The sequence below is a fragment of the Tursiops truncatus genome, chromosome 15 (assembly GCF_011762595.2).
Source record: "Tursiops truncatus isolate mTurTru1 chromosome 15, mTurTru1.mat.Y, whole genome shotgun sequence".
Taxonomy (NCBI): Eukaryota; Metazoa; Chordata; class Mammalia; order Artiodactyla; family Delphinidae; genus Tursiops; species Tursiops truncatus.
This window is the reverse complement of record NC_047048.1, coordinates 13,518,648-14,365,578: the sequence shown is the minus strand read 5'-3', so window position 1 is coordinate 14,365,578 and position 846,931 is coordinate 13,518,648. Positions and strand designations below refer to the sequence as shown.

Below are 846,931 nucleotides of genomic sequence, written 5' to 3'. Positions count from 1 at the left end.
ACCTGCTTCAAAGGGTTGTGAGGATTAAATGACTTAGAACAGTACCTAGCAATGCTAAGTGCTCAAGTGATCGCTGTTACTTGTACGTGACTTTTTTTTTTTTACATCTTTATTGGAGTATAATTGCTTTACAATGGTGTGTTAGTTTCTGCTTTATAACAAAGTGAATCAGTTATACATATACATATGTTCCCATATCTCTTCCCTCTTGCGTCTCCCTCCCTCCCACCCTCCCTATCCCACCCCTCTAGGTGGTCACAAAGCACCGAGCTGATCTCCCTGGGCTATGCGGCTGCTTCCCACTAGCTATCTACCTTACGTTTGGTAGTGTGTATATGTCCATGCCACTCTCTCACTTCGTCCCAGCTTACCCTTCCCCCTCCCTGTATCCTCAAGTCCATTCTCTAGTAGGTCTGTGTCTTTATTCCTGTCTTACCCCTAGGTTCTTCATGACATTTGTTTTTCTTAAATTCCATATATATGTGTTAGCATACGGTATTTGTCTTTCTCTTTCTGACTTACTTCACATGACTTATATGTAGAAAACCTAAGAACTGATACTGAAACTTTACTAAATTTTACTAAAGTGGTGAGATAAGAAATACTAAAATAGCCATCAAAAGTAACTAAAAAATGACTTTTCTATATTCTCATTACTAGCCAGTTAGCAAATTATAATGGGAAAATTTTATTCACAATAGAAACAAATATACATCACCTATAAGTAACAAGAGCTTTTAGCATTTATATGAAACAAAATTACAAAATTGAGTGAGAAACAAAAGAATAAACATACACGGGGATTGTGCCCAGAAGTTCCCTGCACTTGGACTTTAATGCTCTATCTTTGCCATTTTGGAATTCTTAATTTTATCTTTGAATTTGTGCTTTCAAGTGAAGCCTGATGGGACAGTGGAGCCTAATGGGGGCTTGGAGTCCAACTCATGCACAGTCCTGTCTCCCCCTCCTCAAACCCCAAGCTAGGTTCTTGGTCTCCCTGCTCCCACCCTGTGGACACTCTAGCCAAGGCCTGGGCACTCAGGAATGGTTGGGGCTGGGTGTACATGCCTGTGGTGTCTTGGGCGAGGGCATGAAGGTGCATCTGGCTGTTAGCCAGCTGGCCATTTGGGAGGGGGTTGGGGGTGAGGACAAACCTCTCGGCCACCCCTGATTCAGCATGCTCGTTGGAGAAAAGCCTGAATCCAGGACTGGGGAAGGAAAGAAACAAATGAGAAAGTCCCAGCAAAACAAAGATACAAGGAAGAAATAAGGGGACTTCCCTGGTGGCACAGTGGATAAGACTCCGCGCTTCCAATACAGGGGGCCCGAGTTAAATCCCTGGTCGGGGAACTAGATCCCACATGCATGCCGCAACTAGGAGTTCACATGCCACAACTAAGGAGCCCACGTGCCACAACTAAAGAGCCAGCAAGCCACAACTAAGAGCCCTGGAGCCACAACTAAGGGGCCTGCCTGCCTCAACTAAGACCCGGCACAAATAAATAAATAAATAAATAAAATCTTTAAAAAAAAGAACAAATGGAAATGTTAGAACTGAAAACTACAACAACTGAAATTTTAAAAGAACCCAAAACCTCACGGATGGGCTACATATCAGAAGGGAGATGACAGTGAAATGAATTTGTGAACTGAAGCTAGATCAATAGAAATTACCCAATCTGCTAAACACAAAATAGACTGAAATTAAAAAGTGATAGCCTCGGGGGCCTCTGGGACAATAATGAGAGATCTAGCATTCTTGTCATCGGAGTCCCAGAAGGAGAGAAGAAAAAGTCTATGGCTAAAAAAATATTAAAATAAAGTGTCTGAAAGTTTACCAAATTTGGCCAAAGGCATAAACCTATAGATTCAAGAAGCTGAGTGAACCGCAAACAAGATAACCCAAAGAAATCCATGCAAAGACACATCACAAACTTCTCCAAATTAAAGGCAAACAAATCTTAAAAGTAGTTAGCAAGGACACATTACCTATAACGGAGCAATGACTTGCATGACATTGGATTTCTCATCAGAAACCATGGTGCCTAGAAGGAGATGCTGACAGTGATGTGGAGAAAGTGAATCACTCATACAATCCTGATGGAAATCTAATATGGTAAAACTACTCTGGAAAATAATTAACTGCTTATAAACCAAACATGTAATTATCATACAACCCACCAGCTGCATTGTTGGACTTTTATCCCAGAGAAGTGAAAACTTACATTCACACAAAGGCATATACACAAATGCTCATCGCGCCTTTATTCATGTTAACTCCAAACTGGAAACAATCCAAATATCCTTCAACAGATGAATGATTAAACAAAGTGTGGTACATTCATACAATGGAACACTATTCAGTAATAAAAAGAATGAACTACCGATAAAACTCCTTGGATGGATCTTAAAGGATATATACTGAGTGGAGAAAAAACAATCTCAGAGGGTTACATATTGTATGAGTCAATTTATACATATAATTTTTAAAATATATAATTTAAAATGACAGTTATAGAGATGGGGAACAGATTAGTGGTTTACAGGGATTCAGAATAGGGTGAGAAGGGAGCTGAATGTTATAAGAGAGCAGCACAATGGATTCTTTGGTGTGGAATCTATCTGTGTCTTGTCTGCAGGGGTGATTACACAAATGTACACATGTGATAAAATTGCCTAGAGCTAAACCACAATATTAGGCAAAACTGGTGAAATCTGTAAAAAACCAGTGTATTGTTGCAGTGTAAATTTCCTGGTTGTGGTATTGTACCATAGTTATGCAAGACGTTACCATTGGAGGGATCTATTATTTCTTACTCCTACATGTGAATCAGTGATGATCTCAAAATAAAAAGTTTAATTTTTAAAATCTAAAATCATGTAGAAAAATGCTAAATGCCCATCAGGTGATGAATGGATAAACAAAAATGGTATATCCATTCCATGGAATACTATTTGGCCATAAAAAAAGAATGAAATACTAATACATTCTACAGCATGGATAAACTTTGGAAACATTATGGTGAGGGAAAGAAGCCAGACATAAAATACCACATATTTCACAATATTCATATTGTATCAAATCATTTCACAATATTCATATTGTATCAAATCATCACGTTGTACACCTTAAACTTACACAATGTGATGTGTCAATTATATCACCATGAAGCTGGGGGAGAAAAAGAAAGACAAATTACCAATACAAATATGAAAAAAAAATTAAGTACTTTTTCAAACAAGAAAATGTAAGAAAATTCAAACATTTAAAAATACAACAAAGGACATGAACAATTCACCATTTAGACTTAAAAATGGACAACAGATGAAAAATATTCAACCTCATTAATAATCAAAGAAATAGAAAATAATTCAATAACAGAATGAATGTTTTTCTTGTCAAATCGGCAAAGGTGAACATCTTATGGCAAATATAGCATTTTATGACTATGAATGTCCAGAGAAATGTACCGCATTGATGAAAGCACAAATTATAACATTTGCCGAGAGCAGATCAGGGCTGCGTGTCAAGAGCCTTAAAAATCTTTTTACTTTTCTGGCACAATAATCCTATTTCTATAAAGCTATGCTAAGAAAATAATTAAAAAACAAAAATTTATATAAAAATATTAAGTACAGAAGTTAAAATATTCAGTGTTTAAAGTGTGTAGAGGGGAATGTTTTAATTAAAGAATAAGTATGAAGATAGCTATCCTTGCATAATATTAAGCATAGTTCCAAATTTGTTTTAAAATCCCAAGCAATGCTAGAGAAAAAAAAGAAATACAGTAAAATCTCATCAGTAGTTACCATTGGGTTAGGGGATTACAGATGGTTTTAATTTTCCTTTTTAAAGTTTTCTAAGTTTTCCTAACTTTATACAATACCATGGTTGTTTAGTTATCAGAAAACAGGAAAAAATTATTCTCATAGTATAAAAACAAAAGCTCCAAACCACTGCATGACACAGAATTGTAATAATACACATTAGCTCTTAAAGGGAGAAGTTTGTTTTAAAAGTGACACAGCTGTCTCTGAACAGGGTTTCCCAGGCAACCTCTTGGTGGTTGCCAATACAGAATGCCACCTCTAGGGGTGGAATCACCCTCTTGGAAGGTTCTGAGGCCTGCCCCTCTTTAAAAGAATAATGAGTTGTGTGCAGGGATAGGTATCTGGTTTAAATTTCCTCTACAGAAGTACGCACCTGCTGCATGGTTTCCCTGCCAGAAGAAAACTGCTTGTTCCCTTAATAAAAAGTCAATGAAGCTGAAAGAAATCTAGTTTCTTGGATTTGGAGTGGCAGCCAGAAGACTGGTAAGCATTCTTAAATATAGAGGAATCTCCTCTAAGCACTAAGAAGAGTCTGTCGTCAGAAATAACCTGAAATTCTGGTGGCATCTGCTCTGGGTGGTGGACAGGCGGGATGCAGGAGGAGTCTGGTCATTTTCTCCTGATTTGGAAAGTGAGGGGGTGATGCACACGGTCACTATTTCAAGTGGAAACTTTCGCTTAGTACTTTGTAAATAAGAGTGACTCATTCTGAAATGAGCCCTTTCTGTGTGTTTAAGTGAACCAGTCAGCAGGGGGCTGGACGAGGTAGTCTGTGGAAGGGTCTTCCTTTAAACCGTATTAATTCTCTGCCCTAAATATAGGTGGAGTCCAGGCTACATATATAGAACAGTGCTGGTGGGACTGTAAAAAGGCACATGTCTTGGACTTTGCCTTCAGCCTATTTACAACCCAGTAGAAATAGGAAGCTGTAAAAATATGAAAAGTCAAATAGCTCAAGACTTAAATGAGTGTAAGATACACCAAAAGTGACAAAGCACTTTTAAATGTGGATTCAACTGCCCAGTGGAGTAATTATAGCACCTCACATGTATTCAGCTGTTACGTACAAGGTACCCTTAAGCAAGCCTGTAAAATGTATTACTTCTTGAATGTGTCTAATAAACCTAGTCTAGCGGGAATAATAATAGGTAGCCTTAATTAGTGCTTGATACGGTGCTAGGCACTGTGCTAAGTGCTTCACCTAGAACAATACATTTAATCTTCTCAGGTACCCTGCGGGGAAGTATTACTATTACCCTGAGACACGAAAAGGAAGCTGATGCACAGAGATGTGTCTTGCCCGAGATCACAGAGCTGAAGTGGGAAGCCAGGATTCAAATCCAGGCCTCTAGCTCCAAAGCCCCACTCTTTTTAGTTTAGTTTTTTTTTTTTTTTTTACTTTTTATTGTGGTAACAACACTTAACGTGAGATCTATCCTTTCAACGTGAGATTTATCCTCCGAACAATTTTTTGTTAAATTTTGTACGTGATTGTTGACTCTAGGTAGTGTTGCACAGCAGATCTCTGGAGCTTATTCTTCATCTTGCTTAACTGAAACTTTACGCCTATTGATGAATAACTCCCTATCTCCCATTTCCCCAGCCCCTGGTAACCTCCGTTTCCCATCTTCGATTTTATGAATTTGGCTCTTTTAGGTACCACCTGGAGGTAGAATCAGGCAGTACATGTCTTTTTGTGTCTGGCTTATTTCATTTAGCATAATGTCCTTAAGGTCCATCCATGTCCCATATTGCAGAACTTCCCTTTTTTAAAAAAAATATTTTTTAATTTTTAATTTATTTTATTGAAGTATAGTTGATTTACAGTGTTGTGTTAATTTCTACTATACAGCAAAGCGATTCAGTAATACATACATATATATATATATACACATTCTTTTTCATATTCTTTTCCATTATGGTTTATCACAGGATATTGAATATAGTTCCTCGGGCTATATAGTAGGACCTTGTAGTTTATCTGTTTTATATATAATAGCTTGCACAGAATTTCCTTATTTTTTTAAGGCTGAGTAGCATTCCATCGTTTGTATACACATTTTCTTTATTCATTCATTTGTCGGTGGACGTTTAGGTTGTTTCCACATCTCAGCGATTGTGAATAGTACTGCAGTGAACACGGCAGTGCAGATATCTCTTCAGTATCCTGATTCTATTTTTTTAATATGTATACCCAGAAGTGCTGGATTACATGGTGGGTCTCTTTTTAATTCTTTGGAACCACCATACTGTTTTTCATAGCAGCCACCCCGTTTTACACCCGCAGAGTTCCCACTTCAAAGCACTGTTTTATACCAACTCTCCCCAGAGAACTGAGAAGGGAGAGGATGGTAGGCATTGGTGCTTTAGACCTTGGGCTTCAGGAAGATAATGAGATTTGAAGAGTTTTTATTAGAGAAAAGTTGAAGAGGAGAGAATTTTTTAAGTGGGACATGGCTGAAGGTTCTTAGTTATTAGGCAATTAGGATTACAGCATTTCAAGCTGTAATATTTGATTCATGTTTTAAGAGAATTTGTCACTTTCAACCATAAATTTCCAGTCGACCATGGGATGCAGCCTTGAGTTTCTCACAGCCTAAAGCAGGGGTCAGAAAATATGGCCGGCAGCCAAATCTGGCCCACCACCTGCTTTTGCTTTTGTAAATAAAGTTTTATTAGAACACAGCCACTCCCATTCATTCTGTTGCTTTCATGCTGCATGGCAGAGATGAACAGTTACAAGAGAGACCCCACGGCCCGTAAAACCTAGTATAGAGAGAGAGAGAGAGAGAGAGAGAGAGAGAGAGAGAGAGAGAGAGACTGTGGCCTCTCCCATTGTGGAGCACAGGCTCCAGATGCGCAGGCTCAGCGGCCATGGCTCATGGGCCTAGCCGCTCTGCGGCATGTGGGATCTTCCCGGACCGGGGCACGAACCCGTGTCACCTGCATCGGCAGGTGGACTCTCAACGACTGCGCCACCAGGGAAGCCCCTGTTTTATATATAGTAGTGTGTATATGTCGATCCCAATCTCCCAATTTATCCCTCCTCCCCGTTTTTTGTTTTTCTTAGCTATCTAGTAGATATAAAATTAAAATTTTAACTTACACATAAAATATAAACAGTAACTTAAATTCATTAAATAGCTGTGTACCCATGAGACTTTTTAAAATAGGGAACATTTCCCTTACCTTTGAAGTGCCCTGTGTGCCCCTCCCCAATTCCATCATTTTAACACTTAACATGAAGTTTGTGCATCTTTTCTCATGGTGCTTGTCAGAGTTCTACCAATTATGTATGCATCTCTAAACAATATGTCCATGAGATTAGCATGTTTTGGAATTTTATATAATGGAATTATGCTGCAATGAATCCTTTTTTGATTTGCTCCCTGAGGTTGCGCCCCCTTGTGTGTCAGCTGTTTTCAGTTATTTTCACAGCTCTTTTGTATTTGATTATTTATGAATATACCTAAGTCTACGTTTACATTTGACTGTATGGGCGTTTTTTTTTCCCCTCAGTTCTTCGTGTGTACAAATAGTGACGCTATCAACATTATTTGGTTTACTTGTGCATATACGCAAGTGTTTCTCCAGGGTCACACATATTCTCCAGAGATGATGTGTATCTTCAAGTTTACTGGACAATGCCAAATTTATTTTACAAAATTATTTTAAATCATTTTACAAAATTATTTCATAATTTTGATTGTACCAAGCGATACTTTCATCAGCAGTGATTAATACAGGAGCAGAGAAACACACAGACACACACGCACACATCTTGCACTCACACCAGACACTAAACTCGCGCACAGATTCAGAGATCCACGTATGTGCACCAGCCACGGCTTTGTACATGATACACACTGACACACACATCCACAAACGTGCACCACGCACGCACACTCTCACAACATCCCACTCACAAAGACACACAAAATCACGTCCCGCTCTCAACGCCCGCACGCACGCAGCCCACGTACTCACGCGCAAGCCCCCTCACGTGACCCAGCCAGGAGGCGTGGTCTCCGCCACCCGCGACTGAGGAGTCTTGTCCCGGCCGCGCCGCCGTCGGACGCCAGGTGTCGGGGGTTAAGGTGGCGTTGGCGGTGGTGTTTTTTTCTACCCGGAAACTACGACTGCCGGACCCGGACACCAACCCGTGTCGCGGCGGCGCGAGCCCTACTGGCTTCTGGTCTTCGCGTCGGCCCCGCGGAGCCGGACGTTGCCCCCGGCGCGGCGGGGAGGATGGTACCGAGCGGCCCCGGGCCCGCCGCGCGCCGCCGCGAGTGAGCTCCGAGCGGCCGCGGGCGTCCGGCGAGCAGCTGGCCCGGCCGGGCCCGGGGCGCGCCGCTGCCCACCGGGGCGGGGTGAGCCGGGGCGGGCGGCCCGGGGTTGGGGCTCGGCCGCGGCTGACCCGTGGCCGGGAGGGGACGAGCTGGCCGGGTTTCTTCCTCACGTCTCGGGCTCCAGCCCCTGCCCCAGCCGCCGGTGGGAGTTGGCCCGGGTCTGGCCTGCTCTGTGGCCTCGGCCTGGTCGCCCGCCACTGGTGTTTGTCCACTCGCGTCTCCGGAGCCGGAGTTCCCTGGCCGCCCTCAAGATGGTGGGGCTTCTCACGTCTGGAGCAGAGGCCTGGATAATTTGGGTTTGGCACTGGGAACGTGTTGGTAGTTTGCCGTTTTTGAGTTTGGGTTGTGTTTGCGTTACTCCTCCGTTTGCAAAGGATACATATCTCAGAAAGAAGATGGGAGGGAGAGACTTGCGTATGTGCCGACACTTGAAATGAAATAGTGGTATTTTTTGTGTCAAGCTTGCTAAGTTTCCAGAGGTGGGGTGGATTATCATCTTCACTCATATTTTAATAAACTAAATTGTGTGGCGTCAAGATAATGTAGCGGCACGTAGTTGTACTTCCCTTGATAGGCACCACCCGGAATAAATCTACGCCTGTTGTGCTGTTTTGAATTGTGCAAACACCATAACCGGTGGACAGCTGGTGAGGGGGCCTTTGTTGAAAAATCCGACGTCTGTAGTTTAATTCTCAACTAGCAGATGACAGCCTTGGCAGAGTGTTGAATGATGAGCTTCTTTGCGGTCTGCTTGAAAGCAGGAAAGCTCCTGAATTGCTACTTTCCTGTGTCAGGTGAGCCCGCTCTGGGAGGTGGCGGGAGGCAGAACTCCAGGGTTGGTGATGACTGTTGGTTTGTCCCTATAGCCCTCGTTTTGGTCAGCTTGGAATCTGAGCATTTGTATCCCACGTGTAGATGAATGCTCCATCAGTGCTTGCTGGTGTGCGCACCTTCCTGCTGCCTCATTTCATTTCAGGATTCTCAAAGGATATGGACCTGTTGTGCAGTCATACTTCATGACTCCAAGCCTATTTACTCTCTGGGAGTAAGGAGGCAGTGGGTTGACTTACTAGTAAAGGTCCGGGAAGAATTTCTGTGACCTAATTGAGATGGACTGGAATCATGGCTGCCACTGGCCTCTGGGTACTAAGGTCACAGATGCTGATTGAGCGCACCTGCTTTTTGGGGCCATAGCTGTAGCTACTGCAGGGAAGTGAGACACACGTAAGTGCAAATACAGTTTCTGCCCGCAGGGAACTTAATTAGAGAAGGCAGTAGGCTGTAAGATGTGGCAGGACTTAAGTGTCATATGGAGGTACCAGCTATTAAGGATTTTCTTCTGATTAGGATCAGAAAAGGCTTCATAAAGGAAGTAACTTTTGAGGTGGACCTCGAAGGATTGGGAGGATTTGGGTCATTCAGAATTAGCTGGGAAGTGAAAAAGCTCGGGCCAGTTGGTGGAAGGGCACTTAGGAACTGGGCAGTAGATGCCTGGAAGTATTGACAGAGGCAGCTGGTTAAGGGTTAAGTGCTTTTCTAAGACAGAAAACACGTGCTACCTAATCTGGCTTCTGGTGGATTTCTGGGTTCTAGAGAATTGTTTTCATTTGGTGAGTTTGTCTTGTTCTGTTAAACAGCCAGTGACACAAAGCAGTGCTTAACTTACTTTAAAGACAATGAAAAAGAGGCTGATTGTAATTCCTGTCTGGTGTTAACAATCAGGAAATTAAATTTGCTGTGTGCAATTTGTTTCAGTGCCTGTGTTTAGTGTGCAGGAGCGCAGCTCTAGTACCATCTCTGCTCCTCTGGCTGCAGCCAAGTGTCAAATGGCAGGCTCTTAGCCGTCTCCTGAGGGTTTTTAATGACATCTAGTTCGCTTCACAGAGATGCTGTTTGTTTCTATTACTCAGTTGTTGAAGAACCTTTGAAGCTGTTAAAACGGGATGCCATGTAATCACTCTGGAACATTATGATTAGTCCTAGGACCACACTGGCCTCAACTCTAGCTTTTCTCTAAACGTGGTCAGGACCGTGTTAACTTTTCCGTGCTTCTTTTTGACTCTTCTTCCCTCTCTACCCACTGCTCTGTCTCCTCCTTGTTATAGACAAATGTCTGAGAAAGGGTGGTCCTAATAGGCATGGCAGATCTATGGGATGTTTTTGTCAAATAATATTGCCATGTAAGAGGGCTTTAGAATTAAAAATTTTTTTTCACCACGACATTCCAATTAAAATGAAAAAAGAAATGGAGGAAAGATGGGGTTTTTAGCAAATGGAATTTCCGTGGAGTTCTTCTGATAAACATAGAAATCCTTAAATTATCTTTTCCATACAGAAAATAAATTTGACCAGAGGTCTACAGCTCGTTCTGTGTATAATTATATACCTAAGTGTAGTCCTGGGGACTATAGAACAATGTTTGGTGATGATAGTTTGCCAAGCGCTGTCATTTGTCATTTGGACTTTTGTGCTGTTTGTTTAAAAATGCTGTTTTCAGAACATCTCCCAGTCTTTACACTGAGTTTGGATGTTATAGTTTCATATTGAGCTTTTAGTGTTCGTTTAATCTTGTCATCACTCATGATTTGTTTTCTTAAGTATCTGTTAATTAAACCCCAGATCATTACATCTTAATATGGGGATACTTTTAATTTGGTTTTTAAGTAGGTCAGCAATTTAAAAAAAATTGACAAAAAAGAGATAAATTTCTTTCAATTTCGGGACTAAGATGAACTTATTTGTTAAAAGGAGAGAGGGAGCATGTTGGAAGTTCCCGCGATTTTATATCATGATTTTGAAAATGGAGCGATGTATTAATTAGTTGTAAGTGAGTAGAAATACAGCCAAAGTCTGAATTTTGGAAATAAGTCCAAATTTCATGGAAATGAGTCCGTGAAATTATTATCTGCTCATGTTGTTCCTTTTCCTCTCGTCTTTGAGTACCGATGTTGCCTAAAATGCACGTTTAGCAACTAAAACTTTATGCTTTCTGTCATAATTTCTCTTCTGATCATTTAAACTTGTTGAGTGAAACAAGTTTTTGAAAGTCTCTCTGCACTGTGAGTTGTATTCGATTAACAAACAAGAAACCATTGGCAGGAAATTCCACTTGTCTTTGCTTTATACCCTGATGAGGGTGCTGAGGTGGGAGTTGCCTTACTGAAGAGATGGGAAATAAGGTAACCTCAGTAAAATCCATTTTAGTTGTGCTTCTATTGAAGTCGGTGGCTAAAATACACTGTCCATGGCATGTGAATCTTTTTTTCCTGTCTGGCATTGGACTTGAAACCTACTTATCAGTCCTGGTATTGTGATTGATGGCCCAGCTTGGGGTCAGATGAATTAAGTCAGAGTCTTAATTACTTACTGCCACTTTTTTGTAGTATAACCTTGTATAAATTACTTAACCTCTTTTGACTCAGTTTCCTCTTCGGTAAAATGAGGATAGTAATATCTACTTAGTGTTGTGAGGATTAGAACATATGACGTATGTAAAGCACTTGGCATGGGGCCTGGCCCACAGCACATTTTAAATGGTGGCTATTAAAAATGATACTCTTTTCTTAGCCCCTAATGAGAGAGGTTTCTGCTTACATCATTATTGATATTTTAATTACAAAATTGTATGGATGCTTTTCAGTGTTTATCTCATTTGATGGGGTCGACTCTTTATTTAGACTAATAACGTTTACTGGGAGGCAGTAGAGCACTTAGTGGTTAATGCACGGGCTCTGGAGGCCAACTGCATTTGAATCCAGGTTCGCTTAGGACCTTGGGCAGCTTAGGTAACTTCCTTATGCCTGAATTTGCTCATCTCTAAAATGCAGATGTTGTGAGGACCATATGAAACATGTGCAGAACTCTTAGAACAGCGTGCCTCGTTCACAAAAGTGGGCGGTAATGTAAGACATTACTGGTAAGCACCTTCCCGGTGCCAGGCCCTGCCCGAGGTAGGAGGGTGCAGAAACGGTGTCACGGAGATGAGAGGGCATGGGAGCAGGACACATTTGGGGTTCAGTTTGGCTGAAGGAGGCCGTGGGCTGGAGCAAAAGCTGCTGTTGAGAGACACTGCAGCGATGGGCGTGACAGGGCTGGTGATGGCTAACTGTTCAGTTGTAGGAGAGAGAGTCCAGAATGGGTGCCAGGGGTCCCTGGGTAGAAAGCTCTGTTTTTCTTTATAAGGAGGAGCTGATTTGGGGATATTGGATGAGTTTTGGCCTTGATGGTTCAGGAGCCTGTGGGTCATCTGCGTGGAGTGTTGGGTAGGTAGATGTTTCCATCTGGAGTGAGGGGGTAGGTGAAATTGACAGGAAGCTGAGAATGAGTGTGTCCACCTTGAGCAGAGGCCCAGCCGGAGCCCACGGGGAGCCCCAACTTTTGAAGAATAGTGAGAAGGAAATGTGGCCAGACAAGTGAGAGGGTGGCCAGGAGAGTGAGGTCCCGGAAGCCAGAAGGTGGTGTGGCCCTCGGTGTGACCCATACTTTGGCTTTAGCATTGAGACCTTAGTGGAGACTTGAAGTTCTCTTTTGACTTTGTTGCTCCGCGTTTGCCTCTTTGAGGGTCTTTTCCATCTACATTCGCTGTGTGGTGGGGGAGGGGGGGTGGTTTCTCCTCAGTGCTGGATAGTTGGGTGTTGAGATCGCCCAGGGTCTCTCTGATACCAGCCCGTGTCCTCATCTCTGCTGAGTCTTGGATAATCCGGCATCGCATCCATTAGCGTTCTTTATTAGGCTCAGAGTTTACAGTCCCAGCCTTAAAGCCCTTTGAATATCTCAAACATCACAGGACATTTGAGAAATGCTACTTTAATTCTTACATTCAAAATGGGCCTCTCCCACATCAAGGTGAGTTCCTGCTATTCTCTCTTAGCACAAGACCAGTGTATTTCCTGCAGTGGGTATTAGAGGAAGCTTGCCTCTCTCATCCTCCCCTCTCAGTCCCCCTGTGGTGTTCTTCTACCACTTCTCTGACTCCTAGTCTCTTCAGAACTTTGAAAAGGGCATGACTTTATAGGAGAGCTTTAAGGAATTTCTCATTTAGCCTAAGGTGGAAAATCCAGTTTAATAAGATGAATGGTGGTTTTGTTGTTCATGTGAAGTGAACTTTTTCATCTGGGTCACAAGTAGTGGTTTAGTGTATCTTAAAATAAGTTAGGAACTATTTAGGAAATATCATCTGGGAATGTGGAATCCCCATCCTGTCCAGAGATTCTAGTTTTAAACTTAGACAGGTCACCATGTGGTACACTTTAAAGTTTGTGGGCTCTGGAGAGAGGGAGAGAGACACACGAAGGACTCATGTATCTGGCATAATGAATGTTAATTTACTTCCTTTCTAATAAAATATTATAATCAAGTTGCAAAATTATACATTTCTGCCTTCACTGGTCCCTTGGGAGGCCTTCCTCTTTTACTGGCTTCTTTTCTGCTTACAGGTATGTTTGTTTCCTCACTTCTCGTGACCCCACTGTCCCTCCTGCCTCCCATTTGAACCAGTGATGTTCCGCTGTTGCCTCTGTTTCCCCTTCCCTGTTATCATCTCCTTACTGTCTGACTTCCGCCCCCTGCCAGAGTGAGGTTTCGGAGGCCACCGGTGATCTTGCCAGGTGGAGAATTGTGATTAGGCAAGCACAGGTTCACCTGAGTACTTTTTATAGCACAGAGGGGCCTAGAGACCCTTTCTTTGTATTCCTCACACTTGGTCACTTCCCAGCAATATTTGGCTGATACCTCTTCCTTCCTGAAACTCTTCTCCGCTGCCTTGCAGGACCCCTCCCCGTCCTGGGCACCCTTTTGGCTCGTGGTTACCCCCACACCCTCGCAACCTCTGCCCTAATGGGGGCACCTGCGCTTGTCTGGAGAAGCTGTGTGCACCTCCTGACCCGGGAGCGTGCAGCGCTGGGTTATCTGGAGGAGTCTAGTCAGTGTTCTTTCTCATTTTATTTTTGGTTTCTCACAGATCCAAGTACAAATCACTGCAAGTTAAGCTTTGCCTTTCTTTAGCACCAGGACGTATTAAAGGACTGTCCTGTTTTGTTTTGTTTTTTTTCTAGGTGGGTTTAAGAAATCACTCTTTTTTTTTTCCCTGTATATTGTCTTTATTAATGAAGAAAATGAATGGAATTAAGATTTAATGAAGTTTTATTTGGGCCACAAGGCCAGCAGGATCAATGGAAGATTATTTATAAATTTTATTGTTAGAAATTACTGCAGAGGAAATACATATTCATGATGGAAACGTTAAAAAAAGAAAAGACATGTAATCTCACCAGCTAGAGATAACCATCCCTGTTTACATTTGAAGGTACGTTATGTATTTTTTTGCCATGTGAGTGCTTGTGTAGCTCTCATACATTAAAAACCTGAAATAGCCTCATTTTGTATATTTTAGGTCCTGTGTTTTTTAACAGCTACATAGTTTTCCTACTGATGATATATTATACTTGAACCATTTCCCTACTATTGTTGGATATCTAGTTTTCCAGTTTTTACTGTTTTATACACTCCTGAGATAACTATCTTAGTAGTTAAGTCTTTGTTTTCAGCAGTGGGTGTCTTCTCAGGTGAACTTTTTAGAGGCAGAATCACAGAAGTAAGAGTGCGCTAAGTGTTAGTGCTCTTGGTATGTATGGCCAGGTTGGTCTCTAGAAAGTTTGTAATAGCCTCCCCTCCCCTTTTTAGGATCTCCTAACTTGTGGGTTGCTTGAATTAACTCTAGGATAATCTTAGTACTGCCTTTTGCTTACTTGAATTGCAACCTGATGTTTAATGTTGTCATTGAACTAGTCTCGGAGCTCTAGGTACTGAGTCGATGGACTTCAGTCGTGTGCTCTCACACACGTGTGAAATTGGCTTTTGGCCGTGTTCTGTGTACCTTAAATCCCTAGACTTTCCAGAGAGGCAGCTTCACAGCCCTGGTCGTTTCTTATCTTTATCCTGGTGAAAGTCTCCAATTGGAGTTGGGATGAATGAATATAGGGGATGGAGGTCGGATAGTGTGATTTCTCTCCATCCACTTTTCTTCTCCCCATGGAGCTTGACTTATTTTTTAATTAAAAGTGACATTCACTGTTGAGAAGATTACAGAAATTTTCTTGTAATTCTTTGCAGGGGAAATAACATTTGTTTAGCCCTTGTTAATTTCATATTTGAAAACACTTGTAAATGGTGGAAAGGAATTTTAAGTTTATGAAATATTTGGACTTTTAATAGTTTTACTAAAAAAACAAAAATGCTTTTACTTTTTGAGTAAATACAATTGGCCACCTCTAGAACTTTCTCTAATTAAATTGGCTTATGTTGACATTGCTTGCTAATTTGTGGGTATTTATGTTGAGATACATATATGTATATATATGTTTAAATTCTAGTGTGACATGGTTTTAACGACCATTAGTTTTATCTAGAAGGGAATTTAATTCAGATTTTTTTGCTTTTCTAAATGTTTCATAATTGTAGTTCCATTTGGTGAATAGTTCCTATTTATTTTATATATGATTCAGATTTTGTTGTCTTTCTTAATAAATGGAACTGTAATTTACTGTTGATGTTTTTGTTTCTGAAGCCTATTAATCTTTTTTATTTTATTTTTTAATTGAAGTATAGTCGATATACAATATTAGTTTCAGGTGTACAACATAGTGATTCAGTACTTTATAGATTATACTCCATTTAAAGTTCTTATAAAATATTGGCTGTATCCCCTGTGCTGTACGTTACATCTTTGTAGCTTGTTTATACATAGTGGTTTGTACCTCTTAACCCCCTACTGCTATCTTGCCCCGCCTCCCCTTCCCTCTCCCCACTGGTAACCACTAGTTTGTTCACTATATCTGTGAGTCTGTTTCTGTTTTGTTATATTTGTTTGCTTCATTTTTCAGGTTCCACATATAAGTGATAACATACAGTATTTGTCTTTCTCTGTCTATTTCACTAAGCATAATACCTTCCAGGTCCATCCATGTTGTTGCAAGTGGCAAGATTCATTCTTTTTTTATGGCTGAGTAATATTCCATTGTATATATGGAATATCTTCTTTATTCGTTCATCTGTTGATAGAAATTTAGGACACATGTTGCTTCCATGTCCTGGCTATTGTAAATAGTGCTAATATGAACATTGGGTTGCATGTATTTTTTTGAATTATTGTTTTCATTTTCTTCAGATATATACCAGAAGTGGAATTGCTAGATCATATTGGTAGTTCTATTTTGTTTTTTGAGGAACTTCCATACTGTTTTCCATAGTGACTACACCAATTTACACATTCCCACCAACAGTGTACTAGGGTTCAGTTTTTTCCACATCCTTGTCAGCATTTTTTTTTATTCTTATTTATTTATTTGGCTACATCGGGTCTTAGTTGTGGCACGTGGGATCTTTCACTGTGGCGTGTTGGCTCTTTGCTCTGGTGCATGGGCTTCTCTCTAGTTGTGGCACACAGGCTCCAGAGTGCGTGAGCTCAGTAGTTGTGGCACGCAGGCTCTCTGGTCGTGGCGTGCCGGCTCTAGAGCGCGCGGGCTTGGTTGCCCCGCGACATGTGGGATCTTCCCCGTCTAGGGATCAGACCCGCATCCCCTACATTGGAAGGCGGATTCTTAACCACTGGACTACCAGGGAAGTTCCCATCCTTGCCAGCATTTGTTATTTGAATCCTATTTAATGAATAGAGAGTTCCTGTTGCTCAACATCCTTGCCAGTGTTTGGTATTGTCAGTGTGCTGGGTTTTGGCCTTTCTAATAAGTGTGTCATGGTATCTTGTTTTAATTTGCATTTCCCGATGACATATGATTTGGGAGCATCTTTTCATGTGCTTATTTGCCATCTGAAAATCTTCTTTGTTTAAGTGTCTGTTAAAGCTCTTTGGCTAATTTTTAAAATGTGTTATTTATTTTATTATTGTTGAGTTTTAATAGTTCTTTGTATGTTTTGGAGAACAGTCCTTTATCAGATGTCTTTTGCAAATATTTGCTCCCAGTCTGTGCTTATTTTCTCATTCTCTTAACTGTGTCTTTTGTAGAGCAGAAATTCTTAATTTTAATGAAGTCCAGCTTACCACTTCCTTCTTTCATGGATGGTGCCTTTGGTGACCTCATCTAAAAAGTCATCACCGAACTCAAGGTTTTCTCCAATATTACCTTCTAGGAGTTTTATAGTTTTGCATTTTACAGTCAGGTCTGTGATCCATTTTGAGTTCTTTTTTGAGAGTGTAAGGTCTGTGTCTAGATTTATTTTTTTGCATGTGGATGTCCAGTTGTTCCAGCACCATTTGTTGAAAGACTTGTCTTTTGCTTCTTTGTCAAAGATCACCTGACTATATTTATGTTGGTCTATTTCTGGGCTCTCTATTCTGTTTCTTTGATGTATATGTCTGTTCTTTTGCCAGTCAAAACCACACTGTCTTGATTATTGTAGCTTTATAGTAAGTCTTGATGTCAAATACAGTCATTCCTCCCACTTCGTTCTTCTCCTTCAGTATTGACTATTCTGGTTCTTTTATCTCTCCGTATAAACTTAAGAAGAAGTTTGTTGATATCCACAAAATAACGTGCTGGGATTTTGATTGGGATTGTGTTGAACTTGTAGGGCAAGTTGGGAGGAACTAACATCTTGACATGTTGGGTTGTTGTATCCATGAACATGAAGTATTTCTCCATTTATTTAGTTCTTTGATTTTGTTCATGAGAGTTTTGTAGTTTTCCTCATATAGATCTTGTACACATTTGTTAGATTTATACTTAAGTATTTTATGGGGGAAGTGCTAATATAAATGATATTGTGTTTTTAGTTTCAAATTCAACTTGTTCCTTGCTAGTATATAGGAAAGCAGTTGGCTTTTGTATATTAGCCTTGTATCCTGCAATCCTTGCTGAAATTGCTTTCTAGATTATTTTTTAGTTTAAGTCTGGATTCATTGATTCATTCATTTAATGAACTTGCATTTTTAAATCACCTATTTTGTGTCTAGATATTGATAATATAGAGACGATAAGATATACCTGCCCTTGAGAGGCTTACAGCTTGGTTGGGAAGATAGATGTATACACAGGCAGCTGCAGTAAGGTGTTTCATTCTGTGTGAGAAATGTTTGGAGTATAGTGGGGGCATAAAAGTGAAAGTGGTCACTTCTCCCTGAGGGGCTGGTGGGGGAGGGAAAAGTTTCATAGAGTAGGTAACCCTTCAGCTGAGCCTTGAAAGAGGGGAGTTGAAGTAGTAAGATGTGGTTCGTGATGGTCAGGAGGACCAGTGGACTCAAAGGCCTGAAGCTGTAATATTGTCTAATATGTTCTGGGAATTGCAAGCAGTTAGTCAAACCATTGAGAAGTAGACAAGACCTAGTTTGTGGTGGACTGCCATTGCAAGGAGCTTGGACTTTATCCCTAGGTCATTTGGAGCTCTGAGCTAGTTAAGCAGTAACGTGATTAGATTTGCATTTGGAAAAATCACTCTTGACAGCATGTGAAGATGGATTATTTGACTGATAGCAGGAAGATCCAGTTGAGACTCTTAGCGATAGTTGCACAAGAAGATGATGAGGGCCTGAACTAAGGGGAGTAGCAGAGGAGTGTGGAATGGAAGAGTCAGAAGTAAGCAATGTTAAAGAAATAGAATCTTGGACTACCCTGGTGGCGCAGTGGCTAAGAATCCGCCTGCCAATGCAGGGGACACAGGTTCGAGCCCTGGTCTGGGAAGATCCCATATGCCATAGAGCAACTAAACCCGTGTGCCACAACTACTGAGCCTGTGCTGTAGAGCCTGCGAGCCACATCTACTGAAGTCCATGCACCTAGATCCCGTGCTCCACAACAAGAGAAGCCACGGCAATGAGAAGCCCACGCACCACAACAAAGAGTAGCCCCTGCTCGCTGCAACTAGAGAAAGCCCACGCACAGCAACGAAGACCCAATGCAGACAAAAATAAAAAATATAAATAAATAAATTTATTTAAAAAAATAGAATCTTTAGCACTTAGTAGTTACTTGGATATGGGGCAGAAGTAGTCTAGGATGTTTTCCAAAGTTCTAGATTGAGATGGGGAATACAGGAGGAAGAGTCAGATTAGGCAGGAATGCAGATTAGTTCAGTTTTGGACATGTTGTAGAATATATAAGGATGTTCAGTGGGCACTTGGATATAGAGGTCATAGGGCTGTAGAGACATGTAGAGGACTGATACAGTGATCAGTCTCTGTCATCTTTACAAGAAGATAGGGCAAAGTGGGTAGATGCGAGATGCATTTTGGGAAGAAAATCAAGATTTGCTGATGGATTAGATTGATACTAATGGTGAGGGAAAGTAATGCAGCTAAAGAAGGAGTATGTTGAGGGAAGTTTGTATTTTGAAATGCTTCTATTAAAAAAGAACAAAAAAATCCGAGATAAGATTCCAACTGAAGAGGTTAGAAAAACCAAACTGAGTTAACCCAAAGAAGGCAGATGGAGAAAAATAATTTTTTTAAATGTAGAAATTACTGAAAAAGAAAAAAAAAGAAGTTATCTGGATATACTCTATAAAACCAAATACTGGCTTTTTGAAAACACAAATACAATACAGCTCTGGTAAAACCGATGACAAGGAGAGAGGAGAAAACACAAAAACATCTGTAATGAAAAAGAACATGACTACAAGTAAAAATTGAACAAATAACAAGATAATACTGTGCCAGCAATCTTAAAAAAATATATAAATTGGGCAATTTCCTAGAATAATACATCTTATCAAAATTGACTTACTAGAAATAGAAAACATAGACTTACTTTTAAAACATGAATAAATAGTTAAGACAGCCCACCAAAATACAAAACTAGAGAAAAACTTGGAGTCCAGATGGTTTTTTCGTCAAGGTCTATCAAGCTTCCCAGAAATAGAAGCAAATATCTTACACACATTGTTCTAGAAAAAAGATGAGTGGACACATTCAGTTAATCTTATGGTACTAGAATGACTTAGTCATACTAGTCAAGGAGTATATACAGTCAAAGAGAGAATGATAATGGCTTATAATTTTTTTTATCTCACTTGTGAATAGGTGTGGAAATTCAGAATAAAATTTAGCAAACATAAGTCAGCAATGTAGTTTTAAAAGATCATGATTAAGTTTATCCAAAGAATGCAAATGTGAGTCATCGTGAAAAAAATGAATTAACATAGTTCCTTTTAACAAATTAAACGAGAAAAATTGATTGTTCAGAGGTTGCAGATAAAGCATTCATTAAAGTGTAACATTTATAATGAAATTATCTTTGCAAACTTGAAGTAGAGGGTACTTTAACCTGGTGAGGAATTTCAGAAACCTTTAACCTATGCCATATTTAATAGTGAAGCAGTAGAAGCATTTGCTTTAAAGCCAGGAATGAGGCAAGGATTCCTATTGTTGCCACTTCTAGTCATCAGTTCACTGAAGGTTCTAGTCAAAGTAGTAAGAAAAAGAAAAAACAATGAAATGTGTTGGAAAGAAACACTGTTATTGCTTGCAATACTTTATTTTTTTAATTTTTATTAGAGTACAGTTGATTTACAATGTTGCATTAGTTTCTGCTATACTACAGTGGGTTTTTTTTTAAATCTTTATTGGAGTATAATTGCTTCATAATACTGTGTTAGTTTCTGTTGTACACCACGGTGAATCAGCCATATGCATACACACGTCCCCATATCCCCTCCCTCTTGAGCCTCCCTCCCATCCTCCCTATCCCACCCCTCTAGGTCATCGCAAAGCACCGAGCTGATCTCGCTGTGCTATGCCGCTGCTTCCCACTAGCTAACTGTTTTACATTTGATAGTGTATATATGTTGATGCTACTCTCACTTCACCCCAGCTTCCCCCTCCCACCCCATGTCCTCAAGTCCATTCTCTAAGTCTACGTCTTTATTCCTGCCCTGCAACTGGGTTCATCAGTGCCTTTTTTTTTTTTTAGAGTCCATATATATGCGTTAGCATATGGTATTTGTTTTTCTGACTCACTTCATTCTGTATGACAGACTCCAGGTCCATCCACCTCACTACAAGTAACTCATTTCTCTTTATGGCTGAATAGTATTCCATTGTATATATGTGCCACATCTTCTTTATTCATTCATCTGTTGATAGACATTTAGGTTGGTTCCACATCCTGGCTATTGTAAATAGTGCTGCAGTGGAACATTGTGGTACATGACTCTTTTTGAATTATGGTTTTCTCAGGGTATATGCCCAGTAGTGGGATTGCTGGGTCATATGGTAGTTCTGTTTTTAGTTTTTTAAGGAACCTCCATACTGTTCTCCATAGTGGCTGTATCAATTTACATTCCCACCAACAGTGCAAGAGGGTTCCCTTTTCACCACACTCTTTCCAGCATTTATTGTTTCTAGATTTTTTGATAATAACCATTCTGACTGGTGTGAGGTGATACCTCATTGTAGTTTTGATTTGCATTTCTCTAATAATTAGTGATGTTGAGTATCTTTTCATGTGCCTCTTGGCTATCTGTATGTCTTCCTTGGTGAAATTTAGACATTAAGGTCTTCGGCCCATTTTTTAACTGGATTGTTTGTTTTTTTGATATTGAGCTCCATGAGCTGTTTGTATATTTTGGAGATTAATCCTTTGTTGTTTCATTTGCAAATATTTTATCCCATTCTGAGGGTTGTCATTTTGTCTTGTTTATGGTTTCCTTTGCTGTGCAAAAGCTTTTAAGTCCCATTTGTTTATTTTTGTTTTTATTTCCGTTACTCTAGGAGGTGGGTCAGAAAAGATCTTGCTGTGGTTTAGGTCAAAGAGTGTTTTTCCTATGTTTTCCTGTAAGAGTTATTGAAGAGGCTGTCTTTTCTCCATTGTATGTTCTTGCCTCCTTTGTCATAAATTAGGTGACCGTATGTGTATGGGTTTATCTCTGGGCATTCTATCCTGTACCATTGATCTATATTTCTGTTTTTGTGCCAGTACCATACTGTCTTGATTACTGTAGGTTTGTGGTATAGTTTGAAGTTGGGGAGGCTGATTCCTCCAACTCCATTTTTCTTTCTCAAGATTGCTTTGGCTATTTGGGCTCTTTAGTGTTTCCATACTAATTGTAAAATTTTTTGTTCTAATTCTGTGAAGAATGCCCTTGGTAGTGTTTTTTTTTGTTTTTTTTTTGTTTTTTTTTTGTTTTTTTTGTTTTTTGTGGTACGTGGGCCTCTCATTGTTGTGGCCTCTCCCGTTGCAGAGCACAGGCTCCGGACACGCAGGCTCAGCGGCCATGGCTCACGGGCCCAGCCGCTCCGCGGCACATGGGATCTTCCCAGATCGGGGCACGAACCTGTGTCCCCTGCATCGGCAGGCGGACTCTCAACCACTGCGCCACCAGGGAAGCCCCCCTTGGTAGTTTGATAGGGATTGCCTTGAATCTGTAGATTGCTTTGGGTAGTATAGTCACTTTCACAATATTGATTCTTCCAGTCCAAGAACATGGTATATCTCTCCATCTGTTTATGTCGTCTTTGATTTCTCTCATCAGTGTTTATAGTTTTCTGAATAAAGTCTTTTGCTTCCTTAGGCAGGTTTATTCCTAGGTATTTTATTGTTTTTGTTGTAATGGTAAATGGGATTGTTTCCTTAATTTCTCTTTCTGATTTTTTGTTGTTGGTGTATAGGAATGCCAGAGATTTCTGTGCATTAATTTTGTATCCTGCAACCTTACCGAATTCATTGATTAGTTCTAGTAGTTTTCTGGTGACATCTTTAGGATCTTCTATGTATAGTATCATGTCATCCACAAACAGTGACAGTTTTACTTCTTCTTTTCCAATTTGGATTCCTCTTATTTCTTTTTCTTCTCTGATTGCCATGGCCAGGACTTCCAAAACTATGTTGAATAATAGTGGCGAGAGTGGACATCCTTGTCTTATTCCTGATATTAGTGGAAATGCTTTCAGTTTTCATTGAGTATGATGCTTTCTGTGGGTTTGTCATATATGGCCTTTATTATGTTGAGGTAGGTTCCCTCTATGCCAATTTTCTGGAGAGTTTTTATAATAAATGGGTGTTCAATTTTGTCAGAAGTTTTTTCTGCATCTATTGAGATGATCGTATGGTTTTTTATTCCTTAATTTGTTAATGTGGTGTATCACATTGATTGATTTGAGTATATTGAAGAATCCTTGAATACCTGGGATAAATCCCACTTGATCATGGTGTATGATCCTTTTAATGTGTTATTGGATTCTGTTTGCTAGTATTTTGTTCAGGATTTTTGCATCTTTGTTCATCAGTGATACTGGTCTATAATTTTCTTTTTTTTAATTAATTTATTTTTGGCTTCATTGGGTCTTCATTGCTGCACATGGGCTTTCTCTAGTTGTGGCGAGTGGGGGCTACTCTCATTGCAGTGCGCAGGCTTCTCATTGTGGTGGCTTCTCTTGTTGCAGAGCACAGGCTCTAGGAGCATAGGCTTCAGTAGTTGCAGCACGGGGGCTCAGTAGTTGTGGTGCACGGGCTTAGTTGCTCCACGGCATGTGAGATCTTCCCAGACCAGGGCTCGAACCCGTATCCCCTGTATTGGCAGGCAGATTCTAAACCACTGCACCACCAGGGAAGTCCCTATAATTTTCTTTTTTTGTAATATCTTTTTCTGGTTTTGGTATCTGGGAGATGGTGACTTTGTAGAATGAATTTGGGAGTGTTTCTCCCTCTGCAGTTTTTTGGAAGAGCTTGAGAAGGATCGGTGTTAGCTCTTTTCTAAATGTTTGATAGAATTCGCCTGTGAAGCCATCTCTTCCTGGACTTTTTTGTTTGTTGGAAGATTTTTAATTATTGTTTCAGTTTCATTACTTGTGATAGGTCTGCTTATAGTTTCTAATTCTTCCTGGTTCAGTCTTGGAAAATTGAACCTTTCCAAGAATTTGTCCATTTTTTTGTGGTTGTCCATTTTATTGACATAGTTGTTTGTAGTAGTCTCTTATAATCCTTTGTATTTCTGCAGTGTCAGTTGTGATTCCTCCTTTTTCATTTGTAATTTTATTGATTTGCATCGTCTCCCTTTTTTTCTTAGTCTGGCTAATGGTTTATCAATTTTGTTTATCTTAAAGAACCAGCTTTTAGTTTTATTGATCTTTGCTATTGTTTTCTTCATTTCTATTTCAGTTATTTCTGCTCTGATTTTTATGATTTCTTTCCTTCTACTGACTTTGGGTTTTCTTTGTTCTTCTTTCTCTAGTTGTTTTAAGTGTAGGGTTATATTGTTTATTTGAGAATTTTCTTGTTTCTTGAGGTGAGATTGAATTGCTACAAGCTTCCCTCTTAGAACTGCTTTTGCTGTATCCCATAGGTTTTGGGTCGTAGTGTTTTCATTGTCATTTGTTTCTATGTATTTTTTTATTTCTTCTTTGATTTCTTCAGTGATCTCTTGGTTATTTAGTAGCGCACTGTTTAGCCTCCATTTATTGTGTTTTTTGCACTTTTTTTCCTGTAATTGATTTCCAATCTCATAGCATTGTGGTCAGAAAAGATGCTTGATACGATTTCAATTTTCTTAAATTTTCCGAGGCTTGATTTGTGACCCAAGAGGTGATCTGTCCTGGAGAATGTTCCATGTGCACTTGAGAAGAAAGTGTATTCTGCCACTTTTGGGTGGAATGTTCTATAAATATCAACTAAATCTATCTGGTCTATCGTGTCATTTAAAGCTTGTGTTTCCTTATTTATTTTCTGTTTGGATGATCTGTCCATTGGTGTAAGTGGGGTGTTAAAGTCCCCTACTATTATTGTGTTACTGTCGATTTCTCCTTTCTTGGTTGTTAGCATTTGCCTTATGCATTGAGGTGCTCCTCTGTTGGGTACATATGTATTTATAATTGTTATATCTTCTCCTTGGATTGATCCTTTGATCATTATGTAGTGTCCCTCCTTATCTCTTGTAACAGCCTTTATTTTAAAGTCTATTTTATCAGATATGAGTATTGCTACTCCAGCTTTCTTTTGTTGTGCATTTGCATGGAATATCTTTTCCCATCCCTTCACACCTTCAGTCTGTATGTGTCCCTAGGTCTGAAGTAGGTCTTGTAGACAGCATATATATGGGTCTTATTTTTGTAGCCATTCAGCCAATCTGTGTCTTTTGGTTGGGGCACTTAATCCATTTACATTCAAGGTTATTATTGATATGTATGTTCCTATTACCATTTTCTTAATTGTTTTGAGTTTGTTTTTGTAGGTCCTTTTCTTCTCTTGTGTTTCCCACTTAGAGAAGTTCCTTTAGCATATGTTGTAAAGCTGGTTTGTTGTGATGATTCACCTTTGTTGTAAAGCTTGGAGTAGTTATATATGTCATTTTAAAAAAATTGGAAAAGGCTCAGTGTCTAAAATGTCAAAAAATTATTTTAAACATTAAGAAGACATAGACAAACATCCTACTGGTAAATGGCCAAAGATTCAGGCAGTTCACCTAGGAAGAATCTAAATGGCCGATAAAGAAGTAAAAGGATATTCTGTTTCAGGGAGCTGTAATTTAAAATAATGGTGAGATACAATTTCACATGATCTCGTTGGTCCAGATCCAAAAGATTGCCTTAGAATATCAAGCGTTGGCATGAATGTTGGGAAATGGAGCGAACCTTTTCCTTGCTGGGGGAAGTGTAAACTGGTATGACTTCCTCGGAGAGTCTGACAATATAAAGTCAAGTTGCAGACGGGCCTACTGGTGACCTCGTTGTGTTAGAACCACTCTTGTGCCTGCTCTGGTGCCCTTTGTGAGTGAAACAGTGGGAAGAACCCAGCTGGGCTTCTATGCCTGTGATAACTCAACTGTGATACACTTGCATCCTATACAGCAGGTAAACCCAGTAGACTGAATCAACAGAGATAAATCTCAGAAACAGAATGTTGAGTCAAAGACTCTTGTGAAAACAAACAGGTACACAGCCTGGCTTGTTGCACGCGGTCGCTATTGGTTCTTAGGGGCTGTTGATGCATCTTTTTCTCTCTAAAATTTAAAAGCTGGCACAGATTTTTTAAATAGTTTTAGTGTTGTAGTCTGATCATGTATATAAGAGCTCATTACATGCCAGCTACTGTTCTGGGGACCAGGAGCCAGGGCCATAGCAGTGAGCAAGACTGGCAAAATGTCCGCTCTCTTGGAGCTCACAAATGAGGGGTGATAGACTATGAACAAGTAGAAACGTAACTAGACAGTGTGAAGGAAGTCAAGCAGGGTCCTGGGAGGCCGGGGGCTGAGGGTGGTCAGGGAAGGCCTCTCTGAGGAACTGACTACTGAGCATAGACCTGCATTCTAAGAAGAGCAAGCATGTGGAAATTTAGGGCTAAAGCATTCCAGGCAGAGGTAAAAAGCCTGCAGATAGGACATGTTCAAAATTCCAAGAATAAAATACTTAGGAATAAGTTTAACAAAAGAAGTGCACACATATGCTTTGATAAATACAAAATATTAAAATAAATGAAAGAGAACAGAAATAAGTGGAAAGGCATCCCAGGTTCGTGGACTGGAAGATAATATTGTTAAAGTGGTGGTACTCCCCAGACTGATTTGTGGATTCAGTGTAATCCCTATCAAAGTCACAGCTGACTTCTTTGCAGAAATTGACAAGCTGATCCTGAAAAATAGCAAGGCCAGTGTGGCCAGCGGCCGGTGAATGAGGAGGGAATGTTGGTGGAGAGGTAGTCATAGAGGTTGGCGGGGCTTCTGGATCATGACACCCTGTGGGCCTTCACAGGAATCTCATGCCAGGTCCAGTGGGAAGCCTTAGGAGGGCTTTAAGCAGGGGAGTGATAAAATTCAGTACTTGTTGAGTGCCTGCTCTCTGCCAGGTGCTGGGATGGGCATGAGTATGGTGGTGAACAGGACAGAATGTTGAATAAATAGGATTCAGCTCTTCAGTGGTAGGAAATAAGAGTATCCTCAGTTTATTTTTGTACATGTTGGCATGTATTTGTGTCGTATTACTGACTTAAAACATTTTCTTAAGTAATATGGAAGTAGCAAGTGTTCATTAAAGAATAATTAGAAAATTCAAACTGAAAGAATGCCTATCTTTCAAGATCCTACCACTTGGAAATAATGACAGTTAGCATTTAGTGGTCTTCTATTTCCTTCTAGTCTTTTGAATGGATTTATGATCAGATAGTTCTCAAGTTCAATAACGAGTGACCTCCTCATCCCCCCAAACCGTCAAAGAAACAGAAGTGAGAGTCATAGGTTTTCTTTTGGCGAGTCAGTGGGTGAATCTTCTGATTCATTCCTTTCAGGTGGAGCTGATCAGAATAATGTTCAACATCAACCCCCTGGAGAACCTGAAGGTGTACATCAGCAGCCGGCCCCCCTTGGTGGTCTTTATGATCAGTGTAAGCGCCATGGCAATAGCTTTCCTGACCTTGGGCTATTTCTTCAAAATCAAGGAGATCAAGTCACCAGAAATGGCAGAGGTATAGTAAATTCTAAGTTCTCCTCTCAGACTGGCTGGACCTTTATAGAGTGGGAAAACACCTTTTGGCTCTCCATATACCTTTCTTTGGTTGTGACTTTTATCCCAGTGAGAAAGAGTAATATTTATTCAGAATTTTTGGTCTTGCATCTTGCTGTGGCTCACTTTGTTAGGAAATAACCTAGTCAGATAGTTATTGATTTAAATAATGCTACCAGCTTTAGTTAGACTGTTTCAGCAATGAAACATGTATTTTGGAAAATATATTTGCAAAATGTTTGTGTCAAGAAGATCAAGAACTAACTTCTTTGCTATTCATATTAAATTAGCTAACTACAATTTTCAAAAACTGTAAACTTTTTTTTTTTTTTTTTTTTTTGCGGTACGCGGGCCTCTCACTATTGTGGCCTCTCCCGTTGCGGAGCACAGGCTCCGGACGCGCAGGCCCAGCGGCCATGGCTCACAGGCCAAGCCACTCCGCGGCATGTGGGATCTTCCCGGACCAGGGCACGAACCCGTGTCCCCTGCATCAGGAGGCGGACTCTCAACCACTGCGCCACCAGGGAAGCCAACATTTGTTATTTTAAAGCCATATATTGTCATGGAGTTTTATCAGCTGTACTGATAGCTTTTTCATTGGAGAAGAAGAAATTCTAAAGAAATTAGAAAGCAGGATCTTATTTCCAAAGATATTTGCCTTTTTCTTATCAAGGAAAGCTTCAGTAATCTACAAACTTGCCTTCTAGATTTTATTTTTTGGTCAATTTAAGTGAATTATTTGGGCGTTGCTCTTTAATCGCTAGTCTAGGCATATAATAATTTTTGAACAGTCATAATACAGATTTTAAAAGATGTGTGTGGGACTTCCCTAGTGGCACAGTGGTTAAGACTCTGCCTGCCAGTGCAGGGGACACAGGTTCGAGCCCTGGTCTGGGAAGATCCCACATGCCACGGAGCAACTAAGCCCGTGTGCCACAACTACTGAGCCTGCGCTCTAGAGTTCACGAGCCACAACTATGGAGCCTGCATGCCACAACTACTGAAGCCCGCATGCTTAGAGCCTGTGCTCCGTAACAAGAGAAGCCACCGCAGTGAGAAGTCCACACACCACAACAAAGAGTAGCCCCGGCTCACCACAACTAGAGAAAGCCTGCATGCAGCAACGAAGACCCAATGCAGCCAAAAATCAAAAATATCATAAAATAAATTTAAAAAGTGTTTCTGCATATCAGAAAACAATACAGTTGATAATCTTGTTTAATAGAGGTGAATAACAATATCCCTATTAATAAATTTATTTTATGCGTTAGAAATTATGCTGAATCAATGATATGGTGAATTTACTGGTGGATAAGTGTCTTTTAGGACAAATTAGTTCCCGTCTTAGATTCTGTGAGTGTCTTCTCTTACACTTTTTCTTCTTGGGTGTGTTCGTTGGTGAGAGTGGCCATGGGGGCGGGGATAGGGATTGCATTATTGTTGCATCGTGTGTGCCTTGTGATGAAGAGGAGAGTTTTGCTCAGTGTTACGGGGATTATGCTTCCTCTTGTGCTCTGTGGCATTCTAGATCATAGGTGATGTTAGCAAGAAGGGACCACCTTCCCACATTAAGTCTCTAATACAAAGTAACAAGTTTTAGCTATTTCTCCTGTGAAACCCTTCCAAAGAGTTTCTTACCAAGATACCTGCTGGCTGGCTTCATTCTCCCCCTTTTCTGACCCTGCCTGAATCTTTAAAGGTTATCGAAACAGGCTGTACCTACATTAGGGCTGAAAATGAACATTCTAGTCGCAACCAAAGTTCTTCAGCATCCTGGCATTGCTCTCCCTCAAAGCTCAAGTCCATGTTGAACACGCAGCCAAGATCAATGGTTAAGATGTAGCCCGGATAATTAGCCCTTAATCAAAATGGGGCCTGACATTGGCCTTGGCCAGCTGTTCAAAATGGACTCGAACTCTGCAGGAAAGCAGAGCTGCAAGATGCTGCAGAACTTTGATTATGATTAATTTAGTGATTTTATTTTCAAATGAGGATCCTAGGTGTATGGGGAAAGTTTGGTGCTGTGAATCAGAAAACAATTCTAAGTCTGCCTTCAACTCAGCTGGCATTGGAGAGTCCCTGATTTGCTCTGGGCCTCAGTTTCCTCATGTCTGGAATAGGAAGGGGTGAGACTAGGTTGTTCATTTTCAGCCCTAATGTTCTTTAATGGTCTGCTGAGTTTGTAGGTGTCAGGGAAAATGTAATTTGAAATATCTGGTTGCCTTCTTACTAAATGCCAGATACTGATAAACTGAGGCTATAAAGGTAGACCTGACTGGTTAGGGATTACTCCGAATGGCATTTTTAATCAATGTTAGAATTATTCAAAATGTAACTTGGGGCTTCCCTGGTGGCACAGTGGTTAAGAATCTGCTTGCCAATGCAAGGGACATGGGTTCGAGCCCTGGTCCGGGAAGATCCCACATGCCGTGGAGCAACTAAGCCCATGTGCCACAACTACTGAGCCTGTGCTCTAGAGCCCACAAGCCACAACTACTGAGCCCATGTGCCACAACTACTGAAGCCTGCATGCCTAGAGCCCGTGCTCCGCAACAAGAGAAGCCACGACAGTGAGAAGCCCGCGTACCACAACAAAGAGTAGCCCCCTCTCGCCGCAACTAGAGAAAGCCTGTGTGCAGCAACGAAGACCCAATGCAGCCAAAAATAAAAACAAATTTTTTTTAAAAATGTAACTTGGGGCTTCCCTGGTGGCGCACTTGTTAAGAATCTGCCTGCCAATGCAGGGGACACGGGTTTGAGCCCTGGTCCGGGAAGATCCCACATGCCGTGGAGCAACTAAGCCCATGCGCCACAACTACTGAGCCTGTACTCTGGAGCCCACGAGCCACAACTAGTGAAGCCCACATGCCTAGAACCCATGCTCCGCAACAAGAGAAGCCACTGCAGTGAGAAGCCTGCACACTTCAATGAAGAGTAGCCCCCGCTCGCCGCAACTAGAGAAAGCCTGCATGCAGCAATGATGACCCAGCGCAGCCAAAAATAAAATGAATAAATAAATTTATTTTAAAAAAATGTAACTTGGTTTGTCTTCACCTTTGGCACCTTTTTGTAGATAATGTTGCTTGGGAGAAAGAAGTTGTATGTAACAGCCTCAGTTGATTTGTTATTGCTATTTTAGCCTGAGTTCATCTTTGGGTGTCTGCTAAAACTAAAAACACACACCCTGGTGGGTACTTTGTTGGTGTCAGTTTTAAAACTGCTTATAATTTAAACCATCAGTACAGATATTAAGAGAAGCCTGAAAACATCTTTTCTCCTCCCTTTTGAAATTGTTCCTGTTCTAAAGTGGCATCCAAAGTCCATGACGAGGGGGGAAAGTACCACACGAGTGTTGGTAGTTACTGCAGTTTCGCGTTCCCAAGACAGAAAGCAAGGTGTAGAAAATTGACCTTATGAGAAAATATTTTAAGGCGGCCTTAATTTTTAAAAAATAACTAATTGTAACTGCTAAATGAGTTTGGATTAATACTTTTAATATTTTACTACTTTTGTTCAATCTTTCTTTTCAAGCTTGATTCTGAGACTAGATCATTTCCTGTAAGTTTAATACCCTTTTTTTCTTTACATATTTTCCTAAGTTGGCTTAATCTCACAGTGTAATAGCTCATGCCAATGAAGAGTTTATATTTTAGATTTTGAATGTGAGAGTGGTTGAAAAACCACACTATTACGCCAGCACAAGAGGCTGAATGCTGTGTTGTTGTATTTTGAAGGACTGACTCTGAGGCATGGTCCCCCTGTTGTGTGATGCCACACCGTGGGTTGTGACTGTCACTGCACCGGCAGCACTTTCAGTCGGCTCAGGCTTGTTTTCCTCTCTCTCGTTTTACTGAAGGATTGGAATACCTTTCTGCTGCGGTTTAATGATTTGGACTTGTGCGTATCAGAGAATGAAACACTAAAGCATCTCACAAACGACACCACAGCTCTGGAAAGCACAGTGACCAGCGGCCAGGCCAGGATGTCCACCCAGTCCCCACAGTCCCTGGAGGATTCAGGCCCAGTGAACATCTCAGTTGCAATCACACTAACCCTGGACCCACTCAAACCCTTTGGCGGGTACTCTCGCAACGTCACCCATCTGTACTCGACCGTTCTCGGGCATCAGATTGGACTCTCAGGTATGTGAGTGTTAGCCACTTCTCTCCAGGCTTTCTCAGGTAACAGCTGTTACAACACAGAGCATTAGAGTGTACGGTTTTACTCATCAGACTGTTTTTTATTTTTTGTATATGTCTTCCCTTTTGTTGAGTTTGAACTAAACGAAGCCAAGAAGGGACCATTTCTACTACATCTTCACCTATTAAAGTGTTTGGTATGCAGTAGGCTCTCAATAAAAGCCCATAAGAGTAGGAGACTGGGAAAAAATTATAAGGCCTATTTCTGGTCTTAATATTTAAAAACACACATTTTAAAATTTTTGAGTTTTTATTTTTCTTTAATTTTATTGAAGTATAGTTGATTTACAATGTTGTTAATTTCTGTACAGCACAGTGACTCAGTTATACATATTCTTCATATTCTTTTCCATTATGGTTTGTTACAGGATATTGAATATGGTTCCCTGTGCAGGACCTTGTTTATCCATCCTGTATATAATAGTTTGCCTCTGCTAATCCCAATTCCCAATCCATCCCTCCCCCACCAGCCCACCCCCTGGCAACCACAAGTCTGCTCTCTATATCTGTGAGTCTGTTAAAAACACCAATTTTTTATTCTGGCTCATCATTTTGGAGTTTTCAGTACATACTACAGATATTGCTACTAGTCTTAAAATTTTGTGAATGCACTGGGCTAAGAACTAGAAAAAGCCTGGTCTCTTCCCTTTGGAATTTTGGGATAAGGAAGAGACAAGCGTAATGTGAGTTAATATTCATCAAGCACTTAAAATAGTTCCTGGCACAAAGGAAATGCTATATAAATGCTTGTTAAATAATATTAAAAATAAACACTTATGAACATTGAGCACTGCCCTTGGACTAGTGCTAAACCCATGACAGACTGTAGGTGATTCAGGTGATTGTAGGTGATTTAGGAGAAGGTTGGAAAGTAGAAGCTGGAATAATCAGGAAAGGCTTTGTGCCAGAGGCTTGGGCCTTGGAAGAATCATCTTTGGTTTGGTTACCAAGAACCTTTTAAAGTCCTTGAAGGAACTTGGGAGTGCCTGCCAGCCTCCTGTTGGCTGTACCAGGTGAGAGCTGTTCCCATGTAAGGAGGTAAGGGCGACATCTGGGTTTTCCACGTAGCAAGTGGACCTTTTTCTTCCGCTGTGATGTTCGAATACCTTATTCATTTACGCTTCATCACTCACCCGTCTCATGACCTTTCTTAAGTCTGTTCAGCCGTCTGATCCTCAGTCTACTCGTTTGTAAAGGGGAACAGTAACACTTCTTTGGTCATGTTCTTAGGATAGTGGTACATCTTAAGTGAAGTAGTACATATAAAAGCAGTTTGAAAATGGTAAGAGTGCTGTATGAAAGCTGTAACAATGGTGATGACTTACCCAGCCCCAGCCTTCCCACTGAGGCATGGCCTGGGCCCTTGCGTGGCAACTCCCGGCCTTGGCTGAAGGTGACCCCTCTCCGTTTGCCATTTTGTGGCTCTGCCAGGTGAGCAGGCCTCAGTCTGGCTCGGAACTGCTGTTATTCCTGAAACCCCACAAAAGCAGGGGTCCCAGTTCAGTGGGCTGATAGGTGATTCCTGGGTGGGTTTGATGTCAGGATTCATTCAGATTCCAGAGAATAATAAATGTATGAATTCTCGCTTTACTTACCAAAAAACCAATTTCTCTTTCCAGGCAGAGAAGCCCACGAGGAGATAAACATTACCTTTACCCTGCCCACAGCCTGGAGCTCGGACGACTGTGCCCTTCACGGCCACTGTGAGCAGGTGGTGTTCACAGCCTGCATGACCCTCACAGCCCACCCTGGCGTGTTCCCTGTCACTGTGTAAGTACTTTCCTGACCCCATAAGAAGCTCCATTTACTGTAAACGTGACTGGGATGCCTGAGCAAATTCTCAGGACAGCTTGCCTCGTGTTACTTTGTAGAATTGTCATTACTGGGACCTGTCTATAAGATTGTTTCAGTTTAATTTTGGTTTTCTAAAGGTAAAACTTCTGCATAGAAGTATCAGAGGGTTAGTGTTTCAACAAGGTTGTGAAAGCATCTGGTTGCTGTGTGTAAGTTTTAGGTGGCCTTTCCTGTTGGTAGAAGAAGCCACAGGAAAGATGAATAAGAGCTGATCCTGTGACCATAATGACATTTAAGGCTCCTGAAAGATAAAGGTTTTGTTCGTCTCCATTATCCAGGAAGAGTTATTTTTTAAATTGATAGTATAAATTGAACATTATTTTCCGTGATATAGTTACTGTTTCTGAAACTTTTGCTTCATATATATATATATATATTTTTTTTTTTTTTGCGGTATGCGAGCCTCTCACTGTTGTGGCCTTTCCCGTTGCGGAGCATAGGCTCCGGACGCACAGGCTCAGTGGCATGGCTCACGGGCCCAGCCGCTCCGCTGCATGTGCGAACTTCCTGGACTGGGGCACGAACCCGTGTCCCCTGCATCGGCAGGCGGACTCTCAACCACTGCGCCACCAGGGAAGCCCTGCTTCATATTTTTTTTGAGCAGCTGTCAGTGTAACTGCTTTGCCTTTAAGGCTTTTCTTGCCTCTCCTTTCTCTGGAAAGGAGATAATGATCTATAATTACATGAAATACACAAGATGTAGCCTATTTAAAAGAATCTTAGGGTGAATCCTTTAAAAATAATAATCCTGGGATTTATCTGTTTCAGACATTTGGAGGTTTGTAGGACAAGTTAAGCATTATTTGCTGTTGGTTGTAATATCTGATAGAGAACTTTGTATGTAAGACTTCCAGTTGTGACTAAGAGTTTAGATAATTTGAGAAAATGGGCTTAAAAGGAGCGAGTCCTTTTCTGGCCACATCATATGCGAGAGGACATGGGTTGAATTCTGAAGGCAGAAGTCTAACACCCAGACTCCTAAGTGCCGGATGCCTATTTCTTATTCTTTACATGTTTATTAATTTTTTTAAAGAAATTGGGCTTCCCTGGTGGCACAGTGGTTGAGAGTCCACCTGCTGATGCAGGGGACACGGGTTCGTGCCCTGGTCCAGGAGGATCCCACATGCCACGGAGTGGCTGGTCCTGTGAGCCATGGCCGCTGAGCCTGCGCGTCCGGAGCCTGTGCTCCACAACGGGAGAGGCCACAACATTGAGAGGCCCGCGTACCGCACCAAAAAAAAAAAAAAAAAAAAATCACTGAACTAAAAATATAATGGTATTTATCTCAAGAGAATATGTTTCTTATTCATTCTGCACGTGTGGCTCTTCTTGGTGCTATGCCAGCGCTGGTGGCTGAGACACAAGTAAATGTCTCAAGGCCACTGAGCATGTGTCTTGCCCCGTCTTCTCCTGCAGACAGCCGCCGCACTGTGCTCCTGACACCTACAGCAACGCCACGCTCTGGTACAAGATCTTCACAACTGCCAGAGATGCCAACACAAAATATGCTCAAGACTACAATCCTTTCTGGTGTTACAAGGGGGCCATTGGAAAAGTCTATCATGCTTTAAATCCCAAGCTTACAGTTATTGTTCCAGATGTAAGTGAGGACAGTTGGTGTGTATGTGTGTGTGTGTCCAGGAACTGTTAGAGCAGGCCCTGTTTACCTCCTTGGGTTAGCTTAGCCCCTGCCATTCTAGCTGTCCAGCTAGGTTGGGAGACCAGGTGGAGTGCTGGAGACTTGGAAAAACATGCCGCCCATTGGGTTAAGAAAATTGCTTCTGTTCTGTTTCCCGCTTTGTTCAACAGCAGTTATTTATTGAGCACTGCTGTGTGCCTAACCTGGGGCTACAGCAGAGGCTGGTTCAGTCTTACTCATCCACGCAGCCACTCACTGAAGCGTATTGGGTTAGTGTCAGTCTGAGCAATAAATAGTTCAGAATCCAGAAAGGCAGAAGTCAATAGGAGGAGATGACTCTGGCTAGTTATTGATGCCTGTGTAGGATTTTACTTTGTAAGGAGGAAATGGGCAGAAGGCACTGTACTATGGACTAGTGGATGATTTGCTAGTTTAGTTTGCTGCTCTGACTTGAGCCCACCTTTAACAGACTGCACTGAATTTTTGTAAATCCTCTTTTCTTCTGTCCGTATATGCCAGGTGGATTTTTCTTTTTGCCCGGTCCGTCCTTCTCTTTCCTTATGCCGCGTTTTTATCAAGTTGTGGACAGTGGTATACCAGGGGCCTGCAGCAATGGGGATCAGGCTGTATGGTGGGCAGGGGCCAGGCTCCAGAAGGCCCTTTGTGCCTCGCTGAGGTGTTTAGACTTTCTCCTCGGACGAGGCCATCACTGCCTGAGTTTGGGCTCTAGGGAATTTGTAGAGCAGTGTGTCAGGAAGACTTGTCTGCCCAACTGATGTGTGTAAATGGGATGGCGCCTGAGGCCTGGAGCTGTGAGAAGGAACAGGAGTGGGGGCCTGGCTGGGATCTCAACAACTGGCCGAGCCCGGTGGCTGCTTGCCTGTGGGACATCAAGGAGGAGTGAGTCAAGGCCGGCTTCAGCATTTCCAGCCAGGGGCTTGTCCAAGTGGGGAAAGGCCCAGGAAGGAGTTAGGAGTTAGGAACACAGGCTTGGGCTGTCAGCCATGCAACCTGAGGGCTGTCAGAGCAAGAGGACATAAAGAGAAGAGCAGGGGTTAAAGACTATGGGGCCTTGTCAGGGGCGGGGGGATTCGGACATAGGACCCCCTTAGGAAGGGAAGGTATGGGTGGTGTCGGGAACACTCTGTCTTCACTTAACAAGCTCCAGCGTTAATAGCTTAGCTGTCGATTCCCGTGTGAATTGATAGTTGCGGCAAGTCTGGAAATTGTGCACCCTGATTCCAGGAACCCAGCATTAAAATCCTCAGTAACTCAGTGCACATGTTTCTGGTTTGTTCTCTTTGTTTAGGATGACCGCTCATTAATAAACTTGCACCTCATGCACACCAGTTACTTCCTCTTCGTGATGGTAATAACGATGTTTTGCTATGCGGTTATCAAAGGCAGACCCAGCAAACTGCGTCAGAGCAATCCTGAATTTTGTCCTGAGAAGGTGAGCAGTGGGTGGGGTCTGACCCAGCATTGCACCAGAAGGTCCCAATTAGTCCTTATTCCATTTATTGTGGGTGATTCCTTTCCTCCAGCGAAATTACTTCCTGTCTTTTTATCAGCAGTCATCTCCCCTCAGCCTCAATTATGGTGTTGCATCTTCAACCATATACCCAGGCCTCAGCTGGGAAAAAAGTGTTCTCTAATCCCCACTGGCAAGCGGCTGACCCTGAGGGCTGCCTCCCCTCCGATTCCACGAGCTTGAGAAGTCACCTCCCAGAATGCTCTTCCGGGTTTCCAGACACATAACGCTGTATCGCAGCACAGTGGCTCTGCAGGGTCAGCTGCGTCTTGCAGGAGGCTCAGATTTCTATTCATTCCCTCCTAGATGAGGTCTATTTTCTTAGGGGTTTAATAGTTCCCCTGACTGATAATAGTTGCCCTGACTGATAGACGTGTGCGGTGTGGCTCCCTGGGTTTGGGATAGGACCAGAACCTGGTAAGAGTGCTGGTGGGGCCGAGTTATCCAGGCTTTGCTGCGTGACTGGGCTGCCGTCTTGCTCTCTTCTAGGTGGCTTTGGCTGATGCCTAATCCCACGGCTGCCGTTTTCTGAGAGAGACTGAGAGAACCATAATCATTGCCTGCTGAACCCAGCCTGGGCCTGGACACTCTGTGAATACATTATCTTGCAATGTTGGGTTATTCCAGCCAAAGACATTTCAAGTGCCTGTAACTGATTTGTATATATTTATAAAAAATCTGTTCAGAAATTGGTCCAATGATGCACGTGCTTCGCACTGGGCACCGCCAGAACCCTTCAGCCTCACCTGCGGACTTGGCGGGATGATCCTGAGTAGCGCCGGAGAGGATTCGTGACCTCGCCGTCAGAGCAGGCCATGCTGTCTTTCCCAGGGTCCCAGAGGCGCTTCACTGCTGGTGGGGTTGAGGTTTGCTTTGGTTCTTGTTTCAGCCCGATCTGTACAGAATGTTCAAAACAGTCTGCACCTTTGATATGATACTGCATTTCCAAAGCCACCCCAATCCATTTTGTGGATTTTATGTGTCTGTGGCTTAATAATTATAGTAACAACAATAATACCTTTTTCTCCATTTTGCTTGCAAGAAAACATACCTAAGTTTTTTTTTCCTTTGAAGAAAAAATAGTCACATTTTAATACTATAATTAAGACAGATTTGTGCTTTTATGTTGAGTAAAAAGTTAAATATTTAAAAGTCACCTACATGGTACAGATCTAAGTTTCATTTTCCACGTGGACAGCGAGGAATTCGGTCTTGTTTGAGTTGAGTTGGCACAGAATGTTCCACTGTCTTTTTCTTCTCTGTTGTCCCTTCCCTCCATTATAAAAGTTAAAACAGCTTCCTCACTCAAAAGGGCTTAAAAATGAAGTACACACGGCTCTAGAGTGAAAACGAGCTGTTCTCTTCTGGAATGCAGATGACAGTATGGAGAGAGAGGGTGATGAGTCGGTCTAATAGTTATGACAGGGTTTCTTGTTTTCTTTGAAGAGGGGATGGGTTTTCTTTCCTGGGTGTTCTTTGGTTTTTTGGCATTTATTTTTATGCAATTAACATTCTCAGAAGGAAATGGCAACTAGTAGTAGATCAGTAACATTAAGTAAACGATGCCTGTGAAATTTGAAGGAAAGCAATTCTGATTTGCCATTTATCTGGAAAACCAAAAGCATTTTTCTTTCCTATAACATTTTGATGATCTAATTCCTTTATCCCTGTTTTCCTTCCAAACCATCTTCATTTTAAAACAGTTGTGCATCTTTTCCAGCCCTTTCTTGTTACTTGTATTCTTACCATTTTTCTTTTTCTTAATAACTTTTTGCCTTAACCCATAGTCATTAATGATTTCTGTGTTCTCCCAAGCCATGTTATAGCAGAAGGGCAGTTAAAACCTTGGGCGCGACTGTCAGTCAGCACTTTTTTCTCTTAACTCCAGGTCTGTATTCTGTTCTAAATTAGAACCAGCCCTGCAGTCTGAAATATATTGGCCTAGAACATTTTATCCCAGGCTTTTTTTTTTCTTTTAATATCCAGGCATTCTTAAATGGAAAACATTTGTGGGCTTTTACTTAAGGTTGTTATTAAAATAATCATCATAGTAACTTGATATGTTAATATTCCTTTTTTTCCTTTTAGTATGTTTCAAGCGCAGTAATCATACTTGTCTATCCAGTTTTTTTATGATATGAGTTGCTTACATGATGCATGGCTAACCGGTTAATTTAGTTTTCTCTTTAGAGACTTTGAGACAAGATTGAGAAAGAGCCATTTGGCTTGGCCTTTAGAAACATCAGTATCACTAAGACCAACAGATTTAGAGGAAGCTGCTACTGAATTAATAAAATCCCCATGAAGTAGAGTTACAGGAATAGATTTAGAACTGGCAGAGTAATATAAAAGGAAGACAGGTGAAAAAAGTCACTTGCACTGGTTTGTTCGATCCAGCTTGTTGCTAACATTAATGGCCCTTGTTTTAATCACAGGGACTGGCTGGCATCTGTAGCCAGGGGAGCAGGGACACTGTTAGGCATGAGGAAAGGAAGTGCCCAAAATGCCTGGATGGTATGACTTGTCATGAGGTCGGGTCACTCACTTTAAAATCCAGCATTCTCCCTCGCAGGTGATTCTCAGAGATCTTCCGGAAACCCAGCGTCAGCCAGGTGTACAAAGGGAGGAGGGGAGCCCATGGGGCCTGGGCCCACTGACCCTCAGCAAGCCCAGAGGACCTGTTACTACCTGGGCACTAGCAGACAAGGCCTCGTCCTCTGCTGTCTCCTGCTGGAGGGCCTCAGGATGAGAAGAGTGTCACAGACAGGGTCTGTCTGCCATTCAGGGGTGACCCCGTGCAGGAACACTGGCTCATCCTCAGGCATCTTGGACCAGAGTCCAATAAAAGGTCAGCAACTTACTATTAAAATGGTTGTTTCAGATCATATTGATCTCTTTCCTTTTTCCTTTTGTCCTTTCACTGTATGACTTGAATCAGTTTTGATTCTATCTAGCTGTAAGTTTTTCTCGTCATTAGGAACCTGCCACTTCGGTTGCGTTTTCTTTGGCAGTACGTAGGGATTCAGCATCCTAGTTTTTCAACCCTCCTGCAGGCACTGTGGGGTTTCGAGGGCCAGCGAATCCATTTCACTTACCTTGCTGCATGATGGTCAGTAGCTGATCTGTTACGGCATTCACTCCCAAATTAATTTTCTGTGTTTGAAATATGTGCATATGTGCTTTCCAGAATAAAAAATCTGAATTTGCTGTGTCTCCATTTCCTTCTGTCTGATGGGTGTTTTCTAAGGGAAGAACACGTGCGGTAAGTAATTGGGGGTGTTCTGTAAGCTGTTCTTTCCAAGTGTCACCCGTCGTCAGGATGAGGGGCGGGCAGTGGTATCCTTCTGGGTCTCACCAAGCACACGGGTCTTCTCGCTGAGAGTACAAACCTCTTTTAGTGTATTGGACCAACAAGTGCTCGCAGAGCTGACTCAACTCCTGCCCAGAAGGAGGACGTAATACAGAGCGTGAGGAGCATCTGCACGGGGATGGGAGTTTAAAGACACCCTTCTTCTTATACACGCGCCCTCCGTGTGCACTCAGCCCGGGGCTCCAGAAGCCGGCTCTGACTTCCCGGCACAGAGCTCCCGCGTGGGCCGGGCCTGTTTTGCCAGGAAATGCATCCTCCGCATTTGTAAAGGGCAGTCATGTTCACTAACGTGAATTTTTCCCTTTCCCAGTGGGCAGGGGCTCTGTGGCTCTTCCCTCCCTCGCTCTCCAGCAGGGGCTGGGTGGTAGGGGCCAGCCTCTGGGTGCTCTGTGGGACAGGACAGTGCTGAGGACGGGACACCTCAACGGGCTTTTGCTTCTACCTCCTTCGCTTCGTCCTGCCGTCTCTAGTGCGTGGAACGCTGCTCCCTCCTCGGACTCGGAGGTTTATGTGTGGTGTTTCCATCGCGATGCAGAAGCCCTTGGAGAATAAGAGCTCACATCTTCCTTCCCTGCCGTCTGTAAAATCTGACATGGACCCAGCCCACAAGTCCAGTTGGAGATGGTGCTTTGTAAGCACCTCTTTGTCCTGGTGGGTGCACTGTGCCTGAAGGTCCTCGGACGTGCCCACTGTCCTTGCGGATTTCAAGAGAAGCAGAGTGAATGCACAGACCCGAGGTGTGCTGTGGAGTCCAGTCCAGCTCATTGTGAACTTACTTGCTGTCTTGAACAAACTCTCTCTCTGCCCGTCTGTGAGAGACCATCTTTTTTTTTGTCGCTGAAGACCCCAGACTCCTTACACCATGCTAGTTGATGATGGATGAACTAGAGTGGTTTGACCATTGCAGGAGCAGATAGCAGGTTGAAGGGGGATAAGTTTTGCTTTTGAGGTTATTCACCCTCTTTACTCCAAACTCTTGGTCAGTCAATGACAGATTTTTCTGGGGTTCTTCGTATGTGCCATCACCCATCCAGGAGCTAGAGGCACAGCAGCACGTAGACAAAATGCCTGCCCTCTGGTGGGGAGACGGTCCAGACACACAGAAATATATTTATAATCTCATGGCAGCCAGTGATGCGATCAGGAGGGTTACCTGGATGAGGGTGATGGCTGTGACGCCAGCTGCGGTGGTCGCAGCAGCCATCTTGAGAGAGGTGTGCTTTGAAGGCACACAAAGGGGGGAATTCTGGCCTGGAGCATTCCATGCGGAGGGCAGAGACTGTACTCCTAGGACCCTGGCTTACTACGGGGTGGAGGATGGGAGTCCTACAGGGATTTGTCTTCTTACCTGAGGACAAGATTCCTCCAGGCTGCTGACGGGGTGGCCACGTAGGCGTGGCAGGCCACAGGCTCTGCAGGGAGATGCTGCAGCGCCGTCTGGTCCAGGAAGGGCGTTCTCAGGACTGGAATCGGCATGGCAGGTCCAAACCCTGGCTCCAACTCTGACGGGCCACGTAAGTTTGACTGAGTGGCTTAACCTCTCTGTGCCTGTTTCCTCATCTGTAAAATAAGGATAACCGTACCCACTTGAATGCAGTGAGGATTGAGCAGGTTTGTTTTTTGGGGGTCATTTTTGGCCACACCGTGCGGCTTGTGGCATCTTAGTTCCCTGACCGGAGATTGAACCTGGGCCCTCGACAGTGAAAGCACGGAGTCCTAACCACTGGACCACCAGGGAATTCCCAGGAGCAGGTTAACAAAGCGCTTCGAACAGTGCCTGGCGCTCTGGAAACATTTAACAGTGTGCTGTGGAGGGTGTCCAAGAGCAAGGCTAGTGGGTCACCTCTGGTTACCTTTGGTAGATGAGAACTAACAAAGCAAAGAGATCTCCTCTAAGCTCTAGTCTTCCATCAACAGTGGTGTTGCCTTTGCCATGGGTTCCTGTCATTTGCTGAAGTATTTGAGAACTGATGTCTGAAAAGGATGCGTTTATAACAAACAAATTTCATGAAATAAAAACCACCCTCACCACACATAACACGTACTGATGTTCAAAATTTTTAGTTTCTTCTATTTAATTGAAAAACTGGGCTTAGCCACGAAATTGATTGCATGGCCAACTTAAAGGCAGGCAGCCTGCAATTTCAAAAGCACTGTCCTAGTGCCAGCAGTAATAGTGACCAGGTCATCGACAGATGGTAGCATATGGGGAGGCAAGAGAACACGGTGTTTAGCAGCTTGGGTTTAGGATTAGGAACCGGATTGTCTGGGTTCAAATTCTGTCACTGCCAACTTTTCTCTTGGGGATCCTTGGGCAAGTTTCATTTATACTCTCTGCCACCATTTTTTTTCATCTGTAAAAATAAGGATTGATAATAGCGTTTACTTCCTAGGGTTCTTGTGAGGATTCAGTGCATCAAAATGTGTGGAGCCTATAGAGGATAAATGCTGGTTGTCGTTGTGGAGGCCCAGAGTCAGCCGCTTACCTACATCCCCTCCATGCAGGGGAGCTGGTGGGGGTGTAGGGGCCAGCACTTGGGGGTCAGTTGGTGGAAACAGGACCAGAGCTGAGCCCACGAGCCCTGTCTACCGTCCTATTCACACCCTCCCTACTTTCGTCCCTGGAAAAGTTAAAGGTTAATGGTGCAATTCCACCAGTGATCTGATCCATCGTACAGATTGAACTATGTGAAAGATGACACTTCTCATGACCTCTCTGATGGAAGATGTAGAGACTAGGACGTAGCCCATCTGCAGTCACGAGCACCCATTGATAAAGTGGGTACCTTGGGATGAGGCAGGGGAGTGATGTCGGAGGACGCAGGGATCAGTCCGCTGGTTATGTACTGAGTTCTGGCCCTGCAAGCTCAGCCCCAAAGCTGCATGACACTGAGCCTTCCCTCCCCAGCAGCGCGAGGTCTGCTTTGAATGGAGAGCTTCATTTACAGAAGGCTGATTCACCCACTGGGGCTGTAGCTGGTAGGGTAGAGTCTGGATCCCGGCTGGATCCCAAGCTGTGTCCAAGGCTGAAAAGTTCAGTAATGCCTGGATATTTCTGGCAAAGTGTTGGGCAACTATAAAACAGGACAAATTTGTCTAAACCAGCCATTTCAGGGCGCTGGAAGTTGACCAAAGGCAAGTAAATTTAAAAAATTGAGAAGCATCTATTTATGGAAAAACTTGCTGAACTTCAGGAAAGAACACTGAGTATCTTGCCTGGAGCTGCTTCCATTTCCCTCCTCATCCCCAGTTTGTAGTGCTAGCAGGGTGAAGGTGTCTCTAAAAACTAGCAGCTTCATTGTTGGGCTTGATCTGGAGGGAAAGGTGAAAGACCCGTGTGCAATGGCATTGTCTGTAAAAATAGCAAACTCAATAGGAAATGAACGGGGAAAGCCCACAATTTTGTTAGCCTGAGGCTGCAGTCCCACTTGGAGCAGGTGGCAGACCAGTGGACTCTATAGAAATTTACCAAGGAACTCCTGGAAAAGCGAGAACCAGAGAGGTTCCACACATCCCTGGTTGAATGGGAGGCTGTGTGCACACACACGGGAGACTCAAGAAAGCTCAAGCTCTGTGGTGGAAAGTAAAAGCTGGGATAGGCTTGAAAACAGATTGAATTTTGAATAGGATTCCCCACTCGGCCCCAGACCTATGAGCAAAGGGTGAAAGCCTTACTGGCTCGAGTGTTTGATCAGAACCTCAAACCAGTCATTGCTGGTCTCCTGTGCTATACAGATCCAGGGGCAATCTCTCGGGAGTTTTTATTTTACAAAAAAATAAAAATATAAATTAAACTGAGCAGAGACATCCTGGGCTACATACCATGGAGAAGATAGTTTCCACAGATTGAGTATAGGCAATTTACTAAAAGCAAAACAATAACATCAGCCTTGGAGGAAAATCAGAATCCACAGGTGCTACAATGTATTATCTAAGATGTCCACTTTTTGGGACTTCCCTGGTGGCGCAGTGGTGAAGACTCACGCTCCCAAAGCAGGGGGTCTGGGTTCGATCCCTGGTCAGGGAACTAGATCCCACATGCACGCCGCAACTAAGAGTTTGCATGCTACAACTAAGGAGCCTGCCTGCTGCAACTAAGACCCAGTGAGCTAAAACTAAGGAGCCCACGTGCCGCAACTAAGACCAGGCGCAACCAAATAAATAAATATTTAAAAAATAAAACGTCCACTTTTCATCAACAAAAAAAGGAAAGTAAAATTAAAGATACAGTACCATTTACAACAACTTAAAAATGTTTAGGTATATCAAACTACCACTGGCATTTTTCACAGAACTAGAACAAAAAATTTCACAATTTGTATGGAAACACAAAAGACCCCGAATAGCCAAAGCAATCTTGAGAACGAAAAACGGAGCTGGAGGAATCAGGCTCCCTGACTTCAGACTATACTACAAAGCTACAATAATCAAGACAGTATGGTACTGGCACAAAAACAGAAAGATAGATCAATGGAACAGGATAGAAAGCCCAGAGATAAACCCACGCACATATGGTCACCTTATCCTTGATAAAGGAGGCAGGAATATACAGTGGAGAAAGGACAGCCTCTTTAATAAGTGGTGCTGGGAAAACTGGACAGGTACATGTAAAAGTATGAGATTAGATCACTCCCTAACACCATACACAAAAATAAGCTCAAAATGGATTAAAGACCTAAACGTAAGGCCAGAAACTATCAAACTCTTAGAGGAAAACATAGGCAGAACACTCTATGACATAAATCACAGCAAGATCCTTTTTGGGGAGGGAGACGCAAGAGGGAAGACATATGGGAACATATGTTTATGTATGACTGATTCACTTTGTTATAAAGCAGAAACTAACACACCATTATAAAGCAATTATACCCCAATAAAGATGTTAAAAAAAAAAAAAGATCCTTTTTGACCCACCTCCTAGAGAAATGGAAATCAAAACAAAAATAAACAAATGGGACCTAATGAAACTTCAAAGCTTTTGCACAGCAAAGGAAACCATAAACAAGACCAAAAGACAACCCTCAGAATGGGAGAAAATATTTGCAAATGAAGCAACTGACAAAGGATTAATTTCCAAAATTTACAAGCAGCTCATGCAGCTCAATAACAAAAAAACAACCCAATCCAAAAATGGGCAGAACACCTAAATAGACATTTCTCCAAAGAAGATATACAGACTGCCAACAAACACATGAAAGAATGCTCAACATCATTAATCATTAGAGAAATACAAATCAAAACTACACTGAGATATCATCTCACACCAGTCAGAATGGCCATCATCAAAAAATCTAGAAACAATAAATGCTGGAGAGGGTGTGGAGAAAAGGGAACACTCCTGCACTGCTGGTGGGAATGTGAATTGGTATAGCCACTATGGAGAACAGTATGGAGGTTCCTTAAAAAACTACAAATAGAACTACCATATGACCCAGCAATCCCACTACTGGGCATATACCCTCAGAAAACCATAATTCAAAAAGAGTCGTACCAAAATGTTCATTGCAGCTCTATTTACAATAGCCCAGAGATGGAAACAACCTAAGTGCCCATCATCGGATGAATGGATAAAGAAGATGTGGCACATATATGCAATGGAATATTACTCAGCCATAAAAAGAAATGAAATTGAGCTATTTGTAATGAGGCGGATAGACCCAGAGTCTGTCATACAGAGTGAAGTAAGTCAGAAAGAGAAAGACAAATACCGTATGCTAACACATATATATGGAATTTAAGAAAAAAAATTTCATGAAGAACCTAGGGGTAAGACAGGAATAAAGACACAGACCTACTGGAGAACGGACTTGAGGATATGGGGAGGGGGAAGGGTGAGCTGTGACAAAGTGAGAGAGAGAGGCATGGATATATATACACTACAAAATGTAAGGTAGATAGCTAGTGGGAAGCAGCCGCATAGCACGGGGATATCAGCTCGGTGCTTTGTGACCGCTTGGAGGGGTGGGATAGGGAGGGAGGGAGGGAGGAAGATGCAAGAGGGAAGAGATATGGGAACATATGTGTATGTATAATTGATTCACTTTGTTATAAAGCAGAAACTAACACACCATTGTAAAGCAATTATACACCAACGAAGATGTTAAAAAAAATGCTTAGGTATGAATCTAGCAAAAGCATATATAGAACATATATGCTGAAAACTATAATATACTGATAAAAGAAATCAAAGAAGACCTAAATAAATGGAGGGGCATATCATGTTCATGATTGGAAGACTCAACATAGTAAAGATGTCACTGCTTGCCAAATTAAAGATATAATACAATTCCTATCAAAATCCTAGCAATGGTTTTTTTAGACATAGAAAAGATTATTTAATTTATAATTAATTTTTATAATTTTATAATTATATAAATTTATAATTTTTAATTTATAAATTAAAATTCATAAGGAAAGCCATAGGCCCTAGATATCTAAGGTAATCTTGGAAAAGAATAAAATCACCCAAATAAGCCTTACTATATAGCTACAGTAATGAAGACAATAGAGTATTGGTAGAAGGACAGATGCATAGATCAATGAAATAGAGGAGCCCAAAAATAGACCCACACAAGTATGCTGCTGGATTTTTAAAATATAAATCTATAATTTTATTAAGACGAACTGACAGTGTTGGTACGAAGTTTACATTTAAAAGTTTTCACAGAAACCTAACACATGCCTTTTACAATGGAGTTCTAGATGCAGTTCTAGATGATGTCAAGAACTGATGGATCTCATGAGTCATGACAGCATTTGGGGTTTTAGTTAATGCTTAGGATTAAAAAAAAAGTTTTGTTTTAAAGTGAACCACTGCCCCAGTGTGAAAATTTAATCTTCTCCTGAGACCAGGGCTTTTGAAATCATTCAACTCTTGAAGTGCTTCAGTGAACTTGTGCTGTCAGTGACTGAACTCTGCCACCAATGGTTTCAAAGTTCAAAAAACAGAGGCTCCAAAAGAGTTTTCCACCCTAAGAGCACCAGCCCTCGTCTTTCCCTACTCTCCCACCTCCTGTACCACCCTCTGCCCTTCCCCAAATACTTCAGCCAGTGGCTTGGATGGAGAAGCTGATATTTATAACCTCATGACTGGAGAAGAAAGGGTCTTCTTGTCAATTTCAGGAATCAGCACCTCTAGGACAGAATGACCTGCCTGTGTATACACTCCAATAAGACTTTTCCTCCTCAGCCGGCTTCAATCCCCCAAAATGGCAGCTTCGGTAACTTCGTAACTGGCTTAGTCCTTTGCTGGGAACAGCATTATGCTGAGGCAGGGAACACCTTGGCTTCTAAGTTTCAGGCATTCGCAGCTTACAAACGATCTCTCACAGTCCTCATTTAGGTTGCCAATGACATTTTTTGAAAGGATAAAATATTCTGGACACAGAATCAAATCATCATTAGTTGTTCTTTCCTTTGTTTCACCATTTACTCAATCAGTCCCCAGATTTTAACAAAAATGACCCTAACCCATCTCCCTTCTTCCCACCCCATCCCTCCCGCCCCAAATAATACACCAGTAACGGCCAAAAACTACATCCATGCTATGCTGTAAAAGTGCAGAGTTAACACTATTGAGAAGAAGGCTGTGGGTTGTGGAGATGCTCTTTGAAGATCTACAGTTATCTTCTGCTCTCCCACATCCCAGCCTGCAAGTTTTGTCCTATGTAGAAGGCCCTTTGCCTTTCTCAGTAAAGTTCAGAATGGGTGGCCTTGAAACACTGACCGTCCTTCCCCTCCACTGGGATGGGTGTGCAAACTATACAGCATAGAGCAGCTTTAAAGCACTTGGGCTGCTGTAGGGCACAGAAACTATACTGGCTCTTCGAAGGACATCTTCTCAAGCCACCTCCATGGTGTCAAGACAAGTAGAACTCCTTTCCCCACTCGAACCCCACGGTCAGACGTGACAAGGGCTGGTACTCAGGAGAGTTAATTCTTGTCATCTTTTTTGTCATCATCCTCTGAGGGGTAGGAATGCCACGTCAGCCTTTCCTCATAGGAGGATATGACAACCTGTGGGCACTTGACATTGGCTTCCTTGGCAGGGCCCAGGTCAGCCTCATCAGTTTTTCCGTTTCATCAGGAAAATGAGTTCTCCACTGGAGTCTATAGCTCCAATAATCCACTCCAGTTCCAAACCCTGAGCAAAGCCTCGTGGCTTTTCTGACTCTTCTTTCTTCTTTGGTTTGCTCTCCTCCCCCTTATCTTCCGAATCAGAATCAGCTTTGCGTTTGCCCCCCTCTGATTTGTCTGTCTCGTGTGCTGTTTCCTGTGACTGCAGGAACTCGGCAGTGAGGTCGGGGCAATCCAGGTTTTCTTCTGGCTCCCATGTGTCGTCCTCATCTAAGAACCCCTTCCGTTTTAGGAGGTACTCCACTTGGCCCTTTACCACTCGATGGTCGAGAACTTTTTCTACCACATATTCTTTTTCCTCTTCTTCTAGCACCTCCTCCACTTGCTGCTTGTTTTGTTTTTCCCCCACAGTGCCCGCCAGCTTTCTGCTATAAAGGGTGACGCTGCTCAGAGCAGCGCCCACGAGCCTCAGAAGAATCAGGGCCACGCTACTGGCGCTTTTTTTTGAGGAAAATAATTATTTAACAAGTAAACATGAAAACAATGGTTAAAAAGTCATGGCACAGACACATGGTAAGTCATTTATAGACATTTAGTTAAGGTTATTAGGAGTTTTAATAAGCTAGGAAAATGCTTACTTTTTTTTGAATTTCTGAATTTTATTTTATTTTTATACAGCTGGTTGTTTCTTCTTTTTTTTCAGTAAAATTTTGCAATTTATATCATTCCTGTCCATTTCTTTATTTTTTGAATTTTCTTTATTTTTTACACAGCAGGTTCTTAGTAGTTATCCATTTTATACATATTAGTGTATATATGTCAATCCCAATCTCCCAATTCATCACAGCACCACCACCTCCCTCCACCGCTTTCCCCCCTTGGTGTCCATACATTTGTCCTCTACATCTGTGTCTCTATTTCTGCCCTGCAAATCGGTTCATCTGTACCATTTTTCTAGGTTCCACATATACGCATTAATATACGGTATTTGTTCTTCTCTTTCCAATGTACTTCACTCTGTATGACAGTCTCTAGGTCCATCCATGTCTCTACAAATGACCCAGTTTTGTTCCTTTTTATGGCTGAATAATATTCCATTGTATATATGTACCACATCTTCTTTATCCATTCGTCTGTTGATGGGCATTTAGGTTGCTTCCATGACCTGGCTATTGCAAATAGTGCTGCAATGAACATTGGGGTGCATGTGTCTTTTTGAATGATGGTTTTCTCTGGGTATAGGCCCAGCAGTGGGGTTTCTGGGTCATATGGTAATTCTACGTTTACTTTTTCAAGGAACCTCCATACTGTTCTCCATAGTGGCTGTATCAATTTACATTCCCACCAACAGTGCAGGAGGGTTCCCTTTTCTCCACACCTCCTCCAGGATTTATTGTTTCTAGATTTTTGGATGTTGGCCATTCTGACTGGTGTGAGGTGATACCTCATTGTGGTTTTGATTTGCATTTCTCTAATGATCAGTGATGTTGACCAGCTTTTCATGTGTTTGTTGGCCATCTGTATGTCTTCTTTGGAGAAATGTCTATTGAGGTCTTCTGCCCATTTTTCAATTGGGTTGTTTTTTTAAATTGAGCTGCATGAGCTGTTTATATATTTTGGAGATTAATCCTTTGTCCATTGATTTGTTTGCAAATATTTTCTACCATTCTGAGGGTTGTCTTCTCATCTTGTTTGTAGTTTCCTTTGCTTTTAAGTTTCATTAGGTCCCATTTGTTTATTTTTGTTTTTATTTCCATTACTCTAGGAGTTGGATCAAAAAAGATCTTGCTGTGATTTATGTCAAAGAGTGTTCTTCCTATGTTTTCCTCTAAGAGTTTTATAGTGTCCAGTCTTACATTTAGGTCTCTAATACATTTTGAGTTTATTTTTGTGTATGGTGTTAGGGACTGTTCTAATTTCATTCTTTTATGTGTAGCTGTACAGTTTTCCCAGAACCACTTACTGAAGAGACTGTCTTTTCTCCATTATATATCCTTGCCTCCTTTGTCATAGATTAGTTGACCATAGGTGCATGGGTTTATCTCTGGGCTTTCTATCCTGTTCCATTGATCTATATTTCTGTTTTTGTGCCAGTACCATATTGCCTTGATTACTGTAGCTTTGTAGTATAGTCTGAAGTCAGGGAGTCTGATTCCTCCAGCTCATTTTTTTCCCTCAAGACTGCTTTGGCTATTTGGGGTCTTTTGTGTCTCCATAAAAATTTAAAGATTTTCTGTTCTAGTTCTGTAAAAAAATGCCACTGGTAATTTGATAGGGATTGTATTGAATCTGTACATTGCTTTGGGTAGTAGAGTCATTTTCACAGTATTGATTCTTCCAACCCAAGAACATGGTATATCTCTCCATCTGTTTGTGTCATCTTTGATTTCTTTCATCAGTGTCTTATAGTTTTCAGCATACAGGTCTTTTGTCTCCCTAGGTAGGTTGATTCCTAGGGTATTTTATTCTTTTTGTTGCAATGGTGAATGAGATTGTTTCCTTAATTTCTCTCTCTGATCATTGTTGTTAGTGTATAGGAATGCAAGATATTTATGTGCATTAATTTTGTATCCTGCTACTTTACCAAATTCATTAATTAGCTCTAGTAGTTTTCTGGTAGCATCTTTAGGATTCTCTATGTATAGTATCATGTCATCTGCAAACAGTGACAGCTTTACTTCTTCTTTTCTAATTTGTATTCCTTTTATTTCTTTTTCTTGTCTGATTGCCATGGCTAGGACTTCCAAAACTATGTTGAATAATAGTGGTGAGAGTGGACATCCTTGTCTTGTTCCTGATCTTAGAGGAAATGCTTTCAGTTTTTTACCATTGAGAATGATGTTTGCTATGGATTTGTCATATATGGCCTTTATTATGTTGAGGTAGGTTCCCTCTATGCCAATTTTCTGGAGAGTTTTTATCATAAATGGGTGTTGAATTTTGTAAAAGTTTTTTTCTGCATCTATTGAGACGATCATATGGATTTTATTCTTCAATTTGTTAATATGGTGTATCATATTGAATGATTTGCATATATTGAAGAATCCTTGCATCCCTGGGATGAATCCCACTTGATCATGGTGCATGATCGTTTTAATATGTTGTTGAATTCTGCTTGCTAGTATTTTGTTGAGGATTTTTGCATCTATATTCATCAGTGATATTGGTCTGTAATTTTTTTTTTGTAGTATCTTTGTCTGGTTTTCTTATCAGGGTGATGGTGGCCTCATAGAATGAGTTTGGGAGTGTTCCTTCCTCTGCAATTTTTTGGAAGAGTTTGAGAAGGATGGGTGTTAGCTCTTCTCTAAATGTTTGATAGAATTCACCTGTGAAGCCATCTGGTCCTGGACTTTTGTTTGCTGGAAGATTTTTAATCACAGTTTCAATTTCATTACCTGTGATTGGTCTGTTCATATTTTCTATTTCTTCCTGGTTCTGTCTTGGACGGTAATACCTTTCTAAGAATTTGTCCATTTCTTCCAGGTTGTCCATTTTAGTGGCATAGAGTTGCTTGTAGTAGTCTCTTAGGATGCTTTGTATTTCTGTGGTGTCTGTTGTAACTTCTCCTTTTTCATTTGTAACTTTATTGATTTGAGTCCTCTCCCTTTTTCTTGATGAGTCTGGCTAATGGTTTATCAATTTTCTTTATCTTCTCAAAGAACCAGCTTTTAGTTTAATTGACCTTTGCTATTGTTTCCTGTTTCTATTTCATTTGTTTCTGCTCTGATCTTTATGATTTCTTTCCTTCTGCTAACTTTGGGTTTTGTTTGTTCTTCTTTCTCTAGTTCCTTTAGGTGTAAGGTAGATTGTTTATTTGAGATTTTTCTTATTTCTTGAGGCAGGCCTGTATTGCTATAAACTTCCCTCTTAGAACTGCTTTTGCTGCGTCCCATAGGTTTTGGATCATCGTGTTTTCATTGTCATTTGTCTCTAGGTATTTTTGATCTCCTCAGTGATCTCTTGGTTATTTAGTAACGTATTGTTTAGCCTCCATGTGTTTGTGTTTTTTACTTTTTTTTCCCCTGTAATTGATTTCTAACCTCATAGTTTTGTGGTCGGGAAAGATGCTTGATATGATTTCAATTTTCTTAAATTTACTGAGGCTTGATTTGTGACCCAAGATGTGATCTAACCTGGAGAATGTTCTGTGCGCACTTGAGAAGAAAGTGTAATCTGCTGTTTTTGGATGGAATGTCCTATAAATATCAATTAAATCTATCTGGTCTATTGTGTCATTTAAAGCTTCTGCTTCCTTATTAATTTTCTGTTTGGATGATCTGTCCATTGGTGTAAGTGAGGTGTTAAAGTCCCCCACTATTATTGTGTTACTGTTGATTTCCTCTTTTATAGCTGTTAGCATTTGCCTTGTGTATTGTGGTGCTCCTACGTTGGGTACATATATATTTATAATTGTTATATCTTCTTCTTGGATTGATCCCTTGATCATTATGTAGTGTCCTTCCTTGTCTCTTGTAACATTCTTTATTGTAAAGCCTATTTTATCTGATATGAGTATTGCTACTCCAGCTTTCTTTTGATTTCCATGTGCATGGAATATTTTTTTCCATCCCTTCACTTTTAGTCTGTATGTGTCTCTAGGTCTGAAGTGGGTCTCTTGTAGACAGCATATATATGGGTCTTGTTTTTGAATCCATTCAGCAAGCCTGTGTCTTTTGGTTGGAGCATTTAATCCATTCATGTTTAAGGTAATTATTGGTATGTATGTTCCTATTACCATTTTCTTAATTGTTTTGGGTTTGTTTTTGTAGGTCATTCTCTTCTCTTGTGCTTCTGACTTAGAGAAGTTCCTTTAGCATTTGTTGTAGAGCTGGTTTGGTGGTGCTGAATTCTCTTAGGTTTTGCTTGTCTGTAAAGCTTTTGATTTCTCCATCGAATCTGAATGAGATCCTTGTTGGGTAGAGTAATCTTGGTTGCAGGTTCTTCCCTTTCATCACTTTAAGTATGTCATGCCACTCCCTTCTGGCTTATAGTTTCTGCTGAGAAATCAACTGTTAGCCTTGTGGGAGTTCCCTTGTATGTTATTAGTCATTTTTCCCTTGTTGCTTTCAAATTTTTTCTTTGTCTTTAATTTTTTGCCAACTTGATTACTATGTGTCTCGGCATGTTTCTCTTTAGGTTTATCCTGTATGGGACTCTCTGCACTTCCTGGACTTGGGTGGCTATTTCCTTTCTCATGTTAGGGAAGTTTTCAACTATAATCTCTTTAAGTATTTTCCCGTGTCCTTTCTCTCTCTTCTCCTTCTGGGACCCCTATAATGTGAATGTTGTTGCATTTAATGTTGTCCCAGAGGTCTCTTAGACCCTCTTCATTTCTTTTCTTTCTTTTTTATTTATTCTGTTCTGCAGCAGTGAATTCCACTGTCCTGTCTTCCAGGTCACTTATCCGTTCTTCTGCCTCAGTTATTCTGCTATTGATTCCCTCTAGTGTAGTTTTCATTTCAGTTATTGTATTGTTCATCTCTGTTTATTTGTTAATTCTTCTAGGTCTTTGTTAAACATTTCTTGTATCTTCTCGATCTTTGCCTCCATTCTTTTTCCGAGGTCCTGGATCATCTTCACTATCATTACTCTGATTTCTTTTTCTGGAAGGTTGCCTATCTTCACTTCATTTAGTTGTTTTTCTGGGGTTTTATCTTGTTCCTTCACCTGGTACAAAGTCCTCTGCCTTTTCATTTTGTCTGTGTTTCTGTGAATGTAGTTTTCCTTCCACAGCCTGCAGAATTGTAGTTCTTCTTTCTTCTGCTTCTGCCCTCTGGTGGATGAGGCTATCTTAGAAGCTTCTGCAAGCTTCCTGATGGGAGGGACTGGTGGTGGGTAGAGCTGGCTGTTGCTCTGGTGGGCAGAGCTCAGTAAAGCTTTAATCAGCTTGTCTGCTGATGGGTGGGGCTGGGTTCCCTCCCTGTTGGTTGTTTGGCCTGAGGCAACCCAGCACTGGAGCCTACCCAGCTCTTTGATGGGGCTAAGGGCAGACTCTGGGACGGCTCACACCAAGGACTACTTCCCAGAACTTCTGCTGCCCGTGTCCTTGTCCACACGGTGAGCCACAGCCACCCCCTGCCTCTGCAGGAGACCCTCCAACACTAGCAGGTAGGTCTGGTTCCGTATCCTATGGGGTCACTGCTCCTTCCCCTGGGTCGCGATGCACACACTACTTTGTGTGTGCCTTCCAAGAGTGGAGTCTCTCTCTGTTTCCCCCAGTCCTGTCAAAGCCCTGCAATTAAATCCCACTAGCCTTCAATCTCTGAATCTCTAGGAATTCCTCCTCCCGTTGCCGGATCTCCAGGGTTGGGAACCCTGACTTGGGGCTCAGAACCTTCACTCCAGCGGGTGGACTTCAGTGGTATAAGTGTTCTCCAGTTTGTGAGTCACCCACCCAGCCATTATGGGATTTGATTTTATTGTGATTGCACCCCTCCTAAGCATCTCATTGCTTCTCCCTTGTCTTTGGATGTGGGGTATCTTTTTTGGTGAGCTCCAGTTTCTTCCTGTACATGATTGTTCAGCAGTTAGTTGTGATTCTGGTGCTCTCGCAAGAGGGAGTGAGAGCACATCCTTCTACTCCACCATCTTGAACCAATCCCTACTGGCACTTCTTGTTGGGCTGGCTGGGGGAGTCTTTCCCATTGGAATTTTGACACAGGTGTAAAAGCAATTCAGTGAAGGATGACTAGTCCTTTCAATAAATGGTGCTGAAGCAACTGGACATTCATAGAAAAAAAATTGTACTTTGACCTAAGTCCCATATGTTATGCAAAAATTAACTCAAAATGGATCATGTCAACATAAAACTATAAAACATTAGAAGAAAACATAGGAGAAGGCTTCCCTGGTGGCACAGTGGTTAAGAATCCTCCTGCCAAAAGACCTGTACTCAGAAAACTGTAAGAGACTGATGAAAGAAATCAAAGATGACACAAACAGATGGAGAGATAGAACTCTTGGATTGAAAGAATCAATATTGTGAAAATGACTATACCACCCAAAGCAATCTACAGATTCGATGCAATCCCTATCAAATTACCAGTGGCATTTTTTACAGAACTAGAACAAAAAATCTTAAAATTTGTATGGAGACACAAAAGACCCCGAATAGCCAAAGCAGTCTTGAGGGAAAAAAATGAGCTGGAGGAATCAGACTCCCTGACTTCAGACTATACTACACAGCTACAGTAATCAAGACAAAAAGGTACTGGCACAAAAACAGAAATATAGATCAATGGAACAGGATAGAAAGCCCAGAGATAAACCCACACACCTATGGTCAACTAATCTATGACAAAGGAGGCAAGGATATACAATGGAGAAAAGACAGTCTCTTCAGTAAGTGGTTCTGAGAAAACTGCATAGCTACATGTAAAAGAATGAAACTCTCCCTAACACCATACACAAAAATAAATTCAAAATGTCTTAGAGACCTAAATGTAAGACTGGACACTATAAAACTTTTAGAGGAAAACATAGGAAGAACACTCTTTGACATAAATCACAGCAAGATCTTTTTTGATCCAACTCCTAGAGTAATGGAAATAAAAACAAAAATAAACAAATGGGACCTAATGAAACTTCAAAACTTTTGCACAGCAAAGGAAACTACAAACAAGATGAGAAGACAACCCTCAGAATGGGAGAAAATATTTGCAAACAAATCAATGGACAGAGGATTAATCTCCAAAATATATAAACAGCTCATGCAGCTCAATATTAAAAAAACAAACAACCCAACGCAAAAATGGGCAGAAGACCTCAATAGACATTTCTCCAAAGAAGACATACAGATGGCCAACAAACACATGAAAAGCTGGTCAACATCACTGATCATTAGAGAAATGCAAATCAAAACCACAATGAGGTATCACCTCACACCAGTCAGAATGGCCATCATCCAAAAATCTAGAAACAATAAATCCTGGAGGAGGTGTGGAGAAAAGGGAACCCTCCTGCACTGTTGGTGGGAATGTAAATTGATACAGCCACTATGGAGAACAGTATGGAGGTTCCTTGAAAAAGTAAACATAGAATTACCATATGACCCAGAAACCCCACTACTGGGCCTATACCCAGAGAAAACCATCATTCAAAAAGACACATGCACCCCAATGTTCATTGAAGCACTATTTGCAATAGCCAGGTCATGGAAGCAACCTAAATGCCCATCAACAGACAAATGGATAAAGAAGATGCGGTACATATATACAATGGAATATTACTCAGCCATAAAAAGGGACAAAACTGGGTCATTTGTAGAGATGTGGATGGACCTAGACTGTCATACAGAGTGAAGTAAGTCAGAAAGAGAAAAACAAATATCGTATATTAATGCATGGAAAAATGGTACAGATGAACTGATTTGCAGAGCAGAAATAGAGACACAGATGTAGAGAACAAATGTATGGACACCAAGGGGGGAAAGCCGGGGATGGTGGTGCTGCTGTGATGAATTGTGAGATTGGGATTGACATATATACACTAATACGTATAAAATAGATAACTCATAAGAACCTGCTGTATAAAAAAATAAAATGTAAAAATGTAAAAATAATTTTAAAAAATAAAATTAAAAACAAAACAAATAAATAAACAAAAAGAATCTGCCTGGGAAAAGTCTGGACCTGCCAAAGAGGCAAGAGACTTTTTCTTCCCTCTTTGTTTCCTGGTGCGCGAGGAGAGGGGATTAAGAGCGCTGCTTAAAGGAGCTCCAGAGAAGGGCGCGAGCCGCAGCTAACAGTGCGGACCCCAGAGACGGGCATGAGACGCTAAGGCTGCTGCTGCCGCCGCCACCAAGAAGCCTGTGTGCAAGCACAGGTCACTCTCCACACCTCCCTTCTGGGGAGCCTGTGCAGCCCGCCACTGCCAGGGTCACGGGATCCAGGGACAACTTCCCCAGGAGAACGCACAGCACGCCTCAGGCTGCTGCAACATCATGCTGGCCTCTGCCACCGCAGGCTCGCCCCGCACTCCGTACCCCTCCCTCCCCTCGGCCTGAGTGAGCCAGAGCCCCCGAATCAGCGGCTCCTTTAACCTCGTCCTGTCTGAGCGAAGAACAGACGCTCTCCGGGCGACCTACACGCAGAGGTGGGGCCAAATCCAAAGCTGAGTCCCAGGAGCTGTGAGAACAAAGAAGAGAAAGGGAAATCTCTCCCAGCAGCCTCAGAAGCAGCAGATTAAAGCTCCACAATCAACTTGATGTACCCTGCATCTGTGGAATACATGAATAGACAACGAATCATCCCAAATTGAGGACGTGGACTTTGAGAGCAAGATTTATGATTTTTTTCCCCCTTTCCTCTTGTTGTGAGTGTGTATGTGCATGCTTCTGTGTGAGATTTTGTCTGTGTAGCTTTGCTTTCACCATTTGTCCTAGGGTTCTATCTGTCTGATTTTGTTTACTTAAAAAAATTTTTTTTCTTAATAATTATTTTTTATTTTAATAACTTTATTTTATCTTACTTTATTTTTTCTTTTATCCTCTTTCTTTCTCTCTTTCTACTTTTTCTCCCTTTTATTCTGAGCTGTGTGGATGAAAGGCTCTTGGTGCTGCAGCCAGGACAGTGCTGTGCCTCTGAGGAGGAGTCAGTGCTGTGCCTCTGAGGAGGAAGACAGGAACACAACCCCACCCATTAGCAGAGAGGCTGCCCAAAATCATAGTAAGTCCACAGACACCCCAAAACACACCGCAAGACGTGGACCTGCCCACTAGAAAGACAAGATCCAGCCTCATCCACCAGAACACAGGCACTAGTCCCCTCCACCAGGAAGCCTACACAACCCCCTGAACCAACTTTAGCCACTGGGGACAGACACCAAAAACAATGGGAACTATGAACCTGCAGTCTGCAAAAAGGAGACCCCAAACACAGTAAGATAAGCAAAATGAGAAGACAGAAAAACACACAGCAGATGAAGGAGCAAGATAAAAACCCACCAGACCTAACAAATGAAGAGGAAATAGGCAGTCTACCTGAAAAAGGATTCAGAATAATGATAGTAAAGATGACCCCAAATCTTGGAAATAGAATAGAGAAAATACAAGAAACATTTAACAAGGACCTAGAAGAACTACAGATGAAACAAGCAATGATGAACACCACAATAAATGAAATGAAAAATACTCTAGAAGGGATCAATAGCAGAATAACTGAGGCAGAAGAACGGATAAGTTACCTGGAAGATAAAATAGTGGAAATAACTACTGCAGAGCAGAATAAAGAAAAAAGAATGAAAAGAACTGAGGACAGTCTCAGAGACCTCTGGGACAACATTAAACACACCAACATTCGAATTATAGGGGTTCCAGAAGAAGAAGAGAAAAAGAAAGGGACTGAGAAAATATTTGAAGAGATTATAGTTGAAAACTTCCCTAATGTGGGAAAGGCAATAGTTAGTCAAGTCCAGGAAGCACAGAGAGTCCCATACAGGATAAATCCAAGGAGAAACATGCCAAGACACATATTAATCAAACTGTCAAAAATTAAATACAAAGAAAACATATTAAAAGCAGCAAGGGAAAAACAACAAATAACACACAAGGGAATCCCCATAAGGTTAACAGCTGATCTTTCAGCAGAAACTCTGCAAGCCAGAAGGGACTGGCAGGACATATTTAAAGTGATGAAGGAGAAAAACCTACAACCAAGATTACTCTACCCAGCAAGGATCTCATTCAGATTTGATGGAGAAATTAAAACCTTTACAGACAAAAGCTGAGAGAGTCCAGCACCATCAAACCAGCTTTACAACAAATGCTAAAGGATCTTCTCTAGACAGGAAACAAAAGAGAAGAAAAGACCTACAATAACAAACCCAAAACAATTAAGAAAATGGGAATAGGAACATACATACTGATAATTACCTTAAATGTAAATGGATTAAATGCTCCCACCAAAAGACACAGACTGGCTGAATGGATACAAAAACAAGACCCATATATATGCTGTCTACAAGAGACCCACTTCAGACCTAGAGACACATACAGACTGAAAGTGAGGGGATGGAAAAAGATATTCCATGCACATGGAAACCAAAAGAAAGCTGGAGTAGCAATTCTCATATCAGACAAAATAGACTTTAAAACAAAGACTATTAGAAGAGACAAAGAAGGACACTACATAATGATCAAGGGATCAATCCAAGAAGAAGATATAACAATTGTAAATATTTATGCACCCAACATAGGAGCACCTCAATACATAAGGCAAATACTAACAGCCATAAAAGGGGAAATGGACAGTAACACATTCATAGTAGGGGGCTTTAACACCCCACTTTCACAAATGGACAAATCATCCAAAATGAAAATAAATAAGGAAACACAAGCTTTAAATGATACATTAAACAAGATGGACTTAATTGATATTTATAGGACATTCCATCCAAAAACAACAGAATACACATTTTCCTCAAGTACTCATGGAACATTCTCCAGGATAGATCATATCTTGGGTCACAAATCAAGCCTTGGTAAATTTAAGAAAATTGAAATTGTATCAAGTATCTTTTCCAACCACAACGTTATGAGACTAGATATCAATTACAGGAAAAGATCTGTAAAAAATACAAACACATGGAGGCTAAACAATACACTACTTCATAACGAAGTGATCACTGAAGAAATCAAAGAGGAAATCAAAAAATACCTAGAAACAAATGACAATGGAGACCCGACCACCCAAAACCTATGGGATGCAGCGAAAGCAGTTCTAAGAGGGAAGTTTATAGCAATACAATCCTACCTTAAGAAACAGGAAACATCTCGAATAAGCAACCTAACCTTGCACCTAAAGCAATTAGAGAAAGAAGGACAAAAAACCCCCCAAAGTTAGCAGAAGGAAAGAAATCATAAAGATCAGATAAGAAATAAATGAAAAAGAAATGAAGGAAACGATAGCAAAGATCAATAAAACTAAAACGTGGTTCTTTGAGAAGATAAACAAAATTGATAAACCATTAGCCAGACTCATCAAGAAAAAAAGGGAGAAGATTCAAATCAATAGAATTAGAAATGAAAAAGGAGAAGTAACAACTGACACCGCAGAAATACAAAAGATCATGAAAGATTACTACAAGCAACTCTATGCCAATAAAATGGACAACCTGGAAGAAATGGACAAATTCTTAGAAAGGCACAACCTGCCAAGATTGAACCAGGAAGAAATAGAAAATATAAACAGGCCAATCACAAGTAATGAAACTGAAGCTGTGATTAAAAATCTTCCAATAAACAAAAGCTCAGGACCAGATGGCTTCACAGGCGAATTCTATCAAACATTTAGAGAAGAGCTAACACCTGTCCTTCTCAAACTCTTCCAAAATATAGCAGAGGGAGGAACACTCCCCAACTCATTCTACGAGGCCACCATCACCCTGATACCAAAACCAGACAAGGATGTCACAAAGAAAGAAAACTAAAGTCCAATATCATGGATGAACATAGATGCAAAAATCCTTAACAAAATACTAGCAAACAGAATCCAACAGCACATTAAACGGATCATACCCCATGATCAAGTGGGGTTTATTCCAGGAATGCAAGGATTCTTCAATATATGCAAATCAATCAATGTGATACACCATATTAACAAACTGAAGGAGAAAAACCATATGGTCATCTCAATAGATGCAGAGAAAGCTTTCGACAAAATTCAACACCAATTTATGATAAAACCTCTCCAGAAAGTAGACATAGAGGGAACTTTCCTCAACACAATAAAGGCCATATATGACAAACCCACAGCCAACATCGTCCTCAATGGTGAAAAACTGAAAGCATTTCCACTAAGATCAGGAACCAGACAAGGTTGCCCACTCTCACCACTCTTATTCAACATAGTTTTGGAAGTTGTAGCCACAGCAATCAGAGAAGTAAAGGAAATAAAAGGAATCCAAATTGGAAAAGAAGAAGTAAAGCTGTCACTGTTTGCAGATGACATGATACTATACATAGAGAATCCTAAAGATGCTACCAGAAAACTACTAGAGCTAATTAATGAATTTGGTAAAGTAGCAGGATACAAAATTAATGCACAGAAATCTCTGGCATTCCTATACACTAATGATGAAAAATCTGAAAGTGAAATCAAGAAAAGACTCCCATTTACCATTGCAACAAAAAGAATAAAATATCTAGGAATAAAATACCTAGGGAGGTAAAAGACCTTTAGGCAGAAAACTGTTAAGACACTGATGAAAAAAATTAAAGATTATACTGACATATGGAGAGGTATACCATGTTGTTGGACTGGAAAAATCAATATTGTGAAAATGACTCTACCACCCAAAGCAATCTACAGATCCAATGCAATCCCTATCAAATTACCAATGGCATTTTTTACGGAACTAGAACAAAAAATCTTAGAATTTGTATGGAGACACAAAAGACTTGAAATAGCCATAGCAGTCTTGAAGGAAAAAAAACGGAGCTGGAGGAATCAGACTCCCTGACTTCAGACTATACTACAAAGCTACAGTAATCAAGACAATCTGGTACTGGCACAAAAACAGAAACATAGATCAATGGAACAGGATAGAAAGCCCAGAGATAAACCCACACACCCATGGTCAACTAATCTATGACAAAGGTGGCAAGGATATACAATGGAGAAGAGACAGTCTCCTCAGTAAGTGGTGCTGGGAAAACTGGACAGCTACATGTAAAAGAATGAACACTCTCTAACACCATACACAAAAATAAATTCAAAATGTATTAGAGACCTAAATGTAAGACTGGACACTATAAAACTCTTAGAGGAAAACATAGGAAGGACACTCTTTGACATAAATCACAGCAAGATCTTTTTTGATCCAACTCCTAGAGTAATGGAAATCAAAACAAAAATAAACAAATGGGACCTAATGAAACTTAAAAGCTTTTGCACAGCAAAGGAAACCACAAACAAGATGAGAAGACAACCCTCAGAATGGGAGAAAGTATTTGCAAACGAATCAATGGACAAAGGATTAATCTCCAAAATATATAAACAGCTCATGCAGCTCAATAATATTAAGAAAAAAAACAACCAAATCTAAAAATTGGCAGAAGACCTCAATAGACAATTCTCCAAAGAAGACATACAGATGGTGAAGAAGTACATGAAAAGCTGCTCAACATCACTAATTATTAGAGAAATGCAAATCAAAACTACAATGAGGTATCACCTCACACCATTTAGAATGGGCATCATCAGGAAATCTAGAAACAACAAATGCTGGAGAGGGTGTGGAGAAAAGGGAACCCTCCTGCACTGTTGGTGGGAATGTAAACTGATACAGCCACTATGGAAAACAGTATGAAGGTTCCTTAAAAAACTAAAAATAGAATTACCATATGATCCAGCAATCCCACTACTGGGCATATACCCAGAGAAAATCATAATTCAAAAAGACACATGCACCCCAATGTTCATTGCAGCACTATTTACAATAGCCAGGTCATGGAAGCAACCTAAATGCCCTTCAACAGACAAATAGATAAAGAAGATGTGGTACATATATACAATGGAATATTACTCATCCATAAAAAGGAACAAAATTGGGTCATTTGTTGAGACATGGATGGATCTAGACACTGTCATACAACGTGAAGTAAGACAGAAAGAGGAAAACAAATATTGTATATTATGGTATATACGTGGAACCTAGAAAAATTTTACAGATGAACCAGTTTGCAGGGCAGAAATTGAGACACAGATGTAGAGGACAAACGTATGGACACCAAGGGAGAAAGCGGCGCGGGGTGGTGTGATGGTGGTGTGTTGAATTGGGTGATTGGGATTGACATGTATACACTGATGTGTATAAAATTGATGACTAATAACCTGCTGTATAAAAAAATAAAATTCAAAAATAAGATTAATATATAGAAATCTGTTGCTTTTCTATACACTAATAATCAACTATCAGAAAGAGAAAACAAGAAAACAATTCCATTTAAAATCACATCAAACAGAATATAGACCTAGGAATAAACTTAACTAACAAGGTGAAAGACCTATACTCTGAAAACTATAAAATATTGATGAAGGAAACTGAAAGATGACATGAAATGGAAAGATGTCCTGTGATCATAGATTGGAAGAATTAATATTGTTAAAGTGTCCTTACTACCCAAAGCAATCTACAGATTTAATGCAATTCCTATCAAAATACCCATGACATTTTTCACAGGCCTAGAACAAATAATCCTAAAATTTATATGGAACCATAAAAGACCCCAAATAGTCAAAGCAATCTTGAGGGAAAACAAACAAACAAAGCTGGAGGTATCATGCTCTCTGACTGCAGACTGTACTGCAAACCTACAGTAATCAGAACAGTATAGTACTGGCACAAAAACAGACACATAGATCAATGGAACATGATAGAGAGCCCAGAAATAAACCCATGCACTTATGGCCAATTTATCTATAACAAAGGATACAAGAAAACACAATGGGGAAAAGACATTCTCTTCAATATGTGGTCCTGGGAAAACTGAACAGCTACATGGAGAAAAAGACAGTTTGTTCAAAAATTATACTTGGAAATTTCCATACCACACTCTCAAAAATTATTAGGATAACTGGACATAAAATCAATAAGAAATGGAAGAGTTGAAAAACACTATCAAAAATTGAACCTGGGGCTTCCCTGGTGGTGCAGTGGTTGAGTCCGCCTGCCGATGCAGGGGACATGGGTTCGTGCCCCAGTCCGGGAAAATCCCACATGCCGCGGAGTGGCTAGGCCCGTGAGCCATGGCCTCTGAGCCTGCGCGTCCGGAGCCTGTGCTCCGCAACAGAAGAGGCCACAACAGTGAGAGGCCCGCGTACCACAGAAAAAAAAAAAATTGAACCTGATGTTTATTCAGTTAACTCCACACAGTAGCAGCAGATTACACATTCTTTTCAAGCACACTTGGAGCATTTTCAGGATGTTACACTATAAGACTGAAATTGAAGACGACACACACAGATGGAAAAGTATAATGTGTTCATGGACTAGAATAACCAATATTGCTAAAATGATCATACCACCCAAGGCAATCTACAGATTCAATGCAATCTCTATCAAAATACCAATGGCATATTTCACAGAACTAGAATAAATAATTCTAAAATTTGTATGGAAACACAAAAGACCTCAAATAGCCAAAGCAATCTTGAGAAAGAACAGAGCTGTTGGTATAACACTCCCTGACTTCAAACTATACTACAAAGCTACAGTAATCAAAACAGTAAAGTACTGGCACAAAAACAGACACACAGATCAATGGAATAGAATAGACAGCCCAGATACAAACTCACACACGTATAGCTAATTGATCTATGAGAAAGGAAGCAAAAATATACAATGGGGAAAAGACAGTCTATGCAATAAGTTGTGCTGGGAAAACTGGACAGGTACATATAAATCAATGAAATTCGAACATTTTCTCACATCATATACAAAAATAAACTCAAAATGGATTAAAGACCTAAACTTAAGACTGGAAACCATAAAACTCCTAGAAGAAAATGTAGGCAGAATACTCTTTGTCATAAATCATAGCAATATTCTTTTAGATCTGTCTCCTAAGGCAAAAGAAACAAAAGAAAAAATAAACAAATGGGACCTAATTACACTTAAAAGCTTTTGCACAGCAAAGGAAACTCTTGACAATACAAAAAGACAGCCTACTGAATGGGAGAAAATATTTGCAAATGATATGACTGATAAGGAGTTAACATCCAAAATATATAAACAGTTTATTTAATTCAGTATCAAACAAAAAAATAACCTGATTTTAAAAATGGGCAGAAGGGAGGCATCTCCTGAGAACTTAGAAGTAAGTAGAATTGACTTCCGGGAAGATGGCGGAAGAGTAAGACGCGGAGATCACCTTCCTCCCCACAGATACACCAGAAATACATCTACACGTGGAACAACTCCTACGGAGCACCTACTGAACGCTGGCAGAAGACCTCAGACCTCCCAAAAGGCAAGGAACCCCCCACGTACCTAGTTAGGGCAAAAGAAAAAACTAAACAGAGACAAAAGGATAGGGACGGGTGCTGCACCAGCGGGAGAGAGCTGTGAAGGAGGAAAAGTGTCCACACACTAGGAAGCCCCTTCGCGGGTGGAGACGTCGGGAGGCGGAGAGGGGGAGCTTGGGAGCCGCGGAGGAGAGCACAGCAACAGGAGTGCGGAGGGCAAAGCGGAGAGATTCCAGCGCAGAGGATCGGGCCGACCGGCACTCACCAGCCGAGAGGCGTGTCTGCTCGCCCGCCGGGGCGGGCGGGACTGGGAGCTGAGGCTCCGGCTTTTGTCGGAGCGCCGGGAGAGGACTGAGGTTGGCTGCGTGAACACAGCCTGCAGGGCGTTAGTGCACCGCGGCTAGCCGGGAGAGAGGCCGGGGAAAAGTCTGGACCTGCCGAAGAGGCAAGAGACTTTTACGTCCCTCTTTGTTTCCTGGTGCACGAGGAGAGGGGATTAAGAACGCTGCTTGAGAGAGCTCCAGGGACGGGCGCGAGCCGCGGCTAAAAGTGCGGAGCCCAGAGACAGACATGAGACGCTAAGGCCGCTGCTGCCGCCACCAGGAGGCCTGTGTGCGAACACAGGTCACTAGCCACACGCCCTTCCGGGGAGCCTGTGCAGCCCACCACTGCCAGGGTCCCGGGATCCAGGGACAACTCCCCCGGGAGAACGCACGGCGCGCCACAGGCTGCAACGTCACGCCGGCCTCTGCCGCCGCAGGCCCGCCCCACACTCCGTGACCCTCCCTACCCCCCCGGCCTGAGTGAGCCAGAGCCTCCGAATCAGCGGCTCCTTTAACCCCGTCCTGCCTGAGCAAAGAACAGACGCCCTCCGGCGACCTACACGCACAGGCGGGGCCAAATCCAAAGCTGAGCCCCTGGGAACTGTGAGAACAAAGAAGAGAAAGGGAAATCTCTCCCAGCAGCCTCAGAAGCAGCGGATTAAAGCTCCACAATCAACTTGATATACCCTGCATCTGTGGAATACCTGAATAGACAACGAATCATCCCAAATTAAGGAGCCCTGTGGATGAAAGGCTCTTGGTGCTGCAGCCAGGAGTCAGTGCTGTGCCTCTGAGGTGGGAGAGCCAACTTCAGGACACTGGTCCACAAGAGGCCTCCCAGCTGCACATAATATCAAACAGCAAAAATCTCCGAGAGATCTCCATCTCAAGGCCAGCACCCAGCTTCACTCAACGACCAGCAAGCTACAGTGCTGGACATCCTATGCCAAACAACTAGCAAGACAGGAACACAACCCCACCCATTAGCAGAGAGGCTGCCCAAAATCATAAGTCTACAGACACCCCAAAACACACCACCAGACGTGGACCTGCCCACCAGAAAGACAAGATCCAGCCTCATCCACCAGAACACAGGCACTAGTACCCTCCACCAGGAAGCCTACACAACCCACTGAACCAACCTTAGCCACTGGGGACAGACACAAAAAACAACAGGAACTACGAACCTTCAGCCTGCAAAAAAAGGAGACCCCAAACACAGTAAGATAAGCAAAATGAAAAGACAGAAAAACACACAGCAGATGAAGGAGCAAGATAAAAACCCACCAGACCTAACAAATGAAGAGGAAATGGGCAGTCTACCTGAAAAAGAATTCAGAATAATGATAGTAAGGTTGATCCGAAATCTTGGAGATAGAATGGACAAAATGCAAGAATCAGTTAACAAGGACCTAGAAGAACTAAAGATGAAACAAGCAACGATGAACAACACAATAAATGAAATTAAAAGTACTCTAGATGGGATCAATAGCAGAATAACTGAGGCAGAAGAAAGGATAAGTTACCTGGAAGATAAAATAGTGGAAATAACTACTGCAGAGCAGAATAAAGAAAAAAGAATGAAAAGAACTGAGGACAGTCTCAGAGACCTCTGGGACAACATTAAATGCAACAACATTCGAATTATAGGGGTTCCAGAAGAAGAAGAGAAAAAGAAAGGGACTGAGAAAATATTTGAAGAGATTATAGTTGAAAACTTCCCTAATATGGGAAAGGCAATAGTTAATCAAGTCCAGGAAGCACAGAGAGTCCCATACAGGATAAATCCAAGGAGAAATACGCCAAGACACATATTAATCAAACTGTCAAAAATTAAATACAAAGAAAACATATTAAAAGCAGCAAGGGAAAAACAACAAATAACACACAAGGGAATCCCCATAAGGTTAACAGCTGATCTTTCAGCAGAAACTCTGCAAGCCAGAAGGGAGTGGCAGGACATATTGAAAGTGTTGAAGGAGAAAAACCTGCAACCAAGATTACTCTACCCAGCAAGGATCTCATTCAGATTTGATGGAGAAATTAAAACCTTTACAGACAAGCAAAAGCTGAGAGAGTTCAGCACCACCAAACCAGCTCTACAACAACTGCTAAAGGAACTTCTCTAGGCAAGAAACACAAAAGAAGGAAAGGACCTACAATAACGAACCCAAAACAATTAAGAAAATGGGAATAGGAACACACATATCAATAATTACCTTAAATGTAAATGGACTAAATGCTCCCACCAAAAGACACAGATTGGCTGAATGGATACAAAAACAAGACCCATATATTTGCTGTCTACAAGAGACCCACTTCAGACCTAGAGACACATACAGACTGAAAGTAAGGGGATGGAAAAAGGTATTTCATGCAAATGGAAACCAAAAGAAAGCTGGAGTAGCAATTCTCATATCAGACAAAATAGACTTTAAAACAAAGACTATTAGAAGAGACAAAGAAGGACACTACATAATGATCAAGGGATCGATCCAAGAGGAAGATATAACAATTGTAAATATTTATGCACCCAACATAGGTGCACCTCAATACATAAGGCAAATACTGACAACCATAAAAGGGGAAATCGACAGTAACACATTCATAGTAGGGGACTTTAACACCCCACTTTCACCAATGGACAGATCATCCAAAATGAAAATAAATAAGGAAACACAAGCTTTAAATGATACATTAAACGAGATGGAGTTAATTGATATTTATAGGACATTCCATCCAAAAACAACAGAATACACATTTTTCTCAAGTGCTCATGGAACATTCTCCAGGATAGATCATATCTTGGGTCACAAATCAAGCCTTGGTAAATTTAAGAAAATTGAAATTGTATCAAGTATCTTTTCTGACCACAACGCCATGAGACTAGATATCAATTACAGGAGAAGATCTGTAAAAAATACAAACACATGGAGGCTAAACAATACACTACTTAATAACGAAGTGATCACTGAAGAAATCAAAGAGGAAATCAAAAAATACCTAGAAACAAATGACAATGGAGACATGACGACTCAAAATCTATGGGATGCAGCAAAAGCAGTTCTAAGAGGGAAGTTTATAGCAATACAATCTTACCTTAAGAAACAGGAAACATCTCGAATAAACAACCTAACCTTGCACCTAAAGCAATTAGAGAAAGAAGAACAAAAATACCCCAAAATTAGCAGGAGGAAAGAAATCATAAAAATCAGATCAGAAATAAATGAAAAAGAAATGAAGGAAACGGTAGCAAAGATCAATGAAACTAAAAGCTGGTTCTTTGAAAGGATAAACAAAATTGATAAACCATTAGCCAGACTCATCAAGAAAAAAAGGGAGAAGACTCAAATCAATAGAATTAGAAATGAAAAAGGAGAAGTAACAACTGACACTGCAGAAATACAAAAGATCATGAGAGATTACTACAAGCAACTCTATGCCAATAAAATGGACAACCTGGAAGAAATGGACAAATTCTTAGAAAGGCACAACCTGCCAAGACTGAATCAGGAAGAAATAGAAAATATGAACAGACCAATCACAAGCACTGAAATTGAAACTGTGATTAAAAATCTTCCAACAAGCAAAAGCCCAGGACCAGATGGCTTCACAGGCGAATTCTATCAAACATTTAGAGAAGAGCTATCACCTATCCTTCTCAGACTCTTCCAAAATATAGCAGAGGGAGGAACACTCCCCAACTCATTCTACGAGGCCACCATCACCCTGATACCAAAACCAGACAAGGATGTCACAAAGAAAGAAAACTACAGGCCAATGTCACTGATGAACATAGATGCAAAGATCCTCAACAAAATACTAGCAAACAGAATCCAACAGCACATTAAACGGATCATACACCATGATCAAGTGGGGTTTATTCCAGGAATGCAAGGATTCTTCAATATACGCAAATCAATCAACGTGATACACCATATTAACAAATTGAAGGAGAAAAACCATATGGTCATCTCAATAGATGCAGAGAAAGCTTTTGACAAAATTCAACACCAATTTATGATAAAAACCCTGCAGAAAGTAGGCATAGAGGGAACTTTCCTCAACATAATAAAGGCCATATATGACAAACCCACAGCCAACATCGTCCTCAATGGTGAAAAACTGAAAGCATTTCCACTAAGATCAGGAACAAGACAAGGTTGCCCACTCTCACCACTCTTATTCAACATAGTTTTGGAAGTTGTAGCCACAGCAATCAGAGAAGAAAAGGAAATAAAAGGAATCCAAATCGGAAAAGAAAAAAAAATGAAAAATAAAAAAATAAAAATGGGCAGAAGACCTGAATAGACATTTTTCCAAAGAAGACATACAGATGGCCAACAGACACATGAAAAGATGCTCAATATTGCTAATCACCAGAGAAATGCAAATCAAACCCACAATGAGATATCACCTCACACCCATCAGAATGGCTATCATCAAAAAGACCATAAATAAGAAATGTTGGTGAGGATGTGGGAAAAGGGAACCCTTGTACACTATTGGTAGGAATGTAAATTGGTGCAACCACTGTTGAAAGCAGTATGGAGGTTCCTCAAAAAACTAAGAATAGAACTACCATATGATCCAGCAATCCCACTGCTGGGCATATATCTGAAGAAAAGAAAACAGTAATTCAAGAAGATACGTGCACCCCAATGTTCATAGCACCGTTATTTACAATAGCCAAGAAATGGAAGCAACCTAAGTGTCTACCAACAAATGAATGAAGAAGATGTGATATATATATATATATATATACACACACACACAGTAGGATATTACACAGCAATAAAAAAATGAAAATTTGCCATTACAACAGCATAGATGGACCTGGAGGGTATTATATTTAGTGAAATAAGTCAGACAGAGAAAGACAAATTCTGTATGTTACCACTTATATTTGGAATCTAAAAAAACAAAACTGATGAATGAATATGAACAAATCAGAAACAGACTCACAGATACAGAGAACAAACTAGTGGTTACCAGTGGGGAGAGGGAAGGGGTTTAGAGGATTAAGAGGCACAAACTACTGCATAGAAGAAAAATAAGCTACAAAGATGTAATGTACAGCACAGGGAATACAGCCAACATTTTATAAGAACTTTAAGTGGAGTATAAACTATAAATTTTTTGAATCACTATGTTGTACATCTGAAACTAATATTGTAAATCAATTATATTTCAAATTTTAAAACATGACTGAATGACGAATAAATGGCGGAGAAGGGACAAATCTTCCACACAGAAGAATTCCAAATAATATGTGTAAATTATCCCTGCCCCCTTCTGGGAGATGGAGCTTAATTACTTTCCCCTGGTGTGTGATCTGGACTGAGTGACCCACTTCCAAGGAATAGAGCTCAGAAAGGAAAAAAATAATAACTTTACAGTGGAGAAACCTGGCAGATGCAATCTTAACCTACTGATTAAAGTTATATCGCCATTAATGTCATGCTGTTAACGCCCTAATATGATGCATTGAGAAGGGTACTTCACTCTGAATATTCTTTCCAGAAACCTACAACCCCATTCTAATCATGAGAAAATATCAGAAAAATGGAAGGACATTCTATAAAATACTTAGCCAGTATTCTTCAAAAGTGTTAAGGTCCTAAAAATACAAATAGATTGAGAAATTGTCACAGATTGGAAAAGACGAAGGGGACACGATGATTAGGTGTTATGGTACCCTGGGTTGGGTTCCGGAACAGAAAAATACTGTCAGTGGACAAATTGGTGAAACTGGAATAAATTATGTCATTTCATTAATAGTATTGTACTAATGATAACTTCTTAGTTTTGATAAATGTGCCACAGTTGTTAGATGTTAATATCAGGGGAAGCTGGGTGAAGGGTGTATAGTAACTGTATATTGTCTTTGCAATTTTTCTGTAAAACTAAAATTATTCCAATGCAAAAAAGAAAAAGTGTTAAAGAATGAGAAACATGTCTATGGAATGATCTGGAGAAAACTCTGAGACATAAGTGAAAAAAAATCAAGTCGTAGAATGATAGGTATTGTTTGCTATTGTTTGATTGTAAATGCTGAGACCGCTTCTAGAAAGACGCCCCCCAAAAACTGGTAAGAGAGTTGCCTCAGCGGGAGGGTAACTGGGTGGGGTGGGGAGAGGAGTGGGAGGGAGACTTTTTGCTCTGGAACTTTTGTACCTTTCAAATTTTATACCCTGTGCAAAAAAGTAAATTAAAAAGTGGGTAGGAATATTGCCTTTGGTCAAAAGTGCCCGTAAAGATCCCTTAAATTACCCAGGATTAAACAAAAATCAATTATAAAAATTTGGTTGAGTTCCCCCAGAGAAGCAGCTGGCCTGAATGTAGGAGCCACAATGTGTGGTTCTCTGGTGGGAAGGGGCCACCCTGGGAAGCTGTGAGCCCGAGGCAAGCAGTGCTCGGCAGCTTTACACCCTCCTGGACGCCACAAGTCACGGTTCTCAGTTCTTGCTCTGCCCCTCGTCCTGGCTCGCTTTTTTTCTTCCTTAACAGCTTTGGCTGAAGTCACTTCATTTGCCACTTTCCTCGTCAGCACTTCCCCTCCCCTGCTTTTCTTTTTAACACTGCTGTTGCATAACACTAACGTTATATATTTGCTTGTTCTGAATATATACTGCTACATAACAAACCATCCCAAACTTGGTGAGGCAATAGCCATTTTGCGGTGCTCACGAATTCTGTGGGTCAGAATTTGGACAGGGCACAGCAAGGATGAATTGTCTCTGTGCCACGATGTCGGGGGTGACCTTGATGGCTGGGGGCTAGAATCACGTGTCTGGATTCCTGCGCTGTGCTCATTGGAAGACGATGCTCACCTGGGACTGTGAGTACAGTGCCACCATGTGGCTTTTCCACCTGGTATGCGCTTCTGAGCTCATTTACAGGTGCGCCCGCAAGAGGAGTCAGAAGAGCAAGTGTTCCGAGAGACATGGCCTTTTATGAGCTAGTCTGGGAGGTCACTTGTGCCGTTCTCTATTGGCTGAAGCAACCCCAGGCCCGCCCAGACTCAGGGCGGAGAGGTATCAACTCCACCTCTGCCTGAGAGGAGCGCCAGAGAACTGGGGCCACGTTCTAAGACCACCACCACACTCGTTTATTTTGCCGTCTTCTACGACGGCAGGGACTCTCTTGGTTTTGTTTTCTACCATATCCCTTGTAGGCACACAAAGATATTTTGCTGATGAGTGCTGTATAATGCTCATGTGGAGAAAGTGTCATTTCCCAAAGTGGAACGCCTCTCTGCCACTGCGTGTCGTCTTGCTGGGACGGCAAATCCAAGTCACCTGCTATTCTGCTATAGAAACCCATGTGGTCTCCTCACTGGTCACTTTCTCTCCCCTCTCCCAGCCAAGAGCTTGACGTGTGATCTACATGTAGCTGGTCAGTATATCTGTCACGGGACTGCACATCTCAAAGGCAGTGACACAGGGCAGAAAAACAGCTAAAGCCACTCTGGCAGTAGCTCCAAGGCAGGACTGTTGAGCAGTTCCTACTATTGACTGTCCCCCCCAAAGGTGTCAGATTCCTGTCTGTTCCAAGACTATGTCTCCATCCTCCCTTGAATTCTGTCGATTCTCCCACACAGGAAACGATGTTCAACATCATTAATTATTAGGCAGGTGCAAATCAAAACCCCAATTAGCGATCACCTCATGCCTGTTAGAATGGGTATTATCAAATAGGCAAGAAATAACAAGCATTGGTGAGGATATGGAGAAAAGGGAGCCCCTCCTACAGTGTTGGTGGGAATGTGATTTGGTGTTACTACTATGGAAACAGCATGGAGATTCATCAAAAAATTAAGAAAAGAACTACCATGTGATCCAGCTATCACACTTGTGGGTATTTACCCAAAGAATTCTAAAGCACTAATTTGAAAAGATATATGCACCCCTATGTTCATTGCAGCACTGTTTACAGTAGTTTGTCATGCGAGATGAAAAAAATTATTGGGATCTGTTGTATAACAATGTGCATATAGTTAACAATACTATACGATACACTTAAAAATTAAGAGGGGCTGGGGCTTCCCTGGTGGCGCAGTGGTTGAGAGTCCGCCTCCCGATGCAGGGGGACACGGGTTCGTGCCCCAGTCCAGGAAGATCCCACATGCCGCGGAGCGGCTGGGCCCGTGAGCCATGGCCGCTGAGCCTGCGCGTCCGGAGCCTGTGCTCCGCAACGGGAGAGGCCGCAACAGTGAGAGGCCCGCGTACCGCAAAAAAAATACATAAATGAAGAGAGGAGGAGGAGTCCTTGTCTCTGCCTATACACAGACATACGCTTAAAATTTATAAACACGGTTTCCTGTCTCCTGGATGTCTCTGAACCTTTATATGCTGCTGTGCATTGGGACTCTGGGACCGGGAAATCTGTGGAAGCAACCCAAGTGTGACATATAATACAATGAAATAGCCATCATCTAAAAAGAAGGAAATTCTGACATACACTACAAAGTGGAGGAACCTTGAGGACATTTCGCTAAGGAAGATATGCCAGTTCCCAAAAGACAAATACTACATGATTCCACTTGTGTGCAGAGCTTAGAATAGTCAGAACCATAGAGGCAAAATGTAGAATGGGGGCAGAGTGACATCAGCACCATGCCCGATTGAAACACTCCCTCTGCCTCTCCTTTTCACTCTACACCCAGTAGAACATCTACAGCTCAACAAAGATACCTCTGCCCAACAAGGTTCCAGAGAATTCCACACGTCTGTGCGTCTAAAGGTGGGTGGACTGGAACACATAGAGGATGTGGAGCCAGGGAACCTGGAGGTGGTGTCTGCAGCCCTTGTCTTCTGGCTAGGACGGCTAAGCCCACAGCACCAGAGAATCTGGTAGCATCAGGGGAGGCGGTGCACATGACTCCAGCCTTCAGGCAGCAAGGCATCTGTGGCCACAGGTAACTAGGAAGCAGTGGCAGTGGAGCCTGGGACCCATTCTTCCAGCTGCTGAGGCGCCCACAACTCTGGCCCCGACTCCCATGCCCCACAGTGGTGGAACCTACAAACCTTACAACACTGGAGGCAGCAGAGGTGCCCCCACTATCCTGGCTACCTCCTCACCCTCACAACCCCCCAGCTGCAGCAGAGCCTGTGAATCAGGGGATCTCAGTCATGGCAAAAAGAGCTCACTATCCAAGTGCCCTAGGCAGTGATGCCAGAGTCACTGAGAGCAGCTAGGTACCTAAGACCCCAGAGGCACAAGAAGCAACAGCAAGGGCACAGGGCAACACCTCTGACAGAGGCTGTGGACAGTGGAAAGTGCAAACTCTCAAATATGAACAGAAGCAGCTCAGGTAAGAGAAACCAAAAACTTGTGCTATAGCGCCACCTACTGAGAAACAAAAGAATGGCCTCCAAATTTTTACCGGATGATTCTTTAGAGTCAAATAAAAACGCTTTTGTTATTTCAAACGCACCAGCAGAGGGACAACTCATCAAGCACCATGAAGAACCACAGTAACACCGTGCCACAAAATGAAACTTACAATTCTCCAAAAACCAATCTTAAACTGATGGAATATTGTGATCTAAAATTCAAAATAACTGCCAGGAATAAACTCAGTAAGATACAAGAAACTCAGAAAGGCAGTGCAATGAGCTCAGGAATAACACTAATGAACAGAAGCAATACTTTACCCAGGAGAGTGAAATTCGAAAAAGAACCAAACAGAAATTCAGGAGCTGAAGAACTCAGTAAATGAGATGAAGAATGCATCAGAAAGCATTGGAAATAGAGCAGACCATATGGAAGAGAGAATTAGTGAGCTCAAAGATACAAACCTAGAAATGATATAAGTAGAAGAGGAAAGAGAAATAAGATATTAAAAAATGAGGAAATTCTATGAGAGATATTCAATTCTTTTAGGAAGGGTAACATTAGGGTAATGGGTGTCCCAGAAGGAGAAGAGAGGGAGAAGGGATCAGAGAGTTTATTTAAAGAAATAATAGCTGAGAACTTCCCAAACCTGGGGAAGGAACTGGATATATAAGTTCATGAAGCTAAGAGAACACCTAATAACCTCAATGCAAAAAGGCCTTTTACAAGACACATTACATTAAAATTGTCAAAATTCAATGACAAAGAATTTTCAAGGCAACCAAGGAAAAAAGGATGGTAACCTACAAAGGAGCTCCTGTTAGGCTATGAGCAGATTTGTCAGCAGAAACTCTGCAGGCCCAGAGGGAATGGAATGACATTCTCAGAATACTGAAAGATGAAAACTGCCACACAAGAATACCCTATCCAGCAAAGTTATCATTCAGATGTGGAGGAGAAAGAAAGACTTTTCCAGACAAACAAAAGCTGAGAGAATTCATCAACATTAGACCTATCTTACAAGAAATGTTAGAAGAAATTCTACCAGAAACAAAAAGGCAAAACTACACAAAACATTGATTAAGGTGATAGACAATCAGAAAATTGCAACTCTGTATCAGAAGTGGTTTTTAAACACTATATTATAGCATAAAGGTTAAAAGAGGGGAGTAGAAAAATAACTATAGCTACTTCAATTTGGTAACATACTCACAGAATAAAAAGGGATAATTTGAGACAAGAAAAACACAAAAGGGAAAAAGGAAAGGACAGAACCTATATAGGTAAATGAACATAAGATGTTATCAGCAGAAAAAGAACTATTTTATAGAACATTTTATAAAAATCCCATGATAGCCACAAAATATAAATAAGAGACACAAAGCATTAAAAAAGAAGAAACTAAGAAAACATAATAAAAAACCCACCAAACCAAAATGGCAGAGAGAAACACAATGAAAAGGCAACAGCAAAGGTGCACAGCAACCAGAAAAGATAAAATGGTGGTACTAAGTCCTTATCTATCAATAATCGCCCGAAATGTAAATGGATTGAATTCACCAGTCAAAAGACACAGAGTGGCTGGATGGATTAAAAAACAAGATGCAACTATATGCTGCCTCCAGGAGACTAACCTCAGCTCTAAAGAGAAACACAGGCTTGGGCTTCCCTGGTGGCGCAGTGATTGAGAATCCGCCTGCCAATGCAGGGGACACAGGTTCAATCCCTGGCCCGGGAAGATCCCACATGCCATGGAGCAACTAAGCCTGTGCACCACAATTACTGAGCCTGTGCTCTAGAGCCCACGTGCCACAACTACTGAAGCCCATGTGCCTAGAGCCTGTGCTCCACAATGAGGGAAGCCACTGTAATGAGAAGCCCGCGCACTGCAACAAAGAGTAGCCCCCACTCGCCGCAACTAGAGAAAGCCTGCGTGCAGCAACGATGACCCAACACAGCCAAAAATAAATAAATAAATAAATAAATAAAATTTAAAAAAGAGAAACACAGGCTAAAAGCAAAGGGATGGAAGATGATACTTCAAGGAAATGGAAGCCCAAAGAAAGTGGGTGTAGCCATACCTACATCAGACAAAATACACTTAAAGCCAAAAAAGGTAACAAGAGACAAACATAGACAATGTATAATGATAAAGGGGACAATTCATCAAGAAGACATAACAGTAATTAATATATATGTATCTAATACAGAGATACCAAAACATATAAAAAAGTGCTTAATAGACCTAAAGGGAGAAATTGACAGCAACACAAAAATAGTAGAGGACTTTAATACCCCATTTACATCAATGGATAGATTGTCCAGACAGAAAGTCAACAAGGAACTTTCTCAAGGATAGACTATATGTTGGGACACAAAAAGGTCTCAGTAAGTTTAAGAAGACTGAAATCATACTAAGCATCTTTTCCAATCACAGTGGTATGAAACTAGAAATCAGCTACAAGAAGAAAAGTGGAAAAATTATAAATATGTGGAGGCTGAACAACATGCTATAAAACAACTATTGGGTCAATGAATAAATCAAAGGGGAAATAAAAAATTACCCAAATACAAATGAAAGTACAACACACCAAAATCTATAGGATGCAGCAAAAGCAGTACTCAGAGGGAAATTTATAGCAATACAGGTCTACCTCAAGAAAGAAAAATCTCAAATAAACAATCTAACCTTGGGCCTTCCCTGGTGGGGCAGTGGATAAGACTCCACACTCCCAATGCAGGGGGCTAGGTTCAATCCCTGGTCAGGGAACTAGATCCCACATGTATGCTGCAAATAAGAATTTGTATGCCACAACTATGGAGCCTGCGTTCCTCAACTAAGACCTGGCACAACCAAATAAATAAATAAATATTAAAAAGAAACAATCTAAACTTATACCTAAAGGACTAGAGAAATAAGAACAAGTGAAATCCAAAGTCAGTAGATAGAAGGAAATAATAAAGAAAAGAAATAAATGAAATATACCCTGAGAAAACCATCATTCAAAAAGAGACATGTACCACAATGTTCATTGCAGCACTATTTACAATAGCAAGGACATGGAACCAACCTAAATGTCCATCAACAGGTGAATGGATAAAGAAGATGTGGCACATATATACAATGGAATATTACTCAGCCATAAAAAGAAATGAAACTGAGTTATTTGTAGTGAGGTAGATGGACCTAGAGACTGTCATGCAGAGTGAAGTAAGTCAGAAAGAGAAAAACTAATACCGTATGCTAACACATATATAGGGAATCTAAAAAAAAAAATGATGATGAACTGATGAACCTAGTTTCAGGGCAGGCATAATGATGTAGACATAGAGAATGGACTTGAGGACACAGGGTGGGAAGGGGAAGCTGGGGTGAAGTGAGAGTAGCATCAACATATATACACTATCAAATGTAAAATAGTTTACTAGTGGGAAGCAGTAGCATAGCACAGGGAGATCAGCTCAGTGCTTTGTGATGACCTAGGGGGGTGGGATAGGGAGGATGGGAGGGAGGCTCAAGAGGGAGGGGATATGGGGACATATGTATGCATATGGCTGATTCACTCTGGTGTACAACAGAAACTAACACAGTATTGTGAAGCAATTATACTCCAATAAAGATCTATTAAAAAAAGAGGAATAAATGAAATAGAAGGTAAAAAGACAATAGAAAAGATCAATGAAACTAAGAGCTATTTTTTTAAAAAGATAAACAAAATTAACAAACTCTTAGCTAGCCTCACTAAGCAAAAGAGAGAATTCTGTAATAAATAAAATCAGAAACAAGAGGAGAAATAACAAGGAATAGCACAGAAATATAAAGGATTATAAGAGAATATTACGAACAGTTATAAGCCAAAGAAATTGTACAACCTAGAAGAAATGGACAAATTCTTAGAATAATACAATTTCCCAAGACTGACTCATGAAGAAATAGAAAATCTGAATAGACTAATCACTAGTACAAAGATTGAAACAGTAAACAAAAAGCCCCCCAAAACAAAAGTCCAGGACAAGACAGCTTTACAGGTGAATTCCAAGAAGATTTAATACCTACCCTTCTCAAACTCTTCCAAAAAACTGAAGAGGAGGGAACACTTCCTAACTTATTTTATGAAGCCAAAACCAGACAAGGACAACACACAATAAAGAAAATTACAGGCCAGTATCTCTGATAGACACAGATACAAAAATCCTCAACAAAATATTAGCAAACCAAATACAACAATACATTAAAAGGATCACACACCATAATCAAGTGGTATTTACCCCAGAGATGCAAGGATAGTTCAACACCTGCAAATCAATCAACATGATACAGCACATTAACAAAATGAAGGATAAAAACCACATGATCATCTCATATGCATCTCAGATGCAGAAAAATCATCTGACAAGATTCAATGCCAATTTATGATTAAAAACTCTCAATAAAGTGGGTATAGAAGGAATGTATGTCAGTGTAATAAAGGCCATATGTCATAAACCCACAGCTAAGTCAATGGTGAAAAACTGAAAGCTATCCCTCTAAAATCAGGAAGAAGAATAATATGCTCACTCTTGCCACTCTTACTCAACTTAGTATTGGAAGTACTACCCAGAGCAATTAGTAAAAAAAAAAAAAAAAAGACATCCAAATTGGAAAGGAAGAAGTGAAACCATCACTGTTTGAGGATGACATGATTTTATATATAGAAAACCCTAACGACTCCACCAAAAATCTATTAGAAATAATAAATACAGTAAAATCAACATATAAAAATCTACTGCACTTCTATACATTAGCAATGAGCTAGAAGAAAGAGAAATTAAGAAAACAATCCCATTTACAATTGCAAAAAAGGAGATGAAAGACCTGTACACTGAAAACTATAAGACATTATTAAAAGAAATTAAAGAAGACACAAATAAATGGAAAGATATCTGTGCTCTTGGATTAGAAGAATTAACATTGTCTTAGGTGATAAGGACATATATATAATCTACACATTCAATGCATTCCCTATCAATATCCCAAGGACATTTCTCACAGAAGTAGAACAAAAAATTCTAAAATGTATGTGGAACAACAAAAGACCCTGAATAGCCAAAGCAATCCTGAAAAAAAAAAGAACAAAGCTGGAGGAATCACACTCCCTGATTTCAAAATGTATTACAAAAACACAGGAATCAAAACAGCATGGTATTGGCAGAAAAACAGATACATAGATCAATGGAATACATTTGAGAACCCAGAAATAAACCCATGCATATATAGACACTAATATTTGACAAAGGAGCAAAGAACATACAATGGAGAAAGGATAGTACCATCAATAAATGGTGTGGGGAAATCTGAACAGTCATGTGCAAAAAATAAGACTAAACCACTATCTCACACCATACACAAAAATCAACTCAAAATGGATTAAAGACCTGAAACCATAAAACGCCTAGAAGAAAACATAGGCAATACGCTCTGACACAGGTCTTAGCAATATCTTTTTTAGATATGTCTCCTCAAGCAAGGGAATCAAGAGCAAAAATAAACAATCAGGACTACATGAAATTAAAAAGCTCTGCACAGCAAAGGAAACCATCAACAAAATGGGAGACAACCTATGGAATGAGAGAAGATATTTGCAAATGATATATCCAATGAGGGGTTAATATCCAAAATATATAAAGAACTCATACAACTCAACAATAACAAAAAACAAACAACTTGATTAAAAAATGGGCAGAGGAGCTGAATAGACATTTTCCCAGTGAAGACATACATATGGCCAACAGGCATATGAAACGATGTTCAACATCACTATTAGAGAAATGCAAATCAAAACCCCACTGAGATACCACCTCATGCCTGTTAGAATGGCTATGATTAAAAAGTCAAGAAATAAGTATTGGTGAAGATGTGGAGAAAAGGGCATCCTTGTGCGGTGTTGGTAGGGATGTAAATTGGTGCAGCCAGTATGGAAAACAATATGGAGATTCCTCAAAAAATTCAGAATAGAACCACCACATGATCCAGCTGTCCCACTTCTGGGTATTAGCCAAAGAATATGTGAACACTAACTTGAAAAGATACATGCACTTCTATGTTCATGGAGGCCTTATTTACTATAGCCAAGATATGGTAACAATCTAAGTGCCCATCAACAGGTAAATAGATAAAGAAGATGTAGTACATATATGTGTATATGTGTACACACACACACACACACAGACACAATGGAATACTACTCAGCCATAAAAAGAGGAAATCTTTCCATTTGCAACAACATGGTGGAACTTGTTATTATACTAAGTGAAATAAGTCAGACAGAAAAACAAATGCTATAGGATTTCACTCATATGTGCAATATAAAAAAATAAACATAAGATAAATGAACAAACCAAACCAAACCAAACAAACATGTAGATACAGAGAACAAAATAGTGGTTGTCAGAGGGGAAGGAGCACAGGGGAGGGTGAACTAGGGAAAGGGGATCACTGTATGGTGATGGATGGAAACTAAATATTTGGTAGTGAGAATGTGGTAGGGTATACAGCAGTAGAAATGTAACGCTGTACACATGAAAGTTACATAATGTGATAAACCAATGTTACTTCAATTTAAAAATGAATAAAAACATTCATCAGGATAGAAAAGATCCAAGTGTATCACATGCATTCAGTTCATGAAACTCCTATTTCCATTTCACTTACATGCATGTATAAGTATGTGTTAGGTCATTTTGTAAAATGTACTTATTGCGGTTGTGGTTTAAAAGGTTTGAAGGCACTTGCTCTGGGAGCTGCTCAAGGAGACGGCTCTGAGATAACTTAGGAAACAGAGGACAGTCGTAGGAGACCAGCCTGGCCTGCGTCTGTCTGGTTCCGTCCAGTACTCTGATTTCTAGCCCTCTGAGCAAGCCTGCCTCCTGGATGAAGGATGCACCCTCAGGCCCGGTGCCTATCAGCAGAAATCCCCCACAGGCACTAGTATTGCATGCAGCTTTTCTTCCTTTACTGAACGGCAACTAGCCTTCATGAGCCTGGCTTTCTCACCCAGGTGGAGCTGCTGCCTCAGAGTAAATATCTTCAGGACCACCATGTGCTGGGTGGGTCTCCTGTGCTTTGTGAAACTTAGGGACAGAGGCCCAGGGGGTCATTCCTGATGGCCAGGAAGGGGTCCAGTGCTGCAGCTAAATATCCTCCTCACCTTCCCCTCGGCCTTAATTCTACCTGTTCTTGTTTCTTAACTACCATCTCCTCCTAAAAGCCTTCATTTTCTCTCCTTATTTTCTGCACCATATTTTTGGCTTAGATTCTGTCCAGTTTCATACTTTTAAATATATCACAGGATGCCCTCTCTTTGCTAGGCATTGTTTTTTTGTGGTATAAATCTTGTCTTTTCTCAGGCATCAGACTCTTGTGAGAAAGGCCTGCATGCCTTTAAAAAATTCTTCACCATGCTAGGCACTTAGTAGATGCCTAGTAAATACTCATTGAACTGAATCAAAATATAGGCTCAGATTTGTCAAATAAATAAGGATCACACCTATTTAGATTATGAGCATGAGTGCTGGTGCAGCCACTATGGAAAACAGTATGGAGGTTCCTCAAAAAACTAAAACTAGAGTTGCCGTATGATCCAGCAATCCCACTCCTGGGCATATATCCGGAGAAAACTATAATTCAAAAAGATACATGCACCCCAATGTTCACAGCAGCACTATTCACAATAGCCAAGACATGGAAACAACCTAAATGTCCATCAATAGATGAATGAATAAAGAATATGTGGTATATATACAATGGAATACTACTGAGCCATAAAAAAGAATGAAATAATACCATTCGCAGCAACATGGATGGACCAGAGATTATCATACCAAGTTAGAAAGACAAATATTATATATCACTTATATGTGCAATATAAAATATGACACAAATGAACTTATCTACAAACAAACAGACTCACAAACAGAACAGACATGTGGTTGCCAAGGTTGGGGGGGAGGGGGAGTGGGGGAGGGTTGGATTGGGAATTTGGGATTAGCAGGTGCGAACTGTTATATGCAGAACAGATGAACAACAAGGTCCTACTGTAGAGCACAGGGAACTATATTCAATGTCCTGGGATAAACCATAATGGAAAAGAATGTATATATATGAATAACTGAGTCACTTTGCTGTACAGCAGAAATTAACAAAACATTGTAAATTGACTGTACTTTAGTAAATCTTTTAAAACAGAGGATGAGTGCTTATTTCTCAAATTTGGGCTGAATAAAATCATGATAAGAAGAATCATAATAATCACCATTCATTGACTGCTTACTATGTGCCAGGACTGTGCACGTGCTTTATATGTATTATTTAATTTTTATCCTCGCAATAGCCCTAGTGTGTTACAAATTATGACCATCGTTGCCATTTTGTCAGTGAGGAAACCGAAGCTTACAGAGGCTGAGAGACTTGTCCAGTGTCACATCACTGGTAGGTGGGGTGAGCAAAGACTCCAATCCAGGCTGCGAGCCCCAAAGCTGGGGGCTCCATCATCATTTAGTGACAAATAAAGCAAGGCAAAGAACTCAGCTCTTACAGTCATCACAATCACGATCCAATAATTCATGGACCACAAATCAGACATCGCCATTTGATCCTGCACAGTTGCTTCCTGAAGGAATTACTTACCCTCAAGCTGACTTGAATTCCTCATTTAACAGAGTGGGGATGACGCTATAAACTACCTCCAAAGGGTTGCCATGGTTAAATGAGATGGTGTGCGAAGTCCTCAGCCCTGTGCCCGGCCCGCAGTGAGTGCTGAGAAAATAGTACCTGGTACTTGCTGTCTGGTTATTATGGGATGGTCCATCCAGCCCTGGGCCTGATTCCATGATTTGCAAGTGGCCTTGATGATGACAATCACATCAAGGTAAAAATGACTACAAAAGAGGCCTTCAGTAGACAATTTTGTCCGAAGATAAGAACTCCATCTTTTTTTAAATGATAAAACCATGACTTACTGAAGTTAAGGAACCTTCTGGAGGCTTCATGCTAATAAGTGATAGAACCAGGTCTGTTTCATCTGTACTTTTGTTTTTGTGATATTAAACATGAAGTTAATGTTGCTACTTGGAAACTCCTTGGGACACATCAGATTCATAATTCTTTAAAAAGTTATGCTTATCTAGTACACAGTGCAGAGATAACAAACCCTCCTGAAACTGTTGGTGGCATTCTTATTTTAGTATTTAATGATCATTAAGCACTATAAAACAGAGACAGAATTATAGGGCATGAGTGCAGCTGTGGCAACATTGCTGCTCTCGACTCCTTTTCCACGGGAGACCCAATTTTGTGAAATATGAAAATGTCCTCACAAACTTCGTGGGCAAAGAAATACTAGACCTACTAAACTAATAAAAAATCCAAAGTGGGCACCACCAAAGCGGAGATTATTTCAGGAATATTATTAAGGGCAAAATAATAGCTTTAAAGCAAAATGATGGAGATTAGATGCCAGACATTTTGGAACAGCAAGTATAATCACTGACCTGTTCTAAAAGGATGAAGTCGAGATGATTTATCTGAACGTTGCACAAGATTTGGAAATGTCTGGTGTCCTTTACTTCCCCCTCACCGTGAGCATGCTTCATGGCGATTCAGCCTCATTTCTGGCTTGAGGTGTCATGCATGTCTCCATGCGTGACTGAGTTTCTCTTTTCAGGGTGGTTTGAGGAGCTCCTCATGAGATACGTTTATGGATCATTTCATGGGAAAAGGCTAGGGCTGTTTGCATCGAGTTCTAGTAGGAGTAACCTGAGTTCTGAGACTATTAGGGTGAGCAAAGGTCAAGGGGCAGGGATTTTCTTTGCAAAAACTCGACGTCCTTTTCTCTCTATAGTGCCCACCTGGGAGGGACATTCTGCTGACCTCAGGTGTCCAGGCTCACAGGTGTGTTCCCTGCCCTGGGAAGACACAGTTCCCTCAGGACATCATGCTTCTTCTTTAGGGTCCCTTTTTTGGGTCTTTTTCTCATATAAGCCTGTGATATCTGTGACCTGATGTGATACTCAGTTTCCTGTCTCTGGTCATCACAGGACTTCCTGAAGGCTGGGGATTAGAATGAAGACTGACCATGAAAAAGTGTGTTCGGCCTTAAAGGTGGCTTTGCAGGTGGCCTGAGGACCATGGGGGCTTCTCCAGGGACACTTAGTGTTTACCAGTGCAGTGGATTCCTCAGGGACTGGGGATGGAAGGTCCAGCTCGGTGCTGTGCTGTGTCATCACCCCATGTTTTTGTTATTCCCTGTGAGCTGTGTGGAGACAAGTTGGGGCAGAGGTTAACGGGCTCATAAATTATTACCAACATGTACCAAGTTCAAAATGGCTTTCACGTAACATTGTTTCTCATGAAAGGAAGTCTGGAGATTCTAATCCCCATCCACCAGGGGGTCAACTGAGAATCCCCCATGGGAAGCAAGAGGTTGCTGAGGCGGGTGGTTGGCAGTGCTGGAACCTGCCTTCTGACCCCAGAACCCCCTCCACCCCACAGGCCCTCCTCCCTTCTGGTGAAGCAGCGGGAAGGAGGGGGCAGATGTTCTGGGCCCCCAACACCACTTGCTACTCTCCTTGTAGGGGAGTTGGCTCTTGTGAAGATGGGCGTTCACCGCTAGCCCAGCTGGGCTCAGTGTTTGATGGACAGCGACAGTGTGAGTTAGGGTTTCTCAAGAAATCCCCAAAGTTTTGTCACTCGTAAATGCACGTTTCAGTCAACTTGAAATTTTACAACAGTTCCCCTTAGGCAGTTTACTTTTCCTGGAAGCTGTTCAGGATTGGGGTGTTCGGACTCAGGAGCAGTCTGGTAACCAAGGCTCTGGCAGGAGAACGTTCCAAGAAGCTGCAGCAGCCCCTCCCTCTACAGGGTGTGCCAGGGCAGCCCTCGGTCACCCATGGCCTCAGACCCTGCTTTGCTCTGGTTACACATCTCCTGAGAGTTACTGGGGAGGATCAGGGCAGGGATGATTCTAGAAACCCCAGTATCTGCTCCAAGAACACTTCCAACACTCTATTGAGGCAATATATAAATAAGACATAAAGAAAATCCATCTCTATTATTTGCCCGGAACTAAAATCAAAAAGCTCTCTAATATTTTTCTTCTCTGCCTCCATATTTTAGTAGAAATTCTATTTTTAACATCTGCCATGATTTTAAAAATATTTTTTTAATACCGTGCATTTAAAAAAAATTATTTATTTTTGGCTGCATTGGGTCTTCGTTGCGGTGTGCGGGCTTCTCACTGTGGTGGCTTCTCTCGGTTGCACAGCACGGGTTTCAGTAGTTGTGGCTCGTGGGCTCTAGAGCGCAGGCTCAGTAGTTGTGGCGAACGGGCTTAGTTGCTCCGCAGCATATGTGATCTTCCTGGACCAGGGCTCCAGTCTGTGTCCCCTGCATTGGCAGGCGGATTCTTAACCACTGCACCACCAGGGACGTCCCACCATGATTTGTTATTTTGCAGCAAAATAAAAACTACGTAGCTCTTTTAGTTGATGTGGACACCCAGAGGAATTCACTTTTATAGCATCAATAATTGTTTTCCTCCAAATCAATCATTTGAATGGAACAGTCCACAAAATATTTCCTACAGAGAGAAAGCAGTAGGCACATCTGATTTCTTAGCATGTTCTGGGAGTGAGTAGAATTGACTGGAGCATTATAAAGTAAAATCTGCATTTATTCCACGACAATGGGATGTGAGGCAATGATGTATTTTTAGATATACAGTAGTTACCCCTTACCTGAGGGGGTTACATTCCAAGACCCCCACTGGATGCCTAAAGCCTTGGATAGTACCAAGCCCTATATATACTATAATGAAGTTTAATTTAGAAATTAGGTACAGTAAGAGATTAACAACTAGTAACAAAATAGAACAATTATAAAAATATACTGTAATAAAAGTTATATGAATGCGGTCTTTCATAATAATTGGGTTAGCCGAAAAGTTCATCCCAGTTTTTCCATAACATCTTATGGAAAAACTGGAATGAATTTTTTGGCCCACCCAATATCTTATCGTACAGATTTAATGTCTTTTCTATCTTAACTAAGCACTTATGTGCTGTGGCCATATCTTTTACAGTTTGAGGTGGGACAGCAAATCTAGCACGAATTTCTTTTTCCTTCTTCACAGTGTCACGGACAGATTTGTTCTTAACAGTAGATCTTGGCAACTTCAGCATATTTTTTCCCTTCCCTTATTAAGTAGAGAACTTTCATATTTTCACGTAACGGAAGCACTTTACGGCTTCTCTTTGGCACATCCAAATTGCCAACATCCCTCCTCTGGCACCCTGGGGCCATTATTAGGTAAAATAAGGGTCAGTTGAACACATTCAATCTGATAACAGAGCTGGCTACTAAGTAACTAATGGGCAGATATGCTGGACAAAGAAATGATTCGTGTTTCGTGTTTGGTAATTGCAATCATTGTTGCTTTTTATTTTATTTTATTTTTTTGCGGTACGTGGGCCTCTCACTGTTGTGGCCTCTCCCGTTGCAGAGCACAGCCTCCGGACGCGCAGGCTCAGCGGCCATGGCTCATGGGCCCAGCCGCTCCGCGGCATGTGGGATCTTCCTGGACCGGGGCACAAACCCGTGTCCCCTACATCAGCAGGCGAACTTTCAACCACTGCGCCACTAGGGAAACCCCCATTGTTGCTTTTGTTGTGGTCATCCATTTACAATGCTTGGTGTCAGTTTATTTATCTCTTGTAAAAATAAAATACAGTGTGTGTGTGTGTGTGTGTGTGTGTGTGTGTGAAAAAAAATGATTCGTGTCCTGGGTGGGACAGAGCTGACGATGTGAGATTTCCTCACACAACTCAGAATGGCAAGCAGTTTACAACTTATGACTTGTTGATTTCCAGAATTTTTCATTTAATATTTTTGGACTGAGGTTGACTGCAGGTATCTGAAATCGCAGAACGTGAAACCACGGATAAAAGGAGACTACTGTATCTCCTTTATTGCCTGTGGGCTCCTTGAGGGCAAAGGGTATGACTTGCTCGCCACTGTGTCCTCAGCATCTGGCACTGTTTATTATTGATTTGCTTTAAGTTGAGGAAGAAAAAGCTCTGTCTTTGTTATTTGAAAGGTTTATTCTAAAAGGCCCGGGAAGGCTATTCTTAAAAGGAAATCAGCTTTTTGAAAACATATCTCCAGATACTGAAATCACAGAAAGGCACCTTAGCATTTCCTTGCCAGTCAGAACGAGTTCTCTGTGGATGCCCAGGCTTCCAGGCAGAGACCGCGTAATAGTCACGGGAGCCACCCCAGTCCTTCTGCCCCAGAGCAGGGGGCAGTAGAGTTCCCTCTTACGACTTGAGGGAGCAACTTTACTGAGCCCATTGTGTGCTAGACATTGTTCTAAGTATTTTGCATGTATTATTCCACTTAGATCATCACCAACTGATGAGGTAGATATTCCGCGCCTCCTTTTATAAATACAGACATTGAGGCTTAGTGAGATTAGCAATTATGTGAGCAATTTTGCTCACAGGTCTTAGCAGGCTCTGGTTGCAAGTCACAGAGACCCACTGGGGCTTAATCTTGCAAAGGAAGAAAGGTAGGGAGGGGCAAGGAGGGTTATTTTAAGGATCCTGGGATGTTTTGCTGAACCCAAGGGCAGACTTGCCACTAGACTCAGGAAGGTGTTTTGAGTCCGAATCTGGAAAGTGCTGGGAACCCAGGAAACACACCCACGATTCATCTCTCTCCTCCTGCAGAATGGTTTCTTTTTCTTGGCAACCTCATCCTTGTAGAGAATAATAGCTGCCCCGCAACTCAAGTCATAAATTATAGGTCCAGGCACTTGTAAAACCTGATTGTTCCTCTGTCTCGATTCTAAACTCCTTAGAGAGACACTTGTGTCTTCTTAGAAGGGCCTGGAGCCAGGCACACACATATGGTTGCAAGAATCTCTCCACGTGTAGAAAGATTGAGAGACAGATTCTAGACAAACAATGGAAAGATCATGGGATGGGCAAACACTAAAAAACCTACCAGCTGTATACCAAGCTCACACAACTAGTAAGATTTAAATTACTGTCTATCCAACTCTGTTTCAAACAGACTTTGGGCTTTTTCTACTCCTATGATGCCTTTTTTTTTTTTTTTTTTTGCAGTACACGGGCCTCTCACCGCTGTGGCCTCTCCCATTGCGGAGCACAGGCTCCGGACGCACAGGCTCAGCGGCCATGGCTCACGGGCCTAGCCGCTCCGCGGCATGTGGGATCTTCCCGGACCGGGGCACAAACCCGTGTCCCCTGCATCGGCAGGTGGACTTTCAACCACTGCGCCACCAGGGAAGCCCCCTATGATGCTTTTAAAAATCCTGTTTGATACTTTCTTTTTTGTGCCTTTTAGCCTCCCAAGAAGGCTATCAGTTTAAAAACCATATGATCTCAATACTCACAGAAAAAGCATGTGAGAAAATTCAACATCCATTCATGATAAAAACTCTCAAAGTTGATATAGAGGGAACATATTTCAACATAATAAAGGCCATTTATGACAAACCCACAGCTAATATCGTACTCAATGGTGAAAAGCTGAAAAATTTTTCTCTAACGTCAGGAACAAGACAAAGATGCCCCCTTTTGCCAATTCTATTTGACATAGTATTGGAAGTCCTAGCCACAGTTATCAGACACCAAAAACAAATAAAACGCATCCAGATTGGAAGGGAAGAAGTAAAACTATCACTGTTTGCAGATGACATGATATTATATATAGAAAGCCCTAAAATTTTTACCAAAAAACTTCTAGAGCTCCTCAATGCATTCAGTAAAGTTGCAGGATAGAAAATTATTGAAGTCTATTGCATTTCTATACACTAATAATAAAGTATCAGAAAGAGAAAGCAAAAGAAAATCCCATTTTCCATTGCATCAAAAAGAATAAAATACCTAGGAATAAATCTAACTAAGGAGGTAAAAGACCTGTACTCAAAAAGTATGACATTGATGAAAGAAATTGAAGATGACACACATGGAAAGATATACTGTGTTTTCAGACTGGAAGGATTAATAATGTTAAAATGACCATACTACCCAAGGCAATCTACAGATTCAATGCAATCCTTATCAAAACACCAATGGCATTTTTCATAGAACTAAAACAAATAATTCTAAAATTTGTATGGAAACATAAAGACCCCAAATAGCCAGAGCAATCTTGATAAAGAAGAAAAGAGCTGGAGGTATCATGCTCCCTGACTTTTGATGACAAAGCTACAGTCATCAACACAGTATGGTACTGAGAAAGACACATATCATATGATATCACTTATATGTGGAATCTAAAAAAGAGTACAAATGAACTATCTACGAAACAGAAATAGAGTTACAGATGTAGAAAACAAACTCATGGTTACAAGGGGGGTAGGGGGAGGAATAAATTGGGAGATTGGGATGGACATATACTATGTATTACATATACTATGTGTTAATACACTGTATATATTAATAAAATAGATAACTAATAAGGACCTGCTTTAGAGCACAGGGAACTCTACTCAAATCTATGTAATGGCATATATGGGGAAAGAATATTAAAAAGTGGATATATGTATAACTATTCACTTTGCTGTACACTTGAAACTAACACAACACTGTAAATCAACTATACTCCAATAAAAATTAAAAAAAACCCAGCATGGTACTAGCACAACAACAGACACATTGATCAATGGAACAAAATATGGAGTCCAGAAATAAAGCCATACACTTATGATCAATTAATCTATGACAAAGGAGGCAAGAATATACAATGGGGGAAAGACAGTCTCCTCCATAAGTGGTGCTGGGATATTTAGACAGCTACATGTAAAAGAATGAATAGAACATTTCCCACACCATATACAAAACTCCAAATGGATTAAAGACCTAAAATGTAAGACCTGAAAACATAAATCTCCTAGAAGGGAACATAGGCAGAACACTCTTTGACATAAATTGTGGCAATAATTTTTTTGGGGTCTCCTAAGGCAAAGGAAACAGCAAAAATAAATAAATGGGACCATCAACAAAACAAAAAGACAACCTATTGAGTGGGAGAAAATATTTGCGAATGATATGACTGATAAGAGGTTAAGATCCAAAATATATCAACAGCTTATACAACTCGGTATCAAACAACGCAGTTTAAAAAATGGGCAGAAGACCTGACTAGACATTTTTCCAAAGACATACAGATGGCCAACAGGCACATGAAAAGATGCTCAACGTTGCTAATCTTCAGAGAAATGCAAATCAAAACGACAATGAGGTATTACCTCACACCAGTCAGAAGGGCCATCATGAAAAAGTCTACAACTAATAAATGCTGGAGAGGGTGTGGAGAAAAGGGAACCCTCCTACACTGTTGGTGGGAGAGCAAGTTGATGCAGCCACGGTGGTAAACAGCAGACCCTCCAAGCTTCACATAGCTTAGACAATATGTCACAAGACTCTTAACCACCCCCTATAGAAAACACCTCTGATGTATGGGTCACTATAACAGTTGCCTAAGTTGTTTTTTAGGAACTAGCTCTTGCCCAACTCAAACTGGCCAAGACCACTGACCATTCATCTGGGCCTGTGTGATGTCCACCTTTTGACATCAGAGGGCAGAAAACTTCACCCTCAGATAGTGTTAATGCTGCCATTTTCTGAACACGCGTACTACGAAGCGTGATGCTCAGTTGCACCCGCGCAGAACAACAATCACCTCCCCTGCACCTCTGACAACCCTACACTCTTTCCCCATAAATATCCCAAGCCCCTGGCCTTGAAGGAGGCAGATTTGAGACGTATTCTTCCATCTCCTCTCTTGGCTGTCTCGTGAATAAACCCTTTCTTTGCTACAAACATTGGCATCTGTTTGGCTTCCTGCCTGTTGGGCAAATGAACCTGGTTAGGTAGTACTTTCCTCTATAAAAGCAACCTTCTCTCCTCTGTTCTCTGGACTTGCCTATGGTTTGCCATATTTTGCATGTCCTGATTGCGATTCTCTGCTATTCACGAATAAACACGTTTTGTTGGTACTATAACTGGCTCTTTTGTTTTTTTTAAGGTCAGTATTACATGATGATCAGAAGTGGAATCCCAAGGAGACAAACCCCTGAGAAATTAACGAACCCTGGAGCCACGTGAGGTGCTCACTCAGGCCCATTCTGCCCTCTGCTTCTGTGAGTTGTCTTTTTCCTTTCAGTTAACTCTTCTCTCAGATGGGAGCTCCCTCCTTTCAGTTGAGCTCTGGCTTTATTTGGGATCTGTTTAAAGGTTTTGTCCTTTCTGGGGAGTGCTTGTTTTTTTTTTTTTAAACTTAAAAAAAGATTTTTGTTTATTTTTGGCCGCGTGGGGTCTTCGTTGCTGTGCGCCGGCGGCGAGCGGGGGCTACGCTTTGCTGTGGTGTGCAGGCTTCTCATTGCAGTGGCTTATTTTGTTGCGGAGCACGGGCTGTAGGAGCACGGGCTTCAGTAGTTGCGGCACGCGGGCTCTAGAGTGCAGGTTCAGTAGTTGTGGCGCACAGGCTTAGTTGCTCCACAGCATGTGGGATCTTCCTGGAACCAGGGTTCAAACCCGTGTCCCCTGCATTGGCGGCGGATTCTTAACCACTGCGCCACCAGGGAAGTCCCTCGTTTGTTTTTTGAACCTCTGGTTTTGAGTAATGGAATCCCAATCTGCTAAATTTTCTCAGGAGGGTCCTCCTTCTGGGACTCCAGCAGGTTTTATGTTTAAAAAATAATACACCTTGGGACTTCTCTGGTGGCACAGTGGTTAAGAATCCGCCTGCCAATGCAGGGGACACGGGTTCGATCCCTGGTCCAGGAAGATCCCACATGCCACGGAGCAACTAAGCCCGTGTGCCACAACTACTGAGCCACTGCTCTAAAGCCCGCGTGCCTAGAGCCCGTGCTCCACAACAAGAAGTCACTGCAATGAGAAGCCCGGGCACCGCAACGAAGAGTAGCCCCCGCTCGCCGCAACTAGAGAAAGCCCACGCACAGCAAGGAAGACCCAACGCAGCCAAAAATCAAATAAATTAAAATAAAATAAAAAAGATCTCTAGAGTATATTTAAAAAATTATACACCTTTAAAAATATCACTTATATGTGGAATCTAAAATAATAATACAAATGAACTTATTGACAAAACAGAACAGATTCACAGACATGGAAAACTTATGGTTACTGAAGGGAAAAGAGGCTAGGGGAGGGATAAATTAGGAGTTTGGGATTAACAGATACACACAATTATATATAATATAAACAACAAGGACATACTGTATAGCACAGGGAACTACAGTCAATATCTTGTAATAACCTATAATGGAAAAGCGTTGGAAAAAGTATACATACACACACATATTATACATATGTATATATACTGAATTACTTTACTGTACACCTGAAACATTGTAAATCAACTATACTTCAATAAAAACCCAAACCAAACCAAAAAACAAAAGGAAAAAAAAACCAAAAGCTTATACACATTTTAAACTAATTTGACCAGCCTAACCAAAAACAATTTAGAACTCCAATTGCCATTATGGGGAACTTACGATCTCCCCAGACTTGCTTCTCTTAGAACCAAATTAGAAGACCGAGGCTCTAAAGTACAACAAACTGAACGGGACGCCTGTTTCAAACGCCTGTTTCAACTGGTACCTTGAGGCTTCTAAGCATATTTGGGACACTAAAATTGCCTCTTTACAAAATACCATTTCTAAATAATTAATCAATGTGAACAAACAACTGAAAACAAAAAAACCTTTGAAGCTTCCTTTTCCCCTTCCCCGTCCTCTTTGTTTCCAACCCCACCTCCTTCATACCCTCCTCTTTCTCATTCAAATTCTCTCACTGAACTTTGCTTTTTCTCCAAACCTCTCCCTACTTCTTCCTCATCTGAACCCATCAGAACCTGTCGCATTAAAATCAGACCCTCTGAAGATTCTAATGCTAAGCCCCTAATTTTCAATGCCCCCGCCCCCTGGACTAAGGCTGAACTACAAGCCACAAAGATTTTCCTAGAGTAGAGCTAAGGATCCCCCATATATTTCCCGAGGAATTTAATGTAGCTGTTCAGACTTACCGACCAGGTTTCTCAGACTTGTACTATGGAGCTCACATGTTTGTTGGTGAAAGCCAGGCCCAAGACTGGATGAAAACAGCGCGTTGGGAGAGTCCTGAGAAATCTCTAGTACTGCAAATGAAAGCTCAACCCCCTGCCTTGATATAGGATCAGGCTCGGGCAAACTTAAATGACTTCACCTGGCTTTCCCCAAGCCTACTGATTGAAATAAGATTCAGCCTTGCACCCAGACACACAATGAGCCTGTGCATGATTATTATAGCCAGTTCCCAGTTATTTTTAAGGAAAATTCTGGCCTTTCTATGGATGTTGATTGCACTTGGGTAGCCTTCAACTCAGTTTATTAATGGGCTGAACCGGGATCTTTCCCTTCTAGTTAAAAGGACCAGGATGGAATGGGAAACCATGTTCCCTCCTAATTCCCAGTGACGGGACTCTGGGCTTTCCCCTATCCTTCCTCTTAACCAGCTTGGAGTGGGATGAATCTCTGTCTTTAACGATACCAGAGTTACCCTCTCAGTGTTCAATCCCACTATTATTCACATCCCTTGCCTGGGAGTACTGAAACGGTTCAAATAGTGGGGGTCTCTAATAAACTTAACATGTTCCTATCTCTGAACCTGTTCCCTTTTGTTTAGTTCCTCTAAGAGATACACTTTTCCCCTTTGTTCCTCCACCCCTACCCATTTATTAGGTGGAGATTTCTTAAAGAAATATTGTCTGGAATTTCTTCCTCCCCAAAAGGGGAGCTAATTCTAGAATTTGACAGTAGTGTTACCAAGCAAGGGCTTGCTGCCAGACACGCATAGAAGTCAATTCTATGGTACCGGCTTTTGAAAAAAAAAGAGCTTTATTGTGAGGTTGACCGGCAAGCAGATAGAAGGCAGGGCTCAAATCTGTCTCCTTGATCCCGGGTTAGGGGGTTAGGGGAATTTCAAACTTGGCAGAAGTTGATTGGATAGCCTCAAATCAGTACATATATGATAATCAAGGTACTTAGGCTGCTGGAAGCCAGATTTTCCTTATTTTAGGACCTCTCCCTTCTTAAAGCCCTCTGGTGGCAACACTTTTATTCTTTGAGTTCCATAGACTGAAGATATTTGGTTCTGGGCTCATCCTGGAGACATGGGTTCCCAACTTGCACATGCACAGTGCTGTCTCTATAAAACAACTTCAGGTCTGATTAATCACCAACCTGTTTTAAGAAAGCAAAACCAGTTTAAGCCAGTTGACGTTTTACGTGCCATTTCAGTAGCAACCAAAACAGCCTACAAGGTGAATCCAATGACCCTTTGGATGATATAACGTTACCTGGATCCTCTAGTTTATTTCAATAGGTAAACAGCTTGCTTCTCTGCTTCCTTTCTCAGGTCTCTTTGCAGGACAGCATTTACCTGTTAAAATTTTTAGCCTTTAAGGGACACAAAGTCTCCAAGGGAAAACTGCAGTTTGTTCAAACTCAGATTTCATAGTTGGGGCACCTGATCTCAAAACAAGGGTTACATTTAGATCCAAATAGGTTTCATGGCATCCTGAACGTCCTCAAACTCAAAGATAAGCTTGGGCTAGTTGGCTACTCTTGAAATTGGAAAAGCTTGATAAATCCCACTGCCCTTGCTTGGCCTGTGAAATCTTTTGCTAACAGCTCTTTCTCGCTGTAATAATCTTAACACTGCCACTCTTCTCCCCTCCTCTATGGACAATATTCCTCATGACTGACTCTGACAGATTACCTCCTGACGCCTGTGATGACTTATAGGGAACTCCTTTTGGATAACACTGACTTTTTGTGGGTTTACCAATGGTTCTTATTTAAAAGGTGAACACGGTAAGTATTATGCTGGGTATGCTCTTGTAACTCTTTTGAAGCCATCAAGGCAGCACCTTTGTCCTTGGCTACGTCAGCCCAATAGGCTGAACTGTACGCTCTTGCTTGGGCCTGCGTTTTGGCCGAGGGTAAAGCTGTAAATATCTCTACAGACAGTAGATATGCTTTGGAGTAGCTTATGACTTTGGAATGCTATGGAAAGACTGAGGCTTCCTCACTTCCAGTGGGGACCAAATTTAAAATGGCCCTTATGTTCAGGAATTATTAGATGCCATACTCTTGCCAGGGAATGTAAATTGGTGCAGCCACTATGGAGAACAGCTGGGGCACGTCCCTCACAGCCCCCCACATTAATGACCATCATGAGGGCAGGTGTTTCCCTTTAATAAACCAGCAGGTGGAGCCGTTCTGGCCTAAGGATTAGCAATCACTAGCTGGGGCTGGGAGCAAGTAGGGTGTAGGGGAAGCAGGGGCTGGTCAAGCAGAGGATGTACAAAGAGCAAGAAAACAGCCTGACCAAACACACAGCAGAGGTTTAGTTGTTGGTTCCTTTGATAGTAGCGTTCTTTTCAGAAATATCAGGGAGGTGGTTTCCTTCAACCTCCAGAAAATCAAGCTTGGAATGCCCAGGGACCTTGATAATTGGCCAAAGTGGCTGGCATAATCTTGCTGGTAAAATGAGCGGCTCTTTTGCTCTTTTAAGATCAACACTATTAAACCACTTCACAAAAAAGCTGAAGTTAAAATTTTTATCTTCACAAATGAGGGTGAATGAACTGGTTGGTTAGCCCATGTCTGCTACTTCACTTACTGAATGAGTGTCCTAAAAATAAAATATTAATATCCTGATACTTATACTAAATCCTGGACCCTGAAATGGAATCCTGCCCCCAGACCCTTATTTAACTTCACATTCTCCATCTGTAAAGGATGTATAAAAACAGGAGAACTTTGTAGACAGTCAGGGAAATGAAATGATATCTGAAAAACACTCAAGACACACAATTACTATTTGCTTTGTACTAATGGAAAGTACTGAATTGCCAACACATGCAGGGAAAATTTAGCTGTATTTGTTATTTTGTTTGGGCACAACTTGGTAAAGAAATTGCTCAGAATAGTTTCTCTGAAGAGCTTTGGGTACACTTACTATCATTTGCAAACCTTGGAAAAGGACTTAATTTTTATTGAAGGGAGCTGGAATCAGAAAATGGAACTTCTGCAATGAATCTGTAAAATAATAAAGAAGTCAGAGAAAAGTCTGTCATTTGATATTGTTTGGTCCTTTAAAAAGGGAAATATTTCCTATAAAGACATTTAATGCCAAGGCGGAGGGGGTGGGAGAGGGGTGGATTGGGAGTTTGGGATTAGCAGATGCAAACTTGTATATACAGAATGGATAAACAACAATGTCCTACTGGAATTCCCTGGCGATCCAGTGCTTAGGACTCCACACTCTCACTGCTGAGGGCCCAGGTTCAATCCCTGGTTGGGGAACTAAGATACCACAAGCTGCACGGCATGGCCAAGAAAAAAAAAAAAAGTCCTATATAGCACAGGGAATTATCTATATTCAATATCCTGTTTTAAACCATAATGGAAAAGAATATGAAAAAGAATGTATCTATAACTGAATCACTTTGCTGTACAGCAGTAATTAACACAACATTGTAAATCAACTATACGTCCATAAAAAATTAAAAAAAAAAGAATGTAAGAGACCCATGAGCTCTTTGGGGGTGTTATGGTATGAAGTAAAGAGAAATGGCAAATTACCTGTCACCCCTGCCTGCCTCTCTGCCTCACACCATGGCTTTTGAGAGAGGTGCAGGAAGTAAACATGGGGTGTTAGATGTCATGAGGCAGACGGCTGGGTAATAGGTGAGTAGCTGCATACTCTGCATTTCACAGATTTTACAAGTGTGTATTGGAAATCACGATCAATTTATGAGGAGGAGGAAAGTGGACTCTATTGAGATGCAGCAAATGAAAACAGGCTAAGGAAATAAAGGCTCAGAATAAAGTGAATTAATTCTCTTAAAAAAAAATCTGTGTTTTGCACTCCACTTTGTTTCTGCACCATTTGCTGGCTATTCCTGAAGGAGAAGGACTAATTTTAAAAACTGAAATGTGTTCTGAAATGTTAAATATCTCCCTGCTCAGAAATCTAATTTAACACAGTAACTTATCTCAAAGAGGCTTCCCTTTTTCGAACGCTCCTACACTGTTGGTGGAAATGTAAGTTGGGCAGACACTGTGGAAAACAGTTTGGAGGTTCCTCAGAAACTAAAAACAGAATTACCATATGATCCAGCAATCCCACGCCTGGGCATATATATCCAGACAAAACTTTAATTCAAAAAGATACATGCACCCCTGTGTTCATAGCAGCACTATTCACAATAGCCAAAACATGGAAACAACCTAAATGTCCATCGACAGATGAATGGATAAAGAAGATGTGGTACATATATACAATGGAATACTATTAAGCCATAAAAAATGAAATAATGCCATTTGCAGCAACATGGATGGACCTAGAGATGATTGTACTAAGTGAAGTAAGTCAGAAAGAGAAAGAAAATACCACATGATATCACTTATATGTGGAATCTAAAATATGACACAAATGAACCTATATATGAAACAGAACAGACTCACAGACATAGAGAACAGACTTGTGGTTGCCAAGGGGAGGTGGGGTGGGGAGGGATGGGCTGGGAGTTTGGGGTTAGTAGATGCAAACTATTATATATAGAATGGATAAACAACAAGTTCCTACTGTATAACACAGGGAACTATATTCAATGTCCTGAGATAAACCATAATGGAAAAGGATATAAAAAAGAATTTATATATATGTATAATTGAGTCACTTTGCTGTACAGCAAGAACACAACATTGTAAATCAATTATACTTCAATTAAAAAAAAAAAGATAGGGCTTCCCTGGTGGCGCAGTGGTTGAGAGTCCACCTGCCGATGCAGGTGACACGGTTCGTGCCCCGGTCCAGGAGGATCCCACATGCTGCGGAGCGGCTGGGCCCGTGGGCAATGGCCGCTGAGCCTGCGCGTCCGGAGCCTGTGCTCCGCAACGGGAAAGGCCCGCTTATCACACACACACACACAAAAAAGATACTTCCCTTCTTCTAATTGCCTGGTAATAATTTTTGGCCAAAAGTAACATAGTGTGACCATGCAGAAACAGAATGATACAGGACCTCTGTTTTAAAAAGGAAAATTATGAGATCAGAAATACGGGTCTCCCTTTAAGAAGTGAATCATCTTTAAAATAAAAGGAAACTCTGAATAAGATCACTTTGACCCAAAAGTGCTTGTTAATTCAGATGCTGTGCTGTAAAATGGCTTAGTTTTCTGTTGATAAGAAAATAAAATTTACAAGCTCCACAGGACACACCTCAAAGCTCTTCAAGTCTTTCTAGCTTTTATCCTCTAGTTAGCATCACCTATGTGGATAGGGTCCTGTGTGGATGTCTAGGCTTCTGGGCATTTCTCTGTGGAATAGAGAGTTCTTGTCACCTATTGTTCTCAAGAGCAATTTTGGAGACACTGAGTCAGATTTTGACATCCTGTTAGGTAATGATGTCACTTAAACCTCACCTTGTGAGATAGACTGGGTATTTTCTCCATTTTAAAGGTGAAGATATTTAATTTAATTTTTTATTGAAGTATAGTTGATTTACAATGTTGTGTTAATTTCTAGTGTAGAGCAAAGTGATTCAGATATACATATATATATATATATATATATATATATATATATATACACACACACACTTTTTTTTTTTTGGCCGAGTCACACAGCTTGTGGGATCTTAGTTCCCCGACCAGGGATTGAACCCGGGCAGTGAAAGCGCAGACCTCCAGGGAATTCCCTACATACATATATTCTTTTCCATGATGGTTTGTTACAGGATATTGACTATACTTCCCTGTGCTATACAGTAGGACCTTGTTTAGCTATTTCTTATACAGCAGTATCTTCTAATGCTAAATTCCTAATATATCCCCCCACTTCCCCTTTGGTAACCATAAGTTTGTTTTCTTTCTTTTTTAAAAATATATTTATTTAGGCTGCGCCAGGTCTTAGTTGTGGCACATGGGTTCTTTGTTGTGGCATGTGAGATCTTTCAGTTGCAGCATGTGAACTCTTAGTTGCAGCATGCATGCGGGATCTAGTTCCCCCACCAGGGATCAAATCCAGGCCCCCTGCCTTGGGAGTGCAGAGTCTTACCCATTGGACCACCAGGGACGTCCCATAAGTTTGTTTTCTATATCTGTCTGTTTCTGTTTTATAAATAAGTTCATTTGTATAATTTGTTTAGATTCCACATACGATATTTGTCTTTCTCTGACTTACTTCACTTAGTATGATCATCTCTAGGTCCATCCATATTGCTGCAAATGGTATTATTTCATTCTTTTTTATGGCTGAGTAATATTCCATTGTATATATGTACCACATAATTTTTATCCATTCATCTGTTGATGGACATTTAGGTTGCTTCATGTCTTGGCTATTGTATATAGTGCTGCTATGAACACTGGGGTGCATGTATCTTTTCCAATTATAGTCTTCTCCAGATATAAGCAGGATCATATAGTAACTCTATTTTTAGTTTTTTCAGGAACCTCCATACTGTTCTCCATAGTGGCTGTACCAATTTACATTCCCACAAACGTAGGAGGGTTCCCTTTTCAAGGTGAGAATATTTTAAAGGTGAGGGTATTTTCTCCATTTTAAAGGTGAGAAAGCCCATGTTAGACCCTGGGCCCTGGTGCTATGTCCTGCCCCTGAGGAAAGCAATGTCTTCTTTTTTTGCAGTATGCGGGCCTCTCACTGTTGTGGCCTCTCCCGTTGAGGAGCACAGGCTCTGGACGCACAGGCTCAACGGCCATGGCTCACGGGCCTAGCTGCTCCACAGCATGTGGGATCTTCCAGGACCGGGGCACGAACCCGTGTCCCCTGCATCGGCAGGTGGACTCTCAACCACTGCGCCACCAGGGAAGCCCCAGCAATGTCTTCTTGCTCAGCCAACAGCTTGTTCTGTGGCCGTGAAGGTATATCAGCAAACTTCTCTTAAGTAATGTTAAAAACAATATATTGTGCATGTGCTCCGGGATGGGTTTAGGCTTTGCATCCATTATCAGCTCCATTTTACTGATGAGGAAATAAAGGCTCAGAGAGGTGAAGTGATTTGTCAGAGGTCACACAGCTGTTAACTGGAAGAGCTGGGATTACAGTCAGGGTTTTCTGACTCTATACTCCACATCCTTCCTTCTATTGTTTATAAATTTATAAAGCTCCCCAAAAAATGTTCAGAGGGGAAGAAAGAAGAATGAATATAGGCAAAGTTCCACTGTTTTCAGAACAAGAATTCTTTTTTTTTTTTGCTGTCGTTCTTTATCTTTTTCAGTCCTTGTACAAAAACTCAACAGGTTTCAACCCCAAATGATGGTGAAGACTTTTCATTTGAAAAGGGATCTATGAAGGTGGATTTGGGAAATACAGACCTGAAGAGCCTCTCTTTGGAGACTGAAAGACAGAGGCAGAGCTTTGCAAGTCATTGGTCATCAGTGGACCTGTTAGGAGTTGTCCTCTGATGTCTTGGGACTCAAGGCAGGAAGGGTCATGAACACTAACCACGTGGTTTGATTGTTGAGTAGGTCTGGTGTAAAAGGGCCTGGATTTGAGTCCTGGAGCACAGCTGGAGTGAGGGTCCAGGTGTGTAGCCGAGGACTCCAGGTCTCCCTCTGTGTCAATCAGATGGCGGGAGGGAAGGATCCTTAGCTTCTGAAGCAAAAGAACAATGGAAAAACCATAATCCTTCCCAAACGACTTTGTGATCTGGGATGATGACACACAGAACAATGTTTTTCATACTGCAGGTCATGGCGGGCATGAAGAATGATAAAAAAAGAAAAAAGAAAAGTAGTAGAATAGAAAATAATGGAGCATATTAGGCACTGCATGTAGTAAGGGTACTTTTTCTTGGAAAAACTTGTATCTCAGTGATATACATACACCTAAGCTGAGCCATGATGGAAAATGGAAAATGATATAAAATGGGTTGCTCCAAAAACGAGTAGGCTGCCCTGCTCGTTTGCCCTTCTGTGGTTTACAGTAGGCTAGACTATTTGGAGAAAAGCAAAACGTTCAAAGACTGATTAAAAGAGTTTAAATCTGAGATCCATGCCATGAGACTGAAGGACAAAAAAAATGGGGAAGTTGTTTCATTGGCACTGAATCCCTGGGCTGGACTCAGCCTTGGAGGAGAAGTACGTGAAGAAATGTCAGGGCCAACACACATTGTTTGCCCTGGGGGGAGGTGAACTGCGGTGAGAAGTAGCTGCTCTGCTCCAGTCTCCTATCTTCTGTCTTCACTGGTAGCCTTCCACCATTCCCTGGCTCTGCTTGATTTTTGTTTGAAATTCTCCCCTGGCTTCCCTGCCAGCTGACCTAAGTAACGTTACATCATCCACGCCTCCTAGCACCTGAAGTAGGTGCAGGACCTTATCGTGGAGCAACCCATCTGCACTCTTTCCTGGGCTTTTTGCTCTTGCAACTTGCTTTGTAGGGCCAGGGTCACCTGCTAAGGTCCTGGTCACACAAGGGACAGAGTTTAAGACCTCAGGTTCCCAGAACCATGGAAGTCTCCCACCGTGTCCAAAGGTCGGGGCAGAAGAGATCCTTGAAAATGAACATTGATGAGACTAAAGATTTAATGTCACTTTAAATGTAACCGAAAAGCTTATTTAAAAAAAAATTCTTCCGTGGCAAATCATTTTATTCCATGAAGCGCTATCCCTTGCCAATTTATTTCTATTTTAAATTGAATGTTTTGATTATTTAATTTCCTTAAAATTTGGGTCCACTAGTATTCAATACACAACAGCTTAAAATTAGTATTTTCTTATTCTTTGAAAACTTGCACCCCAAAATATGCCACTTGGGCATATTGATTATTTTGGATTATAGTTAAGAAACGGTCAGTGCAAGGACACTCTGACTTCTTTTGTTCCCCTGAAAGTAGGAAATAAATCTCTCATGTGAAAGGTGTCCTTTCTGTACCAGGAGGGTGGAAGGCCTCCTTATCACCAGAGACAGGGAATTCAGGGCCCCGAAGGCTGTATAAACAAACCTTGTTACTTCACTAATTTGCTACCCCAAGCCCAAACACCTTTGTCTCGTCAATTCTTCACAAATTTATTGTTTCCTTGTCTAAAAGGTATAAAGCTGCCTGCTTCGGTCACTTACTTCGAGTCTCAAATTTTTGTATGAGTTCCCACGTATATGAAATGAAATCTGTTTTTCTCCTGTTAATCTGCCTTGTGTCAGTTTAATGATCCAACCAGCTAAAGAACCCAGAAGAAAAAGTCTTCCTCCCCTACACCTCCAAAAGAGGTAAAAGAATGGGATTAAACTGTAACACATTGTTCTATAATGTGTTTCCCTTCTTCCAACCCTTCCCCCCACCTCCACTTTTATTGTCTTGGACGTTATGTAATATTATAGGTCTCTATAGGACACACAGGTAGGTACGTCTCATTTGTAAAAACTACCCAATTCTTCACAATAAGGAAGTATTGCAATTTATTAATACTTACGTGTTACGGATGGTTATTTTCAGGTCTTCCAAAGCAGAAAACATCTCTGTATGTATATCCTTAGAATTTAGATACATTTATTTCTGGAGGATAGATACCTAAATGTAAGGTATACATATTTAAAATTTTAAAGATACCACCAGGTTATTTTCCTAAATGTCTGTAGCAATTTATACTTCCATCAGTAAATGTGTGAAAGTGGTGGTCCCTCCGCCCCCATCCTTGCCAGTATCAGAATTTTTTAACTTTTCCTCAATATGATGGATAGAAAATTATTTTTCATTATTTTGCATTTCTCTGAGAGAAGGTGACCATCTTATTTTGCATTTATTTCTAGTGCTTGGGGCTGAGCATAAGACTATTTTATTGGTTTGTCCTGACTTGCTGGCATTCCACCTGACTTAAATGTTCCATGTATTTTCTTTCAATCATATTTTCTCTGAACTTTCTTGAAGTATCTTTTGTCATTCGGAAATTTCACTTTTTTGGGTTGTTAAATCCTTCAGTATTTTCCTTTATAATTTCCAGGTTTCTATTTTCCTTAAGAAAGCCTCTTTTACTCTTAGGGTAAAATATTTTCCTATATTTTTGAACACTTTATTGTCTATATTTTCTCATGCCTTTATTTTTACACTTAGCTCTATAATTCATGTAAAATTAATTTTCTTTATGTTATGATGTAGGAGTTTGGCTCTATTAGACAGATAGCCAATTATACAGATGTCTTTGAGCGAATCACCCATTTTTTGCTCATCATATTGAAACATCCATAATCTACAGTTTCTACTTCTTTTGTAACACATTAGCACAAACTTAGTAGTTTAAAATACACAAACTTGTTACCTTATGGTTCTGTATGTCGGAAGCCGGGTTCAGATCTAACTGGACTAAAATCACGGGGTCGGCTGTGTCCGTCCTGGGAGCTCTTAGGCGAGAATCCATTTCCTCACTATCTCAGGCTGTTGGTAGAATTTAGTTCCTTTCAGGCCCCCATTTCCTTGATGGCTGTCAGCTGAGGGTCCTTCCCAGTTTCTGGAAGCTGCCTGCATTGTTTGGGTCGTGGTTCCGTTCCTCCATCTTCGACACCAGCAATACTGGGCGGAGTATCCCGCTTCAAATCTCTCCTGCCCCTTCTCCCATCCTTACTTCTCTCTGAGCCACTCGTTCTGCTTTCCTTGTCCATTTTTATTTTATTATTATTTTAAAATCTAAGTTTCCTTTATTTTATTTATTTGTTTTTATTATTTTTGGCTGCATTGGGTCTTTGTTGCTGCGCGCGGGCTTTCTCTAGTTGCGGCGAGCAGGGGCTACTCTTTGTTGCGGTGCACAGGCTTCTCATTGCAGTGGCTTCTCTTGTTGCAGAGCACGGGCCCTAGGCACGGGGGCTTCAGTAGTTGTGGCTCGTGGGCTCTAGAGTGCAGGGTCAGTAGTTGTGGCACACGGGCTCAGTAGTTGTGGCTCGCGGGCTCTAGAGCGCAGGCTCAGTAGTTGTGGCGCACGGGCTTAGTTGCTCTGCGGCATGTGGGATCTTCCCGGACTAGGGCTCGAACCCGTGTTCCCTGCGTTGGCAGGCGGATTCTTAACCACTGCATCACCAGGGAAGCCCCTTTTAACTGTTTTTTACTCAAAAGAAAAATCCCAAATGCAGTGATGACGAGCCCTTTAAAAAATAATATTCTATACTATTATGAAATCTTAATTATGGCAGCATGTTCAACACAATTATTGAACACCTGAACTATCACCATATCTCTGAGAAAATCAGGCGGTTATCATTCAAGTTTTACACAATTATCTCTTTATACAGATTTCACTAAGAAATGCTTTCTTTATTCCCTTTTGTCATGCCAATACATGTCCAAAATCTTTCTATAATCTGCAAAGTTTTAACTGTAAAACCACAAACTATTTTACCTTGATTACATGCAAGATTCCTAGTCTTGATCCTACCTCTGCACGACAGTAATAAATAAGCTTGTGGCCCTTTTTCCTTGAAAAGTATGCCAACTATGCTCGTCTGCCACAGGAAGAGTGCCACTCAAGAAACTTTTGGCATTCTAGTGTATCACCAGATGGAAAAATCTCCTAAGATATGAATAGCACTGAGTGTAGAAGACAGCTCTGTTCCTCTCTGCAGTAAAAATGACTCTGTTCTTTTCAATTCCACAACCCATTTATCTCCATTCTCTACCAACCAAAAATATGTACGAATTTGGTGAAACTGGTGACTCTTCCTCTGGGGTGTTTGGAAGGGGGCCCTGGGCCATTCAAGTACACGTGCTCAGAGTGTTGTAAAACTGTTAGGTCAGGACTATACTTCTAGCTCAGAAGAACTGTTGCTGCTATAAAATTACATTTAGACTCGTTAATTTTGTAGGTACCATTAATATACATGTGGAGATGAAAATCAATGGCCTTCATCATCCCAGACATTAAACGCTGTTAGTGGCAAACTATTTATCCACGATCACCTCTAATATGCTGCAGCAGAAATGTATTTTCAAATAATCAATACCTTGGAATTTCAGTAATTTAAGAGCAAGTACACAAAAAATTCTAAATAAGGAAATGCACTACTACCAAAATCATAGGGACCTCATGATGTGGGCTTAAGGGTAGCATGCAGGTTAAAATCATGTGTGTGGCTACTGTTTACAATAATGAGTGCTGCTACCCAATTTCCCCTTTCACAGCCCCACAGAATATGTGCGTATGACACCCTGCGGTAAATGTGAGCGGCTGCTTGCAGGCAGAGATAAAAGCCCTCAGGACTGAGGGGATCTGTGCAGACACAAACCACCAGCGGCACAGCAGCATGCATGGGTATGAACGGTGGGAGGCTCTGGCTTAGCTGACAAAAACTGTCAAGCTTTAAAGATGGATTTGAAAAAGTCATTACCTGTCCTCACTTCTGATGGCATGGACCCCCACCGAGAGAGGATGCTTATAACTCCACAGACACTTATTCCACAACTACCAGGTCCAAACCATGGAGGGATACACACAGCTGGCTAACCTCCTGCCCTTGAGCTGCTCACAATCTAGCGTGCCAGGAAGGTGTTTAAGCAGCTCTCTATAACACAAGGTAGGGCAAAAATCAAGGTCAACCAGGGAATTTCAAAGTGGTATGAGGTTACATAAGCTGGAACAAATAGTTGTGTATGGGTACAAGGGAAACTTCAAAGAAAAGAGCTCTGCTAATAGAGGTTTAATTCTGAAACGTCATTCTGGCCAAATGTACACAATAAAGCTTGCGTTGAAAAAGCAAAATAAACCGATAATCCTTAAGGTAATCCATTATAGCAGTGCTCCTGGGAAGATAATCATGAACCAAACTTTTTAACCACTTCTGAATAATGAGATTAATATAAGGTAGAAAATTTTTTATTTTTTATAGGTTCAGAAACATGACTCTGATTTACATTTGACAATTCTTGAAGTTCCAGCTTTTTAGAAGAAATGAGTATGAGAATGGGAAAAAACTTAAGGCAATGTTATGGTAACATTTATCTTTTTTCTATTCAAGATGCAGCTCTTGAACATTTTTAGTAATTATGACTTTCGACCTGAAACATTGCTTTAACTGTTTAAGCTAGAAATAAAGTGTAAACTTCATTGGTTAAAGTAATTTCCTGGGACTTCAAGTTTAGATCATTTTTGTAAAACAACAAACTATGTAAGTAAAATGGAATCAGTGAGGGGGTCATCTTGAAGACTGTATCTGAACAGTAGTTTAATTTCACCATTAAAGAAAGTGTGTCTTAAGAATATTTCTTCCAACCCTATGAGAAAAATGTTTGACTTCAATCAACCAATCAGGAACTGTTCAAATCAAGAACTCTTTTTCACTTAAAAACTTCTGTGCATAAAATACATCTGTATGGGGCCTTCCCTGGTGGCGCGGTGGTTGAGAGTTCGCCTGCCGATGCAGCGGACACGGGTTCGTGCCCCGGTCCGGGAGGATCCCACGTGCCGCGGAGCGGCTGGGCCCGTGAGCCATGGCCGCTGAGCCTGTGCGTCCGGAGCCTGTGCTCTGCAACGGGAGAGGCTGCAGCAGTGGGAGGCCCACGTATCACAAAAAAAAATAATAATAATAAAAAATAAAAATACATCTGTATGTTTATTTTGAGGGAAACCCTACTTTGTATTCTAGACTATCTCTTTTGAGGATAAGTAGATTTAAAAAAACTTGCACATTGTCTATTTAAGTGTTCAAATACTAAAACACTCAAGTTCAATTACATCCCAAATAATATCTCTAAGGTTTATCAGGTATTTAACAGAACAGGCCCTGTTCTGAGCACTCCTCCTCCTGACTTGTTTAATCCTGCTAAGAACTCTCCCATCCTACCAGACAAGAGGCAGAGAAAAGAAAAAGGTAGGAAGCTGTCTAGAAATACAAGCCATAGTTTAACAAAAATAAACAGTGGTTTTATTGATTAGTATATTTTCAACTCTAGTAATATATATTATAAACTTTAAGAATTAGAATAAATGGCTGTATTTTTTACCAAGAATAATCTAGGCTATGGCAGCATGTTTGATGAACATTATTGAAGTCCTGCACAGTCATCATCTATCGATTTTTCAGAAAATCAAGAAGTCATCATCCAAGCTTTGTATTAGGTCACGAGACAGTTACCCCTATACACACATTTCATTAAGTAGAAATAAGACATTACACATTTTCTTTTTTGGCAAATCCTCCCTTTCTGTCATACAGATATATCCTCCCAAAGTTGTTTTCTTATAATGTACAAAACTTATTTTTTATCCACAAGAGTTGTGTCAAATAACTTTCACCCTGGAAAGCTCAAAGGCATGAGGCAGTAACAAAATGCTACTCTGGACTCTGTATTTCACTTTTGCCTAAAACCCTATTTGATAATTAAAACTAAATGAATCCCACATTATAATACTTACGTAGGAAAGTCTTTTTGTGTACATGTTTGCCACAAAGATGGAAAGTGTCAACTCATCTGAGCAAGTATTTGGCAGATCACAGAAAGAAAACAGGGCTGTGGGAAACGCAAACGCTTTAGTGTTTGACAGCTGAAGAGACTGGTGACTGTCACTCCAATTTCTCATCTCCTTCTTCCACGTCTTTCAAACTGAGTACTTCCAAAGAGCCTTTGCCTTTTGTCTCCTTTTTTACGAGCTCATCGATTTCTCGGAAGCAGCCGGGGTCGATGAGACACACCTGAAACATTGAACACAGCTGTTGACCACATGAGGAAGAGCAGTACCATAGAATGGACACAGCTTTCACTTCATATGAGACAAACACACCATACATTCCAGGTCTCTCTACAACCACAGATAAGACAACGCACAGGACGGTGGCTGGGCTCTGGTCCAGCCTCTGCCCTTAGGTATGCACGCAGGCCCCTGTGACAAGGCATTATTCTCCCTACTGAGGACTTCCAGATTCCTCAGCTGTAAAACGAAGTGGTTGGATTAGAAGGCTATGGTCCTTTTCATACTAAAATTTAGCGTTAAAATTTACAGTTCAATGAAATCATCTCTTTGTAGCCACATTTGAAGAAAAAAAAAAAAAGAGGTGGAAGGCCTATTTAGAAACCATGTGCAAAGTTTTGCAAAGATTTTAGAACTTCAGAGTGTCAGATGTGTTGTTTTACATCTACAGTGGAAAGGGCAACAGTCCTCTAGAGCTCATTTATTTGTCAAGAAGCTATAAAGCTCTAAGACGTGGGTTTGCAGACAGCTGAATTTACACGATGTCTGAAGCTGCAGGGTGAGGACCCAAAGACATGATGTTTTTGCTGCTTCTTTAAAATGTTCTGTGGTAAATGAGACTGACAAACTTTTAGTCCTAGTTCCAATCTCCTCATTAATAGAAGACTCACTGTAAAATATATTCTCATCGAAAATGAGCATTGACCAAAATCATTTTATCATGAATAATTTAACTAAAAAAGCAAACAAAAAGTGTAAGTGTTCTTAATGACAATTTGGTTCTACGGAGACCTTGACTGTCTTACCTAATTCTAGTTAAGACATTACTGGAAATGTCTTACTGTTCACACCTTCTAAATGTGACAGATTTATGACTAGAGAAGTATTTTGGTAACGTGGAAGCAAAGAAACAAGAGTATGTTAATCTTACAATATCTAACTGTTGACCATAGTCTTCACTTTCTATAACCTTGATGAGTGGCTTGAGTTTTTCTTTCAGCTTCTTCCCTTCATTCACTGGAAGAATGAACCGAAGTCTCATGTGAGCACGTTCTATCTTCATTTTCTCCTTTAACTGCTTTATCACTTCCAAAGCCTATCAAGACAAAATTAAAAACGTCTGTAATTTCTTTGCTTCTTCTGCTGCATTACTGCAGAAGGTATTCAAAACAAAGCAGTTTCCACCTAGCTGGACTGGGCAATGGTTTCTTAGATGACATGAAGAACATTAGCAACCACAGGAAAAAAATAGATAAATTGGGCTTCAAGATTAAAACCTTTTGTTCTTCAAAAAACTATCAAGAAAGTGAAAAGACAACCCACAGAATATGACAAAATACTGGCAAATCGTGCATTTGATATGGTACTAGTATCCAAGATATATAAAGAACTCTTACAACTCAATAATGAAGAGATAACTAATCAACTAAAAAATGGTCAAAGGATCTGAAGAGTGATTTCTCCGAAGAAGACAAAGGGTCAATACGCCCATGAAAATATGTGCAAATTATCAGTCATTAGGGAAATGCAAATCAAAACCAGAACAATACCCCCAGGATGGCTATAATCAAGAAGTCGGACAATAACAAACATCACTGAGGATGTGGAGAAACTGGAACCCTTGTACACTGATTGTGGAAATGTAAAATGGCTCAGCTGTTTCGGAAACTGGCTGAGCAATTCCTCAAAAGGTTAATACAGTCACCATATGAGCTAGCAATTCTGTTCCTGGGTATAGAGAAATGGAAACATACGTCCACACAAAAATTTGTAATCAATTTCATAGCAGCATTATTCATGATAGCTAAAAAGTGGGAACAACCCAAATGTCCACCAACTGATGAATGAACAAAAGGTGGTATTTCCATACAATGAACTATTATTCAGTCCTAAGAAGGAAAAAAGTACTGATAGATGCTACAACATGGATTAACCTTGAAAGGGCCACATACTGTATGACTCCATTTATATGAAATGTGCAGAATAGACAAGTCAATAAAAACAGAAATAAAATTTGCAGTTGCCTTATTCCCTCCTTACGAGACAGGGGAATGAGAAGTGACTGCCAACAGGTACAGGGTTTCATTTTGGGGTGATGAAATGTTCTCAAATTAGGTAGCAGGGAAGGGTGCAAAAACTTTGTGAGTATACGACTGAACTGTAGGCTTTAAATGGGTGACTTTTATAGTGTATGTATTATACAAATATTAAAGAAAAATCTAACAACTGGGGTTAAAATGATGCTTTAAAAATCCAAGTTTTATCTTTGTAAAAACATTTTTTACTTTATATTGGAGTATAATTGATTAACAATGATGTGTTAGTTACAGGTGTACAGCAAAGGGATTCAGTTATACCCATACAAGTATCCATTCTTTTTCAAATTCTTTTCCCATTTAGGTTATTACAGAATATTGAGCCAAGCTCCCTGTGCTATACAGTAGGTCCTTGTTGGAAGAATCCAAGTTTTATCTTTAAAGTCTGACTTGGATAGGAAGATGAGAGTCCTAGTATATTTGTGTTTAGTTAAAACAAATTCCATCACTTCTCTCTAAAACCTCCATCGTTCCCCTCCCCTGTACCCAAAACCTCCTCCCACTTGCTTCCAAGTAGTGCCATTTTGGTATTACCGACCAACTATTTTAATGTTTTCCTCAGAGAACACTGATTTTCATGGACACTTTTTGACATTAAAAAACAACTCACCTGCTGTTTTGTACTCTTGTTGGGTTTGACCGAATAGTGGATGTCCTTCATGGCTCTCTCGATAAGGATAACGGTGTACGGTCTCTTTGTTTCAGGGTTCACACATTTGTCGGCCACAATAGTTGCAATGTCCCTAAACATCTGCTCCAGCTGTGTGTGCCGTTCTTTATCTGACACTTGAACCTCTCCTTTAGTTAAAATCTTAAAAAACCCAACAAGTTTAAGAAAAGTAATATCTTTATTCCACACTACTTGTTAACTAACCACAGGAATTAATAACTGGGGAGAAAATTAAATTTCATCCTCTTCAGCTACTGATATTTGGTAATAACTTGAGCTTTGCCTAAAGGGATTATCTTGTTCCAAAACCTTACTTATTTAGATGGGGAATGGGGTAAAGGTAATCTTAGCAGAGGGTGTAAATGATGAAATACCTGAAAAGGAATTCTATTTTCAGGTATATTACACTAAAAATATATAAATGAACAAAATAATGCAGCTTAGTAGGAAATCTGATTTCTGGAGGCTTTGGCAAAAAATCCAAGTCCTGGATTATTAAAAGTGATGCTGCACGGATCGAATTATTGCACAGTAACTGTTCACTCCAAAAAAATAGTACTTTAAAGTTTAACATACCTGTAATCTAATATCTAATACTACTGGATATTAGGGTCAATTATGCTGCAACTGTTAGAACCCACCTGCTTACAGATTTCAGTCTGGTCATCTGTTCCAAACGCACTGATGAGATCTTCCTTCTTTGCAACCTGACCTTTAGAGACATTTACAAACACTGAGTGGGTCTGCAGAACTTCATCAAGGTCTTTTTCCCTTGGGAGGACAGGAGAGAAAGTCCTAAGTGAGTATGCTTGAAACTTCGAAGTTCATTCACATTTAAATACAAGAAGGCGTCGATATGAATAGTAAGAAACAACAAATACTCCTAAATGACCCTCGGTTCCAGGGGACCATTTTGTAACCCAGAACTCCATTTGTATTCGCAGTTACTCAGAGGTGAAAAACGTCGCGGGAGTCTGTGTGCCATCACTGAAGGGTGGGGTCCGGCTGCTGCCAAGGAATTCCAGCCCCTAGATGGCAGCAGTGAAGAACTTATACGCACTTCGGTGCAACTACTGGGCTGAGATCTGTGACAAACGCACGAATTACAGAAGCACCCGGAAAACTAGGCCCTTTGCCTTTATCATTATTCTGACGAAAGGACCACAGTTATGGGGGTTTCTTGGCTGTGGCTTTTATGACACCCGGGAAGCAAAGTAAAACCAAGCCCCAAACCAAACCGACCAAACAAAAAAAAAGGGAACGTCTGGTTTAGACCCTAAGCCCGGGCAGCAGGAGTAGGTTTCCCATTTCCTTCCCTGGCGAGACACCAGCTAGGCCCATTCGTTAGACGACCAAAGGAGGCCGCCTTTGAGGCTACCAGCTCCGGCCAGGGCCCAGAGGGAGAGTGTCACTCACACGCCGCTCCGCCAGCCCACGACTTTGTTTTTGTAGCAGGCGATTTCGAAGCGCTTCCCGGCTCGCTTCATTCGTACTACGGCCACATTGGTCAGGCGGATCTGGTTGGTGGGGGTGAAGATCGACATCGTGGCCGCTCACAGACCTTGGGTCCGGCGAACCAAGGCAAACCTGCGCTGCCGGCCTGAGGGCTAACTGAGCCTCGATATAACCACTCGGCGGCGCGTGGCCCAGTAACGCCCTCAGACTGCGCAGCGCCGTTACTAACTCGGCCGAAACGATCCACCCACGCAACTTACTGCGCAGGCGTCAGGTGTTAAGAAAACCGGGCGAGGAGGAGGGAGCTAGAACTTCTGCGCATTGTGGCTTTTACGACACTGCTCCACGCCCGGAAAGAGTGGGTCTCTTCCTTGACGTAATTTTCTTTCCGGAATGAACGAAAGAGCTCTGATTGGTTGGTGGAGCTAATGTTTGGTGACCGGGTGGAAACTCAGTGCCGGGCACCTCACAGTTCCGCGGAGTTCCGGGCCACGCCCACATTACCCTTTCGTTATAGAAAAGTTTTAACACAAAAAACGTAGAGAAAAAAGTGTAATGAACTGCCATGTACCCATCACCCCGCTTCAACAATTATCAACATTTTGCCGTTCTTGTTTCATTTTCCCTCTTTTTTTTTGTTGGAGTATTTTAAAGCAAATCATCATAAAGTTTTAGCTTTAAATACTTCAGTCTAAACTCCTAACAAATACACCCAACGAGATTAACCATAATTCCTTAATAGTGTCTCATTGCTAGTCCATAATCAAATTTCCCCTAAATAATGCCTTTTTACAGTCGGTGTGTTTCAAATGAGATTCAAACAGGCTCACATATTGCATTCGGTTGGCGATGCCCTTAGTTTCTTAACGCCGACTTTCCCTCCCCCACCCCCTCCTTTTTTTGCGTGCTTCTCTCCAGATTCGCCCCTCTCAAGCGCGGATTCCTGAGCCGCAGGCAGCACTCCCGCTTCCTTGCCGGGAGCTCTGGGAGGTGCTTTTCTCTGGGCCCGCCCCCTTCCTCCTCTGAGCCAATCCGGACAGGTCTGCGAGTGGCATGGCTGCCCCCAGGTCCTCCGACTGTGGGCGCCCAGCTAATGCTACGAGGTATTTCTGGTGGTCTCCCAGTATCCACGCCGGACAATAAGTTTTTTAGGTCTGCAGTCCTGGTGTCTTGTCGGGCCGCAGGGCTCGGGCTCTGAGGAGAATGGGTAAGGTCCACAGGCGGGTAAGGTTCTTGGGGTGGGAAGGGCGGAAACCGTTTTTCTGAGACCCTCGGGCCCCTTCCTCCAGAGTGTGTTGCCCTTGTTAGCCCGGGACCGGTGCCGCTGGGGGCAAGGGAGGACTGATCCCTGCTCGTGACCTGGCTTTTGCCTTTTCAGGCTAGGAGATGAGTTTAGAACTATGCTTCTAACCTCAAGCAAAAGACAGAGAAAACGTTCTCCCCCTTACCCACGTGTGTTGAGGACTTTTGGTCCTTTCCAGGAGTAGCACCTGTAAACCTCAAATCTTAGACCTCGCCTTTTGAAATTACCCCCAGGTTCAGCATTTGAGTCCAGGTCCATCCATATCTCCCTTAAAAAAAACTGGGACTTGAGGTCAGTTATTTGAGAACCCTTTGCAAGTAGATGTGGGTCTCTAAAAATAAAATTAAAAAAAAGAGGAATACGTGTAGTATTATTTTTCTTATGGAGCAGCGTAACAAAGCAAAATTAACTCATAATTCCACATAAAGTGTTTTGACTTTATGTTCCCTTCTTTTCCAAACGCTATATTCAAAGGAAGATAAAATTTTATATTCTTGTTTTGAATTAGCATTATCATGACAATTATATTACATATCACAGTGTCTTGTTTTTATTAGAGTTGCTTTTTATAGATTTCTTAGTGGGGTTGTTGAATATGAAGGTTGGTTTTTCTTTTTCTTTTTTTTTCTAAAATAAGAATGGATATCATTGTACATGTAACTTCAAATAAAATTACTTATATGTGTCATTTTAAATTTAGATCCTTCTTTGGATATGTGGGACTTCTCATCTTTAATATCGTTATGGATAAACAGGTTTTACATATATTTGGGCTTTGCCTTTGGCTTTAGCCTTTGGATTTGTTTCCAGATTGTCATCAGAAAGCAGGTAAGTGGAGTTACTTTTTTTTTTAAAAATATATATTTATTTATTTATTTTTGGCTGTGTTGAGTCTTCGTTGCATGTGGGCTTTCTCTAGTTGCGGCGAGTGGGGGCTACTCTTTGTTGTGGTGCGCGGGCTTCTCATTGTAGCTTCTCATGTTACGGAGCATGGGCTCTAGGCACGCAGGCTTCAGTAGTTGCGGCATGCAGGCTCAGTAGTTGTGGCACACGGGCTTAGTTGCTCCGTAGCCTGTGGGATCCTCCCGGGCCAGGGCTTGAACCCGTGTCTCTTGCATTAGCAGGTGGATTCTTTACCACTGTGCCACCAGGGAAACCCAAGTGGAGTTACTTTTTCTAGGAGAGTATTTGGCATCAAATTTTATAGACAATGCAGAGTGCAGATTTTCTAAGGCTTCCAGAAAAATATAGAAATTCTAAAAGGAACTTTCGATCACTTTTATGTTTGGTCTTTAGAAATAGTTTTTCAATGCCAAAAAATTTTTCTTGTCAGTTTTTATAGACTAAGTTATTTACCTTTTCTTTGATGGGCTGTGGAAGTCTCATTGTTAAGATACAGGAAGGTTTTGTAATGAAAAATTAAACTTTTGCAAAAACCCCAAATCTGCTTAGCACCCTTAAGGGGTAGTAGTGTTCTCTTTTCCTTCCAGTAATTAAGAATCAGAAAATAAGTTTCTACTATTATTCCACTACAACACATTATGGGTGAAAGTACGTGTAGTTCTATCCTGGAAGGAATGGGAATCATTATAGTCTTAAGAAATGTGGGCCCTGCTTTTAAAAGGACCTAATTAAACCAAGGGGTTAATATTTGAGGAGTACAATTGAAAAATTAAGAGAATAATAAAATGGGTCAGTATCTGAGCGGTTGATAATTTTCATTCCTAATGAAGTTGGGAAAATATTCAAACTTGATGGATTTTGTGTTTATTTCAAGAACAAAAACTCACAGGAGAAAACCGTTCCGAAAGCATCTCGGGATTTGATGACAAATGGCTATATCTCTCTTCAAAAGAAGGAAGTCTTTGTGTCTGGAGTGAAGATTTTCTATGGTTCTCAGACTGGCACAGCAAAGGTAAGAACTTATAATTTCACTTTTCATTGGGTCTCCTGATCTTTTAAGAAAATTTCTGAAAAGTGTTCTTTAGCAGTGAACTGAATTGGTCTTCTAATCTTTTTTCATCTTTGTTTTTCCTTTTTACAGCATACATTTTTCCTTTCTGGGGTGGTGGGTGAGTTTCATCTCCATTTCAGCTGATTGGGGGTGTCTGGTGGTCACTGTCATGCGGGGTCTTTGTTCTGAAGCTTGCTTCTTGCTCAGCAGAATGGAGACTTGGATTTCCAAGTCCATTACTGGGTATAGAAGTAGGGAAGATAGTGAAAAGTGGCAGCAGTATGTCCAGTATGGGCCCTGACGTTCACAACTTCACACATCTATTTAATGAAATGTATTTTGATTTCCCATAGTGTTAAAAGTGTTAATGATATACATTGAATACTGTGTAGATACCGGCTGCAGATATATAGCTGAAAGATGCTTTAATTGTATCTAGATGCTGCTTGCTTCTTTATTATAAAGGTCACAGCTATTTATTGCTTTCTAGGAAAAGATTCTAAGACTAACATGAAAATGAATTAAAAACAGAATTCCTTGTCATTATTTTGGTAGAGTATTAAAGAGGGTTCTACTGCCCTCTCGTGGATGTTTTGTAGAATACTACTTTTTAAAAGGTTTTTTCAGTATTTTGTTGTGTGTGTCATAATTGAAGGTCACTTATAATTAAGTTCAACCTTAAGCAGCAGAGGCAGGAAACTGGAAGAAACGTTAGAAAGGCATCTGAGCTGCGGAAACAAAGTCCTTTTATGTTACTCATAGAAGATCTCATTCTAGCCTCTCTTTTATGCCCGCTTTTATGTTTTTTTAAGATCAAATTAATACTTGCAGATGGTAACGAATCCAGGTGTACAGAGGGTTCATAATGAAAAGTACTCTTCAGAGAATCTATTTTAGCTATTGATATTTCTGTTTTTAATTCCTCTGAGGGTTATTTCTTGAACCTCCTTCTGCCATGTTTCTAGATTTATCAAGTTAGATAAAAGTTATTGACTCCTCGTATTAGTCAGTTCCTCACATCTCAGCGGCTTAATATTGTTGCCCACATCATTGTTGATATGAGTTAAATGGCCCCCCCCTTCTTAAAGCTGTACTGTCTGAATTTCTCTATTTGGCTTTCACATTTGATTGATTCGTATTTGGCTTCGTATAGAAGACTCGGGCAGAATTTTTTTCTTACAACTTTGAGGGCATCACATCCTTGTCTTTTTTTAATAAATTTATTTATTTTTTATTTTATTTACTTTGGCTGCATTGGGTCTTCGTTACTGCATGCGGGCTTTCTCTAGTTGTGGCGAGAGGGGGCTACTCTTTGTTGTGGTGCGTGGGCTTCTCATTGCGGTGGCTTCTCGTTGCAGAGCATGGGCTCTAGGTGTGCGGGCTTCAGTAGTTGTGGTGCACGGGTTCAGTAGTTGTAACTCGTGGGCTCTAGAGCGCAGGCTCAGTAGTTGTGGCTCACAGGCTTAGTTGTTCCGCAGCATGTGGGATCTTCGTGGATCAGGGCTCGAACCCGTGTCCCTGGCATTGGCAGATGGATTCTTAACCACTGCGCCACCAGGGAAGCCCCCTGGAAGCTTTTAGAATCATCCCTTTGTCCTAGATGTTTAGAGCTTTTGTGAGATGGTGTCTAGGTTGGGTCTTTTTCAGCCATTGTATTGTATACTTGGGCTGTTTTGTTTTGAAAATTCGTGTGCATTAATTCTGCTAATATTCCTTGGGTAAACTTCTTTCCCTTCTGTTTTCTCTGTTCTACTCGGTTAGTTGGATGTTGGACCTTTTGGATGGTCTCCTGTGTCTCAAATCCTCTCTCATACAAAAGTAACTTTCTTTCTGTTCTGGGTTCTTGGATTTCAATTCCAAACCTTTTTTTTGAATGTTTTAGTTCAGCTATAATGTTTTTAATTGCAAAAATGCCATTCTGTTCCATTTCTATTGCATCTTTTTCATAATCTAAGAATATATTTCAGTGAGTTCCTTTTTCGGTTCCCTGATTTATCTGCTTCCTGCATGTTTCTGCTGCTGCTATTTCTCTTTCCTGTCACTTGTTCTCATCATGGTCTTGGTGATCCGTGGTTTTCTGTTCATATTTAGGATGGAATGATGGGGTAGCTGGCGTGGATTTTCTCTGTTAACTGTGTAAATAGACTTGTTTTCTCTAGTTGTAAGTTCTCACTGTATGCTGTGTGCAAGGTGGGTCAGTGTATGCCAGGTGACCTATCTACCTCACATCTCCCTCTAACTACCACCTCAATTTTATTTTATTTTTTATAGCATTACTCCTTGAAAGTGTTGTCTGTGCTTGCTGTCTCTAATTTCTCTACTCCTGTGTTTCTTGACCCACTCCAGTTAGGCTTGTGTGCTCCAGCCTGCTCCCAGTGACTTTTATGTCGCTAATTAATTCTCAGTCTTCATCTTACTTGACCTCTTAGCTGCACGACAGCTCCTTCCTTGTTGACATACTTTCTCCATTGAACTTTTGGGACACGCTTCTCTAGGTTCTCCTCCTCTGCTGAGGCTAGTCTGCCTCACTGTCATTTGCAGATTTCTCCTCATCTTCTTGCCCTCCAAAGATAGGAGCATCCCAGGGCACAGTTCTTGAGACTATGTCTTTATCTGCACTCACTTCATTCTCTAAGGGATCTTGTTATCTAGAGCTTTCAGTTCTATTTATTGGAATTTGACAGAGTTTTTCTGTAAAGGGCTAGATAGTTTATTTTACATATGTTTTTTAGGTTTGCAGGTTTCGCAAGGCGTATGGCCTTTGTTGCAGCTGTTCAGCTCTGCTGATGTCGTGTGAAAGCAGCCATGGACAATGTGTAAATAAATGAGCATGACTGTATTCCAGTAACCTTTACCTATAAAGACAGAGGGCCGGATTTGGCCTGCAGCCCTCAGTGTGCTGATCCCTGTAGTAGACGGTGGCCTCTAAATTTATGTTTCTAATCTGACTTTTCCTCTCAACCCCAGACCCTCATCCCCAGCTGCCTATCTTAGATCTTCCTGTGGATGGATGTGTAGTAGGCGACTCAGAATTAGTGTGCTCACAACTAAACTCCCAATTTTGTGCCCAAACCTGTTCCCCCTCTAATTTTTCCCATTCCGATAAATGGCAACTTCATCCTTCCAGTTGCCCAGTTCAAAAAAACCTTTGACTTCTCTCTTTTTCTTACTACCCACATCCAGTCTGTCAGCACATACTGTGTGTTCTACTTTCAGAATAGATCCAGGTTCCAGTCCCTTCTTACCGCCTTCACTGCTGCTGCCCTGGCCTAAGCCAGCCTCCCTCATATTTTGTCTGGGTTAATGTGGTCATCTCATCCTCAGCCTCCTTCATTCAGCCCATCCCAGCAACCACAGGGACTGTGAGAACTTAGGCAAAATGGTGTTAATCATCTTGGCTTAAGACCGCGCAGTGACTCCCTCATTCACTTAAAGCAAATGCCAAAGCCCCCATGGTGGCCGAGAGGCCCTCACTTCTGCGTCTCCAGCATCTCCTTTACCTCATGTCCTTGGTCTCCCCCCTCCAGTCTTATTAATCTCCTTGCCGAGTGTGCTCACGCATTTGGGCCTTCTCACTTACACATCCCTCTGCTGGGGATAGCCTCTGGCTTGCTCTCTCACTTCCTTCAGGTTTTGCTCAAGTCTTTATTTTTGAGGCCTGTGGCAGTGTTTTCTGACACCAAATAGTTGTTTTCCCACACCTGTTTTCCGATTCTGGTACTGTCTACCCGAGTTATTGTCAGATTGTCCCCACATCAGACACCAGTCACAAGTCCCGGGGCATGTGTACTCCTGACTGGCCAGCTATAAATTCAGGGGTTCCCACAGTCTCTTTCTTAGGTTTGCTGATTCCCTAGAATGACTCACAGAATGCAGGGAATTGCTTTGATTAGTCTACTGGTTTATAACAATGAATATAACTCAGAAAGAGACAAATGGGAGAGATGATGGGGCAGGTCTTGGGGGGAGGGGCGGCACAGAGCTTCTGTGTCCTATTTCAACGTGCCACCTCCTCGGCATATCAATGTGTCCCCCGATCCCTGTCATTTAGGGTTTTTTATGGAGATTTCATTACGTAAGCATGACTGATTAAATCATCGACCATATCTGATTGAACTTCATCTCCTGCCACCCCTCCCCTCCCCTCCCCACAGGGAGAGAAGATGTTGAAAGTTCTAAGCCTTTAATCCCAGGGTTGGTTTTCTGCTGACCAGCCCCCATCCTGAAGCCATCTTGTCCCCCACCGCAACCCCAATGAGTCATCTCATTAACATACCAAAGACAGCAAGTTCCAAGGATTTTAGGAGCTCCAGGAGCTCCCTGGAGGCAAAGACCAAATATTTATTTTTTATTATATACACCTGTCCTGGCCCTCCTTATGTAAAATAACAACTCTCCCCATGCCTCCAATACTGTATTCTTACGCCTTATCCTCTTTTCCTCCACAGCACTGGTCACCATGCGATATACTGTGTATTTTCTCATTTGTGTGTTTGTTCTCTCTCCGTCCATTAGAATATCTCCTTGAGGATGTTCCCTGATGCTCCTTAAGGGCAGGGAACATGTGTGCCTTGTTTCCTGTTGGGTAATATCGCCCAGAGCTGAGACTGGCCTGGTGGATGCCCAGTAAATGGCGAGGGCAGGCTTAGCTTTAGTCCTGGCAGGTGGCGAGCCAAGTGTTAGGCTACCAAGCCAGAAAGAGGAAGAGAATTTCCTGGGGTACCAACATCTGGCTAGAAGTTGTAGCTTTCCCCAGCCATTTGGTTCATTTTGTTTGGAGAAGAGGCTGGCAGGGGTCTGCCTGGGGGTAAAAGGTGAGTGTCGCTAAGGTTCTGTGTGCGCTGGTACCACATAATACGGATTCTCTGTATTCCACAGGGTCTTCTCTGGCCCACTGCTCCCTCCCTTTTTTTTTTTTTTTTTTTTTTTTTTTTTTGCGGTACGCGGGCCTCTCACTGCCGTGGCCTCTCCCGTTGCGGAGCACAGGCTCCGGACGCGCAGGCTCAGCAGCCATGGCTCCACGGGTCCAGCCGCCCCGCGGCATGTGGGATCTTCCCGGACCGGGGCACGAACCCGCGTCCCCTGCATCGGCAGGCGGACTCGCAACCACTGCGCTACCAGGGAAGCCCCTCCCTCCCATTTTTGCCCCAGTGACTGACTGATCCCAGAGCCCCTCTGGTTTTCTGTGTCCCCCGAGGCTTGCTTCTGTCTGTCAGCCTGCTGCTTTTTGCTTTCTGTCTTCCAGAAATGTGCTCACAGTTCTCATATTCCCCACTCTCTTCCCACTATGGTATTTCTTCTCCATCTATATGTTTATTCTAGTGGGGCAAACAGCTGAAATGTCTACCAGTACATATAATAAGTACATATAATCCCACATATGTTCTTGTAGAGGGAGAACAACACAGCTGAGTGATGATCTCTGTAAAGATGCTTGAGAAAATGGTAGAAATGAGAATAGAATTTGTGTTTATGGTGATACATGTCAGTCACCGGAAAAGCTTTTCACGCTAAATGCCTCACTACCTTGTCAACAGGAATAAATGAAGACTGTATTTTTCATTTATTTAGCTTATTGAAGACTTTATTTGATTTTTTTCCCTCCTATCAGGGATTTGCGACAGTTCTTGCCGAAGCAGTTAGCTCCCTTGGTCTGCCTGTGGCACTTATTAATCTGAAGGAATATGACCCAGATGACCATCTAGTAGAAGAGGTTGGTAATTGTCTTATTTTCCCTTCAATCACAATTTTCAAATTTAATTGATCTTCTGTGTTCTGGGATAAAAAGACTCTTCAGAATAAATTTAATTTTCACGCTAAAGGATTCCAGTCGGTAGAGCGTTCAGTGTCAGTCAGGGGTGCTGAGTGTGTGGTGGCGTGCTGACTCGGGCGTGAGTGATGCGGGGCCGGCCCCTCTGGGGTGTTAGACTGAAAGCTTGGGTGGTTGGAAGTTCCCTCCTGCTTTGACTGTCATAATCAAAGAGGGTTGTCACTGATGGCCATGTGCCGGGCATGTGAACCACGTGTAGGCCTGCTGAAAGGTCAGGAGCCACTTGGGTGCCAGAAGCAGTATGGGTTTTGGAGTTAGAGAAATCTCTTTAACTGGCTGTGTGACCTCCAGGTGTAACGTCATATCTGTGAGAGCTTCATTTCATCACCTGAGGAATGCCCCGCCCCCTCCTCTAGCCATGCCCAGGTAGGGAAGTTGGCCTGACAGCAGCGGTTCTCCAAGCGTGGTCCTTGAACCGACAGTATCAGCATTTCCTGGGAACTCGTTAGAAATGCAGATTCTCAGGTCCTAGCCCAGCCCCGCGGAATCAAAGTCTGGATGTGGGGCTGTGTTTTAACAAGTGCCCCAGGTGATTCTGAAGCAGCTAAAGTTGGAGAAGCAGGTGGAACAGGCATTGACAAGCCTTTTCTATAAAGGGCCAGATGGTAAATATCTTCAGCTTTGTGGGCCACGCAGCTACTGAGTTCTGCCTTTGAGGCACAAAACAGCCAGAGATGGTATGTAAATGAGTGAGTGTGGCTGTGTTCCAATAAAATTTTATTTATAAAAACAGGCAGTGAGTGGGACTGGGCCTGCGGGCTGTAATTTGCCCGTCCCTTCTTAGTGGATAAACCTCTAGCTGTAAATGTGCATTTCTTTCTCCCCCAAGAAAACGTTGGAGTACAAGTGAGTGAGCTTGAATCTGCTCTAAATTATTTGTTAAAAATTATTAGCAAAAAAAAAAAAAATTATTAGCAAGCTTGGATACTTAATTATTCGTAAGGGATTACTTATAACTTACCTCCTGACTTGGAACTGTGAAGATGCACTCGAGCAGATGAAATACTGTGGCTCACAGGACTGAAGATGTGTTTTGTTTCCCGTGGAGATGATGGTGCCAAGTGTTAAGTCACTTTACATTTAACGTTTTATGGCTTTGATTTTTCAGGGCATTTTTTAGAGATCTTTCTGTATTTCTTCCTGACTGATTTGGCTTTTGTTTCCAATATGACAAGCAGGAGCTGATAGGAATTTATAGTCTGGGAAATGGGATGAAGTACATGGTGAAGGGCACCAGGAGGTGTGGTGGGCTTTCTCCCCTGTGCAGGGTCCTGGCCCTGTTTGCTTTCTCTTTTGAAAATAAGTAACATTTCTAAAAGCACTCTTTGTCTTTAGAGGTTAGTGTGATATGAATGTCAGCATTTCAAAAAGGATTTTCTTCATTGAGATAACTTTATATCTTGGCTACTCTTCTGAAATAATGACTTTGTTGGTTAGGTTACCAGTAAAAATGTCTCTGCCTTCCTGGTTGCTACCTACACTGACGGTCGGCCGACTGAGAGCGCAGAGTGGTTCTGCAGGTGGCTAGAGGAAGCAGCCAATGACTTTCGATTTGGCAAAACGTACCTGAAGGGTGTGAGATACGCAGTGTTTGGCCTGGGAAATTCTGCATACGTGAGCCACTTCAACAAGGTAGGTACAAGGTAGGTACGTGTTGAATTGTAGGGATACATTCTCTTAAGTGAAAAAAAAAAATCACCTACACAGGTACATATATGTGGGTGTATGTGAGACAATCTGTACTCTCTGGTACTTACTAATAAACTTTTTGTGTTATTCTTTTTATCGCTGGGAATTGCTACTGTATAGGAGGCTCTCAGTAAATTTTTATTGAATAAAATGAATGAAAATGCCTCCTGTTGTCTAGCGTCTTAGCGGCTTGTATTAATGGCCAGAGTCTAGCCTCCTGCCCCCAGGCAGGACCTTGTAGACGGAAGGTCCCTGATTCTTTGGACTTTCTCAACTACCTGTTCTGTTGTGGAATGACCTTTACTGCCCAAGCTAATTCTTCACAAAGTTAACTTGTCTTTTAATCATTACTTTTCTTTTCTTTTTCTTCTTAAATTTTATTTATTTATTAGTTGTTTGTGCCGGGTCTTAGTTGTGGCAGGTGGGCTCCTTAGTTGTGGCACACGGGCTCCTTAGTTGTGGCAGGCAGGCTCCTTAGTTGCGGCATGCATGTGGGATCTCATCCCCGGACCAGGGATCGAACCTGGACCCCCTACATTGGGAGCATGGAGCCTTAACCACTGCGCCACCAGGGAAGTCCCTAATCATTACTTTGTAAAGTGATGAAATAGAAGAAAAACATTCACTGCCCTTTATGTAATAAAATATTAATTGTTTCTTTTGTTCTCCTGGATCCTTTTTTCTGAGTGAAATTAACTTGGCTCCTTTTCCTTTGCATTCTCTATACTTTAAAAAAGAAAAATGTGTGGGCTTCCCTGGTGGCACAGTGGTTGAGAGTCCGCCTGCCGATGCAGGGGACATGGGTTCGTGCCCCGGTCCGGGAGGATCCCACATGCCGCGGAGCGGCTGGGCCCATGAGCCATGGCCACTGAGCCTGCGCGTCTGGAGCCTGTGCTCCGCGACGGGAGAGGCCCGCCACCGAAAAAAAAAAAAAAAAAAAAGAAAAATGTGGAGGCTCTCAGTTTCTTAGTGGTTCTGAAAAGTGATCAGAATTTTTTTACGTGTACCTCTCCCCAGATGTGAGCCCAACTCGGCTCACCTATTTTTGGTAGAACGTGAGGAAAGATGAAGGTGGAGATCTTTCTGTAAAAGTTGTTTTCATCCAGCTGTTCTATCAAGATGTGTATTCTCTGTGCCTGCCCCCCCCTCATATTTTCAAAGAAAGTAGACACAAGGTAAAATTCAGATATGTAAATATTTTGTTTACTGCCTTGCCACTTAGGAAGCCTGTTAAGTTTTTGAACTCTTAATTGTACTTCTTGATAACTCCTGTGCCTCAGCTTAAGTGCTTCATACTGTAATAAAATGCATCTCTGGCTTATGAAATCATGAGTCTTGCCAAATGGGCTCCGTTTGTACTTTGTTGTTTAATGGTCTTTGACCCCAGAGGCTTTATTTTAGAAGGAACTGATTTTGCTACTGAGTGATTTCATTCTGACCATGATTTAGAAGACTAGTTTTCAAATTCTTCATCAGGTACTAACCCTTAGTTTAACAAAATAATTTGTCGGTCCCTATATTTAAAAAAAAAAAAAAAATCTTCCGCAGAATCTTACCTGAACGTATCAATGGCTGGAGGGCCTGAAGCCCTTTTGACTGGGCAGTTCCTTCTTCCTAGCAGCGGCCGGGAACAGGGCCCCAGTGGAACCCCAGGCTGTCGCAGAGCAGGCTGCCAGCCTCGGATCTGGAGGACTGTTGTAGCTCACCTGTCTCTTTCTCCTGCAGGTGGGGAAGGACGTGGACAAGTGGCTCTGGATGCTCGGCGCCCATCGCGTGATGTCCCGAGGGGAGGGTGACTGCAACGTGGTTAAAAGCAAACACGGCAGCATTGAGGCCGACTTCACAGCGTGGAAGGCTAGGTTCATCTCCCGGCTACAGGCGCTCTGTAAAGGAGAGAGAAAACCCTGTGGTGGCAACTGCAAGAAAGGCAAGTGCGAGTCTAATCAGCACGGCTCAGAGGCAATGGAGCCAGGGTCTCACGCGCAAGAGGGATTCCATCAGAGAGACGCTGAGGTACGGAGCCCACGTGTCCATGTCTCCCTGTTTTCCTCCTGCATTTGGAGGTGCTGAACCTTTCCTCTGTCCTGGGAAGCTCTTTCCTTGGCCTCTGGTTAGAAGGAAGAGCTGAAACTCATGTGGGGATGTTCTAGAGAGAGTGGGATCTTAGGATAAGCTATGTTGTGCTGGATGCTTTCCTAAATATGTTCTTTAATTGTTGCATTGCTGGAATCCAGTAGGTTTCTACCCCAGTTTGCAGGTTAGGAAACGGGTCTGGAGAAGTTGAATATGTCCCGGGCTGAGCTCATGTCTTTTTACCCCTAAACCACATATTCCTCCCAACCTCTTTTAACCTCCATTAATCACTCAAACTTGAAGGCTGCGAGTCATCCCAGATTCCTTTCTTTCATCCCTCACATTCTAAAAATTTCTCTTTCTTCAGATACCCCAGTTCCTTTGAAGCTTGTGTTACATCAGGCTATATCACTACTGTTGTTTTTGGGCCACCTGGTCGCTTGCATCATTTGGGAACAACTTGACATTCTGACTCCCTGTCTTTCTCGCCACCCTTGTTCCTGTCATTCCTCTTTGTGGCTGAGCCATCCACATAGATGATTTATCCTGTCCCTTTCCTGGCCTTCACACCCCCAGGAACCATTTTCTCCAGTGACCTCGGCCTCCCACTTCCGTGCTCACCTTTGACATTTCATGTCCCTATGACCTGAACTCTGAGCCCTCTCTGGTGCTCTTACTTTAAAGTTCTTTGGATCCCACGTTTTTTTCACAGGGTAGTGCTAACTGCTTACTTCACTTCTGTCTTTACCCAGTTTGAATTTTATACTCGTTCTCTTAAAAACATCTTCAATTCTCTTGCCATCCACTCCCTCTTCCAACCCAGTTGGCTAAGCCCCAAGCCAGGTTGGAACCTGTCTGCCTTCTCTTTGACCACAGATTGGTGACCACGGGCTCAGGTGTGCAGCCAGAACTGCCCCCAGTCTCCAGCATCCTCTCACTCTCCGAGACCACTGTTCAGTGCTCTTTTTCCCCCACCCCTTCCTCCAGCTCTCATAGGAAGCCGACAGAGAATTCTCTTAGAGCCTCCCCGCGCTGTCTACAAATCCTGCCATCTTTTCTGCCACAGAGACCAAGTATCTAGTTCCTGTCAAGCCCACTCTGTGCATGCTCTGGGATCAAGGACTTTGTTCCCTTTGTTCCTTCATATATTGTATGTCTCTCCCCTGCACTGTTAATCTCTCTCTCTCTCCTAGGTGGTCCCCAGAAATACATAAACGTGCTCTAAACACGTTTGTTTAAACACAGGAATCACCTGCGTTTAAACAAACACAGAAAGCAAATAAGAAACAAGCCTTTCCTTTGTTCTGTGCCTTTCAGCTGCTGTTTCATTTTTCTGCTCTTTTTCTCGCCAGTCTCTTTGCTTTCATTTGTTTATCTTCCCTCCAGTTGGCTCCTACCATTTTAAAAAACTTAAAAAAAATTTGAGGTAAAATTTGCAAAGCATAAAGTTAACCATTTTAAAATACATACAATCTAGTGGTATTTAGTACATTCCCAATTTTGTGTAACCACTGCCTGTATCAAGTTCCAATACCTTCTCATCACCTCAAAAAAAACACTTACCCATTAAGCAGTCACTCTTCACTCCCTTTCCCTCAGCCCTGACAACCTCCACTTTGCTTTCTGTCTCTATGGATTTACTTATTCTGGATGTTTTATACAAGTGGAATCATTAATATGTGACCTTTCTTGTCTGACTTCTTTCACTTAGCATAAAAGAGTTTCATCCATGTTGTAGCATGTGTCAGTACTTCATTCCTTTTTATGGCTGAATAATATTCCATTGAATGGAATTGTTGATCCATTTATCTGTTGATGAGAATTCTGGTTTTTTCTACCTTTTGGCTATTGTGAATAGTGCTGCAATGATATTCATGTACAGGTGTTTGTTTGAGTAACTTTTCAGTTCTTTTGGGTATATACCTAGGAGTGGATTGCTGGATCTTGTGGTAATTCTATGTTTAACTTTTTGAGGAACCACCAAGCTGTTTTCCCCAGTGGCTGCACCTTTTTTTTTTTTTTTTTTTTTGCCATACGCGGGCCTCTCACCGTTGTGGCCTCTCCCATTGCGGAGCACAGGCTCTGGACGCGCAGGCTCAGCGGCCATGGCTCACGGGCCCAGCCTCTCCGTGGCATGTGGGATCCTTCCAGACCGGGGCACGAACCCGTGTCCCCTACATTGGCAGGTGGACTCTCAACTACTGCGCCACCAGGGAAGCCCCAAGGCTGCACCTTTTTGCATTCCTACCAGCAATGTACAAGGCTTCCAATTTCTCCCCATCCTTGTCAACACTTCTTTTTTTCTTAATTGTAGCCGTTCTAGTGAGTGTGAAGTGATGTCTCCTTGAGGGTTTTTTAATTTTTGTTTATTTTTTTAATTTTTAAAATTTTTATTGAAGTGTAGTTTATTTACAATTCTGTGTTAGTTTCATGTGTACAGGAAAGTGATTCAGTTATATATGCACACACATATATTTATATATATAAACGCATATGTGTATATACTTTTTCAGATTCTTTTCCACTTATAGTTATTACAAGATATTGAATATAGTTCTCTGTGCCATGCAGTAGGTCCTTTTTGTTTATCTCTTACCAGATATATAACTTGCAAATATTTCCTCCCATATAGACTTCCTTTTCACTTTCTTGGTCATGTTTTTTGATGCACTAAAGTTATTAATTTCCATGAAGATCAGTTTGTCCATATTTTCTTTTGTTGCTCATGCTGTAGGGGTCATATATATGAATCCATTGCCAAATCCAAGGTTATGAAGAGTTATTTCTATGTTTTCTTCTAAGAATATTATAGTTTTAGTTCTTATATTTAGGTCTTTGCTTCATTTTGAGTTAATGTTTGTGTATGGTGTGAGGTCAGGGTCCAGTTTTATTCTTTGGCATGTGTAGATCCATTTGTCCCAGCACCATTTGTTGAAAAGACGATTCTTTCTCAACTGAATGGATAGCACCCTTGTCAAAAGTCCATTGTCCACAGATGTGTGAGTTTATTTCTGGATTCTGTTCCACTGATCTGTATGTCTCTCCTTAGGTCAGTACCACACTGTAGATTTGTAGTTAAGTTTTGACATCAGGAGTCCTCCTACTTTGTTCTTTTTCAGTGTTGTTTTGGTTATTTTGGGTTCATTGCAATTCCATATGAATTTGAGAAGCAGTCTTTCCATTTCTGCAAAACACATTGTTGGGCTTTTGATAGGGACTGTATTGAGTTTGTAAATCACTTTGGATAGTATTGTCATCCTAACAGTATAAAGTCTTTCAGTCCGTAAACACGGGCTGTCTTTCCATTTATTTATGTGGTCTTTAGTTCCTTTCAGCAATATTTTGAGTTTTCAGTGTCCAAGTGTTTTACCTTGGTTAAATTTTTTCTTACGTATTTTATTCCATTAGAAGCTATTGAATTCCACAGTCATCAGAGAAGATACTTTGGTTGATTTTAATCTTGTTTTGTGGCCTAATGTATGGTCTGTCCTGGAGAATATTCCATGTGCACTTGAGAAAAATGTGTAGTCTCCTGTTTTTGGGTGGAATGTTCTCTATATATCTGTTAGGTCTAATGGATTATAGTGTTGTCCCAGTCCTCTATTTCCTTATTGATCTTCTATCCAGTTGTTCTATCCATTATTGAAAGTGGGGTATTGAAGTTTCCAACTGTTGTAGAATTATCTTTTCTCCCTTCTGTTTGTCAATTTTTACTTCATATGTTTTGGGCTCTGTTAGGTCCATATATGTTTATAATCATTAAGTCTTCTTGGTGGGTTAATACTTTTATCAATATATAATATCCTTTGTCTCTTGTAACAATTCTTGGCTTAAAGTCTATTTTGTCTGATGTTAGTATAGCTACCCTTGCTCTCTTTTGGTTATTATTTGCATGGCATATCTTTTTCTTTCTTTTTTTTATGTTTTTTTTTTTTTTTGGCCATGCCACGTGGCTTGCAGGATCTTAGTTCTCCAACCAGGGATCAAACCCAGGCCCCCTACAGTGGAAGCACAGAGTCCTAACCACTGGACCACCAGTGAATTCCCTGGAATATCTTTTTCTGTCCTTTGACTTTCAACCTGTTTTTATCTTTGTAGCTAATGTGAGTCTCTTGTAGACAAAGTGGAGTTGGTTCCCTTCCTTCTTCTTTGTTTTGATCCATTCTACTTGTCTCTGCCTTTTAATTGGAGAGTTTAACCCATTTTCACTTATAATAATTACTGATAAGCAAACGCTTCTGTCATTTAATTATACTTTCTATATATTTTACATCTTTTTGTTCCTTAATTTTTCCATTACTGCCGCCTTTTGTGTTTTATTGTTTTTTTTTGTGGTGTACCAATTTGATTCCTTTCTCATTTTCATTTCTGTACATTTTTAAGTTATGTTTTGGTAGTCACCCTGGGGATTGCAGTTAACCTCTTTGACTTACACCACTCTATTTGTATTAACATCACCTTTATATACAAAAACTGTGCTCCTATTCAGCTCTGTCACGTCCCCTCTATGTTATTGTTGTCACAAATTATGAGTTTACATGTTGTGTGCCCATTAACATGGATTTATAGTTAGTTATTTTATGCGTTTGTCTTTTAAATCATATAGGGAAAAAGGAATTATAATCAAAAATTACAGTAATACTGACTTTTATATTTAACCTATATACCTGACTTTAATTTTCCTTTTTCTTGGTTCCGTGTTTACTTGGTTTTTGTAAGCCTTTGGCTAATTTTCAGAGTTCTGACAAAATGACATCTGTTGGTTTTTGCTTAATTTTTAGGTGTGTCTGTGGGGGAACAAGCCCTTGGAGTTACCTACTCTGGCGTTTTTGCTGATACCACTCATAGTTTTTAACATTAAAAAAATTTAAGTCAAAAAATATTTTTAAAATCAAAAGTAACACTTGTACATATAAAACTTCAAATAGTACTTAGAGGCTTATAATTAAACACTGTACTTCCTTGTCTATTTCTATCTAATTCTTATTTTCCCAAGGCAGCCACTTTTAATTCTTTTACCTTTTTCATTTATATTCTTAAATAATAGTCCCTTCTTGCTATTGATTTTTTAAAAATTTCAAAATCATACACACACACACACACACACACACACACACACACACACACACAGCATCACTTCCCTTCCTCTTGTATGGTTGTATCACACTTTCTGGTTGAACCATTATTCACTGTCATTATTGTAACTGTGTACGTATTTGTGTATCTGCCCTATATACTAGATTATTATATTTTCATTCTTACACACTTATTCTCCTTAAGATTATTGCTGCATTTTTAAAAATAAATTTATTTATTTATATTGTATTTTTGGCTGCATTGGGTCTTCGTTGCCACGCACAGGCTTTCTCTAGTTGTGGCGAGTGGGGGCTACTCTTCGTTGTGGTGCATGGGCTTCTCATTGCGGTGGCTTCTCTTGTTATGGAGCATGGGCTCTAGGTGCACAGGCTTCAGTAGTTGTGGCACGCAGCCTCAGTAGTTGTGGCTCACGGGCTTTAGAGTGCAGGCTCAGTAGTTGTGGTGCACGGGCTTAGTTGCTCTGTGGCATGTGGGATCTTCCTGGACCAGGGCTTGAACCCGTGTCCCCTGCATTGGCAGGCGGCTTCTTAATCACTGTGCCACCAGGGAAGTCCCCTGTTGCTACATATGTTTTGATTTCTCTATAACCATCACTGATTCCAGAACTAACAGAACTGAAAGTTGTTTTTCAGTATTCTGTAGTTGTTATTGATTCTTGGTGGCTTCTCGTGTGCCCTCTCCTTCTGCTCCACTGTGGCGTGGCTGCCCTCTAAGCGTTGCTGCAGCTGAAGTCCTGTGTCTTCCATCCACAGCCTTCCTCTCGCCAGCTTCTTGGGTTCCCTAATTCTTGTGTCTCATATCTTCTTATCTCTCTACTGACTTTTGTTTTTTGGAGCACATTCTCCAGTAGCTCTTTGAGAAAGGGTGTTTTAAAGGTGAATTTTCAGACTTTTCATATCTGTGAGTCTTTATCCCATCTTCACAGTTGATTGATACTTTGGCTGCGTATAGAATTCTAGATGGGAGTTATTTTCTTTCAGAAAATGGAATGCATGATCCATTGTCTTCTAGTTAGGAGTGGAACCCAAGTTTAATTTGGTTCTGAATTTGTATTATATAATCTTTCTTCACCCCTCCTAGAAACCTTAAAACCTCCAAATAAAATCCCTCTAACTATCTATTCTTTGCTCCGTTCTTTCCCCCAAATTCTGTGCGTGTTTTTCTTGCTTTCTCTGCTTGTACAGAACATTTTTTCTAGTTTATCTTTACACCAAGTATGCAGCCTTGTGGGTCCCCAGCTTTGACTCTTGTCTCCTGTGTGAGAATTTCCTCCTAGTATCATCCCTTCAACTTTACCTGCTCTTCCCTTGTCCTGTCCTGCTGTCAAAATAGGTTCTACAGATTCAGCAGATACTCTCAGCTCCATTTGTCACTTACCTCCTAGGATTCCCCTTTTTAGTTCATATTTGTCCTCTTTGGATTCCTTACGTTTTTGCCAACTCCATAATACGTTTAAAATTATGCTTTTAAAATGTAGGGACTTCCCTGGCAGTCCAGTGGTTAAGACTCCATGGTTCCACTGCAGCTTTGTAGCCATATTGTTTCTGTTGCAGCTATCAGCTCTGTCATATTATTAAGAAAGTAGCCATAGATAATGTATAAATGATGGGCTCCTTTAGATTTGGCCTGAGGCTGGCTGGCCTCTAGCCCAAAATATCTCAAGTCCATCCAGTGAACTTACAATCTGGGAATGAATATTAGACACTTTGCTACTTTGCACAGTGTATTTCTGAAGCATTGATGTTCCAGCAGGAAGAGCCCTTTGGGAGCACCAGTGAGGAAGAGTCTGGTACTGAGGACCATCAGAGTCTAAAATCTGTCATTGATGTTGAAGACCTCGGCAAGATTATGGATCGTATGAAGAAAGAAAAGGTACTGTAATTTTGGGAAATGGTGAGCTGGGATCCGACAGTTGGTTGACATCTAGCATCTGTATTGGTGCATAGTCCATCTGAGCTCATAATTGGACAGTTTTAGTTCTTTGCCTCCTGTTTTGAGAGTTTTATACTTTTTTTGGCCATTATAACATGAAAATCTTTCTCAGCCCTGTGGAAATGAGCCCGTAGTAGAATAGACATAACTGAGGAAAGGGTAGATGGTTAGAGGGACTTTCCTCAGTGTTGTGGCTGAAGATGACAGGCTGAGCAGCATGATAAGATTGGTGTTGATATTCCCAGTGGAACCCTCATGTAAAAGTGCTTCCCTGTCGTAGACCGAGTGGTGTTGGGCTTAGGGATGGCACGGTGGTCTGTGGGTGTTGAGGTCAGCTTAGGTGGAGGCCCTAGGAATCTAGGAAATGTTCATCTAGGTTGTCATTGTCTTAGTTACTCGAAGAGTAAGAGAATGTATGGTGTAGTAGGGTTTTATGCAGAGTCTAATGATCTAAAATTGAAATAACATTATATATACAATAATATAAAAATATAAAGTCTCAATTTATGTGTGAGTTTTGGGAAATGAGAATATCCTAAGGTAAAAATGTATCGATTGCATAAGTCTTAGAAACAAAAGAAGCAAACTGTGGAAGAATCCAGGAAAGCCTATGATAAAATTAACACAAACTCAAATGAAACAGTTCAGTAAGGCAGCAGGCCATAGTAAGGTAAAAAGTCAACGCCCTTTATATTCCCAGATAATAACCAGTTAGAAGCTGTGGTGGGAGAGGACCCCATTTACAGCAGCTACATAAAAAATAAGCACACACATAGGGATACACTTCTGAAGAAATAATCTTAAATCTCTACGAGGAAGACTTTAAAACATTCCTGGAAGATCTAAAAGTGCCTTGAACAAATGAAAAGAGCTTCCTCGTTTTTAGATATGGTGACTCAGTATTGTAACGCTGTCAGTTCTTTTAAGTTAATACATGCATTTGATGCAATCCCATTAAAATTCCAGTAAGGTATTTTTTTTTGGAGCTAGACTGGTTGATTCATGTGGAAAAATAAACATGCAAGGGTAGTTAGGGAAACTTTGGCAAAAGTCATGATGAGAAAGGCTCGCCCTACCAGGTATTTAAACTTACTACAAGGCATCTGTAACTGACACTGTTGTACTGGCTCCCGATGAGACAGACCAATGCAACAGAATAAAATTCCAGGAATAGATCCAAGAATATAGGGAATTTCATATATGATAAAGGTGGTGTCTCTTTTCCCCAGGGGGAAGATGTACTTTTAAGATAAATGATGTTGACAACTGGCTAGCTACTCGTGAAAAGATAAATTGGCTCTGAAGCTCATACATACATCAGGATAGACTCCAATCTGAGGTAGATCACCAATCAGAGATATAAATGTTGAAAAATACGTAAATAATAGAATTAGATGCATTATTTAAAACTTGAAAAAAGATTTTGTATATGATCTGAAATCTGGAAACAATAAAACATTGAGTATCAGTGATTTTTTAAAAAATTCACATAACTATAGACAAAGTCAAAAGACAAATGATAAAGTGAGGGAAAATATTTGCCCCTTATACTATAAAGAAGGAGTTAATTTTTCTACCATACATAGCACTCTTAAAAATTGAATGAAAAAAAAAAAGACTTTAGTAGAAAAAAATAGGAAAAACACATGAATAGGCGAGTCTCAGAAAAACCTCTACAAATAGACTTTAAACATATGAAAAAATCCTCAAATTCACTCGTAATAAAGGACATGCAAATTAAAACTACACTGATATACATTTCTCACCTAGAAAAATAGCAGAAACTGAAAAGTTGGACAATGCACAATTGGTGAGGCTCTGTGGAAACAGGCACCCATACCTTTCTGATGGGAGTCCAGAATGGTATACCCATATGCAGGGGCTTTGGGCAGTCTTTACCAAATTCACACGCATTTACGCGTGATCCAGCAGGCCCAGATGTATAAATTTGCCTTGAAGATACATCTTCACAAATACAAAACAGCATCTGCACGAGGTTATACCTTGCAGCAAGTTTAACAAACAGCTATTGGATACTGGCTGAAAAAAGCATGATGTACCCACACAGTATAATACTGTTGTACAGCTGTGAAAAATAATAAAGTGGATCCATGTGCATTAATGTGATTTCCAGGTGGTATGATGTGGAGGCTGATACGAACTTAAGATTTTTAAAAATGTACGTTTATTGTCATGTTATATTTGCAAATTTATAATTTAAGTGTGTGTGTGTATAAATAATATTTTGTGGCTGTGTTTGTTGAAAGGACCTTTTCATGTTCTGACACTAACTAACACCCAGTTAATTCAAATGACCTGCAGTTCAATTCAGTTCTGGCACTACCTGGAGTTAGTGTCAGACCCCCCATAGTCCTGTGCAAGACTGTCTCCACTTCAGTGGTAGCTGTAAGTCTAAGGGTCCACTTGGACTTCCGACCAACTGGTCATAAGTATGGGGGTTCTCATGTCCGATCCCCTCATGTTCGATAATTTGCTAGGATGACTCAACTCACTGAAAGCACTGTATAAATCTCCCTTGATTTACAATGGTGTTATGTCCCAATCAACCCATTTTAAGTTGAAAATTTTGTAAGTCAAAAACATATTTAATACACCTAACCTATCAAACATCAAAGCTTAGCCTAACCTACCTTAAACATACTCAGAACACTTAAATTAGCCTACATTTGGGCAGAATCATCTAACATAAAGCCTGTTTTATAATGAAGTGTTGAATGTTTCATGTAATCTATTGAATAACGTACTGAAAGTGAAAGAGTGGTTATAGGGGTGCAGAATGGTTTTGCGTGTATTGGTTGTTTATGCTCCTTTGTGATTGTGTGACTGACTGGGAGCCTTGGCTTGCTGGCATCACAAGAGTGTATTGTACTGCATATGGGTAGCCTGGGAAAAGACCAACATTCAAAATTCGAAGTAAGGTGTCTACTAAATTTGTATCGCTTTCGCAACATCAAACCATTGTAAGTCAGGGACTTATGGTTACAGTTTTGTAGCGAAGGATACAAATCAGAAACCACCAAATGGAAAGGAAGCATAGGGCAAGATCTGAGAGTGGAGGGTTGGGGAAGAGACCCAGAGTTTCTATGCCCCCTCATCGTGGAATCTGGGCACATCACCCTCCCATCCCATCCATGTGTTCACCACCTAGGAAGCTCTCCTGAGCTTTATTTTTTACTTTGTAAATTTATTTGTTTATTTATTTATTTTTGGCTGTGTCGAGTCTTCATTGCGGTGTGCGGGCTTCTCATTGCAGTGGCTTCTCTTGTTGCAGAGCACCGGCTCTAGGCGCGCGGGCTTCAGTAGTTGTGGAACATGGGCTCAGTAGTGGCTTGTGGGCTCCAGAGCGCAGGCTCAGAAGTTGTGGTGCACAGGCTTAGTTGCTCCATAGCATGTGGGATCTTCCCGGACCAGGGCTCGAACCCATGTCCCTGTGTTGGCAGGTGGATTCTTAACCACTGCGCCACCAGGGAAGCCCTCTACTGAGCTTTAGCATCCAGAATTTTTATTGGGGTTTCATTATGTAGGCATGATTAATTAGATCATTGGCTAGGTGTTTGAACTCAATCTCCATCCAGCCTCCCCTCCCCCTCATGTCTCTGGAGATCCAGCTGGCCCAAAGTTGCATTATGTGATTGTCTTCTGGTGACCAGCTCTTTTCCTGAAGCTATCTAGGGGCCCACTGTGAGTCACCTCGTTAGCATAACAAAGACACTTCTGTCTCTTTAGGAAATGCCAGGGTTTTTTGAAGCTCTGTGCCAGGAGCTAGGGACAAAGACCAGATGTATTCTTTATTGTGCCACAGACCTAGAAACAAACAGAGTAAGCACTCAGATCTTGTTTTCTAAAATCATTACCCTACTAAAAGGAACTAGGGCTCCTTGAAGAAATGGCTGATTCCAGGGTTGGGGAAGGGAGTGTAACAGATGAGCCTGGGATGTCTTGTTGAGTAGGTAGGTCCTCAGTGTCTAAAGGATATAGGAACCAGCTTGAGGAGTTTCTCACAGGCCAAATATGGGGCAGTTTGAACATCAAAAATCAACATAATGATGAACATAATGGATTATATTACATCAAATTAAAAAAAAATCAATCCTTGTGCTACTCAAAAAAAAAAAGGGAGGCACAGGAGGAAGTTTTTTTTTTGGACTTTTTCTTTTTAACATTTTTATTGGAATATAATTGCTTTACAATGGTGTGTTAGTTTCTGCTGTATAATAAAGTGAATCAGCTATACATATACATATGTCCCCATATCTCCTCCCTCTTGCATCTCCCTCCCACCCTCCCTATCACACCCCCTAGGTGGTCACAAAGCACCAAGCTGATCTCCCTGTGCTATGTGGCTGCTTCCCACTAGCTATCTGTTTTACATTTGGTAGTGTATAAAGTCCATGCCACTCTCTCACTTGTCCCAGGTTACCCTTCCCCCTCCCCGTGTGCTCAAGTCCATTCTCTATGTCTGCATCTTTATTCCTGTCCTGCCCCTAGGATTTTCAGAACCTTTTTTTTCTTTTCAGATTCCATATATATGTGTTAGCATACAGTATTTGTTTTTCTCTTTCTGACTTACTTCACTCTGTATGACAGTCTCTAGATCCATCCACATCTCAACAAATGACCCAATTTCGTTCCTTTTTATGGCTGAGTAATATTCCATTGTATATATGTACCACATCTTCTTTATCCGTTCATCTGTCGATGGGCATATAGGTTGCTTCCATGACCTGGCTATTGTAAGTACTGCTGCAATGAACATTGGGGTGCATGTGTCTTTTTGAATTATGGTTTTCATGTGTTTGTTGGCCATCTGTATGTCTTCTTTGGAGAAATGTCTATTGAGGTCTTCTGCCCATTTTTCAATTGGGTTGTTTTTTTAAATTGAGCTGCATGAGCTGTTTATATATTTTGGAGATTAATCCTTTGTCCATTGATTTGTTTGCAAATATTTTCTACCATTCTGAGGGTTGTCTTCTCATCTTGTTTGTAGTTTCCTTTGCTTTTAAGTTTCATTAGGTCCCATTTGTTTATTTTTGTTTTTATTTCCATTACTCTAGGAGTTGGATCAAAAAAGATCTTGCTGTGATTTATGTCAAAGAGTGTTCTTCCTATGTTTTCCTCTAAGAGTTTTATAGTGTCCGGTCTTACATTTAGGTCTCTAATCCATTTTGAGTTTCTTTTTGTGAGTGGTGTTAGGGAGTGTTCTAATTTCATTCTTTTACATGTAGCTGTCCAGTTTGCCCAGCACCACTTATTGAAGAGACTGTTTTTTCTCCAATGTATATCCTTGCCTCCTATGTCATAGATTAGTTGACCATAGGTGCGTGGGTTTATCTCTGGGCTTTCTATCTTGTTCCATTGATCTATGTTTCTGGTTTTGTGCCAGTACCAGATTGTCTTGATTACTGTAGCTTTATAATATAGTCTGAAGTCAGGGAGTCTCATTCCTCCAGCTCCGTTTTTTTCCCTCAAGACTGCTATGGCTATTCGGGGTCTTTTGTGTCTCCATACAGATTTTAAGGTTTTTTTGTTCTAGTTCCATAAAAAATGCCATTGGTAATTTGATAGGGATTGCATTGAATCTGTAGATTACTTTGGGTAGTAGAGTCATTTTCACAATGTTGATTCTTCCAATCCAAGAACATGGTATATCTCTCCATCTGTTTGTATCATCTTTAATTTCTTTCATCAGTGTCTTATAGTTTTCTGCATACAGGTCCTTTGTCTACCTAGGTAGGTTTATTCCTAGGTATTTTATTCTTTTAGTTGCAATGGTAAATGGGAGTGTTTCCTTAATTTCTCTTTCAGATTTTTCATCATTAGTGTATAGGAATGCAAGATATTTCTGTGCATTAATTTTGTATCCTGCCACTTTACCAAATTCATTGATTAGCTCTAGTAGTTTTCTGGTGGCATCTTTAGGATTCTCTATGTATATAGTATCATGTCATCTGCACACGGTGACAGTTTTACTTCTTCTTTTCCAATTTGTATTCCTTTTATTTCTTTTTCTTGTCTGATTGCCATGGCTAGGACTTCCAAAACGATGTTGAATAATAGTGGTGAGAGTGGACATCCTTGTCTCATTCCTGATCTTAGAGGAAATGCTTTCAGTTTTTCACCATTGAGAATGATGTTTGCTGTGGGTTTGTCATATATGGCCTTTATTATGTTGAGGTAGGCTCCCTCTGTGCCCACTCTCTGGAGAGTTTTTATCATAAATGGGTGTTGAATTTTGTCAAAAGCTTTTTCTGCATCTATGGAGATGATCATATGGTTTTTTTTTTTTTTAAGATTTTTTTGATGTAGACCATTTTTTAAAAATAATTAATTAATTAATATTTAATTTTGGCTGTGTTGGGTCTTCGTTTCTGTGCAAGGGCTTTCTCCAGTTGTGGTGAGCGGGGGCCACTCTTCGTTGCGGTGCGCGGACCTCTCAATGTTGTGGGCTCTCCCGTTGTGGAGCACAGGCTCCAGATGCGCAGGCTCAGTAGTTGTGGCTCACGGGCCTAGTTGCTCCGCGGCATGTGGGATCTTCCCAGACCAGGGCTCGAGCCCGTGTCCCCTGCATTGGCAGGCAGATTCTTAACCACTGTGCCACCAGGGAAGCCCGATCATATTGTTTTTATTCTTCAATTTGTTAATATGGTGTATCACATTGATTGATTTGCGTATATTGAAGAATCCTTGCATCCCTGGGATGAATCCCACTTGATCATGGTGCATGATCGTTTTAATATGTTGTTGGATTCTGCTTGCTAGTATTTTATTAAGGATTTTTGCATCTGTATTCATCAGTGATATTGGTCTGTAATTTTCTTTTTTTGTAGTATCTTTACCTGGTTTTGCTATCAGGGTGATGGTGGCCTCATAGAATGAGTTTGGAAGTGTTTCTTCCTCTGCAATTTTTTGGAAGAGTTTGAGAAGGATGGGTGTTAGCTCTTCTCTAAATGTTTGATAGAATTCACCTGTGAAGCCATCTGGTACTGGACTTTTGTTTGTTGGAAGATTTTAAATCACAGTTTCAATTTCATTACTTGTGATTGGTCTGTTCATATTTTCTATTTCTTCCTGGTTCAGTCTTGGAAGGTTATACCTTTCTAAGAATTTGTCCATTTCTTCCAGTTTGTCCATTTTATTGGCGTAGAGTTGCTTGTAGTAGTCTCTTAGGATGCTTTGTATTTCTGTGGTGTCTGTTGTAACTTCTCCTTTTTCATTTCTAATTCTATTGATTTGAGTCCTCTCCCTCTTTTTCTTGATGAGTCTGGCTAATGTTTATCAATTTTGTTTATCTTCTCAAAGAACCAGCTTTTAGTTTTATTGATCTTTGCTATTGTTTTGTTTCTATTTCATTTATTTCTGCTCCGATCTTTATGATTTCTCTCCTTCTGCTAACTTTGGGTTGTGTTTGTTCTTCTTTCTCTAGTTCTTTTAGGTGTAAGGTTAGATTGTTTATTTGAGATTTTTCTTATTTCTTCAGGTAGGCTTGTATAGCTATAAACTTCCCTCTTAGAACTGCTTTTGCTGCATCCCATAGGTTTTGGATCGTCGTGTTTTCATTGTCATTTGTCTCTGGGTATTTTTTGATTTCCTCTTTGATTTCTTCAGTGATCTCTTGGTTATTTAGTAACGTATTGTTTCACCTCCATGTGTTTGTGGTGTTTACATTTTTTCCCCTGTAATTCATTTCTAATCTCATAGCATTGTGGTCGGAAAAGATGCTTGATATGATTTCAATTTTCTTAATTTTACTGAGGCTTGATTTGTGACCCAAGATATGAGCTATCCTGGAGAATGTTCCTTGCGCACTTGAGAAGAAAGTGTAATCTGCTGTTTTTGGATGGAATGTCCTATAAATATCAATTAAATCTATCTGGTCTGTTGTGTCATTCAAAGCTTCTGTTTCCTTATTTATTTTCATTTTTTATGATCTGTCCATTAGTGTAAGTAAGGTGTTAAAGTCCCCCACTATTATTGTGTTACTGTTGATTTCCTCTTTTATAGCTGTTAGCAGTTGCTTTATGTGTTGAGGTGCTCCTGTGTTGGGTGCATATATATTTATAATTGTTATATCTTCTTCTTGGATTGATCCCTTGATCATTATGTAGTGTCCTTCCGTGTCTCTTGTAAGGAGAAAGTCTTTACAGAAGGTTTACAGATTATAAATAAAGAGGGCATGATAGAATTAGAAAATTACCTGTTTGCAGTCCCTAGTGTAATAATTGATTTAAGCAAGGATTAGGTGAAATGTCTTTGAGCAACAGATATTGACATAGTCTCAAAACATCATGCCAGGAACTAAACCACTTAGACGTGCCAAAAATAAATAAATCAGTGTGGAAAAATAAATTCCCCGTAGATTATTTACTAAGCATAAAGGGAAAAATGTACGTTTACAAAGAATCAAATTTAGCATCATCATTTATGTTACAACTTGACCTTATGTACCTCCTGATATGATCTGTAGCAAGGTATATACGACATCATCTATGCAATTTTGTGTCAAAAAAGTTTAACCTGAATCTAATGGGGAAACAATCAGACAAATCCAGAATTGGGACAGTCTAGGAGACAACAGGCCAGGCTCTTTAAAGAGTCTATGTTGTAGACAGTAACAGCAACAGTAAAACTTGGGGTTGGTACTGTTCTAAGATTTTAAAAGACTAATGAAATATAAACAAATGCATTGTATAAACTTTGATCTTGAATCAAAGAGAAAAGGCCATTGTCTTGACATTGGGGACATTTGAATTGAATTTTCTATTGGGTAATATTAGATTTATGTTAATTTTTCTTATTGTAATAATGGTGTTGTAGTTCTATAGGTTCATATCTTTTTCTTGGAGCTGAATTTTGCAGTAATTTAAAGGTGAGGTGCTGTGGTGTCTGCAACATACTTTCAAGTGGTTTAGCAAAATTTTGTTTTTGTACATAACACACACATACATACATGTGCATAACGTGTGTGTGTGTGTGTTTATAGATAGATATTGATCAAGCAAAAGTAGTGAATCTAGGTGAAGGGAATGTGGGTCTTCATTGTACCTTTCAACTTTTCTGAAGTTTTCAAGATAAAGAGTGTCAGGGGAACTATTTTCCTATGCCCACAAAATAAAACAAAAAAAAAACTAGTATCAACTGGATTATGAATTATTTATGATATTGCCATATGAGAATATCTACCTTTTTTTTTTTTTTTTTTTTTTTTTTGTGGTTCGCGGGCCTCTCACTGTTGTGGCCTCTCCCGTTGCGGAGCACAGGTTCCGGACGCGCAGGCTCAGCGGCCATGGCTCATGGGCCCAGCTGCTCCGCGGCATGTGGGATCTTCCCAGACCGGGGCACGAACCCGCGTCCCCTGCATCGGCAGGCAGACTCTCAACCACTGCGCCACCAGGGAAGCCCCTCTACCATTTTTTGATAGGACTAGTTGGTGAATAACTAGTTTTGAATTATATAAAAGTCTTGAGTACTTACTATATCTGTAAAACATGAAGACCTTCTAATTTTACTCTGGGTAGACTCATACCATAGCAAATGGTAATTTAAGGAAACAAATTTAACGATTATTTATTTAATTTTTCCTAGTTAAAATTAAAAATTTTTTTCACTATAGGGACTTCCCTGGTGGTCCAGTGGTTAAGACGCTGTGCTTCCACTGCAGGGGGCGTGGGTTCGGTCCCTGGTCGGGGAACTAAGATCCCACAAGCTGAGTGGCTCAGCCAAAAAAAATTAAATTAAATAAAAAAAAATTTTTTTCACTATAAATTGACATACTTGTAATAATGAAAATTTGGAAAATAGAGAAAGGGCAAAAACCTACCAGTAATTCTATCTCCTCATAAAAAATCGCTATTAATAATTAAATAAATACTGGAATATTTATTTAAATTTTATTTTATATGCACCTAAATTTCTATTTTTTAAAAAATTAATTAATTAATTTATGGCTGCATTGGGTCTTCGTTGCTGTGTGCAGGCTTTCTCTAGTTTCAGAGAGCACGGGCTACTCTTCGTTGTGGTGTGTGGTCTTCTCTTCGCGGTGGCTTCTCTTGTTGTGGAGCAGGGGCTCTAGGTGTATGGACTTCAGTAGTTGTGGCATGCGGGCTCAGTAGTTGTGGCTCGCTGGCTCTAGAGTGCAGGCTGAGTCGTTGTGGTGCACGGGCTTAGTTGCTTTGTGGCATGTGGGATCCTACTGGACCAGGGCTCAAACCCGTGTCCCCTGCATTGGCAGGCAGATTCCTAACCACTGCGCCACCAAGGAAGTCCCTAAATCTCTATTTTATTATAAAAATATTTATCATATTCAGACAGTCTTTATAACCTTATTTTAAAAATCTTACAGAAAAATCTTTCTAAAGTAATAAATACTGGTATAGTCTATGTTACAGCAAGGATTACTTTTGGGAAATATTGTAAAAGCTGCTTTACTTTGAGTTTTACTGTCCTTTTTCAACCCGCATGGGAGGGAGACCCCTTCCCCTGTCTTGGGATGAAAACTCTGGTGGACTCCATGACTTTTCTGGTCATTTTTGGTCATAAAGTATGACAGGCACTTCAAGGTACAAAGTCTTAATTTGGCGGTAGAATGTCCAGTCCTATGTAATACTAAGTAATACTAAATAAACGCAGTCCAAGTTTCCAGTTTAATTCAGAGTGAAACTTCTCCCCTCCTTATTGTCTGCTCTCTGGCCTATTTGCTAGTAGCTATTTTATAATATCTCCTTAGGGTTTGGGGTGTGGATGGGGGAAGCAGGAGATAAAGAGAAGTGGGGAAGTTCTTACTTGGCACTGTCACAAGGGGACTTTGTGCTCTCTCGTTGTCAGGTGTTTAAACTTGGCTCTTCTTCCAGGCAGCGTGTTTAGCACTCCTTTGGAGACGTCGTCCGTGGCTGTCTCCACACCTGGCGCCTTGCACTGAGCACGTGTACTCTGAGAAGTGTGCTTCTGATGGTCCTCACTCCTTCCTCGGGGCCCTGTACCTCTGGTTTCCCCTCTTTTGAGGTCTTTCATCTGTTCTCTCTGGTTGCCCAGTGGGTCAGGATTGAAGATCTCCCCCACCCCTACCCTGCTCCCAAGGGAATGCTCCTTAGTTCTTTATTCTGGGAGCACAGGCTGGTTCCTCTCCAGCAACAGTGCTCACTTGCTAAAGCAACTAGTCAGGCCTTCTGCTCTCTGGATTTCCTGGGCAGGAGTCATTCACCAGTCTGAGTGCAGAGGATACATAGCGGCTTCTTTGAGGTTCCTGGGGTTTGAGGTGAGAACACAGCCCTCCACCCCCAAACATCTCTTCATTTGAGGCAGATGAAGGAGCTCAAAATACCTTTCTAATATTCTCTGAAGAAATCCTCAAAACTCCTCTCTTGTTATCTCCGTACTCTCTACCCTTTCATATCCTTGATGTCAGGGAGGCACTTTTCAAGTTCTTAAACTTGTTCTCAGATATTTCCTTTGAAAATTTAATTTTTTTTTTTTCCAATTTATCTTTTGGCCGTGCTGCATGGCTTGTGGGATCTTAGTTCCCCGACCAGGGATCGAATCCATGTCCCCTGTATTGGAAGCGCAGAGTCTTAACCACTGGACCACCAGGGAAGTCCCATCCTTTGAAAATTTATAACTTGATCTGACCCTCTCTTTGGAGTTTCATTTAATTTAATACCCTGTTTACATATGTTTAAAAAACTCAAAGAATACAGTCCCCTGTCCCTATTCTTCTTAAATGTACTTTTCACAGCTCAGTGCAGTTTACACTTTGACACTATTCTTCCAGGTATTTTACTGCCTTTACAAACACACCTGCATTTTGGTATAACTTCGTTTTTTTGGCTACACAGAATAATTTTGTACTCCAAGTCTACAGACTACTTTTTTCCATTTAACATGGCAGGTTTCCAGTCCTGTGATAGAGATCTGCCTAATTAATTTTAATGTTTATGTAGTAGTCCACAATTATGTCCCATAGTTATTTGACTCTTGTTGATTAACATTTAGGTGTTTCCTGATTTCTATAATGAGCACTCTCTTTTTTTTTAAAAAAACCTATTTTAATTCCTGAATTGTACTTTTTTTTTTCTTTTTTCTTTTGGTTGTGCCACGTGGCTTGTGGGAGTTCCCTGACCAGGGATTGAACCTGGGCCCAGCAATTACAGCACTGAATCCTAACCACTAGGCCACCAGGTCCCTATAATGAACACTCTTGCTCTTATATTTTTCATGACTGATAAATTTATCTTGAGTAAATTTGTAAAATTGAAATTTCTGGATCAAAGAGAATTTTATAATTTTGATGATATTTCTAAATTGCCCTGTAAAAAGCTGAAAACATTTTTATTTCTTCTTACTGCATAAGAGAGAGATGAGAATGCCTGTTTCTCTAAACCCTTGCCAACCCCCAGGTGTTCTCAATCTTTTAAATCTTACCAACCTGAAAGGTGAAAAATAATAACCTTAAAAAATAATAATTTGCATTTCTTTAATTTTGAGTGAGATTGAATGTATTTTTTTCCTGTGAAGCATCTCTTTCTGTCTGCCTGGAGTTAGACAGACTACAAAGTCTGAGGGCACAGTTCCTGAGACTGCTTTCACTTCTGACACCAACTGCAAGTTTGGGGGGGCTCCTAAAAACCTCCCTCAGATTCAGTCATTTGCTAGAAAGACTCACAGAACTCCCTGAAAGCTGTCACCCTCATGATTACGGTTCATTGCTAGGAAGGGGTACAGAAAAAGCAGCCAAAGGAGGAGATGCACAGAGCAGAATCTGGGAAGCATTCATTCATTGTCCTCAGGATGTGCTACCCTCTCAGCACGGATGCGTGACATGACACGTGGAGCATCGCCAACCTGGGAAGCTCACCTGAGCTTCGGTGTCCAGAGTTTTTATGGGGGCTTCATTATGTAGGCATACCTGATTGATTGATTGCCCATGGGGTTGAATCCAGCCTACAGCATAGTACCCCCCAAATTTGGCATGAGTCACCCTAATAGCATAAACTGTCAAGTGCCTCTGAAGGGCCCACCATGAATAAAGATACTCCCAACACTCAGGAAGTTCCAGGGGGTTAGAGGTTACTTTCCAGGAACTGGGGAGAGGCCAGACTTCTCTTTGGGCAGGGCCAAATTCTTTACTACACACTGTCCTATGCCCGTTCTTATATTGGGATATTTGGTTCCTTTTGTAGAGATCATAACCCAAAAATACTCTATGAGTGTAAAACTAAACTATAGAATCCAAAATTATTTTCCGAATTTAAAATTATGATTGTTCCTGTTGCAGTATTTTGTTACTTATTTCCTAATACTTTGTGTGTTAGTGTTGTCGCTGTCACTTTTAGTAGCTTTTGTATTTTAGAAGCCCTGGCAGAGGAGCTGTTAAGAATGACAAGTTTGTGGGATGTAGGTTCAGGGCCTGGGCCAGCCAGTTTGTAACTTGGCACTCTTAGGGCAAAGCTTAATCTTCTCTGGCCTTAATCCCCGTGTCTGAGAAACGTGGACCGAAACCTCTGCCTTCCTCACAGCGTTGTTGAGAGTCAGATAAGAACTGTGCGTGAAAATGCATTACAGTCTCTGAGAGCCTGAGAGATTAAAATGAGAAGTAAATATGCTTAGACATTTTAAATTTGCTTATGCATTCTGCTAGAGTTGGTCGTTCAGTCTGTTTTCAGGTTTTCTGCTGTTGTAATTAGCACTGGTCTGAGACCTTTTTTACTTAAAAGAGAGTGTTGATATTTTCTTGGTTTATATTTTCCCCAAGTTGAGATACTGGGTCAAAGCAAATATATAATTGTATGACTCTTAATAAAAATCTGAGTGATTTTAAAAGGTGAAACTGTCTTGAAATGGGATAGATTTCAGTGCATGAGATGCCTGATATAGGTAGATTTCTGGATCTTCCAAGTTAAGAGAAGATATTTATAGCTTTATTTGTAGTGGGTGAAGAGTTTGGGACAATTTTTTTTTCCAACTTCATTGAGATATGATTGACAAATAAAATTTTATGTACTTGGGTTGTACAATGTGATTTCTTTTTAGGGTGTATAATGTGACGTTTGATATGTGTGTACAATGCTTAACCACAGCCCACACATCCCCACTTCATATTGCTAACATTGTGTGTGTGTGTGTGTGTGTGCGTGTGTGTGTGTGCGTGCGCGCTGAGAACACACAAGATGTACTTTCAGCAAATTTCACATGTACTGTAAAAGTTTGGAATAGTTTGCGGGTCCATTTTTTTCCTTTGCTTTTTCCTCTTATGTCCATTAGAGGGCACTGGAGAAAAAGCACTAAGGAAAAATTTGGATGTCCATGTAAATTATTTTTTGAAATAAAATGATTTTGGACTTCATGAACTTTAAGCAGCTGGCTTATGATATTTCAGGTTTCTCATAGAAATCACTCATAAAATCATCAGATCTAGGGGAAAAAATATATATATATTTCCAACTTCAGTGCAGCATGAAAATAACGGCCCCGTTTTTTGCTTTTCATTATTTTTAGGTTACAGCAGGGTTTCCAGATGTGTCCTGTGTGTTCATTTGATATTGGAGACAGTATACTAAAATTCAGTGATGGATGTTATTACTGCTTGGCTCTTCTTTTTCGTATCTCCGGAGAGCATTTTCTTTGGGGTCCATCCAGGCAGATTCCTGAGCTGCTTTCTGCCTGTTCATCATTCTACATCACATTAATTGCCTTAGTTGTTACTGCAGAGGAAGCAGTACGCTCTAATACCTAAAAGCATCAGCTGTAGAGTTGGGCCAGAGCACTCCTACTGTAAGACCTCTTTTGAATGATATTCACTAACTTTCATGTGTCACAGTATCTCAGCTTGTGTGTCTGGGCAAGTTATTTCACTCTGTGTGCTAGAGTGGGAGACGATAACAGTAACTGCTTTATAAAGTTGTTTTGAAGATACAATAAGTTAATCCATCTAAAGCCTTTATTTTATTGCCTGCCACATAGTATGTCCTTGATAACTAATAAACGATTATTGTCTAAGGAGATATCTTCAAATGGGATATGTTTGGTCTGACTAGAACACCACCATAGTTTCTACCCCCCTCCCTCTGCAGCAAGGCAGTAATTCTAGGGCCAAAGAGAATTTGAAGGGTGGGAGTGAGAACTGAGAACAAGAGAGCTAGAGTTTGAAACGTTGCACATGCCATGTGCCGAGGGGATGGGGTGTTAGGGGAATATGGCAAGGTTGGGGAACTCTCCAAGCAGTTTAGTATGTTAAGAGTGGAGTGCGGTGGGGATGTGTGGAGAGGTGAAATAGAGAAGGAAGGCAGGGGCAGGATCCTGGAGGCCTTTTCATCCTCTGTCAGGAGAGTGTGAGCTTTGTCCTAAAGGCAGTGGGAAGCAATGTGAATTGATTGAATAGGATGAGTGGGCTGGAGGTGTGGGGAGAGAGAGCTCCAGGGTAGGTTCAGACGATTAGGAGCAGTCAAGTACACTAGATAATCTCATTCAGTCCTCACAAAGACCCTGGTATTGTACTGTCACCTCCACTTTATCATTTTACAGGGCAGGACACAAGCTTAGAGAAGCAAAGCAATTTGTCCAGAGTCGGATGGGGTGGGACCAAGCCCAGGCTCCATCTCTTTGTCTCACTCCCCTTTGCTGCTTCCCCAGAAGGGAAGTTGAGGAGTTTGGTTAGAGAACAGGGAGTCAGGAAGAGCCTGCCAAGGCTTAGGTTGTTTATTTTCTGTTTCTCTCGTGTTGTGCTTCTAAATGTAAAGCAGATTGCTACTTGTTTTCTTCCTGCAGTAAATAAATGTTGCTAAAATACTCCCCACAGCATGTTCTGGTTAAGCAGACGAACAGTGGTATCAGTATCATTAGTTTTGGAAATAAAGGCGGATGCTTGGTAATTACTCACCAGAGAAACATTTCAGTCTACAAAAGGAGCTTGGTGTGTCCAGTTCTGATTATAAGGCTGCATAGTACTGCAGTGTAACAGCATGAAGCTGGTTCTCCTTTCATAATTATTTTTAAGGCTTTAAGTGTTAAATTCACCCTCAAATGTAAGGTGACGTCTCTTCAACCCCAAGGTTGGCACTTAACCAACTAGGTGGAAGTTTTACCTTAAAGTCTTTAACAAATCCCCTTTTGTCTTGTTTTTATCCTAGGCAATATTGGGGTGGTACTGTGGTTTCTGGGATGAAGGTGTGAGAATGAATTCGGTAATATTGTATAATATCTTTTTCTTTCTTTTTTTTTTTTTTTTAAGAGAATTGGTACCACTTTTTGGCTCCCATTATTACAGCAGATTCATATATTTCCGTCTATTTATAAAGAACTTCTCACTTATTTATAGTCATTTTCCTAAGTGCCTAGGAAGTGAGCTTATAATCAGTTTTCCGTTTTGCGTATCAGAAAATAGCAGCTTGGAGAGGGCATGCGTTTTCTTTCAAGACAAGTGTGATGGGTTTGGGAGTTGGGGAGGGGTGGAAGGTTGGAGACAGGGCTATTGCAGTTGTCCCTTAGGTGAAACCAAGGCTGGGGGGCAAAAGCAGTGGCATTGTGGTTGGAGAGAACCCATACGTTGAGAATTAAAAGTTTAGAACTTGGTCACGCGTTGCCCAATGGGTGTGCAGGAGAGGAAGGAATCCAGATTGACCAGTTCTAGGATCTTCATTTATTTCTGCTTAGACTATGTAACGGCTATAAAAAAATAAATAAAAATATACGGGTCCTATGTCAGTTGTTATGTTGTTATATTCTGGGCAAACGGGAAAATGTCTGCAGATAGGAGATTAGAATTAGAATTTGAATGGGGCTTTGCACTTCCTTGGAGAGTGCTGTGAACCATTGTTTTTCTTTTCAGAAATGGAGTTACTGCTGCATATGCAAGATAGGACTAAACTGTCATAGAGGGAAAGAATGATAAAATTTTGCCCTGAATACCCAAGACCTTTAATCATAGCCGCTGCTCTCTTTCCATGTGAATTATGTGTCCAGATGATTGAATCTGGAGTAGCTGCACTCACATTTTATAATAGATAATTTCTCTAGTGTTGGGACATTGACAGTGTTCCATGGCCATTCTTTTTTTTTTAAAATAAATTTATTTATTTATTTTTGGCTGTGTTGGGTCTTTGTTGTGGTGCGTGGGCTTCTTATTGCGGTACGCGGGCCTCTCACTGTTGTGGCCTCTCCCGTTGCGGAGCACAGGCTCTGGACGCGCAGGCTCAGCAGCCATGGCTCACGGGCCCAGCCGCTCCGCCGGCGTGTGGGATCTTCCCGAACCTGGGCACGAACCCGTGTCCCCTGTATCGGCAGGCGGACTCTCAACCACTGCGCCACCAGGGAACCCCTTGAGGGCAGATGTTGCCACCTACTATCAATTCTTGCATGATTAGTAGGGAATTACAGTAACTTGCTTCGGAATTACTTCAGACATTTAAATGCTCTCAAGGTCAAGGTTAGTTCACTTTGCTCCACCACAAGACTTCCTTGGAACTCAAGCTCACATCTTTGCTTTTAGGTCTGAAATAGACTTAAAAAAAAAAAAAAAGAACAAGCCATAGGATTCTTTTTTTTTTTTCTTTCTTTTAAAAAAATATTTGGTTGCACTGGGTCTTAGTTGCGGCAGGTGGGCTCCTTAGTTGCAGCATGCGAACTCTTAGTTGCGGCATGCATGTGGGATATAGTTCCCTGACCAGGGATTGAACCCAGTTCCCCTGCATTGGGAGCATGGAGTCTAATCCACTGTGCCACCAGGGAAGTCCCTGGTGGGACAGCAAATCCCTATTCACCTCCTGCCCAGGTTCAAACATGGATCATTCCTCCTTTTTCTGTTTTAGTTTGACACAGACCCAAGACATCATGTCATCTGTGAGGTGTTGTCACTTTTAGGTAGAAAGGGCGTTGTTTTGAGTCTGCTCATTGATTCACTGGGGTCTAGACACTGAAAATGGACAGGCACTGAGGGTAGTTTAGGGCTCGGTGGTAGGGCTCCTGCTCAGGTGACTTATTTTGGTTCTGCAGCTCTTAGTAAGATCTGATGAATGTCTCCTCTGAAGTGTAACACAGACTTTGTGGGTTGTCTCAAAATGATTAATTAGCACTTTAACCGTCTTCCAAAAAGGTATTGAGGTAACTTTAAAATATATATACATGTAATGAGATTTAAAAAGAGAGGAAGAAATCAATGTAAACGGTGAATGGGGGTCATCTTGCAATATGACGTCACTGACAGAATATAAGACAAGGATGATGCAAGGCCTGATACAGTGATCAGAGTTGTGCTGTGAATTTTCTAGTGGCCAAAGTCAAAAGGAAACACAGTTTTATATTATCCTTCAGATTTATTTCTATCACTGAAGACAGATTTTCACCATGGGATCTTCTGTAAGAAGCCTTTGGGGCTACAGGTGGAGGTGGTGGAGTGACTTGGGTTCTGAGCAGGTGGCTGGGCAGCTCAGAGCAATTTTTTGACTTGTTTTTGGGGTTTGCAGATGTTACAACCAGCACTACTATAATTTAGTGAAGTCCTATTATGTATCAGGCATTGTGCCAGGTAATTTTGTTTCATTTAATCTTCAACACAGTTCTGCTCCATAGATATTCCTTTTCTCTCTTTTCAGGTGAGGAAATTGAAATTTAGAGAAATAACTTGCTGAAGTTGGGCAGCTGTCTGTGCTCAGATTGTGAAAACTATTTGACATCTAGATAAGTGGATTATTGATTTATGTTTTGTGGATGTATGTGTTTGAATATGTAGTTACTTTTTTGGGGGGAAAAAAGCCCCTTGTGTGTCTTTAGCGCAGTGTGTGACTGGAAATGTGATCACTTGGAAGAGAACAGGTTTATGGGCTGTGTGGTTCGTGATGAACCCTTTTATCCATGCTACGTGTGTATGATTGTCGTGCTGTTTTTTCACTTGCCCATTACCAATTCTGGGTTTCATTCTTTTCATTTTAATACAGAGAGAAAAGGAGCGGCAGGAAGGGGAAACTAGTTTGATCAGGAGCACAGTGAAGAATGAAGCCAGTGAAAGAAGAGCTATGATAACTCCTGCTCTCCGAGAAGCCCTTACTAAACAAGGTGAAAGTCCTCAAGAACTGTTATAATTCTACACTCTTAAGCCTTCTAAAAGAGGGAACATAAAATAGGGATTGCCAGGAGGAACAAAGATAAGGAAGTCCCGCTATAGTTGGCTCAGCTGCTGTGTGGTCGTGGCAGCTGTAGCTGTTTAAGGAGTCACGGTCTTGTTTCTGTGGATCACTTGTGTGTTGGCTGCCTGGACCAGCAAGGGTTCTTCTTTGCTTGGTTTATTGGGATGGTACTTTACCATCATTGAGGCTCAGGTATGCAGATGGAAGGTGCAATCATTGGCTTCTTTACACGTCACTGTTTATTAAGGGGAAATTATTAAACCTCATATGATATTAGGCTGGGTTAATTAGAAGTGTTTTATGTAGAAGTATATCTGGATTTCTGTGGTCCTACCTTATGAAGAAGGCTGCAGTTGAATGAACGAATGATATTGGTTTCCTGTAGAAGAAAGAGTAATAAACTGGGGGTGAGTAGACTGACTTCCTTCCCTCCCTCCCTCTTTCTATAATTATTGAGATCCTTTTATGTGACAGTTCCGGCAATGCAGAGGAACTTAAGATACTTGACATATCTCCTTCAAGGAGCTCTCAGCTTATTAGAGGAGACAGACAAAAATATACAGATTTTTTTACATAGAAATATATATGCCTTTTTTTTTTTTTGCGGTACGTGGGCCTCTCACTATTGTGGCCTCTCCCGTTGTGGAGCACAGGCTCCGGACGCACAGGCTCGGTGGCCATGGCTCACGGGCCCAGCCACTCCACAGCATGTGGGATCTTCCCGGACCGGGGCACGAACCCGTGTCCCCTGCATCGGCAGGAGGGCCCTCAACCACTGTGCCACCAGGGAAGCCCTATATCCCTTTTCATTAGAGTAGAATAAAGTGATTTTTTTTTTACGTCAAATCATATTTAATACTTCTGATTACTGTTCAGTTTGTCAGTATTGATGCAAAATTAAGTCTCATTCATATAGGAATAAAGTGATTTTTATAATAGGTTTAAATCTGTCATCTTGCTGTTTGTTTTCTACTTGTCTCATGTGTTCTTGGATTTCCTTTCTCTTGTTTTACTGCCTTCTTTTAGATAGTTTTTTAAATTATATGATTCTGTTTTACATCCTTTGTTAGCTTATTAGCTATAGCACTGTGGTTGCTTAGTGGTTAGTGGTTGCTTGAGGTTTTATACTATCCTGTATCACAGTATATCCTCACTTGGTGTTACACCACTTCATGTAAAGTGGAAGAACCTTCAGTACTTCTGTTTTTGCCCTCCTCAACCTCTGTGCAATTGTTTTCATACCTTTTACTTCTACACATGTTTTAAGCCCTGTACTAAATTGCTGTTCTTTTGGTTTAAACAATTATCTATTACAGATTTAAATAATTAGGAAAAAATTTTATATATTGACTCATGTAGTTACTACTTTTGGTACTTTTCATTCCTCTGTATAAGTCCGTGTTGTCTGATGGCCTTTTCCTTCTGCCTGAAGGACTCCTTTTTGCATTTCTTGTAGTGTGGGTTTGTTGATGATGAATTTTTTCAGCTTTTGTATATCTGAAAAAGGCTTTCTTTTGCCTTCATTTTTGAAGGATTTTTTTGTTATTTAATTTTATTTTATTTTTGAAGGATTTTTAGTTTTTTGATGTGTCTAGAATTGGCAGTTTTTTTCTTTTTTGCACTTTAAGGGTGTTCTTCCACTGTCTGCTGGATCACGGTGCTTCTCATGAGGGCTCTGCAGTCGTCTTTTGTTCGTTCCTTTCAAATGTAATGTGTTTTACCCCCTGATTTTCTTCTAACAACTGATTTTGAATGATTTTAATTATAATATGTCTCAGTGTAGTTTTCTTCCTGTTTCTTGGGATTTGTTGAGCTTCTTGGTTCTGTGGATGTATAGTTTTAATCAAATTTGGACAGATTTTGGACATTATTTCTTCAAATATTTTTCTGCCACCCCCTCTCTTTCTTCTTTTTGGGGACTCCAATTACATGTATAATAGGCCACTTGAATTTGACCCATAGCTCACAGATGTGCTTTTCATATTTTAAAATTATTTTTTCTGTCCTGCTTTACCTGACTGGATAGTTCCTATTGCTGTCTTCAAGTTTAACTCAGTAATCTTTTCGTCTCTAAGTTGAATCTTCTAGTAATTCTATCCAGCGTATTTTTCCAGCTTAGATGTAGCTTTCATCTCTAGAAGTTCAGTTTAGGTCTTTTTCTATCTTCCATGTCTCTACTTAACTTTCAGAGCTTATGGAATACAATTATAACTTTTAATGTCCTTATCTGCTAACATCTATGTCATTTCTGAGTCAGTTTTGGCTGCTGGTTTATTCTCTCCATTATTGATCATGTTTTCCTATCTTTTTTGCATGCGTGGTAATCTTTGATTGTATGCCAGCTCTAATTTTATGTTTTTGGGTACTGGATATTTTTGAATTCCTATAAACATTCTTGAACTTTGTTCTGGGATGAAGATAAATTACTTGGAAACAGCTTGAGCCTTTTCATCTTGCTTTTATGATTTGTTGGGTGAGACCAGAGCTGGCTCACTATACAGCTAATTTTTTCCCCCACCATTGAGGCAAAACACTTCTGTGTACTCTGCCCGGTGCCTTGGAATCTTGAGGTTTTCTGTCTGACTGGTAGGAACAGGCACAGTTCCCAGCTGGCTGTGAGTACCAGGCATGCCTTTAATCTTTTCAGATGGTTCCTTCCCATTACTGGGTAGTTTTTCTCTCACGTATGCACTAAGCAGTACTCAAGCAAGTACTTACAGGAATCCTCTGCAGACCCTTGAGTTCAATCTCTGTGTAGCTTTTGTCTCTCCAGTACTCAGTCTTGCAAACTTTAGCCACAGGGGCTCCCCTCTCTACTTCCGTGTCCTCAACTTGGGGAGAATACTGAGCTCTGCTTGTGTCATCTCTCCCTGCTGCACAGCCTGGCAACTTTCAAGGCAGTAAGCTTGGGTAATGGTAGGACTCAGCCTTGTTTGTTTCCCATCTCTCTTGGATCATCTTCCTTTGTTGCCTGATGTTGTGTATTCTGAAAACTGTGGTTTCATGTATTTTGTTCAGCTTTTGGTATTTCAGGTGGGAGAATAAATCTTTACTCTGTTACTCCATCTTGGTTACAAGCAGAATCCTACCCTGCAATTTTAGTAACTGCGTTGTGTGTACTGTGGTCAGCTACAGGGCTCTCCATCCTATACTGTGCAGTCTTTTCATACCTACCTAAATGCAGAATTTTGTAGAATCCTATGTATCTTGGGAGAGAAAGATATAAAGAACTAATATAATACAGTGTGATTTCTATGATAGTGGTATGAGCAACATATAATGTAGGAGTCCAAAAGAACTAGAATTTTCGCTGGGGATCTTTTAAATGCTTATTCTGTATCTGAGATTAGCTGATCAGTTGGACTCGGTTCCATCTTCAAGTAGATAAGCAGTGCTTTATTTATATGTGAGATGTTTACATAAATGTGGAAGAGGATAGAAGACAAAGCCCTGTAATGTTGCCACTAGAGACTTGTAATCCAAATTGACTTCGTTCCATTAATCATCACCCTATGAATATGGATGTTTAACCAGCCACTTATCCATTTATGCCATCATCCAGACTGTACTTCTCCATTTACCTCGTTTATCTGCAAGTCAAGAGTCTTTTTGCGCAGGAGACTCATGATAATTGTGGCTTATTACTTGAAGCCTCATGAGAAACTTTATTAAATGTCTTCTGAAATCAGAATTTTCTACTTGTTTACTCTACTAGTTTGTTAAAATAAGGAAATGTGATTGCTTTGGCGTGGCTTTTCCATGCTTTTCGTGTCTTACGTGGGTCAAAATATTTAAATAGGTTGTGGAGCGGTGCTGAGAATTTATGTCAGGTTCCTAGAATTTGATTTTTCCCACTTTTGGGGGCAATATTTATTTTAATCTCCTGTTGCCCATCTGATTCTTTATTTATTTTTGAAGATTATTGATGACAGTTCCCCAGTCGTTCATTGTACTGAAATATACTGTTAGTTGTTTTTGCTGTATGGTCCAGTGCATGGTTCATTTTCATAAGTGTTTCTTGGGTCTTTGAAAAACATGTGCATCCTGTAGTTGTTGAGTGCAGTGCTCTCTATGTCCTTGATGGAGTTTACTGTGTTGCTTCAGATCTTAGAGCTCTATTGAGTTTTGATCTGTGAGATCTGTTATATACTGAGAGATCTTAAAATATCTCCCTGTGATTTTGGATTAGCTTATTGTTTCTGTATGTATTTTGAGTCCATGTTATTAGATGCATACATCTTTTAAATTGTATTATCATCCTGGTGAGTTAAACCTTAGTGGCATTGGATTGTTGTCTATCATTATTTAAACAAAGAAAAATGACTTTGCTACAGTTTTATAATCACTTTTTGATATGAGGTTTTGAATCAGTCCAACTTTGTGTTCCCTGTTTTTTCATTCAGGTTATCAGTTGATTGGGAGCCACTCTGGGGTGAAGCTTTGCAGGTGGACAAAGGTATTTGTTTTTATTCAAATATTATTTCTGTGTTATGCAACTTTTATATGGCTACTATATGCAACAAATTTACCATTTTAAAGGTATAATTTACATTTAATAAAATGTAATGATTTTGAATGAATTAGTTAAGAGTTTAGCTTTTTCTTAACCTTTTGGACACGACGCATGGCATGTGGGATCTTAGTTCCCCGACCAGGGATCAAACCCGTGGCCCTTGCATTGGAAGCGTGGAGTCTTAACCACTGGACCGCCAGGGAAGTCCAAGTTCAGCATATTTTGATGGATGTAAAAACCCTTATCCACCACCTGAATTAAGCTATAGACTACTTTCCAAACGCCGATAAATTCACTTATGCCCATTTCTGGTCAATACCCCCTCCTCCACAGCCAGGCAACAGTTGTTCTTGTTGCTATCACTGTAGTTTAGTTTTGCCTGTTGTAGAATTTCACATGAATAGGATCATATAATGTGTAGCTTTTTGCAAGTCGCTTCTTAAACTCAACATAAGGTTTCAGAGATTTATCCATATGTAATGTGTATCAGTAGTTCATTCCTTTTTATTGGTGAGTACTATTCAGTAGTATGAGCATACCATAGTTTTCAGTCTGTTGATAGTTATTTGAGTTGTTCTCAGTTTTCGGCTCTTATGAATAAAACGGCTATGAATGTGTTTGTACAGAGGTTTTTTTGGTGAACGTATGTTTCGATTTCATTTGGGTACATACCTAGGAGTGGAATTGTTAAGTCGTAGGGCAGGTATACATTTAACTTTATAAGAAACTCCCCGTCTGTTTTCAGTGTGGTTGTACTATTTTATACTTGCATCAGCAATTTATGAAAGTTGCTACATATTCTCATCATCATGTGGGATTACACATCTTTTTCGTGATGAGTGTGAAGTGGTACCATTTTGGTTTTAATTTACATTTTGCTGATGACTATCGACGATGAGGAGCACCTTTTCATGTGCATATTGGCCTTTTGTAGTTGTGAAGTGTCTGTTCAGATATTTTACCCAAGTTGAGTTGTCTGACTTTATATTATTGACTCGTAGGAGTTCTCTATATATTGTGGATATGAGTGTTTTGCCTGATGTTCAGTATGATTATTTTCTCCTAGTCTGTGGCTTCCTTTTTCATTTTCCTAGTGGTATCTTTTAAATTTTTTTTTTTAATTAATTAACTAACTTATTTATTTTTGGCTGTGTTGGGTCTTCATTGCTGCGTGCGGGCTTTCTCTAGTGGCAGCAAGCAGGGGCTACTCTTCATTGCGGTGCACAGGCTTCTCATTGCGGTGGTCTCTCTTGTTGCGGAGCATGGGCTCTAGGCACGTGGGCTTTTGTAGTTGTGGCACGTGGGCTCATTAGTTGTGGCTCATAGGCTCTGGAGTGCAGGCTCAGTAGTTGTGGCACATGGGCCTAGTTGCTCCGCGGCATGTGGGATCTTCCTGGACCAGGACTTAAACCCATGTCCCCTGCATTGGCAGGTGGATTCTTAACCACTGTGCCACTAGGGAAGTCCCTCTTTTGAAGTTTTTAATTTGAATAAAGTCCAATTTATCATTTTTTTTGTATGGTTAATATTTTTTGTATTTTAAGAAATCTTTGTCAGCTTTAAGGTCACAAGGATAGTCTGTGTTTTCTTTTGGAAGCTTCATATATAGTTTTAACTTTTATGTTTGGGTCTGTGAATTAATTTTTATGAATGGTATAAGGTAAAGGTCAAGATTGTTCCTTCCTACCACCAGCCCCCTATATGGATATTCGGGTGTTTTAGTATCATTTGTTGAAAAAGATTTTCCTTCCACCATTGAATTACTTTTAGGACTTTGTAGAAAATTCAGTCAACTATATGGGTAGGCCTGTGTCTGGACTGCTCTTATGCTGTTGCATTGATGTGTTTGTCTATCCTGAAGCCAGTACCACATTGTCTTGATTACTCTGGCTTTGTAATAAGTCTGAAATCATGCAGTGTAAGTTCTCTGTGTTGTTTTTTAATTTTCAAGATTGTTTCCCCTCTTCTGGGCCTTTTGCATTTCCATATACATTTTAGGATCAGCCTGTGAATTTCTGTTGTTTGTATTTGTTCTGTTTTCTTAGATTCTATATTTGTCTGTTTGTCATCTCTTCACCACAGGGTCAATTACATGAACTGTAATTTCTTATTTTCTGCATTCTTGATGCTCTGCAGTCGTATAGAGACTGCCCCTCCCCGGGGCCAATTCCTAAAGATTAACAGCAGCTTGCCTCGAGCATGCCTTTCATATGTAATTCTGAATCTGTAGCTTTCAGCTACCTCCTTATCTAACTCTCTCACATACCAAGCCAATATTCTCCCTGTCCTAAATCATCCCAGGCCCAGCTACCAGAAAACTGGAGATAGCCTTGTAGCTCAAAGCCCACTGGAATAATTCATACTAGCCAGTCCTGCACTGTTTACTTTGCTCTGCCTTTCCTTTCCTGAGGAAACCCCAGTAAAAGCTCTGGCCCAGGCTTCCCCCTCGCTCCTCTGTCTCCTGAACAAACCCTGTGTGGTGTGGTGTGCACCCTTCTCTTGGGATATGTAAGTAATATATTCCTTCAATAGCATTGGCCTATGTTGGCACTCAGTCACCTCCATAAATTAAAATCCTATGGGCACAAATAAGATAGCATTAAAAATTATTTTATTTTTAAATGAAAATACAGTGACAGTATTGTTAGTTTCAGATATATGACATAAGTTGACATTTGCATACGTTATGAAAGGATCACCACGATAAGTCTGGTAACCATCTGTCCCCCTACAAAGTTATTACAATATTGTTGACCATATTCCTTCTGTTGTATATTATATTCCTGTGATGTATTTATTATGTAGCTGGCGGTTTGAACTTCTTAATTCCCTTCACCTGGTTTGTCCATCCTCTCTCCTCTCCCTTCTGGCAATGACCCATTCTCTGTATGTGAGTCTGTTTTCATTTTGTTTTGTTTGTTTGTTTTGTTTTATAGATTCCACATATGAGTGAGATCATGTGGTATTTGTCTTTCTCTCTCTGACTTATTTTACTTACCATAGTACCCTCAAGGTCCATCCATGTTGTTGCAAATGTCAAGATTTCATTCTTTTTTATGATTGAGTAATATTCCATTGTGTGCACGCGCGCGCGCGCGCGCACACACACACACACACACACACACCCTACAGTTTCTTTATCCATTCCTCTATCAATGGACACTAAGGTTGCTTCCATATCTTGGCTTTGTAAATAATGCTCCATTGAACATCAGAGTGCATATATCTTTTCCAACTACTGTTTTTGTTTTCTTTGGGTAAATATCCAGCAGTGAAATTGCTGTATCATATAGCAGTTCTATTTTTATTTTTTTGAGGAACTTCCATACTGTTCTCCATAGTGACTGCACCAGTTTACAGTCACACCAGCAGTGCATGAGGGTTCCTTTTTCTCTGCATCCTCTCCATCACTTATTATTTGTTGTCTTTTTGATGATAGTGATTCTGAAAGATGTGAGGTAGTATCTCATTGTGGTTTTGATTTGCATGTCCCTGATGATTAGTGTTGTTAATCATCTTTTCATGTGTCTGATGGCCATCTGCACTTCCTCTTTGGAAAAATGTCTACTCAGGTCCCCTGCCCATTCTTTATTTTTTAATTTTTATTATTTTTTTTTGGCTGCGTTGGATCTTCGTTGCTGCTTGCAGGCTTTCTCTAGATGTGGCAAGCGGGGGCTACTCTCCATTGTGGTGCGCAGGCTTCTCCTTGCGGTGGCTTCTCTTGTTGCAGAGCCCAGGCTCTAGGCGCAAAGGCTTCAGTAGTTGTGGTTTGTGGGCTCTAGGGTGCAGGCTCAGTAGTTGTGGTGCACGGGCTCAGTTGCTCCGTGGCATGTGGGATCTTCCCAATCCAGGGATCAAACCCATGTCCCCTGCATTGGCAGGCGGGCTCTTAACCACTGCTCCACCAGGGAAGCCCCCCTGCCCATTCTTTAATCAGGTTGGTTGGTTGGTGGTTGTTGTTATTAAGTTGTATGTGTTTTTATGTATTTTGGATATTAACCCCTTATTGGATATATTGTTTGCAAATATCTTCTCCCATTTAGTAGGCTGCTTTTTTTGTTGTTGATAGCTTCCTTCACTGTGCAAAAGATTTTTAGTTTGATACAGTCCCATTTGTTTATTTTTGCTTTTGTTTCCCTTGCCTTAGGAGACAGATCCAAAAAATATTGCTAAGATTGATGTTAAAGGGCATGCCACCTATGTTTTCTTCTAGGAGTTTTATGGTTTCAGACCTCACATTTAAGTCTTTGATCCATTTTGAGTTTATTTTTGTATATGGTGAGAGAAAATAGTTGATTTTGATTCTTTTGCATGTAGCTGTCCAGTAATCCCAACATCATTTACTGAAGAGGTCGTCTTTTTCCCATTGTGTATTCTTGCCTCCTCAGTAGATTAGTTGACCGTGTAAGTGTACGTTTATTTCTGGGTTCTCTATTCTGTTCCTTTGATCTGTGTGGGTAGATTGGAAACAGAACTGGTGGTAAGAGTGGTTGAGGGAAGTGAGGTGGACCTCTGGTGACACTTTCAGAGTAAGATTTAAAGATGACAGGCACCCCCAAAATAAACAAGTTCAATTTCAAATAATTATTGCAAGATAGATTTCTCATCATTGTGCTATAAAAATGAATACATAAAATGACCACACTAACTTTTTAAACCACTTTGATTAGTGAGAATCCTGCATTTCATATGGCTGTTAACTTAATATTTGGTTCCAAGTCTACCAAAAGCATCTCAGATCTCTTCTGTAATGTATTTGTAGGTGACACCTACGAATGTAACATGGGATACAGGTATTGTGTTGGTGACTTAAATACTAGAAACAGCATTGTTCTCTGTGACATGGTTTTTCAAAATGCTGAAATTTCTTATAAAAGCTTTGCATCAAAGAAAGTGTTTTCTTTCCTCATTTTACATAATAGCTGCATTCCTGGAAAATTCAGTGTATGGTAACATGTGCAGAAGATACTTCATTGGTAAAATGAAGTTGGAATCTAAGCTTGGATGATTATAATAGGTTTTTCACAAGTATGGAGGTCTGGTGAGTCATTTGAAAGGAAGTGGATTAAAGGACACTTTTTGTGTGTGTGTTTGTGTGTGTGTGTGACTATCTTAAGCATTGCAGGAGATGTGAAACACTTGACCCCTCCCTTACTTTTTGCCAGTAGGGCCTCCCAACCATTTTGATAACAAAAGTATTTCCACAAATTTCCAAAATACCCCCCGGGGTAGTGTTGGCCCCATTGAGAACCTCTGCCCCAATCCATTTTCATTGCCAGCCTCGAAGTTCAGGTTGTCCTCTTGAACGTTGCAGGTAGCTTTTTTCCCTCTACTTCTGGCTTCCAGTGAATGCCCTCCCCCTCCCCCGCTCAATTTATCTGACGTTAACCAGGTTAATCTCAAGTTCAGTTCTCATTTAGCCATTCCGTTTTCAGAGCCTATGGTGGCTCTTCATTACTTCTTACTCAGTATTCAGTTTGGATGTGTAATAGGCATCTTGAACTTAATGTGTCAGAAACGGAATTCCTGCATCCTCTCCTAAATCTGTTCCCCTCAGTCTTCACTCCAGCAGTTTATGGCAGTGCTATCCTCTCAGTTGCTCAGGCCAAAAACCTGGGAGTCATTTATACTCTTCTGTTGTTTTTTTGTTTGTTTGTTTGTTTACCCTCCCACATCTATTCTGTGAGCAAATCTTTCAAAATATATCCAGAATGCAACTACTTACTTTTCACCTCTTGTACTCTTATACCTTGGTCCAAGTCACTGTCATGTATCCCTTTTATTATTTAAGTCATCTCCTGCCTGCTTTTCCTGGTTCCATTCTTGTCATCTCCACTGTCTGTTCCCTACACAGCAGCCAGATGTCTCACTCTTTCACTCAGAACCTCCAGGGGTTCCCATCTCACTCAGTCTGGTCTGCCATGCTCTGGTCCAGCCTTACTAGCCTTCGTGCTGTTCCCTGAATACACTGAACTCAGACTCCTCTGTGGCTTTTTGGTCTCTGTCTGCTCACTTAGATCTCTGCTCAGTGAGCCTCTATCAGAGAGGCTCTCCCTTGACCGCCTGATATAAAATAACAACCTTCCCCTCCTATCCCCTTACACTGCTTGGAATTTCTCCATAGCAATTATTACCACTTAATAGATTATATCTTGTTTATTGTCTGTCTCCTCCCTTCCCTTTTCAGGTCCTCCCCAACCTAAGAGTCTTTGTTTTTCTTTCCAATACCAAAAACAGAGCCTGGCATGTAGTAAACATTTGTCAGATGAATTATATAAAGCCCTGAACCCGAGGAAGACCCTACTTAGTGTAGTTCTGATCTACTTGTTCAGTTTTATTTTGTGTTTTAACCTTCATACATCATGTGCTGCTTCTCTTCCCTGCTCTGATCTCCACCTGACTGAATCCTACCCATGTGTACCAGTCAGGAAAACAGAAACCGTCCCGGGTATTTTAGCAAGAACAGATTTAATAAAGTAAATTAACTGACTGCTTACAAAGCCACTGAAAGGCTTGGGGTAGTGAAGGTCAGAGAGAACTGCTTGCTTTGAGAAAGTCGAAAAGTGCTGGACTCACAGGACCCTGCTGGAAGTGACCTGAGATGCTGGCAACATTAAAGCAAATGTTTCCCGGGAGCTTGCTTGGAAGCTGCTGCAGACTCAGTGTTTGTTGTATGCCCTTGTGTCTGCCAGCTGCTGCCAGGGAGGAATAATGGTTTCTCCTTTCTTGCCATCTAAATCTTGCATAAATGCCTCTTCTTGGTGGAGTCTAAATCAGAACCCCTTGGGCAAGGGAATCTGAGAAATAGGGTGTTAGGGCTCCTTACCCCCTGCCTAGAAGCGCAGGCACAGGACTCAGGATTAACAGCATGGTCTACCTCTTTGGATACTCAGCATCTGTACACACCCTTCTACCTGTATTTATGTTTTCAATCCATAATATAAATAAAACATTTGTGTGTGCCTAACCTGTTGCAACTGTTATTCATGCAAGGAAGGAGGTACTCACCCTCTCCTTTCACTCTCTTTTGAGATCCTCTAACCTAAGGATGACATTATAAGGTTAACCACCACTGACCCATCTTATATAAAACAGTTGGAGGGGAGGAGAAACAATTATATATATCCAAACAAGGAAGATAATGTGTACATTTATAACTCTGCTCATATTCACACTTGGTCAACTGGTCATGGTTGGTATTTATACCTTCCTTCTTCCACGGGGCAGGCCATGTTCCTCTGTGCTCTATCAGTAATGCTTCCTTATCAGGTGTGTGATTCTGTCAATGAAGAGTTTGAGCCGGTACTGGCCCCTTCTGCAAGCTTTTCTGAAGTTCTCCTACTGTAAATGAGAATACTAAAGAGATGTTCCAGAGATCCCCTTGGTTCTTGACAAAATTTGTTTCTATGGCATGAGATGCTCAAAGGAGCCAGGGGCTAGTGTTAACTGTGGAGAGTCTGCTCTTTCACCTGGCAGAGTTTCATAGATGTTGGTGGAGGACCCAGGACTCCTGGGTCAAAGACAAAGCACAGCAGGCAGATTGAGATTCATGTCCAGTTGCGGAGACAGATTTCTGCTGCTTCCTGCTCCTTTGTCTTTCCTCAATCCTCCTCCTGTTTGTACTTTTTTAACAGTTCGTTTAACCAGTTTAGAATTTATTTTGCTCTGTTGTATGAAATAAATAACTAAATCAAGGGTTAGCAAACCTTTTCTTAAAGGGCCAGATGGTGACTTTATAAGGTTTGTGGGTCATACGATCTCGTTGCAACTTTTCACCTCTGCCATTGTAGCCCCAAAGCAGCTATAGATGTAAGTAAACAGATATGGGTGACAGTATTCCAGCAGAACTTTACTTATAGTAAACAGGCAATAGCCTGGCTTTGGCCCATGGGCTGCAGTTTATTGACCTCTGCATTGAACTCTCCATCCCCTGTCAAAAATGGAAGAGTCTGAAACTTTACCCTACTTGCAGGCTAGCAAGTTAGCCTGCCACAGGTTCATGGATGCTGGCAGAAGGCAAGTACAGTTTATTACTCATAGTAATAGCAGTAGCCAGAATATTATCATTTGCTCTGTTTCCTGAGCCCCGGTTCCCATAAAGCAGCACTAGGAAGGCCAGGTGTAACATCTGCACGTACATTGTAGGAGAGGAGCCCCAGGCTTAGGGAACATCAATCTTTTATAATTGGCAGTAATCCTGCCTGACCTTTGCCCTAGAGGGACACATCTTCATTATACTGAGCAGTAAACATACCCATCATTTGCCCCAGAGGGAGACACTGTATCTTCCAAGGCTATTCACTATGTAAAACTTTTTGAAAAGGTAGTCTAGAAAAAGGGCAGTCAGGGCCTCTGCTTGCAGGACATTCAGAGAAAGACCCATGGAGCATTGCCTCCCAACACCCCACCTCCATCCCCACCAGGTTGATGTACGCAGAGCCTATCTAGCAGTGGTATCTTGCATTCATTCAGTGTGGATCTGCTGGGCTACAGTTGTATTTTCGAGGTTGTATTGCTCTTATTTGCCTCGAGGATAAGAATTCATGAATTAATGAATCTGAGGTTATTTATAATCTTTTTCTCCTAGGTTCATAACATGAAAACTTGGTTCTAAGCATGTATTGCTCTCATGTGTTTTCTTTTTGCACCCAGCTTATCTACTAATTTTTAGATATGGGAGCATTTCCTTTCAAAATATAATGTCTAAAGACTTCCAGTCTGCACAAGATGGCATAAACCTTTTTCTCCTTGCTCCTTCCTGCTATGCACAACTCTAAACCCTGGAAAGCACAAGAGGCAACCAAACAAGAACTCTGGAATGGGGTAAGAGGAAGGCTGACTGGTTTGGGACCCCAGCACTGCAGGAACAACAGAGCAGCAGGATGTCTTACATCCCTCCACCTAAAGAAGAAGGCAGCCCAGACCCTGTGTTTACTGAGCCTTAATCTAGCAATAGAAGGCCACTCAGTTAGGCTTGTTTCTCCCTAGTATGGACTGGGAGTCCCTCTGACATATTCAAGTGAGCCCAGAACCACTGGCAAAGGGGATCAGTTGGGAGCCCCACCAATAAGCAGCTGGGACAAGTGCTTTCCTTCCCTGCTGGACCGTAAATTCCCCTCTCCTGCTAAGAGATACCAGGCGGTCAAGTACAAGTGGAAAGAGAGAGACTCCTCCTTACCGCCTTACTCCTGCAACAGTCGACCTGGCCTGTGAAATATTCTCCATGCCTGCTGGGCCCAAGACTCCCTTCCCCCTCTGAGAGATACCATGGTGGCTGCGTGGCACTGGCAAGAGGGACACCACCACAAGAAGTGGCCCATCTGGGGAAGCCAAGCCTCTTTGTTTGTGTGTCCGGAGACTTCCCTCTCCCACTCAGAGTTACTGGGGCTGCCCAGGGCCATTGGCCAGAGGGACTCTGCCACACGAGCAGCCTGCTCTGGGAAGCCTGCTGGCCTGAGACTCGCCTCCTCCATTGAGAGACCTCTAGTGGGTCACCCTGGAGAAACCTCTTTCACCCACTCTGATGCTACCAGCGGAGATCAATGGGAGCCCAAGCAAAATTTCAATGCAAAGCCTCTGAAAATTAAACTGCCGTTGGAGCCACAGCATACAAAAATAGTCCAGGACCTGCAGGCTCAACCTAAACAAAGTGCCTGCTGCTAAAATGAAAGAATGAAATAGGATCTAGAGCCTCCTAACATAGTAGACAAAATGTCTAGGATGCAGTAAAAAAAAATCGCCTGTCATTCCAAGAACCGTGAAAATCACAACTTGAGCAAAAAAAGATAATGAACTGAAACCAACACCAGATGAATCAGATGGTGGAATCATCTGACAAGGATTTTAAAGCAGCTGTCATAAAAATGCTTCAGCAATCAGTTACAAAGTCTCTTGAAACAAATGAAAGAATAAAAAATCTCAGCAAAGAAATAGAAGTTATAAAAGGAACCAAGAAGGAATTATAAAATTGAAAAAAATACAATAACAGGAATAAAAACTCACTGAATGGGCACAGTAATAGAGTGGAGATGACAGAGGATAGAGTCAGGGACCTTACCAAATAACAGAATGATCTGTGACCAGGACAAGTCAATAGAATTTAGCCAATCTGAACAGCAGAGAGAGCCAACTCCAAACAGGATAGAACCAAGGACATCCACATGGAGATACCCTAAAATTAATGATCTGAAAACTAAAGAAGAAAAATGTCTTGAAAGATGCTAGAGATAAACAATGAACTAACATCAATTTGATGTCAGATTTCTCATCTGAAATCATGGAGGCCAGAGGGAAAGCAGCACATGGTTTTCAAGTGTTGAAAGAAAATAACTGTCAGTCATGATTTCTGTGACTGGCAAAACTATCCTTCAAGAATGAAGATTAAATAAAGACATTATCAGGTGAAAGAAAACTGAAAGAATCTGTTTCTAGCAAATCTTCTCTTAAAGACCAGCTAAAGGAAGCTCTTCAACCTAATGAAGTGATAAAAGATTCTTAGAGCACCAGAAAGGAAGGCAGAATGATGGAAAGAGCAGAAATATGGGTACAAACAGTAAATGATCATTTTCCTTATAACTTTTATAAATCATATTTGATGATTGAAACAAAAATTATAACACCATGTGATACTCAAGACAATAATATTTAATTTAAAAGAGGGAAAATTAAAGAGATCTGAATGGAAGGGATGTTTCCACGCTTCACTTGAAGGTGGTAAAATGTTTTTCCTGGTAGACTGTCATAGGTCTACTAGTATGTATATTTTTATACCCAGAACAACCACTACAAAAACTATACAAAGAGATACACTCAAAAACAAAAAAAAATTAAGATGGAATCCTAAAAATGTTTAAGTAACCTGTAGGAAATCAAGAAAAGACTAATAGGAATGAGAATCAGAGGGAACAAGAAACAAATAATAAAATAGTAGACTATTTTAGGGCTAATTCATAAATAATTACTTCAGATGTAAATATTCTACATATATCCATCAAATGATACAGGTTGGAAGAGTGGATTTAAAAAATGACCCAAATATAAGTTGTTTACAAGAAACTCACTTCAAATTCAGTGACACAGGTAGGTTGAGTAAAATGATAGAAAAATATATACCATGCCAACAGTAATCCAAAAAGCAGGATTGCCTGTATTAATACCAGATTAAGTAGACTTCAGAGCAAAGAAAATTACTAGAGACAGAGAGTGACATTTTGTAATGATAAGAAGATCAATCTACATTATATGAATATGTACCAAACATCAGAGGCTCAAAATAAATCAAGCAAAAGCTGACATAGTTGAATGGAGAAATTAGAAAAAAAACAAAAGAAACCAAACCCACAGTTATAGTTGGTCACTTTGAAATTGCCTCTCAGCAACTGCTAGAAGTACTAGACTGAAAATCACAAGGCTCTAGAAAATCTCAACAGTAGAGTTAACCAGTAGGATCTAGTTGACATATAGAGAACATACCACCCAGCAACAGGAGGATGTGCATTTCTTCCAAGTGCCGATGGAACGTTCACCAAGATAGACCATGTCTTAGGCCATAGAACAAAGCTCAGCAGATTTATAAGTATTAAAATCATACAGAGTGCGTTCTCTGACCATAATGGAATCAAACTAGAAATCAATAATAGAAACAAAAGGGAAATCTCTAAATATGTGGAAATTAAACATACATTTCTGAGTAAGCCTTGGGTCAAAGAGGAAGTCTCAAAGGAAATGAAAAAATACATAGAACTGAATGATAGTAAAAAAAAAATAATTATATCGATGTATAGGATGCAGCTCAAGCAGTGCTCAGAGAGAAATTTCCAGCAATGCATACTTATATTAGAAATGAGGAAAGATCTCAAATCAGAAACCAATGAAAATCTAAGTAAATGTAAATAAAAATCTAAATGTAAATCGAAATAAATGTTCATGGATTGAAAGACTCAATATTGTAAAACATCAATTTTGCCTGAATTGATCTGTGGGTTTAATGCAATTCCTATTAAAATCCCAGGAAGGTTTTTGTAGAAATAGACAACTTATTATAAAATTTAAAAGTAAAGGCACAGGAATGTAAAATAGCTTAAACAATATTGAGGAAGAATAAAAGGAGAGGAACCATATATCCAGATATTACAGCTTACTGTATTGCTACAGTAATCAGGACGGTATGGTGTTGGTGGAGGGACGGACACATAGATCAATGGGACAGAATGGAGATCTCAGAAACAAACCCACAAATATGCTTAATTGATTTTTTTTACAAAGGTTCAAAAGCAATTCCTTGGAGGAAGGATAACCTTTCCAACTAATGGTGCTGGGGAAATTAGACATCCATAGGCAAAAAACCAAAAAAAACCCACTACCACCAAACCACATACACCAAAAGTACACACACTGACACATACACACACACAAACATACATAAAATACATACATCAAAATTAACTCAAAATGGATCAGAACCTTAAATCTAAAGTGTAAAACTTACAGAAAACTTTTTTTTTTTTTTTTTTTTTTTTTTGCGATACGCGGGGCTCTCACCGTTGTGGCCTCTCCTGTTGAGGAGCACAGGCTTTGGACGCGCAGGCTCAGCGGCCGTGGCTCATGGGCCCAGCCGCTCTGCGGCGTGTGGGATCCTCCTGGACCGGGGCACAAACCCATGTCCCCTGCATCGGCAGGCGGACTCTCAACCACTGCACCACCAGGGAAGCCCAGAAAAGTTTTTAAAAGAAAAACATGCCATGCTTTTCACATGTGTCTGTCCCTTTATCCTTTTAGCCTTTCAGTATTCAGTTTGGGCATCTCACCTCTGAGGAGTTCTCACTGGTCCTGGAAGGCTGAGCCTGGATGGTCATCTGTCCCATGGGCTCCAGTAATACCATGCTGGACATTTGCCTTTTCTCTGCTTGCCCAGCATCTGAGTGTTTTCATGTTTGGGGAATTTCCCATTAAATGGGCTTTGTTTGATGTGAGGGCCCACTGCCTGCTGCAGAAGCTAAGGAAGACATACTGTTTCCTGGTACCACGTTGTGGCAACTTGGGTATAAAAGTGTCATCTAGGATAGTCATTCTTTTCAGCCGGAGACTTTGAGTGTGGAGTGAGTGATGGAAAGGGACTGGGACATGGAGAACTCATTCTTGTGCTGGTGGCAGCAGCATCTGCCATTCAGGGGTGGTGCTGGTGATGGTATCCAGAGAGGGGTGGTGTCTGTAGTATATGGCTTCTGGGGGATTGAGTGGTGGTCCCGCTGCCAGCCTTCCTTCGTTCTTGCCTTTATAATGGGTCTATGAGCTGTGAAATCCTTTCAATAAATTCTTTTTCTCTTTAGCCAGACTCCGTTTCTGTTGCTTGCAAAAGAATCGTAATTGATTCAATCAGACTGTCATAATAGTATTGCACATTTTTCTTGCTTACTTGCCATTTCCTCCAAACAGATCATGGGTAGGGGCTCTGTCTTATTAGTCATTGTACATTCAGTACACAGCATGCTTGAAGTACATTAACTAATTGCTAAATAATGAGTGAAACATGCAAGTCTTCAACTTGGTTTCTCCATTGGCGTGATGTTGATATTTAGTGGTAATTACTCTGTGACTTTTGCATGTGGTGGACTTTGTAGTTTTCAGTGTTACTTGCAAGATATAAATATTTTGTTTGCCTTCTTGAATATTTTATTGGGAACTTGGAAGAGAGTTTGTAGAAACAGTTATCCTGAACAATATTTTTCCTTCACTCTATTTTTCTTAGTGTAAGTACTAAGTGAGATGGACAGGGGAACCCCTTTTATCAGGACCAAAAAATAAGACTTTGTGATCAACTGACACAGTAGCAAGCTGGTAGATTTTATGTGGACAGCATTGTAATATCAGTACACTGATGTATATTATACACTGGTATATATGTGTAAAGGCTCTCCATCTATGTCTCCTCATTTGTTGTTCCCATTGTTAGTTCCATAGTATGTGAGTCACTTAGGCTCAAAACCTCAGTTATCTTGGATGACTTCCTCTGTTTTGCCCCTCTAATTGGGGATGGCACTGATTGTACCTCTGTAGTACCCTTCCTGTTTCCTCCACTAATGTTTTGAGACAAATCACCATGACCTTTCTTGCATAACCTCCTCACAGGTTTCACTTTTACTGAATCAAGCCCACCTTGCACAGAGCTCCTAGACGGATCTTTCTGATGATACCTCAGGAAGCTTGATAGTATCTTGTGATTCCAACCCTGAGTTGATCTGCAGTGTTTCTTCAAATTACCTTTCTTACTGCACTTCCCGTGGTTTTACCAATCACATATTAAATAGTGTTCTTTTCTGGAATAATCTGTTTCTTGTGTACATGCTGTTTGCCCCCTCAACAGTCTCAGTATATTCAAATTCTACCATTTGGTTGACATAGAATATGCTCCAGGTTGCATTCCTTAACCCACCCTCCTTTGTTAAATGCAGAGATACTCTTTCAGATGAGCGCTACACTGCCCCCCCTATTCTGAGAGCCTGTCTTATCTCTCCTTTGGCATTATATATTATTGTACTAATATTTGAGGCAGTTGGGTGGATTTGAAAATGAAAGCATCCATGGTCCTCCCTATAGAACTTTCAGAGTTAATGAATCATAGATTTATCTCATTAGGTTGTAGAAAACCCAGAGCAGTATCAAAACCCAAACACCATCAAAACACTATAAGGCTTTAATGTTAATTTTCTGCCTCATGCAGCTACCAGTAGGGGTACTTATGCTTACGAAACGCATGGTTTCTTCTTTAAAATGATGCCTTGGTGTTTTGTTTCCTTGCTGTGAGGACTTTATTCAAATTATCGTTTGTTTTGTACTTTCACAGTCCATGCTCCGAGGGAGAGGAGGTTGCTATAAACATACGTTCTATGGCATTGAAAGCCATCGTTGCATGGAAACTACCCCGAGCTTGGCGTGTGCAAATAAATGTGTCTTCTGTTGGCGGTAAGTAAAAATGAATGGCCATGGTGACCAAATATGTGATGATCTGTAATAATCAATTTCTGCCCAACACTGTACTCAGATTTACCTAAAGCTCTGTTGTTTCTGTAATTAATCCCCTTTTTCATTCCTAATATTATATTTATGCATTTGTTGTTTTTTTTCTTGATCAGTTTTATCAGGGGCTTGCCAATTTTTTTTTTTTTTTAAAAGATGCTGCATTAGGTCTTCGTTGCTGCATGCAGGCTTTCTCTAGCTGCAGTGAGTTGGGGCTACTCTTTGTTGCGGTATGTGGGCTTCTCATTGTGGTGGCTTCTCTTGTTGTGGAGCATGGACTCTAGGTGCGTGGGCTTCAGTAGTTGTGGCACACGGGCTCAGTAGTTGTGGCATGCGGGCTCAGTAGTTGTGGCTTGCAGGCTCTAGAGCGCTGGTTCAGTAGTTGTGGCGCATGGGCTCTAGAGCGCAGGCTCAGTAGTTGTGGTACGTGGGCTTAGTTGCTCCACGGCATGTGAGATCTTCCCGGACCAGGGCTTGACCTGTGTCCCCTGCATTGGCAGGCGGCTTCTTAACCACTGAGCCACCAGGGAAGTCCTGCAAAAGTCTTTATTACTCCATTTTTGGAAGGATATTTGCACTGGGTATAGAATTCTGAGTTGACAAGTTTGTTTCCTTTATGCATTCTTTCAGGTGTCATTATAGTTTCATCTGGCTTATTTGTTTTCTGATGAGTTTTCAGAAATAATTTTTAACCTTTGTTCTTAAGTAGTGTGTCCTTTTTCTCTAAGTTGAAGGTTTTCTTATTTTCTTTTGTTTTCATTAGTTTAGATACTGTATTTTTAGGCTGTTTTTTTTTTTTTTGCGGTACGCGGGCCTCTCGCTGTTGTGGCCTCTCCCGTCCGGAGCACAGGCTCCGGACACGCAGGCTCAGTGGCCATGGCTCACGGGCCCAGCCGCTCCGTGGCATGTGGGGTCTTCCCGGACCGGGGCACGAACCCGTGTCTCCTGCATCGGCAGGCGGACTCTCAACCACTGCGCCACCAGGGAAGCCCTAGGCTGTTTTCAAAATACCCTGGTTGTCGTTTTGCGAGTTCCTTCGATCTGTGGTTAATTGTTTCTCATTAACTTTGGAAAATTGTTGGCCATAATTTTTCTACATTTTTTTCTGCTTTGTTCCTTTCTGGGATTTCAATTAGGTCTTCCCATTGCACTGCCTCTCAGAGAGGGTCTTGCAACAATATTCTACTGGTGGTCGTTACTGGATGCTTGTTGGCCTGGTGTTGTATGGCTGCGAGAGGGCTGCACGTTTTATATTGTCCCGAGTAAGTCTCAGTCTTGGCCAGGCACTTGCCATCTACCCCTCTCTGCTAGGTGTCATGACTCAAAATAAGTTGTAAACTACAGCTATAAATAGCTGAGCTTTTTGTAGGAAACCAACCCTGATTTTATAATTATATGGACTCCTTCATAGGAGGTAACTAGCTGAGGTTTAATGCAGGGAGTCCTTTAGAACTTCTGCCTCTTTTTTCTAGGCACCACACCAATCCAGTGGGTACTGAATGGCGGTGGAAGATGGACCAGCCTGAAATGATCTTAAAGGAAGCCATTGAAAACCATCAGAACATGATGAAGCAGTTTAGAGGTATTTATTATCCCTCTACAAAGGGATGCTAATAGCCTGAATTAAATTGGCAGAGGAATTGCCTCCTTTGGCAGGATTTTGTCCTTGCTGGCAGTTCTCATATAGGAAAGTGAAAACTTTGTAGAAATATTATATATGTCTTGGCCTTTTTAGTTTTTACTAATAACTTTATATCTTATATGATGGGAGAATTAAAAAACATAATTCAAAGCTTAGCTATTTATAATGTGGTACACTCAGCCTGTGAGTTTTGCCTGGGAGTATATCCTCATTCTTCCTAAAAACTTTTGCTATTGTTCTGTCTTGTTGGGTACAAAGCAGCCTTGTGGATGGACTGAGAATTTTAGAGCACTGGAAAATTCTTAAGTAATATCAGTTGGTATTGGGAAAGCATTTTTGAATAAATGCCTTACAAAAAAGGAGGGTTAATATTAATCAGATTTCCTCCACATGATCCACAGTGATGTGTAGAATTCTGCCACTCAGTTTCTAGAATTTCCTGATCCAGTTGTGTCTCATAGTTCAAAGTATTTGACTCTACTGGAGATGGCTGGTTCTCAAGCTTTAGTGTGCATCAGAATCGTGCATTAAAGTAGAGATTCCTGGTCTCCTTCCCCAGAGAATGATTCAGTAAGTCTGAGGTAGCAACCGAGAATGTGCATTTTGAGATTTCCTGGTGGTATCGATGTTATTGAACTGGGGACCATACTTTGAGACCCACTACCGTAGATAGATGTGGAGGACTTGTAAAGTGATATAACGACAGCTGCAGATGATCAACTGAAATAAATCTATTAGGTTCCCTGTTAAATGTGCATGCCTCTGTCTCCACCTGCCACTGGTTAGTCCTCTCCTCTTTATCCTTTCCTTTCATATACAACAACAAAAAAGATGAATTGCAACCATGGTTGTTTTGACATAGGCCCTCTTGTGGTGCTAGCATCATCAATGGGAGTCTTTATAAACCCCAGTAATTAGCATTTTGAAGATCAGGTGATTCTTTGATGCGAAGAAATTTGTTCGGTCAGGTCACTGCTTCTTGAGGTCTCAGTGCTTCTGATGTTGTTTTCCTAACATCACCCAGCAGTTCTCCAGGTCTCAGCGACACTGCCTGGGTGTCCGACAAATTTAATTCAATCCTGACACTGTCTGGAGATAGCATCAGGCCCCGCAGGTTAAGGATTCAGTCCTATAAGACTGCCCCCCACTTCAGCTGCCAATCACAAGTCTGGGATGTTACCTGTGCTTCTGACCAACTGGCTATAAATTGGAAGTTCCCACACCCTCCTCCTTGGATTCCTGGTTTGTTAGAGTGGCTCACAGAACAGAGAAACATTTACTTATTTTTGCCATGTTATTATAAAGGATATATAGAGGTCACAGAAGAACAGCCAGGTGGAGAAGTACATCTGGAATGGTCCCAAGGCCAGGAGCTTCTGTCGCCATGGAGTTGGCCACCCTCCTGGCATGCTCACCAACCCAGAAGCTCATCAGATCTTGTTCAAGAGACTATAGAGCTTAACTTGTAGCCCCCTCTTCCCTTTCTCACAGGTCTGTGTGGTTGAAAGTTCCAGTCCCTTAAACACTTGGTCTTTCTGGTGACCAGCCCCAGCCTGAGGCTATTTAGGGATCCTGCCCTATGTCACCCCATTTGCATAAATTTAGGTATGCTCAAAGGGGTCTCCTTATGAAGGACAAAAGACACTCCTACCACTCAGGAAATCCCAGGGGTTCTAGGAGCTCTGTGTGGGGAACCAGGAACAAAGACCAAATCTATTTGTTATTTTTTACCGCGGTACTTCTTATTACTCTTCTGATTTCCTAGGAGAAGTTGGGAGAGCAATGCAAATAATGATTCAAGATCAATAATAATTTATAAAGGATAGTCAGTTATACCTTTATTTTATTCTGTATGAATTTTCTAGGGAAAGTTGCCCTGTACATATTTGTGTGTGTCTGTGTATGTGCTAACCTATTGTACATCTTCAGAGATGCTAATAAATATTTTAATATTTCATCTTGGCTTTTAGTCTCAAGCATTTTTTTTTTGAACAAGTCATTTTCTCTTATTTGGATAAAGCAGTGTCTCTTACCAGTCTTTTGGAAAATTAAATGAAACTGTGTGGTGAAGAACTAGGAAGTCTCCACATCAGGAATTTATTAGCTTTTCTTAGACTGTTTGTTGATTTAGTTAATATTATTGATTGTTGATCTTCAAATAAACCATATGCCTTTTAAATAAATTTCAAGGCAAAGTCTTGTTTTCTTTTGGATAGTTACTAGTCAGAATTCTCCAGAGAAACAGAGTCAACACACCCACTGTGTGGGTGTGTGTATATATAGATAGATAGATAGATAGATAGATAGATACAGATTGATAGAGTGAGATTGGCTTAAGGAATTGGATCATGTAATCGTGCAGGTTTGGCCAATCAAAAAGATAGATTAAAAATAATCCATTGGGGTAGACCAGCAGGCTGGAAATTTAAGAAGCATTGCAGTTCAGATGCAGAGGCAGTCTGCTGGCAGAATTCCTTCTTGCTTGGGGGAGGTCAGCCTTTGTTCTTTTAAGGCTTTCAGTTGATTGGGTGAGGTCCACCCACATTAGAGAGGGCAGTCTGCTTTACTCAAAGCCCACTGCCTTAAACGTTAATCTCGTCCAAAAGACACCTTCATGGCAATATCCAGAATAATGTTTGACCAAATATCTGGGCACCATGGCCCAGCCAAGTTGACAGGTAAAATGAATCATCCCTGGTAATAGTATCAGTAGCAGGGAAATGCCAGTAATTTGTCTTTAGAGTCTAATCAGTTTCTTTTGGTTTAGTGCCTAAAGAGTCAGTTGAACCCTTAAATAATGGGGTGATGGCTGAAGATGTGTGTTTCCTGGACATCTGGGAATCTCCCTGAATAAACTGTGTCCCAGGGGACTTGTATGGGAGGAAGCAGTCCTGAGGAGTAGACATTCATTTTTCCATTCCGAGATGTCCTTGATACAGAACGACAATCTGAGTTTTGACGGTAATTTTTCTGACAGGAGTATTTTTGCAAGTGCGCTTTAAATGGAAATAAGAGATGAATAAATCATGAGGCTGCCTTTCTTCACGTTAATAACATGTGTTAGGTGAGGTCGGTGAACACTAGTCTTTGTTGTCTGCCTAGCTTGTTGGAGGGTGCAGAAAGGTATACCTGGTTAGTAACCTTGTGCTTGCCTTTTTTTTTTAATATTTATTTTTATTTATTATTTATTTATTTATGCTGCGCTGGGTCTCAGTTGTGGCACACAGAATCTTTAGTTGCAGCATGCAGACTTCTTAGTTGAGGCATGTGGACTCCTAGTTGCAGCATGCATGCGGGATCTAGTTCGCTGACCAGGGATCGAACCCGGGCTCCCCCCGCCCCCCACATTGGAAGGGCGGAGTCTTACTCACTGGACCACCAGGGAAATCCCACCTTGTGCTTGCTTTAATCAGTAGGTATCTCAGATGGTTTGTCTTTAGGTATCCATGGTGTAAGAGACAAAAGGGTTTTAAAACATATATATATATATATAGTCTTGTAGGGGGAGGACAGATACAGGATTGCAGGGAGAAAGGAAGAGCATGTCTGTGAACAAGTGAATCCTGAGTAGGGGTGAGAATGCCTAAGGGGGTGAGGGTGACCGCCAAACATTCAACAACTGCCATTCATTTCATCCTTAGAAATAGCTTTGATAGAGTATCTACTTTGCCCTTGTAATTCTCACAAAGGATTCTTTTTGCATACCTTAATTAATTGACTTGACAAAATGTTACCATGTCAGCAAATCATGTCTTTATAGAATCGACAATAAATTTTCTAGAAAGGTTTCCAAATTGGAACTGGTTGATATTTGTACACTGACACTCTTCAGGGTACCAAAGCAGTTTTTCTTTAAAGTAGTAGTAGAAAATAGGTGTATATTTGAAGGTGTGATGGGCAGTAGACAGGTCGGCACATGGGCATAAAGGAGCTCTCATTATATTTTCACTAAGATGAGAACTTCCTTAGTTTCCAATTTTTGGATGGTGGTGACTATTTGTTAATGCTTTTTACTTTATTCTGTGCTTAATCAAGACATTACTTTTTTGAAAATCTGTCTCATTGCTATCATAACCAAAGCAAATCCTGCTGTGAAACTATAGTATTAGAAAAGGAAAAAAAAAAAAAACTAATTACCAAAGGATGAAATACATAATTTGTAAGAATCCAAAGTTCTTCTGGAAGACTGGGGTGGTCTACGATACAAAAATGTTAATTTTTTTCTTTTTATTATAACTTTGGCAAAATGATAGAATTTTAATATTTCAGAGTATTATGTTTTCTATGTTCTTGGCTCTTGGCAGTAAGTAATCTGGTGTTCAAATTGATGGTTGTTTACTGTGGGCATTCAACTTGGCAGTGAGATTTTATAACTTCACTCAGTCTTTATCAATCGTTATAATCTAAAGTTTTCTTTTTTAATGAACCTGAATTCCTCCTGCAATCAGTGAAATCTCTATATTCTACCTTTTATTCATCCTTAAGGGTATAAATAAAACAGGTCACCCTCCTTTCTGGATAGTCAGCTTCAGGGTGAGGATGGTGAGACTAATGCAAGTGACTCTACCTCTTCTGAACCGAGTGCCATCACCTGGGTGCAGCTCTGACACACATCCTACTTTTGGATGGTAAAGATGCAGGAACGTAACTAACTCTAGATTTCATATCAGCCCCTGGTGGAGAGTCTATTATTTTTTCCTAGTTCCACATTTATTCCCTTTTTAAAATTTACAGTGCTTTATTTTTACCCTTTAATATACCATGGTTATTTTTCCTTACTAATAACATGAATTGATCTGATTTCTTTTTTTTTAATTATTATTTATTTATTTTATTTATTTATTTTTGGCTGCGTTGGGTCTTCTTTGCTGCATGCGGGCTTTCTCTAGTTGCGGTGAGCGGGGGCTACTCTAGGTTGCTGTGCGCAGGCTTCTCACTGCGGTGGCTTCTCTTGTTGCGGAGCACGGGCTCTAGGCGCGTGGGCTTCAGTAGTTGTGGCACGACGCTCTAGAGCGCAGGCTCAGTAGTTGTGGCGCGTGGGCTTAGTTGCTCCACAGCATGTGGAATCTTACCGGACCAGGGCTCGAACCCATGTCCCCTGCATTGGCAGGTGGATTCTTAACCACTGCATCACCAGGGAAGCCCTGATTTCTTTTTTAATCTAAACTTCTTAAAAAATCGTATTATGAAAATGTCCAAGTATACACAAAATAGAATGGCACAATAAACCCCCATATCCTTTTCTCCCCTATTTAAAAATTGTCAAAATTTTGGCATACTTACTTCTCTATCTCCCCTTTTTTCTTTGCTGAAGTAATTAAGACAAATCCCAAGTATCACATTTGCCTTCAAACTTCAATATGAATCTCTTTTAAACATTAGATTTTTTTCATCAACACAATATCATTATCACAGCTAATAAAATTATTATTATTTTTAACATGACTGTTTTCTTCCAGGTTTACTGAGGTACAGTTGACATATAGCATTGTGTAAGTTTCTTCCAGGTTTACTGAGGTACAGTTGACATATAGCATTGTGTAAGCATTGTGTTTTCTTCCAGGTTTACTGAGGTACAATTGATACATAGCATTGTGTCATGTACAACATGACAATTTGATATATAGACAGGCTGTGAAATAATTACCACAATATGATTAGTTCCATTTCCTTCTTAGTTTGTCATTTTCTGGGTATCTCCACTTTAGCCTTTCCTTAGAGGTCACTCATTAATAGTTTCCCTTACTCTAGCTTGGAGTCCTGTTTTACAGGGTGCTTTCCTAGCCCGTGATGATCACCCGCTCTCTCCTATGGGTCTGGTTCAGTCATTTGATGATCGTATTTTTGCATAGGATGAGACTTGTTGTGCGTACTGTTGTTTTTGCCTCTGAGTGTCCAGCTTTAGCTGAGTGGCCAGCCTTGAGCACACTTTGAAGATATACTCATCTTTTAAACATTCCCTTTTCATGCATCTATTCTCAATTCCAAGGGCAATCACTGTCTTTTCAGTTATTTCATTGATCATCAAAGCAGCTTTCTTCCCATGACTTTTATTAGCTTTCCCCTTTATATGCATGCAAAATTAACTTTACATTGATTACAAGTAGGTCAGAATTACAGTGCAACTCGGCCTTTTTTCAAAATGCTCACTGCCGCCCTCTAAATACCACCATGGCAGGGAGAAATAGTTTTCAGAGAATGGAGTTCAGGTTTCTTTAGCTCAGCTTCCCATCAGTTCAGCTGACATCAAGTGAGTGAACCCTCTCTGTGAGGAAAGTCCTCGGTGCTGAAGGTGCAAATGTGAAGGTGACATCATTTGTTGCTAGATGTTTTAATCTATAGTTTAAGCTAGAAGTGAAGTAATGCGAAAAATAAAGGGTCTCCAACAGATGGTCCTCAGGAACGAGGTGTGCTGAAGTATACATCCAAAAGGAATGTCGGGGAGGCGGGGAAGAGAACACCGCCTGCTAATTGTTTTCCGAAGTTTATTTATGAAATAAACATCATAGTAGAAGTGGCTGTATCAAAGATATATTATATATGACTTTCAGCCAGGAGGGGTTCTTAGGAACATCTTTGGCCAGGAGCTATATTGTTATTTGAGAAGAAAGAAGAAAATGTTTTATTTCTGATTGGTCCAATCTTTAGAAAGAGGAATACTCACACATATCAATTATACCTCAATTTAAAAAAAGGCATAAGAAAGTATTCAGAATAGCGGGGGGGGGGGGGGGTTAATCAACCCCCAAAGGAATAGGAATACTCTACATTGAACCTTATATCATTTTTTAAAAAAATTATTTATTTTTGGCTGTGTTGCGTCTTCATTGCTGCGTGTGGTCTTTCTCTAGCTGTTCTTAGTGGGGGCTACTCTTCGTTGTGGTGCGCAGGCTTCTCATCGTGGTGGCTTCTCTTGTTGCGGAGCACCGGCTCTAGGCATGTGGGGTTCAGTAGTTGTGGCACGTGGGGTCAGTAGTTGTGGCTCACGGGGTTGAGAGCGCAGGCTCAGTAGTTGTGGTGCACGGGCCTAGTTGCTCCGCAGCATGTGGGATCTTCCCGGACCAGGGTTTGAACCCATGTCGCCTGTGTTGGCAGGCAGATTCCTAACCACTGCACCACCAGGGAAGCCCGAACCTTATATCATTTTTATTTCTGGGTTATTCAGCTTATTGCTATGACCTTAGGATAAAAATTCTGGAATCTTAAGTTTTTGCTTTGGCATCTTTCAGTGAGGTAAGGAGTGCTTCCTAGTTAATATGATGACTGTAGTGAGTATTCAGGATCAGGACGCTGTTCAGGCTGAGAAATGTCACAAAACTTGCTTAAGAAAAAACAAAAACAAAGAAAACTAACAACGACAACAACAATAAAAACCTCCAAACCGAAAAACAAAAACAACAACAACAAAACAAAACCAAAGCAGAGTTTAGAGGTGAAAGGGATAAGGTTTAGGGAAACATGAAGTGAACAGGCTCTGTGTGTGTGAGTGAGAGAGAGAGAGAGAGAGACAGAGAGACAGACAGACACACAGTGGGAAATATCCCTATAGATTTGCTACTGAAATGTAGTGTCTGCTGTTGCTTGGGCTGTCCTCCGGCCCCAGGACTGCTTTCCATTAGAAATTTGGAGGATGTCTTATTTTCTGACATATTTCTTTGAGGACAGTGAAAGACAGCATGAGGTTGAGTCCCTGAGGGCCTTGTTTTTGGAGGAGCACTGTAATCGCCTCTGACAGTGAGCATGAAATAGAAATGTGCTTCTTGAAGGAGAGAACCAAGGTTTTACATATTCTCAGTGCCTTACTTTTGAGAAAATTAGGATATTTTAAAATCCCAGAATTATTCTTTTAAAGCCTTACCCACAGGCTTTTTCTTGGTCTTGGTTTTTGTTTGTTTTCGTAGGTGTCTGATATTTATTAGCTGTAGCTCTCCGAGAAGATAGCAGTTGATCTCTTTGCCTGTAAGTTTTCCTCATTCTTCCCTGGTAACGTCCTTTGTTGGTCCCTCTTCTTTCCTCAGATATGTGATTGCGTAGACTTAAGTCCTTGGTCCTCTTCTCTAACTGCCTTTTTTGCCTTGGTAATCTGCTTCGGGCCCTTGGATAGAAATACCATCCATTCCGCAAAAATGTTTATTTCCACATAGGCCTTTCTCCCAGAATCCAAACTTGAATGTTGGACACACATTCAGCTATCTAACAGACATATTAAACTTCACGTGTCCAAAGTTGAACACATGGTATCTACCTCCACCCGCCCCAATACTTGTTACCCCCATGTTACCCCTAAGGCTTTCTTACCGCCAACTTGTCTCAATTGATGGTGACTCTTGCTTAGTCCAAAAACTTTATAGAAATCATTGACACCTGTTTCTCATAACCTACATCCAATCCATTAGAAAATCCTTCAAACGTACCTTCAAAATAGAGCCTTTGACTATACCTTTGAAATAGGCCCAGCTGATAAGCCCTTCTTGCCACCTCCACTGCCACCACCTTGGTCCAAGCCACCATCATTTCTTGCTTAGATTATGTAATATCCTTGTGGCAGGTTAGCCTCTCTGCTTGCCCCTCTGTTCTCAACATAGCACCCAATGTGATCCACCCTTCTTAGGCCACCCTTCTCAAAACCCTGCCGTGGCCATCCATGTTACTCAGATTCCATGGACATGTCAGCATCTCCCTGCTGTCTCGGGTGGGGGAGGGAAGGCAGGAGAGGCAGGCAGGCACAGTCAGTGTGACTTTATGTAAATACATAGCAATTTCTGTCTGACTTTTTTGCTTTTTCATTTCTCTAAAAGCGTTTCTATATGGTACCAGTCCTTCTTCCACCACTTGCTTTAGTCTTGGTGCCCGTATCATAGGAGGAGGGTCCATGTCGTAAAAGAAGTCAAAAGCAGTCTTGAATAATTGAACGCTTCTGAGATTGCCTGGTGTCCATTGGCTTTTGGCACTGCTTCTTCTCTGTCTTCTTCCTCGTCGTCTGGCACTGGTTAGGAAGCGCTCATCTCCATGCAGTCATCTTCTGTTCGCTCCTCTGGTGTGGTGTCTGCTAGCTCTTGAATTTCTCCAAGACCCATATCTTGAAGCCCCACCTTTTTTGTTGTTGTTGTTGTTAACTGTATCCACAATCCCTTTCGTGATTTCCTTGATTGGCTCTGTTGTAAATCCCGTGAAGTCATGCCCAACAAATAGACACAGTTTTCTGTAGCAGGAATTTATTGTTTTTGGCTTGATGGCTTTCACACATTTTTCTAGAACAAGGATGGCATCTTCAGTGGTGTAACCCTTTCAGACTTTCCTAATGTTCTGTCTGTCAGGGATCTGACAGTCCTTTCCGTAGACTACCATGTGTAATGAGCCTTAAAGGTCCTTCTGACCCCCTGATCTAGAGGCTGAATTAGAGATGTTGTGTGTGGGGGCAAGGAGACCACTTTGACGCCTTTGATGTTGAACTCATGGGGTCTGGATGGCCAGGGGCATTGTCCAATATCAAACGATCTTTAAAAGACAGTCCCTTACCAGCAAGGTACTTCCTGACTTCAGGGACAAAGCATCCATGGAATCAGTCCAGAAAAAGTGTTCTCATTGTCCAGGCCTTCTTTCTGTACAACCAAAAGCCTGGCAGCTGGTTTTTATCTTTTCCCTCCAAGGCTCAGGGGTTAGCAGCTTTGTAGAGAAGGGCAGTCGTGATTGTAAACCCTACTGCATTTGCACAGAACGGTAGAGTTAGCCTACCCCTTCCTGCCTTAAATCCTGGTGCTGGCTTCTCTTCCTTACTAATAAATGTCCTTTGAGGCTTTTTTTTGCACCCCAGAATAGAGCAGTTTTGACTACATTAAAAACCCTTTCCGGCAGATATCCTTTCTTAATGATTTTCTTTGCTGGGAATTCCTTTGCTGCCTCTTGGTTGGCAGAAGCTGCTTCTCCTGTTACCTTGACATGTTAAAAACCAAGCCTCTTTCTAAAATCATCAAACCATCCTTTACTGGCATTACATTCTCGAGCTTTAGATCCTTCGCCTTCCTTTTGCTTTAAGTTGTCATATAATGATTTTGCCTTTTGACTCATATTCATCTATAGGTATGCCTTTTTTATAACAATCCTGCACCCACATAAAAGCTGCATTTTCAATATGAGATACAAAGGCGTTTTGCAAAAAGCGCAAGGTTTTCACGCCTGCTCGTGTAGCTGCAGCGACAGCTTCATGAATTTCCTTTTCTTTTTTTTTAACAGTGGTCCTTACACTGGACTCATTTATCTTGAAGTGGCAGCCAACGGCAGCTGCAGATCTGAATCTGCGGTACATATCAAGCCATTCACCCTCTTCTTGTCATGTGATGATTTTTCTCTGCTTCTTGGGAGCACTTACAGCATCACTAATGGCACATCGTGTGGGTCCTGTGGTGTTATTTCAAGGTTCATAGTATTGCACAAACATGATGAAAACTACCAGAGAACTGCCAGAGATTGCCTTTTACTGCAATTTGCAATTGACTGGAGAGATGAACTGCTCACGTGGAGATGATGAGCCTCACGTGGCGTGGCGTTTCAAGCAGATACTTTGCAACACTTGCGCTCAGTGTGGTAGCAACAGGAGATCCTAGGAAATTATTACTGAGATACAGTCGGTACTAAGGTTAATTTTGTGCAGTTATGATTTAATACTGCAACTTTACGTTTGTTTACATTTCTCTGCACTGGGAATGGTGCTATGTGTGGTCCTTAAGTGTTTGTGTGAGTACGTTTTGATACATTTTAACTTTTTAAAACTTTATGTGTATTTGGGACTTCCCTGGCGGTCCAGTGGTTAAGACTCCGAGCTCCCAAGGTTCATCCCTGGTCGGGGAAGATCCTGCATGCCGTGTGGCTGGCCAAAAAAAAAAAAAAATTTATGTGTATTTTATGGTAGTAAGTGATAAAATAGACAAGTATCTACATATATTTTATGCATTCGTGATATACCTGAGTTTTTCTTAAATTTTCTGGATATTTCTGTGCTGTGGGGGGCATCTGCTAGTTTTTTCAAATTGTCACAAATCTCCAAAAAATTTTCCTGTGTGTGTGTGTATATACATATACACACACACATATATATAAAAATCCACATATATGTGGGCCTGCACAGTTCTAGCCCTTGTTGTTCAAGGGTCAACTGTATGTTGAATTGAATGGAATTACCATTTTATTTAAAATAATGGAAATAATTGAATTTCTATTTCAATTCATGAAATAATTACTATAATAAAAATAAGATTTTTTTGAATGCTTATGTGCTGGGCCTGGTACCAGACCTGTTATTTCATGTGGCTTATTTCGTTGAATTCTTATAACTGTGTGCATGTGAAATTCCTATCTTATAGATTAGGGAATGGGTGTAGAGGGGGTGAGTGGCTTGACCCAGGAGACAGACCAGCCTAGTGGTAGAGCAAGAATTTGGACCTGGTGTGTCTGACTTCCAGTGGTTAGGGCCCGGCCACTGCTCAGTCATTCTGCTTTCTGAGTTTTAGGTTAATTTTGCAGTTCTGATTAAATCTGCCCTTCTACTCATCTCCCAGCGAGATTAAAGTTACTGATTTTTTTTTTTAACAAAAAGGAAATTTTATACTTAATGCTGAGTTGTCTTGGTAACACAGACTGCGTTACGGATCAAGTTTCATTTAAAACCTTGATTCACTTAAGATATTAGATTTCAATAACTTAAAAAATTATTCATCCCCCAAATACTGACATGAAATACATTCTTAGAATTGCAGTTAGGTAGTCATAAAAGAAGATAAAAGCTGCCACTTTTAGATTGTTCTGAGTTTAGCAGGCATTATGTTGGTTTGATGTCTTGGGTATTTACTTGCCCTTGCTTATTTCCAAGTAGATTGTGTGTGTGTGCCTGTGTGTGTGTGTAAAATAAAGTCACTTCCTGGAAACTAAAGCACAAGCAAGCAGTGAGAGCTAATAACTTCATTTTCTCCAGATTTGTTGTTGTTGTTCTTTAAGGTGATAGTGACTGGGATTTAATCATTTTAAGAAACCAGGGTAAAGGTGATGAGAAGAAAAACTCCTTAATGAATGTTTTTTTGTGTGTGCTAGGCCCTCTTCTAAAGCTTTTCCATGCATTATCTCATTTAATTCTAAGAAACATTCTTTGGGCTAAGTACTGCTTACAGTCAAGAAAACTACTTTTCAGAGACGGCTCATAAATGACTGAGAGGGAATATGAACGTGTTTCCTCCTACCTCCAATCTCGGTGAGGAATCTGTATCCTTTAGAGAGAATGTGTTCTTCAAAAAGAAACTAGCGTAATGGATAGAAATATCTGAAGTAAAGGAGATATATTTTTATTTGCCTTTTTAAGCAATTTCCAAGTCTTTCAAACTGTGTGTTAGATTGAGGGACTTTCAAGCATGCTTTCTGTTTTTGTTTTTTTTTTAATGCATGCTTTCCTACAGTACATCGAGTCTAGAGCAGTGCTGCTTAACCCATCCTGTCCACTCTAATCACATGGGGAGCATTTAAAAAATACGGATGTCTCAGGCTCTCGTCCCTAGAGGTTGCGATTTAATTGGCTTGGGATACTGCCTGGACACTGGGATTTTTTAAAGTTCTTTGGGTTATTTCTCAATGTCTAACTAGGGTCGAGAACCAATGGTGTGTGGCAGTGTGGCAGTGGATCCCCAAACATATTGGGATCACCTGGGGAGCTTCAAAAAGCTCCTGATGCCCCTGCCCCTCCCCCAAAGATGGTGATTTCATTGGTCTGTGCTGTGGCCTGGAATTTGGAACGTTGACAGTTCCAAGGTGATTCCAGTTGGCATATAAGTTTGGGGGCTTCTGGTTTATGCAGTGGTTTTTCACTTTGGCTGCACATTAGAATCACCTGAGGAACTTTTAAAGCTCCCGTTACTCTGGCTTGCATTCACTCCAGTTAAACAGAATCTTTGGCAGTGAACCTAGGCTGCTGTAGTTTACGATACTCTCCAGGTGATTCCAATATGAAGCCAAAGGTGAGAACTGCAGGCTTCTTTTTCTCTCCTCTCTTCTTTTGGACCGACTGCGTTTCGTTTCTCAATTCAAAATACCTGAGGAATGAAGGCGGCAATGATTGGTATAGGAGAGGCTTTCCTTATGCAGCTATATACTGAGTTCATTGTCTTAGACCAACATGAAAGAATGCAGAGCTAAGCAGATTATGGAAAGTAATACATTCTGTGTTCCAAATAATTAGCTAATAACAAAGTTAGTTTTGCCTGCTTGTATTGATGTAGTTTAATTAATACTAAAAGGAAGGATGAGATTGCTGATATAATAATTCTAGGGTTTTTTTTTCTGGTTTAATAATGTTAGGGTTGCCCCCCGCCCCCAGGCTCTTGTTTTGTAGTATTTGGTTGGTATCAAAAGTAATTTTGCCCTCTAAAATCAAAGAACCATTAAGAAAAATTTTTAAATTTTTAATTAAGAAAAATAAAAGTGATGTCCTCTATCTGTGCCTTATTGAGCTTGTTCCTTTCCACCATGTTCTCCAGGAGTGCCAGGTGTCAGAGAGGAACGCTTTGAGGAAGGAATGACAGTAAAGCACTGTGCATTATCCCTTGTGGGAGAACCCATCATGTACCCAGAAATCAACAGGTTTTTGAAGCTACTCCACGAGCGAAAAATCTCCAGTTTCCTGGTCACAAATGCACAGTTCCCTGCGGAAATCAGGTGAGTGGTCCAGCTTGTTAAGATACTGCTGCTTGACTCTGTGTTTGACTGAAAAGTAAAACTAACAGGCATTAATATATTCAGAAAGGACTTACTGATTACTAAGTACATACAAATGTTGGCTTTGAGGGGACAGAGCTCCTGCTTTTAAAAATCCATTCTATCGGGGAAGATAACATTAGTTTAAGAAATAGAGGCACAAATAAATTGCTGGGGGAATTCAAAAGAGAAAGCAATTTTTTTTTTAGATGAGAGAAGCAGGGTAAAACTTCTCAGAAAAGGCTTCATTAAATTTGGATCTTAAAGTATGGCTGGGATGGGTACTTGGGGAGATAGGAAACTGTGGATTTTTAATAAGAACTGTCCGAGAAAGTTACAGAGTTGGGGTATTTGGGATACCATTATGTAAATATAGTTGATTAGGACCACAGAGTGTGCGAAAGAGACTGGCAGCTGGAACCCAGGTTGGAAAGGTTGGGACAAGGTTGCAGATGACTTCAAATGCTGTTCTTTAGAAAGAGCTTGCTTTCTGCAGAGTAGTCTGCCAGCACCGTATAAAGTGGGTGAGCCAAGAAGCAGGAAACTGGATAGCAGATTATACGTTTGTCTAGGTAAGAGTTAAAAGGATGAAAGTAAGACAGAATGAGGAGTCTTAAAAAAGGTATCACTGAGGCATGATAAGCTTGGCATACTGTTTGTATGGCTCTGTGAGCCCTGCACAGAAGAGGACTTAACTGGTGACTCGGAAAGTTCCAGCCATGTTGATTGCTAGGACTGTGGGGCCCTGTAACAGTTGAGGGATCGTGTGAGGAAGAAGCGGGTTTAGGAGGTAAGATGATGCGGTTGGTTTGGATGACTCGGAGGGCTCTCCAGGTAGAGATGACCATCTCCTGGGACCTGGAAATGACCTGATTTTGCATTATACTTGAACTATACACATATTACAGTACCAAAAACATTAACTTTTACTTGGTTGTTATTTACTTGTGCCTTCTTCATTAGACTGTGAGTCCCTGGGCCAGTGACCCCTGCTTATTTATCTTTATGCCACTAGTATAATTCCTGGCACACTGTAGGTGCTTGGTTTAGAATTTAGCATCATAGGAAATCAAAGAGTTGATTAAAATTATTAGTTACCAGGCAGTAAAGTGAAAATCAGTAACATTGTCACAAAGATAGCTAAATATTACTTTTTGAAGTTGTATAAAAAGTTAAAAGGGAAAGGTTTTAAAAAAAGTCAGTGTGTACATTTTGCATAGGGTTACTATTCCTTTTTTTAAATTTTTCTGTTAAGATCTTTGACTTTTCAAATGGCTCATGAGGGCGGGGTTCAGATAGAGTGGTGTTGGGATACACACACACACACACACACACACACACACACACACACACACACACACAGAAAAAAGGAGTCTATCCCAAATTTAAGACATGCAGTCGTCCCTGGTATCTGAGGAGGACTGGTTCCAGGACTCCCTGCAAATACCAAACCCCACTGATGCTCAAGTTCCTTTTATAAAATGGTATAGTGTTTACATATAACCCACGCATATCCTCTCATACACTTTAAATCATCTCTAAATTATTTATAATACCCGATACATTGTAAATGCTCTGTAAATAGCTGCTGGCACATGGCAGATTCAAGGTTTGCCTTGGGGAACTTTTTGGAATCTTTTTTCCCTAGAATATTTTTGATTTGTAGTTGGTTGAATCCGTGGTTGTGGAACCCTCGGATACAGAGGGCCTACTGTAATGCCTAAAAAGAATTGAATGTTCCAGGAGTGGCATGTAAGCTAATAACCAGAGAGGGTGATTCATTGTTTGATAATACGTGGTATTCTTTGTGAATGCCATCATGGATTGAGGAAAATGATAGAGAATTAAATAAGATATGTACTTGAAAGTGGTCCAAGAGAAAATGGAAAGAGAAATTTCCTAGGTGCAGATAATATTGTTTTATTTCCGTGAATTAGGAGGACTCTAAATACCAATTGTCTCTGGTGTCCTACAGAAAAACAAGGCTATGGATTTACTAATATAGCACGGAGATCGTGAATTTTGGAAGTTAACCTCTAATGTTGATGCACTTTGCTCATTCAAATCAGCTGTTAGATGAACCTCTTGCAACCATTTTATCTTTGAGCATACACTAGGAAGTAATAATGTTCTCTGGGTGGTTGGCTGTGTACTAATTATTTTTTTTAATAACAAATTTCTAAATTACTACAGTGCCTAACCCATACTCTTGGTATCTTTTGAAGAAGATCCTGACTTTGTCAACTAGCCTTCCCTTGACCCACATGCAAGCATTACATTCAGGCTAGTGGCCTTTTCAGGATGCTTAACTTTGCTTTAAAAGGATCTCAGTCTCCCCTCCAGCTCTAAAGCATATGGCTCTTTGCTGACAGTTCACTGAAGGGAGTTTTCACAGTGAGTGGTCCTCGAGGATTTGTTGAAGATAGAAGCAGACACCTTAGGCAAATGAGAAAGCTTTTGCATTCTAGGTAGCTTTATGTTTTTGTTTGTTGACGTAGAGGCTAATTAATAAAAGTGACAAGAATGTGTAAGACACTTAATGTTAATGATAGATCTGGTGGTGATTGCACACAAAAAAACCCCTTTCTCTTGAGAAAAAGCCTTCTTAGTTCCACAAAAGCAAGTGCCTTTATAATGGTATTTTTTAAAATTTAATTAATTAATTTTATTTTTATTTTTGGCTGTGTTGGGTCTTCGTTGCTGCGTGCAGGCTTTCTCTAGTTGTGGCAAGTGGGAGCTACTCTTTGTTGTGGTGCGCGGGCTTCTTGTTGCGGTGGCTTCTCTTGCTGTGGAGTGTGGGCTTCAGCAGTTGTGGCACACAGGCTCGCGGGCTCTAGAGCTCAGGCTCGGTAGCTGTGGCGCACGGGCTTAGTTGCTCCGCGGCATGTGGGATCTTCCCAGACCAGGGCTCAAACCCGTGTCCCCAGCATTGGCAGGCTGATTCTTAACCACTGCGCCACCAGGGAAGCCCCTGTAATGGTATTTTTGATCGGCGTAAAACTGATACATGATACACTGTAGCATGTATCAGTTATCTTTTGCTGTAACCACTTGCCTTAAAACTGTGTCAGTCAAACTAGCAACGATTCGTTTAGCTTGTAATTCTGTGAATCGGCTGGGAGGTCTTTTCATCTTGGCTGGCTTTGCTGGTCTCAGTGTTGTTCATGTGTCTAGTCAGTTGGCAGATATGCTGGGATGGCTGGTTTATGATGGCCTTGCCTGGGACAACTGGGACCTCTATTCGTGTAGCCTCTTATCCTCCAGCAAGTCTGAAGTTGACCACGTGGTGGCAGGGTTTCAGTGAACAGCAAGAAAGGATAAACTCCAACACACAGGCATCGTTCAAGCCTCTGCTTGTGTCACGTTTGCTCACTTCTCCTTGGCTAAAGCAAGTCACGTGGCCAAGCTTGGAGTCAGTGAGGGGCACTCAAAGCTACATTGCAAAGGGTCATGGGTACAAGGAGAGGGAGAGTTTATGGCCATGTTTGTACTCTACCGAATAGCACAGCAGGCTGTGCTTTGTACAAGGAGGATAACCTTGAACGTACCAGGACTCGGTCTTTTTCAGGAACTTAATTAATCATGTGGGAAAGCTTGGAGAGTTCTTGAGACCAGAAGTCTCAAACTGGCAGTTGATAAGGAGTAGGTTTTATTTGTCCTGTAGCATGTTTAGAAACTTTTTTTTTCTTTTTTTAGCCAACATTTAAAATCCAGAAATTTTTCATAAAAGAGATTTCTGACTTTGGAGAAAAAGACAATCTGGCAAAAATTGTCAAGAGCCAAGTATGAAGTGCTGTTTTTACAACACCAGAACACTTCACTCTTATCTGTTTTTTTACTCACAACACTTCTAACACCGGATGTGTGTTTTTTTCCCCACACCAAGCAGTCCTCTAATTCTCTGCAGGCACCAGCTAGGTGTCCTGCAGTTCAGTTCCATTCTGACACTGTCTCCCTGGAGTTAGCACAGACCTCACAGGGTCAGGACTCAGTCCCAGGCTGCCCCCTGCTTCAGACACCAGTCACAGTCCCGGGCTGCCACCTGTACTTCTGATGAACCGACGGTACATTGGGGTGTCGCACAACCCCTCCTTGGGTTTGATAATTTGCTAGAACAGTTCACAGAGCTTGGGGAAAACAATTCGGTTACTGTTACTAGTTTATTATAAAGACTACAACTCTCAAACATCTGGATATAAGGGTTGCATGTGACAAGATGTGGGGAAAAGGGCCCTGGGCTTCCCCACCCTCTCCAGACGCATCACCCTCCCAGCACCCAGTGTGTTCACCATCCCGGAAGCTCTCTGAAGCCGTCATTTGGGAGGGTTTTATGGAGGTTTCATTAGATAGGCAGGATTGATGAAATCATTGTGATTGGTCATTGGTGATTAGCTCAACCTCTAGCCCATCTCCCTTTCCTAGAGGTTGCAGGGGGAACTGAAAGTGCCAACCCTCTAATCACGTGGTCGGTTCTTCGGGCACCAGCCCCTCTCTGGAATGTGTCCATGGGCGCATCAGGAGTTACCCCATTAATATAAATTCTTGTATGGTTGAAAGGGGCTTATTATAGATAACAAAAGGCACTTCTCACCTCTGTCACTCGGGAAATACCAAGAGTTTTAGGAGCTCTGTGCCAGGAACTAGGGACAAAGACTGCATGTGTGTTCCTTATTGTCTGACAATATCACAGCAAGGAACGGCTGTCTTTTCTGTAAAGCCTCTGCTTTTCAGTTTGCCACGCTCTCCACCATTTTACTGTCTCCTCAGCCCTGAGGCTGAGTCTCATCTGCCACCTGTCAGAGGGATCGCACTGTAGATTCTCTTACAGCAGAGAAATTTCTGTCGCCATTTCTAACAGACATGAAACAACGAAAGGGAGACAGAGTACCACATACAAGAAAAATGGGAAGCATCTTGCTTTGAGTAAGGAAAGAATATTCTTGAATGTTTCACATGTAGTCTGTGTTTTGGTGTCCAAAGAACTTCTTTTTCCTTTAAAAGTGGCTTGCTTGGGCTTTCCTGGTGGTGCACTGGTTAAGAATCCGCCTGCCTATGCAGGAGACACGAGTTCGAGCCCTGGTCCAGGAAGATCCCACATGCCGCGGAGCAACTAAGCCCATGTGCCACAACTACTGAGCCTGTACTCTAGAGCCTGCGAGCCACAACTGCTGAGCCCGTGCGCCACAACTACTGAAGCCCACGTGCCTAGAACCCGTGCTCCACAACAAGAGAAGCCACTGCAATGAGAAGCCCGCGCCGCAACGAAGAGTAGCCCCTGCTCACCACAACTAGAAAAGCCCACACGTAGCAACAAAGACCCAATGCAGCCAAAATTAAATAAATAAAATAAACAAATTTTTAAAAATAAATAAATAAATGTATTAAATAAATAGCTAAATAAATAAAAAAGTGTCTTGGTTGACTCACATTATATCATACTTGGTTCCTGCAGACATGTGAGTTTAGGACTCTTATTCTTGAGACTGTATGATCTATGCTTGCATTCAGCCCTGCAGTCAGAAAGGCCCATCACACCTGGGTATCACTGTCCCACTGGAGCACTCCCTGTCATTACTTCCTGTAAATTGTTCTGTGCTAAGATGTCAAAGACCTACGTGAGACATCTTGCTAAAAGTAGACCATGTTGTAAGGTAAGGAAGTTGTTGAGAAACACTGAACCTAGTTTGTGCTTAGATGTCAAAGATGTCAAAGACCTACGTGAGATGTCAAGACCTACGTGAGACATCTTGCTTAAAGTAGACCATGTTGTAAGGTAAGGAAGTTGTTGAGAAACACTGAACCTAGTTTGTGCTTACTTTGTGGACATTTGAATCCTATAACTGTGTCTCTTTATGAGCATGAGAAGATTTAGAGTCAAATGTTCAGCCCTTTGTCGACTGGCTCACTCTTAGCTTCATCTTTAGTTCACTTCTACACGATTTTCTTTTTTTTTAATTTTTTCGCAGAATCTTTTTATTATTTTTAAAAGATATAAAAACAACTACTCCCATCAGTAGCAATACAAGGTTTAACATTTTAACCAGATTTTCTCAGGCTTTTTTCTGATACCTTTAGTAGCTAATTATTTTGTCTACCCCTTCTTCTACACGGTTTTCTTAACTATTTCATATTATTTTTAAGTTTACATTTAAAATCTTAAATTTTTTCTTTTGTGATAAGTATAGTTAATTCAAAGCTTTCTCCCTGCTAGCAGGCTTATCATAAGAAGACAGAGCTGTGTTCCATTTTTAACTATGACACGATTAACATTTAACTTCCTACACCTACCTCCTCCACCACCACAGAATTTGTCCCCGTGTACGTTTACTTTTGAGCACCTTCATTGAAACTATGTGTGAACTTTGTTTGTTCTCTTACTTCTTCCACTTGTATTTCTGTTATTTTGTTTGCTCTATGTTTTGTTTTCTCTAGTATTTGCTAAGATATTCACTATATGTGTTAGAGAACCTCTATAAATTGGACATCTCTTCACATATTAGTTAGTAAAATGTATCAAGAAATACATTAATTTTAATAAAAATAAAGTTTTCTTGTATGTATCAGCTCTACGTGGCTATAGGTAACAGTTACAATGAAATGAAGATTGATTATAAATACTACCTGATCCTTTCAATAGAAGTTTTTTTTTTCTCCCAGCCTGTTTTGTTTGTATTAAGTTTAAAATATAGTCTTCTTTTGTGTCTGTGAATTGATGGGACACTTTTCAAAACTATGCTTTTCTGGATGGGCTAAAAAAAAAAGAGAGACAGGCAGCACAGTGAAGTGATGAAGAGCTTGTGCTCTGTCTAGAAGAGACCTGGGTTTGAATCTTGACTGTATCTCTTGCTGTCTTTCTGACACTGGGAAGGTAACCTCTCAGTGCCCAGTTTCCTCATCTGTAAAATGATTGCAATAATAATGACTACCTTATAGTGGCATTGTTAGTGTATGAGATAATATATGAAAAGCACCTTGGAAAGGTAGGCTAAGTAATATTGGTCAAGTATACTTTAAGGCAAGAACCATTACTTGAGATAAGATGGAACATTTCTTAATTATAAAATATTAAACCTACCAGGAACGTAAAACAGTAATTCAAAATTTTTCAACAATCAGTAACATAATCTCAAAATTGGAGATTTTCAAAATAAGGAGAAATAGTAAGTTTTTAACACATTTCTCTCACACTGATAAAACAGGCAAATCAAAATCAGGAATAGTAGTGAAGATCTGAACAACTAAATTAACAAATTTAGCGTGTATTACAGAAATAGAGTATTGAATTGAGAAACTTTGGAATATAAATTCCTTTTAAGAGCACAGAAGTTGCTCTCAGAAAAATTACCAAATGGCCATATGCTGGGCATTATAGCAAGTTACAAGAAAGTATTGCAATCATGTAGATCATGCTATGTGAACACAATGCAATTAAACTATAAATCAGTACAAAAAGATAACTAGAATATTCCAATATGCTTATAATTTAAGCAATGCACTTTTCATTTGCTTATGGGTCAAAGAAGGAATATTGTGATGAATTGTGATGGAAATAAAAACAAAACTTGTTTGTTGGTTATTAGGAATAGCAGAGTACAGACCTTCAAAACCTACTCTTCTATAAAAACAGTGAGAATACCAGCAAAAATTGTCAGAATCAAATTCTTAATCAGAGGTATGCAACAATCTGAGGAACGTTTTTTTGCCCCCAGTAAATAGTATTTTTATTCTCATGTCAAAAAAGTATTTCTAGGGAATTTCCTGGTGGTCTAATGGTGAGGACTCCATGCTTCCAGTGCTGGGGGCCTGGGTTCAGTCCCTGGTTCGGGGAAGCTAAAATCCTGCAAGCTGCGTGGCGTGGCTAAAAAGAAAAAAGAGTGTTTCTATGATATGCATTAACAATACAAAAATATTTTGAATACTGCAGTGGTCTTTTTTTCTCCCAAGACTTCTTGCAACAGTACACTAGAATATTTGATTTTTGGATTCTGAGAAGCCAGTGGCTAAAGTAGAAACTGAAGGCTTTTGTTGAGGGGTATGTGTGGGTATGGGGATGGCCCTTTTTCTTTGGATCCAGGCTCTGTACAGTAAAGAGGAAGCAAAAAACAACTAAGTTAAATTAAAAAAAGATTTGTCTTTTAAGGCTCAGGATTGAAACTTAGCTTAGAAATGGGTTAAAGTAGGCTGTGGTGGAAACCCACTGTTCCTCAGAAAATTAGCTGAATTGCAATATGAACAGTAAGATTTGTGATGTGTTAACATGTCCTTATTCCATTCCAACTTCTCCAGCTCTGCAAACTAGTAGCCTACAGTCGTGGTAAAAACCAGTAGCCTGGCAGCCAGGGGAAGGGACAAAACAGAGTTGGAACTCTTTCAAAGTCCCATTCCTGGAGAACTGTCATTATATGGTATGTGTGGCAGTTCCCTGGCAACTCTCACTTACAGGGGTTGTGTTTGTTACAAGTGACTCAGAGTTTGTCCAGCACTGAAAGCCTTTCTCTCCGGTGTTTCTCATAAGCAATTATCAGTAATTGTTTAACTTCACAGCTGCCTGAGGCAGCAGTAACCGTTGGGGCAAACAGGAAGCGAACCAAATACTTAAAAGGAAAAGCCAGGGAATGAGATGTTTGTAGGGGACTTTGAGAAGCTCCAGCATGTTCCTGGAAATCTAGAAGACCATGTACACGGGCAGGGCTGTGGGTATGCCAGGGAAGACTTGAAAAGGCCCTATTTGCCCACCTCCACTTGATACATTGATGTCTTGAGCAGGTAGACAGTGAAAGCTAAGGCACAGTTGTCAAATGCCTGCCTGGACATCGAAGGCGTGCCCTAATATACACACATAGAGCCCCTCAGCAAAGGCTAGGAAACTTATTTTTTTTATTTTTTATTTTTTTGCTGTGTGCGGGCCTCTCACTGTTGTGGCCTCTCCCGTTGCGGAGCGCAGGCTCAGCGGCCATGGCTCACGGGCCCAGCCGCTCCGCAGCATGTGGGATCTTCCCGGACTGGGGCATGAACCGGTGTCCCCTGCATCGGCAGGCGGACTCTCAACCACTGCGCCACCAGGGAAGCCCTAGGAGACTTATTGATTGAAGTCATTTAAGGATATCTCTGTCTGATCCTTACCTGACCACTAAGCTAATCAAACAGGGATTTTAGCGGTTAAACACAACCAAGAATACAGAATTTACCAAATTAGTTCAGTAACAACAAAAACAGCAAGCAGACAGAAAATAAAAAAAAAAAAAAAACCCTGGGTTGGGAGATACCTGATTTAGAATTGCCAAATGATATTATTTAAAATGTCCAGCTTTCGTAAAAAAAAAAAAAACATGAACTAGACACAGAAACAAGAGACTGTGGCCCATAACACAGGGAAGGAAACAACTAATAGAAACTGTCCCTTTTTTGGATAGATTTCACATATAAGTATTGGATATTTGGGTCACTTCGGTTATTTTTTTGTCCAATAGGCGCATCAAAGTTACTATTGAAACCTCTAGATTTCTTGAAAACATAAATCTCTCTCCCTTTTTTCCTTTCTGTAGAGATGAGGAGGTTTCATTGTAGGTAGGATCTTGATATGATTATTGATTATTCTGGGTAGAATGAGGCCTAATCTCTTCAGGAAGGGAAGAAGGGAGAGGGATTTTTATGTTCAATTGCAGTGTTTTTCTATATATGATCATTTATAACTCAGAGATTTAAAATTAGCCGGATGAAGGGTCATCACAAAAATCATATCAAGATTCATAGGGTATTTTCACTGGGGATTGGGCTCAGAGTTATATATCCCTTTTATTGTATAGTCCTTTTTAATTGTTCTCAACAACAATGTGAGATTCTGAGACACAGGAATTATGATGATGGTTTTAAGGATATAACTAAAATGATCCTGTCTCTGAATAGAATAGAGACAGACAAATGACTGTGCTTGGACCCTCATCGTCACGGGGAACAGAGACCAATAGCAGGCAGACATAAGATCCCTGAGGCTCAGAAAATCTCTCCAGTGTCCTTTTACTCCTTTTGAGCCCCTTAGGAATGAGCTCTACAGTTCCTTGGGGTTTTCCTCTTCTCCATTCTTCCTCTGATCCCTGGCCAAAGAGCTATAAAATTCCTGGTTGTAGCATCTCAGACATTTAGTAATGTCAAAAATTCCTTATTGCTAGTGTCAATGTCCAGGACTACTTTTTTTTTTTTTTTTTTGCAAAATGGTGGTGGTTTGTAAGACATCTATGGCCTTTGGAATTTACTGTTCATACTCTTGAAGTAGTTATGGAGGTGTAGTGAAAAGGTCAGGCCGGTTCCCATTTTGCATCAGGCAGCTTTATGACAAAGTCCTGTGAGTATCAGACGATGATAGCCAGCCGTATTCATTAAGACAATCCTTTTTATGTTTGTAAAACATGAAATCCAGTTAAAGTAGCTTGTCTGTTATTAAAGAGGCCCCCAGCAAAAGGGGTGGTGAGACAAAATGCTGCCATTACAGTATGCTGTTGTTTTGCATTTCCAGTAATTGGTGTCCTTTGCTCAGTAGTGACACATTATTGAACTTTTAAGGATTCCGTTATATCAGTATTGGAGAGGGATTAAAGCAATGAGAGTCTGCCAGTGTTTTAATCATTCTTTCCTAACTTTGGTCAGAGCTTCTCCACTTTTAACAGCTTTGGGTTTAGGCCCTTCTGGTTTTTCCATATGTCACTAAGCCAGATGATTACAAGCATTTGTTTGGCCTACATTTCCTTAAAAGTTCTGTCAGCTGAAGTCAACAGTATCCACTAAAAAGTAGCTTGAAGTGTCTACCTGTATGGCTGGATGAAAAGAAAAATAGAGCTCCTGTCCTTCAAGGTCTTCCACTCAAAGATGGGTAAGGCCAATACTGATAGATATAAAAAGCTCATCAACCGCTTTGATGGTGAATGTTATGGTATGTGAATTATGTGGCAGTTTTTAAATGCCTAGACTTTGAAACAAAAAATGTATAAATAACATTCTAGGGGTAAATACAAGTTATGGAATAGTTATAGCAAATTAAGAATGGGAGAGTTTGGTCAGAGGATTATTAAGGGGGAATTTCTTTCTACTTCGAAATTCATTGAAGAGAGTGAATTATGAGACCTATTTGAAGGGAGAACAGAGAGGCTCTGGGAAAACGTACAATCTGGGCTTAAAACATAACTGGCAAGAAATCTGGTAGATGATGACATTGTGAAATGAGTCAGTGAATTTGAGCGAAGTGTAGAATGAGTGGTACTCATGGATGCGGATTAAGAAGGCAAAGAAAGATAAGAACCTACAACATACATTTTTCTTCTGGGTTGTGCTCTTTTGTAAGTGCTTGGCTGCTCTTTTTCTAACTCTGCATTGCTTACGGCTCCCTGATATGGGTCATTGTTCGCCCACACAGGGCTTGACTTTAAACCCACTCCTGCTCTCAGAGGCATAGGTGAGGCGTTGGTGTGGCTCTGTGCCCTTAAAGAAGCCTTGTTCTTGTGCCTTAGAAAACATCCATCAGCAAATTGATGATGCGAGGTGGCCCGTCAGCACAGACCCCTGTAGAAGTCTTAAGTGGCAGAGTTTATGAAGAAACTTTGGTCTGAGAACCCCTTGTAATTGTGCTGAGCTGATGGTGCCAGACCTAAAGCCTGATCTTGTTTTATTTTCCACTAAAATGTAGTGTTTGAAGAGAGACTAATTTTAAGTAATCCAATGTTTTCAGTTTATTAGGGATGGTGTCCAGTCATTTTAAAAAATAACCAACTGACATCCCATTCTGTCACATTAAAATCATGGCTTCAATCTTCTGGGAGAAGCAGAACCCTCTAGACCCCAGTGAAATGTTTAATCATCACATCTATTACAGATTGTAAATTTAACATCATGAAAAGCCCGACTTAGGCATAATTTTCTTCTTCTATTGTTGTATTTTTTTTTAAATTTTAAATTATCAAGGAACCTCAAACCAGTTACCCAGCTATACGTCAGTGTGGACGCCAGCACCAAAGAGAGCCTGAAGAAAATTGACCGCCCGCTCTTCAAGGATTTCTGGCAAAGATTCCTCGACAGTTTAAAAGCCTTGGCTGCAAAGGTAAGAATCATGACATCTTAAAAAAAAGATTTTTTTTTCCTTTAAAAAAAAAAAAGACTAAAATCTTCAACTTTTTTCTAGACTTCCACTTTTATTATTCAGTAAATATTTATCGAGTTCCTCTTAAGTTTCTAGCACCCTGCCTTATATATATTATATGTCCTTCATGTATTTCAGGAGAGAGATGCACACTCCCAAAGCTAATTAATAAAACACGGGTAAGCGCAGTACATAGCAATCCTAGAAGAGGTGTCAGCAAATAGTATATGTTTAAATATGAAGTTAATTTTCCTGAATTTCTAGAACAAAATTTCCTACCCAATAAGGAACTCAACCCCAGAATGTCCGACCCCAATGTCTTTTCCTGCAAACAGTTGCCCCTTCTTAAATCTTCCTATTCTTTTAGACCTAAGGTACCTTCTGGTTCTTCTTTTCCATTGGCCCCTATGTCAATAGTTGGTATTTTCTGTTAGTTCTACCTCTTCTTCTCTTGTAGCCATTTCCCCTTTTCTGTTCTCTTTGCTTCTACCCTGCAGTTCCTCTTGGTTTACGCAAATCTAACTGATACTGACAGTCACTACAGGAGCTTAAAAAATTACAGTTTCCTATTCCTAGGGGGATTTGAGAATCCGCATTTTAAACATCTCGGGTGATTTTTGATGTGCAGCCAAATATATGGAAGTCACTGTCCCAGAAAACCTGCCTTTCTCTCCTTTGCCCGGCACTTACTGTGGCATTCCCACCCCGTCGCCGTCCGGCTGCAGTGAACGTTTCCAGACTCATCCTTCACCATGTTCCCCAGGAATGCTACACAGCCCTGCTTGTCTTGCTATTTCTGCAGGTGTGCCCAGCACTTGTCCCGAGTCCTTGGTTACCTCCTCAGAACCTAGACTGTCCTTTCTTTCCATTTGTTTGACTTGTAGAAATTCTATGCAACCTTCAAGTCTCAGCTTCATTATTACCTTTACTGCGAAGCCGTTTTCAGTTGCAAATAGCTGTCCCTGTCTGCCTTCCCAAGTTTTATATCTGTAAATACACTTCATTTCCTCTGTTTTATCCTAGCTTCTCTCTCCCCAACTGGATTCCTTACTCATGTCTGAATTCTAACACAACATAGTTAATGGTATTTGATAAATGTTTGTTAAAAGAATGAATGAGTGGAGACTCACCCAGAGCTCTGTAGTAGTGAGATGTACTCTACCCATTTTCTTGACTTTTCAGCTGATCAGAGTCGCCTTGCACCTCCCCCCCCCCGCCCCCTGCTTTTAAGCTTGAGAATTTAAATCTGTGCCTTTTTTGGTGATTAACACTGACATTATTTAAGACATTCAAAATAGGTATTGGTTTCTGATCTGTCTTGGATTATTTATAAAGCTAGCAAGTCAGATGCTTTTTGGTTCCTAAATTTTCTTCGTCTCTGGACTTCACCTTCAGCTGTATCCTCATTGCTTATTGCTGAGACAGGAGATACATAGCATTAAAATCAGAACGGATTTAGATGGAAGTAAACAGCAGGGGCTGGCAGTCTCAAACACATATGAGATTGTTATCTAGACCATATCCTGAGTCGGAATGTGGAAGATGAGAAATAGGCATTAGCAGAATGGCTCAATAGGCTCCTTTTTGCCAAAATTTTCCACAAAATGAATTCGTATCTTGAAGTTACAAGTAAGCCTTTGGATGTCCAGTTCAGTTGTAAGTACTCTGGATTGACTCATTGATAGTAACGCACTAACTTAAAGTTCTACAATATTTTCTAACCCATGAGCTTCTTACATATAATATCATAATTGTGTCCACGTAACAATAGTTGAAAAAGTTTCCTTGGGCTGTTTAAACTAGCTGCTCCCAGATTAGGGCAATTGCTCTCTAAGCATTTTGTAGCAATGAGTTTATGTTTCTCATTCTTGTATTGTTTACACTGTCATTTAAGAAAGATCTGCAGCAGGAAGCTGCTGTCAAAATAAAAAGTTTTCTTTAAATTAACTCAAGCTATGTTATTTCCTTTTGAATGTCTGATATTATTGGTATATTAGATACTATTAAGAAAGGTCGACTTTACTGCTGTTTAATACTGAAAAATAAGACATTTATGTTGTGACTATACTTACTAGCTAGGGTCAAATATATGATCATTGTCATCTGATAATCATTTGAGTTTTTCAATGAAAACTTTGAAATAAAAGTGATATTTGAGATGTTTCAATTAGAACATCCATACTGTTATCTTCTGTTACTTGTTTGAGCTTGTAAGTATACCTGAGCAAGAAAAGACATTTGAAGAGAAAGAATTTCTTAAACTTTATAAACAAAGAAATCCGATTTTCCCCAAGCTTTTCAGCCTACGTATGATCTAGTACCACCCAAAGTAGAAGAAGGTAGCATGTTTTGTTTTATCACTCTTTGGCAAGTATAAAGGTTACATTTCAAGATTTTTATCCTTTGTCTAAATGTTCCTTCTCAAATATGAGGGGAGAAATAGATTGGTATTTGAGTATGTGGGGCTAAAAAGCAATTCCATCAAGATAACACAGCATAAAATGTGTTAGCTTCAATTTCTGGACATGGCAGCTACTTGTCGAACAGTCCTTTTTTAAAAAAAAAAAAAAAGAAATCCGTCTTGTGCAAGACAGCACTGCCTACCTTTGGCAGTAGACTTTTTTTTAAAATAAATTTCTTTATTCATTTACTTAATTTTTGGCTGCGTTGGGTCTTTGCTGCTGTACGCGGGTTTTGTCTAGTTGCCGCAAGCAGGGGCTACTCTTTGTTGGCGGTGCATGGGCTTCTCATTGCGGTGGCTTCTCTTGTTGTGGAGCACGGGCTCTAGGCACGTGGGCTTCAGTAGTTGTGGCACGTGGGCTCAGTAGTTGTGGCTTGCAGGCTCCAGAGCACAGGCTCAGTAGTTGTGGCGCACAGGCTTAGTTACTCCGCTGATGTGGGATCTTCCTGGACCAGGGCTCGAACCTGTGTCCCCTGCAGTGGCAGGTGGATTCTTCACCACTGCACCACCAGGGAAGCCCTGACAGTAGACTTTTATCAGAAGTGTGACCAGATGTGTTTCTCTTGGCACATTATTATGCCAAGTTGAAGATCCAGCAGGAAATGGAAGTAATTAATCCTTTTCCACGTTTGAGCAATAATACTGATATTCTTGAAACCTCATGTTGGAAAGACAAAAATAATTTCCCGCATTACATATTTTGGGGTATCCAAAATGAACTTAGTTCTGTGGATGTGAGCATGCATTGACCTGATGTTATCGGAGGAATGTTGTTTCACTGTTAAGAAGGGCTTATTATACATGAATGAGATGGCTCTATATCTAATATTTAAATAAACCAAAGTATCCATGTGACCCACAACTGGCAGGTTTTAAAAAACTAATATTTGACCTTATCTCTGATTATAAAAATTGAATATAGAATATACACATTGAATATAGAAATTTGGGGGGAAGTAAAGAGAAATATAAAGGAACAAATGAAGAAGCTACCTATAATTCCAGGACCTTGAGGCAGCTACTACTGACATTTGGAAGTAGTACTTCTAGTTAATCCTTTGAGGGGGAGAGAGTGATTTATTTTGCATATATGATTCAATTTTATATGTTGCTATTTGTTAACATCAGGTCATGAGCAGTTTTGCATGCTATTAAAGTTTCTCTATGACCTTCAGGTTAAAGACAGCATAGTTTTTCATCAGTAACAGTGTGAGATAATACATATATTGGTCTCTGTCCCCAGTTCCTGGCACAGAGTTCCTAAAGCCCTTGTAACTTTCTAAGTGATAAGAGCATTAGGAGCGTCTTTTATTCTAATAAGGCACCTTGGAATTTTCAGCATCCCCCTGCCACACACACACACACACACACACACACACACACCCCTCTCTAGAGAGGGGAGATGGGCTGGAAATGAAGTTAATAATTGATTGTGCCTGCGAGAGGAAGCCTCCATAAAAATCCCACTAAGGGGTTTGGGGAGCTTCCAGGTTGGTGAACACATCCACATATCAGGAGGTTGGTGTGTCCCCAGCTCCATGGGGACAGAAGTGCCTGTGCTCAGGACCCTCCCAAGACCTCGCGTTATGTGTCTCTTCATCTGGTCGTTCATCTGTACCCTTTAATAAACTGGTTAACCTAAGTCAGTGTTTCCCTGAGTTCTGTGAGCTGCTGTAGCAAATTAATCAAACCAGAGGAGGGGGTTATGGGAACCTCTGATTTAGAGCCCATCAGCCAGAAGCACAGGTGATAACCTAGACTTGGGACTGGCCTCTCCAGTAGGGTGTAGTCTCAGAATTGAGTTAATTTGTAGGACACCAGCTGGTGTTGCAGAGAATTGCTTGGTGAGGGAAAATCCCCCGCACATTTGGTGACCAGAGGTGTCAGAAGTGAAGTGTTGTGTGTGAGTGGTAAAGCAGACACATGGGAGAGAAGACTGGGTTTTTCCCTCCTCACTCAGTTTCCTGCTTGTTGGCCAGTATCAGGGTCTCGCAAGACTGTGTTCCAGCCTGCTTCTCCATATCATGGGGGCCTGAGTGTAAATCAGGTTCCTGTCCTGAGCACACCTGAGAGGGGGCCTTGTGCCTCTGCTGCTCTCCAGTTGCAGCATGCACAGTTTGTTACTTTCTAACATTTCTAAAGTCAGATAGCCAGAGATGGCATGTCATATTTAATTGCTAGCATTGTTACTTTCATAAAGGAGAGACATAAAATGATGGTGCATAAAATAATTGTGTGTCTTACAATCTAGAATATCTTAGAGTCAATGAAATAGCCTGTCTTCTTCCCTCCTTTTTAGGACAAGCTAATCACCCCTCCATCATTCTGACTGGTTCCCCTGCTTATTGATCTATTTGGTTTATTTCCACCTCCCCTTATCGATGCCAAAGGCTTCTCTTGAGCCTTAGTCCATCTGGCTGTGGTCTGGATATTTGTTTCTTATTATTATCTTTTCTTAGGCTTTATCTTGCCCTTTACCTTTATCTAACCTGCGTGTACCCTCTCTGTAGGCATGGATCTTCCAGGTTGTTGATTCCACCCATCTTGGGTTTAATGCCATTTCACCCTCCTCTGGTTGGCTAAAAGGATATTCTGGTTTTAGCCACTTTTGAAATCAGACCAAGACTGCTGACCTTGATCTCTCCCATGGTGTTTTCCAAAGCCAGTGCCTACGAAGTGTTTGGCTACCCCCAGCCCCAGGAAATTCCCTAGTAAATAGGTTTTCTCCAGACCTGACTTCTGCCTAAGCTTTTTAAGGAAAGATGAACGTGTTGCATCTTAGGTTCATGTTGAGACATTAAGTGATGTCTAGTAGATCATTGCTTGCATGACTTGGGGACTCAGAGGAATGTTGGAGTGTGAATATATAGATTTAGAAGTCATCTCTGTAGCGGTAGATTGCAGGTGAAGGCAAGAAAGTGGATGGAATTATCCAAGAAGTGTCTAAAGAGAGCCAAAGAAGGAAGCTTAGGGAAGACAACTTTTCAAGCTTTCAAGATGAAGAGTGTATATAGAGAGTGACTCTGGGAAGAATTTGATAATGATGTTGGTACAATCCCATGCAAGTATTGTGTATTACATACAATTCAAAGAAACAATGAGTTTTCATGAAGATATTGAGGGAAGGTTAAGGGGTGATGAAAAAGAAACTTGGTTTACCAGTTAGCCTCTAATGACTGTGTCAAAAAGAAGTAGAATACAGTGTTTTGCATAGAAACCGTTGTGTAGTGGGTCAAATGGAAGGATGGAAGTGGGGAGAGTGAACAAAAGATATCAATGTAATGAATATTAACCTTTTGAACCGAGAGCAATAATATTGTTTAAAGAAGAAATTAAAGACATTTCCTTTTATGAGGTTAAACATTAGATAACCATATCTGCTAAAAACAAATTAGAAAATAAACATTCCCATAATGAAGAAAATAAGATGACTTATACGCTACCAGAATTCAAAGGTAAAAATACTATTACTATAGTGCTGTTTTTCTTCCAGAGTTTAATTTATATGTATGTAAGTGTGTGTGTATTTTACTTATAAAATGAGATCATTACATATTTTTACAACTGTACTTTTTATGTAAAATATCATGAACAGCTCTATCAACTTCTGTCACCATACATTATTTTGCCCATTCTTGAACTTTTACATTTATTTATTTTATTTAGTTTTTATTTTTTTGTGGTACGCGGGCCTCTCACTGTTGTGGCCTCTCCCGTTGTGGAGCACAGGCTCCAGGCGCGCAGGCTCAGCGGCATGGCTCACGGGCCCAGCCGCTCCACGGCATGTGGGATCTTCCCGGACCGGGGCACGAACCCGTGTCCCCTGCATCGGCAGGCGGAATCTCAACCACTGCGCCACCAGGGAAGCCCCTTACATTTATTTTTGATTTGACTGTTTTTGAACTTTATACAAATAGAACCATTTATTATGTATTCCTTTGTGTCTGATTTTTTTTTTTTGCTCAGTACCCTGTTTGAGATTTCTCCATGACGTTATATGCAACAATTCATTCATTTTTACTGCTATATAGTATATGACTATACAACAAACTATTCAGTGTTTCTACCATTGGTGGACATTTGAATTGTTTTATGTTTTTCACTATTATGAATAATTTTTATGGACATTCTTGTAGATATATAAATATACCTGCATTTCTCTTGGGTAAATATGTAGAGCGGAATTGTTAGATTACAGGGTAAGTGTACATCCCACTTTAGTAGACACTACCAGTTTTCCAAAGTAATTGTACCGATTTATATTTCTCCCAGCGGTGTGTGAGAAGGCCAGTTGTTCTACATTCTCTGACCTCCCTCCCACTTTAAAATTTAGCCATCTTCATTGTTGTTTAGTGATATTTCACTGTAGTTTTAGATTGCATTTCCCCAGTGAATACCTTTCAATTTGAATACTTTTACAGATGCTGATTGGCCATTTGGCTATCCTTTTTATGTGAATTATGTGTTCAATTCTTTTGTTCCTTATTTATTTGGATTACTGTTGATTTTTTATTGACTTGTAGATGTTCTAAAATATATTCTGGATACAAGAGCTTTGTCAGGTACATGTTTTCAAGATACCTTCTAGTCTGTCTTTGCCTTTTTACTCTTAATGATATATTTTGATAAACAGAAGTTCTTAATTTTAACAAAGCCCAATTTATTAATTTGTTGAAGTTTTATGGTTAGTGCTTTTCATGTCCTGTTTATGAAATCTTTGTCTACCCCAAGGTCATGAAGATATTTTCTTATTTTTTTTTTGTGAAAGCTTTATTTTTCTTTCACATTTGGGACTATGAATCATCTCAAATTAATTTTTTTAGGGTAATTTGAGGAGGGTTTATTTAGTAAGGCCTTAATTATAAAAGTGTGTGGAAGGAATAGAGGAACCATTGGAATTGTGCCAAGGATCCTGGGGCCAGCAGCACCAGAGTATTACCATCCGCACAGGTGTCCAACAACAGGGGGATTGATTGCTAATATGAGTGGCTGACACTTACCAAATATTGGGTGGAGAGAGCTTTAAGCTTCCCCTTGTCCGTTTTTGCATTCTGATAGAAGTTTAGGGCATATTTCTGGACAAAGCTCTTAGGGGATACAGTTTTGGTAAGAGGGAGCAAAGAGTTAATTCAAAACTCTTGTTCATGCTTTTGCCCATAGGTAGATGAGGATTAGGTAGGCTGGGAGCTGGTCCTTCTTGAGGGGATTCTCTGACCTGGGGAGGCCTAGCTAGACCAAAGTACAGCCCAAAGGAAGGAGTAAGTGGTTTGGGGCAATTCTGCTGAGGGTCTGAAGGACAAAGTCTTGTCTTGGGGATACCTTTTTCTTTTTTTTAAGGAAAAAAAATTTTTTTCAATTTTATTGAGAAATAATTGACATATATCACTGTATCAGTTTAAGGCCTGTAGCCTGATTGTTTGAGTTACATATATTGTGAAATGTTTGCCACATCCATCTTTTTATGTTTTTATGATGTTAATTATCATTCTTTTGCTTCCACTCAGAGAACTGGCCTTTTAGCATTTCTTGTAAGGCGGGTCTGGTGGTGATAAAGTCCCCCAGGTTTTGTTTGTTTGGGAAAATCTTTCTCTTTCTGTGTCTGAAGGACAGCCTTACGGGGTATAGAATTCTTGGTTGACAGTTATTTTCTTTCAGTATTTTGAATATGACAGCTCATTCTCTCCTGGCCTGAAAAGTTTCTGTTGCAAAATTCACTGATTGTTTCATGGGAGTTCCCTTGTGAGTTCTCTTTTTTCTCTCACCACTCTTAAAATTCTTTCTTTGACTTTTGGCAATTTAATTATAATGTGTCTGGGTGTGATCCTGTTCAATTCAACCTGTTTGGGTCCTTCGGGCCTCATGGATCTGGATGTCCATTTCTCTCCCGAGGTTAGGAAGTTTTCAGCCATTATTGCTTTAAATATACTTTCTGTTCCTCTATCTTTCTCTTCTCTTTATGGAATTCCCATAATGCGAATATTGTTTATTTTCATGGTATCGCATAATTCCTGTAGGCTTCCTTCAATTTTTCATTTTTTTCCCCGTTTTGTTCCTTTGACAGTTTCCAATGTTCTGTCCTCCAAGTTGCTTATTATTTTGTTTTGTTTTCTTTTTTAAATGTGCGGTGAGTCTAATTTTGAAACTCTTTATTGAATTCTTTCGTTCAGTTACTCTATTTTTCAGTTCTAGGATTTCTGTTTGGGTTTCTTTGATGGTTACTGTTTCCTTGTTGAACTTCTCATTTTGTCCATGCATTGTTTTCTTAATTTTGTTTAGTTGTCTTTCTGTGTTTTCTTGTAGTTCTTGTAGTTAAGAGGATTATTCTGAATTCTTTGTGTGATAGTTCATCAGTCTGCATTTCTTTAGAGTCAGTTGTTGGAGCTATTAGTTTCTTTTGGTGGTTTCATATTTACCTGACTTTTGACGATCCTTGGTTCCTTACATATTTTTCTATGCATTTGAGTAATTGGGCTCTTCTTCCAGACTTCACAGGTTTGCTTTGGCAGAGACAGTTCTTCACCAGGCAGCTCAGTTTGGGTTTCTGGGTGTATCTTCTAGTAATGTCCTTGGGCAGCTGGGGCCTGCTATTCTGGTCTGTTTTGGGTGAGGCACTTGTTTGAGCTCTGAGAATGGGGATGGGGCAGAGTGCCACTGCCTGAGAAGTTTGTATAGGGCTGCTGGCTTGGTTCCCCACACAAGTGAGGCTGGAGGAGGGGCTCCATGCTTGCCTGGATCCTCTGATCAGGCTTACTCAATGGTCCTGACTGTGTACTATATTCTGTAGTAGATGGGGGCTGTGAATTAGCTTCCCTGCCCTGGCAGGCCAGCCAGATGGGATCCAGGTCCCGTATAGCTGGTGTTTGGGGGCCTGAATCAGGCCAGAGTGTGCACTGAATTTCCTGGTCAGGAAAGGCCATCGGTTTTGTTCTGCAGGTCAGGGAGGCATGGGCTGTGCTCTCTGTTCAGTGCCGCTGTACATAGGGCCATTGAATGGGCTGTGCAGCTTCCCCTGTGCTCTGGTCAGACTCCCTGGTTGGACAGGCTGAAGGCTGTATTCAGCAATAAGTGGGCCTGTGAATTAGATTCCCAGCCTGGGTGCAGCGGGAGAAGAAGCTCTAAAACTGGTAAAGCTTTTTGTTTTCACACCCCAGGTTTCCTGACTGAGCAGGGCCATTGGCTTTGGTCTGCAGGCTCTCGGCTCTGCCTGCCCACCTCTCTGCTGGAGTCCTTCTGGACTGCACAGCTTCCGGGTGTTGTCACCAGCCCTTCTGGTCAGATGAGGCTGGAGGACACTGTCCACAGTGGATGGGATTGTGATTCAGCTCCTCGCTTGGGCACAGGCAAACTGGGCTCTAGGGCGGCAAAACTCCTTGTTTGAGGATCCGAATCAGGCAGATCTGCCCTCCCCCAAGTTCCTTGGTCAGAGCGCACCCTGGGTGCTCTGCAGGTGAGCAGAGCCGCTGGTTGGGGTCACTGCCTGGACACTGCAGGTATGAAGTCAGTCTCCCAAGATCCACATGCTGGTTGTGGCAGGCCCCTCCCCGCTTCTCTGTGACAGTCAGATTCTGAGTGTTTGCGCCCGAAGATTCCCTGCAGTCCCCTTGGTGCAGTGTCAGAATAAGGGCTCCCACAAAGCGACCCATTTTGCTGGGGGCAGGGAGGATGCTGCCTGTCCCCGCTGGGTTCTCTTCCTATTGGAGGAACTGGAGACTTAGGAGACCCCTCTGTGTGCTGCTGTACTACCCTGGGGTAGGGGCAGTGTGGTCAACGTGCAGCCCCTTCTCTTACCTTCTATCGCAGTCTGTCTTGGTCTCTGTGGTGCAGGGGGTGCTTCAGCTTCACCCCCGTGTTCTAGAATTCTCTCAGTGGTGTCTTGTTTTTGAGTAGTTGTTAGTAGTTCTTCCTTTTTTTTTTTATTTTTATTTTTTATTTTATATAAAAACATTTGTTTTTGTTATTGTATCTATGGTGATGTGGCTTTTATCTGAAACAGGGTCTGCTGATAGATGCATTATTGTGGCAAGTAGTTCTAGGACTGGAATAAATGATAACATAGGATATCTCATCCTATGTTTGGTACACTATTCTTTTGTCGTAAAAGAATAAGAAGGTTTTGGTACTAAATGGGAGCTCATTCAAATCTTAACTCCTTGTTTCTACTATGGTTTTCTCAATGTATAAGGAAGGAACTCCCACCACTCCCCTCACCCCCCCCAAAAAAAGCTTTATTCTACCATAGATAAGAAAGATAAGAATTATGTAATCAGCAGAAGAGAATCATTTTCAATATGCAGACTAAATTCTACAAAGATTATTATGTACACATCAAATATTTTAGCTCATCATTGATCAGAAAGGTTAACATACCATGGTATCTGAATTGGAGTCTGTTCGTCTTCAATAGGCTCTTCGTCTGATGAGTCAAACTCACTTGTTTGCACTGAACTAGGCTTCAAAAGAAATCAGTTATGTTAAATAACTTTAAAGAATATTTACATATAGTTTTAGTATAGCTGATCCTTGCTTAAAGACAAACTGATGCATATTTGCAATTCACTCAAACCTGGAATATCAGAGAGATCAGCGATATCAATAATAAGCTATTGCTGTTTACTGTCCTATTAATAATTACAGCCCCATGTAGTGGAAAGAGTGTTGGATTGGGAACCAAGAAACCTGTCTTCTGGTCCTGGCTCTGCCACTTACTGTATAAACTTGGACAAGCGATGTCAGTTTCTACTGGATCTCAGTTTTCCAAAACTATAAAGTGAGATTTATTCATTCATTCATTCACAAACATTTCTTGGACACCTTCATTTGCCAAGCTCTGGAGATGCAAAGATCCATAAAATAAACAGCCTGCCTTCAGTATAATTGGAGAGACAATGTGTAAATAGATTCAAAAAAGTTAGAAGTGCTAAAATGGCACTATGCCCTTCAGAGCAGACAAGGGAGTGACTGACTGCTTAGGCAGCTGGAGAAAGCTTCACAGAGGAGAGATCCATTAGTTGGGTTTTGATGGATGAGCAGGAGGTTTTCAAGCAGATAGAGAAGTTAAGGCAATTAAGGCAAAAAGAGAAAGGGCTTTGTACAGTATATTCCCTTGGTGTCCGCGGGGGGTGGGGGGGATTGGTTGGTTCCAGGACCTCTCCCCCAACCGCGGGTTCCAAAATTCCCAGATGCTCAACTCCCTTACATAAAACGGACCAACATGGGACAGTTGGTCCTCTGCATCCACGGACACCGAGAGCTGACTGTATCCAGGAACTGTGACATCAGAGCAGAGAAGAGGAAGCTAAAGAAGTAGTTTTCTCTACCCCATTTCTCAATAAATAACCCCCAAACAGCCTAGCAATTTGGTTGGTGGGTGGGTGGGAGTACAGGTGGAATAACATGTCCCTAACTTTGTGAATCACTGGACTAGAGAGACTGAGATGAACTTTGTGTGCTGATCTAAGGAGTTGAAAATCACGTGGGAAGCATTTCTACATGGAAGATGTGTTATAGGACCAATAAAAAACACACCTTTCTTCTACTTCCTAGTTGGAACCAACTGAGGGATGAGACACTGGAGAGGCAAATGGAGATCAATATATCAGTTTTATTACTGACTGTCAGGTGGAGGATGGAGGATGTGGCTTTAAAGCTGAGGTCAAGTGGGCTTGTCAATTCTTCACTCCAGAATTGGACTTATCCACCCAGGCACAGGCAGTGATGGACAACCCGTAGCTCCCCTGTGGCAGAGAGCACCCCAGATAGTACTCTCTGCAAAGAGAAGGGAAGGAACACAGCTACTTGTGTTCAGTTCCTCCCAAACTCAGGGATCAGATCACTCACTCTCCCCCTTCTGGGGACAAGTGTAGAAAAGAGGCCAGGAGTGAAGGAGAGCTGATGTCCCTCCACATGGAAATATGGGGATTAGCAAGTGTAACTGCCTAATGTCTTTTCTAGCTCTGAAGCTATATTCTATTCTATAATGGTCTTATTTGTAACTACCAGATCACTTTACAGAGCCAATTTAGGCCATGGATTTGAGTTGCTTTGGATCTATCCGTATTATTATTATCAACTCAACTCAAATGGAGCCCCTTCAACAGGTTGTTAGCTCTGTCGGTAGGTGATGTGAGTCAGGTGGGGCTTCAGATCCTTAAGCCTGTTTTTTCTTTCTTTAAGGCAGTTTTGATGATTCAAGAGTTTGTTTGCGTGGCCCATTCACTCAGGCTCTCCCAGCCAGCTTTACAAATCCTAACAGAGTTGGATGTTTCCGCTTCCCCAAGCCCAGAGATTCTTAACTCCAGGGAAAGGGACGCAGTGCCAGGTGGCCCCGTGGAATGGTGGCCGTGGTGACACACCCACAAGCTGGAGGGGTGTTAATCATCTTCCAGGAAGTTTTCCCCGTCCGCGGAGAGGACTGCTCCCCAGGGGGCCCAGGGCATCCCAGGATATGCTTTGGGGCTGGGGTATCAGGCTGAATGATGCACGGAGACACTTAAGCTCTCTATGCCTCAGTTCCTTCGTAAAAGGGGGCTCAGCCCTCTCTGGCAGGGCTGTCGTGAGGCTTAGGAGACCCTGCATGCGACAGCTCACAGCCCACAACAGGCGCACAGCGAATGTCTGTCTTCCCCTCGCCCGCCTCCGACACTATTCCTTCGCTGCCATCCTTCTTGCAGGTTCCGGGAAGCGCCACCTCCCCTTCCCTGGACGGTTACTGCGCGAGTCGTGTTGCGACCAGGCTGGGGCTGTCCCCGGGCTCAATAAGTCGCATCGGGGCCGCTCCCATCCCTGCGGCTCGGTTCCTCCAATCCCCGTCCCCACTCACTGGCTTCATAGCTGGCCGCCAGACAACCAGACCGGCCTCCTCCTACCTCGGGCAGCACCAGTGTCTCCGTTAGTAGTTCTTCTGAGAGGGAGTGAAGTCAGGAACAACCTCTGTTGCCCTCTTGGTGGTGTCACCCTCAGATACATTTTTATATATGGTATAACGTAGCAAGTCAAGGTTAATTTAAACTTTTGAAATCAGGTACTCTAAGTCTTCCAGCTTTTTCCTTCAAGATCTAGTCGTCTTTCTCTTTGTGAATTCTGCCTTTGGTGATGTGTTTGAGAAGTCCTCACCCACCTCTCCTGGGTTATAAAAATATTTATGCATATTTTCCTGTTCTTTCATGGCCTAATTTTAAAAAACTTGACTCTTTAATCCAACTGGGATACAATTTTGTATTCACTTTTATTTAGTTATCCAGGATCATTTATTGAATAATTCATCCTTTATGCATTGATGTGATAAGCTTATTGTATACTGAAACTTATATCAGTGCCAGTTCATTCCAAGGAGATGCTATATGTGTTGATTTTGACCTTTTTTTCCATTAACAGTGTGTCACAGACATTTTTCCACAGTAGTACATGTAACACTTCAGCACTGGTCTTATTGTCTGGGTACTATCTTATTCTGTGGGTCTAACAATTTAATTTGCAGGTCTTGTCTTTGGTGGCTTTCCCTTTCTCTCTCCTCCCCCTCCTCCCCCCGTAGTCTGTTTCCAGCACTTATGTGCCAGCGGTGCCTTGTGCTATCTTGTAACACGCCATCATAGTGCTTACCACGGTGGGTTGTGATTGCTTAGTTAATTGTCTTTCTTCTTGCAAACTGAAAGGTCCCAGAGAGAAGGCACAGTGTATGTCATGTCATTTTTGCTCTCCCAGCTCTTATCACAGTGTGACACACAATAGCCACATGATAAATGTTTGGTGAATGAGCAAATTAGATTTATCTCCTTTCCTTTTGATGTATATTTCATCGTTAACCAACAGTCTGTCTTGTGTAGCAGTTAAGAGCTTGGGATTCTTAAATAAGACTGCTCATGTTGGAGTCCTGTCTCTACCACTTCCTGGCTAATATTGGTCAAGAGACTCAGTTTTCTCATCTGTAAGATGGGGTTAATAGCAGTGCTGACCTCATAAGGTCTAGATAGAAACATCTAAAAACATCATGGGCTGCTTGTGTTTATGTTTTAAAGTATAATGCCCTCTATCCCCAATTTTGTAGGTATGATTAAATATTTTGGAGATGTAAAAAATAGAGTAAATAAGATGGTAAATACCAATATAACTACCATCTAGCTTAAGGAAATAAAACATTATAAATTCAGTTGCAGTCCCTATGAACCTCTTTTCTTTCATATTTCCTTTCCTTTCCTCTATTTCAGAGATAATCTGTGTCCTGTATTTGGTGTTTATCATTCTATGCTATTTTTATACTTCACTCTATATTTACAACTTTGTAAACAACAGAGCTGTTTTTCATATTTTAAAACCGTATATAATAGTATCATCATAGCATTCTGCAAGTTCTTCTTGTTTTGAGCATTAGAAAAAATCATATTTACCATTTTAACTATTTTTACATGTATAGTTCAGTGGTATTAAGAACGTTCACATTGTTGTTGAACCATCACCACAGTCCGTTTCCAGAGTTTTTTATCTTCCCAAACTGAAACTACACATCCATTAAGCAATAACTCCCCATTCCCTGCCCCCCCCACCGCCTTTTTTATTGTTTATTTGTTTAATATTATATTTGTGGATTTACTCATGCTGATACATTTAGCTTTTGAGACACTGTAACTGCTCTATAAGCATTCCATCTTATAAATATTCTACAATGTATTATTCATTCTCCTGTGGATGGGCATTTGAGTTTTTCTGAAGTTTTCAACTCTGCAGTGAACATTACTGAAAGTTTTCTTTGTATACACATGCAGTAGTTTCTTTAGGGTCCATACCTAGGAGTGAAAATTGCTGGATTGTAGGATATACACATCTTCCATTTAACTAGATTTTTTCAAAGTACTCAGGAGAGTGGCTTTGGAGACTAGTGTATTCGAGTTTCCATTTTCTGTCCTCACAAATACGTGGTATTGTCAGCTTTTAAGATATATACATCTTCCATTTAACTAGATTTTTTTCAAAGTACTCAGCTTTTTAACATTTTTAAGTTTGAATGTATTGTCATGCTTTTTTAAGTTTTGCCAGTCTGATGAATATGACTTGGTATCCATCAGGAGTTGTGGTTTTTATTTTACGTTCCTCTATTTAGTGGGGTGAATATCTGTGGGATGTCCTCCACCACCTGCAGGCTTGGCTGTAACCCTGGTCACCTTGCACCTGGCAGAGCGCTCTCCGGTGGGCCATTGCTGCAGCACGTGTTCAAGGTGGTAAAGTGTGGAAGATGTTATTAGTTGGATAGTCCGATGCTCTTGCTATAGTGAACTCCTTCACCGGCAAGAGTCCATCCTGATTCTCAGCATCGATAGTACTACCTAGACAATACACACGTGGCCTACTGCGTGCTGGGGCCACAATGCCTGTGTTTGAATTCTGGGTCCACCCCTCAGAGCTTTGTGATCTTAGGCGCAGCATCCCTGTGCTTCAGTTCCTTTATCTGTAAGATGGGGATAAAGGAGCACTTGCCTCATAGGCTTGTTTTGAGGATTAAATGAATTACTGTGGAAAGTGCTTACTGGAATGACCTATAATACAGAGTAAGACTTAGTAAATGAAAACTTACTTATAAGCCTCCAAGATGGTTTAGTGAGAATTTATAATCTGTCATGTTGAGGACTTTATGTCCTCAGTTTTTAAAATATATATTCTTTTAAATAAAAATTATTCAGCTGACTTAAATTTATATCTGTTTTGAGTATTACATTTTAAAGTATTCTGAGTTTACCTGGTCTCTGCTTTGAATGTTTATTCTCAAGACCAGAAATTGTTTGTTTGTTTATTTTAACTCTGTAACTCTCTCTAAGCAGGAGAACTTCCCTGCAGAAGGGAGGTTCTGAAAATGATTTTGATACAAATATCTGTAGTACATCATCTTCCCTGTTGCCTTACTTCATATGTATTTATCTGTGGATCATTTTTTATCTTGAATTTTAAAATGGAACAAATATTGGTAATACTTGAAGCAAGTATATATAGACACATGCATACACATATGTGTATACATGTGTGTGCATATATATTTTGGTGGCATCTCCATATTTATTTACATATATGTATAAAGTATGTATATATAAAATATATATTTTTTGCAGTAGCTTCAGATAAAAAAATGTAAGTTCCCAAACACTGGAAACTGTAATGATCACCATATGAAAAAAATTCTGTTTCCCTCTTAGACTTATCTTCATGAATCATCATTTTGCTTCATGATCTGTTAATGTTAGAGTGATAAGATCCCTTGATTTTGCCTGTAGACCTCATAAAAATACTAGTCAAGCGTCTTGTTTCTTTCCTTAAATATTTCTCAGTTGTATAATGGTGTATTTTGGGACAAGGATAGTTCTGAAAAAAAGATTTTTAAATGAAGTCTTAAAATAAAGGTAATAAAGTGAATAAAGTTAGGAAAGTTTAAAAAGTACTGAATTTAATGAAAATACTACTACCAATCATTAAGAAAAAGACCAATAAAACAATAGAAAAATAAGCCAAAGATAAAAACCCTTAATGGAACATGAAATGCAAATGGCTTTTAAATACAAATAAAAATAACAGTAAGGAAAAAAGTACTCTCATATATTTCTGGTGAGAGTACAAATTGGTACAATCTCACCTTTGAAGGACACTTTTTTTAAAAAAAATATTTTCACTTAAAAAGAAATTAATTATTTATTTGGCTGTGTTGGGCCTTCGTTGCTGCGCACGGGCTTTCTCTAGTTGTGGCGAGTGGGGGCTACTCTTTGTTGCGGTGCGCGGGCTTCTCATTGCGGTGGCCTCTCTTGTTGCGGAGCATGGGCTCTAGGTGCATGGGCTTCAGTAGTTGTGACATGCGGGCTCAGTAGTTGTGGCTTGTGGGCTCTAGAGCGCAGGCTTAGTAGTTGTGGCGCATGGCCTTTGTTGCTCCGCGGCATATGGGATCTTCCTGGAGCAGGGCTCGAACCCGTGTCCCCTGCATTGGCAGGCAGATTCTTAACCACTGCGCCACCAGGGAAGTCCCTTAAGGACACTTGTATGCTGTCTATTAAAATAAAAAGGGCATGTGCCTTTTGAATGAGCAGTTCACATCAAGTAATTTACCCTGAGACATACTTCCATCCACATGAAGTAAAATGTATAGAAGATTATTCATTGTGACATTACTTATAATAACAAAAGATTGGAAGCAAACTAAATATCCATCAGTAGAGAACCAATTAAATAAATTACGCTATGCACCTATACATTTGAATTCTTTTTGACTTGAGCGTCTGGAGGTAGAGGGAGCTCTTTGGCTGTTTTCCTCTTTGCACCTTTTCATAGTGTTACTTATTTTCAAAAAGGATAACCATCAAGGAGCTGCCCCAAGAAGATAATTTTTTCTAGGGAAGAGAATTTTAAAAACTTTTATGTTCTTCTTCTTTCTAGTAGTAACAGACGTTATTGAAACTTGAGTAAAGCAGAGATGGTGGGATAGAAGCTAAAAAGCCCCTAGCAGAGAGCAGAAATTTGACGGATGTCAGATCATAGTGGGTTATAGAGAGTGGGTATTTTAATTGTCTCATGTACAAACATTTTCATTTTGAGCTCTTATTTCATTAACATTACACATATTTGTTTTTCCTAACTATTCTAACCAACACGTAATATAATTTCCCAAGAGTTAACACTAGTAATTAGTCATCTTAAACATGTTATTTGATCACCATTTCATACAATGTTTACTAAAAAACATTGAGTTCTTAGGACTTCCCTGGTGGTACAGTGGTTAGGACTCGGCGCTTCCACTGCACGGGGCACGGGTTCGATCCCTGGTTGGGGAACTAAGATCCCACGTGCCAACGTGGCCCTCCCCCCCAAAAAAATTTTATACTCCATCTCCTGTTGTTTTTGTTTGTTTTCCACCCATTAGAAGCTTTCAGGCAGTGATTTTTTTCTGTAGTTAGTGTTTAGTCAAAGTATTTGATTGGAACCTCATGGGGGTCTTTATAGTCCTTGGAAAGGGAGCATAGTGGAGGTATGTGACTCCATCATGGCACCATACCAGCTTCGTGACCTTGGCAAAACTACTGATCTCTGTAACCTTTGTTTTCTCACCAGTTAAGCGGGATTAGAGTATTGATAGTTCATGACTCACCAGATTGTGTTGAGGGGTTAAATGACATAACACAAGTAAAACTCTTAGTACATTGCTTGGGGCATGGGTTCAATAGTGTTAGTGCTATAAATTGTTAAAAAAATTAGTTCTGATCTAAGTAGTGATCATTTGCCTCTTAAAATAATTTTTGGTTACAAATGATTCTCAACACTTTGGAGACTGTTTTTACTGCATTCATTTCAGCCACCTCTTACTTCGAGCTTACTATATTTCAAGTCCTGTGCTAGGCCCTGGATATAATTATATCTAGGATGTGGTCTGAGCTGTAGAAGAGTTGCAGTGTCCTGGGGACAAATACAGGCATACCTCACTTCACTGCACTTCGCTTTATTGTGCTTCGCAGATATTGTGTTTTTCACAGATTGAAGGTTTGTGGCAACCGTGTGTCGAGCAAGTCTTAATTGGCACTATTTTTCCAACAGCATTTGCTCACTTTGTGTTTCTTTGTCACGTTTTGGTAATTCTGGCACTATTTCATACTTTTTCATTACAATTATATTTGTTATGGTGTCTGTGATCAGTAATCTTTGTTACTACTACAACTAGCTGAAAGCTCAGATGACAGTTAGCATTTTTTAACAATAAAGTATTTCTTAAGTTAAGGTATGCACATTTTTTGGGACATAATGCTACCACATTTAATAGACTAAAGTAGAGTGTAAGCATAACTTTTATATGCACTGAGAAACCAAAATTGCAGTGGTCTGGAACTAATAAGCCTGCGGTATCTCTGAGGTCTGCCTATAGGCAGATAAACAGACAGTTTCAGCACATGGAGACAAGTGCTGGGGAAGGAGCACGCACACGGTCAGGAGAGACACTGGGATCAGAGTTGGGAAGGATCTGTATTACTCAAAAAATAAGAAGTAGTCCTAAAGAGCCAGCTCTCCACAGGTTAATAATGCCTAGCACACCAACAGAGTTTTAAAAAATCTGTTAAATAATTCTGTGGTTCTAAAAACATTCAATTAGTCATTTAACTGAAGCTGGAAAAGTATATACTAATTACTTTTTTTGACTTATATTGCACAAAAACATTAATAATAGTTGTATAACTGTGAAGTCATGGGTGACATTTAACATGTTTTCCAGGTTTTTTAAAAAATAAACAAAATCTATGATAATATCAGAGAGGAACAATTTATATTTTATCTTTAAAATTTTCTGTAATTTTATATAGGTCATTAATGTAGCAGTGGCTAATTTATCCAGTGGACGTTTCTAGATCCTGATGGCCTAAGCCAAGTACACAGAGTAGTATTCATTTCGGGTGGATGACTTTCAGGGTCAAAACTTTCTTTCTATTTGCGAAAGTGTCTTTTACGTGAAGCTGGCTGCGTATTGAGGTCAGCCCTGAGGAGATTGTGGCTTGAATAGTAGTGAATGATACTGACACACTGCAGCTCAAAAAATGAGCAATGGTTTTAAAGATCTGGTTATCCACAAGTTAATAGGGTTTTATCTACCCTTTGATCTTCGATTCATGTTATCAGATCGGCTGAAGGATATAGCAAGAGACATCTCTTCCAAATACAGGCACACCCTACCGACCATCTCCCTGTCAGTTGTTGGTTTACACCTTTTTGTTTTTAATACCCAAACACATACAGCATAGAAGCCTTTCAGTACAGTGTTTTAAATTGATGTTTACAAGGGCAAAATTTCTACTTATTTTCCAAAACTGAATACAGCATTTAAAGCAAAACGATATGCAAGAAAAATCTTGAATGGCATTCCAAATACAATTGGTAGATCATCAGAGGCAGGTGTAGACGATTTGAAAAGCTCACCATGTCAACCGAGGGAGCTTTGCTTCTCCGTGGTGCCGGCATGGAGAGGCCACTTGCCTTTACTGAGCAGCTGCCATTAACCTTGTTTGTTTTCGGAGGTTAAGTCAGGAAGTAGTGTCTTATACATTTGATAGCTAACGTAATAGTTGTTACATTTGTGAGCATCTTACCCTATTTTAGTTTCATTTTAAGCAAGTCTTTGGAGGCTTTGGGTTGATGTGTAACACATTTTAATTTTTCCCATTTAAAATAATGGGAAATACGCTTCACTTAGCATTTTTATGCATGCTGTTAGATTTCAGGAACAGATTACTACTCTTAGCTGGGAGATGCCTGTGTTACTGTAGTTTCATTATTTTTAATTATTTAGTGATTATGATGGCTCTTGAAATGTATTGGGTGTGTGTTTCCTATAGTCATTTTTCTCTGGATATCTTTCTGCTGCCCACTGTATTTTTTTTTTTTTTAATGTATTTATTTATTTATTTATGGCTGTGTTGGGTCTTCGTTTCTGTGCATGGGCTTTCTCTAGTTGTGGCAAGCGGGGGCCACTCTTCATCGCGGTGCGCAGGCCTCTCACTGTCGTGGCCTCTGTTGTTGCAGAGCACAGGCTTCAGACGCGCAGGCTCAGTAATTGTGGCTCACGGGCCCAGTTGCTCCGCGGCATGTGGGATCTTCCCAGACCAGGGCTCGAACCCGTGTCCCCTGCATTGGCAGGCAGATTCTGAACCACTGCGCCACCAGGGAAGCCCTGCCCACTGTATTTTAAATTGCATTTTTCAGATTTATTCAGGGATGCGTGACTTATATTCTCTTTTGTTATCTTTATAGTTCTTGTTTAGGCATAAGTTTTGAGTTTTGGGTAACATAGCTGTAATCATACTATATGTATAACTTTGTCTCCTTTGCAACGTAAGTGTTTTTCCATGCTGTGATATAATCTTGCTCTACTATTCACTGATAATGATGGATTGCCTCCCTCTAATACTTAGCAGTCTTCCTTTGTATTTTTATTTTTATTATGATTCCCTCTTATGTGTGCATAAAATTTAATATACTCAATCATAAACAAATGTTTAAAAGATCTAAACTACACAAACTGCATTCATTCATTCAGCAAGTATAGATATTGCTAAATATTTGGTAAGGACTCTTCTAGCACTGCGAATCAGTAAATAAGGCACATAAGGCTCCTGTTCTCTGGTAGGAGAGACAGAAAACAAATAGATAAATAAATATGTACCATTTATAGGCCACCGAACATAATGTGGTAAGACCAACAAAAGTTTAAGTAAACAGAGCCCAATCACTTGATAATTCAGAAGAGTAACTTGTAATTTTCATTAGGTAAAAGGAAATCAAAACTACAGTTACAGATATTTGTAAAATAGTGGAAGTCAGAATACTGCATAACAATATCCAGAATTGAACCAAAGGGGAATTGTATCACGTAGGATTCAGATTAACTACACATAGAGACTCCCAAATAGTGAGTGGGATAATCAAGTTAGAAATGTTTTTCCTTCTGATGTCACAGAAGCCCAAATAAAGGTGAACCAATGACTGATATGGCGGCTGTGAGATAGTAGAAAATACATGTATTGGTTTCTGTCCCCAGTTCCTGGCACAGATCTCCTAAAACTTTTGTAATTTCCTAAGTTAAGAGTGTCTTTTGTTCTAATACTGTTTTTGACTCTGGTTCCTGACACGGAGTTCCTAAATCCCTTGGAATTTCCTGGGTGTCTTTTGTTCTAATGAGGTGACTCTTGGTGGCCTTGTGGATGGGAACTGGTCACTAGAAACACCAAGCCAAGCTTAGAAGCTTGGAACTTTCACCCTATACCCATATCCTGCAGGAAGGGGAGAGGGGCTGGAAATTGAGTTAATGATCAATCATGCCTGCATGATGAAGGCTCCATAAAAATCCCAGAGGCACAGCGTTCAGGGAGCTTCTGGGTTACTGAAAACACGGAGGTGCTGGGAGAGTGGTGCCTGGAGAGAGCGTAGAAGCTCCTTACCCCTTCCCACATACCTTGCCTGCTCTGCTATTCCATCTCTATGGTCATCCGTATTCTTTATCATATCCTTTTATAATAAACTGGTATATAGTAAGTAAACGGTTTTCCTTAGTTCTGTGAACCGTTCTAGAAAATTAATTGCACCTGAGGAGGTCATGGGACTCGCCCATCAGAAGCACAGGTAACCACCTGAACTTGCAATTAGCATCTGAAGTGGGGGTGGGGCAGTCTGGAGGCACTGAGCCCTTCACTTTAGGGATCTGATGTTATCTCCAGGTAGGTAGTGTCAGAACTGAGTTGAATTGGAGGATACTCAGCCGGTGTCACATTCTTGCTTGGTGTGGGGAAAAAAACCCATACCTCTGGTGTCAGAAGTGTTGTGAATATGGTAGTAGTGGGAAAGTAAAGGAGAAACACAGGAGAGAGTGTGAGTTTTTTCTTTTCAGTATTTTCACAGTGTCATCAGAGACCCAGGTTCCTATCTGACATTCAACATAATGACTTTTATTCTGAAGTTTACTTCATGGTCCAGAATACTTGCTAGAGCTCCAGCCATCATGTTGGTATTCCAGCCTTCATTTTGAGCAGGCAGTACAAGGATAGGTATTAGAAGAGCACATCTTTTTCCTTCTAAGATAATTTGTATAACTCTTCCTTTTACATCTTTTTGGCCAGAACTTAGTCCCTTAGCCACATCTTGTGGAGGGAGGCTGAGAAATGTAATCTTCTAGCTGAGTATATTGTTGTCCCCAAATAGTTCAGACATTGTGCTTATAAGGAAGAAGGGGTGAATGGGTATTGGTAGGCGACTAGCAATCTATATCAATGAACTAAGCATTAAGTCAAGTAACAATAAAATAAGCCTATTAGGAAGAAGGAAGTAATCAAGATAAAAGAAGAAATCAATTAATTTGGATTAAAAACCCCCTAAATATAGGATGTATGGAAGGTTATTGATGCCCATCATCAAAGTAATCTCAGTGGTTTGGTGGAGATGGAAGGTGGATTGCACAGCATTTGTAAGGACAGAAAACAAACAACATCTTGGAAGGGAGACAGAAGGAGGATTTGGGGTTTGTTTGGGGTTGTTATTTATTCCTTGGTTTGAAGTGGAGGAGGCCGGAATACGAACATGTAGGTAGAAAGGAAGATGCAAGAGATAGTTGATCTTTATATACCTCTCAGAGAGAGGTATGTTTTATTTCGATTTTCTAGAATAATGGTTTTGTCAGTGTCTCAGGATTCTTGAGTTGTTGTGGTATATGTGTTATACTTACTCAGCACAGTGTTTTTAATAAGATTAAAAAAAAATTAGTCCCGGACAACGAGTTGGAACTGAGGTGCTTACCAAGGCTTATTTGCGAGGTAGGTATATCTGTGCTAGTGTCCACAGATCATGGATTTTCTTCTGGTAAAGGGCTGGGGGTGGGGAACACACCCAGGTGGTATGAACAGACATTTTCAAAAATGACCATCACTTTCAATTTGTTTTTAGTGATATTTGCTTTGACATTTCAAATAGCATTGAAGGAAAATTTTCGTGTTTATTGAAAGTGGTTTGGGGTTACATGTGATTGAGATCTGCGGCCACAAATCAAGGAAGTCATCAGCCCCCCGTCACTGACAGACCAGTGGGCGTTTTCTCCTGCCACCTCATAGATGTCCTCCTCCTCCTCTTTAATATCTTCCAGATGGACTTATTCAAGGCCATTCATCTCAAAGCTTATTTTAAAATTTTAGCTTCGGTATTGCTATTTTGGACATTAGAATTGAACCTTTTTATGAGAATCATTGTGTTTGATTTATGAAAAGAGTGTGGAGAAAAAGGGTGTTAAAAAGAATGGTCGGAAGCTAATTTCTTTTGCTTATTGAACACGGAAAGAAGGAAGCACTTTCTCAAATTGACATTTGAAGACCCTTTTTAGTGTATTTGGGAAATGAAGATAGTGGAAACCATGAGTTCTGTTTGACTTATGGCAATGTGAAGATAGCTTGCTCCTTTGACGTGGCCCAGAAGAAGGTAGTATGTGTGGCAGAAACTCATTGCCCACTTCACAGGAATCAAGAAATTATGCCATTAGTTCCTTCATAGTCTGAGATACTGGATTGAAATCATATGTAGCCATTTGCACCTCCCCTTCATCCAGCCACACAGTGGGGGGAAAATGTGTTTTGCCTGTGACAAGTTAGAAATGTTCAAAATCATGTAAATAGAATTTGAGCAACCCTTGGAGTTTAATAACTTTATCTCTTCTAGTTTTTGAGTCTTTCTGATGACATGTCTTCTAGCTTTGGAGTTTGTGAAACAAACAAAAAACCCTGAAATCAAAAAACCCCTCTCTGCCTGTATTAAAAAACTCGAAGGGGATACGTCAGTCATCTTCCTCCTAACTCATGAACCGCATGCATCTCAAGATGTGGGGAGACCCTGTCCTGGTCCAGTGACTGAAGGAAGCTTCCATTTTATATTACCGTAAAGAACGTTTCTAGTTTTTTCCTGTTTCTGGTTCATGCTAGAAAATTATCTTCTTTTGACTATATGTACTTTGAAAATATCTGGTAGACACTGAAGACGCTGGAGAATCCTTCAGTTGTAGGTCTATTTGTATATTTATAACCAATTACAATTCAAGTGCATCTTCCCCAGGGGAAGGGCAGTGATTAGTTTTTACGCTCCTGATGGCCAGTTTCTGGGAGTGGTAGGATGTAGAGACTGAGGACGAGGATAGGAGAAAGGATGGAGACCATCTTAATTTCCAGAAGTTACTCCTCATAACCCCTAAGAGGGAAACAGGGTACACAAACCGCCTCCTGTGTTTTTAGATGGTTCCATTTAGTGGAGCTGCGTTTTGAACACAGTGGTTTCTTTACCGAAAGTAAAGATTATATCCTAAAAAAAAAAACCATGCAGTAGGAAAAGGCATGTTTGAAGAGTTTAGCACTTAAAGGAAAATTTAGATTGAAGTTGGGAATTACAGTGAAATCCCTTCTAAATACTATGTTCATTAAATAGGAGGACAAAGGAAATTGTACTGAATACAGAGAACATTAATTTTACAAATCTTTAATTAGTATTGGGTACTATTCCGTTAGTTTCTACATCTCTGTACCTTGCCTGCAGTAACATTTCAGACTCCCCTACAGCAACCACATGACAATTGCAAATTTGTTTGTTTGTGCATAGTAAATGAAGCATTTTTTTTTCTTTCCTGTCTGACCCATGACTAAATTATTGACTTTTAGTTTTCACTGTAGTTCAAGAAATCAGAGAATTTGATGCTTAAAATTAAAAGCCTGTGGGGAGGGCTTCCCTGGTGGCGCAGTGGTTGGGGGTCCGCCTGCCGATGCAGGGGACGTGGGTTCGTGCCCCGGTCTCGGAAGATCCCACATGTCGCTGGGCGGCTGGGCCTGTGAGCCATGGCCGCTGGGCCTGCGCGTCCGGAGCCTGTGCTCCGCAACGGGAGAGGCTGCAGCAGTGAGAGGCCCACGTACCGCCAAAAAAAAAAAAAAAAAAAAAAAAAGCCTGGGGATAAATTTTATTTAATCTATTTAGTTTATTATAGTTTAAAATGTTCTCCTTAAACACAGAGTTAGCTACCTGTAGTGCCACCCAAGGTAACTAGACCGGACCTCACCAGAATATGACACAATTAGAATTTCCTGCTTCCTGGTAGGTTCTAAGGTGCATTTTTATGGCCTGTGTTTGTTTGGTTTTTTTTTTTTTTTTTTTTTTTTTTTTTGCGGTACGCGGGCCTCTCACTGCTGTGGCCTCTCCCGTTGCGGAGCACAGGCTCCGGACGCGCAGGCTCAGCGGCCATGGCTCATGGGCCCAGCCGCTCCGCAGCATGTGGGATCTTCCTGGACCGGGGCACGAACCCGTGTCCCCTGCATTGGCAGGCGGACTCTCAATCATTGCGCCACCAGGGGAGCCCTGTTTTGTCTTCTTAATGATTACTCATGACTATACTCCAAAAACCTCCACTGCTCTACCTTTTATTTTCTATCCTTTTTTGTCTCTCACTAATACCGAGATCTCTTTTCTCTAACATTTCCAAGAGTAGTGATTCAAAATCCCTGTCCATTCTCATTTAAATGTTCACAGCAAAGGAAAATATATACAGGAATAAATCTCCAAGTGGTAGGATTTTACAAACAAGGAACCAGTGATCGACTTACATACATCATGAAATGATCACCACAGTAAGTTTAGTGAACATCCGTTGTCTTATATAGATACAAAATTAAAGAAATAGAAGAAAAAATATTTTCTCCTTGTGATGAGACTCTTAGGATTTACTTACTTAACAACTTTCATATGTAACGTACAGCAGTGTTCATTATGTTCATAACATTTTACAAATCTTTAATTAGTATTGGGTACTATTCTGTTGGGAACAACTAAGTATTGGGTACAACTAAGGTTGTACCTTGCATCCCTAGTACTTATAACCGGAAGTTTGTGCTGTTTTGGTTCAACTGTTTTTTTCTTTTGAGATGTTTGTGATTTTCATTGACTTCCAAATGCTTTTTATTAAGGACTTAGGATCTCTTTCTGTATATATACAAATACACACATAAACATATATATGTATGTATCTATATTTTTCTAAGTATGGTACGAGACAGGGATTCTTTTTCCCCTTTATGGATTATTGATTGAGCCAGCATCATTGTTGAATAATTTATCCTTTACCCCATGATTTGTAACGACTGCCTGTTGTAATCAGGTTTTCCTGTATTCATGGATGTTTCTGAACTTTCTACTCTGTTATATTGATTAATTTTTCTGTCTTGCCCCATTACCATACTGAGTTACTACCGCCTTGTGATAAGAATGATATTTAGTACAAAAGACCCCTCCTTCTTCAAAATTGTCTTGCTTATTCTTAGCCCCTTAATACATTTTCATATTTATTTTGGGATCATTTTGTCAGTTTTCTCTCCCACACAGACACACACACACAGACATAACTTTGGGATATTGATTGGAATTGCATTGAATTTACAGTTTAATTTGGGGAAATTGCCATCTTTATGAAGCCATGTCTTTGGTTGAAAGTTGCTTGTTCTGTCACTTTAATTTTTTTTGACTGAAATTTATCTTCTAATTGTAGATTCTGTTGGCTGTCTTTGTGAAATGTTACATTTCCACACATCTCTTGGAATTGTTTGCAGGCTCTTCTTGAGTAGGTGGTTGTTTTTGCTCACATGTGCACTCTAACAGGCGGCTAGGTCCAATTCCTGGTCCCGAGGCTGTTTCATTGTATATTTTTAGCCAGGTTTATTTGAGTTTCATTTTTCATTTCATCTATGTATCACTGCAGTGGGGATGGCTCAAGAGATGAGCTTAAGGTACCCCTTTGACTGTACATTCATTAATGTATGGTTTGGTAAATTATGCAAATCAGATAAGGATTTGGAATTAAAGGCTTAATTTTTGGCATTTTTGTGTCTGTATAGCAAGTACCGAACATCCTCCTTCTTCTTCCAGGCTCTTCTTCCTGTCATTCCAGATTCACTTTCTTATGAGTCAGACATGAGGTAAAGTGCTGTACACTCAGGCACATCTTGTCACTAACAGGCTTTCCAGGGAGGAAACTTTATAGGCTTACTTCAAGAACTGAGTCACCTTCTAATGAGTCTGGTTTTGCTTTTTGTGTGTGGGGTTTTTTTTTTTTTTTTTTTTTTTTTTTTTTTTTTTTTTTTTGCAGAGCCAAGCTTAGGCACAAGGAGGTTGTTAACAGTGGCTTACTGACAGCCTGAACGTCCCTTGACTACAAGGCATATGCATTTGGACAGTTGATCACCCAGGAAGGGAGCCTTTACTCTTTAATATTTGGGACTTGAACTTGTGAATTGTTACAAGTAGTATTTCTGGAGAAATAGATCTATCACATTTATTGATGTTAGAGTTGTGTGGTTTCTGGCTGCCCCGTTATCCCTTTCAAATTTACTTTGTCTCAGTGGTTTTGTAAGATGTGTTCTGGGTATATCAAGATGCCCTTCTCATAACATCTTCTGCACATTTTGTGTCCCAGTGTTTCTGTCTGTTTTTGTCTGCTGCAGGATGATGGAGAGATTGTTCCCTGAGGGAACTTTGCCAGAGATTTTACTTTTTTGTCAATATCCTTGGACTTCCAAGTCGATGTGCTGCTTAGGTGACTGCCATCCGTGTTTGCACCCTGGGGTAGGCTGTAACATAATCTTCTGCTTATTGATTTGTATGACATCATTCCTCTGACTTCTACTTACTCTTATGTAGATAGGCTACCTCTCTCATTTGTCTTGTGTTGGTGGCCTTAGACTTCTCAGTTTAGATCTCCTACATGAAAAGTAGAGAAACCGGTCCTATGATTTTGTAGTCAAGCCTTTCTTCCTCTAGAAATCTTACCATTTATTTATGATCTTTTATTTATTTTGGTTTTGTCTTTAGCTCTTTACATTGTCTCCCTTATTAATCGTCTTTTCTTTTTTTTCTTTGTTCTCATTTCTTTCCTTTTCCTTGAATTTCCATATTTAAAATTTCTGTGTTCATGGCTCTCAGGGTAATGGTCATTTTTGCACTGTGAAAGCTGTCCTGTTCAGAATGCCAGTAGAACCTTACCTCTTCTATTCTCTCCCAACCTCCAAAGGATGGAGAAACACCGCTCCATATTACTCCTTTGCTTTTCTGACATGTAAATACTGCTGGCTTTTTTTTTTTATCCTGTAGTGGGGATTTTTTTTTTTCCTGCTATTGAGTGTTTACTTACAGCTTGTCTTTATACAGCTGCCAGTGCTCTTAGCCTCTATTGTGTTCGCATTTTGCACTTCTTGGCTTCCTCTTCTTGTGGTTTTTCAATAGATGAACTTATAGTAGCCCTTTGACCATACGTCGATTATACAGTAGGCCCTCCATATCCACCAGTTCCGCATCCACAGATTCAACCAACCACGGATCGAAAATATTCGGAAAAAAAAAATTCCAGAGAGTTTCAAAAAGGAAAACTTAGGGCTTCCCTGGTGGCGCAGTGGTTGAGAGTCCGCCTGCTGATGCAGGGGACACGGGTTCGTGCCCCGGTCTGGGAAGATCCCACATGCCGCGGAGCAGCTAGGCCCGTGAGCCATGGCCGCTGAGCCTGCGCGTCTGGAGCCTGTGCTCAATGGGAGAGGCCACAATAGTGAGAGGCCCGCATACTGCACACAAAAAAAAGAAAACTTAAATTTGCCTTGGAAGGCAACTGTTTGCATAGCATTTATAGTTGTATTTACAAATATGTGTGATCTCACCCTCCTCCTACTCCTTCACACAAGCAACATCTTCTTGGGTATTAACCATGTTACCAGGAGGATGTCAAGCCCTTCTTTTCGTTTTGCTATTGTGGGTAACATAGAGGTCCATGACTCTTCAAACTCTGGCCACACTCTGTCTCATATTCAAGTTGATTTGCATGGTCTTCTGAGGTTCTGCTGAACCTAAGACAAATCTTTTTCTACTTCCTTTACCAGATTTCTGGTCTTTGAGCAGGAGAATTTTGTTTAAGGCATCTGTTTAAGCATAGTTGAGATCAGGCATATCAAGAAACTGTTAAACTGATCCATTCTCATCTCAAGAGTCAGTACTATTAAAAAAATGTGTGTGTGTGTGTGTGTGTGTGCGTGCGCGCGCACATGAGTACAGGTTTTCTGACCCCACAACTTTTCTTGTATTTCATTCCCAGCCTTTTGTGTTTCCTTTGTGTATATGTATTTATGTCATTAATACTATGGTATGTGTACAGTTTTGTTTTTAGCTTTTTAAAAATTCAATGCTATTACATAAAAATTACCCCTCATTATTAAACATTCTTCTAAAACAATTATCCTCAGTGGGAGCAAGGGTATAGAAAAAAACAGGTCTCCCACCCCCTTCCTTCCCCTTTCTGAGAATCACATCTGCATTGAGCTCTCTTATTGTTAAGAATGTGTTTCTCCGCCATGTTGGAATTCATAACCTCTGTTTTGAAATAATCATCTTTAGTGTTAGTTAAATAGCTGTATCATAAATCATCTAGCTATTTCTTGGGATTGAACATATAGCTATTTCTTGGGATTGACATATTTATAATATCTCATTATTATAAATAAAGCTGGAATGAACATTCTTATTCATCAGTATTTGTCCACAAATTTTATCATTTCCAAAGCCTTAAAATCTTTAGAAATGCAATTATTGGATCAACATATTTGGATACTTTTCAGATTCTTTAATCATGTTGCCATGTAATTCCCAAAATGTTTGTACTGAATTATGCTTTTATCATCAGTGAATGAGTGTCTGTCTTGCTGTTCTCTAGGCAGTATTGAATATTGCTATTTAAAAATATCTTTGCCAATCTGATAAGCCAAAATGGTACCTCATTACTGCTTCAATTTGCATTTCTTTGATTACTAGTAACTCAGAACCATATTTTAGGAGACCATTTTTTCTTGTTTTGACACAGCCTCAACTCGAGTTCGTCTTGAATTGCAACTGTCAAGATAAATTGTTGAAATTAAGAGCTGTAGTCCTCGGATGTAATAACCTCATCCAGAATATGTAACACTGAAAGCTGCCTAATTAGAAGTGGCAGAATTCTAACTCATAACTGCATATTTTTAAACTTTTTTATTATGGATTTTTAAAACATTCAAGAGAAGAGAGAATAATGGAGGGAATTCCTGTGTAAGCAATTATCAGCTTGACAGTTATCAGCATTCTACATTTCATGTTTCATCTGTCTTCCCAATTTTTGGGGGGTGGGGAAGCATTGGAATATTTCAAATCAGATAAATAGTATCATTTTATCCGCAAATACTTGTGTATTTAACGCATAAGGACATATTAAAAATGGAATGTCTCCTCCCAGCACTTTGCGTATATTTTTAAATTTTCTAATAGGATTTTTATATTGAAGTGTAGTTGATTTATTTTATATATATATATATATATATATATATATATATATATATATAATTTTTTTGCGGTATGCAGGCCTCTCACTGTTGTGGCCTCTCCCGTTGCGGAGCACAGGCTCCGGACGTGCAGGCTCAGCGGCCATGGCTCATGGGCCTAGCTGCTCCGTGGCATGTGGGATCTTCCCGGACCGGGGCACGAACCCATGTCCCTTGCATCGGCAGGCAGACTCTCAACCACTGCGCCACCAGGGAAGCCCCTACAATATTTTTTAGTTTTACAGTAGAGTCATTCAGTATGTTTGTAGATTATACTCCGTTATAAGTTATTACAAGATAATGGCTATAATTGTTTGTGCTATACAATGTATCCTTGTTGCTTATCTATTTTATATGTAGTAGTTTATATCTTTTAATCCCATACTCCTAATTTATCCCTCCCCCTCCCCTTTCCCCTTTCGTAACCATAAGTTTGTTTTCTATGTCTGTGAGTCTGCTTCTGTTTTGTAAATAAATTGATTTGTATTACATTTTCTGATTCCACATGTAATTGATATCATATATTTGTCTTTCTTTGTCTGACTTACTTCACTTAGTATGATAATCTCTAGGTCCATCCATGTTGCTGCAAATGGCAGTATTTCATTCTTTTTTATGGCTGAGTAATATTCCATTTTATGGATTCCATCCATTCAATAAGATGGATACCACATCTTCTTTATCCATTCGTCTATCGATGGACATTTAGGTTGCTACCATGTCTTGGCTATTGTGAATACTGCTACTATGAACATTGGTGTGCATGTATCTTTTCGAATTAGAGTTTTCATCTTTCCCAGATATATGCCCAGGAGTAGGATGCTGGATCATATGGTAACTCTATTTTTAGTTTTTAAAGGAAACTCCATACTGTTCTCTACAGTGGCTGCACCACGTTACATTCCCATCAACAGTGTGGAAGGGTTCCCTTTTCTCCACACCCTCTTTAGCATTTAATATTTGTAGACTTTCTGATGATCGCCATTCTGACCAGCATGAGGTGATACCTCATTGTAGTTTTGATTTTCATTTTGGTTTGTTTCTGGTTTCTTTTGCTGTGCAAAAGCTTATAAGTTATTTTTTTTTTAAGCCCCTCATTTTCTGTCTTCCTCCTTATGTTGTTAATTTCACAGATTATGTTTTATACATTGCATGCCCATTAACATAGATTTATAATTATTGTTTTAGGTATATGTGTTTTAAATCACATAGGAACAAAAAAAGGAATTAGAAACCAAAAATAGAACAATACTGGCTTTCACATTTACATATTTAGTTATCTTTATCACAGTTCTTTACTCATGGTTTCAGGTTGCTGTCTGGTGTCCTTTCACGTCATCCTGAAGCATTCCCTTTAGCATTTCTTCTGTGGCAGTTCTGCTAATGATGAACTCCCTGAGCTTTTGTTTATCTGGAAATGACTTTATTTATTTATTGCTGCATTGGGTCTTTGTTGCTGTGTGTGGGCTTTCTCTAGTTGCAGCGAGCGGGGGCTACTCTTCGTTGCGGTGCGCAGGCTTCGCATTGTGGTGGCTTCTCTTGTTGTGGAGCGCGGGCTTCAGTAGTTGTAGCATGTGGGCTCAGTAGTTGTGGCTTGCGGGCTCTAGAGCGCAGGATCAGTAGTTGTGGCGCACTGGCTTAGCTGCTCCGCAGCATGTGGGATCTTCCCCAACCAGGGCTCGAACCCATGTCCCCTGCATTGGCAGGTGGATTCTTAACCACTGTGCCACCAGGGAAGTCCCTCTCCTTTATTTTTGAAGTATAGTTTTACCAGATGTAGAATTCTTCGTTGATAGTTTTTTTCTTTCAGCAATTTAAATATGTCATCCCACTGTCTCCTGACTGTTATGGTTGATGGTGAGAAATAGGCTCTGATCTTATCAAGGATCCCTGTACATGATAAGTCACTTCTCTTTTGCTGCTTTCAAGATTCTCTCTGTCTTTTGACAGTTTGATTATAATATATCTTAGTGTGCATCTCTTTGAGTTTATCCTACTTGAAGTTCGTTGTGCTTCTTCAATGTGTAGACTCATGTTTTTCATCAAATTTTGGAAGTTTTGGCCATTTTGTTTTCAAATATTATTTTTTGCCATTTTCTCTCTCCTTTCCTGAGATTTTCGTAATGAACATGTTGAACGTTTCATGGTGTTCTACAGGTCTTTAAAGAGAAATGTAAATAATAAACCTACAACCCTTCTCTTACTTCTCATCCTCAGAAGTAAGCACTATTAATGGCTTGATGTGTTTCCTTCTATGATTTCTTTTCCTGTTGGGTTGGATTTTCTTCACTGAGTCTTATAACATTGTCTTTGCCTTCTTTCTTTGATCTACATTTTCAGTTATTCATTACAGTTTGATTTGGTTGGTTACTTAGTTAATTTATTTTGGAAGTAATTCTATAATAATTTTCCTGCTTGTCTTCTTTGATTATAAAGAATACTTCATTTGGCTGCATCATGAATTATATCTTTGAATTTATTTTCTAATTCTTTGCTTATTTGACATATCAGATTGACACATTTTGTTTTGTCTCCCACGAACAGTAAAAAATTTAGTTAAGTAAAGCCATTTTAAGAATAAGTATGCTTTCTAAGAACTTTGAAAGATTCATTGCCCAATTTCTAGTAGAGGCAATATATATTCCTTTGCTTTTAGAAACAATGGTCGTCAGTGAGGGATTGTTTCAATTTTAAGGTTTTTTTGTTTGTTTTAAAGAGTTTAGAATTAATTTTTTGACAAGCATGATATGACTCGGTCAGCATTCAATTTGTTTTTTTGTTTTTTAATTGGGATATAGTTGCTTTACAGTGTTGTGTTAGTTTCTGCTGTACAGCAAAGTGAATCAGCCATATGTATACACATATCCCCTCCTTTTTGGATTTCCTTCCCTTTGAGGAGCCAGGCAGGAGTGGTGGAGTCTTACCTTGCTGGTTTCCTGGTTCCTTTCCTCTTGTGGTATTAACCATTGTTGCTAATTTCTTTTCTGACTTTGGTTTTGTTCGTTTACTAGAATAAAATGTAGATTATACAACAGTCGGTACGTTGGTTGCTTGTTCACTGCTGTATCTCTAGCATCTAGTATTATACCTGGTGTACAGTGGGACCTGGTGACTGTTGGTTGAACTGATATCTGTGTGAACAAATGAATGTGTGTAACTGCTGCTGGTGGTGGTGATGATGGTAGCTAAAATTTATTCATAGTTTTCTATCTTCCAGGCTGTGTTCTAAGTTCTTTATTTGTTTTAGTTCTTTTAATTTTACAGCAATACTATGAGATATAGATACTGTTACTCTTCCTGTTTTACAGAGGCACAGAGAGCATGCCTGAGCTCACACAGCTGACTCCAGAGCCCAGTAGCTTAATTGCTACTATGTACTCTTTTCCTCATCTTATACTTTTTTCCTCTTTTCTCTCCTCCTTCCTAACTACTCAGACTTTTTCTACTTTGTACTTAATCCTTTTTTCCCTCACTTCCCTTTGATAAGCATTTAACATTTACCTTTGGAATTTTGACCTCAATTTTCACTCCATGTATTGGATTGGCCAAAAAGTTCGTTCAGGTTCTTCCGTACCACCCCGAAAGAACTTTTTGGCCAACCCAATATTTTCAGTCCGTGTATTGCTTCCCTCTAAGAAACAAACATAAGTTAAAACCCAAATTTAAACTCTGTCACAGAGATCTGGTCTGAATTCTAGAGGTTAACGTCTAGGTTTCTTGCTGCACAGCCTAGCTGCACATTGATTGTGATGTTACTTTCAGATCCACCCCTCCCTCCCATTTTATTGTGTTTGTTACTACCACTGGGGGAAAAAAGTCCTAGACTCTCAAATTAAACAGAAAATACATGAAATTATAACATGCCAGCTACTTGACACTTTTTTACAAATCTCATTGTGACATTTTACAAGTCACATTGTAGCCTGAACAGAAAGTAGCTAAACTTTTTGCCTGCATTGGATACTTTGATCTTCATTTTTGTATTCTGTAGTATTACACGAACCCTGTCCCTACTAGATAATATGCCACATTCAGAAAATCCTGCAGTAATAACTGACCAGAACCTATGCAAATTAAAATTACTAAGTAAATCCCCAAACTGGGGAAAAAAATAGGTTTTATTCAAATTAAATTACTACAATACAATCCAGTTTGTACTCCAATTTTTTCTTTCTTTTTTTTTAATCTAAAAGAAGGATAAAATAAAGTGTTAAGTATGTCCTTTGCAAAGGAAATTCCAGCTCTCGCCTCTCAAGCAACATCTGTACTCAGTTTTTGTTTTAATTTGATCTAACTGGAGTATAACACAACTTTCTTCTATAGACTTTAGGAACTGCTTTAACTAATTTTAAACAGACTTTAAAGTCTCCAAAACCATCCTATCGAGCAGGCTCCCTACAGACACAGTGAAACCCAGAATGTGAATTTCATAATTTGAAATAAAATCTAATGACATTTCTTTTTTAGTAACCCCATAGTGCTTTTCGTTGTCCTTAACAATCTGAACATTAGTAGGCTATAGATAAAAGGTAAATGTACTAAAATTAGTTATATCTGTTGATCAAAAGATATGAAGAAATCAGAAAGGAAAGCCATCAAGTGGATGAAAATATTTCTAATACAATTATAACAGCATTCTTACAGCCAGAATACATAAAGAATTTGAAAAACCCAGTAGTAAAAAGGCAGCTATCCCAATAAAGAAATATTCAAAACATTTGAACAAGTACTTCACAAAAGAAGAGATCAGAATGGCCAAAAACATACTCAACTTCATCAGTAAACGGGCAAATACAAAATAGGACAGTGCAGGAATGGCTAAAGTTTAAAAGACTAACAACAAGTGTTGGTGAAGAAGAGAAGCAGCTGGAACTCTGATCCACTGCAGGTGGAAGTATGGTGAAATGACTTTGGAAACCAATTTAGCAGTATCTGCACATCCTGTGATCCAGCATTTCCACTCTTAGGAACATTCAAGAAACATCCATTGGGAGTCAGGTACAGTAACAGTCATAGCAATGCTATTTTGTAAGAGACCCAAACTGGGGAAAAAAACCAACGAACCAACAACTTTCACTAATGTAAGTATTTTCATATACTGGAGTACTAAACAGCAGCAAAAATATATCTGAAGCTAAAGTCACCATCAAACTCAGTGAAAGAATTTCAGTGAAAGAAGCCAGACATAGAAGAATATGTCATAATAGCATTTCATAAAATTCCCTAAAGCAGGAAGAACTAAACTCTAGTGTTATGAGAGAGACCAGCATTTTATAATAACTAAAAACTGGAAATAATCTAGATGTCTATCAATGGGGGAACGGTTGAATAAATTATTGTATATTTATATAATGGAATATTAGATAACGAAGAAAATGAACAAATCTCAGCATGCAGCAACGTGGATGAACGTTATAAACACAGTGTTGTATGACAGAAGCAAGATGCAAAAAAGTCTATGGTTCCATGTATATAAATTTCAAACACAGGCAAAAACCTAAACTTTAATGTTGAAGTCAGGATATTAGATAGCTTTGGGGTAAAGGCAATGGATGGTGACTGGGTGATGAATATTTTCTTTGTGTTAATCCCTTGGGCTGTCCATTCGTGTTTTATGTATGTTTCTCTTTGTATGATTTCTTTCACAATTTGAAAAGGTTAAGCAACAAGAGAGAGAGTCTGCCTTGGATTCATTCTGCTTGGGTTCATATCCCAGCTTTGCTGCTTTCCAACTGTGTAACTTTGGGAAATTCACTTAGCAGCACTAGGCCTCTATTTCATATCTGTAATGTGAAGCTAATAAACCTATTTTGTAAGATTTGTTGCAAAGATGAGACAAATATTGGAATCTTTGCTAAGATGTTAAACACAACAACAGCTGGCACATAGTAAGGGCTGACTCATTGCTAACTCTTGCTATTGTTATTGTTGGTATCATTGCCAGTTTATTTGTTGAAAGGAATTTTAAACTCCCGTTGGAATTACATTATATTTAGAAATCTATCATGGCTGTCCATGTAGGCTAGTTTTTTATGGTCTCAGAAGTATTTACTTTTTTCACTCTCCATGTTATTTCATAAATAATCATCAAGTATTTTATAGATATATTTTAGAGTTGAAGTAGAATTTTCTTTGCCTTGCATTTTGTAGTTGTACATATAAGTATATATGTACCATACATATGGCATATAATAGCTAATACTTAGTATGACTTACTGCTGCCAACATGGTTCTAAGCGTTATGTAGATGGACACTTTTAATCCTGTGTAAACTCCCATTTTGCACAGATAGAAACTGAGACAGAGTTAAAGATGGCTAGTATGTGGTCTGGGATTCAGTCTGGGCTCAGAGTCCACATTTACCGCACTGCTCTATGCTAGGAAAGCTGCTCATTTTTCTATTTTTATTTGGTAACTGACCAATTGTACTTAATCTGATTTTCTTAGGTTGATTTTCTTAGGTTTCCAAGAAGCCAGCTATATCATTTGCAAGTAATTGTTTTTTGTATACTATCCACTTATTCTTTTTTTTTTTTTTTTTTTTTTTTTTTGCGTTACGCGGGCCTCTCACTGTCGTGGCCTCTCCCATTGTGGAGCCCAGGCTCTGGACGCGCAGGCTCAGCGGCCATGGCTCACGGGCCCAGCCGCTCTGCGGCACGTGGGATCCTCCCGGACCGGGGCGCAAACCCGTGTCCCCTGCATTGGCAGGCGGACTCCCAACCACTGCGCCACCAAGGAAGCCCTATCCACTTATTCTTGTTCTTGCCTTATTGCTTTGATTTTAACTTTCAGGGAAGTGTTTATAAAAATAATAGAGTGGACATTCTGCTGTTATTCTGATTAAATAGAAATGCCTCTATTTTTTACATCTCTAAGAATGACATGGACTATTGACTGGAGAGTGTTTTCTTTATGTTAAGGATGTGTTTTTTAATTTTTGAGTTTACCAAATGGTTTTTCAGTTGTTCATTCTGTTTTAAAATCAGGGATGGGCTTTAAATGATACGAAATGTCTTTGTGTGTCTATAAGGTGATTGTATAACTTTTCTGTGTTGACCTATTGACGTGATGAATTGTATTAATATATAGTCTAATATTGAATCATCTTTGCATTTCTAGAATTTTTAACATAATGCTGAATTTCATTTGCTAAAATTTCTGTAAGATTTTTGCATATATAAGTACAAGTGAGATTGGCCTGCACTTCTCTACCATTTTTGTTAGGTTTTGGCATTGGGTGAATTCTAGCTATGTGAAGGGAATCTGGAAGATTTCTTTTTGTGCATTATACACTGCATTTTAAAAATAAGTTTTGAGTACATTTTCTGATATGGCTGCCTAATACTGTTCATCCCTAGGTTATCTTCAGACATGAGCAAAAGTAGAGAGATTGGCATTCTTTTTTTCTTTTCTTTTCTTTTTTTTTTTTGCGGTACGCGGGCCTCTCACTGTTGTGGCCTCTCCCGTTGCGGAGCACAGGCTCCGGATGCGCAGGCTCAGCGGCCATGGCTCACGGGCCTAGCTGCTCCACGGCATGTGGGATCTTCCCAGACCGGGGCATGAACCCTCGTCCCATGCATCGGCAGGCAGACTCTCAACCACTGCGCCACCAGGGAAGCCCGACATTTTTTTAAATTGAAGTATAGTTGATGTACAATATTATATGTTTCAGGTGTACAGTATAGTGATTCACAAATTTTAAAGGTTATACTCCATTTATAGTTATTATAAAATATTGGCTATATTTCCTGTGTTGTACAATATATCCTTGTAGCTTATTTTATATATAATAGTTTATACTTCTTAATCCCCTACCCCTATCTTGCGTCTCCCCCCTCCCCTCTCCCCATTGGTAACTACTAATTTGTTCTTTATATCTGAGTCTCTTTTTTGTTATATTCACTAGTTTGTTGTAATTTTTATATTCCACATATAAGTGATATCATAAAGTATTTGTCTTTCTCTGTCTGACTTATTTCACTTAGCATAATGCCCTCCAAGTCCAACCATGTTGTTGCAAATGGCAAAATTTCATTCTTTTTTATGGCTGAGTAGTATTCCATTGTGTGTATATGTGTGTGTGTGTGTGTGTGTGTGTGTGTGTGTGTGTGTGTGTATATATATATATATATATATATATACACACACCACATTTTTATCCGTTCATCTGTTGGTGGACTTTAGGTTGCTTTCATATCTTGGCGATTGTAAATAATGCTGCTGTGAACACTGGGGTGCATGTAGAGAGAGATTGGTATCATTTTGTTCACGTCTTACTTCACTTTGTTTTTCTCTTGCGTATTTTGAGCCTTACTACTTAAAGCATGGTTTGAGGTTTAGCAGCATGGATACTACCCAGGAACTTGCTACAGATGGATGTAATCATGTGTACATAACTACACGTGTCACATCATCTTTGCCATATTCTATTGGTTAAAGGCAAGTTACAGGTTCTGCCCCCACTCTTTTTGTAGATTTTAAACTATCATTAATCACGTTGTTTTGAGATGTTTGAATAAGTCTTTGAACTTTTAGTAATTTGTCTAGGGTCCTGGAAGGGAGCTACAAAGTCAAAGGTATAAAGCTTTTAAAGGCTTGCATGACTGTTGTCTAATGGCTTTTCAGAAGATCAATACCTCTTTTGTTACATGGTAAACAAATAGCAACATTGACAGTTCATCAATGTGCCTTTTCTGCCAAGTAGAGATCATTAAATAATGAGGAAGCAGGAAAGAGGACAAGAGTGATTAGAAATCCTTACTGTAAATAACTTTGAGCAATTGATACCTGAAAGCCTGAAGGTTATGTGAATTAATTTTCACCAATCTAAACTGTTGGGTCAATTTACTATTTCTAACTAAATGGAATTCAGGGTATTTGTTAAGAACCTTTTGGGTGTCTTATCTAGTGTTTGATACTGTAAGTGAGAGAAGAAAAATATACCAATGTCTGTGCCTTTATAAGGCTTCTGGGAGTCTTATGACATTGTTTACGTTTTTTTCATCTTTCTACAAAATGCAACTTCAAAAAATAGAAGTTCATGCCAGGTTTCACCTATGGGTTTAAGAAATTTGAAAATCTTCCTAGGTGATAAAAACAAAGTTGTGTTTTCCTCTGTTTTAGCAACAACGTACTGTCTATAGGCTGACTCTGGTGAAAGCATGGAACGTGGATGAACTCCAGGCCTATGCCAAGCTGGTGTCCCTGGGGAACCCTGACTTCATTGAGGTGAAGGTAAGCCCCTGCCGGCTAGTGTTGGGCACGTTCTCATTCTGCTTTGTTGGCCACGGTGCAATTACAATCTTCTAAAATTCTGCAGGAGGTCCCGGATGTTTTATTTATTCAGTCAGAAATATTAATCAAGATTCCTGGCACTGTTCTAGGTATTGGGGATAAGAGCAGTAAAGACTAAGCATTTGCTCTCACATATAAAAAGCTTATATTTTAGTGAGAGGTAGACCGTCAACAGAAAATGAATGTAGTGCTCACTACATAGTAACTTTAATATGCTGAGAAATAAAATACTGTTATAGTGAGTAATTGGTTGGCTTTCAACTACACTTTTACTATGGAAAACTTCAAATATATACAGAAGTAGAGAGACTGATGTAATGAACCCCATCCATCCATTACCAGCTTCAAAAATTACTAGCTCGTGTTTCAGCTGTACTCCTACCCATTTTCCTGCCCTTACCTGTGAAGCAAATCCCCACGTTATACCATTCATCCATAACTGTTTTAGTATGTATTTCTAAAAGATATGCACTCACTTTAAACACTTATTCAGAATACTGTTCTTACTAAACAGTTCTAACAATAATCTCATATATTGGAACATATAAGGTTTCAACTTGACCAGTTATTTTAACAGTATTTTTTAAAAGTGAAGTAGAGTTAATATACAATATTGTGTTAGTTTCAGGTATACAGTGAAGTAATTCAGTTTTTTATATATATATATATATATTTATTTATTTACACACACACACACACACACACACACACATATATATATATATATATATATATATATAGTTTTTCAGGTTATTTTCCATTATAGGTTATTATAAGATGTTGAATACAGTTCCCTGTGCTATATAGTAAATCCTTGTTGTTTATTTTATGTACAGTAGTGTTTATCTGTTAATCCAATACTCCTGATTTATTCTTCCCTTCCTCTCTTTCCCCTTTGGTAACTGTAAGTTTGTTTTCTATGTCTGTGAGTCTGTTTCTATTTTGTATGTAGATTCATTTGTACTCATTTTTAGATTCGTCACATAAATGATATCATATAATATTTCCCTTTCTCTTTCTGACTTAATTCACTTAGTATGATAATCTCTAGGTCCATCCATGTTACTGCAAATGGTAATATTTCATTATTTTTTATGGCTGAGTAATATTCCATTGTGTATATATACCACATCTTCTTAAACCAATTGTCTAAAGTATTTTTTAATCTGGATCCAAATAAGGGTCAGAATTGGATTATTTCTCTCTTAAATTTCTTTTAATCTATTAGTTCCTCTTCCATGTGTTTTTTTTCCCCCTTGTAATTTATTTTGTTGGAAAAAATGGATCATTTATCCTGGTTAGTTCCCCATATTTATATTTTAGATTTTGGTGATTGCATGTTGCTCTGCCCCTTAGATTTCCCGTGGATTGTTAGTTAGATCAAAATAAGATTGATCAGATTTGTGTGTGTGTGTGTGTGTGTGTGTGTATGTTTGCATTTCAAGATTATTTCATTGGTCGTAGTGTATGCTTCCAGCAGGAGCCATCTAATGTCTGGTTGTCACTGTCATGTTTTTGCCAGTGTTTCTTTGGGTTAGATACCTGTACGTGGATTGATGTGTCAGAGGGTAAACGCATATGCTGTTTTACTAGATATTGTGGTTGGCTGCTTTAGATTTCAAAAACAGGAAGGCTTTTCTGAGGAGATGACTCTTTTAAAAACTGATAACTGAATAGTAAGAAGCAGCACAACATGCAAAGGCTTGGGGTCAGAGCATTCTGGGCAGATGGCACAGCTGGTCCACAGAGCTCCTACATGATCTCCATGGGGTAGTTGGAGTTGGCTGTGGTACAAGATGAATCAGAGTGGTGGGCTGGGGCCAGATTTTGTTAGGCCTTTCATGCATGGATAAGAGAATCAGATTTTATACTAAGTTTAACGATAGGCTTTTTTTTAAAACTAGGTGTGCTAGGAAGGGGTTTTAAACTGGAGAGTGATACGATCCGATTTATGATTTTGAAAGATCACCCTGCCATTGCCATGAGTGGATTATAGAGGGCAGTAGTAGAAGTAGGTAGACCGGTAACAAAACTTTTGCCAAGCAAGAGATGTGATGGCGTGGGGAAGGTCATTGGAGAGGACTGGGTGCACTTGTGATTTATTTTGGGAGTAGATCCAACAGAATTTGTTGTTAGAGGACATGTAGGGTGTGAAAGAACAAAAAGAATCAAGAATAGCACCTGGGTTTTTGACTTAAGCAATCGTGTGGATGTGGAACAGTTTGCTGAGATGGAAAAGACCAGTGGAGAAGGGAGGCAAATTTAGGGAGTAATTGCATGAGTTCTATGTTGACCTTAATACTTTGAGATAGCTTTTAAATAATCCAAGTGTAGGTTCAAAGTGCAGGTTCAAAGAAGCCACAGGTTCTATAAGCCTGGCGTTCTGGGGATAAGACAGGCCTGGCAGTAATGATTTAGAAGTCATCAGCTATAGAGTTTTCAGAGGCAGACAGCTTTCTTGGACAACTAAGAATACACAGAATGAGAAAAAGTGACCAGAAAATTAACCCAGTCTCTCAAAGCTCCACTCTTCAGTTTATGTTTATGAAGCTGGATGCACTCTGTCACATCAGAGCATGTTTCAGCTTTACAGCCGTTTTTTAGTAAGTTCAGCGTTCTGCGTTAACGTTCCTCTGGAGGGATGGGGAGGTGAGAGGAGCAGATGAAATATTGCTGAGTGTGTAGCAGCCTCTAGTGAGGTCAAGACACTTTTCTTTTAAAATTGCTCTTAATTTCAAAAGGCTACTCTTGGCAAGAACTCTAATGATGCAGAGAGACAAGCTACACTTTAAATATACGCATCGGCTTAAGGAAACCTTGCCAACATCAGAGATTAGTGGTGTTTTAATTTATGGTTTAGCTATTAAAGAATGCTGCTTCAAATTATGCTGCAGTAAAACCTCTGTTATTAACTTGGCTGGATCGCACTGTCACCTTTTTTTCTCCTTCTTTCTTTGCAGTCATGTTTCCTATAATGAAGAAGATATTTTGTAATCTGAAAAGAATCAACCAAATTTTAAAGAAAGATGGCTACTTTGTAAACAGTGTAATTCTCTGATGGGCATTTTGTAGTCGGACAAACTATTAACTAGGAAACAGATGAAGCCTTCTACTTATAGCTGAGATGTTATAATGACATAGTTTCTCTCAAACAAGATTTCCATTTTACTATTTTATCCCTGCATTTAACAAATATTTCTGAGCTGTCTTCATGTGCCAGGCCTCGTGAAAGCATCATAGGTACAAATCTTTTTTCTAAATTTGGATCTGCTGTTTGGGAAATGGATGTCTTATTGAACAAGGCAAAATCTACAGAAGTAAAATGAACTACTTTGAGAGATTTTTTTAATTGAAAAATCTTGGAGAAGTGTGTAACCTAATCACAATTTTAAATGTCTTATTTAAATTATAAAATATAAGGTAATAGACAACAGTTTGTGTGTATCGGGGAAAGCATGGGACGATCAGTTGGCTCTGGTAGGAGACCTGTAATATCAAGTACCTGGGGCTTTGAGGATCACATGGTTTATTAAATTCATCTCTCATTTGTCCAGCAAGTTAATGAAGTATCTTTCTCTTAAACTGAAGTAGGAAAAGGGATGCTTACAGAAAATAGTACACTATTAAGAAACAAAATGAGTTATAGGATAATTATTACTTGATCAAATTTTAACAGTATATGTTTGGATACATTTATATAAGAAAAGTATGGAAGGATACATATCAAATCATTAACAGTGTACGATTTGGGAGAAGGGGAAGGAAAGGCTTGTTTTACTTTTCATATTTCTGTGTTGTGTGAATTGTTGCAGTGAGCATGCATTACTTTTATAATTCAGATGATTGAAATGAAATCAGTAAATGGAGAAGGCATGCTTTCCTGTTCAGTAGGGTTAAACTATTTAATGTCTGAAAAGGCAGCTTTTTGTTGTTGTTGTCTTATTAATCAAAGTAAAATTTTCTAAAATGGAAGCGTTTTAAAAATAATAGTAATAAAGCCTCTGCAAAAAACATTTGGTAAGAGCTAGCAAGATGGCAGCCTAAGATGACCTCAGATTCCTCCAGAAGCAAACACTTAGAAGTAAATGCTACGGTAAACATACTTTTGAGAGAATAGTCAGTCTGTCAGGTCTGTAAGGGAATGCCTTAGGAGCTGTAAAAAGGGAGATTGCCTGGTGGTACTCTGCAGCTCCAGTAGAGACAGGATGTGGCAGAAGACTAGGCCCTTTCACCTTTAGTGAAAGGACGAATTAGGAAAAAATTCACCCACTGACACAGGGTGGTACTTGGAGGCTTATCCCTTACCTATGCTTTTGGTAAAAAGAAAAAGTCTCCCAGGGCCTAACCCTGAAATGGGGTTGGTGTTAAAATTTAATAGTACCTCAAGGTCACATAAATGCCCTGAAGATGTGAAATTGATAATACAAAGTGACCCTGGGCTAGTGAAATACCTGAGGCTCTCGGATCCAATTTCCTGGATGTGTGTGTGTGTATGTGGAGGGTTCAGGGCGGGTCTCTCATAGTCTCAGGTGGGGAAGTTGTGTAAGCTTTGATACATTCCTAAAATGTATTCATTTAGCCTGGGACAGGTTACTTATCCTCCTTGAGCCTAAATTTCCTCAGTATTAAAATAAGAATACTAATATCAATTTAATGGACTTGTTTTGAGAATTCAAGGGGGTAACATATGCCTGGGTTCAGTAAATGTTTAGATCCCTTTTCATCAAGCACATTATTTAAAAATGAATCAATAGAAGCTGTTTCTCTATTATATTGATTTTCTCTTTTCTTTCACTGCTAGTCTTGTAAAATATTTCTCTGTTCCATTCCCTGTAAATTAACATGTATTTTAGCTTCATTAGGCTTAAGTAGACCTATATTTGCTAGCCTGGGAAGCTTAACCATCGTTATTTGCTTACTTGTTTGTGAAAATGTGTTTCGTGTTGTAAACATCTGCCTTATTGAAAAGCTTTCACAACACAATCCATCTGTAAATGAAATACCGTCTTTGTATTCTCTGCCTAGCACTGCACCTTGAGAAGAGTAAGTGCTCAGTAATTATTTGTTGTCAAATGATTTAAAACTCTCTTCGCATTAGCACCATGACTGTCTACAGAACTCAATCCTTGCAGAATGCATCTTGCAAAACAAATGTCAGCATAGTCTCAATCTCTTTCTGCACACAAATGTAGGGAGTATTACCGGTTGTTCATGTATGTAGCAATACCTAACCAGTGATTATCATTTGGTTCATAATCATTGAAGTGTAGAAAATTCTTGAAAAATATGAATTAAATTTTGTATTAGATCAGAAAAGAGTTCTGGAGTTTAATGTCAGAGGAACATGTGACTTGCTCTTTAGAACAGATTAGTTGGGGGTACAGAGAAGAATAGGGTGTGGCCCCCACCCTCTAAGAGCTCAGGATTTAGACACATCAAAGTGATGCCAGTTATCTGAGAAGAGAGATGCACAGGGTATGATGAGATTGGGATTAGATGGAATTGGAGTTCCTGGCCGAAGATCAAAGAGATGGTGGAGAATTTAGCCAGGGAAAGACTGGATGTGGAGTGGGGCAGTCCAGTCAGAAGGCCTCAGGTGCTAGGCTGAGAAACGTGGGCTGGTCTTTTGGTGGGGGGGACAGCTATTGAAGCATTTTTAAGATAAAGGAGTGACATGTATTGCTGCAAAAAGTTGTGAAGACATTTCTCCTCAAACTATCAGGGACAAAAACAATCATACCGGGAGTCTTTTGACAACCAGTCAGTTTAATTAGAATATCAAGAGCTCTTCCCACAGACTTTGAATCCCCAGGTAGACTTTGTAAGCAGCCCGTGAAAATGACCCGATGGCCCCCATGTCCTGGAGCCCAGTGGTCCATCCAGAAGTCACCAGTGTGATGGTGTGGGCTGTGCTTTTCACTGCAAACAGGAAGACGCATAAGTGGTCCTGCTCTTCAGGAACTTTCTTTGGGTCTGCTTGTCACCTCTCAGCCTCTGGAATTCTGGAATGAGTGCTTTCAGTTGCAACATGATACCCATCTGTTTTCTTGAGGACACTGTTTTTCCAAAGTTGTGAGGCAAGAACTTGGTGCTGGTGATAAACAGGGTGGGAGTGGAAGGTGGTGCTGGGATGAGAAGGTGGCGGGCAGCTGCCATGTGAGGGAAAGCGCAATGTCTTTAGACTATTCAGGGGCAAGTGCGATCAGGAACCCAGTCTGGGCGGGTCGTCGGTAGACCGCAGTGTGCGATGAAATGAAGCAGCCCATGTAGAGCGGGGAGGACCGGAGGGAGGTGTTGAGGAGCCCAGCTGGGGGAGGGCTCAGGGAGGCCGTTCAGGGAGGCCGGTTTCTACCCATGGCAGTTCTGTCACGCGCAGGCTCGGCCTCCGCAGTCGGCTCAGGAAGTTACCCACACTCCCCACCTCCGAGGATTTTGTCCGGCCAAAATGAGAAGTTTTACGTGAAAATGCTTTGTTAATGGTAAAGCATCATGCGAACGTGTAGAGAAGTATAATGTGAAGGCATAGTGATGACCTATGGCAATCTCTCATTTCCTTTCCAAGCCAAATCTCTCCTTAGCATTTCATGCTTTATTATTGCTGAATAATCGATATTATTTTCCAAAGCCATTGTCATGAATATAAGATCTTACTTAGGGACTTTCCTGGTGATCCAGTGGGTAAGACTCCACGCTCCCAATGCAGGGGACCTGGGTTCCATCTCTGGTCGGGGAACTAGATCCCACATACTGCAACCAAGAAGCCCACATGCCGCAACTAAGACCCAGCACAGCCAAAATAAATTAAAAAAGAAGAAAAAAAAGATCTTACCTAAAACCTCTGCTTCAATGAACTAACATTTTAAATATTAAAAATAAATTCCTGGGACTTCCCTGATGGCACAGTGGTTAAGAATCTGCCTGCCAATGCAGGGGACACGGGTTCGAACCCTATTCCGGGAAGATGCCATGGAGCAACTAAGCCCGTGTGCCACAACTACTGAGCCTGTGCTCTAGAGCCCACGAGCCACAGCTGCTGAGCCCACGTGCCACAACCACTGAAGCCCACGTGCCTAGAGCCCGTGCTCTGCAACAAGAGAAGCCACTGCGATGAGAAGCCCGTGCAACGCAACAAAGAGTAGCGCCCGCTCGCTGCAACTAGAGAAAGCCTGCGCGCAGCAATGAAGACCCAACACAGCCATAAATAAATAAATAAATAAGAAAAGTATTATTAAAAAAATAAATTCCTTTGAATTAAGCAGTATCTACATGGTTGTTCATATATTTCGTCCCTCATAAACAGTATTTAAAGTGAAGTAAAGTTCATTTCTATGACTAATTTGACTTATGAATAAATCATTTTCATGTATTTGGGCAAGTTTAGTACAAGTTTTCAGCCACGCTTTCTTAAAGATTTTTTAAACTGTTGTATTATTTGCTTTTTTTTATTCAGCTAAAACCCAAATTCAGTTTAATGAATTCTGTAAATCAGTGGGCTAATAGAGAAGCTTCTCTTGATTATTGTAATTAAGCTGGGTCTCCTCTAGTTTATGTTCAGCAAAGGTCATCTCAGTGTAGTACACCAGTAAGTAGTCTTTGAACAGCCATCTGGAGTAGAGGGTTTTGCAGAACTCATCTGAGTTTTTGGCCCCCTCCCAGCACTGCCATCTGTAGGGTCAGGGTCACTCTGCAGTGCTCATTGTAGGCTTTTCATTTAATGTCATTCTGTCCCCTCCAGTCTGTGTGTGTGAGAGAGGGAGAGAGAGAGAGCGCGAGTGAGAGAGAACCTCATTCTATTTTAGTTATTCCCTACTTAGTAGCACATCTAGACTATTCGAGTCTTTTTTCAAGAAAGTTTGATTTCTTGGGTATTTACAGAGCCTACAGAGTTACGATAGTCAGTATTGAAAATTAGGCATTAATCACTTATCACTATGTAACTTACCAAATGGAAAACTTAGTTATAAAACTTTTGTGTCTTACATGCCTGGGCTGTCAGGTAGAATTAAAAAGAGTTAAAAACCAGTTTATCTTACTGCATTTGTACTGAATGGGAATTTCTCTAGGGGGTAGATACACGTATGTACATGTAGATGTGTGTAAAGGTATATATATATACATATCTGTGTGTATATATATGTATATGTATTTCTATACATGTATTTTCATTTTGGCATGATTCTGTGTTTATACATATCCACATAAAAAATGCATTACAAAGTGATCTCCTTAGAATGATTCCAAAAGAATAATTTGAAAGGGATCCCTATCTGGCCCTTTACAGAATGTTTATCAACCTCAAATCTAAATTATACTAGAAAATAGGAGGTTATCTTATTTTCCCAGTCAGTAAATTATTCACTGAATTTTTATGGGTGTCAACTATACCTCCATTATTGTACTAGGGGATTATAATCCCATGAGAATTGATCTGTTATGGTGCACAAATGAATCTGAATGGAAGGATATGTTATTAGTTCAGATACATTGTTGTGAGTAGGCAGTGTAGATGGTGATGTAGCACAAAGCACAAGTACCCAAGAAGCATCAGGATTGTCAGAGTGTAAAGAGCGCTGGCCTGGGGGCTCCAGTGCTGTCTTGGTCACTCGCTACTTGTATGAGCTTCCAAGCAAATTTTATCATCTTTGTACTGCTTTCTTCACTTGAAGATGTGGGTTGGCTTGGCTTAGCTTGGATTGGTTGACCTGTAGAAGCCTTTCTGGCTCTGAAGCTCTTCCTCTGTGACATTTAAATAGGTCTGTAACTGTCTCTGACTGTTGTAATGTTTCCACAGGGTGTTACCTACTGTGGAGAGAGTTCGGCAAGCAGTCTTACCATGGCCAACGTGCCCTGGCACGAAGAAGTGGTGCGCTTTGTCTGTGAGTTGGTGGATCTGATCCCCGACTATGAAATTGCTTGTGAACACGAACATTCCAACTGCCTCCTGATAGCTCACAAGAAGGTAAGAACCAGTCAAGTATGCATTCTTCCATCACCCTTGTCCTTCCTGCTCTCTTTTCTCTTTATTTTCCCCTCACCTTATTATAATGAATATCTACTTGTTTGCTACCTTTCCTAAAACAAACATTAAGAAAGCCCCGAATTCAGTCTGTTGGACTCATAAACTGTCTTTTCTGTGTGAGATTGCTTTGTTTTCAGCCCACACCAAGGCACCTGAAGTGCTTTCTGGCTTGTAATTGGTGTGTACTGAGAAACAAAACAAAACACCCTTGTAATAACCTCTAGTCCTTTCCCAGAATGACAAGGGAAAGTGAAAATAGTAAACAACCCCCATATGAGTGTTTCTGACTGTCAGAAGAAATATTGAGGTGTTTATCAATTTTAGATCACTTTGAATCTTGGCCTCTGCAGAAATATTTCTGGGATTTTGGTTTTCCTTTTTCCTTTTTAGTGTTTTTATTAGACAGAACGAGTGCCTGAATCTAATGTATTTTTTAAGTAAATAATGTCTAGCAAAGGAGAAATTCAGTTTTTAGTAGAGGTAGGCCATTAAAAGGAAAAAAACCCAATCAGAAGGCCAGTGTTCGAGTAGTGATCATAATGATATGTCCTTACTGAAATATTTATACAGAAATAATATAGTGTCTGGGATTTGATTCAAAATGATACGAAGTAAGAAATATGTGGGTGTGTAGATGGGTTGAGGGTGTTGAGGCTAGATGATGGGAACACAGAGGTTTGTTTTACTCCTCTGCCTAGTTTCCTGTTCAAACTTTCCATTTAAAAGTGCTTTTTAAAAAAGGGGACATGGTTGAACCTTGAAATCATTATTGTGAAGAAAAATCAACACAAAAGACTACATAATGTATGATTCCATTTATATGAAATGTCCAGAATAGGTAAATCCTTAGAGATAGAATGTGGTTTAGTGGTTGTTGGAAATTGGGGGAAGAGCAGACTGGGAAGTGACTGCTGATAGGTATGGGATTTCTTTTTGGAGTGATGAAAATGTTCCGGAATTATTTAGTGGTGTTGGTTGCACAACTTTGTGACTGTACTAAAAACCACTGAACCGTATACTTTAAAAGGTTGAATTTTATGGTTTGTGAATTATATCACAGTAAAGATAAATTAATACCAAAAAGGTAATAAAGAATGGGCTACCTTTTCTTATAAAAATGCTCTGTATGCAAGTAAAGTCAGGCTTAATTGAACACGAATCTCACTTTTTCCTCCCTCCACAACCTAAGTGGCTTCCTGAACAGCTCTGCAGGTTAATGATATTTAATAATATTAGAATCACTCAATTAAAATTTCACGTGGTCTAGTCTCAAACAAACAGGAGGTTAAAAGGCCCTCACGCCTTGGTGCCAATTAGATTGTATATATCTGACCTAATGATCTGTCAGACTTAAATATTTAGACAGAAGAATATGTACTGGGAGCATTAAGGAACAAAGAAATAAAGGCTACCTAGTATTTGAAACGTTAATAAAGTAGCTGCAAAGACAATTAACTTACAAAGTAAATCTTAAAAACTAAAGCCAAAACTGAATTTTATTTTCTAGCTTTTTATTCATTGTTACTTTTTTAGGTAAGGTAGCACCTTCAAAACAAATTGTTTGATTGGAGGGGCAGTGCTCTGGAAACAGTCCTGACAATGGTAGTAAAGTTCTCTCTTCTTCCATAAGGTCTTCACACCATAGCCAAAGATGTCTTTATAGAATGTAGATGTCTGCTGCTTAGGTGCCTTTGATTGACCTCCCATTGCTTTTAACATGAAAATCAAAATCCTTAATGTGGCCCCTAGGGTCCTATGTGATCAGTCTCTGTCTGCCTCTCCAGCTTCTTCTGGAACCCCTCTTCCTTCTCTTTCTGCACTTCTTTCATTTCTCAGCCACAGTAGGTCTTATTTTTCCTCCAGTTAGGCTGGGAATTATATACTTTTTCTATTCTTTTAGTGGGTGCACTAGAAATTACTACATGCAAACTTGACTGATCAGTCTAGTGTTAAAATACTTTTACTCTGTAACTGTGCAAAGGAAGGACTTTAGAACACAACCTCCATTTTTCCCTTCCCAACTCATGCTGTCATTGTTGTGTATGTTAATTATAAATGTAAGGACAGTATTGTTAATTGCTTTATGTAGTCAGTATTTATTTAGATTTACCTGCATTTTAAACATGATTTTGTTCTCTGTTCCTTTTTGCATTTTTGAGCCTCCATCTGGGACTGTTTTCTTTTTGCCCAAAAAGCACCTTTTAAAATTTCCTTTAGTGGAGGTCTGCTGATGGCATACTCTCAGTTTTTGTCCAAAAATGTATATTTTAGCTGGGTATCAAATTCTAGGTTGGCATTTGTTTCCTTTCAACACCATAAAGATATTCCGCTGTCTTTTAAGTTCCACTGATGGAAAGTCAGCTATTAGTTTGTTGCTGCTTTTAAGGTGATTTGTTGTTTTCTTCCCTCTGGTTTCTTTTTCTCTCCCTTTGGTTTTTCGCTCTAATGTGTCTAGATGTGAACTTCTTTTTATTTTCCTTTTTGGGACTTCTTGGGCTTCATAAATTTGTGGGTTGATACTTTCCATCATTGGTTGAAGACGTCTTAGCTTTTATTTCATTAAATATTTCTTCTTCCCCAGTATTTTTCTTCTGGAACTCCAGTTAAACATGTGTTATTGTATTTTTTATTTCACTTGGACAGTTTCTTTTGATTTGTATTCCAAGTCACTAATTTTTGCTTCAGCTGTGTCTCATATGCTATTAAATGCCACACCAATTTTAAAATTTTGGATAGTGTGTTTCTCAGTTAAATAATTTGTTTGTTTTGTTTGTTTCAAATATGATATATCACACTGTATCCTTTCCAGTTCCCTGCTGAAATTTTCAAGCTTGGCTTTTATCTTCTTGAATACTGGAAATTTCAGCTATTTCATTGTTTGTATCTGATAACTCCAATATCTAAAATCTCTGTGGATTTGTTTCTGTTATCTGTTGTTTCTGTTGGTTCTCAGTTATGTTGCCTTGTCTCCTTATGTACCTTATCTTATTATGTAGAAAATTATAGAAATAATATGAGGTTTAGGATTAGAATATCACTTCTGAGATTTGGAGACACGTTTTACCTCACTTTTTTCCTGTGGAAACTGATCAGATGGTGAAGAGACTTCCTTAAAGTCTCATAAAGTGGCTGAGCCAAATCTAGACCCACAACCTTCTGCCCTCTAGTCCATTGGTCTTTCTTATACCACAGGGCATCTTTTGATACCACTGACGCCATTCGAAGAAGAGTTTAAAACTGGGAAATTTTATGTTAGACCAATACTTGACTTCAGTCTCTAAGATTTCTTCTCTCTTCCCAGTGTAAACATGGACATAGGGGAAATAAATGGCACCGTATCTAATTCAGGCCAGTTGAGTTCTGTAAGTGTTTATTAGACATCTGCTGAGTTCTGACACCAGGCTGTGCAGTGAGGGCCGCAGCACCTCAGCCATGAAGAATGTCAAGCACAGCCATGGATGAAAAATCCAGTTTCTCTGCATCCTAACCAGCATTTGGTATTGTCTTTTTTTTTTTTTTTTTTTTTTTTTTTTTTTTTTGCGGTACGCGGGCCTCTCACTGTTGTGGCATCTCCCGTTGCGGAGCACAGGCTCCGGACGCGCAGGCTCAGCGGCCATGGCTCACGGGCCCAGCCACTTCGCGGCATGTGGGATCTTCCTGGACTGGGGCACGAACCTGTGTCCCCTGCATCGGCAGGCGGACTCCCAACCACTGCGCCACCAGGGAAGCCCTGGTGTTGTCATTTTTTAGGTTAGCTGTTCTAACAGGTTTGTCATGATCTCAGTGGGTCTTAATTTGCATATCATGAACATGATCTGTTTAGATCTTTGATTTCGTTAATGAGCATTTTATAGTTTTTCGTATACAGGTCCTATACTTTGTTAGGTTTATAACTAAGTATTTTTCTGTTTTAGCAATTATAAATGGTATTGCATTTTTAATTTCAGTTGTCACAAGTTCACTGAATTCTGTAGAAATAGAATTAATTTTTGTATGTTGATCTTATATCCTGCAACCTTGCTGAATCACTTATTATTTCCAGCAGGATTTTTTTAGTAGATTTCTTGGGGTGTTCAACATAGACCATTATAGCTTCTACAAAAAGGGACAGTTTTGTTTCTTCTTTTTCAATTGGCATCCCTTTAATTTCCTTTACTTAATTACATTTACTAAGACTTTGAGTACTTTATTGAATAAGAACAGTGATTTCGGACATTCTTGTCCTTTTCCTATCTCGGGGAGAGCGTTTAGCCTTTCACTGTTTAATTTTATGTTAGCTGTAGGTTTTTTATACTTGCTCTTTTCCAAATTGAGGAAGTTTCCCTCTATTTCTAGTGTTTTGAGGGGTTTTATTGTGAATGGGTGTTTATTCACAATAAAATTATTAAGTCATATCCTTTTTCTCTGTTGCTATGAACATGTGATTTTTCTTCTTTTACCCATTAATATGATGGATTACATGGATTTTTGAATATTGGACCATGCTTGCATCCCTGAAATAAACCCCTCTTAGTCATAGTGTGTATTTCTTTTTTATATATTGCTGAATTCTTTTTGCTAATATTTTTTAAAAGATTTTTGCTTCTATGTTCATGAGGAATATAGGTCTGTAGTTTTCTTTTTTTATACTGTCTATGATTTTAGTATTAGGGTAATACTGGCCTCTTAAAGCAGGTTGGGAAAGGTTTCCTCCTGTTTTCTAGGAGGAATTGTGTGGAATTGGTGTTAATTCTTCTTTATATGTTTAGTAGAATTCTCCAGTGAAACTGTCTGGGCTTAGAAGCATATTTTGGGGGGAGTTTTTAAATTATGAATTACATTTCTGTAATAGTTACAAGGCTATTTAGATTATCTTTCATCTTGGGTGAGATGTGGTAGTTTGTACTTTTCAAGGAATTGGTCCATTTCATCTAAGTTGTCAAGTTTATGTGAATAAATTGTTCATAGTATTACTTTATTTTCCTTTCAGTGTCCGTACAACATCTTGTTTCATTTCTAATTTGGTTGATTTGTGTCTTCTCTGTTTTGTTTCTGTTGGTTTATTCAGTTTGTTGATTTTATTGGTCTTTTCAAAGAACCATGTTTTGGGGACTTCCCTGGCTGTCCAGTGGTTAAGACTTCACCTTCCATTGCAGGGGGTGCAGGTTCAATCCCTGGTTGGGGAGCTAAGATCCCCCATGCCTCGTGGCCAAAAAACCAAAACATAAAACAGAAGCAATATTGTAACAAGTTCAATAAAGACTTTAAAAATGGTTCACATCAAAAAAGAAAAATCTTTTAAAATAAAAAACAAAGAACTATCTTTTTGTTTCATAGGTTTTTCTCTGTTTTTCAGATTTCAATTTCATCTATTTCTGCGCTTCTCTTTATTATGCCCTTCTTTCTGTTTACTTTGGGTTTCTTTGCTTCTTGTTTCTTAAGATAAGGGCTTCGATTATTGACTTTTCCTCTTTTCTAATGTAAACATTTAATGCTCTAAATGTTCTTTGGCCCATGGATTACTTAGCAGTTTGTGGTTTAGTTTCCTAGTGTTTGGGGTTTTTTTTTTTCCTGTTGTGTTTCTGTTATTGATTTCAAGTTTGATTCTCTTATAATCAGAGAACATATTCTCTATGATCTTGGTTCTTTTAAATTTGTTGAGGTTTGTTTTGTGGACTAGGATGTTGTCTATCTTGGTAAACGTTTTGTGTGCGCTTGCCAAGAATATACATTGTGTTGTTGTTGGCTGAGTGTTCTGTGAATGTCTATTTCATCCTGTTGGTTGTTGGTGGTGTTGAGTTCTTCTGTATCTTTGCTGATTATATAGTTCTATCAGTTACTGAGTGAGAAGTGTTGAGGTCTTCAGCTGTAAGTGTGGGTTTTTCTATGTCTCCTTTCAGTTCTGTCAGTTTTCGCTTTACATATTTGGCAACTGTGTTGTTTGGTGCATACTCATTTAGGATTTCTGTATCGTCTTGGTGGAGTTGACCTATTTTTCATTTATATAATGTCCCTCTTTGTTCCTATAAATTTTCTTTGCCTTGGAGTGTACAATATCTGACAGTAATATAGCCACTTCTGCTTTCTTTTGATTGATGTTTACATTGCATATCTTTTCTATCTTTTAAATTTCAGTCTACCTATATCATATATTTGAAGTGCGTCTCTTAGAGATAATATACAGTTGGCTGGTGCTTTTTTAACGTACCCTGCCAATCTCTACAGGGTTTCCACTGAAACAATGGGGGGGGTTGGGATGGCAGGATTCCCCACTGCACCTTCTCTGACACCTCCCCAGCAGTGGGAGGGAGAGGGTACAGCTCAGTACAGCTGGGCGAATGTGGAAATCTAGGATCCCCACAAGGTGTTTGCTGACTGGGGTGAGAATGAGGCCAGTTTTTCTCTTGGCCTAGGATGGTTATTATGTAAAAATTTTCTGTCTTGCTTGGCTGCCCTTTTCCTAGTCCTTTGGCTAGGGAGGCTTAATCTGAGGCTTAATTTTTTTGTTTTTTTGATTGTGAGTGCTCATTAGTGTTTCTAGATTGTGGGCTTTAACCAGGCTTCTGAATTCTCGCACCCAGTCCAGGATATATGAGCCAAAATTAAAACCCAGGGAACGTATCACTACGTTCCTTAGGTCCTGCAGTCCTTAGCCAACCTGCCTTCTTATCTCCACCTTTCAGAGCCTTCTTATGTTTGTTTTATATATAATATCTAGGGGTTTTAGCTGTAGAAATACATTTGTCCAGAACAGAAGACTTATGACTAGACAGTTTTGACATTTATTGTTTTTTGTTTACTATCTCCCCAGTGAACAGTAATAACCAGTCCACTTGGCACTGTTTGTTATTATTAGATTATTTGCACGTAAACTCATTTTGTTTGCTTATGTTAAAAGTGTCACCCAGTATGGTTGCATGGCTACCTCTGTAGTGTTACTGGAAAGGTTTTTCAGAAACTTATATGAAAAGATCTTTTCCTAATCCTAATCAGACCCCATCAAATCCCATTTAATAATTAGGCTAGCAATTTGCAGATGAATGCCTTTTTAAGGGTAGTAAAAGCAGACTTATAACCAAAGGAAAAAGACAAAAACAAAATCCACAAAACAGATCATTTAGTCTACAAATAATTGAGGGTGGGCATTGACTATTCAACATCCTCATTGTTTTTGCTGCCAATTCCAAGTTTATTGTTTCTCTGCTGTATTTTTGAAACACATGCCATCTTACAGAGAATGCAAGAGAAAAACCTAAACATTTTATTTGGTTTTAATGGCCTTCACAATCAAGTCCTTTCAGTTTCATTTCACGCCTACTCCCTGGGCCTTTACTAGGCATTGCCATGTTGTTTCTTTCCTCTGTGTATTTGCCGAAGGTATCTCTTCTGCTAGACCTGCCCTCCTTACCCCACTTCATCTGGTGAATTTCTGCTTTTTAAAACTGTAAAACAAACCTCCTTGGGGACCACTTCTTTCAGAGCTATATGCACATCTGTAAGGCTGTTTTCGCTAAGAAGTTAGGGTTCCTGGAACACAAGGGCTGTCATTCCCAGCACCTCCTAGAGTACCTGGTACATATTAGATTCTCAGTGTTTGTTTAGTGAATTAACAAGCTCTTCACCTTAACTTTCTTTCCTTATTCATTGTCTTGCCTTCTGAAATCAGAGACATTGTTCCATCTTCCTTGCTAATTTTGGTAACTATTTACCTTCGTCCTTATTTATTTACTCATTCATTTATTCAATGAATATTTACTGTTGAGTTTGCTATTTTATAGGTCATCAGTAACCTGCTAGTTGTCAAATCCAGTTGTTTTCTCATTCACCATTCCTCTATTTTTTCTGCAACAGGAAACTGATGCCCATTCATGCTTTTGAAAGTCTCTCCTGCCTACTGTACTGTACTTTTTTGATTCTAGTAAAGTTGGCTAGTAAAAATAAGAACATTGGCAGAAAGTGCAGCATTTAAAATCCCCAAACTGTGGCCTTTCTTTCTTTACCCATTTCAAAAATTTGAAATTCTCTCTGAACCAGGATAGCTCAAAATGTAAGGTGAATTGTAAATGAATGAATAAATGAATGAATGAATGAATGAATAAATAAATAAATAAATTCTAGAGAGACCCCAAGCATGGATTGACTATATTTAGTTGACCTTTAAAGATCCTGCATTAAATTTGCAAGGTTTTCACAACATGAATTAGCCTCTGGAGAGTTTATTATAATTTGTATTACTCTATGCATTCCCAGAATACTCTGTGGTCATTTGCAGTGCAGTGTGATCTTTTCATTGCCATATGCTACACCACATGCAAAGCATTTCTGAATTCTAATAGTGGAATATTTTTTTAATGGATGATTACTTTTTAATATCTCCGTAGAACAGTTTTGTTATTTAGAAGTGATGTTCAGACTAAACAGAAACATAAAGGAGTTTCTGCTGTTGATAAGAAGTAGGTTTTTTAAGTGGGTGTAAGAGTAGATGGGAGTAGAAAGTTCAGTGAGCATCTCTGACTTTGAACAAAGGAAATATAAAAAAGGCTCACATTGAGATAAATAAGTCAGCATATTCCAGTTCCAGGGTTGAGCTAGAGGGACAGAGAGATGACTACAGATAGTTGGTGAGTGGAGAGTCAGCCTGTCTGTGTGATTTGGAGGGGCTGGCTGGGAGAAGGAGGTACAGTCAGCCCTCTGCTTCTGGGTTTCCAGCCTAGCAGCTTAAATGTAACTGTGGTCCTATCAGTCTGCAAACTAGTAAGACCATGATGAATCTGATATACTTTGATCATTTTAGTTCAGAAATGTGAAGTCCTTTCTACATATTGGTAATGTCCAATTATAGTGGTTCACTGTCTGTGGAAACCAAGTGGTAGGTTATATGCATGGCTTGCAGAATCCACATAGCATTGTTTTTAAACTTAATTCCTTATTATTTTAAAATAAACTTTATGTTTTAGTACAGTTTGAGATTTACAGAAAAATTGAGAAGATAGTACAGAGGGTTACTGTGTGCCCTGGTTTGGCCTATTATTAACATCTTACATTGGTATATAGCACATGTGTTACAATCAATAAACTAATATTGATACATTATTATTCACTTAAGTCCATAATTTAGATTTCCTTAGGTTTCACTTAATGGCCTTTTTCTGTTCTAGGATCCCATAACTTTGAGGAGTAGTCAGGAGGTACTTTGTAGGATGCACCACTACTGGAATTTGTCCAATGTTTTTCTCATAAGACTTGCGTTATGGGTTTTTAGGAGGAAGATCACAGAGGTAGAGTGCCATTTTCATCACATCATATCAAGCTCCCTTGATTTTGACCTTGATCAGCAAGCTGTGGTAGTGTTTGTCAGTGTTTGTTTTCCCCTCTCCCTTTCTGTAGGAAAATTCTTCCTTCCCCTCTGCTTCGGAAGAAGTGTATATTCAGCACATATCTAAGGAGTGAGAGTTATACTCCACATCCTTGAGGGTGGAATATCTGCATAAATTATTTGGAATCCTTCTGCACAGGTTTGTCTCTTCTTCCCATTTATTAATTTATTCAATCATTTTTATATCAGTATAGGCTCATGGATATTTATTTTATAACTTTGGGTTATAATCCAATTCATCTTTATTACTTTTGCCCAAACTATTGTAGCTTTGTCCATTAAGAGCTCTTTTAGTTGGCTCCTGTGTTTCTTTTACATACCCCCATCAATGTGTGTATTTGGGGAGGGCGGGGTTTGTTCATTTTGAGCTCTTTTCTTTCTCGCACCACAAGAAGCTCCAGGCTTGTCTTGTATATTTCCTGCCCCAGTCCTAGAATCAGCCATTTCTCTCAGGATCTGTGGTTTCTTTTATTGGAGAATGGTGTTAGAAACCAAGATCTGGGTGAGAGTGTGCTCGTTGCTACTAGGGTGTTGTTTGTTTTAGACCCTCTTAGATGACAGAGCAAAGAAATAGATGTGTATGTATCAATACTAACCTTCGTATATACACGTGTAGGTAAATATTTCTATATGTACCATTTGTATCTATATTAAGCTAAACATACTGATGTCTCAGACTCTAATCTGTTACCACATGACTCATCCTAGTCTCCTCTCCTTGCTTATTTATAAATTCACACTCCAACAGTGAGACTTTAATCCTAGCTCCTATTACCAGTCATCTGTTTACTTAATTGTTCGATTCCAGTATACATAAAATATATAGCAGTATCAGAATTTTTAACCCTAGAATACAGTGTTTATGCTTAGTTTCTTTTGCCTTTAGTCTTACAGGCTCCACTTACTTTTAAAATTACTTAGGTCAGTGCCCTTTCCACCCCCTCCCCTTCACTGAAGTTATTTCACACATTTGTAATTTAGTAGACTCTCTTGTCACAGTCTGCTCCTCTTCCTGGGTTCCCCTGACCTCCTAAATGACTTTTTAAACTTGCATACTTTAAGGTTCAGTATTTGTGTTATAAAGTTCTGTAGGTTTTGAAAAGCGTATAATGGCATGGAAACATGAATGAACATATCTTTCTTATGCTTGTTTGCCATCTGTACATCTTTGGTAAGGAGGTCAGATCTTTTGCCCATTTATTTAATTGGATTCGTTGTTTTGTTATTGTTGAGTTTTAAGAGCTTTTAAAAGATACTTTGAATACAAGTCATTTATCAGATATGTTTTGCAAATATTTTCTCCCAGTCTACGTGACTCGATTCTTCATTCTCTTACCTGTGCCTTTCTCAGAGCAAATGTTTCTCATTTTAATAAAGTTATCAATTTTTCTTTCATGGTTCATGTCATCAGCAAATAGAGGCAGTTTTACATCTTCCTTTCTGATTCTGATACCTTTAATTTTATTTTTTTCTTGCGTGATTGCTCTACCTAAGACTTCTGGTACTGTGCTGAGTAGGCGTGGTGAGAATGAGCGTCCTTGTTCCTGATCTTAGAGGAAAAGCTGTCTGCCTTTTACCATTGAGTATGGGCTTGTCTTACACAGCCTTTATTATGTTGAGATATGTTTCTTCCCTGCCTAATTTATTAAGAGTTTCTATCATGAATGGATGTTGAATTTTATCAAATGCTTTTTCTGTGTCTTTTGAGGTGATCTTACAACTTTCAAAATGTACCTTAGACTTAAACATAAACTATAACTCTATAAAATTTCTAGAAGATAACAAAGGACATTATTCCCTTCCTCTCTCATGGCTTCTTTTGCTTCTTCATTTTCAAACCACTTGTTATGGCTGCTGTAGCCCCAATTTAGCTCAAGCATCCACCACCACTTGGTTCAGTCTCAAGTGCCAAATTCTCAAGAGAAGACTTGCCTATGTGTAAAACCATATTGTCTTTGAACAGAGATAATTTTACTTCTTCATTTCTTATTTGGATGCTTTTTTTCCTTTTTCTTGTCTAATTGCTCTGGCTAGGACTTTTATATATGTATGTCTGTTGATCTAGTTGATTTATTGTATTGTTCAAGTCCTTTGTTTCTGTAGTTATCTTCTGTTTGGTTGTTCTATCCATTATTGAGTATGAGATACTAAAGTCTCCAACTATTGTTATAGAACTGTCTATTCCTCCCTTCAATTCTGTCAATATCTGCTTCATCTATTTTGATGATCTGTGATCAGGTACATAAATGTTTATAATTGTTGTATTGTCTTGCTGTACTGAGCCTTTTACTGATATATAATGTCCTTCTTTGTCTCTTGCAACCTTTTTGATTTGACGTCTGTTTTGTGTGATATTAGTATAGCCCCTTCTCCTTTTGGTTGCTATTTGCATGGAATATCTTTTTTCATCCTTTCACTTTCAACCTATTTTGTCATTGGACATAAAGTACAGCACTTGTAAACAGCATATAGTTGGATTATGGGTGTTTTTGTTGGTTTTTTGCGGTACGCGGGCCTCTCACTGTTGTGGCCTCTCCCGTTGTGGAACACAGGCTCCGGACATACAGGCTCAGCGGCCATGGCTCACGGGCCCAGCCACTCTGCGGCATGTGGGATCTTCCTGGATTGGGGCACGAACCTGTGTTCCATGCATCGGCAGGCGGACTCTCAACCACTGCGCCACCAGGGAAGCCCTGGATTATGGGTTTTTTAATCCGTTTTTCCAATCTCTGTTTTTTGATTGCAGAATTTAATCTATTTACACCTCTGAGATCAGAAGCAGCAGTTGATGGTCAGAAGACAGATCCCCAGTGTTTGGAGGACAGGGTCCTCAGTGCCCACCCTGTCTCCCACAGGCTGCATGCAGGCTGCTCCAGGAACATGCTTACAGCCGCCTGCTGTGGGCATGGGGAGTGAGGGGTGGGTAGCTACTGCCTGTCTAAACTGAAATTAACTACAATTTACAGTTCAAACCTTCCCCTCAAAGTTGCAAACCTTCAGTAGACTTCAGAGTTCCAAAATAGTTATGTCAGGCAAGATTCTGCCAGTATAATTTTTGTCTGGGTTGAGAGAAGTCTTCCTAATGCTTCCTACTGCACCACCTTCCCAGAATCCTGTACTCTTATATTTTAAAAGTTTTTACTCAGGGCTTCCCTGGTGGCGCAGTGGTTGAGAGTCCGCCTGCCAATGCAGGGGACGCGGGTTCGTGCCCCGGTCCGGGAGGATCCCACATGCCGCGGAGCGGCTGGGCCTGTGAGCCATGGCCGCTGAACCTGCGCGTCCGGAGCCTGTGCTCCGCAACGGGAGAGGCCACAACAGTGAGAGGCCCGCGTACCGCAAAAAAAAAAAAAAAAAAGTTTTTACTTAGTTTAATTCTGAAGTGAATTGACATTGCTGTCCTCCTTCAGCACAATTACAGGGACTTTCCAGTACTCTTTCCTGCAATTAATGCATGTTTTGATGGATCCATGTAAATCTCACTTGCATCCCAGTTGTTCCTGCTGGGTTCCGTTTCCTTCTTGATGACGTAAGTGGTAAACTTAGTCTTTTTTTCCTCTGAAACATCTTTATTTTACTTTTGCTCTTGAATGATAAATTATCAGAGTAGAAAACTCTAAGCTGAGGTATTTCCTTCCAGCACTTTGAAGGTATCATTTTGTTGTTTTCCAGAATAATCTTTTCATCATCTTCTAGTATCTTTCATCATCAGTGAGATGTCTGGTGTCATTCCTTAGTTTTAGTGTCTGCTGTTAAACTCAACAACCAGTAACATTTATTAAGGTCACTTTGATAACACTATGCTTGCATTAATTCATTTAATCCTTAAAAAAATCTTATGAGTCATAAATATTATTTTTCCTCATGTTCCAAAGGAAGAATCTCAGGCCCAGAGAGTACAGATCTTCTCCAGGGACAAATAGGGCATAGTTAGAATTCAATTCCATATCTTTCAAAATTCAAAGACTACTTTGGATCACTACATTATACCATCTCTCAAATGCTACAGAGCAGTCAGACACGGTGGGGAAAGGGAAATGTCCCTTGGAAACAAGGTGCAGTTTCCCATCCCACGTTCACCAAGCAGCATCTCCTTAATCTTCACCACGATCATCAACACTGAGAAAGTTTTTGCCGAATTTGAGGCCCTGTAGGTAATTAAGCACTGATCACAGAGGCCTCCCTCTTGGATATATAAACTCACAATCTGTAAAGGGAGGGAATGAAGAGATGTCACCTCCCACACCTTCCCCTGTTGGAATAAGAAGGGAACTGTATGTCTCCATTAGGGTTTCATGCAGTGTTTTCCTAACAAAATCTACTGACTGAATATTTTCCCCGCTGTGTTACATGTGGAACTCATTCTTATCGGAGACCTGATTGTTCCCAGTAATTACTTTCAGAAAAATGTCAGAGAAAATTGGCAATTTGGTGACACTACTGAGAGGACTTAGCTCTACTCCAACAGGATGGGGGATTAAGATTGAAACTCCAGAAACTGAGTTTCCAGATAAAAAATTTTTAATTGCACTTGGATATATCTAGAATTCAATTGCATTGTTGTAGTTTTGCCTCTCAAAATGGTTCCCCAGGCAGCTGTGCCATGGGAATGCTACTTATCACCAGTAAACTCAGAAAAAGGTGGCAACTCCTCTCAACGTCTCACTGTCACAGGCAGTCAGGTGCACTTTGAAGTCTGTCTTTGGGATCTTTGCCTCCTCTTACCCAAAGAACAAACAATGCAGTTGTAGCTACAACAGGTGAGAACAAAATTCATAAACCTTGGAAATTCACTGTAGCACTCTTTTTTTTGTATTCCAAAGTCACTCTCCCTGTAACTACCTTAGGACTCCCTCTACTCCTTCCCAGTTAACATGTACTTCTGAGTTCTGAGAAGGTCTGGCAGCGCTCCTGTTCCATCCTTTAACCAGTGTTTTTCTAGTTGTGTGGTTGCTAAGTATTACTGTATGTTTGGAGGAGCCAACTACTAAATAATTGATACTAAGATCACATAAATTCTTCTTAAGTGTATGAAAACGAAAATGGTATGTATGATTCTTATTTTTGTATTATTCTACTTTGTTCTCTATATGTGGACTTTGAGGTCTGGTTATCCAATAAAGGATTAATTTTACCCAAAGAAAGGGCTGACATTTGTCCTCAGCTTCCAGGAGGTGATTTCTAAGCTCTTGGAATGTCCTGCCTGACAAGAGTGTCTTTGCTCATCTGGAGGCACATTGGCTCACACTAGATCGTCTATGCTGAGAATGTGGTTTGGGGTGGGGGCTTTGGTCTCCACAGGACCTGCTCGACCTCCAGAGAGGCTGGAAACTAAGGTCAGCCACTCAGCAAGCAGCTAAGTCTAGGTGCACAAACCCCATTAAAATCCCTGGACACCAAGGCTCAGGTGAGCTCCCCAGGTTGGTGGTACTCCACGCCTGTTGTCAGACATCGTTCTGGGTGAAGGTAGCATGTTCCAGGACTCTACTGGGGGGAACGTCGGGAAGCTCCTTGCTTGGAACTCTCCTAGGCTCTGCCCATGTGCCTCTTCCCATGACTGATTTTAATCCCTATCCTTATGCTGTAATAAGCCATACTATGAGTATAACAGCTTTCGGTGAATTCTGTGGGTCCTTGTAGTGAATTGTCAAACGTGAAGGTGAGCTTGGGAACCCCTAAATTTGCAATTGGTGGCAGAAGTGGGAGTGGTCTTGGGGAAACTCCTGAACTTTGTACTGGTATATCTGTTTTCAGATCCCAGCCTCACTGTTTTTCATTTTTCTTATCTGCAAAATAGGGGTAACTCTGTTTACAACGTTACTGTGGTAGCTAAATAAAGTGACATATATAAAGCATCTTCATATAATATAGGATTATATTATAGGATTATATATATATATATAACATATAATAAAGGATCTTCCCTAAAGGTGCTGATCATTTGATTTTTTAATAAAGAATACTACAGTATCATGTGGAAGAATATTTGTACAGAATACCTACGGTGATGATTTTTTGCTTGTTTTTCTCTGTTTGCTCTTTATGTCTTTACTTTGTATTATGGAAGATGAGGGTTAAATTTTCTTCTACCTTTTCTCATCACACACTTCCTATTCTCCCACCTTCCCAGCATACATATGCCATAATTTTATGCATTATTATGACCATATGAATAGTATTCACTGTTGAGCAGTGCAATCTTTTATGATTGCCATTTGTTTCTGGCACAACTTTTTGGTTTTCCTGGAGTTAATATTTGTCTTTTTTTGTGTGTGTGTGTGTTCTATGTTCTTGAGCTAAATCAACTCTTGAACTCTCTGCCATCATCTATTTCTCCTTTCAGACTTCCAGATGTGTTGAATTTTCTATCAGGTTCATCTTTTTAAAGGAGTCTCTCCAGGGGCACTTTCTGACCCATCTACATTGGACACACAGCTGTCCTACTGGGGTTTCTTTTAGCTTTCTCCTGTGTGGGGTATCTTGTTCCTGTTTTTTCAGGTCTCTTTTTAATTTACTCCCTCATTCAAGTGAAGCATCCTCCAGAAGATTCCTGAGAAAGGGTATGTGGGAGGTGCAATTTATTGAGACTTTGAATTTCTAAAAATATTTTTATTCTCCCTACACATGTGATTGATAGTTTTGCTGGATATAGAATTCTAGATTGGAAATTATTTTCCCTGTGCAATTGGAGCCCTGTCTTTAAGTTTTCAGTGTAGTTGTTGAGAACTCTGAAGACCTTCTGATTCTTGATCCTTTGTACAGGACCATTTTTCCTTGTTAGATTTCCCTTTGTCTCCATTGTTTTCCCTCCGTGAAATTTCACTGAGATGGGCCTCAGACAGTATGTCTATTTTCATCCATTATGGACCCCTTCAGTCTGGAAACTCGTGACCTTCACTTCTCAAATTTTTTCCAGAATTATTTCATTGAGGTACCTCTATCCTGTTTCTTCTCCTTCCTTTCAGGAACTCCTATTATTTAAAAATTAGGTCTCTTGGGCCAGTCCTTAAATTTTCTTTTATATTTCTCTCCTATTTTTTATCTTTCTTTTTTACTCTACATTCTAGGAAATGTTTAACATTTTACTTCTTAACTTTCTCAAGAATCTTTCATTTCCATAATTTTAAAATCTAAAGTCTTTTTCATTCTTTGAGTGTTTCTTTTTATAGTGTAACTTTTTAAAATGAATACAGTAATCTCTCATTTCTCTGAGGATAATTGTTTTAGTTTAGTTGTTTGGATTTTTGTCATTTCCTCCGTACCCTAGGCTCTGTTTACTCTGTTACTCTTTTCTTTTTGTTTATTTTATCTCTCTTCCATGTTAGAAGTTTTCCTCAGATGATCGTCAGTTGTCTGCTCATATTTAAGTGTGAGACTAAAAAGAGTACTGAGAATCCTAAGTGTGTACACTGGGCTTGACTTTATCTTAGAGGAATCTACCTGGGCCGTTTCCTGAGGGAAGCCAAGAAGTCTTCATGGCCACCAAGCGTCAGGAAGCAGGAAGTAGGGCTGTTCTGATCTCCCATTTTCAGTGTGACAGCCCTGTTCTCCGCTGTACCTGCTGTCCCATAGTCCATAGATTTTTTATTTTATTGTCTTCCTAGAATAAACCTCTTGTCTTCTGTTGGGGGGTGGGGTGGGTGGATTGGGTAGGTGCTCAGCTGTGTGTATGTCCAGGGGGTCAGAAAGTTGAGATTCTAACAATTTCTTAGTCAGAATGTAAACCAATCTTTGGGCTCTTTTTTTTTGGTGGTGGGGGTGAGTTGGGGCCTCTTCTGCCCCACTTCCAGGGGTGACTGGCGCTACCAGTTTGGGGCCTTTGGGGAATTCTGAAGCATAAATTGGGTTGAATCTTGGATTTTTCTGTTTGCTGGTTTAGGATTCAGCTCTCTTGGGTCTGCTAAGCCAGTTATTGCTTATCTGTCATCTTTTAAGCTTCTAAAAGTTTGCTACTGTTTTCTCCTCTCCCGACCTCTTTGTTTTTATAAGTTACATATCTTTTAGAAATACCTTTACAGTCATTTTAGTGAGATTTTAAGAAGAAATGAAGCAAATGCCTGTGTTTAATCTGACATCTTTAATAGAACCTTATTAAACATTTAAAATAATAAAGGCCCTATTTGTCATCATTCTGTTTAATGAAATTTTCCAAGTGTGAAAGGTATGGAAGTAATGAGAACAGGGCCCTTTGTACCACAGTTTGATTGTTCTAGGTGGTGGGAGCCTGTAGAACTGGCCGGTCTGGCCAGCAAGACCACACACACATTCTCAGCAGCGTGGCATCGTCTAGTCAGGCCATACCATATTGCGCTTGTGGTGTATTTTTGAGATCATCTGTGACCTTTTGAGTTTATTTGTAATTCTGCATAGATTTCCTCTTCCCTTACTGTTGGATTTGAGGAATTCTTGAAGCAGGGTGACCTCATGTCTCAGCATACTTAACCTCAAATTTTGTGATTTGGGGTTTCATTCCTCTGTTTATGCAGCTCCAACTTTCAGCTTTATTTTTGTGCCAATCATACTAAAGTTTGCCCTTTTAGCTTCTGCCTTTTGCGTGGAATATTTTGACTTTTTCTGAGCTATTATTCAACGCGATTATTCTCACATTGTCTTGAGAGGGGGGTATGTGTGGATGCAGTTTTGTCTTAGGGGTTTTATAGCTCAGCGTTAATTTGAGAGTAACCTACAGTTACAGACTTAAGGTTTATGTCCCTTCAAAATTCCTATGTTGAAGTCTTAACCACCCCACCCCACCCCCCCAACCAGTATGGCCATATTTGGGATGGGGTCTCTAAGGCAGCAGTGAAGGTTAAATGAGGTCATAAGGTGAGGCCCTGATCTGATGGGGTTGGTGCCCTTATAAGTAGACACCAGAGCGCCCCCACCGGCATCCTCTGCTTGTGCACATACTGAGAAGATGCCACGTGAAGCCAAAGTGAGAAGGGGGCTGTCTGCTGGAACCTTCACCTTAGGCTTATAGCATCGAGAACCATGAGAAAATTAACTTTTGTGGTTTAAGACACCCAGTCTATGGTATTTTGTTATGCAGCCAGGCAAACTGATACACCAGCCTTCTGTCACATTTACTTGGTCTTCTAGTTTGTGTTTTTAGACATTGGCAGTCCGAGTTGTCAGTTGACAGATATTAGCTTATAGTTGTCATATCCATGCAACTAATTTCTTCTGTTTTAAGCCAGGGTAGAGCTCTGTAGTTAGGAGACCAGATCTTCAGACTGCATCAGGTTTAAGCCAGGGTAGAGCTCTGTAGTTGGGAGCCCAGATCTTCAGCCTGCGTTAGGTTTAAGCCAGGGTAGAGCTCTGTAGTTGGGAGCCCAGATCTTCAGGCTGCGTCAGGAGTTAGGAAATCAGTGCAGTGGGTTGCAGCTGGCAGTTTTTAAATGAAATACGTTGCCTATAGTTTTGTGAAAGTTGTGTTTCCAGAGTATGTGTATGTGAATGTGTATACTAGATCAAGATGTAAAATATGTTTCTTACTGTAGGTTGTGGCAAAGAAAAAAGATTTTAAATCTATTGCTGTAGTCCAAGCTAATCTTTTAGTTCCTCTTGGAATATCCATGGCAAGTGATTCTCGTCAGAGTTTGAGGGAAAAGGAAGACCAGAATTGTGGACACTGAGGGTTCAGAGTTCAGACCTAGAGCTCTGAACCCCAAAATGGAAAGACACAGGGAAGAGGAGAACATGGTATCTGTGTAACTCGGCAAGCGAAGCAGGGAACCCCCAGGAGGACTCTTCTTAGTGGGGCCAAGCTCCTGGGGGCTGGCTGTGATTTACCACCTTTCTCTGCATTCCCAGAGCGCGCTCACTGCACACACCATGTTATACTATAACTAGTTTTTAATTGTCTGTGACTGGGCCACGTCCATAGTTGGCACTCCATAAATGTTAGTAGGAGGGAGGAATAAAAGGTAGGCATTGTTATCGGCCTTGTTTTACTGTCATCCGAGTTAATGACATGTTTAATCCTGCACTGGTTGGGAAGTAAGCCCACTTCCAGTCACGTGTGAACGTTGTGCCCTCTATCATGAGTGCACTGTGAACAGAGTCCACACTATTCTGTGGAGCCAAGAGCAGCAGAATTCCATCCTGTCTCTCAAGATGTCAGGAGAACAGGTGGAAATGTTTTCATTGTATGGACTTCTAGCTTTATTAAGAGAGGTAAGGAGGAAGAGGTTATAATACGTCAGGAATAGTCATGAAACCAGCAGCCTTGGCAGGATGCAGGGGAAACGGGGGAAGTGGCTACGGAAGCAAGTATAATGTGCTCTTTTTGGGCGAGTTCAGGGTGCAGTGAAGGCCTGTGGCAGGGGACTGTCATGGTCGTCTAAAGGGATTCAGGAGGACTTCCCAGAGCAAAGGACATTTATGAAGAGATTTGAGGCTTAAGTAGTAGGTGTTAATCAAACAGAGGTAACAACATAGGAGTCACCAGAGGGGGCGGGTAGCTCATGAGCAGCCTCCAGTTGGAGAGGTGACGTTTAGACGGCATGTCCTAGGTGGTGGCGCTCTATTCTGCTGTAGGCATAGCCATCTACTGCAGCCTGCAGAAGGTGGAAGCAGCCCAAACTGGAATCAGACAGTCAGTCAGCCGGCAGACTGTTGCCGACTTCTAGAAGTGAGGCCCTGCCTTAGGGCAGTGGCAGGATGTGGCCTTGGAAGTACAGCTAAGGAAGAATTGATAAGGCCTGACCATGTTTGGGGTGTAAGCGGCCAGGGAAAGGAGGGACACCTTTGACTCTAGTTTTGAGGTTCAGCACCCGGGGATGACAGTGATTACTTTCCTAGTGGTAGAGAACATTTGAGAGCAGTCAGCCTTGAGAGGGAAAATGGTGGGGAATGTGGATTTTACATGTTGAGTTGTAGAATTCATAGAGCTCTTAGGGCAACTTTTCAAGGAATGGTCTTATTAGAAGAAAATTTTTCATGATTCATAGGTAGACTAAACTTTCCCATTTATGTGGCATCTTTTCCCTTAGAAAGCTCCTAGCTGTTGGGTAAAAAATTAGATGTTATTTAAATACAGCATATTTTAATATTCTAAATCCAGGAACCTAAATATTTTCAATATTTTTCTCAGCTAGGACATGAAATTGTTACTTACCTCGGTTCATAATCAGGTTTTTTTAAAAAACGGTGGCATAACAAAGATTTGTCCATTTATAAATCAAATATCAACGTATTATACATTGACACGATTGAATGCCAAGTGGTTGCTTTGAATTAAAAGCCTTCACAGTTCAATTTGTAGTTCCTTCAGAGCCTCCTCAACTTACATTGTCTTTTCTTCTTTCGGGATCATTATTCTACAGTGACTTTTGAGAAGCAATTTTCTTAAAAGAGTACAAATTGGATTATTCCACTTTATTGAATTGAAATTCTTAACAGGGCTTTCCGTTAATGAGATATTGTATTCATGTTAGGCTAAAAGGGCTAGTTTGAGTCATTAAGTTAGCATTTCGGAATTAGAAAGGCATCAATTAAAGCTTCACTAATAACTCAAGCAAAATTTAGTAATAAAGGGATTCCACTAGGTGCTGCTAACACAAGCATGAAAATTCATACCAGGGAAAACTGGCAGCAAGAGGAATCGGAATTAGCTTGACACGTGGTAATGCCGAAAACGTCATTAATCTCCTTCCAGTGATACTGCTCAAGATAAACACATCCTTGACTTTCAGTTCTAGGATGTATTCTTTATTCAGCGACTGGGTCTTCCAGGTCCAGAACGGAAGTGGTCCTAAGGGAAAAGAAACTCTCCTTTGACTGTGTATAGAACATTCTGCTTTGACACGGAACCATGTCTGGAGCGCAAAAGAATTTTCTTTAACGTGATAGGGGAAAAGTATCAGGCTCATTTTTGATTTTTTGATGCTTACTTGACATTTTTTATGGGTGTTTTGAGTTCTGACCTGACTGCTTTTTTTCTCGCCAGTTTAAGATTGGCAGAGAATGGTGGACGTGGATTGATTACAGCCGCTTCCAGGAGCTCGTCCAGGAATATGAAGACACTGGTGGATCCAGAACTTTCAGTGCCAAGGATTACATGGCCAGAACTCCTCACTGGGCGTTATTTGGTGCCAGCGAAAGAGGCTTTGATCCCAAGGACACAAGATATCAGAGAAAGAACAAATCAAAGGATATATCTGGATGTTGAGATTATCTGAATTTAGGATACCGAAGGACACAAACTGATTGCCCCAGAAGGTTCTCAGACTCCACTGTGATTTTTCCAAGGACAAATTATATTTCACATAGAGAAGGGTGTAAGGGGACGCAAGTCACATCCTTAGGCTCAGGAGACAGCAGCCACGCTTTGAGTGCCTGGGACTCAGCCTCACTGTCTCTTTCCAGAACTCAGTCCCTTTTCTGAGTTTACTTCTGAAAGAAAATCATTTTGAGGGGGAAGTACACAACCTTTATTAGTTTTGAATTATAATTAGGAAGACTGCCTAGAATGCCAACCATGGGAGTGTCGTGCAGAGTGAATTTCTGTTCCTTTTCCCCTGTCATGGGCTGTTGGCCTTTGTCAGTTGGACTACCCTGAGGTCAGTGTATCTGCTTCCTCTAAGATCTTCATCCCTTTCTTACATCTTAAGATAACACTTCCTGAAAGTAATTTGTCATAATTCTCAATTATTTTATTTTTTATTTTTTCTCAATTATTTTAAATACTACATAGATTTCTTTAAATATTCATTTAGTACCAACTCTTTAGAAACTGATTTGGATCTAAAACTGTACTAGATCTCATTCCATTCCCATGCAGATTGCCATAGAAAGTAGTATGTGAGCTGGATTAGAGTAAAATCTCTCTTCTGTAAGAGGAATTGTCATATGATGTCACTGAATAATTAGTCTCACAAATTAGTGAAACAATGAGTACAGTTTGTTTTTGGTTTAAAAAGTAAGTGTTTAAGCCTCTCATCACTACACATGTAGCAGGTTTCCATCTTCTTTCACTCTTGTAGCCCTAGCTACTTTCTGCAATCTGTTCTTTAAGTTTCAAGTTTTTTCCTAATTGAAAACATCACTAAATACTCAGTAGTTTTTAAGAAGTATTATAGTTATTTAAAAAATGCCTTTATCCTAAAATTTTAGTAAAATATCTTTTGTGAAGACTTGGACCACACATTTTCTTTTGAGCGCTTATTTTAAAGATGCTTCTAGTCCCATGGTTCTAAGCCCTGTCAGACCCATCTCCTCCTTATATTCCTCCTCTATTCTCTGCTGAAGTAAAGTTCATAATAATATAATCTACTTACTCATGTAGTTGAAAACTGGGCACTGTATTTATTTCTAAGTGATAGAGTCTCTCTGTGCCATAGGATGAAATCAGATGTTCTTGAAGTCACCACATCTTCAAGCATGCGTTCAGTCTCCTGTTGACCCCTGAGACAGACAAGAGATAGGAGTGGTCCAGGCCAGTGAGGCAGGAGCTCACTGAAGCTCAGATGTGTTAATGGTCGTTGAGTAGAGATGGAAAATCTCTATTCAAACCTTAAATTAGAGGAGAGTATTAAAAAGCAAGAGCTCATGCTAAGGAGCGTACAGATGGGGTCCTGTTTGTGACAGCTAACTGGGCACACAGCTGTAGGAAGACCCCTCTGGGGCTGCCGTAAGGAGCAGGGCAGGCGGCAGTGCATGCTGGGCTTTGGACCGTCCCTCAACCTCTTTTTCAACCGGGCAACGCTGCCTTTATTTTTTATGCATTGAGGTTCTGCTCAAGATTTAATGTGAATGAAGATATTCTGTTGCTTCAAAGAAAAAAAAACAAAAGCAAACCTCTCACCACCAGAATGAGCCCTCCTGACTCCATTAACTTTAGGCACATAAATGAGCAGTTTTTCCTCCCTCTGCCACCCAGGAAGTGTTTGCTTTATATTTAAAAAAAAATAACATGGTATATTAATCCCAGTTCACAGTCACAGCAGAAAATTTTAAATGCCTAGGGGAAAAAAATACAGTGGAATCTAGATGAAAAAAATTAAATGTTTGCTGAGCAGTATTAAAGTAGAAGAGATGGGGAAGCTTGAATATTCTTAGAAGGTGAGCTATTTGAAAAATAGCATTCTAGATGTCCAGTGGAAGTTATTGTTGGAGTTTGAGCAAGCGATTCTAAAATTCTGCCGAAAAGCTAGCCAGGTAAGAATAGTTACAAGATTCTAGAAAAATAATTATTCAAGGAAAATTGCTTTACAAGATATTAAAGAATGTTGTCTAAAATAATTCAAACAACATGAAACGAGATCAGCTTCCAAAATGACAGAGTGAGAACCTCAGTGAACTCACTCTCCCTCTAAAACAGTGAAAATATGGGCAAAACAACTAAAATCAAAGAATTTTAGAACTCCGACAGTTTAACCAAAGCTTTGCCGTGAGCTGAAAATCATCTGTTAAGAGAAACTACTGAACCTTAATAAAATTAACAGTTTACTTCTCATCAGAAAGCATGGAGGCCAAAAGGCAGTGGAATGGTATCTTAAAAGAGCTGGAAGAAGAGACTTTCAACCAAAATTTCTATGCCTATTTTAATCTTCCTTCAAAATTAAAGAAGAAATTAAGACATTTTCAGATAAGCAAGAAGTAAAGAATTCATCACCAGCAGACCTGCCTACGAGGAGGAGTCCTCAGGGCTTAATGAAAGTACGTTAGGCTTGAAACCACGTGAAGAAATAAACAGCACTGGTGGAAGTAACTACGTAAGTTTTATAGAAGACAATATAAATGTACTTTTGTTTGTAACTCTCCTATCTGTTTTATAAGATAGCTGCGTAAAGCAATATTTATAAAACTGTATTGATGGACTTAGAATGTATAAAGATGTAATTTGTATGACAGTAATAACATGAAAGAAGTGTGAGGGGAACAGAGGTATATTGGAGCAAGTCTTGACTACCCACTGTTGAAATTAAGTGGGTATGTTTCCAAAGCAGATTTTTTAAAGATGCTAATTGTAATCCCAAGAGCAGCCACTAAGAATAAATTTTAAAAGTTATAGTAAAAAAAATACGATTCTGCTCACAGTTTCAATGTGTGGATTTTCCACCCCCCCCACCAAACAGTTCTCCAACACCAGCTGGGTGTCCTGCAGTTTAGCTTAATTCTGACACTGTCTACCTGGAGATAGCATCAGATCCCACAGGTTAAGTGCTCTGCCCCCCAACTTCAGATGTCAGTCACAAGTCCAGGTTGTCACCTGTGCTTCTGACCAACCAGCTATAGATTGGAGGTTCCCGTGTGTTTGATAAATGTGCTAGAGCGGCTGACAGAACTCAGAGAAACATTTTACTTACTAGATTATTGGTTTATTATAGAAGGGTATATATAACTCAGGAACAGCCAGATGGAAGAGATACACAGGGCAACGTACGTGGGAAGGAAGATAGGGCCTCCATGCCTTTTGCAAGCACGCCACTCTCCCAGATCATGTGTTCACCAATCTGGAAGCTCTCCAAACCCAGTCCTTTTGTTTTTTTTGTTTTTTACATCTTTATTGGAGTATAATTGCTTTACATTGGTGTGTCAGTTTCTGCTTTCTTTTGGGTTTTTATAGAGACTTCATTACATAGGCACGATTGATTAAATCATTGGCCATTGGTGATTGACCTTAATCTCCAGCCCCTCTCCCCTCTCCAGAGGTCCAGGGGTGGTTCTGAAAGTTCGCAACCCTCTAATCACTTGGTTGGTGGCCCTGGCAACGAGTCCCCTTCCTTAGGTTACCTAAGGGCTTTCCAAAAGTCGCCTCATTAACATAACAAGACACACATTGTTGTTGTTATTGTTGTCATCGCTTAGGGAATTCCAAGGGTTTTAGGAACTCTGTGCCTGGAACTGGGAGAGAATAAGTATATTTAATAATTTAATATTTATATTTAAATAATGTATATTATTATAAATCACAATATCACAAAGAAATGAGAATTTAAAAGGTACACTAGAAAATATCTATTTAGAAGACAGTAACAAAACGACAAAGATCTAAGACATTCAAAAAACAAATAGCAAAAATGTCAGGAACAAATCTTGCCTTATTGGGTTAGTATATTATGTAAGTAGATTAAATACCCCAATCAAAAGAGGCAGAATGTATTTTTCTTTTAAATCCAATTATATGCTGTTTGCAATAGACACACTTTACATTCAAAGACTAAAAGGATCGAGAAAGGTATACCATGGAAGCAGTTACCAAAAGAGAGCTAGAGTGGTTTTACTAATATCAAAAAAATAGACTTTAAGACAAAAAAAAAATTGTTAGTGGGGACAAAAGGGACATTTTATAATGATAAATTGTAATTATTTTAATTATTTATAATTACACCTTACTAGAAAGATGTAATGATTTTAAACATGCATGGACCTAACTAACAACAGAGCCCCAAAATATGTGAAGTGAAACCTGACAGAGTTGAAAGGAGATGATTCAGTAGTAATTGGAGACTTACATAACCCACTTACAATAATGGATAGAGCAACTAGGCCAAAGCCCAAAAAGGAAGTAAGAGATTTGAGCAACACTATAAACCAAGTACACCTGAAGGCCTCCATAGGACGCTCCACCAGCAACACATTATTCTCGAGTGCCATGGAACATTCTCCAGTATAGACCATATGTAAGATCATAAAACAAGTCTCAGTAAGTTTAAAAGGATTGAAATTATGCAAAGTATAGTCTCTGACCAATGGAATGAAATTAGAGATCATTAGAAATCAACAGCAGAAGAAAATTTGGGAAATTCATAAATATGTAGCAATTAACCAACGTCCTAAACAAACAATGGGTCAAAGAGGGAATCACAGGGAAATTAGGAAAGACTTTTGAGATGAATGAAAATGAAAACACAACATACCAAAACTTATGGGATGCTGCTAATATAGTGCTTAGAGGGAATTTTTTTTTTTTCTTCGATACGCGGGCCTCTCACTGTTGTGGCCTCTCCCTTTGCGGAGCACAGGCTCCGGACGCGCAGGCTCAGCGGCCATGGCTCACGGGCCCAGCCGTTCCGCGGCATGTGGGATCTTCCCAGACCGGGACATGAACCCGTGTCCCCTGCATCGGCAGGCGGACTCTCAACCACTGCGCCACCAAGGAAGCCCTGCTTAGAGGGAATTTATAACTGTAAATGCCTACATTAAAAAGAAGATACATCTCAAATTAATAACCTTCCATCTTAAGGAACTAGAAAAAGAACAACTAAACTCAAAGTGAGCTAAAGGAAAAAAATAATAAACACTAGGGGCAGAAATAAATAAAAGAAAGGAAAGAAAAGCAAAAGAAAAAATTAGTGAAACCAGAAGTTGGTTCTTTAAAAAAAAAAATCAACAAAATTGGCAGACCTTTAGCTAGACTCACCAAGAAAACAGGAAGATGCAAAGAGCTAAAATCAGCTATGAATGCACAACTTTCTGAATATACTGAAAACTATACTATACACTTTAAATGAGTGGATTTTAAGGTATATGAAATATATCTCAATAAAGCTTTTTTTAAAAAAGCACAGAGGCAAACCTTAATGTTTATGAAAAGCAGTATAGGATATAAGATAAGGAATATAGGATAAATCAATGGAGATTTGGGAGAAAAATTATGCAGTTTTGGTCTTTATACTAAATAGCAAAAAGAGTCAAATGAAACAAAAAGCTCAGAAGAAACCTTGGGTGACGAAGGCCTTTCTGGACCAATGGCTTTCCAACTTACTCATGCATCAGAGTCACTCGGAGGGCTTGTTAAAACATATTTGTGGACCCCACTCCAGAGTTTCTGATATAGTAGGTGTGCAATGCAGAAGAATTTGCTTTTCTAACAGGTTTCTGGGTTATGCAAATGCTGCTAAGAGACCACACTTTCAGAATCCCTTGTAGATATAAAAACAATGTAAGAGATCTAAGGACAGGGGAAGAAGAACACTGCAGGTAGAGGACTGAGCATGCTCAAAGGCCATGTGGGGAAGGGTTGTGGCACATTTGAGTAGCTATAGGAAGGCCTCAGTGGCTGGAGAATGCAGCAGAAGATGTAGGAGAAGACCAGGCCACACAGGGGAACCAGGAGAACATAACAGTGATGACTCAGGGAGATGCAGGCCAGTCTAAGCCCTAAGAGCAATTATGCAAAGGAACAGCATGATTAGATGTGCATCTTAAGAAGATCACTGTAGCTTTGGGTTAGATAATGGCCTGGAAAGACCAAAAGCGAAGGGGATGAGTTGGTAGGTGTTCTTGTAGAACAGGCCAGAAGTGATGGCCCAGGTGGTAGCATTTGTGCAGTGCACGCCCCTGCATGCTGACCCTGGTGGTTGGAATGGAGGGCAGTGGGTAGATTTGAAAGAGACCTTAGGAGGAAACACTGGTGGATCTGGCCACAATTTGGCTAGATGGGGGTGGGGGAGTGTGGAGTGTGGGCAGGCAGGAGGGATGAGTCGTCAGGGATGACTCCTGGGTTTCTGGCTTGAGAACAGGAGAGGAGATGGTGGTGCTCTGTAGGCTGAGACTGGAAGAGGGCCAGGCCTGTGGGAGATCCTGAGTTCATTTGTGGACAGGTAGGCTTGGAACTGCCCAAAATTTCCAAGGGGAAGGTCAAGCCAGCCGTCAGGCATACAGGTCTGGGGTGGAAGAAATGTGTGAATCTTCATGGTGTAGGTTATACTTGGAGCCTTAAGGAGGGCGGAGGTCATCTTCGGAGAGCGTATAAAATGAGGAGGAGGGGCCATGTCTCCAGGAACTCTAGCAGGTAGGGGTGGGACAGGGAAAGAAGTCCCCTGACAGCTTCAACAGGGGAGACATTAGAGTAACCAGGCCTGTGGAGTCACAGAAACCTGGGGGAGTTGGGGGGCAGGGACAGATCAAGAAAAGACTGGAGAACAGTTCCAGAGGCCAGTGAGAAGTGAGCCAAAGAGGATGACAGCAGAACATCCCGTGCATAGGGGTCCTCATCAATACTTGTAGTGCAGTGCTCGCACCAGTGAAAGTTTTTAATGACAGAAGATGTTTATGATATAACGCTAAGTTTAAAATACAGAATACGAAATCGTAGTTATCACCGTAATTATATAAAAATCCCATGTATGAAGCAACATATAAATGGATATGTATTATCTTAATTAGCACAATAAAAGGTATGAGGGAATGTGTTTTCTACCTTGTAGAGTGAGACTCTAAGCCTTTTCCTTAAATAAGATCCTGAAGTTGGAATTCAGCCTATAGTTGGAGTTAAATATATTCAAAACTGCATATTTTGTCAGCTGAAAGATTCGTCTTTTTTTGTTTTTCTTTGTGTGCTGGGTTGCTTTTCTCACTTTTTATTTAAATACAAATTGATGAACCCCTCCCCGGGCACCGTTGATTTAATCTAAGTCGGCAGTGACTAATCTTGTTGGCTCTTAGCCTGCTTGGTGTTTTTGTCCTTTACTGATTTCCTTTCATTCATTATGAATAAAGTACGCTACTCTCATGACTAGGTTTTGAAGCTGTTTGGTACCGTGTTGTAAATTTCACTGCCTTTTCTGGAGAAAAAGACCCTCTTGTTTGGAAGGAACCCTAGCGTGTTTAGATTTCTCCTCACCGATTCCAAGAATTCCAGCTTAGATGTTAGAGAAAGAGAACTTATAGTGGCCGCAGACCTCAGTCTAAGGCAGGGTGTGTTTGCAACGGGCAGTGAGGGAAGCTGTCAACTTCCAGGTGAGACAGGAGCATGTATTTGTGCAAAATCGGAGCAGGCAGACATCTTGTGATTCCTTCTCTAGTTTCTGAGAATTCTCATCAAGACCCTGTGAAGCTCCAGCTAATGCTTTCACTTTTCTCTCATTGAGGAAGTGAATTAATTGTGCAGCTATTAACTGGCTCTCATTGAGGACTACTAGATTTGTACTCTGATTGCTGGCTAAGGAGAAGTGGGGAAAAAAATCACTTGGACTGTTGAAAAACGGAACTTTTTTTTTTCAGCAACTGGTCCCTCCCCTCCCCGTTCCTGCCAGGAGGAGCTGCAGTTTCCTGATCTGCCCCCCACTCAGGCAGGAAGAGGGCCTGGGATGTCCCCCAATGTGGGACCCCGGCTCACGGAGGGATTAGGAAATGCCAGTCTCACCGTGTTCACACCCCCCATCTGCCCCCAGAGAAGGGGGAAGTGAGGCCACAGAGAGGAGGGCTCAGGAGCATCACGCTGGAGCAGCGGGGCAGAAGGGCTTCATGAGATCATGCCAGCAGGGTTCAGCTCACCCAAGCACTGCACTGGGGGAGTTCGGCACATCTGGCTTGAGCAGGGGAGCCCTGAGGTCAGGTTGTGGTGTCTGAAGGGTGCGGGGTGGCCTTGGAACTCTTGCCACTTACCTGCCGCGCACAGAATAGGGATCCCTGGGGGCAAGGCTTTAAGGCACCTGGCACATTTCTTGCCAGGACCTTGGGCTCCTCTGACTAGTCTCTGACCCGGCCCCTTCCCAGGAGACCAGAAGTCAGCACTTCCTTTGTGCCACAGTCTGAGCCCCAGTGTGGGGCTGGGAACTGGGATTCAGGTCTGAAGAGCAAGGCCTCATGAGTCTGCTGGGCAGCGCAGGTGGGGAAGGCGCAGCTCTGAGGCCACGGGAGCAGGTTCCTGGCAAGTGTGTGCTGTATCTTTGGGGTTGGAGTGTTTGGCGTGGCAGATGGAACCCAGCGGCGTTCCTCTGGGGGCTGTGCTCTCCTTAGCCCCCAGCCTGCACACGGTGCTGGGGGGACACATGATCAGAGAAGGAATACCTGGCCATTTATTGAGAGCCCTTCCTACTGATAACCGGAAAAGCTTATCAAAACTCCAGGCTCTTGTTCAACTCATCCAAAAGAATTGGGGCAAGGAACACAAAACACAAAGGAAGAAACACACACACACACACACACACACACACACACACACACACACACACTGAGGCTGAGGAGCAAAGAAAACAAAGAAGCAGGTTATGGAGGCAAAGAACACACTTAGAGAAGAGTGCGGGCGTCCTCATGAGCGAGGGGTGCACTGCAGGGTTATTTATTTATTTAAAAAAAATATATTTGTTCGTTTATTTATCTTTTTATTTTTGGCTGCATTGGGTCTTCCTTGCTGCACACGGGCTTTCTCTAGCTGCAGTGAGCCAGGGCTACTCTTCATTGCAGTGGCTTCTCTTGTTGCAGAGCACGGGCTCTAGGAGTGCGGGCTTCAGTAGTTGTGGCACATGGGCTCAGTAGTTGTGGCTCGCGGGCTCAGTAGTTGTGGCTCGCGGGTTTCAGTAGTTGTGGCACGCGGGCTCAGTAGTTGTGGCTCAGAGGCTCTAGAGTGCAGGCTCAGTAGTTGTGGCACATAGGCTTAGTTGCTCTGCAGCATGTGGGATCGTCCCGGACCAGGGATCGGACCCGTGTCCCCTGCATTGGCAGGTGGATTCTTAACCACTGCGCCACCAGGAAGTCCACTGCAGGGTAATTGATTCACCCTTTTATCTTATTTTACCCCTTTGAATGGATGGGGGTCTTTTGATTAGGGGTAGATTATTCATTGAGGGGAGGATTGAGGTGGGGCCTGGATTGCACCAGGTTGCATCAGCGCATTTGTCTCCTGAAGCCACCGCATATGTGCTCTAAGAGCTGTTTTCCCTTCAGTTGTCCCTTAGTAGTCTAGTGGCCACACGTGGAAGGTTGTACAGGGTCATTAGCAACCTGTGCATTTTTATTGCACATGCTCCACGGTTTCCATGGTCAGAGTTTCTTGTGCAGATGCTACAGAGGTTCTGTTTTAGATGCCGTTCCTCCACACGTCATGGCCTCATTAAGTGCAAACCAAGGAGGTGCCTTTGCCTTCTGCCTAATACCTATGCACGAGGAGGCTGTCCTTGGGCCCGGGCCTGTCTTTCCTGCCTGACTACATGCCAGGCTCTGTGCAGGACCTCTGCCTCCAGGCTGGGGGGCTAAATGGCAGGCACTGGTCAGAGCTGTAACTCCCTGCCTCACCCCAAACTCCGCCTCCCTCCTTCTGTCTAGCCAACAGACAGGCTGCCCGAGTGGAAATTCTCAAATGCACATCTGACCATGTCCCTTCCAAAACCCTCCCATTCCTCCTTTAAGCCCGTTGTCAAGTCCACACTCCTCAGCCTGACACACCTCACCACCGGTCCTGTGGAATAGCTCGTGCCGCTGCTTCCATCTCTAATTCCCATCCTTTCCTCCATCCCCCTGACCGGCTCCTGCTCAGCTTCTAAATTCAGACTTTTGAGTTTGCAGTTAACCTCATTCAGATGATTTCATTGGCTTGCTCGTTGAAGTACACGTTGGCCTTAAGTTTTTTCACCCAAGGCAACTTAGCACAGAGCTTTTCAACACATTTCCAGAACTCCTAGACTTTGAGCATCTTATTGAGTAAGATATTACCCTGGTGGCAGTGCATCCTTATTCGTATCGCCCTTTCTTCAGGATCAGAGCCTTGGCTGTGATGGTCCCCAAAGGACAGGAGCCATACCGAGCAGGTTCAAGTGGCTTAGACGCACATGCTCAGGAGTTCTGACCTCTGGGTTTATGCTCAAGCCACAGAACATTATTGATCACTCTGTACTTTACTTGAAATGATTGATAGTTGGTAACAAAACATGTGCAGTATTTTCATGTTTGATTTTTAGGTCGTTTTGTCCTCTCATTTTTCTAAACTGGTACTAGACGGAAAAAGATGTTTATACTATAGAATCCCGAACTGCTGTCATGGCATGAAAGCATGTAGCAGTCAGCATGCTCTCTGCTACCAGTAACAAAGTTAGTGGTTTTGAACTAGTGGTTTCAAACAGTAGGGATTTTTATTGCCTCATATAAGCAATCTGGAAGTAGGTGGTTTCCAGGTTGAATCTAGGGATGAATAATCGAAGACCCAGGCAGTTTCCAAGCTTTCCACCACACCCTTTAGGACATGTTGACTTTCGTTTTCAGACTGTTGCCCCATGGTCTCAAAATGGCTGCCAAAGTTCCAGGCATCACATTCTCTCACAGTTGTGTTCAAAGCCTGGAAGGAAATGGATGAGGAAGAGAGCTCTCTATTGAGTTGCTCTATTAATCAAAAAGGGAAAAACCCCTTAGAGACTTCTCTTTAAGTCTATTAACCATAAATGGGTCAGTTGACAACCTCCAATTGCAAGGGAGGGGGAGAGCACAAGCATCTGGCATTTTCAGCCTCTAGTGTGGGAGGTAGGTACTATTAGGAGCGAAGAAGGTGGACAACAACTCCACCTGCCGCAAAGAATATATATCTTGTGTGTGTAGTTCACCAACACACCAAACAGGTATGGAGCACCTGCTGAGGGCCAGGTTCTTGCTCTGGGTGCTGGAAGAGGAGCTTCACATTGTAAGACTCGGTCCCTGCCCTGTCCAGGAGAAAAGCAATACCCATGAGCCAGAGATTAAAAATCAGCAAATTAAATGCAAAGTAGTCTTAGAACCTGGGAGTAGGACTGAGAAACTAGCTTTGTCTTGGAGAATGGAGAGCTTCATGGAGGAGGTGACATTTGAACTGTGTCTTGAAGGATGAATGGGAGTTTACCAGAGGAAGAAGGCAAGTAAAGGCCATTTCCGGCCAAAGGGCAGCATGGGCAGATTCAGAGCTCTGAAAAAGCCTGCTTTTGTTTTACTGATTGCCACCTCTTCCACCACCACCCCGACTCTGAAGGAGAGCCACCCTTAATCAGAGCTGAGCCTCACGGCCCATTTGGTTGTTCTGAGAGCAGCAGTGATGAGTGCTCATTCCACTCGGGAATTCTTCATTCAGAGACCTGCAGTGGGTGGTGTGGGCTGCTCTGTGGGGCGTTTATTCTTTGTTCAGCCCATGGTGACACCCTGACTTTTGGGGTATGCACGGGTCCTCACCCACCGTATGGGGGAGTGTCTGGTGGAGGCTATGCTCTTAGTCTCCCCTTGCCCCTCCTGGCCCTGAGATTGGCCATATGACCCTGAACTAGGGCAGTGGCTATGCCCGACCCCCGGGTCTGGTGATGGGTCCGGATGTGAGCGGGACCGATGGAAGGTCTTCCCTGGATTTCTTCAAGTCAAGCCTGCGGAGGCTGATCTGAGAGACGGAGCCCGTGTCCTGCCAGGGCTCGATGCCTGTATCCAGGTGTCCCTCTGCACAGCTTCCCCACGCGCCGCCCTTATGGGGAGCGACAAGTCACGTCTTTCACTTGGGTTCATTGGAGCTGGTTTTATCACTTGCAGTAAAGTCTTGGCTAATCTAGTAGCACATCACTAGCGGAAGCCCACTGGCTGCCACCTGGCTGCCGCCTCTCCTGGTAATATCCCTGACCCAGAGAGGCCTTCTCTTCTGTCCTGCTGAGTCTGGTTGGAGGAAGATGTCCTGTGAGGCCTGGCTCAGCAACTTCTCTCCCATTTCTCTGGGGCCTTCCCTCTGTGGCTCCTTTCACTCCAAGCCAGCCCCGTGGCTCCTGTGACCCCAGCAGCCCAGGGCTGCCATGCTGCAGGCCCGTGTCATCCCACAGCTACGTGAGCATGCATGCTGCAGCTGGAGCCTGTACAGATGATAAAACTCTCTCCACCTTTCACTCCTTGGGACACACACACCTTCCCCTGGGCCTGGGGACCCTCTTCTTGGGTTCTTTCTTGCTCCTTTGCCTTGGGTGCCTCTGTCTGGGTCTGTCTGCTGCTGACGCGCTGTGTGCAGGCCGTTAGGTAGAGCCCTACCCGGCTCTTGTTTTAGAGGCCTATTATCTTAATTCCCAAAGCTTTCACAGGGAACAGGCAGCAAATACAGCAGCGGCAGCGTGCACTCTGCCTGCCTCCTAATTATGGCAGTTCATGACTCAGAATCTCAAACTGGTCATTTCTTTGGCCACAGACAGCATCCTGTCCCACTCTTCCCTGCATCCCTTCCGAAAGAGTCAGCCCATCGTTCCAGGAGGAGGGGATGCTGTTGCAATTCATCATGGTACAGATACTACTGTGCGGGGTGGAATAGCGATGCTGTCTGCAGCAGGGCAGGGCATGAAGGGAGGAATAAAACGTACTTCATTAAGAGAAAATTGCATCAAGCCCTCATCCCCGCATGCTCATTTTACTGTGCTCTGTTTACCAAAGCTCATGTGGGCTTATTTAATTTTATTGGAAAATAAGAAAATGCCCCCAAAAATCACTGCCTCACACAAACACGCCTAGCAATAAAATAAAGTGTGTGTTTATAATGCTTTTAGATTTTATCTCATTAACAGGCCACTTCCCTGACCCGGTGGGATCTGCACACTGTGGGGATGGGGAAACAGGCATCGGGGTATTTGTGCGTGTGCAGGGCAGGCCCCTTTCTCCTGGGGGTGCCGAGGCCTCCACCGCCCTCCCTCTATGGTTAAAAAGCTTTCAAACAGTCTCTATTTCATGAGCCCTGACCCCGTCCCTCATTGTTTCATGTTCCCCCTAAACAACAACTGGAAATTTTTGTGTGAAATCAAGCTTCGTTTTTCCCATCCCCTGAGGAATACAAAGTCAGGCAAGGAGAAGAAACCCCCTTTGTCACCTCCAGTTAGTTTCCTGCGTTGTCTGCTCCAGCCACACGACCAAATCCGCTTCAGCGAAGTCCCCGGTGACGCCTCAACCTCAAAGCTAACAGATGCCCCCCTTCATCCCGCCTGACTCTCTAGCTTTTGGTCCCAGGACCACTTCGCTCTCACCTCCCCCTCCCGGCGTCCTGCCGGCACCTCCTGCCCGCCATGGTGATTCTCGCCCTGGCTTTCCATCTCCCTGTTCCTCTCCACCCCACACCCTGTGACCTCAGCCTTCCCGCCTGGCCCTCTGAGTCTGTATCACTTCCACGTGGATGGCCCCAACCCCGGGTTCTCTTCTGAACCACAAGCCTGTTTATCCAAGTGCCTTTGCGGTTCCCTCACCTTGAGTCCCCTCCCAGCCCCGCCTTTTCCTGCTTGCCTGTCCCTTCAACACACGGTCAAGGTAGTAGGGCCCCTCAGAGGCCCTCTGTGCTCCCACCTGAAGGAACCGCCCCTTTGTTTGTACACGATTCTTTTTTTGGGGGGGGGGCGCGCAGCATGTGGGACCTTAGATCCCCGACCAGGGATTGAACCCGTGCCCCCTGCATTGGAAGGGTGGAGTTTTAACCACTGGACCACCAGGGAAGCCCCTGTACATACTTCTAATATTGTCCATTGCCCATGGGTTGTCTTTTATTGATCTAAATGTTTGCCTCCCCTCCCCCACCCAGACATGACCCCCAGCGGTAGTCTGAGGCGCCGTCACCTTCCTGGGCAGTGCCCGGCTCTGGGCAGGCCCCTTGCGAAGCCATTATCGCCTGCCGAAGAATCACCATGGGCATTATTTCCTTTAGCAAACTCACCAAATAACAGATTGCTAACTGTCCTCCTTCCCTTCCCTTCCCTCCTATTCAGGCAGTTCTGAGAGCCCTAATATCTCACAAATCCTTCCTAATGGCCTCATTTATAAAATCATTCTCTTTTTTAATAAGTCAGGGGTGACTTGCCATGTCTATTCTTAATGGCCTCTTTCAAAATGCCTTGGCACCTCTTTGGGTTTTCGAAAGGCCCTGAGTGGTTTTCTGAGTTTAGCGGCACCAGTTTTTCCTTTTAAGGTATACCCGTCTGCAACAAGAACATTTCTGAATGACTCATAATTTCTATATCGCGGTTTTCTTCCAGTGGATTCAAAATATTTTGTACCTTTGATACTTTTGCCCTGATATGCGGTGTCAGCAGACCAGGGCCCCCTTTCAAGTGACTGTGGCTGCCTGGGGGCTGCAGTAGTTTATACGATTTGTCCACATACTCACTGCCTCTCTCTGGGCCCATCACTTCAGCAACCTCCCTGGTGCCTCCTCTATGGGAGGGGTGGACGCCCCTCCTGTCCCGCTGGCTTCAGGCTGGGCTGTTGGACTTACTTTGGCCAGTGGTATGTGATCAGATAGGACATCCAACGTAGCCCAGCAGAAGTTTGAAGAACCAGTGTGTGTTTCTACCCGCTCTTTTCCTTCCTCCTTTGCCAAGAAAATGGCCTGTCCCCTTCTGCTCACCTCCCTAGAATGATGAAGACACTTGGACCAGAGCCCCAGCCAAGCAGCAGAAGTTTGTGGTTATAAGCTCCTGCGGCTTTGGAGTCGTCCATTGCTACAGCACAACAGGGCAAAAACGGACTGATACAGATGCTCTTGGTCACTCAGAGAAGACAGAGATTTATATGTTGAAAACTCTAAGGAGATTTTCTTACTAGCCCATTGGATCATGGGACACCTGCTAGCTTGCTTTTTTAAAAGGAGTGCATTTTGGAGAAGACTCATTAAACCTTCAAAACCTTCATTTCCCATTGTGATGTCACCATCTCCCAGTTTTAGCGTCCATTCCTCCCATCACCATAGCAACACACATTCGGGGACAGGAGCTGGAAAATCCTCGAAAAGGATTGGGGGGGGCAATTTTCAATTCCTCCTTGGACCTCAGAAACCTCATCTTATCTTCTGTAGCTTTATTATCTCAGGTAAAGATGAAGGCAGAATGTTCTAAGACAAAGGGGGTCTGCTCAAGTATAAGGAAATGTTGCCGTTCCTGCCCCTGGAGGAGGAGGAGAGGAAAGATTACTCAGAGCATGCTCCACTGCAAGGGAATGGCATATATGGGGCTCCAGAAGAGCTCCCCCAAATCCAGCTGAGTTGCACTCCACCGCCTCCAGGTGGTACTTTGCTGAGGATGTGTCTTTTTTTTTTTTTATTCTTTTATTTTTCGGAGTGAACAGACAAAGCCTTTATAAAATGTGTGAGATGGTTCAGAACTAAGATGAACTTTACACGGGAGCAATAACAAAACACGAGGATTATGATGCTTTCAATAGACATTATGAAAAAGCAAAGAAATCAATGTGTGTGAAAGAACACTGGAACAGATTGCATTAAAAACCTCAAAGGGCTGTGATTCCTTCACTCAGAAGAGCCGCGGGACGGCGAGGGGCCGAGCGCAGCAGAGCAGGGGCAGCGCCGGAGCGAAGGGCGGGCAGCGCTGCCAGCCTGAGGATGTGTCTTGATTGGGAGTCTGCCCTGTGTGTCACTAGGATCACCTACATCTTGGAACCCGGCAACCCCAGATGCTCTGATGAATCGTGTATTTTGAGGTCCTTACATCTAAACCGGTGCAAACAGCTTATAACTCTGTCAGGATCTGGCAAGTGTATCCTCTCTTTCTTATATGGAAGCCTGAGTTTTGGTTGTCAATTCATTTCACCAAAGAGATAACACAAGAATTTTTTTTTTCACCTGAATTTTTTATTTTTATCCTCTTATAATCCCTTTATTGTTAAATGATATCTTTTTTATTTAATTTACTTATTGAAGTATAGTTGAATTACAATGCATTAATTACTGCTATACAGAAAAGTGACTGTTATACATATATATATATATATACATTCTTTTTCATATTCTTTTCCATTATGGTTTGTCCCAGGATATTGAATATAGTTCCCTGTGCTACACAGCAGGACCTTGTTGTTTATGCATTCTATATATACCAGTTTGCATCTGCTAATCCCAAACTCCCGATCCAACCCTCTCCCACCCCACCTGAATTTTTTAAAAGAGAAGATACAACGCTGGGCTTTGGAAATAAATGTCCTGGTAACTGTCCATGCTTACACCTGACTCAGAACCAAACCAGGGCAGATGGGAGCAATGACCTGTATCTGTGCCATGTGTGTGCATCCTGGTCTGGAGAACTTGGCTTTGAGACCCAACAGGAGGGCCTCAGCAACATGGGCCTGCAGGGTAGGGAGGTAGGTGTACCAGTCAGGGTTCTCAAGAGAAAGAGAATCAGTAGGAGGTTAGACATTTTGATTAAAAGAAGTTATTTCATGCAATTATGGGGCCTGAGAAGTCCTACAGTCTGCCATCTGCAAGCTGGAGACCCAGGAAAGTGATGGTAAAATTCCGTCTGAGTCTGAAGATCTAGAAACCACGGGAGCCAGTGGTGTAAATCCCAGTCCAAGGTCAGGAGAAGGTGAAATAAAATACTCCAGCTGAAGCACTGAGGCAGAAAAGCAAAAGGGGGTGAAGTCCTCCTTCCTCGCCGTTTGGCCCTCAATAGCTTGGGTGATGCCAACCCACACTGGGGAGGGTTGATCTCCCTTACTGAGTCCACTGATGCAAATGCTAATCTCATTGGAAACAACCTTTTATGGGGCATTCCCTGGCGGTCCAGGGGTTAGGACTTGGCGCTCCCACTGCCAGGACCTGGGTTCGATCCCTGGTTGGGGAACTAAGATCCTACAAGCCGCGTGGTGAGGCCAAAAAAAAAAAAAAGGAAACCTCATAGAGACACCCAGAAATAACGTTTCACCTGGGCGTCCTGTGGCCAGTCAAGTGGACACAACATTAACCATCACAGGAGGGAAGCCAGAAGCAGCCCCCAAGCCTGGCCCCAAAGGATGGCACGTGAAGAAATGCCAGCAGCCTGAGAGGACGTGGGAAACAGAATCACACCCAGGGAGGCCCGATGGAGCCGGGGGCACACAGCCCGGGATAGGGGTACAGAGACCTCCTCAGTGTGATCTCAGGGTCATCCCTTATTAGCCAGACTCTCACCAGCACCTGGAACGAGAAGGGAGAGTTGGAAAAGAACCAGAGGAAGGTGGGTGGCAGGAGTGGGCAGGGGCCAGTGCCTTATTGGAGCAGGGCTGGATTTTTAGTAGGACCTTCCGGGAAACTAAGGCAGACTTCCGGCAGCCAGTTGTGCGCTGGACGAACGAACTGGGGAGGGTTGGGGGAGGGCCCTGTGACTTGTGAGCTTTGGGGCCCCCAAGGCTGCCCCCAGAAAGTTGAGACACAGGTTCTGGTGGAACGACCCCTTCCAGCCTCCCTGCGACGAGCTAGCCTGCCTCCCTGGCTGTCACAAGGTCTTTGCAGACTGCACGGGAGGGAGCCTGCCGCCCCGCAGCCCCCCTCAACTCAGCCGCTTGTTTCTCTCTCCCACGCTGGCGATGGCATCTGACAGTTTCACTCTCTTGGGCTGTTAAGATGTTCATTTCCTCTCAGGTATAAATGGAAATTAGAGGAAATAAAATGCCCTAGAATTATTTGATGTTTTTCTGATTTGATTCCCAACAGCCCTCTGAACCTAATCATCTCATTGTTGCCACAGAAGGAAACATGAGAGTGCTGCTGGAGGATCTGGTCTCTGTCCTCTCCTTAGACCCCGCAAACCAAAGCTCCCCCTTGAGAGAGAACCTGTCCTGTTTTATCACAAGTATGTGGATTCCCAGAATGAACTGAAAGACACTGAGTAATTCTGAAGGAATACTAAGAGAACTGTGTTCCTGTTTATGATCAATTTCTATCAGTTTCCTCCCGTCTCTTTCCCTGGGGGGAGACATCTGCAGGAAGCTTCATTCAAGAGTCACAGCCATCATGGTGCTTTGAGCATCCTGAGGTGGGCAGTAGTTCCATTTTATGAGTCTCCTTGAATATTCCTCTCCTTCCATGTGAAGCAGAGGGCTGGGCTGGGCGTCAGAGTGCTGGTTTACTTGGGAATGCTGGTCTCCCATTACAGCTTTGGGAAGAGCCCCTGCTGTACTTCCTGGTATAGGGGTAGCAACTCCTGTTATCTGCTCCTCAGGCTCCCAGATCTGGTTTAGAGGCAGGTACATCTCTTCCAGAATAACTTTCCAGAATTCTAGTGGAAGGCAGTGTGATGAGGGCTAACACTCAGCAAAGTGAGTTTTAAAGTTAAGGCTTTTTTTTTTTTTTTTGGCCGCGCCACATGTCTTCTTGTGGGCTCTTAGTTCCCGACCAGGTATTGAACCCGTGCCCCCTGCAGTGGAAGCGTGGAGTCCTAACCACTGGACCACCAGGGAATTCCCTGAAGTTGAGGCTTTTTAATGACTGTGTGTGTGTGTGTGTGTGTGTGTGTGTGTGTGTTTCTTTGAAGTCTTTCCTATGGAATCTTCCCAATGTCAATGTACTAATAACCTGTCTAGTAACCACAGCACACAGAATACATGGGGATTTTAAGTAGAAAATCAAAGATTTAAAGGGCTGGAAGGGACCCTCAAAGTCCTGGAACCCAACTTCCTGAGAGTGTTCCCATTATTTCTACAGAATCCTAACCCGGCATTGTCCAATGTAGAATGGAATGCCTCTGGTGATGGAGACCTTACTGCCACTCAGAGGGATGAAATCACTAACGAGAGATTTCTTTGGTTGAGGTGAAATAATTCTCTCACAGTAGTTCTCAGGCCCGGTCCTGATTCTCACCATTGGGAAGTTCAGAGCCAGATAAAACTACTCCCTGAGGTTGTCTTCTCTGGACGGTCAACCAGTTGCTTCTACCATTGCCCACATGAAAAGGGCTCAAGTCTCCTTGGATTTCTGACACATTCTGCTCATCAGTCCCTCTCTAAGGAAAACCAGGAGCCCAGGTTTCCTGAGCAGGGCAGCTGCTCCCTGCACTTTGAGAACTTGAGGGGCATCCTGCCTTCCATCAGGCGAGCGCCTCCTCATGCCCTCAATACAAACGTGCAAACAAGGGCTAAGGACCACGCAGCACACAAACCAGGCCTGCTGAGGACTTCCGACTCCAGCAGCAGGACCCCGGTCCTTGACTTGAGGGCCATTTAAAAATTGTTGTTAATGAATTTATTAAGGTATATTTGACCTAAAATAAACTGCACATATTTGAAGTGTACCGTTTGATCAATGTGACCTATGTATATATACATCCATGAAACTATCACCTCAATCAAGATAATGGACAGTCCGTCACCCCCCAGAATCTCCTTGTTTCCCTTTATAAACTCTCCTCTCCTCCCTCCCAGGCAACTGCTTGTCTGCTTTCTGTCACTAAAGCTTAGTGTGCGTTTTATGGGGCTTTGTGTAAGCTGAATCATATGGTATGTACTCTTTATTTTCTGGCTTCTTTTACTCAGCATATTTACTTTGAGATCCATCCACGTGTTGTTTACCTTCCCACCAACAGTGCACAAGTGTTCCCTTTTCTCTACATACTCACCAACACTTGGTATCTCACCTTTTTGACAACAACCATTTTACAGGTGTGAGGTAATATCTCTTTTTGGTTTTGATTTGCATTTCCCTGATGATTAGTGACATTGAGCACCTTTTCATGTACCTGATGGCCATCTGTATGTCTTCTTTGAAAGAATGTCCATTCAGGTTCTAAGTCCATTTTAAAATCAGATTGCTTGTTCTGTAGTTCTTTTTTTTTTTTTTTTTTGATGAAGAGAGTATGGCATTTATTTTATTTATGTCAGTTTCCAGTTGTTCATTGCTAGTATTTAGACACATAGTTGGGTTTTTTTGGTATATTGATTTTGTATTCTGCAAACTCTCTAAACTCATTTATTCGTTCTAGTAGCTCTTTTGTAGATTCCACTAATCATGTCATCTGTGAATAAGTTTTGCTTATTCCTTTCTAATCTGGGTGAGTTTTGTTTCTTTTTCTTGTTTTATTCCATTAGTTAGAACCTCCAGTAGAATGTTGAATAGAAGTGGTAAGAGCAGAAATGACTTTCATCTTCCTGATCTTTTAGAGAAACTGTTCAATCATTATTAAGTATGATGTTAGCTATAGGTATTTTGTAGATGCCCCCTTTCAAGGCTAAAGAAGTTCCCTTCTATTCGTAGTTTGATGTGAGTTTTTTTGTTGTGGTTTGGTTTTTGGTTTTTTTTAATAAATTTATTTATTTTATTTTTGGGTGCGTTGGGTCTTTGTTGCTGTGTGCAGGCTTTTCTCTAGTTGCGGTTAACGGGGGCTACTCTTTGTTGCCGTGTGCGGGCTTCTCATTGCGGTGGCTTCTCTTGTTGTGGAGCACGGGCTCTAGGTGCACGGGCTTCAGTAGTTGTGGCCCGCAGGCTCAGTAGTTGTGGCACATGGGCTTAGTTGCTCCGTGTCATGTGGGAACTTCGTGGACCAGGGCTCGAACCCGTGTTCCCTGCATTGGCAGGCGGATTCTTAACCACTGCACCACCAGGGAAGCCCTGATGTGAGTTTTTATTAGGGATGGATGCTGGATTTGGTCAAATACTGTTCTGCATCTTCTGGGATATATGTGCAGTTTTCTCTTTTTATTTAGTCTGTTAACATGGTGAATTACACTGTTTTTGAATGTTAAGCCAACTATGCATTCCTGGGTTAAACCTCACTTGGTCATGATGTATCCTTTTTATGTATCATTGGATGGAATTTTCTAAAGTTTTGTTAAATTTTTTTGCAACTATATCTGTAATGGATTTTGGGCTGTATAGTTTTATTTTCTTGTAATGTCCTTGTCTAGTTTTGGTATTAGGATAATGTCAGACTCATAGATTGAGTTGAGAAGTATTCCCTCTCATTCAATTTTCTGGTCAAGATTGAGCAGAATTGGTCTTATTTTTTGTTAGATTGTAGGCTTCAACAGTGAACCCATATGCGCCTAGCAGTTTCTTCGTATGAAGTTTTAAAACTACAGATGATATGAACTTTTCAGGTTACCTGTTTCTTCTTCAGTGAGCTTTGTGACTTTCAAAAACTTCGTGCATTTCATCTAAGTGATGTAATCTATAAGCATAAAGGTGTGCATAATATTTCCTTATAATCCTTGTGATATCTGTTGAATCTATAGTGACATTATCTCTCCATTCTGAATGTCTTCTCTATGACTTGATTCCTTCTAAATTTATTGTGGTGTGCTTTATGGCCTAGACTATGGTCTCTCTCAATAAGTGTTCTCTGGGCACCTGAGGATAACATGTAGTCTGCTGTAGTTGGGTGAAGTACCCTCAAATGTCTACTATATCCTTGCTGATTCTGTTTATTCTGTCAGTTATCGAGAGAATGGGCACTGACATATATGCCTGTAATTGTGGATTTTTCTACTTCTTGCAGCCTCTGAGTTTTTGCTTCATTTATTTTACAACACTTATTATTCACATTTAGAATTATGCCCTCTTGATTAATTGACCCCTTCATCATTATGAAATGACCTTCTTGGTAATATTCATTCCTCTGAAATCTACTTTGCCTGATATTAGTATTGCTGCTCCAGCTTTCTTTTGACTACTGTTACATGGTATATCTTTTAAAACTTATTTACTGTTTTGTTTATTTATATTTATTTATTTGTTTATATTTAAGTGCAATTTAAGGGCAGCATGTAATTAGGTCTTGCTTTTTTACCCAATCTGACTATCTCTGCCTTTTATGTGGAGTGTTTAGAGCAATTTAGATTTAATGTTGTTATTAATTTTTTTAGGCTTGAATCAACTATCAATTCACTATTTGTTGTCTATGTGTCCTACGTATTCTTGGTTCCTTTTCCCTCTTTTTCTGCCTTCTTTTGGTTTAATGGGTATTTTTTATGATCTCATTTTATCTCCTTTGTTGGCTCATTAAGTCTTAACACCTTTTAAACATTTTAGTGGCTGCTTCAGGGTTTTTTGAATACATTAAATGATCTTATATGACTTCACATAGACAATAAGAACCTTTCAAGAGTAGACTTACATCTCTCCCCCATAACCTTTATGCTACTGCTGCTCTGTGGCTTACTTTTTAAAAAAAATTTTTTTTGCGGTACGCGGGCCTCTCACTGTTGTGGCCTCTCCCGTTGCGGAGCACAGGCTCCGGACGCGCAGGCTCAGTGGCCATGGCTCACGGGCCCAGCCGCTCCGTGGCATGTGGGATCCTCCCGGACCGGGGCACGAACCCGCGTCCCCTGCATCGGCAGGCGGACTCTCAACCACTGCGCCGCCAGGGAAGCCCTGGCTGCTTCTTTTAAGGCTTTCTTTTTTGTGCTTGGTTTTCAGGAACTGATAATGATATGCTTTGGGGTAGTTTTCTTCATGTTTCTCGTTTATAATTTTCATCACAGTTGTAAATTTTTCAGCTATTGTTTCTTCAAATATTTTTTCTGTCCCTTCCTCTGCTTTGGGAACTATAATTACATGTATATTAGTCACCTGACATTTTCCCACACCTCACTGAGGCTCTTTTCATTTTTTAAAATTCATTTTTCTCTGTGTATTTCATTTTGGAAAGTTTCTCTTGCTAAATCTCCAAGCTTTCTTTTCTTCTGCTATGTCTAATCTGTCATTAATCCCATCCACTGTATTTTTCATCTTAGACATTGTGGTTTTCATCTCTGTAATCTTTTTTTTTTTTTTAAACATCTCCCATGTCTGTACTTAACTTTTTGAATTTATAAATGTCCCTGTCAGATAATTCTAGTCTCTTTTTCACTTCTGGGGCATTTTCAGTTGATTGCCTTTTCTCCTCCTGATGGGTCCTGGTTTCTTCCTTCTTTGCATGCTTGGTAATCTTTGATTAGATGCAAGACATTGTAAATTTTACCTTATTGGGTGTTGGATATTTTTTTTTCCTGTATTCTTTACTTTTGTTCTGGAATGCAGTGAAGCAACTTGGAAACAGTTTGATCCTTTAGGGTCTTGCGTTTAAGATTTGTTAGGTGGAATCAGCAGTGTTCAGTTGGGGGTAATCATTCCTTATTATTGAAGCAAGACTTTCCTGAAGACTTTACCACAGGTCCCATAAGTTATAGGGTTTTCTTCCCCATCTGGGTAGTGGGAGCAGGCATTACCCCTGTGCCTGTGTGAGTACTGGGCACCACTCACTCTAATCCTTTTGAATGGTTCTTTCCCCAGCCTTAGGCAGTTTTCCCTATACTAATGTGCTGATCAATTTGGATGAATTCTCCAGGGAAACTTTCTACAGATCACTGAGGTTCTCTTTCTGTGTCCCTCTCTCCTTTCCTTTACTCAGTTCTGCAAACTCTAACTGCCTTCATCTCCCCACACTCTCAAGCTGAGAGATTTTTAAGCTGCATAATTAGAAAAGCACTAGGCCAAACATACACTTCACATAATCAGAGGCTAAGATAAAATAACAATATGACATGACGGAATCTTAGGTTTACCCCCATCCTACCAGCTCAAGATGTGTGTTTGGGGGAACAGGCATCAGCTCTTATCCTGGCGTGATCAGGAGGCTAGGGATTGTTCCTGCAATTGCCAGTGGCGGGGTTTATCACTGAAGTGCTCACAGTTGAGGTGCTCACAGTTGAGGCAGCACCTCCTCCTGTGATGCATGATGGGGAGGTTGGGGTCCAAGCCTTGTGGTTGAATGGGATTATTGCTTTAAGCACTGGGCTGTTAGTTTCTGTGCTTTGCAGGAGCTCCTTTCCTGTAAGGCTATCCTGCAGGGGATCAGTCTTGGAAAAGTTAATTTTTAAATTAAATTAAAAAATTTATATCAAAAACAATGCAGCAAAAATAAAACCAAATTTGTGCAAAATACCTGTCAGAGTAAGTGGCTCAGAAGCAGCGCATATAAAAAAACTAAGAGTATTAGTTGACATTATGTGAGTCAGACTTGACATGGCTGCCAAAAAACAAAGCTAATGTGACCTCAGGTTAGATTAAAAGAAATATTTCATCTAAGGCAAAGGAGGTGACATTTACTCCACTTCAGCATCCTGCTAAGGGGGCAAGAACTGCAACGATACTGTTGATCTCCTCATTAAATCCGGAATCCTTTCCCTCTACACTTTTTGATTTCATTGATAATTAAATATCTGTAATTTAAAGCTGCTTTTGGCTTGATACTCTATAACTTGCAGCTGAATATTCCTCACTAATGCAACCTTCCCAAGTAAAAGTAATTGTTCCCCACTCTAAGCAGATATGTCCTTTCCTCCTAGACTGTGATCTGATGGGACTAGACTCATTGCCTGACACATTGTAGGAAATATAGATATATATTGAATGATGAACGAAAAAATGAAATTCTCTACACATCTAACTAGCCTTGACCATTTTCCTCCATTGATGGATAATAGCAGAATATGGAGAAATGATCCTCAGAGTCTAATGTGTGTCAGACTTCTTGGTGTGTGTTAAAATCCAGATTCCCAGGCTCTACTGCCCAGAGATTCACCTTTGGTAGATCTGGGGTGTGACCCTGGAGTCAGCATTTTGAACCAGCACCCAAGATGAATCTAAAGTTTAAGGTCTTCATGCTACTTTGAGAAATACTGATAAAGAAAATCAAGGACTGCTCAAATATATAGATGGAGATTCTCCAAATCTGAAGGGTAGGTTTTGCAGTCACTGCCCAAATTATCTTTAAAGGCTCTTTATATGTCTTTAAAACTCTTGATGTGTTTTAAAGTGATGTGGACCAAAATCTCTTTTCCAGGATATCATAAAGATCTAGTCCAGCCCAACCCAACCTCATTCCTGGGATGTCCTCAAGATAGATGTCCTCCCATTTGTCCTCAGATGGCCCTCTGAAGTCTAGCTCATGCCTTCTCTTTTCATGACTCAGAAATTTCTCCCTGCCATTCCTTAACGTCTCCTACACACTACATATTGTCTTTCCCTCCAAACAGGTTAGTCTGCTAGACTTGGCTTAGCGCTTTGTTCCAAGTCTGGAACACAGGGGAGAGAGAAAGAGGGTGAGAGAAGGAGGAGGAGGGTTAGGGGAGGAAGAGGGGGAGGGGAAGGAGAAGGAGAAAGAGAAAAGACCATCAAACACAGATGGTGCACTAAGTCTGTTTTTTTCTTCAGAGAATTTATTCAGTTCTTCCGGATGGGTTGCCTAAGAACTTTTGAAAACATTCCCTTTTTGTTCAGAAGAAAATCTGTGCACTTAATCACTTGCACAGCAGGAAGGCACCTGACAGATAGGAACATTGGGACCAAAAACATGATATTGGAACAAGAAAAACATATTTTCAGTCCCATAAGCCACGTGCAAGTCACGCAGACATTAGAACTTTTTAAAAGGAAATATTTGATGTTATTTTTGATCATGTTTATTGTAGAATATTTAGATAATATTAAAAACACAAAGAAGACAATAAATATCATTATTTATAGCTCAATAACACAGTTAAGTTAAAGTTAAAGTTTCTTTGCTTACACAAACATATACTTTTTAACTGTTAAACAATGAGAATGAGGGACTTCACTGGCGGTCCAGTGATTACAACTCCTTGCTTCCACTTCAGGGGGCACGGGTTCGATCTCTGGTCAGTGAACTAAGATCCCACATGCTTCGCGGTGTGGCCAAAAGGAAAAAAATGAGAATGATAGTTTTTAGCCTATATTTTCCACTTAAATTCATTATGCACATTTTCTCTATGCCATCAAACATTCTCTAAAAACCTGTTTTTAATGACTACGATATATATATAAATGTATATTCTAATATCTGCCTGTTGCTAGATATCTAGATTATTTCTTACTTTCCTCCATTAAATATGAATACTGTTCTTCCTTTCCCTTTTTCTCTTTCCTTCTCATAGTCTCTTTCCTTCCTCTGTTTCTTTCCCTGCTCTTTCCCATCTTGCTTCCTATCCTAGTGTAAGGATGGCTTCACCCAGCATCCAGGGAAGCAGGCTGGCGAGGGGAAGAGGGGTGCTGTGGAGGCCCTCATGGGGTGCCACATGGAGGACTTGATGGCAGGGTACTCAGTGACTTTTGCCCCCATTTCTGATTACTTCCCAAGTGTGAACTTAATGGGTCCAAGGGGCTTCACTTTTAAGGCTTTTCAGATCAGTTGTAGGATATCATACATCCGTGTGTTGGGGATCTGTCTAATGATATCTGACTAGTGTTACTCCTTAGACCCTTGCCAGTATGACTGGTTAAAAAAAAAGTCTTTGATTACCAGTGAAGTTCAAAGTTCTTTAGCCAAAAAATAATATTTCTTCTTGTTGAATTGTCAGAGCATGTCTTTTGACCATTCTTTAAAAATTGGTGGGTTAGTATTTTACATACTGATTAAGAAGTAATTGATTTTGAAGGCTATTGATCCTTTGTTTCCTTAGACGTCTTTTTCTCAGTTTGTCAGTTTCTCTTTGCGTTTTTAAATAAGTAATCAAAAGATTTTTAGTCAAAATATGTCTTTTAAAAGTAATGTGTCCAGTTTTCCCAGCACCACTTATTGAAGAGGCTGTCTTTTCTCCATTGTATATTCTTGCCTCCTTTATCAAAGATAAGGTGACCATGTGTGTGTGGGTTAATCTCTGAGCTTTCTATCCTGTTCCATTGATCTATATATCTGTTTTTGTGCCAGTACCATACTGTATTGATTACTGTAGCTTTGTAGTATAGTCTGAAGTCAGGGAGCCTGATTCCTCCAGCTCCGTTTTTCTTTCTCAAGATTGCTTTGGCTATTCAAGGTCTTTTGTGTTTCCATACAAGTTGTGAAATTTTTTGTTCTAGCTCTGTGAAAAATGCCATTGGTAGTTTGATAGCATTTGATAGCTATACCAATTGATAGCATTCAGTTGGCAGCATCAAATCTGTAGATTGCTTTGGGTAGTATATAGTCATTTTCACAATGTTGGTTCTTCCAATCCAAGAACATGGTATAAAACTGGATAGCTGCATGTAAAAGAATGAAATTAGAACACTCCCTAACACCATACACAAAAATAAACTCAAAATGGATTAAATACGTAAATATAAGGCCAGATACTATAAAACTCTTAGAGGAAAACATAGACAGAACACTCTATGACATAAACCACAGCCTACCTCCTAGAGAAATGGAAATAAAAACAAAAGTAAACAAATGGGACCTAATGAAACTTCAGAGCTTTTGCACAGCAAAGGAAACCATAAACAATATGAAAAGACAACCCTCAGAATGGGAGAAAATATTTGCAAATGAAGCAACTGACAAAGGATTAATCTCCAAAATATACAAGCAGCTCATGCAGCTCAATATCAAAAAAACAAACTACCCAATTGAAAAATGGGCAGAAGACCTAAATAGACATTTCTCCAAAGAAGATATACAGATTGCCAACAAACACATGAAAAGATGCTTAACATCACTAATCATTAGAGAAATGCAAATCAAAACTACAATGAGGTATCACCTCATGGTCAGAATGGCCATCAACAAAAAACCTAGAAACAATAAGTGCTGGAGAGGGTGTGGAGAAAAGGGAACCCTCTTGCACTGTTGGTGGGAATGTAAATTGATACAGCCATTATGGAGAACAGTATGGAGTTTCCTTAAAAAACTAAAATCAGAACTACCATATGACCCAGCAATCCCCCTACTGGGCATATACCCTGAGAAAACCATAATTCAAAAAGAGTCATGTACCACAATGTTCATTGCAGCACCATTTACAATAGCCAGGACATGGAAGCAACCTAAGTATCCATTGACAGATGAATGGATAAAGAAGATGTGGCACATATTTACAATGGAATATTACTCAGCCATAAAAAGAAACAAAATTGAGTTATTTGTAGTGAGGTGGATGGACCTAGAGTCTGTCATACAGAGTGAAGTAAGTCAGAAAGAGAAAAACAAATACCATATGCTAACACATATATATGGAATCTAAAAAAAAAAAAAAAAAGTGTTCTGAAGAACCTATGGGCAGGACAGGAATAAAGATGCAGACGTAGAGAATGGATTTGAGGACACGGGGAGGGGGAAGGGTAAGCTGGGACGAAGTGAGAGAGTAACACTGACATATGTACACTACCAAATGTAAAATAGCTAGCTAGTGGGAAGCAGCTGCATAGCAAAGGGAGATCAGCTCCATGCTTTGTGACCACCTAGAGGGGTGGGATAGGGAGGGTGAGAGGGAGACACAAGAGGGAAGGGATATAGGGATATATGTGTACGTATAGCTGATTCATTTTGTTATACAGCAGAAACTAACACACCTTTGTAAAGCAATTATACTCCAATAAAGATGTTAAAAAAATAATAATGTCTACCTCTTTGATATTAAATAAAGGATTAAATAAGGCAATAAAGAAAAAAAAGTAATGTGTTTTGAATTAGATATATCGAATTCTGAACAGGAAAAAAAGACATTAGTAGAAAAACTGATGAAATCAGAATAAAGTCTAGAGTTTAGTTAATAGAAATGTACCAATGTTGGCTTCTCAGTTTGACAAAAAGTCCCATGAAGACGTAAGATGATGACATTAGGGGAAAATGGGTGAGGGCTATATGGAAACTTTTTATACTATCTTTGTAATTTTTCTGCAAATCTGAAATTATTCCAAAATAAGTTTATCAAAAGCAAGCAAAAAAAGTCACCTTTGAATTATTTTTACTTATACTTTTTTCACTATTTTTAGAAAGTTTTTGCCCATATAGTAATCATGAATATAGTCATCATATTTTCCTTTAATGTTTTCATGTTTTAAGGTTTAGAATTTCATTTTACAATTTTGCCTCTGTGAAGTTTATTTCAGTGTATCTAATGAAAAAAAGGTTTAATTTGATATTTTCTCGTATATTTAATTGCTTTCTCTAAAACAATTCATGATGTAAGATATCCTTTACCATTGATTTGATATGCTGCCTTTATCACATATAAAATTTGTATGTGTGTGACTTTTGGTTACTGGTCAAGAGGAAGTAACAGGATTGGATTTACCGACTTGCCTGAAACAACCAAAAATTGGGCAAAATATCCAAAATATATTTTTATATAATAATATAAAATCAGACAAATTATATGAAATAATGACTCTCAAGACAGTGCAAGCAGGCAATGAATAATGGTAATCTCTGAAAGACAGGAAACAATGAGATGAGCCCCATCTTGCCCCAGCTTGTAGCCTAAGGAGAGCTTCCAGGCCGTGGTGCCTGGAGGGAAAACCAGGCAGGGCCCAGTAGCCTCCTGGCTTGAGGATACAGTGCTGGGGGTCCAGAGAGACTAAGATGTATAGAGTTTTCAGGGCAGGGTATTGGAGAAAAGAGAGCTGCATAGAGAGAAAACGCCCGAGATCTGCAGAGGGTGCTTAGTCTTTAGCTGAGTTCCAATCGGAGGAACGACTTGGCATTGAGAAAGAATCCTTTGAAAAGAGAAGCAGGAATAATCCTCAGAGTTCAGACAGGAGCAGAAAGAGTTCCTGTTCCCACCAGCCATAATAGCACTGGACAGAGTACTAGGAAGGTGAGGAAAATGGAACAAAGAACATATGGGATAAATAGCAAACAAGTAGCAAAATGGTAGAATTAGATTCTACCATATCACTAATCACATTGAATATAAGTAGTATAAACACCTTTTAAATTAAAGAGCATATACAGGTACCCTTTTAGTTAAAAGGCAGAGATGGTCAGATGGGACAAAAAATTATGATCTAACTATATCCTGTCTTCCCACTTTAAATATAAAGACACACAAATAAGTTAAAAGTAAAAGGAAGGAAATGAATATACCATGCCAACTCCAACTTTTAGAAAAGCTGAATAGCTATGTTAATATCAAAGTAGATTTCAGAGCAAAGAATATTACCAGAGATTAAAAGGTCATTTCATAACGATTAAGAGCTCAATTCATTAGGAAGACAAAATGATCCTAAACACTTATGCATCTAAAAAGAGCGTTTTGAAATATATGAAGCAAAAACCAATAGCGGTGCAGACAGAAGTGGCTGTAACCACCATTGCAGTTGGATATTTCAACAATCTTCTCAATAACTGATAAAGCAAGCAGACAGAAAATCAGTAAGGATGTAGAAGAACTTAAACAACATTATCAATCAGCTTGACTTAATTGATATTTATAAAACACTCCATCCAACAGCACTATAGGGGAGGAAAAACTCCCTTTGACCCTTTTAGGTTCTGTGGCTGGCCTAAGAATTAAACTGACATAAGGAAGATAAACAGGAGAAAAGTGTACAGATTTATTTAACATTCTTCCATGTAGATGGGAGTCTTCAGTTGGGAAATGAAGACCTGAAGAAGCTGTTAAGCCCCAAAGCTTATATACCTTTTTACACAAAGAACACTGAATTGTGTGAATGTGACAGGCAAAGGGGCTTGGGCTAGGGGCAGTAAATTGTAGAACAGGGACCAGAGAATATATGAGGAAGCTAGTGGAAGGTAAGGGTTATTTTAGTAACTTTGTTTGTACAGGTGCATTTTGGCATTGACTCCCAGTCTCTGATGATAAGAATAGTCTTCTCTTCTGGTGCAGGGAAGGTGCCTTTCTCATGGGAAACTTTATGCCTGCCTTTATGTAAAAAGGGGGTCAGAGAGCCCTTCTTATCTGCTGTGTCTCAAGTGCCTTCAGCTCAAAATAATCAATAGGCCAAAGCAGCATGTTTTGGGATGGCAGTTCTGAACGCTTGCAACAAGAAAATACACATTCTTTTCAGAATAGACCATATTCTAGGCCAGAAGTTTGATACTTTCAAAAAGATGCAATTAATACAAAGTATAGTCTCTGATTACAGTGGAGTTAAATTAGAAATTTATTACAGAAAGATATCTGGAAAACCCCAAATATTTGGAAACTAACACATTTCTGAATAATCCCTGGGTCAAAGAAGAAATCAGAAGAGAAATTAGAAAATATTTTTGAACTGAATTAAAAGGAACATAAAACATATCAACATTTGACATTCTAAGCAGAGCTTAGAAGGATATTTATAATAATAAATGCTTATAATCAGAAAAGAAGAAAGGCCTAAAACCAATAATTGAAAGTTCCACATCAAGAAATCAGAGAAAGAAGATCAAAATAAACCCAAATCAAGCAGAATGAAGGCAACAGTAGGGAAAATCAATGAAACTAAAAATTCATTCTCTGAAAAGATCATTAAAATTAATACATTTTTCTCAAGGTTGGCAAAGATAAAAGAGAGAAGATACAAATGACTAATATCAGAAATGAAGGATGGGACATCATTACACAACTCACACAAATTTAAGAAATAAAAAGGAAATAAAAAATCTTTACACCTGGGAATTCCCTGGCGATTCAGTGGTTAGGACTCTGTGCTTTCACTGCCGAGGGCCTGGGTTCGATGCCTGGTCAGGGAACTAGGATCCCACAAGCCATGCGGCATAGCCAGAAAAATAAAAAAATAAAGTATAAGACAAATTTGCCTGATATCAAAATATATGTTAAAAAAATTTTATACCCATAAATTTGATAACCTAGATGAATGGACCAATTCCTCCAAAAACTACAAACTACTAAAACTGAATCAAGATGAAATAGATACTCTTAATATTCCTATAACTATTAAAGACATTGCATTTGTAGTTCAAAATCTTCCAAAAACTAAATTCCCAGTGTATTAGTTTGCTAGGCTGCCATAGCAAAAGCACTATAGACTGGGTGGCTTAAACAGCAGAAATTTGTTTTCTTACAGTTCTGGAGGATAGAAGTCTGAAATTAAGATGTCAGCAGAGTTGGTTTCTTCTGAGGCCTCTCTCCTTGGCTTGCAGATGGCAGTCACAGTTGGCCATTTTCTCGCTGTGTCTTCTCATAGTCCTCTCTGTGTGTTTCTGTATCCTAATCTCTTTGTGTAAGGATACCAGGCATATGGGATTAGGGCCCACTCTAATGACCTCATTTTATCTTAATTACCTCTTTAAAAATCCTATCTCTAAATAAAGTCGCCTTATAAGGTGTTGGGGGTCAGAACTTCAACATATGAATTTTTAGGGGATACAATTCAGCCCGTATCACCAGCCCAGATGATTTCAGTTGTGAATTCTACCAAAACTTTAACGGAGAAATAACACCGATTCTATAAAATCTCCCAGAAAATAGAGAGGAAAACTTCCCAAATAATTTTATAAGGCTATCATTATCCTAGCATCAAAACCAAATAAAGATAATACAATAAAAGAAAACTACAGAACGATATCCCTCATAAACATAAACATAAAAATACTAAATGAAATATTAGTACATCAATTTCAGCCATATAAAAAAGAATAATAGACCACCATCAAGTGGGCTTTATTCCAGAAATACAAGGCTGGTTTAGCATTCAAAAATCAATCAAGGTAATCCTATTAACAATCTGTGGGGGGGAAAAAAACACACGATCATATCAATTGGTATAGAAAAAGCATTTAACTCAATTCAGTACCCATTTGTGAAAACACTCAGCAAACTAGAAATAGGAAGGAACTAACTTCCTCAACTTGATAAAGGACATCTACAAAATACCTACGGGCAATATCATACTTTATATTGAAAGATAGAATGTGTTTCCCCTAAAATTGAGTACAAGGGAGGAATAGGCACTCTTAACACTCCTGTTCAACATAGTACTGAAAGTCTTAGCCAGTGCAATAAGTCAAGAAAAAGAAGTAAAAAGCATACATATTGGAAAGGAAGCAGTAAAACTGTCCACATAATTATCTGTGCAGAAATCCCACAAAATCTATAATAAAACTGCTAGAACTAGTAAATGAGGTTATTAGCAAGGTCACAGAATATGAGGTAAACACGTAAAAAATAATTGTCTGTCTATATATTAGCAATGAATGATTGAAAACAAAAATTAAAAACATAACACAATAGCTCCCCCAAATAAAAATTTTAGCTGTAAATCTAACAAAACATGTACAAGCTTTGTATGCTGAAAAGTGCAAAACAGTGATGAAAGAAATCAAAGACAAATAAATGGAGCAGCATACCATGTTCATGGATTGGAGGACTCAACAAAGTAAAGATGTCAGTTGTTCCCAAATTGATCTAGTATGTGTAATAAGGAATTCTGTGTCACCCAGAGAGAGGTCTAGCCATTGTCCCTGGCTCACTTCTAAACTTTTGGCATTTCCCAAGTGTCTGTTATTCATCATGGGCCCTTCAGATCACACCTGATAGTGTATGCTATTGAAGTTACTTGTGGTAGGCTTCTTGGACCACATGATATGAGCCCAGTATCTGGGGTGGGGGGGGGGTGTTGCTGGAGTTGAATTCAATCACATGGGCAGTGAATCAGTCAGTCATGCCTACGTAATGAAACCTCCATAAAATCTCTAGACATCAAAGCTTGAGTGGACTTACCTGGTTAGCATTTGTGTGTGTGTATTGTTACACATCATGGCTCAGAAGACATAACATCATCCATGACTCCACAGGGAAAGGATGACCCATCTTAGACTCTGCCCTATGTGTTTCTTCCTTTGGCTGGTTCTAATTTGATCATTGTACTATGGTTCCATTGGGGGAAGCTGAGTTTTAGCAACTTTGATGTAATCTAAAATTATTTCAAAGTGGAAAGAAAAAGAAAAAAGCAACTAGATCTTTAATCCCCATTCCCACCCTTCTGTATAGCCCATAACTTCCTTCCTCTACTTGGCAAAGGCCAGAGGTTTATTATCAGAGAAGTGGGTATGGGTTGTAGTGGATGGGGGCCACTAGCCCAGCTGAGGCAGGTGAACTATACTGAAATAAAATGATTACTTATATTCTGAATACAGAGACCCACCCCCAGTCCTCTTCCATACTAAGCCCCCATATTCAGACAACCTCCCGCTGACAGTCCTGACCAGACCAGGGAAAAGACTTAAAGATCCTGACACTGGGTATTTCCAACGAAATGGCCCCATCAGACCATCTTCCATGCAAGGCCACAGTCTGTGGGTTCACACATTTCAACCAGCTGCTTAGTCCTCAAGTTCTAAACATGAGTAGAACACCAAGTACATCAGGCTAAGGAAATGCTCTAATGTGAAAAATTATTATGCAGACAACTAGCAAGCACCTGGGAGGAAAGAGAGACAATTCAGGAACAAGAACACTTTAAAAAGAACAGTCAGTAATAATCTCAGAGAAGTAAGAGAGCATAATACGTTCATTAAGCAAGAACAGATGCTACTGAAAAAAAGTGTGTGTGGGGGGGAGACACAGAACAAAAAGGAACACCTGGAAATTAAAAGCAATGATAGAAGACATGACAAATGCAATAGAATGTTTGAAAAATAAAATTAAGAAACCTCCCATAAGGTAGAGCAAAAGGAGATGGAAAATAGGAGAGGAAAAGATGAGAAAATTCAAGGACTACAGTCCAATATCCGAAGAATGGAAGTTCTAGAGATAGAGCACAGAGAAAAAGAAGGATGTATATAAGGAAATTAACAGATCCAGAAATTTCTCCAGAACTGAAGCTACAAATGAAAATAGACCCACACCATGGCCACTCATTCATTCATTCATTGGTCCAGCAACAGATACTCTGTCCTCACCTGGACTTTCCTGTGCATGCATGGGGAAAGAGAGATCTCTGGTCTCTCTGCTTTTTCTTCCAAGGACATCAGTCCTATCAGATTAGGACCCTACCCTTATATCACCCCGTTTAACCTTAATTACCTCCTTAAAAATCCCATCTCCAACAGTCACATTGAGTGGCAAGGGGTTACGGTTAGGGCTTCAACATATGAGTTTTGGGGAAACACAATTTAGTCCATAACAACTCCCAGCATTGATTTCATAGCAAAATTTATTTTTGACACATATGCACTTTTTAGATATAATAACATGTGCAGCTACTTATTATTTTATTAACTACTGTTATACGTTTTGAGTCAGTGTCAAGTCTGCATCAGTCAGAACGTCCACAGTGCAGTAAAAGAGTAATTGTGCTTTTCACAAGCAATTTCACAAGTACCCAGTTAAAGTGAGGGGAGAACAAAGCTATTTTTGGACATGCAGGGTTCTCAAAATACAGCTCTTCTGCCCACACACCCCTTTCCATTGTGCTATCAGAGAGTACACTCCAACAAAATGAGGGAAACAACCAAGAAATACCAAGAACTGGTACCCAGGAAACAGGGCATCTGATCCAGGAGAGAGGTGAAGGGACTCCCCAGAATGATGATGCAACGGGGTCCCACACCGATGCCTGTCATCCGGGCCAGAGGGCAACAGGTCCTCAAGGGAGCAGGTCAGGAGACACTGGAAGAAATTATGATTTTTCTTATTGGACCTAGTTTTTATGTCATTTCATAATATTAGACATCTTAGTAGTCAACTGTCTTCAATGCCTGGGATAAATTCTAGCGGGCCATGACTCCTTAATGTACGGTCAGATTTGGTTTGCCACTGTTTTATTCTGTATTTGTCATTGAGGTTTGGGTAGACTTTTCCTCATTTCTATTGCTGTTTGTTTTCTCAGATTTTGGTGTTAGGGTTCTAGCTTTTTTCCCCCTTATCTTTGTATAGCATCAAAATCATTTATTTGAAAAGTATAAGGTGTTCTTGTTTAGGACATTGGACTGAACCCACATTTTCCCTTCCTGTCCCCTAATTCCCTTTGAAATGAGCATAAAGAAGTACAAGGAGATACGTATGCTGGGTGGGAATTTAAGAATGGAGAGAAATCTTAGCTGACCAGAGATACTGAGGATCTGCTGGAGGATTCTGCAGCCTTGATCCAAGAGATGCTGGAATCGGGGGGTTCTTCTGCCAGGCGCCCCAGAGAAGTCTCAAAGCCAGAGTGCGGGATGCTAAACAAAGGGGGAGAGGGCACAAATCCAGGTACAGTCTCAAGGTTGGTCTGTGGAGTAGCTGCAGCATGGTAGCCGGTCCCCTGCCCTGCCCTGACCCTTGTGTGTGCCAACAGCAATATCCTGCCTGTGGATTTCATTCACCCAAGACTTCATTGACTGTCAGATCCACCATCTTTTTAGGTAGCACTAATGAAATGATGACACAATGTTTTCTTAAGACTTAGAATTCATATTTTTTAAAATTTTTATTGAAATATAGTTGAATTACAATGTCATGTTAGTTTCAGGTGTATAGCAAAGTGATCAAGTTATTATATACATTATATATATTATATATATTCAGAATATATATATTTTCTTTTTTAGATTCTTTTCCATTATAGGTTATTACAAGATATTGAGTATACTTCCCTGTGCTACACAGTAGGTCCTTGTTGGTTATCTATTTTTTATACAGTAGGGTGTATATTTCAATTCCAAACTCCTAATTTATCCTCCCCCCTCCCCTTCCCCTCTGGTAACCATAAGCTTGTTTTTTACATCTGTGAGACTTAGAATTCTTATTTTTATACCTACACAAAGATTTTTTAGAATTTTTAGCAATAGATTTTTAAATCATATCTTTTTGTTACACATACATGAAAAGAAAAATATAAGTGAAGTGATTGAGTAAAGGATTGATTCTCAAACTGGAACATACATCAGTATCACCTGGAGAGTTTGTTAAGATACAGATTGCTGGGCCCCACCCCCAGAGTTTCTGATTTGGGAGGTCTGATTCAGTGGAACCCCCACATTCGCATTGTTACAGGTAAAGGCGATGCTGCTGGTCCAGAAGCCGTACTTCGAGCACCGCAGCATGAATGACTAATACTTCACATTCAGAGTTCACTCTTCTGAATCATTTTTTTAACTCAAAGTCATTAGTGTGCATGATTTTCCCACAATTTTATGAACACTTAAGAGCATAGGTGGTGCAGTATTGTTAATAAGAATCCATTAAAGAATAAGGGCCATTGGTGCTGGGCTCCGGCTGCTTTTGCAATTATACAGAGCCACTTTTAAAAAATAGCGTTATTGAAATGTAATTTACATAATATAAAATCCATCCATTTTAAAGGTACGATTAGGGCTTCCCTGGTGGCGCAGTGGTTGAGAGTTCTTCTGCCGATGCAGGGGACACGGGTTCCGGGAGGATCCCACATGCTGCGGAGCGGCTGGGCCCGTGAGCCATGGCCGCTGAGGCTGCGCGTCCGGAGCCTGTGCTCCGCAACGGGAGAGGCCACAGCAGTAGAGAGGCCCGCGTACCGCAAAAAAAAAAAAACAAAAAAAACAACAAAACAATAAAAAACGATAAAACAATAAAGGTACGATTAAATGATTGTTAGCATATCTACAGAATTGGTCAAACATTGTCACAATGTAATTTGAGACCAGTCCTGTCAGTCCAAAAGAAAGCTAGAGATTCGCCTTTTCTGGACAGCCAGTATAAATGGAACTACACACTATGTGTTCTTTATGTGTGTGGCTTTTTTTCCACTGAGCGTGTTTTGAGTTTCATTCATGTTGTAGCTTGTATCAGTACTTCATTCTCTTTTTTTACCAAATGGTATTCCGTCATACAAATGTGCCATATTTTGTTTATCCATTTACCCGTTGAGAGACATTTGGGTTTTTTCCACTTTTTGACTATAAGAATAATGCTGCTATGAACATTCGAGTACAAGTCTGTGTAGACTTTTTCATTTCTTTTGGAAACGTACCTAGGAGTGGAATTCTGAGTCATATGGTAACACTGTGCTTAGCATTTTGAGGAGCTGCCAGACCGTTTGGCAAAGGGGCTGCACCGTTTTACATTCCCACCTGCAGTTTATGAGGGCTCTGATTGCTCCACATCTAAGCCAGCAGTTGTTATTATCTGTCCTTTTGATTGTAGCCATCCCAGTGAGTATGAAGTAATACTTCATTGTGGTTGTGTTTTGTGTTTCCATGATAACTAACGATCTCAAGCATCTCTTTGTGTGCTTATTGGTCATTTGTATCTTTTCTTAGGACAAAGAAGAGATCGTTTGCCCATTTTAAAATAATTTAACTTTTTATTATTGAGTTGTAAGGGTTCTTCAAATATCCTGGGTACGAGTCCCTTATCAGATATATGATTTGCAAAAATTTTCTCCCATTCTGTGAGTTGTCTTTTTACTTTATTAATGGTGCTGTTTGGAGCATGAAAGTTTTAAATTTTGATGAAGGCCAACTTATCTATTTTTTCCTTAGTTGCTTGTGCTTTTGGTGTCATAGCTGAGAAACCACCGCCTAACCCAGGATTATGAAGGTCTTCTCCTCTGTCTTCTAAGAGTTTTAGCTCTTACATTTGAATTTTTGATTCATTTGAGTTAATTTTTGTTATAGTGTCAGGAAGTAGTCCAGATTCATCTTTTTTCATGTGACACACGATTTTCCCACCACCATTTGTTAAAAAGGCTATTCTTTTACTATTGAATTTTCTTGGAATCTTTGTTGAAAATCAATTGACTGTAAATGTAGAGATATATTTGCGGGGGTTATCTCAATTCTCTTCCATCTATCTATCTATCTATCTATCTATCTATCTATCTATCTATCTATCTAATCTTTATACCAGTACCACTTACTGGCAAAACTTACAGCACTAACATTGTAACAAGTTTTGAAATCAGGAGTTGCAAGTCTTCCAGCTCCTGGGTCTTTTTGAATTTTCATATGAATTTTAAGATCAGCTTCTCAATTTCTGCAAAAAATCCAGCTGAACCGGCCCACTTTTTATTCTTGCTTTTGTGAATGTTGTTAAACATCTCTTTCATTTCATCCACTCTCCTTGTCCTCAGCCCATTGCTTTCTGTAGCTTAGGTGGTCACGTTTTTCTTATAAACTGTTGACACTTGTTTTGGAAGTATTGACGCAGGCACCTTTAATATCTGGGTGGGTTAGGGGCAGGACAGGCTTCCTCTCCTGATAAAAAGACTCAAAAAAAGTTCTCTTTTTGCCCTAGTGATTTGAGGTGTCACCTTTATCATACATGAAAATTCCACATGTACTTGCATTTATTTCTGGATATTCTGTTCTTTTCCACTGGTCTGTTTATCTATTCATGTACTAACACTACACTATTTTAATTATCAAAGCTTTCTAGTATATTTTAATACCAAATAGGACCAGTTGCCTTTCAGTTTTTATTTTGTGGTCGTTTCCAGGCTATTACTGAATGCTTATTTTTCCAGATGAAGTTTATTGTCATTTAATGATATTTTCTTTGTTACCTAATGTTTGATAAGTTCTGGTCAATATACCACGTGTGCTTGAGAAGATGGATTTTCTATTATCAGAGGTGAAGTTTGATACACATCCATAAGGCCTATGGGATTTTAAAAAATTATCCTATTAATTTCTTTTAGATCCTTACTTATTTTTGGTCCACTTATCCAGCGTCATTGAGCAGGTGAGACTTATCCAAGGGATACTTCAATCCTGATGACTTTGGGATTTAGCCTTTTGTTCCATCAGTGAGATTTTCACTGGTTCATGCCGTGGTTTGTGGAATCTCATCTCGATACCCTGCTCATGCAGCCCCCTGCTGTCCTTGCAGTTTTTCTTAGATTAACACTATGAAGCTTGGCTTCTTTTCCCTTCTACATTCCCATCAATTAGTTGGAAGCTTATTTTCCTGGCAAAAAAATTCATGGTGATCGTGAGTAATGGTTTAATATCACTTTTGTCATTTTCTGGTATGTACTTGGATCTGGGGATGATGGAGTATCTTGGGATGTGATACTGAGACACTGTCTGGGACAGAGTTGTGCTGAGGATTCTGGAGACAGTCATGGGAAGATAGTAGGGGAGGAGCTCAGAGGTTTGGGTATAAGGGTAGCCTGGAAAACATTGGACAAATGCTTGACGGAAGTGAGGTTAACTTCACGCCAGCCCCCTTCTGTTTCTCCAGGTTTGCCTTTGGCACATCTGGTTCCCAGGGAGACCTCTAGAAGGCATGCCGGGAGGAGAGTGAACTCCATGGCTATTTTAGTGGATTTTCACCCCCCTACCCCCAGGCCCTCTAGGGTCCCTCTACTCAGCAGTCAGCAGAGACTGGCAACTGGTGATAAAGAAGACTGGCATTTCTTAATGCCCCAAAGACCAAAGCTCTTGGGCACTGGCCCTCCGTATCCTCAGCTCCCAGCTGCTACCCCTTTGTAACCTATTTTCTCCTACAAAGTGCCTTTTGTGAACTTTTTCCCTGAATTTCCATATAGAGGTGGCCTGGAGTGACTGGTGTCACCTCTGGCTTTCCTTCCATGACCTTAGAGCTACGGGGCGAGACCCTGCACACTCCACATGTGTGGGGCAAGAGGTAGAGGGAGAAAGGGAAGCCCCGTGAGCTCTTCTGGGAGGGAGCAGGAAATTCGTTTGCAGTCAGAGGGAAAGTAATCTGCAGTACCAAGTGAAGACCTGTGTGATGAAAGGAAATCATGCTGCCAACCTTGAACCAGTGATCCCGGATGACATGCATTTTTACAAAGCCTGTGTTTCGATCCACTTCAAAGGACTCACTGGAGTTAGTTTTGTAAGTTTCCCAATCCATCAGCCAGCTGGGCTTGTGGAATAATGTTTCATCTTGAAAACAGATTTATCAGGGAGAGGGTAAGAAGAATCAAAGACACAGGAGATTTATGACCCCACCCCCCGCCCCAGGTCAAGCAGAGCAATCAGTTTGCCGTCATCACTTTAACCTTTCTGTTGCGGGAGTCTCGGCCTGGGCCTCAATCGTGGCGTTCACCCTGGTGTGGAGGTCTCCCCACTTGGGACATGGACACGTGCGTGAGGGAAGGGGACACCCTAATGGCGACTCGGGACACAGCAGGACAGCAGTCCATTCGCCTTGTGTTCCCCCTTTTCTCCCCTTTGTTTTTCTCTCTCTTTTCTTCTCCCTCTTCATCCCCTCTATGGGTGACTTGATTTGTTTCTAGAACTCTTGGAAATAGGAGCAGTAACAAAAAATTTGAAAAAAAGTTTTTGTGCAATTCTCAGGGAGCCACTGAGAAACCAAGACATTTCCACCTTGACGGACGGCCTCGGTCCAGCACTAGCATTTCCAGCACGTCCTCAGCTCTGGCCATAAGCCCTCAGAGATCCTCGCAGCACACGGGATGATGCTGAGATGATGCGTGCGAACCCAGGAACCCAGGATGCCGCGGAGGAGAGCAGGACTGTTTCATTTAATAGATGCGGAGGCAGACTCAGAGAAGGTTACTGGTGTTGGATTAATCGGTTTTCAGGAGAAGTCATGATAGAAACAAAGTATGGGAAGCTGGAAATAAGAAGAATGAATGGAAAGGAACTTAGCAAACTGGAGAAAGCGGAAACTCAAGCTTGCAGAGGGGAAAGGCTAAGTGTAACATGGCGGTGCCTGTCTGAACTCCAGAGGCCACAGGCATCTCTGAAAGTGGAAATACAGCTTGGGTTCAAAATAGGAGGGTTGCTGGAAAGTCTCTAAGAAGAAGTTGAATCTCCATGTCCTCCCCAACACCCTGCAGCTGTGGTCGACTCTGTCCACCTTAGCAGAACCTTGCAGGGCTCTTCTTTGGAGAGCTTGATCTAAGTGGAATCTGGACTCTGGGGCACTGGGCCAGGGTACTGCAGGGAAAACAGGGGGATTAAGTACAAATGAACACACCGAATGGTATAGCGTCCCAGTCCTTGCCTTCCGTCTGCTGCTTAGAATAACTCATAGCCAGAGTTATACATTTATATACAATTACTGATAGATGTAGAAAACAGGCAGATGAAATAACGAGACAATCATGATTAACTCCAAGGTGATGTTGCATAAGGGAGAAATTGTTTCCATAGTATACCACTCAGCCATGAATAATACTTATATAGGTTCTGAATATTGATTTCACCCAAAATTATAACAACATGCGGGAAGGTTCATAAGAAAGTTAAATCCTCATCTTCCATATTAGGAAGTCAATAGTTAATACTTAAAACTAAACAATCAAGAAATAGGATAAATATGCCATTTTCTAATATGAAAATGGTGCAAAATGGTGAAAGTATTTACTCTGTGGAGGGAGGATGGGGGAATTTATTTTAAAGTTTTGAATGTGAATAATAGTAGTTAATAAGACTTGATAAGGTGGCTGAATTATAATTATAATATGTACTATATACAATATATGTGTAAACCCACACATACATAAAATGTTATAGGGTGGAGAGGCTGTCACAGTTTGAAAAATATGTTAAAGTGCTCAGATGTTTAGGAAATTATACCTTATATTTTCAGTCCTTAATCATAAAATGTTCTCAAGGTTCTAAAGCCAAACATCTATCATCACGGTATTTAAATGAAATTCAGCAAGGAGAAGGTAGTATTTTGACCACTCCTTCCCAAAGTTATAAGGTTTCTTCCAACAGTACAGCAGGAAAATACATTTCAGTAATTGTTAAGTATGTAACTCAAATGAATCTTGAGGCCCTGAGTACAATGAAGAGACAATAGTCAGCAATTAAAAGTTTTTTAATTCCAATGTTTACTTATTTAAAGAATATTATAGTGGGTTTATTTATAACCCACAGCCACTGTTCTTAGAATGTCTCTTCCTTTCCACTGAGGCTCCCTCTCACCTCTGATTTACTTGAGTCAGCTAACCTTAAAACCCTTGATTATTCACCCTTTACCCCAACTTATCTCTAAGCATTTTACATCTCCAGTCCTGGTGTCTTTCTACCCATTCTCCTGAATTCATGTCATCAAAGCTCTTCTTGGAAGGTGTGGGCAGAGAGGAAAGACAAAATTGTCTTCAGCAGGTAAAAGAGAAGAGAGAGTCCTGAGACTATTAATTAATGAATTTCATTCTTATCACAAATGCCAATACTTATTATTAACAAATTCCCCATTTTGATAAATAAGTAACGTGGTAACTTAGGTATCGTTCTTTTGAATGTTTTCATATAAATATTCTATGAAATCATGCCTGTAAATTATTATTTTGATAAAAAATGATTTTAAGAGAAATTGACTCATACACAGTGACTCTGCAATGGAAATCACTGGAAATTTTTAACGAGAAGTTTTTAAACGTAGAAATGCACAAGGAATAAATAATAACACCGGTGCCTCACCACCCAGAATTAATATATGCTAACAAGTTTTCATGTTCACCACCCAGAATTAATATATGCTAACAAGTTTTCATGTTTGCTTTAGGTATTTTTTTATTTTAAGAAACAAGAAGTCAACCATTAAATTAAATAAATAAGGAGCAGACTCAAAAGATTTGAAGAGGTTATATAAGCAGAGGAGGGGGTTAGTAGGGAAAGGAAGGTAGGAAGGAGCAGAGTGTTATGAAAGTGAGTCCATGAGGCCCACAGAAGAGAGGCACAGAGAGGTATAGCTGGAAACTTACAGCAAAATTCATAACTGATGGTGACTTTAATGTTAAGTGAATAAAATTAGTCATAACTAATTTTCAAATGAATAAATGGCACTATTTATATAAATTTATTTAGAAAGAGGGGGAGTTGAGTAGGAAAATCATATACTTAGTTTCTATAGGAAAACAACTTTTTTTTTCCTGATGTGTTCAAGTTGTTTTGATTAAAAAAACGAAACTCTGGAGGGCAGGCTTTATTATATGAAACTATATCTTCTTGGATGATCTGTTCATTGCTTGATTAAAGCCATATCTAGGAAAAAATCATTCCTTTTAGAAACAATTATTCTTGTAAATTTGCCCACATATTAACCATTTCCAGTACTCCTCATGCCTTTTTGTAGATTCAGATTTCCAAGACAATTATTTCCCTTCAGCTTAAAGAACTTCCCCTAGCACTTTTTGCAGTGCAGGTCTGTTGGCAACAGATTACCTCAACTTTGGTTTACCTGAAAATATCTCTTCGTTTTCAGTTTTGAAGAATGGTTTTTACTGGGTATAGACTTCTGAAGTGACAGTTTTTTTCTTTCCACACATTAAAGGCATTATTTCATTGTCTTCTGTACTCCATTTATCGGAAGAGAAGTTGCTTGTCAATCATTCCCCTGTATATGATACCTCATTTCTGCCTGGCTACTTGTAAGATTTTCTATTTCACTTTTATTTTTATCTGTGATGTGGCTAAGTGCAGGTTTTTGTTTTGTTTTGTTTTGTTTTGGTTTTGGTATTGATTCTTTTTGGAGGCTTGTTAAGCTTCTAATATATGATGTTTGATGTTTATAATTAAGTTTGGAAACATTTTGGCCAATATTCTTTCAAATATTTTTTATTCTCTATTCTCCTCTTTTCTCTTGAAACCTCAATTATACATATATTAAGATGTTTAATATTCTGGCTCTATTTGGTATTTGATATTGAGGTTCCATTCGTCTCTTCTTTAAATACTTTACTCTCACAGATTCTTTTTGGATAATTTCTATTTATTTCTCTTTAAATCAATAATCTTTCTTCTTTTTTCCCCCATGTGATCATCTATTAATCTCATGCTATTATTTTGTAAAATTTTTTTCATATATTGTGTCTTTCAGTTCCAGGGATTCTACTTGGTACCTTTTTAGAGTTTTTGTATCTTTTCTGAGATTCTCTGTCTCTTCCTCCAGTATATCCATTCTTCTCATAAAACCCTTTAACATATTTATCACTTAAAGTCCTTTCCTCCTAAATCCTAAATGTGGATCTTCTTTGTTGACTGCTTTTTTTCTTTTGACTTGTCATCACATTTTCTTATTTCTTCATATGTATCATGCTTTTTTATTGTATAGACATTGTGGTTGACTCATTGTAGAGAATCTGGATTCTGTTATCTTCCTCTGAAGAATGTTGGGTTTTGTTCCAGCAGATCTAGCAGATCTGCTGTCAGATCACCTGAATTTTGTGAAGGCTTGGTTTTAGGCTTTGTTAGGGTGGGTCTATTTGAATTTTGCTTTTAGTTCTAAGGTACAGCACTTAGTCCTGGGATGTGCTTCCTAATCATAGGGCATGGCCTTTTTAGAGTTTTGTTGAAAAGCTTGAAGTGTTTACCAAACTCCTCTAATTTGGAGAGACTTGAACTCTAAAGTGTGCCTTTCTATTGGAATTTCTGCCCAGCGTTTTCCGCCTTCCAGCTATACTTTTCCTGTGGGCTCAGTAGAGTCTCTCCCTATGGATATGCATTTACAAAGTCAGCAGGGACTTGAGGGGGTATCCATATATAGATTTTTGGCCCCCTCCTTTCCCATATTTTCCTCACCTCTCAATTGCAAACTTCTCTGGCAGCTCCAAACTCTCATCTCAGATTCTCCAGCCTAATAAGACTGCTCCTTTTTGCTTGGACTCCAGTCCTCATGCTCCAGGCAGACTGGGGAGTGCCTTCAGGAGAAAAGCTGGTTAAATGTGAGTCTCACGAATTTACTTCCATTCTTTCAAGGCTTGCATCCCCCTAATTTCTGCCTGCTTTTGGTTACTCTCTGAGGACATTATACAGTTATTTTAATATTTTGTCCATAACTTATAGTTGTCAGCAAGTGGGTTTCATCTGATACAAGCTACCCTGCCATTATCAGAGCTGGAAGAAAAAAGAATTGATAAATAAAGTAGTCATGTCTACTGTCACTACTTCTATTCCATATTATAATGGAGGTCTTAACAAGTACAATAAAACAAGAAAAAAGAAAAGGTATATGAATTAGAAAGGAAGAAACAGAACTTGAATGATTTGCAGATGATATGAAAATCCAAAATAATCTATAGAAAAAGCCTTTATAATTACTATAATTAGTAAGAGTTAAGGAAGGATGCTAGGTATTAGCGCAGTATTTTAAAAATCTGCTGCTTTCCATCAATCAGCTTCAGGTCTCTTAAACTATACTTTAAGAACATGAAAGATTTGTCTCAGATTTGGAGCAACTTTACCATCCCAATTCTTGTTCACATTTATCTGCTTTCTTGAAGCAATCTGAGTTTTGTTCTCTGCTGTTTGCTACCAGAAGAGCTTTGGCAAAAGAGAAGAGATTTCTCTGTGATCAGATATAGAGAAGATGGACAAGGGGTCCCTTGCTCATAGCGGGTGGTGTGGGCCTGCTGGAGTAGAGTGAGGAAGCTAAACCAAAAATGAGCTCTTTGGAGGCAAAAACTGTATCTTGTTCACTGCTGTACCCCCAGCTGCTAGCACACTGGGTCTGATGCTGACTAAGTCAATGTCTATTGGTGGAACATGGTTGCTCTTGATAAGTATTTGAAGGTCTCACATAGAGGAGGAACTGACTCAACCTGCAGGGGACGTCAGTGCCATCTGAGGACAGAGTGATCAGAGTTGGAGGACCTTGAACTCCTGCCCAGAAGGATTCAGGCAGTGGTTGAATGAATACCTGGTAGAGGTTTAAAGAAGAGATTCAAACAGCAGCTAAGAATTTGTACTTTGACCTTCAGGGTGGAAAATGGAAGAAAAACTGAATAGTATTATGGTAGCCAGCCTCTGAGATGGCCCTCAGTGACTCTTGCCTCCTGGTTTTCATGTCCTTGTGGTCCCTCCCGCATTGACTTGGGGCTGGCTCTGTGACTGATAGAATATGGTGGCAGTCATGTAGGTGACTGACTAAGACCAAGTCATAGAAGGCATTGCAGCTGTTAGCTGAGTCTCTTATATCATTCACTCTGGGGGAAGCCAGCCCTCAGGTGGTAAGGACACATAGAGTCTTGTGAGAGGCCTATGTGGAGAGGAACAACCTTGCCAGCATCAGCTTGCCAACTCTGGGAGTGGGCCACCCAGCAAGCATACCCTTCTGCCCCAGTCAAACTTTCAGATAATTCCAGCCTCAGCTGATATCTGATTACAGCCCCCACAGGAGACTCAGAACCAGAACGACTGTGGGATCTCACTCCAGTTCTCTTTCACTAAGGATCTATGCTGTTTTTACATTTTATCATCTCCCTCTGGGTTGCCTTTGACTTGCCACCAGAGACAAGTGTTCTGGGCAGCGTCCCAGTCAAGGATCTCCTGGAGGACAAGGATCATTGCCCCATGTTTGTATTACTATTACTGCTAGCTCAATGCCTACACAGTGTAGGTGCCCTTTAAATTGTTTCTGAATAATGAACAAATAAAGGTGAGTCTGTCAGAAACAGGTCCTCTGGCTCTTTGGTGTCTCTTCATATTCTTCTGATTTTTAGTCTTCCTGACATACTACTCAGCAAAGGGCAGGATAGTGTATCCCTAAGATGCAGGAAAATTCATCTGTTGAAATAGGGAGTTTTCCCAAATTCCACAGCTCTGTTATTTTGGGGATAATTGCTTCTTGCAATAAGCCCCAGATTGATACATTACCAGAAAACTATACCCACAAAGCACAGCTAAGCATTTCTGAAGCTGAGGTATCTAGTGACTGTTGGTGCAGGTACACAAATCGATTTACCTCATCTTAGAAATAATACAATACCACCTCCATTAGCACACAAAAAGTTTGGATAAATAGAATTTATTTTCATTCTGATTTCCAATAGTAACCAAAATGTTTGAGGATGGCCCAGAAAGCCCTGAAAGATCCAGAAAAGGTGCTGTAAGAACTATGAAAAGAAGAATTAATCCAGAGCATAAATGAACCTTGAAAACATTATGTTAAGTGAAAAAGGCCAATTACAAAGGACCACATATTGTGACTCCATTTCTATGAAATGTCTAAGATAGGCAAATCTGTAGAGACAGAAAGTAGATTAGTGGTGGCCTGGGGGCAGGAGAAGACTGGGGAGCTGGGGGATGACAGCTAAGGGACGAGGAGTTTCTTTTTGGGGGTGATAAAAATGCTCCAAGATTAGGTTGTGATGATGGTTGTAAAATTATGTGAATCTATTAAAAACCATTGAATTATATACCTTTAGTGAGTGAATAGCATGGTATGTGAACTATATCTGAAAGCTTTAAAAAATAATTATTGATGTGCAGCTAAATTTTTATATTCATCTCGTTTATCCACCCAGTTTAGTCTCTGAAAATATGTTAGTCATCAGTGATGGAGATGATGACTTTCCAAGGACCAAACATATCATTGTCCAGACATCATGGATAGCACCCATGTAGAGACATGTCTGTTCCAGCACTTGGCAGTCAGTCTGTCTTCTGATCATTATCATGGTTTTTGTGAGGGGCTCATCTGTTGTTCCCATTCACAGATAATGACCAGGCTGGGAAAGAAGTCAGTGTTCTCATTCTCATCACCAGCCCCACTGCTGGAGCCATGGAGACAACAACTGGAGGTTGGCATGGTGTCTTCTAGCCCTGCTGCCATTTGTTTGGGGTCTGCAAGAGCAGCCCCAGGACAAGACAAGTAGGAAGGCTTTGCTTCCAATTCTTACCCAACTGGCATCCAAGATCTGCCTTCTTCCAGTTTGTACAATGGCCCCTGTAGTAAGCACCTTGAGGAAGGTGGCACTTCCCAGAACCAGTAATCTCAGCAATCTGAGGCAAAACAATATCCATCTTTGGAGGAAGCATCCCTGGCTAGAAACTAGGAGGCTTGCCTTCTAGTCCTGGCCCTGCTATTTGAATTGACCTAAATCACTCCCTGAGTTCTCACTGACCTTGGGTGTGTCAGTAAATCAAATTTCATACGGGAATCAATGCTTAGAACTGTAAGGTCATCCTCAGTTCTAAATTCCACGAGCTGTTGGTTTACCCTCTTGGCGACAAACGTATTTCACCTGTTGAGGGCCGACAGAAAAGGCAGTGGATCTCCACTTGTCTCTTTCCTATTTGCTGTCTCTGCTGCTTGTAATTGCCGTAGTTTGAAGAGCTTTGGTTACTTTGCCTACTGCCCAGCCAAGGTGTCTGAGCCTTTGTGCCCCCAAGGAGGGGTGAGGCCGGGGGGGTGACGGGGCTCCAGAGAAGCTGCCTTTGACCGCTTGAGCCCTTTGTTTGGTCTCCATGGTTTGCCCCATATCTCAGGCAAGGGATATGGGGCAAACCATATCCCAGTGTCACATAATGGGATTCTGCCCATTATGTGACATTGGCAGGAAAGGAATGTAACTTAGAGCATCTTGGATGGCATAGTGCTTGAAAGAGCATCTCAGTGTTTTCTTGCTACCTGCACGTAGTGATGCTTGGTGTTCTTTCAGGGTCTTTGGTCACTTAGAGAGAGGAAAACAACACGGTTGTCTTCAGGGATGCTCCTTTCTAGTCCTCTGGGTCCCATTATCCCACTGGTCCCCATTGCAGAGGTTCCTCCAGCAAAAGAATGGTTTGCACGCAGCAGGCCTGAAGACCCTTGTGAGGAGCCTCATTGAATAAGCCTAGATGGAAAGAACCCTTGTCGAGCTGCCAAGCTGTGCTTCAGCATATGTAATACATGTTCATCGTACAAAATATGGATGATACAAGCAAAGAGAAGGAAAAAGTTACCCATAGTCTCACTGCTTAGAAGCCACAGTAATCAATCATTTCCCATTTTGAGCATTATTTTAAGGACTAGGCACTCTGCTGTGTAATTGCAAACATTATGTAATGTAATTTTACAACACCTCTCTGAAGTTTGTGCTATTATTTCCCTCTGCAGAGATGAAAACTGGGGTTTAGAGAAGTTAGACAACATACCCAAGGCAGCACAGCCGGTAAGTGGCAAAGCTGAGATGAAAATCCAAGCCTGGCTGACTCCAGGGTCGATGTCATATGTAATCTAATTTCCTAACATTTTGTAGTCTTCTCTGCCAGTCTTTTTGTCTGCACAGTTTTTGTATCTTTTTATCCTTGCATAATCATGGTCCTGCTGGGTTTTCTGGGGGTCTTCTACCTGCCAGACCCCCAAGCCATCGGGGGTTCTTGGCTGTTGGATCTCTGCAGAAATCCACACCCTAGAAACCGTTTCTGGAGGACTCTAGTGCCCTCTACCAATGTGGCAGGTCTGTTTCTGTTTGGCAAGGAGAAGACAGAGTCTCTTTTTCAATCTTTCTTCAGTCCTTAATCTCTTAAAGCTTTACTTGCAATTCCTTTGTCGAAAAAGCAAAGACCAAAGAGAGTTACCTGTGTCTCAGATGATCTCCACGGGCTGGTCCAGAGAGCCATGCAAGGAGCCAGGAGGGCTGGCCACATGTGCCGGCTCAGGCATGTGTGGGCTCCCCAATACCTGAGGCGTACAGTAAGGACATTGGGTACACATCCCAGCAGCCCTGGGATGGCGGAGTGTTGAGGAAGGGTCTGTGTGGGGCCCCTGCAGGGAATGCAGCCAGATTCTACCTCATGAAACTGCAAACGTCCCTGCCCAGGCAGGGGGCTGCAGTTTGGGGCTGCAGCATGGATACAGCACCCTGTACAGGGCATCTCTCCACCAGGCCTTCCCTCCCATCCTCACTGACTCCTGGAGCTCGCTCTATCGCCACCCCCCACCCCCGTGTCTTTTTGTTCCTTCCAGTTTTCAGGAACATCAAATAAAGGCTCTTTCAAGAGGCTCCCTTGAGGCCAACAGCCAAGAAACCACATTTCGTTCTGCCGTTCCAGCAGACGAGCCAGCTTGATGGGATTTGGCCCCTTTAACAGAGAGAAGCTCTTCCCTGAGATTAGACTGTTTTGGGCCTGATCCCTCAACTTCGTAGGACATCAGGCTTAAGCCATGAGAAAAATATTATAAAGAAAAAGTGAGGGAGACCTTCAAGATGGCGGATGAATAGACGTGTAGATCACCTTCCTCCCCACAAATACATAAAAAAATACATCTACATGTGGAATAACTGCTACAGAACACCTACTGAACGCTGGCAGAAGACCTCAGATTTCCCAAAAGGCAAGAAACTCCCCACATACCTGGGTAGGGCAAAAGAAAAAACGAAACACAGAGACAAAAGAATAGGGACGGGACCTGCACCTCTGGGAAGGAGCTGTGAAGGAGGAAAAGTTTGCATACACTAGGAAGCCCCTTCAATGGCAGAGACGGGGGTTGGCTGGGGGAAAGCTTCAGAGCCACGAAGGAGAGCGCAGCAACAGGGGTGCAGAGGGCAAAGCAGAGAGATTCCCGCACAGAGGATCGGTGCCGACCGGCACTCACCAGCCCGAGAGGCTTGTCTGCGGGGCGGGCGGGGGCTGAGAGCTGAGGCTCGGGCTTCAGAGGTCAGATCCCAGGGAAAGGACTGGGGTTGGCTGCATGAACACAGCCTGAGGGGGCTAGTGTGCCACAGCTAGCCGGGAGGGAGTCTGGGAAAAAGTCTGGAACTGGCTAAGAGTCAAGAGACCATTGTTTCACAGTGCGGGAGGAGAGGGGATTCAGAGCACCGCCTAAACGAGCTCCAGAGACGGGCGCGAGCCGCGGCTATCAGCGCGGACCCCAGAGATGGGCGTGAAACCCTAAGGCTGCTACTGCAGCCACCAAGAAGCCCGTGTGCAAGCACAGGTCACTATCCCCACCTCCCCTCCCGGGAGCCCGTGCCGCCCGCCACTGCCAGGGTCCCGTGATCCAGGGACAGTTTCCCCAGGAGAACACAAGGCGCGCCTCAGGCTGTTGCAACGTCATGCTGGCCTCTGCCGCTGCAGGCTCGCCCCGCATTCCGCATTCTGTACTCCTCCCTGCCCACAGCCTGAGTGAGCCAGAGCCCCCTAATCAGACGCTCCTTTAACCCCCTCCTGTCTGGGCGAAGAACAGACACCAGAGGGCGACCTACACACAGAAGCAGGGCCGAATCCAAAGCTGAGCCCCTGGGAGCTGTGCTAACAAAGAAGAGAAAGGGAAATCTCTCCCAGCAGCCTCAGGAGCAGCAGATTAAATCTCCACAATCAACTTGATGTACCTGCAACTGTGGAATACCTGAAGAGACAACGAATCATCCCAAAATTGATGTGGTGGACTTTGGGAGCAACTGTAGGCTTGGGGTTTCCTGTATCTGACTGACTAGTTTCTGATTTTTATGTGTATCTTAGTATAGTTTTTAGCTCTTGTTATCATTGGTGGATTTGTTTATTGTTTATTTATTCTCTCTCCTTTTTTTCTTAAAATTACTTTAAAAACTTTTTTTATTTTAATAATATTTAAAAATTTTTTACTTTAACAACTTTTTAATTCAATTTATTTTATTTTATTTTATTTTATTCAATTTATTTTATTTTATTTTCTTTCTTTTTTTTTCTTCCTTTTATTCTGAGCCATGTGGCTGACAGGGTCTTAGTGCTCTGGCTGGGTGTCAGGCCTGAGCCTCTGAGGTGGGAGAGCCGAGTTCAGGACAATGGTCCACCAGAGACCTTCCAGCCCCATGTAATATCGATCGGTGAGAGCTCTCCCAGAGATCTCCGTCTCAACACTGAGACCCAGCTCCACTCAATGACCAGCAAGCTCCAGTGCTGGACACCCCATGCCAAACAACTAGCAAGACAGGAGCACAACCCCACCCATTAGTAGAGAGGCTGCCTAAAACCATAAGTTCACAGACACCCCAAAACACACCACCAGACATGATCCTGCCCACCAGAAGGACAAGATCCAGCCTCAGCCACCAGAACACAGGCACTAGTCCACCAGGAAGCGTACACAACCCACTGAACCAACCTTACCCACTGGGGGCAGACACCAAAAACAAGGGGAACTATGAACCTGCAGCCTGCGATAAGGAGACCCCAAACACAGTAAGATAAGCAAAATGAGAAGACAGAGAAACACACAGCAGATAAAGGAGCAAGGTAAAAACCCACCAGACCAAACAAATGAAGAGGAAATAGGCAGTCTACCTGAAAAAGAATTCAGAGTAATGATAGTAAAGATGATCCAAAATCTTGGAAATAAAATGGAGAAAATACAAGAAATGTTTAACAAGGACCTAGAAGAACTAAAGAGCAAACAAACATTGATGAACAACACAATAAAGGAAATTAAAAATTCTCTAGAAGGAAACAATAGCAGAATAACTGAGGCAGAAGAACGGATAAGTGACTGGAAGATAAAAGAGTGGAAATAACTACCGCAGAGCAGAATCAAGAAAAAAGAATGAAAAGAATTGAGGACAGTCTCAGAGACCTCTGGGACAATGTTACATGCACCAACATTCGAATTATAGGGGTCCCAGAAGAAGAAGAGAGAAAGAAAGGGACTGAGAAAATATTTGAAGAGATTATAGTTGAAAACTTCCCTAATATTGGAAAGGAAATAGTTAATCAAGTCCAGGAAGCACACAGAGTCCCATACAGGATAAATCCAAGGAGAAACACGCCAAGACACATACTAATCAAACTATCAAAAATTAAATACAAAGAAAAAGTATTAAAAGCAGCAAGGGTAAAGCAACAAATAACATACAAGGGAATCCCCATAAGGTTAACAGCTGATCTCTCAGCAGAAACTCTGCAAGCCAGAAGGGAGTGGCAGGACATATTTAAAGTGATGAAAGGGAAAAACCTACAACCAAGGTTACTCTACCCAGTAAGGGTCTCATTCAGATTTGACAGAGAAATTAAAACCTTTACAGGCGAGCAAAAGCTAAGAGAATTCGGCACCACCAAACCAGCTTTACAACAAACGCTAAAGGAACTTCTCTAGGCAGGAAACACAAGAGAAGGAAAAGACCTACAATAACAAACCCAAAACAATTAAGAAAATGGTAATTGGAACATACATATCGGTAATAACCTTAAATGTTAATGGATTAAGTGCTCCAACCAAAAGACATAGACTGGCTGAATGGATACAAAAACAAGACCCGTACATATGCTGTCTACAGAGACCCACTTCAGACCTAGGGACACATACAGGCTGAAAGTGAGGGGATGGAAGAAGATATTCCATGCAAATGAAAATCAAAAGAAAGCTGGAGTAGCAATTCTCATATCAGACAAAATAGACTTTAAAATAAAGACTATATTGGGCTTCCCTGGTGGCGCAGTGGTTGAGGGTCCGCCTGCCGATGCAGGGGACACGGGTTCGTGCCCCGGTCCAGGAAGATCCCACATGCCGCGGAGCGGCTGGGCCCGTGAGCTATGGCCGCTGAGCCTGCGCATCCGGACCCTGTGCTCCACAACGGGAGAGGCCATAACAGTGAAAGGCCCGCGTACCGCAAAAAAAATAGTAATAATAAAGACTATTACAAGAGACAAAGAAGGACACTACATAATGATCAAAGGATCAATCCAAGAAGAAGATAAAACAATCGTAAATATTTATGCACCCAACATAGGAGCACCTCAATACATAAGGCAAATGCTAACAGCCATAAAAGGGAAAATCAACAATCGAAATTGTCGAAAATCAAATTGTCAAACATCGACAATCATAGTAGGGGACTTTAACACCCTAGTTTCACCAATGGACAGATTATCCAAAATGAAAATAAATAAGGAAACACAAGCTTTAAATGACACATTAAACAAGATGGACTTAATTGATATTTATAGGACATTCCATCCAAAAGCAACTGAATACACGTTCTTCTCAAGTGCTCATGGAACGTTCTCCAGGATAGATCATATCTTGGGTCACAAATCAAGCCTTGTTAAATTTAAGAAAATTGAAATCCTAGCAAGTATCTTTTCCAACCACAGTGCTATGAGACCAGATATCAATTACAGGAAAAAAACTGTAAAAAAATACAAACACATGTAGGCTAAACAATACGCTACTAAATAATCAAAAGGTCACTGAAGAAATCAAAGAGGAAATCAAAAAATACCTAGAAACAAATGACAGTGAAAACACACGACCCAAATCCTGTGGGATGCAGCAAAAGCAGTTCTAAGAGGGAAGTTTATAGCAATACAATCCTACCTCAAGAAACAAGAAACATCTCTAATAAACAAACTAACCTTACAGCTAACCTTACAATTGGAGAAAGAAGAACCAAAAAACCCAAAGTTAGCCAAAGGAAAGAAATCATAAAAATCAGATCAGAAATAAATGAAAAAGAAGTGAAGGAAACAATAGCAAAGATCAATAAAACTACAAGGTGGTTCTTTGAGAGGATAAACAAAATTGATAAACCATTAGCCAGACTCATCAAGAAAAAAAGGGAAAAGACTGAAATCAACAGAATTAGAACTGAAAAAGGAGAAGTAACAACAGACACTGCAGAAATACAAAGGATCATGAGAGATTACTACAAGCAACTATATGCCAATAAAATGGACCACCAGGAAGAAATGGACAAATTCTTAGAAAAGCACAACCTTCTGAGACTGAACCAGGAAGAAATAGAAAATATAAACAGACCAATCACAAGCACTGAAATTGAAACTGTGATTAAAAATCTTACAACAAACAAAAGCCCGGGACCAGATGGCTTCACAGGCAAATTCTATCAAACATTTAGAGAAGAGCTAACACCTATCATTCTCAAACTCTTCCAAAATATAGCAGAGGGAGGAACACTCCCAAACTCATTCTATGAGGCCACCATCACCCTGATACCAAAACCAGACAAAGATGTCACAAAAAAGAAAAACTACAGGCCAATATCACTGATGAATAGAGATGCAAAAATCCTCAACAAAATACTAGCAAACAGAATCCAGCAGCACATTAAAAGGATCATACACCATGATCAAGTGGGGTTCATCCCAGGAATGGAAGGATTCAATATATGCAAATCAATCAATGTGATAAACCATATTAACAAATTAAAGGAGAAAAACCATATGATCATCTCAATAGATGCAGAGAAAGCATTTGACAAAATTCAACACCCATTTATGATTAAAAAACCCTCCAAAAAGTAGGCATAGAGGGAATTTACCTTAACATAATAAAGGCCATATATGACACACCTCAGCCAACATCATTCTCAATGGTGAAAAACTGAAACCATTTCCACTAAGATCAGGAATAAGACAAGGTTGCCCACTCTCACCACTATTATTCAACATAGTTTTGGAATTTTTAGCCACAGCAATCAGAGAAGAAAAAGAAATAAAAGGAATCCAAATTGGAAAAGAAGTAAAACTGTCACTGTTTGCAGATGACATGATACTATACATAGTTAATCCTAAGGATGCTACCAGAAAACTACTAGAGCTAATCAATGAATTTGGTAAAGTTGCAGGATACAAAATTAATGCACAGAAATCTCTTGCATTCCTATGCACTGATGAAAAATCTGAAAGAGAAATTAAGGAAACACTCCCATCTACCATTGCAACAAAAAGAATAAAATACTTAGGAATAAACCTACCTAAGGAGACAAAAGACCTGTATGCAGAAAACTATAAGACACTGATGAAAGAAATTAAAGATGATACAAACAGATGGAGAGATATACCATGTTCTTGGATGGGAAGAATCAACATTGTGAAAATGACTCTACTACCCAAAGCAATCTACAGATTCAATGCAATCCTTATCAAACTACCAATGGTATTTTTCACAGAACTAGAACAAAAAATTTCACAATTCTTATTGAAACACAAAAGACCCGAAATAGCCAAAGCAATCTTGAGAACGAAAAACGGAGCTGGAGGAGTCAGGCTCCCTGACTTCAGGCCATACTACAGATCTACAGTAATCAAGACAGTATGGTACTGGCACAAAGACAGAAATATAGATCAATGGAACAGGATAGAATGCCCAGAGATAAACCTACGCACATATGGTCACCTTATCTTTGATAAAGAGGCAAAAATATACAATGGAGAAAAGACAGCCTCTTTAGTAAGTGGTGCTGGGAAAACTAGATAGCTACATGTAAAAAATGAAATTAGAACACTCCGTAATACCATACACAAAAATAAAATCAAAATGGATTAAAGACCTAAATGTAAGGCCAGACACTATAAAACTCTTAGAGGAAAACATAGGCAGAACACTCTATGACATAAATCACAGCAAGATCCTTTGTGACCCACCTCCTAGAGAAATGGAAATAAAAACAAAAATAAACTAATGGGACCTAATGAACTTAAAAGCTTTTGCAAAGCAAAGGAAACCATAAACAATATGAAAAGACAACCCTAAGAATGGGAGAAAATATTTGCAAAAGAACCAACTGACAAAGGATTAATCTCCAAAATTTACAAGCAGCTCATGCAGCTCAATATCAAAAAAACAAACAACCCAATTCAAAAATGGGCAGAAGACGTAAAGAGACATTTCTTCAAAGAAGATATACAGATTGCCAACAAACACATGAAAGGATGCTCAACATCACTAATCATTAGAGAAATGCAAATCAAAACTACAATGAGGTATCACCCCTCACTAGTCAGAATGGTCATCATCAAAAAGTCTAGAAACAATAAGTGCTGGAGAGGGTGTGGAGAAAAGGGAACCCTCTTGCACTGTTGGTGGGAATGTAAATTGATACAGCCACTATGGAGAACAGTATGGAGGTTCCTTGAAAAACTAAAAATAGAGCTACGATATGACCCAGCAATCCCACTACTGGGCATATACCCTGAGAAAACCATAATTCAAAAAGAGTCATGTACCACAATGTTCATTGCAGACCTATTTACAATAGCAAGGACATGGAAGCAACCTAGGTGTCCATCAACAGATGAATGGATAAAGAAGTTGTGGCACATATATACTATGGAATATTACCCAGTCATAAAAAGAAATGAAATTGAGTTATTTGTAGTGAAGTGCGTTGACCTAGAGTCTGTCATACAGAGTGAAGTAAGTCAGAAAGAGAAAAACAAATACCGTATGCTAACACATATATATGGAATCTAAAAAAAAAAAAGGTTCTGAAGAACCTAGGGCCAGGACAGGAATGAAGACACAGGCGTAGAGAATAGACTTGAGGACACGGGGAGGGGGTAGAGGAAGCTGGGACAAAGTGCAAGAGTGGCATTGACATATATACACTACCAAATGTAAAACAGATAGCTAGTGCGAAGCAGCTGCATAGCACAGGGAGATCAGCTCAGTGCTTTGTGACCACCTAGAGGGGTGGGATAGGGAGGGTGGGAGGGAGAAACAAGAGGGAGGGGATATGGGGATATATGTATACCTATAGCTGATTCACTTTGTTATACAACAGAAGCTAACACAACATTGTAAAGCAATTATACTCCAATAAATATGTTAAAAAAATTAAAAAGTTAAAAAAAAAAAAGAAAATTTGAGTTAAAAAATAAAGTGCTCCGAACTCTGCTTTCTGACTTGTGCTGAGAATAATAACAGATAAGATTGTGTCAGAAATCCAAGCTCCAGGAGCGCCTGGAGCCACACACTCAGCAAATGTGTCTTGTTTTGAAGTTAGAGAAGCTATAACGATTCTTTCTGGTAAAGAGGGAGTCATTTTCCCTTTTTTCTGCATGTTTCCAAAGTGGAGATGCCCTCTGGTCTGTGTCCTGGAGGAGGCGTGTTGGGGTGAAAACCTCCACACCCATTCCCACCACTTACTCAGTTCTTCACCTGCGCAGGGAGTGGCTGATGTTCTCTCAGATCCCATCAGGCCTTGGTCCACGTCATTGGGGGTTGTCACTGTTCTTCCGAAGCAAAAAATATTCCACCGCATCTCTCTAGGCCGTCTGCCTCCTGGGTGGGTAAGAGAGTCCATGGGCTCTCCTTGGCGTCTGACTCCCGTGAGTATGCACACTTGGGTCAGGGTAGGGGCCCGTTTTGAGAAGTAACTGGGTGTATGAGTCCAGCCTGGGGTGCTCCATGAAGCTGGCAGGGTATGAGGAGACCGACCAGGAATATAGCCCAAGGCACATGTGCTAACATAGTTTAGCAGAAAGCCCTATTCTTTGGAGTCATTGGTACCATCTGGCCCACTAGTAAGGATGATCCTCTGGTGTCCATTTCGCACCCCCATAGTGTGTGTTCTCTTACTAGTGAGAATCTTGAAGAAAGAGGAGAGTGAAACTTGGGTCCTCTGACCTCCAGCGACTTCCAAAGTACTTGACCTTGAACTCAAGCTCCAGCTGCCCTCCATGCAGGTCTTACTTTCTCATCCCCTGTGGGGCAGTTTTCTTTCCTAGAGTCAACGTCCAGAAGAAGCTTCTCCAGTCTTTATCATATGTGTCAAACTTTTATAACCTCCTTTTGATCCTTTTCCTATGCCTACTCCTCTTTTCTTTTCTCATAACACTTTCCCCAACTTGACTATCTCTGCCAACCTTTATCCATCCCTGACCCACATCAAAAAGCAAGTAGAGGGCTTCCCTGGTGGCGCAGTGGTTGAGAGTCCGCCTGCCAATGCAGGGGACACAGGTTCGTGCCCCGGTCCGGGAAGATCCCACATGCCGCAGAGCGGCTGGGCCCGTGAGCCATGGCCGCTGAGCCTGTGCGTCCGGAGCCTGTGCTCCACAACGGGGGAGGTCACAACAGTGAGAGGCCCGCGTACCGCAAAAAAAAAAAAAAAAAAAAGCAAGTAGAGATACACCCACATCTATGATGATTATGCTTACGTGTGATACATGCATGATGCATTGTGTGTACCTGTGCATCACATTCCAGTGAATATCCCTGGATTTTGAATGCTGTAATGTTCTTTATAGAAGTAAAAAAAAGTTGCCCCAGATGCATTTTATAACTTTGTAATTAAAGTAGCCATTAAAATAATTAAATTTGGTGTTTTATAAGGACTAGCATAGTACAGTACTAGGCAATTAGTGAATATTTGTTGAATGAATGTTTGAATGGAGGAAGGCTATGAAGGAAAAATAAACGGTGGTAATAAAAGTTTAAAAACATTAAATTTTATTTTTAACACTATATACAGTGAAGAGACAGCATAAATGGATCTTACTTGTATTGTAGAAAAGGATATGATATACAGATTTACATATATTATTACCATAGTACCTTTGTTGAGAATTTCATCTGCATTATTATTATATGTATATTTGGTCTAGCAACAGTTCACTTTCAAATTACGCAAAATGACCATGGATCAGTCTCGCTTATGCACAATGTGTATGTAGACAGCACCCCTTAAACTTTCTTCAGTTCCTTATTTTTAATGAGATTTATGCATAGATTTTAAAAATGTTTTAATTAAAATAGTGAAAAATTTCAATATAAATTCTGTGATTATTCATGATCACAACTATTAATGGTACATCAAAAATGGTGACATAGGTAAGAGAAGCTGTGGGTTATTTGCCTGTCTTTTAGGCCAGGTATTAGGTTGGCCAGAAAGTTCGTTTGGGTTTTTCTATAAGATGTTATAGAAAAACCCAAACGAACTTTTTGGCCAACCCAATATAGGATCACCACTTTCTCTCTCTTCATAAGAAAGTGTAGGACTTTCACTTCTGGTCATGGTGGAGTAACAGGGACCACATTTACTAACCAGCCTTAAATAACCACCCAACAAATAGTATATATATATAACATTTTCAAGACAGTGGACACAGCCAAAAAATGAGTTTTCTTTAAGAGATGAAAAAAATGTGGTGGGCCCTGTAACTGCCTGGATACTCCTTTGAGAGTATCCAGGCAGTGTTGCAGGGAGGGGAAAGCCGGGCAGAGCCTGGCAGGCTCCCTGAGTTGAGAAGAGATAGCTGACAATTTGGGGAGATGAAGGTGGCTAGAATTCAGAGGACTGGGCACAAGGGAGGTGAAAGCCACACAGAGGAATCCTGAGATCTGCAGAGGGCAGCCCCCAGGTATTCAGCTGAATACTGACTGGTGCATGGATTATGAGGAAACTACTCAAGGCTGGTAAAAGAACCATCTGAAAGATGGTTTCCACTCACACAGGATGGGAATAAAGCTTGCTCCCACCAGCCAGAACAGAGAACCTCATGATTCATGGGACACTTGGTAGGGTACATAAAGTGTCTTTCCTCAATAGAATAATTAAGTCTAATCACGGTTCTGGGTCCGCCTAAGAAATCTTAAAGTCAAGTCCCAAATAGAGGGGAATTCCCTGGCAGTCCAGTGATTAAGACTGCATGCTTTCACTGCCAAGGGCCTGGGTTGGATCCCTGGTCAGGGAACTAAGATCCCACAAGCTGTGCAGTGTGGCCAAAACAAACAAACAAACAAAACCAACCTCAAGAATATTTATAAGAATTTAAAAATAGGCATCACCCAACAAGATAAAATTCAGTGTCTGGAATCCAATAAAAAATTACCAGACATGTAAAGAAGCAGGAAAATATAATCTATAATGAGAAGAAAACTCAATAAACAAAACCAATGCAGAACTGCCAAAGAAGTTAGAATTAGCAGATAAGACATTGAAGCAATTATTTGGATGGTATTCAGTATGTTTAAAAAGTAGAGACATGGGGGATATAATAAAAAATGCAATCAAACTTCTGGAAATAAAACAATGTCTGAGATGAAGAAAACACTGGATGAGATTTATGGCAAATTAGAAATTTCAGAATAAAAGTGATTTTTTTTAGTGACTTGGAGTTATAGCAATAAAAATTATCCAAAATGAACCACAGAGAGAAGAGAGAAAAATAAAGAACAGAGTATCAGTGGACTTTTGGGACCTTAAGCAATCTAATAAATGTATAACTAGAGGCCATTAAGGAGAGACTCCTTCATAAAGCAGAAAAATATTTGAAGGAAAAATGGCTGAAATTTTCTAAATTTAATAAAAATTATAAACTCACAGATACAAGAAGCTCAATAAACCTAAAGCACAAGAAACACAGAAAAAAATATATACCAAGGTATATCATAATCAAACTGCCAAAAACCAGTGATAAAGAGAAAATCTTAAAATCAGCCACAGTAAAAAGACATGTGATATATAAAAGAACAAGATTAAGATGATAGTGGATTTCTTGTTAGGAATAAACCAGCTGAGAGGATAGTAGAACAACATCTCTAAAATAATAAAACACTGAAAAACAAACAAAAAATACCTTTCACACTAGAAGCAAAATACCTTTCAAAAATGAAGGTGAAAGAAAGAGTTTCTTGGATATAGAAAATTGAAACAGTTAATCACCAGCAGACTCCCCAGATGTGAAATGTCTAAGGAGTTCCTTCAGGCAGAAGCAAGATGATACTGAAAAGAAATACAGGTCTACACAGAGAAATGCAGAACACTGGAAATGGTAACTACTTATATATGTAATATTGTTCATTATTACTTAAATTTGTTTAAAACATATTGACTGTTTAAACAAAAACATGAATAATGGAATATTGGGCTTGTAACATATGGAAAAATAAAGTGTATGATAACAATAGTGCATGGGTTGGGAGTAGTGAAATAGAAGAATACTACTATAATATTCTTACATTATACGTGAAGTGATATCATGTCACTTAAAGGTAGACTGTCATAAGTTAAAGATATATCCTATAAACCTGAAGCAACCACCAAAATAACAAAACAAAGCCAGCAAAGCAGATAAAATGGAGTCATAAAAAATTCACTTAATTCACAAGAAGATAGAAAAAGAGGAAGAAGTGACGAAGACCAGTGGAACAAATAGAAAGGAAATACCAATATGCTAGGCTCAAACCTAATCATGTTAGTAATTACACTAAATGTAAATAATCTAAACACTCCAATAGAAGGCAGAGACTTTCAGATTGGATAAAACAGCAAGACCTAAGTACATGCTGCCAACAAGAAACACATTTAAGTATAAAAATCCAGTTAGGTAAAATGTAAATTATGCTAACATTAATCAAAATACAACTGAAATGGCTATAGTAGTATCAGAAAAAGTAGATTGCAGAGCAAAGAGCATTCCCAGTGATTTAAAAAAATGTTGATTTCATAATAATAAAGAGATTGATTCATGAAGAGGACATTATAATTCTAAATGTTTATGCTTCTATTAAGAAAGCTTCAAAATATCTGAAGCAAAACCAGATGAAACTGCAAAGAAAAATAGACAAATCCACAATTATAATAAAAGGTTTGAATAACCCTCTATCAATATATAAGAAAACAGGTAAACACAAAATCAATACAGGTGTAGAAGATTTGAACAACACTGTCAACCAAGTAGATCTGTATGACATTTATAGAATATATAAGTCTCAGGAAATTTCAAAGAATCCAAGTAATAGAGATATGTTCTATGACCACAATGGAATTGAATTAGAAATCAAATTAAATTCTAAGTCAATAACAGGAAAATCTTTTGAAAATCTCCAACTATTTGGAAACCAAATACCAAGCTTTTAAATAAACCATATGTCAAAGAAGAAATCGAAAATGAAATTAGAAAGCATTTTGAGTGGAATGAAAATCAGAATAGAACAAATCAAAATTTCTGGGATGCTACTCAAGCAGAACTCAGAGGGACATGTACAACACCTATATTAGAGAAGAAGAAAGGTCTTAAATCAGTAACCCCAGCTTCCACATTAAGACCCTAGAAAATGAAGGGCAAAATAAATCCAAGGCAGGGTAAAAAAAAAAAAAAAGAAATGATAACAGAATGAAAATCAGTAAAATGGAAAACAGAAAACAATAGAGAATATCAATGAAATCAAAAGTTGGTTTTTAAATAATATCAATTAAATTGGCACACATCTAGCCAGACCAGTCAGGGGAAAAGGAGAGAAGACATACATACATTGTCCATATCAGGAATGAGACAGATAACATCATTAGAGATTCTACAGACAGTAAATGGATAATAGGAAATATTCTGAACTACTTTTTTGCCAACAAATTTGACAATAAAAATGAAACAGGTGAATTCCTTGAAAGATACACTCTCAAAGCTCACTTGAGAAGACATAGATAACCTGAAAAACCCTGTATCTAGTGAAGAAATTGAATTTGTAGATTAAAACATTTCCACAAAGTAATCCCCAGGCCTAAACATCTTCATTGGTGAATTGTACTAAACATTTAATGAAGAATAGCACCAATTTGTGCAAATTCTTCTGGAAAATTGAAAGGGAGGGAATATGTCCCAACTGATTACCCTGATACCAAAACAAGACAAAGACATTGTCAAAAAAAAGAAAATTGCAACCCAATATCCCTCACAAACGTAAGTGCAAAACTTCTAAACAAATTTTTGGTAAATCAAATCTAACAATATATAAAGAGGATAAACAAATAGAGTTCATGCCAAGGATGATGGGTTGGTTTAACATTTGAAAATCAACCAATGCAACTTATCACAAAATCCAACATCCATTCCTGAAAAATAATTCCAGAAAACTAGGAACAGAAGGTAGCCTGATAAAGGGCATCTATGTTTTCCCCTAAGATTGGGAACAAGGTTACGATGTCCACTCTTACCATTCTGTTCAACATTGTACTGGAAGTTCTAGCCACAATAAGGTAATAAAAAGAAATAAGAGGCCTCCTTATTGGAAAGAAAAAAAAAGTTAGAAAACTAACACTATTGATCCCAAGGCTTACTATAAAGCTTCAGTAGTTAAAACGGTGTGTTATTGGCATAAAAGAAGACAAAACTTCAGTGGGATAAAATAGAAGTCCAGAAATATACCTGCACTTATATGGACAATTAATTTTCAACAAAGGTGCAAAGACAATTTCGTGGACAACGGATAGTATAGTCTAGTCAATTAACTAGTGCTGTAACAATTGAATATCCATATGCGAAAAAGGAACTTAAATCCATACCTTATATCATATGCAAAATTAACTCAATGAATCAAAGACCCAAATGTAAAACCTAAAATTATAACATTTCATAGTAGAAAATCTTTGCAACCTGTTTGCTTTTTCAGCATAATGGGGTATCATTTATATACAAAAACCACATATTTAATATATATCATTTGGTGACTTTGGACATATGTACACACCCATGATACCATCACCCAATTAAAGTGATAAACATATCCATCACTTCCAAAAATTTCCTTGATCGATTTTGTTGATGTGTGTGTGGTAAAAACACTTAACATGAGATCTACACTCTTAAAAAATTTTGAAGTCACAACACTGTCTTTAACTATAGGGATTATGTTGTACAGCAGGTCTCTAGAACTTACTCATCTTGTATAACTGTAAATTTATACCTATTGAATAGCTACTCCCTACTTCTCCCTCTTCTCATGTCCTGGCAACTGCCAGTCTATTTTTTGCTTCTATAAATTTGACTATTTTAGATATCTCATATAAGGGGAATCACATGTCCCTCAACAGATGAATGGATAAAGAAAATGTGATATATACATACAAAGGAATCTTATTTAGCCTTAAAAAAGAAGGACATTTGCAACTACATGGATGGACCTGGAAGACATTATACTAAATGAAATAAGCCAGTTACAGAGGCAAAATTTTATTTGATACCAAAAGCATGACCCATACAAGTACAAACTGATAAATCAGAGCTCATCAGAATGTTAAAGTTTCACTTGTCTATAAGATACCCTTAAGAGAATAAAAAGGCAAGGTACAGAAACACATTTGTGGGAGAAATATGTTAAAAATTATCATATTCAGAATACAGAAAGAACTTTCAAAACCTAATACTAAGGAAGCAACCCGTTAAAATGGGTAAAATATATGAACACACACTTCACTAAGAACTCATATGCATAAGAAATAAGCCTGTGAGTAAAAGATTAGTACATTAGTCTTTAGGACGTGCAAGTTAAAACTACAGTACACCCCCTGTAATTTATTATTTTAATTAGATTATTTGCAAATGTTGATTTTATTTTTGGTATCCAATTATTCATGATACACTCACAATTCATCCCTGTATACCAGGGTGTCAAGATACTATACTAGTTGGAGGGGAATCAGTGGTGGGCAGTCATTTGAAGACAGGAGGACAGGCACCCTCACTAGGCTCTGAGGTGTCAAGGGCCTCCTCTGGGCTTGCTACCCTCATTGAGATGAATCTGCCCAGAATGGCTGAGCTGCCCATGTCACGTCCTGGTTATAGATGTTCTAGAGTTGTACTCCATTCATTCATTCATTCATTCATTTCTTGCCCAGAATGGCTGGTCTGCCCATGTCATGTCCTGGTTATAGATGTTCTAGAGTTGTACTCAAATCATTCATTCACTCATGCATTCATTTATTTCCTGCCTATTCTGTTCTAGGCAATGTGTGAGGCCCTGAGGATGTAAAGATGAATACCACACAATCCCCGTCTTAATGGAGCTTAGAAATGAACGGGTAAGATAAGGATGTAAGAAAAGAGTTTTGCTAACCTTTTCCACCTCCAGCTCCTAGTATGGTGTTTGGCACAGGGTAAGTGCTTAGCACCTTTGTGTGGAATGAATGAATGAACAAATGAATGGTTTGAAGAGAAGCTGAAGAAGCAGCCCTAAATGATTTAGGCTGATCGTATTTGAAGGCTGAGGGGCTTGGTCGTGCAGGCCCCCAGAGTGCTGACAGGCTCAGACTGAGACGTGATATGGGCACATCCAGTAGAATTCCACTATCTGCAAGGGACCTGATAGATCTCCATCGGGAAGTGACTCACAGCACTACACTTCACCCAAGGGCCAGGCTTTGCCAGCTGAGGTCATTCCAGAGTTCCTAGGGACTCGCACCCAACTCCACAGTAGATGCCCTTTTCCCATGTCCTTCCTGTCTCTCTGTGGGAGCTGGGCTTGTCCAATTTCCAGATAGCCTTGGGCATTTTGTGCAGGGGACATGTGCCATGAAACTCATTCCCTTGAATTCATGAAAATCGGCGTTAACAGTGTGAAAAATAAAGCATTCTAGAGTAGCGAAACAAATAGAGTTGTGCATCCGGAAGATCTGTGCTTGAGTCTTGCCTTGACCACTTTCCAACTGTGTGATCTTTAAGTGGAAAGTGGGATAAAATTATCTTTGTCCAACCATTCATGCAAGGTTTAAATTGGATAAGATCAGTAGATTATTTCGGACAAAGACTAATGTATGGTAAGAACCCAGTAACTGGTAGCGTCGCCGGAATTACCACTGTAAATACCGTATTGGGAGGGCTTGATTCCCCAAGTTTGGAGGAGTCGAGGAAGGATTTCTGGAATAAGTATTCCTTGAGGCAGGTCATGACGTAAGCATAGGAGTCATCCAGATGAACAAGTGGGGGAAGAATGTTCCAGGTTGAGAGTATAATGAGACTCGGGCGAAGTCAAGGATGGAAGAGGCCAGTATGTTCAGGGGTCTGCATGGGTCAGAGGGCTGGGTGCCTGTGCAGAGGTGGCAAGAGGTGGTCTGGTGAAGGGCTCAGTGCGTGCAGGGCTGTGGGTGTCCTGCCCAAGAGCTGGGCTTTATCCTTGAAGGAGACAATGAGGTGTCATTACAGGGTTCTAAAGTCTGCAGGTCCATGTTTTAAGATATATTCCTGAGAGCCTAGCTCTCCTAGGTCTTAGGGAGACCTTCACAACCCATCCACAGAGTTCAAACAAACAAACAAACAAACATCTAAATCTTGGAAATAAGGCAAAGAAAGGACAACATCTTCTTTCAGCATCACACAGGGGCATTGTTGTGCAAGACCCCCCAAGCATTATTTAATTATAGGAGAAGGTACCTTCGTTAGACCATTTCGTCACTGGTTGAAAGCCCAGATACTACGGAATTACACGTTAACTCGATGTTTTGTTTTGTTTTTCCCTAGTGGAGAGACAATTGATTTTTACCTGGTAGGAACGATAAATCCAAATGTTAAGGCCTTATTAGACTATCAGGACATTAACCAGTTTTGTATCTAACCTAACAACTTTATTCTTTTCTTTAAATCCCAGTTCCTCAAATGCTTTTTGAATCAGCTTTACCCAATGCTCTGATCTTCTCATGAATAAGTTAAATAAGTCTTTGACGTGTTTTCATTCTATATTTGCATGATAACTGTGTTCGCTTTTTGAAAGTCACTTTGGTGTCAGTGTTTTAGCCAAAAATCCCTGTGAAAGAGCAAGTGATGGAACTGGAAAGCCTGGAGCTGTTTTCTTAGTCTTTAGCCTTGGGACGCCCAGTCCCTGAGATCATTGGAAAGGTTACTCTGGGCATTAGTAGGGAGTGTTGTGACTCAGGTTGGTACCCTGGGCCCTCGGCAGCTTTGGTTGATGGTGAGAAGCAGCGAGCACAGGCACAGGGGAGCTGACTCAGCTCAGCTTGGTGAGAGGGGTTTGATTGGGGCCAGCGTGGACTCTGGTCCAGCAGATGGGACAGGCAGGAGGATTCCCTGCAGCAGGGGATATCGAGTCAGACCCCTAGTAGCACCCCTCCCTGTATGTTGCTAGATGTAAATCTCTTGAAGGCAGGACTCGAGCCAATAGCTGGCCAACATCAGGGATACGGGCTGCATCCAGCCTCTTGTGGGAGGGTTAGCAAGGGTGTTCAGGCTGGAGGGACCCACATCCCAGTGGAGAACTGAAAACAAGCCCAAAACACTGTCTTTCAGATCTGGCCAGTGGGTTAGGAGCAGGTGAGAGTGGGGAGACTACAGCACAGGACTGTAGCTCCTGGGGCTCAACCCCAGACCTGCCAGATATTGTGTCAGAGGCAAAGAAGCTCTGCCTACACTGTCTCATTTGTCCTTTCGTTTATTCATTCACCAGTACAAGGAGGTATTGCTGAGCAAATGCCAGGCTCAAGAGACCCAGTAGGTAGGAGTGTTTCCGTGACTACGTTGATAGGACTAGGGAAGATGCCCCTGTCATGTCCCATCTTTCTATTGACCCATTTCCCCTGCCTTCCCTGCAGTGTGATTGGGAGCAGAAGAGCGGTATTATGTTTACAAAGACTAAATCGGACCTCATTAAGACACCCCGAGTGGTGAACAACTGTCATTAACATTCAGCTCCTTTGACCACCCAACCTGTGTTGGGAGAATCCCTCCCATGATGTGTCAGTGCCTCTCCAATGCAAAGCTCAGGAATAAGCTTCTCCGGATGCTCTTGCGGCTGGAGGCAGGCATGTGACAAGGCTCTGTCAGTCACAGGCACGCTGGACAGACTTCCGTTTGGAAGCATGTGACCCACAGAGGCAGGGACCACATGGGCTCCACTTTGGCAAGGGTGGTACAGAGACACCCGGCCTCCAGAAGCAGCACAGGTCCAGCCTGTGCCCGGTGATGGGGTGGGCGAGTTTCCCAGGGAGGCTCAGGGATAAACACCACTGACTGTTGGCAATCTCTCTGTAGTACTTGGCTCAGGCCAGTTGCCCTGAAGCCCTGAGGGTTTCCAGGCCCGTAATGGGCTCCTTCTCCAAAGAAGAGTCCAATTCAATACATCTGTCTCCATTTAGGCATTTACGTGAACCTTTAGGGAAGTTTCACACAAAAGAAATTCTGGGAAACAGTTAGATAACCCTATGAGCTCTGTCTTGCCTCCTTCTTTAATAGAAACGTAGGCTGATATATTGGATCCCTTCCGTCAGGAACGGAACAGGGATTGGTTATCACTGAAATAGACCCTCATTCTGTATTTGCGTTCCCTGTTCACCAAGCTTCTGACAACATTACTTGTGGACTTACAGAAAGCCTAACTTCCCATATGGTATCCCACAGAAGACTGTTCATTCATTCATTCATTCATTAGTAAAGGAGCTCATTTACAGCAGAGGAGGTAAGGACATATTTAAAAAGACCTATGTTGTCTCTTGTACTGCCTGGCTTGGCTCAGGGTGTGCCTGGGATGGATTAAAGCAGTCACGAGATCTACCCTCAATGAACACCCTTCCAGAGTAGGTGTATCCGACCTTTGAGTAGTCAGGATATGCCGCGTTTCCATGGTCATTTCCCAATTCCATTCTGTGCGATTTATTCAGCAGATACTCTGGGCCAGATGCTTTATGTACCTTGTTGCACATATGCAGTTCTCACAAAAGCCCATTTTCCACGTGACAAGACCAAGGTCCAGAGAGCATAAGTTGTCCAAGACTACAAGCTAGTAGCTTCAGAGTTGGGCTTGAAACCCACCCATGCCCACATTCTTTTCACTTCATTATGCTGCCTCCTTTCATGGGGAACTGAAGAGAGTAATTCCTGCATTGCCTCTCATGGCTCTCCCTCTTCCCCCTCCTTACTCTTACTCTAACTTCAGAATTAGAGTCATAATCCACAGTCCCAAAGGACATTTGAGAGTATGGCACTACTTACGAGGTATCCAGTTAGGGAAAGGAGCACTGCTTTAGGTCACCTCCCCTTGACTGGGCTTAGACAATATTAAGGAAAGAGATTTCACAACTTATTATAAAGCTACAGTAATCAAAATTGGTATTGGCTGTGGTATAGCACAGCAAGCTCAGCTTGGTGCTCTGTGATTACCTAGATGGGGGGGGAAGGGAGGTCCAAGAGGGAGGGGATACCTATAGCTGATTCACTTCATTGTACAGCAGAAGCTAACACAACATTGTAAAACAATTATACTCCAATAAATAAATATATATATATATATATATATATATATATACACAAAAAAATGAAAAAAAAACTGGTGCTGGCACAGGATAGACAGATAAACCAATGAAATAAAATCAAGGATCCAGAAATAAACCCATATATCTATGGCCAGTGAATTTTTGCCAAGGGTGTCAAGACCATTCAATGGGGAAAGAATAGTCTCTTCAACAAGTGGATTGGGACAACTGGAAATTCACATGAAAAAGAATGAAGTTAGGAGGAGAGGTGGCCAAAATGGTGGAGTAGGAAGACCCTGAACATACCTCCTCCCATGGACACACCGAAATTACAGCTACTTACAGAGCAACTACCTGTGGGAATGACCTAAAGACTAGCAGAAAAGATTTTCCACAAATAAGACATAAAGAAGGAACCACAAGAGATGGGTAGGAGAGGCAGAGACACGGTATAGGGAAGACCTACACCCCAGGCCAGTGACCCACAAACAGGAGAAATACCGCTATTGTAGAGGTCTGCTCCAAGGAGCAAGGGGTCTGAGCCCCACATTGGGCTTCCCAGCCCAGGGGTCATGCACTGGGAATATGAGGCCCCAGAATGTCTGGCTTTGAAAACTAGTGGGCCTATGTTTGGGAGAGCCAGAAGGCCACTGGAAACAGAGAATACACACTTAAAAAGTGCACACAAAATCTCACACACTCCGAGTCCCAGCCTAGAGGCAGTAGTTTGAAAGGAGCCTGTGTCAGACCCACTTGATGATCTTGGAGAACCTCCTGTAGAGGCAGGAGGCAACTGGGGACAGAGATGCTGACAGCCACCATTAGTGGAAGATGGTTCTACTATCATAACACCAGTGGGCCAACACCAGCTCTAAGTCTCACCCCTGGGACCAGGCAGACAGCCGTGTGGGGACCTGGCCCTGCCTACCAGCAGGCTGGCATCAGCCCCAACCACCCCTGGGTCAAGTAGACAGCTGTGCTTGGACCCAGTCCCACCAATCCTGGCCACCCTCCACTCCCTGGGTCTGTGCAGCCAATTCTGCAGGAAGCCTACCTGGCCCTCAAGTAGGCCCACAGCTCTTGCATGAGGCACAGCCTGGTTTGGGGGACCAGCCCCACCTACCCACATGCCCACAGTAGTCAGCCCCGTCACAACAGAAGGGTGCAGGCCCATGTTTTTTTTCTAGTAGTTTTATGGTTTCAGATCTTGCATTTAAGTCTTTAACCTACTTTGAGTTTATTTATGTGTATGGTGTGAGAAAATAATGCAGTTTTATTCTTTTGCATGTTGCTGTCCAGTTTTTCCAGCACCATTTATTGAAGAGGCTGTCTTTTTTCCATTGTATATTCTTGCCTCCTTTGTTGTAGGTTAGTTGACCATATAAGTGTGGGTTTATTTCTGGGCTCTCTATTTTGTTCCTTTGATTTATGTTCATTTATTTTCAGTACCATACTGTTTGATTATTGTAGCTTTGTGGTATAGTTTGAAATTGGGAAGGGTGACATAGGTTTTAGAAATTTTTTTTTTCTTTTTGGATATGTCTCCTAAGGCAAGAGAAACAAAAGCAAAAATAACAACTGGGACCACATCAAACTAAAAATCTTTTACATAGTGAAGGAAGCTATCAACAAAATGAAAAAGCAGCCTACTGAATGGGAGAAGATATTTGCAAACAATATATCTGATAAGGGATTAATACCCAAAGTATAAAAAGAACTCATACAATTCAGCATCAAAAAACCCGGCAGTGCAGTTAAAACTGTGCAGAGGATCTAAATAGACATTTTTCCCAAAGAAGACTTGCAGATGGCCAACATACACATAAATAAATGCTCAATATCACTGATCATCAGGGAAATGCAAGTCAAAACCACCATGAGATACCACTTCACACCTGTCAGAATGACTATTCTCAAAAAGACAAGAAATAACTAGTGTTGGTGAGGATGTGGAGAAAAGGGAACCTTCGTGCCCTGTTGGCAGGAATGTAAATTGGTGCAGCCACTATAGAGAACAATATGGAATTTCCTTAAAATATTAAAAATAGAGCTACCATTTGATCAGTAATTTCACTTCTGGGTATTTACACATAGAAAAGAAAAGCACTAATTGGAAAAATACATGCACCCCCATGTTCACTGCAGCATTATTTACAAAAGCCAAGACATGAAAGCAACCTAAGTGTCCATCAATAGATAAATGAATAAAGAAGATGTGGTACACATATACCATGGAATACTACACAGTCATACAAAAAATGAAATCTTGCCATTTGCAACAACATGGATGGATATAGAGGGTATTATATTAAGTGAAATAAGTCAGATAGAGAAAGACAATTACCATACGATCTCACTTATATATGGAATCTAAAAAAAAACCCAAAACGAATGCATATAACAAAACAGACAGACTCATAGATACAAAGAACAAATAGGTGTTTGCCAAGGGGATGGGGGTCGAGGGGTGAAATAGATTAAAGGGATTAAGAGATGCAAACCTCCAGTTATAAAGTAAATAAGCCATGGGGAATGTAATATACAGCATAAGGAGTATGGTCAGTAGTATTGTAATAACTTTCTATGGGAACAGATGGTTACTAGACTTACTGAGGTGATCGTTTCATAATATATGCAAATGTCAAATCACTATGTAGTGCACCTGAAACTCAGATGATATTATATGTCAACTATATTTTGATTTAAAAAAAGACCTCTGCCATGACTAGTCATTGGCTGGGAGCAGCCCAGCAGAAGCACGGCCTCCCTCTGTATGAATGTGATGGTAAATCCAGGTGGACCACAGCCAGGCTGCCAGTCATTTATGCTACCTACACTAGGAGCCCTGAAAGGTGAATTTTCATGGCTGCCACACTGTTTGGCTGAGTTCCAGCCAATGGAATGCGGGCAGGACTGATGTGTGCCTCTTCTAGGTCTGGCCTATAAACACTTTATGCTCATTTCTCCTTGTCTACTTGATATGCACAAGTATAGGAACCTTGGAGCCATGTGTTGAAGAACCAAAGATAGAAGAAGCTTGACCCACCACTTGAAGAAGAGCCACCCACCAATCAGCAACACTCATTTAGGGCGAACCTTAAGTGAGAAGGTTCTATTGTGTTTTTAAAAAAGAAAAGAGAAAGGAAAAGAATGAATTTGGACCCCTACCTCTACAAAAATCAACTCAAAATGGATCAAAGACCTAAGTATAAGAGCTAAAACCATAAAACTCTTAGAAGAGAGCATAGGAGTAAATATTCCTGACCTTGGCTTTGGCAATGGACTCTTAGATATGACAGAAATAGTGCAAGCAGCAAAAGAAAAAATAGGTAAATTGGACTTCATCAAAATTTAAAATTTTTGTGCAACAAAGAACATTATCAAGTAAAAGAAAAGACAGCCTACAGAATGGGAGAAAATATTGGCAAATCATATGTCCGATAAAGATCTGGAATATATAAAGAACTCTTACAATTCAACAGCAAAAGACAGCCAATTTAAAAATGGGTGAAGGCACCCTAACACCATACACAAAAATCAACTCAAAATGGATCAAAGACCTAAGTATAAGAGCTAAAACCATAAAACTCTTAGAAGAGAGCATAGGAGTAAATATTCCTGACCTTGGCTTTGGCAATGGACTCTTAGATATGACAGAAATAGTGCAAGCAGCAAAAGAAAAAATAGGTAAATTGGACTTCATCAAAATTTAAAATTTTTGTGCAACAAAGAACATTATCAAGTAAAAGAAAAGACAGCCTACAGAATGGGAGAAAATATTGGCAAATCATATGTCCGATAAAGATCTGGAATATATAAAGAACTCTTACAATTCAACAGCAAAAGACAGCCAATTTAAAAATGGGTGAAGGCACCCTAACACCATACACAAAAATAAACTCGAAATGGATTAAAGACCTAAAGGTAAGGCCAGACACTATAAAACTCTTAGAGGAAAACATAGGCAGAACACTCCATGACATAAATCATAGCAGGATCATTTTTGACCCACCTCCTAGAGTAAGAGAAATAAAAACAAAAACAAAGGGGACCTAATAAAACTTAAAAGCTTTTACACAGCAAAGGAAACCATAAACAGGACAAAAAGACAATCCTAAGAATGGGAGAAAATATTTGCAAATGAAGCAAGTGACAAAGGATTAATCTCCAAAATACAAGCAGCTCATGCAGCTCAATATCAAAAAAAAAAAAAACCCAATCCAAAAATGGGCAGAAGACCTAAACAGACATTTCTCCAAAGAATACATACAGGTGGCCAACAAATACATGAAAGGATGCTCAACATCACTAATCATTAGAGAAATGCAAATGAAAACCACAATGAGGTATCACCTCACACTGGTCAGAATGGCCATCATCAAAACATCTAGAAACAATAAATGCTGGAGAGGGTGTGGAGAAAAGGGAACCCTCTTGCACTGTTGGTGGGAGTATAAATTGATACAGCCATTATGGAGAACAGTATGGAGGTTCCTTAAAAAACTAAAAATAGAACTACGATATGACCCAGCAATCCCACAACTGGGCATATACCCTGAGAAAACCATAATTCAAAGAGTCATGTACCACAATGTTCATTGCAGCACTATTTACAATAGCCAGGACATGGAAGCAACCTAAATATGCATCAACAGATGAATGGATAAAGAAGATGTGGCACATATACACAATGGAATGTTACTCAGCCATAAAAAGGAATGAAATTGAGTTATTTGTGAGGTGGATGGACCTAGAATCTGTCATACAGAGTGAAGTAAGTCAGAAAGAGAAAAAAAAAATACCGTATGCTAACGCATATATATCGAGTTTTAAAAAGCGGCACCGATGGCAGGGCAGGAATAAAGACGCAGACGTAGAGAACGGACTTGAAGGCACGGGAGGAAGGGGAAGCTGGGATGAAGTGAGAGAGTAGCACTGACATATATACACTACCAAATGTAAAATGGACGGCTAGTGGGAAGCTGCTGCATAGCACAAGGAGATCAGCTCGATGCTTTGTGACGACCTAGAGAGATGGGATAGGGTGGGTGGGAAGGAGGCTCAAGAGGGAGGGGATATGGGGATATATGTATACATACAGCTGATTCACTTTGTTGTACAGCAGAAACTAACAACATTGTAAAGCATTTATACTTGAATAAAGATGTGAAAAAAAAATGGGTGAAGGATTTGAATAGACATTTCTTCAAAGAAGATGGCCAACAAGCAGGTGAAAAGATGCTCAACATCATTAGTCATTAAAGAAATGCAAATCAAAACCTCAATGAGATTGCACTTTACAGTCACAATGATGACTATTAAGAAAAAAATAAGTGTTGGTGAGAATGTGGAGAATTTGGAACTCATGTACATTACTGGTGGGAATGTAAAATGGTTCAGTCACTGAAGAAAACATTGGTGAGTCCTCAAAAAGTTAAACATAGGGGCTTCCCTGGTGGTGCAGTGGTTAAGAATCCACCTGCCAATGCAGGGGACACGGGTTCGACCCCTGGTCTGGGAAGATCCCACATGCCGCGGGGCAACTAAGCCCCGTGCGCTATAACTACTGAGCCTGCACTCTAGAGCCTGCAAGCCACAACTACTGAGCCTGTGTGCCTAGAGCCCATGCTCCACAACAAGAGAAGCCACCACAATGAGAAGCCCATGCACTGCAACGAAGAGTAACCCCCGCTCAGCCCAACTAGAGAAACCCAGCGCGTAGCAACGAAGACCCAACACAGCCATAAATAAATAAATAAAATAAATAAATTTTTTTTAAAAAGCCAAACTTAGAATTACCATGTGACCCAGCAATTCCACTCTTAGATCTATACCCCAAAGAAATGAAAACAAGTACTCAAATAAGTGTACCTGAATGTTTACAGTAGCACTATTCAGAATCACCAAAAGGTAGAAAGCCAAATATGCAATGGATAAAAATATTGTGGTGTGTACATACATGAAGTACTATTTGGTTATGAAAAGGAATGAAGTACTGATACTTCGTACAACAATGTAGATGAACCTCGAAAACATTATGCTAAGTGAAAGAGACCAGACACGAAAGGTCACGTATTATACAATTACAATAGGCAAGTTCATAGAGGTGGAACACAGACTGTGGTTGTCCGGGGCTGGAGGTGGGAAGGAAGTGACTGTTTTATAGGTATAGGGTTTCCTTTTGTGGTCATGAAAATATTTTGCAACTAGATAGAGATGGTGGTTGCATAAAATAGTGGGTGTATTAAATGCTACTGAATTCTTCACTTTAAAAAGGTTAACTTTCTTTCGTGTGAATTTTACCTCAGTAAAATATATATTGGAAAAAACAAAAGGATTAGAGTGAGACAACAGCCAGTCCCGTAGCGGAGGACTCTACCCAGGGTGCGTGGCAGGTGGGGTGAGGCAGGAAGTGCAGCGCAGATTTAAGCAGCAGCTTAACCAGGAGCGTGTCCAGAAGGAGATGCACCCTCACCTGCCTGGGTGGCGCTCTGCAAGCGGCTCCTTGGGTCAGCCCTCTGATTCTACAGCTTCTCGCGAGTTAATCTGAGCCTCTGGAGGTTTTATCAGGCTCTTGCCAGCTCCTCCTCCACCTGCCTGGCTGGCCAGAGGGTCCTGGCCAGGCTCCAGGGAGCTCGCGGCTCACTTCTCCGTCTTGCAGCCCAAGCAGCCAGCCTCGCCAGGGTCTGGCACACCTTCTGTGGGTTCCAAGGGGCCAGGCCGGGGCCAGCTCTGGAGTGGGGCTCCCCAGCTCTTCAGACACTGCAAATCCTTCTTCTTAGCACAGCTGGAAGGATTGGGACCACTTTGGCAGCTCTGGGAAAAGGGCTTGGGACCACCTCCAGGAGCACCGGTAAGTGATAGGGTCTGAGCTCTGGGGCCTCACCAGGGGAGTAGACTGGCTCTCACACACTTGAGGTGTATGTGACCCACACTGATCTCCTTGCCTTAGACCCACAAGAGGGCTTTAGCTGTGTCCTGGGGGTAAGGGCGGGGGATGGACATGCTTCTGGCTAACTTCTACTTGATCTTCAGAGTTTAACACAGACATCACCTTCTGCAGGAAGCCTTCCCAAGCCCTAAGGTGCCCTTTCTCTGTGTCCTCAAGGCATCCTGCACTTTCTATATAGCATTTTCTATACTAGCTTATAAATGTCACACGCTAGCTGGTGGACTCCCTTGTTGCTGGGTGCCCTCTTCCGGGGGTCCTCTTGCCTCCACATCAGTGACCCGGTCGGTGTCTTGGGTGCCTGCTATTGATCTGGGGAAGGAGGGCTAGTCCCTTCTCTTAATTTGCCAGGCAAGTACCTGTTCACTCTTGTGTGCAAATGTACACACACACACACACACAACCTCAAGGAAAGGTCAGTCTGTTCCTCAATCCAGGTGCCTGTGATGGAATCTAAACTGGACAGAACTGGGGTGGCAGTGGGCCGAGTGACAAGCATAATAAGCTCAAATCCTTGCACCACACCAGGCCTGGGTCTCCCCGACCAGACCTTTAGGGCACTGACCCCCAAGTAGATGTCCTCTTGGCTCGTCAGATCTCCCACTTGGACCTGTTTCTCATCCTCATTCTTCTCCATCTTGCTTTTCTCCTTTCCCGGGTGGGAGCTATTCCCTCGTTGGGGTATCCCAGCTCCTCCTCAGTATTAGAGTCCCCATTCAGTTATTGCTGCTCAGAGTGAGGGGGAGACTTGGGGCCTGGAAGTCAGACAAGAGAAGGGAGGGGACCCTGACCTCTGGGGGGAAGCTAGCTTTTTCTTTTTGTTCTTCTATGATTACTCCAAACTCTTTTATACGACCAATCACTTATACTGCAAGTGTTAATCTCCTGCCCACAGACTTCAGTGATCTATACACAAGATTCATGTCTTCCTGTTGACATAATTTTTGGACTTTATTTTGCTGGAAGGGTGTCTGTCTCTTTCCCAACCTTGACTGTGACATTACCAAACCCCCTTCTATTGGTTTGACCTTGGAGAGCTCTGTTTTCAAATCCCACTTCTCGTTTCCCCCCATTGCAGCAATTAGGGCTGGGGGTGAGTGGAAAGCTGTTAGTCTTGGTGCAGATAGACACAGGCCAGGTCTTAAAACTCAAGTTTTGGGCTGGGAGCAGCCAGGCCACTGGCAGATGCAGGAGGTCATGGCTATAGCCTCCCGTACGAGTGAGTAAGACACAGCCCCTAGGCTCAATAGCACACAGTCTAGTGTGTGCTTGGGAGCAGAGAGGCCCCTGGGAATTCAAAATGTGGTGTAATAAGTCTAAAAGGGAAGTACATGATGCTTTGAGAGCACAGAGAATGGGAGCCTAACCTTGTGCATGAAGGAAGACTACCTGGATGAGGTGATATCTGGGTTGGGCCATGAAGAGCAAACAAAAGTTTTCCAGGAGCATATCCATCTGCACCATGATCCCCAAATTCTCTCCTCTCTCTCAAGTTCTGCAGACACTAGAGAGGCATCTGAGATGCCCCCCTGTGCTTTGTCTGGGATAATTTGGTTTGATAACCTTCTGAAGCATTAGCTGGACCGAGGCACCCATGGCTATTCCTCTCTGACCCTAAGCAGATGTGGAGACCTCTAGAGAGACTGGAGGTTCTTGGAAAGCCTTGGGGTTGCCATATGTGGTACCACTCCTGATTTCTGTCCAGGAGAGTCTCAGATACGAGATGAATCCGAGTTTGGGATGTAGGATATTAGTGGTTTCCACTCTCAGCACCTTTGCTATGTGATGGCATCTGTCCCAAGGACTAAAACATATGAATCCAAGTGGGAGCCGTAAGCCATCCTCACAGTGACTGTTCCTCCCGTGGCCGAGGAAGGGAGCTGGAGATATTGCTCTAACCTTGCTTGAGTGGCGTACTTCCCAAAGCTGGAGTCGTTCAGGCTACAATATCACCTGGGACAGCCGCAACTGGAGAGTCTAGAGCAGGCTTTGCTCTGCCAAGTTCAATGAACAATCTCAGATGGGCTAAGGAGAACTTAGCTTAAGGGCTTGGTGGGACCTTGGCCGCATGAAACAGAAGGCAAGATGAAAAAGCCGGGAGTATGTGGGTTTAGCATGCAGGGATGGGCTAGCAGTGGGATGCCCTTGGGGTGGATGTGCCTAATATTGCTATTTGGCCACTATTATAATATGAATTCAAGGGAGGGACTCTTTTCCTTCTTTTTCTTTTTCCTGTTGAGGGGGCTTGTGGTCTAGGTGGGCTGGGGGATGAGAATATACAAAATAGGGATGGTGTTTTTATTATTTTACAAAGTAATATTAGTCGTACTTTACCCTAGCTTTTAGCTGTGTCCCTGAGTCCAATTGCATACAGAACCCAATAAAGAGATACCTATCTATTCACGGCTATACAAAGACACAACAGAGCCTTGACATTACTGGCTTTCAGGGTGGAAGGGGAACCATATAAGTATTTACCCCTTCTGCACAGCTACCCTGGGGTAGTGGGGGGGTGGCGTTTGATGTAACCAACAATGAGGTAGGGACTCAGTAAGAGATCAGATCTGTCCCATTCCCAACCAGTTTGTACTCAGCAATCTCAGGTTCTTCCATGTTTTTCCCTTTAAGCTCATAGTGATCTACTCTAATCCTGCAGTGATCTTCCTCGCTCCCCTCTGAGCTGTCCTTGGATTCTTGGAGTTCTCTGAGTTCCTAGAAGAAGTGGTAGTTGGCTCCAGGGTGGTCTTTTATCTCCTGAAAATGTGCTAGTTCTTGAACCTGAGAAGGCAGATGAGGGGGGTCCAGTCTTGACCTCCAAAGACAGCCTGCCGACACAGGTGTTGAGCCCCTGTGGCCCAGCCTCTGCCCCAACTGGCTTGGCAGGTGGGGCGCAAGCAGGCTGGGTCCTCCAGAAGAGGCTCAGAGCCCAGTCACCTTAGTGCCTGGTCACAGTTTATAAAAAAGAAGCGGGCGGTGGAGAAGGAGGCTTTTGCCAGGCTCTTATTGGCAATAAATCAAATAAATTTTCATGGCAGTGACCCTTGATTGGCGGCATTTGGAAAGATTCCTTCTGTGTTTTCCAACTTTCAAAGATGAGTGTGCATTAGTTGTGTCGAAATTGCACGGAAATTAACAAGGACTCTGGCCAGGGAAACCTCAGCGTGTACTAAGACAGGTGGCTGGACTGGAGAGAGCCACATGGGGGGTCTTTTGTTTGGGGGAGGGGAGTGGGTGCTTTGGGCATCCTAGCAACTCCCATCCCATTACCCACTCAAGCTTCCTTGCACGGCTCCTATCTCTTGGCCGGAAGAGACCCTGGTTGCAGGGCTGGCTGGTGGCCATTCATGCCCCTGACGGGGCTGCCCTGTGCCTGGGATCTTACCGCTTGACTCTAGCCCTCTCTCCACAGTGGGTTTTCTGTGTTTGGAGCCGGGATACTGGGGCTGCTTCACTTCTTCTGGCCTCAGCTTGTGTCTGTACATACAGGCTTGTCTGACTGGTTTGTTTTCTTAGAAGCCAATGGTTCTATTGTTGAGTTTGGCATCTCGTCCGGCTCTGAGATAGGAGAGGAAGTTCGGTCTTTGAACGTCGGTAGATGGCCTTGCTAAGTGACAGCAGTGTGATTTAGGGAAATGACACTGACGCTCGCTCACATCCACGGCACCCTGCGGGGCTGCTCTACTCCTAGAGGCTTGGACAGTGTGGCCAGCTGTGCTGATGCCCACGGTCAGGTGGACAGAGCAAGGCTATCCGTCAAGCTGCAAGCCACTCATCACCTTCAGAAAGTTCACCTGGGGATGTCTCCCCACCTCCCCAGGCGGCTGCGTGAGCCAGTGAGCCGCTTGGGAGCCTAACATCTGCCCAGGCTGCACCTCTGTGTCTGGTTTTAGAGGGGCTCCTGAGGCCCTAACCCTCCATGTTCTGGGAACAGATTTCACTAATAACTCCTCGCATGTCCAGTTCATGCTCTGAGTCTGTCGTGCCCTCTCATAAGGTGTTTGTGGCACCAGGTGTGCCACGCTCTCAGCCCAGGGAGTGGGACAGAGAGAAGGAAGGAGGAAGGAGAGGGGAACTGGAGAGGGAAGAATCTGGCCGTTTGGAGAGAACAAAGCAGGCTGCCGTTTCTGCTATTTGCAAATCCTCTGAGCCCTTGAACTGCAGGGCAGTGAAGCAGAACTCAGATTCACCAGGGATTCAGGAAAGCAAAGCTCTGTGCCCTGTAGTGGGGGATGGGGGGCAGAGCAACATCTGTACCAGATCCACATCCACCAGGTAAATGTGGCTGTGGAGGCTGATCCGTGATACGTTAGAGAGCTGGGCATAAGAGCAGATCAAGAAGTTAGAGCTGGGATTCAAGAGGAGACTTCAGCCAAGACCTCACGTTTATACAGTTGATCCCACGGGCTTACAGAAATCTCCTGGGGCAGTAAGCTTGGGGATTTTCATCTCTGCTTTACCACTAGAGGAATGAGGTGGACGTCTCTTGACCTTCGTGGGAGAAGCTGTACGTTGGCGCTTGGACTTTGGTGCTTTGTAAGCTGGTGGCCCCAAATCTTGCACGCCTGTATCCCATACACATGGAAGCCATGCCACGTTGGAGCGCTTTCCCTTTAAATTGGGACCCTATCCATTTACTTTGATTCGGCAACCCATGGGCAAGCCTACAGGAGCAGGGGCCTCTTGTTCTTGCATTGAGGGGGCATGTCTAGCCTACTTCTGCAGGCAAGGACACAGTGAAACCACTCTAGAAAATTTGACTAATGTGCGGAAAACAAGAAAATGAGTAAATCATTACTTGTGGTTTATTCCAACAAAGAAGACAACTATTTACTTACTGAGCAGACTTTCCCTTGATTATAGGCCATTAGTGGCTCCCAGATTGTTGACATTTGATTCGAAATTCATAGGTGTGAGTTTTACAAAGTTTGCATTTTACACCAGGGAGGAGCTAAGCTCGCTTAGTTTGTTAATGTGGAATTATATACTCTAGTTCATTTGAAACAGAATTTGTGGGACTGCCTTGTATGAGGCACTAAGAATAGGAGGACACCTGCTGGTACTCTTAGGGAGCACGAGGCAGTCATGTGGCTGTACAGGGTGGTAATTGCCCCCGGGGAGGTAGGTACCCTTCTCTGCCTGGGGGAAGCTGGGAGGAAAGGTGATCCCTGGGGTGACATCAGAGTCAGCCCTTGAGGGATAAGTAAGAGTTCACTAGGGCAGCAAGGAAGGGCATTCCAGGATGGAGGAACAGCAGTGCTAAGGCTCCATGTGTGAGGCTGGCCTATTCTGGGAGTTGCAAGTGGTTGCATGCGGCTGGAGCTGATTGAGGTATGTTAGGAGGGGACCTGGGAGGAGGTGAGAGGGGGATGAAGGGTAGATTGGCGCCACCAGTTTACAAAGGGCCTTTTAGATAGAATAAGGAGTTTGATCTTATCCCACACACCACGGGTAACAAATGTTTTGTATTTTAGACCCATTGATCCAACTGTGCTCCGACTGTCAAGCCTTGTTCACGTTTCCTTCATTGCTTACTTGGATTGTACCGCAGATTCCTTAGAGAATGCGTATCGATGAAGGATCGTTTAGGTACATCTCACGATCCAGCCTAGCCCCATCACAGCTTCCTCTCTCCTTTACCGGGAAGCACGCAGGCCTCGTGGGTGTCCCTTGCTTTCTTACTTCTCGACCTGACCATGAACCAGTGTCTCCGCTTGGTCAGTGTTGGCATCCTGCTTGCCTGGTGCCTGGTACCCTAGAGCCTGTTCTGTCTTTCGGGAGCAATCCCTCCCCCGTCACATCATCAACACCTACTTATTCACCAGGTCCCACCTCAGGAGCCTTCCCCAATTCCTGCAGAGTAAATCAGTCCTCAGATGAGAGCTGGCCATCGCCCTGGGCATTTCTTGTTCTTTGTCCTTGTTCCCTTTTGCAATGGCTTTGATATTTGTCTTTCTCAAGCTCCTGAGCTCCCCAAAGGCTGGGCTGCATCTCCCCTACCTGCCACCATATCTCTGGTGCCTAGCAGGACACCAGGCATTACTGGTGAATGGAGGGAGGGGGATTCATTTAGAAATTTCTCGTAGGAGATCAGCTGAGAGAGAAAAGGGCTTGCGTGAAGCCGGTGACAGTGTGGATGGAGAGGAGAGGGCTGCGTAGGGTCATATCTCTAGGGTAGCACACACTGACCATGCTGGATGTGGTGTCCTGGAAAACTGGGCAGAGGTCAAGATGATGTAATGGACTGCAAAAACATTTTGCCTCCACATTCTTACCCCTGCCCGAGGAACAGTTTTGTATTGCTCTCTGTTCTCAGATCAGAACCCCAAGGGGATGAAATGAGAGATGAATTAAGGAGCTCCAAAACCCTAATAGCCTACACGGTCCAAGTTCCAAAATAGTGATGAAGCATACTAAGATTTACTCAATGAACCTAACGTAGCATCTACCAGTAAGCAGAACGATCATGTGTAAGTTACCCTGAGTTCTTCCCCATAGAGCTGGCATTCAGTTCAGTTCTGAGGTTGACTTCTTAAGTTGCCCCTGAAGAATCTTTTGTTTTGAATTCAGTAGACCAGGAGTATTTTTTTTTTTTTTTTTTTTTTTTTTTTTTTTGCGGTACGCGGGCCTCTCACTGTTGCGGCCTCTCCCATTGCGGAGCACAGGCTCCGGACGCGCAGGCTCAGCGGCCATGGCTCACGGGCCCAGCCGCTCCGCGGCATGTGGGATCTTCCCGGACCGGGGCACGAACCCATGTCCCCTGCATCGGCAGGCGGACTCTCAACCACTGCGCCACCAGGGAAGCCCTATTTTTTCTTTTGGATATCTGTAAATTTGGTGTAATAAATGACAAATATGTAACATAAGGATATGCCAGTGGGCTCCAACATGAGGAACAATCTTAAAACTTTCCTCTCTCTCGTAATTTCTTTCAACCTGCAAATGTTAACATTGATTTCCAAAACGTGTGGTATATGCCAGAATGTTCCGATTCTGACTTGAACGTGACTATCAGAACGCTCCAATTTGGGATCTCCAAGGAAAATTCTTGTCCAGTCAGGAAAACAAAACCACACTAGCTATTTCAAACAGATGGCATTTAACACAGAGGATTAATTACACAGGAACTGGAAAGCTGAAATAATCCAAGAATTAATCACTGTGAGAACAGCTACCATCTCTAGGGCTGGGGAACACAAGAGAAGAGGTGGGCTTACCTGGCCTAAGAGAGGCCCTGATGGAGGCATCAAGCCGGCAGGACTGCCACAGTGGAGGGGACGCGGCTGTTGGGGTGGAGTGTGGATGGCTGGTGGGTGGTCTGACTGCAGGGGGACATGACCAGGCTGCTGGCACCTCTGCGAGGCGGGCAGAGCTGGTGCTGGACCTCGGAAGGGGTGCAGTGAGGCTGGTCTCAGCAGTAACGAAGGAGGCTGGGGGCGGGAGTCATCCCTCGGTGCTCTCTCCCTCCTGGCTTTCCCATCTGCCTCCTTTGGCAGAACCACTGGAAGCCAGTGGGTAGGGGTGCCTGGGAAGAGTGGTCTAGAGAAGGGGTGCAGTGAGGCTGGTCTCAGCAGTAACGAAGGAGGCTGGGGGCGGGAGCCATCCCTCGGCGCTCTCTCCCTCCTGGCTTTCCCATCTGCCTCCTCTGGCTGAGCCACTGGAAGCCAGTGGGCAGGGGTGCCTGGGAAGAGTGGTCTAGGAAGCCCGGTCCCAGCGTGGCAGAGCATCTGCGACTGGCCTGTGCCTAGGGGCCAGGGTGGATAACCAGATTCACAAAAACAGATTTGGGGGCAGGCCAATTTCGAGGCTCCACGGAATCAGTCCCACCGTTTAAAGAGTGAGGCCTCCTGAGTTGTATTCTGGTAAGCTTATCTTGCAAAAGTCAGATAAAGTTAAGCTCCTGCAGATAGGAATGAAGGGGGTGGACATTCTCATTTGTCAGTCACTGGAGGAGAGCCAGGTCATCATTTGGGCCAAAGGAGCAGAAACGGTGGACCTCAGACAGGTGGGGAGGGACCACCTGTCTCTTTAGGCCATGGTCTTTCCGTTTGGACTCGGAGAGGTCAGGATCTTCCCAAGAGCACTTCCCCGTGGTGGGGGCCTCGGATGACCTCCCTTCCTAAGGGCCCACTGGGGGCTGTGGTGGAGCTGAGTAAGCCACTGTCTCTGCCCCGGGGGCCTAGATCCTGTCACTCTCTGCATTCATAGCCCTTTGTTCTGAGGAAAGACGTGTATTGCGGCATCATGGGGCACCAGGGGCCACGGGGCCATGGCACTGGCAGCTGTGGTCCCATGGGGAGAGCACTCCAGGGGTCCCCGAGAGAGGGTTATCGAGGCCACTGTTCCTCCCCAGGGAGGCACTCTCTTTGTTGCCAGTCTCAAAGATGTGGGGCTTGATTTTATTAATGAAAACTGGGGAAGAGACCCCGAGGATCTGATAGTAGGAATGGAGCTTGGAATTCCCTTGTTCCCTCCAGATACTTCCTTGTCATGTGGCTTTTCCTGGACGTGTCTCTGCTGTGCCAGCTCTGTCAACCCCAGAGGCCACCTTCCTCAGAGATGCCCCAAGGGCCAGAGGGCTCTGGGGCTGTGAGTCTGTGGGGACACTTTCTGTGCCAGGCACACATCTCCCGCCTCAGCCCCCAGCCCCGATCTCCCCATTTTTCTTGGTCACTCTCATTCAAGGCAAGAGAAGATGCCCTATGCAAGTCTCCCCGGAGGATGGAGACAGGAAGTTACACGGGTGACAGCAGGGGCTTTGCTAAGAAGGTTTTCATTGCCAGGGGGCTTGAGGGCACTGGCATCTGAGGGTGAGAGGAGGGTGCCAGGCGGGGGTACAGTGGGTGTGGGAAAGGTGGGGAGAGACTGGAGCTGTCAGTGATTCTACCTGAGGCTCGGCTGGAATTGCAAGCCCTTGCTTCCTGATGTGTGCAGGACCCATGGCTCAGAGGAGAAGCTGCAATCAGGGAGCGTGTGTCCGCCCCACTCCATCCCTCACTGACTTGGAGGCCTTTGGAGATAATCCCGCACAGTGTTTTTCTAGATTTTTTTTAGCAGATGTCCTCTGCAGTGTGCCGTCCCCGTCAGCCCGAGGAGAAGATGTGGTCCAGCTTGGTGTTTGGATAATGGAGCGTGCTTTCTGAGAGTCCCCACGTCTCCCTCCTTGCTTCCCCTCTCGGGGAAGGGCGCTGGCTCAGTTCAACCGTGTCATTTTACAAATGAGGAAATCCAGGCTCAAGATGGGGAGAGGGTCACATCTGTGCTCGTAGCAGAGCTGGGCAGGAACTGAGGTTCACCCGCATCCGGCGCTCAACTCCCCTCCCCACCCCACCCCCCGCCCCTGAGGGCTGGGCCCTGAGTCTGCTGAGCCCCAATTGGCCGGATTTCTTTTGGGTGCTTACTGGGAGAAAATGATATTAAAAGTATCACACTAGGTGCTGCTATACCGGTTGAAGTGTCACAGAGAAAATCAACTCTTGTAAGGATGCCAAGCCCAGGATAGGTAAGTGTGAGGATGAGACAGTGAGGTCTTATCCAAGGTGAGGCTTCACGAATAGACAGCAGGAGCAGCTGGAGAGAGGCCATGTGGCCAGCGGGGCTCTGGGGGTCTTGGTCTTGAATTTAGACTCTCCCTGGCATAGAGCCCTGCTCCTGGACAGGCAGCATAGAGGCAGGGACCCCCCGCCCCCCCACCCCTTGGGTCATACCTCCACCGCCTTACCCTAGGCTCCCTTCTGGCTGTGCTCTGTGTTACAACTATTTCCCTTGTTGATCTACCTGTAAAATACAGGTATAGGACAGGACGTCTGGCTGGCTGCAGGTCATGTGCCTTTGTACCTGGGGGTCTGGAAGATGGGCATGTGTGCGTACCTAGATAGGTGTGTGTGTACCTGGACAGATATGTGTGTACGCAGGCAGGCATGTGTGTGCATGGGCAGGGGTGTGTGTGTACCTGGGCAGACGCTTGTACATGTGCAGGTATGTGTGTGTGTGCGTGTGCAGGCATGCGTGTGTACCTGGACAGATACGTGTGTTTATGGGCAGGGGTGTGCGTACAGCGTACACGGTAGCTGTCACCCAGCCGTCCTTTCAGGAAGGAAGCACACAGCAGAGCCCCTGCTGCCCACTCTTCCTGGGCACTGTCCATCCAACCCCACATCTGGAGAGGGGGTTCCTGCAGTCACCTGCACCCAAGGAGCCCAGCTCTTCTCCCCGGTCTGGGAGACTGTGTGCAGGACTCACTCGGATGGGCAGGGCCTGGGTCCACGGCCCTGCAGTTCTGGTTCAAACCACCTAGCCCAAGGTCCCCCCGGGGTTCCTGGCTGCACTTTTCCACCTTCATTTCTCCGCTTCCTTGCCGAAGAGAGAGTCTGCAGGGAGCTGCTCCAGCAGCCGGGAGCAGTGGACGGAGCAGCAGCAAAGGCAGCAGCAGGCGCAGCACCGGCACCCTCCAAATTGGGACTCTAGCCCTTTAAATCTTCTCAGTTACCAAAACAGAAGAGGCATCAGACCCTGTTAATTAAAGCTCGCCCTGGTCCATCATTCTGAGGAGCTGCAGTGCTCCGCTCCTTCCTGATGGCTTAGAGATTCTCCTTAACTCCCAGCCATGGATCTTGGAGAGTTTCCCCCGAGATCAGCAGGAGGTATGATCCCTGTCGATGGCACTCTGGGGCTTGTGTGGCTCTAAATCAATAACACAACTGACTGCATGGACGCTGCCTGGCCCGCCTTTCTCTCCTGCTTCCCCTCTGCTTCCTCTCCAGTTTCCCAGCTTGTGTTTAGTCGAAACAAATCAAGTTTTCATGGGTTTCGGAGGAAGGGGAGGGGTCGGGGTCTGGAGGGAGCTCCCAATGTGTTTGTGTTGGCCCTGCCTTCACCTAGCTGCCCAAGTGGCTTGGAGGAGCCAGGAAACATGTTTCTTCAAGCTCGGGCTCCTGCCAAACCATTTCCTCCCTGGCCGGGTCCCCTCTCTCAGGTCAGCATGAAAAGGGCATAACCCTGACTTTGACTCGCTTCTTAAATCAGTGACCTGCCACTGGGTCAGTCTGACAATGGCCGTTCCCCTGTGTTATTGGAAAACTCATCGCATAGAACTTTCTCTCTGTAAACTGTCCCGGCAGGAACACCGTGCGGTGCCTCCCTTCCCCTTTACACTGAATGCTACTCGATTAAAATGCTTGCTGTAGGATTTCAGGAATCCATAACCCTTTCCCGGTGCCTTTTGAGGAAACTCACTTCTAGCCGAGTCTAAGGTTCTGTGGCAAAGAGTTGTTTTTCTTCAGGAATCTGCTCTAGGCTGGCAGAGGGGGGGAGATTCATCTTCTTTCCCATTGCATTTTGTAAATTGTACTTGGGCCCAGAGAACCTCTATCTGTAAATCCTTCATTGATTTGTTTTCATCCCCAGAGCTTCCTTCTGGGTGAAATGCTCTTCTCGAGTCGTACCCGAAAGAGAGGTTTCCTCTTAATCAGCTTGACACGACCTCACAGATGTCCCTGAAAGCCAGGCCCTGGCAGAGGGAGCCATTTTCATCGTCCTGGGTAACAGTCCCCGGGAGCCCGAAATACGGGGTCCACGTGCTTTGAGAGGAGGCTTGCAACCCCCTGCCCCGGGAAAGTAGCTTCGGATGCAAAGCACTTTTACCGATGTTTGCAGGGGCTTTAAAACACTCTGGATGATTAACATTGCTTTCCAAATCTTGAGAGGGATGTGGGCCAAAGCATAGCTCGCGGGAGTAGGGATTTCCCCACAAAGTCATTGCCTGCAGTGTCCCCAGCTGTTCACAGGAACAGCAGTTAGGGTGTGTGCAGCGAAATCCCTTCTGATCCCCCAGCAAAGAATGGGAACTTTCTCTGGGTGAATGGCATGGAAGTCAGTGTCTGTGCCTCCCGGAGACCAGGGTTGCAACGTGATTCGTATTCTCAGGACAATAAAACTCTCAACCGTGGCAGAAACACTCTGGTTAGGAGAGACTATTCAGAACCTACAAATGAAGCACTTGATGGCATTCCTAACCGCTGTGCCCATCAGTGGATTCGTGTAATAATTTGGAGATTCTGAGGGAGGCATCCAGGGAGAGATGTTTCCTGTAAACTGAAAGTCACACGGGAAGCAGGATGAAGGGGGGAGGCCCGTGGGAGGGTTTCGTACCCCCTTCCCAGCTTTGCTTCCGGCTGGTCTGTGAATGGCATTGTGAGGGTTGGGCTTCTGCCTGGTGTTGGGATGCTAGGTGGGACCGTGGCCATGGCGAGCAGGGTACTTCCCTGAGCTCATAGACAGAGGGTCCAACCTGGGTGCTCCTCGGGCAGAGACGGGCCCCTCTTCCTGCCCTTTGCCCTTCACCCCCGCTTGAGGCCCAATGGTTAAATAGGTAGACTGTTCCTTTGTGTCAGTTTTTCTCTTCACCTTAATGATGTGTGTGTGTGTGTGTGTGTGTGTGTGTGTGTGTGTGTGTCAAAATTTATTGGATGGCTGCTGGCTTTCAAGGAGCTATAAAGAGATCCCAATGGAGTTTGTTTAGACCCGGCAACTTCTTAGAGTTTTGTGGTGCATGGGAATTCATTTAATGGCCTTGGCAGGCTCTCACATTACCAGGGTGATGGAGCAGAAAGGACGTGGCCTTCGGGGAAGGACAGACCTCTGTTGGAATCTCAGCTCCACCACTTACTAGCGTGTGGCCTGGGCCAGTTACCTAATCTCAGTGAGCTTCAGTTTCTTCAACTGTGATATGGTAAAGTTGTCAGGATTCAATGGAATAATGTAGCTAAGGTCTGGGGACACGGCAGGTATAAAAGAAATTGTTCTCTCCTTCCAATGAAGGCAGCCACCTTCAGTTAAGTAAACTGTATCACCGAGGATGGAGCTATTAATATTTAAATAGCTCCAATGGCTCCTTCCCTGGCCGCTGGCCCGTGCCTTCTCTGGGGGCAGGGACGACCTCATCCGTGCCATCACACCCCTCCCCATGGCTAGCACGGGGCCTGGCGTGGCCCTGAAACTACAGAAAAGTTTATTGAATAAATACATGATGGTCTGTGGACATGTAACCTTCAACATAGGTGACCTTTAACGGCTAAACCAAACCACTGCTCACTCACTTTACTTAAGAGATGCAGCGGAGCCAGATGCATCAAAGAGCCCCGTGACTGTCGTAAATTGGGACTCAAATATGTCCTTTTGTGGGGAAATCTGAACTAATACAAAATATCTCCTGCACGAGGACCTGGAGAAGGAGCCTGTGGACCCCAGGCGTGTCCTGGAAGCCATTCTGCTTGCTGGGCGTCGAAGTCCCCACTGCCTTCCCTCACCGTGGGCTACCCCCTCTTTGTCATGCTTGAAGAAGAGAAGAGCCTTGAAAAGGGAAAACCGCTCTGTCACTCTGGTGTGTAGGACAAGTCAATCAATAGATCCGTCAGTTCATCAATCAGTTGATGTGTATGTAGACAGTGCCCATTGGGGAGAGTCACAGATTTAATAAATATTTATCAAAGATAATAGTAATTGTAATAATAATATAACAATAACAACAACTAATACCATCGCTACCTAGCATTCACCCAGGGCATCCAGCCCAGGATGACGGCACCTCTGCTGTCAAGTGGGAGACAGACAACTGTGTCCATGCAGATGATGCAGGTTATGAGAGGCAGGAGTCCAGGGGACCACGGGCGCACAGCGGTAGGGCCCTAACTTGGGCTCAGCTCAGTTATTTGGGTGACCCCCAAAGTGAGTCCCCAAAGAGGTCGCTTTGGAAGAGCATTCTTGACAGAGGAGGTGACACAAGCAAAGGCCAGAGGTGGAAGAGGCACTTGAGGGGGTGGTGGGTGATTCCACCTGGCTATGTTCTGGAGGGCCAGGTGGTGAGAGAGGGGCCAGGTCCCAAAGGGCCTTGGGTGCCCGCAAAGGAGGGAACTTTATTCTAAGGGAGATAGGAGAGAGAGCCACTTGGGAAAATGGAATTCAACCAATACGTATTGAGCACAAAACGTGCACGGAGCTGTGGTCTAGGCACAGCAGTGAACAAACCAGACAGAAAGCCCTGATCTTGTGAAACTTTCATCCAGTGGGGAAGACAAAAAATAAGCAACAGCAGGGTGAATTGTAAATTGTAAGTAGCATGTGCTGGAGAGAACATCACTCAGGGAGGGTGATGGGCCTGGGTGGGCGCAATCCCAGACAGGATGTGGGGAGAAGGCAGTGCTGGAGTAATGCCCTTGGAGGTGTCACCAGAACTTGGGCTCCGACTCTGAGGGAGATGGGAGTTTGCACCAGGTTCTGAGCAGAGGAGGGACATTTTAAAATGATTCTTCTAACTACCGTGTTGGGAAACAATTGTAGGTGATGGAGTGGAAGCAGGAAGACCAGCTGGGAGATGATTACCAAATCCCAGTGAGAGGGGACGGTGGCCGGATGGGGGGTAACAGTGGATGTGCGCAAAGTACTAGGATTCTGTTTTTCTGTTACTGTTTTTTGTTTGTTTGTTTGTTTTGTTTTTTTGTTTTAAGAATGGAGGCAATGGGATTTGCTGATGGATTGGGTAATTGTGTGAGATGAAAAGATGAGTCAAGGATGACTCAAGCTTCTTTGGCCTCTGGTGGGGACAGCTGTGGGTGGAGCAGGTTTGGGAGAAGATCAGGAGTTGGTTCTGCTCACTTTGCAACGTCTGTTGAGCATCCCGGCAGAGATGTTGAGTGGGCTGTCCTGAGTTCACAGGAGAGATCTGGGCTGGGTACAGCCTTGGGAGCCATGAGCCCAGATGGTATTTAAAGCTATATCAGATGAGATCATCAGGAGACGGGCTACGGATGGAGAGGACTCGGGACTGGATTCTGAGGCATTACAACTATTTACAGGTTAAAGAGAGGAAACTAGCAAAACCAGTCAAGGAGACGGAAAAAGAGGTGTCTCTCCTGTTTAAGACAATTCATCCCCTTCCTGTATTCTGTCTCTTCTCCTGGGAACAAGGCTCATAGATCATCCTCCCCATTTTCCACTTGTCTTTTTCTCTTGGCTTCTTCCCAACATCCTTAGAGACCTGCTCAGGTCTCCTTCATCTTAAAAGGACCCCTTTCTTGACTCCTGAGATCTCCATTTGCTTTTGCCCTATTTTTCTCTTTTCCTTTACAGATAGACTTTTCTTTCTTTCAACGTTAATCGAGTAACTACTATATGCCGGGCATGAAGGATGCAGAGACAAAAAATAGACTTTCTCCACTTGAAAGAAGATCTATTTATTTCTACCTTGGCTACTTCCATAAAGCATTTTGGATAGCATTTTGGTGGTGGATATATAATGAAGTAGAAAATATATAAATCATAAACTAAGGAGAAAAATTCTGTACCAAGGGGAATACAGTTTAGAAGCACAAGATCAGAAAAAGTAGAATGCACAATTGAAGGTCAAAGGGTTGTATAAGAGTATAATTGAGGGACATCCGTGGAGGTCTAGCAGTTAAGACTTGCACTTCCACTGCAGGGGGCGTGTTTTGATCTCTGGTCAGGGAACTAAGATCCCACATGCCACACGGTATGGCCAAAAAAAAAGAGAAAAAAACATAATAGAGCCACCAATCTGATCAGAACTTCTGGTCAGAAAAAAGGAAAATGGGCCAACAAGTACGTACTGTATAGCACAGGGAACTATACTCAATATCTTGTAATAACCTGTAATGGAAAAGGATTTTAAAAAGGGGATTTTATATATATATATAGTATATATATATCACTTTGCTGAATCTAACACAACATTGTAAATCAGATATATTTCAATTTTTTAAAAAAGGAAAATGGGAATTCCTTAAAATACTTACAGAAGTACAATATGTATCCCAAAGGTCTCGTATCATTAATTATATAGCTTCATACATTTTTACCAACTGAACACACTAAGCAGTACCCAGAACAAGAACTGGGACAGTATTCACACCCCAGATCCCTCCTCTCTCCATAGAGACTGACATTGTCGGTTTGCCTGTTTCAAACTGTTTTGGGGAATTGCTTCTTGAGTTCCATTGTCCATGAGATGATACGCTAGTTCCGCAAGGATCCATTGTCCATGAGATGATAACGCTAGTTCCGCAAGGATGCATTGTCCATGAGATGATACGCTAGTTCTGCAAGGAAAAGAAAATTTTCCTGGCATTTTGTTCTAAAAGAATATTTTCTTCTGGAGTTTCATTCAAGGGACATGGAAAAAATTGGGTAGACTATACCTTGTCTATTTCCCTAACATATTTTGGGTAGTATAATGTATACATGTGTATGTAATGAAACATCAAATGTAAAAATTTAAACTAAGGATACAAAAGGTCGAAGGGTGGCAGTTACTTAGCATCAGAAGGCAGAACCTGGAGAGGATGGGATGCCATAGAGAACGAGGGCAGGGAGCAACCCTCGGGTTTGGAAAGTAGGAGGCGCCGAGCACACTTTCCTGGAGCGATGGAGGTGGAAGCCAGATTGAGGGAGGTCAGGGAAGGGACTGGAGCTGTGAAGTGATGCCTTTGATTGGAGACCACTATTTCAAGGGGATCCATTCTGGTGGGAAGGAGAGAGAGGGTGGCAGACAGAGGGAGTTGCAAAACCTCAGGAAGCGTTGAGTTTACTTCTCAGTAGAATGGGAGAGACTTCATCATGTTCTCAGAGAAACAGATGGTCAAGAGATAGAGGAAAGAGATAAAGGGGAGAGAAAAGAAAACCAAAGGTGCAGGGACCTAGCTAAATTCTCCTAGTGCGCATGTGCAGACACACACACGTGCTCACACATTCAGCCTACCTTGCTTTCTCTCCCTCTGTCACTCTTGCTGGTCGTGGACCCCTCTCCTTGCCGTTGTTCTCCTTTGTTTGGAAGCTAAGATGCCTTTAGCAACCACACACCCCAGTGGGGACTGTAGGACGTGATCCACTCGGGCCTCTCCCTGGAGACAGGGGCACTGTGGGTACCTGCTGGTCTTCATTTCAGCCATCTGTCCCGGATGTCAGGGCTGCCTTAGTGAGGTCCAGCCTGTGTCCTTATTTTTCTAAATGAGGAGACTGAGGCCCAGGTTTTCCTGGCAGCGTCGAGACCGCAGCACAGAACTCACCCCCAGACCTCTGGACGGCTTGATCACAGCTTCAACAGACATTTCTAGAACGCTCGCTCTCTTTTTTTTTTTTTCATGTTTTCCCACATCATTTTATTTTACCTGAAGAACAGTGAGAGGTTACAGCACTACACCCACATGGATAAGACATTGTATTAAATTCCATGTCATTCTGAAACAGCACATAAAGAAAATTTTTGTTTTCACTTGAGAATGCCGAACAACGCTGTATGTGTGCGTGTATACGTACACATACTCATATATACGTATACTGATATCTATATACAAACATATGTACGTATGTACTTACATATGTATTTATGTATGTATCTACCTATTACTATATTTTAAATAAGATTGGCAATAGAATGTAGAGGTCATGAAATGTGATTTTAAAGGCTTTGGAACTGAGTCCCATTAACTTGTAAGCATTCCTGGTGGCACTAGAGAATGCTCTCTCTTGATCTTTCAAACTTGAGTATGTCTCAAATTCCAGCGTGCATCAAAAGCACCTGGGGGGTTTGTTAGGACACAGATTCCCTGAGCTCCACCCCCAGAACGTCAGATTGGGTTCTGAAACGGGACTGAGAATTTGCATGTCTAACAGCTTCCCAGGTGATGCAGAGGCTGCTGGTCTGGGGGCCAGGCTTTGAGAACCCTGCTGGGGAGGTGCTGTGGGCAGAAGAGGCAGGGAGGGAAGCTGGACCTAGTTCCTAAGAGGTTTTCATTTGGGCTGATCTCCTTTCCCTCGGGTCAGGCCTGAATGAGGTGGAGGTGGCCAGCTGCCAGCCCCAAGAAGATGAGCCATTCCACCTTCTAGCCACCAAAAGATCTAAGGAATGCGGTGGGGCAGGCTGTGTGCTCTGAGACTAATCCCGGCAGAGTCAGGCTGCCCCTAAACACGGCACCGTCCGGGCTATTCCATCCCTCCTGCCTGTCCTTCCGTGGGGGCAGAAACACAGGGAAACCCGCTGCTTGGACCCAGGTTGGGACCCCCAGGTCACAGTCCACTCCCAGCAATTCTGAGAGCTGCTTTCCCTCCCGGATCCCCAGGGGAAGGAGGAACGCCTTGCTGGGTGTGACCCAAGGTTCTCCCTCTGCATATTCCATTATCTTAGCTCTCAGCACATATGTCAAGTGAATTCTGTGTCTCTGGCAGGTTATTAGGTACTGAATTAGTGCGGTGAAATAAAAACTGTAATAAAGCTGTACCAGACTCTTAAATTGTTAAAATTTATTATAAAACGTGCATAGTTATTAACTGATTTTCGCCTGTGTGCGTTTGCTGGCGCCCGAAGCCAAAGAAGATGAAAAGTGGCTCTGTCAAAGGGAGGCCGAGGTTTGGCTCCTGGAATTCTCGAGTCCCAACGGGGCAGCAAATTCACAGATTCACGGAGAGCACTGGCTGGCCTCTCACTGATGGCTGCTGCCCCTCCCTGGCACTGCCTGGAGCTCTCCAGGGCTGCAGGTCACGGTCGCATGGGAAGGCAGCCCCTCTGTCCACTTCAAGGAGGTCCTGGGGAGGCCGAGGGACGCGTGGATACATGGGGCCTCGCACCTCACCAGTGTTTGCACTCAGGAGGCCTGGGTTCTCCCCCCTCTCTAATCCTGGGACCGAACATTTGAGCTTGGAAAGCTGCTGCCCGTGGGCTTCTACCACATTCTCTTCTGCCGTATCCTCAGGCTTATTTCCCACTCTGTCTTTATTTTTATTTTTTTGTCCACGTGGCATGTGGGATCTTAGTTCCCCCGAGGAGGGATCGAACCCGCGCCCCCTGCATTGGAAGCTCGGAGTCTTAACCACTGGACCGCCAGGGAAGTCCCCCCGCCCCCGCTCCCCGTCTCTGTCTTTTGAGAACCAGATGGAGGGACCAAATTTTCCTCCACTCAGCTAAGGCTGTTTCCTGGTGGTTCCATCACCAGGGAGCTGGTCATTGGGCTGTCCGTGTCTCCCAAGCGTTCTCCGGAAATGAGATGAGGGTGTTTTCCCTGCTGCTCAGTTCTGTGGGAAGTGGGAGGATGATGTGTCCTCTGTTGCAGAGGGAGATGTTCTCTAGAGACCTTAGGATGGAGTGAGGGAGGGGATCCCTGGCTTCCAATGTGCTTTTTTTTTTTGAGGTACGCGGACCTCTCACTGTTGTGGCCTCTCCCGTTGCGGAGCACAGGCTCCGGACGCGCAGGCCCAGTGGCCATGGCTCACGGGCCCAGCCGCTCTGCGGCATGTGGGATCTTCCCGGACCGGGGCACGAACCTGTGTCCCCTGCATCAGCAGGCGGACTCTCAACCACTGCGCCACCAGGGAAGCCCCAATGTGCATTTTGAACCAAGTCCAAGGTTGCCGTCTTGACCCTGGCTCCAACCCCCTAAGAGATGCTTTTGAGCCAATGGTGGTGTCCTGATTGGTTTTTTAGCCCTGAGTTCCTATTGCCACCTCGAGACTAGCTAGATTGTAAATTCACCTGAACCCAGAGGCACCTCTGCCTGAGAAAAAGTGAGAAAGAAAAGCTCAGATGTTTCCCAAATGCCAAGGCTGAGAGTTTTCTTGCGTCTCTGCCACTGTGCCCTGCAGTTGCCCTCAGGGGCTTATCAATCCACTGGTACCCCGTAGATTTCCACCCGTAACATACCAGGAACCACACACGCCCTCATGGAGTCCTTTGGGTGGGAGGGAAGGGGATTGGGCCCTGCGCTTAGGGAGCTCCCAGCCTTGCCATAATCTGTGTGGCTCAGGGTGAGCTGAAAAGCTCAGGGCCAGCATGGGAGATCTCCTTGTCTTTACAGTCCCTCTGGGAGAGGTTTTCCTCCAGCATGTTTCTGTTTAGTCCCTATGTATATGGTGTAGCTGTTGCCTACGCCTCAGAGCTCACCCTCCTACTGAGAGCTGGGGAAGCCCAGTAATTGAGTTCCTGCTTTCTTGTGGATACACTGCTCTTGTTGGGACACTGGTTTGTTTTTGTTTTTGTTTTTCGACCCCAGGTCACTAAGACTGCCCCTTGAGTGGGAGGTTGCTGGGAGCATGACCTATATTTTAAAGACTCCTGGATGGGGCAGATGGCTTTCTCCCTTCTAGTCACCGATTTGGAGGAAAGTGAAATTATACCAGCAAAAATGTAAGACATCTAAGCTTCAGTGATTGTCCAACACTCCAAATCCTCCCTTTCCTTTGCTCTGTCTCATCAGAGCCTACGGGTAGTCCATGGCACGTGTAGGGAGAGTAACAAATATTTGGGATTCAAACAGAGTCATGTTTCTTCCTTCCTCACCTCCTCTTGGCATGGTTGTACCGTCACAAGGAAGCTAACAAGATTACATGAATATGTAATAAAGTGAAGTCTAGCTAGTGCATCCGCATCATCTTTTTGGCCAGGCAGAATGATTTCCTGGTTTTAAAAGACAGTGAAATTGCTGATGTGAGAGCTGGTCCCTGCTGAAGTCGGTTATAAAGTGGCCAACTTGCGAGCCATGGCGCACTGCAGAAACTCCACGTTTAGGATCCATTTATATCTTCACTACCTTGTTCCAGAAAGGATGCAAGGCGGTTTGCAAAGATGCATATCCAACTGCAAGGCATAATTAAATGAAAAAATAAATGGACAAAGAAAATAAGACAAAGGGAAAACAAGACAGCAAAAGCAAGAGTGGAGCCAGGAATGAGGTTAGGACACAAAATTCATGACATCAGTTCCTGTGCATTTGCTAGAGGTGGAACTCTGGGGCAGCCCTGAGCTTTCTCTCAGCCAACACAGAGAAGGAAGCGGTCCTTTATTAAAGCATCCTCGCCATAAGAGCCAACCAACTGCTCAGAAAAGGCACAGCTATTTCTGTTTCTGGAGGCAGAGAGAAATGTTCCCCGTGGGTCCTCAGAGAAGGGACACGGTGTAATACAACATGCAATGTCCTGAATGGCCTTACTGTCCATATGGCTGCCTCTTGGAACATTCCTCAAGGTTGGTGGGGGATGGTTAGGGAGAGAGAGCTGCCCCAAAATACTCTCCGGAGGTCTGACTCAAACTTAGAATTGAGATGATCGGTGATAGGCTGCCTTCCCCTCAAGCCTTTTTCCATGATGAGTGATTCCAAGGCGTGGCATCAGAGGCTGCTGTAGTGTTCAAGGGTGTGTGTGTGTGTGTGTGTGTGTGTGTGGGAGGGTGGTAAAGATGGCTGTGCTGAGGGTTTACCTACCCCAAACCCTCAGCTTCGTCCCTGTCATTTTTCATATTGGGGTTCCTCATAACATTTACCTGAAGAAAGGGTTTCCCCACTAGTCATAATAGCTGGAAAATCATGGTTTAGGAAAATGGCTTAACTTAATTCGATGGGTGGGTTTTCTCCCAACAGCATGAGCACTGGGCAATGAATTCTGAGGTAATTCTCCTTGACAAGCTCTTGGAGGGCAGCTGCCCTGGGCTGCTGGATGGGTACAATCCCATATGCTTTAACAGGTGGTGGAGCTGGAGGGGGCCCTGAAATCCTCTTATGGAAACTGAGGAGGTGACCAGGACACCTTCCTGAGCAGAATGCTGTCGGGATGCATCTACCGCCACACCAGCTCCTTCGAACTGGCCTCTCTTCCGATTGGTTGGTGCTCGACTAGCGTCCATTTTGATTGGTCAGTGTCTGCGCCCTACGTGGTTGCTCATTTTGAATATCACCCTGCCTGCAGTGCGGCTGAGAAACTCCTCAGGGAGAATTTGGGGTCCCCTGTAGAGTCCAGACCAAGGGTCTGACAACTCCCCCAGACTATGGCAGAAAAACTTCTAATCCAGAAAAAAACGTAACCATCCACCTCAGTGATTAACCTCCCCATAAAAAACCCATTATATTTAACTTAGGGCTTAACCATTTCCTCTGAAATAAACTGGCCACAAATTAAACTTGTAGGTCCCAGAATGAGCTAATTTTATATACATATTTTTGACTCCAAGGCGGTTAAGTGATGAAGAATGATTTCTGAAAAATGATGACATTGGGTTTCAGAGTAGCTGATCTACATGCTTTCTTTTTGGCAGTGATTAGAGATCAAAGCCACTTGTCTATAACAGCCCCTACTAATTCACGACCATAAAATCATGCCCTCTTTTCAAAAGGGAATAATGATCATTCTGTTCTCTGTTGGTGTTCAGTTCATCTAAGAGGGGCCTCACGTTATAAAGACAGAAAATAAGGAGGAAGAAATACAATCCTAGTTTGCATCACGTTTATATGCGTCCTGTGCACCATTCGCTATTCTGGGTGCTGGGTTAGAGCAAGGAACAGAGCTGATGTGGTTGCCACACTTGTAGAGCTCATGCTCTAGAGGGAGAGACAGACAATAAACATTGAGCAAATATTTTCTTTTATGTCTTTGAACTAATTCCAATATCTGAGTCAGCTTGAGCTTGGTGTCCACCAGCTGCCTTTTCTCTTGAATACAGGTCACATTTGCCGGGCTGTATGTATGTCTAGTAATTTTGAATTGCGTCCTGGGCTTTGTGAACGACACATGGCAGAGACTCTGGGTTCTGTTATGTGCATCTGAAGAGTGTCCACTTGTTTGTCAGTTTGTTTGTTTTGGCAGGAAGTTAACTTGGCTGGACAGGAGCTGAAACATCCTCTCAGTTCTCTGAGTCTTAGCTGGGCTGCCTGAGTCTGCCCTGGGTGTATAGTCCTGGGATTGCCCAGAGGTTCGGCAGAGTTACTCGGGGTATTTGCGTCTCCGCTCTGTGACTCTCTCCCTTCTGGTACATCCCTGCTGCTGTTGACTCCCTGAACTCTGTCTTCTGATTCCTTAACAGTAAGGTTTCAGTTTCTAGCCTCACAGGGCACTGACAGGGGGCTACCTTCAGGTGAAAACCATAAAAATGGGAAATCTCTTTCCCTCCTCCTAATATCAACTCCCTATCAGTTTCTTCCTATTTGTGGTCACTCTCAGTGACTTTTGAGCATTGTCTTTTAGATACTCCCCAGAATCTGTGATTGTTCTTTGTTGGAGAGTTAGTCTTCTATGAGCTGCTCTGCAATTATTATAAGTAGAACTCCCAAATTTATCAAGTAGATAGATAGATGGATAGATAAGGCCATTTCAGATAGTGATAAATGCTATAATGGAAAAAAATAGGAGTGAGAGCGTCTGGAGTGTCTGTGGAGGAGCACTTCACCTGAGTGACTGGGAAGAGCCTCTCTTAGGAGGTGACATTGAGCGGAGACCTGAATGACAAGGAGAAGCAAGATGTTCATGGATCTGGCATGAGCCCTCCAGAGGGAGCATGAGGTATACAAATACCCAGGCAAGAATGAGCTGGGTGCGTAGGAGGGCCAGGGATTAAGTAATGGGAAAAGGAGAGCAGGTGGTCAGAGGCTGGGTCCCACAGGGCCTCGTAGCCCACGGTAGGGCACTGACAGTTTATTCTGCATATGATTGGAAATTTAAACAAAGCATGATGTGATCTATTTCATGCTTTCCAAAGATTGCTCTGGCTCTTCGGAGAACAGGCAGGAGTGGGAGCAGGCTGCCGTGGTCATCTAGATGGGAAGGATGGAGGCTTGGACCGTGGGCCCAGGAGTGGGGAGTCTGGATGAGCCCCAGACACCAGGGGTCAGTGCTGACCATAGCTAGACACTGTCCCCAGAACAAAGACCTAAATGAGGTTGTCAGAAGTGGTTCCTAAGAGACCACTCCTGGAGTGATCAGTTCAGCCCAGTGGTCAGAGCAGAACAGCCCTGCCGAGCCCTGTCTGGCTTTCTGGGAAATTTGGGCTCACAGTTTCTCAAGCAGAGAACTAGTAGTCATGAGATGGGACAAGAGTCTCATCGAACTGGGCCGGGCCAGGCTCGTGCCCCTTCTGGTCCCTTTGCCCAGGTGAGGCTCTTCCATGCAGGCTGAGGGTAAGTGAATTCAAGTCTGGACCTCATATTCTGCCATATAACATTCCATTTCTAGAAGTCAACGGCAGAAAGTCCCTCCTGATTTCCTGGCCTAAGCCCAAGAGAGAAGCCCCTGCGTCCCACGCAGCCAGGGTGACCCCAAGACCCATTGATGAGGCCCCTGCAACCGTGACTAATGGACACGAAGAGCTAATGGACTCCCCTCCATTCTCAAAGCCTCTGCCAACACTGCCACCAAGAATAACAGGCATTTAGAAACTAATTATACATCTGGACAAATCTGTTTCAGTCTACTGGATTGAACGTAATCATATTAAAATATAATGAATACATTTCAACACACAGTGGAACCAGCGCTGGCAGGGGAGGCTGGCGTTTCAGAGAGTGGCGCTGGCGGAGCCCAGGGCTGCAGCATGTGGGAGCCGAGCCCCCCGCAGGCCGGTAACTGGTTTCCTTGTCACTTTTAGTTTAGGTCCTAATCTACCGCCTCCTGCCCGGACGCGGGCTTGTCCACACAAACTGGTGGCGGTTCTGGCCCTGACTTTGTTGTCTGGCCTTTGATCTTCGTCTCGTTCGGGTTGGAGAGGTGGAGTCGGGGTTGCAGCCCTCAACCCTCTGGGCAGCCACAGTCCCTGGGAATGGGGGGTGGAGGGCACCAAATGACACTGGTGCTTCCCAAACCCCGGCCTCCAGATCCAGCCTGGACACCCTCAACCGTCCTCATGGAGCATGTCTCCTGCCCTCCAGCTTGGACAAAGCCTCAGCCCTCTCCTGGGGATCCCTGAGAACCTGAGCCCCCTCTGGCAGCTGACCCGGCACCTGAAGCACGTTTTGGCCACGACACCCTGGACCAAGGCCTTGGCCTCAGCTCCCTGTGGCTTCTTGCTGCTGCCCTGTGCCACTTGCACCAGCCGGGCCCAGCCCAGCACAGTCCTCAGCTGGGTGTGATGTTCCAGGTGACTGGAAAGTGTCAAGGGCGGGGTGAAGGGGCCCCTGTAGGCATCAGTAGCCAGCTTCCGGAAGAGCAGCGCCACAGCGTGGAAGCAGATTGGGTCTAGGGCTGAGGCTGTCTGTCTCTTTTGGTGCTGCCTCTAGGTGGAGGGTCCTGGACCCTGGGGAATACATCAGAGGCAGGCATCGGGGTGACCACTGCCGAAGGAAGCCACAGGTGAGAGCTTGATTGTACGTCCCAACCGGGTCCCCACGACGAGGCCAGTGGCCCAATTGGTGCCCTGCAGCCACACGTTATCTCCTAGACCTCTTCCCACTGCCTGGGGTCCCAGCATCTTAGTCACTGCTGTGGCTCCCAGCACTGTCCCAGGAGGTTCTTCTAAAATGAGATGGTGAACTGGGGGCTCCTGGGCAAAAGCCAGCCCACAAAGAGGTTGGCCCTTGTTGTTGTTTGGTTTTGAGTTGTTGTGTTTTTTAATTTTGTTGTTGTTTTCTCACAAAGTGTTTTAAACCTTTGAAGTAGGTGCCAGCACTTAAAAATCAGTCCATGTATTGTTTTACCCGCGTCTGGATTTCTAGCTTCTCTTTAAACATCACGTCTGGCCGTGCCGTGCCAGACTCCCTCACAGCGGCAGTCAGTAGGTGATGAGCCGGGGCTGCTCCTGTGGACGAGGGGAGCCGTTCCACTGTGGCCACCTGCCTGCTTGACACCTGGCTGCTCTGCCTCTGTACATTACTGCCCAGTCCCTGTAGGCATTGGAGTCGCCACCCCCGTCTTATAAGAGGAAGGAAATAATACTGATGCATCAGCAGTGGGTCACACACTAGTATGAATTAGATTCTAGTGCCCCAGCAAAGAGAAGGATGCTAACTTTGTATAAGTCAGCTTGGGCTGCATAGCAAAGTACCATTGCTGGGGAGCTTGAACAACAGACATTTATCTTTTTCATAGTTCTGGAGGCTGAAAGTCTGAGATCAGGGTGCCAGCATGCTCAGGTTCTGGTGAGGGCTCTCATCCTGACTTGGAGATGGCCACCTTCTCACTGTGCCCTCGCCTGGCAGAAAGAGAGAGACAGAGGGAGAGAAAGAGACAGATCACTTCCTCTTCTCTTAAAGCCACAGTCCTACGGGATTAGGCCCTTACACTTCTGACCTCATTTAACCTTCATTACTTCGTGAAAGGCCCTGTCTCATATGCAGTCATGTTGAAGGTTAGGGCTGCAGCGTATGACATTGCAGGGGACACAGTTCAGTCTATAGCATACTTGGAATTCAGGATATACATTTGGAGGCAAGAGTCACGGGAAAGGGAAATTAAATGACTAATGGAGTCTCAGGCCATCCAGGCATGTCACAAAAATGGAAAGAGATGCTTGTGGAAGACTCAGCAGCTGAGAAGGCTGGGGGCAGACAGCGTATGTCCCCTGGGCCGCGTGTTGGCAGTTTACATTGGACATTTCCAAACTCTGCTCTTCTGTCACATCTCTGGAAAGTTCTGTGCTCCCATATTGGGGTGAAGGTGAGAGCAGTGGGGGGTTCTGGGAGGGTGGTGTGAGTGTCTTTCTACCACCGAACACAAGAGCCCTTGGGCTTGCATCACGGCCCTCTGGCCTGTGAGAGAAGCTGTGTAACCTTTGGAAGTGGATTGACCTCTCTGAGTTTTAGTCTCCCCAGCTGTGAACTGGGGTGGGGGGGGCGGTGACTGGATTGGTCCCTTTCCCTGGTTGCGTGTTGGATTTTAGCACATAATTTTAAGCCCTTGTTAAGGACCCAGCCCTGGGGGGACACACAAAGTGACTGATCCAGCCCCAATCCCGACACGAGCTGTCCGGGGCCTCCAGCTGAACTCCCTGGTCTCAGATCCTTCCACAGTCTGACTCCAGCCTGTGAATCAGCCTCCTACCCCACTGCTCCCCACCTGGTGAGGGCGATGAGAAGATATATTAGCTGATAAGTAAGTTATTAGCTGCCAAAGCTTCATTGCTCTCAGGAGTATTTCAATTTTAACAGGGGACTCTTAAAAGCGGAAAGCCTTAGACACAGCAGAGACGTCCTGGAAGCAGAAGGAAGGGGGAGCGTGTGTGTGTGTGTGTGTGTGTGTGTGTGTGTGTGTGTGCGCGCGCGCGCGCACGGGCGTGTATGTGTGTTTAGAGGAATCCGCCTCTGTAACCTCTGCCGGGATGCCCAGCAGTGAAAAAGCAGATACTGACACCTGCCCATGCATGAGGTGGCCCCCATGTCTGAAGGTGAGACTGCTCTGCTCTAGCTGGGGTCCACGTGCAGCCTGCATGGCCTGCAGGGAACATTCTTAGGAAGCCGGCAGCAGCAGGGCCAGCTGTGGCCAGGAGGTGGGTGGATGACTGTGGTCCTACAGGGAAAGCCAGGCCTGGGCTGTAGCCTCCATGATCTGGAAGCTTCTTTTTGCGGGGTGGGGAGAGGTATCCTCCAGGGAGAGCTGGGGGCGCTGGGGATTCCTCGCTCCTATGGTTGACTGGCTCTGGAAACCCGTCTTGGGGTTGGGGACAAAGGACTTGGACCAAGGCCTGGGGTTTCATTTGGAATGTGGGGTATGTTTGATGTTCCAGTCTGATTTTACTGAAGCAGGTTCAGTGGGGCAGGGTGGGGGGACAGGGGCTGGGGGTCGCCTCATCCAGTGTCTGGCCCTGGGGGAGGGGCACTGGAGCCAAAGGGCGTGGCAGACTCAGCTACGCTGCAGATGACAGCTGGGGCCCAGCTGTGCCAGGTGGGGTCCAGGAGGCAGGAAGCACTCTGAGCCCATATCTGGGACTCACCTGAGTACCTTTCACTATCCGAGGACAATGAAGCTTCCCTGCAGCCCGATTCCAGCTGGGAGCCTGGGGGCAGGGCCTCATCCTAGTGAGGGGAACAGGGTGGAGGAGACAGGGGACCAGGGCCCACACCAGAGTTCATGACAGAAGGCTGAGCGCCCGAACGCAAAGGTAGCACCCCCGAAGTTCTTGGCATGCTTGAGAGGCGGTGTGTGCTGTGTTTGCCGACGGCACGTGTAGGAAGTGACAACATTTGTACAGAACACTAGGTAAAGAGAGAAGCTGGGAATTCCCTGCTGGTCCAGTGGTTAGGACTTGGTGCTTTCACTGCAGGGCCCCGTGTCCAGTCCCTGGTTGGGGAACTAAGATCCCGCAAGCCACACGAGGTACGGCCAGAAAAAAAGAAAAAGAGAGAAGCTGCTGGTGGTCAGAAGGACCCTGCCAGGATGCTCTGGGCCCCCCGAGGGCTGGGAGTGGGAGCTCAGGTGAGGAGTGGTGTTTGGGAGCCCAGCTTGCCCTTCTGCCACTCACCACCTCTGGACCTCAGTTTCTTCATCTCTGAAATGGGGACAGTATTAATCTTAGCACCTGCCTCATCGGGTTATCATGCAGGCTAAATGAATAAATTCATGAAAAGCTCCTCGAAGTATGCCTGGCATACTTGAGCAAGCACTCAACTTGTGTAACTGTTACTAGATGTTTTGTCCAGTTTAAGATGCCAGTGATTGTAAAAGGCACCTTGATTTCAGAGCTTTTAAACCATGAAATAATCAGTCTTGGAACTGATGATAGATGGTGTCAGTTGGTGTTGATGATGAGGGGGTCAGGACAAAGGGGGCCTGCCTAAAGGGAAACCTGAGCCTGGGTCTGTGCCCACACGGCAAGCAGGGCTCCATCTGACTCCGAGACCCTTCAGGTCCCATGTCCTTGTGTCAGAGGATGGATGCGGTGCCCAGTCATCAAGGGCCTGGGTGAGATTAAGGTGGGGGGCAGCATGGGGTCCCAGCCGAGTGACTCGGCCCGAAGGGCTGGGGCTGGTGGAATTGCTGAACACCAAGTTCCACCGGGTCTGCTGGCCTGGGAGAAGGGGACATTCTGCCTGTTGCGCTTGGACCTTGCGTAGGAGTGAGAGCCTCCCAGGGCCTTTGAAGAGGGAGTAGATGTCCCCCCTGTTTTGTGCCGTTCCACGCGAGACTCTCTGGTTATGTTAATATCCTCGTACTAGGAAGTAAGACTAACAACATACTTCTCTTAAGTGTTTTACCATTATTAGTAACAACTTACTGGCCATTTACCTTATAACCAGTTAGGACCCTTCACTGTGTAGAGATCCCACATTTGAGAACAATCGCTATGACAACGCCAGCGACCGAAGGAGCGTCTATGATTGTGCAAATTAGAGCCATCGTCATAGGTTAGTGTGAGAGGGATAACTGTGAGCAGGGGTGGATTGTTTAAAATGCATCACAGCACAGCCTATAGATGGTTGACTTGATAACATCTGACATTCATTCAACAAACATTTACTAGGTGTCTACCGATGCCGAGCTCTGAGAGTACCTGTAGGGACAGGCCTAGCAGTGATCATAGCAAGGATGGCAGAAACCCTCTGATGCCATTTTACTCAGCCCAGGAAAGCTATGAAGAGACCCTTGTCTTGTGCCCTGGTTTCTAACCTGGCTTCCCCATCTCCATAACTGCTCATGTTAGCAAATGCTGTTAAGTGTCAGCCCCACTTGAATGCCAAACTGCCCTTATGTGTCCAGAGTATGTTTCGTTGCCCTTAAGACACAAGATACCGTGCCAAGATCCAGATTCACCAAGCTCTGTTTCCAACCGTTTAAAAAACTTCTTACTATGGAAATTTTCAAATATACACAAAAGTAAGAGAGACACGTGTAATGAAACTAATGTATCCAAACACACACTTCAGTAATTGCTGATGTTCTTTCAATCTTGTTTTACTTTTCTTCTTCTAACATGTAATTTCACATGTAAATACTTCATTATGTATCTCTAACAGATAAAGACGCCTTTTATTTACTACGACTAAAATACTACTGCCACTCCCAACAGAATTAACAATAATTCTTCAGTATCATCTCCGTGTTCTATATTCCCTGTTGCCTCAATTATGTAGTTTATTCATAGGGTCCGCACATCACAGTTGGTTGATAGTTCTCTCACGGTTTTTTTATTCCATAGTAGTTGCCCTCCTTTTCTTTCTATACCATTCATTTGTTGTTAGAAATGGTGTCATTTCCCTGTACATTTCCCACATTCTGGTTTTGGCTTGCTCCCTTCTCACGTGTTGTTTAACATATTTCTCTATGCTCTTGTGACCTTATATTTATAACTGAGGGTTTGATTAGATTCAGATTCTAGTCTTTATATAAAGAACTCTTTTAAGGCATGCCACGTGCTTCCTCTTGCCTCACATCAGAAGGCACTTTGTGTCTGGTTGTCCCACTTTGTCGATGCTGATTAAGGTTGTGGTTCTGTCAGCCTGATTCATCCGTCATCAAGTTCGCTATCAACCTTGCACCTAATGGTTTTAGTAGCCATTGATGATCATTACCTAGAGCTGTTATTTCATCTGAGGTGGTAGAATGGTATGCTCTCGTTCTATCATTCCATCTTAATTTGTTAGTCATGATTCCTCGCCAAAGAAGAACTTTGTCTCATCAAATGTTTGGTTACCTGATAATGCAGTCTGTATAGAAAAGGCAGAGTAATTGCTCGATTGTTTCATTTGTCATTTTTAAAAATAATAATTAGTTGTTGCCTTAGCAGTTAACATTCATATCAATTTTCAGATTAACGAATTTCCCCATATCTGGCCGTTGGACATTTCTTCAAATTTGTTCCTCTGTCACTTGACATCACTGGGAGCTTACTTGCATTCAGGCCTGATAAGAAGTCCCAGGCTGACTTTTACATTTCCTCCCTTGGAGCTGATTACTTACAGCTAGAAATGGTATTTAGAGATCACAGTTTGAATGCTAGTGATGCTATTGCTACTGAGTTTTATTACTTTGGAGCCTTCACAGAGGCAAAACTGGGACACACATTATCTTGAAAGAGAAAACTTAATCCTGAATTCATACTAATATTCTTATTCAAATTAGATTTCAGGGTTTTAATTTCACTTTATTTATTATTACTATTTTTTAAATATTTATTTATTTAGTTGCGCCGGGCCTTAGTTGCAGCACGCGGGATCTTCTTTGCGGCTTGTGGGATCTTTCATTGTGGCATGCGAACTCTTAGTTGCGGCATGTGGGATCTAGTTCCCTGACCAGGGATCGAACCCGGGCCCCCTGCATTGGGAGCACAAAGTCTAAGCCACTGGACCACCAGGGAAGTCCCTATTTCACTTTAAAATTTTATATTTATGTTTCTTTTCTGCGTGGCTTGTGGGGTCTTAGTTCCCCAACCAGGGCTTGAATCCGGGCCCTTGGCAGTGAAAGCGTGGAGTCCTAACCACTGGACCACCAGGGAATTCCCCTGCAAAAGCTTTTTAATTTGAAGTGGTCCCATTTGTTTATTTTTGCTTTTGTTTCCCTGCCTGAAGAGACATATCCAAAAAAAAAAAATTAGTAAGACCAATGTTAATGGGATTACTGCCTATGTTTTCTTCTAGAAGTTTCATGGTTTCAGGTCATAAATTTAAGTCTTTAATCCATTTTGAATTTATTTTTGTGCCTGGTGTGAAAGAGTAGTCCAATTTGATTCATTTGCATGTAGATGCCCAGTGTTCCCAGCACCAGTTTTTGAAGAGGCCTTCTTTTCCCGGTTGTATATATTCTTGCCTCCTTTTTGTAGATTAATTGCCCATATAAATGTGGGTTCATTTCTGGGCTCTCTATTCTGTTCCTTTGATCTATGTGTCTATTCTGGTGCCAGTACGTTATCTGTAATAGATTTTTCATGAATTCTTTTGGGTTTTCCAGATAGATGGTCATATCTTCAGGGAGAGGTTCATTTTGTTTTGTTTCTTGCTTTGCAATCTTATGTCTATAATTGTTTGTCTAATCATGTTGGTTAATGCCTACAATACAGAGTTTCTAGTAGAGAAGGCAGTGAACAGTGCAGTGAATGGTCATGGTGACAGTGACTTTTTCCTGATTTTAACAATTAAGTCTCTGGTGTTTCTTCATAAGTAAGAGACTGGATGCTGCCTTTTTGTAAAAAATGTATTTATTTTTGGCTGCGTTGGGTCTTCGTTGCTGCACGCAGGCTTTCTCTAGTTGCAGCGAGCAGGGGCTACTCTTCCTTGCGGTGCACGGGCTTCTCATTGCAGTGGCTTCTCTTGTTGCGGAGCACGGGCTCTATGCGCGCGGGCTTCAGTAGTTGTGGCACGCGGGCTCAGTAGTTGTGGCTCGCGGGCTCTAGAGCACAGGCTCAGTAGTTGTGGCACACGGGCTTAGTTGTTCCGCGGCATGTGGCATCTTCCTGGACCAGGGCTCGAACCCGTGTCCCCTGCATTGGCAGGTGGATTCTTAACCACTGCATCACCAAGGAAGTCCCATGGATGCTGCCTTTTGAACTGATGTGGATGTGTGTGTTTATGTTAAGGAAATATCCATTGTTTCCTATTTTATTGTGGTTTTCAACTTTAATTGCTCTGATCTATTTACAGTTCTTGGTTTTCATTTTGAGGAACTAGGGTTTAGGATGTTTTGCTCGTGTGAGTCTAAGCCAGTACGTGAAGTGACATTAGGGCTCCTGAGATGTAGCACTCACAGAATTGTGTTGCAGGTGCTTTTGAGGGACTAGTTCTAGTTTTCCGACTTGGGCTTAGAATCTTGGCTTTACCTGGGTATACATTTTATTTTCATGATATCAAGCTGGTTTTGGACAAAACAGGGAGAAAATGACATTTCATTTTTATGTCACATTGAAGGGAGCAGTTAACATGTGCCTTTGCATTTTTCAAGAACTCAGTGAACATTTCCTATGTGCTAGACCAACAGGTTATTTTTAATCTTTTATTTGTGTTTTGAATACTCCTTAGTATTAAAATGCTTAAGAGGCTGGTGAGCAATTACCTCCCAGGATGACAGTGTCTCAGAGTCAGTAAACACCAGCACAGTGGTCAGACCTTTTTGTTCATCACTCTGAGCACGTCTCCTCTATAGAAGGAGCTCCAGTGCTCACGTGTTACAGTGAAGGCAGGACTTAGCTTGGGGGCTGGCTGGACCTCACTACACTATGCCTCTGGCTTCTTGCTTTCAGCAAGTTCCTCGCTAAATCCCACGTGGCATGACCGACTCCACTCAACACTTTGTCCAGAAGGTACCTTCAAACAGAATTATATTAACGGAAACCCTTGGGCACTGTTGGTGAGAACGTAAATTGGTACAACTGTGGAAAACAGTATGGAGGTTTCTCAAAAAATTAAAATAGAACTACTATAAGATCCAGCAATCTCACTTCTGGGTATATAGCCAAAGGAAATAAATCGTTACCTTAAAGAGATAGCTTCACTCTCGTGTTCATTGCAGCATTATACACAGTAACCAAGATATGGAAACAACCTGTGTGCATCAGCAGATGAGTAGATAAAGAAAATGTGGTGTATACATACAATGGAATATCAATTGACCATATAAAAGAAGGAAATACTGTTATTTGCAACAACATGGATGAACGTGGAAGACATTATGCTAAGTGAAATAAGACAGATCCAGAATAACAAATACTGCATGACCTCATTTACATATGGAATCTAAAAAAAAAAAGTTGAACTCGTGGTAACAGAGTAGAATGGTAGTTAGTGGGGGCTGAGGGGTGGGGGCAAAGGGAAGATGTTGACCACAGGGTATAAACTTTCAGTTATAAGGTAAATAACTTCTGGAGACCTAATGTACAGCATTAGGTAATAATAATGTATTAGCATTAGGTAATAATAATTAGGTAATAATAATCAGCATTAGGTAATAATAATGTATTATATACTTGAAAGATACTAAAAAAAAACCCCAATAACGAGTTTTTAAAAAGTGATGAACAAAAAAACAGGATTATATTCAGTGGTAACAAAAATAAATTTTATTTGTGGATCAAATCTGATGACATGTGTGGAGGGTTTTGAGAGAAAAAACTCACATGCAAAACCCTTGTCAAGCATTACAGAGGATACAATTATAATTATAACGTGGCTGTCAAGAGCCGTCAAATGTTTCAGGGGATACAAGACACAGGAGCCTCTAACCTGATGCCCAGTGTGATCAGAGTGGACAGGGCGTTTCCTGGTGAACGTTTGAACTAGGTCTTAGAGTATCAGCTTGGGAAGCACTGTTTCTTAGGTTTTCCAGAAACTAAATAGAACCATCTACCCCGTATTTATGAATTATTCATGCCAATAAACAATGCAGGCTCATACACTCTGTTCATAAACATTAGATTTTCATCCATCCCCTGCTCCCACAGTGACTGTAATTTTAGATACGCCAAAAGGGACTGAAATCTGTGAAGGACTGAGTTTGCCTGTGACCCATGCACCCAACTGGATGGTCAGAGCCGCAGGTGCTGGAATGCTGAGGTTGACCAGTTCTCCCAGACTGTATCCATATGCCCCCCTTCCTCAGAGGCAGTCGTGGGATCCATTTAAGAACATATTTGGTGACACTGAAGAGGAGTATCAAAACCTCCGCCTCCCAAAATACCCTCAGGGACAAATGGACTCCTTTTTTATTTTATTTTATTTTATTTTATTTTATTTTATTTTATTTTATTTTATTTTATTTTATTTATTTATTTATTTATTTTTATTGGAATATAATCGCTCTACAATGGTGTGACAAACTGACTCTTCAAACTGAAAGAGCAGGAGCAGCCTCCTTTGGTCTGTGTATTTGTGTCTGTGTCTGCAGCTTCATTCTGAGCTCTGTGGGGCTGTATCTATGGTGGATTCACTTCTGCCCCTCCCCGCGTTTCACTCTGGGGTCATCCCAGCACCATCTGAGCAGAGTGAGTGCTCAGCCATTGCCTGTTAGGTGCAAAAGGCAGGAATGAATAACGATAGCTAGGGGCTTCCCTGGTGGTGCAGTGGTTAAGAATCCGCCTGGCAATGCAAGGGGCACAGGTTCGATCTCTGGTCTGGGAAGATCCCACATGCCGCGGAGCAACTAAGCCCGTGAACCACAACTACTGAGCCTGCACTCTAGAGCCCGCGAACCACAACTACTGAGCCCGGGTGCCACAACTACTAAAGCCCACGTGCCTAGAGCCCGTGCTCCGCAACAAGAGAAGGTACCACAATGAGAAGCCCATGCACCGCAACAAAGAGTAGCCTCCCCTCACCGCAACTAGAGAAAGCCCGTGCGTAGCAACAAAGACTCAATGCAGCCAAAAATAAATAAATTAAATAAATAAATTTATGAATAACGATAGCTAGTGCATGTGGTACTTACTTTGGGCCAAACACTTTATATTACACGTACAAAGTAGGTGCTATTATTATCAGGCCCATTTTGCAGGTGAGGGAACTGAAGCACAGAGAGTTTAGATCACAGAGCCTGTAAGTGGCAGAACCACTTTGCACTGCATGGTGTGATTCAATTAGCCACGTTCTTAACCGCGTCCGTCACTACCCCAATCCCTGCATATTATGGGTTGGTAAAAGTGACAGGGCCAGTGGAGCACCTTGAGGGCAGAACCAAGGTAGCATCACATTTTGGGTAGCCCAGAGTGACTCACACTGGTTGGCTGGTGCTCAGGGAACATTTTAGGTGCTAAAGGAAGTGGGTGGGTCATTTGCTGAAAGGAAAAGCTGAAGAGAACACACATATGGGTCCAGGAATTAGTCCAAAGCTCTATCTTCAAGACTTGGGCTCAAAAACCAGCTCCTGGCCAATCTTTCAGATGATGACAATAAAGACAACTGTCAGACAGACTCAGAGGAGAAATTCTGGAAATTAATTGCCCTTAGGAATCTCATCAGGACATGAGGTAACCAGTTAATTCGGGGACAAAGAGTAGTTCCTGTAGGTATTTACTGTAGGCCATTGGCGACTTGGGAGGCGCATGTGCCATGGCTCAGTCTTTGAGAAGCTCCTAGCAAAATGGGGAGACGCAGGTCCATCTTCTATCCAGATGCCAACGTAGGGTGGCTCATTAGTTGGCCATGGGCGGTCAGTCCCAGCTTGTGGAAGGCAGCTTGGCTTCTGCCATCGTGTGTCAGGCCAGTCGTGACCTGGAGAGGAGCGTTCTGGTGAGACGGCTTCTGGGTGGAGGAGCCCACGCCCGTTTTGGCTGAGGGACCAGCCCCTGGCTTTGCGTTTCTCTGGCACATCACGAATGCCACAGTGAAGGGCACCAGAGGCCAGCTGAACGGCAGGAACAATTGTTCCTTATGGGAAGCTGCCACCCCCAGTGCCATGCTCCTGTTGAGCTAAGAGCAAGTTCCAAGTAATTAAGGGGATTGGGTTCTGAAGCCACTGTGACCATCGTCTTGCACATCCTTGCTGAGAGCTCCTGGCAGGTCCTATCACCTGCCGTCTTGGCAGCCAGACTAGCACTGCGGGCTGCTCCTGCCCTGGTGTCCACTCTGCCTGGAGGGAACTGACAAGGGAGGGCACTCAGTGTATTTGGAAGTTCGTGTATATAGGGAGCTAATTACTCTCTTTAGAAATCTGCATTTGCCACCAATCACAGCTTTCGCGGTGCTGGGACTGTCATGGCAACTAAAAGCATATCTGAAAATAAAATGTCACTTTTCTTTTGCATTTCTAGGATAATGACACAGGAAGCTTGTTTTTCCTTTTCAACTTAACATGATAACTAGAGACTCAAAGAGTATAGGTGTGTGTGCAGCACGTGTGGGTAAGCGGGCGCTGTAGTGTGTGTGAACATGTGAGTTGTGTGTGTGTGTGAGGGTGCGTATGGGTGCTCATGTTGACGGGGGTGGTATGTGCAGCTGTGTGGCTGTGGGGTGAGTCCTTCTTGTGTGTGTGTCCGAGGTTAGGGGCTGAATTTGGGGTTGAGATCACACACAGGCTGTGAGTGTTTGAAGACCGGTGTGGAGAGTGTATGTGACAGTGCTGGTGTGTGTGCGTGTGTGTGTGTGTGTGCGAGTGTGTTTGCGCCTGAAGACAAGTAGCGCTGGGGGAGGTGAGTCTGCAGACAAGTGCTAGTGCGTGAATGTGTTACACTCCCGTTTGGTGAGACAAGGCTTCTGGCTTTGGGAAGCTTTCTCTCTATAGGGTATCCCTGTGGTTCCAGTCTTTGGGAGGTTCCAGCCCAATCACAGGAGATAGAAGCCCTCTTTTCGGGGAGGACCCAACTCTGTGCCTCAAACCTCATAGAATCAGGAGCACCCAGACACCATCTGGCCCAGCCCTGATCTAGATGATCGGGATTTCTGCTCAAGGTGGAAGGCATAAAGCACACAGACAGTTTGTGTGTCTCTCGTTCATTCATTCTACTAACTGACACACGTTAGGCATAGGGCTGAGCCTGTCCCATCTGACCTGGGGTGGGGCTGACACTCAAGGCCTACCACATGTACAGATTTACAACCATGATCACATTTGCACACACCTCTCCACGGCTTCATGCTTCCTAAGACCATTTTCTGAGCCTCATCTCCTATGGGCTGGCTTCTCCAGGAGGACACTTCCCAGTTATGGAAATGTACCTCTGGTCAGAATCAGGAGGCTGCAAGGGAGCCTCTTCCCAGGATGCGAGGTGCAGGGGCCGAGCTGTGAGGGATGGAAGATGGGGATGGATGTTGCTGGGAGAGGCTACTGCCCACTGCCATGTGCAGACCTTCCCACGGGCCAGCTTTCTCAGGCAAGGGCTCGATCCACAGTGTCCAGGGCTCGTTCAGTCCATCACCAGGATTCTCCCAGTTAACCTCTCTATACTTCACATCTCTGGAGATTCTTTGTTTTATTATTATTATTTTTTAAACTTCAATGTGAAACCAAAGAGAAACCAATATCAAGTAAATGTTAGTTCAATAAGTGTTTTATTGATCACTGCTTATTCTCAGGTCATCCCTGCCTGGGCCCAGGTGACACAAATGCATCTGAACGATTCCTTGCCTGGAGCTTTTCTCAGTGCAGTGTTGGGAGGGGAGAGAGATAGAGGCCATGGATGACAGCAGATGTAGGCACAGATGAGGGGTGCCTTAAGCCAGCCAGGTGCCTTAACCTAAGCAGAGTTGTAAAGGACTGTAGAGGTTGACCCGATGTCAGGGGTGGGGAGAGAGAGGAAGTCACCACTCGGCGACTTCAAGCCCACCCAGAGGCTCCATACACGTGGGAAGCAAGTCTGGACTGGAGCTGGTAAAGGGCCGCGTAGTCCGGGATGCTCTTTGCTTTGTCTAAGGAAGTTAGGGTGACGTTGCCCTGGGATGGCAAGTGACGTCACAAGCTTAAGAGCTTCGGCAAGAGTCCTCTCCACTAGACGGCTGTGCTAACTTCTCTGCCCCCCCCCGCCCCCGCCGCCACATACACTTTGTTTCTGTGGCTCTGTTGGTGTCAACGGCAAGGAAGCAAATTCTGCTGGCAAGGCGCTGGGCTTTCTTGCAGGCTGCAATCACATTGGCTGTTCTAGCTCCCTCCGCATAGCTTACACCACAGCAAAGCCCGCAGGAGCGGGAGTGGAAAAGAACCTGTAAATATGATGGTCGGTTCCAAAGGCACATTATTGGCTTGTTGTGTAATACCCTCTGGTGACATCGAGGCCTTATCAATAACTAAACATCTGTCACAACCGCAGTTATATTTCTTGTGCCAGGACTGTGTTTCTACGGTTGTCCTGTTTAAATGCGGAAGGGAGGGTGTGAGTTATTGAGGCAACTGACTTTGAGTAGATTACCACTAGACTGTACAGGCAGTAAGTTTCTGTCAACTCCTTGCAGAATCTCAGCGTCTCTGCTGACGTTCCCTTGGTGTACTCACAAATCTCTCTGAGAACATCGCCCTGGACCCCCGATGCGGCTGCCTGAGCAACCTGGAGAGGGGAAGCCTGAGAATGAGGAAAAGGGGGGCAGAGGAGCCCCCGGAGGGGGAGAGGAGCCGCTGAGGACTCAGGCCCCCGACTTCCCCACTTGGCAAGTCTTCTCCCCCAAACCCCCGGAGAAACGAGCTTTCTTGAATGTTTGCTCAGGACTTGATTGTGTTCAGCCCGCAGGTAGGGGGTGGCATGGGGGCTGGAAGCCTTTGTGCCGAGTGTCTGGGGACAGGACACCAGGGAGGGGCCCCAAGGGGATGCGCGTCCCAGCTGGGCCAGAGATTTGACGATCTGTCTTGAGCCTGACAGCTATCCATTGATTTTATCTGAGATGCATGCAGTGGCAAGGGGATGGGTTTGAAAGCTGACTCTGTTAGGGACTGATTAGGTTGGAGGGGGTTGTTCGAAAAAAAAAAGCAACCGATGCCATTTATAGTGTGTGTACTCTGTGGTGGCACAGAAGCAGGAGCTCTGCATAGATAATTTCAATTACTCCTCACAATAACCCCATACGGGTGTTATTAACCCCATTTTTTTTTTTACGGGAGAACAGTAAAACAACCAGTGAACAACGTCACGTAGACCAGATCAAACAGGCAAAGGTCAGCCCAGGACTCCTACCCATGTCTCTGAATCCAAAAACTTGTTCCTAACCATTGGACTCCCCTGCCTCTCCCCCGATTATGGGTGAGAAGGTCAGCTCAGGGGGAGGGGTTGTATGTGTTCTAAGTCACAGGCTTCTGTGGGTTTGATCCTACTCTCTTTCTTTTCCTTGGAGACATTCATGGCTGTAAAAACTCAAGAGGAATTTCAACTCTGGGTGGTTTTGTATAGAAAGAAATTTTGATCTGTGTGAAGCTGACATCGAGGATTTGGTCTGGGTGAGCCCTTTAAATAGGTATATTCTGCTGTGGTCTCCCCAAGGCTGTCTGGAATGGGATCCCCAGCCCTCTCTGTCACCAGCTCCTAGTGGGGGCCACGAGTGTTTATGGTGGGGACTGTGAGTTCAGGGTTAGGCTTCTGGGGGAATAAAGGAAGTGGACATATTTCTGATCTGCAGCAATTTCTCTCCAGAGCTGGGGGCTGGACAGCAGGGACCAGCACAGGATGCTGTAAGACTCTATCCAGAACCTTCTCCAGTACAACTCATTGTTTGGGAAATCAAGGTGGGAGCTGATAGGATCTTTGGCCAAGGGTGTGCTGACCTGCAGGGTGAGCCATTCTCATCGACTCTGAGGGAAGGTCTGGAAGAGGGCAACGTGAAGCTGAAATGACATATACTGAAGGCAGGCTCAGAGGGAGGTTCTGCTCAGGAAAGCTGGTCAGGGGTCAGAGGACGACCTGACCTGGGCCTCCCCAGCCTGGAGAGGAGCCCCAGCAGGAGGCATGGTCCAGTCCAAGGATGAAATCCCCGTTTGGTTTATTCTCAGTCTGGAATAAGTGATAGCATCCTGGGCACTTGCCCTGGGAGGGAAGGAGGGAAGGACTGGGGCAGAGAAATGGTTCTGCATGTCCTATGGGGTCTGTGGCAAATGACAGATGTGGCTGATGCTACAGAGGATAAGGAGAGTTGCCCACCTTAGTGGATGAGAAGATATCATGCAGCAAACAGAAAAAGAAGTCCAGTGGAGTCAGAAACCCTTTTTTACTCAACATACTCCCACATTAAAAAATATTTCCCTATTTGTTCCTGTGACTTTGGGATTTAGAGTTTTGGGGCCAGAACTGTGATGAGCATGAGTTAGGCAGTTTAGTTTCCCTCATTTCTGGGGGCAGTAGTAGCCCAAGAGGAATGAATCTGCTTCTCCCAAGCCATCAGCTTCTCCGTGGGGGAGAGCATGAACTCCTCTCGGACCCCAGGGCTGAGGGTCTCTCGGCTCCTGGCTTGTTCTCATCACACATTCACAGTCATACCCACACACCAACAGACATGACACTTTTGCTTGCTCCCTCCTTGCAGGCAGACACACACATTTCTCAACGATTTCTTTGTGCAGTGCACAGAGAGAGACAGCTAAAAGGAGGAGGGGTGAGATGGGGCCAAGGAATGAAGTTCCATGGCCACAGTCTGCACCAGGGCTTGGATGTAGAGCGGAAAGGGAAAAGAGCACACCTGGAACATGTTTTGTGTAACTTTCCGTCAGTGAAGTCTCACAGAGTAGAGAAGGTTGCATCCCTGTCCTCCGGTTCCTTGGCTGGGAGCCTCCTTCAGATAAAACACAGGTGTTGAGTACTGGGACTAGTTTACAGAGCATCAGGGGCCTCAGTCCTGAAACACTCTGGGTCCAGGTGGTTGTGCCTGGTATGGGCAGGGTGGGCAAAATTATAAAGTCAGGAGGAGTCTCCTCCACGTGTCCCATCTTCCTGCCCCAGACCATTTTCCCATCTCCTGGTACCAATTTGGTTCCTAGTAACAGAAGTCCAGTAGAAGTCTCCTAAGCGAAAAGAGAAATATCTAACATCGTAACACAAGATCCCAGGCACTGGTGGAGGGTGGGAGAAGGTATGTCAGAAAATCCAAAGCCTCAGGGAAGTGAAAAACCCGAGAAAGCTGTTTCTTTCTGCCTGTCTATGTCTGTCTGGTTTCTCTGTCAATATATAGTAAAAATTATCGCTATCAAGTTGCTGCCAATTTGGCAGTCAGCCTCAACTGGGAATTAGTATGGTCCTAGTTCCAAAATCCCTGGGGAACAGGCTCATAGCTGCCCACTCCTGATCAAATCAAGTGTCCAGGGGATGAGGGCAGAGAGTATGAACATGGTTGCTTCTGCTATAAATATGTGGGTGGAACCGGTGGAGAGACAATGAGAAGTGGGGCAGCTCCTCACTCCAGTTCCTTCAGATATTGGTTTTGTATTCCATTCTTGAAGTTGGTCAGCTACTCACGAGGTGCAGGTAAGGTGCTTGTTATTCATACTCTAAGTTGGAGCCTTTCAGAGAAGGTGGTCCCCAGGAGACGCAGAGGAGTGAACTATCACTGGTGGGACAAAAGCAGTGGGGTAGCTGAAGCTGGCTGGGGGCACTGCAGTGGCCTGTGGAGAGAGACGTCATGCAGAGGCAGGGACTGGAGAGGTAGGACCCTCTAGCCTCCTCCCAGCCCATTCTCCTGCCTGTCAGTCTGGAAGATTACAGAATTCCCCAGAATGTCTATTCCTATGTCTTTGCCAAAGTGTGGCCAGGCTTTCTCTTGATGAATCTGGAGTTGGCCTGTAGCTGGGGACCTTCCTTCTCTTCTACTCTGAAGAGTCTTGCAAGGGCCCATAGCAGTGGAGCCCTGCTTCTCTCGGGCCCACCAAGGTGCTGACTCCTTGGGCTGGAGGCTTGAAAGGATGCTCTTCCCGTTTTGTCCAGACTCTGAGACCTGGAACTCTTTTGACCAGGTCTGGAGCTGACTCATGAATGGTCAGTAGGCCCAGGAGACCAACTGGAAGAGAGTCACCAAGGATAGAGAGATACCCAGGTAGCTTCAGAAAACCACAGCTAGTAAACAACCCCACTACCATGGTGTTGCTGCAACCCAGCCCAAAGGAAGCTTTTCTAATATGGGGAGAAATGGATGTGCACTGTTGGTACCTGAGCTAAAAATAGCCCATGTTCCAAGCAAAGTGTTTTTTAGTATTTTGACATGAAAACGTGTAGACAAAGCAAGGATTTAGAATGCATGACTCATTAAATTGCTGACTCTGAAAGCAATAGAAATTCAAAGGGAATTTTTCTCTCCCTATTACTCCCTCCCACCCCTGCTCTGAATAGCTTATAAAGAGAGTTTCTACATAAACAGGACCTATAAACTCCTCCATGATTTAAGGTCCTGAGCAGTGAGGGGCAGAACGAACTCAAGTTTTATTGCCTGGTTACTAAGTTGGCTTCCCTAGTTAGGTTGGAGTCATCAACCAGAGTCTCCCCTGGTCTGCCCATCCTAATTTCCCCTCCTCGTGTCCCTAACAGGTGTCCAGGGGATTCCATGGCCCCACCACGGCCACTGCTCCTCCCTCCCCACAATGCCCAGCTCTGTTGGACCCCAGCAGCATTCATGTCACCAGCCCTAATGAGGATGTTTCATCACCGAGCATTAGCTCTGGGGGCTGCATCCTCAGGGAGAGCACACACCATATGGTCCCGTAGAAGGATGCAGGAGTGGGCACCTCCATCAGCTCACTGGGAGCCGCGGGTTCTTTCTCGGGTTGAATGCAAGGGTTGGGTCTCATCAGTGATGTTCATTTTTGTTTTGTTCTTTTTTCGTCACAAAACCTTTCCAAAATATGTCCTCTGGAGAATCCCAGTATGTAAGGCAAAAAAAAAAAAAAGAGAAGACCCATTCTGGTTGGAGCAAGGTTTGTGTGCGTTTGGGAGAATGGGGAGGTACTTCAGGGCCCCTGAGATGAACAGTGAGACCTTTCACTTGGAGAGACTATTGGTCGACCTTCATAGCATGGTTCCTAGAAAGTTGTGTAAAAATCTCGCCTCTGACCTCTCCTTGCTGTCATCACCTGCTTTCCTTCCAGTCACTCCCGCGCTCCTTGAATATCTTAGTGCTTGTTCTGTCTCACATCTGCCCAGAGTCCTGATGTCACGTGAGGAAGCTAAAACCGTGTGGATGACAAGGCAACATTTCCACCTCATGTTCCTTCAGATTCAACTCACAGAACTCACACTGCAATACTCCCCGCTTTAACAACCTCCTTGATGGTGTTTACCACTGTTATTCCTATTTCAGTATATAGAGCATACTGAGAGAAAATCTTACATGGATATGGGACATGGGTAGGTGATACTCATAGCCTTCAACTCCAGCTGGTCTTCAGTGGGACTCAGAGGTCCTCCTAGGGACCAGGTCTCCTCCCCATGTTCCACCATGACTGTTTCGCCCACTACCCACTCATCTAAGAATGATGCTACCTGCTCATTCCCAAATAAAACAAAGGCCCCAGGAGGAAACTTCTCAACTTCCTGAGCACCTGTCTGTCACCTTTTCTGCATCCAAGCTCATCTTTGCCCCTCCCTGCCCATCATAGTGGAGGAGGACGCCTTTCACCAGGTCAAGGACCACCTGCCACCTGTGCCCAGGCATCTGTTCCCTGCCACCCTCTCTGCAGGGACCTTATTCCATCAATTGTACCTCCTCGGTTATTCTTCAACCTCTTTCTTCTTCCCCTAAGCACAAACATTCGTTCTGATGTCACTTATCTTTAAAAAAAAAAGGCTGATATGAACTTTAAAGAAAATGTTCTTCAAACTTCTTGAAAAAATTGCCTACACTTGTTCTCTTTCTCCACCTTTCATTTACTTCTCAGCCTTCACTTGCTGTGATCTGGCCTCTGCCCCCATCAGTCCACTGATCGTGTTCTGGCTGGAACAAGGGATAGTGTTAGAGCAGAAGGACCAATGCCAAGGAGTGAGCAGTTCAAAATTTAGCTCATCATCAGAATTTATCTGGTGAGTTTACAAAATCTATACGGTTGTGGGCTCTACCTACTAAACCAGGAGATTTTCAACTAGGACCTGGAAATCTGGTGACCCCAATTTCCTTCTCCCTGGGACCTTCACCAACAGCCCAGCAGGTCCCCAGAAGAATTGGGAGGGTCTCTGCTGAGACAATGTTACATCAGCGAGTGTACTCTGCCCTCTTTTGTTATGATGGCCAACTCTTTTCCCTTTCCCTTTCTCTATCAGTTCCAGCCGTCCAACTTGAATTTCAAATGATCTTGGCTAGGAAACTTTTAATCACTCTTTCATTCTCCTGGAGATTGACCCTATCTCTTGGAAATCTTCCTTTCAGGACCTATTTACTTCCTTTCTGATTCTTCTAGTACAACATGTTCCAAGGTGATGATCCTCAGAACATCAATGTTAATAAATGTTCCTCTAAAAGTGCTTCATGGTTGGTGAAATTCAGGTGATGCTCCATACTATATCTACCTGTTAGAGAATATCAATGCATATTAAAACCTTAGCGATGTCGCACAGCAAAGAAAATGGTTTATCTTGGCTTAGCTCAGCTTTCCCAAATACACTCTGAGCCTGGAACACTGGGTATGAGTAAATATGTGTGTGTGTGTGTGTGTGTGTGTGTGCAAAAGCCAAGAAATCACCTGCTAAGTGTTTATTTCCTCTCCCTAGCGCACGCCTATTTCTATGCAAATGATGCATAACTGATATACCCTGGGCCCAGGGAATGCTAGCACCCATATTCAACCAAATACCATTAACTGGTGTGCCAGGATTTGTGCTGGGTGTTGGGAATTCAGAGACAAATAATCCCTTTCCTCTTACAGTTTATAGGCTCATGGAAAAGACGGATTAACACTCACCATAGAGTTTATGTGTTAGGGTAAATTCATGCACAGGGTGTGCCTTGGAACATGTCACACACGCACACACACACACACCAGGCAGTTGTACGGCTCCAGGGCACACCATTCAATTATAAAACAAGAATACAATGTGAATGTCACCCCCCTGAAGTTGTGCAGTATACCTAGAATAAATAAACCTATATCCACCTAAATATTCATGGTTTGTTCTCACTGATGTGGTCACATTACCCTGCAAGATTGTTTTCACTCCACAATTTATTACCAACATCCTTTTCTGTTGTACTCTGATCGATTTCACCAGTCCCCTCTCGATAGCTGTTTAGGCTGCTCCGTTTTGGGTCTCATGAACAGTGCTGCAATGAGCATCTCTATCTATTTAGCCTTATGAACTTGTGCAAGTATATCTAAATATAAATTTTCTAGAAGTGAAATTTCTGGGTCAGAAAGTATACACTTTTTTTTTTTCCTTTGGCTAGATTTGCCAAATTGCTCTCCAGAATTAGGAACCAATTTACCTAAGGGAAGGGCTTCTGAGGACAGGGGACACTGGAGTGGAGGGGAAGGAGGCAAGAGAGGAGAAGGGCTTGAAGGTGATAATTAGTGGAGCAGTGTCTCTTAGGAAGCCAGGGGGCATGGGATCAAGAACACAGTCTTCACGAAGAAAAAATCTACACGCATAGCCAAAGTGTAAATTCTGGACTCCATAGAAAATGTTACAAATGATCTTAGCTGAGAAACTTTGATCACTCTTGCACCCTCCTGGAGATTCTCTAACTCAAGTCTCTTCAAAATCCTCCTTTCAGCCAGGATCCATTATTTCCTGCATGATTCTTCTAAGAAAACATACCACATTTTTAAAAATTTTAATTTCTATTTTATATTGGAGTATAGTTGATTTACAATGTTGTGTTAGTTTCAGGTATACAGCTAAGTGATTCAGTTATACATATACATACATCCGTTCTTTTTCAGATTCTTTTCCCTAATATTATGGGTTAATACAGAATATTGAGTAGAGTTCCCTGTGTTGTACAGTAGGTCCTTGCTGATTATCTATTTTATATACAGTAGCATATGTTAATCCCAAACTCCTAATTTATCCCTCCCCTCTCACGTTTCCCCTTTAGTAACCATAAGTTTGTTTTCAAAGTCTGTGAGTCTGTTTCTGTTTTGTAAATAAGTTCATTTGTATCCTTTTTTTTAAACAAAGATTCCACATATAAGCGATAGCATATGTTATTTGTCTTTGGTTTACTTCACCTAGTATGATCGTATCTAGGTCCATCCATGTTGCTGCAAATGGCATTATTTTATTATTTTATGTGAAACATGCCACAAATTGATGGTTAATATTGTTATTAATAAGTATTCCTCTAAAAGTGCTCCATGGTCAGTAACCCAGTTGGCCCCTAGGAACCTGATTTCTTTGGAAGAGCTTTGGGTATCAGGATGCTATATGCCTATCTTCCTGGCATTTGCATGGGGGATGCAGCAATGGACCAGAGCATGTCCGGCATCATAGGATAAACAGGGTACACGTTCATGCGATGTACTTTTCACCTCATGGCAGGTAATCTAAGACAGCTTAATATTAAAACAAAGCTTGGTATGTTCTGGTGCAAGATACTAGTTTTTAAGACAAAAATCTTGGACTTCAAAACTGGGTCCTTGCTTGCAGTGGGATGTTTTGGGCTATGACCCCGTCATTCTCTATCATCAGAAGCCCTTTTATGGAAAAATTGAGAATCCCTGGGCCAGACCAAATTCATGTAGCACACTCCCTGTGTTTGTATCAAATTTTAATTTGAGCATTTTGCTCCTATCTGGAAAGTGGGGCAGGGGGAGGGGGAGACAGTGAAATCCATGCCCTGACAGACTTGCTGTCAGCAGAAGACTGTAGAAAACAGCACTTTCCCTCAGGGTTCAGTCAGTCCTCCCCATCGTAGAGCTCAAAGGGGACTGGAGGGACACAGAGGCCCCGCAGGCCTGTCCCACCAGATGTCCCTTCCCCAGTCTCTCCCATCGGAGCCACATCCAGCTCTCTACCCATGGTCCACATGTGGCCATTGCAGGAACCTTTTCCCCCTGGACCTCTGGGTTCTTCTTAGTCCAGCTACTACTGCTTTGCAATAAACCACCCCAAACTCAATGCCATAAACCAACAAACATCTTATGCTCTTGGGATCTCTGGGTCAGGAGTTCAGTGGGGATGGCTTATCTCTGCTCTGTGATGTCCGGTGCCTCTATTGGAAAGACTCCATGGCCAGGGGCTGGAATCGTTTGGTGACTCATATGTTTGGTGCCTGAGCTGGGCTGGCTGAAGGAGCAGCTCAGCTGGGAGTATCTACATATGACTTCTCCACATGGCTTGTCCTTCTCCCAGCATGGCCTCTGGCTGCTACGACAAGCGTCTAGGGATGAGCCTTCCAAGAGCACCAGCTGGGGCCTGGTTGGCCTTTTATGACTTGGCCTTGTAAGCATCCCTTCTGGCATATTCTGGCCGTCAAAGCCGTCCAGATCCTCCTAGATTCAGGGGGTAGAGGCATAGAGAGCACATATCAGTGGCGAGGAGATTCAATTTGGGGACCACATTGTAAAACGCCCCCAGTTTTCCTTCATGGATCCTGGATCGTTATGCTACTTGTTCCCAGTGATGTACCTCTTTCAGCGTCTTCTGGATTCCTGCCGGGTGGCATGGAAGAATAAGAATCTGCGTGGTGGGGAGTCAAGATACCCACAATCCTGTGGATAACTCAGAACATTATTATGTTAGAAAAGCATTTGTCTGTCTTTAAATTATCCTAACCTCGTGTGTGCCAGACTCCAGAAGGAGAAAGGGCAGGGCAGAAAGAGCCACGGTGGCAAATAGAGGAAGTTTCGCCACATGGGCAGAGACATTAACCAGGACAGGATTTCAGGGAAATCGATAAAATATGTTCCAGGAGAGAGAGTGGCCAGCCCATGTCATGATACAAGTGGTCCATTCCACAACTCTAGGGGTCACTCAGAGTGTCATTAATCGGGCCCAGGTCACACAGGGCTTTGGTGGGACTTACTTAAAGAAAAGGAGTAGCTGGTACCACTGTGTTGCTGTTGGCCGAATATCTGTCTCCTTCCCTTAGCAGGGTCATCTCCTCATATTATATTTGGGGGAAACAGGTGGGCCTTCAGTATGTACGTGAGTCAATCCACCTGTAGCTGATTCTGGTTACCTGACCCCATCTAAGGGCTTAGCACCATCTCAGCCCCATTGCTGCTTCCCTTCCGGTCCACACCTGGGACTCTGGGGCCTCCGTGTTTTCTCAGTAAGCAGCAGCTACCAAGTCATCAGCCCCTGGAGGGGTGGTGCTGGAGCAAGGGCGCGATTTCCTTTGCCTTCTCTCAATTCCCCACCCGGCCATCATCACACAGCAGATGGATGTAAATCACAGATTGCACTGAAGGCTTGGGAATAACCAGAGTAGGGAAAATTTACCATCTACAAAGAGATCTTCATAGAGTCAGAAAAAATAATTTCAATGTAGGGAAAAATTACCATCTACAAAGAAATCTTCTTAGAGTCGGAAAAAATAAAAGTATTTTTAGAGGGGCTTTTCGTGCATGCATCCCTTTGGCAGTCTGGTGAAGGCTGTGAATTATGTTTTTATTTATTTTTATTTTTTAATTTTATTTATTTATTTGCGGTACACGGGCCTCTCACTGCTGTGGCCTCTCCCGTTGCAGAGCACAGGCTCGGGATGCGCAGGCTCAGCGGCCATGGCTCACGGGCCCAGCCGCTCCGCGACATGTGGGATCCTCCCGGACTGGGGCACGAACCCGTGTCCCCTGCATCGACAGGCGGACTCTCAACCACTGCGCCACCAGGGAAGCCCCACAATGTTATTCTTATTACCTACTGCCAGGGTGGATTGATTTCTATGGCTTGTCCCTGCAGGGGAGGAAGTCAGAGGGAGCTGTGTCCTGTAGTCGGGGAACGGGTTTCCTACAAAGAGATGGCGACTTGCCCAGAGAAAGCCTGAAGAAAGAAGCCAGGAAACAGGACTAAGAAATGCACCAGACAGGGGTCCTGGGGGACTCTCACCCTTGGCGGCCTGAGGATAGAATCAAAGGGCCCATGAATTTGGATGAGAAAGAATGTACCTTTATTTCCATCCATCTCTAAATGGAATCTAGCATTTCCTTCAATTACGAATGCAGGCCACATGGTGCAATGGAATTAGCAGTTCTGTGATTTTGCCGCTGTTTTCCTACCACGTTACAGTTGTCAGAATTATCTCCCCATGTTGTTTACACTTACGAATGCAGTATTTCAAAATTATGATTGCTATTACCCGCTGTCAGATCTTATTATTTGATGCACGAACAAGGAAGCGCAAGTATTATTACATCACACATTTGTTTTGTCTACTAATTGTGACACTGTACTTAAAAATAATTGATTTCCTTTACTGTTCCCTTGATTATTCTATTTCATGCTTTTAAAAACGTAATTCAGGGCTTCCCTGGTGATGCAGTGGTTGGGAGTCCGCCTGCCGATGCAGGGGACACAGGTTCGTGCCCTGGTCCGGGAAGATCCCACATGCCGCGGAGCGGCTGGGCCTGTGAGCCATGGCCGCTGGGCCTGCGCGTCCGGAGCCTGTGCTCCCCAACGGGAGAGGCCACAGTAGTGAGAGGCCCGAGTACCGCAAAAAAAAAAAAGAATAACATTGTGGCAAATATTACACGGGTGCATGTTAATATGAAGGCTGAGGCTAAGTCAAGAGCCTTCCTACCCCAGGGCAGGATGACAGGTGTTTGATTTCTTGGGGAGGCAATGGACTTCCAAGCCAGACTTCATGGGCAGAGAAATCTTGCAAGATTAAAGTTCATCGGGAAGACTCAGACCTTTGGATTCTTCTCCTGGTGTAAAGAAGGTATCTCTGACCACCTTTCAGGCTTAACGTTGAGGCTGGAGCCGGGAAGAAGGAGCAGATGACACAGGAGAAGTAAAGGAAACTTCTTTATTTTCTGGTTAGAGGTTGGAGGGAGGAGGAGAAATGAGAAACAGGCAGGAGAGCTAAGGGACATGCTGCTTCCATCTTCTTCTCGGAGCCCAGGGGCTGCATGAGGTCAGCACTAAGGACAGAGGCTCTGATCTCAGCCCTCCATGGGGACCTTGGGAGCCCACCACATAGGGCACCTGCCCCAAGACGTCACCTCTGGTCTGGTTCAGTGTGTGGAGAGTGGAACAGGGTAGCTGTGGGGCAGAGACACTGAATGAAGAGGCGGCTGGTCTGCCACAGAGGCAACGCCAAGGTGTCCCCAGAACAGAGGATGGGTGTAGACTCCTGGGCCAGACTTGGATGGAGGGTAAAGCAGAGACCCAGGGATGTCAGACACACAGAGCTGAGAGGAGGCCAAACAGGAAGGGCAGATACCAGGACTCCTGGGAGCATTGCACCAACAACAAGAAGGACCCCCAATCCGCCAGTTCTAAACTTCAGGTTTGGAGGCCGGCAGGATACCTCTGACTGTGTGACAAGACACATCACCTATGGGAGACAACATGAGAGACTAAACATTTTTTGAAAAATAAATTTTATTTTTGGGGAACACTTTTAGATTTACAGAAAAATTGAGATGATAATTGAGTTCCCATATACCTAACACTCAGGTTCCTCCCATTCACATTTCACACAAATACGGTATGTGTGTTGCAATTAATGAATCAATATTGTTACAGTATTATTACCTAAGGTCCATACTTTGTTCACATTTCCTTAGGTTCTATCTCATGTCCTTTTTCTGTTCCGGGATCTCATCCAGGATATGACATTACATTTAGTTGTCATGTCTTCGGGCTCCTCTTGCCTGTGACAGTTTCTCAGACTTTTCTTGTTTTTGACGACTTTGATAGTTTTGAGGGGTATTGGTCAGGTATTTTGTAGAATGTTCTTCAGTTGGGACAATAAAAAGATCAATGGTTGCTAGGAGTTTGTGGGGAGAAGGGAGATGAATACCCAAGAGTACAGAAGTTTTTATGAGCAACGAAAATACTTTGTATGACGTTATAATGATGGATATATGTCATTATACTTTTGTCCAGATCCATAGAACGTGCAATACTGTTCACTTCATTAAAGTGAACCCTAAGATGAACTGGGGACTTTGGTACTTATGATGTGTCAGTGCAGTTCATCCTTGGTTTAAAAAAAAAGTCTTAAAAAAAAAAAAAGAACACTCAGGGTAGACGTTTTTGGCAAAACTTTTGTTTCATTTTTATATATGTATACATATTACATATGTGTGTGTGTTTGTTGGATTGTGATGTAAAATGTACTTTTTAGATCGAAAAAGTTCGCAGGCCACTGTAGGTAAATTATACTGGCAAATAAAAACACAAATTAGGGCTTCCCTGGTGGCGCAGTGGTTGAGAGTCCGCCTGCCGATGCAGGGGACACGGGTTCGTGCCCCGGTTCGGGAAGATCCCACATGCCGCGGAGCGGCTGGGCCCGTGAGCCATGGCTGCTGAGCCTGCACGTCCGGAGCCTGTGCTCCGCAGTGTCCTCAATTGGGGACATTGAATGTCCCTCAATTGGGATTTGTCTGCTGCTTTTCTCATGATTAGGCTGGGGTTATGGGATGGGGGAGGAAGACGACAAAAGTCAAGTGCCCTTTTCATCACATCATACCAAGGGTGCGTAATATCAACATGTCTAATCGACGTTGACGTTGACCCTGATCACCTGGCTGAGGTGTGTTTGTCAGGATTCTTCACTCTGAAGTTACTAATTTTTCCCTTTTGCATACTGTACTCTTTGGAAGGAAGCTGCTCTACACAGGCTACCCAAGAAATGAGGAGTTATGCTGCATCTCCATGAAGGCAGAGTATCTACATTAATTATTTGGAATTATTCTGTACAGGAGATTTTGTCCCTTTTTCCCCATTTATTTATTTCTGCAATCATGCATTTATTTAGTATGGACTTATGGGTATTTATTTCATATTTTAGGTAAAGATGCAATACAGCTTTCTTTTGTTGCTCAAATGGTTGTAGCCTTAGCCACTGGGAGCTCTTGGCTCCTGTGTTTCGAACACTTTCTCACTTCCTTACGCTACAGGATGCTCCAGGCTCATCTTGTGTATTTCCTGACCCAGTTTCCTGGCCTGGTTTCTTTTATTAGAGAATGGTGTTAGAAACCAAGGTCTGAGCCCTAGGCATGCTTGTTGCTACTGAAGCATTGTTGCTTCTAGGCCCTCTCAGCTAACAGAGCAAGAAAAAATATATGTAGGTATTAACCTGTGTATATACACATATCTATACATATTTCTATATGTAACATCTGTAGCTATATCAAGCTAAATATAGCTCTATACTGATGTCTCCAGCGCTACTCCGTTACCACATGGATCCTTCTACCAGCCTTCCCTTTCTTACCTGTAAACTCCCACTCCAACAGAGAGAAATCTAGCTCCCATCATCCACCATCCATTTACTTAATTGTTTAACTGCGCTAACATGTATAGCAGTATCAGAACTGTTCACACGTACACCTGTGGGAAACAACTTTATCAACTAAAATGCTTTATAGCACCTTTGCCTTTAGTTTTCCAAATTCCGCTCATTTCCAAAGTTACTTATGTCAGCACTCCTCCCTTCCGTGAGGTTGCTTCATACATGTGTAATACAAATTGATTTGTCACATTCTGCGTTCCATCCTGGATATCTGCTGACCTCCTGATTTCTTAACGTTGCATACATTAAGGTTCACTGTGTGCTGAAGTGATTTTGACAAGTGCCTATTGTCATGTATCCACAATGACAGTATCATACGGAATAGTTTTGCTGCCCTAAAAATACCCTGAGCTTCACCTGGTCAGTCTTCCTCCTTGATTTCCGAACTTCTGCAACCAGTGATCTTTTCTTTATCTACAGTTTTGCCTTTCCAGAATGTCAAATAATTGGAACCATACAGTATGTAGCCTTTTGAGATTGGCTCCTTTCATTTACAAATACCCGTTTAAGATCCGTCTATGTCTTTTTGTGGCTTGGTATCTCATTTCTTTTTATTGCTGAATCATATTCCATTTTATAGATGCACCACAGTTTATTTACCTATTGAAGTTGCTTCTGATGCTTTGGTGATTATGAATAAAGCTGCTATAAGTCTATATATTATATATTTACATTTGTACATATAAATATATTTACAAGTAAATATAGTGCTATAAAACAGCATGCAGATTTTTTGTGGACATAATGTTTCAAATTAGTTGGCTAAATACCTAGGAGCATGATTGCTGTATGGTATGCTAAGACTATGCTTAGCTTCGTAAGAAATTTCCCAACTGTCTTCCAAGGTGGCTGTACCGTATTTGTATTACACCAGCAAGGAAGAAAATTCCTTTTGCTTCATATTTTTGAAAGCAATTGGTATTGTCGTTTTTGTTTTTGGTTTTAGCCATTCCGATAGGCGTGCAGTGTTATCTCATTGTTGTTTTAATTTGCATTTCCTGATGACGTATGACTTGGAGCATCTTTTCATATGCTTGTTTGCCGTCTGTATATTTCCTTTGGTGAGGTGTCTGTTCACACCTTTTCCCCATATATTTCATTGGGTTGTTTGCTCTTTTTATTGTTGAGTTTCAAGATTTCTTTGTGTATTTTGTCTGTAAGTCCTTTATCAGGTACATGTTTTTCAGATACTTTTTCCCAATTTGTTGTTTTGTCTTTTCATTCTCTTAGCAGTGTCTTTTGCAGAGCAGAAGATTTTGCTCTTAATAAAATTCAACTTACCAAGTTTTTCTTTCATGGATCATGCTTTTGGTGTTTTACCTGAAAGCTCATTACCAAACACAAGATCATCTAGATTTTCTCCTAGAAATTTTATAGTTTCGCATTTTGCATTTAGGCCTGTGATCCATTTGAATTAATTTTTATGAAAGGTGTAATTTCTGTGTCTAGGTTCTTTTTTTTTTTTTTGCACATGGATCTCCAATTGTTCCAGCTCTATTTGTTGAAATCAATATATGCTTTCATTCTCCTTGTGATCTTCTGGTCTCCTAGGAGGGAATATGCATGCATGCGCACATTTGCAGATACTCACCCCACAAGGACAATCAGTAATTCCCAGAGATAGTTCAGGATAAGTCCATATAAAACAAGAAAACTATTTTATTAAGGGTAACATAATCTGCAAAATGTCCCCTGCCCATAATGGAGAAAGCATTTTGCCTCCTTCTTTCTCTAAGTCATTCTCAGGGATGCAATTATGCACAAGAAATGCGGATTATGTGATGATGATCATGTTACAACAGGGTCAACCTGCTCTATATTCCCACCCTTAGCTACACTATGGATTGGAAATTAGCTATGAATTCACCGCTGTTTCTCTAGACTGGGCAGGACTCAATGTTTATATAGGACTTTTCTCCTCAGTATAAAGGCTACCTCCACCCCTTCCCAGAAAAACCCCCAGGAGGTGTGAATAAAGACCTGTATTTGCAGCTACACAAGGACCTTCTGTGCCAGCTACAGTGGACAAAAGTGGAGACAGTATCACATAGGTCCTGCTCTCCAGGGCTCACATTCTAACCAAAAATAGACCTGAGTTTTAAAAGCAGTGATGAGAACAGTCACCAAGTAGTCATTTTTCTGACTGCCTTCCCCTCACTTTTGAGGAACCTAAGCTCACCAAAGTCTCCAGAGGTGTTTCTCACATGCCTGTGTACCTGACGGTTGACATATTTCTATTTTCATCATCTTTCATCATCAAGGTGATACCTCCTCTCCTGTGAACCTCTGGTGCCTGATAGGAAAGTTTCTATTGCTGATCCTTGTGGATGTGGCCAGGGCTGGGACATGACTGGACCATGCCCATGGACTTCAATCAGCTAGAGGGCTTGTCACCAACACGTACAGTATTGATTCAACTTAGAGTCCTTCCGAGAGGCTTGGGTTTTTTTTTGTTTTGTGTTGTGTATTGCCTATACATTACAGTGATCCCCCCCGCCCCCAACCTTGAATTAAAAAAATTTTAACAGCACATCTCTATGTGTGAGTTTCTTCTTATTAATTTTGCCAGCAACATGTGATCCACTTTGATCTTCATCCTTATTTTTTAATCAATTCAAAATTTTTTCTTTTTTTTAAATTATAACTGCTTTTCTATAGTTTTGGTTTATTTCTTGGGACCACCTATAATTCTCCATTAGGTTGCATCTCCATTTCTTCGCCCTACATACATAATACATTTTTCTTTCAACATATTAATATCTCTGTCCTTTCCTTGTGTATTCTGAGAGGGCTCTTCTCATTTTTCTCCCACATCAAAGCTTTGATTTGTTTTCCAATGAAACATCTACTCTTTATTGCCTCTGATGAGGACCTGCATTCTGCCAGATATTTCTTTCCTTTTTCCTCCTTTTCCTGTTGGCCTCTTTGCCTTCACCTTGATTTGCTCTCTCTGTGTCCCCGTCTCACAAAGTTCACACCTTCTTTATCCTTATTATGACTCCGAGGACATGGTTTCTAAAATTTACTTCTGTTTCTTAAGATGACATCTTCAAGAACAGGCTCTTTCCCTGAGCCTTTAGGACAACATTTCCCTTCCTACATATTACAGTGTCATCTGATAGCCTTCATCTGAAACAGTAACAACAACAACAACAGAAACTAGATAAGTATATGAAACAATGGTTTTCAAGGTATTATAATAGGACAATGAAAAATAGGGAGACCTAAGAAACAGGAAACAAAGTGAGTGCTATGATTGCCCCAAATTACTGCCTGAAGGGTTTCCAGCCCTCAGTGCGGGGAGGAGGACCTCAGACATGGCAGAGCTTTAAAATGCTGGAGTAAAAACTGATATGACTTTAAGGAGAAATAGACATATCTACAGTTATGGTTGGATATCTTAACACTGTCACAGACTTGAGTTGAATAACACTACCATTCAACTTGATGTAATTAGAGTTTATAGAATACTTCCAACAGCAGCAGAATACACATTCTTTTTATGTAAATATGGAACACTTACCAAGATGTATCATACTGTGGGCTATAAATAAATAAATAACTTAGAATTCAAATCACAGAAGATATGTTCAAATATCATCATGAAATTAAATTACAAATCAATAGCAGGCAGATATTTAGAAAAACCCCAAAGTATTTGGGAGATAAATAATGTACTTCTACATACATTACCTGTGAGTCAAAGAACTCAAAAGAGAAACGGAAAGTATGTTGAACTGAATGAAAATATATGTGGCACGTAGCTATACCAGTACTTAAAGAAAAATTTATAGCACTAAATACCCATTTTAGAAAAGAAGAAAGGTCTCAAACCTAAGGTCTCAAATCTAAGCTTCTACTTGTGCATGGTAATTTTTTTGCTCAGATTTCTACTTTGTCTGATATTAATACTGCAACTTTAACTTTCTCTTGATTAGTATTTGCATTGTATATCTTTTTTCCATTCTTTTACTTATAACCTACCTATATCAATACATATGAAATTAGTTTCTTATAGATAGCATATAGTTCAGTCATAATCTTTATCCATTCTGGCAATCTCTGTCTTTTCATTGTACCTAGACCCTTTATATTTAATGTAATTATTAATATATTTGGATTTATGTCTATAATTTTATTGTTTCTTAGTGTTTATGTACTCTGTTTTCATTCTTCTGTTCCCCACTCCTTCCTTCTTTTGGGTTATTTGTTCATTTAGTATTTCATTGTAATTTATCCATTATTTTTTACTATATCTCTTTGCATAATATTTCTACTTTTGATTTAGGAATCACAATATACATAATGAACTTTTCACAATCTAATTAGAATCCGTATTTTAAAAATTTGTTTATTAAAAATTGTTTTATTGACATAAATATCATAGAATAGCATAATATTCAACATTTTAAAGTGTATACCTCAGTGGTTGATAGTATATTCATAGTGTTGTACAGCTATTACAGCTAACTAATTCTGGAACATTTCCATCAACCCAAACAGAAATCCCATACCTCCCGTTTCCCTCTTCTCCCCATTCTATGGCAACCACTAATCTACACTTTGTCTCTACGGATGTGTCTATTCTGGACATTTCTTATAAATGGAATTATACCATAAGTGGCCTTTTGTATCTGATTTCTTTCACTTAGCATAATGCGTTCAGATTCAGCCATGCTGTAGCATGTATCAGTGCTTCATTCTTTTATTTGGCCGAGTAATATTCCATTGTATGGATACACTATATTTTGTTTATTCATCAATTGGTGGACATTTGGGGTGTTTCCAGTTTTTAGCTATTATGAATAATGCTGCTAAGAACATTCATGGATAAGTTTTGTGTGGACATATGTTTTCAGTTCTTTTTGTATATCCCAGGAGCGGAATTACTAGGTTGAATGGTAGCTCTATGTTAACTTTTTGAAAAATTGCCAAACTGTTTCCCAAAGTCATGATATCATTTTACATTCCCACCAGGAATGCACAAGAGTTACAATGTCTCCACATCCTTGCCAACATTTATTACTTTCACTATTATTATTTAAAATTTTTTTTATTATTGCCATCCTAGTGGATTTTGATCTCATTTTGGTTTTGATTTGCATTTCTCTAATGACTAATGACATTGAGCATCTTTTTGTGTATCTACTGATCATTTGTAGATCTTCTTTGAAGAAATAGCTATTTAAATCCTTTGCTCATTTTAAAATGTGTTGTCTTTTTGTTATTGAGTTGAAAGAGTTCTTTATATTCTAGATATTATACCATTATCAGATATTTGATTTGTAAATATTTTCTCCCATTCTGTGGGTTGTCTTTTCTCGATAGTGTCCTTTGATTCACAGAAGTTTCTAATTTAAATGAAGTCCAATTTATCTGTTTATTCGTTCACTGCTTGTGATTTCTGTGTCATATTTAAGAAGCTGTTGCCTAACCCAAGGTCATGAAGATTTATACCTATATTTCCTTCTAAGAATTTTATAGTTTTAGCTCTTTCATTTGTGTCTTTGATACACTTTGAGTTTATTTTCATATATGGTGTGAAGTAGGTGTTCACATTTGTCCTTTTGCGTTATGGATATCCAGTTGTCCCCACACCACTTGTTGAAAAGACTGTTTTTTCCCCAGTGAATGATCTTGGCACCTTGTCAAAAATCAATTGATCATAAACATATGGGTTTTATTTTTTTGGACTCTCAATTCTATTCCATTGATATATATTTTTATCCTTATGCCAGTACCACACTGTGTTAATAACTATAGCTTTGTAATAAGTTTTGCAATCAGGAATTGTGAGTCCTCAAACTTTGTTCTCTTTTTCAAGACTGTCTGGATATTCAGGGTCCCTTGAAATTCCATATGAATTTTAGGATAAGCTTGTCCATTTTTCTAAAAAGTCAGTGGAAATTTTGATATAGATTTCATTAAATCTGTAGGTCAGTTTGGAGAATACTGTTCTTTAGTTCTTTAGATATATTTTCCTTTAGCTATTTAAACAGTTTAAAAATAGTTAATTTAAAGTCTGTCTAGTGAGTCCAACATCTCAGCTCCCTCGAGTGTAGTTTCTATTGATTGTCTTTTTCTCTGAGGACCATATGAGCCATACTTTCTGGTTTCTTTGCATGTCTTATATTTTTTCTTAAATACTAGACATTTTGACTATTATAATGGGAAAATTTTGGAATTTAGATCCCCTTCCTCTCCCCAGGACTTGTTGTTGCTACTTGTTTTAGTTGTTAGTTTTTGTTTGTTTAGTGACTTCTCTGAACTACTTTTGTAAAGTCTGTAGTCTTTGTCATGGGTGGCCACAGAAGTCCCTTTTCTGTTAACTTAGTAGTCAGCCAACGAGGGACAGAGATTTCCTTAAATTCTTGGAGCCAACAAATTTCCCAGTCTTTGCAGAGGGGCTCAGTTGGGGTATGCCTTTAACATTCAGTCAGGAAGTTAATGACTCAGCCTCAGTCTTCACTTCCTGCTTGAATAGAGCCTAAAGATCAGCCAGAGGTGAGTACTTTCAGGAAAGTACTCAGGTCTTTCCTGAGCATGCCCACAACCCTGGGAATGCATGTTGCCTTCTAAATTCCCAGGAATATATTAGAACTTTTCAAAGTCCTTTTTCCCCCAAACATCCAGTTTCCCAGGCTTTCCTCCCAAACTTTTTGGTTAATCTATTGTTTACCCCGACTCTTATCCACTGGTTTAACACAGCAGTAGCTAAACATTTGTCTGAAAATGTTTTCAACTAATGACTCCTGGGCAGTGGCTTTAGAACTGAACAAGTTCCAAGTTAGATGAGATAAAGTCAAGTCTTTTGAGGCACCAGACAAGTACAGAATCAAGCAAAATAATTAAATTATTTGTGAGTGAGATCCATTCTGCTATCTCTGGTACCAGAACTGAAGATGTGGAGTGACATTTTCAAGGCTACTACTGATCTGGGAGACAGGGACTAGGATAAGTTAACACACCACAAAGCTCATTGTTCTTACCAAGATTCACCCATTTTTCTTGAGTAAGTGGTTCCTGGTTTCTGCAAGCTTTTGGCTAGTTTCCAGACTTCCAAAATAGTGAATTCTCTCTCTCTTTTTTTGGCCAGTTTTTTTCGTTACTTTTTTGTAAGGGCAGAATTGTAGAGTTCCCTACGCTGTCATTTTTACTGATATCACTCCCTGTTTTATCACTTCAAGTGGAAAGTAGAAATCTTGCCACCATGTAGGCCCTTTATTCTCTTCTTTTGTGTAGTGGTTGTCTTATATATTACTTCTACATACATTGGAAACCCCCTCAGATAGTGTTATAATTGTTACTTTCATCCATTAAGCATATTTCAACAGAAGAAGAATATAGTCTATTACATTAACTCTGATATTTACCTTTATGTTTCTTTCCCTTCATTCCCAATGTTCCAAGTTTCCTTTGTATCATTTACCTTCTGTCTGAAGAACTTCTTTTAGAGCACGTATGCTGGCAAGAAATTCTCTTCATTTTCCTGCATCTGAGAATGTCTTTATGTCACCTTCATTCTTGAAGGATATTTTTACTGTATACAGGAATCTTGGTCAGCAGTTCTTTTCTTTCAGCACTTTAAAAGTATTGTTCCATTTCCTTCCGACCTTCATGACTTCTCATGAGAAATCCACAGTTATGTGATTCACATTGTTCTCCTACAAGCAGTGGACCATTTTCGTTTGTCTGATTTCAAAATTTTTTTTGTCTTAGTTTCATCAATTGATGGTGTGTTTGGCATGATTTCTTTGGATTTACCCTGTTGTAGTTCTCTGAGCTTCTTGGATCTGTAGGTTCATATCTTTTGCCAAGTTTGGGAAGTTTTCAGCCATCATATCTTTACTTTTTCTATACCACAGTCTTTTTCTTCTCCTTTAGGACTCTGGTAACGTGAATAGTATTATACCTTTTGGCATTGTCTCATAGGTCTATTAGGCTCTGTTCACTTTTTTTTCAAACTTCTTTTTATGTGTTGTTCAGATTGCATGATTTCTGTGGGTCTATCTTCAAGATTTCTGGCTCCTTCCTTTATCATCTCATGTGGCACTCATCAAGTGTGTTTTCATTTTGGTTACTGTATTTTTAAGTTCTGAAATTTCTGTTTTGTTATTCTTTATATCTTCTATTTCTTTGCTGAGGCTTTCTCTCTTTTCATTCTTTTCAAAAGTTTTCACCTTTACTTGGAGAATTTTATGATAGCTGCTTTAAAATATCTGTCAGAATTCCAATGTCTGTGTGCTTTTGGCATTGACATTTGTTGATTATTTTATTCCAAGCAAGTTTAGATTTTCTTGGTTCTTTGTATTTTGAGAATTTAGGATTGTATACTGGGCATTTAGAATACTTTGTTATGTGGTTCAGGGTCTTGTTTATACACTATGGATAATGTTGATTTTTTGGTGTGTTTTAGCAGGCAATCAGCCTGGTTGGATTCAGGCCTCAAGTTCTGACCAATTTTATGTTGGTTGTAGTTCCAGTTGCAGTTAAGTTTTCAAAGCCTTTGCATTGCTATTCAGATCTGTCACGCTGGTGTGTGATACCAATGACTAGTTTGGCACCTGGTCTATTATATAATCCATTATTCAGTTCTCAAAGTCTCTGTGTGCTCGTTAAGGTCAGATCAATCTACTTATGTGGAATTGAGTCCCAAAGTTCATAAAAAATTCGAAGTAACCACTTTAGCAAATTTTTTGTACCCATGATCTTTTCAGCAGTTTTTACTTCTCTGATACCCTCTAATTTGGTCCTCTAGCTAGAAAGCTGCAACTTTAGTTACCCCAATCTACTGTACCCTTTGTGAAACTGCACTTATGTCCGGGACAAGCCAAGGGAGGACAGAGGGAGACAAGAAGAAATGGAGATTCTTGCTGTGCTTTTGGGACCACATATTATCTGATCATAGAGGATGGTTCTCCTTCCTCAAAGTTTTAGGCTCCAACCAGCTCTCCTTGCCACTGGTACTTCTGCTTCCAAGGATTGTTTGGGAGCTGAGGCACAAAAGCACAGAGAAAAAGTAAAGAATGATGGGGAAATTCCATTCTGTGTGTGTGTGTGTTTGGAAACCACTTTCCTATTCATCCACCCAGAACTTGAGGCATCTCCTGGAGCCCCCTCTGTTGTGCTAATGCTCACTTTCAAGTGTCAGACTGCACTGAATTCAAGCCTGTAAATACCAGAAGAAAGAAAGGATAAACTCACCATCATTTGGTGGTCTTTTGAGTTTTCATGTTCTTCCTCAATCTGCCTGTTAGGAGTTATTTTCAGAGTTCTCAAATAGGTGCTTCATGAATTCTGCTCTGACTTTAGGCTTCCTTCAGTGGAAGATATAGGTGCAGTATGTTTACTTCATCTTACCCAGAAGTGGAAGCCTGGTCAATTGATTTTTCAAGAAAAGTGCAAAGGCAGTTCAATGGAGAAAGCATAGTTTTGTCAACAAAACCTGTTGAAACACCTGGATACCCATATGTAATACATACATATATACATATATTCTTCAATCCTTACATCTCACTATATATGCAACTCAACTCATAATGAATCATAGACCTAAATTTAAAGAAAAAAATTATAAAACTTCTAGAAGAAAACATAGGAGAAAAACTTTGTGACCTTGGATTAGGCAAATATTTAAAAAATATGACCCCAAAAGAATGATCCATAAAAGCACAAGTCAATAAACTAGACTTCATCAAAGTTAAGAACTTTCTCTTTGGAAGATACTGTTAAGAGAATGAAAAGACAAGCCACAGACTCAGTGAAAATATTTATAAATCACATATCTTATAAAAGACTTGTATCCAAAACATATAAAGAGCTTTCTTCTGTGCTCTAGAGCCCGCGAGCCACAACTACTGAGCCCGCGTGCCACAACTACTGAAGCCCATGCACCTAGAGCCCGTGCTCCGCAACAAGAGAAGCCACCGAAATGAAAAGCCCGCACACCACAATGAAGAGTAGCCCCCGCTTGCCGCAACTAGAGAAAGCCCACGCGCAGCAACGGAGACCCAACACAGCCAAAAATAAATAAATAAAAGTAAATAAATTTATATATAATAAAACATATAAAGAGCTCTCCAATTTCAATAAAAAACAACCCAATATAAATGTGTATAAAAGATATAAACAGATAATTCACCAAAGAAGATATACAGATGGCAAATAAGCCCCTGAGAAGATATTCAACATCATCAATCATTAGGGAAATGCAAATCAAAAATATGATGAGGCGCCATTACACACCTATTAAAATATCTAAAATTACAATGACCGACTATACCAAGCGATGGTGAGAAAGCAGAACTGCCGGGACGCTCACACTGCTGGTGGGAATGTAAAATGGTAGAACCACTTTGTGTAACAATTTGACAGTTTTTTTAAACAGTTAAACATACATCTTAATACATTATTTTTTACATTCTTTATACATCTGTCATATGATCTGCCATGCCACTTCTAGACATTTAACCAACAGAAATGAAAGCAAACGTTCATACAAAGACTTAAACATGACTGCTCATTGCAGCTTTATTTGTAATAGTCAAAACTGGAAGCAACTTAAATGTCCATCAATAGGTTAGTGGAATAAAGATGCAGACCTAGTAGAGAATGGACTTGAGGGCACGGGGAGGGGGAAGGGTAAGCTGGGACAAGGTGAGAGAGTGGCGTGGACATATATACACTACCAAACGTAAAACAGATAGCTAGTGGGAAGCAGCCGCATAGCACGGGGAGATCAGCTCCGTGCTTTGTGACCACCTAGAGGGGTGGGATAGGGAGGGTGGGAGGGAGGGAGATGCAAGAGGGAAGAGATAGGGGGACATATGTATATGTATAACTGATTCACTTTGTTATAAGGCAGAAACTAACACACCATTGTAAAGCAATTATACTGTAATAAAGATGTTAAAAAATTCAAAAAAAATAGGTTAGTGGATTAACAAATTACGATCTATTCATACAGTATAATGCTACTCAGCAAACTATTGTTACATACAAAATTACGGATGATTTTAAAAATAATTATACTACAGTAAAGAAGCCAGATAACAAAAGTGCATATAGTACAATTCTGTTTCTATAAATTCTAGAAAATAGAAACTGTAATGGTTCCTGTGGGTGAGGGGAAAAGGTGAAGTAAGAGGAAGGAAGGGATTACAAGAGATATGAGGAAACTGGGAGGCAGTGGATATATTTGTCATCTTGATTGTGGTGATTGTTTCACAGGTGTATACATGCATTAAACACTTATCAAATTGTACACTTTATATGCAGTTTAATATATGTAAATTATATCTCAATAAGCCTGTTTTTAAAATGAGTTTTCAACTCATTCTCTGTGACGGTGAAATCAGGAGAAATCCCCTAATTCTTTGGTTTGTGGTTAAATGCTATTTTCCACTTTGTCTTTTTCTGTAAAATCATAAGTTCATTAGTGGTCATTTGAAATCAAATGTATCAAGCACTTCCAGGCTACCTCCATATTTTCTGATTGTTTTTTAGCTCTTGATGACTGCATTCAACCTTTTTCCCATTTTGATTGTTTATTTTTCTGACTTCTTGAGGTGAATGTTCATTCAGTAAATTTATTTTCATCCCTTCCGTTAAGTTGTATTTTTTTGTATATAAATCTATTGATACAGACAAATTATACAGAGGAAGCCAAATAATGCTAAACTCCCTCTCCAGATAAGACCACTATTAACATTTCTGCCAGCATCCTTCCTGACATCTTTCTGTGTGTGTATACCCTTTGTGTGTCTTTGTGTGTGTGTATGTGTCCAGAAAAGTGCGCAAATCATAAGTGTACAGATTACCACAAATTGAACACACCCACGTAACCAGGACTCAGTCAGTTAACAAAAGCTTGACGCATTCCAGAAGGCATCTTCGTATCCACTCCCAGTCATTACCCACTCCCCACCAACCCAAGGATGACTACTGTCTTGACTTCTAATGGCATAGATTACTTTTGCCAGATTCAAAATTTTATTTAAATGTAATCATGAGCACGTGTTCAGCTTTATCTTTCTGCTTTCACTCAATGTTGTATTTGTGAGGTTCGTCCATAACATTTTAGGGGTTGTATGTAGTTCATTCACAGTGGAGGTTCATTCTCACTCCATTGTGTGAATATATCATAATTTATCCATTTTATTGTTGGTAGGCATCTGGATGGCTTCTAGTTTGGGGCTATTATGAATAGTGCTGCTATAAATACTTGAGTGTATGTCTTTTACGAGCAAATGTATGCCTTTTTTATTGGTTATATACTTATGAAAGAAATTGCTGGGTCCTATACATGCAATTAAAATGTATATAACTTTGAATAAATGGTATCATACTAGGCAAACTATTTTGTAATGTGCATTAATCACTGAACAATAAGTCAAATGCGTCTTTCCATGTCAGTTAATATTATTCATTATATGGATGTACCAGGCTTTAATCATTGAGTTGTTTATGGATGGGCTTCTATTTTGCTTTCAATTTTCAATACTATGCAGTATTTCATATCCTTAGAAACATATTTATTCAATAGACTGATTATCACTTCAGGATAAATGCTTAGAACTGAAATTCTGCGTCCAAGAGTATGCCCATGTACATTTAAATTTGGATACACATTGTCCAGTTTCCGTCTTGAAAACAGGTACAATTTACAATCTCACCAACATTGACTAAGGGAACATTTTCCTATTTCTTCACTCGTAGTGGATTTTCTCTATATTTTTAACTCCTGTCAATCTGATAAGAGAAGAATAACGTCACATTTTGATTATATGTCATACAATTAAAAATCTTTTTTTGGACTTCCCTGGGGCACAGTGGTTAAGAATCCACCTGCCAGTGCAGGGGATGTAGGTTCGATCCCTGGTCTGGGAAGATCCCATATGCCGTGGAGCAACTGAGCCTGTGCGCCACAACTACTGAAGCCCGTGCAAAGCAACGAATACCCAACACAGCCAAATAAATATATTAGAAAAACTCTATTTTTCTCTTTGGTGCTTTGGAATGTATGTTATATGGATATTTAGTTCCACTAATTTATAACTGTATTTTACATGCTTAAACATGTTTTTCAATTAAACAGTTTGAAATGAAACAGGTCCTATTTGAACCTTTCCTCTGAAAAATAAGGAATCAGGTTATTTTCTCCCAACTCTTCCCCTTATTTCTCTTCCTTCTCCTTCCCCCCTTCGGTTAACTCTTCCTGAGTCCAGTGTATGATAACCTGGTAAACTATGTTATCATGTATGTGTGGTACATACAGTGTATGATATCATGGTAAACTTTTTAAAAACATCTACAAGTTAACCTCTAGATAGGTGGAATCTTTATTTAATATTCATTCTACATATTAATGGATTTTATGGGAAGTGATATTCAAATACTTAGCATCCAGCCCTAGGGGCCAAGGTTCTAGAAGCTTCTTGCTGAGCCTGGTTGTTGGGTCTGGGAAATCCAGGGGCTCCAGAAGGGGGATGAGAGGGATTGGGCGTACTTGGAGAGATGCTTAATCATTGATGTTTAATCCTGATTTGTACATGAATAATCAATGGACATTTTTTTAAATGACAAAAAGTAAGCTTTTTAAAATACAAAATATTAAAAAAATACATTCTCATTGTAGCAAATGCCAACAAGGCAGAAGTAAATAGAATAAGGAATGTGATAGTAGTTATCCCTCATTCAAATTCCACCCCATTCTACCCCCCAGAGGTGACTGACAACCACTGCTGCCAGTGTGGTTTTTATTAAACTCATTTTTTATGCTTATATAAGCATGTATGATGTTTTCATTCTTTATCTAATTTTTTATTTAACAAATGTTAAACCTAGAGAAAAATTGCAAAAATAGTTTTTAAAAAAACCCTTCTACCCTTTCACATCATCCCCACTCATTCTTTCTCTCTCTCTCATTCTCTGTCCCCTGAACCTTTTGAAAATTAAATGAGAATAAATTGAAGACATCATGACAGACTTCACCCCTAAATATTCAGCATATATTTCTTAAGAACAACTACATTCCTTTACATGACCGCAATATAATTATCATACTCAAGAAATTTAACATTGATATAGTAAATACAGAACAACATAAAACTTCCCTGATTGTTGCCATACTTGCCATCATGTCCTTTACAGTTGTTTGTTTGTTTTAAATCTAAGATGCAATCATAATTACACATTACATGTAGTTGTCAGATCTTTAATCCAGAACAGTTTCCTGGCCTCTTTTTATGTATTTTGTGGCATTGACATTTTTGCAGAGTTGAGATCAGTTGTTTAGCAGAAGCTCCTTCAGTTTCAGTTTGTATGATGTTTCCTTGTGCTTGGAATCAGGTTATGCATTTTTGGCAAGAATACTACATATGTGATGTTATTCTATCAGTGTATCATGTTAAGACCTACATGCCAGTATGCCCCACTATTTGTTCTGCTAAATTTAAAACTTAGATAAAGCCACGCCTGCCAGATTTCTCCATATTCTGTTCTCTAGCTTTCATCTAATGCAGAGGTAGGCAAACTTTTCTGTAAAGGGCTAGATCGTACATATTTTAGGTTTTGCAGACTGCATAAGATCTCTGTCACATATTCTTTTCTCCCCCAACCATTTATTTTTAAATTTATTTTTAGCTGCACTGAGTCTTCGTTGCTGCATGTGGGCTTTCTCTAACTGTGGTGAGCGGCAACTACTCTTTGTTGTGGTGTGTGGGCTTCTCATTGCGGTGGCTTCTTTTGTTGCAGAGCACTGGCTCTAGGTGCGTGGGCTTCAGTAGTTGTGGCACATGGGCTCAGTAGTTGTGGCTTGTGGGCTCGAGAGTGCAGGTTTAGTAGTTGTGGCACTCGGGCTTAGTTGCTCTGTGGCATGTGGGATGTTCCCAGACCAGGGCTCGAACCCGTGTCCCCTGCATTGGCAGGTGGATTCTAAACCACTGCACCACCAAGGAAGTCCTACCCATTTAAAAATGTGAAATGTGAAACCATTCTTAGCTGGAGAGCTGTACATAAACAGATAGATTGATAATTCTTGCCTATGTCAATCATTACTGCAGTGATTGTGAAGTGGTGACTTAAATTTCTATTATTCCTTTTTGTTTGTTTGTTTGTATTTTTGGCAGCATTGGGTCTTCGTTGCTGTGCGTGGGCTTTGTCTAGTTGCAGTGAGCAGGGGCTACTCTTCATTGTGGTGTGCAGGGTTTTCATTGTGGTGGCTTCTCTTGTTGCGGAGCACAGGCTCTAGGCACGTGGGCTCAGTAGTTGTGGCACGCAGGCTCAGTAGTTGTGGTGTATGGGCTCTAGAGCACAGGCTCAGTAGTTGTGGCGCATGAGCCTAGTTGCTCTGTGGCATGTGGGATCTTCCCGGACCAGGGTTCGAACCCATGTCCCCTGCATTGGCCGGCGGATTCCCAACCACTGTGGCACCAGGGAAGCCCTCTATTATTCCTTTTATATTTATTAGTTGGCATTCCTCTGCAAAAAGAACTGCGCCTCCTTCCCTCCCTCTTAGAAAATGTTTTGGGAATCAATAAGGAGTTACGGATCTGTTTCCATTTTTTCAATGGCTGCAAAATATGCTGCATGTGTTAATTTATTTTTCAATTAGAATTTATAGAGTGCCAACTGTGCTAGTCCCTGGAGATGCAATGCTGAACATAAATATAGTCCCTGTACCCATGGAACTTACCTTCGAATGGGGGAAACAGACATTAATCAAAGGATCACATAAATTAATGTAAACTTTCAGCTGCAATTAGTTCCGTAACGGGGAGCATTTAACAGAGAGTTATGAGCTGGGCAGGGCAGTCAACAGGAAACAAATGCTGCCCTGAGGAGGTGATGACTAGGCTGAGATCTGGAGGATAAGTCCCATTAGTTCTGTGAGGATGGGGCTGCACGAGCAGGTCCTGAAGACAAAAGAACACAGGGGAACATCTGAGAGATGGGCGGGAGCCCGGCACGCAGGTAGAACTAAATGACGGCCGGCAGTGTGGAAAGGCAGAATGAACACACAGTAAAAAGTGACATCAGATGAACACAGAGAGGTCATGGAACCAGGCCATGGGCGGGGTGGGTGGGGTGGGGTCACTGTCTGTGGAGGAATTTGGGTCTTCGTCCAGAGAGCAAAGAAAAGTCACAGAAGTGTATTTTATAGATGGAGTGGTGCCCAGACCAGATGAGCCTTTGAGAAAACCACTCTGCTGGAGTGTGATGCTGGGAGCCCCATCCCTTGGCCACCGGATAAGCTGGTAGAGAGAGGATGGCAACTTGGATAGAGTATTCTATTGGCTATGGAGACAAGGTAACAAACTAAGAAATGCTTACAGTATGAAACGAAAATGACTCCGGGTGATGGAAATATTTGAATCTTGATTTTAAGGTGGTCACATAGGTGTATCGTTTATCAAAAGTCATCAAATGGGCACACCTAAGGTCCAAGCACCTCACTAGATGTAAATTTTACCGGAAAACGGTATCCTTCCAAGTGAAAAAGAAGGGTGCAAAGCAATCTATACCGTGTGGTACCGTTTGTATAAAGAAGCAGCACATATCTGTACCATGTCTCTGGCAGGACACACAAGAAGGTAACAATAGTGCTTGCTTGATGGGAGGAGAGCAGAGTATCTGGAAGGCAGGTAGAAGGGAGATGTTTTCCTGAATATTGTCCTTTACTTTGGAATTTTGAACCATTTGAGGAGACTTAGAGATGGATTGGATACACCTAATAACGTATGCTGAAAATATATAAAGCAAAATTGATAGAATTAGACACATAGCCTAGCCCAATCCAACTGATACAGTAAATAATCAAAGATCTAAAAACAACCATAAATCAAAATATAAAAGAATCAAAATATATAAAATCTGTAAGTTAAGGAAAAAGTCTGAACCTATTATTTAGTCTGTACATGTTGAAACAGATCTTTTTCAACATAGTTGCCTCAGGGTGGGTGAGAAAGCCTGGAGCAAGCATTCATTGCTTTTCAGTGTAAATACTTCTGAGCTTTTTCTTTTAATTCAGGGGAGGAAGGAGGGACTTCCAGGAAACATGGCAGCGAAAGTAGACATTTTTAAAGCTTCTTCCTTGACACTTACAAAATCAACAAAAGCATTACCAACCAAAACGAAAACTAAGCTGAAACTTTGGGACAAGCTCATCCTCTTCCTAAAATGCTGAGGAATAGTTGCCAGACACAGCACAACTGGAACCAAAATGAAATAGGATGCTGGGGGTGGACCAAGTTTCCTGAGTTTGAGAACCAGCACAGTGCTGTCGGCCTAACAGCCTCCCTGACAGCATTCTCCACCCCAAGCTAGAGCACAGATATGGAGAGGGGGGTGGGCCCAGAAGGAGCCAGGCTCCCCCTTCACCTCAGATCAGCTACAGCTGAGAGGCTAGGGAGTTGGGAGGGGGGGCTTCTGTGTCCAGGCACCACCAATTTTCATGTATCCCAGCTTTCTGATTGGGAAAGGGAGGAATTCGATTGGAAATAGAGCAAGTTTCTAATCAGAGCGGAACATCCAAGGTAGAGAAGAACATTAGCTGCCACCAGTTCATCCCTCCCACAATAAAATGTCAGGGCTTTCTCAATCTTAGCTGTATAACGTGATTGTCAGGAATGAGATTTTTGAATGTTTTAAAATGTTTTAAATGTGTCATGCCAAACCAGCCGAATCTGAACCTTACAAAAATAAGGCCCAGGCAACAACTGTAGTTGAAAAATTTCTCCATAATGAGATAATATTTTTAGCCCAATCAATTGGCAAAATTTTAAAGTATTCATAGCACCCAATATTGGTAGAAGTGTAGAGAAATAAACAAGTTTATAGGAATACCGAATGAAAAGTGAGTGGTAGGAAATCTTTTCTTGGATTCCATGTTTCCACGTGGAGTGATATCAATTAGTGTAGCTCTGCTCCCTCACTCACATCTCTAATTGTTAAGTTTGGAGGAAGAAAAAGCCTGATAGCTCAGCGTCTTGTTCTCTCCCTTATGGGCTCTTCCTGTCTGAAAAGAGCACTGCTGGCCTGGAGCTTGCATTGGCCCATCACCTCCTGTGAATGGCCAGGTGGTAAATTACCTAATTCTGCGTGCAGCATACGGAAGCTGACATTTTGATCCCTGTCTTCCTGACCCCAGCATTTAAAAAAATTTCAACCAGAGAGAGAAGAAAAATGCAGTTTATTGATTCCTCTCCATCTGTCATCAGTGGCAAAATCAACAAAAGATTTATGTAAAGATAATGTTGACTGCTACCTACTAAACACACCTACCACCTTCATGGCATGCATCCTGCATCCTGGATTCCTTCTTACCCACAGAAAGGCCCTAAGTCTCTTCCTGCCTTAAAATTTGCTCCGTTCGATATTAGCACACCTGTCCCAACTTTCTTTCAGGTAGTGTTGCATATACCATCCTTTCATGTTTGACAATCCCACAGCCTCCTATTTAATGTGTGTTTATTATGAGCAAAATCTACATCTAATCTACTTATATCTAATCTAACAATCTTTGTCTGGAGGTTAGAATATATTTAGTCTGATAATATTGAATGCGATTCCTGATTTATTTGGATTTCAATCAACAATCCATTTACTTTCTGTTTATCTCATATGTTCTGTGTTCCCCTTTTCTCTTTTGTGGTATTAATCAAGTGCTTTTTATTATTCCATTTCCCCCTTACTAACTATACATTCTTTAAGCGATTATCCTAGAGATTGCAATGTATATCCTTGACCCACTGGTATATATCCTAAATGAGTACATTTATCACTTCAATATGATGGAAGAACCCAAGAACATTTTTAACTCCATTCTCCCCACTCCTACCTTTTGTACAATTGTTGTCATGGATTTTATTTCTTCATATACTTAACAACCTACCAAACATTGTTATTAAGATGTATTATTATAAGATTAAAATATAATAATTGCTATTTAGATTTACCACCTATTTATCATTACCAAGCTCTTTATTCTCCTGTTTCCATTCTTCTATCTGGAATCATATTTCCTCTGCCTGGACAACTCACTCTACCATTTCTTTTAGGATGGGTGTTGGTGAAAAATTCTCTACCTGTGTGTCTAAAAATGTATTTACTTCACAAATATTTTTAAATCATAATATTTTTAAGGCTTCACCTTTTTTTCTTTTAAAATTAAGTTCATTGAGGACAATTTATACACAATAACATGCATTCATTTTAAGTGTACAGTTTGATGAGTTTTGACAAATGTACAAACATTTGTATAAACATCAATCAAGACATAAGCATTTCCATCAATCCTAAAAAATTCCTTGGTGTCCCTTTGCAGTCAATCCCCCTCCCAGTCTCTACCCCAGGCATCCACTGAATTACTTTCTGTCACTATAGATTTATTTTGCCTGTTCTAGAATTTCATAAGAATGAAATAATGGGGTATGTACTCTTTTGTGTCTGGCTTCTTTCACTCAGAATAACATTTTTAAGGTTCAGCCATGATGTGGTGGGTATCTAGTTTTTTCCTTTTAATTACTGAGCAGTATCTCATCATCTGCATATACAATAATTTGTTCATCCGTTCATCTATTGATGAACATTTGGATTATTTCCAGTTTGGGACTGTTATGAATAAGGCTGCTGTGAACGTCCACGTAAAAGTCATAGTGTGGACTTTATTTCTCTAAGAAAATTACCTACAACTGAAATCGCTGAGTCAGCGTAACTGTGCATTTAACTTTGTAAGGAACTGATAGTTTTTCAAAATTATTTGATTATTTACATTCCCAAGAACATTGTATGAGAGTTCTAGTTGCTCCATATTTTTGGCAACACTTGGTACTGTCAGGTGTTTAACATTTATCCATTCTACTGGTTGTGTAGAAGTATTCCATTGTGGTTTTAATTTGCATTCCCTGATGACTAACAATGTTCAGCATGCTTTCCTGTGTGATCAGCCATTCCTCTATCTTGTGAAGTATTGTTCTATCATTTGCCCATTTAAAAACTGAGTTGTTTCTTTTCATTTTATTGAGTTGCAAGATTTCTTGATATAGTCTTAATTCAAGTTCTTTGCCAGATATATAGCATTATATATATAATATATAAATATAAATTATATAATATATATAAATATAAATTATATGTACATAATTTTTCCCTATCTGTGGCTTTTTTTTTGAAATGATAAATAATCCGTGGCCTTTTTTTTTTTGGCCGCACTGCATGGCTTGCGGGATCTTAGTTCCCCGACCAGGGATTGAACCCAGGCTATGGCAGTGAAAATGCGGACTCCTAACCACTGGACTGCCAGGGAATTCCCAATTTTTCCTATTTGTGGCTTTTTTCATTTTTTCAAAGGTGTCTTCTGAAGGGTAAAAGATTTTAATTTTGATGAAGTAAACTATCAATATTTTCCTTTTATAATTTTTGCTTTTTGTGTCCTGTTTAAGAAATTTCTGCCTTCTCCAAGTTGCAAAGATTTTTCTCCTATGTTTTTTTTAAAGGTTCTGTGGCTTTAGCATTTATTATTTAGGTCTGTGATCTAATTTTGAGTTGTTTTTTGTGTATGGATAAGGTAAGTATCAAAGTTCATTTATTTCTACATGAATAAATTCCAGCAGAATTTGATGAAAAGACTAGCCTTTCCGCCATTGAATTCACTTGGCAATTTTGTCGAAAGTCAATTGATCACGTACCTGTAGATCTATTCCTGGTCTATAATATTATTTCCTTGGGTCTATACTCTATTCTTTTGCCAAAACCACACTCTCTTAATTAGCTTTATAGTACATCTTAAAATCAGGTAGTCCCTTCCAACTTTCTTCTTTTTAAAGATTGTTTTGGCTATTATATGTCCTTTGCATTTATATATAAATTTTAGAACCAGCTTGTCACATTCTGAGGAAAAGCTTTCTGGCATTTTGACTTGGATTATGTTGAACCTAAAGATCAATTTGGGGGACAATTAACATCTTAAAAATGTCAAAACTCTAAATCATGAACATGTTGTATCTTTTATTTTTGATCTTTTAAAATTTCTCTCAGCAGTGTTTTGTAGTTTTCAGCATACAGATCTTGGACTTATTTTGTTAAACGTATCCCTAATATTTCATGTTTTTGATACTATTGTGAATGGTGCTATTTCCCCAATTTCATTTTCCAGTTGCTTATTTGTGGTATTGATCTTGTATTCTGCGACCTTGCTAAAGTCACTTATTTAGTTCTAAAAGCTTTTTCTGGTAGATTCCTTAAGATTCTCTACCTATACAATCATATTGACTTTGAGTAAAACAGTTTTACTTTTTTCTTACCAATTTGTATGCATTTAATTTATCTTAATTGACTTAGTTCACTGGCTGGAGACCCCAACAAATTTTCAATAAAAGTCTTGTTCCTGGTTTTACAGGGACAGCATTCAATCTTTGACTATTTGGTATGATGGTTGCTGTCCATTTTTTGTAATGCCTTTTATCAAGTTGAGGAAATGCCCTTCTATTCCAACTTTTCTGAGAATTTTCAATTGTGCGTGGGTGTTGAGCTTTGTCAAATGCTCTTTATGCATGAATTAAGATGGTCATGATTTTTTCTTCTCTGAATATGATAAATTACACTGATTAATTTTTTAAAATTTAAACCAACTTTGCCAGCCTGGGAAAAACTCCACTTTGCCAAAAGATGTGTTATCCTTTTGATACATTGCTGGGTTCCATTTGCTACTATACTGTTAAAGCTTTTGCATTTATATTTATTTTATTTTCTTGTAAAGCCTTTATCTGATTTTGGTAATGGGGTAATATTGAACTCATAAAATGACTTGAGATGTGTTACTGTATTTTATGAAAGATTTTTATAAGAGTGGTATTTGTTCTTTATTAAATGTGTGTTAGGATTCAACAGAGAAGTCATCTGGGCATGAAGGGATTTGCTTTTGTGTTTGGAAGGAAGAGGTTATTAATTATGAATTAAATTTCTTTAAAAGATATGAAACTATTCATATTTTCTATCTCTTCTTGGATCTGTTAATTTGTATTTTTCAAGGAATTTTTCTATTTTGTCTAAGTTGTCAAGTTTTTTGGAATAAAGTGTTTTATAATAGTCCCTTGTTATTTTTAATGTCTTTAGGATCTATAGTGAAGCCCCTTCCATTAGGCCTGATCTTGGTAATTTGTATTTTCTCCAGATTTTAAAATCAGGTTAGAGATTTACCAATTTCATTGACATTTTCTCTATTATTGGTACATTTTCTATTTTATTGATTTCTGTTCTTATTTTTATTATTTCCTTCCTTCTATTTTCTTGGGGTTTAATTTGCTCTTTTTCTAGTTCTGAGAGTGGAATCTTAGAATATTGGTTTTAAACCTTTCATCTTTTTCTAAAACAAACATTTTAAGCTATAATTTTCCCTCTAAGCACTGTTCTAGCTGCATTCCACAAATTTTAACACATTGCATTTTCATTTCATTCAGTCTAAATTTTTTTTTAACTTCCTTTGTTTTTTATTCTTTGGTTTGTGCATTATGTAAAACTGTGTTTTACTTATAAAATATATGAGCATGTTCTAAGTATCTTATTGATTTCTGATTTATTTCCATTGTGGTCAGATAATGTTTTCTGTATGATCTCAATATTTTGGAATTTATTGAGGATCCTCCTGAGGCCCAACATATGGTCTTTTATGAACATTCCATGTGTACCTGAAAAGACTGTGTATCCCGCAGTTGCTAATGCAGTGCTTTATACATTCAGTTTGGTCAAGTTATTTGCTAGTGTTTGACAAGTCTTCTATATCTTTACATGTTTTATCCGTGCTGAGGGAGGTGTGTTAAAGTCTCCCACTATGTTTGTGGATTTGTTGTTTTCTTCATGTATTGTGCGTCATGTATTTTAAAAGCTTTGTTATGGGTACATTTTGGATTACTATATTTTCTTAATGAATTGGCTCTTTATCATTATGAATTAATGCTATTTATGTCTGGCAATACATCTTGTCCAATATTAATATAGCTGTTCCAGAAGTCTCATGATTAATATTCTCATGATATGTATTTTTCTATCCTTGTACTTTTAACCTATCTGTGTTTGTATATTTAAAGAGTGTATCTTGTCAATAGTCTATAGTTGAATCTTACTGTATTTTTATCCAGCCTGATGTTTTCTGCCCTTTAATTGTAGCATTAGACTCTTTAAATTAAATGTAATTAACAATATATTTAGGTATCAATTTATTATTCTGCTGTTCATTTTCTCTTTGTCCCATCTCTACTTTTTCCTCTTTTCATGCCTTCTTTAGCATTAGTTATTTTTCAAATATCCCATTTAATCTCCTCTATTGGAGATTGTTTGCTATCTCTCTGTGCTCTAGGGTTTACTATATGGACCTTCAACATATAGCAGTCTAATATCAAATAATATTATACTACTTCATGGACAATGTATCTTATAAGAGTATACTTCCATTTCTTCCTTCCCATCCTTTGTGCTGTTATTGTCATACACATTTTATTTATACATTTATTATAAATTCTGTAGTACATTGGTATTATTTTTGCTTTAAACAGTCAATTATCTTTTAGAGAAACTTAAAACTGAGAAAACCATATTGTTTATATTTGCTCAGATATTAACCATGTCCAGCTGTCCTCATTCTTGAGTTTCTAATGGTTATCATTTTACTTCAGCCTGATAGCTATAAACTCTTTTACTTTTTGTTTATCTGAAAAACTATTTCATCTTCAAATTTGGAGAATATTTTTGCTGGATAGAGAATTCTATGGCTTCTTTTTTTTAATTTTGAATTTGGAAATGTATTTTATATTATTTTTTTATTTTTATTTTTAAATTTTATTGGAGTATAGTTGATTTACAACGTTGTGTTAGTTTCAGGTGTACAGCAAAGTGAATCAGTTATACATGTACATATATCCACTCTTTTTTAGATTCTTTTCACATATAGGCCATTGCAGAGTATTGAGTAGAGTGCTGGATAGAGAATTCTAGACATTTTTGTTTGTTTTTGTTTTCTTTTTCAGCACTTTAGATGCTGTTTCATTGTCTTCTGGCTTGCATTATTTGTGAAAAGAAGTTAGTTGATTCTTACCTCTGTTCTCCTGATAGAACATGCCCTTTTTTCCTGGATGCTTTAAGATTTTCTCTTTGCCACTGGTTTTCAGCAGCTTAATTATGGTGTACATTGGAGTGGTTTTCCTTGTGTTCTTCCTATATGGAGTACATTAAGCCACTTGGATCTATGTATTTATAGCTTTTATCAAATTTGAAAAGTTTTAGCCATTAGTTATTCAAAAAATTTTTTTCTGCCTAACTTCCTCACCACACACAGAGACTTAAGGTATTGAAATTGAACATATGTTATCAATATTGCTTGATATTGTCCCAAAATTCACTGAGCTCTATTTTTTCCAAGGATTTTTCTCTGTGTGTTTCTGTTTCTATTGCTATGTCTGAAAGCTCACTTGTCTTTTTTTTCTACAGCATCTAATCTTATGTTAAGTCCATCAGGCAACTTTTTAATACTAAATACTATATTTTTCAGCTCCAGAATTTTATTTGCTCTCAAAATAATTTCTACTCCTTTATTTATAGTGTTTATATTTTCCTTTAAATCCTTGAACATATTTATAATAGCTATATGAAAGCCCCCATTAGCTAATTCCATTATTCCTGTTATTTCTGCTTCTTTGTCTATGGATGCTGTGAATGTTACACTAGAATTTCTGGATTTTGTTGTTGTTCTTAAAGAGTTTTGAAGTTTGTTAGGCAAATAAGTTACTTGAGAATTAGCTTGATCCATTTGATGATTTTTTTTTTTAAGCTTGGTTGTAGTGCTAGAATAACTTCTATTCTAATGCTAGTTCAGTACTACTTTTAAGGTACAATCTACCTGGGGTCTCTACTGGAATCCCAGGTATTTTGTCCACTCAGGCTCATCAGAACTTAAATGTCTTCCATTTCTTTCTTACCCTAGGAATTGTTCAGCTTACAGCTCTCTACCAGCTGTTCTTTGCCTGACCTCGTGGAATTTTATCCTGTGACTGTACATCTTAGTTATCAACCAGGAACTCAAGGGAATCCCTATGAAGATTTTCTCAGCTATTTGCTGCATAGTTTTCTCTCTCCAGTTTTCTACCTGATAAATTCCAGCTATCTAAGCCTCCATGAAGTGTGATCTCTGTTTCCTCAACTCAGTGAGACCACTGTGCTGTGCTTTGGTTTCTTTTCCCTTTACAGTGTACAGAAAATGAATCCAGGCAGAGAGCTGGGCAGAATCCAGGCAGAGAGTAGGGCTCATCTCATTTCTTTCTTCTTTTCTTTTAAAATTTAATTAATTTATTTTTTATACAGCAGGTTATTAGTTATCAGTTTTATACATATCAGTGTATATATGTCAATCCCAATCTCCCAATTCATCCCACCACCACCCCGCCCTCACTTTCCCCCCTTGGTGTCCGTACGTTTGTTCTGTACATCTGTGTCTCTATTTCTGCCTTGCCAACCAGTTCATCTGTACCATTTTTCTAGATTCCACATATATCCGTTAATATATGATATTTGTTTTTCTCTTTCTGACGTACATCACTCTGTGTAACAGTCTCTAGGTCCATCCACATCTCTACAAATGACCCAATTTTATTCCTTTTTATGGCTGAGTAATATTCCATTGTATATATGTACCACATCTTCTTTATCCATTCGTCTGTCGATGGGCATTTAGGTCGCTTCCATGACCTGGCTATTGTAAATAGTGCTGCAGTGAACATTGGGGTGTATGTATCTTTTTGAATTATGGTTTTCTCTGGGTATATGCCCAGTAGTGGGATTGCTGGGTCATACAGTAATTCTATTTTTAGTTTTTTAAGGAACCTCTATACTGTTCTCCATAGTGGCTGTATCAATTTACATTCCCACCAACAATGCAAGAGCATTCCCTTTTCTCCACACCCTCTCCAGCATTTGTTGTTTGTAGATTTTCTGATGATGCCCATTCTAACTGGTGTGAGGTGATACCTCATTGTAGTTTTGATTTGCATTTCTCTAATGAATAGTAATGTTGAGCAGCTTTCCATGTGCCTCTTGGCCATCTGTATGTCTTCTTTGGAGAAATGTCTACTTAGGTCTTCTGCCCATTTATTGATTGGGTTATTTTTTTAATATTGAGCTGCATGAGCTGTTTATGCATTTTGGAGATTAATCCTTTGTCCATTGATTTGTTTGCAAATATTTTCTCCCATTCTGAGGGTTGTCTTTTCGTCTCGTTTATAGTTTCCTTTGCTGTGCAAAAGCTTTTAAGTTTCATTAGGTCCCATTTGTTTATTTTTGTTTTGATTTCCATTACTCTGGGAGGTGGGTCGAAAAGGATCTTGCTGTTATTTATGTCAAAGAGTTTTCTTCCTGTTTTCCTCTAAGAGTTTTATAGTGTCTGGTCTTACATTTAGGTCTCTAATACATTTTTTTTTTTTTTTTTTTTTTTTTTGCGGTACGCAGGCCTCTCACTGTTGTGGCCTCTCCCGTTGTGGAGCAACAGGCTCCGGACGCGCAGGCTCAGCGGCCGTGGCTCAGGGGCGCAGCCGCTCTGCGGCATGTGGAATTTTCCTGGACCGGGGCACGAACCCGTGTCCCCTGCATCGGCAGGCGGACTCTCAACCACTGCGCCACCAGGGAAGCCCCTCTAATACATTTTGAGTTTATTTTTGTGTATGGTGTTAGGGAGTGTTCTAATTTCATTCTTTTATATGTAGCTGTCCAGTTTTCCCAGCACCACTTATTGAAGAGATTGTCTTTTCTCCATTGTATATCCTTGCCTCCTTTGTCATAGATTAGTTGACCATAGGTGCGTGGGTTTATCCCTGGGCTTTCTATCCTGTTCCATTGATCTGTATTTCTGTTTTTGTGCCAGTCCCATATTGTCTTGTTTACTGTAGCTTTGTAGTATAGTCTGAAGTCAGAGAGTCTGATTCATCCAGCTCTGTTTTTCATCTCATTTATTTCTGTTCTCATATGGATTACAGTCCTTCACTGGCTATTGTCCAATTATTGAAAACAGCTAATTTATATATTTTTATATGTAGTTTTCTAGTTGTTAACAGTGGGGGGAAAGTCTGGTAGTAGCTCAGAAGCAAAAATTCCTCAGCTTTCTTTTTAATAAATATTTTTACTGCATTCAGAATTTTAGATGAACAGTTATTTTCTTTTAGCACATCAAAATTATAATGATGGTTGTAAGTTATACTAACTTTTATCATTTCTGTTGAGGAGTCATCTGTTGTTCCTTTGAAAGTACAGTGTTTGTGTGTGTGTGTGTGTGTGTGTGTGTGTGCATGTGCTTGCAAAGGTGGAAGGGACTGGCTTCTTTTACTATTTTGTCATTGGTTTTTAGAAATGTAATTATGATTGCCTATGTGTGCCTTTCTTTGTACCTATCCTGCTTGGAGTTATTAGGACTTCCTGAATCTGTAGCTTAATCAGTTTTTGGAAAATTCTCAGCCAAGATTGCATCTACCACATCCTGTCTCTCCCCCTTTTTTTTTCAGACTTCAATTACATGTTTGACTATTCATGATGTTCTATGTATCTCTCAAGCTCTTTTCGCTATTTTTCATTCTTTCCTCTGAAGAGAGGAAAGATACTTCAGTAAGATATTGTCTCCTGACCTAATTAACTGTTCACTGATCTCTTTTGCTGTGTTGGTTCTGCTTTAAGAAGACCTACTGGATACATTTTTTTGTTGTTATTCTAGAATTACTACTTTATTCTGTTTTTAAAATAAATTCTAGTTCTTCCCTGGTAAATTTATTCATCTTATCATTCATTTTCTTGAACATTTATCACAGTCATTTTAATGTTTGTTTTATATAACTCCAAATATGTGGATAACCTATGTTTTTACTGTCTGTTTTTTTTCCTCTTGATTTTTCTCAGTTTGGCCTTGTCCCCTGGCATGTTTGGCAATTTTTTATTAAATGCCAGATATTATATTTGAAACATTGTTGTGGTTCTACATGTTGTTCTCTCCCCTCAGATTTCAGTTTTCATCTGGCAGGCAGATAGGATAGATGTAGATCACCTTTTACTAATCAATAATTGAGGTAATTTGAAGATGGATTTGATTCTCTGAAAGCTTCTGGTTTTCTATACATCTTAATGCATATAGTCTTTCAGGAGCCTCAACTAGAACCTTAGGGTGTGTATTTGTGCCCTTCCTTCTTGGAAGGTTCTAAACTCCAATTTTTGTTCTGCTGGCATTGTGAGATTCCTGAGTATTCTTCATTGTGTAGCCACTTAGCTGCTGCTTGATTTCTTTTCTTTGCCTTTCACTTTGTGCAGCTTAAAATGAGGCAAATGCCTTTAGGAGGAAAGTGGAGCAGAATAATCCATTCACTTTTCTGAGGTCGTCTTTCCTTGAGTTTTAGTCCCTCAGGTCCTGACTGTCTTGGTAGCACTGCGACCTGATTATTTTCTCTCTAAGCCTGTGGTATTCTCAAAATCTCTGAGATATTATCTTTTTGGCCTTTTGGTCCAATGTTACTTGGAAATCAGCTAATGTTTCAAAAGCAAAGGCAGCAGAGAATGTCAGGTTCACACCAATGCCCTTTCCTTCTCTCTGGGTTCTTGGCCCCATTCTCAAGCTCTTAACTTTGATTCCATTTTTTTTAATTGGCTAATATAAGTCTTTGAGTATTTTTTCCAGAATATGTAAAAAAGCCATTTACTTTCTTACCTGTTTCATTTGGAAAATATTTTTCTCTTCCTTTCATACATGTTAACAACTTAAATGAATGTATAAGCCCTGGGTGATACCAATTACCCTCTCTCTCTTGTTTCATTTTTCATCTGTGATCTAGTGTTACACACACTCTTGAAGCTCTTTTCTTCCCTTGGTTGATAACTTGTTTTTGTTTTGTTGATAACTTAAATTTTCTTATCCTAGAAATCAAAAGAATTATCAGCATATGTGTCAATGTAATCTCTTTTCATTAATAATCCAGTCACAGAGTAAACCTTTTGTTTTTTGAAAGGCAGAGAGTGTGTTATTCTTTTCATAGGTATATACTAATGTTTATTGCTTTGAAAAAAAAATACAGGGTATTTTTCTCATTAAAAAAATTAAGCCAATATTAAAAATATTTGTTGTAGAACATTCATATAATATATATCTAAAAAGTAGAAGTCTCCTTAATACTGATTCTCCAGTTAGTTAAGTAACAGATAGCATTCCAATAATATTATGTAACATCTTACAGAAAAATCTGAGTGAACTTCTTGGCCAACCCAGTATTTATGGACACTATGTACAAAGTTTTCTTTTTCAAAAATGGTATCATGCACATTATTTTGCAATTTGCTTTTTTCACTTTACAATATAGTTTGGAAATCTTTCCAAGTTAGCAAATTTTTCTAGTTATCTACTGCTGCATAACGAATCACCCCAAAATTAAATGGCTTAAAACATCAATGTATTACTACCTCTTTTAGTCTGTGGGTCAGAAATTCAGACAGGGCACAGTGTGGATGGTGTCTCTCTGCCCTATAATATCTGGGTCCTCAGCTAGGAAGACTCTTACAGCAGGGTCTAGAATAGCTGGGGACTGGCCAGATATCTATCTCTATCTTTCCCTCTTCCTCTCCCTCTCCATTTCTCCTTTATTAACTTGCTACCTCCTATCCTCCACACAGCTAGCTTGGGCTGCCTTGCAGCATGGCAGACTCTGGGTAATTGGACTTCTTACATGGTGACTTAGGGCTCTAAGAAAGTGTTCCAAGAGACAGGACATAAAAGCTTCCAGTTTAAGTCCTAAGCCTGGAAACTGGAACAAAATAACTTCTTTATTCGGTTAAAGAAGTAACATATCCTGTCCAGATTCAAGGGAAGGGCGGTGTAGATCCCAACTTGATGACAGGAATATTAAAGAACGTCCAGCCATAGTTAATGCAACACGGTAAAAAATTCACCTTCAATCAAGCATTATTTACATTTTTCTAACATGAAACATACCCAGACACATCCAAAAGTTCCAAAAGTCTCATCTCCTTGTGGCACCAGGTTCAGGCTTGAGGTCGTGGATCAGTTCATCTAAAGCAGGTTCAGGGGAGGTTCTTCTCAATCTGAAGATCTGTGAGCTCCTCCTTCCTCTTCACTAAATACCCTCCACACACCCGTGAGGCAGAGATACAGTAAGTGCAACAGACACCCCGTTCAACAGGGGAGGGTGTGGGTGGTGTTTCCTATAGCAGCCACACTGGCTCATAGCAATTGTGAAATCCAGCTGGGAACGTGTCATCGGTTCCTTAATTAAGGCCCAGTCCTGCTTCTTGGGAATGATTCTTCACAGCTCTTGGCCTCATCTTTTGGGCTTTTGGTTCCTCTATCAGCCATTCTCCCTCTCTCATAAGAAACAACTCTTCTTTGCAGCGTGTTTATTGTCCACGGACGGTCAGGGATCCAAAGGCCTCCTTTCCTTTTGTACTGTCTCCGTCCCTTTCAGCCCCAAACTGGTATGTTTTCTTTAAAAACATTGAGGGCTTCCTGTGAGTTAAACTAGAATCCATCCATTAGAGAAAAACTACACTTACACACCTCTTGAAGAATAGGCCCTTCTCTATTTTCAGCCCCTGGTGAGGCTGCTGAGGGACCACGTCTCTAGGATTCTTAGAAGCTCTTTTAGGCCTGCCCTTAAATATGTGTGAGGTCTTAACAAAGGATTTGACTGCACCACATCCCCAACTTAATCTTTATCTGGAGACCACATTTTACTGCCCTGGATTTGAATGTTTTTGCCTGGAGATGTCAGAATGAGCAACAGTTCTCCTCTCGAACACAGCAAGTCCTGGTTCTTTCTATTTCCTCTAAATTCTACTCAGAACAATGGAATGATTTCTGCTTTAATTCATCTCTGCTTGTCTTTTATCACAGGCATCTAGAAAAACCCAGTTGGCTCCTTCTATGATCTACTTGGAACTCTTCTAGTCAGATCCATGAGTTCCTTAGGTAGCCTTCTCATCTGTGTCACATTACTACAGGCAACTGTTTTGCTAACTGACCCACCAGTACATGGCTCAGGTGCTCTGTTTCCCAGCTTCCAGGAACAGTCTTCTTGGCGTCCTTCAAGTCATTTCCAGGAGTCTTCCTGAGGCCCTTGAGGCTTTCACTAATAGACTTACGAGGCACTTCTGCGTTGTCCAATCCCAAAGCCAACGTTTTAAGTGTTTGTTACAGCGCCAGTCTACTTCCAGATACTGAATTTTGTTCTGGTTTTCTGTTGCTGCCTAACAAACCACTCTAAAACCTCCTGCCACAAAGTAAAGAATGTGCGTTGTAAAGAAGCCAATGCATTCCATTGTCCGCATTTTGATAGGATACATGAAAAATGTTACCCTCCAGCACGTACCCAAATGATTTTTTCTTTTTCTGCCTATTTCTCTTCAGAATGCAACAGACCCCGTCATCCCCCTCTACCCTTCACTGTCTTGGGCACTTGAAGTAGATGTAGTTATTGTAGTTATTATATAGAACTGCTTTTTCAGGTAAAACAAAAGAAGGAAAGACAGGGGAATGGCTGAGGTAGAGGTGGCAATGACTTGGACCATGTTAGAAAATGTTTACCACTTGGTAAGGTAGCAATCGTCCAGGTGTCTGATTTGTATAACTCTGAGTCCCAAAGCTAGAGGTAGGTGATAGAACAAAGTTAATGCTTACTCCCAGCTGTTTGCTGGAGGGCTGTATTATTCTGGGTTGGAGAGAGTACTTATGCCAAATCAAGGTACAAATGCATGGAACCCATTTTGTTCCATGTTGGTTTTAGCTTCCATTGTGATATTTGGTACAAAATTTTCTTTGGCAATTTAACAGGAAGGAGCTGACACATTTTGACCCTTAATAAATATATATTGAACAAATAAATAAAAGTTGGAGCAAGGGTACCAGGGCCTGAGAACCTGCAACCCTCTTAACCTGGAAGTCTCAAAACGGTCATAGATGGCGAGGACCAGGAAACTGTATTTAGTGTAAAGTCTGCCACCTGGCTTTCTAGTTCTTGATGTCCATTGAGATCCTTGATTTTTTTCTTTCAAGGTTATGTCTTTGACATCTGTTAACTACTCATGAATAATGACAATAGCCAGCATTTGTTGAACACTTACTATGCCTGGAGCTGAGTGAACTGAGTGAATGGCTATTCCAGGTTATCACATTTAATGTTTACAACAACCTTATGGAGTAGATACTCTAATTATCCCCATTTGACAGATGAGGACAGTGAGATTTAGAGAGAACCAACAGTTTGCCCAAATTCACACAGGCAGTGAGGGCAGAGATCTGACAGATGTGTCCTGCTCTGGTTAAACGGTTAAATCTACTTTCTACCAGGAACTCCATGTGTGTATATAGACTTGCTTAAGGGACTTTGGTGACTTGGTTGCCATCCAGAAAACGACAGAACAACTGCTACAGAGGCAACAGATTACTAGAAAATGCAGCTTTCATCCAAACTAAGAGATCGGTGGGAAAGATCACTCTGAGACTCTATCCACTCTTTTAGTTCATCTGCCCGTGACCCTTCAGGGAAACTCTTGGAAGTGCCTTCTCTGTATTGATACATCTCTGAACTAGGTAGGTGAGATTCAGCCAATGGCTTACGAAGATAATTTTGGAAGTAGGGCAGGTACAAGGAAAGATAGTAAGAATACGAGGTAGCAAATGCTAAATGCCAAAGGTATGGTACCAGCAATGAGTGCTACGAGGGCTCAGAGGAACCACGCCCAGGCTGCAAACCAGGAGGTGCAGACAAGGAGGGGACCCTGATTAACTTGGGCCGCTGGCTGGCAGCACCAGTGCCCACGTTCTCTTGGCAGCCGCCCCAGCAGGAACAGAGGTGACTGCTGAGTTGTTTGGACAAGAGGCTTACGGCAGTATTGCCTGCTTGGCTCCTGATTGGTGTGAGAATTTTTATATATATCTTTTCTTTGATTCTGGGAATTGGAAGACTCTCAGTTGGTGGCACAGTCTTTCTGCCACCTAGAGGGGGCAGGAAACTAGGGACCCTGGAAAAGAGAGTGCTGTGAGGAAAGAGTAGCCTGCTCCAGCCAGGTGGGTTCCTTCTCCTGTGGCGCACCCTTGGGAGGAGCAGAAAGGGACTGGTAGGTGCCTGATTCTGTCTATGGGACAGACAGAGATGCGTCTTGGTGTTCTGATTTTTCTTTTCTTTCTTTTCCTTTTTTTTTGACGACACAAAGCTTGGTAGCACTGTGTATTCTGTCAGCTTCTGGGCACATGAGAGGTAGACAGGTGGGGACCAGAAAAGGTGACTGGAGGCTCTAAGCTAACGGGTTGCCCTTGAGGCACAGGGCAGAGGAGGAAAGGGGTCTGTCTGGGTATGGACTTGGCAGGGGGCAGTGCCAGGGCAGGTTGCAGACGGTCTTTGAGATGCCTAGCTCACACCTGTGTCCAAGCACCCTCTCCCCCTCGTCAAATCCATTCTGTGACCTTGGAAAGGGAAGTGGGGGCCAAACCACGTGTTCTCAGGCCCTGGGGAGAGGGATCAGAGGTCGGAGGGCGATCGCCGCAGAAGTGCCTCCCTCGATGGTGCTGGGGTGAGCACTTCGAACCCTCCTCCTCCCCCGGTTTTGGCCGCCGGCACCTCAACTCGGCGCCCGCCCTCCCCCCGGGCGCGGATGCAGGTGTGATCCTGGCCCTGGGGATGAAGTAGTTAAGGTGGGGGGCGCTTGGGTAAGTTGTCCAATACCGAGGAACAGCAGTTTGCCGGAGTTAACGTGGGCAGCTTCTTTGGGGAGGAAGGAAGGAGGACCGTCTGCCAAGCTCCAGTTCGCCCCCCGCGCGTGTGCTTGTGTGTGCAGTGCGTGTGTGTGTGTGTGTGTGTGTGTGTGTGTGTGTATGCGCGAGTGTGAGTGCGCGCGCGCCGAGGCGTTCCTCAGGTTGCGCTGCCTGGAAACCGAGGGAGCCATTGGCAAGGCGGAGGGGTGGGGGTGGTGTCTCCCAGACCCCCCGAGGCGAAGCGCGCCCCGAACCCCGGCTCCTGACGCGGGCGAAGGCAGGGCGGGGAAGGCGCCGCGGGCGGTTTCAAGGCCCCGGGGGGCCCACCGGGGAGGAGCCGGGGAGGAGGCCGGAGCTGCATGGAGTTTCTAGGGCGCGCAACTCCGGCGGGGCCTCGGCCACTGGGCTCCGGGGCTCAGCGAGGCAGCCGCGCACATGGGCTGAGCCCGCGCGCCGGGGCTCTGCACGGCCAGCGGGAGCGGGAGGGGTAGAGGAGCGCGCCGAGCCGGGGGTGCGGGGCAGCGTCCCCAGACGGGAGCCGAGGACAAGGACAGGAGGAGCGCGCCCAGACCGCGCTCCGAGCCGACGAGGGGCTCGCGCCGGCCCCGGCGCGCGCTTGGGGAGCGGCCCGGGGCGCCGTGGGAGCCGGCGGCAGCGAGGATGCCGGCGCGGGGCCGCGGCGGCCGGCCGGGGGTGTGAGCGTGAGGCTGAGCGCTGCCCGCCGGCGCCTCCCCCCGCGCCGCCCCCTCCCTGCGGGCCTCGGAAGAAGCCCCCGGCGCGCGCGGAGGCGCCTCGGAACCCGGGCTTCGGGGCGGCGGGCCCGCGCGGCCGGCCCCGGCCCAGCCAGAGGTGAGTGCCGCCGCCCGCTCGCTCCCGCCCTCTCCTCTTCCCTCAGTCCTTGCCCCTCTGTACCGTACCCTAAACCCGCGGCTGTCGCGGGCCCCTGGCCCCGGAGTGGGCGGGCGACAACGCCTCCCATACCTGTTGGCGCTGGCAGAGGGCACCGGGCGGGCTGGGGGTTGTCCGAGCTGCCTTGCCCTCCCTGGGGGTGGCTGCTGGCCGCCAGCCCCAAGATGTGGGGCCGGGGCAGGGCCGCGGGTGTCCCACCCGGGTGTCCCGGAACTGTGCGGGCTGCAGGCTGGGAGCCGCTCCCCGAGTCCCCCGCGCCAGTGGCCGCTAGTCTGCGCGCCCCCGGCCGCGGGCGCCGGGGCGGTGGAAGGGAGGAGAGCTGCACCGCAGCCCAGGTGGGAGAGCGGGGCGGCTTCCAGGTATCCGGGAAGCCGGGAGTCATGGCGATCGGCGGAGGATTGTCTCCATCTCCAGCCCAGGCGCGGGCTGCCCGCCCTCCGGGGCGCACGCTCCTCGCTGCCACCCGCCCGGCGCCCACGGGCCCTGGGGAGCGCGGGATCACCCGGAGGCCTCCGGCAGCCCAGCCCGGGACTCGACTGCCACTCAGCTGGACCCTGGGTCCCCAGCAGCTCCCTGAGTCCCGCTCTCGGGTAGAGGCGGGCGCCGACTCTGCCGGGCAGTCTGGGTTTACCGGGTGCCCCAGCCTTCCCGGACTGGCGCGACGGGGAGTGAACTTCCTCAGACTTGGCCTGAGGGCGCCTAGGCAGCAGCAGGTAGTTCTGGGGCCGGCGTCGGGGCCAGGGAGAGCGGAGGACGCCTAACCCGACGGGGTGGGGCCGCCGAGAGTGGACGGAGGGCCACTTTTTAGCATCGAGGCGCCAGCCACGTGTGCCCTCTGCCCCCACGCCCAGCATCATTTCCCTCTGCTCTTTTTCCTTTGCGGACCAGTGTGTGGGGCAAGCGCCTTCCTTGCCCTTGGTGTTGAAGCCCTTTGCCCCGGGGAACGGTGCCTGCAGTTCCTGAGGTGCCAAGACTGGGGCGCCATCCCCAGCCCCTGAGCTTGATTTTTGGCAGAATAGGACACTTTGCTGGGCTCGGAGAAGAGCAGCTCAGTGCCGGCTGTGTGTGTCTGTGTCCACTGAAGTCTGATTAGCGGTACCATAGTAACTACATTCTAGCGTGGATAAGAGCAGCCTCGGGGATAGAGTTGAGGTGCCCTTCTCTGGGCAGAATGGGTAGATTTCTGCCCTCTGTGTGTACACACACAGGCCATTTGTGCAAATGTGAAAACTCATAACTCTTAGGATTTCCACGTTCTGCTTCTCTAACTGCTGACTTCAGTCCAAAAGATAAACTCTTTTTCAATTTAGGCATCAGAGCTTTGGAAAGGGTTTTAAAGCCATTGGTGTGAAATTGTCTTGGGGCTGGAGCAGGACACGGTTTTCATCCCAGCCTGATTCCAGCTCTCCTCCTTGGCTTGTTTTTATTTCATCTTTGGGGGCTGAAGAAGGAGGTGTTGGTGGAGTCCCCGTTTTCTTTGCTACGTGTCTCTATGAGGCTCTGAAGTCTGGAGGGCAACTCGGACCTCTCCTGTGCTTGCTGCTCTATTGGGACACCCCGGCTAAGGATCCATTCCTGGGCTCCAGGAGCCGCAGAGCTTTGCTGGTTCCTTAGGCAGCTGGGCCCCACGAGTGCCCGATGGATGCCCCCGGGCCGTGTTCACCCCGCAGCCTGCTCTGGTGGAGGCCCAGCCGAGCGTCCCCCCCCCCACCCGCCCTTTCTGAGCTCACTGCAGACATGTGGGTTTTTCATGGCAGTAGCTGCCTGAAAAACAGCTATGTTTACTGAGAAGCTGGTCTTCAACACTGATGTTGGTTACTGGCTGTATCCAAGTGGAGTAATGAAAACAAAACTCTCTGGAAACCCAATCCCTCGGATATTTTATTGGAGGAGTGCTAAATCCGCTTAGAATTGTTCATAGAGATCACCTTTCTCTGACCTCCGACTGTAACTATTGCCAGTAATCAGGCCTTCAGTGAGGGTGCAGCATAAGGGCTTTGTAGGAAGAAAATCATTTCATTCAGCTGGTTCCGAGGAGAACGCACGATGGGCGGGACTTGATGGAGACCCACGGCTCCCTTTCCTCGCTGAGGGGTGATGGGGGTTGCGGGGGGCGGTGAGGCTGCGCGTGTGACAGCTGCTTGGCCGAGTTTAACAGTTATCTCCGCAGTGGGAGGCTTCTGATAAGCGCCCAAGTATTGGGCAGGGTTCGGCTGCAATCTAGAAATTTCTTTTCCATAGCAAGTGGCTTTGGGAGGGACAGTGTGCTCCCGGGTCAACAGCCCGGGAGGGGTATCTGACGGCTGGTACTTTGCCCCGGCGCGGCGTCCGCGGTCTTGCTGGCTTTCCCAGCCCACTCCAGCGCTGACAGCCTCTGCAGTGCTCAGTGGGTGGCAGAAGGGGGCGCTAGTTCTTATACTGAGAGGAATTCTGGTGGCTCAGCGAGAACTTTGGACATTTAAGGTCTTTGCAGACCCTCTTAATTCGGATTTCTGGGACCCTTCTAGATGCCAGACACTTTACACATTGGAGCTCACGGAACTCCCATTTTTTCTTATTTGGAAACTGATGCCGAGGGCGGTTAACTAACTTTCCTGAGGCCGCGTAGCTTGTGGGTAAGAGGCAGGGTTACGGTTTCATTCAAAGAGGCCGGGGTTCCTGATTGGAAGTCCAGGGATCTTTCCACACTGCTGCCTATGATCTGAAGAGCGGTTAAGTAACCTTTGACCTTCGGTGCCTTGTCTAGGGTCAGACCCATGGCGGGTGCCCCCTCTGTGTTTGCTGAGTGAATCTAGGGCAGCATCTCATTCCTCACTCCTGACGAGGAAACTCAGGCACGGGAGGAGCTCTGCCTGGTGCAGTGGGGTCGGGGAGGAGGCCCTGCCCTCCACGTGTGCCCACACTGGAGCCACGTGAGGCGCGAGCCCAGATTGGCTTCATTATAGGCTGCCGCGTCTTTGTTTGTTTGCATGTTCCCTATCCGCGCCCACATTGGTATGGGGTGGGTGGCATCTTTGCTCTTCCTTCGAGGCTTAACCTGATGTAGTCAGAGTGTCTGAAACGTCCTTTTGCGATGGAGAACCATTAGGCAGCACAACCAGCAACAGCCCCCGATGCTTGTTAAAACCGCGTGCGTCCTGACTCTCGAGCGCTGAAACCATCCCTCGAGATGGGCAGGGCGTTGGCCGATCCCCCGGTTACCCCACTGGAGGGTAATTCTGCATGTGGTTAGAAAGGAGGAAAATGAAAGCACAGTTGTTGCATCCAACCTGGGGCTTTCCGAGTGAATTATTGTTTTAATCATTTAACATCTAACAAAAATGTATTCAGTGTCTATTATGTGGTAGGGATAGAGAGATGCATGTGACACGGCGGCCATCAATAAATTCACAGATTAGTGGGGAAGGCAGACCATGTGTGAGGCGTGCACGTTTGCGAGCAGAGACGCAAGGCAGCCCGCCTAGCATGGCAGCGATGTCTGAGCAGAGCTTGACGGATGGTTATCAAGTGGCCAGCCTTACTTGGGGATCCCAGTGCAGAGGAAGTCGGGTGAGAGATAAGAAAACATGTGGAAAATGTGAGGAAGCAGCTGGTAGTTTGGAGCTCCTGGAGCCTCAAGGGTGAGGCAGGGAATGACAAGAGAAGAGGCTGGAATGGTAGAAGGAAGGTTTTGGTCAGGACCAGGGGGCAGGCGGCATGGTCAGATCTGAGTTTTAGGTAAGTCCAGTTGGGGCCCTCGTGGAGAGCGGATTTGGCATTGAGGTAGACCAGAGGCGTGGTACCAGTGAGGCGGCTGGAGCTGAGGTTCTGGTGGGGAGCATGGAGAAGAGTATGGCCCGAGCAGACATTTAGGAGAATTCTCAGTTAGGGTTCCTGGGTTGCAAACAACAGAAACTGACTTGGGCTAGCAGCTGAAGCAAACAAGGAGAGTGCTGTAGGAGTACTGATGGGAGTTCGCAGGGCTGAGGGCCTGCCCGAAGAACCAGGCTTGCAGCAGCTGGGAGTCAGGCAGTCGAGGGCATCTCGGTGGCTGGAGTAGTCTTTCGGTTTCTCTCAGGTGATGCTATGGAAGTAAATGATCTCCAGCCTTTTCCTCCATCATCATCATATTTATTATTATTTTTTAAATTTTTATTATTCTGCTACATTCAGAATGCTCAGAGGAAATGTCTAACTGGCATAGCTTTGGGTCTTCATATCAGGAACAGTTTTCTGAAAGTTCATCCGAATGGGGAGAGGTAGTTTTTCTGAAAAAGGAAGTTGGAATGATCCTGCTAGAAGACTTGGGCATGTCCTCCACAGGAGGGATAGTTGGTGGGACTTACTGATCGATTGAGTAGGAGTAAGAGAAAGGAAGGGTATAGTGTGTCACCACAGAGTTTCTGGTTTAGGTAACGGGGTGGATAAACAAAATAAAAGTCTGGCCCAGACTAAATAACCCACTTGTTTTCCCGCCAGCAGGGCTGTGGGCCGCTCTCCGTTACCAGGCCACAGGAGAAGGTGACGGCCTATTTTAAAAAGTCTCATTAAGGGGCTGTGCTGCTGAGAATAAGGCCTGTTTAAGTAGGTTACTTAAGCTCATGCCCCACAAATCTGGGTACTTTGAAAACATTTTCATTCATTCAACCAGTATTTATTGAGCATCTGGTGTGGGTACTGGGGACAATGGTGAATAGAGGTGGTACTCTCATATTCTAGTGGTGTAAGACACAATAAAAAAATAAAAATGGAAAATAAAATTAGATGATATCATGGAGACAGATACAGGGGCTGCTTCAGATTGGGTGGTCAAGAGAGTTCTCACCGAAGAGCCGTATTTAAGCTGGGTAAATCGGGGGAAGATCTGGGGAAGAACTTCCAGGCAGTGGCAGCAGCCAGTGCAAAGGTGCTGAGGTAGGAACCACAGGGTGCTTTAGAGGAACAGGAAGGAGGCTGGTGTGGCAGGAGATGTGTACCGAGAAGCAGGGGCTAGTTCCTGAGGGGCCTCAGAGGTCACCCTGTAGAGTTTGGGCTTGATATACTGAGTTTGATGGGAGCACAAGGAGGGTGTTAAACGGCAAAGTGACGTGATTTAATTTACGTTTTCAAAAGATCACCCTGGCTGCTGTGCATTCTGTGTGCACTCCCTTGGTGCAACAAAGAGAGTCTTTATTCATTAGAGTATAAAATGAAATGTAGTGTTGAAGAGTAACAGATGGAGAGAAAATGCCTTGGTGACCTTAATTTAGTGGTTTCTAATGTACCAATTAAACATGGGTATGGACAAAACCACATTTCTAGTATGATTTCAGTTTTGTTTAAAAACTTGGTACAGAAGAATAATAGAAAGAAGTGGACTAAATATGTGAACGTTGTTGTCCCAAGGAGTTGGCATTATGAATATTTGTTTTGTTTTTTTTAAATGAACTCAAATGTATTTTATAATCAGAAACAAATTGTTTTAAAATGTAGATGCCGACGACCACTAATGTCTTGAATGAATGGGGCGTTGTGAGACTATATCGACTGAACACTTTTTCCCTACCATTTTATTTCTGGAAATTTTAATGTCAAAAACCCATGGTCCTGGTTGGGGCAGAAATTAGGATGCTTCTTTTGCACCAGCTGTCCAATGGGTGGCTTTTTTTATGCTTAAAAAATATTTTTCATTATGAAAGCCAACATTCTTCTTTTTAAAAGAAATTAAAGCCGTACAGAAATGTTACATAAAAAAATGAAAGCACCTTTCTGCACTCTCATTCCCCAGACCATTCACATTTCCGTACGTAGATTGTTAGATTTTCTTCCTTTGCATTTCAAATACCTATATCTATATTTTGTCGAAGCGTTTTGGAATATTGCTGTAACAGGTCACCCTAGCTCCGAATGACTGTCCCAAATTCCTTCCTCTAGAGCTTGAAACCTTGATGACCTTTTTCCCCTTGAAACAAAATCATTAGGAAACTTGAACACATAACTTAGCTAGGAGAAAGGGTACCTTGCCTATTTTAGTATTCAGAGTGTTTACTGAAAGCATGCTTTATACTTATAAAAAATAGAGCAATTAAATAAAAGTTCATCTCCGAGCATTTAAACAATATTGCTCTAGTGTTAGAGCCCCAAAGTTGGGTTCATGATTACAGATCACTTCTACTTTTTCATTAACACAAGTTAGCTCATATGAAAACTTAGAAGTGCAAGTCAGGGAGCTTGGTTCATTATTTTGGTGACGTATTTATGACCACGGAATATTATCCTTTGAAAACGGGAAAAGCAAAGTATTCCACTAAGTGTTACTTAGAGCTATTGATGTGTTTGGGAAACGCTGTCCTGCGTGGTCTCACCACGCAGACTGGCTTTGGGGATTGCAGTGTCAGGAATGAACTGCTACCAGCTCCATGCTAGTGTGTTGGATGGGAGACTCATTATGCGATTCAGCAGAATTACTACCTTTCCCATCAGTATTTTAATTAAACACATCCTTTCTTGGGGGAAGAGAAGAGTGAAGACATGCTTAGAAGAGAATGCTTGTAAAGTAATAGAACCATGGAGTTTATGAGAGAGCAGGGACCTTGGTTATCTCAGTTTACAGATGGGGAAAAAGAAGGACCAGGGAGAGCAAATGACACGCGCTCCGTTACACAGCCACTTTCCCCACCCCAGCGCCTCTTCCCTACACTCTGCACCGGCTCTGTGTTGTTAGAAAAATGAATTTATTTTGGTAAACCCGAGAATTAGGAAAGCGTGCTGAACCTGATGAAAAATGGGAGGGTTTTTGTGCTGTTCGTTCATTCTGTAAAGTGTAATCTGTGTACTGATAACAGGCCTAATTACTGTGTAAACATTTTTATAGCCTGGTAAGAAAACCTAAAACATCTGTACTGCACATGGATGGAGCATTTCAGCCTCCAGCACCCACTACTTGTTCTTAAAACCAGTTGCTCTGTTATTTCCTCTGGTCTACGGTGGATGATTCATTTCATGCACAGACACATAAACACATATTCCGGATCCGGTGGGAAGTGACAAGTAATAATAGCAAACTTGCATCGTGCTTACTACGTGTCATCCACTCTCTGATTATTAGCATTTCCCCCATTTTACAGATGAAGAAATGAAGAAGCAGCTCAGGGGCCCAGGTTAGCCCGTGTTGGATGGGACCCACCACACCATAGTCTCCCTTCCAGAGGCATGTTAACTTGCTAGGTGAAGTCTCCACCTTCCCTTGCCTCCCAAACACAAGCAGGCTTTCTGCAGTAAAGATCAGGTGGGACTTTGGGAAATCACTTCAGTTAAACCACTTTTCGTTCGGGCAAACTCATGAATGTAGAGCTGCCAACAGTTCCCCACGGGGATGACGTTTTCAAGTCTGCTTGGTGGGTTGCCCCAACCCCTTCCCTTCCTGAGTCACTTGGCAGTAACTGGTCCAGGACAGATCATCTGCCCTCAGCTGAGGATGGTGGTTCTGTTTGCACTCCAAGACTCAACCCTCAAGTTTGCTGCACCGATACTAACCGACCTGTGAGCCCTGGTAGATTCAAGAACTGCTAGCTCCCAGCTTGGCTCCTGTGCTGTCTTTACATAAACACCAAAGTCTCAGCTTCTCACACCTAAGGAGAGAAGTGCTTTCAGTAACCCAGAAGCACAGAATCCGTGGGGCCCTCAAAGGGCAGTAGGTAACGGGGAGGAATCATAATGGAAGGAAACATAGACGTTGGTGGTTACTGTCAGTGGGTCCTCACTCAGAGATCTTAGCCTTAAGTTGTTAGGAATGATGCAGGCTGATTCGGAATCTTGCACACCAGAAGGGACTGAAGCCGAGGAGGATTTGCACTGGACTCTTCTGGCTGCCTGAGTTCCAGCTGCTGGCCCGAGGGTTCTATGTGCTTGGAGATAGATCCCTGCATGGAAGGTGCTACTGTAGAAGCAGGCAAACACTGCGTTTGCCATAAGAGACAGAGAAAGAAACAGAGAGAGAGAGAGAGACAGAGAGAGACAGAGAGAGACAGAGAGAGAGAGAGACAGCGCACCAGTGCTGCCAGGTAGCTTCTCCTGGAGTGGCCACGTCCTCCAGGACCTTGGAGGACGTGGGATGGTGACCCATCATCAACTAGCACTCCAGCTAGCGGGTGACCCTGCTGTGGCCTTGGGAAAGGTGATACAGATCTTTCTAGAGGGAGGTTAGTTGGCTCTGGATTTGAGTTTTAGAACCTGAGCCTGAGAATTTAGTTCAGTGCTTCTCAGACTTTGCTGCACATTAGAATTCCCTGGGCAGCCTTAAAAAAAGTCCCAATGCCCCATCACATCCCAGACCAGTGAAATCTGAATCGCTGTTGTGGGGAGGATGGGACAAAGCCCCCCCACCCAGGTGATTCCACTGTGCAGCCAGCTTTGAGAACCAAGGCTTTAGGACAGCTTTTCTCAAAGGAAAATGCCTGCACATTGCCAGGGGATCTTGTTCAAATGCAAATTCTGATGCCCTGGAGCAGGCTGAGTGCACCTGCATTTTTCACCAGCTCCACGTGCTGCTGGAGGGCAGGGCCTGGTTAAGAAGAATCCTGTTCTTGACTTACTTAGCTTCACACAGATGGCTTCTGGAATCGCCTTTTCATGAGAGTATGGCCTCTTTGGTTCATTCAAGGCAGGGTTGGAGAACAGGGGGCCCGGATCCTGCCTCCCCTCACTTTGTATTCTTATAAAGAAGAATAGAGCAATTAAATATTCATTAAAAGTGCATCTCTGAACATTTAAACCTTATTGCTCTAGTATTAGAGCCCAAAAGTTGGTATCGTGATTACAAATCACTTGCATTATTTGTCTTTCTGGATCCAGCACTTTGTCCCGTCCCTGGTCAGCATTTATAGAGTCAGAATCAAAGGCTCAGAGAGCTGGAAGGGACGTTAGGAATTATCTAGTCTAAACCACTCAGTTTTGGAGAGGGGGATGCCGAGACTCAGAGAGATTTGTCCAGAGTCACAGATCATCAGGCCGGGGCTGCTGTGGATGCGAGACCAGGAGGAGGGACGCGGGAGGATGACTCCTGGAGAGAAGACACCCCTGAGCTGCTCCTGGGGCAAGGGAATCACAAGACACAGACATGCAGAAAGACCATGGATATAGTTACGTTCAAACACCTGTGAATCCAGAAATGTCACTGCCAGTGATACCTGTGATTCGCCATCCCCTCCTTCCAAATTTAGGTAAGGACACAGAAGTGTGACCAAGTTGTTTGCTTCTGTGGTTGGAGTTGACACCTCGACAGATATTCAGTAGCCTGGTCCCAGGCGGGATGCACACGCAGGCCGCCCTGCTTCATGCAAAATAATTACATTTACCATTTCCACCCCAAATATTTTCCTCCTGTCGTCCAAACAAAGAAGGAACATTCTCGACATACAGGTTTCTGGATGTCACGGTGGATTGTGTTAAACCCGCTGTAAGAATAGTTCATAATTGATGTTCTTGGCATTTATCACCAAGCCGTGACATGTTCAGCAGGTGATGACTAATAAATTATATTTTGTTGGATCCTTTTTTTCCACTTTTTCAACTCCAGGCACCTGTTTCAGCATGTCAGTGTTGACAGGGACGTTTTCCTGCCCCTCTCTTTATGCTTCTTAAACTAACTTGAGATAAAGGCAGTGGGCGTGAGACCGAGGGGCTGAAATGGACATTGCTTTCTTAGGGTGTTTTATTTCGCCCTAGAAGGTCAGATTTTTCTTTCTTTCTTTCTTTTTCTTTCTTTTTGGCTGCGCCATGCTGCTCGCAGGATGTTAGTTCCCCGGCTGGGGACTGAACCCAGGCCACAGCAGTGAAAGCCTAGAATCCTAACCACTATGCCACCAGGGAACTCCCAAAGGTCAGATCTTTAAACAGAGTGGGAGAAGACTTCTTACGGGCACATGAAAGTTAGTATAAAGACTGAGGCAGTATAATTATAGCTAATGGTTATATAAGTCCTCCTTTCTGAGTACTTTACAGGTGTTAACTCATTAAATCCTTTCAACAAGGATTTAATGAAATAGACACTGCTGTTGTCTCCATTTGCATGGATGAGGACACCAAACCAGAGAGAGGTTAAGTACTTTACTGAAGGTCACACAGCTAATGAGTAGTGAAGCTTGACTCTAAAAGCTATGCCCTTAAGCTGTGCTGCCTCTGTAATTCTGATTGCCCAGGACATGCCAGGGGCTGCAGAGAACTTCCACAGGACATTGTCACCCAGACCCCGACTCTGCCATTCCCCTCCTGGAGCACCCTTTGACCTTTGAGTGGAGGCCTGCTAATTCCCACCGCTGGGCTGGGTCCCGATGGCGTTGGCCTGGTCCTGTTTCCCCCGTCTTTGCTTTTCTAGTTCTCTGTAGATGTGTCCGCTGATGGGCCTACCTCTGGGCCAACCCTAGTTCATAAACTAAACTCCAGTTGGTAGGGTTGGAGTGTCATTTAGGGCAACTGTGTGTACGGTAGCATCAGATACCTGTGTCCCATTGGACTTTCAGACTTTACACCTTGCCGTGTTGGCCATGCATGGACTCAGTTCTGGCCTTCAGCCTCCCATTGAACTCAAGGGCGAGGACTGGGCCTTGAGTCTGTGACTCACTCTTGCTGGACTGTTCATATCGGTTGATCATATTCCCCTAACATGAGCCTCTAGTGGGGGTTCTGCCCCTGGCAAACAGATGGAACCCCTGGGTTCTCCCTCACTTCAGGCTTGTTCTCTGGCCTGGATCTCCTGGGTCTAGTCCTTGCCTGAGTTGTGCCATGATTGCGCTGCCCTTGGCCGTGGGCTTGGGGCTGCCCGATGCTTCACTGTCCCCAGCCCATGCCCACTGCCTTGGTCATCGGCTCGGCCTGGTCTTGGCGCTCCCTCTCTTCCTGTTTGTCTGGTGTTGCTGCCTGATTTTCACCTCTGTTCCTTAGGGGCTGGCAGACCTTTTCTGTAAAGGGGCATAAAGTGTATATTTTGGGCTTTGCAGGTCCTCTGGTCCCTGTTGCAATGACTCAGTTCTGCTGTAGTAGCTGGAAAGTAATAACCACGGACAAGATGTAAATGAATGCGTGTAGTTGTGTTGCGATTACACTTTATTTACAAAAACAGAGGGTGGACTGGATTTCAGCCCGTGGTCGTAGTTTGCTGACCCCTGCTTCAGGATGCCATTGGCTGCCTCTTTCTTTCAGCCTACAGTGATTCTGTCTCTTTAGAGATCACTGGCATGCCTAGCCTAGAACCCTGGACCACGAATTCTACTCTGAATTCCCCATACCTGTGGACCTTCCTATAGCACCTATTGCTGTATTCACTTTGCAACCCTTGACCTTGAATAAAACCAACCATTCATTTTTATAAGTTCTCAGTCGGCTAAATTGATTCCATTAAAAATGTAGGTCGTTCAACAACAGCTGGGTCTTAAATTCTTTTTACAAATCCTGGTATTGAATTCTGGATGGTTTCTTGACCAGAAATACAATGGCCGTATTCCTGAGTCTCTTCTCCTTTGAATGCCCTCCTCCCCTCCCCACATGCATTCTAATCAGTTTCCATTTCTCCTGGGCCCAAATCTCAAATTTTCCTTCCTTTAACTCATCAGTGTAAGTCTCTCTAAAACTGTGCTTGATCTCGCTGCATCCCCAGGCTGCCATCCTATTTCACTCCCTCTCTTTAGGGCAAAGCTTCTAAAAAGAAGTCTCGCCCCTGCCACACTCACTTTTTGACCTTATTCTTGTCTTGTCCGTTAACCCTTGGCTGCTGTCTGCCCCTACTGTTGGGCCCCTACTATAGTAAGTCTTATATACTTAATATATTGTAAACTTGCTTTTTGAAAGGTCACTGATATCCTCATTTTTAAAATCCAACGATGTGGACTCCTTTTTTTTTTTTTTTTTTTGCGGTATGCGGTCCTCTCACTGTTGTGGCCTCTCCCGTCGCGGAGCACAGGCTCCGGACGCGCAGGGTCAGCGACCATGGCTCACGGGCCTAGCCGCTCCGCGGCATGTGGGATCTTCCCGGACCGGGGCACGAACCCGTATCCCCCGCGTTGGCAGGCAGACTCTCAACCACTGCGCCACCAGGGAAGCCCTGGACTCACTTCTCATACTTGGCAACATTTGACACCATTGACTGCCATTTCCTCAGGTAACTCCCCCCTGAATGAACTCCCCTGGCTTTATTCTCACCTCTAAGCTTTTTTTTTTTTTTTTAATATTTATTTATTTGGTTGCACTGGGTCTTAGTTGCAGCTCACAGGCTCCTTACTTGTGGCTCGCCGGCTCCATAGTTGCAGCTTGCCAGCTCCTTAGTTGTGGCATGCATGTGGGATCTACTTCCCTGACCAGGGATCAAACCCAGGCCCTCTGCATTGGGAGTGTGGAGCCTTATCCACTGCACCACCAGGGAAGTCCCTCACCTCTTAGCTTTTTACGTTAGTCTGCTAGGGCTGCTGTAACAAAGCACCACAGACTGGGTGGATTAAGCAACAGAAATTTATTTTCTCACAGTTCTGGAGACTGGAGTCCAAGATCAAGGTGTCAAGCAGGGTTGGTTTCAGAGGCCGAGGGAAGGATCTGTTCCAGGCCTCTTTCCCTGGCTTGCTGACGGCTGCCTTCTCTCTGTCTTCATGTGGTCTTCCCTTGTCTGTGTCTGTGTCCAATTTCTCCTTTCTTATAAGGACACCAGTCATATTGGACTAGGACCCACTCTGATGATCTCATTTTAACTTAATTACCTCTTTAAATCCTATCTCCAAATATGGTCACATTCTAAGGTGCATTCTGAGGTTAGGACTTCAACATATGAATTTTTGGGGAGACACTATTCAGTCCTTAACACTTTTCCATCTCCACGTTTCCCTTTACCACCCCTCAAATGCTGCTATTCCCAAAGTCCATTTCTTGGCCCCTTTCTTTTCGTGCTCTCTCAAGTTTCTCTCTTGGAACAATCTTCTTTCCCTTCACGCTTTAACTAGCTCTTGTAACATCACATCTTATCAGACGTGAGATGTAAATTATCCCACGGGCGCTCCAAACTCAACGTGGCCCAAACAGAACGGACCGTTTCCTGTGCAATACACAACGCGTTCTCCTGCCTGGCCCGAGACCCCCAGCCCCGCAGACACTCAGAATAAGACGCTTGTTGTCATCTCTGGCCCTCTCTCCCCACCCACCGGTGACTGATGGGTGTGTCACTTCTGTTGTTTGGCACCGACATTCCGATCCCACTGGCACAGCTGTTATTCTGGGCTGGACGTGACCCTGCCCCTCCAGGTCCATCCACTGGAAATGCAAGGTGAGTGATGCCACTGTGGACCCTTCCAGACCCTTCCAGTTGCATCTCACTGAGGTTGAAATTCCAACGCCTTAGTGACTTTCATTTGGCCTCCTTGGCCGTTGACCACTGCCGCCTTCGAGTTCCACCAGACCACAGACTCCTGTGCCTTTGCTCCTGCTGCTTCTGCAGCCTAAAAGCCCCTTGACATTTAAAGGCAGTTAAATCTGACTTTCCCGGTGGAGTGTTCCTTGATCCCCACGATGGATTTAATTTCTCCTTCTTCTGTGTTTGTGTAACTTTTATTACACAAATGTGTTTGTTACCTCGACGTTTACTGTAATGCTTCGTGGCTTGGGCTAGGTATCGTATTTAGAATTTCAGAGTACAGGAAAAGTCAAAATAAAGTGATTTTAGCAGGTGTCTGCCTTCTTCCAATGAGGAAATAGGCCCTCTACAAATTAACCTGCAGTTACGTCTTTGAGGGGAGAGGCTTGGTGGCGTGTGTGCATACGTAGATGTGTGTGTGTGCGCACATGTGTGTGTGTTTCTCCACTGTTCTTGGCACGGTGCTTTGCCCATAAGACGTGTTTGGAGATGTTTCTTAATTTTAGTTAGAGGGCAGTGCTGTGGGGATCTAGCTGTGTGTTTGGCACTCTGTGGTCTTAAGACTCGGACATCGACATAGGAAGAACAGACCTGTGTTGGTCGGCAAGATGGTTCTCACTGCAGGTAACCTTTGTCTCCATCACTTGCTCTGTGATGATTTGCTGTAGTGTACACTTCTCGCACTGGGGAGGGGGCTGTAGAGGAGGAGAGGAAATGAATTAAATGAACCCCTTCTTTCCGGTCCTTGAATTCCTTGGAGAAGAGGTGGGAGAGGAAACAAAGGAAAATTAAAGTGTTTCTTAAAGGGACCTTTAAAGTAAATCTGAACAGACAAATAAGGGAGTCATTATTTGCATTGAAATCAAATAATTCACTGTAGGGTCCTCTTAAAAAAGGAAGTCCTGTCCTGAATTTGAGTGAGGTTTCCAGATCATTAGGTAATTGACAGAGGCAGGGAAAACCATCCCTGTGAACAGCGAGAGGAAGCACAATTAGAAGTAACAAGCGAGCAGGTCAGATGTTATCATGCACATCACTGGGAGATAGGGTTTGATCTATTGCACAGAGTCAAATATTTTTCTGAAAGGGTGTGGTGGTTTAACGGTCTTTTTTCCGCCTTTCCAATGCATGCACGAATCTCTACGTTTCACGCTTCTCAAGAAAGTCTTTGGGTTCCCGCGTTCACCAGGACTGGTGGCCAGCGGTGCGTCTTGGAGGGTCACTAAGTCCTTTCCCCTGGACGGGCTGGAAGAAGTGCACACACCCCTCCCCCCTTCCTTTCCTCTGGCTCAGAGCTCCTGGCTGTATCTGCGGGACATTTCCTAGACCAGGACTGTCTGGGAGCCACGAGGGCTCACCTTATGGTCACCGCTCTGTCTCCAGCGTTTGTTGTCCGGCTGTCCTGTCCTGCCAGATGCCAGCTGTCATTGGTCCCCCGCTGGAGCCAGCCAGGCAGAGCGAGCAGAGTTGTGGGAACAGTTGTAGCACCAAATTGCCCAGTTTAGATCCATTCAGGCTTCGTTTAGAAACGTTTGGGAATAAAATCCCCTGTGGCATGATGGGCGCTCAGACTCACCAACCCCTCGGGGCTCCCTGAAGGAGAAGACTCCTGCCATTCTGGTCTTGGCCTTCTTGTATTAAAATGTTGCTTTAAGTACAAAAGTAGAAGATGTGTGGTCAAGCTTTGGAGAATAAGCAAGGAGAAGACAATAAAACTTACTCTTAATCCTGTGAATCCAGAGGTAACTTGGGGATCACAGCTTGAGGATAAAATCTCCCAGAATTTGTGTTTGTACATGTGGGTGTTTTATGTGTGTTTACAAAGTATTCCTCTATTTATTTGAAGGGGTTGTGACACGAATACCCTTGTGCGAGCTGCTTTTTAACTGACTATATTGTGGATGTCTCGCCGGGTTGTTGTGTGTGTTCCCACTTCATCATTTTTAATGCATGTATTCTATTCCACAAACAGGTGTGTGGTGTGTTATTTTTCACCTGTGTTATTTTTCTAAGGATAAATTCTTAGAAGTGGAATGATCAGGTCAAGGATTTGGGGACCTCTCCTAAAGATTTTCCCATTCCCACTTCTGATAATGTGGGATGACTCATTCCAGATGGCTTATTTCCATACGTCCTCACCATCCGCTATGGGCATTAACTCTTTTTAGAAATTCAGTAGCCAGATGGTTTTGCATTATTGTTTTATTCTGGATTTCTGGGATCATAAACAAACATGCACATTTTTTTTCATGTACTTATTGGCCGTTTGATTTTTCCTTTTGTGAGTTATCTATTGATATATATATATATATAAATATATATATATTTAACATCTTTATTGGAGTATAATTGTTTTACAATGGTGTGTTAGTTCCTGCTTTACAACAAAGTGAATCAGCTATACATATACGTATATCCCCATATCTCCTCCCTCTTGCGTCTCCCTCCCACCCTCCCTATCCCACCCCTCTAGGTGGTCACGAAGCACCGAGCTGATCTCCCTGTGCTATGCGGCTGCTTCCCACTAGCTGTCTATTTTACATTTGGCAGTGTATATATGTCCATGCCACTCTCTCACTTTGTCCCAGCTTACCCTTCCCCCTCCCCGTGTCCTCAAGTCCATTCTCTATGTCTGTGTCTTTATTCCTGTCCTGCCCCTAGGTTCTTCAGAACCTTTTTTTTTTTCTTTTTTAGATTCCATATATATGTGTTGTCATACTGTATTTATTTTTCTCTTTCTGACTTACTTCACTCTGTATGACAGATTCCAGGTCCATCCACCTCACTACAAATAACTCAATTTCGTTTCTTTTTATGGCTGAGTAATATTCCATTGTATATATGTGCCACATCTTCTTTATCCATTCATCTGTCAGTGGACACTTAGGTTGCTTCCATGTCCTGGCTATTGTAAATAGAGCTGCAATGAACATTGTGGTACATGACTCTTTTTGAATTATCGTTTCCTCAGGGTATATTTCCAGTAGTGGGATTGCTGGGTCATATCGTAGCTCTATTTTTTTTAAGGAACCTCCATACTGTTGTCCATAGTGGCTGTATCAATTTACATTCCCACCAACAGTGCAAGAGGGTTCCCTTTTCTCCACACTCTCTCCAGCATTTATTGTTTGTAGATTTTTTTTTTTTTTTTGCGGTACGTGGGGCTCTCACTGCTGTGGCCTCTCCCGCTGCGGAGCACAGGCCCAGCAGCCATGGCCCACGGGCCCAGCCGCTCTGCGGCACATGGGATCCTCCCGGACTGGGGCACGAACCCACGTCCCCTGCATCGGCAGGCGGACTCTCAACCACTGCGCCACCAGGGAAGCCCTATTGTTTGTAGATTTTTTTGATGATGGCCATTCTGACTGGTGTGAGGTGATACCTCATTATAGTTTTGATTTGCATTTCTCTAATGATTAGTGATGTTGAGCATCCTTTCATGTGTTTGTTGGCAATCTGTATATCTTCTTTGGAGAAATGTCTATTTAGGTCTTCTGCCCATTTTTGGATTGGGTTGTTTGTTTTTTTGATATTGAGCTGCATGAGCTGCTTGTAAATTTTGGAGATTAATCCTTTGTCAGTTGCTTCATTTGCAAATATTTTCTCCCATTCTGAGGGTTGTCTTTTTGTCTTGTTTATGGTTTCCTTCGCTGTGCAAAAGCTTTTAAGTTTCATTAGGTCCCATTTGTTGATTTTTGTTTTTATTTCCATTTCTCTAGGAGGTGGGTCAAAAAGGATCTTGCTGTGATTTATGTCATAGAGTGTTCTGCCTATGTTTTCCTCTAAGAGTTTTATAGTGTCTGGCCTTACATTTAGATCTTTAATCCATTTTGAGTTTATTTTTGTGTATGGTGTTTGGTAGTGTTCTAATTTCATTCTTTTACATGTAGCTGTCCAGTTTTCCCAGCACCACTTATTGAAGAGGCTGTCTTTTCTCCATTGTATATTCTTGCCTCCTTTATCAAAAATAAGGTGACCATATGTGCGTGGGTTTATCTCTGGGCTTTCTATCCTGTTCCATTGATCTATTGACATTTTATGTCTGTTTCTGTTGAGGGGTTCTTTTGTAAAAATAATTTGTAATAACTCTAATAGGAAGAATAGTACCCTGTGTTTATTCTATGTTGCAAAAATTTCCAGGTTTGCTGTTTATCTTTTTATTTCTTTTATATTAGTTTTAACTTACTTTTTTTTTTTTTTTTTTTCTTTTTGTGGTACACGGGTCTCTCACCGCCGTGACCTCTCCCGCTGCGGAGCACAGGCTCCGGACGCGCAGGCTCAGCGGCCATGGCTCACGGGCCCAGCCGCTCCGCAGCACGTGGGATCCTCCCGGACCGGGGCACGAACCCGCGTTCCCCGCATCAACAGGAGGACTCTCAACCACTGCGCCATCAGGGAAGCCCTAACTTACTTTTTTTTTAACGTTTTAAGCAAATTTTTTTCCTCCCCTTTTAAATACTTAAGTTCTGGAATCATGCTTAGAAAATGCTTCCTCACCCCCAAGAGTACATAAATATTTGCCTCTAAATTTAACATTTTCCTTCTAAATTAAAAAAATATATTAATGTAATGTATTGCACAGAGCTTAAAAGTTGAGTAGTATTCAGTGGCTTCTGACACCAAGTGGCATGGCATCTGTGACTGTATTTCTGTTTTGTAAATAACTTCATATGTACCATTTTTTAAACAAACTTATGGTTACTGGGGGGAAGGGGGGGAGGGATAGACTGGGAGGTTGGGCTTGACATATACACACTACTACATATAAAATAGTTAACTAATAAGGACCTACTGTATAGCACAGGGAACTCTACTCAATACTCTGTAATGACCTATATGGGAAAAGAGTCTACAAAAAGAGTGGATATATGTATATGCATAACTGATTCACTTTGCTGTACAGCAGAAACTAACACAACATTGTAAATCGACTAGACTCCAATAAAAATTTTTTAAAAAGTGGCATGGCAGTCCCTTGCCGTCCTGGGGCGGTGCTCTGTGAAGCAGGGGTCCAAGGAGCTTGGGTGCAGGAATTCTGCCATCAGGTTGGGGCCCCTAGTCCTGTGCACAGACTGACCCCTACATCCTTGTGGGCAGCGGGCACCGTATCCCAGCCCTACGCTGGGCCTGGGGTGCCCTCTCATTCATTTTTGCCGAGGCTGGCCTGCTGACTCTCAGGACACAGGGCACAGGAACCCTGGGGACAGGGCTCTTCTGTCTGCCCATGACCTGGGCCCCCGAGGCACCGGCAGTGGTCAGTGTGCACCTCGCAGGGTCCTGGCGCTGACTGGCTGGATTCTTCCTAGTGTAGACCCTTGACAGGCACAGAATTCCTGTTACCCTTCACTCTGTGAAGGTGGTAACTCCTTCTGCCGTCTGCCTTTCACATCTCCTCTGAGACCTCTCCAGCCACTTCCCTTTGTCCTTGTGGCTTACAAAGGAATAGCTCCCCTGCCTCCCATCCTTCATTTTTAATTGAGCAGCATTTGGGGAACGAAAGGTGATAAATGAGTAAGATTGATTTGACAGTGCTTACCAGTAATCTAATATATATTTTTATCATTAAATTTTTAAATCCGTCTGAAATTTTGGCTATGATATGATATAGGGATCTAACTTTATTTTTTTTCCAAATTGTTGTCAATTTTTCCAATACTGAATTGAAGAATTTATTGAATTCTAAATTGAATAATTTAGAAATGCTGGTTTTGTTATGTACCAAATTATCATACTCATTTGGGCTCATGTCTAATCTGTTGGTTCTCCTCCACTGTAGCATCTATTCATTTTCCTGGTTTCATTATAGTAACTATAAAAATCCTTGATAGGGCAAATTTCCCCTTATTGTTTCTTATATTTTTAAATTACCAATTTTTTTAATGGGAAAGTAATTATGATTTTTTATGGTCACTATTTATCCAGATGTCCCAGAGCTTTCAACTTGTCAAAACCATTTTTTTTTAAAAAAGCTGCAGTTGTCATTTTGTTCCTTTGACTCACTTGTCCTTCCTGAATTTTCTAAACCTGAGGCATCTTTTCCGAAGTTATATTTCAAAAAAGTTATGTTGCAAAAAAACCCCCCCAAAAAACCCTGGAATGGAATTTCTTGGAGTGTGTGGCTTACCTGTAACCCAGTCTTCTGTCCCCTCAAGTTCAAAGTGGCACCGTGCTGTAAGTCATGGGGAACACAGTTTGTGCGTATAACCTGGGTTCAAAAGCAAAAACACCACAACATAGAGGAGTGACTCACTGGAACCAGACTTCTTGTAGTCTGGGCAGGTGGCCCTTGGCAGTGCTGGGAGGGGTCAGCTGAATGTTCCAGGTGTGAGTGGATCTTACATGGCTGGAAATGGCTGCCTTGTGGCAGGTGCCTTCTGTCATCTTTGGTTTGCTCCTTCCCTGTTTTCTCACCACTTTCCTGTGCATCTTTCCTGTTCCCTTGAATCATCCCTATTTTTCTTTAAAGTCTGGGCCTGGCTATGGCATCTAAACCTTTACAGATCACCTTACTCCTCTTAAAAAAAAAAAAAAAGTACATATATATATATATATATATATATATCTATATCTCCATCCCATGTTTCTTGATCCTTTCATAATAGACCATCTTCATTTTCCTTGTTAGCCACTTCTAAGACGTCACACTGTTCCTGGTGTGTTTCAATGCCGATGTCATCAGATGCATCAGATTTCCCCACTGCCATTCCAGTTGCTGACTGAGGTCTGGAACTCCCCGAGGTCTTGTCTAAGGTGGAGCCGGGGGATGTCAGCATCACAGCCACTGAGGTCACATTCTCTTTGCTCTTCCCTCCCTTCCCCGCCTGGACCTTCCTTGCCCACTGATGTTAGTGAACACTGCCAGATTGAGACCATTGCTGTGGGTAATAGGATCCTGAGTGCCAGGAGCCGGATGTACTGCTTACCATGTGCCAGGCTCTACCCTAAGTATTTTCTGGAGAATCCCAGGCAATACTTATCACTGCTCAATGAGGTAGATACCTTGTGACTCCCATTTCATGAAGGGTTGCGTTGCCTAGGGTTTTACTGCTGCAACGTGGCAGAGCCAGGACTGGGTCAGGGGTCTGATTGGCTTGAACGTCAGTCGGCGATGCTGCTTCTTTGTGAGTGTTTACAGGCCTAAGGGTTGGGAAAGGCCTCCTCCCTGAGCAAGTCCTTGAGCTGGAATTAGGAAGGGCCACCGAGAGCAGAGGCTGATGACCTGAAGGGGTGGTACGCGGGGCACGATGGGAGGCTCTGGCAGGGCACTCAGGTGGGAGAGGGCTGGCAGGTGTCCCTTTGGAGGTGTTGGCACCTTAACCGGAATCTGCTTCTTTCCTCAGCCTCCAGGCTGAAACCCCCTGCCCCCCGGGCAGCCTTAAAGAAGGAGGCACAGGCAAAGCACATCCTCATTTAAACCTGGACCATCTTCCTGGCCCTGGTGAGTAAGGTCATTTCAGGAGAGAGTGAGGAGAAGATGACTAAATTAGGTTGGCTTTTGTACCTCTTTGGCTTGGAGTACAGTGTGGGAAGCGATCCAGCGTTGCTTTTCCTGGCTGGCTGGAGGACAGAAGAAGACAGCAAACAGTAGGGGACCTTGCCCTCGTGTTTGTTTTGCCTCTTGGTGCCCTTTGCTGCCTGCCACTCCTGATCCGTCAGCTTCCCTCGGATGCCCTCGGCCAAGGGCTCTTAAAGGTGGCTTCCTTTCCTCCGCGATGGCCGCCACCCCCAAGTTCCATGAGTCCCCATTTGTTAACCGATGCGAATGCTTCCCTATGCCATGTTTTCTGTACTGCCTTTTACACCCGATAGGTTTGTGTTTCCAGTCCACGTGACCTTGGCTGGGACCCTTTGTCAGAGGAGAGGGTTCCATTCTTGAATTTCTTGGGCCTTTTGAGTCTCACGCTGGCCTCCAGTGTATTTCTTTGTAGACAGACTAGTGGGTATGTTTCAAAGAACAGAGGCCCTCCCTCATATTACGGCGTCAGAAAGATGAATACACATTTCTAGGATAAATGAACGCCTTCACTGGTGCTTTCGGTCCATCCCAGGATGAGCTCTGCACATTCTCTCATTGGAACCGGCTTCTAGGTCCCTGTCTTAGGAGGCAGCTGGGGAGGTTTTCCTTAAGTGTGGGCTCTGGAGCCAACCCACTCGGGTTTGAGTTCCTGCTCTGCCACTGACTCGCTCTGCACTTTTTGGAGCCGTTTTAAAATTTGCACGTGCTTCATTTTCCTCATCTGTAAAATGGGGATAATATTAATCCCGCCTCACAAAGTATAACCGAGATGTTGCTTAACATTGCTTAATTAGAATTGCCTACCACACAGCAAGCCCTCTAAAAAGAGTCACTATTTTCATGCCTGACCTATTCTGAGAAATTTTCCTTTGGTCTTTTCCTTTGGCCAGATGGGCATGGTACCCAGAGAAACTTCTAGCATCGTTACGGCTCCATGAGAGTTCTTGGTCCTGAGTTTTACTTTTCTGCCCCTACTGGCCCCAGGGACGTGTTCTGTTCCAGGTTTACTATGGAAGCATAGTAACTCCAGGGGATGGATCATCTTATTTCCTCTCTGTCACGGTGGTTCTCTGAAGGACAAGCTTCTTCATATCATTCATTCATTTATTCATGTGTTCATGCCTGCGTGCATCCGGCAGACATTTTGAGTACTCCTTGTATGTCTGACACTGGGCTCGATGCTGGGGCAACATTGTGACCGAAGAGCTCAGAGTCTGCTTGTACTTTGTGGATTTTTGCTGTTGATGATGATGTTTGGTTTTTATGTCTCTTGAGCATAGAATAGCTTCTCATTTCTTTCAGCAGATTCCTCTCCATCACAGGGTCTTTGTGAAGGTTGGATCGTGACCAAGAGGGCTCACGGGATGTCCTTCCGATGAACTCAGCATCTTGGGTTGTGTCCATTTTTGGTCTCTGCATTTGGCGTCTCCCGTCAGCAGGGACCCTCCTCTTGCCAGCAGAAGTTCCTGAGGTGACTGCCACCCTGCCTTCGCTGTCCTCTGCCCGGCTGCTGGGGTGACCTCGTGTCCTGTTTGTGACATTCCTGGGGCCACCCGCTATCTTGGGCACTGCCGTCTTCAGGGCCCCAGTGTCTAGCCTGCAGGTGAGAGGCCTGTGCCCAGGGTCAGCCTCCTGCCACCACCTGGACCACAGGCTCAGCCAGGATGCTCGCTTCTGAGCCTCACTCTTTTCCAAGTGCCCAGCTCTCAAGCAGTTGTGTGGCTCAGATAGTCCTTGATCTTGAGGACCTGGGCGGTGCCTCTGCTGTCACACCATCCTGGATCACAGCATTCTAGATGACTAAGTCCACGCTGCTTGAACAGCTGAATGGATGAACGTGACCTCCCTTGTGGCTAGATCTGCTTCAAACCCCCACCCCCCCATCCTCAGGCATACCCCCAGTTTTAAGGCAGAATGAAATCTCAGAAAAAGTAAGTCCTTGTTCTCAGTGCTATGGCCTTATTTCCAAATATTCTTATGCTGTCAACTCCAAAACAATAAGTAAATTTCAGGCCACCTTCCATTCGAATGATGGATTGAATGCTTTTCATGTAAATTGGCCCAAATGAGGCTAAATTTCCAGGGGTCCTGTACCTTTCTCTGTCAATCTCTTATAGCCTCTTCTGGGCAAAATAGGGCTAATTCACGTTTAAAAAAATAACAGGAAGTGGCAGACTTTTAGACTTGTGCTTGGTCTTGTCCCTCTTCAACTATATTTGCTCCCAACTTGGTTAGTCTCTATGGACAGAATTGTGTCCCTTCCAAAATTTATATCTTGAAGCCTTAACCCCCAGTGGGGTGGTAATTGAAGGTGGGGCCTTTGGAAGATAATTAGGTTTAGATGAGGTCATGAGGGCGGGATCTTCGTGATGGGATTAGTGCCCTTATAAGAAGAGACCCCACAGTTTGCTTGCTCTCTCTCTCTTCCCACCACGTGAGGACACAGTGAGAAAGCAGCTATCTAAAAACCAGGAGGAGAGCTCTCACCAGAAACCAATGCTGGCACCTTGACCTTGGACTACTAACTTCCGGAACTGTGAGAAAACAAATTTCTGTTGTTTAAGCCACCCAGTCTACAAAATTTTGTTATGGCAGCTAGTAAAGTATTGGAAGAGCCATTCTGAAGAACTCTCTACAGTCAATATTGGGGACCGTGTACAGCTATTTTCCGCAGATCCAACAATCTCTTGCTTCCCACTGTCTTGGGTGGAGAGCTCCCAACTCAGCCAGCAGGAACCCCCACCTTTGCAGAAAGGTGTCTAGGGCTCTCAGTTTGTTACAGATGCCCGAGCAGCCAGAAGTGTCTAGAAGAGGTAGCAGGACATCTTTATATGAGGATTGCAGAAGAAGAGGCATAAAATATATGAAAATTAAATCCTTTCACATTCAACTTATTAATTAAAGAAGATTATAATAGCCTTCAGGGGGAGCCTTAAAAAGCAGCTGAACTTTTTGTGTAATTACTTTCAGGAAGAACAACTCAAAATCATCTGCCAGAAGCATTTCTGTTTGCAGGCGAGCTTCAGTATCCCTGTGACACTGGTGGACAGTTCCTTCCACCAGGTGCATTCATCTAATCACCAGGCAGCTCTCGATTCACGGAGGGACGGTGCCGTTCAAAATCAAGATTGGTTTAGGAGATGCACATCCCTTCTGGTCGACACAGCCTGTACTCGACGCTAGCCCTTTACGTTCTCTGGTCAAGGCTCTCTCTTCCAAGGTCTGTGCTGCACACGTCGTGTGCTCGCACTTGATGGCTGTGGGTCATTTTAGTCCTGGCCTGGAAGCAGCCTTGGTTCTGCCTTCAGGCTCCCTGGGGCCCTCCCCCGATGTGGAGGAAATTCCAGGCAGACTCTTTAGTTTGTAAAATGTTGTTAGTTTCTTTCTAGCTATAAAAATGAAATAGACCCGTGGTACAGAGTGTGGAAAGTTCAAACAAATAAGAATACAATGACAGTAAATCATCACTCAGCAGTGACTAGTATTTACATTTTGGTTGATTTCCTTCCAGTAACTTTTTCTGTGACTAGGTATATCATATATATATATATATATATATATATATATATATATATATATATATATATATATGAGACTAGGTATAATAATTATATTTATATAGTTGTGATTGTGCTCTCCATATAATTTTATGGCTTGACCTTATAAAAGTAATAGAAGAATAGGATAATAAAAAAACAATAGAAGTGGGTACAAATGAAAGGTAAGAGTCCCCACCAGCCACACTACACGTCAGAGGCAACTATTTTTAATCATTTGTCATCGTGAGTGCCTGTGGTGGGTGAAATCACTCTAAATGAAGTGCTTCTGTGTTTTTGATTCTCTACCTTAAATGGAATCTCTCCACCTTCTCTTATGAACCATAGATTCCTGCTGCCTTACAGCACTCCTCCCTTTCACCTTCCAGTGACTTTTATTTTTAAATCTTTAAATTAACTAGCTTTATTGCTTTAGCTCATCTATTTAAATCTTTATTGCTTCATTCATTTTAAGCAGTACCTTCTGATCTCCCACCATGAAAGACGAGGTACTTCACGCCCCACAATCCTTTATCCTTTTTTAAAAATAAATTTATTTATTTTCTGCTGCTGTTGGGCCTCCGTTGCTGCACGTGGGCCTTCTCTACTTGCGCTGAGCGGGGGTACTCTTCGTTGTGGTGCGTGGGCTTCTCATTGCAGTGGCTTGTTGTGGAGCGTGGGCTTTAGGTGCACGGCTTCAGTAGTTGTGGCACACAGGCTTCAGTAGTTGTGGCGTGCGGGCTTCAGTAGTTGTGGCTCGCGGGCTCTAGAGTGCAGGCTTCAGCAGTTGTGGCACACGGGCTTAGTTGCTCTGCGGCATGTGGGATCTTCCCAGACTAGGGCTCGAACCAGTGTCCCCTGAATTTGCAGGTGGATTCTTAACCACTGAGCCACCAAGGAAGCCCTCTTTTTCCTTTTTTAACCACTTTTATCACTAGACCATCATGGGGTCAAACACACTCTGTTCTCTGTCTAGAATCGAAACTTCCATGATTCGTCTATTGATTTCAGGTTCAAAAACAAAATAGTGTTTATAATACTATGATTATGTAAATATTATTCCCTGCAGAAACAAACATTGCATCATTAACCCTGTGCCGTTTGTAGGAGAATTGTATAAAAAAAGACCCAAACAAATCGTAACTTGGAAGGAAGAGTGAAGGAGGGGGGGAAGCCCACTTTACTTGTATTTGACATTTTTTAATAACTTTTTTAGAAGTTCTGTTTTATATTGCTAATATAAATAGTATTTTAATTGAAATATAGTTGATTTACATTATATTGGTTTCAGGTGTGTAAGACAGTGATTCAATATTTTTATAGATTATACTCCATTTAAAGTTATTACAAAACAATGGCTATATTTCTCTGTGTTGTACAATATATCCTTGTTGATTATCTATTTTGTATGTAGTAGTTTGTATCTCTTAATCCCCTACCCCTATTTTGCCCCCCCTTCCCTCTCCCCACTGGTAACCACTCATTTCTCTGTATCTGTAAGTCTGTTTCTTTTTTCTTATATACATTCATTTGTTTATTTTTTAGATTCTGCATATAAGTGATAACATACAGTCTTTGTCTGACTTATTTCACTGAGCATAATGCTCTCTAGGTCACCCACGTTGTTGCAAATGGCAGAATTTCATTCTTTTTATGGCTGAGTAGTATTCCATTGTGTAAATATACCACATCTTCTTTATCCATTCATCTGTTGCTGAACAGTTAGGTTGCTTCCATATCTTGCCTATTGTAAATAGTGCTGCTGTGAACATTGAAGTGCAGGTATCTTTTTGTATTTGACATTTGCTGTGGACATTTGGCCTCTCCTTCTTTTCCAGCAGATGATCCAGCTTCCGCTGCTGTTGGCTGCTGTGAGTCCCTTTTCTCCCTGCCCTCGGGACTCTGTGTCTTATTTGCTCCCACAGTGGTCCTCTGGGATTGCACCTCATCCATAGCTTTCACCCACCAATTGGATCCCAAGTTCTGTCATTTCTTGGATTCCTTCTGTGTTTCACTGAAATAATTTTTTGAGTGATTCTGTTAGGAAGTGTCTATGGATGGGAGACTTTCTAAGCCCCTATCCTGATTGGATTTGTCAGTTAATTTTTCCTGTGAGGTTAAAGGGCTTGTTCCACTGTCACCTAGTATCTGATGATGCCAATGTGCACCTAATGCCGGTATGATTGTCATTCATTAGAAAGTTGTCTGTTCTCTCTGAGGCTTGAGAGTGCTTTCTTTATGCTTGTGTTCTGAAACGTTATGCGGTTTTAGATGATGGATGAAGTTCTGGCTATTTGACAGGACTTTTCAGTCTGAAGGTTCATATCATCAGCTCTTGAAGTTTTTTCTTCTATTACTTCCTTTCCTCTGTGTTCTCGCGTTCTGAAATGCTTCTTAAGTGGATGTGGCCCTTCTGTGTTAATCCTTACTGTTTATTAATTAAATTTTTTATTTCTGTTTTGCTGTATTTTCTGTGCTTGCCATGACTTCTTGCTCTAGTGCTTCTGATTTTTTCTCCAATCAATCAAAATTTTCACTGCCCTGAATTCTTGATCTCAGACTGCACATTTTTCGTGGCAGCCTTTCAGATCTCCCTGAAGTGTTATGTGAACATTCTTTCAACTTGTCTGCTCTTTCCAGAATCTTCCTCGTTGTTTCTGGGGTCACCTTTTTTATTCCTGCCCTTTGGTGATGCTGATTTTCTTTTTAATTAATTAATTGATTGATTTTAGTTTTGGCTGCATTGGGTCTTCATTGCTGCGTGTGGGCTTTCTCTAGTTGTGGCGAGTGGTTGCAGTGTGCCAGCTTCTTATTGCGGTGGCTTCTCTTATTGTGGAGCACGGGCTCTAGGCACGTGGGCTTCAGTAGTTGTGGCACACAGTCTCAATAGTTGTGGTGCATGGGCTTAGTTACTCCGTGGCATGTGGGATCTTCCCGGACCAGGGTTGGAACCTGTGTCCCCTGCATTGGCAGGCAGATTCTTAACCACTGAGCCACCAGGGAAGTCTCTGATGCTGATTTCCTTGAAGTCTCTGGCAATCCTGGTTTGACCATTGGCATTTCTGACATGTCTGAATGAAATGTGTCAAGATTCAGGTTTCCTCTGAACACCAGCCTCCCCCCAAATGATAGGAATGGCAGCAAACCTTCAGAGGGTGGACCATGTTGATGAGAAAGATTCATTTTAAGGTTCAAGACTGGGAAGGGGTGAACACGTTGCCCCCATGCAAAGGCAAGAGGAGGAGGGTCTCACCCCGGGGCACCCACACCAACCCTCAGGCACATAACTCCTTTTATTTATTTATTTTTTTAATTTTTTTTTTTTTGCGGTGTGCGGGCCTCTCACCGTTGTGGCCTCTCCCATTGCGGGGCACAGGCTCAGGACGCGCAGGCTCAGCGGCCATGGCTCACAGGCCCAGCCGCTCCGCAGCATGTGGGACCCTCCCAGACCAGGGCACAAACCCGTGTCCCCTGCATCGGCAGGCGGACTCTCAACCACTGCGCCACCAGGGAAGCCCACATCATTCCTTTTAAAAGAGCTTGTTCTCTGGGTGGGAGACCCAGCTCACTGTTCCAAGTAAAAGGCTTTAATGAGTCCCTCCGGGTCCACCCCATCTCCATCCAGCTCTCGGGGTGCCCATCACCTTGGGGTGCTCTGTGGCATCCCACCACTCCTGTCTGCACAGTGGCCTTCCCTTGTTACACTTTCAGCCCTGCCTCACTCTGCTTATCTTCATCCATCAAGATGAGCAAAATAATTCTGCCTTCCAGAGATTTGCCATTTTTTGGACTGACAGTGGTCTCCCTCTCCCCCATATGCAAAGCCTTTATGATTTTATTACATCTTGTTCCTCTATACCATGATTTTAATGGCATTTTAGGAGAGAGACGTATGTTCAGTTTTCCTTCTTGAAATACTTCGTAGAGTTAACAGCATGTTATAAAGATTTCTGACATCATTAAAAATTTAGGGACCATCACTGATGCACAGCATACACTGATATGAATGTACTTTGCTTATTGATTTCTATACTTTTAGATTTTTGTCTTGTTTTCTTCTTCCTTTCTTTTCTTGTCTTTGTGTTTCCATTTTAAATACAATGCAACACAATTTTTTGGTGCACAAATCTTTGACCATTTCTCAGGATAGATTTCAAACGATAGATTTTTGGGGTCAAAGGGTGAGAAGCATTATTTGAATGGATACTTAATTGCGAAGTTGTTTTCTCTAAGCGGTTGTTTTAACTGCTACAGAGTACCAGTCCCATTACAACCTCACTAGCATGTTAAAAACAAACAACCCTCCCACACTGAAAAAGCACATAACAGCGTAAAAATTACATTTCTTGATTACTCACGAGCTCAATTATTGTTGTCATATGTTTTATTGTTGTTTTTCCAGTTTAGTGAATTGTCTGCTGTGTCCTTTTTGTACTCCCAGTTTGCCTCTCACTCTTATTTATGGTGTTTATAATGTTTAGAAGTTTACATTGTTATAATGGCAAGGCTCTCAGTCTTTTCCTTTGTAATTTCTTTAGCTATATTTCAACTTTGAATGTCCTTTAACTATAAAAGATGAGTTAAAGCTTTACATATATTTCACTCTAGATTTCGATTATATGATGTTTTCTGGGTCTACTCCTTTTAAATAGTCTTGTGGTTTCCTTTATGTCTTACTGCATTAAGTAGAACTTGTAGAATAGTGTTACCTAACAGTAGAAGTAATGGGCACTTTGTCTTTTTCCTGATTTTAACAGCAATGTCTCTGCAGTGATTTTCAAAGTGGGGTGTGTAAGGTGTTCTTTTGGGGTGTAGGGAGAAAAGGGAAGAAGGAAGAAATTACACTTTACTGATATTCATTGTAGAGAGTGATACTGATAGTGCTCGGTTGTCCATATGTGTGCTGGTCTGGTGTGACAGGTGTGTTGTGTTCAAGAAGGTGGGCATCCTATAAAGTGAGATATTGCTGTAGGACCTTCCTCATGCGCTTGTTACCAGTTACTTGTGACACCAGTGCCTGGCTGGGGGATTTACAGGTAATATTAGTCAATTTTAACTAGACTAACACCCAGACAATAAGCAAGATGCCTGCCAAGGAGCCCCGGCTTTTAGATCATACTGATCATGCAGGCCCAAGAGGACCACAAGACAATGGCCAAGTGGGCGTTTCCTGTGCTTCCCAAAGGAGACCTTCACCAGCCACTTCATGGGTTACAATTGACAAGCCAGCAGATTGGGCAAAAACTTAAAAAACTTCTAAAAGACTACTTAAAATGTTGATCTATATTAACTTTCATGAATAATGAAACCTGGTCTAATCTTTGAAATGAGATGGAAAATGACTCTCAGTGGCCTTTGTACCCCAAGACACTGTGCAGCTTCTATCAGGGCAAAGTTCTTCAAAGAGTTGTCAAACAGAAAGCAGAGTCGCACACTTTCTGTCATGAACAGGCAAATGGTCCATGTCTGTGATCTCTTCTGAGATGGCAGGATGTTGCCTGCCACACACACTGAAAGATGACATTTTAACAAAGATAGAGGAAATAACTGCTTTTTTAAAAAAACATCTTTATTGGAGTATAATTGCTTTATACTGTTGTGTTAGTTTCTGCTGTATAACCAAGTCAGTCAGTTATACGTGTACATATATCCCCATATCTCCTCCCTCTTGCGTCTCCCTCCCATTCCCCCATCCCACCCCTCTAGGTGGACACAAAGCACCGAGCTGATCTCCTTGTGCTATGTGACTGCTTCCCACTAGCTATCTGTCTTACATTTGGTAGTGTATATGTGTTCATGCCACTCTCTCACTTTGTCCCAGCTTACCCTTCCCCCCACCCCCATGTCCTCAAGTCCATTCTCTAGTAGGTCTGCGTCTTTGTTCCTGTCCTGCCCCTAGGTTCTTCAGAACCTTTTTTTTTTTTTTAAGATTCCACATATATGTGTTAGCATACGGTATTTGTTTTTCTCTATCTGACTTACTTCACTCTGTATGACAGTCTCTAGATCCATCCACCTCGCTACAAATAACTCAATTTTGTTTCTTTTTATGGCTGAATACTATTCCATTGTATATATGTGCCACATCTTCTTTATCCATTCATCTGTCAGTGCACACTTAGGTTGCTTCCATGTCCTGGCTATTGTAAATAGAGCTGCAATGAACATTGTGGTACATGACTCTTTTTGAATTATGGTTTCCTCAGGGTATATTTCCAGTAGTGGGATTGCTGGGTCATACGGTAGTTCTATTTTTAGCTTTTTGAGGAACCTCCATACTGTTTTCCATAGTGGCTGTATCAATTTACATTCCCACCAACAGCGCAAGAGGGTTCCCTTTTCTCCACACCCTCTCCAGCATTTATTGTTTGTATATTTTTTGATGATGGCCATTCTGACCAGTGTGAGATGATATCTCATTGTAGTTTTGATTTGCGTTTCTCTAATGATTGATGATGTTGAGCATCCTTTCTTGTGTTTGCTGGCAATCTGTATATCTTCTTTGGAGAAATGTCTATTTAGGTCTTCTGCCCATTTTGGGGATGGGTTGTTTGTTTCTTTGATACTGAGCTGCATGAGCTGCTTGTATATTTTGGAGATTAAACATGGAGGCTAAACAATACACTACTAAATAACCAAGAGATCACTGTAGAAATCAAAGAGGAAATCAAAATGCCTAGAAATAAATGACAATGAAAACATGACGACCCAAAACCTATGGGTTGCAGCGAAAGCAGTTCTAAGAGGGAAGTTTATAGCAATAGAATCCTACCTCAAGAAACAAGAAACATCTCAAGTAAACAACCTAACCTTAAACCTAAAGCAATTAGAGAAAGAAGAACAAAAAACCCCCAAAGTTAGCAGAAGGAAAGAAATCATAAAGATCAGATCAGAAATAAATGAAAAAGAAATGAAGGAAATGATAGCAAAGATCAATAAAACTAAATGCTGGTTCTTTGAGAAAATAAACAAAATTGATAAACTATTAGCCGGGCTCATCAAGCAAAAAAGGGAGAAGACTCAAATCAATAGAATTAGAAATGAAAACGGAGAAGTAACAACTGACACTGCAGAAATACAAAGGATCATGAGAGATTACTACAAGCAACTATATGCCAATAAAATGGACAAATTCTTAGTAAAGCACAACCTTCTGAGACTGAACCAGGAAGAAATGGAAAATATAAACAGACCAATCACAAGCACTGAAATTGAAACTGTGATTAAAATCTTTCAACAAGCAAAAGCCCAGGACCAGATGGCTTCACAGGTGAATTCTGTCAAACATTTAGAGAAGAGCTAACACCTATCATTCTCAAACTCTTCCAGAATATAGCAGAGGGAGGAACACTCCCAAACTCATTCTACGAGGCCACCATCACCCTGATGCCAAAACCAGACAAAGATGTCACAAAGAAAGAAAACTACAGGCCAATATCACTGATGAACATTGTTGCAAAAATCCTCAACAAAATACTAGCAAACAGAATCCAACAGCACATTAAAAGGATCAGACACCATGATCAAGTGGAGTTTATCCCAGGAATGCAAGCGTTCTTCAATATATGCAAATCAATCAATGTGATACACCATATCAAAAAATTGAAAGAGAAAAACCATATGATCATCTCAATAGATGCAGAAAAATGTTTTGACAAAATTCAACACCGATTTATGATAAAAAACCCTCCAGAAAGTAGACAAAGAGGGAACTTTTCTCAACATAATAAAGGCCATATATGACACACCCACAGCCAACATCGTTCTCAATGGTGAAAAACTGAAACCATTTCTACTAAGATAAGGAACAAGACAAGGTTGCCCACTCTCACCACTATTATTTAACATAGTTTTGGAAGTTTTAGCCACAGCAGTCAGAGAAGAAAAAGAAATAAAAGGAATTCAAATCAGAAAAGAAAAAGTAAAGCTGTCACTGTTTGCAGATCACATGATACTATACATAGATAATCCTAAGGATGCTACCAGGAAACTACTAGAGCTAATCAATGAATCTGGTAAAGTAGCAAGATACAAAATTAATGCACAGAAATCTCTTGCATTCCTATACACTAATGATGAAAAATCTGAAAAAGAAATTAAGGAAACACTCTCATTTACCTTTGCAACAAAAAGAATAAAATACTTAGGAATAAACCTACCTAAGGAGAAAAAAGGCCTGTATGCAGAAAACTATAAGACACTGATGAAGGAAATCAAAGATGACACAAACAGATGGAGAGATATACCATGTTCTTGGATTGGAAGAATCAACATTGTGAAAATGACTCTACTACCCAAAGTAATCTACAGATTCAATGCAATCCTTATCAAACTACCAATGGCATTTTTCACAGAACTAGAACAAAAAATTTCACGATTTGAATGGAAACACAAAAGACCCTGAATAACCAAAGCAATCTTGAGAAAGAATAACGGAGCTGGAGGAATCAGGCTCCCTGACTTCAGAAATAATTGCTTTTTAAAGGAAACTCATGCTCAAACCTCAGAAACAGTTTTGAGAATGGATGGTTTTGGAAATCTTTCTACCATTATGTGATTTTGTTGCTGAAAAACTGTTGTGAGTGTGCTATCTACAAACTCAAATTTGTGAAGTTAAAAAATCTGGGGGCTTCCCCGGTGGCGCAGTGGTTAAGAATCTGTCTGCCAATGCAAGGGACACGGGTTCAAGCCCTGGCCGGGGAAGATCCCACGTGCCGCGGAGCAACTAAGCCTGTGAGCCAGAACTACTGAGCCTGTGCTCAAGAGCCACAGCTACTGAATCCTGCGCGCCTAGAGCCCGTGCTCCACAGCAAGAGAAGCCACCCAATGAGAAGCCCGCGCACCACAAGGAAGAGTAGCCCCAGCTTGCCGCAACTAGAGCAAGCCCGCATGCAGCAAGGAAGACCGAACATAGCCAAAAATAAAAACAAATAAATTAATTAAAAAAAAACCTGGAAACAGAATTTTGTTAACTGCTTAAGAATCTTCCAAATCGATTGTTTTTTTTGTTAAAACTATGAAAGTGCAACCGCTTTGAATCAGTTTGCAAAATCACCTGTTGAGATTCAGGAAGGTGAAACTTTACCAGCAAAAATCTTGGCATGCTTGTGGGATGGATTGAAGAATGAATGTTGTGATGTAGTAAACCCTGCCAGTGACGTGTTTCTTCGATTTGGATGTGTAACTTTTTTTGAGGTGTATTTTTGGTTATGGCAGATGTTTTAATCAAGTATGGAAATACACCCAACCTAAAACCAGATCTTCAAATCACTGTATAACAAAATGTTATGTCAAGATTTTCAGTAAGCATGAATAACAGTAAATCACACTGCTTTCAATAAAAATCCAATTTCTGTATTTTGAGAAACAAAGCATTCATTGAAGCAGTGTTTTAAATTTATGAGTCTAGAGTTGCATGTAGAATTCTCATATTTCATACTGTTGTCTATTTGTGCTTTCCCTGTTTGTTTTAATAAAGTTGTCAGAGATTTGTCTGGTTTTCTGCTTTTGTTTCAGAGAACCAGCTCTTTTAATTTATCTGTTTTCTAATTCAGCTCTGTCTCATTATTTCGTTTTTTCTGTTTTCTTAATTTATTTTGTTGTTCTTTTTCTAAAACGTTTGTGTTGAAAACTTATTTATTTATTTATTTTGGGCTGTCTTGGGTCATCGTTGCTGCGCACGGGCTTTCTCTGGTTGCAGCGAGCGGGGAGTACTCTTTGTTGCGGTGTGCAGGCTTCTCATTGCGGTGACTTCTCTTGCTGCAGAGCTCGGGCTCTAGGTGCGTGAGCTTCAGTAGTTGTGGCTCATGGACTCCAGAGCGCAGGTTCAGTAGTTGTGGTGCACAGGCTTAGTTGCTCTGCGGCATGTGGGATCTTCCTGGACCAGGGCTCGAACCCCTGTCCCCTGCATTGGGAGGCAGATTCTTAACCACTGAGCCACCAGGGAAGCCCTTGAAGACTTATTTAGTGTTTATATTTTTCTCTTAAAAACAGTAAGAGCATTTAAAGACCTCACAAGCTTATCTGAATACTACTTTGCTATACCTCACATGCTTTTTTTTTTTTTTTTGTGGTACGTGGGCCTCTCACTGTTGTGGCCTCTTCCGTTGCGGAGCACAGGCTCCGGACGCGCAGGCTCAGCGGCCATGGCTCACGGGCCCAGCCGCTCTGCAGCATGTGGGATCTTCCCGGACCAGGGCACGAACCCGTGTCCCTTGCATCAGCAGGCGGACTCTCAACCACTGTGCCACCAGGGAAGCCCCCTCATATGCTTTTTAATAAGAATTATTTCCCTTTTAAAATTTTAAATAGAGCGTATAATTTAAATTTTAATTTAAACTTTGATCTAGGAGTATATTAAAAATTTCAATTTTAATGAATAAGTTCTAGAGATCGAAGGTACAGCATGGTGATTATAGCTAATAATACTGTATCATATACTTGAAACTTGCTAAGAGAGTAGGTCTTAAATGATCTCACCACAAAAAAAGAGAAAGGGTAATTATGGGACATGTTGGCGGTGTTAGGGAAAGCTATGGTGGTCATCCTTTTGCAACATATAAGGCTGTCAGCATCTTACACAGCTTAGACTTACACAGTGTTGTATGTCAGTTATATCTCCACAAAGTTAGAAAAAATGTCTTAGCATTTAAAAATATTGAATTTTATTATTGTTTCTGTTTATATTCAACTGTCTCAGACCTGCTTTTGAAGACCTTTACTGAAGTTTGCTTTGTGGTCTTATATTTGATACCTTTTTGTAAATGTTCCACAGATATCTGGAAAGTGATCTCTGGGGGGTTGTGGGGACACACACACACACACACTCACACACACACTCATATACAGAGACACATCAAATCGGCCTTCATAGAAAAATGTCTACATCATTCATATCCTCTTTGTTTTTGTTTTTTACCCAGGTAATTTGCCAAAGCCTTAGAGGGTGTCTTTAAAATCTTCACCAGTTTTTAAAATCAAAAATATATTTAAATTATTTTTTGGTTTATAATGATATGTACATGATGCATAGAGGTTTGTGACTAATGTATATATTTTTTGGATTTTCCCCTTTTTAAACATACCTTCACTATACTATCAGTGCTTTTTATTTTAAATTGCTTTGCAGTTAGAACTTTCTTTTCTTTGACCTTTGCCTTTAAGTCTTTTCCCATAATTTAATTTGTAAACTTCTCTACTCATTTTACTTTAAATGACCTTTTAAGGCAGTAGCAGGTAGTGATTGTGTCTCCGTTGTGTCTGCTTGCTGTTAGGAAGGGAGCTGCGTTTCATCTTGTTCCTCTGTGGGTAACCTGTATTTTCTAACCTGGATGCTCAGAAGACATTTCCTTATCTTTGAAATTCAGAAATGTCACAAGGATATCTAGTTCTGTCAGCATGGTCACTAAGCTAACGTGGATTATTTTCCTGCAACAAATGAAGAGATGCTGGATAAACATATAACAAAAAAGTTAACTCTGTAGCCCAGCCAGTCCTTTGCCTGCTAGCTTAACAGATTTATCCTTCCCTCTCCCCCTGCACCACTCTGTATAGTAGGGTCTGTCCAAGCAAACTATGTTTCCAGATTCCCTGGCCAAAGGGAGGCACCAACAGGAGGTGAGACGGTGAGGACAGAGAGTGAGGCTCCCCACCCCTACCTACCTTTGACAGATGTCTCCATGGTACCTCTCCCTCTTAAGGGTTCCTGCCCTGCATCTTGGCAGAGCAGAGATATCCTATTGGGCGACCCCTACCATGGTTCTAGCTCCTCTGGGCACCCCACCTTTGAGGTTCTGGTCATACTGCCGTCGCCATATGTCCCTCCACAGTAGGGGTAGGAGAAACTTTCTGCTATTGCTAATCTCTGCTAACCAGCCTCTCGACAGGGGGTTGGGGGGGTGCTTTTCAGCCCTTCTGCCCACTTGGTAGGTAGCTCACTGTTGCACATCTTTTTATTGAACTAGCTGACATAGGCTCTGTTTTCCTGACTACACTTTTCCTGTTTTACACATTAAAATAACTTAGTGTGAAAGAAAAGAAGGGGAAACTCAGAGCCCAGAGAGGAAAGCGTAGGGGTGGACGCTGCTTCAGGGTAGGGAAACCCCCGAAGGCTCTGGTAGGTGGGAGTCTTAATGTTCATGCCGGGAGGAAAGGTGTGGTCTTGGGTCCACAGCAGGCAGGAAGCAGGAACTCAGACCCTGGTTTCGCTGCCCCTCCCATAAGAGGGGACTAGACTCAGTCTGCCCGCTGCTCAGCAAAGTGGCTGAGATGCTTATGTCTACGAGGAGCTGTGGCTGCCAAAGGAAAAGGCCCCCGTGACAAAGGAGAACTCCAGACCTGTGCCTCGGGGATGCGCACTCCATATCTACACTACCCACGTGGTGCGCGCCTTCCAGGCCAAGAATGAATGGACAAACTGGTCCCCAACTGGTGAAACCTATGGCACCTGTGCCTCGGGCACAGATGTCTGCGCATGTGAAGCTCCAAAGGGAAAAGCAACACCTGCTGAAGATGGCCCCGCCCACAAAGAGTGATACCACACCTGGAAACTGTTTACTGCTAGAGAAATCAGAGAAGTACCACAAAGAAGATTAGTGCCTTAAGAAACTGAGATAATTGAGATTCTGAAAGAAAATATGCAAAGGTCAGAGAGTAAAAATTGAAAGATTTATACTCAGTGATAAATAAAAGATGGATTTATAAAAGAAACTAAACTGCTGGAAATGGAAAACGTCATCATTTAGATGAAAACTGAGCAGACAGGTTAAACTGTAAGTTAAGTTACAACTGAAAAAAGAATGTGTGAATGTAAAAATAATTTTGAGGAAATTGCTTACAAGATACACATATAAAAATATGAAAATTTTAAACAAGTTTAAAGGGGGGGTGGGATGAATTGGGAGAGTGGGATTGACATACATACACTATTGATACTATGTATAAAATACATAACTAATGAGAACCTACTGTATAGCTCAGGGAACTCTCCGCAGTGCTCTGTGGTGACCTATACGGGAAGGAAATCTGAAAAGAGGGGACATAAGTATACGTACAACTGATTCACTTTGCTGCATGGGAGAAACTAACACAACATTGTAAAGCAGCTATACTCCAATAAAAATTAGTTAAAAAAAAGTTTAAGAAACTCGGAAAATACAATAATATATCAGTTAAAGTTTAGTTCAAGGACCAGTAACCACACTGCGTATTTTAAGGAGGAAGGGATTTAATACAGGGAATTTGATGCTTACAAGATTGTTGAAGGGCTGAAGGACTGGATTTTGGATGGCTCTCCAGAATGGCTCCCAGAATAATTCAGATTGACCCTCCAGGAGATTTACTACCACTGAGACTGCCACTGGAATCTGCTTGTTGTTCCTAAAACTTCCTTTGGACCCCCCAAAGGCTGGAAAATGGACTTGAAGTTGATCCGAGGATTCAGAAGCCATTGCTCTTCTGCCACCACCTTGACTACTTCTTCACAGCCAGGAAACTGGAGAGTGGACGGCGGAACACTGTTGCAGGAAAACATCATGTTTCCATGACTTTTCTTGCCTGTAGAAACAACCAGAAATGGTCAGGAAAAAAGACCTTCATCCAGCGGCATGCTGGAGCTACCTCATGCCAGCTTATGAAAGACACTGTTGGGGCTTCCCTGGTGGTGCAGTGGTTAGGAATCCACCTGCCGATGCAGGGCACACAGGTTCAAGCCCTGGTCTGGGAAGATCCCACATGCCGCGGAGCAACTAAGCCTGTGCGCCACAACCACTGACCCTGCGCTCTAGAGCCCACGAGCCACAACTACTGAGCCTACATGCCACAACTACTGAAGCCCGTGTGCCTAGAGCCCATGCTCTGCAACCAGAGAAGCCACCATAATGAGAAGCCTGTGCACCACAACAAAGAGTAGCCCCCGCTCGCCGCAACTAAAGAAAGCCCACGCACAGCAACAAGACCCAACACGGCCATAAATAAATAAATAACTTAATTAATTAAAAGCAGGGAAGAAAAGACACTTGTTAAATTTTCAGGAATTTTACAAGTCAGTTATTAAACATAGCCATTCTTAAATGCATGATAAATGAAATATAAACTTAAATTCTCAGATGAAGTATAAACTTACAGTGAAATAAATTATATTACATCACAAAGGTAATAAATACTAAAAACTCTTCACTTCCTAATTATTTGACTACACTTTATTATTATCTATGATTTTGTGGTTAATTTAAGTCTATGACATGTATATGGTGAAAATACTGTATAATGGTGTGCTGGTGCTGGTATACTACTTCACATCTCTTCACAACTCCATGTTCACTGATATCACGTTGTTGGCTCGGAATTGGCCATTATGGGAGTATTTCTACCATGGATAGGGGTAAATGCTACGGATCAAGGTGTTTTGTGAGACCCCGCACACATACCATTGTATTCATCTCTCTTCTGCATTCCGAACTTGGGCAAGTGCTTTCTAATTTCGGAACTAATTCTCATACAGAGCTCTAGTAGCAGTGGAGTCTGGAAAACAAAGTTATTAGCTTTTCAGCTTTTCTAATCTGGTGGGGTATGAATGAATGTTGGATGAACCAGTCAAGAGTATTGAGCTTGAATGAAGAGGTCCAACATACATCTAATACATCTCTTTATGAAAGAGAGAATATCGAGTTGGGGAGAGAGCCTATATCTGAAATTATAGACTTAGAATGGTCCAGAATGAGTATTAACAGGGGAACAAGTAGATTTCTCATCAGCAACAAAATATCCTCCGAGTACTAAGTAAATAATTTGTAATTCTTTACCAAGTTGAACTATAATTCAAATGAGATTGAAATACTTTTTTTTTAAGGAAAAAGACCAAAAAGCTTTCCATTTATAATTCCTTAATGAAAGAACTACTACATTCCCTTCATTAAGAAGGGAATTGAACCCAGAAGAGTGCAACAATGAGCAGAGAAATTAGTAAACTTGTAGAAAAGTCTAGGTAAGCATTGGTTGTGACATGCACCAATAACAACTACAATAATAATGACTAATAGTGAGGGGTTTAAAAGTAAGATTGAACTGAAATATTAGAAAACAATAGCATGGAAGAACAAAGCAATCCCAAAATGATAAGCAACCCAGTAGATAAAGGTAAAAAGCAAATTGTAGGGGGAAAATTAGAACGGCCACAAAACATGTAACAAGATGCCTAAGCTAGCAGTCAAGGAAATCCAATTACAGATGAAACAGTCTGATCATACTCCTTGTCAGCAAGGCTGTGGGGGAAATAGACATGCCGATAGGCTAATGGTGGGTCTGTAAGTTGCTACAACCATGATGATGATTTTAAAAGATGTTTACAAATTCTTTGATACTCCATCTTTCAGAAGGTGGAGCCTAATCTCTCTCTCCATGAGTGTAGGCTTTCCTTAGCATCTTGCTTTTAATGAACAGAATGTGTCAAAAATGACGGTGTGATTTCTGAGACCAAATCATAAAAGCCCCCTCATTCTGTGTCTTGGATCACCTGCTAGGGGAAGCCGGCTGTCATGTCATAAGAACACCTGAGCAGCCCTCTGGAGAGTCCCCTGAGGATGTTGTGAACAGCCATGTGAGTACACCATCTTGGAAGTGGATCCTCCAGCTGCAGTCACACCTTCTGACGGTGGTGGCCCTGATCAGTGTCTTGACTGCAACCTTCTGAGAACTGCTGAGCCAGAACCACCCAGCAAAGCAATTCCTGATTCCTGACCCACAGAACCTGTGAGATAATAAATATTTGCTCTTTTAAGCCACTAAGTTCAAGGGTAGTTTGTTATGTAGTGACAGACAACTAACCCAACCACTTTGGAAAAATTCTGTAATATTTTATCTAGGTATGTAGGCTAGAGAAATTCCCCTCAATTTACGCAAAGAGACACATGAAGATGTTCTTTGCGGAATGCTTTTCTTTCGGTCGGATAGTGGATACATGAATTGCAATATGCTTTTACAGTGGAAAACTATGGCACAGTTAAAAGTAAATTGCGTATACGGATTTGGGTAAGTCCCTAAGCTCTAATATAGATTGAGATATGCAAACTGCAAAAGCGTATGTACAGTGTGATATTATTTATGTAAATTGAAAGATATATACAGCGATACTATAATATATTCTATACAGCTACACCCAAATGGAGGAAAATTTAAAATCATGGACCGGAAGGATACGTTCCACCTCCAGAATAGTGTTGTCACAGCTGAGTGAAGGAGGTGGAGGAATAGCATAGATGGGCAGGGCTTCGATGTCAGATATTTCTTTGAAAAAAACCTAAAGCAAATGAGGAAAAATATGAGCCCATGTTCAATCTGGGTGGTGGGTCCATGGGTGAATTATATTGTTTGCTGAATTTGCCGTTTGTTTGAAATACTCTTTGTTGCCAGTAATGTAGATTTTCATTCCACTACTGTTTTTGGATTTCTCCTTTGCTTTGCAAAGACCAGCACCTTTTCCAAATCAGCTTGCCTCTCAGCAAGCTGCCTTTGCTTTCTGACTTGATATCTCCTCACTGTATGCTGAGATTTCCTTATGAATTTGCATTCTTATTTCATAGACACCCTGGTTTTCTACTTATTTTTAAGGATGTAACCAGAAGCTTTGTAAAACTGTCTTCTTTCTTGTATCATATTATTGTTGACAATCTGTTTTTGGCTCTACTTCTTCTTGAAAGTGCTTCTTCCTCTGATGATGCAGAATTTTTATTTAGACCCTCACGTTGGTGTTTTCTGCTTACTCATTGCTGTCTGATTTGAGCTCTATCCAAACCCTCCTTGCCAATTGGCCTGCCCCTGCAGGATCTTTACAAGAGAACACAATTGTTTTGTAAGTGCTTAGCCCAACGCTCAGCTGGTATCCATCTAGTGCATCTTTGCTGGAGTAAGTAGGGATCTTCTCGTCCCTATAACTTAACTCTTGGACTCTGAGGAGGAGACATACATTTCTGGGGTATCTGAGGTCTTCTGCAGTTCTTCCTTAATCAAAAGCAATACACGAAAAGCCATAAACCCCACAGGTCATTGTTCGTACTGACACTCATGCGCATAACAAATTTCACATCTTCACGTGCAGGGCCCGTGCCTCAGACCCTTCTGTTCCTAGCCGTGTTGCAGACTGGGAGCCGTGTTGCATGATCCCTGGGTAGCTAGAGGAAGGGGATTGTTGATTCACAGTGGTGCTAAGGGCAGTGAGGGTTTGACCGACCCTGGCTGCTTTGAAAAAGCAATTCCAACAGAGTCCGAAGGGTGGTCATTCCAGAGTCCCAGAAATAGAAGGGAATTTGGGTAGATAAAAATCTCCTCCTATTCCTTTACTATCTGACTCTATTATTTAGTCTGCATTCAAAGTGTGGATATGCCACTGATTATTTTCCATTTTAATCCTAACTGTGCCGACTTAATGGAAGCTTCTTCCACACCCTGGCATTGGTGCTGTTGGGAATATGATTATTTTTGTGTGCCTTCATGGATATTTTTAGGGGAATTTGACAAAGGCTCTATCACGGTTGGGTAGGCTCTTTAACTTCTAGAATGCAGGGTCAACATTGCCCCATGTAGTCTGCTAAATGGAGGACAGAAACCCCAGCAATGTATTCCAGGCGCTCAGAAGATGGCCCAAACTTCCGCTGACATCTTGTACGTCCTTTCTTGTTTTGTTTTTTAAATTTAAAACAAAGGATATTGTGGGGTTTTATTTCCATATATATTTGAAATGTTTATGACGTTTAAATGCTTCAAATATTACTTTTTATTTTTTTGCGTCACGCGGGCCTCTCACTGCTGTGGCCCCCCAAGTTGCGGAGCACAGGAGGCTTCGGACGCGCAGGCTCAGCGGCCATGGCTCACGGGCCCAGCCGCTCCGCGGCATGTGGGATCCTCCTGGACTGGGGCACGAACCCGCGTCCCCTGCACCGGAAGGCGGGCTCTCAACCACTGCGCCACCAGGGAAGCCCTCAAATATTACTTTTTAACACTAGACTTTTCAATGTGGTATAATAATTCTGTTTGAATAACACATTGTATATAGAGTATTTTTTTGGATTAAAAATTTTTTTTATTTCTTTAACTGTGGTTGATTTACAATATTGTGTTAGTTTCAGGTGTACAGCTTCACATTCTTTTCCATTATAGGTTATTACAAGGCACTGAATATAGTTCCACGTGCTACATAGTGAATCCTAGTTATTTATCTATTTTACATATAGTAGTGTGTACCTATTAATCCTATACTCCTAATTTATCCCTCCCCATCCCCTTTCCCCTTTGGTAACCATAAGTTTGTTTTCTATGTCTGCTGTACCTCCTTTCCAAAGTCCATCTAAGACTTTAAAAAATCTTAAATTAAGTTCTTTGAAAAAATTTCGGAGGCAAGTTCAAATACATTTCTCTACATGTCTTTCTTCCTCTCTCTCTGTATCTGTAGCCCATTACCAGAAATTGATGCAACTTAAAGTACTTTAGAGAGAAGTGCTTCTCAAACTAAACTATTTGTGGGGAAGGACTAGTGTTTTTGTTTTGTTTCTTTTTTTGTTCAAAGCTCCAGTCCTTGGCAGAGTGATTTCTGTAAAATGCAGAAAGAACGAATTAGTGGAAAAATAAAATAAAAAAAGCAAAGATACACAGAAATCAAGTCAACTGGTCACGTGCTTAGGTGTTGGGCCAGTGCTCCAAATTGCTATAAAAATTTCAATGCTTTCTTTCACTTCCTGTCCTTATCTATCTCGTTGCAAACAAGCAGTAGAGAGTATTCAGCTGGCAGTGGTCCACACACTACACTCTGGGTCGTGTTGCTTAAGAGGCCCTGCAGAATTATGTTCTGGGGTACTCTTTACCCAGAATAATAACATCAGCCTACAGGAATGTGCCTGGGTCTTCGGCACTGCTGAGAAAAAAAATGGAAGAGTTAGTCTGGGTTCTCCAGAGAAACATAACCAATAGGATATATATAGAGAAAGAAATTTATTGTAAGGAATTGGCTTAGATGGTTTTGGAGGCTGAGAATTCCTACAATCTGGCGAGCTGGAAACCCAGGAGAGCTATTGGTGTCAGCTCCAGCCGGAGTCCAGGTCCAAAGGCAGGAGAAGACCAAAGTTCCAGCTCACACTGACGGAAAGAACACATTTTCCCTTATTTTCCCTTTTTGTTTTATTCAGGCCTCTAACAGATTGGATAAGGCCCAGCCACCTTGGGAAGGGCAATCTTCTTTACTCAGACTACCGGCTTAAATGTTAATCTCACCCCAAAACACTCTCACAGACACACCCAGAGTAATGTTTAACCAAATATCTGGGCACCCTGTGACCCAGTCAAGTTGACACAAAATTAACTGTCTCTGAAGAGCATCATCTCTTGACATCTCTCAAGTCAAAGTGTGTGGGGCTCTTTGTTTTTTTTTTTTTTTAACATCTTTATTGGAGTATAATTGCTTTACAATGGTGTGTTAGTTTCTGCTTTATAACAAAGTGAATCAGCTATTCATATACATACGTTCCCATATCTCTTCCCTCTTGCGTCTCCCTCCCTCCCACCCTCCCTATCCCACCCCTCTAGGTGGTCACAAAGCACTGAGCTGATCTCCCTGTGCTATGCGGCTGCTTCCCACTAGCTATCTATTTTACGTTTGGTAGTGTATATATGTCCATGCCACTCTCTCATTTTGTCCCAGTTTACCCTTCCCCCCACCCCCATGTCTTCAAGTCCATTCTCTAGTAGGTCTGCATCTTTATTCCTGTCCTGCCCCTAGGTTCTTCAGAACCTTTTTTTTTTTTTTTTAAGATTCCACATATATGTGTTAGCATACGGTATTTGTTTTTCTCTATCTGACTTACTTCACTCTGTATGACAGGCTCTATGTCCAGCCACCTCACTACAAAAAACTCAATTTCGTTTCTTTTTTTTTTTTTTTTTTTTTTTCCAACATCTTTATTGGGGTACAATTGCTTTACAATGGTGTGCTAGCTTCCGCTCCACAACAAAACGAATCAGTCATACATAAACATATGTTCCCATATGTCTTCCCTGTTGCGTCTCCCTCCCTCCCACCCTCCCCATCCCACCCCTCCAGGCTGTCACAAAGCACCGAGCCAATATCCCTGTGCCATGCGGCTGCTTCCCACTAGCTATCTACCTTACTGCGTTTGTTACTATGTATATGCCCATGACTCTCTCTCGCCCTGTCACAGCTCACCCTTCCCCCTCCCCATAACCTCAAGTCCGTTCTCTAAGAGGTCTGCGTCTTTATTCCTGCTTTACCCCTAGGTTCTTCATGACATTTTTTTCTTAAATTCCATATATATATGTTAGCATACGGTATTTGTCTTTTTCTTTCTGACTTACTTCACTCTGTATGACAGACTCTAGGTCTATCCACCTCATTACAAATAGCTCAATTTCGTTTCTTTTTATGGCTGAGTAATATTCCATTGTATATATGTGCCACATCTTCTTTATCCATTCATCTGTCAGTGGACACTTAGGTTGCTTCCATGTCCTGGCTATTGTAAATAGAGCTGCAATGAACATTTTGACATGACTCTTTTTGAATTATGGTTTTCTCAGTGTATATGCCCAGTAGTGGGATTGCTGGGTCGTGTGGTAGTTCTATTTTTAGTTTTTTAAGGAACCTCCATACTGTTCTCCATAGTGGCTGTATCAATTTACATTCCCACCAACAGTGCAAGAGGGTTCCCTTTTCTCCACACCCTCTCCAGCATTTATTGTTTGTACATTTTTTGATGATGGCCATTCTGACCAGTGTGAAATGATATCTCATTGTAGTTTTGATTTGCATTTCTCTAATGATTAATGATGTTGAGCATCCTTTCATGTGTTTGTTGGCAATCTGTATATCTTCTTTGGAGAAATGTCTATTTAGGTCTTCTGCCCTTTTTTGGATTGGGTTGTTTGTTTTTTTGATATTGGGCTGCATGAGCTTGTAAATTTTTGAGATTAATCCTTTGTCAGTTGCTTCATTTGCAAATATTTTCTCCCATTCTGAGGGTTGTCTTTTCTTCTTGTTTATGGTTTCCTTTGCTGTGCAAAAGCTTTTAAGTTTCATTAGGTCCCATTTATTTATTTTTGTTTTTATTTCCATTTCTCTAGGAGGTGAGTCAAAAAGGATCTTGCTATGATTTATGTCATAGAGTGTTCTGCCTATGTTTTCTTCTAAGAGTTTGGTAGTGTCTGGCCTTAAATTTAGGTCTTTAATCCATTTTGAGTTTATTTTTGTGTATGGTGTTTGGGAGTGTTCTAATTTCATTCTTTTACATGTAGCTGTCCAGTTTTCCCAGCACCACTTATTGAAGAGGCTGTCTTTTCTCCACTGTATATTCTTGCCTCTTTTATCAAAGATAAGGTGACCATATGTGCGTGGGTTTATCTCTGGGCTTTCTATCCTGTTCATTGATCTATATTTCTGTTTTTGTGCCAGTACCATACTGTCTTGATTACTGTAGCTTTGTAGTATAGTCTGAAGTCAGGGAGCCTGAGTCCTCCAGCTCCGTTTTTCTTTCTCAAGATTGCTTTAGCTATTCAGGGTCTTTTGTGTTTCCATACAAATTGTGAAATTTTTTGTTCTATTCTGTGAAAAATGCCAGTGGTCGTTTGATAGAGATTGCATTGAATCTGCAGATTGCTTTGGGTAATATAGTCATTTTCACAGTGTTGATTCTTCCAATCCAAGAGCATGGTATAATCTCTCCATCTATTTGTATCATCTTTAATTTCTTTCATCAGTGTCTTATAATTTTTTGCATATAGGTCTTTTGTCTCCTTAGGTAGATTTATTCCTAGATATTTTATTCTTTTTGTTGCCATGGTAAATGGGAGTGTTGTCTTTGGTTTATTACTTTGCCAAGAAATGTACCAGTTCTTCGACACTGAAAACAGGAACCCACCCCTTTGTTTTTAACCTGCTGACATCTTGTCCTTGATGTGACCATGATGCCAGGTGATACCCAGGAAATAGACTCTTTTTCAGCTCTGGTGCTTTTCATTCAAATAGCCCCCTCCTCCTGATACAGTCAGCTGCTTGCTGACACCGCTCAGTGCTGGGGCCCCCAGTGCTCTGTTGCTGACATTCTGGATCCCTTGGCACCTTAGTGTGCAATGCCAGCCAGCTCTTCTCTGAAACTCACCCTCTGCCAGGTCGTTCCTGACCCTCCTTCAAAACACGGTATGTTTTATCTTCCACCTAACACATCATGAATTTCTTTTGCCCTGCCTCCTACTTCATGTAATCCTTAGCAAAGAATTACTGATGATGTTTATTGAGAACATACCTGATGCTAAGTCAGGTGCTTTCCATACCTTATCTTATTTCATAGTTACAAAAATACTATTCAGTATGTTTCCAAACCCCAGTTTTACAGAGGAGGAGACTGAGGCTTACAGAGGTCAATTAATTTACCTACATGGCTAATCAGAGCAGAGCTAGGATTTAAATCTAACACTGCTTTTGACCAGAAAGCCCTGATTCTTAGCCAGGAAACCATACTGCCTTACAGAAAATACAGAAAGATTGTTCACATGGTAAACAGTCACTTAAATAATATTTCTCAATGAGTAAAATGGCTGTTGAAAAGAAATATATATATATATTCATTGCCCACCATGTAAGGATCCATCTCTTGAGTTTTAGCTCAGGACTCTGTTTTCCTTTGCTGGCGAACTTGTACATTTCCCTTCCATAGCCAAAGCCAGGATCTTAAAGCTTGGGTTTCCCCAGGTGGCTTGGAGTGAAATTTAGTCCTTAATTGCAGCAGCTGTTTTTAGCTTACTTGGTATAATGCTCTTCCTTTTTTTGAACATGACTTTATTTATCTATATGGCTGGTTCAATTGCACGTGTTTTCTTTCCCACTAGACTATGAGCATTTTGGGTGAATGAACTGAATACGTACCTAATTTTGTAAGCTGCTTTTTCCAGAAGCAATTATGCTGGTCTTTCAAGTGGGACTCAGTTGTGACCAGTTTTTTCTGCAAAGTACTCAGCGTTCCTTCTGTGGCCGAACGTGGCTTGGACACGCGTGTTTGAGTATAACCTTGTTACCGCGGCTGTAAAAATGTGTGTGTGGCCGGTCCAGAGCTTCAGGCAACCAAGTAAAAGGTGGTAATGGGAAGCTATTTATAAAATGCTGAGAAACTAGAGTGATGAGTGGTGAAATGGGGAGAAATGCCTTCCGGGCCTGTATCGACCTGAGGGGGGCCTCCCTCCAGGTGGCAAAATTAGAGAAGATCGGTGTGGGTATTTCCCCATGTTTAGGAAGGATTTAAATGATGGTTAAAAATAACAGCTGGTGAGACTACTGGGTCCCGGGGCCAGTGCTGAGAGGGAAGCGTTAGCCATTGTTGATGTCTCATCCCCTGGACCATGGGAATCTGTCCAGGCTGAAATGACCATGGCCACACGTGGCGCTCCAAATTAGGACTGGCCTTAGGAAAGGGAGAGCAGTCCTAGCTCGTGCATCTGATTCTCACCTTTAAACCTGTTTGGTCTGAAATTTAACTTTGAGAAAAGAGGAGATGGTAATTGAAGTCTTCTTCCAAAGAAAGGTTCTTGCCTATTTGTGTATAAGGATGGATTTGGCCAGGAGGGGGAGGGGGAAAGTCTGACTTATATCAATAGTTCGCTGAATATGTGCCCCTTATAACTGGCAAAGGCATGCGTACTCTGGAACCAACCCCCCCCCCCCCCCCCGCCCGTCACTTGCAATTGGCCCGTGGATGTATGTACGTTTTGTTAGCTGTGGAAAGAGTTAAGACTGGGTTGGAGGCTGGTGGCTGGCTCTTGCCTCTGCCATGTGTTTGGGGCTCAGAACGTTTGTGAGAGTTGCCCCAGTTGTTATGATGAGAGAAAAGTACCTTTGATAGAAATAGAGAAATCAGGAAGTGTGGCCTATTTTTTAGGAAGATAATTAGTTCATTTTTCTACATCTTGAGTTTGAAATGAGAGTTTGACGTCCAGGTGGAAATGTCTGGTGCTGAGCTGAGGCTGCTTGGTTGAAAGAGAGCTTAGGCGGCTTGTGTTCTAGATCGGATTCTTTCACTAACTGGCATCCTGCTCTTGGTCAAGCCCTGTAACTTTGAAGAGTCTCTTGGGTTGATCTCTAAGTCAGCAGCTCTCAGCCCATACAGGGGCATGCTGGGGTGAGCTCTAGTTGGGAGGGAGAGAGAGGAAGGGGCGTCCTCTTGGGCCTGTCACTCAGTGGTGTCACAGGGAAAAGAAGACAGGGGCCCCTGCCCCCCTCCAAACATCCTTCATCAGGGCCAGTTGCTGTCATGAGTGTGGCTTGAGGGATGGCAAGGTTTGGGAACCCTGAAGCCCTGAGCAGTCATCCCCAGAGACTGGCCTTCTGTTGCTGTCTCTTCCTGTAATTTATACCTTGTTACTCAGCAGTGCCCGGAGGGGCCGCTAGGACCACTCCAGCTTAACGTACAGACGCAAACTTTAGTGCCCAAAGGGACCCTATGGGGGACTCACATGGAGAATGATAGGTGTGTGGGGAGAGAGCACAGGGGCCGATTCTCTCCCACAGAACCCCTGTCAGGGAGGCCCTCAGCCTCTGCTTGTATGCCCCCATTGGCGGGGAGATCACCCCTTCTGGTGCTGCCCAGTTTACCTTCCTGGAGCTCTGTTAAAAGGGTGTTCCCTACCCACACCCTAGAATTGACTCCCCCTCCTGCCTGCCAATTCCCTAATTCTGCTCAGAGGCTTCTCAATCCTCTTAGGCCCCTTTGCAGATGGAGAAGCAGAACCGGATATGCCCCATGGCTCACTCACTATAACAGAGCTTGCTCTTTCCCCTATGGAGAGATCCAACTTTCTCTCTCTCTCTCTTTTTTCATATTCTTTTCCATTATGGTTTATTATAGAATATTGAATATAGTTCCCTGTGCTAAAAAAATAAGACCTTGTTTTTTTTTTAACGTCTTTATTGGAGTATAATTGCTTTACAATGGTGTGTTAGTTTCTGCTTTATAACAAAGTGAATCAGCTATACATATACGTATATCCCCCTATCTCCTCCCTCTTGCGCCTCCCTCCCACCCTCCTTATGCCACCCCTCTAGGTGGTCAGAAAGCACCGAGCTGATCTCCCTGTACTACGTGGCTGCTTCCCACTAGCTATCTATTTTACGTTTGGTAGTGTATATATGTCCATGCCACTCTCTCACTTTGTCCCAGCTTACCCTTCCCCCCCTTGTGTCCTCAAGTCCATTCTCTATGTCTGCGTCTTTATTCCTGTCCTGCCCCTAGAAGACCTTGTATTTTATCCGTTCAATATATAATAGTTTGCATCCCAAACTCCCAGTCCAACCCTCCCCTGCCCCCCCGCCCTTGGCAACCACAAGTCTGTTCTCTATGTCTGTGAGTCTGTTTCTGTTTTGTAGATAAGTTCATCTATGTTCTATTTTAGATTCCACATATAAGTGATATCATGTGATATTTGTCTTCCTCTTTCTGACTTACTTCGCTTAGTATGATAATGTCTTGGTCTATCCATGTTGCTGCAAATGGCATTATTCCATTCTTTTTTACGGCTGAGTAGTATTCCATTGTATATATGTACCACATCTTCTTTATCCATTCATCTGTCGATGGACATTTAGGTTGTTTCCATGTCTTGGCTATTGTAAATAGTGTTGCTATGAACATAGGGGTGCATGTAGCTTTTTGAATTACAGTTTTGTCTGGATATATGCCCAGGAGTGGGATTGCTGGATCATATAGCAACTCTAGTTTTTTGAGGAACCTCCCTGCTGTGAGAGACCCATCCTTCTAACTGTGTCTCTCCTCCCTCCCTTTCACCTTAGTCTGGAGCCTCTGGCCTGCCTTGCACTGGTGGGAACTTCAAAGTCCCAGGGGTGGTGCTCTGGTACGAGGAGCTTGGAGGGTTTGTTCATCTGGTCTAAGGGGATGCGATGCTTTCATTTCCTGTGAGCATGCTGGAAGCTGCTTTGTTTTGGGACACCTTGAGATGCTGCCCACCTTTCCTGCAGGGCAGGTGTGATTGGTGTCTCAGAGGGCTATGCTCATGAGCCACTCGTGCAGGCAGGTACAGGGCTCCTTCTCAGAGGTACAGACTGTTGTCTGTGTTTACTCAGAGCCTGGCATTTCCGACCTGCTTTGAGTGCAGTGTAAGTGCAGAACCTGCTTTACCTGGGAAAGCAAAAAGCAAAAGTTGGATTTCCGTACAGTCACGGCTAAGACATATGGTCACTGGGCAGCCTCACATTTTGGGGTGTGCAGTCCTTTCCTAGGAGGATGGAGGAAGCTTTTATCAGACCAGGGAAAGGAGCAGAGAGTATCCTTGTTTGCATGGAGAGACAGTTGGGTGATGCCAGGGTATCCCACAGTCTGCCAGGACCACATGGCTCAAGTTCCTCATTAAATGGGGAGAATGAAGTAAGACGTACAATGAAGGAAGGGACAGAACTTGGGATCCTTCGGGAATTGCTCTGGCCACGGGGACCCTGGAATTCTCTGACTTTCCCGCTACCAATGTTCTTGTTATTTAAAAAATACTCCTGGCCATCTGAACACCAGGGTGGTCCTTCAGGGAAGGAAAGGAGGAACGGATGATGATGATGTCTTTCTTTCCCCTGCCCCCTGTCTCTTGTGAGCAGGGAGAAGATGCCTTTTCACCACGTGACAGCCGGCCTGTTGTACAAGGGGAATTACCTCAACCGATCTCTGTCTGCTGGCAGCGACAGCGAGCAGCTGGCTAACATCTCTGTGGAGGAGCTTGACGGTAAGGAGCCCGCCTTGCGTGGGAGGTGAGCCACCGAGGGAGGCATCTGGGGCCACTGTGCGTCTAAGACGCTGGCCGTCAGCTGTGGCCAAGTCTAACCGTGATGCAGCAGGAGAGAGTTCAGAGATCACTTCTGCCTAAATGACTTCTTTGTGTGGGATGGACCTGGTGGCCTGAAAAATCTATGGTGAATATTTCGGCTCCTTTGGGTACCACAAGGAACCCTCTGACTGGGGAGACAGGCTTCTACTTGTGACACATATTTTCCAATTGATGGAATCTTGGTCGCCAGTAGTGTTGCCCTGTTTCCATCTTCTCATTCACCATGGGGCCCAGCTGCGGGGAGGTCATAGACTTGTTCATGGCCGTCTCTTGACTTGTGGCCATGGTGCTTGGAATCCTGCCCAGATCAGAATCATCTGGAAGCTGTGTCTAGGTGGGAATGGCCGGCAATTATTTTGATTGCCTCTGTGCCTCTGTAACAGTGTAGCCTTGGCTTTGGGATGCGAACGAACCTGGGGACACGGTGACTGAATTCATCCTGGGACAGTGCCCCTTTGTATCCTGGGGAGATCAACTCCTTGATTAAAAAAAAAAATTAAAACAAGGAAGAAGGTTTTTGTTTTTGTCTTTTAGAATAGAGAATTAGGTTGATTCAGCCAGATGTTTGCCTAGGCATCTGCTGAGGCCACGCCAGATTGGTTTCCCTTCTTGTTTTGAAATGCTGTGTTCCTGGTGACACTGTTTTACAACAAGAAGTTTAAGTTTACTTTCTAAAATAGGGAAGTTAAAATTACCCCATATGGCCCATATCTTTGCTTTGAGTATAATGGTCTGAACCAGTGTGATTTCTTTGTGCACGTTTCTTACAAGGGGTATGGTAGGCGGGGAGATTCCTCTCTGGGCCAGGGAAGACAGGCTCGCTTCATGAAGGGCACGAGATGGGGCAGGCGAAGGACAGGGCTGTCGGATAGCTTTCTTGCTCTCACCCGCGTTGTTTGCTTGCTGCTCGACAGGCATACCATGTTTTATTACGCTTCGCTTTATTGCAGTTCGCAGATACTGCATTTTTTACGGATTGAAGGTTTGGGGGGCAACACTGCATTGTCAGATGCTGGTTAGCATTTTTTAGCAATAAAATATTTTAAAATGAAGGTATGTACATTGTTTGTTTGGACCTAATGCCATCACACATTTAACAGACTACAGCATAGTGCAAACGTAACTTTTATACACGCTGGGAAACGAAAAGATTCGGTGATTCGCTTTACTGTGCTCTTTACTTTATTGTGGTGGTCTGGAACCGAGCGCGCGGTATCTCTGAAGCCTACCTGTAGAGGCTTGTTTACGTCCATGATGGAGCAGTGGAGCTCAGTGGCTGGTGGGCTGGGTCTGGAGGAGAGGCCAGAGGATATTAGAGGAAGGGGAGTGATGTGGGCAGAGCCAGACTCCCTAGGCCCAGCATCTGCTCACTGTGGTCTGGACAGACTGGGGGCCAGAGAGGAGAGCAGTATCCTCAGATCTCCTGGCCTTCAACTGGCCAGAGGATATTTGGACAAGGGCACGGAAGCAGAAAATAGAGCCCTGACCTCCTCCAAAATGAGCCCATCCTGGTGGCCACAAACAAGGCCGAGGCTGAGCTGGGTGTGTTGGCAAAGTGAGGTGAGGCCCAAGCTTTCCTGTGTCCTGGGAAGGAGTCCTACCTAGTGGAGAGCAGGGCAGTGGTGCATTGATTTGGGAGGGGGACTGGTTGCTGTACCTCCAGTTTTAGTCATCACTTAGCAGGGGCGACTGGGAGCCTCCTGTGTGGAGCCCTGTGGAGCAGAGGCCATGAGACTTGGGCAGAAAGTCTGTGTGTTTCGGGCAACTCTTTTTTTTTCTTTTTAAATTGATGTATCGTTGATTTACAATGTTGTGCTAGTTTCAGGTGTGTAGCAAAGTGTTTCAGTTATACATATACATATGTATATATATTCCTTTTCAGATTCTTTTCCTTTATAAGTTATTACAAAATATTGAGTATAGTTCCTTGTGCTATACAGTAGGTCGTTTATCTATTTTATATATAGTAGTGTGTATAAGTTAACCCCAAACTCCTAATTTATCCCCACCCCCTTTCCCCTTTGGTAACCATAAGTTTGTCTTCTCTCTGTGGGTCTATTTCTGTTTTATATATAAGTTCATTTGTATCATTTTTTTTTGATTCCACATATAAGCAATATCATATGATATTTCTTTTTCTCTGTCTGACTTACTTCACTTAGTATGATAAGCCCTAGGTCCATACATGTTGCTGCAAATGGCATTATTTCATTCTTTTTTGCGGCTGAGTAATACCCCATTGTATAAATATACTACATCTTCTTTATCCATTCATCTGTCGATGCTCATTTACGTGGTTTCCATGTCTTGGCTGTTGTAAATAGTGCTGCAGTGAACAGGGGGGTGCATGTATGCTTTTGAATTATGGTTTTCTCCGGATATATGTGGGGCAACTCTTGCAGAGGCTGCGATGCCTAACCCAGTGAAGTTTGGAAATCGTCTATGGCTTTCACATACCCTGGCTTTCCATTTTTCTTCCTCCTCCTTCCCAGCTTTGCCATGAATAATCAAGAGATGATTTTTCCAAGACTTCTCAGAGTGATGGCTTTTTTCTCTGTGAAATCTGGGCCACTGTCAGGGCGTATGGCTTTTCAAGAGATCCACTGCCTGGATTTCGGCCCTTCTCCACTCGGGCGCTGGCTGAACTCTGTTCTTGGGCAGGCAGCAGAGCTCACCACCCTGTTGTTTCTGTCAGGCACAGGCAGCTGAATGGGGCTGAAAGGCGCCTTCTCAGCAGGTGAGACTAGCGGGCGGTAATTCTCACAGCCCTGGAGGTCCTGGTGGGTGGCCTTGGCCCTGGAAGCCCTGGTTATGGGGGGCAGGGGTCCCTGGTTGAGTGAAGCTGGACTTTATGGCCTGAGGTCGGCTGGGGAAGATGCTGTATTTGTCCTTCAGGAGGGTAATCCAGGCTCTCAGCCCGAAGAAAGGCCATTTATTTTCTAATGGAAGATTCCTTCTATTCACTTATTTATTTATCTCTGCCAAGGTGAACCCTGAGTTATGGCTGCTTACGCTTCGTTACGAGCATCTTGGGGCTCCAGGCAGGGCTGTGAGATGTGTTTTGAGTGCAGAACAGGCGGGCAGGGTCTGAAAACCAACTGGCTGGAATCAGTTCAGAGGACTGCAGCTTGGTTCTCGGGGAAGCCGGTTTCCGAGACTGTACCTGTTTGCCGTCCTCTTGGAGCTGCCTTGTGTCAGCCCAGCCCTCATATCCTACTGTTCGGGGCCGCTCGTTTATCCTCACGGGACATGTGGTGCTGCACGGGGAGTAGATGCGTTGGACACGGGTGGATATTGAAGCATCCTCTGTGGTCCAGCCACCTGGGGTGCAGATGTTATCTGGGTACCATCCCTGCCCCGGGTGGCTGTAGCCTTTTGCTCATGGATCACCAAGGGCAGGTTCCCTCACCTGATCAGTGTTTGTCGCTGGGGATGGAACGCCCCTTTCCTTCAGTGTAAGGATCAAGGAAGGGCACCCAGTCCATGAGAGGTTACCCTCTGAGAACGAGGCCACTCAACATGCAGGCCACCTCCAGTTGCCCTTCGCTCCGGGAAGTTTCTGTTTCTTCTCTTTAAACAAAGCTTATGAGGAATTAAGGCAAAGCTGCATCCAGTTGGCCAGACTGGAATTGGAATTCACCCAACAGGCAAACTCAGCAATGATGCATTGGTTGAGATCCTTCCTTCCTCTCCTTCCTTCCTCTTCATTCATATTTTCATTCCTATTCATTCATTCATTACAGGAGTGTTTACCCAAATGCTTTCTGGGTGGAGGAGGAATTCAAAGAAGTATAATCTTCGTTGCCTGGCTCAAGGATTTTACAATCCACCCAGGGAGTTTATGTACATACAAAATATATTAGCAGTATCTTGTACTTTTAGAGTGTGTCATGTGGAATTTTATTAGAGGCATGAATTATAATTTCTTAAAAAGAGTTTTTTCATTTCTACTTATTGAATAATCTTGTGAGGCTGTCTTAATCTTAAACTGAGCTTGCCTCTATCTGAAGTTGACTCATTTTCATTAATGTATGGTGTTCCATTGTATATAAATATACCTCAATTTCCGTATCCTTTCTATTCAGGATGGATGTTCGGGTTGTTTCCAGTTTGGGGCTATTAGGCTGTAATCAGCCTCCCCTTCTGTTGCAGCTGTGATGTTGGGGGCTGCTGTCCTCACGGCTCCCTGTGGCCACCGTGAAACGTCTGCGTGTGGGTATTTCACGTTATTTTTGCCAGTAACAGTGTCAGCCTCTCAGATTAATTTCTTGGGTCTTCCTTTTAGCCTAGGTTAGTTTGCTGTCACATCTTGGATGGTTGTTATTTCTGTTTTTTTCTTCAGGAATGCCTGCCATTCTAATGCTAGATCTTCATTCGATGTTTTCCACAAAATGCGTCTCTTCTCACATCATTTTCCTCTGTTTTGCACTTCTACGTTCATTCTTGAGTCTGTCTACCACCTCGTTGATTTAGTTGTTTGCAGTCACTTAAAAAAATTTGCTTTTGATTCCCTTTAGAGTGTATTTTCATTATGGATGAAAGTTTCAGTTCCTCTGTAGTTTGATTTTATTTCAGTAGCTCCCCCTTAACTTTTTGGTCAAAGTATAATACAGAAAAGTATTATTGCACAGTTCAATTCTTATCAAACATGAACATACATGCAGCAACCACCCAGGTTAAGGAATAAGGTGTTACCAGCACCCTGAAGTGCCCCTGAGGTCCTTCCTAATACCTCTTCCTCAAAGACAACCACTGCCCTGAATTACCTATCACCATTTAATTGTGTTTGTGTTTTTCCTTCATCTCAAGGGGGTTATATTATATTTATTGTTTTTCATCCAACCTCTTTTCTTCAACATTATACTTGTGAGGCTCAACGATGTTTTTGAGGGTAGCTGAAGTTCATTCATTTTCATTAATGTATAGTGTTTCGTCACATATAAGTAGATCTCAGTTTATTTATCCATTATATTCTCAGTGGGTATTCGAGTTGTTTCCAGTTTGTAGCTATGAGGATACAGCCCTTGGTGTTGCTGTTGTGCTCTGCTCATGGCAACCTCTTCCTCTTTTACTGGAGCCATATTTTTATATTCTCTCCCAACTCTTTGTGTTACTGAGAACAATTTGTACACAGTTTGTGAAAATCTCTTCTGTTTCTTGTCATCAATTCTATATAGAGATTTTTTAATAATAAATATCTGTTTCTCCAAGTCTCCCAGCTGATGCTGCCTTTGTTCTCCATTAGAAGGTGTTTTTAGATGGTCCCCTTTGCTTTCTTCTGTTCTGCTTTGTGACTCAGCAACGAGAGTTCTTTGTAGGTCCACGATCTGTCAGCAAACAAGGTTTATAAAGAGTCTTTAGCCTTCTTCCTTCCATCTTCACTTTATTCCAGACCTGGGATAACTTCCCCCTTTTCAGCCCCAGCTGGAGAGTCCAGTTTCTAGAAGACGTTCATCTAGTCCACGGCTACTGGGCGGAGGGGGGATCTTGATGGCCCCTCCTCTTGGGTTTGCTCCTTATGTCACAGGATTCAATTAACTCCTATATTCTTCTTTTCTGTTGGTCTCCTTCCTGTTCCCGTGCTGGTATCCAACATTCTGGTGCATATCCTGGCTCTCATCTCTTCCCCGCAAATAATCCAGGGTGGGACACACCCTCCCATGGCTCTTATTACTCTCAGAGAGTCATGTTCCCCGAAGGAGCTTAGAAAGGAGGTGCTGCTGAGGTGGGTTTGGGTTGAGGAATAGATCACCGTGGAGAACAGTTGCTATGAAATAGGGACCGACCGCTTGACTCGCTGGTCAGCATAGCCTCTGGGTCCCTGGCGGGGTAAACAATGGTGATGAGCCAATGTCTTCCTTCTGTACGTGTTTCTCTGGTTCCCAGGGTGGGTGCAAATTGTGTTTCTCCAGTTTCATTGGTGTGGCAACTAGCAAAAATTCTCCTCAGGCTCTGACATGTGTATACATCTCAAAATTAATATTTCTGGGGATGTGCATACATTATCCTACAGACATTTCTGGAGGGTATTTTAATTTGAGTTTAGGAGGGGATGTATCCATCCGCCAACTTTCAAACACAAAAGCACCACTTCAATAGTTGACTACCTCCATCTGGACTGTTCCAGAGCCACTGCATCTGCAGAACCAGTTTCCTCAACGGCCCCCTGTTTGCCTGGTCCAGAGGACTCTCAGGTGTTTATTCTGGACTTTCTGCCGCATCTGGCAGCATTGCTCACACCCTTGGTTTTGGTTTGTCACTGCCTTGGCATCCGTGTCACTAGCTGGCTTTCCTCCTTCCTCTTTTCTACCACTTTGACATTCCCCTCATCTTCTGCCCACTGCTGATGCACCGTTCTTCCCCGGGGTTGGTTTTTGCTGTCATCCCCAAGGGCAACTGCATACCGATCACCTCGGGATAGATATCTTTGATCCCTGCCTCCCTCCTGAATTCTAGACCTGCTACTTATAGTCCTGTGTAGACGTCCCACGAATCCCTTAAACTCCAGTGATCCAAAGCTGGACAGATTTTCTTTTTCTCTCTCAAACTGCTCCTCCCCTGGAATTTTTCTCAGGAAATTAGTCACATTACACCCAGTCAGCCATGGTGGTAATTTGGGGGTCATCCTTGATTCCTCTTTTTCTCTTACTCCACACGTATTATTGGCAAAGCCCTGCAGACCAACTTCCTTCTCCTCCAACCACATGGCTGTTTTCTTGGGCCAGGTTCTCCCACCAGCTAGACAACTGCAGTCACCAAGAGGTGATCTCCTTGTGCCTCATCCAGGATATCAGCCTTGTATCAGTTCAGTTCCATTTCACTGGAAGGATGCTTCTCAAATACACACTTGATTAGGTTATCGTTTTTCCCTTCTTGTCCTACAAACATGTTCACACACACACACACACACACATAAAACAACAGTGTATTTAAAATTTCTTTAATTCTTTTTAAAAATTTTAAAATCTATAGAGGTTCTGGAAAGTACAGTGAATACCTGTATACCCTTTGTCTAATTGCTGACATTACAGCATTTGCTTTCTCTCTCTTTCCCTTTTTCTCAACACACATGCACAATTTTTTCAGTTCTAGAATTTTAATTTGGTTCTTTTTTATAGTTTCCATCTCTCTGCTGAAATACTCTGTTTACTCATTTAAATGATATTTTTCTTTAATTCTTTGGACATATTTTCCTAAATCTATAGTAGCTCTTTAAAGTCTTTAGGTATTAAACCCATCATCTAGGCTCTAGATCATCTGCGGGTTGATTTCTCTTGTCTTTTTTAGATTATAGTCAAGTTTTCTTGTTTCTTTGCACACCTGTTAATATTTGACTGTACACTGAACATTTTGAATGCTATGTTGTATCGACTCTGTGTTCTTTTGGCTTTCTTTGAAGAGGGCTGATTTTCTGTTCTAACAGGTGGTTCAGTTACTAGCCTACCACCTTAAACTTCTTTTGGTTCAATTTTGTTTTATTTTATGTTAGGGTAGATCTTTGGAAATCCCAAGGTGACTCCCAAGCCCCTCTAGCTTGGGCGGGACTCAGCCTCCAAACTCTGTCTCTCTTGTGGATCTTGTCAGGGCTTGGTTTTAGGTTTTGTTCAGGTGGGTCTTATGTAGGCCTTCAGAGTGTGTCCCTTACTCTTAAGATGTGTCTTTCTAGTGTCTGGATGCCTGGGGTATTAATGAGGTTTTTCAGACATCCCCTAGGGATACTTAAACTCTAGCATCTGTCTTCCATTCTCAACCTCATAGCAGCTGCTTCCTGGTAAGTCTGGTTTAATCTCAATTTGCACTTGGGTTGCCCAACCTTCAGCCAAGTATTCATAAGGAACCCCCACACAGGTTTCCGAAGCCCCCTCTCTGCATAGTTTTCTTCCCTCTGCTGCCTGACCCCCACAGGTTCTAGCCCCTTCCACTACCCCAGTGTAAGAACTGTGCTTGGGAAATTGTCCCTGGGCAGAGGGCCAGGGTGAACGTTGAACGTGGGGCTCACCATGTGAATTTCCTCTTGCCCTGCTATTGCAGCCTTGTGCTGCCGGTTGTTCATGGCCTGCAAACAGTTGCTTTGCGTATTTTGTTCAGGTACACGGTGGGAGGGTTATTCTCAAACCAGTTACTTTGTCACAGCAAAAGCTTATCATTAGTAATTTTTTTTTTACCTGAACCAGTTAAAAGTAATTTTCATCATAGCACCTTACCCTTTAACACTTCACTTCTGCCTATAGTTCTGAAATGGCTCTCCATAGCCTGTAGCTGTGTTAGCTATAGCGCATCTCTGTGTCAGAGCATATGAAGCCCTGTGTGGCCTGGACCTTTCATTTTGTCTGCTTCAACTCCCTACTTGCCTTCTAGATCATTTCCTGCTGCCTCACAATCTCTCCTGCTTCCCTGCCTTTGTTTCAGTTGCTTCTTTCAGGAATGTTCTATCTACCTGGGAAAGACCTATCCATATTGTAAGTTTCAACATTGTCAGTTGTTGTCATCCTCCTCTTCATCGTCACAGCTGTTTATTGAATGCTTACTATGTTCCAGGAACTGTTCAAAGTGCATGAGATGAATTAACTCATTTAACCCTCTCAACAATGCTCTGATGCAGGTGCTATTATTAACCCCGTTTTTGCAAATGTGGAAAGGGGAGACATTAAATAACCTTGTCCAAGGTCGCCTAACTAGCATGTGTTGGAACGGGGATGCAGCCTACCACCTGGCTTCAGAGCTCGTGCTTTTTAAGTTCTATGTTCTGAATCCTCCCACCTGCTAAGTAAGACCCTTTGTGCCTTCCCTGCACCCTCGTGTCACTATCATATATATCACTGCCACCGCTGTGACACCTGGGTGAGAACTTGGCTGATTAATCAAACTTTCAGTGGGTGGAGAGATATTTTTAAAGCTCTGTGTGAGCCCAGTGTGTTTCTCACGGAGAGCAGAGGTGCACAGCAGCCCAGAAAAGGCTGGTGATGGGCTTGAGTTCATGCTGGAAGGGGACTGCCTCCTGTGCTCTGAGCTCTGAAGAGCCCCTCTCCACCCCCACTTGTCTGGTACATCATATATTTTCTTGTCAGGAAGCCTCCCCCCACCCTTTCTTCTTTCTCCTCTACTCATGCTGGTTGATTTAGAAATCTCAGAGGCACACCCTACTAGCCTTTTTTGAGATGCTTCCCTCTACGGGCTTTTCAAGCGGGGTTTTAAGAAGGCAGCAACGTTACTGTCACAAGAAGAGAAGCTCTCAACTCTTATCTGAGAAGGCTGATGCCTCAAAGTTCTCTCCTCCAGAGGAGGCGATAAAACCTACACAATGAGCCACATCATCTAACAGGAGTGGGAGTGCCAGATAGACAGCTCTGCTCGGGAGCTGGGAATTAGCCTTACAACCCTGGTCTTTTATCTACCTGGGTGCTTTCCTGCTAGAGGCTTGACCTGCCTTTGAGCCTTGAGAGGGCACGTCTTTTGTGGTGGGTTGTGGAGCTCTGTTAGCAGAGCCAAGGAGGGATTTCTCTGACGGCAGCTGCTTCTAAGGGCCCACTCCTTAAAGGGACATTTGCCTGAGTCGTCTTGATCTGAGCATGTGTTTTGATAGCTGTGGCCAAGAAGGAAACCCGAGTACCACCCCTGCCACTTTCATTTTCCTCATTGGTAATTTGTATGCTGCCTGCTTCCCAAAGTGATGGAGACATCATATGATAAAAGAAGAAACACAAACTGCAAAGGCTGTCAGAATAGAAATAGGAAATAAAAATCCATATACCAAGAGGAAGAAAACAATATGACAGTCCCTAACACTAACACATTTACTGTGAATGAGCGTTAAATTTAGCTCCAGGCTTCCAGTGGGTTGGGGCAAAAAAGGTAACATACCTTATTCCAATGACAACCTTCAAGGATCCTATTGGAAGAATAGTCTTCTCATTTGTATTTGAAACAGCAGCCCTTTGGCTCATAATAAAAATACCCACCGTACAAACATTTTGTATTGTTATTCCAAAGATGTTGGGGGCTTTCAGCTTTTTCTCAACCTCTAATTTCTGAAGGTTTTTTAAAACCTTTTACCCCTAGTAATGGTGCCTTTTGATGGTGGTGATTCTCAGTGAAGGACTAGGTGCTAATCTTAGACTCCAGATATAGAAAGAGGAGGGCAGATGGTAGTTTAAAAAGCCTTCCCACCGGATGATGCCAAGTAACCCCTGTAGGACATGTTTCTCTGGTTTCCTCTCCTAAGAACCCTACTTGAGATAGTAGGAAGAAGTGATATCTTGGTATAAAAGTTTCCTACATGTAGCTCCTTCCCTTCATGTAGGTCCTATATGAAGGACCTACATCATAAAGCATGACCTTTGACTTGGGATATCTGTGGAACAGGAGTTACCAGCAATTCACCCCTGTCATAAAATAACCTTGATATTCTTCCTGTGGAACCTTCAGCTTTCAACAGAAATGCATCCTAATAGATCTGCTAAGGTAATTAAGCTCCACAGTGCTTCCCCAAATAACTGAATAAGTTAACCCGTTGAGTCCAATTGTTCTGCATTATCCATCTGGATACTGGAGAGAGTTTGCCAAAACTCATCATTTTGATGTTGGCTTCATTGATACTGAGCTGTTTTCTCCTGGTGGTAATTGGCCAGCAGCAGGTTCAGCTGTTTCCTGGGACTACTGAGGGATGTGATATTAGCAATATGTTCTAGCAGGGATGGCTCACTCGTCTTTCCTCTTCACAGTGGCATCCAGAGCATCTCATCCAAACACTGCTCCAAACCATTGAAAAGCAGGTGATGAGCTAGTACACAGCCATTTAAAATACGGGTTTTCTCTATCAAGGTGGTCATTTCTACTTTCTCTAATTCTCAAGCCAAAATAACACTGAATTCACATTGAGACCTATATTGCTGTGTGACAAATTACTCCCAAACTTACTGGTTTAGAACAAAAAACATTTTTATCTCACCATTTCTGTGGATCAAGAATCCGGGAGTGGCAAAGATGGCTGGTCTGGCCCAGTGTCTTTCAAAAGGTTGCAGTCAAGACGCTTAGTGGGATTGCAATCATCTGAAGGCTTGACTGTGGCTGGGGAATCTATCCAAACTCACTCCCAGGGCTGTTGGCTGGAGGCCTCAGTTCCTTCCATGAGGGCCTCCCCTTAGGACTGCTTGAGCAACTTCATGACATGGGGTTCGGCTTTTCCTAGAATGAATGATCATTTTATGATCTTGTCTCAGATGTCACATATTGTCACTTCTGCCACATACATTCGCTAAAAGTGAGTCACTACATGGAGCTTATACTTAAGGTAAGTGGAATTAGGCTTCATTTCTGAAGGGATGAATATCAAAGCATTAGCAGGTGTATTTTAAAGCCACCAAAGAACATACAAATTAGCTGGGAGATGGCTTCTAGCTGTTGAATTGAAAGCTAGTGAAATGTTACAGAAAGTTCTAAAGTCATACTTAGCAATTTCTTTATGCAGTAAAGAAGAGAGGACCAAAGGTCATTGCTATAAAAATAGGAATTAAAGCCTACCTGACAGAGTAGGGTCTCTGGAGTTCCACAGATCTGGGACTATTCCAGTTTCACTACTTAGCAGTTGCAACAGGGCTGGTTAGCTCTTCTCCAATATTGTTTCTTCCTTAGTAGAAGAAAGTTTAGCTGGACAAGTGGGTGCTAGAATAAAGACTACATTTCCCAGTCTCCTTAAGAGCTAAGTGTGGCCATATTAGTAAGTTCTGGCCAATGAGATGTAAGCCAAAGTGACACTGGGCAACTTTGGTGCTCTTTGCCTCTTCTTTATCCTTTCCTCCTTCTTATTACTGGAGTGGGAATGTCTTCATCTGACACCATGAAGACAAAGGTGGCAGAGTGGTGAGCTGGAAGGCTCCTGGGTGTCTGAGGATAGTGGAACAGAGAGAAATTGACTTCTGTTTTGTTTTTTGGGGCACTCACAGCTGAACCCAAACCCACCGGATCAGCCGCCGTATGACCACAGACAAGTCATCCAACCTTTAAACCTATTTTCCCATTTTTAAATTAGTGTCTTACATATAATGCTACTTTTAAGAGTCTTCTGCTTACTATTTTTGAGGAGGACATATTGTTGTAGAAGATTAGAAGTGATGGATCTATTATTTCAAAGCAAGGGAAGTTTGTCCTTTTTCTAATACATATATGACTATATTTCAAATTCACCCATTGAAATGTGAAAGGAAGAGGTTCAGCAGGGGCAGAAAAGGGTGGAGCCAGCAGGGAAGGCTAGATGGCAGAGACCCAAAATGCCTCCAGGAGGACATTAACTTTTGCTGGGTTTGTTTCATTATGAGGGCAGCACCCAGTTACACTATGTCCATCCCTGTGAGCAAACATAGTGAACGTTCAGACACATAGTGACTGCTCAGAAATACTTGTTGAATAAACGAATGCCAGGTCCTCTGATAAGAGAAGTTTGTCCCAAAGTGAGCTATTCATTCTATAATGAGAGTGGAATTGGGATGACGTATCTGGCAGTGAAACGTGGTTGATGATGCATGGCGTTTAGAGTCAGATGCTCCACGAGTTTTGGTTTTCTCGCACGTACAATGTGGATAACAGTATATACTTCAAAGGGATAGTATGAGGTAATGTATGCAGAGTGAGTTACTATTGTATATGGTATGTAGTAAGTGCCCAATAAATAGTAACAGTCGTAGTAATAGTAATTGTTGCTATTATTGTTGTTATGATGACGACGATGATGAAGATCACCACAATAATGACAAGACACATCCAGACAGAGGATTATTACTTCCACCTTGGGGCAAATTGGCTCCTTCGAGGAAAAAGGAAAACACTAGTCAGTATCCTATGCAGCTGTCCTGTCAGGACAGGCTCACTTCAGGAGGTGAATGCCCCTAACTGGAAAGACCTTTCAATGTGGGAGAATCTGGGCACCCCACCATGATTCTCTGTGTCTAAGCCCATAAGGACATCTTTCCCGACCTTAACTTCAACACTTTACCTTGCAAAGCCCTTGTCCTCACTGGAGTGAAAGTAAGAGTCTAAGTTGTCAAAGGGGAGGAAGAGGACCCAATGACACTGACTTCCAAACCTTGGGTTGTCCTGAGAGATAGAACCAGATGTGGGAAACTTGTGCAGATGGTTGAAAATTCAGGCTTTCCGGCTCCTCACTGTGACGCTTCCAAGGATCAGGAATGAACATGCCCATAAATTTCCTTTTTAAAAATATCTCACACGACTTATTCTATGGGTTGGAGCAGAGGTGGTGATGGTAGATAGGAAGGCCGAAATCATGGCCAGATGACCAGAACCCACTCCCTTTTAGAAGGGGACATCATCAGCTCTTTGAGTTCAACACATTGGAAAGAAGTCTTCCATTCCTTCCTCTTTGAACTGGTTCTGTTGGAATAGTGATGCTTTCTGGAAATGGAAGAGCCCAGCCATAGGTTTTGCTGGATGTAGCTTCTGTCCCTGTTTCCTGTTGTGTTCCCTTTGCTGGCTTTTTCTCACTCTCCCAGGGTTCCCCTCACCTTATTTGCTTAAAATTCAAGGCTATTTTTGTTTTAATGTTTCTTCCAAACTATAGACATCAACCTTCAGTATTAATGGTTTGTTTGTAACGCTAAAGTTTTATGGTGATAGTGAAAAAACTGTAGTTCCCCCCCCACCCCATAAAGCTGCTAAAACAACTGGCCCCAGGACCTGAAGTCACGCTGGCCTAGGGAACGTGTCGCCATTTTCACGCGCAGGCACAGGGCTGGTTCTTATCCTGGTGCCAGTTGGCTTTGCTGGTTATTACCCTGCTGGTATCCAGTAAAATGAGCCTCAGGATACAGAGCTCACCTCCACCATCTGGGTGGCAATTTAACATCTCTGCCTAGAAGCATCTTAGGAAGGAGGGGTCCTAAAATTCTTGGTCTGATGCCTCTAAGCCAGTTGTAGGAGATTTTATAGAGCTTAGTCTCTCTGCCCTCTGGTGCTCAGGTGGGGAAGGGGAGTCCCGGGGACCACACCTGAGAATTCACTGTTTCCTGCACCTCCCTGGTGCTTTGTCTCAGACCACCAAGTGCAATTTCTTAGCCGGCACGTACTGGGGCTGCAAAAACTCCTGAGCATTTCAAGTGCATGATTGATCATGATTTGATGCTACTTTCTTTAAGAACCCTTCAGAGGCACCATCTATTTCTGGTGTAATGACCTATATGAGGAAAGACTCTAAAAAAAAGAGTTGATATATGTATATGTATAACCGATTCACTTTGCTGCACAGCAGAAACTAATACAACATTGTGAATCAACTAGACTCCGATAAAAATTAAAAAAAAAAGAACTGAAGGTCATCCCACTAGAGACGGTCAACGGGGCCCTTGAATATTGAATTCTGGGACTCATTAGCCTGGAGATCAAAGATTTTGGAATCTTCATTATATTGAAGTGACGGATTAAAAAGGCAAAGACCAGACCCCAAGGCCCAACAGCCGTGCATTCCAGGGACCACAGTTGGTCACTGGTGACCGGGGGATTGGGATGGACCACTTCTCTAGCTAAGCTTCTTCAGACCCTTTAACTGTGCTTTATATGCCGTGGTTAGTCCCCTAGGACTATGAAGGATATAATATCCTTCATAGGCTCAAAAGCGAAAATCCTCTATCAGAAGGAAGTACTCTTTGCGTTAAAAAATAGGTCACCTATTTGTGTTCAATTAATTTGCCTTGTTGATTGATGGTGCCCCTCTCTTTCAAACTCTTTAAGTGAGAAACTTGCCTAAAACTCATCAGCTGTCTTAGATTTTCTAAGAAGTTTATGCCGGCTCCCGGCCACAGAAATCTCTTTTTTAGGGTATCATAGAAATCCACTCTAGTTTTCTCTGCTAAATAGACCTGCACATAGACTGCGTTACTCCAAAGGTCACTCACCTATAATGAGGGCTTCCCCAGGCCACCATCAGGCCAAGGATAAAGAGCTTGGCTTCTAGGGACTTTCCTGGCGGTCCAGTGGTTAGGACTCCGTGCTCCCAGTGCAGGGGGCACAGGTTCGACCCCTGGTTGGTGAACTAAGATCCCACATGCCACAAAGTGTGGCCAAAAAAAAAAAAAAAGAGCTTGACTTCTTGCCTGCAGTGGCGAATTCCAGGGATTCTGGTGTTAGCCTGAACTTGGTTCAAATCCTAGACCTGTCATTTATTATCTCTGTGCCCTTGGGCAAGTCTTACATACACATCTTCATGTCCTCATCTATAAAACGGTGTCATATAGTTCCCACCTCGTGGGAAGAGCAAGCAGCATGATTCCTGGCGCCTGGCAGGGTGCTCGGCAGGGGCTTTTAGCATTCTTGCTTGGCAGGCTGTGGGGAAGGAGTAGGACTATAGGGAAATCCCGAATTTCTTTCCTCTTTCTTCTATGCAGGCAATTCAAAAGTGGATTGAACAAAATTAGGAAGGGTGAAGGATGTTTTAAAGGGAGAAGACGAAACTAAGTCTCATATGTGAATCTGAAATTTGGTCACATTTACATCTTTTTCAGGGGTGTGTGTGTGTGTGTGTGTGTGTGTGTGTGTGGGGAGGGGGGAGGGGTGCTGAGAGCCCAGGTTCTGGACTTGACCCTGAACCTTTTCCATAGAACCTCTGGAACTCCCCAGACTACAGGGGTCCTTCCACCTCTGACATGACGTCATGGTTGTATGGAATTATAGTTCAACATTTTGCTGATGTTGTTGGGCTGGGCATGCAGGGGAGAGGGATCTACGATTATTGAGTATTTATTTCATACATACACTAGGCTATTTCTGTCATTCATCCTCCTCCTCATCATTATCGTCATCATCATCATCATCATCATCATCATCAACATCATCATCATCACCCGGTAGAGTCACTCTCCTCCCTCATCCAACTCTCATTTTCTCCTTCCCTTTCTTTGAACCTCAGACACACATTGGTTCTGTTGCAGGAGAGAGGTTGCCCAGGTAGGGGTACTGGAGATTCAGGTAATACCCAGGTTTGGAGGGCCCAGGGTGTATTTCCTCATCGTCTAGGTGTGACCAGGGCCAGTTTGCCAATGATTAAGGCAAGAACTCTTCAAGATGGAATGTCTTTCTTGAAGCATAGAGGCGATAAAGGCTGCCATCGAATGCAACAGTAATAATGTCCCCATGAGTTGTTAAATCTTGAAATGTATCCATCTGTTCAGTATATCTCTCTTTAAAGAATATTTAAGTGAGATAAAACATCAAGGTATGTGCTAATGGCTTCAGGTTGACTTGTGGCCCTGTCACTGCTGTGAGCTCAGAAATAGGCTGTCCCTTCCACAGACACACACAGACACACACAGACACACACACACACACACACACACACACACACATATAAAACTGTAGAAAGATCATGTTTTCCTCCAAGCCTCTGATGATAGTTTTTGATTAGAATATGTCTTTTGGCTCAAAAGCATTGCCTATTCACTGCAAAACACATTTGTCTTCATAGAGAAGGTGCCTCAGTGTGTGTGCTCGGCGTGGCTAGAAGTCACTTGGGAGGCTGATGAGTGGGGACAGCAGACAGCAGACCCGGGGCAGGGCACTCACACATCACATTGTACCTTCATGGCCTTAACAGATTGCCAGGCAGAGACAAATCCAGTCCATTCTCACAATCATGTTCTTTGCGTTCTTCCCAAATTTGATCCGGTCCTGAGCAAATTCTAAACCAAAAAAACCCCCCAAACAACTCTCCTTCCCCCAAACCTAGAAGTTTGTAGAGAAGGCAGCTATAAAATTGTCCATTGCCAGGCTAAGGAAACTGGATGAGAAAAACCTCGTAGCAAGATTCTGCGGTGGGCAAAAAAGATAGCACGTCTGTGAGAAGGCCCAGAGGCTTTGTGAGTCTCAGTTTGTATCCCAGTAAAATGGGGATCATTATCTCAGAATTGCATCTTGCCTAACACAGGAAAGTTATGAGAACCGAGGTACCAGTTATGTAGAGCTAATGCCTACATGAGAAATACTATAAAAGCTGAAGTTGTGAATTCGATGTGTTGAGTGGTTAAGAGTGCAGGCTCCGGAGCCCCACTGCACACCCTGCATCCATTCAGTTCTTACCACTGCTCTGCCAAGGCCTTGCTGTTATGATTCTCATTTCCAGGTGAGGACACTGAAGCCCAGAGAGGTTAAGTCACTGCCTCAAGGTCACACAGCTAGTGAGGACAAGCCAGGTCAAAGACACAGGCTGTCTGACTCCCAAGCTCCCTGTGTTAACCTTTAATGGTGGTTAGCCTCTCATAATACTTATTCAGAGGATAAGCTCATTTAAAAAAAATTTATTTTATTCAAGTATAGTTGTTTTACAATGTTGTGTTAATTTCTGCTGTATGGCAAAGTGATTCAGTTATCTATCTATCTATCTGTCTATCATCTGTCTATATTCTTTTTCATATTCTTTTCCATTATGGTTTGTTACAGGATATTGAATGTAGTTTCCTGTGCTCTACAGTAGGACTTTGTTGTTTATCCATTCTATATATAATAGTTTGCATCTGCTAACCCCAAACTCCCAATCCATCCCTTCCCCACCTCCCATCCCCCTTGGCAACCACAAGTCTGTTCTCTATGTCTGTGAGTCTGTTTCTGTTGCGTAAATAAGTTCATCTGTGTCCTATTTTAGATTCCACATATAAGTGATATCATATGGTATTTGTCTTTCTCTTTCTGATAAGCTCATTTTTTGAGGGGAGGAATCAGTGGATAGGGAAAAAGAAAACTGAGTGCCTTTGGATAGAATTTTGTAGTTAAATTGGAGGAGGGAGTGGCAGAGAGAGTGGGATGGAGCTGGAGGGGAGAGGAAAGATTTGGAATGAGGACTGCTGGAAATTGTGGAGAAGAGTCTGAGTTCAAGGAGGGATCTTCACAGGACCAGCAAGGCTCATTGAAGGTTTACCTACTGTCGAAGATTCTGTGGATGTGTTGATGGCTACTGGGGGGAAGGTGTACACTCTGGGCTGGTTCTGCCTTTACCAGGAATTAAGCGTGCAACCTTGGTCAGGCTCTTGAGTTCTAGACCTGACAGAGGAGGTGGATGTGCTTGGCTGGCCTCTCTGTAGGGTTAGGGTGATGGTTTCATGGGATGTGCGCTGGTTTGTGTCTGGTGCTTTGTACAGGAAGATGGTACCTCCGTGGCTCGCAGCTGGTGTCGCGAGGCTGGCGAGTCCATTGGAGTTTCAGCTGCAGTGACACTGAGCCAGGCAGCGGTGGTCTGAGTCCGTCCCCACTCAGGAGAGGCACTGGGCAGAATGATGAACCTGCATGTCCCTGTCTAATCAGGTCACTTGGAACTATAGGATTCCTAGTTGCTTTTTGGCACAAGCCATGTGGTTTCCCAATATTTCTTTAATGAAGGAATCTGTGATCTACCGCTGCTTATGTGCTTGTTCATTATTTTACCTAGCTTTCATCTTCTTGATTAAAAAAATTTAAATTTTTACCTTTCTCTTGTATCTTGGAACACCCTAAAACTTAAAAGTCTTTTGAAAATGCCTTTCACAGCAACAAAAATGCAATCTATGATAGTCTACTCTGATTCTCAAAATGTGATTGAGATTATATGTTTGAGAAAAAAATTTCAGATTGAAATTTACCCAGTCTTGTGGTAGGTTGAATAACATCCCCCCGAATATGCCCGTGTCCTTCTTCCTGGTTCCTGTGAATATGTTACTTTACATGGCAAACGGTACATTGCAGATGTGCTTACAGTAATGATCTTGGATTATCCGGGTGGGAACAATGTAATCATAAGGGTTCTTATAAGAGGGAGGCAGGAGGGTCAGAGTCAGAAAGGATGTGAGGATGGAAGCAGAGAGAGAGAAAGGCTGGAAGATGCTGTGCTGTTGGCTTTGAAGATGGAGGAAGGGGCCACAAACTGAAGAATGCAGGCAGTCGCTAGAAGCTGGAAAATGCAAAGAGACAGATTACCCGCTAGAGCCTCTAGAAGGAATGCAGCCCTCCTCACACCTTGACTTTAGGAATTCTGACCTCCAGCACTCTACGAGAATAAACGTGTGGTTGTTTGTTACAGCAGCAATGAGAAACTAATACAGATGTCTACTGGTGGACCAAGCTGCCACACCTGTAAAAGGGTCATGATTTGTCTTTTATAAAAACACGTTCTGGGCTTCCCTGGTGGCACAGTGGTTAAGAACCTGCCTTCCAATGCAGGGGACACAGGTTCAAGCCCTGGTCCGGGTGGCTTCTCTTGTTGCAGAGCACGCGCTCTAGGTGTGTTTGCTCAGTAGTTGTGGCTGGCGGATTCTACGGAGCAGGCTCAGTAGTTGTGGCGCACAGACTTAGTTGCTCTGCGGCATGTGGGATCCTCCCTTTGTCCATCGATAGTACAGGAAAACTACATCTTTCAATCTCCAAGCTGCTTATAAACATGTTTCCTCTGTCTAGGCCGCCCTTTCTGCCCATCCTTTATCTTCTGGGATCCTCGCAGACCTATTTCTCTTTCAATTGCCACCTCTTCTATAAAACCTCCAAAACCTGCCCCCAACTAGATGGAATTCATTCTCTGTGCTGTAACTTGACTTATACCTGACTTATATCACAATAACAAATTTTGTGATTGGTTTTTTTGGTATGTCTTAGTTTCTCTAGAATACTTTACTAGACTGTAACCTGGAGGGTAGGAACACACTTATTTTTGAATCTCTCGTAGAGTTTGCAGCAGAGCCTTGCACGTGGTAAGGACTTAATACATGTTTGTGGACTCATTGAATCTCTTTAAATTGAAATAATCTGAAACCAGTTCCCAGAATTTCAATATAATCAGACTTGAGACGTCTTTACCCTACCATGTTATTAGAATCCAGTGGAGATTTACTGAGTATCCCTGCCAGGCGCTGGGAATGCAGTGATGAAAAGTCAAGGTCTCTATGACTAAAATCAGAGATTTCTTCAAAAAGGAACTTTAGGCTCTCTTTCAGCATTCCAAAAAGGTTCAGCCCATCTCTTGTGTCTTCTATGTCAGTAGTCCTGAGCAAGGAGATTTAACCTTTAGAATGTCCTGGTTCCATTCAGTAAGACAGAATTCAAGACTGCAGTAGCTCCTGAGAAGATCACGTACAGTACACGGAGACAGGACAGTGGTCACTCATAGTGATCTTGGGTCAGTAAATAAAGGCTAGAGAGAAGGATTAGAAGTATGTTGTATGTTCTAGAAATATTCCATTTCCATTGGGAATGTCTATGGATTTCAAGTGTCCTTGCTAACCTTGGTATCATTTTACTGGCAATAATTGAGAGCCAGTTAGGTTTTTTTTTTTTTTAAATTTCAAATGTATTTATGCAATACTTCTAGAAGTCTCTGAATGTATAATCATTTAATTTCTCTGAAACGTTTACGAACAAGTGAAACCTGACATTTTCATATCCACCACTAAGGTGAATTTTATTTTCTCAACACTGTGTAAAAAATTATGAATTTGGGGCTTCCCTGGTGGCGCAGTGGTTGGGGGTCCGCCTGCCGATGCAGGGGACACGGGTTCGTGCCCTGGTCCGGGAGGATCCCACATGCCGTGGAGCAGCTGGGCCCGTGAGCCATGGCCGCTGAGCCTGTCATCCGGAGCCTGTGCTCCGCAATGGGAGAGGCCACAGCAGTTGAGAGGCCTGCGTACCGCAAAAAAAAAAAAAAAAAAAAAAAAATTACGAATTTGCTCCTCTTACTCCCGAAGGTTAAAAATACATTTAAGATTTTAAACCCAAACATAGAATTACCTACGATCCCGCCTTTGCCTTCTGGGTATACATCCAAAAGAACTGAAAGCAGGGACTTGAACATATATTTGTACAGCTATGTTCGTGATAGCATTACTCACAGTGGCCAAAAGGTGGGAACAACCCAAATGTCTGTCAACAGATGAATGGATAGACAAAACGTGTATATCCACACAATGGAATATTATTCACCCTTAAAAAGGAAGGAAATCCTGACACACGCTGCAATATGGATGAACCTTGAGGACGTTAGGCTAAGTGAAATAAACCAGACACAGAAGGACAGATACTGTGTGATTCTACTTCTGCGCTATACCTAGAGTAGTTAAATTCATATAGACGGAAAGAAGAGGGGTGTTTGCCAGGGGCTGGGGCTGGGGGAAGGGGCAGGTAATGTGTGCTGGATGTGGAGTTTCATGTTTGTAAGATGAGAAGGTCGAAGAGGTGGATGTGCTGATGGTCGCACGACAATGTGAATGTACTTAACGCCACTGAATTATGTGCTTAAAAATAGTTTAAACAGAAAGATTTTAACTCCATAACCTTTCATCATAGTGGCCTGTACTTTTCAGATAGCATATGGTGCCTTTGTTTGTAAACAGCAGTATGGCTGAGCTAAAGTCTCTGTCATTTTAAACAGGAAGGTGTGTTGTGTCAGATTTGAACCTTCCTTGTGCGAGGTTAAAACAAAATGGTGCCCTTACCTTCTTTTTTTTTAAAAAATAAATTTATTTATTTTAGGCTGCGTCGGGTCTTCGTTGCTGCGTGCGGGCTTTCTCTAGCTGTGGCGAGCAGGGGCTACTCTTCGTTGCAGTGCATGGACTTCTTATTGTGTGGCTTCTCTTGTTGTGGTGCATGGGCTCTAGGCATGCGGGCTTCAGTAGTTGTGATGCACGGTCTCAGTAGTTGTGGCTTGCGGGCTCTAGAGCACAGGCTCAGGAGTTGTGGCGCACAGGCTCAGTAGTTGTGGCTCGTGGGCTCTAGAGTGCAGGCTCAGAAGTTGTGGTGTGCGGCCTTAGCTGCTCCGTGGCATGTGGGATCTTCCTGGACCAGGGCTCGAACCCGTGTCCCCTGCATTGGCAGGCGGATTCTTAACCACTGCGCCACCACTGCTCCTCTTACCTTCTTGACTTTTTAATATTATCAGAAACAGAAGAAAACAAAAACACCAAAAATCTGCAATGGAGACGTCTAAGAAAGGCTGCTACTGCTTCGCCTAGCCTCCTACGTGACACAGATTTGGTGTCCAGTAAATGCCTGTTGAGTGGGTGGGTGATTACGATACATTATGCAAGGCTGACCATAAAGTAAAGTGAGTGACTCTCAAGCAGACCTACTTGAACCAAAATATTCAAATTCAACAGATGTTAACTATGAATCTGCTGTATGTTAGAGAGTGTAGTTCATGCTAGGTCTGAGTTGAAGGCATTAAAAAATAGTTTAACTCTGTTCCTATCCTTTGAGAGAGGCCACCGTGGGCACTGATGGCAAAACATGATAACAGATTTTAAAGCGTGGTCCATGGGACCGTAGAAGTGTGTACGTACAAGGCCAGAGGAAGGAGAACAAATTCATTCAGAGGGGCTGGTGGGGAGCATTCAGGGAAGGTTTCCTTGAGGGTCCGATGACTGAGCTGGTTTTAAGGGACCAGGTGTTTGTCCAGTGCAAACGGGCAAGGGAGAAGGCATCCCAGGCACAGGGAACAGCAGTGGCAAAGACTTGGAGGCATGATGCCCTCTGATGTGCACAGGACACTCTGAAACATAATTCAGTCCAGTGGGAATGAAGGACCCTGCAAATCAGTCATTCTTTCTCCAAGAAAGCAGCCCTTGTTCCCAAAGGACTAGATCTTTTTTTTTTTTTAAACAGGAGAAAAACATACAAGTTTACTTATCTTTTAAAAAATTTTTATTAGAGTATAGTTGATTCACAATGTTATGTTACTTTCTGCTGAATAGCAAAGTGAATCAGTTATACATAATCACATATCCCCCATTTTGTAGATTCTTGTCCCATATAGGTCATGACAGTATTGAGTAGAGCTCCCTGTGCTATGCAGTAGGTCCTTATTAGTTATCTATTTTATATCCAGTGGTGTGTATGTGTCAATCCCAGTCTCCCATTTATCCCTCACGCATTGCCCGTGGTAACCATAAGATTGTTTTCTACATCTGTAACTCTATTTCTGTTTCGTAAATAAGCTCATTTGTACCATTTTTTTAGATCTACATATACATGACATCATATGATATTTGTCCTTCTCTGTCTGACTTACTTCACTCAGTATGACAATCGCTAGGTCCATCCATGTTGCTGCAAATGGCGTTATTTCGTTCTTCTTTATGGTTGAGTAATACTCCATTGTATATATGTACCACATCTTCTTTATCCATTCCTCTGTTGATGGATATTTAGGTTGCTTCCATGTCCTGGCTGTTGTAAGTAGTGCAGCTACAAATATTGGGGTGCATATATCTTTTCGAATGATGTTTTTCTCCGGGTATATGCCCATCTCTTTTTTGGAAGCGGACTACAAGCCCCTGAGACATCCTCAAGAATATACTCACCGGTGATGACTCTCTCTCTTTTTTGAGATCTTAGTTTCAGCATCGGCTGATGGCTGTTTCCAGTCAAATCATGGGGACCAGTGGACCGACCGAGCTGGCAGTACTGCTTGCGTGATGGCACTGGGACACAGGTTGATTTGTCTTCCTTGGACACTGGCTTTCAAGGACATTCAGAAGAAGGTTCTCTGAGTGTTTTGAGCAATGGTAGCTGCAGGAGATCCTGTCAGGCTCCCCCAGGTGACCCCCACGCTCACTAGAGAGTGTTAAAGACATCACATATCATGAAAGTTAGAACTTTAGGGGAGAGCGATGAGCTGGTTGTAGGAGAGCGTCATTCGTATTTGAACCTGAAACTTGATTTCAGTGCTGCAGTGAGACTCGGGCAGAGCTCAGACTTGGACTAGAAACCACCAAGTCATGTCACCCTTGGCTTGTCCCTAGCTCTCCTGGCTGTGATTGTCCAAAGCTAACCTGCTTTCAGGAGGAGAGGCGCTTTGATGCTCGTTCTGCTGGTTTTCATAAAGGGAATGGTGCTGATCTAGGCTGGATCTGCCGTCTGTTCCGAACCTCACTGGCACTGAGGACCCATTTAGTGCCAACTGGCAGGGGCTGGGCGTGCTGAATCATTCGACAAGCCACACTTTTGCTTTTTCTGTAGAATTACATTGGCCTGCTGAGCCAGCTGACCTACAAGCCCACTGACCTTAGGTATTTAGAAAATGAACATCTCAGAAACGTGATACTCAGAGTTTAGAAAGATTTTGCTATTTTCGTATAAAATACAGTAGTGTGCTACATTTTTCTTGTATGTTGATATGACTACCGTGCAGGATTATTTCATGCAGGATACAACAGAAGTGAAAATGTTATCCCTGCTCTTGGAGGAGGAGTTGAGATGGGAGAACACCATAGAACGTTCGAATTGGCAACACCAAGAAGTGCTTTAGAAATCATGGCCTGCCCCATCTTACCTGACGGATGAGGAACGGAAGGCACACACTGGTGTAGATGCGCCCGTGATTAGCTGTCAGTGGAGGTTCGGGGCTTTGAGGCCCCTCCCTCTTGCTTCTTAGCCTTGTCTACTTCAGTGAGGGGCGTTTGACCATGGTGGGTTTCTGTCTCGTTATAATCTTGTTTTTTTCGACTATACCCCTTATTCCATGAATCCCTCTTAAATAGTTACCAGCAGCCCAGGCCCCTTCCTCCTAGCAAATGAGTTTTCTGAGTAAAGGCTCTACTTAAAATCAAAAAGGCCAAGAAAGAAAGTTAAAACATCGAGACTCCATTTCAATGCCCTTAGAACCAGCGTAAATTACCCCTGAGCACAATTTCAGTGCTTCCCAGGGTCAAACCACACAGCCTCCAAACAGCCAGCCCTCCCCTGGAGCTTGCTGTAGCCACCTGTCTTTCACAGGCCTTCCTGCTTTGGGGGGTCATTTCCCTCACAAGCTTCTGGAAGCCACCTCTGCTCTTGGAGGGCTTCAAGATGCTAGATTATGCGCAGGCATTATCCGGGCAAAAGTCTCTTCCTTTACGCATTTGTGGCCAACAGCGCCTGGCAGAGAGGGCCGCAGCATTGCAGGCAGTTGCATTTTCCATGGTAACACTTCTTGGGCACTCTTTGTGGGACGGTTCCATTCCCCTGCTGTCTGCAGTCTCATCTTTCTTATAGATTTCCACACGAGTGGCCAAAGAAACTCGGGTTCGTGGAGGGTCGAGAGAAGGATCCCTTTCCTTTTTGAGAGGAGGATCCCTTTCCTTTTTGAGAGGAGGATCCCTTTCCTTTTTGAGAGGAGGATCCCTTTCCTTTCTGCCTCTGTGTTAGGCATTTTGGTGGAACTCCATCAGCCGAGGGCCTGACGGCTCTTGAGTGACGTCAAGCCGCCCACAGATCTGCCCCAAGCACCTGAAAAAGCCCAGCTGCCTACAGCTTGTTCTTCGGGCCTTCTTCTTGTAGATGCTCGGGCCTGGTCTGGCGGAGAGTTGAGGACATGAGGCAGAGATTTGATTGACAGATTTAATCACAACATAAGACAACTGTGCGAGCGCTATCACGGCAGAGTCCAGGGTCACGGGGAACTGGAGAGCTTTCTCCTACTTTTAGAAATGTGCCAGGTCCCCTGAGTGGAGTCCTGAGCCCTTTCACAGTACAGTCCGTGAGGGCTGCTGTAACATCGTTCTCTGCTCCCCAGCGCGGCGTGTGGGGCTCTTTCTGTTGGGCCTGTGAAGGGTTTCATTGGCAAGCCTGTCTGTTCTGGTGTTAAATAATTTTTACACCATGGAGATATTTCTTTAGGAGTGGCCTCCCAAATGGATTTCTATAAAGCAGATTCTTTTAAAAATGCCCTAGGGGAGCTCAGTATTTAAAGACATTCTATAAGGCAGGGTCACCTCAATTTGTCTGTTATATGTTTTTATCTATTGTTTCTTTTTTAAAAATTGTGTTTCTTTACAGCGTTTTTTTAAAACATAACTTTTATTCTTAACTATTTTTTTAACATCATTATGATTATTACTATATATATATATATATTTTTTTTTGGCTGCATTGGGTCTTCGTTGCTGTGCACAGGCTTTCTCTAGTTGTGGCGAGTGGGGGCTACTCTTTGTTGTGGTGCTTGGGCTTCTTATTGTCATGGCTTCTCTTGTTGTGGACTATGGGTTCTAGGCACACGGACTTCAATAGTTGTGGCACACAGGCTCAATAGTTGTGGCTCGCGGGCTCTAGAGCGCAGGCCCAGTAGTTGTGGCGCACGGGCTTAGTTGCTCTGCGGCATGTGGGATCTCTCTGGACCAGGGATCAAACCCGTGTCCCTTGTGTTGGCAGGTGGATTCTTAACCACTGCACCACCAGGGAAGTCCCTAAAGCAAGTTTTAACCAATATGTTGGGAAACCCTGACTGTTGCTTCTCCTCCATTCCTTTCCACCCATCACTGGGTCCTCCTTGACCACCTTCTGAGATCCAGGATCTGGGATGTGTGCAGACTTAAATTAGAGATGGCCTCTGTCCTCAAGAAGCTGGGAAGATTAGACAAGCTGACTTCAAATAACAATGGAAGCAACAGTTCAGGATTTGTGAGGGACTGGCCTCAGGTGTGTTAGACTTTCTGGGGAGATACCCGGCCGGGTGGAGGCCCCGAGGTAGGGTCTAATCTTGGCCGGGCTCCGAGGGATGTTTCTTTTCTCTTGTTGACATCCAAAGCCGAGCTCTCAGCTTTCCTCTGCTCTCAGTAAGGCTCTGACGACCTCTCTCTATTTGCCATAAAAGATCAAGGCTGTCCAAGGCAAGCTCTTCTCAACTTTACTTTTTTCCTTGTAAATACCGCTTTATCCCTTTTTACTCCTGTGCTCTCTCTCTTCACTTACGTCTCTTGAAAGGAAAAGTCTCTTTGTTTACACCACCTCTGTCTCTCCCCTCAAACCCTTATTAACTCTTCATCCCTCACCCCTAACCCTAATCTAGCATCCAACGCTTGCTCTCCCCGGAGAATGTGAGTGTGTTCAGGAGCCCTTGACAGAAGAAACGTTTTTTTTCCACTCGGCTCCCTGACCTAGTTACCATTTAATCCCTCTCCTTCTCTCCATCTCGCTTCTTAAGAATATGTCTCTTCTTCCTTCACTTTGCTGCCCCATCCCTCTCTTTGCAGTCTGATTCCTGCCATTACCACGGTGTTGAATTAGCCCCGGGAAGGTCACAGGTGACCTCAAAACCCTCTCCTCCTCCGGCTTATACTTTGCCATCTGGTTTGCTGCTTCTCCTTCTTCCAACACCGAAATGTGCCCATTATTCAAGCTGTCTCCTCGGGGGCTCTGCCCTGCTGTGCTGGTACTTGCTTCCAAGACCTCAGTCACTTTTGGCTTTCACCTCTGCACTTTGTCCCCAAATACTATCCTCAGTCCCAGCTGCACTCCTAGGCATTTTTTTTTTTTTTTTTTTTTTTTTTTTTTGCGGTACGCGGGCCTCCCACCGCTGCGGCCTCTCCCGCCGTGGAGCACAGGCTCCGGACGCCCAGGCCCAGCAGCCATGGCTCAGGGGCCCAGCCGCTCCGCGGCATGTGGGATCCTCCCGGACCGGGGCACGAACCCGCGTCCCCCGCATCGGCAGGCGGACTCCCAACCACTGCACCACCAGGGAAGCCCCACTCCTAGGCTTTTGACCCACGTTTTAAACTCCCTGCTTGATGCCTCCACTGGGTTTATCTGTGTTTGCACCTCCTCTTGGTACCTCTGCCCCTCCTGCGGCAGCTAGCTCTCCTAACCCTGTGGATGGCATCCCTGTGCTCCCGTGAGCCAGCCTTGTTGACCTCTTTGAGTCCCCTCTGGCCCTGGCATTGAGGAAGTTACCAGATCAAGTGTGGTTTATCCACCCACTCTCCCCACTGTGCACTCCACCCACCGCCACCCCAGCTGCCCCGCTCCTCGCCAGTTCACTGTCCTCTTCCACAAGAACAGCATCCTCGCCTGGCCACCGTGCTCCCTCTGTCCTCCTGCTCTACTGCATCTTTCATGCTGCCAGAACTTAATCTCACAAAACAAAACTCCAGTTTATCACTCTTCCCCTTACATCTACTCTCACCCTGGAAGTCAAGGCTGTCTGCAACGTGGTCCCTGTATTAGTTTCCTACGGCTGCTGTAACCCAGTACCACAAGCTTAGCGGCTTAAAATAATACAAAGTTATTATCGTAAAATTCAGGAAATCAGAAGTTCGAAATGGGTCTTACTGGGCTAAATTCAAGGTGTCGATAGGACTGTGTTCCTTCTGGAGATGCCGGGAGAGAATCTGCTTCCCTGCCTTTTCCAGCTCCTAGCGGCTGCCCACATTCCTTGGCACCTGGCCCCCTTCCTACACCTTTAAAACCATCAGTGTAACATCTTCCAATCTCGCTTCTGACTCTCCTACCTCCCTTTTCTATCTTTTAAGAACCCTTGTGATTACATTGTGCCCACTGAGATAATCCAGGATAATATCCCCATCTCAAGATCCCTAATTTAATCGCATCTGCAAAAGGCTCTTTGCCCTGTAAGATAATGCATTCACAGTGTCTGGGGATTGGGACATGCATGTCTTTTGGGGAGTCATTTTTCTGTTTATGATAGCACCCAAGCTTTCTTCCATGTTACTTTTTTCCTTTTTCACAGTTATATCTTTTGTGCTGGACAGATGACAATAATAAAAAAAAATAATAAAAATAGCAACCAACACTCGTGGAGTGCTTGCACTGGGCTAATAAGCGCCTTCCAGGCATAACCTCATTTACACCTCACAACTATTGTATAACATCAGCTACTGTCTCAGGTTACAGATGAGGAAACTGAGGCACAGTGAGGTAATTTGCCCAAGACCACCTACTGATGTTTTTAACAAATAGCTTGATTGAGATATAATTTACATACTGTAAAATTCACCTGTTTTAGGGTTATGAATCAATCAATGACTTTTCGTAAACTTACCGAGTTGTGCATACGTCACCACAGTCCAGTTTTAGAACATATCTATCACCCCTAAAATTTCATTAGGGAAGATCTCAGTCCAGAGGGGAAGCAAGATATTTAAACTATTATATGATTCACTAAGCTCGGGAATAGTTACTGATGTGTATTTTAGGAGCACAGAGGGCAGGAACATGGCGGGAGGGAAAGCTTTCTAGCCCTTAGAAACACTACTTTGCCTCTTTGGCCAATCTAATTAAATGAGAAAACTAGCCACTGGGACCACAGACATCTCCCTGACATGAGCCCAACCCTGATTAGGCTGTTGCATTGATGGACGTGCCCACCACCAGGGAAGGCAAAGCTGCATTGATGGGCATTGCAGGCATTCAGTATTCCAAAGCCTGTTCTGAACTGTTCCCATTTGCTGTGAAGCTGAAATCTGACATCGGAAGGCTCAGCGGAAATGAGACCAGGGGTCAGGGAGTCTTTACCGGCAGCCTGGCGCCCACGGTGTAACCCAGGGGAAGCTGCCCCAGCATTGTGGTGCATTCCTCTCTCATCTTCATAATGGTACAGAGACTTCCTGCTGTCCGTCTTGTCTCCAGGGAAGATGCAGTTGGTGATGATGACTTTCATCCTGTCCATGTAGGCCTGGAAGACAATGGTTGGTGGAGTTTGACCTTGGATGACACATCCGAGGGGGAATCCTAATAACATAGGGGGTTGAAGTTGGGTCATCTATTATAGATGCCGCCCTTCTCTACCCTTCCTTGCAATTTATTAGGAGAGGAAACTGAGGCCCCAGAGGGGAAGGGACAGGACCTACTAATGTGGTAGACTCTGTGCCAGGCGTGTTTGTGCCTCACGCCATCATGTCACCCCTGAAAGGTAGGTGGCATCATCTTCCTTTTGCAGGTGAAGGAATTGTGATTCGGAGGGGTCTGGCTTCAGGAGCAATATCCCCACTGCTGTTTCTTTTCCGGTACCCTTTTGCCTCGTGGAAAATATGTGCAATTTAAACTGCACGCCTCAGGCATGTGGGTGCTTGCCATGAGTTCAGAAGCAGCCGAGTTTGATTTTCTTGCAAAGAGCACATGGAAGTGGGGAACACACAAGATGGTGTGACATTTTCTGCCCTTTCACTGTAAATTCTACAAAATCATCAAGGTAGCGCAGAGGGCTTGGCTTTAAAATAGAATACACACTGAGTTATCTGCCTTCAGAGACTGAGCGCTGTCTGATCTTCCTTGTCAAGCTGCTGGTCTTGGGCACAGGAACCTGAAAATGACCCCTTTCAACTGTCTGTCCGCTGCTTTTGAAGATCCACAAACATGGCTGAAATCCCCTGGTCACTCTTTGAAAAGGGCCCTTTGGGGAGGGTGTCATTTCCCATCCCCATTCGAGTGCCTGGGAATGGGCGCTTAGAATGAAGTCAGTTGGAGGAGGAACAGAGTGTGTGGGAGGGAGGAAGCAGGAATGCACCGGAGGACCGCTCTGCCCGAGGTTTGCCCTGCTGGCCCACTAACACCCCTGGTGCTGGTACGGGTGATGGAACCTTCCCGAGATGAGAGGGAGGCATCAGGGTCTGTCTGATCTCATTCGGTGAGGGCCTGCTTGGAACCACAGAGGCTCCACGAACAACCAAGTTCAGGGAAAGCACTAGATTATCCTGCTCTTTTTAAGCAGCAGAACTGGGTCTTCCTCCAGTTCACTAGGTTTTATTTCTAAGCATGTATAGCAGCAGTGGGCGGAAACAGTTGTTTCCTTTCCCCCCTATAATGTCTGTCCAAAAAATCCATCACAAAATGCGCTTATTTTCAAAACAGAAGTAGGCTCTCAGACATAGAAAACACACTTATGGTTACTAAAGGGTAAAGGGAGGGGATAAATTAGGAGTTTGGGATTGACAGATACACACTAACTACTGTATGTAAAATAGATAGACAACAAGGACCTACGGTATAGCATAGGGAACTATATTTAACATCTTGTAATAAACTATAATGGAAAAGAATCTGGAAAAGACTATATCTATACAATTATACATATATATATGTATATAATATGTATAACTGAATCACTTTGCTGTACACCTGAAACTAACAGAACGTTGTAAATCAACTATACTTCAGGAAAGAAAGAAAGCCGTCACCTTCCGTCCTACTTGTGAGCAGAGGAGCAGTTTCTCTGCGTGGGCTCATTTCTCGTTTTTGGTGTAGAGGCGATGCTTCCTTTGTACTTTTCCTCCTCTGGGGCTTTGGAAGTCATTCCTTGGGATATAGTTCTCCCGGTCGTTGAACGCCGTGCCCAGCTCCAGCCTCAATTCCAGATCGAGTTCAGCTCCTCTGGTCCCTGAGAATGGGATCATCTCTTCTACCCTCTGCCTGACGACAGCCCGCCAAGTACACGGCAGCGAGGAAACCGGCCATCCTCATTCTGTTTTGCTGCCTCTGCCCCAGTGCTGATGGCTTTCCTGGGAGCCTGTAGCTCACCCTGGGCAGCGGGCAGCCTGTCCCCTTGCTCACCATGTGATGTAAAGAGAGGTCCTGAGGGGTGGGTGGGAAATCAGCACTGGCTCCTCCAAGCCAGGCATCCGTGTGGTAGAGCTGAGGTTCTTAAGTGGTGGGGGAGCCCTGGGCACCCCAGAATCACCTGGGGAGCAGATACTCATCCATGGGTCTGGTGGCATGCCCCAGATTCTGACACAGAGAGGCTCTGGGGAAGCATGGGCATGGGAATTGCCATAAAGCTCACACACAGGTACCCACCCAGCGAAAAGTCCTTCCATGATTGTTCTGTTCTGCACTTCAGTAGTGAAGCATCATTTTTCAGAAAGGCTTGCTGACATTTTTGGTGGGTAGGCACTAACATTGCCCTCCTGTGGCGGGCTGGGTTGGCGATGGGGAGGGGCGTTAGGGAGAGTTGGGGGGTGGGGTCCACATTAGCTGGGGCTCCATTTATCTTGGCCGGCATGAGTGTGCCACCAGCTCTGCTTTTCAGTCTGTCTGTCTGACTTGCAGGTTGCAGAAGTGCCTGTGTTAGACTTTGGTGTTTTTGTTTGTTTCTTCTTTGGCATCTCGTGGGCAATAGAGAGCTGCTGTCTCAGACGGCCAGATGCCATTTTAACCTGGAACCAGCTTTCATTGATCGAGTGCCTAGTGCGTGCCCTGCAGCCCTGCTTCAGCCATGCTTTTAGGGAGGAGGTTTAGGGTACAAATGAGAAGGTTCGGTAATAGGAGGGGACTAGACCCTTCCTGCCCGCTGAGCCTTACTGTCTAGTGGAGGAGATGCAGGACCACTGAGAAGGTGTGAAGGTGTGAGAGCTCACGTCCAAGGAGGCCAGAGGGAGATTTGCCCTTGAGTTCTCAGCCTCGCTTATATATGAAGGAAGCGTGAATATCGCCATCTTATTTCAGTACTTGGTAATAATGAATCCCTCCAACGGAACCATTCTATCTTTTTTTCTTAAATCAGACAATAGGAACTCTATTACCCAAAGTGTCTCCTGTTCTGCTGAGGCTATCAGGAGCCTCAGTGCTAAACTCAGTACCTGACTGTAATAATTAATCACTCCCTGGTGTCTGGTGGCAACTGGTTTTCTGCCCCTTTTATCTCTTTCCCCCTCCTTCCATTCTTTTTTTTTTTTTTTTTTTTTTTTTTTGCAGTACGCGGGCCTCTCACTGTTGTGGCTTCTCCCGCTGTGGAGCATAGGCTCCGGACTTGCAGGCTCAGCGGCCATGGCTCACAGGCCCAGCCGCTCCGCGGCATGTGGGATCTTCCCGGACCGGGGCACGAACCCGTGTCCCCTGCATCGGCAGGCGGACCCCCCAACCACTGCGCCACCAGGGAAGCCCCATTCTTATTTTTAATTGTTCTCCTTTTTTCTGGGTTTAGTTTCATAGGGAAATCAAATCTTTTTAGCCTTTGGGAAGAACGCAGGAGTAGAAATCCCAACTAAATAAGACTGGCCAGTTCAGTATCCTGCATCCTTGTGTCCCTTCCTCAATTCATTCCCCCCGTGGATGCTTTGCTCCAGGTTAAGAATGGCTGTGTGGCTGCCACTACAGAGGGATTTTTTATGTTCTGTGCTCATGGTCAGATCTTCAAGTGACTAACAGTAATTAAGAAGTAGAGGGACTTCTCTGGTGGCACAGTGGATAAGACTCCATGCTCCCAATGCAGGGGGCCCGGGTTCGATCCCTGGTCAGGGATCTAGATCCCACATGCATGCCACAACTAAGAGTTTGCATGCCACAACTAAGAAGCCTGCGAGCCGCAACTAAGATCCAGCGCAACCAAATAAATAAATAAATATTTAAAAAGAAACAAGTAGAATGGCTGAGAGCTCACTTATGCAATGCGTATCCAATAAAAGTGCACGTCGGCAGACTCAGAGTCAGGGTCGGGAACTCCAGGGGGGGATGTTTTCCTGTTTCAGTTGTGTGCTGCCTGTGGCATCTGCAATTCCCTGCATCCAGCTGCTCTTGGAACAGCAAAATCTGCATTTCTTTTCTCCTCCATGACTTTTCGGTCTAGAACAGATGAGGTGAATTTAGCCAAAGTACCACTGAATGGATCTCAAGGCACTCTCCCCTTACAGAGGAGACTCTAATGGGGGGCACGATGCCTGTTATGGACTGAAGGTTGTGTCCACCCAGAATTCATACGTTGCAGCCCTAACCCTTCAAGGTGATGGTATTAGGAGGTGAGGCCTTTGGGAGATGATTAGGTTCAGATGAGGTCATGAGGATGGGGTCCCCATGATGGGATTAGTGCCCTGAAAAGAAGAAATAGCAAAACTTCCTCTCTCCACCATGTGAGGACACAGTGAGAAGGTGGCCGTCTGCAAGCCAGGTCTATCACCTTGATCTTAGACTTCCATGCTCCAGAACTGTGAGAAGTAAATGTCTTTTTTAAGCCATCCAGTCTGTGGTATTTTGTTAAAGCAGCCTGAACAGGCTAAGGTGGTACCCTGTTGTTACCATTTGTCGGGTCACATCTGCTAATGTCCCTAAGAAGGACTCAATGACCACATTGCACCTATGCTTCCCAGTGTCACTTTGAGTGGCCTTTAGTTCTTTGAAGGACAATTAACGATTATTTAGATCTTGTGTACTAAAGCAAAACGATGGGGCTTCCCTGGTGGCGCAGTGGTTGAGAGTCCGCCTGCCGATGCAGGGGACACGGGTTCATGCCCCAGTCCGGGAAGATCCCACATGCCGCGGAGTGGCTGGGCCCGTGAGCCATGGCCACTGAGCCTGCGCGTCCGGAGCCTGTGCTCCGCAACGGGAGAGGCCACAACAGTGAGAGGCCCATGTACCACAAAAAAAAAAAAAAAAATGATGTTTATATTTTGGAAACTTCTTCATCGAACATGCTGTTCTCTGCGTGGCGAGGGTAGAGATCCCCCCACACCCTGGTCCCCCACCCCACAGAACAGAAAAACAAGCAATCACAACCGACCACTTCACCATTGCTTCAGGACACGGGACCTGACGATGCTTGTGACATCGCCCCTTCCTCCCCCAGACCTTCATGGATGACAGCCTCTCAACTTTTATGTGGCTTTCTGGCCAGTTCACTCATTTGGTATGACTTAGTACCTTCAGTTTTTGATTCTGTTTTTTAGTCTCCCATATTTTGCTCTTTGATATGCACTGGTTGCCACAGAAGCGGTGACGTCAGGGCCAGGCAGAGAGCCTTATTAGCATGGACAAGCGCCTTACAGGGTTGTTTTCTCAAGTAATGTTTGGGGCTGGTGTTAGTCATACTACAAGCAGCAGGATGCCCAGCCCCAGACCTGCTGCCACCCCGAGGCTCCACAGTTCTGCTACTCACCCAGGGGCTCTGCTCCCCCACCCTAGGAAGCTGGCTATGCCACGCTCGCCCTCCTGGAACGCTTGTCTGTTTACCCACGTCCTACAGAGGGTGCCGCCTTAGAGGGAGCCTGGAGGTGGGACAGGCCTGCAGCTTCATCAGCGGGGAAGCAAACCCTCCAAAAAAACATTTCCTGCCACCTCTCTGAGTCCTCACTGGTGTTCTCACTATTTCCTGTAACATCTTGTCACATTCACACATTGCTTTAAAAATGCTGAAAATGTGCCTTTTCTGGAGAAAGAGCTCAGGTGGTGGGGTTGGGGGTGAGGAACCATACAGCTACACTGTCCCCTGCTTTATCCGGGCATCCAAGAGGCACCTGGCCCGACTTTTATGCCCAGTACCCACCAGGAAGAGGATATCCCCAGCCCCAGTTTATGTCAGACCTCAGGAGAGAGAAGACAGGTGAGGGGGAAAGAAAGGGACAAGAAGGTTAGAGCTGCTCACCCCAACCTTCCCTTCTCTGGGCCGACGCTTCTCTACCTCCCAAGGGTCAAGGCACCGTCCACGTGAGATGTGCTCTCTGACAGGCAGAATAATGACTCCTCCAAAGATGCCCACATCCTAATCTCTAGCACCTGTGTGTATTATACATGGCACAGGGGAATTAAGATTGCAGGTAGAATTAAGGTTGCTAGGGAACTGACCCCCAAGATAGGGAGACCATTCTGGATTATCCAGTGGGCCCAACATAATCAAAGGGTCCTTAGAAATGAAAGGAGGAGGCAGGAAAATCAGGATCAATGTGATACAGAGGAGAAAGACTCAACCAGCAGTGACTGGTTTTGAAGATAGGGGAGGGCCCCATGGGATGTGGGCTGCCCTTGGCAGTTTGAATAGTCAAGAAACAGACTCTCCCCTAGAGGCTCCAGAAGGAACTCAGCCCTGCCAACTCCTTGATTTTAGCTCAGTGAGACCCACGCCAGACTTCTGATCGCCTGAACTCTAAGATAGTAATTTTTTCCTGTGGTTTTAAGTTGCCAAGTGTGTAGCAATTTGTTACAGCAGCCATAGCACACTGATACGTACCTCTAGGCCCCCTCCAAAGGTCTGGCCCTTCCACTAAAAGACTCCAGCCCCTTAGACTGTGTCCCCCATGAACTGTATCTCTTTGGGGTTCATGACCTCCAGGGCAACTGTCCCTCACAGTTCGGGGACAGACCACCTTCACAAAGATATCAGCGAGGAGACGTGGCCATGCCATCTTCCCGAGCTCCTGTACCCCCTTCCCTGCCTTGTTCCCCCATCCCTTCTCTCTTGCTTCCCTAGGATTATGTCCCCCAATAAAATGTTAGCGCTTAAGTTTTTTTTTTAAATAGCTTGACTGAAGTATAATTTATATACCATAAAATTCACAGCATTGTCCAACCATCACCCAAATCTAATTTTAAAACGTTTCCATCACCCCCCCCCAAAATGTCCCCGGGGCCATTTCCTGTCATCCCTGTTCCCCTCCAAGCCCCGGGCAACTACTAATCTGCTATCTGCTTCTCTAGATTTGCCTTTTCTGCCCCATAAGCTTTTGCCTCGGGCTCTGTTGTTTCAGGAACCCAGGTTAAAACCCAAAGCAGCAAATGATCCAGAAAATTCCTTCCTCTGGAAGGATTGCCACTTGGCCTCCTCTGACTCTGAGGCAGGAGTAACCATCCTAGGCAACTTGCTCAGCATGGAGAGAGAGGACGTGTGAACAGATTTTAGTTACTTTTCATTAGAACATGAGATGCATTAACGATGATGGTAACGAGGCAGGATAGAACGTGTCTCAGTGCTTGAATGGTTTCTGCAGAAACAGCCCAGTTTTCCTGAGAGTGATTTTCATTCTGGTCAGAAATTCCTCATCTGATCACATGCTCTGAGAAATAAGTGTCTGGCAGCAGGGAGGGCCCTGAGGTTCTGACACGGGGAGCTTTTTCTGGTGATCCCGCTGAGTCTCTTTTCTATTCTTTTTTTCTTATAGAATACTTTTTTTAAAAATTTTTTTATTTTATATTGGAGTATAGTTGATTAACAATGTTGTGTTAGTTTCAGGTATACACCAAAGTGATTCAGTTATACATATACATGTATCTCTTCTTTTTTCAAATTCTTTTCCCCTTTACGTTATTACAGAATATTAAGCAGAGTTCCCTGTGCTATACACCAAGTCCTTGCTGGTTATCTATTTTAAACATAGTAGTGTGTATTTGGGGGCTCCCCAATCCAAAGTTCCCCTCAATGAAAGGTGTTTTGCACTGTCGCTATTTACCGGGTAAAGTGCTACCCTCTTTAGAAATGCGTTCATATTAAGCCAGGGCTTCGACATCTTAAGCCCAATGCATCATTGAAGATGAGGAAGGTGTTTTGGAAGAGCTGTAGTCAAGGGGTGGGGTGGAGGGGGCTGGGGAAGGGACCGGGGGGCGGGGCGCTCCTCCATCAGAGCCCTTAGTTTCCCATGTCACTTTCCTATCAGGCAGATTGAGCCCCTCTATGGTGTAAAAAACAAAAAAAAAGGGTTCTGAAGTATTAAATAATCCAGTGTCTGGGAGCCAGAACGAAGGTTATTTGTCACCCATCTATTATGAGTCAGGTCTTAAATGATATATAAAACAATTTATTGTGCCTTTAGTGTGGGCTCGAGTGTGCGCCAAGTGCGTGTTATCCTCGTGTCCTTTAATCCTCTTAACAACACCATCACGTTTCCATTTAGAGATGTGGAAACTGGCCCAGCTCATGGGTGGCAGGATATAAACTCAAACCCAGGCCCGATGCCATTGCAGGATGTATATCATCGTTGATGGCAACGTAGATGCATAAGGCAGTGTTCAGGGGCTCACATTTTAGAAACATGGAACGGAAATAGGAATAAGCACATCCAGTGAAGTTGTTTGATAATAGCTAGAATTCACTGAACATTTGCGATGTACCAGGCACTTGCTTTAGGTGTGTTCGCAAATTTAATTCCCGAAAGGACCCACTGAGTTGTTTTTATCATTATCGTCATTTTACTGATGGACACACTGAGGTTCAGGGGGGTTAAGTCAGCCTGCCCAAAGTCAGGAGACAAGAGACATGCTATTCCACACGACCTTCGTAGGTGATGAAACAGGCAAAATGGAACTTCATGGATGAGCTGGTCAGCTCTGCTGTGGGGAATCAGGAGGAGGTGTTTTAGTCCAGCCACCAAAGATTGGCAGGTGTTTGTTTACCAGGCAAACAGGGAAGGGAGCAGGAAGGCAGGGCTCTGCCTAAAAAGGCAGGAGGAGCAGCTTCAGCCAAAGCAAGGGTGTGTGGAACAGCATATTGATTTGGGGAACCGTACAAGGCTCCCCTTGTTGGAAGCAAGGGTCCCCTTGTCTGGAGCATGGATGGGGCAGGAAAAGAGGTGCAAACACTGAGGTCCGAGATATTGGGAAAGGGGCAGATCAGGGACAGCCTGGAGGGCCGGGCTGCAGGGATCCTGAGTTAATTTCATTGGCAGTGGAGAGCCTTTGGAAAGATTTAGTTAGAGGTGTAACAATCAAATTTTCATTTTAGAATGATTACCCTGACAGCACAAAATATCTTAACACAAAATAATTTATTCTTCACATACAGCCAGACTCCCGGGCATAGAATACACATAAGAGGAGTCTTACAGGGTGGGGACAGGAAAAAAAGGAATTACCAGTATGCACAGAGGACCTTCTCAGGTGGGGGAGGGGGGCCAGACGGGGCAGGGGGAGGGGGTGGGTATTAGCAAACCGTTGTCCTTCTCAGTAGGACAAAGGGGAATCCTGTGGAGAGGGGGGCTGGAAGGTGGACGAGGATGGGAAGGGCAAGCATCTTCAGAAATGAGAGCTTCAGGTGGACGCTGCTGGATGCTGGAACACCCTCTTTGGACTTTGTGTTTAATTTTTATTGTTTGGAATTTGTTACTGAAGTATCCTATATGTATAGAAAATATGTAAAGCGTAGTGTACAGCTCAGAGAATTTTCACAAAGTGGGGTAAGCAGCACTTATTTCAGGAAACAGAACATGAGCCTGGAAAACATGAAGCTTACCGACAGAATCCAGACATAAAAGGCCACATGTTGTATGATTCCATTTATACGAAATGTCCAGAATAGATACATCTGTAGAGATAGAAGGTAGATTGGTGGTTACTTAGGATTGCAGATGGGGGTGATAGCTGAAGGGTATGGGGTTTCTTTCTGAGGTGATGAAAATGTTCTAAAGTTGACTGTGATGATGACTGGATACACACATACCTGTGAATATACTAAAAAAACCCACTGATATGTAGAACAAAAGAAAGAGGAAAGGAAGGAGGGAAGGCTGGAAGGGTAGGTAGATGACCAGGATTTCAGAGTCCAGGTGGCGATGCTTCCCATCTCCTCAGCGTTCCCGGAGGGTAGCCACGGCCCTCGTTTCTAATTTATTTTATTATTTATTTATTTATTTTTGGCTGCGTTGGGTCTTCGTTGCTGCGGGTGGGCTTTCTCTAGTTGCGGCGAGCGGGGGCTAACTCTTCGTTTCGGTGCGCGGGCTTCTCATTGCAGTGGCTTCTCTTGTTGCAGAGCATGGACTGTAGGTGCGCGGGCTTCAGTAATTGTGGCTCGCGGGCTCTAGAGCACAGGCTCCGTAGTTGTGGCACACGGGTTTAGTTGCTCTGCAGCATGCGGGATCTTCCCGGACCAGCGCTCGAACCCGTGTCCCCTGCATTGGCAGGCGGATTCTTAACCACTGCGCCACCAGGGAAGTCCCTGTGCCTGACTTCTTTAGCTCAACATTTTGTCTGTGAGATTCACCCATACTGCACATGCACTTAGCTTTTTTATGAATAGCTTTTTCCCATTACAAATTAATACACATACATGCAAAAAAAGTCCCTGGAAATTACAGAAAAGCAAAAAGAAGGAATAAATGTCTCCAAAGATTTCACCACCCAGGTAGAACCACTGTTAATATATTGGTGATTTTTTCAAGTATTTTGACTCTGCGTATTAGCTTTTACACAATTGCCAGTAGGAGGTGTCACTCCATAGTTTTAAAAATATTTTCCCTGAAACTGCCATCTTCCATGGACATGCTTCAGTGGTTTGTGTGTTGTATTCACATTTAGTATTTTAAATATATTCCAGTCTGTTTAGAGCTGTAACAAAAATAACACACAATCAAATGCATTATAAACCAAATTTGTTAGAAACTACTAGTGTGAAAATTTGTGTAGCTTGGGTAATTTGTGATGGTATAAGCTTGAGAATAACTTTTCTCTTAGACACCCTTTTTTTTTTTTTTTTTTTTGCGGTACGTGGGCCTCTCACTGTTGTGGCCTCTCCCATTGCGGAGCACAGCCTCCGGACGCGCAGGCTCAGCGGCCATGGCTCACGGGCCCAGCCGCTCCGTGGCATGTGGGATCTTCCCGGACCGGGGCACGAACCCGTGTCCCCTGCGTAGGCAGGTGGACTCTCAACCACTGCGCCACCAGGGAAGCCCAGAGTCTTTTTATTTTTTTTGATGTTTTGCTTTTTGTATCTTATCATACATATTGATATAGAGATGATATAGGAACTGTTTCAAAAACTTTCCAACAGATGATGATATAAAGAGGGGTTAGGACTTCACTGGCAGTCCAGTGGTTAAGACTCTGTGCTTCCAATGCAGGGGGCGCGGGTTTGATCTCTGTTTGGGGAACTAAGATCCCACATGCCGCAAGGCACAGCCAAAAAGAAAAAAAAAAATTTAAGAGGTGTTAGTAACAGATAATGCCTGCATTTGGGTAGATGATTAGTCTTTATTTCTTATAAAATAAATATAGGGACCTCAGTCATTCAACATGATACCCAGCTTCCAAGTGGCCAGATGAGAAAAATATCATCAAGGAGTAAGTCTATTCTCAGTGAAGGCTGAATAAGCAGGAATAACAACCCTCAATATGGGACATATAAACAGATCTGCAACATGAATGGAGGTAAACATATCCTACATGAGGTAAAGAAAGGGCAATTTAAAAAAAAGATTTTTCTTCGAAAACAAATTTTAGTCAGCATCTGTTTTAGTCGTAAGGAAACTTAAGAAACCATAGACTCTAAGAGACAAAATATAAGAAAGTTAAGCTTAGATGATAAGGCAACAGACTAAGATGAAACGAATTTGGCAAACTTTCGAAGAGAATACAAGGAAGCAAGTCATTTGGAGGCAAAGCTGTACGTAGTGTTAGAAGCAGCGAGGAGCAGAATTAATATTACAGTGAATCTATTTGGTGATAAGGAAGATGGGTTTCAGAAAAGCCCTAGAAAGTAGAAGACAAGGACAAGAAACTATAAGTTATCCAAGAGGTTATGAACACAGAGGACAGACAGTGAAGATCCAACATATGGATAATTTATACTTCCGAAGAAGAATCCAAAACAAATAGAATGACAGCTGTTGTGTTTCAAATATAACAGCGACAACAAAAGTCCCACAGGGCATTCTTTTTGGTGGGGGGGTGGGAATGTGACAGAATTATTCTGAAGTTCATCTGGAGAATAAATTGCTGAGAAGAGCCAATTAAGTCCTTTAAAAAACGAAAACAAGGGCTTCCCCGGTGGCGCAGTGTTTGAGAGTCCGCCTGCCGATGCAGGGGACACGGGTTCGTGCCCCGGTCCGGGAAGATCCCACATGCCACGGAGTGGCTGGGCCCGTGGGCCATGGCCACTGAGCCTGCGCATCCGGAGCCTGTGCTCTGCAACAGGAGAGGCCACAACAGTGAGAGGCCCGTGTCGCAAAAAAACAAAAACAAAAACAAAATGGTGAGTGAGCACTTGCTCTTCCAGACATTAGAATTCACTTTAAAACTATAATAATGAAGAGTGGGGCTAGTGTCAGAATAAGGAGAACATGAAAATGGAAAGGAGAAGCCAGTGGTATATTTGAGTTTACATGTTTAGTATATGGCAAAGGTCTGAAATCAGTGAGAAAAAGATTCAGTGACTATGGGTGGGAAAAGTTGTTAATATTTGAGGAGAAAATTGTTATTTTCTTTCCTTATGCTAATGCATAAAATAAATTGGATTTGGATAAAGAGTTAAATATGAAACCACAGAGAACTGTCAGAGATGACAATGTAGGTGGAATACATATAAACTTGGGTTTGGGAATGTCTTACCAACTATAATCCCAAAGTCTTAATTATAAAGGAAGAGTTTGGTAGATTTGATGTTATAAAATTTAATGCATTAAAAAAATCAAAACATTATAAACAAATCTTTGTAATAGCTAGTGCCAGTGACAAACTGAGGTGAAATATTTCCAGTATATAATATAAAGGTTTATTCCTAATATGTAAAAGACTTTGGCAATCAGTAGAAAAATACTCCTAGCAAAATGTGGGCAAAGAACATGAACAGATTTTGCATAAAAGGAAAAAAATCAAAATGACATATAAACCTTCAGGGAAAAAATGTTCGGCTTTATTGGTAGTAGAAATGCAAAACAAGGCAACAAAACGTTGAGTTTATCCATTATCTTAGCAGAGTTAGGGGAGAAAAAGTAGATAGCCGGTGTTGGCAAGGCTGTGTGAAAATAGGCATTTTCATTTTTTATGAGTGGGATTATAAAATTGTACAACTTTTGGATGTGAAATTAGACAATATGTACACGAGTTTAAAGGCGAATTGCCTCTGGACCCAGCAATTCCATTTCTAAGAATTTATCCAAAAATAATTGTATATGTTTTTCTTTTTAAAGATACATATAGAAGGATGTTCATTCCACATTGTAGCAAAGAAGTAGAAAAAGAATAACCTAAACATATACTGTTTAACATGTTGGAGGGAGTGTTCTAAAGCCTTTACATGTGTTAATTTATTTCATCCACACAGCTCTGAGTTAATTACCGTTATAATCCCCGTTACGTTTATGAGGAAACAGGCACAGATTGTTGAACTAATTTACCTAACGTTGCATGGCTAATAAGCGCGGTGGAACAGGGATTTGATCTCAGCAAAGTTTGCTTCCGAATCTGAATTTTAGTTATTTCACTGCATAGTGTAATGTATAATATACAGTATAATTCCTTTAATGTCCAATGACCAGGGATCGATTAAGTCAACTCTGAGTCCATTATTCATGGCATGGAATGCTGTGCAGGCATTCAAAATAATAGTTTTTGATTGGGAATTTTAAAAATCATATGATACTTTTTAAACAAAGGAAACTACAAACTTGATAGTTAAATACATTAATATGAAATATAGTACTCTTAGAAGAGAGGTATGCATGGGAAATGCATGAATACCATGTAGGTTAGCGATGTTTCTGTTTGGGCATCAGGATGGGATGCTTGTCTGTATTTGTGGCATTGCACATGTGTTGCTTCTGCATTTCAAGAAAATGTTATTAAATAATAAACTGAAAATCAGACCTCAAGTTGCTTGGTGAGGAAAACACCTTTTGATCGGTTTTTGTTGCCCTGTTTGGGGAAAGGAGAAATAAAGCTGTTTGTATTAATTCTTATATGATGTGCAGCAGTATGAATAATTTAGCCTTTGTTGATTAGAATGGAACAGAGAAGCACCTGCTATTGTTTGAAGTGGCGGGGAAACCTGTGGTTTGAACTGCGGGGTGCAGGATGTGATCTCGGTTCCAGGAAGTGAACAGAGAAAGGAAGCCACCTAGGGAAGCATCTCAGGATGCTTGGCCCAGGGTCCCCAGAAACATCCCCACAATCCTTAACCCACCTGGATGCTGGAGTCTGGGGACTAAATTAATTAAGGGAAAGCCCACAATTCCATTATAGCATGACCTACTCATTTTGGGTTTGTAAGTTTAAATTGATTTTTTAAAAGATGGTAGTTGGTGGTATATATTCTCAAATCAGGAATAGCCAAGGAGGCTGTCTTCACAGGCTACACAAGTGCTTTTTCAAAATCTTGGGACTCTAATCCTTTACCTCAACTGTTACGTGGGGTTTCAGTGTTTTCTAGAACTTTTTATTGCAGAGGAGCTAGGTTCGCTCTGATCTTAGTTCCTTTCTAAGTATTTTTTCCCTTAGATCTTTGAATGGTTTTAATTTCTCCAATATTTTAATAAATATTTTGCCAAGATGTGTCCATGTAAGGATCTCTTTTCATAGAATATGATTTTTCTAAAGGTCAAGAAAAAAGTGTTTTCTATTCCTTTTTTCCTTAGTTTGTTGTTTTGTTCCGTTCTATTCTTCCGAAAAAGCTATTATTTTTATGTTGGAGTTTTAAAATTGGGTTTCCCATATCTATCATTCTCATTACTTTAATTTCTTTATCCTTTTCCTCTACATTCTTGGAGAACTTCTCAAGTGTATTCTTAACATCACTGATTTGATTTTTCCACAGTATCTGTCTTGCCTCACCTCCGAGTAGATATCCAAATGCATTTTGACTTCTTATAATTCTTGTATTACTCACAGACCTTTTCATCTCCTCTTTTCTTTTTCTCTCAGGCTGTTCTCTCGCTATAGAGTTTTGCTCCTGTTTCATGAAGTTCACGTGTCCTTGAATTCTTTTAAGGCATGCTCTTTCCCTGGGACTCTGGGATGCATTTCTGAAAGTTTTACAGACCTCCCTGTAAAGTTTTATACTTTATTTTAAAACAAGGTCTGTCTGGACGTAGTTCCTGACAACTGACAGGGTATGTGGAATGTTCTGGGCTGCCCCTCCTGTCCGCTTGGGTGACGCGCAGTCAGCTCTCCTTCTAAAACTACAGTCAAGTGTGATGTACGACATTCCGAATTTAGGTCTCGGGTCTAGTCAACTTTCACCTAATACAGCTACTGTTTTGACATGGTGACATCTTGTCATGTCCCCACTGTCTGGTTCTGTTTTATTTTCAACCCACAGTTTGCATGTGCAAAACAGCCATCATCACCGTATACTGCTACCCAGCTTGGTATTTCCTTTGTCCCCGTGCGTTGAGCTTTAGCCACAGAGGAAGGTAGCATCGTGTGTGGATCAAAAGCCCCTAGGTTTGATGTCAGCCCTCAATTCAAGTCCCAACTCTTCCCCTACTCGCTCCATTGCCTTGGGCTAGTTTCATAGGTTCTCAGAGCCTTGGTCTGTTCATCCGTACAATGGCATGTCAAGCATTTTTGTGATGATTAATGAGATAATACGAGAGACTCTTTATCAAGTACTGAGAACCTGAGTGCTTACTATGGCCAAGCGCTGTTCTGAGTACTTCACATGTTTTAAAATAGGAGGGAAGGGGCTTCCCTGGTGGCGCAGTGGTTGAGAGTCCGTCTGCCGATGCAGGGGACACGGGTTCGTGCCCCGGTCCAGGAAGATCCCACATGCCACGGAGCAGCTAGGCTTGTGAGCCATGGCCGCTGAGCCTGAGCGTCCGGAGCCTGTGCTCTGCAACGGGAGAGGCCACAACAGTGAGAGGCCCGCGTACCGAAAAAAAAAAAAAATTTCTAATCCATCCCTCTTCCTACCCCAATTGAGAAAAAATTTTTTTTCTAAACTTACTAGATCTCCTTCCTCAGTTCTCATTCTCGCATAAGTCAGTCCAAAGGACCTTTTTGTAATTTAGTCCCAACCCACTTTTTAGATAAAGAAGCTGAGACCGGGCTTCCCTGGTGGCGCAGTGGTTGAGAGTCCGCCTGCCGATGCAGGGGACACGGGTTCGTGCCCCGGTCCGAGAGGAGCCCACGTGCCGCGGAGCGGCTGGGCCCGTGAGCCATGGCCGCTGAGCCTGCGCGTCCGGAGCCTGTGCTCCGCAACGGGAGAGGCCACAAGAGTGAGAGGCCCAAGTACTGCCAAAAAAAAAAATAGGAGGGAGGCACTCAAGATTTCCAGTTCACAGACAGGAGCGAGGTCCTGAGAGGTTAAGGTACTTGCCCGTGGTTGCACAGCTAGTAGGGGTGATGCCAGGACTCACCCCAGGCAGTTGGCGCCAGAATCCGGGCTCCTCACCGTTAGGTCCCCATGCAGACTGCCCTAGAAATGTGTCATCACTGCCACCCTCTCCACTCCCCACATTTCATCTTCATTTGGCTCTTTTTGAGTTGATCTGAGCATCAGAATGTATGAAGAAAGACAATGGGATATAGGGGGGAGGGGCAGGGCAAGGTGCGGTGCAGAGTGCCCTGGATGGCTGGAAATTAATTTATTGGCAACCCAGTTTTCTGTTCTCTGAAGACTGAGCGCGGATGGGGGGGTTAGTACGTAGAGGTCAGCTGAAGTGTCCTGCCGACTTTCCCAGCTGGCTGTCTTTACTTCATGAGCAGTGCTGGGGGTACCCTGAAGCCAGACCTGGGTAGTTTTTGTCACACCAGCCATCTAGTTGGGGATGGGATGGGGAGATTGCATCTAGACTTGGGCTGTAGTTTGACCATCAGCTTCGTTTTTGAGGGTGAACTGAGCTCCCATCTTCTGGGGTTTTGCCTTTCATGGGAAAACTAAGAGAATGGGCATTAAATGCTACCATTAAGCCCCAATTCCTTATTCTTCAGATGGTTCTAGAAAGGTCCTTCCTTCCATGGGGATGCCTTTGAGAGCACAAAGGTCATTGTAGGGATTAGTGAGGGCTTGACGACCCCCTTCTCTGGTGGCAGCACCTCTTAGACTGTCCCCAGGGATAAAAATCTGCTCAGTGTGGATAAAAGCAAACATGGCGTCCTGGGGCATCTAGCTGCCTTTCAGGATGGACTGTACAGTGTGCGGAATGACAAATTTGCTGCCTAAGGACCCTTCTGCTCTTCTCTGGCACAATTTTGATGATGAATCTTTTGTGTACTTCCTTGTTCTTTTTTAGGTTTGTGCCGTACTATAAATGTAGCAGTTGGTGGAAGGCAGAATTGGTGGGAGTGGGTTATTTTAAGGGGAGGGGTGTGTAGCAGGCAGGGAAGAGAGGAGAGGGTAGGAGGGGTGGGAGGGGAATGGTTTCTATGTATAATATACTTGAAAATCCTGTTCTGTAGTCTCTGATGTCAGGACAAAGTGACCCTTGCTTGAAAAATCGCACATTATTTTAGGAAAAAGCCTGGTAGGGTTTGATAACAGTGATGTTTTTTTATCTAATCTCAGGTAATAAATAAAGCAAGGTACTTGCGATCCTTTGCCAAAATTCAAATGTCAAACTGATTATGTAAAAAGCAGAGGAAGCCAAGTCTTTTACAAGAAGGTTTGTATCTTTTTATGGCCATTCATCGTGCTGATGGTAAAAGCTTTGCCGGTATTGAAATATCTGGTTACAAATGGCTGGGTTCTTCCTGGCCTTTTGAATTACTCAGACACACTCTTCGCCTTTTAACTTCTAAGCGTGTTGCTTGCATTAAGAATGTATTATTGAGAAGGCCATTGCTCTTTTGAAAATAATTTAAGAAGAAATTGGAGTCTTCTTTTTTGAAGGTCTGTAAACGATAAAATATATTTACTATATCAGGGGAGCTTTGGCACCTCCTCTGTAAAGAAGAGAATGGACCTTCTTTCCTAGAGTCCCTGGGGTTTTTACAAAACTTGATAATACATTAGATCACAAAGAAAATGTATTAAATCCCTCAGTGCAGAAACTGCGCCGGCCACATTCTCTGGGAATAATGTAACACGGTCTAAAGAAGCAAACCTACCATTTGAAAATGAAAAACCAACAAAGGGAAATCAAATATAGAAAAATCAAATTATTTGGACTATAAAAAATGAGGTCAGCACAAATGACATACAGCCAAAGTTCACTGAAAAATTACACGGGGGTAATTTCATAGATTTAAGTACTTTCGTTATTAAAGAAAACAAACAATTCAACTGAAGAACTCTAAAAGATTAAACTCACTTGCATAAAATGAAAAGGAAAAAACTTCAACATACTTACCAACTCTATAAACAAAGCAAAGTGATCAAAGTGTGTGGATTTTGGAGCTAGTCTGCTTGAAATTAAGTTCCGGCTTAAACTGGGTGCTGTTGGGCAAATGACTGGAATTGTCTTCGCCCCAGTTTTCTCATCTCTAAATAGGAATCAAAACATCTACCTCGCGGGAATGAAAGGCAAAAATGCAGATAAGGCGCCTAGCTAGTAAGTGGCACTCAGAGAGAGTTTCGTATCTTTTAACTCTTATCCACTTCCCTGTTCATCATCGCCTGCCTGGATGTATATCCACCATCAGTTGGGTTGATCTCTCTGTGCCTCTCTGGTCCTTTTTTTTTTTCTCATTAATGAATCATATTTAGTTTGAACTTTTATACTTTTTTGGTAACAGCTTCACTGAGATATAACTCACAAATCCACAGCTCACCCACTTCAAGCATACCGTTCAGTGGCTTTTAGTATATTCACATAGTTGTGGATCTGTCAGCATGAGCACTTTTACATTTTTATTGCTCCATAAAGAAACCTTGTACCCCTTAGCCTTTCCTCCCCCCAACTCCTCCTGGCCCCTGCCCCCAGCCCGAAGCAACTAATCTTCCTTCTGTCTGTATGGATTTTCTTATTACGGACAATTCACATGAATGGAATCACACAATACGTGGTCTTTGTGCCTGGCATCCTTCACTTAGCCTAACGTTTCTGAGACTCGTCCATGTTGGAGCATGTGTCGGTACTCCATTCCTTCTGATTGCTGAATAATATTTCATCGTATGGATGGCCCATATTTTGGTTATCCATTCTTCTGTTGATGGACCACATATGACCTCTTACAACTTATAACGACCTTATTTTATTGTTCATCTTTCTTCATCGATCGATCGATTGATTCACCAGACGTCTACTTTAGAGGCTATAAAGTGCTACGTTAGTCACCAAGAACGGGGTGATTAATAAGATACTGTTCTTGATTTCAGAATGCTTATCTTCCAGCAGCGGGACACTTAGGGATCTAAGTGGGTGCCTGAATTTAAATAGGGGAAGCCCATACCTGGTTCATGGAAAGGCGGAGGGCAGTGGTTTTTCCACCTGGGAGGGCCGTAAAGGAATGCACAGAGGAACGAAGCCTCAGCAGCTGAGGATGTGTGCACAGTCACGGTTGGACAGACAATCCAGGCAGTGGTGGCAGGATGAATGGTTGCATGGAGACAGCTAACAGTGAGCCACATCGGGTAACAGGAACCATAGAGTGAGTTGACTTGGCTGATGTTGTGGGTTGGAACGGGATGAGGGATGAGAAATACAGCTGGAGGGAGACATAGGGAGGGGCCAGACCATGAAGTGTCTTGTATGTTAGACTGAAGAGTTGATTTTAATGTAAACAAGTGGTTGTGGAGGATAGAAGGAGGGGAGGGAGGAACAGAAGGGAAGGAACCAGGTAGGAGAATCCCTTTGCCCAAACCTGCTCCACTTCGGAGTTTCCATCTTGGTTAATGGCATCACCCTCCTCATCCAGTCAATCAAGTTCTGTCCAGTGTGCGTTTTCAGTAATTAGGTACCACTTACTATCCCCGCTGTTGTTGCTTTGCCTTAGTACGGTGTCTTAGCAGGTCTCCATGCTTCCCAGTCTGCACCTGCTCTAGGCTGTCTTTTGTATTGCCATCGGAGTTCTTTATCATGACCTCATCATGTCACTTTCCTACTTAAAAATCTCCCATGGCCCCTTCTTGCCTGCAGTGTCAAACCCAGACTCTAGGCAGGGCACACAAGGGCCTTGTGGTTGAGAGTATAATGCCCTCCTCCCCCAAAGGTGTCCATATCCTAATCCCCAGAGCCTGCGAGTATGTTACCTCACAGTGGAATCACAGAGCTCCTTGTGCAAGGGAAGCAGGAGGGTCAGAGTCAGAGAAGAAAATGTGGTGAAAGAAGCAGAGGGTCAGAGAGGAAAGAAGATGCTACACTGCTGGCTTTAAGGGTGGAGGAAGAGGCCACAAGCCAAGGAGTGTGGTGGGTGCTAGAAGCTGGAAAAGGCAGGGAAACCTTCCCCCTGAAAACCTCTGGAGGGAACACAGCCCTGCTGACACCTTGATTTCAGCCCAGCAAAACCCATTTCAGACTTCTGACTTCCAGAACTATAAGACAATGTACTTGTGTTGTTTTAAGCCATCAGGTTTGTGGTGATTTGTTACAGCAGCGGTAGGAAACTAATACAGGCTGAAACTTGTGGCTCAAACTCGTTTTACCAGCCTCACCTCCTGCCATCCTCCCACCCCATATTCTCCAGATACCATTCCTCTCTCTTCTTTTAATTTTTAAAATTTTTATTGGAGTATAGTTGATTTACAGTGTTGTGTTACTTTCTGCTGTACAGCAAAGTGAATCAGTTATACATATACATATATCCACTCTTTTTTAGATTCTTTTCCCATATAGGCCATTACAGAGAATTGAGTAGAGTTCCCCGTGCTCTACAGTAGTTCTTAATTCACATGGCATTTTTCTCTCTTCTCTTGCTTGATCTGTAAAAATTGCCATGTGACTTGCTATTGGTTTTTTAGGACCTCTTTGAAGATGACATCAGTTCCTCCAGTCTGTTGGTCATGGTAAGGTTGTCTTCACAGCCTGATGGCCTGCCTGATTACAAGGAAGTGCATCCCTATTTTCAAGGCATCATAATTATTTTTTTATGTGTCTCTCACACTAGATCATGAGTTTCCCCCAAACAATAACTTAGCCATTTTTCATGCCTGGCTTCTGCTCTGCAATCATCACTTCAAGTTCTTTGTTCCATGAACAAATGCAAAAGACTGAACAAAGTTAGAAATAAAAATGTGTATAAGACAGTAGCGAGGAATCATATTTAAACGTGAGAACATACAACTGAATGCTAATCAGGTTTTAATCTTTAAACAAAGGAACACATTTTTTAACTGAAAAAAAAAATTAACCCGCTAAATGTACGATACGTGACTAGGGCAGGGTAAGTAAGGGCTGAGTAAGAGGTTATAAAACTTCTCAAGGGCTTCCCTGGTGGCGCACTGGTTAAGAGTCCACCTGCCGGTGCAGGGGACACGGGTTCGTGCCCCGGTCCGGGAAGATCCCACGTGCCACGGAGCGGCTGGGCCCGTGAGCTATGGCCGCTGAGCCTGCGAGTCTGGAGCCTGTGCTCCACAACAGGAGAGGCCACAGCAGTGAGAGGCCCGCATACTGCAAAAAACAAAAAACAAAAAACTTCTCAAAACGGTGCACTTTCCCATGAGACATCTGATGGAATCACAGGGAATTCTTTCAAATTTTCAAGGTATAGGTGATTCCTATATTGAAAAAGCCCTTCCAAATCATGGACTCATTTTACTAAATTTATTCTATTAGGCAAACATGATCCTGAATCCAAACCTCAGTAAAGGAATTTCGGAAACAAGCAAAGAAAATACACAAGTCTTGCTCTTTAATTAACTGGCAATTTGAAAACAGGTGTTCTGCAGAGCACTGTTCTGGGAAATTGAAATAGATGTGCTGGAAAAAAGTTCCCTAGTCAAATGAGTTTGGGAAATACCGCATGATCTCTCCCCCTTTTTGAGATTCATGCGGCCCGTTAGTGCCTCTGAGTATTCATGCAGGAGAGACCTGTTAATGTTGTTTTAACCTACCATCTCTGAAGCCAGAGAATAGGCCCTTTTAAAAATATCATTGCACATTTAATAACATCCTGCTGAACAGTTTATAAAATGCTGATATAAGCACAAAAGTCCACAAGAATTTACTAGCGGACAGAATTTGGTTATGTGCGTTCAATGTATGGCATCCCAAGATAGGAATGCTCGTTTTAGGAATGTAAGAATAATTCAGTATGAAATAATTAACATGGTACATCTTTTTAATAGTTTAAGAAAGAGAAGAAAAAGAATATCGATACCTACTGAAAGGATTTTAATAAAGTGCAACATTTATTCCCAACTAAAGCTTTATCATTCTAATAGAGTAAAATCCTGTTTGAAACTAGGAGCCAAATTTTAGCTGAGAGAAACAAAAACATTTTCCATAAAGCTAGGAGTAAAGCAGAAGTGCCCATTTTCCCCATAATATTATGAAGATTATTTTGGAAATTCTGACACAGAAGGAATAATATAACTACTTGGCTTCTTGACATCAGCTCCAAAAGCTGGGGTATTAATGAGTACACTCATTTCCTGTAGTGATAACCCATGAGGATTCTCATCCATGACTACGTCCACACCATTTCTGAAGACAATTTATATGAAAATTTCTTTCTTTTAGCCCTGATTTTATATAACTGTATCTAAGGACCCCTTGTTGGTTCTTCCTGCTTCCTTTCTTAGTCTGTTCAGTGTTCTCACTGCCAGACCCACAGTCCTGAAGGCAGGGAGAGTCTGGGCGAGAAGATGCTTGTTTGCCTGTCCTGGACCAGGATGGGGGAACATCCTCTGTGTGTGGTGGGGGGTGACGATGAAGGACTTGTGGAGTGATGCATGCTACTGGGGACCCTCAGTGCTTACCAGTTCCTATATCAAGCCTTCCCTCAGTTATGGTCCCAGAGGCAGCAATTAGCCCGCTCTACCAAGCCCCCTGCCTGAGGGGAGCCCATTGTCAACCTCGTCCTTTGCCAAAGTACCATGGTTTTGGCCCTTGTGGTGCCTGGCCCTGTGGCACTACTGTTTGGTATCACAAAGTCAGCTCCTGGGCGGGTGGAATGGAGATAGACATACACACCTTTGGGTTTTATTAGCTACGTTACAGTTCTAGGCTAATCAAATATTACAGGATACATTTTTGAAAATATGAACTCATGACTCTCATACAGATGTAAAATGAACATGTGTCAAAGATTTTATTTCATTTAAGTCATCAATCGAGAGAGCCAGTAAGATGATAACACCTTGTTCCAAGGAACAGTCCAAGAACCAGACATATACAGGCAAATAAGGGATGCTGAAGTGGATTTACAAATGGATGCAAAATCGTCCATCCCCTGGGCAGGGATCGCATTCCATTCTGCTACTTATCTGCACCTTTATGGGCAAGAATCTCTTGTATTATTATAGTTTTCTAAAACTTACAGATTATATAATAGCTCAAAGTTGATGAAAGGCTGAGAGAACCTGGAAACGTGTGTTAGACGAGACACCCAGGAATCCTTTTCATCGATTTCAGAGTCTCACAATCTTCCCCCACCATCAAAAAGCACCATCATCGTCATCATCGTCATCATCATAATACTCTCTTGCAACTCCTAACTGACTAAAGCAATCACATTCTTTGGCCATATCCCATCAGGCTCAAATTGGTTCCACTTTCCTCTTCTTCTGAATGCCCTTCCCCCCGCCCCCTTACTCTTTAGCCAATAGTTCTCTAATTGCTTTGCCCACAGCTTCTCTCTTGCTGTCTCCTGTCTTCTCCTTGCATATTCACGGAGCAGATGTGGACTTTGCTCCGAGCCCCTCCCTTTTTCCACTTGTGTATTTCTTTCCTGTTGCTGCTATAACAATGATCACAAACTTGGTGGTTTACTACAACACAAAGTTGTTACTCCTGGTGCTGAAAGTCAGAGGTCTAAACTGGGTCAGCAGGGCTGCAGTTCTTTCCGGAGGGTTTCGCGGCGCATTCCTCTCCTTGCCTTTTCCAGCTTCTCGAGGCTGCCCGCGTTCCTCAGCTTAGGCCTGAATCACTGTGACTCTGCTTCCCTGCTCACAACTCCTCAGAAGCTCCCACCTTCCTCCTAGTAAGGACCCTCGTGATTACACTGGACCCACCCAGATAATCCAGTAGGATCCCCCCGACCTCAAGATCCTTAAATCACACCCACAAATTCCTTTTTGCCATGTAAGGTGGCATATTCAGAGGATGTGGACATCTTTGGAGGGCCACAATCCCACCACCACAACCTGGCTTGCTGGCCTTGAGAGGATGAGTTCTGTGTTCTCCTCTGCTCATCTTGGGGCCTTTCCAGGAAAGCTTCTTAGACAATCCTGAAAAAAGTCTCTAATTTCTCCCCACCTACCCATTTGTCGTAGGCTCATCCTCCTTTTTGTCTGTCCTTTTCTTCTTTAAGGCAGTCTTCAGCATTTGCAGAAAACGTTCTTTCCTTTTATGTGTTGGTGTACATTTTCCCAGAGCGGAAACGCTATACCTGGACCCTTTGGGTGAGCTGGCTGACCCAGAGAAAGGGTCTTTGAGCCTATTGTCCAAAGGATGCAGATTCCTCACACCCACGAAGAGATGCCTTGGGTGGTTCCTCCTGACTGCTTTGTCCCCTCCACACCTGCAGAATTCTCACCCAGTTCCTGAGGTACCTTTGGAGCTCTGAGGTATTTTGGAATATTTTTCTACAAAGTGGAATAAAAGGGTAAGACACGATGGGGAAAGGACCAGAAAATCATCTATTGTTTGTATAACCAATGCTATGTGTTTCTCCAGATATGGCAGAGGACACATGTAATAAGAACACCAGTCATAGCCAGGAGTTACTGAATGCTTACTACGTGCCAGAACTCTGTCAAACACTTTAAATATTTTAACTTATTTAATGCTCACAACCCTGTGGGGGAGGGTACTATTACTTTATTTAATGCTCACAACCCTGTCAGGGAGGGTACTATTACTATCTCCATTTTACAGATGAGGAAACTGAGGCACAGAGACATTGAAGAATTGCTCACGGCCAGGCAGATAGTAAGGGCCAGAGCCAACATTCAAAACTGGGCTCCAGAGCTTGTGTCTTCAATGGGTACATGACATGTAAGATTATGGCCTCAGACATGTCAGTCTGTTTGGAGAAGACAACTGAAAAGTTAACCACTGTGCAGGGCTGTGACTCCAGGGTGCTACCAGTGAGAAGAGATTATCGTGGGCTGGGATTACTCAAGGATGGGAAATAGGCACTAACACGTATTGAGAATTTTAGAAAGGTCCTTGGAAAGGTTCTTGGAGAAGGTGGGATGCCCCCTGCTGGTTGACCAAATTCCCTTTTCTTTAACTGCACCGAAGTCATAAGATCAGTTTTCAATGATCATTTCCCCCTGCTCTTGTTTGAGATCTGTGAAAGACTTTACTGGGGAAAAAAAATGTCAGTTTTTCTCTGCTCAAGGGGACTCTGGTTGCTAAGCAACCTATACCTCAAATTTGGGACTCTTCTTCGACTCTACGGATGGCATAGTGGACATTCATAATTTACTATGAAGAGTACACTAAATTTTTAACATGGAGAGGCTATAAATGTTAGTGGCCCCGCATGTATTTTCAAAATGAAAACCCCGATGAGTTTATTGCTCTGAGATGTTTTTTGCAACCGGCCTATTTACAAATACACTCAATAAGAATTCTTACTCCATTTGCCCTCTGATGTGGCTGGTCAGCAAATGGGATTGCATTTCCACCACTGCCTGTTGACCCTCAGAGACCTCAGAGTCATCCTCTAGTCTCTTTCTCCCTGACTCCTCACGTGCCCTCAAGTCACCCGGTTTTTTAAGGTTCACCTTTGAAAAGCTTCTTGATTCAATTTCTGCCTCCTTTTTTCTACCTGGCAAATTCAGCAATACTTCTAGGCCTCATGCTTTTTCATCAGGACTACAGTAAGCTTCTAATTCTTCTTTTTTCTTTACTTTTTCTCTCTTCTTATTCATCTGCCCCTCGATTTATCCTTTTAAAATGTAGATCTGACCATATTACTCTGCCTTAACAACCTGATGGTCCCCTACAGCCTAATGATAACATCCCGATGCCTTGTCTAGGTCCTCAGGGCTTTCACCACCTGACCGCACCCAACCTTTCTCTGCTCCTTTGCAAACTCTTTCTGTCTCTGGCCTCGGAAACCTAAGCTGTGTCCATACTACTGTCACATCTCTATGCCTTTGCAGAAGCTGATCTCCCTGCTAGAATACCCTGTCCTTCTTTTCACCAACACTGGTTTCCAGTCATTGTTCAAAGCCCAAATCCTGTTTCCCTTCTCACTGAGATGCTTTTGTTTTTGTTTTTGTTTTTTTTGGTACGCGGGCCTCTCACTGTTGTGGCCTCTCCCGTTGCAGAGCACAGGCTCCGGACGCGCAGGCTCAGTGGCCATGGCTCACGGGCCCAGCCGCTCCGCGGCATGTGGGATCTTCCCGGACCGGGGCACGAACCCGTGTCCCCTGCATCGGCAGGCGGACTCTCAACCGCTGCGCCACCAGGGAAGCCCCACTGAGATGTTTTGAATCATCTGCTCATCTGTAATCCTGCAGCATTGTGAGAACATATCACATTGTATTATGTTTATCTGTTGGTACATTTCTCTTACTAGACCAGCATTTTTTTTTTTTTTAGACCATGACACACTTGATCAATGATGCAGATGTATGGGATGCCCTGCGATGTGCAAAGCCCCGTGCTCCAGCTGTGTCCACCTCCTGGTTCTCCGAGTATCGAGGTGCATGGAGACAGGCAGCGTTGTAGGGCTGACACTGAACCTGTTCTCATTTATTTTTTAAAAAGCAAGCGATTTGCAAACATCCCTACTCGTATCTATGGTGAGCCATAAATATTCACGACAAACTTCCCACCTGATTCTGAAGTGGGAATGGGCGGCATGCCCTGTCCACAAACGGTAGCTCTGATCCATAAGGCTCTGAAGAACAGGGAATGTGCTTTATCTGCCTTTGTCGTCCAGCCACCTTACATGGTGCCAGGGATAGAGTAGGGAGCCAGTAAATTCCTGTGATATAGATATATTGAATAAGCTGAATAGTTGCGTGCTTGTTGATAATTTTTTTTTTTGGCTGTGCCCTGCGGCGTGTGGGATTCTAGTTCCCTGACCACGGATTGAACCTGTGCCCCCAGTGGAAGCACAGAGTCTTAACCACTGGACTGCCAGGGAAGTCCCCTTTGTTGATAATTTTCATGTGGAAGTAAGTTTAGCTTTTATATGATCATAGATAAAAGTCATGGAACTTATGACTACGAGCTAGGTGGTATGTTAAGTCCAAAGACTAATGGGTCATCATGAGAACAGGGAGCCATAAAAAGGGGTTCTGCTGCCTCAGATGAGGTAATAGAAGTAAGTATCAAAAGGAATGATACATGCAATTGGTATAAACACATTGGGAAAAATACAAGTCCTGATTTTATATATATATATATATATATATATACACACACACATATATACATATATATAGGTGCTATATATGTGATATATATCATATATATAGATATATATTTCAGTGTTTCTACCTGTATATGTTTATATAAATATATAAAAATACATCACACACGTATATATATGAAATATTTGCATCAAACAAGAGTCATCATGGGGCTTCCCTGGTGGCGCAGTGGTTGAGAGTCCGCCTGCCAATACAGGGGACACGGGTTCCAGCCCTGGTCTGGGAAGATCCCACATGCCGCGGAGCAACTGGGCCCGTGAGCCACAGCTACTGAGCCTGCGCGTCTGGAGCCTGTGCTCTGCAACAAGAGAGGCCGCCACAGTGAGAGGCCCGCGCGCCGCAATGAAGAGTGGCCCCCGCTCGCCGCAACTAGAGAAAGCCCTCGCACAGAAATGAAGACCCAACACAGCCAAAATTAATTAATTAATTAATTAATAATTTAAAAAAAAGAGTCATCATGGAAGAAACCATGAGATGAAAAATTGATGGGGGAATTTGAATGCGAATTATAGGTCTTCACCACCTGAACCTGCTGATCACCACTTTAACTGGGAGATCCAGATACTGTGGGGTGCAGGTATGAAGCAACGTGAAGCTCACAGCATCAGCTGTTCTAAAAAAGTGAACAAACAAAACTGAATATTAACCGAAATCAAGTCTCTAGAGCCCACTTCCATTTACAGGAAACCTGAGGGACAGAGGAGCACACTAAATGACACCACAAAGGCTTCCAGAATGTGGGTGTCTAGGAAAAACTCACTCTTTTCCTTTACTCTTACATTATTACCACAGTCACAGCACTTCTGACTTGGGAAGTACGGGTTTATTCCCATATTGACTGATTCTCTGACACCACCTGGGGGTCCTACAATTCAATTCAGTTCTGACACTACCTGGAGTTAGCAACAGAGGCCACAAGTTAAGGGCTCAGTCCCGTAAGATGGTTCCTACTTCAGACTCCAATAGCAAGTCCCAGCTTGTCCCTGGTACTTCTGACCAACTGGCTGTAAGTTAGGGCTCCCATGACCCGTACCTTGGGTTCAGTAATTTGCTAGAACTGCTCGTAGAACTCAGGGAAACACTTACTTAACTTTACCTGTTTATTGTATGATAAAGGATATGATAAGGATACCGATGACCAGCCAGATGTAGAGATACATAGGGTGAGGTCCAGAAGGGTCCCGAGTTTGGGAGCTTCTGTCCCCGTGGAGTTGGGGTGGTGCGCTCCCCTCCCGGCATGTAGAGGTGTTCACCTACCTGGAAGGTTTCGGGATTTTTATGGAGGCTTCATTGTGTAGGCATCATCAATTTCTAGCCCCTCTCCCCTCTCTGGCAAATGGGGGAGTGGTGCTGAAAGTTTCAAGCTTCTAATCATGGCTTGGTCTTCCTGGTGACCAGCCCCCAACCAGCGGCCATCCAAGAGCGGCTTCATTAGAACAAAAGGTACTCCTGTCATCCAGGACATTCCAAGGGATTTAGGAGCTCTGTGTCAGGAACAGGGTCAAAGACCAAATATTAGCAGGAACTGGAGTCAGAGACAATCTATATCTATATTTCTTATTATTTTACAGCCGGACTGTCTACAGGACGTGTGACCTAGTTTCTGTAACAAGTTAATCCCTGGGAAGAGGGTGGTCGGTTCTAGATGAAGATAGATGATGTGTGAGCCTTTTATTTTGTTGGTATGCTGATGTGATCATGTGTAAATGACCTTGTGGGACAATCGGGGAGATGGGATTATGGGTGAGTATTAGATGATACTGAGGAATTATTGTTTTATTTTGTTAGTGCGATAACAGTATATGGTTATGTAAGAAAAAGTTTGGTTTTTCTTTTATAGGTGTGCACTGAAGTATGTAGGGGTAAAATGACATTTTGTCTGAGATGTACTTTAAAATATTTCTGCAATAAAGGGGGGAAAACAGATAAAGCAAGTATGACGAAGTCTTAACAATTATTGAATCCAGATTATGGTTATGTGGAGATTCATTTAATTATGTCTATAAATTTGAGCACGTTTGAAAAGTATGTGTACATATACAAGTATACATATGTATGTACACACGTATATATATGCATATATATGTAGAGGATATTTATTTTCCACTTCCGTTTTAATTTCCATGGTGGTAAGTTCAGTTATCCACAAGTGTACAATGAGACAGCACTCTGCATTGAAGAAAACTTCCCAGTTTCAGTTGATGGAACCTAGGGTCTGCCTTAGAGTGTTTAATAACTCTCCCCTTCACCTGTTTGATTTTCTGGGGCAGATGTGTTCACCAAGGGCCAGCCACCACTCTGAGTCAGTGTAGGGACATTCAAGAAAATTCTATGTCCTTTAAAAAAGAACTTTTAATCTCTGGCATATTAGTCTTCATGCAGGTGATATTAATTACCCATGAAATTTATTTAGTCTTCAGAGCTGTCCTGGTTAGGTATATAAATAGAATATTTTTCTTATCTACTTTCTTATGTTATTGAATGCCCTTGAAAGTCATATGAGGAATTTATTTTCAAGAATCTCTAATTCAGATCAACTTTTCCACCTAATAGTCCAAATGAAGTCTGAGTCCAACTAAGAACTTACTTGCACTTGAGAAAATATCTAAATGTTACTCTTTGTTAATTTTAGTCCAAAAAATTTACCAGTTTTCACTTAACATCTCGTTTGTTTCAAAGGAAACCATTATTGTTTGAGTCAGTCTTTAAAGTAAGCCATGATGCCTAAAGACCAAAAAACCATTAAAATATGGAAAAGCTCGGACTTCAGATTTTCTCAAACAAATGTTATGTAAAATACAGGATAAAAGCATTTCAGAATTTACTTTTTTTTTTAATGAACTCTAAATTTGACAAAAAAGAATTTTGCAGTCTCTAATTGAAATAGACATCTATGAGCTGCTTAAAAAGTACTATGTGAAAAATAAAATGAGAATATGTTAAAGAACCCATTTTCAATGTTTATTAGTATACAGTTTATTAACTCTAAAAAGATGCTTTAAGTAGATTTGTCATCTACCTAAATTAAAAAAAAAGAACCCATTTTCAAATTGGTTAATCACAGTGATTATGTGTTGGACGTTACTCAATTTGATCTCTTGCACAAAGATTAAGTGCAGCCTTTCACAGGGCTCACACTTTCCATTGCCTTTTCTTTATTAGAATTTCCCTTTAATATAGAGCTAAAATAATTCTCAGTGCTGACCAGGGCCTGATCTGGATTTTCTGGAAAGGGGGGTCTTTTCTCCTGTGCCTGACCCTACCTTTGTTTCCAGTCCTTTGTTTATTCTTCATAGATTCACGTTCCTTCATCCAGTACACACTGTACCTTATTCTCCCTCTGAATAGCTTATGGATTTTTCCATTGCACTTTCTGGATGTTATTTGGAAGAGCTAAATGCGAACACACCTCCCTATTATCCTTTTAGATTGGGGCCAGTGAGATCAATGAAATTAAAAATCCTCAGATCAAGCTGCTGACCGCAGGAGCTGCTGCCTTCCCTTTCTGAGTAAGGGTGGTTGGCTGGAAAACAAGCGGTTGGATCCGAGTGGGTTCCTTTTTTCTCCCTTGCTCAGCCCCTGGTGAAGGTGCAAATGAACGCTGACCTATCCACGAAGGAGAGAGCTAGAACAGGGACAAGACAGAGCCAGAGCTTGACTGCCTCGGTGGCAGGGGTTCTGGGGGATGACTCTTCATCCTACGTTAGGGTAGATCTCCAGAAGATGTCCCATTTTAATTTAAAGTTTGGCTTAGAGGATATGAACCCCAAACCTCTCGAGCACAATCAGAAATTAACAACAGAAATCCTGATCTATTTATCAATCTATCACTGACCCTCTGGCCAGGCATAAGTCACCTGGCAGCTCAGGAGGTCTTATTTTCTATATAATGTCCTTAAATGTGTCTCCTCCTAGGAGTATCCTCCTAAGTCAGGTTCATCACTTGAAATCACAATGAGAACAGCTCATCGTCAAAAGCAGGGAGGAGAGCGTCCTGGTGCATTAGAATGCCCACATGTTCATTGACTGAATGAATAAATGAATGAATGAGTTCTTGCAGTTTTTGAAGTTTGTCATGTTGCTTAAGGATAACACCCATGCATCCCTCCAACACACTGTTTCAGCAGGAGACGAAGATGTGAGTTACATGTTACATGAGGCTGACGTTGAGAATCTGCTCCCACAAATGCCACTCGGTGTTTTTGCACCCAGCCACCGCTGTGTGTGCTCACTTCAGACAAGTTATTTACGATAATATGAGCTTTCGGAAAGGAGCAAAAACAAAAGTCATCTCTCTTCAGTGAAAGTGTTCCTGGACCAAAAGAAAGAAGGAGGTCAGATACCAAATAGAGGGCCGAAAATTCCACCTCGATTCCATCCTGACATTTTAATTGTCTTTGGGGAAAATCATCCAGTAAAGCGAGATGATGTAACTTTGGGCTTTTCTGTGCTAACAACAAGCAACAGGGAATGTCCAGTCTTGCAGAATTCTAGAATCTTCAGATTGAAAGAAGCCTTAAAGTTCATCTCTGCCTTTCCAAAAATGTTTCTACAAAGTCTTAGTTGGCCCAGCTTCTCCATGAATATCTTGAGAACCAAGAAACTCCCTCTTCAACATGGCGGCCAGTTTTATTTTTAGATTATTCTTCTGGGTTAGGAAGCTGTTCTTTATTTGCAGATGAGGTTTGTTGCCTTCAGATTCCACCAGGTTACCTCGGTGCTCGGACTCTTGAATTCGATGGCCCACCAGACCGCTGATGGCAGTGATTATGTTTCCCAAGAATCTTCCCTTTTTTTCTTAGATGGGATGCTTTCTTGCCCCCTCACCCTATTCTGAATTGGCTCTGGTTTATTCTTATTTTAAAAAAAAACATATTGAGATATAGTTTACGTAGAATAAACTGCACTTATTTAAAGTGTGCAATGTGATGCGTTTTGACGAAGTACACGCCTATGAAACTACCACCATGATCAAGACATCTATCTTGATTTCTATCTCACCCCAAAAGATCCTTATTCCCCTTGAAATCCATCCCTTCCTCTACACACCTTCTTCCCTGTCCTTAAGTGACCTGCATTCTGGCAGTGCAGATTCACTTTCATTCTCTAGAGTTTTATATGTGTGGAATTATACAGTATACACTCTTGTGTCTGGGGTTCTTCCTCCTTCTTGATGCTTAGTGTTCTCTGGGGGAATGACAGGGATGATGCCACTGGGACTAACATTCAGCCTGACGTTCCTGAAACTTCGATTGAATTACTCAACAATGGCCATGAACTTTAAAAAATCCTTTTAAACCTTGTCTTGCAAGTGGTTACTGCTGCTGCTCATCTAGTTGGCTTTGAGTAGAGCTCTTTGTGGTTGAAGCCCGGATGACGGTTGCTAAAAGATTATGAGATGTTATATTTCTTATTTCAGAGTCATCGAGGCCATAAATAGACAAGAGAGTGGAACTAAATGGCAGCAAAAGAATAAGGGAGAGGGAGAGTGAGGGTATAAGCAAGAGGCCAGTAGGGGCCACAGAGGGTAAAATTCACTTTTCGGGGGAGCATTTTTCTCCTTCAAGTCCTTTTCATAAGAAGGAGATGCAGTGTAATTAGAGTCCTGGTCCTTCATTCAATAATTATTTCTCTCCCACTACCTCAAGTATGTGGAAATGTAGAGGAGGGGGTGATAAATCAGATGTAGATATCACTGTCCACATCCTGGAAGAATTTATCATAAAAAAAGACACAAAGCATACTACTATGAAACTGACAAATAAAGGGTACTATGGTAAATCGTATTGGCAAGTTTATAGCAAAGAAAAAATATAATAGACTGAATTACACAGGGGGGAAGTCAGAACATCCTCCCTTTTTACTTTTCTACTTATAGTCCATAAATCTGGTTTTGAAAATATATTGGAAGAGACAGATGGGCACAGTGTCTAGCTTCATGCAAACATTATAAATAAAACATTTCTTGTAATCCTTGGAATTGGCTTGGTGCATTTTAAAAGATCTATACCTTAAAGCCCTGAGCTGTAGGTTCACTAGAAAATGCAATTTTACTACTGATGCTAAACATAAATACAAATCCATGTAATTTTCTACAGCTTGAATAACTTTTTTTCCCCCCAATTTATTTACCGTCTGCTTCACAAATAATCAACTTCTGCTTCTCCGCCCTGAAGATGATTGACTTTGCGGATTGCTTATGTGACTGTTTCATCTCAGGCCTTCTTCCCAATTCATGATCCAAGTCATTCTTTGTTTATTCGTCTTTTTTTTTTTTTTTTTTGCAAAAAATGTGTGTGCTGATAAAATGTTAATTAATGCTGACTTCAAGGGAGAAATAATTTTACTGTCTAAAGAAACCATCACTGTATCCTCCGATCAAATAAAAATGGACGGCTTCTGGCCATTAATATAGATTATATAGCTGTGACAGTAAAACCACATCTTACCTGGACAATAATTCCTCCTTAAGTTCACGGCTGCCGTATTAGCATGTTGAGAGAGCTTAGGAAATTATTATCTTTATTGACAGAATTCTATCTTCTATATCCTGCCCTTACCATTTACACCAAGTGTTTGGAGCTTGGGATAATCAATTGCTATAGCTCCCTTGACATGACTATGCTGTTTCATAAATATTTTATGAATTCTTACAAATCTAGACAAATTACTTGAGCCAAGTTACTTAAGCCACACTAAATAGGTTGGAAATTAGATTGTTAGATCTTAAGTGGACCCTGTGGATAATTACCTTAAAGGAAAGAAAAGTTATCCCAGAGATATTAAGTAATTCTCCAAATTCACAGAGCACATAAGTAATAGTGTCAAAACTAGAATGCTCATCTACTGATTCTCAGTCTAGTGCTCTTTTCTACACAATTTTGGAAGCAGCCCCAGATGCTTGGTTGACTCTAGCATCCTTACTGGTCCTGTTTCTCGACATCATCGTGGTATCATCTGAATTGATAATGCAATGCCTATAAATCACTCAGAACCTAGTAAGCCATCAAAAAATGTTAACAATTCTCATTTTTTTCTCTTCCTGCTTCTTTTATTAGTAACTGCTTTACTTTTACTTTGATATTTTCATGCTAGAGGATGCCAACAAGTAGACTTAGATCCACTCATAGCTTTTGAAGAATATTGGTATATTTTTAATTCATTTGCCACCCCCTCTATTTCCTATCTTTTTTCTCTTGTTTGTTAGACCTCTTAAGTAGGAGGAACAGAATTGTTAGTTTTATCAGTTAGGAATGCATTTGACAGCAAGTAACAAATCTTGATGAACAGTGGCTTAAATTACAAAGACAATTATTATTTACTTAATAAGAAATCTGAAGGTGGACAGGTTATGGCAGCAATACACTGATGGTCTTAAGTCTTCAGGCTCTTTCCAGCTTTCTACCCTATCATAAATAGATGTTTACTTTTTGTTCTCATGTTTGGTGCTTCATGGTCTCAAGATGGCTGCCTAGGTCTAGGCATCACACATGCATCTGCAGCATCAAGGAAAAGACAGGGGCAAAACACTTTCACTTACTGAGACTCTCTTTGTTTGAGAATAGGAGCTTTCTCCTAAGGTTTTTGGCCAGAACTGAAACACATGGCCAGCCTTAACTGCAAACAAGGATGGGAAAGTGAATACTTAGCTTTTCAGCCTCTTTAGTAAAGGATAGTAAAGGAGAAAGAGGTTAGGAATGGCTGCTAGGTCAGCCAACTAAAAGATCTGTCATAGACCACAATGATGGCTGCCTGGCACAGTGCATCATGCCCTTCTTCCCTGATTTTATCTAGTGTGCACTCAACCTTCTGTAAGGAGGCAACTCCCATGGCTGGAGTTCTGTTTATTTCCAGGCAGCAGAACAATAGCTATAGATCTTAATCAGATATAATTTTTAAAATCTGATGATTCTTATATGTTCCTATAACTTTCTGGGTTCTGCCTTCTTAGACCTAAGTTTACGGGCTAAGTTTATGACCTAAGTTTATGAAGAAATTTGAAACAATAGGTTCCAGTGGGTAGAAAACATGGTAAATCTGTTCCTGGCTACCAGGGTCTCCAGTCGTATATCTTGGTAAGGCATCTGCTTCCTTGGCTTATCCTTTTTTAAAGAGACTTTTTTCCCTTTTTACTACCAATTAGAAACAGTGAAATGCACAGCTCTTTAGTGCACAATTTGATGAGTTCTGATAAGTGTGTATGTTCATGTAACCTTGTAAATACATACATCCATGTAATCGCATGTATTAGTTTTCTGGGCTGCTGTAACAAAGTACCACAAACTGGGTGGCTTAAAAGAACAGAAGTTTATTGTCTCACAGTTCTGGGGGCTGGAAGTCTGAAGCTTGTGGGCGAGAATCCTTCCTTGCTTATTCCTAGCTTCTGGTAGTTTCCAACCATCTTTCGCATTCTTTGGCCTGCAACTGCATAACTCCAATCTCAGCATTCATCATCACGGGGTCCTGTCCTTTTCTCTGTCTTCACATGACTGTCTTCTCATAAGGACATCAGGCGTATTGGCAGTGACTTTATTTCCAAATACGGTCACATTCCCAGGTACTAGGCATTAAGACTTCAATATATATTTTGGGAGGGACATACTTCAACCCATCACTCCATGTAAATGTATATACCCGTGTGACTGTGTTATCCCATGGAATAGGTACATATTGGAACAGAGGTCAACAACCTTTTTTTTCTGTAAAGGACCAAATGCAAATATTTCACAGTTTGTGGCCCATACTCTCTGTTTCACCTACTCAACTCTACCTTGTTGTGCAAAAGCAGCCACAGACCATACGTAAGCAAGTGAGCGTGGCTGTGTTACAATAAAACTTTATTTACACAAATAGGAGGTAGGCTGGATTTGGCCAATGAGTCATACTTTGCTGACCCTTGTATTAAAACATTTCCACACCCCAGAAAGTTCTATCAGTCCCCCTTCCTGTTCAGTCCTCACCTCGCATAGGCAAACACTCTGTGGCTTTCTATCACTGTAGATTAGTTTTGCCTGTATTTGGACTTCATATAAATGGCATCTTACAGTATGTGCTCTTTTGTGTCTGTCTTCATTCCTACAACATAAGGTCCATGAGATGCAACCAGGATTGTATTTTTTTTTTTAGGATTGTATTCTTTTTTCCAGATTTATTGAGGTATAATTGACAAACAAAATTGTAACGTATTTAAAGTGTGCAACATGATGATTTGATATACATACACACTGTGAAATGATTACCATAATCAAGTTAATTAACACATCCTTCATCTCACATAATTACCTTTAAAAACATTTGTTGAGAATGCTTTAGATCTACTCTCTTAGCAAATTTTAAGTATACAATGCAGTATTATTAACTACAGTCGCCATGCTGTACATTGGATCTTCAGAACTTAATCATCTTTTAACTGAAAGTTTTTACCCTTTGACTAACAATGGCCCCAATTCCCCCAAACCCAGTCCTGGGAAACCACTGTTCTACTCTCTGTTTGTATGAGTTCAACATTTTTAGATTTCACTTAAAAGTGATATCATACGGTATTTCTCTTTCTCTTTCTGGCTTATTTCACTTAATGCCTTCCAGTTTCATTCATGTTGTCAGATATGGCAGAATTTCCTTTTTATGGCTGAATAGTATCCTATTGTATATGTATACCACAACTTCTTTATCTTTTCATCTGTTGATGGACACTTAGGTTGTTTCCATATCTTGGCTATTGTGAATAATGCTGCAATGAATGTGGGAATGCAGATATCTCTTTGAGATAATGATTTCATTTCCTTCTGATACATGCCTGGAAGTGAGATTGCTGGATCATATGGTAGTTATTTTTAATTTGTTGAGGAACCTCCATACTCTTTCCCATAATGGATTTACCAATTTACATTCTCATAAAAATGTATAAGAGTTCTGTTTTCACTACATCCTCATCAACAATTGCTATCTCTTGTCTTTTTGACAGTAAGCATTTTAACGGGTGTGAGGTGATATCTTATTGTGGTTTTGATTTGCATTTCTCTGATAATTACTGATGTTGAACATCTTTTCATATACCTGTTGGCCATTTGTATGTCTTTTTTGGAAAAATGTTTGTTTGTTTGCTATTAAGTTTTGAGTTGTTTACATATTTTGGATATTAACTCCTTATCAAATGCATGGTTTGCAAATATTTTCTCCCATCGCTAGGTTACATTTTCGTTTCGTTGATTGTTCCCTTTACTGTACAGAGACTTTTTAGTTGGTGTTTAGTTTAGTTGTTTATTTTTTATTTTGTTACCTGTGCTTTTGGTGCCAAATCCAAACAATCATTGCCAAGACCAATGTTGAAAATGCTTTGCCTTTGTTTTCTTCTAGGACCTTTTTATAGTTTCAGGTCTTACAGTTAAGTCTTTAATCCATTTTGAGTTGATTTTTGTGTATGATTTAAGATAAGGATTCAACTTCATTCTTTTGCATGTGTATATACAGTTTTCCCAGTACTATTTATTGAAGAGACTCTTCTTTCTCCATTGTGTATTTGTGGCACTTTCATCAAAAATTAGTTGACTGTATATGTGTGGGTTTATTTCTGGGCTTTCTATTCTGTTCCATTAACCTATGTATGTTTTTATGCCAATACCATACTGTTTTGATAATTATAGCTTTGTAACATAGTTTGAAATCAGGAAGTGTGATTTCCAGTATTGCTCTAGCTTTGCTCTTCTTGTTCAAGATAGCTTTAGCTATTTGGTGTCTTTTGTGATTCCATATGAATTTTAGAATTGTATTTTCTACTTCTTTGAAAAATGCCATGGAATTTTGGCAGTTATTGCATTGAATCTATAGACTGCTTTTGTAGTCTGGACATTTTAACAATATTAATGATTCCAATCTATGAACATGAGATATTTTCCATTTTTATATGTCTTCTTCAGTTTCTTTCATCAGTGTTTTATAGTGCTCAAGGTACAGATTTTTCACCTCCTTCATTAAATTTATTCCTAAGTATTTTATTTTTTGAAGCTATTGTAAATGGTATTGTTTTATTTATTTTTCAGATGGTTTGTTGTTAGTGTATAGAAACACAACTGATTTTTGTATGTTGATGCTGTACCCTGCAACTTTACTGAATTCATTTGTCAGTTCTAACAGTTTTTTTTTTTGGAATCTTTTGAGTTGTCTATATATAAGATCATATCACCCACAGAGGTAATTCTATTTTTTCCTTTCCAATTTGGATGTCTTTTATTTCTTTTTCTTGCTTAATTGCTGTATTTTGGGCTGCCAGTACTATGTTGAATAGAAGTGGTAAGAGTGGGCACCCTTGTCTTGGTCATGATCTTAGAGGAAAAGCTTTCATCTTTTCACCATTGAGTATAATGTTAGCTGTGGCCTCTATTATGTTGAGGTATATCCCTTCTATATGTAATTTGTTCAGAGTTTTTTTTTTATATATATCATGAAAGAATGTTGAATTTTGCCAAATTCTGTTTTGGCATCTGCCAAGATCATATGGGTTTTATCTTTCATTCTATTAATGTGTATTATATTTATTGATTTATGTATGTTAAAGCATCCTTGTATCCCAGGAGAAAATCTCACTTTATTATGGTGTATGATCCTTTTAGTATATTTGTGAACTTAGTTTGCTAACATTCTGTTAAGGATATTTACATCTATGTTCATCAGGGCTATTGGCCTGTAATTTTCTTTTCTTGTAGTGCACTTGTCTGGCTTTGGTATCAGGGTAATACTGGCCTAGTAAAATGAGTTTGGAAGCGTTCCCTTTAGTTTTTGGAAAATTTTGCAAAGGATTGATACTAATTCACCAGTGAAGGCATCTGGTCCTGGACTTTCCTTTTGTGGGAGATTTTTAATTAATGATTCAATTTCCATACACGTTATTGGTCTGTTCAGATTTTCTATTTCTTTATAATTCAGTTTTGGTAGATTCTATGTATCTAGGCATTTATCCTTTTCTTCTAGGTTGTACAATTTGTTGGTGTATGACTGTTCATAGTATAGTCTCTTATGATCCTTTGTATTTCTGTGGTATCAGTTTTAATGTTTCCCCTTTCATATCTAATTTTATTTATTTGTTCTCTTTTTTTTCTTAGTCAACTTTGTTTATCTTTTCAAAACACGAACTCTCAGTTTTGCTGATCTTTTTCTGTCTTTCTAGTCTATTTCATTTATTTCTGCTGTGGTCTTTATTATTTCTTCACTTCTACTAATTTTGGGTTTGTTATTTCTTCTTTTACTAGTTCCTTGAGATGTAAAGTTGGGTTGTTTATATGAGATCTTTTTTTTTTCTTAATGTAGGCACTTATCACAGTAATCTCTCCTAGTGCTGCTTTTTCTGCATCCTATACATTTTGGTATATTGTGTTTCCTTCACTGTCTCGAGATATTTTTTCATTTCCCTTTTGATTTCTTCTTTGACCCATTGGTTGTTCAGGAATATGTTGTTTAACCTTCACATATTTGTGAAGTTTGCAGTGTTCCTCCTTTTACTGATTTACAGTTTCATACTGGTTAGAAAAGATGCCTGATATGATTTTAATCTTAAATTTGTGGCCTAACATATAATCTATCCTGGAGAATGTTCTGTGTGCCCTTGGGAGGAATGTGTATTTTGCTGCTGTTGGATAGAATGTTCTGTATTTATTTGTTAAGTCCATTTAGTCCAATGTGTAGTTCAAGTACAATGTTTCCATATTGATTTTCGGCCTGGATGACCTATCTATTGATGAATGTGGAGTTTTGAAGTCCTCGACTATTACTGTATTGCTTTCTATTTTTCCCTTCAGATCTGTTCATATTTGCTTTGTATATTTAGCTGCTCTGATGTTGGGTGCGCCTTTTTAAAATGGATGAGTGGTATTCCATTGCAAGAATACTGCAATTTGTTTACCCTGTCTTCCGATGATGGACAATTAGGTTGTTTTCCATTTGGGGCTCTTATGAAGAAAACTTTTTTGAACATTTTTGTGGAATTTTTTGTTGTTGTTTTTTTGTGGATATATATTCTCTTCTTCTTAGGTAAATATTCTGGGGTAGAATTGATGGGTTGGTGTAAAGTTGATTTTATAAGAACTTGTCAAACAGTTCTCCAAAGTTGTTGTATCATTTTACACCTTCACCAACTATTTTGAAAGATTCAGTTGTTCCACATCCTCATCAAAATTTGATGTTGTCTGTCTTTTTGATTTTAGACAATCTAGTGGGTGTGTATTGATATCCCATTGTGATTTTAATTTACATTACCATGATGACTAATAATGTTGAGTTGATTTTCTCTCTCCCTTTCTTTCTTTCTTGCGTTCCTTCGTTTCCTTTCCTTCCCTATCAATTCCTGAAAGAAGAGTGTTAAAAATCTCCAATAATGATTATGGATTTATCTATTTCTTCCTTTAATTCCGTTAATTCTTGCTTCATGTATTTTGAAACTTCATTATTAGGTACATATGCATTTATACATTTAATTTAGGATTGTTGTGACTTCTTGATGAATTGATTCTTTTTAGCATTATGAAATGTCTTTTTCTATCTCTGGTAATACTCCTTGCCTTAAAATAAGCTTTTTCTGGTATTAATACACCCACACCAACTTTTTTATCCTTATTATTTTTATGGTATATCTTTCCCCTTTCTTTTACTTTCCTCTTATCTGTGTCATTTATTTAAAGTGCATATCTTGTAGATGGCATATAGTTGAGTCTTCACATTTTATCTGGTCAGAAAATCTCTGCCTTTTTAATTGAAATGTTTAGTTTACTTACATAAAATGTAATTATTGTATAATTTGTTTTATTTACACCTTTTTGATATTTGCCTTTTATTTGATCCATGTGTACTCCTTTTCATCTGTTTCTCCTTTCCTGCCTTCATTTACCTTAATTATTTTTTGGTATTTAATTTTAATTCCTCTATTACATTTTTAGCTGTACTGCATTGATGTGTGTGTGTGTGTGTGTGTGTGTGTGTGTGTGTGTGTGTGGTTGCCGTAGGGTTGCAGTATACATCCTTTATCACAGTTTACTTATATTTAATATGATTCTACCTCATTAAAAATGTCTACAACACCGTAATTTACACACACATATAAATATATAAGTACAACTATAACTATATAAATATATATACATATATATACTTATATATAAAATTATATGCTCTCTGTCCTGTTTGGTAACATTGTCATGTACTTTGCATATACATTACATATGTTATAAATCCCTCAATATTCAGTTTTATAAAATTTTCATTAGTCAGTGGTCTTTTAAAAAATTAAGGGAAGAAAAAAGTAATCTTTTTAATTTACCCGTATAGTTACCATTTCTAGTGCTTTTCATCTTTTCCTGTAGATTGAATTTCCATCTGGTGTCATTTCCCTTCAGGGCTGCAGGAGACAAATTTTTCTAGATTATTTTGTTTGAAAATATCTTCATTTGCCTTCATTTTTGAAAGATGGTTTCACAGGACAGAATTCTGGGTTGAAAATTCTTTAGGTTTTTTTTCTTTTATAACCTCAACACTGCTGCTCCACTTCCCTCTGGCCTCCCTTTTTTCCTATTTCCTTTACTTATCTATTTATTACTTCTATTTCTATTTGATATTTCTATGATTATTGATATGAACCCCTGAGACTGAAGCAAATGGAGTGCATAGCAGTCTATTCTACCTTCTCTGCCTGCTTGCAATCTGCTTACTCATTTATTTTCTCTCTCTTTCTGCTTCTCTGGGATATTTTCACTGTTTCCTTCACTTTTCCATGGCCTCCCCTTTTTTCAAGTGTGAAGTCGATGGTACTTCTTGTCTTTGTTCCACTGTATGTAATGTGTCTTATTCTCTGGCTTTGATGTGTCTAGATTTTCCTTTTTATTTATCTTTACTTCATTTTTTCTTTGTTTTTTCTTTTGCATTTATCCTATTTGGGGTATTTATTTTATTTTTATATTTTTATTTTTTAAATTTAAGATCAGCTACCTCTAGTGGAGGTTTGGCCCTTCCTTATAGAATTTCAATGAAAACTTCAAAAGGGGAGTAACACATACCAACATATGAAATTTATATACATCTATATATTCCATATATGTATATATATGTAAAATACACAACATACAATCCTTGTAATGGGGCAGGTACAAATCTAGAAGCTGAACCTGTGTTGACATATACAGTTAGTCAACACAGGTTCAGCTCCTAGATTTGTATATATAGTGTATATACATATGTTACATATAATATATATTAGTTATATAGACGTAATATGTAGCATATTTAGTATATGATATACTATATATTATATACAGTGTTGTATAGTATTACAGTATATTATAGTATTATATTTGCATGTATATATCAATACTATTATAGTACTCTAATATTGTATATATACTATACTGTATACTATGCTATGCTAACTATAATACTATACACATATACTATATAATATGAATTAAGTACTATATACTACATAAAATACTATAATTCTATACTATATATGCTAGATATATAATATGCCATATACAGTATATACAATATACTGTACACTATATACCATATATAGTATATATAATATGCAGCATATATACAGTGTATATAATACATTATACACTATATATTGATACATTATAATTTATCTATACGTATACACACATATACACAAATTTAGGAGCTGATCCTATGTTGACTAATATATATATATAGGTATAGATAGCACAGGCTCAGCCCCTACATTTGTCTCCATCACATTACAAGTCTCACCACCTTTTTAACCCAGGCTAGTGAAGTCTTTTCTGCTTAGCACTCCACCTCTTCATTCTGCCAATTCCACATTTAGGGTCTGTTACCTGCCACCATTTCCAGTATCACGTTCTAGGTAATTTAGGATGCCTTAAAACTGTAAGTAACCAAAAACCCGTGGCTTGAACAAATAGGATGCATTTTTCCTTATATGGGAAATCCGGGGGCAAAAAGTCACCAACTTGGGTTCGACTGATCCATGATACCATTGAGGCCACTCTCTGTCCTTCTCCTCCACCCACCTTACGTCCTTCTTTCATTTTCCTGCTTGGCTCCTCCTGGTCACAAGATGGCTCTAGGCATAGTGACTTGACTTTGTAGAAAGCAGGGTGAAGGAAGATGGAAAGTGGCCATTTGTCTGTCTTTTTCATCAGAAAAGCAAAACCTGTTTCAGAAGCCCCTTGCCAGCATCTCCTTAAATTTCATGGACCGCAGCTGGGTTCCATGGTTAGCCCACATGGGGAGGAGGCTGGGAAAGTGGATATCCTGCTTCTCCTGGCTGTGTGGTGAGGCGGTATGGAAGGAGGGTGTGAGAATGGGTGTGAGGTCAGTCTAGCACTGGTGCTGCCCCAGCGGAGACGCTGCTTTCTGTCTCCAGTCAGAGCTTTGCCATCAGCATCATGCCCCTGCTGGTCCTTGCGGTCTCAGGCTATAGGGAAGTGAGACAAATCCCCTTGTGAAAACAATGCTTTACATCCGTGGATTTACCCTATTATTTATCAGTGTTGGAATGGATCCAAAAATGTCCATATTGGGCAACTACTAAGCATCAGAGGCTAACGGTAGCATTGCATAAAAATAAAGTGCTCCTTGAGTCATTCGTAGTATTGTGGATGGACCTAGAGTCTGTCATACAGAGTGAAGTAAGTCAGAAAGAGAAAAAGAAATACCACATATTAACGCATATATGTGGAATCTAGAAAAATGGTGCTGATGAACCTAGTGGCAGAGCAGGAATAGAGACACAGACATAGAGAACGGACTTGTGGACACCAGCTGGGAGGGGGAGGCTGGGATGAATTGAGAGAGTAACGTTGACATTATATACACGACCTCATGTATAGCTAGCGAGAAGCTGCTGTATAGCACAGGGAGATCCGCTCGCTGCTTTGTGACGACCTAGAGGGGTGGGATGGGGAGGGTAGGCGGCAGGCTCAAGAGGGAGGGGGTATATGTATACTTATAGCTGATTCACTTTGTTGTGCAGTGGAAACTAACACAACATTGTAAAGTGATTATCATCCAATAAAGATGTTAAAAAAGAAAAAGTAAAGTGCTCCTTAATGCTGATGATTTTGACTTATGCCTTCTTTGCCCCGTGTCCTTCCTGAGAACTCAGAGGGGAAGTCATAATTTGATGGTGGCCTCATCTCCTGCTCAACAGAAGAACCGTGTTCTATTGTGTTGTCATTGTGTAATTTAGAATGCAGATGACTGGATGCAGATGACCGGATGGGGGACTGTTGGACTTATTTGGTTGGTTGCCCGTGCCTCTCTGCCAGTTCTCATTCAGCCTTCACTTGGACATCTCAAAGGAACCTCCACAATGTCCACATCTGCCCTTCTTCCTGGGTTCCCTGACACAGCCAATGACAGTCTACTTGCAAGCGGTCAAAGTCACAAACTTCAGGGGCATATGTTTCTCTACTAATAATTATCACCAAGCCCTGTTTTTTTTCCTTCTAAATATTTTTTTGCACCTGCCCACTTCTTTAAACTTCCACTGCCAGCATCCTAGCATTGCACTGTTTTGGGTTGCAGTAAATAGAATACCCAACGAAAAGCAGCTCAATCTCTACAAGGCTTTGTGTTTTGTTTCTCTGTAAATCTCACATAGTAAGAAGTAAGAGTTAGGACAGTTCCAGGGCTAATTTAGTGAATGATAAGTATCGTCGAGATGCAAGTGCTTTCAAACTTTCTACTCCACTACCCTTAATGTATCAGCGATGTTATCCCCTTGGGGTCACAAGGTGAGTGTGACAGTTCTCAGCATCATTTGTAGACACAACCACATCAGGCAAAGAGGAGGGACATGTGCTGCTTGTATGTCACTTTTTATGCACAAAGAAGACCTTCCTAAGATGTCCCTCTGCAGACTTACTCTCAGGACCCAGTGGTCATCACTGGGTCGCTTGTCCATGCTCTAGTTAAAGAAGGCTGGAGAAGTGAGTTTCTGGCACGTTTAGCAGGTAGAGTGGAAGGCAGTTTCTGCTCTCCAGGAGGAAGATTGGGATGGGAGGGGTGGTGTAGATAGAGGGAATGTCATTTCAGGGAAGCATCCAGTAGGGTCTAACACATACACATTCACCTTTCCCATGGGTGATGGCCAAAGTCTCCTACTCATTCTCTGTTTCTAGTCTTTCCCCTTCAATCCACTCTCTCCTGTTCCTGATACCAGAGGGGTCTTTCCAAGTGTACAGTTATCTGGTTAGTTTCTTTGCTTGCTTGTTTATTCTCAATATCTCTCATAATTATGTAAACCGCATGAGGGAAGAGACCTTGTTTGTTCTGTTCCCAGCTTTATGCCCTAGACTAGGGCCTCCGACATCAAAGGTACTATCATTAGATGTTTGTTGGCTGAATGACTAAAATGCACACCTGATTCCCTCAGTCCCCTTTTAAAACCTTCAAATGGGTTCCCTTTGCCTCTGAGATGAGGTCACATGTTCTGGAAATTGTCCGTAAGCTTTTTCGTGAAATGGTCCATGCCTACGTTTTTACCTCTCCCCACTCCTCCCTGCATCTCCCCTCTCCTCCAGCTTTCCGGAACTTCAGTCTTTCAGATACGCCACGAGTTTTCTTCCCTCTCCATGCCTCCCTCTGTCCGCCTAGAACTGTTTTAGCGTCTCACTTTGCTTGACTAAGTCCTTCCCTAGAAACAAATATCAATTTCAATGCCACCTTTTCCAGGAAATCTCTCAGACGTTTCTCTCACTAGACGTTGTTGGAAGTGCCTGAGTATCTCCCAAGGCACCCTGGACCTCTCCATCCTAGAAGTCATCACATGCTATTGTGACTGCTTAATTGTGTTTCTCTACCACCATCATTAAAAGAAAAATCAGCTTTATTGAGATACTATTCGCATTCAAAACAGCCACCTGTTTAAAAAGTACAGTTCAATCATAGAGTTGTGCAATCATCATTACCATCAACTTTAGAGCATTTTTATCACTCCCCTCAAATACGCATACCCATTAGCAGCTACTCCCCATTTTTTTCCAGTCCTCCCAGTCCTAGACAACTACCAGTCTACTTGCTGTCGCCATGAATGTGCCAGTTCTGAGTATTTCATAGAGTGAAACTTAAGTTCTGTGTGGTTAGGGATTGTGTGTCCTGTCACCACTGTATGCCCAGTGCCCAGCAGAGTGCCTGGTGTATGGTTGGCGCTCAAGAAATATTTGTTGTATGAGCGGCTGATTGAATAATTGAAAATATAGACGCCCCCCAAAGCCAATCACTCTCTTTTCTGTATATCTACTACATTCTTACATGTACTTATCGCTGTTTTTATCAACCCGCATTGACGTTTTTTAGGTGCTTGTTTATCTCCCTAGATCAGGAGTTTCTTGAGGACAAGAGCCTTGCCTGATTCATCTTTGTGTATCTTTGTTGAGTACAGTACTTGGCACGCCATGTGTTCGACAAATATTTGCCGAATGGGTAAATGAACAAACGAATTAGCTCTGAACCTCGTCCCCAGATATCAGTCAAGCTCTCCCACTGGGACAGGTGGGCTCAGTACATTTGTTTGTTCATCCTGCCAGCGTTTATTAGGAAATTAGGGTGTTATTTTATCTTTCCCATCAGCATCCCGTGAATATCCGTCTCATCCGCGATGATCACCCCCTCTGCGGTCAGAGGCTGTGTCTCGGTAATCCTGGGGTCCCCTCACGCCCCGCACAGCCCCTCACACAGACTTAGGCATTCATCAAATGCTGTGTGGTTTAAAGTCCATGCCTTGGAGGCTCTGAGGCTCTGTACGTCAAGGGCAGGGTCATTGTGCCAGACGGGGTCGTGATGTTTAATTCCCTCATCCTGAGGTGCGTTAGTAGGACCTACTGCCCAGAGGACTCCCACCAGGGGTGGTTAGAGTGAAGGGTCATGTCACAGAGAGAACACTCTGCTTGGTAGTGCACCCGTGTCTGTATGGGGGTGGGCCTGTCTCCATATGTTGGTTTACCCGGCTTGAGCTATACCGGACCCTTTTCCAGAAGGCCATCTCTATGACACAAAGGGAAGCACTTGGGCCTCTTCCTACAGGCTGGCTCTCTGCTGGCTTCCGGTTGCAGAACTGGTGCTTCCTGGCCTGTCAGTGTGTCGCTTTAGCCAAGCTTGGTGGCCTGGGTCTTGGTTCTTTGTGTCCAGCTGCCCATGGTGCTGCTAGGGAGCCTCTCCTGCAGCACAGCCTGAGGACACAGGGGGCTCCTCCTGGCCTCCCGCGCATGGGGGTCCTCTCTAGAGGAGCAGCCAGTTCTGGCCTATCCACGCTGTTTTGCCTACAGTGCCCCTGTTCCTGATTTCCCTAGGAAATGATCAACCACTGGCCAGTAAACTCATGCCCTGCCCTGCAAATAAACACAGAGACCCACTGCTAGACCCCGGTGACTTCACAGCCTCTGCTCCCCTGGGCTTTGGCTTCTTTTGGAGAATCCCAGAAAATGCCTATAGACCAGCTGTTGCTGTGGTAGGCTGAATAACGGCCTCCCCAAAAGCATTCGCATCCTGACCCGAGGACCTATAAACATGTTACCTTATGGCAAAAGGGACTTTGCAGTTGTGATTAAGAGGTTCTCCCGGACTATCTGGGTAGGTCCAATGTAATCACAAGGGCCCTTGGAAGAGAGAGGCTGGAGCTCAGAGAAAAAAGAAGATGCCACAGAGCCAACTTTGAAGGTGGAGGGAAGGGGCCGTGAGTATCCTTTAGAAGCTGGAAAAGGCGAGGGCTCTCCCCTGGAGACTCCAAAAGGAACCACCCCTTGCCAATACCTCGGTTTCAGCCCTGGAAGACTCATTTCACACTTCTGACCTCCAGAACCGTAAGAGAATAAATTTGTGTTGCTCTAAGCCACCAAGTTTATGGTCATTGGTTACAGCAGAAATAGGAAATGGATCTACTGTCCCTACCTTGGTGTTGCAGCAGCCCTAGTACAAAGGGTTTGTGTCTGGCCAAATGGGGGGGTATTCATTTTTTGAACCCAAAGTGAGGCTGTATTCGTCAGCTTGGGCCACCATAATACAGTACCACAGACTGAGTGGCTTAAAGAACAGAAATGTATTTTGTCACAGTTCTGGAGGCTGGAAGTCCAAGTTCAAGGTACCAGCAGTGTCGGTGTCTGGTGAGGGCTCTCTTAGCTTGCAGATGGCCACCTTCTTGCTGTGTCCTGGCCTTTCCTCTATGTGTGCACAGAAAGCGAGAGCATGCTGGTGTCTCTTCTTCTTATAGGGACACCAGTCCTATTGGATTAGGGCCCCACCCTTATGACCTCATTTAGTCGTAATTACCTCCTTAAAGACCCTATCTCTAAATACATTGGGGGGTTAGGGCTTTAACGTATGAATCTGAGGGGGTGGGATGCAGTTCAGTCTATAACACAGGCCCTCTGCAGTTATGTGTATCCATGCAGAAAGGGCAAAGATTCCTCAGGCCATTCATTTCCTGGGATCACAGTGCCCTTTGCAAATAACAGAGTGCAGTATGGGTGTCCTCAAGCCGATCTCCATGTGAACTTACCTTGCACTTCTGTCATCCAAGGCTTCACAGAATAGCTTGGGGTGTTTGAGTGTTTTTCACTGAACTCGTTTAGGCAATCCCACTGAGGGCAAGTGTAACCCCTCTGGGCTAGTCATCAGAAAAGTATGAGAGCGTTGAGAGTTAGGGTACAAAGGAAGTTCTGTTTGGCCAAGGCAATCTGGTAGCATTCTCCTCCCCTCCCCCTGCCACTGCTTTCCTTAGTAAAGGAAGCTCTGTGTCTGGTCCCCTAGCCATGATTTCATCTTTCTGGGAGTTAAAACCATTTTATATCTTCCTACCCCAGCTTTCTCTGGTCCAGCCTGATGCTATATATACTGTTCAAAGGATGCGTCTAATAGCATTCCAGGGGCATCTCATCCTAGGACCTATTCCTAGGGACCTCCATCCTAATGTCTAAGTCACAAAAAAGTTACTTCTGGCTAAGTCCACTCCACTGTGCTGGGATGTGAGCTGTCAGTGGTTTAGGCTGCCCAGGAAACAGGAAAGCCTGATCTCAAGAGAGCCAGACACTGTGAGAGTGGATTCGGGACACCAAAGCCTGGGTTAGCCAGGACCGGCTCCCAGACTAACATCAGGCAGAGTGCTCTGGAGCAGCAGAATCTGCTGAGATGATGCCCCGTGATGGAAGCCACAGGCCCAGGGGACCGCAGAGTCCTCCCTATCCTGAGAGAGCTCTTGTCTGACACTGTCTGGAAAGCCAGCACTGGCAGCAGGCAAACAAGTTCTGACCAAGATCCAGCCACCCCCAACCCCACCCCAGAGGTTCCCAAAGGACAGGGTGCAGACAGGGCCTCTCCCGTTGGCACAGTGGGCATACTTCCTGGTCGAGGACCCCGCACGTAGGTGTCACACTGGCTGGTGAGACCACGGCAGCCCAGAGGTGTTAAAGGCAGATCCTTAAATACACTTCTTGGAAGCGAATTTGGATCTGTAAGTAAGAAGTGTCAGTCTTAACAGTCACCATCTGAGACTGATTTGTAGGGAAAGTGATTCGATCTGCTTGCCTGGGGAGCCCAGTGCAAGCCCTGAGTTTTTATCCTCCTCTGGTGGGAGTCTTGATTTATACTCAGCTCTGAAGGGACATAGCTTCAGGCGCTGAGAAAACAGCTGTGTATTTGGGTTTATTTGTCCAAGTGACCAGGGCCGTTCTGGGGACAAACTGTGCCTTACTGGGAGTTGTTTATGCTTACTATACCTCTCCCCCACAGGGTGACCTCAGATAACCTTGCTCAGCTTGGGAAGACCTGAGTCATCTTATGCACAGCCTAGGGGAACTTGTCCATAGCCTGGGGAAAGCTTCCATCACATTCAGAACCCTACGAAAAACTTGCGAACTCTCCAGACCTGTCCGAGTCCCTCTCCCTTGGCTGGTGGCAGGCAATTGAGTCTGAGGACCAGAATTTTCTCGAGGACCAGGCTTCCTTCAGGGAATCCTGTGCTTGCCTCGGTGGCATCTCAGATTTCTGCTTCCTGGAACATAACCATGGATTTCTCTGAGTTGTTCCTATGGCTGGGCTTCTGGACTCCTGCAACTGTGGTTCCTGAGTGCTTCCTGGCAGGGAGATAGCTTGTGCCAACCCTGTGGTTATGCACTGGATGTTGATGGGGCGTTGGATGGACTGAAGTGCCCCTGTAAGGTTGTCTTCCATGTGTTACTCTCTTGGACCAGGCAGGGTGCAGCTTCGTGAAGACCTTGGCTCGGTGGGACTCCCACAGGAGATCACATCCACAGAGATGGGTGGCAAATGTGCCAGCGACTGTCTTAAAGTCACAGTCACCTGGCATAAGCAGAACATCCTGTTTTTCTTCATGGGGAACATGTGGCCTCCCATAGGGGAGGCAGGGAGGCTGATGCGTTCCCATCACAGCTTTGGATTTGGAAAGAATGTCTATCTGCTGGGCAGGAACGTGGGTCCAGGTACCTGGCTGGTCTTTCAGTCATATTCAGAATGTTCTCTGGCTGGTCTGAAACATGTGTCTGAGAATTGGATGTGGGAGTGGGGGTGGCACTGGATGGGGGACCTGCACATTTGAGGCAATGCTGATGGCAGAATCCCAAGTGTGAGCTGTGGGTCTGTTATGGGTCACATTGTGTCCCCCCGCCAAAAGGTATGTTGGTGTCCTAACGCCCCAGTACCTCAGAATGTGACCTTATTTGGAGATAGGGTCATTGCAGAGGTAATCAAGTTAAAATGAGGACATTCAGGTGGGCCCTAATCCAATATGACTGGTGTCCTTATAAAAAGGGGACATTTGGACAAAGACAAGCACATCTTCATGTGAAGATGGAGGCAGAGATGCACAAGCCCAGCACCACTAAAGACTGCCCGCCCAGCACCAGAAGCTAGGGGAGAGGGGCAGGGGGCAGGTGCTCCCTCACGGCCTTAGGAGGAACCAACTCTGCCGGCGCCTTGATCTCAGACTTCCAGCTTCCAGAACTGTGAGACCATAAACTTCTCTTGTCTAAGCCACCCAGTCTGTGGTACTTTGTTACAGCAACCCTAGCAAATGGATACAGAGTCTTGCAAGCAGTGATGAGCTTGTGAGAATCCAACCAGGAAGATGCTAATGACCAGAAGGCAGTGTGGGCCAAGGGTGAGAGTAGGGTCTGCTTGATAGATAGTGCAGAATGTTCCTGTCACTGGGGAGGGCCTCAGTGATAGAAGCATTGGAGACCCTTGATGGTAACATGGAGGTCCTTGACGATGACATCATCATCATCATCATCTTACCTATCATCATCACTGTCGTCATCGTCAACTTCTTCTTCCCCATAATGATATCATCATCTTTCCCATCATCGTCATCATCATCATTTTCTTCGTCGTCATCTTCTTCTTACCCATTATCATCATCATCATCATCACCACAACTAATTTTATTATCTACTCTGTGCCTGGCGCACATACATTACATGTCTTATATCATTGAGTCCTTACAACCTACAGGGTTGATGTTACTATTATTCTCATTTTATAAATAGAAGAAACTGAGGCACAGAGAAGGAAGTAACTTGCCCAGGAGCATGCAGCTGATAGATGGAGAGACCTGAACATGGCCACTCTGAGCCCCACTCACGGTGCTCCAGTCCACACACGTTCCCTCTGTTCTCTCAGTGTCAAGCTCACCCTCTCAGGATCTTTGTGTTGGCTGTTCCCCTGCCTGGGTTGCTTTCCCACTAGCTTTCTGCATGGCCGGCTCCTGTTTCTATTTGGGTCTCAGCCCTGATGCTTTGTCTTCAGGGAGGGCCTCTAACCCTCCCAGTCACCTCCACACACTGCATGTTTTATTTTATTTTTTATAGCCCTTGCCACTGTCTGAAGCTTCCTTCTTGTTTGTGAGTCATCTGTCTTACCCACTAGAACATAAGTTTGCCTGGCTTCCTCCATCCCAGAAACTGGGTGTATTCCTAAAGAAGAAAAAGTGTTCAATGCCTCAGTTCCCTTTACTTAATTATTCAAATAATTGGGGCCCTCCCAACCTGATTGGAACTTGGGCTCCATCTTGCATAGGTAACAGATTTGGGAAGATGTACTAAACAAAAGGTAGGTACTACCTGTCCTTGTACCCCTTTTGCAGTGCCTAGAAGCTGGAGGAAGCTTTAACACTGGGCCTTCCCCTCCCTGGGCCTGTTAGTGGAAGGGAGAAATTGACAGAGAAATTGACGTTCCCAATGAATGATTGTTGCCGCCCTTCCCAGGAAGCAGAGAGGCTGGAGCCAGTGACTGTGGCCTTGGGTCAGTTGAACAATATGGTGCCAGGTCAGGCTCAGTCCCTGGGGTGCTCTAGCCTGAGTCTGCCATGATCTCCACTGGGAGGTGGGTGTCCTCTACCTCCCTTGTCAGGAGATTCAGAATAGTGCTACCTGCTTCCTCCCAGCTGGCGACCCAGTGCCATAGGGCTGCAGGGCAAGGCTCCAGTGCCCTGGGACGGGCAGTGGTGCTCGGCCCCGACACACCCTCCCTTCTTCTCCCAGGAGTCTGTATGTGCAGAGAGGCAAAGCAACATTCTAGCCTGTCCTGTGAGTCCGTGAGCTCCAACAGCCTGCCACCTGGGACGCCCCACGCAGCTTCCAGGACCCTGCCGAGGCCACCCTATTATCTGTGTGCAGAGCCAGCTCCCGCCACTAAAGATCTCCCCGGTGCTGTCCCCATTCGTTCATTTATTCTGCCATTGACAAGACAGTTATTGAGCTCCTCTGTGTGGGGGAAACAGATGGAGGGCCAGGAGCTCCAGGAACAGTTTATTAGAGACAATATTTCACTGGGACATGTGTCAAGAAGTACCATCTGGCAGGTGGTTGGCCTTCAGTGCCCTGAGCTCCTTCTCTGGGCAGAGCTGGCTGGTCCCAGACTGACGGCATCCCACCTGCAGGGCTGGGGTGTCACCCCTGAGGGGGCTTCTTGCTTTGTCTACCCTGCAGGAGGTACGGGGTGAGGCGGGGCTGTGGCCCGGGGCACTTCTGAGCGCACTTCCTAGCTACTCTGGTGGAATCGTCCGCAGGAATCCAGGGAGAGTCAGAGCTCTCCTCTCCCTTCCCAAGGAGCCCTTGGTAGGAAACCTGACTTCGGCTATAAATTCTAAAGATTAAATAGGTGTTCGTCATTTGCGGAAGACAAAGGGAAGAGGGTATTCTGAGTAGCAAAATAGCCCATGACCTTAAAGAAAAGGTCTGGTCCTGATACAGCAAAAAAATGGTATCTGCCCCTAGGTTCTTCAGAACCAATTTTTTTTGCAGAACAGGAATAAAGACACAGACGCAGAGAATGGACTTGAGGACACGGGGAGGGGGAAGGGGAAGCTGGGACGAAGTGAGAGAGTGGCATGGACATATATACACTACCAAATGTAAAACAGATAGCTAGTGGGAAGCAGCCGCATAGCACAGGGAGATCAGCTCGGTGCTTTGTGTCCACCTAGAGGGGTGGGATAGGGAGGGTGGGACGGAGGGAGATGCAAGAGGAAGGAGACATGGGGACATATGTACATGTATAGCTGATTCACTTTGTTACACAGCAGAAACTAACACCATTGTAAACTAATTATACTCCAATAAAGATGTTAAAAAAACAAAAATTAAAATAAAAACTAAAAAACAAAAGCGGTACCTGGCGTGTGGTGGGGTGGGGGATGCTGAGATGTGGGGAGAGACCCAGATTGGCAAGAGCCTGGCACACCAAACAGGGAGGATCTTCCCTTCTGCATCGCCGTGGGCTCTGGCCCGGCATTGGACAGCAGCCCTGTAAATACTTGCTGAATGAATGAGTGGGTGGGAGGTAGTGAGAAATTTGATGCCAAGCAAACCTGGTTTGATGTGCTGCTTTAGTTTAGCCCCACTGTTCTTCATGGTGGAGGTACAGTCACCAAGCAGGCAAGGGGTTGAGGGGGTATTTTTGAGGTTGAATTGTGGATAATGAGATTGAAACCTTTAGAATGTGTTCAGGGGGAAAGAGCAGAATAATGAAATATTTTGTAGTTTTGTTTTTTTTTTTAATAGAATGTGTGAACAGTCCTGGTTCACTGCTCTAGAGTTAAAAAAATGTCCCAACTTGTTTCTCCATCGTGAGACCTTCATTTTCCATTCCAGGTGACACATCCGAGAGAAAAGGTGATGAGTAAAAGGGGGAGGATGCAGGCGGGGAGATGGGGTTGCCAACAGTTCCTTTACCTGCTGTCTTTTTTATCAGGCATATTGCTGTGAACCAGTTTTAATGTTGAAATGGCTTTTCTCCCCCTAAACAAATTGCTTTTCATGTTGTTGAATGGGATGGCAGGCGCCCTCTTTGAAGGTTAGCTAACTCAGTTGTCAGCCTGTGCGAAAATACGCATGCACCTCGCAAGCCCATGAAGGGCGGTGTCTGTGGCTGGCTTGCTTCTCACGGCTGAGCTGATGAATGCAAGTTGGGGAAAAAAAAAAGAGTGTCCAGAGGAATCAGGTATAAGAACAGATGCCTTGAGTTTTGTGGTTTCCCCTTTGAGATTTCAGATAGTCCCAGAAAAACGGACCCCAGAAGGGAGAGAGTGTTTGTACTCAAGCCCTCAGTTCATTCATGGCTTTTGGCTTTGTTTTTAATTTCATTTTGTTCTCATAAAAATTAGACACGTGGACATGTTTGTAAATAAAGGAAAGTATAACGACCACTCCCAACTGCCTGCAAGCATCTGGAATATCGCCATTCCACAATCATTCACCTTTACATTCGGTTGTATTTCTTTCCTGTCTTTTTATCCCTAGGCATGTTTTTACAGTTAAAATCATATTGCTTATATAAGTTTTTTTTTTTTTCCTTGGGGGGTGGTACGCGGGCCTCTCACTGTTGCCGCCTCTCCCGTTGCAGAGCACAGGCTCCGGACGTGCAGGCCCAGTGGCCATGGCTCACGGGCCCAGCCGCTCCGTGGCATGTGGGATCTTCCCGGACCGGGGCACGAACCCGTGTCCCCTGCATCGGCAGGCGGACTCTCAACCACTGCGCCACCAGGGAAGCCCAAATGTGCTTTTTGATTGTGTGTAAATTCTATCATATGGATGTAATACAATTGACATCACATAGTCTTTTTTTTTACTGTTTTATTTTATATAATTTCAAATCGAGAGGAAAATTTCAAGAATAGTACAGTGAACTCCTGTTTGTCCTTTACGCAGGTTCCCTGATTGATGACATTTGAATACATTTACTTTATCATTCTCTCTCCCTCCCAAATCTATACAATTTTTAGAGTAAGCAGCAGATATGATGTCCCAATGAGTCTTGAATTCTCTGTGCATATTTTCCACACTTTCCTGCATAACCACGATATAATCATCAGAATCAGGAAAGATAGTATAATACCATTATACTATAATACCATTATACAATTATAATACCATAATTGATAGTCTCCATTCAAATTTTCCCACTTATCCCAGTACTGCTCTTTACAGCTAAATCATGCAATCCAGGATCATACTTAGCATTTTTCTGTGATGTCTTTTCGGTTTTCTCCAATCTTGAAAGGTCCCTCAGGCTTTGTGTCTTGTTTTGTTATTTTACTTTCACCACCTGGACATCTTTGAGGGTTATAGGCCCATTACTTTGTAACATGCCCTTCATGTTGGGTTTGTCTGATGTTTCCTTGTGGTTAGATTTAAGTTGTGCAGCTTTGGCAGAAATACCACAGAGGTGATGATGATGTGTCCGTCTCATGGCACCTGATCAGGTGACACATAATGATGATTTGTCCCATTACTGGTGATACTAACTTTGATCACTGAATTAAGATAGAGTCTGCCAGGCTTCTCACTGTAAAGTGACTCTTTCCCCCTTCATAATTAATAAGTATTGTGGGGGAAATACTTTGAAACTATATATAGGCTCCTCATTAAACTTTCACCCAGTGGTTTTAGTATCCGTTAGTGATTCTTGCCTGAATCAGTTATTATTGTGGTGGTTACCAAATGATGATTTTTCTAAGTCCATCATTGCTTCTCGACTTACTGGCATTATGCTATAAGCAAGAGCCTTTTCTTATCCACATTTATTCATTCATTCATTTATATCAGAATTAACTCATCAATTCCTGTTTTGTTTAATAGATCATCATCTCTTTCTGTCAGTGTTTATTCTGATGTTCCTAATAGCCCCTTCAGGCTGATTCCTGGATCTTTTTGGTATAATCTCACTGTTCAATATGATGATCACATAACACACAAAGTTTAGAAATTTTTCCACTTGACAATAAATTATGAACATTTTCTATGTCACTAAGAATCTACAACATTATTTTTAGTAATTGCACAGTGTCCATCAGATGTACTTAATGCTTCAGCCTTCCTGGTGGCCGACATGGAAGAGACCCCTCCCACATGCTAAGGCCCTTCATTCATTAGGCAGGGACACAGAATGTTATCAGAAACAGAGTTGGCACACAAAGCAGAAGCATGTCCAGCATATCTGAGCATAATTATTTCCTGGCCTCCAGCCTGTAACTCACTGTGCAGCTGCTAAGAGAGAGGCACTGGCTACACAGGGTGCAAGAATATTCATTGTGGGGATACCTTGCATATAAAAACATTTCAGCAACTTATATGCCAATCAACTGGAGATGGAATACTATACAATAATCAAAATAAACTAGAGTTATATGAATCAACATGTGTATCCATGATATTATGTATGCATACCCACCACAGACATACAAACATGTGTGCACACACACACACACACACACACACACACACGAACACACACAAACGCATATATATTCAGAATAAAGACGAAGAGGTCCAAGGTGACAATAAGTACTGAAATCATTGAGTTGAAAAGAGAGGAATGAAATAAGGAGGTGATCTATAGGGAGGGGTTTCAAACTATTCTATGTAAATTATACTTCAATGAAGCTATTTTTTAAAAAAGCATTGAAGTAAACATGGTATAATGTAAAGACCTGATAAGGCTGTGTTAAGTAAACATATGTTTATTATATTATTCTCTGTTTTGGACTCATGTTTGAAACATTTTATAAGAAATAAAGATTTTTAGAAAACACAAATGGGAATGATAAATACCAAAACCAAGACAGTGATTATATCTGGGCCACGAAAGAAATAGGAACAAGGAGAGAGATATGAGAACTTCACTTGTATTTGTGATGTCTAATTTCGTTTTCTTTTTCTAAAAAATTTAAACCAACATGGCAAAGTGTTAAGATTTGATACAGTTTGGTTGTGGGATTATAAGGGTTTGCTCATATCATTCCCTAGGATTTTCTGTATAGAAGTGAGGGGATAACTAAAGTTCAAAGTCTCTGGACAAGAAGGAAGTAACGGAATTCATAATCTGCATGGCAGATTAGCTCTGGAAGGCAGAGCCTGAGGCAAGGGTTAAGTGCTAATGTCTCTGAGGAGGTGCAAACCCAGGGCAGCAAGAAAGGGAAAAGAGTAGTGAGAGAAAGAAGGATGGAAAGCAAACAACAAGGGATGCATTGCTAGGTTGACCATCTTTTCATGAGGTCTCAGCTACGCAGGATGACTCCAGATCAGCTGAAGAGAAACAGTGTTTGGGGACAGTCCATTGGAGAGAGGAATAGAAAGGAAGTTTATTTCCTAGCTCTCTCCTTTCTTTTCTTTCTAATTGTTAAAATTGAATTTTCAGGAAGTGAATACACTTGTGCTTCTGGAGTGTGTCATCAAACCCATTTGGCCACCACTTGGAGGCTGGATTGCATACACTGTGTATTGCTCTATCCAAACGTAGAAACTGTAGGGAAGTGAGAGACCCTGGCCTTGGCCTCAGGCCTTGGGGTCACGTGGCCCTAAAGGACTCTGACTTGAGTCACCATGGTGGCAACAGCTACAGCAAAGCAAATGGCCAAAAGTTTGGGAGAGGGGCGAGGTCAAGAGACTCTGAGGAGTCTCATTAGATGAGGCCAACACAGATGGAATGGGATACCTCTTGTCTAAAACAAGAGAGGGAATGATAATGTATTTTGTAGTAGGTAAGTTTACAGGGGAAAAGGGGTGAAAAATTAAAGCCATTCTGGACTGATGACCCCTTTCTTTTGTGAAGAGCAACTGGAGGACCACATTATTTACTGAGAGTTTGAGTATGGCTTCAGGAAGTGGGATTGGGAGCTTGAGGAGAATGATGAAAATCTTGAATAGGACGATGGGGAAAGGATTGTGTCTGGCTATGGAGGTGGGGAGGCTGCTTGGGTTGCACAGAACAGGACTAGTGGGAAATTAGGAGGTGATGTAAGAGTATTGGGAAGAGAGTGGTTGAATTGAATTGGGCTCTAGGTAACTTGTCTAACTGGGTTGAACAGGAAAGGAAGACAGTGGCGGGCTGGCAGTCTGGAGAAATGCTGAGGAATTAAGGTCTTAGAAAGGTAAAAGAACAGCCTCGTGAGAGTGACCTTTGAAGGTCACTATGAAGTCGTTTTATGAGAGTGAAAAGTTAGAGCTTAAGCTTTCAGAGTTGGAGAATGATGGGTGAGGCCGAGGACCAGAATGAAGCCAGGTGTTGGGTTTCTTGAGTGGAGTGGAAGTAAGAGCTGTTCAAGAAGCAGTGATTAAGTGTAGTGAGTTCACTTAGAAGAGGAGGAGTCTGGGAATGGAGCAAAATTGTTGCTCTGATACGTGGTCCAAGTAAAAAAGCATGAAGAGGAGTGATGAGTAGAGTTAGCTCAGCTCTGCCCTGGAGAACTAATGTAGATGATTAGGAACTGTTTCAGTGCTGAGTCACCAAGGGTGGCCAGTTAATGAATGGGGTCAGCCGTTGCATCCTTGACACTGGATTGAATCATCACCATATCATCTTGAATCCAATTACCATCCATCTTTAAAGATCTGATGCATTTTCCCCACTGAAGAATCAGTTTCTTCCCATGACACCCGCCCCCACCCCCCAGCTTTCTTAAGTTGTGGGTATTATAGCACTTATCACACTGCACTGTAATTTCCTGTTTGCGTTTCTGCCTCTCTCCCTGCCTGCCCCATCATGAGAGCTTTAAGGGCAGAGCCAGATCTCGCCCAGCATCAGGTCCTCGCCCAGCCTGGTCCCTGATGACCTGTGGATGTTCAGAGCACTGCACCGGGTGGCGGGGGAAGGAAGAGGGCAGTGGCAGCATCAGGCATCAGGGAGTCTGTGGGTCACCTTCTGTTTGATGGTTGAGACAAGCTCTTTGATTAAGTCGTTTGCTGGGTTTGCTTTTTCAAATATAACCTCAGCCTCTCCCCCAGATTACTTAAGAGATACGTGTTCCTTGTAGAATGTTTGGAAAAGGATAATAATCACCCATAACCCTAACCTTCAGCAACAACCACTATTAATGATTTAGTGCATATTTTAATAATCATACATTTTATTTTTTCTTTGAATATATAGACATTAGTAGTACACATTTCAAAAGGAAGAAGAGTGTTTACAGTGAAAGTGTGCCTCTATCCTGTCCTTCCTCCCCGCCTAGCTCCCTTCCCCAGGGGAACCGCGGTTCCCTGAATCCTGTGTGTTCATCCAGAGAGTGATTCCGGACATTTACAAGCAAGTTTGTGTCATCTTTTTTCCTTCTTCTTTTTATACAAATGGTAGCATTTGATGCACACCTTTCTGCATCTTGCTTTTTTCATTTCACGATACATCTTGCAGGTCATTCCACATCAGGATCTAGAGAGCATGCTTCCTCTTTTTATGGCTGTATACTCTTCCATTGCTTGGATGTACTCTGATTTATTGAATCCGTTCTCTGTTGATGGGCATTTGAGTTGATTACGATCTTTTAAAATTTTGATGTTTTATCATGGAAAATTCAAGTGTAATGAACACCTGTGGGCCCATCACCCAGCTTTAACTTGGGACCATGCTTGTTTTTTCTGTACCCCATCTGCCAACTCTCCTCTTCCTTGTATTATTTTAAAGCAAATCCCAGACATTTTATCATTTCATCTGTAATTATTTTAGTATAGATTTTAAAAATGACTTAAAACACAATACCATTATCACACCTAACACAATTAACAATAATTCCTAAATGTCGTTAAAGCTGATCTTTTGAAACATATATATGTAATCACTGCTGCGACTGATAGCCTGGTTCAATGCTTCACTCCACACGTGTGTGATTAGAGCCGTAGGATCCATTTCTAGAGGTCTGTTGAGTTAAAGTGTGCATTTTTAATAGAATAGACATTGCCATTTTGCACTTCAAAGAGATTATACTAACTTGCACTTCTACCCCCAAAGTTTCAGAGGGCCTGCTTCCTCACAGCTTTATCCACACGGCGTGTTATCACGTTTCTTGATCTTTACTTGCCTCACAGGTGAAAATATACAAATGACATTTTAATTTGCATTTCTCTTACTCTGAGTTGGGTTGAACATTGTTTTATAGTTTTAAGAGGCATTTGTAATTCCTTTCCTGGGAGCTACTAAGTGTCTGCCCATATTCTTTGAGCATCTTTCTTTTGCTTTGCTGGCCTTTTCCTCATTGATATACAAGAGCTTTTTAAATATGAAGGAATTGGCTCCTCGCTTGTAATGTAACTGGCATATATTTTTACTTTGTTTCTGATTTTTGACTTAGTTTACAGTGATTTTTGTCATGAGGAAGTTTAAAATTTTTACTTAGAATTTATCAGTCTTTCATTTAATGGCTTTTGGTGTTTGTTCCCTACTAAGGATAGCGTTATCCATTCAGATCATAAAATAAATTTCCTCATATTTTTTTCTCTTATAATTATGGCCCCATCTTACATATTTAATCTTTGGTTCTTTTGGAATATATTTTGGTATAAAGTGTGGAGTATAGTTTCATTTTTAATTTTTTCCAGATATCTACTTACTTGTCCCCAAATTATTTATTAAATCCATCTTTTCCCTTTATTTGAAATGTCACTCTTGTGATATACTAAATTTCTGTACATATCCAGACCAATTTCTGATCTTTCTACTGTTTTCAGTTGAATTGCTTATTATCATTTATTTAATTAGATTGCATAAAGCAATGTCCATTGCAGCACTATTCATAATAGCCACGACACGGAAGCAACCTAAAGGTCCATCAACAGAGGAACGGATAAAGAAGATGTGGTACAATGGAATATTACTCAGCCATAAAAAAGAAAGCAATAATGCCATTTGCTGCAACATGGATGAGCCTAGAGATTGTCATACTGAGTGAAGTAAGTCAGACAGAGAAAGACAAATATCTTATGATATCGCTTATGTGGAATCTAAAAATTGGGTACAAATGAACTTATCTACAAAACAGAAATAGAGTTGCAGATGTAGAAAACAAACTTATGGTTACCAGGGGATAAGCAGGAGGAGAGGTAAATTGGAAGACTGGGACTGACATATACACACTACTATATATAGATAACTAATAAGGGCCTACTGCATAACACAGGGAACTCTACTCAATACTCTGTAATGGCTTATATGGGGAAAGAATCTAAAACAAAAAAAGTGGATATATGTATATGTATAACGGATTCACTTTGCTGTACATCTGAAACTAACACAAAATTGTAAATCAACTATACTCCAATAAAAATCAAAAAAATAAAAACAAAACAGATTACATCTATTTTTTGTGGTTTCCCACTTTTATTATTAAAAATAAGGCTGTGATAAGTAACTCTGTAAATAAATCTTTACAAATAAGTATCCTAAAACATTTTTTAGAATAAATTTCCACAAATGGAATTGCTGGGTCTAAAGGTATACACACCTTTAAAACAGTTCTTTTATGGAAATTGTCAATCTTACTGACAAACAGAGAGGCTAGCGTAAGCCCTGGAGTAGCCACCGCTGGGTTTCAGTGATTTTTCAGCATTTGACCAATTGTATTTATTCTGTCACCCCTGCCCCCTGCGTTTTTTCCTGGAGTATGTTAAAGCAAAGCCCAAACAGTATATCATTTCCTCCAAAATACCATCGGTATAGCTAACTTAAATCAGCTTATTTCTCTGTTATGCATCTCAAAAATGACCATTTGAGACTTGCTCTATTTAGGATCCAAACAAGGTCCATGTTCTTAAGGCTTTCGGTACTTGCTGCTTGGTTGCCCTGCAGAGGCAGGCAGTTCACACTCCCACCAGCAGGGTGCGGAGTTGCTTTTACCATCTCGTCTTGCTAATTCTGGGCACACCATCAACTGGGCCTTGCTGAACTTCCAGTTGCTGCAGCCAGAAACCTCCCGTTCCCTTCCTTTCCCATCCCATACCCCGTCTCTCAGGACATCCTGCTGGAGACTTAGCCTTCAAATCCATCCAGAACCACTTCTCCCTCCTGGCTTGCTCTCTCCCCTGGACCACCGCAGCATCTTCACTCTGCTCCCATGTTATCCTCACAATCTGTTATCAGCTCAGCAGCCAGAGGCATTCTTTTTTTAAAATTGAGGTATAATTGGTACATAACATTATATTAGTTTCAGATGCACAACATAATGATTTGATATTTGTGTATATTGCGAAATGATCACCACAATAAGTATAGATAACATCTGTCACCATAGTTACAAAATTTTCTTCCTTGTGATGAGCACTTTTAAGATATACTCTCTAAGCAACTTTCAAATATGCAATTCAGTGTTATTAACTATAGCCACCATGCTGTACATTATACCCCCATGAGTTATTTTTATATAATTGGAAATTTGTCCCTTTTGACCACCTTTACCCATTCCCCCCACCCCAACCTGACTCTGACAACCAACAATTTGTTCTCTGTATCTATGAGTTCAGGTTGCTTGCTTTGTTTGTTTTTAGATTCCACATCCAAGTGAGATCATACAGTATTTGTCTTTCTCTGTCTGACTTATTTTACTTAGCATAAGGCCCTCAAGGTCCATCTACGTTATCACAATTGGCAATTGTCTCAACTCCTTTTATATGGCCGAATTATAGTCTATTGTGTATATATGCCGCATTTTCTTTATCCGTTCTTCCATCGTTGGATGGAAGGTTGTTTCCACATCTTGGCTATTGTGACTAATGCTGCAGTGAACATGGGGTTGCAGATATCTTTTCAAGATAGTGATTTTGTTTTCTTTGGATATATACCCAGAAGTGGGATTGCTATATCATATGGTAGTTCAATTTTTAAGTTTTTTGAGGAACCTCCATACTGTGTTCCGTAGTGGCTGCACCAATTTACATTCCCGCCGACAGTGCGCAAGGGTTCCCTTTCTTCACATTCTCGCCAACACTTGTTATCTCTTGTCGTTTTGATAAGAGCCATTCTAACAGCTGTGAGGTAATACCTCACTGTGGTTGTGCTTTGCATGTCCCTGATGATTAGTGACGGTTGAGACCCTGTTTAAGTACCTGTTGGCCACCTGTGTGTCTTCTTTGGACGGGGGCGTCCTTTTAACACACAAGTGAGACCACATCACTCCTTGGCTCAGCAACCTGCCACGGCTCCCTCCTCATTCAAGGTGCCGACAGTGGCCCACAAGGCCTTACGTGATCGGCCTTCGCACCCTCATCTCTCCACTATGCCCCCCTCCTTCTCCCCACCCCTGTCACTTGGCCCCCTCGGCAGCCCTCCAGCACTCCAGGCACATGACCGCCTAAAGATTTAGCCCTGAATGTTCCCTCTGTCTGGAACAGTCTTCCCCAGAAAGCCCATGGCTATGCCCTTTCAAGTCTTTGCTCAAGTCTTCTTGCTGCAGCTCAATTGCCCCCCCTCTGTGTTTACTCTGGAACCTGCTCCTTGCACCGCCCGACCCCCGCTGGTTCCTCAGTGCTGCGCCCCCCCCAACTCTGTTATCACTTTCCTACGTGTGGTGTTGAGTTACTTTACAAAAGGCCTGTTGTTTACTGTCTGTCTCCCCCACCCCTTAGAATCCAAGTACGTGGGACCTGGGATCTCTGTTGTGGTCCCTATCACATCCTAGCTTCTAGAACGTACCTGGCACGTGGTGGACACCAGCAAATCCTTATTGATATGAATCTGGATATGAATCTGATACATAAAACATGGTGTATTATGGTTCTACTCATTTGTGCTAGAAAATTAATAGTAAAAAGTACCACAAGTGAAAAAATTAATAGTGAGGTGGAATTCTATTTTATATGATTTTTGACTCTCTGTATTTTTCCTTTTAGGGCAAGTCTGTTTGTGTTTTTTCCATTGTTCTGTTGGGGCATTCCAGTAAAACCTTTTACATACCAATGATGATCCCTTTGTTCGCCATATGTGATGATCCCTTCGTTCGCCATATGTGATGATCCCTTTGTTCGCCATATGTGATGATCCCTTTGTTCGCCGTATGTGTTGATCCCTTTGTTCGCCATATGTGATGATCCCTTTGTTCGCCATATGTCAATTCATGTTGGCTTACTTTCTAGGTTGTCTCTTTGTGTTATTGGCTTTTTTATGTATCAATCTGCCTTCAGTCCTTTATTTATTTATTTTTTTCGTTTTTTGTTTTTTTGGTTTCTTTGGCGGCACCTAGCAGCTTGCAAGATCTTAGCTCCCCGACCAGGGATTGAATCCAGGCGCTCGGCAGTGAAAGCACCAGGTCCTAACCACTGGACCGCCAGGGAATTCCCAGCCTTCAGTTCTTTAGAAAGAACTTCTTTTGTTGTCTAATGATTATTGTTTTAATTCCCTCTATATTTTAATTTCTCAGAAGTAGATTTGGGTAGATGGTGTGATGTATACTTGTAACTTAATATTTTCCAAGTTCTCAGCTGATTATTACAGCCCTCTGTAGGAAGCCATCTTTCTTTTTCTCCACGGATTGAAATGTTGCCTTTATCACACCGTTGGCCTCCATGATCAGAAAATCCACACGACCAGACGTGGCGCTTCTCCTTGACTCCCAGACAGGTCACCTCTTCTTTAAGAGAAATCTGGAGTGACTTGTGTGTGCATGTGTGTGCACCTGTGTGTTCTGGGATAGTTGGCCTCTTCTCTCGTGACTCCCTTAGGATTGTCTGGGTAGAATTCCTAAAGCAATTTCCCCCCTTTCCTGAGCTGCCCTTGTAATATTGGAGGGTTGGCGCAGGATCAGTCTGCCTCAGCTGATTTCAGTTTTATTTCTCAAACTGGAACCAGTGCCAGGTTTGCAAATAGTCTTTTCAGAGGTCCAGACTTAATTTGATAGAGAACTAGCACATTAAAACAAAATGAGAGAGTTGGCAATTTTAAGCAAATAAATTGCTTTCTATTGATAATGGGATATTTATGTCAGCTGCAGTGGAGAACAATTTCTTCATATCCAGGCCCTTTATCAATGATCAGGAAGGCACAGTGGAGTAGGAAGCAATGCAGCAGGGAGGTGTGCAGGAATTTGGTGAGCTGAAGGAGGGGGTCACTCTGTGGGCTTCCCCCGAGTGGCTGTGAATCAGCCCAAACCTGTGTCTTTTCCTCTGCACAGTTGAGTGCGGGGCTTGGGCTCACGTTGTCTTGAATTCCATCTGACTACCTACCTTTCTCTAGGCAACAAGTCCAGGGCAGCTGTATTTGCCAGGCTACGAGAAACAAGACTTGGGCCATGTTTACGTGCGCCCTTGCCTGTGAGCAAAAGAAGGACAGGTCTGATAAGAGTTAAAATTGAAAAATTCCACAACAGAAGGGGAATTCTTTTCTGGATTCCAGCCAATTCCTGCAACTTCCACCATTTGTCATTTTGCCCTGAGTCTCAGTGCCATGAATTGTTTGGAAGATGACTTTAGGAGAATTTTCATTTCATGGCCTGAGCGTGTCTTTTGGGCCCTGTTTTGGGCGCTGCAGATGCTTTGGCCTAAGAGACTACAACATGGATGAATTAGGAGCAGACAAGTCAAGCTATACACGTGTGACCATCACAGTCCTCTTGTTCTATTAGGCTTGGTCTGTAAAACGGTAAATCCTTGTGGCTGACGGACTCTGCCTGCTTCTGCCCCCACCGAATCTTGGTACTGAACTCAGGTCCGGCTGCCTGACACTCAAAAAATCAATACTCGTGAGAGAGATTAACGTCGGTAGAAAGGAAAGTTGCTTTTAATCAGAATGCTGGAAATCTGGGGAGAAGGTGGACTCAGTGTCTCCCAAAAACCATCTCTCTAGAGTCTGCTCAGCCATGAAAGCTTTTAAAGGGAAAAAGGAAATAATTTCAGTTAATCATTGAGATTGGGGGTCAGAGTCATTGCCATCCCCCATGGTGTGCGGGCTCGTCCACTTCCTGTGACTTTTCTTTGGACGCTTTCTTGTTCACACAGTTTGTTCACGAGATTACTGAAGGGGAAGCTGGGGAAGAGATCTGGTCATCTGTTAATTACTTATTCTTCATTTCTACTTCTTTGATCTGCGGAAAGAACCAACAAGTTAGGCAAGGTATTGTGTGATCAAAAGATTCGGAAGGTGAGCTAGGACCCGGAGATGAGGGGGCGACTGATTTAAGGCTAGTGGGAAGACAAAGGGACCTCCTGCAAAGAGCTCTTTCCTGCCCAAAGCTGCTTACATCATGTGGCTGAGGTTGTTACAGAAGGGGCAGGGGGCAGGGGGCAGGGGGCAGAGGGCAGGGGCAGGCGAGGTGCAGCTGGGAGGTCTTAGACCTGCAAGGACTAAATCTGTCAGCCGGCAGGTCTTACGTCATAAGATTGGCAGGCCTACGGGGGTTCCAAAAACAAAGACCTTTCTCTAGCCTTCCAGAATGTAACATCCCTCTGGGACCCAAGAAAGATGGTTGTTTAAGTAGACAGTGGTACAAAGCTGGGTAGCATGTGCTGCTTCGTGGCAGTGAATGAGAGCTAACCGCTCAGTGCAGAAGTAGGAAATGAGATGGTCCCATGACAGCCGCCATGATGGAGGAGGGCATTGATTCAGGAGAGACAGAGAGAGGCCTGGGGCTTTCTAGGACGAGCTTGGGAGGGAGAGTCTGAAGTTGTAACAAGAAGCGGGTGTACCAGAGAGTAATAGTGAGATAGCGGCTGCAGTGGGGAAGCCGAGACATGGGTGAGGTCAGAGCTTCTCCAAGAGTGGGCCCTGAGGGCTTCCCTGGTGGCGCAGTGGTTGAGTCCGCCTGCGGATGCAGGGGACGCGGGTTCGTGCCCCGGTCTGGGAAGATCCCACATGCCGCGGAGCGGCTGGGCCCGTGAGCCATGGCCGCTGAGCCTGCGCGTCCGGAGCCTGTGCTCTGCAGCGGGAGAAGCCACAACAGTGAGACGCCCGCGTACCGCAAAAAAAAAAAAAAAAAAAGAGTGGGGCCTGAACCATGCATGAGTAGGGAGATCAAATTCGCTGATTGGAGTGTGCAGGAAAAAAAAAATAAAGAGAAATGGACTAGAAAATAGAGTGTGTCCCAGGTGGGAAGGGTGTGTCCTTCTCAGGAAGTATGTGTTTGAAGAGGTAGAGTGTGAAGTTGAGGAGTGCGCACTCTGGCCAGCAGGCCTGGATTCAAATCACTGCCCTGACACTTAGAACCACGTGGCCTCAGGTGAAGGGCAGCCTTCCGTGGGTTGTTGCCAGGAATAAATGAGCTAACGTACAAAGAACACTCAGAGTAGTGCCTGGTATAGTTAAGCACACAGTAGGTTTAGCTCTTACATAGTAGTTGGAGCCAGAAGAAATTGCGACTATTTGACCATTTCTTTATCTATACAAAAGCAATTTTCTATGGCTCAACCTAATACAATCATACACCTCCCCCGTATACATTATAACTATTGTGCATCTGTCATGATGTACTGTGCATTTCTTACTGTGGATTGGAATTTAAAAGGCTGTGTGCCATCCTGGCTTTCCCTGGCTAGGGAGTGGCTATGAAGCATCAGTTTTAATAACAAAGTGTGATATTTCCATAGGTACTTTGCTCTGAAGGGCCCCATGACATGCCCTTTTGCTGTCTTTGTCTAGCCCTCTTCCATGTGTCATTAAAGGGTGGGCTGGGTGCTGGGCTTTCTAGAGGTTGCCCTTACCTAGTGGCAAACAGAAGCATCTGGGTCACATAGTAGGGCCTGAGTCAACCTCACCGCCAACTCCAGGCCTCCTTCCTGGCTTCTCTTGAGTCCGGTGCACTGGCTGCCCTGCTCTTCTCCCCAGGCCTGGATTGACAGAATCAAAACAAAGCTGTATTGCAACATGGATGGACCTAGAGATTATCATACTAAGTGAAGTAAGTCAGACAGAGAAAGACAAATATCATATGATAACACTCATGTGGAATCTAATTCAAAAAATGATACAAATGAACTTATTTACAAAACAGAAACAGACTTGCAGATATTGAAAATAAACTTATGGTTACCACACACTACTATATATAAGATAGATAACCAACAAGGACCTACTGTATAGCACAGGGAACTCTACTCAGTATTCTGTGATAACCTGTATGAGAAAAGAATCTGAAAAAGAATGAATGTATGTAAATATATGTATAACAGAATCACTTTGCTGTACACCTGAAACTAGCATAACATTGTAAATCAACTCTACTCCAATAAAATTTAAACAAACAAAAAACCCAAAGCTGTGTTGCCTTTAAAAATAATTTTTGCCTCATTAAAAAGCAAAACCAAAAAGAGCCCCTCATGTTTTCTTGGATTTAGTTGTTGGTTTTCTGTTAGAAGTTGTTTTTTTTTTCCTCAGCCCAGGAGAGATTCCAGAGGTCAGGGAAAAGACTTGGTTTCTAGAATAATGCTCTGCGAGATCCAGAAAAGGAATCTGAGTCCCAGCCACCAAGCTGTCCTCCGCAGCCCCTTCCCACCGGGGGCGCCGTGTGGGCCCCACCTCTTCCCAACCCATGTCCTGCTTGCCTTATACCTTGGTTTTCTAGGGCCTGGCACCTAGAAGGGTGTCTGACACACAGTCGGGGCCCGAGAAATATTTGTAAGGTTGAGTTAAATTGAACAATGCAAAGATAAACGTAGCTTTGATGATTCCTAAGACCGCAGGGAGGGGAGGGGGTGTGAGCCATGCCTGGGAGGCCCTCTCCTCGCCATTCATTTTGCTTCTGGTTTATTTCTGGAACTTGCTCTTCTGGCCTCCATATCAGTGCGAAATCCACAAAATGATCTTGTTTTCTCAGAACCTGATTTTTCTCTGATCTCAGGATATTCAGCTTAAGAGCAGTGTGACAATGAAAAATTAATTGTATTGATTATTACCATGCTCACAGATAAATTCCACTCAGTTTGCTGCTTGCAGATCCATGCAGTATTGCCTTACGTGCCAAATGGGGCGATGCCTATTTTATGCCTTGGGCTATTTCCCTGAGAAGGTGCTTGTTGCCATGTGAGAAATGACTCCTGCGGAGAAGCACCAGGTTTGTCCCCAGGATGCTGGCTGGTCAGCTGGACTGTGGGAGATGGTCCATCTCCTCTTAGGAGGAACTACCCAGCATCCTGCCCTGGAAGCAGTCCTGGTCTGGACTCAGGAGAGTGGGTCTCTCCCCTCTCATCCCTCCTCCTCCCATGTTAGGGGAGCCCCTTTCCCTTCTCTGAGCCTCAGTTTCCTCATCTCAGCCATGAGTGTGGGTGTTTCCTGGGCACCTCCTTTGGGCCTGGTCCCATGCTGAGTGTGAGATCCACTCAGCAGATCCACCTGCGATTACCCTGCAGGTCTTTTTCAGGCAATATCTGAATTGTCTCCTCTTCCTTGAAGCCTCCCTTTGTAATCACCTGGAACTTGAACTTCGGCATAGCTAGATGAAAGGTACATCTCAGAGGAGATTGGGTTTCTGTGCATAAAAATGATGCAAAATGGAGGACCCTGATAACTGATACTGCCTTTTTGGAGAGTGTGATATTGTATAAGAAATATATATGGGGCTTCCCTGGTGGCGCAGTGGTTGAGAGTCCGCCTGCCAATGCAGGGGACACGGGTTCGTGCCCCGGTCCGGGAAGATCCCACATGCCACGGAGTGGCTGGGCCCATGAGCCATGGCCGCTGAGCCTGCGTGTCCGGAGTCTGTGCTCCGCAATGGGAGAGGCCACAACAGTGAGAGGCCCGCATACCGCAAAAAAAAAAAAAAAAAAGAAATATATATGGTTGGTCTTCTTCCCTGGTTCCTGCCCCAAACTTCTGAAACCCTAGGAACCTCTGGAGTGACGAGAGTGTCTTTTGTATGCTAATGAGATGACTGGTGGCTGGTGTCCTTAGATAGCTTTAGGATGGGGGCTGGTGGCCAGAAAGACCAAAGCATGATTAGAAGGTTGGAACTTTTAGCCCCATCCAGTGACTTCCAGGGAGAGGAGAGGGGCTGGAGATTGAGTTCTGTTGTCAATAGCCAATGATTCAAACAACCAGGCTTACATAATGGAACCTCCATTAAAAACCCTAAATGATGGGGTTTGGAGAACTTTCAGATTGGTGAATACATGGAGGTGCTGGGAGGGTGGTGCCCAGAAAGAGTATGGAAGCTCTGTGCAAAACATACCCCCCCCCATACCTGGCCCTATGCATTTCCTCCATTTGGCTGTTCCTGAGTTCTATCCTTTATAATAAACCAGTCAATGTAAGTAAAGAGCTTTCCTGAATTCTGTGAGCTATTCTAGCAAATTATCGAATCTGAAGAGGAGTTGTGGGAACCCTTGACTTTATAGCTGGTTGGTCACAAGTCCACGTGGCCTAGACTGGTGGCTGGCGTCTGAAGTGAGGACCGTTTTGTGGGACTTCCCCTTTGGGGTCTGCACTCACTCTGAGTAGTTAGTGTCAGAACTGGGTTAAATCACTGGACACCAGCTTATTGGCATCCAGAGAGCGGGAGAATTAGTTGGTGTGGGAAAAAAACCCACACATTTGGTCTCAGAAGTGATGTGAGTAGAAACGGGTCATAGAGGACAACTTGGCAATATATGTTAAGCACCGTAAAAAGAACTCCTGCCCTTCGACCCAATACTTGTGTTCCTAAGATACCATCTTAAGGAGATGATCATCAAAAGACATGAAAATTTATGTAGAAAGATTTACATTGTGGTATTATTTAAAATCAGAACTGATCTAAATGTCCCACACTAGGAGTTCGGTGACATCAATTTGTCTGTCATGATTTAATGAGATACTATGTAGCCATCAAAAATGATGTTTTAAAGCCTAGCTAACAATATGGAAGATTGAAATGATAGTGTGTTAAATGAAAAAAAAAAATGATATAAAGCTATAGAGAGAGCATGAGCCCAGTTTAGGAATATCTGTACTTAAAAAAAGTTTGGAATAAAATGCCCTAATATGTTAACAATGGTTATTGCTGACCAGTGAATTATAGATAATTTTTTTCTTTATACATTTTGGGGGCATTTTCATAAGAAGCATCAACTAATGTATAAACTGAAAAATGTAGCATTCCCCTGTAGGTCTAGCTCTGGTCTTTTGAGGGGGTTGTCCCCATTCCCAGAGGTCAAGTCCAGAACCTCTCAAGACAAAGAAAACTGCAGTCTTGATAGATGTCCTCTTCCTTTCTCTTTGCTCATCACCCTGTTTTTCAGTAGAGAGGCCCTCCAGCGATATCACTCTCATCCATATTCAAATCATTTTAATGGTTCTCCTTTCAGCCCTATGGAGCGTTCAGTCCATCACTGGGTGCCCGTAGCCCAGATGGGCTTTCATTGTGAGTTTCAGTTCTCATTTGCTTTGTTCTTTTGCTGTTGGGGAATTTTCCAATAGCTTTAACGGACCTGGTATGCTAAAATCAATTCAGCTTCATCTGTGGAGGTGTACACTTTGGGGACAGATAAACTCTGTTTTAGCTCCTAAACCCTGAGAAATGCCCCTGGCTTTCTGACCGCCTGGTGCCACCCTACGTTAGGAGAGAATGATTATTTTTCATGACCTGGGCTACCTCGTCCGTGTAATTTCTCTACCTAATAAGTTACTGACATGCTTTTCTTTCTGAATGCTAGCTAGGGAAGGAATTGGCGTTATTTTTTAATTCAAGGTATCATTTGAGGCAATAGGTAAGGAAAAAGGCCAGGAGCGTGGTGACACCAGAGATCCCAGTATGAACCTTGAATCACTGTCCCACCAGCCTTGAGCATGGGGGCCTTTGAATTATTTTTTCAACACGGCCTCTTGCCTGCCCCCAGGGTTAACAGGGACTCACGGTGAGCCTGGGGCCAGGGAACCTGCAGGAGCCCTGCTCAACGCTGGATTCTAACCGTAGATCACAGCTGCTGTTACGCTCTCGGGGAGGGACAGTCAGTTAGTGAGCATTTATTGCAATGGATGCAATCACATCTCAAATAGCAAATAACCTAGGAGTGAGGATCCTTTAACCCTTTTGAAAACGTACCAAGAAAAAAAAGCCAGGTTAGAAAGTGTATGATACAAAGCAGCATCGTAACCCCAACGTCGCCCCCATCTGTGTGGCCACAGCTCTATTAAATGCGGGACACTTCCGGGTTCCCGCTGCATCCCTGCCTTCTCCCATCAGATTTCCCTCCTCCTTCAGGGCCCCACCTCCCTTGCTGTCTGAGCTCTCACCTCTGTGTTCCCTAATTACTGAAACCAATTAGTTGTATTTGCAGACCAATAGATTATAATTAAATTGGAACTCATTCACACTAAAACCCACACCGGGATTGAACCAGCATCTTGTATGCAATTATGGTCATTCTATTCCCATTTTCCATCCTCATCGTATTTTCAGTATCACTGTCTTCAAAGGCTAGTCGTGTATTTCCATGTATTTACCAGGCCTGACTGCTTGGGTATCTCTCAGAGCCCTGGACTCCGCGTGGCCAAAATACCACGTCCCCTCCCTGCCTCCCTGAAATCCTGTGCTTCTTTCTGAATTTGCTCTCAGTTAATATCATCACTGCTCACCCCATCAGGCAAACTAGAAACCTCAGCATCATCCTCAAATCGTCCCGCCCCTAAACCCGGGACACCTGAGCCCTGGACCGCTCAGAAGTCTCTTGGTCCCCCTCCCAGCAGCTCCAGAGGTAGCTCTGGGCCCCTCATCTTCCCTTCGTCTCCAGGTGAGGGCTCTGCTTCTCATCCCTTGTCACTCTAGTCTTCACCACCCTGATGCCAGAGCCCTCAGTTTACGAACCAATCTGATCCTTTCTCTCTCTCTCTCTCTTTTTGAAAAATTTAAAACCATTAAGGGCCCCCTGTGGCCTACAGCAGGGGTTCACAAACTTTAAAAAGCCAAAGTATAACTATTTTAGGCTTGGTGAGCCAAACTGTCCCTGTCACAATGACTCAGTTCTTATTGTGTGGTCCAAGAGCAGCTGAAAATGGGCAACCATGGTCAATGAATGGGCATGGCTGTGTTCCAATAAAACTTTATCGACACACAAGGTGGTGGGCCAGATTTGGCCACAGACCGTCGTTTGCCAACACCTGGCCTGCAGGTTAAAGCTCAGGTGGCTTCGAAGTCTCTTTCAATCTTGCCCTAGCACACTTCTCCACCCTCATCTCTCGATGTTTCTACACCCACCACGCAGCCAACGCGTTCAACACGCGCATCTTGGTGCACTTTCTCCACTCAGCCTCCTTTCCCTTCTCTCCGAGGCCTTAAGATTCAAAAGATCCAAGTGTAACCCTTTCACAGAACTGTGTCTTTGTCCTAAGGAAGGACTTCCATGAGATTTGTGTAGACTTGTATTATTGGGCTTGTTGTTCTCTGTTATGAATATCTGGTCACCCCTCTGTCTCTCCAACTGGAATGTAAACTTCTCAGAGCCTGGAAAGTTTTTCTGGCTACCTTTCTATCTTAGCATCGCATCTGGCATATAATAAATAAGCAGCAACTCTTCAGTGAGTGAATGGCCGTGTTAATCAGCTCTACATATTCATTTTTTGTCTTTCATAGAGAAGGAGGAAACTTTTCTAAATCTTTTGTCATTAGCTCAGCCCCCATTCTATTATTTCTCCAGACTTGTATCTTATATTTCCTGGTGCGTTTGTGTTGGTATTTAATAATTGCCTGGCCCAGCCTTGCTGAGCTGCATCTCTCTCCAGTTTTGCAGTTTCGCAATGGCATTTATCAACAGAAGGCATCTTGTTCATTCATAAAGCCCTCACATTTTGTGGTTAAAATCCCATATGCTTCCCAAACATACCTTTTTGTGGAGAATAAACAGATTTCACAGCTTGCGGGGATTGAGATAGGAAAAATTGTTCTTCGTTACTAATTTGAGTTTGCCAGTTAGCACAATGAATTTCAGCTGATTCTTCAGAGCTAGAACATTAGCCAATGAATATTGACTCTGCCTGGTGGCTGGGTTTCATCTGATACACACTCTGCTGGGGTGGCCTGATTAATGAGTCTGTTCTGCATGATCGCCGCACCTCTGCCATCGCTCCTGCCTGAATTGGCTATGACATAGGGAGCATCACAGAACCAAAGCATGGTTCTCAGAGGGCACTGGGTCCAGATGCAGGGGGTACCAGTGGTGGCTGCAGGTATTTTCAAGAAAATAGACTTGCTGGCATAATGAGCAGTACATCTCTTGTTCTCTAAAACAGGATCATTTCTATCCCAGGCCTTGCTTTGCTCCAGGACATCAACCTCACTCCAGGGAGGAGAGGCCCAGGTCCCTGTGGGAATGTAGACTTTGCTTCTGGGAGATTCCACAGGCAGAGAGTGGATTCCTTTTTTTCAGAAGATGTGTCTTACCGTGTTTCCTTTCATATTCCGCACAGTGACAGTTGGACAGGCTCCATGAGCATCATGGATGCCCCTCTGTGGTCCACGAAGTCACCTTGGAGAGGGCAGAACTGGCCGTGCTGGTTGCTGGTGTGCACATGCTTCGTGAGGCTGAGATTGAATCAAAGACCGAAAGCACGGCATGCTTGTGTAACTCCGAAGCACAAGGGACTTTCACCTAAAGAGGATATACATTCCAGTGGAAAGCACACCACAGTACTGAGTTGTTCCCAAAAACTTGATCTGTGGTCTCCGCTTCCCGAGGATGGGGAAAGTGGCCAGAGCCCCTTCGTGCTGTGCCCAGGCTGCCTGTAGCCAGAGGCAGAGGGATCCGGCCTGCTCCCATGTCTCTGCTGTTCTATGGGCATATTTCTCACACCCTGTTCTGCTATTAAAAATAAAATGAGGCACACGTCACGTGTCTCAGACTGCAAGACCCATTTCCTTCTAATAAGCGTCTTGTTTCCTGGGCTTTCCTTACCCTGGAAAGATGAAATCTCTAGAGGCTCCCATTATGGATTTTTAGTTTTGTACTTTTTTTCCCCTCCTCTCTGCTACTTTGAAAGAAAACGAAGTTAGTGAGCTCTGTCTGCCTCTGCAGTTACAGACACACAGACCCTCCCCCTCCACACACCATACACACACAGGAGCAGATATTCTTTTTTTTTTTTCAAAATAATTTACTGCTAGTTTCTTTTTTTTTTAAGAGTTATCAATTTTACTGATTTTTTTTTCCAGAGCTCCAGCTTTTTTTTCTGGCCGTGCTGCACGCCATATGGGATCTTAGTTCCCCGACCAGGGATCGAACCCACGCCCCCTGCACTGGAAGTGTGCAGTCTTAACCACTGGACTGCCAGGGAAGTCCCCCTGGGAGCAGATATTCTTTGTAAACAGAGAAGAGTGGCTTTGTCCCACTTACTTGGGGGCCACAGAAAACAGAACTTAGAGCTGAGATGTACCTGCCCCATCCCATCCTGTCCTGGGCTAGAGCAGGGCCAGCCTGGAGACTGCAGACAGGTAAACCATGGGGGTTTGAGGCCTCAAGGGAGCATGTTCCTTCAAGCAGGGCAGTTCTTGGAAGACCCCTGTGTGAGGTCTGATTTACCAAATCCAGTAGCCCAGGGGTGAGGCAACCCTAGGCATAACCCAGGCAGCAAGGTGAGGGTCGGGAGGCATACCCAGCAAGGCCCTCATTTCCAGGTCAAGTTCTCAAACATCCCCAGCCAGGCCTCTCTGGAGTGACCAGTGTAAGGATACAGGCTCTTTCGCCAGTAAGATCTAGGGCATGCAGGGGACCACAGGAGTGAGGCCAGGCCCTGTCAACAGAAGGGGACCATCCTTCGGAGTGATGCCATCAGCCCGGAGAGTTCAGGATTGAGTCAGAGGAATGGGAAGAGGAGGTGGTACCTCAGGAGAGAAGTGGTCCAGAGAACAAGGGACAGGGCTCAGCCTGAAGCTGACCACCAGGCCGGCCCACCTGGGACTCCAGCCGCTTCTGGGACCCCAGGCAGGGCCCTTGTCATCATCTGATATTTTCTACTGTTGCACGGTTTGTGTCAGCCCTGATGTACAAAACCCTATCATAGAGGCTGGAAGGAGATCCAACCCAACCCAGTTTTCAGATGGGGACATTGAGGCTGAGGGAGAGGCCTGCCCTGGTCACAGGGCAGAGCTAGATGGACTTCCTTGTAGGCTGACTCCCGTCTCAGGAGACCTCCCTCTGTATCCTCCTGCCCTTGGCGTCGAGACTTGGGCTGAGTGAGGCGTGGTCTCTGCCCCAGTGTCCTTGAGCACTGCGTGACGTGATCTCAAGCTGAGCCGTGGCTCTAAGCTCTTTTAGGGCCACCTGGCACCTGGTAGGAAAACATATGGCTGCTTTAGGTAATACTGGGCATGTTGCATTGATGAGAAAATTCTCAAAATGCAGACAAACCTCTTAATTCAGAATTTGGAAAGGGCTAAAATGTTTTCTATATCATCAATGGAAAAAAGAGGGGTGTTCGAACAGCAGATCAATAGGGTGTGAAAGAGAACACAGGCTTCCTGTTCTTCCCTTAAACACTCTAACGATGTCCACAGATCCTTAGAAAGGGACTCAAAGGACCTTAAGGATTCTCTTGGCCAACCCAGCTCATTTACACATGAACAACCGAGGCCTCAGTATTTGGCTGCAGACCTAATGAGCTAACACGCCTGGCTGGGAGCCCGGGGTCTTGACTCCCAGGCTGCTTCCCTCTGCCGGAGCACACATTTATTCACGTAGCGCATTCAGAGCGCTGAATTAGTACCGATAATGAATCTGCTGCTAATATCTGATGCTTATTTGTTCAGACCCATCGTCCATTGAACAGCTGTCCGTCTAGCGCCTCCTTCAGGGCGTAGGTGGGAACATACCGCCGTGAATGAAATGTATGAGGAGCTCGCAGCTCCGAGAAGCCGTGATTTCTGCACCATGATTTCATCCTATTTCTAGTTGGCACGTGCGAGGTGTCACGTGGGAGGAGTAAATGACCTGCTGAACAGTCGGCCGTGCGGGAACTTGGCTGTGGTGAGCAAAGGTGTTTTTGTGAAATATGCTGCCCTCATCTTGGTCTTGGAGGACCGATATGATTTGGGCAGGTAAAGCGGATTGCAAGGTACTTCCGGTGGAAGCACTTGATGGTAGAGTGTAGAGGGCTGAAAAACAACCCCCAAAGGTATCAGATTCCCATCCCTGGAACTTGTAAATGTCACCTTGGAAAAAGGGTCTTTGCAGATGTCTTTAAATGAAGGATCCTGGGATGGGGAGATTATCCTGGATTATACAGTGGTCCGTAAATGCAATCACAAGTGTCCTTGTAAGTGGGAGGCAGAGGGACATCACAGACAGAAGACGAGGAGGTGATGTGATCACAGAGCAGCTAGCTATTGGAGTGATGCGGCCACTAGCCAAGGAAGTAAGCTTGTAGGAAGAGGCAGGAAAAGAATCTTCCTTGGCTCCTCTGGAGGAGTGCGGGTCTGTCCCCACCTTGATTTTGCCCAGTGATACTGATTGGAGAGTTTTGGCCTCCAGACTGTGAGAGAATAACTTTCTATTATTTAAGCCACCACGTTTGTGTGATTGATTACAGCAGCCCCAGGAAATTAATACAAATAGGAAAGGGAAAGCCTGCTCGGGTAAGGGTTCAATGTGTTTGCTGGGAGGATAGTCAGATATTTAGAGAAGTGGTAACTACAGTTGACCCTTCATGGATGCTGAACCCATGGATTCGAGGGCCGGCTGCCCTGCCGATACCAAGGGATGACTGTAAAGGGTTAGGGCCAGCATCTTGCATTAGTTTGAAGAGTTCCTGCAAATTTCTGCCTGGATCTTATCTTCCCACCTGGAGTGAGGGGCTCTGGAGGGGAACCACGATGTCCGGCAGATTTCTCTGCAGTCCTAACTCCCGTGCTCCTTAGCTATAGGCAGCCGCTGCTTGTTGAATGGCCTGATGAATGCTGGCGGCTGCCGTAGCTGGGCTCACACTGGGTTTATTGATGACAGATCAAAGCTGTCTGGAGCTCAGAGACAATTGATGTACCTCTCATCCGCAGACTGTGATCTCCAATCGAATTCCCATGAGCTACCTCGCAGGGGTGTGATGTGTTAGGACATGCTCAGCCAACCCAGGATGAACAGGCGGCGGCGGCAGAGGTGGGGCTCTGGAGGGAGGCACTCTGGGTGGAAAGCAGAGCAACTCTGGTTGGGGTGAGAGGATGGGAGTTTCCCTGCTGGGTGAAATGGCCTTCTTGCTGGCAGAGTCAAATTCTCTGCCAGCCCCAGAGAATGTGATTAAAGATGGCTCTGGGGCTCTTAATGACACTCTTATTGATCTGAGGTTGTTTATGGCCATAAAACAGCTGTAAATTAGAGGAATGAAGTAAAACCAGCAGGGTACTTAACTCCTGTCCTCCTAGGAGGTTGAGAAAGCTTTCGGCACAGCTCCTGCGGCAGCAGGGAGCTGAAATGTAAGTCTGCAAAGGGGAATCTCATTCTCCTTTCCTCCTGACAGTCCAAGCTAGTAGCTGTCTTCTCACCACTGAAACCTAATCGTCATCCTTGTTGGGAAAGTGTCGGCTAACACAATTCCCAGCTGGGACCACCGTTTAATTGTTTACCGGCTTCTGTGTGTTAGATGCTCAGGGCCAGTTATCTCCTCCTTCCAAAGCTGTTCTTCTGTTTTTATCCCCCTTCCCTCCCTTTCCTTTACTCCCATCTCCTTTTCTCTCCCTCTTTTTTTTCTTCCTTTCTTTTGTTCCTCTTTTGGCCACCCTTTTTATCAGATTAAAGGGTTTTGACACATCACTATTTGTAAAGCAGCTAGAAGTTTCCAACAATCGCCAACCATTTCAATGCAGTAGACCACACCTTGTGACATTGGACTTTCTTTGCTTTCCCCTTGTAGAGATCCGAGAGGCCTTTCGGGTTCTGGACCGAGACGGCAATGGCTTCATCTCCAAGCAGGAGCTGGGAATGGCCATGCGCTCATTGGGGTACATGCCGAGTGAGGTGGAACTGGCCATCATAATGCAGCGCCTGGACATGGACGGTGAGACCCGGGCCTGCAGCGTCCCCCCACTGGGATGAGCCTGGACTCATCAGGGAGATCTTGGGTTTAAGGGCCCTTGCACTTGGAGTCGAAAGACTTTGATTCATGTCTTGGTTTACCTTTGAGGAGTGGAAACTTGAACTAGATCAGGGTTTTTCAAACCACATTCCGTAGACCTCTAGGGGTCTGCAGAAGTGGTTCTGGGGCCTCTAGAGGGAGCAGGGTGAGGAAGGGGGCCTGGCTGGTGGAGCACTGAGAAGGGTTTTGTTTTGCTTTCAGAACAGCTTTGTTGAGAAAGAATTCACACACCATGAAATTCACCCACGTAACTTATACAATTCAATGGCTTTGAGTGTATTCACAGATTTGTGCAACCAGTGGCATAATCAATTTTAGAACATTTTCACCATCCAAAAAGAAACCCTGTACCTCTTATTCATCACCTCCCCATCCCTCTATCCCCCACCAAGTCCTAGGCAACCACTCATCTGCTTTCTGTCTCTGTGGACTGACCTCTTCTGGCTGTTTCATGTAAATGGAATCATGTAATACACAGTCCTTCGTGACGGGCTTCTTTCACTTAGCGTAATATTTGCAGGGTTCATCCGTATTGTAGCATGTATCACTGCTTCGTTGCTTTTTATGGCCAAATCATAGTCCATCATTTGGCTATAACAGTTCTTTTCTCTGTCTTACGTACTGGGTTTCTACATACAATCACATTGAGGAAAAGGGTTTCACTGTATTGAAACAGTTCTGAAAAATGACGGCATTTGATGATCCTTAAGATTCTTTCGTGCTCTAAAACCAGCTGTGACCCTCCTGCCTTGGCTGAAGGTCCAGGAAGGAGGCTTCTTATTTTGTTGTTTTCAACACACGCTCTCCCCCTCTGAAAAGCAGCTTGATTCCAGGTATAAAGGGTTCAGAGTGGTGGGCTTTGGGGACTTGGGTATACTCATGAAGTAGAGACCAAGTAGAAGGAAACATAGGAGGGGGGCAGGATGTCTTTGGGAGAGATAGATGAAGACCCTGGTAGGGAGATGTTTGCTTGGCCTGCAGACGAATTGCAAGAACGTGGCTGTGTCCTGTTATCCTGCTGGATTTATTGGAAGGATGATAATAAGTGTGACCGTATGGTGAATGGACCCCAGTGCCAACCACCAAGTGCAGCTGTGGGCATGTATTTGCTGGTTCAGGAAAGAGATATTTTATCAGCGATGTTCAGTTGTATGTGGAGTGCCAACCCTGTCCTTACAGCCTCGACAGATTGTGACTCACTGGGTCTTTGCAGGCCTGAATCGACCTTGCTTTGTGTGTAGAGGTATTTCTGACAACCTGGGGCAAAGCACATGTTGTATATGTCCATGAATTCCCATCATCACTTCAGAGATACATTTCCAGAAAAAAGAAAAAAAAGAGTTTCTGCCTTAAAAGAAACTCTCCCACAACTTGTAAAATAAAACATGGTCAACTGGACTAAAAGCAAATGGAATTAGCAACGTTTAGTCAAAATGATCTGGGGCTATCGTGGGAGAGTCACTCCTCTGAGATTTAAGGGTCTTCGTCCAGGTCCATCCTTGTTCTTTGTATATTCATTCACCAGACCCTGGCTCATGGGGAATTTTTACATTTTTTTTCAAATCCTCCCTGATTCCACCGGGACTTGGGAGTCCCCAGGGGATCTCGTGTTGATGGTGCTGTTCAACGGGCCCGTCAGGACTCAGGCATCCATATATAGGGGTTACAGTTTAAGAGACTTCAGGTTTCACCAGTTTATTTGCAACATCATACTTAGCGACCAGTGCCGAGGGTGGAACTTCCAAGCAAAGCGTGTGGAGAATTGCTATTAGTTCCTTTAACAGAAGCCAAAGTCATTGGCCTTTTTCATGGTGAGCCCATCAGGTGAAAACACTGCTATTTACCTTTTTAAAAAATTTTTCTTTTTATTTATTTATTTTTTGGCTGCATTGGGTCTTTGTTGCTGTGCTCGGGCTTTCTCTAATTGCGGCGAGAAGGGGCTACTCTTCATTACGGTGCGCAGGCTTCTCATCGCGGTGGCTTCTCTTGTTGCAGAGCACGGGCTGTAGGCACGCAGGCTCAGTAGTTGTGGCTCGCGGGCTCTAGAGCGCGGGCTCTAGAGCTCAGGCTCAGTAGTTGTGGCGCACGAGCTTAGCTGCTCTGCGGCATGTGGGGTCTTCCCGGACCAGGGTTCAAACCCACAGCTTCCTCAAAGTTTTGTTGCCTCCAAAAGATTCAGCGTACAACAAATGCAAACAATGTAGCAGAGTAGGCAAAAAGAATTGCTTTTGCAACGTATCAAATGCTTAAGTGTGAAAAGAGCTAAGGGAAAAAAAAATCCCCAAGCTGAGGCTGAAGTGTGTGTTTTTACATGTTTTGCAAATGATGCTGGTAAGTAAAATTTCTGGGGTCCTGAGTTCTGGATATGGATGGATTGTCTGTTTTTCAGTGTCCTTCTCTTAATGGGGCCTTTTGAGCTGTTCTTTTTAAAAAAAAAAAAAAAGTCAGGTTCTAATTATATCCTTCCTCCCCAGCTTCTGTAACTGGGGATTCTCTGCAGAGATTTGGCCCTACCTAATTAAGCTTCTCTTTGGCGTGAAACTTGTAGAATGGCAGAGGTTTTTATGGTGAAATGCCACACACACACACAAGCGTTTGGGCCAGAACTTAGGATTCTTTGCTGTAAGATGACCACACCTCCTGGCCCGCAGATCCTGGTCCTGGTATCCAGGGGCGGCAGGAAGATGGCGGTGCCTGCCTGCATCCCAGCTGGCTGTGATTAGCAGCAGGTCTGGCCCACATACTGATCTTTTCTTTCTGGGGTCCCTGTTGGTTTGCCCGACGGTGAGGTCATAGCTTCGGCACGAGGCCCAGATGGAATTAGCCTGAGTCTGTGCAACCTTAGTCTCTCCATGAGGCTTTCATTAGGTGGTTCCTTGGGAGTGGGGTGCCTTGCCGGCTCTGCGTGTAACAGTAACCTCCCTGGATTAGGGAGCTCAGTGGGGTTTCCTGGACACAGAGCCAGCAGGAGCCTGACGGTACCAGTGTGTGTGGAGCTGGTTTTCCAGAGGGTGGAATGGAAGACAGGCAGTAGGGTCTGGAATTGCTCACCTGGCCGTGGCCCATTTGCCTTCAGTGCTGGGAATGAGCTGTGTGTGTGCACCGCCTAGGCCAAACTACTCCAAGTTAGATAAACAGAAAACCCAAACTTCTGCCCAATGGCGCAGTGCTTGCTTTATGGCCCATGACTGCAAATGTCCTTTCAGCCTCTGCAGCTGATATGACTTTTGTCCTGACACCAGTTGGGGACCAAGATTCACCTTTCCTGGATGCTTTATACCAGGATCTCACCTTCAGCCCAGTTTCTGGAAGCCTGCAGTCCTCTCCGTCAGGCTCCTGGAGGCATTTAAGCCCAGTGCCCTAAGACACTCCTGGCATTGGGAAATCAATTTCTCTCCAATGCATCGCAGTACCAGTTATGTACCATCCTTGGAGGAATTGATCAAATAGTCACCCCCCCGCCACCGAAACTATCTACAAAGCTTAAATCTTTTATATTAGAAACAGGTTGAGAAAGAGACTGTGGGCTCTGCCATGCCCCCTCTGCTCCCATCAGCTCTGTAGCTCCCATGATAGCTCCTGGGGCCCCTCAGAGCTTCCTGTACTGTTCACTGGGGGATAAGGGCTTGGTATCTTCAAGACCAAGGGGATATTTTTGACTCTTTTCTACATTTTAATGGTTTCACAAACCACACCACTGTGGCCATCTGGAGTGAATCCAGCCAGCTTTGCAAGTAATTTCCTGAAACCATCAAACCATCAAACTAGGAGATGCTTTCGGCAGCCAATGGCCTCTGCATGGGTCCCACTCACATTTCTTAACGCAGCCCTCTCCTTTCCAAGCTGCCTTCACCTCTCGTTCACTCAAGGAACAAAACAAATGCAGCCCTTGCCCTCTGCATCCTTGATTTTCCTTTTACCCCTCAGAGAGGCAGAATCTCGTGAAATTCCAATGAATTTGGGGTTTTGAAATGAATTCTTATCTCTCAACAGGTTTGTAGGGCTTTTTTTTTTTTTTTTTTTTTTTTTTTTTAAGGTTCACCACTGTCTGGATGGTGAGTATGATTCAGCTTAGTTCCATTTAAAAAGGATTTATCTGGTGTCCATTATGTGTGGATTTGCTTAATTTTATGGTTGGCAAGATGCACTTTCGGTTCATTTTGAGGCAAACCACTAGCTGCAAAGAACGAAATTATGGCCAGAGTCACATGAAAAAGTTAGCAGTGTCTCCATTTTTAGCCTGTGTATTGATCCTTTGCTGGTTAGTCATATAATTATGACTTTGCTGTTTTCATTTGTGATCTTCTAGAAGACAGAAAAGTATGAGCTTAATTCCAAGTACAGCTCACCTCCACTTCACATTCGAACACTAATTTGGATGCTCTGAAACTGGCCTAGGTCTATGGTGTGAGCTCAAATACACACTTCTTCTATTTATTTATTTATTTATTTAGAAGTACAGTTGATTTACAAGGTCATGTTATTTTCAGGTGTACAGCAGTTATGCATATATACACACACACACACACACACACACACACAGACACACACACACACACACTTTTCAGGATTCTTTTCCATTATAGGTTATAACAGATATTGAGTATAGTTCCCTGTGCTATGCAGTAGGTCCTTGTTGCTTATCTATTTTGTGTATAGTACTATGTATATGTTAATCCCAAACTCCTAATTTATCTCTACCCTTCCTTTCCCCTTTGGTAACCATAAGTTAGCTTTCTAAGTCTGTGAGTCTTTCTGTTTTGTAAATAATTTCATTTGTATCATTTTTTTAGATTCTTCCTGTAAGTGACATTATATGATATTTGTCTTTCTCTGACTTACTTCACTTAGTATGATAATCTCTAGGTCCATCCATGTTGCTGCAAATGGCGTTACTCCATTCTTTTTTATGGCTGAGTAGTATTCCATTGTCTATATACACTTTTTTTCTGTATGTGAGGGAAGATGCTCACCCACAGACTCCGTGAAGTGGGACCATCTGATGGAAGCAGCTGGGGCTTTTTAGCATTAAGCACAGGTTCCTGAACTTGAGTGCACATCAAAGAAAAAAAAAAAAAGAGGAAACGTGCTAAACAAACAGACCGGTAGAGTCAAAAACCCCAGGGTGGGGCACAGGAACCTGCATCCTTTAACAAGGCTGAGCAAGAAGGTCTGAGGAGGAATAAATGCCTAAAAAGCAAATAAGGATTTTTTTCCGCTGGGGATTTGAGGAAGAAAGAACAGTCTGTGGTCAGTCAGTCCTGCCTAAAAGCTGGAGGCCCTCCCAGTGCTTGCACATGCTGGGGCCTTGGCTTCCTCCCTCCTCCAGCTGTGGCCCAGGGGCTTGCAGAATCGCCATCACCTGGGAGCTTGCTTAAAATGCTGACTCTCAGGCCTGCCCCAGACCTGCTGATTCAGAGCCTGCATTTTACCAAGACTCATGTGCACAGTCAAGTTTGAGAGGTATTAGTCTAGGGCACACCATCAGAAACAGGAAGCAAACCCAAATGTGTTTCCTCATTTGAGGACCTCTCCCATGCAGTTGCAGCCCTTCCCTAATCTCCTGCCGGTACCTCAAGGCAAAGATTTGTAACTAAAAGCTGGAAGTAATTCACAAAGCCAAAGTTTTGGTGAAGGTCAATCAGGAAAATCTCTCTCCATCTGTTTGCATTTGTGAATAAGCATGATTGGCATCAAACTATTTCATATTTCATTCTATGTTAGGGAATTACTGCTGCATGTATTTCGACCTTATTACGGTAAGTCTTCACTGGGTAATGATAATGATAACTAATACTTACGTAATGCTTGCCATGCTCCCAGTAATAACTTTGAGTATGATAGTACTGGCTAACACATCAGAGTCTTCACCATGAGCTGCTGTTCTAGCGCTTTACGTATTAACTTATTTAGTCCTCACAACAGCCATAGGTACTAATATGATCCTCATTTTATACATGAGAATAATGAAAGACCGAAGTTTCAAGTTACTTGCCCATGTCACGCTACTAGTAAGAGCCCAACACATTTAAGATCTTAACCACACATCTTGTAGATACGTTGTTATTCTTTTTGTGATTTAATGGACGTAGATCACTCAGGGTGACAACGGGACATTGAAGCAGTGACTTGACACAGGCACACGTGCATACACATACCAGAGTCATGATGTCACGTAGGTATTTCAAACCTATATGTGAGTGTTCTGGTTATCAGTTACCATTCCAGGTAGTCTCCTGCTGTCAACTTTGGTTGGATGATAAACTCCAGCTACTCTCCAGGTTATCCTTGCGTGAGTCAAGCCCGACCCTAAAGCAGAGTTTGTGAAATGAAGATGTGTGAGGTACTGGATTTCTTGTTGCTTTAGCGAGGAGTGTCCTTTAGGGCCTTTGGGGATATATAGTGATAGTGGATGTTTGCAGAAAATCCACTCCGACTTTCCTATCACCCTAGGCAGCTCCTGACAGGAAGGGTCTGCCATCTCAATTGTATTGACAGTTGCTCACACTGAACCCAAGTTTCCGCTAAAGACCAAACTGTTGAAGCCACTTCCAGCTACTCAGTCCAGCATACTAAAAACAGTATTTCTGGCCCTTAGGCTCATTTCATTAAGAGCACCCTCAGACAATATTATATTCTGTCTCCCTTGTTTTAACACCCTGGAACCCATTGCTACACCTCTTCCCCCAGTTTACAATGAGATAGATTAGCAACATCTTGTGACTGTGTTCTTCTCCCATCAGCAGACTTGGAACTTCTCCTGGGATGTGCTGATCTGATTTTAGTCATGGGTTTAGTGGCAGTGAAACTTGGTAGAAGTAGATCTTGAAAATGGGCGTCTCTGTTCAAGGCAACTGCCTCATCTATGTTTATTTCCAGTCTTCAGGGTCACCACGCTCTTCAAGCTGATCTTGTCTGACCTAAGGGACGTATCAGAGAGGACACCAAGGAGACTTGGCCATTCAACTTTCTGAATCCACGCAGAGGTCCCCACTCTAAGTCTCAGGTCCCACTTCCTTCCAACCAGTGCCCTAAATTTCACATAAGAGACTTGATGAGTCTGTGACTTCAACTTAATAATTCTTTTGACCACCCAATTAAATTTGGAGTCTTCCCTTCAGTTGTAAGAAATAAGTGATTATCTGGGGCTACCCTAGAAGCACTCTGGTTGTCTGACCGTAACCTGAGCTGAGAGTTTCAAGACCTGAGCTTGTTAGAAGCAGCCTTGTTGTCATAATTGCTATTGTGAAAGTCAAACATAGTAGCTACATGAGTCTTCGAAAGCCTTGCTTCAATAATTATTTTATCCCAAGAAACCACAGATGACATTTAGTTAATTATGATGCCAGTCATGCCGTAGGTAACAGTATGGCATTTTTCATTAGCAAGGAGGTCAGCGCTTCATTTAAGATCATAGATAAGCAGGCCAATCTCAGAATCCCACTTGAGTAGTTTGTTTTCTCCTGGTACCACATACTGTGTCATCGAGAAAACAGAAGTCATCCTGGATTCCTAGGAGGGAGGGTATTTTGTGAAATGTAAGAACCTGCTGAAATTCTTCATACGTAAATAATATTTCTCTTAGGCAGAATTTACCAAAAGGAATATATGAAAATGCCCATCTCAGAACACCCAGACCAGTATCAAGTATTATTTAACAAATCATTACTAATATGATTGGTGAAAAACGGGGACTTAGTTTTTACTCATAAGTGAGATGATATATTTTTCATATGTTGATTGGTTATCTATTTTTTTTCCTTTTTGCAGATTGTCTTTTTTTTTTTTTTTTGGTCTGTTTCAGTAAGGACAGGCTAAATTATGCTATAGTGATAAATAATCCCCCCAAATGTCAGTGGCTTAATACTACAAAGTAAAACGTCTCACCCAGGCTATATGTCCATTGGGGGCTGGTTGGGAGTTTCCTCTTAGTCATCCTCACTCAGGAATCCTGGCAGAGGGAGACTTCTGTCTGTACTTCCATGATAGCTGTGGCAAGGGAAAGAGACTGAGTGAAGCACTTGGTGATTCTTAAAGTTTTTGTCACTTCTCTTCTCATCTCATTGGATAGAGCAAGTCATGTGGCTGTGCCTCATATCAAGGGCTGTTGGGAAGTTGAATCTGACTCCGTGACCACAAGGGTATGAACGGGAAATGTTTGAACAACACTAATGATGACTTAATGGATTTTAGGCTTTTTCTTTTTTCATTAGAATGTTACATTCGTTGCAAAATTTTATTTCAGGAAAAACTTTTAGAAATACTATGAATAGGGGCAAAAATGATTATTACACATGATTTTACACATTCCTTTAGACTTGATCAAGTACATAAAACTAAGTAACAGAATTTGAATGACATTGAATGTGCATGTATATGAGTGTGTGTGAGTGTGTGTGTGTGTGTGTAATATAAATTTTGTTCCTTTGAAAAGAGAATACTCTTCTTTCGAAGTGATTCTGGAATGTTAGCAAACATGACTGTGTATTAGGCCACAAAGACAACCTAATTAAATTCCAAAGGACAACTATTATGGGCACATTCTTTGACTACAATGCAGTAAATCAGAAATTAATAACAAACTTTTGAATAAGAATCCCACCCGCTTGGAAATGTGAAAATGAAAAACCAGAAATCTTTCAATTTAATTAACAGGTCCAAGAGCTGATTCTTTGGTGAAAAGAATGCAATAAATTGACAAATAAAGCATATTTATTTAAGAATTAAAGAGAGTTATCACTAAACTAAACTAGAAATGAAAAAATATGGAAGAGTTTTAAAAAGAATACTTGATACAATTTTATGTGAATACATTTGAACATCTACATGAAATGGAGATTTTTGGAAAAATATAAGTAATTGAAACTGATTCAAGCTGAAATAAGTAGTCTAAATCAGAAGTTGCATACTTGCAGCCTACCAGCCAAATTCAGCTCTTAGCCATGTTTTATTTGTCTCACACATCATTTTATAAAGCAGAAAATCTCATATTAAAAATCTGCATTTTTCCCTCTTAAAATATGGGAGAATTTGACAAGTCTGGACCTGCATTCCTTCACTGCAATAATTTGGTGGAGTTGAGTAGCTATCCTCTCTAGGCAGGGCAAATGCCATAGTCTCCACCAGTCCCTATTGTCTTACACCTGCCTGTTCTCTTTTGATGGACTAGCTTAGGCCCTATGGACATGGGAGTTTGTGACTCTGCCTAAATCGACCAGTGAGTGATGAGGGCCTCTTTCACTGCTGAAGCAATCAATTTTTCATTTCCTTTAGTTTTAATTGTAAGGTGTTTTTGTTTTGATTTTCTGTTTTGGTTTATGTATTGCTTACTTTTTGTCATTTCTAGCAACTTCAGTAGATTACTTATTTTAATTTAATTCCTCGTTATTTAATAATTAAGGCAACTAGGACAATAAATTTGCCACTGAGAAGACTTTAGTAATCTCTCCAAAATTTTGATAGATAATTTTGTTTCATTCTTCTCTATATAATATTTTATTATAGTTTTTACTTCCCTCTGCTCCCCTACAATTTTTTTAGGGAAGTGTTTTGTAGTTTCCAAGTCACTGGGATTCTAAATTTCTAGTTTACATTTAAATTTTCTATTTTCGTTGCCCATTGGAAAATAAATATGACCTGCTATTTGCTAAGATTTTCTTTGCAAGCAAGAATAAGATGAACTTTTATGAAGGTATTTCCTCTATGGTATAGGCTTTTACATATGCATAGAAGTTATCTTCATATTATGTATATCCCTTCCACCTGTATTTTGGGTTATTTTATCTGAGATAAATTACTGTGATGTGTCAAAGTCTCCCACTGCTGTTACCTTGCTTCCTCGGTGTACTTCCAACTGTTTTTATTTTAATTTTTAATGCACTGTCTGCCCTCATAGTGGATTTTACCTTTTATCAATGTAAATGTTCTTGAAACGCTTTTGAGTTATGCTTTTGCTTTCTGTTGATTTTTACCACATAACCTTTTTGCCTGTGTTTGCATAACATTTATTGTTATGTGTGGTCATTGGGGAACATTCACAATTATTCAGCTTCTTCCAGGAGCACAGTGCACTGCACTCCTGCCCTTTCTGTGTGATTTTGTTAGGTGTATAAAGCAATTTGTGCCACTACGTTTTAATTTTTAATTATTCTGAGAGCCTTTTTATGGGCAAGCTTAACCTATCGTTTATTTCAGAATTTTTCAGTTGGGTCTTAATTCTGTTATTTTGTTTTATGCTGGTTTCCACGTGTACCTAAGGTATTTAATTTGTCTTCTTTCTTGACTACAGTGGGTTTTTTTTTTTTTTTTTAATACAACGGATTTTTTTTTGGCCATGTCATGTGGCTTGCAGGATCTCAGTTCCCCAACCAGGGATCCGACCTGGGCCATGGCAGTGAAAGCCTGGAATCCTAACCACTAGGCCACCAGGGAACTCCCACAGTGGGTTTTCTAAATTAAAATATAATTGACATATAACTTTATATGAGTTTCAGGTGTACAACATAATGATTTGATATTTATTTATGTTGCAAAATGATCAACACAATAAGCCTAGTTAACATCCGTCACCGTACATAGTTACATAATTTTTTTCTCTTGAGAACTTTTAAGTCTATTCTCTTAGCAACTTTCAATTATGCAGTACAGAATTATTGTTAACAGTAGTCACCATGCTGTACATTACATTCCCATGACTTATTTATTTTATAATTGGAAGTTTGTACCTTTTGTCCACCTTCACCCATTTCACCCACCCTCCACCCCCTACCTCTGGCAACCACCCATCTGTTCTCCGAATTAATGAGCTTGAATTTTTTTTTTTAAGATTCCATATATAAATGAGATCATGTGGTATTTGTCTTTCTCTGACTTATTTCACTGATACCCTCAAGTTCCATCCATGTTGTCACAAATGGCAACTTTCCTCTTTTTTTATGGCTAAATAATACTGCTCTGTGTGTGTGTGTGTGTGTGTGTGTGTGTGTGTGTGTGTGTGTGTGTGTGTGCTGCGTCCTCTTGCTCCATTCATCCATCAATGGACACTTAGTTTGTTTGTGTATCTTGTCTATTGTAAGCAGTACTGCAGTAAACAAGGGGGTGCAGGTATCTCTTTGAGTTCGTGTTTTCATTTTCTTCAGGTAAGTACTCAGAAGTGGAATTGCTGGATCATATGGAATTTCTGTTTTTAATTTTTTGAGGAACTTCTATACTGTTTTCCAGAGTGGCTGCACCAGTTTGCATTACCACCAGCAGTGCACAAGGGTTCTCTTTGCTCCACATCCTCATTCACACTTGTTATTTCTTGTCTTCTTTTTGCGGTACACGGGCCTCTCACTGTTGTGGCCTCTCCCGTTGCGGAGCACAGGCTCCGGACGCGACGTGCAGGCTCAGCGGCCATGGCTCACGGGCCCAGCCGCTCCGCAGCATGTGGGATCTTCCCAGACCGGGGCACGAACCCATGTTCCCTGCATCGGCAGGCGGACTCTCAACCACTGCACCACCAGGGAAGCCCTTCTTGTCTTTTTGATAATAGCCATTTAGCAGGCATGAAGTAGTATCTCATTATGGTTTCAGTTTGCATTTCCCTGATGATTACCTTTCCATGTACCTGTTGGCCATCTGCATGTCTTTGGAAAGACGTCTCTGCAGATCCTTTGTCCATTTTTAAATCGGATTTTTTTTCGCTATTGACTTTTATCAGTTCTTTATATATTTTGGAAATTAACCCCTTATTAGATATATGATTTGAAAATAAATTTTCCCATTCAGTAGGTTGCCTTTTCATTTTGTTGACGATTTCCTTTGCTGTACGGAAAGGGTGTTTTGTTTTGTTTTGTTAGTATTACCCTCTCAGTTGTTTGGAAGTTAGATATCTTACTTTCAATTTTTCTAGTAATGGCCACAAAGTTTTTGCGAATTTAACTCCTAACATCAGCTACAAATTAATAATACTTGCTTTTGTGGAAGATGAGAAATTAACTATCTCCCCCTTTTCTCTTTTCTATTCTTTGTTAATTTCAATATATGGCTGTTATAAATATGCCTCCCCCTTTCTAAAAACAATTTTTATTATTTTCAATTTTAAAGAATATGATCAGTTTTATAACCATATTTGAAACACTTATTTTGCCTGTACATTTAACTGGTTTGAGGGCTTACACCCAGCCATATTTAACTCATTTTCTGCTTCTTATTTTAATTAGCATGCATTTGTTTCTGCATAAACTTGCTAAAATGTCATTGTTATTGTTTTGTTTTGTTTTTTCTGAAAGTTTACTTCAATCCTAAATCTTCTGAGTATTTGAAATCTGAGAATGTCCTTCTCTTGATACACAGATGACGACTTGGTTTAGGTATAGAATTCTTGGGTTTCAGCCTTTTGTTTTTAAAGTTCTGTGATTGCTACTCCATGATTTTTGGTTTTTCATGTTGTGAGGAAGCTCATGACCAACCTACTTCTTATTCCTTGTGAATAACCTTATGTTTTTAGGGTGTGATTATTATCTGTGAAGTGTGAACGTCTCACCCGCCTGTTTACTTCTCTGTGTTGTAGTTGCTAACGGTGGTTGGTGCTTGGTTATCAAAGATGTTGGGGTTCTTTGCGGTATGAGTCACACTCTCAATTTTCCAAAGTTTTTTCCCTAGGAAATATTTTTTCCACCCTTTTTGTTTTCCACCCTCAGATTTCACTCTCTCTTTCTAGCTTTATATGCAGATTAGATCCTGGGCTGTGGTCTCTGCATCTCCCCCTCAGCTGTCCTTTCTCCTTCTTTGTCTTCAGTCTTCTGCATTTCTCACATATATTTTGTTCTTCTCTACTTTGAGGTTTTCCAGTGAAAAGTCTACTGATCACTGGATTTTCTTTCTGTGACACTGCCTTCTCATCTCCGTAATCTTTTTTTTGTCACTTTTCTAACTTGGTTGATACAGCATCTTCTCGGTGTTGTTGAGGAATACACTGGATACTTTTTGAACATTCTTTGGTATATCTGTTTGAGAGTGAGGTAGTTGCCAAGTTCTGAGCAACTGGTTGTCACTTTTGAACCACAACATCTCTTCATAGGTCTCTTGATTTTCCAGTAGAGGCAGATCCAGCCTGCCTAATCCAGCGTGCAGATCCAGCGACCTGACTCAGGGTCGGGTCAGACTAGGCTCCAGCAGAGACGGATGCAGGACAGTAGGCAAATCTGCTTCTAGCGCCATGCAAAGAAGGGGTGGTGTGAAGGAATTATAGGCGGTACTTACTCAACAACCTAGGAAATCGAAGAGGAAGCCAAGTAGGTGTCTCTTATAAGAGAGATCCCAGTATACCTGGAATCCCTGTAAAAAATGCTCCCTGAAGTTTCTGTGTCTGTGTTATGTGGGTCCATCTCATTTTTCCTTTTTGCCTTATTTCCGTGAGTAGAAATTTTTAGATCAAATAGTAATGGTAATTGCAGACATTTTTTTCTTGTTTTTGATTTTAATGGAAAAGTCCCCAGATTTTGAACTTAAACTTGCAAATGGTATTGATTGCTGTTTGATACGAATATTAGTTATAACGTTAAGCTAATATATCGTATTCTTGATTTACCTTTTTTTCTTTTAAAGCAATCATGGCTATTAGGTAACTTTTTGACATCTATTGAGATAATTATATAGTGTTTATTATTTTACCCGTTGATCATATGTATTATTTAATTGAATTTACTAAAATTAAAAAACTCCTACAGTTCAGGGATGATTCTTCAGGATGAGTTTCTCTTACAATATCCTGTTGTGTTTGACTAGCTATTGTCTGGGGTTTTTATTTAGGTTTTTGCATTTATATCGGTGAAAAATAATTGATCCATTGCTTTTTCTTTCCATTTGGCAGGTTTTTGTATCAGGGTTTGCTGAACTTATAAAGGTATTGGAGACTTTTCCATCTTTTTATGCACCAGAAGAGATTATAAAATAATTGTTTCTTAATATTCACACATATTCCTATGAAATCATGTAAACATAAAAGTTTGGGAGTATTCTTTAACAGTATTTAGTTTATATTGTGTTTACTAATCTGTTCAAATGGTCATTTTCTTTAGTGAATTTGATTATCTATTTGTTCCCGGAAATTACCCATTTCTTTTGGTTTTCAAATGTGTTAACCTAAATGTATACTTGTTTGTCATTCTTTATATGTTGATATCCTTTAATTCTGTAAATATATCATCTTTGTGATTTCTAATATATATACTTATTTTATCTCTTCTTACTTTGATTTCCAGATGATTTTCCTTATATATGTATTTTCTCAGAGAATTATATCACCATCTTGATTATCAGTGATATTAGTTCAGTTTTTGGAGGGAGGGTTTACATTGTGAACTTTACTTTTGCTGGTAGTTTTTTAGTTTTGTTGTATTCTTTCCTTATTTTCCCCAGCTTCTTGCTCATCTCAGCCTTTACCAACTGATTTCTAATTTTTAATTGATTCATAATTCAAATAACCTAAAATGCATAATTCTTGAGTGCAGTTTGAGGGGTTTTGACAATTCTATATGGCAGTGTAATTCATGCCCTAATACAAAATATAGAAACTTTCTTTAGTCCCTTGACAAATAAATTTTCCTACTCTGTGGCTTATATATTCATTTCTTAATAGAATCTTTTGATTAGCAGATACTTTAAGTTTTGATTAAATCCAATTTATCACTTTTTTTCATGTTCAGTGATTCTTGTCTAAAAAATTTTGCTTACATCAATAATGTTATTAAAATATTTTACTACGTTTTCTTCTAGAAAATTTATGATTCTAGCTTTTAAATTTAGGTTTGTGATCCACATGAAGTTCATTTCTGTGTATGGAGTGTGGTAGAAGTTGAGGTTCAGTTTGCCCACTACAAGTTTTTGGTTATTTTAAGCACAATTTGTTAACAAGACTTTTCTAGCCAAGTCATTGAATTGACTTGGAACCTTGATTGGGTATCGATCGACCATAAGTGTGACAGCCTGTTTCTGCATTCTGTCTTCTATTCTATTGACCTATTTGCTCTATCTATTTTGTACACTAACACATACTGTCTTGATTCCTGTAGTTCTATGTCAACTCTTGAAATCAGGATGTGTATGTCCTGAAACTGTTCATCTTTTCCAAAATTATTATGGTTATTCTAGATCCTTTGCATTTCCACATAGATTTTAAAATCAGCTTGTAAGTTTTGTCAACAAAACTACCTGGGATTTGGATTGCGATTGCATTAAATCTGTAGATGAATTTTAATAGAATGGACATATTAACAACAGCAGGTCTAAAAAAGGGTATGTCTCTCCGTTTCTTTAGATCATATTGAACTTTTCTCAACAATATTTTATGTTTTATTTTGGATGACTCGCACATCTTTTGTTAGATTTATTCCTAGGTACTGATGCTTTTTGTTGTTATTTTTATTGGAGTATAGTTGCTTTACAATGTTGTATTCGTTTCTGCTGTACAGCAAAGTGAATCAGTTATATGTATACATATGACCCCTCTTTTTTAGATTTCCTTCCCATTTAGGTCACCACAGAGCACTGAGTAGAGTTCCCTGTGCTATACAGTAGGTTCTCATTAGTTATCTATTTTATACGTAGTAGTGTGTATATGTCCATCCCAATCTCCTAATTCATCCCACTCCCCCTTCCCCCCCTCGATATTGACACCATTGTAAATTATATTGTTTTAAAATTTTGCTTTCAGATTGTTTGCTACTGGTATGTAGAAACACAGTTGCTTTTTTTTTTTTTTTTTTTTTTTTTGGTAATACAGTTGCTTTTAAAATTGAATTTCTATTCTGATATCTTGCTAGTTCTAGTAGTTTTTAATACTTCCATGAGATTTTCTACATACTCAAAGGTATTGTTTGTGACAAATAGTTTTACTTCTTCCCTTCTAAGTTTTATGTCTTTTATATTTCTTTTCTTTTATATATTCTTTTCTTGCCTTCAGTCAGCTAGGATTGATTAAAGTGATAAGAGGAGACATTTTTATTTCTTTCTTGATCTTAGGGAAAATCTTTCACCATTAAGCTTTTTGTTGATGCTTCTTTCAGATTTTTTCAGAGTCTAGATTGCTGAGAATTTTTATCTGGAGCAGGTGTTGAATTTTTTCAGATACTTTTACTGCACCTATCAAAGTGATCATATTTTTTTCTTATATTCTGTTAATGTACTGAATTATGTTGATATATTTTCATGTTAAACCAACTTTATATTCCTAGAATACACCAGATCAGGTCATGATATACTCTCCTTTTCAGATATTGCTGGACTTGATTGGCTGATATTTTGTTAAGGATTTTTGCATCTATGTGTATGAGGCATATTGGTCCGTAATTTTCTTGTCATTTCCCTGTCAAGTTAAGGTGTCAGGTTTAAGCTTGTCCCATAAAATGAGTTAGAAAGCTTTTTCCTTTTTGTTTTCTCTTTTATGTTCTGAAAGAGTTTGTATAAGATTGGCATTTTTCTTCCTTAAATGTTTATTTGAAGCTATCTAGACCTGGAATTTTCTTTGTTAAAAGGATTTTTTAATATTATACTATAAAAATTTTCAATCATGCAGAAATGTTGAATGAATGTGTGCAGTGAGCACCTACATACTCATCACATTGATTTTACAATGTTGCATTTGCTTTAGCGTTTCTCTCTTCATCTCTCTATAGGAGTAGCTTTTTGATTATAAAACACTTCCTTTAAACCCATGGAGCTGTTTAGATTTTCTGTTTCTTCTTGTGTTAATTTTTGTCACTTTTGTATTTCAAGGCATTTGTTCACTTTAGTAAATTGCCAAACTTATTGACATAAATTTTTCTTAATATTTTCTAATTAAGAAAGATCCCATAGGATCTTTCATTCCTAATATTATTAATTGTTTTTACTGTGTTTTGTCTTCATCAAGCTTGCTAAAGGATTTTCAGTTTTCTTGATCACTTAAAAAAACTATCCTTGACAGTTTTCTCTATTGTTTTTATTTCATTGATTTCTGCTTTTATTTTTTAATTATTTCTTTTCTTCAAGTTACTAAGGCTTAATTTCCTCTTCTTTCTCTCACTTGTTAAAGTGGAAGCTTAGATCATTGATTTTAGACCTCTCTTTTCTAATACAAGTATTTAAAGTTTCAGCCATATTCTATAAATCCTTTTTTGAAAATTATAGTAAATTTTATTACATATTCAGAGAATTGGGCCTGGTTTGAATAGAGAGAAGAAGTCAGGTAGACTAACATTGATTGAGGACTTCACATGGTAAGGAGGGAAGCACATACCCATTTTACAGATGAGGAAACCAAGATACAGGTCAGTTCATGCCTCAGCCAAGACTCCACAGACCTGGAAAATAATAGGGCTGGGGTTTCACCTCTAGCCTTTCTGGCTTCCCACTCCACTCTGCTGCCACCCAGAAAAGACAGATCCTGGAATGTTTGGAAAGTGTCCTCACCTCTTTCCTCTCACCTGTTTTTCCATCATTCCTGTGGTGATCAGTGCAGGTGTGTGTGTAGCTGCACAGGTGGGATGTATCTTGGGAGAAAAGGGGAAATGGAGACAGAGGAAACCATGCCTGCTCTTCCAGGCTGCATGAAGAATGCTGCATTCTCTTTTCCAGGCATTCAACCTGTTTCTCATTCCATAAATCCATAATTTTTTTTCATTTTCAGTTTGCAGTCTTTTCTAATTTCTCTCATGTGTGTGTTTTTTCCCTCTGACTCCTGAGCTGGTTAGAGATATCATGCTTAGTTTCTAACTAATAGGAGGTTTTATAGATATCTTCCTGTCATCATTAAATATCATCAAGGTATCTTTACTGTTATCGTTGGATTATCATTGTCATCAGAAAGCATACCTTGTGTGAATTTGACCCTTTGAAATTTACCGCGTCTTGTTTTGTACCCCAGCATGTGTTTCCCTATGCACTTAAAAAGAATGTGTATTTTGCACTGTTGGGTGTCGTATTCTATAAATGTCAATTAGGTCAAACTCCTTGGTAGTGTTGTTCAGATCTTCTGTATCTTCCTTGAAACTTCTTTTCTCTTCTACCACTACGGTCAAGAGGTGTTAGATTCTCCAGCTGTGTGGGCTTGTGTGTTTCTCCCTTTAGTTCTGTAATTTTTTTGTATGTGTGTTTTGATGCTCTGTTATTAGATGCACACACATTTAAAATTATGTTTTCTTTATTAACGGATACTTTTGTTGTTATGAAATGTCTGATAATACTCTTTGTCTTGAAGTCAACTTTGTATGATATAAATATAGGCACACCAGCTATATTGCTTAGCGTGTGTATGGCTTACTTTTTCAACTGTTTTACTTCTAAGTTATTACCATCTTTATATTTAAAGCCTGTTTATTAGAAGCTTCAAATGATTGGGTTTCCTTTTAATCCAGTCAGCCAAGTTTTTAAAAATTAGTGTCTAATTTATGTAATTATTGATAAGATTGGATTTGTCTGTCACGTTGTTATATATTTTCTGTTAGAACCATGTATTCTGTGTTCTTCTCTTTCTCCTTTCCTGCCATCTTTCGAGTGAAATGAGAGTGTTTCAGTATTCCATTTCATCCCTCTTATTGCCTTATTAGCTATATTACTTTGTATATATATATTTAGTGGTTGCTCTAGAGATTACAAATGCATCTTTAACTAATCACATTTTTCTTTGAATAATCTTATGCTACTTCATGAACAATCTAAGAATCTTACAACATATAAACGTTGTCACGTATTTTACATCTCCATATTTTATATTGTATTTATCACCATTTCACCTTTTCTGGGATTCTTTATTCCTTCTCGTGTATCTGAGCTTTCATCTGGTTTCATTTCCTTTCAACCTAAAAGTCCTTTAGCATTTCTTTCACTGCACTCCTACTAGAGAAGAATAATCTTAGGTTTTGACTGACAGGAAATGTCTTTTTTATTTTTGAATGTTTTATTGTGATTAAGTATATATAACATAAGATTTTCCATTTTAAGCATTTTTAAGTGTACAATTCAGCAGCATTAAGTACATTCATGATGTTATGCGGCCATCACCACTATTTCCAAAACTTTTCCATCACCCCAAACAGAAACACTATAACTATTAAGCAATAACCCACCATTATTCCATTAACCCCACCCCAGGGGATCTCTAATCTACTGTCTCTATGAATTTACCTATTTTAGTTATTTCATATATGTGGAACCATACAATACTTCTCTTCTTGTGGTTGGCTTATTTGACTTAGCATAATGTTTTTAAGGTTCATCCATGGCATAGCATGTATCAGAGCGTCGTTCCTTTTCATGGCTGAATAATATTCCATTATTTGTCTCTAGCACATTTTGTTGATCCATTCATCTGTTGATGGACACTCGGGTTGTTTCTACCATTTGGCTCTTGTGAATAACGCTGGCATAAGCATTGGTATCCAAGTATCTGATTGAAGAAAATATCTTTATTTTGTCTTCTTTTTTGAAGGATATGTAAAACACGGAAAATTCTAGGTTAACAGTTTTTTTCCTTTGGGTATTTTGAACGTATCGTTCTATTATCTTCCATTGTTTCTGATGAGACCGCCACAGTTATTTTTAATGTAGATACTTTTTATCATCTAGTGTGTCTCCTTCCTTGACTGTTTTTAAGATTTCTTCTGAGTGTTTGGCAGCCTGTACTATGCTTATGTATGGTTTCCGTCGCATTCATGATGCTTGACGTGTGTCAAGCTTCTTGGATCTATGGGTTGATTTTTTTCATTCATTTTGGTAAATCCACAGCTATTGTATTTTGGAATATTTCTTCTTCCTTCTTCCCTATCTTTTCTTTTTCTGGTACTCCAATTACATACTTGTTAGGCCATTTGATAGTGTTCCCCAGATCTTCAGTGCTATGTTCTGATGTTTTTCATTCCCCTTTTCTTTTCTGTGTTTCAATAGATACGTTTTATTGACTGATCCTTTCATTTGCTGTGTCCAGTCTGCTTTTAAGTCCTTAAAAAGTGGGTTCTTCATTTCCATATTTTATTTTTTAATTTCTAGCATTTTCATTTGTTTCTTTTATATAATTCCCATGTCTCTGCTGAAATTCCCCATTTGTTCACTTATTTTCTCTAACATACTTATCGTAGTCATTATAAAGTCTGATCATTAAAACACCTAGGCCATCTGTTAGGTCTGTGTCTGTTGAATTCTCCTCTCTGGACTATCAGTCACACTTTCTTGCTTTTTCTCATAATTTTTACTGAATGTCAGATATTGTGTGTAAAAAAAAAAAAAAAAAAACCTGTAAGACTGAAATAAACAAAAAATGTACCCCCAAAGAATGGCAGGACCTTCCTTCTGCCAGACACCTGTGTCAGGGTCACGGTCCATCTAACCTAATTGATCTGGACAGGGGCTTAGTTACAACTTTAGTTAATAGATTTGGTTCCTGGAGATTTCAAGGGTTTTGAGGGAGCTGTCAGGACTTTGTAATTGCCAAGGCCTGCGATCTGAACACTGATGAGATCCTGCAGATCTCTTTTTTGCTGCAGAGCTGAGCTGCCAGGTTTTCTGTAGCATGACAGAGGAGTTATCTTTGCTCTCCTGGTTTTCTGGGTTCTCAGGAGCTCTGTCTTTGTTCTGCTACCTGTTCCTGGTCGTTGGAGAGCAGATGCAGACGCTCCATGAAGCCTGGGGGCCTCAGAAGGATTTCTCTTAGCTCACCTGCCCTCTCTCCCCAGCCTTCACCCTCCTTGCTGCGGCCGCTCAGCGGAGGTCCAGGGGATGGAGATGGAGTAGTGGTGGGGACCGAGCGCCCTGCAGCCAGGCTCCTCGGGATTCAAACCTGTCACAACAGCCCACATGCAGCTCCTGCAAGTCTGTTAAAAGTTAGGCTGATTTCTCCTTAACCCAACATGAACCATGAATGAAAGCAGCCAGGGGCACTTCCTTCCTTGCAAGGGTTCATCACTTCCTGGAATTTAGTTCCTTTAAGTTTCTTTGATTCCTCAGCTCTCTGAGAGCTTAAAAAAGAAAGAAAGAAACTTTGAATTTGTGATTTATCCTGCTTGTTCTTATCATAGGTGAGGAGGGTGGTCTCTGTGACTTTCCACATTCCAACCATAAGTGCGATCCTCCTAGTTTCTTTTGCCTTGTCTTTCAGAGCCCATGTTTTCTAGGAGTTTCTGAGAACAAGTAGATTCTCCTTTAAACATTTCTTGTGGTTTCTGCAGTAAATGTTTTTTCCCTAAAGCGAAATCTTTTCAGACACCCTACAAGTAGAACACTACCGCTGCCATACACTGGTCTCCGAATGAGAAACAGATAAGGAGGCCTGAGCTGCACGTTGGCCGAAAGAGAGGGCACGTGGATTGCCCTCGGCCCACACTGATGGTGTCTCCGATTTGCCGAGCACAGCCCTCCTCCCATCCCTGGACTAGCCAGAGCTCATCCAGAGTGTCACACAGGTACCCCTGCCCTGTTCTCTGTCCTGTTTCTCTATCAGAGCAAACACCATGCCAATGGCCTCCCTGTGTCAGCACATCTCCTGCCAGTGTGCCCTGTTCTGTGGGCACTTCCTCAGCCCTGTGCAGACATCTCTCCTCCTGTGCCAAAGGCCCCAGGGCCCAGTACCCCAGGGACTCCCCGGTACCCTGCTCACACCCTCTCCCCCTCGCATTCAGAGTTAATAGTCAACTCATTCATTCCCTAGACACTTATGAAGCCCCAGTTGACCGAAAAAAACATGCACAACCTAAAAGTTGAGGATTATGTTTTATTCAGTGGACTTGCTGAGGAACTTAGCCTGGGAGATAGCCTCTCCGCAAGCTCTGAGTGACTTTTCCAAAGAGGTAAGGGAGGAGCCAGGTTATATAGGAATTTTTGCAAAAGCAAAAACAAACAAACGAAAAAACCCCAGGTAGTCAGAACATCAGAAGATTACTGTTAAAGAGAACCAGACATCTCAAGTGAATGAATTTAGTGCTTTTCTATGTTTGGGAGGTTGCAAGAGTCTGGGCTCGTTGAAATCATTCCTTTGATATGCCCCTTAACTATCTAGGGCCAGTATCTTGTTTTTCTCCATCCTGCATCCCCTCAGGGTACACTGTCAGGGCGGCTGCAGTAGCTGATGGCTTGATGGCCGCAACATCCTTTGTTTCCTTACGTGGCAGGTGACATTCTTTGTCCGTACCCCCTCTATGTGCCACACGGCGTTCTAGGTACTTGGCACTGATGTGGGGGTGACACCAGCAAGCCACATCCCCGCCTGCATGGAGCTTCCATCCAGTGGGGAGATACTCAGTTTACGCATCTGAATTCCTTTAAACTGGCAAGAGCCTTACGAAGTAGGTTCTTTTATTGATCTCATTGTCCATATGAGAAGATAGAAGCACAGAGGAATTAGTAAATTGCCCAGGGTCTCCCAAAATTACATGGTTGACGATTCCTACAGGAACAGAATTAATTCGCAGGGCAGGAGGGGCTGCTTCCTTCCCAGTCGTTGTCGCGAGGATTGAAGTATTCCTACCCTGAGGATCCACTTCCCAACAGCGTGGTTACTTGACAGTCTGCAGATCTGGGCTCTGGATTTCGCTTGTAGAAGTTGCTGTTGCCAGTTTTTGTGTGTTTGTGGATTTTCAGGGCATTTTCATTAGGAATCAGGGGAGGGAAGGCAGACACTGTTAGTCTGTTGAGGGGACACCTTGGGAGTCTCTTAAGCCTTACTTATGACACAGATTACCTACGTGGACCAAAATTTGGGCTCACTGCTTGTGATTTAAATGTTTGCTGTTTTCTCTGAGGGGCACTGAGTACAGGTGGCCTATTCCATGTGTTTCTGTTTGATTCCAGTTCTCTTCCTAGAGTAGGTAGCTGCAGATAATCATTTTATGAGGGTACTACCCAAAATAATCATTTCTCATGGGGAGCTCTGAACATTTCACCAGAATTTTACGAAACATATGCTTTTCTAACGTCCCACCCCTCACTCTCCCAAGCCTCAGAAAGGGCAAGCACTTAGCACAGCTGGGAAATGATGAATAAATTCTCCCCTCATTTACATACCTATTCATTAGCTAGGATCGCCATGGCAACGGTACCTTCCAGACACAGACCTGTGGGCCCAGCACAACTTCCTTTTGGAAACTGTCTGGAAGCCTGTACTATCCTCCTAGCACCTGACAGGTGAGGATGATTTTAGGTGGGTAGGGGCCTAGAGGTTTCCAGCGTCTGTAGGTGACAGTTACCAGGTAGTGGACATAGGAATAGCTGCATTTTGGTGGAAAACAGTCTGCAACGCTATGGCTGTTCCCTGCCTGTCCCTGGGTGCAAGACAGTCAAATGCAAGCATGATGGGTGAGCTCTAATTTCATCCCTGTCATTTGTACCCTTGGACACATGCCTGTCTATGTGAGATCCTGGGATACAATCACACACACATACACATCCCTATAGACTTTTTTCCAGGAAAGGCAAGACCTCTTTTGGGGAAAAGGGGTTTGGGAATTGGGGGAGTGTGAGAAAGAGAGAGAGAGAGGGCTGGAGACTTTTCGGGGTGGACTGTAAACTTTTCCTTGCCTCTGGCTGGTCCGGGATTATAGCCCGATCTGGTGGCCTTGAAGCCTCTTTCACCCAATTTGGAGACGGTTCCAGGTTTGCAAGGGACGGTGAATAGGATCCAAGGGGTGGCTGCCCGCAGCTCCCTTCCTGGGGACCCTGGAGAAGCAGGTGGCAGATGGACAGACACAGCTCACAGCCGACATCTTTGCTAAGGTGGGCACCGATGCTGCTGCACTTATGCATTGAGAAGTGAGGTCATCAACCCCCTTAAGCTTCCCATCCCTGAAGATTTTCACTGAGCTTGACTATATATTAATTAGCCTAGAACAGAGCCTGGCATCTCGTAGGTACTCAAGAAGTATTCATGGAATGCGTGAATTGGCCTTGTCCACGCCAGGCTTTTTTCTCCCTTGTTGACACCCCAGCCCTTGCTAACCTCTTTTGGCCATAAGTCTTGTGCCGTGTGCCCTGGAGAGACATCTGCCCTCTGATCCTTGAGCGCTTCCGCCTCTGCGTCTTCACATTTGTTTTCTCTGCTGAGCTTAACTTCCCCTGCACTGAGATTTCTCTGTTGAAATCGTATTGAAATCGTATTGAAATCGTATGGCTGGAAGCATCAGTGCTGGCTCAGGGGTCTTCAGGGATATGACAGGCGAGCTCAGGACGTAGGGCTGGATGAAACTCTCTGATGGGGGAGCATACTTGGCAGTGAGACTCCCCAGTGTCCCAGGGGATCTGAATGAATTAATGCAGAGATGGAGCTGGTCAGGGGATGGGGCTGGGCCTGGGCAGGGTCACCCAGGAGAGGCAGGGGTGATGCTGCCTCTATCAGGGGGAGGTGCACAAATTCCCCCCCTCCCTGGGGTTTACTAAGCTCTTTCTCTGCAGCCGTCACCCTTCAAGGTGGACCATAGATTGGTAACACACAGGCTCAGCAGGTAGACTGAAAACTATAATAAAATAATAAAGCTCCCAAATTCTCTAAAGATAAGGAAACTGCTTTAACTGAGCCAAAATGTGGTCTATTTCCAGTGCATATTTTTTCCCTTCCAGCCTGCGTGCCTTTTATTCCCACTTATGATGGTAGCTTTTATATGGCAACTTGACTGGGCCACAGGCTGCCCAGATATTTGGTCAAACATTGTTCTGGGTGTGTACATGTGAGGGTGTTTGGGGATGAGATTAACATTTGAATCAATAGGCTGAGTTATGCATATGCCTCTCCCTAGTGTGGGTGGGCCTCATCCAATCAGGTAAAGACCTGAATAGAATAAAAAAGCTGATCCTCTCACTAGTAAGAGGGAACTCCTGCCTGACTCTTTGAGCTGGAACGTCGGTCTTTTCCTGCCTTCAGACTTGAACTGAAATATCGGCTCCTCTTGGGTCCTGAGCCTGCTGGCTTTTGGTCAGAAACGACACCATTGGTTCTCCTGGTTGTCAGGCCTTTGGACTCAGACAGGAATTACACCATCCATTCTCTTGGGTCTGCAGTTGGTCAACTACAGATATTGGGGCTTCCCAGCCTTTATAATCTCATGAGCCAGTTCCTTATGATAATCTCTTTTACATGTATAGTATCTATATAACTATCCTATTGCTTCTCTTTCTCTGGAGAACCCTGACTATACAGATACTGAGAGTGGTTCTAGAGAAACAGAATTCTACAGATAAATCTTCTGAATTGGTTCTGGGGTTTCTGGAACTGTCCCTCTAATCTGATTAGAATTATTATTTTTTTTTTTTTTTGCGGTTACGCGGGCCTCTCACTGTTGTGGCCTCTCCCGCTGCGGAGCACAGGCTCCGGACGCGCAGGCTCATCAGCCATGGCTCACGGGCCCAGCCGCTCCGCGGCATGTGGGATCCTCCCGGACCAGGTCACGAACCCGCGTCCCCTGCATCGGCAGGCGGACTCTCAACCACTGCGCCACCAGGGAAGCCCCCTGATTAGATTTAAAGACGCTAATTCCAGTGGTAAAGAGAGCACTGATAGTCCGTGGTGTGATCTGACAATCAAATTATGCAAAATACCATCATTGGATACTCCTAATCCATCATTTCTAAGAAGCAAGGATCTGGGTGATTGCATATATGAAACTTTCGAACATTTTTGGAAAACTAATAAATATGACGAGACTGGCTGGTTGTTCCTAATATTGCTGGACACTGTAGGGAAAGAAAAGGATCAGGGATTCAAATTCTCATCTCAGGTACCACATACATGATCTGGAAGATTCTATGTGTGCCCTGAAGGAGAGCCTTATCTCTAATAGCTGCAGGGCTGAGAGTGCTGAAAATCAGACCCCGGAATCTTAAGCTGCCATTGGCTGAATTATAATTCACATTGAACTTCTAGCTTCCTGGAGTATTTACTTTTGAAGTAAAGGCATTGACTGGGAAGGAATGGGATCCTGAAAATTGGAATGGGGATGTCTAGGAAGACCCTGATGAAGCTGGGGACAGTGGGGGCAGCCTCTCCACCTCTGAGGGGATTCACCCTGCTTTGTCTGAGGAGACTGCAATGGCCTCCCCTGAGGCAGTTGTCATGTAAGACAGCGCTGAGTCTCCTCAGGAACTACCGCCACCTGCCCTCTATGCTTCTAGACCTGTAACTCAAGACTCAAGGCCCAGCAGGCCCCTAAAGGAAAGGTACGAAGTGTGACCCACGAGGAGGTGTGCTCTCCTGGCCTGGGGGTCTTAGCTGCCAAGGGAAGAGTGCTTCCACCGGGAGATACAACAATGATTCTACTGAACTGGAAGTTAAGACGGCCACCTAGCCACTTTGGGTTCCTCCTGCCTCTGAATCAACAGCAAAGGAGAGAGTTACTGTGCTGACTCGGGTGTTTAACCCTGAATACCCACAGGAAAATTGGATTACTTCTTCACAGTGGAGGTAAGGAAGAGTATGTCTGGGATACAGGAGATCCCAGAAGGTCTTGTAGTATTCCCATGCCCTATGATTAAGGTCAATGGAAAACTGTAACAGCCCAATCCAGGCAGGGCTACTAATGGCCCATATCATTCAGGAATGAAGGTTTAGGTCACCCCACCATGTAGACAACCAAATCAGCTGAAGTGTTTGCTGAAGGCGAAGAGAATACAGAATGGGTAGTAGGAGGCTCCCAGCTATGAAACATGTGACCAGTTACAGAAATGAGGGCTGTAATGGTCATAAATATTTTCTCCTTATTTTGTTGTGAATATATTTGTATGTGTATAAAATATGTGACAAATTCCTTTGCTTTCTTCTCTTCTTTCCTTATCATGTAACATAAGATGTATTGACTTAATATCATAGTATTTAAGTATTGTTAATTTTCTGGTATAGTATTTAAGTTCTTGGGTATCAAGGAGAAGATAAAATATCATTCAAGGACTTACGTCTTCTTCTGGGGAAGGGGATGAAGCATCTTTTTTTCTCATCTCTGTGAGTTCACATCTTCATATACTTTCTTTTCCACAAAGTCTTCTCTAATTCCTTCCTGCCTGTCTAGAAGTAATGTCTCCTTCCTTCAATTTTTACAACATTTAGCTGATAACCCTTACATCTTTCTTTTTTTTTTTAATCGATCTTATCTCATGAGACTTTAACCTTCTCCCAGGCGTGATCTACTCAAACTTACATGTGGCTCCTAGCACAGTGCCTGTCACATGGTAGATATTCTGTAAATATTTGTTGATTAGTAGAATAAATGAATGTCTGTGGACTTGGCAAGCAGGTTGTCAGGGAACCATATCTGATGCCAGGTTTCCCATAAAATGGGCAGCTGTGCTAATTCATTCTAAGGTGGGGAGCTGGTCACACAGGGTCATCGAGATGGGCCCTGAGAGGTCCTGCCCATATGACTAGCGAACTGCCTCGCCTCTGAGACCCAGTTTGGACCACATCTTCTCTCTGGAAATGTTTTTTGTCATGAGTCCAAATGTAATATTTTCCTTCCCTGAACTCAGAGCATGATTTTTTATGTGATCTTTCTGGTTTACCTTCTCAATTAACTGACCAAAGTCTGGTCTTGCCTGTCTCATCGAGAAAGACTGATGTGGAAGTTGAACTCATGTTTAATGCCCCCGTGGGATGGTCAGCTTCTTTTCTTATATATTAATTTTTTATTAAGCTATAATTGACACATAACATTGCATTAGTTTTCAGTGCACAACATAACGATTTGAGATATATATATATATATACTGTGACATGATCACCACAATTAGCTTAGCTACCATCCATCCCCATATGTAGTTACGTTTTTTTTCTTGTGACGAGAACTTTTAAGATCTACTCTTTCAGCAACTTTCAAATATGCAATACAGTATTGTTAACTATAGTTACCATGCTGTACCTTACATCCCCAGGACATATTTGTCTTTAAAAAAGTTTGTACCTTTTGCCCACCTCTCCCCATTTTGCCCATATCCCCACCTCCCCAGCCCACTTCTGGGAGCCACCAATCTCTTCTCTGTACCTATGAGTTTGTTTTTTTTATGTTCCAAATATAAGTGAGATCCTACAGTATTTGACATGTCTGACCTATTATTTCACTTAGCATAATACCATCTGTGTGGTCGCAAACGGCAAAATTTCCCTTTTTTATGGCTGAATCATACTCCTGTATCTATATGTACACACCAGATTTTCTGTATCCATTCAGTAGGTCAACTTCTTAAGTTCAGGGGCTTGGCATATTGACATTTGATTCCCTCAGTTATCTGACCCTTTGTACATAGTACATGCTCCACAAACATTTTTGGAAGAGGGACTAAATGCAGCCCTAATCCCACCTCTTATGTTCCCAGAGAAACACTCTTATGATACACCCCCCGCCCCAGGCTAAGTTTTAATGTCCGCACTTATAGCCAGGAATTGTAGGTTCTTGAAGTCATAGGGAACTAGGAAGAAATCAGGACTGATGGGAGACTCTCCACCTGCTTCTGTTTTGACCTTCCAAGTGAGTTCAATCGGACCTTGGGATTGGAGGCACCTCTGCTTAATTCCACAACAAGACGTATTGAATCAAACCTCCAACAGGACTTAAGAAACAGTCATCAGGGTGGGGTGAGGGTGTAGTTTACAAAAATACATGACAAAGTCTAGTCCCCTCAGAATGAAGATGCAAAGGGTAAGAGGGGATGCAATTAAAATCTATAATATTCTTTAGTTCATCTAGGTCTCTGTTAAACATTTCTTGCATCTTCTTGATCTTTGCCTCCATTCTTTTTCCGAGATGATGAATCATCTTCACCATCATTATTCTGAATTCTTTTTCCAGAAGGTTGCCTATCTCCCTTCACTTCGTTGTTTTTCTGGGGTTTTATCTTGTTGCTTCAGCTGCGACGTAATCCTCTGCCTTTTCATTTTGTCTAACTTTCTGTGATTGTGGTTTTCGTTCCACAGGCTGCAGGATTGTAGTTCTTCTTGCTGCTGTTGCTCTGAAGGCATTTCTGTTGCTCTGAAATCTTGAAATAGATATGGAAAGAAATGGCATCAAGTGTTCACGATGAGCGATTGCACCAAGTGCTAAAATCTATAATATTGTCGTTGCAGACGGTTAACCCAGGATTATACATCAGATTTTGAAACTGGTGCTTTGGGGTCCCTTTGATCTTGAATGAGAGGTTTTGTATACAGAGAAGTAAGTCCTACTTCATAGACCCATGATACATTCAGGGAACTCTTCTCTCTTGAAGAGGAGGGAAGCGGGGGATATAAATGGATTCCAAAGCGGTAAAGGAGATTCGTGAATCACAAATATCTATCGGGAGCAGGTGGAATATATTCCGTGTCTGAGGTCGCCGTAATGGTGAGGAACCTGGCTGAGTCCCAGAGGGCTCCATGAAGAGCAGAATGCTGGGCCAGGGGGAGCCTCAGAGACCTGAGACAGTCGGACAAATTCTCCAGCCCAGAGCAGACCTCCCTTATTCTGGCCTAGCGTCCTGAAGAAGCAATGTGAAAATGATGACCTAGTGCAAGTTGTCCTCTAACTTCTTGGGGAGAAAGAAAGATGAGAATGTAGGAACTGTTCTGCATTCCTGACAGCATTTCACCTTCATCTGCCCTCTCCCTTCATATGTGTCACCGTGGTCTGCTGACCAAACTAGTCTTGACAGGAGAGGCCGTTTGCTTTGTAGTGACAAGAGTTTTTCCTCAAGCAATTAGAAAACATCAGGTGGAAGGGAGAAGAGGTGAGGACAGCCCAGGGCCAGGGGGAGTTGCCTAGGGAGTGACAGGCACTGGGACTCTCCTCTGTGCCCCACGAGATTTGGGGGCAGATGCTGTGTTCACGGGCTGGATGCTCCCTATGGGGGTCTCTGTACGTCACCAGGAGGCCGAGATCAGGCTACGTCTCCACCCCTGACTGCTTTTGCATTCATTATTCCAATCATATAACACCTTACTTTATTTGTGCTGTTGCATATGCATTAACTCTACGATCATAGGATCTCAGGGTAAGGGGAACTGGAGAGCGGTATGGTAGGCTGAAAATTGGACCCCCAAAGATGGCAGGTTCTAAGCCTTGAAACTTATAAATGTTACCTTATTTAGAACAAAAGGGTCTTCGCAGATGCGATTAAGTGAAGAATCTTGAGCTGGGGAGATTATCCTATATGATCAGGGTGGACCCTAAATGCCATCACATCTGTTGTTATAAGACGGAAGCAGAGGACAGATTTGGCACACACAGAGGAGAAAGCCATGTGAAGACAGAGGCAGAGATGAGAGTGATGTAGCCACAAAACCAAGGAACACCAGCAGACACCAGAAGCTGGAAGAGGCAAGGTCTCCCTTAGAGGTTCTGGAGGAAATGATCTTGATGTTGACCCAGTAATGCTGATTTCAGGTTTCTGGCCTCCAGAACTGTGAGAGAATACGTTTTTCTTGTTCTAAGCCACAGGAAGCGAATACAAGATGCCACTTACTGCAGGCGAGTGTCCGAATGTCCCACCCATCCTTGATGGATGTCTTCCCCAGTAGCCCCTGCTTGAACTAGTACCTTCTACAGCCATGCATTCCACAGTCAGAGAGTTCTGACAGTCAGCGTGGTTCTCATGAAGTCTGTAATTCAACCCATGGGTGTTCAGCCACTCCTCAGCATCGCCTGTGTTCCCCACGTGCTTTGACATCTGCTGTTCTTGATGGGGAAGTCAAACTGTCCTTGATGGGGAAGCGATTTTCATTGTACTCCAAAATGGTTCTTAACTCTACTGCAGCTTAGAATCAGTCTACTTCTACTTCTGAGAGTTCTCCAGTTTTCCCGCCATCATCAGCATGGAAATCGCGATAATAAAAATAGTATCGTTTTGCATTGTCATTATGGTTTAACGTTTTTGGAGATTTTTTTTTTTTTTTTACCATCTTGAGTAAGGTAGCTTAGTGAGCTAAATTAGTCCAATAGAAAAATATGGAAAACGATGTGCAAAGAGGAGGAATGACATAGCCCAGGTCAGTAAGTAATTAATGTAAAGCCATGATTACATCCAGGATCCCTTCAAGTTCATCATGGTCTACACCACTGGGATCCAAAGTGGTGTGAATGCAGTCTAGGGGGTATGGGAAAAATCCACAGAGGTGTAGGAAGAAAGTACTAGAACTTCCTCATTTCTATTTTTAATCTAAAATTAAGAAGAAAATTGAACTTTGCTGATATTTGACAATAGTACATGCATCTAATTTATGAATAAATGAATGTCACATATGTTTTCAAATCTTCCACTGATGGAAGTGTATACTTTTTTAAAAGTAGGGAGATTGCTGTTCTTCCCCATCCTGTCCCTTTTTAGACAAAACGGATGATTTGAGGTTTGATTCAGGATGATATTTACGCATGAACGTGTGGACACAAATTGGTAGGTGATAATGAGATTTCTGAATTAGTCTAGTTTAACTCATCATCTAGTAGGGGAGCCAGACATATAAACAATGGCTAATATACAATGCACATAGACGCAGAGAGAGATGGAGGGATTGACTTTTGAAAAATTAAGATACTCCGCAAAGTTTGTGAGGTGTGATGGAATCAGCTGACTTCCCTGGCCCTTGGCCTCTGGTTTGTATCGGCCACTTTGTGCAGATGAGGAAGGCAGTAGAGGTGGCCTGAGGTCGGCCCTTGCTGGACCAGGGCCCACACAGTGTGATACATGGACACGTGACAGAGGTAGGCCATTTAGTGCATCACTGGGCAGCCCATGCCCACTCCTCCTTAGCAAAGTGGGTTATTGACCAATTCCCCTATACTTTTTTAAAGAGATACCTGATGCAGTTTAAACTTTTCTCCCTACCAAATATTGCTCTCCAGGGTGTTCTGGAAATGCAGGAGAGCCATGCAGAAGGTGTGAGGGACGCATTTTGGTTCTGCAGACGTCAGACTCAGCTTGAATTTCTGCCTCTATTTTCTCATCTTCCCATCACTAAACCAAAACACAAAAGTCGCCTCACCTTCTATTTCAGACCAGTCTACTGGGGGAGTAAGTACTTATGGAGTTTCCTCTTCAGGGGCTCTTAACTGCTCTGTGCCTTACTTTCTTATCTAGAAGATGGGAGATAAAAATAGTACCTACCTCATTGTTGTTGTGCGGATTAAGTGATTTGGATGTTTAAATTGCTTAGAATAGTGTCTGCCACATAATAAGTGGTCAAAGGTGTAAGCTCATGTTATCATTGCTGTTTTGAAAGTGGCCGGTAAAGGTGTGGATCTAATGCTTCCTAACTCTTTCTGTCTGGTGGGGTGCCCTCTTCTAGAACAGGTGCCTGGATCACTCTGAACCTGAGCTCCTCAGACACTGAGAGCTCCAGTCTCTTTCCACTGCTGGTGTGCAACGTCCATAAAGACCCTCAGGAGTCCTTATAAAGTCCTTATAAAGGAGTCCTTATAAAGTCCTTATAAAGGAGTCCTTATAAAGTCCTTATAAAGGAGTCCTTATAAAGTCCTTATAAAGGAGTCCTTATAAAGTCCTTATAAAGGAGTCCTTATAAAGTCCTTATAAAGGAGTCCTTATAAAGATGTATTGGGTTGGCCAAAAAGTGCGTTTGGGTTTTTCTGTATGATCTTACGGAAAACGCAAACAAAACTTTTGGCCAAACAATATGGTCAGACTCCTCCCCTCACCCCTCTCCCCACCCCGGCCCAGGACAAACCATTGTCCTAGAGCAGGGAGTTCTCAAAGGTTGGTCCTTACTGACTTCTGACACTTCCACTGGCCTTTGCAGAAGCCAGAACACACAGAATTCCATCATAATTTTAGTATTGTTTCTGTTGAAGGTTTGAATCCTTTTTAAAATTCACAGACTGATTGTCACCACCTGCAATCAATTCATGCATGGTTGAATTTGTTCCTACAGCAATAAGCAGAAAAGGATGCTTGGTCCTGGAAGCATTTGCTTTTATTGAAGAAAATTTATGTCCTGAAAAGTATGGGAAATGGCTGCCCTAGACAGAGCGTATCTGAGTTTCACCAAGACATTTGGCCAGTTAATTTTTATATGGAAAAGGACTCATGGATAAGCTGGAAGAGGATGGGCTGGATGCTAAATTATAATTAGGTAGATTTGTAACTGGATGAATAACTAGGCTCAAGGGAAGGTTCCCAGCCACACGCCACGGGGCTTTGCCACCAACTTTATTTTGTTCAAAAATTTTAGCAGTGATTTGCTGAAGCCAGTGCATGATGGAATCAGGATCCAAAAAGGTCTTGACAGGCTGGAATAATTAGGCTGAATCCAACAGCTGAGATTGAGCAGAAACAATTGTAAGGTCTCGCCTTGCCTCCAAACAACCAGCGATAGAGGCGTAGGAGGCGAAAAGCATGACCAGAGAGGGACAACTCTCAGCACAGGTGCAGATACTTGGCACTGTGTTGGACGTGGATCAGCAGTACCATGGAACCGTACTTCCAGGCTGTGCAATTAGAGGTGTTGTACCACAACAAGACAAGTATGGGGTTCAGTTCTGGCCTCCTGACCTTAAGGTCCCATATAGCACATGGGAAGAGAGGACCAGGATAGCAGCTGGACTCCAGATCATATTCTCTGATGAATCATATGGAATCGGGCATGCTTGCTTTGTAGAGAAGATTCCAGGAGGTCATGAGCATTGTCTTCAAATACTTTAGGTTGCCACTTGATGGTTGAAGGGCTGTCATGCTGAAGGATTAAACAGTTTCTGGGGTTGTCCCTCAGGACTAGAACAAAGGTCAATGAGTGAAAACCCCTGCTGGGAAGGCAGAGTTTGATGTAGAGGAAGGAATGCCCAGCAGTCCACAGATGATTGGATTATAGTGGGGACACATCTTAGAACTCGGGAGTTAAGAGTTGAGATCGCTGGCCAAGATTTAAGGATAGGTTGTGTTGCTGATTTAAAGGTAGCTCATGCTTTTTTTTTAGATTCCAGATGTATACGTGACAAAGGTCATTAAAGCGTAATAGCCTGATGTCTGTTCATGCCCACGTGTAGTAGCCCCAGAACCTCATAAAAGCAAGGTCAGGATTTTTTTTTTCAGAGGTGAGTTTGGAATCAGGTAAATGCCTGAGCAAGTAACTCACTGGACAGCTAGGGGTCCTGCATCAAGGAGCGTGAAGGAAATGACCTTGAGTCAGAAGATTTGATGCCAGGATTTACAAACACCTCTTCCTACTTTAAAATAACATAATCATTACAAAATATGGTTTTCAACGGGATTACACCATCAAAGATTATCCAAATGAGCCAGCTCCCAAACCCTTCCCCACCTAACTCAATGAGTTACCCAGTCTAATTGGGGTGTTTGGACTTGTCTGTCCAGCAGAAGTGTCTGCCAAAAGTGATTTGTTTTGTTACCTTAATTGGCTTTGAATAATTTTCTCAGTAAAAGGTTCAGATGCACCTTGACGGTTTATAGAATCTTTATAGAGAAAAACATGGTTTTCCCTTATTTTCTATTAACAGGAAGGCGTGTATCCAGCTCATCAATAAAAGCTGTTCAGAGTAGTTCAAATACACATTCAGGTTTACTCTACGAGTTAGACTTTTTCAGCTGCCAGAATGTGAAATGATATGGCTTTATTAACCTTCACGATGAGTCTGGAGGTAAGATGAGTTTCTGGCTGTTTAATTTAGCCACTCAAGGTGTCAGAGTCAGCAACTCTCCAGTTTTCTTGGCTTCCTCTCATGGGCTGCCACGTACCTTATCTTCATAGGGCAGCGTCCAAAGCAAGGCATGTTCCCTTTTAAAAGAGAGGAAACCTTTCCCAAGAGACCACCAACTCCCTTTTCTTACATTGCATCACGTCATACCATTTTGAAAGATGACTACATGGCTTTGCAGATGTCAAAGCCTGCCAATTCATGCAGTCTGAGAGTTACAGCCTTAAAAGATTTCCTCTTTTTAATTTTAAAAAGATATTTAAATTAACATACAGTACAATTGACCTCTTTTGGGTGTACAGTTCTATGAATTTTAACGCATGTAGATTTACATAACCATTAACACATTCATCATACAGAACTGCTTGATCATGCCCCCTAAATCCTTTGTGTCTAAGTTCCTGAGAGATATTGGATCTAGGTTTTTTGTTTGTTTTTTCCTTGTAATGTCCTTGGCTGGTTTTTGGTTTCAGGGTAATGTTAGCCTCATAAAATAAGCTGAGAGGTGTTCCTCCCTGTTTTATTCTTCTGGAAGAGATTGTATAGAATTGATATTATTTCTCCTTAAATGCTTGGTAGAATTTGCCAGTGCAGCCATCTGGGCCTCAAGATTTCTTTTTCAGAAAGTTTTAAATTATGAACACAATTACTTCAATGGGACTATTCAGGTTACATCATTATATTCATTTTTGGTGAGTTTTGTATTATCTGAGAAATCAGTCCATTTCCTTTGTCTTTCTTGCTCGAAGTTTTTATATTGTATCTACCTACATTGAAAACTCCATCAGACATGTTTTAATTTTTGTTTTCAATCCTCAAACATTTTGTAAGGAACAAAATGGGGGAAGGATAGTCTATCTCATTTACCCAGAGATTTACCTTTCCTTCACACCTAATGTTCTAAGTTTCCCTCTGATGTAATTTTCTTTCTTTTTGAGGAATTTCCTTTGTCTGCTGACAAGGAATTTCTCTGCTTTTTTTTCATCTGAAAATTTCTTTGTTTTCTCTCCATCCCTGAGGATATTTTCACTGGATGTAGAAATACGAGTTGATGGTCCTTTTCTCTTAGCATTTTAAATAATGCTGTTCCGCTTCTGCAGACCTCCATGTTACATCATGAGAAGTCAAGAGTCATTTGAATTGTTGCTTCCCTGTTGGTAATGCATCCTTTTTCTCTGGCTGCTTTCTAGACTTTTTTCTCTGTCTTTACTCATCAGCAATTTGATTATGATGTATCTGGGCATGTATACGGAAAAACCCAAAAGAGCTTTTTGCCCACCCCAATATTTCTTTAAGTTTACCCTGTTTGAGATTCACTGAGTTTCTTGAATCTGGTGGTTTATTTTGATTAGCAAATTTGGGAAGTTCTCAGTCGTTACTTCCTTAAATGTTATTTCTTCTCTGTAGTTTTTCTCATCTCCTTTTGTGATCCTGATAGAATGGACAGTAATCACAGGAGAGGAGAAGGACCCATAATTTTTATTGATCTATCTTCAAGTTCATTGACTTTTTCTTCTATCTTTTCCATTTTGTTATTGAACTTATCTGTAGAGGTGTTTTGTTGTTTTCAGTTCTAAAATATCCTTTAGGTTCTTATTTATATCATCTATTTCTTTGTTGAAAATTTCTGTCTTTCCATTTCTCTCAAGAATATTTGCTCTCAGTTGTTGCAGTCTTTCTATAATGGTTTTGTTCAAGCTTTTTTCAGATAATTCCAATACATGTGTCATTGGCATCTGTTGTTTGTGTTTTCTTATGCAGGTAGAAACTTTCCTTGTTCTTCATATACTGAGTAATTTCGCATTATGCTTAGACGTTTTGAATATTATCTTATGAGACTCTGGGCCTTCTTTAAATCCTATGGAGAATGTTGATATTTTTGTTTAAGCAGGCAATTGGTTTGGTTGGGTTTAAGCCATTAGTTCTGACCAGCTTTCTTCGGGTTGTCCTTCCAATGTCTGTTCAGTTTTCAGAGACTTTGCAGGGCTATTCAGATCTGTTCTGCTTTCGCACCTCCCACTGGCCATTCTGGGATCTGAGTCGTGGTCAGTCCATTTTTCAGCTCAAAGTCTCTGGTAAGCTGTTTAGGGTCTGCTGCATGAGCAACGTGTGGGTGAGCCCAGGATTTCATAAACAGTATTATGGAGTAGCTTTGCCAAGCTCTTCACTCTCCCAGATCTCCCTGACACTTTCCAATTCTTTTCTTTTTTTATTCCTACAGCCAGAAATCTGGGTCTTTATTTGTCCCATTCTGTTGTGCACTTTCCATGCGCAGCCTCTTGGTCCAAACAGTGGAAGAACAGAAGGAGAAAACAAAATAATCAGAGGTGAAGTTTCTTTTCCCTCAGAGCTTTTAGGCACCTACAGGTTACTGTGGTTTGGGACGTGAGGAAATGGAGAAATGAAAAAACCTTAAGTATTTCCCCCACCTTTCTGAGTATTGACAGACCCCTTTCCCACCCCTGAAGCCAACACTAGAGGGCCTCCTGGGGCTCTCACTGTCCACACCAGTGTCCACTTCCAGACTTTACACCATACGTAGTGCATCTAGCCTGGGAATAGCACAGTAAGAATACAGTAAACTCTTTGCTGGTTTGGTGGTACTTCAAATTCAGGTCTTCTTCCCCAATTCCCCTGCTCTGTGTACTTGTCAGAATCTTCAAGTCGCTGCTGTAGGCATTCTGTCCAAGTTTCATAGCTGCATTCAGTGTAAGACATGGGGTGATGTGTCATTCTATCTACCCATAACCAGAAACCCTTGGAAAATTTACACAGAAGTTTTCTTCAGCCTGTGTGGTTAATTGAGTGTTCTATCACAAATGAAGTCACTAAATCTGAGCTATGGGGAGTCATGGTCTGTAAAATACTGAGTGAATGCCCTAGGACTCACCAGAAATAGGGATATCAGCTTGCATGAGTCTTTCACTGTTGGTACACTGTGAACATCTGGGTCTGTGACTGACAGCTCTTGTCTGAAATCTATTATAATTCAATTTTTTTTTGAAATATTGTGCCTATAATAAGATTGCAAAGCAAACTAATCTCCACATATGTAGTTTCTATTAAGTTTAGTCTGAAGTGCTGACTTACTGGATTTTTCTTTCAGGAAGTTTCTGTCAAAGCAGAATACTTAGAGAGCTCCGTAAGTATGAGGAATGTCAGGATTTTTGACTCAATCTGTCCCTATTTCCTTGGCATGTATTATTAAAGAAACCTTCACCTCTAATATTCTCACTTGAGTGTTGCTCTTATACACCATTCCTGTAGTAGTGTTGCTAAGGAAGAGACAGGGTTGGTGTTGGGAGGAAGCAATCCCTGCTGACCTAGGTTAGGAGGTCAAACTTGGAAATACGTAAATGGAGAAAGATTCTGAAATCCATACATTGGGTGACATTCCTAAGAGTGGTTTGTTCATTTTCCTTGATAAATATTTTTTTAAGAGATCACTTAAAAGAAGTAAATTCTGCATGTTTCTTGTATATCTTGGAATTCTTTGAACTGTTTCATACACTTCTAAAGTTTCAGTTTAAAAATATATATGAAATTGGGCTTCCCTGGTGGCGCAGTGGTTGAGAGTCCGCCTGCCAATGCAGGGGACACAGGTTCGTGCCCCAGTCCGGGAAGATCCCACATGCCGCGGAGCGACTGGGCCTGTGAGCCATGGCTGCTGAGCCTGCACGTCCGGAGCCTGTGCTCCACAACGGGAGAGGCCACAACAGTGAGAGGCCTGCATACCGCAAAAAAAAAAAAAAAAAATATATATATATATATATATGAAATAGGATAGTCACAATCCAGGAAGCATAACATCTAGGTTTAAGTCCAAATTTAAAACCTTGAATCTTCAGTGAAATGGAAACATGTCAAAATGATTATACTTCCCCCTGTTGACGGCCATGTTTTAAAGCCAGATGGTTCTAGAAGTTGTTTATTTTTAACTCCTGTTTATTTAATGCAGAATGTCATAGATTCTTTCGCACATTACTGTCCCTTGCATCATCTCTCCGGGTGACCAATGCTGGTGACCCACGTGGGGCAAAGGCATAATTTTCATAAGGACTTAGGTAAAGTTACTTCCTCAACTATTTCAGTTTAGAAGTCACTATCTTCCAAAGCCCTGGACCCTTGGCCTTCTGCCCAGTGTGTGGACACATGGTATGGAAACACCCGTGGGCATGCCCTAAAGAGTCCAGGTGGTTTCAGCCTTCATCAGCCCAGCAGCCACCCCACAATATTTACTCCTACTTTATATTTATAATCTTTTAATATATAAACTTTATAATATTATAATCAAGCTAATAATTTCTGGAAGTAGAGCAGTCAAACTTATTATCATCCAAGGACTTGTTGGAGTGAGATGTGCAGCATATAGAGATATTTAATGTGCTGTGATTTTTTTTTTATATGTCTCATAGCAATGGGGCCCCAGAACAGCAATTTTCTATACAATTCTAATTTTGCATGAAATGATCTGGGTGGTGGTTGTATAACATTCTATATAAGATGAGTTGGTACCAAGGGACATCTTACTTCTGTATAGCTTGGAAAGCTATGGTACGTGTTCCACAGAGGAAGTCCTCCAGATTCAGCTGCATGCTTGGTCCAGCAGAACCGTTAACCCTTAAGAGCTATTTTATACGGCTGATACATAAAACAGTTCTTAAATTAGGAGTTAGGGATTAACATATACACACTACTATATATAAAATAGGTAATCAACAAGGACCTACTGTAGAGCATAGAGAACTCTACTCAGTATTCTGTAATAACCCTATATGGGAAAAGAATCTGAAAAAAAATGGATATATGTATAACTGAACCACTTTGCTGTACACCTGAAACTAACACAACATTGTAAATCAACTATACCCCGATACAAAGTGAAAATTAAATTTAGAAAAAGGACTATTTTATATGGACCCTTAAAAGCCTTAAACAAGAGAAATAGCTTACTCTTTTTTTACAGCCATATTACACGCTCTTATAGAAACATTCAGACTTTCTGAAAATAGGGGATTGATTGAGAAAACTATGGGTCCCTGTAAGGTGTTATATGACCAATTACATTTTAAAGATCTTTAATAACGTGAAATGTTCACAATAGGATGTCACATAGAAAGGACAGGAAAATATTATTTTAATTATTTACTTGCTTAGAAGAAAAGACTCATATGTTATGTCTGGGTAAGGTATTGATTTTTAATTTCCTATTTGTATTCTTTATTCTTTTCCATTTTTCATTAGTATAAATAATGCCATGGTCAGCAACATGGTGCAGATATTTATCCAAATTTCTGATTAATTCCTTAGGACAGACTCCAGAAAAGAAATTATGGAATCAAAGGAAAAGAACATTAAAGAGGAACATTTTATCTAAATGGCATTGCCAAGTTAATATCCAGAAAGGCAGTGCCAAGGGCCTGTTGCCATCAATGGGGATGAGGAGTCTCAACAGACTGCACGCTGTCTTCTCACTTAGAAATAAAATCTTCGCGTACTGGGGATGTGGGAAATGCCATCTTATTATTGCTTTAATTTGCATTTATTTTCATACTATTGAAGTTGAACATTCCCACATGTTCAACAATCGTATTTTTCCTTTGTGAATTATCTATTTGCATCCTTTAGCATTTATGTCTTTTAATGAATTCCTTTGTATTTGAGCAGTATTACGCCTTTGTTAAATTCATGGCGTACAGTTTTCCTAGTTTATTGCTAAATATTTAATTTCGTCGCTGATGTTTTTAACATGAGGAGTATGTTATCAAGTATGTGAATCTTTACTTTTCTGCTTTTCTTGCATTGATTTGAAGCTTAGAAAAGTTTTCCCCCATTTTACCTGTATATTTCCTCTACATTTCTTTAGGATTTTAGAGTAAAATAGGAAGTGAGGAGCAAAATTGATTTTTATTTCCAAATTCTTAACTTATCTTCCCAACACCATTTGTCAAGTAAACCTATTTTCTATTCAGTTTTTTCTGTTTATTATCTATATTTCCTGAATCTTACTTCTGAATAGTCCTGTTTTATTTATTTCCTATCCATTCAGTACTTTTTTCATTATTATAGTTTTGTAATATATTTTATTATTTGTTATAGCATTACTGTTCTTTAAAGCTTTTCTTGCCTGCTCACTTTCCAAATGACCTTAAGAGTCATTGGGAAATCTTCAAAACACATTCCATAAGGATTTTTATTGGAATTGCATTAAACATATAAATTAATTTGGGAAGAATTAACATCTTTACAATAATCTTTCCATCAAGAAGCATGGTATTATTTGCCATTTTCCTTAGAGGCTTTTAAAATATTTCACTAAAATTGGGTAGTTATATATATATGTGTGTGTGTGTGTGTGTATACATATATATATTATACATATATAAATAAAATTGCATCTTCATGTGGGTCCTAAATACCATTTTCAATTTAAGCCTGGTTTTTTGTCTCTTCCTTGTGGTTATAAATTAGAGATTTTCCTTTTTAGATGGGGATCATTTTCTCATTGCTTAACATACTGACTAATCATTGCTGGCTTTGTGGCTAAAATCCTGGTCCCTGGAGTCAGGGTCCCTACATTCAGACTCCACCCAGCCGGGTATGACCAGTGTGAATCAGGCACAACCTCCCCTGGTTTCTGCTTGCTGATTTAGGACATGAGATAATAATCAAAAGACCTACTTTATAGGTGTGCTGTGAACAAGTTAATTCATGATGCTTTAATGCAGTGCCTGGCAGATAGAAAACTCAATGGCTGTTAGCTAGCTATCATGAAGAGCTTTTCTCTCCCATCTGTTCTTTTATTCTTTATCTGGAATCCCTGTCCTTCCTACCTGAAGTCTCAGGGATATAGGCTCCACGTCCATGAGCCTTTCTCTCCTGCCAGGCTGCTGCCTCAGCCCTCTGCACTTAACATCGCTTTTTCAGTGCATCTTTGAACTTGCATCACTGGAAATCAAGCGTTTTAGTTCCCGAGACTCTTTGCTGTGCTCTAATTCCGCTGGGAGCTTGTATTTCTTTCCTCTCTGTTTTCTTTTTCCTCTAAGTTCTGGTCAAGTTCTTCCTCCAGCTGTAATTCAGTGGGAGCCTAGTGCTCTAAAGGCTCGGTTTGGTCACCCCCTCTTTGTCACTATACTCCCTGAAATGAGCCGCCTTTTCTTTGCCTGCCTATGCTTTTCTGTCCTCCTTTGGCAGCCAAGTCAGGGCCTCTCAGGCAGTGGCAAAGCTAGGAATGGATAAAGAAGATGTGGTACATATATATGGAATATTACTCAGCCATATAAAAGAAGGAAATAATGCCATTTGCAGCAACATGGATGGACCTAGAGATAATCATGCTGAGTGAAGTAAGTCAGACCGAGAAAGACAAATATCCTATAATATCACTTATATGTGGAATCTAACGAAAATGATACAAATGAACTTATTACAAAACAGCAACAGACTCACAGACTTCGAAAACAAACTTATGGTTACCAAAGGGGCAACGTGGTGCGGGGGGAAGGGATAAATTAGGAGTTTGGGATTAACCTATACACACTACTATATGTAAAATAGATAATCAACAAGGACCTATGGTATAACACAGGGAAATCTACTCAATACTCTGCAATAACCTAGATGGAAAAAGAATCTGGAAAAGAATGGATATATGTATACATAAAAAGGAATCTCTTCTGTACCTCTGAAACTAACACAGCACTGTGAATCAACTATACCCCAATATAAAATAAAAATTAAATTACAAAAAAAAAAGCTACAGGGAGAAGGAGGCCTCAGCTCACACCTTGTGGCTGAGCAGAGAACAAATGCCTGTCCTCTGAGGCTGCAGGGAGCTTCCCTACACGGAAGCAGGGAGACCCCAGCCCACAGAGCAGATTTTTCTCCAAGTGCTTGGAGTCAGTGGACCAGGAACCACCCTGCCTTCCATCCTGCTCATGTACACAGGTGAGGTCCTTCCTTCAGGAGCCTCCCAGGTGAGGCAGGCCCCCTTTCTGCTAGCCCCTGGGCAGTGCAGACCCTCTCTACCTTCTTTGTACCATCCCTCTACCTTTGCTCCATCTTCTCTGGGAGCCCTGCCTGCCTGGGCCTGTGCCCACAGCAGAGGGGACTTGCCAGGAAGCTGGGAGGGAGAGCGGGTTGGGATCCTGCTGCTGCCTGCAGGCTCAGAAGTCCCTGGGCTCTTATTTTTCTGTTAAGTTTTCTAAATGGTTATTGCTGTCACACAAGAAAACTATTGATTTTTAAATGTGTGTCTGGTGCCTAGCCACTGTTACTAAATTCTGCAGAATTACTGTTGTTCTTCCTAGACAGACAATCACACTGCCCTCTGAATGGTGATAAGCTTGTCTTCATTTCTGAGGTCGTATTTCTCACTTTCATTTCGCATCGTGATATTGGCCAGCACGTTGAGAACAATATTGAATGAAAATGAGAGCAAGCACCCAGGGTCTCGCTTATCTGAATGGGGATTGCTCCCTGTATGAGGATATCTGTTCTTGTCTTAAGATCAATCACGCTTAATTTTAAGGAAGTATTGTTCTTTTCCCAGTACTAAAACGTCCTGAAGGGATATTATATTTAACTCAGCTTCTTTGCAATATCCATAGAGATGACCACTTTTTAATTCTATCTATTGATTTGATTTAATGTATTAATTGAGTTTTCCTAATATTAAGTTGTACTCAACTCCTGGAATAACCTGTACTTGGCTATGGTACACTATGCTTTTAGTGTATTTTTTTTTTTAGTTTTTTTTTTTTTTTTTTTTTGATGTGGACCATTTTTAAAATCTTTATTGAATTTGTTACAACATTGCTTCTGGGTTTGTTTGTTTTCTTTATGTTTTGGCCACAAGGCATGTGGGATCTTAGCTCCCGGACCAGGAGTCGAACCCACACCCTCTGCATTGGAAGGTGAAGTCTTAACCACTGGACCTCCAGGGAAGTCCCGTATTTTATTTATTTATTTTTTTTATTTTTTTATTTTTTATTTTTTTTTTGCGGTACGCGGGCCTCTCACCGTTGTGACTTCTCCCGTTGCGGAGCACAGGCTCCGGACGCGCAGGCTCAGCGGCCATGGCTCACGGGCCCAGCCGCTCCGCGGCATGTGGGATCTTCCCGGACTGGGGCACGAACCCGTGTCCCCTGCATCGGCAGGCAGACTCTCAACCACTGCGCCACCAGGGAAACCCTGCCCTAGTTTATTTTAAATGAGATTTTCCAGCTTAGGCTTTAGGATTTCTGCCTGTATCCATAAATGAGGTTTGCCAGTTGTTTTCCTTTTGTGTATTTTGCTATCAGAGTTTTAATGACACTTCCTCTTTCTCTTCATCCTGGAATAGTTTATATGACATGAGGAGTATCTTTTTTTCAAAAATATGAAAAAACTCAGATGTGATTTTTCCTATTTGAGAAGCTTTTCAGGTTTTATTAAAAATTACTTTTCTACTTATTAAATCTCATTCCATTACTTTTCTACCTGGTAAATTATTCTTTGTCAATAAAAGCACTAGTTTCAAAACAATTTTTAAAATATTAGCTTTAAGTTATACAAAAAAATGTTTCATGATTTTTATTTCTTCTGTATTCATTGCTACATATCTTTTCTCAGTTGTAATTTTGATTCTTTCTAAATTTGATATGCCAATAATTTATATATTTTGTAGGGTTTTTTTTTTGAAGAATTGGCTCTTTTCTTTTTAGTACAATAATTACCATATCTATTTATTTATTCCCCAATTAATTAATTCTTCCCCTACCCCAATTTTATTATATCCTTACCCCTATTATCTTTATGTCTAACTTCTTTTCTAAATGTTTCTTTGAATGTTTTCTTTCCTTCCCCCCCCACCGCCATCTTTTAAAATGATGAAATTACTTTTAATGCTTTGCATTTACCTCTGAGGACAGCTTTGATTAATACCTACGTAGTTGAGACATGTAATGTTCTTACTGCCATTTTCTCTAAAAATTACCTCAAAATTGTACAGTAAGTTCCCTATGAATATATGGGATATATATGAATATAATATAATATATGATATATAATATATAAATATAATATATATTATATGAATATAATATATGAACGAGTTCCATCCCAAGAGCGTGTTCATAAGTCCAATTTGTTCTTAAGTCCAACCAAGTTAGCCTGGGTACCCAACTAAGACAATCAGCTATATAGTACCATACTGTAATTGGTTTATAATAATTTTCACACAAATAATATATAAAAAACAAAAAATAAAGAAAACATTTCTAATCTTACAGTAGAGTACCTTGAAAAGTACAGTAGTACAGTACAACAGCTGGCATACAGGGGCTGGTATCAAGTGAACAGGCAAGAAGAGTTACTGACTGGAGGAGAGAGAGGAGGTGGGAGATGGTAGAGCCTTAAGGATCGTCAGCAATAGGAGATGGAGGGCAAGCTGCAATTTCTCTCACACCTGACACTGATGGCACAGTTCTGGTTCCTTGCTGGATTCAATTCTATCTACCATCTTGAAAAACGATCCAGTGATGTCTGGGTAGTAGCTCTTTTTTCTCATCATAGATGACATGGTAGCACTGGATTGCATGCTGAATGGCTGCTGCAACCTTCGTGTACCGTTCTATGTTCGGGTCCTGTGCCTCAAAAACTAACAGTGCCTCCTCAAATAAAGAAAATTGTACTGCCATTTCCTGCATCATGAATCTTTTCAGTTCTTCAGTTATTTCTTCTTCCTCTTGTCTCTCTCTTCGTCCTTTCTCTGGGCCTCCAATTCCATCAGGTCTTCATTAGTAAGCTCCTTGTGTTGCATAGCAAGGAGTTCAATGAAGTCGTCCTCTTGCAGAGCTAGCTTCAAATAAAGATACTGTACTACAGTACTCTATACTGTACTGTACAGTAAAGTACACAAAAGCACAACCACTTGTAGAGGATGCACGCACGTGACAATGCATGCTAGACATGTGAACTAACTTACGTGATTGGGCATGTGAATGCACGTTTGCATCTTTGAAAGTTTGAAACTTGAAGGTTCATATGTAGGGGACTTGCTGTATTCTTCATTGGTTAGGAGAGTGTTTTTCAGTTCCAGAGAGGTTTAGGGATTTCTGCTTAAGTGTTTACTATGAAGTTCTACTTTCTTTGGGTTTGAGTAGGAGAATGTAGCCTGCTCATTTCAGCTCTGGAGAATTAGTTGATGTTCTCTCTGTTATCTTGCATGGAATCCTACATTTATAAATGTTTCACAAATGTTTTGAGAGGTGTAGCCTTTGTTTGCCACAGCATTCAGTATTGCAGTTGTATTACTTAAATTATCATCTTTAAAGACAACACAGCCAAAAGGAAAGGGCAAATGCAGAGTCAAGATCAACCAGGGTTCAAATCTGGATTTCGTTACAATTAATGACATAATCTTATACAGGTGACCTAATAAGGGAACCTCCTCTATGCCTTAGTAAAATGGGGACATCAATCTCTATCTTTCACTGTTGTCGGGAGAAGTAAATATGGCCCCTTAGGTAAAATATCTCAGCAGGGTGTTTGGCCTGCAGCTTGCCCTAATAAATGGCAACCATTATTAATTGTTGTCCACCTGATCTGCTACTGACTGATAGTATATCAAAATCTTTTCTCTCTCTGCTCAGGAAAATCTCTTGTTATTGTACGTTTGAGTATTCTCATGTTTTTCCCCCTTGTGAAATTCAAGTCTCCAATTTCTGTCTTTCATCTCTATCATCTTCTCTTTAATCATTTCATTTCTCTCTTATTTCCCTCTGTCTTTATTTAGAATAACTTAGGGCTATAGGTTATTCCTATAATTGTGTCTGCAGCTGCTGCAATGGCTACTTTTATTACTGCTACTGCAATTGTTCCCCTCCCCCCACATACTATGACATTATATTTTCCAAATAGCACTTATGTTTGCTTACATAAAATTAATATACTAATACACTACTTTTAAGTAACAGACAAAGGAGTAGACCAAGTAGAAGTGTATGAGTAGCAAGTTCATCATGTGCAGATTTTGGCTTTCCCAGTACACAGTGACCCCTCTTTTCTGCGCTTCTCAGCTCGTGCACCCTCCCCTCCCTGTTTATTTGTCATATTACGTGCAGGTGCTACTGTACTAATATATTTTGGACCTCATAACACATACCCAAAAGTGAAAAGGTAAGTATGGAGCTTGTGATGCTTTTCCTGGCACCACGGTGAGCGTTCTTGAGCATCCCTTGCCTTGCCCCCACCTTGGAGACTCCTGTCCTAGACCATATCGAATTTCTCTGCTTTTGGCCTTTGTAACACTTCCCCTTTTATAGTCGACACACACCCGTGATGCCTTGTTTTTCTCTCTTCCCAGCTGAACTCTAACTTCCTAGATGACCGTGCTGACGTCCTTCACATTCATGCAGCATCCCCACACCTAGCACAGTGGCTCTCACATAATGGGTTTGGGTACCTATCTGTTGGCTTGACTTAGAAGTTGTGGTTTTCTGCCAGTGGATCCCAAGTAGACCTTGACTTTGCTAGAGCATTGTTGGTGTCTTCACATTTTCTCCTCACTGAAGCCGGGTCCCTCCTCCTTCCATTCATGTCTTGGCCTCTTGCCTTTCACCTCATCCTCATACGTCTGTACAACGTCTTGTTTGCATAGGGCTGTTTTCATCTGTCATGGTGAGAATACAAGCAGGTGTTCCTTAAGCTTTCTTCTCTTTCTAATAGTGAGTGACTTTTGGGAGTAAATCTTTCTTTGGGTGTTCAGGATAATGTTTCTCTTCTCTTTTGGACTAATCCCAATTTTTTCCCTTCGTTTTCAATTCTTAACATGGAGACCTGGGTCTCAGCAATGGCCAACCATCAGCATGTGTGGGTGTCACTGACCACGTTCTTTTCCCACTTGAGTTTCAGAATATCCAGTTATGGGGTAGAAGTGTGCAGTACCTTGTGCAGTTTCTAGTGGCTAGTAAGTATTCAGTAAAAGAATACTGGACAGAGTTTGTTTTTCTGCTTCCACTTGCCACTTCTGTAAATCTGAGAATTATGGTGAAAGAATCATGATCAAGAAGCATCATATTGGGCTTCCCTGGTGGCGCAGTGGTTGAGAATCTGCCTGCTAATGCAGGGGACAAGGGTTCGAGCCCTGGTCTGGGAAGATCCCACATGCCACGGACCAACTAGACCCGTGAGCCACAGCTACTGAGCCTGCGCGTCTGGAGCCTGTGCTCCACAACAAGAGAGGCCGTGATAGTGAGAGTCCCACGCTCCGCGATGAAGAGTGGCCCCCACTTGCCACAGCTGGAGAAAGCCCTCACACAGAAATGAAGACCCAACACAGCAAAAATTAATTAATTAATTAATAAACTCCTACCCCCAACATCTAATTAAAAAAAAAAAGAATTACTAGGAGGTCGAGTTAATAGGACATAGTGACTTCTAAAAAAAAAAAGAAGAAGCATCATATTAAAAAATGATAACTCCCAACACTTATTACACTCGGATCCTACTGTCTCTGCCCTGGTTAGGGCATGGAGACTGGAGCCTGCAGCGTGATGCTGGCCAGTGCTGGAACTTCTACTCTTGTGATATGCTGGGGTTGTAGCTACAAATGGAGGTTGAAAGGGTGGTACCAGGGAAGGAGAGAAAAGGGATGACAAGAGACGAGGACAAGGTGCCAGTCTTCCTAGCAGCCCAGGCACACACTCTTGGGACCTGGTTGCCTGGGTTTCTAGGTTTGCAGAGTCTGGGTCTCTGAGCTTGAGGGGGACTGGGTATGAGGCTCATGCCTCTTCCTACCACTTTTTGGCAGGTGCTGCAGCTCCTTTCCAAGAGTGCAGCCTGCACAGACCACCAGTTTTATTTCTCCATCTGCTTCACCAAGGCTGTGGTTGATAAACATTTCCCCAGGTTTTTTTCAAGTGGTTGATGGGTGACCTCAGCTTTTAGAACTTCTGTGATTTTTTTGGTCTTTTTCTAGTTGCCTGGACTCTTTAACGGAAAGTTGAGTGAAGACACATTAGAAATTATCTTCATTCTTTTTTTTACTTGATACATTTATACTGCAGTATGATTATCAGAGTAGCGTTAGCTAACACCTCCATCATGTCACATAATTATTTTCTTCTAATATTGGGAACAATTAAGATCTATTCTCTTAGCAAGTTCAATGTCTATAATACAGTTTTGTTGGCTACAATCACTTAGTGTGTGTTAGATCTCCAGGACTTATTTCTCCACTAGTTGGAAGTTTGTACCCTTAAACAACATCAGCCAACTCATTAACCGAAAAGACCCGAACAATCTGATTTAAACATGGACAGAACAAAATCGATTTTTTTTTCCAAAGAAGACATCCAGATGGCCAACAGGTCCATGAAAAGGTGCTCAGCATCTGTTCTTCTTCATCCTGAAGTCGAGGTTATTCTGTAGTCACAGCATCCATTTTCTCCTAACTCATTCCCTAATGTATTTCAGATCAGAAACTGTTAAGGCAAAACTGTTCTCTGAAGTTTAGAAATGACCTTGCAGCCGTTGGAGTAGAAGGCGGATTTGGTGCTAGTAAGATGCATGGTCTGTCTTGTCTTGACAGTTTCTCTTCCACACGGATCCCTGAGGGAGACGTGTGCATGAGAGCAGTAGGAATAAGAAATAAAGTGCTCCTTTATATTCACCCTTATTCATGGCCTGTATCCCCATGTAGAAAATAAGAGAGGAGGCAGGATGGCTGGGCTTACTCAGAGCAGACCGGGCTTGGATGAACCTATAGCATTGATGAGAAACACTACCAGGGTGTGAGCCCCAGCTGTGAGCACAATCTTTGCACACCTCCTGAGAGCCAGCTCTGTGGACTAGCTGCTGCTCCTCTTTGGAGGAGAAGTGAGAGTGGGTAGTGGCAGTGCTAGGAGGCGCCACCAGCCTCCACCAACCCCCACTTCACCACCACTACCGCTCGACTTTCTCGTTCTACCGTGGTCAATTGCTATTTCCCACTCAGAGGTAAAGTGGAAGTAAAAACATCTTTTCTGTTACTCTGGGTTATATAATAGATGTCAAAGCTCTGCTTAATGTTCAGCTCTCATGGGAAACGGGCTTCCCGGGATGCTGAAGGCAGGTGCACTGCTTGGGGTTGTCCGCGCCTTGATGATGCTTTGACCGACAGGTTGAGGATGGGGCGCTTCAGGAACTAGGAGGACTTGCTGTATGTAAAATTCTGTGAGCAGAGCAGAGGTTGGAGGGACTGTGCTAGTCCTTTCAGAAGAATGGCCAGGCCGGGTTGCTGCACAGAGTCAAGGCTCTCGGATCTAGGAAGACTGTCCCTTGTGTCACCAGCCACTGCGAGGTCTATTATTAGGGACTCTGAACCATGAGAAGCCTTGCATCTATTCCTGTTCTAGGTGTAAATGTTGATTTCCCCAGATTTCTGTGGTCTTGGCTCGATGACTCAAGACCTTAGAATGAAGGTAGAGGTGTGTTCAGAAAAGAGTTAACACAACAGGCTATCCTTTGAAAGTCCTGCTTGCAAGGTTAGCCCTCTGCTGGTGTCTGGGAGATTGGATTTGGGGAGCGTCCCCGTCATTCCTAAAAGAAACAAGTGGCTCACTGTACCTAAACTGTACGTACAATATGGTTTATGTTTAAACACCTGCTTTCCTCCTGGGAGTCTTGACTTTTAGTCCATGCCAGGGACAGATTGCCTACCTGACCAGCCCCCAATAAATACCTTGGACAACGGGACTCTAATGAGCTGTCCTGGTGGACAGGATTTCGCCTATGTTGCCACTGCTCATTGCTGGCGGAATTAAGCATGTCCTCTTGACTCCACTGGGAGAGAATTCTGGAAACTTGTGCCTGGTTTCCTCCAGACTTCACCCCAGTCACCTTTTCTCTTTGATAATTGTGCTTTCTAATCTTTCATGGTAATAAATCATAGCTGTGAGTAGGACTATATGCTGAATCCTGGGAATCTCTTAGTGAGCTGTTGAACTTGGGGGTGGGTCATGAGATGCCTCCAATATAGAGCCCGGTGATCCAGGGTGTGACCCCTCTAATATGTATCCCACCCGAAGAGCTGTAGACCCCTTCCAACCAAGGCGCTGCTCCTGAGCCCCTTTTCTGTAAAAATTCAGGTGCTGCTGTTGGGACAAGGCTTGGTTTTGGCCCCCCCACTCACCCAGGTCCAGTCATCATCCTTACAATGTCCCTTTCTCAGCCTTCATCCTACTGGATCCCCTGTGGCATTCAACACTACTGGAGGCTAACTGCCAGCCCCTTACTGAATCTTGGTGTCCCCTGTTATCTAGGGCACCCCTCTCATGCTTGGTTCTCCTCTCAAACTCTTCCTTTCCAGTGCCTTTCTCCTGCCTCTTACCTAGACTGTAACAGCATATCAAAATGGCACCCTTAAGTCTCTGTTTTACTTTCTTTTATTAAAATTTTTTTTATTATTTTTTGGCTGTGCCATGTGGCACGCGGTATCTTAGTTCCCCGACCAGAGATCCGACCTATGCCCCGTGCATTGGGAGCGTGAAGTCTTAACCACTGGACCACCAAGGAAGTCCCATAAGTCTCAATTTTAGGCTCTAACTCACAGGAACAGTGCAAAAAGCACCAAGTCTCCCAAGAGCCCATTGTTCTTCCCTACCTTGATGTGTTAGTTAGCTCAGGCTGCGGTAATAAAACAGCACAGCCTGGGTGGCTTAAACAACAGAAATTTATTCCTCTCAGTTCCAGGGGCTGGTAATCCAAGATCAAGGTCCTGACAGGGTTGGTTTCTGGTGGGAGCTCACTCTTTGGCTTGCAGATGGCCACCCTCTCACTGTGTCCTCACATGGTCTTTCCTCCGTGCTTGCACTCCTGGTGTCTCTTCCACTCCTTATAAGGACACCAGTCTTATTGGATTAGGGCCCCACCCTTATGACCTCATTTAACCTTAATTACCTCCTTCAAGTCTTTGTCAACAAATACAGTCACACTTGGAGGTGGGGGGTGGGGGAGTTAGGACTTCAGCAGATGAATCTGGGCATAGTTCAGTCCCTAACACTTTATGAGAGGTTGAAGCATTAGGCAAAAGAATTTCACTGGATGGTGTTGGTGGTGGGTGATGCTCTTACTCCCCACTTGGACCCTTTCCACTGACTCTGCGTCGAGGACCAGCAGTGCTTATCTCATCCTGTTCTCTTCCCATAGGAACACTCGATCCAGCATGAAGGGAGGGTGGTTGCTGTTCCAGCCACCCTCCAACCTTCCTGGGGGCCCCACGTTGTTCAGGGTGCTCACCTCATCTCCCCTTTCAGCTCATTAGAACCTTCCCTCCACTGAGGGCTCACTGCCGAGCCATTGAGAATTTCCTAATTGGAGCCTTTGCTCCCAGCTTGGTGCTGCCCTAGCTCCGTGCTTCTAGGTAAGTCCCAGCTCCCACTTGATTCTGTCCCAGGTTTCGGACTACAACCTCCCAGAAGTAAGTCTGTGTCTATTCGTCTCTTTCTTGCCCCACTGTACATCGCCCTCCCGGAAGCAAGCCTGTGTCTCTTCGTCTCTTTCTTGCCCCACCGTACATCGCCCGCTCTTCTGCTCCTTTGTAGGCATGCTTCTGGAATTGAGTCAGTTGATTTGAGCGGAGTCTCAGGCAGACGTTTCTTCTTACTCCTAATCCGTCTCCTCATTACCTTTCTGAGCCCACCATTTTTTCTGTATATGCGTCTTTTCTTCCTTTTATTTTGCAGGGATTTTTACTGTTATTTTAGCTCTTGGTGAAAGTTTCAGCTGTTGGTCTTAATGAATGTTGTGCAGTCCTGGCCCTCCCTCGGCTTCCTGCCCTCGTTCAAGTTCATTACTCTGACTTCCATAGCAGTGGGAAGCAATCAGACGCAGTCCCGGGCAGGTTAGCTTCCCGCGTGTCTTGCTAAGCGGATCATGATATTTGGGCTTGTGGATGGGGACTGAGGCCCCGTAGGCGTGAATTTCATTCTTTCACTCTGCACTCACTTGCCTGTTCAAGATTCGTAAAACAATTTAACCAAGTAAAGATTTTTGCATTCGGAATCCGCTGCATTCTGTGAAAGGTTGGGGAGTCTGGGAAGATACCCACTTTGTTTTTAGGGGACTGTGAATCCGGAATGCCAGCCTCATGTCACGCTGCTAGGCCTGCACAGGCCTCATTCGTCAGACCAATTCTTTTTGGTGGAAGAGGATGCCTGGAGGGTTGTATGTGAGATACCTGGGTCCTCAGAGTATTGACCATCCAAGGAGAATTACTGAGAGCCTCACTGCAGGCAGAATGGCAGTTTGGGGAACAAATAGCTTTCAGGCAGTGGTCATTTGCATTAAATGCCCCTAAAGGCCATCCTCCCAAATTCCTACTAAATTTCTTCCCAAAGGCCCAGATAGGAAAACATATTAAACTCTCCAACTTTGAAGAGCGATATGAACCTGGGCCAGGAATTATGCTGGGGCCTCTGACACGGAGGGAGGCTTTGCGACGCGGGGGTTAGCATCAGGGGTTCCAAGCTGATCCCTTTGCTGGTGCCTACTAGCTGCGTAGCCTTGACCTAGCTCCTTTTAACCTCTTCTTGCCAAGATTTTCTCAAGGGCAAAATGTGGAAGGGCGGAACCTATTCATAGTGTTGGGACAGAATCAAACAATAATATATGTAAGGCCTTGAGTTCAGTGTCCGGCATATCGCAAATGTTAAATCAGTATTTCCTATTACTTATTGTCATTCTTTTAAATGCTTAAGAAAGACCTCCAGCAGCTGACCTGAGACCCAAGAGAGCAACTTAGATTTCAGTTTGCCTCTGTGTGCCAGGCAGCCGTAGCTCTCCCCAGCCAGGGAACGCTGGGATCAGGGGGAATAGTGTTCTGACAGAGCCACACATCGCCCGGCCTCCTGAGAGACAGCAAAAGCATAGGCAGACTGCTGGGTTTGGAATCCCAGCTCTGCTCCCCTGTGTGAGCTTCTGCAAGTTACTGAACCTCTCTGTGCTTCAGTTTTCTCATCTGTAAAATGGACCGCTGGCAGCCTTAAATGAACTAGGGTGTGGCGATTTCTTTAAATGATGCCACGGCATGGTGACTGCTCAGTCCGTTAGATGTCAAGGTCATCATCAGACTTCCCAGACCTTGCCTCGGCCTGGGGCTGGTTTCTGTTCAAGGGGCTTAGGGAGAAACTGGTCTCTGAGATTGTATTCATCTCAGTTCTCCTGGAATGGATGCAGGGAGAGGGTGGGGACATGGGGGCCAGACTTCTGGGAACAGCACTGATAGCTTGTGGGGTGTACCCAGTCCTATTTGTCCTTCAAACTAGGATCTGCTGAAGACAGGTTTTCCTCACTCTAAGTCTGAATAGAACCTTTGTACTGCGGGCAGGTCTGATGTCGAGCTGTGTATGTGAAAGGAGGAGTCTTTGTGTCCTGAAGGTCTGCAGAAAATGTGCGATGTACACACATACTCAGGAGCCAGGGCTGAGAAGATGCCAAGAGAGACAGAGATAGGTGAGGGGGCCCCACCCTGATTGTTTCTCCAACTATGGGCCTGCAGGAATCTCCCTTGGCTCAATGATAGTTTTAAAAAAAAAGGGGGGGGGGGTTGGGGTAGAATCACATTCTGACCAATAACAGACCTGAAGTTCCAAATGTCATCTGCTTAACAGCTAGAAGCAGACCCTCCTGTGAGCCAGACCCCTCCTCCAAGTAGCAGAAAGGCTCTACCAAGCCACCCGTGCACCAGCGCTACAGCTGGCACTGCCATGGGGTCCTGAGCACTGCCCCCCAACCCGAGCACTTCCCCTCTGGCCAAGGCTCTGAGTAGAGAATAAGCTGCTCCCTTCACTGCGGCCAGGATGTAGTTTGAAGCGTCATTTCCGCTCGTGAGCTTTGGGTTTGCTGTTCAGAGCCAAGGGCACCGTCCGTGAACGCTCCCTGATGACTTTGACCAGAGTTCCGTGTGGACCCTTGAAATGCGCCAGTTCCACGTGCTGCTCTCCCATCATCAGGGGTGGCGGGGGAGGTTTTGGAGAGGTAGGTGGTCTCTCTCCTCCTACCTGGAAGGTAGATTGTTTAAAGACAGCCTCATGCTGAGAAGCAGGTGTTTTGCTAAGTCCTGTGGACCCCCAACCCCATCCCATTCGACTCCCAGGGAACAGTGGTGCCTATGGCACTATGGGCGGGAGCTGGTGTGGCCCAGCTGGTGGACATATTTTTGTTAAGGTCTCGTGAGGTCTCTTTTTTTATTTTTGCACCTTTATTGGAGTATAATTGCTTTACAGTGGTGTGCTAGTTTCTGCTTTATAACCAAGTGAATCAGTTATACATATACATATGTTCCATATCTCTTCCCTCTTGTGTCTCCCTCCCTCCCACCCTCCCTATCCCACCCCTCTAGGTGGTCACAAAGCACCGAGCTGATCTCCCTGTGCTATGCGGCTGCTTCCCACTAGCTATCTACCTTACATTTGGTAGTGTATATATGTCCATGCCACTCTCTCACTTCGTCCCAGCTTACCCTTCCCCCTCCCTGTGTCCTCAAGTCCATTCTCCAGTAGGTCTGTGTCTTTATTCCTGTCTTACCCCTAGGTTCTTCATGACATTTTTTTTTCTTAGATTCCATATATATGTGTTAGCATATGGTATTTGTTTTTCTCTTTCTGACTTATTCACTCTGTATGACAGACTCTAGGTCTATCCACCTCATTACAAATAGCTCAATTTCGTTTCTTTTTATGGCTGAGTAATATTCCATTATATATATGTGCCACATCTTCTTTATCCATTCATCTGATGATGGACACTTAGGTTGTTTCCATCTCCGCACACCCTCGAGCTTCTGACCTTTTATGAACTGTTGGACCTCACCTGGGTGACAGACACTTGGGATGACGCCCACTGCTAATAGACCAACATCCCAGAGAGAGGGCCCCGGAAGGAGAGCCGTAGTACCTGGGACATTATCTAGTCCAGTGTTTCTTGAACTACTTCCTCTTCGTCCTCTTCCTCTTCCTCTTGTCCTGTTCCTCCTTCTTGTTCTGCCACTCCCCCACTCAGGTGCCTAAGAAACTTGCTTCCCTAGTTGCCCTAACCCCATGGCATTTTATTATAATTGGACAGATATACTGTATGAATATATGTTTATACACTGTGACGTTAGGAGGGCCACAAACCATAATATGTAAGTTATTTTTGGTCCCCTAAGAATCACTTTCCATCTCATGGAAGGTGATGCTCTCTCTCTTGAGAATGCACCCTCTGGCCTGAGACTTTCTGGCCATCCAGAACCAGCTTTGACTAGTGGGAGTGGCTTGGGGTGAGCTGGGCGTTAGCGCATGTATATAACAAGCGCGGTTGTCCGAGCCTCATGGTTCTCGCTCAGTATGAATGCCAGCAAGACTGGGCCATTCTCATCTTCCTCCAGCTGCCACCTTTCCGCTTTCACAAATACTGGATGACTTATCTTTGGGCAAACATCTTGGTCTGCATTTAAGATCATTTCCTTGCTTTGTCTTTTTCTTTAAAGGTGAAGTTGTTAGGTACAAAAGAACCAGAATGTTACAGCATCTTGAACACTGCTCGTCAATATCTGGGTGAATATACCCAGAGACGCGTCAGAGAGTCCATCTCTCATCTGCATCTCTGCCAGCACTGAGCAGTATTCTTTTTTATAAGTATTTGCTCATTTGAAAGGCAAGATGCTAACTCATTGTCGCTTGAATTAGCCATCTTATGACCAGCCAAGGGGAAATTTTGGATCCTTTCATCTTGCTGACAGGTGAGAGATACATCAATTTCTTCTCAGTAGTCCATCCTACTGACTTGTCATGCTTCCCCTGTCCTCTGGGAAGTTTTATCTACACTGGGATCTGTTCCTGGACTGTCTGTTCTGAATTATTGACGTCTTGATCATGACGTCTGCTTGACTTTTGGAAATAGGTTTCCAATGAAGGTTCTTGGAAGGCGATTGCACTCCAGGAGTGGATTGATGTGTCTGCACTTTGGCAAACATGTATGCAGACACCTGGACTGTCCTCCCTGCCTGGGGCCAAGATGTGGTGAGCTCTTGGAGACACCCTCCTGAGCCGTCCTAAGGGTGCAGAATGCCACACTGATGCGTCACTGAGGCTCAGACAATACCCTGAAGGTCTAATTTTGTCTAATTTGGCTCAAGTTCACCTTTGGTCAGTGTCAGCTCTAGTATGAAAGATCCAATGCATGTTGAACTGAGCAAAGGAAAAACAAACAAGCAAGAGACGTCATTCATTCTCTAAGTGCATACAGAGCGCCCACCATGGTGTCAGATATAAAGAAGTTTCAGGCTGGGTCCCTGGCCTTGCAGAGCTCACAGTCCACGTGGGAGATAGGTGTGCAAATTAGTGGCTGAGATATAGGGTGATCTGTTCTAAATAGATGCACACTAAATTAGTAGAAGGGACAGAAGGAAGTGCCCAACTCTGTCTAGTGAGATGAGGAAGGGTCAGGAAAAATACAAAAAGAGAACATGATGTTTAAGCTCCATTGTACAGAACAAGTTAGAGATCACCAGGTAGACAAATGGGGAAGGGCATCCCGGATGGAGGGAACAGCATGTACAGAGGCATGGAGCTCTGAAAGAGCATGGCATTTTGTGCAGAGGTAGGAAGCAAAGTGTGTCAAAAGGAATAGCGGGACTTGAATACCATCCCGAGGTGGTTTCCTTATTTTTGGTCAAAGATGCCTTTGAAGTGTATAAAGCACGGTCAGATATGCTTTGGGGAAAAAAGCACGGTCACATATGCTTTGGGGAAGTAAACTGAACTGTCAGGAAGAGAGTGTGGAGGTGAGAGTATGAGGGCAAAAGCCATTTTACTAGTAACATTGTAATTATAACTAGGAACATTCATTCTTGGAAGCATTTTCCCACCACAGTCTTTTTGGAAATGGACTAGCAATTGGATTAACAAAAAAGGTAGAGCAGCCACAGGTATTTAAGAAGTGAAATCAGCAAGACTTGATGACTAAATTTATGTGTGATTGGCAAGGATGAAGGAAGAGATAGGGATGAAGATGTGATTTCTCTCCTGTACAGCTGGGCAGTTTGGGGTCCAGGTACAGCAGGTGTGAAGCCTTGGCCATTTAAGCGGGAGGTGTTGGTTGGGCGTTTAGACACAAATACTGGCAAATGATTAGGAATATGAGGTATCAGAGGTACTCACAGTTGCGAATTTCTTGTATTTCTTTTGGTATTTTAAGAATGAAGCCCAATTTTCAGAAATGGTTTCAGCTCTTCATTGACTGAGGTCATGCCGTGGAGAAAAGCACGGAGATGTTTATTTCATTGGGTACAGTAGGTCAATTTCAGCTACTTTTCAACTCGTATTTATATCTTCTCCTTCCAGGGGATGGTCAGGTGGATTTTGATGAATTCATGACAATCCTTGGCCCCAAACTGGTGTCTTCAGAAGGTCGCGATGGTTTTCTTGGAAACACGATAGATAGCATATTCTGGCAGGTGAGTAAGAATTCTTTGAAAAATTAAGTTTGACAGTAAACACGTGTCTGGGACTAACATTTGACTGTGAATTCTTGAGCTTCTGTTCAGCGCGTGAAGCTCCCTTCTGGGCTTGAGTGATATACGTTCCTTGAACTGGACATCTAAGTTGAGATCCGTACTAGGCCCCCTGAACAAAGAATCAAAACTACACTCATTTAAGGCTCAGAAGAGTGAAATATCTCCCTATTTTCCCTCATATCAAAACTAGTTTTACATTTTGGAGAAATGAGATTCCTCCACTTCTGATTCACAAAAGACTTTTTCCTGGGGACACTTGGAAAGGACATATTGGTATTACCTGAGCCCACTCTGTCCCTGGTTCCAGCAGATCCTTGATGGGAGGATGGCATGGCTGCCTTGTGTGTTTGGATCCTAGCAGTACTCTTAATAGGACAGAAGGGTTTTATCTAAAAATTTGCATTTGATGCTTCTCGATTTGCTTCTATTTCTATCTTGTAAAATCTCTTAGGAAATTCCACATAATACCTTCAAATGATTAATTGTGCTATAAATCATTTCTCTATATTAGTTCTTGAGTCTTAAAATGTGACTATTATTTTGTGACTATGGAATTTGGGGAATGACTCATCAATAATTATTTTAAAAAATTAGGGACTCCCCTGGCGGTCCAGTGGTTGGGACTCCGTGCTTCCACTGCAGGGGGCGCGGGTTCAATCCCTGGTCAGGGAAGTGGGATCACGCATGCTGCGCAGCGTAGCCCAAAAAAAGAAAAAAAAACTGAGTTAATTTGTCAAGTTAAATTGAATTACTGTTTAAACATGTAAAATACCATTCAAACACGGTGTGGTTTCTTTAATTTCTTGATGTGTTTTTTTCCTTAACCAAAGATACTTCTCTGTATCTCTAGATAAGGATTGCAGTTGACGTGTATCTCTAGTCTTATTCTGCTACCCATCTTGCATATAACCAACAAGTACTTAGTAAGAACTTGTTACTGGCCCTGTAGTCTAACAGTTACTATGGGTTTTACAAAAGATGCTTAAGACACAGTCCTGGCTGTTTAAGAATTTGGTTGGGGAAACACAACTAAGAGAGAAAACAAAGAGTAATTAATTGGCTTGATGGTTACTAGACTGTAATCTCCTTGCAGCCAGGGACTTCATTGTTGTGGTACCCTCAGCAGTTAGCCCATGTACTCAGCAGACCCTCAATAACTTTTTTTTAAATAAAATGAATAGAAGTTCAAGAAAGGAGACACATGTGGTCTTGAGAGGTCAGATAAGGCTTCAGGAAATGGGGGCACTTGGTTCAAACCTTGAAATAGGTGGGGGATTAAGTGAGAAAAGAAAGAAAAGAGAGCATCCCCAGCCTGTCACAATGAGAGTTTGAAAAAAGGTGGAGGCAATGAGCACAGGAAAGTCATTGACCGTGAGGAAGATACGGTTGAAAGGGAAAGAGCTCAGGATCCACTGGCAGAGTGGATTTAGAGCCTGAGGAGAGAAGGCTTGAGATGACTGACTCCAAGCTTCCCAACTGGCTACTACTGCCAGGAATACGATCATGGAGAAAAGACGTCTTTGTGGAGTTGAATTCTAAATTGGACACGTTGAGGGTCAGTCACCAAGGAAAGTCTGTGCACAGCTGAAATCAAGGATGGATCATGGGTGAGAGGCCAGGGCTGGGAACCCGGATTTGGGATTCATCAGAGCTAGTGGGTGAAATTATAGTCAAGGATGAGCTCAACGAGGGAAGTCATATACCTGAAGATGACCAGAGAGACAGGACCTTGTCCTGGAGGATATCCAGGGCAGGGGAGAGTGAGACATGGCGTCTGACCTCCACACTGCTGATACCCATCAGGAGAACATCATCTCCCTGTGGTTATGATCAGCCCTGACTCTCCCTAGAGAAGGACCCTACTTGCCACGTGATCAGAATATTTCAGCGCTCAGGTAACCTTTCGATGTGGAAAGATAGACGGGTGGACTCCACTGGCCAAAATCAAACGTGAGCACATAGGGGGACTTCCCTGGGGATCCAGTGGTTAAGACTGCGTGCTTCCAATACAGGGGGCACAGGTTCGATACCTGGTCAGGGAACTAAAATCCCGCATGCGCACAATGCAGGAAAAAAAAAAAAATGTGAGCCTATAGTTAACAGGACGGAGAAACATTATTTCCCACCTGGCATCTTGCAGCCCATACAGATGTACTCTGTTTGCACATCTGGGAGTTGCTTCTCTTCTCGGTTTCTCTTCTTCCCTGCGCTTTCTGAATGCTTTCTACCCTTTGCCTCTGTCTTCAGGGCCCACTCTAGCCTAGAAGGATGCTGCAAGCCCTTCCAGGCTCTAAGCATTCTTCCTGACCCCGATCCTGAAGGGGAAGGAGCTGCAGGTACTTAATTATATCTTAAGTGGAGGCCTCACATCTGCCGGATTCTTCCCAGTAGAGCATCTGCACGAGGAAATATTTCTTTTCTAATATATCGATTGCCTCTTGCATAACTGGGACATGCTACTATGCTCATGAAGTCTCTGTGCTTTTGCCTTACCAAAGACCCTCCCCCTCACCCAGGGTGATAAATGGGATGGGAAAAAGAGAATAAAAGGGGAAAATGCAATTCTGAAATAGCTAAACGAATGTGGGACCGTGTGGACTGGTGGCTGTGACTTCCTCTCCTGCTGGTGCTCCCCCAGCTCAGACTTTGACGACTAGCAAAGGAGAAAGACCGTCAACCCATTCTTGATAGTCAGTCTCCTCTGCTTCCTGCCCCCCTCCCCCCCCCCGTCTGCCCATTCAGTGACAGTGTGAGAAAACTGTACTCAGAGCGTCCAGAGCATCTGGTCCTTCCTGGAAGAAAAGCTCATATTGCCAGCACTCGAGTGATTTTTCAGGTTTGAAAGAAAGCTCTGTGTGTGCACAGGTGTATGTGTGCACATGCATCTGTGTACACGTGAGTGTTTACTTTGCCGCTGTGGTTGAAGATGGTCTAGAAGAGGAGCAGCAGAAAGGCAGCTTTCTGCCTCCAAATTTCCAGGCAGGAGATTTTGATATCAGGAGTTCCTGATATTCTAGAAAGGAGAAGACCATCCATTTGAGACACTGACAAGGCTTCCTGTGAGGGACAAAAATCAGTTTCCTGTGGAAACAGACATGATGGTACACTTGGAAGGCCATATTAGTGATCTACTGCTGCATAATATATTATACCAAAAGCTAGTGACACAAAACAGTAAGTATGTACTAATCTCACTGTTTCTGTGGGCCAGGAATTCAATAGCAGCTTAGCTGGGTGGTTCTGGTTCAGGGTCTCTGATGAGGTTGCAGTCAAAATGCTGGCTGGGGCTGTGATCATCTGAAGGCTTGACTGGGGCTGGAGAATGTGCTCTCAGGTGCTCGCTCACGTGGCTGGCAAGGTGATGCTGGCTGTCGGCAGGAGGCCTCAGGTCCTTGCCACACGGACCTCTCCGTGGTGCTGCCTGAGTGTCCTCGTGACATGGCAGCTGGCTTCCAGAAAAACAAATGATCCAAGAGAGTACAAGGCAGAAGCTGTCATGTCTTTTACGACCTAGCACTGGAAGTCAAACTCCATCGTTTCTGCAATATCCTATTGGTTACACAGGTCATCCCCATTCAGTGGGGAGAGGACTACCTCCCAGTGATTACCGGGAGGCAGGGGTCATTGGGGACCACCTTGGAGACTGGCTACCACAAAGGGGGATGATTCTGTAATTGGACTTCAACTTCTGACCCGACATTGCTGCCACAGCCTTTCATTTTCCCTAGGCTTTGGTTTCTTCCTACCTGAGAGGAAAACTGTGACCATGGCCGTTCTCTGTGTTCCGAGAAGTGATCCCACCAGGCCCTAGGCTCACCTTGCTAATTAAATAATTAGCTCTCAGTGCTCGCTCCTTACTGGTATGCTAGCCTACGGTGCCAAGGGTCAAATAAAATCAAACGGGATTCTGCAAAAGCAGCTGTTGATCGGTTGGTGCTCATCCCGAAAGCTGTGAGCCTCCGGCTCTTTATGAGAAATTGGTATCAGCGAGGGGCGAATGTAATTGGCTATGCAGCCTCCTTTCCAAAGAGGCTGGTCTGAGGGCTACGACTCAGAGTCTCGATCCTCCCAGGATACTCTGTCCGCTGGGTGTGAGGCTCACAGATTTCTTGGTAGCCAGTTCAGAACCTCTCTCTTACGTAGCAAATGATAACTTGTGAAATTCTTATCATCTTCTTTCCCTTCACTCATCAGAGTCCTGTGTGTTGGCAGTTACTGCTGTGATGTAGTTGAGCAGGGCTTGTGAAATTATTTTTGGAATCAGCCTTAGGACTTGGTGTATGTTAATGGTAGAGAGGAGGGGAGGGAGGGGCTGAGGGGGCCAGGCTCAGGATGGGTGGGGAGGGCTTTCATGCTCATTGCTTCAGGTCCATTGCAATCGCAGAGGAGCAGGGTCCTCAAAGTCACTTTGTTCCGCCAGTCACTCGCACCACACACCATGAGGCCACTTGTGCCCAAGAATGTGTCTTTAACGCAACAAATGCTCCCGGGTGGAAGGAGCATCTGCATCTCAGCTTCACCTGAGTCCCCACAGCAGCCCTTCATCTTTTCTCCTCCTTGACCTCCAGCGCTGTGCTAGCTGGGTTCCGCCGTGAGCTTGCAGACAGCACACAATGGCAAAGGAAATGACAAGCATCACGGGAGATCATGCAGCACTACTGATCTATCCTAGGTCCAGCCAACACTTCCATTAAACTCTTCTCCCTCTGAAGAAAGAGAGAGAGATGAGTCCTGCCCTTAGCTAGGAGAGGAGCCAGTGGTGTCGGCTTCTTCTTTTTTTTTTTTTAATTTATTTATATTTATTTATTTTTGCCTGTGTTGGGTCTTCGTTTCTGTGCGAAGGCTTTCTCTAGTTGTGGCAAGCGGGGGCCACTCTTCATCGCAGCATGCGGGCCTCTCATTGTCACGGCCTCTCTTGCTGCGGAGCACAGGCTCCAGACGCGCAGGCTCAGTAGTTGTGGCTCACGGGCCCAGTTGCTGTGCGGCATGTGGGATCCTCCCGGACCAGGACTCGAACCCGTGTCCGCTGCATTTGGCGGGCAGACTCTCAACCACTGCGCCACCAGGGAAGCCTGGTGTCGGCTTCTTGACTCACATTTTTATCTTATTCACAATCCAACTTCATTCATTAAGACTTGACTCAGAGTTTCTGACTTAAGAAATGAAACATTAATATTTATGCAAATGAATCTGTTCACTGGATGGTGCTGGTTGTGTGGGAATGGATCTGGGGCTGGAGATCGAGAACTAAGAAACTCACAGGGCTGCCTGGTCTTTGTGCTGCAGAGTACCCTTCGCTTGCCCATATGCAAGCAGGTCGTTATCATAGCTAGTTTATCTCACAGCTATGTGCAACGTCCAAGACACTGAAAGTTATCCTAACGTAAAAGTGCCTGGGGCACCCGTGCCCAGACTTGGTCTAGATCAGGCCTGCTTGCCACCCCAACTTCACCCACAGGCCTGCTCCGCATCCTTTCCAGCTGTCCATTCCTCCCCCACTGGTGGGAGAAGACACAGCTGGGGAAATACAATACCTGCAGCTGCTCCCCAGGTACCTCTCCATGCTTGGCCGCTGTCCCTCCATCCCAAATTCTTACTCTGGCCTCATGTCTTTTCGGGTTTCCACTTCTGGTTTGGTCCTAGGCTCTTGATCTCTGTTCCATGCTCTCATCCAGAGGCCCATCCTCCCCAGCCCAGGTCCCAGGCTTTAGCTCGGGACATTTCATGCGCTGGTTCCCCATGGCTGAGATGGACAGGGAGCTCGGTTTCAAATTCTTGACCCGGGACTTCCTTGGCGGTCCAGTAGTTAAGATTTCACCTTCCAATGCAGGGGGTGCAGGTTCGATCCCTGGTTGGGGAGCTAAGATCCCACATGCCTCAGGGCCAAAAAACCAAAACATAAAACAGAAGCAATATTGTAACAGATTCAATAAAGACTTTTAAAAAATGGTCCATATCAAAAAAAAATCTGTAAAATTCTTGACTCAGTTCAGAGTACTTGACATTCCATGTTCACAACACAGGAAAGGAACATTACACAAAGCTCCAGGTACAGTATGATCCCAAATCTGTTATGCATAAAAGAACTGGAAAGAAATATATCAAAACATTGACAGTGTTGTTTCATGTGATAGGATGATGAGTGATCACATCCTGTATTTTTCAAAAGCTTGACAAGAGGCATGCATTAGTTCTATAATCAGAAAAAGAAAATTAAAGGGAAGAAAATATAGTCCCCAGCTAGTCAAATATTTATTAAATACCTACAGTGTTTTCATCTGTGAAACTGTAGATTACCTGTCCCATGAGGTCGACTGTGGATAAAATTTGCAGGGAAAGCAAGTGACACAGAAGAAATCATATTCATTCATATAAGGTATTTGTTGCACGAGGCCCAGACCTAGAAAATTCCAGGACTTTGACTTTTGTTCTTTGAAGGATAATTTGCACCCTAGCAGGCTGAGTCTCTCCTCACATCCAATCTGGCACCAACAGGATGGTCCTCCCCCCAGTATTTTGTCAACGTGCCACTCTGTCAGAGTTTGCTGTTCTTAATCATCTCACGGGAGCTAAATAGCTTTCAGCAGTCATGTGCATCACAAGGCCTGTTAGACTGACAGCGAACATTTGAATCCCCAAAGCGATTTTACTGCTTGTGAAATATGGAGCGTGGAAAACATTAGTGTCTCAAAGTGGGTCTCAAGGTGTGGTTCCTGAACCAGCCGCATCAGCATCACCTGGGACTCGTTAGAAATGCAAATTCCTGGACCCCACCCAAGTAACACTGAACCGGAAACTCCAGAGTGGGGCCGGCTTCCGGGAGTTCAATACGCCCTCCAGGTGACTCTGATGCTCCCTCAAGTCTGAGAGCCGCTGAGATTTCAGTGATCCTGGCCTACGGGGCAGGCATCTGGTCAGGCTTACTACTCAGACCTTGGTAATTTGGGTTTTTCTTTCATTTATCCATATTCATAAACGTCATTGGTCTTTAGTCTATATAACAGTATATGTTTCAACTGTTTTTAAAAGATGGAGGAATTACATGTCAACATATAACTAATTTTCTAAGCAGGAAATGCCTTTCTAAGCATTAAAGCAATGGAAGAATCATAAATAAAAACTGTTAAACTATTAAGTTGAAAGGATATTTCAAAAAGTAATAGGAAAAATACAGCAATTAATAGGCTAAGGTATATGTGAAGAGCATTTCTAAAAAATATGAAAACCTCTAGATATGACAATAGAAAAACGGGATAAGGAATAACAGACAATTGATACTTTAAACAAACATATTAAAACAATTTTCAACCTCACTAGAAATCTAAGGAATATAAACTAAAATAGTAATTGGATAACAGTTTTCACCTATCAGGTTGGAAAAGAATAAAACATATGATAATAGTACTGTCAAGAGTAAGATAAAATGGGCAAACTCATATACTAATGGTAGAAATGTACATGGTAAAACTATTCTGAAAACTATTTGGTGATACTTAGCTACAACTTTTCCAATGTGAAACCCTATAATTAAAAATAATTCTACATCTAAGACTCTGCATATGAAATTAGTCAGAGATGTAGAAAAATGCACTTACAAAGATGGAATATTGTACAATTATTTAAAATAATATTTTCACTTTACAGTCTACAGATTTAATTTATAGTATAATTACATTGCTGTTCTACATCTATTATATATCCATGTATATTCATGCAGAGACAAAAACTGGGGAAAATGTAATAATTCTTTTCTTTTAAACATCTTTATTGGAGTATAATTGCTTTACATTGTTGTATTAGTTTCTGCTGTATAACAAAGTGAATCAGCTATACGTATACATATATCCCCATATCCCCTCCCTCTTACGTCTCCCTCCCACCCTCCCTATCCCACCTCTCTAGGTGGACACAAAGCACCGAGCTGATCTCCCTGTGCTATGCAGCTGCTTCCCACTAGCTATTTTACATTTGGTAGTGTATATACCTCAAAGCCACTCTCTCACTTTATCCCAGCTTACCCTTCCCTCTCCCCATGTCCTCAGTTCCATTCTCTATGTCTGCGTCTTTATTCCTGTCCTGCCCCTACGTCCTTCATAACTTTTTTTTTTAGATGCCGTATATATGTGTTAGCATATGGTATTTGTTTTTCTCTTTCTGACTTACTTCACTCTGTATGACAGACTCTAGGTACATTCACCTCACTACAAATAACTCAATTTCATTTCTTTTTATGGTTGAGTAATATTCCATTGTATATATGTGCCACATCTTCTTTATCCATTCATCTGTCAGTGGACACTTAGGTTACTTCCATCTCCTGGCTACTGTAAATAGTGCTGCAATGAACACTGTGGTACATGACTATATTTGAATTATGGTTTTCTCAGGGTATATGCCCAGTAGTGGGATTGCTGGGTCATATGGTAGTTCTATTTTTAGCTTTTTAAGGAACCTCCATACTGTTCTCCATTGTGGCTGGATCGATTTACATTCCCACCAACAGTGCAAGAGGGTTCCCTTTTCTCCGCACCCTCTCCCGCATTTGTTGTTTGTAGATTTTTTGATGATGGCCATTCTGACCAGTGTGAGATGATATCTCATTGTAGTTTTGATTTGCATTTCTCTAATGATTAGTGATGTTGAGCATCCTTTCATGTGTTTGTTGGCAGTCTGTATATCTTCTTTGGAGAAATGTCTATTTAGGTCTTCTGCCCATTTTTGGATTGGGTTGTTTGTTTTATTGATATTGAGCTGCATGAGCTGCTTGTATATTTTGTAGATTAATCCTTTGTCAGTTGCTTTGTTTGCAAATATTTTCTCCCATTCTGAGGGTCGTCTTTTCGTCTTGTTTATGGTTTCCTTTGCTGTGCAAAAGCTTTGAAGTTTCATTAGGTCCCATTTGTTTATTTTTGTTTTTATTTCCATTTCTCTAGGAGGTGGATCAAAAAGGATCTTGCTGTGATTTATGTCATAGAGTGTTCTACCTATGTTTTCCTCTAAGAGTTTTATAGTGTTTGGCCTTTTAGGTCTTTAGTCCATTTTGAGTTTATTTTTGTGTGTGGTGTTAGGAAGTGTTCTAATTTCATTCTTTCACATGTCGCTGTCCAGTGGGAAAATGTAATAATTCTGATGCTACTAATTATTATGGATTGGAATAAAGGTGAATGTAAATTTTCTTTGTCCTTGTATGTATTTTCCAAAATTTCTGCAATGTGGCCATAGGATCTATTCTGTTATTATTCAGCAAAGTTAACGAAATCTCAAATTAACAAAATCACATTGTAAAACAACTGTTTTCAGTGGCAAAAAAAAGTGATTGGATTTTTCTAATACGCTTGCCCACTGTTATGGTAACTAAAGCACAAACTTTACATGAGATACACAAGCATCCAGTCAAGGTGGCAACCGCCAGCTGCCGGGAGGAAAGGAGTTCAGGCTGAAGCCTCTGAGAGGCAGCCACCACCCAAAGCAGCTAGGTGGCCCCTTGTAGAAGCCACAGGGTGCCCGAGGCCGGCTGCAGCCCCCCGCTGTATCAGTTACCTTATATCCATTTAGTATGCCGAAAACTTACCCTTTAGAAGAATGTCTGAATTGATTTCATAATCAGAAAAATAAATTGAAAGTAATTTTAAATATTATTTCTAAATAATTTCATGATGGGTCTGTGGCTGGGTTGGGCTGACAAGTTACCTCAGCCAAAAAGAGGGAAAAGCTCATATTATCAGGCAAGTCCTGGCACCAGTAACTTAATGCTTATGTCCGGTGAAATCTTCCCAAGTTTTATGCAAAGTTATTTTCTTTTCTTCAATCTGCTTACCCTTAAGGATCTAACACACAGGGTTTATATGTAATATGTGTACACTGTAGACCTCAGAAAAGCATAAATTTTCATTAAAAGGTACCTAAATGGGGACTGATTCTATCAACGGTAGAAGCTTGCATTCAAGTGCAGAGGGAGCAGAGAAAGGAACAAGACAGGCGTGAAGCCGGTGGGGACCTGTTGCGGTCAGGCAGATGAATCCTCTAAAACCCACAAGCGGCACCCAAAGGCAGGCTTCTGAAGGGGACAAGGGTCTCCTGTGCTTCAGGGGTGGTGTCCTGGTGGCACTTTTTTTAAAAAACCATTTTCTTGAGTTATGATTGACATATAAAAGCTGTACATATTTAATGTACACAACTCAAAGAGTTTGGGGATAACTATACACCTGTGAAACCATCACTACCATCAAGGCCATAAACATATCCATTTCCCCCTGAAGATTTCTCTTACCTTATTTTTATTGTTGTTGTTATTTGTGTGTGGTAAGAACACTCAACATAAGATCTACCCTCTCAGCAAATTTTAAGTATACAATATTGTTAGCTCTAGGCACTACGCCATATAATAGATCTCCAGAACTTTTCTTACGTTGACCTGAAATAAACAGACTGCCAGATATTTCTCCAGCAAAGGTGGGTTTATTGGGGATGAGGATCAGTAGAGAATTGTAATTCAGGGTCTGCAACCATGGTGAGCCACGTGCAAACCCCCCCGTGGCCAGGGAAGGAGACACTTTTATAGAGAGGAAAAGGAAGTTGGGAGGGCTATAGTAAACAAAGGGTCCAGGGCTTTTCTTGCCAGGAAATGAGTCTTCTTGGGCTCTGCTATCATCACAGGGCATGAGAGCTCCCCCTTCTGGTCTCCCAACTCTATTTAATTGAGGTTTCTGTTTACTTTTTTTACAACTGAAACTTTGTACCCTTTGACCATCACCTCTCCACCTCTATTCCCAGCCCCTGGCAACCACCATACCACTGCCTGCTTCTATGAGTTTGACGAATTTAGATTCTACACATAAGTGATATCATACAGTATTTGCTAGACACACCTTCTGACCATGGCTCCAATGATCTTGATGCCACAGGACCGAGTTTTGAGGTTCACAGATGCACCAGGGTGGCAGGGAGAAGTGACCACAGTAACTCTTCCATCTGGTCCAAGCTCCTGGCCCTCACTCGGCTACACACTGAGCTGTAGACCCCATGCTTGCTTGTGGCAGTACCACTGTCTATTTTTTTTTCTATTTTTACTATTGCAAATAGGATTTTTTCATTGCATGTTTCTAACCACTTTCTGCCAGTATAGTGGAAAGCAGTTTTGGGGATTCTGGCTTTTATCTTGCTTCCTTACTGAATTCACTCATGAGAGAATTAGCAAATTCTCATTACAGAATTAGAGATTTTCTCAGGTTCTCTATGTCTGCTGGGACTTTGTCCACAAATTGCAGTGATTTTGTTTCCTCCTTTCTGGCAGTGTCTGTCTTAGTTCCATTTGTATTGACTGAAACCTGTTTATTAATAATACACAAGAAGGGTGAAATGTGATATTAGGAAATTGACATCTTACTTACCAATAGTTTTTTAAATTGTGAATATATGATAGCTTTTACCAAATGTCCTTTTAATCTCTAATAAGAGGATCATGTGATTATTCTTGTTTTCACTTACCGATATGATTTAATGATGACTAAATTCCCTAATGTACATTCCTAGGATTTACATTTGCTGTTACGGCAGGTCATTTTCTTAATATAATTTAAATTTCTAGTGTAATTTAAAACTTTGATTTGCCATCAATTTTGAGTTTTTTCATCTGTATTCATAAATAAAAGGAGCCTGTAGTTTGCACAAAACTATAAGTGTCATTGTCAGGTTTTGAAACATAGTTATTCTAGCATGATAAAATTAATTTGTCGACTTTCTTTTTTGCTGACGTACAATAAATTCTACAGTATGGAATTTATTTATGACCTTAAATTTGAGCAGGTTAGTTCATAAAACTACCTTGATCTAGTGGTAGGGTTTTCGGTTTTGGTTTGGGGATTTTTTTTTTTTTTTGAGGTATTTCTTAATGATAAGTTTTAATTATTCGTTACTCTACTTTGAAATTTTATATTATCTTCAGGAAGTTTCCAATTTCTCAAAATTACTTAATTTATTAGCATTTGCTTGTACATAGTATTGTTTAAACTTTTCTTTGCAAGTACTATTTTACCATCGTTATAGCCTCTCTTAATTGTAATTTTTGTTTTTCTCATTTTTTATTCATCTGATTTGCCAGAAATTTGTCTATTTTATTGATTTTTTGGAAAAAATGTACTCTTCAACTTAATTAACAATTCTTTTTTTTTTTTTTCCTGGTTCCTATTCTGATATTTTCAACTTTGATCTTCACTTCCTTTTTCCTGTTTTCTTGTTGTTATTATTTATAAACTTCTGCATTAAATAACTATTTCACCTAGTTTTGTCTTTTTTATTCATGAAAGAATTTAGATGTGAATTTTCCTCTTAGTGTAGCTTTATCACCATCCTGAGATTTTGATATGTAGTGTCTACCATTTACTCTGTGGTCTGTAATTATAATTAATATCTTTCTTCACTCAGTATTTATTTGGGATAATATTACTTCATACTATGTTTAAACATTTGTTATTAATTTATCATTTTATTGCACTGTAGTCATAGAAGATCACTTATGCCATTGCTTCTTCATGCTATCTACTGTGTTCATTTACTGCATCTCAGTATGTGTTCAGTTTCTGCAAATGAAACATGACAACTGAATACACTGCTTTCACAGTTTGTAGGAAATAGAACTATTGATATATGACCCCTTTCCAGTAATAATTAAAATCTTGAATGTCCTAGTTTATTTTATATCTATTCAATCTGTCTTAGATTGATAGTAGTAAGGTCTATCTCAATTCTGTTTCTGTCATTTTCTCTCTGTGTGTGTGTGTGTGTGTGTGTGTGTGTGTGTGTGTGTGTGTGTGTGTTATTGAAAGCCTCTATGGGCCAGCGTGGATACAGCGGTGAACAAGAGACAAGTCTCTTGTTCTCATGGAATTTATATTCTAGTGTAGAGGGTAGGGGAGAGATAGACATTAAAGCAATAGATAATAATAAATAAGATAAACCCAGATAATATTAAGTTCTTTGAAGTACATAAAATAGGATGATATAATCGAGGGCAGTCAGGGTAGGTACTACACAGCTTTAAACAGAGTGTGAAGAGAAGACTGCTCTGAGGAGGTGATGTTTGAACTTACCCCTAAATCGTGAGGAAGGTCCAGCTGTGCAAGCTGTGGGGGAAGTGCTCACCACCGGGAGGGAACAGCAAATTCTAGGGCCCTGAGGAGGGAGAAGCTTGACTCCAGCTTGGTGGGCAAGTGGTTGGAGATGAGGTTGGAGATGCTGGGGTAGAGATCAGCTCTTGTGGGACACCATGGGCTCTGCGTTGGGATCTAGGTTCAGCAGAATGTGACTGAGAGCAATCTAACAGTGGTACAAACAGAATAGAAGCAGATATAAATCACTCTCACCAAGTTCTCTGCTGCCATCTGGTTCATTGTTCTGAAATCCTAGAGTGTTGCCCTATCCATGTGGTTTACGTCCACATCTGCGCTCCACCCATCAGAAAGCCAAGGAAGGGGAAGGGAGCACAAGTCTTTGAAGAAGTTGCACCCAGCACTTCTACTTATGTCCCCTTGGCCAGAAGTTAGTCACGTGTTTGACCAGAAGTTGGTTATGTTGCCACACCCAGCAGCAAGGCATGTTGGGAAATGTAGTCTTTCTTTTGGACAGCTATGTTCCCAGATTCTTAAATTGAGGGGTTTGTTGCTATCAATAGTGAATTGACCCTTAGGGGAGAACGCTGTGTCTCAGGTCCCATCAAGACAAGGAGTTTGGTTGTGATTTTATGTAGAAGCAGTACTACTTGGAGTATGTTAAGCAATGGAGTGGTATATTTTAATTTACATGCAAAAAACATCACTACTGCTGTGTGAAAGGAATATAGGGGGGAAGAATGGGGCTGGGAACTCAGGAAGTTATTTCAAAAGTAGGAGAGACATGCTGATGGCTTACACTAGGGTGGGAGCAGCTGGGTAGTGAGAAGGGGGCAGGTACAGGCTTCATGTATTTTGAGTCTCTGTTTTTTTGGTGGGTCCACATTTAAGACCATATGTACTCTCACTGATCCTCTTGGTGGGCTGATCCTTTTACTATTATGTAATGTCCTCTTTGCCTCTAGTACTTTGCTTGCTCTTAAGTCTACTCTACTGGATATTAACATAGCCACTCCTGCTTCTTAAAATTAATATTTGTATGGTATACCTTTTTCTATCCTACCTATGTTGTTGAATTTGTAGTAAGTTTCTTGTAAACAGCATACAGTTGAGCTGTGTTTTTTATCTATTCTGTCAGCCTGTTTTTTGAGTGATGTAATTTGACTATTTCTATTTAATTTTTGAAGTGTGTAAGTCTGCCCTTTTATTATTTGTTTTCTCTTGGTTCTTGTTTTTCTTGTCTTATCTTCCTGCAGGTTACTTGAACATTTTTAAGAATCCCATCTTGATTTAGTTATAGTCTTTTTTTTTTTTTTTTTTTTTTTTTTGCGGTACGCGGGCCTCTCACTGCTGTGGCCTCTCCCGTTGTGGAGCACAGGCCCCGGACGCGCAGGCCCAGCGGCCACGGCTCACAGGCCCAGCCGCTCTGCGGCATGTGGGATCCTCCCAGACCGGGGCATGAACCCGTGTCCGCTGCATCGGCAGGCGGACTCTCAACCACTGCGCCACCAGGGAAGCCCCTAGTTATAGTATTTTTAAATGTATCTCTTTGTATAGTTTTCGTAGTGGTTGCTTTGGATATTACAGTATACATATGTGTCCTCACAATCTACTTGTATCAACATTTTGCCTCTTTGAGTGGAGTGTGAAAACAGCACTTGCATTTAGGTTCTTTTGCCTTCCCGCTTTTAACTATCATTGCCTTGAGTGTCACATGGTATTATAATTTTTGTCCCAATCATTAAATATTATTTATAAAACTCATGAGGAAAAGAATATTCTATCGTATGAACCCAGAACATTTTTATTCTTTCTGTTATTCTATCTTCCTTCTTGATTCTCCAAGATTCTTTATTTCATCATTTCTTTTTCAGTCTGAAGAACTTCCTTTAGGCAGTTTTTAAGGATAAATTTGATAATGACAAATTCTTTTAGCTTTTCTTCACCTGAGAATGTTTTGATTTCCCCTCATTCCTAAAGGATAATTTTGTCAGTTATATACTGCAGATGATAGTTTTTTGTTTTTTGTTTTTTCTTTCTCAGAACTTGAAATGCGTTATGCCACTTCCTTCTGGTCGCCATGATTTCAGAGGAGCAATCTGTTGTGTTTGAATTGTTTTCCCACTGTAGGTAATGCATCATTTCTCTCTGGCTGCTTTCCAAAATTTTTCTGAGTTTTTAATTTTTCAAGGTTTAATTATGAAATGTCTCGGAATGAATTTATTTGGGGTTCATCCATTTTGAGATATGATCAACTTCTTGAATTTGTAGATTTGTGTTTTTCACCAAATTTGGAAAATTTTAGCCACTTCTTTGAACACTCTTTGCCTACCACTCTGTGATCCCTCCCTCTGGACTCAGATGAGTGTTGGAACTTTTTATTGTCCCACAGGTCCCTGAGGTTGTTATTTTTTTCATTTAGTCTATTTTCTTTCTTTTGTTCATATTGAGTGAACTCTGTTGATCTATCCTCAGTTCAGTGATTTTAACCTCTGTCCTCTCTACTCTGCTGTCCCGTCCAGCAACTTGTTTTATTTCTGCAATTGTATTTTTCAGTTCTGGAATTTTCATTTGGTTCTTTTTTATAACTTCTATTTCCTTGTTGAGATTTTCTCATTTTTCATTTGTTTCAAGAGAGCTCGTGATTGAGTGTTGGATTTTTATGGTGCTTTCTTTAAAATCCTTGTCAGGTAATTTCAACATCCGATTCATCTCAGCGTTCACGTGCATTGAATGTCTTTTCTCATTCAAATTGTGATTTTCTTGGTCCTGGATGTGATGGGAGGTTTCTATTATAACCTGGACATTTTTCCTAGTATATTAATGGATTCTGGATTCTATATGAATCTTTTATTTTAGTAGGCAGTCACCCTCTTTAGGATTAACACGCAGGTCGTGTCTTACTTTTGTTGTGCCATGGTTCCAATGACAGCTTCATTTCAGAGCCTTTGTGGTGATATTTTGGTCTCCTTAGTTTATCTGGTGCCTGGGCTCCCATTAGTTCCTCCTCATGCTTCTCAAGGGGTGGAAAGGATTTCCTTAGGCCGGGATGACAGGTGTCTTTCCTTGGGGGAGAAGACCCTCGGGCAAGAAAGGAGTGGTTTCCTTAGCCAAGCATGTCTCGTGGTGGGATTCTCCCCTGCCTCTGGGGAACAAACAGTGCTTCCCAGGCCTTGCTGAGATCCCATGTGCTTGTTGAGATCCATTTGATCCAATGCATCCACAATGAGATCCATTTTGCCGTTGCCCCCAGTCTCTGGGCAGGGGTGGGGGGTTTCCATCCCATGGAGACAGAGGTTTCCTGGGTCCGGCCATTTGTCTGGGTGAAGGTCCTTTTTGCTGTGGCTACCTTGTTAATCCCTATAGGTGAGGGGAATTTCAAGCCTGCTAGGGAAGGAAAGCACTTCCCTTGTCTGTTTATTGTTAGTGAGGCTCCCAGTAGATCCCCATGGCCCTTTGTGGCCTTGCCTGATGTGATCTAAGGGACTCCCAGGCAGTCTGGGGGAGGACTGAGCCTACCTTCTGTTGCTAGGTTCAGGGACAGGAAATGTCACATATAGATTGCTTTCTTCTCTTGGGTGGGAGAATGTAAAATGTCCTGCCACCATGTTGTTCCTCCAGTGCTGGGCCCCAAACTGGTTCAGCTTCCTCTTAGCATCTTTGGGAGTTCTCCTTTCGTTATCTCTCACATTATTTCCACAGGTTATAGTTGTAGTTGGCAGGGAGAAGCAGGGAGAAATGGGTCTATACCATGTTGCCTGGGCTAAAAGTCCAATTATTACTCATCAGCTCCTTTAATCATTAAATACTCCTTTTCCAGAATATTTTTGGTCTTGGTGTTTAGTTTTGTCACCACGTTTACAACAGTTAATTTTGCTTATCTCAAAGCAGTTTTTATTTACACTGTCATTGCTTTATACTTTAAAACTCTTATATTTGAATTGTTCATTATAATTCATTTCTCAGTTGACTGGAGAACTTTTATTTGTCTGTAATTTTTCATAGTGGGGATCAGAGGATTACTTAAGAGAGGTGTTTTTCAAGCCCTTTGCAGACTTAAAAATATCCTTCTGTTAAATTTGCTCATGAAGGAAAAATGGTTGAATATAGAGTCCTTGGGTCATAAAATGTTAACCTCAATATCCTATAATCATTTTTCATAGTATTTTACATAGAACTCTGCTTTTCCAGAAGCTTCCTAGAAGGAAAATGCAAGTTCCTTGGTCAAACAAATTATAGAAATGCTTCCTATTTCAAGCAGTTCATCTCTTGGAGGTTCATAATGTCCATTAGTTCAGTGAAAACTCTGATACTGCCTTCATTTGAGAAACTGATTTAATTTTGTTTAGCCTGTTGCTGCAATGATGACGGTGGACTCCCTTTTTTTTATTTATTTATGGCTGTGTTGGGTCTTCGTTTCTGTGCGAGGCCTTTCTCCAGTTGCAGCGAGTGGGGGCCACTCTTCATCGCGGTGCGTGGGCCTCTCACTGTCATGGCCTCTCGTTGCGGAGCACGGCTCCAGACGCGCAGCAGGCTCAGTAGTTGTGGCTCACGGGCCCAGTTGCTCCGTGGCATGTGGGATCCTCCCAGACCAGGGCTTGAACCCATGTCCCCTGCATTAGCAGGCGGATTCTCAGCCACTGCGCCACCAGGGAAGCCCTGGACTCCCTTTTTGTGCTTTTCCTTTTAATACTTATATGCTTAATACTTTCAGTTATAAGTAAGAGGAAACCTAACCCTAGATTAAATGGTAGACATAGATCTAATTTAGTAAGAAGTCTGGAGTGGGCTGTCGGGACGGAGCGCAGGCTCAGTAATGTCATCCCGGGCCTCTGAGCCTCAGTCTTCCATTCCCCATTCTCAGCCTTTTGGAAGCTCGTCTTCATTCATGTTGCCTTCTGGATGCAAGACAGCTGCTAAAGCTTTGGACACCAGAACTGTAGTAGGAATGGGATGGAGGAGGCAGAAAAAGGTCTTTTTCTGAGAATGGTTCTTTCTTAAAAACAAAGGGAAAGCTTTCTCAGAAGGCTCGCAGCGGGTTTTCCCTTTCAATCTCATCAGCCAAACAGAATCACACGCCTAGCTGCAAGGGAGGCTGAGAAGATGGGTACCTGGCAGAGAAGAATGTGATAGCTTAGATCTGTTATGATCCACCCTTGGGGTTCGACTCATTGTTCTGAATCAAATCAGGTTTCTTTTTTTTTTTTTTTTTTTATTATTATTTTTTTTTTTAACATCTTTATTGGGGTATAATTGCTTTACAATGGTGTGTTAGTTTCTGCTTTATAACAAAGTGAATCAGTCATACATAAACATATGTTCCCATATGTCTTCCCCAGGTTTCTTTAAGAAAGCAAGATGGCAGGTAATTGGCTGCTGGGTACACCACAAATGGTGCCCGCCACAACCTTCCTCTAAGTAAAATGGCGGGCAGAATGCATCACTGGAAATACTTTTAGGTATCTGTCCACTGTGTTTTGTACTTTGTAGGGAGGAAGTTGGAGGATGTCTTGATTATATCCCTCATAGAGAACCTGTTTTGTTTTGCCCGATGCTTATAACTTTTCTTATTTATTTATTTAAAATCATATTAGGTAGAATGAGTCTTTTTTATTACTTTGCCTGGATCTCAGACCGCTCTTCCGATATGTGAACTCAGGCCTTTCTTCCACCCAGTACAGTTTTCTATTATTATCTATTAAATTATTGCTTCTTCTCTTATTGTTTTGTTTTCCTCCTGTGCGACCGATAAAATTCTTATCGGTTGAACTTCCGTTCCCTTCTTTCTTATTTGTCAGTTCCTCTCTGTTTCATTCCTTTCCCCCCCTAATTCTGAGAAGGTCTAAAGTTGGTCCTTTGCATATGAATCCTGGATCACCTTCAATGTAATTTTAATTTTGCTCTTGGTTTTTGAGTTTCTTAACAGTCTTTGTTTTTTTTTTCCTTCCTTATTTAAATTTCCTTTTCTGTTTCTTTCTTTCTTTCAGCATTTTTCCCCTATAGCTTCCTATTTCTGTTCCATAGTGACCACATCCTCTTGGCTATTTTGAAGACTCTAAGGTATTTTAAAGTGTCATTTTTTTGAGAAAAAATGATTTTTTCAGAGTTATCGTTCCCCCTGTAATCAGGGTAATGTTTATTTTCCCTTGTTCTTCATTATCTTTTCAAAAGTACTATGTTAACATTTTTTTCTGATCCACGTTGCCCCAATGTCCTGGGATTTGTCACAGAGCACAGAAGTTGTTTAGCGTGGTTTCCTGGCTTTTTCAGGACTGATTGTCCTCTCGCGGCTCAGATGGTGTAGTTGGTGGTTTCTTTCCACATTCATCCCCAGGACCATGGCCATTAGTGGAAAGTTCTCCCAGATTTTGGCCTGTGGTCTTCTCTTATCTTCAGTTCACAGTTGATCTGGCTGCCTCTTCTTTTTATTTACTCCTGTGTATATTCTTTGGGGAAATTAGCAAGCAAATTTAGTTTGACACTGGGCCAGCGCTCATATCCAGTTGGTGGAGACTTGAGAAATTCCCAGGAAGGCAGTATGCGGTAATAGGAAAAAGCCCAGGGCTTTTGAGGCAGACAGTCTTCCTCCCAGATCTGCCTCTCGCTTGCTGTGTGACTGTAAGCTCATTACTGTACCACCTGGAGCCTCTGCTTCCTTAGCTGTAATAGGAATATCCAGGTGACAGTGATACTGAGAATCAAATGAAAACCGCATCTGAGGAGCTTGTAAGCTCTGTCCCCTCCCTCCTGTTCCCGGTGCTCCACAGTGAAACAGCAAGCATCCAGACAGACTTCTCGCAGATGGCTCTGCTCTCATGGCCCAGACACTGTCCTGTGCCCGGACCCCATTCTCCTAGTGGGGACTTCTTCGTATTGAGAGACCCATTCCACATGGACAGTGGGCTTGGGATGCTGAATATCTTTCCCGAGATACCCCTCTGCCGACTTTTCTCTGCCAGGCAGGACTCTCTCAATGTTCCTTTTTGAGAGTCTGATTAATGTAATGGTTAGGATCACAGGCTGCTTGTGAGTTTTGGGTCTGCCTCTGATGGGCTGTGGGACCACAGTCAGACTCAGTGTCCTCCTCTCTGCTTCATTCTCCTCATCTTGAAAATGGCGATAGGGATCTACATGGGTTAACTGCCATGTGAAGCCCTTAGATCACTTCCTGGCACATGGCAAGTATGATATCAGTGTTTGCTACCATGATGATGATGATGATAATGATGCTGATGTTGATGCTGATGGCGGCCACCAGCATCATTGGCATTAGACCTTCCTGCTGCAGACTGCCACATCTGGACACACCCCTTTCTGCGAGCCTGATGCAATCATCATCGCTGCATCACCCCTCCTTGCCCCACTACCCCTGTGCCTGTTGGCCCCCTGAGTTGCACTTGATTCCCTTCCTGGTCTTCCTTGCCCTACAGCGGTCACCTTGTCCACTCCCAGCTATATTTGCACCAACACTGTGAAAGATGAAGGATGGCGACTGCAGAGTCTCTGTCCTTGGAGATGTTGCAAAAGAGACAAGCCCGCCGTCCGGAAAGATTTAGACATTTATCTGCCTACAGGCAAGAGACTGAACAGATGCTCCTTCAAGGTCATGCCTCTGCTCAAAATCTTCCAAAGGCTCCACTTCTCCCTCAGGACAGAGTCCGGGTTCCCAAACTCCTTCCCATCTGCCCTACTCACCTCTTGAGCCCAGGGCCCCAGGCAATGGCCTCAAAAGCCTCCCCAGGGAGACTCCAAAACTACTCAGAGTCCCGGCCACACCCCACGTCCTCGTGCCTCCAAGCCTTCCTTGCCCAGACAGCCCCTCCCTTCCTGCCTGCATCCCTAAACCTGGGGAAACCCTAGGCATCCCCACCAGGAGATCTAGCCTGCGTGTCCTTCAGCCCCCACTGGGGAAACAGTTGGCCTGCCCATCCCTGGGGCCCTGCTCCCCAGTCCCCACAGCCTCCACTTATGTAACAGCACGTGGACCATCGGTCTGAAGCAGTGATTTCTTATGGTAACAGGATGCTGAGTAAGCACCATTTGTGACATCACCAAAGTACAACTTTCTGTCCTCTGTTGCCCTTTTACAATGCATCTGGTCCCAGTCACTCTGCCCCTAGATGAAAACCCTGGCAGCCTGTGACTTTTTGTTCACAAGACCCTTAAGAATGAGATATTTAGCTGATACAGAAAAGCACAGAGCAAATAGAACAAACACGGTGTTACATAACCCATCACCCATATTGAGCAAATGGTAACGTGATGCAATATTTGCTTCAGAATTTCTTAAGAAATTCAATATTATAGACACGGGCTCATGTTCCTTCCTTTCGCCCATTAAGCTGAAGTTGGTTTTTATCTTTTCTATTCATATTTTTAGACTTTTACTTTGTACGTACGGTCTGTGAACAATCGTTTCTTTTACTGCTTTACATGAAAGGTATCAATTGGAGGGGGTGCCTAGAAAGATCAAGACTTTCATCTCTACTCAGCCAGATTTCCGTGCACTCTGTGTGTCTAGAACAAGGTCTCATCCTAACGTTTCATCTAAGTTGTATAATGTTGTAACTCGCTGGGTTTTTGTTTTTATGCAAGATGCTTTTTAAGGTTTATCCATGTTGATGTGTAGATCGAGATTATTTTAAGTGCTGCGAAGCAGTCCGTTGTACCATCAGTGAGCTCGTCAATCTCACACCCTGGGTCATTTAGACTGTTTCCAGGTTTTTGTTATTACAAAGTAGTGCTGCTATTAAAATCTCCTTAAGTACCTGTGCATGAGTTTCTCCAGGACATGTACCTGGAATTAGAATCGCTGTGTTCTGGGGATACACGTCTTCAGCTCTGTTAAGAATTGTCCAGTTGTCTTCCAAGAGCTCGTTTCAATTTACAGCTCTACCCATACGTCATGTGGCCCCACTTACCCGCATCCTTGGCAACTTAATCTCTGCCAGGATGCAGAATGTGAAATGGTATTTCTTGGTTGTTTTCGTTTGTTCTGCCTGTAACGCTGGAGAGGGTGACCATTTTCCCCCATGCGTATTGGCCATTTGGGTTTTCTCTTTTGTGACTTGCCCACTTATATTCTTTGCCAGATTTTCAATTTAGTGGTGTGTCTTTTTTCTTATTTATTTGTTGGACTCATTGCTCTACTTCTAGGTGACTCAGTTCTCCTGGGTACTAGCAAAGGTAGAGAGAATAATTTAAGCCTGGATTGTTACAAACTCAAGCCAAATCACCACTTCCCCCAGGACAGAGAGAACTTTCGTTTTTTCTCCAGTAGAAGAATCTAGATGAAATGAATAAAACAGTCAAGATAGCGTGGCTCGGTAACTGCTGGATTGGTAACTCCATGGTTTATTTCTTAACACTGGTGTAGCCAGCCTCACTGTATGTTGGAACTGGTCTGCATTACCTGTATGCTCTTCTGAGGTCTTGGGGGCCAGTTAACCCTTCTATATACAACTCAAGGTGTTCCCCTTTATGACACCATTTTTTGCTACTTTTGCTATGGTGATTCTTAAAGGGGACTCACTAAATCTCTTCAGATTACTGTTTATTTCATGGGATGCGTGTTCCCGACGCCATGGTAGCCCAGCATGGATGACACACCTTGCAGCTTTGATAGAACATTTAACCCTGCTTGGTTGTATTCCTACTATTTTCTCAGCCTCCTTATTTGTATGGTCGAAAGGATCCCAACCATTTCACGCTTCTGCCTGTTAGTTCTTACTCTTTCCTGCACCCCACCCCCCGAATGAGCTCTGACCTTTCTACAAGGCCTGGGGGACCTGTTCTGTTTTACCTGAATCTAGTAACTTCACTGGCTAGGTGGCCATAATGCTTTTCTTGACCTCACTGCAAGAGATCGTTCCTTTGATTAATTTTTCATACATACTTAATAATTTATAGACATTTTTGAGAAGATTAGCTACTATTTTTTTTGATTCGGTTTACTGTCTCCCTACTTTTTAGATTCTAATGTATTAATGTCTGCTCTTTTAATGTAGTTCCAGTCTATGTATTTTCACCACTGCTGGTATTTTTCCTCAGGTTCGTTTTTGTAAGTAGCATATAGCTGGATTTTTTAAAATCCAACAAATTAGTCTTTGTGAAATACATAAGTTTAGCCCACTTCCTCTCTCTCTCTCTCTCTCTCTCTCTCTCTCTCTCTCTGTGTGTGTGTGTGTGTGTGTGTGTGTGTGTGTTTGAGACTGTAGACCTGTAGACACTTTAGGACTCATTTGTACCATCCTCATTTTGTGTTTTCTCTTTCCCGTTGGATGGATGATATTGTTACCTATTGAATAGATTACTCCCCCCTTTTTTTCTTTCCTGCTTGGAAGCTATACATTGTACACTTGTATAAATTGTATTTGTGTTATTTTACACACAAAACATATGCTTAAGAATTTCAAACAAAGTTCAGAGTTATTTAGCATCTGTAGGATTCGAAGTTAGACCATGACCACCTTTTTCCTACTCTTGCCAATTGTTGTCTAGAATTTGGGTGGCGCTGATTATCACCAAGGGCAGCTTGGCTCACGCCCTGGTGTGAGGTTTGTCTGCATCCCCTGGCCTCCCTAGAATTGGTACTGTTTCAGCCCCAGGCGTGGTTGGAATCTTGTGGTCTCCTCTCCTGTGTAGGGAGCCCTGTCTCAGTGTCTGGTCTCAGCAGTGAGACAAGTTCAGGTTCCTCGATTCACGTAGGGCAATTCTACCTCTTTACCCAGCAGGACAGATGCTCCCCACCTCTGTCTGTTTCTACCCCTGAAGCCAGCGGCCCTCAGGGTCACTGCCATTTTCTACATTACATTTGTTCTCCATGTTTGGCCCATGGAAATGATGCCTTTGTTCTCGAGTAGGACTATGTCTTTCCTTCTCCTTACTCATATTGGAGTGGGGTGGGGAGTGGTGCTCAAAGCATGTCCTTCTAGTGCCAACTTGACTGGTGCCTTCTTGTTGGATTTTGAGTTTCCTGAGGGTAAGAAGCACTTTTTTTCATTTGTGTGTTCCTATTAGGAAGAGCACTGTGCCAGGTTTATAAAGTCGTGTCAAGAACTCTGATGGATCTGAGATTTGATACCACTTGCAAGCTATCAAGTGAGCCTGCCATGGTTTCCTGAATGCCGGCAGGAGACACGATACTTGGTCAGAGACAGGGACCATTGCTGACAGCAATAGCGATAGCAGGTTACCATCATTTTTAGCTGGTTCTCTGAACCCCAATTCCCATTAGGAGGGCCTGGCGTCACCTGCATCCAATTATAGGTGAGGACCCCAGAGCTTAAGGAAACTGAATCTTTTATAACAGGCAGTAAGCCGACCTGCCTTTGTCCTAGAGAGACACACCGTCTTAACATACTGGACCATAATTAAACTTGCCCTTTGGAGGGAGACGTTATATCTTCAAAGGCTGTTCTCTCTACAGACATCCTTGGGAAGATAGTCCTGAGCAACGGTGAGCAGTGCCTGTGCTATAAGATGTACAGAAATGTGAGAGACACAGGCAGAATTGTAGCTGTTTGCTAAAGTCTTCTCTGCGATTCCATTGTGTGTATAATGCATTATAGTAATAGCTGTATAGGAAAAGCACAACAGGCATAGAAATGGAGGGCGGGTCTGCAGTGTTGCCCATGCTCTGTGGCAGGGAATGCAGGGAGAATCTGGTTTCTTTTTATGTGCAATAACAAGATAGGCAGTAGGACGAGGCAAAGGCCTGTCAAGAATGGGTCCCGTGAACTTGAGGATATGGGGAGGGAGAAGGGTAAACTGTGACAAAGCGAGAGAGAGGCATGGACATATATACACTACCAAACGTAAGGTAGACAGCTAGTGGGAAGCAGCCGCATAGCACAGGGAGATCAGCTCGGTGCTTTGTGACCACCTAGAGGGGTGGGATAGGGAGGGTGGGAGGGAGGGAGACGCAAGAGAGAAGAGATATGGGAACATATGTATATATATAACTGATTCATTTTGTTGTGAAGCTGAAACTAACATACCATTGTAAAGCAATTATACTCCAATAAAGATGTTAAAATGAAAAAAAAAAAAAAAAAGAATGGGTCCCATGAGGACTCCACAACCCCTGCTGCTCAGCCCAGGAGCCACAGCTCGTGCTGTCTCCACCCTCAGTGCTGGTCACGGCTTCACTGCCAGCTCCATAAAGAACTCTCAAGAGTCCCTGATATTGTGCAACATGGGCTCAGGAGTCAAGATCCTGCATGAATGCATCTGGTGGAACAAACCTTAGGTATAGAAGCTGACTTTTTGAGGATTTATTCTGAGAAGTGGGCTCAGATTCCCACCAAGACACTTATGGTAGGGAAGTTTCCAGACGTAAGAAGGGAATTCAGATCCTGAGCCTGTTCTTTGCTTTAGCACACATCTTTAGTAGCAGCTTGGCTTTGATTCAGGAGCTGGTGGACATGAAGACAGGTGATTTTGTTTTTCTTTGCGTTGCTTTTTGTAAGCACCATGGCACGTACATGTATCAGGTAAAGCCCCTGCAGGTATCCATCACCCATGGGACAGGCCTGTCAGACTGAGTATCATACACCAGCCCCTCTGACTGTAAAATCTGGTGGGAGGAAGCAGGTAACCTAACCTCAACAAACACACGTGTTTTCAAATACGATAAAGTGTCCAAGGCAGGACCTAGTTCCCCTCCCACCTCTGGGGACATCTCAGCCTTTCCTCACCTGGCCCTCTTTTCCCAGCTGATGTGAACCTGGGCAAGATTCCATGTACGAATCTGCAGAGGCTACGGTTGCTTGAGGACAACATCCCCTGATATTTCTGTGTTTGGGGAGGGGCCAGCTCTGGGAGAAAGAGCAGAGCTCAGCACTGGGAGTGTGTGGCCCCAGACCATCCCTATCACTTACCTCTCTGAAGGAAGGGCCGCCTGGGATGTCCAATCCAGCTGCCAGATTTGCCTTTTCCTCTGGTTTCTCAGTCAACCCTGCTCAGGGACACTACAGTGTCCATGACCCTTTAGTCATTGGCATGCCCCGCTTGAGCAGCTTTTTCTTTACCCTCAGATGTTTCACACCCCTCTATCCTATGACACGTTTTTGTTCTTGACTGCAGTCATTGTCCAAAGTCAAGGGTTGACCCAGGCCCAAGTACCAAAAAGAAAGAAAAAGGATTTATCTCAAGAACCCTCTAAATCAGTTGTGCATAGTTGGAAATTGTCTCTCATGGAGCCCTAAGTCTGGCGTAGAGTGTACTTGAGATCTCAAATAGAAACACCTTAATATAGCTGATAATAGTGTTTCATACTGGAACTGATATGAAGAGAAGATGAAGGAGCAAGAGGGTGTGGAAGTCAAGGCATAGAAGAGGGACCACGGGGCACAGAGCTTTCAAGAGCAAAGGAGTTTCCCATGAAGCACCTGGTAGATGTTGGGTGTGGGTCATGTCAGGAAAATTAACAAGGGGCGATGAATGGGAGCGGGAACATAAGTACTGATTTTGACATTGGACTTAAACTTCATTCTTTTTTTTGTATTTCTAAAATTGAGATGTAACAGATTATAACACCATATTACTTTCAGGTGAACAACATAATGACTTGATAGTTGTATATATGGTGAAACGATCACCACAGTAAGTCTAGTTAACTTCCATCACCACACGTAGTTGCAAATATTTTTTTCTTGTGATGAAAATTTTTAAGATCTTCTCTCTTAGCAACTTTCAAATACATAATAGAGTATCATTAACATAGTCACCCTGCTGTACATTGCATCCCCAGGACTTATTTATTTTATAACTGGAAGTTTGTACGTTTTGGCCCGCTTCACCCATTTCACCCACCCCCACCCCCTGCCTCTAGCAATCGCCAATCTGTTCCCTGTATCTAGGAGTTTGGGGGTTTTGTTTGTTTTTAGATCCTACGTATAAGCAAGATCATACAGTATTTGTCTTTCTCTGTCTGACTTATTTCACTTAGCATAATGCTCTCAGGATCCATCCACATTGTTGCAAACGGCAAGGTGTCTTTTTTTATGGCCGAATAGTATTTCACTGTGCTGTCTGTATATACCTGTGTATGTATGTGCCACATCTTCTTTATCCATTCATCCATCGATGGACACTTAGGTTGCTTCCATGTCTTGGCTACTGTAATTAATGCTGCAGGGATTGTGGGGATGCAAATATCTTTTTGAGTTAGCACTTAAACTTCATTCTTTCAAATGACTGAGGACAGAGGTGTGGCCGACCAGAGGCACAAATGTCACATGGGGAGCAAAGCGGGAAAGAGGCTAGAACATGCTCAGGTTCCCTCCTGAATGTGTACCCCAGCTGCAGCATCTCTCCCTGGGCCTGCTTGTCTGGGGTAGGTCTGCCCAGAGAAGCACACTTACGAATGTACATCACCCTCCTTTCCGATGAGAGGTCGTTGAGCCAGGGACTAATTGGATTCGGTGGAAGGCCCAGCAGATGTGAAGCCCTGCTCTGGGCTCCTGGCTGGAGGACAGGACCTTCTTCCCTGAGACAGGAGGTTAATGAAAACACAGAGCAGAATATCTCAGGAGCCTTGGTCCCAGCTGCCAGAGCTGCTGCGCAGTTGGAGCCCGTGCTGGCTCCCAACCTAGTTGCTAATCTGAGCATCACTGCCGGGTCCAGGCGGGGGCTGCAGGGCTGTGAGCAGAGCCGGGACCAGTTGTGACCAGCTCTTCTCCTCCGGTGCTGGGAAAGTTCCTTCCAACCAACAGTGGGGTCAGGGAAAGAACATCTGCTCCTACATTTTCCGAGTCACAGCTGTCTGCTGACGGCTCATTCCTTAGAACTTATTCTTGCCGGCTCATCCAGGTCACCGAGTTTCACAGCGGTCACTCTTGTCCACAGATTCTGTCCTAGAGCCTCTAGGGGTGGAATGATCAGTCAATATAGTAGCAGACGAAAACACCCAAGAGATCAGTGGGGCAAGGGCCTGAAAGCCAGGGAGAACCTGGCCATTCATTCCTTCCCAGGAGACAAGCAAGCAGCGTGGTAGCTCTGCCCTAACCCTAACCCTAACCCTGACTGCAAGGACGATCCAAGTTAATAGAGATGATCATTTGTTGACTACATATTTGGTTGTGCTGCATCATTTCAGACCACATAGGGAAGGTCAGCCTGAGTTCATTAGAGATATCTCATTACTTAGCCATTTTCAAGAAATGGGGTTTTATCACAGCATTTCCCCACATTTTTGTATGTCGAAGGTAATTAGAATTAACTGCTACCTTTAAAAAGTGTTTTTAAATGGAAGCTCCGAGACACATTGATAATTAACATCATATACCCTAAATTAAACTGCCAACGTCCCTAGCAGTTTTCTTCTTTCTCAAGTTACTTAAACATAGCTGTGTAATTGTGTTTACCCAATTTGTTTGCCCAGGCAGCTCTTTTATCAGTGATAATGAAGAGGAAGACTTAAGCCCTACTTGCATCAAATTATCATAAGTACTAAATTTGCCCAGTTAAAAATTCTTAATGGAGGTTTACAGTTTATAAGTGCATTGTTGGTTTAAAAAACCTACATCTTGAGCAAAGAGAAGACACATTTCTGTTCTAATGACACAGTGAGTCTACTGTCTGTTGGCTCACAGACCCATATCCGCCAACTTATTCTTTTTGTGTGTGTGTGGTGTGAACATCAGAAACAGAGAACCCCTAGAGCAGAATTCAGTTCTCAGGAAATGTGTCTGTTAAGTAGCGCAGGATTATTTTTTCTGAAACGTGTTGAGTACCTACCTGTTCTGGGTGCTGTGAGACCACCAACCATATCAGTGTCTACCCTCAAGGAACTCACCACCCAGTTTGGGGATGATGGGAGGGGTTCAAGGAGTAAGCATGTTGGTGACCTGCCGGGCACCGCCTGGTCCTCAGTGCTGGGCACCTGGCCTTTTTGTGAGCTGCAAAATCTCGGAAACACACGGGAGATCACAAGAGATCACACTCTGGCCACCTCCGCTGCAGGTCTCCAAACCATCCTCTCCTGATTGCAGCTAAGACAGCAGATGCTTGACTGCTTTACAGGAATCGAATTAGAGGCATTAAAACGCCTATCAATCACTGCCAAGCACACGTGCCAGTGAAGCTTGATGTCAAAAGCTCTACGGTAATAAACGGTGAATAGCTCATTAAAACCCAGTAACTTCCCTAAATTGAAAATTGATTGCTCCCACCCGGCACACCTTCTAAATCTCATCTGAGAGCTTTGTCTGATACCATTTATCACTCGTGACAAAATATGAACGGAGAGGGCTTCCCTGGTGGCGCAGTGGTTGAGAGTCCGCCTGCCGATGCAGGGGACGCGGGTTCGTGTCCCAGTCCGGGAAGATCCCACATGCCGCGGAGCGGCTGGGCCCGTGAGCCATGGCCGCTGAGCCTGCGCGTCCGGAGCCTGTGCTCCGCAACGGGAGAGGCCGCAACAGTGAGAGGCCCGCATACAGAGAAAAAAAAAAAAAAAGTGTGAACGGAGAAGTGGACACGCCTTTGGCCAAATTATCACACTTTGGTTGTGTTTTTTTCTGTGTTACGTGGAGGTGACTGAACTCTCTCCTAGCAGACGAAAATAGACGAGGAGATTAAAAAGTTCTCCTTTCAGATATAAACTAAAACAATTCTTAAAAAATGGGTTAGACTTCCGTATCATGATTCCCCAGAAAGGCCCCCGTAACTTGATATCTTTTAGGCAAAGCAACTTTGACATCAGATGCACACTAAGTTTCTTTTCCCCAAACATGTAACAAAATGCAAATGGTTGCTATTGAAACATCCTATGGGGAGTTCAGAATTAGCTGCATGTCATCGTTGAGCTTTGGGCCTGTGTAGCCCTGGAAGGCTGAAGGTTTCAAAGGGATATGAAAATTCCAGTATATTAGGGTCCAGATATATGGAGGCCATTGTGTGTCCATTTGCTGGATTCATTTGTGGGTATTAGACCTGTATTCAGCTCTTTTTAGTTGGGCTGAACTTGGACAGTTAGATGAAATACTCCGACCCTCTGTTTCTTCACTTGTACAATGGGGAGAATAGTATAATACTGTTTCTTACAGTTGTTGTGAGGATCGAGTGAATAAGGTACATAAAATACCTAGTTTGGTACTTAGCGCACAGTAGGTACTCAATAAATATTTGTTTATTGTTTTGAGCCCTTCCCACTTCTTTGTTTGCCCCCAGCTTTATTGAGATGGAATTGACATATCACACTGTGTAAATTTAAGGTGTACAATGTGATAATTCAATACGCATATATATTGGGAAATGATTCCACACTAAGATTAGTTAAGACCTCCTTCACCTCACATAGTTACCTTTTTTACATTGTTGTTGTTGTGATAACATTTAGGATCTACTCTCTTAGCAATTTTCAAGTGTGTAATATACAGTATTGTTAACCTTAGTCATACTATACATTAGAACTCCAGAACTTATTCATCCTATAAGCGGAAGCTTGTACCCTTTGACCAACATCTCCCCATTTCTCCCTGCCCCTGGCAACCACCAATCTACTCTCTGTTTCTATGAGTTCAGCTTTTTTTAGATTCCACATATAAGTGAGACCAGACCATCTTTTTGAAAAGAATTTTATTGGAGTATTATTGATCATGCCATCTTTGTCCTTCTCAATCTGACTTATTTCTATCTGACTTACCCTCAGGGTCCATTCATGTTGTCCCAAATGGCAGGATTTCCTTCCTTTATGGCTGAATAATAATCCATTGTGTGTGTGTATGAAATATGCGCCCCCAAGTGGGACTGATATTTTTAATGGTAGTTCTGTTTTTAATTTTTGGAGAAAGTTCTATTTTTAATTTTTGGAGGAACCTCCCTACTGTCTTCCATAGTGGCTACACCAATTTACAATCCCACCAACAGGAAAGGGTTCCCTTTTCTCCACACCCTCGCCAACACTTGTGATCTCTTGTTGATAATGGCCACACTAACAGGTGTGACGTGGTATCTCATTGTGGTTTTGATTTGTATTTCCCTGATGATTAGTGATGTTGAGCACCTTTTCATATACCCCTTGGTCATTTGTACATCTTCTTTGGAAACATGTCTATCAAGGTTCTTTGTTTTTGGCCTCTTTTATACTGTGCCTTCCAGTAAACACACTCACTTAACGGGTCTTCTTTTGTAGCTGTGCCTGTAATTCCCACTCATACTACAGAGTTGCTTTTACTCTTTCCTTTGCTCAGTTCCTAGTTTGGTTGTTAGACCTAAAATGTCTTCAGGATGTTTCTCACCAGTTACTTGTGGCTTTTGGGGTTGCCAGGGAAACCCACGCTGCCTTGGAACCTAGGCATTCAAGCCAACCTGAAATTCGCTCTCAATTTTGCAGAACCAATAACCCTTGGTTCCTTGTACTGATGGACGTGAGTTTTAAGTCGTAGGTCTGACTGCTTGGCAAAGACTGGGCTTTCTCAAATGGGAAAATGCCAGGATGATGCTGGCTTGGGCTCTTTCATGAATAAGTAGCACTTCTCTTTCTCGGCTTTTTATTGAAAATGTCATGAGCTTTATTGCCTAAGTGTTAAAGCACAAGGACAAAGGGGGAAATCGCTTAAACTTCCATTCAGAGAGTGCTGTATTGCCAGCCTGTTTCCAGAGGGCAAAAAAGGGCAGCTGGCTGACCAAGAAAAGGGTGTATTTTGCAAATATGAGTCGTAAAACTCTAAATATAATTTTGTATTTTATTTTTTAAGGGCCTGTATGAACGTCTGCTTGCTACAACCTTTTTACTTGTCCTGACATATTGGGATTATGATACAACTTAATATAACAAAACAAATTGATGAGGAAGAATATGATGGTGTTTGCTTAGTCAAAGTAAGTTTGTTTCACATTGGAAGGGTACTGTTTTCTCATAAGATTAAGTAACTACTGAATCTTGGGATTACAAGCGAGCAACCATGTGTCTAAATGAATCTTTATACGACATCCTAGCCAAGTGATTTTCCAACTTGTGTTTGGTTATATCCACTGCCAGAAACTCTTTCCTCAGACAATACCTTGCATCTGTGCTGTGCTACATTAGAAATATATTTCTTAACATGGATGGACCTAGAGATTGTCATACTGAGTGAGGTTAAGGCAGAGAAAAACAAACATCGTATATCGCTTATATATGGAATCTAAAAAAATGGTACAAATGAACTTATTTACAAAACAGAAATAGAGTCACAGATGTAGAAAACAAACTTATGGTTACCAGGGGGGAAAGGGGGAAGAGGGATAAATTGGGAGATTGGGATTGACATATACGCAATACTATATATAAAATAGATAACTAATAAGGACCTGCTGTATAGCATAGGGAACTCTTCTCAATATTCTATAATGACCTATATGGGAAAAGAATTTTAAAGAGTGGATATATGTATATGTATGACTGATTCACTTTGCTGTACACCTGAAACTAACACAACATTGTAAATCAACTATACTCCAATAAAAATTGGAGAAGAAGAAGAAATATATTTCTTACATTAAGCCCCAATTGGTCCTGGTATAGTGTCTACCCATTGGTTTCATTTCTAATCCAATAGGACGAGTCAGAATTAATTCACCTCTCTTCTTCTACCTGACAACCTGTAAAATTCTTGGAGACAGCTTTTGTATTTGCCCTGTCTTTTCTCTTCTCCAGGATAAACTTTCTTGGTCCTCTGTTTCCTACGTACCCTTCTGTTTACTTTTTTGCAATAATGCTATCTTTGATTCTCAGTCCTTGTAAAGAGAAGCATCCAGAAATGAATAAAACATGTTAGGTCCTGCATGGTGGCATGGAATTAAGATTTCTTGGCATGCACTTTTATTAATGTGTGCCAGGAGGAGATACTTCTGTGACTTATTACATATTCCAGTATGCATGTATTCATTTTGTTATGTGTCCTGTACCTTAATTAAAAAATACTTAGTCACTGAAAAGTACATAGACCACATTAAGATAAAACCCTTTATCAGGGAGAACTCAGGTCAAAAGGCTAATGAAAACAGGAAAAATAAGATGATGGCCAGGGTAAGATTAACACCTAAAGTCCATGTCAGACACCTGACTCCCTGCTTTCAAAGCACAAGCAAAGAGGTAATTCTAATCACAGTCACAGTCTTCAGAAAATAAAAACAACCTCAGTACTCAAGAGAGGTGTAACCACTTCTGGTATCAAGACATTTCTTCCATGGCTCTATGTGAAAAGGATACTGGACGGAGTATTTTGAGATATAATTTCCAAAATGTCATTTAAGATGTACAGTTCTATGAATTTTCATGAACTTATATACTCGCGTTACCACCACCATAATAAAGATATGAAATACTCCCGTTGCCCCCCAAATTCCTCATGCCCCTTTGGTGTCAGTTCCCCCAGGTCCCTTGCAACTACTGATCTGATCTCACTTCTATAGTTTTGCCTTTTCTATAAGGTCACATAACTAGGATCATACTATATGCGACCTTTTCATCTGGCTTCGTTCATTTAGCATAACGCTTTTGAGATTCATCCATGTCATTGTGTGTATCGGTGGTGCAACGCTTTTGAGATTCATCCATGTCGTTGTGTGTATCGGTGGTGCATTCCGTGATTGCTTAGCAGGACCCCAGTGTCCTATTGTAACTTGCACCCAGTTTGTTTATCCCTTCACCAATTAGTGGATGTTTGGGTTGTTTCCAGTTTAGAGTGTGTCTAGTCCTTTCAGGCTGCTGTAACAAAAATACCATAGACCAGGTGGTTATAAACAATAGGAATATATTGCTCACAACTCTGGAGGCTGAAAAGATCAAGGCACCAGCAGATTTGGTCTGGTGAGGACACCTATGAGACACCTGGCTCATAGATGGTCATCTTTTCAATATATCCTCACGTGGCAGAGGAGACAGGGAGCTCTCTGGGGTCTCTTTTATAAGGACACTAATCCCATTTGTGAGGGCTCCATCCTCATGACCTAATCACCTCTCAAAGCCCTCACCTCCTAAGACCATCATCTTGGGGGTTAGGCTTCAACATATGGATTTTGTTGGCGGGGGGACACAAACACTGATTCCATGGCAGAGTGATTATGAATAAAGTTTCTATAAATTTTCATGTACAAGTCTTTATGTGGATATATGTTTTCATTTCTGTTGAGTAAATACCTTGGTGTGAGAATGCTGGATCATATATCAAGTGTATATTTAACTCCATAAAAAATAGCAAAATATTTTCCAAAGTGGCTGTACCATCTTAAACCCCCATCAGCAATGTCTGAATGTTACGGTTGCTTTACATCCTTGCCAGCACTTTATATCTCAGCTTTTATTTTCCTTTTACATTTTAGGTAAATAGTATATAGGTATATAGTGTTATCTCATTGTGATTTTCACTTGCTTAATCTTCTTAGTGATATTTATCTTCAAATCTTTCACCCATTTTTTTACTGCATTGACTATTTTCTTATGATTGAATTTGGGAAGTTCTTTATATATTCTTCACAGAGGTTTTATTTAACAAGTATTTATTTTGCACATATTTTATGCCTGATTGTGGCTTGTGTTTTCATTGCCTTAACAGTGTCTTTTAAAAAATAAGTCCCCAATTTTTTTTTTGCAGCTCCCTGTGCATATTTAATTTTGTTTTCCCTCTTTAACTACAAATATAAGAGAAAGAAAGACTATTTTTTACAACTTAACTTTCTATTTTTTTTAATTAATTAATTAATTTTTGGGCTGCGTTGGGTCTTCGTTGCTGCACGTGGGCTTTCTCGAGTTGTGGCAAGCAGGGTCTACTCTTCATTGCGGTGTGCAGGCTTCTCATTGTGGTGGCTTCTCTTGTTGCGGAGCATGGGCTCTAGGCACGCAGGCTTCAGTAGTTGTGGTGCACGGGCTCAGTAGTTGTGGCTCACGGGCTCTAGAGCACAGGCTCAGTAGTTGTGGCGCACAGGTTTAGTTGCTCCATGGCATGTGGGATCTTCCCGGACCAGAGCTAAAACCCATGTCCCCTGCATTGGCAGGCAGATTCTTAACCACTTTGCCACCAGGGAAGTCCCTACAACTTAACTTTCTAAATGAAGAAGTCTCCAATTTTTGTGAAGTCCAATTTGCCATTTATTTTCTTTTATGATTCATGTTGTTTGTGTTCTATCTAAGAAATCTATGCCTAACTCAAGACGTCCTATGTTTTCTTCTATACATTTTATTCTTTTAGGTTTAATATTTGGGTTGTGTTACTTTTTAATAGTTTCTCATTACATTATTGGAATAAGCATGTGGATGAGTTTCAAAGATATTTTTCCCTAAATTGTTCTTAGTGAAAGCCAATGACATTGTGTCAAAGAATAATTGAGAAACAACTTCTATTGGGGAAGATGAGCCAAGGACATAGCTCTCTGCTGTTCTGTTGTTCTGACATAATTCAGTGACAGATTACAGTTTCTAGAGAAAGGTTCTTGACTTGGGGGTTTTAAAACTTATAAAGTTGCACATAAAATTAATCCAGTTGCATTGTTTTGAGAAGAAGTATAATTTTCATCCGACTTTCAAAGGAGACAGTGACCACCACTGACACTGCCCCACTGCCCACTTGTTAAGAACCATTGACCTAAAGCAGGAGTCCACAAACTATAGCCCACCGGCCAAGTCCAGCCTGCCCCCTGTTTTGTTAATAAAGTTTTAGGGCAACGTAGCCACACTAGTTTGTATTGTCTGTGGATGCTTTCTCATTATAACAGTAGAGTTAAGTAGTTAGGACAGACCCTATATGGCCCACAAAACCTAAAATATTTATCATCTGACCCTTTACAGGGGAAGGGATGGATTGCATATCCTTCAGGATAACCTGAAAAAATAGAAATTGTCTCAACTGTTTCTATTGACCATCGTGTATATTGAATTCAAGGTTGCACTCCCTGGTGTATGAGCAGATGTATGTTGTTGCTGGCTATACGCAGAACTCCGTATCTTAACAATTGAAAGCTCTAAGAAGCCCACCACCTTGACTAGAAAGCTACCTTCCTTTCCCCAGAAGAGCAAAGAAGATCTTCTAGGCTTGTAAATATCAAGTTATCTTTGCAGAATTATGTACAGATCAATGGAGCAATCCTGGTGTTCCATTTTGTGTCTCAGAATATGGTGCAATAATTTTCAATTGGGAAATACCACAAACGGTCATTACCGTACACCCAGCTTTGAACTTTGAGCAGCGTGGCTTTTGGCTGTGGTTGTGGTTGGAAATGCGTCTCTAGGAAATGAGCGAGATGACTTGCTTCATGGGAAGTTAGCTATAAGCCATTTAAGTGCATTTAATGTTTGTTTGTTGTTATCATTTTTTAATAGCAGGTCGGAAGCCCTTCTTTGTAAAATGAATTCAATGTCTGTTAAAGCTACTCCTGACTCATGATGGTAAAAATCATGCTCTCTGCAAACAGGAAGAGGTTTTCAGTTTTCCTTTCCAGAAGGTGGGAGGAAAGGGCACACACAAAGGATCGAGATTTTTCCAAAAGTACTATCTAAGCAATGAAGAGCACACTTCTAGGGACATGTGAGGCAGAGGACATTTCTCTTTTTCCCTGAATGCTCAGAAACTATTTCTACCAACATAGACTCTAGTAGCATTTTTAGGGTGCTGATTCAGAGGTCAACCCAAGTCCATAAAACCATGTTATTCCTTATAGGTTTCTCCTTAGAGTGATAGAATATTGCATCGCTCAATATTGGAGGAGCCATACCTAAAGTCCACCTCATTTAGAATATTGTCTGAGGAGCCTAGACTTGGGATTTATATAGAGGAAAACATGCATTAATGAAATGTTCAATCAGTTGAGTACATGTATACTTTGCGGCAGAATGAAGAACTGTCCTTTTGAAAATGATATTAATGATGACCGGGTAAAACTAGATAGGGCCACCCCCAAAGTTGATGGAACACTTTTCTGGGGTACCTTTTGACTATCTTCACCCATTTCACCCACTCCTTACCCCTTGCCTCTGGCAACCACCAGTCTGTTCTTTATATCCGTGAGTTTGGGTTTTCTTTTTTAGATTCAATGTATCTGTGAGATCACACAGTGTCTGTCTTCCTTTCTTTGATGGAAGCACTTTTAAGTTCTTAAGGACTAGACTCTAAGCTCAGTGTGCTTAGAATCCACATCTTTCTTGTTTTTATCCCCCATTCCTTGCTCAATGCCTGTCACACAGTAGACAGTGAATGAATGAATGAATGAATGAATGAATAGATGGATGATCAAATGTATGTTTCCCAGACGCAGTTAAAAAATTGCCTGGGCAATCGGTAAGTACTTAATGGTATTAAGTATGCGTATGCCCAGAAATCCCAGGCTAGGTATTCTTCCTAGAGACATCCTCACACAGAGCATATCGAAGGATGCTCATCATGGTCTGTCTGAGATACTGAGTTGAAGGTAGCCTAGGTGTCCATCCCTAGCAGGATGGTTAAGTCCATGTATATAATATGAAACACTTTGCAACAATCCAGATGTACTTACATAGCCGTGTGGATGAATCGCAAGACTGGAGATTTAGTCAACATGTACAAAACACAGTGAGATTCATGGCGTGATACGTTCATGTAGTGTTAAGCACAGAGGCACTTAACACGTATTTTGAGGCGGTGTATCAGAGGGGATATAAGATCATGGATTCTGGAGCGAGACTTCAGGGGTCCAAATCCCATCTCTGTTGCTTATGGCTCATCTTAGGTGAGTTGCTTAATTTCTTTGTGCCTCGGTTTCCTCATTTGCTAAATGGTGGTACCCAATGGTGTTGTTATCCAGATTAGATGAGTTAATATATGTGAAGCATTTAGAACACATCATAAGTATCCCACAGGTGTTATCTATTATAACTTTTGTTACAAAGGAATATGAATAAAGACGTATCAGACACATTAGAGTGTGTGATCAAGGGGTGAGGGAAAGGGAGTGGGATTTGGAGTTGAAGAGGGGAGGAGGGAAAATAAGAAAGGGGAAAAGAAAGTTACGTAGAGCTTACTGTTTGGGGCAGGCGACCTCAATTGGTGACACTGGGAAGAGTAAACTTCCAGGTTTCCCTGGTATAAGACACTCTAAAACTTCAATACCAGGTTCAAATCTTGGATACCTATGTCTAGATCTGTCCTCATTGTAGTATTTGAAAGCCAAACTTAGATCCTCACGGAAGAATTTATTGTACCGGAATCTTTAAAGGTTACTAGACATTTGAGTAAGTGTTGAACTGATGAGATCTCTGCTGGTGGCTTCTGATTTCACTTTTCCTTGTCACTTTGTTCACCTCATCAGGGTTTGTCTTTTTTTTTCTTTTTCCTCCTACCACTGGCAATCCCTGACAGATCAGGCATTGGAAGGAAGAGACCCACAATTGCTGTGACATAATATAGATAAAACTGGTTTTAAATTTTCAGCCATTTGTAGATAAGATGTAGAAGAAAAGTCTTTTCCTCAAGGCAGCCAAGATGGAATTTTAAAAGGTCATTGGATAATGAAAAGTTTCTAATGGGATTTAAAATCTTCCTAGTCAATCTCACTCTTTTGAGTCCCCGATCTCACCAATGTAAAGGGTTAAAGTGAGGGGAAATAATCACTCTTTATATAGTGCAGAATGTCCATCCAAACGTTGAGAGCAAGCACACAGGGACCCAATACAACCGGGTCTTGGTCAGTCATTCCCCAACATGGAGCCAGTATTGGTAGTGAGGTTTGTTACAAGTAATTTGCTCCTACTGTATCGTTTTTTTGTGCATATGTGAGTGGATTCAGGCTATTCCTGTAATAATTTCCCTCTCAATCATTTGCATCTTGTATCAGAATTTCGTGAGGAAACAGAATACACCCAGATATAAATGAGGAGGCATTAATGAAGAGACTGTTTACATAGCATAGGGAGGTAAATGGAAGAAACAAGGTATTATGAGCTTAATGTAGCTGGAAGATGTTCACATCCCACCAAGGGCTGAAGGGAAAGGGTTACTGGAGGAGGGCCACCCAGTGGGAACTGGGATCACCAAGGGACATAGCCACTGCCAGAGTAGCACAGTCTTACTAGGAAGTGAATAGGAGAGAAATACCCCAACCTCTCCCTCAGATTTCCTGCCATTGTCTACCATTGGCCTAACCCAGTGAGAAGCCAAATAGCAAGGTTGTGTAGGAGATGCAACCCATAGGGATTAGCTTCCCAGGGCCTAGGACAGGGAGGTGCAGAAAATGGATTGGGGGGATGGCAGATGGAGAATTTCCATCATACATTTTCGTATTCCTTTTTTTTTTTAAACAAGGAGAGAAAGAAGTTTTGAGAATTTCATTTAACAGTACCCATGGGAATGTGGTACAAATGTGAACATAATCTACTAATTGTTGTATGGCAGAAAAGAGACCGGGAATTACTGGTCCATGAGGCTGACTCCTAAGGTAGAAATATAGGTAACATTTTCCTCAGATAAATCTCATATGCTATCATTGAGCACAGCTATGTGCTATCTATAAATATATTTGGAAGGCAAATTTCTATCAAGATTTAAATATCTGTCTTTAGAGGAGAGGTCCCCAGGGAATGTAGGCTCCATTTCTGATTCTCTGCCTGTCTTCTTTGCCATTGTATACCCAGCATCCAGCACAGTGCCTGACATTGTGAATGAATTAATGGGAAGTGATCTTTGTGCACCTTAAATGTTCTAGGTATGGGCTCATTGGACCCACATCCAATACAGAGATAATGACAGTAACTTTGCCGATTGTGTAAAATTTGATTAAAATAAATGATCTTAATATCATGACCAGAGAGTGATGTAGGTGTTTGCACCCTGTTGGTAAAGTAGAGGGACGTAATTGTGAAGACACATCACATTCAGTTTGCCAAGGAGTGGAAATAAATAAGGAGTGGAAATGATGCTGGTCTTATGAGCCATGGAGTTTGACCATGGTCCTCTGTGCTGATAGCGATAGGGGTGGGGGAGCAGTCATCTCTTACCTTTGCTGCAAGTATTCACTACACATAACTATCCCCTCCCCACAAAGTTGGAAAGGTAAAAAGTAAAAAACCTGGTATATATAGAGATGTCCTAAACGCCAAGTCTCTTCTCATTGGAAAAATTTGTATTCCTCAGTTCTCCATGTTCTGGGAAGAGATCCTTAGTCATTTTGGTGGACATTCTGAGGATGCAAATAGACGACATGATTAAAAAGGACGGGGGCAAACCATTGAGGTCACTCTTTGTCCTAACGTCTGATAATGCCACAGCTTCCAGTAGAGTGGCTTGCTGTAGATCAAACAGTCTATGCTCATCTGTTATGACTAACAAATACCCCAAAGTAGAGGCATCTGTGGACTGGACACTCCAGGTCACCCATCATGGGGAAGCCAATCTGAGAAGTCAGGCAATGTGTAGGAAAGTGACCTGAGGGTCTGATCTCTCAACAAGGAAAACACTGTGGGCAATTTTGTTGTGAGGTTGGGTGGGAGATACAGCCTGTCAAGGTGGGCAGTGATAGGTCAGGTGCCATGGTGGGAAAGGAGCTGCCCTTCTGTGGAGTCTTACAGACAAGCCAACACAATGCCTAATGGAAGGAACTACATAATGCAACTACTGCCATTGTGATCAGTTCTAAAGTGTGAACAAGTTGTCCAGTGTGTTCTGTCCTTTCTTGGGTACCACAGACATAGGATTGGAGAATCCAGGCTCTGTTGTTATCATGTAATTCAGAGAACTTTCCTATGATGGATGGGAAAGTAAGGTCCCTCTGAGAAGAAGCAAAAGGGTCTTCCCTTCTCCCCAGAGCTGGATATTCCTGGTGTCTCTGGGCCAACCAATGAGGCCCCTGACAAATGGGAAAACTATCCTCAAGGGCGTCATTGAGTTGTTTGTTGTGTCTCTATAATGAGGAAGGGAATTAGAGGAAGCCAAGAGCCGAGGTCCTCCTGAGAGAAGAGCAGATCAAACCAACAATAAGCTCAATTCAGATGGGCCAGGATGAGAGCAGTACAAGAAGCCCAACTCCCAGCCCACTAATGTCCTCTCAGTGGACTGTCCTTACCCCCACTATCCTCTGCTGGCCAATGACTCCCAGAACCAGTTGTGGAAAGAGTAGAGCAGAGTGTGGAAGCTAAATTTCCACCTTTTAGCCAGAAGGGCAGGAAAGGGGACCCTGAGCACACACAGAGGAGGGACCTTGGAAAAGTAACTTGATGAACTTGTATGAACTTCTGAACTCAGCCCCGAGTTACACAGTCATGGATCTGACCCTGAACCATAGTCTTTGAGAACTGATTCATAGTGTAGACCATCACCTGGATTCCAGACTGGCTGGCAGATGGCACATACACAGGACAGATCTAAATAGCACTACAGAGACATTGTCAACTGAACCAATGTTGGAACTACAGGGGGTGGGTCAGAACTTGTGGCCTTGGTGTTAGGCAGAGACCTTTCATGGCCTTGGGATAGGCAAAGAGTTCTTAGATATGACAATAAAAGGACAACCCATAAAGGAAAGAAAAAAAAAGATCAATTGGACCTCATCAAAAGTAAAAGACTTGCTCTGTTAAAAGAATGAAAGGACAAACCACAGAGTAAGAGAAAATATCTGTATCACACACCCAAAAGACTTGTATTCGGAATATATGAAGAATTCTCGTAAGTCAACAGCAAGTAAGCAAACAGCCCAATGCAAAAATGGGCAAAAGATATGAACAGACACTTCACCAAAGAAAGTATTTGGATGGCAAAGATATTTAACATCATTAGTCTTTAGGGAAATACAAATGTAAAACCACAGGAGATACACCTATTAGACTGACTAAACTAAACTGAACTAACAAAACAATAAAAAACCTAATAATACTAAGTGTTGGTGAGGATACAGAGCAACTGGAACTCTTGTACATTGCTGATGGGTATGCAAAATGGTATATCTACTCTAGAAAATAGTTTGACAGTTTCTTACAAAGTTGAACGTACAGTTATCAGATGACCCAACAATTCCACTGAGTATTTGTCCTAGTTGAATTAAAAACCTATGTGCACATAGGTGTGACTCGTACATAAATGTTTATAGCAGCTCTTTTTATAATTGCTGAAAACTGGAAATGACCTCATATCTATCAACTGGTAAACAGATAAAGTGTGGTACTTCCATACTGTGGAGTACAACTCCACAATAAAACAATGAATGAATTATTGATACACATAAGAACTTGAACGGATCTCAAAGGATTATGCTGAGTGAAAGAAGCCTGTATCCAAAAGCCTGTATCCAAAAGATACACTGTATGATTCCACTTATATGACACTCTGGAGAAGATAGGATTATAGGGACTGAAAAGAAGAGTTCTCAAGGTTTGGGGGTAAAAGAAGATTTGACCTCAAAGGGATACACAAAACTATTTTGGGGGATGAGGGAACTGAATGTGGTGATGGTTATATGAATCTGTCCTGTCTTAAAATTAGAACATGATTCTATCAGTTCTATAGAATTGTACATAACACCAAGGAAATAAAAAAAACTAGAACCATATATATGGTGTGTGTGTGGGTGTGTGTGTATTTTGATATGGTGGTGGTCACATGGGTATACACATTCCTCAAAACTCACTGAATGTTAAAATCAGTCACTTTTGTTATATGTAAACTGTACCTCAATAAAGTTGAATTAAAATATTGATGAATCAAGCGAATCATAATGAGATACCATTACACACTTTTCTGCATGGTTAAAATGAAAACGGTGGCAATACCAAATGTTGGCAAGGACACAGAGCAGCCAAAACTCTCGTTTCCTACAAGTGGGGGAACACAGCTTTTGGAAAACGCTTTGGCACTGACTCCGTATGCTGTGCGTACCTGTACTTGAGAATATTTCTCATTGGGCACCTTACCAAGAACACACAGAGCTCCAAGACCCATTAATGCCAGTATTCAGAGCAGTGCTAGCCCAGCTGTAACCTGGGGACAAGCCAGGTATGCGTCAAAAAGAGTGAAGAAACACACTGTACTCATTCCCTGGAATATTTTATAGCAGTGAAAGAAGACAGACTTCTGCAGGCTGTACAAGGGGACAGTGATGCAGACAGCACTCAGCGTAACCTCAGCAAACTTCCCAAACATCACATTTACCATATTAGATTCAAAGAAAAGTTTCCCAGTCTTAAAATGAAAACACTCCATTTTTTCCCCCTTGTTCAAAAAACCAGCACCAACAAAATCCAGGGTATCAAGCAGCTCATTTCTGTCTAACTCACCTCCTGGAAACTGCCTTCGTGTGTCTGAGAACTGAAGTTACTTAATCAGACACTTGTGATTTGTAAAGCTGAGCCAGGCATCCCAGGTTGACTGTGATCAGTACGGGTGACGGTAGGCTGAGGGCTTTGCCCGGGGAGGGGGCGGGGTGCGGGGAGAATGTCAGGTTTTGGGAGCAGTGTCTTTTGGGGTTTGAGTTTTTGAAGGGTGAGCTATTTCATTCCTGAGTTTCCTACAACAAAAGACCGTCTTTGTTTTATTTTTCAAACCTTTTTGTTTTACTTTTCATGCCTTTATATCAGGTTTCTTTATGTTTTCATCTTTCCAGAATCAATAATGATAAATGTCTTGCGGTCAAGAAAAGTATTAGGTTTAACCGTGAATCAAAGGGTCACGCCCCACCCACCTCCTATCAACCTTCCCCAAAAGAGTAAACCAGAATTCTTTAACAGAAAATGGGAGAGGATTGTCAGTCTAAGCTGAGTGGCTGTTAGATTGCTCAGACGTCCAAACCATGACTTCTGCTGAGATAGAAACAAGATGATTAATTTCAGAGTCTCTCTCCGTGTCTCATTTAACTTTCCCCACTCTCCACCAATTCATAAACCTCCTGTGAAGGGAGATGAAGGGCCCGACTATCAAAAAATAAAATATAAATGCTCCTGGCTCACTGTGTCTGCATTGCTAAGTTCAATCAAGACTTTGAATTGAAATAACACAGAATCATAAAATTTCCAGACACACGTGTCTGCACTCTTTGCCTTGCTCGCCACTCTTCCCCTACAGCACACACATGCTCCAGTTCCCCAGCCATCACCAAAGGGGTTCTTTTCTGCTACTAAAACTCCAGAGATGCAGACTGCTCGGTCTGCACTTTCCAGGTTGGGGGTTTCAGCAAAACCGCTGGCTCTGGGATCACCAGGGACCACCCAGCTGTCAGATTGCACACTTGACTTCAGTCTCAAGCCCCCAGGCCATCCTGAACTATGTTATATTTCTGACCTTCCTCGCGGGGGTGGTCATCCACCCACTTGGCATTAAGTACATCCTAGTCAGGTCATGCTAGAATCTGTCTCCTGCCTGCGTGGCTCCCCCAGGTTCCAGGGCATCACAGGCCCACTGAGCCTGGATCCCCCAAACCCTTAGGTCCATCCCATATACTGACTTGATATTGATTAGCTGGTGTTTTTTTAAAAAAATAAATTTATTTATTTTATTTTATTTATTTTTGGCTGCATTAGGTCTTTGTTGCCACGCACGGGTTTTCTCTAGTTGCGACGAGCAGGGGCTAATCTTCGTTGCGGTGCGCAGGCCTCTCATTGAAGTGGCTTCTCTTGTTGCAGAACAAGGGCTCTAGAGCGCGCGGGCTCAGTAGTTGCGGCACACAGGCTCACTAGTTGTGGCTTGCGGGCTCTAGAGCACAGGCTCAGTAGTTGTGGCACACAGGCTTAGTTGCTCCGCGGCATTTGGGATCTTCCTGGACCAGGGATCGAACCTGTGTCCCCTGCAGTGGCAGGTGGATTCTTAACCACTGAGCCACCAGGGAAGCCCGATTAGTTGGTTTTTGAATCAAAGGAAACTGAAACTGATGTGGCCTGTTCCATGTCCCACACGGAACAGTGGGGAAAATGGGAAACAGTGGGAAAACATGTTGGCGCCTAGCAGACCTGCGTTTGAACTCCAGCTGTGCCATTTACTATGTCATCTCTGAATTCACTAATTTACAGTCCTCACTTATAAAGCAAGAAGCACGGCTACCTCCTTGAGCATTTTGAGGATTAAGGAAAAGAACAAACGTATATATAACGTTCAGCGGCTTCTCTCTCTCCACTGTTCATTCCATTAGGATACAAACATCCTAAGACAACCCTCATCCTAAAAAACAACGGACAAAACTCTGTTCACACCCCCGCCTCCTCTGACTCATAACTCATTTCTCTTCTCCCCATGGAGAACCCTCCGAAAAGTAGCCTGTACTCACTGCCACCAATTCCCTCCTCGAGTTGACTCCTGAATCCACTCTGATCGGCCAGATTCCCATTCCTCCCACTCCCTGAACAGCTCTAGTCAAGGTCACGGCTGACCTCCATCCAGAGGTCAATTCCGACCCGTATATTTTTGGCCTTCCAGCAGCTCCAGCACAATCTAGCAAAGCGATGAGGTGCAGAACGCTACTGCCGACACGTTCTGGTTGTATAACCTATGGCCTTGGGGGAATTGTTTTACTCCTCTGTGCTTCTGTTTCTTCAGGTGTAAAGCGAAAAGCTAATCAAACCCATCTCTGTCCTCCTTGCAACACCCCCTTCACTTGGCTTCCAGGTTGGCACATCTCCTCTGCTGAGTCCTCCTCAACTCTGGCTGCTAAACCCTGCAGGGCCCTGAGTCTTCTTGCCCCTGGACTCATCTCATTGTAGACCCCACCCATGCCCACGGGTTTAGATACCTGTCTATGCTAAAGGCTGAACTCCAGACTCCTATGATATCCACACTTGGTTAGTGCCACTCTGTCATCACACCCCACATCCCATCCGTCAGCGAGTCCTATCAAAACAAATACAGAATCTGGCCCCTTCTCGCCTCTCCTCCTGGTTCAGATCACCATCATCTCCTGCCTGGATTAGTGCAAACAACTTCCTCACTGATCTTTGTACTTCTGGCCCTGCCTGCCCCACTTCACCAGCATAGCCAAAGTTATCATGTTACGATGCGAGACAGACCAGGTCACTCTTTTGCTCCCTCTAAGGTCTGTTTAAAAGCCCAAATCCTCCTTGGGGTGCCTCTGCTGCCTTTCCTTCTCTTCTCACCCTCATCTGCTGCAGCCACGCTAGCTTCCTTGCTACTCCTCAAACACACAAAACAGGTAACTTGCCTGCCTCAGGGCCTTTGCCCTTGCCATTTCCTCTGGTTGGAAAACCCTTCCCTCAAACACCTAAGCGCCCTTGTTCTCTTCAGAAGCTGAGAGGTCTTTATTGACCACGCTGTTCAAAGTAGCACCTCCTTCCCTCCTGCCCCTCCCCTGGCCTTCCTTATCCCCCTTGCCCTGCCTTAGTTTTCTCCACAGCACGTCCCATGTTCTTTCATAAAATGTGATAGCTTTTTGTTAATTTATTGTCTCTCTTACCTCGCTGAAAGATAAGCTTATTCAGCAGGTTATGAAACCTATGTCTCAGTTTCCTCGGCTAACCAAACAGGTGAAGAAGCCCATTTTTCATAGCCACCTCCCAAGGACATTATGAGAAGGTGACATCATAATAAAAAATTGCATTGAAAAATCATTAAAATTGCTACCCAGATGTAAGGCGTTAATTCCATCATCATAATGAAGAAGATTCCAGGGTGTTCCTGCTTCCACCTTCTTTGGGGTATCTGCCTTGTGGGAAGATTTTCCTTCTTCTTACAAATGGAGAGGAAGCCCACATCTCTCGTCACCTACAACAGGCAGGACAGCTATCTGATGAGGGGGCCATCTAGGTCAGGGAATGGGATGAGTGGCCATGGGTAAGCCACAGTGTTTCAGAACCTTAATTTCCAAACTATGCCCCAAATGAGGTATTTATTAGACCTCCTCTGCCTCAACTCTCAGAGTTGATGAGATCAAAAAATAATAGCTATGCAATTATTTGTTCTACACAAAAGATCTAGCAAAGTGGCTAGGTGCAGAATGCTGATGCCAACACGTCCTGGTTGTGTAACCTATGACCTCGGGCAAGCCATTTTACTCCTCTGTGCCTCTGTTTCTTCAAGTGTAAAACAAGATGCTAACAGAACCCATCTCTTGGGGTTGTAGTGTGGTTAACTGCCCAGCACTTAGAGCCATATCTCGCTGCACCAAATAATGTCACCTATCTTTATAATTACCTTATTATTATTATTATTTGTAAAGTATGGGGCACCAGGCCATTTTATATTATTGTATATTCTTTTTCTCTGGGGCCATTGAAAAAGACTAAGGAAACTTCATTTACACACATTTATTGGAACCTAACTACCCACTGAAAGCATTTTAAAGAGATGTTTAATGACCAAAGTCAAATTTATATATAAAAGACTTCACTCTCAGTCTTTTAGAATTCTTCTGATGTCCTTTGATAACTCTCTTAGGGAAGAATAAGTGCCAGAAATCAGAAGATTCAAGGACTCTCTGGTATAAAACGAGGGATAATAGGAAGGGTACGTGAGCATAAGCTTGGTTCGCACCCAGAGTTTGTGATTAGAGCTGTGCATTTCATGGGGGTCTTTCCCAAAGGTGTCTGGGGTGTGCATTAGCTCTTTATAGACAGTAAGTGACTTCCTATAAGTTACTACCCTTTTTTTGAGTCTTAGTTTCCGCGTTGTAAATTTGAGAGTAATAATAACGGCCCTAAAAATAACAGCAGTCACCCTCTATCCCCATCCCACCTTCACTTTTCTAGCAATCATGAGTTCATTGCAGTTGTGCGAAAAAGCCAGGTCCTCCCTTAGCTCTGGGTCTGGATTGTGCCCTTTTTTGCACGGCCGACCCCAACCCCATCTTTTGCCAGCCTATCTGCTCCCTCTCTTTCAAGATTGTCCCTAGCTGTATTCCTCTGGGAGAGGGGTCCCTCCTATGTGCCCCTATAGAGACATATGCCCCCGCCATCAGAGCACTGACTACGTGATAGGGAAATTGTTCCTGTGTTTGTCAGTCTCTGTCATTAGCCTGCAGGCCCTGCTGACCGTTGGATCCGCAGTACCTAGCACAATGCCTAGCACATAAACAACACTCAGTGTCTAGTTAACGTCTTCGGAAACTTTGTTTACAATTATTCAAAACACTTCTACACACACCTTGGAAGAACTGTTATGCAGATGAAATGTCATAACATGTGAAAACACCTTAGAAAGATAAAAGCATTATGAAAAGAATATATATTAAAAATGAAATAGACCTTTCAGAAAAACCTTGAGAATGTGTAAAGGAGAAAAAGTGGTAATTGCATCTTTCCCCTGTCAATGATACAGCCATTTTATTGGCCTCATTTAACCCCTTTAAATAATAAACCCATTCTCTTAACCCATGTGTGTACTGATAGCACCTACTTAAACAGTGCAAGGCACACGGGTGTGTGGAGAATGCAAAGAAGAACAAAGTGGTGGAGATAATCCGTGGGCACCAGCAAGACAAGGTAGAAAGTGTGGGGGACTGAGACACAAAAGAAGCCAGAGGCATTTACGAGAGTTTAGAGGGGGAAGCACTTCCTACCGCTAGAGGAATCAAAACAGACTTTATGGAGAGGACCTGGGGGATGACTAGAAGCTGGACAGGTCGTCCTGACGGACTTTGAATGTGAAGGTGAGAAGGATGCAGGGACCCCACTGTGCTGAGCTGACAAGAGTATGTTGAGAACTTAGTTTCAGAAAGAATAACCCTAGCAGATCATGCAAGGAGGACCAGTCCAGAGCCTGGGGCATCAGTCAGCATGTAATAGTCCAGGTAAGGACTGAGAGGGTCTCGTGTAGATGGAGGGCAGGGGATGACAAGTGAAGATGTTGTAGAGGAAGAAATGATTTCAGTTATACGTAGGAGGCCACTGGGAGGAAGTTGAGGCATCGGGGGTGGAGCCAGGAATGTGAGGGCATGAGTTTGAGGATTTCATGGTTCAGGAAATGCTGACAAGTTGTCTCCGATTTCTTCAGTTTAGCAGTTGCACTCAGCGTATCTGACTCAACAGATCAGTGCCTTGATTGAGACACAAGAAGGAAGCAGTTGGAAAGGAGAGGCTGTTCATTTTTCATGCTTCAGCAAGCAATTGTTTCCCTTCAAGATGCCCTAGAAAGCAGAATCCGTTCTGGGGTGGTCCTGCCCTGGTTCTCACTTGGCAATCAGCAGCTGCATCTGTTAGTTTGGGCAAGTGATTGATGGCTGAGTGTGCCTGCTGGGGCGGGATGGGGAGGAGAAGGCTGAAGCAGTTTGACAAACTAGAGCACAGAAAAAAACCCCGAGAAGGAAGAAGATCCACCATTGTTCAGGTCACTCGACTGCTATTCAAAGTCAAGTGCTTTGAGTTCCAATGCTGGGCAAACCAAGCTGAACAAGCTTGGCCAAGAGAGCCAACGCTGCTGGCGTTTCGGGTTATTATCTGTGTGGCCTTATTCCGGAATGTGACACCTTCAAGTCCAAAGAGTATATTTTGAGACACTGTAACAAGCCAATATCCTCTCTGAGTTCTCTGGGATGCTTGTCTCTGTTATTTACCTCTTCCCTGAAGTGTTCTCCTGAAACGACCTGACGTTAGAGCTCTTTGATCGAATTCCAGGATGCCATCCAAAAAAGTGTGCTGTGTCCTAGGGGAGGCCACGGTAGTCATCCTTTAACAAAGTCATCAAACCCATAGCTATTAAGAGCCTACTATGTGCCAGGCAGGCTGCAGGCACCAGCAATGAATGAAACAGAGGGAGAGACAGTTAATAAGGAAGGAAAGGTCATTTACTGATAAGTGCTATCGTGAAAATAAAGCAGGGTGATAGAGACTGAGGCTACTTGGGATTGGCTGGTTGGGGCAGCCTTCTCCAAGGAGGTGGAATGGCTGGGAAAGGAATGTGAGGATGGAGCCGGCTTTCTGAAGAACAGCGAGAATGGCATTCTGTGCAGAAGGTGGGAACGACTGGGCATGTGCCCGGAACAGCAAGACACCCGGTCTGGCTAGAGCACAGTGAGGTGGGCAGGTGGGCAGGGCAGATTGGAGGGAATGTACAGGCCACCGCGTGGAATTTGGATTTTATTCTTCCTCTGGTGGGAAGCCATTGTGACTTTAAACAGAGGTGTGTCCTGATTGGATCCGTGGTTTCAAAGGCTGAGTCTGGTGGCTGTGGGATCAGGGTGTGAGGGACACAGGGAGTAGAGTCTTTGAGCAAGAAATAGTCTGGCATATCAGAAAGTATGCTAGTGGGGGCCAGATCCTACTCTCAACCCTTCTGCATATCCGTGTGTGACCTTGGAGTAGACCCGCCACCCAGCCCCACCTCGGTTTCCTCGTCTGTAAAATGATGGAGCAGATCACACCCGGGATCCCTTGCCACTCATCCAGGTCTAAGCTGCAGGATAAAACAAGTGTGAGCAATTATCCCTAAGGAACTTCCTTCCCAGACAGTGGGGGAACAGTGTGCTTCCTCTGAATGTCCATCATATTAATGACCAGTCCTTCAGTGCAGGTCACGCTGTAATAATGACAAACTGGCAGCAGAGGAAACAAATCCTAATGGAGTCCTTAGTAGCATGTGTTTGCTACTCCTGCCCAGATAGTCAAGGTTCCTTTGTATCATACGAGTGACATAGAGCTTGAGCATTTTGAAGACCCATCAGGTCACCTTTCATTTGCCATGTGCCCCGCAGAGGAACATTTGCTACCTGGCCGGGAGAGGAGGTTACCAGGCACGCTTTCCCCCACCCAGAGCAGAGTCCATGCAGAACAACCCCTTCTCTGCAGACACTCACAACTCTCCCAGACCCATCGCTGAGTCACCCCAATGCCTACTGTCTCCCCTAGGTGCTCGCTCAGTGTGCCCCTTCCCGTCATGCTCCACCACCACCACATCGTCTCCAAGTCTGGCGGACGTGTTACCACCTGAACAAAGTCTGGTACCCTCATGCCTTCCTCCCTGGAAAGGAGAAAAGGAAAGCACAGCCACAGCTTCTCTGAGAGGCAGCTCTCTTAGGAAGCTTTTTCATCTCTATTTTCAGGATGCCACTGGCTTTCCTCTCATCAGATCAGGTGTCTTTCTTTGGGACTAGATGTCTTTTTTTTTTTTTTTTTTCAGCCGTGCCTCACGGGATCTTATTTCCCCGACCAGGAGTTGAACCCCCGCCCTTGGCAGTGAAAGTGCAGAGTCCTAACCACCGGACCACCAGGGAATTCCTGGCACTAGATGTCTTAAACTCATCCACACATCTACCCCTTTCTGTCTTCCTTCTAAGCCAGTCTTAAATAGAAAGGAAGCAAGACTCCCATGGGTGGCCTGGAAGTTTCCTTGGAAGAGGGGTTATTTGCACCCAAACCTGAACAAGGAGTTTTTAGAACAAGCAGTATTTCAACAGCAAGAGGTTGGTAATACCAAAAGTCACCAAAAGAGGTGAATTTGAATAGGTAGGGGCTGTTTACACCTGGAGATTTTTCTGATCATAGCTGCATTGTGGGAATAGTATTCTAAGGTAGCACAATTTATGTGGAGATTTTTAGGAAAAAAATAGCTCCAGTACAATTAAAAAAAATTTTTAAGTCCAATAATATTTTCAGAAATTCCAAAACAGACACAGGGAAATTGTGTGGTAAAAGAGTCTTTGGGATTAAATTCCTGGTCTAGTTCTTATTTTAAGTACTGCAACTGTATTGTAAATTGTAACTTAAACAAGTTGCTTCACCCTTCTGATTTCTCAGTAAAATTGTCTTGGTTCATGGTGTGATCACCTGAACTGAGATAATGAACTCCCAGCAAAGAGCTAGTGCATAATAGACACTCGGTAAGCGGGAATCATCCATTGTCACTGCAGCCACTCCCCTCAGGTTTCAGATGACTGCAAACCAGAAGTTTCCTTGCCATCACACACCGCATGGAATTCAAAATCGGGAGGCCTGGTTTGAGTGTGTCGGGTGTCACCCGCCCGGCCTCAAAACCTATTTTCCATCTCAGGAAAAAAAAGGCCTTGCAGCGCTTGTCTCAGTAAGACACGTGTGGAAAATTATGTGTTTGTATAAAAAGTTCTTGGAGCCCTCGGGATGTAAAATAATATATAAATTCAGGCTACCTTTATCATCATCGCTATTTTTATGTGAATTGGATTTTGTTACTTAAGGTCTTTGGAAACAGACAAAAATAGAAATGTATGAAGATACCCTGATTTCCCTCCTCTGGAGGGACTTTTTTCTTATTATGTGATTTATCTAATTAAAAGAAAATGAACCCAGAGTCTACCATTTCCCTGGAGACTACTATTTCCAGAAATGCTTTCGGCATCTGAGCTGCCTGATGGATTTTACAAAGAAGGCATTCAGGCTTCTGCCAGGAGCCGTCCCCAGAGTGGCCTTTACCCTGTGTCTGTCCTCAGCAGAAGTCCCTTTTGTGGATACATCCTTTAGAAACCTTTCCAGGGTATCACTCTACTACCCTCTCTGAACTCTTGGAGCGCTTCTGGTCTGTGCCACTGGCATTCATACTCACTGTGTTCTCCCTTGTCTCAGGGCTGAACTGTACCATTTGTGTGTCTGGTTCACTTTGCTGGATTTCAGCATGGTCACCTCTAAGGGACACCATTAGTGTGTTTTCTCCCCACTCTTTTCCAGAGGTGCTGAGCAGCAGGTACCAAATTGCTACCCAGTTTCTTCATGAACACGGTTCAAAGATCAGAGGGAGGGTAGCAAGTGTCTGTAAACATAACAGATCCTTGGCGTGGGACTTATTAAGTAATTGTCTAATTCATAATTAGTTAACTGAACAGAAATTAGTTTTTTAAGTAACTCAATCAGCCATAATAGAAAAATTATTCATGAATTTACTCAGCAGTTTTGCTCAACTCCACAGACATGCCACGTAAGTAAGATTTTAGTTTAGACCCCTGAGCTCCTCCACAGAAGGTGCTAACACTTAATACTCAGGAACGGGATTTGGATTTGACTCTTTCAGGTTTGCGGGATCTCAGGCTCAGAAAGCTGAGTTAGTTATTATTAAATAATTAACAGCCCATGAAAGACTCTGACCCTCCCCTCCATGGACTTATTTCATTTTTTTTTTAATTTATTTAATTTTTTTTTTTTTTTTTTTTTTTTTTGGGGTAAGCGGCCCTCTCACTGTTGTGGCCTCTCCCGTTGCGGAGCACAGGCTCCGGACGCGCAGGCTCAGCGGCCATGGCTCATGGGCCCAGCTGCTCCGCGGCATGTGGGATCTTCCCAGACCGGGGCACGAACCCGCGTCCCCTGCATCGGCAGGCAGACTCTCAACCACTGCGCCACCAGGGAAGCCCCTTTCATTATTTTTTCATCTTCATCTTTACGCCCCCATTTTCATCCTACCTATACATACCCACTCTGAAAGTACTGATCAATGTCTTTGATAATAATAATTATTGATAATTCTAAGTGAATTTACCAGGGCCCTGTTCTAAGCACCTTTTACATACTCTGTCTTTTTTAATCCTCCCAACAGCACTATGAGATAAATTCTTTTGTCGTTTCCCCTTAACAGATGAGGAAACCGAGGCACAGATGTATTAAGTAACTTTCCCATTTAGCACCTGGCAGAGGGAGGATTCACCCAGGCAACTTATTCAGGGAGCCTGAGTTCTTAGCATGCTGCAGGACTGTATCTACTATATATTTTAAAATACAGTGTGTTGTTTTGTGTATTTATGTTTTAAAAGTGTATTTGGATATTATGCTGCTATAGATCACCTTCTATATCTTACTTTTTTCATTCTACATTATGTTTTAAAGATCTAAACAATTGCTAAATGTACCTCTGGTTCATTGGTTGTCACAGAGCATCCCCTCATCCATCCTAGTTTCCTCTTTAATTTCCTTAGCGGTGGACACTTAGAATGTCTCCCGATCCCTAATTGCCAAACATTGTTGAGATAAATATCCTCATGCATGTCCCCTTATAGACCTGGAATATCATTTGGAACATGGAATGCTGGGTTATAAAGTACATACTGCCTGTCAGATTGAGTTCTGGAATGGTGGTACCAACCTTCCCACCGGCAGTGCAGAAGGTCCTCTCTTCCCTAAATTCTCCTAACATTTGTCTGACTTTTTGATTTCTACCAATTTGATGATTGTAAAGTGGTATGCCACTGTTGTTTGTTTGCATTTCTCTTTAATCACTCATGAAATTGAACGTCTCTTCATAAACTTGCGATTTGTTTGACCTTTATGTGAATTGCTTATTCATAACTTTTGCCCATTTTTAATGCTGGGTCTCCTATCCTGTTGTGCTCTAGGTACTAACTGTTGGTTACTTTTAGAGATTTTAAGTGTGGCCTCTCAGTCTTCCCCCCACCAGTTAACTTTGTGGTGTCCTTTGTTGAATAAGTTCCCAGTATTGATATAAGTACAGTAAGTCTCTTACATACAAATGACTTCCATTCTGAGAGCGCGCTCGTAAGTCCAGTTTGTTTGTAAGTCCAGCAAAGTTAACCTGGGTACCCAACTAACACAGTCGGCTATATAGTACCGTACTGTAATAGGTTTATAATACTTTTCACACAAATAATACATAAAAACCAAACAAACACAAAAAATAGAAAACATTTTTAATCTTACAGTATAGTACCTTGAAAGGTACAGTAGTACAGTACAACAGCTGGTATACAGGGGCTGGTATCAAGTGAACAGGCAAGAAGAGTTACTGACTGGAGGAGGGAGAGGAGGTGGGAGATGGTAGAGCCTTAAGGATCGTCAGCAATAGGAGACGGAGGGCAAGCTGCAATTTCTCTCACACCTGACACTAATGGCACAGGTTCTGGTTCCTTGCCGGATTCAATTCTATCTACCATCTTGAAAAACAATCCAATGATATATGGGTAGTAGCTCTTTCTTTCTCATTATAGATGACACAGTAACACTGGATTGCATTATGAACGGCTGCTGCAACCTTCGTGTACCGTTCTACATTCAGTGTCTGTGCCTCAAAAACTAACAGTGCCTCCTCAAATAAAGAAAATCCCCTTGCCATTTCCTGTATCGTGAATCTCTTTGATTCTTCAGTTACTTCTTCTTCCTCTTATCTCTCTTGGTGCTTCTTAGTAGTACCAGCTACATCACCGCTGCTTTTACGCTTGCTTCCGGACATCCTGGGCTTGAAATACAGAAACTGTACTACTGTACTCTATACACTACTGTACAGTAAAGTACACAAAAGCACAACCACTTGTAGAGGATGCAGGCATGTGACAATGTACGCCAGACACGTGAACTAACTTATGTGATTGGACATGCAAACACACATTCACACCTTTGAAAGTTCACAACTTGAAGGTTCATATGTAGAGCACTTACTGTATATCCACTGATTCTTTTGCTTTTATTATTTGAACTTTGGAGTCTTGTTTTTAAAATAATTCCTCTAGACATCTGCTTCTGAATATAATGGAGAAACTTTGTATAAGACTAAACTTCTATCACAAAGAACTATAATAGCTGGATTAAAAAAGAAACCATGAAAAACCAGATGTTTGAAGGCATTGGAAAGTAACCAAGGCAACTAAGACTTGAGGGTCCAAGAACTCAGAGACGTAAGCCTGATATTTGTCACAGCATTTTAACTCTAGGGAATTTCCTATAACAAGTATAAAGGTGGAACAAAAAGCAATGGCTTTGAGCTTATAGTATTCCCACTGGGATGAGGATACAAAGTTGGAGTTGAGAGCTACTAATTCAGCATGAACTTGAAGGGCCATTATCTCAGGAATAAGGACTGCATGAAATTTCACCTCAAGGCATTTGCCAACTTCTAAGCTGTAAATACACACGTTCAAGGTATCTTTGTTTTTAGGGTCCAAGAGGATAAGTTATTCAGAGATTAAAATCAGAGATTGTGTCAGTCTCACAGAGCTGGGGAGATATAAATAGGATTTCTGGGCCTGCAAAGAAAGAGGAGCACTGGTGAACATCTAAGGCTTCCAGATGAGACCTTGAAAGGGATGTGGCCTAGAAGTAAGGGTACACTGACTGGAGATAGACATGTAACTCATGCTTGACTGGATGGACATCAGCCCATGCTCTCTCTACTGGACAGAATAAAATTAAGTCCTCTGTGAATCAAAAATAAATGGACATGGCAAGAAATGTGTCAAATGACCAGCATCAGTAGAAAAAATAGATGATGGAAACAGACCCCAAAGTGAGCTAGATCTGAATTATGAGACATGGTTTTTAAATAACTATGATTAATATGTTCAAGGAAGTAGATAAGAAGATAGAAAAATTTACCAGAGGCTGGGGTCTTTTTTTAAAGAAAGATTCAAATTGAAATTCTGGAAACAACAAAACACTATAACTGAAATTGATAATTCGGTAGGTTTAACAGCAAATCAGACACAACAGAGAATAGGCTAAATGAACTGGAAGACAAGTGAGAGAAAATTTCCTTACTGAAGCGAGAGAAAAATGATGGAAAATATAGAAAGACATAATGAAAAATTCTATTACGTATGTGTTACTGGAGTATCTGAAGGAGAGTTGAAAATGAGTAGGCAGAAGGAATATCTGAAGAGCCACTAACTCTAAATTTCCAAAATTAATGAAAAACATCAAGCCACAGATTTCTGAAACTCTATGAACCTTAATCAGGATAAATACAAAGAAAATCACACCTAAGTATATTACAGATCTTCCTTGACTAATGATGGGGTTATATCCCAATAAGCCCATTGTAAGTTGAAATATCATAAACTGGAAAGAAATTTAATATGCCTAACCTACCAAACATCATAGCTTAGCCTAGTCCACATTAAATGTTCTCAGAACACTTACGTTAGCCTACAGTTGGGCAAAATCATCTAACACAAAGCCTGTTTTATAATGAAGTATTGAATATCTTAGGTAATTTATTGAATACTGCACTGAAAGTGAAAAACAGAATGGTTGTGTGGGTACAGAATGGTTGTAAGTGTACCGGTCTTTTACCCCCATGATTGTGTGGCTGCCTGGGAGCTGCAGCTCACTGCTGTTGCCTAGCGTCATGAAGAGTATCTGACCACGTATTGCTAGCCTGGGAAAGGATCAGAGTTCAAAATTTGAAGTAGTTTCTGCTGAATGCATCATAACGTCAAAAAATCAAAGTTGAACCATCATAAGTCAGAGATGGTCTGTATAGTAAAACTGATGAAAACTAAAGACAAAGAAAAATCTTAAAAGCAACCAGGGAGAAAAAGATATATTATGAAGGAGTAACTATGACTCACAGCTGACTTTTCAATAGAAGTGATAAGAGTAAGAAGACAATGAATAGGAACTTTAAAATGCTGAAAGAAAAAAAAAATGCTATTGTGAAAATCTATACCCATAAAAAATATCCTTCAGCAATGAAGGTGAAATAAAGACATTTTCAGACACACAAAAACTGAGATATTTTGTTGCTAGCAGATATGAACTAAAAGAAATACCAAAGAAAGTTCTTCAGGACAGAAAAAAGAAATGATCCCAGATGGAAATATGATGATTCAGGAAGGAATGAAGGGAACTCAAAAGAACAAAATGTGATAGATATGTGGGTAAAACTAATGAATATTGAGTGTTTTAAACAGTAATGTGTTGTAGGGTTTTAAATACGCATAATTAAAAGCATGGCAACAACAGTACAAAAAAGAAAGGAAATGGATTGGGTTAACGTGTTGTAGGGTCCTTGCATTTTCTCAGAAGTGCTGAGTATACTAATTCGAAATCATCTTTTATAACTCAAGGATGCAATTAACAAGGTATATTTAAGCCCAAATATATTCATAATTACATTAGTATTAAATGGGCTAAGTATTCTAATGAACGATAAAGATTTCCAGAATTAAAAATAATCCAAATCCAACAGTATGCAGCTTGACACACATTAACTATAAAGATGCAGAAATATTGTAAATATAAAGGCATAAACATACGTGCTCAGCAAACATAAGCCAAAAGAAAAGTGGTGCCGTTATATCAGTATCGAAGTAGACTTTTAAGACACACATTACTAGAGATAAAAGGGTCAATTCAACAGGAGGATGTCGCGGTTCTAAATTTATATGCATCGTAATAGCACAGTTTCAAACTTCAGAAAATAAAAACTGACTCAACTAAAAGAGCACTAAACAAATCCACAGTTACATTTCTAAACTGTAACATACTCTTCAGTAACTGGTAGAAGAAGCAAGCAATTAATCAATGAGGACATAGGAACTTCGAGAATCATGAATAACAAATTAATGACTTAATTGATGTATAAAAATATTTTATCCAGCAACTGCAGATTATACATTGTTTTCAAGTGCCTATGGAACATTTACCAATAAAGACCAGATGGTGGAATTTAAAGCAAGTTTCAACAAATTTCAAAAGTGAAATAATAAAGTATGTTCTCGTATCATAATGGAATTAATCTAGAAAACAATAGATGAAAGAGAAAATTAAAATCCCCAGTACTCTCCTAAATAAGCCATGGGTCAGAAAGAAACCACAGTAGAATTTTAAATTATTTTGAACTGAATGAAAATGAAAATACGGCATACCAAAATAGGTGGAATCCGTATATTTAAATGCCACTCATTTCCTTTTCTGTGAACTGTTCGTTTGGATCTTACTACTGAAAATATATAAAACTGTCTTCTGTGTGAAAATATGGTCTTATGAATTTACAGGAACTTTTAATATAATAAGTAAATTAGTGCTTTTTATGTAATTTGAGCTACAATTTTTTTTTCTGGCATGTCAGTTGGCTTTTAAGTTTTTAAAGACAGAGCAAAAGATTATTAAAAAGTTTTATGTAATCAAATTTATAAATCTTTTTTTCATGGCTTCTGGATTTTGTGGCATAGTTAGAAAATCCATCCCCCCTCCATGTATTACATTTAAATATACATTCGTTTGGAATTTATGCTAACACGTGGTGTGAGATGTGGATTCAATATTTTTTCTCTAGAGACAACAATCCTTTTGTCTCATTATCAGGCTTCTATTGACGGAGAAAATTTCCAGGATTTTGCTATTACAAGTTCTTTAAAACAATGAGCCTTGTACTTTTATTATTTATATATGTGTAAGTATAACAGAGGGATACATTTGTAGAGGTGGATTTGCTGGGTCAAAGGATAGGTCTGTGATTTAAATTCAGTGCTGCTCTTAGGAGGTATGATGCCAATACAATCCTTGCTCCTGGGAAATCTCCAGGATAGCTTCTAGAAGGAAGCCAGCAACCCGTTTTGGATTTCCACCTTAGCAGCAGCCGGAACCCCACCCTTGGATCTCAGCATGTTCTTTTCTAGACGTGTGCAGCCCACTGAGTGAGATGGCAGACTGAGGACCCAGACCACTGGCTATGAGTCCAGTCCCAGCTCCATTACTTCCAAGCGATGTGACTTGGGCAACTTACTGCCTTCTCCTGCCCCAATCCTTACCTATAAAATAGGAGGAATTTTCATAACTACTGTAACTGCCATCTATAAATACTAAGTGTAGTAATACTGGGGTCACTGCTAGATGCCTAGCATCACTTCTGGCACGTGGTAAGCGCAGAATAAATCCTATCTATTACACAGTATTGTTACTTCCTGACCGACTTGCCTTTGTGTATCGTTTGTGTAGCAAGAAGCTTAATATTTATACCTGCCTTTACTCTGTCCTCTTGTTCTTTTATTAGGACTTTGCTGAAAGTCTTTTTTTTTGGTATCATTTTGCTTCCTTCCAACATTCCACTTAAGATTCAGTCATTCATTTATTCACTCGTCCTGAAAGCATTAAGTGCAAGTGTTGGGCTGTCTCTTGCTCCTAAAAGCCTTGTGTCCCCTCCTGCCATCCCACCGTGCGTCTCGACCGTAGATGGATCTGCATGCCAGCTCCATCCTTATCATGTTCCTCTTGATGCTGAAAACTTGGCCTCGGTGCACTGGTGGAGAATCTCAGAGACAGAGTCTTGGGTGAAGTAGAAAAGAATAGGTTTATTACTTTGCCAGGCAAAGGGGGACACAGAGGGCTCCTGTCCTCTAAAACCATATGTCCCAACCCAGGAGGATTTGGTGAGGAGTTGTGTTTTTTGTTTTTTTCTTTTTTTGGCTGCGTTGCATCTTCGTTGCTGCGCACAGGCTTTCTCTAGTTGCGGCGAGTGGCAGCTACTCTTCGTTGCAGTGCATGGGCTTCTCATTGCGGTGGCTTCTCTTGTTGCGGAGCACAGGCTCTAGGCGCGTGGGCTTCAGTAGTTGTGGCACACAGGCTCAGTAGTTGTGGTGCATGGGCTTAGTTGATCCGTGGCATGTGGGATCTTCCCGGACCAGGGCTCAAACCTGTGTCCCTTGCATCGGCAGGCGGATTCTTAACCACTGCGCCACCAGGGAAGTCCCTGGTGGGAATTTTATAGCAGTAGTTCAAGGGTGGGGTTTAGGATGTGTGCAGGACCTGCACTCCTTTAATCTGGTCTCAGGTAATCTCTTGATGAGTTTCTCTGGCTCCTTTAATCTGGCCTCAGATGGTCTTCTCTAGAATGAAGAATGCTGATATCTTCCATTTGTTGGAGGTTTTAGTTCTATAAACAGCTCAAAGATATTGTTATGTGTATCCCTTGCGGTAGAACCAGGACCCTGCCCCAAGGCTGCACTGTTGTTTCTTGGGTGCTCCTCCCTTGTCTCTGCATCCCCTCCCTTACCTGCTTGACAACTGTTTGAATCTGCCCACTGGGCCTCAGGGAAGGTCTTGGAGGCTGGAGTCTGTTCCCTGCAAACAAGGAATGGGGGACACGGAAAGGCTTCCGTGCCCAGGAGCCCCACAGGGTCCTTCTCGGTTTCACTTTCACATCCCTCACGTACTCATCCATCCACCTGCCCCTGACATACAGGTGTTATGGTTATCATGCCCCCTGATAAGAAGTTCTTGGAAGCCCAATAAATGACCCTGCCCTGATTCCTGCCCTTCTTATCTCTGACCTCACTCCATTTGTTCATTTATTTACCAAATGTTTATTGAGAATCTTCTGTCTTCCAGGCCCTGAGGATATAGCACTGAACAAGCAACAAACACTCTTTTTCTGGGCAGGGTAGGGACAGCTACTTATATCTGTCTGGAAATTATCCATATAGCATGAAGGTCCAGCCTTCTTGGTGGAGGGTAACAGGGAACCCTTTGGCACCAGGAAAATATGCAACCACCATCCCTATGATACTCCCTGATTTTATCTATTGGGAACATTACTCACTCTTTGTCTGCTGTCCTCTTTCTCATTCTACAAGCCTCAACTCAGATGTTGCCTAAAATGTCGCACCTTTCCTGACTCCCCCAAGGGACCACTCTGAGTGCTACATCGACCTGGTTTAGATAAGTATGGACATGGATAAAAATAAATGTGGTTCTAAAAAGGGGCAACCAGATTGGTGGAAGCATGGTCTCTTGAGTAGTGGTTGATGGGACCTGGATATTTTTCTCAAAGAATAGCATGTAGGAAGAAGACATAACACAACCTTCAAATATTTAAAATTTAAATATTTAAAGAGGTGCCTAATGGAGTTGGGGATTGGGGAGCAAAGTTGAGAAAAGCATTCAGGAAGGTCGATGACAGGGGTAGAATATGTTGGAAACAAGAGCAGCTCAGCAGACAAGACCCAGACATCCACTTGGAGCCCTTCTGCAGCTCTGGCATCTGACATGGAGGGTTCTGTGTCCCAGAGCCCTGAGTAAATGTTGACCTCCCACCAGAAGTTCCCAAAGACCCAGAGGGTGCTCAGGTAGTATCAGTTACCCTTCTGGCTGAGTGTTCAATGCCAGTGGAGGGAAACAAAGCTCTGTGCACCTCTAATTTTAAGCAGTCAGATTTATGCAGCCATGCCTAAGAGGCCCTGGGAGACTGTTTATTGTTAAATTAAAACTGTGGTTTCTGGAAGCCTTTTTCTAACTCAGCAGGCTATGCCATTAGAGGCCTGACATGGTTTCGAGTTATGCAGAGAAGAACTTCCAGGGTATTATTTTAAGAACCTCCCAATTCTTTGTACAACTTCACGCAGCACACCTGGGAGTCTGTACTGTGCTAAGTCAGCACTCCTCTGCTTGCCTGCCTGGTCAAGATGAGCTTATAGGAAAGGGTTCAGAGGAGAGCGGAACCCTCCGACGCACCTTTCACCTGTAGATTGCATCTTGTGGCCTTGTGGCCCCTTTTACCACGGGGCAGATGAATACCTTCACAGTTAAAGGAGGGAGAAGGGAAAGCAGTGCTCTGTGCAGTGACAGCAGGGGTGCGTCTTCATTCACTCCTCTCTACCTGCCGATGCAGTGACCAGACAGCCTTGCTTCTAGCGGACAGGCCTCTCCATTCATCGCCGGGGCCACGACTGCCTTGTCTTTCTTTCATTCTTATAGATCATTCCTGCTCTGCCCCTGCTCTCTTTTCTTCAAAGCAACCCTCTCTGGTCTGTGAACAGCTAGAACAACTTCTTTGCCGGATGGTTACAAATGCTAGCAGACCTCTGTCTAGTTATTCTCCAGTAAAGCCCCACCCCTGCTTTGTCGTGGACCTCCCAAGCGTTTGCATCAAGCCCAGACCCAGAGATGACAAAATCTATACCAGTGACCTCAGCTTCATGTATCCCATGAATACTAACAACCTTCCCCAGGGTGTCCATCAGTTCCAGTCACGGCACATTTTCACCATCCCTGGTGGTCTAGTGGTTAGGATTCAGTGCTCTCAGTAGAATGTTTTCAGATATTAGAAGAAAAAACAAGTCTCATCGAACATGATCTTTCTTTGGTCATTCGAGTTCTTTTGGGTTGTCATGAAAACTGTTTAAGACAGAGGTTGCAAACTGCTGGCCCATGAGCCAAGTCTAACCTGCAGCCCTGTTTTGTCTGGCAAATACAAGGTAAATTTTTTTAATTCGTTGCCAACATTTTAAAATAGGGCGATCTCTCTTTCATGTTTTTAATCAAAGTAACTTTGATGTGTACTATTATATTAGTTGTAGGTATATAGCATAGGGATTCAATATTTTTATAGATTATACTCCACTTAAAGTTATTGTAAAATATTGGCTACATTCCCTGTGCTGTACAAGACAGCTTTGGATCCTATTTATTTTATACATAGTAGTTTGTATCTCTTAACCCTCTACCCCTCTCCTGCCCTTCCCCCGTCTCTCTGCCCACTAGTAACCACTACTTTGTTCTCTAGATCCGAGAGTCTGCTTCTGTTTAGTTATTTTATTCGTTTGCTTTATAAAATAGGGCGATTTCATATCAACAGCTCAGATGAACCGTTCTGGAAAGAGCAGGCTGGCATTCCCACATTCCCACATGGCAACCTCAGTGAAGCTGAGCATAGCTGCGACTCTTGGACTGAGATGCGTTTCTAGCTTCCTCCCTCTTTGTTGCCCTGACTGGTCTGCACCCACCTCATTTCACCCACTTATGTTACCTGTCTGGCCCTGGAGGTGACACCCATCAACTCCTCCAAGGCCCATAGTTATCAATACCACTGTGAGCCTAGCACCGTGACTTAGAATCTTTACTTTAAAACGTCTCTCCGCATAAAGGAATCTGTATTCATTACCAGCAAAACTGTACTATAGGAAATGGAAAGGACATTCTTAAAGCAGAACAAGTAAGAGAAGGAAAGAAATTCGGATCTACGTATAAAAATGAAGATTTCTAGGAAGAGTTGTGCAGGGCAATATAAATTTACTTTTTAATCACTCTAAAAATTATTAACCTTTTAAAGCAAAAATAGTTGTAAGGTTTTGCCTGTTTGTAGCACTTGTAAAGTTAGATGTATGACAGCAGTAGAATAAAAGATGGGAGGGAAGCATTGGGAGAGCACTGTTTTCAGGTGGTTATACTCTGTGTGGTGTAGCATTGAATTGTTTGAAATTAGGTACATCACAGTCAAACTGCTGAAATTCCAAGGAAAAGAGAAATTATGAAGGCAGACAGAAAAAAGGAAACCTTATACAGAAAAAAACAAAATAAGGCAGAGCCATTTAAAAGCAAGGAATTCGAAACACAGCCTTCAAACATTGTTGTTTCCCCCTGCCAGGTGATTTTTAAATTTTTAATTGAAGTATAGTTGATTTACAATGTTGTGTTAATTTCTGGTGTACAGCAAAATGATTCAGAATATATATTCTTTTTCAGATTCTTTTCCATTATAGGTTATTGTGAGATATTTAATACAGTTCCCTGTGCTATATAGTAGGACCTTGTTGTTTATCTATTTTATATATAGTAGTTCATATCTGCTCATGCCAAACTCCTAATTTATCCCTCCTCCCACTTCCCCTTTGGTAACCGTGTTTTTTTTTTTTTTTCTATATCTGTGAGTCTGTTTCTGTTTTGTAAATAAGTTCATTTGTATCATTTTTCAGATTCCACATGTAAGCGATATCATATATTTGTCTTTCTGTTTCTGACTTACTTCACTTAGTATGATAACCTCTAGGTCAATCTATGTTGCTACAAATGGCATTATTTCATTCTTTTTTATGGCTTAGTAATATTCCACTGTGTATATATACCACATCTTATTTATCCACTCATCTGTTAATAGACATTTAGGTTGTTTCCATGTCTTGGCTATTGTACATAGTGCTGCTATGAATACTGGGATGCATGTATCTTTTCAAATTAAATTTTTCTCCGAATATATGCCAGGAGTGGGATTGCTGGATCATATGGTAGTTCTATTTTTAGTTTTTTAAGGAAAACTCCATACTGTTCTCTGTAGTGGCTGTACCAGATTACATTCCCACCAGCAGTGTAGAGGGTTCCCTTTTCTCCACACCCTTTCCAGCATTCAAATATTATTTTATCTGAGCTAGTATGCAAAAGGATGGGACTGGGAAGACCGTATAGATAAAGTCAAGAGTATTGGTTATGTTCTGGTTCTTAAGATGGATAATGGCCTCATAGGCGTTTGGTCTGTTATGCTTCATAGCTTCACAAGTAATATACATGCATTCTTTCATATGTATTAAATATTATATTAAAATTTTGTTAATTATTTAATTTCATATCTCCTACCAAGAAAATATAATCTATATCTGAAAGCAGGCTCTGAGGAGGGTTGGGTTAGTTCTAGCAGCCACTGCGAAAACAAAAAACCAAAAACCTGAAATCCCAGTCTTAGGCTGCGAGCATCTGGTTACAGACTCATCAAAGATAGTGCTGACATTGGTGGCTAATGGAATATTACTCAACCATAAAAAGAAACAAAATTGAGTTATTTGTAGTGAGGTGGATGGACCCAGAGTCTGTCATACAGAGTGAAGTAAGTCAGAAAGAGAAAAAGAAATACCGTATGCTAGCACATATATATGGAATCTAAGAAAAAAAAAAAAGGTCTTGAAGAACCTAGGGGCAAGACAGGAATAAAGACACAGACCTACTAGAGAATGGACTTGAGGATATGGGGAGGGGGAAGGGTAAGCTGAGACGAAGTGAGAGAGTGGCATGGACATATATTCACTACCAAACGTAAAATAGATAGCTAGTGGGAAGCAGCCGCATAGCACAGGGTGATCAGCTCGGTGCTTCGTGACCACCTAGAGGGGTGGGATAGGGAGGGTGGGAGGGAGGGAGACACAAGAGGGAAGAGATATGGGAACATATGTATATGTATAACTGATTCACTTTGTTATAAAGCAGAAACTAACACACCATTGTAAAGCAATTATACTCCAATAAAGATGTTTAAAAAGACAAAACAAAACCAAGTAGCCTTGGGGGAGGGGATGGTGTTGTCTTTTGTGATGCTTTAAAAAACGTTTGTGTGTCTCTCTACCTCTCTCCAGGAAGGATGAGAATGTCCTTATGTGCGCTTTCTAATTTTTCACGGAATCTGAAAATTATATGTGAATATTATCCCTGAGCCAGGTCGTTGCTCTAAATCTTCTTGGCACCCAGAAAAAAAGAATGAGCGAGCTCTTTATTTAAATTAGGTAATCACACTGTCTGCCCCTCAGAATCACAAGGCAGGCAGGAAGGTGTGGGCTACAGATGGGATTGGTTTAATGAAGGATTTTGGAATAATGGAGTGTGTCTATTGTCTGGACCTCCCTTGGCACACTTTTGAGGTTAATTGGATGAATCATATATATTTGCTTCCTGTCTTAATCACAAGTGTGGGGGTGGGGAGGGAGCCACCACATCCCACATAAAATGCATTCTTCCTTTGAGCCCATTCTCATTTGAAGCCATTGATTATGTTTGCGTTTTTACAGGGCCTGAGAGAACGAGTCAAATAAAACCAAGTATCAACACAACACAGAAGTAATTGTTCTGAGGTTGGCTGTGGGCTTCCAAGTGTTCTCCCACTTTAAAGGAGAGTATTACCCTACATTGGCACTAATCAGTTGTCACCTCAGGCAAACCCTGTGTGTCCCAGTTTTAACTCATTGAATTCAGCAGTCACTCATTCATTCAGGAGGTAATACACGCTCAACAGATGTGAGCCCAGTACTGGGCCAAGTTACACAAATGTGAACCAGATATTACACTCAAACACTTCACAGCCAGCAGAGGAGGCATCAAGGTAAACCATGAAAACAGAACCTCTTGACTCTTCCATCTTTTTTATTCCTTCATAGCACTTTCTCAATGTGTGCACTTTACTCATCTGTTTGCCCGTTTGGTGGCTGCCGTCCCATCGGGCTGTAGCTCCAGGAGGGCAGAACCACCTCTGTTTGGTCATGAATTGCATCTTCAGATCCCCGGTCATAGTAGCCACTTGGTAAGAAAGCATTAAACGTTGTTTAACGGAAGCGCTCAGGACGCTCGCTCTAGGAGCCAAGGGGATATTGCCTACTTCAACCTGGGGAGTCAAGGGAACTTCCTTTCAAAGGAAATGATGCTTGGGCTGAGTCTTCAAGGATGTGTGGGAGTTTCCTGGGGAGGCAAAGTGTGAAAGAGTTTACAAGGTCAAGGATAGAGCATGTGTTCCAGGCCATATATGGAAAAGGGCGCTGCCTCACCTGCTTTTAAAAACCTGCTGGTTAAGATTCCAACTCTAACATACCGTAATCTTAATCCTAACATGGTAAATATTTCTGTTTCCAAGACTACATTTTATGTAGCTTATTTTTCAAACACTATAGAGCATCGGGTTACTCTGAACATTACAGTACCTTACGTAAGAAAGTCAGTCTGTTCCTGATAATGTGTGTATTAAGGTTATTTTTTCTTCTTTCTATTGCAATTTTTATAAATTTGCAATTTTTATAATTGCAGTCTTTCGTGGAATTCTTTTAGGCTTAAGTTTGAATATCGGTAAACAAGAACAATTTGAGAACCACTGTAAAGAAACGGCACTAGAATTCCGAGGGAAGAATTAAGCTATATAATTCATAAGTTTCTTACAACTATTTCAGCTAATATAGTTGATTCATAACTTTTAGCCAATGATAACGAAAGGAACTTCTTTAAGTACATATTATGTGTCAGGCAGATGTGCTCAATGAAACCATCCTAGAGAGAAAGTATATTTTATGCCCACTTTATAGACGAGGAAACTCTCCATCAAAGATGCTAAGTAACTTGTCCAAGATCAAACAGTAAGGAAGTGATGGAGAAAAGATTCAAAACCAAGAGTGTTTGTCCCTGAAACCCATGATGAGGGTAAACATATAGACCAGCGTTTCCACACTGTTAGCCGTCCTTGGATCCCATTCTGCAGCAAATACACAGTGGTGTTCTTTTCTTTGGATAAATAAATTTGGGACACTATAAACAGCTTGTTTTATTGCAAAACTTAGCAGAACCTTTGCTATGCTTATGAACATTGTAACTTTCCAAAGTGAAAGAGAGCATATATATACTTTGCAAAATTTTTTGACCACAGAACACTTAAAATTTTTTTTGTCCTGATGGCAGTCTTCTTGATGCCTGTCAGAACTGGGTTCAGGAACACAAGTTGAGAAATACTGACATAGATCATCAGTACCACTTCACACACCTCAAGGATTCCCTTTAGTTTGAGTTCAGCTCGAAATAGGTCTTCCTGAACCCCACCTATCAATTTATACCATGTTCTCATAATGTCCTTGGTTTTCCTGCATATTCGTTTCTCTCTTTATCAGATGCCCTCCCTTTACCCCACCTTACTGGGTCTTCTTGGAAAACCACTCTGACTTGTTCCCTTTTCTGCTAACTTTCCCCTGAGTCCCTTAGGCCAACCTGGGCACTGGCTTTTCTGCACTGCCAGGATCTCTTATCACTTAGAATTGTAATATTCTCGTTACTTTCTGCCAGTCCACTGGATGGTAATTGCATTGATATCAGGGACTATGCCTTTTTATATATAGATCCCTGCCACCTAACGCAGTGATGGCACAGAGCAGACACTTAACCCATGTTGGATGGATGGATGGATGGATGGATGAGGGAAGGAACAAGTGAATGGGTCAACCAGTCTCACTGATTTGGGAATGTATGGGTTAGATAAGTTTAACTAGCTGGACTAGAGCCAGCTGGTGGAGAGTCTTACCTTCAAGGCTTTGAAGTTTTTACTTTTTCACGTAGGCAGTGCGAAGCCTTTAAAAGATTTTGAGTAGGAAATTTGAATAAGATATTAAAATGGCATTCAAAGAAGATGAATCGGGAAGGCCAGGCTGAAGACAAGAGGTCTGTTAAGAAGTGTTGCAGCATCCAGGCATTATGTGATGATGGGAAAGGTAGCCCTCATTGCTTATTTATAGGATTGGTTTAGATGGCTGATGAGGTGAGAGTTTGAAATATATTTCATTCAAAAAGCAGATATCATTACGGAGCAAGGTAAGGGACACAGAGATGACAAATACATACTCCTTGCTCTCCAAAACCTCATAGGGAAGATCGATCTAAGATGCACACAAAATAATAAACTATGCAGGCTATATATAAGGATGCTATAGTGGGACCAAAAAAGGTGAGAGAATTAGAGAAACCATGGAAATTCCAAATGAGGACGTCTGGGAACAGCTAACAAAGGAGGGAGGACTTGAGAATGGCCTTAAGAGGTGGATGGAATTCCAAGGGGCTGGGGCTTGATTTGAGCATTTGGTGGACTCCAAGAAGGGGCTCTCCCTGGTGACCCTCAGCCAGTGTCCTTGGTCTAGGCTGGTTCAGGTTGGCCCTCCCCCTTCTGAGGACATGCAGTTTCTGCTTGGGAAGGTGAGGGGTGTATTTGTCCCCAATACCTTCTTCAAGAATTTCAGGCCTAGGGCCAACTACCCCTCCAGGTTTTCCCATTCTGGTGCCTGTATGCAAAAGCAAACAAAGGAACAGAAACCTTGACGTGCCTCAGTTCTCCTGGTGAGAAAGTAGCCTACACACACCACCTGCTTTAATCATTAGAAATCCTAAAGGGCTGAGTTACTGTTCCCGTTTTACAGATGAAGCAACTTGAGGTTCAGAGATGTTCATGTCTTTGTTCAATTTCAGTCTTGGATCAGGTTAATATTGAGAAGCCCTAATTCACACCCCCGATTCACACAGATACACCATTTCATAGGAAGCAGCCTGACACACTTTGGTAGTCTTCAGTTGGACAAAGATAGCAAGAGACATTTTTTTCTCAGGTCTTCCTGAAAACAGTTCACCCAGGCAGCACACACAGGCGTCTCTGGTGTTTTACTCTCGGTAAGAATAGCGGTAGGAACATATGTCTGGATACGTCGCAAAGCACTCATCTATGTGTTATTCAATTTGATTCTTACGCTAGCCCTATTTTCTAGATAAGTCAGAGGTTATTTTCCACATTTTAGAGGTGAGGAATCTGGAGCTAAATGAGGAATCAAAGAGAATACTTTTGTAACGTGTACAATTAACCCCAAATACGTTTGCTCCTAAGTCTGGCTTTTTCAGATCCTGGGGTTTCGTAAAGGTCCCCAGCTCTCCATTGTAGTTGCAGCCATGCTGTGGGTCATGAGATGATTCCAGGTAAAGCGCCCGAAAAGATGAAACGCTGTGCTTCTAATGCTCTGGGTTCAAGGTTTCCAGATCTCAGGCGGGCGCCTTCTAGGCAAGCTCAGTTCTCGCCCTTAAGCTGTGATGTCCACTATCTCTAGAGGAAGCATGTTGATTTTTGCCATCTCTGCTGGGTCTAAGGCGGCAAATGGTGCCCCTGACTTCCTAGGTGAGGGCCTCACAGTCTGATAAGGACCCCAGCTGTCCTCAGACAGCAGGGCGCTCCCACTTCAGGAGGCTGCTCATGGCCCAGAGAAAGAACTTCAGAGTTTCCCTGAGCCTTTCTTCCCTGTGTCTGCTGTGTGTTTAACATCTCTCTTGATTCTTAAAAATTCCCATTTGCTTCAACCCTATCCTCCACTTGACTGCAGTTGACTCACCATCTCTTCTGGAGGAGTCTATGCTTTACCTCTCTTTTCCTGCACTGAGAATGCTGGATTGGCTGCCAGATATGTTGGTACCTCTAGTATATACCCAAGATTCTCTTTCTTATGCTGCTGTCCTAGGCAGCCTTAAAGAGCACAACCCTTTGGTTTGAAACCCACCTCCACTCTTGACTCCCATGGATGTCACATCCCACGTTATAAAAATAACCCTCTCTTGGCGTTGATTTCCAGGAAAACTCACTGTGGATCCAATCTTGAGATCTGCCTGGCTGCGGGTAGGGGTGGAAGGACAGGGTGAGGAGGAAAAATGCTATCTCACTATGGCTTTAATTCATCTCCAGAATTGGTGGAACTTGGGTGGCGTCTTTTAGCTACTAGACACATGTTGCTGCAGATGGGCAGTGACAATGGCGCCCCCTATTTTTGGGGGTTGGGAGGCTGAGGCTATGTCCCTGAGATTCCTAAGCATGGTCTCCTCAAGGAAATATCTTGGCCTCAGGGCCCTTCTCCACCTCTTGGTTAGATTGGTGTTTCTTATCTATACTTTTTTTTGTAGCTTCTTGACATCCATCAGACTGTATCCCTCTTCCTTGACATTTGGTTTCAGAGTCTGATGTGTTGATTTTGAGAGGAAGACATGAAAAGGGAGACAGAGACTGTCAAAAACCTAATGGGTTCACCTCTCTTCCACAGGAAGTGCCATTGAGATGGCCTCATTTATTTTCTGATTTCCAAGCGAGGAAGTACAAGTGTTGCTTAGAGTTCATCCTTGCTTCGTCTCTCCTTGCTCTGAGGAGCTTGAACCTCTAAGAGGGTGAGATTTGGTCCTACAATAGAGCTAAGGTTACGAAGAGGAGAAAACCCAGGCCTTTTTGAAAGCTGTCCTGCAGAGACCCAGGGTGGCAGAGACTCTAATCCCTTTCTGATTTTGCCTCAAAGAATACACAGAAGTGGTCTTGTACCAATGTCCTGTGGCTACCACACTCTACATGTGGAGAAAATTATACTTTGGTAAGAGTTGGAGGCATTTTATAAACTTTATTATTGGAGATGTTGTGGCAAATTAAAGAATTCCAAGTCTGCCCCTTCCTAGCTTGTTATCTGGGCAGGCATGTGCTCTCAGCACTTCTGGTCTACCATCTGTAAACCACAGACGTGATTCCCGACTCACCCCTTCCGAGGCCTGTGATGAGGATTTAACCAACAGCCAGCACCGAAAACCTTTGTAGGCTCTGTACCACTATCCTTCTCTCTCGTGAAAAGGAGAAGCCAGGCCCTGAGTTCTGTAACTAGGACCTATGCAATGGGCACTGTTTATCTCCTCGGCTGAAACATTGGCGCCAGGGCGTTCCTGACCCTCTGACCTTCTGAGTAATTTCTCGCTAGAGGAGCTCTCAGAAGCTAGACGGCAGAATCCTTAAGCGTCACTCTAGGGCTTAGCCTAGCAAGGCACAAGAGTGCCCCTAAGTGACTTATTGCTGGAATTCAGAACTAATGGAAGCCAGCCCTCCACGCCCCGCCTGGCAAGCCCTCCATTGCTCTTTTTTCTTCATCCCTTCACCTCTCCTTCCTCTTGGTGAGAAGCAGCAAGCGCCCGGGTGAACAGGTAGCCCTGGGGGACGGTGCACAGCTGGTCCGAGCATCAGCCTGTAATGGGAAATACGCTTCTATACGTCGCCTGCAGTGTTTGTGCTGGGTGCTGCCCCCAGCCTCCACTTTACAGGTGCTGGCTCGCCACCAGCTCAGCACCCCAAGCCCTCGCTCCAAGGCCTTCTGGCTCCATCGTACCCTTGGCTGAGCCCCACAAGCCCATCTGAGCTGAAACTGCTGAGTTTGTGAGAATCCCATGTGCGGATTGTTTTTACAAGGTGGTGTCCTGGAATCGGACCCTGCAAAACACAACTTAGAGCTGCCAGACCCAGAGTGAAGGCCGTAACACAATCACTGGACACCGGATTCCTGGATCCAGAAGATAATCCCCACCCCCAGCCCACTACTTCCAGAGTCGGACTCCGTGCTTCTCGGGTTGCACGGACAAGGCTTCCGTTCTGCCAAATTCTCGGGCTCGCTCTCTCCTGCCAAGGTCAGTGGGAACTCAGTTCATCTGCTGGGTGAGTGAGTCCTAGCTGGGAAATCGCCAGAACTTGAGGGGAGCAAATCATTTAACAAAATCCCCTACCGTGCATTACAGACGGAAACGTTGCAAGCCACATTTCTGACATCAAACACAAACAGGCACTTCTTTTGCGTGGGTGGTTTCTCTATGTTTAAGTCACCGCAGGTATAGCAGTGGCAACTGTGTTAAAAAAGAGAAACGACTTTGGACTTCCCTGGTGGCGCAGTGGTTAAGAATCCGCCTGCCAATGCAGGGGACACAGGTTTGAGCCCTGGTCCGCTGCGGAGCAACTAAGCCCGTGCGCCACAACTACTGAGCCCATGTGCCACAACTACTGAAGCCCACGCGCCTAGAGTCTGTGCTCTGCAACAAGAGAAGCCACCACAATGAGAAGCCCACGCACCGCAAGGAAGAGAAGCCCCCGCTTGCCACAACTAGAGAAAGCCCGCACACAGCAACGAAGACCCAACGCAGCCAAAAATTAATTAATTATTTTTTTAAAAAGTGGCTTTTTTGAAACGCTTGAGAACCTGGGCTCCTAGAGCAACAAGCGCCTCAGATTGTTAACTGAGAGTGTTTGCTGGGCAAATCCATCAGGATTTTGTGCCCAGCGGAAAGCCTCAGATTTCATAGGAGGGGCCCTGGCTTGTCAGGACCTTCTGGAATCTCTGGGCTACCAATGTCTCTTCTGCTCAACTGCTCAAGCCTTTAGATTGAGCCCTTTCAAGTCAGGTAGCTTAGCTTTGCAGAGAGGAAAAAAGGAAGCTCATAACCAGAGGTTGCCTCTGACCATAACCTGTGGAACCAACGACCCCGAGGTTCCCCTGACCACGGTCTTCTGTGATTTGGTGAAACTCCTCCATGTGTATGCAGGACAGGACATCACAATTGCCCAGTAGCGCCTGGACTTCATTCTTACTTCACCAGGGCTGAATATCTTGAAAAGTCCCTTTTTTATAAATCTGAGAGGGAGAGAGAATCAACTTTGGCTAAAGGCAGGAAGAATAATGTGTACAGAGAGGCCCCTCTGATTTAGTGAGTCATTCATATCTCGGTACATCATCCTTTTCCTCTAGGCAGAATTTTAATCAGAGGTGAAACTTATCCACAGGGAAAGTCATCTCATTTTTCATCTGTGCACCCACCTGCTGAGAAATACTTAGGATTTTCTCTCTGCCCAGTGCCTGGGGTTCTTCTAATTAGAGCCAGAGAGCTGAGGGTTTTGTAATCATTACTTTTATTGATATTAATGTATCACAGTGTTCTGGAAATGCCAGGTCCTTCTGCCTCTTGGGGATGGGTACCAAGCTGATGTAGAAATGAAGGACCATCAGCTCATCTCAGAAAACGAAAGGATGGATTCCCTGGTGGCGCACTGGATAAGAATCTGCCTGCCAGTACAGGGGACACGGGTTCGAGCCCTGGTCCGGGAAGATCCCACATGCTGCAGAGCCACTAAGTCCGTGTGCCACAACTACTGAGCCTGTGCTCTAGAGCCTGTGAGCCACAACTACTGAGCCCACGTGCCACAACTACTGAAGCCTGCATGCCTAGAGCCCATGCTCCACAACAAGAGAAGCCACCGCAATGAGAAGCCCGTGTACCACAACAAAGAGCAGCCCCCGGTCACCGCAACTAGAGAAAGCCCGTGTGCAGCAATGAATACCCAACGCAACCAAAAATAAATAAATTAATTAATTAATTAATTTTAAAAAAAACACAAACAACTAAAGAACGTGGCCCATGATATGTAGGAATCAGATAAGCGACGGGCATGATCACTTGGCGTTGAATGTCACCCCTGATGCTGAGGTGAATTGCCAGGGTGGATGGCGTGTCCTCAGACAGATGTCAGGATCTCTGTGCATTTGAAATGTAAAATATAAGCAATCCATGATTTCCTCGGCTAATGTGATTCCAAGCAAACGTTGACAAGTTATTTTTCGAAGTGTGGGGCTTGGATTTGGTTTCTATCAGGGACCAAAATACAGGGTTTGCGCTTGTTTCAGCAATCCCCAAATGACACAGTCACGGTTCACTGGAGCCAGGAAGGATTTGGAAGATCAACTTGTCCCAGACCCTCATTTTACAGATGAGTTTTGGGGTTTGCTCGAGTTCATACAGCAAGATGAATGACAAAGCTGAGACTGGGACCCGATTTTCTTGGCTTCAAGTTTGATGTTCTTCCCCACATCCCCCAGCCAGTACATACCCATCTTTGTATCGTATTGCACCCAAATCACATCAGCTGGGCATTTTGTCTGCATCTTTTGTTCTCTGTTTGGGAAAATTTGGGTGCAGGTAACAAAAATCTAGTCTTACTAAGCAGAAAAGGATTATATTGGGGAAGTATTGGTAGCCCTCAACATTCCTAGGAAAGCTAAAGAAACAGGCTGAGCAGAAAGGGGCAGAAAGCAAGGGTAGCTTCAGGGGAGTAGATTACAGAACGTAATTGACAGTATTAGCAGAAGAAGGCAGCTAGAATGAATCAGCCCATTTTTCTCCTGTTGTTTTGGAACTCCACTCATGAACTCCACTCAAAGTTCCCTGGAGAGACTTTGATCTCCAGACCCAGCTCATTCTTTGGTATTTCAGGCTAAATAAACATTATTTGGGATTGTCTAACCGAAGCATTTGCTGGATTGGATACCGTGGAGGGAGGGTACAGTTGGTCCAGCGTGGATTACCTGCCCATTAGGTGTGGATGCCGAACGACCAAAACCAGCACATGTCCTGCGTGTAGACATTACTAGTGTTCACCAGTATTTCCTGATCTTGAATTTCAGCACATAGGAGGAATACATTTCCCGTCCCCTGGAAGTTAGGCATGGCCACGTGGCTTGATGTAGCTAATGAAACTTAAGCAGAAGCAGTGTGCTTTGCTTCTGGGATGGAAGCATTTAAGAGCTGGTGGGTGACTCTGCACATGTTCCCCCAACAAGAGCAAACCCTCGGAACTTGTGTCCACACAGAGGCTTCATAAGCTAATGGAACCTCTGTCACCCAGGTCTCTGAGGGACGGTCATTGACAGTGTTTGGCATTATTACAATAGCATAATCCAGACTCTCCTAAACAACGCATCCACTTACAGTGTCCTGCAGAGCGTTCACATAAGGGGAACCCAGTGATATCAAAGGTCCCCCACGTAACTTGAGGAGAAATCTGGCTTGCAACTTGAAGCACCATCAGTATGACGTAAAGATGGGGTAGCCTGTATTTCATCCCAATCCTGTTCCGACGCGTGTCTGCCTAACTTCATCCTATGAATCTGAGATACCGAGATTTAGAGGATTATTGTTGGATAGGAAGCTAACGTGCCTAAGATGTCAGGCACAAAAATGCCTCCGTGAGCAGCCAGCATGTTTGTGTTTTTAACCAGCGAGTGTTCGTATAAAGGAGGAATCAATTGTGTGTTTGTATGAGAAACATAGGCCTATCCTTACAGACATAATTTCATTTCAAGGCAGTTAGGTCGGACAGGTAAAGCTGGTTTAACACAATGGGAAACTCAAAACTAAATATCATATAGAAAATAAGATTATGGGGCTTCCCTGGTGGCGCAGTGGTTGAGAGTCCACCTGCCGATGCAGGGGACACGGGTTCGTGCCCCGTCCGGGAAGATCCCACATGCCGTGGAGTGGCTGGGCCCGTGAGCCATGGCTGCTGAGCCTGCGCGTCCGGAGCCTGTGCTCCGCAACGGGAGAGGCCACAGCAGTGAGAGGCCCGCGTACCGAAAAAAGATACCAAGACAGACACAGGAGAGAGTTTTGAGTCAAGGCAGGCTAGTTATTGTTGTTCAGTGCATTTCATGGTGTCCTTTACTATGTCTGCTCTTCTCCTAAATCTGAGAGCTTTGAAAATTAAAGCCAGGTAATTTTTGTCTTCCATCCCCGGCCAAACTTCCCAGGTCACCTTTAGGTTTGGTCTTTCTCCAGGGACCTCAGTAACCTTTCAATGTGAACTTTTTGATTTATGTTCTGTCTCGCTTTGGCATTGAAAATAGCTATTCTTGACCAAAGCCTATGCTCTGTGATTGAGTCTAAATTGGAAGAAAGATAATTCCAAATAAAACCATGTGATGAAAAAAAAATTATAGGGTGTAAGTATAGAAGAAGAGTCCCAGTTTGCAACATCGGAAGCTTAAATTTGTGGGAGACAGGGGCCCAAAGTGGGATAATTTGGGGTGGAGGCTGAGAGCAATGGAAGTCAGTGAGCGAGGGAGAGAAAACAGCATTCAATCTGAATTAATTGCAGGTGTGAATTACTGGCAGATTCTTTTCTTTCAGAGAAGTCAAGAAGAATCATGTGTCCAAAGGGTAACAGAACCAAGTAAAAATGATTAGGATGATAGTTTGAAGCCTATATCTAAAATCCACTATGATCTGCTATGGGAAACATTTCTCATTCGAAAGAGTAATTTTTCACGCCATCTACATGCACACATGCACTCGCGCACACACACTTTCTGTTAGTCTTTTATCTCTGGGGACAAGATATCGTCAGATGTAACGCTTTTGAATACAACGTATGAGCACAACAAGTCATCTTACAGACTGGTGGGAGAGCTAGCTATGTGCTTTCTACATGTTACATATACCAGCTCTAAAATAGGAATTGAATTGTTTTCACCTTTCAGGGATATTTGCATCTGAGAATCCACAGAGTGCTAAACCTTGTACCTGGCACATAATAAGGGCTTAATACAGGTTAGCTACTATTGTTATTATGAAGTCATCTGATTCTCAGCAAGACCTGGTAAAGTAAGTGTAATTGCTCTTTAGACATGAGGAAACTGAGGTCCAGAAGTTAAGCATTTTGCCCCAAGATCACACAGTGGATGAACTGAAATTAGAGTTCAGGTCTTTTTTTTCTGGCTCCAAACCAGGCTCTTACCCACCACATTATTCTGCTGATGTTAATGCCTTGTGTGGTGTTCTTCACAGCTTATGCAGGGAGAATCACTGACCTTTGCAAGCGAGAAAAAGAACATTGCCATTCAAATCCACCCGCCCCCGCCACTGCATTTGTCATCTTGGTTGTCACACACAAATGTGTAAGCATGGCTTTGCAGAGAGGAAGATACACGGTTCTGGGGACCCTGGCGCTGAAACACATCAAGACTTAATTTAGCTGTTTTTTTTTTTTAAACCTCATGTCTGTTTAGAAATAAATCGATTTAGCAATTTGCACAGTGCCCTCCCTGGACCATACTTCATAAAGTGGAACAATCACTTAAATGTTCAATTATCCTAAGCAGCAAAGGCCAGAGGAAACACACACAAACCACACCCGGAGTACGGCTCCCCCTCCACAGCCGGCTGGGCCTGGCCCAGGGTGGAAACACCAGGCCCTGCCCTCCAGTTCCGCTACCCGAACGAGGCTTGACACCTCCCCATCCAGATGCACGAAGGCAGTAAGTGGAGCAGAGCCATGGGCCTCAAAAGTACATGCAGCGTATATCTGGGGGAAGCCATAATCCGAAAGGATACATGCACCCCAACGTTCATTGCAACACTATTTACAACAGCCAAGACATGAAAACAACCTAAATGTCCATCGACAGAGGAATGGATAAAGAAGATGTGGTACATGTATACAATGGACTATTAGCCATAAAAAAGAATGAAATAATGCCATTTGCAGCAACATGGATGGACCTAGAGATTATCACACTAAGTGAAGTAAGTCAGACAAAGACAAATATCATATGAGGTCACTCATAAGTGGAATCTAATTTTTAAAAAAAAGAACGAAAAGAAACGAACTTATTTACAAAACAGAAACAGACTTACAGATATCGAAAACAATCTTATGGTTACCAAAGGGGAAACAAACATGGCGGGGGGAGGGATGAACACACACACACTACTACATATAAGATAGATAACCAACAAGGACCTACTGTACAGCACAGGGAACTCTACTCAATATTCTGTGGTAACCTGTATGAGAAAAGAATCTAAAAAAGAACGAATATATGTATATGTATAACTGAATCACTTTGCTGTACACCTGAAACTACCACAACATTGTAAATCAACTATACTCAAAAAAATGAAAAAGAAAGAGGTACATGCAGCCATTTCTTCCCCCAGAAAGAGACACTGTGCACCTGTTTGCACCTGAACAACCCAAATGTCACCTGGGCTGCTGCCAGTCTCACTTCCTTCCCTCCTTTCTGTTTTACTCTGTAAATTAGGGCCCACACCCTAACTCTGTCTCAATATCATGTTTATTTCCTTCATCACACTCATGGAAACTTGCATGATTTTGTCTGTTTGCCTGCTTTTCTGGGGGGTGGGTATTTTTATCTTGTTTCCAGTCTCCCAGGCTGCACTGTCCGCTCCTCGATGCTAGATTGCATCAAGCTTGTCACCATTGGATTCCCAGCACTGACACGGGGCCTGGTCTAAAGCTCTCGATCTGTATTATCTGCTGAGTCAAAGCTCTTCGATGCAGCTTTAACCACCATTGTTACGTGCTGTCTTCCTGGCTCCTGACCAAGGTTATTTTTTTGTTTTTTGTTTTTAATTTTATTGTGGTAAGAAGACTTAGCATGAGACCTACCCTCTTAAACAGATTTCAAGTGCACAATACATGATTGTTGACTCCAGGATCATTGTTGTACAGCTTACTCTTAGAAGATTTTTAGAGCTTCTTCATCTTGCTTAACTGAAACTTGATGCCCATTGATCTTAACCTGACCGTGACCTGTGCCTGCTGTCCCGGGCTTTGGAACTCCCGTGACCTCCTGTATTCCTTCCTGAGTTCTGAACCCCATAAACAGCTCCCCACACATTCCAAGCCTTTAGGTCAGTGTCTTAGCTTCCCCTCACCGCCTGCTGGCTCCTGGTCCTGGAAATACATTGTCTACATCTGAACTGCACTTTCCAAAGCCTGGAAAATGGAAAGTTATGCTTAACTGCTGCTAAACCCCATAGCATAAAGTATTTATAGGAATGATTGATGGAACGTGCTGGAGAAGTTGCACCAAGTACACTGCCCCCAGAAGAGCCATTCAGAGTCCATTTCACAGCATTAAACACTATCAGCATTAATATATATTAATACTGTATATGTATATATATGTATTTTAAGTTTTGCCAATTTGATCAGTTTTAAAGCTTCTCATTTAAATATGCTGTTTTAAAAGGTAACCAGAGCTGTTTGCATTTTCTTTTCTGTGACCCAAACTGTTTTCCTTATTAATCTATAAGAGCAACTGTTTTACTTATTAATCAATAAAGCTCCAAGACTCAGGATGTTAAGTGATTGTCTGTCACAACTGTGGAGAATATTTTACAAGTTTCCCTTTGTGTTTTTGTTTTGTTTCTCAAGTTTTTGACATGGTAAAGTTTTAAAAATTGAAAGTTGACAAGTCCAGAAATTTTTAATTTTGTTATTTACTCCATTGTTTTTGCAATTAAAACTTCTTTGCCCATTTAGTGATGAGTTCGTTGCCTATCCTAATTTTCATGGTTTATAGCTTGATTTAGTAACGTTAAATTCTTAAATCCTTCTAGAATTTACTTTCATTTACACAATGAGGATTTCACTTGAGTTTTTCCCCAGAGAACCAAATACCCTAATGTGCCTTATATGTGCCTAGGCATATTCTAGGCCATGGACACATATGTTGGTTATTTCACCATTACCACATCATGTCAGTTATTCTGAACTATGTTATATGCTTTAATATCTGGAGATTCAGTCCTTTCACATTATTCTTCCATGTTTATTTTTCATATCAACTTTAGAATGTTTTTTCTAATCCCAAAATAAATATCATTGGCATGTTTATTAAATTACTTTAAGAACTGGCACCTTTAAGATACAGGCTCCTGCCATTCAAGAACACGAAACGGCTCTCTAAATATTTATTTTTTCCTTTATAAATTTCAGTAGAGAGTTTCACTATTTTCCATAGAAGTCCCATATATTTCTTGTTAGCATTATTTCTTGACATTTTATAAAGGGTATTTGTGTGGGCATGGGTCTGGGAGGGAAAATAGAAGAGGGAAACTTTGTGTGTGTGTGTGTGTGTGTGTGTGGTGAGTGGAATTTTTTTCTTTGTCATATTGGCTGTAGAGGAGCTACTGGGTTTTACTGAATTTCATTTATCTCTTTGAATCTGAGTCTTTTAGGTTTTATAGATATATGATTCCATAGAGTTCAACAATTATAATTTGGCCTTCTAATTTCTGATAGTTATGCCCCTTATTTTCCTCAATGTGACTGTACTATTCCATCTTCTTCTTGCTTCTGTTGTTGCTGAGAAGACAAAGAATATTATTTCTGTGAGGGTAATCTGTCAGCTGTCAATCTATCTACCACTTTTTTTTTTAACACCTTTATTGGGGTATAATTGCTTTACAATGGTGTGTTAGTTTCTGCTTTATAAGAAAGTGCATCAGTTATACATATACATATGTTCCCATATCTCTTCCCTCTTGCATCACCCTCCCTCCCACCCTCCCTATCCCACCCCTCCAGGCGGTCACAAAGCACCGAGCTGATCTCCCTGTGCTATGCGGCTGCTTCCCACTAGCTATCTACCTTACAGGTTTGGTAGTGTATATATGTCCATGCCTCTCTCTCGCTTTGTCCCAGCTCACCCTTCCCCCTCCCCATATCCTCAAGTCCCTTCTCCAGTAGGTCTGTGTCTTTATTCCTGTCTTACCCCTAGGTTCTTCATGACATTTTTTTTCTTAAATTCCATATATATGTGTTAGCATACGGTATTTGTCTTTCTCTTTCTGACTTACTTCACTCTGTATCTACCGCTTCTTTGAGGATCGTCTCTCATTATTTTCTCTAGCTGCTTTTGGGGGTTCTGCTCTGTCTTTGCATTTTGCAATTTTGCTATGACATGTCTAGTTGTGGATTTCTTTTTTACGTGTCTTCCTTGGACTTTGCTGGGTTTCTTCAAACCATGGATTGCATAGCTCAGCCTTTAAATCCTCACATATTGCCTCTGCCAAATTCTCTCCTCTCCTGCAGCTCTGAAAGTGTCTTATGCCAGATCTCCTCCCTGTATCCTTTGTGTCTCTTATACTCTCCTACCTCTACCTGCTTTGTTCTGGAGTATTTCTTCTGACCTATATTTCAATGTATAAATCCTTTCAATGGCTGTGTTGAATCTGCTCTTTAAACCCATCCTTTGACTTTTAAATGTTTGGTTATTATATTGTTTAGTTCTATCCTTTCTTTATTAAATTGGCAATGTCTATGTTCTTCTTGATAGTTTCCAATTCATTGCCAAAATTGTCAAACTTGGTTTATTTCGTCACGCACAATGTGAGCCTCATTGTTTTACAATCTGTATCTATAATCTCAATATTGAAGTCCCAGCAGGTCTATTTCTATTCTCTGTTGCTTCTGTTGGCCCTGGCTCATGGTGTGTTGTCTTCATTTGCCACACTATTTTTGATTGTTTGCTGGACATAGGATTTGAACACTATGTATTGAAATATTTTGAGGCCTGGAATGATGTTATCTTTCTCCAGCTCCTCTTCTCATTTCCCAGAGCAGAGTCTCCTTGTATCCTGTTGATATTGAGCACATGCTCAATTTCCTGCCTTCTCTATCCTTAGGAAATAAATTTCAAAGATATATAATACTTACCTTGAGTACTCACAGTTATATCCCCTTTACTTTGTTTTTTTTTTTTAATTTTTAAAACATTTTTAGCTGCATTGGGTCTTCATTGCTACGTGCAGGCTCTCTCTAGTTGTGGCGAGCAGGGGCTATTCTTCGTTGCAGTGCATGGGCTTCTCATCACGGTGGCGTCTCTTGTCGCGGAGCACAGGCTTTAGGCACGTGGGCTTCAGTAGTTGTGACACGTGGGCTGAGTAGTTGTGGTTCGCGGGCTGAGTAGTTGTGGTTCGCGGGCTCAGTAGTTGTGGCACACAGGCTTAGTTGCTCTGCAGCATGTGGGATCTTCCTGGACCAGGGCTCGAACCTGTGTCCCCTGCACTGGCAGGCAGATTCTTATCCACTGCACCACCAGGGAAGTCCTCCCCTTTACTTGGGGTTAGAGTAACTTTCCATAGGTTTGATGTAAGTTTTTAAATTTTTTTCTGGATTCTGAACAGGAAGAAATGTATTCAGAACTAGTGTTTACCAACACACAGCCCACGTGGCAAATCCCTGGTTCTGCTCACTGACCCTTTGGGTGCTGATAGAAAAACCCTGATATATCCGTGTCTGGAGGATGCATTAAATTCCAGAGCTGCTTGCAAATTTCCAGGGGTTTGTGTTTTGTCTGTTTTTAGCCAGTGTTCATCCAATAAGGTTCTGCTGGACTGAGATAAGGTCTTCTCATGGCCTTATTTCCTGGTTCCCTGAAACAGAGAAAAGGTAAAGTACAGGAAAACCTCTACTCCAGCGCATTCCAGTCTTCACTTTGGCCCACATGCAGGGCTTTGCAAGTGAGAACCCTCCTTCCAGGAAGCTCACTAATCCTGTACTTAGAGCAGAGTGTTATCTGGGAGTTGCAGACTCTGTATGGACAGAGAACAAGATTAAGGTAGAAGGGAAGATGGGGAGGTGCTAACAGCACCCGCATATCCCTCCCACCCTCAACAGCTTTGTTGTTGATTCAGCCTGTGGCTCTCAGGGCCTGAGGGAGATGCTGACGGTTTTCCAAAACCTCTTCCTCCTTCCATTCGTACTCTAGAGGAAGAAGCTTCATGGACCTACACAAGACCTCCTTTTATGTTGTTAATCCGTCACCACAGGCCTTCAGCTGTGAATTGCTTCAAGATTCTGGTCTAATTTCAGCGTTTATTGTTTTTTGTTCTTTCACAAGTATTTTAGTGAGAATTTGGGAACTGTTGCATCAGAACTGGTAAGCGGATTCCATTTTAACCAGCTCAGCTATTTCTTGGAAACCTAATCTTTTATTAAACATTAGGAAGTGCTGAGCTTGCAAGAGAGAACCAAATTCTCTCAGGACATGCTGACTTAATAAAGAGAGATGATAGTTCATGACAAATCAGCCCTCAACTCTTGAGTTTATATAGTCCCAGACTTTTAAGTATTCATGCTGTCTATGAGGCTCGGTGTCCTGCAAAGAAATGTGACATTACCAATCAAGTCACATCCTGTCTCATGTCTGGGTGATGACTCCAAATGAACGGACTGTTTAAAAAAAAAATTAAGCATATATTATTAAAACTGAAAGACATTGTACGTGTCATTTCATTTTCATAATAATTGGTGCCCTTTGTAGAACTCAGTTGACTTCTGAGACACAGCGGGCATCATATAGGCATTCTACTCCTATTTTAGATAGCTTACTGAGATGATTATTTTGAGGAAATAAGCATATCAAGATATTTTTATGGCCAGCATGGTCCCAAGCGTATTAACAATTGAAATTTGTAGCATCTCTGCAACAAGTTCAGCATCTAAGGTAACGATGTTGTGGAACTATTTATGTGTTACTTTGTACTCAGCTGGAGTCAGGCAGGAACTCTGTCTGGCTGGATGTAACCAGTGGGTGTACTTCTGAAAGGCCTAATTCCTCCTCTCAGGTTCTTTCTTTTCAAGGTAATTTTGTTCTCCTTCATATTAGTTTGTTATTCTATCATAGCTCTTAGAGACAGCTCTGGTGCCCTCCTGGCATGAGTGCAATATTTATATCAGCATTCAGTCCCCATGAGACCAAATCAGAAATTTCACCCACCAGGGAAGGGGGAAAATCAACCCAGCCAAAAATGACGCACGGGAAGCGTTCCCACCAAAACCAGAAAGAAAACAAGTCATTAGTCGACTGAATGAAAAATCAGGGTTGTCGTAATTACTTGACATTCATCTAGAAGTTCTAGGCAATTCAGTGAAATAAAAACAAGAGGAACAATTAAAATGTGATCAGATTGTCAAGAGAAGCACTAGAAATAATACTAGAATTAGAAGTTATGAAGGTAGCCCAATACAACATAAATATTACAAAGTCAGTTTTTCTTATATAGCAAAAACCAGTCAGAAATATGGAAAAGGATTTCATTCCTAAGAACAATGAAAATCTAAAGCACAGAGGAATAACCTTAATAAGAAATATACAGCAATGATATAAAGTAAACTACTGAGAATTAAAATGAGTTGATTAAATAAAGAAGCATATCCAGCTCTCAGAAAACAAAATAAATATAGTAAAGATATGAGGTTTTTTCTCAAGTTAATGCATAGGTTAATGCAGTGTGAATCAAAATACCAATGGAACTTTTAGTGAAATGACAGATGTATTCTAATTCTATCTCGAAGGATAAAAACTTGAGAATATGAAGAAGAAAAGAAATTTTGGGTTGAGTGATGCTGGAAAGAATAATTAATGTTTTCAACAGGATATTAAAGCATTTTATAAAGCTACAGTATTTAACTCAGTGAAATCAGCAAAATGATGATTTATTGATAGGGGTCCAGAAATAAACCCCTATATCAATAAGACCAGAGAATATGACTAAGGAGTAGGACTTGGGAATCTGGCTAGGATACTAGGTGCCAGGACCCAGTTTCAGTAGCTATGAGATTTTGAATCCTGGGCAACTTGACAAAATAGAAGAGACCAAACTTTCCAAGCTCTATAAATCTTGGGAGGTTTTATCGACTTCGTAATATCTAGCTGGGCAGTATCATGGGCGGCAGCCAGAGCCTGACTGGCAGAGGAAACATCCACAAATCCCTCCAAGATGACCTTTGGCCCGGTAGTATTTCCTTAGCCTCTCCTCAAGTGTGTCCTTCCATTTCCACAAGGACTCGAGTCTCAAAAAGAGAAGAATAAGGGAGGCTCAGAGGGAACCCTAAGGTTCCATCTCACAGTATTACCTTTTTGAAATTCCAAGCATAGCCTCAGACATCCCAGAAACGTAACTAGATTGTAGTCGTCAGGTTAAAACAAGGTTGTTCAACTTCAAGCTTATTGACATTTGGAGGCCAGATAATTCTTTGTAGTGGGGGGCTGCTGTGTGGCGAAGGATGTTTGACCTTCAAGCCCACTCACCTCTTCCACCATCAGAGGTACTCTTCTTCCGATGTAACCCGTTTCACACACACATTATCAGTAACATCCTTTACTCTGTCACTCAAGGTAAGCCATGTCATTCTGTACTCCTTCTCCCTCATCCTCCATCTGCAGCCTGTCACCCAGTTCTGATGTCTCTAAATTCCTAAGCATGTCTTAGCTGCATCCCACCTCTCTACCTGGACTGCTGCTGTCCTAGTTTACACATTCATTACCTCTTGCTTTGACTTTTGCAGATGAGAGACCCCCTAATCTGATCTCCCTGGCTCCACATTTGCTACCAGGGCTCCCTTCCTGGGCAGTGCCCAGTGCACTTGCCCTAATAGAGCAAGCCTGCACATTTGAGTAGAGTTGCAAGGTCCTGCCTGAGCAGAACCTTATTTGCCTTGCCAACCTCACACAGCTCTCCTACAATTCAACCACCCCACCACACAGAATCCCCAGTGTTCCCTATATGCACCATCCTTGTTACTTCTTCATATTTGAAACTGTTTGGAATTTCCTCTGTTAAGAATTTCCCCTTTGCAGAATCTCATGCATCCTGTAAGATGCAACTCCATCACTTCAGATGGAGGTAGACGCTCTCCCCTAGGTCCCTCATCCTATTTTGACATTTCCACATTGTTGTGGCTTTGCCCCAGGGACATGTCACCAAACCACATATGAGTTCTTTAAGAACAAGTACCCGTTCTCAGTCCTTTTGGGTCCTCAGTGCTTAATACCATACCCTCGAAATAGAAGACATGTAAGAACTATCAAATAAATGAATGAGCAGATGAACCTATGTCTTGAGCCCTTTCAGCACAGAGCTTGACTGCTAAAGGGGAAGGAGAAGTGGTGTAAATGTTGGACATTGAAGTGAAGAGCTGGCTCTAAAATCTCTCCCGGGGCCGTTCGGGCCACTTGGGCTGCCATGACTTTCAGTTGTCATGTGGACCCAGCTGGATTTAATAATGAAGTTTCAAAGGGGACATTTGCCTCAGGGGCTGAGGGCTTTGTGGGTCACAGTGACATGATGAATCACTCACTTCAAATGGGAGAAAACTTGCTAGTTCCTTTTAGATTTGTGTTAAAATTGTGTCAGATTGTTAGGACTTGGAATCTACCCTGAATTTCTGAGCAGGCTATTTCTCTGGACCCTCAGATTGACTTCTTTGTGCCATTCCTGTGGATAGGTTTGCTGGAATGTATCAAATCGGCTCATTCTTCTGGCAGCCGGGATGGTTCAGAGCCTGTTACTATGGAAATGAATTTGTTACTTCTGTGGTTCCTTCCTGATTTTCAGACTGTATGGCAACATTTGCAATGCTCCTGTGAATTTCTCCCCAAACAGGGGGAAAGATGAAAATAGAATCACAGAGATGGAGAGCCAGGGATCTGTAATAGTCAAAAACATTTGGTAAATTTCCTTGCTTCAGGTCAGCCCACCTTACCCCTGTTTATTTGTTTTGTTTATAGTTTATGTGCTAAACTCAGAAATTCCCTGAGTTTGCTCACTCTGCCCAGACAGAACTCACTTTCTTTCTTTTTTTTTATTTATTTTTTTATTTTGAAACATCTTTATTGGAGTATAATTGTTTTACAGTGGTGTGTTAGTTTCTGCTTTATAACGAAGTGAATCAGCTAAACATATACATATATCCCCATAACTCCTCCCTCTTGCATCTCCCTCCCACCCTCCCTATCCCACCCCTCTAGATGGTCACAAAGCACCGAGCTGATCTCCCTGTGCTATGCGGCTGCTTCCCACTAGCCATCCATTTTACACTTGGCAGTGTATATATGTCCATGCCACTCTCTCACTTCGTCCCAGCTTACCCTTCCCCCTCCCTGTGTCCTCAAGTCCATTCTCTATGTCTGCATCTTTATTCCTGTCCTGCCCCTAGGTTCTTCAGAACCTTTTTTTATTTTTTAGATTCCATATATGTTAGCATACGGTATTTATTTCTCTTCTGACTTACTTCACTCTGTATGACAGATTCCAGGTCCACCCACCTCACTACAAATAACTCAATTTTGTTTCTTTTTATGGCTGGGTAATATTCCATTGTATATATGTTCCACATCTTCTTTATCCATTCATCTCTTGATGGACACTTAGGTTGCTTCCATGTCCTGGCTATTGTAAATAGAGCTGAAGTGAACATTGTGGTACATGACTCTTTTTGAATTATGGATTTGTCAGGGTATATGCCCAGTAGTGAGATTGCTGGGTCATATGGTAGTTCTATTTTTAGTTTTTTAAGGAACCTCCATACAGTTCTCCATAGTGGCTGTATCAATTTACATTCCCACCAACAGTGCAAGAGGGTTCCCTTTTCTCCACATCCTCTCCAGCATTTATTGTTTGCAGATTTTTTGATGATGGCCATTCTGACTGGTGTGAGGTAATACCTCATTGTAGTTTTGATTTGCATTTCTCTAATGATTAGTGATGTTGAGCATCCTTTCATGTGTTTGTTGGCAATCCGTATATCTTCTTTGGAGAAATATCTATTTAGGTCTTCTGCCCATTTTTGGATTGGGTTGTTTGGTTTTTTTGATACTGAGCTGCATGAGCTGCTTGTATATTTTGAAGATTAATCCTTTGTCAGTTGCTTCATTTGCAAATATTTTCTCCCGTTCTGAGGGTTGTCTTTTCATATTGTTTATGGTTTCCTTTGCTGTGCAAAAGCTTCTAAATTTCATTTGGTCCCGTTCGTTATTTTTGTTTTTATTTCCATTTCTCTAGGAGGTGGGTCAAAAAGGATCTTGCTGTGATGTATGTCATAGAGTGTTCTGCCTATGTTTTCCTCTAAGAGTTTGATAGTGTCTGGCCTTACATTTAGGTCTTTACTCCATTTTTAGTTTATTTTTGTGTATGGACTTAGGGAGTGTTCTAATTTCATTCTTTCACATGTAGCTGTCCAGTTTTCCCCACACCACTCATTGAAGAGGCTGTCTATTCTCCATTATATATTCTTGTCTCCTTTATCAAAAATAAGGTGACCATATGTGCATGGGTTTATCTCTGGGCTTTCTATGCTGTTCCATTGATCTTTATTTCTTTTTTTGTGCCAGTACCGTACTGTCTTGAGTACTGTAGCTCTGTATTATAGTCTGAATTCTGGGAGCCTGATTCCTCCAGCTCCCTTTTCCTTTCTGAAGATTGCTTTGGCTATTCGGGGTCTTTTGTGTTTCCATACAAATTGTGAAATTTTCTGTTCTAGTTCTGTGAAAAATGCCATTGGTAGTTTGATAGGGATTGCACTGAATCTGTAGATTGCTTTGGGTAGTAGAGTCATTTTCACAATGTTGATTCTTCCCATCCAAGACCATGGTATATCTCTCCATCTGTTTCTATCATCTTTAATTTCTTTCATCAGTGTCTTATAGTTTTCTGCATACAGGTCTTTTGTCTCCTTAGGTAAGTTTATTCCTAGGCATTTTATTCTTTTTGTTGCAATGGTAAATGGAAGTGTTTCTTGATTTCTCTTTCAGATTGTTCATCATTAGTGTATAGGAATTCCAGAGATTTCTGTGCATTGATTTTGTATCCTACAACTTTACCAAATTTGTTGATTAGCTCTAGTAGTTTTCTGGTAACATCTTCAGAATTCTCTATGTATAGTATCATGTCATCTGCAAATAGTGACCAATTTACTTCTTCTGTTTCGATTTGGATTCTTTTTATTTCTTTCTTCTCTGATTTCTGTGGTTAAAACTTCCAAAACTATGTTGAATAATAGTGGTGAGAGTGGACAACCTTGTCTTGCTCCTGATCTTAGAGGAAATGGTTTCAGTTTTTCACCATTGAGAACGATGTTGGCTGTGGGTTTGTCATATATGTCCTTTATTATGTTGAGGTAAGTTCCCTCTATGCCTACTTTCTGGAGGATTTTTATCATAAATTGGTGTTTAATTTTGTCAAAAGCTTTTTCTGCATCTATTGAGATGATCATATGGTTTTTCTCCTTCAGTTTGTTAATATGGTGTATCACATTGATTGATTTGTGTATATTGAAGAATCCTTGCATTCCTAGGATAAACCCCACTTGATCATGGTGTATGATCCTTTTAATGTGCTGTTGGATTCTCTTTGGTAGTATTTTGTTGAGGATTTTTGCAACAATGTTCACCAGTGATATTGGCCTGTAGTTTTCTTTCTTTGTGACATCTTTGTCTGCTTTTGGTATCAGAGTGATGGTCACCTCGTAGAATGAGTTTGGGAGTGTTCCTCCCTCTGCTATTTTTTGGAAGAGTTTGAGAAGCATAGGTGTTAGCTCTTCTGTAAATGATTGATAGAATTGGCCTGTGAAGCCATCTGGTCCTGGGATTTTGTTTGTTGGAAGAATTTTAATCACAGTCTCAATTTCAGTGTTTGTGATTGGTCTGTTCATATTTTCAATTTCTTCCTCGTTCAGTCTTGAAAGATTGTGCTTTTCTAAGAATTTGTCCATTTTATTGGCGTATAGTTGCTTGTAGTAATTTCTCATGACCCTTTGTATTTCTGCAGTGTCAGTTGTTACTTCTCATTTTTCATTTCTAATTCTATTGATTTGAGTCTTCTCCCTTTTTTTCTTGATGAGTCTGGCTAATGATTTATCAATTTTGTTTATCTTCTCAAAGAACCAGATTTTAGTTTTATTGATCTTTGATATCATTTCCTTCATTTCTTTTTCATTTATTTCTGATCAGATCGTTATGATTCCTTCTGCTAACTTTGGGGGTTTTTTTGTTCTTCTTTCTCTAATTGCTTTAGGTGTAAGTTTAGGCTGTTTATTTGAGATATTTCTTGTTTCTTGAGGTAGGATTGTATTGCTAATTGCCTCTTAGAACTGCTTTTGCTGCATCCCATAGGTTTTATGTTGTCTTGTTTTCATTTTCATTTGTTTCTAGGTATTTTTTGATTTCCTCTTTGATTACTTCAGTGAGCTCTTGGTTATTAAATAGTGTATTGTTTAGCCTCCATGTGTTTATATTTTTTACAGATCTTTTCCTGTAATTGATATCTAGTCTCATAGCACTGTGGTCGGTTGATATGATTTCAATTTTCTTAAATTTACCAAGGCTTGAGTTGTGACGCAAGATATAATCTATCCTAGAGAATGTTCCATGAGCACTTGAGAAGAAAGTGTATTCTGTTGTTTTTGGATGGAATGTCCTATAAATATCAATTAAGTCCATCTTGTTTAATGTATCATTTAAAGCTTGTGTTTCCTTATTAATTTTCATTTTGGATGATCTGACCATTGGTGAAAATAGGGTGTTAAAGTCCCCTACTATGATTCTGTTACTGTCAATTTCCCCTTTTATGGCTGTTAGCATTTGCCTTATGTATTGAGGTGCTGCTATGTTGGGTGCGTAAATACTTACAATTGTTGTATCTTCTTCTTGGATTGATCCCATGATCATTATGTAGTGTCCTTCTTTGTCTCTTGTAATAGTCTTTATTTTAAAGTCTATTTTGTCTGATATGAAATTGTTACTCCAGCTTTCTTTTGATTTTCATTTGCATGGAATATCTTTTTCCATCCCCTCACTTGCAGTCTGTATGTGTCCCTAGGTCTGAAGTGGGTCTGTTGTAGACAGCATATATATGGGTCTTGTTTTTGTATCCATTCAGCCAGTCTATGTCTTTTGGTGGGAGCATTTAATCCATTTACATTTAAGGTAATTATCAATATGTATGTTCCTATTACCATTTTCTTAATTGTTTTTGCTTTTCCTTCTCTTGTGTTTCCTGCCTAGAGAAGTTCCTTTAGCATTTGTTGTAAAGCTGGTGTGGTGGTGCTGAATTCTGGTAGCTTTTGCTTGTCTGTAAATGTTTTAATTTCTCCATCGAAGCTGAATGAGATCCTTTCTGGGTAGAGTAATCTTGGATGTAGTTGCTTCCCTTTCATCACTTTAAATATGTCCTGCCACTCCCTTCTGTCTTGCAGAGTTTCTGCTGAAAGATCAGCCGTTAACCTTATGGGGATTCCCTTGTATGTTATTTGTTGCTTTACCCTTGCTGCTTTTAATATTTTTTATTTGTATTTAATTTTTGATAGTTTGATTAATATTTGTCATGGCGTGTTTCTCCTTAGATTTATCCTGTATGGGACTCTCTGCACTTCCTGGACTTGATTGACTATTTCCTTTTCCATATTAAGGAAGTTTTCAACTACAATCTCTTCAAATATTTTCTCAGTCCCTTTCTTTTTCTCTTCTTCTTCCAGGACCCCTATAATTCAAATGTTGGTGTGTTGAAAGTTGTCCCAGAGGTCTCTAAGATTGTCCTCAATTCTTTACATTCTTGTCTCTTTAATCTGCTCTACAGTAGTTATTTCCACTGTTTTATCTTCCAGGTCACTTATCCGTTCTTCTGCCTCAGTTATTCTGCTATTGCTTCCTTCTAGAGGATTTTTAATTTCATTTACTGGGTTGTTCATCATTGTTTGTTTTCTCTTTAGTTCTTCTAGGTCCTTGTTAAACATTTCTTGTATTTTTCTCCATTCTATTTCCAAGATTTTGCATCATCTTTACTATCCTTACTCTGAATTCTTCTTCAGGTAGACTGCCTATTTCCTCCTTATTTGTTTGGTCTGGTGGGTTTTGCCTTGCTCCTTCATCTGCTGTGTGTTTCTCTGTCTTCTCATTTTGCTTAACTTACTGTGTTTGTGGTCTCCTTTTCGCAGGCTGCAGGTTCATGGTTCCCGTTGTATTCGGTGTCTGCCCCCAGTGGCTAAGCTTGGTTCAGTGGGTTGTGTAGGCTTCCTGGTGGATGGGACTAGTGCCTGTGTTCTGGTGGATGAGGCTGGATCTTGTCTTTCTGGTGGGCAGGACCACATCCGGTGGTATTTTTGGGGGTGTCTGTGACCTTATTATGATTTTACGCAGCCTCTCTGCTAATGGGAGGGGTTGTGTTCCTGTCTTGCTAGTTGTTTGGCATAGGATGTCCAGCACTGTAGCTTGCTGGTCGTTGAGTGGAGCTGGGTCTTAGCATTGAGATGGAGATCTCTGTGAGAGCTTTTGCCGTTTGATATTACGTGGAGCTGGGAGGTCTCCTGTGGACCAATGTCCTGAACTCGGCTCTCCCACCTCAGAGGCACAGGCCTGACACCCAGCCGGAGCACCAAGACCCTGCCAGCCACATGGCTTTTCCATCAGGGCAACCATGGCACGTGCTCTGGGTCCTTGATGCTGTCACCATCCCCAGCAGGAAACTCTTGCCAGCTCTTTCTTCCTGCTCCTTCTGCTGCTGCATCTGCAATGTCAGGGGTGAAACCACGCAGTGTAGTTGGGACCGTCTGCCGGTCTTTACCCCAAAGATTTTGCTAGGCGAGCCACACTCGGACTGGACTTAACTTCTGGAGAGTGAATCGTGTTCCGTGAATTGATTTTGCGCATCGCGTCGCCCTCGATTACTGACTAGTCCGCCCTCGGAGTTAGAACTCACTTTCTATGAGAAAGTATTGTTTTTTAAAAGCACCTGTCCCCAACATACAGTCCCGCCACAGAGGGATCAGCCGGACCCCAGTTGGGAGTATGATGACTTCATGGCCCCAGTGCCCTCCTCCCCCAGCCCCACAGTCTGTAGCCTTTGTCCATTTTTCCATTCCATTGATTTTTGTCAAATTCTGTGGCATGATAGGGTAATGCTTCAGCCCTGTCTAATGCCTTGATGGAGGAGAGGGAAGAAGGAGCCTCGCACCTCCTGAGATGTGGAAGCTGCTTAGGTTGTTACTTCTTGCTCCTTGTATTCCTAAGAAGAAGTAGGAGGAGGGGAAAAAGAGAAGTTGAAAACTCAGAGATCTAAAATGCTCCCGAGTTCTGAGACCTCTTAAAGGTAGCCTCTCATCTTGTCGTTCTACATGGTTAGATAAAGCGAGGTTCATTCGTTTATTCATACAGCATCAAATACTTCAGAGTCCCTCTTTTGTACTACACACTTTCCTAGATACTGGTGTCCTACAGAGAATTGCTTGATGCAGGAAAACCCCACACATCTGATGTCAGAAGTATCATGAGTGTGGAAGTAGCATGACAGTAAAGGAGAAACACAGGAAGGGTATGCCTTTCCATCTCACCAGGGGAGAGGTTGGACCAGAGAAATAAATACAAGAGTTGTCCATAGGGAACAAGACAGGAGAAAGGGAGGGGATGGAAAGGAGGTGAGCAGAGGTGGACTAAGCCTTGAGCCATTCCCAAATTTAGAGACAAGACTGAGCCATGTGGCCATAGAAAGGCAGAGCAAAGTGCACTCGATAATGATGATGAAGTAATTACATTCCTCCTGTGCAGGAATCCAAGCTGCTCCAGGAAATAGAATCAACCCTAGGAGAATGCCATCCAATGTAGAATTAGCACTGTGTCAGGTTAATTTCTTTCCCAGCCTCTCCTTAGGTTGATGAGCTCAATTATTTTTCACCAACATCCTACATGTTTCATTTCTTTTTTTTTTCACATCTTTATTCGGGTATAAATGCTTTACAATGTTGTGTTAGTTTCTGCTGTACCACAAAGTGAATCAACTATATGTATACATATATCCCCATATCCCCTCCCTTTTGAGCCTCCCTCCCACCCTCCCTATCCCATCCCTCCAGGTCTTCACAGAGCACCGGACTGATCTCCCTGTGCTATGCAGCCGTCCATTTTACATTTTGTAGTGTATATATGTCAGTGCTACTCTCTCACTTCATCCCAGCTTCCGCTTACCCCCCCGTGCCCTCAAGTCCATTCTCTATGTCTGCGTCCTTATTCCTGCCCTGCCACTAGGTTCATCAGTACTGCTTTTTAAAAATCCCATATATATGCATTAGCATACGGTATTTATTTTTCTCTTTCTGACTTACTTCACTCTGTAGGACAGATTCCAGGTTCATCCACCTCACTACAAATAATTCAATTTCATTCCTTTTTATGGCTGAGTGATATTCCATTGTATATATGTGCCACATCTTTATCCATTCATCTGTTGATAGACACTTAGGTTGCTTCCATGTCCTGGCTATTGTAAATAGTGCTGCAATGAACATTGGGGTACATGTCTCTTTTTGAATGGTGGATTTCTCAGGGTATATGCCCAGTACTGAGATTGCTGGGTCGTATGGTAGTTCTATTTTTAGTTTTTTGAGGAATCTCCATACTGTTCTCCATAGTGGATGTATCAATTTACATTCCCACCAACAGTGCAAGAGGGTTCCCTTTTCTCCACACCCTCTCCAGCATTTATTGTTTGAAGATTTTTTGATGATGGCCATTCTGACTGGTGTGAGGTAATACCTCATTGTAGTTTTGATTTGCATTTCTCTAATGATTAGTGATGTTGAGCATCCTTTCATGTGTTCGTTGGCAATCTGTATATCTTTGGAGAAATGTCTATTTAGGTTTTCTGCCCATTTTTGGATTGGGTTGTTTGTTTTTTTGATACTGAGCTGCATGAGCTGCTTGTATATTTTGGAGATTAATCCTTTGTCAATTCTTTCATTTGCAAATAATTTCTCCCATTCTGTCTCCCATTCTGTTACCCTACTGTCTTTTTGTCTTATTTATGGTTTCCTTTGCTGTGAAAAAGCTTTTAAGTTTCATTAGGTCCCATATGTTTATTTTTGTTTTTATTTCCCTTACTCTAGGAGGTGGGTCAAAAAGGATCTTGCTATGATTTATGTCATAGTTTTCTGCCTGTGTTTTCCTCTAAGAGTTTGATAGTGTCTGGCCTTACATTTAGGTCTTTAATCCATTTTGAGTTTATTTTTGTGTATGGAGTTAGAGATTGTTCTACTTTCATTCTTTTATATGTAGCTGTCCAGTTTTCCCAGCACCACTTATTGAAGAGGCTGTCTTTTCTCCATTGTATATTCTTGCCTCCTTTGTCAAAGATAAGGTGACCGTATGTGAGTGGGTTTATCTCTGGGCTTTCTATCCTGTTCCATTGATCTATATTTCTGTTTTTGTGCCAGTACCATACTGTCTTGATTACTCTAGCTTTGTAGTATAGTCTGACGTCAGGGAGCCTGAATCCTCCACCTCCGTTTTTGTTTCTTAAGATTGCTTTGGCTATTCAGGGCCTTTTGTGTTTCCATACAAATTGTAAAATTTCTTGTTCTAGTTCTGTGAAAAATTCCATGGGTAATTTGATAGGGATTGCATTGAACCTGTAGATTGCTTTGGGTAGTATAGTCATTTTCACAATATTGACTCTTCCAATCCAGGAGCATGGTATATCTCACCATCTGTTTATGTTATCTTTGATTTCTTTCATCAGTGTTTTATAGTTTTCTGAATACAGGTCTTTTGCCTCCTTAGGTAGGTTTATTCCTAGGCATTTTATTCTTTTTGTTGCGATGGTAAATGGATTGTTTCCTTAATTTCTCTTTCTGATATTTTGTTGTTATTGTATAGGAATGCAAGAGATTTCTGTGCATTACTCTTGTATCCTGCAACCTTACCAAATTCATTGATTAGTTCTCGTAGCTTTCTGTTGGCATCTTTAGGATTTTCTATGTATAGTATCATGTCATCAGCAAACAGTGACAGTTTTACTTCTCCTTTTCCAATTTGGATTCCTTTTATTTCTTTTTGTTCTCTGATTGCTGTGGCTAGAACTTCCAATACTATGTTGAATAATAGTGGCGAGAGTGGACATCCTTGTCCTGTTCCTGATCTTAGAGGAAATGCTTTCAGTTTTTCGCCATTGAGAATGATGTTTGGTGTGGGTTTGTCGTATATGGCTTTTATTATGTTGAGGTAGGTTCACTCTAGGCCCACTTTCTGGAGAGTTTTTATGATAAATGGGTGTTGAATTTTGTCAGAAGCTTTTTCTGTATCTATTGAGATGATCACATTGATTGTTTTGCATATATTGAAGCATCCTTGCATCCCTGGGATAAATCCCACTTGATCATGGTTTATGATCCTTTTAATGTGCTGTTGGATTCTGTTTGCTAGTATTTTGCTGAGGATTTTTGCATCTATATTCATCAATGATCTTGGTCTATAGTTTTCTCTTTTTGTAATATCTTTGTCTGGTTTTGGTATCAGGGTGATGGTGTCCTCATAGAATGAGTTTTGGAGTTTTCCTCACTCACCAGTTTTCTGGAAGAGTTTGAGAAAGATAGGCGTTAACTATTCTCTAAATGTTTGATAGAATTCGCCTGTGAAGCCATTTGGTCCTGGGCTTTTGTTTGTTGGAAGATTTTTAATTACAGTTTCAATTTAATTACCTGTGATTGGTCTGTTTATATTTTCTAAATCTTCCTGGTTCAATCTTGGAATGTTGTACTTTTACTAGAATTTGTCCATTTCTTCCAGGCTGTCCATTTTATTGGCATATAATTGCTTGTAGTAGTCTCTTTTGATCCTTTGTATTTCTGCAGTGTCAGTTCTAATCTGTCCTTTTTCATTTCTAGTTTTATTGATTTGAGACCTCTCCCTTTTTTTCTTCATAAGTCTGGCTAAAGGTTTATCAATTTTATTTATCATCTCAAAGAACCAGGTTTTAGTTTTATTGATCTTTGCTATTGTTTTCTTTGTTTCAATTTCATTTATTTCTGCTCTGATCTTTATGATTTCTTTCCTTCTACTAATTTTGGGTTTTCTTTGTTCATCTTTTTCTAGTTCCTTTAGATGTAAGGTTAGATTGTTTATTTGAGATTTTTCTTGTTTCTTGAGGTGAGCCTGAATTGCTATGAACTTCCCTCTTAGAACTGCTTTTGCTGCATCCCATATGTTTTGGATCGTTGTGTTTTTGTTGTCATTTGTTTCTAGGTATTTTTTGATTTCCTCTTTGATGTCTTCAGTGATCTCTTGGTTATTTAGCGGTGCACTGTTTAGCCTCCATGTATGTGTGTTTTTTACTGTTTTTTTTTCCTGTAATTGATTTCTAATCTCATAGCATTGAGCTTGGAAAAGATGCTTGATACGATTTCAATTTTCTTAAATTTTCCACAGCTTGATTTGTGGCCCAAGATGTGATCTATTCTGGAGAACATTCCATGTGCACTTGAGAAGAAAGTGTATTCTTCCGCTTTCAGGTGGAATGTCCTAAAAATATCAGTTAAGTCTGTCTAGTCTATTGTGTCATTTAAAGCTTGTGTTTCCTTATTTATTTTCTGTCTGGATGATCTGTCTATTGGTGTAAGTGCAGTGTTAAAGTCCCCTACTATTATTGTGTTACTGTCAATTTCTCCTTTTATGGCTGTTAGAATTTGCCTTATGTATCGAGGTGCTCCTATGTTGGGTGCATAAATATTTATAATTGTTATGTTTTCTTCTTGGATTGATCCCTTGATCATTATCTAGTGTCCTTCCTTATCTCTTGTAACAGTCTTTATTTTAAAGTCTATTTTATCTGATATGAGTATTGCTACCCCAGCTTTCTTGTGATTTCTATTTGCGTGGAATATCTTTTCCCATCCCCTCACTTTCAGTCTGTATGTGTCCCTAGGTCTGAACTGGGTTTCTTGTAGACAGCATATATAAAGGTCTTGTTTTTGTATCCATTCAGCCAGTCTGTGTCTTTTGGTTGCAGCATTTAATTCATTTACATTCAAGGCGATTGTCAATATGTATGTTCCTGTTACCATTTTATTAATTGATTCGGATTTGTTTTCGTGGGTCTTTTTCTTCTCTTGTGTTTCCCACTTAGAGACGTTCCTTTAGCATTTGTTTAAAGCTGGTTTGGTGGTGCCAAATTCTGGTAGCTTTTGCTTGTCTGTAAGCTTTTGATTTCTCTATTGAATGTGAATGAGATCCTTGCTGGGTAGAGTAATCTTGATTGTAGTTTTTTCCTTTTCATCACTTTAAATATGTCCTGCCACTCCCTTCTGTTTTGCAGAGTTTCTGCTGAAAGATCAACTGTTAACCTTAGGGGGATTCCCTTGTATGTTATTTGTTGATTTTCCCTTGCTGCTTTTAATATTTTTTCTTTCTATTTACATTTTGATAGTTTGATTAATATGAGTCTCGGTGTGTTTCTCTTTGGGTTTATCCTGTATGGGACTCTCTGTGCTTCCTGGACTTGATTGACTATTTCCTTTCCCATGTTAGGGAAATTTTTGACTATAATCTCTTCAAATATTTTCTCAGTCACTTTCTTTTTCTCTTCTTCTTGTGTGTTTAATGTTGTCCCAGAGGTCTCTGAGACTGTCCTCAATCCTTTTCATTCTTTTTTCTTTATTCTTCTCCCTGGCGGTTATTTCTACCATTTTTATCTTCCAGGTCACTTGTCCGTTCTTCTGCCTCAGTTATTCTGCTATTGATTCCTTCTCGAGTTTTTTTTTTTTTTTTTTTTTTTGTGGTACGCGGGCCTCTCACTGTTGTGTCCTCTCCCATTGCGGAGCACAGGCTCCGGACACGCAGGCTCAGTGGCCATGGCTCACGGGCCCAGCCGCTCCGCAGCATGTGGGATCTTCCCAGACCGGGGCACGAACCCGTGTCCCCTGCATCGGCAGGCGGACTCTCAACCACTGCGCCACCAGGGAAGCCCCTAGAGTATTTTTAATTTCAGTTATTGTGTTGTTCATCACTGTTTGTTTGCTCTTTAGTTCTTGTAGATCTTCGTTAAATGTTTCTTGTAGTTTCTCCATTCTGTTTCTGAGATTTTAGATCATCTTTACTATCATTACTCTGAATTCTTTTTCAGGTAGGTTGACTATTTCATCTTCATTTATTTGGTCTTGTAGGTTTTTACATTGCTCCTTCATTTGTAACATTTTTTTTGTTGTTTCTTTTTTTTTCTTTTATGGGTGGTACTGTATTCCTTTCTTACTGGTTGTTTGGCCTGAGGTGTCCAGCACTGGAGTTTGCAGGCAGTCGGTTTGATCCGGGTCTTGGTGCTGAGATGAGGACCTCTGGGAGGCCTCACTCTGATTAATATTCCCTGGGGTCTGAGGTTCTCTGTTAGTCCAGTGGTTTGGACTTGGAGCTTGGTCTCGGCCTCTGGCCTGGGAGCGAAGAGCCTGCAAGCCGCGTGGTGTGGCAAATAAAAAAGAAAAGAATAAAGAAAACAAAAGAAAGGAGCAGTACAATAACAAAGAATAAAAAACAAAATAAAATCAGAAAGATAAAAAATATATTAGGAAAAATAAAAATATAATTGAAACAACTGTGACAAGGCAAAACAAAACCACAACAGAAAAAAGAAAGAAAGAAAAGACAAGGGTGGGGGAGAACAAACCAAAAGGAGCAGAAATATTAGAGTATAAAGAATAAAATAAAATTAGAAAACTAAAAGATGAGAAAAATAAAAATATAAATGAATCAACAACAATGAATCAACAGCAAGGTAAAACAGAACTCCAATCTAAAAGAGGAAAAAGAAAAAAAAAAAAGCCTTGACTATGGGGGGTGGAGTTTAGGAGGGGGTGGAACTTAGGCAGGGGTGGGGTTTAGGGTGGGGTGGGACCTAGGCTGGGGGAGTGAAGTTTGAGTGTGGGGCGGGGCCTAGGCTCAGGACCCACATAGGCAGAAAAGGCCTTGGGGGTGGGGCCTATGTGGGGCAACTTTCACACATAGGGCAGAGCCTCTGCTTAGGACCAGCACCGAGGCAGCATGTCCAAAGGGGGGCCTCCAAAGTGTGGAGTTCCAGAGTTTGGAGGTAAGGCCCTGGGTGAGGGTGTGTGGGTGGGGTTTAGGCCCAGCGCGGTTGGAGGGGCTCTCAGAGGGGGTCTCCAAGTGTAGATGTATGGCCCTTGGTGGGTGTGTAGGGGCAGGGCTTGGGCTTTGCATGGCAGGAGGGAGGATCTAAGGGCAGAGAATTAGGCCTGGGAGCCCAACAGGCTCCCCAGTGCCTAGTGGACAGGGGAAGCGCTGGCCGCAATCCCTTCCATTCCTCTGCACCCTGTCCTCCATGGCTTAGGACCTCTCCCCTGGAGGTCCCATGTCAGGTCAAACCCATCTACATCCCAGCTGGTCACTTTCCTCTTTCCCAGCCCCTAAGGATTCGTGCTACTTTTAGCTTCTCTGCACTGAGGTCATTTGTCCCTTCTCAATGGCTGTCCCTCTTTCTCCTTCACTCACCTTCATTTTCTCCTTTACCCTCATACTCACACTTCTGACACCAGAATTGTGGGTTTTCCACACCAGTCAATTCTGACATGAACTGCCTGGGGACAGCATCAGATCCCACAGGTTAAGGGGCTCCATCCCACACGACTGTCCCCATCTTAGAAGTCAATCTCAAGACTCAGCTTGTCACCTGTACTTCTGATCAACCAGCTATATATCAGGGTTCCTGCAACCCTCTCCTCAGGTTCAGTAATTTGCTAAAGTGGCTCATAGATCAGGAAACAGTTTACAAATTGCCAATTTATTACAAAGGATATTTTAAGGGATACAAATGAACAGCCAGATGAAGATATGCATAAGGTAGGTTTGGAAGGGTCCTGTGCACAGGAGCTTCTGTTCCCATGGAGTTTCGCCAGCCTCCCAGTACGTAGATGTGTTCACTGACCTGGAAGCTCTCTACACCCCATACTTTTGGGGTTTTTACAGAGGTTTCATCACATAGGCATGACTGATCATTAACTCAGTTTCCAACCTCTCTCCCTTTCCTGGAGGATGGGGGTAAGGGCTGAAAATTCTAAGCTTCTAATTATGGCTTGGTCTTTTTAAAATTTTTTCATTAATAATATTTTCTTCATCACTTTCTTTTGTTCAGCTTTATTGGGGTATTTTGATAAAATTGTAATATAGTTCAACATGATTTGATATATGTACCCATTGTGAAAGAATTCTCACCATGTGTTAACATCCATCACCTCACTTATTTACCTTTGTGTGTGTGTGTGTGTGTGTGTGTGTGTGTGTGTGTGTGTGTGTATGAGAACACTTAAGTTCTACTCTCTTAGCACATTTCAATTATATAATACAGTGTTACCAACTGTAGTCACCATGTTACACATTAGATTCTCAGGCCTTATTCATTTTGTAACTGAAAGTTTTTACCCTTTTACCAGCCTCTCCCCATCTCCCTCACCCCTCAGCCACCACCATTTTACTCTCTGTTTCTATGAGGTCAACTTTTTTTTTTTTTTTTTAGGTTCCACATATAAAGGATACCATACAGTATTTGTTTTTCTCTATCTGGCTTATTTCCCTTAGCATAATGCTCTCCAGTTTCATCCATGATGTCACAAATGGCAGAATTCCCTTCTTTTTAAGGGCTTAATAATATTCCATTATATACATATACCACATATTCTTTATCCATTCATCAGTTGATGGACACTTAGGTTGTTTCCATATCTTGGCTACTGAGAATAATGCCACAATGAACTTGTAAGTACAGATATGTCTTCAAGATAGTGATTTTATTTTCTTCCGATATATACCCAAAAGTGGGATTGCTGAATCATGTGGTAGTTCTATTTTTAATTTCTTGTGGAACCTCTGTACTCTTTTCTATAGTGGGTGCACCAATTAACATTCCCACCAGTAGTGCACAAGGGAATGTTCTTTTCTCCACATCCTCACCAGCACTTGTTATCTCTTATATTTTTGATAATAGTCATCCTAGCTCTGAGATGATATGTCATTGGGTTTTAATGTCTTGGTCTTTCTGGTGACCAGCCCCCATTCCGAAGCTAACCAGGAGCCCACCAAGAGTCACCTCATAGAACAAAAGACAGTCCTATCACACAGGACATTCCAAGGGATTTAGGAGCTCTGTGTCAGGAACCAGGATCAAAGACCAAATATTAGAATAAGAGATGCTTTTAGTGTTCTTATCCCTTTGGAAATTACAAGAGTTCCAGGAGCTCAGTGCCAGGACCCAAGGTCACATATCTATCTATCTATCTATCTATCTATCTATCTATCTATCTATCATCTATCTATCTATATATGTATATGTATTCTATTATCTTACAGTGGCCCTCTGGACAGCCCCATACCAACTCTGTCTCATATGGCCCATCTGGTCCGTGAGAAACTCATCCTGTGCCTACAGGGACCGTACATCCAGTGTGCCCAGGACCATCCTGTTTATGCCTGTTTTCTGAGCACAATATTTTCATGCTTAAAAATGTCCCATTTTGGATGAAAAAATTATGTGATCACTCTACATATTTCCATACTTCTGGGAGTGGAGAATACCCAACACAGCCCCCTTTCCTTCCCTCTACTGTCCTCTGCCACTTAGCAAGCCTTCTAGATTTCCCGGACAGAAGTCAGACCTCAGTCCACTCTGCCCTTGAGCTGCAGGAATCCCCCTGCAGACCCATCTCAAGGCTTGAGAGGAGGGGCAGGTGTCCCCCCACTTTCCAGCAGGGGGACAATTCTCTTTGAACATCCTCTCCCCAACAGTGCCAATCCCTGTGATGTGGGCCCAGTAACAAGCTTCCTTCACCTTCTTTTTGATAAATCCTTCAAGGCACAGATTCACTAGAAAGTGAGCTCCATGAGAGAGGACTTTATTTTGTTTGCTGTCTAGATCAGAGCCTCATACATCATAGCCATTTAGTATTTATTTGTGGAGTGAATGGTAAATGAGAGTGCCTGGAATCTCACTTTGGAACGTAGTTTCTATTGTCTTTGGATCACAGCTCAAACTCCATAGTCATAAACACACCATTAATCGTGTCCATGTGTAACTGTACGTAAATGCATTAATGTGATAATATCCTATATGGTGGTAATTTTTTAATGCTGCTTTTTTTTCTTTTCCTTTTGGCTGGGCCCCCCCTACTCCTCCTCTTCTCTCCCATCTTCATTTCCTTCAACCCGTGTTAACTGTGTGTATACATAATATATACATTTATACACACACACACAGTATTATATTTTCTTTGAGGCCACACTTTACAAACTTTCATACATAATAGCGATACTTCTACCCCGTCACACTTCATGGATATCCTTTGTCATTTATTAAATACTCATATGTATTAGGCTAGTTTCTGGCTTCTCTAGTCTATTCTACTGGTTTGTTTATTTTATTTCAAAGTTTCCTAATATTATTTTGACTTGTTGCAGTAATGGTTCTCAAAGAATATTCCCTAGCCCAGCAACAGCAGCAGCATCTGGGAACTTGCTACAAATACAAATTATTGGACCCCACTCAGACCTACTGGATCAAAAACTCTGGGGGTGGGGGCAGCGCAGCCATCTGTTTGTTTGTTTTTTTTATAAATTTATTTATTTTTGGCTGCATTGGGTCTTTGTTGCTGCTTGCAGGTTTTCTCTAGTTGCAGCGAGCAGGGGGCTACTCTTCGTTGCGGTGCGTGGGCTTCGTATTGCGGTGGCTTCTCTTGTTGCGGAGCACGGGCTCTAGGCACACAGGCTTCAGTAGTTGTGGCATGTGGGCTCAGTAGTTGTGGCACACTGGCTTAGTTACTTTGCAGCATGTGGGATCTTCATGGACCAAGGATCGAACCCATGTCCCCTGCATTGGCAGGCAGATTCTTAACCTGTGGTTCCAGTGGGAAAGTGCAGTCAATTGTATATTAATGTTGGGGTAATTGGCATTTTTGTGACACTGAGTGTTTATATTTGAGAAAATAAAATGTCTTTTTACTTGTCAACAATTAAATTTTATTGTTTTTATTCATTCCCCTGACTTTCTTGTCAAATTTATTCATAAATAAATAGAGTTTGAGATAACTATATTGGGCTAACTACTGTTCCCATGTCCATTTCTAAACTAGAAAGAAAACTATAAGATAACTAACTATTTATCTTATACATAGTCACTCTATTAAAATCTCTTGTTAATTCCAGTAGTTTGTAATTTCCAGCAATGCCGTTGTCAACTAAAAGATGATTATATTTCTTTTTTTCCTGTGAACATATTTTTCTTGATTTTATTGTGCTGCATTTACTAGGACCTCCAAAGCATTGTTGAAAAAATAATAGCAAAAGCAAATGTACCTGTCTAGTTCCTGATTTAATTCGAAATGGCTTTACTGTTTCAACACTTAGAATAATATTTACTATTGGACTCTGCAGGTCATAATACATTTAAGTGGTTTCCTTATAGTCTGATTTTAATCAGGATTTTTATTAGAAATGGCTGTTGATTTTTATCAGATGTCTTTTCAGCATCTATTGATATGTTCCGAAGGTTTTTTTCTGTTTAGTGTGTTGTTCTCATTCTTTTGAGTGTCCTTCTGTAGCAAGAATGAAACACAATTACTGTCTCAATCAATTTTCCTGCCTGATTAATTTTACTTTAAAAAGAAAGAATTTAATTGCTTACTTGGGTAAATTATCTGAAGCTAAGAGGCTGGCAGGAAAACAACATGAGTCTGATAAGCTGAAACACAAAGGCAGGGACACCTGACTCTTGGAGCTGTTTCCTCTTTGGCCAGCTCAACTAAGCAAAACTACAAATAAAAAAAGAATAATTGGGGACAGTAATCGTGTAGAGGGCCAGAACTTGGTTCTGCCACTTGCAAACTGGGCAGCTTTGGGTAGTAGAAATGGCTAGCCTTTGTGGAATTTTTACTATGTTTTTCTAAACATTTTATATGGATTCATTTTGGTTACTTGCTTCCTCTCTCTAAGTCACATGCTTCCCCTTACTAAACAGAGAGCAGTATATCTACTTCACAGGGTTCTTGGCATACGAATTGCAAGGAATTCTGAGAAGTTAGCTCCATACTCTCAGTTGTGGATTCTTTCATTAAAAGCCTTTTCTTTTTCCTCGATAACTGCCAAGAATTAACATACCATGAAGCAGAGGGAGTCATTTGTAGGGTTTCTTGGCCAAACAGCCCCAACTTCTCATCTGATAAATAGGTTCCCGTGGGGATGGGGGTGGAGGTTTCCTTTCGACTGTTGGCCTTGAGCCAGTGCTCACGGTCAGGCGCACGTCGCCTACTGACCGTGGTCCATGGGCGTGACATTTTCCTCACCACGGTGGACTGAGGAGGGAATGATGAAAGTGCTAACAGATCCTGGAAGTTGAGCCTGTCCTGTGTATTGAGAACCTATGTGGGCTCCCTTAGGCCACCCCTTTCTCTTCTTCCAAAGCAAGACGGGAGCTCCTTACTGACCCATTGTCCAGAGCATCCTCCGAGTGCCCCTGGTGGCTGTTACTCAGTGGCTGAGCAGAGGGTTGGGACATGCTCTTCCACCTCTCTTCGCAGTGTCAGTGTCCCAGTGCTTGGTTTCCTGCTGTGACCTCCCACCATTGGCTTGTACATGGGGACTGTACCCTGTGACCCAGACCCTCCGTAACTGGCTTCCTTATATCACAATCCAGCACTCCCTCAGTTGGCTTTCTACCACGTTTCCCCAGTCCGCCAAATGATTTACCGCTCTGCACCCGGAGTCTTCGGTGACTGCAGTTCCTGCCTGGGAATGCAGGTTTCCCTGTAAACGGAGACGCGGTGGCCGGCTTTGAGATGGCCCACCCTTTGGGTTGGTCTGTCCCAGTTCTGGTGGAACTCCGGACTCCTGCATTGCTCCTTACATCTGCTAACGCAGCTGGTGCCCTCGGTAAATGGCAAGTCCGTCCTCGCCAGTTGCTCAGACCCAAGCCTTAATTCCAGTTGGCTTAGCCCTGATCCCACTCCCTTACATCCAGAAAATCCTCCTGTCTCTACTTTCAAAGCACATCCAGAATCTAACCATCTTCCCACCTCATTGCTGCCATGCTGGTCCAAGTCACCATCATCCCTTATTTAGACTACCGTTAAATCTCCTAACTGGTCCCTACTTCAGTCCTTGCCCTCTCTGTCTGTTCACCGCACGACAGCAGGATGGCTCTCCATCCCTCTCCAAACAAAAAGGGATGTCCTCCCTGTGGCAGTAAGATGGTACTCGCCCCACCTTACATCTCTGATTGCATCCCCTCCACCCCCTCATATTACCAATCCCTCTACCCCACCCCAAACACATACAGCTCTCCTGAATGTGTGCTCTGCCTTGCTTGACTTGGCTTTTGGGTCCCCACTCTGAGCCTTCATCTACTTGGACTCCCCAATGGACCCTGGTCTCCTCTAGACTTGCCTTTCACCACTCAGTCTCAGAAATCATGGTAAAAACCAAAAGCATTGCCAGGAACTCTTCTTGTTAGAAATCACAGAAAAGGAGAGTTGTTCTCTCGTCCTCCAGACCTGGTGGCTGCAGTGACTGGCGACTATACACAAATAACACCCAAACTCAAGGCAGTCCCAGTTCACGTATCCACCGAGGCTTTCAGTCACAAAGTCATCGCCTGCTCTGGAAGCCAAGTCGGAGAATGTGAACTTAGCTGCAGTGCACAAGCACTTGCTTCTGCCGTACATGACCTTGTTTATCTCAAGGAAGAATCACCTTTCAGATTCCTGTTATTAGTCTTGACGGCAATGATATCCTCTTAGGTCTTCATTCTTGATAAATGGATCTCTGTATTCCCCAGGAGGTGCTGAAAGAATCTAGAAATATTTCCTGACCTATAATCTGCCATTGAAACACATTTTCTATTGATCACCTCTCTATTTACTGTACAGTACAGGCAGATCAGTTGAACGTGTATATCAGCACTTAAAATCCTCATTTGGTTTGCAATAGAGTAGTTGTTACAAGTTTATCAGTAGGGAGCTCATAAAGAGAGTATCATTCTTTCCCCTATAGAATAAAAACTCAGTGTAGCTTATGCTTCTAATCAGAAAGTAAACTTAGCACAGAGGACCTCAAAGTCTACGATGCATCACATCTATAGATTTCTAGGTCCCACCCCCAAGATCAGATCCAGCAGGTTTAGTGGGGAGGCCAGTGCAAGTCATTTTTAGTAGATGGTTTTGAACTGCACTTTTGAGAAGAACTGGATTCAATAAGAGAACTTTGAACTTAGAGGAAAACACTTGGGTCTTAATTCTCACTCAATGGCCTTAGGTTTCAATCCTTTGATTTTTGTTTTCCAATCTATCAAAGGGAACCAGAAATAACCCTCTTTGTTGTTATAGATATTATTTTCATGAGGCTTGTTTTTGCAGGCAACCAACCTCTCTGAACGGCCTGTGAATGTAGCCACAGCAAAAGTCACAAATCTGCATTTAACCCTGTGGAAGAAGAGAAGCACCCTCAAGCCTTTTTTTCCAGTTATTTCTGTTGAAAAATAAATAAGGCACATATTAGAGACAGCAGCAGGAAAAACTTACTGATAAACAGTCATTTAGTAGAAAGACTATAGAAAACTCAGCAATCTGGTGCAGTTAATGAAAGGATGACATTAATGGTCTCTGAGGACACAATTTATTGCAGCATCACGATTTCTGTACAGAAAAGTGACATAGAAATTGCAGGGAAACCATATATTCTGGTTAAATTAAGAAAAGGACATACTCGGCAGATCTTAGAACAATTTCTAAAAATGTTTAAAATAAAAACAAACTTTGGCACTTAAAACGATAAACTTGAGGTAAAGGTCATTCGTTCAGCAAATATTTATTGAATACGCATTCTGTGTAGGGCACAGAAGAGCTGTGCCCTCACGGAGCTTCCATTCTAGTGGAGGGGTAAGAAAATGATGGATATTATTGTCATGAAGATCATATTTATAGGCAGCCAACCTTTGAACAAACTAGTGGGGGGATAAGTAAACTACAGTAAAGTATAAGTAAATTATAGAATTAATGAAAATTGCCCAATTGCAGGAAGTTCTATTGGACAGTGCTGATCTAGACTATGGTATATGATGAAATATATTCTGGTGGACAGTAAAGCAGGACAGGATGACAGGCCACGCAGGGAACCAGGGCGGTTGTCATTTAAATAGACCTGAGAATGTCTCTAAAAAGGTGCCATTGGAGGAAGGACATAAAAGAGAGGAGAGTAAATCATGGGAAATCAGAGGGAAGAGCATTCTGGGAGAGGGGACAGAAAGCACAAATGCCCTGAGGAGGAGCTAAGTCCGGGTGGTCCAGGAACAAGAGGGAGTCCCTTGTGAGTGGAGGAGGTGGCGGGATGAAATCAGAGACTTAAGGTGAGAAGTACCACGTTACTGCCACGGGGAGGAATGCAGAGCCATCCTGCTGTGGTGTGGTGCACAACACACAGACTGAAAGAGAACAAGGTCTGAAGCAGGGACCAGTTAGGAGAGTTAACAGTAGTCTAAATAAAGGATGATGGTGACTTGGACCAGCATGAAAGCAGTGAAGGGGGAAGATGGTTAGATTCTGGATGTGCTCTGAAAGTAGAGACAAGAGGATTTTATAGATGTGAGGGAGCAGAATCAGGGCTGAGCCAGCCGGAGTTAAAGACTGGGGTCTGGGGCTTCCCTGGTGGCGCAGTGGTTGAGCGTCCGCCTGCCGATGCAGGGGACACGGGTTCGTGCCCCGGTCCGGGAAGATCCCACATGCCGCGGAGCGGCTGGACCCGTGAGCCGTGGCCGCTGAGCCTGCGTGTCCGGAGCCTGTGCTCTGCAACGGGAGAGGCCACAACAGTGAGAGGCCCGCATACCGGAAAAAAAAAAAAAAAAGACGGGTCTGAGCAGCTGGCAGGACAGACTTATCATTTACTGAGACGTGCAAGACTGAAACCAGCAGACTTGGCGAGAACAATCACAAGTCCAAGGTAGGGCGTATTAAGATGGGAATGCCTGTTAGACATCAAAGTGGAGAAGAGGAGGAGATGATGGGATTCATGAATCTGGAGTGCATAGAGAAGGTACATCTCTGATAATCACCTGTGTCTTGGCCATGAGAGTGGATGAGGTCACCCAGCAAGCAAGGGTAGGTGAGTTCCAAGAACCCACCTGGGCACTTGAACATGATGAGGTCTGAACAATACGGAGGGACCAGCAAAGGAGGTAGAGAAGGAGGGGGTCCAGGAATGTGGTGTCCTGGAAAACAAAAGAAGAAAGGATTTCAAGGTGACAAAAACCTTGATAGGTCAGGTAATCATACCTCCTTCCTGATTTGCTGGACACAGTCTGGAGTCCACCTGTTATCCTGTCACAATTATTAATAATGTTCCTCTTCATTCTCAATATTCACATCACAAGACATTATAATATATTGTCACCTTACTGATAGATAATGTAAAAAATGAACCACTGGATTTAGCAACGTGGAGGTCATCAGTGACCTTGACAAGGGGATTGGGGTGGCATGGTGGGATGGGTTCTTGAGCAAATGAGACTTGAGAGGTCAGTAGCAGCAGCATCTCTTTGGAGGAGTTTTGCTAAGACAAGAAATAGAGTGGTAGCTGGAAGGGAAATGGGGTCAAGACAGGTTTTGGTTTTAGCTTTTGTTCTTGTAATATAAGAAAAATAATAGCTCATTTGTATGCTGGTGGGAAAGATCCAGTGGAGAGGATTATTGATGATGTGGGACAGAGGGGAGACTTGTGGAGAAATGAGCCGGGCTGAGCTGCAATGCACAAGGAAAGGTACCCTGGCAGGGGCACAGAAGGGAGGGCCAGGTGTACTGGTGCAGGTGAAAGGGAATGGGAGGGGGTGGTGGGATCTGGGGGAAGTGCTAGTCTGCTATCACTTTAATGCTTTTTAGTAAAGTAGAAGGTGCAAGTCATCAGTAGAGAAGGAGGGAGGAATGGGTGTGAGGAAGGGGAGTGAGGGCAGGGGAGGAGAAGGTGTGATCCGTTGTCTAGGGAAGTAGGAGAGCGTGGACAGGGAAATATTATTGCTCTCCAGCAAGGACTTTCTTGAGGATGGGGCTGGTGAATTTCCAGTGAGTCCAGGCAACCTGGTGGGTGTTTTTGTCCAGCCACAGTCAGCTATGTAACTGCAGATCTGGAGTAGGGGCCAAACTGGAAGTGCCCCATTTTTGTTTAAGAGAGTCCTACAGGGGACTTCCCTGGTGGCACAGTGGTTAAGAATCCGCCTGCCAATGCAGGGGACATGGATTGGATCCTTGATCCAGGAAGATCCCACATGCCGTGGAGCACCTAAGCCTGTGCGCCACAACTACTGAGCCTGTACTCTGGAGCTCACGAGCCACAACTATTGAAGCCGGTGCACCCTAGAGCCTGTGCTCCACAACAAGAGAAGCCACCGCAATGAGAAGCCTGTGCACTGCAACGAAGAGTAGCCCGCGCTTGCAGCAACTAGAGAAAGCCCACTAGAGAAAGCCCGCGGAGCAACAAAGACCCAACGCAGCCAAAAATAAATAAATAAAATATAAATAAATTTATATATATATAAAAGAAGAGAGTCCTACAGGCCATACATACCAGGGAAATCAGGCTTTATGATAATTCACAGTGATTAAAAACACGAGGTCAGTCAGTCTTAGCAAATACATAGTTTTTTGAAAAGCTCTTTTAGTCATTAAAAATTTATTCTGTAACTGAAGTTCCACTGGATCTTGCTAAAATGAATAAATAAAGCTGTGTTTAATTAGCTACAATATTTACATTTCAACACTTAATGAGCTAACAGCTATTAAAAGAGTTTGTTCTCTTAAGTAGATTGAGAATCTCCCTGCAGTTTTGCTCACCTTTTGTGCTGAATCATTCTTTTACAGGTGTGGGTTTTCAGCCAGTCCAGGGCCCAGAAATCCCTGGATGGATAGAGAAACCAAACTTGTAGGAAACACATCCCCTGCCTCGAGGAAATGTGTGGTTGGACTACAGGATATAGTAAGAATCAAGAATAGAATGCCACCTGGTACTAATAAGCAAAGTCTTTCCTCACAGGTTGTGCAGGGTCCAACCCCATTGTCCACTAATTAATTCAGAATAAGTAAAATACAGTTTCATGAGATTTAGCTGCATTTTATGCTTTGTCATTTCCTTTTTCATTTGCTATTTTATCAGCATCATTCTTGATCCATGTTCCTTCTCAGTACATTCCTGTTTATCTCAGTTGATTAGTTACATGACTTCAGTTTTTCTTAATTATAAAAGTAATTTTTTTGGAATTTATGTTTTCCTAATTATAAAAGTAACAAGGGCTCAATATAAAAATTTTGGAAAATGTAGAAAATTAGGAAAGAGGGAAAAAAATCCTTCAAAGGCAGCCAATAATAGTATTTTGTCTTTCTTTTTAGCCTTTTTTCTTAAAAATTAATCTTTAATTATGAATCATTTCAAATATATGGACAAGTATGAAAAAATAATTAACAAACAACTCAGCTTAACGGATGTTAACATTTTGCTGTATTTGCTTTAGAGCACTCTTTATTTTTTTAAGAAATAAAATATTATAGATCCAGGTAAAGCCTATGCCCATTCCTTGCCCCACCTTCCCTCCCCAGAGGTAACTACTGCCCTTGGCTATTGCCTGCAGTTCATTAATCAGTGGCCATCTGGGCTTGGAGACCTGGTTTTGGCTTATATAAGGAAACCTCAGGGGTCTGGTCAGCGAAACTGAGGCCCTCCCCATCCCCAAGACACTATGAGAGCAGCCATCAGACTCACTCACTTACCTTTCTGTGACATTTTCCAACTGTATCTATTTTTATGATATTAGTATAGCCAGTTCTGCTCTTGTTTGGTTACTATCAATATTACCATCCTTTAACTTTCAATCTATTTGTGTCGTAGGATCTAAGTGAGCTTCTTGTAGAGAGCACAAAGTTGAATCATGTATTTTTATCCATCCTGTCAATCTCTGGCTTTTTATTGGACAGCTTAATTCATTTACATTTAAAGTAATTACTGACAAGGAGGGACTTCCTTCTGTCATTCTGCTGTTGGTTTTCCACATACCTTGTAGCTTCTTTTCTCCGTCATTTTCTGATTACCTTTCCTTCTTTTACCGTTCCTTCTTCTGTGTTTAGTTGATCTTTTTATAGTAAAATGTTTAAATTCCTTCTCATTTCCTTTTGTGCATATTCTATAGCTATAGCTATTTTCTTTGTGGTTACCATAAGGATTACATTTACTATCCTGAACTTATAACACTCTGATTTGAATTTATGCCAACGTATCTTCAAGTATATGCAAAACTCTGCTCCTTTACAGCTCTGTCTACATCCCTTTCAGGTGTTGATGTCACAGAATTACATCTCTATACATTGAGTATGCAAAAAACAGAAACTAATAATTCTTTCAAATTTATTAGTATCTTAAATTATGTGGAAAGCAGGATTTGGAGTTACAAACTAACGTTACAATAATACTATTAGTTTTTAGGCTAATAATTGAGGTTTTGTCTTTAAATGTATTTATCTCTTAAATCATGTAGAAGTTTTAAAACTACAGTTACAAACCACTGTTACAATAATACCAGCTTTTACAATTGCCCATGCAGTTACTTTTATTGCAATCTTTATTTCTCCACACAGTTTTAAGTTACTGTCTAGTACCCTTTCGTTTTACTGTGTAGGACTCCCTTGAGCATTTCTTGCAGGACAGGTCTGGTGGTAACACTCTCAGCTGTTGTGTATTCTGAGGATATAGGATTCTTGGTCAACAGGTTCTTTTTTCTTTTAGTGCTTTAATTATATCAGCCCGCTACTTTCTGGCATGCAAAATTTCTGATGAGAAATCTGATGATAATCTTATTGAGGAACGTTTGTATTTGATAATTTGCTTCTTTCAAGATGCTCTCTTTGTCTTTGCCTTTCAGAATTTGATTATCATGTGTCTTGGTATGGGTCTCTTGGAGTTTATCTTACCTGGAATTCATTAAGCTTCTTTGATATGTATATATTTCTTCAAATTTGGAGAGTGTCCAGCCATTATTTCTTTAAATATTTTTTGTGCCCTTTTCTCTCTCTTCTCCTTCTGGAACTCCCACAATGTGTATGCTGGTCCATTTGATGATGTCCCTCAGGCCCCTTAGGCTCTGTTCATTTTTCTTCAATCTTTTTTTTCTGTTCCTCAGACTTGATAATTTCCTTTGTCCTATCTTCAGGGTCACTTTCTTCTGTCTGCTCTAGTCTGCCTTTGACTCCCTCTAGTGGATGTTTCATTTCAGTTATAGTACATTTCATCTTTAGAATTTCTTTGGGGTTTCCTTTCAGGTTTTCTATCTCTTTATTGATATTCTCACTTTGTTCATGCATCATTTTCTTGACTTTCTTCACATCTTTTTTTAGTTCTTTGAGCACATTTAAGATGGTTGCTTTAAAGTATTTGTCTACTGTTATCTGCCATCAGGTCATTTCCAGGGGCAATTTCTGTTGACTTTTTTTCTTTGAATGGCCCATACTTTCCTGTTTCTTTCATGCCTTTTGATTTTTTTGTTGAAACTGGGACATTTGAATCTAATAATGTGGTAACTCTAGAAATCCATTCTCCTCCTTCCCCAGAGTTTGCTGATTTTCTTATTGTTTTCTATTTTTTGTTGTTGTTGTAGGGTCTCTCTGTGCCAAGGGTTAGCCTGAAGCGTAAACCTGGGTTTTCTCAGGTCTTTTCTGAGCCTGCACCTTTCTCCTGGCATGTATGGTCACTTTCTAATTTTCCCTGTATATGCAGTTTATTTTTAATGTCCTGCTCTTTAATATCTGGCTCCCAAAGGAGGAAAAGAGAAAAATGAAGGTGGGGGGAGGGAAGAGCAGTGGCCCTTTAAATCCCCTGGAAGTTACTTCACTCAGAGGAGGAGGACCTTGTGACAACAGGGTTAAGTGCAAAAACAATGGCTGCTTGCCTCTTTGTCTGCTCCTCTGTGAAGAGAAGCAAAAATCCATGATCAGGGCACAGATCCCCAGTATTTGGAGGACAAGGCCCTTTCTGCCCACCCTGCTCCAGCAAGTTATGTGCAGCTTCTCCAGGAACGTGTGCATAGCTGCCTGCCCTGGGGCTGGGGTAGAGCATGGGTAGCTGCTACTGTACTAAGAGCTGAAATTAATTGAAATTAACTATAATTTGTCATTCAAATCAAGAGTTCCCACATCAGACAAATTCTGCCAGTACAAGTGTTTTCTAGGTGGGGAGACAGATTCCTGGTACTTACTACTCTGCCATCTTCCCAGAATCCTCCCAGCATAAATATTTTGAAAGCATAAATAAACAAAAAATTGGTAATAGATTTTGAAACAAAAATTAAAATTTTTGTATATAAAAATACCATAAATTAAGATAAATGGCAAAAAGGGGGAAATGTCTATCATATATTATAAAAGCAGAAGTTTATTGTTTTTAATATATAAATAGTCCTCATGAATCAATAAGAGCTGAGTCAGAGAATAGTTCAGTTACCTGTAAGCCTGCCTTTGGCATGGCTATGTCTGCTCTCACAGCTCAGACATAGCTCTCTAAATACTGTAGATCTTTGATGGCTGAAGGAGAGGAAGGAAGGAAGGAAGGGAGGGAAGGAGGGAGGGAGGAAAGGAGGGAGGAAGGAGGGAGAGAGGAAGTAGATAGTATGCCTACACTATATTGGTTTGAAATTCTAGAGTAATGTTAAGTTATTTTGAAGCTAAAAGGTATCCTGTATTATCCCTGATTTTAACTGGATCATGTCTAGGCTCCTGCATTCAATAGGATGTTAACTAGTGCTTTCGGTTAGATAATCGCAGTCATTTTAAGGATTCTATTCATTCCATTATTAGCTTGCTAAGAAGTTTAAAAAGCAGAATTGAATGTTGCATTTTATCAAATCTCTTTCCAGAATCTATCAGCTATCCACATTTTTTAACTTATAGCATGTTTATGTTAATTAACATAAAATAAATAGCAAACGTGGGGAGAAATGTCTGTAATATGTGTTATTTCATGCGTTACACATATTATATATAATACATGTATAGTATGTGTATTGCGTGTACATATATAATATGTGTAATAAATAATTTTAAATTTCCTAATATTAAACAATTTTTGCATTCCTCATAAAACTATTAATATACTTTTAAGTTTTATTTGCTATTCTTTTAATTACCAAATTAAAATTGGTAATTTTATTTGGACTTTTTTCACTTAAATATTAAAAATGAGCATTTTGTCATGTCATTAAATATTAATCTAAAGAAGTATTTACTTATTTATTTATTATTTATTTTTGGCTGCATTGGGTCTTTGTTGCTGCCTGCGGGCATCCTCTAGTTGTGGCGAGCAGGGGATACTCTTCATTGCAGTGCGCTGTCTTCTCATTGCGGTGGCTTCTCTTGTTGCAGAGCACAGGCTCTAGGCGCACGGGCTTCAGTAGTTGTGGCACACGGGCTTAGTTGCTCCACGGCGTGTGGGGTCTTCCCGGACCAGGGATCGAACCCACGTCCCCTGCACTGGCAGGCGGATTCTTAACCACTGTGCCACCAGGGAAGTCCTAAAAAAATAATTTTAAGTAAGCTTTATATTGAATCTCTCAGACATAAATAAAAGAGCACAAATCTTAATGTATAGCTGAATGAACTTTCATAAATTAAACACCTGACCAAACAGTATCCAGATCAAGAAATGGAATATTGGGCTTCCCTGGTGGCGCAGTGGTTGAGAGTCCGCCTGCCGATGCAGGGGACACGGGTTTGTGCCCCGGTCCGGGAAGATCCCACATGCCGCGGAGCGGCTGGGCCCGTGAGCCATGGCCGCTGAGCCTGCGCGTCCGGAGCCTGTGCTCCACAGCGGGAGAGGCCACAACAGTGAGAGGCCCGTGTACCGCAAAAAAAAAAGAAAAAAGAAAAAAGAAATGGAATATTTCAACACTCCAGAAGCCCTCTAACTGTCCCTCCAAGGTTAACCATGTGATGAAATTATGTTTTAATAACTGCATGATGAGTGAGGAAGAAGAAGAATAGCAGACAAAGCCAGAGAGGCAGGGAAGAACCAGATAAATTAAGGCTTTGAGAACCACACTCTATTTATATTCTATTGCCACATAATAGATTGCTCCAAACTCAGTGTCTTAAAACAGTGCAAATTTATTATCTCCCAGTTCCCATTGCTCAGGAGTCTGGGCAAGGCTCAGCTGGATCCTCCGCTCAGGGCTTTACAAGGTGTCAGCTGCACTGCGATGCTCATACAGAATTCAAGCTCAGCCAGGCTCATTCTGTTTCCTTGTCAGAATTCAGTTCCTCGTGGCTCCAGAACTGGTGTCCCTGTTTTGTCACTAGCTGTGGGCCAGGGACCGCTCTCAGCTCCTGGAGGCGGCCCACAGTCCCTTGCCGTGTGGACCACATAGTCATTTCACAGCATGGGCACTTGCTTTCTGCCAGGCCAGCAGGAGCATGTCTCACTGACTTCACCTTCTTTTAAAGGATCCTCTGATTTGGTCAGGCCCTCCCAGTGTAATTGACTTTGATTAACTCAAAGTCTACGGTAACCTAGTCACGGGAGTGATATCCTGCACTAAAGGGGAGGGGATAATAGAAGGGCGCAGGTCATTGGGGGTTATCTTAGAATTCTACTTGCCACAAATGGAGAGAAGTGTATTTTCTTCTGCTTGCAGTGAGAAGCTATTTGAAGGAGCATAATCATGGGGTGGGAGATCTGATTTAAATGTAAATAAAACTAACATCGATAGAGAATCTAAAGAACAGAGCTAACTGGGTGCTGTGTGGACAATGGGATAGGATTTGGGTGTCATTAGGAGGAGGATGGTAACATTTTCTGAGACCAAAAAGAGCATGGAAGTGGAAATGAAGAGCTCAACTTGGGACATGCTAAATTTTAGATTCCTGTTCTATTTAGACATCCAACAGAGTTCACAGTTAGATATACGTACATGGAGCCCAAGGGAGAGATGAGAGCTGGAAATGTAGATTGAGAAATCATTATCTGGGGTGGAATGTGAACTCCAGAGACTTGATGAAAACACTAGGGGGGAGATCCAGATGCAGACTGCTGCAGATTCCATATTTCTTAAATTACAATTCTTAGTCTTACAATTAGTTACACAGACAGATTCTTGCCTGGAGTCTTCTCAGAAGTGACCCCTTTGTTTTACAGTATATTTTCTATGGCATCAAGTTAGTTTTTCTTCTTTCTTTATAGATGCTCTATTGAGGCAAGTTCTATCCACGTTGAATTCCTGTCATCGGAGGGGACTTGTTCTTCTCTGTTCATTTGATCAGATTGGAGGGCACCCTAACCTCCTTCCTGACTTTCTGAGCTCTAGTAGGTTCTCATCTTGGGCAGCTCTGATGCACTCACCACAGCCAGGTTCTCTGATAGACTGAACCAATGGATGGCTCAGGGATTAGTGCCATCGTAGGTAACCATCGTTCCTTACTTAGAAGAAACACTGAGCAAAATCTGGGCGTGTGGACACTAGTCAAGATAATGTATCCAAAGATGTGAGCTTGTCGAGATTGCTGGAATCTATCTGGCAATTACAGATCTAGAGTCTGGAATAGTTTTATCCGTCGATTCTAGCTCAAGGTGCTTGGGCTTTAACAGTATATAGTAGAGTCTCCAGCATGTGCTAATCTTATTCCGGTCCCACCCTCCCACCCTTGATCGTTCAAGGGGGAGTAATCCTTCGATCCCAAGCTGCTCACGGCAGGTTCCTTTGCTGATTATGAGAGGCTAGTTAATTCTGAGACTCAGGCTCAGGAGCTGTGTCTAGCCCTACAAGGTCAGGGGAAAGATCAGATGACCACGTCATAGAGAAAGTGCTAACCTTCGAGGAACCAGGCACATCTCACATGCCAGTACCTTCAAGGTGAAACTCCCCCATTCCCTGCTTCTACCTGTTAGGATCTCTTGGATGGTCAAGGATTTCCACCTAATAGACCAGCAGCCCTGACAGCTACTAAGGAAACTGCCCTTGGTGCCATTAGGGACCTGAAAAGGTCCATATCAGTGAAGTCCTTGAGGCCCAAAACCCAATCAACATTCTTGGCCATTACTCTTGAATACAGATTTGATAGCCTACAGAATCCTTCTGAGAATGGGGCCTATATCTGAATTTCATCTGACACTGTTAAATAATACCTGAAGGGATTCAAAAAGCAATTTTAAACTGATTCACTTTGTTGTACAGCGGAAACTGACACAACATTGTAAAGCAATTATACTCCAATAAAGATGTTAAAGAAAAGTGATTTTATTAAAGACGATAAGTAAATGAAGAACACTGATTCCAATTAATGGGCAGAGCAATTATGGGCACCTTGAAGGCAAAGGAAGGTGTTCTTCTTCTTTATATACTGAGTTTAGTGCCTTCCGCAAGTAGAAACACAAGTGATGTATATTGACTGACTTGTACTTGCGTGAGCGGGCACACACACACACACACACACACACACACACACACGCACACCCCAAATTGCTTCATACATACAAAGTCGTGTTCCAGATCCAATGTTAACCATGCATTTCCATGCATTAAGAGCAAGAGAAGCCCTCTTGGAGATACGGGTAGGGAGCGTCCATTCTGTCTAACTGCCCTTCTTTCCTAGTTCTGTCTGTATATGTGACCCAAAGGTCCCCTTTGAAGAGCCACCTGTGATTGCTTGTTAATCTAATAATGTCGGCTACCTTGAACTAGATGTTTTCCTTTGATACTGTTGGGATACCCATCGCATGGAGTTCCCTGGGGGATCTTCCTCTGCCTGTAAATGTCCCTTAGCAAATGCTCCCTGTGGCTTCAGTGAGAGGATCACTGTAGATGGCTCAGGGATTAAGTGCCACAGATGGAAGACTCCCTGGAAGTTCCCTGTTGCACACACCCACTGCCTCTTCTCTGTCTTTTCACTTTGGACTGCCTCTCCCAGTAGTGGTTGGTGGCCTTAAAAGCTTGCAACATAATGTTGACCCAGTGATCAATATCATAGCATTTTTTACAAGTTACGTCGTAACTACGGGTCTTTGTCAGCATGGGCTCAATGAGGGTGAATTAGCAACAATGGTTATGTCATCCTGTACTCATCCGAATGCACTGACGGGGCAGTGCCACTTGACCAAGACGGACCATCTTTTATTTGGTTTCTAGTTTGGTATCCTTCACTGATGTGGAAACTTTCAAGATTGGAATGGCAGGAGGAGCCGGATCAGATGAATTTGGAGTGCACTTGACACAGGGGTCACCGCTTGATCTTAAATTCATAGAATGAACACTTAGTCTTAAATTCATATAGCCAAGGGTCATGATGTAAATTGGGAGTTAGAAGTGGAAGGAGAAATCAAAATTCATAAGAGCCTCTGATTGGAACACCCCACAGACCTTCCTTGCAAAGACAACATTGAGTAATAGGAACACGGCCACACAGATTGTAGGCTGATGGGGTGTCGTGGGGTAAATAGAGAAAGGAAGCAACTGTTCCCGAGGAGAGGAACCCTGGCACTCTGAGTTCAGGGAAGCTTGTTCAGTTTAAATCTTCTGTAACCTTTTTATCGCTGCCTGATTTCTATGTGCCAGGATCCTGGAACTCTAGCTTTCCTTCCTTGACAATTGAAATACAGAATGAGCAACGTTCCCGTAAACCCCGTGTGCTCTTTGGAGTTTCTGAACCATGAGAAACTCAGCTATTACTCATTATGCCCTTTCCTTTTCTACTTATTGTTTTATATTTTCATCAAACATCTTGGTTAAAGATACCTCGGTCCTTGGACCCTTCTCCAGTGGAAGGAGTAAATGAAACAATTTATTTATATTAGAATTCAGGAGGGATTGCAGAACCCTCACCTGGGGCGACCAGCCACTGACACCTCAGCGGCCTGGGCTGCTGGTGTGAGGAAGTGAGCGTGGGCAACTCCGCAGCAAAGAGAGCAGGACAGGGGAGGGGAAACGAGTCAGTGGGACATCTAATTGGCTGGAGATTTGAATGAAGGAACGGATGGGTGCAGACCTCCTCTGATGATTTCCAGGGGGATCAATTCTTTGAGATGCCCCAGGCAGCAGCTCTCAGCCAGAGTGGATGATGTCCTACTAAGGCACGTAGTGGGTTGGATCATGCCCACGTTGGTGAGGGTGAGCTTCTTTACTCAGTCTACCAATTCAAATGCTCATCTCTTCCAGAAACACCGTCACAGACACCCAGAAATAAGCTTTGACCAGCTATCCAGGCACCCCTTAGCCCAGTCAAATTGATGCAGAAAAATGAACCGTCACAGGTGCTGTATGTCTAAAAATAAATTGTCAAATTGCTACTAGAGCAGGAATTTTCCAAGATCAGAAAAGAATTCCCAGGAGAGCTTCCTAAAGCATGGATTCCTGGGCTACACCTGTGGAGACTGTGTGGTTCTGGTGTGACACCTGTGGATCTGCATCTGTAGTGAGCGCTCAGGTGATGCTGATGCTGCCATTCCACACACCTCACTTTACACACTGCACTGGAGCACATACTAATTTTTAATGGACCATGGCGCACCACTGATGCATGCAACTATATGCTCCTTTCTTCTTCATTAGCGCCAAGTTTGAGTTTGAACTGTATCCACATTTGGTATGGAGAATCCCTTTCGTCCTAAACCCTAAATCACTTCTGGCCATCAGCATTTCTTTAGACAGAACCTCAGAACACCACCCAGCTTTATATATATATATATCCCTCGTCATGACAAATTCAGCATTGTTTTGAATTACAGTATAATGTTGAGGTGGATCAAAGAATTCTGAGGTTTTGCGCTATTCATATTTACAAGAAGCCATAGATTCTTTGCTTTGCTTAATTGAATTATGTTTAGCTTCACATTAAATAGTTTCTCTTGGTATCTTGACAGATATCACCTCCTGAGTGACAGACATTCACAAAGAATGAAGCAACCACATAACCTCTCCAAGTTTGAAATTTTCTGTGATCTTTAGTGAGAGATTTGGCAATATCTGCTGCATTTAAGTGTATTGTCTAACATGAAACTGCTAATCTTCATCGTTCAAAGTAACTTCTTTACTGCTATATTATAATGTACTTTTTTTATATGAAAATATTTTAGATGGGGAAAAGAGCATGCCTTTCCAACAAACACCAATGTAGTCACTGTGCAAAACATCACCAACTTCCTATAATTGCTTCTGACCTTTTCTTTCCTCTTAAAAAAATAGCACATTACTGATCTAGTTGATATCCCTTTTATATGCTCTTTCAATCTCTCCCCTCTCCATGCCTTTTCAGAGGAAACCACTGTTATGGGTTTGGGGTGTTTTCTTCTAGCCCACGTTTTGTGGAGATTTTTTTTAAGCAAAAATCTAGGATCAGATCTAAGTTCAAATTCTACCATCTGCTTGACCTCTATCTCATACCCTACACACATACCCATAAATCAATTTAGGGTGATTCATAGACCCAAAAGACCAGAACTTTAAAGAGACAAGGAGGAAATAGGAGAATATCTTTACAACCTGGAGGTGGGCAGAAGTTTTCTGGACAGAACACAAAAATCACTCATCATGAAAACCCTGAATCATTCAACTCATCAAAATGTAAAACTTATGTTCTTTATTCTTCTCCCAGAATTTTCCCAAGAGATGTGAAAATCCAAGTCCGTGAAATGATATGCACAAGGTTGTTCATAACACCCTTACTCATCATAGCTGCAAACTAAAAACAACCGAATGTGCATCAACAAGGGAACGGATAAACACAATTGTGGCAAATGCATACAATATCCGTCTCCTACTGTTCTGTTTCTCCAGAGAACCCTCACTAATGCAACTTTTCCAGGAGCACTGCTTGGTGCCTTTCCTGTTCAGCAGACAACTGAAAGCCCTTCTTTCATCATGAAGGATCAGTGTTGTAACTTTCATAACCATGGACAGGGCCTGGTTTGGGCCTTAACTTCAGCCTGGCATCTCCCAAAGGTCCTCTCATCTCTGTAAAATAAGAGAATCAGAATTGCAAACATTACACCATGTGAGGAGTTTCAACCTCCACAGCCCTTGACCTAAATATATACCCAGTGTGAAGTGTATCTAACCTCACAGGGCGATTTTTTGTTGGCATATCCGAAATGCCCCACTCAGTGCTAGAGATCCAGCCCTCCTCACGTGTGGTCAGAAGCCGGGGGCACCCAGGAGGAGAGTGAAAATCAACCCAGCAGGGAAACCCAGGTCAGCACCAGAAGTGATGCGTCAGAATCACCCGGATTCTTCGTGCTGGACTCCACTTCCCAGAGTCTCTGGGGCCTGAGAATGTTCATTTCTAACAAGTTCCGGCAATACTGATGAACCTCTGCGTTAGGGCTCAGGGCTGGGGGAAAGGGCAGGAAGTCAGGAGCCTTGCACAAAAGTCAGGCAGCAGGGGCCAAGGTATAGGAAGACCAGGACTTGGACCATGGACAACACCAAGTTCCAAGAGCTTTTTTACATTGGATGCCGGCCTCTAAAAGTGGAGATGGGGTGGCTTATTGAAATACACAGGACCAGGCCACACCTAAACAGAAACACAAGTGTGAACCCACTCAGGCCTTCCCGCCTCAGTCCCTTCTTTCTGGCAGGTAGCATGTGTGCCAGATTGGAAAGAGCAATGCATTCTGTCAACATAGATGTACAGTATAAAATGCTCAATTGACACTGATTTTCAAACTTAGCTTGTTTGATCAGGAGACGGGAGCTGTGGGAAGCTAAACTAATAAGACACAATTACAGAGCACAGATGGGGGAGTATGTTCTCTCCTGTTTGTAACATGTAATGTTTCCAATAAGTCGTAGATCCTTAGGTTAAGGCAGAATTTACTCTACGATGCTGTTTCTTCCCTTCCTCCGACATCTTTGTCAGCGATGAGTCCAGTTCACTATCATTTCTTAGTTTACCCAGGTTTCCTTCCTTTTCTCTCCCGCCCTTTCCATCAAGGGCCTTAGTTCCCTCTGTCACTCCAGCCTATTCAATATTAATCCCTTTCCATCATCTTAAAAACTTTTAATTAGCTACTTTGATGTATCCCCTCATAACTCTGGAGTCTGATTCATCCAAGTGATAACAAGAAGATATTTGGGGAATGTGTTCCAATTTAACTGACTAAATTATTTCCCCGTTTGTTATTTATCTGCTTGTGGGTATTTGAAGGCTCGATACCAGATTTATACTTGAGAAGCTGGCTTTCTGTAAGTCAGCTTTTTCCAGGGTGGGTGAAGCACAAACTGAGAACCTGAGTTGTAGCCTGCAGCAACATGTTTCTGAGTCAGGTAGGAAATAAGAAGAAAACAAGCCTTGCCTGACAACATTTCCCTGGGAAGAACAAATCTCTGGTGTGGTGACGGCAATGACATCTGACAGGGCAGGAAGTTGATCCCATCCTAAAAGGACTCCATCCCAAGGGTGAGGCTTCCGCAATACAGCTCTTCCACCCCTGGAAAATCAGGCCTCCTCTTGTAGTAGCCCGCCCTCTGAAGAAACAAGAGACGTATCACATTGTGCTCCTTGTACAAACGTGACATTACTCTCCCACCTTCAGGGTCCATCTCTACAAAGTCCGGAAGGCCCAGGGCATCCCATTGACTACGAAGCTGCTGAGAGCAGTTCCTGAGTCACCAGCATTTTAGTGTCTGGTCTGCTTCCCTTAGTCCACTTCTTCTCCCCTATACACAAATCTAGAAAATAAAACACACCGTGCAGAGCTACTCAGACCACCTGCTGTGTGGGCTTCAGTCACCGCACAAGAAGAAAAGGGAACACACAGGGGGAAGAAATTCACATTTATCGAGGGCCTGCTGCTACCAGGCTAGGCATTCAACATACCTCATGTCACAGTAGCCCGTGAGGTGTATGTAATGGATCAGTTCCATCTTAGCCCCATTTGACGAACGAGGACACGGGGGCTTAGCTTCACCGTGAAGAAATTAGCTTAGCTCTCTGTTATAAATAAAAATAACATAGAACTTGTATTACTTATTATATACTCTTGCCAGGGACTTTACTTAATCCTCACAACAGTCGTACAGCATTATTATCGTTATGCCCATTTTATACCTGAGAACGCTAAGGAACAGGGTGCGTAAGTAACTTGCCCTAAGTCACAGGGTTCATCAGAAGAGAGGTGAGATTGGAACCAGGTATTTTGGCTGAAGAGTCTGCACTCTTTTTAAAATTTTATTTTATTGAAGTACAGTTGGTTTACAATGTTGTATTAATTTCTGCTGTACGGTAAAATGGTTCAGTTACCTATATATATTCTTTTCCATTGTGGTTTATCACAGGATATTGAATGTAGTTCCCTGTGCTCTACAGTAGGACCTTGTTGTTTATCCATTTTCTCTATAATAGTTTGCATCTGTCAATTCCAAACTCCCAGTCCAGCCTTCCCCCACACCCTCCCCCAACCTTGGCAACTCTATGTCCGTGAGTCTATTTCTATTTCGTACATAAGTTCATTTGTGTCATATTTTAGATTCCACATATAAGTGATATCATATGGTATTTGTCTTTCTCTTTCTGACTTACTTCGCTTAGTATGATAATCTCTAGGTCCATCCATGTTGCTGCAAATGGGATTATTTCGTTCTTTTTTATGGCTGAGTAATATTCCATTGTGTGGAATATATGTATTTCATATATATATATATGTATCTATATCTATCGTGTGGAATGTATCTATTTCATATATGTGTGTGTATACACACACACACACACACACACACACACACACACACACACACCCCTAAATGATGGACATTTAGGTTGCTTCCATGTCTTGGCTATTGTGAATAGTGCTGCTATGAACATAGGGGTGCATGTATCTTTTTGGATTATAGTTTCATCTGGATATATATGCCCAGAAGTGAGATTGCTGGGTCATATGGCAAGGAGTCTGCACTCTTAACCACTTAATACCATAGTGCTTCTAGTTACAAAACTGTACAGTTAACTGGAATGAATGTTCACAAAATATAAGTGATAGAGCCAGAAGGTTATCTCATTTATACCTTACAGTTACATCAAGTAATTAAGAACTGGGAAAAGTGAAACTCTAGGATGGCCTGGTCACTCAAGGTGTGGGCCTTATGTAGATGGGCAACAGGGTTCGGCTCTTCCCATTACAGACCTGTCCTCAGATTTTAGATTATCACCCTCCCCGGTTCTCTCTGAATCTTTGCAGGAGTCAGTTAGTAAAAGACTCTCTGGATTTAGAGATGCCAGATTCCCTCATGATTCCAAAAGCGAGGTGATTCTTAGCCTGCCCAAAAGAGGCTTCTCAGAATCAATTTGAGGGTTTTTTCCTTTCCCTCCCAAGTTTTTTTGGAGCTAGAATTCTCATCACCGCTCACTGACACAGACAAAAACAAACAAAAAACAGATAAGGATTTGGAGTGTGATTCTTCTGCTCCCCAACACCATGGCTATGACACCAGAAAGCCCACTCAACCCTGCACAAGTAAATGGCAATCAGGGCTGGACTCTGTAACTCCAAGGAGGTCTAACTCCGAAGTTAGGCAATGCTAGGGTTCAGGGAAAGACCTGTAGGCTCTTCGGGATAATTACTTACAGAAGTGCTCATAATTGTGGGGTTCATATCCAGGAAAGCTCCAAGAGGCCTATTATTTCTTTTTACCTCGCTGAGCGTATTAGCATGTTATCAAAACACTCCGTAACAAGCACAGCTTGCAGGCATCGGTAAAGGCTGCAGATGGAAACAGAGAAGCTAATGTACCAGTGCATTTCTCTGGCTGCATTCCAGGCTACACGGAGGTTTGCTGAATTTAGCAGTGACTGTACACTTGGATGTCTTGCTCTTGTGACACCAACCATGCTGCCAGCATCCCAGGAAGGAATCAGCTGAGCCACGGGGGCAAAATACCGAGAGCTCTGACTCATCCCCTGATTTTCTGAAACAAGCATCGAGTCCCCTGAAGATGGAATCGGAGTCGCTAGAACCCACACAAGATGGCAGCTGTCTATATCGGAGGAGAAATTTGGAAAGGACCCTGGGTGAACCGGAGTCATCTGGAGAACAGTGCCGAGTCCCTAGTGTGTAGTCCCCGGAGGAGCCACGAGCAACCCCAGCAAAGGCAACGTGGCATTTCTTTCTTGAATCATCCCAGTTCCGGTGCTCAAGCTGTGATTTTCCGAATGTCACACCCAGTGAATCCTGTCCTTCTGAGGCAGACTTGTGACTCCATGTAGCCGCCTACCCTTGTCTCTCCAAGTGAGGGCTAAGCCATGCATCTCTCCCCACTGTCAGAGCCAGAACCTGGGTGGACCTTTGACCAGGATGGGCTGGGGTGTGTTTGTCTTCTTGGCGTTGACCCTCAGTGATTTTATTCAGTCTTTGTTGGCATGAACTGAAGGGTCGTGCACGGCCCCTTCCTGCCATGGACACAAAGAAGCAGAAAGAGTTGAGGGTCTTAAGAGTCCCAGGTTGGGGGCAGGGCACAGCAGCCCCTTCCCCTGGGGGGCCCCATGCTCTGCTTTCAGTCATCCTATGGAACACAGATGCCGTTGTTGCCCTTGGGTCCTGAGAATTGTATCCTTCACGTACTCTCTTATAATTCTTTATCTCCCTCACCCCCTTATCCTTCCTAAATAGCCCTTGTTTATTACTTACCTCAGTTTGGATGGATTTCTGGGTTTTTGCCAAATATCTCCACTAAGACATCGAAGATCCCTTGGCCATTATTTTGTGACAGATGTGTCCATGATTTTTTACATTCAAAAGTGCACTCTTTCAGAGAAGAAGGAAGATTAATTTAATAAATACCTAAAACACACACACATACCCAAGTAAAATATAGAAAGGGTACATCCTAAACGTGTTTTTTCCCCCAAATGGCATATATTTCATGGTAAAACAGTGTCAGTGAAGGCTGTCATTTGTTGTTTTCTCTGTGTCAGGCACAGCAATAAACATTTTACAAATGCTGGTTCATTTCATCCTCACAACAACCCTATTAGTATTATTATTCCCATTTTACAGATAAGGACACTGAGGCTTGGCCCTGAGAGGTTCAGCAAATGCCCAAGAAGACCCAGCAATTAAATCCCAGGTCTGTCTTACTCAAATGCCTGCATTCTTTACCAGCACACAAGCACTGTCTGGACAATTTGCTCCACACACTTGGCTCTGTGGGGTATTAATAGCTGTTTGTTTCTGTTAGAATGCTTTTTCTGCAAGTAGTAAAAACAGCAATTCAGATTGGCTTAAAGGTTAGGAATTATCACAGAAAACAGAAGTCCAGAGTTGAGCAAGCTTCAGGGTTGGTTGAGTCACTGGCTTTGCTTCTCTTCCTCCTTATTCATGTTGACACCTGTGCAGATTGTATTCTCCAAATATGGCCATGGTACTCCATGTTCTTCTGTGATGTGATCTTGGCAGACCTGCCATAAATAGAGAGGTCTACCTTCCCGCCTTTTGAATCTGGGTGGGCTTGTGACTTGTTTTAACCAGTAGAATGCCACGGAAGTGACACAGCCATGCCTGCTGTTGCTAGGTCCACAAAGGCCTCCAACAGCTGCCTTGTGTACTGGAACGTGCACTTGGAGCCCTGAGTTGCCATGTAAGAGGTCCAACCACCTTTCAGCCACCATGATGTGAGGAAGCCAAGCCACATGAGGAGGTCGTGGGTAGGCTCTATCACTGGTGATCCTAGTCTGGAATCCTCTTAGCCCTGGCGCCAGACTTGTGAGTGAACGAGTCATCAGATGATTCCACCCCAACTGTCGAGTCACCCCAGCTTTTGAGTCTTTCCAGATGAGGCCCCCAACATTAGAGAACATAGACAAACTGTGGTACCAGAACAAGGTCATTTTCATACTGGTAACAAGATGACATCACATTTAGACACGACAGTACTCAGAGCTTAAAGAGGGGCCGTCTCTTTCTGTGGCTCTCAGTCCCTCAACAAGGACAAAATACTTCCCAGAGACCCTCAGCAGGCATCATAGCATGTGTCTTTGGTCAAAAAATGGGTCACATGCCCACCTGGGACAGGATGGATGTTAGTGGACAACCTCAACGTCAGCTACAGTTATTACCCACAAAAAGGTTTCCCTGGTTAATTATTGGCAAACACTACACTAAAGAAAGTTAAACTGATCTCTTTAACTACAAGACAGCTCAGAAACATTTACACTAATTACAGTTTTCATTTCCAGTAGGGGAAATCGTATGCCACATTTGTCATTCATATTGACCATGAAAGTTTTTCTAATTTTTTGGAGGGTGGGGGATGGTTGAAGAACACTTCATTTCCTGGAACTATTTTCTATAGAACAAAATTGGAAAAAACAGTACAATTATATACAGCCTCTAAAGATATTTGTTAAAATCAGAAACGTGACAAATATGCCCATTACCAAAGCTATCATTTAATATTCATCTAGTAACCAGTGTAATTAAATAAGAACTCTGAGCTTTCATTTTTAAATAAGAACTTAAATAAGAACTAAGAGCTTTCATTTTTAAATGAAAAAGTATATAGTACTTCTTTTCCTCCTCCTTATTCTTCCTGTTTCTACTTTTTTTTTAATCTTTGCTTATGCAGTATGTTATTTAGATCCAATTGATTACGGTTAAATTATTGGTTTTTCATATTACGTCTTCCCTTTTAAGAAGCAGCCACCTCGGTATGATCAAAATTAGATATCTGTTCCACACAATTTGTTGAAAACACTATCCTTTCTCCACTTAATTGCCTTTGCACCTTTGTTAAAAATTTATTGATTAGGGGCTTCCCTGGTGGCGCAGTGGTTGAGAGTCCGCCTGCCGATGCAGGGACACGGGTTCGTGCCCCGGTCCGGGAAGATCCCACATGCCACGCAGCGGCTGGGCCTGTGAGCCATGGCTGCTGAGCCTGCGTGTCCGGAGCCTGTGCTCTGCAGCAGGAGAGGCCACAACAGTGAGAGGCCCACATACCGCAAAAAAAAAAAAAAACTATTGATTATATATGTGTAAGTGTATTTCTAAGTTCTTATGCTCTACTGATCTATTTCTTTCTTTTGCTAATTTCACCCTTATTAAGAAAACAAGCATCCAGTTAAAAAGTGGACAAATGATTTGAACGTATATTTAAAATGGTACAAACTCTTTGGAAAACAGTTCAGCAGTTTCCTAAAATGTTAAACATGTACCTACTCTATGTACCAGCCATTCCGCTCCTAAGTATTTTCCCAAGAGAAATGAAAGCAAATGCCAATACAAAGACTTGTACACAACAACTTTGTTCAAAACAGCTTTATTTGTGATATCCAAAAACTAGAAATAACCTAAGTTTCTAACAGGTGAGTGGTTAAACAAACCATAATATCAACACATGGAGTGCTATTTGGCAATAAAAAGGAATGAAGTATTGATGTGCAGTAGATGAATCTCAAAATAATTTTACTCAGCAAGAGAAGTTAGAATCATATAGTATGTGCTTTTTTTGTCTATCTATGCAGAATTGTTGAAAATTAATGTATAATGATAGCAGATAAATGGCTAAGGAACAACTTGTTAGTGGTAAAGCGAGGGGGTGGTAATGGTGGATGGTAAGAGAGGCAGGGAGAGGCAGAAGAAAGGGATTACCAAAAGAGGGGAGGGGTGACAGATGTGTTATCTTGATTGTGGCAATGTTTTCATAGGAGCAAACATACCAAAACTTATCAAAATATATCCTTTATATATGTGCAGTTTGTATGTTAATTGTACCTCAACAAAAACTTAAAACAATACCAATAACTCTGCTTAACTCTTACCAATTTCTTGATTCTCTGTGAGGTACCTTTCCTAGATGCTTGCTTAATGCCTACCACACACCTCTATTACTTACCATGTTTTAAAAGTATTTGCTTTTATATTTATCCAGGTAGTAGATAGGCTCTGAGTTCCCTGGGGATGTCTAATTTATCTTGATACCGCCAGGGTCTAGATCACAGGTGTTAAAAAAAAAAAAAAAAGTTTTGGAATTGAAAATGACAACCAACCTAATGTTTATTGACTGCTCACTGTGCCCCAGGCATAGTTCTAAGCATGTTAGTATCTCATTTAATTCCTAAAATACCCTGTGCATTTGTTTATATCATCACAATTTACTGTTGTAGAAGCTGAGATCACATGAGGACTCCAGCTCAGGAACTTCTGGCTCCAGAGCCCCTGTGCTTAACCACCACTGTCCACTGAGTATGCTGAAAGTAGTGGCCTACCTTGTTTTCAACATTATAGCCTTTCAGAGTATGAAAGTAATGGAAATACTTTTCAGAGAATTTGGAAACTAAGGAAAAGAAAATTTGTCATCAGAAATCCTGCCAGCAATGTTTATAGTTTACCTATTATGTTATATTCCTTCCAAGTCATTCCCATTAATCATTTATATAATTTACATAGTAAACATCATTTTTACATGGTTTTAATTTTAATTTGATTTTTCTTAGTTAATATTATATCATAATATTTTACTTACCAGATTGCTGTCATAAGAGTGAATTTTAATGGCTGTGGAATATTCTCTTGCATGGATAAAACATTTAGTTCAGCATTTCCTTACCTTTGGACATTTTGTTAGGTTCTAATTCTTTTCATATTTGTAAATAAGGGTGCATGGATCATGTGATTTCATATTTCATTAATATTTTGGATTGTTTTCTGAGAACAGATTTCATATTTGATATTAGGAGAATAGAGTTCAGTATTTTTTAAAATAATCTGGGTCCTTTACAAAAGTGATATTTAAAATTACTGTGTGAAAGTTTTAGAGAAACTTGTAACTGGCAACCATTTAGTAATACTGTTCTTATGATATTTAAGATATGAATGTAAATTAGTCAAATGGTTTAGTGAGATTCCCATGGGGTTTTGTCAGGGTAAAATTTATGAAACGGTGCAACTATATGCTTAACAATTTGTTGTATAAAATACAGTACAGGGCTTCCCTGGTGGCGCAGTGGTTGAGAGTCCGCCTGCCGATGCAGGGGACACGGGTTCGAGCCCCGGTTCGGGAGGATCCCACATGCCGCAGAGCGGCTGGTCCCATGAGCCATGGCCGCTGAGCCTGCGTGTCTGGAGCCTGTGCTCCGCAACGGGAGAGGCCACAACAGTGAGAGGCCCGCGTACCGCAAAAAAAAAAAGAAAAAAAGCAGTACAGAAAGCTATATACTTAAAGCTTAAAAAAAAAGTAGCCACCTCATTTGCATTTGATTCTGTCGTCATGTTTACACATTTCTTTTGTTAAATTTTGGATTTGGATGGTTTCAGTTCTCGGAAAAGCTTCCTTTATACCATGAGTTCTACCTTCTTGAACTCCTTTATTTTGATTCATCTCTCAGTGGGCTGATGTGCATTTTGAATAAATTATTTAGGAAGGTTGGTGTTGGATTTTGTGCTTTCTCAGCTCTTGCATAGCTGATTTATGTTCTGGTGTCTTTGTAGATGAAGCATAAACCCACCAGGTGTCAAATTCTTAAGTAAAAGCCCTTTCCTCTAAAATCTCAGTGGCGTCTCCCCACCGTCTCCTGGAGCTGGGAGTTGCACAGGACATGGTTCTCTTACCGTTACCCACTTTTTATGCCAAGACGTTTGCAGAATTTTTTCTTTATTCTTGCATTTCAAACACATCATCAAGATATACCTAAGTGTTGACGGTTTTAAATATTACTGCTTAACAATAAGCCCTAAAGTTCCAGAGAACTAAATTTTTAGGAAGTGGGTTTTTTGGGGGTTTTTTTATTCTGTCTTTTGGGTTCTTGCTTCTGTTCTGCTTCCTCTTGGCTCCTCTTTAGAAATAATGATTGTCTGCATATCTCTACTTTACGTTCTTCATGTTTATCATCTCTTCTTATAGGTTTTTCATCCCTGAATCCTTCTTTCTGCAGGTCAGAGCTAATGATATTTATTTTGCCATCTGAGTCACTGAGTCCATTTTCTCTTCTGTAAATCTTGCTCTTTACTGGTTCTCTTGTCCTTTCTGCTATGGCATTGTTAGATTCTTAAAGTATTACTTCTTCTATATTAATCAGTTTTCTTCTAATCAACGAGTATTTGTATATATGAATACTATAGGGAACCACAAAGAAATTGCTAGGTAAAGTTTACTTTTATTTCCTGTAAATATTTTTCAAAAGTATGTTTTCCTCAGTCTCCAAAGTGCTTGGTTCTCCTGCAGTTTTTATGTCTTGAGTCTTTTTCACAGGTTGCAAACTTTGTCTGTGTTCATTTCCTCCCATACACCCATCCTTTGCATAAAGATAGATGAATAATGGAAGAGAATTTGCCATAAAATAGTACAAGTCTCAGTAAGACAGCAACACTTCTTTTTTTTATTTTACTGAAGTATAGTTGGTTTACACTGTTGTGTTACTTTCTGCTGTACAGCAAAGTGATTCAGTTATACATATATATATACGTTCTTTTTCATATTCTTTTCCATTATGGTTTATCACAGGATATTGAATATAGTTCCCTGTACTATACAGTAGGACCTTGTTATTTATCCATTCCCTACATCATAGTTTGCTTGTGCTAATCCCAAATTCCCAACCCATCCCTCCCCCACGCTCTCCCCCATGGCAACCACAAGTTTGTTCTCTGTCTGTGAGTCAGTTTCTGTTTCATAGATAAGTTCATTTGTGTCATATTTTAGATTCCACATATAACTGATATCATATGGTATTTGTCTTTCTCTTTCTGACTTACTTCACTTAGTATGATAATCTCTAGGTCCATCCATGTTGCTGCAAATAGGATTATTTCATTCTTTTTTTATGGCTGAATAGTATTCCGTTGTATATATGTGCCACATCTCCTGGTTGTTTCCATGTCTTGGCTATTGTGAATAGCAAGGCAGCAGCATTTCTTGAGAGAGCCATGAGCATGAGCAAGTCCATTAATGGAAGTTCATCTCTGTGAGGCTGCTTCTCCAGAAGGGTAAAGCCAGTGAACCTAGGTCAACTTTCCATCTCTGTCTCTGTTGGGCTTGACCTCCATTCCAGAGCCACGTCCAGGTGCATGGCCTTCTCCTTTGTGCTGCTTCCTGCTCCTGTCATGTGGCATCTCTTGCCCTTGGAAATTCCAAGCATGTCAATTAATGTTTCACAATGATGCTGTGCAACGAGTCACCCCAAAACACAATGACTTAGCAAGAAGCACTGATACAGATGTTCGTGTGTCTGCAAGGCAGCTGAGGCTCAGCTGGGAGGCTCTGCTTCTAGTGCAAGTTGAGTTCAGGTCTGCCCCATGTGTGTTCATTCTGGGCCCAGGCAGCAGAAACTTGGGGAAAGTTTTCTCATTGACAAGTCATTGTATGAGAGGGCATACCCAACTGCCTCTGCTCATGCCACACCCACTACCATCTCATTGGGCAAAGCAAGTCATGTGACCAAGTCAAACACCAATGGGACAGGAATATTTTCCAGTCAACGGTAGAAATGGGGGGAGGGGTAAATATTTACTTTGCAATAATTCAAATTATAACATCCATCTCTTCTCCAATGTGATGATCCACAATTGCAAAAGAGCTTCAAAGGGAACGTCCTTGGTCTATCCCATTGCTGCTCTGATGCCCTCACATCACCCAATCTGGTGCAGTTGGTGTGTTTCTTCCAGAATCCTTAGCCTCGACTCCCTAACTTCCTGGGCACCATCTTGATCTGCCTTTTTAAGTGCCTTTATGGCCTCAGTTTTCTCGTTACTATAAAATGTTTGTTTTTCTTTAATTAAATTTTCATAGGCAACAAATAAAATTTTTAAAAATGAGGCTGGGATGTATAACTGAATCCAATAAATGTGGCACTGTACAGCTTAGCCGTGCACTCACTTTGTGTCTGAGAGGCAATGCCACCTGCCACCTGTGTGATCTGTTTATTAAAAGGGAGAGGCCACAGCTTAACCACAGGCTGAGGTTGTAGTCTGCTTCCTAAGTTGGAAAGTTCTACCACTTACCCACGTGCCATGCTCGTGATCTGGTTACGAAAACAGAGAGTTGTAATTCCTAAGCACGTGCCTTATTTGTGATCTGGTGAAACAAACGGAAGGAAGCATGACTTACCCAAGTGCCACGTTGGCAATCTGGTTACTGAGCACGTGACCGTACAGCTTGACCACATCGTTGCATTTGTGATCCGTTCCTAGAACAGAAGGCCAGGGGCTTCACCAAGTGTTATGCTTGTGGTCTGGTTAATAAAACAGAGTGCCACCCTACATTCCCACACACCATATTTGTATTCCAATTACTAAAACAAGGAGGCAAACGGCTTAACGCAGTCTGCCTTTGTGATCTGGGTGATGAACAGAGGACCATGGGCCAAACCTTGGACTCCTGTCTGGTTGTTTCCTAGAGGAAAAAGGAGGTCTCTGAACTGTGTGGGGTTTCCTCTGGGAAACAAAATTGGGTCAAGTATATTCTAACTAATTATGGGTTCTAAGAAAAACACCATCTAGGTTACACATCTCAATCTCAGAACAAAGTGTCTTAGTTCTCTTAATTTTTAACAATCGATGCTAATATGTCTGTAACATGGAAGGGACACACAGCCTTACACTGCCCTTCTTTTCTCTCACTTCTACATACGCCTTTTGCTTCCTACTCTCCATTTAGCCTAGACCCATTTGATTCGGGCCTTCTGATTCTTTAGCCTCTGTTTGGTCACCTGTTCTTTTCTTCATCCACTTTACATCCCATATTTTCCATTCTTTATGTCTCTTAGTTGTCACTAGATCTTATTCAATTCCTCTTCTTGCTTTAACGCTGCAATGTATTCAAGGCCCCTTTTGTTGGGTATTTCCATTTGCCGAGTGTTTCTCCTCATGCCTGGGGGTTTTCCTCAATGCATTTGTTGCTGTTTGGCTCTCCCTCCTACCCCCATCCCATCAGAAATGGCTTTCCTCTCTCTGAAGATATTCACCAAGAATGACTTGTCTAGAGTCATGGGTGTAGTAAAAGGAATGTTCCTGAGTGAGACAAGTGATGCAGTGATGTCTCATCCTATTGCTTTGCTGAAAGCCAGATGGAGGCTGTCAGGAGAATCCTAAAAGCCTAAATGACATTCTTTAAATGAGAAAGAAAAGCGGGTGTGCTCTGGCCATGAGGAACTGAAGTCCCTTCTCAGACAGAATTATGTGTTGGCCAACTTCAACCTCCAGCCTGGAGCAGACGTGGATACTGTGAACCTAAAGACAGAGATGAGCTTGGATATCCCACCATTAACAGCTATCAAAATTATGCCTTCTACTCCTATTACCTTGCATTTTTCACTAAAAAGCTTTAACATTTCTTATTTGATTTGATACTCACAAAATCTCTCTGAGGTGGATAAGGCAGGTATTCTTCTTGCCATTATTATTGTTATTCTCTCATTATTACTAGTCTTATTATTCTTTTCATTATTAATATTACCTATTCAATGGTTGAGGAAACAGAATCCAAGCTATTAAGTGACCTGACTAAGGACACTTAGATAGTTAGTGGCAGAACCTGTTTTAGATTGTGAGTCCTTGCACATAAGACATTTCCATCAACCCCCTCGGCCATGTGTTCTGAACCCGTTTCTGCATTTAGTTTCATGATGGTGCAGATAACTCAGCTGATTAGGCTCATTTTCTGAAACTGCCGCTGTTGCCAACCAAGGTGTGAGGAAACAACTCTGGACGTGGCATCTGGGCCTCAGTTGAGTCTTACGTCTGTGATAACTAACCCGGTGACTCGGGTTCCACTTAACTTTTCACGTATGAGCCACAGCAAAACAAAGGGTTGGAGAATGAAAATGTATGAAGAGAAAGGAACTGTGCCTTTTAGAATAAGAAGACCTTTATCCACATTGCAGCCCTATGACATAAATAACATTACCTCTATTTTTCATAGGGAAAACTGAGGAACAGAGAAGTTTAGTAGCTTTCACTGGGTCACACAGCCTGTACACGACATTGCCTACACAGAAACCAAGGTTATGGACCTTTTCTCAATTTATTCCTACTAAGGACACATGCATGCGTGCACGACACACACAGACACACACACACACACACAGAGGTTTCTTCATTATGCCTTCCCCTTCAGTCAGATCTGCATACTTGCCTTAACCCTCTCTCACATTAATAAAATGAACCACGTGGGCCCGTCAGCACCTCCTTTTGGATGTGCAAAGGGGAATTTCGTATGTTTTTTAGTCTCAAGAGTTGCTGTGAGGACATGAATACTATTCCTATGCTCTCCTGCGTGTTTCCCATCTTTCCATTGCATCATCCTGAGACACCACAGACTCTGCAAACATCTCCCAGGGGTTGGCTAGAGTGGGCTCCCTGTCGGGACCCTCTGCTCGTATCTCATGGGAACCAGCTCTTTGAGAAAGTGTTCACAGTTTACACTGTGCCCCCAGACTGCGCGGTCCAGTAGCTGTGACACCCTGGCCCAACAAAGCACGACGTACCCTGTGTCCAAACTCGCGAAAATGAGATGACTTCTTCCCAGACCTAAGTGAGCTCTTGGCAAAAATGCCTTTACTTTATAAACAAAAACCAAACGTAAACCTGTATTAGATTCTTGTTGCTGTAACAAATGACCACACGCTTTGTGATTTAAAACAATATAGATTTATTCTCCTAGAGTCCTGGAGATCAGAAGTCGGAAATCAGTTTCACTGGGCTGAAATCAAGGTGTCGGCACGGCTGTGTTCTTTCTGGAGCCTCTGAGGGGAGACTCTGTTTCCCCATCATTTCCAGCTTCTGATGACCGCCTGCATTCCGTGGCTCATGGCCCCTTCCTCCATCTTCAAGAGCATCACTCCAGTCTCTGCTTCCTTCGTTATGTTGCCTCTCCTCTTTAGCCAAATCTCCCTCCGCCTCCCTCTCAGAAGGACCCTGGTGATTACATTTAGCGCCCACCCAGATAATCCAGGGTAATCTCCACCCCACCCCCCCAATCCTGCATCTCAAGGCCCTTCACTTATTCACATCTGCAAAGTCCCTTTTATCATGTAAAGGAACAGGTTTATAAATTCCTGGGATTAGTATGTGGGTATCTTTGGGGCCATTATTCAACCTACTACGAAACCCACTTCTAGGGCAGTAGAAATAACTCTGGAGCTCCCACAGGTTCACACTTGTGCACACAGACAGTTCATACCGAATCTAAAATCATATATCTCCTTGTCTTCTGCTACATTATTCAACCTCTCTGAACTCTGACATCTTTATCTGTAAAATGGGCATAACGTAGGCTCCACCTCCTCAGTGCGTTAACCCCTGTGAGGCTTAAGTGAGGTCACGTCTGTGATGTACCTGGCACAGAAGAAGCTTGCCGTGCATGTAGCCTTTCCTCCTACCTGCTACCAGACAGGCCAGCTGGATGCTAAGCACTTGGTATCCAAATAGTCCATTCCTGGGGGATGTCCTTTCTCAGGTCTGCAGCCGGAGGACCCATCAGTGGGTACAGCTCCCAGGCAAGTTCTCTATATTACAGATCTTCCTCTAGAAAGGCACTGCCAATTGAAATGCAGCCCCTCCTCACCCACACTGTAGTCAAACACTTCTTCCGTTGAGCCGGGGCTCTGTGATGAGGCAACAGCCACGCAGAGTCCATGTGACCCTGGACTCTGGCTAAAATGTATCAGTATGTGCAGTTTCCTCCAGGTCTTGGAGGCCAGTTCTTCAACTGAGCATCACTGATGTGGTTGTCTCGGGTTCAGAGCCACGCCCTATAAGAAATATGGAGCTGGAAGTACTACTGCGACCTCCTGTGGGCTGAGCAGAAACGCACGGAAATGAGAGCAGAGGTGGGAGCAGACAAAGCCCACCTTGTCTATCGGGTACTGGCCAGCAGTGGGGGGGAAATGGGCCACTTCAGCGTCCCCTCCAACCTGCCCTGTGGTCGAGCACCCTTGAAAAGGAAGAGAAGGAGAATCACTGCCCAGAAGGGCTGGGGTCTGAGCTGCTTCAGGAGCAGAGACTGGGGAGGAGGACCTGCCGAGAGTGTTAGCCCCCTCCTGACGTCATTCAGAGTGGAGACTCTTTTCCAGAGGGCAAAGCTTGTCCGTGTCAGCCAGAGACTCTGAGTCACATGTCTGCCTCATAGGGCTTGCAGGGGGTGGAAAATTCCTTCCAGACTGTGGCAGTAAATAGGTGCTCAATCTCAGTTTGGGCGTGATTGTGGGTTTTCATCTTTCTTCTGAGTCGCCACTGCACTCCAGGGGGCATTTGCAGAGGCTGAACCACGTGTTACGACCCAGTCGCTGACTTGAACTGACTCCTTGGGAGACTGAAGAGCACGGCGCTTCCCTCCCTCTGTGTCGTCATGTCCCCCGTCCCAAGGGCAGGGACACCTGTGCGAGTCCAGACGGAGCCATCCCAGCCTGGCACCGACTGTTGTTTTTTCAGTGCCTTTACCAGCCCCCCATTTCTTTGCCCAACCTTTGCATCGTGTCCAAGGCTCCAGGTGTGTCTGCCTCTTTGCTCATGGCGAGGAGGGGGACTCCCAACACCTTGCATTTCAATCTCACTGTTTAATTCTTCGTGTGGGGAAAATCTTGGAGCCAGGAATGACTGCAGGAGTCTCTCTGGTTACACTGGTGTTGTCCGCACTTCACAACTGGGCACCATTGGCAGGCTGATGGCAAGACACACCCTTTGGGAGGGTCTCCTTCTTAGACAGGGGAAGCTGTGTTGCCCGTGGTGGGGAGCCAACCATGAAACGGAAGGCGCAGGCAGGAAGTTCTGTAGCTCTAATGACCTTGCGTGACCTTGCGTGACCTTGCCGCATTGATGCTCAGGGCACTTAGAAGACGGCTATATTTTTATGCTGCACCCAGATAAATGGATGAGCCACGTGGATGGGACTCTGCCCGAGATCCTGTCCAAATGCCCCAGAGTATAGGGGTCACCACCGTGGCAAACTGTAACCAATTCCACCCCCTGGCTGGGAAGCTCTGACCCACTGAGCTTCCCTGCAGCCCTCTTTCTCTGTGGCATCATGCCTTTTGATGATGGGCAGAGAAAAGAATAAACATGGGCTTGTCCCACTGCTTATTCAGCTCATCCTTCTCTCAGAAGAGGAAGCCACTGTGTCATCAAAGTCACTTCAAATAATGGCCCCAAAGATACCCACATACTAATCCCTTCTGTGAAAGTTGAAATGTTTGGATTCACCTAAAAGCTGGTCAGGGAAGATGCGGCCTCCAGCTGGGCAGGTCTCGGCAGGAGGCAGGGGCGGGGCCTGGGGGCCAAGGCCTCAGAGAGCAGAGCACCCGGGAGATAGCAGAGAGCTCCGTCCTAACAGCGGCCGGGCCTTTCATCCCATCAAGGATTCAGGACTTGCCTGGAGACACAGGCACCCCTGAGGTTCCTCCCGCAGAAGGGAAATGCATTCAATTTCCCTGCTCGTTCACATTGAAAAGATAGGGAATCTGATCATGGGAAGTTTCATTGCCCTGGGAGCTCTTCCTGGCCTTCTCATGGATTTGGTGGGGGAACACTGAGTGGGGAGAGAAGGCATGGGAAAGTCTTTGCTTTGGAACAAATGGAGAAATCACATTTATTCATTCAGCAAATGTGTGTCCTGCATTCAGCAGGGACCAGGCTCTGTAAAGGGGCTGGGTGTAAACACTGTGTGAGGTGCAGTGCATGCCCTCGGAGGCCTCATCAGCTGCCAGCAGAGCCCGATCAACAGAGAAAAGTAACTCCCAGTGGAAGAGCAGTGGTAAAGAGATCTGGGGGCCTGAGGCTCCAGTGCTGCCCCTGTTTGAACCCCCTGAGCTGGCAGAGGGAGGGGGGTCTAGCGGGTCCAGCTTGCCGCCAATCCTGCATGCTCCTCCCTCTGAGTCCAACTAGGAGAGAGGACCCCCGAAAGGCCAGGGGAATCCTTTGACACCCCCATCGTTTACATCAATTCCCCAGAAGACGGGATCTTGAGAAAATGATCTTGCTTTTCTGTCGGCGCCACAGAGCTGCCTGACTTCTATGAGCCATCACAGAAGGGTCCTATGTACCTACTTAGAGACTATAATTCCTGGAAAGCACAGCAGGAAGGCCGGGATGTTTTGCCACCATGGTGGGCAGCCATGTGCTGGGAGAAGGATCTTCTTTCTGGACTAGAACTTTATATGCCTTAGTTCAAACCTCACATCAGAATCCTCTGGAGGGCTTGTTAAATACGGGTTCCCAGGACCCACCCCCAAAGCCTGTGATTTATCAGGTCTGGGATGGGGCTGGAATTCTGCATTTCCAGCTAGTTTCTGGGTGATACTGGTGCCGCTGGTCCAGGGAACACACTTTAGAATCACTGGGCTAGATGAATCGAGGATGAACAGCCATCTTCCCACTTTAAGAGAACCAGGCTTCCTGAGCAAGAGGTAATCTGTATCCACAAAGCGGCTCGTGGACACGCACAGTGCCCAATGCTCAGCGAAAATCCCCACAACCACTGGGCAATAGGACCCAAGAACATCCTAGCCACTCTCTCCTTCGGCAAGTCGCGCATTTGGGTCGCGTGTTTCTCATTTACGTATTTGGAAACAGAAACAATAACAACTATAACATTGGATTAATTACAATTTAACAAGCCTAAGAAAAAGAATGCAGAGGAGGAGCTAATCATGGGAGAATTGTAGGAGAGGCCTGTCTCACGTTCTTTAATATTTTAATCTTTAAAAGTGATGCAAGAGATGTTTAGATCCTTGGTTTTTTTAAGCAGCAGCCATAAGCAGCTGGGGCACAAAAGGAAAAAAAAAATCATAAAATACATAAGACAATAAATAATATAAAATAATAAGATTATGGAAGGAAACAAAATTACACCGCAGAATTAAAATCTTCTCCAGAGACAGTAGGAACAGAATTAACAGTGCAAAAAAAAAAAATGAGTAATGTGAAATACAAAACAAAGTGATGAAAATTATTAGAGAAAAAAATGAAGACTTTGGAAACAAAGAATAGAAATCTAAGAAGCATTCGTGTTCTGGAGAAAGGAACGTATTAGATAGAACAGGAGAAAGACAAGGACCAAAGTGATTGTCAGGAAACAGGAGGCAGAAAATGACATTGGTGTAAAAATGAAAAGCCCCCTCACAGGGCTTCCCTGGTGGCGCAGTGGTTGAGAATCTGCCTGCTAATGCAGGGGACACGGGTTCGAGCCCTGGTCTGGGAAGATCCCACATGCCGCGGAGCAACTAGGCCCCTGAGCCACAACTACTGAGCCTGTGCGTCCGGAGCCTGTGCTTCACAGCAAGAGAGGCCGCGACAGTGAGAGGCCCGCGCACCGAGATGAAGGGTGGCCCCCGCTTGCCACAACTAGAGAAAGCCCTCGCACAGAAACGAAGACCCAACACAGCCAAAAATAAATTAATTAATTTTTTAAAAAAGCCACCTCACAAAATTCCAGCCAAGATTAATGCAAAAACATGTTGTTTAGCAGAGCATGGAAAACATTTTTTTAGTTTCACGGCTAATGAAATATTCCTACTAGTGTCCAGGAAGAAACAAAAATGATCTTCAAAGTGAAAGCTTAGGCCACCATCCAATCTCTTTGCTCCTCCCCCACAATAAACAACACTGGAACTGGAGAAGTTCCAATGGAGCTTGGCGGGGAAATTTTATGCGATTCTAGAATTTTCTACCAAACTAAGTTGTCTGTCATGGGATGTGGGGAACGGGGAAGTATTATCAGATTAGAAGAACTCAGAAAATGTAATGTTCACAAATGCTTCATTGTCAAACTATTTTTTTAAGTTTTGTAGCAGATAATTGGATGGAAGTCAGGTACTCAGGGTTGGGAGAGTCATAGAAAAATGGAACTGAGCATTGAAGTCAATTAAATACAGTGAAATAGCAGTAGCTGTTATAAATGTTACAAAATTAAACGCAGAAGCCAAATACTGTTTTAGAACAAGTTGCAAATAGTAGAAAACGTGTCATGATAAATCTCAAATTAAACTTATGAAGACTATAAAGTGTCAGGTAAGAGACAGGAACATGAAGGTTTATAAATCTTCTTATCATATGTAAGGAAAGATGAGAAAATGCAGTTTAATTTCTTGAATTTGATAATATAAGAAATTCTGGCTTAAGTAATACAGTTGATAAATGGAAAGATATCCACCACTATAATCAAAACTAGGACAACTGTAGGGTTTTCTTTTTTCAAAAGACAAAAGGCAAGGAAAACCTAAGGAAGGTCTGAAGGCTAGAAAGCAGGAGGTGAACTAACAGAAGTACAGCCAAACATGTCTATAACAATATATGAAAATGTAACTAGACTCCACCATGGGAAGGCAAAGAATCTCACGTTAGATCTTTTAAAAATCCAACTCTATTCTCTTTGTAAGAAATGTACATTCCCTTTATGAGACATACCTTTTTTGAAGTTTGTAAAAAACTTTTATTGAAATATAGTTGATTTACAGTGTTGTGTTAGTTTCAGATGTACAGCAAAGTGATTCAGTTATGTGTGAGTGTATATATGTATGTATATATATACATATATATGAAATGTGTGTATATCATATATATATTCTTTTTTAGATTATTTTCCGCTATAGGTTATTACAAGATATTGAGTATAGTTCTCTGTGCTATACAGTAGGTCCTTGTTGGTTATGATTTTATATATAGTAGTGTGTATATTTGAATCCCCAAATCCTAATGTATCCCGCCCAAGAGACATACCTTTTTAAAAAGACGTGTATAATATAACACAGAAAGTTTAAAAACCAAAGGAGAGATGTTTAATGGAAAATGCACACACAAAGAAAGCAAGCACAGCCGTATTGATGTATAAACAGATGCTTTTTCCAATAGGAGGCACTTAAATATTTTTTAATGACAGATTGTGTATATTGATAGCAACGCACAGTACAATTCTGTACCCATTTCCAATGTGTGGGTGTTTTCCCCACACCACCAAGCAATTCTCCATCACCAGCTGGGTGTTCTACAGTTCAACTCAATTTTGACACTCTCTACCCAGAGACTATATCAGATCTCAGAAGTTAAGGACTTGAGCTCACAAGACTGCCCCCGACGCCACCACCTCAGAAGCCAATCACAAGTCCAGCTTCTCACCTGTGCTTCTGATTGGCCTGTAAATCGGAGTTTCCCACAACCCACCCCTTGGGTTCTATTCATTTGCTAGGGCAGCTCACAGAACTCAGGAAATCTGTTTACTTACTAGATTACCAGTTTATTACAAGGCTATTAAAGGATCCAAATCAATGGCTAGATACATAGGGTGAGATCCCAAACAAAGAGGCATCTGTCCTCATGGAGGTGGGGGCCTGGCATGGCAGCATGTGGATGCATTCTGGTTCACTCACCTAGAAGCTCTCTAAACCCCCTCCTTCTGGGTTTTTATGGAGGCCTCACGACATAGCCATGGTTGATTAAATTATTGGCCATGAGTGAGTGATTCAACCTCCAGCCCCTCTCTCCTCCCTGGATAGCAGGGGATGAGACTGAAAGTTCCAACCCTCTATTCATGACTGATTCCTCCGGTGACCATCTCCTCCATCTTTAGAGGATTTCCAAAAGTCACCTCATTAACATAAACTCCGTTGTGGATGAAAGGGGCTTGTTATGAATAATGAGACGCCCATTTATGGCTCTGATGTGATTTCAGGAACTGAGGACAGGAAACCAAATATGACAAAGATGCTCTACGGCTTTTATCACAAGAAATTCCAAGGGTTTGGGGAGATGTGAGCCAGGAACAATGGACGGAAGACCAAAATATATACTTACTATAACTCCTAATATCACACATACCTCACGCATTCTGTAAGGGAGGCTGCCCATCCGTTTATCTTGATATCCTCCCAGCGCCTTTCCTGGGCTTTTTCGTACCCAGGACACTCTTCCCAGGTGTTACCATCTTTTCTGATGACTTTTATTATCATCTGTATGCAAATGACTTCCAGGTCATTCGCCCATATTTGTACATCCTACTGCCTCCTGGGCTGTCCCTCCAGAACCGCCAATGCACACATCCATAATTTCACGTCACGTTTCTCTCCAAGCCTTTTCTTCCTCTGTTCCCATCCGGCTGAACGTAAAACCCAGGTGTGATCCTGATTGGTTCACTGAGCTTCACCCTCCACACACGAGTCATCTTGTCAAACTCTCTTACACGGCTCTTGAATGCTCTCTGTCGCCACAGTCCACAGTTAAAAAATGATTAAAGAAGACCGTTTCGGCCATATCAGCAAACTTTATTTAACATTTCACGAAGCGGACAGGCTCCATTCCGAGAACTGCAAAATGGGGTAGAAGGCAGGAAGCTCTTATAGGATAAAGAATAAAGAAAAAAGAAGAGAAAAAACAGAAAATATTTGATTGGCTGGGGTCACAAGGTCACCCTTGTTTGGCGTGAGAAAGCCCGGAGTTGGATTGGCATTTGGGAGTTGGCCGACTGGACATACGGTGTTTCTGGTCAAGAGGAGTGTTTACAGGGACATAAAAGTTATCTAGGTTTTGGTTTGCTGGCGTGACACCCCGGGGCAGAATTGTCTTCATCTTGGGCCTGGCAGGCTACTTCAACACCAACATAGTTTCTAAACCTGTTATTTCAATAGCCTTCCCTCCGGTCATCTTGCAGCTTGTGCCGGCAAAGGGTAATTTTTCTCAGGCTCAATCATGATGAAGTAAGTTCTCTGTTGAAAATCCTTTCGTGGCACCCCATCCTACCCCAAAGGTAAAACTAAGCTCCAGTCCTCAAAAAATTAAGCATAGAATTACCATTGATTTGGCAATTCCCATTCTAGGTATATACCCCAAAAAGCTGAAAACAGGGACACGAGCAGAGGCTTGGACACTTAACATTCATAGCAGTAACAGCCACAAGGCAGAAGCAATACCAGTATTCAGGGATGGATAAATAGAGAAACAAAGTATACATACGATGGAGTATTGTTCAGCCTCAAAGGGGAATAAACACTACGACATTGATGATCCTTGCAGACATGACCCAAGCAAAATTAACCTGTCGCAAAAGGACAAATACTGTACAGTTCCACTTCCACGAGGGACCTAGAGCAGTCAAATGCACGTTTGGCTATTTACAGAAAGTAGAATGGTGACTGCCAGAGCCTGGGGGCGGGGCGGGGGTGGGGGGGATGCGGAGATAGTGTTTAATGGGTAAGGAGTTTCAGCTGGGGAAAATAAAAAAAGCCCCGGAGACTGCCGGTGGTGATGGTTGCACAACAATGTAAATGTACTTAATGCCACTGAACTGGACCCTTAAAAATGGATAAAATGGTAAATGTGTGTTATGTATATTCCACCACAATGAAAAAGTAAAAGCAAACAAGCAAAAAACAACCAGGCTGTGGATGGACCTTGAGATTATCCTAGCAAGTGAAGCAAGTCAGACAAAGACAAGTATATCACGTATATGTGGAATCTTAAAAAAAAATGACACACATGAACTTATTTACAAAACAGAAACAGACTCACAGACGGAGAAAACAAACTTATGGTTACCAAAGGGGAAAGAGGAGGGGGAGGGATATATTAGGAGTCTGGGATTCACAGAGGCACACTACTAAATATAAAATAAACAACAAGGACCTACTGCATAGCGCAGGGAACTATATTCAATATCTTGTAATAACCTATAATGAAAAAGAACCTGAAAAAGAATATATAGATATATATAACTGAATCACTTTGCTGTACATCTGAAACTAACGCAACATTGTAAAGCAACTCTACTCCAATAAAAACAACCACCACCACCAAGCTCCTCTCCATGGCCCTTATTGACTCGCACCCTGCCCACAGCTCTCATCTCATCCTGACCACCTTCTCCTGCTCCAAACTCAACACGTGGCCGTTTGATGGACCTGTGAGCTTTTATATTCCCCAGGGGTTTCCAAGCCATCCTGGGTGGCCCTTCACAGCGAGTTATCCCACTGAATTAAAATCACTCATTTGCTTGTCTTTTGAAAGCAATCAACATCTCGCTCACCTTTGTGTCTCCATCACAGTGTCTGGTGTGGAGTCAGCCTCCATAACCATTTGTTGAATGAGGAAATCCATCTTTCTGCTGTAAAGGATAGCCTCGTTTAGAAAATATTAGGACTAAAAGAACAATTTGTGGAGATGCAGTTATTTTCCACAGACTGCAGTGTGTTACTCATGGTCTTTGACACATCAAGTCATCCCCAGAAACTAAGGTTATACAAGATACAGATGATAATTATAAGACTACATAATATAATTAATAAGGATAACTGTATTTGTGTAATTGACTCTACAGAGATTTTACCATAAGGGAAGACTCCTTAGGTTCCTAAAAATAGCAGCTGTACAGGCTAAAGTGGATCTTTAACCAAGATTCACTAAAAACAGAATAAAACAACAAAAATCAAACCTGGAGGAAAGAAAAACAAATAAGGTTAAAAATACCAAATGGGATAGAAGAAGCATTGAGAGAAATTTAAAATTGTGGAACTGTTGTGCATAGTTACATGCTAACAGTGATGAAAATCTTTTGGCTGGTTTTCTGAAAAAGGACGTGATTTCAAAATTGACTCAGGGTTTCTCTAGTGGCACAGCGGTTGAGAGTCCACCTGCTGATGCAGGGGATATGGGTTCGTGCCCCGGTCCGGGAAGATCCCGCATGCCGCGGAGCGGCTAGGCCCGTGAGCTGTGGCCGCTGAGCCTGCGTGCCCGGAGCCTGTGCTCCGCAACAGGAGAGGCCACAGCAGTGAGAGGCCCGCGTACCGCAAAAAAAAAAAAAAAATCAAAATTGACTCAAGAAAAATTTACAAGCTCAATGGATTGATCACCATGGAAGAAATACTTGTTGGCATTGTGTCCATATTGTTTTATAGTGATTTCTTTCAAACTTGTAAAAGACAGCTCTATTCTGACAATGCAGAAAACATGGAATTCTACTCAACTGATTTTGCTTAAGTATTAATACCCTCACATTAAAACATGACCCAGAGAACCAAATAAAAGGAAAACTATAGATTTCTGGAATCTCCATTTTTCCTTCTCTCTTTTTTTTTCTTTTTAAAATTTATTTAATTAATTAATTTTTTTTACATCTTTATTGGAGTATAATTGCTTTACATTGGTGTGTTAGTTTCTGCTTTATAACAAAGTGAATCAGATATACATATGTTCCCATATCTCTTCCCTCTTGCGTCTCCCTCCCTCCCACCCTCCCTATCCCACCCCTCTAGGTGGTCACAAAGCACCGAGCTGATCTCCCTGTGCTATGCGGCTGCTTCCCACTAGCCATCTATTTTACATTTGGTAGTGTATATATTTCCATGTATACACTACCACTCTCTCACTTTGTCCCAGCTTACCCTTCCCCACCCCGTGTCCTTAAGTGTATTCTCTAGTAGGTCTGCGTCTTTATTCCCGTCTTGCCCCTAGGTTCTTCATGACCTTTTTTTTTTTTTTAGATCATATACATGTGTTAGCATACAGTATTTGCTTTTCTCTTAATGACTTACTTCACTCTGTATGACAGACTCTAGGTCCATCCACCTCACTACAAATAACTCAATTTCGTTTCTTTTTATGGCTGGGTAATATTCCATTGTATACATGTGCCACATCTTCTTTATCCATTCATCTGCCAATGGACACTTAGGTTGCTTCCATGTCCTGGCTATTGTAAATAGAGCTGCAATGAACATTGGGGTACATGACTCTTTTTGCATTATGGTTTTCTCTGGGTATATGCCCAGTAGTGGGATTGCTGGGTCATATGGTAGTTCTATTTTTAGTTTTTTAAGGAACCTCCCTACTGTTCTCCATAGTGACTGTATCAATTTACATTCTCACCAACAGTGCAAGAGGGTTCCCTTTTCTCCACACCCTCTCCAGCATTTATTATTTGTAGATTTTTTGATGATGGCTGTCTTTTGATTAAAACCACTCACCTGGTGTCAGGACTTACTGGAGCTCAGGTTCTTTTGCCTCATCACAGAAAGAACTCAGTGTGAGGCAAAGCGGCAGGCCAAGAGTGAGTTTATTAGCATAGGACGCTTGTGGGAGATACAAGTGGGCTGGCAAGGGAACACAGCCCTGAGAACAAAGAGGGCTACATTTTTATAATCAAATAAAAAGTGGGGAGGAGAGAAGACCACCTCTTCCTCATTCTTGGGCAGATGTCATGGTGCTATTTAGATCATATATATATTACTAAAATATGGTAATTTATCTCAGGTTTTGGTATAATGTCCCCTTTCACCTAGTTTCTTTCCCCTTTCACCTATATTTCTGTGCTGGCCACATGCAGAAATGCTGCTCTTCAAGGACTCTTAACTCTCTGAGTTCATGTAACAGGATTCACATCCCGTATCTATTGTCTTGTGTTTTAAATATCAGGGTTTGTGGCTTGAGTGTGTCTGGCACTTGGATGCTCCTGGTCTTTCAAGGTAGAGTAGCTTGTTGCTAGGTTACTGGATTCTTTTCTTGAGTGGTTATTCGCTTACAACAGTCTCCCAAACTCCCTTAAAATTCCTTTTCTGTCTTAATCCCCTAGTGAGATTTCTAAACTGACTATTTAATTATCCTACTCTATCCCTATCAGGGGTATTGGAAAATATACCCTTCTTGGGGCCTCTGTAACTTATATCCTCAAAGTGGCTTGTGCCCATAGAAGGTTGAGAGCCCAAAGATGATTTTAAGTTTTGAACAGTGATAGTCTTTTAGTCCCAGGCTGTTTGCTCTTGGCTCTCTCAAAAAGTTAGTCATTTTTAAAAAGCTATTTAACTCCAGTTGGTTTCTGCTAATATCCACAATTATTTTTGAGACATACCTCTCTCTAAACTTAATGACCAGCTTTCTGGGAGAGCCGCCTAACATATTCAGAGATTTTAAGAAGGGACGTTTTGATTTGTTTTAATAGGTTTGGATTGTTATTTATAGCATTTCTCAATTTTATCTCTTCCTAGTAGGAGATGAGAAACAATTGCTTCTTTCAATGCTGCAAGACCAGAAATTTTGGGGTTGTCTCTGTTCTGGCTTGCAAAACAATCAATTCTTTCCTGAGTTCATCACCTTTTTTTCAAATTGAGTATAATTAACATATAACATTATATCAGTTTCCTATGTATAAGATAAAGATTTGAAATTTGTGTATACTGTGAAATGCTCACCACAAGAGGTCTAGTTAACATCCATCACCGCACATAGTTACACATTTTTTGTGTGTGAGGAGAACTTGTAAGATCTATTCTCATAGCAACTTTCAAATACACAATACAATGTTATTAACTATAGTCACCATGCTGGATATTACATCTGCAGGACTTATTTTATAACTGGAAGTTTGTGCCTTTTGACCCCCTTCACCCATTTCACCCACTCCCCACCCCCCTGCCTCTGGAAACTACCCATCTGTTCTCTGGATCCGTGAATACGGGATGGTTCGTTGGTTTGTGGATTACACATGTAAGTGAGATCATACAGTATTTGTCTTTCTCTGTCTGATTTAGTTCACTCTGAGCTCATCTCTTTCTTGTAGATGAGCAACCAATTGCAACCAGAGCCTGCTGTGTCCCAAACTTATTTATTATTTTTTTTGTGTGTGGTACGTGGGCCTGTCACCGCTGCGGCCTGTCCCATTGCAGAGCACAGGCTCCGGACGCGCAGGCTCAGCGGCCATGGCTCACGGGCCCAGCCGCTCCGCGGCACGTGGGATCCTCCCAGACCAGGGCATGAACCCGCGTCCCCTGCATCGGCAGGCGGACTCTCAACCACTGCACCACCAGGGAAGCCCTGTCCCAAACTTTTTACCCATTCAGTGTGTATCTGCCCTGAGTCATCACAGGCAACAACTTTACCAAATGTTTGCTACTGCATAACATGCGTTGTTATCTTTCCAGCCTCCAATAACAATTTTCTTATTTTCCTGACCCTGCAATCCATACATCATCTTTTAGAATTTTTGTTATGGTAGCTTTTCATTTCTATGTACTAATTTCTGTATTGTTGATGTAAACCAAGTTATACCAAATCTCTATGGCTACAACGAAGGGCATTTGTTACTCGCATTACTTTTCCTTTCTGGGCTATCTTCTCCACTTTCTCCTCATTCTGGGACCCCAACAGAAGGAACAGCCTCTTTGTAGGACAGAAGGAAAAGGACACAGGCTAGAACCAAGCAACGGCTCTTAAAGATGTTAATCGATGTGACCTGTGTCAGTTCTACTCACATTTCATTGGCCAAGAAAGTGACGTGACCAAATCTGATAGAAATGGGGCGGAAAAGCAAACCTTCTCCCTGGTGGCGGGAGAACACAGGTGGAAACGCTACACCTTGTTTTCAGCTGTTCTTCCTCATAAACATGGCTTGGAACGTGCATTTTATCTTGTTAGAGCAAGACACATGCTGGCTTCTTGGAAGATTTAAAACTTTCTAGAGACATATGCATTGTCTGAAGTGTGACACACTCCAAAGTACATGAGGTGTGGAGGGGTGACAGCAGATGGCTGGATGAGTAGGAAACCAAACTAGCAGGTGGCATCTTTTTCTCCAAGTAGATTCTCTACTGAGGGGGGAATGGCATTCCTTGAATTCCCGAGAAGTTCCTGCAAGTTCACAAGTGTGCTTGGAGCTGAGCGTGGCAGAAAACTGCTCATCTGATGTCTTGAAAAGCTGGGACAAATCTCTGTAGGAAGACTTAGGGCTTGCTGGTCATGCCCCAAGCCAAATTCTCACCCCCAAGTGCCCCAGACCCTCTCGCTCCTCTCTTTTTTTTGTAAATTGATTGATTGATTTTTGGCTGCCTTGGGTCTTTGTTGCTGCGCGCAGGCTTTCTCTAGTTGCAGCGAGTGGGGTCTACTCTTCGTTGCGGTGCACAGGCTTCTCATTGCGGTGGCTTCTCTTGTTGCGGAGCACGGGCTCTAGGCGTGTGGGCTTCAGTAGTTGTGGCACACTGGCTCAGTAGTTGTGGGTCGCGGGCTTAGTAGTTGTGGCTCACGGGCTCTAGAGCATAGGCTCAGCAGTTGTGGGGCTCACGGGCTTAGTTGCTCCGTGGCATGTGGGATCTTCCCGGACCAGGGCTCGAACCCATGTCCCCTGCACTGGCAGGTGGATTCTTAACCACTGTGCCACCAGGGAAGTCCCCCTCTCACTCCTCTTTATCTCCACAGTTCGACATGCAGAGGATAACTCTGGAAGAGCTGAAGCACATCCTCTATCACGCCTTCCGGGACCACTTAACGATGAAGGACATTGAGAACATCATCATCAACGAGGAAGAGAGCCTGAATGAGACCTCGGGGAACTGCCAGACGGAGTTTGAGGGCGGTAGGTACCTCTGCTTCTGCTCTCTACCTGGTCTGGGATAGGCCGGCCGTTCCACATCCTCTGTATGAAAAATGGGTTTACAGTCTCTTGGGCCGAAGTGGCCTTGGACGGAAGCCACAAATCCAGGACCGAGGTCAAAAGATCCTTTTTGCCAAGATGTAGTAGGTTTCTTTTTTTTTCTGCTTTTTTCCCCCAACTCTGCATTTTTGCAAGACCTGTATTGACCCTTCCTTCCTCCGGTGACCCTGAGGTCTGTGACTTGAGTGGCTTTGTGGTGTTGGCCTTTATTTAGTGGGGGCTGCGTGGGGTGATGTAAGGAGCCTGTTTGAGCTGTCTGCAAACCTGGGTCAAGTCCAGTGGCTAATTGTGTGACCTTGGGCAAGGGGTGTATCTTCTCTGAATGAGTTTCCTCACCTATAAACATCAGGATAATTACACCTACTTCACAGGATCCTTAGGAATGAACGAATTACCTCCATTCTATGCTCTCTGAATATACACTGGCCAACAAAAGCCCTGCTCATGAAAAAACTCTCATGAACTTCACCAAGAAAATAAGGTTCTCCTGTGTCCAAAAAAGAGACCCGTGAGAGGTCATTTTTCTTGGACTCACGAAGGAAAGCTTTAAGAAAAAAAAAAAAAAGCTACCTTATTCCCTAATCAGTAGAGAGTTCCAGGGAAGTTAAATAATTGAGTCCCTCTTTCCAACTTTGAAAATCAGAGCTGCTTTAACAGCTCTGATGTACAGAGTTTTTTTCATTACCTTAAAACAGCATAGCAGGCTACGGGCAATTTTTAACTTATTTAAGGTTGAGACTTCTTTAAAAGGTCTACTGTTTTTTTCGGTTCTTTTTTTCTGAACATTCCAACAAGCCAATGTGTACAGATGGTAAGCTGTCACATAGACACCAGAATGGAATTTGGTTCTTTGGTTTGGGAGCTGCTGTGTTAGAATCAGCCGAGGCCCACGACAGGCAGACAACACGGGGCTGAGCTTGTCTAGGTGGACACGGTGGTACATCCAGACCTGGGCGTCCGTGGGCCCTGTGAGGGCTGAACTGCTACAGGAAACGGGAGGTGGCTTATACCCCGAGGTGACAAAATTAACTCAAGTCAGGTAAATAGGGAGTGGTGGAATCGGGGTCAACTTGACAGCAATGCCTCCTGGTAAAGGCGTTCACAGTGAAAATTTTCAAAAGTGCTATGTACAGCAAACAAAACCCAGCTGTGGTCCGGAAGGTGCCTTGGTTGCCCTGCTTGGGACTTGGACCATAGCATCAACGTCTGCGTTTGGAGTTGGAGCCGCAGGGACCACACAAGGGCGAGAAGGTCACAGCCAACGCCGTCTGCAGCCGGGCAGGCAGGGGAATTGGGAGGACGAGGACGGGTGAAGAGGGCAGGGATTGGATTAAAATTTGAGAAAACAGCAGGCCTGGCTTCTCCATTCCATCTTGATTTTAGCTGGCAGACTCAGTGCTCAAACAGTAGAAGTGTTTGGGGGCTCTAGTCGCCCTGCTGTGAGACACACTCTTGAAATGAGTAGGAAGAGTATTTCTGAGCCCTGCATTTTCCACAAGAACCTATGTTCATGGATTGGTGCTTTATTCAGAGAAATGTCACAAGTCTTAGTACTTTCAGAAAGGTCAGACTGCCCTGGGAAATAGTCTGAACTCTAAGCACTGTCCTTTTATTACTCAAAAGCTCATCTATTAATCAAATAAATAGCTGACGTAGGGCTTTCCAAATAGAAGTCTTCCTGGGTCTGCTTTACTGATTAGTACATGTAGCATTAGCAACACTTACCGTTTGGGGGTGATTGATAAGGGCCAGGCACTGTGCTTTAAAATTCATGATCTTATGCAATAAAAGGAATACTATTTGTAACTCACACCTTGATTTCTTGAATGACCTCTGTGAGCTTGATTACGTAATCCCTTTTACAGATTCTCATGTCAGAGAGGGTTTTTAAAATACATCAGCGCTTTTTGGCCCCAAACATAACCTCATTGTGTTTGCGTTTAGGTGTAAGATTTTTCCCATCTCGGATATGACCAAAGTCACCAATGCATGTATTTTAACGCCCACAGCTCTCTCCAGATTCAGGAAAGGGGATCCCTGATTTTACTCAGGGCAAAGGAGTCTGGGAAGAGATGGACGCACAGACACAGAATTCACCCTGGTGCCCTAGGACTGAGAGAGTCCATTTGAGACCTTGTGGTGACCTTGGCCTTCTCCCTTCCATCTTTCCCCCATGCCTGCTGCCCACAAACGGGGACCTACTGGCAGTTTGAGCCTCTCCCTGCTTCTACCGATGTCTGATGGCGTAGGTGCATGGCTTGTGCTTCCTAAATCTTCTCGGCCTCCAGCTGTTTGGGCTGCCCCGTCGCCCCAGTGATCAACTCCTTCCTGTCTGCTCTCGCCCTTGACCCAGGCTGCCCCTCGCCTGTTCAGACACTTCAGCCAAGGCCTCGCTGACATTTCAGAATCCCCCTCCCACCTGCCAGCCGGCACCATCCCACATCTTGGTCAATCCAGCATCTGACTCTGTAGGGACGAGGTGATTGCCTTTCCTTCTTTCAATGATGGAACTTTTTTTTCTTTTATTTGGCCACGCACCACGAGGCATGCGGGATCTTAGTTCTCCGGCCGGGGATCAAACCCACCCGCCCCTGCAGTGGAAGTGCAGAGTCTTAACCATTGGACCACCAGGGAAGTCCCAGCAATGGAACTCTTATCTCTCCAAATTTTATCTTCTCTGCAACCCCAAATGACCGATGGGGGAACGGGAGCTGGGACATTTCCCCCAGGCCCCAGAGCCCCCCTCAGGCCACCTCCACTCTTTCTGCTCCCCACTCAGGAAGCTCTCTCCTGCTCTTCTGAGAGCTCTGCCGCAGCAAATATGTTCCCATGCTGATTAGCTCGCCTATAAAGCTGGGTGATCCATGGCGCTTGGAAATTCTGCTCTATTTGGTGTCAGAGGAAGGAATCAAGGTGTAAGGACCTATTACACCTAAAGATGTAAGAAGTCTTTGCCTTAAAAAAGTGAAAGGGCACATCGGTCTCTGAGCAAAGAAGGAGGCGATAGTCAGAGAAACAGGCATTCTGTAGCAGAGTCAGAAGTTGAAGAAGCCCACGTCAGATGTCTTCGAGTTCAGCAAAGCTGGAGCTTCTGGAGTGAGGAAGAGGTTTGAAAATGCTGCAGCGTGTGTCCGTTAGAAATGAACAGGAGGGCTTCCAAAGGCCATCAGCATCATTCTATGTCAATGATTATATTTTTCACTTTTATAAATCTTGGGTCTGATACTTTCACAAAGGTGTTCGGATTCTGTCCATTAAGTCAGGAAGTATTGATTATTCCTTCCACGTGAATGGAAGAATAAAGAACGGAGAAATAGGCCAGGGGCCCAAAGGGTGTGGTACCCCTGATGGGAGAGGTTTGAGGGATTTTTTTGTCTTCTTTTTAGTTTTCATTTTGCCTTGATTTTGTTTTATTTATTGGATTTTTAGGTTAATACAAACAACACGCACACACACACATACACAGAGCCCCTCACACAGTCTGATCTGCCTAATCCTTATGGTGCGTAGGGCTCTGTGATCATAGGTAGGCGTTACATTTTCCATCTTCTCCCAAGGAAAGGACAAGAGGAAATAGGATGAAATTCCAAGTTACATGTAAGGAAAGTTTTCCTGACTTCTTCAGGAAGTCCTGAATCGGGGTGTCACACCATGGATAGAACGCACTTTCCTAGAGCACCAAAAGAAGTCACCTACAGAAGCCCCTGGGAAGGCAGAGAAGAGACTAGAAGCTAGAAGAATCTAATGCAAGGATTCTGAAGTGGACTTTTCCTTCATTCACACCTGGTTTCCAAGTGGAAAATCATCAACTTGAGTCAGACACTTGACCAGGTGTCACCCATGTGCTGGGTGCTTTGGGCAAGAGCTCACTTAACCCCACTCAATTCAGGGGCTCTCTGGTGTTACCCACTGGTGGGCAGCCTGTGTGTCCCCAATCCAATGAGAATATTTCACTAAAAGTTGGACTTCCAGACCCTTCCAATCCCTCAGACATTTTTTTAAAGTCCTTTACTAAGATAGATTATGCCTGATGTACTAATGTCTTATCAAATGGGTCAGATGCAAGATTACGTGACTACCCACAATGCCCCATCACCATCCATGCTAAATAAGAGAGGTTTAAGCTGGTTTGCTTCCGTTGGACCACTTGTAATCACCAGCTGTTTTGATTTTGGAGAACATAAGCTCAGTGACACTGAGAGACGAATTTCACATTTTATTATTTGGTTCCAGTCGCTGACATCTGTGAAACTAAGTGGTCTTGTGATTGAATCATCTATTTGCCTGTCACCAGATCCTTATTAAGTGTTCTTAGGATAAATTAGGTTATGTACTAAGTCCAGGAGGAAAGGGATGAGGGAAAGCTGTCTGGCGTGCTTCCCAAGTGCTGGTCATTTGTTAACACATTAGACCGACCTGTCAGCACGGCCTGAGGGATCAGTTCTGTGGTTCCTGTGGGACAGATGAGGGAACTGAGGCTCAGCAAGATGGAGTCATTTGTCCGAAGTCAAACTGCGAGTAAGGCTCCAAATCTAGGTGCACCTGACCGAACCCCGCCCTGGCTCCCCTTTAGTGGCCCTGGGTCATTTCCCCGCGCTTAGGCGTTTCAAAGACTCTTTACAGAACGACTCTTCATCATCCTCACTCCTTTTCCATTTCGTCGCCAGTGAAATCACATTATATTTGGAAGTCAAGTAGACGTGCAGCAAGATCTGTGTGTGAGCCCTTTCAGGATGCGTCCCCCAAGGCTTGTCCCTAAATGGAATACCAGCTGTCAGGGCTTTGTAGGCTTCTGACAACATGCACGGGAGACGGAAATCAAGCAGAAATCATCAACTGGGGAATAAATAGTTTCTGTGAAAGACACGGCAAAGCTGCTCTGTACCATTCAGTATGATGGACAAGAGAAACAAATGTCAGAGGGGTGACCCAGGCCAGGTAGCCCCCAGAGCACCCCTGTGCAGTCCTGTGGGTTCTGTTGCCTGCCCTGTGTAGACTAGCTGTGTGACCCTGGGAACTCATTTTAGAACTCTCTGAGCCTTATTTTTTTCCTTTGTCCGATGATGCAAAGATTGGACAACGGTGGTCATATCTAGATTCAAACATTTCTGGGCTCCTTGGAAGGTGAGAAAGAATTTTGCAGCCATGTCCCAGGGCTCCAGCTCAAGCCATCCCTGCTGAAGTTGCAATGTTTCTGTCCGGATGTCAAATGCACACCTGGATTGGGAGACCTGGCTCATCACCTGGCCGTACCCCTTGGGCATTTCATGCCCATTCAACTGAAAAGGGCATGATGTGTCATCCACACCATCTGCTCCCAGCTCACCAGGTGCCGTGACTTTCCTGAAATAAAACCTGTTCTCCTGGGGTAGATGTAGGAGGTTAAGGCGTAGGTGAGGTCCATGGCAGGTGGTGAGACAAGAGACAGTTTGAAAGAAAGTTGGGGCTTCGGACAAAAAAGGATTTTTCTTCTAGTTGGGGACCTATCAAAGCAAACCTGTAGGAAAGTTTTCTGGAGCCATGAGTGAGGAGTGAAGGGATTCTGAAATACAAGATAGAGACCTGGAGAGCTATAGGCATGATAGCTAAGAATTCCAGCTCTGCACTCTGGACAGGGCTGGCTTCAAATCCTGCCTCACCACCTATAGGTCACTTGAGTAAGGCACTTAAATAAATATTAAGAGCCTAAGTTTTTTTCATCTGTGAAATGGGAATCTTACCATGACCTACCTCATATGGTTGTTATGAGGATTAAATGGGATAACACGTGAGAAGATTTAGTACGATGCTTAACACATTAGTAAGCAATCGTAACAAACAAAACTGGCCGGTCCCTGGTCCCAGTTCTCTTCTTATTGTTACTTTTTACCTGGAGACATTGCAGAGTATGTACTGCTGGAACACCACATCTTTGAAAGATGGTGCAGGGACCAAATTTACAGGGTTTGAACCATCCTCTTGACACATTTCATCCCTAAATTTAAGTCCTTGCCAACGTTGGAGTTCCCAAGAGTATTGGTCAAGACTCTTTTGGCTTCAAGTAACAGAAACTCAACCCACACCCCATTAAACTAAAAAGCACTGGCTCAAATAATGCGGGAAGCCAAAGGGATGAGCTTTGGTTGACTTGGACCCAAAGAGCTCAAGCAACATTCTCTCCCTGCCCCCACCTTGCTCTCATTCTCTCTGTCCTTTCCTCTCTGTTGGCATCATGCTTGGGCAGGCCCTCTCTCCCCAAGGTCAACAGGATTCTCTCTCTTGAGATTCAGCTCCATTCCAAGAAGGGGCTCCAAATCTGCTTGGCCCGTGTTCCTACCTCTGGACAAGCCAAGAGCTTAGGGCACTCTACTGGCCAATCTGGTTTGTTACTAGTGGAAAGGTGAGGCCCTGGATTGAGAGTTCCACCAGGTGGAGAGGCACATATCCCCAAACCAAAAGATGAATTTTGTTACATGAAGGGGAAGGATGGCTGGAAAGACCAAAATAACACCTGGCCACACCATGCCAGGGAGCCTTGCAGGACCCTCAAAGCCAGACACAGCTGTCTGACACCAGGAAACCCAAGATGACTTTGTGGTGACGAAGGGCCAGCTCATACCCACACAAGTACAGGTGGCCTGTCTTCCTCCTACGAAAGCATCACCTGTTCCCTTAGACACCACATCCTCCACCTCTAACTTCAGGTCTTACGTGGGTGCCTGGACGCTCTGTTATCACCGATGAAAAATCTCTTTCACAAGCTCTTAATTCACTCCACCTTAGACTATGGAACTATCCGATTTCATACAATCATAAAGTGTCAGACCTGGAAGGATCACAGAACTCTAGCTCCCATACCTAGTAGATCTGGCTAATTGTTAGAATCATCTGAGCTGGGTTTTATATTGTTTTACCATTTCCTGAGCCCCAAACTCCCTGCCAGGAACATCACTTGCGTACATCTGCGTTAGGGCAATTAGAATTGTTATGATTCTGATTTGCCTTATTTGGGAGCCAGTGTCTCTGAAGATTGAAGCCAGAAGGATTATGAACCTATTCTACATAGGCTCACCCAGCTGGTCAATGGCAAAATCCGTGTAGACTCCTGTCTCCGGGAAAAGATTCGAGAGCCACTGCCTGGCATTTGCCGAGCAGAGCCATGTGAATCTCTGTCAAAATAAGAAGGGGAAGGAGCAGTCTGTCACTAGAGCTTACAAACCCAGGTCCTGCCACAGCAGCCAGGAGTCTGCTGGTGCACGGACTCGCTGATGAACTTTTAAGAAAACAGGAAACCTCACTTCTGTGTCCTCCTGGGTCAACCTCCCCTAACTCACATTTCATCCCCATGTACTTTCTGGACTCCTGCTGTGACAAGTACTACGTAGAAAGATATCAACATCTACTGGGAGGAAAAACATAGAAAAGATCACCAATAGCATGAGGTATTCTTGCCATTTTCAGTGCTCAATAAGATCCAAAAAGGAATAGGTTCCTTGACAAGTTAAACATAGAGTTCCCATATGACCCAGCAATGTGGCTCTAAGATTTGTACCCAAGGGAACTGAAAACACGTCCACACAAACACTTGTACATTAACGTTCATAGCAGCATTATTTATAATAGCCCAAAAAGTAGACACAACCCAAATGTCCATCAGTTGGTGAATGGATAAACAGATTGTGGTACGTCCATTCAATGGAATATTATTCAGCCTCCAAGAGGGATGAGGTACCCACACATGCTACAGCATGGTGAACCTGGGAAAGATTATGTTAAGTGAAAGAAGCCAGACACAAAAGGTCACATAGTGTATGATGCCATGTATATGAAATGCCCAGAATAGGCAAGTCCATAGAGACAGAAAGTAGATTAATGATTACCAGGGGCTGGGGAGGGAGGGCGATGAGGAGTGCCTTCTAATGTGTATGGGGTTTATTTTTAGGTTGATGAGAACTTTCTAGAATTAGGTGGTGGTGATGGTTTCACAACCCTTGGGAATGTACTAAATACCACTGAATTGTACACCCTAAAAGGGTGAATGTTATGGTATGTGGATTCTTTCTCAATTGAAAGTAAATAAATATTAAGAGCTAGATTTTTTTAAAAATTAAAATATCGGGCCCTCTGAGAGCAGATAGATGTTCAGGAGAAGCCTCATAGGAAAGTGAAGTTTAGGATAGGCCTGGAAGAAATGAGAGGGAAGGTAAGTGGACACCCTTAACAGAGGGAAAGGTATGAACAGTGCTGCAGAGTCTTAGGTAGAGAGCATAGCTGCTTGGCTGAGAAAAAGGTTGCTGGGGGAGGGGAGGAGGGGTGGTCTAGGAACAGAGGGACAAAGGGGATAGGAGGTGATCTGCCATCCTGCCTACCTGCTGAGCTTAGGAGCTGGATAGAACTGCTTCCCCCAGCAAGGGGGGGCCTTCAGGGAGATTGCAGGGCGTGATGACGCATACCGAGCACTGCTCCAGGAAGGAGTCTGGCTGCAGTTCAGGATGAATAATTGAGGGAAGGGACCAAAGCAAGGTTTTGGGAGCATCTGCTATAGTCTCAGCCCAGGGCTAGAGGCTGCAGGAAACAGGAGAAAAACCATCAGATCTTTTCTGCAGCCCTCAGGGGATACAGGAAGGATACCTTGCATTTCTCTAGCAAGTCAGGGTTGCACAATAGTTTTTGATTTTTTTATGAGCCCGTTGATCTCTGAAATAATTTTTGAAATTAACAGAACAATTATCATTAGCTCCTTTTACAGAGTGAGAAACTGAGGCTCAGAGAAATTCAGCCTCTTGCCCAGGGCTCTTCCTAAGTGGCAGTGAAGAGAAGAAGCCATATCTCCAACTCACAGTTCATCCTGGGCTGACCTGTCATCTTGTTGGGGAAACCAAGTGTAGACACTGAGAATGAATAAGTACACAAAAATATAGTGCAATGCAGATATATGATAGCCAAAGACAGGCATTAAATTATGATCAACAAACACATTAATTAGTGCTGGGTTATACTGTCGACCACACCAAGCATTTGAAGGACATTTCTTTTGGATCTTCCTCTGGCTGTACTTTCTGTTGCTAAACAAAAGATCAGGAGAGAGTTTGTGTAGAACTTTTGAACCTGGATATTAGAATCAGACGTGGGTTCAAATCCCACCTTCACCATTTTCCAAAAGACCTTGGACTCTACTTCTCGGAGCTTCAGAGCCCTCACCTACCAAATGAGGGTCACACACCCAATTCACAAAGGACTATCGCTATTAATTCTGCAAGGACGTCTATAAAGTATATATGCGTACCTTGCCCACTGAGGTGGGTGCTCAGTAAGTAAAGGGGAATTTTTTCAAGGTTTCCATATAGGAATTAGCGTTCACTGGACACAGACAACATTCAAGTACCTTCCTATGCTCATAATCCTCACCACAAGGTAGGTCTTATTTACCCACATTTTATAGACGGGGAAATTGAGGCCCAGGGAGCTTGGCTTGCCCCAGCTCACACAGCTACAATGTGGGATAAGATGATTGTGATTAAGATTGGTGTCTGGCTTCTTCACTCTACCACACAACTTACATCAGAACTGGATGTGAAAGAATTCTCATCCTGGGACTTCCCTGGTGGCATAGTGGTTAAGAATCCGCCTGCCAATGCAGGGGACACAGGTTCAAGCCCTGGTCCAGGAAGATCCCACATGCCGTGGAGCATCTAAGCTCGTGCGCCACAACTACTGAGCCCATGTGCCTAGAGCCCGTGCTCTGCAACAAGAGAAGCCACCGCAATGAGAAGCCCACGCACCACAGTGAAGAGTAGCCCCCCGCTCGTCGCAACTAAAGAAAGCCTGTGCACAGCAATGAAGACCCAACGCAACCAAACATAAATTAATTAATTAATTAATTAAAAAAATAAAAAAGAATTCTCATCCTTGCACAGAATCTGAATTAAAGACTCTAATCTCCAATGACGGTGGGTTTCAGAACTACCCAGGAGAGAGAGCTGGAAGCTGCACTCTACTTACAGTACTCACGTCTGGATCCAGACTGGCATGACCTCATGTACAAACTATTAGGTCCCCAGGCCTTTCCTCCTTCCTTATCTCTCCCCTCCTACTGCTTTGAAGGATTTTTAGATCAAAGGTGCAGCCACTCTCCTGGGGGATAATCCTGTTGCCTGTAACCTTTTTTTCTGGGTGTCCTTCACAAAGAAGGGCTTCCACAAAAAATTTCTCCCTCAGCCCAATCACACAGTTTTTCTTTTCCTTAAGCCTTCGCCAGCCCTCAAGATAGGAAGGTAGATGTCTGCCTTCAGAAGCAGTTTTATACTGAGGAGCTGCCGGAATAAATTATAGTCCTCAGAAAGTGTTAGATACGCCATTTCCACATCCTCACCTTATTTTCTGCTTTGGGTCCTTTCCTTCCCAAACACCACCTCCGTTTTCCTTCCTGAGGGCTGATACAACTTTTTACATTTGCCCACTTCTGGAGGCAGACACGTCTCTGCACCGAGGAAATTTTCTTCCTCCAGGTAAGAACTTATAAGATTCTAAGACCCAGACAGGATGAGCAAGTAGTAGAGAACTGAGCCAAAAATACTTTCAATCACCAAGGGACCCAGGGGACCCAGAAGGATTAAAGATATCGAGACAAGGCCTAAGAGACTAAGGCAGAAATAACCGACAGGTATTGGGGAGGGAGCCGGGAGCTGTGCCGGGGGCATTGGGCCTCTGTGAAGTGTGGAGAAACTTTCCGGTGGATGTAATTTGTAGAGGCCCCCCCCCCCCCCCCCGAGCCTTGTCTCAGGGGAAGCTCCTCTGCCTTTGGAAACATCACCCACTTCCTGCTTCTTCCCTGCTATTTCTAGGGCATTAGAGGAGCCGCTCAGTGTCAAGGGGGAGAGGGCCGTGAACTTGAACATTTTTTTTAGGTTTTTTTAAAGGCATGTGGACCCTACCTTGACCTTTTCTTTTGCCTTCTTTCCAGCAGAGAGTCATTTTAAGGGAAATTACACTTCTTTTCTTTCTCTTTTCACTCAATGTGGCCTAAAGAAAAACCACGTTCCCTCAGCTGGTGGTTGTTTGCAAAGGGACAGTAGAATGTCTAGCAGAAGGACCCCTTTGCAAAATGGAAGATAATCTGAAAATGTTCTTCAGTCCTGGCCTTGGGTTTCTGCAGTACCCACAGCCCGATGTCCCTAACACACACCTACACACACACACACAGCCCTCCTGCCCCCAGCAACTCAAGCTCTATCAGATTCTTGGGCCCCACCCAGATGTACTGAACCAAAAAGCCTGGGGCTGGGCCCCGGAGATCCCCTAATCACCTGCAGAGCTTATTAAAAATACACATTCCTGGCCTCCACCCCCATAGATTTGGATTCAGTCATTCTGTGATGGGGTGGGAGAATTCGCATTGACATCAGACTCCCAGATGGTGCCGAGGCAGCTGGTCCAACGAGTAGCCCTGGTGTAGGTCGCCTCCCGCCAGCCTCCCGAGAAGGGATTTCTTCCACAAGCTAAGTGGTAAACTGTGTGTAAAGCTTAGTGCGGGACCAGGACGGACAGGGAAGGAGGTTTAGACAAAAAGAGGAAAGAGAAGGAAAAGAAATTCTGGCGTGGGAAGCAATGCCTGGAGGAGAGAGCCGTTCTTTCCTTTCTTGTTCTTTCCATTTCCCTATTTCTGGCCCATATTCCTAACCCACTAGTTAACGCCTTCTGATCGAGACCAACTAATGGTTTCTCGTGGGCCTTATAAAAATGGTGACTCAAGACCTGGCCCAACAAAAGGATTAAGACAGCGCCACCCCAGGACCCAAGGTCAGACCCTTGGGGCCGCAGGATCTGGGGGCAGCACCTCCTTGCTTCACGCGGGTCCTAGCCACAGCTCACGTGGTCGCCACAACCCCGATTTCAACAGGCACCACGATCACCTAGTTAAACTCGGGAGATCGCTGGCCAGAGTCCCCCATTCAACAGATCTGCGGGGAGCATGGGCCGGCCTGAGAATCTGCCTTTTTAATAAGTTCTTGGTGCTGTGATGTAGCTTAGCCAGGGACCCCGCGCTCGAACCGCTGCTGCGCGTATCTGCCTAATGCCGGAAGTCCCTTAGCGTCATTTCAACTGGCAGCCACCCAAGAACAGTCCTGGGAAAGGTAAGTGGCTTCCAGCCCACCCTGTAGGGATGCATCCGAACCTCGCTCTGTCTGTAACAGCTGCCTCAAACACAGGAGGCCGGCTTTCTGCAGAAACGACATGGCCAGGCCTGGACGATGCCTTTGGTGAGACTCACGCCGAAAATGTGATGTGTTTCCTCGCTCCGAAATCGCTGTGGCGCTATTGCATCTGGAAGCCTAGACCTCACTCGGAACGTCACATCTGGCACGATTTTTGAAGTTTGGCCACTTCATACCATTTGCCAGGAGCAGGGATGCCCAGTCTCTTCCGAGAGCTGACCTAGAGATGCTTTACTTGATGTGACCGGTCTTCTTCCTGTGGACCGGTCCCTGGGCTTGTTGGATAAGAAGTGCAATCTGTCTCACTGTGTCATTTCTCTCTTCCCTCCCTGCCTTCCCTCCATGCCTCCTTGCCCTCTGCCCTACACCCCACTCCAGTGCATTCCCAGAAGCAGAACAGACAGACCTGCGTCCGGAAGAGCCTCATCTGCGCCTTCGCCATGGCCTTCATCATAAGCGTCATGCTGATCGCGGCCAACCAGATCCTCCGGAGCGGCATGGAGTAGCGGCCTCCCCGGCAGCTGCGTTCCCGGCTCACGCATGTGCTTGCCCCGCGGGCAGACTCTTCCTCCACAAAAAAAGCAGATACGGACGGTGCAGACGCGGCACAGTCCAGCGAAGAACCCAAGGTTGCAGTGCAACCCGTGTTGTTGCAAACCCACTTCATCCCCTTGGCAGGTACACAAAAGGGCTGTCTTCAATGCTTTAATGGTCTTGTTTCCTAATGCAATAAATAGCCAGGAGTTCCGAATGATCGCTTCGACCGCCTGTAGGAACTCTAAAGAGAAACTTCATCTTCATCTCGGAATTCCCACGGCCATCCAGGTTGGCAGGGTAAGGCAGCAAGAGAGAGGCGGAACACGCAATCACCTCCGCCCACCGTTCTCTCAACCCAGGGGTCAACTGGAGACTCCCTCCCTCCCCCACCCCAGGGCAACCCTCAGTGCCGAGAAGCTGACTTCTGAGCTGCTGCAGAAGTGGGGGCTTCCCGTCCTACCCTGGCTTCCTTCCCCAACCTAGTGGAGGCCCCCCGGCAAGGCATGAGGGGAAAGCCATCGGATGGGGTGCAGCACCCAGCGGTCTGCAAGTTGCACCCCCTTCGCTTCTGTTCTACTGCCTTTTCTACAGGACTCCTGTTGGCAGAGTTGGGGAGCTCTCGGTTTCCGTCGGCACTTGGCTTTTGTTCCTAGAGCCCATCGCGCACCAGCATTTTGGAATCTGCAGAGAGCCTTTCTCCCAGCCTTGCCGCCTGTGCTGCCGTTTAGACAAAAAAGAGAAGCATAACCGTGGGCATCTCTATCACATAGACACACAGACAGACGTATATATTGGGTTTCTTCATGTGTGACATCCATCGTCCCTAATTGCTTTACTGCTGATAGAAGCTTGTCCTCCGGCACACATCCCTGCCTCCCTGGGGTGGGTAGTTTGGGGATGGAGAGGGACATAGGCTGGTGGTGAGGAGGTATTGCAAGCCACGCCCCAGTGGTCCAGAGTGATGGAGTCCAAACCCATCTCCATGCTGGGAGACCTCTGCAAGTGAAGGTCCTTGTGCATCTCACCTTTCTCTCATCTTCCAATTTGCTTTCTTAGTCTGTCTTCCCAGATAGAACGAGAAACACCAACCCAAACGGAAAGCTGGAAAGATCAAACCACTGTATTTTACATAACATCTTCAGGCAGTCAGATTCTGCAACTGACTCATTTTCACAAGAGAACAAAAAGATGCTAATGAGCTTAGCCAACTCAACAGGTGAAATACTTCTGTTGGGGAAGGGAACTGAAGCCAACCCCCTTTCAAGTTTGCGATTTCCTGACTTTTCCCAGATGCCACATCCACCGCTGCTATTCATTCCAGCTTGCGTAGTCTGATTAGCCAATAACCTTTCGCTGTAATTCTTCCCTCTGTACGTTTCCAAGCTCAGGTCTTTATTTCTGTGACTGGAGTTGTCTTACTCTTCTTTCTTTCCGTTGCATCTTAAAGCTACAAGCTATTCCCCTCTCCCTTTTCCCTTTTCGTTCAGTGTGGAGGTGCCAGAATTTTTCCTCTCTTGCTGCAGCCGGGTGGTTTTGGGGTGCGGTGTGTGTTTATGAATCCCTCCTCAAGCCTCCCCTCTCTCTCTGCTCTCTCCCTCTGATCTGCTCAGACTTGGAATGTCCAAGGTCTCAGTTTGGGGTCTTCTTCCAAATCACCTCTGCAAGCACTTTGGGCAACAGCCTGGGAGCAACTCTAGAAACCTCCCCACTGCAAATACCCACGATGAGCACAAGTAAAACTAGGGTTTGAGCCGTAGGGTGGAGGAGGGAGCAGGTGTAAGCTCCCGGGCACCTGGGAGGTTACAAGTCCCTCTGCGAAAATGCCTGGGGTCCCACACATCCAGGCCGAGTAAGGCAATGGCCTGCCTGTCCCTGTAGCCTGCCCTGCCCCGCTAGACGCTTCACGTCTGTCTATCTCTCCTCTCTCCCCTCTCACCAGACTCACCTCGGTCCCTCAGGACCAGGCTTCAGAATGAGAACAGGTCCAAATGCAGAATACGGACACACAGGACAAATTTATATTTAGTTTCTGCCCAAAGCAGTTTGCTCTCTCTCTTTAGGTGGGAGGGACCCCGTGAATGACTTGGCCACGTCCTCCTGGGGAGCGGGGTGAGAGACCCCAGGTAGACTGGATAGAGACCCCAGGCATGATTCTTAAAGGACCCTGCCCTGTGAGAGGGCAGTGCTGGACTTCAGGGCAAAAGAAATGAGTACTTCTTTAAAGGCCAGAGGTTCTTCTGCCTCCTACTGGGGAGCAGGGACCTTGAAGGATGTGAGGGTTAGACTTCATTGGAAGAGCAATTAGCCGCTGTGCAAGGGTGTGAATTAAACGGCAACCTGAGAGACACCAACAGCCCGTTCCCCACCAAGTCCTTCGCATCCTCTCCCTAAAGGACCATTTTCCTCTCTCCCAGTGAGTCCGTGGAACCGAGTCCATCCTACCCAGGAGAAGGCATCCCTTGTGGGTGTTGCTAGGGAGGGAGGGTGAGAAAGAAGCCATAGAATTCTCTTTGATGGGCTAGAAGTGAACCTCCTGCCGTGGTCACCTCACACGTGGCGCCAGGAGCTGAGTGTGTGGGAACGTCCCAGAGCTAACGGCACCCCGGAGACTCTGGGCACCGAGATCCTGTAGCTTAGCAGCTTCGCCTGGACGGTCTGTCAACGGTGTTGGGCTGAAAATACTGACTTCCCACCGCCCCACCCCCAAGTTCTGTCCACACCAGTGTTCCTCCAGGGCCCCAGGCCAGCCAGTGCCTTCCCCACGGGAGTTACTGTGCTCACGGATGAAGACTCTAGAAGTCCTGGTCCCCCATGTCCACGGTGTGCCGTGTGGCCCTGGCTGGAAGTGACCTTTGCAGGAACTGAGCGGGAGAAACGCAACGCTCACTCTGTCCTCCCAGCAAATAGACTGAAGAGTCTGTTATGGGGTGGCTGAGAGACTGGCAACCGAGCATGGCTCATTCTTGCCTCCACCCCTGACTTTGCTTGGGGGACAAGGGGTGCAGACCCTGACCCTTTGACCCCCAAAGGAGCTGTCTCTCATCACTCCCAGAGCCCCCAAACAGGACCTAGCATGGGAACTATTAACCGTGGCTTCCAGAATGTGCGTGGGTCCCACATGACCTATCTGTGTTTAAAAAAAAAAAAAAAGGATGTTGCCATGGCAACCCTTGCATTCCACCCTGAGTTTGCCAAGGCACACAAAAATAGGGAACATTTCCTTAAAGAACAAACACTTGGGTTCTGCCTGCTTGCATCCTGACTCCCTGAATCTGTATCCCACTGGTGGGAGAAATTAGCCTCCAAGGATCTGGTCATTTCTCTGCCTTTTCCTCTTATGTTTGGACCTGTCCTTCCATTTGCTCAAGAGAACAGGAGCTACCTGTGAGCCGGGGGGTACCCTCCCCACTTCCCAGAGCCCAGAGCAAAGACCCCTTATTCTGGGCAAAAAGGCAGAAATGCCATCTGGAAGACAAAAAATATTTTAAGCCCCAGTCTTTAAAAGCATCTGTTTGCCTGTTGAGAAGCTCTCCCACAAGCCAGACATGTGAACTAAAGTGAACTGAGGTTTACGTGTGGTCTCCGGCAAGCCAGTGGTTTGCAGAGTTTCTAGGTGTTTTATTTGCAGAGAACAAGATGTGTGCGACACGTCTTCTTTCTTGATACCTGCTTCCTGTCTCAATTTCGCCTGACAAATGGTCTCCTCTCTGCAGTTAGCCGAGAGAGCCTAATGAAAGATGGCAAGCTCGTCCTGATGATCACGCCCCCATCCCAACCTCCCATCCACAGAATCACAAAACGATATATCAGACGCCTAGGAGAGAAATGTATCTTTTATTCCAAATGCCTTCTCTAGGTTCAGTCCAGACTCAGGTCATAAATCAAAGAGAGTTTTGCTCTTAACCCATAGCTAGCAGCCTCCCCGGGACCGTATGAGGGCATGACCAGAAAAGTAAGGTGTGACCGCCAAGCTCCTCAGCTTGGCGGGCATGGCCTTGTGTGGTTGCACACTGTAAAGCCCCGTTCCGCTGTGCTCTAGCTCTCCAGGCCTGCTGAAGCTGCCGCGGTCTGCTCCTTCCAGCTGGAGGTCTCAAACCATATTAGGTCATTTTACTGCACTATTTCTCCCAAAGCCCTTAGTGATCATGTTATTTATTCTGTTCCACTAAGATACACAAAAGGTGTGGAACCCCACTGCAAAAAAGGAGCGGGCCCCCTTTCCTATAATGCCATGACGATACAGATAGACTTAAGCTTCTAGACTTTGGCATATACTGGTTGTGTCACCAGGCGGACCGCGGGACCGTCTTCCCTGGAGAACATCTATCTGAAATGACCTCAGATCAGAGATTTCCCATTGGCCTCTTCTGTGATCCTCCCAGGGCTTAGCCTCCGTAACCTAACGGTGTTGCCGTAGCTATCCTCCCAGACGCCTCAACTCCCTCCGGAAGGGGAAAAAAAATCCATCAGAAACAGAAGAGAAACATTATTCCGCAGCTAGGGGTTTCAATTTGAATTATTTAAAGCAATGGCAAAATGCAGGGAGGTTGAGGCTGCCTTGAAGCACTCTGTCTCCATGACAATTTAAATGTCAGAAACGTTCAGCTTCCCTTCTTACTTCCTTTGACTAAGTCACTCAGGGCACTGTCCTCCGTTATGTGGCCTTGTCATAGACACTTGGTTTGGAGGGAAAAGGTCAGGCACTGAAACCAGCCAAGCAGTTCTCTTAGTATCCTATGCTCCATGCCAAATCCATGGTCATTGAAACAGCCGTGGTTTCTACTGAATACTGGTTTGGGACCCTCTTTATAAGGTCTCAAGAGTCATGATAACAATGCTCAAAAAGTCTTGGAGGCAAAATTAATTTGATTCAGGGCTTCCCTGGTGGCGCAGTGGTTGAGAGTCCGCCTGCCGATGCAGGGGACATGGGTTCGTGCCCCGGTCCGGGAAGATCCCACATGCCGCGGAGCGGCTGGGCCCATGAGCCATGGCCGCTGAGCCTGCGCGTCCGGAGCCTGTGCTCCGCAACGGGAGGGGCCACAACAGTGAGAGGCCCGCGTAACGCAAAAAAAAAAAAAAAAAAAATTAATTTGATTCAGTTGGCTTGAAATATAGTCACAAAGAATCGGGTTCTGCCAGTCCCCCATAGACAGTCCTCTGAAACTGGGAAAGACTTGTGAAGCATCCTGACCCCTGCCTCCGCCTTGGGTAGCTAAGCCGTTGAGTGGGCCCCCCATGCTGGGCATAGCCCTCATCCACCTCTTTCCCTTGAGCCTGATGTGTTGGCTTTCAAACCTGTGCTTCTCACACTGTTAGATTTTATTGCCCAAGTGAAACAGATGCAGAGGCTGGAATTTTCCAGGGGGCAGAGCAGCAGGTTAATTAGGAAGGAATATTCCAGGGACTGAAAAATTCAAGTGCGTTGCTGCTCCATCCCTGGGCCTGGGAGTGAAAAAGAAAGTCTTTAAAGGGCCGCTGAGGCTGATCTCTGAACGTTTTCCCTGTACGTCTGGTCCACTCTGGGAACGTACAGGGGTTTGAGGGCCATGGGGCTACTGCCCAACAACCTGATCCCAACGACATGTGCTGGGAACTTCAAGAGGTGGCTGGTAGCCTGCCGTGCCTTGGGGGCTGCTGACATTTGCCAAGGTCAAAATGCCTTTCCCAGGGTGCACTGTCTGGGCTCAGACCGGTTGAACTGAGGCGAAGAGAGAAGACCTTAGCCATGGACGTGTAAGAAGCGCTGTCAGCCAGGAAGGGCACAGGAGGCAGGGCCCCAGGTGCTTTTGCCACCCACCAGCCAGATAATTCTGAGTGACTCCCCTTCCCAGCCTCAGGTGTCTCATCTCTAAAGCAAAGGGAAAGGTCAACCAGATGACTCAAAAGAGCCCTCCTCTTGTGACTGTCCGAAACAAATCAAAGTGAATGCCCACACTTTGAGAGGGTCCCTGTGTCCCCTATGAATTGCATCAGGGACCGGCAGTTTCATTTTTTTTAAACACAAATCCCAAGAGGCAGTTGTAACAAGCTATCTCTTTAGGTGTCCGTTGTCTGTAGATGAAAGATGCAAGTCGGCTTCTGTCGAGTGTGTCTTGTAGGCAAGAGGTTTTATTTACTCCCTAAGGACTTGCTGATTCAAGGGAGCATCCAAGATGGGCTTTGTGTCCTGCCTGAGCCAGTGTCACAATGAAGGACGTGGGAATCACCTTACCACAGGTCCCGTGAATCAGAATTCCTGCCTAAGTAGGGTGAGACAAAGCCAGATTCCAGGAGAAGATGCTGCTTCCCCATCTGAAAAAGCCTAACTGGAAGTTACTGAATAAACAGCACAACTTCTGATCATTTCTTTCTCTTTTTTTTCTGACCCATGGAACAGCAGTTCCCGCATATAGGATAGTGGCTTGTAATTATTCGTAACATTGCAGAAGGGAGTCACGATCTCTGGGGATTATTAGGGATTTGATGAAGAGTCTGCGGAGACCAGGCGCCTGCAGTGGTCCTTAGGTGGTTCATGAGTGATGCTGAGCACAGGCGCCTGCTTTAGATGCGATCCAACCACGAGGAGGGATAAAGGGTAGAGAGAGGGCAGCTGCAGATCCACAGAAGTCTCCGGCCCTTCTGCGCCATGACAACCTGAATTCCTGGGTTTCCTTTTTTCTTTCTCTTCCCAAAGTAAATGGAGGCCGTCATTGTTTTTCTAGCAAGTCCTGCTGGTCTTCCCTGGAAAGACCTAGATTGGCCAAGGAAAGGGCCCTCTCAGCTCCTGGTGGAAATTTACACAAGTCACTGTCTCTCAGCTCTCTCCAAGGAAAATCAAAGAATGTTCTTTCTTTCTAACCTGGAAATCAGGCTTCAGGGGTCTTTAAATGGCTTCTTAGTGGGGTTTGATTTTTCTTCCCCAGCTCTGAATCCAGGAAGAAGCGATTTCTCCAAGGGCTAACCAAAAACAATGCCCTTGGAGGAAAATAAGCCCCCAAAATCTGGCCCGGGAATGGGTTGGCAAGCTGTCATCTGCTAGGGGTAGGGGTCGTTGTGACCCTAGGGGTCATTAGACTTGAGACAGGAGTTTTTTCTCAAAGCACGGTGGTAAACGGCTAGATACAAATCAGAGCGCAGCTGAGGACTCTTACCACCAGGCTGACGGGAGGTTGGCAGGTCTCATAACCAGAATGGGCCACTAAGACTGAAATCCTGGGTCACAATCTTCCCATTTACCTCATTCATGTTCCTTTTTTTTTTTTTTCATTCAGTATTCGTTGATGATTTCTGCTACTAAATGATGAGAGAGTCAGCAGATTAGTCAAAAGAAAATCTTTATATAAAATGTAAATATTAATATAAATTAACTTGGCATGCAACGTACTGATCCCATGAAGTACATATTATTAATATGTTATCTTAGTGTATAAAGGAAAACTGACTGCCATATTTACCAGATGTTTTTCTCTAACCAAACTTGTCTGTAAATATATAATCTGTATAAAAAAGAGTCTAATTTACCATTATTTATGCAATAGAAAAAAATAAAAGTTTTTTTTTCTTTTGATGAGAGATTCAGCTCGTTATCTGGGGCTGTGATTTGCAAAAGGGTCATGAAATTCATTTCCGTGACCCTGAAGGGAAACCAGATCTCTTTGATGGACCGTCCAGCAACATCACCCCCTTCCAAGAAGCAGCCAGTGAGAAAGCAGCTGGGGATCTTTGGTGGGGCTTTGGAGGGGAATGATTGACATCAGGGGAAGTAAGCCGACGATGGAACATATGGTGAGAAATACGAACCAGCTTCTGGCTGGGGAGCAGACAGTCTAATTAAGAAAATTTTGCAGACACCCAAGCTAATGGTGTCATCCTTTTGGTATTCCATTTGCCAAACCCTTCCCAACATTAGCATTCAGGTACTGCTTAGCTTTAGCTTAAGCATTTGGAATTTTTAATGTTATTTGAGCTTCTTGGGCATAGGAAAAAACCACCCGTTCCCTTATAATATATTTATATAAGGAAACAAAGGGCACCAAAAAGGCAAGTGACTTGCTTAAAAGCACTACCAGGGATCCTGCCTGGATCCGGCCTTCTGTCTCCAAGCCTCATGAGGGCATCTCATATTTCTTTCCTTTCCAAAAATGTTATCACGTGTTTCCCCAAATATCCTGTACTTAAGTCAAAAACCTGAGTTTCCTGTGGGTAGAATCTCCCAGAATCTCTCAGGGTCCTCAGTTCTAAGTGCTGCATTTTATACACCTTCTTCAGAAACTTATGAGGTAAAAATCACTATGCGTTTGTTTTTGTTTAAAAATTCTAAAAATAGAGTGTTCTAGGCATAGAGCATGTGTTTTGTTTTGTTTTGTTCTTTCTTTCCCCTTGTTAAAGGGGGCGTCTGGCAAATTCCAGCGAGATAATAACTTGGATTTGATCCTCTCTGATCTGGGTTTTAAGAACTTTTTTATTATACAGGAACGGTTAGTCATGAATATTCATTCTCCTGAGTCCTTACCCCAGCAGCGGGTGTTCTGCAGGACAAAAGACCCCACAGGGGACTGAGAACAGAACTCAGGTCTGACCCTGACCACAGAGATGACGAAGGCTGAAGGGTCATGGGTAACATTCAAGGGAAAACAAAGCTCTCCCTGAAAAGGTGAACGTATCTGTGAATTCTGTTGGGATTTTTCCATACTTTTGGTAAGTGAATTTCAAAGGCTTTTCTTTCAGATAAATATATGTCTGTGGTCCGGCCATGTGCGCAATTAGAAAGCCGGGCCCATCACTTCTCCTGCGGACTCTGGAAGGTCTACCTGTAGCAGGTTGCCTGGCCTTGAGCAGCAAAGGATGGGTGACCGGGCTGACAGAGGACCTGAGGCCACGTTCCCAGGCCGATCTCCGCTCCCTGGTTTTATTTCAACCCAGAACACTTGGACTTCAACCACTGGGTGACGAGCCAAGGGAGGACACAGCTGTGCTCCAGCCTAGCTGCAATCACCCCCAGGTCCTGGGGTGTCACACTTGGACCCAAGCTCCAGGCCCCAAGCACAGGCCGGTGTGTGGTCAGAAGGCTCTTCTGACTTGGGACGTCTTCAGCAACCAGTCCTGCAGCTGTGCTCAGAGCTGGCAAGGCCCTGGCTCTCACTTCTGAATTTCCCAGGATGAGGAAGTAAAGATGCCAATGTCTCCTGGCAGAGATGCTTCAGGGCTGTGCTAAGGGTGACACGCTGGTAGACCATTTGGGGCTCATTGCCCCACTCTGGCTCTCGTAATTTTTGTCCCCCACCCTCTCCCCTTTTTTCTATGCTCTCAAGATAGTTGGAAGTTAGCCAAGCTTTTTTTTTTTTTTTTTTTCTGTACGCGGGCCTCTCACTGTTGTGGCCTCTCCCGTTGCGGAGCACAGGCTCCGGACGCGCAGGCTCAGCGGCCATGGCTCACGGGCCCAGCCGCTCCGCGGCATGTGGGATCTTCCCGGACCGGGGCACGAACCCGTGTCCCCTGCATCGGCAGGCGGACTCTCAACCACTGCGCCACCAGGGAAGCCCCTAGCCGAGCTTTAAACAGGGCGGTGGTTCCCAACCCTGGTTGCACATGGGAATTGCCTGGGGAGCTTTAAAAAAATCCCAAGTCTTGGCGCTGACCCCAGATACCCCGATTCCATTGCTGTGGGGTGCAGCCTGGCAGCAGGGCTGCCCACTCTCCAGGTGATTGTAATCAGGGCGAAGCACTAGGGCAGGGAGTTCCTACTCTTTCAGATTTGGATGATTTCCGGAGAAGCAGGTCAGTCCCCCTTAGCACAATGGTCCTCAAAGTGCGGTCCCTCAGCTAGAACCCGGGAGCTTGTTAGAAATGCAATTTCTCGGGCTGCACCCCAGCCTACGGAATCGGAGATTCTGGAGGTGAAACAGACAACAGGCCCTGCAGGTAATTTGGAGGGTGATGCTCCCTTAAGTTTAAGAACCTCTGTTTTTCACAAAGATGGATGGCGGACTCAATCCATAATTATGAGAATCACTGGGTGCTTTATAAATGTCGAGATGCCTGGGCCTCTCCCTGTAGGCCTATGGGATCAGAGCCACAGGGGAAAGGGTCGCCGGTGAGGGTCATTTGAGGAATCCTCCGGGGATATTCGGAAGGGAGGTGTGAACGTGAGTCAGCTCAGCGGCCAGACGCAGCAAGCCGGGACCGCGAGCCAGTTCCTTGACGGCCCTGCAATAATGCTCCCAGCGCCTGAGTCTCAGAAGGTATTTCCTGGGCGTGACCCCCAGGGTGTCATCTGCAGTTGCGGCCCATATCCCCTGAGCACGGCAGCAGAGACCCACGTGGGCTGCAGAGACCTCTGCTCTCCCTCCCAGGGAGGTGCCGCCGGCTTATAAACTAGGGGCTCTTGATGTCTTTCCAATGTCAAAGCCATGGCTGCCGGGCTGTCCCTAGGAAGCCAGGGGGTGGGAGTGGAGTATGCAGGATGAGTGACACCCTCCCACTTCTCCCTAAGCTTCATCTGGATGAGAGCAAAATAAAACTGAGCGCAAAGAAGGAGTGAATTGTCTGGTGTGTGAATTACATCTCGATAAAGCTGTTACCAAAAAATGAGCACACGTGTAGCTCTGGAAGAGGAAAAGAAGCCAGAGGTGGAGGCCCGGGGATGGCACTGAGCCTCCTGTGTGTCTGGCAGCCTCAGGCGGTGATCTGGGGCAGCTGGCATGGTCCTGGCTTCTCCTGGTTGCCTCAGGCAGAAAGTCCTGAATCTCAGAAGCAATGCAGCCAGGAGTGGGCACCCTGATCCCAGGGTCTCTGCTAGGGGACCTCCTTCAGCCTCGGCTCTCCCCAGCCTTTCAGAATAAAGAGGACCCAGCCTAATCCTCCTGGGTTTGAGCCTAAAATAAGCTGATTTAGCCACAAGACAGCTTATTTTGCTCATCTTTGTACTAGCATTGCACGGATCACATAGTAGGTGCTCAATAAATAATTTGCTAAAGGGATAAACACCCCAGATTAGCTCATCTTGCTCAGATACCCAAATTCTCTAGTGGCTCTGAATTTGTTCCTGGGGCCTCTTTCTCTCTGCCACATTCCTCCATCTCCTGTCCACATGACCCTGGTTCCCATGCCTTTGTCAAAATCAGGTATGCCCTGTCTTTACAGCTTTATTTGTTCTGTTTTAATTCCTCCAGTCGATCCAGGAATTCCTTATCCCCTTTGAAGAACCAAGTTCAGCCCCTTCGGTTTCTTCTTAAGGGCGCTCCCAGCTGGCCTTTGGTGCCACAGAGCTGGGTTCTCCTCGGACGGGAGAACAAGCCCCATCGCCTTTCCTAAAAGCCACAGCGTCAATCCCCTTGACTTGCTTTGATGCTGGGACCTTAAGGTCTTCAAGCCTCAACACACCACCCTCCTGGGCTGGGATGGATGCAGTCCTGCCAACGGCTCTACACAGCTCTCTCATGTCTGCAGGTCTCCATCAGACCTGTCGACTGCCAACCCCACCGTGGAACACCAGCCTTCACTATACGGCTAATACTTTAGAGACTCATCTGAGAAAATAGCAAGTGTCTACCAGGTACCAATAGGATGCAAAGAGAAACAAACAGAACACCAGGAGTTTCTAGTCTAGCAGAAAGGATGGACAAGTAAGCCTGCCATTGCAGGGTCAGAAGCCCTAGGGAAGAATTCACTAGAACATCATAGTGATACAAAGGAAGGAGCATTGCTCATTTTAAAACTTAACATTGTTTTTAATTATGAAATATTTCAAACACACATAAAATAATAACAACAGTATACTCATCACTCACATTTAACAGATGTGAATGTTTTGACTGAGACTTCTCATTCTCCTTTAAGAAATAGAACCTTAGAGATATGGCCAATGTTGCAGCCCAATTCTATCATTTTTTCCTTCCCCTCCCTCTTCTGATGTGACCACCTTCCTGCAACTGATCATTCCTATTCCTATTTTTTTTTTTTTTGGTAGGGGGATTCTTGGAGGGGTAGGACAAAAAAGTTAGCAGAGCACAGGGGGACGGCGCATTACAGGAGAGGGACCAGCACGTGCAAACGCCCACAGGCACAGCATACTTGGCTGAGAGACCGGCTGTGAAGACTTTGTGTTAATCCAGAGGAGACATGATGGTGACCTAAACTCGGGGAGAATGGGGGGTGGAGAAAAGAGGGCAGTGCCTAGAGAGATTGAGGAAAGAGAGTAGGACCTGGCAACTGGCTTGACATGTGGCTTGTTGGAAAAGAATGGTTCAAGGATGACGTGGGTTTCTGGTTTAAGAAGGGGTGGGGGAGACGTGGAATTTAATTTATAATGATTAATTGGAGATACGTGTAGGGTATCCGAGTGATATTAGATAGAGAGATCTGGGTTATATCACTTTTGCTGCAAAAGAACAAGTGGCCATTTGGTTTGTCTGTCCCTTTATAAGCTAGAGAAAAGTGTACCCCACTAGAAAAGTTTGTTTTCAAATCTTTTCCACCCATTTCTTCCTTCCTTCTCCATCTTGTGGCAAGAGAGAAAACTGCAGTCTGTCTTGGGTGGTGTACACCGTTCAAACCCTGGGTTGTACCCATGCCCAGTGTCAAGGCAATTGCTCAATTTCAGCTCTTTGGTATCACGTAGACCCTGCCTCAGCCTGGCTCTTCAGGAACTGGGAAAATGAGAGAGTTTCATGTGAGTGGCAGGCTGGAAGGTGGGAATAAAATCAAAGTCACCTCTGAGCCAGTAAACAGGCTGGTGCCTTGGAGACAGAGCATGGTGCCTCAGTTGCCCGCATGGCAAGAAACCCCGCTGCTGACTTTGTCATTGTTTCCTTTGCAGCCAATGACCTCCCAAAAAATTGGGGGAGAAACTCTGTAGGGATTTCCTAGGGTCTAAACAGGCAGAGGTGGTGGTTGTGGGATCAGAACGTCATCCCCAGAGCTTTGCTCTCTTCAGCTCAAATGAACAGCTGGCACAGACTCCCGTAAGCCCTTTTCCAATGTGGACACCTAAGCAGTTGTCAATCAAACTCTGAGCCGCCACCCCACCAGCTGGCCACACACGTTGCTAATTTTGACCTTAGCTCTATTATTTAACAGATTCATTGCCAAACCTGGGTTTTCATGAATTATTTCCAGGAAATGCGAAGGTTGAAGTCAAGTTGAACTCATGTGGTTTTGCTCGTTAACTTGAGCGTCCTCTGTGATTTCTGGAAGATCTTGCAGCTCTGCCTTTCGGTAACCACGGCTGGTTGCTTGTTTGGACTCCAGGAAGCTCCGAGGTAATCTCGCCTATTAAACCCAAATAGAATGTTGGCAAGCCAAAGTCTCGGCCTCAGCCCACACAGAAGAATAGTTTGTCTTGCCTGAGAAGTATAAAATCAAATATCCATGTCATGGGAGCACGTTTTCCTCGCTCGGCTTTCAGAAGAAAATATGCTTTGAACCCCCTCCCCGGAGGTAGACATGAAAACGTGGAAGATCTTTGTTTGAGTCATTTTGGCAAGACCACTGTCCTGGCCTCCTCCTCTCAGCCAGTTTGGAGACTTCAGAATTTTTACACAAGCGTGAGCACTGAGCCCTTTCCCAAGCATCCTCACTACAGCTGCATCTTGAAGGCCCTGGGCATCGGTTAACACTCACTTTGTCAGGACAGAAACCTTTAGTCAGAGCTGAGCTAAAATATGAGACCTCACAGCACACCTGGATGATTGGAACATCTTCTGGCTTTGTGTGGCCGCCCCTTAGTTTCCAAATACATCTTAGCTCAGCGATGAGATGTATATACCCGTAGAGATTAGTACCTGGCCCTGCCTGGCAAGCCTCCTGTCTGCCATTCCACAAAGCAAATAAAAGCATCTATTCACAAGAACCAATCTAGTTTCTGATCGTGGTCATTTTCTCCGTGCTTTTCCTTACTTCATTGCTTATCTGTAGTGAAAGCCGCTCCAGAAGTTATAAACACGGTTCAGAGATAATGCCGCATTTTCCTCCTCCCAGTTTCCATTCAAATAATCATGAAGATGGAAAAATACAACACCGGACACCGAAGATAAGAGTTTAAAGGGAAGTTTCTCATAACCGCAGAACCAATGAGGGTGAATGAAGAAATACAGTGGATGAGATCAACTCACATTCTACATTCCGGGCCATCCTAACACTGCCAAACTACAAGTGGTAGGGAGTCCGCAGCCATCTGAAAGCAGAGAGGTGCCTCTCTGACATAATAAGGGTCCTCACTCGCCATTACTCTGCAAGTGTGGTTCCAGGGCACCAGAAACTCTCCTTCCTAGGGACATTGGCTAGTCTCTCCTTGAACTCATCTGGGGAACACAAACTAGGACTTAACAGCTGATGTTTCATCAGAGATCCTGAGGCCCAAAGGCCAATAGGATGACATATTCAAAGTGCTGAAAGAATCTTACATCTAAAGAAACTAAAGGCAGTATGAATGTACTTCTGTGTGTAACTCCTTTTTTCTATCTGACTGAAAAGACAACAGCATAAAGCTATACTTGTAAATCTATGTTGACGGGCACACAATGTATAAAGGTATAATGTCTGAAAGTAACGGCATGAGGGGACCGAGGTATACAGGAGAAGTTTTTATACAGTATTGACATTAAATTGGTATTAATCTGGACTCATTTGTTATAAATTAAAATGTTAATTGCAATTCCCAGGGAAAGCACTAAGAAAATAACTCAAAAAATTATAGTTAAACAAATGACAAAGTAGTTTAAATGGTACGCTAGAAAAATGACTATCTAACACAAAAGAAGGCATGTACTAACAGAAGATTGAGGAACACAAAGGATATTCTTGATCAGTTTCAAAAAGACATAAAAACATCTAAAAATACTACAAAATGTAATAGCAGACCATGACTCTGCAATGATTATTTTGAAATAGACACGTCAATACGAACTCATGATTTTAACATGCTCCCTGGCTTTTGCATAGAAAAGGCATAGAAACAAAGACACTCCTATAGTGATGAGGACTGGTGACCGGAGCTTGTTTTCTGAATTCCACCAAAAGGAACCAGGTATCGATCCTAGAGCTGGGCCTGGGAAAGTACAAAGCGAATTTGGGACATATTGTGGTGGCAGTAGCTAAGCAAGTCTCAGAGAACAGTGACACACCAGAGTTGGCACGAAGGGGATGCCACTGGCCAAATCTGGAAGAATCTGAACATCAGAAGAGAAGCATGGCTGTAACTGCTCTTAACATGATGAATAAAAAAATCATGAATTAGACATTACATTGAGAGAGAGAGAAGAGAGAGAGGGGGAGAGAGAGGGGTGTGAAAGGAAAAAGTAAGGACGAAAGGATGTTAATAATTCTTGAATTTAGATCAACGGTACGTGTGTGTTCATTTTACTATTTCAACGTTTCTATATGTCTAAAAGCTTTTAAAATGCAGAAGAAAGGATAACAAGAAACTAAATTTATTTAACAAAAGCAGAAAACGAAAATACATAAAAAGAAATCGTAAAGCCAAGTGACAAACGGGCTACCTGCTAAAAAGAAGAAAACGTCTTCATCGAGATCAACAGGAAATATAGGAGACTTCGCTTCTAGGTGAAATGGAGTAACCAGGACCGATCAATCCCATGTGAAATAACAACAAAACCAAACAATAGGACAAATGATATGAAACACTGGCTCTAAGACACTGGACAGCAGACAGAGCTCTGTGAGCTCCCAGATTGGAAGAAATGGAGCTGGGCACTTGGAGACAGCAGTGTGGCTGTGAGACTGGCTGGGACCTGGGGCCCCTGGACTCAACACCACCAGAGGGGTGGGCAAATCGCCTAAGCCACCTCTCCGGCCTGACCCCTAGACACACCCCTACCCTCACCCCACAGAAAGACCCAGCTTGCCCCCGCCCTCGGGGAGCGATCAAGGGAAGCTGTTACTTGTTTTCACCCCCTCCTGTGGCCACCGGAGCCCCAATAAAGCCTTGCCTGAATTTCTTGTCTGGCCTCTTCTCTATTTCTATTGATTGGGGAAGGGAGGGCCAAGAACCCTGGTTGGTATCAGCTGCAGCTCACAGGGCAAAGGACCCTACGGCAGGGAGCTGCACACAGAACGCTGAGGACCTGTAGAGCATTTCCTTCCAGTAGTTCAGAAACTGAGCATCTCAAGCGTTAGGACACTAGAAGAGGCTGGGAGAGACAACTGCTCCAAGAGTGTCTGTTCCCAACGTCCAGAGGAGAAACCTCACAGTTCACCAGGTTTGAGCATCGGTTTGAGTCCTGTATTAGTTTCTTAGGGCTGCTGTGACAAACGGTCACAAGCCGGGGGGCTGAAAACAAGAGAAACTTATTCTCTCTCAGCTCCGGAGGCCAGGAGTTTTCATGAAGTGCTGGCAGAGCCGTGCTCCCTCTGATGGCTCTAGGGAAGGATCCTTCCTGACCTTCCGTAGCTTTTGGTGTCACCAGCACTTCTTGGAGTGCCTTGCCTTACGGTTGCCTCACTCCAGTTTCTCCGTCTCTCGTCACATGGCCGTCACGCCTGGGTCCGTCTCTGTTTTCTCTTCTTATAAGGACACCAGTCATTGGATTAAGGCACACCCTAATCCAGTGTGTCCTCATCTTAACTAATTATATCTGCAAAGACCCAATTTCCAAATAAGGTCACATTCTGAGGTTCTGGGTTGATATGAATTTGGGGTGGGGGAGACATTATTCAACCCCATAAAAGTACTAAGAAAAGACTTGCCTCAATAGTGGGGAAAAGTTAACTCTAGACTAACATGCTAATTTGATCCCACTTAAAGCTTAAAAGCAAGACCAAAAGGTTCAAACTATTTCTAGGTACCTCAAGCGCATCCCAGTACAAAGTTCAAGAATTTTGTTCGTAATACAAAACTATGCAACACTTACAAGGTAAAATTCGCAATATCTGGCATCTGATAGAAAATTATATTTGAAGAAATAATGTCTAAAACTTCCCCAAATTTGATGAAAACTATAAGTCATAGATCCAAGAAGTCAATGAACCCCAAACACAAAAAATGTGAATAATATTACACTAAGCTGCTAAGATCTAGTAATAAAGAGAAAAAATTTTAAACACCCAGGGGGGAAAAAGACATTATATATAAAGAACCAATATAAGAATAACTGCAAATATCAGGAAAAGAGTCTAGAAGAGCTTGCAGAAATGTCTTTAAAATACTGAAGTGAAAGGTCTGTCCACATTGCATTCTGTAGCCGGTGGAATATATTTCAAAGACAAAAGCAAAATAAAGAGTTTTCAGACATAAACTCTGAAAGAATTCATCACTAGCAGACCTGCACTACAAGAAATGTTAAAATACTCCTTAAAGCAGAACTTAAAGGATGCAACTAGAGGCCCCCAAACCGAACGCCAAGCTTCTTCCCACTGTCAGCTCTACAAGGAAAGGGAATTTATTGCATTTGCTGCTATATTCCCAGCACCCACAATAGTGTCTTGAGTATAGCTGGTGCTCAAATAATTATGGAATAAGTTTCAACAATTTCTGCTCCTGTCTTTTGAGTCATAAAGCCCTTTTGCCTTCTCTGGACCCAGGATGTACAATAGAGTCACAGAAGTCTCAGAATGTCGACATTGAAAGGAATACTTCATGGCCCCTCATTTTAAAGTTAAAAAAACCCTGAGGTCCAGAGAGAAGCGCTGGGCTCAAGGTCATGTACCAAGTAGTAATGGCAGAGCTGGGACAAGACCCAGGTCCCCTCAAAGTCCTAACCTCTCTCCTTCCCCCACAGTTATCAGCATCCTAACGGCTGCAGAATCTGTTTCCAGAAGGGTCTAAACCCAGGCATTGAGGATGCTTGTGAGTTTGCTCAGTACATGGCTGTTAGAGAGTTCTCCTCCCTGGGACTCACCACCCAGAGCTCTTAATCCCCAACTGTAGGATTCTGTAGTCCAAAGCTCAGGCTTTGGACTAAGAGAGGGAGAAGGGGGTCATTGTCCTGGAGAAGAAAGGCTCTCAAACACACACACACACACACACACAGAAGTTGGGGAGAAAGGCAGAAGCCAGAAAGCCATCCCAGATGTGGAAGCTGCTACCAAGCATCAACGCAGCTGCCATCAGATTGGGGGGATGAACGAAGTGGGGACAACCAGACAGGAACATGCGGGGGAAAGGGGCAGAGAGAGAGGGGAGAGAGAGGAAAAGGACCCCTCTACTTGTCCTGCCTGTTATCCACCCAAAGCCTTTGGAGGGTCAACAGACTCATAAGCCTTTGCGGGGGGGGCTGCCCCCAAATACCACTCCATGTCATGACTGTGCCTGTTATTCCACCACTAGAGATAAGCTGAGGGGGGACTTTTCCGTTTCCAGGAGTCTCCTATGAGAATGCAAACATTTCTTAGCAGGAATTAGATGCCAGAGGTTCCCAGCCCTGGGTGCACATTCAAAGCATCTGGGGAACTTTGAAAAAATACTGATGCTGCACTCTGCCCCAGACCAATTACATCAAAATTGGGGGTGGGGTGGGGGAGGAGTGTCCAGGCTATAAGATTTTAAAGCTCCCCACGCAGTTTTAATCTGAACCAGGGAAGGCTGAGAACCTGGACCATTTGACTACTTGAAATGTCAGCAGAAAGGGACGGTAGAAAACCACAGAGCCCTTTGGGCAGATGAGGGAACTGAGGCCCAGAGAGGGGCGGTGCTGGGAATCTGTGGCAGAGACCAGACTGGGAGGGTGCCCTGAGTCACTCTGTTCCCTCCGCCACCAAGGCTGTCTCTGGAAGTTCTGAGAAGGGAGTGGAGAGGCCCTGGGTGCATGAGGCATTGGTTGGCACCCAGGTGACCTGCCAGATTCACCATTTTGTCCCCAAGGCCCTGGCATGAGTGTCTTGCTGAGACCTGAATTTTTGGCAGAAGACTTCCTTCCTCTCACCCTTGCTTCCTTCCTCTTCCTTCCCATTTTTCCTAGGTGGACTTTATTCAGTGCTTGCCCTCACAGATTTTTTTCCCAGCAACCTAGAAAATCACATCCTAAAATTAGGACTTTACGTCTGAGGTGCAGAAGGACAGAGGGGGTGACCTGCCCGTGGTGACACAGCAGGCCCCTCTCAGGGCTGCTGGAGTTCCAGGAAGGGCTCTCTACCAGCACCTTCTTTTTGCTCCCTCAGCTGGGAGTAAGGACAGTGGCCCTATGGGGCTTCTCCGTCTTGTGTGACATTGGGCAGCCAGAGGATGGAAAGCAGACTGGGGTGGGCAGGGGCCCTCCGTGTCTATTGGCACAGACTTCTGCCCACACCAGCAGCCTGGATGCATCAGGGCCCCGGGGGAATGCAATTCTCTGAGTCATCTTGCGAGTCATGGGTCCCCAATTCTCCCAGGTGTCATCCCTAAAGGTATAAACCCATGGGTGGGCAGAGAATCAAGCAGATGGCCCGACCGCCCCAGTATGGAGCCCTGGGACCAACCCCATAAGAAATGCCCACAGCGTGACTCGGAGGGCGGCACGGAGGAGGTGCCCCAGCAGAAGCGAGGCGGGGACCACCGCCCGCCTATTGTGGCCACAGAAGGGGCGGAGCCGGGTTGGCCAGAGTGGCCCAGAGCGCGAGGGCTGGCGGGAGGCCAGGGCAGGGCCGTGGGCGGTGAGGAGACACTGCGCTCTCCGCAGCCCCCGGAATCCGGCTGCGCCCATCCGCGCCCTGCGAGCAGCCTCCCGCGGCGGCCGCCGGGCGCCCTCTAGTGGCAAGAAGTGCTCCCTGCCGCCCGCAGCCTGTACCGTGTGGCTGGCGGCCCAGCTCAGGGTCTTCACCCGCACCCCTGACTCCTAGCCCATCACTGTGCTGCCGTTGGCACTGCTCCTATTGGCTTTTGTGGCTGGGTTGCACTCTCTTGGACCCTACGCTGTGAAAGATTTTATCTTCATTAAATAATAACACATTTCCTTAAAAAAAATCAGAATATTTAAAAAATGAACTAGATGGGCCGAGGCAGCAGGTATCACAACAGGGAATGCTCTCACAATCCTGTAGCCAAAAGCAAAGAAAGACGACCTTTGGCCCGCCGCTGTTGCAGCCTGCATCGCAGAGGGCCACCCTGTGCCCTCATACCTGTGTGTGCCACGGCCAGGGCCATACCGTCTCCCTGGCACCAGGCTGGGTGCACGCTTGAGCCCTAGGACGTGCTCTGTGTGGCTGCCAGACAGCTGGGGCTGCCCTGGACCTACTACCCCACCTGTGTCTGCTGCAGGCCAGCCTCCCGGCCGGGGTAAGCCCAGCATCTGCCTGTACCCAGACCCTGGCCTGGTCTCTCATGGACTCTGTGCCTCTTTTCTGTTGCTGACTTCTGTCTTTATGTTTTCACTGAAAAACAAACAACAACAAAAACACGTAATTTTGAGGATAACTGTTTTTCTGGATCCTGAGAGCTCATCTTGTGAATTAGCGAACCCGAGGGTGATCCGGGGAACCCCCGACACCCTGCCTTACGGGGTGAGGACGTGGGCGATCACGCTTACTCTATGCTGTGCTGGATAGTTTTACAAAGCACCGGAAGAGAAAAAGCGCCGTCTTGTGGTCACCGAGTAAGTAGGGGACGGGCTATGAGGAAAGTACCCGGGCACTTTGGTCTCCAATAAGCTCTCAGCGGAGGAATCCACACCTGCGGTCAGAACTCCATTCATCATACTGATCAGAGATGGAGATCTCGAGTGTCCAGGGTGCGCCGTCTTATGCTACCCATGTGGTCAGACCACGTCGTGGGTTTAGAGAACAGAGAACGATGCTCCAATCCTGGTGTCAAGGCTGATTGACAGTGGGGCCCAGGTGGGGCCTGGAGGGAATGGTTGCTCCAGTTCATCCGCTCCCCACTGAGCCCGCTCCCTCCCCCCTCACACATTCAGGCACCGCCAGAACCATGGACGACCCACAGGGCTCTCTACCGTTGGCTCCCACCAGCCAGTGCTAGGCTCCTTGTATAGGAATCTCTGGAGAACTTGATAAAAGCACAGCTTCTCAGGCCCCTGTCCAGGGGGGTTCCACCAGTAAGGTTGGAACGGGGCCCAGGAATCGCAATTTTTAACAGTTCCCCAGGTGCAACAATGGGATCTACTGATAGCCCTGTCACGCCAGGGCACAAGGCTTTTCCAAACGAAGTTTTGAAATAACTCAGTTTTATGCCCACCACAAATATTGAAAATCTTTGGTTATTTTTTAAAACCTGTAGACAACTCGGTTTAGTCCCCGTAGAAGCATTCAGGAGCAAGGCTGCACACCACCTTGTGAGCTTGTTGGAAGGACTAGGGGTCTGCACCAAGAAGGCTGTATTACCCGCCAGCTCCTTTTTTTGTTTGTTTGTTTTTTAACTTCTTTATCAGAGTATAATTGCTCTACAATGGTGTGTTAGTTTCTGCTGTATAACAAAGTGAATCAGCTATACATATACATATATTCCCATATCCCTTCCCCCTTGCGTCTCCCTCCCACCCTCCTTATCCCACCCCTCTAGCTGGTCACAAAGCACCAAGTTGATCTCCCTGTGCTATGCGGCTGCTTCCCACTAGCTATCTATTTTATATAGTGTGTATATGTCCATGCCACTCTCTCACTTCGTCCCAGCTTACCCTTCCCCCTCCCTTTGTCCTCAAGTCCATTCTCTACTTCTGCGTCTTTATTCCTGTCCTGCCCCTAGATTCATTAGAACCATTTTTTTTTAATTTAGATTCCATATATATGCGTTAGCATATGGTATTTGTTTTTCTCTTTCTGACTTACTTCACTCTGTATGACAGACTCTAGGTCCATCCACCTCACTACAAATAACTCAATTTCGTTTCTTTTTATGGCTGAGTAATATTCCATCATATATATGTGCCACATCTTCTTTATCCATTCATCTGTCGATGGACACTTAGGTTGCTCCCATGTCCTGGCTATTGTAAATAGTGCTGCAATGAACATTGTGGTACATGTCTCTTTTTGAATTATGGTTTTCTCAGGGTATATGCCCAGTAGTGGGATTGCCGGGTCATATGGTAGTTCTGTTTTTACTTCTTTAAGGAAACTCCATACTGTTCTCCATAGTGGCTGGATCAATTTACATTCCCACCAACAGTGCAAGAGGGTTCCCTTTTCTCCACACCCTCTCCAGCATTTGTTGTTTGTAGATTTTTTGATGATGACCATTCTGACTGGTGTGTGGTGATACCTCATGGTAGCTTTGATTTGCATTCCTCTAATGATTAGTGATGTTGAGCATCCTTTCAGTCTGTATATCTTCTTTGGAGAAATGTCTATTTAGGTCTTCTCCCCATTTTTGGATTGGGCTGTTTGTTTTTTTGACATTGAGCTGCATGAGCTGCTTATATATTTTGGAGATTAATCCTTTGTCAGTTGCTTCGTTTGCAAATATTTTCTCCCATTCTGAGGGTGGTGTTTTCCTCTTGTTTATGGTTTCCTTTGCTGTGCAAAAGACTTTAAGTTTCATTAGGTCCCATTTGTTTATTTTTATTTCTGTTTCTCTAGGAGGTGGGTCAAAAAGGATCTTGCTGTGATTTATGTCATAGAGTGTTCTGCCTATGTTTTCCTCTAAGAGTTTTACAGTGTCTGGCCTTACATTTAGGTCTTTAATCCATTTTGAGTTTATTTTTGTGTATGGTGTTAGGAAGTGTTCTAATTTCATTCCTTTACATGCAGCTGTCCAGTTTTCCCAGCACCACTTATTGAAGAAGCTGTCTTTTCTCCATTGTATATTCTTGCCTCCTTTATCAAAGCCAACGTAGTTCTCAATGGTGAAAAACTGAAACCATTTCCTCTAAGATCAGGAACAAGACAAGGTTGCCCACTCTTACCACGATTATTCAATATAGTTTTGGAAGTTTTAGCCACAGCAATCAAAGAAGAAGAAGAAATAAAAGGAATCCAAATTGGAAAAGAAGAAGTATAACTGTCACTTTTGGAGATGACATGATACAAACGTGTGGGGCAAATTACACCTTCAGAGCCAGCCAGATAGAAGCCTTAAAGCAGCAGCTCTTAACTTTTTGGCAATTTGATATTTTGAGAATTTAATGAAAACTTTGAACTCTTTCTTCCCCCCCAAATGGACACACATGAAAAATTGTGTTTCACCAGGGCTCACATTTTCTTAGATAATAAACCACTGTATTTTCATTTCCAATAACCCCTAATTCTTGGTTGTTCTGGTCTCTCCTTCAATTATTAAATAAGATGGGTCATTGCTTCAAAGAGAAGTTAGTGCATCCCGGGACAAATGCGTCCTTGTTTAGTTCTGTATTTCAAATTACACTTTTCTGGGTCAATAGGAAGCTCACAGTTGTAGACTTTTTTTTTTTTTTTTTGCGGTACGCGGGTCTCTCACTGTTGTGGCCTCTCCCGTTGCAGAGCACAGGCTCCGGACGCGCAGGCTCAGTGGCCATGGCTCACGGGCCCAGCCGCTCCGTGGCATGCGGGATCCTCCCGGACCGGGGCACGAACCCGCGTCCCCTGCATCGGCAGGCGGACTCTCAACCACTGTGCACCAGGGAAGCCCGCAGTTGTAGGCTTTGTTGACAGAGAAAAGGATTTCTAGGCTCCGATAGCCACACTTTACAGAGGAAGGGCAAAGCTGGGTGGTCTGAATTTAGACTTTCATGTGGCTTCCAGTACAGGGAAGTCCTGCTCCCCAGGAGGGAGGGCGGCCCCCTTCCCCTTTCAATTACAAAGTTGTGCCGGGGAGATTTGGAGATGGAGGAAAAATGGAAAGAAACCAAAGAAGACAGGGTTTTGGAATTTCGTGGGGAAACAGACTGCCCACAGGGTGCCCTGGACCAACATGTGGCCAGAGCACCGTGGCAATTGCACCCAGCCCAGAGAGGGAGGTGCGGCTTCTTCCCCATGGCCTGGGTGGGGCCCCTGGGAAGTCCAGAAATCTCTGCAGGCAACACTGTAAGGACCTGCAATTAGTGAAGTGACCAGTGGTGCAGAATAAACTTGGAGGCAGGATAAGGTGGCCACGGAGCATAGTACCCTTGTGCCCTGAAGATGCTCCTGGTTATCAGAGGTGGATGGCTCGCGGAGACCATCCGTGAGGTCAGCAGTGGTCCTGAGGCATGCACAAGAAAAGAGAGGTCAGGGGCCTAGAGTCAGGAAGAGCCCTGTCTGAAGTTTAGTCCAGCCAAGAGGACCAGGAAGGCAGGCTAGGTCAGCATTTTCTAGCCCCTGAGTTCAGCTCCCAGAGGCTCCTCTGAGAATTGTGACATTTCCTGTCTTGTCCACTAGATGGCAGTGCTGCAGTGCTCCTTCACCTTTAAGAGGGAGGGTCTCACATCCAGGCAGGATCCCTGAAGGCAAGAAGGGTTTCCAGAACATCTTTCAGTGCCTCCCTGAGGTTTACTCTACTCTATGATGTCCCTGGTGCCTCAGATTCCACATCTTAGAGCTGTTCTAGAGCTTGTCCGCCTGTCCTACCAGCAATTTAATGAGGATCAGGGTTCTCCTGCCTATGTCCTCCGGTGAGATGTGGACAGAGTAACTGGCTGGGCCCCTCACGGGCCCTGGAGTCCTCGTGACCTTGGGACTCTGGTTGTAGCCACAAGAGTGGATCCTTGCTCTGTGGCCCAAATATTGATCTGTTGTGTCTGAGGGAAGCGATCACAGATGTGGACATTGTGCAGCTGGATAACCCACCGCTTCCCTGCACTTTCTGGAAAGTTAACTACCGCTTTGCCTTGGGGGAGAATTATGGCAGGTCATTAGCTGAAGTGCCTAAAGCCAACTGCTTTGTAATATCCCGCACTCATGGAGGGTTGTCTCTAGCTCTCTTGCAGGGAGGATCTAGCTAGAAGGGATCTCTGAGGGCTTGGAGGAAGATGAGGAAGATTCTTTTGCCCAGACTTTAAGTACTGGGGACCCTCTTCCTGACTCATAGATACACCCCTGGTGTCCTCAGCTGATGAGCCCCTACATGGAAGCTTTAGAAAGACCCCACCAAAGAGAACCCGGTCCCTGACGAAGTATCTAAAGAGGGACTTCAGGGCCTGGGTCAGGGGTCCAAGGCTGGAGCTGGTTAGCTGTGATTCTCCTCAAACATACAAGGACTCTGGACCAACTGTGCACCCAGAACACAATTCCTTTCCCCAGGGACAAGCTCTCCACATGAGGATGGAGGCTTTTGTCTCATCGTGGTTTCTCTAAGAAACAGACACTGAGACAAAGATTCAAGTGCAGGTTGTTTTTTTTGGGGAAATGCAGGAAGCCAGGAAGGCAGCGATAAAGCCAGCTACCACCATGGGTGACTGGAGTTTAATCCCGTGGGGGAGATGCGAGGAAATGGCATGGATGGCTCCCCCAGATTCCCAGAATCTGCCCACTCAAGGAGTGAGGAAGCTGCATATTTACACACAATTGTATGAGGCTTTGTTTGGCGGCTGTCAGAGGCCCCCCCCCCAGGCAAAGAGATGCTGGCATTGGGAAGTCAGCGGGAGCTCAGTAATGCGAAAGGCCTGAGGGATGGATATAGGTGGCCACCAACAGCATCCCTTACCCTCACAACCTTCCTTTGCCTGCTGGGAAAGCCTGATGGGAGTCTATACCACGTCCCATGGGTCCAAGAGGAGAACCAAAGTGTCTCCTATCTATAGTTTAAAAGGGGCTATGAGACAAATGCTCACCCTGAGGTCAAACCAGAGAAACGTGCTGAACAACAGTCATCAAAGTAGGTGACGTAAGCAAGCCCCTTTGGCCCAGTGTGTGGCAAAGTGGCATTCAGAACCGAGAAGGCTGGGAGCGAAGAGGAACGGAGAGAGTCCGTTACCAGAACAAATTCTAGGCTGAGATCCTCTGCAGAGGCTGAGAGACGCCCTTCTGACCTGCATCCTTCAGGGACCTGGAGCTGGAGGCTGGCTGTGATGACCCGGGAAATCAGCATTCTGCTGGGATATTGTCGGGTTGTCTGGGCTGGTGATGGAGTCTGGGGTGGAAAGATGGAATGACATAAAGGCTTCTGCATGGTGTTGGCACATAAGACATTTTGGCCATCTTTTTTTTTTCCTAAAGTGTGTACTGTTACTATTATGATTAGTGATGAGGGAGTCCATCCATTGAATTGCTGCGTGCCTTTAACTCGCTTGGGAGCTTTGGCTCCTAGAAACCTGTGTGGTATCAGGTGGTGCCTTGGTACAATGAGATTGCGACAAGACCTCTATCTCTGCAGCTTCCTAAGCTCAGGTCCATGGACTCTGAAGGGCTCCATGTGTAGGATTCAGGGAGTCTGTGAACTTGGATGAGAAAAGAATGATGCCCTTGGTTTTTTTTACCTCTAAGTGAAATTTAGCATTTCCTTTAATGATGAAAGGAGATAACAAACCACAATTGATGAAAAGTACCTGTACCTTTGTCACCAATAAAAATCACAGTTTCATGTCAAATTAGTTGTTGCAGAAATCTTACAATAACATCTATAACCATACAACTTCATATGTTACAGTGATAAGATATCACATCTTATTTAATGTATTAATAAAATGGTATATATATTTCTATATCATACATTTGTGTATTTCTATATAAGTGGGTTTCTTGGTAATCCTATGTACTTTATTTTACACATTTCTAAAACTTTATTCTAAGAAGGGGTCTGTAAGCTTCCACAGACTGCCGAAAGGGTCCGTGGCGTGGAAAATGTTAAAACCCCCTGGCAGGCCCTCAAATGTCAGAAGGTACAAGGTCAACCCAGGCTGGTACCACCTGTCAGACCAGAGGCCAGAGAACACGGGAAAGGTCCCAGACTGTGCCGGTCTCCTCTTCCCCGCCCCCTGGCGAATCACTGGAGGGGCACAACCTTCCCTGGTTTTCTTTTAACTCATTTCAGAGGAAAGGAGCAGCGGAAATCAGTCTGGCGCCGGCAGGAGGTGCAGCCGCATCGCTCAGAGCCGCCTACGGGAGGCGGTGCATCTACGGAGCCCCGACCGCATCTCTTCACACCTCCAACCACCAACTCCCCGCCTCCCACGCGGCACACGGCGCCACAGTCCTTGGCAGCCACTCCACACACCCGGGCCAGACCGAGCCACGGGCAACCTGGGCCGGCTTAACGATTCGCTGTCCTTTCAGACCCCACCATTCTCTGTCCTTTCAACAGGTATGGGGGACGCAGGGTCCCTGCCACTGAGGAACGGAACTCAAATTTCCACCAGGAGGCGCTGGGTATGCAGGTGCGAGGAGAGCCCACCTGCATTTCTCCTTCCTAAAAAGATGGGCCTTGAAAGAAAGATCGGAGGTGACCAGCCTGCTCTCCACTCCCTGGTTTTTTTCTCTCTCTGCCTGTCCATCCCACTCTGCTTATCTTGCGCTTTCTCTGACGTCTCTTTCTTTTTTTTTCTTCTTTTCTTTGTCACCTTTCTGTCTGAATGTCTCTCTCGTTGCTATTTCTAACACTGTTTATTTCTTCCTGTCATCTGTGCTTGTTTCCTCTCTTTATATATGTCTCTTTCTGCCTCTCTCCTTCCGTCTCCCTCCCTCCCTCTGTCAGTCACACACACACACCCTCATGATTCCCTCCTAAGGCTGCAGGCAGCTCTTTGGGGCTGGGAGCCAACCCTGCAGCTCAGGAAAGCAGGGACTGTGTAGAGGGACGGTGGTGGGTGAGCAGCCTCTCTTTTTCAGGCTCCTAGGCGAGTGATTTCTATTTCCTATTTCTGGGCAGCCTCAGTGCTGGGTAGGATGCACCTGAAGCCCAGATGGAGGTGTGGGAAGACAAACACAGGTGCTGGCCCTACACAGCTGGTTCTCTCTCTACCACTGATGACCTGTGTAACCCTGGACAAGCTGACACCATCAGACACCCAGTGCCTGAGATGATTGGATAAGACAATGCTTATGTTTTTTTATTTTTTAATGGAAGTATATGATTTACAGTGTTGTGTTAATTTCTGTCATACGGCAAAGTGAGTCAGTTATACACATATATACGTTCTTTTTTATATTCCGTTTTGGTTTCCCAGGATACTGAATATAGTTCCCTGTGCTATACAGTAGGACCTTGTTGTTTATCCCTTCTGTATGTAGTAGTTTGCATCTGTTAATCCCAAACTCCCAATCCACCCCTCTCCCTGCCCAGCAACCACAAGTCTGTTCTCTATGTCTGTGAGTCTGCTTCTGTTCCATAGATAAGTTCATTTGTGTCATATTTTAGGTTCCACATACAAGTGATATCGTATGGCATTTGTCTTTCTCTTTCTGATTTCACTTAGTATGATAATCTCTAGGCTGGATGGTGGGATTCTTGATGTTATTTTCCTCTTGTTATTACTTACCTCTATTATTTAATTTTTCTCTAATCAACCTTCAATTCATTTGTAACTTACCCCCCCAATTTTTGCTCCTGTTTGTGTTGGACTATTTTCCTAGCCTGCTGAGGGCTCTTTGAACCATTTCAGACAGATCCTGCCATTCCTTTTTCACCTTAAAGTACATATGTGTTGCCACTTCAAGCTGACCAGAGGGAAACAGAAGTCTGGGCAGGAGGCGGAGCCTAAGGCAGCGCTGGCCGTTGGGAGTCAGCGGCCGCCTCCCAGGGACCAAGATGCTCCCAGGGCCTGGGGACGTGTGAAATGAAGTTGGTGACTCTCTGCTCCGCCATCACGCAAGCATCCGTGGCAGAGAACCTAGGCATAATCGTGTAACTGCTTAGCCAGCCTCCTCCTGTCTTATCCGAGGCTTTTATGTTAGAACAGAGGGCTTGGAGCAAAGCTGCTGGACAGGTAGTGTTGCCTAATGATTATGAACAAGTGCTCTTGAGTGAGTCTGAATCGCAAACCTGCCCCTTACAGACTCCGGGACATTGCAACATGTTCTAACTCTCTGAGCCCCGGTGTTCTCACCTATAAAGGGAATAATAGCACTGGCCGGGAGGTCGTTGGGAAAATTAAGAGAGAGGGTGCTTGTAGAAGCCTTTGCCTGTGACCTGCACACAGCATGTGCTCACATAAAGGTGGCTGTTATAACTATGGTGAGAATGACACTTTTGTGCCCTCCTCCCCGGCACAGGCTGGTCCTGTCCTGCCAAGCAAATCCTCCCCACGACCCGCATCAGCAGTTAGCACCAGCCTGATGAGGAAACTGGCCCACCAACCATGGAGATCCAGGGGAAGCAGTAGAAATGAAAAATAGCAAAACAAAACCAAAACACAAAACCTCGCTGTGTTTGAGAGAAACACTTGCCCGCACTCAGCCTCGCCAATATCTAGGTGCCAGTGGGAAACTTCCTCACCCTTCTGGAGAGTTCTTTTGGGGTAAGAAAGGTCTTTAAACAGCAGATAACTCAAAACCCAAAAATTTAAGACCAAAAACAAAACCGAAGAACAACAACACACTTCCCACTACAACGACCCAAAGCACAGACTATTTCCTCCACAGAGATGGCAGGTTTCTTCCACTGAGCTGTCATCAAGCATGTTTATCTCACAGCTGTCAAGAGCTGGACTCTGTCTAATATGACGCCTCTGGGAGACTGTCACATGCACTGGGAGAGCCCAGGAGAGCAGAGGCTCTCCATCAGGGTCAGGGTCAGGGTCAGGGTCAGGGTCAGGCTGTGGACCACCTGAGCACAGGGTGGATGAGAAGCAGGAGTTTCTGGCCTCTTCTGTCCCAGGCTCCTGCAGAGAGCTGATTTCCCCTGTGCCCTGTGTGCTCCGAGCCTAGCGCCGTGCTGGTTACTGACCAGAACCTCACAGAAATGCTCCAGAAAGAAACACACGTTCTCTCCAGGAGCCAGAGCAGCAATTCCACCTTCAAAAAGAATTCTAGAAAGAGTCCCAAGACAGACTTAGAACCTCACTAATTTGGACAAATTTGTGGTGGGTTAGGGTTGGGCTTCTGGGGACAAAGGGACTCTGAATTCTAAAACAGTGGAAAGGAAATGCATTCTCAGTGCACATGGGAACCAGAACTTTCCTCTGATTTCCGCGTTGGCACTAGGTGGGTGACACTCTTCAAAGAACATCTAAGATGTGGGTATAAATAGCAGAGTGGTGGGATGCATGTCCAAGGGGGTCTCGGAGGCACTCTGCAACCGTGCAGTGAAATAATCTTCATTTTCTAAGCTTTGGTCATAGGAGCAAATGTCCAGGCAAACATTTACTCAAGCATCTGAAATACTGAATTAGAGAGGTTGGGACTTGGAATGATGCAGAGAAATTCGGAGACATGAATTTGGGCACCAGAAACTTGGTTTGGTGACTTGGGCCAGGACGGGGAGCTTTCGTTCTTCTTTGTGTGTTTTCAAGGGCAAAAAAGTCTGGGGAAAGTTTTAAGCAGAG

General features: G+C 42.5%; 4 protein-coding genes and 1 pseudogene across 15 annotated transcripts; 3 read left to right on the top strand and 2 right to left on the bottom strand.

The window, feature by feature from the left end:
* Positions 1-7,927: 7,927 nt before the first annotated feature.
* Positions 7,928-40,055, top strand: TMEM248 (transmembrane protein 248). Of its 4 annotated transcripts, none has more exons than XM_019921918.3 (7): positions 7,928-8,120; positions 27,401-27,577; positions 31,472-31,757; positions 33,434-33,584; positions 35,085-35,268; positions 36,617-36,760; positions 37,328-40,055. In XM_019921918.3, exons 2-7 carry the CDS (start codon positions 27,419-27,421, stop codon positions 37,346-37,348), a joined length of 945 nt encoding a protein of 314 aa, XP_019777477.1. In that variant the 5' UTR covers positions 7,928-8,120; positions 27,401-27,418; the 3' UTR covers positions 37,349-40,055. The 4 variants fall into 4 exon arrangements, with proteins under 4 accessions (XP_019777477.1, XP_004319672.1, XP_019777476.1 ...); XM_004319624.4 differs by having other exon boundaries at positions 7,929-8,201; XM_019921917.3 differs by lacking the exon at positions 7,928-8,120 and adding an exon at positions 8,461-8,974.
* Positions 40,056-47,718: 7,663 nt separating this feature from the next.
* LOC109547698 (chromobox protein homolog 1 pseudogene) lies at positions 47,719-48,789 on the bottom strand (annotated as a pseudogene).
* A 58,059-nt stretch (positions 48,790-106,848) lies between these two features.
* SBDS (SBDS ribosome maturation factor) lies at positions 106,849-113,181 on the bottom strand. Its single transcript, XM_019921825.3, has 5 exons — positions 112,859-113,181; positions 112,084-112,213; positions 111,383-111,583; positions 109,608-109,772; positions 106,849-108,680 (listed from the first exon to the last, which is right to left on the bottom strand). The coding sequence occupies exons 1-5, from the start codon at positions 112,984-112,986 to the stop codon at positions 108,552-108,554; spliced, it is 753 nt and encodes a 250-aa protein (XP_019777384.1). The 5' UTR covers positions 112,987-113,181; the 3' UTR covers positions 106,849-108,551.
* A 114-nt stretch (positions 113,182-113,295) lies between these two features.
* LOC101322849 (S-adenosyl-L-methionine-dependent tRNA 4-demethylwyosine synthase TYW1) lies at positions 113,296-336,178 on the top strand. Of its 8 annotated transcripts, none has more exons than XM_019921823.3 (17): positions 113,299-114,104; positions 114,901-115,028; positions 115,978-116,115; positions 121,766-121,867; positions 123,422-123,616; positions 125,399-125,686; positions 132,593-132,715; positions 151,717-151,834; positions 156,309-156,361; positions 171,261-171,379; positions 172,906-173,015; positions 186,593-186,770; positions 198,762-198,897; positions 239,413-239,523; positions 248,375-248,542; positions 319,782-319,836; positions 336,105-336,178. In XM_019921823.3, exons 1-16 carry the CDS (start codon positions 114,101-114,103, stop codon positions 319,785-319,787), a joined length of 1,977 nt encoding a protein of 658 aa, XP_019777382.1. In that variant the 5' UTR covers positions 113,299-114,100; the 3' UTR covers positions 319,788-319,836; positions 336,105-336,178. The 8 variants fall into 8 exon arrangements, with proteins under 8 accessions (XP_019777380.1, XP_019777377.1, XP_073648137.1 ...); XM_073792039.1 differs by lacking the exon at positions 336,105-336,178 and adding an exon at positions 322,352-326,076; XM_073792038.1 differs by lacking the exon at positions 336,105-336,178 and adding an exon at positions 320,634-326,076.
* On the top strand, positions 319,785-824,236 carry CALN1 (calneuron 1). 2 transcript variants are annotated; one of them, XM_073792040.1, is made up of 7 exons: positions 319,785-319,836; positions 336,105-336,180; positions 485,488-485,612; positions 594,298-594,441; positions 652,484-652,596; positions 803,733-803,889; positions 816,540-824,236. In XM_073792040.1, exons 2-7 carry the CDS (start codon positions 336,173-336,175, stop codon positions 816,665-816,667), a joined length of 675 nt encoding a protein of 224 aa, XP_073648141.1. In that variant the 5' UTR covers positions 319,785-319,836; positions 336,105-336,172; the 3' UTR covers positions 816,668-824,236. The 2 variants fall into 2 exon arrangements, with proteins under 2 accessions (XP_073648141.1, XP_019777386.1); XM_019921827.3 differs by lacking the exons at positions 319,785-319,836; positions 336,105-336,180 and adding an exon at positions 385,575-386,053 and having other exon boundaries at positions 485,492-485,612.
* The last annotated feature ends 22,695 nt before the right edge of the window (positions 824,237-846,931 follow it).

Bases quoted from the DNA above. Each gene is read 5' to 3' on its own strand.
- TMEM248 (XM_019921918.3), top strand. From the start codon at position 27,419: ATGTTCAACATCAACCCCCTGGAGAACCTGAAGGTGTACATCAGCAGC. The intron at 33,585-35,084 runs GTAAGTACTTTC...CTTCTCCTGCAG, and splicing joins GGCGTGTTCCCTGTCACTGT to ACAGCCGCCGCACTGTGCTC. The intron at 35,269-36,616 runs GTAAGTGAGGAC...CTCTTTGTTTAG, and splicing joins TTACAGTTATTGTTCCAGAT to GATGACCGCTCATTAATAAA.
- SBDS (XM_019921825.3), bottom strand. From the start codon at position 112,986: ATGTCGATCTTCACCCCCACCAACCAGATCCGCCTGACCAATGTGGCC. The intron at 111,584-112,083 runs GTGGGTTCTAAC...GGGTTTTTTAAG, and splicing joins AGACTGAAATCTGTAAGCAG to ATTTTAACTAAAGGAGAGGT. The intron at 108,681-109,607 runs GTAAGATTAACA...TCAATGTTTCAG, and splicing joins ATGGTCAACAGTTAGATATT to GTGTGTCTCATCGACCCCGG.
- LOC101322849 (XM_019921818.3), top strand. The intron at 123,617-125,398 runs GTAGGTACAAGG...TTTCTCCTGCAG, and splicing joins ACGTGAGCCACTTCAACAAG to GTGGGGAAGGACGTGGACAA. The intron at 151,835-156,308 runs GTGAAAGTCCTC...TTTTTCATTCAG, and splicing joins AGAAGCCCTTACTAAACAAG to GTTATCAGTTGATTGGGAGC.
- CALN1 (XM_019921827.3), top strand. From the start codon at position 385,931: ATGCGGCTGCCTGAGCAACCTGGAGAGGGGAAGCCTGAGAATGAGGAA. The intron at 386,054-485,491 runs GTCTTCTCCCCC...GTGAGCAGGGAG, and splicing joins CCGACTTCCCCACTTGGCAA to AAGATGCCTTTTCACCACGT. The intron at 594,442-652,483 runs GTGAGACCCGGG...TTCTCCTTCCAG, and splicing joins GCAGCGCCTGGACATGGACG to GGGATGGTCAGGTGGATTTT.